Source organism: Heterodontus francisci, chromosome 9 (genome assembly GCF_036365525.1).
Source record: "Heterodontus francisci isolate sHetFra1 chromosome 9, sHetFra1.hap1, whole genome shotgun sequence".
Classification (NCBI taxonomy): domain Eukaryota; kingdom Metazoa; phylum Chordata; class Chondrichthyes; order Heterodontiformes; family Heterodontidae; genus Heterodontus; species Heterodontus francisci.
The window spans coordinates 3,979,914-5,069,425 of record NC_090379.1 but is presented as its reverse complement, the minus strand read 5'-3'; the positions used below and the strand labels follow the sequence as shown (position 1 = coordinate 5,069,425).

The 1,089,512-nt window shown below is 45.6% G+C and overlaps 10 protein-coding genes, 1 long non-coding RNA gene and 2 other non-coding genes across 37 annotated transcripts in view; 7 read left to right on the top strand and 6 right to left on the bottom strand.

Moving 5' to 3' along the window:
• Positions 1 to 6,802, top strand: part of gstz1 (glutathione S-transferase zeta 1) — a 36,147-nt gene extending 29,345 nt beyond the window's left edge. For both annotated transcript variants that reach the window (XM_068038236.1, XM_068038237.1), the window contains 3 exons: positions 2,435 to 2,487; positions 4,893 to 4,942; positions 6,461 to 6,802. In XM_068038236.1, the coding sequence (XP_067894337.1) occupies positions 2,435 to 2,487; positions 4,893 to 4,942; positions 6,461 to 6,581 (224 nt within the window). In that variant the 3' untranslated portion in view covers positions 6,582 to 6,802. The remainder of the gene's footprint in view (positions 1 to 2,434; positions 2,488 to 4,892; positions 4,943 to 6,460) is intronic.
• A 62,502-nt stretch (positions 6,803 to 69,304) lies between these two features.
• tmed8 (transmembrane p24 trafficking protein 8) lies at positions 69,305 to 106,984 on the bottom strand. Its single transcript, XM_068038478.1, has 6 exons — positions 106,732 to 106,984; positions 100,499 to 100,595; positions 91,934 to 92,042; positions 84,062 to 84,212; positions 82,885 to 83,172; positions 69,305 to 70,202 (listed from the first exon to the last, which is right to left on the bottom strand). Exons 1-6 carry the CDS (start codon positions 106,952 to 106,954, stop codon positions 69,988 to 69,990), a joined length of 1,083 nt encoding a protein of 360 aa, XP_067894579.1. The 5' UTR covers positions 106,955 to 106,984; the 3' UTR covers positions 69,305 to 69,987.
• An 89-nt stretch (positions 106,985 to 107,073) lies between these two features.
• LOC137373550 (sterile alpha motif domain-containing protein 15-like) lies at positions 107,074 to 121,129 on the top strand. The gene is made up of 4 exons (XM_068038479.1): positions 107,074 to 107,123; positions 107,255 to 107,482; positions 111,873 to 111,971; positions 120,113 to 121,129. Exons 2-4 carry the CDS (start codon positions 107,354 to 107,356, stop codon positions 120,284 to 120,286), a joined length of 402 nt encoding a protein of 133 aa, XP_067894580.1. The 5' UTR covers positions 107,074 to 107,123; positions 107,255 to 107,353; the 3' UTR covers positions 120,287 to 121,129.
• Positions 121,130 to 147,383: 26,254 nt separating this feature from the next.
• noxred1 (NADP-dependent oxidoreductase domain containing 1) lies at positions 147,384 to 211,231 on the bottom strand. The gene is made up of 6 exons (XM_068038235.1): positions 211,028 to 211,231; positions 183,868 to 184,067; positions 175,059 to 175,239; positions 170,401 to 170,555; positions 157,879 to 158,095; positions 147,384 to 148,311 (listed from the first exon to the last, which is right to left on the bottom strand). The coding sequence occupies exons 1-6, from the start codon at positions 211,201 to 211,203 to the stop codon at positions 148,116 to 148,118; spliced, it is 1,125 nt and encodes a 374-aa protein (XP_067894336.1). The 5' UTR covers positions 211,204 to 211,231; the 3' UTR covers positions 147,384 to 148,115.
• An 18,486-nt stretch (positions 211,232 to 229,717) lies between these two features.
• Positions 229,718 to 367,964, bottom strand: LOC137373547 (autophagy-related protein 2 homolog B-like). Of its 6 annotated transcripts, none has more exons than XM_068038470.1 (42): positions 366,817 to 367,964; positions 359,882 to 360,044; positions 356,874 to 357,026; positions 355,512 to 355,614; positions 355,124 to 355,283; positions 353,021 to 353,200; positions 345,409 to 345,505; positions 341,822 to 342,004; positions 335,996 to 336,150; positions 334,851 to 334,968; positions 327,514 to 327,775; positions 326,137 to 326,287; positions 325,091 to 325,183; positions 322,358 to 322,546; positions 320,290 to 320,563; positions 313,857 to 313,965; positions 312,105 to 312,297; positions 306,966 to 307,108; positions 305,405 to 305,565; positions 304,799 to 304,971; positions 302,850 to 303,000; positions 297,967 to 298,172; positions 289,839 to 289,919; positions 286,700 to 286,806; positions 283,674 to 283,766; positions 283,511 to 283,581; positions 281,826 to 281,902; positions 281,570 to 281,740; positions 276,353 to 276,503; positions 272,007 to 272,212; positions 270,178 to 270,404; positions 264,626 to 264,749; positions 261,252 to 261,446; positions 259,215 to 259,316; positions 255,488 to 255,572; positions 252,310 to 252,508; positions 250,611 to 250,680; positions 246,963 to 247,045; positions 246,340 to 246,461; positions 242,478 to 242,632; positions 237,996 to 238,145; positions 229,718 to 232,424 (listed from the first exon to the last, which is right to left on the bottom strand). In XM_068038470.1, exons 1-42 carry the CDS (start codon positions 366,976 to 366,978, stop codon positions 232,194 to 232,196), a joined length of 6,279 nt encoding a protein of 2,092 aa, XP_067894571.1. In that variant the 5' UTR covers positions 366,979 to 367,964; the 3' UTR covers positions 229,718 to 232,193. The 6 variants fall into 6 exon arrangements, with proteins under 6 accessions (XP_067894571.1, XP_067894574.1, XP_067894573.1 ...); XM_068038473.1 differs by having other exon boundaries at positions 281,570 to 281,734; XM_068038472.1 differs by having other exon boundaries at positions 320,290 to 320,560.
• Positions 367,965 to 367,998: 34 nt separating this feature from the next.
• On the top strand, positions 367,999 to 380,014 carry gskip (gsk3b interacting protein). Its single transcript, XM_068038477.1, has 3 exons — positions 367,999 to 368,148; positions 370,974 to 371,258; positions 379,194 to 380,014. Exons 2-3 carry the CDS (start codon positions 370,995 to 370,997, stop codon positions 379,350 to 379,352), a joined length of 423 nt encoding a protein of 140 aa, XP_067894578.1. The 5' UTR covers positions 367,999 to 368,148; positions 370,974 to 370,994; the 3' UTR covers positions 379,353 to 380,014.
• Positions 380,015 to 385,254: 5,240 nt separating this feature from the next.
• Positions 385,255 to 385,327, top strand: trnat-ugu (transfer RNA threonine (anticodon UGU)). Its single transcript has one exon. It is a non-coding gene; the product is annotated as a tRNA-Thr (tRNA).
• An 8,947-nt stretch (positions 385,328 to 394,274) lies between these two features.
• On the top strand, positions 394,275 to 394,347 carry trnat-ugu (transfer RNA threonine (anticodon UGU)). The gene has a single exon. It is a non-coding gene; the product is annotated as a tRNA-Thr (tRNA).
• Positions 394,348 to 407,994: 13,647 nt separating this feature from the next.
• On the bottom strand, positions 407,995 to 508,074 carry LOC137373543 (cholesterol 24-hydroxylase-like). Its single transcript, XM_068038458.1, has 15 exons — positions 507,841 to 508,074; positions 506,245 to 506,322; positions 505,016 to 505,097; positions 496,352 to 496,425; positions 482,574 to 482,660; positions 480,906 to 481,044; positions 467,695 to 467,808; positions 449,724 to 449,880; positions 444,584 to 444,646; positions 441,927 to 441,999; positions 440,518 to 440,602; positions 426,116 to 426,226; positions 420,939 to 421,027; positions 420,641 to 420,707; positions 407,995 to 417,420 (listed from the first exon to the last, which is right to left on the bottom strand). Exons 1-15 carry the CDS (start codon positions 507,987 to 507,989, stop codon positions 417,253 to 417,255), a joined length of 1,536 nt encoding a protein of 511 aa, XP_067894559.1. The 5' UTR covers positions 507,990 to 508,074; the 3' UTR covers positions 407,995 to 417,252.
• LOC137373545 (craniofacial development protein 2-like) lies at positions 480,815 to 580,633 on the top strand. Of its 9 annotated transcripts, XM_068038461.1 has the most exons (5): positions 481,121 to 481,431; positions 519,771 to 519,865; positions 525,683 to 525,865; positions 568,197 to 568,353; positions 576,658 to 580,633. In XM_068038461.1, exon 5 carries the CDS (start codon positions 577,033 to 577,035, stop codon positions 577,525 to 577,527), a length of 495 nt encoding a protein of 164 aa, XP_067894562.1. In that variant the 5' UTR covers positions 481,121 to 481,431; positions 519,771 to 519,865; positions 525,683 to 525,865; positions 568,197 to 568,353; positions 576,658 to 577,032; the 3' UTR covers positions 577,528 to 580,633. The 9 variants fall into 9 exon arrangements, with proteins under 9 accessions (XP_067894569.1, XP_067894562.1, XP_067894563.1 ...); XM_068038462.1 differs by lacking the exon at positions 519,771 to 519,865 and having other exon boundaries at positions 568,197 to 568,337; XM_068038460.1 differs by lacking the exon at positions 519,771 to 519,865.
• Positions 512,839 to 582,668, bottom strand: vash1 (vasohibin 1). Its single transcript, XM_068038459.1, has 7 exons — positions 581,858 to 582,668; positions 567,799 to 567,887; positions 566,075 to 566,131; positions 545,616 to 545,690; positions 535,937 to 536,318; positions 535,248 to 535,363; positions 512,839 to 527,702 (listed from the first exon to the last, which is right to left on the bottom strand). The coding sequence occupies exons 1-7, from the start codon at positions 582,128 to 582,130 to the stop codon at positions 527,633 to 527,635; spliced, it is 1,062 nt and encodes a 353-aa protein (XP_067894560.1). The 5' UTR covers positions 582,131 to 582,668; the 3' UTR covers positions 512,839 to 527,632.
• A 609-nt stretch (positions 582,669 to 583,277) lies between these two features.
• ttll5 (tubulin tyrosine ligase-like family, member 5) lies at positions 583,278 to 1,015,567 on the top strand. Of its 11 annotated transcripts, none has more exons than XR_010975642.1 (33): positions 583,278 to 583,402; positions 603,981 to 604,186; positions 618,231 to 618,337; positions 619,305 to 619,387; positions 625,007 to 625,113; positions 626,568 to 626,698; positions 631,339 to 631,421; positions 640,959 to 641,028; positions 645,165 to 645,249; positions 666,329 to 666,430; positions 667,878 to 667,969; positions 668,867 to 668,974; positions 736,087 to 736,168; positions 758,570 to 758,631; positions 762,813 to 762,904; positions 770,571 to 770,687; positions 772,850 to 772,941; positions 775,875 to 775,937; positions 780,445 to 780,477; positions 782,913 to 783,076; positions 784,266 to 784,584; positions 784,717 to 784,837; positions 785,747 to 785,893; positions 790,164 to 790,258; positions 794,561 to 794,694; positions 800,611 to 801,015; positions 805,915 to 806,105; positions 838,619 to 838,782; positions 942,594 to 942,777; positions 977,853 to 978,079; positions 993,384 to 993,460; positions 1,008,892 to 1,009,098; positions 1,013,363 to 1,013,452. XR_010975642.1 is itself a non-coding variant. In XM_068038451.1 (33 exons), the coding sequence occupies exons 3-33, from the start codon at positions 604,125 to 604,127 to the stop codon at positions 1,013,443 to 1,013,445; spliced, it is 3,882 nt and encodes a 1,293-aa protein (XP_067894552.1). In that variant the 5' UTR covers positions 583,278 to 583,402; positions 590,416 to 590,592; positions 603,986 to 604,124; the 3' UTR covers positions 1,013,446 to 1,015,567. The 11 variants fall into 11 exon arrangements, 10 of the variants coding, with proteins under 10 accessions (XP_067894552.1, XP_067894550.1, XP_067894549.1 ...); XM_068038451.1 differs by lacking the exon at positions 1,008,892 to 1,009,098 and adding an exon at positions 590,416 to 590,592 and having other exon boundaries at positions 603,986 to 604,186; positions 1,013,363 to 1,015,567; XM_068038449.1 differs by lacking the exon at positions 1,008,892 to 1,009,098 and adding an exon at positions 590,416 to 590,592 and having other exon boundaries at positions 1,013,363 to 1,015,567.
• Positions 640,326 to 660,472, bottom strand: LOC137373546 (uncharacterized). The gene is made up of 3 exons (XR_010975643.1): positions 660,400 to 660,472; positions 652,838 to 652,957; positions 640,326 to 641,095 (listed from the first exon to the last, which is right to left on the bottom strand). It is a non-coding gene; the product is annotated as an uncharacterized lncRNA (long non-coding RNA).
• Positions 1,015,568 to 1,089,512: the final 73,945 nt, after the last annotated feature.

The window sequence follows — 1,089,512 nt, the reverse complement described above, 5'->3', positions numbered from 1 at the left end:
TGTCTGTCTGCTCGTGCCTCTCTCTGTCTCTCTCTCTCTGTCTGCTGCTCGTGTGTCTCTCTCTCTCTGTCTGTCTGCTCGTGCCTTTCTCTCTCTCTCTCTCTCTCTCTGTCTGCCCGTGCCTCTCTCTCTCTCTGTCTGTCTGTCTGCCCGCTTTCTGTGCCCCTCTCTCTCTCTCTGACAGTTGTTGGAGCAGGAACGCTCAGCACAGCTTTGTGGTTAGTAAGTGTGTTTAAAAACATTATGCTGTCTGTTTCCAAGCTGGCAGTTGCTGAAACGGGAACGTGCTTCCGAACGTTGGACAGATTTGGGGCTCCCGGCGGGCTTTTAAAGAATGGTCGGGAAACCCCGAAACGGTCTGAAGTTGGGAAGTGCATTCCTGCTTCAGCTCTGTGAAACTGGCAGGGCATTCCTGCTTCAGCTCTGTGAAACTGGCAGGGCATTCCTGCTTCAGCTCTGTGAACTGGCAGGGCATTCCTGCTTCAGCTCTGTGAACTGGCAGCGCATTCCTGCTTCAGCTCTGTGAAACTGGCAGCGCATTCCTGCTTCAGCTCTGTGAAACTGGCAGGCATTCCTGCTTCAGCACTGTGAAACTGGCAGGCATTCCTGCTTCAGCTCTGTGAAACTGGCAGGGCATTCCTGCTTCAGCTCTGTGAAACTGGCAGGGCATTCCTGCTTCAGCTCTGTGAAACTGGCAGGGCATTCCTGCTTCAGCTCTGTGAAACTGGCAGGGCATTCCTGCTTCAGCTCTGTGAAACTGGCAGGGCATTCCTGCTTCAGCTCTGTGAAACTGGCAGGGCATTCCTGCTTCAGCTCTGAAACTGGCAGGGCATTCCTGCTTCAGCTCTGTGAAACTGGCAGGGCATTCCTGCTTCAGCTCTGTGAAACTGGCAGGGCATTCCTGCTTCAGCTCTGTGAAACTGGCAGGGCATTCCTGCTTCAGCTCTGTGAAACTGGTATTCTGATCTGAGGGGGGGGGGGGGGGGGGGGGGGGGGGGGGGGGGGGGGGGGGGGGGGCGGGTGGTCACGTGGTGGATATCTGCTAGTGTGAAACTGGCAGGGCATTCCTGCTTCAGCTCTGTGAAACTGGCAGGGCATTCCTGCTTCAGCTCTGTGAAACTGCAGGCATTCCTGCTTCAGCTCTGTGAAACTGGCAGGGCATTCCTGCTTCAGCTCTGTGAAACTGGCAGGGCATTCCTGCTTCAGCTCTGTGAAACTGGCAGGGCATTCCTGCTTCAGCTCTGTGAAACTGGCAGGGCATTCCTGCTTCAGCTCTGTGAAACTGGCAGGGCATTCCTGCTTCAGCTCTGTGAAACTGGCAGGGCATTCCTGCTTCAGCTCTGTGAAACTGGCAGGGCATTCCTGCTTCAGCTCTGTGAAAACTGGCAGGGCATTCCTGCTTCAGCACTGTGAAACTGGCAGGGCATTCCTGCTTCAGCACTGTGAAACTGGCAGGGCATTCCTGCTTCAGCACTGTGAAACTGGCAGGGCATTCCTGCTTCAGCACTGTGAAACTGGCAGGGCATTCCTGCTTCAGCACTGTGAAACTGGCAGGGCATTCCTGCTTCAGCACTGTGAAACTGGCAGGGCATTCCTGCTTCAGCTCTGAAACTGGCAGGGCAATATTTTTAAAAAAGCCAGTCTATCAGAAGAAGGCAATGGGAAATTTCCCATCTCCAGTCACGGATCCCTGGCGAGGATGAGGAACGACCGAGTAGTTTACATCCGCGGGCCAAATCCTGGCCCGTGGTCCATATGTTGGACAACCCTGCGCTAGATAAATGAAGTCTTTTTATCACCTCCGGACTTGACAATTTCAGTTATCTTCTGCTGGCCTCTCATCTTCCACCCACTGTAAACTTGAAGTCATCTAAAACTCTACTGTACTAACTCGCAACAAGTAATGTTCACCTTTCACCCCTGTGCTCGCTGACCTGCACTGCCTCCCAATCCAGCGATTTTTAAAATTCCCATTCTTATTTTCCAATCCCTCTTTGGGCTCATGCCTCTTTATTCTCTGTAACCTCCTTCAGCTCTACACCCCCCTCAGATCTCTCTGCTCCTCCAATTCTTGCCTGTTGTGCATCCCGGCTTGCATTAGTCTGTTATTGGTGGCTGTGCCTTCAGCTGCCTGAACCCTAAGCTCTGAATTTCCCTCGCCAAACCTCTCCAACCCTCGCCAAACCTCTCCAACCCTCCCCCTGCTCTTGGTCTTTAAGATGCTCCTTTAAAACCTACCTGTTTGGCCAAGCTTTTAGGCATCTGTCCTGATATCTCCTTCTGTGGCTTGGTATCAAATTATCTGATGATCGCTCCTGTAAAGCATCTTGGGACATCTTACTATGTTAAGAGTGCTATATAAATGAAAGTTGTTGTTGTTTTACTGATCTTGTGCTACTCTATCCTCCTCTGTTAATGTCTGCCTGTTTTCCAGCTCTGGAGAATGTCCTGCAACAGACAGCTGGGCGATACTGTGTTGGTGATGAGGTGCGTATGAGCAAGCTTCCAACGGGTTGACAGTTTAGGATAGAGTAAGATTATTTAGGATCGGTGACTCAGTCGACTCCATTTGCAAAGGTCTGGGGGAAGCACTGACTGCATTCCCATCACGGGCCGATCCTGCACCTGGATCAAGGATATCCAACAAACCTTCTATTTAAGGTCATGTCGCCTTGGCCCTGGGGCAGTTGTTTCCCCCCCCCACCCCCACCCCCGCCCCGCCCCGCCCAGCCCAGCCCAAACTCTGACATTAGCATTGGCTTGCTGAGTTTGATGAAGCTGCTTGATTGCCTAGTCGTGTTGCCACTTTCCCAGGAGCTCACCGAGCTCATTTTAGACTGCGTTGAGTTTAACTGCTTACTCTTGTGATAGCTCAGCCACACCCTTCTCCCTCCCCCAGAAGGTGCCGCCACCTATGGTGGCTTAGGTTCCATGGGTGCCAATTGACTCAATTGAGACTATCCAATCAGTTGCCTCTGCTACTTCCCTCCCTTCCCCCTAGCCCACTGGGCTTAACTTCCTCTAAAGTTCCCCCTTGCCCTAATTCTGAATTTGCATCTTTCTCCAGTTTCTCTCCTACCTCCCCTTCTGCCTCCTCCAAGCTCATCTTATCCATGAAGCTCACCTCTTGCTCTCTCAACCCTATTTCTACTAAACTACTGACCACTCAATTTCCATTCCTAGCTCCTACGTTAGCTGACATTATTAACTGTTCTCTTTCCTCAGGGACTGTCCCCATCTCTTTCAAATCTGTTGCCATTGCTCCTCTCCTGTTTGCAGTTTTGACATAGCTGACCACAAAAGTCTACAGCAATGCCTCTCCACCATTGTGGGTGGGACTGCACTTCCCTGCTTTCATTCTTATCTATCTAATCATTGCCAGTGAATCACCTGCAATGACTTCACTTCTTGCTCCTGCACCGGCACCTCTGGTGTCTCCTAAGGATCTATCCTTGGGTCTATCCTTTTTCTCACCTAGATGCTGTCCTTTAGCGACATATCCAAAATCATAGCATCAGTTTCAATATATATGCTGATGGTACCCATCTCTACCTCTCCTCCACCTTTCTTGCCCCTTCTCTATCTCTAAATTGTCAGACTGCTTATCAGACATCCAGCACTGGATGAGTAGAAATTACCTCCAATTAGATATTGTAAAGACTGAAGCCTTTGTCTTTGGTCCCTTTCTCAAACGTTGTTTCTTCCCCGGCAACTGTCTGAGGCTGGACCAGACTATTTGCAACCTTGGTCTCCTATTTACCCCGAGATGAACATCCTTCAACACATCCAAACCCGCCACTAGGACCGCCTATTTCCACCTCCCAAATTCCACTTTTGCTTCAGCTTATCTGCTGCTGAATCCCTCATCCATGCCCTTGTTACCTCTAGACTTGATTATTCCAATGCAATCTTGACCAGTCTCCCACATTCTATGCTCTGCAATTTTTGAGTTCATTCAAATTCTGCTGCTTGTGTCCTAACTTGCACCAATTCCTGCGCATCCATCCCTCCTGTGCTCACTGACCTACACTGGCTCTCAGTCAAGCAATGTCTCTTTTCTTCTTTAAATTCTTATCCTTGCCTCACCTCTCCCTACCTCTGTAATGCTCTTCAGCTCCACAACCCCCTAGATCCAGCCTTCCACAAATTCTGGCCTCTTGAGTATTCTCAATTTTAATCACTCCACAGTGCCTTCAGTTGCCTAGGCCCTAACCTTTCGAATTCCCTTCCTTCATCTCTCCGCCTTCCTACCTCCGCTTTCCTCCTTTAAGACACTCCTTAAAATCTACCTTTTTGACCAAGCTTTCGGTCATCTATTACCTCCTTACATGGCTTTATGTCGAATTACGTTCCATAACACTCCTGTAATGTCCCTTGGCATGTTTTATAATGTTAAAGCTACTATATAAATGCAAATTGTTGTTGTATTGTAGTAAATGCAGCAACCAATTTGTGCACGGTAAGCTCCCACGAAAGTAATGTGATATTGACCAGGTAATCTGTCTTACTGATGTTGGTTGTAGGATAGATATTGGTCCAGATACCGGGGAGAACTTTTGTTTGAAATAGTAGCGTGGGATCTTTTACATCCACCTGAGAGGGCAGAAGGGGCCTCAGTTTAACGTCTCATCTGAAAGTTGGCACCTGCAACAGTGCAGTATTCCATCAGTACTGCATTGGGAGTGTTGTCCTGGATTTTGTGCTCCAGTCTCTGGAGTGGGACTTCAACCCATGACCTTCTGACGTGAGGCAAGAGCACTACCCACTGAGCCGTGGCTGGCACTGATGAAAGATGCGATGGGATTCTAGATGATCGTAAATTTGTTTCGCGTGGAGTGTTTACTGAGCCTCCTGTCTGGTTTAATCTTGTGACGCAGCCTCTTTTGTTATAGGTGACGATGGCAGACCTGTGCCTGGTTCCACAGGTGTACAACGCTGAGAGGTAAGGCTTTGTTCAGCTTCCAGTCAATTCCCTGCAGAAATTAAAACTATGCCCAGTACAAAACCGAAGTAGTTGAACTAACTGAGCCACTTGAGTACTTGGCCAGTGTATAGTCTCTGCTACTTAAACCACCCATGTTTAAATGGAACAAAAAGCATTAACCATTGACCATTTGCATTAAAGTCCATTTCAGAGTTGCACTCTCAGTGGGTGAAGCAATCAGAGTATTTCGGGTGATGATGGGCATTCCTGTTGTTTGTATTCTGTTTCTCTCCTCTCAGGTCTCTCCTTTTACACCAACCAACCCTGAATCCTTATCAACTGGTTCACTCATCCTAACTCTCCCACAACAGCAGCAGCTTCCTTCCCTCTGAGGGCCATCCTTATCTTTCCCACACACCCATCTATCTCAATACTCAGGTCAATACAGGGCGGCACAGTGGCGCAGTGGTTAGCACTGCAGCTTCACAGCTCCAGCGGCCCGGGTTCAATTCTGGGTACTGCCTGTGTGGAGTTTGCAAGTTCTCCCTGTGACCGCGTGGGTTTCCTCCGGGTGCTCCGGTTTCCTCCCACAGCCAAAGACTTGCAGGTTGATAGGTAAATTGGCCATTGTAAATTGCCCCTAGTATAGGTAGGATGTGGTAGAGAATATGGGGTTAATATAGGATTAGTATAAATGGGTGGTTATTGGTCGGCACAGACTTGGTGGGCCGAAGGGCCTATTTCAGTGCTGTATCTCTAAATAAATAAATGACCACCAATGCATCCACTATTTCTAGGGCCACTTCCTTAATTACTCTGGGATGAAAGTTTAAAATATTAAGGGCAACTGATAGGGTAAAACTCTTTCCGCTGGTTGGGGAGACTAGGACAAGGGGGCATAGTCTAAAAATTACAGCCAGACCTTCCGACCTGTTGGGAGGTGTCTGCTATCTGCTTATCACATAGAAAATAGGAGCAGGAGTCGGCCATTCAGCCCTTTGGGCCTGATCTGCCATTCAGAAAAGATCATGGCTGATTGTCGAATTCAGTACCCTGTTCCTGCTTTCTCCCCATATCCCTTGACCACTTTGGCATTCAGAAATAATATCTGTCTCCTTGAATATATTTGATGACACTGCCTTCTGCGGTAGAGAATTCTACAGGTTCACCACCCTCTGAGGGAAGAAATTTCTCCTCATCTCGGTTCTAAATGGCATACCCTGTATCCTGAGACTGTGACCCCTGGTTCTGGACTCCCCAGCCATCGGGAACAACCTCCACGTGTCTAGCCTGTCTAGTCCTGTTAGAATTTTATAGGTTTCAATGAGATCCCCTCTCCTTCTAAACTGTAGGCCTAGTCGACCCACCCTGTCCTTATCCTGCCCTGCTCAAAATCACAGCAGGGATTAGAAATTCACTGGGCAGCGACTCTTTCCACTGAGATCCTGCCCTATTTGAAATGAAACTTTCTAAACAGTGCCAAGGCTATGTGGTTCAGTGTTAGTTCAAGAAGATGCCTTATCCTCTCACCAACAGGTTCAAGGTGGATTTGACACCATTTCCCACTATTGTGAAGATCAACAGGAACCTGCTCGAACTAGAGGCCTTCAAATTGAGTCACCCATCTTGCCAGCCCGATGCACCTCCTGAACCCTGACCCCGGCAGCCAGGTGCAGAGGTTGAAGGGCAACATCAGGCCAAACCATCACCTGATGAAGGTTCTTTTCACCAATTGCAGACAGCCAATAACCTAGAACCAGGTTTGGACTTTCGAAATGATTAAGAATTATTTGTCCGCGGGGATTTACTGTGTTCTCCTTTCTGGTTCTAAATGTATACAAATAGTTCTATATTAAAGAAAATCTGTCCGTTACCCCATCCCGACTTCCTGTTAGTTTTATTTGGCCACGCTTTTGTCAATTTTACTGCTGCATGTACATGTCAACTGGCACAATGTATTTGTAAATCATGTCACTAGATGGCTTTGTGAGTAGGTTTCTCTCCCACGTCTGTCACCATCTTGTAAGAAAATGCTTCTGCTTTATCAATTGATGGCATCAATAAAGGAAAGCAAATCTTGTAATGTTTAATTTTGTCCAGCAAATGAAACCTTGAAAAACAACATAGGAAATACTGAAACATGAAAACCTGAAAAAGAAAAAAAGGTAAGCAAACGCCAGGGATGTGACCATTCCACGAGGCAGTGTTCAACCAGCTCTCTGCCTCCCCCAGCCCCTGCAGTGCTGCTACACTGGTTCTAAGCCAGCACCTACTGTCAGAGACTGGTGAAGTTCTGAGATGGTGAAAGTCAATGCCCAAAGAGAAAGCCCAAGAGAAAAAGATGAGGTACTGTTCTGCAAGCTTGTCAGCATTGACTTAGAGGGTAGAACTGTGGCAGAAGCCAGTATTTTATTTTTTTCAGGAGATATGGGCCAGCAGTTGTTGCCTATCCTTAATTACCCTGGAGAAGGTTGTGGTGAGCCTCATTTTTGAATGACTGCTGTACATGGAGAATAAGTACACCCACAGTGCTGTTGGGGAGTTCCAGGATTTTGACCCAGTGACAGTGAAATGATGATATAATTCCAAGTCAGAATGGTGTGTGACTAGGAGGAGAACTTGCAGGTGGTGGTGTTCCCATGAATCTGCTGCCCTTGTCCTTCCAAATGGCAGAGGTTGCAAGTTTGGAAAGTGCTGTTGACAGAGGCTTGGTGAGTTGCTGCAGTGCATCTTGTCACTGGTACAAACTGCTGTCATTGGTAGAGGGAGTGAATGTTGAAGGTGGTGGATGGGGTACCAATCAAGCTTTGACCAGGATAGCATTGATGTTCTTGTGTTGTTGGAGCTGCACTCATGCAGGCAATTGGAGAGTATTCTATCACAGTCCTGCCTTAGGTCTTGTAGATGGTGAACAGGCTTTGGGCAGTCGAGAGGTGAATTACACGCTGCAGAGTTTCCTGCCTCTGACCTGCTCTTGTAGCCACAGTATTTACAGGGCTAGTCCAGTTACATTTATGGTCAATGGTAACCCTCAGGATGTTGGTGGGGCATTCAGTAATGGCAAGAACACTGAATGGCACAGGGGGATGGTTAGGTTCTCTCTCGTTGGAGATGTTACTTTCCACTTATCATTCCAAGCCTGAATGTTATCAAAATCCTGTAACTCCCTTTCTATCAGCGCTCTGGGTGTTCCTACCCCACATGGAGTGCAGCGGTTCAAGAAGGCAGCTCACCACTGCCTTCCCATGGGCAATAAATGCTGGCCTAGCCAGCAGCACCCACATCCCATGAACAAATAAAAAAAAAACATGGATACAGACTGCTTCAGAACCTGAGGAGTTATGAATGGCAAAGAGCACTGCAACCAGCAATGAACATCCCCACTTCTGGCCACCAACAACCACACCATCTTCCTTTGTGCTAGATTTCCTTCACTAAAGGATAATAGTAAAGAGGAGTTCAAATGACAATCCAGTAGTTTCATGGTCACCGTTGGTCACCAAGCTGGCCGCATCCTAAAGGACATAGCTGCTAGAGTGGGTATGCAGTAGGTGATGAGAGAACCTACAAGAGGGGAAAACATACTTGACCTCGTTCTCACCAATCTGCCTGCTGCAGATGCATCTGTCCATGACAGTATTGGTAGAGTGACCACTGCACAGTCCTTCTGGAGACGAAGTCCTGCCTTCACATTGAGGATACGCTCCATCGTGTTGTGTGGCACTATCACCGTGCTAAATGGGATAGATTTCGAACAAATCCAGCAATGCAAAACTGGGCATCCATGAGGTGCTGTGGGCCATCAGCAGCAGCAGAATTGTACTCAACCACAATCTGTAACCTCATGGCACAGCATATCCCCCACTCTACTATCAAGCCAGGAGACCAACCATGGTTCAATAAAGAGTGCAGGAGGGCATGCCAGGAGAAGCACCAGGCATACCTCAAAATGAGGTGTCAACCTGGTGAAGCTACAACACAGGATTATCTGCGTGCCAAACTGTGTAAGCAACATGCGATAGTGCTAAGCGATTCCATAACCAGTGGATCAGATCTAAGCTCTGCAGTCCTGCCACATCCAGCCGTGAATGGTGGTGGACAATTAAACAACTAACTGGAGGAGGTGGCTCCAAAAATATCCCCATCCTCAATGATGGGGGAGCGCAGCAAATCAGTGCGAAAGAGAAGGTTAAAACATTTGCAACAATCTTCAGCCAGAAGTGCCGAGTTGAGATCCATCTCGGCCTCCTCCTGAAGTCCCCAGCATCACAGATGCCAGACTTCAGCCAATTCGATTCACTCCACGAGATAAAGAAACGACTGAAGGCACTGGATACTGCAAAAGCTATGGGCCCTGACAATATTCCGGCAATAGTACTGAAGACCTGTGCTCCAAAACTTGCTGCGCCCCTCGCCAAGCTGTTCCAGTACAGCTACAACACTGGCATCTACCCTGCAATGTGGAAAATTGCCCAGGTATGTCCTGTACACAAAAAGCAGGACATGTCCAACCCGGCCAATTACCGCCCCATCAGTCTACTCTCAATCAGTAAAGTGATGGAAGGTGTCAACAGTGCCATCAAGCGGCACTTGCTTAGCAATAACCTGCTCAATGACGCTCAGTTTGGGTTCCGCCAGGGTCACTTAGCTGCTGATCTCATTACAGCCTTGGTTCAAACATGGACAAAAGAGCTGAACTCCAGAGGTGAGGTGAGAGTGACTGCCCTTGACATCAAAGCAGCATTTCACCGAGTATGGCATCAAGGAGCCCGAGCAAAACTGAGGTCAATGGGAATCAGGGGGGAACCCCTCCGCTGGCTGGAGTCATACCTAGCGCAAAGGAAGATGGTTGTGGTTGTTGGAGGTCAATCATCTGAGCTCCAGGACATCACTGCAGGAGTTCCTCAGGGTAGTGTCCTCGGCCCAACCATCTTCAGCTGCTTCATCAATGACCTTCCTCCAATCAGAGGGTCAGAAGTGGGGATGTTCGGTGATGATTGCACAATGTTCAGCACCATTCCTGACTCCTCAGATACTGTCTGTGTAAAAATGCAACAAGACCTGGACAATATCCAGGCTTGGGCTGATAGGTGGCAAGTAACATTCACGCCACACAAGTGCCAGGCAATGACCATTTCTGACGAGAGAATCTAACCATCTCCCCTTGACATTCAATGGCATTACCATCGCTGAATCCCCCACTATCAACATCCTAGAGGCTACCATTGACCAGAAACTGAACTGGAGTAGCCATATGAATACCGTGGCTACAAGAGCAGGTCAGAGGCCAGGAATCCTGCAGCAAGTAACTCACCTCCTGACTCCCCAAAGCCTGTCCACCATCTACAAGGCACAAGTCAGGACTGTGATGGAATAGTCTCCACTTGCCTGGATGGGTGCAGCTCCAACACCACTCATGAAGCTCAACACCATCCAGGACAAAGCAGCCCGCTTGATTGGCACCCCATCTTCAAACATACACTCCCTCCACCACTGACGCACAGTGGCAGCAGTGTGTACCATCTACAAGATGCACTGCAGCAATGCACCAAGGCTCCTTAGACAACACCTTCCAAACCCACGACCTCTACCAACTAGAAGGACAAGGGCAGCAAATGCATGGGAATACCACCATCTGCAAGTTCCCCTCCAAGTCACACACCATCCTGACTTGGAACTATATCGCCATTCCTTCACTGTCGCTGGGTCAAAATCCTAGAACTCCCTTCCTAACAGCACTGTGGATATACCTACCCCAAATGGACTGCAGCGGTTCAAGAAGGCAGCTCACCACCACCTTCTCAAGGGCAATTAGGGATGGGCAATAAATGCTGGCCTGGCAAGCAACACCCAGATCCCACGAATGAATAAAACAAAATTACTGACACTCGCTTTTTATTCCAGATTTATTCATTAATTGAATTCAAATTCTACAGCTGACATGGTGGAATTTGAATTCGTGTCTCCTGCTCAAGCCTCACTCTGGAGGACTTGAGTACAAAATCCAGGCTGACACTAAGGGAGTGCTATAGTGTCAAAGGTGGTGTTTTTCAGATGAGTTGTTAAACTGAGGCCCTGTCTTCCTTCAAGCTGTGGTGTCTCCTTGCTTAAGCTGTGTCACAGGATTACTACTAGGCTAGATGACGTCAATCCAATAAGTCAGCACTCCTGATCCTGTCGCACTCCCTCAATACGGCACTGTAGTGACACCCTGACTAAATGTTCAAATCTGAGTTGGGTTCAAACCTGCACCATGCTAATGAAGAGGCAAGAATGAGCCAAGCTGTTCATGTGAAGAAAGATGTGAAAAATGCCTTCAACACACCCTGTAACTATCAGGGGGTAGAACCTTGTGCACTTCCCTCCCTTCCACAAGCCTAAACATCAACTGCCTTCACTGTGGCTGCAGTAATGTACTATCTACAGGATGCAGTGTAGCAACTCACCAAAGTTTCTTGAATATCCTGACTTGGATGTATATCAGCATTCCTTCATCATTGCTCAATCAGAATCCTGGAACCTCCTACCTAACAGCACTATGGGAGCACTTTCGCAACATGAACTGCAGCGCATCAAGCAACATAGGAACAGGAAGCAGCCATATAGCACCGCGACCCTTTTGGCCATTCAGTGAGACCATGGCTGATCTGCGTTCTAACTCCACGTACCCACCATTGCCCCATATCCCTTTATACCATTGGTTAATAAAAATCTATCAATCTCAGATTTAAAATTAATTATTGGAGCATCAATTGCCGTTTGCAAAGGAGTTCCAAACTTCTACTACCCTTTGTGTCTAGATGTGTTTCCTAATTTCACTCCTGAGAAGGTCTGGCTGTAAACTTTAGACTGTATCCCTTAGTCCCAAACACTCCAACCAGCAGAAATAGTTTATATCTACCCTAGCTATTCCCCTTAATATCTTAAAAACTTTGATCAAATCACTCCTTTACCTTATCTTTAAATTGTGTAATCTCTCCTTGTAATTTAACCCTTGGGGTCCAGGTATCATTCTGGTAAATCTACACTGCACTCCCTCCAAGGCTATTATACCCTTTCTAAGGTTTGGTGCCCAGAACTGCTCACAGTAACTCCGGGTGTGATCTAACCAGAGCTTTGTATAGCTGAAGCATAACTTCTACCCCCTTGTATTCTAGTCTTTGAGATGTAAAGGCCAGCATTCCATTAGCCTTTTTGAATATTTTCTGTACCTGTTCATGAGGTGGCTCACCACCAGCTTCTCAAGGACAACTAGGGATACATGATAAATGCTGGCCTTACCAGAATTGCATATGTGGTCAATTTCAAGAACTCTGGAAAATTCCCTCTCCCTCTCCAAAGATACTTCATACCATGTTGTAAATACTATGCAAAACCAACTGCCTTACACCTACCCACCATGAACCAGTCCAAGAACCACAAACTATAGGCCCTCTGTATGGGAGACCCCAGCTTCCAGAGGGTGAGTGTGTCTGGCCACTCCCCCGGCCAGTACTGATTGGTTATTCAGGCTTGTTACTTTGATCATTAACACAAGGAGACGAGGCCCCAGCTGTAAATTTTAATATTAAGTGCAAGATTGTTCCACAATTTGATGATCAGGAAGGTATGGACCGCATAGCCTTCTCAGATGTTTAATCCCCACAATTCTCTCTCGTGCGGATGATTCCTTCTATTGATGTTGGATCAACATTCAGTCCTCACTCAGCTCCACATTGACTCGAATTGTGGCATTGTAGAATTTCCCAGCGTTGTCTGAGCCCCCGAAGACCAACAGAATGTGGCAGGTCCCTGTGCTGCAGTGGCTCGAGTTCAGATGCACCAGGCTGTGACCTGCTCGTGGCACCGAGCAGAGTGTGTGGTGGGACAGACTGCTCCAACTATAGGTGTCTGGGGAAGGTGAGGGGGAAGAGCAGGTATAAGATAGATTTAGGATTAGGGTCACTGTATCAGGCTTAGAAGTTAGCATTGGGTCACTAGCTGGGTCCCTTTTTGTTTTCAGATCTCGAAATCTGACAGCGCACTCACCTCAGTCCCCACTAGGGTCACCAACTTTGATTGGACTACGAATCTCTCGCTCCACCCCCATTGGTTACCTGATAAGTAAATCATTAATGGTGGCTACAATACCCACAATCCTCCATACCCCAGAAACTGTTCTAGCTACAGGATGTTAGTGGAGCATAAGCACGAAGCTCCCATGGTATGCTGGGCACTGGTCACACAAAGCATTGTTGAGAGTCCGGCCAGAATGAAATGTTCCAAAGATTTTTTTTCCTGGGTTTGTTTGGAGGAGAGTCCAGGAGATTAATCTTTTCAGGAGATTCCAGGTTCAATTCCCCCTCCAGGGCTCGAGCACAAAAGTCAAGGCTGACAGAGGTGGAGGGAGGGGGGTGCTGCATTGTCGGAGGTGCCGTCTATTGGATGAGAAGTTAAACTGAGGCCCCGTCTGCCTGTTCAGGTGGATATAAACAATCCTATAGCATTGTTTCAAAAGAAGAGCAAGGGAGTTCTCCCCAGTGTTCTATTATTTATCCCTCAACCAACATCACAAAAAAAATTATCTGGTCATTATCACATTGCTGTTTGTGGGAGCTTGCTGTGCGAAAATTAGCTGCCATGTTCCCTACATTACAACAGTGACTGCACTTCAAAAGTACTTGATTGGCTGTAAAGCCCTTTGAGATGTCCTCTGGAAAAAAAAAATCGCTATATAAATGCAAGTCTGACTGTCTTTGATCCTGGGAGACGCTAGGACAATGAAACAGGGTTGGCGACCCTCAACCAGTCTCAATGACGGAATCCCTCTCCTTTCCTGCAGCCCTCAGGTATCATTGGTACAATAACAGTGAGTATCTAAAGCAGTCTCACCAGAGGATCTCAATACAGATCAACCATGCTCTAATTGAACAGCGGAACACACTTGAGGGCCTGAATGACCTGCTGTTCCTTTGAGGGCTGAGCAATTACAAACGGTTTCAAAAGCTGCACTGCCAGCAATGCTCTGGGTCTGTGATTCCCCCCACAGTCGGCTCCTGATAGGTCAGTGCGAGTAGTAACTAAGTGGAAACCACACACTCCCCCACAGGAAGGTGATGGGGTTTGGGGGGGGGTGGGGGTGGAAGGGTTTAAGGAGAGAACGAACAGGACCATTAGTTTCAGAGCTTTAACAGGGTCCTTTCACTAGCCCTGTGCATTCTGGGAAAGCCCCACCTCCATGGCTTGCCAGCAAGAAGAGTTGTAAAAAAGGGTTGCATCACAGCTCCAGAAATCCAACAGTGGTGAATGGAAGCTTCAAACCCATTGGAGCAGTAGATTCCCCAGAGTGCAGTGACAGAGAGAGTGGCCCCCATCCCCCATCCGTGTAAGCTTCTGGTATAACCAATCCACAGCTTCACAACCAGAAGCTGCAATGCTCTCAGTGCCTTACCTATATTGAAGATGAACAAATCCTGCAGGGCACCAGTCAGATTATATCCACCGCTGATCAGAACCTTGTTACCACACAGAGGCACAGCAGCATGGCGACTAGAAAAGGAAAGACTTGCATTTTTATAGCGCCTTTCACAACCCCCAGATATCCCAAAGGACTTTACAGCCAGTTAAATACTTTCTGAAGTGTTGTAATGTTGGAAACACAGCAGCCAATTTGGGAGGTTGGTCATGCCTTCCTTTCATGGAAAGCTAAACTCATTCATCACAGTGTCCACACTGTCCCATCAAACAGTCCCAGGGCAGGTACGAAAGAAACAGGTTAGATACAGGGTCAAACTCTCTCTGCACTGTCCCCATCAAACACTCCCAGGACAGATACAGCATGGGATTGGCTGTTGCTTAATTGGAGGTGCTGAGTACTGATTGCAGCAATGAGCCTCAGCTGACAGTGCTGGTAGCAGTTGGAGGTTGCAGAGGCGGAGAGAGGAATTACACTGAGCAGAGGGAGAGCAGTTACAACCAAGCAGAGGAAAGCTTGAACAACTTTTACCTTTACAGTGAAGAAAGAGACTTTTTTTTTGAAACAATGCTTTGTTTGCAGATGAGTGCTGGACACCAGAAATATTCTTTGCATGGACTGGGAGAGGAACAAGTGGCCAAAGCAACAAGGGGTGTGACTACAAATTCTGTAGGGATCTGTGTTGCTGCAATAAGCACACAGGGAAGCTTCCTCCCCACCCCAATTGCCCAGCCTGGGTCAGCTGAAGCTGCCCGGCTAAAGAGACGGAAGGGGATAGATAGTGCCTGGGCAGCTTCAGCTGATCCAGGTGAAGACAACTCCCCCAACATGAAGATCAAGAGTGCTGGCAAAGACTGTTTTAAGTATGCTGTGTGCACCACCTCCTGAGAGCAAGTCATCCCTTACAGCCTGTCTTTCCTTCTCCTTTATACCCTCAGCCTCTCCCCTAACCTGGTGTTTGTTTTTTTTTTCCCACTATTTCTTGTGAACCTTTCATTTTGGTTGATCAGCAAGCCTACAATTCGGGGTGGGTTTAGTTCTTGGACCCATGGCAACCGCTTTATCACCGGTGGTGGGGCCCTCCACTACCTGTGCAGCTACAGCCTCTGTGGCTGCCCATGTGGTCCCGGATTCTTTTAAATTAATAACATCCATGTGGGGTGAAGAGCTACCCCCACCCCAACATGTCCATTGAGGCCTGCGTAAAGGCAATGGCTGAGGTTGTCGGCCCCTCAGCCATTGTTGCAGCCTCAAAGATGTACGGGAAGGCTGTGTTATTCCTGAAGACCGAGCGGGCAGTGTCCCTGGCCCTGAGTAAAGGGATCACTGTGGGTGGGACTTTCCTGATGTGGACCCTCTGGGGGTCACTGCACAGTGGTTCAAGCTATCCAACATCCTGCCCTTTATTCCCGCCTGTACCATCTGGGGGAGGTGAGGTTGGGGATCACCCCAGTCCCACTCGGTCTTCGGGAGAACAGCCTCTAGCATGTGTACTCCTTCCGCCGCCATCTCTTTATCCAAGACTCTACTTTTCGCAGGTGTACATCTCCCACGTCTCAGCAGCCTCCATGCGGCTGGTGCCGTGCTTGGACCAGCACCTGGAGTGGGCGGAGTTCACTCCGTTCAGCACGCGGGTGGGACCCGTGTACTGGCTCTTTAACAACCGGCTGCTGGAGGACAAGCGATTCCAGGACTCGTTTCCATTGATTCTGGGCCGACTGGAGAAGGAAGCAGGGGGGCTTCCCCTCCTTGAGGCTATGGTGGGATGTGGGAAAGACTCACATCCGTGTCTTCTGTCAGGAGTATGCAAAGGGGTCGACCAAGAGGCGGGAAGCCGACATCGGGCGCCTGGAGAGGGAGGTGCTCGACTTGGAATCCCGCCTCGGTCATGCCGTCGCAGACCCGGCCCTGTGGCAGGCTTATAAAGAAAAGGGCACGCTGAGGGACCTGCAGCTCATAGGGTCTCGAGGCGCGTACGTGAGGTCGCGGATCCAGATCCTGGAAGATTTGGACCGCGCCTCACCCTTCTTCTACTCACTGGGAAAATGGCGGGGTGTCCGTAAGCAGCTCGTCGAGCTGCTGGCCGACGACGGATCCTCCATCACGGATCCGGAGGGAATGGGCCTCCTGGTCCGTACTTATTACAGTGCATTGTTCTCTCCAGATCCGTCCAGCGAGGACTTGCCAAAGGTCAGCCTGGAGAACACCGATGGATTGGAGGCTCCGTTTACGTTGGCGGAGCTGACTGGTACCCGCCACCAGCTCTCAAGGGGCAAATCCCCAGGGCTGGACGTGCTGACCTTGGAGTTCCTCAGGGTCTAATGGGACGTTCTGGGGGGCAATTACGCGCAGGTCCTGGGGGAAAGCCTGGCAACCGGGGAGATGCCCCTCTCTCATGTCACAGCACGGTCATCGTCCTGCAGCCAAAGAGGGGCGATCTCCGCCTGCTTAAGAACTGGCGTCCGGTCTCCCTCCTCAGCACGGATTATAAGATCTTTGCCCTGGCTTTGTCTAGCCACTTGGGCTCCATGCTGGCCCACATGATCCACCCCAACACGGTCCCGGGCCGGACCATCCAGAACACCATCCACCTGGTCCGGAACCCGATCCAACTTTCCCAGAGGACTGGTCTGTCGGTCGCCTCTCTCTCCCTCAATCAGGAGGGGGCATTGGACAGGGATGTTTCACGAATACCTTTTCGGGACTCTGCACGCGTTCAGACTCGGGCCGCATTTTGTGGCCCAGGTCCAATTTTTATACACCGCCGCAGAGTGTCTGGTTAAAGTTAACGGGTCCTTGACGGCGCCCCTTCGCTTTGGGAGAGGAGTGCGTCAGGGATGCCCCATGTCCAGCCAATTGTATACCATCTGTATGGAGCCCTTCTTGTGCCTGCTTCACAGGAGGTTGACGGGATGGCTCTGCGCGAGCCAGCCATGCAGGTCGTTCTCGGCTTACACCAATGACATACTCCTCACAGTCACAGATCCCGTTGACTTGCGGAGGATGCGCGACTGCCAGCAGACCTTTTCTGCCGCGTCCTCCATGAGGATCAATTGGGAGAAATGTTCCGGACTCCTGGTTGGTCAGTGGCGGGCGGACTCCCTGACAGAGGAGTTAACACCTTTTGCGTGGAGCACCATGCACCTCCTCTATCTGGGAGTTCACCTTAGCCCTGCTGAGGAAGCCTGGCCGGCAAACTGGCAGGAGTTGGAGGCAAAAGTCACCACTCGGCTGGGGCGCTGGACAGGACTGCTCCGAGTGCTTTCCTACAGGGGCCGAGCGCTGGTCACTTTGGCCCCACCCCCTGCATTTGCCACCAAGATCCAGAAGAAACTTGTCTATTTCCTCTGGGGCAGGAGGAAACACTGGGTCTCTGCTGCGGTCCTGAGTCTCCCGATCGAGGAGGGCGGCCAGTCGCTGGTGTGCACCCAGGCTGCAACTCTCCGCCTTCGGACCCTTCAGAGATACCTGTACGTCGAGCGTCCTCCCAGATGATGTGCGCTGGTGAAGTATTTTTTCCACCAGGGGCACTGCCTTCAAGATGATACGCAGCTCCCGGTGGAGTCCGTTAGCCACGCCTCTGAGGGAGTTGCCCGTCTTTTACCAGCATCTATTCAGAGTCTGGAACATGGTCGCCTCCAGTCAGGGCGCTCCCCCACCGGCGGAGGTGAGCGCCTCGGCTGTCCGGGCAGCCAACTCCGGGGATGGACCGGCGGGCGGAGTAGCCAAAGCCCCCCACTGCAGATGACGAGGGGGCTCGGGAGTTGGAGTGCTCTCAGCCGAGCTGATCCCCACTCGGCTGGAACTGCTCATCAGACCCAGGCCCCGAAACCATCCTCGGGAGCCGGTCCCGCACAACCCGAGCCACCTCTCGGAAATGCCCTCCGTGCCATTCCAATCGGCGTGGAGGGTTTCCTGTATGGGCTGCTCCTGCACACTCTCCACCTCCTCACCCTCGTCTGCTGCCCGGACACGCTGTGGCAGTCAGTGTTACCATCTGGCGGCGAGGGAAACCCTGAAGGTATCTCTTCGCGGGAGTCCTCCCCCTTTACATCGGGGTCCTGGGGTGGAGGGTGTTGCACAGGGCAGTTCCATGCAATAGATTTTTAAGTAGGTTCACGGACTCACAGGCCGCCTGTACTTTCTGCGGCCTGGACAAGTCCGTGTTGCAGCCCCCCTGAGTATTTGAAGGGGCTGTTCCTCAAGTTCTGTTCCTGATCTTTGGGCACCCGGTGTGGAGGGGCGTGGGCCGGGAGGAGGATCTCCTCGTCGGTCTGCTTCTGGATCTGCCCAGGGTGGCAATTCACAGGTCCAGGCTGCGGGCTGTCGGGGGAGTGGGGGGGGGGGTGGGTTCCGTCCTCCCCAATTGCCTGTCCCTCTTCCGAAGTTACATTCCTGGAGAAGGAGCGTGAGGTGTCCACCAGTACGCTTGAGGCCTTCAGTGACTGGTAGGCACCGCAGGGGCTGTAGTGCATCATTGATGCAGAGAATGGCATTTTAATTTGAGTTTTGTTTTATTTATCTGTTTTTAATAAAGTTATTTATTTAAAATGTATATAAAGGGGGCCTGGGGTATAAAGGCCACCTTATAAAAAAAAAAAACAGGTTAGACAAAGTAAAGCTCCCTCTACACTGTCCCCATCAAACACTCCCAGGACAGGCACCACACGGGGTTAGATACAGAGCAAGACCACATATTTTACCCCAATATTATGTCCAGTTCCAAATTCAGAAGAGTGTACCCTAATGCATGATTTGATAAGGTGCCATGTCAAAGGTTATTGCAGAAAATAAAAGCTCATGGTGTAGGGGATAACATATTGGCATGGATAGAAGATTGGCTAGCTAACAGGAAACAGAGAGTAGGCATAAATGGGTCATTTTCTGGTTGGCAAGATGTAACAAGTGGTATGCTGGGGCCTCAACTGTTTACAATTTATATAAATGACTTGCATGAAGGGCTCAAAGGTCTAGTTGCTAAATTTGCTGAAGACACAAAGATAGGCAGGAAAGTAAATTGTGAAGAGGACATAAGGAGGCTACAAAGGGATATAGATAGGTTAAGTGAGTGGTCAAAGCTCTGGCAAATGGAGTATAATGTGGGAAAGTGGGAAATTCTCCATTTTGGCAGGAAGAATAAAAAAGAAGCATATTATCTAAATGGTGAGAGATTGCAGAGCTCGGAGATGCAGAGGGATCTGGGTGTCCTAGTGCATGAATCGCAAAAGGTTAGTTTGCAGATACAGCACGTAATTAGGAAAGCTAATAGAATGTTATCATTTATTGTGAGGGGTATTGAATACAAAAGTAGGGAGGTTATGCTTCAGCTATACAGGGCATTGGTGAGACCACATCTGGAGTACTGTGTACAGTACTGGTCTCCTTATATAAGGAAGGATGTAAATGCATTGGAAGCAGTTCAAAGAAGGTTTACTAGACAAATACCTGGAATGGGAGGAAGGATTGGACAGGCTAGGCTTGTATCCACTGGATAGAAGAGTAAGAGGTGAATTGATTGAAACATACAAGATCCTGAAGGGTCTTGACAGGGTGGATGTGGAAAGGATGTTTCCCCTTGTGGGAGAATCTCGAACTAGGGGTCACTGTTTAAAAATAAGGGGTCACCCATTTAAGACAGATGAGGAGAAATTTTTTCTCTCAGAGGGTCGTGAGTCTTTGGAATTCTCTTCCTCAAAAGGCAGTGGAAGCAGAGTCTTTGAATATTTTTAAGGCAGAGGTAGATAGATTCTTGATAAGCAATGGGGTGAAGGTGGGAATGTGGAGTCGAGGTTACAATCAGCTCAGCCATGGTCTTGTTGAATGGCCGAGTAGGCCACTCGGCCCCTCGAGCCTGCTTCTAATTCATATGTTTGTAATGCTCTCACTGTCTGCCCCATTAATCCACACTGGTGATCCTGTAGGTTCTGTCAATGAGATTGTCAAATTTAAGGACCAAATGAAGGGATCATGCTCCTGAGGAACTAACCAGTTTGTCTCAGTTGACAAAGATCTCTCAGACACGTAAAACTGTGGATGACTTGTCACTCCCAAAATTCCCCAATGCCCGATCAGTCCAAGTCAATGTTGTGGAGTGGTACCTACCATCGTGGCGCAGGAGAACCCCCAATCTGTAATTTCACGTACTCCATGAAACCTGGGAGAAATAGACAGGGTTTCGGTTGAGAAACAATCCATCTGGAGAGGATTCTTCACCACAAAATTAAACCACCCACTCCCCCACCGCTCGAACATAACCCTGCACAGACATAACCAGTAGAACAAGTGACTGAATGACTTCCTTCTAATTCAGGGCAGAGTGCGGTCTCTCAGCACTCCAGCTATGCTCAGAGGTTTGGCATGTGCACGGGAACTTTCTAGAATATGAGTGGGCCACGAAGCCCAAGTAAGCCTGTACTTTTTAAACTCATGTGTCGAGTACATTCGTCACCAGCCACAGGGCGTTGTGGAGATTCTCCAGGATGATACTGGGGCAAAAAGGGTTAAATTACAAGGATAGTTTGCACAGTCTAGGCTGGTATTCCTTTGAGTTTTAGAAGGGCTGATCTGTTAAGGGTTTATGATGATAAAAGAATTCGATAGGTAGGTGGGGGGAGTCCAAAACAAGGTGGAACAACATTAAAATTAGAGCCGGGCTGTTCAGGGGTGATTTCAGGGAGCGCTTCACACAAAGGCTAGTGGAAATCTAGAACTCTCTCCCTCCCCAAAAAAAGCTGTTCAGACTGAGGGGGTCAACTGAAAATTTCAAAAGTGAGACTGATAAATTTTTTTGTTAGGTAAATGTATTAAAGGTGATGGAACCACAGATAGAGTTAAGACACAGATCAGCCACAATCTAACTGAATGGCCGAACAGGCTCAAAGGCTGAATCGCCTCCTCCTGTTCCTATATTCTGAATTCGGAATCCAGATGTGGATAACTGCATTTCTTGTTAGTGAACTTAAATAAAAATGAAACACACACTGATGATGTGATCTCAATGAACCAGATGGGTTTTTTGTGACAATCTGTCAGTTTCATGGTCACTTTTACTGAGACCAGCTTTTTATTTCCAGATTTTTAAAATTCTCAAATGGCCCATGGTGGGGTTATGCCCTCTGGATCATTAACCCAGGAAATAATCAGTTTGTACTGTACTCCTCAGTGTAAATGTTTGTTAAGTATGTACAGAGGTGTGAAGTGCATTTATCTCTCGTGTGTGTGAAGCATTTTCTCTTAAAATTAGTGCAAGTGGCTCAAACACCTGTGGTTAGTCCACGATTTCGATCGGATTCAGGTAGATCAGCCCGATTAACGCCGCTCATTTTTACGTCCGATCCTGGTAAAAATCTCCCATAATTTAATGTCCTTTCATGTGAGAAGAGTTCTTTAACTCCCCTTCTTAACCCCCAAGTTCCTCGTTTTTAACCTCATTCCCCCTCCTTGGGATTTGAACCCATCAGGGATCAATTTACCAGGAATCAGTTTCCGTTAAATACCCCGACCAATACCCCTCCTGTTCCTAATCCCAAATCCGGGAGTCTGCTCACCAAGATCCAACACATGAAGGTCGTTCAGAAACACTCGGTTCCGACTCCCACCGAACAGGATCAGTTTATCTCCCAGAAGAGTGCCTGAGTGACTGGTGATAAATAAAAGGGAATACAAAAGCATCTGTTAAACAGGTCTGAGCTGCACTCGTCAGAGCTGGCAGTTTCTGGGCAAGGGACGGGAAATCCTGGACAGTCGGATTTCCTTTGCCTTGTCCCACCATCCCCTGTTGGGCAAGGACAAGATCAGGTTCCAGTCTGACTAACCCACCCCCCCCCTGCCCCCAACGCACCAGGTACAGGTGTCAGTAACTCAGTGGGTTGCACTTTTGTCTGATTCCGAGCGTTGTGGGTTCAAGTCCCACTCCAGAGACTTGAACCCATTAACCCCAGGTCAACATTGCCAGTGTAGCACTGAGGTGCCATCTTTCAGATGAGATATCACACCGAGGCCCTGTCTGCCCTCTCAGGAAAATTATAAGATCCCACAGTCTATTCAAAGAGGCAGGGATTTCTCCCTGGCATCCTGGGTCCAGTATCTAATCCCTCAACCAATATCATGAAGAGATTATCAAGTCATCATCTCATTGCTATTTGTAGGAGCTTGCGGCCCACAAATTGATTCAGGAGGCGAGAGAGCTCCTATCTGAGCCAAGCTAACCACAACAAGAGGAGCAATCCCCTGGAAATTAACAGGGATGAGTGAAAGCGACCATGAAGTTGTTGGATTGTCATAAAAACCCAACTGGTTCATTAATGTCCTTTAGGGAAGGAAACTTCACATTGTTGCCCAGTCTGGGCCAACATTTCATTCCACTCCCCACACCAATGTGGTTATCTTATCTGTCATCTGAAGTGGTAACTTAGTTTGTACCAAACCTACTACCAGTGGTTCAAGAATCCCCACCACCACCTTATCAGGAAAATTAAGGATGAGCAATAAATAATGGCCTTGAATCCCACATCCTGAGAATTAATTTAAAAAAAAACAAAACCTGACTGACCTCCAACTCTATAAATCCTGGTACCTTGCTGTGTCAGATCACGCAGGTGACTCACCCGTACCGAGGGAGTGGTCTCTCTCCCACCACAATGGGCTGGTACCAGATCTCATGCTCAGGGTTGAAGATGTAGAGCGTGTTGCTGCATGTTTCCGCGGTCAGTGGCGGCCGGGAAAGAAGCCCACCAAATATAAACAGCTCCCGCTGGAAGACGGTCGCACTGTGATAGGCCAGTGTCGGCACCTTGCCCTTCCCCTAGGATCGAGAAGGCAGAGGGTCTCCATTAACGGTGCTGTGCCACAGACAGCCAAGAACAACTTGCATTTATATAGCATCTTTAACATAGTAAAACATCCCAAGGCACTTCAGACGAAATTTGACAGCCATATAAGGAAATATTAGGGCAGATGACCAAAAGCATGGTCAAAGTGGTTGGTCTAAAGGAGCGTCCGAAAGTAGAAAAGTGAGGTGTAGAGCGGTGAAGTTTAGGAAGGAATTAGAGTGCAGATATCTTGGAGGGTTGTGGGGCTGGTGGAGATTAGAGAGATTGGGAGGGTTGTGGGGCTAGTGGAGATTAGAGAGATTGGGAGGGTTGTGGGGCTAGTGGAGATTAGAGAGATTGGGAGGGTTGTGGGGCTAGTGGAGATTAGAGAGATTGGGAGGGTTGTGGGGCTAGTGGAGATTAGAGAGATTGGGAGGGTTGTGGGGCTAGTGGAGATTAGAGAGATTGGGAGGGTTGTGGGGCTAGTGGAGATTAGAGAGATTGGGAGGGTTGTGGGGCTAGTGGAGATTAGAGAGATTGGGAGGGTTGTGGGGCTAGTGGAGATTAGAGAGATTGGGAGGGTTGTGGGGCTAGTGGAGATTAGAGAGATTGGGAGGGGCGGGGCTAGTGGAGATTAGAGAGATTGGGAGGGGCGAGGCTATGGATGGATTTGAAAACAAGGATGAGAGTTTTAAATATCAAGACATCAGTATATGTCAGGTTAGAAACTCACAACTGTGTGCTCGGACATCGATTCGCCAAATTGTGGGATCATTTACCTGAGAGGTTGTAGGAACTTCAGAGCAGATCCTGACGCTGAGGAATGAGGTAGCTTGCCCCAGTATCTTGATGGGCAAGTGTCACCTGTGGCTTGCTGGGTGGTACCACTTCTCCCAAAAGAGCAGGTTGCAGGTTTGAGTTCTGTTCAAGGCATCAGCCCAAAACCCAGGTTGACACTCCAGTGCAATCCAGAGGGAGCATATGAACATACAGATTAGGAGCAGGAGTAGGCCACTCGGCCCTTTGAACCTGCTTCACCATTCAATAGGTTCATGGCTGAACTGATTATTCCACATTTTCACCCAGCCCCGATAACCTTTCACCCCCTTGCTTAGCTACCTCTGCCTTAAAAATATTCAAAGACTCTGCTTCCACCGCCTTTTGAGGAAGAGAATTCCAAAGACTCACGACCCTCAGAGAAACATTTCTCCTCATCCCTGTCTTAAATGGGTGACCCCTTATTTTTAAACAGTGACCCCGAGTTCTAGATTCTCCCAGAAGGGGAAACATCCTTTCCACATCCACCCTGTCAAGACCCCTCAGGATCTTATATGTTTCAATCAATTCACCTCTTGCTCTTCTAAATTCCAGCGGATACAAGTCTAGCCTGTCCAATCTTTCCTCATAAGACCACCTGCCCATTCCAGGTATTAGTCTAGTAAACCTTCTCTGTACTGCCTCCAACGCATTTACATCCTTCCTTAAATAAGGAGACCAGTACTGTACACAGTACTCCAGATGTGGTCTCACCAATGGCCTGTATAGCAGAAGTATATCTTTTGTATTCAATTCCCCTCACAATAAACGTTAACATTCTATTAGCTTTCCTAATTACTTGCTGTACCTGCATACTAACCTTTTGCAATTCATACACTAGGACACCCAGATCCCTCTGCATCTCAGAGCTCTGCAATCTCTCACCATTTAGGTAATATGATTTTTTTATTCTTCCTGCCAAAGTGGAAAATTTCACACTTTCCCACATTATACTCCATTTGCCAGGTCTTTGCCCACTCACTTAATCTATCTATATCCCTTTGTGTCCTCTTAACAAGTTACTTTCCTATCTATCTTTGTGTCATCAGCAAATTTAGTAACCATACCTTCAGTCCCTTCATCCGTCATTTATATAAATTGTAAAAAGTTGACGCTCCAGCACAGATCCCTGTGGCGCACCACTTGTTACATCTTGCCAACCAGAAAATGACCCTTTTATGCCAGTTTCCTGTTAGCTAGCCAATCTTCTATCCATGCCAATATGTTACCCCCTACACCATGAGCTTTTATTTTCTGTAATAACCTTTGATGTGGCACTTATCGAATGCCTGTTGGAAATCTAAGTACAATACATCCACCGGGTCCCCCTTTATCCATAGCACGTGTAACCCCCTCAAAAGAACTCCAATAAGTTGGTTAAACTTGATTTCCCTTTCACAAAGCCATGTTGACTCTGCCTGATTACCTTGATTTTTTCTAAATGCCCTGCTATAACATCTTTAATAATAGCTTCTAACATTTTACCTATGACAGATGTTAAGCTAACTGGCCTGTAGTTTCCTGCTTTCTGTCTCCTTCCCTTTTTGAATAAAGGAGTTACATTCACTATTTTCCAATCTAACGAAACCTTTCCCGAATCTAGGGAATTTTGGAAAATTAAAACTAACGCATCAACTATCTCACTAGCCACTTGTTTTAACAGCCTAGGATGAAGTCCATCAGGACCCAGGGACTTGTCAGCCCACAGCTCCAACAATTTGTTCAGTATCACTTCCCTGATGATTGTAATTTCCTTGAGTTCCTCCCTCCCTTCCATTTCCTGACTTACAGCTAATACTGGGATGTTACTTGTATCCTCAATAGTGAAGACCAATGCAAAATATCTGTTCAATTCATCTGCCATCTCCTTATTATCCATTATTAATTCCCCAGACTCACTTTCTATAGGACAAACGGTCACTTTGTTAACTTTTCTTTTTTAAATATCTTTAGAAACTCTTACTATCTGTCTTTATATTTCTAGCTAGCTTTCTCTCGTACTCTAATTTTACCTTCCTTATCAATCTTTTGGTCATTCTTTGCTGTTTTTTTTATATTCTGTTCAATCTTCTGACCTGCCTCCCATCTTTGCGCAATTATAGCCTTTTTCTTTAAGTTTGATACTATCTTTAACTGTTTTATTTAACCACGGATGGCAGGTCCCACCCTTGGAATTTTTCTTACTCATTGAAATATATCTATTGTGTATTCTGAAATATCCCCTTAAATGTCTGCCACTGCATCTCTGTTGACCTATCCCTTAACCTGATTTGCCAGTTCACTTTAGCTAGCTCTGCTTTCACGCCCTCATAATTGCCATCATTTAAGTTGAAAATACTGGTCTTGGACCCACTCTTCTCTCCTCAAACTGAATGTAAAATTCAACCATATTATGATCACTGCTACCTAAGGGCGCCTCAACTATGGGGTCATTAATCCTATCTCGTTGCACAATACCAGGTATAGTATAGTCTGCTCCCTGGTTGGCTTCAGAACATATTGTTCCAAGAAATTATCCCAAAAACATTCTATGTACTCCTCATCTAGGCTACCTCTGCCCATCTGATTTTTCCAGTCTATATGTAGGTTAAAATCCCCCATAATTATCACTGTACCTTTCTGACAAGCTACCATTATTTCTTCCTTTATACCCTGTCCGACTGTGGTTAATGTTAGGTAGCCTGTACACTTCCACAAGTTACTTCTTGCCTTTATGATTTCTCATCTCCACCCAAACTGTTTCTACATCCTGGTTTCCTGAACTTAGGTCATCCCTCTCTATTGTGCTAATACCATCATTAGTTAACCTTTTCCGAGCTTCCTGTCCCTCTTAAATGCCATGTACCCTTCAATATTCAGGAACCCAATCTGTCATCCTGTAGCCATGTCTCTGTAATGGCTATCAGATTGTACTTAATTATTTCTATTTGCACTCTCAGTTCATCTGTTTTGTTTGGAATGCTACGTGCATTCAGATACAGAGCCTTTAGTTTTGTCCTTTTATTATTTTTGTAACCTTTAGCCTCATCTGTTGATTTACTCTTAGATTCTGTCCTTTCCTGTCACATTCTGTTTATCTTTTCCCAGATTAATTAATATTAATGAGCGCTGCACAGTCGGAGGGTGGCCCGAGGAAGTGTTGCACTGCCAGACGTGTCATCTTTCAAATAAGACATTAAACCAAGGTCCCGTTTCCCCTCTCATTTGGGCAAATAATTTGGTGAATCGACTTGGAACGCATGAGTGGTGTGTTTATTTGTAATGAAACATCCTGTGTTACTTGGGGAAGGCTTTAGATCCAAAGCAATTCAAATAAAACAGCTATATGAAAAGGAAGAATGTGCAGGGTTATGAGAAGACAGGGGAATGGGACTAAGGGAATTGCTCGTTCAGAGAGCCAGTGTGGACACGATGGGCCGAATGGCCTCCTTCTGTGCTCTAACAATTCTGTGATTCCGTGAAAGCCAACAATCTGCACCACTCCAGGACAGAACAGGAGTCAAACTGAATTAACTGGTGAGCTCTAATGAAAGATCATAGACCTGAAATGTTAACTCTGTTTCACTCTCCACAGATAGTGCCAGATTTGCTGAGTATTTCCAGCATTTTCTGTTTTTTGTTTCAGAGTTCCAGCATCTGCAATATTCTGCTTTAGTTTAGCTGGCGGAAACTGTGTAATTTAATCCTGCCCGGAGTGCGGCTAATGCAGTGAAGTTGATAAAGAGGATCATCCAACCCAGGCTTCACTGCAAAATGCCTCCCATCAGTCCAGGCACCAACTATGGCTCTTCAGACAACTTAGAGGCCTGGGAAATGGGTGTCCCTTGGACTCCGCCAAACCTACCCTCACTGTTTCAGGGGGGTGGGAGACCATACAATCCCTCAGCCTGTCAGCTGTAGCTAAAAGATTGAAATCAAGAAGTTTGTCGTTCCCCCTCACCCCACCCACCTACCCGTGTTGGAACTCACACACATGAAGAGGAGTTGCTCTGCTCAAAGTGGCGCAGTCTCAACTGACTCGGGTTATAAATAATGCTGCTGGGAGCAGAAAGTTAGAAAGGGACCATTGAAAGAATCAGTGAGTAGGAGAAGCTCTCAGATGGAAGTCAGTGTGGGGGAAAGGTGCGAGACCATCCAGTTTGGACCTTGGAAAGATAGATCAGAGTATTTTCTAAATGATGAGACGCTAGGAACTGTGGAGGAGCAGAGAGTTTGAGGGGTGCAAGTACAGAAATCACTAAAGGTACAAAAAAAAAGGCTAATGGAATGTTGGCCTCTATCTCGAGAGAGCTGGAAGCCAAAGGGCTGAAAGATGTTTCACTAAACAGAGCCCTGGTCAAACCCCATCCAGAGTAACTGTGTTCGGTTCCGGTCAAACCCCATCCGGAGTAACTGTGTTCGGTTCCGGTCAGACCCCATCCGGAGTAACTGTGTTCGGTTCCGGTCAGACCCCATCCGGAGTAACTGTGTTCGGTTCCGGTCAGACCCCATCCGGAGTAACTGTGTTCGGTTCCGGCCAGACCCCATCCGGAGTAACTGTGTTCAGTTCCGGTCAGACCCCATCCGGAGTAACTGTGTTCAGTTCTGGTCAGACTCCATCCGGAGTAACTGTGTTCAGTTCCGGTCAGACCCCATCTGGAGTAACTGTGTTCAGTTCTGGTCAGACTCCATCCGGAGTAACTGTGTTCAGTTCCGGTCAGACCCCATCTGGAGTAACTGTGTTCAGTTCCGGTCAGACCCCATCGGGAGTAACTGTGTTCAGTTCTGGTCAGACTCCATCTGGAGTAACTGTGTTCAGTTCTGGTCAGACCCCATCTGGAGTAACTGTGTTCAGTTCCGGTCAGACCCCATCTGGAGTAACTGTGTTCAGTTCTGGTCAAACCCCATCTGGAGTGACTGTGTTCAGTTCTGGTCAGACTCCATCTGGAGTGACTGTGTTCAGTTCTGGTCAGACCCCATCCGGAGTAACTGTGTTCAGTTCTGGGCACCGTACCTTAGGAAGGATGTATTATCCATGGAGGGGGTGCAGCACAGTTTGACCAGAATGATACCTGGGCTAAAAGGGTTAAATTATGAAAAGTTGATAGACTCGGCTTGAGTTTGGAAGATTAAGGGGTGATCTAATTGAGGTGTTTAAGATTATTAAATGAGTTGTTAGTTTTTCTCTATTTATCCTCTGGTGCGGGGAGTCCAGAACAAGGGGGCATCACCTTGAAATTCGAGCCAGGCCATTCAGGGGTGTTGTCAGGAAGCACGCCATCACACAAAGGGGAATGGAAATCTGGAACTCTCTCTCTCTCCCCCAAAAGCTGTTGAGGCTGGGGGTCAATTGAAAATGTCAGAACAAAGATTGATAGATTTTTGTTAGGTATGGCTATTAAGGGTTAAGGTTACGGGGACAGTAGCAGAGTGACAATGTTACTGAACTATTAATCCAGAGGCTTGGATACCAGTTCAAATCCCACCATAGCAGCTGGGGAATTTAAATTCAATTAATTAATAAATCTGGAATGAAATGCTAGTCTCATTAATAATGATCATGAAGCTACTGGATTGTTATAAAAACCCATCTGGTTCCCTCACGTGCTTCAGGGAAAGAAATCTGCTGTCCTTACCTGGTCTGGCCTACATGTGACTCCAGACCCACAGCAATGTGGTTGACTCTTAACTGCCCTCTGAAATGGCCCAGCAAGCCACTCAGTTGTCAAGGGCAACTGAGGCAACAAATGCTGGACTTGCCAGTGATGCCCACATCTTTTGAATAAATAAAAAACACCGAATCCTTGCTCAATCAGGCATTTCCCCAGGTGCCTCTGACCGATATTAGCCCAGCAGTGAGCGGGGAGGTGGTGGCATAGTGGTAATATCACTGGACTAGTAATCCAGAGCCCAGGCTAATACCCTGAGGACATGGGTTCGAATCCCACCATGGCAGATGGTGAAATCTGAATTCAATTAATAAATCTGGAATTAAAAAGCTAGTCTAATGGTGACCATGAAACCATTGTCGATTGTTGTAAAACCATCGTCGATTGTTGTAAAAACCCATCTGGTTCACTAATGTCCTTTAGGGAAGGAAATCTGCTGTCCTTACCTGGTCTGGCCTACATGTGACTCCAGACCCACAGCAATGTGGTTGACTCTTAACTGCCCTCTGAAATGTCCGAGCAAGCCACTCAGTTGGAGGCGACTGACCATCACCTGCTCAAGGGCAATTAGGGAAGGGCAATAAATGCTGGCCCTGCCAGCGATGCCCACGTCTCAAGAATAACAACCACCAAGGTTGGTAGATCAGCTATGATCTGATTAAATGGTGGAACAGGATGGAAGGGCTGAATGGCCTGCTCCTTTTGCTATGATCACAGGAAGAACAAAACAGTGACCTGAAAACATTGACGGAAGTTTCTACTTACAATCAGAAAGGACCACTTCCAGGTCAAGGTGTCCAGGATGTAGACATTATTGAAACATTCTTCATCTTTCTTCCCCCCAAAAATGTAAATGCGTTTGGTGTCAGGGTCATACGTGGCTGAGTGGCCGCAGACACTCCGAGGAATTGGGATGGTCATCGTTGAGGTCGTTTCCAAGGGAAACCAGAAATTATCACCATTGTCTGCTCAAAAAGGACAAATATTAGAGGTCATTGAGATCAAAGTTCAAATGGATAACACATCTTTACAGGAGATAAATTTAAATAAACTGTGCAATGGAAAGATTGACCACTCTGAATGACAGACTTTACTGGGAGGGCGATTTGAGTCACAGTTCTGAGGTTTGCTTTGGTGTTGACTGAAATTCATTGAAGAACTCAACAGTAATGAGGGAGGGGGAGATGGGGAGATGTTTGGGGAGGTGGAGGGAAGCTCCGGGGTGAAGGAAGTGGCAGGGGGAGGGGCCAGGTGGCCAGGGATGGGCAGCTGGTGCCAGACGACAGAGTGAGGGGGGGGGGGGGGGGGGGGGGGGGAGACAGAGGAGGATTGGGGGAGGGGAAGGGAGTGGGTCGGGGAGTGGGGCCGGTGGAGGAACACTGACCAACTCTCCATATCTCAAATCGAAAATTCTCATCCCTGTTTTCAAATCCCTCCATGGCCTCGCTTGTCTCTGTCCCTGTAACCGCCTTCAGCCCTCTGAGATCTGTCTGCTCCTCCATGCCTGATCTGTTGCCCATCCTGACACCCATCACTGCACCATTAGAACCTGCCTGGGTCCTAAGCTCTGAAATTCCTTCCCTAAACCTCTCCACCTTTCTCTGTTCCCTTACGGCCTGCCTTAAAAGCCACTGAGCCTTAGTTGATTTCAGTTTCCTTTGCATCTGTGAAGTGATTTTATTCCATTTTAAAGGCACCGTATATAAAAGCTTCATTGAGGAGGGGGGCTGAGAATGCACCCCCCCCCCCCCCCCCCCCCCCCCCCCCCCCCCCCGCCAGGACAGAGTGGTTCTGATTCTCAGTCTGTTTCCTGCTGTTCCCAAGATAAATGCTACTGAGACATTGAAAAGAGATTGGGACGGGCTGGGAGAGATGGGATGGGGATGGGGATGGCATAGAAAGAAGGGGTGGGATGGAGGATTTAAAAGTACTGTTGCAATAAAGATACTAGTTTTGCAGGTCTCTGCTAGATTTCTTTTTAAATATATACAAACTGAATCCAAATTCTTAAACTGCCACGGTGAGATTGGAATCACTTTCTCTGAATTATTAATCCACGATTATTGTTACTCTGCTTGTTCTCCCTCGTGCAGCCTCCAACATCTTTCCCCAAATGATCGCGTCCCAGTCACAACAACATTTGCATTTATATAGCACCTTTAATGTAGTAAAAAAAATCCTAAGGCGCTCGACGGGAGTATTATCAGGCTAAATCTGATTTGTCACATAAGGAGGTTTAGAGATTAGAGATACAGCACTGAAACAGGCCCTTCGGCCCACCGAGTCTGTGCCGAACATCAACCACCCATTTATATTAATCCTACACTAATCCCATATTCCTACCAAACATCCCCACCTGTCCCTATATTTCCCGACCACCTACCTATACTAGTGACAATTTATAATGGCCAATTTACCTATCAACCTGCAAGTCTTTTGGCTTGTGGGAGGAAACCGGAGCACCCGGAGAAAACCCACGCAGACACAGGGAGAACTTGCAAACTCCACACAGGCAGTACCCAGAATCGAACCCGGGTCCCTGGAGCTGTGAGGCTGCAGTGCTAACCACTGCGCCACTCTCCACCGGCCCCACTCCCCGACCCACTCCCTTACCCTCCCCCAATCCTCCTCTGTCTTCCCCCCCCCCCCCCACCCCCACTCTGTCGTCTGGCACCGGCTGCCCACCCCTGGCCACTTGCCTGGATGGGTGCAGCTCCAACAACAGTCAGGAAGCTCGACATCATCCAGGACAAAGCAGCCCGCTTGATTGGTACCCCATCCATCACTCTCATTGACTCCACCATTGTGCACAGTGGCAGCAGTGTGTACCATCTACAAGATGCACTGCAGCAACTCACCAAGGCTCCTTCGACAGCACCTTCCAAACCTGCGACCTCTACCAACTAGAAGGACAAGGGCAGCAGACGCATAGGAACATCACCACCTGCAAGTTCCCCTTCAAGCCACACACCATCCTTACGTGGAACTATATCACCGTTCCTTCACTGTCGCTGGGTCAAAATGCTGGAACTCCCTTCCTAACAGCACTGTGGGTGTACCTACCCCACATGGACTGCAGCGGTTCAAGAAGGCAGCTCACCACCACCTTGACAAGGGCAATTAGGGATGGCCAATAAATGCTGGCCTGGCCAGTGACACCCACATCCCACAAACAAATATTTTTAAAAATTGCAATCATTCGTGGTACAGGTCACAAACCAAGGGCTCTTTGGTGTTTCTGCCCTAGTGAGGGTAGGTTTGGGGTGTCAGCGGGACATTTGTTTCCCAGGAATCTTGCTGCTGGATCTGTCCCTCAACTCCATTTTTTAAAAATGTTTGTTCATGGGATGTGAGCATCATTGGCAAGGCCCATCCCCAATTACTCGAGAAGGTGATGGTGAACTGCCTTCTTAAACTGCCACAGTCCATTGTTCCATATCCCTCGATACCCTTCCCCAACAAAAATCTATTGAACTCAGCTTTGAAATTTTCAATTGACTCCCAGTCTCAACAGCTATTTGGGGGGGGGCGTGGACGGGGGTAGTTCCAGATTTCCAATCGTCTGTGTGATGAAGTGCTTCATTCCTGAACAGTCTGGCTCTAATTTTAAGGTTCTGCCCCCTTTTTCTGGACTCCCCCCGCCAGAGAAAACAGTTTCTCTCTATCCACCCTATCAAATCCTTTAATCATCTCAAATTCCTCAATTCAATCACCCTTTAATCTTCTATAGGGAATACAAGCCTAGTCCATGCAACCTGTCCTCATGATTTAACCCTTTTAGCCCTGGTATCATTCTGGTGAATCTGTGCTGCACTCCCAAGGACAGTACATCCTTCCCAAGGTGTAGTGCCCAGAACTGAACACAATTACTTCAGCTGTTAATCACCACCCTGATTCACTCACCGATTTCAAGCCTCCACAGACCATCTTTACAGTAGCTCTTCCGCCTCCCCTGTCCTCCAATCAGAATCGCTGTGTCTGGGTCACTAAGACACAGCGTGTGATCCCAGCGTGGACTTGGACAAGCTGCAATGCACCAAGATCAAAATAAAAGCAATCAGTTACTGAGAGGGAGAATGAGCCAGAGAATCCAGGGATCTGCGGGTCCTTCCCAGAGAATCCAGGGATCTGCGGGCCCTTCCCAGAGAATCCAGGGATCTCTGACAAAATCTTCAATTTAATACACAGATGTATGGGAACACCACCACCTGCACGTTCTCCTCCAAATCACACACCATCCTGACTTGGAACTATATCCACGTTCCTTCACTGTCGCTGGGTCAAAATCCTGGAACTCCCTTCCTAACAGCACTGTGGGTGTACCTACACCACATGGACTGCAGCGGTTCAAGAAGGCAGCTCACCACCACCTTCTCAAGGGCAATTAGGGATGGGCAATAAATGCGGGCCTGGCCAGCAACACCCACATCCCATGAACGAATAATAAAAAGCATGACCTGGGATCAATACTGCAACAGTATTCCCAGTTTCTACCTGCTCAGGGGCGAGCTGAGAGACACTGGTGAGACCATATTTATTGCCCACCCCTTAGTTAAGGAGGACTGTATAACTGAGTGGATGACTCAAACATAGAAATAACATCTTGAATTTATAAAGCACCTTTAATGTAGTAAAATGTCCCAAGGCATTTCACAGGAGAGTTATCAAACAAAATTTGACACCGAGCCACACTTGGACAAGTGACCAAAAGTTTCAGTTAAAGAAATTGTAAAAATTTGAAGGTGTTAAAGAACATTATAAAAGGAGGACAGGGGTTGGGGAGGGGTGGAGTGGGGGGGGCGTTGAGGGAGGGAAGTTCAGAGCTTAGGGTCCTCGCAGCTGAAGACACAGCCTTCCATGGTGGAGCAATCAACATCGGAGATGTGAGAGTTGCCAAAACTGCAGGAGCGCGGAGTGTTGTGGGGCTGAAGGGAATAAGGAAGGGTTGGAAAACAAGGATGAGACTTTTAAAATCGAGGCGTTGCCAGACGGGGAGCCAGTGTAGGTCAGTGAGCACAAGGGGTGAATGGGACGGTGCGAGATAGGACATGGGCAGCAGAGTTTTGGATGAGCTCAGGTTTAGAGGGTGGAAAGTAGGAGGCTGGCTAGGATACGGGAAGATGATGGCATAGTGGTAACGTCACTGAACTAGTAAATCAGGGGTCCAGGCTAATGCCCTGGGGACACGGGTTCAAATCCCACCACGGCAGCTGGTGGAATTTAAATTCAATTCATTAATTAAAACTCTCTTCGATTGTTGTAAAAACCCATCTTGTTCACTAATGTCCTTACCTGGTCTGGCCTACATGTGACTCCAGACCCACAGCAATGTGGTTGACTCTTAACTGCCCTCTGAAATGGCCGAGCAAACCAATCAGTTGTCCAGGGCAATTTGGGATGGGCAACAAATGCTGGCCTTGCCAGCAACACCCACATCCCAAGAAAGAATATAAAAAACAAAAACAAGAAATGCTGGATTCACTCAGCAGGTCTGGCAGCATCTGTGGAAAGAGAAGCAGAGTTAACGTTTCGGGTCAGTGACCCTTCTTCCGAAGAAGGGTCACTGACCCGAAATGTTAACTCTGCTTCTCTTTCCACAGATGCTGCCAGACCTGCTGAGTGAATCCAGCATTTCTTGTTTTTGTTTCAGATTTCCAGCATCCGCAGTATTTTGCTTTTATTTAAGAATAAAAAAAACACTGGAATAGAGGAGAAATTTCTTCTCTTAGAAGGTGGTGAATCTTTGGAATTTTCTGCCCCAGAGGGCTGTGGAGGCTCAGTCGTTGAGTATGTTCAAGACTGAGATCGATAGATTTCGACATATTAAAAACATCAAGGGATATGGGGATAGTGCAGGAAAATGGTGTTGAAGTAGAAGATCAGCCATGAACTCATTGAATGGCAGAGCAGGCTCGAAGGGCTGAATGGCCTACTCCTGCTCCTAATTCTTGTGTTCTTGAAGTCAAGTCTAGAGGTGATCAATGCATTCAGAAAACCATAGACAGTGGAACTGGAGTCATGTGTAGACCCAGACTATACGGAGGCGACAGGTTCCCTTCCCTGAAGGGCATGAGTGAATCTGCCGGCCACAAATCATCAGATTTATTGAATTCAGTTCCACAGTTTGCCCTGTTGGGATTTGAACCCCGACCTTGGGGTTGCTGGTCCAGCACGAGATGAACTGCATTGCTGTAAGTAAGAGTGCCGTGAGAGGCGGAACAGGGTAGGGGAACGAGAGGTGAAGGAAAACCAGAGACACAAAACCAGACACCTTCAAGAGTATTGGCAAAGGAAAGGTCATCGGCCTAGCCCCAGGGAACTGCATTGGACACCAGGGAAAGAGAAGATGAAACAGAGTTGATGAGACACAGTCCTTTCACCCTTCCATTGGGGTAACAATCCAGCACAGACTCATGGAGTGAAAGTCTCCTCTAGCTTCCTCCTGTATAGGACGAGTTTGGTCTGTCACAGCTCAGGTCGGAGTTGGAACAGCACAAGACTGTCCCCAATTCAGTCCTGGGCACCAACTGGGAGGAACCTTCAGAAAATTGTTGCAAGTCACGGAGAAATGTCAGTGGTACAGTAGAGGGAGTTTTACTCTGTATTTAACTATGTGGCTGTACCTGTCCTGGGAGTGTTTGATCGGGACAATGTAGAGGGAAAGGGAGCTTTAGTCTGTCTCTAACCCGTGCTATACCTGTCCTGGGAGTGTTTGATGCAACTGTGAGTTGAAAATATTTAATTCCCTGACATTTACATCCTTTATATTGGTCAACACCTGCTCGGTGTGTTCAAAATCATGAGGGGTCTGGACAGAGTTTTATTTTTCTTTTGGCCTCCTTATCTCGAGAGACAATGGGTAAGTGCCTGGAGATGGTCAGTGGTGTGTGGAGCAGCGCCTGGAGTGGCTATAAAGGCCAATTCTAGAGTGACAGACTCTTCCACAGGTGCTGCAGATAAAATTGGTTGTCAGGGCTGTTACACAGTTGGCTCTCCCCTTGCGCCTCTGTCTTTTTTCCTGCCAACTGCTAAGTCTCTTCGACTTGCCACACTTTAGCCCCGCCTTTATGGCTGCCCGCCAGCTCTGGCGAACGCTGGCAACTGACTCCCACGACTTGTGATCAATGTCACAGGACTTCATGTCGCGTTTGCAGACATCTTTAAAGCGGAGACATGGATGGCTGGTGGGTCTGATACCAGTGGCGAGCTCGCTGTACAATGTGTCTTTGGGGATCCTGCCATCTTCCATGCGGCTCACATGGCCAAGCCATCTCAAGCGCCGCTGACTCACTAGTGTGTATAAGCTGGGGATGTTGGCCGCCTCGAGGACTTCTGTGTTGGAGATATGGTCCTGCCACCTGATGCCAAGTATTCTCCGGAGGCAGCGAATATGGAATGAATTGAGACGTCGCTCTTGGCTGACATACGTTGTCCAGGCCTCGCTGCCGCAGAGTAAGGTACTGAGGACACAAGCTTGATACACTCGGACTTTTGTGTTCCGTGTCAGTGCGCCATTTTCCCACACTCTCTTGGCCAGTCTGGACAGAGCAGTGGAAGCCTTTCCCATTCACTTGTTGATTTCTGCATCTAGAGACAGGTTACTGGTGATAGTTGAGCCTAGGTAGGTGAACTCTTGAACCACTTCCAGAGCGTGGTCACCAATATTGATGGATGGAGCATTTCTGACGTCCTGTCCCATGATGTTCGTTTTCTTGAGGCTGATGGTTAGGCCAAATTCATTGCAGGCAGCCGCAAACCTGTCGATGAGACTCTGCAGGCACTCTTCAGTGTGAGATGTTAATGCAGCATTGTCAGCAAAGAGGAGTTCCCTGATGAGGACTTTCCGTACTTTGCTCTTCGCTCTTAGACGGGCAAGGTTGAACAACCTACCCCCTGATCTTGTGTGGAGGAAAATTCCTTCTTCAGAAGACCTGAACGCATGTGAAAGCAGCAGGGAGAAGAAAATCCCAAAGAGTGTGGGTGCGAGAACACAGCCCTGTTTCACACCACTCAGGATAGGAAAGGGGTCTGATGTGGTGCCGCTATGTTGAATTGTGCCTTTCATATCGTCATGGAATGAGGTGATGATACTTAGTCGCTTTGGTGGACATCCGATCTTATCTAGTAGTCTGAAGAGACCACGTCTGCTGACGAGGTCAAAGGCTTTGGTGAGATCAATGAAAGCAATGTAGAGGGGCATCTGTTGTTCACGGCATTTCTCCTGTATCTGACGAAGGGAGAACAGCATGTCAACGGTCGATCTCTCTGCACGAAAGCCACGCTGTGCCTCAGGGTAGATGCGCTCGGCCAGCTTCTGGAGCCCGTTTAGAGCGACTCGAGCAAAGACTTTCCCCACTATGCTGAGCAGGGAGATTCCACGGTAGTTGTTGCAGTCACCGCGGTCACCTTTGTTTTTATAGAGGGTGATGATATTGGCATCGCGCATGTCCTGGGGTACTGCTCCCTCGTCCCAGCACAGGCATAGCAGTTCATGTAGTGCTGAGACTATAGCAGGCTTGGCACTCTTGATTATTTCAGGGGTAATGCTGTCCTTCCCAGGGGCTTTTCTGCTGTCTAGAGAATCAATGGCATCACTGAGTTCCGATTTTGTTGGCTGTTGTTCCAGCTCATTCATGACTGGTAGAGGCTGGGCTGCGTTGAGGGCAGTTTCAGTGACAACATTCTCCCTGGAGTACAGTTCTAGGTAGTGTTCCACCCAGCGGTCCATTTGTTTGCGTTGGTCAGTGATTATGTCCCCTGATTTAGATTTGAGGCGGGCGATCTTCTTGATGGTTGGCCCAAAAGCTCTCTTAATGCCATTATACATTCCTTTGATGTTTCCGGTCTCTGAGGCCAGCTGAATATGACTGCATAGGTGTTGCCAGTAGTCATTTGCGCAGCGCCTGGCTGTTCTTTGTGCAGTGCTTCTGGCTGCTTTAAGTGCTACAGATGTTAAATCGCTGGGGGATTTCTTGTAGTTCAACAGTGCAATGCACTTAGCGGCTGTGACAGGTTCCAGCTCTTCAAAGTGAGATTGAAACCAGTCTGCATTTCTCTTCGCACGTTTGCCGGAGGTGGTCAAAGCTGACTCATAGATGGCGTATCTGATGTGGGCCCACTTGGTCTCAGCATCCCCTGTGGGAGTGTTTTGAAGGGCTGTTACAAGTGAATTTAGAAATTTTTGTAACAGCTGTGGATGAGAAATTCTGCTCGTGTTGATGCGCGGGTGGCCCTTCTGCTTGGAATGATGCAACTTCTTTGGTTTGAGTCTAACCTTGCTGCACACCAGGGAGTGGTCGGTGTCGCAGTCCGCACTGTGGAAGCTGCGTGTGATTTGAACACTGTTTAAGGCGGCTCGCCTTGTGACAATGAGGTCTAGCTGGTCCCAACGACGCGATCTTGGGTGCCTCCATGAAACCTGGTGACAGGGTTTAGTGTGAAAGAACGAGTTGGTGATGCAGAGGTGATGATAGGTACACAACTCAAGCAGTCTCTGCCCATTCGCATTCATCCTTCCAACGCCATAGCGCCCAAGGCAGGAGGGCCATGAGTCATGGTCGGCCCCAACCCTGGCATTAAAGTCCCCCAGCAGGAACAGGTGTTCGGTGTTGGGGATTCTACTAATGATATTATGGAGTTCCTCGTAGAACTGGTCTTTAGCTTCAGGTGGGGAGCAGAGTGTTGGAGCATAGATGCTGAGTAGGTGTACTGGACCAGAGGTGGTGAGCAGTCGGATGGACAGTATGCGTTCCAAGCCATTTGAAGGTGGCTCTATCATGCTGAGCAAGGAGTTTCTGATGGCGAAGCCCACTCCATGCTGTCTTGGTTCTTCAGGATCCCTGCCCTGCCAGAAGAAGGTGTAGTCTTGCTCTGCTAGAGATCCACTCGCGGGGAGGCGAGTCTCCTGAAGTGCTGCAATGTCTACATTGAGTAGATAGGGAGAAACTGTTCCCGTTGGTGGAAGGGTCAAGAAACAGAGGCCACTGACTGAAGGTGATTGGCAAAAGAACCAAAGGTGACATGAGGAAAACATTTTTTTTTTACACAGCAAGTGGTTCGAAGCTGGAATGCGCTGCCTGACAGATTAAAGTCATAGAGTCAAACAGCACAGAAAGAGACTCTTCGGCCCATCGTGTCTGTGCCGGCCATCAAGCACCTAACTATTCTAATCCCATTTCCCAGCACTTCCCGTAGCCTTGTATACTTGCATTTCAAGCGCTCATCTAAATACTTTTTAAATGCTGAGGGTTCCTGCCTCTACCATAATCGTGGCTTTCAAAAGACTATTGCATAATTATTCGAAGAGACTAGATCTACGATTTCATGAGCAAAAGAAGCGAATAATTATTAGAGAAATATTTTTCCAATCCCTCCTCAGTTTTCTGTGTCCTCTCCCGAGGAGAGGGAATCTCTGTTACACTAAAGTTACTGCTCACTGTCCATTTATACTGTACAAGGCTGGAATATGTTAAAAGGTTATTGAACTGTGATCATCATATTCCAGTCTAGTCCAGCTCTCAACACAATAACTCACATTTATATTGTGCAATACACAGTCCAAGGTGCTTTCCACTTGCACACTTTCCAGCAGTGAGTTATTGGATAGCCAGGTAGCAGAAACCCTGGCTGGTTCCTTCTCCTCTAGCCCAGGAAGGTGCATTAGTTTAGTCACAAGCGAACTCACCCCTCAGCCTCTTCACATCCGAATCACACCCTAGAATAGAAAAATGAATAGTCAACAGAAAGGCTCATCCCTACATCCCAGAATATACTGGCATTGCTACTCAACAGAGCACCTTGCCAAACCATCAGCCACCCGACGATGGTAGGGATCTTGGTTTGGGGTGTTTGAAGGGTTGAACCCCCCACCCTGGCGCTCCTCGACAGAGGACCCCCCCCCCCCCTCCAATGAACATCACTGAATATTCAAAAGGCAATTCCTCCCTGCAATGTCAGGGAAGCTTCCTTTCCTTCCACCCACCATCCTGCCCCCTCACCCTCTCCTGGTTGCATAACCCTCGATACTCTTAACCCAACAAAAAGTCTATCAATCTCAGTCTTGAAAGCTCCAATTAACCCCTAGCGTCCACAGCTTGTTTTGGGAGAGTTCCAGATTTCCACTATCCTTTGTGCTTCCTGACATCATCCCTGAATAGCCTGGCTCTAATTTTAAGATTCTGCCTTCCTGTTCTAGACTCCCCCAACAGAGGAAATAGTTTCTCTCTACCCACCCCATCAAATCCTTTAATCATCTTAAACACCTTGATTAGATCTTCTCTTAAACTTCCATATACAAGATCACTTTGAAAGCTCCTCACTGGAACAAGTGGCCTTTGACAGACGCATCATCCATCCAACACGATCAACCTGAGCTTCACCTGTCTCGTCGTCTTCATCCAGGTGGTCAGTACAGCTGTTGGAAGAGTCCATGCTTTTTGACGAAGTGAAGAAAGGCACCGGGGGATGGGAAGGATCTGCGTTAATCTTCGGGACATCTAAACCCGGGCTCCTCTCCTGCTGCAACTGGACACTGCTCAAGGGCAGCTGCAAAAGGAACAAAATCGTTAGCGCAGAACCAAGCGTCACCCCTTCCGTCTCCCCTCCCCACCCATCACTTCAAGATTTCACTGCCTTCTGCACAGACCAGTTAATAGTTTTACAGAGGTAACTCAAGTAAGAGAGCAAGAGTTCAGTGTTAGGGGGCAACTGACGGGAGACTCAGATTGAAGGAGACGGTGCCACCAACAATTCTCAATCTTACAGCAGGGAAAATATGAGGAAGAACTTTTTTATGCAGTGAGTGGTAATGACCTGGAACTCGCTGCCTACGAGGATGGTGGAAGTGGAGACAATCGATGATTTCAAAAGGAAACTGAATGGGCGCTTGAAGAAAATAGACTTGCAGGGCTACAGGGATTGAGAGGTTGAATAGGATTGACTGGATGGCTCTGTGGAGAGCCGGCATGGACTCGATGGGCTGAATGGCCTCCTTCTGTGTCGTAGATGATTCTATATCTCCATTCCCTTGCCTTTAGAAGATTAACGAGTGATCTAATAGAGATGTGCAAGATGATAAAAGGTGTGGATAGTTTCTCTCTGTCTACTCTATTTCCTCTGGGAAGAGTCCAGAACAAAGGGGGAATCACCTAAAAATTAGAGCTGGGCTGTTCAGGGCTGATGTCCAGAAGCACTTCTTCACACAAAGGGGAAGTGGAAACCTGGAACTCTCCCCAGAGAAACTGGGGGTCAATTGGCGCTTTCAACACGGAGGTCAACAGATTTTTCTCAGGAAAGCACATCAAGGGATATGGAGCACAGCAGGGTAAATACAGTGGAGTGGCAGATCCACCATCATATTGAATGGCGGACCTGGCTCGAGGGGCTGAATGGCCTGCTCCTGTTCTCATTTGATCCTGCTGCCGTGAAAGTATTATTTTGGGTAGGCCTTATCCATACTATTTAATAACCTCCTCCTTAGTTTTTTCTCTCTAAGAAAGTTTCAAGCTCTATAAATGAGGGGATAAATTCCCCCCCAAATTCAGATAAAGGAGACCAGGAATCAGTCGGATACAAGGAAGCATGAGACACGCAAGCTGAATTGATTCTAACTGCACATTCTTGTAGGGAAAACCCATTACTAATCCCAGTCCCTCCACGGGAAAGGTTTTACTTACAGCTGCAGGGAGACAGGGGAAAACTGGAGAGATGTCATCCATCATATCTGCCAGGGCAATGTCCAGGGCGTGGCGAGACTTGGCAGAGATCACAGGCGTGCTGCTCGAGAAATCCATCCTCTTCATCTAGCAGGAACAAGACACTTTTTTATTCATTCATGGGATGTGGGCGTTGCTGGCCAGGCCAGCATTTATTGCCCATCCCTAATTGCCCTCGAGAAGGTGGTGGTGAGCTGCCTTCTTGAACCGCTGCAGTCCATGTGGGGTAGGTACACCCACAGTGCTGTTAGGAAGGGAGTTCCAGGATTTTGACCCAGCGACAGTGAAGGAACGGCGATATAGTTCCAAGTCAGGATGGTGTGTGACTTGGAGGGGAAACTGCAGGTGGTGATATTCCCATGCATCTGCTGCCCTTGTCCTTCGAGGTGGTAGAGGTCAGGAGTTTGGAAGGTGCTGTCGAAGGAGCTTTGGTGAGTTTCTGCAGTGCATCTTGGAGATGGTACACACTGCTGCCACTGTGCGTCGGTGGTGGAGGGAGTGAATGTTTGTGCCAGTCAAGCCGCTGCTTTGGTCTGGATGGTGTTAAGCTTCTTGTGTTGTTGGAGCTGCACCCATCCAGACAAGTGGAGAGTATTCCATCACACTCCTGACTTGTGCCTTGTAGATGGTGGACAGGCTTTATGGAGTCAGGAGGTGAGTTACTCGCCTCAGGATTCCTAGCCTCTGACCTGTTCTTGTAGCCACGGTATTTATATGACTACTCCAGTTCAGTTTCTGGTCAATGGTAGCCCCTAGGATGTTGATAGTGGGGGATTCAGCGATGGTAATGCTGTTGAATGTCAAGGAGAGATGGTTAGATTCTCTCTTGTTGGCGATGGTCATTGCCTAGCACTTTTGTGGTGCGAATGTTACTTGCCATTTATCAGCCCAAGCCTGGATATTGTCCAGGTCTTGCTACATCTGGACTAGATCATGGCTACCCGACCCCAACGACATGTGTTGCGTTCGGGTCGGGTCGGACACAGTGACAGCCAGGACGACAAGGCGGGAAACACTCCGCACTAGTTTGCAGTGATCGATTCCATCCAAGGTAGAGCACAACCTCTTCAATAAAGTTGATTATATTCCGGTCTGGTCGGGTGCGGGAAAAAGTCAAAGGAGTCGGGCCGGGTTGGATGCATTTCTGTCGGGCTCGGGTCAGGTTTCATTTGCAGACCCGAGCAGGCCTTTATTCTGGACAGAGACTTCTTCAGTATGTGAGGAGTTGCGAACACTGTGCAAACATCACCGAACATCCCCACTTCTGTCCTTATGTTGAAGGGAGGTTATTGATGAAGCAGCTGAAGATGGTTGGGCCTAGGACACTACCCTGAGGAACTCCTGCAGTGATGTCCTGGAGTTCAGATGATTGACCTCCAACAACCACAACCATCTTCCTTTGCGCTAGGTATGACTCCAACCAGTGGAGAGTTTTCCCCGATTCCCATTGACTGCAGTTTTGCTAGGGCTCCTTGATGCCATACTCGGTCAAATGCTGCCTTGATGTCAAGGGCAGTCACTCTCACCTCACCTCTGGAGTTCAGCTCTTTTGTCCATGTTTGGACCAAGGCTGTAATGAGGTCAGGAGCTGAGTGGCCCTGGCAGAACCCAAACTGAGCGTCACTGAGCAGGTTATTGCTAAGCAAGTGCCGCTTGATGGCACTGTTGACACCTTCCATCACTTTACTGATGATTGACTGTAGGCTAATGGGGCGGTAACTGGCTGGGTTGGATTTGTCCTGCTTTTTGTGGACAGGACATACCTGGGCAATTTTCCACATTAGCGGAAAGATGCCAGTGTTGTAGCTGTACTGGAACAGCTTGGCTAGGGGCAGGGCTAGTTCTGGAGCACAGGTCTTCAGTACTATTGCCAGAATGTTGTCAAGGCCTATAGCTTTTGCAATATCCAGTGCCCTCAGCTGTTTCTTGACATCACGTGGAGTGAATCAGATTGGATGAAGTCTGGCATCTGTGATGCTGGGGACCTCAGGAGGAGGCCGAGATGGATCATCAACTCGGCACTTCTGGCTGAAGATGGATGTAAATGCTTCAGCCTTGGCTTTTGCATTCTTGTGCTGGGCTCCCCCATCATTGTTGATGGAGATATTTGTGGAGCCTCCTCCTCCAGTTAGTTGTTTAATTGTCCACCACCATTTATGACTGGATATGGCAGGACTGCAGAGCTTAGGTCTGATCAGCTCTGTCTAGATCACCCTGTTTAGGATGCATGTAGTCCTATGTGTTGGTACTTTTATGTATGCCTGGTGCTGCTCCTGGCATTCTCTCCTGTGCTCCTCATTGAGCCTGACTTGATGGTAATGGGAGTGGGGGATATGCCGGGCCATGAGCTTACAGATTGCGATTGACTAGAATTCTGCTGCTGCTGATGGCCCAGAGTTTCATGGATGCCCAGTTTTAAGTTGCTATCTTCTGTTTGTATGTTGATTCTATCCCATTTAGTGGTAGTGCCACACATCAAGATGAAGAGTGTCCTCGGTGTGAAGACGGGACTTTGTCTTCACAAGGATTGTGTGGTGGTCACTCCAATCAATACTGTCATGGACAGATGCACATGGAACAGGTAGATTGGGGAGGATGAGGTTTTTCCCCTCATGTTGGTTCCCTCACTACTTGCCACTGGCCCAGTCTGGCATCATTCCAATCATTCCATTGCCAACTCACTCCTTTTCCTTTAAGAGGTAGACAGCAAGGAAAGGCTGCATCATGTTAAGCTCTGAAGGTTACCAGCCCAGGAAACTTTGCTGGCTTGTGCCACAAAACAAGTTATTGTCCAGATTAAGTGGATAAAAAGGGAAAAAAATAGAATGAGAGTAAACTAGCCAGCAATATAAAAACAGATTGTAAGAGCTTTTATAAGTACATAAAAAGGAAGAGAGTAGCTAAAGTAAACATTGGTCCCTCAGAGACAGAGACAGGAGAAATAATAATGGGGAATGAGGAAATGGCAGAGGCATTGAACAAATATTTTGTGTCTGTCTTCACAGTAAAAGACACAATTTCCATACCAGAAACAGGCAGTAACCTAGGGGCTAGAAAGAGTGAGGAAATTAAAGATATTGATATCAGCCAAGAAAAAGTACTGGAGAAACTTGAAGGACTAAAATCTGACAAGTCCCCGGGACCAGATGGCCTACAGCCTAGGGTTCTAAAAGAGATAGCTGCAGAGATAGTGGATGTGCTAGCTATGATTTTCCAGAATTCCTTAGATTCAGGAATGGTCCCGTCAGATTGGAAATTGGCAAACGTTATACCGCTTTTCAAGAAAGGAGGTAGAGAGAAAACCGGGAACTACGGGCCAGTTAGCCTAACATCAGTTGTTGGGAAGATGCTGGAAACTATTATTAAAGAAGTCTTAACATTGCACTTGGTAAAGCATAATATGATTAGAACAAGTCAGCATGGTTTTACTAAAGGGAAATTGTGTTTGACAAATTTATTAGAATTTTTTAAGGATATAACTAGTAGGGTAGATAAAGGGGAACCTTTAGATGTAGTATACTTGGATTTTCAAAAAGCATTTGATAAGGTGCCACATAAAAGATTAATAGGAAAGATAAGGTCTCATGGAGTTGGGGGTAATATATGAGCATGGATAGAGGATTGATTGACAGACATGAAGCAGAGAGTGGGCATAAATGGGGCATTTTCAAGTTGGCAGGCAGTGAATAGTGGTGTGCCACAAGGATCAGTGCTGGCCCTCAGCTATTTACACTCTATATTAATGACTTAGATGAAGAGACAGAGTAATTTATCTAAGTTTGCTGATGATACAAAGCTCGGTGGAAAGGTAAGCTGCAGGGAGGATGTAGAGAGGCTGCAGAGATATAGACAGGTTAACTGAGTGGGAAAAAAGATGGCAAATGGAATATAATGTTATGGAAGTGTGAAGTTGTTCACTTTGGTCGCAAAAATAGAGAAGCAGAATATTTTTTCAAAGGAGTGAAACTGTTAAGCGTTGGGGGTACTTGTACAAGGAACACAAAGTTAACATGTAGGTGCAGCAGGTTATTAGGAAGGCAAATGGCATGTTGACCTTTAGTGCAAGGGGATTGGAGTACAGGAATAAAGAAGTTTTACTACAATTGTACAGGGTTTTGGTGAGACCGCACCTGGAATACTGTGTGCAGTTTTGGTCTCCACATTTAAGAAAGGTTATACTTGCACTGGAGGCAGTGCAGTGAAGACTTACTAAATTGGACCTTGGGATGAGGGGATTGTCCTATGATGAGAGGCTGAGTAAATTGGGCTGATATTCTCTGGAGTTTAGAGAAATGAGAGGTGATTTCATTGAGACATACAAGATTTTGAAAGGGCTTGATATGGTAGAAGCTGAGAGATTGTTTCTCCCAGTCGGGGAATCTAGAACACGGGGGCACAGTCTCAGGATAGGGCGTCGATCATTTAGGACTGAGATGAGGAGAAATTACTTCACTCAAAGGGTTGTGAATCTTTGGAATTCTCTACCCCAGAGGGTTGTGGATGCTCCATCATTGAATACATTTAAGGCTGGGACAGATAGATTTTTGGTCTCGCAGGGAATCAAGGGATATGGGGAGCAGGCAGGAAAGTGGAGTTGAAACCCAAGATCAGCCATGATGGTATTGAATAGCAGAGCAGGCTTGGTGGGCCATACGGTCTACACCAGCTCCTATTTCTGGTGTTAAACACCACACTGGTTATATGCAATGGCGGATGGGAAACTGGAGAAGGAGCTGGGAGATGGAGCGGCGCTAAGCAGAACCCAGCACAGACCTGGGCCTGTGATCCATCACTCAGAGATCCATGTACAGGACAATGAGCATCAGCAACAAAATTGTGCAAGCAGCCATTTAATTCTCAATTTAGGAGGGACTCAATGAGAAGTTGTAAAGGGAAAAAAAATTGCAGGGCTACAGGGAAAGAGCAGGGTCAGTAGAACCAATTGGATAGCTCTACCAAAAAGCCAGCACAGGCACGGTGGGTCAAATGGGCTCGTCTGTGCTGTATTATTCACAAATCACAGAATAATACAGTGCAGAAGAGGCCCTTCGGCCCATCGAGTCTGCACCGATACATTAAAACACCTGACCTATCTACCTAATCCCATTTGCCAGCACTTGGCCCATAGCCCTGAATGTTATGACGTGCCAAGTGCTCATCCAGGTACTTTTTTTAAGGATATGAGGCAACCCGCCTCTAACACCCTCCCGGGCAGGGCATTCCAGACCGTCACCACCCTCTGGGTAAAAAAGTTCTTTCTCAAATCCCCCTTAAACCTGTGACCCCTCGTAATTGACCCTTCAACTAAGGGGAAAAGCTGCTCCCTATCCACCCTGTCCATGCCCCTCAATCTTGTACACCTCGATCAGGTCACCCCTCAGTCTTCTCTGCTCCAGTGAAAACAACCCAAGTCTATCCAACCTCTCTTCATAGCTTAAATGTTCCATCCCAGGCAACATCCTGGTGAATCGCCTCTGCACCCCCTCCAGTGCAATCACATTCTTCCTATAATGTGGCGACCAGAATTGCATACAGTACTCCAGCTGTGGCCTTACCAAAGTTCTGTACAACTCCAACATGACCTCCCTGCTTTTGTAATCTATGCCTCGATTGATAAAGGCAAGATCCCATATGCCTTTTTCACCACCCTATTAACCTGCCCTTCTGCCTTCAGAGATCTATGGACAAACACGCCAAGGTCCCTTTGTTCCTCGGAACTTCCCAGTGTCAGGCCATTCATTGAATACTTCCGTGTCACATTACTCCTTCCAAAGTGTATCACCTCACACTTTTCAGGGTTAAATTCCATCTACCACTTTTTTGCCCATTTGACCATCCCGTCTATATCTTCCTGTAAACCAAGACACTCAACCTCACTGTTAACCACTCGGCCAATCTTTGTGTCATCCGCGAACTTACTGATTCTATAAACTTGCATTTCTATAGCACCTTTCACAGCCAATGAATGCTTTTTGAAATGTAGTCAATTATAATGCAGGGAAACGCAGTAGGGAATTTGTGCACAGCAAGCTCCCAGAAACAGCAATGTTATAATGACCAGATAATTTTTCTATTTTTCTTTTAGTGAAGTTGATTGATTCAGAAAATTGTGGGTTCAAGACCCACTCCAGAGACCCGAGCACAAAATCCAGGCCGATACCATCAGAGGGGTGACACTGAGGGAGCGCCGCACCGAAGGGGGGGGGGTGGCACCAAGGGAGGGGCCGCACTGTCAGAGGGGGGGAACCGAAGGGGAGGGGGGCCGCACTGTCGGAGGGGGGGAACCGAAGGGGAGGGGGGGAACCAAAGGACTACTCTGAAGAGATGTAAACTCAAAAAGGAAAAATTTACAGGGCTATGGGACTACTCCTTCAAAGAGCTGGCACAGACACGATGGGCCGAATGGTCTCCTTCTGTGCTGTAAGAAACAATGATGCAAAGTGGCCAAACGATCCAATGATCTGTCCTTTCAGATGTATCCCTGCGAGGGTTCAGCATTTTCTGTTTTTATTTCAGGTCTTCAGTCCTTTTGTTTATTCACGGTTATTGTGTAAATCTCGCTGGTTCCTACCTGTCCATTGAGGATCAGATACAGGGTCCCCTTGCCCCCTCTCTCTGCCAGGTCACTGGCAGCTGCCAACAGGTCACTCCTCCAGTCTCCCTGCCACACCAGACACCTGGGCAGGAGGAACCAAGACTGCAATTAATCAGGGAACAAGGCAGCAGCCTAGAATCCACACAGTAACACTGACTGCTACCCTACACCTGCCCTTGTTACTTCAACACTCAACTATTCCAACACTCTCCTGACTAACCTCCTGACTTCTACCCTCCCTAAAATTGAGCTTCTCCAAAACTCTGCTGCCTATGTCCTAACTTTTACAAAGTTCCATTCCCCCATCACCCACCGTGCTCACTGATCTACATTGGCTCTCAGTTAAGCAATGCCTTGATTTTAAAATTCCTATCCTTGTTTTTAAATTCCTCCTTGACCTCACTCCCCCTCACACCGCACCCCACCGCCCCCCCATCTCTCTAATCAGCCCCACAACCCTCTGAGATCTCTGCGCTCCTCTAATTCCTCCCTCTTGAGCATCCCCGATTTTAATCACTCCACCATTGGTGGCCATGCATTAAACTCTGGAATTCCCTCCCTCCACCTCCCTCTCCTCCTTTAAGACTCTCCTTAAAAACGTACCTCCTTGACTAAGCTTTTGGTCACCTGCCCTAATATCTCCATGTGTGACTGGTTGTCAGATAATGCGCTGCTGAAGCACTTTGAGACATTACACCGAGTTAAAGGCACTATATAAATGCAGATAGTTGCTGTCTAAATCAACCAGTGCATCTTAGCTCATCCATTCAATGCAAAGAAAGCCATGACCTCCCACTGACATGAAAATTGGTGGTGTCGTAAATAGTGTGCAGGAAAGCCTCAGATTACAGGACGATACAGATGGGCTGGTAAAATGGGCAGAGCAGTGGCAAATGGAATTTAATCCTGAGAAGTGTGAGGTGATGCATTTTGGGAGGACTAACAAGGCAAGGGAATATACAATGGATGGTAGGACCCTAGGAAGTACAGAGGGACCTTAGTGTACTTGTCCATAGATCACTGAAGGCAGCAGCACAGGTAGATAAGGTGGTTAGGAAGGCATATGGGATACTTGCCTTTATTAGCCGAGGCATAGAATATAAGAGCAGGGAGGTTATGATGGAGCTGTATAAAACACTAGTTAGGCTACAGCTGGAGTACTGTGTACAGTTCTGGGCACTACACTATAGGAAGGATGTGATTACACTGGAGAGGGTTCAGAGGAGATTCACCAGGATGTTGCCTGGGCTGGAGCATTTCAGCTATGAAGACTGGATAAGCTGGGGTTGTTTTCCTTAGAGCAGAGAAGGCTGAGAGGGGACATGATTGAGGTATACAAAATTATGAGGGGCATAGATAGGAAGAAACTTTTTCCCTTAGCGGAGAGGTCAATAACCAGGAGACAGAGATTTAAGGCAAGGGGCAGGAGGTTTAAAGGGGATTTGAGGAAAACAATTTTCACCCAGAAAGTAGTTGGAATCTGGAACACACTGTCTGAAGAGGTGGTGGGGGCAGGAACCCTCACAACATTTAAGAAGTATTTAGATGAGCACTTGAAATGCCATAGCATACAAGGCTACGGGTCAAGTGCTGGAAAATGGGATTAGAATAGTTGGGTGCTTGATGGCCGGCACAGACACGATGGGCCGAAGGGCCTGTTTCTGTGCTGTATAACTCTATGACTGCATCACTGAGCAGAATTCGGAATGGGCCCGAGGTTTTTGCCTCCTTATTAACCCTACCCAGGTCATCCCACTGTTGATCTGGTTGCTCCTCATGTCTCCCCTTATCTAACCATGTTTCAGTATATAGTATTGCTCCAGATTTACCTGATCAATTATATTAAATACCTTCTAGAAAGTTCCCCACTCAGTCACATGCTGTTCAAGCCCCAGTTTCTCCAGCATTGTCTCTTTGATCATTCAATTCACATGGGGTCAGACAGGAGCTATTCCATCCTGGATCCAACATCTAAAAAGGTTCTTTTCACCTCTCGGTGACCGGGCAAGGGCCTCAGTCCGACCGGAACCAGGCGCTGTTTTATCAAGACAGTGCAGCACACTATTGGTCCTCAGCATCTGACTGGCTCTGCAAGCGGGCTCTTCAATGAGTTGACATGTTAATTGCAGAATCTATCACCCCACCTCTCAACTTTGCCTTTAGCCATTTCTATATCATTCCCCCTCTCCTCGCAGTACAACATTCATTTTCAACAAACTTGAAAATCAGGCGATGGGCCTGTCAGCTGGAAAACACGAGCTGCGTTAATATGACAGATTGAACCCGAGGCTGCTATTGGCAATCTCGAAAGCAGTCAAAGCAAGCTATTGATTGGAACTCATCAGGAAGCAGTAATGAACAGTCAGACTGCACTGGACCATCAAACTGAGCCCAACAACTGATTTAATAAACACGATGGGGAAAATGGCATTTTACTGTGCTGTTAATCATCAAACTATCTTACTGCCTCCTAGGAAATTCCAGAAATTTTGACACCACTGCATTAGCCTACATCGAAGGCCCTACACGATCACTCCATTCGACAAATTAGATTACAGCAGTGCTAAATTTAGTTTACCATCCAAACCTTAGACGTAGAGATGTTTCCACTTGTGGGCGAGACCAGAACTGGGCAATATAAATATAAGATCGGCACTAATAGGGAATTCAGGAGAAACTTCTTTCTCCAGAGAGTGAGGAGAATATGGAACTCGCTCCCACAGGGAATGGTTGAGGCAAATAGCAGAAATAAGTACATAAAGGAGAAAGCAATAGTATGATCTGCTGATAGGGTGAGATGAAGCAAAGCCTGGCTACCTGACCCGAACCCGACTACATGTGTTGGGTTCGGGCGGGGTTGGGTCTATATTCTGTGTCCAATCTGTCATGCATTATTACATTTAGCAAGTTTTTTTTCCACTTCTCAGTGTGCAAATGGCTCCTCGTATTACTTCCGATTACCGTGGATTCCATTCATTGCGGTATTGGGGTCAGGTCAGGCATGAGAAACAAATTGAAGGGCTCGGGCTCCAGTCGGGTCGAGGTCAGGTTTTAATTTTATGCCTGAGCAGGCCTTTAAGATGAAGTGGGGTGGGAGCAGGCTCACGTGGAGCATAAACGCTGGCATGGAGCAGTTGGACCGAATGGCCTGTTTCAGTGCTGTAAATACTTTGTAATTCATATGTAACATCTAGTGAAAGTGAGTCCAATGTATCAAATGCAGGGACAGTCAAATATTCACCCATCACTCAAGCACAAACGCTCAACGTCTGATATCTATAGCAACACGTGCCAAACACAATGGGTCTCACCTCACCACTGAGGACAGCATTCCAATCCTCTGGGGTTTTATTTCAGGGCTGACTGACACCTCAGCTGAGAAAAAGGTCTCGTCCGTCGACATGTTCCAGTTCCCAAAACCGAAAATAACCAGGTGCTTTGGCAAAGGCAATGCCATCTGACCATGGAAGTAGCAGCCCTTGTGCTCACTGCAAGGCAAGAGAGGCAGAAAGGAAAACAAGTCAAAACTCAGAGCTGGTCTAAAACTGGCTCCAACAGAAGGCAAACCATCCTGCTTTATTAGGAAACCTTCCTGGTAGAAAACAAAACAAATATCACCATTGTTGTTTGAGAATTTGAATTGTTTGCAAATCTGTAATAAAATCTGGTCCCAGTAAAAATGACAATGTCAAATCGCCATTTAAAAAATCCATGAAAAACCCTTTAGGGACAGAAAGCTATCGTCCTGGCCTATATGTGACGCCAGTCCAACACTGTGATCGAATCTTAGCTTCCCTCTGAAGTGGCCGAGAAAGCTACTTATTGCATCAAAAAATAGAACAGGACAGACACTGTGTGCAGCACTTCAAGATATAGATGCACCACCACCTTCGCAGGGCAACCAGAGGATAGGCAATAAATGCCAGCAAAACACTTCCTGAGAATTAATCCCAAAGAGGAGACAGGACGAAGATGATCAGGAAATAGCTGTTAGGCGGTACCAGTTATAATGAGATATAAAGGGTGAAAAGGGAGATGAGAAGAGTTATGGAAAGCTCTTGCAACTATCTGAGAACACAGGAATATCCTGGTCAGACTCAGTGGCTAAAGGTGTATTTTGTTGAGATTATAAGAAGTGGTGCAGAGAATCCCCCTCCCACCCAGTAAAACACTAAAATATAAAGTTCATCCACTATCCTTACTACCAAACCACACACTGCAGCTCCATCCAATATAATAATTCACCCCCCCACCCAACTACAGTGCAACTTTATTCATAATTTAGTTCAAGAGACAACTACTACAGAGCCATATGCTGTACAATGAATGTGTAGGATTATCTGGATTTAAAAAAAATGAATTTTCCATCTCCAAACAGGGTGAGAAAAGTTGAATGAAAGTTTTAGTGGTAGGGTGTAAGCTTTGTTGCCCCCATTAATCGCCCTCCTTTTTACCTGAGTAACTTGTTGGGAGGCTCAGCGAGTGAAGAGAGAGAGTAGAACTCCATCCTTCCCTCTCCTGCTCATTCACACGTGTCTCACTCACTTCCAACCCCAATTCAAACCTCCCGCTCCCACGCTGCACCACGGGAGTCCCACCCACCCGCACCTGACGCACGGCCCTGCCTGCGTGACGGCGTCATCGCCAAGCCCCGCCCCTCTTCACCTGGCCGAATCAACAGGAGAGCCCAGCAACAGGAGGCTTATCCCACTCGTTACCCCAGTAATTCCCACTCATTATCCCTGTGATTCCCACTCAGCATCCCAGTGATCTCCACTCATTAAACCAAATTCCCACTGATTATCCCAGTGCTTCCCACTCATTAAACTGGATTCCCACTCATTATCCCAATGATTTCCACTCAACATCCCAGTGACACCCACTCATTAAACCAGTGATTCCCACCCAACATCTCAGTGAAAAGACAGTAAGGGGAATAAGAAAAGTGATAGGCAGAGAAATCAATGGCCAGAATCAAACGGGGCCACAGTGAAAAATAATGGGAAAGGAACAAGTAATGTTAAAAAGACAAGCCTAAAGGCTTTGTGCCTTAACGTGCAGAGCATTCGCAATAAAGTGGATGAATTAATCACGCATATAGATGTAAATAGGTATGATATAGAGGGAATTATGGAGACATGGCTGCAGGGTGACCAGGGATGGGAAATGAACATCCAGGGGTGCTCAGTTTTAAGGAAGGACAGACAAAAAGCAAAAGGCAGTGGAGTTGCATTGCTGGTTAAAGAGGAAATTAACGCAATAGTGAGGAAGAATATTAGCTCTGACAATGTGGAATCTGTATGGGTAGAGCTCAGAAACACTAAGGGGCAAAAAACGTTAGTTGGGGTTGTATATAGACTCCCAAACTGTAGTGGTGATGTTGGGAATGGCATTAAACAGGAAATTAGAGCCGCATGCGATAAATGAACATCTGTAATTATGGGTAACTTTAATATGCATATAGATTGGGCAAATCAAATTAGTCACAATACCGTAGAGGAGGAATTCTTGGAGTGTATGGTTTTCTGGACCAATACGTTGAGGAACCAACTAGAGAACAGGCGAAAATAAAAGCAAAATACTGCAGATGCTGGAAACCTGAAATAAAAACAAGAAATGCTGGAACCACTCAGCAGGTCTGGCAGCATCTGTGAAAAGAGAAGCAGAGTTAACGTTTCGGGTCAGTGACCCTTCTTCGGAACTGACAAATATTAGAAAAGTCACAGGTTATAAGCAAGTGAGGTGGGGTGGGGCAAGAGATAACCTCACTTGCTTATAACCTGTGACTTTTCTAATATTTGTCAGTTCCGAAGAAGGGTCACTGACCCGAAACGTTAACTCTGCTTCTCTTTTCACAGATGCTGCCAGACCTGCTGAGTGGTTCCAGTATTTCCTGTTTTTATTTTATATTAGAGAGCAGGCCATCCTAGACTGGGTATTTTGTAATGAGAGAGGAATAATTGACAATCTAGTGGTGCGAGACCCCTTGGGAATGAGCAACCATAATATGATAGAATTCATCAGCAAGATGGAGAGTGACGTAGTTGATTCTGAGACTGGGGTCCTGAATCTTAGTAAAGGAAACTGCGAAGGTATGAGATGCAAGTTGGCTATGATGGATTGGGAAACGTTACTTAAAGGGATGATGGTGGATAGACAATGGCAAACATTCAAAGAGCGCGTGGATGAACTGCAACAATTGTTTATTCCTGTCTGGCACAAAAGTAAAACGGGAAAGGTAGCCAAACCATGGCTTACAAGGGAAATTAGAGATAGCATTAGGTCCAAGGAAGAGGCATATAAATTCGCCAGAAAAAACAACAGACCTGAGGATTGGGAGCAGTTTAGAATTCAGCAAAGGAGGACCAACGGATTGATTAAGAAGGGGAAAATGGAGTACGAGAGTAAGCTTGCGGGGAGCATAAAAACTGACTGTAAAAGTTTCTATAGGTATGTGAAGAGAAAAAGATTGGTGAAGACAAATGTAGGTCCCTTACAGTCAGAAACAGGGGAATTTATTATGGGGAAGAAAGAAATGGCTGACCAACTAAATGCATACTTTGGTTCTGTCTTCACAAAGGAGTTAGATATAGCTCTTGGGGCAAAAGGGATCAAAGGATATGGGGAGAAAGCAGGAACAAGTTACTGAGTTGGATGATCAGCCATGATCATAATGAATGGCGGAGCAGGCTCGAAGGGCCAAATGGCCTACTCCTGCTTCTATTTTCTATGTTTATATGATTCCCACTCAACATCCCTGTTACAGCCAGCTGAAAAAGAGGTCTAGGGTTTCCTTTCAGCCTTTACCTGGTCTTACTGTAACAGGGTTTAATTTTAAACACACCGTGTTTTGAGCTCCCCCTTGGTGAATCCTTGTTCACTGCTTTCCCATTATAAGGCAAAGAAATGAGCACAAACAGGCTTTCTTAGGTTTAAAGAAGAATGGTGAAATTTTATTAAACTTAAAAACTCTAATTTGGTTGATGTCTACGGATACATGAAGCACCCATGCCAGCTCATATATGCGATACACACGTGCAAATACAGACAGAAAAGAGCACAAGAAAAATAAAGAGGAAAGGTTGAGGCAATATCTGAAGAGTTTTTTGTTACGGGTCTTCGAGAGCTCACTGTGTAGTCCTTGATTGTAGGTCATTCCTGGTTTTCGTTGGGGCCCAGTATTCCTCTTAAACCTTGTTCACTGTAGGAGACTTTTCGGTCTTGGGGTTCATGTGTCTTCAGTGGGTTTCAGTTCCGTGAGAAAGAGATGGGAGCAGACAGGCAGACAAGAGGACTTTTTCAGTCCCAGAGCAAAGAGCTATCTGCCAGTTCAAACACTGTCTGTACAATTTAAAACTCCCCATTTTGGCCAGCAGGGTAGTCACATGACAGGTATACTCACTTCTGACTTTGTGTATTGGGTGGATAAGGGAATAGTCCTTTGTCTACAAATACTGTCTGTTAATATGCAAAGATGGCCTTCCAGCCAGGGGCTAGGCAACCCCTTGTATCAGGCCTTCTCTTCTTCCGAGCAAGAATTTGAAATTTATTGTCCATGTGGCAAAATTAATATGCCTCATTCTCATTATCCCAGTGATAACAGAGGGTGTGCAGTGAAGGTTTACCAGACTGATTCCTGGGATGGCGGGATTGACGTATGAGGAGAGATTGAGTCGGTTAGGATTATATTTGCTGGAGTTCAGAAGAGTGAGGGGGGATCTCATAGAAACCTATAAAATTCTAACAGGACTTGACAGGGTAGATGCAGGAAGGATATTTCTGATGGTGGAGGAGTCCAGAACCAGGGGTCATAGTCTAAGGATACGGGGTAAACCTTTCAGGACTGAGATGAGGAGAAATTACTTCACCCAGAGAGTGGTGAACCTGTGGAATTCGCTACCACAGAAAGCAGTTGAGGCCAAAACATTGTATGTTTTCAAGAAGGAGTTAGATATAGTTCTTGGGGCAAAAGGGATCAAAGGATATGGGGCGAAAGCAGGAACAGGTTACTGAGTTGGATGATCAGCCATGATCATAATGAATGGCGGAGCAGGCTCGAAGGGCCAAATGGCCTACTCCTGCTCCTATTTTCTATGTTTCTATGTGATTCCCACGCAGTACACCAGTGATTCCCACTGATTATCCCAGTGCTTCCCACTATTAAACCAGTGATTGCCACTCATTATCCCAGTGAATCCCACTCATTAAACTAATGATTCCCACTCAACATTCCAGTGTTCACAGCTCATTAAACCAAATTCCTACTCATCAAACCAGCGATTTCCACTCATTAAACCAGATTCTGACTCATTATCCCAGTGATTCCTCCCACTCAACATCCCAGTGATTCTCACTCATTATTCCAGTGATTCCCACTCATTGTTTATGGGCCGCACAGTGGCGCAGTGGTTAGCACCGCAGCCTCACAGCTCCAGCGACCCGGATTCAGTTCTGGGTACTGCCTGTGCGGAGTTTGCAAGTTCTCCCTGTGACCGCGTGGGTTTCCTCCGGGTGCTCTGGTTTCCTCCCACAGCCAAAGACCTGCAGGTTGATAGGTAAATTGGCCATTGTAAATTGCCCCTAGTGTAGGTCGGTGGTAGGAGAATGGTGGGAATGTCGTAGAGAATATGGGGTTAATGTAAGATTAGTATAAATGGGTAGTTGATGGTCGGCACAGACTCGGTGGGCTGAAGGGCCTGTTTCAGTGCTGTATCTCTAAATAAAAATAAATAATCCCAGTGAATCCCACTCAACATCTCAGTGTTTCCCAATCATCAAACCAGTGATTCCCACTCATTATTCAGACTCCATTTGTTGCTTTATCTGCAACTTTATTTTAAATTCCCCACCACAAACTTGCACCCCTCCTCACATGATGACTTAGGATGAGGAAGGCCATTCCTCCCTGTTGACCACTTCCATCCAGAATTTCTTTCACCTATTCTTCACCTGTAGGCAAGGCCGATATTTATCACCCATCCCTAGTTGGCTCCTGAGAAGGTGGTGGTGGTGGGACTTCACCTTAAACCTTGGGTGTGCACTAGGTCTCAGATAATACCAGCCCATCTCCTTGGTCCTAAGGCTACTTTCCTTTAGGCCTGAGGAGCTGCAGCCCATGTGGTGATAGTGCCCCTCTCAGAACGAAGACCCAACAACCCCAACATTGTACAATCCAATTGTTTCACAAATAATCCAACCCTGGGTTTTTGCCTCCAAAACCATTCCATCGATCTCTTTTTGTGCAAAGCAGAACTACCCACATTTACCTTTTCCTAGATTTGAACCCATTTAATGTCATGTTAGACGAAGTGTTGTAACCATTCAACAGCTGAGTGAAGCATGGTGTGCAAGTCCATTAGGGAATCAGTCAGCCCTCGCCGATGGGTGCAGCCTGCAATTAAGTGTTCTGCATCTTTCAACAGGCCATGTCAGCTACGGAGGAGTCACATTGACTCCATTTAGTCATTTGCAAGTGCATTTGAAGTGATTGATCTTTACCCTCAGGCGGTATTGGTCAAAATCAGGGGCTGAACTATCAATAAGCGCTAGGCTTGAAACTTGTCCTTGCAATCTAGTATACCATCTAGTGATGATATCAAGCTTCCTACATCAGTGTTCGGCACCAGAAGGCACCTGTGCCAGTGCAGCACTCCCACAGTGCAAGGCAATAATACTAGATACCAGAGAGGCAAGGCTGACATGTAAACATATACATCAAGATAGGGACTTAAAACAACTCCATTTTTCTTCAAGAATGTTTACTCCCCTTACAAATTTGTAGGTGTGAAATGTCAGGCAAGAACTCCCAGGTGGCTTACCAGGTAACCATACCACCTAGAGTACATACAAACATATGAATTAGGAGCAGGAGTAGGCCACTCGGCCCCTCGAGCTTGCTCGGCCATTCAGTAAGATCATGGCTGATCTGATTACAACCTCAACTCCACATTCTCGCCTACCCCCGATAACCTTTCACCCCCTTGCTAATCAAGAATCTATCTACCTCTGCCTTAAAAAATATTCAAAGACTCTGCTTCCACTGCCTTTTGAGGAAGAGAATTCCGAAGACTCACAACCCTCTGAGAGAAATAAATTCTCCTCATCTCTGTCTTAAAAGGGCGACCCCTTATTTTTGAACATTGACCCCTAGTTCGAGATTCTCCCACAAGGGGAAACATAGAGTGGTCCTGGATAATCCCAGTAGTGTTGCTGTTAACCTCAGAGCTTCAGTAATTGAGGGTGGAAAATTCAGCCAGGACTTCCCCAGGGCCTGTTATTCATTCATGGAGGATCAACCTCTCCCCCGCCCCCCCACCCAACCCCCAAAAATGTTGACCCACCTTTTCACTCGTGCAGTTTCTGTTCTCGTCCAGCACGTCTCCTGGGAAAGTGCAAGTTTTTTTTTAGGTGTTCAAGACACTGAGTAATGCTCTGATGCCCATCCCAGTTAAATAGCTTTAACAACACTCCATGCCTGTACTCTAATATGGAAAATAGTTACTCGGTTTGATACTGAAGAGCAACCCATGTTTGTGGAATCATACCCAACCTCCAAAAAAATAAAATCGTCGTACAACTTAACCGGACCAGCCATATAAATAAAAGCAAAATACTGCGGATGCTGGAAATCTGAAATAAAAACAAGAAATGCTGGAATCACTCAGCAGGTCTGGCAGCATCTGTGGAAAGAGAAGCAGAGTTAACGTTTGAAGAAGGGTCACTGACTCGAAACGTTAACTCTGCTTCTCTTTCCACAGATGCTGCCAAACCTGCTGAGTGATTCCAGCATTTCTTGTTTTTATTTCAGCCATATAAATACTCTGGCTACAAGAGCAGGTCAGAGGCTGGGAATTCTGTGGCGAGCAATTCACCTCCAGTCCCCCCAGTGCCTGTCCTGGCATAAGTCAGGAGTGTGATGGAATACTCTCCACTTGCCTGGATAAGTGCAGCTCCAACAACACTCAGGAAGCTCGACACCATCCGGGACAAAGCAGCCCGCTTGATCGTCACCCCATTCACTCCGTTCATCACTGATACAGTGGCAGCAGTGTGTACCATCTACAAGATGCACTGCAGCAACTCACCAAACCTTTTTCAAAAGCACCTTTCAAACCTGTGACCTCTACCTCTAGAAGGACAAGGGCAGAAAATGCATGGGAACACCAGCACCTGCAAGTTCCCCTCCAAGTCACACACCATCCTGACTTGGAACTATATCGCCGTTCCTTCACTGTTGCTGGGTCAAAATCCTGGAACTCCCTTCCTAACAGCACTGTGGGTGTACCTACCCCACATGGACTGCAGCAGTTCAATTGCCCTTCTCAATTGCCACTGGGTGGCACAGTGGTGCAGTGGTTAGCACTGCAGCCTCACAGCTCCAGGGACCCGGGTTTGATTCTGGGTACTGCCTGTGCGGAGTTTGCAAGTTCTCCCTGTGACCGCGTGGGTTTTCGCCGGGTGCTCCGGTTTCCTCCCACAGCCAAAGTGATTACTGACAATGCAGCTGGCAGCTTACGTCATCTGACTGCACCAATCTGCGCACGCTGGTTCCTACCCTCTGCGCATGCGCTGCATTCCGCAGTGCCAGGACTGGTTGGCGCAGATGACGTCAACGCGTAATGTGGGCAGATGGTGGGGGGATCTGGGCCGGAGAGAGCAGGGGTGGGGGGAGAGGGGAGTCTGGGGTGTGGGTAGAGAGTGGGTGCGGGGAGAACATGACCGAAGACCTTGCTGGTGGCAAGTGCGCTCTCCTCCTTCCGCCTGCCTGCTCGCTCACCCGCTCGCTCACAGCCCCCGGCCCGCTTGCTCACAGCGTCCCCCCCCCCCACCACTTCTCGCTCATCGCCACCGCCCCCCCAAGACCGCTGGGTAACCCGCTCGCTCCCTCCCCTCTGGCCATTGTGTGCTGCCATATGTTTAGGTTGCCATTGTGTGATTATTTGAGCAGTGCCAGCTTTAATCCTGGCAGCTGCCTGACATCGCAGACTGTCACGTTTGAGTGGCACAGGCTGCATTTGCACATGTGCCATTGCAGTGCAACCTAGTGGTGACATTGTCAGCAAACACAGCCGATGAAGAATCTATCTACCTCTGCCTTAAAAATATTCAAGGATTCTGCTTCCACTACCTTTTGAGGAAGAGAATTCCAAAGGCTCAAGACCCTTTGAGAAATAATTTCTCCTCATCCCTGTCTTAAATGGGCGACCCCTTATTTTTAAACGAGTTCGAGATTCTCCCACAAGGGGAAACATCCTTTCCACATCCACCCTGTCAAGACCCCTCAGGATCTTATATGCTTCAATCTTACTCTTCTAAATTCCAGCAGATACAAGCCTAGCCTGTCGGATCTTACCTCGTAAGCTAGCCCACCCATTCCAGGTATTAGTCTAGTAAACCTTCTCTGTACTGCCTCAAACACATTTACATCCTTCCTTAAATAAGGAGACCAGTACTGTACACAGTACTCCAGATGTGGTCTCACCAATGCCCTGTATAGCTGAAGCATAACCTCCCTACTTTTGTATTCAATTCCCCTTGCAATAAACAATAACATTCTATTAGCTTTCCCAATTATGTGCTTGTACCTTCAAACTAACCTTTTGCAATTCATGCACTAGGACACCCAGATCCCTCTGCAGCTCAGAGCTCTGCAATCTCTCACCATTTAGATAATATGCTTCTTTTTTATTCTTCCTGCCAAAGTGGACAATTTCACATGTTTCCACATTATACTCCATTTGCCAGGTCTTTGCCCACTCACGTAACCTATCTCTATCCCTTTGTAGCCCCCATATGTCCTCTTCACAAGTTACTTTCCTACCTATCTTTGCATCATCAGCAAATTTAGCAACCATACCTTCCGTCCCTTCATCTAAGTCATTTATATAAATTGTAAAAAGTTGAGGCCCCAGCACTGATCCCTGTGGGACACCACTCGTTACATCTTGCCAACCAGAAAATGACCCATTTATGCCTACTCTCTGTTTCCTGTTAGCTAGCCAATCTTCTAATCATGCCAATATGTTACTCCCTACACCATGAGCTTTTATTTTCTGTAATAACCTTTGATGTGGCACCTTATCAAATTCCTGTTGAAAATCTAAGTACAGTACATCCACTGGTCCCCCTTTATCCACAGCATGTGTAACCCCCTCAAAGAACTCCAATAAATTGGTTAAACATGATTTCCCTTTGACAAAATCACGTTGACTCTGCCTGATTACCTTGATTTTTTCTAAATGCCCTGCTATAACGTCTTTAATAATAACATCTAACATTTTCCCTATGACAGATGTTAAGCTAACTGGCCTGTAGTTTCCTGCTTTCTGTCTCCTTCCCTTTTTGAATAAGGAGTTACATTCACAATTTTCCAATCTAACGAAACCTTTCCCGAATCTAGGGAATTTTGGAAAATTAAAACTAACGCATCAACTATCTCACTAGCCACTTGTTTTAACAGCCTAGGATGAAGTCCATCAGGACCCAGGGACTTGTCAGCCCACAGTTCCAACAATTTGTTCAGTATCACTTCCCTGGTGATTGGAATTTTCTTGAGTTCCTCCCTTCCATTTCCTGACTTACAGCTAATACTGGGATGTTACTTGTATCCTCAATAGTGAAGACCGATGCAAAATATCTGTTCAATTCATCTGCCATCTCCTTATTATCCATTATTAATTCCCCAGATTCACTTTCTATAGGACCAATGCTCATTTTGTTAACTTTTCTTCTTTAAAAGATCGATAGAAACTCTTGATGTGTTTGTATTTCTAGCTAGCTTTCACTTGTAATCTAATTTTGCCTTCCTTATCAATCTTTTAGTCATTCTTTGCTGTTTTTTATATTCTGTTCAATCTTCCGATCTGCCTCGCATCTTTGCGCAATTAAAGGCTTTTTCTTTAAGTCTGATACTATCTTTAACTGACGGGATTTTCGTTTGTCTCTTTTACCTTGTTCACCCTCATTGTTTTCTATTTCCCTCCTGGTGTTTGATAAAGAGTCTACCAAAACTCGTTTTCACAGCCACATCTCCTTCCGTAGTGACTGTCTCCGGCTGCGACTTATTCCCCGTGAATTCCAACTGCTGTTTCACCCATCATGTTTTGAATCCACCCAGGATTACAGGTATCTCCGAGAAATACAACATTCCTAGGACTACTATTCTCACCGCATCCTGAGATCCACACTGCCATGCACCGCCACATGTACACACTGAACCTCTCTCTCCAGCAGCACCGCCTCACCTTATCTCAAAGCTGTTCTACTCCGCAGTTTCATTTCATCCTTCGTCTCATCCGACGCATTAACAAAAAACTTTTTTTCTTCCTTTCAGGTGTCAAGGAATGCAAGCTCCAGCAGCTGATGAGGACTAATGCCCCTCCAGGTCCTTCTTCCCCTTCACTTCCCTCTGACCCCACCCCTTCTGATCTGACCCCTTGCCGTGTATTCATTATACCCTTTGACCTCCCCCTCTCTGATGCTGAACGTTCTGTACTCAGCAAAGGTCTCAGTTTTATCCCCTTACGCCCCCACCTCAATGAATTTCGCGCTTGGCATGACGTTGAGCTCTTCTTCCGTCGCCTCCGCCTCCGGGCTCACTTCTTTGACCAGGAGTCCTCCCCCCCGACCAGCAAACCCATTCATCCGCCTCCAGCATTCTCCATCTACCTGGACCCCTCCCCCTGGCCTCTTACCCACTCTTGATCTCTTCATTGAAAACTGTCGGCGAGACATTGGTCATCTCAATTTCTCTGCCCCCCTCACTCACTCTAACCTGTCCCCCTCTGAACTTGAGGCACTCTGTTCTCTCAGGTCTAATCCTGACATTGTCATCAAACCTGCAGACAAGGGTGGTGCTGTTGTTGTCTGGCGTACCAACCTCTACCTTGCAGAGGCTCAGTGCCAACTCTCAGACACTTCTTCCTACTTCCCCCTGGACCATGACCCGACCACCGAACAACAAGCTACTGCCCACAGGACTGCCACTAACCTCATCTCCTCTGGAGATCTTCCCTCTACAGATTCATAGTTCCAAAACCCCGCTTCTCCCTCCTTCCCAAAATCCACAAACAGGACTGTCCCGGCAGATTCATTGTTTCAGCCTGCTCCTGCCCCACTGAACTTATTTCTTCCTATCTTTTCTCTGCTGGTCCAGTCGCTTCCCACCTACATCCGTGACTCTTCTGACGCCCTACGTCATTTTAACAATTTCCAGTTTCCTGGCCCCAACCGCCTCCTCTTCACTATAGACGTCCAATCTCTCTACACCTCCATCCCCCACCAGGACAGTTTGAGGGCTCTCCGCTTCTTCCTTGAACAGAGGCCCAACCAGTCCCCATCCACCGCCACTCTCCTCCGCCTGGCTGAACTTGATCTCACATTGAACAACTTGTCCTTCAACACCACTCACTTCCTCCAAGTAAAAGGTGTTGCTATGGGTACCTGCATAGGTCCTGGTTATGCCTGTCTTTTTGTGGGATATGTCAAACATTCCTTGTTCCAGTCCTAATCAGGCCCCCTCCCCCAACTCTTTTTCCAGTACATTGATGACTGTATCAGTGCAGTTTCCTGCTCCCGCCCCGAACCGGAAAACTTTATCAACTTTGCTTCTAATTTCCACCCTTCTCTCACCTTCCCTTCCTTGACTTTTCTATCCCCATTTCTGGGGATAGGCTGTCTACTAATATTCATTATAAGTCCACTGACTCCCACAGCTACCTCGACTACACTTCTTCACACCCTTCCTCCTGTAAGGACTCCAGTCCATTCTCACAGTTTCTCCGTCGCATCTGCTCTGATGATGCTACCTTCCATGACAGCGCTTCGGATATGTCTTCCTTTTTCCTCAACTGAGGATTCCCCACCCCACCCCCACTGTTGTTGACAGGGCCGTCAACCGTGTCTGGCCCATTTCCCACACCTCTACCCTCACCCCTTCCCCTCCCTCCCTGAACCGCAACAGGGTTCCCCTTATCCTCACTTTCCATCCCATCAGCCTCCATATCCAAAGGATCATCCTCCGCCATTTCCGCCACCTCCAGCGTGATGCCAGAGCCAAACGCATCTTCCCCTCCCTTCCCATCAGCATTCCGAAGGGATCATTCCCTCCGTGACACCCTGGTCCACTCCTCCATTACCCCACCACCTCATCCCCTTCCCATGGCATCGCAGGAGGTGTAATATCTGCCCATTTACTTCCTCTCTCCTCACTATCCCAGGCCCCAAACACTCCTTTCAGGTGAAGCAGCGATTTACTTGTACATCTTTCAATGTAGTATACTGTATTAGGACCCCGGGCTTCCAGTTGCTTGCCATTTCAACACTCCCCCCTGCTCTCATGCTCACATCTCTGTCCTGGGATTGCTGCAGTGTTCCAGTGAACATCAACACAAGCTCGAAGAACAGCATCTCATTTACCGATTGGGCACACTACAGGCTGCCGGACTGAACATTGAGTTCAATAATTTCAGAGCATGACAGCCCCCCATTTTACTTTTATTTTTAGTTATTTTTTTCTTTTTCCTTTTTAAAATTTTTTTTGTGTTTATTTTATTTCATCTTAGTTTGTTCAGTTTGCCTACCCACTGTTTTTTTTTCTCCATGTTTGTACTTGCGGCTGTTCAATATTCAGTCCATTAACACCCTCTCTGCACTAATGCTTTGTCTTTCAACACACCATTAACATATTGTTTGCCTTTGCTCCATGACCTTCTGGTCAGCTATTCTGTGACCTTGTCCTATTTATACCTTCTCCTTTGTTATCTCTTGCCCCACCCCCACTTTACTTGCTTATAACCTTTTACAGTTCTAATATTTGCTAGTTCTGAAGAAAGGTCACTGACCTGAAACGTTAACTCTGCTTTTCTCTCTCTCCACAGATGCTGCCAGACCTGCTGAGTATTTCCAGCATTTCTTGTTTTTATTTACTATCTTTAACTGTTTTAGTTAACCATGGATGGCAGGTTCCACCCTTGGAATTGTTCTTTCTCTTTGAAATGTATTTATTCTGTGTATTCTGAAATATCCCCTGAAATGTCTGCCATTGCATCTCTATTGACCTACCCCTTAACCTGATTTGCCAGATCACTTTAGCTAGCTCTGCTTTCATGCCCTTATTTAAGTTTAAAATACTAGTCTTGGACCCACTCTTCTCTCCCTCAATATGGTTGAATTTTACATTCAGTTTATGATTGCTGCTACCTTAAGGCGCCTTAACTATGAGATCATTAATTAATCCTATCTCGTTGCACAATACCAGGTCTAGTATAGCCTCCTCTCTGGTTGGCTCCAGAACGTATTGCTCCAAGAAATTATCCCAAAAACATTCTATGTACTCATCATCTAGGCTACCTCTGCCCATCTGATTTTTCCAGTTGTAAGTTAAAATCCCCCATAATTCCTGCTGTACCTTTCTGACAAGCTGCCATTATTTCTTCCTTTATCTCCCATCCTACAGTGTGGTCAATGTTAATTGGCCTGTACACCACTCCCACAAGTGACTTTTTGCCTTTATGATTTCTCATCCCTAACCAAACTACTTCTACAACCTGGTCTCCTGAACTTAGGTCTTCCCTCTCTATTCCACTTATACCATAATTAATTAACAGAGCTACCCCATCACTTTTCCTAGCTTGCTGTCCTTCCCAAATGCCATGTACCCTTCAATATTCAGGTCCCAATCTATGTCGCCCTGCAGCCAGGTCAGATCATACTTATTTATTTCTATTTACGCTCTCAGTTTATCTGTTTTGTTTCGAATGCTACGTTCATTCAGATACAGAGCCTTTAGTTTTGTCCTTTGATTACTTTTTGTAACCTCTAGCCTTATATCTGTTGATTTACTCTTAGATTTGTACGCTCTCTGTCCCTTTCTGTCACAGTCTATCATTTCCCATATTCATACCTTTCACTCTTGCCTGTTCTCTACTCCTCGATTTACCATATCTTCCCAAATTTGATCCCTTGCCCCCATTATTCAGTTTACAACCCTCCACTTCCCTAGTTATGTGGCTCGCTAGAACACCGGCCCTAGCACGGTTCAGGTGTAGACCGCCCCAATGGTACAGCCGTCACTTTCTCCAGTAATGGTGCCAGTGCCCCACGAACCGGAACCCACTTCTACCACACCAGTCTTTGAGCCACGCATTAATTTCTCTAATATAAATACAAACAAGAAATGCTGGAAATACTCAGCAGGTCTGGCAGCATCTGTGCAGAGAGAAGCAGTTAACGTTTCAGGTCAGAGACCCTTCTTCAGAACTGAAATATTAGGAATGTAAAGGGTTTTAAGCAAGTAAAGTGGGGGTGGGGCAAGAGATAACAAAGGTGAAGGTGTTGATAGGACAGGATCAGAGAATAACTGACCAGAAGGTCATGGAACAAAGGTGAACGGTATGTTAATGGTGTGGTGAAAGACAAAGCGTTAGTACAGAGAGGGTGTGAATGACTGTAAAGCACACAGCACTCCAAGCACAAACACAAAAAAAAACATTTAAAAAAACAAAACAGTGGGTAAGCACAGTGGAAACAAACTAAACAAACTGAAAAACCTAAAATAAAATAACCAAATATAAAAGGAAAAAGAAAAACATAACGAAGCATAAAAAGGGGGACCCGTCATGCTCTGAAATTATTGAACTCAATGTTCAGTCCGGCAGGCTGTAGTGTGCCTAATCGAATTTCTCTAATCTTACTTGCCCTATGCCAACTTGCACATGGCTCAGGTAATAATCCAGAAATTATTACCTTTGAGGTTCTGCTTCTTAATTTGGCACCTAGTTCCTCATACTGACTATGCAGAACCTCCTTCCTTGTCCTGCCTATGTCGTTGGTACCTACATGGACGACAACTGAATCCTCCCCCTCCCCAGCCCTGAGCAGATGTCCCGAACCATGGCAACAGCTGTCTGGACTCTCGCTCTTTGCTGCAGAGAACAGTGTCAATCCCCCTAACTATATTGTTCCCCACTACCACTACATTCCTTTTTTCTCCCTCCACATGAATGGCTTCCTGTACCATGGTGCCATGATCAGGTTGCTCATCCACCCTGCAGCCCCCACTCTCATCCAAACAAGCTGAAAGAACCTCAAACCTGTTGGACAATCGCAAAGGCTGAGGCTCCTGCAATCCTGCCCTCTGGGTCACCTTACCTGCCTCAGCTGCAGCCACACTCTCCTGTCCCTGACCACTGACCAAATCAGAAGACCCGATGCTAACAGGTGTGACCACTTCCTGATACAAAATGTCCAGGTAACTTTCCCTCTCCCTGATATGTCGTAGTGTCTGCAGCTCGGACTCCAGGTCAATGACTCTGAGCCGAAGCTCTTTGAGCCACACTTACAACAAACGTGTTTGCCCTGGATCACACTGGCATCCAGGAGCTTCCACATGCTGCAGCCCTGACACATCACCTATCCTGCCATCCTTAATGTGTTTTAAATAAGTACTTAATTATTTTATTCAGTTATTTTATTTTCCTTTTTTTATATATTTTATTAAGCTTACTTCTAGTTTCTTTATTTTAAACATTAGGATTAGAATGGACCTTAATCACTTCCCAGATACTCACCAAACAGGTAGCTTCTTCCCAAACCAATCACCTACCTGTTTGATGCTATTTGATTTAAGTTAAATTAAAAGCTTACCTGTATACTCACCCCAGTGGCTCTCTGTTTCCCTGCTCTCTGCTGATTGTGACATCACTTTGCGATTTTTCCCTGCTCCGCTCCTTCTGCTCCCGCCGTGCTCCCCCCTCTCTCTGCTCCACTTCAAAGGTATTTCACTGGCAGTCAAGCACTTTGAGATGTTCTGAGGAAAGAACTATTATTTCGCTCTTGTCTCACAGCCAGAAGGCGGTGGGTTCAAGTCTCACTCCAGAGACAGAAGCACATAATCCAGGCTGACAGTCCAGTGCAGGACTGAGGGAGTGCTATACTGTTGGAAGTGCCGCCTTTTGGACAAGACGTTAAACCAAGGCCCCTTGTGCCTTCTCGGGTGGATGTTAAAGATCCCATAGCACTATTTCGAAGAAGAGCAGGGGAGTTCTCCTCATTATCCTGAGCCATTACTTATCCCTCAATAAATTTCATTAAAACAGATTATCTGGTCATTATTACAATGTTTGTGGGAGTTTGCTGTACATAAATTAGCTGGCTCACTTCCAACATTACAACAGTGGCTACACTTCACAAGTACTTAATTGGGTGTGAAGCATCATCACTCTGGAGACGCTGATGGATCAGCTATGTATCTGCGACCTTTGTTTTAATTTGAAATTTCTTTATTTGAGAATTTTTCCACCCCTCTCAATCAGCGGCCAACACCGGGCACCTTTCACTTCACACATTGCAAGGTTAGAATTTATCTTTATTTATCTTTTTACAGACAGTACACAGAATATAAAATATATCGCTTCTTTTGAAAGCTGCAAATGACATTCATTTCTTCCATGTCCCTGCTCTGCTTTCAAAGGTTCCAGTGCTCAGAATATGATGCAGATTTTAATCATTAAAAGGAAGAGAAACAAATCTTTGGAGACGTACCTTGGGGTGAGGGAGTGTAATAGGGAACATGTAAACACTTGAAATGCAGCTGCAACCTCTCATACAGCACAAAACAAGCTCAAATCAAATATTGCACCAGTAAAGGCATCGTAGCTTAGGTCCTTGAACATAACAGTTTTATAAAATATGCATATAGTGGCATAAACAGTGAAAATAAATCTTTAAGCATAAAAAGATATATATAATATAAATTCAGTGGCACCAAGAACACAACAAATAACACAATGACAACACCGTGAAAACAAAAAAACAAACAGAAAATAGCCATCACATGAGGAACAGGAACAGCGTGCAGGGTTGGATGCTGGGTACATTCGCTCCAGTCAGAATCTTGCAAAGAAAAACAACTGTCACAGAAAGAAAACAAGAGGCTGGCTCGGAGAGAGAATATCCCTGGAGAAATGGCCCGGGGATTCCTTCCCCCTCCCATGGGGAGTGTTGCTGCTGCCATTGCTGTGCGCCTCTTCACGAGCTATAGTTGATCTGGTAATACAGGGTTTTGTGTCTCCAGATGGAGTAGGAGTTGTCGAATTTGAGCAGGTAGACTCCCTGTCCTGGGTACTTGTGACTGCCGGACTGAACCTCCAAGTGACTGTCCTTTCGATACACGGGCAGGATCTCCTCCAGGTCAGACCGGCTGAAGTCTTTTCCCCTCTCGATGTCTCCATGGATTGGGGGTGCTGGGGAACAAGGCACAAGGATATTAATAGCATGAGAGGGAGGGACACACAAGAAACAGCAGGGCCTGAGGGAGATGATTTAGCAAAGGTGGATACGGAGGCGGAGGGTGGTACACAAGGGCATAAGCTATTCCTGGCTGGTCTTCCTGCAAGCTGGCACCTGATGCCATTGGAACAAAGCCGAAGCAGACCAGCTAAGTGAGGCTGGGAACTCCTGCTGGCAGACACCAAACAAACAGGGAGCCTCAGAATCAGAACGCTGTACGTTCAAGCCCCACTCCGAAGTCTTGTGCACAAAATCCAAGCGGACACTCCAGTGCAGTGCGGAGGGAGTGGCTCCCTATCGGAAGCACTGTGTTTCGGGTGAGAGATTAAACCGAGACCCCGTCTTCTCTCTGGAATTGGATGCTATGTTCCCTATAGAACAGTGACTACACTTCATTGGCTGTAAAGTGCTTTGGCAGATCCTGAAGTGGTGAAAAGTGCTATGGAAATGAGAGTCTTTGTTTTCACTACTTCTCTGTACGCTCAGAGGACACTGGCTACTCAAGGCCCCAGTGGTGCTGCAGCTAGGAGTGAACCAGTTGAACGGTATCAGGCACCTTCACCCCACCACTCCCGCAAGACCACCAGCCACCCCACACCCTTTGTCTGAAGAAGTGCTCGCTGGCATCACCCTTGAATGGCCTGGTTCTAATTTTAAGCTTGTGCTCCCTTGTTCTGGGCTCCACCCACCACAGGAAAATTGTTTCTCTCTATCCCATTAAATCCTTTAACCATGTTTAACACCTCAATTAGAGCAACCCTTAATCTTTTACATTCAAGCCTAGTCTATGAAACCGTCCACATAATTTAACCCTTTTAGCCCATATACCATTCTGGTGATCTGCACTGCACTCCCTCCTAAGCTAATATATCCTTCCTTGAGTGTGGTATCCGAGACTGAATGTAGTCTCCGGATGAGATCTAAGCAAAGCTCTGTACCATTGTAACATAACCTCCACCCCTTTGCATTAGCAACATAGGAATGGGAGGAGGCCATTTAGCCCCTCAAACCTGGTCCACGAGATTATGGCTGATCTTAGGATTCAACTCCACTTTCCCACCAGTTCGCCATACCACCTGATACTCCGAGAGACAAAAATGTGCCTCTCACAGCCTTAAGCATACTCAACGATGGAGCATCCACAACTCTGTGGTAGAGAATTTCAAAGATTCACAATCCCTCTGTTGATATGAATCTCCTTAATTTCTTCACTCTTTTTAGCCCCTAGGTTACTGTCTATTGGAACTTGTGTCTTCTACTGTGAAGACTGACAAAATAATTGTTCAATGCCTCTGCCATTTCCTCATTCCCCATGATAATTTCTCCTGTTTCTTTAACTACGCTTTAGCTACTCTTCCTTTTTATATACCTATAAAAGCTCTTACAATCTGTTTTTATATTACTGGCTAGTTTACTCTCATGCTATTTTTTTTCCTTTTTTAATCAACATTTTGGTGGCCCTTTGCTAGTTTCTAAAACACTCCCAATCCTCAGACTTGATACTCTTTTTTGCAACATTATAAGCCTTTTCTTTTAATACTACCCTTAAATTCCTGACTGAGCCTCGAATGGGTTTTTCTGGCTGAGTTTTTGTTTTTCAAAAGGAATGTATTTTTGCTGAACATTTTGAATCGTTTCTTTAAAGGTGTCCCACTTTATTTACGTCCATAACTTTTCGTCTATTTACCCAATTTATCTTAACCAGTTCTCCCCTCATGCCTATGTAATTGGTGTTTTTTATATTTAAGATTCCTGTTTGTGATTGCAGCATGTCACTTTCAAACTCAACATGGAATTCAATGGTACTATGATTACTTTTCCCAGTGGATCTTTTACTATGACATTGCTAATTAACGCTGCTTCATTACTAGATCTAAAATAGCTTTATTCCTAGTTGGCTCCACAACGTATTGCTCCAAGAAACTGTCCCTAAAACATTCTACAATCTTCTAGACCACTCCTGCCAATTTCATTGTCCCAGTCTATATGAAGATTAAAGTCCCCCACAATTATTACATTGCCTTTGTTACAAGCTCCAATAATTTCTTGCTTAATGCTGTATCCAACAGATCTGGGTGTCCTAGTGCATGAATCACAAAAGGTTAGTATGCAGGTACAGCACGTAATTAGGAAAGCTAATAGAATGTTTTCGTTTATCGCAAGGGGAATTGAATACAAAAGTAGGGAGCTTATGCTTCAGCTATACTGGCCATTGATGAGACCACATCTGGTGTACTGTGTACAGTACTGGTCTCCCTATTTACACAACGATGTAAATGCATTGGAGGCAGTACAGAGAAGGTTTACTAGACTAATACCTGGAATGGGCGGGCTGTCTTACGAGGAAAGATTGGACAGGCTACGCTTGTATTTTAGAAGAGTAAGAGGCGACTTGATTGAAACATACAAGATCCTGAGGGGTCTTGACAGGGTGGATGTGAAAAGGATGTTTCCCCTTGTGGGAGAATCTCAAACTAGGAGGTCACTGTTTAAAAATAAGGGTCACCCATTTAAGACAGAGATGAGGAGAAATTTTCTCTCTCAGAGGGTCGTGAGTCTTTGGAATTCTCTTCCTCAACAGGCGGTGGAAGCACAGTCTTTGAATATTTTTAAGGCAGAGGTAGATAGATTCCTGATAAGCAAGGGGGCGGAAAGTTAATTGGGTGTAGGTGGAAATGTGGAGTGATCAGTTCAGCCATTAACTTATTGAATGGCGGAGCAGGCGCGAAGGGCCGATGGCCTACTGCTCTGAATTCGTCTGTTCGCATTCCCACCAGTGCTTTCTGATTCTTGCTATTCCTTTTTCCACCTGTACTGACTCTACTTCATGATTTTCTGAGGCCAGATCCTTTCTCACTAATACCATTATGTCATCCATTACCATCAGTGCTACCCCTCCTCCTTTGCTATCCTGTCTGTCTTTCCGAAATATTCCAGTGTACACAATATTTATTTCCCAACCTTGATTACCGTGTAACCATGACTCTGTAATGGCGATTAGATCTAAATCATGCATCTCCATTTGTGCAACTGGTTCATCTATCTTATTGCAGATGCTTCGTGTATAGGAACATTGGAGTAGGAGTAGGCCATTCAGCCCATCGAGCCTGCTCCACCATTCAATATGATCATGGTTGATCATCCACTTCAATGCCTTTTTCACACACCATCCTCATATCCCTTTATGACATTCAGATGTATAACCTTTAATTTAATTTTTGTGCTTCTATTCCCTTCAATGACCTTATTTGCTGATGTACAATTTCTGTTAAACTCTCTGTCCCTTCCTGTCCCATTCTGCTTGTCTTCACCCACAATGCTATACTGTTCCGATGTCTTGGCCTTTCTCTTTGGATTTCTAAATCTCCCCTCTCCCAAACTCTCCCCCCACTCTGTTAGTTCACAACCTCTAGTTTTATCTGCTGGCTCACTCTCGAGTTTGTACACACTGTCCGGTCATGCCGCACCCTGATTATCATTATCCTTATTGCTATCTTGCTCTCCTGCTTTCTCGTCTCTCTTTAAATTATCACATCTTCCCTCACCAATTAGTTTAAAGCCCTCTCTACGACCCTAGTTATACAATTCACCAGAACACTGGTCCCAGCATGGTTCAGGTGCAGACCGTCCCAATGGTACAGCTCCCATTTTCCCCAGTACTGGTGCCAATGCCCTATGAATTGAAACCTATTTCTCTCATACCAATCTTTGAGCCACACATTTAACTGTCTAATCTTATTTACCTTTGAGGTTCTGCTTTTTAATTTAGCCCCTAGCTGTTCATACTCCCTATGCAGAACCTCTTTCCTTGTCCTATCTAGGTCATTAGTACCCACGTGGACTACAACAACTGAATCCTTCCCCTCCCACAGTGAGTTCCTCTCCAGCCCGAGCAGATATCCTGAAACCTGGCAACACAGCCTTCTGGACTCTCACTCTTGACTACAGAGAACAGTTTCTATCCCCCTGACTATACTGTCCTCTATTACCACTACATTCCTATTTACTCCCCTCATTTGAATGGCTTCCTGTACCATGGTGCTGTGGTCAGTTTGCTCAACCACCCTGCAGCCCTCACTCTCATCCATACAAGCTGAAACAACCTCAAAGCTGCTCGACAATTGCAAGGTCTGAGCCTCCTCCACTTCTGCTTTCTCAATCCCCTTACCTGTCTCACTCGCAGTCACACCCTCCTGTCCCTGACCACTGACTAAATCAGAAGACCCTATCCTATGGGGTGTGACTGCCTTCTGGAACGAAGTGTCCAGGTAACATCCCCCCCTCCCTGAGGCATCACAATGTTTGTCGCTTGGCCTCCAGCTCACTGACACTGAGCCGAAGCTCCTCGAGCCGCAGACTCTTACTGCAGACGTGTTTGCCTTGGATCACACTGGTGTCCACAAGCTCCCACATACTCAGCTGCAACACATCACCTGCCCTGCCATCCTGATTGTGTTTTAAATAATTCATTACTTAATTAATACAAAATATTCACCAGCCAATCTATTAAGCTTTACTATTAGTAAATAAAACCTTACAATTAGTAAGGTTTTTAATATCTTGAAAACTTTGAAAAAACACTTAACCTTCTAAATTCTAGTGAATACCACCCTAGTTTGTTGAATCTCTCCTTGTAATTTAACCCTTGGGGTCCAGGTATCATTCTGGTAAATCTACACTGCACTCCCTCCAAGGCCAATATATCCTTTCTAAGGAATGGTGCCCAGAACTGCTCCCAGTAACTCCAAGTGGGGTCTAACCAGGGCTTTGTATAGCTGAAACATGACTTCTACCCCCTTGTATTCTATTCCTCTAGATATAAAGGCCAGTGTTCCATTAATCTTTTGGATTATTTTCTGCCCCTGGACAACCCCCACCCCAATCAAAAATCTTTTTGGACCTCCACTGGTTCTAGCTTTTCACCATTTAGAAAGAGTGCTGTTCCATCCTTTTTAGGTTCAAAGTGGATGGCCTCACATTTGCCTACATTAAAATCCATTTGCCAGTTTCATCCTTTCACTTAATCTATCAATATCTGTTTGTAATATTAGCTTCCGTCTACACTGCTAGCAATACTGCCTATCTTTGTGTTATCAGTAAATTGGATTTGTGGCTTCTACCACAACATCTAAGTCATTAATGAATGCAAGGAATAATTGAGGTCCACCTCAGATCCTTGCAGGACACCACTAGTCACGATCTGTCAATTAGCGTACCAGCCCATTATCCCTACTCTGTGTCCTGCCGCTCAGCTAATTTCCTAACTCCCATTAACCTAGAGAGAGTCAGGAGAGACAGCGGACCTGCGTGGAGACAACCACCTCTACATGTCAGAGTTTTTTTAAAAAACTGTGGCATCACAGGAAAGTGGTGAGTTGATTGGCTGGCGAGTATTTGCTGCTTTGGGATTTTGGTGAGTGAGGGAATCTTAAGGGTCAATCTCTTTCTAACAATCTAGTCTTGTCTGCATTTAGCATTTAACTGAAATTTACTGTTTAAGTTAAGTTTAAGTTCCTTCCAGCCTTCAGCAGAGATAAACAAGCTCTTTACTGGACAAACCTGTAATTAGTTAATTAGGTAGCTAATTTAATCTGGTTTCTGTAGCTGCAGGTATAGGGGAAGAAGACGATTGGTGAGTAACTGGTAAGTTATTCTACTTATAATAAATAGTCTGTCAAGTTAAGGTATGGCAGGGCAACTCGACCAAGTGGAATTTGCATCCTGTGGCATGTGGGAAGTCATGGATGCACCATGTGTCCTAGACAAACATCTGTAGGAAGTGTCACCAGCTGCAGAAGCTTGAGCTTGCGTTTCGGAACTCCAGCGGCACCTAAAGTCACTGTGGTGCATCCACGAGGCAGAAGACTACGTGGACAGCACGTTTATGGAGGTGGTCACACCGCAGTTAACAGCTTGCGGGCAGATAGGGAATCTATCAGGCAGTCTAAGATAACCAGGCAGGTAGTGCAGGAGTCACAGAATCACAGAATAATAGCGCAGAAGAGGACCTTAGGCCCATCGGGTCTGCACCGATGCATTAAAGACACCTGACCTGTCCACCTAATCCCATTTGCCAGCACTTGGCACATCATAACATTCAGGGCTATGGGCCAAGTGCTCGTCCAGGTACTTTTAAAGGATGTGAGGCAACCCGCCTCTACCACCCTTCCGGGCAGGGCATTCCAGACCGTCACCACCCTCTGGGTAAAAAAGTTCTTTCTCAAATCCCCCTTAAACCTCCCGCCCCTCACCTTAAATTTGTGACCCCTCGTAACTGACCCTTCAACTAAGGGGAACAGCCGCTCCCTATCCACCCTGTCCATGCCCCTCATAATCTTGTACACCTCGATCAGGTCATCCCTCAGTCTTCTCTGCTCCAGCGAAAACAACCCAATCCTATCCAACCTCTCTTCATAGCTTAAATGTTCCATCCCAGGCAACATCCTGGTGAAGTCCCCTTGCTTGCTAACCGATTTTCCATTTTGGATACTGGTGAGGGTGATAGTTCCTCAGAGGAGTGCAGCCAGAGCCAGGTCCATAGCACCAATGGGTGGCTCAGCTGCACAGGAGGGGAGGAAGAGTAGAAGAGCAATAGCGATAGGGAATTCATTAGTTAGAGGAACAGATACGCGTTTCTGTGGCAGTAGATGCGACTCCAGGATGGCGTGCTGCCTCCCTGGTGCCAGGGTCAAGGAGCAGCTGCAAGACATTCTTCTGGGGGAGGGTGAACAGCCAGAGGTCGTGGTCCACATTGGTACCAACGATATAGGTAGAAAGAGGGATGAGGTCCTGAAAGCAGATTTTAGGGAAGTAGGAAAGAGAAAAAGCAGGACCTCAAGAGCAGTAATCCCAGGATTACTCCCAATGTAAGCATAGGAATAGGAAGATTGAGCGATTGAACACGTGGCTGGAGAATTAGTGTAGGAGGGAGGACATCAGATTTCTGAGGCATTGGGACAGTACTGGGGCAGGTGGGACCTGTACAAGATGGACGGGCTACATCTCAACAGGACCGGAACTAATCTCTCCTAGCAGGGAGATTTGCCAGTGCTGTTGGGAGAGTTTAAACTCGATTGGCAGGGGAATGGGAACCTGAGAGGGAGCTCAGATTGGAGGGAAGCAAAACTGGTAACAGAAATTAGAAAAGTAGTAAGCGAAATAAGACAGACAAAGCAAACGCAAGCATCAAATAGGATCAGAATGCTGATAATGTTAAAAAGACAAGGTTAAGAGCGCTCCAACTGAATGCACGCAGCATTCGCAACAAGATCGATGATTTGAAGGTGCAAATAGAGATAAATGGGTATGATTTAATTGCCATTACACAGATGTGGTTACAGGGTGACCAAGACTGGGAATTGAAGATTCAAGGATATTTGTCATTTAGGAAGGATAGACAAAAAGGAAACAGAGGTGGTGTAGCGCTCTTAATAAGAGACAAGATCAGTACATTAGTGATGGAAGATCAAAATGCAGAATCAGTTTGGGTGGAGCTAAGAAACAGCAAGGGGCAGCAAACATTGGAGAGTATTTTTTAAATAGGCCACCAAACTGTAGAGGTAATGTTGGGCACGGTATAAATCAGGAAGTTAGAGGTGTATGTAACATACAGTAATAATGAGTGTCTTCAATGTACATATAGACTGGGTAAACCTAAGCAGCAATAATGTTGTGGAGGATGAATTTCTGGAGTGTATATGAGATGTGTTTCTGGAGCAGTATGTTGAAGAAGCAACTAGGGATCGGGCTATTTTAGATTTAGTATTATATAATGAGAAAGGGCTAATTAATAACATTGCTATAAAGGAGCCTTTGGGAAATAGTGACCATGTGATAACAGAATTTCACATTAAGTTTGAAAGAGATATAGTTCATTCTGAAGCTCGGGTCTAAAATCTGAACAAAGAAAACAATGGAGGCATGACTTTGGTGGATTGGGAAATACACTAAAAGATTTAAAAGTAGACAGGCAATGGCTAGTATTTAAAGAAGTATTGCATGGTCTACAACAAATACATTCTCTATACATCCTCTAAGACATAAAAACCCAACAGGAAAGATGAATCAACCGTGGCTAACAAAAATTAAAAACTGAATTAGATCAAAGGAAGTGGCTTATACCGTTGCCAGAAAAAGTGGTAAACCCGAGGATTGGGAGCAATTTAGAATCCAGCAAAGGATGACCAAGAAACTGATAAAGAAAGGGAAAAGAGAATATGATTGCAACTAATGAGAAACATAAAAGCAGACTGTAAAAACTGTGAAAAAGGAAAAGATTAGCATGGCAAATGTGGGTCCATTGCAGGCAGAGACAAGAGAATTTATAAATGAAAATAGGGAAATGGCGGAGAAGCTGAACAATTACTTTGTGCCTGTCTTCACAGAGGAAGATATAGAAAATCTCCCAGAAATATTCAGGAACCAAGAGACTTGTGAAAATGAGGAACTGAAAGAAATTAGCATTAATAAAGAGGTAGTACTTGAAAAATTAACTGGATTGAAAGTTGATAAATCCCTGGACCAGATGAGCTATATCCCAGAGTATTGAAGGAGGTGGCTATAGAGATAGTGGATGCATTGGTGGTTATCTTTCAAAATTCTATAGATTCTGGAAAGGTTCCTGCAGACTGGAAAGTGGCAATTGTAACCCCACTATTTAATAAAGGAGGGAGAGAGAAAACGGGGAACTACAGACCTATTAGTTTGATGTCAGTAGTAGGGAAAATGTTAGAATCTATTATAAAGGATGTGATAACTAGATACTTAGAAAATATGATTGGACAGAGTCAACATGGATTTATGAAAGGGAAATCATGTTTGATAAACCTGTTGGCAATTTTTTTTTAGGATGTGACTTGGAGCATAAAGGAGAACCAGTGGATATAGTATATTTGGATTTTCGGAAGGTTTTTGATAAGGTCCCATACTAAGATTAGTAAACAAAATTGGAGCACATACTGGTTTGGATTGAGAATTGGTTAACAGACAGAAAGCACAGAATAGAAATAAACAGGTCATTCTTAGGATGCCAGGCTGTTACTGGTGGGGTACTGCAAGGATCAGTGCTTGGGCCACAGCTGTTCAGTCTATATAAATGATTTGGATGTGGGGACCAAATGTAATATTTGCAAATTTGCTGATGACAAAAAACTAGGTGGGAATGCAAGTTGTGAGGAGGATACAGGAGGCTTCAAGGGGATTTGGACAGGCTAAGTGAATGGGCAAGAACACAACAGATGGAATATAATGTGAATAAGTGTGAAGTGATCCATTTTGGTAGAAAAAAAACAGAAAGACAGTATTTCTTAAATGGTGACAGGTTGAGAAGTGTTAATGTCCAAAGGGACCTGGGTGTCCTTGTTCACTAATAACTAAAAGCTAGCATGCAGGTGCAACAAGTAATTAGGAAGGCAAATGGTATATGTACATATGTTGGCCTTCATTGCAAGGGGATTTGTGCACAGGAGTAAAGATGTCTTGCTTCAATTGTATAGAGCCTTGTTGAGACTGCACCTGGAGTATTGTGTACAGTTTTGGTCTCCTCATCTAAGGAAGGATAAACTTGCCATACAGGGAGTGCAACGGAGGTTCATCAGACTAATCCCGAGGATGGCGGGATTGTCTTATGAGGAGAGATTGTGGAATTTGGTCGTGTATTCTCTAGCGTTTCGAAGAATGAGAGGTGATCTCACTGAAACTTACAAAATTCTTACAGGGTATGACAGGATAGAGGTAGATAGGATGAATCCCCTGGCTGGCGAGTCTAGAACCAGGGGACACAGTCTCAGAATAAGGGGTAGGCCATTTAAGACCGAGATGAGGAGGAATTTCTTTACTCAGAGGGTGGTAGATCTTTGGAATTCTCGACCCAAGAGCTGTGGGAGCTCAATCATTGAGCATGTTCCAGACAGAAATCAACAGATATCTGGATACCACTGGCATCAAGGGATGAGGTAGATGACCAGCCATGATCTAACTGTATAGTGGAGCAGGCTTGATGGGCTGAATGGCCTATTCCTGCTCCTATTTTCCTTCTGGAGGTCTATATAAGTCACGTCCAGAGACATTCCCCTGTCCATTACTTTAGTCACCTCTTCAAAAAAATTTAAGTCAGGCTCATTAGGTATGACCTCCCCTTTACAAATCCATGCTGACCCTCTCTGATCAGCTGAAAGTTTTCAAAGTGTTCAGTCACCCTATCCTTAATTATACACTCTCGTAGTTTTCTGACAACAGATGTTAGGCTAACTGGTCTATAATCCCCTGGTTTCCCTCACTCACATTTGTTAAATTGAGGAGTGACAATGTAAATTTCTAAACTAAAGGAACTGTTCCTACGTCAAGGGAACCTTGGAAGATTATAGTTAGGGCATCTACAATGTTCCCACTGTCATGAAGACTCCCACCTGCCAAGAATGAGGCATATTAATTTTGTCACATGAACATTAATTTTAAACCGTTGCTGGATTGAAGAGATGACTTGTTTAAACAGACCAACAGTGGCTGGAAAAACATTTGCATACTAAGAGACAGCTTGGACAGACAATGGACACTGGTCACTGATTCAATTAACAGAGATTGGTCTGGGCAATGGTGATCCACATTAGAGATACAGCACTGAAACAGGCCCTTCGGCCCACCGAGTCTGTGCCGAGCATCAACCACCCATTTATACTAATCCTACACTAATCCCATATTCCTACCAAACATCCCCACCTGTCCCTATATTTCCCTACCACCTACCTATACTAGTGACAATTTATAATGGCCAATTTACCTATCAACCTGCAAGTCTTTTGGCTTGAGGGAGGAAACCGGAGCACCCAGAGAAAACCCACGCAGACACAGGGAGAATTTGCAAACTCCACACAGGCAGTACCCGGAATCGAACCCGGGTCCCTGGAGCTGTGAGGCTGCGGTGCTAACCACTGCGCCGCCCTCGGTATAAGAGACAGCACTACCCCCCCTCACCCCGAGCCCCAACCAAGAGCTTTGGAATCCACAAACACAGGAGTTTGTTAAAAAAGCAAGTCACATGACTAACCTGCTGGCCCAGGTCTGGTTTTGAACTGCTCACAGGACAGCTTGGGTCAGACTGCAGATTGCAACTGAACTTGGAACAAGAGCCTCTCTCCTATCTGGCTCTCTCTCACTCACTAATCTCTGGATCCAATGAAGTCACTTAAACCTCAAGACAGACAAGACTCCTACATTGAAACAAGTTTTAAAGCATGCACTGGGCCCCAACGAAATGGCAAGACTTACCGGCAACTAAAAGATTCTACATCACACTCGAATGACCATAAATAGAAACCCAGCTACTGCCTCAAACTTTTCCCCATTATTCCTTCCACTTTTTCTGTCTCTATCTGCATGCGTTTATCGTGAATGCATGCTAGCATGGTCACGTCACGTATTCGTAGTCATTAACCGAATTAGAGTTTAAGATTAATAAACTCCCATCTTTCTTGTTTAAATCTAAGAAAACCTGTCTGATTGATTTCTTTGCCTTGCAATTGGAAAGCAATGAACAAGGATTCACTGAGGGGAAGCTAAAAACAGTGTTTTTAAAAATTAAACCCTGTTACCGTTAAACCAGGCAAAGGCAGAGACGGAATGCCCCAGACCCCTTTCTCACCTGGTCGTAACACCACCTGTTTCCTTTAAAACTCTGGGATGGAAACCATCTGGTCCTGGGGACTGTCACTCTTAAGTGCCACTATTTTCTTCATTGCTGTTATCTTGCTTACGTTAATTTTATTGAGTTTCTGTCCCTGAATCAATATTAGTTTCCTTGGAATGTCCGGCATGCTGACCTCTTCCTCTACTGTAATTGTTCAGCATATCCACTCTTCCTTATTTTCACTGACATCACATCATCATTTTTCAAAGGGCTCACATTGCTCCTGACAACTCTCTTTCTTGAAGTATTAGAGATAAAGGTCAACGTTCCATTAATCTGTTAAATTATTTTTTTGTACCTGTGCACTAGCTTTTATGGTATTTGTACCTGGACCCCTATATCTCTCTGTTCCTCCACAGTTCCTAGCTTCTCGCCATTTAGAAAATACTCTGATTTATCCTTCTTAGGCCTCACACTTCCCACATTGAACTCTATTTGCCAGAGTTTTTCCCACTCAATCGATCATTGTCCTTTGAGATAAAGATTAAAATCTGAAACCCAAAGTGGCCTCAAAACTGTTACTTTAGACCCCGAACACCTTGATTTAATTTTTCTTTTCAATATTGTGTCTTTCTACTCTAAATGATGTGGCTCTTTTTAAAAACTTAATGGGGAGATTTGTTATTTGACAAGACGATAACAATGTATCAAACTCATTGGAAACTTACAACACATACATAAAGTTATTGAATATTCATGGGGCTATGCAGGGTAACCCTGAGAGTCTCTGATTTACAATGTTTATCGGTTGAGAGAGGAGAAATAAAAATAAGCAGCAAATTCTGAAAATCTGAAATAAAAACAGAAAATGCTGGAAACACAGGGCAAGTCTGTCAGCATTTATCCTAGTCAAATTAAACACAGCTGAAAGAGTCCTTTAGGCAGAGCCTGCGGCAGGGAGTCCTGGTGAGACATCAACTAGATCTCAGTTAAACATTTACAAAGCCCGTTACCTTCTGTGTCTTCCTCCTCCTCTTCATCGCTCGACTCACTGACCAGCATTGTAATCTCTGTGTTGTTCACGGGCCCCCACTCAAAGTACACCCCAAAGCCAATGTCGTAGGTGTCCGTGGCAAAGTCCCAGCAGACGCAGGTGCCCTTGGGGTGGGTGGGAACCCGCACGGTCACCACGTTTCCCCGGTTCACCTTCAGCACTCCCGCCTTTTCTCTACGCATCTTCTCTTTGAACTCAGTCATCTCCACGGACATCCAGGTGGAAGCAGCATCGATTACGGGAACAACTGCAAGGCAAACAGGAATGATAGAGCTAATCGCACTTCAAGAGGAGATAGTCTGCCAGCTAGTCCACAAACCTGCACTGACAATTCTCAAACTCCTTTAGATCCCAGTCTAATGCTTTACAACAGCCAGACAGAGACAGCTGCATGTCCTTGTACAGAACTGGCCAGAATTTTTTTTATATTTGTTCTTGGGATAGGAGTGTCAATGGTGGCATTTATTGCCCATCCCGAATCGTCCTCGAGAAGATGGTGGTGACCTGTCCTCTTGAATACAACCGAGTGGTTTCCTAGGCTATTTCAGAGGGCAGTTAAGATTAAACCACATTGCTTTGGGTCTGGAGTCATCACGTAGGCCAGACCGAGTAAGGACGGTAGATTTTATTCCCTGAAGGACATTAGTGAACAAGATGGCTTTTTAGAACAATCCAATTTACCAGTAATGGGGTCATTACTGAGAGGATCTTTTATTCCAGATTTATTTAATTAATTCAATTTAAATTCCCCAGCCACTGTGGTGGGATTTGTACTCCTGTCTCTGGATCATTAGCTCTGCATTACTAGTCCAGTAATATAAACACTGTGCTATCAGAGCCCAATCACAGCAACAAGCAATGCCCAATACACAGGGAGTTCAATCAGGATAGACTTAGGAAAGGAACAACGGGTGAATTGAGTCAACAGCAACATAATGGGTCAGTCCCTGAGGAATGGGAAGCTTTCCTATTTTAAGGATCTGTCAGCATAAAACACTCTCAGATCAGACACAGTATAGGTTAGACACAGAGTAAAGCTCTCTATACACTGTGCCATCAAACACTCCCAAGGCAGATACAGCACAGTTTAGATACAGAAAGCTCCCTCTTCCCTGTCCGATTATTACTACACTCACCTCTCCCAGGACCTTCTGATGGATCAGGTGGTAGCTTTTCTGGGCCTCCATGGTCAGACTGAATTATCACAGAATCACTGCTGACTTTGCGAACCCGGTACGCAGCAACTGTCACTGCAGCCGCCTTGCGTGGTTTGCGGTTCTTAACATCCTGAAGGACAAAGAGAAAAGATCCATTGAAGATGCATGTAACCACGAGTGCAGCACCTTTACAAGCCAACTCAGCAACACCTAGGAATCAGCCCACTTCACAAAATCTTCTCCAGGGGCTGGAAAGTTATAGAAGTCACAATAATCCACCTTCTGGTGCAGGACCTAAAAATAAGTCATGAGGAGAATTTAAGATAAGTAAAAATGGAGAAAATAATGGGACCCAAGAGAGACAAATCCCCAAAACCTAATGGCTTTCGCCCCCATTAAATCACACGATGAAATTGCTGATGTGTTGGTCAGAATTTTCCTAATGCTCCCTTGATTCAGGAATTCTGCCTTTAAATTGTAAATATCACTTCATTATTTAAGAAGAGAGAGGGAGAAATCAGGTAACCAGACATCGCAGATTAACATTATCGGTAGGGAAGTCACTGGAATCAATCAGAAACTGAGTGACTGAGCACTTGGAAGTATGAGATGATCAAAGAGAGCCTGGATTTATGAAGGGTTGGTCATGTCGAACTAATCGAATTTGGAGGAGGTTAATAGCATTATGCATCATCTATGGATGAGCTTGTAGAAGTCATCTGATAAGATTACTAAGAGATTATTAGCAAATATTGAGCATGCACAGAATTGGAGGCAGCTTTGTGACAAGTTGGAAAATGATTGGGCTGTTGGAGAGGAGTAGGGATAAAGGAAGCCTTCTTTGATTGGGCTCAGCTTTCCACTATCATTATAAATGACTTGGATGAAGGAGTAGACAGTTATGTATCCATGGTTGCAGATGACAGTAACTTGGGGAGCACGTTACTTGTGTAGATGGGAACAGGAAATATACAGTGATGTTCCCCAAGGTTCAGTAATAGGACCACTGCAGTTTTTGATATACGTTAATGACTTGGACTTAGGTAAACAGTCAGGAAGATAGTAATAGACTTCAAAAGCAACAGACAGGCTAGTGGATGACAGATGAAATTCAGATCAGAAAAGAGTGAAGTGCTAGATTTTGGTAGGAAGAATGAGGAGACACAATACATACTAACTGACACAATCAGCTCCTGACCTCATTACAGCTTTGGTCCAAACATGGACAAAAGAGCTGAACTCAACAGGAGAGGTGAGAGTGACTGCCCTTGATATCAAGGCAGCATTTGACCAAGTATGGCATCAAGGAGCCCTAGCAAAACTGGAGTGAATGGGAATCGGGGAAAAACTCTCCATTGCTTGGAGTCTTACCCAGCACAAAGGAAGGTGGTTGTTGGAGGTCAATCATCTCAGCTCCAGGAAAACATTGCAGGAGCTCCTCAGGGTCAGTTAGTATGTCCTAGGCCCAAACATCTTCACAGAATCACAGAATTGTTACAGCACAGAAGGAGGCCATTCAGCCCATCATGTCCACACTGGCTCTCTGAAAGAGAAATTCCCTCAGTTCCATTCCCCTGCCTTCTTCCCACAACGCTGCACATTTTTCCTTTTCATATAACTGTCTAGTTCCCTTTTGAATGCTTCAATTGAACCTGCCTCCACCACACTCTCAAACAGCGCATTTCAGACCTTAACCACTCACTGCGTGAAGAAGTTTTTCCTCATGTCACTTTTACTTTTCTTACCAAGTACTTTAAATCTGTGCCCTCTCGTTCTCAATCCTTTCATGAGTGGGAACAGTTTCTCTCTCTCTACTCTGTCCAGACCCCGCATGATTTTGAATACCTCGATCACCTCTCAATCTTCTCTTCTACAAGGAAAACAGCCCTAACGTCTCCAATCTACCTTCATAACTGAAATTCCTCATCCCTGGAACCATTCTCGTGAATCTTTTCTGTACTCTCTCCAATGCTCTCACGTCTTTCCTCAAGTGCGGCTCCCAGAATTGGACACAATACTCCAACTGAGACCAAACTAATGTCTTATACAAGTTCAGCATAACTTCCTTGCTCTTGTACTCTATGCCCCTATTAATAAAGCCTAGGATACTATATGCTTTATCAACCTATCCTGCCACCTTTAATACTTTTGCACATCTTCACCCAGGTCCCTCTGCTCCTGCACCTCCTTTAGAATTGTGCCCTTCTTTCTATATTGTCTCTCCATGTTCTTCGTACCAAAATGAATCGCCTCACATTTCTCTGCATTGAGCTTCATCTGCCACCTGTCTGCCCATTACACCAACTTGTCTATGTCCTTTTGAAGTTCTACACTATCCTCCTCACAGTTCACAATGCTTCCAAGTTTCCTATCATCTGCAAACTTTGAAATTGTGCCCTGTGCACCAAGGTCTGGGTCATTAATATAGATCAGGAAACGTGACGGTCCCAACACTAATCCCTGGGGAACTCCACTACAAACCTTCCTCCAGCCCAAAAAACATCCATTAACCACTACTCTTTGTTTCCTGTCATTCAGCCAATTTCATATCCATGTTGCTACTGTCCCTTTTATTCCATGAGCTACAAGTTTGCTCACATGTCTGTTGTGTGGCACTGTATCAAATGCCTTTTGAAAGTCCATGTACACGACATCAACAGCATTGTCCTCAAAAGCCCTCTGTTCTCCTCAAAAAACTCCAACAAGTTAGTTAAACATGATTTTCCCTTAAGAAATCCATGTTGGTTTTCCTTGATTAACCTGCATTTGTCCATGTGACTATTGATTTTATCCCAAATTATTTTTTCTAGAAGTTTTCCCACCACTGAAGTTAAACTGACTGGCCTGTAGTAGCTGGGCTTATCTTTACACCCTTTTTTGAACAAGGGTGTAACGTTTGCAATTCTCCAGTCCTCTGGCACCACCCGAGTCCAAGGAAGACAGAAAATTTATGGCCAGTGCCTCTGCGATTTCCACCCTCACTTCCCTCAGTATCCTTGGATGCATCTTATCCGGCCCTGGTGCTTTATCCACTTTAAGTACAGACAGCCTGTCTAGCACTTCATTTCAATTTTAAATCCCTCTGGTGTCTGACTTACCTCCTCTTTCAACATTGCCTGGGTTGCATCTTCTTCCTTGGTAAAGACAGATGCAAGGTATTCATTTAATATCTCAGCTACGCCCTCTATCTCCATGTGTAAATCCCCCTTCTGGTCTCTAATCGGCCCCACTCCTCCCTCCTTTTACCACCCTTTTACTATTTATATGCCTATAGAAAACTTTGGGATTTCCTTTAATGTTAGATGCCAGTCTCTTCTCATGCTCTCTCTTATTTGCTTTTTCACTTCCCCCCCTCCCCCGGACCTTCTATATTCAGCCTGGTTCTCGATAGTATCTTCTACCCCGCATCTGTCATAAGGACACTTTTTGTTCTTCAGCTGCTTCATCAATGACCTCCCCAGCATCATGTCAGAAGTGGGGATGTTCACTGATGATTGCACAATGTTCAGTACCATTTGCGACTACTCAGATATTGAAAGCAGCCCATGTTCAGATGCAACAAGACCTGGACAACATCCAGGCTTGGGCTGATAAGTGGCAAGTAACATTCGCGCCAGGCAATGACTATCTCAAACAAGAGAGAATCTAACCATGTCCCCTTGAATCTACCATCGTTGAATCCCCCACTATCAACATCCTGGGGGGTCACCATTGACCAGAAACTGAACTGGCCCAGCCACATAAATGCTGTGGCTACAAGAGCAGGTCAGAGGTTGGGAATTCTGCACCTCCCGACTCCCCAAAGCCTGTCCACCATCTACAAGGCACAAGTCAGGAGTGTGATGGAATACTCTCCACTTGCCTGGATGGATGCAGCTCCAACAACCCTCAAGAAGCTCAACACCAACCAGGACAAAGCAGCCCGCTTGACTGGCACCCATCCACCACCTTAAACATTCACTCCCTCCACCACCGACGCATAGTGGCAGGAGTGTTTACTATATACAAGATACATTGCAACAACTCACCAAGACTCCTCCAACAGAACTTTCCAAACCCCCGACCTCTACCACCTAGAAAGACAAGAGCACCAGATGCATGGGAACCATCCCCTCCAAGCCACACACCATCCGGACTTGGAACTATATCGCCGTTCCTTCACTGTCACTAGGTCAAAATCCTGGAACTCCCTTCCTAACAACACTGTGGGTGTACCTACACCCCAAGGACTGCAGCAGTTCAAGAAAGCAGCTCACCACCACCTTCTCAAGGGCAATTAGAGATGGGCAATAAATGCTGGCCTGGCCAGCGACGCCCACATCCCACAAATGAAAATTTTTTTTTTTTAAAGGCAATGCAAGAACAGGTGAACAAAGCAGTTAATAAAACATCTGGGATCCTGGGCTTTATAAATAGAGGCATAGAGTAAAAAATTTTTATACTAAACCTTTATAAAACTCTAGTTTGACCCCAGCTGGAGTATAGTCGCCAATTCTGGACACCATACTTTCAGAAGGACATGAAGGCTTTGTAGACAGCACAGAAGAGATTTACTGGAATGGTTCCAGGATGAAGGATTACAGGGATACCCTGTATCCCGTTACGTGGATAGACCAGAGAAGCTGGAGTTGTTCTCCTTAGAGCATAGAGGGCTAAGAGGAGATTTGAGAGAGGTGTTTAAAATGATGAAGGGTTTAGATAGAGTAAATAAAGAGAAACTATTTTCAGTGGCTAAAGGGCTGATAACTAGAAGTCACAGATGGAGAGATAAGGGTCACGAATGCAGCAACAGGTTCAATAGTGACTTCCAAAAGGGAACTGAATAAATACTTGAAGGAGAAAAAAATTGAAGGGATATGGTGAAAGAGTGGGACTAACTGGATTGCTCCTCGAAACAGCTGGTGCAGACTTGATGGGCTGAATAGCCTCCTGTGCTGTATTATTCTATGCTTCTAAGATACAAAGGGACATACACAGATTTAACGATTGAATTCCATCTGTCAGTTTTGCCCATTGTGGGGAAATGTGAGGTCATCCACTTTGGCAGGAAGAACAGAATATTATTTACATGGAGAGAGACTGCAGAATGTTGTGATACAGAGGGATCAAGGTGTCCTTGTACATGAATCACAAAAAGTTAGCATGCAGGTACAGGAATTAAGAAAGCAAATGTAATGTTGACATTTATTGCAAAGGAGATGGAATATAGAAGTAGGGAAGTCTTGCTGCAACTGTACAGGACATTAGTCAGACTGCACCCAGAGTAGTACATACAGTTTAGGTCTCTTTACTTAAGGAGGGATATACTTACACTGGAAGCAGTTCAGAGAAGGTTCACTAGGCTGATTTCTGGGATGAGGGGTTTGCCTTATGAGGAAAGGTTGAACCTATACTCATTGGAATTTAGAAGAATGAGAGGTGATCTTATTGAAACATAAAGGATTCTGAGGGGGCTGGAAACAGAAGATGCTGACAATGTTTCCCCTTGTGGGAGAATCTAGAACTAGTTTCAAATTAAGGTTCTCCCTTTTAAGATGGAGATGAGGAGAAATTTCTTCTCTCAGAGGGTCATTAATCTTTGGAATTCTCTTCCCCAGGAAACAGTGTAGGTTGAGTCATTGAATACATTCAAGACCGAGTTGAACAGATTTTTGATCTACAAGGAAGTCAAGGGTTATGGGGGGGGGGCAGGCAGGAAAGCGGAGTTAAGGCCACAATCAGATCAACCATGATCTTATTAAATGTTGGAGCAAGCTCGAGGGACCAAATGGCCCACTCCTGCTCCTAGTTCTTATAATCTTATGTTAACTCCATCTGTCACAGATTTGCCCAATGTGGGGAGATATGAGGTCATCCACTTTGAATTCAAGAAAGACAAATCACAATGTTATCTTCGGGAAGAGACAAGGAGCTGTGGAAGAGAAAAGGGATTTGGGTGACCAGATTCACAAATCACTAAAAACTAGTGGACACCTGACACAAAACGTGATCAAAAAGTCTAATGGCATACTGGCCTTTATCTCAAGGGGGTTGGAACACAAATGTGAGGAAATGATGCTTTAGTTGCACACAGCTCTGTTTACACCCCATCTGGAGTAACCATGTTCAGATCTGGCACTGCCTTCAGGCAGGATAAGCATTGGAGGGACTACAGTATAGATTCACTAGAACGATACTGGACCTTAAAGCTAATTTGTGAGGACAGGCTGCATAAGCTTGGCTTGTATTCACTTGAGGATAGAGAATATGGGGTGATCTAACTGAGTGCTTAAAATGGCAATTTGATAGCATAGAGAGAGAAGTTATATTGTTTGCTCCAAAAAAAAGGGCATTATAAAATTAAAGGATGTTGTAGGGTACAGAGGGACATAGATAGGCTGCAGAGCTGGGCTGAGAGATGGCAAATGGAGTTTAATGCGGAAAAGTGTGAGGTGATTCACTTTGGAAGGAGTAACAGGAATGCAGAGTACTGGGCGAATGGGAAGATTCTTGGTAGTGTAGATGAACAGAGAGATCTTGGTGTCCAGGTACATAAATCCCTGAAGGTTGCTACCCAGGTTAATAGGGCTGTTAAGAAGGCATATGGTGTGTTAGCTTTTATTAGTAGGGGGATCGAGTTTCGGAGCCACGAGGTCATGCTGCAGCTGTACAAAACTCTGGTGAGACCGCACCTGGAGCATTGCGTGCAATTCTGGTCACCGCATTATAGGAAGGATGTGGAAGCTTTGGAAAGGGTGCAGAGGAGATTTACTAGGATGTTGCCTGGTATGGAGGGAAGGTCTTACGAGGAAAGGCTGAGGGACTTGAGGTTGTTTTCGTTGGAGAGAAGGAGGAGGAGAGGTGACTTAATAGAGACATATAAGATAATCAGAGGGTTAGATAGGGTGGATAGTGAGAGTCTTTTTCCTCGGATGGTGATGGCAAACACGAGGGGACATAGCTTTAAGTTGAGGGGTGATAGATATAGGACAGATGTCAGAGGTAGTTTCTTTACTCAGAGAGTAGTAGGGGCGTGGAACGCCCTGCCTGCAACAGTAGTAGATTCGCCAACTTTAAGGGCATTTATGTGGTCATTGGATAGACATATGGATGAAAATGGAATAGTGTAGGTCAGATGGTTTCACAGGTCGGCGCAACATCGAGGGCCGAAGGGCCTGTACTGTGCTGTAATGTTCTAATTCTAATTCTAGCTAAGCTGTTTAGCAATGAAATCAGGAAGTACTTCTTCAGAGGTTAGTGGAATCTGGAATTCTCCCCAAAAATGCTGGGGATCAATTGAAGCTTTCAAGACTTAAGAGCAAAGCCAGGTTCCTCAGGTGGGAAGTGTGGTTTCATTGGCTGTAGAGTATTTTGGGACATCCCAAAGTCATGAAAGGTGCTATAGAAATGTAAAGCTTTCTTTCTTTGAAGTTTAATCACTGCTGTAATGCAGAAAATGCAGTAGTAAGATTCTGCAATGAGATATATGGCCAGACAATCTGTTTCTAAGGATGTTGGCTGAGGGATAAATATTGGTTCAGGCCACTGGGGAGAACCAATTTGAAAAGTGCCCGTAGAATCTTTTACATTCAACTGAGATAACCGGGGAAGGTGGGGGCGGTGGCGGTCTCAGTCCAACATCTCATCCAAAACACAGCACCTCCGACAGGGCAGCACTCCCTCAATACTGCACTGGGAGCGTCAGACTGGATTCTGGGCTCAAGTCTCTGGAGTGGGACTTAACTCACTTGTGCCAGTGTCTTAGGAGAGAAGGGAGAAAAATCTGGCTGCTTTATCTACCACTGAATTAATAATTCTACAGAGAGTATGCAGGCACAGCAGAAACTAGTTACATGAAATTCAACTGCACACCTGTTGTGGATGTTCATTGCTTGGTTCAGCTGTCTGGTCCACTGGAATTCCGGAACTTTCCCCAGGATTGCTTTCTGCTTCGTCAGTCACCAGTCTTGCACTCTGTGATCTCTCAAGAGAAAAACACATTCTTAGTCAAAAATTAAATGCAGTGCAACAGTTGCTGCACCCCTCCAAGTTCTGTTCCACCTGCATCCCACCAGAGGCTGCCTAGCCTCTCACCATGTAGTATCAGCCAGAAATAATTTACAGCTCTGACAATGGGTCAGGGAATAAATGCAGACAAGCAGATTCAGAAAAGTCCAAGGAACAAACCCACGCTGTGCTCTGCCAGATGATCTCAACAGTATGGCCCATTGGGAAGTACGTCCTGAGCTAGAGACCCAGATGGTACAGTCGGCATCAGTTTGGGATGAAGGAAACGGCCTTTTATCCTGCTGGCAAGAATGTCTGCATATGCCTTGCATTTATAGAACGCTGTTAACATAGTAACACATCCTAAGGCGCTTCACAGAAGCACAATGAGACAAAGATGAACACTGCTTTCAGGACAACATTAGGACAAGTGACCAAAAGCTTGGTCAAAGAGGCAGGTTTTAAATGGAGTTTTGGATGAGTTTAACATGTGTGGATACTAGGTGGCCGGCCCAGTGAAGGTTGGAATAGTCAAGTCTGGAGTTAATAAAAGCATGGATGAGGGATTCAGCAGCAGATGAGCTAAGACAGAGGCTAAGACGGGTGATATTACAGAATAGAAGGAGGTGGTCTTGGTGATGGACAGGATATGAACAAAGAACAGTACAGCACAGGAACAGGCCATTCAGCCCTCCAAGTCTGCGCCGATATTGATGCCTGCCTAAACTAACACCTTCTGCACTTCCGGGGCCCATATCCCTCTATTCCCATCCTATTCATGTATTTGTCAAGATGCCTCTCAAACGTCGCTAACATACCTGCTTCCACCACCTCCCCCGGCAGCAAGTTCCAGGCACTCACCACCCTCTGTGTAAAGAACTTGCCTCGCACATCCCCTCTAAACTTTGCCCCTCTCACCTTAAACCTATGTCCCCTAGTAACTGACTCTTCCACCCTGGAAAAAAGCTTCTGACTATCCACTCTGTCCATGCCACTCATAACTTAGTAAATCTCTATCATGTCGCCACTCCACCTCCGTCGTTCCAGTGAAAACAATCCAAGTTTATCCAACCTCTCCTCATAGATAATGCCCTCCAGACCAGGCAACATCCTGGTAAACCTCTTCTGTACCTTCTCCAAAGCCTCCACGTCCTTCTGGTAGTGTGGCGACCAGAACTGCACGCAATATTCCAAGTGTGGCCTAACTAAAGTTCTGTACAGCTGCAGCATGACTTGCCAATTTTTATACTCTATGCCCCGACCGATGAAGGCAAGCATGCCGTATGCCTTCTTGACTACATCATCCACCTGCGTTGCCACTTACAGTGACCTGTGGACTGTACGCCCAGATCTCTCTACCTGTCAATACTCCTAAGGGTTCTGCCATTTACTGTATACTTCCCACCTGCATTAGACCTTCCTAAATGCATGACCTCACATTTGTCCGGATTAAACTCCATCTGCCATTTCTCCGCCCAAGTCTCCAACCGATCTATATCCTGCTGTATCCTCTGACAATCCTCATCATTATCCGCAATTCCACCAACCATTATGTCGTCCGCAAACTTACTAATCACACCAGTTACATTTTCCTCCAAATCATTTATATATACTACAAACAGCAAAGGACCCAGCACTGATCCCTGCGGAACACCACTGGTCACATCTCTCCATTCAGAAAAGCACCCTTCCACTGCTACACTCTGTCTTCTATGACTGAGCCAGTTCTGTATCCATCTTGCCAGCTCACCTCTGATCCCGTGTGACTTCACCTTTTGTACCAGTCTGCCATGAGGGACCTTGTCAAAGGCTTTACTAAAGTCTATATAGATAACATCCACTGCCCTTCCTTCATCAATCATCTTTGTCACTTCCTCAAAAAACTCAATCAAATTAGTGAGACATGACCTCCCCTTCACAAAACCATGATGCCTCTCGCTAATAAGTTTGTTTGTTTCCAAATGGGAGTAAATCCTGTCCCGAAGAATCCTCTCTAATAATTTCCCTACCACTGACGTAAGGCTCACTGGCCTATAACTTCCTGGATTATCCTTGCTACCCTTCTTAAACAAAAGGAACAACATTGGCTATTCTCCAGTCCTCTGGGACCTCACCTGCAGCCAATGAGGATGCAAAGATTTCTGTCAAGACCCCAGCAATTTCTTCCCTTGCCTCCCTCAGTATTCTGGGGTAGATCCCATCAGGCCCTGGGGACTTATCTACCTTAATGCTTTGCAAGACACCCAACACCTCCTCCTTTTTGATAATGAGATGACTGAGACTATCTACACTCCCTTCTCTAGGCTCATCATCCACCAAGTCCTTCTCTTTGGTGAATACTGATGCAAAGTACTCATTTAGTATCTCGCCCATTTCCTCTGGCTCCACACGTAGATTCCCTTCTCTGTCCTTGAGTGGGCCAACCCTTTCCCTAGTTACCCTCTTACTCTTTATATATGTATAAAAAGCCTTGGGATTTTCCTTAATCCTGTTTGCCAATGACTTTTCATGATCCCTTTTAGCCCTCCTGACTCATTGCTTAAGTTCCTTCCTACTGTCTTTATATTCCTCAAGGGATTCGTCTGTTCCTAGCCTTCCAGCCCTTATGAATGCTTCCTTTTTCTTTTTATTTATTTTTTATTTATTTAGAGATACTGCACTGAAACAGGCCCTTCGGCCCACCGAGTCTGTGCTGACCAACAACCACCCATTTATACTAACCCTACAGTAATCCCATATTCCCCACCACCTACCTACACTAGGGGCAATTTACAATGGCCAATTTACCTATCACCTGCAAGTCTTTGGAGCCGGAGCACCCGGCGAAAACCCACGCAGTCACAGGGAGAACTTGCAAACTCCGCACAGGCAGTACCCAGAATTGAACCCAGGACCCTGGAGCTGTGAGGCTGCGGTGCTAACCACTGCGCCACTGTGCTTTGACTTGGCTCACAATATCTCGCGTTATCCAAGGTTCCCGAAACTTGCCAAACTTATCCTTTTTCCTCACAGGAACATGCTGGTCCTGGATTCTAATCAACTGAGGTTTGAAAGACTCCCACATGTCAGATGTTGATTTACCCTCAAACAGCCGCCCCCAATCTAAATTCTTCAGTTCCTGCCTAATATTGTTGTAATTAGCCTTCCCCCAATTTAGCACCTTCACCCGAGGACTACTCTTATCCTTACCCACAAGTACCATAAAACCTACGGAATTATAGTCACTGTCCCCAAAATGCTCCCCTACTGAAACTTCGACCACCTGGCCGGGCTCATTCCCCAATACCAGGTCCAGTATGGCCCCATCCCTAGTTGGACTATCTACATATTGTTTCAAGAAGCCCTCCTGGATGATCCTTACAAATTCTGCCCCATCCAAGCCCCGAGCACTAAGTGAGTCCCAGTCAATCTAGGGCAAGTTAAAATCACCCACCACTACAACCCTGTTACCTCTACATCTTTCCAAAATCTGTCTACATATCTGCTCCTCTACCTCCCGCTAACTGTTGGGAGGCCTGTAGTAAACCCCCAACATCGTGACTGCACCCTTCCTATTCCTAAGCTCCACCCATATTGCCTCGCTGCACGATCCCTCCGAGGTGTCCTCCTGCAGTACAGCTGTGATATTCTCCTTAACAAGTACTGCAAAACCCCCACCCCTTTTACATCCCCCTCTAGCCCGCCTGAAGCTTCTAAATCCTGGATGAGATTGGAAGCTCATCTTGGCATCAAATAGGACACCAAGGGTTTAGTTTAGTTTAGTTTAGAGATACAGCACTGAAACAGGCCCTTCGGCCCACCGAGTCTGTGCCGACCATCAACCACCCATTTATGCTAATCCTACACTAATTCCATATTCCTACCACATGCCCACCTGTCCCTATATTTCCCTACCACCCACCTATACTAGGGACAATTGCTAATGGCCAATTTACCTATCAACCTGCAAGTCTTTGGCATGTGGGAGGAAACCGGAGCACCACGCAGACACAGGGAGAACTTGCAAACTCCACACAGGCAGTACCCAGAATTGAACCTGGGTCGCTGGAGCTGTGAGGCGGCGGTGCTAACCACTGCGCCGCCCTTGCTAATAGTCTGGTTCAACCTGAGAGGTTTTTTTTCAATTCATTCATGGGACGTGGGCGTCACTGGCCAGGCCAGCATTTATTGCCCATCCCTAATTTCCCTTGAGAAGGTGGTGGTGAGCTGCCTTCTTTAACCGCTGCAGTCCATGTGAGGTAGGTACACCCACAGTGCTGTTAGGAAGGGTGTTCCAGAATTGATCCAGTGACAGTAAAGGAATGGCGATATAGTTCCAAGTCAGGATGGTGTGTGACTTGGAGGGGAACTTGCAGGTGGTGGTGTTCCCATGCATCTGTTGCCCTTGTCCTTCTAGGTGGTAGAAGTCACGGGTTTGGAAGATGCAGTCTAAGGAATCATGGTGCGTTGCTGCAGTGCACCTTGTAGATGGTACACACTGCTGCCACTGTGCGACAGTGGTGGAGGGAGTGAATGTTTGTAGATGGGGTGCCAATCAAGCGGGCTGCTTTGTCCTGGATGGTGTCGAGCTTCTTGAGCGTTGTTGGAGCTGCACCCATCAGGCAAGTGGAGAGTATTCCATCACACTCCTGACTTGTGCCTTGTAGATGGTGGACAGGCTTTGGGGAGTTAGGAGGTGAGTTACTCGCCGCAGGATTCCTAGCCTCTGACCTGCTCTTGTAGCCACGGTATTTATATGGCTACTCCAGTTCAGTTTCTGGTCACTGGTAGCCCCTAGGATGTTGATAGTGGGGGATTCAGCCATGGTAATGCCATTGAATAACAAGGGGAGATGGTTAGATTCTCTCTTGTTGGAGATGGTCATTGCCTGGCACTTGTGTGGCGCAAATGTTACTTGCCACTTATCAGCCCAAGCCTGGATATTGTCCAGGTCTTGCTGCATTTCTACACTGACTGCTTCAGTATCTGAGGAGTCGTGAATGGTGCTGAACATTGCGCAATCATCAGCGAACATCCCCACTTCTGACCTTATGATTGAAGGAAGGTCATTAATGAAGCAGCTGAAGATGGTTGGGCCGAGGACACTACCCTGAGGAACTCCTGCAGTGATGCCCTGGAGCTCAGATGATTGACCTCCAACAACCACAACCATCTTCCTTTGCGCTAGGTATGACTCTAACCAGCAGAGAGTTTTCCCCCCCCGATTCCCATTGACTCCAGTTTTGCTAGGGCTCCTTGATGCCATACTCGGTCAAATGCTGCCTTGATGTCTCACCAGTTCAGCTCTTCTGTCCATGTTTGAACCAAGGCTGTAATGAGGTCAGGTGATGAGTGGCCCTGTCGGAACCCAAACTCAGTATCACTAAGCAGGTTATTGATAACACCTTCCAACACTTTACTGATGATTGAGAGTAGACTGATGGGGCGGTAATTGGCTGGGTTGGACTTGTCCTGCTTTTTGTGTACAGGACATACCTGGGCAATTTTCCACATTGCCGGGTAGATGCCAGTGGCGTAGCGATACTAGAACAGCTTGGCTAGGGGTGCGGCAAGTTCTGGAGCACAGGTCTTCAGTACAATTGCCAGAACCCATAACCTTTGCAGTATCCAGTGCCTTCAGTCGTTTCTTGAAATCATGGGGAGTGAATCAAATTGGCTGAAGTTTGGCATCTGTAATGCTGGGGACTTCAGGAGGGTGCCGAGATGGATAATCAACTCGGCACTTCTGGCTGAAGATTGTTGCAAATGCTTCTGCCTTATCTTTCGCACTGATGTACTGGGCTCCCCCATCATTGAAGATGGGGATATTTGTGGAGCCACCTCCTCCAGTTAGTTGTTTAATTGTCCACCACCATTCACAGCTGGATGTGGCAGGACTGTAGAGCTTAGATCTGATCCGTTGGTTATGGGATCACTTAGCTCGGTCTATTGCATGCTGCTTATGCAGTTTGGCATGCAAGTAGTCCTGGGTTGTAGCTTCACCAGGTTGACACCTCATTTTGAGGTAAGCCTGGTGCTACTCCTGGCATGCCCTCCTGTACTCTTCATTGAACCAGGGTTGGTCTCCTGGCTTTTTGTTAATGGTGGAGTGGGGGATATGCTGGGCCATGAGGTTACAGATTGTGGTCGAGTACAATTCTGCTGCTGCTGATGGCCCACAGCGCCTCATGGATGCCCAGTTTTGCATTGCTAGATCTGTTCGAAATCAATCCCATCTAGCACGGTAATAGTGCCACACAACACGATGGACGGTATCCTCAATGTGAAGGTGGGACTTCGTCTCCAAAAGGACTGTGTGGTGGTCACTCCTACCAATACTGTCATGGACAGAAGCATCGGCAGCCAGGGAGAGGGATGGAGTTGGTGGCTATGGAATGGAGCTTGTGCTGGAAATCAAAGACCATGGCTTTGGTGTTCCCAGTACTCAATTTGAGGAGAATACTGATGTAGGAGGAGAACAGGATCAGGCTAGGCTGCGATGCCTTCCACAGTCAAGTGGCTCAGGCATGAAGAACGGCCACTTGTGCAAGGAACTGAAAATGCTCGAGAACCATTGAACCGGAATCCAACAACAGATGTGGAGTGGAAACTGGGCGCAGGAATGGAAGGCACTTGCACCGAGTAAACACACCTGTCGCTGGTAAATAGAAATTTAAAAAAAAACACAAGAGACCTGCCGGCTGCTGGGACTTGCACAATTCTAGTAATTGTAAAATCACAATCCTCAGTGAATGCTCCCAAAGGTACCAATCCTTCATCCAATCATGAGAAAATTGTAATAATTACAGTAAAATGCAGTAAATTAGCATCCACTCAAACAGCTCAGTCGCACCAACTAAGAGATGTCACTTTCAGAAAAATGTCTAATACCACGTAACCCCTTCTGGTCACACCGTGTCTCCCGCCCACAATTAATCCCAGGATGGCAAAATTCCTCAATCGCAGCTGGGGTTGTTCTAGTGAGAAAGAAAGCATTGTTCCATAAAATCCTGCACGGGTGCAGATGACCAGTTCAAACACCTCCCACCCCAGGTTAACTCTTCATGCCTGACTGGAAGCAACAGACCTCTTGGGTGTTGGGACAAGAATGCAGCTGTCATTAAGTCTAATGACTCCCTGCAGGCCCAGCTCATTAAGGTGGAGAGCAGCTCAGGCACTAGGAGGTGTAGATCCCTGGTGTGTACAGTGTCACCTGATCACAGCCTAGGATAACGCTTATGATTCTACAGATGACCTCAGTGCCCTCTGACAAGGGGAGATATGGGTGGTGGGAAGACAGACAGGGTTACTGTCCTAACCAGCAGATAGCAAATCCCGCTTGGAACTATACACTGACAGGCACGATGCAGAGCCTCCCCTCTGCCGCTCCCCCACCCCCACAACCTCCTTATTTGGGCAACATATTTGAAGGTATTCATCACCCAGACAACACCAGCACAAGTCAGCATCTTCAGGAGATGAAGCTGGGGGCTGGTGGGAAGAAAAGGGTAAAATAAAGTCAACCTTTATTCAATTATAACATCTTTTAATCATTGATGCTGTGGGAACGCCATCACATCCAAGTTCCCCTCCCAACTCACACACCATGCTGACTGAAAAGAAAGAACTTGAATTCTCTGGCTCCTTTCATGACCTACAGGCACCTCAAAGCACTTTACAGGCAATGAAGTACTTCTTGAACTGTAGCCATTGTTGTGAAGTAGGAGAACATAGATGACTTGGACACATATTGCAGTTTCGTCATTGTCGCTGGGTCAAAATCCTCAAACTCTGCCTAACACCACTGTAAAGTAATTTCACTACTAGTACTGGAACTGTTAAAGGACGCAGCTCACCACCACCTTCTCAACGGCAACCAGGAATGGGCAATAAATGCTGCCTTGCCAGTTCTACAGGAACTGATGTCGTTCTGGTCATTGAACAGAAAAGTCAGCTAGTGAGACAGAGACAGTTTCCTCCAAGATGACAACATAGGTTCAACTGAAAATATCACATGACTAGTAAAGTGATGACTGAGGGGTGACCTGATCAAGGTCTTTAAGATTATGAAGGGGTTTGATAAGGGTAGGCACAGAGAATATGCTTCCACTTGGGAGACCAAAACTAGGGATCATAAATATAAAATAGTCACTAATAAATCTAATAGGGAATTCAGGAGAAACTTCTTCACCCTGAGAATGTGGAACTCACTACCACAGGGAGTGATCGAGGTGAATAGTACAGATGCATTTAAGGGGAAGCTGAATAAACACATGAGGGAGAAAGTAATAGAAGGATATGGTGACAGGGCAAGATGAAGTAGTGTGAGAGAAGGCTCACCTGGAGCAAAAACACCAGGATAGACTGGTTGGGCTGGATGGCCTGTTTCTACGCTGTAACTCTCCTATCACTGCTTATCTTTCCAATCCCAATGCCAGTCTGATTGATTACCTGTGTCCTGGCTCCACCTGGCACTTCTCACTTCCTTCTGACACATGCAGGCCAGACAGTCGTGAGGTCACATCAGCCTTCGAATACGGATCAGGTTCTGCATTTAAAATAAATTATATATTATCTTCAGTATGACTGCACAAACACACCATTAAAATAAGCAGGATAAGGAAAAAAATAAGGCCACTCAATTTAGGGCCTGTACTGATCATTTTCATCACCCTCTACTTATGAAAAAGGCAAAGTATAACCAAGCTTAAAAGTACATAACTGGAGGAGGGCTAACTTCAGCGAGTTGAAAAGGGATCTGGTCTAGGCGGATTAGAGTCAAAAACTGGGAGATAAAACAATAACAATACGAGGCCTTCAAAGACGAAAGGGTTCAGGTACAGAGTGGACACATTCCCACAAAGGGGAAAGGACTTCCAAAGGACTAGAGCTCCCTGGATGTCTAAAATATAAAAATTTAAATAAAACAAAAAAGACTTCTGATAAATGACAGATTAGTAATATGGTAGAGAATTAAGCTAAACAGAAAGTACACAGAACTGAAAAGGGAAATGAGGAACAAAGAGAATAGATTAGTAGATAACAAAAAGGGAACCCAAAAGACTTTCATAAGCCTATTGCTAGTAAAAGGATCTCAGAAGGATTGGGCTGATTGGGGACCAAACAGGAGATCTTCTTGTGGAGGCAGAGGGCCTGGTGGAGGTACTAAATGAGTACTTTGCATCTGTCTTCACTGGAGAAGAGGATGCTGTCAACTTAGCAGTAAAGGAGGGGACAGTAATGATATCGGTTAGGATAAAAATAATGAGGAGGTACTTAGAAGGTTGTCAGTCCTCAAAGTAGAGAATTTACCCAGTCCAGATGGGATACATCCTGGGCTACTGAGGGAAGGAAGGGTGGAAATTGTGGCAGCTCTGACCACAATCTTCCAATCCTCCTTGGATATGGGGGTGGTGTCAAAAGACTGGAGGCTGCAAATATTATACCCTGTTTAAAATGGGGAGGGGGATAAAGCTGGCAAATACAGACCACCCTAATATCAGTGATTAGAAAACAATAAACCAGGACCAAATTAACTGGTGCTTGTATGGGCTCATAAACAAAAGTCAGCACAGATTTGCTAAAGTCACAGAGTATATAAGGAGGAACTGTAGGAAAGGGTCAGTAACCAGAGGACAGTTTTACGGTGATTGGCAAAAACCAGAGGAGACATTTTTGTATGCAGTGAGTAGCTGTGGTCTGGAATGCAATGTTTGACTGACTGGTGGAAGGAGATTCAATTGTAACAGTCAAAACAGAATTGGATGAATACTTGAAGGAAAATAATTACAGGGGAGTGGGACTAATTGGTTAGCTCTTTCAAAGAGCTGGCACAGGCACGATGGGCCAAACAGCCTCTTTGTGCTGTATCATTCTATTTAATCAGAAATTTATTTAGTAACTTTATGCAGCACTGGACAGCATCTCTGGGTTCACAATGAGAAACGACTGCTTTGTGGCTTTTACAAGTTCATTAATAATGACAGCAGTCTTTGCTATCAGCAGAACAGGATCCAAAAGCTCACTGCTCAGCATTAACCCACACTTGGCTCTCGGGCTCCCGACTCGTCAAGATTCTCCAACTTCCAACCTTCCTGGTCCACATTTCCCATTCACACAGCAGTTCAACAGAACAAAGTCATTTAATGGAGGCCACAGCTGGTTACCACAATGTTGTCATTTAACATGGTATAAAACATACCTTTTAATGATACTGTAAATCCATTCCTTCATATTGCTCTCCCTCTGACCCAGTGACAGTAACATACGCACCAGTACTTTACCCCAGTGTCGGCCCTCTCCAGTTTGGAAGGACATGACTCTGATAGATGTAAAAGATCCCAGGCCACTATACAAAGGAGAGTAGGGGAGTTCTCCCCTTGTGTCTTAGCAAATACAGACTATCTGGTCATTATCACATTGCTGTTTGTGGGATCTTGCTGTGTGCAAATGGGTTGCCACGTTTCCTACCTTACAACAGTGACTACATTTCAAAAGTACTTCATTGGCTGTAAAGTGCTTTGGGACATTTGAGGTGTTGAAAGGCACTATAGAAATGTACGTCTTTCTCCCGCCTTTTCATCCCCAATGCACTCTTCTAATGTCCTGAAACCCATAAAATCCATTGGCCCAAAGTCCCAAAACCAAAGGCATCACAAACCACAAAGGTGCAGAGGCCCACACTCCTGCAATAGTATTCTCCCATTTATACTGATTTCTTCAAATGCAGAGTTAGAGGGGACACAAAGAAGTGAGTTCAGTGGAAATACAGGAGGAGGCCATTCAGCCCCTCGACCCTGTTCTGCCATTCAATGAAATCAAGGCTGATCTGGACCCTAACTCCATCAAGCTGTCTTGGTTCCACATCCCTTAATATGTTTATCTGGCAAAAACTGTATCCATCTCAGATTTAAAATGATGAATTGAGCTGGTATCTACTGCTTTTTGTGGGAGAGATTTCCATACTCTACCACCCTTTGTGTGAAGAAGTGTTTCCTAACTTCTCTCCTGAAAGGCCTGGCTCTGAGTTCAAGGTTTGTCGTCTTATCTGTACTCCCCCTACCAGCAGAACAAGTTTATCTTTATCTAACCTACCAACTCCTTTCAAAATCCTAATAGTCTCAATCAAAGCATCCCTTAACCTCCTAGATTGCAGGGTATACAAGCGTAGCTCACCACCAGTCACCAGGACTGCATGAATCTGCAGTGGCAGGCCTGTGAAATATTCTTACCACATCAACGTCAATTATAAACCAAACCTGAGCAGTTTCCCTAATGTGAACATTTTCACTTACATATTCCCAGGTGAAATGCTGGTAATAACAAGGTCAATTTGAAGGATGAAGTAAGGATCACACAAGCAGCGTATTAACCCATTGTTAAAGAGTATCAGCTGAGAAGCAGTTTTCTTCCTACAGTATAGTTATCTGGCAAGAGTAAACTGAGAGAGTGTGGATTATATGGAGAGAAGCAGGGATTGTTATGCTTAGAGAAGAGAAGGTTAAGAAGAGGTTTACCAAATGATAAATTGTGAAAGGTTCAATTATGAAGTACAGATGAAGAGAATCTGTTTCTAGTGGCGAGAGAATCAGTAACTAGATGACACAGATTTAAGACAATTGACAAAACAGCCAGAGGGGAGATGAGGAGAATTCTTTTTAAGACGCACTTTGTTGGGATCTGGAATGTGCTGAAAGGATGGTGGAAGCAGATTTAATAATAACTTTCAAAAGGCAATTGCACAAAGAAGGGGTAAGATCAGGGGCATTGAAACTAACTGGACAGATCTTTCAAAGAGCTGGTATCTGCACAATAGGCTGAATCGTTCTATGATTCTATATAGTGATACCAAAATGCTAAGTTAAGCCCGTTAAAGGTTTGCAATCATCAGTAAAAGGGAAACAAATGGTATCCCATACTTACACATCCCTGGGGATCAAATCAATCCGGGTCTGAAATAAAACAATTGTGTAAATTATCACGAGACCCCGATTTGGGGAGATCAAAGTTATGTCACTGAAATGGGTCAGTGAGGTACTGTACCATATGAACCAGGATGTGTGACCCCATCGGGACAGTGTGCAGTTCACTGATCACAGTCAGGATAGCAGTTGCAGAGTTACAATTGGCCTCAATACCATTGCTTGGCAGTGATGTACTATGCAGTTGAATAGCCAAGCACTCATGCTGTAGGGTCACATGAGGAATGTTCACTTTGGGTGCAAAGGTATCAGAGGTCTCAGCACGTGTGGAATCATACCCTAACTGCAAGGCAGCAGCTCAAGGGGTGTTCAGGGGTGAACGACTGGAATTAATACCCAGGAACAATGCAGAGTCAGGGGTGACTGCCAATTAAATCAGTGGAACATTCAGACATCAGAGACAAGAAGCAACCTTCAGTTTATAACCCTTACAAAAAACAGTGAAGACATAGCCTTGCAATCATTCCAACCTATCTATTCTGAAGAAAACATTTATTCTGTACACCAGCAGCATCGAAACCACATTTCTTGGAGACCGGACGACAAACTCCAACTACATTTACATTTGAACATGTGCCCCTCTCCTTCTATCCTTCAACTGACCTCTTTTGACCAAGCTTTTGATCACCTGTGTGGTTTGTTTCTTTATGTGATTTGGTGTTGAATTCAGTTTGAGTGCATTCCTGTGAAGCATCTTGGGACTTTTTAAACTACGCTATATAAATGCAAGCTGTTGTATTATATGTGGGTCAAGGTTCCACGACACACACGTACACGCAAGCAATTCTCAAGTTCGAAAAGCTCGGGGATCCCAGTACATAAAGCCAGATTTGTATTTTTGACAGTCGGACAGCTAAGTCAGAATCTCCCTTCTAGCTGTCACCCACAATGAAACAAACAAATGCAATGCAAATCATTCCCACATAATTAATCGTAGCCAATTCCATGAAATGCTTTTCAGATGAGGATCAGTAAAATCTGCTTGATTGCCAGTTCAAAATACCCAGGGTTTTCCATATTTAATGTGTAAAAGAAAAATGGGTTAGATAATCACGAGTAAGTTCAGAGAAATCAATAAAATTGCAGTTTTCATTTCTGAACATCTTAGAATGACAGCGCAGAAAGGAGCCATCTTGGCCCACCATGCCTCTGCAGAATTATCCAAATAGTCCCACTCTTTCCCTTCCCTTTCCCCACATGCCTGTAATTATTTTCCTTTCAAGTATTTATCATTTTCCCTTTTGAAAGTTATTACTGAATCTGTTTCCACTGCCCTTTCAGACAGAGCATAAAAAATTGTTCTTCATCTTGCCTCTGGTTCTTTTGCCAAGCACCTTAAATCTTTGGTTAGCGACTCTTCCACCACTGGAAACAGTTTCCCTTTATTTACTGTATCAAAATTATTCATAATTTTGAATGCCTCTACCAAATCTCATCTTAACCTTCTTTGCTCCAAGAACAATCCCAGCTTCTCCACTCTCTCCATCCCTGGTACCATTCTAGAATCTATATTTAACGTGGTTTCAGTCACTTTCCTGGCACTACGATGGTGCAATAAAAAAAAAGGTTGGAGATAATGCACAGAATGACTGCACAACTGTCTTTAGCAAACAAAACGTTACACTATTAGTCCCCTGAAGACCGAGGCGATCTGTCAGCATGGTAACTGTCAGTGCCTTGCTGCCTTTGCTTCATACCCACCCAACTAGCTGTGAAACACTGATATTTAATACAGCAGTACCGAACCATTTACAACATCCATTTTTAAAAAAATACAAATTCCACTCCCTGCACTGCCTTTTCTTGTTTAAAAAAAAATCAAGTCTGGAGATGGCTGTTTGAGTGTAATTGCCCTGTGCATAATCTCCAACTATTTTTATTACCGTGCTAAGTGGTTGAAACCACAACATCATAGAATGAAAGCAAAATACAGCAGATGCCACAGAATGGTTACAGCACAGGAGCACATTCAGTCTGTCATATCTCTGCCAGCTCTCTGCAAAAGCTAGTCCCACTCCTTTTCCCCATAGTCCTGCAAATTTTGTCGAGATGCCTATCCAATTCTCTTTTGAAAGCCCCCATTGACTGCCTCCACCACACTCAAGTAGTGCATTCCAGATCCTGAAGACAGATTCCATTAATTTACTGTTACCATCAAACTATCTAGAGGTTAATCAAAACTATGAAGGTACTGTAAAATAAGTGATAACATTGAACCTGACTACCTTTTTGGGTAAAAAAAAAACTTTATTTTCTGATTTCATGAGTCCAAGAGATGATCAAAATAAAAACTGTCATGAATGTACTCGGGTGCTTCACCCCTCTCACATTTAATAAAATAAAAACTGACCACCCCCCCCCCCCCTCCTCCCCTTTAAATTGCCAAGTTAAAAACAGATGTTGATCACTAAAACCGAGAACAGAAATCCAGCCATTTCACCAGCGGGGAAATGGTTTAATTCAAGATGAAGATTGATGATGCTTGTGTTGTAATGTGCATTGCCCAGTGCAAATCTCAACAGTCCCTTTGACAGCGCGGACACACATCCTGGCTGGGTTTTGTTTGCTTTTGCAATTTCTCTCTAATGCTGCAAATACTGGGATGTGCTGCCTGCAAGAGGTCGGGCTGCCCCGGGCACCGCGGTGTAACCCAGGGTTTTGTGCAGGGCGACTTCCCGGGGATGCGGCCTGAAGCCTCTTTACCTCGGCGCTGTTGCGGCGGCTCCTCCACCACCTCCTCCTCCTCCATCTGCTGCGGCGGCTGTTTGTCGACCCCCGGCACACCCAGGCTCATCCCCATCTTCATCCCGCTCGATGTCCTCCACACCTCCGACTGCCACTCGGCCGGATCCCCGCCCCGCGGCGACGCCGCCTCCTCAGGCAGAGAGCGCTGCCGTCCGGCGGCCGCTCCGCTCGCCATCGTCATGGGGGGGGGAGGGAGGAAGGGGGCGGGGCATTCTTCCGGAAATAGCCGAGGGGCGGGCGGAGGGAGCCGAGCTCGGCACGGAAATTGTCGATGCCCGGAGCCGGAAGTATTCCGGACCGGACTCGCCAAGAGCCGGAAATCCCCGATTCTGAGACGGAACTACCCGAAGGTACGGGGGGGGTGGGGAAATTAGCTTAAAAGCACGATTAAAAATTACATTAAAGCTATCGTACCAGAAACCCACGCACCACAGAATTTTAACGGTCTGTCAGTTAATTCCCGCACTTTTAAATGCCGCAGGACGTTAATGCAGCTCTCCTGGCAACCGTTGCTGCGGTGACGAGCCAGGTGGTGTCCAGGTAACGGTTGCTCGGGTGACCGCGCACAGATCGATCCCGGATGGCCGAGTACCCGTGTGGCGTGGACTGTCGCTGTGGCTGTCACCCCCTGGAGGTGCCCCGCTGCCTCCACTGGAAGGAGAAGGAAGTGGCTTACTGGATACAGAAACTGGGCTTCCCCCAGTACAAGGTGAGGGGATAGAGAAAGGCAAATATCCACCAGGCACATATCCACCCAGGGCAGATTATATACCTGGGCAGATACAGGAGGGAAAATATCCATCCTGCAGATATATACCTGGGCAGATACAGGGGGGCAAACATCCATCATGCAGATATATACCTGGGTAGATAAAGGAGGGCAAATATTCATCATGCAGATATATACCTGGGCAGATACAGAAGGGCAAATATCCATCATGCAGATTTATACCTGGGCAGATACAGGAGGGAAAATATCCATCATGCAGATATATACCTGGGCAGATTATATACCTGGGGAGATACAGGGGGGAAAATAGCCATCATGCAGATATATACATGGGCAGATATCAGAGGGCAAATATCCATCATGTAGAGATATACCTGGGCAGATACAGGGGGGCACATATCCATCATGCAGATATATACCTGGGCAGATTGCCACCTGGGCAGATTATATACCTGGGTAGATACAGGAGGGCAAATATCCATCCTGCAGATATATACCTGGGCAGATACAGGGGGGCAAACATCCATCATGCAGATATATACCTGGGCAGATTATATACCTGGGTAGATACAGGGGGGCAAATATCCATCATGCAGATATATACCTGGGCAGATACAGGGGGCAAATATCCATCATGTAGATATATACCTGGGTAGATAAAGGAGGGCAAATATCCATCATGCAGATATATACCTGGGCAGATTGCCACCTGGGCAGATATATATCTGGGTAGATACAGGAGGGCAAATATCCATAATGTAGATATATTCCTGGGAAGATACAGGAGGGCAAATACCATCATGCAGATTTATACCTGGGCAGATACAGGGGGCAAATATCCATCATGCGTATATATACCTGGGCAGATACAGGGGGGCAAATATCCATCATGCAGATATATACCTGGGCAGATTGCCACCTGGGCAGATTATATACCCGGGTAGATACAGAAAGCCAAATATCCATCATGCAGTTATATATTTGGGCAGACACAGGGGGTAAATATCCATCACATAGATATATACCTGGGTAGATTACCACCTGGGCAGATATATACCTGGGTAGATACAGGAGGGCAAATATCCACCATGCAGGTATATACCTGGACAGATTGCCACCTGGGCAGATATATACCTGGGTAGATACAGGATGGCAAATATCCACCATGCAGGTATATACCTGAGCAGATTGCCACCTGGGCAGATATATACCTGGGTAGATACAGGAGGGCATATATCCATCATGTAGATATATACCTGGGTAGATACAGGTGAGCAAATATCCATCATGTAGATATATACCTGGGTAGATACAGGAGGGCAAACATCCATCATGCAATTATCTACTTGGCTAGATACAGGAGGGCAAATATCCATCATGCAGATATATACTTGGGCAGATTATATACCTGGGTAGATACAGGAGGGCAAATATCCACCATGTAGGTATATACCTGGGCATATTGCCACATGGGCAGATATATACCTGGGTAGATACAGGAGGGCAAATATCCATGATGTAGATATATTCCTGGGAAGATACGGGAGGGCAAATACCATCATGCAGATTTATACCTGGGCAGATACAGGGGGCAAATATCCATCATGTAGATATATACCTGGGCAGATACAGGGGGGCAAATATCCATCATGCAGATATATAGCTCGGCAGATACAGGGGGGCAAATATCCATCATGCAGATATATACCTGGGCAGATTATATACCCGGGTAGATACAGAAAGCCAAATATCCATCATGCAGCTATATACCTGGGTAGATACAGGGGGGCAAATATCCATCATGCAGATATATACCTGGACAGATACAGGAGGGCAAATATCCATCATGCAGATATATACTTGGGCAGATTATATACCTGGGCAGATATAGGAGGGAAAATATCCATCGGGCAGATATCCACCCAGGCAAATATCTACCTGGGGCAAATATCCACCCAGGCAGTTATCCACCTGGGCAGCTTTCCACTTGGTAACATATACATCCAATCAAATATACAACAGCACAGATATCCGCCTGGGCAGATATCTAGCAGGGCAGATATCTAGCCGAACTGATATTCACTTGGGCATATATTCACCTGGGCAGATATCCACCTAGGCAGATAGCCACTGGGCAGATATCCACCCAAGCAGATAAACATCCCGGCAAATATACAACTGTATAGATATCCATCAGGGAAGTTATATACCTGGACAGATATATACCCAGGCAAATATACGGATGGATAAATATACACCTGGGAAGATATACACCCAGGCAAATACACACATGATACACCAGGCACATATCCACCAGGGCAGATATATACTTGGACACATATACGACTAGACAAATATGTACTCAGAAAAATTTACATCCAGGCAAAGGTATCCTGTGTGAAATATACACCCGGCCAAATATGTGGGCAGATGTGCACCTGAGTAAACATATACCTGGGCAAATGTACATCAGGACAAATATACACCTGGACACAAATGCACCTGGGAAAATATACACCTAAGCAGATATATACCCGGGCAAATATATACCCTTGCAAATTATACACCTGGGCAAATATACACTCCAGCAAACACATAGCTAGGCAAACATATCCAGGGAACATATATCTGTGCAAATATATACCCACAGGAAATATACACCCTGGGAAATATACACCTGGGCAAATGCATACCCTGGCAATGATATAATGTATGTGAAATATACACCGCGGTAAATATACCCAGGACAAATATATGTCAGAGCAAATATGCATCTGGGGGCTATATACTCCACAGGAACTATAAACCGTGTTAAATATACACCAGGGTAACTGTTGCCAGGGCAAATACATATCAGAGAATATATGCACCTGGGGGAAATATACACCCAGTCAAAAATATACCCAGGCAAATATGCACAGGAAATATATAATACAAGCAAATATGCACACACCAACCTGATTTGGAACTATCGCTGTCGCTGGGTCAAAATCCTGGAACTCCCTTCCTAACAGCAAGTTGGATGTGCCTACACCACATGGACTGCAGCTGTTCAAGAAAACACCTCAGCACCACCTCCTCAAGGACAATTGGAGATGGACAACAAAGGCTAGTCTTGCCAGCGACACCCGCATCCCATGCAAGAATAAAAAAAAACACTGCTGGAAAATATACCCTGGGCAAAAAAAGCCAAATATACCCTGGGCAAATATACATCAGATATATATCATTTAAATTCCTCTAGTCAAATATTCCCCCAACAAGTATATCCCAGGACAATTGTACTCTTGGATAAATATACCCATGGAAAAATCAAAGTGATTCCTGACAACACAGCGGCCTGCTGACGTCATCAGAGTTCTCCAACCTGCGCACATGAGCAAACAGTCTCCTGTGCTTTGAGATGTTGTGCATGCGCAGCCTATGTCACCTACCCCCCCTGGCTTTCCGGCCCCTCGCTCCCCACTCCACCCACCCCCCCCCCCCCACCCCGCTCTCCAGCCGCACGCTCCCCACCACCACCACCCCCCCACCCCGCTCTCCAGCCGCACGCTCCCCACCACCACCACCCCCGCCAAACTCTCCAGTTGCTCGCTTTCGGCCACAGGCCGCTTTCCTCCTCTCGCCATTTGATCCGCCCGAAGAAGCAAAGCGGGCCGCGAGGGGTGACGGGGCGATGTAGGAGTGAGTGGCCAGAGAGTGGGATGGGGGGAAGCAGGGAGTGAGCAGCCGGAGAGTGGGATGGAGATGGGGGGAGGTGAGTGGCCGAAGAGCGGGATGGCACTGAAATCTCACAAAATTATGGAGGGTGCGCAGCACTGTCAGAGGTGCCGTCCTTCTGATGAGACTTTAAACAGTGCAATGTTCTCCGAGTATCAAACATATCCATTGTGTGCTGCCATGGATTGAAGTTGTTTTTCTGTGATAAATTGAGCTGCGCCATCTTTAATCCTGGCAGCAGCCTGAACGTCGCAGACAGTGACATTTCAGTGGATGAGGCTGCATTTGCGCATCTGCCAGTACAGCACCACCTCGTAGTTGCGTTGTCAGCAAACGCAGCCGGGGAAAATATACCCCTGGGAAAATATTCTAACTAAATACCCGCAGGTAAATATGTACCTGGTAAATATACCCCTGGGCAAATGCAGTCTTGGATGAATAAAGCCCTGGACAAATATGCGCCAGGAAAATACACTGACTAAATACCCTCTCGGAGAAACCCAGCCCATTTGATCTCACCCAATCCTGATTACTCACTATACCTTTTTCCCAGCTCTAAATGAAATGGGCCCAGTCTCAACCCTCCTCCTCACCACCACCTCCATTCCAAATTGACCCTTGTGTAATGTTTTTTGGTTCTTTATTCCAGGATACTTTTATATCAAACAGAATCTCTGGCAGGAAACTCATTTTTGTCAACTGCTCCACCCTGCCCAGAATGGGAATCACAGACTTCGAGCACATGAAGGTCAGTCTGCTGTTTGAAAGAAATACTTGTCCATCTCCCGCTGGTGTACCATTTTAAAGTCATACGCTCTGTCCTTATGTTCTTGGTAGTGTGGAGGAACAGAGGGATCTTGGGGTCCATGTCCATAGATCGCTCAAAGTTGCCACCCAAGTTGATAGGGTTGTTAAGAAGGCGTATGGTGTGTTGGCTTTCATTAACAGGGGGATTGAGTTTAAGAGCCGCGAGGTTATGCTGCAGCTCTATAAGGCCCTGGTTCGACCACACTTGGAATATTGTGTTCCGTTCTGGTCGCCTCATTATAGGAAGGATGTGGAAGCTTTAGAGAGGGTGCAGAGGAGATTTACCAGGATGCTGCCTGGACTGGAGGGCATGTCCTATGAAGAAAGGTTGAGGGAGCTAGGGCTTTTCTCATTGGAGCGAAGAAGGATGAGACTTGACTTGATAGAGGGGTACAAGATGATGAGAGGCATAGATAGAGTGGATAGCCAGAGACTTTTTCCCAGGGCGGAAAGGGCTATCACCAGGGGGCATAATTTTAAGGTGATTGGAGGAAGGTTTCAGGGAGATGTCAGAGGTAGGTTCTTTACACAGAGAGTGGTGGGTGCGCGGAATGCACTGCCAGTGGTGGTGGTAGAAGCAGATACATTAGGGACATTTAAGCGACTCTTGGATAGGTACATGGATGATAGTAGAATGAAGGGTAGGTAGTTAGTTTGATCTTAGAGTAGATTAAAGGTTCGGCACAACATGGTGGGCCGAAGGGCCTGTACTGTGCTGTACTGTTCTATGTTCTATGTTTACAGTCCCATTAGAAGTTCCCACATCCACATTTATGTCTGAAACTCCACCCCTAGTTCCCATCAACGGTAAATAAATCTGGGATGAGAGAACCAAGTGAAGTCTTGCGAGAAAACGTGTCAACTTGGGGTAATGGGGCCAGGTAGGTTATATTGGAAACTGCCAATGTAAACTGGTCATTCTGTCATTACATTCTGCAGCCAATGGTGGTGTTGTAGCACCTCCACTGGGAAATGATATAATTACAGTGTGACAAGTTTACATAGACAATTAATATTAATGTTCATAAAGGAAATTATAACTGAAAATTTGACAAAGAGCAATTAATATGTCAATGCATTAAACAGATGTAAGCTTTGGGGGCAGGGTAACAGGAACATGGAGGGTTGCACTAGAGAGCAGTAAGATTTCCTCACACCAGCTGTTCAGCACATGGAGAGTACTGCCTGTGTGGAGTTTGCAAGTTCTCCCTGTGTCTGCGTGGGTTTTCTCCGGGTGCTCCGGTTTCCTCCCACAAGCCAAAAGACTTGCAGGTTGATAGGTAAATTGGCCATTATAAATTGTCACTAGTATAGGTAGGTGGTAGGGAAATATAGGGACAGGTGGGGATGTTTGGTAGAAATATGGGATTAGTGTAGGATTAGTATAAATGGGTGGTTGATGTTCGGCACAGACTCGGTGGGCCGAAGGGCCTGTTTCAGTGCTGTATCTCTAATCTAATCTAATCTAATCATAATCTATGAATCAGTGTTCATATATGAACCTTGCGAGCTGAGTCTGGCTGTTTCTCTGGCAGGCAGGGATTGTTTAAGAGCCTGTTACTGGTCTCACAGCTGTACTGATGGAGTTTGAGGAGCAGGACATCTGCTGGGGGTGATGTGTGTTTCAACACTGGCATCTACCTGGCAATATGGAAAATTGCCCAGGTATGTCCTGTACACAAAAAGCAGGACAAATCCAACCTGGCCAATCACCGCCCTATCAGTCCACTCTTGATCAATAGCAAAGTGATGGAAGGCGTCGTCAACAGTGCTATCAAGCGGCACTTGCTCAGCAATAATCTGCTCAGTAACGCTCAGTTTGGGTTGCGCCAGGGCCACTCAGCTCCTGACCTCATTAAAGCCTTGGTCCAAATGTGGACAAAAGAGCTGAACTCCAGAGGTGACATCAAGGCAGCATTTGACCAAATGTGGCATCAATGAGCCCTAACAAAATTGAAGTCAATGATAATTGGCAGAATACTCTCCACTGGTTGGAGTCATACCTAGCACAAAGGAAGATGGTTGTGGTTGTTGGAGGTCAATCATTTCAGTCCCAGGACATCACTGCAGGAATCAATGGAAATCAGGGGGAAAATTCTCCGCTGGTTGGAGTCATACCGAGTGCAAAGGAAGATGGTCATGGCTGCTGGAGGTCAATCATCTCAGTTCCAGGATATCACTGCAGGAGTTCCTCAGGGTAGTGTCTTAGGCCCAACCATCTTCAGCTGCTTCATCAATGACCTTCCCTTCATCATAAGGTCAGAAGTGGGGATGTTCGCTGATGATTACACAATGTTCAGCACCATTCATGACTCCTCAGATACTGAAGAGGTCCATGTAGAAATGCAGCAAGAACTGAACAACATCCAGGCTTGGGCTGATAAGTGGCAAGTAACATTCACGCCACACAAGGGCCAAGCAATGACCATCTCCAACAAGCGAGAATCTAACCATCCTTCCTTGACATTCAAGGGCATCACCATCGCTGAAACACCACTGTCAACATCCTGGGGTTACCATTGACCAGAAACTGAACTGGACCAGCACTGTGGGGCGGCACAGTGGCGCAGTGGTTAGCACCGCAGCCTCACAGCTCCAGCGACCCGGGTTCAATTCTGGGTACTGCCTGTGTGGAGTTTGCAAGTTCTCCCTGTGTCTGTGTGGGTTTCCTCCGGGTGCTCCGGTTTCCTCCCACATGCCAAAGACTTGCAGGTTGATAGGTTAATTGGCCATTATAAATTGCCCCTAGTATAGGTAGGTGGTAGGGGAATATAGGGACAGGTGGGGATATGGTAGGAATATGGGATTAGTGTAGGATTAGTATAAATGGGTGGTTGATGGTTGGCACAGACTCGTTGGTCCGAAGGGCCTGTTTCAGTGCTGTATCTCTAAACTAATCTAAAACATAAATCCTGTGGCTACAAGAGCAGGTCAGAGGCTGGGAATTCTGCGGTGAGTAATTCACCTCCTGACTCTCCAAAGCCTGTCCACCATCTCCAAGGCACAAGTCAGGAGTGTGATGGAATACTCTCCACCTGCCTGGATGGGTGCAGCTCCAACAACACTCAAGAAGCTCGACACCATCCAGGATATAGCAGCCCACTTGTTTGGCACCCCATCCATCACCTTCAACATTCACTCCCTTCAACACTGATGCACAGTGGCAGCAGTGTGTACCATCTACAAGATGCACTGCAGCAACGCACCAAGGCTCCTTAGACAGCACCTTCCACACCTGCGACTAGAAGGACAAAGGCAGCAGATGCATGGGAACACCACCACCTGCAAGTTCATCTCCAAGCCACACACCATCCTGACTTAGAACTATATCATCGTTCCTTCACTGTCACTGGGTCAAAATCCTGGAACTCCCTTCCTAACAACACTGTGGGTGTACTTACACTACATGGACTGCAGCGGTTCAAGAAGGCGGCTCACTACCACCTTCTTAAGGGCAATTTGGGATGAGCAACAAATGCTGGCCTTGCCAGCGATGCTCACATCCCATGAAAGAAGTTTTTAAAAAACCCTCCGCGCTCCTCCAATTCTGGTCTCCTGCATGTCTCTGATTTTATTCATTCTATCGTTGGTGGCTGTGCATTCAGCTACCTGGATCCTAAGCTCTTGAATTCCCTCCCTAAACCTCTCTTTACTTTTAAGACGCAGCCATAAAACCTACTTGTTCGACCAAACTTTTGGTCCCCTGACCTAAAATCTCATTATGTGGCTCAGTGTCAAATTTTGTCTGACTTTTAAAAATTTATTTGTGGGGTGTGGGCATTGCTGGCAAGGCTAGCATTTGTTGCTTACCGCTAAATGCCCTTGATAAGGTGGGTGGTGCGGGAGAAACACAGAGTGGGGAGCAGTTAAATAAAGCACGAGGATTGTGGCCTACAGCATTTACCTTCCAGGAGAGCAGCAGGCAGGAGTGGACTTACGGGAGGAACACGGAGCTGGGAGCAGTTAAATAAAGGCCAAGGATTGCAGCCTACAGCACTTCCCTTCCGGGAGAACAGCGGACCTGCAGGAGAAACACAGAGTGGGGAGCAGTTAAATAAAGGCCGAGGATCACAGCCGACTGCATTTGTGTTCTGGGATAGAAGTGGGCAGGAGTGGACCTGCGGGAGGAACAGGGAGCAGGGAGCAGTTAAATGAAGGCTGAGGATCACAGCCTACAGCACTTACCTTCCAGGAGAGCAGCGGACAGAAGCGGACCTGCAGGAGAAACACAGAGCGGGGAGCAGTTAAATAAAGGCAGAGGGTTGCGGCCTACAGCACTTACCTTCCAGGAGAGCAGCGTACAGGAGTGGACCTGCAGGAGAAACACAGAGTGGGGAGCAGTTAAATAAAGGTCGCGGATTGCGGCCTACAGCACTTATCTTCCAGGAGAGCAGCGCACAGGAGCGGACCTGTGGGAGAAACATGGAGCGGGGAGCAGTTAAATAGAGGCCGAGGATCGCAGCCAACAGCGCTTACCTTCCAGAAGAGGAGCGGACCTCCGGGGCGAACACGGAGCAAAGAGCAGTTAAAGGCCGAGGATCGGGGCCTACCACACTTACCTTCCGGGAGAGCAGCGGACAAGAGTGAACCTGCGAGAGGAACATGGAACAAGGAGCAGTTAAATAAAGGCTGAGGATCACAGCCTCCAGCACTTATCTTCCGGGAGAGCAGCGGACCTGCGGTAGGAACATGGAGTGGGGAGCAGTTAAATAAAGGCCGAGGATTACGGCCTACAGCATTTACCTACCAGGAGAGCAGTGGACAAGAGTGGACCTGCGAGAGGAACACAGAGCGGGGAGCAGTTAAATTAAGGCTGAGGATCGTGGTCTACAGCACTTGCCTTCCGGGAAAGCAGTGTACAGGAGCGGACCTGCGGGAGGAACACGGAGCGGGGAGCAGTTAAATAAAGGCCGAGGATCGTGGCCTACAGCATTTACCTTCTGAGAGAGCAGTGGACCTGCGGAAGGAACACGGAGCGGGGAGCAATTGAATAAAGGCCGAGGATTGCAGCCTACAGCATTTACCCTCCGGGAGAGCAGCGTACAGGAGTCTAGGCAGTCTGAGTTTAAAAACAAAAGTGAACAGTGACATCACAGGAAAGCTGTAAGGTGATTGCTTGGTGAGTAACTATTGTTAGGGAATATCTGTAAATACTGTTATGGTGTGTGTGTGAATAGCTACAAATTAGGAAAAAAATGTAATTAATTTTAAGGTAGTTACATAAATATTAATTTTAAGGCACACAGGCAGGAAGGAAAAGCTAGTGAGTCTACTGTTCTGTTTTATGTTTTAAGGTTTATTACAGTGGTTATTACTACTAGTGTTAGCATTTTAGTATTGATAGGGTATATTAATAGTGGAAAGGTAGATTAGTTTTGGTAGGTGGACTTCACAGTGAAGCAGATAGGTGATTGGCTGGGTGAGACCTCGGAGCTACAAATAGCACAAGAAGGGAGAGAGCAGCGAGGCACAGGGAGCTAGTCGGTAAGTATCTGCTGGATATTTTCTTTTCTTATTTTCTGCTGATTTTTATTTTTTCTCTAACATTTATGTCTATCTACTAAGTAGAAGCTAAAATACCAGTAGTCGGTAGATGGTTACCCGTTTGCTCGTTCTTTTTATAACCATTTATTGTGTTTATTTAACTTCCAATTTTTAGTTCAGTAAATAAATAATTCGAGGCATGGCAGGGCTGCTCGCACCTGTTGAATGCACATCCTGTGCCATGTGGGGTAAAGGCCTGCTCGGGTCTGCAAATGAAACCCGACCTGAGCCCAATCGAACCACATCCGACCCGAGCTCAACCCGGCCTGAGTCCTTTCATTTTTTTCCCGCCATGGGGTATGGATAAAGTGCCACAAAATGCAAAAAGTATTGGTGAAAAGAGACATGTTGTTGAAACTTTTTGTCTTGCACTCATCAGGACAATCCGCAAGAATACCAATGTAAGAGAAAACAACAACTTTATACTGTATGGGAAGAGAGTGTTGATTGGTTCGCAAGTGAACTGTGATTGGTAGAGGCATTGCCATGGAAAATGCACCAGTTTACAGTGACTGCAGTTAACTGACAAGCATTATTTGCCTTCTCCATGGCATATGAGTACATTAAGAGTAAGAGGATAACTAAGGAAAGGGTAGGGCCTATCCAATACGTACAGGGGAACCTGTGCGTGGATGCAGAAGCTATAGACAGGGTTCTTAATGAGTTTTTGTCTCTTGTCTTCACAAAGGAGAGGGATGATGTAGACATTGTAGTAAAAGAGGAGGAGTGTGAAATATTAGATATAAGCATAATGAGAGAGGAAGTACTAGAGGGTCTGACATCCTTGAAAGTGGATAAATCACCAGGGCCGGATGGATTATATCCCAGGCTGTTAACGGAAGCCAGGGAGGAAATGACGGATGCTCTGAGGATCATCTTCAAATCCTCACTAGATGCAGGCGAGGTACCAGAGGATTGGAGGTCTGCGAATGTTGTATTCTTTAAAAAGGGTGCGAGGGATAAGTCGAGTAGTTATCCGCCAGTCAGTCTGACCTCGGAAGTGGGCAAACTATTAGAATCAATTCTAAGAGTTAGGATAAACTGCCACTTAGAAAAAAAACAGATTAATCAGGGATAGCCAGCATGGATTTGTTAAGGGAAGGCCATGTCTTACTAACTTAATTGAATTTTTTGAAGAAGTAACAAGGAGGATTGATGAGGATAGTGCAGTGGATGTGGTTTACATGGATTTTAGTAAGGCATTTGACAAGGTCCCACATGGCAGACTGGTCAGAAAAATAAAAGCCCATGGGATACAGGGATTTATGGCAAGTTGCATCCAAAATTGGCTCAGTGACAGGAGACAAAGGGTAGTGGTCGACAAACGTTTTTGTGAATGGAAAGCTGTTTCCAGTGGCATTTCACAGGGCTCACTGTTGGGTCCCTTGCTGTTTGTGGTATATATTAATGATTGGACTTAAATGTGGGAGGCATGATTGGGAAATCTGCAGATGACACAAAAATTGGCCGTGTAGTTGATAGTGAAGAGGACAGCTGTAGACTCCAGAATGATATTAATGGTTTGGTTGAGTGGGCTGAAAAGTGGCAAATGGAATTCAATCGGAGAAGTGTGAGGTAATGCATTTGGGGAGGGCAAATAAAGCAAGGGAATACACAATAAACAGGAGGATATTGAGAGGTGTAGAAGAAGTGAGAGACCTTGGAGTGCATGTCCACAGGTCCCTGAAGGTGTCAGGACAGGTAGATAAAGTGGTGAAGATGCCATATGGAATGCTTTCCTTTATTGGATGAGGTATAGAATACAAAAGCAGGGATGTAATTCTGGAACTGTATAAAAGTGCTGGTTAGGCCACAGCTGGAGTATTTACAGTTCTGGTCAACACAATATAGGAAGGACATAATTGCTCTGGAGAGAGTACAGAGGAGATTTACAAGAATGTTGCTAGGGCTTGAAAGTTGCAGCTATGAGGAAAGAATGGATCAGCTATGGTTGTTTTCTTTAGAACAGCGGAGGCTGAGGGGTGACTTAATAGAGGTGTACAAAATTATAAGGGGCCTAGACAGAGTAGACAGGAAGGGCCTGTTTCGCATAGCGGAGAGGTAAATTACCAGGGGGCACAGATTTAAAGTGATTGGTAGAAGGATTAGAGGAAAAGCTTTTTCACCCAGAGGGTGGTGGGTGTCTGGAATTCACTGCCCGGATCGATGGTGGAGGCAGAAACCCTCAACTCATTTAAAAAGTACCTGGACATGCATCCTAAATGCTGTAACCTGCAAAGCTACAGACCAGGTGCTGGAAGGTGGGATTAGATTGGGCAGCTAGTTTTTTCAGCCAGCACAGACACGATGGGCTGAATGGCCTCCTTCTGTGCCGTAATTTTTTTATGGTTCTAAGGTGGTGGTGAGCTGCCTTCTTGAACCGCTGCAGTTCATGTGGTGTAGGTACTCCCACAGTGCTCTAAGGGAGGGAGTTCCAGGATTCAGACCCAACGACAATGATATTGCTCCTGTGAAGCAACTCGGAAATTTTTACTACGTTAAATAAGCTATAGAAATGCAATTTGCTGTTGTTTTTAGGTGATTTCCCATGCGATTCAGAAGCTGCTGGATACTGAGGAGCCACTCTGGCGTCGGAGCATTGCCCAACCCCGCAGGGATCGCATGGGCCTGTTTCTTGAGCGTAAGGCTCCGACAGGACCGAGAGCTGATGCACTAACTTTGGAAGAGTTCCTGAAGGAGCTGGAGGACTGAATTGCCTCCACACTCTGAGTACCAACTGAGAAGAATCCTACCTATTAGGATCATAAAGAAACATGGGCTTAAAAGTTGTTTGAAGGTTTTCATGGTGAGAGCAGTAACGTTGCGTAAGATAATTTTACGGTTTTACACCATGTGAATATGCTTTGAAAAGAGCAGTGAACTTTGCCCAAAATGTCGAGACCTGCCAGTTCTTCTAAGAACTTTTTTTTCAAGGAAATAACTGCTGTTTTCAGAGCAAATTCGCATGATGTTAAACTGTAAAATCGTGTTACTCAACATTAAACATGGGCTTTTCAGGGTGGGGTCTCAGACCCGAAGGAGACCAAAAAAAAAAGGGATTCTAGGATGTCCTGGTTATGGGATTTCTGTATTTTACAAGATGTAGTATTGTGTTTTTGTTAGTATGTAATCGTGTGTGTGTGTGCCTTTGATCACTGTGATCTGCTCAACACACTGTTACCAGTTCTGTAAGTTAGTCACCACTGTTAGGATCAGTTGAGGAGGGGTTGAAGGGTTCCCCTCTTTTCCCTTTCCTTGTTTGACCACAACAGATTTTTTTTTAAGTGGATATACTTGCCAATTCAGTGAGTGTTTACTTGTTTACGCGCCATGATCATAAAAAGAGCCAATCAGACTGTTTTTCTCGAACTAACAAAGAAAGAGGTTAACTTTATTGTATTTAAATCAATCTCAGTAAAAATAATAAAATACGCTCCAACTTTCACACACACACACACACACACAAATAGGTTACAGAGTGAGGAAGGATAGATTGGTCGAATTAGAGTCCAGAGAAATAAAAGGAGTATATAGTCTATGGAGGTTGGTGACTCAGCTGGCTTCAGGCTCAATTCGGTGGTCCTGAGGCTTCCAGGTTGAAGATGTGGATGCTGATTCAGTGGTTCTCCGGGAGACAGCAAAGTGGCTGCTTTCCTTCGAGAGGGAGATCGCTGTTCTTTTCCAGAAGGTTCTCTAAACTGTGTAACTGAAGGAGGTTTCTGTCTGTTCTCTTCCGGAAAGTTCTTTAAACTGTCTCAATAGCTCCCCGGCAGGCTTAAGTCACCAAGCACAGCGAGCATCGGTCGGTGAACAGACTAATACAATCAAACACAGATCAATTAAGTCACTGAACACTACAGTCTGCAGCAGGCAATATGTCTTGGTGTTCACAGTCAGCAGACAGAGTTCAAAGCTTGCAATGTTTGAATGGTTTGTCTCTCAGTTTAATATTCAGGTTTCCAGCTGGTGGAGTAACAAATCATCATTCAATCTAGCACGCTTTCATGAAGCCATATTTATGAATTTCTACTTTTGCTGTTAAGCATCCTGTGATGGGGCCTTACGAAATGCTGATTATATAATATCCATCAGCTCCAATTTGGGATGTGTCCAGATGTTTTCTCTGAATGTAAAGGGTTTGATACTAGCAATCATTAGCAAACGTGGGTCTCGTGTGAACTAAAATGTTATGTGTTGTGTGAACATTGCCCTGTTCTGATGGTTAACCCCAGCCGCAGGAAGTTGCCTATTAGAGGCTATGCAGAATACCCATTATATCTCCACCCACCCATCGCACTGCGACACCACACGCTAAAAGCTAAACTACCATCTGGAGCTATTTACAAATGATTTGGGCCAAGGTTGCAAGTTCTTGATGATGGATGAATCCAGGGCACATGAGATTTGCAGTTTGCCAAATTTTACGAGGATCAATTTTGCTCACCCCAAATTCAGTGAGGTGCAGACGAATAGAGGTCTCATTTAAAAATGTCACATTATCACATGCATGTTGACGACACCCAGTTCTACCTCACCACCGCCCCTCCCTACCCTTCCACTGTCTCTGATTTGTCACACTGCTCATGCGATATTCAGTACTGGATGAGCAGAAATTTACTTCTAATAAATATTGGGAAGACTGAAGCCATTGTCTTCTGGTCCCTGCCACAAACTGCATTCTCTAACCACTGACTGCATCCCTCTCCCTGGGCACTGTCTAAAGCTGAACCAGACTATTCACAAGCCATTCTGGACCTGGTATTGGGGAATGAGCCCGGCCAGGTGGTCGAAGTTTCAGTGGGGGAGCATTTCGGGAGCAGTAACCATAATTCCATAAGTTTTAAGGTACTTAACAAAGAAAGAACAAAGAACAAAGAAAATTACAGCACAGGAACCCTCCATGCCTGCGCCGATCCAGATCCTCTATCTAAACCTGTCGCCTATTTTCTAAGAGTCTGTATCTCTTTGCTTCCTGCCCATTCATGTATCTGTCTAGATACATCTTAAAAGACGCTATCGTGCCCGCGTCTACCACCTCCGCTGACAACGCGTTCCAGGCACCCACCACCCTCTGCGTAAAGAACTTTCCACACATATCCCCCCTAAACTTTTCCCCTCTCACTTTGAGCTCGTGACCCCTAGTAATTGAATCCCCCACTCTGGGAAAAAGCTTCTTGCTATCCACCCTGTCTATACCTCTCATGATTTTGTACACCTCAATCAGGTCCCCCCTCAACCTCCGTCTTATGGATAAGGATAAGAGTAGTCCTCGGCTGAAGGTGCTAAATTGGGGGAAGGCAAATTATAACAATATTAGGCAGGAACTGAAGAATTTAGATTGGGGGCGGCTGTTTGAGGGTAAATCAACATCTGACATGTGGGAGTCTTTCAAACGTCAGCTGATTAGAATCCAGGACCAGCATGTTCCTGTGAGGAAGAAAGACAAGTTTGGCAAGTTTCGGGAAGCTTGGATAACACGGGATATTGTGAGCCGAGTCAAAAAGAAAACGGAAGCATTTGTAAGGGCTGGAAGGCTAGGAACAGATGAAGCACTTGAGGAATATAAAGACAGTAGGAAGGAACTTAGGCAAGGAGTTAGGAGGGCTAAAAGGGGTCATGAAAAGTCATTGGCAAACAGGATTAAGGAAAATCCCAAGGCTTTTTATACATATATAAAGAGCAAGAGGGTAACCAGGGAAAGGGTTGGCCCACTCAAGGACAGAGATGGGAATCTATGCGGGGAGCCAGAGGAAATGGGTGAGGTGCTAAATGAGTACTTTGCATCAGTATTCACCAAGGCGAAGGACTTTTTTTTTAGAATTAGAATTAGAATTAGAATATTACAGCGCAGTACAGGCCCTTCGGCCCTCGATGTTGTGCCGATCATCTGACCTACACTATTCCATTTACATCCATATGTCTATCCAATGACCACTTAAATGCCCTTAAAGTTGGCGAGTCTACTACTGTTGCAGGCAGGGCGTTCCACGCCCCTACTACTCTCTGCGTAAAGAAACTACCTCTGACATCTGTCCTATATCTTTCACCCCTCAACTTAAAGCTATGTCCCCTCGTGTTTGCCATCCTCAGCCGAGGAAAAAGACTCTCACTATCCACCCTATCTAACCCTCTGATTATCTTGTATGTCTCTATTAAGTCACCTCTCCTCCTCCTTCTCTCTAACGAAAACAACCCCAAGTCCCTCAGCCTTTCCTCGTAAGACCTTCCTTCCATACCAGGCAACATCCTAGTAAATCTCCTCTGCACCCTTTCCAAAGCTTCGACATCCTTCCTATAATGCGGTGACCAGAACTGCACGCAATACTCCAGGTGCGGCCTCACCAGAGTTTTGTACAGCTGCATCATGACCCCGTGGCTCTGAAACTCGATCCCCCTACTAATAAAGGCTAACACACCATATGCCTTCTTAACAGCCCTATTAACCTGGGTAGCAACTTTCAGGGATTTATGTACCTGGATACCAAGATCTCTCTGCTCATCTACACTACCAAGAATCTTCCCATTAGCCCAGTACTCTGCATTGCTGTTACTCCTTCCAAAGTGAATCACCTCACACTTCTCCGCATTAAACTCCATTTGCCATCTCTCAGCCCAGCTCTGCAGCCTATCTATGTCCCTCTGTACCCTACAACACCCTTCGACACTATCCACAACTCCACCGACCTTCGTGTCATCCGCAAATTTACTAACCCACCCTTCTACACCCTCATCCAGGTCGTTTATAAAAATGACAAACAGCAGTGGCCCCAAAACAGAACCTTGCGGTACACCACTAGTAACTAAACTCCAGGATGAACATTTGCCATCAACCACCACCCTCTGTCTTCTTTCAGCTAGCCAATTTCTGATCCAAAGCTCTAAATCACCTTCAACCCCATACTTGCGTATTTTCTGCAATAGCCTACCGTGGGGAACCTTATCAAACGCCTTACTGAAATCCATATACACCACATCCACGGCTTTACCCTCATCCACCTGTTTGGTCACCTTCTCGAAAAACTCAATAAGGTTTGTGAGGCACGACCTACCTTTCACAAAACCATGCTGACTATCGCAAATGAACTTATTCTTTTCAAGATGATTATAAATCCTGTCTCTTATAACCTTTTCCAACATTTTACCCACAACCGAAGTAAGGCTCACAGGTCTATAATTACCAGGGCTGTCTCTACTCCCCTTCTTGAACAAGGGGACAACATTTGCTATCCTCCAGTCCTCCGGCACTACTCCTGTCGACAATGACGACTTAAAGATCAACAACAACGGCTCTGCAATCTCCTCCCTGGCTTCCCAGAGAATCCTAGGATAAATCCCATCTGGCCCAGGGGACTTATCTATTTTCACTCTTTCCAAAATTGCTAACACCTCCTCCTTGTGAATCTCAATCCCATCTAGCCTAGTAGGCTGTATCTCAGTAATCTCCTCGGCAACATTTTCTTTCTCTACTGTAAATACTGACGAAAAATATTCATTTAACGCTTCCCCTATCTCCTCTGATTCTGCACACAACTTCCCACTACTATCCTTGATTGGCCCTGTTCTAACTCTTATCATTCGTTTATTCCTGATATACCTATAGAAAGCCTTAGGGTTTTCTTTGATCCTATCCGCCAATGACTTCTCGTGTCCTCTCCTTGCTCTTCTTAGCCCTCCCTTTAGATCCTTCCTGGCTAGCTTGTAACTCTCAAGCGCCCTAACTGAGCCTTCACGTCTCATCCTAACATAAGCCGCCCTCTTCCTCTTGACAAGCGCTTCAACTTCTTGAGTAAACCACGGCTCCCTTGCTCGACAACTTCCTCCCTGCCTGACAGGTACACACTTATCAAGGACACGCATTAGCTGCTCCTTGAATAAGCTCCACATTTCGTTTGTGCCCATCCCCTGCAGTTTCCTTCCCCATCCTACACATCCTAAATCTTGCCTAATCGCGTCATAATTTCCTTTCCCCCAGCTATAATTCTTGCCCTGCGGTATATACCTGTCCCTGCCCATCGCTAAGGTAAACCTAACCGAATTGTGATCACTATCGCCAAAGTGCTCACCTACATCTAAATCAAACACCTGGCCGGGTTCATTACCCAGTACCAAATCCAATGTGGCATCGCCCCTGGTTGGCCTGTCCACATACTGTGTCAGAAAACCCTCCTGCACACACTGGACAAAAACAGACCCATCTAAAGTACTCGAACTATAGTATTTCCAGTCAATATTTGGAAAGTTAAAGTCCCCCATAACCACTACCCTGTTACTCTCGCTCCTGTCGAGAATCATCTTCGCTATCCTTTCCTCTACATCTCTGGAACTATTCGGAGGTCTATAGAAAACTCCCAACAGGGTGACCTCTCCTCTCCTGTTTCTAACCTCGGCCCAGACTACCTCAGTAGACGAGTCCTCAAACGTCCTTTCTGCCGCTGTAATACTTTCCTTGATTAACAATGCCACACCCCCCCCCCCCCCCTCTTTTACCCTCTTCTCTGTTCTTTCTGAAACATCTAAATCCCGGAACCTGCAACATCCATTCCTGCCCCTGCTCTACCCATGTCTCCGAAATGGCCACAACATCAGGATCCCAGGTACCAACCCATGCTGCAAGCTCACCCACCTTATTCCGGATGCTCCTGGCGTTGAAGTAGACACACTTTAAACCAAGTTCTTGCTTGCCAGTGCCCTCTTGCGTCCCTGTAACCTTATCCCCTACCTCACTACTCTCAACAGCCTGTACACTGGCACTGCAATTTAGGTTCCCATTCCCCTGCTGATTTAGTTTAAACCCCCCCGAAGAGCACTAACAAATCTCCCCCCCAGGATATTGGTACCCCTCTGGTTCAGGTGAAGACCATCCTGTTTGTAGAGGTCCCACCTACCCCAGAAAGAGCCCCAATTATCCAGGAAACCAAAACCCTCCCTCCTACACCATCCCTGCAGCCACGTGTTCAACTCCTCTCTCTCCCTATTCCTCTCTTCGCTAGCACATGGCACAGGCAACAACCCAGAGATAACAACTCTGGTTGTTCTCGCTCTAAGCTTCCACCCTAGCTCCCTGAATTTCTGCCTTAAATCCCCATCTCTCTTCCTACCTATGTCGTTGGTGCCTATGTGGACCACGACTTGGGGGTGCTCCCCCTCCCCCTTAAGGATCCCCAAAACACGATCGGAGACATCACGTACCCTGGCACCTGGGAGGTAACACACCAACCGTGAGTCTCTCTCGTTCCCACAGAACCTCCTATCTGTTCCCCTAACTATGGAGTCCCCAATGACTAATGCTCTGCTCCTCTTCCCTTTTCCCTTCTGAGCAACAGGGACAGACTTGGTGGATGATGAGCCTCGGGAAGGGAGTGCAGATAGTTTCAGTCATCTCATTGTCAAAAAGGAGGAGGTGTTGGGTGTCTTACAAAGCATTCAGGTAGATAAGTCCCCAGGGCCTGATGGGATCAACCCTAGAATACTGAGGGAGGCAAGGGAAGAAATTGCTGGGGCCTTGACAGAAATCTTTGCATCCTCATTGGCTGCAGGTGAGGTCCCAGAGGACTGGAGAATAGCCAATGTTGTTCCTTTGTTTAAGAACAAAGAGAACAAAGAAAATTACAGCACAGGAACAGGCCCTTCGGCCCTCCAAGCCTGCGATGATCCAGATCCTCTATCTAAACCTGTCGCCTATTTTCTAAGGGTCTGTATCTCTTTGCTTCCTCCCCATTCATGTATTTGTCTAGATACATCTTAAAAGACGCTATCGTGCCCGTGTCTACCACCTCTGCTGGCAACGCGTTCCAGGCACCCACCACCATCTGCGTAAAGAACTTTCCACGCATATCCCCCCTAATCTTTTCCCCTCTCACTTTGAACTCGTGACCCCTAGTAATTGAATCCCCCACTCTGGGAAAAAGCTTCTTGCTATCCACCCTGTCTGTACCTCTCATGATTTTGTACACCTCAATCAGGTCCCCCCTCAACCTCCGTCTTTCCAATGAAAATAATCCTAATCTACTCAACCTCTCTTCATAGCTAGCGCCCTCCATACCAGGCAACATCCTGGTGAACCTCCTCTGCACCCTCTCCAAAGCATCCACATTCTTTTGGTAATGTGGCGACCAGAACTGCACGCAGTATTCCAAATGTGGCCGAACCAAAGTCTTATACAACTGTAACATGACCTGCCAACTCTTGTTCTCAGTACCCCGTCCGATGAAGGAAAGCATGCCGTATGCCTTCTTGACCACTCTATTGACCTGCGTTGCCACCTTCAGGGAACAATGGACCTGAACACCCAAGTCTCTCTGTACATCAATTTTCCCCAGGACTTTTCCATTTACTGTATAGTTCACTCTTGAATTGGATCTTCCAAAATGCATCACCTCGCATTTGCCGTGATTGAACTCCATCTGCCATTTCTCTGCCCAACTCTCCAATCTATCTATATTCTGCTGTATTCTCTGACAGTCCCCTTCACTATCTGCTACTCCACCAATCTTAGTGTCGTCTGCAAACTTGCTAATCAGACCACCTATACTTTCCTCCAAATCATTTATGTATATCACAAACAACAGTGGTCCCAGCACGGATCCCTGTGGAACACCACTGGTCACACGTCTCCATTTTGAGAAACTCCCTTCCACTGCTACTCTCTGTCTCCTGTTGCCCAGCCAGTTCTTTATCCATCTAGCTAGTACACCCTGGACCCCATGCGCCTTCACTTTCTCCATCAGCCTACCATGGGGAACCTTATCAAACGCCTTACTGAAGTCCATGTATATGACATCTACAGCCCTTCTCTCATCAATCAACTTTGTCACTTCCTCAAAGAATTCTATTAAGTTGGTAAGACATGACTTTCCCTGCACAAAACCATGTTGCCTATCACTGATAAGCCCATTTTCTTCCAAATGGGAATAGATCCTATCCCTCAGTATCTTCTCCAGCAGCTTCCCTACCACTGACGTCAGGCTCACTGGTCTATAATTACCTGGATTATCCCTGCTACCCTTCTTAAACAAGGGGACAACATTAGCAATTCTCCAGTCCTCCGGGACCTCACCCGTGTTTAAGGATGCTGCAAAGATATCTGTTAAGGCCCCAGCTATTTCCTCCCTCGCTTCCCTCAGTAACCTGGGATAGATCCCATCCGGACCTGGGGACTTGTCCACCTTAATGCCTTTTAGAATACCCAACACTTCCTCCCTCCTTATGCCGACTTGACCTAGAATAATCAAACATCTGCCCCTAACCTCAACATCCGTCATGTCCCTCTCCTCGGTGAATACCGATGCAAAGTACTCGTTTAGAATCTCACCCATTTTCTCTGACTCCATGCATAACTTTCCTCCTTTGACCTTGAGTGGGCCGATCCTTTCTCTAGTTACCCTCTTGCTCCTTATATATGAATAAAAGGCTTTGGGATTTTCCTTAACCCTGTTTGCTAAAGATATTTCATGACCCCTTTTAGCCCTCTTGATTCCTCGTTTTAGATTGGTCCTACATTCCCGATATTCTTTCAAAGCTTCGTCTTTCTTCAGCCTCCTAGACCTTATGTATGCTTCCTTTTTCCTCTTAGCTAGTCTCACAATTTCACCTGTCATCCGTGGTTCCCTAATCTTGCCATTTCTATCCCTCATTTTCACAGGAACATGTCTCTCCTGCACGCTAATCAACCTCTCTTTAAAAGCCTCCCACATATCAAATGTGGATTTATCTTCAAACAGCTGCTCCCAATCTACATTCCCCAGCTCCTGCCGAATTTTGGTATAGTTGGCCTTCCCCCAATTTAGCACTCTTCCTTGTCTATGAGTATTCTAAAACTTACGGAATTGTGATCACTATTCCCAAAGTAGTCCCCTACTGAAACCTCAACCACCTGGCCGGGCTCATTCCCCAACACCAGGTCCAGTATGGCCCCTTCCCAAGTTGGACTATTTACATACTGCTCTAGAAAACCCTCCTGGATGCTCCTTACAAATTCTGCCCCATTTGGACCTCTAACACTAAGTGAATCCCAGTCAATGTTGGGAAAATTAAAATCTCCTATCACAACCACCCTGTTGCTCCTACATCTTTCCATAATCTGTTTACGTATTTGTACCTCTATCTCACGCTCACTGTTGGGAGGCCTGTAGTACAGCCCCAACATTGTTACCGCACCCTTCCTATTTCTGAGCTCTGCCCATATTGCCTCTGCTCGGATCCTCCATAGTGCCCTCCTTCAGCACAGCTGTGATATCCTCTTTGACCAGTAATGCAACTCCTCCACCCCTTTTACCTCCCGCTCTATCCCGCCTGAAGCATCGATATCCTGGGATATTTAGTTGCCAATCATGCCCTTCCCTCAACCAAGTCTCAGTAATAGCAATAACGTCATACTCCCAGGTACTAATCCAAGCCCCAAATTCATCTGCCTTACCTACTACACTCCTTGCATTAAAACAAATGCACCTCAGACCACCAGTCCCTTTGCGTACATCATCTGCTCCCTGCCTACTCTTTCCCTTAGTCACGCTGAAGGGTGGTAAGGATAATCCAGGAAATTATAGGCCGGTGAGCCTTATGTCAGTGGTAGGGAAACTATTAGAGAGGATTCTTCGGGACAGGATTTACTCCCATTTGGAAACAAACAAACTTATTAGCGAGAGGCAGCATGGTTTTGTGAAGGGGAGGTCGTGTCTTACTAATTTGATTGAGTTCTTTGAGGAAGTGATGAAGACGATTGATGAGGGAAGGGCAGTGGATGTTGTCTATATGTACTTTAGTAAAGCCTTTGACAAGGTCCCGCATGGCAGACTGGTGCAAAAGGTGAAGTCACACGGGATCAGAGGTGAGCTGGCAAGATGGATACAGAACTGGCTCAGTCATAGAAGACAGAGGGTAACAGTGGATGGGTGTTTTTCTGAATGGAGGGATGTGACTAGTGGTGTCCCGCAGGGATCAGTGCTGGAACCTTTGCTCTTTGTAGTATAGATAAATGATTTGGAGGAAAATGTAGCTGGTCTGATTAGTAAGTTTGTGGAAGACACAACGGTTGGTGGAGTTGCGGATAATGATGAGGATTGTCAGAGGATACAGCAGGATATAGATCGGTTGGAGACTTGGGCGGAGAAATGGCAGATGGAGTTTAATCCGGACAAATGTGAGGTAATGCATTTTGGAATTTCTAATGCAGGTGGGAGGTATACAGTAAATGGCAGAACCCTTAGGAGTATTGACAGGCAGAGAGATCTGGGCGTACAGGTCCACAGGTCACTGAAAGTGGCAACGCAGGTGGATAAGGTAGTCAAGAAGGCATACGGCATGCTTGCCTTCATCGGTCGGGGCATAGAGTATAAAAATTGGCAAGTCATGTTGCAGCTGTACAGAACCTTAGTTAGGCCACACTTAGAATATTGCGTGCAATTCTGGTCGCCACACTACCAGAAGGACGTGGAGGCTTTGGAGAGGGTACAGAGGAGGTTTACCAGGATGTTGCCTGGTCTGGAGGGCATTAGCTATGAGGAGAGGTTGGAAAAACTCAGATTGTTTTCACTGGAATGACGGAGGTGGAGGGGCGACATGATAGAGGTTTACAAAGTTATGAGCGGCATGGACAGAGTGGATAGTCAGAAGCTTTTTCCCAGGGTGGAAGAGTCAGTTACTAGGGGACATAGGTTTAAGGTGCGAGGGGCAAAGTTTAGAGGGGATGTGCGAGGCAAGTTTTTTTCCACAGAGGTTGGTGAGTGCCTGGAACTTGCTGCCAGGGGAGGTGGTGGAAGCAGATACGATAGCGACGTTTAAGAGACATCTTGACAAATATATGAATAGGAAGGGAATAGAGGGATATGGGCCCCGGAAGTGCAGAAAGTGTTAGTTTAGGCAGGCATCAAGATCGGCGCAGGCTTGGAGGGCCGAATGGCCTTTTCTTGTGCTGTACTGTTCTTTGTTCTTTGATGTCATATTTGATGCTGACATAAGCTTCTGAGTACATATCCACTCCATCACTTAAGACTGTCTACTTCCACGTCTGTGACATCGGCTTTTTCCACCCTGCCTCATCCGATCTGCTGCTGAAACCCTCATCCATGCCTTTGTTACCTCTGGACATGATTATTCCAATGCTCTCCCATCTTCCACCCTCCATAAACTTGAGCCAATCCAAAGCTCTGCTGCCCGTATCCTAGCTCACACCAAGTCCCCATTCACTCATCACCCCTGTGCTCTCTGACTGTAAGGCATTTGGATATCACTTGTATTTTTGTTATGCTGTGAGGCATTTGTTAATATCTCCTGCATTTCTGTTCATAAGTAAAATGCAACCAGTTGTGTGGACCAGCATGTGGATCTCACCGGGTGGTAAAAATGTGGAGGTGAAGCACATCGGGATGAAGGGAGGAGAATTCTGACCGAAGACATCATCGCTGGTGTTCATATTGGACTTTTTAAAAATAAAAGACTGTGCAACTGAACAAGGACTCCCACTTACACACACAGGCGGATAAGTCAGGATATGCCACTGATGTGGTAGGCTGGGCTGTTAAAACATCAAACAGCCTGTCTGCAACCACTCTCATGGACAATGGCCTTTTGAAATATGTGTGAATGTTTTCCATCTTGCCTTATCAAGATGCAAATATCATATGCACCTGAGAGCTCCCCCTGCTGAGAGCAGGATATGACCACATGCAGGTCTTGCATAGCCAGGGTGGGATTGATAAGGCACTGAAACCCAATCAGATTACCCAATTCAAAACATTACCTTATCTGTTGAGGGACCAGGGTCAGTAAGGGGTATAAAGCCACACCTCACAAGGACATTGTTGCTGCAGCTGGGAAATGTGACTTGGTCAGTCACAGGAAGTCATGCAAGAGAAGTCGTTCAGCAGATCTGACCACCCAGGAATGAGCTCCTGTATGCAGGTTTACTAAGCAACTGCTTTTGCCAGTATATACTATATAAATGCTTGGTGAATTAATAAAGGTGTTCCACATAAAGTGGAAATAGTATCCAAAGTCTGTTTCGTGCGATTGATACTCAGTACGGGGTCAGGACCTTAGAGGGAAGTGAGAACTTTTTAAGAGCCTTACACTGACCTACTTTGGCTCCCGGTTCAGCAATGCCTTGATTTTAAAATTCTTATTGATATTCAAATCCCTCCATGACCTCACCCATTCCTGTATTTTTTTAAATTTGCATATGGGATGTGGGCGTCGCTGGCTAGGCCAGCATTTAGTGCCCATCCCTAAATGCCCTTGAGAAGGTGGTGGTGAACCATCTTCTTGAACCGCTGCAATTCATGAGGGGTAGGTAAACCCACAGTGCTGTTAAGAAGGGAGTTCCAGGATTTTGACCCAGTGACAGTGAAGGAACGGTGATATAGTTCCAAGTCAGGATGGTTTGTGGCTTGGAGAGGAAGGTGGTGGTGTTCCAATTGTTATGACTGAGGTGGGAGGAGTGCACTGTTAATTCAGTCTCATTTCTCCATGGGTCACAGCATATCAATAAATCTTTTCACTTACCGAAAACAGCCAATTAGATACTCTATTTGTCCCCCAGAATAAAGCACACCAACCACGTTTTTTAAATCAACAACAAAATTGACGATTATAAAACCAAGGTTTAACCAATAATGATCTATATGCGAATTGAGATATTCAAGCTCCTTATTTTCCCTAACCGTCATGCACATGCACATCCATCCAAAAACCGGTTAATCGGGAAAAAAAGAGTTTTTGTTTACAGCTGTTTCATAGGAATGAAAGGAATAAAAATAAAATCTTTTACTGAAAAGTAATGGAAAGAAGTTCTCTGGTTTGGCAAGGAGTCCCAGAGTCAAACAGTTGGAAGACACTTAAAGGCTTTCCAGGCGAGGTTGATGAACAGTCTGTGATGGGTAGGCATTCAAATAAATTCAGCTGCAGCAGGCTTCACATAGGTCCTCCATCAGGGGTATAGCAACAGGTATCAGTTCTCTGTTACATATTCGATGCTAAAGTCCTTTTTAAAGAGACAAGATTTCTACAACAATTCAGGGTTTCCTAAATATGCAGGAAGCAACAGTACCACTCGATGCAGGGATTCTTTGCAGAGAGGTAATATTTTATCTGGGCCTCCTTCTGATTTCCATGCAGGTCAGAATCAAATTTCAGAATGCCTGCTTTTTGTCCAAACTCACTAGCTTTTTAAAGTTCAAAGCTTAAACTGAAACTTCTCCCTCTTGTCACTCGTAGCTCTGAGGTCAAACCCCTTACTGGTTTCCTTGAAAATTACCTGCTTTCCTGGCCTTGTTTACAAATTCAGCTCCGGTTGAACTTCCTTTCAAAACATCCATAAAGTTCAGGAGTCTCAATGTCCACTGAAATCCTTTTTCAGTTTTTTAAAACACACAGTATCCTAAGTTTTTAATACATAAGAACATAAGAAATAGGGGCAGGAGTAGGCCATTCAGCCCCTCAAGCCTGCCCCACCATTCAATAAGATCATGGCTGATCTGTCCCAGGCCTCAACTCCTCTTTCGGGCCTACTCTGCCTAACCCTCGACTCCCCGAGATTTCAAAAATCTATCTACCTCCTCCTTAAATACATTTAGTGACCTAGCCTCCACAACTCTCTGAGGTAGAGAATTCCAGAGATTCACCACCCTCTGAGAGAAGAAATTCCTTCACATTTCAGTTTTAAATGTGTGCTGCCTTATTCTGTAACTATGTCCTCTAGTTTGAGATTCCCCCACTAGTGGAAACATCTTCTCAACATCTACCCTGTCGAGCCCCCTTACAGTCTTATATATTTCAATAAGATTACCACTTTTTCTTCTAAACTCTAATGAATAAAGGCCTAACCTATTTAGCCATTCTTGATAAGACAGCCCCTTCATCCCAGGAATCAGCCTAGTGAACCTTTTCTGAACTGCCTCCAATGCTAGTATTCTTTTCTTTCTTTTCTTTCTTCTTTTGGGCCTCCTTATCTCGAGAGACAATGGATACGCGCCTGGAGGTGGTCAGTGGTTTGTGAAGCAGCGCCTGGAGTGGCTATAAAGGCCAATTCTGGAGTGACAGGCTCTTCCACAGGTGCTGCAGAGAAATTTGTTTGTTGGGGCTGTTGCACAGTTGGCTCTCCACTTGCGCCTCTGTCTTTTTTCCTGCCAACTACTAAGTCTCTTCGACTCGCCACAATTTAGCCCTGTCTTTATGGCTGCCCGCCAGCTCTGGCGAATGCTGGCAACTGACTCCCACGACTTGTGATCAATGTCACACGATTTCATGTCGCGTTTGCAGACGTCTTTATAACGGAGACATGGACGGCCGGTGGGTCTGATACCAGTGGCGAGCTCGCTGTACAATGTGTCTTTGGGGATCCTGCCATCTTCCATGCGGCTCACATGGCCAAGCCATCTCAAGCGCCGCTGACTCAGTAGTGTGTATAAGCTGGGGATGTTGGCCGCTTCAAGGACTTCTGTGTTGGAGATATAGTCCTGCCACCTGATGCCAAGTATTCTCCGAAGGCAGCGAAGATGGAATGAATTGAGACGTCGCTCTTGGCTGGCATACGTTGTCCAGGCCTCGCTGCCGTAGAGCAAGGTACTGAGGACACAGGCCTGATACACTCGGACTTTTGTGTTCCGTGTCAGTGCGCCATTTTCCCACACTCTCTTGGCCAGTCTGAACATAGCAGTGGAAGCCTTACCCATGCGCTTGTTGATTTCTGCATCTAGAGACAGGTTACTGGTGATAGTTGAGCCTAGGTAGGTGAACTCTTGAACCACTTCCAGAGCGTGGTCGCCAATATTGATGGATGGAGCATTTCTGACATCCTGCCCCATGATGTTCGTTTTCTTGAGGCTGATGGTTAGGCCAAATTCATTTCAGTATATCCTTCCTTAAATACGGGGACCAAAACTGAATGCAGTACTCCAGGTGTGGCCTCACCAACACCTGTACAGTTGTAACAGGACTTCCCTATTTTTAAACTCTAAGCCCCTAGCAATAAAAGCCAAAATTCCACTTGCCTTCCTAATTACTTGCTGCACCTGCATGCTAACCTTTTGTGTTTCATTTACAAGAACACCCAGATCCCTCTGTACTGCAGTATTTTGTAGTCTTTCTCCATCTAAATAATAATCTGCCTTTTTATTCTTCCTACCAAAGTGGATGACTTCACACTTTACCACATTGAACACCATCTGCCAAGTTTTTGCCCACTCACAACCTATCTATGTCCCTTTGCAGATTCTTTGTGTCCTCATCACAACATGCCTTCCCACTTACTTTTGTATCGTCAGCAAATTTGGATACATTACACTCTGTCCCTTCCTCTAAGTCATTAATATAGACAGTAAATAGTTGAGGCCCTAGGACCGATCCTTGTGACACCCCACTAGTTACGGCTTTCCAACCTGAAAAAGACCCATTGATCCCGACTCTCTGCCTTCTGTGTGTTAGCCAATCCTCAATCCAGGCCAACACATTACCCCCAATACCCTGAGCTCCTACTTTATGCAATAACCTTTTATGTGGCACCTTATCAAATGCCTTCTAAAAATCCAAATACACAACATCTACCGGTTCCCCTTTATACATTCTGCTTGTTATATCCTCAAAGAATGATTTTCCTTTCATAAAACCATGTTGACTCTGTTTGATTGCATTATGTTTTTCTAAATGTCCTGCTATTTCTTCCTTAATAATGGACTCTAACATTTTCCCAATGACTGATGTGAAGCTAACTGGTCTATAGTTTCCTGCTTTCTGTCTCCCTCCTTTCTTGAATAGGGGTGTCATATCAGCGGTCTTCCAATCCACTGGTACCCTACCGGAATCCAGTGAGTTTTGGTATATTATGAACAATGTCTCCACTATCTCTGCAGCCACTTCTTTTAAACCCCTTGGATGCAGGCCATCAGGTCCTGGCGACTTGTCTGCCTTTAGTCCCATCAGTTTGTCCAGCACCTTTTCCCTCGTGATGGAGATTGTTACAAGTTCCTCCCTCCCATTTACACCTTGTTCATCTATTATTGTTGGGATGTTTATAGTGTCCTCCACCGTGAAGACCAATGCAAAATATTGGTTTAAATTATCTGCCATTTCCCTGTTCCCTGTTATTAATTCCCCATCCTCATCCTCAAAGGGTCCCACACTTACTTTAGCTACTCTCTTCCTTTTAATATACCCATAGAAGCTCTTACTGTTTGTTTTTATATTTCCAGCCAATTTACTCTCATAATCAATTTTCTCCCTCTTTATTAGTTTTTTAGTCATCCGCTGCTAGTTTCTAAAAACTTCCCAATCCTCTGGGCTACCACTCGTTTTCACCACTTTGTACGCCTTTGTTTTTGATTTGATACTCTCCTTAACTTCCTTTGTTATCCATGGGTGGTTCATCGTTCTCTTCGAGTCCTTCCTTCTGACTGGAATAAATATTTTCTGAGTGTTATGAAATATCTGCTTGAAAGTCTGCCACTGCTCATCTACTGACTTCCCCTGTAATCTATTTTCCCAGCCCGCTTTAGACAACTTTTCCTTCATACCTCTGTAATTGCCCTTGTTTAAGTTGAAGACACTGGTTTGGATCCCGAGTTGTTCACCTTCAAACTGAATTTGAAATTCTACCATGTTATGATCGCTTCCCCCTAAAGGATCCTTAACTACGAGATCTCTTATTAATCCAACCTCATTACACAATACCAAATCTAAAATAGCCTGTTCCCAGGTAGGTTCTGCAACATATTGCTCTAAGTAACAATCCCTGAGGCACTCTACAAATTCGTCTTCCGTGCTACCCTTGCCAATTTGATTTGTCCAGTCTGTATGCTGATTAAAATCACCCATGATAATTGCAGTGCCCTTCTTACACGCCTCCATTATTTCCTGATTAATATCTGTCCTACAGAGAGGCAACTCTTCAGGGGCCTATAGACCACTCCCACCCGTGATTTCTATCCCTTGCTATTCCTTATTTCCACCCAAACTGATTCTGCTCACGATCTATCACAACTATATTATTACTCACAACAGCACTGATCCCTTCCTTTAATAACAAAGCTACACCACCTCCTTTTCCTTTCTGCCTATTCTTCCGAAACGTTGAATATCCTTGAACATTGAGATTCCAGTCCTGGTCATCCTGCAACCATGTCTCAGCGATAGCTGTCAAATCATATTCATTTATTTCTATCTGTGCCGCCAGCTCATCTATCTTGTTACAAATGCTACATGCATTTAGATAAAGAGCCTTAAGCTTTGACTTTTTACCATTTTTACATACTCTGGTTCTAATTTCTGCTGTACTCTCTGTCTCTGTACTCTATGCTTGTATTCTCTGTCCCTTCCTGTCACTCTCTGATTAATGTATGCTGCTTCACTCCCCTGCACCTCTGCTCTCTCATTACTATTTGACTTTTTAAACTTCCCTTCAATTGAACCCTCTCCCTTCACTATTTAGTTTAAAACCTTATCTACAACCTTAGTTATACGATTCACCAGGAAACTGGTCCCAGCACGGTTCAAGTGAAGCCCATCCCAACGGAACAGCTCTCTCTTTCCCCAGCACTGGTGCCAGTGTCCCATGAATCAGAATCCATTTCTCTCACACCAATCTTTGAGCCACACATTTACCTCTCTAATCTTTTTACCCTATGCCAATTAGCGCATGGCTCAGGTAGTAATCCGGAGATTATTACTTTTGTGGTTCTGCTTTTTAATTTGGCCCCGAGCTGCTCAGAGTCCCTCAGCAGAACCTCTTTCCTAGTCCTATCTATGTTGATGGTACCTACATGGACCATGACAACTGGATCTTTTCCCTCCCACTCCAAGTTCCTCTCCAGCCCAGAAGAGATGTCCTTAACCTTGGCACCAGGTAGGCAACACAGCCTTCGGGACTTTCTATCTTTGCTGCAGAGAATAGTATCTGTTCCCCTAACTATGCTATCCCCTACTACAACTACATTTCTATTTTCTCCCCCCACTTGAATGGCGCTCTGAACCATGGTGCTGTGATCAGGTCGCTCATTCTCCCTGCAGTCTGCGCCCTCGTCCACACTGGGAGCAAGAACCTCGTACCTATTGGATAAGGGCACTGGCTGAGGCTCCTCCAAAGCTAAATTCTGGATCCCTATACCTGCCTCACTCGCAGTCACACCCTCCTGTCCCTGACCATGGTCCAGATTGGATGTAATTAATCTAAGGGGTGTGACTGTCTCCTGAAACACAGCGTCCAGGTAACTCTCCCTCTCCCTGATGTGTCGCAGTGTCCACAGCTCGGACTCCAGCTCATCAACTCTAAGTCAAAGTTCCTCGAGGAGCCAACACTTGCTGCAGATGTTGTCACTGTGGATCACACCGGCGTCCACCAGCTCCCACATACTACAGCTGCAACACATCGCCTGCCCAGCCATCTCTATTCTAATTAATTAATTAATTTGGATCACAATATTTAAGGGAAAAAAAACTATTTATGTGTACTCTCAACCTGTAATGATGTCGCCTGACTTCAATTACTTGGCCAAAACCAGAAATAAAACAAGAAAAAACAACACGAGACACAGAACTTACCAGCCCTCCTGCGGTCACATTTTTATTTTTGCTGGTCAAGCAGGTCCACAGAATAGAACAGATCGTCTCTCACCACCACCGCTTCAGTAAAATCAAAATCTTTGTAACACTATGCATCTGCTGCTCTTCTCTTTCTAGGTGGTAGAGGTTTTGGGTTTGGGCGGTGCTGTCTAAGGAGACTTGGCGCGTTTGCTGCAGTGCATCTTGTAGATGGTACACACTGCTGCCACTGTGCGTCGGTGGTGGAGGGAGTGAATGTTTGTGGATGGTGTGCCAATCAAGTGGGCTGCTTTGTCCTGGATGGTGTCGAGCTTCTTGAGTGTTGTTGGAGCTGCACCCATCCAGGCAAGTGGAGAGTATTCCATCACACTCCTGACTTGTGCCTTGTAGATGATGGACAGGCTTTGGGGAGTCTGGAGGTGAGTTACTCGCCACAGGATTCCCAGCCTCTGATCTGCTCTTGTAGCCACGGTATTTATATGGCTACTCCAGTTCAGTTTCTGGTCAATGGTAATCCCTAGGATGTTGATAGTGGGGGATTCAGCAATCGTAACGCCATTGTATGTCAAGGAGAGATGGTTAGATTTTCTCTCGTTTGAGAAAGTCATTGCCTGGCACTTGTGTGGTGCACATGTTACTTGCCACTTATCAGCCCAAGCCTAGATATTGTCCAGGTCTTGCTGCATCTGGTCATGGGCTGCTTCAGTATCTGAGGAGTCACGAATGGTGCTGAACATTGTCAATCATCAGCGAACATCCCCACTTCTGACCTTATGATGGAGGGGAAGGTCATTGATGAAGCAGCTGAAGATGGTTGGGCCTTGGACACTACCCTGAGGAACTCCTGCAGTGATGTCCTGGAGCTGAGATAATTGACCTCCAACAACCACAATCATCTTCCTTTGCACTCAGTATGATTCCAATCAGCAGAGAATTTTCCCCGATTCCCACTGACTCCAGTTTTGCTAGAGCTCCTTGATGCCATACTCAGTCAAATGCTGAAATAAAAGCAAAATACTGCAGGTGCTGGAAATCTGAAATAAAAACAGCAAGTGCTGGAAATACTCATCAGATCAGGCAGCATCTGTGGAGAGAGAAGCAGGGTCAATGTTTCAGGCCTGTGACCTTTTATCAGAACCTGTTTTTATTTTGGTCAAATGCTCCCCTGATGTCAAGGGCAGTCACTCTCACCTCACCTCTTGAGTTCAGCTCTTTTGTCCATGTTTGAACCAAGGCTGTCGTGAGATCAGGAGCTGAGTGGCCCTGTCGGAAATCAAACTGAGCATCACTGAGCAGGTTATTGCTAAGCAAATGCCGCTTGATAGCACTGTCAAAGACACCTTCCATCACTTTACTGATGATCGAGAGTAGACTGATGGGGCAGTATTTGGTTGGATTGGATTTGTCCTGCTCTTTGTGGACAGGACATACCTGGACAATTTTCCACATTGCAGGGTAGATGCCAGTGTTGTAGCTGTACTGGAACAGCTTGGCTAGGGGCATGGCTAGGGTCTCTATAATCTCCTCCAACACTACAACATCTGAGATCTCTGCACCCCTCCAATTCTGGCCTCTTAGGCATCCCCAATTTCCTCTGGTTGTGGCTGTGTCTTCAGCTGCCTGGGCCCTAAGCTCTGGAATGCCTTCCCTAAACCTCTCTGTCTCTCCAGCTCTCTCTCTCCTTTAAGACCCTTCTTTGTGAAATTGTGAGACTAGCTAAGAGGAAAAAGGAAGCACACATAAGGTCTAGGAGGCTGAAGAAAGACGAAGCTTTGAAAGAATATCAGGAATGTAGGACCAATCTGAAACGAGGAATTAAGAGGGCTAAAAGGGGTCATGAAATATCTTTAGCAAACAGGGTTAAGGAAAATCCCAAAGCCTTTTATTCATATATAAGGAGCAAGAGGGTAACTAGAGAAAGGATTGGCCCACTCAAGGACAAAGGAGGAAAGTTATGCGTGGAGTCAGAGAAAATGGGTGAGATTCTAAACGAGTACTTTGCATCGGTATTCACCGAGGAGAGGGACATGACGGATGTTGAGGTTAGGGACAGATGTTTGATTACTCTAGGTCAAGTCGGCATAAGGAGGGAGGAAGTGTTGGGTATTCTAAAAGGCATTAAGGTGGACAAGTCCCCAGGTCCGGATGGGATCTATCCCAGGTTACTGAGGGAAGCGAGAGAGGAAATAGCTGGGGCCTTAACAGATATCTTTGCAGCATCCTTAAACACGGGTGAGGTCCCGGAGGACTGGAGAATTGCTAATGTTGTCCCCTTGTTTAAGAAGGGTAGCAGGGATAATCCAGGTAATTATAGACCAGTGAGCCTGACGTCAGTGGTAGGGAAGCTGCTGGAGAAGATACTGAGGGATAGGATCTATTCCCATTTGGAAGAAAATGGGCTTATCAGTGATAGGCAACATGGTTTTGTGCAGGGAAAGTCATGTCTTACCAACTTAATAGAATTCTTTGAGGAAGTGACAAAGTTGATTGATGAGAGAAGGGCTGTAGATGTCATATACATGGACTTCAGTAAGGCGTTTGATAAGGTTCCCCATGGTAGGCTGATGGAGAAAGTGAAGGCGCATGGGATCCAGGGTGTACTAGCTAGATGGATAAAGAACTGGCTGGGCAACAGGAGACAGAGAGTAGCAGTGGAAGGGAGTTTCTCAAAATGGAGACGTGTGACCAGTGGTGTTCCACAGGGATCCGTGCTGGGACCACTGTTGTTTGTGATATACATAAATGATTTGGAGGAAAGTATAGGTGGTCTGATTAGCAAGTTTGCAGACGACACTAAGATTGGTGGAGTAGCAGATAGTGAAGGGGACTGTCAGAGAATACAGCAGAATATAGATAGACTGGAGAGTTGGGCAGAGAAATGGCAGATGGAGTTCAATCAGGGCAAATGCGAGGTGATGCATTTTGGAAGATCCAATTCAAGAGTGAACTATACAGTAAATGGAAAAGTCCTGGGGAAAATTGATGCACAGAGAGACTTGGGTGTTCAGGTCCATTGTTCCCTGAAGGTGGCAACGTAGGTCAATAGAGTGGTCAAGAAGGCACACGGCATGCTTTCCTTCATCGGACAGGGTATTGAGTACAAGGGTTGGCAGGTCATGTTACAATTGTATAAGACTTTGGTTCGGCCACATTTGGAATACTGCGTGCAGTTCTGGTCGCCACATTACCAAAAGGATGTAGATGCTTTGGAGAGGGTGCAGAGGAGGTTCACCAGGATGTTGCCTGGTTATGGAGGGCGCTAGCTATGAAGAGAGGTTGAGTAGATTAGGATTATTTTCATTAGAAAGACGGAGGTTGAGGGGGGACCTGATTGAGGTGTACAAAATCATGAGAGGTACAGACAGGGTGGATAGCAAGAAGCTTTTTCCCAGAGTGGGGGATTCAATTACTAGGGGTCACGAGTTCAAAGTGAGAGGGGAAAAGTTTAGGGGGGATATGCGTGGAAAGTTCTTTACGCAGAGGGTGGTGGGTGCCTGGAAAGCGTTGCCAGCGGAGGTGATAGACGCGGGCACGATAGTGTCTTTTAAGATGTATCTAGACAGATACATGAATGGGCAGGAAGCAAAGAGATACAGACCCTTAGAAAATAGGCGACATGTTTAGATAGAGGATCTGGATCGGCGCAGGCTTGGAGGGCCGAAGGGCCTGTTCCTGTGCTGTAATTTTCTTTGTTCTTTGTTCTTTGTTCTTTGTTCTTTAAACATACCTCTTTGACCAAGCTTTTGGTCACCTGTCCTAATAACCCTATGTGTCTCAGTGCTATGAAATACTTGGGACTTATTACTATGTTAAAGATGCTATAAAAATGCAAGTTGTTGTTAAATTGAATAATTATTTAAATAAATGAGTGAATAAGGCAGTGAAGAGATAATGAAAAGCAAAGTATACTGGCCCTGAAATAAAAACAGAAAGTGCTGGAAATACTCAGCAGGTCTGGCAGCATCTGTGGAGAGAGAAGCAGAGTTAACGTTTCAGGTCAATGACTCTTCATCAGAACTGACAGATATAAGAAATGTAAAAGATTTTAAGCAAATAAAGCTGGGGTGGGGCAAGAGATAACAAAAGAGAAGGTGTTGATATGACAAGGTCACAGAGAATAGCTGACCAGAAGGTCATGGAGCAAAGGCAAACAGTATGTTAATGGTGTGTTGAAAGACAATGCACTATTACAGAAAGGCTGTTAATGGACAGAAAACTGAACAGCCACAAGCACAAACATGAAACAAAACAATGGGTAGGCACAGTAGAAACAAACTGAACAAACTAAAATAAAATAAACACAAAAAAGAAAAGAAAAAAGAAAAAATAACTAAAGATAAAAGTAAAATGGGGGGCCTGTCATGATCTGAAATTATTGAACTCAATGTTCAGTCCGGCAGGCTGTAGTGTGCCTAATCGGTAGATGAGATGCTGTTCCTCGAGCTTGCGTTAATGTTCACTGGAACACTGCAGCAATCCCAGGACAGAGATGTGAGCATGAGAGCAGGGGGGTGTGTTGAAATGGCAAGCAACCGGAAGCTCAGGGTCCTGCTTTTGGACTGAGCGGAGGTGTTCCGCAAAGCGGTCACCCTTTGTCTCTTTTACCTTGTTCACCTTCATTTCCCTTCTGGTGTTTGATAAAGTGTCTACCAAAACTCGTTTTCACAGCAACATCCCCTTCCTCAGTGAATGTCTCCAGCTCCGACTTATTCCACGTGGATTCCAACTGCAGTTTCATCCTTCATGTTTTGAAACCACCCAGGATTACAGGTATCTCCGAGAAATACAACGTTCCTTGGACTGCTATTCTCGCCGCATCCTGAGATCCACGCTCAGTGCCATACGCCACCACATGTACACACTGAACCTCTCTCTCCAGAAACACCACCTCACCTTATCTCAAAGCAGTTCTACTCCAAAGTTTCATTTCATCCTTCGTCTTATCCGATGCATTAAAAAAAACTTTTTTTCTTCCTTTCAGGTGTCAAGGAACACAAGCTCCAGCAGCTGATGGAGATTAATGCCCCTCCAGATCCTTCTTCCCCTTCACTTCCCTCTGACCCCACCCCTTCTGATCTGACCCCTTGCCGTGTATTCATTATACCCTCTGACCTCCCCCTCTCTGATGCTGAACGTTCTGTACTCAACAAAGGTCTCAGTTTTCTCCCCTTATGCCCCCAACTCAATGAATTTCGCTCTCGGCATGACATTGAGATCTTCTTCTGTTGCCTCCGCCTCCGGGCTCACTTCTTTGACCAGGAGTCCTCCCCCCCGACCAGCAGACCCATTCATCCGCCTCCAGCATTCTCCCTCTACCTGGACCCCTCCCCCTGGCCTCTTACCCGCTCTTGATCTTTTCATTGAAAACTGTCGGCGAGACATTGGTCATCTCAATTTCTCTGCCCCCCTCACTCACTCTAACCTGTCCCCCTCTGAACTTGAGGCACTCTGTTCTCTCAGGTCTAATCCTGACATCATCATCAAACCGGCAGACAAGGGTGGTGCTGCTGTTGTATGGAGTACCGACCTCTACCTTGTCGAGGCTCAGCGCCAATTCTCAGACACTTCTTCCTACTTCCCCCCGGACCATGACCCCACCACCGAACAACAAGCTACTGCCCACAGGACTGTCACTGACCTCATCTCCTCTAGAGATCTTCCCTCCACAGCTTCCAACCTCATAGACCCGCAACCCCAGACAGCCCGCTTCCACCTCCTTCCCAAAATTCACAAACAGGACTGTCCCGGCAGACCCATTGTGTCAGCCTCCTCCTGCCCCACTGAACTTATTTCTTCCTATCTAGACTCTATCTTTTCTCCGCTGGTCCAGTCTCTTCTCATCTACATCTGTGACTCTTCTGACGCCCTACATCATTTTGACAATTTACAGTTTCCTGGCCCCAACCGCCTCCCCCTCACTATGGACGTCCAATCTCTCTACACCTCCATCCTCCACCAGGATGGTTTGAGGGCTCTCTGCTTCTTCCTTGAACAGAGGCCCAACCAGTCCCCATCCACCGCCACCCTCCTCCGCCTGGCTGAACTTGTTCTCACATTGAACAACTTCTCCTTCAACTCCACTCACTTCCTTCAAGTAAAAGGTGTTGCTATGGTTACCTGCATGGTCCTAGTTATGCCTGTCTTTTTGTGGGATATGTCGAACATCCCTTGTTTCATTCTTACTCAGGCCCCCTCCCCCAACTCTTTTTCTGGTACATTGATGACTGTATCGGTGACGTTTCCTGCTCCCGCCCCGAACTGGAAAACTTTATCAACTTTGCTTCTAATTTCCACCCTTCTCTCACATTTACATGGTCCATCCCCGACACTTCCCTTCCCTTCCGCGACTTCTCTGTCTCCATAGGCGGTCTACTAATATTCATTATAAGCCCACCGACTCCCACAGCTACCTTGACTACACTTCTACACACCCTGTCTCCTGTAAGGACTCCATTCCATTCTCCCAGTTTCTCCGACGCATCTGCTCTGACGATGCTACCTTCCATGACAGTGCTTCTGAAATGTCTTCTTTTTTCCTCAACCGAGTATTCACCGCCACTGTGGTTGACAGAGCCCTCAACTGTGTCCAGCCCATTTCCCACACCTCTACCCTCACCCTCCCTCCCAGAACCGTGACAGGGTTCCCCTTGTCCTCACTTTCCACCCCATCAGCCTCCATATCCAAAGGATCATCCTCCGCCATTTACGCCACCTCCGGCGTGATCCCACTACCAAAGGCATCTTCCCCTCCCTTCCCCTGTCAACATTCCGAAGGGATCGTTCGCTCCACGACACCCTGGTCCACTACTCCATTACCCCCACCACCTCGTCCCCTTCCCACGGCACCTTCCCCTGTAATCGCAGGAGGTGTAATAACTGCCCATTTACCTCCTCCCTCCTCACTATCCAAGGCCCCAAACACTCCTTTCAGGTGAAGCAGCGATTTACTTGTACTTCTTTCAATGTAGTATATTGTATTTGCTGCTCTCAATGTGGTCTCTTCTACATTGGGGAGACCAAACGGAGACTGGGTAGCCGTTTGCGGAACACCTCCGCTCAGTCAGCAAGCAGGACCCTGAGCTTCTGTTGCTGGCCATTTTAACACCACCATGCCCCCCCTCCCCCCCCCCCCCCCCCCCCCACCACTCTCATCTCTGTCCTGGGATTGCTGCAGTGTTCCAGTGAACATCAACACAAGCTCGAGGAACAGCATCTCATTTACTGATCAGGCACGCTCTAGCCTGCCGGACTGAACCTTGAGTTCAATCATTTCAGAGCATGACGGGCTCCCCATTTTATTTTTATCTTTAGTTATTTTTTATTTTGTTTTTTGTGTTTATTTTATTTTAGTTTGTTTCTACTGTGTCTACCCACTGTTTTTTTCATGTTTGTGCTTTTGGCTGTTCAGTTTCAGTCCATTAACACCCTATCTGTACTAATGCCTTGTCTTTCAGCACACCATTAATATATTGTTTGCCTTTGCTCCATGACCTTCTGGTCAGCTATTCTGTGACCTTGTCCTATCAACACCTCTTTTGTTATCTCTTTCCCCACCCCCGCTTTACTTGCTTAAAATCTTTTACATTTCTTATATCTGCCAGTTCTGAAGAAGGATCACTGACCTGAAACGTTAACTCTGCTTCTCTCTCCTCAGATGCTGCCAGACCTGCTGAGTTTTTCCAGCACTTTGTTTTTATTTCATATTTCCAGCATCTGCAGTACTTTATTTTAGTATACTGGCCCTGAGCTTAGTGGAGGTCTCAGACTTTACCCTTCCGAACTCCCTGTACTCCACATCCATATTCCATTGCCTCCATGTGACTCAGTGGGTGTCACTCCTCTCTGCCAGAAGTTTGAGGGTGCAAACCACATTATATAGGTTAACCTTCTCAGATGGACCCAAAAGATCCCATGATACTATTTAAAAAAAGAGCAAGGGGGTTCTCCTGGTATTCTTGCCAAAATTTCTCATGTAACATATACTCTGGTTATTATCGCATTGATTTTTGTGGGATCTTACTGTGCACAAGCTGTCACATTTCCTACAACAGTGGCTACACTTCCAAACTGCTTCATTGGTTGTAAAAGACTTTGGGGCACCCTGATGTGATAAAAAGAGCAACTTCATTCTTCCTAATAATGCAGTGATTGATGTGTATGGTCCAGAAGTAGATAAAATTAACAAGAACCTGAAGAGACCCAGACATCAGAAAATATGTTTTCTTTAATTGTAATTTTAAGTGTGGAACAACAGAAAGAAATGCATAGAAATGTTGTCCTTGTTGAATGAATTACAATAAAGCAATTGTAGCTTCTGACATGCACCCATCTAATTCAGTGACACCCTGCAAAAGGATCCACATGACAGAATGGACAGGAGGACGCCCCTCCCTCCATGGAAGACCCCCACCCCACTGATCCCCAGGTCTTTACTGTTGCTTCCCTGTGCTACAGGTGGGGACAGACGGGAGAGGAGTCTCCAAGGAGCCAGGCCTTGGGACCATTGGAAAGTGGAGGGTGGATAAGGAATGGACAGTGTTCACTCGAGTAAAGACTCTGAAACTAATCATCTCCACTTTTGCCTTGCATTCAATAGCCAATCATCAACTGACCCAGGCAAATTCACTTTTGCCAACAGTGTAAAGTGTACTGCCTGCAACGTCCAATATCAAAAAAGAATATTCTAACCCGAATCCAAAGACTAATCCCCATTCATTTTATGGAGAAGAGTCCCCAACTTTTATAAATAACCACATACTCTGCAGCCAGAGGGTAGGAACTCAATCTGAAAAGGCGAACAGACTGCCCAGAGAAGCAGGAAGGGAGATAATGGCAGCTGATTCAAGAGAGAGCTGGACAGATTACTGGTGAGCAAAATGAGTGAGGGGGTACAGATGTATAGAATGGGATTTTTGTACTTTGGGACTGGTCTTTCGGGTTCATAAATTTGTATGTCCTCTCGATGTTGTGAATATTTAGTAGTAATAGTGGCATCAGACACCTATGGAGCAATTGCTCAGCTGTTCTCATCTCTCTTCTGACTAGTTAAGCTTCTGCAGCAGTCTTCAATGTTAGGCTGGTCTTTCTTCTTTAACATGGAAATGCGGTATATGAAGCTGAAATGCTGCAGCAGGCTTGGATATAACGAGAGAAACAGTGTGAGGGGTGTGTCTCTCATGGATACGGATGATAGATCGAACCAAGGGAATGGGCTGGGAAGAGATAATTTTTAAAAACAAGTTACTTTAACAGCAGTTAGAAATCTTTGAAAACACCAACAGAAAATGAGCAAGCTGCTCAATACAACTTCTTTGCTTTTCCCCTCTTGTTCTAGAGGAGCTGACCCCTGTTTGCGGTACAGTTCTCTGAAGTACTCTTCATGGGTGAGCTCAGTGGGGTGACTATCTGACCACATCATAGGCAAGCCAGATGTCAAAAGTTAGGCAATGCCTAAAAAAAGGAGAGAGCGGCACCAGCGAGCAGTTTAAAAGAACCGTGGCGGGAAGCAGAGAGAGAGAGAGAGAGGGAGTGTAGGACCAGCGAGCAGTTTAAAAGAGCTATCCTATCCTATCCAGTGCAGTCCAGTGTAGTGCAGTCCAGTCCAGTGCCGTCCAGTGCAGTGCAGTCCAGTGCAGTCCAATCCAGTGCAGTCCAGTCCAGTGCAGTGCAGTCCAGTGCCATCCAGTCCAGTGCCGTCCAGTGCAGTGCAGTGCAGTCCAGTACAATCCAGTCCAGTCCAGTGCCGTCCAGTGCAGTCCAGTCCAATGCAGTGCAGTCCAGTGCAGTGCAGTGCAGTCCAGTCCACTCCAGTCAGTGCAGTCCAGGCCACCAAAACGAACTGACCACATTTGAGAAAAATGTGTGACATCACAAGAAAACAGGTAGTGATTGGTTGGTGAGTTTTTTCTCATTTATGTTTCAAAACTAGAATAATTTTTAGTAACTGTAAGGTTTTATTTACTAATAGTAGTAAAGCTTAATAGATTGGCAGGTGAATATTTCCATATTTCCTATTAATTAAGTCTAGGGAGTATGAGCAGCTGGGGCTAAATTAAAACAAAGAACCTCAAAGGTAATAATCTCTGGGTTATTTCCTGAGCCACGAGCAGATTGGCATAGGGTAAATAAGATTAGAGAGTTAAATGCAAGGCTCAAAGATTGGTGTGGGAGAAATGGGTTTTGATTCATGGGGCACCGGCATCAGTACTGGGGAATGCAGGAGTTGTATCATTGGGACAGTCTACACCTGAACCATGCTGGGACCAGTGTTCTGGTGAATTGTATATCTAGGACAGTAGAGAGGGCTTTAAACTAAATTGTGGGGGTGAGGGATCAAGTGAGGGAAGATGTGATAACTTAGAGAGGAGAAGGCGGGAGAGCAAGATAGCAATAAGGATAATGATAATCAGGGTGCAGCAGGCAGGGACAGTGTGTACAAACTCAAGAGTGAGCCAGCAGATAAAACTAGAGGTTGTGAACTAACAGAGTGGGGGGAGAATTTGGGAGAGGTGAGATTTAGAAATCCAAAGAGAAAGGCCAAGGTATCGGAGCAGTATAGCATTGTGGGTAAAGACAAGCAGAATGGGACAGAGTTTAACAAATCAGATCACTGAAGGGAATAGAAGCAAAAAAAAGAAATTAAAGGCTCGATATCTGAATGCGTGAAGCATCTGCAATAAGAAAGATGAACTAGTGGCACAAATAGAGGTACATGATTTAGATCTAATTGCCATTACTGGGATAATTAAAAGCAAAATACTGCGTATGCTGGAAATCTGAAATAAAAACAAGAAACGCTGGAAATACTCAGCAGGTCTGGCAGCATCTGTGGAGAGAGAAACAGAGTTAACGTCTCAGGTCAGTGACCCTTCTTCATTACTGAGATATGGTTACATGGTGATCAAGGTTGGAAAATAAATATTCCAGGGTGCACAATAGTTCAGAAAGACAGACAGAATAGCAAAGGAGAAGGGGTAGCACTGATGGTGAAGGATGAATAAGGGCATTAGTGAGAAAGGATCTGACCTCAGAAGATCATGAAGTAGAATCAGTATGGGTGGAAATAAGGAATAGCAAGATTCAGAAAACACTGGTGGGAGTAGTTTATAAGACCCCTAACAGTAGTTAATCTGCTGGCAGAGCATTAAGCAAGAAATTATTGGAGCTTGTAACAAAGGCAATGTAATAATTGTGGGGTACATTAATCTTCATATAGACTGGGACAATGAAATTGGCAGGAGAGGTATAGAAGATGAGTTTGTAGAATGTTTTCAGGACAGTTTCTTGGAGCAATACATTGTGGTGCCAATTAGGGATAAAGCTATCTTAGATCTAGTATTGTGTAATGAAGCAGGGTTAATTAGCAATCTCACAGTAAAAGATCCACTGGGAAATAGTGATCATAATACCATTGAATTCCATATTAAGATTGAAAGTGACATACTCCAATCACAAACAAGAATCATAAACTTAAACAAAGCCAATTATATAGGTATGAGGGGAGAACTGGCGAAGGTAAATTGGGTAAATAGACTATAAGGTATGGTCATGAAAGAACCGTGGGAAACCTTGAAAGAAACAATTCAAAATGTTCCACAAAATACATTCTTTTGAAAAACAAAAACTCAGCCAGAAAGACCCATCCGCAGCTCACTCAGGAAGTTGAGAATGTTATTAGATTAAAAGAAGAGGCTTACAATGTTGCAAAAAAGTGCAGCAAATCGGAGGATTGGGAGTGTTTTAGAAAGCAGCAAAGGGCCACCAAAAAGTTGATAAAAAGGAAAAAATAGAATATGAGAGTACATTGGCCAGTAATATAAAAACAGATTGTAAGAGCTTTAGTAGGTATATAAAAAGGAAGGGAACAGCTCAAGTAAACTAAAATTGGTCCCTCAGAAGCAGAGACAGGAGATATTATCATGGAGAATGAGCAAATGGCAGAGGCACTGAACAAACATTTTGTGTCTGTCTTCACATTAGAAGACACAAGTTCCATATCAGAAATAGAAAGTAACCTAAGGGTGAAAAAGAGTGAGGAAATTAAGGAATTTCATATCAGCAGAGAAAAAGTATTGGAGAAACTTAAGGGACTGAAATCCTTGGTCTACACCCTAGGGTTCTAAAAGAGATGGCTGCAGAGATAGTGGATGTGCTAGCTATGATTGTTCAAAATTCCTTAGATTCAGCAACAGTCCCATCAGATTGGAAGTTGGCAAATGTTACACTGCTTTTCAAAAAAGGAGGGAGAGAAAACAGGAAACTACAGGCCAGTTAGCCTAACATCAGTCATTGAGAAAATGCTGGAATCTATTGTTAAGGAAGTCTTAGCAATGCACTTAAAAAATCACAGTATGATTAGAACAAGTCAACATGGTGTTACTAAAGGGAAATTCTGTCTGACAAATTTATTAGAGTTTTTTGAGGATGTAACTAGTAGGGTAGATAAAGGGAAACTAATAGATGTAGTATACCTGGATTTTCAAAAGGCATTTGATAAGGTGCCACACAAGAGATTAATATACAAGAAAGGGCTCATGGAGTTGGGGGTAATATATTAGCATGGATAGATGATTGGTTAACAGACAGGAAGCAATGAGTGGGCATAAACAGGGCATTTTCAAGTTGGCAGATCGTAAATAGCAGGGTGCCGCAAGGATCAGTGTTGGGGCCTCAGCTATTTACAATTTATATTAATGACTTAGATGAAGACAGAGAGTAAAATATCTCATTTTCCTGATGATACAGGAAAAGGTAGGTGGAAAGATAAGCTGTGGGGAAGACACAAAGAGGCTGCAAAGAAATATAAGGTTAAGTGAGTGGGAAACAAGATGGCAGATGGAGTATAATGTAGGGAAGTGTGAAATTGTTCACTTTGGTCATAGGAATAAAAAAGAATAGTTTTCAAAATGTATGAAGCTTGTGTTGATGTTCAAAGAGGCTTGGGTAGGTTTATACAAGGAACGCAGAAAGTTAACACGAGGTACAGCAAGAAATTAGGAAGGTAAATGGCATGCTGGTCTTTACTGCAAGGGGATTGGAGTACAGGAATAAGGAAGTATTACTACAATTGTACAGTTGTTTTGGTGAGACCACATCTAGAGTACTGTGTGCAGTTTTGGACTCCACATTTAAGAAAGGATATTCTTGCATTGGAAGCGGTAGAGTGAAGGTTCACTAGAGTGGTACCTGGGATGAGGGGGTTGTCCTAAGATGAAAGGCTAAGTAAATTGGGCCCATATTCTCTGACGTTTGAAAGAATGAGAGGTGATCTCACTGAAATATACAGGGCTGGATAGGGTAGGCAATGAGAGATTATTTCCACTGGTCAGGGAATCTAAAACACAGGGGCACAGTCTCAGGACAAGAGACCGATCGTTTAGGACTGAGATGAGGAGAAATTACTTCACTCAAAGGATTGTGAATCTTTGGAATTCTCTACCACAGAGGGTTGTGGATTCTTTATCGTTGAATACATTTAAGGCTGGGCTAGACAGATCTTTGGTCTCTCAGGCAATCAAGGGATATGGTGAGCGGGCGGGAAAGTGGAGTTGAAGCCTAAGATCAGCCATGATCATATTGAATAGTGGAGCAGGCTCGATGGACCATATGGTCTACTCCTGTTCCTATTTCTTGTGTTCTTGTGTATGCCAGCAGCAGCCAGTGCACGATGGGCTGGATTCTATAAAGCCCTCGATGTCGGGATCTGTGGTGGTGGGGGTATGAAGGTGGCCCTGGATCAGGCCGTCCACGGACCTCAATGCCAGCAGGGTCAGGCCCGATATTGCCGGCGGAGGCAAGGCCTTGCGACGGTCCCCATGCTGCTTAGCGATGGGACAATTTAAATAAATTACAATACCTGAATTAATTACTCGCCTTTCACCTCCTAATGTCCCGCTGCGATCTTCACCCCTGCGGCTGGCACTGCCGCGCCTTCGGATCCCCATCCGGGGAAACGAGGCGCAACACTGGCGGGGAGGGGCGAGGAGGTAAGTTTCTCAGTGCAGTGGCGCTGGGGGGAGGGGGTAAATGGGGTCAAATTAGCATCATGGGTGTAGGGGATGGTGGGAAGGGTTATAGTGTAAAGTTTGTGCAATTGCCGGGGAAGGTCAGATGGTAGAGGTAAGTGCTTTGGGCGCAAAAGGGCAAATAGTTTTGTTGTTATTGGGGGTGGTGGGAGAGGGGCAAAAGAAATATATTTATTTTATTTCATTTAATCTATATTTAAATATTTAAATTTGCCAGTAGGGCTAATAGCCCTTTAAAAATGGAGTCAGCACCCTTGCACAGGCAGCTGACGCCATTGCTGGGGACGGATAGCGTGCCCCCTCCACGTGATCGGGCAGGGATGGGTGGGCGGGGGGGGTCCCAACCCAGCTACTTAAATGATCTGCCACGCTTGGAACTGCGGCGGTCTTTGGCATGCAGCCTGCGCAGATGGACATTTTTTTTCCATCGGGAGCAGACTTATAGAATCCAGCCCGATGATTGTGAACAGAAGCCCAGGCTGTAATTTCTCGCTGCTCCCTCATCTCCTGGAAGCACAGGGTACCTGTGGCCTAACTCCCTGACTGAGCACAGCCAAGTGGCACTGCTCAGGGAATGAAGATGGCAGCTGGGCAATAAGCTCCTCACAGCCTGAACCAGCTGAGTCAAATGGGAACTGATGCTTCAATCATTTAGACACTCTTGTTTTCTTTATGCTGTCTTTAACCTTCTCCAACTAGTGGGCCCTGGAGCAACTCGAGTGCATGATCGACATCAGGAACAACATTTGATAAACTTCCTTTTGTTTTACTTATAATTTTGAAGATTATTGTTTGTGGAGCAATTCCATCTCTCAACACGAGACTGTCACGCAACAAATCAGCCACGGTGTAGGGGGGTGAAGGAACCAGCTTTGAGGGTGTCAATCATCTGAGGTGTTTTCCTGGACCCACTTCTGCCGCATGGTGGCATGTTCGGTGTGAGGAGGGAGGGAGGTTAGGGATGGGAGAAGAATTTAAAATCGGTAAAAGCTACAAGATGACAAAATCTTACTTTAGTGTTAGTAATTATGCAATTAAAGATCTTTTTTAAAATGCGCTTTAATTGGGGAGCGAAGCCATTTGACGTTAGGTTTGAATGTTGGCGCAAGAATTGAGAATTGTTGCTCAGCATCAGCAAAGGTTCAATAAGTAAATCAAAAATAATAAATATATATGATTAATTGTACAACTAATTTTTACACTGAACAATTACTTGTGTTTCAGGGGATTCGGGAATTTTTATGACACAGGAGGGGGTCTCAGAAGCAAAAAGATTGAGAACCTGAAACCTATCAGAGGTCTTTCAAATAAATGATAAAAGGTTGGGTAGGGTTATGTACAGAAGATGGATCCAATTTTAACTCTGCAAGTGGATGGGTTTGAGTGTGTTAAAATCTCGCCTGATATTTCCATGTATGGGAGAGTTCAAAACTAGTGGCCATCAATATAAGATAGTCACTAATAAATCTAATAGGAATTCAGGAGAAACTTCTTTATCCAGGGAGTGGTGAGAATGAGAAACTTACGACCACACAAAGTAGTTGAGGGGAGGAACAAAGATGTATTTAAGAGCAAGCTAGATACAGTTTTGGTGCTGTAAACAATTTTTTTTTAGAAATTTATTAATTCATGGGATGTGGGCATTGCTGGCAAGGCCAACATTTATCATCCATCCCTAATTGCCCTAGAGAAGGTGATGACGTCCTGTTTGGTGGGGAATTCCAGGATTTTGACCCAGCAATGATGAAGGAGCAGCTGATATATTTCCAAGTCAGTATGGTGTGTGACTAGGAGCAGAACTTGGAGGTGATGATATTCCCATGCGCCTTCTGGTGGAAAGGCTTTGGGGAGTCAGAAGGTGAGTTACATTCTACTCTTGTAGCCACAGTATTTATGTGGTTGGTCCAGTTAAGTTTCTGGTCAATGGTGATGCCCAGGATGTTGATGGTGGGGGATTTGACGATGGTAACACGATTAAATGTCAAGGAGAGATGGTTAGATTCTCTCTTGTTGGAGATGGTTGTTGCCTGGCACTTCTGTGGCGCAAATGTTACTCGCCAATGTTACTTAGCAACCCAAGCCTGAATGTTGTCCAGGTCTTGTTGCATGCGAGCATGGACTGCTACATTATCTGAGGAATTGCAAATGGATGTGAAAACTGCAATCATCAGTGACATCCTTAGTTCTGATCTTATGATGGAAGGAAGCTAATTGATGAAACAGCTGAAGATGGTTAGGACTTTGCTCAGAGGAATTCCTGCAGTGATGTCCTGGGGCTGAGATGATTGGCCTCCAACAACTACAACCATCTTCCATTGCATTAGGTAGGACTCTACCCAGTGGAGTGTTTTACCCAATTCCCAATGACATCAATTTTGCTACGACTCCTTGAAATCACATTCGGTCAAATGTTGCCTTGATGATAAGGGCAGTCACTCTCACCTCACCTCTGGTATTCAGCTCTTTTATCCATGTTTAGACCAAGGCTATAATGAGATCGGGAGCTGAGTGGCTCTGGCAGAACCCAAACTGAGCCTTAGTGAGCAGGTTATTGCTGAGTAAATTCTGTTTGATAGCAATATGGACAACACCTTCCATCACTTTGCTGATGATTGAGAGTAGACTGATGGGGTAGAATTGGCCGGATTGGATTTTTCCTGCTTTTTTGTGTACAGGATGCACCTGGACAATTTTCCACATTGTCAGGTAGATACCAGTGGTGTAGCTATAGTGGAACAGCCTGGCTAGGGGCGCAGCTTGTTCTGGATCACAAGTCTTCAGTATTACAGTTGGGATGTTGTCAGGATCCATAGCCTTTGCAGTATCTAATGCCTTTAGCCATTTCATTATATCACGTGGAGTGAATCGAATTGGCTGAAGACAGGCATCTGTAATGCTGGGAACCTCAGTAGGAGACTGAGATGGATCATCCACTCAGCACCTTTGGCTGAAGATGGTTGCAAATGCTTCAGTCTTGTCTTTTGCACTGATGTGCTGGGCTCCACCATCATTGAGGATGGGGATGCTTGTGGAGCCTCCTCCTCCTGTTAGTTTTTTAATTCCTCCACTGTTCACGACGACTTAGTTCTGTCTATAACATGCTGCTTATGTTGTTCAGCACGCATGTAGTCCTGTGTTGTAGCTTCAACATTTTCAGGTATGCCTGGTGCTGTTCCTGGCATGCTCTTCTACACTCCTTGTTGAACCAGAGTTGGTCCCCTGGTTGATCATAATGGTAGAGAGGGGGATATGCTGAGCCATGAGATTACAGATTGTGGTTGAATACAATCATGAGATTACAGATTGTGGTTGAATACAATTTTGCTGCTGATGATGGCGCACAGCCTCTTGAATGCCTAGTTTTGAGCAGCTAGATCTGTTCTGAGTCAACCTCATTCAGCACTGTTGTAGTACCACACACCATGATGGAAGGTATCCTCAGTGTAAAGATGGGACTTCGCCTCCACAGGGATTGTGCGATGGTCACTCCTACCAATACCGTCATGGACAGATGCATCTGTGACAGGTAGATTGGTGAGGATGAGGTCAAGTAGGTTTTCCCACTTGTTGGTTCTCTCACCATCTGCTGCAGGCCCAAACTGGCATGTATGTCCTTCAGTTTGAGGCCAGCTTAGTCAGTAGTGGTGCTATCGAGCAACTCTTGGTGATGAGACATTGAAGTCCCTCACCCAGAGTACATTCTGTGCCCTTGCCACCCTCAGTGCTTCTTCCAAGTGGTGTTCAACTTGCAGGAGTACCGATTCATCAGCTGAGGGAGGGCAGTCGGTGGTAAGCAGCAAGAAGTTTTCTTGCCCATGTTTGACCTGATGCCATGAGACTTCATAGGGTCGGGGGTCAATGTTGAGGACTCCTGGGGCCACTCCCTCCCAACTGTATACCACTGTGCAGCCACCTCTGGTGACAGGACATATCCAGGGATGATGATGGAGGAGTCTGGGACATTGGCTGTAAGGTATGATTCTGTGAGTGTGACTATATCAGGCTGTTGCTTCACTAGTCTATGCGGCAGCTCTCCCAATTTCGGCACAAGTCCCCAAATGGAGAACTGTGCCGTGTTGACTGAGCTGGGTGTGCCTTTGTTATGTCCGCATCCAATGCCTAGGTCGATGCAGGGTGGTCCATCTGTTTTTTTGCAGCAGCAGTTTGAAACAACTGGGTGGTTTGCTAGGCCATTTCAGAGGCCAGTTAAGAGTTAAACCTCATTGCTGTGGGTCTGGAGTCACATATAAACCAGATTGTTTCTTCTGTAAAGGACATTAGTGAACTAGTTCAGTTTTTATGACAGTTTGATACCTTCATGGTCACTTTTACTGACACCAGCTTATTATTCAATTAACTACCCCACATGGACTGCAGCGGTTCAAGAAGGCAGCTCACCACCACCTTCTCAAGGGCAATTAGGGATGGGCAGCGACGCCCACATCCCATGAATGAATAAAAAAAACTTGAGCTGATGGTTCAGAAATTCTTGGTAGTTGTTAGTTTCACAAAATATATGCGTTGTGACAGCACTCTGGGAAATGAGCACAGACCTGCATGATCTTTTATCTGTGGCTGTAAACTGAATTCAAATTCATGACTGCCATGGTGGGGTCCAAACTCACGTCTCCGATTATTAATCCAGGCCTCTGGATTACTAGTCCAGTAACATAATCATTATGCTACATACCCCTAATCACATGCAATTACAGACATTCTATTTTGCCAATTATCAACTCATGACATACAACCTACCTGTTATGTGACAGTGATTGTAAACAGGATTGATTGACAAAGCTTTCGTCCATTAACAAAACTGGGTTGTCCATTGCTTCCACATATTGAGAAGGGCTGAATAATAGATCATTTAGTATGTCCACTGAGAGGATATGGGGCACTTTCAGTAAGTAGCCGACATTCAGGACAGAATACATAATTTCTTCAAACCACTTGAGGTTCAGACACGGAGTATCTGTGAGGATCAGACGTAAATTCAAAACAAACCCAACAACTGAGATTGCAACAAATTAAACAAGGTAAGGTTACAGACTGCGTTTACTCATACATTCCTAAGGCTCCACACGTGAGGCTTTATCTCCCTGTGAATCCTCCCTCTTTTCTCCTCTCCTGCAGTCAATAACTCAAGGTGTATCTCAAGTATCTACTCTATGCACCAGCCTAGACAGTGTCAACAATCTATTTTACTAAGGATGGCGTCACAGCCAAATACAATGGGGTCCACACCAGATGTCCACACATGTGGGATCACTGGATAACAATAAAAAGCAGTAACCCTGGCTAATTTGAACCCTCCTTAACCCAGGGCTGTTGGGGTCAATTTTAATGTTTGGCCACTGCCTTGGCTAAGATCAGCACAAACCAGTAATCGAACCTGGTACTTTTTTGTTTGTATGGCTGAGCACTATACTGAATATTCAATCATTAACTGGTGAACTCCTAAAGGAGTACTTTGCATCTGTCTTTACCAAGGAAGAAGATGCTGCTCAAGATATGATGAAAGGGGAGGTAGTTGAGACACTGGATGGGCTAAAATTTGATAAAGAGGAGGTATTAGATAGGCTGGCAGTACTTAAAGTGGATAAGTCACCAGGACCAGATGACATGCATCCAAGTATACTTAGGGAAGTAAGGGTGGAAATTGTGGAGGCACTTTCCATAATCTTCCAATCCGCCTTCGATACAGGAGTGGTGCAGAGGACTGGAGAATTGCAAATGTTGTTCAAAAAAGGGTGTAAGAGCAAGCCCAGCAACTACAGGCCAGTCAGATTAACCTCGGTGGTGGGAAAGCTTTTAGAAACAATATTGTTTTATTTAGAGATACAGCACTGAAACAGGCCCTTCGGCCCACTGAGTCTGTGCCGACCAACAACCACCCATTTATACTAATCCTACAGTAATCCCATATTCCCTTACCTACACTAGGGGCAATTTACAACAGCCAATTTACCTATCACCTGCAAGTCTTTGGATGTGGGAGGAAACCGGAGCACCCGGCGAAAACCCACGTAGACACAGGGAGAATTTGCAAACTCCGCACAGGCAGTACCCAAAATCGAACCCAGGTCGCTGGAGCTGTGAGGCTGCGGTGCTAACCACTGCGCCACTGTGCCGCCCATAATTTGGGATAAAATTAATGGTCACTTGGACAAATGTGGATTAATTAAAAAAATTCTGCAGATTTGTTAAGGGCCAATTGTGTTTAACTAACTGCTTGAGATTTTTGATGAGGTAACAGAGAAGGTTGATGAGGGTAATGCAGTTGGTATGGTGTACACGGACTTCCAAAAGACATTTGATAAAGTTTCATGTAACAGGCTTGTCAGCAAAATTAGAGCCCATGGAATGAAAGGGACAGTAGCAGCGTGGAAACGAAATTGGCTGAATACATAATTAAGAGGAAACAGACAGCAGTTGTGAACGGTTGTTTTCTGGACTGCAGGAAGGTATATGGTGGGGTTCCCCAAGGGTTGGTGTTGGGACCCCTGCTTTTCTTGGCATATATTAATGACCTATACTTGAGTGTACAGGGTACAATTTCAAAATTTGTGGATGACACAAAACTTGGAAGTATTGTGAACTGTGAGGAGGATAGTGGTAAACTTCAATAGGACATAGACAGGTTGGTTGAATGGGCAGACAAGTGGCAGATAAAATTTCATGCAGAAAAGTGTGAAGTGATTCATTTTGGTAGGAAGAATGAGAGGCAATATGAATTAAAGGGTGCAATTCTAAAGGGGGTGTAGGAGCAGAGGGACCTAAGGGTATACGCGCACAAATCATTGAAGGTTGCAGGATGGGTTGAGAAAGTGGTTAATAAAGCATTTGGGATGCTGGGCTTTATAAATAGGGGCATAGAGTACAAAAGTAAGGAAGTTATGATAAACCTGTATAAAACACTAGTTCAGCCTCAACTGGAGTATTGTGTCCAGTTCTGGGTATCACACTTTTGGAAGGAAGTGAAGGCAGTAGAGAGGGTACAGAAAAGATTTACGAGAATAGTTCCAGGGTTGAGGAACTTCAGTTATGTGGATAGGTTGGAGAAACTGGGTTTGTTGTCGTTGGAGAAGAGAAAGGATGTTTCCCCTTGTGGGAGAATCTCGAACTAGGGGTCACTGTTTAAAAATAAGGGGTTGCCCACTTAAGACAGAGCTGAGGAGAAGTTTTTTCTCTGAGGGTCATGAGTCTTTGGAAATCTCTTCCTCAAAAGGCGGTGGAAGCAGAGTCTTTGAATATTTTTAAGGCAGAGGAAGATAGATTCTTGATAAACAAGGGGGTGAAAAGTTATCGGGGGTAGGTGGAAATGTGGAGTAATCAGTTCAGCCATGAACTTATTGAATGGTGGAGCAGGCTCGAAGGGCCGAGTGGCCTACTCCTGCTCCTAATTCGTACGTTCGTATGTATGAATAGATTGGGAAAAAATATTCCCATTGGCCAAAGGATCCAGAACCTGAGGACACCAATTTAAGGAGACTGGCAAAAGAAGCAACAGCGACATGTGGAAAAACATTTTTTAAGCGGCGAACGGTTAGGATCTGGAACGTATTGCCTGAGAGTGTGGTGGAGGCAGATTTAATCGAAGCATTCAAAAGAGAACTGGATAATTAGCTGAAGAGAAAAAGTTTCCAGGGCTCCGGGGAGAAAGCAGGGGAATGGGATTAGGTGAGTTGTTCTTGCAAAGAGCTGGCACAGACACAATGAGCTGAATGGCCTCCTTCTGTGCTGTAACCATTCTATGATTGTATAAGATAAAATTGTATGTAGTTAAAGACAGTCCTGGGATTGGGCAGCAAAGTGTCAGTCTAGATTTGATAACAAAAGGTCAGTCTGGGATTTAGTAGCAAGGGTTGAGTGGTTCTTTTAAAACAGGGAGAATGTAGGGATAACATAGGGAACATAGGAGCAGGAGTAGGCCATTCAGCCCATCAAGCCTGCTCCGCCATTCAATACAATCATGAATGATCATCGACTTCAATGCCTTTTTCCCACACTATCCCCATATCCCTTGATGTCATTGGTAGTTAGAAATCTGTCAATCTCTACGTTAAACATACTCAATGACTGAGCTTTCACAGCCCTCTTGGGTAGAGAATTCCAAAGATTCACAACCCTCTGAGTAAAGAAATTTCTCCTCATCTCTGTCCTAAATGGCTTCCCCCTTATTTTGAAATTGTGTCCCCTGGTTCTAGACTCCCCAACCAGGGGAAACATCTTAGCTGCATCTACCCTGTCTACCCCTTTAAGTATTTTGTAGGTTTCAATGAGGTTTCACATACCTCCCCAGTCAACTCAAATGAAGGGTGGCGCAGTGGTTAGCACCGCAGCCTCACAGCTCCAGCGACCTGGGTTCGATTCTGGGTACTGCCTGTGTGGAGTTTGCAAGTTGTCCCTGTGACCATGTGGGCTTCTGCTGGGTGCTCTGGTTTCCTCCCACAGCCAAAGACTTGCAGGTTGATAGCTAAATTGGCCATTGTAAATTGCCCCTAGTGTAGGTAGGTGGTAGGGGAATGGTGGGGACGTGGTAGGGAATATGGGATTAATGTAGGATTAGTATAAATGGGTGATTGTTGGCCGGCACAGACTCAGTGGGCCGAAGGGCCTGTTTCAGTACTGTATCTCTGTGAATGGGTAACTGTGATAAGAACAGGAGTAGGCCATTTCGCCCCTTGAGCCTGTTCTGCCATTCAATAAGATCATGGCATCAACTACACTTTCCTGCCTGCCCCACCTCCATAACACTTGACTCCCTTGCTGATCAAAAATCTATCTAACTCAGCCTTGAATATATTCAAGGACCCAGCTTCCACTGCTCTCTGAGGTAGAAAATTCAACCTCATCTCTGTCTTAAATGGGAGACCCCTAATTCTGAAGGTATGCCCGCTAGTTCTAGATTCCTCCACAAAGGGAAGCATCAAGCCCCCTCAAAATCTTATATGTTTCAATAAGGTAACCTCTCATTCTTCGAAACTCCAAAGAGTATAGGCCCAAACTGCTCAACCTTTCCTCATGAGACAAACCTCTTCATCCCAGGAAACAACCTAGTGAACTGCCTCCAATGCAGTTAAATAAGGAGACAAAAAAATTATGCAGTACTCGAGGTGTGGTCTCACCAATGCCCTGTACAGGTGTAGCACGACCTCCCTACTTTTATATTCAAACCCCCTTGCAATAAAAGGTAACATTCCATTTACCTTGTTAATTACTTGCTTTACCTGCACACTAACTTTTTGTGATTCATATTCAAGGACAAGATCCCTCTGTACCGCAGCATTTTGCAATCACTCTCCATTTAAACATTTTGCTTTTCTATTTTTCCTACCAAAGTGAATAACCTCACCTTTTCCCACATTATACTCCATGTGCCAATTTTTTGTCCACTCACTTACCATATCTATATCCCTTTGTAGACCCTCTGTGGCCTCCTCACAACTTGTTTTCTCAGCTATCTTTGTATCGTCTGCAAATTTGGCTACAATTATTTCTATTCGTTCGTGGGATGTGGTTGTCACTGGCTAGGCCAGCATTTATTGCCCATCCCTAAATGCCCTTGAACTGATTGATTTGCTAGGCCATTTCAGACAAAAGTTAAGAGTCAACCACATTGCTGGTGTGGCACAGAATCAAATGCAGGCCAGACCAGGTAAGGACGGCAGATTTCCTTCCCTAAAGGACATTTGTGAACCAGATGGATTTTTACAACAATCGACAATGGTTTCTTGGTCACCATTAGACTGGAGTTTAATTCCAGATTTATTAATTGAATTCATATTTCATCATCTGCCATGGTGGAATTCGAACCCATGACCCTGGAACATTAGCCTGGGGCTCTGGGTTACTAGTCTACTGGCACTACCACTACACCACTGCCTCCCCTCCATCTGCATCTAAGTCATTAATATCGGTCAGGGTTGTCCAACATACAGTCCACGGGCCAGGATCTGGACCGCCAAAGGTTTCCATCCAACCCGCGGATGTAAACTGTACTGGGGCTATTCTTCATCCTCACCAGGTCTGTGGTGAGAGATGAGAAACCTTCCTTTGTCTTATTCTTGCAGACCGGCTTTTAAAAAATGTAGAAGTCAGTTTCAAAGCTGACAGCGGGAACAGTCATTTCCCAACTGTGGAGAGAGTTGGGTTTTTTAAAAGCTCGCCTGTAAATCCCAACTCAGTCCGAAGTTGGGAAATGGCTGTTCCCACTGTCAGCTTTGAAACTGACTTCCAACTTTAAAACAAAAATTGATCAACAATCTGCTGAGCGTTCCTGGTCTCTGCAACTGTCAGAGAGAGTCGGCTGGGACAGAGTGAGGGGTGGGGGGTGGGGGGGGGGCAGAGAGAGAGGGACAGAGAGAGAGGGAACAGAAAGAGAAGAAACAGAGAGAGAAAGAGAGGGGATCAGAGAGAGGGGGCAGAAAGAGAGATAGAAGTGGGGATGGAGAGAGAGGGGCGGCAGAGAGAGAGGGAACAGAAAGAGAAGAAACAGAGAGAGAAAGAGAGGGGATCAGAGAGAGGGGGCAGAAAGAGAGATAGAAGTGGGGATGGAGAGAGAGGGGCGGCAGAGAGAGAGAGAGGGGGGACAGAGAGAGACAAGGGACAGGGAGAGGGGGAACAGAAAGAGAAGAAACAGAGAGAGAGAGGGGATCAGAGAGAGGGGGCAGAAAGAGAGATAGAAGGGGGATGAAGAGAAAGGGGCGGCAGAGAGAGAGAGAAAGAGAGGGGGGACAGAGAGAGAGGGAACAGAAAGAGAAGAAACAGAGAAAGAGAGGGGATCAGAGAGCGGGGGAAGAAAGGGAGATAGAAGGGGGATGGAGAGAGGGGGCGGCAGAGAGAGAGAGAGATGGGGGACAGAGAGAGACAAGGGACAGAGAGAGGGGGAACAGAAAGAGAAGAAACAGAGAGAGCGAGGGGATCAGAGAGAGGGGGCAGAAAGAGAGATAGAAGGGGGATGGAGAGAAAGGGGCGGCAGAGAGAGAGAGAAAGAGAGGGGGGACAGAGAGAGGGGGAACAGAAAGAGAAGAAACAGAGAGAGAAAGAGAGGGGATCAGAGAGCGGGGGCAGAAAGGGAGAAAGAAGGGGGATGGAGAGAGAGGGGGGACAGAGAGAGAGATGGAGAGTGATCAAGATCACTCCTAACAGAATGACATCTATCCAGAATACTCTGCAGGCAAACATTGACTACTTTGTGCAAGCAAAAAATGACAGGTATCTCACTAAATCAGTGTCCAACATAGTGAAGAGAAAGTAAATCAATAAATTAGTCTTCTCATTAAAAGCTTCTTCACAAAAACATACATTTGTTGCTGTTTTGATGAATAGTAAGATAATTTTTAATGCCTTTGACTTTCCGAAATTGTCTCACCGGCCTCCTATGTAAGACAAAAATTGTAATGTGCCCCCCCCACCCCATGCAAAAAGGTTGGATAACCCTGATATATTATAAATAGTTGAGGCCCCAGCACTGATACCTGTGGCATTCCGCTAGTTAGGTGCCAACCTGAAACTGACCCATTTATCCTGATTCTCTGTTTCCTGTTAGCCAATCTCCATCCATGCTAAAATATCACCCCTTGCATCATGAGCTCTTATCTTGTGTAGTAACCTTTTAGGTGGAACCTTATCAAATGCTTTTTGAAATCCAAATTCACTACATCTACTGGTTCCCTTTTATTCACCCTGCTTGTTACAGATCTCTTTTATAGATCAAAGATCTCTAATAAATCTGTCAAACACGATTTCCCTTTCATAAAACTATGTTGGCTCTGCCTGATTGTATTATGATTTTCTAAATGTCCTAAAATGTCCTCATGGATTCCTGCATTTTCCCAATGACAAATGTTAGGGGAACTGGCCTATAGTTTCCTGTTTTCTGTCTCCCTTCTCTCTTAAATAGAGGCATTACACTTGCAGTTTTCCAATCTGCTAGGATCTTTCCAGAACCTAGGGAATTTTGGAAGATTACAGACAATGCATCCATTATGCCTGCAGCTATTTCTTTTAAGAGTCTAGGATGCAGGCCATCAGGTCCAGGGGACTTTCGTCCCATTAGATTTCTACTACTTTTTCTCTAGTGATAGTGATTGTTTTAAGTTCCTCCCTCCCTTCTGCCCCTTGATTTTAGTTTAGTTTAGTTTAGTTTAGAGATACAGCACTGAAACAGGCCCTTCGGCCCACCGAGTCTGTGCCGACCATCAACCACCCATTTATACTAATCCTACACTAATCCCATATTCCTACCACATCCCCACCTGTCCCTATATTTCCCTACCACCTACCTATACTAGGGGCAATTTATAATGGCCAATTAACCTATCAACCTGCAAGTCTTTGGCATGTGGGAGGAAACCGGAGCACCCGGAGGAAACCCACGCAGACACAGGGAGAACTTGCAAACTCCACACAGGCAGTACCCAGAATTGAACCCGGGTCCCTGGAGCTGTGAGGCTGCAGTGCTAACCACTGCGCCACTGTGCCGCCCATTCTACTATTCTTGGAATGCTTTTAGGGTCTTCTACCATGAAGCCAGATACAAAATATTTGTTAAAGTCTCTGCCATTTCCTTGTTTCCAATTATTAATTCCCCAGTCTCATCGTCGACCAGACCAATGTTTACTTTAGCTACACTCTTCCTTTTTATATATTTGCAAAAGGTCTTACTGTCAGTTTAAAAAAAATTTCTTTCTAGTTTACTCTCATAGTCTGAATTCTCACTTTTGCTTTTTAGTCATCATTTGTTGGTTTCTAATATTTTCCCAATAATCTTTGTAGCATTGTATGCCTTTTCTTTCAATTTGATATCATCCTTAACCACCTTAGATAGCTGTAGTTGGTGCACCGTTCTCCTACAGTCTTTCTTTCTCAATAAAATATATCTTTGTTGAGATTTATGAAATATCTCCTTAAATGTCTGTTAATGCTTATTTACTGTCTTACCTGTTAACTTACTTTCCCAGTCCAATTTAGTCAACTCTGTCTTCATACCTTTGTAATTGCTTTTATTTAAGTTTAAGATACTCGTTTCAGACCCAAGTTTCTTCAAACTTAATGTGAAATTCTCTCACGTCAGGATCACTTTTCCTGAGGATCTCTTACTATGAGATCATTAATTAATCCTATCTCATTACACATTACCAGGTCTAAAATATCTGTGCCTTGGTTGATTCCAGAATATGTTGTTTGGAGAAACTGATACTAATACACTCTATTAACTCACCCTCAAAGCCAATTTGATTTGTCCAATCTATATGAAGGTTAGGATCACAAACGATTATTGCAGTACCTTTTTTACAAGGCCCATTATTTCTTGATTTCTACTCTGTCCTACATTGTAGCTACTATTAGGGGGCCTATAAACTACTCTCACCAGTGAATTTGCTATTTCTTATCTCCACCCAAACTGATTCTATGGCCGGGATTTTACGATAGGCGGACGGGAGTCGGCCTGCTTCCGCCTCACCTGGGGATCCGTTCCGTATTTTACAGGTCCCCAGGCTGGACTTCCATCCACTTGAGGGAGGAAGTCCGGCCTCATTGAGCTGCCGGCCAATCAGTGGGCCGGCAGCTCTTAGTCCCAGCAGCGCCACTGGGAGCCACTGCTGGGACTGCAGCCCTGCTGAAGACAGAAGATGAAATGGAGCCAGCAGGCAAGGCAAGCTTCGCCTCACCGGGGGTAACCAGTTGGGCTCCGACAAGGTAGGGGTGGTCGGTTGGGGGGGAAGTGGGGACGTGTTGGGCGCTGCGGGTAGTTGGGCTGGCGGAGACGGCACTCCATCGGGCACCCTGTGCGTGGAGGAGAGCAAAGGTCCTTAAGTGTCCGTTAAGTGGCCACTTAAGGACCTTAATTGACCTGGGACGGGCGGGCCCTTTCTAGCCCCCTACGTAAAGTGGTGACAGAGGCGGGATTGGTTCGGGAAGGCCTCCCGGAGCCTATCACTCTATTTTACGCCACCCAACCGCCACTGTCCCGCTTGCTGGGGTGGCATAAAATTCCCGCCTATATCTTGATCTTCCGAGCCAACATAATTTATCGTTACTGTACTAATCTCATCCTTTATTAACAGAGTTACCCCACCTTCTATTCCTTTAGAACCATAGAAAAATTATGGCACAGAAAGAGGCCATTCAGCCCGTCGTGTCTGTGCCAGCCAAACAAACTAGTCGCCCAATCTAATCCTACCTTCCAGCACCTGGTCCATAGCCTTGCAGGTTACAGCACTGCAGGCGCATGTCCAGGTACCTTTTAAATGAATTGAGGGTTTCTGCCTCCACCACCATTCCTGGCAGTGAATTCCAGACACCCACCACCCTCTGGGTGTAAAAGTTTTTCCTCATGTCCCCCCTAATCCTTCTACCAATCACCTTAAATCTATGCTCCCTGGTGATTGACCTCTCCGCTAGGGAAACAGGTCCTTCATGTCTACTCTATCTAGGCCCCTCATAATTTTGTACACCTCAATTAAGTCACCCCTCAGCCTCCTCTGTTCTAGGGAAAACAACCCTCGCCTATCCAATCTTTCCTCAAAGCTGCAACTTTCAAGCCAACTTTCTTCCTATCCTTTTGAAATGTCAGATATCCTTGACTATTCAGCTCCCAGTCTTGGTCACCTTGCAATCAAGTTTCTGTAATGGCTATCATATCATACCCATTTATTTTTATTTGTGCCATCAATTAACCTATCTTGTTATAAATGTTGCATGCATTCAGATAAAGAGCCTTTAATTCTATCTTTTTATCATTTATCCCTGCTCTGAGCCCATTTGCCTTATGTTTGCTTGCTCTGTCTATTCCCGTCCCGCTATAGTTATCATTACTTATATCGCTACCCTGCAGTATTACCTTGTCCTTTCTCTTAAACTTTCCAAATTTCCCCTCACCTGAACCCTCCCCCTAACTATTTAGTCTAAAGCCCTCTTTACAAGCCTAGTTATTTGATTCACCAGGACACTGGTTCCAGCTCGGTTCATGTGAAGCTGTCCCAACGGAACAAGGGAGACAAAATCCCATTTTCACACTGAAGACACCTTCCATTGCACTAAATGGGATAGATTCAGAACAGGCCTGGCAGCTCAAAACTGCTTCAGGTGCTAAAGGAATCAGGATCAGCAGAATTACTTGCTTCCTCCAGGGGCAATGTTGTTATCTCTTAAGAAACCATATCACAACAATGGCTGTTAATTTCACTTACTCCACACGTGGCACTGTAACCTCCTTCAGCCAGTTACAACAAATAGTCACAAAACATATCATTTCATCAAACTTCAGCAACACCGAGTGAGAATATCTAGCAATTGTTAAAACTGTTCCCTCTCTGCAATATAGAGTGCCTCTGGGTAAACAACCCTACATAAAATTAACCACATCCAAAGCACTGCTGCCCTGATCCTAACTTGCACCAAATTCTGTTCACCTATCACACCTGTGTTCACTGTTCTACATTTGGCTCCCAATCTCGCAATGCTTCAATTTTAAAATTCTCATATTTGTGTTCAAATCTCTCCATTGTCTTACCCCTCCCTAAATCTGTAACCTCCCCCCCAGTCCTACAAACCACTCAGATCCCTGCACTCCTCCGGTGCTGACCTCCTGAGCATCCCCAATTTTAATTGCTGCACCATTGGTGGCCATGCCTTCAGTTGCTTAGGTCCTAGTAAATAGAACACAAACAGTTAGCATGTAGGTACAGCAAACAATCCAGAAAGCAAATGTAATGTTGGCCTTTATTGCAAGGGGATTGGAGTACAAGGATAAAGAAGTCTTGCTACAATTGTACAGGGCTTTGGTAAGACCACACCCGGAATACTGGGCTGAATTTTATAAGGCCACCGCCGAAATAATGTGGGCCGCACGCCAATGAACCGCTGCAAGCCAAGCGCAGTGGCTCATTTAAATAACTGGGCCACCACCCACTCTTCCCCCCCCCCCCCCACCACTGATCATGTGAAGGGGGCAGGCTGTCTGTCCCTGGCAACGGCATCAGCTGCCTGTGCGCAGGGAGTGACAACATTTTTAAAGGGCTGTCAGCCCTACTGGGAAATTTAAATACTTAAAGAAAAATGGAATTGAAATAAATAAAAACATCTCTTTTGCCCCTCTCCCAACCCCCCAAAAACAATTAAATTAATTATTTACCCTTCCCCCACCCACAAAACACTTAACACTACCATCCAACCTTCCCCCGCCCTAACTGCACAAGCTTTCAACTTCAACCTTTCTCACTGTTCCCTACACCCATGACTCTAATTTTACCCTGTCCCCCCACCCTCCTCATTGATAAACTTACTTCCCCCACCTCCCCACAAGTGTTCTGCCTCGTTTCCCTGGACAGGGATCCGAAGGCACGGCAGTGCCGGCCACCAGGCTGACGATCACAGCGGGAGATCAAGAGGAGACGTAAAATTCATTAATCCAATTATTTAAATTTATTTAAATATTTAAATTGCGGTCCTGTCACTGAGTGGTGGCGGGGGGGCGGTGGCGAGGGGGGGCGCCACGAGGCCTCACCACCACTGGTAATAACTGGCCGGGCCCAGCCAGCGTCGAGGTCCGTGGCGGGCCTCATCCGGGACCATCTTCAGGCACCCCCCCACCCCCCCACCCACCTGACCCCCACCCCAGATCCCGACTCCGAGGGCTCCTTAAAATCCAGCCCACTGTGTGCAATTTGGTTTCTATATTTAACTCCATGCTTAACAAAGGATATATTGCATTGGAGGCAACATAGCGAAGGTTCACTAGATTGGACCCTGGGTTGAGAGGATGGTCCTATGATAAGAGCCTGAGTAAATGGGTCTATATTTTCTGGAATTTAGAAGAATGAGAGGTGAGCTCATTGACACATTTAAGATTCTGAAGGGCTTGACAAGGTAGACACTGGGAGGCAATTTCCTCTGACTGGGCACAGTTTCAGGATAAGGGGGTGATCATTTAGGACTGAGACGAGGAGAAATTTCTTACCTCAAAGGGTTGTGAATCATTGGAATTCTCTACCCCAGAGGGTTGTGGATGCTGCATCATTGAATATATTTAAAGCTGGGATAGATAGATGTTTGGTCTTTCAGGAAATCAAGGGATGTAGGGAGTGGGTGGGAAAGTGAAGCCCAAGATCAGCCATGATCATATTGAATGGCAGAACAGCCTCGACGGGCTGCTCCTATTTCTTATGTTCTTATGTAATTCTTACCATTGTGTGGCATACCACTTTGGAGTCGGGACCTTTCACCAGTGTGCACACTGAGGAAAACCAGCATGGCTTCCACATTACTTACAAGTCTCTTTAAATGGTGATGTCACTTCAATAACTTCTTGAATCTGCAGGGCTTCAACAGGGCTTTTGCCTGTGTCCCACAGTTTAGCCCAGGGACTACTGTGGAAGAAATAAATCGGCCTCACTATAGTGCTGTGTGCCAGGAGATGCTTGAGTCTGAGGGAAAAAAGAGAGCAATGACAATCATCATATTTAAGTAAGCACCAAATCCTACATAAATTAGAGATTTAATACACAAGTTCAGAATCAAGGGTTTTGATAGAGTAAATAAGGAGAAACTGTTTCCAGTGGCAGGACGATCAGTGGCAAGAGGACACAGATTTAAAATAATTTACAAATGAACCAGGGAAGCTCAACACTATCCAGCACAACTCAAGAAACTCGACACCATCCAGGACAAAGAAGCCCACTTGATTGGCACCCCATCTACAAACATTCACTCCCTCCACCACCGACGCACAGTGGCAGCAGTGTGTACCATCTACAAGATGCACTGCAGCAACGCACCAAGGCTCCTTCGACAGCACCTTCCAAACCCGTGACCTCTACCAACTAGAAGGACAAGGGCAGCACAGCTCCAGCGACCCGGGTTCAATTCTGGGTACTGCCTGTGTGGAGTTTGCAAGTTCTCCCTGTGTCTGCGTGGGTTTCCTCCGGGTACTCTGGTTTCCTCCCACATGCCAAAGACTTGCAGGTTGATAGGTAAATTGGCCATTATAAATTGTCCCTAGTATAGGTAGGTGATAGGGAAGTATAGGGATAGGTGGGGATGTGGTAGGAATATAGGATTACTGTAGGATTAGTATAAATGGGTGGTTGATGTTCGGCACAGATCTGGTGGGCCGAAGGGCCTGTTTCAGTGCTGTATCTCTAAATCAAATGCATGGGAACATCACCACCTGCAAGTTCCCCTCCAACACACCACCCTGACTTGGAACTATAGCGCCGTTCCTTCACTGTCGCTGGGTCAAAATCCCGGAACTCCCTTCCTAACAGCACTGTGGGTGTATCTACCCCACATGGACTACAGCGGTTCAAGAAGGCAACTCACCACCACCTTCTCAAGGGCAATTAGGGATGGGCAATAAATGCTGGCCTGGCCAGCGACGCCCACATCCCATGAATGAATGAAAAAAGGGGAGTGATAAAGAACATTTTTTTTACGCAGCGAGTTGCTATTATCTGGAATGCACTGCCTGAAAGGGTGGAAATGTCATTCAATAGTAACTTTCAAAAGAGATTTGGATAAATATTTTAAAAAATATAAAATTGCAGGGGTATGGGGAATGAGTAAGGGAGTAGAACTAACTGGATAGCTCTTTCAGAGAGCCAGCATACACACAATAGGTCGAATGACCTCCCACTATGCTGTAAGATTCCCCAATGCTTTGAATAGCTGAGCCAGACAGATTAGGAAGACCACACATCAGATTCCAGACCTGTGCTGAGTTATCTAATCTAGGTGGAACACTCATTTATACAGTGTTGCCTTCAGGCTTGATTTTTCCAACTCCCCCCTCACTGGCCTCCTAACCTCCATGGTCCATGACCTCCAACTCATCCAAAGCTCTGCTCTTGCAACCTATCCCACAGAGTTTCCCTCACCAATCCGACCTCCAATGGTTCCACATCCCTCAGAGCACTGACTTCAAAATTTTCCTCCAAATCCCTCCATGGCCTTGCTGCATCAAACCGCTCTAACCGCCTCCAATGCTAAACCCTCTGCTCTCCCAACCATGCCCTCTGATAGGTCCACCTCCCTCCACTCCACCATAGGTGGCACAACGAGCTCACTCTGCACTCTGGAACTCTTTCCTAAAAGTCCTCAACAGTCTAACTACCTCTTCGGCCACCTCATCCAGTTCCAGTCCCATTGCTGCAGAGGTCAAGTATTGAACCATGAAGTGCCTTGGCCACCGGCACATGCTATGTTAAAGGTGTTATATAAATGTATATTTAATGATAGTGATTGTGGGCTGATGCCCACAAGCTTTGCTCTCGCTGAAATCCCAATCTCAGTCTGTGAGATGACGCTGGGCAAAGGCCAGAACTTTACCAAAGGGAGATAAAAGATATCGTATGGAATTACTCCAGGTTGCTTTGGGGCATCTTCAAAGCGCTCAGCCTCAGGAGGGAATAGCCTGCATCCAGTCATTTTGAAGATAACCATCAGCTCCAAGTCCCCCTCCAAGCCACACACCATACTGACTTGGAAATATATTGACTATTCCTTCATTGTTGCTGGGTCAAAATATTGGAACTGCCTCCTGTCACATGTACAAGATGTGCAACGATGAAAAATTATGGCGGCACAGTGGCGCAGTGGTTAGCACTGCAGCCTCACAGCTCCAGGGACCCGGGTTCGATTCCGGGTACTGCCTGTGTGGAGTTTGCAAGTTCTCCCTGTGTCTGCGTGGGTTTTCTCCGGGTGCTCCGGTTTCCTCCCACAAGCCAAAAGACTTGCAGGTTGGTAGGTAAATTGACCATTATAAATTGTCACTAGTATAGGTAGGTGGTAGGGAAATATAGGGACAGGTGGGGATGTTTGGTAGGAATATGGGATTAGTGTAGGATTAGTATAAATGGGTGGTTGATGGTCGGCACAGACTCGGTGGGCCGAAGGGCCTGTTTCTGTGCTGTATCTCTAATCTAATCTAATCTCGTTATGAAAATTGACTTTGTCTTTTAAAAAAGAGGACCTTTCTTTTAAAAATGGCCACTGAAGGTTAAAAAACTTGGCCCTTGTATATTCAAACTGTCTGACAGGGACAAAGGAAAATCTTCAAAGCTATTGCACCCATCCTACACCCATCCTGAAATATTCCCGAATTGAATGGGTTCTTCTAAAACAAAGAAGGTGTGCAGTGGAAACATCATAACGGGATTATTTTCATCTTGGGCCATTGTGTGACCACCATGGGGGAGAGACCAAAGTGTCTTCTACTAGAAGAGGATGTGACAAACCTTTTCCTTAAAAGGGCAGCCCTCAAAGAGAAAGAGACACCCAGAAAGAAGCATCACCATACAGCTTTTCAGCTAAGGGGCCGAGAAAATCCAACCAGCCAGAAGGGATGCACCCTGCTGTAGAATTCTATATCTATACTGTTACAATCGACCTCTCCAGTCAAAGCCCCCAATCAAAATATACGATTCTGATTGTGGTGGGAGAAACGCACTGTTAATTCAATCCCATTGCTCCACAGATTGCCTAACATATCATTTAAAACTTTCCGAGCTAAAGAAAGACCTAGCCAAATTGTACCATCTATTAACCTCCGAATGAGGCTAACCAAACCAGCTATCTTTAAATCAACAAATTAACTCTTTAATTAGAAGAACTAAATTCTTAATCACTATGAAGATATAAACAACATTTAAAATAGAAAAAATTAGAGTCCTTGCAAATTTACAGTCCAATGTTGCTTGAAGTCCTCACAGAACGTTGCTTGAAGTCTTCACAGCCATCCGATGCGAAAAAAAGGTTCTTCCACAGTAGAACAGTCCATAGTCTAACTCCAGCAGTAGGTGATGCTTTCCTTCTCCAGCGAATTTCAACAATTAACAACTTGCAAACACTTTCAATAGAATCAATCTGACTTTAGAGTTTTTGAGGTATAAAAGATTGTCACAGTCTAACTTCCCTTCCTTCAGTTTAAATTACCACAGATCTCAGTTTTGGTTTGACTTTTTTAGAATTTTGAGAGATAATAATTAAACAGACTAAAATCCCGTTCCTTCAATTTAAATGTATGAGAGCTCTTTTTGCAGGTGCTAACACCACAGCTGTCTGTCTGTGTGTCCTCTGTGTCTGTGTTCTGTTAGAACAAACTGTCTTCAACTAAAAAGCCAGTTCAAAATTGAATTGTAACAAATCTATCACTTAATACTCATTCCCAGTGGCTGTATCTATGGTAATAAGAATGCACCCTTTGAATTGCAGTCTCCAAATGGCTGTTTCTAAGGCAACAAAAATGCACCTTTCTATAACTCCTGAGGCTTGCTGGTTCTTAAAGCAATACTGATACCTTGCAAACCTTAAAGGCAAACCGTATATTCCCGGAAAAAAAACTACAGGACCATGACAATACTTACACAGCAGTGAATTAGAAGTGATCCATTGTCTTCAACTGAACCTTCAACCAAGAGAGAAATCTACAAACACCTCAGGCCTGCAACTGAGAACTTGACTTCCGAGAGAATTCAACAGGGTTTCTGTGACCCCCTGAAACCTACCCTCACTTAACGTTGCTTACCCCTTTTCCGCTCAATCTGTCTCTTCGTGTGTGTGCGTGCGTGTGAACGAATGCGGTTTTGACAATTTCAGTTTAAGGCATATTGATCAATAAATAATTGATTTTCTGTTTTAAACCTAAAAGAAAGCATGCCGCTGGTCTGTTTATTTGACAAATAAAACACAAAGGGGTTAAATTCCAATTACAAAACACTTGCCGCAGTCAGGTGGGAGCTGAAGAGTGGGAATCACCCAAACCCCTCACCATGTGGCCATAACATTCGCTAGCAGCACTGTGGATGTACCACATGGACTGTAGCAGTTTGAGAAGGTGGCTCACTACCATCTTCTCAAGGGCAATTAGGGATGGGCAACAAATGGCTAGCCTGTATTATAAGACTCCCATAACCTGTGAACGCGGGACTGACCTCGGCGCAGGCACTGCGGTTATGAAGCTATACACGATGCAGGACTTGGAGATGTAGCCCCGGATCTGGGAGGAAACAGCGATTAAGTGCGACGGCAAACAGCAGAGAAACATCACATCCACTGAGGTGGCCAGTCGTTTGTTGTCATAGAAGCACTTGACTCCCAAGTCTGTCAGGTCACCTGAAATAGAAAGGAGTTGGCATGGCATTCACAAGATGGGCTTTGTATGAAGAAGGCTGTTCAGCGCATTGGATCTCATCGATCCAGAATCCTAACCCTACCTACTCCCCATCTAACTGTTTCTTGAATTAATTCAGTATCCTGGTCTCACTCACCCTTCCTCACCACACTTCCAGTAGCTGATTTCTCTCTCTAGGTAAAGAAGTAGTCCCTGATGTTTGTCTTCATCTTTCCCCACAAACCCCTGAATGCAGGCTCTTTAGCTCTGATCCCCTGGCCTATCTGAAAGTCTTACTTTTGATTCTCTTTATCCCCTTGGGTATTTTATGAAACTGTAAACCATCACCATGAGGTAATTTCAGCAAGAGTGGGAAGCTGTACAGTCTTCCTATCAAGAGAATGCAGTCTGACCTCTTTTTGCCCCAACTCCATTTTCAATACAGCAAGGGGGTTTATGAAACTTGTGTGCCCCCATTCTAACATTCTAAGACAGAAGACCCGATTTTAACTGAGGATGCGAATTGCATAGGCAGAAATCCTTTTCCTACATCTTTCTCAGCAGCAAGCGGCTCTTGCAGAACAAGGCACCTCAGAGGAAGACTTGCAAGAATAGAGAGATTATTTCCTCTGATGGAGGAATCCTGACCAAGGGGACACAATCTTAAATCTAAAATTAAAGTTAGGCCATTTAGGAGCTTTTGGTCAACTGATCTAATGTCTCCTTTTGTAGCTCGGTGTCATATTTTGTTTTATAATGTTTCTGTGAAGCACCTTGGGATGTTTTATTATGTTAAAAGTGCGATACACTTGTTGTTGTTAATCCAGCTCCCTCACACTGTCACTCAGTAAACCCCAGCCCCTACCCACCCAGCACCTTGAGTTACTGACTGTTTTTCTCCTGATGTTAATCTAGCTGCCTCTCACTGTCACTCAGTAACCCCTCTCTCCCAGCATCCTGTGTTACTGACTGTATTTCTACTGATGTTAATCCAGCTCTCAAACACTGTCATTCAGTAAATCCCCCCACACCCAGCGCCCTGTGTTATAGAGTCATAGAGACATTTATGGCACAGAAGGAGGGCATTCAGCCAATCGAGTCCATGCCGGCGCTCCATGAGCTCAGTCCCACTCCCTACTCGATTCCTGTAGCCCTGCAAATTTATTTCCTTCAAGTGTCATCCAATTTCCTTTTGAAGTCATTGATTGCCTCCACTTCCACCACCATCCAGCTCCCTCACATGGTCACTCAGTAACTCCTCATATTCACGAAATCCGTTCCACCTTGTTGATGATTCTCTCCATCGGTTGAATACGTTGATTCGTGAAGCTCCTCGCTCATTTTCATCTTCATTCTAAGTTATTCCAACACCACTCTTGCAGAACCTGTTTTACCCAGTTTATTCCTTCCCATCTCCAGCACTTGACACTTAGAACTTAATTTCATCCACCACTCCCTCAGTTCAGCTCTCCCTCAGTACTGTCCTCCAACAATGTAACACTCCCTCAGTACTGCCCCTTCGACAATGCAGCACTCCCTCAGTAATGCCAGTTCCAAATTATGTTCCAAGTTTAGAAATATCACTGATACTTTGTAGTTATAATAAGTAGTTTAACTAGTTAAGCTATAACCTTAATAAAATATTTATATCTCCCCAGTACCAGTTTAAACTACTGCCCCAGCTTTGAAAGGAAAAAAACCTTAAAACTTACCAACGAAACATCTACCTATCCACCTAATTAATGCATCTGGGCTTCAGCTCTCAGGGCTCACTGTCTCTGGCTCCCTCTCATAGAGTTATTGAGTTATTTACATCACAGAAGGAAGCCATTCGGCCCATTGAGTCCATGCCAGCTCTCCATGGAGCTATGCAATCAGTCCCACTACCTTGCTCGATCCCCGTAGCCCTGCAAGTTTATTTCCTTCAAGTGCCCATCCAATTCCTTCTAAAGTCATTGATTGTCTCTGCTTCTACCACCCTTGTGGACAGCGAGTTCCAGGTGATTACCATCTGCTGCGTTAAAACGTTCTTCCTCATATTCCCCCTGCAGCTCTTGTGTCCCCTAGTCCTTGTACCGTTACTTTTTCCTTGTCCAACTTATCTAAGCTTGTCATAATCTTGTACATCTCTATTAAATCTCCCTTCAATCTCCTTTGCTCTAAGAAGAACAATCCCACCTTTTCCAACCTAACCTTGTAAAATCCCCCATCTCTGGAACCATTCTGGTAAATCTCGTCTGCAACCTGTCAAAGACCCTCACATCCTTCCTAAAATGTAGTGACCAGAACTGGATGCAATACTCTAGTTGGGGCCTAACCAGAGTTTTATAAAGGTTCAGCATAACTTCCCTGCTTCTACAGTCAATGTCTCCATTTATGAAGCCCAAGATCCCATATGCTTTACTAACCACTCTCTTGACATGTCTTGCCAGCTTCAAAGATTGATGCATATGCCCTCCCAGGTGCCTCTATTCCTGCACACTCTTTCAAACTGTGTCATTAAGTATATATTACCTCTCCCTATTCCTTCTGCCAAAATGCAGCACCTCATAAATTCCATCTGCCACCTCTCTGTCTATTCTGCTGACCTATCTATGTCCTGTTGCAGGCGGTTCATATCATCTTCATTGTTTGCCACACCTCCAAGTTTAGTCTCAGCAGCAAATTTTGAGATTCTACTCTGTATTCCAAGATCGAAGTCATTTATATATAGCAAAAAAGCACTCATCTATTATCCTGAACTCCTACTGTCTGTGGCGTGACCACCTCCTGAAACGTATGATCCAGGAAACTCTCCTGCTCCCCGACACTCCACAGTGATTCCATCTGCCCCTCAAACTTGGAAATCTTGAGCTCAAGCTGAAGCAGCCTGAGACACTTCCTACATACGTGGTCGCCCAAGACACATTAAGTGTCCTGAAGTCCCCTCATGGCGCAGGAGATTCCCTCAGGGTGCAGGGGTTCCCTCATGCTGCAGGAGTTCCTACATGACTTAGGAGATTCCCACATGGCAGAGGAAGTTCCTACATGGCGTAGGAGATTCCCTCATGGTGCAGGAGTTCCCTCCTGGCGCAGGAAGTTCCCTCATGGTGCAGGAGTTCCCTCCTGGCGCAGGAAGTTCCCTCATGGCGCAGGAGTTCCCTCAGGGAGCAGGAGTTCCCTCATGGCGCAGGAAGTTCCCTCTTGGCGCAGGAAGTTCCCACATGGTGCAGGAGTTCCCTCAGGGAGCAGGAGTTCCCTCATGGCGCAGGAGTTCCCTCATGGTGCAGGAAGTTCCCTCATGGCGCAGGAAGTTCCCTCAGGGAGCAGGAGTTCCCTCATGGCGCAGGAGTTCCCTCATGGCGCAGGGAGTTCCCTCATGGCGCAGGAGTTCCCTCATGGCGCAGGAAGTTCCCTCATGGCGCAGGAAGTTCCCTCATGGCGCAGGAAGTTCCCTCATGGCGCAGGAGTTCCCTCGTGGTGCAGGAGTTCCCTCATCGTGCAGGAGGTTCCCTCATGGCGCAGGAGGTTCCTACATGGTGCAGGAAGTTCCCTCATGGCGCAGGAAGTTCCCTCGTGGTGTAGGAGTTCCCTCGTGGTGCAGGAAGCTCCCTCGTGGTGTAGGAGTTCCCTCGTGGTGTAGGAGTTCCCTCGTGGTGTAGGAGTTCCGGCGTGGTGCAGGAGGTTCCCTCATGGCGCAGGAGGTTCCTACATGGCGGAGGATCACTGCTTATTCTGTAAAAGTCCAGAACAGCATCTCACTGCACTGAATTCCCACACTTAATAATTTCCCCGAATGAAGCACTCTGTTTCGCAGCATTCAGTCAAACAGAACTTCAGTGGTAACTGGTCTCTCAGTCAGAAGGCTATGGGTTCAACTCCCAGTCCAGGGACTTGAGCACAGAATCCAATCTGACACTCCCAATGCAGTACTGAGAGAATGCTGGACTGTTGGAGGTGCCATCTTTCGAACGAAATGTTAAACCAGTCGAGCAGAACTTTCTGCTAAATACTTCTTTTTTTTCTTCTTCTTCTTCTTTGGCCTCCTTGTCTCGACAGACACTGGTTAAGCGCCTGGAGGTGGTCAGTGGTTTGTGACGCAGCGCCGGGAGTGGCGATGAAGGCCAATTCTAGAGCGACAGACTCTTCCACAGATGCTGCAGATAAAATTGGTTGTCGGGGCTGTTACACAGTTGGTTCTCTCCTTGCAATTCTGTCTTTTTCCTGCCAACAGCTAAGTCTCTTCGACTCGCCACACTTTAGCCCCGCCTTTATGGCTGTCTGCCAGCTCGGGTGATCACCGGCAACTGACTCCCACGACTTGTACTAAATGTCACAGGACGTCATGGCGCGTTTGCAGACGTCTTTAAAGCGGAGACATGGACGGCCAGTGGGTCTGATACCAGTGACAAGCTCGCTGTACAATGTGTCCTTGGGGATCCTACCATCTTCCATGTGGCTCACATAGTCAACCCATCTCAAGTGCCGCCGGCTCAGTAGGGTGTATATGCTGGGGATGTTGGCCACCTCGAGGACTTTTGTGTTGGAGATACGGTCCTGCACCTGATGCCAAGGATTCTCCGGAGGCAGCGAAGATGGAATGAATTGAGACGACACTCTTGACTGACATATATTGTCCAGGCCGCGCTGCCGTAGAGCAAGGTACTGAGGACACAGGCTTGATACACTCGGGCTTTTGTGTTCCGTGTCAGTGCGCCATTTCACACACTGTCTTGGCCAGTCTGGACATAGCAGCGGACGCCTTTCCCATGCACTTGTTGATTTCTGCATCGAGAGACAAGTTACTGGTGATAGTTGAGCCGAGGTAGGTGAACTCTTGAACCACTTCCAGAGCGTGGTCATCGATATTGGTGGATGGAGCATTTCTGATGTCCAGTCCCATGATGTTCCTTTTCTTGAGGCTAATAGTTAAGCCAAATTCGTTGCAGGCAGCCGTAATCCTGTCGATGAGACTTTGCAGACACTCTTCTGTGTGGGATGTTAATGCAGCATCATCAGCAAAGAGGAGTTCCCTGATGAGGACCTTCCATACTTTGATCTTCGCTCTTAGACGGGCAAGGTTGAACAACCTGCCATCTGATCTTGTGTGGAGAAAAATTCCTTCTTCTGAAGACTTGAACGCATGTGAGAGCAGCAGTGAGAAGAAGATCCCAAACAGTGTAGGTGTGAGAACACAGCCCTGTTTCACGCCACTCAGGATAGGAAAGGGGTCTGATGAGGCGCCGCTATGCTGAATTGTGCCTTTCATATTGTCATGGAATGAGGTGATGATACTTTGTAGCTTTGGTGGACATCCGATCTTTTCTCGTAGTCTGAAGAGACCACATCTGCTGACAAGGTCAAAGGCTTTGGTGAGATCTATGAAAGCAACGTAGAGGGGCATCTGTTGTTTGTGGCATTTCTCCTGTAGCTGGCGAAGGGAGAACAGCATGTCAATGGTGGATCTCTCTGCTTGAAAGCCACACTCTGCCTCAGGGTAGACAAGCTCAGCCAGCTTCTGGAGCCTGTTTAAAACGACTCGAGTGAAGACTTTCCCCACTATGCTGAGCAGGGAGATTCCACGGTAGTTGTTGCAGTCACCGCGGTCACCCTTGTTCTTATAGAGGGTGATGATATTGGCATCGCGCATGGCCTGTGGTACTGCCCCCTCATCCCAGCACAGGCAAAGCAGTTCGTGCAGAGCTGAAAGTATAGCAGGCTTGGCACTCTTGATTATTTCAGGGGTAATACCATCCTTCCCAGGGGCTTTTCCACTGGCTAGAGAATCAATGGCATCACTGAGTTCCGATTTTGTTGGCTGTTTGTCCAGCTCATCCATGACTGGCAGAGACTGGGCTGCATTGAGGGCGGTCTCAGTGACAACATTTTCCATGGAGTACAGTTCTAGGTAGTGCTCCACCCAGCGGTCCATTTGCTTGCGTTGGTCAGTGATCGTTTCCCCTGATTTAGACTTGAGGGGGGGCGATCTACTTGATGGTTGACCCAAAAGCTCTCTTAATGCCATCATACATTCCTCTGATGTTTCCAGTGTCAGAGACCAGCTGAATACGACTGCATAGGTGTTGCCAGTAGTCGTTTGTGCAGCGTCTGGCTGTTCTTTGTGCAGCACTTCTGGCTACTTTAAATAGTACGGATGTTAACTCGCTGGGGGCTTTCTTGTAGTTCAACAGTGCAATGCGCTTAGCAGTTATGACAGGTTCCAGGTCTTCAAAGTAAGATTGAAACCAGTCTGCATTCTGTTTCTCACGTTTGCCATTGGTGGTCATTGCTAAGTCATAGTTGGTGTCTCTGATGTGGGCCCACTTGGCCTCTGCATCTCCTGTAGGAGTGATTTGAAGGGCTTTTTCAAGTGAATTTAGAAACTTATGTAACAGCCGTGGATAAGAAATTCTGTTAGTGTTGATGCGCAGGTGGCCATTCTGCTTGGAGTGATGCAGCTTCTTTGGTTTGAGTCTAACCTTGCTGCACACCAGGGAGTGGTCAGTGTCGCAGTCCGCACTGTGGAAGCTGCGTGTGATTTGAATGCTGTTTAAGGAGGCTCGCCTTGTGACGGTGAGGTCCAGCTGGAGCCAACGACGTGATCTTGGGTGCCTCCAAGAAACCTGGTGACAGGGTTTAGTATGAAAGAACGAGTTGGTGATGCAGAGGTTGTGATAGGTACACAACTCCAGCAGTCTCTGTCCATTCTCATTCATCCTTCCAATGCCATTGTGCCCAAGGCAGGAGGGCCATGAGTCATGGCCGGCCCCGACCCTGGCGTTAAAGCCCCCCAGCAGGAACAAATGATCGGTATTGCGAATGCGACTAATGATATTACGGAGTTCCTCGTAGAACTGGTCTTTAACTTCAGGTGAGGAGCACAGTGTTGGAGCATTGATGCTGAGTCGGATGGACAGTATGCGTTCCAAGCCATTTGAAGGTGGCTCTATCATGCTGAGCAAGGAGTTTCTGATGGCGAAGCCCATGCCATGCTGTCTTGGTTCTTCAGGATCCCTACCCTGCCAGAAGAAGGTGGATTCTTGCCCTCTTAGAGATCCGCTCGCAGGGAGGCGTGTCTCCTGAAGTGCTGCAATGTCCACATTGAGTCTACTGAGCTTGTTGTTAATGATGGCGGTCTTCCGAGAATCGTTGATTTGTGTAAGGTCTTCCGACATAGTTCTGACGTTCCAGCTGGCAAAACGAAGGGCTGGTACCTTCCTTCCTTTTTGTCGTGCTGTTTGGTGCGGTGTTACAGTCCACTTGTCGGGCAATAACCCTGAGCCCCGAGCACCCACTGAAGCAGGTGGACTGTGGCGGGACAGAACCTTACTGACCGGGGGCTGCCTGGTTTGAGGCAGGCGGTAGCTGTCCAGTGAGATGCAATGACCTCTCCCACTGACAAAGGCAACCTGTGGCGCCCAATCTCTACGCCAATTGAGCTGACTTATAACCCGTAACTGCTGCCTTCCATGTTGTTTTGGTCGCTGTGAGGCGACTATGGGGTGACCTCTCCATGGCGCATGCCTGGGCGGATGTGTGGAGGTTATGAGTTGCCCAAGCATCAAAACCCCCCTCTCGGCCTTACTTGTGGGGTCCAAAGGAGTGCAGAGCACAATGTTTGGCACCGGTATGGCTGCAGGAACTGCCGGAAACATGCCAAAGGTGACACATGACCGCCTTCAGGGTTCCGCTTCGGATTTTCTGTTAGGGTTTACTCCTTTAGCCTTGGACTCTCCCGAGACGCCCACAAGGCAGTGGGGTTGTTAGCTCCTATCCCTGAGCAGGGGCCCTAACAAGTAAGCTGTGTGATTTCATGGAGGGACAGGGAAGGGGGGAGGGGGTGCAGGGGGAAGGGGGTGCGGTGGATACCGGGGGGAGGAGTTGCGGGTAAGGGGGGGAAGGGGGTGCAAGGGGGGAGGGCGTGTTGGCGGGAGGGGGTGCGAGGGGGAGCTAGGAAGTGGGGTACAGGGGGGTAGGGGAGGGGTTGCAGGGGAAGGGGGTGCGAGGTGGAGATGGTGTGAGGGGGAGGGGGTGCAGGCGAAGGGGTGGGGGAAGGGGGTGGGGGGAACGGGGTGCGAGGGTGTGAGTTGGGAGAGGGGTGCGGGGGGGAGGGGTTGGGGGGAAGTGGGTGCGGGGGGAAGGGGGTGCGGGAGTGAGTTGGGAAGGGGGTGCGGGGGGGAAGGGGGTGTGGGGGGATGTGGTGGGGGAAGGGGGTGCTAGGGGACTGGCCAGGGACGTGAAAGGCGGCCCGAGTGCCCATGAGGCGGTCGTCGAGGCTCAGGGCCTCAATCCGGCCTCGGTCGTCTTTCCGCCTTCACTGCTGGGAGCCGGGATAGAAGCTCATGAGCTGGATGGCGACCAAGAGCGCAGCATCAGCCTGGAGGATGGTGATATCGAGGAGGCCGTGCAGGATGTGGGCTGGCACGCTCGCCAGGGTCGTGACCCCCGCCGGACGCCTCCCCCCTTCCCCCTCTGCACCACCCTTCCCCCTAGCTAAATACTTAATGACTGTTTACTTATTCAGAAATCCTGCTCTACTCTCCTAAAGTAGTCAGGAAACCTGGAGAGCTGCTATGCAGGCTTCTACTTTCTTTTAGCTCTTGCTTCAATCTAAAATACAATTAGAATTTTACTCGTTAAAAAAAACATACTGTGTTTTTCTGGTCTCCGAGTGGAGATGGTGATGTTTACTGGAGTCACATCTTCCAGCGCAAGCAAGGACAACACCAACTGCTTCCCGAGATGGCCACAGCCCAGCACCCCGATTCTCAGGCAGCCTTTATTGAATTTCATTATCCGGTATTTAGCCAGCCAGGAGTTGGGAAAGTTGGCTCCATCCAGTATCTTGCATCTGTAGGATTTAGAATTCTCAGTTAGCTAGCTTTGAGCATTGCATTACGTAGAAGTACATAGATTTTATAACACAGAAACAGGCCATTCAACCCAAACGATCTATGCTGGTGTTTATGCTGCACACGAACCTACCCCTATTTCTCTCTAGCAGCATATCCTCGATTCCTTTATCCCTCATGGACTTACTTAGCTTCCCCTTAAATGCATTTATGCTACACAGTGTCTCCAGACAATGCAGCCAAGCACCGAACTGCGTACATGCAGGGAACGTATTCATCCTTACGCACACGCAAAATGCACCTGTGCTTTGATAGCTTGCCAGTGCTAATGCACGCATGTGCGTCATCATGCAAAGGGACGTCAGCGTCCAGTGCGGGTTTTGGAAAGCGGCCTCAATCACTGCTTCGCCACTCACTCCCTCAATCCGAGCCTCAATCACCGCTCCTCTTCGCCGCTACCTCCTCCAATCAGAGCCTCAATCACTGCTTCTCTTCCCCGCTCCCTCCTCCAATCAGAGCCTCAATCAGCGCTCCTCTTCGCCGCTACCTCCTCCAATCAGAGCCTCAATCACTGCTTCTCTTCCCCGCTCCCTCCTCCAATCAGAGCCTCAATCACTGCTTCTCTTCCCCGCTCCCTCCTCCAATCAGAGCCTCAATCACTGCTTCTCTTCCCCGCTCCATCCTGCATTCAGAGTCTCAATCACCACTTCTCTTCCCAGCTCCCTCCTCCAATCAGAGCCTCAATCACCACTTCTCTTCCCAGCTCCCTCCAATCAGAGCCTCAATTGCCACTTCTCTTCCCAGCTCCCTCCAATCAGAGCCTCAATTGCCACTTCTCTTCCCAGCTCCCTCCAATCAGAGCCTCAATTGCCACTTCTCTTCCCAGCTCCCTCCTCCAATCAGAGCCTCAATCACCGCTTCTCTTCCCCGCTCCCTCCTCCAATCAGAGCCTCAATCGCCACCTCTTCCCAGCTCCCTCCAATCAGAGCCTCAATCACCACTTCTCTTCCCAGCTCCCTCCTCCAATCAGAGCCTCAATCAATGCTTCTCTTCCCCGCTCCCTCCTCCAATCACCCCCTCAATCACCGCTTCTCTTCCCTGCTCCCTCCTCCAATCAGAGCCTCAATCAATGCTTCTCTTCCCCGCTCCCTCCCACAATCATCCCCTCAATCACCGCTTCTCTTCCCCGCTCCCTCCTCCAATCAGAGCCTCAATCACCACTTCTCTTCCCCGCTCCCTCCCACTATCACCCTCTCAATCACCACTTCTCTTCCCCGCTCCCTCCCACAATCATCCCCTCAATCACCGCTTCTCTTCCCCGCTCCCTCCTCCAATCAGAGCCTCAATCACCACTTCTCTTCCCCGCTCCCTCCCACTATCACCCTCTCAATCACCACTTCTCTTCCCCGCTCCCTCCCACAATCATCCCCTCAATCACCACTTCTCTTCCCCGCTCCCTCCTCCAATCAGAGCCTCAATTACCGCTTCTCTTCCCCGCTCCCTCCTCCAATCAGAGCCTCAATCAGGGTAGGCGGTGGCGTAGTGGTATTATCACTGGACTAGTAACCCAGAGACCCAGGGTATTCCTCTGGGGACATGGGTTCGAATCCCACCACAGCAGAACGTGGAATTTGAACTTAATAAAAATCTGGAATTAAAAACTAGCCTAATGATGGCCATGAAACCATTGTCGATTGTTGTAAAAACTCATCTGGTTCACTAATGTCCTCAGGGAAGGAAATCTGCTGTCCGTACCTGGTCTGGCCTACATGTGACTCCAGACCCACAGCAATGTGGTTAACTCTTACATGCCCTCTGAAATGGCCTAGCAAGCCACTCAGTTGTATCTAACCGCTACGAAGTCGATAAAAAGGAATGAAACCGGACGGACCACCCGGCATCGACCTAGGCACCGGAAACGACAATGGCAAACACAGCCCTGTCGACCCTGCAAAGTCCTTCTTACTAACATCTGGGGGCTTGTGCCAAAGTTGTGAGAGCTGTCCCACAGACTAGTCAAGCAACAACCTGACATAGTCATACTCACGGAATCAAACCTAACAGACGATGTCCCAGACACTGCCATCACCATCCCCGGGTACGTCCTGTCCCACCGGCAAGACAGACCCAGCAGAGGTGGTGGCACAGTGGTATACAGTAGGGAGGGAGTTGCCCTGGGAGTCCTCAACATCGACTCCGGACCTCATGAAGTCTCATGGCATCAGGTTAAATATGAGCAAGGTAACCTCCTACTGATTACCACCTACCGCCCTCCCTCAGCTGATGACTCAGTACTCCTCCATGTTGAACACTACTTGGAGGAAGCACTGAGGGTGGCAAGGGCACAAAATGTACTCTGGGTGGGGGACTTCAATGTCCATCACCATGAGTGGCTCGGTAGCACCACTACTGACCGAGCTGGCCGAGTCCTAAAGGACATAGCTGCTAGACTGGGCTGCGGCAGGTGGTGGGGGAACCAACACGAGGGAAGAACATACTCGACCTCGTCCTCACCAATCTGCCTGCCGCAGATGCATCTGTCCATGACAGTATTGGTAGGAGTGACCACCGCAAAGTCCTTGTGGAGACGAAGTCCCGCCTTCACAATGAGGATACCGTCCATCGTGTTGTGTGGCACTATCACCGTGCTGAATGGGATAGATTTCGAACGGATCTAGCAATGCAAAACTGGGCATCCATGAGGCGCTGTGGGCCATCAGCAGCAGCAGAATTGTACTCAACCACAATCTGTAACCTCATGGCCCGGCATATCCTCTACTCTACCATTACCATCAAGCCAGGAGACCAACCCTAGTTCAATGAAGAGTGCAGGAGGGCATGCCAGGAGCAGCACCAGGCATACCTCAAAATGAGGTGTCAACCTGGTGAAGCTACAACCCAGGACTACTTGCATGCCAAACTGCGTAAGCAGCATGCGATAGACAGAGCTAAGCGATCCCATAACCAACGGATCAGATCTAAGCTCTGCAGTCCTGCCACATCCAGCCATGAATGGTGGTGGACAATTAAACAACTAACTGGAGGAGGTGGCTCCACAAATATCCCCATCCTCAATGATGGGGGAGCCCAGCACATCAGTGCGAAAGATAAGGCTGAAGCATTTGCAACAATCTTCAGCCAGAAGTGCCGAGTTGATGATCATAATAAGATCATAAGAAGTAGGAGCAGGAGTAGGCCGTCCAGCCCCTCGAGCCTGCTCCGCCATTCAATAAGATCATGGCTGATCTTTTCGTGGACTCAGATCCACTTACCCGCGTTCTCACCGTATCCCTCAATTCCTTTATTATTCAAAAAGATATCTACCTTAGCTTTAAAAACGTTTACTGAAGAAGCGTCAACTACTTCACTGGGCAAGGAATTCCATAGATTAACAACCCTCTGGGTGAAGAAGTTCCTTCTTAATTCAGTCCTAAATCTGCTCCCTCTAATCTTGAGGCTATGCCCTCTTGTCCTAGCTTCACCTGCACACAAAAAGCAGGACAAATCCAACCCGGCCAACTAACGCCCCATTAGCCTACTCTCAATCATCAGTGAAGTGATGGAAAGTGGCATCAACAGTGCCATCAAGCGGCACTTGCTTAGCAACAACCTGCTCAGTGATGCTCAGTTTGGGTTCCGCCAGGGCCACTCAGCTCCTGACCTCATTACATCCTTGGTCCAAACATGGATAAAAGAGCTGAACTCCAGAGGTGAGGTGAGAGTGACTGCCCTTGACATCAAGGCAGCATTTGACCGAGTATGGCATCAAGGAGCCCTAGCAAAACTGAGGTCAATAGGAATCAGGGGGAAAACCCTCCGCTGGCTGGAGTCATACCTAGCGCAAAGGAAGATGGTTGTGGTTTTTTTTAGATTAGATTAGAGATACAGCACTGAAACAGGCCCTTCGGCCCACCGAGTCTGTGCCGAACATCAACCACCCATTTATACTAATCCTACACTAATCCCATATTCCTACCAAACGTCCCCACCTGTCCCTATATTTCCCTACCACCTACCTATACTAGTGACAATTTATAATGGCCAATTTACCTATCAACCTGCAAGTCTTTTGGCTTGTGGGAGGAAACCGGAGCACCCGGAGAAAACCCACGCAGACACAGGGAGAACTTGCAAACTCCACACAGGCAGTACCCGGAATCAAACCCGGGTCCCTGGAGCTGTGAGGCTGCGGTGCTAACCACTGCGCCACTGTGCCGCCCTTGTTGGAGGTCAATCATCTGAGCTCCAGGACATCACTGCAGGAGTACCTCAGGGTAGTGTCCTAGGCCCAACCATCTTCAGCTGCTTCATCAATGACCTTCCTTCAATCATAAGGTCAGAAGTGGGGATGTTTGCTGATGATTGCACAATGTTCAGCACCATTCGTGACTCCTCAGATACTGAAGCAGTCTGTGTAGAAATGCAGCAAGACCGCGACAATATCCAGGCTTGGGCTGAGAAGTGGCAAGTAACATTCGCGCCACACAAGTGCCAGGCAATGACCATCTCCAACAAGAGAGAATCTAACCATCTCCCCTTGACATTCAACAGCATTACCATCGCTGAATCCCCCACTATCAACATCCTAGGGGCTACCATTGACCGAAAATTGAACTGGAGTAGCCATATAAATACCGTGGCTACAAGAGCAGGTCAGAGGCTAGGAATCCTGAGGCGAGTAACTCACCTCCTAACTCCCCAAAGCCTGTCCACCATCTACAAGGCACAAGTCAGGAGTGTGATGGAATACTCTCCACTTGCCTGGATGGGTGCAGCTCCAACAACACTCAAGAAGCTCGACACCATCCAGGACAAAGCGGCCCGCTTGATTGGCACCCCATCTACAAACATTCATTCCCTCCACCACCGACGCACAGTGGCAGCAGTGTGTACCATCTACAAGATGCACTGCAGCAATGCACCAAGGCTCCTTCGACAGCACCTTCCAAACCCGTGACCTCTACCAACTAGAAGGACAAGGGCAGCAAATACGTGGGAACACCACCACCTGCAAGTTCCCCTCCAAGTCACACACCACCCTGACTTGGAACTATATCGCCGTTCCTTCACTGTCGCTGGGTCAAAATCCTGGAACTCCCTTCCTAACAGCTCTGTGGGTGTACCTACCACACATGGACTGCAGTGGTTCAAGAAGGCAGCTCACCACCACCTTCTCAAGGGCAATTAGGGATGGGCAATAAATGCTGGCCTGGCCAGCGACGCCCACATCCCATGAATGAATTTTTAAAAAATCCTACAATCAGAGCCTCAATCACCACTTCTCTTCCCCGCTCCATCCTCCAATCACAGCCTCAATCACCACTTCTCTTCCCTGCTCCCTCCTCCAATCAGAGCCTCAATCACCGTTTCTCTTCCCCGCCCCCTCCCACAATCACCCCCTCAATCATCACTTCTCTTCCTCGCTCTCTCCTCCAATCAGAGCCTCAGTCGCCACTTCTCTTCCCTGTTCCCTCCTCCAATCAGAGCCTCAATCACCGTTTCTCCATCGCTCCCTCCTCCAATCAGAGCCTCAATCACCACTTCTCTTCCCCGCCCCCTCCCACAATCACCCCCTCAATCACCACTTCTCTTCCTCGCTCTCTCCTCCAATCAGAGCCTCAGTCGCCACTTCTCTACCCCGCTCCCTCCTCCAATCAGAGCCTCAATAACCACTTCTCTTCCCCGCTCCCTCCTCCAATCAGAGCCTCAATAACCACTTCTCTTCCCCGCTCCCTCCTCCAATCAGAGCCTCAATCACCACTTCTCTTCCCCGCCCCCTCCCACAATCACCCCCTCAATCACCACTTCTCTTCCTCGCTCTCTCCTCCAATCAGAGCCTCAGTCGCCACTTCTCTACCCCGCTCCCTCCTCCAATCAGAGCCTCAATAACCACTTCTCTTCCCCGCTCCCTCCTCCAATCAGAGCCTCAATAACCACTTCTCTTCCCCGCTCCCTCCTCCAATCAGAGCCTCAATAACCACTTCTCTTCCCCGCTCCCTCCTCCAATCAGAGCCTCAATCACCGCTTCTCTTCCCCGCTCCCTCCTCCAATCACCCTCTCAATCACCATTCTCTTCCCCGCTCCCTCCTCCAATCAGAGCCTCAATCACCGCTTCTCTTCCCCGCTCCCTCCTCCAATCAGAGCCTCAATCACCACTTTTCTTCCCCGCTACCTCCTCCAATCAGAGCCTCAATTACCACTTCTCTTCCCCGCTCCCTCCTCCAATTACAGCCTCAATTACCGTTTTTCTTCCCCGCTACCTCCTCCAATCAGAGCCTCAATTACCACTTCTCTTCCCCGCTCCCTCCTCCAATTACAGCCTCAATTACCGTTTTTCTTCCCCGCTCCCTATTCCAATCAGAGCCTCAATTACCGTTTTTCTTCCCAGCTCCCTATTCCAATCAGAGCCTCAATTACCGTTTCTCTTCCCCGCTCCCTCCCACAATCACCCCCTCAATCACCACTTCTCTTCCCCGCTCCCTCCTCCAATCAGAGCCTCAATCACCACTTCTCTTCCCCGCTCCCTCCTGCTATTCTCTCCCGCATCCGCCTGCTTCCTGCTCCAATTTGCCTCTCCCAACTGGTGGTTGCTCCATCCCGCCACTTGCTTCCCGCCACTCACTGTTAGCACCTCTCTCACTCCCACTCACCCCCCAACCCGCCGCTTCTCTGGGTGGCGAGGCAGGGAGCAAGCGGCGGGTATAAATGGTGACCAGTGGGCGCGGGAGAGTAAAGCAGCAGTCAGAAGCAGCAGGCTGCAGCAGTGGGAGAAAACGTGAAACTGAATGCGGCGATTGAGGCAGCGATCACAGGAGGGAGTGGGAAACAGAAGCGACGATTATGAGAGGGTACTGTTGGGGGGGGAGGGGTGGGGGGAAATGGAGGCAGTGATCGCAGCCATTGACATGTGAGGGGGTTTGGGTTGAATTTGATTTTTGTGTCAAATTGAGCAGTGCCATCTTTATTACTGGCAGCTACTAGAGACATTGCAGACAGTGACATTTCAGTCGGCGCCATCTTTGTTACTGGCAGCTGCCTGCAACATCGCAGACAGTGACTTTTCAGTCGGCGCCATCTTTGTTACTGGCAGCTGCCTGCAACATCGCAGACAGTGACTTTTCAGTCGGCGCCATCTTTGTTACTGGCAGCTGCCTGAGATCTCGCAGTGACATTTCAGTTGGCACCATCTTTATTAATGGCAGCTGCCTGCGATGTCGCAGACAGTGACGTTTCAGTCGGCGCCATTTTTATTACTGGTAGCTACCTGAGATGTCGCAGACAGTGACGTTTCAGTCGGCGCCATTTTTATTACTGGTAGCTGCCTGCAATGTCGCAGACAGTGACGTTTCAGTTGATGAGGCTGCATTTGTGCATGTGCCAGTACTGTGCCACCTAGTGGTTGCACTGTCAGCAAATGCAGCCTTTCTGCTGTTCACCTCAAACATTCCCTGTGGTAGTGAGTTCCACATTCTCACCACTCTCTGGGTAAAGATGTAACTCCTGAATTCCCTATTGGATTCCCGCCCTGTTACCTCTGGCGTCCCCTAAGCATCTATCCTTGGTCCCTCATATTTCACATCAACATGCTGCCCTCGGCGACATCATCTGAAAGTACAATGCCAAGTTTCCACATGTACGCTGATGACACCAAGTTCTACCTCACCACGACCTCTCCGAACCCCTCCACTGTCTCTAAATTACCACACTGTTTGTCTGACTTCCAGTACTGAATGAATAGAAATTTCTTCCAATTAAATATTGGGAAGGCTGAAGCCATGGTCTTCAGTCCCTGCTATGAACTCCACTCCCTAGCCACAGACTCCATCCCTCTTCCTGGCAATTGTCTGAGGCTGAACCAGACTGTTCAAAACCCTGGTGTCATATTTGACTCCAGAATGCGCTATTTCTCATCTGCATGCTACCCCTTGGTGACGTCATCCAAAAACACAATGTCAGCTTTGACCCCAAGATGAGCTTCCGACTGCATCCGCACCATCACCAAGACTGCCTATTTCCACCTCCATAACACTGCCTGATACAGTCCTTGGCGCAGCTCATCTGCTGCTGAAACCTTCATTCATGACTTTGTTACCTCTAGATCTCCCACATTCTACCGTTGGACATCATCCAAAACGCTGCTGCCCATGTCCTAACATGCACCAAGTCCAGTTCACCTATTACCCTGTGTATTTGATGATCTATACTGGCTCCTGGTCTGGCAGTACCTTGAATTTTAAGTTTGCATTCTTGTTTTCAAATCACTCCATGGCCTCGACCCTCTCTATCGATTAATAGTTAACAATTAAATAATAAATATTAGCTAACAATTAAAAATCCAATGTCTAATAAGTAACTGAATAACAATAACCCACAAATAATCAACAATAGTGAATCATTAACTAGCAATAATGAATGAATAAATTATTTATTGTTGATAATTTATTACTTGGGTGCTGTTATCAATTGATTGCTTGAATCAGTGTTTATTTTTGATTATTTATTGATTAATGGCTGGTGTTTATTTCTTGCTTGATTATCATTGTTAATTGGGTGTTATTTATTAATTGTGGGCAGGAGGGAGGGGAGCAGGAGGCAAACTGCAGCTGTGATACTCAGAGGCATTCAATTTGGACTCATACAGTGAGCAAGTGCTATTATCATACTACCTGGTCTGGTTATATTTATATTCATCTCTTGATGGTTTGATTCTTGTAATTGTAAAAAAGCTGCTAGTTTGACTGACTTAAATCTTCCACCATGCCATAAATAATGTAAATTCCTTGCATGATTAAATAACACTTGGAGTACTGTGTCCAATTCTGGGTACCACACTTTAGGAAGTGTCATGCTCATGAAAAGTACAGTGATGAAAATAAAAAAATAAACTGAAGAGTTATAAAAAATTAAGACAATTTAAAAAAGACTGGTAGGTTTTTTGCCTTCAACAAGATGGAGGAGACAGTCACATGACAGATACCATTTTTCACTAAAATACATATCTATGTCTGCTAAGAACTAAAACTCATTAAACCCGTCTGCATTGAAATGAAACAGCTCATCACGCATACGAATTAGGAGCAGGAGTAGGCCATTCGGCCCTGCGAGCCTGCTCCGCCATTCAATAAGTTCATGGCTGAACTAATGACTCCACATTTCCACCTACCCCCAATAACCTTTCACCCCCTTGCTTATCAAGAATCTATCTGCCTCTGCCTTAAAAATATTCAAAGACTCTACTTTCACTGCCTTTTGAGGAAGAGAATTCCAAAGACTCACGACCCTCTGAGAGAAAAAATTTCTCCTCATCCCTGTCTTAAATGGGCGACCCCTAGTTCTAGATTCTCCCACAATGGGAAACATCCTTTCCACATCCACCCTGTCAAGACCCCTCAGGATCTTATATTTTTCAATCAAGTCATCTCTTACTCTTCTAAATTCCAGCGGATACAAGCCTAGCCTGTCCAATCTTTCCTTGTAAGACAGCCCACCCATTCTAGGTATTAGTCTAGTAAACCTTCTCTGAACTGACTCCAACGCATTTACATCCTTCCTTAAATAAGGAGACCAGTACTGTACACCGTACACCAGATGTGGTCTCACCAATGCCCTGTATAGCTGAAGCATAACCTCCCTACTTTTGTATTTAATTCCCCTTGGTATAAACAATAACATTCTATTAGCTTTCCTAATTACGTGCTGTACTTGCATACTAACCTTTTGCAATTCATGCACTAGAACACCCAGATCCCCTCTGCATCTCAGAGCTCCGCAATCTCTCACCATTTAGATAATATGCTTCTTTTTTATTCTTCCTGCCAAAATGGACAACTTCACACTTTCCCACATTATACTCCATGTGCGAGCTATTCACAAAACGAACTGAAACAAAGACACTCGCAGACTCTGTATCTGCAGCTACACTTACCACAATAGAGGGTGAACATCCCTTATCTTGTCAAAATGGGCTACCATCAGAAGCTATTGTGCAGCCCATCAAGAACTGAAGCCTAAAGTCACATGGGTGAAACTAATACTTTATGCATTTAACTTTGAAAATAACCTTTTTTGGAGAACAAAGGGAGTCATCAGTCATTCAAGTTCAGAACATCAGAACAACAAGATCATCAGTCTGGAATCTCCAGCCACAGAGAGAACATCAAAAGCCATCTTTAATTCCAGCACAAGGTTGTGTGTGTGTGTGTGTGTGTGTGTGAGAGAGAGAGAGAGAGATCTTTAATTCCAGCCCAAGGCTGCGAGAGAGAGAGAGAGAGAGAGATCAATTCCATCTAAGAAATTTGAATCCAGCTGAGACGAGTTGGCAACCAACTGCAGCACAGAAGACAGTGACTTTCAAACAACTCGTTCACCTGTGAAAACTGAACTAAGAGATACCAGCACCACCTTCAAACTAAACTGTTATCTGCCAGGAGACCTCAGCAACCCAGCAAGGGCAAGACGACCAGCAAACAGGCCTGCAACTTTAAAACTTCCCTTCTGAGAGGGTCCCACAGGTTTTTCCTGAAAACAGCAGACTTTTACGCCTTGAACTCTTAAGGCCTTACCTTTTACCTTCTATCCGTTTTTTCTTGAGTATGTTTGAGAGAGTGAATGCGTGAGTGGTGTTGGGAACATTTTGGGTGATTATTGCTTAATACGTATTTAATCTTCTGTTTTAAACTCACAAGAAAACCTGTCACTGTCTGTTTATTTAACCAACAAAACACAGGAGCTGCAACAATTAATTTAAACAAAGCACTACCCGTGATCAGTTGCGAGGTGACCAGTGGAAACCAGCCACACCATTTCCCACCTGCCCATAACAAATTGGGGGCACAAAGCCAAGATTTTTGAACAATCAGATTAAATGAATGATTCGGAAATGGGAAGAAAATTGACCTCCAAAACTGTGGAAAATTGAACAAAGGCTTTCTCGATTATTTTTTTCTTCGTTACAGTGCTAGAAACAAAAAGCATGTCCACAATTAATGCTGAAGAGTTTGTAGAGCAAGGAGGCATATCCCATGGTAGGTTAAGTCAATTATGTATTGAAGATTTAAAAGCTGTAGCTGCCCAGGTGGGAGTCAATTTCGAAAAAAAAAGTGAAGAATTTAGCTAGCCATTTTAATCCTACCCCAAACCAGAAGAAACAGGCATACAGCCTGAAACATAAAATTACACCAGCTAAGATTCAAGTGGAAAGGGACCTTGCTATGCAAAAGTTGGAATTGCGGTTCAAAAGGAAAAAGAGAGACAGTTGCAGCTTCAAAAGGAAAGAGAGTTTCAGTTGAGAAGAGAGGAAATCCAGAGAAATACAGAGAGAAAGACAGGAAGCGGTGAAAAAGGTTGAGTTGGAAAGACTACAAGCACAAGGTGAGAATGCCGCCAGCAATTCAAACGGTATTCCCAATTCAGAGCAAAACTTTGACATTATGGGATGCTCAAGACTAGTGCCACAATTTAATGAGGAGAGGTCGAGTCTTATTTTATCTCCTTTGACAAAATAGATAATAGTCTAAAATGGCCAAAAGAACATTGGATTATTATTTTGCAAGGCGAATTAGTAGGTAGGGCACGGGAAGCTTTTTCTCTGTTGTCAGAAGAGAGTTCTTCTGACTACGAACAAACTAAAATGGCAATTCTGAATGTGTATGAATTGGCACCCGAAACCTATTAACAGAAATTTAGAAATACTAGGAAAAGAGCTGCCCAGATTTTTTATGGAATTTGAAAGAATTAAACATGCAGCTTTTGATTGCTGGATACAATCTCTAAAGTTAAACCCCTCATATGAAACTTTGAGAGAGGTAATTCTATTAGAAGAATTTAAAAATAGCATCCCAATTAATATAAATACCCATTTCGAGCAGCAAATAATTACAAGGGTAAAAGAAGCCGCTGCCATGGCAGACGACTATGAACTTATTCACAAACCCTTCTCGCAAGGAAAATACTCCCATGATAATAATTACCAGAGGTTCAGAAAGGACAGAAAATGGAAAAGTGTGAAGAGATGAAGTATTAATGACAGGGAAACAAAAGATGAGCATGCAAGAAGCCCTCCACCAGTAAGGAAAGAAAATGCAGAGGGCAGGAATGTTTTCCACAGACCTGAGAGTTCCCATTGCAGTAAATTAGGGGATGTAAAAGCTGATTGCTGGAGGTTCAAGGGAAAGACAGTTAATTTTGGTGGAGTGCACAAGGCAGCCAAGAAAAGGCAGCCCTAGCAGGTAGCAAGGCAGATCTGCCTACGGCCCTAACTGTGGTATGGAACCCCACAAAGAATACAGCTGTACGTTCGGCAGAAGTAGAGTATTTTAAAGGAAAAGGTGTCCCCAGACCCCTCTAGCGAGGCAGGCAAACCCACTGTCCTACTTCGAGACACAGAGGCCATTCATTCCCTCATGCTGGGCAAAGAAATGACCTTCCCACCAGAGACCTCACTAAAAATGATGGTTCTGATAAAAGTGATTGAGGGAGGATACATTTCTGTATCCCTGTATCATGTTCATTTGCAGTGTGACCTTGTTTCTGGACCGGTTATTGTAGGAATTGTCCCTAGTCTACTTGTGGCCGGAATAGACTTGCTACTCGCAATGATTTGGCTGGAGGTAAGGTTGTAGCAGCCCTGTGGTCTTAGACCAGCGAAATGAGGCCAGGGAGACAGAACAAATATAGGAGGAAGTCCCTGGAATCTTTCCTGCCTGTGTAGTAGCCAGGGCCATGGCCAAGCAAGCTTCCCCAGAGAGAGCTGAGCTAGTAATTCAGTCAGGTAAACCAGAGGTCTGGCTAGCTGAGACATTCTTTGGAAATTTAGGGGAAGAAAAGGAGGTATACAGTAGATGCTCCTTAATTGAAGCCCAGCAAGCAGACACTGATTTAAAAAGGATAGCACAGACAGCCTATTCTGGAGCAGATGGTTCTGATAAAAGTGATTGAGGGAGGATACATTTCTGTATCCCTGTATCATGTTCATTTGCAGTTGAATGTCAAGGGGAGATGGTTAGATTCTCTCTTGTTGGAGATGGTCATTGCCTGGCACTTGTGTGGCGCGAATGTTACTTGCCACTTATCAGCCCAAGCCTGGATATTGTCCAGGTCTTGCTGCATTTCTACACAGACTGCTTCAGTATCTGAGGAGTCGCGAATGGTGCTGAACATTGTGTAATCATCAGCGAACATCCCCACTTCTGACCTTATGATTGAAGGAAGGTCATTGATGAAGCAGCTGAAGATGGTTGGGCCCAGGACACTACCCTGAGGTACTCCTGCAGTGATATCCTGGAGCTCAGATGATTGACCTCCAACAACCACAACCATCTTCCTTTGCGCTAGGTATGACTCCAGCCAGCGGAGGGTTTTCCCCCTGATTCCCATTGACCTCAGTTTTGCTAGGGCTCCTTGATGCCATACTCGGTCAAATGCTGCCTTGATGTCAAGGGCAGTCACTCTCACCTCACCTACTGCAGGAGTTCCTCAGGGCAGTGTTCTAGGCCCAACCATCTTTAGCTGGTTCATCATTGAGCTTCCCTGCATCGAAAGGTCAGAAGTGGGGATGGTCGCTGATGATTGCACAATGTTCAGCACCATTTGCAACTTCTCTGAAGCAGCACATGCCCAAATGCAGCAAGACCGCGACAATATCCAGGCTTGGGCTGATAAGTGGCAAGTAACATTCGCGCCACACAAGTGCCAGGCAATGACCATCTCAAACAAGGGGGAATCTAACCATCTTCACTTGATGTTCAATGGCATTACCATCGCTGAATCCTCCACTATCAACATCCTAAGGGTTAGTATTGACCAGAAACTGAACTGGAGTAGCCATATAAATACTATGGTTCCAAGAGCAGGTCAGAGGCTGGGAATCCTGAGGCGAGTAAATCACCTCCTGACTCCCCAATGCTTCCACCATCTACAAGGCACAAGTCAGGAGTGTGATGGAATACTCTCCACTTGCCTGGATGGGTGTAGCTCCAAGAAGCTTGACACCATCCAGGATAAAGCAGTCTGCTTGGCTTGCACCCCATTCACCACCTTCAACATCCACTCTCTCCACCACCGATGCACAGTGGCAGCAGTGTGTACCATATACAAGATGCACTGCAGCAGCTCACCAAGGCTCCTTAGATAGCACCTTTCAAACCCATGACCTCTACCAACTAGAAGGACAAGGGTAGCAGATGCATGGAACACCACCACCTTCAAGTTGCCCTCCAAGTCACACACCATCCTGACTTGGAACTATATCGCTGTTCCTTCACTGTCACTGGGTCAAAATCCTGGAACTCCCTTCCTAACAGCATTGTTGATGTACCTACACACTAAGAACTGCACCGGTTCAAGAAAGCAGCTCACCACCACAATTACGGATTGGCAATAAATGCTGGCCTAGCCAGCGATGCCCGCATCCCATGAATGATTAAAAAAAACACTAAAAAACTGGGCTGGGTTTGCAAGGCATGTAAAATGTTCCCCAGAATGTCACGTTCAAGTGTGCACTCTGTAGTAGAATTGGAGGCAAGGAAACTTTTATGTTTATGGGAATTTATTTTTCTTAAATTTTAATAGTAACCTACATTGAACAAATTAAAGAACTAAATATGGTGAAACTGCTGTTAATACTGATTTGGCCAATAGCTGTTTATATTGGATGTGACTTGTGAACTGACTCGGTATGTATGCTATTAACAGACAATCTTCACCACGATAAACAGTTCCGTTGACATGCACTAGAATGTTAGTGAAGTTATACTTATCCTTTATCCCTGGTTTGTCTGATTTGTCTCATCACTGCCCACAGCTGGGAAACAGTCCTCAGATTGTGACTGAAAGTAATTTGCTGTTTCCCAAAAGCCATATTAAAATATGCTTTACATGCAGCACTTTCACACTGTGGATATTATATAGTATTATAATTTAGATTGGGGCTCCGTGATCACTAATCCATTTGAGAAGTGCTCCTTCAACCAAAAATATGTGAAAACCACAGATTTATTAGATGGATATTATTGATTTTTGTAATTTATTTAGTAATTTATTATCAGTTGCTGTGACTTGTTCAATGATACTGATTGTTGATTACATTGATATTGATAGCTGTGATTTGCACAGTGATATCTCTACCTTGCTTTCGTAGATCTCACGAAAGCATTCAACACCGCCAGCAGAGCAGGACTCTGCAAGATTCTGGAGAAAATTGGCTGTCTACCAAAGCTCCTTAATCTCAGCCTTAATCTTTAGTTCCTTTCATGATAACATGCACAGTACTGTACAGTTTGATGGATCTACTTCCAACAGTTTCAGGGTGAAGAATAGAGTGAAACATGGCTATGTCCTAGCTCCCATTTTGTTTGGTATTTTCTTCGCCATACTGCATACTAGGTCAGGCAATAAGCTCCACTATCTGTCCAGATGGGAAGTGAAGACAAAATTACAGAATGTGTTGATCAGAGAACTGCTCTTCACTGATGATTCCTCGCTCGGCGCCCACATAGAAACTCAGCTACAAACACTCCCTTACTATAAGTGTCAAGAAAACTGTTGTTATGGGACAGGGTGTCACATCTCCGCCTTCAATCACACGAAACAATACTCCACTGGTAGTAGTTAGCAAATTCTGCTATCTTGGGTCCACATTGACAGACAATCTGACTCTTGATGCAAAACTCAACACACGCATAGGGAAAACATGCACCACCTTTGGCCAGTTCATGAAACGTGCATGGAAAAACAAGCTGACCCTTAGGACCAGAATGCTGGTTTCTAAGGCCTTTTCTCTCAGCACCTTGTTGTAAGGCTGTGAAGCATGGATGACTTACAGCTATCAGGAGAGGAAGGCTCAATAATTTTCATCTTCAATGTCTGTGGTGCATTCTTGGCATCTCATGCAAGGGCAAGATCGCGATTGTGACAGTCCTCTCAAAGGCAAATCTCCCAAGTATGCTAGCATTCATCAAGCAGAGGTGACTTCACTGGCTTGGCATGTTCATGGATGCGTTCCCAAGGGCATTCTGTACGGGGAGCTGGCTGGAGCTAGAAGACCAGTAGGAGGCTCAAAGCTCCGCTTCAAGGATGCTTGCAAGCGTGACATGAAAGCCCTAAACATCGATATTCATGTGGGAGACACTAGCCAACAACAGAGGGAAATGGCAACATTACCTGTAGGTTGATGTGCACCACCCTGACGATCAGTGCCTAGAGCAGCTTGAGAGCAGGTACCAATGCCAAAAAGAGCACCCCCACAATGACACCCGATAATCACTCATGTGCAGCACTTATGGCAGAACCTGCCTGTCATGAATAATGATCTCTTCAGCCATCAGCAAAAATGCACCATGTGAAACACACCCATTACCAATGGATTAGCTGCATGTCCATCATTTCACATAGATGGGAGGATGACAACATAGGATATGGATTATTGATTGTAGGGAAACTGATTATTGATTACTGTGATATTATTGATTGCAGTGATATTGATTATTGATTTCAGTCATATTCATTGCTGAATATTGATTGCTGTCATATTTATTATTGATTGCTGTCATATTGATTATTGATTGCAGTATATTGATTATTGATTGCTGTAATATTGATTATTGATTGCTATCATATGGATTATTGATTGCAGTATATTGATTGCTGTCATATTGATTATTGATTGCTGTATATTGATTATTGATTGCTGTATATTGAATGCTGTGATATTGATTATTGATTGCTGTCATATTGATTGCTGTATATTGATTATTGATTGCAGTATATTGATTGCTGTCATATTGATTATTGATTGCAGTATATTGATTATTGATTGCTGTCATATTGATTATTGATTGCTGTCATATTAATTATTGATTGCAGTATATTGATTATTGATTGCTGTCATATTGATTATTGATTGCTGTGATATTGATTATTGATTGCTGTCATATTAATTATTGATTGCAGTATATTGATTATTGATTGCTGTATATTGATTATTGATTGCTGTCATATTGATTATTGATTGCAGTATATTGATTATTGATTGCTGTATATTGATTATTGATTGCTGTCATATTGATTATTGATTGCTGTATATTGATTGCTGTGATACTGATTATTGATTGCTGTCATATTAATTATTGATTGCAGTATATTGATTATTGATTGCTGTATATTGATTATTGATTGCAGTATATTGATTGCTGTCATTTTGATTATTGATTGCAGTATATTGATTATTGATTGCTGTATATTGATTATTGATTGCAGTATATTGATTGCTGTCATTTTGATTATTGATTGCAGTATATTGATTATTGATTGCTGTCATATTGATTATTGATTGCTGTATATTGATTGCTGTGATATTGATTATTGATTGCTGTCATATTAATTATTGATTGCAGTATATTGATTATTGATTGCTGTATATTGATTATTGATTGCTGTCATATTGATTATTGATTGCAGTATATTGATTATTGATTGCTGTATATTGATTATTGATTGCTGTCATATTGATTATTGATTGCTGTATATTGATTGCTGTGATACTGATTATTGATTGCTGTCATATTAATTATTGATTGCAGTATATTGATTATTGATTGCTGTATGTTGATTATTGATTGCAGTATATTGATTGCTGTCATTTTGATTATTGATTGCAGTATATTGATTATTGATTGCTGTCATATTGATTATTGATTGCTGTATATTGATTGCTGTGATATTGATTATTGATTGCTGTCATATTAATTATTGATTGCAGTATATTGATTATTGATTGCTGTATATTGATTATTGATTGCAGTATATTGATTATTGATTGCTGTATATTGATTGCTGTCATTTTGATTATTGATTGCAGTATATTGATTATTGATTGCTGTATATTGATTATTGATTGCTGTATATTGATTGCTGTCATTTTGATTATTGATTGCAGTATATTGATTGCTGTCATTTTGATTATTGATTGCTGTATATTGATTATTGATTGCAGTATATTGATTGCTGTCATTTTGATTATTGATTGCAGTATATTGATTGCTGTCATTTTGATTATTGATTGCTGTATATTGATTGCTGTGATATTGATTATTGATTGCTGTCAAAGTGATTATTGATTGCTGTATATTGATTATTGATTGTAGTATATTGATTGCTGTCATATTGATTATTGATTGCTGTCATATTGATTATTGATTGCAGTATATTGATTGCTGTCATATTGATTATTGATTGCTGTGATATTGATTACAGTATATTGATTATTGATTGCTGTCATATTGATTATTGATTGCTGTGATACTGATTACAGTATATTGATTATTGATTACTGTCATATTGATTATTTATTGCTGTGATATTGATTACAGTATATTGATTATTGATTACAATATATTGATTATTGATTACTGTCATATTGATTATTTATTGTTGTCATATTGATTATTGATTGCTGTCATATTGATTATTGATTGCTGTGATATTGATTACAGTATATTGATTATTGATTGCTGTCATATTGATTATTGATTGCAGTATATTGATAGTTGTCATATTGATTATTGATTGCTGTCATATTGAGTATTGATTGCTGTGATATTGATTACAGTATATTGATTATTGATTACAGTATATTGATTACTGTCATATTGATTATTGATTGCAGTATATTGATTGCTGTCATATTGATTATTGATTGCTGTGATATTGATTATTGATTGCTGTGATATTGATTACAGTATATTGTTTATTGATTACTGTCATATTGATTATTGATTGCAGTATATTGATTGCTGTCATATTGATTATTGATTGCTGTCATATTGATTACAGTACATTGATTATTGATTGCAGTATATTGATTGTTGTCATATTGATTATTGATTGCTGTCATATTGATTATTGATTGCTGTGATATTGATTACAGTACATTGATTATTGATTGCAGTATATTGATTGTTGTCATATTGATTATTGATTACTGTCATATTGATTATTGATTGCTGTCATATTGATTATTGATTGCAGTATATTGATTGCTGTCATATTGAGTATTGATTGCTGTGATATTGATTACAGTATATTGTTTATTGATTGCTGTCATATTGATTATTGATTGCTGTCATATTGATTATTGATTGCTGTGATATTGATTACAGTAAATTGATTATTGATTACTGTCATATTGATTATTGATTGCTGTCATATTGATTACAGTAAATTGATTATTGATTACTGTCATATTGATTATTGATTGCTGTCATATTGATTACAGTAAATTGATTATTGATTACTGTCATGTTGATTATTGATTGCTGTGATATTGATTACAATATATTGATTATTGATTGCTGTCATATTGATTATTGATTGCTGTGATATTGATTACAATATATTGATTATTGATTGCTGTCATATTGATTATTGATTGCTGTCATACTGATTATTGATTGCTGTGATATTGATTACAGTATATTGATTATTGATTGCTGTCATATTGTTCATTGATTGCTGTTATATTGATTACAGTATAGATTATTGATTGCTGTCATGTTGATTATTGATTAGTCATATTGATTATTGATTGCTGTGATATTGATTACAGTATATTGATTATTTATTACTGTCATATTGATTATTGATTAGTCATATTGATTATTGATTGCTGTGATATTGATTACAGTATATTGATTATTTATTACTGTCATATTGATTATTGATTAGTCATATTGATTATTGATTGCTGTGATATTGATTACAGTATATTGATTATTGATTGCTGTCATATTGATCATTGATTGCTGTCATATTGATTACAGTATAGATTATTGATTGCTGTCATATTGATTATTGATTAGTCATATTGATTATTGATTGCTGTGATATTGATTACAGTATATTGATTATTTATTACTGTCATATTGATTATTGATTACTGTCATATTGATTATTGATAGCAGTATATTGATTGTTGTCATATTGATTATTGATTGCTGTCATTGATTGCAGTATATTGATTATTGATTGCTGTGATATTGATCACAGTATATTGATTATTGATTGCTGTCATATTGATTACTGTCATGTTGATTATTGATTGCTGTTATACTGATTATTGATTGCAGTATATTGATTGCTGTCATATTGATTATTGATTGCTCTGATATTGATTACAGTATATTGATTATTGATTGCTGTCATATTGATGATTGATTGTTGTCATATTGATTATTGATTGCTGTGATATTGATTACAGTATATTGATTATTGATTGCTGTCATATTTATTATTGATTGCTGTCATATTGATTACAGTATATTGATTATTGATTGCTGTCATATTGATTATTGATTGCAGTATATTGATTATTGATTACAGTATACTGATTATTGATTGCTGTCATATTGATTATTGATAGCAGTATATTGATTGTTGTCATATTGATTATTGATTGCTGTCATTGATTGCAGTATATTGATTATTGATTGCTGTGATATTGATCACAGTATATTGATTATAGATTGCTGTCATATTGATTACTGTCATATTGATTACTGTCATGTTGATTATTGATTGCTGTCATACTGATTATTGATTGCAGTATATTGATTGCTGTCATATTGATTATTGATTGCTCTGATATTGATTACAGTATATTGATTATTGATTGCTGTCATATTGATGATTGATTGTTGTCATATTGATTATTGATTGCTGTGATATTGATTACAGTATATTGATTATTGATTGCTGTCATATTTATTATTGATTGCTGTCATATTGATTACAGTATATTGATTATTGATTGCTGTCATATTGATTATTGATTGCAGTATATTGATTATTGATTACAGTATACTGATTATTGATTGCTGTCATATTGATTATTGATTACTGTCATATTAATTATTGATTGCTGTCATATTGATTATTGATTGCTGTGATACTGATTACTGTCATATAGATTATTGATTGCTGTCATATTGATTATTGATTGCAGTATATTGATTGCTGTCATATTGATTATTGATTGCTGTGATATTGATTATTGATTACAGTATACTGATTATTGATTGCTGTCATATTGATTATTGATTACTGTCATATTAATTATTGATTGCTGTGATATTGATTACAGTATATTGATTATTGATTGCTGTCATATTGATTATTGATTGCTGCATATTGATTGCTGTGATATTGATTATTGATTGCTGTCAAAGTGATTATTGATTGCTGTGATATAGATTACAGTAAATTGATCATTGATTGCTGTGATATTGATTACAGTCATATTGATTATTGATTACTGTCATATTGATTATTGATTGCTGTGATATTGATTACAGTAAATTGATTGATTGCAGTATATTGATTGTTGTCATATTGATTATTGATTGCTGTGATATTGATTACAGTATATTGATTATTGATTGCTGTCATATTGAGTATTGATTGCTGTGATATTGATTACAGTATATTGATTATTGATTGCAGTATATTGATTGCTGTCATATTGATTATTGATTGCTGTCATATTGATTGCAGTATATTGATTATTGATTGCTGTCATATTGAGTATTGATTGCTGTGATATTGATTACAGTATATTGATTATTGATTGCAGTATATTGATTGTCATATTGATTATTGATTGCTGTCATATTGATTGCAGTATATTGATTATTGATTGCTGTCATATTGAGTATTGATTGCTGTGATATTGATTACAGTATATTGATTATTGATTGCAGTATATTGATTGTTGTCATATTGATTATTGATTGCTGTCATATTGATTGCAGTATATTGATTATTGATTGCAGTATATTGATTGTTGTCATATTGATTATTGATTGCTGTCATATTGATTGCAGTATATTGATTATTGATTGCTGTCATATTGAGTATTGATTGCTGTGATATTGATTACAGTATATTGATTATTGATTACTGTCATATTGATTATTGATTGCTGTCATATTGATTACAGTATATTGATTATTGATTGCAGTATATTGATTGTTGTCATATTGATTATTGATTGCTGTCATATTGAGTATTGATTGCTGTGATATTGATTACAGTATATTGATTATTGATTACTGTCATATTGATTATTGATTACTGTCATGTTGATTATTGATTGCTGTCATATTGATTATTGATTGCAGTATATTGATTGCTGTCATATTGATTATTGATTGCTGTGATATTGATTACAGTATATTGATTATTGATTGCTGTCATATTGATTACTGTCATATTGATTACAGTATTGTTGATTACTGTCATATTGATTATTGATTACTGTCATGTTGATTATTGATTGCTGTCATATTGATTATTGATTGCTGTCATATTGATTACAGTATATTGATTATTGATTGCTGTCATATTGATTACTGTCAAATTGATTACAGTATTGTTGATTACTGTCATATTGATTATTGATTACTGTCATGTTGATTATTGATTACTGTCATATTGATTATTGATTGCTGTCATATTGATTACAGTATATTGATTATTGATTACTGTCATGTTGATTATTGATTGCTGTCATATTGATTATTGATTGCAGTATATTGATTGCTGTCATATTGATTATTGATTGCTGTCATATTGATTACAGTATATTGATTATTGATTACTGTCATGTTGATTATTGATTGCTGTCATATTGATTATTGATTGCAGTATATTGATTATTGATTGCAGTATATTGATTGTTGTCATATTGATTATTGATTGCTGTCATATTGATTGCAGTATATTGATTATTGATTGCTGTCATATTGAGTATTGATTGCTGTGATATTGATTACAGTATATTGATTATTGATTACTGTCATATTGATTATTGATTGCTGTCATATTGATTACAGTATATTGATTATTGATTACTGTCATGTTGATTATTGATTGCTGTCATATTGATTACTGTCATATTGATTACAGTATTGTTGATTACTGTCATATTGATTATTGATTACTGTCATGTTGATTATTGATTGCTGTCATGTTGATTATTGATTGCTGTGATATTGATTACAGTATATTGATTATTGATTGCTGTCATATTGATTACTGTCAAATTGATTACAGTATTGTTGATTACTGTCATATTGATTATTGATTACTGTCATGTTGATTATTGATTACTGTCATATTGTTTATTGATTGCTGTCATATTGATTACAGTATATTGATTATTGATTACTGTCATGTTGATTATTGATTGCTGTCATATTGATTATTGATTGCAGTATATTGATTGCTGTCATATTGATTATTGATTGCTGTCATATTGATTACAGTATATTGATTATTGATTACTGTCATGTTGATTATTGATTGCTGTCATATTGATTATTGATTACTGTCAAATTGATTACAGTATTGTTGATTACTGTCATATTGATTATTGATTGCTGTCATATTGATTATAGTATATTGATTATTGATTACTGTCATGTTGATTATTGATTGCTGTCATTTTGATTATTGATTGCTGTCATATTGATTACAGTATATTGATTATTGATTACTGTCATATTGATTATTGATTGCTGTCATATTGATTACAGTATATTGATTATTGATCACTGTCATGTTGATTACAGTATTATTGATTACTGTCATATTGATTATTGATTGCTGTCATATTGATTATTGATTGCAGTATATTGATTGCTGTCATATTGATTATTGATTGCTGTCATATTGATTACAGTATATTATTGATTACTGTCATATTGATTATTGATTGCTGTCATATTGATTACAGTATATTGATTATTGATTACTGTCATGTTGATTATTGATTACTGTCAAATTGATTACAGTATTGTTGATTACTGTCATATTGATTATTGATTGCTGTCATATTGATTACAGTATATTGATTATTGATTACTGTCATGTTGATTATTGATTACTGTCATATTGATTATTGATTGCTGTCATATTGATTATTGATTGCAGTATATTGATTGCTGTCATATTGATTATTGATTGCTGTCATATTGATTACAGTATATTGATTATTGATTGCTGTCATATTGATTATTGATTGCTGTCATATTGATTACAGTATATTGATTATTGATTACTGTCATGTTGATTATTGATTGCTGTCATATTGATTATTGATTGCTGTCATATTGATTACAGTATATTGATTATTGATTACTGTCATGTTGATTATTGATTGCTGTCATATTGATTACAGTATATTGATTATTGATTACTGTCATGTTGATTATTGATTACTGTCATATTGATTATTGATTGCTGTCATATTGATTACAGTATATTGATTATTGATTACTGTCATATTGATTATTGATTGCACTATATTGATTGCTGTCATATTGATTATTGATTGCTGTCATATTGATTACAGTATATTGATTATTGATTACTGTCATATTGATTATTGATTGCTGTCATATTGATTACAGTATATTGATTATTGATTACTGTCATGTTGATTATTGATTGCTGTCATATTGATTATTGATTGCTGTCATATTGATTGCTGTCATATTGATTATTGATTGCTGTCATATTGATTACAGTATATTGATTATTGATTACTGTCATATTGATTATTGATTGCTGTCATATTGATTACAGTATATTGATTATTGATTACTGTCATGTTGATTATTGATTACTGTCATTTTGATTATTGATTGCTGTCATATTGATTACAGTATATTGATTATTGATTACTGTCATATTGATTATTGATTGCTGTCATATTGATTACAGTATATTGATTATTGATTACTGTCATGTTGATTACAGTATTATTGATTACTGTCATATTGATTATTGATTGCTGTCATATTGATTATTGATTGCAGTATATTGATTGCTGTCATATTGATTATTGATTGCTGTCATATTGATTACAGTATATTGATTGATTACTGTCATATTGATTATTGATTGCTGTCATATTGATTACAGTATATTGATTATTGATTACTGTCATGTTGATTATTGATTACTGTCATGTTGATTATTGATTGCTGTCATATTGATTACAGTATTATTGATAACTGTCATATTGATTATTGATTGCTGTCATATTGATTATTGATTGCAGTATATTGATTGCTGTCATATTGATTATTGATTGCTGTCATATTGATTACAGTATATTGATTATTGATTACTGTCATGTTGATTATTGATTGCTGTCATATTGATTATTGATTGCAGTATATTGATTGCTGTCATATTGATTATTGATTGCTGTCATATTGATTACAGTATATTGATTATTGATTACTGTCATGTTGATTATTGATTGCTGTCATATTGATTATTGATTGCTGTCATATTGATTACAGTATATTGATTATTGATTACTGTCATGTTGATTATTGATTGCTGTCATATTGATTACAGTATATTGATTATTGATTACTGTCATGTTGATTATTGATTACTGTCATATTGATTATTGATTGCTGTCATATTGATTACAGTATATTGATTATTGATTACTGTCATATTGATTATTGATTGCACTATATTGATTGCTGTCATATTGATTATTGATTGCTGTCATATTGATTACAGTATATTGATTATTGATTACTGTCATATTGATTATTGATTGCTGTCATATTGATTACAGTATATTGATTATTGATTACTGTCATGTTGATTATTGATTGCTGTCATATTGATTATTGATTGCTGTCATATTGATTGCTGTCATATTGATTATTGATTGCTGTCATATTGATTACAGTATATTGATTATTGATTACTGTCATATTGATTATTGATTGCTGTCATATTGATTACAGTATATTGATTATTGATTACTGTCATGTTGATTATTGATTGCTGTCATATTGATTACAGTATATTGATTATTGATTACTGTCATATTGATTATTGATTGCTGTCATATTGATTACAGTATATTGATTATTGATTACTGTCATATTGATTATTGATTGCTGTCATATTGATTACAGTATATTGATTACTGTCATGTTGATTATTGATTACTGTCATATTGATTATTGATTGCTGTCATATTGATTACAGTATATTGATTATTGATTACTGTCATGTTGATTATTGATTACTGTCATATTGATTATTGATTGCTGTCATATTGATTACTGTCATATTGATTATTGATTGCTGTCATATTGATTACAGTATATTGATTATTGATTACTGTCATGTTGATTATTGATTACTGTCATATTGATTATTGATTGCTGTCATATTGATTACAGTATATTGATTATTGATTACTGTCATATTGATTATTGATTACTGTCATATTGATTACAGTATATTGATTATTGATTACTGTCATGTTGATTATTGATTGCTGTCATATTGATTACAGTATATTGATTATTGATTACTGTCATGTTGATTATTGATTACTGTCATATTGATTATTGATTGCTGTCATATTGATTACAGTATATTGATTATTGATTACTGTCATATTGATTATTGATTGCTGTCATATTGATTACAGTATATTGATTATTGATTACTGTCATGTTGATTATTGATTGCTGTCATATTGATTACAGTATATTGATTATTGATTACTGTCATATTGATTATTGATTGCTGTCATATTGATTACAGTATATTGATTATTGATTACTGTCATGTTGATTATTGATTACTGTCATATTGATTATTGATTGCTGTCATATTGATTACAGTATATTGATTATTGATTGCTGTCATATTGATTACAGTATATTGATTATTGATTACTGTCATATTGATTATTGATTGCTGTCATATTGATTACAGTATATTGATTATTGATTACTGTCATATTGATTATTGATTGCTGTCATATTGATTATTGATTACTGTCATATTGATTATTATTTGCAGTATATTGATTGCTGTCATATTGATTATTGATTGCTGTCATATTGATCGCTGTGATTACCTGAATGCTGTCAGGAACCGTAGGAAGAAGACGGCATGTGCACAGGCGCAGACAGTCAGGGCCCAGACCCGGAGTCGGAGGTTTTTGCTGAAAGCTTTCTCCTCCTCGGTGAGCGGCGCCTCGAAGCCGAGAGACGGGAGGCGGCTGGTCAGACTCGAGTAATCGCCGCTCGCCATTCCCGGCCCCGGCCCCGGCCCCGGCCCACTGACACCACAGCAACGGCCCGGCCTCCTCCGTCACCACAGCAACGGCCCCGCCTCCTCCGTCACCACAGCAACGGCCCCGCCTCCTCCGTCACCACAGCAACGGCCCCGCCTCCTCCGTCACCACAGCAACGGCCCCGCCTCCTCCGTCACCACAGCAACGGCCCCGCCTCCTCCGTCACCACAGCAACGGCCCCGCCTCCTCCGTCACCACAGCAACGGCCCCGCCTCCTCCGTCACCACAGCAACAGTTAAATCGCAGCCAGCATCCGGGTGAAAGGTCAAAAGGGGGTTGGTTTCCCAGTTTGAGGATCAAGGTTCACCTATTGACTGAAATCATTCTTAAAGTGTAATGCTGTTGATGTGGTGTACATGGACACAGTGCCACACAACAGAGTTGTGAGCAAGGTTATAGCTCATGGAATAAAAGGGACGGTAGCAACATGGATACGGAATTGTCTGAGTGACAGGAAACGGAGAGTAGTGGGTAATGGATGTTTCTCGGGCTGGAAGACGGTTTTTTTTTAGAATTAGAATTAGAATATTACAGCGCAGTACAGGCCCTTCGGCCCTCGATGTTGCGCCGATCATCTGACCTACACTATTCCATTTTCATCCATATGTCTATCCAATGACCACTTAAATGCCCTTAAATCTGGCGAGTCTACTACTGTTGCAGGCAGGGCGTTCCACGCCCCTACTACTCTCTGAGTAAAGAAACTACCTCTGACATTTGTCCTATATCTTTCACCCCTCAACTTAAAGCTATGTCCCCTCGTGTTTGCCATCACCATCCGAGGAAAAAGACTCTCACTATCCACCCTATCTAACCCTCTGATTATCTTGTATGTCTCTATTAAGTCACCTCTCCTCCTCCTCCTCTCCAACGAAAACAACCTCAAGTCCCTCAGCCTTTCCTCGTAAGACCTTCCCTCCATACCAGGCAACATCCTAGTAAATCTCCTCTGCACCCTTTCCAAAGCGGTTTGTCGTGGAGTTCCCCAGGGGTCAATGCTGGGATCCTTGCTTTTCCTGATATATATTAATGACCTAGACCTTGGTGTACAGGGTACAATTTCAAAGTTTGCAGATGCTATGAAACTTGGAAACATTGTGAACTGTGAGGAGAATAGTGTAGAACTTCAAAAGGATATTCAAAATCATGAAGGGTCTGAACAGAGTGGATAGGGAAAAACTGTTCCCATTCATGAAAGGATAGAGAACGAGAGGGCACAGACTTAACGTGCTTGGCAAAAGAAGCAAAAGCAGCATGAAGAAAAACTACTTCCCGCAGCGAGTGGTTAAGGTCTGAAATGTACTGCCTGAGGCAGGTTCAATTGAAGCATTCAAAAGGGAATTAAACTATTCCGTGAGAAGATGTGCAGCGTTATGGGGAGAGGGCGGGGGAATGACATTAGGTGAATTGCTCATTCAAGAGTCAGTGCAGACACGATGAGCCGCTGTAACAATTTTGTCACCTCTGAGACCCTCCAATGGCCTGGATTGTTCACCAGTAAAGACAAGACTGTCCAAATAAACACAAGTTGGGATAATGGTACCAGTTTTGGGAAAAGATGGGACCTGTACGGGCTGGGACCAGTGTCCTTGCAGGGCAATTTGCTAGTGTTATTGGGAACAGTTTAAACTAACTTGGCAGGGTTGTGGGAACCAGGAGGTAATATTAGAGAGGAAAACCAAGGTGCACAGAGACAGATAGCATTAGAGTAAGAAAATAGTAAGGTATTAGGTGGGGTCAGAGTAAGTGGGAATGTTATAAAGTCTAAATTAGGTTTACAGCAGATGTATTTAAATACACGGAGTGTGGTAATTAAGGTTGGTGAGCTGCAGGCACAGGTCCTAAATATTCATGAATACAAAGTGTTCAGGAAGGAAAGGAAGAGGGGTTGCAGCATTGATTAAGGATAATATTACAGTGCTGGCGAGAGAGGATGTTCTAGAGGAGTCAAGGACAGAATCTATTTGGTTAGAGTTAGGAAACAATAGAGGCACCATTACATTGCTGGGGGTATTCTATAGGCCACCAACTATTGGGAAAGATATAGAGGGAAAAGATTGTTATAATGGGGGACTTTAATTATCCTAATATAGACTGATCATAATAGCAGAAGAGGGGCAAGAGTTTCTATGGTGTGTTAAAGAGAATTTTCTATATCAGTACCTTTTGTTATGACTGAGGTGGGAGGAGTGCACTGTTTTTCTAGTACCACTTCTCCACAGGTCACAACATATATTTAAATATTTTCCCAGTTGCTGATATGGTCAATCATAGACTCTATTTTTATCCCAGAATAAAATATACCAATCAGGTTTCTTTAATAAACAACAAAATTATCAGTTTATTATAAAACAAGTCTTAAGCAGTAATGATGCAAAGCACTAACACACAGATTGAAATATAAAAGTTCCCTTTTACCTTAGCTGCTCACACACAAACATACACCAGCTAACTGAAAAAATAGAAACTTACTCTTTAGAGCTCTATCACTTAAAAAAAAAACAGACAAAAAGAATACTTTGGCCAAATACTTGCTCATTCTTGAAGAAAAAAGAGAAGATATGGAAAGATGTCAGATGTCCTTTGTTTTGGTTTGGCCTCCCAAGTACGTGTAGACGGCTGTCACTGGGATCTTCCTGGAACAGATCTTCTCAGAGCTTCTCAAAGAGCTGGAACAAGCTGAGGTGATGTTTTGCTCCCTTGGCAAGTTTTCTCCAACTGTGTTTTTTAACACTGTCCATGTCACCAACTCACTGTCCAAAGCAAAACCAAAACAAGGTCACAGTGATCCTAGTATCTGTGCCGTAAATGACTCTATGACTCTGTAAGAGATGCAGGGAGGCTTGTGAGGAAGACTTTTTTTACACTGAGTGGTAATGATCTGGAATCGCTGCCTACGAGGCTGGTGGAAGGGAAGACAATTGTTGATTTCAAAAGGAAATTGGATGGTCACTTGAGGGAGATAAACTTGCAGAGCTATGGGGATAGAGCAGGGATATGGAACTGACTGGATTGCTCTGCAGAGAGTCAACATAGACTCGATGGGCCAAATGGCCTCCTTATGTGCCATAATGACTCTATGACTATATTAGAAAAGCTGGCTGTACTTAATGTTGATAAGTCACCAGGACCAGATCAGATGCGAGGAGGATACTTAGGGAAGTATGGGTGGAATAATCATTCAATCCTCCTTAGATACAGAGGGGGTGCCAGACGACTGGTGAATTGCAAATATTACACCCTTGTTGAAAAAAAGTGGAAGGATAAACCCAGCAACTACAGGTCAGTCAGTTTAACCTTGATGGTGGGAAAGCCTTTTGAAACAATAATCTGGGATAAGTACAGATTAGTTAAGGAAAGCCAGCACAGATTTGTTAAGGGAAAATCATGCTTAATGAATTTAATTGAGTTTTCCGATGAAGTTATAGAAAAGGTTGGTAAGGGAAATGCGGTTGATGTGGTGTACATGGGCTTGCAAAAGGCGTTTGACCTTGCAGCCCATGGAATAAAAAGGACAGTGTCAACATGGATACAAAATTGGCTGAGTGATAGGAAAGAGAGTAGTGGTGAACAGTTGTTTTTCAGACTGGAGGAAGGTGTATAGTGGGGTTCCCCAGGTGTCAGTATTAGGACCACGGCTTTTCTTGAACTGTATTAATGACCAAGACTTGGGTGTACAGGGCACAATTTCAAAATTTGCATACGACACAAAACTTGGAAGTATTGTAAACTGTGAGGAGAATAGTGATAAACTTCATGAGGACATAGACAGGCTGGTGGAGTGGGCACCTGGCAGATAAAATTTAATGCAGAGAAGTGTGAAATGGTACATTTTGATAGGAGGAATGAATAGAGGCAATCTAAATTAAAGGCTACAATTCTAAAGGGGGTACAGCAGCAGAGGGACCTGGGGCTGTACCTGCACAAATCATTGGAGGTGACAGGCCAGGTTGAGAAAGCAGTTAATAAGACATAGGGGTTCCTGGGCTTTATAAATAGAGCATAGGGTACAAAAACAAGGAAGTTGTGGTGAACCTTTATAAAACACCAATTTGGCCTCAACTGGAGTATTGTGTCCAATTCTGGGCACCACACTTTAGAGAGGGTGCAGAAAAGATTCAGAATTGAGAGACTTCAGTTACATTGATAGATTGGTGAAGCTGGGGCTGTTCTACTTAGAGAAGGTTGAAAGGAGATTTAACAGAATTTTTCAAAATCATGAGGTGTCTGGACAGAGTAGATAGGGGGAAACTTTCCATTGGTGAAGGGTCCAGAACCAGAGGACACCAATTTAAGGTGATTGACAAAAGAGCCCAAGGCGACAAGAGGAATAGCTTTTTTTTTTTTTACAGGTGGTTGGGATCAGGAATGCACTACCTGAGACTATGATCGTGTCTTTCAAAATTGGATAAGCACCTGGAGAGAAAAAAATTTCAGGTTATGGGGGAAAGGCAGGTAAGTGGGACTAGCTGAGTAGCTCTTACAGAGGCCAGCATGGACATGACAGGCTGAACAGCCTCCTTCTGTGCTGTAACCATTCTATGATAAGTTACTCTATAGAAAGAAAGAATGAATTTGCATTTCTATACTGCCTTTCACGTCCTCAGGATGTCCCAAAGCTCTCTACAGCCACTGAAGGATTTTTCAGATGTAGTCAGTGTTGTAATGTAGAAAACATGTGATGGCCATTTAGATACATTCTAGTCAACATGAAACGAGTCCATTCAGCCCATCAAAAGTCCCTGTTAGTGTTTACCTTCCACACGAGCAGATTGTCCCAATCGCATTTACCTGCCCTGTTCCCACACTCGAATCGAATCTTGAATGTTGAAAGTTTCTGCCTCAAACACTGTCCTTAGAAGTGAATCCCACAACCTCACAACTCTGGGTGCAGCCCTCTTCTAAATCTTTGATACCTAATCCTGTACCTACGCTCTCTCCGACTGGACCCCTCAACTACTGGGAAAAATCTGCTTCTCTCTACCCTGTCCCATCTTTTTTAATCATTTGAAATATTATCATACCACCTTTCCAGGTGCTGACCCTGCACCATTGAGGGAGTGCAACACAGGTTCACCAGACTAATCCCTGGGATGGCAGGATTATTTTATGAGGAGAGATTGCAGAAACAGGGCCTGTATTCTCTAAAGTTTCAAAGAATGAGAGGTGATCTCATTGAAACCGACAAAATTCTTACAGGGTGTGAGAGGGTAGATGTGGATAGGATGTTTCCTCTGGCTGGTGAGTCTAGAACAAGTGGACACAATCTCAGAATAAGGGGCAGGCCATTTAGGACTGAGTTGAGGAGGAATTTCTTTACTGAGAGGGTGGTGAATCTATGGAATTCTCTACCCCAGAGGGCTGTGGAAGCTCAACCATTGAGTTTGTTCAAGATAGAAAACAATAGATTTCTGGATACTAAAGATATCAAGGGCTATGGGGTTAGTAGATAAAAATGGCGTAGAGGTAGATGATCAGCCATGATCTGTTTGAATGGCAGAGCAGGCTTGATGGGCCGAATGGCCTACTCCTATTATCTATGATCTATGACCTCATAATCCATGTTGTTTCAGTAAAAATTTTCAATTTCTTCATATTTATATTTCCTCATACTAGGTACCATTCCAATGAATCCATGCATCTTCCAAGAGTGCACGAGGTCCCAGGCATCCCTTAGAATCAGATCTAAAGTAACATCTTTGAGAGAATTGGGGGGAATAAAAGATTGGGAAGTAAACAAGTGCCTTGGGACATTTTGCCATGTTAGTGGTGCTATATAGATACAAGTTGTTGCTATTGTTGTAATATACAATGAAATAACTATAATCACAGTTAAGTAAACTTGGGACAAACAGAACTTTTATTCCTTCCTCCTTATCTGAAGGTGCTGACTCTAGCTGGATGTGATTCCATCGTTGTTGGCCTCACCCAAGGTAGCGATCTTCATGTGCGAGACTGGAGAGTGAGTATCGGGAGGCTATTTGATCACTGGTCATTGCTGCCCACCCCAATCTGGTTCTAAATTGACACTTACAAGATTCTGATGGGGCTTGACAGGGTAGACACAGAGGGGTTGTTTCCATTGGCTGGGGAAGCAGGGACACAGTCTTAGGGTAAGGGGACGATCATTTAGGACTGAAATGAGGAGAAATTTCTTCACTCAAAGGGTTGTGAATCTTTGGAATTCTCTACCCCAGAGGGTTGTGGATTCTTCATCATTGAATATATTTAAGGCTAAGATAGACAGATTTTTGGTCTCTCAGGGAATTAAGGGATATGGGGAGTGGGTGGGAAAGTGAAGTTGAAGCCTAAGATCAGCCATGATTGTATTGAATGGCGGAGCAGACTCGACGGGCCATATCGTCTACTCCTGCTCCTAGTCTAATGAAACCATTGTCAATTGTTGTAAAAACCCATCTGGTTCACTAAAATAAAAGCAAAATACTGTGGATGCTGCCAGACCTGCTGAGTGGTTCCAGCATTTCTTGTTTTTATTCCATCTGATTCACGAATGTCCTTTAGGGAAAGAAATCTGCCATCCTTACCTGGTCTGGCCTACATGAGACTCCAGTCCCACAGCAATGTGTTGATTCTTAACTGCCCTCTGAAATGGCCTAGCAAACCATTCAGTTCAAGGGCAAATAGGGATGGGCAATAAATGCTGGCCTTGCCAGTGACACCCACATCCCATGAAAGAATAAAAAAGTTCTTCCGTTTCTTCCGTTCTAATACTCAAAAATGGTAAAAGGGGATTATATTGCAACAAATTACAAGAGCTCTCAGTATTCCCACAGTCAGAGAAGAGGTAAAAGAGAACTCTGTAGACAGTTTCATGACTCAAACTGTTTTCCCTCACTTCCAGCAGTAACAATTAGATTACAATAACAAGGATGCTTGATCATCATAGAGACAACAGCTGTCAGTTTGAAAATCTAAAGGCAGTTTAATTTGCAGACTAGCAGTTCCATCCAAAGCTTGGGAATTTAATTCTTTCAATGTCTGATCGCTCTAAAAACCATTAAAGGCTGATATTCGTACACTGTGCCAGCTCTTTGAAAGAGCTATACAGTTAGTCCAACTTCCCTGCTCATTCCCCACATCCCTGCACATTTTATACTTCAATTATTTATCCAATTCCCTTTTAAAAGTTACTATTGAATCTGCTTCCACTCGCTCAAAGTTGCCACCCAAGTTGATCGGGTTGTTAATAAGGGGTATGGTGTGTTGGCTTTCATTAACAGGGGGATTGTGTTTAAGAGCCGCGAGGTTATGCTGCAGCTCTATAAGGCCCTGGTTCGACCACACTTGGAATATTGTGTTCAGTTCTGGTCGCCTCATTATAGGAAGGATGTGGAAGCTTTAGAGAGGGTGCAGAGGAGATTTACCAGGATGCTGCCCGGACTGGAGGGCATGTCCTACGAAGAAAGACTGAGGGAGCTAGGGCTTTTCTCATTGGAGTGAAGAAGGATGAGAGGTGACTTGATAGAGGGGTACAAGATGATGAGAGGCATAGATAGAGTGGATAGTCAGAGACTTTTTCCCAGGGTGGAAAGGGCTATCACCAGGGGGCATAATTTTAAGGTGATTGGAGGAAGGTTTCGAGATGTCAGAGGTAGGTTCTTTACACAGAGAGTGGTGGGTGTGTGGAATGCACTGCCAACGGTGGTAGTAGAAGCAGATACATTAGGGGCATTTAAGCGACTCTTGGTACATGGATGATAGTAGAATGAAGGGTAGGTAGTTAGTTTGATCTTAGAGTAGGTTAAAGGGTCGGCACAACATGGTGGGCCGAAGGGCCTGTACTGTGCTGTACTGTTCTATGTTCCAGCCGAAGGGCCTGTACTGTGCTGTACTGTTCTATGTTCCAGCCGAAGGGCCTGTACTGTGCTGTACTGTTCTATGCTCTGTGTTCCAGCCGAAGGGCCTGTACTGTGCTGTACTGTTCTATGTTCCAGCCGAAGGGCCTGTACTGTGCTGTACTGTTCTGTGTTCCAGCCGAAGGGCCTGTACTGTGCTGTACTGTTCTATGTTCCAGCCGAAGGGCCTGTACTGTGCTGTACTGTTCTATGTTCCAGCCGAAGGGCCTGTACTGTGCTGTACTGTTCTATGCTCTGTGTTCCAGCTGAAGGGCCTGTACTGTGCTGTACTGTTCTATGTTCCAGCCGAAGGGCCTGTACTGTGCTGTACTGTTCTGTGTTCCAGCCGAAGGGCCTGTACTGTGCTGTACTGTTCTATGTTCCAGCCGAAGGGCCTGTACTGTGCTGTACTGTTCTGTGTTCCAGCCGAAGGGCCTGTACTGTGCTGTACTGTTCTATGTTCCAGCCGAAGGGCCTGTACTGTGCTGGACTGTTCTATGTTCCAGCCGAAGGGCCTGTACTGTGCTGTACTGTTCTATGTTCTATAACAACTCACTATATTTTTCTTTGAACCTCTTCAGGCAATCACTTTAAATCTGTGTCCTCTCGTTACTGACCCTCCTGCCACTGGAAACTGTTTCTCTCTCTACTTTATCAAAAGCCTTCATGATTAGAACATCAATCATCATCTCCACTTGACCTTCTCTGCTGTAAAAAGAAGTTTCTCTAGTCTCCAAGTGAGTGAAATCCCTTATCCCGAGCACTATTCTAGTAAGTGTCCTCTGCACCCTCTCGAAGGCTTTGACATCCTTCCAAAAATGTGGTGTCCAGAATAGGCCACAATACTGCATCTGGAGAGTGTTTTATAAAGTTATAGAATGCCTTCCTTGCTTTTGTACTCTGTGCCTCTATTTATAAAGCCAAGGATTCCATATGTCTTTTTAACAGCCTTCTCAATTTGTTCTGCCACTTTCAATGACTTGTGTACACGCACCCCCAGGTCTCACTGTCCCTGCACCCCTTTAAAATTGTTTATATTGCCTCTCCTCATTCTTCCTGCCAAGATGTATCACTGCACACTGTTCTACATTGAAATTTCATCTGCCATGTATCTGCCCATTTCACCAACTTGTCTATGTCTTCCTGAAGTCTGTTATTGTCCCCCCTCATTGTTTACTACATTTCCGATTTTCGTGTCATCCACATACTTCAATATAATGTCCTCTGTATCTAAGCACAGGCCATTAATATATCTCAAAAATATATTTGGTTTGGTTTCTTCTGCTTAGCTTCAATGTAGAATGACTCTTACGTCTTGCGGGAGACCAATTATTTGTAAACAAGAGAAGGGAAGCTTCTTTCTCCATTGTCAGTGGCAGCTGAACTGATAGATCAGCGACTGGGGAGGGTGCAGGAACAGAATGGATGGTTCGCCACTGATTTTTCACTTCAGAGACATGGGTTCTGGGTATATAGAGGGATCAGACATTGAAAGAATTAAACTCCCCAAGCTTTGGCTGGAACTGCTAGTCTGCAAATTAAACTGCCTTTAGATTTTCAAACTGACAGCTGTTGTCGCTATGATGATCAAGCATCCTTGTTATTGTAATCTAATTGTTACTGCTAGAAGCGAGGGAAAACAGTTTGAGTCATGAAGCTGTCTACAGAGTTCTCTTTTACCTCTTCTCTGACAGTAGGAATACTGAGACCTCTTGTAATTTGTTCACTTACCTTCAGGAGTGGAGAGCAGTCGGACCTGTGTGGAAACAACCAGTACCGGGAGCGGATAAATCCAGCGCAAGGCTTGGGGCCTTCACTTACCTTCATGAGCAGAGAGCAGTCAGACCTGTGTGGAAACAGCCAGAACCGGGAGCAGATAAATCTAGCGTGAGGCTCGGGACCTTCACTTACCTTCAGGAGCGGAAAGCAGTCGGACCTGTGTGAGAGCACTCGGACCTCATCCAGAGTGCCGGAGTTTTGAAAAAAAAAGCAACAGTGACGTCACAGGAGAGCTGCAAGGTGATTGGTTGGTGAGTCACTGCAGTTAGGGAATAGCTCTAAATAGTTGGGTAAGTATCTAAGGTAAGGAAGGTTTACAGTTTTTTTTCATATATAGTAAGTAGTGCTTTTTAGAGAGTTCTGTAGTAATGAGGACCAGGGGAGAAGGGCCCTAGAGTAATTGATATTATTTACATTAAGATCTTCCAAAAGGTTAATTTAAAGGGTTAAGTCATGGCAGGAGAGCTCAAAGCCGTGGTGTGCTCCTCGTGCTCTATGTGGGAAGCCGGGCACATTTCCAGTGCCCAGGACCAGCATGTGTGCAGGAAGTGTCTCCAGCTGCAGCTCCTGGAAGCCCGGGTTTCAGAGCTGGAGCGGCAGCTGGGGACACTGTGGAGCATCCACGAGGCAGAGAGTATCATGGCTAGCATGTATAGAGAGGTGGGCTCAGAGCCCACAGGCAGGAGGGGAATGGGTGACCACCAGGCAGAGCAAGAGGACTAGGCAGGCAGTTCAGGAATCTCCTGTGGCTATTCCCCTGCAAAACAGCTATACAACTTTGGATACTGTTGGGGGGAAATGGCTTCTCAGGGGAAAGCAGCAACAGCCCAATTCGTTGCACCACAGTTGGCTCTGTTGCACAGGGGAGGAGTAAAAAGTGTGGGAATGCAATAGTTATAGGGGATTTAATTGTAAGGGGAATAGCTAGGCGTTTCTGTGGCCACAAAAGAGACTCCATGATGGTATGTTGCCTCCCTGATGCTAGGGTTAGGGATGTCTGAGAGCGGTTACAGGACATTCTGAAGGGGGAGGGTGAACAGCCAGTGGTCGTGGTACACATTGGTATAAACGACGTAGGTTAAAAAAAAGGACAAGGCCCTAAAAGCAGAATATAGGGAGCTAGGAAGTAATTTGAAAAGTAGGATCTCAAAGGTAGTGATTTCAGGATTACTACCAGTGCCACGTGCTAGTCAGAGTAGAAATAGCAGGATATATCGGATGAATATGTGGCTGAAGAGATGGTGTGAGGGGGAGAGACATTGGGATCGGTTCTGGGGGAGGTGGGACCAGTACAAACTGGATGGGTTATACCTGGGCAGGACCGGGACTGATGTCCCAGGGGAGTATTTGCTAGAGTGGTTGGGGAGGGTTTAAACTAAAATGGCAAGGGGATAGGAACCTTTGCAAGGAGTCAGAGGAGGGGGATCAAAGACAAGAACAAAAGATGGTAAGGGGATTAAGAAAAGTGATAGGCAGAGAAATCAAGGGCCAGAATCAAACAGGGCCATAGTGAAACATAGTGGGAAGGGGACAAGTAATGTTAAAAAGACAAGCCTTAAGGCTTTGTGTCTTAATGCGTGGAGCATTTGCAATAAAGTGGATGAATTAATAGCGCAAATAGATGTAAATGGGTATGATATAGTCGGGATTACGGAGACATGGCTGCAAGGTGACCAGGGATGGGAAATGATCAACCAGGGATATTCAGTATTTAGGAAGGACAGACAAAAAGCAAAAGGCGGTGGAGTTGCATTGCTGCTTAAAGAGGAAATTAACGTAATAGTGAGGAAAGATATTAGCTCTGACGATGTGGAATCTGTATGGGTAGAACTGAGAAACACAACGGGGCAAAAAACATTAGTGGGGGTTGTATATAGGCCCCCAAACTGTAGTGGTGATGTTGGGAATGGCATGAAACAGGAAATTAGAGACGCATGCGATAAAAGAACATCTTTTATGGGTCAATTTAATCTGCATATAGATTGGGCAAATCAAATTAGTCACAATACCGTAGAGGAGGAGTTCTTGGAGTGTATACGGGATGGTTTTCTGGACCAATACGTTGAGGAACCGACTAGAGAACAGGCCATCCTAGACTGGGTATTGCGTAATGAGAAAGGAATAGTTGACAATCTAGTTGTGCGAGACCCCTTGGGGATGAGCGACCATAATATGTTAGAATTCGTCATCAAGATGGAGAGTGACGTAGTTGATTCTGAGGCTAGGGTCCTGAATCTTAGTAAAGGAAAGGCATGAGGATCAAGTTGGCCATGACGGATTGGGAAACGTTACTTAAATGGATGATGGTGGATAGGCAATGGCAAACATTTAAAGGGCGCATGGATGAACTGCAACAATTGTTTATCCCCGTCTGGTGCAAAAGTAAAACGGGAAAGGTGGCCAAACCATGGCTTACAAGGGAAATTAGAGATAGCATTAGATCCAAGGAAGAGGCATATAAATTCGCCAGAAAAAACAACAGACCTGAGGATTGGGAGCAGTTTAGAATTCAGCAAAGGAGGACCAAGTGATTGATTAAGAAGGGGAAAATAGAGTACGAGAGCAAGCTTGTGGGGAACATAAAAACTGACTATAAAGGTTTCTATAGGTATGTGAAGAGAAAAAGATTGGTGAAGACAAATGACAGACACAGGGGAATTTATTTTATGGGGAACAAAGAAATGGCTGACCAACTAAAATGCATACTTTGGTTCTGTCTTCACAAAGGAGGACACAAATATACCAGAAATGTTGGGGAACACAGGGTTTATTGAGAGAGAAAAACTGAAGGAAATCAGTATTAGTAGAGAAATGGTGTTGGGGAAATTGATGGGATTGAAAGCCGATAAATCCCCAGGGCCTGATGGTATGCATCCCAGAGCACTTAAAGAAGTGGCCCTAGAAATAATGGATGCATTGGTGGTCATCTTTCAAGATTCTATAGACTCTGGAACAGTTCCTACAGATTAGAGGGTAGCTAACGTAACCCCACTATTTAAAAAGCGAGGTAGAGAGAAAGCAGGGAATTATAGACCAGTCAGCCTGACGTCAGTAGTGGGGACAATTCTGGAGTCCATTATCAAAGATTTTATAGCAGAGCACTTAGAGAACAGTGGTAGAATCGGGCAGAGTCAGCATGGATTTACGAAAGGGAAATCATGCTTGACAAATCTACTAGAATTCTTCGAGGATGTAACTATTAGAGCTGATGAGGGGGAGTCAGTGGATGTGGTTTATTTGGACTTTCAGAAGGCTTTTGACTAAGTCCCACATAAGAGATTAGCATGTAAAATTAAAGCAGATGGGATTGGGGGTAGTGTATTGCACTGGATAGAAAATTGGTTGGCGGACTGGAAACAAAGCGTAGGGATAAATGGGCCTTTTTCTGAATGGCAGGCAATGACTAGTGGGGTACTGCAGGGATCGGTGCTAGGACCCCAGCTATTCACAATATATGTTCATGATTTAGATGAGGGAACTAAATGTAATATCTTCAAATTTGCAGATGACACAAAACTGGATGGGTGGGTGAGTTGTGAGGAGGATGCAGAGAGGCTTCAGGGTGATTTGGACAAGTTGAGTGAGTGGGCTAATGCATGGCAGATGCAGTACAATGTGGATAAATGTGAGGTTATACACTTTGGTAGAATAAACAGGAAGGCAGATTTTTATTTGAATGGCTATAAACAGAGAGGGGAATTTGCAGCGAGACCTGGGTGTTCTCGTACACCAGTCGCTGAAGGTAAGCATGTAGGTCCAACAAGTGGTAAAAAAGGCAAATGATATGTTGGCCTTCATAGTGAGAGGATTCGAGTACAGTAACAGGGATGTCTTGCTGCAATTATACAGGGCCTTGGTGAGGCTACACCTGGAATATTGTGTGCAGTTTTGGTCTCTTTATCTGAGGAAGGATGTCCTTGCTATAGAGGGAGTGCAGCAAAGGTTTACCAGACTGATTCCTGGGATGGCGGGACTGACTTATGAGGAGACATTGAATCGGTTAGGAGTTCAGAAGAGTGAGGAGGGATCTCATAGAAACCTATAAATTCTAACAGGACTTGACAGGGTAGATGCAGGATGTTCCCGATGGTGGTGGAATCCAGAACCAGGTTATAGTCTAAGGATACGGGGTAAACCTTTCAGGACTGAGATGAGGAGAAATTTCTTCACCCAGAGAGTGGTGAACCTGTGGAATTCGCTACCACAGAAAGCAGTTGAGGCCAAACATTGTATGTTTTCAAGAAGGAGTTAGATATAGCTCTTGGGTCTAAAGGGATCAAAGGTATGGGGCGAAATCGGGAACAGGTTATTGAGTTGGATGATCAGCCGTGAATGGCGGAGCAGGCTCGAAGGGCCGAATGGCCTACTCCTGCTCCTATTTTCTATGTTTCTATGTTGCAATGATATCACACCTCATTCTTCTAAACTCCAGAGGATATAAGCCCAATTTACTCAGCCTCATCATCGGACAACCCTCTCATCCCAGGGACCAATCTAGTGAACCTTCACTGTACTGTCTCCAAGGCAAGTATATCCTTTCTTAAATATGGAGACCAAAACTTCACACAGTATTCTAGATATGGTCTCACCAAAGCCCTGTACAATTGTAGAAAAACTTCCTTATTCTTGTGCTCCAATCCCCTTGCATTAAAGGTCAACATGCCATTTACCTTAAAGCAAAATACTGCAGATGCTGGAAATCTGAAATAAAAACAAGAAATGCTGGAAATACTTAGCAAGTCTGGTAGCACCTGTGAATAAAGAAGCAGAGTTAACGTTTCAGGTCAGTGACCTTTCATCATGTTAATTCTACTTCTCTCTCCCCATATGCTGCCAGACCTGCTGAGCATTTACAGCATTTCTTGTTTTTATGCCATTTGCCTTCCTAATTGCTTGCTGTACCTGCATGTTAACTTTGTGTACCTTGTATGAGCACACCCAAGTCTCTCTGAACATCAACATTTACAAGTTTCACACCTTTAAAAAAAAAAATCTATTCTTAAGATCAAAGTGAATAACTTTGCACTTCCCCACGTTATAATCCATCTGCCACCTTGTTGTCCACTCACTTTAACCTGGTCTCTATCTCTTTACAGCTTCTTTGTGTCCTCCTCACAGCTTGCATTTCCACCTACCTTTGTATCATCAGCAAACTTAGATACATTACTCCCGCTCTCATTGTGTAAGACATTAATATAGATTGTAAATAGCTGAGTCCCAGCACTGATCCTTGCAACACTTCACTAGTCACAGCTTGCCAACTTGAACAAGCTCCATTTTTGTCTACTCTTCGCTTCCAGTCTATTAACCAATCCTCTATCCTTGCTAATATATTACCACCAATTCTATGAGCCCTTACCTTGCCTATTAACCTTTTGTGTAGCACCTTATCGAATGCTTTTTAGAAATCCAGGTATACTACATCTACTGGCTCCCTTTTATCTACCCTACTAGTTACAGCCTCAAAAAACTTGAATAAATTTGTCAAACACGATTTTCCTTTCATAAAATCATGTTGACTTTGCCTGATCATAATATGATTTTCTAAACGAATTGTTCCGACTTTCTTAATAATAGATTCCAGCACTTTCCCGATGACTGATGTCAGGCTAACTGGCCTGTAGTTCCTGGTTTTCTTTCTCCTTCCTTTCTTGAATCGCGGTGTTACATTTGCTCACTTTCAATCTGCTCGGATTGTTCTAGAATCTATGGAATTTTGGAAAATCATCACCAGCACATGCAATTTCTCTGCAGCTATCTCTTTTAGAACTTTGGATGTAGGCCAGGTCCCCAGGTCCTGGGGATTCGTCAGATTTTAATCCCTTAAGTTTCAATACTTTTTCTCTACTGATATTAACTACCTCGTCTTTTTAGCCCCTAGGTTACCCTCTATTTCTGGTATGCAACTTGTGTCTTCTATTGTAAAGACAGACTCAAAATATTTGTTCAATGTCATTACATTTTCTCATTCCCCATAATTTCTCCTGTCTCTAAGAGACCAATGGAATGTATTTATGACCCTTTTGATTTGTTTCTTTAAATATTTCCCACTGTTTATTTACTGCCATACCTTTCAGTCTACATTAAAGGTCCACAAAGGAAACCCGACTGAGCCCGAAGGCCAGACCTGGAAGTGCAACCTGACCTGACCCGTCTTCGTGTTCCGTCGGAGTGGGGTTGAGTCGGGTAGCAGGCCTTTACATCAGTACATGGGTAAAGGCCTGCTACCCGACCTGACCCCGACGTGTCGGGTTCGGGTCGCACTTCTGGGTCTGGCATTTAGGCTCGGTCGGGTTTCGTTTGCAGACCTTTAACTCACATATAAGGCTATCCAACAGGGCATTGCAGTGCTTTAGTCTACATACCTAATCAACCTCAGCCAGCTCTCTCCTCATACCCATGTAATAGGCTTTGTTTGAGTTTAAGATTCCTTTTTGGTATTTGAGTATATCGCTTTCAAACTTAACATGGAATTCAATGGTATTATGATCACTATTTCCCAGCGGATCTTTTACTGTGAGATTACGACTGAACCCTGCCTGATTACACAATACCAGATATAATAGCTTTATCCCTAGTTGGTTCCACAACATTTGGCTCTAGGAAACTGTCACAAAAACATTCCACAAACTTATTTTCCAAATTATCTTTGTCAATTTGATTTGTCCAGTCTATCTGAAGATCAAAGTCCCCCACAATTAGTAATTGCCTTTGTTGCAAGCTCCAATAATTAGTTGTTTAATGCTCTGTCCAACTGTACATCTACTGTTAGGGGGCCTATAAACTACTCCCACGAGTGTTTTCTGACTCTTGCTATTCCTAATCTCCACCCATATTGATTCTACTTCATCAACTTCTGAGCCAAGGTTCTTTCTCACGAATTCCCTGATGGCATCCTTTACTATCAGGTCTACCCCTCCTACTTTCCCATTCTGTCTTTTCGAAATATTGTTTAACCGTGGAATACTTATTTCCCAACCTTGGTCACCTTGTAACCATGGGCTGGATTTTACCAGCCCCCTGATGTCGGGGGTCGTGGAGGGGAGGCCTGGAAAATACCTTCGGGAGAGGCACGCCGCGGGCCTCGATGCCGGGAAGGCCCCGCCCCATATTATTACTGGCAGCATTGACAGAAACTTTATTTACATTTTTAAATAAATGCTAATAAATGAATCCTTAGCTTGTCGTGACAGCCGTCCCGCTCCAATATTCCAGCCGGTTGCCGGAATTCCCGCGCCTTCGGAGATCCGAGGTGGAAACACTGGTGGGGAGGGGGAAGAGTGAAGTTTTCAGGGCCTGTTTGGGGGGTGGGGGGGGGGGGGGGTTGCGGTGGTGGGGAACGGGGAAAACACTTGGTGTTGATTGAGGGGATGATGGGAAAGCGGTTGAGGGTCAAAGTTAATAAAGTTTGGGGGACAGTTTGGGAGAAGAAAATTTTTTTTAGGGGGAAGAGAGCAATTAATTAAGTGATTAGTCATGGGGGAGCGGGAGAGGGGATTGAAACTGCGAATACATTTTTATGTTTAATTTTCTCTCCCCTTTCAGTTTAAGTATTGAAATGATGCAGAAGGGCCTGAAGCCCTTTAAAAATGGCGCCGACGGCTGCATGGTGGTGCCAGACCCCGTTGTCGAGTGCTCTCCCCCTCTACATGATCGGGGCTGGGTGTTCTGCCCGTGCGGCGTGCCGTTTTTGAAGCTCACCGCCAAGATCGATGACGAGCTGGAAAAATTCAGCCCACGTCTCTGTGATGACAATTAGATCTAAACCATTTATTTCTATTCATGCCGCAAGTTCATCTACCTTATTGCATTCAGATAAAGAATCTATCATTTCATTTCTTTAAACTGTTATTCCCTATATGAACCTGACACGCTAATGCGTGTCGCCACAATTACTGTTAAACTCTCTGTCCCTTCCTATCTCTGCTTGTCTTCACCCATATCGCGAGACTATTCTTTTGCCTCGATGGGATTTCTAAATCTCCCTTCACCCAAACCCTCCTCCATGCACCCCCACCCCCATTAGTTTAAAGCCCAAGAATTAAGTTTTGCTAGATCCTAGTTTAATATTAAGTTTGCTGGTCTACAGTTTTATTTCTCCAGTTAGGTTTAGGAAAAGGAGCATATTGGACCAAGGTTTAATTTAGAACTCTGGTTATCTTCAAGGCCCATAGGGCGTATCATCAACTGTAGGAACAAAAAAAGCTTGTAGAAAGTCTAAAGACAAGGATAAGGGATGATGCAGAATTGTCCGTGCCTGGAGACAGATGTACATACTGGGGCTGTGAATGGGTACAATGGGGGTGGGGTTGCTATGGAAGATACATGATTGGATGTATTTTTCAGCAGTTCCAGTTTTTGGGGTTTATCTGAGGGGGTCTGGGTCATTGTCAGTGTAGAAGGGTCAAGGGGGGCACCAGACAGGTGTACAAGCATATGTAAGTAGAATGTATGAGGAATGAGTCACACCTTCTACAGAATGATCAACTAAGCAATGCCATTCTCAATCAGCTGCTCAAATATTAATTCTCACTTATCCTTAAATCAAAATGATAACTGTTAACAATACAGAGTCAGCTTCAAACTATTGAACAGACATTCCAAAGAGATCTTCTTTCACAACAGGCACAGTGGGCCGAATGGCCTCCTCTGTTCTGTATCATTCTGTGAAAGCCTGTGAAGCTGCCATTATCTTGGATATACTGGTGGTGAAAGTCTTCCTGATGGCCAGCCTTCGGGTTACTGAGACCTCCAGGAGCTGAAGCCTTGATGTGTCTTTCTATGCAGTATAACTCCAGTCCATCACCATGGGAAGCCAACAAACAGCAAAGCAGGATAATGTACACATACACACAAGACTGTGTATTATTTATTTTTTTTCCCTTTCAGTACATTGTCTATGGTAAATTCCTTCATAACCATCGCTATGATTCACCCACAGCAACAATATTATTCAGAAGTATGTACAGTTGTTATGGCAACAGAAAATTCTAAATAAACCCACAAAAAAACTAGGTTTTATAATCTGCTGTACAAAAGAAATTAAAATTTTATACAAAGCAACAAAAAAAAACTTAACAATCCGACTCAGTATTGCAGCAGTATCCACAGACCACAGTGATGGTTGAAGGAACTTAATTTTTAACAGCAAATTTTGAAAAGCAAGCGTGATACGCAAGTTTGGGGCAGTTGGTCGGGTTTCTAATTCTTGCTCTCAATTTTTAAAAAAATATTCTCTGTACTGGGGATGACAGGAATGAACTGCAAAATCTCAGGTTTTTAACCCTGTCTGTTTATATTCTGCTTTTGCCCAACAATTTTTAAAAACAAAATTTCTGATCACAGTAGCAAGAGTGAGCAGCAAAGTCACAGCACCTTAACTTAAGGACACCCTTCCGAGCAACAGCCTCTATTCATGGCAGCAGGCAGAGAGAGAGAGCAGGACTGAGCTCACAGAGGAGAACAATAATCCAGTCAGGCCACCCCCCCCCCCACCCCTCTCCCGAGAGGGTGGACAGGACAGAGAATTAACTGGACAGCTGCTCTTAGTGTGTGGCCGCTCTCTGCGCCCCAAGCTGTACCAATCACCTCTCACTTTAAGTACTCTTCCTTTGCAACTCAATGCTGGCTGCAGGAAATCAATAGCACCAAAAAAAAAACAAAATCGCTCTCCCTCTCCCCCCCCCCCCCCCCCCGGATAAATGCTAAGATTGCGGAGCAGGAAGTGACCTCTCTCAGCACTGTATTATGGAAGGATGTCCATCTGAAGGATGTGACCTGACTATCCTTGTGGGAGCCCATTGGTAACCAGGCTGCTGTATCAGCCACAATCAGTGGGTTACATCTAAGTGCAGACAGGTAAGGGCAGGAGCAACACCTTGCTGACATCAGTGGGTTACTAAGACAATGTGCTTTTATACTGAAACTAAAAGAAATCGAAATCAGGTGGTTCTAGGATGTCGAGGACCTGAAACACTGTCACCATTTCAACCCTCCATCTGCCAAGTTCACTTTCTGCAATGGATGGGGATTTTCTTTAACTTGTTTCAAGGAAGGAAAGGGTATAAAAACTTGAAATACTGGGAGAAAATTTCCAGAAATACTGGATGCTGAACGAGAGAGAGCTTGGTTGCACAGGGCAGATACGAATGAAAACTCGGGATCAGTGTAGTAAACCGAAGTGGTACAGTGCCCATTTTCTGCCATTAGATGGGGGAGGCCGACATTTACACAGCTTATTGAGGGCAACTCATGGCAGAAGCTCGGTAATGCGGCGTTTCACCGAGAGGACCGGAATGTTCTGCATCGGCAGGTTCCCCCCTCATTTGCTCTCCCCACAACCCCCAAACGTAAACGTATGACTTTTCATTATTTTTTAAAGCTCATCAAACCATTCCTCTCGAGAGGCTGTTTAGGGAACTTAGTCCCAAGTTTCTATCAATACCGCAACTGCTCAAGCTGTGTGACTTGTGTTATATAGCTTTTCAACATGCTGGAGATGCCTTTACACTGGGGCACATGATGCCAGGAACATGCAACTGCTGACCCTGAAGTGTCTGATTCAGTAGAGAAGAAATAAGAACTGGGAATTTACTACATACCTTTCATTTAATCTAAATCCTTTGCAGCAAAGGTCTAAGCAACAAATTCACCAAGTTGCCTGACAGCTGGTTAAACAGTGCATAGCAACAGAAAGCCTGTTCTGTTTAAACCATTAAGAGCCTTAATAATGAATGGGCTTGGGTACCGGGGGAAGTTGCAGGTTGTTGAAGCAGGTTCGGGGGGACACAGCAGTCGCAAGCGTCTGGGCTAGGCTGAGACTGAATAATAATTAGGACCCCTTGCTTCTGAGTCAATGCAAGAAAAAAGCCACAAGATGTCCCTTTGTAGCTTGTGGGTTTACAACCCTCAGCTTATCCAACCGATAATGGTTTTGATCCCACAACTTTCCACACACGGAAAGGAGCAGCAAAATCCTGACTGACCTCATTTGGGCCGTTTGTAGTCAATCCACTCACTGTTTTGTTTTTAAAAAATATAATATCTCCATGTCATCTCTAAAATATATCAGGCAATATTCTACACAGCCACCAGATCAGTCAAATTATTTAAAGCTACAGGTCACCTTATTGACATTGCTTGTTTTGTTTTTAACTTCACAAAACTAAGTGAGACCAAAATATACAGACAGGAAAGTGTAATCTGCAGTGACTGCCAGCTGGTTTCCATCCCGGGATATCAAGGCTTCACTTTTTGTGTTTCTGTGTTTTTCTTTTTCCCCTCCTTCCAAGGACTTTGAAAATCCAGCGCAGTTACTGGTCACTGAGACGCCATTTCTGGGTCTCTTCCTGCCGGGCGTCTGGTTGGATCTGGTTTCGCATCCCACCGAGGACGTTGGAGGTGGCCTCCGTTGCCATGATTAGTGGCTTTACCACTGCTGGTGGGATTTGCCGCAAGACGCCTCCCACCGCCCCCGTCATACCCCTCTGCTCATGCTCCCGTGTCGCAGTCTCGTAGATCATGTGCGCAGTGTCTGTGAATCCCTGCAAGAAAAACACAGAACAAATCATTGAAAGATCACTCCAGGGGAACAGACGGATCTTGTTTGCCTTAAAATCTTCCATGGCCTCGGCTTTACCTAACCGGGGTTGACGTTTAGGTGGAGTTGAGGGAGTGGGGAGAAGGTGGATTGATCCATGACAGGAGGAGAGGGTTATTCAGCAAATGGCCTTTTGCAACTCCTAAACATGCTAACATTTCAAATTACTCAGCTGTCTATTACCTGTAGAAGTCTGGTGTGAACACTCCCTGGGCATGGGACCTAGGATTACGAGGAAATGTTAGCAATAGTAAGGAAGGCAGAATAGTAGTGGTGGTGATTATAGAGTTAATGGAGTTTTCATGGCGGGTGGGGGCGAAACAGTGCTTTAAGTGCTGGGATATATTTGTGAAAACGTAAAAACATAAGAAATAGGAGCCGGAGTAGGCCATTCGGCCCTTCGAGCTTGCTCTGCCATTCAATAAGATCAAGGCTGATCGGATTGTGGTCTTAACTCTACTTTCCTACCTGCCCCCCAATGACCCTTGACTCCCTTGTAGATCAAAAACCTGTCTAACTCAGCCTTGAATATATTCAATGACCCAGCCTCCACTCCCAGCTCGTTGAGGAAGAGAATTCCAAAGATTAACGACCCTCTGACAGAAGAAATTCCTCATCTTCGTCTTAAAATGGGAGACCCCCTATTTTGAAACTGTGCCCCCTAGTTCTAGGTTCCCCCACAATGGGAAACATCCTCTCAGCATCTACCCTGTCAAGCCCCCTCAGAATCTTATATGTTTCAACAAGATCACCTCTCATTCTTCAACACTCCAATGAGTATAGGCCCAAACTGCTCAATCCTTCCTCATAAGTTAACCCCTTCATCCCAGGAATCAGCCTCATGAACCTTCTCTGAACTGTATATCCCTCCTTAAGTAAGGAGACCAAAATTGTACACAGTACTCTAGATGCGGTCTCACCATGGCCGTGTACAGTTGCAGCAAGATGTCCCTACTTTTATACTCCATCCCTCTTGCAATAAATGCCAACGTTTCATTTACCTTAATAATTACTTGCTGTACCTACATGCTAACTTTTTATGGTTCATGTAGAAGGACATCCAGATCCCTCTGTACTGCAGCATTCTGCAGCCTCTCTCCAAGTAAATAATAATCTGCTTTTCTATTCTTCCTGTCAAAGTGGATAACCTCACATTTTCCCACATTATACTCCATATGCCAAATTTTTGCCCACTCACTTAACCTATCTATATCTCTTCGCAGACACTTTGTGTCCTCCTCACAACTTTCTTTCCCACCTATATTTGTATTGTTTGCAAATTTGGTTACAATACACTCGGTCCCTTCCTCCAAGCCATTAATATATATCATGAATAGTTGAGGCCCCAGAACTGATCCCTGTGGCACCCCAGTAGATACAGTTTGCCAACCTGAAAATGACTCATTTATCCCGACTCTCTGTTTCCTGTTAGTTAGCCTATCCTCTATCTTTGGAGATAAATAAAAGCAAAGTACAGCGGAAGCTGGAAATCTGAAATAAAAACAGAGTGTGCTGGAAATACTCAGCAGCCAGACCATCTGAGTATTTTCAGCACTTTCTGTCTATGTATGGGGACTTGTCTGCCTTGAATCCCATCAGTTTTCCTAGTACTTTTTCTACAGTTATAGTGATTGATTTAAGTTCCTCTCTGCCTTTTGCCTCTTGATTTTCTGCAATTCTGAAGATGCATATTGTGTCTTCTACTGCGAACTACAGCATGGCTACCCGACCCGAACCCGACGGCACCCTATGACGTGTCGGGTCGCTATTCTGGGTTCGGCATTCAGGCTCGGGTCAGGTAGGGCCAGGTCAGACACAGTGACAGCCAGGACATCAAGGTGAGAAACACTCCGCACTAGTCTGCAGTGAGCGATTCCATCCAAGGTAGAGCACAACCTCTTTAATGTAATCAAATTTATTCCGGTGGTCGGATCGGGTCGGGGATGGGAAAAAATGAAAGGACTCGGGCCGGCTCGGATCTGGTTCTTTCGGGCTCAGGTCGGGTTGGGTTTCATTTGCAGACCCAAGCAGGGCTTTACTATGAACACTTGTTTCCCATTATTAAATCCCCAGTCTCATCCTCTAAGAGACCAATTTAGCTACTCTCTTGTTATATATATGTAGAAGCTTTTGCTGTCTGTTTTTATATTTCTTGCTAGTTTACTCTCATACTCTACTTTCTCCCTCTTTTTTGAAGTCATCCTCTGCTGGTTTCTAAAATTCTCCCAATCTTCTGGCCTACCACTAATCTTTGCAGCATTGTACACCTTTTCTTTCAATTTGATACTATCCTTAACTTCCTTAGTTATCTATGGATGGTGCATCCTTCTCAGTGTCTTTCTTTCTCAATGGAATATATTGGTGAGATACTGAGAGGTCTAGGAGGAAGCTTGTCTACAAAAAGATGGCAAGAAAGAATCTAGAACTACAGGTCAGGTCTCAGGATAAGAGGTAGGCCATTAGAGATGAGAAAAGAAAAAAAATTTGCATTTCTATCGCACCTTTCATGACCATTGGACATAGAATCATAGACAGTTTATGACACAAAAGGAGGCCACATGGCCCATCGTGTCTGCGCACTCAAAGTGCTTTACAGCTAATGAATAGTCACTAGTGTAATGTGCGAAACAAAGCAGACAATTTGCACACAGCAAACTCCCACAAATAGCAATGTTATAATGGCCAGATAATCTGTTTTCAGTGATGTTTGTTAAATGCTGAAACATGGGAGATACGCACTCCTGGCATGACTGCACAATCTCATATCCCTCATCTGGGATGAGGAGTGCTTGCCAGGGGACTTCAGAAACGCTGTGATTGTGACTGTATTCAAGAAGGAAGACAAGTCCAATTGCGACAACTACAGAGGAATCTCCCTGCTGTCTGCCACAGGAAGATCATTGCAAGGATCCTCCTCAATCACCTCCTCCCAATGGCTGAACAGCTCCTTCTGGAGTCGCAGTATGGTTTTTCACCAATTGAGAGGCACTGCAGATATGATCTTTACTCTGCAGCAAATCCAAGAAAAATGCAGGGAACAACGTTGTACACGGTCTTTATCGACCTCACAAAAGTCTTTGACTCTGTCAACCACAAGGCTTATGAAACATCCTGCTCAAATTTGGCTGCACTCAGAAGTTTCTCACCATCCTCTGTCTACTCCATGACGACATGCAGGTCATGATCCTCACCAATGGAACCACCTTATCTCAGTGAAGACTGGTGTCAAGCAAGGCTGTGTCATTGCACCAACCCTCTTCTCCATTTTCCTCGCTGCAATGCCACACCTCACCTCCAGCAAATTACCCGCAGGCATAGAGATAATCTATAGACCAGATGGGAAGCTGTTCAACCTGCATCACTTTCAAACCAAAACCAAAATCACTCCAACATCAGACATCGAGCTTCAGCATGCAGATGACACTTGTGTGAGCGTTCACTCTGAAACGGAGCTCCAGATCATTGTCGACTCCTTCTCCAAAGCATATGAGAAAATGGGTCTTTCACTAAACATTCAGAAAACAAAGGCCCTCTTCCAGCCAGCTCTCACAGGACAACAGTACAACACCTCCACTGCCAATCAAGATCAATGGCATGATTCTGAAAAATATGGACCATTTTCCATATCTTGGGAGCCTTCTCTCATCGAAGGCAGATATAAATGACGAGGTTCATCATTACCTCCAATTAACTCAATCTTCGGCTGACTGAGGAAGAGTGTATTTGAGGATCAGGATCTCAAAACCTGAGACTAAGATCATGGTTTATCGAGCAGAAGTGATCCCTGTGCTTCTAGATGCATCAGAGCCTTGGACAATCTATAGCAGACTCCTCAAAGCACTGGGGAAGTACCATCAGAGGTGCCTCTGCAAGATCCTCCAAACCCGGTGGCAAGGAAGGCAGTCCAGCATTCTCTCCCAACCAACTTGTCCAGAATCAGGGCGCTAATCACCCAAAACCAGTTCCAAGTGGCTGAACATTTTGTTCACATGCCTGACACCAGACCTCCGAAGCAACTGTTCTATTCAGAACTTGGTAATGGCAGGAAACTCCCAGGAGGACAGCAGAAATACTTTAGAGATGTCCTCGAAGCATTCCTGAAGAGATCAAACATCCCAGTCGACTCATGAGAGTCCCTGGCTCATGACCGTCCTAGATGGAGAAAGCTCATTCAAGAAGGCATTGTACACCTCGAGGGACTGTGTCGGGAACACGTGGAGGTGAAGTCGACGTGTTGGAGGGAGCGCACATACCTCCAAACTACTCATTTACCTGACCCTTCAAGCACCACCTGCCCCTCGTGTGACAGAGTCTGCAGATCACACACTGGACTTATCAGCCATCTCAGAACCCAAACCAGAGTGGAAGCAAGTCATTCTCAATCCCGAGGGACTGCCTAAGAAGCTGCTGGCCAGGACACTGGACAGAACTCCCCTGCTCTTCTTCAAAATAGTGCCATGTGATCTTTTATATCCACTTGAGAGGGCAGATCGGGCCTCTGTTTAATGTCTCTTCCAAAATTCAGCACCTCCCTCAGTACTGCACTGGAGTGTTAGCCTAGACTTTTGTATTCAAGTTCTGGAGTGGGACTTGAACCAGGAAGCTTCGGACTCAGAAGTGAGAGTGCGACTAACTGAGCCACTAAGGCGAGGGGAAATTTCCTCACTCAGAGGGTTGTGAATCTTTGGAATTCTCTACCCCAGACGGATGCATATACCCAGTCAAGACAGAGGTCTATAGATTTCTGGGTACTAAGGAAATTATGGATATGGGAATAATGCAGGAAGATGGAATTAATGGGGATCATTAGCCGTAATCTTACTGAATGGCGAAGCAGGCTCGAAGGGCCAAATGGTCTCCTCCTGCCCCTATTTCTTATGAGAATTAAGGGCTGAGCAGATGCTGAAGTGTGAGAAGTGTCCTTAGAACTATGAACTGTTTGAGCCACAATGCACGTGAGCAAGAAGGGGACGGTGACTGAGGGCAGAATTACTTACTAACCTTACCTATTGTGGGCTGGTCTGCATTCTAACCTTATCCACTGTAGACGTGCCTGCATTCTGACCTTGTATATTGCGGACGTACTCACGTACTGTGAGTGTGCTTGCATTCTAACCTTATTTACTCTGGATCTGCCTCTGTACTGCCTTACGTACTAAATTGTATAAAGACACAGCAACACCAACAAACTATAGGATCTCTAACCTGTCTTGGAGATACAGTAAGTGGTTAGAGGGCCTAGATCACTAATCCCCCATGTGAGGATTAAGACGATTACCTCACATGTATTGCTTATGCTACGTTTATATTCTCATGATTAAAAAAATCATTGATCTGTCTCTTAAGTCCACGTGTCTTCATTGAAGTGAAAGGATAGGGATTTCTGACCATAACATTTCCTATGTTATTGCAACACACTTAGTTCCCCAACAAATCAATTCTGGGTGATGCTGTCAGATGTTTCAGAGGTGCATTACAATTTACTGCCATCATCTGGCAAACCCTGTGACCTCACCTCTTTCACTACGTCATACGCCTTAGCCACTCCTTCGCGTAGATCGACCGGCTGATGGGCCAATCGGTGCTGAGAGATGCGCTTGGTCCTCATCAAACTATGTGTAGGTGGACCAGGGGAAACCATGTCATAGGCTGTCTCAGCTGCTGCCTGCAAAAGACAAAAAAAACCACATTTAAACATCTCTAGTGTGTGTGTAATCATAGTTGCTGATTGTCTGCATTTTGTGCGGACAGCTCGTGTTTACAGGTCTTTCTGCTCATTTGGTACTCAAAGGACTTGCAAATTATTTGCACATTTTAAGCGTTCTCACCAATCCATTGAATATTGCCACTTCTGCACATGTGGCTTTTTGGTGCCTGCATGAATTACATACAATACACAGCATAGAAAACACGCAACTTGGCCCAACTCGTCTGTGCTGACATTGATCCTCCACATGGCCTTCTTGCATTCCATCTATATACTCTCAGCTTTTCAGAATAACTTTCTTTTCCTTTTTCTCTCATGTAGATGTCTCATTTCTCTTTGAAAGTATCTAAGCTATTTGCCTCAACTACTTCCTATGGTAGCGAGTTCCACATTCTAATCACTCGCTGGGTAAAGAAATATCTCTACTGGATTTATTAGGAAGTCTCTTGTATCTATGGCTCCTGGCTTGGGATTATTCTACAAGTGGAAATATTCTCTCCACATCTGTTCAATTTTAAAGACCTCTATCAGGTTACTCCTACATCTCTTTCCAGAGAAAAAAGCCCTAGCCTAATCAATCTTTCCTGACAGCTGCAATCTCTCAGTTCTGGTACCAGCCCTGTAAACATTTCAATGCATTACTGGCGAGTTCATCAGTCTTTGGTGTATAACAATAGCAACTTGTATTTATATAGCGCCTTTAACATAGGAAAACATTCCAAGGCACTTCACAGGACCGTTATAAAGCAAATTTGATACTGAGCCACATAAGGATGACCAAAAGCTTGGTCAAAGGAGGTGGTTTTAAAGAGCATTGCAAAAGGAGGAAAAAATGAGGCAATTAAGTTTAGGAGGAAATTCCAGAAATTAGGGCATGGCCACCAATGATGGAGCGATTAAAATTGGGAATGCTCAAGAAGCCAGAATTCTTTTTTGGCTTCCTTGTCTCGAGAGACAATGGGCAAGCGCCTGGAGGTGGTCAGTGGTTTGTGGAGCAATGCCTGGAGTGGCTATAAAGGCCAATTCTAGAGTGACAGACTCTTCCACAGGTGCTGCAGATAAAACTGGTTGTCGGAGCTGTTACACAGTCGGCTCTCTCCTTGCACTTCTGTCTTTTTTCCTGCCAACTGCTAAGTCTCTTCGACTCACCACTCTTTAGCCCCGCCTTTATGGCTGTCCGCCAGCTCTGGCGATCACTGGCAACTGACTCCCACGACTTGTGGTCAATGTCACAGGACTTCATGTCGCGTTTGCAGACGTCTTTAAAGCAGAGACATGGACGGCCGGTGGGTCTGATACCAGTGACGAGCTCGCTGTACAATGCGTCCTTGGGGATCCTGTCATCTTCCATGCGGCTCACATGGCCAAGCCACCTTAAGCGCCGCTGACTCAGTAGTGTGTATAAGCTGGGGATGTTGGCCGCCTCGAGGACTTCTGCGTTGGAGATACGGTCCTGCCACCTGATGCCAAGGATTCTCCGGAGGCTGCGAAGATGGAATGGATTGAGACATCGCTCTTGGCTGACGTACGTTGTCCAGGCCTCGCTGCCATAGAGCAAGGTACTGAGGACACAGGCCTGATACACTTGGACTTTTGTGTTCTGTGTCAGTGCGCCATTTTCCCACACCCTCTTGGCCAGTCTGGACATAGCAGCAGACGCCTTTCCCATGCGCTTGTTTACTTCTGCATCGAGAGACAGGTTGCTGGTGATATTTGAGCCTAGGTAGGTGAACTCTTGAACCACTTCCAGAGTGTGGTCGTCGATATTGATGGATGGAGCATTTCTGAAATCCTGTCCCATGATGTTCGTTTACTTGAGGCTGATGGTTAAGCTGAATTCATTGCAGGCAGCCGCAATCCTGTCAATGAGTCTCTGCAGACACTCTTCTGTGTGGGATGTTAATGCAGCATTGTCAGCAAAGAGGAGTTTCCCTGATGAGGACCTTCCGTACTTTGCTCTTCGCTCTTAGACGGGCAAGGTTGAACAACCTGCCATCTTATCTTCTGTGGAGGAAAATTCCTTCTTCTGAAGACTTGAACGCATGTGAGAGTAGCAGGGACAAGAAGATCCCAAACAGTGTAGGTGCAAGAACACAGCCCTGTTTCACATCACCCAGGATAGGATAGGGGTCTGATGAGGCACTGCTATGCTGAATTGTGCCTTTCATATTGTCATGGAATGAGGTGATGATACTTAGTAGCTTTGGTGGACATCCGATCTTTTCTACTAGTCTGAAGAGACCACATCTGCTGACAAGGTCAAAGGCTTTGGTGAGATCTATGAAAGCAACGTAGAGGGGCATCTGTTGTTCGCAGCATTTCTTTTGTAGCTGGCGAAGGGAGAACAGCATGTCAATGGTGGATCTCTCTGCTCGAAAGCCGCACTCTGCCTCAGGGCGGACAAGCTCAGCCAGCTTCTGCAGTCTGTTTAAAATGACTTGAGTGAAGACTTTCCCCACTATGCTGAGCAGGGAGATTCCACGGTAGTTGCTGCAGTCATGGCGGTCACCCTTGTTCTTATAGAGGGTGATGATATTGGCATCGTGCATATTCTGTGGTACTACTCCCTCATCCCAGCACAGGCAAAGCAGTTCATGGAGTGCTGAAAATATAGCAGGCTTGGCACTCTTGATTATTTCAGGGGTAATGCCGTCCTTCCCAGGGGCTTTTCCACTGGTGTATGATGAGTCAGCAGATCTCTGCAGTCAGTGTGCTACAATTAGCTTCAGTGCCCTAGGGAGGGTTAAGTGAGAACAGAAGCCCTAGATAAAATCAGTGTCCAGTGTCTGCTGCTGGAGTGGACATTTGTGGACATTGGTCTGAGGACAGTTTTAGCCCAGCTGTGATACCTCTCCCACATGGTTAAAAAGTTCTTGTGATGCTCATTGTCTAGGCTCAAACATGAAAAATGAAGGCCACCTGCAGCTATCAAACCATCTTCCCAGCAAGAGTACAGGAGCAGAAACATTCCTGCTCAGTAGTGTGGTTGTCGGAGCACTGCCTGGCTAGCAGTGACTGGGATGTGGACTCATGTGCAATGGTTATTGGTTACAGTGCAAGCCAGGCATTGAAGCTGGGACCTTTCTGTTATTTAAAAAAAGCCTGGGTATTGTAGTGGTTATGGTACTTTATAGCAAATGAACACACATGGCAGTACCTGGTGTGAAGACAATGCTATGTGGGGTTGTGAAGGATGTCTGGTGTGAAATGGCAGGGGTCATGTCGGGGGAGAAGCGTGCGGAAGAGAAAGGGGAACTTGGGCTGGGGGGTGGTAGTGGGTCAGGGAGAGGGTGCACAGGTCCAGGAAAGAAAGGTAAAGAGGCAGGAGGCAATGTAGGGAAGAGAGAGAAGCTCGATTTCGAGATGGAGAAGGAGCATTCAGGTGAACAATATAGGGTAAACCAGAGTAAAAGTAAAAATGCAGAGCAAAAGAGGGAGAGAGAGCAAAGCATCTACTGTAACCTAGAGAGCGAGATAGCAAGGTTAACAACTGAAAACCTATTTCTTGTCACAGGCTTGAGTATTGTTACATAGTCTGTAATCCTGCATCCTATAATAACTAAATCATGTTTAATTAACTATCTAAAATTGTGCAGGATAATTGTTGAACTAAAATAAATAAAAATGGATTGGAGAACAATTGACAAGTAATCTCTAGTATTTAACAAACCAGAATTACTCCTCCCAGCGGAAACTACCCACTTCCCTTTAAGGGAGAGAGAATCTCTTGCTCTGTTGGACCCACTTAACAGCAGGAGGGTATAAAATACTTCATACATGAAAATACAATTTTAATTATTTACATAACGTCACTAATAATCCAGAGTACCCGAATTTAAATCTGACCGCGGGCTGTTTAAAAATTTCAATTCAGTGTAAAAGATCTGGAAATGAAAAGCCATAATCAGTAAAAGAAACCATTAAACTGTCAGATTGTCGGAAAAATCCACCCGGTTCTCTAATTTTCTTTCGGGAAGGAAAGCAACCTGGCTTAACCAGTCTGACCGTTACGTGGCTCCGGTCTCACGTCAATGTGGTTGACTCTTAATTGCCCTCTGAAGTGGGTCCAGCAAGTCATTCATTTTAGGCCAACTAGGCATGGGGCAATAATTGTCAACAATGCCCACATTCTGAGAATGAATGAAAAAAAAAAATGCAATTCACTGCTTCAAGCAACTAAATGAGCTATGGGAGACCCTGACCAGTAGAATCAGACAGACCAATAACAAATGACAGCCAGCAATGTTACAGTTCCAAGGGCCTTCTCTTGTCTGAGGCAATCTGTGTTACCTGTATAGTCTGTACGAGTCGATTAGTCAGCTCCAGGGCAGCCATGGCAGTGGAGGTCCCGAACGAGGCTGCTCCTCTCTGGAGGCCTCTCACAATGCGTCCATCACGGCGATACTGCTCTATGGGCAGCCAGACCAAGTCCTTCAGCCCTTGAACTAATCAAAGAAAGGAAAAGTCATTGAGAGACATGGGTCCAATATTCTTGAACCATTTCCCATTAATGCAGAGCTTAAATTTCCCTCATGTCCCCATAGATATGGAATATTTAGCAAACTCCCCCCATTGTACAATAGAATTGGACAGCTTCATACAGTTCAAAACAGGAAAGGCAGATTATACAATTCCCTTGCAATTTCATACTGTTTGATGTTCCCTTTGATTGATGATCATTTCCCTGCCTCCTTGTCCCAAACAATACAACTGTGTGTGTCAATGTAGAACAGAACATAACTGGTTCCTATTTTGAGGTCCAGGGAACTTACTGGCCCCTGTGTTAGCCAATGTTGTTTGTTTTCAGTTCGCATCCCTGTGACACTGAAACAATCTCTAATGTTACAGTAATAAATGGACTCAAACTTCAGGAACAGATTTACCACCAGAATATTAACTCTAAACTAAGAAACATAAACACTTAAAAGAGGGCGGCACAGTGGCGCAGTGGTCAGCACCGCAACCTCACAGCTCCAGCGACCCGGGTTCAATTCTGGGTACTGCCTGTGTGGAGTTTGCAAGTTCTCCCTGCATCTGCGTGGGTTTCCTCCGGTTTTCACTCACAGCCAAAGACTTGCAGGTTGATAGGTAAATTGACCATTATAAATTGCCACTAGTATAGGTAGGTGGTAGGGAAATATAGGGACAGGTGGGGATGTGGTAGGAATATGGGATTAGTGTAGGATTAGTATAAATGGGTGGTTGATGGTCGGCACAGACTCGGAGGGCCGAAGGGCCTGTTTCAGTGCTGTATCTCTAAATTAAAAAAAATAAATAAATAAAAATAAATAAATGATTTTAATTACAAATTAAAGAATTTAAGTACTTCAGTTTGACTTGCTCTGAAAGCGGTAAGTAACATTTGTGCCACACATGTATAAAACAATGACCATATCCAACAAGAGAGAATCTAACCATCTCCTCTTGACATTCAATGGCATTATCGTCGCTGAATCTCCCATTATCAACATCCTGGGGGTTACCATTAACCAGAAACTGAACTGCACCAGCAACATAAATACGGTGGCTACAAGAGGTGGTCAGAAGTTGGGAATTCTTCAGCGTGGAATACTCTCCACTTAGCTGCACGAGCACAAATCATCCAAGGTAAAGCAGCCCGCTTCAGCGGCACCCTATCCACCACATTAAACACTCACTCCCTCCCTCCCTCTATCATTGATGCACAGTGGCAGCAGTGTGCACCATCTACAAGATGCACTGCAACAACTCACCAAACATCCTTCAACAGCACCTTCCAAACCCACAACCTTTACCACCAAGAAGGATAAGGGTAGCAGGTGCATGGATATACCACCACATGCAAGTTTCCCTCCAAGTTAGACACCATCATGACTTGGAAATATATCGCATTTCTTCACTGTCACTGGGTTAAAATCCTGGAACTCCCTCCCTAACAGCCATGTGGATATACCTATACAACATGGACTGCATCAGCTCAAGAAGACTTTTTGATGAGGTAACAGAGAAGGTTGAAGGGAATGTGGTGGATGTTGTCTATATGGATTTTAAGAAAACCTTTGGTAAAGTATCACGTAAAAGGCTGGTTAACAAAATTGAGGCTCATGGAATAGGAGGGTCAGTGTCTACTAGATAAAAAAAATTGGCTTAAGGACAGAAAACAGCAAGTTGTGGTAAATAGCTGTTTTTCAGACTGGAGGATGGTAGGCAGTGGTGTTCCCCAAGGGTCAGTGCTAGGACCACTGCTTTTTTAATATATATAAATGACTTGGATATTGGGATACAGTGTAAAATTTCAAAATTTGCTGATGTTATCAAACTTGGAGGTCTGGTAAACAGTGAGGATGATACCGATCAACTGCAACAGGACATCGATAGGTTAGCAGAATGGGCAGAATACAGAGAAGTGAGAGGTGGTGCGTTTTGGCAGAAGTGATAGGGTGAGGCAAAATAGACTTAATGGTATGATTCTAAGGAGTGTGCAGGGACAGAGGGACCTGAGGGGTTCATATGCGTAGATCTTTGAAGGTGGCAGAACATGTTGAGAGAGTAGTTAGCAAAGCTTCTGAATAGAAGTGTTGAGTACAAAAGCAGAAAAGAATCGAACCCGGGTCCCTGGAGCTATGAGGCTGTGGTGCTAACCACTGCGCCGCCACTGTGTTACTTGAGAGATTTACTAGAATAGTTCCAGGGATGAGGGATTTTTAGTTACAAGGATAGATTGGAGAAGCTGTGGTTCTTCCTGGAGCAAAGAAGATTAAGGGGAAATTTGACAGAGGTGTACAAGGTTATGACAGGTTTAGATAAGATTGCGGCGAGTCGAAGAGACTTAGCAGTTGGCAGGAAAAAAGACAGAGGCGCAAGGGGAGAGCCAACTGTGTAACAGCCCCGACAAACAAATTTTTCTGCAGCACCTGTGGAAGAGCTGGTCACTCTAGAATTGGCGCTGCTCCACACACCACTGACCACCTCCAGGCGCTTACCCATTGTCTCTCGAGATAAGGAGGCCAAAGAAGATAAGATTGACAAAAGAAAAACTTTTCCCATTACCTGATGGTACAATGACGAGGGGGACACAGCTTTAAGGTTTCGGTCAAGAGATATAGCAGGGGGGGAATGTGAGGAAGAATGTTTTTACATAGCGAGTGGTAATGACCTGGAACATGCTGCCTACGAGGGTGGTGGAAGTGGAGATGACCAGAGGTTTTAAAAGGAAATTGGATGGGCACTTAAGGGAAACAAACTTTCAGGGCTATGAAAATAGAGCAGCGGAATGGGACTGACTGGATTGCTCGACACGGAGCCGTCATGGACCCAATGGGCTGAATGGCCTACTTCTGTGCCATTATGACTATGATTCTCTATGACTATGAAAAGGTCCATCACCACCTTCTCGAGGGCATCTCGGGATGGGCAATAAATTTTGGCCTAGCCAGTAACGCTCACGTCCCAAATATGAATAAATACATTACAGGTCAGAGAAACCTCTTGGCACGAGTGAAATCCCTCACAGAGCACTAACTATATACAAAAAGCTTTTCATCCACTGTATGTCTATCACTCTTCGTTACAAACGTAAGACAAATATTAAAATAGGAGCAAGAAAGCCAGGCTTTGACCCACAGCCTTAAATTTACAAATGGTTACCATTGTCCTCTGATGGCTTCAGTTACTTGGATTGGCCTACTAGGGCTATAGCCTTAAAGTAGGAAGCCAAGTTATTAACTAAACATCACAACCAAGCTTCAAGAACAAGCTTGTTAAAATTAATTTTCGGGAATATGAGCATCATGAAGGACCAGCATTTATTGCCAATTCTTAATTGCTGTGTGGTTTGACACCACTGAGTGGTTTGCTAAGCCATTTCAGAGTTGACCATTGTAGTCATATATGGACCCAGACTGGGAAAAGGCAGCAGATTTCCATCCTTAAAGGACATTAATGAACCAGTTGGGTTTTTACAACAATCAGAAGCAACAAGGTCATTTTTATGAATACCAGATTTAAGAAAAATTTAATTCAAATTCTCAAACTGCCCATGGTGGGATTTGAACTTCCATTCTCTGGATTACTGGCCCAGTAACATAACCACTACACAACCGCACCATCTACAATGCCATGGGAGATGAGTGAGGGTTAGAAGAGAGATTTATGAGCTGTTTAATCTTCTCACCTAACTGCACCAAGGAGTGCATGGGTCCAACGCCTCCGAGAATACCAGGCAGCTGATTTTTCCTGATGTCAGTCAGCCATTCGTTCAGTGCGTAGGAGATGAGCTTGTCCACTCCCAGCAATCTGCAGAACAAATCGTGTAGGTTCAATGGTGGAGCTGGGTTTGGCTTGGTTGGTGTGAAACTTGAACCTTGACAGGAAGGGGACCGAGCTGGGGACCAGGAATGCTGAGATACCCAGTTGGAAGGCTGAACAGACTCCCGGGTGGAACCTGAAGATGGTTGATGGAGGCTTCTGGGCCTTCCACCCTCAAAATGAGGGAGTGACCTTTTGACTTTACACTGGCTCTGCCACGCATAGATTGATGATTAGTATCACAGTGAGAACAGCCAAAGTATCTGCTCCTCGAAGGGACAACTCACAGAGATCTCGAAAGGCACCCATAGGGAGTCACTGCCCTCAACTCCACCCAGACACATCCCCTAATCCCTCCAAGAGGGAGCCAGAAGGGATGTTGTTCTGATCCCACCCAAGGGGACTGCAGATTCCAGGCACTGCCAGACTAATTCTGGCAAGGACAGTATTAGAACCAAGGGGCGTTATTCAGACTGACTGTACTCTTACCCGTGTCTGTAACATAATCTCTTCAACTTCAACTCGGAGCAGTTCAGCTGGGCCAATCCGATTAGTATCCCTGCTAAGGTGCCCTGAAATACAGAAATAGGATGGCAAGAGTTTTCCAGACTTTGTGATCAGGCTCCATCTAACCCAGAACTGTCTCACAAGAAACAAGCTCTCTCCAGTGACTGCGGGTGCTGTTCACACCCGTCTACCTCGATTATCAGGGCATAGTCTGCAAGAGGTCTGCTCCTAGCCAGACTGATCAGCAGTTATACAAAACAACTGGAGGATTCACAGATAGAACTCAGCTGGGTTCATCAACATTCTCATGTTCTTACTCAAACTCAATCTTTTCTAGGGCATCAAAGAGGTGCAACCCTTCACCTCTTAGCTCAGTAAGAGGATAACCAGGGAAAGAGTAGGGCCCATTCGGGACCAAAGTGGCAATCTGCGTGTGGAGCCGGTGGACATAGGGTGAGGTTTTAAATTATTACTTTTTATCTGTTTTCACTGTAGAGAATGACGATGTAGGTGTAAGGGAGGGGGATTGCAATATACTTGAACATTTTAACATTGAAAGGGAAGAAGTATTAGATGTTTTAGCGGGCTTAGAAGTGGATAAATCCCCAGGCCCAGATGAGATGTATCCCAGGCTGTTGTGTGAGGCAAGGGAAGTGATAGCAGGGGCTCTGACACAAATCTTCAAATCCTCTCTGGCCACAGAAGAGGTACCAGAGGACTGGAGGACAGCGAATGTGGTACCATTATTCAAGAAGGGTAGCAGGGATAAACCAGGTAATTACTGCCCGGTGAGTCTAACGTCAGTGGTTGGGAAACTATTGGAAAAAATTCTGAGGGACAGGATTAATCTCCACTTGGAGAGGCAGGGAATAATCATGGATAGTCAGCACGGCATTGTCGGGGGAGATCGTGTCTAACTAACTTGATTGAATTTTTTGAGGAGGTGACTAGATGCGTAGATGAGGGTAAAGCAGTTGATGTAGTCTACATGGATTTCAGTAAGGCTTGGGAAATTGGTCAAGAAGGTAAGAGCCCATGGGATCCAGGGCAATTTGGCAAATTGGATCCAAAATTGGGTTGGTGGCAGGAAACAGAGGGTAATGATCGAGGGTTGTTTTTGCGAGTGGAAGCCTGTGACCAGTGGTGTACCGCAGGGATCGGTGCTGGGACCCTTGCTGTTTGTAGTGTACATTAATGATTGAGACGTGAATATAGGAGGTATGATAAGCAAGTTCGCAGATGACACGAAAATTGGTGGTGTCGTAAACAGTGAGGAGGAAAGCCTTAGATTACAGGATGGGCTGGTAAGATGGGCGGAGCTGTGGCAAATGGAATTTAATCCTGAGAAGTGTGAGGTGATGCATTTTGGGAGGACTAACAAGGCAAGGGAATATACAATGGATGGTAGGACCCTAGGAAGTACAGAAGGTCAGAGGGACCTTGGTGTACTTGTCCATAGATCACTGAAAGCAGCAGCACAGGTAGATAAGGTGGTTAGGAAGGCATGTGGGATACTTGCCTTTATTAGCCGAGGCATAGAATATAAGAGCAGGGAGGTTATGATGGAGCTGTATAAAACACTAGTCAGGCCACAGCTGGAGTACTGTGTACAGTTCTGGGCACCACACTATAGGAAGGATGTGATTGCACTGGAGAGGGTGCAGAGGAGTTTCACCAGGATGTTGCCTGGGCTGCAGCATATCAGCTATGAAGAGAGACTGAAAAGGCTAGGGTTGTTTTCCTTAGAGCAGAGAAGGATGAGGGAGGACATGATTGAGGTATACAAAATTATGAGGGGCATTGATAGGTTAGATAGGAAGAAACTTTTTCCCTTAGCAGAGGGGTCAATAACCAGGGGACAGAGACTTAAGTTAAGGGACAGGAGGTTTAGAAGGGATTTGAGGAAAAAAATTTTCACCCAGAGGGAGGTTGGAATCTGGAATATACTGCCTGAAGTGGTGGTAGAAGCAGGAACCCTCACAACATTTAAGAAGTATTTAGATGAGCACTTGAAACGCCATAGCATACAAGGCTACGGGTCAGGTGCTGGAAAATGGGACTAGAATAGTTCGGTGCTTGATGGCTGGCACAGACATGATGGGCCGAAGGACCTGTTTCTGTGCTGTATAACTCTTTGACTCTCTGAGTAGGTAGCACTCTCTGAATCAGAAGGTCATGGGTTCAAGCTCCACTCCAAAGACCTTAGCACATAATCTCTGTTGACATTTCAGTGCAGTTCTGAGGTAGTGCTATGCTATCGGAGGTGCCATCTTTTGGCTGAGACAAGGCCCGTTCTGCCCTCTCAGGTGGGCATAAACTGCACTATTTTGATGAAGAACAGGGGAGTTCTCCCCAATGCCCTGGAACTCCCTCGAGCCTGTTCTGCCATTCAATGAGATGAAAGCTCATTGTATATAAATACAAGTTTGTTCTTTCTAATGGGCAAAATCAGAGCCTTTCTTTTGCCCGACCCAAGGCCAGCACCCAAAGGGATGGACGACAGTACAGGAAGGCACAAAGCCTCTGCTTGCTGTTTCTTCAACATGAAGCAGTGGAGACTGGAAATTCAGTAACTGGGGAAGGGGATGGGGTAGGAGGTTGAGGTGTGACTTAATTGAGGTGTACAAAATTATACAGGGCCTAGGAGAGGAGACAGGAAGGACCTGTTTCCCCTAGTGAAGAGGTCAATTAGCAGGGGACACAGATTTAAGGTGATTGGTGGAAGGATTATTTATTTATTTTATTTAGAGATACAGCACTGAAACAGGCCCTTTGGCCCACCGAGTCTGTGCCGACCAACAACCACCCATTTATTTATACTTCTTTTTTGGGCCTCCTTATCTCGAGAGACAATGGATACGCGCCTGGAGGTGGTCAGTGGTTTGTGAAGCAGCGCCTGGAGTGGCTATAAAGGCCAATTCTGGAGTGACAGGCTCTTCCACAGGTGCTGCAGAGAAATTTGTTTGTCCCTGCTGTAACCCTGCTGTAATCCCATATTTCCTATCACCTACCTACACTAGGGGCAATTTACAATGGCCAATTTACCTGTCAACCTGCAAGTCTTTGGCTGTGGGAGGAAACTGGAGCACCCGGCGAAAACCCATGCGGTCACAGGGAGAACTTGCAAACTCCGCACAGGCAGTATCCAGAATCGAACCCGGGTCCCTGGAGCTGTGAGGCTGCAGTGCTAACCACTGCGAAAAAACTTTTTCACCCAAAGGGTTGTGGGTGTCTGGAATTCACTGTTGGGAATGGTGGTGGAGGAAGAAACCCTTAACTCATTTAAAAGGTACCTGGACATGCAGCTCTAGTGCTGTAACCTGCAAGGCTATGGACCAGGTGCTGGAAGGTGGGATTAGATTGGGCAGCTAGTTTTTTTTTAAGCTGGCACAGACATGACGGACTCAATGGGCTCCTTCTGTGCCATAATGTTTCTACGGAATTGCCACCTGCATCTACCGGGCTGTGGCATTAGATCTCTGATTGTGTATACAGGTCCCTATTGAAATAAAACAAATTAGAAACACGTTATAATCTCAAGTGCAATGGACGAGACTAAACTGCTCTTGTTCTACAGCTGTTCAATGACAGCGCTGACCAGACATTAGCCCCTAACCTCTCGAAACTTACTTGATCCATGGACATATGTTTTCCATGGTAGTCCAGCCGGATTGGCACCTCGGATGTGAAGCGAAATTCCCTGGAATGAAGAATGGAATTCTCTATCAGTCAATAGGATTGAGGCCTCTGAAAGTTGTCCGCTTTAGATTTGCAGTCAAGCCACGTGTTTAGTGAGTGTTAACAATTCTGGATTCTCTCTCAAACATGCAAAACAAATCTGAAGAATGGCCCTCTACTGGACTGCTTAATCTAAAGGCAGAGCACACAATGAAAATGGCAATGTATAGTATCTGTGTTCCTCAGCATAGAGAAAACCTCCGTGCAATCCTCTCCAAGATATCCTCTCTCTAGACCTGGGGTCACAGCTACGAAGCTCATCCACCCTCAGGCTCCATGACTCTGGTTAGAATGAAGTTTGGAGGAAGAGGGTTTAATATCCTGAACAGATAGAGTGTTAGGAATGTAAATGTTGGAACAATGCAGGCTGCAATCTGTTACCTACAGGCCACATGCAGTCAAACATGAAGATTTACTAAAGGTGAATTGAACCTGAACACAGCCAACACCTTAGCATACAGAGGATACTTTGCTGCAGGAAATTCGCATGCTACAGTTGGGTTAGCTTAACCCTCCAGTGCCTCCCTTTATCTCTCAAGTCATGGTTGTGATTTCACTGTATTTGTACTGCACTAATTCATAGACATCTGGATTCCATGACCCTTTACCGCTCTCAATCTCCATTCCGTGCCAGACTGTGCCACCAAATCAACAATATCAAGTCTCCAGTTTCAGGTGATGAAGTAAATCTAAATGTAAACATATACCAGCCTGGCCTTTGAGATGTCTCTTGTACTGTTAGTTGCTTTTGCAGTCTTTAATTCTAACATTTAACTACAGAATATGAAATGGAACCCAGTTTCCCTCACTGTTTCTCAATCTTAAACTCTAACTGTAGGCAAGACAAATAGCTGATCTGCACCTTAATCTCATTTTCTTGTCTTAGCTCTGTTCCTCTCGCCACCCATACTCTGTTCAGAGTCAGTCCTCCAAACGTCTGGCTGGGTGCAATAGCCATGAATCACTGAAGTTTACATAGAATGACACAGAATTTGCAGCACAGAAACAGGCTATTCAACCCAACTGGTCTCTGCTTATTTAGCTCACCCCTTAAATGCATCTAAACTATTCGCCTCAACTACTCCCTGTGGTAGCGAGTTCCACATTCTCACCACTCTCTGGGTAAAGAAGTTTTTCCTGAATGTCCTATTGGATTTATTAGTGACTGTCTATTATGCCCCTAGTTCTGGTCTCCCCCACAAGCAGATAGATCTCTATGTTTCCTCTATCATAATTTTAAAAGACCTCTATCAGGTCTTTCTAGAGTAAAGAGCCCGAAGACTGTTCAATCCTTCCTGAACGGTGTAACCTCTCAGTTCCAGTATCATCTTTGTGAATCTTTTTTTAATCACCTTCCCCAGTGCCTCTATCATTTTTATAATATGCTGACCAGAGCTGTTCGCAATATTTCAAGTGTGGACTTAGCAAAGCTCTGTTCAAGTTTAACAATAGCCTCTGCATTTTTATACTATCCCCCTAGAAATGAGCCCCAGTGTTTGGTTTGCTTTTTCTCATGGCCCTGTAGACAGATAATACAGAGCAACAGGAAGGACATGTTGCTCCCATGGCAATCAACTGTTATCATGCTTACCGGAAGAAGATTGGCTGGTCTCGGAATGATGCTGGCAAGGTACCCCCTGGCTCACTGATTGGCACCCTGCTAGCAGCGGTCAAAGGATCTGGCCGGAGTTTGCTCTGACCCGGGAGTGTTATGATGGGGCCGTGATCTGCAGGGCTGCTTCCATTTTTGGAAAGGCTTTTGGTGACGTCTGATCTGGGAGATTTTCTCACTGGGGACAGACACACAGGGAACGCAATTAATACATGAATGGTAACTCACTGCTTTCCTTTATTTTGTTTTAAGTAACAAGCAAATAGTCATTTGGTAGGACAGAACTTGAGTATTGCTGAAAATAGAGACATCTTGTCGAAGCTTTTCGTCCTGCACTCATCAGGAGATTTTGCAAGAATATCAATGTAAGGAGAGGCCACAATTTTATACTAAATGAGAAGAGTGCGCTGAGTGGTTGGTAAGTGAACTCTGATTGGTAGAGGCGTTACCATGGAGAATGCACCAGTTGATGGTGACTGACAGTTAACTGCCTGATGAAGGGTCACTGAGCTGAAACGTTAACTCTGCTTCTCTCTCCACAGATACTGCCAGACTGGCTGAGTATTTCCAGCATTTCTCGTTTTTATTTCAGATTTCCAGCATCTGCAGTATTTTGCTTTTATTTAAGTTAACTGCCAAGCTTTGTTTGAAATTTAAACTAAGCAGCTTGACTCTGATTGGTCAAGGCATTGCCCTGAGGAATGAACCAGCGAATGGCTGTCACTTATTTTGTTCAGCTGAAACAGGCGCAAAGCGTGTACATGTTTTTTCTGTCTGCAAAGAACAGGCCCGTGTATTATATATGTAGCTTCCTGTATGCGCAAATGTGCCACACTGTGAGCCCGACTGACAATCTTAAATTGGTTGTCAGCGTAATTCTTAGCAGACTGTGGATTATTTAGCAAATGTTATCCAATTGTAGAATTGCATCTAATGTTGGACACTGTTTTGAGTTTTGCAAGCACAGGCTGGTTGGGTACGGCCTGTATCTTTCCCGTTGCAAACAGCGGAAGGGACATGTTGTTTGATACGATCGTCCAATCTTTGGGATGTACGGCCTATATACCTAGCATCACACTGGCATTGAAATTCGTATATCACATTACTCATTTGTGCGATAGGCAGAACGTCTTCTTTGGCTTGACGGCAGCATCCTGTTAGTGGCGAACACCACACGTGTTGCTACTGTGTAGTAGCAGCGTGAAACAGCTAGCTTCACCTGTTGCTCAAAGTTTTGGGATACATTACCCTTAATCTGAGGTAGACTGGGCACTTTTCAGGGCCGAAAATGATGGCCTTAGGCCCATTCATAAGTTTGCGTGATGTATAGCGAGAAATGATCTGATCAGCGTAGCCATTGTCATGCAGGATATCTTTGATTCGCCCCATTTCAGCATCAAACTTGCATGGTGAGCAAATGTCTCAGGCCCAATTCACGAAGTTGCCGATGAGGCTAGTCTTACAATTAGAATCCCAATGCGTGTATTGACCAATGAAGGTAGGCTTGTGCTGGACCACGGTAGAGAATCCCTTAGTAGATTTCTCAACTAGTACGTCAAGGAAAGAGAGCTCATTTGACTGCCCCATTTCAAAGGTGAGGATGAGTGCAGGATGGAGCCCATTAAGATGTGTAAGGAAATTATTACATGCAGCTGTGGATTTAAACATAGTAAATGTATTGCATAAAATTGTTGCTTGCAAAATGTCCTAATGAGTGCAAGGTGAAAAGCTTCGACAAAATGACTCTATTTTCAGCAATACTCAATTTTTTATTACTAAACAACTGTTTGGATATCTGAGACAGAGGTACATCAAAGACCAAATTCGGGATATCAACAATAGTTCGACTTACAGGTAAATTAAGAACAGGTAAGCTGTCTATCAAATTTCTCCGAGAGTGTATTAAATCCAAGGTTGTGCCAGTTTTCATTTCCAAACATATCAATAATGCTAAAGTGAGACACAGTCCCACGATTGAGCAAGTATTTATGCAAATAAGATTGAACAGATTAGTAATAGGGTTACTAATTTATGCCGTGCCCTACGCTGCGCTTGGCCTGATGCATGCAAATTTCTTTCATTTTTCGATTGTTTGTTTATGCCACTATATTGCTTCAATAGATAACCACACCATAAACAGTACCCATTTGAAATACACCCGCATCATAAACTCACTTAAGTGGAAGTGGTTTGGCAATGCAATTAACGACGCCACTAAACACGTAACAAATCTCTCTGACCATGTACTCTCAGAAAGCGAGGAGTTTGTTCTTGCTCATGGTTTCAATTTTGGTGTGCCTTCATCCCAAATCAAACGGGAAGAGGTATTTGCTGAGTTCAAACTCCTCCACTCTCCACGCCCACTGTGGGCAGTACAGTGGCGCAGTGGTTAGCACCGCAGCCTCACAGCTCCAGCGACCCGGGTTCGGTTCTGGGTACTGCTTGTGCGGAGTTTGCAAGTTCTCCCTGTGACCACGTAGGTTTTCGCTGGGTGCTCCGGTTTCCTCCCACAGCTAAAGACTTGCAGGTTGATAGGTAAATTGGCCGTTGTAAATTGCCCCTAGTGTAGGTAGGTGGTAGGGAATATAGGATTACCGTAGGGTTAGTATAAATGGGTGGTTCTTGGTCGGCACAGACTCGGTGGGCCAAAGGGCCTGTTTCAGTGCTGTATCACTCTATGACAAACTAGCGTCCACTTAATACGCTGAATCCTTGAAAGTGCGCCTAGCTGATCTAGCGCACGCATATTGTGGGATTCCGAACGACATGTCTGAGTTGCACATGCAATGTGAATGTCTGACAGTGTTGCGAGGCCTTAAGGCCAACCCGGACATACACATCAGTAAACCTGTCAGAGGGATGGGAATAGGCATTCTGAACAAGCGTGACTATTTCAACAAAATGCATGCCATTCTTAATGACAGGTCCAAACTCGTATCCATTCGACCCTCCGCTCAACGTGACTGGATAGCCTTAAGTGAATACACTTAAAAAAAACACTTCAGTGGGTGTAAAGGAGCTTTGGGACACCCTGAGGTTGCAAATGATGCTATATAAATGCAAGTTCATTTTTTTCTTGTCCACCCCACTATCATTCCTGACAGCTGTGTTTGGGAACTCTGCCTCTGTGGTCGTGCCATTAGATGTTGATACTCACCCTCCTGCACAGGATCTGGAGGAATTAACAGCTCTACCTCTGCAGACAGGCTGGTGAAAAAGTCCTTCAAGAAAAACAGTGCATCCTGAATGCGGCAAAAGGGAAAATAAAACCAATCAGGGATTTTACAGGGAGAGCTTACAAACAAATTAGAAGAATGAAACACAGACAAACTTACTCAGTGAGTATTTGAGAGATAAAACTCAAGGTTTAAGTTCACAACTTAAAAAGAAAATTCCTCCCCTCTCCTACAGCCACATACATCACCCAGTCACCCTTCTACAGAAGTAATTGTGTTATATCCTACACACACTGGCCCTTACTGGGGTTTTTGTCCTACACACACTGGCCCTTACTGGGGTTTTTGTCCTACAGACACTGGCCCTTACTGGGGCTTTTGTCCTACAGACACTGGCCCTTACTGGGGCTTTTGTCCTACAGACACTGGCCCTTACTGGGGCTTTTGTCCTACAGACACTGGCCCTTACTGGGGCTTTTGTCCTACAGACACTGGCCCTTACTGGGGCTTTTGTCCTACAGACACTGGCCCTTACTGGGGCTTTTGTCCTACAGACACTGACTCTTACTGGGGTTTTTGTCCTACAGACACTGACCCTTACTGGGGTTTTGGTCCTACAGACACTGACCCTTACTGGGGCTTTTGTCCTACAGACACTGACCCTCACTGGGGTTTTGGTCCTACAGACACTGGCCCTTACTGGGGTTTTTGTCCCACAGACACTGGCCCTTACTGGGGTTTTTGTCCTACAGACACTGACCCTCACTGGGGTTTTGGTCCTACAGACACTGACCCTTACTGGGGTTTTTGTCCTACAGACACTGACCCTCACTGGGGTTTTGGTCCTACAGACACTGACCCTCACTGGGGTTTTTGTCCCACAGACACTGACCCTTACTGGGGTTTTTGTCCTACAGACACTGACCCTCACTGGGGTTTTGGTCCTACAGACACTGACCCTTACTGGGGTTTTTGTCCTACAGACACTGACCCTCACTGGGGTTTGGGTCCTACAGACACTGACCCTTACTGGGGTTTTTGTCCTACAGACACTGACCCTCACTGGGGTTTTGGTCCTACAGACACTGACCCTCACTGGGGTTTTGGTCCTACAGACACTGGCCCTTACTGGGGTTTTGGTCCCACAGACACTGGCCCTTACTGGGGTTTTTGTCCCACAGACACTGGCCCTTACTGGGGTTTTGGTCCTACAGACACTGGCCCTTACTGGGGTTTTTGTCCTACAGACACTGATCCTTACTGGGGTTTTTGTCCCACAGACACTGGCCCTTACTGGGGTTTTGGTCCTACAGACACTGGCCCTTACTGGGGTTTTTGTCCTACAGACACTGACCCTTACTGGGGTTTGGGTCCTACAGACACTGACCCTCACTGGGGTTTTGGTCCTACAGACACTGGCCCTTACTGGGGTTTTGGTCCTTCAGACACAGGCCCTTACTGGGGTTTTTGTCCTACAGACACTGACCCTTACTGGGGTTTTTGTCCTACAGACACTGACCCTTACTGGGGATTTTGTCCTACAGACACTGGCCCTTACTGGGGTTTTTGTCCTACAGACACTGGCCCTTACTGGGGTTTTGGTCCTTCAGACACAGGCCCTTACTGGGGTTTTGGTCCTTCAGACACTGACCCTTACTGGGGTTTTTGTCCTACAGACACTGACCCTTACTGGGGTTTTTGTCCTACAGACACTGGCCCTTACTGGGGTTTTTGTCCTACAGACACTGGCCCTTACTGGGGTTTTTGTCCCACAGACACTGGCCCTTACTGGGGTTTTGGTCCTACAGACACTGGCCCTTACTGGGGTTTTTGTCCTACAGACACTGGCCCTTACTGGGGTTTTTGTCCCACAGACACTGGCCCTTACTGGGGTTTTTGTCCCACAGACACTGGCCCTTACTGGGGTTTTTGTCCTACAGACACTGGCCCTTACTGGGGTTTTTGTCCCACAGACACTGGCCCTTACTGGGGCTTTTGTCCTACAGACACTGGCCCTTACTGGGGTTTTTGTCCTGCAGACACTGATCCTTACTGGGGTTTTGTTCCTACAGACACTGACCCTTACTGGGGTTTTGTTCCTACAGACACTGACTCTTACTGGGGTTTTTGTCCTACAGACACTGACCCTTACTGGGGTTTTTGTCCTACAGACACTGACCCTCACAGGGGTTTGGGTCCTACAGACACTGACCCTCACTGGGGTTTTGTTCCTACAGACACTGACCCTTACTGGGGTTTTTGGTCCTACAGACACTGACCCTCACAGGGGTTTGGGTCCTACAGACACTGACCCTCACTGGGGTTTTGTTCCTACAGACACTGACCCTTACTGGGGTTTTTGTCCTACAGACACTGACCCTCACTGGGGTTTTTGTCCTACAGACACTGATCCTTACTGGGGTTTTTGTCCTACAGACACTGGCCCTTGCTTGGGTTTTTGTCCTACAGACACTGACCCTTACTGGGGTTTTTGTCCTACAGACACTGGCCCTTGCTTGGGTTTTTGTCCTACAGACACTGACCCTCACTGGGGTTTTTGTCCTACAGACACTGATCCTTACTGGGGTTTTTGTCCTACAGACACTGACCCTTACTGGGGTTTTTGGTCCTACAGACACTGACCCTTACTGGGGTTTGGGTCCTACAGACACTGACCCTTACTGGGGTTTTTGGTCCTACAGACACTGACCCTTACTGGGGTTTTTGTCCTACAGACACTGACCCTTACTGGGGTTTTTGGTCCTACAGACACTGACCCTTACTGGGGTTTTTGTCCTACAGACACTGACCCTTACTGGGGTTTTTGGTCCTACAGACACTGACCCTTACTGGGGTTTTTGGTCCTACAGACACTGACCCTTACTGGGGTTTTTGTCCTACAGACACTGACCCTTACTGGGGTTTTTGGTCCTACAGACACTGACCCTTACTGGGGTTTTTGTCCTACAGACACTGACCCTTACTGGGGTCTTTGGTCCTACAGACACTGACCCTTACTGGGGTTTTTGGTCCTACAGACACTGACCCTTACTGGGGTTTTTGGTCCTACAGACACTGACCCTTACTGGGGTTTTTGTCCTACAGACACTGACCCTTACTGGGGTTTTTGGTCCTACAGACACTGACCCTTACTGGGGTTTTTGGTCCTACAGACACTGACCCTTACTGGGGTTTTTGGTCCTACAGACACTGATCCTTACTGGGGTTTTTGTCCTACAGACACTGATCCTTACTGGGGTTTTTGTCCCACAGACACTGATCCTTACTGGAGTACTGTCCTACAGGGAATGAACCTTCTCGGGGCTTCGGTTCTACAGGCACCGATTGCCTGGGGTCTGATTTTTCCTTGTGCTCTTTTCAATATTTATCCACTAAGCCGTTGGCGAGATACTCAATCACAGTTTTGGTTAAGGAGCCTGTTAGAACCACAACGCCCAGGTACTTGAGCAAGAGCTGCTATACATCCCTACCCATCATCAGAAGCACAACTGCAGTGTAGAGTTGACCATTCAGGGTGAAGTTAGTGTATCCACTCCCTTATATTGGTTAAGGAAAACCTCCCTCCCAGTTTATTTCAGAGCAAACCGTACAAAGTCTGTTGGAAAGAATATGGTTAGGTTTTGGGTTATGACAGACATTTCCCCCTCCGTCACTAAGTTGCATTCTCCCAGTCTCAGTTTCACAAACCTGATCAATGTTTAGTCGAAGGGGCATAAGTGTGATGCGTAGACAGCACTCGCGAGGCATCTGAGTGGAATCAGGACTCACGTGTAATGCTTTAATAGTTAGCTGGAGAAGAGATGGTTATAAGTTAATGCGATTATTTAAATTACAAATATGATACTCTCTGCATAAACTTGGCTTATATTCCCTTGAGTGCATAACACTGAAGGGTATTCTGATCGAGATATTTAAAATGATAAAAGGGATTCAATTGGGTAGATAGAGAGAAACTATTTTCTCTCGTGGGGGTGTGCAGAACCATCAGGGGAGGGGGGGGCAGCATAACCTTACAATTAGAACTAGGCCCTTCAGGAGTGAAATCAAGAAGAATTTTTATCACACAAAGCGTACTGCAAACCAGGAACACACTCCCTTAAAACACTGTGGGCACTGGGAATTAATTGGAGCTTTCAAGACTGAGATCGATAGATTTTCCTCTAAAGAGTATGAAAGGATATGGAGAAAAGGTGGTTAAATGAAGTTGAGATTCATGATCGAATAGTATCGCAGAACAGGCTTGAGGGTCTCCTTATCCAACGTGTCAAGTTGTGCGCACTGGAGGGCCACAAATTACTTATATAATTTTGCTCTTTCCAAAATCTAGTCGGGGTATAGGTTCTACAGGCACTGAATTTCCTCCCCTCAAAGCATTGACTCAAGCTGGGATACATTCCACAGTGTCAGATGTCTCTGGTACCTCGCACTCCGTGCCATTGTTCAGCCATGAAGTGTAGCCAGTGAGTAAATGACATCAGAGTCGACTCTGATCCTGTCTTCACCCGATGACTGTTCGCATGCACTTTTCAGCAGGGATTCAATGAATAGGGATCAAGAGCAGGCAACAGTGGACAGGCCTGGTATCAAATCTAGGATCATAAAGTAAACAGAACTAGCAGGTCATGCAACCAGTGGAATATAGGAACAGGAAGAGGCCACTCAGCCCCTTGATCCTGTTCTGCCATTCAGTTAGATTATGGCTGATCTGTATCTGAACTCCATCTACCTGCCTTGGTTCTGTAACCCTTAATACCCTTACCTAATAAAAAATCTAGCAATCTCAGTTTTGAAATTTTCATTCGACCCCCAGCATTTTAACGGAGCTCCAGATTCCACTACCCTTTGTGTGAAGAAGTGCTTCCTAACATCACTCCTGAACGACCCAGCTTTAAATTTAAGGTTTGTCCTCTTATTCCAGACTCTCTCGCCAAAGGAAATAGATTCTCTCTACCAACCTTGTGAAATCCTTTTAACACCTCAATTAGATCACCCTTAAATCTTTTAAACTCAAGGAAGTACAAGCCTAGTTTATGCAAACTGTCCTCATAATTTAACCTGGTATCATTCTGATGAATCTGAGATGCAACACCTCCAAGGCCTTCCTGAGGTATATCGCCCAGAACTGAACGCAGTACCCCAGAGGTACACAAAATTATGAGGGGCCTGGATAGAGTAGACAGGAAGGACCCATTTCCCCTAGCGGAGAGGTCAATTACCAGGGGACACAGATTTAAGATGATTGGTAGAAGGATTAGAGGGGACATGAGAAAAAACTTTTTCACCCAGAGGGTGGTGGAATTCACTGCCAGGAACTGTGGTGGGGGCAGAAACCCTCAACTCATTTAAAAGGTACCTGGACATGCACCCGAAGTGCTGTAACCTGCAGGGCTATGGACCAGGTGCTGGAAGGTGGGATTAGATTAGGCAGCTAGTTTTCTTGGCTGGCATGGACATGATGGGCTGAATGGCCTCCAGTGCCGTAATTTTTCTATAGTTCTAATGGTTCCAAATGAGGTTCAACCAGCATTTTATATAACTGCTTTAGACAACATTGACAGAAACAATATTCAGGGCACCCATTCCTTGGGCCCCATGTATTACACTACATTCCTCACCCCTGACCAAGAGGTCAGGTAGACAACCTTGCTGCTGAAGTGAACTTGAAGGACCAATTGTCTCCCTGGCTCTCCAAACAAGTTCTCTGCTTCCAAACCCATGCCTCACCATGTTGGAATGAGCCTTTCTTGGTAACTCTTTGCTTGAGTACAAGTAGAGAAATTTGTTCATTTGGGATGTTGCGAGACGGTCTCGGATCTCAAGATCTTGGACGATGAAGACCTGCCGTGAGATGGGATGCTCTGTCGAGCCTGGATCTATAACGTAATCTGCCTGAGGGTAAACTTCATGCTGAAATTTTACCTTTAAAAAAAAAAGTCATACATTGGTCATTGAAACTGAACCTAGATTCAAAATAAATTTTTCAATGCCATTCTTTCTGAAGGATTGTTACTGACTTACATTCTCGCGAAGGAGCTATTGTTCAAATTGTAGACAGGGGTTGGTGTGATAAATTAAATACTGGCATTTTTGTAGAGGGAAATGGGAAAGACATCATAAAAGATGTTGATTGGCTTAGGATGAGGTTGAAAGCAACCCTGGAGTCCTTATTGGACTTGATGTTCAACATGTCCAATGGATGCAGAGCAGTAATCAACAAAGCCAACAGTAGATTAATTATAGTCAAAACAGTATGATACAAGTCAGGAAACCATGATCAAACTCTACAGTGGTCTCGTCAGACCGACCTTGATCACTGTGTTCAGTTCCAGTCAAACTCTCGTTGAACACTGTGTCCAGTTCTGGTCAGATTACACCTTGAACACTGTGTCCAGTTCCGGTCAGATTACACCTTGAACACAGTGTCCAGTTCCGGTCAGATTACACCTTGAACACCGTGTCCAGTTCTGGTCAGATTACACCTTGAACACCGTGTCCAGTTCCGGTCAGATTACACCTTGAACACTATGTCCAGTTCCGGTCAGATTACACCTTGAACACAGTGTCCAGTTCCGGTCAGATTACACCTTGAACACAGTGTCCAGTTCTGGTCAGATTACACCTTGAACACAGTGTCCAGTTCTGGTCAGATTACCCCTTGAACACTGTGTCCAGTTCTGGTCAGATTACACCTTGAACACTGTGTCCAGTTCTGGTCAGATTACACCTTGAACACTGTGTCCAGTTCTGGTCAGATTACACCTTGAACACTGAGTCCAGTTCCGGTCATTGAGACACAAGGGTGACATTCAAGTGCTGAAAGCAGGGCAGAGAAGAGCCAGGGTGATGGCCAGGGTCAAGGTCAGAGTTATGATGAAAGACTGGTGAAACTGGGGCTTTCCAGCCTGGGAATAAGGTGTCTGAGATTCTTAAAAGAAAGGGTAAAGTAAATCTGGAATATTACTTTAAATTAAATGGCAAGGAAATACTTACAATCTAGTAAAATATAAACATAGGACTGATATCAGGAAGTTGTCTTCAGATAAAGAGCAACCAATATATGAAATGAACGCTCTGCTAGTGGAAGCTGTCAGCCTTGGCTCAGTGGTAGCCAGTCTCTCAGTCAGAAGGTCATGGGTTCAAGCCCTACTCCAGAGACTCGAACACAAAATCCAGGTCGATACTTCCAGCGCAGTACTGAGTGAGTGCTGGACTGTTGGAAATGCCATCTTTTAGATGAGATGTTAAACCGAGGTCCCATCTGCTCTCTCAGGTGGGTGTAAAAGGTCCCACAACCACTATTCGAAGACCGGGGGGGGTGTCCCGGTGTCCGGGTCAATATTTATCCCTCTATCAACATCACCCCGCTGTTTGTGGGAGTTTTCTATGTGTAAATTGGCTGCCGTGTTTCCTACATTACAAGAGTTACTGCACTTCAAAAATACTTCACTGATTTGTTATGAGTGCTTCTATATTTTTAATTTTCTTTTGAGGACTCGTATTTTAGAGCTGGATATTGGTTTATTTTTGGAAAACTGAAAAGGCTCCATGGATGGATTTTTACCAGGGTCACTGCGAGGTTTCGCTTTGAAAACAAAGAGTTACTGGAAGGCACCTGTTTTCAAATAATTATCCAGCAGGGGTTGTTTTTGACTTGGGGAAGATGTTTACAGAGAAGTGACAGGTCAAGATTTATAGAGGTCAGGAGGCTTGTCTCTTGTGACACTGTTATGGCTTCGCTTTGGACATTGAGTTGGGATAAGGACAATGGTTTTGAAAAGACAGTTGGAGAAAACTTGTCAAGAAGAACATAACATCCCAACTCAGTCTGTTCCAGCAGTTTGGAAAACGCCTGCCAGTTTTCCATCGCTCGAGGAGTTGAAAAGCAAGTGTAAGAAGCAGACTGAAACTGTGGCCACATTCCTCCTGTAAGGCCTCTGTCTGAAACCTCTATTGCTGCATTTCCTGGAAGCCTACCCAACCATATCTTCAACGTTGCCTGGAAAGAACTGTTCTAGGAAGATCCCAGTGACAGCCGTCTATATGCATTTGGGATGCCAAACCAAAACAAAAATCATATTTCCATATCTTCCCTTTCATCTTCAAGAATTAGCAAGTATTTAACCCATTTTTTGTTTTTTTTTGTGTAATGGAGCTCAAAAACGTAAATCCCTTTATTTTTCCGGTTAACTGGTGTATGTGTGTTGTGAGTGTGAGGGGCTAAGGTAAAAAGGGAGCTTTAATATTTCAATCTGTGCGTTTATGTTTTGCTTCATTAGTGGTTCAGAGTTGTTTTATAATAAACTGATAATTTTGTTGTTCATTAAAGAAACCTGGTTGGTGGGTTTTATTCTGGGATAAAAATATAGTCTATGATTGACTGCATCGGTAAGTGGGAATAAATTTAAATATACGTTGTGATCCGTGGAGAGGTGGAACTCAAATAAACAGTGCACCCCTCCCGCCTCAGTCGTAACAGACTATAAAGCGTTTTGCGATATCCTGAGGTTGTGAAAGGCGCTATAGAAATGAAAGTCTTTACTTTGTGTGGAGTGTAAACACTGACCCAGACCAGTTAGGGCAAATGGGTGGTAAATTCTAGGTAATAATTACCTTGTGATCTCACCGTTGGGATCAAGATGCAAATCCAGCTCAAATTAATATAATGAGGGTCTCCTCTCTTTATGGTTTGCTCTCCTCCTACCCACCCTGGCTGAACTGGGAGTCTGATGTGCACGGAAACCCACCACCATCCCCAAATATCTTCAACCAGCTGCTGAGAAACCCACATAAAATCCTGGACTGCGCCAACTCTCTAAAAAATACACCCCACCTACATAAACCAAGACTGGGGGTGGGGGGTAGCAATGAGTCAATGCCTTAAAGACAGGACAACACTGGCAGAGAGAGAAGGAAAGAAAACAAAGGAACTGTGGAGAGAGTAATGGAAAACTTTTGCTGTCACATGAACACTATATAATGTATAAGTGTTTGAATTATGGAAAAGGGAATTGAAAACTCTCAGTGTAAGAGCAGTGGCAGCAAGGGGAATTAGGATAGTACTCACAGGACAGCAGCTAAAGAACGCTTTGATCTCTCACCTTACTGAACTGAATCTCCATCAGGATGTCATGGTTCCTCCCGGGTCCACCCTGAATACGCCTGGCAAAACGACTGTGGCGGGCTGAAGACTGAGATGGGGAGCTTTGGGAGACAGATTTAGGGCTACAAAAAGCAGATGAATACTTCAGTAAGCATCAAAGAATATTTGTTTTGTATTAATAATAGTTTTAACTGAAGCAACACATCACAGTCCAATTTGAAAGGCTTTATGGTTTTCCCTCACAAAATTAAGACTAACTCTCCATCTCCAACTCCAACCCATTCTTTCCCAAAACCCCAAAAACTGAAATTCATCTCTTCGTACTCCAATACTGTTCAGACTTTTAAAACCCAACCTTGGTGTCACAGAATCACCATTTCCCAACTTTCAATCCTCGTGATATATTTTACCTGAGTTTCTCTATAATATACGAACATATGAACAGACAAATTAGGAGTAGGACTAGGCCACTCGGCCCTTCGAGCCTGCTCCGCCATTCAATAAGTTCATGGCTGAACTGATTACTCCACATTTCCACCTACCGCCCGATAACCTTCCACCTTCTTATCAAGAATCTAACTATCTCTGCCTTAAGAATATTCAAAGACTCTGCTTCCACTGCCTTTTGACTCACGACCCTCTGAGAGAAAAAGATTTCTCCTCATCCCTGTCTTAAATGGGTGACCCCTTATTTTTAAACAGTGACCCCTAGTTTGAGATTCTCCCACAAGGGGAAAAACATCCTTTCCACATTCACCCTGTCAAGACCCCTTGAGATCTTATATGTTTCAATCAAGTCACCTATTACTCTTCTAAATTCCAGCGGATACAAGCCTAACCTGTCCAATCTTTCCTCTTAAGACAGCCCGCCCATTCCAGATATTAGTCTAGTAAAACTTCCCTGAACTGCCTCCACTTTAAATAAGGAGACCAGTACTGTACACAGTACTCCAGATGTGGTCTCACCAATGCCCTGTATAGCTGAAGCATAAACTCCCTATTTTTGTATTCAATTCCCCTCGCGATAAACGTAACATTCTATTAGCTTTCCTAATTACGTGCTCTACCTGCATACTAACCTTTTGTGATTCATGCACGAGGACACCCAGATCCCTCTCTGCAATCTCTCACCATTTAGATAATATGTTTCTTTTTTATTCTTCCTGCCAAAGTAGACAATTTCACACTTTCCCACATTATACTCCATTTGCCAGGTCTTTGCCCACTCACTTAACCTAACTATATCCCTTTGTAACCCCCTTATGTCCTCTTCACAAGTTACTTTCCTGTCTATCTTTGTGTCATCAGCAAATTTAGTAACCATACCTTCGGTCCCTTCATCCAAGTCATTTATATAAATTGTAAAAAGTTGAGGCCCCAGCACAGATCCCTGTGGCACACCACTCGTTACATCTTGTCAACCAGAAAATGACCCATTTATGCCTATTCTCGGTTTCCTGTTAGCTAGCCAATCTTCTATCCGTGCCACTATGTTACCCCCTACACCATGAGCTTTTATTTTCTGCAATAACCTTTAATGTGATACCTCATCAAATGCCTTCTAGAAATCTAAGTACAATACATCCATCGGTTCCCCTTTATCCACATCACGTGTAACTCCCTCAAAGAACTCCAATAAGTTGGTTAAACATGATTTCCCTTTCACAAATCTATGTTTTCTCTGCCTGATTACCTCGAATTTTTCTAAATGGCCTGCTCGAACGTCTTTAATAATAGCTTCTAACATTTTCCCTAAGACAGATGTTAAGCTAACTAGCCTGTATTTCCTGCTTTCCGTCTCCCTTCCTTTTTGAATATTTTCCAATCTAATGGAACCTTCTCCGAATCTGGAGAATTTTGGAAAATTAAAACTAACACATCTCACTAGCCACTTCTTTTAACACCAGAGGATGAAGTCCATCAGGACCCGGGGACTTGTCAGCCCACAGCTCCAACAATTTGTTCAGTATCACTTCCCTGGTGACTGTAATTTCCTTGAGTTCCTCCCTCCCTTCCATTTCCTGACTTACAGCTAATACTGGAATGTTAGTTGTATCCTCAATAGTGAAGACCAATGCAAAATATCTGTTCAATTCATCTGCCATCTCCTTATTATCCATTATTAATTCCCCAGACTCACTTTCTATAGGACCAAAGTTCACTTTGTTAACTCTTTTCCTTTTTAAATATCTATAGAAACTCTTACAATCTGTCTTTATATTTCTAGCTAGCTTTGTCTCGTACTCTAATTCTACCTTCCTTATCAATCTTTTAGTCATTCTCTGCTGTTTTTTATATTCTGTCCAATCTTCTGACCTGCCTCCCATCTTTGCGCAATTATGGGCTGTTTCTTTAAGTTTGATACTATCTTTAACTGTTTTAGTTAGTTAACCACGGAGGGCGGGTCCCACCCTTGGAATTTTTCTTTCTCGTTGAAATGTCTATTCTGTGTATTCTGAAATATCCCCTTAAATGTCTGCCACTGCATCTCTATTGATCTATCCCTTAACCTGATTTGCCAGTTCACTTTAGCTAGCTCTGCTTTCATGCCCTCATAATTGTCCTTATTTAAGTTTAAAATACTAGTCTTGGATCCACTCTTCTCTCCCTCAAACCAAATAGTACTTTAAGCATTGTATTCATGAATCACCCATCTGTTCCCCTAAAGAGCAGAGACACATCCCTTCACCATTGCACTATTGTGTGTTCCATGCATGTTGCCTCAAACATAGCTCCCTAATGATTATTTTCCTGTTGTGTCCTGAAAATTGCAATGCAGCCTGTTGTGTGGATCGTGGTGGGGGAGAGGACTGACTGATGTCAAGCTCCTAGTTGCTTTTTCAATTGGCTTCTACAGTTGATGATTTGGATTGGACTGGACTGGGCAAGCGGTTCAGAAACTCAATACTGCAGGACTCAGTGAACGTCAATCATTTGGGAAATTCCTGGTGTGTGTTATATCTGCACATACAGCTACACACACATGTATGACAAATAGCATATTTGGAATAGCAATACTGTTGATATTTCAATGGTCTACTGCCACTGATATTGTTTGTTCCCACCCATATTTCCACTAACGACATCCTGTGTTCCCCACTCATTGCTCTTTTGGGAGGCTGATGGTTGTGCGACACCCAGCAGTCATAGAATCATAGAAAAATTACGGCACAGAAGGAGGCCATTCAGCCCATCGTGTCTGCAGCGGCCAAAAAAACTAGCCGCCCAATCTAATCCCACCTTCCAGCACCTGGTCTGTAGCCTTGCAGATTCCAGCACTTCAGGTGCAAGTCCAGGTACCTTTTAAATGAGTTGAGGGTTTCTGCCTCCACCACTGATCCGGGCAGTGAATTCCAGACACCCACCACCCTCTGGGTGAAAAGGTTTTTCCTCATGTCCCCTCTAATCCTACTACCAATCACCTTATATCTGTGTCCCCTGGTAACTGACCTCTCCGCTAGGGGAAATGGGTCCTTCCTGTCTACTCTATCTAGGCCCCTCATAATTTTGTACACCTCAATTAAGTAACCCCTCAGCCTCCTCTCTTCTGAGGAAAACAACCCTAGCCTATCCAATCTTTCCTCATAGCTGCAACTTTCAAGCCCTGGCAACATTCTTCTACATCTCCTCTGTACTCTCTCCAGATCAATTATGTCCTTCCTGTAATGTGGTGACCAGAACTGTACGCAATACTGCAGCTGTGGCCTAACCAGTGTTTTCATACAGCTCCTGCACTACATCCCTGCTTTTGTATTCTACACCTCGGCCAATAAAGGAAAGTATTCCATATGCCTTCTTACCACTCTATCGACCTGTCCTGCCACCTTCAAGGATCTGTGGACATGCACTTCAAGGTCTCTCACTTCCTCTACTCCTCTCAACATCCTCCCGTTTGTTGTGTATTCCCTTGCTTTGTTTGCCCTCCCCAAATGCATTACCTCACACTTCTCCAGACTGAAATCTATTTGCCACTTTTCGACCATTGATAACATTCTGGAGTCTACAGCTGTCCTCTTCACGGCCAAATTTTGTGTCATCTGCAAATTTCCCAATCATTTTTCCCACATTTAAGTCCAAATCATTAATAGATTCAACAAACAGCAAGGGACCCAACACTGAGCCCTGTGGAAAGCCACTGGAAACAGCTTTCCATTCGCAAAAACATCCGTTGACCACTACCCTTTGTTTCTTGTCACAGCCAATTTTGGCAGGTGGAACCTGCCACATTCCCCTTTATCCCATGGGCTTTAATTTTTCTGACCAGTCTGCCATGTGGGACCTTGTCAAATGCCTTACTAAAATCCATGTAGACCACATCCACTGCACTATCCTCATCAATCCTCCTTGTTACTTCCTCAAAAAATGCAATTAAGTTAGTAAGACACGACCTTCCCTTAACAAATCAATGCTGCCTATCTGTGATTAATCCGTGCCTTTCTAAGCAGCAGTTTATCCTGTCCCTCAGAATTGATTCTAATAATTTACCACCACCAAGGTCAGACTGATTGGCTTGTATTTATTCAGCCTATCCCTCGCACCCTTCTTAAATAATGGTATAACATTCGCAGACCTCTAATCCTCTGGTACCTCGCCTGTATCTAGTAAGGATTTGAAGATGATCCTCAGAGCATCCGCTATTTCCTCCCTGGCTTCCTTTAACAACCTGGGATACAATCCATCTGGCCCGGGCGATTTATCCACTTTCAAAGATGTCAGACCCTCTAGTATTTCCTCTCTCATTATGCTTATCGTATCTAATGTTTCACACTCCTCCTTTTTTACTACAATGTCTACATCATCCCTCTCCTTTGTAAAGACAAGAGACAAAAAACTCATTAAGAACCCTGCCCACATCTTCTACATCCGCGCATAAGTTCCCTTGTACATCTCTGATAGGGCTTACCCTTTCCTTAGTTATCCTCTTGCTCTTAGTGCACTGGTAAAACATCTTTGGGTTTTCCTTGATTTTACCTGCCAATAATTTTTCATGTCATCGCTTTGCTTTCCCAATTTCCTTTTTTACTTCACCCTTGCACTTTCTAAATACTTTAGAAAGCCTAGAGGAGTTAAGTGTTTTGTGACCATCATAAGCTTTCTTTTTCTACTTTATCTTACCCTGTATGCATCGAGATAACCAGGGGACTCTAGATTTGACCGATCCACCCTTTATCTTTGTATTTTACAAATTTTAACACGCACGCTCCCGCATGGATTTCACCCCAGTAATAAGGCTACAGTTCTGCACTTTTATTATCTGTTCAATTATCTACTGTTGTTACTAAAATTTTAGGATTAGGGTAATCCTAGTAAGTATGCGAAAGTTTCATCTTTTGAACTTTGGAAAGAATCCCCACCATTACAATAAAAGGCTCTGAATTTCAAAATTTGGATATCACTTTGAGCTGAATGGATACAGACCTATCACTGCTAGTGGGAGTTTGAGGCTGTGGATTATCAAATAACCTTAAAATACACTGGCCCAGAGTGATTTCTTACTACAGCTACCAATATGTCAAACAAGTTCAGAGACATCAATGACAGGGAACTCACATTATGCTTTTAACAGGAGAACGTGTAGAGAGGGCTGTTCCAAAGTCCCTTCCTCCATATAAGTGCCATATGACTGAAATCTCCTTCACTACATATCGGATCTCCGGGATCGGAAGGTGCAGCGGCGCTTTGCTTGTGTCCATCTTCTTGACTGGCTGTGTGAAGTGTTCATCTTTGATCAGGATCGGTCCGGAGATCAGCATCCTCACTACAGGCTCGGTCTCTCTCTACCGGGTGAGACAGATAACTCCTTTATGAACCTCAAACATTACCACCTAGAACAAGGCAGCAAATACATGGGAACACCACCACCTGCAATTTCCCCTCCAAGCCACACACCATCCTGACTTGGAACTAGATCGCCGTTCCTTCACTGTCACTGGGTCATAATCCTGGATCTCCCTTCCTAACGGCACTGTGGGTGTACCAACACACCAAGCCCTACAGTGGTTCAAGAAGGCAGCTCAACACCACCTTCTCAAGAGCAATTAGGGACGGGCAACAAATGCTGGCCGAGCCAGCCATGCCCACATCCCCAAATTAAAAAGAAAAATTGAAAATTACATTTCACGAGGCTAACCTACCACAAATAAAACACTGATCACTCAAGAAAATCTTTTTCCTAAGTGGAGTAAATTGAGGACTCCACTGTCCATTCCTCAGACAATCCCTCAAGATCGCAAACTCATTTTACCACTTTTTCCTTGTTTGCCATCCTTGCTGGGATATGAAATATTGAGCAGGAGGAGGCCAGTCCGCCCCTTAAACCTGAGCTACCATTCAATGAGATCATTGCTGATGAGTGCTACCCACCCTTCTGTACCTTGTCCAAATGGTCACTGTTCAACTGTGGAAGGCATCAGAGCAGAGCCTATTTTTTCCCTGCCCAACATGTAGCTCACCTGCAATTTCCAGCAGGGGTACTCGACAGTCATCAGGAGCAGGAACGTAGGCTGTTTATCACCCCTCCCTCACTCTGAGGGCCAGCTGGAGCATCCCTACTGCTGTTCATGCTGAGGTCAGTTAAGAAAGAAAGACTTACATTTCTGAGCTCAGGACATCCCAAAGCACTTTACAGCCAATGAAGTACTCTTGAAGTGTAGTCACTCTTGTAAGGAATTGTGGCAGCCATTTGGCACACAGCAAGATCCCACAGGCAATAATGAGATAAATAACCAAATGTTTTAGTAATGTTGTTTGGGGGATAAACATTGGCTAGCACACTTGGGAGAACTCTGTCCTCTTCTTCAAAATAGTGCCGTGGGATCTTTCACGTCCGCCTAAGAGGGCAGTTAGGGACTCGGTTTAATGACCCATCCGAAAGACAACACCTCCGACGGTGCAGCACTCCCTGAGTATTGCACGAGGTGCGTCCGGCTGGATTTTGTGCTCAGGTCTCTGGAGTGGGACTTGAATCCAGAATCTTCTGACTCAGAGGTGAGAGTGCGACTCACTGAGCCACACAGGGTTGGAATTTGGGAGTCTCTCAGTTACCCACTGGACCACGCATCGGAACACAGGAAAATAGGAGCAGGAGTAGGCCATTTGGCCCCATGAGCCTGTGCTGCCAGACAACTAGGTCAAAGCTGATCTTTACCTTAACACCATTTTCCCACACTAGCCCCATATCACTTGATATCTTTCATATCTAGAAATCCATTAATCTCCGTCTTGAATAGAAGTACCGCACAGGAGTGTCAGCCTTGATTTTTGTGCACAAGTCCTGGAGTAGCATTTTGCCACTTTGCTCTGATGTCTGATCTAAATCTTTCATTTCGTTCAGGCACCAGCAGCTCCTCACATCTTTGATTTTTCCTTTTAGCACTTACCGTGACTGCCATCTTCGGCGCCTCCAGGATACAGAAGTCTTCGCTCTCGGGCTGCTCGCTAGGGGAGGGGAAGGCAGCATGATGCTCAGGGAGGACCATGGTGGAACTTGGGCTCTGCTCCTGCGACGACCCTCCGCTCTCATCGGGGAAGAGGAAAAGGTCAGATCGGGCTGGCTCTCGTTCCTGAATGAGGTCATCATAGATCTCTAAAGATGGGTAAAAGGAGACCAATGAAACCTGCCTTTGCTGCACTGGGACCACTGACCCTGAAAGGTCACAGATAAGGTCAATGGGAGATGATTAGTATTTCCCTTGCTTCAGATGATCCTGACCTGGTATTTATGTGGTGTGAATGCTAAGCTTCATTTGTCAGACAAGCCTGCGTGCTATCCAAGTACTTCAACAGGCTGGCATGACGGCTCCCTTACTGGAGGATTTGTATATGGAGCTGAAATCAGGAGCCACTTTTTCCACACGGAAGGTGGAACTGTCAGTGAACAGCCACACTCCTGATGATATGACAGATGGGAGGTCATTGATGAAGCAGCTGAAGATGGTTGGGAAGAGGACTCTTCCCTGAGGAACTCCGACAGCGATGTCCTGGAAGTATGGTGATTGGCCTCCAACAACCACAACCACCTCTTTCTTCTGCATCAGGTAGGACTCCAGTCACTCAAGGTGTTCCTTATCATCCCGACTGACCTGAGTTTTGCAAGAGCACCTTGAAACATCAGAACAGGAGGAGGTTATTCAGTCTCTCAAGTCTGTTACGCCATTCTATTAGACCAGGGCTGATATGTACCTCAATGATATCCTCATCTAAGAGAAAGCTTCCAAAATTAGACTTGAAAATTTCAATTGACTCCCAGAATCTTTGGGGAGAGACTGTTCCAGATTTCCACTGCCCTCGGAGTCAAAAAGTGCTCCTGATTTCACTTGTAAATGGCCTGCCTCTAACTTTATTGTGCCCCCTTGTTCTGGATTTCCCCACCAGGTTCTAGCAGGCTGAGCCTGGATTAGGAGGGGCTGTGAATTTTCTCAGATCCTTACTGAGTCTATCATAATTTACTCATTATTAAATGCGGTGGTGCAGCAGGAATGGCTTTACATTCCTAGGACACTGAGACCGGTTCTAGGGGAGGTAGGACCAAGTTGCACTTAAACAGAGTTGGATCCAATGTCCTCATGGGGCAGTCTGCTCGTGCTTTTGGGGAGGGTTTAAACGAACTTGGCATGGGGATGGGAATCAGTAGGGAACATTAGGAAGGACAAACAAGGTGTACAAAGGACTGGGAAAAGCAGATAGCACGAGAGTAAGAAATAGTAAGGTATTAGGTGGGGTCTGATGATGAGGGAATACAGTAAAGTCAAAATTAAAGACTCCATTTGGCCCATCGAGTTCATGTCGGCTCTCTGTAGAGCAATCCAGTCAGTCCCATCCCCCCATTCTATCCCCGTAGCCCTGCAATTTTATTTTCAAGTGCCCATCTAATTTCCTTTAGAAGTCATCGATCATCTTAGCTCCCACCACCCTCATCGGCAGCGAGTTCCAGGTTATCATCACTCACTTCGTAAAAAAAGCTCTCCCTCATCTCATCCCTGGAATCATTCTGGTAAATCTCCTCTGCACCCTCTCAAGGACTTCTATATTTCCTAAAGTGTGGTCAGTAGAGTGGTCAAGAAGGCATACGGCATGCTTTCCTTCATCGGACGGGGTATTGAGTACAAGGGTTGGCAGGTCATGTTACAGTTGTATAAGACTTTGGTTCAGCCACATTTGGAATACTGCGTGCAGTTCTGGTCGCCACATTACCAAAAGGATGTAGATGCTTTGGAGAGGGTGCAGAGGAGGTTCACCAGGATGTTGCCTGGTATGGAGGGCGCTAGCTATGAAGAGAGGTTGAGTAGATTAGGATTATTTTCATTAGAAAGACGGAGGTTGAGGGGGGACCTGATTGAGGTGTACAAAATCATGAGAGGTATAGACAGGGTGGATAGCAAGAAGCTTTTTCCCAGAGTGGGGGATTCAATTACTAGGGGTCACGAGTTCAAAGTGAGAGGGGAAAAGTTTAGGGGGGATATGCTTGGAAAGTTCTTTACGCAGAGGGTGGTGGGTGCCTGGAACGCGTTGCCAGCGGAGGTGGTAGACGCGGGCACGATAGCGTCTTTTAAGATGTATCTAGACAGATACATGAATGGGCTGGAAGCAAAGAGATACAGACCCTTAGAAAATAGGCGACAGGTTTAGATAGCGGATCTGGATCGGCGCAGGCTTGGAGGGCCGAAGGGCCTGTTCCTGTGCTATAATTTTCTTTGTTCTTTGGACAATACACAGATATTAACTTTGACAATATTCTGGCAAAAGTACTGAAGACCTGTGCTCCAGAACTTGCCGCACCCCTAGCCAAGCTGTTCCAGTACAGCTACAACACTGGCATCTACCCAGCAATGTGGAAAATTGCCCAGGTATGTCCTGTACACAAAAAGCAGGACAAGTCCAACCCGGCCAATTACCGCTCCATCAGTCTACTCTCAATCATCAGTAAAGTGATGGAAGGTGTCATCAACAGTGCTATCAAGCAGCACTTGCTTGGCAATAACCTGCTCAGCGACGCTCAGTTTGGGTTCTGCCAAGGCCAGTCCGCTCCTGACCTCATTGCAGCCATGGTTCAAACATGGAAAAAAAGCTGAACTCAAGAGATGAGGTGAGATTGACTGCCCTTGACAGCAAGGCAGCATTTGACTGAGTATGGTATCAAGGAGCCCCAGAAAAATTGAAGTCAACAGGAATCAGGGGGAAAACTCTCCGCCCTTTGGAGTCATAGCTAGCACAAAAGAGGATGTTTGTGGGAGTTGGAGGTCAATCATCTCAGCTCCAGGACATCACTGCAGGAGTTCCTCAGGGTCGTGTCCTAGGTCCAACCATCTTCAGCTGCTTCATCAATGACCTTCCTTCAATCATAAGGTCAGAAGTGGGGATTTTCGCTGATTATTGCACAATGTTCAGCACCGTTCGTGGACTGTTTCAGTATCTGAGGAGCCGTGTAGAAATGCAGCAAGATCTGGATAATATCCAGGCTTGGGCTGATAAGTGGCAAGTAACATTCACCCCACACAAGTGCCAGGCAATGACCATCTCCAACAAGAGAGAATCTAACCATCTCCAACAAGAGAGAATCTAACCATCTCCCCTTGACATTCAATGTCATTACGATCACTGAATCCCCCACTATCAACATCCGAGGGGTTACCATTGACCAGAAACTGAACTGGAGTAGCCAAATAAATACCGTGGTTACAAGAGCAGGTCAGAGGCTAGGAATCCTGCAGCGAGTAACTCACCTCCTGACTCCCCAAAGCCTGTCCATCATCTACAAGGCACAAGTCAGGAGTGTGATGGAATACTCTCCTCTTGCCTGGATGGGTGCAGCTCCAACAACACTCAAGAAGCTCGACACCATCCAGGACAAAGCAGCCCGCTTGACTGGCATCCCATCCACAACAACATTCACTCCCTCCACCACCGACACACAGTGGCAGCAGTGTGTACCATCTACAAGATGCACTGCAGCAACGCACCAAGGCTCCTTAGACAGCATCTTCCAAACCTGCGACCTCTACCAACTAGAAGGACAGGGGCAGCAGATACATGGGAACACCACCACCTGCAAGTTCCCCTCCAAGACACACACCACCCTGACTTGGAACTATATCGCTGTTCCTTTACTGTCGCTGGGTCAAAATCCTGGAACTCCCTTCCTAACAGCACTGTGGGTGTACCTACACCACATGGACTGCAGCAGTTCAAGAAGGCAGCTCACCACCACCTTTTCAAGGGCAATTAGGGATGGGCAATAAATGCTGGCATAGCCAGCGACGCCCACATCCCATGAACGAAGAAAAAGAACCTTAAGGAAATATTATGGTAGGTGACCAAAAGTTTGTTCAAAGAGTGAGTTAAAGGAGGGGGGAGAGTTAGAGAGACTTAGGGAGGGAACTTTGGAGTTTAGGGTTTTGGGGACTCACAGTAGGCAAGAATTGGAGGAGTGAAGAGATCTCAGGGGCTTTTAAGACTGGAGGAGATTAAAGAGACAGAGAGAGCTAAAGACGTTTTAAGCAGCATCTTTAAGGACATCCATTTACTGTCACTTAGTGAAAAGAGTTAACATCCACATCCTCCACCTCTGTGCTGTCCTTTCATTGCTATTTTGTGTCTCCCCCTCCTCCATGATGAAGGGTTTTCACATTCCTTCTCATGCTGTATACTTCCACCAATCTTTTTTCAATATTTCAGATTTAACAGTGCTCACAGCTTTTCATTTGACCTCTCGACTTTCCTCACTCACCGTTTGACTGCTGCGAGGCTGGAGGGGCAGGAGGTGAAGATGGCAGGATGTCCATCTCCTCCATGGCATCGATCATCAGGTCCCGCAGGAGCTTCTGCTCGGCTTCAGCAAGGCCCGTGGTTCGGCATGGAGCGCTGTCGCCTGACCCGGCCTGAAAAGGAGACACAGTTACAGTCAACCCATCAGGACAACAGACCGGCAACGGTCAATTAAGTTGACATGACATGTGGCAAGTGTGCGTGCTTGGAGATGGGAAGAGGCAGGGTTGGGTGTGGGTGTGGTGGTGATGGTGCAAGGGAACAGGTGAGTTTGAACCTATGGTTTCCAAAGCTCTCCACCACTGGGGGGTTTTCCTCACCTTATGTCTGGGTCTGTTATAGAATCATTTATAGATATTGATCATTGTGATTAGTCAATAACTCCATTATCATTGTAGCATGTAATACCAGGATGGCAGAAGGCAAACTAGATGGGCCTTGGGTGTTTGTCTGTCTAGCGATTACTATGTTCCTAAGTTCTGGGAGCAGAGAGCGAGAGATAGCAGGACACAGTGTTTACTGTCCAGATCATATATCCAGAAACCATCTACTTTGATCTTCTATTTCTCCTCTCTTCTTGGAAACAGCTATGCTGTGACATATTTCCTAGACACAGAACAGATGGACAAGCACTTTCTCCAGTCACAACATTTCTATGCTGGGGTACGAGTTCATCAGCACAAGCCCTACATCGCTTGCCCCATCCTCCGCCCAGTAGCTTATCCTAAGGGCAATGTATTGCTTGTCAGCCTAAATTTGTGATCGCCTCACCCCATCCATCCTCAGCTAGCTCCACCCAACTCTCTAGAACATGTGCAGCAGAAATGAACTATTTTTGCCTATGATCTGTTGTTTATTGGATGCTTTCTTGTTGGTCACAGTACACAGAGGGTTAAAATTTCACTGCTTCTTCAAGCTGATGAGCATGCTGGCCCTTTCATAGACATTGAAATGAGTCTGTAGGTTGTACCTGTGGAACTGATGCTGAGGAGTGACCTGATAGAGGTCCTCAAAATTATGAAGGGCGTTTGATAGGGTAGACAGAAAATGGTTCCACTTGTGGGGGGGGATTCCAAAATAGAACCACTGTTTTTTTTTCATGTTTGTACTTGCTGCTGTTCAATCTTCAGTCCGTTAACACCCTATCTGTACTAATGCTTTGTCTTTCAACACACCATTAACATACTGTTTGCTTTTGCTCCATGACCTTTTGGTCAGCTATGTGGCCTGGTCCAATCTACACCTTCTCCTTTGTTATCTCTTGCTCCACCCCCACCTCACTTGCTTACAACCTTTGACATTTCTAATATTTGCCAGTTCCGAAGAAGGGTCACTGACCCGAAACGTTAACTCTGCTTCTCTTTCCACAGATGCTGCCAGACCTGCTGAATGGTTCCAGCATTTCTTGTTTTTATTTCAGATTTCCAGCATCCGCAGTATTTTGCTTTTATTCCAAAATAGAAGATGGTCATGAATAAATCCAATCAGGAATTCAGGAATAATTTCTTTACTCAGAGAGTGGTTAGAATGTACCACACTGCGCTACTACAGGAGCAGCTGAGGTGAATAGTGTAGATGTATTGAAGTGAAAGCACCCCAGAAAACTGTCTGGATAATCGTGAATCCCCTCCAGTTGCTCAGTTACTGAGCTTCAGCAGGAGAGTAAGAAAAAATAAAGGGAGATCGAGAACACGAGAGAAAGAAGCTAACAGTACGAACAAAATTAGAAATACTAGCTGAAATTGTCAAAGGTAGTCAACACCAATTTGAGTTTCTCTAATCAAGCGGGGTTAAGGGTCAGGGTATAAAGGAAGAAAGTGAGAAGTAGGGAGGGATAAGTAGAGATGGAAAAGCAATGGCGAGGGGATGGAAAGGAAGATGGAAGATGGAGAGCAGGATTTAATATTGGAAAGACCGAAACCACTGTCTTTGGCTCCCCATGACAAACTCCACTCCCTAGCCACTAACTCCATCCCTCTCCCAGGCAACTGCCTGAGCTGAACCAGATTGTTTGCAACCTTGGTGGTCATATTTGACTCCGAGATGTGCTTCCAACCACTTATCCGTGTCATTACTAAGATCGCCTATTCCCACTCACATATCATCATCTGACTCCGCCTGTGCCTCAGCTCATCTGCTGCTGAAACCTTCATCCATGCCTTCAGACTTGACAATTCCAAAACACTCCTGGACGGCCACCCACATTCTACCCTCTGTAAACTTCAGGTCATCCAAAACTTTGCTGTCCGTGTCCTAACTTACATCATCTCTTGTTCACCCTTCACCCCTGTACTGACCTACAATGGTTCTTGGTTAAGCAACACCTTGATTTTCAAATTCTCATCCATGTGTTCAAATCCCTCCATGGCCGCTCCCCCTTCCTATCTTTGTAATCTCCTCCAACCCTGTAACTCTCCAAGATATCTGTGCTCCTCCGACTCTGGCCTCTTCAGCATCCACGATATTAATTGCTCCACCATTAGTGGCCGTGCCTTCAAATGCTGAAGCACTAAATTCTGGAATTCGCCTCCCAAAATTTCTCGTCTCTATATTGCTCTTCCTCCTTTAAGACACTTCTCTCCGACCAATCCTTTAGTCATCTTTCCTAATATGGCTTGGTACCGAGGAGGGAGGAAGGGGGGGGAAGGAGAAAGGGGGGGGGGGAAGGAGAAAGGGGGGGGGGGAAGGAGAAAGAGGGGGGGGAAGGAGAAAGAGGGGGGGGAAGGAGAAAGAGGGGGGGGAAGGAGAAAGAGGGGGGGGAAGGAGAAAGAGGGGGGGGAAGGAGAAAGAGGGGGGGGGGAAGGAGAAAGAGGGGGGGGGGAAGGAGAAAGAGGGGGGGGGGAAGGAGAAAGAGGGGGGGGGGAAGGAGAAAGAGGGGGGGGGGGAAGGAGAAAGAGGGGGGGGGGGAAGGAGAAAGAGGGGGGGGGGGAAGGAGAAAGAGGGGGGGGGGGAAGGAGAAAGAGGGGGGGGGGAAGGAGAAAGAGGGGGGGGAAGGAGAAAGAGGGGGGGGAAGGAGAAAGAGGGGGGGGAAGGAGAAAGAGGGGGGGGAAGGAGAAAGAGGGGGGGGAAGGAGAAAGAGGGGGGGGAAGGAGAAAGAGGGGGGGGAAGGAGAAAGAGGGGGGGGGAAGGAGAAAGAGGGGGGGGAAGGAGAAAGAGGGGGGGGGAAGGAGAAAGAGGGGGGGGAAGGAGAAAGAGGGGGGGGAAGGAGAAAGAGGGGGGGGAAGGAGAAAGAGGGGGGGGAAGGAGAAAGAGGGGGGGGGAAGGAGAAAGAGGGGGGGGGAAGGAGAAAGAGGGGGGGGGAAGGAGAAAGAGGGGGGGGGAAGGAGAAAGAGGGGGGGGAAGGAGAAAGAGGGGGGGGAAGGAGAAACAGGGGGGGGAAGGAGAAACAGGGGGGGGAAGGAGAAACAGGGGGGGGAAGGAGAAACAGGGGGGGGAAGGAGAAACAGGGGGGGGAAGGAGAAACAGGGGGGGGAAGGAGAAACAGGGGGGGGGAAGGAGAAAGAGGGGGGGGGAAGGAGAAAGAGGGGGGGGGGAAGGAGAAAGAGGGGGGGGGGAAGGAGAAAGAGGGGGGGGAAGGAGAAAGAGGGGGGGGGAAGGAGAAAGAGGGGGGGGGAAGGAGAAAGAGGGGGGGGGAAGGAGAAAGAGGGGGGGGGAAGGAGAAAGAGGGGGGGGGAAGGAGAAAGAGGGGGGGGGAAGGAGAAAGAGGGGGGGGGAAGGAGAAAGAGGGGGGGGGAAGGAGAAAGAGGGGGGGGGAAGGAGAAAGAGGGGGGGGGAAGGAGAAAGAGGGGGGGGGAAGGAGAAAGGGGGGGGAAGGAGAAAGGGGGGGGGGGAAGGAGAAGGAGAAGGGAGGGAGAGATGGAAGGAAATTGGAAAAATCAGCCAGCAACGTAGCAAGGAATAGAAGGGATTGAAAAATTGCTCATCAGGTTTGGACGGGTGGCCGGGGGGGGGGGGGGGGGGGGGAATTATTTTCTCAGTAGTGGAAGGAGGTCAAAGTTTGTTCCTTATATTCACTTGGGATTGTCACCTAACGTTAGATCTGATTCTGTTGTACTCAACACTAAGACTGCCTATATAGCACCACCTACTGGTACAGCACCATAGAAGCTTGAGATCAGTTATTACTTTGATATATTATAACGTATGTCAGCCAAGAGTGACATCTCAATTCATTCCATCTTCGCTGCCTCCGAAGAATCCTTGGCATCAAGTGGCAGGACCAAATCTCCAACGCAGAAGTCCCCGAGGCGGCTAACATCCCCAGCATATACACCCTACTGAGCCAGTGGCGCTTGAGATGGCTTGGCCATGTGAGCCACATGGAAGATGGCAGGATCCCCAAGGACACATTGTACAGTGAGCTCATCACTGGTATCAGACCCACCGGCCGTCCACGTCTCTGCTTTAAAGTCGTCTGCAAACGTGACATTGACCATAAGTCAAAGTCAGTTGCCAGTGATCGCCAGAGCTGGCGGGCAGCCATAAAGGCAGGGCTAAAGAGTGGTGAGTCGAAGAGACTTAGCAGTTGGCAGGAAAAAAGACAGAACTGCAAGGAGAGAGCCAACTGTGTAACAGCCCCGACAACCAATGTTATCTGCAGCACCTGTGGAAGATCTGTCACTCTAGAATTGGCCTTTATAGCCACTCCAGGCGCTGCTTCACAAACCACTGACCACCTCTAGGCGCTTACCCATTGTCTCTCGAGACAAGGAGGCCAAAGAAAAATAAAAAATATTATAAATAAGTTTTGCGAAATTATTTTTTTCAATGGTCTGTTGAACAAGAACAAGCTGCTGCTAAGCTTATAAAGTGTGTTTAATATCGAAAACCAAGCTGCTTCGCAGAAACATGAAGACACACAGCAGAGGTGATCAACAGGTTAGCTGAGTTTTAAGGAGCATCTGAATGGAGGGGTGGGAGGTACATTGAATTCCAAAAGATAGGGCGGAGACGACTGCAGGCACAGACGCCAACGGTGGGGTTTGGGGTGAGGGAAAATGCTCAGGATTATCTTCCATGATGAAATGTTAGTGAGTACCACAGGCCAAGGTAGGGGGTTTTATTGGACTATTTGACCACATGGGAACCTACAGCAGAGTGTAACCAATGCCAGCCTTGCTAGTGGTGCCCACGAATTAATTAAAAACAACACAAGCCTTGCAAATGTATTTCGCATTACCCGGCTCCTCTGTGCTGCTGCTCCAGGAGTAGCCTGGAACTTGGAGGGTGGCTGTAGGTCTCCGTAACTTGCCACGTACTGGATGAGGTTCATGAGGGCGGCACAAGAGTCAGAACACGTTCGGATATGGATGATGTCACTTGAGCAACGAAGCTCAAACCGAGGCTGTAACTGGACAGAGAAGCAAAGCTCAATGGAAAGGCCCAGTGTGAACAATCTGACAAAGAGAGATTCACATGGATAAAGACTCACTCACCCACTCTCCCTCTGCAGTCGGTTTCGACGCAGTTATTCGAAATTCCAGCAACCCCATGTCCAGGACTCGCACGTAATCTGGAATAAATAATTTACATGTGTGAAACTGGTGAATGGATTTCACCTCAAAGTTGATCAATGACACTGTTTTCTCACCCAACAAAAACAAAAAAAAAAAGCTGAAAACAATATTTCCTTAAGTACGGTCCCCCTTCTCTCCTGAAGGTGCTGACTCTCATTGGGGTACGGGTCCCCTCCTCTCCTGAAGGTGCTGACTCTCACTGGGGTACGGTCCCCCTCCTCTCCTGAAGGTGCTGACTCTCACTGGGGTACGGTCCCCCTCCTCTCCTGAAGGTGCTGACTCTCACTGGGGTACGGGTCCCCTCCTCTCCTGAAGGTGCTGACTCTCACTGGGGTACGGGTCCCCTCCTCTCCTGAAGGTGCTGACTCTCACTGGGGTACGGGTCCCCTCCTCTCCTGAAGGTGCTGACTCTCACTGGGGTATGGGTCCCCTCCTCTCCTGAAGGTGCTCTCATTGGGATACAGGTGCACAGGAAACCACCAGTCTCCAGGCCCTCAGCGAACCGGTCGTTTATTTATTTTTACTTATTTAGAGATACAGCACTGAAACAGGCCCTTCGGCCCACCGAGTCTGTGCCGACCATCAACCACTCATTTATACTAATCCTACACTAATTCCATATTCCTACCACATCCCCACCTGTACCTATATTTCCCTACCACCTAGGGGCAATTTATAATGGCCAATTTACCTATCAACCTGCAAGTCTTTGGCATGTGGGAGGAAACCGGAGCACCCGGAGGAAACCCACGCAGACACAGGGAGAACTTGCAAACTCCACACAGGCAGTACCCAGAATTGAACCCGGGTCGCTGGAGCTGTGAGGCTACGGTGCTAACCACTGCGCCGCCCCTTTATTGGTGAGCTGAGAGTGTGTGAGTGTTGCCAGACTATTTGACTGTGGGAGGTAGGACAGATAAGCCTGATCCTGTCCTCATCCAATATTCACACTTCTTCCAGCAGTGATCACTGACCAGTAATCAGGAGCAGGAAACCTGACTGACATTTTCCACTCAATAAGTGAGGGGCTGGTAAGATTGTCTGCAGCCTCCATTACTGCTATGTCTGAGGTCACAACACAGAGCGTTATTCTATTAAAAAAATAGTTAAAAATTCGAGAAAGGGAAAGTGTAATTACTTTCAATAACCACTTCTTGATAAAAAGTAACTGATGGGAACACTTTAATTTAAAACGAGGATATGACCTCCTGTATTTTCTTCCTCATATCTGCACAACACACACAAAAGCAGGTGCATGAGTGGCTTGTAGCTGCCAATCACGGACAGACAAGAGCTGCACGGGGTCAACTCTTGTCTCCAAGATTCTTTCCCCTGCCCCTGGCTTCCATTTGGCAGGAAACCAGAGATTGGGAATGTGGGATTGAGCCAGCAGTTTACTGATGCCATTGGCTGAAGGTACCCAACCCAATGACACCTCCCCCCTACTCTGAGTACTTCAGCCCCTGGGTACAATCTCCTTTCGTACCCCAATCCCTGGAGACACCCTGCTTTTTAGCTCCCCAATCCCTGTGGATGCCCACCCTTTAATATCCCAACCCATGAGGACATTCCCCTTTTATTGCTAGATATAAAACAAATCTCACCTTTCTTTAAATTCACTGCAGCTGGATTGCATTTTTCAGACAAATACAATGCAGCATCATCGATAATAATTCTGGAAGATGAAAGGTAGTGTTTATTATAAGTAGTTAATTGGCGGGAATAGATCGTGATTATACAATCTGAGTGAAAGGGGTCAGTCAGTACCTGAGTGTGGAGCAGTATTTATCCAGAACAATGTTACTGGATATTGTGAACGTTTCAACAGTCACTAGTGCTTGAACTGGTAAATACAGTGGCCTGAAACACAGACACAATTGCACACATTATTACACACTGCAAAACTGTCAAACTTGTCAGCCTTCAATCTGCCTACTTTCAAAACCCGTTTGACATCAACTATCTTCTCTTCTATCCTTTCAACCTTGGTGGTGTTCAATATTTGACACTTCCACTGGTCAATTCCAAAAGATCAACCTGAAAGTAGTCCTCGGGTGAAGGTGCTAAATTGGGGGAAGGCAAATTATAATAAGATTAGGCAGGAACTGAAGAATTTAGATTGGGGGCGGCTGTTTGAGGGTAAATCAACATCTGACATGTGGGAGTCTTTCAAATGTCAGCTGATTAGAATCCAGGACCAGCATGTTCCTGTGAGGAAGAAGGATAAGTTTGACAAGTTTCGGGAACCTTGGATAATGCGGGATATTGTGAGCCTAGTCAAAAAGAAAAAGGAAGCAATCGTAAGGGCTAGAAGGCTGGGAACAGACGAAGCCCTTGAGGAATATAAAGAGAGTAGGAAGGAACTTAAGCAAGGAGTCAGGAGGGCTAAAAGGGGTCATGAAAAGTCATTGGCAAACAGGATTAAGGAGAATACCAAGGCTTTTTATACGTATATAATGAGCAAGAGAGTAACCAAGGAAAGGGTTGGCCCACTCAAGGACAGAGGAAGGAATCTATGTGTGGAGCCAGAGGAAATGGGTGAGGTACTAAATGAGTACTTTGCATCAGTATTCACCAAAGAGAAGGACCTGGTGGATGATGAGTCTAGGGAAGGGAGTGTAGATAGTCTGGGTCATGTTGTTATCAAAAAGGAGGTGGTGTTGGGCGTCTTGCAAAGCATTAAGGTAGATAAGTCCCCAGGGCCTGATGGGATCTACCCCAGAATACTGAGGGAGGCAAGGGAATAAATTGCTGGGGCCCTGACAGAAATCTTTGTATCCCCATTGGCTACAGGTGAGATCCCAAAGGACTGGAGAATAGCCAATGTTGTTCCTTTGTTTAAGAAGGGTGGCAAGGATAATCCAGGAAATTATAGGCCAGTGAGCCTTACATCAGTGGTAGGGAAATTATTAGAGAGGATTCTTCGGGACAGGATTTACTCCCATTTGGAAACAAATGAATTTATTAGCGAGAGGCAGCATGGTTTTGTGAAGGGGAAGTCGTGTCTCACTAACTTGATTGAGTTTTTTGAGGAAGTGACAAAGATGATTGATGAAGGGAGGGCAGTGGATGTTGTCTATATGGACTTCAGTAAAGCCTTTGACAAGGTCCCTCATGGCAGACTGGTACAAAAGGTGAAGTCACACGGGATCAGAGATGAGCTGGCAAGACGGATACAGAACTGTCATAGAAGACAGAGGGTAGCAGCGGAAGGGTGCTTTTCTGAAATGGAGGGCTGTGACTAGTAGTGTTCCGCAGGGATCAGTGCTGGGACCTTTGTTGTTTGTATTATATATAAATGATTTGGAGGAAAATGTAGCTGGTCTGATTAGTAAGTTTGCGGACGACACAAAGGTTGGTGCAGTTGCGGATAGTGATGAGGATTGTCAGAGGATACAGCAGGATATAGATCGGTTGGAGACTTGGGCAGAGAAATGGCAGATGGAGTTTAATCCGGACAAATGTGAGGTAATGCATTTTGGAAGATCTAATACAGGTGGGAAGTATAGAGTAAATGGCAGAACCCTTAGGAGTATCGACAGGCAGAGAGATCTGGGCGTACACGTCCACAGGTCACTGAAAGTGGCAACACAGGTGGATAAGGTAGTCAAGAAGGTATACGGCATGCTTGCCTTCATCGGTCGGGGCATAGAGTATAAAAATTGGCAAGTCATGCTGCAGCTGTACAGAACCTTAGTTAGGCCACACTTCAAATATTGCGTGCAATTCTGGTCACCACACTACCAGAAGGACGTGGAGGCTTTGGAGAGGGTACAGAAGAGGTTTACCAGGATGTTGCCTGGTCTGGAGGGCATTAGCTATGAGGAGAGGTTGGAAAAACTTGGATTGTTTTCACTGGAACGACGGAGGTGGAGGGGTGACATGACAGAGGTTTACAAAGTTATGAGTGGCATGGACAGAGTGGGTAGTCAGAAGCTTTTTCCCAGGGTGGAAGAGTCAGTTACTCGGGGACATAGGTTTAAGGTGCGAGGGGCAAAGTTTAGAGGGGATGTGCGAGGCAAGTTCTTTAAACAGAGGGTGGTGAGTGCCTGGAACTTGCTGCCGGGGGAGGTAGTGGAAGCAGGTACGATAGCGACATTTAGCAGGCATCTGGACAAATATATGAATAGGATGCGAATAGTGGGATATGGTCCCCGGAAGTGCAGAAGGTTTTAGTTTAGACAGGCATCAAGATCGGCGCAGGCTTGGAGGGCCGAATGGTCTGTTCCTGTGCTGTACTGTTCTTTGAAAGGCTGAGCCAGATATTCTCTCAGTTCCACATACCATTCCTGGGATAAGGAGCCTGGCAGAGTCCCTGCTGAGGCCGCTCCTTCAGAGGCCTCACTGGTTAACTTCATCCTTGCTCTTTCTTACAAATTTCCAACTCAATATAGACGGCTGCCAGGTTCTGCCAACAGGTGCAGTGAATATTGAGGAAACTGAATTATTCAGACAGAAATTAAAAAGCTACTAAATTTATTGGGGACAGTGTAGCAGCACAGAGGGAGCCTTACTCTGCATCCAACCCATGCTGTTTCTAACCAATGCTTGCCAAGACAATACATAGGCAGCTTAAACTGTATCTAATCCATGCTGTAGCTGCCCTGGGAGTGTATGATGGGACAGTGTAAAGGGAGCTTAACTCTGTATCTCACCCATGCTATGCCTACCTTGGGAGCATTTGATGGGACATGTAGAGGTTTTACTCTGCGTTAAACCATGCCGTACATCACCTTCATGAGTACATTCAACAAAACACATGGTGAGAAAGCTTGTACTGAGGAGTTATTCACCTGTAGTCCAGGGCACAGCTCCAGAGATGCAGGTGGAAGGTGGTTGCATTTGCTGGGTGAGCGTAACCTAACACAGGCTCATCAGCAATATTCAGGAAATCTAGGATCTGCAGGGAGAGAGCAATTAATCCACCAGGGGTCCATGACTCTGATCCAGACGCAAATCTAGCACAATCATAACACTAATTTAATAGCACATCATTAAATTTATATTCTTATATATGTTGGCCATGCAGTCTCTCCTCAAATACAAGATAAAAAGCATTAAAGAGATCTGAACCAATTAGGTACATGAGCTAAGGAAGCACCCTGATGGTTGAAGTGTTCAGAACTACAGCATCAGTGAGAGGCCAGTTCAGTCCTGGTCTCCCCCATTCCTTGTTCTGGGGAAGTGTTGAGTGGAGACCAGGTGCAGGTTACCAGACAGCAAGTTGATCTTAAGCTGCTCCTTCTATTCTCTTGCCATCTCAGAGCAGCATCAGCAGAGACCTGTGAGCAGGCAAACTAATGCTCGCTTGTGTGCTTTGAGAAAGGGGTGAGAAAGTGCAGGGACTTCACATCCTTTTTCAAAAATAAAGAGAGTCCCTACTCGTTGCTTTGTATAAATAAGTGAAATTAGTGAAAATAAATACCAGAAATATTTACAATGCTCTAGACTTGGATCATGTGAAATATGATCACATCATGTTTGGGATGGGGGAAAAGGAGAACAAGGCGCCATGGTCTTATTACCTTACCAAGACTTTGGGGAAGGAAAGCAACAAACATTTGAATGAAAACAGAAGACTGAACGTAAAAGTACCACTCTGTACCAGGACACACGCACTCATCCCGATTGGATAGCAAGCCTCAGCTACATGCACAGCACTGAACCTATCTAATAGATAGGGTGCATTCAGCTACACAGAGCAAATTGGGGGAGGCCAGAACCTGAATAAAAGGGGAAGTGCAGAACGGAAAATTAGTTCTTCATGACTGGGCTCACACTAGGGAAGAGAGGGCTACATCTGGAGGAGGAAAATAGATTATATCATAGAATCTTACAGCAGAGGAGACGACGTTCGGCCCATTGTGCTAGTGTTGGCTCATTGAAAGTGTTATCAAATTAGTCTCACTCCCCTTCTATTTCCACATAGCCCTCCAAATTTTCCCTTCAAGCATTTATTCAATTCCCTTTTGAAAAGTACTATTGAATCTGCTTCCACCACCCTTTCAGACAGCGCATTCCAGATCACAATAACTCACTGGGTGGAATGAGATCGTAAGAAATAGGAGCAGGGGCAGGCTATTCGACCCTGCTTCACCATTCAATAAGATCATGGCTGATCTGACTGTGGCTTTAACTTCACTTTCCTGCCTGCACCCCCATAACCCTGGACTCCCTTATCGATCAAAAATCTTAACTCAACCTTGAATATATTCAATGACCCAGCCTCCACTGCTCTCTGGGGAAGAGAATTCCAAAGATTAACGACCCTCAATGCAGAGAAATATGAAGTGATTCGTTTTGATAGGAAGAACATGGAGAGACAATATAAAATAAAGGCTCACAATTCTAAAGGGGGTGCAGGAGCAGAGGGACCTGGGTGTAGATGTGCATAAGTCATTGAAGGTGGCAGGACAGGTTGAGAGAGTGGTTAATAAAGCATACAGTATCCTGGGCTTTATTAATAGAGACATAGAGTACAAGAGCAAGGAAGTTATGTTGAACTTCTATAAGACACGAGTTCAGCCTCAGCTGGAGTATTGTGTCCAGTTCTGGGCGCCGCACTTGATGAAAGATGTGAGGGAATTGGAGAGAGTGCAGAAAAGAATCATAAAAATGGTTCCAGGGATAAGGAACTTCAGTTATGAAGGTGGATTGGAGAAGTTGGGACTATTTTCCTCGTAGAGAACATTAAGAGGTGATTTAATAGAGGTATTCAAAATTATGAAGGGTCTAGACAGAGTCGAGAGAGAGAAACTGTTCCCACTTGTGAAACGATCAAGAACAAGAGGGCACAGATTTGAAGTAATGGGTAATAGAAACAAAAGCAACATGAGGAAAAACTTTTTCATGCAGCGAGTGGTTAAGATCTGGAATGTGCTGCCTGAGAATGTGCTGGAGGCAGGTTCAATTTCTGCGTGTATTATGGGGAATAGGGGTCACTGTTTAAAAATAATGGGTCTCCCATTTAAGACAGAGATGAGGAGAAATTCTTTCTCTCAGGGGGTTGAGAGTCTTTGGAATTCTCTTCCTCAAAAGGCAGTGGAAGCAAAGTCTTTGAATATTTTTAAGGCAGAAGTAGATAGATTCTTGATAAGCAAGAGGGTGGAAGGTTATCGGGGGTAGGTGGAAATGTGGAGTAATCAGTTCAGCCATGAACTTATTGAATGGTGGAGCAGTCTCGAAGGGCCGAGTGGCCTACTCCTACTCCTAATTCGTTATGTTCAGATGTACTTGCAGGTGGTGGTGTTCCCATAAATCTTCTGCCCTGTCCTTCTAGGTGGTAGATGGAACTTAACACAGTGAAGTGTGAGGTGATGCTATAGGGTGAGGCAATACAGACATAATGGTGCAGTTCTAAAGAGTGTGCAGGAACATAGGGACTAGGGCTGCATGTACATTGATCTTTGAACAGGGAAGGACATATTGAGAGAGTGGTTAGCAAAGCATATGGGATCTTGGGCTTCATAAACAAAGGCATGGAGTACAAAAGCAGGGAAGTTATGCTGGATAGATTTTTGACAGTTAGATAGACTTTTGATAGACAAGGGAGTCAAGGGTTATGGGGGACAGACTGGAAAGTGGAGTTGAGACCACCACCAGATCAGCCATGATCTTCTCGAATGACTGAGCAGGCTCAAAGGGCCCCCATATATTGTAGGGAATAGCAGCCCATTTATATATTATGGGGATCAGCAGCCCCTTGTGTATATTATGAGGAACAGCAGCCCCTGTGTGCATTATGGAGAATAACAGCCACTGTATGTATTTTGGGGAATAGCAGCTCGTATATACTATAGGGAGCAACAGCCCTTGTGTATATTAAAGTCACCTGGTGCTTTCACTCTGAAAAGTGTTTCCAGAATCCAAGACTGATATTCAGTGTCACCAGGCAGCTGCACCCCGCCCAGCAATGACTGATAAGAAGCTAACCTGTTCATGCCAGCTCCTCCCTGGGGGCACATTGCGATGCTGAAGGGTGGCCCCACGTAGCCCAAGAGCCACGAGGATCTCCTAAAACAAGAGGGAGAGGAAGATGAATCAACGTTAACAGAAAACTGCCCACTTTCAAGTTTACCTTATTCTTTTTCAACAACAACTTGCATTTATTTAGCATCTTCTAAAGTAGCAAGGCGTTTCACATGAAGGGAATTCCAGGAATAGGCAGCTGAAGGCACAGTCGCCACCAATCGTGAAGCAAACAGAATTGGGACTGCACTAGAGGGCAGAGTTGGACGAGCAGAGAGTTCTTTTTTATTCATTCGGGGCATGTAGGCATTGCTGGCTAGGCCAACATTTATTGCCCATCCCTAATTGCCCTTGAGGTGATGAGCCGTCTTCTTGAACCGCTGCAGTCCTTGGGGTGTAAGTACACCCACAGTGCTGTTAGGAAGGGAGTTCCAGAATTCTGACCCAGCGACAGTGAAGGAACGGCGATATAGTTCCAAGTCAGGATGATGTGTGGCTTGGAGGGAAACTTGCAGGTGGTGGTGTTCCCGTGCATCTGCTGCCCTTGTCCTTCTAGATGGTACAGGTTGCAGGTTTGAAAGGTGCTGCCAAAGGAGCCTAGGTGAGTTGCTGCAGTGCATCTTGCATATGTGTTACAATGAGAAAGAGGTGTAGGGTTCTCTTTCAGCCTTCACCTGGACTTACTGTAACTGGGTTTTATTTTTAAACACACTGTTTTTAGCTCCCCCTTGGTGAATCCTCGTTCAACGCTTTCCCATTATAAGGCAACGAAACAAGCACAAACAGCCTTTCCTAGGTTTTCAGACGAAAGGTGAAATTTTATTAAAACTTAACTCTAATTTGGTTGACGCCTACAGAAGCACGACATGCCCACGCTAGCATGCATACGTAATACACACATGCAATTAGAGACAGAAAAGAGAAGAAATAAAGTAGAAAAGTTTGAGGCGATATCTGAAGAGCTTTTTGTTACGGGTCTTCGAGCTCACTGTATAGCCCTTGATTGTAGGTAGTTCTTGCTTTTCATTGGGCCCAATATTCTTCTTAAACCTTGTTCACTGTAGGAGACTTTTCTCTCTTGGGGTTCATGGTGTCTTCAGTCGTTTTTTGGAGCTCCGTGAGAAAGAGATGGGAGCAGGCAGACAGGAGAGGAGGTCTTTTTAATCCAGGATCAAAGAGCTTTCTGCCAGTTCAAACACTGTCTCTCCAATTTAAAACTCTCAGTTCAAACTCTGCCACAGCCAGTTAGCCACGTGACTAACGTTCCGAAGAAGGGTCACTGACCTGAAACGTTAACTCTGCTTCTCTTTCCACAGATGCTGCCAGACCTGCTGAGTGATTCCAGCATTTCTTGTTTTTGAGCCACGTGACTAACTGGTCTGACCACATCTGTTTGTGGATTGAGTTGCAGCAGGGAGTGGCTCCTTTGTCAATAAGCCTGTCTGTTAATATGCAAAAATGTCTTTCCAGCCAGGAGCCTGGCAACCCCTTGTATCAGGTCTTCTCTTCTTCCCAAAAACAATTTGAAATTTAATATCCATGTGGCGAAATTAATTGGTGGACAGGCACTGGGGAGACAGCTGGTGAGTTACTCGCCGCAGAGTTCCAACAAGAGAGGGCGCAGTTTTAGTTTTAGGAAATGAAGATGGGCAGGTGGAAGGAGTGGCAGTGGGAGAGCATTTTGATGGTAGTGATCATAATTCAGTCAGTTTTAACATAATTATGGAAAAGGACAGAGATAGAACAGGAGTTAGAGTTCTCAATTGGGGCAAGGCCAATTTTACTAAACTGAGGAGTGATTTAGCAAAAGTGGACTGGAAACAGCTACTTGAAGGTTAATCAGTATCAGAGCAGTGGGAGGCATTCAAAGGGGAGATTCAAGGGGTTCAGAGTAAACACGTGTACACAAAGAAAAAGGGTGGGACAGCCAAATCTACAGCCCCATGGATGTCAAGGATCTTACGGGGTAAGATAAGGCAGAAAAGGAAAGCTTATGCCCGACACCGAGAACTCAATACTACAGAAAGCAGAGATGAGTATAGAAAGTTGAGGGGTGAAATCAAAAAGGAAATTAGGAAAGCAAAGAGAAGGCATGAAAGAATATTGGCAAGCAAAATCAAGGTGAACCCAAAGATGTTTTATCAATACATTAAGAGTAAGAGGATAACTAAGGAGAGAGTAGGGCCCATAAAAGTAAACTATGTGTAGGAGCGGAAGATGTTGGTATGGTTCTTAATGAATACTTTGTGTCTCTCTTTATAAAAGAGGGGGACAATGCAGATATTGTAGTTAAGGAGGAGGAGTGTGACATATTGGATATGATCAATATAGGGATAGAGGAAGTATTAATGGGATTTGCATCCTTGAAAGTTGATAAATCACCAGGGCCAGATGAAATATACCCCAGGCTGTTAAAAGAAGCAAGAGAGGAAATAGTGGAAGGTCTGACTATCATTTTCCAATCCTCACTAGATACAGGTGTGGTGTCGGAGGATTGGAGGACTGCTAATATTGTACCTCTGTTTAATAAGGGAGTGAGGGATAGACCGAATAATTACAGGCCAGTCAGTCTAACCTCAGTAGTGGGCAGATTATTGGAATCTATTCTGAGAGACAGGATAAACTGTCACATAGAAAGGCAGAGGTTAATCAAGAATAGTCAGCATGGATTTGTTAAGGGAAGATTTTGTTTGACCAACTTGATCGAATTTTTTGAAGTAACACGGAAGATAGATGAGGGTAGTACAGTTGATGTGGCCTACATGGATTTTAGCAAGGCTTTTTTGATAAGGTCCCACATGTCATACTGGTTAAAAAAATAAAATCCCATGGGATCCAGGGAAATCCAGCAAGGTGGATACAAAATTGGCTCAGTGGCAGGAAACAAAGGCGAATTGTTGATGGCTGTTTTAGCGACTGGAGGGCTGTTTCCAGTGGCGTTCTGCAGGGCTCAGTACTGGGTCCCCTGATTTTTGTGGTATAAACGATTTAGATGACAATGTAGGGGGCATGATCAAGAAGTCTGCAGATGACACAAAGATTGACCGTGTGGTAGATAACGAGGAGGATAGCTGTAGGCTGCAGGAAGATATTGATGGTCTGGTCAGATGGGCAGAAAAGTGGTAAATGGATTCAACCCGGAGAAGTGTGAGGTGATGCATTTGGGGAGGTCAAACAAGGCAAAGGAATACACAATTAATGGGAAATTACTGAGAGGTGTAGAGGAAGTGCATGAACTTGGAGTAAATGTCCACAGATCTCTGAAGTTAGCAGGAAAGGTTGATAATGTTGTTAAGAAGGCATATGGAATTCTTTAATAAAAGCAAAATACTGCAGATGCTGGAAATCTGAAATAAAATCAGTACGTGCTGGAAATACTCAGCAGGTCTGGCAGCATCTGTGGAGGGAGAAGCAATGTTTACATTTCAGGTCTGTGAACTTTCATCAGAACTGATGAAAGGTCACAGACCTGAAAGGTTAACTTTGTTTCTCTCTCCACAGATGCAGTCAGACCTGCTGAGTATTTCCGGCACTTTTTGTTTTTATTCTATGGAACCTTTCCTTTATTAGCTGAGGTATAGAATATAAGAGCAGAGAGGTTATGCTGGAGCTGAAAAATCATTGGTTAGGCCATGACTTGAGTACTGTGTGCAGTTCTGGTCACCTCATTACAGAAAGGATGTAATTGCACTGGAGGGTACAGAGGAAATTTACATGGATGTTGCCAGAACTGAAAAAATGCAGCTATGAGGAAAGATTAGATAGACTGGGGTTGTTCTTCTTGGAATAGAGAAGGCTGAGGGGAGATCTGATTGAAATGTACAAAATTTGAGGGGCCTGGGTAGAGTGGAGGTGAAGGGCCGATTTGCCTTAGCAGAGAGGTCAGTGACTAGGGGGCATAGATTTAAAGTGATTGGTAGAAAGATTAGAGGGGAGATGAGGAAAAGTTTTTTCACCCAGAGGGTAGTGGGGGGCTGCCTGAAAGGGTAGTTAAGGCAGAAACCCTCAACTCATTCAAAAGAAGTCTGGACATGCACCTCATGTGCCATAATCTGCAGGGCTACAGACCAAATGCTGGAAGGTGGGATTAGAATGGATGGGATGTTTTTTGGATGGCACGATTTTCGGTTGGCACAGACACGATGGACCAAGTGGCCTCTTTCTGTCCTGTAAACCTTCTATGATTCTATGAATTCCCAGCCTCTGACCTGCTCTTGTAGCCACAGCACTCGCTGGTCCAGTTCAGTGTCTGGTCAATGGCGACCCCCAGGATGTTGATACGGGGGGATTCAGTGATGGTAATGCTATTGAACGTCAAGGAGAGATAGTTAGATTTTCTCTTGTTTGAGATGGTCATTGCTTGGCACATGTGTGACGCGAATGTTACTTGCCACTTATCAGCCCACGCCTGGATGTTGTCCAGGTCTTGCTGCATTTCTACACAGACTGCTTCAGTATCTGAGGAGTCACAAATGGTGTTGAACATCGTGCAATCATCAACGAACATCCCCACTTCTGACCTTATGATGGAGGGAAGGTCATTGATGAAGCAGCTGAATATGGGTGGGCCTAAGACAGTACCCTGAGGAACTCCTGCAGTGATGTCCTGGGATTGAGATGACTGACCTCCAACAATCACAACTATCTTCCTTGGCGTTAGGTATGACTCAAACCAGTGGAGAGTTTTTCCCACGATTCCCATTGACTCCAGTTTTGCTAGGGATCCGTGATGCCATACTCGGTCAAATGCTGCCTTGATGTCAAGGGCAGTCACTCTCACCTCTTGAGTTCGACTCTTTTGTTCACGTTTGGACCAAGGCTGGAATGAGGTCAGGAGCTGAGTGGCCCTGGTGCAACCCAAATTGAGCGTCAGTGATCAGGTCATTACTGAGCATGTGTCACTTGATAGCACTGTCAATGACCTCTTCCATCACTTTGCTGATCAGGAGTAGACTGATAGGGCGGTAACTGGCGGGGTTGGATTTGTCCTGCTTTTTGTGTACAGGGCATACCTGGGCAACTTTCCACATTGCCGGGTAGATGCCAGTGTTGTAGCTGTCCTCAGTACCTTGCTCTATGGCAGCGAGGCCTGGACAACGTACGTCAGCCAAGAGCGACGTTTCAATTCATTCCATCTTCACTGCCTCCGGAGAATCCTTGGCATCAGATGGCAGGACTGCATCTCCAACACAGAAGTCCTCAAGGCGGCCAACATCCCCAGCATATACACCCTACTAAGCCAGCGGCGCCCGAGATGGCTTGGCCATGTGAGCCGCATGGAAGATGGCAGGATCCCCAAGGACACATTGTACAGTGAGCTCGTCACTGGTATCAGACCCACCGGCCGTCCATGTCTCCGCTTTAAAGACGTCTGCAAACGCGACATGAGGTCCTGTGACATTGATCACAAGTCGTGGGAGTCAGTTGCCAGCGATCGCCAGAGCTGGCGGGCAGCCATAAAGGCGGGGCTAAAGCGTGGCGAATTGAAGAGACTTAGTAGTTGGCAGGAAAAAAGACAGAAGTGCAAGGAGAGAGCCAACTGTGTAACAGCCCCGACAACCAATTTTATCTGCAGCACCTGTGGAAGAGTCTGTCACTCTAGAATTGGCCTTTATAGCCACTCCAGGCGCTGCTTCACAAACCACTGACCACCTCCAGGCGCTTACCCATTGTCTCTCGAGACAAGGAGGCCAAAGAGGGGAACAGCTTGGCTAGGGGCACAGCTAGTTCTGGAGCACAGGTCTTCAGTACTATTGCCAGAATGTTGTCAGGGCCCATAGCCTTTGCAGTATCCAGTGCCTTCAGCAGTTTCTTGATATCATGCGGAATGAATCGAATTGGCTGAAGACTAGCATCTGTGATGTTGGCGGCCTCAGAAGGAGGATGAGATGGATCATCCACTCGGCACTTCTGGCTGAAGATGGTTACAAATGCTTCAGCCTTGTCTTTTGCATGGATGTGCTGGGCTCCCCCATTGTTGAGGATGGGGATATTTGTGGAGCCTCCTCCTTCTGTTAGTTGTTTAATTGTCCACCACCATTCACGACTGGACGTGGCAGAACTGCAGAGCTTAGATCTGATCCATTGGTTGTGGGATCGCTTGGCCCTGTCTATTGCATGCTGCTTCTGCTGTTTGGCATGCAATTAGTCCTGTGTTGTAGCTTCAATAGACAGACACCTAATTTTTAAGTATGCCTGGTGCTGCTCCTGGCATGTCCTCCTGCACTCCTCACTGAACCAGGGTTGGTCGCCTGTCTTGATGGTAATGGTAAAGTAGGGGATTTGCCGGGCCATGAGGTTACAGATTGTGGTTGAGTACAATTCTGCTGCTGCTGATGGCCCACAGTGCCTCATGGATGACCAGTTTTGAGTTACCAGATCTGTTCGAAATCTATCCCATTTAGCGGTGGTCACTTCTAGCAATATTGTCATGGACAGATACATCTGTGGCAGGTAGATTGGTGAGGACAAGGTCAAGCAGGTTTTTCCCTCTTGTTGGTTCCCTCACCACCTGCCCAGGCCCAGTCGAGCAGCTATGTCCTTTAGGACTTGGCCAACTCGGTCAGTAGTGGTGCGACCAAGCCACTCTTGAAGTCCCCCAACCAAAGTACATTGTGTGCCATTGCTACCCTCAGTGCTTCTTCCATAATGGTGTTTAACATGGAGAAGTACTGAGTCATCAGCCGAGGGGGAGGGGGTGCTAGTGGTAATCAGCAGGAGGTTTCCTTGCCATGTTTGACCTGATACCATGAGACTTCATGGGGTCTGGAGTCAATGTTGAGGACACCCAGGGAAACTCCCTCCCAACTGTCTATCATTGTGCCACCACCTCTGGTATCACCTGATGTCACCTGTCTTCAGATAAATACCCAGCAGGGAGCCTTTCTGACCTGGGTAAGATGTTTACGGAGAAGTGACAGGTCAAGATTTACAGGGGTCAGGAAGCTTGACTCGAGATGTTGTTTTTGGTTTCGTTTTGGACAGCGAGTGGGGTGTGGAGTGTTTTGAAAGGAGACTTTAAAAACCAGTCAAGAGAGCAGTCACCCTAGCCCAACCTTTTCCATCTCTTTGAGAAGCTCTTTGAAGCGAGTGTAAGAAATAGAGAAACTGATGCTGCACTCCTCCTGAAAGACCTGCCAGAAACCCTTGATGCCACATTTTGCCCAGAAAACCTGCCAAACTGATCTTCAAAATCAGCTGAAAAGAACTGTTCTTGAAAGATCCCAATGACAGCCTTCTCCACATTTTTGGGACACCAAACCGAAAAGGGATAACTGACATCTTTCCATATCTTCTCTTTTTTTTTCCCTTCAAGAATTAGCAAGTTTTTGACCAAAGTATTCTTTTTTGTCTTTTTCTTTGCAACAGAACTCTAAAGAGAAAATATCTATTTTTTCAGTTAACCAGTGTGTGTGTGTGAAGGACTAAGGTAAAAGGTAACTTTCATATTTCACTGTGTGTGTTAATGCTTTGCTTCGTTACTGGATAAGTCTGGTTTTATAATAAACTGATAATTTTGTTGTTTATTAAAGAAACCCAGTTGGTAGATTTTACTCTGGGATAAAGAGTAGAGTCTAAGATTGACTGCAGCGATAAATGGGTAAACATTTAAATATATGTTGTGAGCCGTGGAGAAGTGGAACTAGAAAAGACAGTGTATGCCTCCCACCTTGGTCATAACACACTCTTATAAAACAATTTTTTTCAATTTTATACAAAAACAAAAATATACCCAGAAAAAGGATAAGGCAATTCAGCCAGGTATCTGACAAATACAGAATCACCATCTCCATAACACAGGGAGAGTTCCTGCTTGTCCAATACAGATCGGACACCGACACCCAACCTACTCAACTCCAGACACAAGATGGCAACATACAAAGCTTGGTTATATCCCCACCCCATCCAAGTATATTTTGTAGAGCACACCAGCACAGAGCACTGCTGAGTTTCTTGTGGCTTGTTCACCTCTGACTAACTACAAAGGTTCCGGAACATCAAAGAAACAAGAAGGTGGCATGGCCCCAAAATGGAAAGGAATGTATGTGAGCAACACCTAGTTTTGTGTCAAAGAAGATTTGGTGAAAGCTACCTTCATGTTGCTCTCACTCTTGTTGTGGTGCACTTTCACTGCGATGGACAACATGTTTGGACTCTCTGTACCAACTCCCACCGAAGCAGCAGCCTGCTTGGTCAAAGCACCCTCCTCAGACTGGTAGATGGTAGGCTCAAGCCATGGAGGAGAAGACTTGCTGGGGAGTTTCAGTTCACCGGGGGCACACACATCCTCAACCACTCCTGCAACACACCAGAGGACAGGCTGTGAAAACCAGAACTAGACTTTACTGACTAACATTACCATAATAATCAGCATGCACTGGTAATTTTTCCATGTGGTTACAAGTCCCTTCACTAACATATAGGCTTATCAGATTGGAATATCTCAAAGCATTTCTGCAGTCAACTTATTTTTATACTGACTAACACTAGCAGTCATTCCATGCTTGCAAAGTCCAGTGCAAAGCAACAGGATGAGCAGTTGGCCTATTTTAAAGGTGGTGTGGATTGAGAGAGGAATGTTACAAGAACCCAAGAAATAGAAGCAGGAGTAGACGATATGGCCCATCGAGCCTGCTCCGCCATTCAATACTATCATGGCTGATCTTAGGCTTTAAGTCCACTGTCCTGCCCGCTTGCCATACCTCTTGATTCCGAGTGACTAAAATCTGTCTATCCCAGCCTTAAAACGATGGAGTATCCACAACCCTCTTGGGTAGAGAATTCCAAACATGCACAACCCTTTGAGTGAAGTAATTTTTCCTCAGCTCAGTCCTAAATGATGGGGCCCTTATCGTGAGACTGTGCCCGTTTTAGATTTTCCGACCAAAGGAAACAAAATCTCTCAGCGTCTACCCTATTCAACGCCTTCAGAATCTTGTATGTTTCAATGTTTCACTTCTCATTCTTCCAAGCTCCAGAGAATATCGGCCCAATTTACTCAGCCTCTCATCACAGGACAACCCCCTCATCCCAGGGACCAATTTAGTGAACCTTCACTACTGCCTCCCATGCAAGTATACGCTTTCTTAAATGTGAAGAACAAAACTGCACACAGTACTCCAGATGTGGTCCGCCCAAAACCCTGTACAACTGGAGGAAGACTTCCTTATTCCTGTACTCCAATCCCTTGCAATAAAGACCAACATGCCATTTGCCTTCCTAATTGCTTGCTGCATCTGCATGTTAACTTTGTGTTCCTTGAACAAGCACACCCAAGTCTTTGAACATCAACACGTAAAAGTTTCACACCTTTTAAAAAAAATTCTGTTTTCTCTTCTTACGACCAGTGAATAACTTCACACTTCCCTACATTATATTCCATCTGCCATCTTGATGCCCACTCATTTAACCTGTCTATATCTCTTTGCAGCCTCTCTGTGTCCTCCCCACAGCTTACCTTTCCACCTACCTTTGTATCATCAGCAAACGTAGATACATTACTTGCTGTCTCTTCATCTAAGTCATTAATATAGAGTGTAAATAGCTGAGGCCCCAGCACTGATCTTTGCAGCACTCCACTATTCACTACCTGCTAACTTGAAAATGCACCTTTCATGCCCACTCTTTGCTTCCTTTCCATTAACCAATCCTCTATCTATGCTTATATTACCCCGAACTCCATGAGCCCTTATATAAAAGCAAAATACTGCAGATGCTGGAAATCTGAAATAAAAACAAGAAATGCTGGAAATACTCAGCAGTTTGGCAGTATCTGTGGAGAGAGAAGCAAGAAGCATGAGCCCTTATCTTGCCTATTAACCTTTTGTGTGGCACCTTATCAAATGCCTTTTGGAAATCCAGATGTACAACATCTACTGGCTCCCCTTGATCTACCCTACTAGTTACATCCTCAAAAAACTTGAATAAATTTGCCAAACAGGATTTCCCTTTAGTAAAACCACATTGACTTGTTCTAATCAGACTGTGCTTTTCTAAGTGCATTGTTAAGACTTCCTCAATAATAGATTCCAGCATTTTCCCAATGACTGATGTTAGGCTAACTGGCCTGGAGTTCCCTCTCCCTCCTTTCTTGAAAAGCAGTGTAATATTTTCCAACTTCCAATCTGATGGGACTGTTTCCGAATCTAAGGAATTTTGGAAAATCATAGCTAGTGCATCCACTATCTCTGCAGCAACTCTTTTAGAACCCCAGGGTGTCGGCGATCAGGTCTTGAGGACTTGTCAGATTTTAGTCCCTTGGAGTTTCTCCAATACTTTTTCTCTGCTATGAATTTCCTTAATTTCCTCACTCTTTTAACCCCTAGATTACTGTCTATTTCTGGTATGAAACTTGTGACTTCTAATGTGAAGACAGACTCAAAATATTTGTTTAATGCCTCTGCCATTTCCTCATTCCCCATGATAATATCTCCTGTCTCTGCTTCTAAGGGACCAACGTTTACTTTCGCTACTCTCTTCCTTTTTATATACCTATAAAGATTCTTACAATCTGTTTTTATATTATTGGCTAGTTTACTCTCATATTTAGTTTTTTCCTTTTTTTAAAATGAACTTTTTGTTTCTAAAACACTCCAAATCCTCAGATATGCTACTTTTTTACAACATCGTTAAGCCTCTTTTAATCTAATGCTATCCTTAATTTCCTGAGTGAGCAACGGATGGGTCTTTCTGGCTGAGTTTTTGTTTTCAAAGCAATGTATTTTTGTTGACCATTTTGAATTGTTTCTTAAAAGGTTTCCCACTTCATTTACGGCCCCATCTTTTTGTCTATTTACCTTAGCCAGTTTTCCCCTCATACCCACATAATTGGCTTTGTCTTGTTTGTGATTGGAATATGTCCCTTTCAAACTTAACATAGAATTCAATTGTATTGTGCTCACTATTTCCCAGTAGATCGTTTACTCCAACATTACTAATGTTACCCTAGATACTAGGCAAGCTCCCTGCTATTCCTTGGATAACTCCAAAGGATTAGTTCAGTTGCTACATGTACCACCCAGGGTGGTACTGAATCCCCCAAACCAGGGGTTCCCAGGATTGATCCCTGGCCTGTGCTACATTACCCAGGATCCAGCGGTGGAGATTGTCCAAGCTCACCTATTCAGAACAGAGCAAAGCAAGAGAGGGCTGTGGGTGCCTACTCCAGTGAAAGCACCTTCAAGAGAGGAGGGGACCCGTAACCCAGTGAGAGTCAGCACCTTCAAGAGAGGAGGGGACCCGTACCCCAGTGAGAGTCAGCACCTTCAAGAGAGGAGGGGACCCGTACCCCAGTGAGAGTCAGCACCTTCAGGAAAGGAGGGGACCCGTACCCCAGTGAGAGTCAGCACCTTCAGGAAAGGAGGGGACCCGTACCCCAGTGAGAGTCAGCATCTTCAGGAAAGGAGGGGACCCGTACCCCAGTGAGAGTCAGCACCTTCAGGAAAGGAGGGGACCCGTACCCCAGTGAGAGTCAGCATCTTCAGCAGAGGAGGGAGCCTGTAACCCAGTGCGAGTCAGCACCTTCAGGAGAGCAAGATGTAAATTGGATGCCGTTTAAGACCATTTAAGACGTAAATAAGGGGAAATTTCTTCTCTCAGAAGGTCATTGATATTTGGAATTCTCTACCCCAGAGAGCAGTGGAGACTGGGTCATTGAATATATTCAAGGCTGAGTTAGACAGATTATTGATCAACAGGAGAGTCATGGGTTATGGGGTGTAGGCAATAAAGTGGAGCTAAGGTTACAATCATATCAGCCATGATCATATTGAATGGCAGAGCAGGCTCAAGGGGCCGAATGGCCTACTCCTGCTCCTATTTCTTATGAAGGGATGAATGGCCCTACTCAGAGGTACTAGGACAAAACAGTCTGGAGCAGCAACATAGAGTCAATAAAGCACAGAAGGAGGTCATTCGGATCGTCATGTCCATGCTGACTTTGCAACAGCAACTGAACTACTCCATGCCCTTTCCTCGTAGTCCTGCAAATTTTCTCTCTTCCGATAATTATCCAATTCCCTTTTGAAAGCCATGATTGAATCTGCCTCCAACACACTCTCGGGCAGTGCATTCCAGATCTTAACCACTCTGTGTTAAAACGTTTTTCCTCATGACACCTTTGGTTCTTTTTTCCATTCACCTTAAATTGGTGCCCTCTGGTTCTCGACCCTTCTGCCAACAGGAACAGTTTCTCCCTATCTACTCTGTCCCGACCCCTCATGATTTTGAACACCTCTATCATATCTCCTTTCAACCTTCTCTTCTCTAAGAAGAAAGCCCCAGCTTCTCCAATCTATCCTTGTAACTGAAGTCCCTCCTCCCTGGAACCATTCTCATGAATCTTTTCTACATCCTCTCCAAAGCCTTTACATCCTTCCTCAAATGTGGTGCCGATAATGGGATACAATACTCCAGATGTGGCCTCACCAGTGTTTTATAAACGCAAGCCCAGGATCCCAAATGCCTTTTTAACCACTTTCTCAACCTGCCCTTCAATGATTTGTGCATATATACCCCCAGGTTCCTCTGCTCCTGCACCCCCTTTAGAATTGTAACTTTTTTTTATACTGTCTCTTCTCATTCTTCTGACCAAAATGCATCACTTCAAACTTCTCTGCATTAAATTTCATCTGTCTCATGTCCACCCATTCTGCCAGCCTATGTCCTCTTGAGGTCTATCCTATCCGCCTCGCAGTTCAGAATACTTCCAAGTTTTGTGTCGCCTGGAAATTTTTGAATTGTACCCTACACACCCAGTATAGGTCATTAATATAGATCAAGAAAATCAGTGATCCTAATACCAGAACCTTCCTACATATTATCCCACACATTAGTAGGGCATGAGTTTAAGTCTCCAGCACACAGCACATTCTTGAAACCAGAGAATATGTTCAAACTAAGTTAATCTCAGCAGAGGTTTGTAGAAAACACAAATCGCTGAAGCGGAGTATATTTACAGCTCGACTGCCTCTGTACCTTGGTGACAAAGGAAGACTTTGTTGGTCTGGAGACAGAAATAATGCTGATCTTTGCAGCCCTGATACTTTCCCACAGTGAACAAGTTTCCATTTTCGATCTCCAGCCAGAATTCACCATGCTTCCCAGCTAACAGCGTGCCATCTTCACTCTACAAGAGAACACAGTACTCAGATTCAATCGTATCGCCATACCCCTCATTGCCCTGTGTCTTTTTCTTGAACTGTTGGTGGTGACTTTATAATTCAACTGAGTGGATTGTTAGACCATTTCAGAGCCAGTTAAGAGTCAACCACATTGATGTAGGACTGGAGTCACCTCTAGGCCCAGGCTGGGTAAGGACATTAGTGAACCAGCTGTGTTTTTATAACAATCCAACAGCTTAGAAATCATAGAAAGCTTAAGGCACAGAAAGAGGCCACTTGGCCCATTGTGTCTGTGCCGGCTGAAAAACGATAGACCTATTCTAATCCCACCTTCCGGCATTTGGTCCATAGCCCTGTACCTTACAGAAGCTGAGGTAAACCCAAAGATGTTTTAAATATTGGCAAGCAAGATCAAGGTGAACCCAAAGATGTTTTATCAATACATTAAGCATAAGAGGATAACTAAGGAGAGAGTAGGGCCCATAAAAGACCAAAAAGGTAACCTATGTATAGGAGCGGAAGATACACTTTGCATCTGTCTTCACAAAAGAGGGGGACGATGCAGTTATTATAGTTAAGGAGGAAGAGTGTGAAGTATTGGATATGATAAACATAGGGAAAGAGGAAGTATTAATGAGATTAGCATCCTTGAAAGCTGATAAATCACCAGGGACAGATGAAATGTATCCTAGGCTGTTAAAAGAAGCAAGAGAGGAAATAGCAGAGGGTCTGACTATCATTTTCCAGTTCTCACTGGATAAAGGTATGGTGCCGGAGGATTGAAGAATTGCTAACGTTGAACATCTGTTTAAAAAGAGAGTGAAGGATAGACCGAATAATTACAGGCCGGTCAGTCTAACCTCAGTAGTGGGCAAATTATTGGAATCTATTCTGAGAGACAGGATAAACTGTCACTTAGAAAGGCACAGGTTAATCAAGGATAGTCAGCATGGATTTGTTAAGGGAAGATCTTGTCTGACCAACTTGATCAAATTTTTTGAAGTAACAAGGAAGATAGATGAGGGTAGTGCAGTTGATGTCGTCTACATGGATTTTAGCAAGGCTTTTGATAAGGTCCCACATGGCAGACTGGTTAAAAAAATAAAATCCCATGGGAGCCAGGGAAATGCAGCAAGGTGGATACAAAATTGGCTCCGTAGCAGGAAACAAAGGGTAATTGTTGATGGCTATTTTAGCAACTGGGGAGCTGTTCCCAGTGGTGTTCCGCAGGGCTCAGTACTGGGTCCCTGCTTTTTGTTGTGTATATTGATGATTTGGACGTAAATGTAGGGGGCATGATAAAGAAGTTTGCTGACAACACAAAGATTGGCTGTTTGGTAGATAGCGAGGAGGATATCTGTAGGCTGCAGGAAGATATTGATGGTCTGGTCAGATGGGCAGAAAAGTGGCAAATGGAGTTCAACCCGGAGAAGTGTGAGGTGATGCATTTGGGCAGGTCAAACAAGGCAAAGGAATATACAATTAATGGGAAAATACAGAGACGTGTATAGGAAGTAAAGGACTTTGGCGCGAATATCCACAGATCCCTGAAGGTAGCAGGAGAGGTCGATAAGGTGGGTAAGAAGGCATATGGAATCCTTTTACTGAGACCAACTTCATATTTCAATTGTATCGGAATTCAAATTCTCAAATCCTCCATGGTGGGATTTGAACGCACAATTGCTGAATTACTAGTCCAGTAATGCATACACTAGGCTAACATACCACCCATAGGGGACTCTCACAGGAAGCAACTTCACACAGATCACAAGTGCACACTCATTTGCTCCTACAGACTCTTACCTTGACATCTGTGTGTACGGTCATGAGCCCATGAGATACATTGAGAAGGATTGACATGAAGCTCTGGCAATTCTTGTTCTGCTGTTCAACCTTCTTCTTACGCCGTGACCGGTGGGCCGGGTCGGTGCTGGAGCAGAACTGCAGCGTCTCCTCATCAGAACCACTCTCATCATCTAAAGGAACACAAAGAGGCAAGTGCTGCACAAAACCATTTCTCCTTATCCGCCCCTGGATTTATTGCCAATTATCTTAAATCTCAGTCCTCTGGTTACCAACACTTCTACCACTGGAAAAAGTTTATTGTATCTATCAAAATCCCTCATAATTGCCAATGCCTCTATTAAATCACCATTAATGACCTTTACACGGAGAACAATCCCAGCTTCTTCCTGTGACAGTATTATAGCACATTTTCCAATGACATTCAACGTGTGCGCTGTGGAGACATGAACTAACACTCTACCCCTCTTCACTGCACTGGGAGGAGTAGGGAATGCTCTTAAATGTATAGCAAGCTCTTAGCCCTCCAGTCCCATAGGCTAAATTTAATGATGCGAGTTACATGCTCTAATTCACAATAGTATGAAGGGCAGTGTAATACTGTACCATCCTGGAGGAGTGTCGACTTGAGTTGAGTAAGACTCTCTTTGCTGAACGCGTTGATTAACTGGCTGGCCACAGACAGTCCAACCCCATAAGTAATGTTTTCAACTGTCTCAACAGGAGAGGGGGCAGCAGGTTCCCATAGCAACAAATCATTATTTATTCTGTAATAACAGTAATAAATAGCATATTATTTAAAAGAAAGACAGAATTTGCATTAATACACTGCCTTACCACATCCTCAGGATGTTGCAAAGCACTTCATAACCAATGACTTTTGAAATGTGGTCACTGCTGTCTGTAGGCAGACACAACAGCTAATTTGTGCATAGTATGATCCCACATAAAAGCATGCGAGAATATTTTTGGTTTTGTTGGCTGAGGGTGAAATTTTGCCTTGGAATCAAGGAAAGCTTCTTGCTCCTCGCAAGAGTGTCACTGGATCTTTAACAGCTTTCTGAGCAGGGAGATGGCACATCAGTTTAATGTCTCATTCTGAAGACGATTCACAGGGTTTACAGAGCTTGTTCCCCTGGCTGGAGAGTCTAGAACATGGGGGCACATTCTCAGGTTAAAGGATTGATCATTTAGGACTGAGGAGAAATTTCTTCATTCAGAGGGTTGTGAATCTTTGGACTTGTCCACCCCGAGGGTTGTGGATGCTCCATTGTTGATTATACTCAAGGCTGAGACAGTCAGACTTTTGGTCTCTCAGGGAATCAAGGGATAGGGAGCAGGAAAGTGGAGTTGAGGCAGAAGATCATATTGAATGGTGCAGCAGGCTCAAGAGGCCAAATGGTCCACTCCTATTTATGTTCAAAGCATGGCATCTTTGACAGTGCAGCACTCCTTCAGTACTGCACCGGAATACAGGTTCAAGTCCCTGGAGTGAGGCTTGAAACTATGGCCCACTGACTCAGAACCACTGAAAGAAAAATAGAAAATGCAACAAAACAAAGTTCATGCAGACAGCAACAGCTGTTCATAAAAACATGGCAATATAAAATAATGAAACCTGCTTCATAATAAAACAGAACAAAAAAAAAAGTGGAACTTGTTGGTTTTTAAGACCTCACCTCCATCATTAGCAAGAATGTGGGGGCACAGTAGTGCCTGGTTTGTTACTGGACCAGTAATCCAGAGTCTGGATTAATAATTTAGTAGGATGTGAGAATGGTACCTTGAGAATTTGAATTGAGTTTTAAAAATCTGGTAATTAAAAGTTGGTACCAATAAAAGTGACCGTGAAGTTGGCAGAGTGTCGTTAAAACCCAACTGGTTCACTAATGGCCCTCAGTGGAAGGAAACATTACATGATCTGGGTTGCATATGGCTCCAACATGGTTGACTCTTAACTGGCGTAGCATTCTGGCTGGTTGTACTAGGGATGGGCAATCAAAGCTGGCCTTGCCAGGGATGTCACATCTATTTATGTTGAATTGATATAAAATCAACAAGGATGCTATATCCCATCAGGAGAGGTGGAGAGCCAAGGAGCAAAGATAAAAGCAAAAATCACAACCTAGTTTTGCTGCATTTAGAGTGGAAGAAACTTTAGACTCACCTGTTATACACCTTCTCATAGAAGGCCTTGTTTGGCAGTATAAGGTTGATATTGGGTAGCATCAGTTCCAGTACGTAGTGGGATGTGCTTATGGTTTTATCCTGGAATTGACCCATCTCGAACTGATCCCCAGGCATCACCATCTGCAGACAGCACAGATATCTAGTGAGACAAACAGCATCACGGCCCTGTGGATCTACACCAGCTTTTACGATGCTGGCAATATGTAACACCCAGTTGTTGAGAGTTTCATCGATTTCCTCATGTTACAAGTTGACTTGTTTTTAGGTATCACGCTGTGATGAAGTCAGCATTTCTATGTATAGCACAAGTGAATGAACCACGCTATGATTAAAAATTCTAGGGCCTGCTGTGTTCTCTCAAGTAACCTTAGCTATGCTGTAACCCTTCAGAGAAGGTGCTATTTCAAATTACCAAGCTCACTTAGAAAGGCTACAGGGCAGCCGGTGTGTGAAATGGAAGGTGTTAAACTGATACAACAGGGAACACGTTTCTGAGGTACATTTAGGGACTTTATTCACTATCTAACCAGTGCGGTACCTGCCCTAAGAGTGTTTGATGAGACAGTGTTAAAAGAGCTTTACTCTGTAATGAACCCATGTTGTATCTGTCTTGGCAGTGTTTGATGGGACAGTGTTGAGGGAGTTTTATTCTGTATCTAACCAGTGCTGTATCTGCCCTGCAAATTTATTTTTTTATTCATTCGTGGGATGTGGTCATCGCCGGCTAGGTCAGCTTTACTGCCCACCCCTAATTGTCCTCAAGAAGGTGGTGGCGAGATGCCTTCTTGAACTGCTGCAGTCCTTGAGGTGTAGGTACACCCACAGTGCTGTTAGGGAGTTCCAAGATTTTGACCCCGTGACAGTGAAGGAACGGTGATATAGTTCCAAGTCAGGATGGTGTGTGACTTGGAGGGAAGCTTGCAGGTGGTGGTGTTCCCATGCATCTGCTGCCCTTGTCCTTCTAGGTGGTAGAGGTTACAGGTTTGGAAGGTGCTGTCAAAGAAACCTTGATGAGTTGCTACAGTGCATCTTGTATATGGCACACACTACTGCCACTGTGCGTCAGTGGTAAAGGGAGTGAATGAAGGTGTAGATGGATGGGATGCCAATCAAGTGGGCTGTTTTGTCCTGGATGGTGTCAAGCGGCTTGAAGGTTGTTGGAGCTACACCCATCCAGCCAAGTGGAGAGTATTCCAACACACTCCTGACTTGTGCCTTGTACAAAGAACAAAGAACAGTACAGCACAGGAACAGGCCATTTGGCCCTCCAAGCCTGCGCCGATCTTGATGCCTGCCTAAACTAACACCTTCTGCACTTCCGGGGCCCATATCCCTCTATTCCCTTCCTATTCATATATTTGTCAAGATGTCTCTTAAACGTCGCTATCGTATCTGCTTCCACCACCTCCCCTGGCAGCAAGTTCCAGGCACTCACCACCTTCTGTGTAAAAAACTTGCCTCGCACATCCCCTCTAAACTTTGCCCCTCGCACCTTAAACCTATGTCCCCTAGTAACTGACTCTTCCACCCTGGGAAAAAGCTTCTGACTATCCACTCTGTCCATGCCACTAATAACTTTGTAAACCTCTATCATGTCGCCCCTCCACCTCCGTCGTTCCAGTGAAAACAATCCGAGTTTTTCCAACCTCTCCTCATAGCTAATGCCCTCCAGACCAGGCAACATCCTGGTATACCTCCACTGTACCCTCTCCAAAACCTCCACGTCCTTCTGGTAGTGTGGCGACCAGAATTGCATGCAATATTCTAAGTGCGGCCTAACTAAGGCTCTGTACAGCTGCAACATGACTTGCCAATTTTTATACTCTATGCCCCGACCAATGAAGGCAAGCATGCCGTATGCCTTCTTGACTACCTTATCCACCTGCGTTGCCACTTTCAGTGACCTGTGGATTTGTACGCCCAGGTCTCTCTGCCTGTCAATACTCCTAAGGGTTCTACCATTTACTGTATACCTCCCACCTGCATTAGACATTCCAAAATGCATGACCTCACATTTGTCCGGATTAAACTCCATCTGCCATTTCTCCGCCCAAGTCTCCAACCGATCTATATCCTGCTGTATCCTCTGACAATCCTCATCATTATCCGCAACTCCACCAACCTTTGTGTCTTCCGCAAACTTACTAATCAGACCAGCTACATTTTCCTCCAAATCATTTATCTATACTACAAAGAGCAAAGGTCCCAGCACTGATCCCTGCGGAACACCACTAGTCACATCCCTCCATTCAGAAAAACACCCATCCACTGTTACCCTCTGTCTTCTGTGACTGAGCCAGTTCTGTATCCATCTTGCCAGCTCACCTCTGATCCCGTTGTGACTTCACCTTTTGCACCAGTCTGCCATGCGGGACCTTGTCAAAGGCTTTACTAAAGTCCATATAGACAACATCCACCGCCCAGATGGAGGATGTAGATGGAGGACAGGCATCGGAAGAACAGGAGGTGAGTTAGTCACTGCAGAATTCCCAGCCTCTGGCCTGCTCTTGTAGCCACAGCATTTATGTGGCTAGTCCAGTTCAGTTTTGGTCAATGGTAACCCCGAGGATGTTGATCGCAGGGGATTCAGCGATGGCAATGCCATTGAGGTGAAGAAGGAGCTGCGGGACCCGAGAGAAGTCCTGTGAAAAGGTGCCCCGAACACCCAAAACATCCACGAACGGCCCCCCCGGCCGCAACTTCAAAGCGCCCGCGGGAGATGGCTCGGAGAGCATCTGCAGCGCACTGTCGGCAATGCTGCATGCCTTTATTTAAACCACTGCAAAAAAAACCCTTAGCAAATGTAATCACCTCTAAGTCTGCCAAATGATGCTTCACCTCCCGAAGGACGTGGATGAGCTTTCCGGACGTCGATGGTGGGCACTGAGGAAATGGCTTATTACCTGCACCAGATTCCACCCCCCCTCCCCCCCCCCCCCTTCCACCCCCCCCCACCCCCGTCCCCTTCCCTGCTCCACCCTCTCAGCTCACCCCCTCACAACCCCGTCCCAGCCCGCCCCCCCCCCGCACCATCTTCACCCCGCACCCCCTTCCCCTGCACCCCCCCCACCCCCTCCCTCTACCCCTCCCCCTTGCATCCCCTCCTCCCACCGGCACCATCCTACACCTGTGTAGGGGCCCCAACAACCCCACTGCCTTGTGGGCGTCTCGGGAGAGACCAAGGCTAAGGGAGTAAACCCTAACAGAAAATCCGGAGCGGAACCCCGTAGGCGGTCATGTGTCACCTTTGGCATGTTTCCGGCAGTTCCTGCAGCCATACTGGTGCCAAACGTCGTGTCCTGCACTCCTTTGGACCCCACCAGAAAGGCCGAGAGGGGGGTTTTGACGACTGGGCAACTCTCAACCTCCATAAATTTGCCCAGGCATGCGCCATGGAGAGGTCACTCCATAGCTTCACAAACCACTGACCACCTCCAGGCGCGTATCCATTGTCTCTCGAGATAAGGAGGCCCAAAAGAAAAGAAAGAAAGAATGCCATTGAACATCAAGGGGACATGGTTAGATTCTCTCTTCTTTGAGATGGCCATTGCCTGGCTCGAATGTTACTTGCCACTTATCAGCCCAAGCCTGGATGTTGTCCAGGTCTTGCTGCATCTAGACATGGGCTGCTTCAGTGTCTGAGTCGTCGCAAATGGTGGTGCAATCATCAGAAAACATCCCCACTTCTAACCTTATGTTAGAGGCCATTGATGAAGCAGTTGAAGGTGTTTGGGCCTCTGACACTACCCTGAGGAACTCCTGCAGTGATGTCCTAAGACTGAGATGATTTACCTCCAACAACCACGACCATCTTCCTTTGCGCTAGGTATGACTCCAACCAAGTTTTCCCCACAAATTCCATTGACTCCAGGTTTGCTAGGGCTCCTTGATGCCATACTCAGTCAAATGCTGCCTTGATGCCAAGGGCTCTCTTACCTTACCTCTGGAATTCAGCTATTTTTTCCATGTTTGGACCAAGGCTGTAACAAGGTGAGGAGCTGAGCGGCCTTGGCAGAAACCAAACTGAGCATCAGAGAGCAGGTTATTGCTGAGCAAGTGCCGCTTGATAGCACTGTCGACAACCCCTGCCCGCGATAGCGTGTAAACGGATAGGGCGGTAAATGGCCAGGTTGGATTTATGTTGCTTTTTGTGGACAGGACATTCCTGGGCAACTGTTCACATTGCAGGGTAGATGCCAGTGTTGTAGCTGTACTGGAACATCTTGGCTAGGGGCGCTGCAAGTTCTGAAGAACAAGTCTTCAGTATTATTGCCGGAATGTTGCAGCATCCAGTGCTTTCAGCAATTTCCTGATATCACGCAACTTGACTCGGATTCGCTGAAGACGGACATCAGAGAGGAGGCAGAGATGGATCATTCACTCAGCACTTCTGGTTGAAGATGGACTCAAATGCTTCAGCCTTGTCTTTTGCACTGATGTGCTGGGCTCCCCCATCATTGAGGATGGGGATATTTGTGGATTCTTCTTCTCCTGTTGTTAGTTGTTTAATTGTCCACCACCATTCACAACTGCAGAGCTTAGATCTGATCCGTTGGTTGTGGGATTGCTTAGCCCAGCTGCTTCCACTGCTTGGCATGCAAGCAGTCATGTATTGAAGCTTCACTAGGCTGACACCTCATTTTTAGGTGTGCCTGGTGCAGCTCCTGGCATGCCCTCCTGAACTCTTCATTGAACAGTACATTGACCATTAGGACAGTGTAGAGGGAGCTTTACTCTGTATCTAACCCACCCTGACGTTCTCAATACTGATCTGGGTGCCTGAAATGCAAAGTAGACTACTTCCTAGCATCATTTTCTTCAACTTGATGAACAAAGATTCGAGTGCTAACAGTGACTCCCACTGGGATCTTTGCCATAATAAACATATGATATGATAAACATGTCAGTGAAGGCGCACTGTTGGTGTAGGTGTACCTGCACCAGTTCAAGAAGGTAGCTCATCACCACCTTCTCAAGGGCAGTTAGGGATGGGCAACAAAAGCTGGCCTTGCCAGTGACACACACATCCCATGAAAGAATAAAAAAAAGTGACACAGAGTTTGATACCAAGATTAAGGTCTTTCCCACTAATGTGTATGAGGAGCAATGCTCCCACCTCCTCATTTTCATACATGACTCTTCGAGAGGAGAAAGGCGACGGTTCCTGCTTTCCCAAATCACAGACATCCTTCAGGGAATGGCTTCCACCCTCTTCATCCTCCAGTAAGTGGCTCCCAGGCTCCTCCTCCTCTATTGTAATTCGCTCCAAGATAGAATGCACCGCTGTTGGATTCACCTTCAACACAACCCTAATGACAAAAACCCTCCATAGCATCAATATAGACAGAAAATACATTTGATATCAATTGAGCATTGTGGAACAAAATGCATACATAAAAATGCTTTAGTTTAGTTTAGTTTTAGTTTAGAGATACAGCACTGAAACAGGCCCTTCAGCCCACCGAGTCTGTGCCGACCATCAACCACCCATTTATACTAATCCTACACTAATCCCATATTCCTATCACATCCCCACCTGTCCCTATATATTTCCCTACCACCTACCTATACTAGGGGCAATTTATAATGGCCAATTAACCTATCAACCTGCAAGTCTTTGGCATGTGGGAGGAAACCGGAGCACCCGGAGGAAACCCACGCAGACACAGGGAGAACTTGCAAACTCCGCACAGGCAGTACCCAGAATCGAACCCGGGTCCCTGGAGCTGTGAGGCTGCGGTGCTAACCACTGCGCCACTGTGCCGCCCTAATACGCTTTGATACGCAGTGCTACTGGAACAGTGGAGAGAATCAGATGGGATCAGAGCGGCAAATCTTCAATGACTTAGAAGCAAATGGAGATGGAAGGGTGCCCCAACACTCCGGAGCAAGCTCTCTGCCATCTCCCCTGCAAGCTCCTGATCTCAGCTATCACAGAGAGCCTTGAGCTGCCAAGGTTCTAAGCTCAGGAATTCCATTCCGAAGCTCTCCAACCCTCTCTCTCCTCTTTTAAAAGACACTCCATAAAACCTACCACTTTGACTTAATGTCAAACTTTTGTCTGGTAACCCTCGTGCTGAGTGCCTTGGGATGATTTCGCTTTGTTAAAGGTGCTATATAAATGCATGTTGCTGTTATTAAAGCATCCAGCCACTTCAGTGCAGTAAATAAAAATCAAGAATAACATTTTTAGAAGGAATTTAGTAGGATATGCTAATAGGGTGAGATGAAGAAGGATGGGAAGAGGCTTGAACACAGAATAAACACCAGCATGGAGCAGTTGGGCCAAATGGGCCGTTTCTGTGCTGTAAACTCTGTAAAATTCGATATAAAATTGACACACAGGATTTCCAGCCCCGGCTCCACTACATCACTTTTCTTGAATGAACCCTCCCTCAGTGGTGCTGTGCATGGGTCTGAACATCCACTTCTCTGAGGTCTAAGCAAGGCAGCTCATGTCTGTCCTCTTTCCCCCAACAACCTAATAATGTTCAAAACTGAAGCCTGGTGACATGTGCTGTCCTGCTTTTTATTTCCCAATCTTAGTGGTGCCCTGCATGCTGAGCCTTAGCACAAACTGCCTTTTTCAGTTAATAATGGAAGGAAAGAAAGGGGAACTAATTGGGAAGAGGAATAGTGAAAAGATCTGTGCCACGTACTACGAGACTGCCCCGTATGATCCAGGCTGTAAACTCTAACCTTAATGTCTAATTTTTCAATTTTGACCATATTTTGAAGATGAAAACCTCATGTTATTAGGAAGAAACAATATTTCACATCCTCAGAACGTCCCAAAGCATTTTGCAGCCAATAAAGTGCTTTCAAAGGGTGCTTACTGTCATGATGAGGGAAACATAGTGTTACCTACCTTGGCCAGTCAAACTTCCCGCTGTCAGAAGTCGACATGTCTCCATCAGCACCGTGTGACACTTTAAAAAAGGTGAATGCTGGCGTCTCCAGGTCTTCCTGGAATTTACCTGAGACAAAAAGAAGGCTGTTAAGCAAAGTGTCCAGGGTTCAGTGCGACCCATAGCACCGCTGTGTCATCACAACCTTCAATAGGATGAGGGGGGATCTAGCCAGGGTAAAATGGAACCAAAGATTGACAGATAAAAAAGGAACGGAACAATGGGTGATCTTTAAAGAGGAGATATTTCAGGTACAGGCTAGGTAGATTCCAAAAAGAGGGAAAGGCAGGAGAACCAAAGCCTTGGATGACAAAGGAGACAGAGAATATGATGAAACAAAAAAAAAAAGAGGGTGCACGATGCATGTTAGGTGAATTCTTCAAGTGAGAGCCAGGCCAAATACAATAAGTTGAGACGGGAACTGAAGAGGAAAATAAGACTGGCAATGAGAGAATATGAGAATAGAACAGCAGTCAACATAAAAGGAAACCCAAAACTTTTCTACTGGCATGTAAATAATAAGCAGCTAGTAAGAGGCGGGGTGAGGCCTATTAAGGACAAAGAGGGTGATTATATGCTTAGAGGCACAGGGCAAGGCTAGAATACTTAATGAGTACTTTGTATTGGTATTTACTAAGGAAGAGGAAGCTGACAAAATAATTAGTAGATAGAGGTAACAGATGGTGAAAATTGATAGGCAGGACATGCTGGAAAGGCTGGCAATGCTTAGAGTGGATAAGTCTGGATGGCTTGCATCTCAGCTTGCTGAAGGAAGTGAGAGTGGAGCTAGCAGAAGGGCTTGCCATAACCTTCCAATTTTCCTTAGATAAGGGGGTGGTGCCAGACGATTGGAGAGTGGAAAATGTTACACTCTTATTCAAAAAAGGGCATAAAAACAGTCCGAGCAACTACAGGCCAGTCAGTTTAACATCATTGGTGAGTAAGCTTTTAGAAACAATAATCAGGGAAAAAAAATCAACAGGGCTGAAAAAATCCCGTGTCCAGATGGACTTCATCCTAGGGTGTTAAAAGAAGTAGCTAGTGAGATAATTGATGCTTTGGTTTTAATTTTCCAAAATTTCCTAGATTCGGGGAAGGCTCCTTTACATTGGAAAATAGCGAATGTAACTCCTTTATTCAAAAAGGGAGGGAGACAGAAAGCAGGAAACTACAGGCCAGTTAGCTTAACATCTGTCTTAGGGAAAATGTTAGAAGCTATTATTAAAGATTTTATAGCAGGACATTTAGAAAAATTCAAGGTAATCAGGCACAGTCAACATGGTTTTGTCAAAGGGAAATCATATTTAACCAATTTATTGGAGTTCTTTGAGGGAGTTACATGTGCTATGGATAAAGAGGTGGATGTATTGTACTTAGATTTCCAGAAGGCATTTGATAAGGTGACACATCAAAGGTTATTGCATAAAATAAAAGCTCATGGTGTAGGGGGTAACATATTGGCACGGATAGAAGATTGGTTAGCTGACAGGAAACAGAGAGTAGGCATAAATGGGTCATTTTCTGGTTGACAAGATGTAACGAGTGGTGTGCCACAGGGATCTGTACTGGCGCCTCAACCTTTTACAATTTATATAAATGACTTAGATGAAAGGACCGAAGGTATGGTTGCTAAATTTGCTGATGACACAAAGATAGGTAGGAAAGTAACTTGTGAAGAGGACATAAGGAGAAAGCAGGAACAGGGTACTGAATTAGATAATCAGCCATAATCTTTTTTGAATGGCGCAGCAGGCCCGAAGGGCTGAATGGTCCACTCCTACTCCTATTTTCTATGGTTCTATGGAGGCTACAAAGGGATATGGATAGGTTAAGTGAGTGGGCAAAGACCAGTCAAATGGAGTATAATGTGGGAAAGTGTCCACTTTGGCAGGAAGAATAAAAAAGAAGCATATTATCTAAATGGTGAGAGATTGCAGAGCTCCGAGATGCAGAAGGATCTGGATGTCCTAGTGCATGAATCACAAAAGGTCACTATGCAGGTACAGCATGTAATTAGGAAAGCTAATAGAATGTTATTGTTTATAGTGAGGGGAATTGAATACAAAAGTAGGGAGGTTATGCTTCAGCTATACAGGGCATTGGTGAGACCACATCTGGAGTAAAGTACTGGTCTTCTTATTTAAGGAAGGATGTAAATGCGTTGGAGGCAGTACAGAGAAGGTTTACTAGACTAATACCTGGAATGGGCGGGCTGTCTTATGAGGAAAGACTGGACAGTTTAGGCTTGTATCCGCTGGAATTTAGAAGAGTAAGAGGCGACTTGATTGAAACATATAAGATCCTGAGGGATCTTGACAGGGTGGCTGTGGAAAGGATGTTTCCTCTTGTGGGAGAATCTCGAACTAGGGGTCACTGATTAAAAATAAGGGGTCGCCCATTTAAGACAGAGATGAGGAGAAATTTTTTTCTCGGAGGGTCGTGAGTCTTTGGAATTCTCTTCCTCAAAAGGCAGTGGAAGCAGAGTCTTTGAATATTTTTAAGGCAGAGGTGGATAGATTCTTCATAAGCAAGGGGGTGGAAGGTTATCGGGGGGTAGGTGGAAATATGGAGTAATCAGTTCAGCCATTAACTTATTGAATGGCGGAGCAGGCTTGAGGGGCCGAGTGGCCTAGTCCTGCTCCTAACGCGTATGTTCATATGACTTGCAAATTGTGCTTGGCTAATCTAATTGAATTTTTTGATGAAGTAACAGAGAACATTAATGATGGGAATGTAGTGGATGTTGTCTATCTGGATTTTAAGAAAGCGTTTGACAAAGTACCAGATAAAAGGCTGTTAACTAAATTGCAGCTCATGAAATAGGAGGGTCAGTCTCAGCTTGGATAAAAAGGACAGAAAATGAGTCATGGTAATTTTTTAAAAATTCATTTATGGGATGTGGGCGACGCTGGCCAGGCCAGCATTTATTGCCCATCCCTAATTGCCCTTGAGAAGGTGGTGGTGAGCTGCCTTCTTGAACCGCTGCAGTCCATGTGGGGTAGGTACACCCACAGTGCTGTTAGGAAGGGAGGATGGTAGATAGTAGCATTCCCCAAGGGTCAGAGCTAGGACCACTGTTTCTTTTTGGAAATGACATGGATATTGGAAAATTTCAAAATTTCCCAATGATACCAAACTTGGAGGTGTGGCAAACAGTGAGGATGATATGAATCACCTGCAACAGGACATAGCTAGGCTAGCAGAATTGGCAGCCAAGTAGCAGATGGAGTTTAATACAGAGAAGTATGAGGTGATGCATTTTGGCAGAAGGGATAAGGAGACGCAATATAGACTTAATGGCACAGTTTCCAAAGGGTGTTCCGGGACAGATGGCCCTGGGGGTTGTGCATGATCCTTGAAGGTGACAGGGCATACTGAGAGAGGAGTTAGCAAAGCATATGGACTTTTGAGCTTAATAAATAGAAGTATTGAGTACAAAAGCAGGGAAGTTATGCTGAACCTTTATAAAGCACTGGTTAGGCCACAACTAGAGTATGATGTCCAGTTCTGGTCACCACACTTTAGGAAGGGATGTGAGGGTGCAGAGGTGATTTACCAGAACGGCTCCAGCTGCAAGTTAGGTTGGAGAAGCTGGGGTTGTTCTCCTTGGAGCAAAGGAGATTGAGGGGTGAGTTAAAAGAGGTGTCCAAGATTATGATAGGGTAAGATAGAAAAAGAAAAGCTGTTCCTATTAGCTGATGGTACAAAGACAAGGGGACACAGATTTAGGGTTTCGGGCAAGCTGCAGGGGGATGTGAGGAAGAATTTTTTTTTTTTTTTTTACACAGCAAGTGATAACGACCTGGAAGTCGCTACCTACCAGTATTTTTCTATTCGTTCCCGAGATGTGGGTGTCACTGGCGAGGACAGCATTTATTGCCTATCCCTAATTGCCCTCGAGAAGGTGGTGGGTGAGCTGCCTTCTTGAACCGCTGCAGTCCATGTGGGGTAGGTACACCCACAGTGTTGTTAGGAAGGGAGTTCCAGGATTTTGACCCAGTGACAGTGAAGGAACGGTGATATAGTTCCAAGTCAGGATGATTTGTGGCTTGGAGGAGAACCTGCAGGTGGTGGTGTTCCCATGCATCTGCTGCACTAGTCCTTCTAGGTGGTAGAGGTCGCAGGTTTAGAAGGTGCTGTCCAAGGAATCTTGTAGATGGTACTGTGTGTCAGTGGTGGAGGGAGTGAATGTTTGTGGATGGGGTGGACTCCAACTAGCGGAGGGTTTTCCCCAATTCCCATTGACTCTATTTTGCTAGGGCTCCTTGATGCCATACGCGGACAAATGCTGCCTTGAGGTCAAGGAGTCACTCTCACCTCACCTCTGGAGTTCATCTCTTTTGTCCATGTTTGAACCAAGGCTGGAATGAGGTCAGGAGCTGAGTGGCCCTGGCGGAACCCAAACTGAGCAACATTGAGCAGGTTATTGCTAAGCAAGTGCTGCTTGATAGCACTGTCGATGACACCTTGAGAGTAGGCTGATGGGGTTGGATTTGTCCTGCTTTTTGTGTACAGGACATACCTGGGCAATTTTCCACATTGCTGGGTAGATGCCGGTGTTGTCGCTGTACTGGAACAGCTCGGCTAGGGGCACGGCAAGTTCTGGAGCACAGGTCTTCAGTATTATTGCTGGAATATTGTCAGGGCCCATAGCCTTTGCAGTATCCAGTGCCTTCAGTCATTTCTTGACATCACACGGAGTGAATCTAATTGGCTGAAGTCTGGCATCTGTGATGCTGGGGACTTCAGGACGAGACCGAGATGGATCATCAACTCGGCACTCTGGCTGAAGATTGTTGCAAATGCTTCAGCCTTATTTTTTGCACTGATGTGCTGGGCTCCCCCATCATGGAGGATGGGGATATTTGTGGAGCCACCTCCTCCAGTTAGTTGTTTAATTGTCCACCACCATTCACGACTGCAGAGCTTAGATCTGATCCGTTGGTTATGGGATTGCTTAGCTCTGTCTGTAGCACACTGCTTATGCTGATTGGCAAGCGAGTAGTCCTGGGCTGTAGCTTCACTAGGTAGATACCTCATTTTGAGATATGCCTGGTGCTGCTCCTGGCATGTCGTCCTGCACTCATCATTGAATCAGGGTTGGTCCCCCACCTTGATGGTAATGGTAGAGTGGGGGATATGCTGGGCCATGAGGTTACAGATTGTGGTTGAGTACAATTCTGCTGCAGCTGATGGCCCACAGCTCCTCATGGATGCCCACTTTTTTATTGCTAGATCTGTTTGAAATCTATCCCATTTAGCATGCTGGTAGTGCCACACAACACGATGGAGGGTATTCTTAATGTGCAGTGGTCACTCCTACCTATACTGTCATGGACAGATGCATCTGCAGCAGGCAGGTTGGTGAGGACAAGGTCAAGTAGGTTTTTCCCTTTTGTTGGTTCCCTCACTTTTAAGAGTCAACCACATTGCTGTGGGCCTGGAGTCACATGTGGGCCAGACCAGGTAAGGATGGCAGATTCCCTTCATTAAAGGACATTAATGAACCAGATGAGTTTTTTTACAACAATTGACAACGGTTTCAAGGCCATTATTAGTCTAGCTTTTAATGGCAGATTTATTAATTGAATTAAAATTCCACCTTCTGCTGTGGTGGGATTCAAACCCATGTTCCCAGAGCAATTCACTGGGTTACTGGTCCAGTGACAATACCACTATGCCACCACCTCCCCATCACCACCCCCCCTCAAAAAGTGTGGTGGAAGCAAAAACCATCAATGATTTGAAAAGGAAAATGATGGGGACTTGAAGGAAATAAACTTGCAAGGCTACAGGGATAAAGCAGGGGAATGGACCTGACTGAATTACTGTACAAACAGCTGACAACGACTCAATGGGCTGAATGGCCTCCTCTGTGCCATAATGACTTGATCACTCTAATGCCATCCACTCGCCAATGTTCTCCTTCCTTCTCCTGAAGGTGCCGACTTCTGCTGTGGTACGGTTCCAGATTCCAGAGGCCCTCTTGTTTCTTGCCTGGGCAGCGAGTGACAGACTATTCAGATGTGGAGGTATCACAGCCATGCCCAATCTGGCCTTACAGTAGGTAGTTCCCATTAGGGGACATTGATTGGTGACCAGGTGTTGGGGGGTGGGGGGAAATCACAGGAAGGGGGAGGCAAACACTGGAGATTAGGGATAAAGAATCTTCAACCACAAAAAAAAAACACAGGACAGAGGTCCACCATGCAAATTAAGTTGTCTGTCATGATGGGGTGGGAACTCCTGTTGTCATAACTATTAGTCCAACCTTCTATATTATCAGTCCAGTATCACCACCCGATCATACCACATGATGTATGACAATGACAATATAAATGTGGGCATTCATTTAAAGTAATGATAAATAACAATAAAAGCTACTCAGCTCACCTAGAAGTTCCTTAAAAGTTAGTTCCAGTTTGAGCTGCTCATGGGATAAACTTCCGAAGAACTCGGTCTTAAATTCAGCCTCGCTGAATTCCAAGTGCAGAACCTCTTTTTGTAGTGATTTTTTGAACCAGGGCCCTCTTTCCTGGTCTGACCGGAGATCTGGGATCGGGAAGCGGATGGCCATTTTGAACATGGGTGTGGTGAATTGCACAGACGTTCGGTAGTTGGCAGGTGAAGCAGAATCGTCACGGAAAACCTCAGTGAAGGCTCTCTGCTGCAACGGGAAATACGAGCAATGTAATCAAAAGGGGATGAAACAGTCTCATGCAGAAGCTTCCCCTCAAAGAGTTAACGTGATCTATCGAGTGGCTGAACCACACAGACTGAGCGTCCAGGTTCAATCCTTGAATTATCTGATCTCAGTATTGAAAGACTTTTATTTCTATAAGCATCCAAAACACTCTACAGCTAATGACACGTAGCCACTGTTGTAAAGTAGGAAGCTGGACAGCCAATTTGATCACAGCAAGCTCCCACAGGCAGCAATGTGACAATGACCAGATAAACTGTTTTGAGGCCCTGGTGAGCGATAAATATTAGCCAGAACACTGGAGAGAATCCCACTACTTTTATACAAATAATGGCGTGGGATCTTTTATGCCCACCCGAGAGGGCAGGCGTGGCCTCAGTTTAATGTCTCATCTGAAAGACAGCACCTCTGAAAGTGCAGCACTCCTACAGTGCTGCACTGAGACTGTCGGTCTGGATTATGAGCTCAAGTCTTTGGAGTGGGACATAAACCCACGACCTTCTGACTCAGAAGTGAGGGCGCTCCCATTGAGCCAAGGCTGACATCTAAAGGATACAATTGGACAATGCAGGGTAGGAGAAAGACTGCGCTTTTCAGTTTATGGATTCCACGCCCCCCCCCCCCCCCCCCATTTTATACATCATACTTCTGGTCTTCCCAGCATCAGCTGCAAGGAATGTGAGTGCAGCACGGGGAAGCCACAACAGTACAGGCTGTACCAAAGGAAGGGACAGAGGCAAAAGAACAGGTTTCCCAGATTTTAAAATCTGAGAGGGAGTCGCACAGCCATGTACCTCCAGCCGCCAGCTCATCAGATGCTACAGTGCAGCCTGGCTGTTGTGCTTTCTGTTGGAGAATAGTGTAGATTAATTACAAGGGAGAAAGTAGGTTTCCAATTCAGGACATGCTGCAGTTTGCAATGGATAGTGAGTTCTGCAGAAACTTCTTAGAGCTGGGAGTGTCATCCCAGCCTTGTGATTTCTGGTCCACAGAAGTAAAAAAAACTCTACCCATCCATTTAATCTCTTACCACAGCCCACATACACTCTACCTATCACGGAATCTAAAACCCATTTAATCTCCTACCACAGCCCTCGTACACTTCACTGTAGCATGGTCTCTACGCAACCATTTAATCTGAATGACGGAACAGACCCGAGGGGCAAAAAATAACCTACTCCTGTTCCTATCCCCTGATGAAAATTTCCATATGAACAAAAAAGCAAAATAATGCAGATGCGCGGAATCTGAAATAAAAACAGAAAATGCTGGAAATACACAGCAAATCTGGCAGCGTCTGTGTAGAGAGAAACAGAGTTAACGTTTCAGTTCAAATGGCCTTTCATCAGAACAGCCGTATAAATAAAACCCAATCTCCAAACGTAATCAAGCAATTCTGCAGAATATTCATCCATCATCATATTTCCATTATTTAACTTGGGACAACTGCTCTCTAAGTATCTGTACTCCCTCACTGTAGGGCATAAGAAACCATCCTAACCCTTAGGAGTTACTATAAAGTCCGCCATTCCACTGCGACAAGTAAGTTAAGTTCTGTTTTATTGGCACGGGATTCTTGGACTTTAGGAAACCCCATTGTAAAATCCCACCCATTTTTGCCTGATTATTTTAATCTCCTCTGTTTCTGGGAGATCTGCGACAAAATTCCAACTGTACCAGATCACTAGAATCAGTACGGTATAGCAGGCAGGGTTCTTATGATTCTTTGCAAAAATGTAATTGTCTCACATCACTCACCAGACTGATGTGTTTGTTAAAGGAGGTGTACATGTGTGATGCCATCATTTCTGTTGTCGCAAGTTTCTGAGGTTGCAGTAATGAGTTGAGTCTGTCCACAATGCTGATGTCCAATTCTGACTGAATCAGGCCAAGCTCGATCTGCAGCTCCGCCTTTTGTGGTACTGATGTCAGTCTCCCCTGACTGCCCTGAGAAACAGAAAGCATGTGAATTCTTACCCTACAATTAAAACAAAAGTAGTATTTTTTTAAGTGACAGTCTACGTTCAGATTTACTACCATTGTATCAAAAATTGGTTTCGAAGTTTACAAAGGGTCAGTTTGTATTTGAGCACCTCTGGCATACAAGTGGTTTAGCCATCTATCAACCACATCCAGCTGGAGCACGTCAAGCTCTGGTGAGCCTCACTCTCCTCTGACAAAGCCACCCACTATACCAGGATCATCCTGAAGAGCAGAAATAACAGACAAGCTTCTTTGCTCTTCATAACCTCTATGTCCTATGTGACGAGTGCAGCACGGGAAAAGCCACAACAGTAGAGGATGTGCCAAAGGAAGTGACAGAGGCAAAAAAACATGTTTCCCAGATTTTAAAATCTGAGAGGGAGTCACACAGCCATGTACCTCCAGCCACCAGCTCATCAGAAGTTACAGAGCAGCCTGGCTGTTGTGCTTTCTGTGGAGAGTAGTGTAGATTAATTACAAGGGAGAAAGTAGATTTCCAATTCAGGACATGTTGCAGTTTGCAACAGATAGTATGAGTTCTGCAGTAACTTCTTAGAACTGGGCGTGTCATTCCAGCCCAAAGTGACCTCCTGACCATATCGTCTTCATCACTAAGACAACCTACTTGCACTCCTGTAACAGTGCCTGCTTCAGCCTTTCTGCTGTCAAAACTCTTAACTATCCTTTTGCCACCTTCACACTTGACAATTCCAATGCTCTCCTGGTCAGCATCCCATCCTCTATTCTCTGTAAACTGCAACTCAGCTAAAACCCCATTGCCCGAATTCTATCCCACACCAAGTCACACTCAAGCATCATACCAGCCTTGGTTAATCATAGAATAGAATCATAGAAAGTTGAAAGCACAGAAAGAGCCAGTTGGCCCATCGTGCTTGTGCCAGCCAAAAAACAATCCACCTATTCTAATCCCACCTTCCAGCATTTGGTCCACAGCCCTGCAGATTACAGCACTTGAGGTGCATATCCAGACTCCTTTTGAACAAGTTGAGGGCCTCTGCTTCAACTACCTTTCAGGCAGAGAGTTCTAGACCCCCCACCTAATGGCTATTTGCCATTAGCTCCTGATTTCCCAACATCATTCTGTTTAAATCCCTTCTTGGCTTCGCATTTCCCTATTTGTGTAGCCTCTCCCAGAACTACCAACCCCCAGCCAAACTCTCCATTCCTCTGACTACTGCCTCTGATGCATTCCTGCCACTGATACTGCCCATTGGCACCATGCCTTCTGCTGCCTGGGACCCACGCTCTGGAGTTCCCTCCCTAATCCTCTCCTCAAGACCTACTTCTTTTACCATTTTTTCTGTCATCCCTCATAATACCTCCTACTGTAGCTCAGCATCTATTTTCTTCCTCCCTTACATCTCTCTGAAGTGTCTTGGGATATTTTTCCACTTTCAGGGCACTATATAAATGTAAGTTGTTGCAGTTGCATGGGATTCCCCTGCAAATACTAACACATTGCTGCAGATATTGACACATTTCTGGGGACTGTTCTAACTTTTTAATGATGATATTAGCTAACCTCGAGTAAACAGGATTATTATTCCAGGAAAACATTTACTTGCAAATATACAGCAACAAAAATATCATGCCAATAAATCAACAAACGCAGAATTAGGGATGACCTGCTGGCAAAGGCTTCTTTTCCCAGAGGATAGTGGACCTGTTAAACAAACTGCCAGCTCATGCAGTGAACGCTGATTCACTGAATTCCTTCAAGCGAGAGCTGGTCCTCTTTCTGGCTGGGGTGGAGATCACTTCTTACAAAAGGTAGGCACTGTATAACATCAATCAGGGTCAGAGTGATCTCCTGGGCTCATTCTGATCACCTGAGGCAATCGGAGAAGATTTTTTCAGAGCTCATGAAAGGCGCCATATAAATGCAAGTTCTTTCTTTTCTGTTACGCTGTGTGAAAGTTGACTCAGGAAGAATGAACACTTACATGAGCTGCCAGACAGTGGTCATGGCCTGAACAGTGTGAGACAGTGGGGTAGATTTTCAACTTGTACCCTATGTGTAAAAATAGTGATGTGAATTGGCTGCCTATTATTGAAACCTGCCTGATTTTCCTTTCCACTGACTTAAAGATGCCAATTTTACATCTGAGAAGTAAGCTGAAAATCTATCCCGATGTCTTCGGAAGATGGGAGAAAATTTGGACAAGCGGTGAAAGAGCATCGAGTTCCAACACTAAATAAAACAATTTAAGCGGAGTATTTGACTGCTTGTACATGAGCAAGTACACGGACATTACAGAATTCTCCTCTTAACTCAAAGCTGCTTTGTTCAAATTATCGGATAATTCAAATCTTTTTTGGTAGAAAACAGAACAATGTTAAATTCTCAATAGAACCAACAGTCCATCGTGTCTGCGGCAGCTAAAAACAACTAGCCGCCCAATCCAATCCCACCTTCCAGCACCTATAGAACCATAGGAAAGTTAGACTGCCCTCTTGACCTGCTAGCTAAAGTTGCGACTTACATACCTGGACTCCTCTTCGGTCGACATGCTTATAATGAAGCTGTACAGAAGGTGTGGGGTGAGCTCCGGTTTCACTCACTGATTGAAATGTGATCAGCTGTCAAAACAAACAAGAAAAGTGAAGGAGAGTTTCAGGGAGCACACCCTAAGGAGGGCTTTTAATCTCTGTTAGCACTGTAGCCATAAAACGATCTTTCACCTCTGGAAAATGGGTTCATATTCAGACCAGACTGACCCATTGGAAATCTCCTGTAACTGCGAGTATTGGTGAGATAAGTTTAAGCATTCTCAGTGAGGTTCCTTGTGGTCATGGGCACACAGCACAAAACTACCCTCAATGTAATTGTAACTGGCACTCTCAATCACAAAGGGACCAGAGAAATAGTTGGCACAGGAAATGGAATAAACAGTCGTCCAGCAGTAAGTGGCTCTTGTGTGATTTTGGGGCTGAAGCACATTAATGGGGAAAGAGCAGAGGCAACGTCTGCCTCTCTTACCCTGACCTAGAAATAACTGGTGCTGATACCAAGTGTCGAAAACAGATCACTCCATTCCACAGCACCAACTACCCAGCTCTCCCTCTCCGCATTGCTCACTCAGTACAGCCAGACTGCTTGGCCAACATAGCGTTGGGTAAGCTACAAGATCCTTCAGCTAAATACCACGGAGACTGAGAAACCACCACCACCTTCCCCAACCTTCGCATAGGTTCATAGCAGGAAGTTTTAAAGAAAACACATTTCTACCTAATGAATTAACTAAAGGGACAAATATGAAGTCACAGAGAGGGAAGAAGTCAGTCATAGTTTGCGTATGAGGAGTGTCTGAGTCAGTGCACAAGTTAGTGCCTGCCTACACCAGCACTAGTGCTCCCTCTAAGCTGCATGGATGCACGGCTGTCCAGCAATGGGGAATATGCTGTGCAGGGAACAAATCGGCTGCACACAAGCAACTTTTCCTTTAAGATGCGCACATGTGTGACCACACAGTGCAACAAGCAGAAGTTAGAGGGAACATTGGCTAGTGCTCACAGTTCTTTATGGCTCTGACCTCAGTATACTGGGGCATTACAGTCCATGAATCCATAGGGAAGAGACATTCCAGCAGTTCCATCCAGTTAATGTAGATGTCTGTGTTTAGGCTTCGAGAGATGGCACCCCGTCGCTGCTCGTAGTTCAGCTTTATGTCAGTTGCAAAGAGCCTGTGGAATCAGTAATGAAGAAGTTAAACTTTGAAACATCCACAAGTCAAACTCCAATTACGGATGACAACTTTCACTTAGCTAATGCCTTTAATGTAGTAAAATGTCCTAAGATGCTTCATAGAAGCGATTATCAGACAAAAATTGATACCGAGCCACATATTAGTGCAGATGACTTAAAGCCTGGTCTAACAGGTAGGTTTTAAGGAGCATCTTAAAGGAGAAAAAAAAGAGGTAGAGAACCAGAGAGGTTTAACAATGGAATTCGAGAGCTTAGGGCCTAGATGGCTGAAGGCACAGTCACCAATGGCGGAGTGAAGAAAGTTGGGGATGCGCAAGAGACCAGTATTAGAGGAGCGCAGCTATCTCAGATGGTTGTGGGGTTGGAGGAGGTTACAGAGATAGAAAGGGGCGAGGCCATAAAAAGATTTGAGAAGAAAGATGCGAATTTTAAAATTGAGACATTGCCAGAGTGGGAGCCAGTGATGTGTGACTGGGACTTGGCGCAAGTTAGGATACTTACAGCAGAGTTTTGGATGAGCTGAAGTTCATTCAGGGTGGAAGATGAGAGGCTAGCCAGGAGACCATTGGGATAGTCAAGTCTGGAGGTAACAAACGCATGGATGAGGGTTTCAGCAACTCACTAAGTTGAAGTAGTTGATCTGCACCTCCACTTCGCCGAAGGAGACAATGACCCCGAAATTAACCTGGGCACCTCTGTATCATGCTATGTTCAGCAGCGACTCTAGCCAGTGACTGGAACCCTCCCCCCCCCCTCCCCCCACAACCCTTGACCCCATCCAAATCCTGGGCACAGAATACGTTACATATCTGGGGCAGGTTGCCAATGCTAGGATGTGGCTCCCACTCAACTGATCCCGATCCTCCCTACTAAGATGAAGCATTACATTGCCACTCTGCTTGAATCCCGATCTAGAATAGAGTTTTGAATCCCTCATATGGTGGGATATATCAATGCTCTGGAGAAGGTCCAGAGGATGGTCACTAGAATTATAGTCTTTGAGCAATGAGTTATCAGGAAAGGCTTGGGGAACTGCAGCATATTTCTCACTGGAAAAATGTAGACTTGAGGGGTTGGGGGTCTTAAAAAATGAAGGAAATAGATTCTGTTCAGGTGGATTGGATTATTGCGTCATCAGAATTGAAGCAATTTTCTAGGGAGATTGCAGGATAGAGCGCAGTAAACCATGCAATGCTACACTTACCTGAGGTGGTCATGGGGACAAGCCACAGCAAGCTTGGGTCGGAGTGCGTGGAAGTCAGACATGGAGAACTGAGACAGGTCGATAGTCTTCAACTGCTCAAAGAAATGGGATGCCATCCTTGTCAGGGGGTCAAGGTGCAATGGGCTTTCAGGGGGTGGCAGTGGATCGATGTGCAGCACTGACACAGAAAGACTGCCAATTGTCAGCCGGATAACAACCTCAGGTCTGGGTTCATCAGTGGGGTGTGATTTGGAATGCAGACCTGAAAGATAATCAGAGGCAACTTTACATGTAATTGCTGCAAATTAATATGTTAAAAACAAACAAGAAAACAGCTCATCGCTGGCTAGGCAATCTTCCTCTCTCAATTTGCTCCAAGCCTCCACCGTTTCTTGCCTATTTTATCCAGACTACAATCACTGCCCAATGATCTTTCCTCTTCTATTGCTCCCAAACTCCATCCCGACCACTCCCTATCCTAGAAAAGTTACGGCACAGAAAGAGGCTCCTCAGCCCATCGTGTCTGTGCCGGCTGAAAAAAAAACTAGCTGCCTAATCTAACCCCACCTTCCAGCACCTAGTCTGCAGCCTGGCAGGTTACAGCCCTTCAGGTACAGGTCCCTTTTAAATGAGTTCAGGGTTTCTGCCTCCACCACTGATCTGGGCAGCAATTCCAAACACCCACCACCCACTGGGTGAAAACATTTTTCCTCATGTCCCCTCTAATCCTTTTAGCAGTCACCTTAAATCTGTGCCCCCTGGTAATTGACCTCTCCGCTAGGGAAAACAGGTCGTTCCTGTCTACTCCATCTAGGCCCCTCATAATTTTGGGGAGGCTTTGGGGAGTCAGGAGGTGAGTTACTCGCCTCAGGATTCTTAACCTCTGACCTGCTCTTGTAGCCATGGTATTTATATGGCTACTCCAGTTCAGTTTCTGGTCAATGGTAACCTCTAGGATGTTGATAGTGGGGGATTCAGCGATGGTAATGCCATTGAATTTCAAGGGGAGATGGTTAGATTCTCTCTTGTTGGAGATGGTCATTGCCTGGCACTTGTGTGGCGCAAATGTTACTTGCCACTTATCAGCCCAAGCCTGGATATTGTCCAGGTCTTGCTGCATTTCTACATGGACTGCTACAGTATCTGAGGAGTCACAAATGGTGCTGAACATTGTGCAATCATCAGCAAACATCCCCACTTCTGACCTTATGATTGAAGGAAGGTCACTGATGAAGCAGCTGAAGATGGTTGGACCTCAGACAATACCATGAGGAACTCCCAAGTGATGTCCTGGAGCTAAGACGATCGACCTCCAACAACCACAACCATCTTCCTTTGCGCAAGGTATGACTCCACCAGTGGAGTTTTCCACTTGATTCCCATTCACTCCAGTTTTGCTGGGGCTCTGTGATGCCATACTCAGTCAAATGTTGCCTTGATGTCAAGGGCAGTCACTCTCACCTCACCTCGAGTTCAGCTCTTTTGTCCATGTTTGAACCAAGGCTTTAATGAAGTCAGGAGCTCATTGGCCCTGGCGGAACCCAAACTGAGCGTCACCGAGTAGGTTACTGCTAAGCAAGGGCTGCTCGACAGCACGGTTGATGCCATCTTCCATCACTTTACTGATGATTGAGAGTAGACTGACGGGGCGGCAATTGGCCGGGTTAGACTCGTCCTGCTTTTTTGTGTACAGGACATACCTGGGCAATTTTCCACATTGCCCGCTAGATGCCAGTGTTGTAGCTGTACTGCAACACTGGAGCATGTGTCTTCAGTACTATTGCTGGAATGTTGTCAGGGTCCATAGCTTTTGCAGTATCCAGTGTCTTCAGTCGTTTCTTGATATCACGCAGAGTGAATTGAATTGGCTGAAGACTGGCGCCTGTGATGCTGGGGACTTCAGGAGGAGGCTGTGTTGAATCAAAAGATTGTTGCAAGTGCTTCAGCCTTATCTTTTGCACTAATGCGCTGGGCTCCCCCATCATTGAGGATGGGGATATTTGTGGAGCCACCTCCTCCAGTTAGTTGTTTAATTGTCCACCACCATTCACAACTGAATATGGCAGGACTGCAGAGCTTAGATCTGATCCGTTAGTTGTGGGATCGCTTAGCTGTCTATCACTTGCTGCTTACGCTGTTTGGCATGCATGTAGTATTGGGTTGTAGCTTCAAGTTGATACCTCATTTTGAGGTATGCCTGGTGCTGCTCCTGGCATCCCTCCTGCAATCTTCATTGAACCAGGGTCGGTCCCCCGCCTTGATGGTAATGGTAGAGTGGGGGATAAGCTGGGCCATTTGGCTGATGGCCCACAGCACCTCATGGATGCCCAGTTTTGCATTGCTAGATCAGTGCGAAATCTATCTCATTTAGCATGGTGGTAGTGCCACACAACGTGATGGAGGGTATACCCAATGTGAAGACGGGACTGTGTCTCCACAACGACTATGCATTGGTCACTCCTACCAATACTGTCATGGACAAATGCATCTGTGGCAGGCAAATTGGTGATGACGAGGTCATGTATATTTTTCCCTCTTGTTGGTTCCCTCACCACCTGCCGCAGATCTAGTCTAGCAGCTAAGGACTCGGCCAACTCGGTCAATAGTGGTGCTACCTAGCCACTCTTGGTGATGGACATTGAAGTCCCCCACCCGGAGTACATTCTGCACCCTTGCCACCCTCAGTGCTTCCTCCAAGTGCTGTTCAACATGGAGGAGTACTGATTCATCAGCTGAGGGGGGGGGCGCAGTAGGTGGCAATCAGCAGTTTCCTTGCCCATGTTTGACCTGATGCCATGAGACTTCACAGGGTCTGGGGTCGATATTGACTCCTCCCAGGGCAACTCCCTCCCGACAGTATATCACTGTGCCGCCACCAATGCTGGGTCTGCCACTGGGCAGGACATACCCAGGAATGGTGACGGCAGTGTCTGGGACATCGCCTGTAAGGTATGCTTCCGTGTGTACGACTATGTCAGGCTGTTGCTTGACTAGTCTGTGGGACAGCTCTCCCAACTTTGGCACAAGCCCCCAGATGTTAATAAGAAGGACTTTGCAGGGTCGACACTGCTGGGTTTGCCGTTGTCATTGCCGGTGCCTAGGTTGATGCTGGGTGATCTCCTACTGTAGCTCAGCATCTATTTTCTTCCTCCCTTACATCTCTCTGAAGTGTCTTGGGATATTTTTCCACTTTCAGGGCACTATATAAATGTAAGTTGTTGCAGTTGTGTGGGATTCCCCTGCAAATACTAACACTGCTGCAGATACTGACACATTTCTGGGGGCTGTTCTAACTTTTTAATGCTAGGCCATTTCAGAGGGCAGTTAAGAGTCAACCACATTGCTGTGGATCTGGAGTCACATGTAGGCCAGACCAGTCAAGGACGGCAGATTTCCTTCCCTAAGGACATTAGTGAACGAGATGGGTTTTTACAACAATTGACAACTGTATCATGTCCATCATTAGACGAGCTTTTAATTCCAGATTTATTAACTGAATTCAAATTCCACCTCAATTAAGTCACCCCTCAGCCTCCTCTGTTCTAAGAAAAACAACCCTAGCCTATCCAATCTTTCCTCATAGCTGTAACTTTCAAATTCTGGCAACATTGTTTTAAATCTCCTCTGTACTCTCTGTAAAGCAATTATGTCCTTCCTGTAATGTGGCGACCAAAACTGTGCACAATACTCCAGCTGTGGCCTAACCAGTGTTTCACACAGTTCCAGCATCACATCCCTGCTTTTGTATTCTATACCTCGGCCAATAAAGGAAAGCATCCCATATGCCTTCTTCACCACTTTATCTACCTGTCCTGCCACCTTCAGGGATCTGTGGACATGTATTCCAAGGTCTCTCACTTCTTCTACCCCTCTCAATATCCTCTCGTTTATTATGTATTCCCTTGCTTTGTTTGCCCTCCCCAAATGCATTACCTCATACTTCTCCGATTGAATTCCATTTGCCACTTTTCCACCCACTCAATCAAACCATTGATATCATTCTGGAGTCTAAGGCTATCCTCTTCACTATCACATGGCCAATTTTTGTGCAAATTTCCCAATCATGCCTCCCACATTTAAGTCCAAATCTTTAATATATATTACAAACAGCAAGGAACCCAACACTAAGCCCTGTAGAATGCCAGTGGAAACGCCTTCCCTTCGCAAAAACATCATGAACCATTACCCTTTGTTTACTGTCACTGAGCCAATTTTGGATCCAACTTGCCACTTTCCCCTGTATAGAAACATAGAAAAATAGGAGTAGGCTATTCAGCCCCTCGAGCCTGCTCTGCCGTTCAATACGATCATGGCTGATCATCCAAACTCGGCACCCTATTCCCACTTTCTCCCCGTATCCCTTGATCCCTTTAGCCCCAAGAACTATATCTAACTCTTTTTCAAATATAGTTCATGATTTGGCCTCAACTGCTTTCCATGGTAGAGAATTCCACAGGTTCACCACTCTCTGGGTGAAGGAATCTCTCATTTCAGTCCTAAATGGCTTACCCCTTATCCTTAGACTGTGACCCCTGGTCCAGGACTCCCCTGCCATCCGGAACATCCTTCCTGCATCCAGTCTGTCCTGTCCTGTTAGGATTTTGTAGGTTTCTATGAGATCATCTCTCATTCTTCCAAACTCTAGCGAATACAAGCCTAATCAACCCAATCTCTCTTCATATGTCAGTCCTGCCATCCCAGGAATCAGTCTGGTAAACCTTCGCTGCATTCCCTCCATAGCAAGAACATCCCTCCTCAGATAAGGAGACCAAAACTGCACACAATACTCTAGATGTGGTCAAACCAAGGCTTTGTATCCCATGGGCTTTTACTTTTCTGACCAGTCTGCCATGTACAACCTTGTCAAATGCCTTTCTAAAATCCATGTAGACAACATCCACCATACTAACCTCGTCAATACTCCTCGTTACTTGCTCAAAAAATGCAATTAAGTGAGTAAGACACAACCTTCCCTTAACAAATCCATGCTGATTATCCCCGATTAATCCGTGCCTTTTTAAGTGACAGTTTATCTTATCTCAGAATTGATTCTAATAATTTGCCCACCACCGAGGTCAGACTGACTGGCCTATAATTGTTTGGTCTATTCCTCGCACCCTTTTTAAACAATGGCACAACATTTGCAGACCTCCAATCCTCTGGTACCTTGCCTGTATCTAGTGAGGATTTGAAAATGATCCCCAGAGCATCCGCTATTTCCTCCCTGGCTTCTTTCAACAGCCTGGGATACGATCCATCCAGCCCTGGTGATTTATCCACTCTGAAGGATGTTAGTACTTCCTCTCTCATTATGCTTATCGTATCTAACATTTCACACTCCTCCTCTTTAACTACAATGTCTGCATCATCGCTCTCCTCTGTAAAGACAAGGACTAAGTATTCATTAAGAACCCTGCCCACATCTTCTGCATCCATGCATAAGTTACCTTGTACATCTCTGACAGGCCCCACCCTTTCCTTAGTTATCCGCTTGCTCTTAATGTACTGATAAAACATCTTACGGTTTTCCTTGATTTTGCCTGCCAATAATTTTTCATGTCCTCTCTTTGCTTTAATAATTTCCTTTTTTACTTCACCCCTGCACTTTCTATACTCCTCTAGGCTTTCTAAAGTATTAAGTTTTTTTGTGACTGTCATGGGCTTTCTTTTTCTGCTTCATCTTTCCCTGTATGCTCTAAATTTGGCAGTACCACCCTTTTCTTTGTGGGGACAAGTCTACACTGTGCCCACAGAATCTCACTTTTGAATGCCTCCCACTGGTTTGCCACTGATTTTCCTTCCAGTAGCTGTATCCAGTACACTTTTGCCAGATCACCTCTCAGCTTCGTAAAATTTTCCTTCCCCAAATTTAAGACTTTTACTCCTGTTCTATTCTTGTCCTCTTAGATAATAATGCGAAATCGAGCTGTATTATGGTCACTCTGTCCAAATCGGTGACCCACTGCTACTTCATCCACTAGCCCAGCTTCATTTCCTAAGACTAAATCTAGAATTGTGCCCCCTCTCGTTGGGCTTGTTATGTACTGGCTAAAAAGGTTCTCTTGAATGCAGTTCAAGACTTTTGTGCCCTTCACAGTTTGTATCCCAGTTGATATTGGGGTAGTTGAAATCCCCAACTATTATTGCCCTATTGTTTTTGAAATCAGAAATTGCCTACATATTTGTTTTTCTATCTCCCTCTCACTATTTGGGGGTCTATAGTACACTCCTAGTAGTGTGGCTGTCCCTTTTTTTATTTCTGATCTCAACTTATAAGGACTCATTTGATGAGTCTTCACAGCTGTAAATGATTCTTTAACCAATAATGCTACACCCTCTCCTTTTTATCCCCCTCTTTATCCTGCCTGCAAGCTCTATATCCAGGGATGCTGAACTGCCATTTTAGCCCCTCTTTCAGCCAAGTTTCCGTTATAGCAATGATATCATGCTGCCATTTTTCTGTCTGTGCCCTCAGCTCATCGGCTTTATTTGCTATACTCCTTGTATTTACATAAATACCTTTTGACGCTGCCAAATTCCTGTGCTGCACACTTTTTAACCTGCTCCCAGCGCACTCCTTCTGTTAAAATTAAAACCCATTATATTCACTCTTTCTCAGGACCTCCAAACTGTGGAGCTCCTCACTTCCCTAAGTTCAACCAACCATCCATCCAGTCTCCCCAGCCTGACAGGGTTTGGGGGTGTTGGGTGCTGATAAGTTGCTCCAAGGCCTGTACAGTTTCCAGACTGAAATTCACTCTTACTATTCTTCATTTTCACCACCACGTACAACCTATTCTTCCTTCTACATCTCCGGCCAATGCTGGCTGCTGGAAGGTGCAAACTCCCTCTTCTCCATCCATTCCTGTGGGGAAAGACTTGGCAGTGATTCAACACGTGAAGGGCCGTGGCTGCAAACCCAGGACCATCCTCCACAGTGCTGTAACCATGAACCTGTGTGTGCTATCCACTTCAGTGTCCTTTGCTGGTAATTTATTCCACAACACAATTATCTTTTGGCAGAAAAACATCAGCTTGAGCTCTGACTGTGCAAACTCTTGAACCCTCTCAACAGATAGTACCTTGCTCAGATTTACAGACAGGACAAATTAAGCCACGAACCTTGAGTGGAGGGGGAGGTGCTGAATAATCACAGTTAGCTGTTATTCTCCACAAGAACTGTCAAGACTTGCTCATCAACAGTGACACCTACTTTGATGTGCAACATTTTTTAAGTTCTCAAACGATTCTCAATGTTGACAAGCCTGTCTCAGTACCTTGCTTCTACTGAATTGAACAGCACAGAGCTGCGTGCAACAGTACATTCTACAACTTACTGCTTGGTCGGAGAGGTCTCTGTATTATTGGCAATTCTTTGGAGTTGAACACCGACTCCCTTACCACTCGGCCCCCTTGTCCAGAATGATCCAGGTAATCATCCCACGATGTGGAAAACTAAAACAAGTGGAAAAATTCATTTTGTGCGTTAGTTTAGTATCATGCTAAGAGTAATAAAAAATTGATCTCAAGCTGTGGATGATGTTGACAAGTCTACATTTAATTACATTTAAAAAGCAAACCAACCACTGGGGTTTAGTTCTAGAGAGATAGAAATGAAAAGCAGAGATGTTATGCTAAACTTGAACAGGACCTTGTTCAGAGCACACTTGGAGTGCTGTGAACAGTTCTGGTCTCCATAATTATGAAAAGGATTTAAAGGCACTGGAGAAAGTGTAAAGGAGATTTACAAGGATGATACCAGGACTGAGAGTTTATGACTATCTGAAAAGATTAACAGGCTGGGGCTCTTTTCTCTAGAAATTAGAAACCTAAGTTTTGACCGGACAGAGGTCTCCAAGATTGTGAAAGGGTTTGCTCGAGTAGATGTAGAGAAAACGTTTCCAATTGTGGGCAAGACCAAAACTCGGGGCCATAATTATAAGATAGTCAGTAAAAAAAATTCAATGATGAATCTTGCCAACATTTCTCAAATGATGATGTTCTGCAGCGATTCTTCAAAGCCGAGTGGTTTGCTAGGCCACTACAAAGGACATCAAGAGTTAATCACACAGTATGGAACTGGAGTCATATATCACCCAGGATGACAGACACCCTTCCCAGAAGCACATTAGTGAAATAGTTGGGGTTTTTATGATAATCCATTTATACCATCCCACAAATAACACAAATTATTGTACTCAGTTTGCAAATTCCATAAAGAAATTTGAATTCATAACCTTGGAGGTGTTAAACTATAACCACTACATTACTGTACATACCACTACACTACCACATGCATACAATTATATAGTAAGTGCAATAGATTATATACTTTGTGATGATCAAGTTCAGCGTTGTTAGGATAAGGATACTGGAACACACTCTGCTACATGATATTTTTCATGCGTCTTTGGATAGAATAATAAATATCAGAGAAGCATTAACATTACATATATACTGGCATTCATTCTCCCTCGCTTACCCCTGTAGCACTGTGTGGAGAGCTGCTGGCTGAATTGGCATGTGTGCTGCTCAATGATAGTTCCATGTCAATAGTTGGTTCTCCAAGGGGTGGAAGAGATGCCACGCTGTTTGACATCTCCATGTCTGCCATCGAGAAGAAAACCTCATCATCTGCTGTGAGAAAAGAAAAGGTAAATAAACAGGTAGACTCAGAAATAAACACCCCACTTATTTTGCCAAGAGACATATTTTGCTGAGGACTGGTGTGTTATGATCATCTAGTTTCATGATTTATATTATTTTTACAGTCACTTTTACTTTTGGGGAAATTAAGTTTGTAAATGTAAGGTAACTGAAACTCTAGAATTCAAAAGTTGCCAGACCACCCAAGGTAATTATAAATCAAAGGCTGGCCCGGGTTTATTTAGAGGTCAGCATTAAATAACAACACTAAATAATGGGTGCCCTTCTCGTAGTTTCTTATTGGAGCCAGAAAGTCAGCAGAGACTACAGATGTTCCCATCAGAGGTATAAATAATTCATGTGGGTACCCAGAAATAAAAGGATATTTTGGAGTTGGAGTTAATTAGCTTAAATTTCTACCTCGGACATCCCAGAGGTACCATGTTGCTATGATACAGATAACGCAGGGAGATGCCTTTTGATCTGGTGTTTTATCTCTCATGGTTCACAATTTAGCTGCGGTTTTGGGAAGCAGCTGGGTGAAGAGAGAGAGCCGCCAACAGTTGGTGCTCGGAAGCAGCTGGAGCCAGTAGCAAAGGGAGAGCAGGAGCCAAGGGTACTTTCAAATTCGAAATCGCTAGGCAAGAGTGCTAGTGAGGCTCATACTTGATCTGGGAAGTCCACAATCGTGAGGTGTTGAAGGGGAGTTGAGGCGTCGCCTTGTCGGATGCTAGCGGAGGAACCCCAAGAGATCTCGTACCTCAGAGGATAGCTGTAACACTGAGGAGAGTCAAAGTGAAATCCTGAGAGCTTGGATTGATCGGAGGAGAAATGAAGGAAACCTCAAGATCCTGTAAAGTATAAGGATCTCTTGGGTGGAAGTAAAAGTCAGTGTCCTGATGAGATTTTTGGGTTTAAAGAATAAGTGACTTCAAAATATAATGTTAAGTTAATAGTGCTTTCTTTGTTTAACTCTTCTACAGTAAAGTTTTTGTTTAAAATGTGAAATCTTGTGATGTAATTCTGTTAATAACCGGGAGTTTGAATTTCTTTTTAAAAAAGTACTGGTCTCTATCGAATTAACAGGTATAAGCAATAAAATGTTCACCCTCTCCACTCTTTATTCAGTTAGCTTGTCTGAGCAGCGAGTGTGACTGGGGGCTACGGTTGGTTTGAATGCCCCTGATTTACAGTGGAGGTTACTAGCCACAGTTCTTGCTCCTGAACGATATCCAAGGATTCCTGCTGCAAAACATGCGCGGATGTCAAGTGAGTTCAGTTCAGGTTCGGCTTTGATGCCGCGATTGAGAGATAGCCTGCTGGTACTCACTGTTTGAAGAACTATAAGAGCAAGTCATTGAAGGGCACCAGCATCCATTAACCCTCACCAATAGGAGAGGGGGCATGGAATGGGAAAAACAAGCATTACCAAGGTACTAAATGTTTATCTTATGGCTCATAACTCAGTGTAATAAATAACAGAAACATGCACTGAAACGATTGCACTTTAAAAATTATATAGCATCGCCCCAAGTTTAATGGGCTCGATCCATTAGAGTTTACTCCTTTGAGCAGATGGGTAACGACTAGTATTGAGCTAACAGCATCCTCAAGCCCCATTACCACAAGGACTGCACAGTTCAAGCAGAAGGCCTATCATCATCACCTTAGGGCAGCGAGGAATGGTAATAAATGAAGCCTGGTCACCATTGCTCACTATCCAGTCTCATTCCCCACCCTTTCCACCACACCACTTAAAAAAATTCATCTTTCCAATATTTATCCATTTTCCTTTTAAAAGCTATTCATGGATTCTGTTCCTACCACTGTTTCAGCTAAGGCAAATCAAGTTCTAAAAATCCTCATATAAAACATTGATAAAAATTCCCCTAAACTCTCTGTTTTTTCCTCAGACACACTGAAATGGGTGAGTAGTCAGAACACAGAAACTTATGATTCAGCTGGATCCCCCGGCCTACCCACAACATCTTCAATTCCAAAACATCGGAACAACTACTGAACTAGCTCAAAGGTGCAGAATGTATTTTTCTGCCTGGACGAGGAGCTATCACCACCCCTCCCCCCAATCACATCCTGTGGGACATGGCTGCAATGAGAATCAGGTGACAGAAGTTCAGCCTTTTCCATCCATTCGAGAGTGCTGCTCATCAACCAAAAGGACACAATGGCACCTGGCTGGATTTTTCACAAAACAAAAAAAGGTCAAATCTGATAACTCATCCATTAGCCCAGACCATCAACAGGTCCAAGTGATTGAACAGTTGAGGGCTTTGGTTTTGAAATCATTTCTGTTTGTGAGTGCACCAGATCTCAGTGAGATGTTGCATTTGAGAGTGCGTCACAGATGTCAGCCCTTTTTATAGGGCTTTAAAATGAAAAGTGGGGGAGGGGGAGGATTCAGGTGAGGGGAAATCTAAAGAGAAAAGTCAAGGCCACGGAGCAGTGTAATAATTTGGGTGAAGATAAGCAGTGTGACAGGAAGGGACAAAGGGTTTATGGTAATAGTGCATCAGTGAGAAATTGTAAAAAGTTAAAGGCACTTTATCTGAATGCACAATGCATTCCTAACAAGATAGACAAATTAATGTCACAGAAATAACTGGGTTTGATCTAATAGCCAATTCAGACATGTGGTTGCATGGTGACCAAGGTTGGGATTGAAATATTCCAGAAGACTTGCCATTTCGAAAAGACAGATACAATATAAAGTTGGGGATGGGGGTGGGGGTTGAGGGGCAGAATCCCTAACAATAAAGGATGACATATGGGCAGTAGTGAGGAAGGATCTTGGCTTGGAAGAGCAATAAGTACAATCAGTATAGTTGGAGATAAGAAATAACAAAAGACAGAAATTACAGGTGGGAATATTTTATAGGCTCCCTAATAGCATAATGTTGGACAGAGTATGAAGCAAGAAATAAAATCAGCTGTTTACCAAGATAATGCAATAATTGTGAGGGACTTTTAAACTTCTCAGACTGGGCAAATCAAATTGGCAAAAGCAGTTTGGAGGACAAGTTCATGGAATGCATTTGAGACAGTTTTCCAGAACAATACATTGTGGAACCAAGTAGGGAACAGGCTATTTTAGATCTTATTTTGTGGAATGTGACAGGGTTAATTAGTGAAGTAATGTGAAGGGATCCTCTGGGGAACAGCAATCAGAATGAGTTTCACATGTATATCACTTGAACTCAATAAGTCCAAAAGTAGAGTATTAATACAATATAGAGTATCAAACTTAAATAAAGCCAACAAAGGGCAAGTTGGCTCTGGTGAATTGGGAAATCAAAAGGTATGACAGTAGATAAGCAATGGTGAATACTTGAAATACTTCACAATTCTCAACGTAAATACATTCCATTGAGAAATAAAATCATGGAAAAACGATTAATCTGTGGTAACTAAACAGGTTAAGGGAAGTATTAGATTAAAAGAGGGGGCTTATAATGCTGCCAAGAAGTGTAGTAAGCCTGAGGATTGAGACAGTTTTTAGAAACTAGAAAATGTGACCAAAAATGTAAGAGAGGGAGAAAATAGAATATATGAGTAAATTAGCAGGAATTATAAAAACAGGTAAGACCTTTTACATGTACAAGTATGTAAAAAGGAAGAGCGTAGCAAAAGTAGATGTTGGTCCCTCAGAGGCTGAGACGGGAAATTATAATGGGAAATAAGGAAATAAACAAATATTTTGTGGCTGTCTTCACAGTAGAAGTTACAAAAAACATAACAGTAATAGTGGGAACCAAAGGTCTAATGAGAGTGAAGAACTTGAAGTAATCAATATGAAAGAAAATTACTGGAGAAATTAATGAGACTAAAAGCTGACAATTCCCCCAGACCTGATGGCCTACTTCTTAAAAGTGGATACACTGGTTTAGATTAGAGATACAGCACTGAAACAGGCCCTTCGGCCCACCGAGTCTGTGCCGAACATCAACCACCCATTTATACTAATCCTACACTAATCCCATATTCCTACCAAACATCCCCATCTGTCCCTATATTTCCCTACCACCTACCTACACTAGTGACAATTTATAATGGTCAATTTACCTATCAACCTGCAAGTCTTTTGGTTTGTGGGAGGAAACCGGAGCACCCGGAGAAAACCCACGCAGACACAGGGAGAACTTGCAAACTCCACACAGGCAGTACCCGGAATCGAACCCGGGTCCCTGGAGCTGTGAGGCTGCGGTGCTAACCACTGCGCCACTGTGATTGTCCAAAATACCCTGAATTCTGGAATGGTCCCAGTGGATTGTAAGATAGCAAATATAATGCCCCTGTTCAAGAAAAGAGGGAGAGAGAAAACAGGGGTTTTGGTCTCATCTAAGGAAGGATTTACTTGCCATAGAGGGAGGTTCACCAGACTAATCCCTGGGATGGCAGGATTATCTGATGAGGAGAGACTGAGGAAACTGGGCCTATATTCTCTAGAGTTTTGAAGAATGAGAGGTGATCTTTTTGAAACTTAGAAAATTCTTACATGGCATGACAGGGTGGATGTAGATAGGACGTTTCCCCTGGTTGGTGAGTCTAGAACCAGGGGACAGAGTCTCAGAATAAGGGGTAGGCCATTTAAGACGGAGATGAGGAGGAATTCCTTCACTCAGAGGGTGGCGAATTTTTGGAATTCTCTACTCGGAGGTCTGTGGAAACTCAATCATTGAGCACGTTCAAGACAGAAATCGATAGATATCTTGGTACTAATAATATCAACAGATATGGGGATAGCACGGCAAAGTGGAGTTGAGGTAGATGATCAGCCATGATCAAACTAAATGGCGGAGCAGGCTCGTCAGGCTGAATGGCCTACTCCTGCTCCTATGTTCCTGCAGGACAGTTACCTTGACATCACTCATCAGGAAAATGCTGGATTCTTTTATTAAGGAAGTGGTAACAGGGCACTTAGAAAATCATAATATGATTAGGCAGAGTCAACATGGTTGCTGCAATTGTACAGGATTTTGGCGATAAGTCACCTGTTTTGGTATCCAGACCGAAGGGTAGATTGACTTGCCTTAGAGAGGATGCAACAAAGGTTCACTAGGTTGATTCCTGGGATGGGAGGGTTGTCCTATGGAGAGAGATTGCTTAGAAGTGACCAATATTCTGGAGTTTAGAAGAATGAGGGATCATTGAAACATACAAGATTCTGAGAAGGTTTGACAAGGGTAGATGGGCTGTTTACCCTGGTTTGGAGTCTAGAACATCCACAGGCCTCAGGATAGAGGTTAGCTGTTTAGGGACTGAGATGAGGAGAAATTTCTTTACTCAGGAGGGTTGTGAATGCTTGGAATTCTCTAACCCAAAGGGCTATGGTTGCTCAGTCATTGAGTATATTCAAGGCTGAGATCAATAGAGTTTTGGACTTGAAGGGAACCAACAGATTAGAGGATCGGGCAGGAAAGCAGAGTTGAAATTGACTATCAGCCATTATCTTCCTAGATGGCAGAGTAGGTTCGAAGGGCTCTACGGCCAGCTCTTGCTCCTATTTCTTATGTTATGATGTTGTGTCGGAGAGTGTGTTTTGAGATGTCAGCGTGATGTGTTTGCATGTACCAGATCCCAGTGTGAAGCTGTGCTTGTTAATCATGCTTTGGCTTGAGATTGTGTTTTTGAGTGTGTACCCTACCACGGCTTGAAGTTGTTCGAACTGTTTCGGTCTCGTAATAGCTCTGTTCTGCCGAGATGCCAGGTGAAAGCTTTTCTTTCTGCAGGTATCGGTTGAGTTCCATTTGAATCAGATATTGATCCTCCTGCTGCATCGGCCGATTCCTCCGGCTCTTCGATTGAACAGTTGTTGCCTCTGCACACCCTGAACAAGCCAAAGACAATGAAATAATTCTTCTATTTTCAGCAGACCATTCATATCAACTAACCAAAAATAAAAGGGCTTGCATTTAGAGAGCAGCTGATTGTGAATGGCCAGTCAGTCTGCTTTTGGTACTGTTACATAGCCCTACAACCCTACAAGAACTCCGTGATCCTCCAATTCTGGTCACTTGTGCATCCTTCATTTTAATCAGTCCTTCATTGACGGCCATGCCATCAGCTCTGGAATTTCCTCCCTAAATTTCTCCAATTCTAAACTTCTCTCTCTTCCTTTAAGTTGTTCTTTAACACCTACCGCTTTGATCAATTATTTGCCCTAATATCCTCTTATATGGCTTGAGGTCAAATTTTCTCTGATAACGTTCCTGGGAAGTGCATTGGGAGGTTCTACTATGTTAAAGGCAGTACAGAAATACAAGTTGTTTTCGTTTGGTTGAGGAAGGAATATTGGCGAGGACATGAGGAGAACTCCATGCTCTTTTTTGAAGATTGACATGGGACTTTTAATACCCAGCTGAACAGCAGATACGACCTTGGTTTATTTGAAGGATGGCTTCTCCACTGGAGTGTCAATTTCAAACTTAAGTTTTGGACAAGAGGAGAGAGTTTTATTTTCATTCATTCATGGGATGTAAGCATCACTGGCCAGGCCAGCATTTATTGCCCATCCCGATTTGCCCTTGAGAAGGTGGTGGTGAGCTGCAGTCCATTTGGGGTAGGTACACCCACAGTGCTGTTAGGAGGGGAGTTCCAGGATTTTGACCCAGCGACAGTAAAGGACGACGAGTTGAACCAACCTGACTACAGAACTATAGATGTTTACAGTGCAGAAGGAGGTCATTTCAGCCATCCTGTCTGTACTAGCTCTTGGAGGCAAAAGGAATCCTGTTGTCCTGTCATCTGTGTAGTCCTGTATCCTCTGTTTGAAATATTGATCCATTTTTCCTTAAAGTCCTGTGTGGCTGTAACAAAGGTAAACTATTCCTCCTCATCATTCCCGACCTGTCTGTAGCCTTTGACACGGTTGACCACACCGTCCTCTCCAGCTGCGTGGGACTGATCTCTATTATCTATCTAATCGCAGCCAGAAAATCACCTGCAATGGTTTCGCTTCCCGCTCCCACATCACTACTCCCAAGGTTTAATCCCTGACCCTCTCCTATTTCTCATCTATGTGCTGCCCTCGGCAACATCATCTGAAAACACAGCATCAGCTTCCACATGTCACCGACAACACTCAGCTCTACCTCACCACCACCTTTCGCAACCCCTGCACTGTCTATAAATTGTCAGACCATTTATCTGGCATTCGGTACTGGATAGGCAGAAATTTCCTGTAATTAAATATTTGCATGACGGAACCCTTTGTCTTCGAATACTGCTACAAACTCCATTCGCTTGCCACCAACTCCATCCCACTCCCTGGCAACTGTTCACAACCTTGATGAGCTTCTGACCACACATCTGCACCATCACTAAGATCATCTATTTCCACCTCTGTAACATCACCCGACTCCAATTCTGTTTCAGCTCATTTCATGCCGTGACCCTCATCTATGCCTTTTTACCTCTAAACTTGACAACTCCAACATACACCTGGTCATCCACCCACGTTCTACCCTCCGAAAACTTGAGGTCATCCAAAACTCTTCTGCCAGCGTCCTAACTCACAACAAGTCCCGTTTACCTGTCACCCCTGTGCTCACTGACCTACATGGGCCCCTGGATAAGCAATGCCTTGATTTTAAAATCGTCTTGTTTTCAAATCCCTCCATGGCATCTCCCCTCCCTCCCTTCCTGTGTAAGTTCCTCCAGCCCTCCAAGATACCTGCATTCCTCTGATTCTGACCTCTTGAGCATTCCTGATTGTAATTACTCCACCATTGGTGGCCATGGCTTCAGCTGCCTGGGTTCTAAGCTCTGGAATTCCCTCCCTAAACCTTTCCACCTCTCTATCGCTCTTTCCTCCTTTAACGCTCCTTAAAACCTACTTCTTTGACTAAGCTTTTGGTCATCTGTCGTAATATTTCCTTATGTGACTTGGTGTCAAATAATGTTTTGTAACACTCCAGTGAAGTGTTTTGGTATTTTTAAAATCACATTAAAGGCATTACATAAATACAAGCTTTTGTTGACGTTGTTGTAAAAGATACAATGTTCTCTGCCAAAACTATTTTCCATTACTCCAACAACATTTGCTGTAAAGGACTATGTTCCTAAACATGTGAATCACAGCCGCTAGATTGCCTTGAAGATAATAAGAACATAAGAAATATCAGCAGCAGGCCATACAGCCCCTTGAGCCTGCTCCACCATTCAATAACACCAACTAACTTTCTTGGCCTATTCCAATAGGTCTTGATTCCCTTAGTATCCAAAAATTTATCGATCTCAATCTTCGCGGGTAGAGAATTCCAAAGATTTCAATAATGAGGACTGATACATCAGCTGACTGTTTTGCTGCACTTTCTCAAATTGTAATTCCAACTCTGTGAACCTTTCACCCACATCAGAAACTAACTAATGACAGAATTGAGAAAGCAGCAATATCCAATTTCAGATACAGTAACATCTCAAACTATGACTGTTGCAATTATCAGGCAGCTTCAGGCCAGCTGAGGCAAAGCATGCCTTTGCTTAATCTACTCTAGGCTGTCCAGCCTGACTTGAAATATGGCAGAAAACCCCAACTGGAAAGATAGCTTCTCCAAACTGAATCAGAATGAAGGGTTTTCAATATAATGTAAAAATAATCCACAAGGGTGCAAGAGAGAAGTGTTTATGTAACTGAACTAGTAATTCAGAGACCAGGAACTCAAATCCCATCATGGCCTGTTTGAGAATTGGAATTAACTTTGAAACGAACAGCAAAATAAAAAGCTAGACTCAGTAAAGGTGACCACGACGCTGTCGGATTGTCATAAAAACCCAACTGGTTGCTGTCCTTACTTGGTCTGGGCCTGTATGTGACTCCAGTCCCCACACCAATATCGTTGACTCTTAACAAGACACTCACGTCAGGGAAACTAGGGATGGGCAATAAATGAAGGCTTTGCTAGGTTTCAGCTCGAGATTGCTAAGGGACAGTGAGAAAATCCATATCAGGCCAACAGAAACTCTACTTCTGAGGACTGATCACCTGTTGGTTTGGGAACAGGGGCCAGTTCTGCACGTGTCCATAAGGTATTTGACCAAGCAGAGGAATTGCTCTGGGAAGATAGAGAAGAGGCTAGAGAGGGAAAGGGAGTGTCACTGTTATGGTGACTCCAGACCAAGCAGCTGACAGTTGGTCACAGAGCAGACAAAGAAAGTTGTTGTATTTTAATGCATCAAGAAAGAGTAAAAGCACATTTGAAATACAGTTAAAAAAGAACTCCAAGGACTGACCTGGCAGTAAAATGGTGCTAAGCATGTCCAGGAGGAAGTGGACCTGTCTCGGAGATAGGAAGAAGTTGATAGATTCGATCTGTCCCTCCACATCCAGCTGTGCAAGAGAAAAACAGAGTTAAATCACTTCATTCCTGCATGCAACAATCAGATTGTGCCTCATCCCCTCTGATTGTAAATCATACTCTGTTTCCCAGTTTTGCTTCTCCTGGAAGGTGGTGTGTCTTGCTGAGGTGCAGATATAAATGGTGTCAAGAAGCCCTCAGATACATTGCTGTAATGGCTATTTTTCACTGTGATTTTTTATTTATTCATTCATGGGATCTGGGCGTCCCTGGCTAGGCCAGCATTTATTGCCCATCCCTAATTGCCCTTGAGAAGGTGGTGGTGAGCTGTCTTCCTGAACCGCAGGTACACCCACAGTGCTGTTAGGAAGGGAGTTCTAGGATTTTGACCCAGCGACAGTGGAGGAACGGCGATATAGTTCCAAGTCAGGATGGTGTGTGACTTGGATGGGAACTTGCAGTTGGTGGTGTTTCCATGCATTTGCTGCCCTTGTCCTTCTAATTGGTAGAGGTCACAGATTTGGAAGGTACTGTTGGAGGAGCCTTGGTGCACTGCTGCAGTGCATCTTGTAGATGGTACACACTGCTGCCAATGTGCATCGGTGGTGGAGGGAGTGAATGTCTGTAGATGGGGTGCCAATCAAGCGAGCTGCTTTGTCCTAGATGGCTTCGAGCTTCTGGAGTGTTGTTGGAGCTGCACCCATCCAGGCAAGTGGAGAGTATTCCATCATACTCCTGACTTTTGCCTTGTAGATGGTGGACAGGCTTTGGGGAGTCAGGTGGTGAGTTACTCGTCACAGGATTCCTAGTCTCTGACCTGCTCTTGTAGCCACGGTATTTATATGGCTACTCCATTTCAGTTTCTGGTCAATGGTAGCCCCTAGGATGCTGATATTGGGGGATTCAGCAATGGTAATGCCACTGAATGTCAAGAGGAGATGGTGTGATTCTCTCTTGTTGGAGATGGTCATTGCCTGGCACTTGTGTGGCACTAATGTTACTTGCCACTTATCAGCCCAAGCCTGGATATTGTTAAAGTCTTGCTGCATTTCTACACGGACTGCTTCAGTATCTGAGGAGTCACGAATGGTGCTAAACATTGTGCAATCATCAGCGAACATCCCCACTTCTGACCTTATGATTGAAGGTCATTGATGAAGCAGCTGAAGATGGTTGGGCCTAGGACACTACCCTGAGGAACTCCTGCAGTGATGTCCTGGAGCTCCAACAACCACAACGTCTCCCTTTGCGCAAGGTATGACTCCACCCAGCGGAGGATTTTCCACCTGATTCCCATTGACCTCAGTTTTGCTGGGGCTCCTTGATGCCATACTCGGTCAAATGCTGCCTTGATGTCAAGGGCAGTCACTCTCACCTCATCTGTTGAGTTCAGCTCTTTTGTCTATGCTTGAACCACGGCTGTAATGAGGTCAGGAGCTGAGTGGCCCTGGCGGAACCCAAACTGAGCATCGATGAGCAGGTTATTACTAAGCAAGTGCCACTTGATGGCATTGTTGTTGACACCTTCCATCTCTTTACTGATGATTGAGAGTAGGCTGATGGGGCGGTAATTGGCAGGGTTGGACGTCCTGCTTTTTGTGTCCAGGACATCTTCTTCTTCTTCTTTGGCCTTCTTGTCTTGAGAAACAATGGGTAAGCGCCTGGAAGTGGTCAGTGGTTTGTGAAGCAGTGCCTGGAGTGGCTATACACTGGACATACCTGGGCAATTTTACACATTGCAGGGTAGATTCCAGTGTTGTAGCTGTACAGGAACAGCTTGGCTAGGGGCGCGGCAAGTTCTGGAGCACAGATCTCCAGTATTATTGCTGGAATATTGTCAGGGCCCCATGGCCTTTGCAGTATCCAGTGCCTTCAGTCGTTTCGTGATATCACGCGGAATGAATCGAATTGGCTGAAGTCTGGCATCTGTGATGTTGGGAATTTCAGGAGGAGGCCGAGATGGATCATCAACTCGGCACTTCTGGCTGAAGATTGTTGTAAATGCTTCAGCCTTATCTTTCGCACTGATGTGCTGGGGCTCCCCCATCATTGAAGATGGGGCTATTTGTGGAGCCACCTCCTCCAGTTAGTTGTTTAACTGTCCACCACCATTCACGGCTGGATGTGGCAGGACTGCAGAGCTTAGATCTGATCCGTTGGTTATGGGATCGCTTAGCTCTGTCTATTGCATGCTGCTTACGCAGTTTGGCACGCAGATAGTCAGTCCTATGTTGTAGCTTCACTAGGCTGACACCTCATTTTGAGGTATGCCTGGTGCTGCTCCTGGCATGCCCTCCTGCACTCTTCATTGAACCAGGGTTGGTCTCCTGGCTTGAGGGTAATGGTAGAGTGGGCGATATGCTGGGCCATGAGGTTACAGATTGTGGTTGAGTACAATTCTACTGCTGCTGATGGCCCACAGCGCCTCATGGATGCCCAGTTTTGCATTGCTAGATCTGTTCGAAATCTATCCCATTAAGCACAGTGCTAGTGCCACACAACACGATGGAGGGTATCCTCAATGTGAAGGCGGAACTTTGTCTCCACAACGACTGCGCGGTGGTCACTGCTACCAATACTGTCATGGACAGATGCATCTGCGGCAGGCAGATTGGTGAGGACGAGGTCAAGAATGTTTTCCCCTCACCACCTGCCGCAGACCCAGTCTAGCAGATATGTCCTTTAGGACTCCGTCAGTAGTGGTGCTACCGAGCCACTCTTGGTGATGGACATTGAAGTCCCCCACCCAGAGTACATTCTCTGCCCTTGCCACCCTCAGTGATTCCTCGGTGCTGTTCAACATGGAGGAGTACTGACTCATCAGCTGAGGGAGGGCGGTAGGTGGTAATCAGTAGGAGGTTTCCTTGTCCATGGTTGACCTGATGCCATGAGACTTCATGGGGTCCAATGTCGATGTTGAGGACTCCCAGGGCAACTCCCTCCCTACTGTGGACCACTGTCCCGCCACCTCTGCTGGGTCTGTCCTGCCGGTGGGACAGGACATACCGGGGATGGTGATGGCAGAGTCTGGGACATTGTCAGGTATGATTCCGTGAGTATGACTATGTCAGGCTGCTGCTTGACTAGTCTGTGGGACAGCTCTCCCAACTTGACACAAGCTCCCAGGTGTTAGTAAGGAGGACTTTGCAGGGTCGACAGGGCTGGGTTTGCCATTGTCGTTTCCGGTGCCTAGGTTGATGCCGGGTGGTCCGTCTGGTTTCATTCCTTTTTATCGACTTCGTAGCAGTTAGATACAACTGAGTGGTTTGCTAGGCCATTTCAGAGGGCATGTAAGGATGCAAGGGTCTGGAGTCACATGTAGGGAAGACCAGGTAAGGACAGCAGATTTCCTTCCCTAAAGGATATTCGTGAACCAGATGGGTTTTTACAACAATCGACAATGGTTTTATGGCCAGCTTCAAATTCCAGATTTATTAATTGAATTCAAATTCCACTTTCTGCTGTGGTGGGTTTCGAACCCATGTCCCCAGAGCAATACCCTGGGTCTCTGGGTTACTAATCCAGTGACAATACCACTGCGCCACTGCCTCCCCAGACACTAAGTGCTGGCAGGAGATGCGATCATCAGTACCATGTCAGATGCTGCCCTAATGGAATATCTAATGTCCTAAAAGGGCATTAGTGAACCACATGGATTTTTACAACAATCCGGTACTTTCACAGTCACCATTACTGAGAGCAACTTTTAATTCCAGATTTATTCATTTATTTAAATTCAATGAATTAATAAATCCAGAATTAATAGCTAGTCTCAGTAATGGTGACCATGAAACTACCGGATTGTCATAAAAACCCATCTGGTTCACCAATGTCCTTTCGGGAAGGAAATCTGCTGTCCTTTCCTGGTCTGGCCTATCCCTGACTCCAGACCTACAGCAATGTGGTTGACTCTTAACTGCCCTCTGAAATGGCCTAGCAAGCCATTCAGTTGAATCAAACTGCTACAGAAAAGTCAAATAAGAATAAAACCGGATGGACCACCCAGCAACAGACATTGGAAACGACAACGGTACATCCTGCCCTGTCAACCCTGCAAAGACCTCCTTACTAACATCTTGGGACTGGTGTCAAAATTGGGAGATGTCACAGACTAGTCAAGCAACAGCCCAATATAGTCATGCTCACTGAATCATACCTTACAGCAATGTCCCCGACTCCTCCATCACCATCCCTGGATATGTCCTGTCCCACTGGCAGGACAGACCCACGAGAGCTGGCGGCACAGTGGTATACAGTCAAGAGAGCTGCCCTGGGAGTCCTCAACATTGACTCTGGATCCCATGAAATCTTATGGCATCAGGTCAAACACGGGCAAGAAAACCTCCTGCTGATTACCACCTACTGTGCTCCCTCAGCTGTTCAATTAGTATCCTTCCATGTTGAACAACACTTAGAAGTAGTACTGAGCATAGCAAGGGAACAGAATGTACTCTGGGTGGGGGACTTCAACGTCCTGCACCAAGTGTGGCAGCACCACTACTGACCGAGCTGGCCGAGTCCTTTAGGGTTGTGGCAGACAGAGAACCAACAAGAGGGAAAACCTGCATGACCTTGTCCTCGCCAACCTACCTGTCACAGATGCATCTGTCCAAGACAGTATTGGTAGGGGTGACCACAGTCCCTGTGGAGAAGAAGACCTGTCTTTACATTGAAGATACTCACCATCGTGTTGTGTGGCACTACCACCGTGCTAAATGGGATAGATTCAGAACAGATTTAGCAGCTCAAACATGGCCATCCATGAAGAGCTGTGGGCATTAGGAGCAGCAGAATTGTATTCAACCACAATCTGGCCTATCCCTCACTCGACCACTACCATCAAGCCAGGGGATCAACACTGGTCCAATGAGGAGTGTAGGAGAGCATGCCAGGAGCAGCACCAGGCATACCTAAAAATGAGGTGCCAACCTAGTGAAGCTACAACACAGGACTATATGCATGCTAAACAGTGGAAATAGCATGTGATAGACAGAGTTAAGTGAGAGCGACGACCCTTGACATCAAGGCAACATTTGACCGAGTATGGTATCAAGGAGCCCTAGCAAAACTGGGTCAATGGGAAACAGGGGAAAATCTCTCTGCTGGTTGGAATCAACCTAGCACAAAAGAAAACGGTTGTGGTTGTTGGAGGTCAATCATCTCAGTCCCAGGACAGCACTGCAGGAGTTCCTCAGGGCAGCATCCTAGGCCAAACTAAGGGGGAAGCCACTTAGAACAGAGATAAGGAGAAAACTCTTTCCTCAGAGGGTTGTGAATCTTTGGAATTCTCTACTCCAGAGGGCTGTGGAAGCTCAGTCATTGAGTATGTTTAAAGTAGAGATTGACAGATTTCTAAATACCAATGACAAAGAGTTATGGAGATAGCGTGGGAAAAAGGCATTGAAGTGGACGATCAGCCATGATCGTATTGAATGCCTGAGCAGGCTTGATGGGCTGAATGGCCTGCTCCTGCTCCTATGTTCCTAACTATCTTCAGCTGCTTCATCGATGACCTTCCCTCATCAGAAGGTCAGAAGTGGGGATGTTCACTGATGATTGCACAACGTTCAGCACCATTCACGACTCCTCAGGAGTGTGATGGAATACTCTCCACTTGCCTGAATGGCTGCAGCTCCAACAACACTCAGGAACCTCGACACCATCCAGGACAAAGCAGCCCGCTTGACTGGCCTTCAACGTTCACTCCCTTCACCACCGACGCACAGTGGCAGCAATGTGTATCATCTATAAGATGCACTGCAGCAACTTGCCAAGGCTCCTTAAACAGCACCTTCCAAACCCACAGTTTCTACCACTTAGAAGGACAAGGACAGCATATGCATGGGACCACCACCACCTGCAGGTTCCCCTCCAAGTCACACACCATCCTGACTTGGAACGATATTACTGGTCCTTCACTGATTCCAACCAGCAGAGAGTTTTCCCCCGTTTCCCATTGACCCAGTTTTGCTAGGGCTCCTTGATGCCATACTCAGTCAAATGCTGCCTTGATGTCAAGGGTCGTCGCTCTCGCTTAACTCTGTCTATCACATGCTATTTCCACTGTTTAGCATGCATATAGTCCTGTGTTGTAGCTTCAAAATCCTGGAACTCCCTTCCTAACAGCACTATGGGTGTACCTACCCCACATGGACTGCAGCTGTTCAAGGTGGCTCACCACCACCTTCTCAAGGGCAATTAGGGATGGGCAATAAATGCTGGCCTAACCAGCGATGCCCACATCCCATGAATGAATCAAAAAAACTACAGAAACTATGATCATTGAATAAAGATTGTGAGCAGGAGTTTTGGATCAATTCCATCTCCCTAGCTCAGGGATACTGAAGGCAACAGAGGTGCCCCAACTAAGGCCAGCTAACGAGGCACAGATTGGGGATCAAACCTCTAGGTTCAGTACTACATGCACTGTGCCTTGACCCACTGGGTCATGCGGGAAGCTAATTATATTTCAGGGTTAACACTGAAAGAGCTGCCCACTCAGTCCCATTCTATTGCCCTTTCGCCAGGTCCTTTAAAATTTCTCTTCTCAAATACTTATCCACTTCTGTTTTAAAAGCTAACAAAATTTTGGTTCCACCCGTTTTGGGTCAGGCATTCCACATTCTTATAACCCCCTGGATAAAACTATACTCCTAAGCTCTTTCTCTGACTCATTAGATGATTATCTGAAACTTATGCCCTCTAATAACTGACTTACCAACCAGTGGAAAGTCCTCATAATTTTGAATATCAGACCTCCACTGAACTTCCTATAACTGAAGCCTCTCATTCCTGGTATTCTGCACCCTCTCCATTTCATGGCCTTTCTGTATATTATGCTATGACTATGCAGTAGAGTAAGAAAGGGGTTGAAAAGTTAAACTTACAGTGATACATGATCAAAAACAAGTCACTGTACTTACTGGATTATCCTGAAGTTCTGCAGCAGGTGATTTAGGGAATCAGGCAAGCACTTCAAGCCTTGTATTCCTGGTCATTTGACTCAAGGTTATCCACCTCATTGGGAAATAATTGACTAGAATCCATGATAGAATGGATTGTACGTGGCCTGAGTAAGTAATGGGATTGACAAGTAAAGCAAGTGGATTTTATATGGCCTAGATGGGCGATGGGATTGATGAGTGGAGCAACTGATTTGGCAACAGCCTAATACCCTTAGAATTTCTACACCTCCGGGTAGCTTGATTTGCTGTCCCAGTACTACAGTTTTGCATCAAGGCCCCGTGGGTGGTGAGAATGCTGGTTTCTGAGAGGGTCTGACTGTTAACAGATCACTTGCCCAGTGATGAGTCATTCTGCCTCAGGACTTCCCCTTATGGTCTTACATTAGTATTGGGACTGAAAGGTTACGCTGTCTGATGGCATACGTACTGTGTTATATACTAGGTTACGGTATCTTGTGCTAGTTCTGGTACTTGGGAAACCTTTCTGCTCTCAGTGGGAGGCACTTTTCAACAAAGCACTCAATTCATTTGCAGCAAATTTATCTGAAAGAAAGCAAAGAAATCTTGGTGTCAGCTCCTGACCTTGGCCACTGGAAGTGCTTCATTCTGTTTTAGGGTGAGTTCCAGTTCCATTTTCCCTTCACAGTTCCCAACCTGGACCGGATCAAAGTGAACAGCATCGGAAGCTTTCCTCGTGAATTGGGGGTGAGGTTCGGAAACGATTTTTGGGTTCCAGCTTGGAGAGAGCTTTGGTTCCATTTCCTGTGAAATAAAACGAGACAACAGAGCAGAATAAGTTATTTTTAAAAAAAAGCTTATTCAGTCTTAGCTTGACACGGTTAGTAATGCTCGTCCCTTTGAGTATGAAAATTGGGTGGGGCTCATCACCACCCTCTCATGGCAATTCGGGACACAAAATAACTGCTGGCCTTGCCAGTGACATTTACACTTAAAAAGGCCATCAGCATCTCCAAAAATATATTGCACAACAGAGGCTGTTTGAATGGAAAATCTTACAACGGAAAACATTTAACAGAAACTAAAATCAGGCTCTTATAATAAAGGTGACTGCGCACTGGTTCTCTTAGGCAGTCCCTCGGGATCGAGGATGACGTGCTTCCAGATGGGTACTGAGATTGCTGGTACGTTCAACACATGATCTGCAGACTCTACCACGAGGGGCAAGTGGTGCTTGAAGGGTCAGGTAGATGAGTAGTTTGGAGGTTTTGTGCGGTCCCTCCAAAGCCTCGACTTTACTTCTGCATGTTTCCTTGAGGTGTACAATGCCTTCACGAATGAGCTTTCTCCATCTAGGGCAGTCACAAGCCAGGGACTCCCATGAGTCTCTAAAGCTTTTCCGCCGTCCTCCTGGGAGTCTCCTGCTGTGACCAAGTCCTGAGCAGAACAGCTGCTTCGGGACTCTGGTGTCAGGCATGCAGATGACGCGTCCCGCCCAGCGGAGCTGGTTCTGGGTGATTATTGCCCTGATTCTGGGCAGGTTGGCCTGGCAGAGGGCGCTGCTGTTAGACCGCATTTCTTGCCAGCGGATTTGGAGGATCTTGCGGAGGCATCTCTGGTGGTACTTCCCCAGTGCTTTGAGGTGCCTGTTGTTCTCGGGCTAGCGATTGCTCAAGATCGGCGCAGAATACTTCCTTGGTCTCGTCTGTGGCTGAAGAGTAGGAACATGTGCACTGATGACAGCGGCACTCTGGCTTCTTGATAGGGTGAGCCGGGCAGTCATGAGGCGCTCGCTTATCCCACAGGGGGAGTTGCTGAGTCGGCAGACAAGCTCATTATTGATGGCAAAGCCCATCCCATGGCGGCGTTGTTCCTCTTCCCAAAGACCCTTCCAGAAAAAGGTGAATCCACCACCTTGCTCCTTCAGTTGCCCCTCTCCTGCAAATCACGTCCCACTTAGGGTGGTAATGTCAATGTCGGGGCACCTGAGTTCCTGAGCAACGACAGCGGTGTGGTTTTCAGGCCTGTCCCTGATGGGAAGAAATAGAAAGCAATGAAGGTGAACAAGGTAAAAGAGATAAAAGGAAATCCTGTCAGAGAGATGAGCAGAACTCCTTCAAAGTAGGCATTCCTGGAAGAGAAGTGGAAGTGAATTAAACACTAAAATAAAAGCAAAATACTGCGGATGCTAGAAATCGGAATTAAAAACAGAAAGTGCTGGAAATACTCAGCGGATCTGGCAGCATCTGTGGAGAGAGAAACAAAGTTAATGTTGTTGATGAAAGGTCATTAAGCATACTCTTGTAAAAATCAAGATTAGGAGGGGGTGATTAAAAGTTTGGTCAAAGAAGTAGGTTTTAAGAAGGGTCTTAAAGGAGGAGGTGAAGTTGGAGAAGTTTAAGCAGGGAATTCTAGAGGTGGGGTGAAGTGAGTGAGGGATTCATAAGGAGCCTCATTCGGAGGAACATACGTACATTCAGCTTCCTAGGAGTCACAAACTGGAAGTCCCACAGCCCCTCTCTCTTATAATGCCATTCCTAAGACCCATTACTCTGACCGAACTTCTATTCATCTTTCTTAATATTTTCTTCTTTGTGTTGGAATTCCTATTTTCAATTACTCTCCTGTGAAACACTGTGCGATGTATTGCTACATTAAAGGCACTATAGAAATGCAAGTTGTTGTTGTTAATCTGTTAGTTTGAAGATCACTCTGTTATACTCTCACCTGCATTGGTGAAGCCCCGGGTGATGTTTTCGCACTTTCAGGAAACTCGTGCCAGAATAATGAGATCCCGTTCAGCTGCAGGTTCTTGCGAGCCAAAGCTGTGGGATGATGAATGTTAATGTCTGGACTCTCGTTTGCAGATTCATCACGGTATTCAATTCTGTAAGACAAAGAAAGGCAATGAGAAGTTACGTTGGCATTCAGAAATAATATTCAGACCTGTTGACACAGAGGCAAAAGTGTTACCCCTTGAGCATCAGCTGACAGTCTGAAGTGACTTACCTGTTTGCAACAACAACTACTAGGAAGCACAGTAAGAAAAATACAGGGTAACTGGAGATGGGTAATACGTGCACCCTTGCAAAAGGAGGAAAGTTACTTAATTTACCGTTCTATTCGAATCTCCAGTGCGACCCCAGTTTTTGAATTCTCTGGGACATGCTCGATCCTGAGAATGGTATCTATAAATGTAAGCTTGACTCTTCTTAGAACTTGAAAAGAGATGAAGGAATACACATTAGCTTCAGGAGGCAAAGTCATGGAAACAAATCACTGACATGCCCTTCCCACTGCAACATAAAGTATGTCTGGAAGCTGCCCTGAAGGTTCAGTGGTTTAAAGGTCAGAGTCTGTATGACCTCCGCTCTGGTCACAATACGAACACTGCCTTCAATGCACGTGGGTTGGGGGGAGTGGGGGCAGATGCAAGATTAGACAGGGCTGCAACTCCTGATCACAATATACTGATCTGTCCTGGGAGGTTTGTTTATGAGAGTGTCAGAGCTCAAGGAGGCTAGGTATTGGCTGTGATGCCCCTCCCAAGGTTCAAGGGGTGAAGAATGCCTGCTGGGCTTTGTCAGTGTATCACTGCAGGAGTCAGTGTCTTTAAGAGGGAGGAAATTGGGAGTGGATAACAGAGACATGACAGTTACTGCACACCAAGGGGGAGAAGGGTTACTATAACTTAATTACTGATACTATTATCCCCCTGCTCTACACTTAAATACTTTGACACAGAGTACAGGCTCACAGACACTGTCCACTACTTTGCTCAGGTGGCTATTCGTCATAAGTGCGGTGCAGCAGGCTTTTTGACCACAGGATGTGGCACAATAAAGCTGGATCCTATCCATACATGTGCACTTTGCAGCTGGTGTCACTGGATACCGATCAGCAATGTGAACCCTGGTTAGTTTTACTCCCCTCTCTCCTGGGGGGGAGCTGAGGATAATGTTTAGTTTTAGTTTTTAGTTTTAGAGATACAGCACTGAAACAGGCCCTTCGGCCCACCGAGTCTGTGCCGAACATCAACCACTCATTTATACTAATCCGACACTAATTCCATATTCCTACCACATCCCCACCTGTCCCTATATTTCCCTACCACCTACCTATACTAGGAGCAATTTATAATGGCCAATTAACCTATCAACCTGCAAGTCTTTGGCATGTGGGAGGAAACCAGAGCACCCGGAGGAAACCCACACAGACACAGGGAGAACGTGCAAACTCCACAGGCAGTACCCAGAATTGAACCCGGGTCGCTGGAGCGGTGAGGCTGGGGTGCTAACCACTGTGCCACTACCACAATACCAGCTGAGCATCAGGAATTCAATACAGACTGGGGATCAAACTATGACCTTCCTGGCCTGTAGTGTTCAGGACTACACCAGGCTACATCAGGCTACACATAAACAAGTTCTCTCTTTAGGCAGCAGCCTCCAAGTTAAACTTTAATACAGTTACTGACCTGTTTCGATGGTCTCTGCGAACTTCTCAAGCCCCTCGAACGGCTGTGGTCCCTCAGTTTGATCATCTGTCAGTCTCTGACTCAGGCACTCTTTGGCCAGCTGCATACTGTCTGTCATAAAGCTGGACCAGTACATTGGCTCTGAGTCGGACACTGCCACAAAACAACCGCATGTCAGGGTCACCAAAACAACACAACAGCACTGCAACAAGTCACTGTAGCACTTGAGCGCTGGAAACAAACAGCAACCCAAACTAGCTTGCGAATGCACTTTAGGGAAGGATACCTGCCTCCCTTACCAAGTTTGGACCTATATGTGACTCCAGCCCCCAAATCAACTTGATTGGCTCTTAGCTGCACTCTGACGTGGCCCAGCAAGACATTCAGTTTGTATCAACCCACTACCAGCGGCTCAAGAAGGCAGCCAATCACCACCACCTTTATGGCAATTAGGGACAGCCAATAAGTGCTGGCCTTGCCAGTGACATCCACATTTAAAAAGGCCATCAGCAGCTACTCTGATGCAGGGTTTCAACCCAAAACATTAACCTGGCTGAAGAAGGGTCACTGACCTGAAACGTTAACTCTGCTTCTCTCTCCACAGATCTGCCAGACCTGCTGAGTATTTCCAGCATTTCTTGTTTTTATTTCAGATTTCCAGCATCTGCAGTATTTTGCTTTTATTTTATTAACCTGTCTTCTCTCTTCCCTGGTGCTGGTGAGCTATCGGACAGTTCCAGCATTATCTGATTTTATAGCAAGCTAAAATCATATCTTATTCCCTTATTCAGGGTTGATAGTCCTGATAAATACAATTACATCTGGAGTATAAATTCCACTAGCTGTTCAGTTATCAGTTCTTCTGCTTTATCTGGAGATTGAAGATGGACTGTGTCCGCAGGGACACAATGTATAAATCTATCAGGAAAGACTTGAAATGTTAACTCTGCTTCGCTCTCCATAGATGCTGCCACACCTGCTGAGTATTTCCAGCAATTTTTATTTTTATTTATTGCCCTCATCCTGATGGGACACCTTTGCATGCAGCTGCATCAAGCTGTGCGTAGACCCTCAGTATGCAAACGCCAAGTGTCACTACGTGCTGAGGTTCTGTCACTGGTGTTGAGCAGGATGGGTCTGGCCACATTGCCACAAAATGCCCCATTCAGTTGAAGTGTGGTGCACCATCTGCCTCTCCAGGAATAGTTCCACAAGTCCATCAGGTAGTGGTCCACACGTAACGTCGAGGCCCAGTGGGATAAGGAGATGGTGGATCCTGTCAGATGGTTACCTGAGCAGACTGTTGAGGTCACTTGGCAGAATGCCTCATTGCCAGAAATTTCAAACAAGCACCAAGACCTAGCTTTGCTAGTGGTCAGAAGGGTCCTCCCCATCAGATCCTTCAGGCACACCTGGGGTCTCACCGCTATTGCACGTCTGGTTGGTCTGGAAAGAGATGTAGTGATTTTTGTCGAGGTTCATCCTGTGCAGCTCCGTAACACAAGACTCTGTGCTCCATGGGCTGTTTCAGGGACGCACACCAAGACAAACATCAACCGCTGCTGGAAGACCATCAATTCGGTGAAAGACACTCTTTGGTCTGCCTGAAATTTGTCAGTTTTCCAGTGCAAAGAGCTGCCCACGACCAAGTATCACAGACTGGCACACTCCAACGTCCAGGACTGCGTGCTGAGGGACACACTAAAGCTTGTGGAGAAAGGCCACTGTCTAAGGTCCTCCAACGGAATACACCGAGGGTTGGAACCTCTGTAAAATTCCTCAGGTTGTATGTTTGACATGAAATGTACATTGTAAATATAACCTGTAATTGAGGTGCCTAACTACACTTCAAGTGCCACATACAGTAATGAAAGAAATTGAACTGGACTGCACATTGTCATTCAAATTTGAACTGTTGTGTAATGTATTTTTACAAATTTTATGAGTAACGTATTTTTTTGGAAACAAAAACCTTATGGTATTTTTGTAGAGAAGTTGGGGAGCTCTCCTTGGTGTCCTGGCCAATATTTATCACCCACCAACATCAGTAAAACTGATTACCTGCTCATTATCTCACTTCTTGTTTGTGAGATCTTGCTGTGCACAAATTGACTGCTATGTTTCGTACATTATTGCATTTTGTTGACTGTGAAACCCTCAGTATGTATGAAGATGCATTCTTTCTTTGTCTTTAGCTGATCTTGGCCTGGACAATAGTCAGGGGTCTAATAATTGGGCCCAGCACTCCGGGCCAAAAGAAAGGAAGAAGTCAGCAATGGGTGACTTCAGTCAGAAAGGGGCCATACACAGACACTGGATAAGATCACGATCACCTGTGATGGCCCATCAGTATTCCCATTTCTAAAGTCCAAGCTTACACAACTGGAAGGCGACTGTCTGTCAGCCCACGTGGAACCAGACCAAAAAGCCAAGAGAAATGGGGACAAAATTAATCCCTATAGTTTCAGGGTGTCATCTCATTGTCACTGGAGCTGTGAATCCTGAGGAGCACCATGTATTAAACCTTCAGCTATACCATAAAACTATTTATTGTTCAAAGCAGAATTTAATGAGGGCTGTTGAAGCTAGGTCCTTTAGCTGCCTATGTCCCTAAGCTTTGGAATTCCATCCCTAAGTCTCTTCTGTCCTCTCTCTCCTGCTTAAAACTTACCTCTACAACCAACCTTTTGGCCACCTGTCCTGATGTGGCTTGGTATCAAATTTGTGTGATTACACTCCCATGATGCGCATCGAGAGATTTTACAACATTAAAGATGCAAAACAAATGCAAGCTGTGGTTGTAGGTCAACTGAAAATTTAAAAACTGTGGTTGATAATTTTTGTCAGGCGAGGGTATTAAGGGTTAAGGAATCAAGGCAGGTAGATGGAGTTAAGATACAGATAAGTATGATCTAACGAAGTGCCAAAACAGGCTCGAGGGGCTGAATGGCCTCCTCCTGTTTGTATGATGATGTTTCTGCACTGTTGTGAAAAGTCTGAGTACTCACCTATTCGAGGCCTGGGTCGAAAGACCATCTCCAGTCCTTGCAACTCCACTGCACAGTTTTCTTGGAGGAGTGATGACCAGGGGATTGAAACAGAAATGTTTTGAATAAATCCTTCAATTATTTCCAAAGGTGCATCAAGTGAATCCAGAATTTCATTCAGGGACTGGAAGCACAAATATGATATCACTTTTAACATCATTCTCTAGAGTACAAATAGTTCTACTGAAATGTTTGGCAAACCTTTCATTTTTTTTTAAAAACACTCTGAAAATGGCATCGTAAATCATTACTTTCATGGCAACATTGCGATGGAATCAGAGTTTCTTCTCATTCAACTGTGAACTTTCTGTATTGTATCTATATTAAAAACAATGAATAGTCTTAGAAACTCCAAAGATTTTTTTTTTAATTATTCTTTAATGGAATGTGGGCATCATTGGCAAGGCCAACATCAGTTGTCCATCCTTAACTGCCCTTGACAACTGATTGGTTTGCTAGGCCATTTCAGAGAACAGTTAAGAGTCAACCACTTTGCTGTGGGTCTGGAGTTACATGTAGGCCAGACCAGGTAAGGACAGCAGATTTCCTTCCTTAAAGGACTTTAGTGAACAGATGGGTTTTTACGGCAATAGATGGAAGGTTTATGGCACCATTACTGAGATTAGTTCTGGATAACAGATTTTTAAAAATTCATTAATTGAATATATTTGTTGAATTTAAATTCCACCAACTGCCATGGTGGGATTTGAACCCATATCCCCTGGGCCTCTGGATTACTAGTCCAGTGACATTACCACCTCATTTTTTTTTATTCAGAGATACAGCACTGAAACAGGCCCTTTGGCCCACCGAGTCTGTGCCAACCAACAACCACCCATTTATACTAACCCTGCAGTAATCCCATATTCTCCTACCACCTACCTATACTAGGGGCAATTTACAATGGCCAATTTACCTATCAACCTGCAAGTCTTTGGCTGTGGGAGGAAACCGGAGCACCCGGAGGAAACCCACATGGTCACAGGGAGAACTTGCAAACTCTGCACAGGCAGTACACAGAACTGAACCCGGGTTGCTGGAGCTGTGAGGCTGCAGTGCTAACCACTGCGCCACTGTGCCGTTATTATGTGACAGTTTAACTACAGTGGGACTCATATCACACCATGGGACAGCAGGTCTGTCTAATTTTAAAAAAAACTCGATGGCAAGGTCATAGAAATGGACAAATATACTCCCCAGTTTAAAAAATAGGTAATAGGGCAGAATGCTATACTCCTTAATTACAAGCCACATGATGTGTGGACTCGAAATCCCTCAAAGGAGTGAACTGTATTGGAGGGCTCGGTAGGAGAACACAATGCAGTCAACTCGCAACAGAGCCATGAGATGATCGAAAATATAACTGTGTGGAACTGGAGCTCACTTTATGCCATGGGCAGGTAATGGGGTGGGAGGTAAGACAGAGAGAGTAGGAGAAAGGAAGTGTTTGATGAGACTGCAAATTGCCTAAGAATCTGAAAAGGAATTGCAGGTTTGGACAAAGTACAAGAATATGCATTTCATGTGGATTAAATTGAAATGCAAGAGAACAAGGTCTCCAGAGGTAGCTATATAGGTTGAATGATCTTTTGTCATTCCTACATTCTTACAAGGCAGGTGAGGTCATTATAACACCCCTGGGTCATAACAGAATTACATGGATTTTACAGCAGAGAAACAGGCCAACAGGTCTGTCAGTGTTTATGTTTTGCAGAATCCTCCTCCCACCCCTCTTCATTGGACTCTATTCAATCCTTCTATTTCCTTCTCCCTCATGTACCCGTCTAGCTTCCCCTTAAATACATCTATGCCTCAACTACTCCTTGTGGTAGCAAGTTCCATTCTCTGGGTAAAGAGGTTTCTCCTGAGTTCCCTATTGGAATACTGGTGACTCTTTTTATATTTACGGTCCCTGTCCCTGCTCACTATCCAGTGAATCAGGTCAGGTATGATGATAGTGTAGGAGGACAGGTTTTGGTTTGGTTCGGATTTGGCTCCCATTGCCGAAAAGCTGGCTGAAAACCCATATTCTACGTTCCAATGCAGAATGGCATGCTGTGTCATTTATCTAATACTCTTATAGAATGTATCAGTCAGCTTACAGTCTCTGAGCAGGAACGAAGGAAAGAAAGGTGGGTCGAGCTGGGGGGAGAAGACAAAGGTCAAAGGTTTTATCGGAGCATTTCAACAAGGGGGAAAAAATGTAGAGAAGCAAAAGTTTTTTTGGAAGAATGTGCCGACAGGAGATGGGATGCAAACAATGATCTGAGGATAGCAGGCAGGCTGGTGTGTTTGATTGGCCAAGGTATGGGGAGGCAGTCACACCTTAGGTAAAAGAAGTAGGTAGATGGGTTACCGTCAGGGGAAGGAGAGGGAACCAGCAGGCAGTGCAGGGATCCCCTGTGGCCGTTTCCCTCAACAACAGGTATACCGTTTTGGATACTGTTGCGGGGGACGACTTACCAGGGGTAAGCAATGGGGTACAGGTCTCTGGCACAGAGTCTGTCCCTGTTGCTCAGAAGGGAAGGGGGAAGAGGAGCAGAGCATTAGTCATTGGGGACTCCATAGTTAGGGGAACAGATAGGAGGTTCTGTGGGAACAAGAGAGACTCACGGTTGGTGTGTTGCCTCCCAGGTGCCAGGGTTCGTGATGTCTCGGATCGTGTTTTTGGGATCCTTAGGGGGGAGGGGGAGCAGCCCCAAGTCGTGGTCCGCATAGGCACCAACGACATAGGTAGGAAGAGAGATGGGGATTTAAGACAGAAATTCAGGGAGCTAGGGTGGAAGCTTAGAGCGAGAACAAACAGAGTTGTTATCTCTGGGTTGTTGCCCGTGCCACGTGATAGCGAAGCGAGGAATAGGGAGAGAGAGGAGTTGAACACGTGGCTGCAGGGATGGTGCAGGAGGGAGGGTTTTGGTTTCCTGGATAATTGGGGCTCTTTCTGGGGTAGGTGGGACCTCTACAAACAGGATGGTCTTCACCTGAACCAGAGGGGTACCAATATCCTGGGGGGGAGATTTGCTAGTGCTCTTCGGGGGGGTTTAAACTAATTCAGCAGGGGAATGGGAACCTAAATTGTAGTGCCAGGGTACAGGATGTTGAGAGTAGTGAGGTCAGGGATAAGGTTACAAGGACACAAGAGGGCACTGGCAAGCAAGAACCTGGTTTAAAGTGTGTCTACTTCAACACCAGGAGCATCCGGAATAAGGTGGGTGAGCTTGCAGCATGGGTTGGTACCTGGGATCTCGATGTAGTGGCCATTTCGGAGACATGGGTAGAGCAGGGACAGGAATGGATGTTGCAGGTTCCAGGATTTAGATGTTTCAGTAAGAACAGAGAAGATGGTAAAAGAGGGGGGGGGTGTGGCATTGTTAATCAAGGAGAGTATTACAGCGACAGAAAGGACAATTGAGGACTCGTCTACTGAGGTAGTATGGGCCGAGGTTAGAAACAGGAGAGGTGTCTGGCACAGACCCTGTTGGGAGTCTTTTATAGACCTCCGAATAGTTCCAGAGATGTAGAGGAAAGGATAGCGAAGATGATTCTCGACAGGGGCGAGAGTAACAGGGTAGTGGTTATGGGGGACTTTAACTTTCCAAATATTGACTGGAAATACTATAGTTCGAGTACTTTAGATGGGTCAGTTTTTGTCCAGTGTGTGCAGGAGGGTTTTCTGACACAGTATGTAGACATGCCAACCAGGGGCGATGGATTGGTACTGGACATGGTAATGGATTGGTACATTGGATTTGGTACTGGGTAATTAACCCGGCCAGGTATTAGATTTAGATGTAGGTGAGCACTTTGGTGATAATGATCACAATTCGGTTAGGTTTACCTTAGCGATGGGCAGGGACAGGTACATACCGCAGGGCAAGAATTATAGCTGGGGGAAAGGAAATTATGATGCGATTAGGCAAGATTTAGGATGCATAGGATGGGGAAGGAAACTGCAGGGGATGGGCACAATCGAAATGTGGAGCTTATTCAAGGAGCAGCTACTGCGTGCCCTTGATAAGTATGTACCTGTCAGGCAGGGAGGATGTTGTCGAGCGAGGGAGCCGTGGTTTACTAAAGAAGTTGAAGCGCTTGTCAAGAGGAAGAAGGCGGCTTATGCTAGGATGAGACGTGAAGGCTCAGTTAGGGCGCTTGAGAGTTACAAGCTAGCCAGGAAGGATCTAAAGGGAGAGCTAAGAAAGGACACGAGAAGTCATTGGCGGATAGGATCAGGGAAAACCCTAAGGCTTTCTATAGGTATATCAGGAATAAAAGAATGACTAGAGTTAGATTAGGGCCAATCAAGGATAGTAGTGGGAAGTTGTGTGTGGAATCAGAGGAGATAGGGGAAGTGTTAAATGAATATTTTGCATCAGTATTTACAGTAGAGAAAGAAAATGTTGTCGAGGAGAATACTGAGATTCGGGCTACTAGGCTAGATGGGATTGAGGTTCACAAGGAGGAGGTGTTAGCAATTTTGGAAAGTGTGAAAATAGATAAGTCCCCTGGGCCAGATGGGATTTATCCTAGGATTCTCTGGGAAGCTAGGGAGGAGATTGCAGAGCCTTTGTCCTTGATCTTTATGTCGTCATTGTCGACAGGAATAGTGCCGGAAGACTGGAGGATAGCAAATGTTGTCCCCTTGTTCAAGAAGGGGAGTAGAGACAGCCCTGGTAATTATAGACCTGTGAGCCTTACTTCGGTTGTGGGTAAAATGTTGGAAAAGGTTATAAGAGATAGGATTTATAATCATCTTGAAAAGAATAAGTTCATTAGCGATAGTCAGCACGGTTTTGTGACGGGTAGGTCGTGCCTCACAAACCTTATTGAGTTTTTCGAGAAGGTGACCAAACAGGTGGATGAGGGTAAAGCAGTGGATGTGGTGTATATGGATTTCAGTAAGGCGTTTGATAAGGTTCCCCACAGTAGGCTATTGCAGAAAATACGGAAGTATGGGGTTGAAGGTGATTTAGAGCTTTGGATCAGAAATTGGCTAGCTGAAAGAAGACAGAGGGTGGTGGTTGATGGCAAATGTTCATCCTGGAGTTTAGTTACTAGTGGTGTACCACAAGGATCTGTTTTGGGGCCACTGCTGTTTGTCATTTTTATAAATGACCTGAAAGAGGGTGTAGAAGGGTGGGTTAGTAAATTTGCGGATGACACGAAGGTCGGGGGAGTTGTGGATAGTGCCGAAGGATGTTGTAGGGTACAGAGGGACATAGATAGGCTGCAGAGCTGGGCTGAGAGATGGCAAATGGAGTTTAATGCGGAAAAGTGTGAGGTGATTCACTTTGGAAGGAGTAACAGGAATGCAGAGTACTGGGCTAATGGGAAGATTCTTGGTAGTGTACATGAACAGAGAGATCTTGGTGTCCAGGTGCATAAATCCCTCAAGGTTGCTACCCAGGTTAATAGGGCTGTTAAGAAGGCATATGGTGTGTTAGCTTTTATTAGTAGGGGGATCGTGTTTCGGAGCCACGAGGTCATGCTGCAGCTGTACAAAACTCTGGTGAGACCGCACCTGGAGCATTGCGTGCAATTCTGGTCACCGCATTATAGGAAGGATGTGGAAGCTTTGGAAAGGGTGCAGAGGAGATTTACTAGGATGTTGCCTGGTATGGAGGGAAGGTCTTACGAGGAAAGGCTGAGGGACTTGAGATTGTTTTCGTTGGAGAGAATGAGGAGGAGGTGACTTAATAGAGACATATAAGATAATCAGAGGGTTAGATAGGGTGGATAGTGAGAGTCTTTTTCCTCGGATGGTGATGGCAAACACGAGGGGACATAGCTTTAAGTTGAGGGGTGATAGATATAGGACAGATGTCAGAGGTAGTTTCTTTACACAGAGAGTAGTAGGGGCGTGGAACGCCCTGCCTGCAGCAGTAGTAGACTCGCCAACTTTAAGGGCATTTAAGTGGTCATTGGATAGACATATGGATGAAAATGGAATAGTGTAGGTCAGATGGTTTCACAGGTCGGCGCAACATCGAGGGCCGAAGGGCCTGTACTGCGCTGTAATGTTCTAATTCTAAAAAAAAAAGGTGGTGAAAGGATACAGAAATCAGATTGAGGGACCTGAAATCAATTCACTGGGTGACAAGGAACCACAGGAAGCGCATGCAGGACTGATCTGTACCAGTCGATAAGTAGAAATGCAACAATGGTGAATGCTGATGAGAAAAGGACTGATTACTGCAAAGACCTCTAATCTGATCAGAATACTTTATCCGATTAGACACCCTGTGTTATTATGCAATTGCTCCTTTTCAATGGAATTTTCACCCTTTGTTTGAAATTGTCATTGATTCTACTATTCTAATGAAGCAATTGTTCGCCTCAGTAGGTTGTTGGTCCAGAGAGCTGCACACATAATCCAGGTGCTGCACTGTCAGACGTGCTGTCTCTCCGATAAAATGGTAATCCAAAACCCCGGCTCCCCTCTCGGGTGGATGTAAAAGATACTGCAGCCACTATTTGCAGGAGAGTTTTCTTTCCTGTGTTCTGGCTAAAGTTTATCAACCAACATCACTAAAACAGATTATCCAGTGATTTATTTAATTGCTATTGGTGGGAGCTTGCTGTGCGCTAATTGACTGCCACAGTTCCCACATTAATTATTAGTGACTACACTTCAAAATGTACTTCATTACATGCAAAGCACTTTAGGATATTCTGAGTTCATGAAAGGAGCTATATAAATGCATTAATCACTGCTACATCTCATTAATATTTGCACCATTTTGCTGTACAATGCTTACTCATCCATGCAAGGGAGGCGAGCCAACATTCTGTGGCTTGTTCCAGGCCTCCATCTGGTTAACCCATACTAAGAGCAAGCTTTGCTGCCATTCTGTTCCTTTTATTTCTGTCTCTGTATATTGGGTGACTTGAGTCCTTACCGATTTGTCCAGTGGAACCTGTGCGAGGGAGCCTGTTCCCTGGTAGAGATCCACACTTAGCTGCTCCAGACTCAACTTCTCCTCCAGGAAGTGGTCCAGGTATCGGTGCAGCAGGTACCTGCATGCTCGCTTCTTAATCGACTCAGAGAAGGGCCAAGGCATCTCGACTTCAACCCATCAACAACTATTAATACCCTGTCAGAAATATTCTGGTCCCAGTAAATAATACCTGACAGCTACCCCTAGCCCTGATGGAAGACTAACTCTCCCTTCCCTCAGACCTCCACTGCTTTGCCTTGCCTTTTTAATCTATTTGATGGATTTATATGTCTGCATTCCTTTATTTTACAACATTCACACTGCCTTCGCCCCACCGTCCCTTTCCCCGAACGCCACCTTTGCTTTCCCACACTCCTTGCTTCCAGATATATAGTCTCCTGCTTTATCCTCAATATTTACACGCCCATTCCCAATGGCTTACCCTTGCCATTTATCCTCTCACCCAAGTTCTCACTCAGTATTTATCATCTTTTCCCTAGTTTTCTTTATTACCCAGTTTCTATGATTTTCCCAGTAATTTACCCACTCTTTCTCCCTCAGTATTTATCCCATTCCCTCAGTATTTACTCCCTCTTCCTGAGTCATTACCCCTTTGCCTCAATATTTACCTCAGTATGTTAGTTGTATTTTACCCTGCCCAGAGGACTTGTCCTCAGAATTTACCCTCTCCGCGTTACCCCCTCCATCAATACTCTTATCTCTTCCCCCTCAATTAACCCCTCGCCAATACCTATCTTCTCTCCTTTTATATTTACCCCCCCCTTTATATTTACCTCGTTCAGTACTTACCCCTCTCCCTTTATATTTACCCCTCAATCTCAATATTTACCCCAGCCCTCAGCATTTCCCCTGATTACAGTTTCAGCTATCGATCTGCCACAGACAGAGAAAGCCCCTAAACCGCAAGGCGGCCAGAGGAATGGCTCACAGGCCTCACTGACAGCTAGGCCTCTGACAGGGCACTCTCGTTACCCCACGCCGTCACCGCCCGGACCTCAGTCAGCGGCTCACGTCGCTCCGCACACCATCACTCCGACAACGCGTCGCCATCTTTGAGACTGGCGCATGCTTTCTGCCCGTCACAAAGATGGCGGGCGCATCAAGCTCTCCGCGCGCCAATGACGCCATGACGTCACAGCGGGTGGAAGGCGCCAGGAGGCGGTGAGCTCGCGCACAACCGGATTTTAACGTTCATTTTATTTAAATTTTCTGTGTGCGGATCTGCTTGTTTCTCCCAGAAAGATGTGTTAATGATTGTCAAGGTTCTCTGAGGTAATTTTCAGAAAGCAGTGTCTGAATATCGATGTGTTTCTGACCCTGGCTAAGTTGGATCCACAGTTCGTTAACTCGTCCCCCCCCGTCTCTCTCCCCTCGCCCCCCCCCCCGTCTCTCTCCCCTCGCCCCCCCCCCCCCCGTCTCTCTCCCCTCGCCCCCCCCCCCCGTCTCTCTCCCCTCGCCCCCCCCCGTCTCTCTCCCCTCGCCCCCCTCCGTCTCTCTCCCCTCGCCCCCCCCGTCTCTCTCCCCTCGCCCCCCCCCCCGTCTCTCCCCCCTCGCCCCCCCCCGTCTCTCTCCCCTCGCCCCCCCCCGTCTCTCCCCCCTCGCCCCCCCCGTCTCTCTCCCCTCGCCCCCCCCCGTCTCTCTCCCCTCGCCCCCCCCGTCTCTCTCCCCTCGCCCCCCTCCGTCTCTCTCCCCTCGCCCCCCCCGTCTCTCCCCCCTCGCCCCCCCCGCGTCTCTCCCCCCTCGCCCCCCCCCCGTCTCTCTCCCCTCGCCCCCCCCCGTCTCTCTCCCCTCGCCCCCCCCCCGTCTCTCTCCCCTCGCCCCCCCCCCCGTCTCTCTCCCCTCGCCCCCCCCCCCCCGTCTCTCTCCCCTCGCCCCCCCCCCGTCTCTCTCCCCTCGCCCCCCCCCCGTCTCTCTCCCCTCGCCCCCCTCCGTCTCTCTCCCCTCGCCCCCCCCCGTCTCTCTCCCCTCGCCCCCCCCCGTCTCTCCCCCCTCGCCCCCCCCCGTCTCTCTCCCCTCGCCCCCCCCCGTCTCTCCCCCCTCGCCCCCACCCGTCTCTCTCCCCTCGCCCCCCCCCCGTCTCTCTCCCCTCGCCCCCCCCCCGTCTCTCCCCCCTCGCCCCCCCCCGTCTCTCCCCCCTCGCCCCCCCCGTCTCTCCCCCCTCGCCCCCCCCGTCTCTCTCCCCTCGCCCCCCCCCCGTCTCTCTCCCCTCGCCCCCCCCCGTCTCTCTCCCCTCGCCCCCCCCCGTCTCTCTCCCCTCGCCCCCCCCCGTCTCTCCCCCCTCGCCCCCCCCGTCTCTCTCCCCTCGCCCCCCCCGTCTCTCTCCCCTCGCCCCCCCCGTCTCTCCCCCCTCGCCCCCCCCCGTCTCTCTCCCCTCGCCCCCCCCCCCCGTCTCTCTCCCCTCGCCCCCCCCGTCTCTCTCCCCTCGCCCCCCCCGTCTCTCTCCCCTCGCCCCCCCCGTCTCTCTCCCCTCGCCCCCCCCGTCTCTCTCCCCCTCGCCCCCCCCGTCTCTCTCCCCTCGCCCCCCCCGTCTCTCTCCCCTCGCCCCCCCCGTCTCTCTCCCCTCGCCCCCCCCGTCTCTCTCCCCTCGCCCCCCCCGTCTCTCTCCCCTCGCCCCCCCCGTCTCTCTCCCCTCGCCCCCCCCGTCTCTCTCCTCTCGCCCCCCCCCCCGTCTCTCTCCCCTCGCCCCCCCCCCCGTCTCTCTCCCCTCGCCCCCCCCCCCGTCTCTCTCCCCTCGCCCCCCCCCCGTCTCTCTCCCCTCGCCCCCCCCCCCGTCTCTCTCCCCTCGCCCCCCCCGTCTCTCTCCCCTCGCCCCCCCCGTCTCTCTCCCCTCGCCCCCCCCGTCTCTCTCCCCTCGCCCCCCCCGTCTCTCTCCCTCGCCCCCCCCGTCTCTCTCCCCTCGCCCCCCCCGTCTCTCTCCCCTCGCCCCCCCCGTCTCTCTCCCCTCGCCCCCCCCGTCTCTCTCCCCTCGCCCCCCCCGTCTCTCTCCCCTCGCCCCCCCCCGTCTCTCTCCCCTCGCCCCCCCCGTCTCTCTCCCCTCGCCCCCCCCGTCTCTCTCCCCTCGCCCCCCCCGTCTCTCTCCCCTCGCCCCCCCCGTCTCTCTCCCCTCGCCCCCCCCGTCTCTCTCCCCTCGCCCCCCCCGTCTCTCTCCCCTCGCCCCCCCCGTCTCTCTCCCCTCGCCCCCCCCGTCTCTCTCCCCTCGCCCCCCCCGTCTCTCTCCCCTCGCCCCCCCCCGTCTCTCTCCCCTCGCCCCCCCCGTCTCTCTCCCCTCGCCCCCCCCGTCTCTCTCCCCTCGCCCCCCCCGTCTCTCTCCCCTCGCCCCCCCCGTCTCTCTCCCCTCGCCCCCCCCGTCTCTCTCCCCTCGCCCCCCCCGTCTCTCTCCCCTCGCCCCCCCCGTCTCTCTCCCCTCGCCCCCCCCGTCTCTCTCCCCTCGCCCCCCCCGTCTCTCTCCCCTCGCCCCCCCCCGTCTCTCCCCCCTCGCCCCCCCCGTCTCTCCCCCCTCGCCCCCCCCGTCTCTCCCCCCTCGCCCCCCCCGTCTCTCTCCCCTCGCCCCCCCCCGTCTCTCTCCCCTCGCCCCCCCCCGTCTCTCTCCCCTCGCCCCCCCCCGTCTCTCTCCCCTCGCCCCCCCCCGTCTCTCTCCCCTCGCCCCCCCCCCGTCTCTCTCCCCTCGCCCCCCCCCGTCTCTCTCCCCTCGCCCCCCCCCCGTCTCTCTCCCCTCGCCCCCCCCCCCGTCTCTCTCCCCTCGCCCCCCCCCGTCTCTCTCCCCTCGCCCCCCCCGTCTCTCTCCCCTCGCCCCCCCCCGTCTCGCCCCCCCCGTCTCGCCCCCCCCGTCTCGCCCCCCCCGTCTCGCCCCCCCCGTCTCGCCCCCCCGTCTCGCTCCCCCCTCGCCCCCCCCGTCTCTCCCCCCTCGCCCCCCCGTCTCTCCCCCCTCGCCCCCCCCGTCTCTCCCCCCTCGCCCCCCCCCGTCTCGCCCCCCCCGTCTCGCCCCTCCTCGCCCCCCCCGTCTCGCCCCTCCTCGCCCCCTCCGTCTCGCCCCCCCCCCCCTCGCCTGTTTGAAATAATTATCTGATTCATTTCTTTTTAATTTGCTTTCTTTTAAGGACGACTATTACATTCAGGAAATGGACTGTGATCCCCAAGATCTGAAGGAGTCCATGTTTAAGAATTTCAGTGAGTTTGCAGATTGGGAAGAGAGAGACTTTGAGGGAGCCGACGTGAAGGATATGAGAGTGGAGGCTGAGGCAGTGGTCAATGATGTTAACTTCACTGTTCGTTACATGGCTGTCTCGAAAAGCCTCCCAATTGGAGAAGATGTTGCCTATATTAATGTGGAAACAAAGGAGGGAAACAGATACTGCCTCGAGCTGACTGAAGCAGGACTCCGGGTGAGAGCAGCAACTGACTGATACCAGCTTGCGCAAAAATGCTCTTTATCTGGGCAAAGATCCTCTGTCTTATTTAGATTTTACTACTTTATTCCCCTCTTAATGATGACTCTTTCTTTATTTTGCCTTGTTGGAAGAGCACAGAGATGTTTCTTAAACAAGGAGTCTTGCAGTTACTGTTGGGAATGGTGTCTGTATTTTTGTGAAATAACCCAGATCCTTTCGCTCCACAAGACATGTTGTGTGGATTAGTCCATGTATGTGCTGTTTGACTCATTTACTCTGTGATTTTCCTGAAAGAGCTCATCCAAAACTCTGCCACCTATAGCTTAACTTGCACCAAACCCCGATCACCCATTACCCCGTCCTCGCTCACCTACATTGGCTTCTGGTATGGCAATGCCTTGATTTTAAAATTCCCATCCATATTTTCAAATCCCTCCCTGGCCTTGCCCCTCCCCATCTTCTCCAACCTTGCAATCCTCTAAGATACCTGCTCTTCCAATTCTCTCCTCTTATACATCTAGATTTTAATCACTCCGTTGGCAGCTGTGCCTTTAGCTGCCTAGGCCCTATCATCTGGAATTCCCTCCCAAAATTTCTCCGATTCTCTCTGCTCCTCAAAACCTCTTTGGCCAAGCTTTCGTTCACCTATTCTGATATCTCCAGCATGGCTCAGTGCCAAATTTTGTGAAGCGCCTTGGTATGTTTAAGGCACTAAATGCAAGTTGTTATTTTGTACTCAAATACCCCCCCTCATCCCAGGAAAATATAGCCAGTATGCTCAATCGTTCTTTCCCACTCACTAACCTATTAGGGAAACAAGTGGGAAATGGGTTCTCCAAATTGCAGAAAATATCAACTGCTTTCTGGGAAGAGGTCTTGAGTCAAACATAGGTATATTGCTGAGGGATTTATACTGTATGCTGTTCAATTTACAGCTGTACAGCATGGGAGTTAGAAGGATAAAGGCAGGAGGGCGGAAGTCAGTTCAGGGCAATAGGATGGGAGTGAGAAGGGTGAGTGGGACTCTTTCAAAATACTGGTTAAGCCTCAGCTGGAGTATTGCAGCCAATTCTGGCCACTGCACTTTAGGAGGCATGTCAAGGCCTAAGAGAAGGTGCAAAGAAAATTGGTGTCAGGAATGAGGGACTTCATAGAGTCGTACAGCATAGAAACAGGCCCTTTGGCCCACTGCGTCCATGCCGACCATAATGCCTATCTATACTAATCTCACCTGCTTGCATTAATTCCATATCCCTCGATGCCTTGCTCATTCAAGTACCTGTCCAGATGCCTCTTAAATGCCGCTACTGTTCCTGCCTCCACCACCTCCTACCCCTTTGATCCCCTTTAAACCTCCTCCCTCTCACCTTAAATCTATACCCTCTAGTTTTAGTCACCCCTACCATGGGAAACAGACTCTGGCTATCTACCCTATCTATGCCTCTCATAATTTTATATACCTCTATCATGTCCCCTCTCAGCCTCCTTTGCTCCAGGGAAAACAGACCCAGCCTATCCAATCCCTCTATATAACTCAATCCCTCCAAACCAGGCAACATCCTTGTGAATCTTTTCTGCACCCTCTCTAGCTTAATCACAGCTTTCCTGTAGTGTGGCGACCAGAACTGCACACAGTACTCCAAATGCGGCCGAATCAACGTTATGCACAACTGTAACATGACGTCCCAACTCTTGTACTCAGTGCCTCGGCCGATGAAGGCAAGCATGCCATACGCCTTCTTCACCACCCTGTGTACCTGTGTTGCCACTTTCAGGGAACTATGTACTTGCACCCCAAGGTCTCCCTGCTCAAGAACACTCCCCAGGGCCCTGCCATTCACTGGATATGTCCTGCCCTGGCTTAACTTCCCAAAATGCATCACTTCACACTTGTCTGCGTTAAATTCCATTTGCCACTCCCTTGCCCACTTTCCCAGTTGATCTGTATCCTGTTGTAACCTTAGACAACCTTCTTCACTGTCCACTATACCACCAATTTTGGTGTCATCTGCAAACTTACTGATCATGCCCCCTACATTCACATCCAAGTCATTAATATATATGACAAACAACAGAGGGCCCAGCACTGATCCCTGCGGCACACCACTGGTCACCGGCCTCCAATCTGGAAAAACAACCCTCCACTACCACCCTCTGCCTCCTATCACCAAGCCAATTTTATATCCAATTTGCTAACTCATCCTGGATCCCATGTGTTCGAACCTTCTGGACCAGCCTGCCATGCGGGACCTTGTCAAAGGCCTTGCTAAAGTCCATATAGACAACGTCCATCGCCCTACCCTCGTCAATCCTCCTGGTCACCTCGAAAAACTCAATCAAATTCGTGAGACATGATTTCCCACGCACAAAGCTATGCTGACTATCCCTTATCAGACCATGCCTTTCCAGCTGCTTATAAATCCTGTCTCTCAGAATCTCTTCCAATAACTTTCCCACCACTGATGCAAGGCTCACCGGCCTGTAGTTCCCTGGCTTATCCCTGCTGCCTTTCTTAAATAAAGGCACAACATTAGCTATCCTCCAGTCTTCCAGTACCTCACCCATGGCTAACGATGATACAAAAATCTCTGCCAGGGCCCCAGCAATCTCCTCCCTTGCTTCCCATAGCATCCTAGGATACACCTGGTCAGACCCTGGGGATTTATCCACCTTAATGCACTTCAAAACCTCCAACACCACCTCCTTTGTAATGTTGATATGCTCCAGGATATCGGTGTTCCCTCCCTTGAACTCACTAGCTTCCATGACCTTCTCCACGGTAAATACAGACGAGAAATATTCATTTAAGACCTTGCCCATTTCCTGTGGCTCCACACATAGATTGCCACACTGATCCTTAAAGGGACCTACTCTCTCCCTAGCTACCCTTTTACTCTTAATATACTTCTAGAATCTTTTAGGATTCTCCTTTATCTTATCTGCCAGGGAAATCTAATGGCCCCTTTTCACCCTCCTAATTTCCTCCTTAAGTGTACTCGTACATCCCCTATACTCCTTGAGGGACTCACTCGATCCCAGCTGCCTATACCTGACATATCCCTCCGTCTTCGTCCTGACCAGACCCTTAATATCCCTCATCAACCAAGGTTCCCTAAACTTGCCAGCCTTGCCCTTCCATCTAACAGGAACATGCTGGCCCTGAACTCTTCCTATCTCACTTTTAAAAGCCTCCCACTTGCCAGACGTCCCTTTGCCTGTAAACAGCCTCTCCCATTCAACTTTTGAGATTTCCTGTCTGATGCCATTGAAATTGGCCTTCCCCCAATTTAGGACTTCAACCTGAGAACCAGTCCTATTCTTTTCCATAACTATCTTGAAGCTAATAGAGTTATGGTCACTGGTCCCAAAGTGCTCCCCCACCTGCTCATCCTTATATCCTAAGAGGAGGTCGAGTGTAGTCCCTTCTCTAGTAGAGCCATCCACATACTGCTTCAGAAAACTATCCTGGACACACTTAACAAATTCTTCCCCATCTGATCCCTTAGCACTAAGGCAGTCCCAGTCAATATTAGGGAAGATCTATTACAACCCTATAATTCCTCCACATGTCTGTGATTTCCCTACATATATGCTCCTCCACTTCCCTCTGACTATTGGGGGGCCTATAGTATAATTCCATAAAAGTGATCACCCCTTTCTTATTTCTAAGTTCTACCCATATGGCCTCGCTGGACGTTCCCCCTGGGATATCCTTTGTAAGTACTGATGTGATGTTCTCCCTAATCAATAGTGCAACTCCCCCTCCTCTCTTACCTCCACCTCTGTCGCACCAGAAGGATCGGTACCCCGAAACATTGAGCTGCCAGTCCTGCCCATCCCTCAACCACGTTTCCGTAATAGCTATAATATCACAATCCCATGTACCAATCTATGCTCTGAGTTCATCTGCCTTACCTGTAAGGCTTCTTGCATTAAAGTAAATGCAGTTTAGCCTACCAGACCTTCCACGCACCCTGTCATGCCCCTGCCTGGCCTGCCTACCTACTGGACTTGCTTGCTTTAACCTCTACATTTGCCTCAACTATCTCATCTGAGAGACTACTACTTTGGGTCCCACCCTCCTGCAAAACTAGTTTAAACCCTCCCGAGTAGTACTAGAAAACCTCCCTGCAAGGATATTGGTCCCCTTCCAGTTTAGATGCAACCTGTCCCTCTTGTACAGGTCACCTCTGCACCAGAAGAGATCCCAATGATCCAAATAGCTGAAGTCCTCCCCCCTACACCAGCTCTTCAGCCACGCATTAATTTGCCTAATCCTACCAATTCCTACCCTCACTAGCACGTGGCACAGGAAGTAATCCTGAGATTACAACCCTAGAGGTCCTGCTTTTTAACCTTCTGCCTAACTCCCAATATTCACTTTGCAGGACCTCATCTCTCTTCCTGCCTATGTCGTTAGTACCAATTAGTTCTGTGGAAAGACTGGAGAAACTGAGGTTCTTTGAGCGCACTCCTGGTTGGTCTGCCACATTCTACTATCTGTAAACTTGAGGTCATCCAAGTCTTGTTCCCTGTCACCCTGTTTGGACCTTGTTACTTTATTCTGGGAGGTTTAGTGTTGGTTTGGGCCCTGTTGCTTTATTCTGGGTGGTTTAGTGTTAGTTTGGGCCGTGTTACTTTATTCTGGGTGGTTTCGTGTTAGTTTGGACCCTGTTACTTTATTCTGGGAGGTTCAGTGTTAGTTTGGGCCTTGCTTTATTCTGGGTGGTTTAGTGTTAGTTTGGACCCTGTTACTTTATTCTGGGAGGTTTAGTGTTAGTTTGGACCCTGTTACTTTATTCTGGGAGGTTTAGTGTTAGTTTGGACCCTGGTACTTTATTCTGGGTGGATTAGTGTTAGTTTGGGCCTTGTTGCTTTATTCTGGGTGGTTTAGTGTTAGTTTGGGCCTTGTTGCTTTATTCTGGGTGGTTTAGTGTTAGTTTGGGCCTTGTTGCTTTATTCTGGGTGGTTTAGTGTTAGCTTGGGCCTTGTTGCTTTATTCTGGGTGGTTTAGTGTTAGCTTGGCCCTTGTTGCTTTATTCTGGGTGGTTTAGTGTTAGTTTGGGCCTTGTTGCTTTATTCTGGGTGGTTTAGTGTTAGTTTGGGCCTTGTTGCTTTATTCTGGGTGGTTTAGTGTTAGTTTGGGCCTTGTTGCTTTATTCTGGGTGGTTTAGTGTTAGTTTGGGCCTTGTTGCTTTATTCTGGGTGGATTAGTGTTAGTTTGGGCCTTGTTGCTTTATTCTGGGCGGTTTTGTGTTAGTTTGGGCCTTGTTGCTTTATTCTGGGCGGTTTAGTGTTAGTTTGGGCCTTGTTGCTTTATTCTGGGTGGTTTAGTGTTAGTTTGGGCCTTGTTGCTTTATTCTGGGTGGTTTAGTGTTAGTTTGGGCCTTGTTGCTTTATTCTGGGTGGTTTAGTGTTAGTTTGGGCCTTGTTGCTTTATTCTGGGTGGTTTAGTGTTAGTTTGGGCCTTGTTGCTTTATTCTGGGTGGATTAGTGTTAGTTTGGGCCTTGCTTTATTCTGGGTGGTTTAGTGTTAGTTTGGGCCTAGCTTTATTCTGGGAGGTTTAGTTTTGGTTTGGGCCTTGTTGCTTTATTCTGGGTGGATTAGTGTTAGTTTGGGCCTTGTTGCTTTATTCTGGGTGGATTAGTGATAGTTTGGGCCTTGCTTTATTCTGGGTGGTTTAGTGTTAGTTTGGGCCTAGCTTTATTCTGGGAGGTTTAGTTTTGGTTTGGGCCTTGTTGCTTTATTCTGGGTGGATTAGTGTTAGTTTGGGCCTTGTTGCTTTATTCTGGGTGGTTTAGTGTTAGTTTGGGCCTTGTTGCTTTATTCTGGGTGGATTAGTGTTAGTGTGGGCCTTGTTGCTTTATTCTGGGTGGTTTAGTGTTAGTTTGGGACTTGTTGCTTTATTCTGGGTAGTTCAGTGTTTGGGCTTTGCTTTATTCTGGGTGGTTTAGTTTTGGTTTGGGCCTTGTTGCTTTATTCTGAGTGGTTTAGTGTTAGTTTGGGCCTTGTTGCTTTATTCTGGGTGGTTTAGTGTTAGTTTGGGCCTTGTTGCTTTATTCTGGGTGGTTTAGTGTTAGTTTGGGCCTTGTTGCTTTATTCTGGGTGGTTTAGTGTTAGTTTGGGCCTTGTTGCTTTATTCTGGGAGGTTTAGTTTTGGTTTGGGCCTTGTTGCTTTATTCTGGGTGGTTTAGTGTTAGTTTGGGCCTTGTTGCTTTATTCTGGGTGGATTAGTGTTAGTTTGGGCCTTGTTGCTTTATTCTGGGTGGTTTAGTGTTAGTTTGGGCCTTGTTGCTTTATTCTGGGTGGATTAGTGTTAGTTTGGGCCTTGCTTTATTCTGGGAGGTTTAGTTTTGGTTTGGGCCTTGTTGCTTTATTCTGGGTGGTTTAGTGTTAGTTTGGGCCTTGTTGCTTTATTCTGGGTGGATTAGTGTTAGTTTGGGCCTTGTTGCTTTATTCTGGGAGGTTTAGTTTTGGTTTGGGCCTTGTTGCTTTATTCTGGGTGGTTTAGTTTTGGTTTGGGCCTTGTTGCTTTATTCTGGGTGGATTAGTGTTAGTTTGGGCCTTGTTGCTTTATTCTGGGCGGTTTTGTGTTAGTTTGGGCCTTGCTTTATTCTGGGTGGTTTAGTGTTAGTTTGGGCCTTGCTTTATTCTGGGAGGTTTAGTTTTGGTTTGGGCCTTGCTTTATTCTGGGAGGTTCAGTTTTGGTTTGGGCCTTGCTTTATTCTGGGTGGATTAGTGTTAGTTTGGGCCTTGCTTTATTCTGGGAGGTTTAGTTTTGGTTTGGGCCTTGTTGCTTTATTCTGGGTGGATTAGTGTTAGTTTGGGCCTTGTTGCTTTATTCTGGGTGGATTAGTGTTAGTTTGGGCCTTGTTGCTTTATTCTGGGTGGATTAGTGTTAGTTTGGGCCTTGTTGCTTTATTCTGGGAGGTTTAGTGTTAGTTTGGGCCTTGTTGCTTTATTCTGGGAGGTTTAGTGTTAGTTTGGGCCTTGTTGCTTTATTCTGGGAGGTTTAGTGTTAGTTTGGGCCTTGTTGCTTTATTCTGGGTGGATTAGTGTTAGTTTGGGCCTTGTTGCTTTATTCTGGGTGGATTAGTGTTAGTTTGGGCCTTGTTGCTTTATTCTGGGTGGATTAGTGTTAGTTTGGGCCTTGTTGCTTTATTCTGGGAGGTTTAGTGTTAGTTTGGGCCTTGTTGCTTTATTCTGGGTGGATTAGTGTTAGTTTGGGCCTTGTTGCTTTATTCTGGGTGGATTAGTGTTAGTTTGGGCCTTGTTGCTTTATTCTGGGTGGATTAGTGTTAGTTTGGGCCTTGTTGCTTTATTCTGGGTGGATTAGTGTTAGTTTGGGCCTTGTTGCTTTATTCTGGGAGGTTTAGTGTTAGTTTGGGCCTTGTTGCTTTATTCTGGGTGGATTAGTGTTAGTTTGGGCCTTGTTGCTTTATTCTGGGTGGATTAGGGTTAGTTTGGGCCTTGTTGCTTTATTCTGGGAGGTTTAGTGTTAGTTTGGGCCTTGTTGCTTTATTCTGGGAGGTTTAGTGTTAGTTTGGGCCTTGTTGCTTTATTCTGGGTGGATTAGTGTTAGTTTGGGCCTTGTTGCTTTATTCTGGGAGGTTTAGTGTTAGTTTGGGCCTTGTTGCTTTATTCCGGGTGGATTAGTGTTAGTTTGGGCCTTGCTTTATTCCGGGAGGTTTAGTTTTGGTTTGGGCCTTGTTGCTTTATTCTGGCTGGATTAGTGTTAGTTTGCGCCTTGTTGCTTTATTCTGGCTGGATTAGTGTTAGTTTGGGCCTTGCTGCTTTATTCTGGGTTGATTAGTGTTAGTTTGGGCCCTGTTGCTTTATTCTGAGAGGTTTAGTGTTGGTTTAGTCTGGGCCTTGTTACTTTATTCTGGGAGGTTTGTTGTTGGTTTGACCTGTTTTTCTTTTTCCAGGTGGTAGCTTATGGTTTTGATAAGGTGGACGAGTCGCTGTCAATGCAGTACCATGAGACAATTTACTCTCTCCTGGATTCACTCAGCCCTGCGTACCGTGAAGCATTTGGAAACGCGCTTCTCCAGAGACTAGAAGCGTTAAAAAAAGTACAGGAGTGAAGGTCCCTGACTCCGGCTCCTTGTGATGGCCTGTTTCTCAACGTGGTTTCTTTGGCTGCAAAAACTTCATGACCAAATATACAGGACGAGAGGCTACACACATCCTACAGTGAATTTTGTTTTCTTTCCATGTTCATGCAGCAGTACAGTTGGAATCCACTTTCTTGCAGAATTTCGTCTCTGGTTCTTATGTCTACAGAGAGAGGCAGGGTGTTTGTAAGTCCCCTTGCTGTTAGAGAGCTGTAAACGGCACAGCCCCTTTCAAAAGAGTTTAGTCTGTGTATTTGCAGCAGTGATGCACAAGCACAGCAAGCAGGAGGGTACGTGTGACCCATAACTTGTGTAGAGGGGCAAAGGAGCAATGGATATTGTCCAGACCAAGTTTCTGGATGAGAAGCAAGTGACCAGTATCCAGCTCATACCATCGTGTGTCTGGTAACTTTTAGCTACCCACAGCTTTCTCATTAACAAAATGTTGCTTTATTTTACACATTGTACTTTAACTTGTTAATTTGTTAATTTAAACAAATCTTCCTGTGAAGCACAGAAAGTCAAACCTCTGGTATAACTTGCAGATTCCAAGCTGAGAAAAAATTAATCTTTAAAAAAAAATTGTTAGTGTATGTTTTAAAAAAGGAATAATAAAATATTTTGGACATCAAGTTGTACTCTGCTGTTTCTGTACTAACTTAAAATGTATTTATTTTCTCCCCTTCTTTCCATTCACGCACCATCCTGACTTGGTCAAAATCCTGGAATTCCCTCCCTCACAGCACAGTGGGTGTACCTACACCACATGGACTGCAGTGGTTCAAGAAGATGGCTCACCACCACCTTCAAGAATAATTATGGATGAGCATCTCTCAAATGATAAAAAATGTTTCCACCCTTGGGTCTCATGCACTCCAAGAACCACTCCCGAGAGGGCATCTGATCCCAGGTCTCGGAACAGCCATCACTTCAAAGTGCTTGAGCATGAATTGGGGAGACTCTCCAGGTACCCCTTACTCAGTGACAGTGCCTCTGTAGATGCCTTCCCTGAGCTGAGATCAGGAACACACCATACGGAATTGCGGGTTCAGACTTCTGCATTAACACTGTGTGACTGGCAGCCTTTTCCTCTCCACCCAGCAGGAATACAGGTTCCCAGCAATAACCTGTTGGAGTACAAGCTCATAGTAATAACCAATTGAAGTTCAGTCTCTGGTGTCTGCTGCCCTCCAGTACATCCAAATGGCTGTTTTTCACTAAACCACCCAGAATAAACCATGAAGGAGTAATCTCAGCCAAGCCTGATCCTTTCCTCACCTGACATCCATACATACAAACGTACCCCAGGGATCACTGAATAACATAATAAAAGGAAAATACTGTGGATGCTGGAAATCTGAAATAAAATCTGGCAGCATCTGTTGAGACCTGCTGAGTATTTCCAGCACCTTCTGTTTTTAATCACTGACTAACCATTAGGAGTAGGAACCTGAGATGCTTTTTCTCTTCTCACAGCACGGGGCCAAATATGGTGCCTGCCTTGCCATTAAACCCAGTAATTTCATGGAATTTACTGTAATATGAACTCTACCCAACCCAATTAGTCTTCAAAGTGAGATTCTGCAAAGGTTTGTTCCAATAGCCCCCATCAGGTAAGCCAACAAGAACAGCAGATTCAATCTTGGTTATAGAAACATAGAAAATAGGAGCAGGAGTAGGCCATTCGGCCCTGCGAGCCTGTTCCACCATTCATTATGATCATGGCTGATCATCCAACTTAGTAACCTGTTCCTGCTTTTGCCCCATATCCTTTGATCCCTTTAGACCCAAGAGGTATATCTAACTCTTTCTTGAAAACATACAATGTTTTGGCCTCAACTGCTTTCTGTGGTAGCGAATTCCACAGACTCACCACTCTCTGGGTGAAGAAATTTCTCCTCATCTCAGTCCTGAAAGGTTTACCCTGTATCCTTGGACTATGACCCCTAGTTCTGGACTCCTCCACCATCAGAAACATCCTCCCTGCATCTACCCTGTCAAGTCCTGTTAGAATTTTATGCCACGTTCTTGGCTGGTTGCCTTCCTCCCTAGCCTGATTTTTACAAAGTATAGTTGTTCAGGAACCAGCATATTTCACACAGTGAGGTGTCAGGCCCAGCTCAGTGGATAGCACTCTTGCCTCTGGGTCAGAAGATTGGAGATTAAAGTCTCACTCCAGAGAATTGAGCACATAATCCAGGCTGACCATCCCAGTTCAGTACTGGAGATGCCATCTTTTGGATGAGACATTAAACTGACGTAAAATCCCGCGACACTAGTGGAAGAAGAGCAAGGGAGTTCTCCCTGTTGCCCTGACCAATATTTATCCCTCAAACAACGTCACTGAAAGCAGATGATTTTCTCGCTGCTGTGCACAGGTTGGCTGCTGCATTTCTTTACATTACAACAGTGACTATTTCTGTTCCTGTGTTCAAATCAGCAAAGTATCTGGAAAGAGAAGAGACAGGATTATGTGTTTTGGGTGTAACACGTCATCAGAATTTAATAAAAAGCAAAATAGTTTTCTGTTAGCTTAGATTTATGAAATTAATCATTATTGCACTTGAAATTTAAAAAAGCTGGAAACTGTGTTCTGGTCATAAACTGCATTCTGAAATATTGGCCTGTAGTTTCTTCCAGATACCAATAGGTTCCGAAGAAGGGTCACTGACCCGAAACGTTAACTCTGCTTCTCTTTCCACAGATGCTGCCAGACCTGCTGAGTGAATCCAGCATTTCTTGTTTTTGTTTCAGATTTCCAGCATCCGCAGTATTTTGCTTTTATTATACCAATAGAGTCTGTGTAGTTCCAATATTCTAAATAAAAACAGTTCCAACTAAAGGTTGTTGACTCTGTTTCTCTCTCTATAATTGCTTCCTGACCTGCTGAATATTTTCAACGTTTTATGCTTTTAACAGCTTGTATTTATCTCGGGCCTTTAACACAATTGAATGTTTTACAGGAGCATTACAAAAAACATTAGACACTGAGCCACATAAGGAGATTTCAAGGCAAAAGGTAGGTTTTAAGGAAGATAGCGAGGCAGAGGTTTTGAGAGGGAATTCCAGACTTTAGGGGAAGGACAGCATTACCCCTGAAATAATCAAGAGTGCCAAGCCTGCTATACTCTCAGCACTACATGAACTGCTATGCCTGTGCTGGGACGAGGGAGCAGTACCCCAGGACATGCGCGATGCCAACATCATCACCCTCTATAAAAACAAAGGTGACCGCGGTGACTGCAACAACTACCGTGGAATCTCCCTGCTCAGCATAGTGGGGAAAGTCTTTGCTCGAGTCGCTCTGAACAGGCTCCAGAAGCTGGCCGAGCGCGTCTACCCTGAGGCACAGTATGGCTTTCGTGCAGAGAGATCGACTATTGACATGCTGTTCTCCCTTCGTCAGATACAGGAGAAATGCCGTGAACAACAGATGCCCCTCTACATTGCTTTCATTGATCTCACCAAAGCCTTTGACCTCGTCAGCAGACGTGGTCTCTTCAGACTACTAGAAAAGATCGGATGTCCACCAAAGCTACTAAGTATCATCACCTCATTCCATGACAATATGAAAGGCACAATTCAACATGGTGGCTCCTCATCAGAGCCCTTTCCTATCCTGAGTGGTGTGAAACAGGGCTGTGTTCTCGCACCCACACTTTTTGGGATTTTCTTCTCCCTGCTGCTTTCACATGCGTTCAAATCCTCTGAAGAAGGAATTTTCCTCCACACAAGATCAGGGGGCAGGTTGTTCAACCTTGCCCGTCTAAGAGCGAAGTCCAAAGTATGGAAAGTCCTCATCAGAGAACTCCTCTTTGCTGACGATGCTGCTTTAACATCTCACACTGAAGAATGCCTGCAGAGTCTCATCAACAGGTTTGCGTCTGCCTGCAATGAATTTGGCCTAACCATCAGCCTCAAGAAAACGAACATCATGGGGCAGGATGTCAGAAATGCTCCATCCATCAATATTGGCGACCACGCTCTGGAAGTGGTTCAAGAGTTCACCTACCTAGGCTCAACTATCACCAGTAACTTGTCTCTAGATGCAGAAATCAACAAGCGCATGGGTAAGGCTTCCACTGCTATGTCCAGACTGGCCAAGAGAGTGTAGGAAAATGGCGCACTGACACGGAACACAAAAGTCCGAGTGTATCAGGCCTGTGTCCTCAGTACCTTGCTCTACGGCAGCGAGGCCTGGACAACGTATGCCAGCCAAGAGCGACGTCTCAATTCATTCCATCTTCGCTGCCTTCGGAGAATACTTGGCATCAGGTGGCAGGACTATATCTCCAACACAGAAGTCCTTGAAGCAGCCAACACCCCCAGCTTATACACACTACTGAGTCAGCGGCGCTTGAGATGGCTTGGCCATGTGAGCCGCATGGAAGATGGCAGGATCCCCAAAGACACATTGTACAGCGAGCTCGCCACTGGTATCAGACCCACCGGCCGTCCATGTCTCCGTTATAAAGACGTCTGCAAACGCGACATGAAATCGTGTGACATTGATCACAAGTCGTGGGAGTCAGTTGCCAGCATTCGCCAGAGCTGGCGGGCAGCCATAAAGACAGGGCTAAATTGTGGCGAGTCGAAGAGACTTAGTAGTTGGCAGGAAAAAAGACAGAGGCGCAAGGGGAGAGCCAACTGTGCAACAGCCCCAACAAACAAATTTCTCTGCAGCACCTGTGGAAGAGCCTGTCACTCCAGAATTGGCCTTTATAGCCACTCCAGGCGCTGCTTCACAAACCACTGACCACCTCCAGGCGCTTATCCATTGTCTCTCGAGATAAGGAGGCCCAAAAGAAAGAGTGTCGAGGCTGCTGAAAGCATAGCAATTAAATTAGGTGGAGCAATTAAAATTAGGATTGCTCAAGAATTGGAGGAGTGCGGAGATGTCAGAGGGTTACAAAGAGATTACAAAGGTAGGGAGGGGTGAGGCCATGGAAGGATTTAATTTTAAATTTATTTTTGATGTTATTTTAATGTTTAAATTTTTAATTTTAATAATGTTAAAAGCGAGGTGTTGGTTGACCAGGATCCAGTGAAGGTCAGCGAGCTTAGATGTGAATAGGGACACAGGCAGATTTCCAGCATCTGCAGTATTTTGCTTTTGAATCTCTGTTTTTATGTTGCCTAAAATGCCAAGTTGCATTCGATGAGCTGGCACAATAATTGGCATTGCTTCGCTGTCTGATTCATCCACCAGCTCCCAAATTCCTGTTCATTGGGGTAGGAAGGGGTGGTGCGCCCCCTGATGGCGGACAGCGAGTAGTGTAATCTCCGAATGCAGCGCCGCCTGATGGCGGATAGCAAGTGGTGCAATCCCCGAGTGTAGCGCCTCCTGAGGGCGGAAAGTGAATAGAGCAACACCCGAGTGCAGCGTCCCCTGATGGCGGCAAGGAAACAGTGCAACGCCAAAGTGCAGCGCCCCCTGATGGCGGACAGCGAGTAGTACAACATCCGAATGCAGCGCCTCCTGATGGCGGACAGCAAATAGTGCAATACCGAGTGTAGCGCCCCCTGATAGCGTAAAGCGAGTAGTGCAACATCCGAGTGCAGCGCCCCCTGATGGCGGACAGAGAATAGTGCGATACACGAATGCAGCGCCCCCTTATGACGAACAGTGATACGGCGGGAGAGACGCGCCCTCTGGTGGCCGAGTCAGGCTCCATTGTCAATAATTTGAACACAGACAGTGAGGGTTTGGGGGGAGCGGGGATACGGGGGGAGGATCGCTTAGCAGAGTGGGGGTGGGAGTGGGGGGAGACCTGGGGGCCCTCGCGTTTGGAGACAAGGCCAGGAAAGGGAATTCCCATTCATCTCCAGTCGAGGAATGAGTGAGTGAGGCGCTGGATTTGTGCAGGACTGGGGCTCCATAGCTCAGTGGTTAGAGCACTGGTCTTGTAAACCAGGGGTCGCGAGTTCGATCCTCGCTGGGGCCTGTCTGGATTTTTACACCCACTTGAAAAATATAATAAATAAAAGCAAAAGGAACATTTTAAATCTCTGGTAATATTATCCAGCACAGTGGCGCAGTGGTTAGCACCGCAGCCTCGCAGCTCCAGGGACCCGGGTTCGATTCCGGGTACTGCCTGTGTGGAGTTTGCAAGTTCTCCCTGTGTCTGCGTGGGTTTTCTCCGGGTGCTCCGGTTTCCTCCCACAAACCAAAAGACTTGCAGGTTGATAGGTAAATTGGCCATTGTAAATTGTCACTAGTATAGGTAGGTGGTAGGGAAATATAGGGACAGGTGGGGATGTTTGGTAGGAATATGGGATTAGTGCAGGATTAGTATAAATGGGTGGTTGATGTTCGGCACAGACTCGGTGGGCCCAAGGGCCTGTTTCAGTGCTGTATCTCTAATCTAAAAAAAGAATCACAGAATAATCCAGCGCAGAATCACAGAATAATCCAGTGCAGAATCACAGAATAATCCAGCACAGAATCACAGAATAATCCAGCGCAGAATCACAGAATAATCCAGCTCAGAATCACAGAATAATCCAGCACAGAAGAGGCCATTCACACCGAGAATCAGCCTCCTTCAAACACTAAACGTGTTCACATCCCACTGCGGCATCTTCCAAGGCCAAACCTCCCTCACCTCCTACCTCACTCAAACCTCCCTCACCTCCCACCTCACTCAAACCTACCTCACCTCCCACCTCACTCAAATCCCCTCAACCACCTCACTCAAATACCCTCACCTCCTACCTGACTCAAATCCCCCTCACCTCCCACCTCACTCAAATCTCCCTCACCTTCGACCTCACTCAAATCTCCCTCAACTACCTCACTCAAATCGCCCTCACCCAAATCCCCCTCACCTCACTCAAATCTCCCTCACCTTCCACCTCACTCAAATCTCCCTCACCTCACTCAAGTCTCCCTCACCTCCCACCTCACTCAAATCTCCCTCACCAATCTCCCTCACCTCCTACCTCAGTCAAACCTCCCTCACCTCCGACCTCACTCAAACCTCCCTCACCTCCCACCTCACTCAAACCTCCCTCACCTCCTACCTGACTCAAACCACCTTCACATACCTCACTCAAACCTCCCTCACCTCCCACCTCACTCAAATCTCCCTCACCTCCTACCTCACTCAAACCTCCCTCACCTCCTACCTGACTCAAACCACCTTCACCTACCACACTCAAACCTCTCACTTCCCACCTCACTCAAAACCCCCTCAACTCCCACCTCACTCAAATACCCTCACCTCCTACCTCACTCAAATCCCCCTCACCGACCTCACTCAAATCTCCCTCAACTCCTACCTCACTCAAATCGCCCTCACCTCACTCAAATCCCTCCCACCTCACTCAAATCTCCCTCACCTTCCACCTCACTCAAATCTCCACCTCACTCAAATCTCCCTCATCTCCCACCTCACTCAAACCTCCCTCACCTCCCACCTCACTCAAACCTCCCTCACCTCCCACCTCACTCAAACCTCCCTCACCTCCTACCGCACTCAAACCTCCCTCACCTCCCACCTCACTCAAATCTCCCTCAGCTCCTACCTCACCTCCCACCTCACTCAAACCTCTCTCACTTCCCACCTCACTCAAATCCCCCTCAACTCCCACCTCACTCAAATACCCTCACCTCCTACCTCACTCAAATCCCCCTCACCTCCCACCTCACTCAAATCTCCCTCACCTTCGACATCACTCAAATCTCCCTCAACTCCTACCTCACTCAAATCGCCCTCACCTCACTCAAATCCCCCTCACCTCACTCAAATCTCCCTCACCTTCCACCTCACTCAAATCTCCCTCACCTCACTCAAATCTCCCTCACCTCCCACCTCACTCAAATCTCCCTAACCTCCAATCTCCCTCACCTCCTACCTCAGTCAAACCTCCCTCACCTCCCACCTCACCCAAATCTCCCTCACCTCCCACCTCACTCAAACCTCCCTCACCTACCGCACTCAAACCTCCCTCACCTACCTCACTCAAACCTCCCTCACTTCCCACCTCACTCAAATCTCCCTCACCTCCAATCTCCCACACCTCCTACCTCACTCAAACCTCCCTCACCTCCCACCTCACTCAAACCTCCCTCACCTCCCACCTCACTCAAACCTCCCTCACCTCCTACCGCACTCAAACCTCCCTCACCTCCTACCTCACTCAAACCTCCCTCACCTCCCACCTCACTCAAATCTCCCTCACCTCCTACCTCACCTCCCACCACACACAAACCTCCCTCACTTCCCACCTCACACAAATCTCCCTCACCTCCTACCTCACCTCCCACCACACACAAACCTCCCACACTTCCCACCTCACTTAAATCTCCCTCACCTCCCACCTTACTCAAACCTCCCTCACCTCCTACCTCACTCAAATGTCCCTCACCACTCACCTCACTCAAATCCCCCTCACCTCCCACCTCACTAAAACCTCCCTCACCCCACCTCACTCAAATCTCCCTCACCTCCCACCTCACTCAAACCTCCCTCACCTCCTACCTCACTCAAATCTCCCTCAGCTCCTACCTCACTCAAACCTCCCTCACCTCCTACCTCACTCAAACCTCCCTCACCCACCTCACCCAAACCTCCCTCACCTCCTACCGCACTCAAACCTCCCTCACCTACCTCACTCAAACCTCCCTCACCTCCCACCTCACTCAAATCTCCCTCACCTCCTACCTCACCTCCCACCACAAACAAACTTCCCTCACTTCCCACCTCACACAAATCTCCCTCACCTCCTACCTCACCGCCCACCACACACAAACCTCCCACACTTCCCACCTCACTTAAATCTCCCTCACCTCCCACCTCACTCAAACCTCCCTCACCTCCTACCTCACTCAAATCTCCCTCACCACTCACCTCACTCAAATCCCCCTCATGCCCCACCTCACTCAAACCTCCCTCACATCCCATCTCACTCAAATCTCCCTCACCTCCCACCTCACTCAAACCTCCCTCACCTCCTACCTCACTCAAATCTCCCTTAGCTCCTACCTCACTCAAACCTCCCTCACCACTCACCTCACTCAAATCCCCCTCACCTCCCACCTCACTCAAACCTCCCTCACCGCACCTCACTCAAATGTCCCCCATCTCACTCAAATCTCCTTCACCTCCCACCTCACCTCCTACCTCACTCAAACTTCCCTCACCTGCTACCTCACTCAAATCTCCCTCACCTCCCACCTCACTCAAACCTCCCTCACCTCCTACCTCACTCAAACCACCCTCACCTCCCACCTCACTCAAACCTCCCTCACTTCCCCCTCACTCAAAGCTCCCTCACCTCCCACCTCACCTCCTACCTCACTCAAACTTCCCTCACCTCCTACCTCACTCAAATCTCCCTCACCTCCCACCTCACTCAAATATCCCTGACCTCCCATCTCACTCAAATCTTTCTCACTTGTCCCCTCCCTCAACCCCCTCCCAAACTCCCTCACTCCCTCCTCACCCCTCCGAATCACCTCACTCAAATCTCCCTTGCCCCCATCTCACACAAATCGCCCTCACTCACCCCATTCTGACCTCCCTCACCCTCACTCCCTCGCTCACGCCCTCCCAATCTCCCTCACCCTCTCCCCAAACTCTCCCTTTCACCTGACTCTGGCCTCTTGGGATCTCCCCTAACCCATCATCAAACCCTCAACCCCCATGCTCTGCAAATTCCCTAACCCAAACCCCCTTCGTCTCTCTTAAAACCTACGTGTTTGAGCAAATTTTAGGTTCTGGTAAAAGGTTACACAGACCTGAAACATTAAGTCTGTTTTTCTCTCCACACATGATGCCTGAGTGTTTCCAGCATTTTCTGTTTTTGTTTAGCGTCACTCCTTCCATGATATCCTCACGTCATAGAGTCCGAACACAAAAGTCCAAGTGTATCAAGCCTGTGTCCTCAGTACCTTGCTCTATGGCAGTGAGGCCTGGACAACGTATGTCAGCCAAGAGCGACGTCTCAATTCATTCCATCTTCGCTGCCTCCGGAGAATACTTGGCATCAAGTGGCAGGACCGTATCTCCAACACAGAAGTCCTCGAGGCGGCCAACATCCCCAGCTTATACACACTACTGAGTCAGCGGCGCTTAAGATGGCTTGGCCATGTGAGCCGCATGGGAGATGGCAGGATCCCCAAGGACACATTGTACAGCGCGTTCGTCACTGGTACCAGACCCACCGGCCGTCCATGTCTCCGCTTTAAAGACGTCTGCAAACGCGACATGAAATCCTGTGACATTGATCACAAGTCGTGGGAGTCAGTTGCCAGCGTTCGCCAGAGCTGGCGGGCAGCCATAAAGGCGGGGCTAAAGTGTGGCAAGTCGAAGAGATTTAGCAATTGGCAGGAAAAAAGACAGAGGCGCAAGGGGAGAGCCAACTGTGTAACAGCCCCGACAACCAATTTTATCTGCAGCACCTGTGGAAGAGTCTGTCACTCTAGAATTGACCTTTATAGCCACTCCAGGCGCTGCTTCACAAACCACTGACCACCTCCAGGCGCTTACCCATTGTCTCTCGAGACAAGGAGGCCAAAGAAGAAGAAGATAGAGGCCTAGAATGGTCATAGCAGAGAAAGGAGGTCATTCAGCCCATCATGACCATGACAGCGCTCTGCAAGAGCAGGTGATGACAGCTGATCTCACTCCCCTTCCCTTCCCCATAGCCCCGCAAATTTTATTCTCTTCTGGTGCTTATCCAATTTCCTTTTGAAAGTCACAATTGTATCTGCCTCACACAACCTTTCAGGCCTGGGCATTGAGAAGAGCCAAAGGGTTGACGTCTGGGCCCAGACTGTTATCGTCTTTACTTATTCATAGGATGTGGGCGTCACGAGCAAGGCCAGCATTTATTGCCCATCCATAATTGCCCTTGAGAAGGTGGTGGTGAGCTGCCTTCTTGAACCGCTGCAGTCCATTTGGTGTAGGTACACTCACAGTGCTGTTAGGAAGGGAGTTCCAGGATTTTGACCCAGCGACAGTGAAGGAACAGTGATATAGTTCCAAGTCAGGATTATTGATGGTTTAGTGTAAGATTTTCTCCCTGAAGGAAGGGTTTTGGGCCAGGAATTTGTTGTGGAGCTTGGTTAAGGAGGGATTCTGACACATGTTGGCTGGTTTACAATGGTTTTATTTTCGTACTAAAAAGAATCTGAAAAAGGATTTTTCAGTGGACATTGTCACCTGCAAATAGCTGAAATTTTTGGATATTGACCTTGTAAACAAGAACAGGAAAGCAGGTAATTTCAAGGAAACCAGCAAGGGGTTTTGACCTTCACAGAGTAGCACTCTGAATGACAGGGGAGAATCTATGTCATGTGATCATCTCAAAAAGGTTTTGCTTTCACTTCGGACCTCTAAAAAAACAGTGAGTTGGACAAAGATCTGGCATTTTGAAATTTGGCTTTGACCTGCCTGGAGCAGAGAGGAAGACCCACAAAAAAGTGTTATCTCTCTCTGTGAAGGAACCTGTATCTCTTGAAAAGAAACCCTTGTATGTCAAAGAGAACAGATTTCTATTGCCTCCTGCATCAAGAGTGGTTCCTGTTGCCTCCTGTGTTTTAAGAAATCCCGAAATCTGAAAAAGACTTCTACTGCTAGGCTGCTGTTTTAAGACCCAAGCAGACTTGTTGATACACCCTGCTGAAAGACCTCTGTGAAGCCTACTGCAGTTGAATTGCTTTGAACACCTACCCATCACAGACTGTTCATCAATCTCGCCTGGAGAGACTTTGAGTGGCATTCGACTATTCGACTCTGGGATTAGTGCGGAATCTAGGATTAATTAATGACCTCAAAGTTAAGGGGAAGGTTCCTTTCGATTGAAAAATAACGAATGTTAGTTGAAACGGGAGGGAGACAGAAAGCAGGAAACTACAGGCCAGTTAGCTTAACATCTGTCTTAGGGAAAATGTTAGAAGCTATTGATAAAGATGTTATAGCAGGGAATTTAGAAAATTTCAAGTTAATCAGGCAGAGTCAACATGGCTTTGTGAAAGGGAAATCATGTTTATCCAATTTATTGGAGAACTTTGAGGGAGTTACATGTGCTGTGGATAAAAGGGAACCGGTGGATGTATTGTACTTAGATTTCCAGAAGGCATTTGATAAGGTGCCACATCAAAGGCTATTTCAGAAAATAAAAGCTCATGGTGTAGGGGGTAACATCTTGGCATGGATAGAATATTGGTTAGCTGACAGGAAACAGAGAGTAGGCATAATGGGTAATTTCCGGTTTGCAAGATGTAATGAGTGGTGTGCCACAGGGATCAGTGCTGGGGACTCAACGTCTCACCATTTTAATAAATGACTTGGATGAAGGGACCAAAGGTATGGTTGCTAAATTTGCTGATGATACAAAGATAAGTAACTTGTGAAGTGGACATAAGGCGGGGTGGGGGGGAGGAGGTGCTACAAAGGGATATAGATAGGTTAAGTGAGTGGGCAAAGATCTGGCAAATGGAGTATAATGTGGGAAAATGTGAAATTGTCCACTTTGGCAGGAAGAATAAAAAAGCAGCATATTATCTAAATGGTGAGAGATTGCAGAGCTCGGAGATGAAGAGGGATCTGGGTGTCCTAGTGCATGAATCGCAAAAGGTTAGTCTGCAGATACAGCAAATAATTAGGAAAGCTAAAAGAATGTTATTGTTTATCGCGAGGGGAATTGAGTACAAAAGTAGGGAGGTTATGCTTCAGCTACACAGGGCATTGGTGAGACCACATCTGGAGTACTGTGTACAGTACTGGTCTCCTTATTTAAGGAAGGATGTAAATGCGTTCATTCATTCAGAGATACAGCACTGCAAGAGGCCCTTCGGCCCACTGAGTCTGTGTGAACCAACAACCATTTATACTAATCCTACATTAACCCCATATTCTCTAACACAACCCCACCATTCTCCTACCACCTACCTACACTAGGGGCAATGTACAATGGCCAATTTAGCTATCAACCTGCAAGTCTTTGGCTGTGGGAGAAAACCAGAGCACCCGGCGGAAATCGACACGGTCACAGGGAGAACTTGCAAACTCCACACAGGTAGTACCCGGGTCACTGGAGCTGTGAGGCTGTGGTGCTAACCACTGCGCCACTGTGCCGCCCCAAGGAGGTGTTGGAGGCAGTAAAGAGAAGGTTTACTAGACTAATACCTGGAATGGGCAGTTAGTCTTATGAGGAAAGATTGGACAGGCTAGGCTTGTATCTGCTGGAATTTAGAAGAGTAAGAGGCGACTTGATTGAAACATATAAGATCCTGAGGGATCTTGACAGGGTGGATGTGGAAAGGATGTTTCCCCTTGTGGGAGAATCTCAAACTATTTAAAAATACGGGGTCACCCATTTAAGACAAATGAGAAATTTTCTCTCTCAGAGGTTCGTGAGTCTTTGGAATTCTCTTCCTCAAAAGGCGGTGAAAGCAGAGTCTTTGAATATTTTTAAGGCAGAGGTAGATAGATTCTTGATAAGCAATGGGGTGGAAGGTTATTGGGGGTAGGTGAAAATGTGGAGTAATCAGTTCAGCCATGAACTTATTGAATGGTGGAGTAGGCTCGAGGGGCTGAATGGCCTACTCCTGCTCTTAATTCGTATGTACCTCACCAAATTGAAGAATTTTTGACCAGAACGTGACAAACTGAATTATTTTATTATTCCTTCTATTCCTATGAAACAACTGTAAACCCAAAAATCCTTTTCCCCCAAGTTAACCGTTGTTTTTTTAATGTATGTGTGTATGTATGAGGGCTAGGGAAATAAGGAGTGTTTCGTATATAGATTTATCTCACTTTTGCTTAAAACTTAGTTTATTAATAAATAGTTAATTTTTGTTGTTGGTTAAAGAAACCTGGTTGATGTGTTTCATTCAGGGAGTGTGGAATTGTCAGTTCTTCAGTAGGTGGAACGATTTATTCAAATGCTGTGACCTGTGGAGAAGTGGGATTAAATAAACAGCGCACTCCTCCTGCCTCGGTTGTAACAGTGACCCTTCAAATTATGAAAGGGGCTGTGGATGGCTCTTACACCTCACCCCCTCACATTACGGGGAAAACGTCCAAAGAGTTCCTGGACTCTCCTGCCACTGTCTGGATTCTAAAGGGATGGGATAATGTCAACCATGTTTCACCTTGTCCAGAACAGCAGGAAAATTATTCTGCATTATTTCAGACAGTAAATGGTCTATCAATGGAACAGGCTCCCTTGGAAGATGGTGGAACCTGACAGTACAGATTCATTCACATGTCTTTCAGAAAATAACGTTTTAGGATCCAGTATGTGAGTAATTTGAGACATGATTGGGCTGGATTTTATGCCGGGTGCACGGGAGGTGGCCGCCGATGTAAAATTCAGTGGCGAACATGCTTCCACTCAGCCCAGGGATCCGACCTGCATTCTACACATCCCCGGGCTTTAATTGGTCCGAGGCGGGATTTCCACCCGCTTGAGGGAGGAAGTCCCGCCTTATTGAGCTGCCAGTCAATCTTAGCCCCAGCAGCGCCACCGGGAGCAGTAGCCACTGCTGGGACTGCAGCCCAGCTGATGACATGGATCCAGGAGTGCAGGTATGTTTGGTTTGGCTCGCCGGGGAAATTTTGCGTGCCCTGGCGAGGTAAGGGTGGTCGTTTGGGGGGAAGGGGGCATCTCGGGTCATGGGGGTGATTGGGGAAGTGGAGGCGGCCCTCAATTGGGCACCCTGTGCCCGTTTGTCAGGGCCCAACACCCGGGGCGCTGAGTGAGGGTGTGGGGCCGGGTTTGGGGGGCGTTGGGATACAGGGGTAGCTTTGCAGAGGCGGTGGGGAGGGGGCGAGGCCTGGGGGCCCTCGTGTTGGAGACAAGGCCGGGAAGGTGAATTCCCATTCATCTCCAGTCGAGGAATGAGTGAGTGAGGCGGAAAATTTTCGGCAGCACTGGGGCTCCATAGCTCAGTGGTTAGAGCACTGGTCTTGTAAACCAGGGGTCGCGAGTTCGATCCTCGCTGGGGCCTGTCTGGATTTTTACACCCACTTGAAAAATATAATAAATAAAAGCAAAAGGAACATTTTAAATCTCTGGTAATATTATCCAGCACAGAATCACAGAATAATCCAGCGCAGAATCACAGAATAATCCAGTGCAGAATCACAGAATAATCCAGTGCAGAATCACAGAATAATCTAGTGCAGAATCACAGAATAATCCAGTGCAGAATCACAGAATAATCCAGTGCAGAATCACAGAATAATCCAGTGCAGAATCACAGAATAATCCAGCGCAGAATCACAGAATAATCTAGTGCAGAATCACAGAATAATCCAGTGCAGAATCACAGAATAATCCAGCGCAGAATCACAGAATAATCCAGTGCAGAATCACAGAATAATCCAGCACAGAATCACAGAATAATCCAGCGCAGAATCACAGAATAATCCAGTGCAGAATCACAGAATAATCCAGTGCAGAATCACAGAATAATCCAGTGCAGAAGAGGCCATTCACACCGAGAATCAGCCTCCTTCAAACACTAAACGTGTTCACATCCCACTGCGGCATCTTCCAAGGCCAAACCTCCCTCACCTCCAACCTCCCTCACCTCCTACCTCACTTAAAGCTCCCTCACCTCCAACCTCCCTCACCTCCAACCTCACTCAAACCTCTCCCAACACTCAAATCTACCTCACTCAAACCTCCCACCTCTCCCATCTCACTCAAATCTACCTCACCTCCAACCTCACTCAAATCTCCCCCACCTCGCAAATTTCACTCGCCTTCTACCTCACTCAAACCAACCTCACCTACCACCTCACTCATATCTCCCTCACCTCACTCTCACCTACCTCACTCAAACCTCTCCCACCTCACTCAAATCTACCTCCCTCACCTCCTACCTCTCCCATCTACCTCACCTCCCACCTCACTCAAATCTCACTCACCTCCTACCTCACTCAAACCAACCTCACCTACCACCTCACTCATATCGCTCTCACCTCCCACCTCACTCAAACCTCCCTCACCTCACTCAAATCTCCCTCACCTCCCCCTCACTCAAATCTCCCTCACCTCCCCCTCACTCAAATCTCCCTCACCTCCCACCTCACCTCCTACCTTACTCAAACTTCCCTCACCTCCTACCTCACTCAAATCTCCCTCACCTCCCACCTCACTCAAATCTCCCTCACCTCCCACCTCACTCAAATCTCCCTCACCTCCCCCTCACTCAAATCTCCCTCACCTCCCACCTCACCTCCTACCTTACTCAAACTTCCCTCACCTCCTACCTCACTCAAATCTCCCTCACCTCCCACCTCACTCAAATCTCCCTCACCTCCCACCTCACTCAAATCTTTCTCACTTGTCCCCTCCCTCACCCCCCTCCCAAACTCCCTCACTCCCTCCTCACCCCTCCGAATCACCTCACTCAAATCTCCCTTGCCCCCATCTCACACAAATCGCCCTCGCTCACCCCATTCCGATCTCCCTCACCCTCACTCCCTCGCTCATGCCCTCCCAATCTCCCTCACCCTCTCCCCAAACTCTCCCTTTCACCTGACTCTGGCCTCTTGGGATCTCCCCTAACCCATCATCAAACCCTCAACCCCCATGCTCTGCAATTCCCTAACCCAAACCCCCTTCGTCTCTCTTAAAACCTACGTGTTTGAGCAAATTTTAGGTTCTGGTAAAAGGTTACGCAGACCTGAAACATTAAATTTGTTTTTCTCTCCACACATGATGCCTGAGTGTTTCCAGCATTTTCTGTTTTTGTTTAGGGTCACTCCTTCCATGATATCCTCACGTCATAGAGTCCGAACACAAATGTCCAAGTGTATCAAGCCTGTGTCCTCAGTACCTTGCTCTATGGCAGCGAGGCCTGGACAACGTATGTCAGCCAAGAGCGACGTCTCAATTCATTCCATCTTCGCTGCTTCCGGTGAATACTTGGCATCAGGTGGCAGGACCGAATTTCCAACACAGAAGTCCTCGAGGGGGCCAACATCCCCAGCATATACACCCGACTGAGTCAGCGGCGCCTGAGATGGCTTGGCCATGTGAGCCGCATGGAAGATGGCAGAATCCCCAAGGACACATTGTACAGTGAGCTTGTCACTGGTACCAAACTCAATGGCCGTCCATGTCTCCGCTTTAAAGACGTCTGCAAACGCGACATGAAATCCTGTGACATTGATCACAAGTCGTGGGAGTCAGTTGCCTGCAATCGCCAGAGCTGGCGGGCAGCCATAAAGGTGGGGCTAAAGCGTGGCGAGTCGAAGAGATTTAGCAGTTGGCAGGAAAAAAGACAGAGGCGCAAGGGGAGAGCCAACTGTGTAACAGCCCCGACAACCAATTTTATCTGCAGCACCTGTGGAAGAGTCTGTCACTCTAGAATTGGCCTTTATAGCCACTCCAGGCGCTGCGTCACAAACCACTGACCACCTCCAGGCGCTTACCCATTGTCTCTCGAGTCAAGGAGGCCAAAGAAGAAGAAGAAGATAGAGGCCTAGAATGGTCACAGCAGGGAAAGGAGGTCATTCAGCCCATCATGACCATGACAGCGCTCTGCAAGAGCAGGTGATGACAGCTGATCTCACTCCCCTTCCCTTCCCCATAGCATCGCTAATTTTTTTCTCTTCTGGTGCTTATCCAATTTCCTTTTGAAAGTCACAATTGTATCTGCCTCACACAACCTTTCAGGCCTGGGCATTGAGACAAGCCAAAGGGTTGACGTCTGTGACCAGACTGTTGTCGTTTTTGCTTATTCATGGGATGTGGGCGTCACTGGTCAGGCCAGCATTTTTTGCCCATCCCTAATTGCCCTTGAGAAGGTGGTGGTGAGCTGCCTTCTTTGAACCGCTGCAGTCCATTTGGTGTCGGTACACCCACAGTGCGGTTAGGAAGGGAGTTCCAGGATTTTGACCCAGCGACAGTGAAGGAACAGCGATATAGTTCCAAGTCAGGATTATTGATGGTTTAGTGTAAGAGTTTCTCCCTGAAGGAAGCGTTTTGGGCCAGGAATTTGTTGTGGAGCTTGGTTAAGGAGGGATTCTGACACATGTCGGCTGGTTTACAATGGTTTTATTTTCGTACTAAAAAGAATCTGAAAAAGGATTTTTCAGTGGACATTGTCACCTGCAAATAGCTGAAATTTTTGGATATTGACCTTGTAAACAAGAACAGGAAAGCAGGTAATTTCAAGGAAACCAGCAAGGGGTTTTGACCTTCACAGAGTAGCACTCTGAATGACAGGGGAGAATCTATGTCATGTGATCATCTCAAAAAGGTTTTGCTTTCACTTCGGACCTCTAAAAAAACAGTGAGTTGGACAAAGATCTGGCATTTTGAAATTTGGCTTTGACCTGCCTGGAGCAGAGAGGAAGACCCACAAAAAAGTGTTATCTCTCTCTGTGAAGGAACCTGCATCTCTTGAAAAGAAACCCTTGTATGTCAAAGAGAACAGATTTCTATTGCCTCCTGCATCAAGAGTGGTTCCTGTTGCCTCCTGTGTTTTAAGAAATCCCGAAATCTGAAAAAGACTTCTACTGCTAGGCTGCTGTTTTAAGACCCAAGCAGACTTGTTGATACACCCTGCTGAAAGACCTCTGTGAAGCCTACTGCAGTTGAATTGCTTTGAACACCTACCCATCACAGACTGTTCATCAATCTCGCCTGGAGAGACTTTGAGTGGCATTCGACTATTCGACTCTGGGATTAGTTCGGAATCTAGGATTAATTAATGACCTCAAAGTTAAGGGGAAGGTTCCTTTCGATTGAAAAATAACGAATGTTAGTTGAAAAGGGAGGGAGACAGAAAGCAGGAAACTACAGGCCAGTTAGCTTAACATCTGTCTTAGGGAAAATGTTAGAAGCTATTGTTAAAGATGTTATAGCAGGGAATTTAGAAAAATTCAAGTTAATCAGGCACAGTCAACATGGCTTTGTGAAAGGGAAATCATGTTTAACCAATTTATTGGAGAACTTTGAGGGAGTTACATGTGCTGTGGATAAAAGGGAACCGGTGGATGTATTGTACTTAGATTTCCAGAAGGCATTTGATAAGGTGCCACATCAAAGGCTATTTCAGAAAATAAAAGCTCATGGTGTAGGGGGTAACATCTTGGCATGGATAGAATATTGGTTAGCTGACAGGAAACAGAGAGTAGGCATAATGGGTAATTTCCGGTTGGCAAGATGTAACGAGTGGTGTGCCACAGGGATCAGTGCTGGGGACTCAACGTCTCACCATTTTAATAAATGACTTGGATGACGGGACTAAAGGTATGGTTGCTAAATTTGCTGATGACACAAAGATAAGTAACTTGTGAAGTGGACATAAGGCGGGGTGGGGGGGAGGATGTGCTACAAAGGGATATAGATAGGTTAAGTGAGTGGGCAAAGATCTGGCAAATGGAGTATAATGTGGGAAAATGTGAAATTGTCCATTTTGGCAGGAGGAATAAAAAAGCAGCATATTATCTAAATGGTGAGAGATTGCAGAGCTCGGAGATGAAGAGGGATCTGGGTGTCCTAGTGCATGAATCGCAAAAGGTTAGTATGCAGATACAGCAAGTAATTAGGAAAGCTAATAGAATGTTATTGTTTATCGCGAGGGGAATTGAGTACAAAAGTAGGGAGGTTATGCTTCAGCTATACAGGGCATTGGTGAGACCACATCTGGAGTACTGTGTACAATACTGGTCTCCTTATATAAGGAAGGATGTAAGTGCGTTCATTCATTCAGAGATACAGCACTGCAAGAGGCCCTTCGGCCCGCTGAGTCTGTGTGAACCAACAACCATTTATACTAATCCTACATTAACCCCATATTCTCTAACACAACCCCACCATTCTCCTACCACCTACCTACACTAGGGGCAATGTACAATGGCCAATTTAGCTATCAACCTGCAAGTCTTTGGCTGTGGGAGAAAACCAGAGCACCCGGCGGAAATCGACACGGTCACAGGGAGAACTTGCAAACTCCACACAGGTAGTACCCGGGTCACTGGAGCTGTGAGGCTGTGGTGCTAACCACTGCGCTACTGTGCCGCCCCAAGGAGGTGTTGGAGGCAGTAAAGAGAAGGTTTACTAGACTAATACCTGGAATGGGCAGTTAGTCTTATGAGGAAAGATTGGACAGGCTCGGCTTGTATCTGCTGGAATTTAGAAGAGTAAGAGACGACTTGATTGAAACATATAAGATCCTGAGGGATCTTGACAGGGTGGATGTGGAAAGGATGTTTCCCCTTGTGGGAGAATCTCAAACTATTTAAAAATACGGGGTCACCCATTTAAGACAAATGAGAAATTTTCTCTCTCAGAGGTTCGTGAGTCTTTGGAATTCTCTTCCTCAAAAGGCGGTGAAAGCAGAGTCTTTGAATATTTTTAAGGCAGAGGTAGATAGATTCTTGATAAGCAATGGGGTGGAAGGTTATTGGGGGTAGGTGAAAATGTGGAGTAATCAGTTCAGCCATGAAGTTATTGAATGGTGGAGTAGGCTCGAGGGGCTGAATGGCCTACTCCTGCTCTTAATTCGTATGTACCTCACCAAATTGAAGAATTTTTGACCAGAACATGACAAACTGAATTATTTTATTATTCCTTCTATTCCTATGAAACAACTGTAAACCCAAAAATCCTTTTCCCCCAGTTAACCGTTGTTTTTTTAATGTATGTGTGTATGTATGAGGGCTACGGAAATAAGGAGTGTTTCGTATATAGAGTTATCTCACTTTTGCTTAAAACTTAGTTTATTAATAAATAGTTAATTTTTGTTGTTGGTTAAAGAAACCTGGTTGATGTGTTTCATTCAGGGAGTGTGGAATTGTCAGTTCTTCAGTAGGTGGAACGATTTATTTAAATGCTGTGACCTGTGGAGAAGTGGGACTGAATAAACAGCGCACTCCTCCTGCCTCGGTTGTAACACTGACCCTTCAAATTATGAAAGGGGCTGTGGATGGCTCTTACACCTCACCCCCTCACATTACGGGGAAAACGTCCAAGGAGTTCCTGGACTCTCCTGCCACTGTCTGGATTCTAAAGGGATGGGATAATGTCAACCATGTTTCACCTTGTCCAGAACAGCAGGAAAATTATTCTGCATTATTTCAGACAGTAAATGGTCTATCAATGGAACAGGCTCCCTTGGAAGATGGTGGAACCTGACAGTACAGATTCATTCACATGTCTTTCAGAAAATAACGTTTTAGGATCCAGTATGTGAGTAATTTGAGACATGATTGGGCTGGATTTTATGCCGGGTGCACGGGAGGTGGCCGCCGATGTAAAATTCAGTGGCGAACATGCTTCCACTCAGCCCGGGGATCCGACCTGCATTCTACACATCCCCGGGCTTTAATTGTCATATTTGACCTCAAGGTGACCTACAGGCCGCATATTCACACCATCATTAAGACTGTGTATTACCAGCTCCATAACATCACCTGACTCCACCCCTGCCTCAGCTCATCTGTTGCTGAAAGCTTCATCTATGCCTTGGTTCCCTCAGTCTTGACTATTTCAACGTGCTCCTGGCCGACCTCCCATATTCTACTCTCCATAAACTTGAGATCATCCAAAATTCTGCTGCTTATGTCCTAACTCGCACCAAGTCCTGTTCCTCAATCACCCCTGTGCTCGCTGACCTACATTGGCTCCCAGTCAAACAACATCTTGATTTTAAAATTCTCATCCTTGTTTTCAAATCCCCCCCCCCCCCCCATGGCCTCGTCCCTCCCTCATCCCTGCAACCCTCCGAGGTATCTGCACTCCTTTAATTCTGGCCTCTTGTCCATCTCCAATTTTATTTACTCCACCATTGGTGGCCGTGCCTTCAGCTGCCTGGAGCCTCCCTAAACCTCTCCACCTCTCTTTCTGCCTTTGAGACACTCCTTAAAACCCACCTGTTTGAATAGACTTTTAAAATCGAGGTATTCCTGGGCTGGGAGCTAATGTGGGTCAGCGAGCACAGGGATGATGGGTAGATGGTTCCAGTTAGAATGCTGGCAGAGATTTGGATGAATCAAGTTTATGGAGGTTGCACAGAGGGAGGCTGGTTAGTAGACCATTGAAGGCAAAGTGACCTTATGGAGTTAAATAAGGGGAAGAGCTGCAATAGGACTTTAAACTAAACTAGAGTAGTAGGCAAGGAGTCAGATTCCGACTAGTGAAGAGTAACTTCAGGACTAATGTCAGAAAGTTCTTCACACAGAGAGTGATCAAGTTTTGGACTGAAGTCTAAGTAGGAGAGTGAAAGGGAGAGCCCTCAAATCATTAAAGATCTAATTGGATGGTGTGATGGATGATCAGGAATTTCTAACTATCTTGAGATTATTTCTTTCTGCATATCCTCATTACGCAGGTAACCCAGGCCCTGTCTGCCTGCTCAGGTGAGTAGAAAAAATTCCACGGCATGACTGGAAGAAGAGCAGGGACTTCACTGAGTGTCCTGGACAACGTTACTTCCTCAAACTAGTTATTCATCTTATTGTTGTTTTTGGGCTCATGCTGTGACAAAATGGTCAACACATTAACCTTTGCAACAGTCAGGACACTTACCAATATCTGGGAATTACTTTGGGGTATTTCTGAGGTGGGATGAGGGGTATATTAAATAGATATCTTCCTTTACATGGTTTAAACATTTCTTTTAAACACCAATGTTACTTTATCAAAGAAAAGAACAAACCGTTTTTAAAACTCATGGTTATTTATGTGTACTCAAAGATCAAAATAGTTTGAAGTGTTAAATATTAACCAGTTTTGAAAGGAAATAAACACAGAAAATCTTCAGGAATTTTTTTCCAGTCAAAGGGCTCAGACTCTCTGTGATGCTGGGAAAGTTGCAGGGGTAGTGAATACCCAGATATGATTCCACTTGGGATGGTAGAGACCATGAACAATTTTGATTCAACTCTCTCACGCTGTGCAGTTCGAGACAGAGTGTGAGCTTGGGAATTTGGTGCAGTGAGGGAGGGGTGCTGCTTTGACAGAGCTGGAGCCCGGAAGCATCAATAAGCCAGGCAGGTGAGAGCATGTAGAGGGTAACCTAGAGACAGTGGCGAGGGTTTGAAGAGCTGGGAGGTGAGTCTGTGGGTTCAAATCATTCTAAAGAAAATTGAAGTGTAACGTAACGGCAAAGAAGGTAAGTTGGTAAGCTTTTTCTCTTACGTAAACTAGGGAAATTTAATCGGGGTAAGTATAATAATAATTGAAATAATAAGAATATAGGGCGGCACAGTGGCGCAGTGGTTAGCACCGCAGCCTCACAGCTCCAGGGACCCGGGTTCAATTCTGGGCACTGCCTGTGTGGAGTTTGCAAGTTCTCCCTGTGTCTGCGTGGGTTTCCTCCGGGTGCTCCGGTTTCCTCCCACAAGCCAAAAGACTTGCAGGTTGGTAGGTTAATTGCCCCTAGTATAGGTAGGTGGTAGGGAAATATAGGAACAGGTGGGGATGTGGTAGGAATGTGGGATTAGTGTAGGATTAGTATAAATGGGTGGTTGATGGTCAGCACAGACTCGGTGGGCTGAAGGGCCTGTTTCAGTGCTGTATCTCTAAACTAAAAATATAGGCACAAGCAGGACTAGAGGCATCAATTAAAATCTAGTTAAGAAATTAATTAGTTAATTAAAACACAGTCAGGATGGCAGTGCAGGTGATGTGTTGTGGCTGTAGTGGAGCTCGTGGATGTCAGTGTGATCCACAGCAAATGCGCCTGCAATAAGTGTCTGTGGCTCGAGGAGTTTCGGCCTAGAGTCAGTGAGCTGGAGACTGAGCTACAGACACTGTGATGCATCAGGGAGGGGGGAAAGATACCTGGACACTTTGTTCCAGAAGGCAGTCACACCCATAAGATAGGGTCTGCTGATTTAGTCAGTGGTCAGGGACAGAGGGTGTGACTGCGAGTGAGGCAGGTAAGGGGATTGAGAAGGCAGAAATGGAGGAGCCTCAGCCCTTGCAATTGTCCAATAGGTTCGGGGTTTTTGCAGCTTGTATGGATGAGTGAGGGCTGCAGGGTGGATGAGCAAACTGACTTTGGTACAGGAAGCCATTCAAGCAGGGGGAGTAAATAGGAATGCAGTGGTAATAGAGGACAGTATAGTCAGGGGGATAGAAACTGTTCTCTGTAGTCAAGAGTGAGAGTCCAGAAGGCTGTATTTCGTGCCAGGGTTTGGACATCTGCTTGGGGCTTCAGAGGAACTTGCAGTAGGAGGGGGAGGATCCAGTTGTCATGATCCACGTGGGTACCCATGACATCGATAGGACAAGAGGTTCTGCAAAGGGAATATGAACAGCTGGAGGCTAAATTAAAAAGCAGAAGCTCAAAGGTAATAATCTCTGGATTATTACCTGAGCCATAATCAAATCGGGATTGCTGCAATGTTCTCGTGAACAGCATCTCATTTACCCATTAGGCACACTACAGCCTGTTGGACTGAACATTAATAATTTCAGAGCATGACGGGTCCCCCTTTTTATTTTCAGTTATTTTTTCCTTTGTCTTTTTTATTTTATTTTAGTTTGTTTCATCATTCATTTTTCTTATCATGTGCCTACCCACTGCTTTTTTCATGTTTGTGCTTTGGGCCAGGGCTGTTCATTTTTCTGTCCATTAACACCCTCTTTGCACTAACGCTTTGTCTTTCAGCACACCATTAACATATTGTTTGCCTTTGCTCCATGACTTTCTGGTCACTTATTCTCTCTGAACTTGTCCTATCAACACCTGCACATTTGTTATCTCTTGCCCCACCCCCGCTTTATTTGCTTAAAACCTATTACATTTCTAACCTTTGCCAGTTCTGATGAAGGGTCACTGACCTGAAACATTAACTCTGCTTCTCTCTCCACAGATGCTGCCAGACCTGCTGAGTATTTCCAGCAATTTTTGTTTTTATTTCAGATTTTCAGCATCTGAAGCATTTTGCTTTTATTTTAATGTTTAATTCACTGTCACTTCTCTTCCAGGAATGCCTACCTTGAAGAAGTTCTGCTCTTCTCTCCGACGGGATTTTCGTTTGTCTCTTTTACCTTGTTCACCCTCATCGCTATTTCCCTCCTGGTGTTTGACAAAGTGTCCACCAGAACTCGTTTTTACAGCCACATCTCCTTCCTCAGTGACTGTCTCCGGCTCCGACTTATTCCACGTGGATTCCAACTTAAGTTTCATCTTTTGTGCTTTGAATCCACCCAGGATTACAGGTATCTCCGAGAAATACAACGTTCCTCGGACTGCTATTCTCGCCGCATCCTGAGATCCACACTCAGTGCTATGCGCCACCACATGCACACACTGAACCTCTCTCCAGAAACACCACCTCACCTTATCTCAAAGCTGTTCTACTCCACAGTTTCATTTCATCCTTCGTCTCATCCGACGCATTAACAAAAAACTTTTTTTCTTCCTTTCAGGTGTCAAGGAACGCAAGCTCCAGCAGCTGATGGGGATTAATGCCCCTCCAGATCATTCTTCCGCTTCACTTCCCTCTGACCCCACCCCTTCTGATCTGACCCCTTGTCTTGTATTCACGATACCCTCTGACCTCCCCCTCTCTGATGCTGAACGTTCTGTACTCAGCAAAGGTCTCAGTTTTATCCCCTTACACCCCCACCTCAATGAATTTTGCTTTCGGCATGACGTTGAGCTCTTCTTCTGTCGCCTTCGCCTCCGGGCTCACTTCTTTGACCAGGAGTCCTCCCCCAGATCAGCAGACCCATTCATCCGCCTCCAGCATTCTCCCTCTACCTGGACCCCTCACCCTGGCCTCTTACCCGCTCTTGATCTTTTCATTGAAAACTGTCGGCGAGACATTGGTCATCTCAATTTCTCTGCCCCGCTCTGAACTTGCTGCACTCTGCTCTCAGGTCTAACCCTGACATTATCAAACTTGCAGACATGAGTGGTGCTGTTGTTGTCTGGGTTACCGACCTCTACCTTGCAGAGGTTCAGTGCCAACTCTCAGACACTTCTTCCTACCTCCCCCTGGACCATGACCCCATCACTGAACATCAATCGACTCTCCACAGTCACTGACCTCATCTCCTCTGGAGATCTTCCCTCTACAGCTTCCAACCTCATAGTCCCGCAACCCCGAACAGCCCGCTTCTACCTCCTTCCCAAAATCCACAAACAGGACTGTCCCAGCAGACCCATTGTGTCAGCCTGCTCCTGCCCCACTGAACTTATTTCTTCCTATCTTGACTCTATATTTTCTCTGCTGGTCCAGTCTCTTCCCACCTACATCCATGACTTTTCTGATGCCCGATGTCTGACAATTTCCAGTTTCCTGGCCCCAACCACCTCCTCTTCACTATGGACGTCCAATCGCTCTACACCTCCATCCCCCACCAGGACAGTTTGAGGGCTCTCTTCTTCTTCCTTGAACAGAGGCCCAACCAGACCCCATCCACCACCACCCTCCTCCGCCTGGCTGAACTTGTTCTCACATTGAACAACTTCTCCTTCAACTCCACTCATTTCCTTCAAGTAAAAGGTGTTGCTATGGGTACCCACATGGGTCCTGGTTATGCCTGTCTTTTTGTGGGATATGTCGAACATTCCTTATTTCAGTCCAATTCAGGCCCCCTCCCCCAACTCTTTCGGGTACGTTGATGACTGTATCGGTGCCGTTTCCTGCTCCCGCCCCGAACTGGAAAACTTTATCAACTTTGCTTCTAATTTCCACCCTTCTCTCACCTTTACATGATCCATCTCCGACACTTCCCTTCCCTTCCTCGACTTCTCTGTCTCTATCTCTGGGGATAGGCTGTCTACTAATACTCATTATAAGCCCACCGACTCCCACAGCTACCTCGACTACACGTCTTCACACACTGCCTCCTGTAAGGACTCCATTCCATTCTCCCAGTTTCTCTGTCGCCGATGCATCTGCTCTGATGATGCTACCTTCCATGACAGCGCTTCTGATATGTCTTCCTTTTTCCTCAACTGAGGATTCCCCCCCATTGTGGGACAGGAAGGGACAAGGAGGCTAACAGTAAGTAGCCAAGACTAGTTTATTCATCTTGACAGGCTGTTACACCAGGTCCTGGATTCTAAAATACAGGAACAACAGTATCTCTCATGGACAAAATATCATTTACTCACCAAAGCTAGTGACAAAATTAGATAAACACAATTACAAATAAAGAACGCTCTTCATTTCCTCCAATAAAGCAATTCTCTTAAATTCACTTTTGTCCATATCTCAGTCTATCATTGTTGATTCCGATTCAGCTCGGACAAGATAATTATTAACAAAAAGCTTTTCTGCAAAAGGTTGAGTGGTTGTTACCGCCTGTATTATTCAATTACAAAATGTTTAGTCGCTATCTGTAAGATTGTAGTCCAGACTAACCAATTTATGTTCAAGTCAAATCTCTTATCTGTTAGCAAAGGTGCACATTTAACATAATGTAATTATATGATACAGACACTTCCAAATGACATTGGCCATTTATGTTATCTGCCTTCAAACTGGATAGTAAATGATGCACACTGCAGTTACTGATTTTGTAAAACTTGTCCTTTAATCCAATTCATAGCAAAATAAGAAAATCAATTAATGACTGTTTCTAACATGGTCACTGAAACATGATAAATTTTTACTATACCTTCCCCAACAGTTTTTAAAACTGCAAATGCAGCATGTATTTTATTAAGGAATTGTAAACAGTTCATCAAAGATTAAGGTTTATTAAAGCTATCCGTTACATTGTATTTACTAACTATTGTATATCGGTCAGCAACACCCTGTTTTTACCCAATATCACTCAGCCTAATTACACCATACTCTTGTATTCATGCAGAACTCACAGTAATGACCTCCTGGCTGTTTTCCCCTCAATACATGTTCTGGAACAATGCAATTCCAAACGAATAGCAGCGGAACTGCGACATTTATAAGTAAAAGTCCACCAACTTTCAACATGTCACTGAGCTTGTGTCCCAAGTGAAAGTAATGAGTGCCAGAGCGTAGAAATCGAGACATTCCCTAAGTGACTTTTGCCATTTAAAAATAAGTTTACATAACACAAGCTGCTAAGTTATTTTAAAACACAAGGTTAAAGACTTGGAGCAGAGGTGTTCAAACTTTTTGCATGGGGGAGGGGAGGGGTGGTGGGCACATTACAATTTTTGTCTGACACAGGGGGCCTGTAAGACAATTTTGGAAAGATAAAGGCATTAAAAATGTCTCTTACTATTAACCAAAGCAACAACAAAAGTGCATTTTTGTGAAGAAAATTTAAATGAGAAGACTAATTTATTGACTTACTTTCTCGTTGCTATGTTAGACTATGATTTAGTGAGATGCCTGGCTTTTTCTTTTACCTGCACAAATAGTCAATGTTTGCCCGCACACTTGTTGCAGCGATGCAAGGTATTCTGGATAGATATCGCTCCTGACAGATGGACTTTGATTGCTCTCTCTCCCTCCTCTCTTGTGTCTGTCTCTCTGTATGTCCCCACACTTTGTGTTTCCCCCTTTGTGTTGTCTCTCGATGTCATTCCCTCCCCCTCTGTGCCATTTTCCCCTCTCTCTCTCTCTCTGCCCCGCCTGTCTCTCTGACCCCCTCCCTCTCTGATCCCCCTTCTCCATTGACTCTCCCCTCTCTGTCGACCCACCCCATCTCTTTGCACCCTCCACCCCCCCCCACCCCACAACATTGCTGAGAGTGGGTATAGCGGATTCCAAATTTTGGACAGCTTTGCGGTTTTCCAGTAGGCTTTGAAAAAAAATCAGAACCATGAAGCTGTCCGAAGTTTGGAAAGTGCTGTTCCTGCACCCCCACCCCCCCCCCCCCCCCCCACTCCCTTCCTGCTCTCAGCACCTGTCAGCTCTCCAGCAGGTTCCTTTTTTTTTAAACAAACTGGTCTGGTCAGAACGAAGAAGACAATGGGAAATTTCTCATCCCTGAAATTACCAGCCACTGACCTCAGAATGTTTTACCACGGACACTGGTGTCTGTGTGCGGAGACGTTGCTGATCCCTGGTCTAAGACCTGGCCTTAAACTTGAATAAAGGTAATTACAAGGGTATGAGGACAGAACTGTCTAAAGTGAATGGGGAAAATAGATTAAAAAGTAGGATAGTAGAGAAGCAGAGGCAGACATTTAAGGTGGTATTTCATAACTCTCCACAAAGATATGTTCCATTGAGAAAGAAAGATTCGATGAGAAGGATGCACCATCCGTGGCTAACTAAGGAAGTTAAGGATAGTATTAAAGTGAAAGAAAAAGTGGACAATACTGCCAAGATTAATATCAGGTCATAAGATTCATAGAGCTATTTACGGCACAGAGGAGGCCATTCGGCCCAAATTAGGATCAGAAGTAGGCCTCTCGGCCCTTCGAGCCTGCTCCATCATTCAATAGGTTCGTGGCTGAACTGATCACTCCATATTTTCACCTACCCCCAATAACCTTTCACCCCCTTGCTTATCAAGAATCGATCTACCTCCGCCTTAAAAATATTCAAAGACTGCTTCCACTGCCTTTTGAGGAAGAGAATTTCAAAGACTCACGACCCTCTGAGAAAAAATTTCTCTTCATCTCTGTCTTAAACGGGCGACCCCTTATTTTTAAATAGTTACCCCTAGTTTGAGATTCTCCCACAAGGGGAAACATCCTTTCCACATTCACTCTGTCAAGACCCCTCAGGATCTTATATGTTTCAATCAAGTCACCTCTTACTCTTCTAAATTCCAGCAGATACAAGCCTAGCCTGTCCTAGCTTTCCTCGTAAAACAGCCCGCCCATTCCAGGTATTAGTCTAGTAAACAGTCAGTCCCACTCCCCCACTCGATCCCCGTAGCCCTGCAAGTCCTGGGGTGGCACAGTGGCGCAGTGGTTAGCACCGCAGCCTCACAGCTCCAGCAACCTGGGTTCAGTTCTGGGTACTGCCTGTGTGGAGTTTGCAAGTTCTCCCTGTGACGGTGTGGGTTTCTGCCGGGTGCTCCGGTTTCCTCCTGCAGCCAAAGACTTGTAGGTTGACGGGTAAATTGGCCATTGTAAATTGCCCCTAGTATAGGTGGATGGTAGGAGAATGGTGGGGATGTGGTAGAGAATATGGGATTAATGTAGGATTAGTATAAATGGGTGGTTGTTGGTCGGCACAGACTCGGTGGGCCGAAGGGCCTGTTTCAGTACTGTATTGCTAAAGAAATTTGAAAAAAAGTCTATTTCCTTCAAGTGGCCATCTAATTTCCTCTTGAAGTCGCTTATTGTCTCCGCTTCCACCACCCTTGTAGGCAATGAGTTCCAGGTCATCACCACCCACTACGTCAAAAAGTTCTTCCTCATATTCCACCTGCATCTCTTGCCCAAAACCTTCAATCTGTGTCCCCTAGTCCTTGTGCCATTAGTTAATGGGAACAGTTTTTCCTAGTCTAACTTCTCTAAGCCTATCATAATCTCGTACACTTCTATTAAATATCCCCTCAATCTCCTTTGTTCTAAGGAGAACAACCCCAGGTGTTCCAACCTAATCTTGTAACTAAAATCCCCCATCCTTGGAACCATTCTGGTAAATTTCCTCTGCACCCTCTCAAGGACCCTCACATCCTTCCTAAAGTGTGGTGACCAGAACTGGATGCAATATTCTAGTTGTGGCCTAATCAGAGATTTATAAAGGTTCAGCATAACTTCCCTGTTTTTCTACTCATTGCCTGTTTAGAAAGCCCAAGTTCCCATATGTTTCACTAATCACTCTCTCAATATATCCTGCGACTTTCAAAGAATTATGCATATGCACCCCTAGGTCCCTCTGTTCCTGCACACTCTTTAGAATTGTGCTATTAAGTATATATTGCCCCTCACTATCCCTTCTGTCAAATGTATCACTTCACACTGTCAGTATTAAATTCCATCTGCCATCTCTCTGCCCAGTCTGCTAGTCTATCTATGTCCTGTTGATTCATATCATCCTCACTGTTTGCCACACCAAGTTTGGTGTCAACTGCAAATTTTGAGATTCTACACTGTATTCCAAGATCCAAGTCATTTATATAAAGCAATAAAAAGCAGTGGTCCCAGCACAGACCCTTGGGGAACACCACTGTCTAACATCCTCCAGTCTGTAAAACAACTATTTACTACGACTCACTGTTTTCTGTCCTTAAGCCAATTTTTTTTACCCAATTGGACACTGATCCTCCTATTCCATGAGCCTCAGTTTTGCTAACCAGTCCTTTCCGTGGTACCTTATCAAACACTTTCATAAAATCCATATAAACATCCACTGCATTCCCTTCATCAACCTTCTCAGTCACTTCATCAAAAAACTCAATTAGATTAGTCAAGCATGATCGGTCTTTTACAAGACTTGCTGGCACTCCTTAATTAACTTGAAATTTCCAAGTGTGTGCTGATTTTTTATCTTGATTATTGTTTCTAAAACCTTACCCACCATCGATGTTAAACTAACTGGCTTGTAGTTGCTAGGAATGTCCTTACACCCTTTCTTGAATGAAGGTGTCACATTTGCTACTCTACAATTCTCGGGCACCTCCCCCGTATCCAGGGAAGTTTGGAAGATTATGACAAGCCCTTCCACTATCTCCATCCCCACTTCCTTTAGCAACTTGGGATGCAAGCCATCTGGACCTGGTGACTTATCTACCCCTAAGCATAGACAGCATTTTTAGTATCTCCTCTTCTCAATTTTTACCCTATCCATTAGTGCTACTCTCTCCACTTCTACCAATATTTTGTCAGATTCCAATTCCTGAGATACAAAGTACTCATTAAGTATAATAGCTTTGCCCTGTGCTTCTAAGCATATATCACCCTCTCTGTCCCGAATAGGGCCCACTCCACCTCTTACTACCCGCTTACTATTTACATGCCGCTGGAAGATTTTTGGGTTCCCTTTCTCGTTGCCTAAATTCTATTCTCATATTCTCTCTTTTCCAGTCTAATTTTCCTCTTCACCTCCCCTCTCAACTTATTGTATTTGGCCTGGTTCTCACTTGAAGAATTCACCTGTTATGTATCACACACCCGCTTGTTTTATTGATTGAACAGATTTTAGAAACCAGCAAAAAAATGACTAAAAACAAGAGGGAGAAAGAGTATGAGAGAAAGCTAGCCAGAAATATAAAAACAGATGGTAAGAGTTTCCACAAGTATTTAAAAAGGAAAAGAGTAACTAAACTGAGCATTGGTCCCTTAGAGGATGAAACTGGAGATTTAATAATGGGAAGCAAGGAAATGGCAGAAGCAGTAAACAGGTATTTTGTGTCTGTCTTCACTGTAGAAGACAAAACAAATCCCAAAAATACTTGAAAATAAAGAGGATAAAGGGAGGGAGGAACTTAAAACAATCCCAATCACTAGGGAAAACGTACTGGGAAAACTATGAGAACTATAGACTGTCATGTGCCCTGGACCTGATGGTCTGTATCCTATGATGCAGAGATAGTGGATGCACTGGTTATAATCTTTCAAAATTCTCTATATTCTGGAAAGGTCCCAGCAGATTGGAAAATTGCAAATGTAACACCTCTATTCAAGAAAGGAGGGAGACGGAAAGCAGGAAACTATATGCCAGTTAGCCTAATGTCTGTCATAGGGAAAATGCTAGAATCCATTATTAAGGAGGTAACAACAGAACATTTAGGAAATCATAATTCCAAAAGGCAGAGCCAACATGGTTTTGTGAAAGGGAAATAGTGTTTGACTAATCTATTAGAGTTCTTTGAGGAAGTAACAAGTAAGGTAGATAAATAGATGTGGGTACTTAGATTTTCAAAAGGCATTTGATAAGGTGCTACATCAAAGGTTACTCCACAAAATGAGAGCTCATGGTGTAGGGAGTAACATATTAGCATGGATAGAGGATTGGTTAGCTAACAGTAAGCAGAGAGTCGGAATTAATATTTTATTTTCGTGTTGGAAAGCTGTTATTAGTGGATTGTTACAGGGATCAGTGCTGGGGCCTCAAATATTTACAATCCATATCAATGACTTGGATGAATGAATGGTAGCTAAGTTTGCTGATGACACAAAGATAGGTAGGAGAGTAAACTGTCAAGGGTCTCAAGTTTGAGGAGAACACCAAGAGTCTATAAAGTGACATAGTAGGTTAAGTGAGTGGGCAAAAATATGGAAGATGGAGTATAATGTGGGAAAATGTGAACCTGTCCACTTTGGCAGGAAGAATAAAAGCAGAGTATTATTTACATGGAGAGAGACTATAGAACAGTGCAGTCCAAAGGGTTTTGGGTGCCCTGGTACATGAATCACAAAAAGTTAATACGCAGATACAGCGAGTGATTATGAAGGCAAATGGGATGTTGATATTTATTGCAAGGGGAATAGAGTATAAAAGTATGGAAGTGTTGCTACAGCTGTACAGGGCCTTAGTAAGACTGCATCTGGAGTACTGTGTACAGTTTTGGTTTCCTTATTTAAGAAATGATATAATTGCATTAGAAGCAATTCAGAGAAGTTTCACTCCACTGATTCCTGGGATGAAGGGGTTATCTTATGAGTTGAACAGGTTGGGCCTGTATCCATTGGATTTTAGAAGAATGAGAGGTTATCTTATTGAAACTTATAAGACCCTGAGGGGACTTGACAGGGTGCATGCTGAGAGGATGTTTCCCCTTGTGGGGGAATCTAGAACTAGTTTAAAAATTAGGGGTCTCCCATTTCAGATAAGGAGAAATGTTTTTCTCTCAGCGGCTTGTTAGTATTTGGAATTCTGTTCCCGAGAGATTAGAGGAGGCTGGGTTATTGAATAGAGTTAGACATATTTTTGATCAACAAGGGAGTCAAGGGTTAAGGGAGACAGACAGGAAAGTGGAGTTGAGGCCACAATCAGATCAGCCATGATCTTATCGAATGACAGAGCAAGCTCGCAGGGCCGAATGGCCTATTCCTGCTCTTAGTTCTTGGGTTCTTATGGGTGCATTCTGTCTGAGAAAGGCCAATAATTTTTGCGGAATGCTTTTCATGCTATCAGGAACTAGACTGACGGTTAAGAAATTTAGTGCAGACAGAAAGCAACTCTTAATTGAAGCAGTACCGATCCCTGAGGTGTAAGGGCAGTGTGTGAACCCAATGCATCTTCCATTCTGCCAAGGGACCTTGTTACAGGCGACATTCCCTCTAAGGGACCTTGTTACAGGCGACATTCCCTCTAAGGGACCTTGTTACAGGCGACATTCCCTCTAAGGGACCTTGTTACAGGCGACATTCCCTCTAAGGGACCTTGTTACAGGCGACATTCCCTCTAAGGGACCTTGTTACAGGCGACATTCCCTCTAAGGGACCTTGTTACAGGCGACATTCCCTCTAAGGGACCTTGTTACAGGCGGCATTCCCTCTACGGGACCTTGTTACAGGCGACATTCCCTCTACGAGACCTTGTTACAGGCGACATTCCCTCTACGGGACCTTGTTACAGGCGACATTTCCTCTAAGGGACCTTGTTACAGGCGACATTCCCTCTAAGGGACCTTGTTACAGGCGACATTCCCTCTAAGCTGTGCAGTTATGTAGTAACTCGAAAGTCCCCGTGCAGGCTGCTCATAAGTTAGTCCCTTTAAGTTAACGCGCGTGTGTGACTGCACACTTATAGAAATCCCTTGTGCACTCCATAAAGAAACTGGGGGTACGTTGGTCACAGCCACAAGAGGAGATTTGATAGATGTGTTCAAAATCATGAATTGTTTGTTAGAGTAACTAAGGACAAGTTTTTTTTAATGGCAGGAGGGTCAGTAACCAGAGAACACAGTTTTATGGTCATTGGTCAAAGAAACAGAGGGGAGGTTAGGAATCATTTTTTACGCTGCGAGTTATGATGATCTGGAACGCGCTGCCTGAAAGGGTGGTGGAAGCAGATTCAATAATAACTTACAAAAGGGAACTGGATACATACTGAAGGGAAAAATTAACAGGGCTATGGAGAAGAGCAGCGGAAGTGGGACTAAATGCAAAGCTCGTTCAAAGAGCCAGCACAGGAACGATGGGCCGAAGATTGTAGAATTCTATGATTTACCTTGGTTGGAAGATTTGAAAATGAGCTGCATAAATTTCTGTGGTCTGTGACATCAATCCTGAGTCTGTATTGATCTCTCCAGGACTTTGACTTTGTAACACAGTGAGTGTAATAGACACAGGACTCATTCCCCCAAACCAGTCACAAGTCCAACTGGGACTTCCTGCTGGGTCTACTGGAACTGCTTTGCACAGAAGGTAATTAACAACCTGGATATAGTCTCCAGGAAGGTTCCTCCCTCACCGCACTCAATATGATCGGACAAAATCAACATGGTTTTACAAAAGAAAAACGGTGTTTGACAAGCTTATTAGAGTTTTTTGAGGATGTAACTAATAGGATAGATAAAGGGGAATTATCAGATAGAGTATAATAAAAACAAAATACTGCAGATGCTGGAAATCTGAAATAAAAACAAAAAGTGCTGGAAATACTCAGAAGATCAGGCAGCATCTGTGGAGAGAGAAACAGTTAATGTTTCAGGTCTGGAACCTTTCATCAGAACTGACAAAGTTTATAAAAGAATTAGGTTTTAAGCAAGTGAAGAGGAGGGGTGTGGGGGAAGAGAACAAAGGGGAAGATGTTTGAATTGGCAGGAGAGATTAAGTAACAAAGCTGTCCTGGGACAAAGGCAAAGCGTGTGTTAATGCTTGTGGTGAAAGACAAAGCATTAGTCCAGAGAGAGTTAATGGCAGAATAATGAGCAGCACTGACTACATGAAAAACTTGCACATGGATAAAAAATAAAATACTTAAAAAAAGGCCAGTCATGCTCTGAAGTTATTGAACTTAATGTTCAGTCCACAAGGCTGTAGAGTGCCTAATCGAAAGATCAGGTGCTGCTCCTCGAGCTTGCGTTGATGTTCACTGGAACACTGGAGCAGGCCAAAGACAGATGTTGGCATGAGAGCAGGGGGGGGAAGTGTTGAAATGGCAAGCAACCAGAAGCTCGGAGTCATGCTTTAGGACTGAGCGGAGGTGTTCCACAAAGTGGTCACCCAGTCTGCGTTTAGTCTCCCCAATGTAGAGCAGACCACATTGTGAGCAGTGAATACAGTATGTGGCATTGAAAGAAGTACAAGTAAATCGCTGCTTCACCTGAAAGGAGTGTTTGGGGCCTTGGATAGTGAGGAGAGAACAGGTAAAAGGGACGGTATTACACCTCCTGCGATTGCATGGGAAGGTGCCGTGGGAAGGGGATGAAGTGTCAGGGGCAATGGACGAGTGGACCAGGGTGTTGCGGAGGGAACGATCCCTTCAGAATGCTGACATGGGAGGGGAGGGGAAGATGTGTTTGGTGGTGGCATCACGTTGGAGGTGGCAGAAATGGCGGAGGATGATCTGTTGGATGTGGAGGCTGGTGGGGTAGAAAGTGAGGACAAGGGGAACCCTGTTGCGGTTCTGGGAGGGAGGGGAAGGGGTGAGGGCAGAAGTGCAGGCAATGGGCGGACACGGTTGAGGGCCCTGTCAACCATATTGGGGGGAATCCTCGGTTGAGGAAAAAACCTTTTTCTCTCCCCCACCCCATCCCCTTCACTTGCTTAAAACCTAATTCTTTTCTAACCTTTGCCAGTTCTGATGAAAGGTCGCAGACCTGAAATGTTAACTCTGTTTCTCCCTCCACAGATGCTGCCAGACCTGCTGAGTATTTCCAGCACTTTTTGTAATTAGATGTATTATACTTGGATTTCCACAAGGCATTCGATAAGGTGCCACAGAAAAAGCTAATACACAATATAAGGCCTCTTGCAGTTGGGACTAATATATTAACATGGATACAGGATTGGTTATCAGACAAGAAGCAAAGAGTAGGGATAAACAGAACATTTTCAAGTTGGCAGGATGTAACTAGTGAAGTGCTGCAAGGATTGCTTCTGGGGCCTCAGCTATTTACAATCTATATTAATGACTTAGATGAATAGATGGAGAGTAATGTATCAAAGTTTGCTGACATTACAAAGCTAGGTGGAAAGGTAAGCTCTGAGAAGTAAACAAAGAGGCTGCAAAGAGATAGAGACAGATTTATTGAGTGGGCAACAAGATGGCAGATGGAGTATAATGTGGGGAAGTGTGAAGTTATTCACTTTGGTCGTAAGATTAGAAAAGCAGAATATTTTTTAAAAGGAGTGAAACTTGTAAATGTCGCTGTTCCGAGGGACTTGGGTGTACTCGTACATGGAACACGGAAAGTTAGCATGCAGATACAGCAAGCAATTAGGAAGGCAAATAGCATGCTGGCCTTTACTGCAAGGAGATTGGAGTACAGGAATAAAGAGGTCTGGCTATAATTGTATAAGGTTTTGGTGAGACCACACCTGGAGTAATGTGCGCAGTTTTGGTCTCCATTTCTAATGAAGGATATACTTGCCTTGGAAGCGGAACACTTCGAGGCGGTACACTTCGAGGCGGTACACTTCGAGGCGGTACAGGGAAGGTTCACTCGATTAGTCCTTGGGATGAGAGGGTTGTCCTATGATGAGAGGCTGAGTAAATTGGGTCTATACTCTCTGGAGTTTAGAAGAAAGGTCATCTCATTGAAACATACAAGATTCTGAAGGGGTTAACAGGGTAGACACAGAGAGGTTGTTTCCCCCAGTCGGGGAATCTAGAACATGGGGGTACAGTCTCAGGATAAGGGGTCGATCATTTAGGAACTGAGATAAGGAGAAATTTCTTCACTCAAAAGGGTTGTGAATCTTTGGAATTCTCTACCCCAGAGGTTGTGGAAGCTCCATCATTGAATATATTTAAGGTTGAGATAGATAGGTTTTTGATTTCTCAGAGAATCGAGGGATATGGGGAGCGTGCAGGAAAGTGGAGTTGAGGCCAAGGATCAGCCATGATCATATTGAACAGCGAAACAGGCTCGATGGGCTATATAATCTATTCATGCTCCTATTTCTTATGTTCTTCACCAGTCAAGGCCTGTGTTGTCCTTTGGATGATTCAGATCTTGGTGTCAAGGTGCACACAACACCATCCTGAGGTCGGAGAGTTCCTGTGTCCATAATTTCATAAGTCTGGCCTGGCACTAGTTGGAATTCAAACCTCTGCAGGAATTTGCACAAAATCACCTTCGCCTCCATCTGAATAAAGAAGATCAAACTAATAATAGACCAATCAATAATCACACACTGTGCGTTACTGGGTATAAAACTCCTGTAAATAGTATACAACAACACAGCACGCATTACTGGGTATAAAACTCCTGTAAATAGTATACAACAACACAGCACGCATTACTGGGTATAACACTCCTGTAAATAGTATACAACAACACAGCACGCATTACTGGGTATAACACTCTTGTAGATATAATATATTTATTTATTTAGAGATAAAGCACTGAAACAGGCCCTTCAGCCCACTGAGTCTGTGCCAACCATCAACCACCCATTTATACTAATCCCATATTCCTACCTTTCCTATATTCCCCTACCACCTACCTATACTAGGGGCAATTTTATAATAGCCAATTTACCTATCAACCTGCAAGTCTTTGGCTGAGGGAGGAAACCGGAGCACCTGGCAAAAACCCACACAGTCACAGGGAGAACTTACAAACTCCGCACAGGCAGTACCCAGAATTGAACCCGGGTCGGTGGTGCTAACCACTGCGCCACTGTGCCGCCCCTATGAACACACTATGAAGTGGAGTTTATTCAAGGAGCAGCTACTGCGTGTCCTTGATAAGTATGTACCTGTCAGGCAGGGAGGAAGTTGTCGAGCGAGGGAGCCGTGGTTTACTAAAGAAGTTGAAGCGCTTGTCAAGAGGAAGAAGAAGGCTTATGTTAGGATGAGACGTGAAGGCTCAGTTAGGGCGCTTGAGAGTTACAAGCTAGCCAGGAAGGATTTAAAGGGAGAGCTAAGAAGAGCAAGGAGAGGACACGAGAAGTCAGTGGCGGATAGGATCAAGGAAAACCCTAACCCTATAGGTATATCAGGAATAAAAGAATGACTAGAGTTAGATTAGGGCCAATCAAGGATAGTAGTGGGAAGTTGTGTGTGGAATCAGAGGAGGTAGGGGAAGTGTTAAATGAATATTTTGCGTCAGTATTTACAGTAGAGAAAGAAAATGTTGTCGAGGAGAATACTGAGATTCAGGCTACTAGGCTAGATGGGATTGAGGTTCACAAGGAGGAGGTGTTAGCAATTTTGGAAAGTGTGAAAATAGATAAGTCCCCTGGGCCAGATGGGATTTATCCTAGGATTCTCTGGGAAGCTAGGGAGGAGATTGCAGAGCCTTTGGCCTTGATCTTTATGTCGTCATTGTCGATAGGAATAGTGCCGGAAGACTGGAGGATAGCAAATGTTGTCCCCTTGTTCAAGAAGGGGAGTAGAGACAGCCCTGGTAATTATAGACCTGTGAGCCTTACTTCGGTTGTGGGTAAAATGTTGGAAAAGGTTATAAGAGACAGGATTTATAATCATCTTGAAAAGAATAAGTTCATTAGCGATAGTCAGCACGGTTTTGTGAAGGGTAGGTCGTGCCTCACAAACCTTATTGAGTTTTTCGAGAAGGTGACCAAACAGGTGGATGAGGGTAAAGCAGTGGATGTGGTGTATATGGATTTCAGTAAGGCGTTTGATAAGGTTCCCCACGGTAGGCTATTGCAGAAAATACGGAAGTATGGGGTTGAAGGTGATTTAGAGCTTTTGATCAGAAATTGGCTAGCTGAAAGAAGACAGAGGGTGGTGGTTGATGGCAAATGTTCATCCTGGAGTTTAGTTACTAGTGGTGTACTGCAAGGATCTGTTTTGGGGCCACTGCTGTTTGTCATTTTTATAAATGACCTGGAAGAGGGTGTAGAAGGGTGGGTTAGTAAATTTGCGGATGACACGAAGGTCGGTGGAGTTGTGGATAGTGCCGAAGGATGTTGTAGGGTACAGAGGGACATAGATAGGCTGCAGAGCTGGGCTGAGAGATGGCAAATGGAGTTTAATGCGGAAAAGTGCAAGGTGATTCACTTTGGAAGGAGTGACAGGAATGCAGAGTACTGGGCTAATGGGAAGATTCTTGGAAGTGTAGATGAACAGAGAGATCTTGGTGTCCAGGTGCATAAATCCCTGAAGGTTGCTACCCAGGTTAATAGGGCTGTTAAGAAGGCATATGGTGTGTTAGCTTTTATTAGTAGGGGGATCGAGTTTCGGAGCCACGAGGTCATGCTGCAGCTGTACAAAACTCTGGTGAGACCGCACCTGGAGTATTGCGTGCAGTTCTGGTCACCGCATTATAGGAAGGATGTGGAAGCTATGGAAAGGGTGCAGAGGAGATTTACTAGGATGTTGCCTGGTATGGAGGGAAGGTCTTACGAGGAAAGGCTGAGGGACTTGAGGTTGTTTTCGTTGGAGAGAAGGAGGAGGAGAGTTGACTTAATAGAGACATATAAGATAATCAGAGGGTTAGATAGGGTGGATAGTGAGAGTCTTTTTCCTCGGATGGTGATGGCAAACACGAGGGGACATAGCTTTAAGTTGAGGGGTGATAGATATAGGACAGATGTCAGAGGTAGTTTCTTTACTCAGAGAGTAGTAGGGGCGTGGAACGCCCTGTCTGCAACGGTAGTAGACTCGCCAACTTTAAGGGCATTTAAGTGGTCATTGGACGGACATATGGATGAAAATGGACTAGTGTAGGTCAGATGGTTTCACAGGTCGGCGCAACATCAAGGGCCGGAGGGCCTGTACTGCGCTTTAATGTTCTAATTCTAATTCTAACACCATGTGTTACTGGGCCAAGTTGAAGCCTCAGCTGTGAAGGACAGCCATACTGCTCTCAGCCTCCATCATGCACAGATATCTCTGGCTTCTTTCAGCAAATCAGAAGCCTCAGAAGTATCTGGTAAAGTGTTTAAAGTTGCAGTGTGAGTAGATCAGCTGGGAACCACCTTACCTCATTGGGGCAGAAATGGTCCAATGGTATCAGGTCAATTGGTGAAAGGGAACTGCAAAGGGTTAACACTGAGAAATAAAGTGGAACTGGGTCTAAGACTGAACTTGGATAAAGTTACAATGCCTGAGGGGAGAGAGGTTGTATCACCTACAGTTTACAGTGTAAAGACACAGAGTCCTGTGAACCCTTTCTGTCTCTTACCTGTCATAATCCAGAAAGCCAGTTGGTGAAGGATACAACTGAAGCCAATCTTTACACAATTCTATAAACATTTATTTACACAGTTACAGATTACAAGCAAGCACCTTCTCATCCAAAAACCACAGTTTCAGTCAAGGTCTATTTATAGGGGCACAAGTTAATGCCCAACACCTGTCAACAATTAAGCACAATTAATACACAATTAATATTACCTGTGCAAACACCTGGCCAAGGCAGGAACGTGGTCCTAAAGCGAAAGGGAAATAGCAATAGTAGGGTCTGGAAACAATCAGAATCAGTGTGTTAGTTGTATAATAAATACTGGGCATTGAGTCTCACAAATGTAATTTACTGAATTCAATTTCACAACTTGCTATGGTGCAAAAAAGAAAGATTTGTAGTTCTAAAACACACTTCACACCCTCCGGACATCCCAAAGCACTTCACAACCAATGAAAGACTTATGAAGTGCAGTCACTGCTGAAATGCAGGAAATACCGCAGCACTTACTTTGGAGCATTTGGGTTGAATCGTTCGGGGTCAAAGGTCAGAGGATCATCAAAAAACTTGGCCATTCGACCCATAATGTAGGTGTTGAACTGAAAATAGATGATTTTTGTTACTAAATGAATGAATAAACACTTTTTCCAACCAGTTTAGCTCAATTTCGCGGCTGACACAAAACTAAGTGGGAATGTGTGTTGTGAGGAATATGCAAAGCAGCTTCAAGGGGATTTGGACAGACTTAGTCAGTGGGCAAGAACGTGGCAGATGGAATATAATGTGGAAAAATGTGTGGTTATCCACTTTGGTAGGAGGAATAGATGAGCAGAGTATTTCTTAAATGGTAAGAGATTAGGAAGTGTAGATGTACAAAGGGATCTGGGTGTCCTTGTTAATAAGTCACTGAAAGCTAATATGCAGGTGCAGCAAGCAATTAGGAAGGCTAATGGTATGTTCGCCTTCATCGCAAGAGGATTTGAGTACAGGAGTAGTGAAGTCTTGCTTCAATTGTATAGAACCTTGGTTAGACTGCACCTGGAGTACTGTGTGCAGTTTTGCTCCCCTTACCTTAGGAAGGATATTATTGCCATGAGGGAGTGCAACGAAGGTTCACCAGACTTGTTCCCGGGATGGTGGGACTGTTATATGAAGAGAGATTGGGGAAACTGGGCCTGTATTCTCTAGAGTTTAGAAGAATGAGAGGTGATCTCATTGAAACCTACAAAATACTTAAAGGGTTAGACAGGGTAGATGCAGCTAAAATGGGGAGTGTAGAACCAGGGAACACAATTTCAAAATAAAGGGGAAGCCACTTAGGACTGAGATGAGGAGAAACTTCTTTACTCAGAGGGTTGTGAATCTTTGGAATTCTCTACCCCAGAGGGCTGTGGAAGCTCTCAGAATTGACAGATTTCTACATACCAATGACATAAGGGGATATGGGGATAGTGTGGGGAAAAGGCATTGAAGTGAATGATCAGCCATGATCATATTGAATGGCGGGGCAGCCTCAATGGGCTGAATGGCCTACTCCTGCTCCTGTTCCTATGTTCCTATGATCCTATGTTCCTAATTTAAAGCACAACACCAGGAGCTAGGATAATATGAGGCCGTGGTTCTCATCACTAATCGGTGGGACATTCTGGAGCTGGGGAACCGTTCCTCTAAGCAGCTCCTCTCCACACATACCAGAGATAAACACCAGGTACGCTCCAGGGTAAAGCCTGGCTACCCGACCCGAACTCGACTGGACCCGACTACATGTGTCAGGTTCGGGCCGGGTCGGGTCGGACTGGACGGTGCTGTTTCTGGGAAATCACGGGATCAGGCCTACCCATGATTACCCACAAATCCAGCTGCAGGAATAGCCTGCTGCCGGAACGGATGAAGGAGATTCGTATCATGTCATGTCGGGTCGGGCGCGAAAAGAATGAAAGGAATCGGGCCCGGATTGGCGTCGGGTTGGCTGTGCTTGGGTCAGGCCTGGGTCGGCTTTATAATTTTATGCCCGAGCCAGGCTTTACTCCAGGGCACCAAGTCCCGTTATCGTGTGAAGAAACAGGAAAAAACAAAGACTTACAGGGGAGCCAACAGAACACGAGGTTAATCTGAGTTATTCAGTGCACTCACACTTTGTTGCTCCTGGAGTTCTAGCTGACAGCAATGCTAAGTGATATGGTTGAGCAGAGAAAACTTAAGCTGAACTATTAAATCGAGGAATCTCTGCAAATATTCAAAGAGGTTTCCACAACATTGTGTTACAGTCTCTCAGGATAAAATGACTAAAAAAGCTTTGACGGAAGCAGAAGCCACAGCTCTCAATTTAAATAACACAGAGACTTGGCCTCACAAAAATTTAATTGAATGGATATAATAAAAAAACAGGACAAATCTCCATTTATGTTACACTGCCCTCAGCAGAGTCCAATGCGTGTGCACTTGACTCGCTGTAAACCACATTGATAGATCAATTCTGAATTCCTATCTGGTTGTGTTAGAGCTTGGCTGTACAGGCAGAGTGGAGACTATACTGTTCCTTTGTCCAGCTAGTGAGAAAAAGTCCATCATACTATGAAACCTGATTCCAGGAAGGAGACAATGTCCATTCTAACAAACAATCCTGTGTCTTTCAAATGTTTTTTTATTCATTCATGGGATGTGGGCGTCGCTGGCCAGGCCAGCATTTATTACCCATCCCTAATTTCCCTTGAGAAGGTGGTGGTGAGCTGCCTTCTTGAACCGCTGCAGTCCATGTGGGGTAGGTATACCCACGGTGCTGTTAGGAAGGGAGTTCCAGGATTTTGACCCAGCGACAGTGAAGGAACGGCGATATAGTTCCAAGTCAGGATGGTGTGTGACTTGGAGGGGAACTTGCAGGTGGTGGTGTTCCCATGTATTTGTTGCCCTGGGCCTTCTAGGTGGTAGAGGTCGCGGGTTTGGAAGGTGCTGCAGTGCATCTTGTAGATGGTACACACTGCTGCCACTGTGCGTCAGTGGTGGAGGAAGTGAATGTTTGTGGATGGGATGCCAATCTAGCGGGCTGCTTTGTCCTGGATGGTATCGAGCTTCTTGTGTGTTGTTGGAGCTGCACCCATCCAGGCAAGTGGAGAGTATTCCATCACACTCCTGACTTGTGCCTTGTAGATGGTGGACAAGTTTAGGGGAGTCAGGAGGTGAGTTACTCGCCACAGGATTCCTAGCCTCTGACTTGTTCTTATATAGCTACTCCAGTTCAGTTTCTGGCCAATGGTAAATTCTAAAGGCGATTAACAGTCTTACTAATAGTACTGAAGACCTGTGCTCCAGAACTAGCCGCACCCCTAGCCAGGCTGTTCCAGTACAGCTACAACGCTGGCATCTACCCAGCAATGTAGAGAATTGCCCAGGTATGTCCTGTACACAAAAAACAAGGCCAATCCAACCCAGCCAATAACCGCCCCCCAGTCTACTCTCAATCATCAGTAAAGCGATGGAAGGTGTTGTCGACAGTGCCATCAAGCGGCACTTGCTGAGAAATTCTCAGCTCACTGATGCTCAGTTTGGGTTCCGTCAGGGCCACTCAGCTCCTGACCTCATTACAGCCTTGGTTCAAACATGGATAAAACAGCTGAACTCAAGAGGTGAGGTGAAAGTGACTGCCCTTGACATCAAAGCAGCATTTGACCAAGTATGGCATCAAGGAGCCCTAGCAAAACTGGAGTCAATGGGAATCAAGGGGAAACTCTCCGCTGGTTGGAGTCATACCTAGCACAAAGAAAGATAATTGTGGTTGTTGGAGGTCAATCATCTCAGTCCCAGGACATCACTGCAGGAGTTCCTCAGGGTAGTGTCCTGGGCCCAACCATCTTTAGCTGCTTCATCAATGACCTTCCTTCAATCAAAAGGTCAGAAATGGGGATGTTCGCTGATGATTGCACAATGTTCAGCACCATTCGTGACTCCTCAGATACTGAAGCAGTCTGTGTAGAAATGCAGCAAGACCTGGACAATATCCAGGCTTGGGCTGATAAGTGGCAAGTAAGATTCGCGCCACACAAGTGTCAGGCAATGACTAACCCCAGCAAAAGAGAATCTAACCACCTCCCCTTGATGTTCAACGGCATTACCATCGCTGAATCCCCCACTATCAACAGCCTAGAGGCTACCATTGACCAGAAACTGAACTGGAGTAGCTGTATAAATACCGTGGTTACAAGAGCAGGTCAGAGGTTAGGAATCCTGCAGCGAGTAACTCACCTCCTGACTCCCCAAAGCCTGCCCATCATCTACAAGGCACAAGTCAGGAGTGTGATGGAATACTCTCCACTTGCCTGGATGGGTGCAGCTCCAACAACACTCAAGAAGCTCAACACCATCCAGGACAAAGCAGCCCGCTTGATTGGCACCCCATTCATTAACATTCACTCCCTCCACCACTGACGCACAGTGGCAGCAGTGTGTACCATATACAAGATGCACTGCAGCAACTCACCAAAACTCCTGCGACAGCACCTTCCAAACCTGCAACCTCTAACACCTAGAAGGACAAGGGCAGCAGATGCATGGGAACATCACCACCTGCAAGTTCCCCTCCAAGCCACACACCATCCTGACTTGGAACTATATCGCCGTTCCTTCACTGTCGCTGGGTCAAAATCCTGGAACTCCCTAACAGCACTGTGGGTGTACTTACACTACATGGACTGCAGCGGTTCAAGAAGGCAGCTCACCACCACCTTCTCAAAGGCAATTAGGGATGGGCAATAAATGCTGTCGTAGCCAGCGATGCCCATATCCCATGAATGAATATAAAAAAAACTGAATTGTGATAATGCTTTCTTAATTTTCTTTGCGTCATTTTGAACTTCAAAACTGATGGGACTTAAAATGGCCTCCCCGAAAAAACACCTCCCACAGCCCATGCACTCACTCTGGTCGCCACATTATCAAAAGGATGTGGATGCTTTGGAGAGGGTGCAGAGGAGGTTCACCAGGATGTTGCCTGGTTATGGAGGGCACTAGCTATGAAGAGAGGTTGAGCAGATTAGGATTATTTTCATTAGAAAGACGGAGGTTGAGGGGGGACCTGATTGAGGTGTACAAAATCATGAGAGGTATAGACAGGGTGGATAGCAAGAGGCTTTTTCCCAGAGTGGGGGATTCAATTACTAGGGGACACGAGTTCAAAGTGAAAGGGGAAAAGTTTAGGGGGGATATGCGTGGAAAGTTCTTTACGCAGAGGGTGGTGGGCACCTGGAACGCGTTGCCAGCGGAGGTGGTAGATGCGGGCACGATGGATTCTTTTAAGATGTATCTAGACAGATACATGAATGGGCAGGAAGAAAAGAGATACAGACCCTTAGAAAATAGGCGACATGTTTAGAGAGAGGATCTGGATCGGCGCAGGCTTGGAGGGCCGAAGGGCCTGTTCCTGTGCTGTAATTATCTTTGTTCTTTGTTCTTTGTATCCCATTATATACCTGACCACCCAATCACTTCCTTTCATAGATTTATCAACTTACCCCAACTATTTAATTTCTACAACTTAATTACAATCCTATCATAGACTTTACCCATCCATTTACTCTTCTCCCACAGTCCATATACACTCTCCCCAATCATAGACTCTACCCATAGGAGAAAGTCCCTGATCCACAAAACATAATCAGGAATAAGTACTGTTCCATTCAGACTCAACGACTTACAATAACAGAAACACCCCCAGGGATCTTTATTCCTTCGATGACCATGTCCTCTGACAACCAACGACTCGTTCCTGGTCCTGGGGGGTACAGTCGAAGAGTCTCCTTCAATACCTGTGAAAAATGTTGTTATTTGATTATCATAATCACCTCCAATGTTGTAAGAATAGTCAGGAGTGAAGTTCTGGGTGATGTAGTAGGTGGGACATTGTCCCCACACTTCTTGGGCATTCGTCCAATCCAAATGGTGTTTGAACACTCCTCCTGATGGCCATTGGATGGAGTGGAAATGAGTTTTGCAGTTCCAATCTGATTCTCGTGGGGACACTGCTTATGTCACAATGACCATATGGTTAATAGTGTGCATCAGGAGACATCTTGAAAATGTTTGATGGGATGGTGTAAATGAAGCATTACCCTGTATCTAACCTCATTTTTTTTTTCTTTTTTTTTCATGTGACAGTGTAGAGGGAGCTTTACTCTGTATCTAACCCCCGTGCTGTACCTGTCCTGGGAGTGTTTGATGGAGACAGTGTAGAGGGAGCTTTACTCTGTATCTAACCCCGTGCTGTCCCTGTCCTGGGAGTGTTTGATGGGGACAGTGTAGATGGAGCTTTACTCTGTATCTAACCCCCGTACTGTACCTGTCCTGGGAGTGTTTGAGGGGGACAGTGTAGATGGAGCTTTACTCTGTATCTAACCCCCGTACTGTACCTGTCCTGGGAGTGTTTGAGGGGGACAGTGTAGAGGGAGCTTTCCTCTGTATCTAACCCCGTTTTTTTTTTTTTTTTCTTTTTTTTTTGATGGAGACAGTGTAGAGGGAGCTTTACTCTGTATCTAACCCTGTGCTGTACCTGTCCTGGGAGTGTTTGATGGGGGACAGTGCAGAGGGAGCTTTACTCTGTATCAAACCTATTTTTTTTCTTTATACCTGTATCTAACCCATTTTTTTTTTCTAGGTGACCTTTATACCCCAGGCCCCTTTTATATATTTTTTATGTCGAGGGGGCCTTTATTCCTCAGGCCCCCTTTATATACACACTTATATTTTTTAAATAACTTTATTAAAACCAGATAAATAAACAAAAAACTCAAATTAAAATGCCATTCTCGGCGTCGACGATGCACTCCAGTCCCTGCGGTGCCCACCGGTCGCGGAAGGCCTCAAGTGTACCGGCGGACACCGCATGCTCCTTTTCCAGGGACACCCGGGCGCGAACGTAACCGCGGAAGAGGGGCAGGCAATCGGGGAGGACGGACCCCCGACGGCCCGCAACCTGGACCTGTGAATTGCCACCTTGGCCAGGCCCAGGAGCAGACCGACGAGGAGATCCTCCTCCCGGCCCAAGCCCCTCCGCACCGGGTGCCCAAAGATCAGGAGCGTGGGGCTGAAGTGCAGCCAGAATTTGAGGAGCAGCCCCTTCAGATACTCAAAGAGGGGCTGCAACCTCGCACACTCCGTGTAAACGTGGAACACGGACTCGTCCAGGCCGCAGAAAGTACAGGTGGCCTGGGAGTCCGTGAACCTACTTAAAAGCCTATTGCACGGGACTGCTCTGTGCAGCACCCTCCACCCCAGGTCCCCGATGTAAAGGGGGAAGACTCCCGCGGAGAGAGACCTCCATCGGGGTTTCCCCTCGCCACCAGATGGCAACGCGGACCGCCAGGGTGTGTCCGGCCGGCTGACGAGGGCGAGGAAGTGGAGAGTGTGCAGGAGCAGCCCGTACAGGAAACCCCTCCGCGCCGATTGGAATGGCACGGAGGGCATTTCCGAGAGGCGGCTCGGGTTGTGTGGGACCGGCTCCCGAGGAGGGTTTCGGGGCCTGGGTCCGATGAGCAGTTCCGGCCGAGCGGGGGTCAGCTTGGCCGGGATCGCTCCGCACTCCCGAGCCCCCTCGCCACCCGCAGTGAGGGGCGTCCCGGGGGTTTCGGCTACTCCTCAATGAGCTGGTTACGGATCCCCGGCCATTTTTCCAGCGAGTAGAAGAAGGGTGAGGCGCGGTCCAAATCTTCCAGGATCTGGATCCGCGACCTCACGTACGCGCCTCGGGACCCTATGAGCTGCAGGTCCCTCAGCGCGCCCTTCTTCTCTTTGTACGCCTGCCACAGGGCCGGGTCCACGACGGCATGACTGAGGCGGGACTCCAAGTCGAGCACCTCCCTCTCAAGGCGCCCGATCTCGGCTTCCCGCCTCTTGGTCGACCCCTTCGCGTACTCCTGACAGAAGACGCGGATGTGAGTCTTGCCCACATCCCACCATAGCCTCAAGGAGGGGAAGCCCCCCTGCTTCCTTCTCCAGTCAGCCCAGAGTCGACAGAACGAGTCCCGAAATCGCACGTCCTCCAGCAGCCGGTTGTTAAAGTGCCAGTACGCGGACCCCGCCCGCGTGCGGAGCGGAGTAAACTCCGCCCACACCAGGCGGTGGTCCGAGCACGGCACCAACCGCATGGAGGCCGTCGAGACGCGGGAGACGTACGCCTGCGAAATGTAGAGGCGGTCGATTCGCGACCCCCCTCCTCCAGACCTCCACGTGAAGGCGCTGGAGTCGGGATGGAGATTCCGCCAGACGTCCACCAAGTTAAGGGAGCTGATCAGTCCCCTCAAATTCTCCATTGATGCTGGGCCACGCTGGGGACCGGAGTGATCCCCCACCTCGAGGTTCCAGTTAAAATCCCTCCTGAGGATGATGCACTCGCCGCTATCGATGGAGCTCAAGAGAGCGGACACTTCTTCAAAGAAGCGCGCTTGCAACGCGCCGGGCCTGGGCGCGTACACGTTCACAAAGTGGAGCGGCACGCTACCCAGGCGAACGGCGAGGTGGAGCAAGCGGCCCGGCACAAGCTCCTTGACCCCCAAGATCTCCGGCTGAAACGTCGGGGCCAACAAGATAGCCACCCCACTAGAAATAGGGGTGAGGTGACTCATGTAGACCCCACCCTGCCACTCCAGGAGCCAGGTGGCTTCGTCTCCCGGAACGGTGTGGGTTTCCTGCAGAAAGCTCACCGCGTATCTCCCTTCCCTAAGGACTGAGAGATTGTGAAATCTGCGGTGAGCCCCTCTGCTGCCGTTGATGTTGAGGCTGGCTATGGTTATCTTCATGTCAAAGGTACTTAAAACCCGTCACCAACAGCTCACTGTGAGGAGGGAGTGGAAGTGCACCTGGCCCTCCACTCCCCCAGCAACCCATTGAGGAACACATTAAAACGGCGCCTTGCAACCAGTATCATGCCCGTGCCCTTTCCTGCCTTCTTGAGGGCGGTACGGACAGACTGGATGATTGGTGCCAGATTCGACCATCGCCGAGGGCCAGCAGAACTTTATTGCGGCAACCCCTGCAAGCCGCGAGGAAGTCCCGGAGTTCCGCGTGGGGATGAGAGGAAACTCGGTGGGAGGCACGAGGGACTCCACCACCTCAATGGCGATGGAATCAAGATCATTCTCCGTGGCCCACATCGAGTCCCCATCCTCCGCTGGGTCGTCACCGCCAGCGGCTGACTCACCCACCACACACTTTGGGGCAGCATCCCGGCCGCGCCAGCTGCTCCTGCCTCCTGCACCCCCAGGATCGATGGCGGAGGAGGCCTTTCTGGGTTCTTGAATGGAACCGGAGCCCATGGGCACCAGCGGTTTGGGAGCCCCCTCCACCTCCGTCCCCAGGCCAATGGGTGGTCCAGGGGAGACGGTAGTTGCCGACTCCAGAAATCCAGATGGAGCTGGGACCGGAGGTGGAGAGAAGAGGCCATCTGCCCCGCCAGCGTCCACAGGCCCAGCAGACGTGGAAGCATGCAAATTGGCCTCAAGGTCATACATCCTGGGTGGCAGCGTCAGGCTGCTGGGATGGTTGTCCCTCACAGGACACCCGACACAGTGGTAGATGGAATATTTTCTCCTAGTGGGTCCACAGACACCCCCACCATGAATGGGCCATCCAACTTGGGAATTGCCGAGATTATAGGAGCATCAGCTCCCCCTCCATTCCGAGGGTTGGAGGGTTCCTGCCCAGGGCTCAAGGCCCTCATGGTGCTGGTGGCGGGGTAAGCCCGCGGGCCTGCGCTAGGAGATGGACCCTGTAGTTCAGGGCTTTCTTCAGAGGAGGCACACCTCCTCCTCTTATTCCGGGAGTGGCACATAGACTCAGAGACCTCCATCTCAGTCGAGGCCTCTGCTTCTACCTCCGCACACCGCTGCCCAGATCCCTTGGGCCCGAGCTGAGCCACAGGTCAGTTGGGCTCCCCGGGATTGAGCCTAGGGCTAAGCTCAGGCTCTGGTTCTCCTGTTGTGTGCAGGGGGTGCACCTTTGGGTGTTTCGACCTGCGCCGTGCCTTTCTTCCACTTGGACAGGTCTCCCCCTCTCCACCGGAGGCTGTGAAAACCACGGCCTCCGGAACTGCCTGAGCGGTGGTTGTTGCAGTTGTCGGGGGGGTAGGTGGAGGTGCTGCGGCGCCACCCTGGGCCACCGAGGTTGAGCTGGCGGCCCGGAGGTTGGGCAGCTCTTCCGAACATGCCCCACCCCGTTGCAGGCATGGCACCGTGCCCTGTCCGAGGGTAGGCCGCCCCCTGGAACTCCACATTAAACTGGCCAGCTGCATAAAGAGCTGATGACGGAAGGAGTACACATGCCGGAGGCTGTTCTCCCAAAGACCGAGCGGGACCGGGGTAAGCCCCGTCTTTACCTCCTCCAGCTGGTGCAGGTGGGGAAGCAGGAGCTCACCAGGAATGAAGGGCAGGACATTAGATAAAATGAGCCTTTGCGCAGTGGCCTCTATGGGGTCCACTGGCAGAAAGGTCCCACCCATGGTGAGCCCCTTGCTCAGAGCCAGGGAAACCGCCCACTTGGTCTTCAGGAAAAACACCGCCTTCCCGTACATTTTAGAGGAAGCAACAATGGCCGAGGGGCCGACAACCTCAGCCATTGCTTTTACACAAGCCTTTATTGACATATTGGGGTGGACGTCACTGTTGACCCCTATGCTTTGATGTTAACAGTATAAATGGTGACGGGGCAACAGGTGCAGCTGCAACAAACAAAGAAAATAACAGTTTTGTTTTTAAAACTTTAACCGATATGATGGGGGGGGGGGGGGGTGGAGGTGGTGGGAGTAGGGAAGAATAGGGTGGATAGGAAAAAGAAGAGGAGAGGATAGGTAGCTGAGTGGTGGAAGGGAGAGAAAGGCTGCGAGGATGTTTCTGTTAAATTGGTGGTTGGAACAACTTACTGCAGGGAATGTCTTCTGGTCAGTGGGGGTGGGGTGGGGGGAGGTTCTTCGCCCGGGTTGGCTGGAGCCACCCAGTTCTTTCCACCTTCTGCTGTTGTTACAAAGAGTTTCTTCACCCGGGCGGCTCCAGCTGTCCTGAGCCATGCAGATGGGGTGGGGAGGGAGCTTCCTTTGTGCAAGATGGAGGAAAACACAAAAGCAAATACGCAAAAGAATCTTTGAGCCCCACCCTTGGATCTTCCGGTGTCTCCTTCCTCTCCCAACAATCCAAGCAAAACAGTTCACCATTGCTCCAACACCCACCTCTCCAAAATAACTTGCAGGTCTTTTACTCCAATAGATAGAATCAGTTCCACACTTTGTTGTAGTTCTTAGTTCTCAGAAGTCAGTTCTCAGCTCTCTGCTTTCTTTTCTCTGCTCTCTGCTCTCAGCTCTCTGCTCTCTCCTCTCCAGCTGCTGCGCCCACAGGTGCAGCTGCTTCAGCTGATTGAGCACAGGAAGTGCTCCAAATACTCCAGCCAATCCTGTGCTGTATCTATCCTGGGAGCGTTTGATAGGACAGTGTAGCGGAAGATTTACTCCATATCTAACCCATGCGAAACCTGCTCTGATAGCACAATGTAACTAATGCATCGCGGCTCTCGACCGCTCCAGTGCAGAATTTTTTCACCTCCTATTCTTCCCTGAATTAGATTCTCACTTACTGCTGTGATAAAGTTCTGCACAAGAGATTATTAGTAAGAGATGAAAGTGCACAGAATTTGAGATAACTTTGTGATGTGGTTGTTAATTCGTTGGGAAAGTGGGAGATAGAGACTAGAAATTTTGTGATTGGTTGAATATATCACCTCATTACAGCCTTGGTTCAAACATGGATAAAAGAGCTGAATTCCAGAGGTGAGGTGAGAGTGACTGCCCTTGACATCAAGGCAGCATTTGACTGAGTATGGCATCAAGGAGCCCTAGCAAAACTTGAGTCAATGGGAATCAGGGGGAAAACTCTCTGCTGATTAGAGTCATACCGAGCACAAAGGAAGATGGTTGTGGTTGTTGGAGGTCAATCATCTGAGCTCCAGGACATCACTGCAGGAGTTCCTCAGGGTAGTGTCCTCGGCCCAACCATCTTCAGCTGCTTCATCAATGACCTTCCTTCAATCATGCGGTCAGAAGTGGGGATGTTCGCTGGTGATTGCACAATGTTCAGCACCATTCACAACTCCTCAGATACTGAAGCAGTCTGTGTAGAAATGCAGCAAGACCAGGACAATATCCAGGCTTGGGCTGATAAGTGGCAAGTAACATTCGCGCCACACAAGTGCCAGGCAATGACCATCTCCAACAAGAGAGAATCTAACCATCTCCCCTTGACATTCAATGGCATTACCATCACTGAATCCCCCACTATCTAGATCCTGGGGGGTTACCACTGACCAAAAACTGAAATGGAGTAGCTATATAAATACCGTGGCTACAAGAGCAGGTCAGAGACTATGAATCCTGTGGTGAGTAACTAACCTCCTTACTCCCCAAAGCCTGTCCACCATCTACAAGGCACAAGTCAGGAGTGTGATGGAATACTCTCCACTTGACTGGATGGGTGTAGCTCCAACAACACTCAAGAAGCTCGACACCATCCAGGACAAAGCAGCCCGCTTGATTGGCACCCCATCTACAAACATTCACTCCCCCCACCACCGACGCACAGTGGCAGCAGTGTGTACCATCTACAAGATGCAGTGCAGTAATGCACCAAGGCTCCTGAGTCAGCACCTTCTAAACCTCTACCACCTAGAAGGACAAGAGCAGCAAATACATGGGAACACCACCACCTGCAAGATCCCCTCCAAGTCACACACCATCCTGACTTGGAACTATATCGCCGTTCCTTCACTGTCGCTGGGTCAAAATCCTGGAACTCCCTTCCTAACAGCACTGTGGGTGTACCTACCCCACATGGACTGCAGCGGTTCGAGAAGGCAGCTCACCACCACCTTCTCAAGGGCAATTAGGGATGGGCAATAAATGCTGGCCTGGCCAGCGACGCCCACATCCCATGAATGAATAAAAAAAACTGGCTCATGGTCCTCGGCTATCTGTACTGAGGCCTCAGGTTTTCATCACATAGATTAATGACTTAAATAAAGGAATACAAGTGTCATCTTCGCTCCCTTAAATCCAAGGATTTGAATGGATACATCGGACAACTGGTTTATCCATTCATCACCAGATCTGGCTGGACCACATAAAGCTCTATATTGTCCTGTTCTCCTCTGCTAAAACTTCTCACTGTTCCAGATTCATCCTGGAATGCAAGGGATTACACAACACAAGAACACAAGGAATAGGAGCAGGAGTAGACCAAATGGCCCATTGAGCCTGCTCTGCCATTCAATATGATCATGGTTGATCGGAGGCTACAACCCCACTTTCCCGCCTGCTCTCCATATCCCTCGACTCCCTGAGAGACCAAAAATCTATCTATCCCAGCCTTAAATGTATTCAATGATGGAGCATCCACAACCCTCTGTTCAGTTGTCTCTGGTGCTTGCCTCCATTCCACTAGAATTCCAAAGATTCACAATGCTTTGAGTGAAGTAATTTCTCGGTATCTCAGTCCTAAATGATCAGGTTAGATAAAGAGTAAAGCTCCCTCTACACTGTCCCCATCAAACAATCCCAGGACAGGTACAGAAAAAAAAACGGGGTTAGATACAGTGTAAAGCTCCCTCTACACTGTCCCCATCAATCACTCCCAGGACAGGTACAGCACGGGGTTAGATACAGAGTAAAGCTCCCTCTACACTGTCCCCATCAATCACTCCCAGGACAGGTACAGCACGGGGTTAGATACAGAGTAAAGCTCCCTCTACACTGTCCCCATCAAACAATCCCAGGACAGGTACAGCACTGGGATTGGCTGCTCTCTGATTTGGGAGCCTGAGTGCATCAACGAGGTGCAGCTGACTGTGGCTGTGTGCAGAGGTTGGAGGCTGCAGGCTGTGTGACTGCTGCAAGAGGGAGACTCAAACTGAAACAGAAGTTTTTTCCAAATTTCAACAAAGGAAGGAAGGCAGAGAACTGGAAGAACTGGAAGCTCTTTTTGTGAGTTTGCTTGGTACTGAAAGTCTTTTTCATTGATTGTTGGGGGTGGGGAAAGAAGAGACCTGAAGACCTTGGGTGGGGCTGTATTGTTCAATAGGGAGCTCCTGTGTTTAACATCTTTGGATAGGGAGCTCCTTCCCCACCCCAACTATTAAGCCTGGGACAGCTGGAGCTGCCCAGGTGAAGAGACTTATTATCTGAACATCGAAGGAGGCGTGTGCCTGGGCAGCTTACAGCTGACCCAGGTGAAGACATCACCCCACCCTCCCAACTGGAAGACCAGCTACAAGACTTGTGCAATACCAACAAAGACTGATTCCTCTTGGCCTTCCTCTCCCTCAGCCTCTTCCCCTGTGCTACATCCTTTAAGTGTTACATTTTTGATTTATTGTATTTGCTCTTTTCTTTTTTTTCTCTCAGCAAAGTGCCTGTAACTCTTCCACCCCATGACTTCTCAGTCCTCTCCGGTGGCGGGGCCCTCCTATGCTGCAGCAGCTGCGACAGCTGCTCCTGTGGCCCCGTCACCATTTAAAATCTTAACATCAAAGCATGGGGTGAAGAGTTACACCCATCCTAATATGACTATTGAGGCTTGTGTTAAGGCAATGGCCGTGGTTGTCGGCCCCTCGGCCATTGTTGCAGCCTCAAAGATGTATGGGAAGGCTGTGTTCTTCCTGAAGACCGAGCGGGCTGTGTCCCTCGCCCTAAGTACGGGGCTCACAGTGGGTGGGATTTTCCTGCCAGTGGACCCTCTGGGGGCCACTGCACATCGGGTAACCTTGTCGAACGTCCCACCCTTCATTCCTGATGAGCTCCTCCTCCCCCATCTACACCATCTGGGGGAGGTGAGGTCAGGGATCACCCCAGTCCCGCTTGGTCTTCGGGAGCACAGCCTCCGACATGTCTACTCCTTCCGCCGCCAGCTATTCATGCAGCTGGCGCGGGAGGAGGTCTTGGAGGGCCACTTCAGTATAGAGTTTCAGGGGACGGCCTACCGCGTCTTCTGGACCTCGGACGGGGCGCGGTGCCACGTCTGCAAGGGGGTGGGGCATGTTCGTAAGAACTGCCCCAACCTCCCGGCCGCCAGCTCCACCTCGGCGGCCCAGAGTGGTTCCACAGCACTTCCTCCCACTCCCCCCGCAGATCCAACAGACACCGCTCAGTCGGTTCCGGAGGCTGTGGTTTTCACAGCCTCTGGTGGGGAGGGGAGCGTCCGTCCGAGCAGAAGGAAGACGCGGGGAAAAAAGAAACATCATGAGGCGCGTCCCCTGGACACTTTGACACAACCCGAGCCTGAGCTCAGCCCAAAGCCCATTCCCATGGAATCCACCTGTCCCAGGGCTGGGCTCAGGCCCAGGGTGACTAAAAAGAGAAAAAAGGGTGCGGAGGCGGAGGCCTCTGATGACATGGAGGTCTCTGAGTCTCCGCGCCCAAGTGCGAAAAAGAGGAGAAGGCACCCCTCCACAGAAATAACACAGGGCCCTGAGGTGCAGGGCCCATCTGTTGGAGGGGAGCTGCCTCCTGTTTCTGGTCCTCAGGTTCCCCCTACCGCCACCACCAAGGCTGCAAAGTCCGGGCAGGAGCACTCTATTCCTCAGGATAGAGGGGAGGGGATGGCCCCGGTACATGAGGCCCCTCCTGAAGGAGTAAGTGGGGCCCTGCTTGTGGTGGGGGAACCTGGGGAAACCGCCCATTCCGCCACTGCTACTGGGTCGGGTGCCCTGAATGAAGGGGAGGGCGAGGCCCCAGAGGGTCGGGCCTCCCAGCCGGAGTCCACCACCAACCAGGAGACACCCGACCCAGTTATAACTGAGAATGCTGCCCCATCTGCTGGGCCTGTGGGTGCTGGCGGAGCGGGAGATGGCCTCCTCTCGCCGCCTCCAGTCTCGGCTCCGGCTGGTTTCCCGGAGTCCGGAACTTCTGTCTCCCCTGGACCAGTCATTGGCCTGGGGATGGAGGTGGAGGGGGGTCCTGAACCGCTGGTGCCTACAGGCTCCAGTTTCACAATAGAACCCAGAGAGGACTCCTCCGCCATCGATCCTGGGGGTGGGATCGTGACGGAGGCGGGACCAGCTGGCACGGCCGGGACGTCCACCCCACAGTGTGTGGTGGATGTGTCGGCCGCTGGCGGTGACGACCCGGAGGAGGATGGGGATTCGGTGCGGGGCACGGAGGATGATCTTGATTCCATCGCCAGTGAGGTGGTGGAGTCCCTCGTGCCTCCCACCGAATCTCCTCTCATCCCCACGGCGGAACTCCGGGATTTCCTCGCGGCTTGCAGAGGTTGCCGCAATAAAGTTCAGCTGGCCCTCGACCGTTGGTCGAATCTGGCGCTGATCATCCAGTCCGTCCGTGCCGCCCTTAAGATAGCGGGCAAGCGCGCGGACGTGAAACTGGTTGAGAGGCGCCGTTTTAATGTGTTCCTCAATGGGTTGCTGGGGGAGTGGAGGGCCAGGTGCACTTCCACTCCCTCCTCACAGTGAGCTGTTGGTGACGGGTTTAAGTACCTTTGACATGAAGATAACCATAGCCAGCCTCAACATCAACGGCAGCAGAGGGGCTCACCGCAGATTTCACAATCTCTCAGTCCTTAGGGAAGGGAGATACGCGGTGAGCTTTCTGCAGGAAACCCACACCGTTCCGGGAGACGAAGCCACCTGGCTCCTGGAGTGGCAGGGTGGGGTCTACATGAGTCACCTCACCCCTATTTCTAGTGGGGTGGCTATCTTGTTGGCCCCGACTTTTCAGCCGGAGATCTTGGGGGTCAAGGAGCTAGTGCCGGGCCGCTTGCTCCACCTCGCCGTTCGCCTGGGTAGTGTGCCGCTCCACTTTGTGAACGTGTACGCGCCCAGGCCCGGCGCGTTGCAAGCGCGCTTCTTTGAAGAAGTGTCCGCTCTCTTGAGCTCCATCGATAGCGGCGAGTGCATCATCCTCGGGGGGGATTTTAACTGCACCCTCGAGGTGGGGGATCGCTCCGGTCCCCAGCGCGGCCAAGCGTCGGTGGAGAAGTTGAGGGGACTGATCAGCTCCCTTAACTTGGTAGACGTCTGGCGGAATCTCCATCCCGACTCCAGCGCCTTCACGTGGAGGTCTGGAGGAGGAGGGTCCCGAGCTGACCGCTTCTACATTTCGCAGACGTACATCTCACGCGTCTCGGCGGCCTCCATGCGGCTGGTGTCGTGCTCGGACCACCGCCTGGTGTGGGCAGAGTTCACTCCGCTCCGCATGCAGGCGGGGTCCGCGTACTGGCACTTTAACAACCGACTGCTGGAGTACGAGCGACTCTGGGACTCGTTCCGTCGATTCTGGACCGACTGGAGAAGGAAGCAAGGGGGCTTCCCCTCCTTGAGGTCGCAGATCCAGATCCTGGGTGGATCTGGAAGGATCACGAATACCTTTTCGGGACTCTGCGCGCTTTTGGACTTCGGCTGCATTTCGTGGCCCGGGTCCGACTTTTCTACGTCGCCGAAGAGTGTCTAGTCAAGGTTAACCGGTCCTTGACGGCGCCCCTTCGTTTTGGGAGAGGAGTGCATCAGGGGTGCCCCATGTCCAGCCAATTGTACACCATCTGCGTGGAGCCGTTCCTGTGCCTGCTTCGCAGGAGGTTGACGGGATTGGCTCTGCGCGCGACAGCCATGTGGGTCATCCTCTCGGCTTATGCTGATGACGTGCTCCTCGCAGTCACAGATCCCGTTGACTCGCGGTCACAGATCCCGTTGACTTGCGGAGGATGCGCGACTGCCAGCAGACTTTTTCTGCCGCGTCCTCCGCGTGGATCAATTGGGAGAAATGTTCCGGTCTCCTGGTGGGTCAGTAGCGGGTGGACTCCCTGCCGGAGGAGTTGACACCTTTTGAGCGGAGCACCATGCACCTCCTCTATCTGGGACTCTACCTTAGCCCTGCTGAGAAAGCCTGGCCGGCAAACTGGCAGGAGTTGGAGGCGAAAGTCACCGCTCGGCTGGGGCGCTGGACAGGACTGCTCCGAGTGCTTTCCTACAGGGGCCGAGCGCTGGTCCTAAGCCAACTGGTGGCCTCCATGTTGTGGTACCGGTTGGTCACTTTGGCCCCGCCCCCTGTATTTGCCACCAAGATCCAGAAAAAACTCGTCGATTTCTTCTGGGGCAAGAGGAAACACTGGGTCTCTGCCGCGGTCCTGAGTCTCCCGATTGAGGAGGGCGGTCAGTCGCTGGTGTGCGTCCACACCCAGGCTGCGACTCTCCGCCTTCGGACCCTGCAGAGATACCTGTACGTCCAGCGTCCTCCCAGATGGTGTGCGCTGGCGACGTATTTTTTCCGCCAGTGTCACTGCCTTCAAGATGACACACAGCTCCCGGCGGAGTCCGTTCGCTGCGCCTCTCTGCGGGAGTTGCCTGTCTTTTACCGGGATATATTCCGAGTCTGGAACATGGTCGCCTCCAGTCAGGGCGCTCCCCCGCCGGCGGAGGAAAGCGCCTTGGCTGTCCGGGCGGCCGACTCTGGCGACGGACCGGCAGGCGGAGGAGTAGCCGAAACCCCCGGGATGCCCCTCACTGCGGGTGGCGAGGGGGCTCGGGAGCGCAGAGCGCTCCTGGCCGAGCTGACTCCCACTCAGCCAGAACTGCTCATTGGACCCAGGCCCCGAAACCCTCCTCGGGAGCCGGTCCCGCACAACCCAAGCCGTCTCTCTCGGGCTGCTCCTGCACACTCTCCACTTCCTCACCCTCATCAGCCGGCCGGACACGCCCTGGCGGTCCGCGTTGCCATCTGGCGGCGAGGGGAAACCCCGATGGAGGTCTCTCTATGCGGGAGTCCTCCCCCTTTACATCAGGGACCTGGGGTGCAGGGTGCTGCACAGAGCAGTCCCGTGCAATAGACGTTTAAGTAGGCTCACGGACTCCCAGGCCGCCTGTACTTTCTGCGGCCTGGACGAGTCCGTGTTCCACGTATTTATGGAGTGTGCGAGGTTGCAGCCCCTCTTTGAGTATCTGAAGGGGCTGCTCCTCAAGTTCTGACTGCACTTCAGTCCCACGCTCCTGATCTTTGGGCACCCGGTGCAGAGGGGGCGTGGGCCGGGTGGAGGATCGCCTCGTCGGTCTGCTCCTGGGCCTAGCCAAGGTGGCAATTCACAGGTCCAGGTTGCGGGCCGTTGGGGGGGTCCGTCCTCCCCGATTGCCTGCCCCTCTTCCGCGGTTACGTTCGCGCCCGGGTGTCCCTGGATAAGGAGCATGCGGTGTCCGCCGGTACACTTGAGGCCTTCCGCGACCGGTGGGCACCGCAGGGACTGGAGTGCATCGTCGATGCCGAGAATGGCATTTTAATTTGAGTTTTTTTGGTTTATTTATCTGTTTTTAATAAAGTTATTTTTAAAAATATAAATATGTATATAAAGGGGGCCTGAGGAATAAAGGCCCCCTCGATATAAAAGTGGCCTGGGGTAGTAAAGCTCCCTCAAATAAAAAGGGTTAGATACAGAGTAAATCTCCCTCTACACTGTCCCCATCAAACACTCCCAGGCTTCTTTTGTTGACTGCATTCCGTTTTGGGAACCGTTCTCATGCAGGATATACTGGGCTTGGAGGGGGTGCAGCACAGATTCACCTGAATGATACCAGGGCTTAGAGGGTTAAATTATGGAGACAGGTTTCATAAACCTGATTTGTATTCCCTTGAATTTAAAAGATTGAGGGTGATCAAACTGAGGTCCTGAAAATGATAAAGGGATTTGATTGGGTAAACCATTTCCTCTGTTGGGAGAATCCAGAACAAGAAGACGTAACCTTAAAATTAGAGCCAGGCTGTTCAGGGGTGAAATCAGCAAGCACATATTGACACAAAGGTCGTGGAAATCTGGAACATTATCCTTCAAAATGTGCTGGATGCTGGGAATCAATTGGAGCTTTTGAAACTGAGATCTATAGATTTTTGTTGGCCAAGGGTATGAAAGGATCTGGAGCAAAGGTGGGTAAATGGAGTTGAGGTACAGATCAGCCATGATCTAACTGAATGTGCAGCAGGCTCAAGGGGCTGAATGGCCTGCTTATGTGTGAATGTTCAATCAGAATGTGTTTGAGGCTATACAAATGCATTTAATCCAATCAGAAACTATACCTGATGTAGGTACTGCAATCTGCCAATATCTTCAGCAGTGACATCTCGTTTCATACCAACAACCTCATCCACTTCTGCTTGTAACCTGAAGGAGTGGAAAGAGAAACCACATAGTCTCGGAACACAGGAGTGTGATATTCTGTTATATTCCCTGGAGATCAGGAGAGATATGGACAAGGTGTTTAACATAATGAGGGTGACTTTTCCTTCTTTTAGAGGAATCCACACGAGGAGACTGAATCGGACAATTCCAGCTAAAGCAAACCCAGGAAACATTTCTTCACACAACAGGTTGTCAGAATGTGGCACATACTGCTGCAGGAGATTAGAGAAGAAGAGACAAATAAGGAGTTTAAAAGAGAGAGGTAAGATTGTTTGGGACGTCATGGATATGGGGAAAAGGCAAGGATTTGGATTGAGAGATACAATGAACTTGTATTCTTAAAGCTCCTTTCATGAATCCAGAGCTACCCAATGAAGTACTTTTTGAGATGTAGTCAGTGTTGTTGTAATGCAGGAAATGCAGCAACCAATTTTCACACAGCAAGCTCCCACAAACAGCAATATGATAATAACCAGATAATCTGTTTTGGTGATTTTGGTGAAGGGATAAAGATTGGCTGGGACACTGGGGAGAATTCCCTTGCTCTTCTTCGAAATAACATGGTGGGATATTTTACAAGGGCAGACAGAGCCTCAGTTTAACATCTCATCTGAAAGACTGCACTTCTGACAGTGCAGCACTCCCTCTGTACTACATTGGATTGTCAGCCTGCATTAAGGACTAAGGTTTCTGGAGTGGGACTAGAACCCACGATTTTGTAGCTCAGAGGAGACTGTGCTACCCATTGAGCCAAGGCTGATCTGGAGCTGTCATAGTGGAGCAAGCTCAACAAACTGAGTGGTTACTCTGACCCTTTGCTCCTATCACTCCTCGATTTCTAAATCCACAAGAATCAGGATCCCATTGCTAATCCTTCATAGATAGGTCACAGATCATGCAGGATGCACAACATTGAAACTCTATCGACTGGAAGCAGATGGATCTACCCTCCTATGTTCAGTGGGAGTTACAATAACCCACCCCTGCTTTGGGATTGTGATCTTATTCTTTTGGTTTCTTCTGCTCTGCACTACCTCAGTCCCACTTCCTCTCGGAATGCCATGATGCCTGATCTTTGGCCCTGTTCCCTCTCTGATCCATGGATTCCCTCTGCTCACAGTCCTTGGCCCTGCTCCTGTTCCAGTTCTTGGGTCTGGTCCATAACACTGCTCTCTCCCCAATTCCTCTCCCTCCATGTTCCCTAGATCTGTTCCCGTCCTGATTTTCAGATCTTTCTTCCTCCCCAGTCCCAGGCAATCCTGATCCCTGGCCCCACTCTGTCCAATAACACCCCCACTCTCCTTACTTTGCCATTATTTCAGGTTGCCGTGTCAGCTCCATGATGGTGAAAGAAATCAGATTGGCCGTTGTCTCTTGACCTGTGAGGAACAAACAAATCATCTTGATAAAACATTCAGCTGGGGTATTGTGTGCAGTTCTGGGCACTTTCTGGCCTTGGAGAGAGTGCTGAGGAGATTTACTAGAATGGTACCAGGGATAAGGGAATTCAATTATGTGGAGAAGCTGGGACTATTCTCCTTAGTGCAGAGAAGGTTAAAGGGAGATTTAAGGCTGAAGCATTTGCAACAATCTTCAGCCAGAAGTGCCGAGTTGATGATCCATCTCGGTCTCCTCCTGAAGTCCCCAGCATCACAGATGCCAGACTTCAGCCAATTCGATTCACTCCACGTAATATCAAGAAATGACTGAAGGCACGGGACACTGCAAAAGCTATGGGCCCTGACAATATTCCGGCAATAGTCCTGAAGACCTGTGCTCCAGAACTTGCCCCGCCCCTAGCCAAGCTGTTCCAGTACAGCTACAACACTGGCATCTACCCTGCAATGTGGAAAATTGCCCAGGTATGTCCTGTACACAAAAAGCAGAACAAATCCAACCCGGCCAATTACCGCCCCATCAGCCTACTCTCAATCATCAATAAAGTGATGGAAGGTGTCAACAACAGTGCCATCAAGCGGCACTTGCTTAGCAATAATCTGCTCAATGACGCTCAGTTTGGGTTCTGCCAGGGCCACACAGCTCCTGACCTCATTACAGCCTTGGTTCAAACATGGACAAAGGAGCTGAACTCAAGAGGTGAGGTGAGAGTGACTGCCCTTGACATCAAGGCAGCATTTGACCGAGTATGGCATCAAGGAGCCCTCGCAAAACTGAGGTCAATGGGAATCAGGGGGGAAACCCTCCGCTGGCTGGAGTCATACCTAGCGCAAAGGAAGATGGTTGTGGTTGTTGGAGGTCAATCATCTCAGCTCCAGGACATCACTGCAGGAGTTCCTCAGGGTAGTGTCCTAGGCCCAACCATCTTCAGCTGCTTCATCAATGACCTTCCTTCAATCATAAGGTCAGAAGTGGGGATGTTTGCTGATGATTGCACAATGTTCAGCACCATTCGTGACTCCTCAGATACTGAAGCAGTCTGTGTAGAAATGCATCAAGACCTGGACAATATCCAGGCTTGGGCTGATAAGTGGCAAGTAACATTCGCGTCACACAAGTGGGAGGCAATGACCATCTCCAACAAGAGAGAATCTAACCATCTCCCCTTGACATTCAATGGCTTTACCATCGCTGAATCCCCCACTATCAACATTCTAGGGGCTACCATTAACCAGAAACTGAACTGGAGTAGCCATATAAATACCGTGGCTACAAGAGCAGGTCAGAGGCTAGGAATCCTGAGGCGAGTAACTCACCTCCTGACTCCCCAAAGCCTGTCCACCATCTACAAGGCACAAGTCAGGAGTGTGATGGAATACTCGCCACTTGCCTGGATGGGTGTAGCTCCAACAACACTCAAGAAGCTCGACACCATCCAGGACAAAGCAGCCCACTTGATTGGCACCCCATCTACAAACATTCACTCCCTCCACCACCGATGCACAGTGGCAGCAGTGTGTACCATCTACAAGATGCACTGCAGCAATGCACCAAGGCTCCTTAGACAGCACCTTCCAAACGCGCGAACTCTATCAACTAGAAGGACAAGGGCAGCACATACATGGGAACACCACCACCTGCAAATTCCCCTCCAAGTCACACACCATCCTGACTTGGAACTATATCGCCGTTCCTTCACTGTTGCTGAGTCAAAATCCTGGAACTGTCTTCCTAACAGCACTGTGGGTGTACCTACCCCACATGGACTGCAGCGGTTCAAGAAGGCAGCTCACCACCACCTTCTCAAGGGCAATTAGGGGATGGGCAATAAATGCTGGCCTAGCCATAGACACCCACATCCCATGAATGAATATTAAAAAAATAACACAAGTGTTCAAAATTATGAAATCATTTAATTGGGTATTCAGGGAAAAACTGTTCCCACTGGCGGGAGGGTCGGTAACCAGTGAACACAGATGTAAGATAATTGGCAGTCAGAGTGGAGATGAGAAGAATTTTTTTAATGCAGTGAGTTGTTGTGATCGGGAATGTGCTGTCTGAAAGGGTGGTGGAAGCAGATTCAATAGTAACTTTCAAAAGGCAAATTGTAAATATACTTGAAAATGAGAAATTTGTCGGGCAATGGGGAAAGAGGGGGGTGTATGTGGGACTAAATTGGTTAGCTCTTTCAAAGAGCCAGGATAGTACAATGGGCTGAATGTCCTCCTTCTGTGCTGTAAGATATTTTGCTACATCGAAGGTGCAATGCAATTGTTTGTTATTGGGAATTAACCCAAAGTGTTCACTTATCTATTCTCGTAACCAAGGTGAACAGACCAGCTTAATACTTGCAGTGTTTGCTACCTTTGAGCCCCCTCATGATGCCAGCTCTGTGCAGTGAGAGAGTTTTCAGTCAGTGAACAGGATGATCAGTACGTCAGAAGACAAGGAGAGGTAGAGAGTAATCTAAAAGCAAAATACTGCGGATGCTGGAAATCTGAAATAAAAACAAGAAATGCTGGAATCACTCAGCAGGTCTGGCAGCATCTGTGGAATCTAACTGACCTGCGATGAAGAAGGTGATGAAATTATCCAGCACCAGGCCATCGTCATATTCCCCTTCTTGTTCTGCAAGAGAAGATAGCAACATGCGAGTAAGAAATTAAAATGCTTGCAGTTTTGCTGCCCTCGTATCTGTGGACCAGCCGAGCACAGGGCTAGGCTTTTGTTTTCAGCTTCTAAGCCTCCTCTGCTGAGAGCTGTGACTACTCCTGGGGTACAGGAATCAGCAACTCTCCAGCACTACTGGCACCCAGAAAGCTGTGGAGGCCAGGAGGGGCGGAGGGGCGGGGGGTGGGAGGTGGGGGGGGGGGTCAATCGAAAATTTCAAACCTGACATTGATCGATTTATTTTGTTCGGTAAGGGTATTAAGGATTATGGAACAAAGGCAGGCAAATGGAGTTAAGATATAAACCAGTCATGATCTCAGGCTCATTGGCCTCCTCCTGTTCTTATGTAGAAGGTGCGCAGGGCTGAATGGCCTCCTCCTGTTCTTGTGTAACAGGCTCGAGGGGTTGAATGGCCTCCTGCTGTTCCTATAGTCCAAGTTGGCATGGTATATGTGTGTACCTTGGTAGCAGTCTGTTGGCTATTCAATGGTGGGAATCACAGTCAAATCTGATTCTGTTCTCCTCTGACACTCTTATGTCTCCCATTGTGCACATCCCTGAAGTGGTCACGACACAACGGTCAGAAAAAGACCCTGGGTGGAAGAGGTCACGGGTTTGGAAGGTGCTGTTGAAGGAGGCTTGGCATGTTGCTGCAGTGCATCTTGTAGACGGTACACACTGCTTCCTCTGTGCGTCGGTGGCAGAGGGAGTGAATGTTTGTGAATGGGGTGCCAATCAAGCAGGCTGCTTTGTCCTGGATGGTGTCGAGCTTCTTGAGTGTTGTTGGAGCTGCATCCATCCAGGCAAGTGGAGAGTATTCCATCACACTCCTGACTTGTGCCTTGTAGATGGTGGACAGGCTTTGGGGAGTCAGGAGGTGAGTTACTTGCTGTAGAATTCCCAGTCTCTGACCTGCTCTTGGAGCCACGGGATTTATGTGGCAAGTCCAGTTAAGTTTCTGGTCAATGGTAACCCCCAGGATGTAGATGGTGGGGGATTCAGTGATGGTAAGGCCATTGAACATCAAGGGGAGGTGGTTAGATTCTCTCTTCTTGAGGATGTTCATTGCCTGGTACTTGTGTGGCATGAATGTTACTTGCCACTTATCAGCCCAATCCTGGATGTTGTCCAGGTCTTGCTACATACAGGCACAGACTGCTTCAGTCTGTTATCCTCCTCATAATTCATTCCATTTCTGACTTTTGTGCTATCCTGTTCCAATGCCATTTTTTTCTCCTGGATTAATGTCTCTAAAAGTTCCCCTGCCACTGACATTAAACTGACTGGCCTGTAATTGCTGGGTTTATCTCTCCCCTTTTTTTTAAGCAGGGGTGTAACATTTGCAACCTCCGGTCCTCTAGCACCACCCACACCTCGAAGGAGGATTGGAAGATTGTGATCAGATCCATCACGATTTCCATTCTTCCTTCCCTCAGTAGCCCAGGATGTATCCCATCTGGACCGGGTAACTTCTCTACTTTGAGAACTGACGTCGTTTTAAGTACCTCATCTTTATCTATTTTTATTCTATCCAATATTGTTACTGCTTCCTCCTTTATTGTGACATTGGCAGCATCCTCTCCTCCAGTGAAGACAGATGCAAAGTATCTCAGCCAGGCCCTCTGCCTCCACAAGATCATCACCTTTTTGGTCCCTAGTTTTTTTACTACTTTGTGTTTCTAAAAGACATTTGGGTATTTGGGTTTTCTTTTGTTATTCACTAATCTATTCTAATACTCTCTCTTTGCTCCTCCTGTTCCCTTCTTTAGATTTCCTTTGTACTTTTTCTTTTAAACTTGGTTCAGCAGGATATTATCAACTTTATAATTGCCATTAGCCTCCTTTCTCTGTCTTATTTTAAGCTAAATCTCTTTAGTCATGCAGGAAGGGCTAGCTTTGTGTCGAGTCTGTTACTATTTTGCCAATCAATTTTTGATTCCATTCCTCCTGGGTCAGATCCTTTTTTGTCTCACTAATGTTAGTCTTCCTCCAGTTATGTATTTTAATATTTGTTTCTTCTGCATCCTTCTAATTCTGGTGATATTATGATCACTCTTTCCCAAATGCTCGCCAACTGAAACATGCTCCACTTGTCCCACTTCATTCCCCAGAACTAGATTCAGCATAGCTTCCTTCCTTGTGGGGCTAGAAACTCTCTGATTAAGAAGGTTTTCCTGTACACATTTCAGGAATTCTTCCTCCTATCCCATTCTATATGAGGATAATTGAAGTCCCACATTATTACAACTCATGTAGTTCTTGCATCTTTCTGTAATTTTCCTGCAAATTTGCTCCTCTATCTCAAACCCAGGATTGGCTGGTCTGTAACATACACCCAGTAATTTAATAACATCTCCATTGTTTCTTAATTCTAACCAAATAAATACAGTCTTTAAATCCTCAATCACATCATCTCTCTCCAGTATTATAGTAGTTTCTTTGATCAACCCTGCCACACAAATACCTCCTTCTTTTAGGGATGGGTGCTTTCATTTTCCTCCAACCTCAGAAACAAATTGGATGCCAACTCATCAGCAGTTTACTCTGTATCTTTTTATTTGTAGCTTTTCATTTTTAGCACATGGGCATTGTCTGAATGGAGTACAGAGAGGAAAGTCTGGCACAGCAGATCACAGTGTCTAGAAAATCCTCCAAAACTTGCTTTCAATGTGACCTCGGAAGAACATTCCTGCCAGATGATTATTAGAATCAATTCTGAGATCGGATAAACTGCCACTTAAAAAGGCATGGGTTAATCAGGGATAGTCAGCATGGATTTGTTAAGGGAAGGTCATGTCTTACCAACTGAATTTTTTGAGGAAGTAACAAGGAGGATTGATGAGGATAGTGCAGTGGATGTTGTCATGATCCTGTTGTTTTTTTTCGGGAAATATGTGGTGTGTTTTTAAGACAGTAAATGATCAGTACTCCTTTAAGACAGCAAGATCAGAAGTTACCAAGGAAAGTGCATCTTGATTGCCCTGGATTCAACCATTCAGAGACCGAGAACAGGATATACAATGTTGCCGTTTAACTTTGAAACTAGCTGAAAAAAACTGGCTTTTGCAGAGACAGTTGAGAGACAGACACAGACCAGCATGAACTGAAGAAGAGATCTCTGTCAATTTAAACTGAAGGAAGTGAATTTAAACTGATTGTTTTTACCCCTCAAAATTCGAAAAGTTAAGCCAGATTTATTCTTTGAAAGTGGTTGCGAATTGTTGATCTGCTGTGGTCATCACTGGAAAGAAGAGTTTGAAGCTTCAAATATTGAACTGATTGACCTATCGATAAAGAACTGTTTTCCTTTCCTCATCGGACCCTGGAAGATTGCGAGTGGACTTTGAATCAGAGGGCTATTTCGTCAGGAAGTGTAAATCTGAAAGGACTTTATTGTTGTTCCTATTTTTTAAATGTTGTTTTATCTTAGTGTTTAAGATTTTTAGTTTTTTTCTAATAAACAGTTAATTTGTGGATATCGAAAGATATCTGGTTTGGTTAGCCTCATTTGGGAGTTTAATAGATTGTTCAATTCGGCTGGGCTTTCTTTGATTTGGGAAAGCTGAAAGATATGTTATGAGATCTGTGGAGTGATGGGAATGAATTGACAGTTGAGCGGTCGTGTCATAACAATGTGGTCTACATGGATTTTAGTAAGGCATTTGACAAGATCTCACATGGCAGACTGGTCAGAAAATTAAAAGCCCATAGGATACAGGGGAATGTGGCATGTTGGCTCAGTGACAGGAAACAAAGCGTAATGGTTCATGATGTTTTTGCAAATGGAAGGCGGTTTCCAGTGGTTTCCGTTCCACAGGGCTCAGTGTTGAGGGTCCCTTGCTGTTTGTGGTATATATTAATGATTTGGACTTAAATGTGGGAGGCATGATTGGGGAATTTTCTGATTGCACAAAAATTGACCATGTGGTTGATAGTGAAGAGGAAAGCTGTAGACTCCAGAATGATATCAATGGTTTGGTTGAGCGGGTAAAAGTGGCAAATGGAATTCAATCCAGATAAGTGAGAGGTAATGCATTTGGGGAAGGCAAATAAAGCGAGGGAATACACAATAAACGGGAGGATATTGAGAGAGGGAGAGGAAGTGAGAGACCTTGGAGTGCATGTCCACAGGTCCCTGAAGGTGGCAGGACAGATGGATAAAGTGGTGAAGAAGGCGTATGGAATACTTTCCTTTATTGGCCGAGGTATAGAATACAAAAGCAGGGATGTAATGCTGGAACTGTATAAAACACTGGTTAAACCACAGCTGGAGTAATGCATACAGTTCTGGTCACCACATCACAGGAAGGACATAATTGCTCTGGAGAGAGTACAGAGGAGATTTACAAGAATGTTGCCAGGGCTTGAAAGTTACAGCTATGAGGAAAGACTGGATAGGCTGGGGTTGTTTTCCTTACAACAGAGGAGGCTGAGGGGTGACTTAATTGAAGTGTACAAAATTATGATAGAGTAGACAGGAAGGACCTGATTCCCCTAGCGGAGAGGTCAATTACCAGAGGGAACAGATTTAAGGTGATTCGTCGAAGGATTAGACGGGATATGAGGAAAGACCTTTTCACCCAGAGGGTGGTGGGGGTCTGGAATTCACTGCCCGGATTGCTGGTCGAGGCAGAAACCCTCAACTCATTTAAAAGGTACCTGGACCTGAAATGCTGTAACCTGCAATGCTACGGACATGTGCTTGAAGGTGGGATTACATTGGGCGGCTATTTTTTTCAGCCAGCGCAGACACAATGGGCTGATTGGCCTCCTTCTGTGCCATAACTTTTCTATGGTTCTATGTTTGTCTTTCTGCTTTACCCAGGTGATGCTTAACACACACCTGGTAAAGACATAAATCTACCCCCTGTATCTATACCTGTTGTATCTGGGCTGGTACTGCCTGATGCCAACGCTGGAGACAAACATTGATTTGATCTTCAGGAAGACACAAAAATACTTTTTTAAAAAGTGCAAGAGCCGCAATGATGGAGGGCAATCTTGCTCACTCAGAATCTATGGAGAACCACATCACCTGCACTTTTGAGAATGTGTGTCAGGATGTCTTTTGGCACATTCTCTCCATTCGCTACAGCTCTCTTCCTCTCCTCTATGCACCGCTTCCCTGTGCTACGCAGCAGCTCTACGGAGTCCCACACATCCTTCACAAATTTCCAGTGCTGAGGCATGTACTGGGAACAAAGAACATAAGAACATAAGAAATAGGAGCAGGAGTAGTCCATTCAGCCCCTCAAGCCTGCCCCACCATTCAATATGATCATGGCTGATATGTCCCAGGCCTCAACTCCTCTTTCGGGTCTGCTCTGCCTAACCCTCAACTCCCCGAGATTTCAAAAATCTATCTACCTCCTCCTTAAATACATTTAGTGACCTAGCCTCCACAACTCTCTGAGGCAGACAATTCCAGAGATTCACCACCCTCTGAGAGAAGAAATTCCTTCACATCTCAGTTTTTAATGTGTGCCCCCTTATTCTGTAACTATGTCCCCTAGTTCGAGATTCCCCCACCAGTGGAAACATCTTCTCAACATCTACGCTGTCAAGTCCCCTTAAAATCTTATATGTTGCAATAAGATCACCTCTCATTCTTCTAAATTCCAATGAATAAAGGTCTAACCTGTTTAGCCGTTCTTGATAAGACAGCCCCTTCATCCCAGGAATCAGCCTAGTGAACCTTTTCTGAACTGCCTCCAATGCTAGTATATCCTTCCTTAAATACGGGGACCAAAACTGTACACAGTACTCCAGGTGTGGCCTCACCAACACCCTGTACAGTTGTAACAAGTCTTCCTATTTTTAAACTCTAACTCCCTGGGCAATAAAGGCCAAAATTCCATTTGCCTTCCTCATTACTTGCTGCACCTGCATGCTAACTTTTTGTGTTTAATGCACAAGAACACCCAGATCCCTCTGTACTGCAGTATTTTGTAGTCTTTCTCCATCTAAATAATAATCTGCCTTTTTATTCTTCCTACCAAAGTGGATGACTTCACACTTTCTCACATTGAACACCATCTGCCAGGTTTTTGCCCACTCACTTAACCTATCCATATCCCTTTGCAGATTATTTGTGTCCTCATCACAACATGTCTTCTCAACTATTTTTGTATCATCAGCAAATTTGGTCCCTTCCTCTAAGTCATTAATATAGACAGTTAATAGTTGAGGCCCTAGGACCGATCCTTGTGGCACTCCACTTGTTACGGCTTTCCAACCTGAAAAAGACCCATTGATCCCGACTCTCTGCCTTCTGTGTGTTAGCCAATCCTCAATACCCTGAGCTCTTATTTTGTGCAATAACCTTTTATATGACACCTTATCAAAGTCCTTCTGAAAATCCAAATGCACAACATCTACTGGTTCCCTTTTATCCACTCTGCTTGTTATATTCTCAAAGAACTCTAACAAATTTGTTAAACATGATTTTCCTTTCGTAAAATCATGTTGACTCTGTTTGATTGCATTATGTTTTTCTAAATGTCCTGCTATTTCTTCCTTAATAATGGACTCTAGCATTTTCCCAATGACTAATGTTAAACTAACTGGTCTATTGTTTCCTGTTTTCTGTGAATAGGGGTGTCACATTAGCGGTTTTCCAATCCGCTGGTACCCGACCGGAATCCAGTGAGTTTTGGTATATTATGAACAATGTCTCCACTATCTCTGCAGCCACTTCTTTTAAAACCCTTGGATGCAAGCCATCGGGTCCTGGCGACTTGTCTGCCTTTAGTCCCATCAGTTTGTCCAGCACCTTTTCCCTCTTGATAGAGATTGTTACAAGTTCCTCCCTCCCATTTACACCTTGTTCATCTATTATTGTTGGGATGTTTATAGTGTCCTCCACCGTGAAGACTGATGCCAAATATTGGCTATGCCAGCATTTATTGCCCATCCCTAATTGCCCTTGAGAAGGTGGTGGTGAGCTGCCTTCTGGAACCGCTGCAGTTCATGTGGGGTAGGTACACCCACAGTGCTGTTAGGAAGGGACTATCAGGATTTTGACCCAGCGACAGTGAAGGAACGGCGATATAGTTCCAAGTCAGGATGGCGTGTGACTTGGAAGGGAACTTGCAGGTGGTGGTGTTCCCATGTATTTGCTGCCCTTGTCCTTCTAGTTGGTAGAGGCCGCGGGTTTGGAAGGTGCTGTCTAAGAAGCCTTATGCATTGTTGCAGTGCATCTTGTAGATGGGACACACTGCTGCTACTGTGCGTCGGTGGTGGAGGGAGTGAATGTTTGTAGATGGGGTACCAATCAAGCGGGCTGCTTTGTCCTGGATGGTGTCGAGCTTCTTGAGTGTTGTTGGAGCTGTACCCATCCAGGCAAGTGGAGAGTATTCCATCATACTCCTGACTTGTGCCTTGTAGATGGTGGACAAGCTTTGGGGAGACAGGAGGTGAGTTACTCGCCTCAGGATTCCTAGCCTCTGACCTGCTCTTGTAGCCACGGTATTTATACGGCTACTCCAGTTCAGTTTCTGGTCAATGGTAGCCCCGCGGATGTTGATAGTGGGAGATTCAGCGATGGTAATGCCGTTGAATGTCAAGGGGAGATGGTTAGATTCTCTCTTGTTGGAGATGGTCATTGCCTGGCACTTGTGTGGCACTAATGTTACTTGCCACTTATCAGCCCAAGCCTGGATATTGTTAAAGTCTTGCTGCATTTCTACACGGACTGCTTCAGTATCTGAGGAGTCACGAATGGTGCTGAACATTGTGCAATCATCAACGAACATCCCCAGTTCTGACCATATGATTGAAGGAAGGTCATTGAGGAACTCCTGCAGTGATGCCCTGGAGCTCAGATGATTGACCTCCAACAACCACAACCATCTTCCTAGGTATGACTCCAGCCAGCGGAGGGTTTTCCCCCTGATTCCAATTGACCTCAGTTTTGTTCGGGCTCCTTGATGCCATACTCGGTCAAATGCTGCCTTGATGTCAAGGGCAGTCACTCTCACCTCACTTCTTGAGTTCAGCTCTTTTGTCCATGTTTGAACCAAGGCTGTAATGAGGTCAGGAGCTGAGTGGCCCTGGCGGAACCCAAACTGAGCGTCACTGAGCAGGTTATTGCTAAGCAAGTGCCGCTTGATGACACTGTTGATGACACCTTCCATCACTTTACTGATGATTGAGAGTAGGCTGATGGGGCGGTAATTGGCCGGGTTGGACTTTTCCTGCTTTTTGTGTACAGGACATACCTGGGCAATTTTCCACATTGCAGGGTAGATGCCTGTGTTGTAGTTGTACTGGAACAGCTTGGCTAGGGGCGCGGCAAGTTCTGGAGCACAGGTCCAGTACTATTGCCGGAATATTGTCAGGGCCCATAGCCTTTGCAGTATCCAGTGCCTTCAGTCATTTCTTGATATCACGCGGAGTGAATCGAATTGGCTGAAGTCTGGCATCTGTGATGCTGGAGACTTCAGGAGGAGGCCGAGATGGATCATCAACTCGGCACTTCTGGCTGAAGATTGTTGCAAATGCTTCTGCCTTATCTTTCGCACTGATGTGCTGGGCTCCCCCATCATTGAGGATGGGGATATTTGTGGAGCCACCTTCTCCAGTTAGTTGTTTAATTGTCCACCACCATTCACGACTGGATGTGGCAGGACTGCAGAGCTTAGATCTGATCCGTTGGTTATGGGATCGCTTAGCTCTGACTGTCGCATGATGCTTACGCAGTTTGGCATGCAAGTAGTCCTGGGTTGTAGCTTCACCAGGTTGACACCTCATTTTGAGGTATGCCTGGTGCTGCTCCTGGCATGCCCTCCTGCACTCTTCATTGAACCAGGGTTGGTCTCCTGGCTTGATGGTAATGGTAGAGTGGGGGATATGCCGGGCCATGAGGTTACAGATTGTGGATGAGTACAATTCTGCTGCTGCTGATGGCCCACAGCGCCTCATGGATGCCCAGTTTTGCATTGCTAGATCTGTTCGAAATCTATCCCATTTAGCACGGTGATAGTGTCACAAAACACGATGGACGGTATCCTCAATGTGAAGGCGGGACTTCGTCTCCACAAGAAGTGTGGTGGTCACTCCTACCAATACTGTCATGGACAGAAGCATCTGCGGCAGGCAGATTGGTGAGGACCAATGTTTTTCCCACGTGTTGGTTCCCCCATCACCTGCCGCAGACCCAGTCTAGCAGCTATGTCCTTTAGGACTCGGCCAGCTCGGTCAGTAGTGGTGCTACCGAGTCACTCTTGGTGATGGACATTGAAGTCCCCCACCCAGAGTACATTTTGTGCCCTTGCCTCCTTCAGTGCTTCCTTCAAGTGCTGTTCAACATGGAGGAGTACTGAGTCATCAGCTGAGGGAGGGCGGTAGGTGGTAATTAGTAGGAGGTTTCCTTGCCTATGTTTGACCTGATGCCATGAGATTTCATGAGGTCCGGAGTCGATGTTGAGGACTCCCAGGGCAACTCCCTCCCTACTGTATGCCACTGTGTCGCCACCTCTGGTGGGTCTGTCCTGCCGGTGGGACAGGACATACCCAGGGATGGTGATGGCAGAGTCTGGGACATTGTCTGTAAGGTATGATTCCGTGAGTATGACTATGTCAGGCTGTTGCTTGACTAGTCTGTGGGACAGCTCTCCCAACTTTGGCACAAGCCCCCAGATGTTAGTAAGGAGGAATTTGCAGGGTCGACGGGGCTGGGTTTGCCGTTGTCGTTTCCGGTGCCTAGGTTGATGCCGGGTGGTCCGTCCGGTTTCATTCCTTTTTATAGACTTTGTCGTGGTTAGATACAACTGAGTGGCTTGCTAGGCCATTTCAGAGGGCATGTAAGAGTTAACCACATTGCTGTGGGTCTGGAGTCACATGTAGGCCAGACCAGGTAAGGACAGCAGATTTCCTTCCCTAAAGGACATTAGTGAACCAGATGGGTTTTTACAACAATCGACAATGGTTTCATGGCCATCATTAGACCAGCTTTTTAATTCCAGATTTATTAATTAAATTCAAATTCCACCTTCTGCTGTGGTGGGATTCGAACCCATGTCCACAGAGAAATACCCTGGGTCTCTGGGTTATTAATCCAGTGATAATACCACTACGCCACCGCCTACCCATGGTGAAGGGGTTCCCCTCATCTCCGCCTTAAATGGGAGACCCCTTATTTTTAAACTGTGTTCCCTAGTTCTAGATTCCCCCCCAAGAGGAAACATTCTCTCAGCATCTACCCTGTCAAGCCCCCTCAGAATCTTATATGTCTCAATACATTCACCTCTCATTCTTTTAAACTCCAATGGATACAGGCCCAACCTGCTCAAACTTTCCTCATAAGATAACCCCTTCATCCCAGGAATCAGCCTAGTGAAACTTCTCTGAACTGTTTCCAATGCAATTATATACTTTCTTAAGTAAGGAGACCAAAACTCTACACAGTACTCCAGATGTGGTGTCACCAAAGTCCTGTACAACTCTAGCAAAACTTCCTTACTTTTATATTCCATTACCCTTGCCTTCCTAATCACGTGCTGTACCTGCATAGGAACATTTTGTGATTCATGTACCAGGGCACCCAGATCCCTCTGTATCAGAGAGTTATGCAGTCTCTTTCCATTCAAATAATATACAGCTTTTCTATTCTTCCTGCCAAAGTGAACAAGTTCACATTTTCCTACATTATACTCCATCTGCCAAATTTGTGCCCACTCACTTAACCTATCTATATCCCTTTGCAGACTCCTTCTGTCCTCTTCACAACTTACTCTCCTCCCTATCTCTGTATCATCAGCAAATATAGCAACCGTACATTCCATCCCTTCATCCAAGTCATTGATTTAAATTGTAAATAGTTGAAGCCAACACTTCCCTACTTTTATACTCTATTCCTTTAGCAATAAATGCCAAAATTCCATTTGCCTTCCTTATCACCTGCTGTACCTGCAAACTGGTTTTCTGTGATTCATGCACGAGGACACCCAGATCCCTCTGCACTGAAGCACTCTGAAGTTTCTCTCCATTTAGATAATAATTTGCCTTTCTATTCTTTCAACCAAAATGGATAACCTCACACTTATCCACGTTAAACTCCATCTGCCAAATGTTGGCCCATTCACCTAACCTATCCATATCCATTTGTAAATTTCTCATTTCTTTATTACAACTTACTGTCCCCACCTATTTTAGTGTCATCTGCAAATTTGGCTATAGTACCTTCTATCCCTGCATCCAAGTCATTAATATAGATTGTAAATAGTTGGGGCCCAAGGACCGAGCCCTGTGGCACCCCACTAGTTACATCTTGCCAACCAGTAAAGGACCCATTTATCCCGACTCTGTTTTCTGTTGGTTAGCCAATCCTCTATCCAAGCTAATAAATTGCCCCTAACCCCATGTGATCTTACCTTGTGTATTAACCTTTTGTGCGGCACCTTATCAAATGCCTTCTGGAAGTCCAGATATCCTACATCTACAGAATCCTCATTATCCACTTTACTTGTTACATCTTTGAAGAACTCTAGCAAATTAGTCAAACATGATTTACCCTTCATAAAACCATGCTGACTCTGATGGTTTGCGTTTTAACTTTCTAAATGTCCTGTTATTACTTCCTTAATAATGGATTCTAACAATTTCCCAACGACAGATGTTAAACTAACTGATCTATTGTTTCCTACTTTCTGCCTCCCTCCTTTCTTGAATAAGGGTGTTATATTCACATTTTTTCAATCCACTGGAACATTTCCCGCATACAGGGAATTTTGAAAGATTATAACCAATGGATCCACTATCTCTGCTACCACTCCCTTTAAGACCCTAGGATGTTTTGTATCATCAGCAAACTTAGATATATTACCCTCTGTCTCTTCATCCAAGTCATTAATATTGAGTGTAAATAGTTGAGGCCCCAGCACTGATCCAAGGGCACCCCACTATTCATTGCCTGCCAACTTGAAAATGCCCCGTTTATGCCCACTCTCTGCCCAACTTCCAATTTGACAGGACCATTCCTGAATCTAAGGAATTCTGGAAAATCATAGCCAGCGCATCCACTATCTCTGCAGCTATTTCTTTTAGAACCCTAGAGTGTAGGCTATCTGGTCCTGGGGACTTGTCAGATTTTAGTCCTTCAAGTTTCTCCAGTACTTTTTCTTGGCTGATATCAATATCTTTAATTTCCTCACTCTTTCTAGCCCCTAGGTTACTGCCTATTTCTGGTATGGAACTTGTGTCTTCTACTGTGAAGACAGACACAAAATATTTGTTCAATGCCTCTGCCATTTCCTCATTCCCCATTATGATTTCTCCTGTCTCTGCCTCTGAGGGACCAATGTCTACTTTAGCTACTCTCTTCCTTTTTATGTACTTATAAAAGTTCTTATAATATTTTTTATATTGCTGGCTAGTTTACTCTCTTTTTCCATTTTTTCCCTTTTTATCAACTTTTTGGTGGCCCTTTGCTGGTTTCTAAAACACTCCCAATCCTCAGACTTGCTACTACTATTTTTTGCAACATTTTAAGCCTACCTTGCCTGTTACTGGCAACACGGGGACAGGAATGGGAGGGCTGCTGATTAAAGAAGGAAAAGACTATGCAAGGAGGGAAATACAGAGCAACAACTGGGAGACTGTTGAGAAAGTGTAGTCACTGCAATAATGTAGGTAATGCGGCAGCCAAATTTTGCGCACATCAAGCTCCCACAAACAACAATGTGATAATGACCAGATAATCTGTTTTCAGTAATGTTGTTCGAAGCATAAATATTGGCCAGGACACCAGGAGAACTATCCTCATGCAAAACAAGCTCGAGGGGCTGAATGGCCCACTTCTGTTCCTATGTCCATCTGAGAGGGCAGACAGAGCCTCGGTTTAACATCTCATCTGAAAGATGACACCTCCGACAGTGTAGCACTCCCTCAGTTCAGCACTGAGAGTGCCGGTTTAGATTTTGTGTTTAAGCCAATGATCTTTTAACTCAGAAGTGAGAGTGCTGCCCACGGAGCCATGGCTGACACACCCAGCTTCCGAGCAGAAGTAGGAAGGATATGAGGGTCCTTGGGAGGGTGTGGGGAGCTTTGCTAGAATAGTTCCAGTGATGAGGGGTTTTGGTTGCAGGGTTCAGTAGCAGAAGCTGGAGTTGTTCTCCTTATAGCATCATAGAGTCAGTATGACACAGAACTAGGCCATTCAGTCCATCAAGTCTGTGCCGGCTCTCTGTAGAACAATCCAGCCGGTCCCATTCCCCCACTCTATCCCAGTGGCCCTGCAAGGTTATTTCTCTCAAGTGCCCATCCAATTTTCTTTTGAAATCATTCATTATTTCTGCTTCCACCACCCTCATGGGCAGTGAGTGCCAGGTCATTAACCTGTCTCTGTGTAAAAAAGTTCTTTCTCACATTCCCCCTGCATCTCTTGTCTAAAACCTTAATCTGTGTCCCCCAGTCCTTGTACCATCAGCTAATGGGAACAGTTTTTCATTGTCTACCTTGTCTAAACCTGTGTTGGAGGCAGTACAGAGAAGCTTTACTAGACTAATACCTGGAATGGGCGGGCTGTCTTACAAGGAAAGACTGGACAGGATAGGCTTGTATCCACTGGAACTTAGAAGAGTAAGAGGCGACTTGATTGAAACATATAAGATCCTGAGAGGTCTTGACAGGGTGGATGTGGAAAGGATGTTTCCCCTTGTGGGAGAATCTAGAACTAGGGGTCACTGTTTAAAAATAAGGGGTCGCCCATTTAAGAAAGAGATGAGGAGAAATCGTTTCTCTCAGAGGGTCGTGAGTCTTTGGAATTCTCTTCCTCAAAAGGCGGTGGAAGCAGAGCCTTTGAATATTTTTAAGGCAGAGGTAGATAGATTCTTGATAAGCAAGGGGGTGGAAGATTATCGGGCGTGGGTGGAAATGTGGATTAGTCAGTTCAGCCATGAACTTACTGAATGGCGGAGCAGGCTCGAAGGGCCGAGTGGCCTACTCCTGCTCCTAATTCGTATGCTTGTATGTTCGTATGTATGTCATAGTCTTGTACACTTCTATCAAATCTCCCCTCAATCTCCTATGCTCCAAGGGAAGTGGGAGTGGAGATAATGGCAGGGCTTGCCATAATCTTCAGATCTTCCCTAAATATGGGGAAGGGACTGGAGGATTGGAAAGTGGCAAATGTGACATCCTTGTTCAAGAAAGGATTTAAGAACAGTCCTAGTAACTACAGGCCGGTCAGTTTAACATCATGGGTAAGATGTTAGAAACTATAACTAAGGAAAAATAATGAACAGGCAGCTGGAGAGTTTTGAGTTAATTCAGGATAGCCAGCACAGATTTATAAAAGGCAGATCAAGCTTGACGAATGTAATTGAATTTTTTGATGCAGTAACAGAGAAAGTTGATGAAGGGATGTTGTCTATATGGGTTTTTAAGAAAGCATTTGGCAAAGTACCACATAAAAAGCTGGTTACAGAGAGCAGGCATGGATGCAATGGGCCAAATGGCCTCCTTCTGTGCCATAATGACTCTGGGGGAGGCGATGACATGGTGGGAGTACCACGGGATCAGTAACCAGAGGCCCAAGCTAATGTTCTGGGGTCATGGGTCCTAATCCCACCACGGCAGATGGTGAAATTTGAATTCAATTAATAAATCTGGAATCAAAAAGCTAGTCAAATGGTGACCATGAAACCAATGTCGATTGTCGTAAAAACCCATCTGGTTCATTAATGTCCTTTACGGAAGGAAATCTGCTGTCCTTACCCGGTCTGGCCTACATGTGACTCCAGGCCCAGCGCAATGTGGTTCACTCCTAAATATCCTCTGAAATGGCCACTTAGTTCAAAGGCAATTAGGGGTGGGTAATAAATGCTGGCCTAGCCAGTGACACCCACATCCCATGAATGAATACATTTTAAAAAAGGGGGAAAGAACTAAGCAGACTCAGAAAGAAGACTAATGAGGCACCCAGACAAGAAATGGTACGTTATTAATATAAAGCAGGAATGCTTGATGTTGGTGCATCTTTGATAGTCATTTCCTAAAGATGTTGTCCACTCCCCTGCTCTCCACACATACTCGTAGTCTCCTACTTCCCCATGTGAGAGAAGGAAAGAAAGAACTTGCATTTATATAGCACCTTTCTTAATCATGGAACATCCTGAAGTGCTTTACAGCCAATGAAGTACCTTTGAAGTGTAGTCACTGTTGTAATGTAGGAAATATAGCAGCCAATTTGCACACAGCAAGATCCCACAAACAGCACTGAGAAAATGACCAGATCACCTGTTTTTTAGATGTTCGCTGAGGGATAAAGGTTGCCAGGACACCAAGGAGAATTCATCACTCAGCTCAGTTTAACATCTCATCCCAAAGTTAGCACGTCTGACAGTGCAGCACTCCTTCAGTACTGTACTGCAGTGTCAGAATATGTGTTCAAATTTCTGGAGTGGAGCTTAAACCCACTAACTTCTGACTCAGAGAAGCAAGAGTGCCACCCATTGAGCCACAGTTGAATGCTGAGGAACCAATGCCAAGAGCCTCAAGTTGTGAAGAGGACACAAAGAGTCTGCAACGGGTAAGTGAGTGGGCAAAAATTTGGATGGAGTATAATGTGGGAAAATGTGAGGTTGTTCACTTTGGCAGGAAGAACAGAAAAGCAGAATATTATTTACATGAAGAGAGACTGCAGAATGCCGTGGTACAGAGGTATCTGTGTGCTTTGTCAAAGAGACATAGAGTTACACAGCACAGAAACAGGCCCTTCGGCCCATTGTGTCCGCTACGGCTATTAGGCACCTATCTATTCTAATCCCATTTTCCAGCACTTGGCCCATAGCCTTGTATGCTATGGCGTTTTAAGTGCTCATCTAAATACTTCTTAAATGTTGTGAGGGTTCCTGCCTCTACCACCTCTTCAGGCAGTGTGTTCCAGATTCCAACTGCCCTCTGGGTGAAAAGTTTTTCCTCAAATCCCCTCTAAACCTCCTGCTCCTTACCTTAAATCTATGCCCCTCTAAATGTAAAACATTTCTAAATGTTTTCGTGATGTCAGTCTCAACAGGGTTTGCTGAATGCTAGGGCTCAGCGGTGATATTCACTTCTTTAATATTTTACTTGCAGCCTTGGTAGTTTTCACAGAAGATTCCTTCTTAAAAGGTTACTGACCCCTCTGCTAAGGGAAAAAGTTTCTTCTTATCTACCCTATCAATGCCCCTCATAATTTTGTATACCTTAATCAGGTCCCCCCTTCAGCCTTCTCTGCTCTAAGGAAAACAACCCTAGCCTATCCAGTCTCGCTTCATAGCTGAAATGCTCCAGCCCAGGCAACATCCTGGTGAATCTCCTCTGCACCCTCTCCCATGCAATAACATCCTTCCTATAGTGTGGTGCCCTGAACTGTACACAGTACTCCAGCTGTGGCCTAACTAGCGTTTCATACAGCTCTATCATAACCTCCTTGCTCCTATATTCTATGCCTCGGCTAATAAAGGCAAGTATCCCATATGCCATCCTAACCATCTTATCTACTTGTGCTGCTGTCCTCAGTGATCTATGGGCAAGTACACCAAGGTCCCTCTGACCCTCTGTACTTCCTAGGATCCTACCATCCATTGTATATTCCCTTGCCTTGTTAGTCCTCCAAAAATGCATCACCTCACACTTTTCAGGATTAAATTCCATTTGCCACTGTTCTGCCCATCTTACCAGCCGATCTATATCGTCCTGCATTCTAAGGCTTTCCTCCTCACTATTTACGACACCACCAATTTTTGTGTCTTCTGCAAACTTCCTGATCGTACCTCCTATATTCACGCCGAAATCATTAATATACACTACAAACAGCAAGGGTCCCAGCGCCAATCTCTGTAGTACATCACTGGTGACAGGCTTCCAATCGCAAAAACAACCCTCGACCATCACCCTCCGCCTCCTGCCACTAAGCCAATTTTTGATCCAATTTGACAAATTGCCCTGGATCTTACTTTCTTGACCAATCTCCCATGCGGGACCTTATCAAAAGCCTTACTGAAGTCCATGTAGACTACATCAACTGCTTTACCCTCATCTACACACCTAGTCACCTCCTCGAAAAATTCAATCAAGTTTGTTAGATATGATCTCCCCTGACAAAGCTGACTATCCTTGATTAATCCCTGCCTCTCTAATCCTGTCCCTCAGAATCTTTTTTAATAGTTTCCCTACCACTGATGTTAGATTCACTGACCTGTAATTACCTGGTTTATTCCTCCTACCCTTCTTGAATAATGGTACCACATTCGCTGTCCTCCAGTCCTCTGGTACCTCTATTGCAGCCAAAGAGGATCTGAAAATTTGTGTCAGAGCCCCTGCAATCTCCTCCCTTGCCTCACATAGCAGCCTGGGATACATCTCATCTGGGCCTGGGGATTTATCAACTTTTAAGCCCATTAAAACCACTAATACCTCCTCCCTTTCGGTGCAAATTTATTCAAGTATATCACAATCCCCCTCCCTGATCTCTACATTGTCCTTCTCCATAGTGAACACAGATAAAAAGTAATCATTTAAAACCTCACCTATGTCCTCTGGCTCCACACACAGATTGCCACTTTGGACCCTAATGCGCCCTACTCTTTCCCTGATTAACCTCTTGCCCTTACATACTTATAAAATGCCTTGGGATTTTCCTTTATCTTACCCACCAGTGTTTTTTCACGCCCCATCTTCGCTCTCCTAATTACTTTTTTAAGTACCCCCCTACACTTTCTATACTCCTCTACGGCCTCCGCTGTTTTCAGCCCTCTGAATCTGCCATAAGCCTCCTTTTTTTCCCTTATCCAATCCTCTATATTCATTGACATCCAGGGTTCCCTGGACTTGTTGGTCCTACCCTTCACCTTTTCGGGGACATGTTGGCTCTGAACTCTCACTATTTCCTCTTTGAATGACTCCCACTGGACTTTCCTACAAGTAGCTGCTCCCAGTCCACTTTGGCCAGATCCTGTTTTATCATATTGAAATCGGCCTTCCCCCAATTCAGTAACTTTATTTCCAGTCCATCTTTGTCCTTTTCCATAACTACCTTAAACCTTACAGAGTTATGGTCACTATCTCCAAAACGCTCTCCCACTGACACTTCTACCCCTTGTCCGGCTTCATTCCCTAGGATTAGGTCCAGTACTGCCCCTTCTCTTGTAGGACTTTCTACGTGCTGGCTGAAAAAGCTCTCCTGTATGCACTTTAAGAATTCCGTCCCCTTTAAGTCTTTTGCACTAAGACTATCCCAGTTGATATTAGGGAAGTTGAAATCCCCTACTATTATTACCCAATTACTTTTACAACTCTCTGAGATTTGCCTATATAAATGCTCCTCTATCTCTTCCTTACTGTTTGGACTCCTAGCAAAGTGATTGCCCCCTTTTTGTTTTTAAGTTCTACCCATATGGCCTCAATTGAGGAACCTTCTAAGATATCATCCCTCCTTACTGCAGTAATTGACTCCTTGATCAATAGTGCAATGCCACCTCCTCTTTACACTGCCCCCCCCCCCCCCACCAACCCCGTCACGCCTGAAGATTCTATACCCTGGAATATTGAGCTGCCAGTCCTACCCCTCCCTCAACCATGTCTCTGTGATAGCAATAATATCATATTCCCATGTGTTAATCAATGCCCTCAATTCATCTGCCTTACTAATAAGACTCCTTTCATTAAAATAGATGCAATCCAGCCTTGCATTATTCGCTTGTACCTTAACAGGTTTATATTTTCTCTGCCTTCCAGACTGACATAGTTTCTCTTCTATATTTGACTGTGCATCACCCCCTACTGTACCTCCACTCTGTATCCCATCCCCCTGCCAAATTAGTTTAAAACCCCCAACAGCACTAGCAAACCTCTCTGCAAGGATGTTGGTCCCATTCCGGTTCAGGTGCAACCCATTGACTTGTACAGGTCCCACCTTCAGCAGAAACAGACTCAGTGATCCAGGAAACTAAAGCCCTCCCTCCTGCACCATCTCTTCAGCCACTCATTCATCTGCTCTATCCTCCTATTCCTATACTCACTAGCACATGACACCGGGAGTAATCCAGAGATTACAACGTTTGTGGTTCACTCTCCCCCTTCAGAATGTCCTGCAGCCGCTCTGTGACATCCTTGACCCTAGCACCAGGGAGGCAACATACCATCCTGGAGTCACGTTTCCGGCCGGCCACAGAAACGCCTATCTGTAACCCCTTACGATACATCAATCACAAAAAGTTAGCAAAAACAAAAGATGCTGGAAATACTCAGCAGGTCTGGCAGCATCTGTGGAGAGAGAAGCAGAGTTAACATTTCAGGTCTGTGACCTTTCATCAGACCTGCTGAGTATTTCCAGCACTTTTTGTTTTTGTTTCCGATTTCCAGCATCTGCAGTATTTTGCTTTCACAAAACGTTAGCATGCAGGTACAGCAAGTTAGGAAGACAAATGGAATGTTGGCATTTATTGCAAGGGGAATGGAGTATGAAAGTAGAGCAGTCTTGGTACAACTGTACAGAACATTGGTGTGACCACACATAGAGTACTGTGCACAATTTTAGTCTCCTTTCTTAAGGAGGGATATACTGGCATTGGAAGCAATTCAGAGAAGGTTCACTCAGCTGTTTCCTGGGATGAGGCCATATGAGTTTAGCTCAGAAACAAAAAAAGGGGCAGCCACACTACTGGGAGTGTACTGTTGACTCCCAAATAGTGAGAGGGAGATAGAAGAACAAATATGTGGGCAAATTTCTGAGTGCAAAAACAATAGGGCAATAATAGTTGGGGATTTCAACTACCCTAATATCAAGTGGGATACAAACCATGTGAAGGGCACAGAGGGCACAAAATTCTTGAACTGCATTCAAGAGAACTTTTTTAGCCAGCACATAACAAGCCCAATGAGAGGGGGCAAAATTCTAGATTTAGTCTTAGGAAATGAAGCTGGGCAAGTGGATGAAGTAGCAGTGGGTGACCATTTTGGAGATGGTGACCACAACACAGTTAGTTAAGGTATAATCATGGAAAAGGACAAAGATAAAATAGGAGTAAAAGTTCTAAATTGGGGGAAGGCAAATTTTACAAAGCTGAGAGGTGATTTGGTGAAAGTGGACGGAATACAGGGGCTTGAAGGAAATCGGTGGCAAACCAGTGAGAGGCATTCAAAAGTGAGATTCTACAGGTACAGTGTAGACATGTCCCCACAAAGATAAAGGATGGTTCGGACAAATCTAGAGCCCCCTGGCTATCTAGAAGTATACAGGGTAAGATAAAGCAGAAAAAGAAAGCTTATGATGGTCACAGAAAACTTAGTACTTTAGAAAGCCGAGAGGAGTATAGAAAGTGCAGGGGTGAAGTAAAAGAGGAAATTAGGAAACATGAAAAATTATTGGCAGGTAAAATCAAGGAAAATCCAAAGATATTTCATCTGTACATTAAGAGCAAGAGGATAATTAAAGAAAGGGTAAGCCCTATCAGAGATGTACAAGGGAACTTATGTGTGGATGCAGATGATGTGGGCAGGGCTCTTAATGAGTTTTTTGTCTCTGTCTTCACAAAGGAGAGGGATGATGTAGACATTGTAGTAAAAGAGGAGGAGTGTGAAATATTAGATATAAGCATAATGAGAGAGGAAGTTCTAGAGGGTCTGACATCCTTGAAAGTGGATAAATCACCAGGGCAGGATGGATTATATCCCAGGTTGTTAAAGGAAGCCAGGGAAGAAATAGCGGATGCTCTGAGAATCATCTTCAAATCCTCAGTAGATACAGGCGAGATACCAGAGGATTGGAGGTCTGTGAACGTTGCACCATTGTTTTAAAAGGATGCGAAGCGTAGGCCAAATAATTATAGGCCAGTCAGTCTGACCTCGGTGGTGGTCAAATTATTAGAATCAATTCTGAGAGATAGGATAAACTGCCGCTTAGAAAAGCACGGATTAATCAGGGATAGTCAGCATGGATTTGTTAAGGGAAGGTCATGTCTTACTAACTTAACTGAATTAACAAGTAACAAGGAGGATTGTTGCGGGTAGTGCAGTGGATGTCTACATGGATTTTGGCAAGGTATCTGACAAGGTCCCACATGGCAGACTGGTCAGAAAATTAAAAGCCCATGGGATACAGGGGGATGTGGCCAGTTGGACTCAAAATTGGCTCAGTGACAGGAAACAAAGGGTAGTGGTTGATGGATGTTTTTGCAAATGGAAAGTGGTTTACAGTGGTGTTCCACAGGGCTCAGTGTTGGCTCCCTTGCTGTTTGTGGTATATATTCATGATTTGGACTTAAATGTGGGAGGCATGATTGGGAAATGTGCAGATGACACAGTGGGCAGCACAGTGGGGCCTCACAGCTCCAGCGACCTGGGTTCGATTCTGGGTACTGCCTGTGTGAAGTTTGCAAGTTCTCCCTGTGACCACGTGGGTTTCCGCCAGGTGCTCTGGTTTCCTCCCACAGCCCATCCCTTGCAGGTTGATAGGTAAATTGGCCATTATAAATTGCCCCTAGTGTAGGTAGGTGGTAGGAGAATTGAAAAAGGTAGGGAATATAGGATTAATGTAGGATTAGTATAAATGGGTGGTTGATGGTCAGCACAGACTCAGTGGGCTGAAGGGACTGTTACAGTGCTGTATCTCTCGATGACTCTAAAAATTGGCTGTGTAGTTGACAATGAAGAGGACAGCTGTAGACTCCAGAATGTTATTAATGGTTTGGTTGAGTGGGCAGAAAAGTGGCAAATGGAAATCCATCCAGAGAAGTGTGACATCATGCATTTGGAGAGGGCAAACAAAGCAAGGGAATACACAATAAACAGGAGGATATTGAGAGGGGTAGAAAAAGTGCATGTCCACAGGTCCCTGAAGGTGGCAGGACAGGTAGATAAAGTGAAGAAGGCATATGGAATGCTTTCCTTTATTGGCCAAGGTATAGAATTCAAAAGCAGGGATGTGATGCTGGAACTGTATAAAATGCTGGTTAGTCCACAGCTGGAGTATTGCGTACAGTTCTGGTCACCACATTACAGGAAGGACATAATTGCTCTGGAGACAGTTCAGAGGAGATGTAGAAGAATGTTACCATGGCTTGAAAGTTGCTGTTGTGAGGAAAGATTGGATCGGCTAGGGTTGTTTGCCTGAGGAGGCTGAGGGGTAACTAATTGAGGTGTACAAAATTATGAGGGGCCTAGATAGAGTGGACAGGAAGGACCCATTTCCCCTAGCGGAGAGGTCAGTTACCAGGGGCACAGATTTAAGTTGATTGGTAGAAGGATTAGAGGGGACATGAGGAAAAACTTTTTCATCCAGAGGGTGATGGGTGTCTGGAATTCACTGCCCGGATTGATGGTGGAGGCAGAAACCCTCAACTCATTTAAAAGGTACCTGGACTTGCACCTGAAGTGCTGGAACCTGCAAGGCTAAGGACCAGGTGTTGGAAGGTGGGATTAGATTGGGTGACTAGTTTTTTCGGCCGCCGCAGACCCGATGGGCTGAATGGCCTCCTTCTATGCCATAACTTTTCTATGGTTCTATGAGGAGTTTGTCTTATGAGGAAAGGTTGAGTAGGTTGGGTCTATACTCATTGGGGTTTAGAAGAACGATAGGTGATCTTATTGAAACATATAAGATTCTGAGGGGGCTTGACAGGGTAGATGCTAAGAGTATGTTTCACCTCATGGGGGAATCTAGAACTATGGGCACAGTTTCAGAATAAGGGGTCTCCCATGTAAGATGCAGATGAGGTGTAATTGAATATGTTTAAAGTAGAGATTGACAGATTTCTAAATACTAATGACATAAAGGGATATGAGGATAGTGGGAAAAAGACATTGAAGTGGATGATCAGCCATGATCTTGCTGAATGGTGGAGAAGGCTCAAGGGGCTGAATGACTTACTTCTGCTCCTATTTCTTATATCTTATGTCTAACATTGTGTCAGTCAGACCGCTATGTCACTCAGACACAATGAACCTTGGTCAAAAACAGTAGGTTTCATTTTAAACACAAGCATAAACTACCAATACAAGGTGACTTAGATTGGATCAGCACTTACCTGCATGTACGGATTCTGAGCATATTGTGAAATCCCTTTCAGAATGATGGATATTGCCTGTGGAAATGGAGACTCAGTACCATCCAATAAATTCAGCTGCATCCCAAAGGCCACCTTTAAGGAGAAGAGAGATTAGAGATTATAGGAATACCTGGGAATGAGGCTCCAAACAGAGATATCTGGGTGTGAATTAATGCAATGAATGTCACAGGAACAGGACATTTGGCCCATCCTGTCCTTCCGGTTATCATGCTGAACCCTGTTTCCTCCCACCCTACTTCATCTCATCCTATCAGCATAATCTTCAATTCATTTCTCCCTCCTGTACTTACCTAACTTCCCCTTAAATGCATGTATGAAAGTAATGGTATGTCAGTTAGAGGGTAAAGTACACTGGCAGTGAGTTATTGAAAGTGACAGATACCTTCAGGGTAATTTATAGAGAGTAATGGATAGCTGATAGTGGTGAATACTGCATGTGAGTGAATACAAAGAGTGATGGATAACCATGAGTTACAAAGAATTGAAAAATGTGGGGAGTGCTAATGTCACTGGAGTAGTAACTCAAATGCCCAGGACAATGCCCTGGGGATATGGGTTCAAATCCCACCATGTAGCTGGTGGAATTTAAATTACATTTATATCTGGGATTGAAAACTAGTCTCAGTAATGCTGTCAAGCAACTATCAGCAATTGTTGTAAAAACTAATCTCGTTCACTAATGCCCTTTAGGGAAGGAAATCTGTTGTCCTCACCTGGTCTAGCCGACATGAGAGACCAGACTGACAGCAATGTGGTTGATTCTTAACTGCGCTCTGAAATGGCCTAGTAAGCCACTCAGTTGTATTCAAGGTGACAGTTCATTATCAACTTCACAAGGGCAATTAGGGATGGGCAACACATGCTGGCCTGCTGGTGATGCCCACATCCCATGAAAGAATAAAAAAGAGAGAGAAAGCAATGGTTAACTGCAGAGAGTTACAAAGTGTGCTAGATTGCTGGCAAAGATTGATAAGATAGCTGGGAGGTTTTTGGACTGTTTTCTTGTAATTTGTCTCGTATTTTAAGTACTGGAGTACACACGCATCTGTTGTAACATTGCAGAATCAGGTCTTTATTGAGACATCAAACCTCATGATTCCAATATGAGTACAAAGTGTCATGCAGACCCCCCCACCTGTCAAGAATGAGGCATATTAATTTTGTCATATGAACATTGAATTTAAACTGTTGCTGGAGTGAGGAAATGACTTGTTAAGCAGATCAGCCGTGGCTGGAAAATACATTTGCATACTAACAGACGGTGCTTGGAGGGACAAAGGAAGTATTCCCTGCTCCAATTCAACCCACAATGCACTTTGAGCACTAGGTATTGTGAGTCAGAAGAGACATTACAGGGTCGGCTAAGACAAGAGAATCCACAAACAGATGTAGTCAGACCAGCTAGTCACATGATTGGCAACCTGGGTTTTTCTGAATTGTATAAAGAGTTTGAACAAGGGAGAAAGATATTTTGCTCCTGGAGTGAGAAGACCTCTCCTGTCTGCTTCCATCTCTTTCTCACAAGCCTCTGGACCCACTGAGGACAAATGAACTTCAAGAGAGAAAAGTCTCCTACATCGAACAAGGTTTAAGAAGAATCCTGGGCCCCAACAAAAAGTAAGACCTACCTACAATCAAGGATTTTAAAGCGAGCTCGAAGAACAGTAAAAAAAAATCTTCAGATATTGCCTCAAACTTTTCCACTTTATTTCTTCTGCTCTTTTCTGTCTCTATCTGCATGTGTGTATCGTGTATGCATGCTAGCATGGGCACGTCGCATATCCATAGGCATTAACCGGATTAGAGTTTAAGTTTAATAAAGTTCAACCTTTTTTCTTTAAACCTAAGAAAACCTGTTTGGCTAGTTTCTTTGCCTTATAATTGGAAGTTAGTGAACAAGGATTCACTAAGGGGGAGCTAAAAACACAGTGTTTTAAAATAAAACCCTGTTACGGTAAGACCAGGTGAAGGCTGAGAGGGAACCCTAGACCCCTTTCTCACCTGGTCGTAACAAAAGTATTTTTTGAGTTCATAATACACAATCCAATATGACTAGTCAGGTCATGACTCTAGTATGAGTACCAGGTACATCATGCTCCACAATCTAGTATGTTAGAACATACTGGTGTTTGCTCACATCTATTGCACCAATTCTACCTTTGATCTCTACACTCCATACATTCTACAGGTTGGATGTCCAAAATCTAGCACCCTTGCGACTGAGACCATGTCAGATTTCAGATTTTCCCGGATTTTGGACACGAAAGCAAAAGAACTGAAGAAAAGGGCTTTCAGCTTCAGTTGTCAGTGTGTATACTGTATGCCTGTATCTTATAAATTCTGGCAGAGTGTATGCATAAATGATTTACAGATGTTAAAATTGACTTTACAATGTTCTTACTGCATCTCTACTTAGGTGATGCTGAGTTAAATAAATGTGAGTGAACAGTGTGACATTCCAATGGTGGAACTGAGAATGGATGCAGTCCAACAGCTTAAAAGTCACGTTCTTCCATTTCTCTCCCAGGGCCGCATGACCCACTCTGGCCTTCTCCTCCTAGCCAAGCCACCCTCACACGGAGGCTGCAGCACTCTGGTTCCCGGCACTAGGCCACTGACAGGCCGAGCATATGGAGCCAGTGACCACCCTCCGAGCTAGCAAGAGCCCAAGGATAACCATGGGCCTCGGCTGATTACCCACCCCTGACCGACTGGAGCCTGGACCTGGGACAGGGAGCGGGGTGTGTTAAGGGGGAGGATCCGCCAGTCGCCGCTGACATTTCTGGGCCTTTCTAGAACTTACTCACAGCCTTTGCTCCACTTTAAAGGCTGAAACTTGCAACACGATCCCCTCCCGCCAGCCCACTTACACCTAAGGAAAACCAGAGCACTTTTAAAACATGTTGGGTAGAAATTGACTGAAAAAGAATATTAAACGTAAGGGAAGCATTGATATAACATTACTCTTTAAGAAGGACACAACGAAAGGCTGTGTCTTCAGTCTTTTCAAGTTTATTTCAAATAATTGACACGAAACAGTTTTGCATCTGAATGTTTTCAAAACTGTCCAGTTTTCGGACAGCCAGATTTTGGATGTCCAATCTTTACTACTAAATCATAGTAGTCGAGTTCACCGGGAAACAGCGAGAGCAGAGCAGGGCGTAAAGAGCCGGGGAGAGAGAGAGGCAGTTCATCGGGAAACAGCGAGAGCAGAGCGGGGCATAAAGAGCCTGGGAGAGAGAGAGGCAGTTCATCGGGAAACAGCGAGAGCAGAGCGGGGCATAAAGAGCCGGGGAGAGAGAGAGGCAGTTCATCGGGAAACAGCGAGAGCAGAGCGGGGCATAAAGAGCCGGGGAGAGAGAGAGGCAGTTCATCGGGAAACAGCGAGAGCAGAGCGGGGCATAAAGAGCCGGGGAGAGAGAGAGGCAGTTCATCGGGAAACAGCGAGAGCAGAGCGGGGCATAAAGAGCCTGGGAGAGAGGGAGAAAGAGTTCGATGGGAAACTGTAAGTCTGGAAATGGAATGGAGGAAGGAACTCAAGAAAATTACAATCACCAGGGAAGCAAATTGAGCAAATTGTTGGAGCTGCAGGTTGAAAAGTCCCCAGGTCCTAATGGATTTCATCCTAGGGTCTTAAAAGAAGTGGTGAGTGAGATACTTGATGCGTTGGTTTTAATTTTCCAAAATTCCCTAGATTCATGGAAGGTGTCATTAGATTGGAAAATAGCAAATGTAATTCCTTTATTCAAAAAGGGAGGGAGACAGAAAGCAGGAAACTGCAGGCCAGTTAGCTTAACATCTGTCATAGGGAAGATGTTCGAAGCGATTATGGTAGCGTTACGTCTGAGGCGGGAGGAGTGCATCGTTAATTCAGTCCTACTTTTCTACAGGTCTCAACACATCCCCAAAAACCTATTGATATGACACAGTCAACTCTTTTTCCGCCGATCTGTGGTGTCAATCAAATAATTTACTTTACCAATTCTTTTGACCACTGTATATGGATCACTGAACCATGCTTTTAATGGGTCCCGCTGTAAAGGTAATAATACTAACACGTCATCCCATGATTGAAATGTTCTGGTCTTAGCATACTTGTCTGTCCATTTTTTTCATAGTGGTTTGGGATGCTTCAAGGTCACTTTGCAAGATTTCGTGAGTCGTCGCTGGAATGTGGATTCATAATCAAACATCTTCAGCTGCTTCATCAATGACCTTCCTTCAATCATAAGGTCAGAAGTGGGGATGTTCGCTGATGATTACACAATGTTCAGCACCATTCGTGACTCCTCAGATACTGAAGCAGTCCGTGTAGAAATGCAGCAAGACCTGGACAATATCCAGGCTCGGGCCGATAAGTGGCAAGTAACATTCGGGCCACACAAGTGCCAGGCAATGACCATCTCCAACAAGAGAGAATCCCTGGACACGATGGACCAAAGGGCCTGTTTCTGTGCTGCATAACTCTATGACTCTATATCCCTTTGACATTCAATGGCATCACCATCGCTGAATCCCCCACCAACAGTCGAGGGGCTACTATTGACCAGAAACTGAACTGGAGTAGCCATACAAATACCATGGCTACAAGAGCAGGTTAGAAGCTAGGAATCCTGCGGCGAGTCACTCACCTCCTGACTCCCCAAAGCCTGTCCACCATCTACAAGGCACAAGTCAGGAGTGTGATGGAATATTCTCCACTTGCCTGGATGGTGCCACTCCAACAACACTCAAGAAGCTCGACACCATCCAGGACAAAGCAGCCCGCTTGATTGGCACCCCATCCACAAACATTCACTTCCTTCACCACCGACGCACAGTGGCAGCAGTGTGTACCATCTACAAGATGCACTGCAGCAACACGCCAAGGCTCCTTAGACAGCACCTTCCAAACCAATGACCTCTGCCAATAGAAGGACAAGGGCAGCACGGGAACACCTGCAAGTACCCCTCCAAGTCACACACCATCCTGACTTGGAACTATATCGCTGTTCCTGCACTGTTGCTGGGTCAAAATCCTGGAACTCCCTTCCTAACAGTACTGTGGGTGTACCTACCCCACATGGACTGCAGTGGTTCAAGAAGGCAGCTCACCATCACCTTCTCAAGGGCAATTAGGGATGGGCAGTAAATGCTGGCCTGGCCAGTGACGCCCACATCCCATGAATGAATAAAAAAAATCTAGCACAGAAAATTCACCCCTCTGTTCAAAAAACCTTTCTTTAATTAGTTTTGGAGGACCTCTTATCTCAAATCCATAAATTAATTCAGAAGGATTAAAACCAGTAGTAGATGAATCTCTAGTGGCAAATAAAAGAAAGTCTAGACCTTTATCCCAATCGTGGGGATATTCATGATAGTATCACAACCTCTGCACCACCAACTCGTTCTTTCACACTAAACCCTGTCACCAGGTTTCATGGAGACACCCAAGATCACGTCGTTGGCTCCAGCTGGACCTCATCGTCACAAGGCGAGCCTCTTTAAACAGTGTCCAAATCACATGCAGCTTCCACAGTGCGGACTGCAACACCGACCACTCCCTGGTGTGCAGCAAGGTTAGACTCAGACCAAAGAAGCTGCATCACTCCAAGCAGAATGGCCGCCTGCGCATCAACATTAACAGAATTTCTTATCCACGGCTGTTGCATAAGTTTCTAAATTCACTTGAAAAAGTCCTTCAAAACACTCCTACAGGAGATGCAGAGGCCAAGTGGGCCCACATCAGAGACGCCATCTATGACTCAGCTATGACCACCTTTGACAAATGTGAGAAGCAGAATGCAGACTGGTTTCAATCTCACTTTGAAGACCTGGAACCTGTCATAACTGCTAAGCACATTGCACCGTTAAACTACAAGAAAGCCCCCAGCGAGTTAACATCCGTAGCACTTAAAGTAGCCAGAAGCGCTGCACAAAGAACAGCCAGGCGCTGCACAAATGACTACTGGCAACACCTATGCAGTCGTATTCAGCTGGCGTCCGACACCGGAAACATCAGAGGAATGTATGATGGCATTAAGAGAGCTTTTGGGTCAACCATCAAGAAGATTGCCCCCCTCAAGTCTAAATCAGGGGAAACGATCACTGACCAACGCAAGCAAATGGACCGCTGGGTGGAGCACTACCTAGAACTGTACTCCAGGGAGAATGTTGTCACTGAGACTGCCCTCAATGCAGCCCAGTCTCTGCCAGTCATGGATGAGCTGGACGAACAGCCAACAAAATCGGAGCTCATTGATGTCACTGATTCTCTAGCCAGTGGAAAAGCCCCTGGGAAGGATGGCATTACCCCTGAAATAATCAAGAGTGCCAAGCCTGCTATACTCTCAGCACTACATGAACTGCTTTGCCTGTGCTGGGATGAGAGAGCAGTACCACAGGACATGCGCGATGCCAATATCATCACCCTCTATAAAAACAAAGGTGACCGCGGTGACTGCAACAACTACCGTGGAATCTCCCTGCTCAGCATAGTGGGGAAAGTCTTCACTCAAGTCGCTTTAAACAGGCTCCAGAAGCTGGCTGAGCGTGTCTACCCTGATGCAGAGTGTGGCTTTCGAGCAGAGAGATCCACCATTGACATGCTGTTCTCCCTGCGCCAGCTACAGGAGAAATGCCGCGAACAACAGATGCCCCTCTACATTGCTTTCATAGATCTCACCAAAGCCTTTGATCTCATCAGCAGACGTGGTCTCTTCAGACTACTAGAAAAGATCGGATGTCCACCAAAGCTACTAAGTATCATCACCTCATTCCATGACAATATGAAAGGCACAATTCAGCATAGCGGTGCCTCATCAGACCCCTTTCCTATCCTGAGTGGTGTGAAACAGGGCTGTGTTCCCGCACCTACACTGTTTGGGATCTTCTTCTCCCTGCTGCTCTCACATGCGTTCAAGTCTTCAGAAGAAGGAATTTTCCTCCACACAAGATCAGGGGGCAGGTTGTTCAACCTTGCCCGTTTAAGAGCGAAGACCAAAGTACGGAAAGTCCTCATCATGGAACTCCTCTTTGCTGACGATGCTGCTTTAACATCTCACACTGAAGAGTGTCTGCAGAGACTCATCGACAGGATTGCGTCTGCCTGCAACGAATTTGGCTGAACCATCAGCCTCAAGAAAACGAACATCATGGGACAGGACATCAGAAATGCTCCATCCATCAATATCGGTGACCACGCTCTGGAAGTGGTTCAAGAGTTCACCTACCTAGGCTCAACTATCACCAGTAACCTGTATCTAGATGCAGAAATCAACAAGCGCATGGGAAAGGCGTCTGCTGCTATGTCCAGACTGGCCAAGAGAGTGTGGGAAAATGGCGCACTGACACGGAACACAAAAGCCCGAGTGTATCAAGCCTGTGTCCTCAGTACCTTGCTCTACGGCAGCGAGGCCTGGACAACACAGGTCAGCCAAGAGTGACGTCTCAATTCATTCCATCTTCGCTGCCTGCGGAGAATTCTTGGCATCAGGTGGCAGGACCGTATCTCCAAGGGAGAAGTCCTCGAGGCGGCCCAGCTTATACACCCTACTGAGTCAGCGGCGCTTGAGATGGCTTGGCCATGTGAGCCGCATGGAAGATGGCAGGATCCCCAAGGACACATTGTACAGCGAGCTCGTCACTGGTATCAGACCCACCGGCCGTCTATGTCTCCGCTTTAAAGACATCTGCAAACGCAACGTGAAGTCCTGTGACATTGATCACAAGTCGTGGGAGTCAGTTGCCAGTGATTGCCAGAGCTGGCAGACAGCCATAAAGGCGGAGCTAAAGAATGGCGAGTCGAAGAGACTTAGCTGTTGGCAGGAAAAAAGACAGAAGTGCAAGGAGAGAGCCAACTGTGTAACATCCCCGACAACCAATTTTATCTGCAGCACCTGTGGAAGAGTCTGTTACTCTAGAATTGGCCTTTATAGCCACTCCAGGCATTGGGTGGTATGCTGAAGACTTTAACTGTGTTATACCCAAATTACCCATAACTTCGTGAAATATTTTAGACATAAAATTGGAAACTTGATCTGACTGAATTTCAATCGGTAATCCATATCTAGTGAAGAATTGGGTTAACTTCTTTACCACTACCTTAGCAGTAACTGTCATCAAGGGAATGGCCTCTGGGAATCGAGTAGCCATATCCATGATAGTGAGTATATATTAGTGTCCCGCTTTTGTTTTCAGTAAGGGTCTTACGCAGTCTACCAACACCCTACTAAATGGTTCTCCAATAACTGGTATGTGAATTAGAAGTGCTGGTTTTTTGGCAGGTTGCGGTTTTCCGTATGGCACGTATGGCATGTTTTACAAAACTGCATTATGTCCTTGGAAAGCTCTGGCCAGTAATAATGCTGACTTATACGTGATTTGGTTCTCTGGATCCCCATATCGCCTGCTATAGGAATTTCATGCGCTAACCTTAATAATTCCTGGAGATAATTAGGCAGTAAATCACCTTGTTGGTCTCTAATAGGCCCAACTCCTCCTTTTACCACCCTATTGCTATTTATATGTCTACAGAAAACTTTTGGATTCTCTTTTACATTAGTTGCCAGTCTCTGTGCATACTCTCTCTTTGCTTCTCTTATTTGATTTTTCACTTGGCCTCTGAACCTTCTATATTTTCCACCTGGTTCCCAACAGTATTTTCTACTTAGCATCTGTCATAAGCACACTTTTTCTTCTTTATCTTAATCTCTTTTGTCAATCAGGGAACTCTGGATTTTTTTACCTTTCCCTTTTGAAAGAACATACCTTGACTATGCCTGAATTAAGGCCTGCTACCCGACCCGACCCCGACGGGACCTGCGACATGTGTCGGGTTCGGGTCGGGTCAGGCCCCTCTTCCGGGGCTGGCTTTCGGGTTCGGGTCGGGTCAGGCCGCGTCCGGGTCGGGCCGGGTCAGGCTGGACACACACGGTAAGTGCTCTGCTGATAAGTATTGAAATTAAAAAACTTACCTGAGCTGGGAGTCCGGGATGAAACAGAGTCTGCGCAGTGAGCAAGTGACATCACTATGACGTCATCATGCATGCGCTACAGCTTCCTGCAGGTTCGGTGTCAGGAAGGTAAGTAAAGGGATGGTCGGGCTCGGGTCAGGTTGAGTCGGGCTCAGGGCAAAACCGGAGGGACTCGGGCCGGGTCAGGCTTGGGTCCGCTGTGGTTTGGTCGGGTTCTTTTCCCGACCTGAGCAGGCCTTTAGCCTGAGCTATCTTTGAAATATCCCATTGTTCAGCTACTGTTTTTCCTGCCAACTTTTGACTCCAATTTATTCACCATTCACCCCAGCTCCATTCTTACCCCATTGAAGTTGGCTTTCCCTCAATTAATTATTCTTACTCAGGATTGTTCTTTGTCCTTTTCCATAGTCAGCCTAAACCTTATGATACAATGATTACTATTCCCTAAATGCTCTCCTACTGATACTTGATATGCTTGGCCCACCTCATTCCCAAGAACCAGGTCTAGCAGTGCCTCTTTTTGCTTTGAACTAGCAACATACTGTTGTAGAAAAATTTCCTGAACTCACTCTAGGAACTCTTGCCCCTCACTGCCCTTTACACCACTATTATCCCAGTCCATGTTTGGATAATTTAAGTCCCCCATTATAACTACCCTATAATTTTTGCACCTCTCTGTAATTTCCTTGTAAATTTGTTCCTCCATGTCCTTCCCACTAGTTGGTGGTCTATAGACAACACCGAGCAATGTAACTGCACCTTTTTTGTTCCTTAGCTCTAGCCAAATAGATTCGAACCTCAACCGCTCTGGGATATCCTTATTCTCCCACACTGCAATGCTCTCCTTAATCAATACCGCAACTCCTTCACCTTTATTCCCTTTCCTATCTTTCCTGAACACCTCGTCTCCAGGAATATTTAACACCCAGTCCTGCCCTTCTTTGACCAGGTCTCTGTTATAACCACATCATATTTCCACATGGCAATCTGTGCCTGTACCTCACCAGTCTTATTAACTACACTCTATGCATTCACATACATGCACATTAACCCTGATTCAGACTTTATTACTTTCTCCCTTACTCTAACCCCACCTAATAACTTACTATTCTCTACTCTAATGCAATTTTAAAATAAATTTCTGTATAGCAAAATACAGAACACCAATTATTGCAACATATAATGTGGCAGCCCAATGAAAACTGCCTTATTGCCAAGTACATACATAGAAGGCAAGCAGACATGGCCCATGTTAATGAAGCTTTGTTGCACATAAATACAATGTAAACATTACACTCTATCTCACTCAGTCTTCATACTTGCTCTTGGTTCACACACCCTCGCAAATTACCAGTTTTGCTTCCCTCCAATCTAAGCTCCCTCTCGGGTTCCCATTTCCCTGCCAATCTAGTTTAAACCCTCCCCAACAACACTAGCAAATCTCCCTGAGAGGATATTAGTCCCAGTCCTGCTGAGATGCAATCCGTCCATCTTGTACAGGTCCCACCTGCCCCAGAACTGGTCTCAATACCTCAGAAATCTGATGCCCTCCCTCCCACACCCATTCTCCAGCCATGTGTTCAATCACTCACTTCTATTCCAATGCTGATTCGCACGTGGGATTGGGAGTAATCCTGAGATTACTGCTTTTGAGGTCCTGCTTTTAATCTCTTTCCTACCTCCCTAAAATCTGCTTTCAGGAGCCCATCCCCCTTCTTACCTATGTCATTGGTGCCAATCTGGACCACGACCTCTGGCTGCTCACCCTCCCCCAGAAGAATGTCCTGTAGCCACTCCGTGATATCCTTGTCCCTGGCACCAGGGAGGCAACACACCGTCCTGGAGTCACATCTGCAGCCGCAGAAACACACATCTGTTCTCCTAACAAATCCCCTATCATACTGCTCTTCCACTCCTCTTCCTCCCCTCCTCTGCAGCTGAGCCACCTGTAGTGCCACAAACTTGGCTCTGACTGCACTCCTCTGAGAAACCATCAGCCTCACTAGTATCCAAAATGGAAAACCGATTAGCGAGTGAGATCATCTCGGATTCCTGCACTGCCTGCCTGGTTCTCTTAGACTGCCTGGTAGTCACCCATTCCCTATCTGTCTGTATGCTCCTAACCTGCAGTGTGACCACCTCCCTAAATGTGCTATCCATGCAGTTGCCTGCCTCGCGGATACACAACAGTGATTCCAGCCGTCGCCTGAGTTCCGAAACCCAGAGCTCAAGCTTGTGCAGTCAGTGACACTTCCTGCAGATGTGTTTGTCTAGGACACATGGTGTGTCCATGACTTCCCACATGCCACAGGCTGTACATTCCACTCGGCTGAGCTGCCCTGCCATACCTTAACTTTACAGACTATTTATTGTAAGTAGAAGAGCTTACCAGTTACTCACCAAACAGCTCCTTCCACTGCACCAAAGTAAGAACTAAATGCTGGAGGGTTAAAAAAAGTAGGAAAAAAAGGAACACCTCCTCCCCCCTTCACCGAGCTCCTCACTCATCAAACTCGTATCTCCACCCTCTGCTTGAAATCTGCTCGCTGTTTGTAGGCTGCACCCAGACCTCTGTATTTATACTTTTTGAAGCTGAAACTGCAGCAACCAGATTGGACTGGTTAGCTACTTAACTAATCCGCTACTCTGCGGTAGAGCCTGTTAATCCCTCCCTAAGACTGGAAGAAACTTATTTTACTTTCTTAATTTACTTTCCTTTATTTAGAGGGTCCATCCCAGTTAAATGCTAACTGAAGACCAGATTTTAAGAAAGATACTCACACTTAAAATCCCCACTCACCAAACTCCTATCTCCACACTCTGCTTGCTATCTGCACACTGTTTGAGAAAGAAAAAGATTAATGAGAATGGTTCCAGGGATGAGGAATTTCAGTTATGAAGATAGATTGGAGAAGTTAGGACTGTTTTCCTTGGAGAAGAGAAGTCTGAGAGGTGATTTGATAGAGGTATTTAAAATCATGAGGGGTGTGGACAGAACAGATAGAAAGAAACTATTCGCACTCATGAAAAGATCGAGAACGAGAGGGCACAGATTTAAAGTACTTGGTAAGAGAAGCAAAAGTGACATGAGGAAAAACTTTTTCCGGCAGCGAGTGGTTAAGGTCTGGAATGCGCTGCCTGAGAATGTGGTGGAGGCAGGTTCAATTGAAGCATTCAAAAGGGAATTAGACAGTTATATGAAAAGGAAGAATGTGCAGGGTTACGGGGAGAAGGCGGGGGAGTGGCGCTAGGTGAAATGCTCATTCGGAGAGTCGGAGCAGACACGATGGGCCGAATGGCCTCCTTCTGCACTGAAACAAGACTGTGATTCTGTGATAGTACATCAAAACTAAATAAAAGTGAACTCAGAGTTCAACAACATGGAGCCAGAAAAATGCACTTAACTCTTCTCAATCTCTTCTAAACATTCTGTTACCATGGTTATAAGGTCAGCAACAAGTGACCTGATCAACATCTTCCAGACCATCAAAGACGTGGATGAGTGAATTTCATACATTCCATCAGTCCATTAATCTTAAGAAGATACATTTGCCTCAGGCCCACTCACACAAAGCAGTCCATGCTCAGCAGAAAGATGTTTTAACTCATCGTGTGCTGATCTCACAAACAGCCCAGGGCATAGAGGTACACAGATAGTGTGAACTCTCGTTCCCGCAGCAGTGAGTTACACAGAGTAATGGATACACACAGAGAGCAATGGGCAAGTGTCAGTGAGTTACACAGAGGATAATGGATAGTTAGAAGTGGGTTAGAGAGTGTAATCAATATCGAGGAATGAATATCTGGGAGTGAATGAATGAGTGATGGATAACTAAGAGTGATTTACAGAATGATTAATGAATACCCGAGAGAGAGTAATGGATATCTCAAAATAGGTTAGAGAGAGAGTGTTGGAATGCTGACAGTGAGCTATAAAGACAGCAGTATCACACCAAGGAATGTCTTAATAAAAAAATGCAATACACAGTGAGGACAAATGCCTTGAAACAGGAAGGGTTCTCGCTCATAATCAGCGAGATGGGTGTTGGGTAGATCTATTCCCCAGCAAGAACTACAACAACTTGCATTTATGTATCCTTTTTAACATAGTAAAACTTCCCAAGGCACTTCACAGGAATGCACGAGCCAGAGCACCAGGGGAGAAAATTGGAGGAAAAAGAAATTACTGCTGAAGGGAGGTAAACCAAATCTCACCGTTGTGATAACCTCAAGCGTCACGCAGTTCAGTTTGCTATGCATTCCCACTGGAGTTTCACCATCGGACCACTCTTCTAGTTTCTCCATCAGATGCTCAGCCTTCTCGTTAAACACATCCATTAACCCCACCAGGTACCTGAAAGACAAATAGTGAGACAGAGACAAGGAAGGTGCGGCACTTTGTGCCTTTTACTCCCAAAGTGCTTCAAAGTCAATGATTACTTTAACAGTGAAGTCACTGACATGCACACAAATGCAGCAGCTGTTTATACACAGTAAAGTTCAAAAAGCAACAATGATCAGTGAACCTGTTTTGGTGGTATTGGCTGAGGGACGAATGATCTCACTGGAATAGAGAAGGTTGGGAGGTGATATAATTGCTGCTGTTATTCACATTCTAAAGGGACTGGATAATGTCGCCCATGACTGGTTGTTTCACCTTGTCTGGAACAGCAGAGCCAGAGAACACAGGCTCCGCTTTAAGGGGGGAAATTCAAAACTAAACTGTGGAAACAATATCTCGGTGAGTGATTGGTCAATCTATGGAACAGGCTGCCATGGAGATGGTAAAAGCAGATAGTAAAGATTCATTCACACGTCAATTGGATTGATGTCTTTTAGAGAGTAACATTTTGGGACACAGTATATGACTAATTTGAGACATGACGGTAGGGATTTTGCCTTGGCGACGGGGGTCTTGATCACCAGTAAAAGTGTCAGTGAGAGCCCTGTGGTCGCCTCCTCTGGGGAAGGTCCACCAAATGCAGTGCCAATTAGTCACTTAAACGGACAGTGGTGGGCCTTCCCCAAAATCAAAGACCCTGGCAATGGGAGCCCCGCCTCCTCAGAGCTGTTGGCCAATCAGAGCTCTTTAACTGAGCAGCGCCACCACAGAGGCAGTGGCTGCTGCTGGCAATGAACTCACTCGAGGCCCTAGAACAAGGCCACAGGTAAATCACAGCAGGGGGGGCTTTTGCAGGGTTGGGGGGGGGGATCATGTGGGAGAGAGTTGCAGGGGGGTCAGCAGCAAGGGCAGGGGGCTGGCTCTCAGCACCCCCCACTTCCTGATGCAGGGTCCCTCATTCAGGCACTAAATGCCTTTTAACGAAGGGCTACCCACCCCTCCCAGAGCCAGCAAGTAACCTGCACAGGTTTTCATTGTGCTCCCCGTGGACAACAGAACCCCCAACAGGTGAGTTTGGGCCTATGGTTCCCAAAGCTCCTCACCACTGGGGGTTTTCCTCACCTAATGTCTGCGTCTGGGTCTGTCAGGACTCATTGATAGAGATTGATCGCTATGATTAGTCAACAACTCCATTATCATTGTATCATGTGATCCCAAGATGCTGGAAAGTGAATCAGATGGACCTTGCTCTCTTTTGTCTAACAATTCCTATTATTAGGAACCAGGACTAGAAGAACTTCATTCCCTTTTTTTGAATTGTGCCATGAGATCCTTCAAATCTGCCTGTAAAGGAAGTTTAACATCTCATCTAAATGTTGCCCCTTGGTACTGCAGGGGAGGGTCACTCTAGATTATAGGCATATGTCCTGAAGTAGGGATGCCCCTGGTGCAGTAAGAATTGGGATCGTTAGATTTTGACACTGACCAGCACTTAAGCAGAGAGAATAACATTGAGTTTAGAGTCAGGAATACATAGTTACGAGTGGCTGAAGAAGGGGTCCATCACCCTGCGCTGCATGTACCAGTGTTGGTGGTCTGTGTCAGTCAGCAGACCATGCCCCAAAAACCTGTGAAAAACAACTTAAGGTTAGCCAATGCTGGTCTAGGCAATGCTTGGAAAGGTTTGCAGAAATTTGAGTTCAAACACTTGCAAATTCAGAAAACTTAGGGTATACGACAGTGCCATCAAGCAGCACTTGTTTAGCAATAACCTGCTCAGTGATGCTCAGTTCGGGTTCTGCCAGGGCCACTCAGCTCCTGATCTCATTATAGCCTTGGTTCAAACATGGACAAAAGAGCTGAACTCAAGAGGTGAGGTGAGAGTTACTGCCCTTGACATCAAGGCAGCATTTGACCGAGTATGGCATCAAGGAGCCCTAGCAAAACTGAGGTCAATGGGAATCAGAGGGAAAACTCTCCGCTGGCTGGAGTCACACCTAGCACAAAGGAAGATGGTTGTGGTTGTTGGAGGTCAATCATCTGAGCTCCAGGACATCACTGCAGGAGTTCCTCAGGGTAGTGTCCTGGGCCCAACCATCTTCAGCTGCTTCATCAATGACCTTCCTTCAATCATAAGGTCAGAAGTGGGGATGTTCGCTGATGATTGCATCATTTGCAATGCCTCAGATACTGAAGCAGTCCGTGTAGAAATGCAGCAAGACCTGTACAATATCCAGGCTTGGGCTGATAAGTGGCAAGTAACATTCGCGCCACACAAGTGTCAGGCAATGACCATTGCAAACAAGAGAGAATCTAACCATCTCCCCTTGACATTCAATGGCATTACCATCACTGAATCCCCCACTATCTAGATCCTGGGGGTTAACATTGACCAGAAACTGAACTGGAGTAGCCATATAAATACCGCGGCTACAAGAGCAGGTCAGAGGCTAGGAATCCTGCAGTGAGTAACTCACCTCCTGACTTCCCAAAGCCTGTCCACCAGCTACAAGGAACATGTCAGGAGTATTATGGAATACTCTCCACTTGCCTGGATGGGTGCAGCTCCAACAACACTCAAGAAGCTCGACACCATCCAGGACAAAGCAGCCCGCTTGATTGGCACCCCATCTACAAACATTCACTCCCTCCACCACCGACACACAGTGGCAGCAGTGTGTACCATCTACAAGATGCACTGCAGCAACTCACCAAGGTTCCTTCAACAGGGTATATATGAGTGTTACAGTGAGGGGTGTGGGACATATCAGAGTGTTACAGTGAGGGGTGTGGGGTATATCACAGTGTTACAGTGAAGCGTATGGGTATATCAGAGTGTTACAGTGAGGGTGTGAGGTATATCAAAGTGTTACAGTGAAGCATGTGGGATATATCAAAGTGTTACAGTGAGGGGTGTGGGGTATATCAGAGTGTTACAGTGAGGGGTGTGGGGTATATCAGAGTGTTACAATGAGGGGTGTGGGGTATATCAGAGTGTTACAGTGAAGCGTGTGGGATATATCGCAATGTTACAGTGAGGGGTGTGGGGTATATCAGTAATACAGTGAGGGGTGTGGGGTATATCAGAGTGTTACAATGAGGGGTGTGGGGTATATCAGAGTGTTGCAGTGAGGTGGGCGGGGAGTATCAGTGTTACAGTGAGGGGTATGGGTATATCAGTAATACAATGAGGGGTGTCGGGTATATATGAGTGTTACAGTGAGGGGTGTGGGTATATCGGAGTGTTACAGTGAGGGGGTGTGGGTATATCAGGGTGTTACAGTGAGGGGGTGTGGGTATATCAGGGTGTTACAGTGAGGGGTGTGGGTATATCGGAGTGTTACAGTGAGGGGGTGTGGGTATATCAGGGTGTTACAGTGAGGGGTGTGGAGTACATCAGGGTGTTACAGTGAGGGGTGTGGGTATATCAGGGTGTTACAGTGAGGGGTGTGGAGTAAATCAGGGTGTTACAATGAGGGGTGTGGGATGTATCAGTGTTACAGTGAGGAATGTGGGTATATCTGAGTGTTACAGTGAGGAGTGTAGGATATATAAGAGTGTTACAGTGAGGGGTGTGGGGTATATCGGAGTGTTACAGTGAGGGATGTGGGGTATATCTGAGTGTTACAGTGAGGGGTGTGGGGTATATCAGAGTGTTACAGTGAGGGATGTGGGGTATATCTGAGTGTTACAGTGAGGGGTGTGCGGTATATCAGAGTGTTACAGTGAGGGATGTGGGGTATATCTGAGTGTTACAGTGAGGGGTGTGGGGTATATCAGAGTGTTACAGTGAGGGATGTGGGGTATATCTGAGTGTTACAGTGAGGGGTGTGGGGTATATCAGTGTTACAGTGAGGGATGTGGGGTATATCAGAGTGTTACAGTGAGGGATGTGAGGTATATCTGAGTGTTACAGTGAGGGGTGTGGTATATATCAGAATGTTTCAGTGAGTGGTGTAGGATATATAAGTGTTACAGTGAGGGGTGTGGGGTATATCAGTAATACAATGATGGATGTGGGATATATAAGAGTGTTACAGTGAGGGGTGTGGGGTATATCAGAGTGTTACAGTGAAGCCTGTGGTGTGTATCAATGTTACAGTGAGGGATGTGGGGCAATCAGTGTGTTACAGTGAGGGGTGTGGGGTATATCAGGTTGTTACAGTGAGAGGTGTGGGATACGTGGGGTATATCAGAGTGTTACATGAGGGGTGTGGGGTATATTTGTGTGTTACAGTGAAGTGGGGTATATCAGAGCGTTACATGAGGGGTGTGGGGTATATTTGTGTGTTACAGTGAAGTTGGGTATATCAGAGTGTTACATGAGGGGTGTGGGGTATATTTGTGTGTTACAGTGACGTGGGGTATATCAGAGCGTTACATGAGGGGTGTGGGGTATATTTGTGTGTTACAGTGAAGTTGGGTATATCAGAGTGTTACATGAGGGGTGTGGGGTATATTTGTGTGTTACAGTGAAGTTGGGTATATCAGAGTGTTACATGAGGGGTGTGGGGTATATTTGTGTGTTACAGTGAAGTTGGGTATATCAGAGTGTTACATGAGGGGTGTGGGGTATATTTGTGTGTTACAGTGAAGTTGGGTATATCAGAGTGTTACATGAGGGGTGTGGGGTATATTTGTGTGTTACAGTGAAGTTGGGTATATCAGAGTGTTACATGAGGGGTGTGGGGTATATTTGTGTGTTACAGTGAAGTTGGGTATATCAGAGTGTTACATGAGGGGTGTGGGGTATATTTGTGTGTTACAGTGACGTGGGGTATATCAGAGCGTTACATGAGGGGTGTGGGGTATATTTGTGTGTTACAGTGAAGTTGGGTATATCAGAGTGTTACATGAGGGGTGTGGGGTATATTTGTGTGTTACAGTGACGTGGGGTATATCAGAGTGTTACATGAGGGGTGTGGGGTATATTTGTGTGTTACAGTGAAGTTGGGTATATCAGAGTGTTACATGAGGGGTGTGGGGTATATTTGTGTGTTACAGTGAAGTTGGGTATATCAGAGTGTTACATGAGGGGTGTGGGGTATATTTGTGTGTTACAGTGAAGTTGGGTATATCAGAGTGTTACATGAGGGGTGTGGGGTATATTTGTGTGTTACAGTGAAGTTGGGTATATCAGAGTGTTACATGAGGGGTGTGGGGTATATTTGTGTGTTACAGTGACGTGGGGTATATCAGAGTGTTACATGAGGGGTGTGGGGTATATTTGTGTGTTACAGTGATGGGGGTATATCAGAGTGTTACATGAGGGGTGTGGGGTATATTTGTGTGTTACAGTGACGTGGGGTATATCAGAGTGTTACATGAGGGGTGTGGGGTATATTTGTGTGTTACAGTGAAGTTGGGTATATCAGAGTGTTACATGAGGGGTGTGGGGTATATTTGTGTGTTACAGTGACGTGGGGTATATCAGAGTGTTACATGAGGGGTGTGGGGTATATTTGTGTGTTACAGTGATGGGGGTATATCAGAGTGTTACATGAGGGGTGTGGGGTATATTTGTGTGTTACAGTGACGTGGGGTATATCAGAGCGTTACATGAGGGGTGTGGGGTATATTTGTGTGTTACAGTGATGGGGGTATATCAGAGAGTTACATGAGGGGTGTGGGGTATATTTGTGTGTTACAGTGACGTGGGGTATATCAGAGTGTTACATGAGGGGTGTGGGGTATATTTGTGTGTTACAGTGAAGTTGGGTATATCAGAGTGTTACATGAGGGGTGTGGGGTATATTTGTGTGTTACAGTGAAGTTGGGTATATCAGAGTGTTACATGAGGGGTGTGGGGTATATTTGTGTGTTACAGTGAAGTTGGGTATATCAGAGTGTTACATGAGGGGTGTGGGGTATATTTGTGTGTTACAGTGAAGTTGGGTATATCAGAGTGTTACATGAGGGGTGTGGGGTATATTTGTGTGTTACAGTGACGTGGGGTATATCAGAGTGTTACATGAGGGGTGTGGGGTATATTTGTGTGTTACAGTGAAGTTGGGTATATCAGAGTGTTACATGAGGGGTGTGGGGTATATTTGTGTGTTACAGTGAAGTTGGGTATATCAGAGTGTTACATGAGGGGTGTGGGGTATATTTGTGTGTTACAGTGACGTGGGGTATATCAGAGTGTTACATGAGGGGTGTGGGGTATATTTGTGTGTTACAGTGAAGTTGGGTATATCAGAGTGTTACATGAGGGGTGTGGGGTATATTTGTGTGTTACAGTGAAGTTGGGTATATCAGAGTGTTACATGAGGGGTGTGGGGTATATTTGTGTGTTACAGTGACGTGGGGTATATCAGAGTGTTACATGAGGGGTGTGGGGTATATTTGTGTGTTACAGTGAAGTTGGGTATATCAGAGTGTTACATGAGGGGTGTGGGGTATATTTGTGTGTTACAGTGAAGTTGGGTATATCAGAGTGTTACATGAGGGGTGTGGGGTATATTTGTGTGTTACAGTGACGTGGGGTATATCAGAGTGTTACATGAGGGGTGTGGGGTATATTTGTGTGTTACAGTGAAGTTGGGTATATCAGAGTGTTACATGAGGGGTGTGGGGTATATTTGTGTGTTACAGTGAAGTTGGGTATATCAGAGTGTTACATGAGGGGTGTGGGGTATATTTGTGTGTTACAGTGACGTGGGGTATATCAGAGTGTTACATGAGGGGTGTGGGGTATATTTGTGTGTTACAGTGAAGTTGGGTATATCAGAGTGTTACATGAGGGGTGTGGGGTATATTTGTGTGTTACAGTGAAGTTGGGTATATCAGAGTGTTACATGAGGGGTGTGGGGTATATTTGTGTGTTACAGTGACGTGGGGTATATCAGAGTGTTACATGAGGGGTGTGGGGTATATTTGTGTGTTACAGTGAAGTTGGGTATATCAGAGTGTTACATGAGGGGTGTGGGGTATATTTGTGTGTTACAGTGAAGTTGGGTATATCAGAGTGTTACATGAGGGGTGTGGGGTATATTTGTGTGTTACAGTGACGTGGGGTATATCAGAGTGTTACATGAGGGGTGTGGGGTATATTTGTGTGTTACAGTGAAGTTGGGTATATCAGAGTGTTACATGAGGGGTGTGGGGTATATTTGTGTGTTACAGTGAAGTTGGGTATATCAGAGTGTTACATGAGGGGTGTGGGGTATATTTGTGTGTTACAGTGAAGTTGGGTATATCAGAGTGTTACATGAGGGGTGTGGGGTATATTTGTGTGTTACAGTGACGTGGGGTATATCAGAGTGTTACATGAGGGGTGTGGGGTATATTTGTGTGTTACAGTGACGTGGGGTATATCAGAGTGTTACATGAGGGGTGTGGGGTATATTTGTGTGTTACAGTGAAGTTGGGTATATCAGAGTGTTACATGAGGGGTGTGGGGTATATTTGTGTGTTACAGTGAAGTTGGGTATATCAGAGTGTTACATGAGGGGTGTGGGGTATATTTGTGTGTTACAGTGAAGTTGGGTATATCAGAGTGTTACATGAGGGGTGTGGGGTATATTTGTGTGTTACAGTGACGTGGGGTATATCAGAGTGTTACATGAGGGGTGTGGGGTATATTTGTGTGTTACAGTGAAGTTGGGTATATCAGAGTGTTACATGAGGGGTGTGGGGTATATTTGTGTGTTACAGTGAAGTTGGGTATATCAGAGTGTTACATGAGGGGTGTGGGGTATATTTGTGTGTTACAGTGACGTGGGGTATATCAGAGTGTTACATGAGGGGTGTGGGGTATATTTGTGTGTTACAGTGAAGTTGGGTATATCAGAGTGTTACATGAGGGGTGTGGGGTATATTTGTGTGTTACAGTGAAGTTGGGTATATCAGAGCGTTACATGAGGGGTGTGGGGTATATTTGTGTGTTACAGTGAAGTTGGGTATATCAGAGCGTTACATGAGGGGTGTGGGGTATATTTGTGTGTTACAGTGATGGGGGTATATCAGAGTGTTACATGAGGGGTGTGGGGTATATTTGTGTGTTACAGTGATGGGGGTATATCAGAGTGTTACATGAGGGGTGTGGGGTATATTTGTGTGTTACAGTGATGGGGGTATATCAGAGTGTTACATGAGGGGTGTGGGGTATATTTGTGTGTTACAGTGATGGGGGTATATCAGAGTGTTACATGAGGGGTGTGGGGTATATTTGTGTGTTACAGTGATGGGGGTATATCAGAGTGTTACATGAGGGGTGTGGGGTATATTTGTGTGTTACAGTGACGTGGGGTATATCAGAGCGTTACATGAGGGGTGTGGGGTATATTTGTGTGTTACAGTGACGTGGGGTATATCAGAGTGTTACATGAGGGGTGTGGGGTATATTTGTGTGTTACAGTGACGTGGGGTATATCAGAGTGTTACATGAGGGGTGTGGGGTATATTTGTGTGTTACAGTGATGGGGGTATATCAGAGTGTTACATGAGGGGTGTGGGGTATATTTGTGTGTTACAGTGATGGGGGTATATCAGAGTGTTACATGAGGGGTGTGGGGTATATTTGTGTGTTACAGTGATGGGGGTATATCAGAGCGTTACATGAGGGGTGTGGGGTATATTTGTGTGTTACAGTGATGGGGGTATATCAGAGTGTTACAATGAGGGGTGTGGGGTATATCAGAGTGTTACAGTGAAGCGTGTGGGATATATCGCAATGTTACAGTGAGGGGTGTGGGGTATATCAGTAATACAGTGAGGGGTGTGGGGTATATCAGAGTGTTACAATGAGGGGTGTGGGGTATATCAGAGTGTTGCAGTGAGGTGAGCGGGGAGTATCAGTGTTACAGTGAGGGGTATGGGTATATCAGTAATACAATGAGGGGTGTCGGGTATATATGAGTGTTACAGTGAGGGGTGTGGGTATATCGGAGTGTTACAGTGAGGGGGTGTGGGTATATCAGGGTGTTACAGTGAGGGGGTGTGGGTATATCAGGGTGTTACAGTGAGGGGTGTGGGTATATCGGAGTGTTACAATGAGGGGGTGTGGGTATATCAGGGTGTTACAGTGAGGGGTGTGGAGTACATCAGGGTGTTACAGTGAGGGGTGTGGGTATATCAGGGTGTTACAGTGAGGGGTGTGGAGTAAATCAGGGTGTTACAGTGAGGGGTGTGGGATGTATCAGTGTTACAGTGAGGAATGTGGGTATATCTGAATGTTACAGTGAGGAGTGTTGGATATATCAAAGTTTTGCATTGAGGGGTATGGGGTATATCTGAGTGTTACAGTGAGGAGTGTAGGAGAGATAAGAGTGTTACAGTGAGGGGTGTGGGGTATATCGGAGTGTTACAGTGAGGGATGTGGGGTATATCTGAGTGTTACAGTGAGGGGTGTGGGGTATATCAGAGTGTTACAGTGAGGGATGTGGGGTATATCTGAGTGTTACAGTGAGGGGTGTGCGGTATATCAGAGTGTTACAGTGAGGGATGTGGGGTATATCTGAGTGTTACAGTGAGGGGTGTGGGGTATATCAGAGTGTTACAGTGAGGGATGTGGGGTATATCTGAGTGTTACAGTGAGGGGTGTGGGGTATATCAGTGTTACAGTGAGGGATGTGGGGTATATCAGAGTGTTACAGTGAGGGATGTGAGGTATATCTGAGTGTTACAGTGAGGGGTGTGGTATATATCAGAATGTTTCAGTGAGTGGTGTAGGATATATAAGTGTTACAGTGAGGGGTGTGGGGTATATCAGTAATACAATGATGGATGTGGGATATATAAGAGTGTTACAGTGAGGGGTGTGGGGTATATCAGAGTGTTACAGTGAAGCCTGTGGTGTGTATCAGTGTTACAGTGAGGGATGTGGGGTATCTCAGGGGGTTACAGCAAAGGGTGTGCGGTATATCAATGTTACAGTGAGGGATGTGGGGCAATCAGTGTGTTACAGTGAGGGGTGTGGGGTATATCAGGTTGTTACAGTGAGAGGTGTGGGATACGTGGGGTATATCAGAGTGTTACATGAGGGGTGTGGGGTATATTTGTGTGTTACAGTGAAGTGGGGTATATCAGAGCGTTACATGAGGGGTGTGGGGTATATTTGTGTGTTACAGTGAAGTTGGGTATATCAGAGTGTTACATGAGGGGTGTGGGGTATATTTGTGTGTTACAGTGACGTGGGGTATATCAGAGCGTTACATGAGGGGTGTGGGGTATATTTGTGTGTTACAGTGAAGTTGGGTATATCAGAGTGTTACATGAGGGGTGTGGGGTATATTTGTGTGTTACAGTGAAGTTGGGTATATCAGAGTGTTACATGAGGGGTGTGGGGTATATTTGTGTGTTACAGTGAAGTTGGGTATATCAGAGTGTTACATGAGGGGTGTGGGGTATATTTGTGTGTTACAGTGAAGTTGGGTATATCAGAGTGTTACATGAGGGGTGTGGGGTATATTTGTGTGTTACAGTGAAGTTGGGTATATCAGAGTGTTACATGAGGGGTGTGGGGTATATTTGTGTGTTACAGTGACGTGGGGTATATCAGAGCGTTACATGAGGGGTGTGGGGTATATTTGTGTGTTACAGTGACGTGGGGTATATCAGAGCGTTACATGAGGGGTGTGGGGTATATTTGTGTGTTACAGTGAAGTTGGGTATATCAGAGTGTTACATGAGGGGTGTGGGGTATATTTGTGTGTTACAGTGACGTGGGGTATATCAGAGTGTTACATGAGGGGTGTGGGGTATATTTGTGTGTTACAGTGATGGGGGTATATCAGAGTGTTACATGAGGGGTGTGGGGTATATTTGTGTGTTACAGTGAAGTTGGGTATATCAGAGTGTTACATGAGGGGTGTGGGGTATATTTGTGTGTTACAGTGACGTGGGGTATATCAGAGTGTTACATGAGGGGTGTGGGGTATATTTGTGTGTTACAGTGAAGTTGGGTATAACAGAGTGTTACATGAGGGGTGTGGGGTATATTTGTGTGTTACAGTGAAGTTGGGTATATCAGAGTGTTACATGAGGGGTGTGGGGTATATTTGTGTGTTACAGTGAAGTTGGGTATATCAGAGTGTTACATGAGGGGTGTGGGGTATATTTGTGTGTTACAGTGACGTGGGGTATATCAGAGTGTTACATGAGGGGTGTGGGGTATATTTGTGTGTTACAGTGACGTGGGGTATATCAGAGTGTTACATGAGGGGTGTGGGGTATATTTGTGTGTTACAGTGAAGTTGGGTATATCAGAGTGTTACATGAGGGGTGTGGGGTATATTTGTGTGTTACAGTGAAGTTGGGTATATCAGAGTGTTACATGAGGGGTGTGGGGTATATTTGTGTGTTACAGTGAAGTTGGGTATATCAGAGTGTTACATGAGGGGTGTGGGGTATATTTGTGTGTTACAGTGACGTGGGGTATATCAGAGTGTTACATGAGGGGTGTGGGGTATATTTGTGTGTTACAGTGAAGTTGGGTATATCAGAGTGTTACATGAGGGGTGTGGGGTATATTTGTGTGTTACAGTGAAGTTGGGTATATCAGAGTGTTACATGAGGGGTGTGGGGTATATTTGTGTGTTACAGTGACGTGGGGTATATCAGAGTGTTACATGAGGGGTGTGGGGTATATTTGTGTGTTACAGTGAAGTTGGGTATATCAGAGTGTTACATGAGGGGTGTGGGGTATATTTGTGTGTTACAGTGAAGTTGGGTATATCAGAGCGTTACATGAGGGGTGTGGGGTATATTTGTGTGTTACAGTGAAGTTGGGTATATCAGAGCGTTACATGAGGGGTGTGGGGTATATTTGTGTGTTACAGTGAAGTTGGGTATATCAGAGTGTTACATGAGGGGTGTGGGGTATATTTGTGTGTTACAGTGATGGGGGTATATCAGAGTGTTACATGAGGGGTGTGGGGTATATTTGTGTGTTACAGTGATGGGGGTATATCAGAGTGTTACATGAGGGGTGTGGGGTATATTTGTGTGTTACAGTGAAGTTGGGTATATCAGAGTGTTACATGAGGGGTGTGGGGTATATTTGTGTGTTACAGTGACGTGGGGTATATCAGAGTGTTACATGAGGGGTGTGGGGTATATTTGTGTGTTACAGTGACGTGGGGTATATCAGAGTGTTACATGAGGGGTGTGGGGTATATTTGTGTGTTACAGTGAAGTTGGGTATATCAGAGTGTTACATGAGGGGTGTGGGGTATATTTGTGTGTTACAGTGAAGTTGGGTATATCAGAGTGTTACATGAGGGGTGTGGGGTATATTTGTGTGTTACAGTGAAGTTGGGTATATCAGAGTGTTACATGAGGGGTGTGGGGTATATTTGTGTGTTACAGTGACGTGGGGTATATCAGAGTGTTACATGAGGGGTGTGGGGTATATTTGTGTGTTACAGTGAAGTTGGGTATATCAGAGTGTTACATGAGGGGTGTGGGGTATATTTGTGTGTTACAGTGAAGTTGGGTATATCAGAGTGTTACATGAGGGGTGTGGGGTATATTTGTGTGTTACAGTGACGTGGGGTATATCAGAGTGTTACATGAGGGGTGTGGGGTATATTTGTGTGTTACAGTGAAGTTGGGTATATCAGAGTGTTACATGAGGGGTGTGGGGTATATTTGTGTGTTACAGTGAAGTTGGGTATATCAGAGCGTTACATGAGGGGTGTGGGGTATATTTGTGTGTTACAGTGAAGTTGGGTATATCAGAGCGTTACATGAGGGGTGTGGGGTATATTTGTGTGTTACAGTGAAGTTGGGTATATCAGAGTGTTACATGAGGGGTGTGGGGTATATTTGTGTGTTACAGTGATGGGGGTATATCAGAGTGTTACATGAGGGGTGTGGGGTATATTTGTGTGTTACAGTGATGGGGGTATATCAGAGTGTTACATGAGGGGTGTGGGGTATATTTGTGTGTTACAGTGATGGGGGTATATCAGAGTGTTACATGAGGGGTGTGGGGTATATTTGTGTGTTACAGTGATGGGGGTATATCAGAGTGTTACATGAGGGGTGTGGGGTATATTTGTGTGTTACAGTGATGGGGGTATATCAGAGTGTTACATGAGGGGTGTGGGGTATATTTGTGTGTTACAGTGACGTGGGGTATATCAGAGCGTTACATGAGGGGTGTGGGGTATATTTGTGTGTTACAGTGACGTGGGGTATATCAGAGTGTTACATGAGGGGTGTGGGGTATATTTGTGTGTTACAGTGACGTGGGGTATATCAGAGTGTTACATGAGGGGTGTGGGGTATATTTGTGTGTTACAGTGATGGGGGTATATCAGAGTGTTACATGAGGGGTGTGGGGTATATTTGTGTGTTACAGTGATGGGGGTATATCAGAGTGTTACATGAGGGGTGTGGGGTATATTTGTGTGTTACAGTGATGGGGGTATATCAGAGTGTTACATGAGGGGTGTGGGGTATATTTGTGTGTTACAGTGATGGGGGTATATCAGAGTGTTACATGAGGGGTGTGGGGTATATTTGTGTGTTACAGTGATGGGGGTATATCAGAGTGTTACATGAGGGGTATGGGGTATATTTGTGTGTTACAGTGATGGGGGTATATCAGAGTGTTACATGAGGGGTGTGGGGTATATTTGTGTGTTACAGTGACGTGGGGTATATCAGAGTGTTACATGAGGGGTGTGGGGTATATTTGTGTGTTACAGTGACGTGGGGTATATCAGAGTGTTACATGAGGGGTGTGGTGTATATTTGTGTGTTACAGTGACGTGGGGTATATCAGAGTGTTACATGAGGGGTGTGGGGTATATTTGTGTGTTACAGTGACGTGGGGTATATCAGAGTGTTACATGAGGGGTGTGGGGTATATTTGTGTGTTACAGTGATGGGGGTATATCAGAGTGTTACATGAGGGGTGTGGGGTATATTTGTGTGTTACAGTGATGGGGGTATATCAGAGTGTTACATGAGGGGTGTGGGGTATATTTGTGTGTTACAGTGATGGGGGTATATCAGAGTGTTACATGAGGGGTGTGGGGTGTATTTGTGTGTTACAGTGATGGGGGTATATCAGAGTGTTACATGAGGGGTGTGGGGTATATTTGTGTGTTACAGTGATGGGGGTATATCAGAGTGTTACATGAGGGGTGTGGGGTATATTTGTGTGTTACAGTGACGTGGGGTATATCAGAGTGTTACATGAGGGGTGTGGGGTATATTTGTGTGTTACAGTGATGGGGGTATATCAGAGTGTTACATGAGGGGTGTGGGGTATATTTGTGTGTTACAGTGATGGGGGTATATCAGAGTGTTACATGAGGGGTGTGGGGTATATTTGTGTGTTACAGTGACGTGGGGTATATCAGAGTGTTACATGAGGGGTGTGGGGTATATTTGTGTGTTACAGTGATGGGGGTATATCAGAGTGTTACATGAGGGGTGTGGGGTATATTTGTGTGTTACAGTGACGTGGGGTATATCAGAGTGTTACATGAGGGGTGTGGGGTATATTTGTGTGTTACAGTGATGGGGGTATATCAGAGTGTGACATGAGGGGTGTGAGTTAATGCAAAATGCATTACAGTGAGGGTTGTGGGGTACAGAGAGTATTACTGCAAGGGACAGCATCCACTCTTGGGCTGATAGGTTGCAAGTAATCTTTGAGCCACACAGCTGCTAGGCAATGACCATCTCCAACAAGACAGAATGTAATCACCTCCCTTTGACATTTAATGGCATTACCATTGAAGAATCCCCCACTTTCAACATCCTGGGGCCACCAATGACCGGAAGCTTAACTGGGCAAACATGTACCGTGGCTATCGGAGCCGGTCAAAGGCTGGGAATTTTGCGCCGAGTTTTCCCAAAGTCTTTTCATCACCTTCAACTCACAAATTAAGGAGTCTTTACTTGTCACTTCAACAACACTCAAGAAGCTCGACACCATCCAAGACAAAGCAGCCTGCTTGATCAGCACCCCATCCACCACCTTTAACATTCACTCCCTCCACCACCGACGCACAGTGGCAGCAGTGTGCACCATATACAAGATGCACTGCAGCAACTCACCATGGTTCCTTCAACAGCACCTTCCAACCCACAACTCTACCACTTAGAAGGACAAGGGCAGCAGATGCATGGGAACACCACCACCTGCAAGTTCCCCTCCAAGTCACAAACCATCCTGACTTGGAACTATACCGCCAATCCTTCAAACTCTCGCTGCAGCACTGTGGATTCAACATAAGGACTGCACCAGTTAGAGAATGCAGTCCACCACTACCTTCTCAAGGGGCAGCTTGGGATGGGCAACAAATACTGGTCTTGAATTAAATTTTTTAAAACGACTGTTGAGTGCAGATCCACACACCTTTTACCAAAGAGGTTGAACATGCGATCGTATGTGTAAGTGTCTTTAGGATATTTTGATGACATCAAGAATTCCTGCAACAAAAAATGTATTATTGAACAGTGATATGTTGGTAGTACATTCATTTTCCAGGTATACATTATCTTAAACCTCTTCACTGCTGGAGCCGAAAAGGTGAGAGCTTTCTGCCAGCTGAAACCCCCTTTGCTACAGACTGGCAGGTTTGAGGCACCAGGTGTTTTCAACTCATATTGCTTCCACATCTGGCCTAGCGACATCTGCAGCATCTGGCTCAGAGTTGGAACTTCAGGGTGGAGAGAACAATGGGCCTCAACAGTATTGAGAAAAGTACCGGGGCCCCCCTGATGGGCTGTCTGTGTGTGGAGGTTCGGCATGGACCCCGCTGTGATCATTGTAAAGCCTGTCGGCAATCAGCACCTGGACTCACACATGGGGAATGGACACTTGGGTGAAATACTGGTACCACTTCACAATGCAGTTTTTCACCCCTTCTCTCAAAGAAACATAGAAACATAGAAAATAGAAGCAGGAGTAGGCCATTCGGCCCTTCGAGCCTGTTCCACCATTCATTATTATCATGGCTGATCATCCAACTCAGTAACCTGTTCCCGCTTTCCCCCGATATCCTTCGATCTCTTTAGACCCAAGAGCTATATCTAACTCCTTCTTGAAAACATACAATGTTTTGGCCTCAACTGCTTTCTGAGGTAGCAAATTCCACAGGTTCACCACTCTCTGGGTGAAGAAATTTCTCTTCATCTCAGTCCTGAAAGGTTTACCCCTGTATCCTTAGACTATGACCCCTGGTTCTGGACTCCTCCACCATTGGGAACATCCTTCCTGCATCTACCCTGTCAAGTCCTGTTAGAATTTTATAGGTTTCTATGAGATCTCCCCCCCACTCTTCTGAACTCCAGCGAATATAATCCTAACCGACTCAATCTCTCCTCATACGTCAGTCCCACCATCCCAGGAATCAGTCTGGTAAAAGCCTTCGCAGAAGTCCCTCTATAGCAAGAACATCCTTCCTCAGAGAAGGAGACCAGATAAGGTGACCATAATTCCATAAGTTTTAAGATACTTGTGGATAAGGATAAGAGTAGTCCTCGGGTGAAGGTGCTAAATTGGGGGAAGGCTAATTATAACAATATTAGGCAGGAACTGAAGAATTTAGATTGGGGGCGGCTGTTTGAGGGTAAATCAACATCTGACATGTGGGAGTCTTTCAAACCTCAGTTGATTAGAATCCAGGACCAGCATGTTCCTGTGAGGAAGAAGGATAAGTTTGGCAAGTTTCGGGAACCTTGGATAACGCGGGATATTGTGAGCCTCGTCAAAAAGAAAAAGGAAGCATTCGAAAGGGCTGGAAGGCTAGGAACAGACGAATCCCTTGAGGAATATAAAGACAGTAGAAAGGAACTTAAGCAAGGAGTCAGGAGGGCTAAAAGGGGTCATGAAAAGTCATTGGCAAACAGGATTAAGGAAAATCCCAAGGCTTTTTATACATATATAAAGAGCAAGAGGGTAACTAGGGAAAGGGTTGGCCCGCTCAAGGACAGAGAAGGGAATCTATGTGTGGAGCCAGAGGAAATGGGCGAGGTACTAAATGAGTACTTTGCATCAGTATTCACCAAAGAGAAGGACTTGGTGGATGATGAGCCGAGGGAAGGGAGTGTAGATAGTCTCAGTCATCTCATTATCAAAAAGGAGGAGGTGTTGGGTGTCTTGCAAAGCATTAAGGTAGATAAGTCCCCAGGGTCTGATGGGATCTACCCTAGAATACTGAGGGAGGCAAGGGAGGAAATTGCTGGGGCCTTGACAGAAATCTTTGCATTCTCATTGGCTACAGGTGAGGTCCCAGAGGACTGGAGAATAGCCAATGTTGTTCCTTTGTTTAAGAAGGGTAGCAAGGATAATCTTGGAAATAAGAGGCCGGTGAGCTTTACGTCAGTGGTAGGGAAATTATTAGAGAGGATTCTTCGGGACAGGATTTACTCCCATTTGGAAACAAACAAACTTATTAGCGAGAGGCAGCATGGTTTTGTGAAGGGGAGGTCCTGCTCACTAATTTGATTGAGTTTTTTGAGTAAGTGACAAAGATGATTGATGAGGGAAGGGCGGTGGATGTTATCTATATGGATTCAGTAAAGCCTTTGACAAGGTCCCTCATGGCAGACTGGTACAAAAGGTGAAGTCACACGGGATCAGAGCTGGTAAGATGGATACAGAACTGGCTCAGTCATAGAAGACAGAGGGTAGCAGTGGAAGGGTGCTTTTCTGAATGGAGGGATGTGACTAGTGGTGTTCCGCAGGGATCAGTGCTGGGACCTTTGCTCGTTGTAGTATATATAAATGATTTGGAGGAAAATGCAGCTGGTCTGATTGGTAAGTTTGCGGACGACACAAAGGTTGGTGGAGTTGCAGATAATGATGAGGATTGTCAGAGGATACAGCAGGATATAGATCGGTTGGAGTCTTGGGCGGAGAAATGGCAGATGGAGTTTAATCCGGACAAATGTGAGGTAATGCATTTTGGAAGATCTAATGCAGGTGGGAAGTATACAGTAAATGGCAGAACCCTGAGGAGTATTGACAGGCAGAGAGATCTGGGCGTACAGGTCCACAGGTCACTGAAACTGACAATGCAGGTGGATAAGGTAGTTAAGAAGGCATACGGCATGCTTGCCTTCATCGGTCGGGGCACAGAGTATAAAAATTGGCAAGTCATGCTGCAGCTGTACAGAACTTTAGTCAGGCCACACTTAGAATATTGCGTGCAATTCTGGTCGCCACACTACCAGAAGGACGTGGAGGCTTTGGAGAGGGTACAGAAGAGGTTTACCAGGATGTTGCCTGGTCTGGAGGGCATTAGCTATGAGGAGAGGTTGGATAAACTCGGATTGTTTTCACTGGAACGACGGAGGTGGAGGGGTGACATGATAGAGGTTTACAAAGTTATGAGCGGCATGGACAGAGTGGATAGTTAGAATCTTTTTCCCAGGGTGGAAGAGTCAGTTACTAGGGGACATAGGTTTAAGGTGCGAGGGGCAAAGTTTAGAGGGGATGTGCGAGGCAAGTTCTTTACACAGAGGGTGGTGAGTGCCTGGAACTTGCTGCCGGGGGAGATGGTGGAAGCAGGTACGATAATGATGTTTAAGAGGCAGCTTGACAAATACATGAATAGGATGGGAATAGAGGGATATGGTCCCTGGAAGTGCAGAAGGTTTTAGTTTAGGCAGGCATCAAGATCAGCGCAGGCTTGGAGGGCCGAATGGCCTGTTCCTGTGCTGTACTGTTCTTTGTTCTTTGTTCAAAACTGCACACAATATTCCAGGTGTGGCCTCACCAAGGCAGTGTATAATTGCAGCAAGACATCCCTGCTCCTGTACTCGAATCCTCTCGCTATGAAGACCAACATACCATTTGCCTTTTTTACCGCCTGTTGCACCTGCATGTTTACCTTCAGCGACTGGTGTACGAGAACACCCAGGTCTCGTTGCATATTCTCCTCTCTCAGTTTATAGCCGTTCAGATAATAATCTGCCTTCCTGTTTTTGCTACCAAAGTGGATAACCTCACATTTATCCACATTTACTGCATCTGCCATGCATTAGCCCACTCACTCAACTTGTCCAAATCACCCTGAATCCTCTCTGCATCCTCCTCACAACTCACCCTCCCACCCAGTTTTGCGCCACCTGCAAATTTGGAGATATTACATTTAGTTCCCTCATCTAACTCATTAATGTATATTGTGAATAACTGGGGCCCGAGCACCGATCCCTGCGGTACCCCACTAGTCACTGCCTGCCATTCGGAAAAAGACACATTTATCCCTACTCTTTGTTTCCTGTCCGCAAACCAATTTTTTATCCATCGCAATACACTACCCCCAATCCCATGTGCTTTAATTTTACACGCTAACCTCTTATGTGGGATTTTGTTGAAAGCCTTCTGAAAGTCTAAATAAACTACATCAACTGGCTCCCCCTCATCAACTCTACTAGTTACATCCTCGGAGAATTCTAGCAGATTTGTCAAGCATAATTTCCCTTTCATAAATCCATTCTGACTCTGTCCGATTCTACCACTGTTCTCTAAGTGCTCTGCTATAAAATCTTTGATAATGGGCTCCAGAATTTTCCCCACGACTGACGTGAGGCTGACTGGTCCAGAATTCCCTGCTTTCTCTCTACCTCCCTTTTTAAATAGTGGGGTTACATTAGCTACCCTCCAATCTGTAGGGACTGTTCCAGAGTCTATAGAATCTTGGAAGATGACCACCAATGCATCCACTATTTCTAGGGCCACTTCCTTAAGTATTCTGGGATGCATACCATCAGGCCCTGGGGATTTATCGGCCTTCAATCCCATCAATTTCCCCAACGCCATTTCTCTACGAATGCTGATTTCTTTCAGTTCCTCTCTCTCACTAAACCCTGTGTTCCCCAACATTTCTGGTATGATATTTGTGTCCTCCTTTGTGAAGACAGAATCAAAGTATGCATTTAATTGGTCAGCCATTTCTTTACTCCCCATAATAAATTCCCCTGTTTCTGACTGTAAGGGACCTACATTTGTCTTCACCAATCTTTTTCTCTTCACATACCTAGAGAAACGTTTACAGTCAGTTTTTATGTTCCCCACAAGCTTGCTCTCGTACTCTATTTTCCCCTTCTTAATCAATCACTTGGCCCTCCTTTGCTGAATTCTAAACTGCTCCCAATCCTCAGGTCTGTTGTTTTTCCTGGCAAATTTATATGCCTGTTCCTTGGATCTAATGCTATCTCTAATTTCCCTTGTAAGCCATGGTTTGGCTACCTTTCCCGTTTTAATTTTGCGCCAGACAGGGATAAACAATTGTTGCAGTTCATCCATGCGCTCTTTAAATGTTTGCCATCGCCTATCCACCGTCATCCCTTTAAGTAACGTTTCCCAATCTGTCATGGCCAACTCGCGCCTCATATCTTCGTAGTTTCCTTTACTAAGATTCAGGACACTTGTCTCAGAATCAACTACGTCACTCTCCATCGTGATGAAGAATTCTATCATATTATGGTCGCTCATCCCCAAGGGGTCTCGCACAACTAGATTGTCAATTATTCCTCTCTCATTACACAATACCCAGTCGAGGATGACCTGTTCTCTGGTTGGTTCCTCAACGTATTGGTCCAGAAAACCATCCCGTATACACTCCATGAATTCCTCCTCTACGGTATTGTAACTAATTTGATTTGCCCAATCTGTATGCAGATTAAAATCACCCATAATTACAGATGTTCCTTTATCGCATGCATCTCTAATTTCCTGTTTAATGCCATTCCCAACATCACCACTACAGTTTGGGTGTCTATGTACACCCCCAACTAACGTTTTTTGCCCCTTAGTGTTTCTGAGCTCTACCCATACAGATTCCACAACGTCAGAGCTAATATCTTTCCTCACTATTGCGTTAATTTCCTCTTTAACCAGCAATGCAACTCCACCGCCTTTTGCTTTTTGTCTGTCCTTCCTAAATACTGAATATCCCTGGATGTTCATTTCCCATCCCTGGTCACCTTGCAGCCATGTCTCCGTAATCCTGACTATTTCATACCTGTTAACATCTAATTGCACGATTAATTCATCCACTTTATTGCGAATGCTCCGCGCGTTAAGGCACAAAGCCTTAAGGCTTGTCTTTTTAACATTACTTGTCCCCTTCCCACTATTTTTCACTGTGGCCCTGTTTGATTCTGGCCCTTGATTTCTCTGTCTATCACTTTTCTTCTTCCCCTTACTGTCTTTTGATCTTGTCTTTGATCCCCCCTCCTCTGACTCCTTGCAAAGGTTCCCACCCCCCTGCCATTTTAGTTTAAACCCTCCCCAAACACTCTAGCAAATACTCCCCCTAGGACATCAGTCCCAGTCCTGCCCAGGTGTAACCCGTCCAGTTTGTATTGCTCCCACCTCCCCAGGAACCAGTCCCAATGTCCCAGGAATCTAAAACCCTCCCCCTCACACCATCTCTTCAGCTACGTATTCATCTGATATATCCTGCTATTTCTGCTCTGACTAGCACGTGGCACTGGTAGTAATCCTGAAATCACTACCTTTGAAGTCCTACTTTTCAACTTACTTCCTAGCTCCCTGTATTCTGCTTTTAGGACCTCATCCTTTTTTTTACCTATGTCGTTTGTACCAATGTGTACCACGACCACTGGCTGTTCACCCTTCCCCTTCAGAATGTCCTGTAACCGCTCTGAGACATCCTTGACCTGAACACCAGGGAGGCAACATACCATCCTGGAGTCTCGTTTGCGGCTGCAGAAATGCTTAGCTGTTCCCCTTTATCCACTCTGCTTGTTATATCCACAAAGAACTCTAACAAATTTGTCAAACATGATTTCCCTTTCATAAAACCATGTTGACTCTGTTTGATTGCATTATGTTTTGCTAAATGTCCTGCTATTTCTTCCTTAATAATGGACTCTAGCAATTTCCCAATGACTGATGTTAAGCTAACTAGTCTATAGTTCCCTGCTTTCTGTCTCCCTCCTTTCTTGAATAGGGGTGTCATATCAGCGGTTTTCCAATCCACTGGTACCCTACCGGAATCCAGTGAGTTTTGGTATATTATGACCAATGCCTCCACTATCTCTGAAGCCACTTCTTTTAAAACCCTTGGATGCAGGCCATCGGGTCCTGACGACTTGTCTGCCTTTAGTCCCATCAGTTTTTCCAGCACCTATTCCCTCTTGATAGAGATTGTTACAAGTTCCTCCCTCCCATTTACAGCTTGTTCATCTATTATTATTGGGATGTTTATAGTGTCCTCCACCGTGAAGACTGTTGCAAAATATTGGTTTAAATTATCTGCCATTTCCCTGTTCACTGTTATTAATTCCCCATCCTCATCCTCTAAGGGTCCCACACTTACTTTAGCTACTCTCTTCCTTTTAATATACCCGCAGAAGCTCTTACTGTTTGTTTTAGTATTTCCAGCCAATTTACTCTCATAATCAATTTTCTCCCTAGTTATTCATTTGTTAGTCATCCGCTGCTAGTTTCTAAAAACTTCCCAATCCTCTGGCCTACCACTCATTTTCACTGCATTGTATGCCTTTGTTTTTGATTTGATACTCTCCTTAACTTCCTTTGTTATCCAAGGGGAGAGCCAACTGCGAAACAGCCCTGACAACCAATTTTATCTGCAGCACCTGTGGAAGAGTCTGTCACTCTAGAATTAGCCTTTATAACCACTCCAGGCGCTGCTCCACAAACCACTGACCACCTCCAGGCGCTTACCGATTGTCTCTCGAGACAAGAAGGCCAAAGAAGAAGTATCCACGGGTGATTCATCATTCTCTTAGTGTCCTTCCTTCTGACTGGAATAAATGTTTGCTGAGTGTTATAAAATATCTGCTTAAAAGTCTGCCACTGCTCATCCACTGACTTCCCCTTTAGTCTATTTTCCCAGCCCACTTTAGATAACTCTTTCTTCATACCTCTGTAATCGCCCTTGTTTAAGTTGAAGACATTGGTTTGAGACCCGAGTTGCTCACCCTCAAACTGAATTTGAAATTCTACCATGTTATGATCGCTTCCCCCTAAAGGATCCTTAACTACGAGATCTCTTATTAATCCTACCTCATTACACAATACCAAATCTAAAATAGCCTGTTCCCGGGTAGGTTCTGCAACGTATTGCTCTAAGTAACAATCCCTGAGGCACTCTACAAATTCGTTTTCCATGCTACCCTTGCCAATTTGATTTGTCCAGTCTATATGCTGATTAAAATCATTTTTGCACTTGCTGCTGTTCAATATTCAGTCCGTTAACACCTATTCTGTACTAATGCTTTGTCTTTCAACACACCATTAACATATTGTTTGCCTTTGCTCCATGACCTTTTGGTCAGCTATGTGGCCTTGTCCAATTTGCACCTTCTCTTTTGTTATCTCTTGCCCCACCCTCACCTCACTTGCTTATAATCTGTGACATTTTTAATATTTGTCAGTTCTGAAGAAGGGTCACTGACCCGAAATGTTAACTCTGCTTCTCTTTCCACAGATGCTGCCAGACCTGCTGAGTGGTTCCAGCATTTCTCGTTTTTATTTCAGATTTCCAGCATCCGCAGTATTTTGCTTTTATTAAAATCACCCATGATAATTGCAGTGCCCTTCTTACACGCCTCCATTATTTCCTGACTAATATCTTGTCCTACAGAGAGGCAACTCTTCGGGGGCCTATAGACCACTCCCACCCTTGATTTCTTTCCTTTGTTATTCCTTATTTCCACACAAACTGATTCTACATCACAATCTATATCATTACTCACAACTATAGGACAGTTACTGAGCTCCTTAAAATACCACCCCTCCCACTGTCTAAATCTGTGCTGTTTTTCCTGGTGAAAGTACACAAATCTTGATATTAACACAGTGAAAATACAGTGAGTGGGATGGGTATGTAGGATAGAATATTAGCAGGGACAGGAAGGTTCAGAGGAGCAATGACCGTTGCAGGATCAATTAAGAGAGACAGTCAGGGTGATGGAGTGGCTGGAGGCTTGAGGTAAAATAAGAATCACATATTAGTCTACAATCTCATCAAATCAACCAAACCAATCACTCTGGGAATCGAAAATGACAGCTCCCTACCTTTATTGCCTCTGGGTGAGTGATAATAACTGAAACACGGTGCAAAACATTTATTCGAATGACAGGTCCGTACATCTCACTCCTAAAAGAACAAAGAAATTAATTATAGAAAACTTTAGTCTATAAAACAACCTAAAACTCTATATGTAAACCCTTTGATTAGATTCCAGCCTATAACTCAATCCCAGGTATCTGTTATTCTATATATAAAACCCCCAAACCCCTCGGTTAGATTCCAGTTTGTAACTCACTCCCGGGTATCAGTTTTTCTCTATATAAACCCCTCAATTCGATTCCAGTCTGTAACTCACTCCCGGGTATCTGTTATTCTCTGTATAAACCCCCAAACTCCTCGATTCGATTCCAGTCTGTAACTCACTCCTGGTTATCTGTTATTCTATATAGAAACCCCTCAAACCCCTCGATTAGATTCCAGTCAGTAACTCACTCCCAGGTATCTGTTATTCTATATATAAACCCCCCCGAACCCCTCGATTAGATTCCAGTCTGTAACTCACTCCCAGGTATTTGTTATTCTATATATAAAACCCCCAAACCCCTCGATTAGATTCCAGTCTGTAACTCACTCCCAGGTATTTGTTATTCTATATATAAAACCCCCAAACCCCTCGATTAGATTCCAGTCTGTAACTCACTCCCAGGTATTTGTTATTCTATAGAGGGGTACAGTTCCACGAGTGCTCGAGATGTGAGCACAAAGTGATATCTGATTGGTACCAGCAGAACCAGTTATCTTGAGAGGTTGGAAGCTGAATGAACTTGTGCACAGTGATTGACATTTTCACAATCTTACTGCGAAATTTGATGTCAGTAAGCCACTCAGTGAGAACCATATCTGTAGATCTTGAAGCATGGCTGTTTTAAAATGACCCAAGGTGGGCGAAAAGTGACAGTGGCTTGATAACATCTGAAATAAATATTTTCCCCCAGATGCACTTACCTATAAGAGTATACAACCCTTTAATCAGCTGGTCAGATTTTCCGCTTCTCTCTGTTAAAACCTGCACGGGTAGCTGCTAATAACTATTCAAATAAGGCAAAGAGGACAATTGTGGGGAAGCGTGTTCCTGGCACTGTCTAGTCCTGTCCCAACAGTGGGTTTTACAGCCTTGAACTGCATTAGTAAATGGAACATTCTCCTGCACCCTTTAGCGTGAGATAGTGGATAAGTACCCCCCACCAAGAAGCAAGCAGCACTCCATACTCACCATTCCAGGAACTTGTTGTGGATCAGTTCGTATCCTGCCATTGATGTTTGAAGTGTGGGGCCATGTCCAAGCAGAAAGCTGGAATAAGTTAGATGTCAGTGAGGAGTTAGGCACAGAAAGCATTTCAAACATCTTTTGTCTAATCCAAATCAGACAGGTCGGTAAGGATGGCAGGGTTTGGGGTGGGGGTGAAGGTGGTGGTCATGGGCTTATGGTTTGAGTACAGTTAGAAAGAACTTGCATTTCTATCGCATATTCTATGATCTCAGGACATCTTAACGTGCTTTTGAGCCAACGATGCACTTTTGAAGTGTGGTCGCTGCTGTAAGAGACACAGTAGCCAATTTGCACACAGCAAGCTCCCATAACAGCAATGTGGTAATGACTGGATAATCTGTTTTAGGTATTGGTTGAGGGATAAGTATTGACTAGGATACTGGGGAGAAATCCCCTGCTTTCTTTTGAAATAAAGGTGGATCTTTTATGTCCATCCAAGAGGACAGATGGGGCCTCGGTTTAACCTCATCCAAAAGATGGCACCTCTGACAGTGCAGCACTCCCTCAGTAATGCACTGGGATTGCCCGCCTCAGTTATGGATTCAGATCTCTGAAGTGGGACTTGAATCTTCTAACTCCAAAGGAAGAAAAGCACAGACATAAATTTGGAGCCCAGCAACTGGAGGTGGTATTGCATGGAGTAGCTGCGGTGGGTGGTTCCACTTGAAATTCCCACAGCATCATCTCCATAGGTCAATAAATATAGAGAGGAAAATTCAGAATGAAGAAACTCCCAAACAAGTGCCCTGTCTTGTTTGTTATTCCCAGTTTTATACCAACAGATTTCACAAGTTAAATTAGGATTGGAAACTTTGGTTTGACATATTCCTGGAGATTTGATCATGTCACATTTGATCAAATGGATTTTTTTATTCATTCATGGGATGTGGGTGTCGCTGGCTAGACCAGCATTTGTTGCCCATCCCTAATTGCCCTTCAGAAGGTGGTGGTGGGAGGGAGGTGGAGGCAGGTTTCAGCTGCGCTGACCGTTACAGTCAGCAGCAGTGCCAGGCCTGAAGTGCATGTTTGCAGCCTGGCAGCAGATGGCAATGCTCTGTTGCTGTGTGTCCCAGATTGCAGTGACTACATTTCATTGGCTGTAAAGCACTTGGAGTCATGAACGGATGAACAGCGCAGTATAATCGCAACCTTCTACCTTTCAGTCTCCTAAATATAAAGTGTCTTGCCAAACACCTATTTTTAATGACAGTGCCCATTTAATAATCAACTGTCACAAAGTGTGGGAACGTCAGTGCTGCCATTATGCTTACCCGGTAACTTGGCTCTCAGCCAAACCAAAATCATAAAGTTCTGTTTAGAGTTTATTTAAAATGAAGCTGTGTACTTTTAGGTAGTTGCTCCAACAGAAAATCCCAACAGCTTCTCTAAGCCCTTGCTGGAAAGTGTCACCTCTCCCTAATGCCCTATGTGTCATTGCATGTCCTCTGTTCAAGGGGATATACCCCTGCTCCCTTAATCTTGTTTCCCCTGTCTATTTTCTGGAGTATCACATTTACCAAATCAATAAAGTGACCGTACCTGTCTCTGGGAGGACCCGGTATGTGATCAAACTTCAGATGGACATAGTGAACGTAGCAGAGATAACCCAAGAAAAAGCTTAACAACACAATGAGCAAACACACTGCAGCCCAGAGCAAACAGGTCTGGAGAATCTGACAGAGATCCATGATCTGGTAGAGACACCAGGGAGCGAGAAACTGGCAGCCGTACTGTCTATGGGGAGAATAGCTGCAGGAGACTCTGATGCTGGGACTGAACTTCAACAGTAAACAAGAAATATAGTGGAAAGTTCAGAATGAAGAAACTCCCAAACAAGTGCCCTCTCTTGGTTAAATTATTCCCAGTTTTATACCAGCAGATTTCACAAATTAGGATTGGAAACTCTACTTTGACATATTTCTGGAGATTTGATCATGTCACATTTGATCAAATGGATTTTTTTTATTCATTCATGGCATGTGGGTGTCGCTGGCTAGGACAGCATTTGTTACCCATCCCTATTTGCCCTTGAGAAGGTGGTGGTGAGCTGCCTTCTTGAACCGCTGAAGTCCATGTGGGGTAGTTATACACACAGTGCTGTTAGGAAGGGAGTTCCAGGATTTTGACCCAGTGACAGTGAAGGAACGGCGATATAGTTCCAAGTCAGGATGGTGTGTGGATTGTAGGGGAACTTGCAGGTGGTGGTGTTCCCATGTGCCTGCTGCCCGTTGTCTTTCTAGGTGATGGAGGTTGTAGGTTTGGAAGGTGCTGTTGAAGAAGCCTTGGTCAGTTGCTGCAGTGCATCTTGTATGCGGTAATTCAATCACATGATGCAGCTCGTGTGATACTTTATCACATGACATTCGATCACGTGATGTTCACCCACTGTTTGTAAATGTTAGTAGATTGTGTCAATCTTACCAAACCTCAAATCAAATATTTCGATTTTGTTTTAATGGTGAGATAATGTAATTTATAAATCAAAAAATATAAAAGAATAAAAAATTTTAATGATAAGAAATGTTTAAATAAAAACCACTTCTGTGACTTTTCTACAGTACTGACTACAACAAGAAACACCAATAACACTGATGCAACAAAATCATCATTGATATAAGTAACTCTTAATTAAAGTTTTATACAATTCTATGACTTTTATAATACACAGCAAGTTATAAAAATAATAAATAAAACCAAAGCCAATTGCAATTCACTGATTCCCATAACCCACTGCTGAAACCCAGCGTCAGGAAGGTGAGGGTGAATTCTCAGGGAGGAGCAACAAAGCTGCCTGAGTGCTGGAACAAAACAGTTCATACAACAGTGCCACATCACAGGCTGACAGGAACCTTCCTTCCCCCAGTTTATGTTTCTCTCTTTCCCCCAGCTTGTGTTTCTCTCTCCCTCAGTTTGTTTCTCTCTCCCTCCCTCCATCCTTCCCCAGTTTCGTCTCATTCCCCAGCTTGTGTTTCTCTCTCCCTCAATTTGTTAATCTCTCTCCCTCCGTTCCTCAGTTTGTGTTTCTCTCTCTCGATCCACAAGTTTGTGTTGCTCTCTCATTTTCTCTCTCCCCTTCCCCCAGTTTCTCTCTTAGGACTCAACAGAGTTGCATTGGCCCCGACAGCTGGGGTACTTTTTTATATTCATTCATGGGATGTAGGCGTCACTGGCCAGGCCAGCATTTATTGCCCATCCCTAATTGCCCTTGAGAAGGTGGTGGTGAGCTCACTTCTTGAACCGCTGCAGTCCATGTGGGGTAGGTACACCCACAGTGCTGTTAGGAAGGGAGTTCCAGGATTTTGACCCAGCGACAGTGAAGGAATGGCGATATAGTTCCAAGTCAGGATGGTGTGTGACTTGGAGGGGAACTTGCAGGAGGTGGTGTTCCCATGTATTTGCTGCCCTTGTTCTTCTAGTTGGTCGAGGTCGTGGGTTTGGAAGGTGCTGTCTGAGGAGCCTTTCACTGTGTGAATTACGCAGGCAAGGGCCATTTCAACCACTTTGGTAGGGTCCCACCCAAAGCGGGAGGATTGGGAACCCTCACTTAATCCAATCCCACATATGTGTGGTTGACTCTTAACTGACTTCTGAAGTGGCCACTCAGTAATATCAAACCGCTACAGAGGTCCAAGAAGGCAACATACCTCTCGAGATGATGAGAGGATTTGTTACGACCGCTCAGGACAAAGCCCCCAATCAATATATATGATTCTGATCGCGTTGGGCACAACGCACTGTCAATTCAGTCCCATCGCTCCACAGGTCGCATCATATTTATTTAAGCTTTCCAAATTGAAGAAAACAAACTGCCAAATTGAACAATCTAGTAATCCCCGAATGAAGAGAACCAAACGAGGTATCTTTAGATATCAACAAATTAACTATTTATTAAAAAAAACTAAAATCTTAAACTCTACTAAGATAAATCAATATCTAAAGACCTTTATAACTTCTTATTTAAAAAAAAACCGAACTCCCGTATTTGCATACATATAATCAAGCTAAACAGGAGTTTGGTTTTTCATTAGCTGCTCGAAAAATAAAAATAAAGTCTTTGCAAGTTATGTTCCTGACGAAATGGAGTCTTCCAATACAACACAGTCAAAGTTCACTTGCAGTTTTCCGAGGTCCAACGAAACAGAAGGTCCTTCCGAAGATGGGGTTCAACGGTTGGCTGTTGTAATATTAGCCTCTTCTTTTTTTTCCCAGCAACGAACACAACAGATATCAATAATTTGTTGTGAAAGAAAAAGCTTTTTTCTTATTTTCTTAGGGAATTAACTCAGATTGAAACTTTGTAGAATCCTCTTGAGAGAGAAATAACACAGCTTTCTTTCCTTCAGTTTAAATTGTCTCAGTGACCTCTCAACTGACTGCTGCTCAGCTAATTTAAAAGACAAAACTGCTACATTGAATCTTGTGTCCTCTCTCTCACTGTGTCTGTTGTTTGGCAAACAGGATGCACTCTGGCTCACTGAGCCTCTGGAACTTTCTGCTTAAAGATGTACTGATCTTTTACAGTTTTAAAAGCGCACTGTAATATTTCTGAGGAGAGCAAAAAAAACACAGGACCGTGACATAGAGTAGATAAGAGCAAAGCTCTTCCCTCTGGAGAGTAGGTAAATACCCAGAGGTCAGAGATTCAAAATAATTGGCAAAAGATCTATAGGGGAGATAAGGAGAAATATTTTCACTCAGCCAGTTGTTAGGATCTGGAAAGCTCTATCTGAAAATGTGGTGGAAACTGATTTCATAAATAATTTTAAAAGGGAATTGGACGCGCACTTGAGGATGAGGAATTTACAGGATTACGGACAAAAAACAAAGATGTGGGACTAAGCATGACTGCTCTTTCAAAGAGCCAGCACAGGCACAACTGGCTGAATGGCCTTCTTCTGTGCTGTAAGTTTCCAAGATTCTCAGGGCAACCATCTTTGTGCTCCTTCATCATGGCAGATCAAAATCCTGGAACTCCCTACCCAACAGCTCTATGGGAGCACCTTCAACACTACAGTGGTTCAAGAATAAGGTGTACTACCACCTTCTCAGGGTAGCTGGGGAGGGGAAATTAATGCCGTGTTTGCCCCGAGGGTGTTTTTGATACCCAGTCTGTACCAGGAGCTGTGGCTGGAGGCTGGCACTGCACTTAGCAAGTGATCCTTATGTAGTAGTTTATAGTCGGAAACAGACAGGGAATATGAGAGAGGACTGATGCAGTATTTATTTTCACAATTTCCATCCATTTATCCTGAGAGTGCAGGCTACTTCGGGATCTGGTTTTATGGGTGCCAATGGTCTACAGTCAATTTACCATTTTTCCTATGGGAGCTGTGACAACAAACAGCTGTATTTATATTACATCTTTAATGTAATGAGACATTTCACTGTGGCAAAAACAGGCACCAAGCACTGATGGGAGAAGACTCAGGCCGGGAGACAAGGTAGACTTTGAGGATACTTTTGGAGGTTGCCATTGAGGTAGATGGGAGAGGTGCCAGAATGTGGGAACAAGGTAGGGGCATTTTGGGAGATTGTGTGACTGAGAGGGCTGAATGTTGGGCAGAAGATGATGGGTATAAGGGCAGAATTAGAAGGGTGGCGAATGCAGCTTGGCATAAACGGTTGGAATAGGTGTCAGAGGTAGGGAGGGGGGAAGAGTGTGGAGGGATTTAGGAATGAGAACAATGATTTTGTATTTAATCCATTATAGGTTGGGGCAGAGGTGTGAGTGCGGAGTACCGGAGAGGGAGAAATAAAAGATGCCACAACTGGGTAATAGGGGGAGGAGGAGATGAGAGGAATGAGAAAGTGTCAAGAGAAACAACGTCAGATAAAAGTAATGGGATTGGGTGTAGCTGTAGCTAATATGTGCATGTAAAGGGAATTTCAGTTACATAGGCATAGCAAAGATTACATGGCCTGGTCAAAAACACAGAACAGGAAAGAGACCTCATGAGAGAATTCAAAGTTAAAGCCTGAGGTCCTGTGGTGGGATGAAGTTGGCTTGTAGATGGAATGGAGTCAGCTTGGAGCATTGATGAACCAATGTCCAGGTTTGGATATAGATGTGGAGAGGGAATGAATCCAGGAGCTGTTTGAGCAGCAGACTATTAGTGGGTACACTGGTGGAGGTTGCCCAGTGGAAAGTGGAGAGCAGAGGAGGAATCCACCTGAGAGGGGAGACGAGGCCTTGGTTTAATGTCTCATCCAACAGACGTCAGCTCCAAAAGTGCAGCGTTCCTCAGTACTGCACTGAAGTGTTAGCTTAGATTATAGGCTCAAGGAGTGGGGCTTGAAACCATGCCCTTCTGATTCTGAGTGTGCTGGCCCAAGATAGCAACCTCCTTCTCATGCTGATGGCACCTATTTACCAGAGATGTCATGGGTTTATGATGCATTCACCTACATAGTCACGACTGAAAAGGAAAAGGCAGACTGCATACAAGTCACTCCCTTACAAGATTTAACACCATATGCAGTATTTCAGTTAAAGGCTGGTAGCTTAATGAATTGTCCAGAAATCAGGTTCTGTGTTCATCTACATATTTATTGGGTAAACTTAAATCATACAAAATAGAAATACAAACCGTTCTTCAAAAAACAGTGTATGCTGGTTTTTTAAAAAGTCAGAGTTTTCACAGACACAAGAGTTGAAGCTCACAGCAGATGAGCTGCAATAAGTCAGCACAAGCCGGAGTAATTCACTTCATACCCTTTTCTCAAGCCTGATCCAGATAGAAGTATGGGGCCACAGGAGTGACAGATAAAAGCATTCACAAACCAGGGCTCTACATGTGAAACATTAAGCAGTTTTTCTTTTTCAGATGTTGACAGGCCTGTTGTGAATTTCCAGCATTTGCCCTTTTATATATGTATTATATATATATGATTTAGCTACACATTTTAATTTTCCACATTAAACCCTCTTGGGATATGATTCATTTTGAGTTATGGCTGTGGATCTGCACTCACTTGGACTGGGTTGATTCTGTTCTGAACTAATTTTATACAACATTGTCACAGCCAGCAGTTCAATGAGACTTTCAGTCTATTGGGTTGCAATGCATCTGAACCTAGGACCCTTTGGTCAAAGTGCAGGCACCAGTGAAATAGTCTCACCAATTTTGAGTGGGTGACAGAATCAGGTGTGGGAGTTTCACTGAAGGAACATTTTCATTTATTTATACAGCACCTTCTTTCTGTCAGAAACATCACAAAGTATTTAGTGTACAATGAATTAGGAACAGCACTAGGTCATTCAGCCCCTTGAGCATGTTTCACCATTCAATGAGATCATGGCTGATCTTTATCCAACTCCATCCACCCGCCTTGATTCCATATACTTTAGTACCCTTGACTAGCAAATATACATCATTCACAGATTTAAAATTATTAATTGAGCTAGAATCTACTGTTTTTTGTGAGAGAGTTCTATACTTATACTACCCTTTGTGTGAAAAAGTGTTTCGTTAATCTAAGCCTCACTGACTGTTACATAGGAAAATATGGCATCACAGTATCCACAAATGTGATGAATGACCCCTTAATGGTACATTGGGTAGTTTTAACTGAGGGAGGAAGTGATCTGGACATTGGAAGAGTTCCCTGTTCTTTGAATAGTGCAATGGGATCTTTTTCTAATGGGGCTTTGGTTTTGTTCCCTCCAAAAGACAGCATTTCCCAGAGTGCACTTGTTCATTTTGTTAAAATGGGGGTTGTTGGGATCTTGTGTATAATTTCCCCTGAAAAGGTCTCACTCAATGTTCAGTATTACATTGACTGCACCAGCAAAGGCTTGGAAGCCTATATGAACCTTTTAATTTCATTACTAAACATTCAAAATATGGTCCTTGGAAATGCATATCCATAATAGAACAGAAAATGAATATGAACTTAGTTCCCTTGCTGACTGTGGAGGAGAACAGGGAGTAATGGGACAGCTTGGGGACATTGTCACAGAATGAGTCCTCTTGCATGACGAGCATGAATGGGGAAAGAGCTGGGAAGGTGCATAGGCCATGATCTCCCTACATACAGTGCTAATACTCCACTGATAGGATGGGAGCAGGCACACATTGTAGTTGCCTAGTTTATCTACTCTTTCTTCCTACTCCCTTCAGGCTAATTAGGTGTCCTGCAGTCTGGAACCTCAGCCAGCAACTTTGCTCATCAACTTTCCCTCACTGAACACATCACTTCTGTGAGAAAACAGAATGGGTTAGCTCAAACATCAGGTAATCAGAGTTTCAAACAAGTACATCCACAGCACGGAGCAGATAGGCACATTTGGAATGGTTGAATTATTAAAATGGAATTTACATAACAGAGAAAAACCCATATTTCGCCTGAGAAAGCAAAGACCAGTTAGTAGAGAAACGTGATGTTCTTCCGTGTAGCTTGTTGGTCTGTGGCCCACCACAGCCTACAGGAGTTCGGGCAAGGGATAGATTGGAGCAACAATTCTTGGACACTCTATATTCAGGCCCTGCAGCTTAGTCACATAAAATTAGAAAATCACAGCACCTTGAATTTTGTGACTATTTTGCTCACTACAGCGTAAATCAAAAATAACAGTGATTTGATCTCTGACCCTTCCTCCAACCCCTGCAAAGTTAATATTCCAAAATTGGCTCTGATTTATAAAAGTGGATCTCGCACAAGAAATTAGAAATGAACCAGGCCTGGCAGTAATATTAGACACAGTCACACAATGAAATCCATTAGCGTATGCAGACAGACAGACAGGGCAGAGAATGGTTAAATCTATCACCTGAGGCACTATATATAAGAGTGTGCCTGGGTGAATGCCCTGTCAGTATTCAGTGAGCATGCTACAGATGAAGGGGAAGTATCCTTTGATGACTCACCAGTCTTCTCACGGTCCAATGAATGGATTTTAAAATGGTGTGCAGAGCACTGACAATCAGCAGCCTCTGACCCCAGCCACCTTTGCACAGTCCCCAAACTCAGCCACACCAAGGTTGCAATCCTTGCCAGAATTAGAGATTATTTTTGGGGGTGGGCGGCGCAAACTAAATCAGCGGTCTTGCCACCTAGGGGGATTTTCTGAGAACACAGAATTGGTAGGTTGAGGGCTTGAGAATTATTCCAAATTGTCTGCTCTGTTTGATAAATCTGTGCATCCTGTGATACAATGACATAGCCAAATTAGAGGCTATTTTTATGTGGTGGGGGGGAAGAGGGGTGGGGTGTGGAAGGAGTGGGGAAAAGGAAATTTATCTAACTCCATGGGCTCAATATCACATTAGAAGGATGTTATGCAATGCTGGAGGGTGCAGACAGAATCAGCTCTTTCAGAGTGGGGACTAAACCACCTGCGTACACACAAGGGGTTCACAAGTGTCATCATACAACACCTGACTTCTTAAAGTGGCCATAAAGTATGTATATATTTTCTTTTAATTACGTTTCCTTGCAGCTAGGATCTAGTTGTTATGTGTAAGTGTTCCAGTGGGGCCACATTCACAGCTGCACTGGACAGTCATGTGATATATAGACTCAGTGGTCCCTACCAGGCAGAATGGTGAGCTGTAATAAATACAAGGCTGTGTTTGCTGACAACTAGGCCATTCACTCCCACATTCGATTGTCCCACACCGTGCCACCCGAAGAAGCAAGGCGGGCTGTGAGGGGTGACGGGGCGACATAGGAACCAGGGGCCGAGAGGAGGGAAGTGGTGCAGCCTAGAGTTAGTGTTTGGAGGGGGGGGGAAGCGGGGAGCGAGCGGTCAGAGAGTGGGGTTGTGGGGGGGGGGGAGTGGAGAGTGAGTGGCTGGAGAGCTAGGGGGTGGGGAGCGAGCAGCCGGAGAGTGGGGTGGTGGGGGTGGAAGGGGGAGAAGCGAGGAGCGCCGAGGCCGGGAGCGAGTGGCTGAGGGGGGAGAGCGGCCAGTAGGGCGGGAGAGAGTAACTGATGATGTTTTCCTGCGTATGTGCCAGTTGGTCCTGGCAAGACAAGCTGCGCATCCGCAGCATCTCACTGAGCACAGAAGACCATTTGCATGTGTGCAGCTTGGAGCGCTCTGATGACATCAATGGGCCGCTGCATTGTCAGGAGTCACTTTGTAAACACAAAGAGCTCCAGTCATTCCAAGTCTAAAGTGTGGTTGTTTCTAACATCTGGGAACCAGAAAACAACAAGAAGATATAATATGGTGGCAGCGAGTGTCTGTGAGTAAACTTAGAACATTTTAAAAGAATTAGAGTGGGAAAACTGACCCAAATTAGCACCAGAGAGAGAGAAAGAAAAACTGAGTGACTCGTGCAAAAACGAAAAACGAAATGTCAGCCGGACAGGAATGAATGCACAGCTACATCCCATAATGAATTGGGAAGCTGATGATGTTGTAGAGGCATTTGAGAAGTTTAAACAAAAGTGGAGAATGACATTCAGTAGTTTCCTAAAAGGCACTAGTGAAGAGGAGAGGGTCAGCCATATCCTTCTGTGGGCAGAAGATAAAGGATTAAATTTGTTTTAACAGCTGGGTGCTGAGTGAAGAGGACAGGAGAAACTCATACAACATTTTTGAAAGATTCAGCACCCATTTCCAGCCAAATCAAATCATCAGATATACTGATATGAATTTCAAGGCCTCAGACAGGAACTAGGTGAGCCTATTGACAAATTTGTAAAAAAATTGAAAAATGCAGCCAGAAAATGTAAATTTAAGGACACGGATGAAAGGCTGATAGATCATCTCACTTGGGGTTCTGCACATCCTGAAGAATAGAAACAAAAACAAGAAATGCTGGAATCACTCAGCAGGTCTGGCAGCATCTGTGGAAAGAGAAGCAGAGTTAACGTTTCGGGTCAGCGACCCTTCTTCGGAACTGAAGAATAGAAAGTTCTAATCGGAAAGGACAAGTTCACAATATCGCAGGCTGTAGACACTGCCAGAGCACATGAAGCCATGAGCAGACAGATGAAGAAACTGACTACCCAAATGGCTAGACTTCAGTCAAGCCAAGAGAAAGGCAGCAGGGTTGATGCAGTGAAACAACAACAAAAGAATGTACACCACAGGACGTGCAGGAACTGTGGACAACCACATGAATTGACAGACAGAAGGAAATGTCCCGCATATGATCAATCTACAGCGCTTGCGGAAAGACCAATCAGTGGGAAAAGATGTGCAGAACAAGGCAAGAAGATGGTAGACAAGTCACCAGATCCAGAGTAACAGGGCGAATGAGTAATGAAAGAAACCAAAACATCCATATCCTGGAAGATGACGATGGGTTTGAGAACATGATAGAAATAGGAACCATACAATTACACAAAATGTCTGGATGTGACAGTTCCCAGAGAAAAGAAATTCACACGACCATTCAGATCAGGACGAGGCTGAGAAATAAGCCCACAACGATAAATCTGAAGGTGAAGATTGATACTGGAGTGCAGAGTAACATCATCCCACTCAGACTATTCCAGAAGATCTTTCCTGAAAATTTGAAGGAAAATGGTTATCCAAGGAAAGGTGCTCTGAAACCAAACTATGTCATGCTAACAGCATACGGGGGAATTGAGATTCGACAGCTAGGAACAACCCAAATCAGAGGGACACACAAAGGAAAAGATGTTAACTGTATGTTCTATGTCACTGAAACAGATGGTCCTGCTGTCCTGGGGCTGAGCAGTTGTGAAGAGCTGCAGATTATCTCAGTAAACCATGAGGTGAAGGAGGCGACACTGAGGGTTGAAGACAGTACACCCATTGAAAAGTGCCCTCTGATCAGAAGCAAAGAAGATCTGGTACAAATGTACCCAGAGTGTTTTGATGGGACAGTTGGATGCTTTGAAGATTTTGAGTATCACATCACTATTGACCCAGTGATGAAACCAGTGATTCATCCCCCACGTAAAGTACCAGTAGAACTAAAAGGAAAGTTTGAAAGAGAGCTCCAAGAAATGGCAGAAAAGAAGGTGATCGCCAGAGACACAGAACCTACAGATTGGGTAAATTCTATCGTGGTGAGAGAGAAGCCAAATGGCTAAGAATTTGCCTGGATCCCAAAGATGTGTAGATTAATTAAGGAAAGCCAGCACAGATTTGTTAAAGGCCATGTTTAACAAGCTTGATTTGAAATTTTGATGTGGTAGCATAGAGGGTTGATGAGGGTAATGTGGTTGATGTGTGTATATGGACTTCTAAAATGATGTTTGATAAAGTGCCATATTAACAGGCTTATCAGAAAAGGTGAAGTCCATGGAATAAAAGGAACATGGCAATATGGATAGAGAGAAACTATTCTCACTGGCGGAATGGTCAAGAACTAAAGGACACAGATTTAAGGTGATTGACAAAAGAATCAAAGGCGACATAAGGAAAACTTTTTTCAAGCAGCGATTGGTTAGGATCTGGAATGCATTGCTTGCAAGGATGGTGGAGTCAGATTTAATTGTAGTTTTCAAAAGGGAATTGGGTAACCACCTGAAGAGAAAAAATTTGCAGGGTTACCAGAAGAGGGCGAGAAGCGGAACTAGCCAAATTGCTCTTGCAGAGGGCTGACATGGGCTCGACTGGCCGAATGGCCTCCTTCTGCATTGTAACCATTCTATGAATGGAATGGGCGTGCGTGATCATGACCCACATCTGACTGTTCAAGCCTTTGTATTAAAAGTGTCAGAAAGGATCCAGTCTACAATTGTCAGGATAGCGACACCAACCCTACTGCTGGAATCTCAACATGGAAAGACTTCCACCCACCCCACTCACTCGGTTCAATGGAGATCCTGCTGTGGGCTGTAAGGGTATGGAGAGAAATATATTGCTCCCAGCAAATGGAAGAAGAGGTCAGTCTCTGAAACCAAGCAAGTGCGGCTGGAAATGGCTGAGGAGGTGCGCAGTAGCAGTGTGGTACGTTGCTCATGGATACAGTACCACGAGACGTTCAACAACCTCAGCAGAGCAGGAAAGGTGAGTGTCCTGCTGCATTCAAATGCCAACTCCCTCTCTCTGACTTTCCCAGAACACTTTGCTGCTCCACCGATTCCTCGCTGAGGCATTGCCTCACATCCCCATCTCAACAGCCCACACTGACACTCACTCTCATCTTATTGCCATCCGACCTCCATCTCACACTGTCACCCTCCAAAAATGTTGTCATTCCATCGTCTCAACACAATCCATTTCACACAATCATAGCTCTCTTCTTACTCTCTATGCAGAAGAGAGTGCAGGATACCAGGTAGAGGCAGAGGACAGGAGGTAGCCCTCTAATCATCACCACACTGGCCACTGTGGATGATGCAGTAGAGATCAGCAGAGAGTCACAATGCAAGACAATTAGAGATGGAGAGATGGGGGTCTCCCTGTTACCTGGTGACAGAATTAGATATTACAGAGCTATATGGCAAATAACACTCGCTCATGTTGAGTTGATGTTAGCAGCCACTGAAATATGATCATCTGCAGCTGGTCAGTTCTAATTCACATCTTTTATCTCCCACAGGCCCTTCAATTGTCTCGCAGGAGCTGATTCAGGAGGACAACTCATGCCCACCAGTTTAGTGGGGCCTATAAGACAGATATTTGGATTGTCACATGGTGAGCCACACATCATAAATGAGCAGGGGCAGGTGTCAGAGACAGATATGCAGTGGAAGGTCTCTACTGGAGGACACAGGACACTCCGAGCTCTGCTCAGTTGGATACAGATGCTAAGCCTCAGGGATCACTGATGAAGAGGACTATTCTGAAGTAGTGGCAGAAAATGTGGGAGTTTGTGTCTGCATTTCCAGCTGTACTGTGCACCACTGGATAGAGATCGGAACAGGCCATCTCCAGCACAAGTGCCATGATATTTCAGTCCTTTGCACTGAAGTCCATCTCTGTGGAAAGAATGACCGAGGGTCTGCTGGCCCTCACCAATGGCCTGCACACTCAGTCTGGCAGTTTAAATAGGATGGAGGAAAGCCTTACCTTGGCCATTCAGTGCCTCACTGATGTGCAGTAAATGCTCTCCAGCTCTTGGCGAGCAGGGAAGTACATTTGGCCATGAGGAAAGATGGAGAAAGGGCACATGGAAATGGGGACTCTGCTCAAGATGCTCCCACTTCTTCCCCCCCTTTGCCCTCACCCCCTCAGTCAGAGTCCCATGTGTTGCCTCCTGTCCATTTCTGAGTTTGTCCCTGCACAGGTGCAGGTGGGGCAATGTTTAGCAGGGCTCTCACAGGTTCCAAAACCCAGAGGGCTTTGGCCATGAGCATCTGAACAGGGAACAAGCAGCCTGCCTCTAACACTGCTGAAGCTACAGAAAAAATGATAGTAGTTCCACAAGGGAAATTATTTGGGTGTTTAAAACTGTGTTAGATTGTTACGTTTAGAGTGTAGCCCTTGTCTCTAAGAAGCCATCCCCTGACTTTGCTTGGAGGTGTGACTATCTGTGGATGCCCTGACTGTCACAGAATGAAGGCATAATGGCAGCTTCCTGGGTATCTCGCACAGACATGCATGATAATCTTCCGGTGGTTACATAACTGCTGAACATTAATGGAGTGGAATCCCTTTCAATTGATGAATACTGCTGGTTGAGTGGATGTAAATGACAGCCCTGGCAAACATGGTATCAGGCACCTGGGAGAATCATCTGTGCACAGCAGAGGAGCTGGAGTCAAAGAAATTCAGGACTGTGGTGACCTTGACATCTACTGGCAGTGCATGCCCACCTGGCACACTTGGCAGGAGATCTTGTTCCAGGAGACTGTAGACAGGTCATGGGAGTCTGAGCCTCCTGAGGTCCTGGTGCTCAGTTATGTCCAGAAAGCTGATCCACTGCTTGTAAACCCTGTGTTGGGGGTATCACCTCCTCTGAGCTGGAGCTCTACATTAATCCCTTCTGTCCTATAGAGTGGCAGGTGGGTGAGGAGGAGGCAGCTACTGCTCCTGTTGGTATTGCTCCAGCTGCTCCAGCTATTGCTGCCCCGATTGTTCCTCATCAGAGGTCCAATGTAGAGCTGCATAAACTGCTCCCATTAAAGGCCTGCTACCCGACCCGAACCCGACAGGACCCGACGACATGTCCAATGTAGAGCTGCATAAACTGCTCCCATTAAAGGCCTGCTACCCGACCCGAACCCGACAGGACCCGACGACATGTCCAATGGAGAGCTGCATAAACTGCTCCCATTAAAGGCCTGCTACCCGACCCGAACCCGACAGGACCCGACGACATGTCCAATGTAGAGCTGCATAAGCTGCTCCCATGTTGCTGTGAATGCTGAAAGCTGGGAAGCACAGATCAAGATTAAAAATCTCCAAGGTAGCAGAAATGACCTTCAAAGTCTTGGAAATCACCTCCAAAGTAGTGAAAGCACATTCTCAGAACATGTCCTGTTAGCAAAAAGCCTTTCATTTAAGAAAAGCAGCAGCTGTCATAGCTCTGCACTTAAAGGGTTTCCAGCCTGCCAAATACCCAGTCTTGTCAATCCCTACTGTGCTCCCATCTTGTTGAACCTGGCGAGTTTCAGACAGCCCGGAAAATCAGTGCACTTACAGTTAAAGCCAGAATCTAGGGTTAAAGCTGCAGTTAATTGGCTTTTAGCATTTTGAAATCACAGACCTGCCTGTCCCCATGGGGGCTTTCCTGTGTTTTTTTTAATTCATTCATGGGATGTGGGCGTCACTGGCCAGGCCAGCATTTATTGTCCATCACGAATTGCCCTTGAGAAGGTGGCGGTGAGCTGCATTCTTGAACCGCTGCAGACCATGTGGGGTAGGTACACCCACAGTGCTGTTAGGAAGGGAGTTCCAGGACTTTGACCCAGCGACAGTGAAGGAACGGCGATATAGTTCCAAGTCAGGATTGTGTGTGGACTTGGACGGGTGTTCCCATGTGTTTGCTGCTCTTGTCCTTCTGTGTGGTAGAGGTCGCGGGTTTGGAAGGTGCTGTCGAAGGAGCCTTGGTGAGTTGCTGCAGTGCATCTTGCAGATGTTACACACTGCTGCCACTGTGCGTCGGTGGTGGAGGGAGTGAATGTTTGTGGATGGGGTGCCAATCAAGCGGGCTGCTTTATTCTGGATGGTGTCGAGCTTCTTGAGTGTTGTTGGAGCTGCACCCATCCAGGCAAGTGGAGAGTATTCCATCACACTCCTGACTTGTGCCTTGTAGATGGTGAACAGGCTTTGGGGAGTCAGGAGGTGAGTTACTCGCTGCAGGATTCCTGGCCTCTGACCTGCTCTTGTAGCCACGGTATTTATATGACTACTCCAGTTCAGTTTCTGTGTACTTAGAAATGCACAGTTAAATGCGAAGCTGGCTGGTTCCCGACACATTGGCATTTTTTGCTTCTTTAACTCCTGCACGCACTCCCTCTCCCCCCACTTTGTGGTTAAAATTCCCCCGCTCCAACAAATGTCTAAGTAGGGTAAACAGAGGAATCGGAGTACAGATACACAAATCACTAAAAGTAGCCATGCAGGTTAATAAGGCCAATGGAAAAAGCAACGCAAGTGCTGGGATTCATTTCCAGAGGGATAGAATTAAAAAACAGAGAAGTTATGTTAAACTAGTACGGACCACATTTGGACCACTGTGAACAGTTCTGGTCTCCAATGTACAAAAAAAGATTTACTAGTGATAGCCAGACAATCAGGAAACATTGAACAGGCTGGGGTTTTCTTCTCTAGAAAAGACTGAGGGGTGACCTGATTTAGATCTTTAACAGGGAGGTGGTGGCATAGTGGTAACATCACTGGACTAGCAATGCAGAGGCCCAGACTAATGCTCTGGGGACATGGGTTCAAATCCCACCACAGCAGATGGTGAAATTTAAATTCAATTAATAAATCTAAATCTAGTCTAATCGTGACCATGAAACCATTGTCGATTGTTGTTAAAACCCACCTGGTTCACTAATGTCCTTTAGGGAAGGAAATCTGTTCCCTGGTCTGGCCTACAGCAATGTGACTAGCAAGCACTCAGTTAAAGAGCAACTAGGGATGGGCAATAAATGCCCACATCCCATGAATTTAAAAAAACATGAAAGGGTTTGATAGGGTGGCATAGAAACGTTGTTTCAACTTGCAGGCAAGACCAAAAGACCATAGATATAAAACTGTAATTAATAAATCTAATAGGGAATTAAGGAGAAACCTTTAATCAGATAGTGGTGAGAATGTGGAACTCGCAACCACAAGTAGTTGAGGGGAATAACATAAAAGCATTTAAGGGGAAGGTAGATAAGCAAGAGTGAGAAATGAATAGAAAGTTATGTTGATGGGGTTAGATGAAGAGGGGTGGGAGGCTTGTGTGGGGTATAAACACTGGCATTGACCTGTTGGGCTGAATACGGCACAAAAGCAGGCCAAATACTTTGTAAAACCTTATCAAAGACTCTATCAACCCATTTAATCTCCTTCCACAGCCCATGTAAACTCTACCCCATTTATTACCCATTTAATCTTCTCCTACAGCCTATGTACACTCTACCCTATACTGGACTCCAACAGAGTTGTTACATTGCTCCTGTTTCTCCCAAAGATTAAATCACAATAAACTCTATACACATATGATACCCCTGACTATTTACCCCTATTTACCCCTGACTGGCTGCCTACCTTGGCATGGCTCTCATGGCTCCAGCAGTTCAGGAAACATTATGCCCTAGATAGCATTTAATCCCTTCTATCTATACTTACCCTTACAACCCTTAATCCTGTGCTTAACCAGATTTTCATCCAGGTCCTGTTGTTAATAGTCTGCTTTTCCTGGGAAAGGAAAAAAAAATCCTTCAAATCTGAAGGCTTAATTGTCTATTTATACTTCCACATTCACCATGTGCTTCACGTGATGGAAGCTATCAATAAAACATCTCAGCAGGCAAGTGCTGTAGACACACATTCAATGGCTAGAGTGATATCACAGTCCAAACTACATCATATTTTAGAGTGCAACAATTGGCTTTGGTGGGCAGGGAAGAAATAAAAATTGCCATGGCCCTGTAGAATACTGTCAGTTAGATACAGAGTAAAGCTCCCTCTACACTGTCCCATCAAACAGTCCCAGGACAGGTACAGCACAGGGTTAGATACAGAGTAAAGTTCCCTCTACACTGTCCCATCAAATACTCCCAGGACAGATACAGCACGGGGCTAGATACAGAGTAAAGCTCCCTCTACACTGTCCCATCAAACACTCCTGGGGCAGGTACAGCACGTGTAGATCTTTGGAATTCTCTACCCCAGAGGGCTGTGGAAGTATGTTTAAAGCAGAGATTGACAGATTTCTAAATACCAATGACATAAAAGGATATGGGGATACAGTGTGGGAAAAGGCATTGAAGTGGATGATCAGCCATGATCGTATGGGCTGAATGGCCTACTCCTGCTCCTATGTTCTTATGGTCCTAAAGCTCCCTCTACACTGTCCTACCCAGCAAACACACTTCCACTGTCTGCTTTAACACTAAATGCTCTACCACATCACTGTCACACTCATTTCCCACACCAGTCATTGCACCCTGGTGAGTTATCTCAGTAAATTTAATGACCTAGGGCCAGTAGGGCGCTGCTTCACAAACCACTGACCACCTCCAGGCGCGAATCCATTGTCTCTCGAGATAAGGAGGCCCAAAAGAAAGAAGAAAGAAGGGCCAGTTATAAGTGAATTTGTGTTGGAACCTCAAATTTCATAGTAAGATTACTCACATTGGACCCTTCTACACATCAGAAGATGGGGAGAAATTAATCGATTAAGTACAGGTTGGATTCAACCCCAAGTACTAGAAGTTTTAATCAGCAACTCAACCTCATCCCTCTGTTCCTTATTTTAAATACCCTATGCAATCTTATTTCCCATCGAACCACTTCTGCTCCTTTTGTACTATAACAATCTAATGTCACTGGTCTAAGATTATTCATTGCTCAGCTCCCACCCTCTAATGGGGCCTGTGTTTGTGTAAATTTAAAGTGTTGTCAGTCTACTCACTATGCTTTTTAGGGTGGAAACAGCATCCACTCAAAGCTCTCTCTCTCCACATCCTATGACTTTATTTTCTGTATCCTTGGAAATTTTCATGGATCCTTCCTCCAGCTCTACTTTTCAATGTAAAAATATGGCCTTTAAAAAAAAACTCAGTCAGTCCTATAGTTTTCAGTGTATTAAAATCTAATAAACCTAAAACCAAACTTCAAAACTCCTCTAACTTTAAATGTGCTATTCTAATGAATATCCAATTAGTAATGTCACAAGCAAACCAGACAACCTATACAGCAAATGGTAATACTGATGGGACAATCCATTAGGATCCAAAGGAGATAAAAGGTGGTAAGATATCAGAATGCTTGTATTTTAATGCACAGACAGAGAACAGTGATGTATTGTAAATCTCTCCCTTCACACCCTGCATCATCCATGCTCCCCAGCTATTCACACTCGATACTCATTCTGGAGACAAGAGTCAAACCTCGTGGAAGGAAATCAAACTGGATTGGTTTTGAGGGTAAAGCAATCTCTGCCCTGTCCTGTTGAGCAATCCCAGATGGAAGGAATAGATTCAGGAGACAATTAGATGTGTTTCTGGAGAGAGAAGTGATTGCGAGAACATGGTAAGTGGAGTTTATCTATCAAAAAGGATGGGTTGCTGAGCCTAAAAATATTTCCTGATTCCGAAAATAACAGTTTTTAATTTCAGCATATGATTGACAGTTTGAGTAAGGAGAACAAAAGGCAGAGAAGAGAAGGGAAGGGGCATTATCAATATCTATGAAAAAAATTACCGGTGAAATAAAAGTAAATTCGAGTGGTCAAGAGTTTCAAACAAGACGGTTTCCAAGTTACTTTTAAAACAAATCAATTGTCTTTAAACGAGAAAAGTTATGAATAAAATTGAATTATTTTGAGTTGAATCAAAAGGAAAAAATAAAATCAGGGCTCCTTAGAAAATGTAAATTTTGGGGGGACTGATAGAAATACAGAAACTAGGCACCAGCAAATCATCAGGAGAGAACACTGTGTTTATCTGCTCAATATTATTGATACATGTAGACCTGACTGAGTGACAAACCTCAACTTGAAATGTTGCCAGTGAGCCTGCAGTGTGACACCAGACCGACAGCCATATTACTTATCTACCAGGGTGGGGGTTGGAGGTGGGGGGAGTACTGAATAATTTCTTCTCTTGGTGTATAAAAGCAATTTTCTTTCAGTTTGTTTTCAAATCAAAGTTTAGAGTGCTCTCTTCCCTAGAGGCAAGAACAGCATGTGCAACTGTCAAGTGAAATGGAATAAAATAGAGATGTTTTGGGAAATATGCAATATGATTGCCCATCCCCGTTACCTAGAGGGTGACAACTAGGGAGTCAAGCTGCAATTTCTCGTTAAGAGGAATGCACTATTACCTCTCTGGTAGAAGTTGGGCAGGTTAATAAGATGTCTTCTTCTTATGAAATGAGGTCAATGTAATGTGGATTATTGTGGACCATGAGAAATAAGATCATCAACTGCTTCTCAGCTCGTGATAGTTTCTGCTGCAAACTGTTGGACACTTGGAATTTCCAATTTCAGGGAGGAAAGGGCAGTGCAGGCGCATCTAGGTTTAAATATCAATTTCAACACTTTGAGAATAGTAATGTGTTGCATGTGGAGTGATGTGTCCTAGGTTTGTTGAGGTATGGTTTCCATAGGGACTGGTCACTCTCTGGTACCTCACTGCAGTGGCCAATTTTACGTGCAATTCCTCCGCAGTGAATATTGGCAGGCTTTATGATTGTAAGGGGCAGAGCCCAACACTATCCTCACCCAATACCCACATGCTAGGGTCACTGGACAGTGATCAAGAACAAATGACATGGCTGATTCTTCCCTCCCTGGGCTGGGGGCAATTGTAGCATACTAACTGCATCCCTGGCTGAGATCAGCACAGACTAGGCATAGAGTTTGGGATTTTCCTGGTTTATATGGCTCAGTATCACATAATATGACTTATTTACTTACTGAATCTTTTGAGGACCTTACAACATTAATTGAGAAACTCTACAGGACTGGTCCAAATGGGGCTCTCAACCACTCCCAAAGAAATGGGAGAACTTCTTATTGGAACTGGCAGCCTAATTGAAACTTTTCTAATGAGCTGATCGTCTTTCAACTGGAATGAGTTTTCTTCAAATATAGTAGAGAAAATTATAGAAATAAAAATGTAAAAAGTCACAATTGAGTTAATACTGCTGACCGCTATTTTGAAATACTACACGGCATCCTTCATTCTTATTCTGTGAGTTCAGTTCAGTGCATGGACGGTCCCTTTCACGGCATGGGTAAAGGTCTCTGTAAAGAGTACGGTGCAGTGGTCACACATGGATCCTATGGTGGAATGTTCACACGCGGATCTGGTAGCCCACGTCATTGAGGTTCTTTTGCTCTGTAGTTTTCTTCTCTCCTGAAGATCTGGGAAGAAAATAAGGAAAAATTCACAGAATTCAGGAAGAATGTCAATGGCACAAGACAGACTATTGTTATGATCAAGGTGGGAGGAGTGCACTGTCTTTTCTACTTCCACTTCTCCACAGGTCACAACATATATTTAAATGTTTACCCAGTTATTGATATGGCCAATCATAGACTCTACTCTTTATCCCAGAATAAAATACACCAACCAGGTTTCTTTAATGAACAACAAAATTATCAATTTATCATAAAGCAAGACATAACCAGTAACGAAGCAAAGCATTAACACACAGAGCGAAATATGAAAATTCCTTTTACCTTCATCCCTTGTGCACACACAGACACACATACACACACAAACACAGACAGACAGACACACACACACACACCAGCTAACCGAAAAATAGAGCTGTGACAAAAAAAATTAAAAAGAATACTGTGGCTAAATACTTGCTAATTCTTGAAGGAAAAAAAAGAAATGGAAAGCTGTCAGCTGTCCCTTTTTTGGTTTGGTGTCCCAAATACGCTGTCACTGGGATCTTTCTAGAACAGTTCTTTTCAGGCGACGTTGAAGATCAGTTTGGCAGGCTTTCCAGGAGAAATGCAGCAACAGGGGTTTCTAGCAGGCCTTTCAGGAGGAATGCAGCATCAATTTCTCTATTTATTACATTTGCTTCTCAGAGCTTTTCAAAGAGATGGAAAAGGCAGAATTGGGGTTTTGTTCATGGAAAGTTGATTTAAACTCATTTCAAAACACTCCACACCCAACTCACTGTCCAAAGCGAAACCAAAACAATATCTCAAGAGTCAAGCCTCCTGACCCCTATAAATTTTGATCTGTCACTTCTCCGTAAACATCTCCCCCAAGTCAAAAAACCTCTGTTGGGTATTTATCCGAAGACAGGTGACTTCCGGTAAACGATTTTTACAAACCAAGTCCAAAGGACCTTGCGATGACCTCTTTTCAATGACCTCAGTGAAAAAAAATCCATGAAATCCTTTTTAGTTTTCTGAAATAAAACAATGCCCATAATTTCTAAAATACATGAGTCCTCAAAAAAAACTTAACAAAAATATAGAAGCACCATCAAACTTTATATCCAGTTACTGAAAAACAAGCATTTTTTCATACAGAACTTGTTAACAACAGAAATATTCCCCAGTTAGGAACATAGGAACAGGATTAGGCATTTAGTTCTTCGAGCCTGTTCTACCATTCAATGAGATCATGGCTGATCTGCAAACTAACTCTACATAACCCACCTTTGCCCCATACTCCTTAGTTCCTTTGGCTAACTATCAATTTCAGATTTTATTTTTTTTAAATTTTATTTAGAGATACAGCACTGAAACAGGCCCTTCGGCCCACCGAGTCTGTGCCGACCAACAACCACCCATTTATACTAACCCTACAGTAATCCCATATTCCCTATCACCTCCCTACACTAGGTGCAATTTACAACGGCCAATTTACCTATCACCTGCAAGTCTTTGGATGTGGGAGGAAACCGGAGCACCCGGCGAAAACCCACGCAGACACAGGGAGAACTTGCAAACTCCGCACGGGCAGTACCCAGAATCGAACCCGGATCCCCTGGAGCTGTGAGGCTGCGGTGCTAACCACTGCACCACTGTGATCCAGCATCAAATGCTGTTTTCGGAAAAGAGTTCCAAACTTCTACCACCATTTGTGTGTCGAAGGGCTTCCTAATGTCACTCCTGAAAGGTCTAGCTTTAATTTTAGACTGTGCCCCCTAGTTCTAGACCCTCTAGCCAGCAGAAATAGTTTCTCTCAATCTACCCTGTCAGTTTGCTTTTATAGCTTTAAAATTTTGATCAAATCACCACATAATCTCTAAATTCCAGAGATATAATCCTAGTTGGTTTAATCCCTCTGCTCGTAATTTAGCACTTGGGAGTCCAGATATCATCTGGTAAATAATGCTGCACTCCTTCCATGGCCAGTATGTCCTTCCTAAGGTGTGGTGCCCAGAACTGCTCACAGTAAACTCCATGTGTGATCTAAGTAGACCTTTGTATAGCTGGAGCATAACTTCCACCCCCTTGTATTCTAGTCCTTTATATATAAAGGCCAAAATTCCATTAGCCTTTTTGATTATTTTATATGCCTGTTCATGAAGTGAGAGTGAATGCCTTTGACATCAAGGCAGCATTTGACTGAGTATAGCATCAAGGAGCCCCATCAAAACTGGAGTCAACGGAACTCTCCGCTGGTTGGAGCCATATCTAGCGCAAAGGTAAATGGTTGTGCTTGGTGGAGGTCAATTATCTCAGTCCCAGGACATCACTGCAGGAGTTCCTCAGGGTAGTGTCCTAGGCCCAACCATCTTCTGCTCCTTTATCAATGACCTTCCCGCCATCATAAGGTCAGAAGTGGGGATGTTCACTGATGATTGCACAATGTTCAGCATCATTCGCAACTCCTCAGCTACTGAAGCAGCCCTTGTCCAGATGTAGCAAGACCTGGACAACATCCAGGCTTAGGCTGATAAGTGGCAAGTAACATATGCACCACACAAGTGCCAAGCAATGACCATCTCTAACTAGAGAGAATCTAACCAACTCCCCTTGACATTCAATGGCATTACCATCACTGAATCCCCCAGTATCAACATCCTGGGGTTTTACCACTGACCAGAAACTCAACTGGACCAGCCACATAAATACTCTGGCTACAAGAGCAGGTCACAGACTAGGAATTCTGTGGCGAATAACTCACCTCCTGACTCACCAAAGCCTATCCACCATCTACAAGTCAGCAGTGTGATGGAATACTCTCCACTTGCCTGGATGGGTGCAGCTCCAACAACACTCAAGACGCTCAACACCATCCAGGACTATGCAGCCCGCTTAATTGGCTCCCCATCCACAAACATTCACTCCCTCCACCACCAATGCACAGTGGCAGCAGTGTGTACCATCTATAAGATGCATGCAGCAACTCACCAAGGTTCCTTAGACAACACCTTCCAAACCCACAACCTCTACTACCTAGAAGGACAAGGGCAGCAGATGCATGGGAACACCAACATCTGCAAGTTCCCCTCCAAGCCACACACAATCCTGACTTGGAACTATATCACCGTTCCTTCACTGTCGCTGGGTCAAAATCCTGGAACTCCCTTCCTAACAGCACTGTGGGTGTACCTACCCCACATGGACTGCAGCAGTTCAAGAAGGCAGCTCACCACCACCTTTTCAAGGGCAATTAGGGATGGTCAATAAATGCTGACCTGGCCAGAAATGCCCACATCCCATGAACGAATAATAAAAAACATTCAATAATCTACGTTCCTGCATCCCCAAGTCTCTTTGGACCTCCATTGTTTCTAGCATTTCACTAATTAGATCCAAAGTGGATAACTTCACATTTGCCTACGTTGAAATCCATTTTTAAATGCTCATCCGGTAAAGGCAAAGGAAACTACATCAACAAACAAGCTCGAGAGACAGAAATTGTTGCAGCAAGGGAGATATTAGGGCACTCTATCAGATCACAAAGAAATCTGCAAGTCTTTAAACTCCACAGCGAAGGCCCCAACAAAAACAAAGGTGGTTTGCTCATCACCAAAGTGGAAAATATAAAGAGTTGGACAAAGTTTATCCACAAAATCCTCAGAACCACCTATGGACAGTGGATTAGTTTTAACTTTATTGAGTAGATGGCTGAACTAGATGGCAATTGTTACAGAATTACAATGCATGAGCTGAGAACTTAAAGGACATCTCACTTGGAGAGGATCATGTTTGTTCAGGATTACTCAAAGAAAATGGAGGTGAAAACGTGACTGCCATTTACATTTATTTAATTTACTGTGAAGATAAGGAAGTGATACCAAAAGTTTGAACCAAAGAAATCATTGTCAAGCTTCCCAACACGGGGAACAGAAGTGATTTCAACACCCGCCGGTGGTGTTACATGACACTTGGTCCCTGGAAATCTTTTCTGCACCATTATCAACAACTGAATCAAAGTGTTCATTGATGGAAGACTGAGAGAACAGCAAGCTAGTTTTCACCGAACAAGTGTTGCATTGAGCAGAACCATATTTTCGTAATGTCAATGAGAAAAGCAAAGAATGGCAGTGAGTTACTAACTGGTTCAATACGATAACTATTGGCTGTATCTTGTCCCCTGTACTTTTTGGCATTGATTAATCTTTGTGATGAGACTCACTTGACTTCACTTGATTTCCAGCATCTGCAGTATTTTGCTTTTATTATAAAAGTTTAATGTTGACTCTGACGAAGAAGTACACCTGGAAGGTAAATGACTGCAGGCTGTGAATTCACCTATGTAGGCAATGCGATGTATGGTGATTGAGTTTGCATGCCAGATGTCCAAGCTCGCATCTGATGAGCTAGTGGAGCTTTTCAAATGTCTCACACAATCTGGAAAGCAAGTGTGATCGAGAAGTTTTGAACAGCAATGTGCTGGCTGTGCCCTTATAGGGTCAGAAATATGCCAGCCCAAAAAAGCCATGCAAAAGAAGCCAAGTGTTCAATTATTTACTCAAATTGCAATATTTAGCAATGTTATATTAAGGGGCTACTCAGGAAACAAAGAGGAATTAATAAATAAGAAGCAATGGCAAAGACCTAATTGTCAGCTATGAATAAGTAGATGAATTAATAGAGATAACTAACAGAAACTAAATTAGATCAATTTGTTAATCATCATTTAGTAATAAAGGTGAATCAGTTAGTATTAGAAATAGGTAATAAAGAAGCTGCTGTACGATAAATCAATCTTTAAAATAGATAATGGCTTTTCTTAATTATTCACTTGACGTGGGTGTTGCTGTCAAGGCCAGCATTTATTGCCCATCCCTATTTGCCCTTACAACAGTTTTGATACAACTGAGTGGTTTCCTAGGCCATTTCAGAGCACAGTTAAGAGTCACCCACGTTGCTGTGGGTCTGGAGTTCTTGGAGTTAAGTATAGGCAAGACCGGCTAACGACAGCAGAGTTCCTTCCCTAAAGGACTTTAGTGAATCAAATGGGTTTTTACGACAATCCATTAGTTTCATAATCACCACTACTGATACTACCTTTTTATTCCAGATTTATTTAATTCATTGAATTTAAATTCCCCAGCTGCCGTGGTGGGTTTTGAGCTTATGTCTCCGGATTTAGCCCAGCTCTCTGGATTACTAGTCCAGTAGCATGCTAGTGCACCCTGTTTCTATTCTTCTTCTTTGGCCTCCTTGTCTCGAGAGACAATGGGTAAGCGCCTGGAGGTGGTCAGTGGTTTGTGAAGCAGAGCCTGGAGTGGCTATAAAGGCCAATTCTAGAGTGGCAGACTCTTCCACAGGTGCTGCAGATAAAATTGGTTGTCGGGGCTGTTACACAGTTGGTTTTCTCCTTGTGCTTCTGTCTTTTTTCCTGCCAACTGCTAAGTCTCTTCGACTCGCCACACTTTAGCCCCGCCTTTATGGTTGCCCGCCAGCTCTGGTGATCACTGGCAACTGACTCCCACGACTTGTGATCAATGTCACAGGACTTCATGTCGCGTTTGCAGACATCTTTAAAGCGGAGGCAAGGACGGCCGGTGGGTCTGATACCAGTGACGAGCTCGCTGTACAATGTGTGGGGTGGGGATCCTGCCATCTTCCATGAGGCTCACATGGCCAAGCCATCTCAGGCGCCGCTGGCTTAGTAGGGTATATATGCTGGGGATGTTGGCCGCCTTGAGGACTCCAGTGTGGGAGATATGGTCCTGCCACCTGATGCCAAGGATTTTCCAGAGGCAGTGAAGATAGAATGAATTGAGATGTTGCTCTTGGCTGACGTACGTTGTCCAGGCCTCGCTGCCGAAGAGCAAGGTACTGAGGACACAGGCCTGATACACTTGGACTTTTGTGTTCTGTGTCAGTGCACCATTTTCCCACACTCTCTTGGCCAGTCTGGACATAGCAGTGGAAGCCTATCCCATGCGCTTGTTGATTTCTGCATCAAGAGACAGGTTACTGGTGATAGTTGAGCCTAGGTAGGTGAACTCTTGAACCACTTCCAGAGTGTGGTCGCCGATATTTATGGATGGGGCATTTGTGATGTCCTGTCCCATGATGTTCGTTTTCTTGAGGCTAATGGTTAGGCCAAATTCTCAAATTAACTCAGCACATAATGAGAATGGAAGAGGAATCACAGAGATGAGAAGAGAAAGAAGCGAAAGGGAAAGGCGAGGTAGAGACAGAAAGGGAGAAATAAGGAATTTCAATGACTGGTAATAAGTTAAACAACTAGTGTATGTTTTGAGCATACAGCAGAGGACTGTGAAAGATTCATTTAAAGCGATGATAGATATTTTATGATTGTACTCAAGAGTTAGTTATCTCTGCGTAAAGAGGCCTGTACTGATTTCTCCTGTACTCTGGCACTCAAGTGCATGCATCTGGGAGCACAGTCATCACATTTTTACAAACCAAGAGAAGAATTATCAAGGAGTTGCAGCATCAAGCCAACTTTCAAAAATGGTGTAACTGGCTCCTTATGCCAGTGTTGATGGTTGTTACACTGGATGCTTACCTGTGCTCTTGAAAGAATCATTGACGGTAACTGGCATTGAATCAGGCTTGCAATGTTGAACTGCGCAACGAAGAGCTTTGAAAATATAATCATTACCTGCAGACTTAAACACCTATTGACCTTTTCCTTGTCACCTGTGGTGTTTATGACGAGCAAACTTAAATCCACTGTTTTCATCCAATGAGATTTCTTCTAATAGTATTGACCATTGGGTGGCACAGTGGCGCAGTGGTTAGCACCGCAGCCTCACAGCTCCAGTAACCCGGGTTCGATTCTGGGTACTGCCTGTGTGGAGTTTGCAAGTTCCCCCATGTGTCTGCGTGGGTTTTCGCCGGGTGTTCCGGTTTCCTCCCACAACCAAAGACTTGCAGGTTGATAGGTAAATTGGCCATTATAAATTGCCCCTAGTATAGGTAGGTGGTAGGGGAATATAGGGACAGGTGGGGATGTGGTAGGAATATGGGATTAGTGTAGGATTAATATAAATGGGTGGTAGATGGTCGGCATAGACTCAGTGGGCCGAAGGGCCTGTTTCAGTGCTGTATCTCTAAATAAAAATAAATAAATAAATCTCTCTACCTTGTTCATAAGCAACACAAGTTTGATTAACTGGCATTGGGCTAGAATTGTAACATCTGTGCCAAGTTGAAAGTTGTATAGAATATTCTGTGCTGTTAACTATTGTATTTCTTCTACACCTGTATGATGATGGACTAACAGGTGACTGATGTAGACTTGTGAACAACAAGTAAATACATGGACAATTTGTGAAAAAAAGAATTGTCATGGAAACAAAATGTTCTTCACTCTGTTAGAGTGACCCAAAAGGCCAACGCACAGAATGTGTTTGATCAGGAGTACAGAGACATGTCTTAAAATGCCTGAGGACATAGGTTGTAATAATGCGGATTGTGAGGTTCTTGGAGATTGCATTTAATTCAGGAATTAATTGGACCGGCCTGTTCCGCTGCAGCTAGTCTATTGAGGGCTCCTACCGTCTCTCACTGCGGCCATTCCTGCGATGTGGGCTTGACTGACTGCGGTGGGGTGATGATGAGTCCTTCTTCCTCTCGCGGGTAGGAGATGATGGCACAGCTGCTCCTTTCACAACCTGCAGCAGTTGGGAGGAAAAAAAACCAATTGTTTGCACAAAGGAACTGGCTCATTGATTTTCCAGTCTGATCTGAAGGAGGAACTTCACACCATTGTAAAATCCAGCAGTAATCACGTGACATTTATTTTTTTCAACCCCGCCCCCCCCCCCCACAACATCCCTCACCGCACTACATGCACACCAATAACTTCTTGTTTTGGCTGCCTCCTCTCAGCTTCATCTTCTTCCCAATCCACTAAACATGCCCTATAGGGACAAATGTCTTCAACTGTGAAACCAAACCAATAAACAGCTAAAAAGCACTGTATAGTTTTTCAGAACTTATTCTTTCTCTGTTAGCATTAATCAGCTTCTCCAGAGCTGTGCGTTATTCCCTGACCACTTGCAGGTTGGGAATCCACTCCTTCTTTCCTACAATGATGCACTCTAATACCTTAAGGAGATTACTTTACTCTGCTTCTAAACCATGATGTAACCAGAATTCCAGGGCAGGTTAGAGAAAGCATCACACCCAGTAACCTCAGCCACCACAAAATCAGAGTGGCCAGGGAGTCTCAGCCATTCCATTACCTTTAGCCGCATGTCCCGGGTGTGCCTCTCCAGCTCCTTCCGCAGTTCCTCACGGCTCAGCTTCTCTATGTCAAGGACTGAATGCTTCCACTCAATCTGCTCTACACTGTGGGGGTCATGGGACACATACTGTCCAATTTTGACTTTCTTCAGTGTGTGCCAGCATTTTTTGTAGGAGCTCTCAAATTCTAAGATGAGGTCAATTAAAGTCCTGCACACTGGGGGTTTGAACATCAGGTCCTCGCGCCGACTCATGCCCAGCGTTCCGAACCGTCCAGCGTAATGGATTCCGAGCACTATGTGGCGGAAGTAATTCCCTGAGAATTGAGTTTTGAAGCTGATGGGGAATCTCTCTACTCCAGGCATACTGTTAGTGAGGTAACTGACCACAAACATGAAGGAAAAATACATGATCGTGTCCTGAAACTCCAGTGTAGGCCCAGAGAGTTACAGGACAATAAGAACATATGAAATAGGAGCAGGAATAGGCCATATGGCACTCTGAGCTTGCTTTGCTATTTAACAAGATCATGGTTGAACTTCTACATCGACTCCACTTTCACACCCTATCCCCATATCCTTGAATCCCTTAGTGCCCAAAAATCTATCGATCTCAGTTTTGAATATACTCAATGACTAGTTACTAAGAGATTTTAGCAGAGGCCTGAAGCCAGATCTCCCATCAGTTGTGGGGGGTAAAGGTGGTTTAAAACAAAACTTTTTTGGGAAGGTGGCTATTTTAAAGCTGGAGTCCTTCTCAATCCTCAGCTCCACCACTGACTGAAGTGGCTAGTGAAAATCATGCTTGAATCAATCACCTGGAGATGTGCGTGACATCTGGGTGATGCACCCTCAGATTTTGTTATTTTTTGCACCAGAGAGCACCAGGTTTCTGATGGTGCGGCCATGAATGAGACATTGCTGGAGGTTGGGGGGGAGCTGTCTGCCAGTGGAGTCAAAATGATTGAAACATCTTAAAATACTTTGCGCGTCAGGATCCCATAGTCAACAGTGAGCCCTTAATTTTAAATTTTTGGTGGCAGTAAGAATGTTTCCCAGGGTACTGGAGAACTCCTAGCACTTCTTTAAACAGTGCCATGGGATCTAATGTTAATATGAACAACGTACGTCAGCCAAGAGCGACGTCTCAATTCATTCCATCTTCACTGCCTCCGGAAAATCCTTGGCATCAGGTGGCAGGACCATATCTCCCACACTGGAGTCCTCAAGGCAGCCAACATCCCCAGCATATATACCCTACTAAGCCAGCGGCGCCTGAGATGGCTTGGCCATGTCAGCCTCATGGAAGATGGCAGGATCCCCAAAGACACATTGTACAGCGAGCTCGTCACTGGTATCAAACCCACCGGCCGTCCTTGCCTCCGCTTTAAAGATGTCTGCAAACGCGACATGAAGTCCTGTGACATTGATTACAAGTCGTGGGAGTAAGTTGCCAGCGATCGCCAGAGCTGGCGGGCAACCATAAAGGCGGGGCTAAAACGTGGCGAGTCGAAAGACTTAGCAGTTGGCAGGAAAAAAGACAGAAGCGCAAGGAGAGAGCCGACTGTGTAACATCCACGACAACCAATTTTATCTGCAGCACCTGTGGAAGACTCTGTCACTCTAGAATTGGCCTTTATAGCCACTCCAGGCGCTGCTTCACAAACCACTGACCACCTCCAGGTGCTTACCCATTGTCTCTCGAGACAAGGAGGCCAAAGAAGAAGATTAACATTAGTAAGGTTTATTAATAGTAGTAAGGCTTATTAGTATTGGTAAAGCTTTATTAGCAGTAATTAATAGCCTTACGAACAGATAAAGGAATGGCAGGGCTGTTCAAACCTCTAGAGTGCACATCTGTGCTATGTGGGAGCTCCAGGATCCTTTGCGTATCCTGGATAACCATATGTGCAGGAATTGTTGTCAGCTGCAGCAGCTTGAGCTTCAGGTTTCAGAACCTGAGCAGCAGCTGGCGACACTGTGGTGCATTAGAGAGGATGAGAGCTTTGTGGATAGCATGTTTATTGATGTGGTCATCCTGCAGCTTTAAGAGTGTGCAGGAAGAGAAGGAATGGGTGACCACCAAGTCAAGAAGAAACAGGTAGGTAGTGCAGGAGACCCCTGAATGCATCTCACTCTGCAACCGGTATTCAATTCTGAATAATGAGGAAAGTGATGGTTCATCTGGGGCCAGAGCCAAAGCCATGGCACCACAGATGGCTCAGCTGCACAGGAGGGCACAAAGAATACTGGAAGAGTGATAGTGATAGGAGATTTGATAATCGGGGGAACAGATAGGGGTTTCTGTGGCTGCAGACGTGAATCCAGGACGGTGTGTTGCCTCCCTGGTGCTTGGGTCAAGGATGTCAATGAACGGCTGCAGAGCACCCTGAGGGGGGAGGGTGAACAGCCAGCAGTTGTGGTTCACATTGGTACCAATGACATAAGTAGGAAGAGGGATGTGGTCCTGCAGCAAGGGTTTAGTGAGTTAGGTAAGAAATTAGCAAGCAGGACCTCAAAAGTAGTCATCGCTGGATTACTCTCAATACCACGTGCAAGTGAGTATAAAAATAGAAAGATAGTGCAGAAAAGATGGTGCAGGAGTGAGGGCTTTAGATTCCTGTGACACTGGGACCAGTTCTGGAGAAGGTGGGACCTGTACCGGCCAGCCAGGATGCACCTGAACAGAGCTGGGTCGAATTTCCTTGTGGGGTGATTTGCTAGTGCGATTCGGGAGGGTTTAAACCAACTTAGCAGTGGTGTGGGAACCAGGAGGAAATGTCAGAGAGGAACACCAAGGTGCACAGAATACTGGCACAGATAGATAGCCCTAGAGTAGAGAATCGTAAGTTATTAGGTGGGGCGGGGGGGGGGGGGGGGGGGGTGTTGTGGTAAGGGAGAAAGTAATAAAGTTTAAATCAGGGTTAGTGTGCATGTATGTGAATGCACGGAGTATTGTTAATAAGACTGGTGAGATACAGGTGCAGATTGACATGTGGAAATATGATGTTGTGGCTATAACAGAGACCTGGCTCAAAGAAGGGCAAGACTGGGTGTTAAATATTCCTGGATACTAGGTGTTCATGAAAGATAGGAAAGGGGAAAAAAGGGGGAGGGATGGCGGTATTGCTTAAGGAGAACATTGCAGTGCTGGAGAGAGAGGATATCCCAGAGGGGTTGAGGACAGAATCTATTTGGCTAGAGTTAAGGAACAAAAAAGGTGCAACTACATTGCTCGTTGTTGTCTATAGGCCACCAGTTAATGGGAAGGACGTGGAGGAACAAATCTGCAAGGAAATTACAGAGCAGGGCAAAAATTATAGGGTAGTTATAATGGGGGATTTTAATTATCCAAACATAGACTGGGATAATAGGGCAGTGAGAGGCAAGAGTTCCTAGAGTATGTTCAGGAAAGTTTTCTACAGCAGTATGTTTCTAGTCCAATGAGAAAGGAGGCACTGCTAGACCTGGTTCTTGGGAATGAGGTGGACCAAGTATCAGTAGAACATTTAGGGGACAGTGATCATTGTATCATATGGTTTAGGCTGACTATGGAAAAGAACAATCCAGAGTAAGAATAACTAACTGGTGGAAAGCTAACTTCAATGGGTTAAGAACAGATTTGGGACGAATAAATTGGAGTCAAAGGTGGGCAGGAAAAACAGTAGCTGATCAATGGGCCACCTTCAAAGAAGCTTGGGCACAAGGTATGTTCCCTTGAAGGGGAAAGGTAGGGTAAACAAATCCAGAACTCCCTGGATGACAAAAGAGATAGAGATTAAGATAAAGAAGAAAATGTGTGCTTATGACAGATGCCAGGTAGAGAATACTACTGAGAACCAGGCTAAATATAGAAGGTTCAGAGGGGAAGTGAAAAAACAAATAAGAGAAGCAAAGAGAGAATGAACAGAGACTACCAGCTAACATAAAAGGGACTCCCAAAGCTTTCTATCAACATATAAATAGTAAAAGGGTGGTAAAAGGAAGAGTGGAGCAGATTAGAGACCAACAGAGGATTTGCACCTGGAGGCAGAGAGCATAACTGAGGTATTAAATGAATACTTTGCATCGATCTTTACGAAGGAAGATGTAACCCAGGGAATGGTAAAAGAGGCGGTAATTCAGACTCTAGAGTTAGGATGGTGCTTCTATATTTTTCGTTAAGTATTATTTTTGAGGACTCATGTATTTTTGGATTATTGACATTGTTTTATTTGGGAAAACTGAAAAAGGATTCCATGGATGATTTTTTTTCACTGGGGTCATTGAAAGGACACTGTGAGGTCTTGTTTGAAGACAACATTTACTGGAAGTCACCTGTCTTCAGATAGATACCCAGCAGGGGCTTTTTGACTTGGGTAGATGTTTACACAGAAGTGACAGGTCAAGATTTATAGGGGTCAGGAGGCTTAACTCTTGAGATGTTGTTTTTGATTTTGCTTTGGACAGTGTGTTGGGGTGTGAACTGTTTTGAAGGTAGTTGGAGAAAACCAGACAAGAGAGCAGTTACAATCAGCACCCTCTTCGAGCTCTTTGAGAACTTCCTGAGAATCAAGAGTAAGAAATAGAGAAACTGATGCTGCATTTCTCCTGAAAAGACTGCCAAACTGATCCTGAACATCGCTTGAAAAGAACTGCTGTAGAAAGATCCCAGTGACTGCCATCTACGCGTATTTGGGACAAAGCAAAAAGGGACAACTGACATTTTTCCATATCTTCTCTTTTTTCAAAAATTAGCAAGTATTTGGCCAAAGTATTCTTTTTTGCCTTTTTTTTTGTAACAGAGCTCGAAAGAGGAAATCTCTATTTTTCGGTTAACACGTGTGCATGTGTGTGAGGTGCTAAGGTGAAAGGGAACTTTCATATTTCAATCTGTGTGTTAATGTTTTTCTTCATGACTGCTTAAGTCGTGTTTTATAATAAACTGATAATTTTATTGTTTATTAAAGAAACCTGGTTGATGTATGTTATTCTGGGATAAAGAGTAGATTGACCACAGCGGTAACTGGGTAAACATTTAAAAATATGTTGTGACATGTGGAGAAGTGGAACTAGAAAGACAGTGCACTCCTCCCACCTCAATTGTAACACTAGATGGGCTTAAAATTGATAATGATGAGGTGTTGGATCGGCTGTCTGTACTTAAAGTGGATAAGGCACCAGGACTGGATGAGATGCATCCAAGGATACTGAGGGAAGTGAGAGTGGAAATTGCAGAGGCACTGGCCATAAATTTTCTGTCTTCTTTAGACTCGGGGGAGGTGCCAAAGGACTGGAAAATTGCAAACGTTACACCCTTGTTCAAAAAAGGTGTAAAGATAACCCCAGCAACTACAGGCCAGTCAGTTTAACTTTGGCGCTGGGGAAATTTCTAGAAAGATTAATTCGGGACAAAATTGATTGTCACATGGACAAATGTAGGTTAATTACAACCATAGAGCCATAGAAAAAGTACAGCACAGAAGGAGGCCATTCAGCCCATCGTGTCCGCGCCGGCCTAATAAACTAGCCACCCAATCTAATTCCACCTTCCAGCACCTGGTCTATAGCCCTGCAGGTTACAGCACCTCGTGTGCATGTCCAGGTACCTTTTAAAAGAATTGAGGGTCTCTGCCTCCACCACCATTCTTGGCAGCGAATTCCAAACACTCACCACCCTCTGGGTGAAAAAGTTTCCCCTCAGGTCCCCTCTAATCCTTCTACCAATCATCTTAAATCTCTGTCCCCTGGTCCCTCTGTCCCCCACCAGGGGAAACAGGTCCTTCCTGTCCACTCTATCTATGCCCATCATAATTTTGTACACCTCAATCAAGTCACCCCTCAGCCAGGGAAAACAACCCTAGCCTATCCAATCTTTCGTCATAGCTGCAACCTTCAAGCCCTAGCAACATTCTTGTAAATCTCCTCTGTACTCTCTCCAGAGCAATTATGTCCTTCCTGTAATGTGGTGAACAGAACTGCATGCAATACTCCAGTCGTGGCCGAACCAGCATTTATTTTATACAGTTCCAGCATTACATCCCTGCTTTTGTATCTTATACTTTGGCTAATAAAGGAAAGCATTCCATATGCCTTCTTCTCCACTCTATCCACCTGTCCTGCCATCTTCAGGGACCTGCAGATATGCACTCCAAGGTCTCTCACTTCCTCTACCCCTCTCAATATCTTCCCGTTTATTGTGTATTCCCTTGCTTTATTTGCCCTCCTCAAATGCAATACCTCACACTTCTCTGGATTGAATTCTATTTGCCACTTTTCCGCCCACTCAACCAAACCATTGATATCATCTGGAGTCCAGATGATATCCTCCTCACTATCAACTACACGGCGAATTTTTGTGTCATCAGCAAATTTCCCAATCATGCCTCCCACATGTAAGTCCAAATCATTAATATATACCACAAACAGCAAGGGACCCAACACTGAGCCCTGTGGAAAGCCACTGGAAACAGCTTTCCATTCGCAAAAATATCTGTCGACTACCCTTTGTTTCCTGTTCCTGAGCCAATTCTGGATCCAATCTGCCACCTTCCCCTGTATCCCATGGGCTTTCATTTTACTGACCAGTCTGCCATGTGGGACCTTGTCAAATGCCTTACTAAAATCCATGTAAACCACATCCACTGCACTATCCTCATCAATCCTCCTTGTTACTTCCTCAAAAAACTCAACTAAGTTAGTAAGACATGACCTTCCCTTAACAAATCCATGCTGACTATCCCTGATCAATCCGTGCCTTTCTAAGTGACAGTTTATCCTATCCCTCAGAATAGATTCTAACAATTTACCCACCACTGAGGTCAGACTGATCGGCCTATAATTATTTGGCCTATCCCTCGCACCTTTTTAAACAATGGTACAACATTTGCAGATCTCCAATCATCTGGTACCTCACCTATATCTACTGAGGATTTGAAGATGATCCTCAGAGCATCCGCTATTTCCTCTCTGGCTTCCTTTAACAGCCTGGGGTCATTTGGCCCTGGTGATTTATCCACTTTCAAGGATGTCAGATCCTCTAGTACTTCCTCTCTCATTATGCTTATCGTATCCAATATTTCACACTCCACTTTAACTACAATGTCTGCATCAACCGTCTCCTTTGTGAAGACAGAGACAAAAAACTCATTAAGAACCTTGCCCACATCTTCTGCTTCTACGCATAAGTCCCACCCTTTCCTTAGTTATCCTCTTGCTCTTAATGTACTGACAAAAATTTAAAAAGGTGGGACCTGTACAAGCCGGACGGTCTACACCTGAACAGGACTGGGACGAATATCCTTGCAGGAAGCTTTGCTCGTACTGTTGGGGATGGTTTAAACTACACAGGTAGGGGGATGAGAACCTGAGGGCAGTTTCAGATAGGACAAATTCAGGGCCAGGAACAGGAGGCAAAAATTAGCACGTGACTCTGACAGACAGAAGAAGCAAAGATTAAAAGGTGGGCAGCACAGGAACTTGGCAGTGTTAAAAGGTATTTATTTAAATGCAAGGAATATAGCAAATAAAGCTGATGAGCTGAGGGCACAGATAGACACATGGCAGCATGATATTGGAAACTTGGCTTAAAGAGGGACAAAAATGGCAGCTCAACATCCCTGGATATAGAGTTTTCAGACAGGATGGAGAGGGAGATAAAAAAGGAGGGAGTGTAGCATTATTGGTTAAAGAACCAATTACAGCTGTGAGGAGATGATATGCTAAATGAATCATCAAATGAGTTGATAGTGAAGAGGATAGCTGTAGACCATGATATCAATGGTTTGGTTGAGTGGGCGGAAAAGTGGCAAATGGAATTCAATCCGAAGAAGTGTGAGGTAATGCATTTAAGGAGGGCAAATAAAGTAAGGGAATACACAATAAATGGGAGGATACTGAGATGAGTAGAGGAAGTGAGGGACCATGGAGTGCATGTCCACAGGTCCCTGAAGGTGGCAGAACAGGTAGATAGAGTGGTGAAGAAGACATATGAAATGCTTCCTTTATTGGCCGAGGTATAGAATACAAAAGCAGAGATGTGATGCTGGCACTGTATAAAACACTGGTTAGGCAAAAGCTGGAGTACATTACAGGAAGGGCATAATTCCTCTGGAAAGAGTACAGAGGAGATCCTATCAACACCATGTGGCCATAATCCTTCACTTTTGCAGTGATGGGTGCCAAGATGTAGCATTAGAAAGGAGAAACGAGGTGCACAAAGGATTAGAAGAGACAGATATTACGAGAGTAAGAAATGCTAAGGTATGACATTGGAAATACAGGTTTTCAGTGCATGTATGTGAACGTATAATTTGTGATAAATAAGGTTGGTGAGCTGCAAGTGCAGATAGCCACTAGGGGAAACAGGTCCTTCCTGTCTATCTAGGCCCCTCATAATTTTGTACACCTCAATTAAGTCATCCCTCAGCCTCCTCTGTTCCAAGGAAAACAACCCTAGCCGATCCAATCTTTCCAATTTCCAAGCCCTGGCAACGTTCTTTTTAAAACCCTCTCCCACAACACAAGCATACCGCCTCAAGAGGACATTGGTCCTGGTCCTATTGAGGTGCAACCCATCTGGTTTGTACAGGTCCCACCTTCCCAAGAACCGGTCCCAGTATCCCTGGAATCTAAAGCCCTCTGTCCTGCAAAAGTGAAGGATTATAGCCACTTGGTGTTAATGGGATTTAAGATGTACTGTCTCAAGCAATTACTCCATTCAGATGAGAAAAGCTGAAGTTTGATTCCCACTTTCTGTGGAATTAGATAATCTCAACTGGTGCAGGAGGATGGGTGCTACAGTGACCCCTGGGACATGGATGGGAAATTGAGCCTGGGTTTCTGACAGATAGCTAGTGAGTTCTACTAAATACACAAGTGTGGACATTGGGTGAGGACAGGACTGGGTTTGGCTGTGATAGCCTCCACTTTATATTTCGGATCACATGAGGCAATGGCTTGGCAACTGGGTGCCTGTACCTACTGAAATCTATCGCAAACAAAAGTCTGTAACATCAGAAGAGCAATGGAGATAACTGAAGAGGAAATAAAGCGCTATTTAAAAACACACACACACATACACGCGCACACACACACACCATTAGAGAGTCGAGAGTCAAGGGCAGGCCAACAGCCAAATGAGCCCCAGGTAGGGGGCAGAACATTTCACATACAAGAAGGGTTGCCACCCCTCTCAAATTGATCTCCAGGACATTGCTGTGAGCTGCCCAGGGGAAAATTCAAAGCGCATTTTCATTTTCTTTGACCATTTTTACTTGTTAGTTAGGAACAAAATCTGTTTGATTGATAGTCAACAATGAGCCTATGAAAAGTGGAGGACCATGGCAATGAATCTGTTGGATGTCCAATAGGGCAGTGCAGTTTAAGGCAAGGGGTCGTGCAATGAAATCTCCAGGAAATCATCCAGAGTTAGTAACCTTATACTCAAGACAAAACTAAAATAACTACCACATACCACAGCTTACTTCTGAGGGCCCAGAAAACCATCACTGTTTGTATATTCAGCAGCTAGGACTGGGTGGCTGGAACTCCCTTTCTAATTTCCTCCTGCAGTATTTGCCTTCACTAGAATTGTGTCTAGAGTTGCACTAGGTCACTCAATGTCCTGCCTGCCCACGTGCAGGCAGCAAATTCTAATTTTCTGCAGCTTATTTTTCCGGTTTGTCTATAAAAAGGATACATCCCGAGGATCACAGCTTCCAAGCATTTTATTGGTAGAGATTCGCGAATCATTTCTCGTGCGAGATCCATCAGGCTGTAAAACAAGACGCAAAAAAAGGAAAAGAAAGATTGCAAAATCAGTTTAATACTTTAAAGTGACCCTATTTGGGGGCTGACTTCAGTTTATCTGTAAATTCAATTTATCTCAATTTTCTGCCACTAAAGTCTCTGGCCTTGCATTCTTGAGACGCAGAAGGCAATGAAATTCAGTGCTATTCCCTCTTCTTCTAGCAAAAGAAGGCAAGGAAATTGATTTAGAGAGACAGGACTACTCTTGCCAGAAGTGAATTAAGCCACATTAGAATCATAGGCCTCATCAAGCTGTGTTGCAGCTTTGCCAATTCTGACTGTAGCTGGGAAGTTGGATCTTAATATAAAAAAAAGGCAGGCAAGCATGTTCATGTGCAAAAGCATCAGTAATTCTGGAGTCACTCACACTAAGATTTGAATTGGTACTGCTTTCTTTCATTCTGCTTGGTACATAAAGGGTTAAAACAAACAACTTACAGTAATGCCTAACGTGATACAATTATGCAACACTTAGAGGGTTTGCCCTGACCGGGATGGCTAGATGTTGAGTAAGAGGGTGAGAAGGAGAAGAGCAGTGACTGACTGAGATTGCTTTAATTAGCAGGACATTCAAAGCCATCCTGGATCATGAACACTGAAAGGGCAAATGTAAACATTGGCATCCTGAGGCCTGAGAGATTGAAATTCCTAAACTTGAATCTCGTTAGAAGGTACCAGAGAATACACTGAGGCAGTCATGTGACTATCTGTCCATTTTTTGTGAAAGCTGGGAGTTTTCCTTTGACAAGGCAGACAAGCCACTGACTCAGATGGTGCAGAAACAGAAGGGCCGGCGCTCTCTCTCTCTCTAGAAGGCCTGCTGGGGTGTGCAAAGCCTAGCTGCCAGTTGCTAGATCCAAGACAAAGTCACCAGGGGAAGAAAGCCACCTACAGGTCTGCCTCCAAAAAAACCCTGAGCCAGGTGGGCCAGCCACAAGTGCACTTCTGCCAGACAAAGACATCAAGAACACAACTGGAGCCGGAAGACAATGGACCCACCCCCCAATTCCACAGATGTGTATTAATTTTTATTTGTTCTGGACTCTAATCCAACCACAAATCTACTCCTCACTCTGTAACCTATTTGTGTGTGTGTGATTCTTGTGTGAGTGTGTGCGTGAATGTGTGGCATATTTTATTATTTTATTTAGATAGGGTTTAGATTGTTAAGTATAAGAAGCTCACCTCTTTCTTGCTTAAACTCAAGGAAACCTGTCCAATTGGTTCTTTTATGATCGTAAACAAAGGTAAAACACTCACTGAAGTGATAAGCACAATCCCTGCTTTAGAAAGGAATAAACCCTATTCCAGTCAAATAAGAGGAAGGACACAGGGGAGCCTGTGACACTCCCCACCCCTCCCCCTTCACCTGGCCGTAACAACCTGAACAGCGCAACTGAGTCTTGAACAATAATTAAGTCCAAAAGTTCAAAGAGGTGGATTTTAAGGGGCTTAAAGGATGAGATGGAGGTATAACAGTGAAGATGTTGGGAGGGAATTCCAGAGCATGGGGTTTGGGGCTGAAGGCACAGCCACCAATGGTGGAGTGATGAAAGCTTAGTCTTGAGCAGAGAGAGACCAGGGGAGTAGAAAAAGGCTACAGTGTGAAGCTTAGTCTCAATAGTTCAGCCTGGAGATGCACCTGGCCTAGAATTATATTTATAGCATTAAAATTATGGAGTTGCTGTGTTTGTCTTTATTAAAATTTTGAGAAAATTGTTTTAGTTTAATATTGCTGAACTCAGCAATGTGCAATAAAGGTGTTCCTGGGTGCCTATGCGCAGGAAGAAGTGTCTGCAGCTGAAGATTTCTGAGCTTGATGCCCTTGTCATATACAGCAGGACAACCTTGCATTTCAGTGCTCTTCATCCAATTTCTAATTTCTTTGCCTTGCCTCCAGTCTAATTCATTCTTTTTCAGGACCTCAAAATTTATGCAACTTCCCTCGGTCTTCCCTTCCTCTCAAGACATATATATAAGCTTTGAAAGCCAAAGCTTATTATCACACAACCACTTACTACTTGATTGATCCTGTCTTCTTATTTGGCAACCTGTACAGTGGGCTTTTTTTTTTAGAGATACAGCACTGAAACAGGCCCTTCGGCCCACCGAGTCTGTGCCGACCATCAACCACCCATTTATACTAATCCTACACTAATCCCATATTCCTACCACATCCCCACCTGTCCCTATATTCCCCTACCACCTACCTATACTAGGGGCAATTTATAATGGCCAATTTACCTACCAACCTGCAAGTCTTTTGGCTTGTGGGAGGAAACCGGAGCACCCGGAGGAAACCCACGCAGACACAGGGAGAACTTGCAAACTCCACACAGGCAGTACCCAGAATTGAACCCGGGTTGCTGGAGCTGTGAGGCTGCGGTGCTAACCACTGCGCCACTGTGCCGCCCTATTTCTCTATTAACAGGCTAATAGTTGGGATAGACTGCCCTAAATAAGGTAGGATTCCTAGCCTCTGAGCTGCTCTTGTAGCCACGGTATTTATATGGCTACTCCAGTTCAGTTTCTGGTTAATGATAACCCCCAGGATGTTTATAGTGGGGGATTCAGCAATCTTAATGTCATTAAATATCAAAAAGAGATGGTCATTGACTGGCACTTGTGTGGTGCAAATGTTATTTGTCACTTACAAGCTCAAGCAAGCCTGGATATTGCTGCATTTCTACACGGACTGCTTCAGCATCTGAGGAGTCGCGAATGGTGCTGAACATTGTGCAATGTTCTGACCTTATGATTGAAGGAAGGTCATTAGCGAAGCAGCTGAAGATGGTTGGGCTTAGGACATTACCCTGAGGAACCCCTGCAGTGATGACCTGGGAGTAAGATGATTGACCTCCAACAACCACAACCATCTTCTTTTGTGCTAGGTACGACTCCAACCAGTTTCCCCCTGATTCCCATTGACTCCAGTTTTGCTCCTTGATGCCACACTCAGTCAAATGCTGCCTTGATGTCAAGGGCAGTCACTCTCACCTCACCTCTTGAGTCCACGTTTAAACCAAGGCTGTAATGAGTTCAGGAGTTGAGTGGCCCTGGCGAAACCCAAACTGAGCGTCACTGAGCAGCTTATTGCTCAGCAAGTGCCGCTTGATGGCACTGTCAACGACACCTTCCCGCACTTTACTGATGTTTGAGAGTAGACTGATAGGGCGGTAATTGGCCGGATTTGTCCTGCTTTTTGTGTACAGCACATACCTAGGCAGTTTTCCACATTTCCAGGTAGATGCCAGTGTTGTACCTATACTTGAGCAGCTTGGCTAGGGGCGCGGCAAGTTCTGGAGCACAGTTCTTCAGTTACTATTGCCAGAATGTTGTCAGGGCCCATAGCCTTTGCAGTATCCAGTGCCTTCAGTCGTTTCTTGATATCATCGGGAGTGCTGAAGACTGGCATCTGCGATGCTGGGGACTTCAGGAGGAGGCCGAGATGGATCATCCACTCGACACTTCTGGCTGAAGATTGTTGCAAATACTTCAGCCTTATCTTTTGCACTGATGTGCTGGGCTCCCCCATCATGGAGGATGGGGATATTTGTGGAGCAACCTCCTCCAATTAGTTGTTTAATTGTCCACCACCATTTAAGACTGGATGTGGCAGGATTGCAGAGCTTAGATCTGGTTATGGGATTGCTTAGCTCTGTCTATCACATGCTGCTTACGCAGTTTGGCATGCAAGTAGTCCTGGGTTGTAGCTTCACCAAGTTGACACCTCATTTTGAGGTATGCCTGGTGCTGCTCCTGGCATCCCCTCCTGCACTCTTCATTGAACCAGGATTGATCCCCCGGCTTGATGGTAATGGTAGAGTGAGGTATATGCCGGGAAATCAGTGTTGAGTCAGTGTGGAACTGAAAAACTTTGTAGGTTATACCATTCCCTTCTCTTCCCTGACGTTAGTAAACCACTTGGGATTTAACAACTATCCAGAGTTCATGGTCATTTTTCTGATACCAACTTGCAAATTACCAGACTTATTAAATTTCACAATTTCCCATGACGAAGTTTAGAACTCTGACCTCTAGGTTGCTAGTCCTGTATAACAACCATTACTGTATCCTTTCCTTTCCTCTTAACAGGAATAGTGACCACACGGGACCAAAGGGAGCAGGAGACGAGATTATAAGATCATATTTTGGGTCATTTGTGGCACATTTCTAAGTTTAATGTTTTACGACGTTAAAGGCATGAGATAAATGCATTGATGTTGTCTGAGTCTGAAAGGTTTTCAGTTGTAACAGTGTTCCAAACACCATCCCATTATAATGTTCAGTTATAATACTTTCACTTGCATCCCGTCCCCATAAGGCTCGGTTAGAATTGAGATGGTCTGTGGTAATTTTTCATCTTACAATTCCTGTAGCACACTCTGTTGCACACCCCACCCCATTAAATGGTTCTCATTTATATCCCACCATAGGAATAAGGCAGTTCTAATGAAAGGTCTGCGTGGGTTTTCTCCGGGTGCTCCGGTTTCCTCCCACAAGCCAAAAGACTTGCAAGTTGGTAGGTAAATTGGCCATTATAAATTGCCCCTAGTATAGGTAGGTGGTAGGGAAATATAGGGATAGGTGGGGATGTGGTAGGAATATGGGATTAGTGTAGGATTAGTATAAATGGGTGGTTGATGGTCGGCACAGACTCGGTGGGCCGAAGGGCCTGTTTCAGTGCTGTATCTCTAAACTAAACTAAACTAATCCTGAAACGTTAACTCTGTTTCTCTCTCCACAGATGCTACCAGACATGCTGAGCATTTCCAGCACTTTCTGTTCTTATTTTATATTTCCAGTATCCGCAATATTTTGCTTTTATTATATAAGAATAAGGTTATTAGTTACAACAACTTGTACTTATACGGCACCTTTAACATAAGCTTAGTCAAAAGAAGTAGATTTTAAGGAGTGTTTTAAAGGAGGAGAGAGAGAGATAGAAAGGCAGAGATATTTTGGGAAGGAATTCCAGAGCTTAGGGCCTAGGTTAACTCAAGGCACAGCCACTGGTGCAGCAATTAAAATTGGGGATGCACAAAAGGCCGGAATTAGAGGAGCAAAGATATCTCGGAGGCTTGTAGGGTTGGAGGAAATTACAGAGAGAGGGAAAGACAAGGCCTTGGAGGAATTTGAAAACAAGGATAATATGGCTGAGGGACGAAATGAGGACTTTGCATCTGTCTTTACGAAGGAAGAAGATGCTTCTCAAGTCATGATGAAAGAGGAGTTAGTTGAGACACTGGATGAGCTGAAAATTGATAAAGAGGAGGTATTAAATAGGCTGGCTGTACTTAAAGTTGATAAGTCACTAGGATTGGATGAGATGCATCCAAGAATACTTCGAGAAGCAAGGGTGGGAACTGCAGAAGCACTAGCCATAATCTTCCAATCTTCCTTAGATACAGGGGTGGTGCCAGTGGACTGGAGAATTGCAAATAGAATCATAGAAAGTTTACGGCACAGAAAGAGGCCACTTGGCCCATTCTGTCTCCGCCGGCCAAAAAACAAGTCACCCAGCCTAATCCCACCTTCCAGTTTACAGCACTTGAGGTGCATATCCAGACACCTTTTAAATGAGTTGAGTGTTTCTGCCTTTATGACCCTTTCAGGCAGTGAGTTCCAGAACCTCCCCCCCCCACGACGCTCTAGGTGAAAAAATGTTTCCTCATCTCCCCTCTAATCGTTCTACCAATCACTTTAAATCTATGCCCCCTAGTCACTGCCCTCTCTGCTAAGATAAATAGGCCCTTCACATCGACTCTATCCAGGCCCCTCACAATTTTGTACATTTCAATCAGATCTCTCCTCAGCCTTCTCTGTTCCAGGGAGAACAACCCCAGCCAATCTAATCTTTCCTCATAGCTGCATTTTTCCAGTCCCAGCAACATCCTCGTAAATTCCTCTGTACCCTCTCCAATGCAATTACATCCTTTCTGTTGATTAGAATCCAGGACTGGCATGTTCCTGTGAGGAAGAAGGATAAGTTTGGCAAGTTTCGGGAACCTTGGGTAACGAGGGATATTGTGAGCCTAGTCAAAAAGAAAAAGGAAGCATTCATAAGGGCTGGAAGGCTGGGAACAGACAAAGCCCTTGAGGAATATAGGCAGGAACTTAAGCAAGAAGTCAGGAGGGCTAAAAGGGTCATGAAAAGTCTTTGGCAAACAGAATTAAGGAGAATCCTAAGGCTTTGTATACGTATATAAAGAGCAAGAGGGTAACCAGGGAAAGGGTTGGGCCACTCAAGGACAGAGGAGGGAATCTATGTGTGGAGCCAGAGGAAATGGGTGAGGTACTAAATGAGTACTTTGCGTCAGTATTCACCAAAGAGAAAGACTTGGTGGATGATGAGTCTAGGGAAGGGAGTGTAGATAGTCTGGGTCATGTCGTTATCAAAAAGGAGGTGCTGGGCGTCTTACAAAGCATTAAGGTAGATAAGTCCCCAGGGCCTGATGGGATCTACCCCAGAATACTGAGAGAGGAAAGAGAAGAAATTGCTGGGGCCTTGACAGAAATCTTTGTATCCTCATTGGCTACAGGTGAGGTCCCAGAGGACTGGAGAATAGCCAATGTTGTTCCTTTGTTTAAGAAGGGTAGCAAGGATAATCCAGGAAATTATAGGCCGATGAGCCTTACGTCAGTGGTAGGGAAATTATTAGAGAGGATTCTTCGGGACAGGATTTACTCCCATTTGGAAACAAATGAACTTATTAGCGAGAGGCAGCATGGTTTTGTGAAGGGGAAGTCGTGTCTCACTAATTTGATTGAGTTTTTTGAGGAAGTGATGAAGATGATTGCTGAAGGAAGGGCAGTGCATGTTGTCAATATGGACTTCAGTAAAGCCTTTCACAAGGTCCCTCATGGCAGATGGGTACAAAAGGTGAAGTCACACAGGATCAAAGGTGAGATGAATACAGAACTGGCTCGGTCATAGAAGACAGAGGGTAGCAGTGGAAGGGTGCTTTTCGGAATGGAGGGCTGTGACTAGTGGTGTTCCGCAGGGATCAGTGCTGGGACCTTTGCTGTTTGTAGTATATATAAATGATTTGGAGAAAAATGTAGCTGGTCCGATTATTAAGTTTGTGGACAACACAAAGGTTGGTGGAGTTGCGGATAGTGTTGAGGATTGCCAGAGGATACAGCAGGATATAGATCGGTTGGAGATTTGGGCGGAGAAATGTCAGATGGAGTTTAATCTGGACAAATGTGAGGTAATGCATTTTGGAAGATCTAATACAGGTGGGAAGTATACAGTAAATGTCAGAACCCTTAGGAGTATTGACAGGCAGAGAGATCTGGGCGTACAGGTCCACAGGTCACTGAAAGTAGCAACGCAGGTGGATAAGGTAGTCAAGAAGGCATACGGCATGCTTGCCTTCATCGGTCGGGGCATAGAGTATAAAAATTGGCAAGTCATGCTGCAGCTGTACAGAACTTTAGTCAGGCCACACTTAGAATATTGCGTGCAATTCTGGTTGCCACACTACCAGAAGGATGTGGAGGCTTTGGAGAGGGTACAGAAGAGGTTTACCAGGATGTTGCCTGGTCTGGAGGGCATTAGCTATGAGGAGAGGTTGGATAAACTCGGATTGTTTTCACCGGAACGATGGAGGTGGAGGGGCGACTTGATAGAGGTTTACAAAGTAATGAGCGGCATGGACAGAGTGGATAGTCAGAAGCTTTTTCCCAGGGTGGAAGAGTCAGTTACTAGGGGACATAGGTTTAAGATGCGAGGGGCAAAGTTTAGAGGGGATGTGCGAGGCAAGTTCTTTACACAGAGGGTGGTGTGTGCCTGGAGGTTGCTGCCGGGGGAGGTGGTGGAAGCAGGTACGATAGCGACGTTTAAGAGGCATCTTGACAAATACATGAATAGGATGGGAATAGAGGGATACGGTCCTTTTGCATATTAACAGATAGTAATTGAAAGGACAAAGGGGCTATTCCCTGCTCCAATTTAACCCACAATTTGATCACCAGGTATTGTGCGTAGAAGAGACATTCCAAGGTATATTAGGACAAGACAATCCACAAGGGCCAGGACTAGTTAGGTGAGCTGGTCACATGACTAACTGGCTATTGCAGGTTTTTTTGAACTTGACACAGAGAATTTGAACTCAGAAAACTCTTGGCTCCTGAACTGAAGCAGACCTCCTCTCCTCCTGTCTGCTCCCATCTCTTTCTCACCAGCTTTGGATCCATTAAAGACCCATGAACCGCAAGAGAGAAATTTCTCCCACAGTGAACAAGGTTTAAGAAGAATACTGGGCCCCAAAGAAAAGCAAGAATTACCTACAAGCAAGAACTACCTACAAAAGGACTTTACAGTGATTCGAAGCACAGTAACAAGAAACTCTTCAGATATTGCCTCAAACCTCTCCACTTTATTTTTCTTCTGCTCTTTTCTGTCCCTATCTGCATATGTGTATCACGTATGCATGCTAGTGTGGGTGCATCATGTATCCGTAGGTGTTAACCAAATTAGAGTTTTAATAAATTTCACTTTTCTTCTTTAAACCTAAGAAAGACTGTTTTTGCTCATTTCTTTGCCTTATAATTGGAAAGTGATGAACAAGGATTCACCAAGGGGCAGCTCAAAACACGGTATGTTTAAAATTAAATCCTGTTACAGTAAGACCATATGAAGGCTGAAAGGGACCCCTAGACACCTTTCTCATCTGGTCGTAACACAGGCTTGTCAGCAAAGTTAGAGCCCATGGAATACAAGGGACAGTAGCAGTATGGATACAAAATTGGGTGAGGAACAGGAAACAGCGAGTAGTGGTAAACAGTTGTTTTTCAGACTGGAGGAAGGTATATAGTGGGGTTCCCCAGGTATTGGTGCTTGACCCCTGCTGTTCTTGATATATATTAATGACCTTGACTTGGGAATACAGGGCACAAATTCAAAAATGACACAAAACATGGAAGCATTGCGAACTGTGAGGAGGATAGTGATAAACTTCAAGAGGACATAGACAGGCTGGTGGAATGGGCAGACAAGAGGCGGATAAAATTTAAAGAAGAAAAGTGTGAACTAATTCATTTTGGTAGGAAAAACGAGGAGCAGCAATAAACATTAAAGGGTACAGTTCTAAAGTGGGTGTAGGAGCAGAAGGACCTGGGGTATATGTGCACAAATCATTGAAGGTTGCAGGGCAGGTTGAGAAAGTGGTTAATAAAGCATATGGGATACTGGGTTTTATAAATAGGGGCATAGAGTACCAAAGTAAGGAAGTTGTGATAAACCTCTATAAAACACTGGTTTGGTCTCAACTGGAGTACTGTGTCCAGTTCTGCGCACCACACTTTAGGAAGGATATTAAGGCATTAGAGAAGGTGCAGTAAAGATTCACAAGAATGGTTCCAGGGATGAGGAACTTCAGTTACAAGGATAGACTGAAACAAAAAGAGGGTGTATGATGCATGTCAGGTGAATTCTTCTGTGAGAACCAGACCTTATACAATAAGTTGGGAGGAGAGGTGAAGATGAAAGTAAGACTGGCAAAGAGAGAATATGAGAATAGAATGGCAGTCAACATAAAAGGGAACCCAAAAATCTTCTACCGGCATTTAAATAGGAAGCAGGTAGTAAGAGGTGGCTTGGGGCCTATTAGGGAAAGAGAGGGTAATATGTGCCTAGAGGCGCAGGGCTAGGATAATATACTTAATGAGTACTCTGAATGAGTAATCATTCAACAAGTGGAATCTGACAAAATAACAGTAGAAGCGGAGACAGTAGAGGCAATGGATAGAGTTAAAATTGAAAGAGGTGAGGTACTAAAAAGGCTGGCTATGCTTGGGGTAGATAAGTCGCCTGGTTCAGATCGCATGCACCTCAGGTTGCTAAAGGAAGCGGGAGTGGAGATAACGGAAGGGCTTGCCATAAACTTTCAATCTTCTCTGGTTATGCGAGAAGATTGGACAGTGGTAAATGTGATTCAAGAAAGGGTGTAAGGACAGTCCTAGCAACTACAAGCCAGTTAGTTTAACATCAGTGGTGGATCAAGGTTTTAGAAAAAATCTGGGGAAAAAAAATCTGGGGGCGGCACAGTGGCGCAGTGGTTAGCACCGCAGCCTCACAGCTCCAGCGACCTGGGTTCAATTCTGGGTACTGCCTGTGTGGAGTTTGCAAGTTCTCCCTGTGTCTGCGTGGGTTTTCTCCGGGTGCTCCGGTTTCCTCCCACAGCCAAAAGACTTGCAGGTTGATAGGTAAATTGGCCATTATAAATTGCCCCTAGTATAGGTAGCTGGTAGGGAAATATAGGGACAGGTGGGGATGTGGTAGGAATATGGGATTAGTGTAGGATTAGTATAAATGGGTGGTTGATGGTCGGCACAGACTCAGTGGGCCGAAGGGCCTGTTTCAGTGCTGTATCTCTAAACTAAAAAAAAAGACACTTGGAGAGATTCGAGTCAATTAAGGAGATCAGTACAGATTTGTTAAAGGCAAATCAAGCTTGATTAATCTCATTGAATTCTTTGATGAAGCAATAGAGAAGGGGCGGCACAGTGGTTAGCACCGTAGCCTCACAGCTCCAGCGACCCGGGTTCAATTCTGGGTACTGCCTGTGTGGAGTTTGCAAGTTCTCCCTGTGTCTGCGTGGGTTTCCTCCGGGTGCTCCGGTTTCCTCCCACATGCCAAATACCTGCAGGTTGATAGGTAAATTGGCCATTATAAATTGCCCCTAGTATAGGTAGGTGGTAGGGAAATATAGGGACAGGTGGGGATGTGGTAGGGATATAGGATTAGTATAAATGGATGGTTGATGGTCGGCACAGACTCGGTGGGCCGAAGGGCCTCTTTCAGTGCTGTATCTCTAAATTAAATTTAAAAATTAAGAATGTTGATGAAGGGAATGTGGTGGATGTTGTTTATATGGATTTTAAGAAAGTGTTTGATAAGGTACCACATAAAAGCCTGGTTAACAAAACTGAGGCTCATGGAATTGAAGGGTCAGTGTCCAATTAGATTTTAAAAAATGGCTTAAGGACACAAAACAGTGAGTTGTAGTAAATGGTTGTTTTTCAGATTGGAGAATTGTAGATTGTGGTGTTCCCCACGGTTCAGTGTTGGGACCACTGCTTTTTTTGCTATATATAAATGACTTGGATCTTGGAATGCAGAGTAAAATCTCAAAATTTGCCAATGTTACCAAACTTGGAGGTGTGGGAAACAGTGAGCATGATATGAACTGCAAAATTAGAGCCCATGGGATAAAAGGGTCAGTAGCACTATGGATACAAAATTGGGTGAGGGACAGGAAACAGCCAGTAGTGGTAAACAGTTGCTTTTCAGACTGCAGGAAGATATATAGTGGGGTTCCCCAGGTATTGGTTAGCAGAATGGACAGAGAGGTAGCAGATGGAATTTAATACAGTCAAGCGTGAGGCGATGCTTCTTGACGGAAGGAATAGGGAGAAGCAATACATACTTATTGACACACTTCTATAGAGCGTGCAGGAACAGAAGGACCTGGGGGTTCATGTGCATCAATCTTTGAAGGTGGCAGGACATATTGAGAGAATCCTGATGAAAGATCACGGACCTGAAACGTTAACTCTGCTTCTCTCTCCACAGATGCTGCCAGACCTGCTGAGTATTTCCAGCACTTTTTGTTTTTATTTCAGATTTCCAGCATCTGCAGTACCTTGCTTTTATTATATTGACAGAGTGGTTAGTAAAGCATATGGGATCTTGGGCTTTATAAATAGAGGCATTGAGTACAAAAACAGTGCAGTTATGCTGAACCTTTATAAAGCTCTGATTAAGCCCCAACTGGACTATTATATCTAGTTCTCATCATCACACTTAAGGAAGGATGTGAAGGTCCTTGAGAGGGTGCAGAAGAGATTTATCAGAATGGTTCCAGGGATGAGGGAATTTAGTTACAAGGTTAGGTTGGAAAAGCTGGGGTTGTTTTCCTTAGAAGAAAGGAGATTGAAGTGCACAAGATTTTGACAGGCTCAGATACATAAGACAAAGAAAAACGGTTCCCATTAACTAATGGTACAAGGACAATGGGGATACACATTGAAAGGGGAATAGAATATAAAAGTAAGGAAGTTTTGCTACAGTTGTACAGGGCATTGGTGAAACTATATCTGGAGTACTGTGTACAGTTTTGGTCTCCTTACTCAAGAAAATATATGATTGTACTATTGCTGAAAATAGAGACATGTTATCGAAGCTTTTGGTCTTGCACTCATCAGGATAATCGCAAGAATACCTAATGTAAGGGAAAATAATAATTTATACTGCATGAGAAGAGAGTGCTGACTGGTTGGCAAGTGAACTCTGATTGGTTGAGGTGTTGCCATGGCAAATGCACCAGTTTACGGTGACTGACAGTTAACTGCCAAGCTTTGTTTAAAATTTAAACCAGGCAGTTTGACTCTGATTGGACAAGGCATTGCCCTGAGGAATGAACCAGCGAATGGGAGTGGATGCTGGATTATTGAATATTTTTAAGGCTAAGTTAGATAGATTCTTGATTGACAAAGAAGTCAAAGGTTATAGCAGGTAGAAGGGAAAGTAGAGTTGAGGCCACAATCAGATCAGCCAAGATCTTATCAAATGGAGGAGCAGGCTCGAGGGACCTACTCCTGCTCCCAATTTGTATGTTGGTATGAAAGTTTTGGGCAAGAGATGCAGGGGGAATATGACAGAGAACTTTTTATGCAATGGGAGGTAATGACCTGGAACCTGTTGCCCACAAGGGTGGTGGAAGCGAAGAAAAATCAATGACCTCCAAAAGAAACTGGATGGCCACTTGAGGAAATAAACTTGCAGGGCTATGGGGATTGAGTGGGGGCGTGGAACTGACTGGACAGCTCTGTGGAGGGCCGGCATGGACTCAATGGGCTGAATAGCTTCCTTCTCTGCCGTAAATGACTCTGAGATTGGAGTAGCTGGGCCTGTTCTACTTGCAGAAAGGAAGATTAAAAGGAGATTTGACAGAGGTGTTCAAAACCATTAGGGGTTGGACACAGTAGATAGAGAGAAACTGTTCTTGTTGGCAGAAGGATCAAGAACCAGAGGACATCAGTTTAAGGTGATTGGCAAAAGAACCAGAGGCGACATGGGGAAAAACCTTTTTTTGTTTACGCAGCGAGTAGTTAGGATCTGAATGCTCTGCCTGAAAGAATCAGTCAGAGGAATATAGGAACAGCAGTAGGCCATTCAGCCCATCGAGCCTGCTCTGCTGTTCAATACGATCATGGCTGATCATCCACTTCAATGCCTTTTTCCCCACACTATCCTCATATCCCCTTAGGTCATTTGTATTTAGAAATCTGTCAATCTCTGCTTTAAACATACTCAATGACTGAGCTTCCACAGCCCTCTGGGGTAGAGAATTCCAAAGATTCACAACCCTCTGAGTAAAGAAATTTCTCCTCATCTCGGTCCTAAGTGGCTTCCCCCTTATTTTGAAATTGTGTCCCCTGGTTCTCGACTCCCCAACCAGGGGAAACATCTTAGCTGCATCTACCCTGTCTATCTCTTTAAGTATTTTGTAGGTTTCAATGAGATCACCTCTCATTCTTTGAAACTCTAGAGAATACAGGCCCAGTTTCCCCAATCTCTCTTCATGTAACAGTCCCACTATCCCGGGAACAAGTCTGGTGAACCTTCGTTGCACTTCCTCTATGGCAATAATATCCTTCCTAAGGTAACAGGACCAAAACTGCACACAGTAAGTACTCCAGGTGCAGTCTAAGGTTCTTAACAACTGAAGCAAGACTTCACTAGTCCTGTACTCAAATCCTCTTGCGATAAAGGCTAACATACCATTAGCCTTCTTAACTGCTTGTGACTTATTGACAAGAGCACAAGAACCCTTTGTACATCAACACTTTCTAATCTCTTACCATTTAAGAAATACTTTGCACATCTGTTCCTCCGACCAAAGTGGATAACCTCACATTTTTCCACATTATATTCCATCTGCCAATTTCTTGCCCACTCACTAAGTCTGTCCAAATCCCCTTGAAGCTACTTTGCATCTTCCTCACGCGAGAATGGCCCGTTTATTCCTACTGTCTGTTTTCTGCCTGTTAACCAATCCTTAATCCATGCCAGTATATTACCTCCTATCCAATGTGCTTTAATTTTGCTAACCAACCTCCTGTGGTATCAAAGGCCTTTTGAAAATCCAAGTATACCACTCCCCTTTATCAATTCTGTTAGTAACAAATTCAAAAAACTCCAACAGATTTGTCAAACATGATTTCCCATTCATAAATCCATGTTGACTATGCCCAATCAGATCATTATTATCCAAGTGTCCATTTATCACATCCTTTAGAATAGATTATAGCATGTTCCCAATGACTGATGTAAGGCTAACATGTCTATAGCCAAGGTCTTCAAAAGAGAATTGGACATTTAGCTGAAGAGAAAAAATTTGCAGAGCTATGGGAAAGGGCCAGGGAGTGGGACTAGGTGAATTGTTCTTGCAGAGACCTGACATAAACTTGAGGGCTGAATGATCTCCTTCTGTGCTGTAAACATTCTATGATTCTTTTGTCATGCCAGGCCCCCACCTGCCAAGAAGGAAGCACATTAATTTTGTCATGAACCTTGATTTTAAACTGTTACTGGAGTGAAGAAAGGACTTGTTAAACAGAACAGCCTTGCCTGGAAAAGACATTTGCATATTAACAAATAGTGCTTAGAAGGGGAGGCGGTGGCGTAGTGGTATTATCACTAGACTAGTGACCCAAGGTATTGCTCTGGGGACATGGGTTTGAATCCCACCACAGCAGAAGGTGGAATTTAAATTCAATTAAATAAATCTGGAATTAAAAGCTAGTCTAATGATGGCCATGAAACCATTGTTAATTGTTGTGAAAACCCATCTGGTTCACTAATGTCCTTTAGGGAAGGAAATCTGCTGTCCTTACCTGGTCTGGCCTACATGTGACTCCAGACCAACAGCAATGTGGTTGACTCTTACATGCCCTCTGAAATGGCCTAGCAAGCCAATCAGTTGTATCTAACTGCTACAAAGTCAATAAAAAGAATGAAACTGGACAGACCATCCAGCATCGACCTAGGCACCAGAAACGACAATGGAAAACCCAGCCCTGTTGACCTTGCAAGGTCCTCCTTACTAACATCTGGGGGCTTGTGCCAAAGCTGGGAGAGCTGTCCCACAGACTAGTCAAGCAACGGCCTGACATAGTCACACTCATGGAATCAGACCGAACAGACAATGTTCCAAACACTGCCATCACCATCCCTGGGTATGTCTAGACATCCCAGCAGAGGTGGCAGCACAGTGGTATACAGTCATGAGGGAGTTGCCCCGGGAGTCTCCAACATCAACTCTGGACCCCATGAGGTCTCATGGCATCAGTTCAAACATGGACAAAAACATTTCCTGCTGATTACCACCTACCGCCCTCCCTCAGCTGATAAGTCAGTATTCTCCATGTTGAACAGCACTTAGAGGAAGCACTGAGGGTGGCAAGGGCGCAGAATGTACTCTGGGTGGGGGACTTCAATGTCCATCGCCAAGAGAGGCTCATAGCACCACTACTGACCAAGCTGGCCGAGTCCTAAAGGACATAGCTGCTAGACTGGGTATGTGGCAGGTGGTGAGGGAACCAACAAGAAGGAAAAACAATACTTGACCTTGTCCTCACCAATCTGCCTACCGCAGATGCATCTGTCCATGAGAGTATTGGTAGGAGTGACCACCACACAGTCCTTGTGGAGACGAAGACCCGCCTTCACATTGAGGATACCCTAGATCAAGTTGTGTGACACTATCACCGTGGTAAACGGGATAGATTTCGAACAGATCCAGCAATGCAAAACTGGGCATCCATGAGGTGATGTGGGGCAGCAGCAGAATTGTACTCAACACAATCTGTAACCTCATGGTTCGGCATATCCCCCACTCTACCATTACCATCAATCCAGGAGACCAACCCTGTTCAATGAAGAATGCAGAAGGGCTTGCCAGGAGCAGCACCAGGCATACCTCAAAATGAGATGTCAACCTGGTGAAGCTACAACACAGGACTACTTGTGTGCCAAACTGCGTAAGCAGCACGCGAAAGACAAAGCTAAGCGATCCCATAACAAACGGATCAGATCTAAGCTCTGCAGTCCTGCCACATCCAGCCATGAATGGTGGTGGACAATTAAACAACTAACTGGAGGAGGTGGCTCCACAAATATCTCCATCCTCAATGATGGGGGAGCCTAGCACATCAGTGCGAAAGATAAGGCATTTGCAACAATCTTCAGCCAGAAGTGCCAAGTTGATGATCCATCACGGCCTCCTCCTGAAGTCCCCAACATCACAGATGCCAGACTTCAGCCAATTCGATTCACTCCGCGTGGTATCAAGAAACGACTGAAGGCACTGGATACTGCAAAGCCTGACAATATTCCGGCAATAGTACTGAAGACCTGTGCTCCAGAACTTGCCGCGCCTCTAGCCAAGTTGTTCCAGTACAGCTACAACACTGGCATCTACCCGGCAATGTGGAAAATTGCCCAGGTGTGTCCTGTACACAAAAAGCAGGTCAAGTCCAACCCGGCCAATTACCGCCCCATCAGCCTACTCTCAATCAGTAAAGTGATGGAAGGCGTCATCAACAGTGCCATCAAGCGGCACTTGCTTAGCAATAACCTGCTCACTGACACTCAGTTTGGGTTCCGCCAGGGCCATTCAGCTTCTGACCTCATTACAGCTTTGGTTCAAACATGGACAAAAGAGCTGAACTCAAGAGGTGAGGTGAGAGTGACTGCCCTTGACATCAAGGCAGCATTTGACCAAGTATGGCATCAAGGAGCCCTAGCAAAACTGAAGTCATGGGAATCGGGGGAAAACTCTCCGCTGGTTGGAGTCATACCTAGCGCAAAGGAAGATGGTTGTGGTTGTTGGAGGTCAATCATCTCAGCTTCAGGACATCACTGCAGGAGATCCTCAGGGTAGTGTACTAGACCCAACCAACTTCAGCTGCTTCATCAATGACCTTCCTTCAATCAGAAGTGGGGATGTTTGCTGATGATTACACAATGTTCAGCACCATTCGTGACTCCTCAGATACTGAAACAGTCCGTGCAGAAATGCAGCAAGACTTGGACAACATCCAAGCGTGGGCTGATAAGTGGCAAGTAACATTCGCGTCACACAAGTGCCAGGCAATGACCATCTCCCCTTGACATTCAATGGCATTACGATTGCTGAATCCCCCACTATCAACATCCTAGGGGCTACCATTGCCCAGAAACTGAACTGGAGTAGCCATATAAATACCGTGGCTACAAGAGCAGATCAGAGGCTAATAATCCTGCAGCGAGTAATCACCTCCTGACTCCCCAAAGCGTGTCCACCATCTACAAGGCACAAGTCAGAAGTGTGATGGAATACTTTCCACTAGCCTGGATAGGTGCAGTTCCAACAACACTCAAGAAGCTCAACACCATCCAGGACAAAGCAGCCCGCTTGATTGGCACACCATCCACAAACATTCACTCCCTCCACCACTGACGCACAGTGGCAGCAGTGTGTACCATCCACAAGATGCACTGCAGCAACGCACCAAGGCTCCTTGGACAGCACTTTCCAAACCTGCGACCTCTACCAACAAGAAGGACAAGGGCAACAAGTACATGGGAACACCACCACTTGCAAGTTCCCGTCCAAGTCACACACCATTCTGACTTGGAACTATATTGCCGTTCCTTCACTGCCGCTGGGTCAAAATCCTGGAACTCCCTTCCTAACAGCACTGTGGGTGTACCTACCCCACATGGACTGTAGCGGTTCAAGAAGGCAGCTCACCACCACCTTCTCAAGGGCAATTAGGGATGGGCAATAAATGCTGGCCTAGCCAGTGACGCCCACATCCCATAAATGAATTTTAAAAAAGGACAAAGGACCATTCCCTGACACATTCAACCCACAATGGACCTTGATCACCAGGTATTGTGTGTAAGAGAAGCATTCTAGAGACTGCTAAGGTGATACAATCCAAGACGTGGTCAGACCTGTTAGTCACATGACTAACCTGCTTGGCAACCTGGGTTTTTCTGAATTGTACAAACAGTTTGAACTGAGAGTGTCTGTTTGCTCCTGGACTGAGACAATCTCTCTCCTGTCTGCTCCCATCTCTTTCTCACAAGCTTCTGAATCCACTGAAGACACATGAACCCCCAAGAGAGAAAAATCTCCTACAGCGAACAAGGTTTAAGAAGAATACTGGGCATAACGAAAAGCAAGATCTACCTACAATCAAGGACTCGACAGTGAGCTCGAAGAACCATAACAAAAACTCTTCAGATATTGCTTCAAATCTTTCCACTTTATTTTTCTTCTGCTCTTTTCTGTCTCTATTTGCATGTGTGTATCGCGTATGCATGCTAGCCTGTGCGAGTCATGTATCCATAGGCATCAACCGAGTTAGAGTTTAAGTTTTAATAAATTTCAACTTTTCTTCTTTAAACCTAAGAAAACCTGTTTGTGCCAGTTTCTTTGCCTTATAATTGGAAAGCGGTGAACAGGGATTCACCAAAGGGGAACTAAAACATGGTGTGTTTAAAATTAAACCCTGTACAGTAAGACCAGGTGAAGGCTGAAAAGGAACCCCAAACACCTTTCTCACCGGGTCATAACAATATATTAAAAATCGAAGTGATGTTTAACTGGGAGCCAGTGTAGCTCAGCAAGAACAGGACTTGGTGTGAGTAAGGACACTGCCAGAAGAGTTTTGGATGACCTCAAGTTACAGAGATGAGAGGTAGAACGAGGTGGCTAGAAATGCATGGAATAGTCAAGTCTAGAGTGAACAAAGATAGCGATGAGGGTTTCAGCAGCAGATGAACTGAGGCAGGAGCAAAGTCGGCAATATTGCAGAGGTGGAAATAGGTGGTCTTAGTAAATATATGGTTGGAAGCTCATTTCGAGGTAAATATGACTCAAAGGTTGCAAACAGTCTGTTTCAGCATCAGACAGTTACCAGGAGACAGATGGAGTTGGTGGCTAGGGAGCGGAATTTGTGGCTGGAGCCAAAGACAATAAGTTCAGTCTTCCCAATATTTAGAGAACATTTCTGGTCATCCAGTGTTGGATATCAGATAAGCAGTCTGACAATTTACAGACAGTGGAGGGATCGGGACAGAGATGGTGGTGAGGTAGAGCCGGGTGTCATCAGCGAATATGTGGAAACTGACACTGTGGGGGAATTTTATGCTAGCGGCGGGGGTCTCGACGTTGGCGGAAAAGTCTTCTGGCAGTATCCTTGCCCACACCAAGTCTTGTGCTTGTTGACCTACACTATTTCCCAGTTAAACAACACCTCAATTTTAATATAGAATCATAGAATGTTACAGCAAAGAAGGAGGCCATTCAGCCAGTCATGACTGTGCCAGCTCTCTGCAAGAGCAATTCACCTCGTTGGGGGAAACCAACACCAACATCCCCGCGTCCCCACTTCTATGGGAGGCCCGCTGAATTTAGTGCCAATCAGGCACTTAACTGGACAATGGCAGGCCTTCCATAGGATTTAAGACCCCGCCGCTGGCAGTCCTGGCCTTGCAGAGCTGCCAGATAATCACAGGCAGAGGCAGCGGCTGCTGCTTAGCTGCAGCAACCAGACATTGAAGAGTGGCACTGGAAGCAGGTTGAGGTAGGTCAAGACGGGAGGGGTCTCACGTGATTGTTGGGGGGGGTGGGATGTCAGCAGCAAAGGGCACGGGTGTGGACCTCAGCAGGCCCCTCCTCTTCCCGATGCCGGCTCCCTCGTTCAGGCACTAAATGGAGGGGCGGGAGGGAAGGAGAGATAGCAGAGAAACTACAGCAACATACAAGTTCAGGGCTAGGTTAGTTGTGAGTCTTCGAGGAAGTTTGGCCTTTGTGTGGGAGGAGGGAAGAAGTGGCAGAGGCAGCTGATCAGATGGTTTCAGTCTTAGTGACAAAGAAGTTCATGAGCTCCTTGTACTTGTTAGGGGTATAACACTCCCTCTGTTACACACTCCAACCTCAGTTATAACATTCTCACTGTTACCTACTCCCTATCCCTCCCATACTCAGTATAAGGCTCTCATTTATAACACACTTGCCCCTCAGTTTAAGGCTTTGCTTTATAACACTATTTACAAGACTATTGACTATTGTCTTCTGAATTTTTAATAATACATTTTATACTGCTTCAAATGAATTCAAGTGTAGAAGAAAATTATGGCTAGTTCCTACTGGTTAATTATAAAGCAGAATGTGCTGCTTTTGATACTTTGAATAGGCTTGCGACAACATGCAAACAGCACACCCACAGTAATGACCAAAGGGCTGTACCTCAATGACACACTAACAGATCAATGTTACTTACCCAGTTAAAGGTCGATTCTTCTTAATCTCAAAAAACTGTGTCCCAGTGTGATTGTACCTGGATTGGATGGTTAAGTAATTTAATTGAACATGCATGGGAAAGAATCACTCAAGTGTAGCAGACACAAGAGACCCTGTAGAGTCTGGGGTTCTGCAACTGTTTACTGTAGACTTCTGGGAGAAATGTGATTATGAAGGTTGGAAAAAATGAATGCAGTCTGACAAAGTCTTCAAACCTCACCTATCCTGCCCCCTGCCTCCAGATTGTAGTGATGGGGAGTAACTGCTGTGTCCTGAGTGACAGCACTGTGTGCAAAGCAGCTGATGTCATCCTTAAAACAGAAGTTTTTAATTGCGATTATATTTCTGTAGAATGTCGAATCAAGCATGTTAGTCTAAGTGTTGTAACCATTCAACAGCTGAGTGAAGCACGGTGTGCAAGTCCATTAGGGAATCAGTCAGCCCTCGCCGATGGGTGCAGCCTGCAATTAAGTGTTCTGCATCTTTTAACAGGCCACATCAGCAAAACAAGATTTATATTGACTCCACTTAGTCATGTACAGCACATCTGAAGTGATTGATCTTTACCCACAGGCGGCATAGAAGGTAAAAAAGAGAAATTACTTGGCTGCAACCTGGATACATCTCAACACAAACATCATTTGGGGGAAGGAGGGAGAGTTGAGGAGGGATGGGGAAAACTGTACTTGGGTTTCCTTCCTTTGCCCATTGGCGTTGAGAAACCTTTTTGATCGCTGTGGGTTAGGGAGTGTGGCTTTTCCATTAAATTAACAGCTCATTGAATTCTATTTTTATGAATAGAAGTTACATTGATTGTACCAGGTGTCTCTCATGATACTCAGCACTCAGTATATTTTGTCTAGTGCAAAATTGATTACAAATCAAACTAATGTTGCCTTGCCTAGTGTTTAACTCAGTCCAGCGAGAGATTTTTTTTATACTTGTTTGTGGAATGCAGGTGGCGTTGGCTCAGCCAACATTTATTGCCCGTCCCTAATTGCTCTTAATTAAAGCAATAGACTTTTAAGACACAGTTTATAAGTGAGTTTCCTTGTTACCATTCTGGGTCCAACTACCAGTGATAGGACAGTGAGATTCAACTGTCAAAGAGCAGGGAAGCAGACGACTCAAGGGAGAGACGGACAGCATTGTGCCTCAGCAGATACCTGCAATATATCTGAATTTGTAACACTTTTTAATTCATCTCGCTGCTGTTTATGGGATGGTGCTGTATGCTGAATGGCTGCCATGTTTGCCTACATCACAACAGTCACATTGACTGTGATAAAGCATTCAAACTTTCTGATGCAATAAATTGAAGAAAATATTGTCACTGCTGCAAAGCAAGAAAAGCAAAAAGGGAACAGGACATCAATTGTCCCATCATATTGAGATGGGCTGCTCACAATTTTGCTTTACTACGTACTAAAGCGAACAAAGAACATATGACAGCTTACTCTTTTTATATAATCCTTCTGGTGGGGCTGCGAGTGATATTTCTTTATGAATAACATGACAACCCCCAATTTGAGGCATGCTGTTCCAGGGACATGCGAAGCAGAGTCTAGGCAACGCTTTACAAAGAAAAATGAATTGCATTTGGTTTACTCCTGGCATCTTGCATTATCCCATTGCGGCGAGACATTGCCTGCAGACCGAGAACCCATTAGTGCACTCTAGTCTTCCTGATGAACTGAAGGATACTGCAATTCCCTGGTGTATCTCTGTATGGCTTCCAGACGGTCAGGGACGAGTGTGGACAGCTGAAATGTAGGCACACATGGCATTGGAACCTGAAAGCACAGGAAATATGAAGAATTAATAAATTTAACTATAAACAAACATTCAGAGCTTCCCCAATGGTGCAGTGGATAATGGCACTGTCTGTGCAGCATTGTCATATAGAACATCCCAACGTTAAGCCGCGGTATTTGTTGAGTTACAATTGCATCAGTGTCCCTAGGGAAGGGAAAATAAAAGTAGGGTTCTTACTCCTACTTGGTATCCAATAACTCCTGGTGGAAAGTGCACATGAATATATATTGAATGAAGGTAGGGTCAGTTTAATTGTAACTCTAACATTCTAACTCTTATTCCCTAAGCTGACACACAAAAAATGGAAACTTGGAGGTATTGGAGAGGGAGCGTATGGAATTGTACCTGAGCAAGAGTTGGCATGTTCACAGTGGAGAGGGGAGGCAAGGACAACGCAAACAGATATCTATCAAAACCCACCTTGCTCTGTGTGTACTTAGTGTTGTGAGTGTCTCACTATCTGCAAAAGAACCATGAAATCTTTGATAACACTCTGCCACTATCCAAATATAACCTTTGTTGTCACACAATAAACAGCAGATTTTCTGCATAAACAGTAGAACTGTTCTTCATTCACACATCTTTAAATTTGAAAAATGTACAACAGAAATGTTAGTACAGAAATGCTCCACTGGTTAGCATGACCCTGCCATAGAATTATAGAAGGTTTATGGCACAGAAAGAGGCCACTTGGCCCATTGGGCTGGATTTTACGTTGGGCGGACGGGAGCTGGCCACCGACATAAAAGTTGGTGGCGAACCTGCTTCCACCTTGCCTGGGGATCCGTCCTGCATTTTATGGGTCCCAGGCTTTAAGAGTTCTGAGGCGGGACTTCCACCCGCTTGAAGGAGGAAGTCCCGCCTCATTGAGCTGCCGGCCAATCAGCAGACCGGCAGCTCTTAGTCCCATCAGCGCCACCGGGAGCGGTGGCCACTGCTGGGACTGCAGCCCAGCCGGCCACAGAGAAGACATGGAGCCGGGATCTGAGATGAGTTTTGGTTGCCTCGCTGGTGGTAATCGGTCGGGCCGCGGCGAGGCAAGGGTGGTCGTTTGGGGGTGGGGGGTGGGAGAGCGTCTTGGGTCCTGGGGGTGGTTGGGGAAGCGGGGGCAGCCCTCCATCGGGCACCCCATGCCCAATTATCAGGACCCACCCCTGGGGTGCTGAGAAGCCGCCTGCTTTTCCCAGGTGGCTTTTCCCGGCTCCAAGATACCCACTTGCCATGCGTAAAATCTGCGTGGAGGCGGGTGAAGGCCCTTAAGTGGCTATTAAGTGGCAATTTAAGGGCCTTGATTGGTCTACGCAAAGGGGGGGAGGTGTGGGAGGCAGAGGCGGGAGTGGGTCGGGACAGCCTTCCGGAGCCTCTTGCTCCATTTTATGCCACCCACCCCTGCCCGCCACCATAACGGCTCGTTGGGATGGCATAAAATTCCGGCCATTGGGTCTGTGTGGCTAGAAAAAACCCCAGCTTAATCTCACTTTCCAGAATTTGGTCCGTAGCCGTGCAGCTTACGTAACGTCAGGTGCACATTCAGACACCTTTTAAATGAGATGAGGTTTTCTGCCTCTGCTACCCTTTCAGGCAGTAAGTTCCAGACCACCACCAATCCCCACCCCCCCCCCCCCCCCCTCCAACCCTCTGGGCGAAAAAGTCTTTCCTCATCTCCCCTCTAATCCTTCTACCAATCACTTTAAATTTATGCCCTCTGGTCACTGACCTCTCTGCTAAGGTAAACAGTCCCTGCCCACTCTATCTAGGCCCCTCACAATTTTGTAGATTTCTATCAAATTGTTCCTCAGTCTCCTCTGTTCCAAGGAGAACAGCCCCAGCCTATCCAATCTTTCCTCAGAGCTGCAATTTTCCAGTCCTGGCAACATCCTTGTAAATCTCCTCTGTACCCTCTCTAGTGCAATTACATCCCCCGGTACAGTTCTCATATTTGTTTCCTCAGGCAGAGGGCTGCAAACTTCAACATACCTAGTGCAGATCATGGTCCAGTCATTCACTCCCAAATCTGGAAGTCAAGTATTACCATGTCTCGGTCTTATTAACATAGTAGGTAATTTTGGCTAACATCACTTTGGAATGCACGGACAACCCAATGCTCCCTGACTAACTCCCTCCTCGAACCCTCCAATAGAAGCACCTTCAAGATGTCCTAAATGCTTCCCAGCCAATGAAGAATATTTGAAATGTAGTCGCTGTTGTCAGGTAGACAATGTGGCAGCAAACTCCCATTAACCGCAATGTAAGATTTTTGTTTTTAGTGATGTTGGTTGAGGACTAAATATTGGCCAAGACAGTGGAGAGAACTCAAATAAAAACAAGAAATGCTGGAAATACTCAGCAGGTCTGGCAGCATCTGTGGAGACAGAAGCAGAGTTAACGTTTCAGTTCAGTGACCCTTCATCAGACCTGATGAAAGGTCACTGACCTGAAATGTTAACTCGATCTCCACAGATGCTGCCAGACCTGCTGTGCATTTCCAGCACTTTGTTTTTATTCCTATGCAATTAATCCCCCACCTCTAAAACTCCTTTCCCTCTTTAAAAATCCTTATAGGTGTTACTGCCTTTCAGCTCCATTCTGTTCTAGCAGGTGGTGATATTCTTCTGCCCCTGTTCTTCTAGGTGGCTCCTTTGCCCTGATTTGTGGCAAACTTTGAGTGTTATTGGAGCTGCACCCATCCAGGCAAATGGAGAGTATTCCATCACACGCGTGACTTGTGCCTTGTAGATGGTGGACAGGCTTGGAGGATTCAGGAGGCAAGTTACTTGCTGCAGAATTCCCAGACTCTGACCTGCTCTTGTAGCCACAATATTTATATGGCTGGTCCAGTTAAGTTTCTGGTCAATGGTAACCCCAGGTGGGGGAATTCAGTGATGGTAATGATGTTGAACATCAAGCAGAAATGGTTAGATTCTCTCTTGTTGGAGATTGTCATTCCCTGGCACTTGTGTGGCACAAATGTTACTTACCAGTTATCAGCCCAAGACTGAATGTTGTCCAGGTCTTGCTGCATGTGGGCATGATTGCTTCAGTATCTGAGGATTTGCAAATGGTGCTGAACACTGTGCAATCAGCGAACATCTCCACTTCTGACCTTATGGTGGTGGGAAGGTCATTGATAAAGCAGCTGAACATGGTTGGGTCTAGGGCACCATCTTGAGGAATTCCTGCAGCAATGTCCTGGGGCTGAGATGATTGGCCTCCAACAAACACAACCTTTGCGCGAGGTATGACTCAAACCAGTGTAGAGTTCCCCCCACCCCACCTCTGCCAATTCCCATTGACTTCAATTTTACTAGGGATCCTTGATGACACTTAGTCAAATGGGTACCTTACCTCACCTAAGGAATTCCACCATTCTGTCCACGTTTGGACTAAGGCTGTAATGAGGTCTGGAGCTGAGTGGTCCTAGCAGAACCTAAACTGAGTATCAGTGATTAAGTCATTGTCGAGCAAGTGCTACTTGATAGCACTGTCAACAGAACCTTCCGTCACTTTGCTGATGATTGACAGTAGACTGATGGGGCAGTAATTGGCTGGATCAGATTTATCCTGCTTTTTGTGTACAGGACATACCTGGGCAATTTTCCACATTGTTGGGTAGATGCCAGTGTTGTCGCTGTACTGGAACAGCTTGGCTAAGGACCCAGCTAGTTCTGGAGGACAAGTCTTCAGTACTAGAATCTGGATGCTGTCAGGTCCCATAGCGTTTGCTACATCCAATGCCTTCAGCTGCCTGGCATCTGTTGGGGACCTCAGAAAGGAGGTTGAGTTGGATCATCCACTTGGCACTTCTGGCTGAAGATGGTTGCAAATGCTTCAGCCTAGTCTTTTGCATGGACGTGCTGGCCTCCCCCATCATGGAGGATGGCGATGTTTGTGGGGCCTCCTCCTCTGGTGAGTTGTTTAACTGTCCATCATAATTCAGGACTGGATGTGGCAGGACCACAGAGCTTTGATCTGATCCGTTCATTGTGGGATTGCTTAGCTCTTAGCATGCTGCTTCTGCTCTTCTGCATGCATGCAGTCCTGTTGTAGCTTCACAAGATTGTCACCTCTTTTTTAGGTATGCCTGGTGCTGTGCCTGGCATGCCCTCCTGCACTCTTCATTGAGCTAGGGTTGGTCCCCTGGCTTCAGGTAATGGTAAAGTGAGGGATATGTCAGGCAGTGAGGTTACAGATTGTGGTTGAATATAATTCTGCTGCTGCTGCTGATGACAGATACCCAGTTTTGAGCTGCTAGATTTCTTCTGAATCTATCCCATTCAGCACACCAGCAGCACCACACAAGATGGGGAGTGTTACGACCAAGGTGGCAGGAGTGCACTGTTAATGCAGTACCACGTCTCCACAGGTCATAACCCATCAATAAATTTTCCCACTTACTGAAACAGACCCTCTATTTGATATCAGAATAAAGCACACCAACCAGATTTCTTCAATAAACAACAAAATTATCCATTTATTATAAAACCAAGTCTTAACCAATAATGAAGTAAATATACATACGCAAATTGAAATATTAAAGCCCCCTATTATTTATTCTGGCTCTCACATCCAAAAACCGGTTAACCGGGAAAAAATGGATTTTTGTTTACAGCTGTTTCAAGTGAATAAAAAGGAATTTTTAAAAAATGACAGTCTGCAAAGTTCTGGAAGGAAGTTCTTTGTTTTGGCAAGGTGCTCCAAAGTCGAATAGTTGGATGCCACTTGGAGTCTTTCCAGGTGAGATTGATAAACAGTCTGTTTGACGTTCAGAGAAAATCAACTACAGAAGTCTTCACCTAGGTCTTCCATCAGGTATCAGCAACAAGGATCTTCTTAGGCCGTAAACATTTGATGCAAGGTCCTTTAATTTTTTTTAAAAGATGCAAGATTTCTGCAACCATTGAGGCTTCTTAAAACACTGGAGGCAACAGTACAGCTTGATGCAGGGATTCTTCAGAGAAAGAGATTTTAGCTGTCTTCTCCTGGCAGGTCTAGCAGCAACTGACTTTTTCACAATCCAAAAGTGAAACTAAATTTCAAGAGCCAAGTCACAGGACAATCATAAATCTTGGCCTGACATTCTCCTGTTGAGTTTGTTGGAAATAGGTGCCTTGCAGTCTGTGTACATTTCACGCAGTCCAAAACCACAAAGTTCAGCAATCTCTCCAAAATCCCAGATGAATCAGTCCATAATTCAAATATCAGCTCTCTAAGCATATTTTGCAAAGAAAAATAGAAGCGCTCACGTAACAGTGTCCTCAGTGCAAAGATGGGACTTTGTCTTTACACGAACTGCGCAGTTGCTATCCTACCAATACTGTCATGGACAGGTGCATCTGTGACAGGCAGATTGGTGAGGACGAGGTCAAGTAGGTTGTTGCCTCATGTTGGTTCTCTCACCATCTGCCGCAGGCCCAATCTGGCAGATATGCCCTTCAGGACTTGGCCAGCTTGGTCAGTAGTGATGCTGCCGAGCAACTCCTGGTGATGGACATTGAAGTGCCCCACCCAGAGTACATTCTGTGCCCCGCTACCCTCAGTGCTTCTTCCAAGTGGTGTTAAACATGGAGCAATACTGTTTCATCAGCTGAGGGAGGTGGTAATCAGCAGGAGGTTTCCTTGCCCATTTTTGACCTGATGCCATGAGATTTGAATTCAAATGTTGCGGACTCCCAGGGTCTCTCCCTGCTGAGTGTATACCACTTCAGGGATGGAACATTGGGTGAGTTTGACTATGTCAGGCTGTTGCTTGATGAGTCTATAGGACAGCTCTCTCAATTTTGGCACATGTTAATGAGGAGGACTGGGCAGGATATGCCTTTGTCATTATAAGGTACCTAGGTCAATGTCAGGTGGTCTGCCCAGTTTTATTCTTATTAAACTTTTTTGTAACAGTTTTGATACAACTGAGTGGCTTGCGAGGCCATTGCAGAGGGCAGTTAAGAGTCAACCACATTGCTGTGGGACTCGAGTCACATGTAGGCCAGACTGGGTAAGGATGATAGATTTCTTTCTCGAAAGGACATTAGTGAACCAGATGTGTTTTTAGACAATCCAGTAGTTTCACGATCACCATTACCAGGAATAGCTTTTTCATTCCAGATTTATTACTTAATTGAATTTAAATTCCTCCAGCTGCTGGGATGGATTTGAACTTGTGTCTCTGAAGCATTAGTTTGGATTGATAGTCCAGTAACATTACCACTATGCTACCATTCATTTTTCCCTCCTCATTTAATAACTTTGCTCAAAACGCATTGAATCTCTCCTTTCACAGTTCCGCCTTCATTTTGCTATCTATTTCCAATTATGAAATGCCTTGAGATGTTTGTTATGGTAATGGAACGGCATAAATGCAAGTTGTAGCAGAAAAAAAAAGATCTACATTGACCGGGTAAACACATAGTGGAGTTAAAGCCTTTAGGGGAGTGCAACTGGATGCTAGGCTGGGTGTGAAACTACAGGGTAGAAGGAGGCCATTTCATCTTTGGAGCCACGGTAGCTGTGCCAGTCAGTGCTTTAGAGGATTGAGAGCCTTTCTTCCCAAACTTTATAGCTAATGCCCTCTAGAGACAGCCACGGTGAATGATCCCAAATCATGTGATTCAATTTTGATTGTATCCTTAATCAAGGATGTGTATTCACTGGATTTTCAGCACACTAGAGGTCAAATGCTGGTTAGAGAAAAGAGAAAATCAACTAAGATTCCTGCTGCTGATCACTCTCCTGCAACCACCACGTGGAAAGTACACTTGTGTGGATGTCCAGCAGGCACAGGATTGATTTGGCCATGATGTTTCACAGCCAAATGGCCTGTCGACTCAAAATAAAGGATAGCCATTATAGGGCCTGAGGACTATACCGTGGCAGAGATTAATTTCCTTCAGGAGAGGATGGGCAGGAAAAGAATCCAGCAACATTTAAAAAGCATTGGAGATTTTCTCAGATTTCTGAACACTGCCATGATCTTAAACTGCATCATATTAAAAAAAAGTTAAAAATGAGTGAACAAGCAGACAGCAATCTGTGGATGAAAGTCCAAGATCAGCTTTATCTACAGTTGATGCCAGCAGCAGTATTGTATGTGAAAGAGTGCGACAGTGTTGTGCTGGTATAGCACAATAGAGGAGTTCGAGCACCTATTCCCAGACACGAGGTACTCTACTGACTGTCCACACAGACCACATGCAGCACGTCCACTCTAAATCCAGTTCTGATGAACTCACGCCCTTTCAGGTGCTGCTGTTCATCTGCAACACTTACAAGGGTGTACTTGGGTGGGCTCATTTACTGATCCTACCAAACTCTCCCCTCTCATCATATATATCTACGACTGGTCACTTTGGCTCCCGAGGGGAGATTGTGCTGCCATTGTCATTTTTCTGTGCAATTCTATCGATCTTATTAAACCAACAATAAAAATAAACTCGTACTAACAGCTGCAAATGGTGGCAGAATGCTAAGTTATTGCAAACACAATTTGTACTAACTCTTCACTGCAGTGACATTATTTGAAGCTTTACATCAGAAGGTAATGAAATTGAGAAAGGCCATTTGGCTCATCTTAAATTTATCCATCCATTTCTCCCATTACAGCATTCAATTGTTTCTTACACAAGTCCAGGGTTTTCACCTCTTTCCCTCTATCGGAGAATCCACTCCATGTGTCGATCACTTTTTGTACAAACAACTTTCTGATATCAGTTCTAAATTTACTTTTTACTTGTTTGAACCAATGTCTCCTTGCCTTACTCTAGAAATTCAATTTAAAGGGAAGACCAAAGCTATTGTCTTCAGTCTCTGCCTCAAACTCTGTACCCTCGCCACTGATTGAATCCTGTTGCAGGTTGAACCAGATTGCTCACAACCTCAGCATCCTGTCTGACTCTGACAACACAGGACTACTTGCGTGCCAAACTGCGTAAGCAGCATGCAATAGACAGAGCTAAGCAATCCCATATCCTCTCCAACACAAAGACCAACACTTCTACTCCTCAAAGGCACCGCGCCCCCATCCTCAGCCCATGTGGTGCTGAAATCCACATCTAAGTATCTCTCGTCACCACATTGGACCATTCCAAATTTTCACCAATGCTCATAAATTTCAGCTCATCTAAAACTCTGATGTCCTATCCAGAACAAGGTCCCACTCACCCGTCACTCCTGCGACTGCTGATCTATATTGGCTCCCAATCCCCAATTTAAAATTTTCATCCTTGTGTTTAAATCCTTTCGTGGCCTTGCCCCTCCCTACTCCTGTAACCTACCCCAGCTCTGCAATCCCCACCAACCGCCACCCCCCCGCAACGAACTCTCGAATTCTGGCCTCTTAAGCATTTCTCTCACCCTTCACCCCATTACTGAAAGCCATACTTTCAGCCATCTAGGCTTCATGCTCTGGGGTTCCCTCCCTTCACCTCCACTGAGACTCTCCTTAAAAGCCATCTTTGATCAAGCTTTCATGAACATATTCAATTACCACACTCATTTTCTAACCTTTGCCAGTTCTGATGAAAGTCACTGACCTGAAATGTTAACTCTGTCTTTCTCTCCACAGTTGCTGCCTGACCTGCAGAGTATTTCCAGCACTTTCTGCTTTTATTTCAATTATCACTCATTGGCTTGCCGTCTATTTTTGGCTGATCATGCTTCTGCCTTAAAGACACTACGTAAATGCAAGTTGTTGTTACTGTGAAGTAATATTTCAATTTACATTTTACATTCCTTTAATTATCTTATATATATCTACAGGGGTACAATTAAGTCCTGTAGCGATGGGAAAGGGGTGAAAACAGCAACCGCAGTTCCAATCCTGCATGCAGGCGGCTCAGGATATTGTTAGTTTTGATGATGACCTAGAGATGACATCATTACCCGGTAGCACCCTGAGCGATCAAGCAGCCTTTGTGAAGGACAGCACTGCTTGCTCCGATATTGGAGAGAGGCTTAGAAAAGGTGGCCTAAACGAACGCTCGTCTCTCTACCATCCAATTGGCTTGCCGTGGTCAACGGGCATCTCTGAATGCAGTCAAACTACGATAGAGAAGGAAATGTGAATTCCTAACCTCACTTCAAAAAGGTGGGGAAAGAAAAATTCTGAAACTCGCCTGCTGGAACGTGAGAATAATGCGCGACTTTGGTGACAACAGCTGCCCCCAACGACGCTCAGCCCTGGTGGCACTTGATATAGCAGCACTGAGTGAGGTCCGTGTCTCAGAGCAAGGCAGCCTAACAGAACACAATGCTGGCTACACCCTCTATTGGTCAGGTAGACCTCAAGGTGAACAATGCCTCTTTGGTGTCAGCTTCATGGTGAAGAAGACTTTCAAGCCTGCCAATCCGAACGCATCATGTCCCTGCGCCTGCCCCTCCAAGACCAGCAGCATACAACCTTCATCAATGTTTATGCTCCAACCCTTGAAGGCTAACCCAGCTGACAAAGATAAGTTCTACACAGATCTCCATGAACTCATCCAGAATGCCCCTCCCAAGGACAAAATTGTCATCCTTGGTGATTTCAAGGCCACAGTAGGCAGTGACAGCCTGGCATGGAAGGGAGTGCTCGGAAAGCATGGAGTTGGAAACTGTAATGAAAACAGATGTTTACTGTTGGAACTCTGAGCAGAAAAGCAGCTGTCCAAAACCAACACATTCTTTCAACAAAAAGATCGCTTCACGACCACATGGATGCATTCCCGCTCTAAACACTGGCACCTGATGGATTATATCTTGGTGCGTCAGTGTGACCTAAAGGACATCCTGCACATTAGAGTCATGTCCAGTGCTGACTGTCATACAGACCACTGGCTCGTTCGTTCAAAGCTGAACTTCCACTTCAAGCTTAAGCCCAAGAACAGGCCGAGAGACAACCCAAAGAAATTGAGTCAGGAACCTGCAAACCTCATCTTGCAGAGATAGATACCAAGTAACCTGACTGACGAGACTGGAACATCCTGATCTCACTGCTGATTCCACTGCAGAAGAACTCTGCAAACACAAAGTTGCAGTACTGGATACTTCCAATGAGGTCATTGGACCCAGCACCAAAAAGAATAGGGACCGGTTTGACAAAAATGACAAGAAAATTCAAGTTCTGCTAAAAATAAAAGGTCAGCTCATCAGGCTCACCTGGTTCAGCCAGCCAGCCAAGAGAAAAAGACAGCCTACCGTCAAGCACGCAGCACCCTTCAATGTAAACTGAGGAACATCCAAAATGACTGGTGGATTGCACTTGCAGAATAAACTCAACTGTACATTGATACTGGCAACATAAGAAGTTTCTATGAAGCACTAATATCTGTATTTGGACCAGCATATCAAACCCAAAACCCCGAGGAGCACCGATGGCAAGACCCTACACACCAACAAGGAGTCAGTCCTGGATTGCTGGTCAGAGCACTTTGAAACTCTCTTCAGCACCAAGTGCACAGTGCATGATACTGACATCAATTGCATCCAACAACAGCCTGTCAAAGAAGAACTGGATGAGAGCCCAACTCTGAAGGAAACTGTGACCGCCAACCAGATGAAGAACAACAAAGCTCGGAGCCGATGGAATTCCACCCGAAGCCTTGAAGCATAGTGGCCCTGCCCTATACACCAAGCTCCATGAGTTTTTCACGGCCTGCTGGGAACAGGGCAGGATTCCACGGGATATTCGTGATGCCGTTATCATCATCTTGTACACAAGCAAAGGTGAAAAATCAGACTGCTCCAACTACTGTGGGATCACCCTCCTTTCTATTGCTGGGAAGATCCTGACCAGAATACTCCTGAACAGGCTTGTGTCTACCATTGCGGAAGAAAGCCTCCCAGAGAGCCAGTGTGGTTTCAGATCAAACAAAAGCATCACAGACATGGTATTTGCAGTAGGCAATTACAAGAAAAGTGTTGTGAGAAAAACAAAGGCCTGTACATCACTACAGACCTCACCAAGACATCTGACACTGTGAACAGAGATGGACTTCGGAAAATCCTTGAAAAACTTGGATGCCAGCCCAGGTTCCTGGCCATGGTGAAGCAGTTTCATGAAAATCAGTACGGACAAGTCAAGCAAAACAGCAACGTCTCAAGTCCCTTCCGTATCTCCAATGGCGTGAGGCAGGGATGTGTGCTGGCCCCGACACTATTCACCATCTTTTTCAGCATGATGCTGCAGCAGGCAACGGAAAACCTTAAGGAGGGAGTTTAAGTACGCTTCCGGACTGAGGGAGGCCTTTTCAACCTCAGGATTCTTCAGGCCCACACAAAGACACAAGAAAAACTCTTCCATGAACTTCTTTTCGCCGATGACTGTGCTCTCCTGGCCCACAGTCAGTCAGACCTGCAACGTATAACAACACATTTTTCCGAGGCAGCACAACTTTTTGGACTAAAAATCAGTTTAAAGAAAGCTGAAGTCCTGCATCAGCCTGCACCCCAAGAATAATATAGACCACCAAGCATTGTCATTGAGGGAACCGAGCTGAATGCCGTCAAGCAATTTACTTATTTGAGGAGTGTCATCTCATTTGATGCCACCATAGACAAGGAAGTGGACAATAGGCTCTCAAAAGCAAACAGTACATTCGGCAGACTCTACAAACGTGTGTGCCTCAGAGCACAGACCAAACTCAAAGTGTACAAAGCCATAGTCCTCACCACCCTTCTATATGGTGCTGAGTCATGGGTCCTATACTGCTGTCATGTACGCCTTCTAGAGCGCTTCCACCAGCGCTGGCTCCGCAGCATCCTCAAGATCCGCTGGCAGGACCGCATTACAAACATTGACGTCCTGGAAACAGCCAACATCACCAGCATCGAGGCCATCCTCCGGCAAAGCCAACTGCATTGGGCGGGTGGAAGGTTATCGGGGGTAAGTGGAAATGTGGAGTAATCAGTTCAGCCATGAACTTATTGAATGGCGGAGCAGGCCCGAGGGGTCGAGTGGCCTAGTCCTGCTCCTAATTTGTATGTTCGTATGTCACATTGCCTGGATGGACGACAGTCGCCTGCCCAAGATCGTGTTGTATGGAGAGCTGACCACAGGTAAAAGGAACAGAGGGGCCCCATGCAAACGTTTCAAGGACTCCCTGAAGAAGTCCCTCTCTGTGTGCCACATCGACCATCACCAGTAGGAAACACAGGCCATAGATCATGATGCCTGGACATGCTACATCAGGAGGACTACAGACACCTTTGAGACTGAGTGAAGAACCAGCATGAAAGAGAAAAGGAGAAGGAAAGATCCAATTGCCCCAGCAACGACTACACCTTCACTTGTACCCGCTGTGGGTGAATCTGCCAGTCACGGATAGGCCTGACTATCAACCAGCGGGCCTGCAACCGATGACTACAACCTTCCCAAAATCTTTGTCTGCGAAGAAATGCCAAGAAGATATAACTACAAGATTACCTCTCAAGCATTTCCTTTCCAGGCTGAAAAACTTAAAATATCTCCAGTCTTTTGTCATAACAGACCTTTGAGACTGGGGAATCAGCTTTGTGGCTCGTCACTGCACTGCCTCCAGTGCTTGAATGTCTCCCTTTTGTCTTAACGACCAGAACAAGACACAATGCTCAAGGGTGTGGTCTGACAGCTTGTCCATGACTTTCTCTGACTTGGACAAGACTTTTAGCTCTGCAGTCTAACAGATTATTGCTCTGGACCAGTTGGACAGACTAAATGTCAGGTCTAAAAGACTCTGAACTTTATCCTAAGCTATTATGGCACTATTTATGGAGTATGTGTACACTATTTGTTTTCCTTATGTACTTTACATTTGTCTGCATTAAATAGCATTGACCATTGTTCCGCCCACTTAAATATTTTATCCATCTGATTCTGAGCTGCCTTCTCCCCATTCTACTACCCTTCCTAGTTTAGTGTCTGGAAACATGAGCACTTTGCATTGTATTCAAGTCATTGATTTAAAATTAGAAACAGTAGCTGTCCCAGCTCTGAACCCAGGACACCCCAGTTCGTACTAGGCCTAATACCGATAAGAAGCTTCTGGGAGAAACCCAAGAGAGAAATGCTGCTACGAAATATCAGCGAGCAATATTTCCAATAACAACAACAATTCTAAGAATTTCAAAGGTGTTTTCAGGAGACTTACTGCAAATGAAAAACTGAAATTTTTCATACAGAATACCTTGTTTTTTTTCAACCCTTGTTGACACTTCACTGAATGCCCAGTTAAAGGGACAGCTGCAATGTTAAGTGCCACTGAAGTCAATATTAGTGAGTAGCAGAATGCAAGTGGATTTCTTTTGTTACACATCTAGGTTAGTTTGCATTGGGTGTTCTTGTATCTGAGGTTCAGTCTTTTCTGTTTATGCTGTTTATCATCCACAAAAACACACATTACACAATTTTTCTTCTCTTCTTGCTAAAGATCTACAATTTAAGAGAAAAAAAATTGTTGTTTTCTGGATTGAATTATAGTCTTAATCCATAAATTAACAGCAAACACTACTATGCTGTACTGGATAAGCATGGCATAGATTTACATCAACAATTCTGCATGCACAAAGTTCCTTTATGCAGTTCAGCTATCGTGGGAGGGGGCAATGGGCACCACTTTACAAAGGGTGGTGGAAAACAGACAAAAACAAACAAAAAAGAGCAAGGCAAACCAGAATACATCATTTGAAAGCTTCACAACAGCTCAAGAAATCCAACACCAAAGCTGGAAAGCCACCTAATTTGAACAACATAAAAAAAAATCAACCAGAAAGCGTGAAGCTTTGTTTCAGCCTAAAGCAGCTTAAACCTGGCGACAGGGAACACAGAACTCCCTGGCTTAACATTCAAAACATCTATCCTAATAATTTAGTTTGGATTCTTCATCGAGTATGCAAATCCAAATCATTCCATTGGCCAAACTGATTCACAAACCCTCTGGCGGGTTTAAGCTGTTGAAGGCTATAGTAACAGTGCACAATTTCCAAGTTGGGATGAAGAAGTCACCTTGGGGAGATACGGCATTCCCCGAATTCTTTGTACCATCTTCTCTCCTTCAGGGTGGATCTTAGCAACATGCTTCCACATCCTATCCCAGGTGGCCTCATCGACAGGCAGTCCCCCTCGGTTTATGTAGAAAGGAACCCCTTCATCCCGGAATTCCTCATCACCATCCTCATCCTGGTCCTCTTCTCTCTGGAGATGCTTCTCGACACTAACAGGATCCACACTGGCTGACCTCCTCCTAACAAAGGAAGCATCTCCTCTCCCCCCTGGCATTGCTAATTTTAAAATTTGAAACAAAAATCCCTCCTCTTCCCTCACTCACTTGGGCAATATGCTCACAGCACAGATCAACATGATTCAGTGCAATAAACAAGCAGTTAATAAATTAATTAAAAAACTGCAAACAGGAGCATGTGCTGACAAGTCCTGTGCCCCTTACAATACCCCTCCATGCCTGACCAGTGCCAGGCTGCCAGTCCTCACCCTTCGCTCCTCTCGCTTTGTATCCACTCGGCAACCCGGCCGGCGTCATGGCCACGCCCACTCGCGGCAATCCCGCACTCCCATTGGCCAAAATAACAGGGGGGGGAGAGGGGAATACAGCGCCTGCGCACAATCCTTGAAATCCCTAAACATTACGTCACCATGTGCTTTCCCCACTCCCTGCTTGATCCCGATTAATAGAATCGAACGGGAGGCCTGGGATTTAGGATGTTTGAAGGGCTCCCAGTCCCAATGACTGAGCGGCCTGTGAGGGGCGGGATGGGAGAAAATGATTTTAAATTTCAGCTGCTCGGTCAATTCAGTGAATTATCAATCAGACCTCAATCACTGGTTTGTTTACACGACGGCTCGATTTAACTGTCCTCATCAACTCTGTTATTTTCCTTCGCAGAAAATCCTTTCAGACCGTCGTTGGAACGGCACTAGCCCAACGGATTGTGGGAAATATAATTCACCGGTCGAGGGTTTTTTCTACATCATTCGTTTCAGTTCTTTTTTTGTTTCAATGCAGTTATAATAATAGTTATATTATCATAATTTTTTGATAACCCTTGACAAAAATTTCGACCGCAGTGCCTGTGCTCTGCGCAGGCGCACTGTAGGTATTCAGCGCCAGAGGCTGCGCTATGCGCAAGCGCACTGCTACTCCGTACACGAACCGGAATTCTCCGCAGGCGCACTGTCGCTACTCCGCACACGAAGCCGGGCTCTGCACAGGCGCAGTGTTGCTGCTCCGTTAACAAAACCGGGCTATGCGCAGGCGCACTGCAGCTACGAAATACACGTGCCCGGGCTATGCTCAGGCGTAGTATAGCCACCCGGCGATCTGTGACTTTTGTTGCCGTCGTGCTTCTGACGCAGGCGCAGTATGGTCTGCCGGCCTCCCTCGCGCAGGCGCGGTAGTCTTGGCGGGCTGGCGAGGGCACGGCGTTCAGGCTGTTGCAGTTACCAAGGGAGACGGGGTGAAGCTGCGGAGGGGAAGTGAGTGTCCTGGTGGCAACATCAGCTTGATACCGCCGGGAAGGAGGGGTAGCAGCACAGGTAAGGGAGGAAAAGATCATTCTCAACCAGTCGGTGAGGGGACGCTCTTCACTTTCCATTTAAAACGGTGACAGGTGAAAGGCTGGGTTGTTTATTTAGGCCCTGGGGAGCGGGGCAGACCGGGGTGGGGGTGGTGGGACTTTCTGCAGCTGCCAGTGCTTCAATTGATTCTAACCCTGCTTGCTTTACCCCAGTTCTGGCATCGCAAGACTTGTCCTTTATCACTGGTTTATTTGGTGTTATTGAATATCCATCCCTTAAGGTGTGTTTAATTACAGGATTGAATATATATGAGCATGTGTGTGTATGGTGTCCTTGGAGCAGGCTTTCAGCTACCCCTTCAAGACACCCTGTCGCAGATCCACATGGCCTGCATCTGGGCTCGCCAGCTGGACATGCTGGCCATCTGTGTGTATTAGTCCCCATCCGTGTAGCGGAGCCTGGTCTCCAATTGCCTCAGCCATCCCTGCTATTGGACGAATTCCTTGCTTTGCTCGGACCCAGTGGTGGTCAGTGTGCAACGGCCACCCCACGTTAAAAGAACCCACATATCTTGCACCCTCTCAAAATGAACTTCGGGACCTTGAATATCAGGATTGGACGATTCATTCACCTAAGGATCCACAACCCTGTAGTGGATGAAAGTCATCCTCGTTCCCGAGGGACAGCCTAAGAAGAAGATATGGTGTAAGTTAAATTCAAGAAGGCGCCCAGACCCAATTAATCTCTTCCTAGCAGAAGGGGATTTTACAGGGATATGTAAGATGTTATAAGAACTGGGAATGGTTAACCTGTCTTGGGGAACTGCTAAAACCACTCACTGTTCCAGAATCATCCTGGAATGCAATCCTGGAATCTGTATTACAGATCATCATCTTAAACCCCTCTCCCCTGACACACCCCACCCTCACCTCCAGCAATAAATGTGAGGAGCTCATGGACTTGTTTGTCACTAAGATCGAGACCATCTGATTAGCTGCCTCTGTTGTATTCCTCCCTTCCACTAGCCCACCTGGCCAAACATCCTGGGAAGCTGTCCGTTGCTGTAGCCCTGAACTCTCACTTTTCTCTAATTTTTCTTCTGTCTCCCCTCATACTCTCTCTCAGTTCTTGTCCATGATACTCATCCTCCTTCTCCCTCGATCCTATTCCCACTAAACTCCTGACCACCCGACTTTCCCTCCTGGTCCCCATGTTAGCCGATATTGTTGATCTCATCAGGGACTGTCCCCCTTCTTTAAATTTGCCATCATCACTCTTCTTAAAAATACCATCCCTTGCCCCACAATCCTTGCAAACTACTATCCCATCTCCAACCTTCCTTTTTTCTCAAATCCTTGAATGTATTTTCACCTCCCAATCTGTGCTCATTTTTCCCGGAACTCCATGTTTGAGTTTCTCCAATGTGGTTTCCGCCCCTGCCACAGTGCAGAATCAGCTCTTATCCAAGTCAAAAATGACAACCTATTTGACTGCAACAGAGATAAATTATCCTTCTCGACCTGTCTGCAGCCTTTGACACGGTTAACCACACCATCCTCCTCCAGTGCCTCTCTGTTATCGACCAGCTGGGTGGGACTGTGCTCATCTAATTCCATTCTCATCTATCTAATTGTAGCCAGAGTATCACCTGAAATAGCTTATCTTCTTGCTCTGTCACCGTTAGCTCTGGTGTTCTCCAAAGATATATCCTTGGCCCCTGCTATTTGTCATTTACACGCTTCCCCTCAGCGACCTCTTCCGAAAGCATAGTGTTTCCACGTGTACGCTGGCGACAATCAGCTCTTAACTCACTACCACCCTCTCTCGACTCCACTGTTGCCAAATTTATCAGACTGAGTATTGCTGAAAATGTTGTCCAATCACGGAATCACATCTAATGTTGGACACTGTTTTGAGTAAGCATGGGCTGGTTGGGTATGGCCTGTACCTTGCCGTTGCGAAGAGTGGAAGGGACATGTTGTTTGATATGATCCGCCCTTCTTTGGGACATACATACCTCGCATCACACTGGCATTGAAACATTTGCTAAATAATCCTCAGTGTGCTAAGAATTACACTGACGACTTATTTAAGATTTTTCAGTAGGGCTCACAGTGTGGCGCAATTGTGCGAAATGGAAACTACATATATTAATACTGAGGGCCCCGTTCTTTGCAGACAGAAAGAACATGTACAAACATTGCACCTGTTCCAGCTAAACAAAATAAGTGGCAGCCTATTATGACCAGGTGAGAAAGGTGTCTAGGGGTCCCTTTTCAGCCTTCACCTGGTCTTATTGTAACAGGGTTTAGTTTTAAACAGTGTTTTGAGCTCCCTCTTGGTGAATCCTTGTTCACCGCTTTCCAATTATAAGGCAAAGAAATGAGCATAAGCAGGCTTTCTTGGGTTTAAAGAAGAAAAGTGAAATTTATTAAACCTTAAACTTAAACTCTAATTTGGTTAACGCCTACAGATACACACCACGTCCGAAGCTATCATGCATACGCGATACGCACATGCAAAATAGAGACAGAAAAGAGCAGAAGGAAAATAGAGAGGTTTGAGGCAATCTCTGAAGAGGGTTTTTACTGTGCTTCGAGCTCACTGTAGTCCTTGATTATAGGTAGTCTTGCATTTCATTGGGGCCCAGTATTCTTCTTAAATCTTGTTCACTATAGGAGACTTTTCTTTCTTGGCGTTCATGTGTCTTCAATGGTTCTTCAGTTCTGTGAGAAAGAGATTGGAGAAAACAGGAGAGAGATCTTTTCAGTCCAGGAGCAAAGAGCTTTCTGACTTTCAAACGCTCTGTGGCAAGTTCAAATTCAAACAGCCAGTTAGTCATGTGACTAAACTAGTCTGACCAGGTCTTCTGTGTATTGGAGAAACAGGGGCTGGGTCCTTTGTTCCAACATTGTCTGCTAGTATGCAAAAAAGATGTCTCCGGTGAGGGGCCTGGCAATTCCTTGTGATAAGGTCCTCTTTTCTTCCCAGCAAAATTTTTAAGTTTTTAACGTTCATATGGTGAAATAATGTGTGCCCCATTCTTGGCAGGTGGGGGCCTGCGTGACAGAGCCATTTGCTGATTCATTCCTCAGGGCAGTTGACCAACCAGAGTCAAGCTGCCTGGTTTAAGTTTCAAACAAAGCTTGGCAGTTAACTGCTAGTCACCATAAACTGGTGCATTCTCCATGGCAATGCCTCTACCAATCAAAGTTCACTTGCCAACCAATCAGCACTATCTTCTCATACGGTATAAAGTCATTGGTATTCTTGCGGATTGTCCTGATGAGTGCAAGAAGAAAATCTTTGACAAAATGTCTCTATTTTCAGTAATACTCAAGTTCTGTACTACAAATGACTATTTTCATCAGACTGCTTATCTGGCTTTCAGTACTGGATGAACAGAAATTTCCTTCAAATAACATTGGGAAAACTCAAAAAACTAAAGCCACTGTTCTCAGTCCCTGCTCCAAACTCCGTACCCTAGCTACTGACTCCATCCCTATCCCTGGCAACAGTCTGAGATTAAACCAGTCTGTTCGCAAACTCGATGTCGTATTTAATGAGCTTCTGACCACATATTCGTGCCATCTCTAAGACTGCCTTTTACCACCTCTGTAGCATCGCCCGACTTCGTCCTTGTCTCAGCTCATCTGCTGCTGGAACCCTCATTTGTTACCTCTAGACTTGACTGTTCAAACGCACTCCTCGCTGGTCTCCCACATTCTATCCTCCGTAACCTTTAGGTTATCCAAAACACTGGTGCCCGTGCCTTAACTCACCAAGTCCCATTCACCATCACCCTGTGCTCACTGAATCCTGGTCAAGTAATGTCTTGATTTTAAAATTCTCAGCATGTTTTCAAATCCCTTCATGGCTTGTCCCTCCCTGCCTCTGTAATCTTCTCCAGTTCCACAACCCTTTGATATCTCTGCACTCCTCTAATTCTGGCCTCTTGAGCATCTTCGATTTTAATCAATCCACTATTGGTGGCTTCAGCCTTAGGGCTGAGGCCCTAAGGAACATAGGAGCAGGAGTAGGCCATCCAGCCCATCGGGCCTGCTCCGCCATTCAGTACGATCATGTCTGATCATTCACTTCACTGCCTTTTTCCCACACTATCCTCATATCCATTATGTCATTTGTATTTAGAAATCTGTCATTCTCTGCTTTAAACATACTCAATGACTGAGCTTCCACAGCCATCTAGGGTAGAGAATTCCAAAGATTCACAACCCTCTGAGTAAAGAAATTTCTCCTCATCTCTGTCCTAAGTGGCTTCCCCCTTATTTTGAAATTGTTTCCCCTGGTTCTGGACTCCCCAACTAGGGGAATCATCTTAGCTGCATCTACCCTGTCTATCTCTTTAAGTATTTTGTAGGTTTCAATGAGATCACCTCTCATTCTTCTAAACTGTAGAGAATACAGGCCCAGTTTCCACAGTCTCTCTTCATAGATCAGTCCCACCATCCCGGGAGCAAATCTGGTGAATCTTTGTTGCACTCCCTCTATGGCAATATCGTTCCTAAGATAAGGGGACCAAAACTGCACAGAATATCGGTGCAGTCTAACCAAGGTTCTATACAATTAAAGCAAGACTTCACTACACCTCTAATCAAGTCCTCTTGCGATAAAGGGTAGCATACCATTCGCCTTCTTAATTGCTCGCTGCACCTGCATGTTAGCTTTCAGTGTGTCATACAGGCCCCACCTTCCAAGAATGAGGCACATTAATTTTGCCTCTTGGACATTAAATTTCAAATTGTTGCTGGGAAGAAGAGACGACCTGTTACACGGGGTTGTCGGGACCCTGGCTGGAAAGACATTTTAACAGACAGTGTTGGAACAAAGGAGCTATCCCCGCTCCAATACAATCACAAAACAGACCTGGTCAAACCAGTTGGTTACATGACTACCCTGCTGGCCAACTTTGGGAGTTACAAATTGTAGAGACTGTTTGAACTGGCAGAAGGCAGTTTTGCTCCTGTACTGAGAATATCTCTCTCCTGTCTGCTCCCATCTCTTACAAGCCTCTAAATCCACTGATGGCACATGAACCCCAAGAGAGAAAAGTCTCCTCCAGTGAACAAGGTTTAAGAAGAATACTGGGCCCCAACAAAAAGCAAGATATACCTACAATCAAGAACTCTACAGTGAGCTCAAAGAACCGTAACAACAACTCTTTAGATATTGCCTCAAACTTTTCCACTTTATTCTTCTCTATTCTGTCTCTTGCATGCTCGTATGGGCGCATCGTGTATCCGTAGGCGTTAACTGAATTTAAGTTTAATAAATTTCAACTTTTCTTCTTTAAACCTAAGATAGCCTGTTTGTGCTGGTTTCTTTGCCTTATAATTGGAAAGAGGTGAACAAGGATTCACCAAGGGGGAGCTAAAAACACAGTGTGTTTAAAAATAAAACCCTGTTATAGTAAAACTAGGTGAAGGCTGAAAGGGAACCCGAGACCTCTTTCTCACCTTGCCGTAACAAGTACTTATTGACAAGGATACCCAGGTCCCTTTGTACATCTACACTTTCTAATCTCTTATCATTTAAGAAATGCTCTGTTCCACCTACCAAAGTGGATAACCTCACATTTTTCCACATTATATTCCATCTGTCACTTTCTTGCCCACTCACTAAGTCTGTCCAAATCCCCTTGAAGTCACTTTGCATCTTCCTCACAACACACATTCTCTCACCTAGTTTTCCATCATCCGCAAGCTTGGAAATACTACATTTGGTCCCCACATCCGAATCCTTGATCTATATTGTGAACAGCTGGGGCCCAAGCACTGATCCCTGTGGTACCCCACTAATCACAGCCTGCCAACACAAGAATGATCCGTTTATTCCTACTCTCTATTTTCTGCCTGTTAACCAATCCTTAATCTATGCCAGTATATTACCTCCTATCCCATGTGCATTAATTTTGCTAACTAACCTCCTGTGGGGGATTTTATCAAAGGCCTTTTGAAAATCCAAGTATACCATGTCCACCGACTCCCCTTTGTCAATTCTGTTAGTAACATATTCAAAAACTCCAACAGATTTGTCAAACATGATTTCCCATTCATAAATCCATGTTGACTATGCCCAATCAGATCATTATTATCCAAGTGTCCATTTATCGCATCCTTTAGAATAGATTCTAGCATTTTCCCAATGACTGATGTAAGGCTAACAGGTCTGTAATTCCCTGTTTTCTCTCTCCCTCCCTTCTTAAATAATGGGGTGACATTTGCGACCTTCCAATTTGCAGGAACTGCTCCAGAATCTATAGAATTTTGGAAGATGATCACAAATGCATCCACTATCTCCTTAGCTACCTCTTTCAACACTCTGGGATGTAGAATATCAGGTCCTGGGGACTTATCAACCTTCAGCCCCATTAATTTCTCCATACAACCTTCTTACTAATTTCCTTCAATTCCTCATTCGACCTAATCCCTTGGATCTCTAATTCTGGGAGATTCCTTGTATTTTCATCAGTGAAGACAGACACAAAGTAATTATTTAGCTTCGCTGGCATTTCTCTATTCCCCATTATAAATTCTCCTGACTCTTCCTGTAATGGACCCACATTCGTCTTAGTCAAACATTTCCTTTTTACCTACCTATAGAAGCTTTTACAGTCTGATTATATATTTTTTGCTAGCTTACATTCATATTCTATTCTTTTTCTCCATTTCTTCGTCCTCCTTTGCTGTATTCTAAAATCCTCCCAATGTTCGGGTTTGCTACTGTTTCTGGCAACTTTATAGGCCTTTTCCTATAATCTTATACAATCCTTAACTTCCTTTGCTCTGTAATACCCTCCCTACACCTCTCTGACTCCCTACCTCACTTTTCTTCTAAAAGACGCTCATTAAAATGTTAGTCCAACATTTTAGTCATCTGATCGAATATCTCCTTATATGGCTCGGTATCATATTTCATTTTATAATGCTCCTGTGAAGTGCCTTGGGGCATTTTATTACATTAATTTGGCTTCTTTCTGTGCTGTAACTTTTCTATGGTTCTATTAAAAGGTACCTGGACCTGCACCTGAAGTGTTGTAACCTGCAAGGCTACGGACCAGGTGCTGGAAGGTGGGATTAGAATGGGCGGCTAGATTTCTTTTTCAGCTGGCGCATACACGATGGGCTGAATTACCTTTCTATGCTGTAGCTTTTCTATGGTTCTATGGTTAAAGGCACTATATAAATGTAAGTTATTGTTGAACTGTAGATGGTTATGTAAGAATGATCTAGATTGATATCCCTCATCTTTGTGCATAGCAATGTTCTCATCTTTTTATTGTAGCTTAAAAATGTCCACTGGAATTGGCAAATAGTTCAGTAAAGTGCAGCATTTCTTCAATTCTTCAATTGGAGTTTCATTGTAGATTATGTACTCAAGTCCTGTGAAAGGTTTGAATCAGCAGTATTTTAGTTAGCAACTGAGAGTTTTATAAATGGGGCCAAGCGGGAACCCATGAAAAGCCTGGTTGATTTATTTTTTGTCTGGGTGTATTTTTCACTTTTTATCCTAAAAGTACAATGCCTAAAACTGCAGATTTTTGTAAATATTTTAGAGTTACAACTCAAATAATCTGGAGGTTGCAGGCTGTCACAAGGGTCTTTGTTCTTTTTTAGTAAAAAGGCTGTTCTACTTTCCTAACTTTTGTTTTATTTGTTCGTGGGATATGGGCATGGCTGGCTAGGGCAGCAGTTATTGCCCATCCCTAATTGTCCTTGAAAAGGTGATGGTGAGCTGCCTTCTTGAACCGCTGCAGTCCATGTGGAGTAGGTACACCCACAGTGCTGTTACTAACTACAGATATACAGTTAACAGAAACCTGGCTGCAACCAGAAGATAAACATATTGGGATAAAATGTATTTAGGAAGGACAAGAAAGGAGACAGAATGGCAATATTGGTAAAAAGGGAAATAGATGTTGTAGAAAGAGTTAATGTAGACAAGGAAGGGAGACTGACAGTCAGTATGTTTGGAAGTGCAAGATAAAAATGGGCTTGTTACATTCGTAGATGTCGATGACAGATTTCCAAATTGTGAGAAGGAAATCTGCAGTCAGAGTAGAAGGATGAATTGGAATAACAAAATTACTGTTCAAGGAGATTTTAATGATCAACTTATCGATTTGAGAGAGAGAAGGGAACTAAATGGAGAAAAGGAAATGGAATGGTTGAAATATGTACAGACCTACAATGGAAAGAGGTATTGCTAAATCTGGTTAAGAAATGTAATGGATCAGGTTGATGAACATAGTGGGAGTAATGACCACAATATGAAGTGTAAGAAGAAGACTGTACAAAAACTGGAACACCAGATTGGATCTGAGCAGATTCTAGAAAGATGACTGAGCTAGCCGAGATGAGGTTGAAGGAGAAATTGGAAACCGCTGCTTTTTACTTTTCAAACAAATCCGCCCATAATTATTGAATTCGAGCCAAAAATACCAATGCCAATCCCATAAAATTGCACAATTTAAAAGTTCAACTTAACATATCAACTCACTGTAAATCAGAGGCACTGATATTGTACATTCTGTTGGAATCAAGCATTGTACCCCTCAACTCTTATTGATTTCTCACACACTGAGTGGCAGGGTAGAGGGAGTAGCCTTTACTCAGGCTTTTGTCAGTGTTGCTATGCACAGCCTATCAAATGGGACCCATGAAGCCTGTACCAGCAGTTGATCAGTGTTTCCTGAAAATTGGAATTTGGTATTTACTGGTAGCATTTCTATAAAAAGTGCAGCAGGGAGCTGGCTGTTCTTGCAGATGCAATAGGAAATTCTTGTTGAAGCAGTCCCACTATTGCATTGATGTGCTGCAATACAGAACAATAGTGACTCAGGTTGCCTACAGAAATCTGTGCTTTTCCAATCTCAGCCCCTGGGACTCCTCATGTCGAGGAGCCATAATGCTTGGCCACTGACTAACCTTATGGAGTTTCTGACTGTTGTATTTTCTTGCATTCTATGTAATTTTTTTTCATGAAGGTATCCAGTATGATTCCAATTATAAGAGTTTGTGTTTTATGTATGACGAGAGTGGTAGGAAACTTGACAACTGCATTCACATTGAAGGTGCTGTGTAACAGAACACATAATTCTAGATGGATAAAGAACTGGCTGGGCAACAGGAGACAGAGAGTAGCAGTGGAAGGGAGTTTCTCAAAATGGAGACGTGTGACCACTGGTGTTCCACAGGGATCCGTGCTGGGACCACTGTTGTTTGTGATATACATAAATGATTTGGAGGAAAGTATAGGTGGTCTGATTAGCAAGTTTGCAGACGACACTAAGATTGGTGGAGTAGCAGATAGTGAAGGGGACTGTCAGAGAATACAGCAGAATATAGATAGACTGGAGAGTTGGACAGAGAAATGGCAGATGGAGTTCAATCAGGGCAAATGCGAGGTGATGCATTTTGGAAGATCCAACTCAAGAGTGAATTATACAGTAAATGGAAAGGTCCTGGGGAAAATTGATGTACAGAGAGATTTGGGTGTTCAGGTCCATTGTTCCCTGAAGGTGGCAACGCAGGTCAATAGAGTGGTCAAGAAGGCATACGGCATGCTTTCCTTCATCGGACGAGGTATTGAGTACAAGAGTTGGCAGGTCATGTTACAGTTGTATAAGACTTTGGTTCGGCCACATTTGGAATACTGCGTGCAGTTCTGGTCGCCACATTACCAAAAGGATGTAGATGCTTTGGAGAGGGTGCAGAGGAGGTTCACCAGGATGTTGCCTGGTTATGGAGGGCGCTAGCTATGAAGAGAGGTTGAGCAGATTAGGATTATTTTCATTAGAAAGACGGAGGTTGAGGGGGGACCTGATTGAGGTGTACAAAATCATGAGAGGTATAGACAGGGTGGATAGCAAGAAGCTTTTTCCCAGAGTGGGGGATTCAATTACTAGGGGTCACGAGTTCAAAGTGAGAGGGGTAAAGTTTAGGGGGGATATGCTTGGAAAGTTCTTTACGCAGAGGGTGGTGGGTGCCTGGAACGCGTTGCCAGCGGAGGTGGTAGACGCGGGCACGATAGCGTCTTTTAAGATGTATCTAGACAGATACGTGAATGGGCAGGAAGCAAAGAGATACAGACCCTTAGAAAATAGGCGACATGTTTAGATAGAGGATCTGGATCGGCGCAGGCTTGGAGGGCCGAAGGGCCTGTTCCTGTGCTGTAATTTTCTTTGTTCTTTGTTCTTTATAATTCAGGCACAGGTAAAAAGAAAGCAGCAACTGTTGGAAGTAAATCCAAGCAATGCTGACAGAATCACAGAATGAGTAATACTCATCCCTACTTGCCCTGAGAAGTTGGCAGATTTCTGGAACTGCTCCAGTTCTTAAAGTCAACATGCTCCCATGATGGTTAGGCAATTCCAGGATTTTGACACATCAAACGCTTGCAGGTCAGGTACGGACAGGTTACATACAGAGTAAAGTTCCATCTGCGCAATCCCACCAGACACTCCCGGGGCAAGTGCAGCATGGGGTTAGATACATAGTAAAGCTCCCTGTACACTGAACCCATCAAATATCCCAGGGCAGGTACAGCACGGGATTGGCTGGAGAGTTTGGAGCACTTCCTGCTTGCAATCAGGCGAAGCAGCTGCACCTCTGCAGTCTGGTGGGAGCTGCAACTGGAGAGGAGAGTTGAGAGCTGCAACTTACAACTTAGAAGTGTGGAGCTGATTCCATCTATTGGAGAGAAAACAGGACCTACAATTTATTTTGGAGAGATGGGTGTTAGAGCACCGAAGAACTCTTTTTTTTTGTTTGGACTTTTGCGGAGGGAGGAGAGGATGGAAGATCCAGGGGTGGGACAGCCAGATTCTATGCTTTTCCTCCATCCTGCACAAAGGGAGTTCCCTTGTTACCCCAACTGCCTGGCTCAGGACGGCTGGGGCTGCCCAGGTGAAGAAAGTCTTTGTACAACAGCAAGAAGAGGAAAGAACCGGGTCGTCCAGTCGGCCCTAGCAAAGAGCCTCCCCTGACTAGAAGACTGGACTTTGGACTCTGCTGTAAGGTGTTTCAACCACCTATTTACCACACGAATTAGAATTCCACACTCCCATCTACTCCCGATTATCTTAGGTTCTTGTTAGGCAAGAGAATCAATCTACCTCCGCCTTAAAAATATTCAATGACCCCGCCTCCACCACCTTCTGAGGCAGAGAGTTCCAAAGTGGCACAATCCACAGAGAGAAAAAAAATTCTCCTCGCCTGTGTCCATAAAGGGTGACCCCTAATTTTAAAACAGTGCCCCCTAGTTCTGTACTCACCCACAAGAGGAAACATCCTTTCCACATCCACCTTGTCAAGACCGTTCAGGATTTTATGCACTTCAATCACGTCTCTCCTCACTCTTCCAAACTCCTGTGAAAACAAGTTCAGACTGCCCAACCTTTCCCCATAAGATAATCTGCTCATCCCATGTATCAATCTAGTAAACCTCCTCTGAACCGCCTCGAGCACATTCACATCCTTCCTTAAATAAGGAGATCAAAACTGCACACAGTATTCGAGATGTGGTCTCACCAATGCCCTGTATAACTGAAGCAGAACATCCTTACTTTTATTTTCAATTCCTCTCATAATAAAAGATTGCATTCCATTAGCCTTCTTCATTACTTGCTGTGATAAAAACAAGAAATGCTGGAAATACTCAGGTCTGGCGGCATCTGTGGAGAGAGAAGCAGAGTTAACGTTTCAGGTCAGTGACCTTTCTTTAGTACTTGCTGTACCTGCTTACTAACCTTGTGTGACTCATGTACTAGAATACCTGGATCCCTCTGCACTCGGAATTCTGCAGTCATTCCCCGATTAAGAAATACTCTGCTTCTTTATTCTTCCTGCCAAAGTGAACAACTTCACATTTTCCGACATTATACTCCATCTGCCAGATTTTTGCCCACTCGCTGAACCTATCTATATCAGTCTGCAACCTCCTTATGTCCTCTTCACAACATACTTTCCTACCTATATTTGTGTCATCTGCAAATTTAGCTACCATGCCATCACTCCCCTCATCTAAGTCATTGATATAAATTGTAAAAAGTTGAGGCCGCAGCACAGACCCCTGCGGGACTCCACTTGTCACATCCTGCTACTCAGTAAAGGACCCATTTATGCATACTCTCTGTTTTCTGTCAGCCAGTCAATCTTCTATCCATGCTAATATGTTACCCCCTACACCATGAGATCCTACTTTGCACAATAACCTTTTGTGTGGCACCTTGTCAAATGCCTTCTGGAAATCCAAGTACTGTACGTCAACGGGCTCCCCTTTATCCACAGCACATGTTACTCCTTCAAAGAACTCCAGTAAATTGGTTAAACATGATTTCCCTTTCACAAAACCATGCTGACTATTCCCGATTACCTTGAGTTTTTCTAAATGCCCAGCTATAGCCTCCTTAATGATTGATTCTAACAACCTTCCCATGACAGACATCGAGCTAACTGGTTTATAGTTACCCCCCTTCTTGAATAGAGGGGTTATATTTTCTACTTTCCAATCTGATGGAACCTTTCCAGAATCTAGCAAATTTTGAAAAATTAGCACCAATGCATCTACTACCCCATTAGCCATTTCTTTTAAGACCCTAGGATGAAGCCCATCAGGACCTGGGGACCTGTCAGCCCACAGCTCCATCAGTTTGCTCATTACCGCTTCTCTGGTGATTGTAATTTCACCAAGTTCCTCTCTTCCTTCTACCTCCTGATTTACAGCTATTACTGGAATGTTTTTTGTATCCTCTATAGTGAAGACTATAGAAGCAAAATATTTGTTCATTTCATCCACCATTTCCTTATTATCTACTATTAACTCCCCATTCTCTCTCTAGAGGACCAACACTCACTTTACTTACTCTTTTCATTTTTCAATGTCTGTAGAAACTTTTGCTATCTGTTTTTACGTTTCTAGTTAGCTTCCTCTCATACTCTAATTTCTTTCTCCTGATTAACCTTTTAGTCATTCTCTGCCGTTCTTGATATTCTGACCAATCATCTGACCTGCCACTCATCTTTGCATAATTATATGCTTTTTCCTTATGTTTGATGCTTTCCTTAACTTCTTTAGTTAACTCTTTAAGAGCAACATCCTCGCAGCCTTTCTCTCCCTTCCACAACTCAGCCATCAATCCACTCCTTTTCCTCTTCCTTTCCACCCATCCTCCTCTACACCTATTTCCCCCCCCCCCCCCCCCCCCCCCCGCCAATCATATTGTTTAAATTTTTTTTTAAAACCTGTCATTTGCTTTGTTTCTTAGGGGTGGGCGTGGCTGTTCGATCTCATGGCAAGCCTTTCTTCATTGGTGGCGGGGCCTTCTCGCTCATTTGCTGCGGCTGCTGCAGCTGCACCTGTTGTCCGGTTGTCATTCGAGCTGATAACGTCAAGGCATGGGGTCAAGAGCTGTGCCCACCCCAACATGTCAATAGAGGCTTGTGTAAAAGCAATGGCCGAGGTTGTTGGCCCCTTGGCCATTGTTGCTGCCTCGAAAATGTATGGGAAGGCTGTGTTTTCCTGAAGACCGAGCGGATGGTGTCCCTGGCTCTGAACAAGAGGCTTGTTGTACCCACATGTTAACTTTCTGTGTTCCTTTTATAAGCACACCCAAGTCTCTTTGAACATTGACACAAGTTGCACAACTTTTAAAAAGATTCTGTTTTCTATTCTTACAAAGAAAGTGAATAACTTCACACTTCCCTACATTATACTCCATCTGCCATCTTGTTGCTCACTCACTTAACCTGTCTATATCTCTTTTCAGCCTCTCTACATCCTCCCCGCAGCTTACCTTTCCATCTACCTTTGTATCATCAGCAAACTTATTGTTTTGATTCTTGGTGGTGTCCTGCACAGCAAGGCTTGGGTTTTCACCAAAGTTTCTCATAAGGACCGTTGGATGAAATCTGAAATGTACACAGCCCAGCAGAGTTTGGAATCTGTTTCCAGCTGGCATTACACTTGGCACACCTGGTATTTGACTCTGCCAGATTGCCACATTTGATGGTTTTCAATGTGATAGACTGGTGCTACTGCAGGCTCAGAACACAAGGTTCTAAATGGATTTCACAGGTATGAATCAGTCAATATATTCACACTGCACTTTCTACATCTCATTGTTCAATGCACTGACCTATCTTTTGGTTACTGGTTGAGGCTTATCCAGCCTTGCCTTCCGATGCTCTGTAACCAACACTATATGAAAAAATGTGACCTCTCCACTGATTTGTGGGAATCTCTTGCCCGAGACTGCCCAAAATGGAGAAGAAGCATCCACGAAGGTGCCAGCCAGTTCTAACAACGTCAACATACCCATGCAGTGACCAAGTGCAAACAGCAGCAGGAGTGTTCAGAATTTTGAGTATCCCATTCACTCGCCTCACCAAACACCACCTGCCCCACCTGTGGCAGAGTGTGCAGATCCAGAATTGGACTATTCAATCACCTAAGGACCCACAACACTGGAGTGGAAGAAAGTCATCCTCATTCCCGAGAGTTTGTCTAAGAGAGAGTGATGGAACATTCTGTTTTAAGTGGATCAAATTGCAGTTTCTGAAGTTCGGTCTGCCCTAATTCCCATGGCTGCTGCACTTAGACTTACATTAATCTATTAACACTGGATAATAAATGTCACTGGCTTCACTGAGCACACAACACTTGTGCTTTTAAACGTGCCCTCTATTCAATGGATTACTTGGGAAATACAATGATTGTCAGCTGCTGTGTTTCTACTCATTAATTTGTAATGAGGAATAACAATGGGTGTGTAAGTTCCTATTTATAGCACTTAAATAGTATATGGAGATAACTATAGTTGTCAGTCATTTATTTGTTCTGTTAAAGTTTCTGTTGTAACACAATGCCTTGACTCACAGATTAGCTCCATCACAAGGCTCACCCATTTCACTATATTGCTAGTTCCGAAGAAGGGTCACTGACCCGAAACGTTAACTCTGCTTCTCTTTCCACAGATGCTGCCAACCTGCTGAGTGGTTCCAGCATTTCTTGTTTTTATATCACTATATTGCTAGCATATCTGCATGACTTTTCCTTGAGTCCTGTCGTGTTTTTCAGTTGCTAGGCTTTCCCTTTTACAGATCTGCTTTGCTTCAGCCAGCCTCAGCTCCCTTCTGTCTAGCTCGTTCTGCTCTTTGTATCTGCGCTGCAACTTTATTTCATTTGGTTTTTCAGCACACAGTAGAAGCGTCTTATTGTTGTGAATGCTCTATTTGTCCTCTCCCATGCCCCTATATGTTTCTGGTGCACGGTTTTATTTTTAATATTAGCTGTGATTATGCCATGACTTCAGCTTGTCTGACACTTCTTCTAGTGACATTAAAGTACCACTTGTTCATTTCTTTTATAGTATTCATGGATTTGGAGAGCATAGAAGGAAACCATTCACATCATGCCTGTGCCGGCTCAGTTAGTCCTACTCTCCCTACTTTTTCCCCTTAGCCCTAGTCCTTAGAGGAGTGGAATTCAAGTGGTCAAAGTCATACATCAGCTATACAAAGCCCTGGTTAGACCACACCTGGAGTTACTGTGAGCAGTTCTATGCACCACACCTTAGGAAGGATGTATTGGCCTTGGAGCGAGTGCAGCATAGATTTACCAGAATAATACCTGGACTTTTTGATTTTTCAAGGGTTAAATTATGAGGAAAGATTACACAAAAATTTAGAAGGTTAAGTGATGATTTGATCAAAGTTTAAGATATTAAGGGCAACAGATAGGGTTTTTTTATTCGTTTCAAGGATTGTTGGCATAGCTGACAAGGCCAGCATTTGTTTCACGTCCTAATTGCCCTTGAGAAGGTGGTTGTGAGTTAGGGTAGATAGAGAGAAACTATGTCTGCTGGTTGGGAACTCTGGGACTGGGGGCATAGTCTAAAAATTAGAGCCAGACATTTCAAGAGTGAAATTAGGAAACACTTCTACACACAAAGGGTGGTCGAATTTTGGAGCTCTGTACCGCAAATAATTATGCTTTTTAAGATGCTATACTATCAAACACTTAAGGTGAATGCAGAACTGGAAACTAATATTTGTGACTGAATTACGAAGAGCCCAATTATACAATTGCTGATCCAATGTACTACAAAATGACCGTAAGCACCCAAAATGAGGGAGTAACCTACTTGTTTTCGGCCGGCGCAGGCACAATGGGCCAAGTGACCTCTTTCTGTGCCGTAAACTTTCTATGATTCTGATTAACCTTACCCTCGCCAATCTACCTGTCTCAGGTGCATCTATCCAGATGGTATTAGTAGGGCGATCATCACACAGTCTTGGTGGAGAACAAGTCCCATCTTCGCACTGAGGGCACCCTCTATTGTGTTGTGTGGGTCTGCCAATGTGTTAAGTGGGATAGTTTAAGAACAAAGCCAGCATCGAAACACAATTCCATTAGAGGCTCCCTGCTCCCTATTACTGTATTGCTGGGGCAATACTGCCAATATCAGGATGGTAAGTTGCCTTTCTGGTACCAGGGTCAAGGGTGTCACTGAACGACTGTAGGAATATATTCTGAGTGGGGAGAATAAACAGCCTGAGGTCGTGGTCCATATTGGTACCAATGGTATAGGTAGAAAGAGGGATGAGGTCCTGCAGGCAGATTTCAGGGAGCTAGGAAAGAAATTTCAGGACCTCAAAGGTAGTAATCATCTCGTTACTCCCAGTGCCACGCACTAGTGAGGATAGTGCAGCTGGATATGTGGCTGGAGAGATGGTGCAGGAGGGAGCGCTTTAGATTCCTGAGGCATTGGGATTGGTTCTGGGAAGGTGGGACCTATACAAGTTGGACCTCAATAGAGCTAGGACCAATATCATGGCAGGGAGGTTTGCTTGTGCAGTTAGGTAGGGTTTAAACCAGCTTGAATGGGCTATGGCTACCTGAGCGTAGATTTAGAAGGGAAAGAAGCAAAGTTGGAAATAGAACGCAGACAGTTAGTAACTGAGTGTGGAAGGTCGCGGAAACAAAGGCTAGAAATTGAGACAACCAAGGAGCTGTTCACTGATTAGAGGTATATACTTCAGTGCACAGAGTCTAGTGAATAAGGCAGTTGAGCTGAGGGCACAGATGGACACTTGCAAATATGATATCGCAGCTATTGCTGAAGCGTGACTTAAAGAAGGGCAGGAATGGCAGCTCAACATTTCTGGTTACAGGGTTTTCAGAAGGGATAGATTGGTTAAGGAAACAGTCACAGCTATGAGGAGGAATGATTTGCTAGAAGAATCATCAAACTGAAGAACACACACTGCTGGGAGTCTACGATTGACCCCTAAAAGTCAGAGGGAGATGGAAGATGCAGATGTATAGGAAAATTACTGAGAAGTGCACAAACAATAGGGCACTAATAGTTGGGGATTTCAACCCCCTAATATTAACTGGGATAAAATCAGTGTAAAATCGATAGAGGGTGCAGAATTCTTAAAATGCATTCAGGAGAACTTTTTCAGCCAGTGCATAGCAAGCCCAACAAGAGAAGGGGCAGTTCTGGACTTAGTTTTAAGGAATGAAGCTGGGCAGGAGGAAGGGATATCAGTGGGAGAGCATTTTGGTGTTTGTGCTCATAACTCAGTTTAGTTATAGAAAAGGACAAAGACCAAGAGTAAAAGTTTTAAATTGGGAAAAGACCAATTTTACTGAGCTGAGATGTGATTTATCAAAAGTGAACTGGAAACAGCTACTTGAAGGTAAATCAGTGTCCGAGGAGTGGGAGAAGATATTGAGAGTCCAGAACAAAAACATTCCCATTAAGAAAGGTGGGACCCCCAAATCTAGACTGCCCTGGATGTCAGAGAGCATACAGAGTAGCATAAGACAAAAAAGGGCAGCATGTGTCTGATGCCAAGAACTCAGTACTGCAGAAAGTCTAGAGGAGTGTAGAAAGTGCAAGGTTGAAATTATAAAGGAAATTAGGAAAGCAAAGAGAGGACATGAAAAATTATTGGTAAGTAAAATCAAGGAAAGCCAAAGATGTTTTATGAATACATGAAGAGCAAAAGGAGAACTATGGAAAGAGGAAGACTGATTAGTGACCAAAAAAGTGACTTATGTGTGGAGGCGAAAGATGTGGGCATGGTTCTTAATGAATACTTTGTGTCTGTCTTCACAAAAGAGGGGGCAGTGGAGACATTATAGTTAAGGCAGAGGAGTGTGAAATATTGGGAAGATAAGCATAGTGAAAGAAGAAATATTAAGGTGGTTAGCATTCTTTAAAGTGAATAAATCACCAGGCCCAGATGAAATGTATCCCAGGCTGCTAAGAGAAGCAAGGAAAGAAATAGTGGAGGGTCTGATCATCATTTTCCAAACCTCTCTGTTTACAGGCATGGAGCCAGAGGATTGCTAACATTGTGCCTTTTTTTTTTAAAAAGGAAGAAAGGGATAGCCCGAGTAATTACAGGCCAGTCAGCCTAACCCTGGTGGTGGGCAAATTATTGGAAAAAATTTTGAGAGGCAGTAAAAAGTGTCATTTAGAATGGCACAGATTAATCAAAGAAAGTCGGCATGGATTTGTTAAGATTGTGTCTGACTAGATTGAATTTTTTGAGGAGGTAACAAGGAATGTTGATGAGAGTGGTGTGTTTGTTATTGTCTACATGGACTTTAGCAAGGGTTTTGACATGGTCCCACATGGCAGACGGATCAGAAAATCAAAAGCTAATAGGATCCAAGGGAAAGTGGCAAATTGGATCCAAAATTGTCTCAGTGGCTAGAAGCAAAAGGTAATAGTTGATGGGTGTTTTTGTGACCAGAAGGCTGTTTCCAGTGGGGTTCCACAGGGCTCAGTACTAGGTCCCTTACTGTTCGTGGTATGTATATCATTGACTTAATCAAATGTGAAGTCCACATTCTCAAAGGTGTACATGTCATCAACGAACCAGTGCTGTTGTAGCATGTCCCCTTATACTGAGCATTCCTCGGTGCCCAGTGCCACCCTCTGCCTCATGGATGGAAGAAAGAGCTCTCGCTGCCGGTATCATTTAAATCTAAGAAGTTTGCAGATGAGCTAAAAATTGGCCATGTGCTTAATGGTGAGGAAGAAAGCTGTAGACTGCAGGAAGATATCAATGGGCTGGTCATGTGGGCAGAAAAGTGGCAAATGGAATTCAATCTGGTGAAATGTGAGCTAATGCATTGGGGGAGGGCAAACAAGGCAGGGGAGTACACAATAATTTGTTGGATTCTGAGAAGTATAGAGGAACAGAGGGACCTTGGAGTGCATGTCCACATATCCCTGAAGGTAGCAGGACAGGTTGATAAAGTGATTAAGGCATGCGGAATATTTTCTTTTATTAGCTGAGGCGTAGAAAACAAGAGCAAGGAGGCTATACTGGAACTATATAAAACACCAGTTAGACCGCAGCTAGATTACTGTGTGCCGTCATGCTCACATCATTACAGGAAGGATGTGATTGTCCAGAGAGGGTACAGAGGAGCTTTACGAAGATGTTGCCAGTAATGGAGAATTTTAGCTATGAGGAAAGATTGGATCGACTGGAGTTGTTTTCTTTGGAACAGAGGAGACTGAAGGAAGTTTAAATTGAGAGGGCCTAGGTAGTGGATAGGAAGGACCTCTTTCTGTTAACACAGGGGCCTTAATAACCAGGGGGCATAGATTTAAAGTAATTGGTGGAAGGATTAGAGGGGAGTTGAGAGATGTTTTCACTCAGAGGGCGACGGGGCTCTGGAACTCACTGCCTGACAGGGTGGGCGAGGCAGAAACCCTCATTGTATGTAAAAAGTACTTGGATGTGCACTTGAAGTGCCCTACAGGCCAATGGACCAAAGGCTGGAAGGTGGGATTAGACTTCATTGCTCTTTTCTGGACAGCACTGACATGATGTGTTTCTATGTTTCATTCTTGCACCTCCTGAAAATCTTCTGTCAGCCTCTGTGTGGCGAATCTGAGCCTCATTTTAGCTCTAAATGTCAAAGTGGGGGTGTCTGTACCATGAATGACCTCTCTCAGGCAGGAGGAGAGAAAATCAGAAATGCATTAGAGAGGGGCAGTACAATCTAGACCCCATCTCAAGTACTGTATTCAGTTCTGGACACTGCACCTCAGGAAGGGTATATTGGCCTTGGAGGGATGCAGAACAGATTGGCAATAATGATACCGGAACTTAGAGGGTTGAATTATGAGGACAGGTTGTATGCTCTTGAGTTTAGAAGGTTGAGTGGTGATCTGATCAGTGTGTTTAAAATGTTGAAAGGATTAGACAGGGTAGATACAAATAAACTATTTTCTCTGATAGGGATTCAAGAATGAGGAAAAATAATCTTAAAATTTGAGCTAAGCCATTTTCTCTTCAGATAATTATCCAGAAAGATAGGTTTCAAAGCATTTTAATGTATCTAAAAAAAAATCCACAAATGTTGGAACTCTGCAAGTCAACATCGGTTAGCAAAATGCAAGTTAATGTTTGTAGTGGAACCCATCAACAGAACTAGCAGGGTCAGGCAGGAGGAATAATTATTATAGAAGACAAGTCAGACATGCCTCAAAAACGCCCGCTATTTCCTGATATTCTGATGTGTATCTTTTTTGTTTTCCCAGTGAAGATGGTTGAATGGATTGCCTGGTGAGGAGTGGTCTTAAGTTGAGCAGGATGGATAAGCTGGGCCTGCCAAGAAGGTGACACCGTCACTAGTCCAAGTGCATTACCTGAAGTTGTTTGGTCTTGAGCCGAAGTGGGTGGGAATGCCTGCAGTAAGTCACATGCCAGAGGATTCCACCACCTCATCCGATGAGGAGGAGCATGAGTAAGTGGGTTTCACATCGTAAGTGTTTTAATTCCTCCATGACCTTTCCCTTCTCTGTCTATGTAACCTCCTTCTGCCTTACAATTTTTTTCCCTCCACTATATTCTCTCTTCCTCTGACTCTAGGCTCATGCACCCCTCACATTACTGGCGGTGCCGCCATAAGTCCCAGCTCTCTGCAGTTGCACAGAGTACGGCTCTCTCTAGTTTCGTGTAGCCTTAACCCCAATTTAAAAAAAACAAAGTGCTGGAAATACTCAGTGGGTCTGGCAGCAATCTGTGGAGTGAGGAACAGAGGTGACGCTTCAGGTTGATGACCTTTCTGATTGACCTGAAACTTTAACTCTGTTTTTATCTCTCCACAGAGGAGATTTACAAGAATGTTGCCAGGGCTTGAAAGTTGCAGCTATGAGGAAAGATTGGATCGGCTTGGGTTGTTTTCCTTAGAACAGAGGAAGCTGAGGAGTGACTTAATTGAGGTGTACAAAATTATGAGGGGCCTTGATAGAGTAGACAGGAAGGACCTGTTACCCCTAGCGGAGAGGTCAATTACCTGGGGGCACAGATTTAAGGTGATTGGTAGAAGAATTAGAGGGGACATGAGGTAAATATTTTCACCCAGAGGGTGGTGGCTGTCTGGAATTCACTGCTTGGATCGATGGTGGAGGCAGAAACCCTCAACTCTTTTAAAAGGTACCTGGACATACACCTGAAGTGCTGTAACCTGCAGGGCTAAGGACCAGGCGCTGGAAGGTGGGATTAGATTGGGCGGCTAGTTTTTTCAGCTGGCGCAGACATGATAGGCTGAATGGCCTCTTTCTGTGCTGTAACTTTTCTATGGTTCCAAATTCTGAGAAGCAAAGGGAGAGTATGAGAAGAGACAGCTAAAATAAAAGGGAATCCAAAAGTTTTCTATAGGCATATAAACAGTAAAAAGGAAGTAAGAGGAAGGGTGGGACAGTTTAGGGACCAAAAAAGGGATCTATTCATGGAGGCAGTGGGCGTGGCTGAGGCACTAAATGAGTACTTTAGTTACGATCCTGTTAGGGACTATTAACGTTCAAAAAAAGAAAGTCGAATTTCCAGTTATTACTGAAAGAATTACACCATAAGATTTCACCTTTTAAACAAAAAACTTCACTGCACAAGAGTAAAGCAAAGCAAAACACTACTAACACTACAATTTGAAAATACTCATACTTTAACCTAATCTCAACAGTACACTGCTATTTGACTGTTACTTCCACCCAAAGAGTTCCCCTATATGTTACAGAATCTTGGTTTGCTCACTTCTCCTGGAACCAATCTGAAGTGTACCACAGCTCTTCGGAATTCACTTCGCTTTTCCTTAATTCCTCAGCTGTCTTCTGAGGTGTGAGAGCTCCTGGGGATTCTCCCTGGAAATTTGGCTAGGCAACTCTCCAGTTCTCTTTTACCACCTCATGAATCTGGATTTCCCACCTTGAACCTGGACCTTACTCAAGACAGAAACACCCTGGATCTGATGGCCACTCTGCTCCTGAGTCTAGCAGCTCCCAAAGCCAACTGCCTTCTCTGTGACCAACTGCCTGACTGTCAGCAAACGCCCAGAAAAAAAAATCTGATCAAAATGAATCTTCCTGCATCATCTCCCTCCATAGCAACGTAGTACATGTGGGATAGAAACATAGAAAATAGGAGCAAGAGTAGGCCATTCGACCCTTCGAGCCTGCTCCTCCATTCATTATGATCATGGCTGATCATTCAATTCAGTAGCCTGTTCCCGCTTCCCACCCCATACCCTTTGATTCCTTTAGACCCAAGAACTATATATAACTCCTTCTTGAAAACATACAATGTTTTGGCCTCAACTGCTTTCTGTGGTAGCGACTTCCACAGGCGCACCACTCTCTGGGTGAAGAAATTTCTCCTCATCTCAGTCCTGAAAGGTTTACCCATATCCTTAGACTATGACCCCTGGTTCTGGACTCCCCCACCATCGGGAACATCCTTCCTGCATCTACCCTGTCAAGTCCAGTTAGAATTTTATAGGTTTCTATGAGATTCCCCCCTCACTCTTCTGAACTCCAGCGAATATGATCCTAACCGACTCAAATCTCTCCTCATACGTCAGTCCCACCATCCCAGGAATCAGTCTGGTAAACCTTCGCTGCACTCCCTCTATAGCAAGAACATCCTTCCTCAGATAAAGAGACCAAACTGCACACAATATTTAAGGTGTGGCCTCGCCAAGGCCCTGTATAATTGCAGCAAGACATCCCTGCTCCTGTACTCGAATCCTCTCGCTATGAAGGCCAACATACCATTTGCCTTTTTTACCGCCTGTTGCACCTGCATGCTTACCTTCAGCGACTGGTGTACGAGAACACCCAGGTCTCTGCATATTCCCCTCTCAGCTTATAGCCGTTCAGATAATAATGTGCCTTCCTGTTTTTGCTACCAAAGTGGATAACCTCACATTTATCCACATTATACTGCATATGCCATGCATTTTCCCACTCACTCAACCTGTCCAAATCACCCTGAAGCCTCTCTGCATCCTCCTCACAACTCACCCTCCCATCCCAGTTTTGTGTCATCTGCAAATTTGGCAATATTGCATTTAGTACCCTTGGGCAGCACAGTGGCGCAGTGGTTAGCACCGCAGCCTCACAGCTCCAGCGACCCGGGTTCAATTCTGGGTACTGCCTGTGTGGAGTTTGCAAGTTCTCCCTGTGTCTGCGTGGGTTTCCTCCGGGTGCTCCGGTTTCCTCCCACATGCCAAAGACTTGCAGGTTGATAGGTAAATTGACCATTATAAATTGCCATAGTATAGGTAGGTGGTAGGGAAATATAGGGACAGGTGGGGATGTGGTAGGAATATGGGATTAGTGTAGGATTAGTATAAATGGGTGGTTGATGGTCGGCACTGACTCGGTGGGCCGAAGGGCCTGTTTCAGTGCTGTATCTCTAAAACTAAAAACTTATCTAAATCATTAATGTATATTGTGAATAGCTGGGGTCCTAGCACCGATCCCTGCGGTAGCCCACTAGTCACTGCCTGCCATTCGGAAAAAGACACATTTATCCCTACTCTTTGTTTCCTGTCTGCCAACCAATTTTCTATCCAGCGCAACACACTACCCCCATCCCATGTGCTTTAATTTTACATGCTAATCTCTTATGTGGGACTTTGTCGAAAACCTTCTGAAAGTCCAAATAAACCACATCCACTGGCTCCCCCTCATCAACTCGACTAGTTACATCATCAAAGAATTCTAGTAGATTTGTCAAGCATGATTTCCCTTTTGTAAATCCATGCTGACTCTGCCCGATTCTACCACTGTTCTCTAAGTGCTCTGCTATAAAATCTTTGATATTGAACTCTAGAAATTTCCCAACTACTGACGTCAGGCTGACTGGTCTATAATTCCCTGTTTTCTTTCTAGCTCCCTTTTTAAATAGTGGGGTTACATTAGCTACCCTCCAATCTGTAGGAACTGTTCCAGAGTCTATAGAGTCTTGGAAGATGACCACCAATGCATCCACTATTTCTAAGACCACTTCGTTTAGTACTCTGGGATGCATACCATCAGGCCCTGGGGATTTATCGGCCTTCAATCCCATCAATTTCCCCAACAACATTTCTCTACTAATACTGATTTCTTTCAGTTCCTTTCTCTCACTAAGCCCTGTGTTCCCCAACATTTCTGGTATGATATTTGTGTCCCCCTTTGTGAAGACAGAACCAAAGTATGCATTTAGTTGGTCAGCCATTTCTTTATTCCCCATAATAAATTCCCCTGTTTCTGATTGTAAGGGACCTTTTGGTCAGCTATGTGGCCTGGTCCAATCTGCACCTTCTCCTTTGTTATCTCTTGCCCCACCCCCACCTTACTTGTTTATAATCTGTGACTTTTCTAATATTTGTCAGTTCCGAAGAAGGGTCACTGACCCGAAACGTTAACTCTGCTTCTCTTTCCACAGATGCTGCCAGACCTGCTGAGGGATTCCAGCATTTCTTGTTTTTGTTTCAGATTTCCAGCATCAGCAGTATTTTGCTTTTATAACAATTTAAACTGATTGCCTCTAACTCTCAAAACACCTCTTTGATTTCTGATACCCACGTGAATATTTGCTATCGCTAACAATGACAGAACAATATCTTCTAGATGTTCTGGTTCCAACTCCCAACTAAACAAGGCAACCTACTGTTTTATGGCTCTCACCTCTCTAACTCTGTCTCTGTAAGCACTCGTGGAGAGATCTTTGATCTTGGGTGATCTGCAACCTTCTGAAATTCTTAGAGCTACAAATTTAATTCCTCAAAACTAAAAATGACTCCAAAATATCAATGTAAACCATGAACCAAGTAATCCTAACACTTTGCATCTGTCTTTACCAAAGAAGATGATGCTGTCAAAGTCATAGTGAAAGAGGAGGTAATTGAAATACTGGCTGCGCTAAAAATTAATGCTCAGGTATCAGAAAGGCTGACATAACTTAAAGTTGATAAGTCACCAGGACCGAATGGGATGCATCCGAAGAGACTGAAGGAAGTAAGGGTGGAAATTGTGGAGCCACTTGCCATAATATTCCACTCCTTCTGAGATATGGAGATGGTTCCAGAGGATTAGAGAATTGCAGATGTTGCATCCTTGTTCAAAAAAGGGTTTAAGGATAAATCCAGCAACTACAGGCCAGTCAGTGTAACCTTGGTGTTGGGAAAGTTTATAGAAACAATAATCCAGAACAAATCACAGTCACTTGGGCATGTGTGGATTAATTAGGAAAAGTCAGCTCTGAAGCAAATTGTGTTTAACTAAAAACAAGAAATGCTGGAAATACTCAGCAGGTCTGGCAGCACCTGTGGAGAGCGAAGCAGAGTTAACGTTTCAGGTCAGTGACCCTTCTTCAGAACTCTGTGTTTAATTAACTTGCTTGAGTTTTTTGATTAGGTAATGTAGGTGGTTAATGAGGGTTATATGGTTGTGGTGGGCATAGACTTCCAAAGCCATTTGATAAAGTGCTACGTAACAGTCTCACCAGCAGAGTTGAAGCCCATGGAATAAAAGAACATAGAACATAAGAAATAGAAACAGGAGCAAGAGTAGACCATTCGGCCCCTCAAGCCTGCCTGCCATTCAATAAGATCATGGCTGATCTGCCCCAGAGCTCAACTCCTCTTTCGTGCCAGCTTCTCATAACCCTCAACTCCCCAATATTTCAAAAATCTATCTACCTCCTCTTTAAATACTTTCAGTGATCTAGTCTCCACAACTCTCTGGGGTAGAGAATTCCAGACATTCAATACCCTCTGAGGGAAGAAATTCCTTCGTTTCTCAGTTTTAAATGAGTGTCCCCTTATTCTGTAACTATGTCCCCTAGTTCGAGATTCCCCCATTGGTGGGAACATCATCTCAACATCTACCCTGTCAAGCCCTTTCAGAATTTTGTACGTTTCAATAAGATCACCCCTCATTCTTCTAAACTCTAATGAATAAAGACCTAACCTGTTTAGCCGTTCTTAATAAGTCAACCCCTTCATCCCAGGAATCAGCCTAGTGAATCTCTTTTGAACTGCCTCCAATGCCAATATATCCTTTCTTAAATACAGGGACCAAAGCTGTACCCAGTACTCCAGGTATGGCCTCACCAACACCCTGTACAGTTGTAACAAGACTTCCCTATTTTTAAACTCCAACCCCCTAGTAATAAAGGCCAACATTCTATTTCCCTTCTTAATTACTTGCTGCACCTGCATGCTAACTTTTTGTGTTTCATGCACAAGAACACCCAGATCCCTCTGTGCTGCACTTTTTTGGAGTGTCTCTCCATCTAAATAATAGTCTGCCTTTTGATTCTTCCTACCAAAGTGCATGACCTCCCACTTTCTTACATTAAATTCCATCTGCCAAGTTTTTGCCCACTCACTCAACCTATCTATATCCTCTTGCAGATTCCTTATGTCCTCATCACAACATACCCTCCCACCTATTTTTGTATCATCAAATTTGGATATATTACAGTGTGCCCCCACCTCCAAGTCATTAATATAGATTGTAAATAATTGAGGCCCTAGGATTGATCCCTGTGGCACTCCACTAGTTACGTCTTTCCAACCTGAAAAAGACCCATTAATCCTGACTCTCTTCTGTGAGTTAACCAATCCTCAATCCATGCTAATACATTACCCCCAATACCGTGAGCTCCTATCTTGTGCAATAATCTTTTATGTGGCACTTTATCAAATGCCTTCTGGAAATCCAAGTACACTACATCTACCGGTTCCTTTTTATCAACTCTGCTTGTTATATCCTCAAAGAACTCTAGCAAATTTGTCAAACCCTTTCACAAAACCATGTTGATTCTGTTTGATTGCGTTAAGCTTTTCTAAATGTCCTGCTATTTCTTCCTTAATGATGTACTCTACCATTTTCCCAACGACCAATGTTAGGCTGACTGGCCTATAGTTTCCTGCTTTTTGTCTCCCTCCCTTCTTGAACAGGGTCGTCATATTAGCGGTTTTCCAATCAGCTGGTGCCCTCCCGGAATCCAGTCAGTTCTGGATTATTTTGACCAATGCCTCCACTATCTCTGCAGCCACTTCCTTTAAAATATTTGGATGCAGACCATCAGTTCCTGGCGACTTGTCTGCCTTTAGTCCCATTAGTTTGTCAAATATTTTGTCCCTCGTGATAGAGACTGTTACAAGATCTTTCCTTCCATTAACTCCTTGCTTATCTGATATCTGTGGATGTTTATAGTGTCCTGCACCATGAAGACAGTGGCAGCATGGATACGAAGTTAGTTGTGTGACAGGAAACAGAGGGTAGTGGGGAGTTTGTGTTTTGGACTGAAGCAAGGTATAGTGGAGTTTCTTGGGTTGGTACTAGGTTCACTGCTTTTCTTCCAGGAATGCTGTGAGCATTAACGCAAGCTCGAGGAACAGCACCTCATTTACCGATTAGGTACACTACAGCCTGCCGGACTGAACATTGAGTTCAATAATTTCAGAGTGTGACGGGCCCTCCTTTTTCTTTTTCTTTTTTGTTTTTTCTTTTTTATTCTTTCTGTGTTTATTTTATTTTAGTTTATTTGTTCTGTGCCTACCCGCTTTTTTTCCATGTTTGTGCTTGGGGCCAGGCTGCTCGGTTTTCTGTCAATTAAAACCCTCTCAGTACTAACGCTTTGTCTTTCACCACACCATTAACATAACGTTTGCCCTTGCTTCATGACCTTCTGGTCAGTTGTTCTCTATGACCTTGCCCTATCAACACCTCTTTTGTTATCTTTTGCCCCACCGCCACTTTACATGATTAAAACCTGTTACATTTCTAGCCTCTGCCAGTTCTGAAGAAGGGTCACTGACCTGAAACGTTAACTCTGCTTCTCTCTCCACAGATGCTGCCAGACCTGAGTATTTCCAGCATTTCTTGTTTCTATTTCAGATTTCCAGCATCTGCAGTATTTTGCTTTTATTATATCACGGCTTTTCTTGTTATATGTTAATGACCTCGACTTCGGTGTGCAGGGCACAATTTCAAAATTTGCAGATGGCACAAAACTTGGAAGTATTTTGAACTATGAGGAGGATGGTAGACTTAAAGAGGACACAGACAGGCTGGGAAAGGGTGGACATGTGGCAGATGAAGTTTAATGCAGAGAAGTGTGAAGTCGTACATTTTGGTAGGAAGAAGGAGGAGAGACAATATAAAATAAAGGGCACAACTCTAAAGAGTGTGCAGGAATCGAGAGACATAGGGTTATATGTGCCCAAATTGTTAAAGGTGGCAGGATAGATTGAGAAAGTGGTTAAAAAGACATATGGGGGATCCTGGATTTTATAAATAGAGACATAGACTGCAGAAGCAAGGAAGTTATGATGAACCTCTTTAAAACTCTGGTTCGGCCTCAACTGGAATATTGTCCAACTCTGGGCTCCACACTTGAAGAAGTCTTTAGAGAGGGTGCAGAAAAGATTTATGAGAATGTTTCGGGGATGAGGGACTTCAGTTACGTGGATAGATTGGAGAAGCTGGGGCTGTTCTTCTTAGAGAAAAGAAGATTGAGAGGAGAATTGATAGAAGTGTTCAAAATCACATGGGATCTATACAGAGTTAACGGAGAGAAATTGTTCCCATTGGCGGAAGGGTTGAGCACCAGAGTAAACCAATTTAAGGTGATTGGCAAAAGAACCAATGGCTACATGAAGAAAAACCTTTTTACACAGCAAGTGTTTAGGATCTGGAATGCACTACCTGAGAGTGTGGTGGAGTCAGATTCAATTGTAGGTTTCAGAAAGGAATTGGGGAATTATCTAAAGAGAAAAACTTTGCAGGGCTATGGGGAAAGGGTGAGGGAGTGGGACTAACCAAGTTGCTCTTGCAGAGACCCAGCACAGACACGACGGGACGATTGGCCTCTCTCTCTGCTGTAACCATTCTCTGATTCTCTGATAACACTGGTGAGGGATGATGTTTTTGAAGATTCAAAGACTGAATCTATTGGTTAGAATTAAGGAACAATGGAGAGCTATCATATTACTGATCAGCACATCCTGGGAAGGAGATAGAGGAGAACATTTGCAGCTGAATTACAGAAAGATGCAAGAATTATAGAGTAGTGATAATGGGGAACTTCAATTATCCTGACTATAGACTGGGATAGTAACAATGTAAAGGGCAAAGAGAGGTTGAATTCCTGAAATGTGTATTGGAGAACCTTCTTGATCAGTGAATTTCCAGCTATCCCCACAGGGATGGAAGTAGTACTGGATCTAGTACTGGGGACTGAAGGGAGTGAATTGGGGCAATTTTTAAAAATTCATTCATAGGAGGTGGGCATCGCTGGCAAGGCCAGAATTTTTTGCCCATCCCTAATTGCCCTTGACAACTGAGAGGCTTGCTAGGCCATTTCAGAGGGCAGCTAATTGCTGTGGGTCTGGAGTCACATGTCGGTCCAACCAGGTAAGGATGGCAGATTTCCTTCCCTAAAGCACATTAGTGAATCAGATGGGTTTTTTTTATTACAACAATCGATAATAGTTTCATGGCACCATTACTGAGACTGGCTTTAAATTCCAATTTTTATTAATTAATTGAATTTATTAATTGAATTTAAATTTCACCAACTGCCATGGTGGGGTTTGAACCCAGTGACTTTACCACTATGCCACCATCTTCCCATGTGTAGCATGTTTCAGTGGGAGAGCATTTGGGGCATAATGATCATAATATCATCAGGCTTAGAATAGTTATGGAAAAGGGCAAGGAACAATCAAGAGTAAAAATATTTAACTGGAGGAGGCTTAATATCAGTGAATTGCAAGGTATCTGGCCCAGGTAGATTGGAAGATTGGAATTACAAATTGGTATGCAAAGCAGAAATTGAACAATGAGAGGCTTTACGAGAGGAGATGGTACCTTGTAGCTAAAATCATTCATCCCTGGAACCGTTCTGGTAAATCTCCTGTGCACCCCCTCAAGGGCCCTCACTTTCTTCATAAAGAGTGGTGACCAGAACTGAATGTATTACTCTAGTTATGGCCTAACCTGAGCTTTCTAAAGGTTTTGCTTTTGTACTGTCTGCCTCTATTTATGAAGCCCAGGATTCCATGTGCTTTTCTAACTAGTCTCAATATGTTCTGCCGCCTTCAAGGATCTTTGCACGTGAACCTCCAGGTCCCTCTGTTCCTGCACGCTCTTTAGAACTGCGCTATTAAGTCCATATTGCCTTTCCTTAACCCTTCTGCCAAAATGCATCAGCACACACTTCTCTGTATTAAATTCCATCTGTCACTTGTCTGCCCATTCTGCTAGCTTATCTATGTCCTGTTGGGTTTGATTGGTATCATACTCACTGCCACACCTCCAAGTTTGGTATCATTGGCAAATTTTGACATTTTATTCTGTATTCTAATATCCAAGTCATTTATATATATATATATATATCAAAAAAGCAGTGGTTCTAGCACTGACCCTTGGGGAACACGACTGTCTGCCATCTCCAGTCTGAAAAATAACCATTTACCCCGACTCGCTGTTCTCTGTCTTTAGACCAATTTTTTTTATCCAAGTTGACACTGACCCTCCTATTCCATGAACCTCAATTTTGTTAACCAGCCTTTTATGTGGTACTTTGTCAAATGCTTTCTTAAAGTGGATAGAGACAATATCCACTGCATTCCCTTCTTCAACTTCCACTGTTACTTCATCAAAAAATTCAGTTGGATTAGTCAAGCACGATTTGCCTTTTGCAAATTTGTGGGCGGCACAGGAGCAGTGGTTTGCACCGCAGCCTCACAGCACCAGCGACCCGGGTTCAGTTCTGGGTACTGCCTGTGCGGAGTTTGCAAGTTCTCTCTGTGACCGCGTGGGTTTCCGCCGGGTGCTTCGGTTTCCTCCCACAGCCAAAGACTTGCAGGTTGTTAGGTAAATTGCCCATTATAAATTGCCACTAGTGTAGGTAGGTGATAGGAGAATGGTGGGGATGTGGTAGGGAATATGGGATTGATGTAGGATTAGAATAAGTGGGTGGTTGTTGGTCGGCACAGACTCGGTTGGCCGAAGTGCCTGTTTCAGTGCTGTATCTCTAAATAAATAAATAAAATCCGTGCTGGCTCTGCTTAATTAACTCAAACCTCTCTAAGTGCCTGTTGTTTCTTTGCTTGATTATTGTTTCTAAAACCTTATCCACCACGATGTTAAACTGCGGTCAGGTCGGTACCTGTAGTTACTCGGAATGTCCTTTAGATCCTTTCTTGAACAATGGTGTCACATTTGCCACTCTCCAATCTCTGGCATTTCCCTCCCCTCCCCTGTATCTAGGAAAGATTATGGCAAGCCATTCCACTATCTCCACCCCCACTTCTGTTAGCAACCTGGGATGCAAGTCATCCGGACCAGGCGACCTATCCACTCTAAATATAGGCAGGATGCACTAGAAAGGTTGTCTATCAATTTTCACCCCAACCATTACCTCTACCATCTCTGCTTCTAGAAATATTTTGTCAGCATCCTCTTCCTTAGTATACACCAATGCAAAGTTGTCATTAAGTATTCGAGCTTGCCCTGCGCTTCTAAGCATATATCTCACTGTCTTCTTCCATATTAGGCCCACCCCACCTCTTACTACCCGCTTCCTAATTACATGCCAGTAGAAGATTTTAGGGTTCCCTTTTATATTATCTGCCATTCTATTTTCATATTCTCTTTGCCAGTCTTATTTTCCTCTTCACTTTTCCTCTCAACTTATTGTATGTGGCCAGGTTCTTGCTTGAAGAATGCACCTGACATGCATCATATGCTCTCTTTTTTTTGGTTTCCTCATAATCTCTATCTCCCTTGCCATCTAAGGAACCTTGGCTTTGGTACCAGTACCTTCACCCTTGTTTGAATGTACCTAGCCTGTACCTGAAAGATCTCCTCCTTAAATATCACCCACTGTTACCGTTACTCCTGTCAGTCTTTGGTTAAGGAGAAACTGTTTCTAGTGGCACGAAGGTCAGTAACCCGAGGATGTAGATTTAAGGTGATTGGCAAAAGAACCAGAGGAGACACTAAGAAATGTCTTTTTAATGAAGCGAGTTGATATGATCTGGAATGTGCTGCCTGAAAGAGTGGTGGAAGCAGATTCAATGGTAACTTTAAATGAGAATTGGCTAAATATTGAAGAGAAAACATTTGCAGGGCTATGGAGAAAGAACAGGGGAGTGGGATTAATTGGATAGCTCTGCGAAAGAGCCAACACTGACACAGTGGGTTGAATGGCCACATTCTATGTTGTATCATTCTATGATTATTGGATGGCCTTTTTTGATTCTTGTGTTCAAAGTCTCTGAAATGTGCTGTTGTAATGGGGAGAGTTTTGTGGCTGTTTTGTGTGATGTCAGCCTTTCCTGCGTTTTCTAGACTCTGATACAGGCAGCACAGTATTAAGGTTTAATCTAAAGCACAACAGTGCAGAGTCAGCAATAAGAGCTGGAGGTACAGCAGCTGGCAGGACTGTAAGTGCCTTTAATAGATTTGTGTTTGTGCCACTTTGCTCTCATCCCTTTGCAGCTTTGTGGATCGAATGTCCTTTTGGGATATAAGAAAGAACAAGTTGTATTGTACAATCTCCTACGGTGAAGAATGGATCCCTTCTGCTATGATCATTTTATATTCTGAAGGATAAATGATTGCTTTATTTCACATGTCTTTGCCCTCCCTTGGTATTTACTGGTAAAGCACCAAGCTACGCACTCCAGAAAGTACAGATTTTGATTTCCAGTCAGTGCTGATATCGCTGATTTCAGCTGGGGCAGCAATATGGATGCTACAAGTGGTCTTAGAGCTCTTGGGCGAGTGAGGGAAACAAATCAGTTGGGGCTGCTGCTCTTGATCGCCACATAATGATACATATGATACGTGCATCTATGCTGGTTGAGAACAGAATTGGGCTCATCTCAATTATTGCACCCCCCCCCCCCACCCAATAATTGAATAGCTTGCCAGTACTGACTACTCAGGGGTACTCAAGGACACTTGAAGAATGATCCCTTGAAGGCTCTTCTCTCTATTGGACAGTGACTCAGTCTGGAGGGTCAGGAGAATTGGGCAGAGAATTAGGGAGAAGAAAACACTCAAAGGTTTTTGACAAATGGTATTTTGTGATAGTTTCTGTGTTTTGATTCATTTATAATTATGGAAGAGAAATGTAATTCGCCCATTTTATTTTGTCTGCCCTCTCCCTAGTGCAGCATCCCATTGCTCCTTAAATGTTTCTAGGGTTTTGACCTCCAGTACTCTATCTGGGAGTCCTTGATGCCTTTGTCCAACAAACAATTATTGATCATCACCTCAAAAGCTTCAATTGTCCCATGATCTACATAGCTTTTTAGGGGAGAATTTCAGATTTCTGCTATCCTTCATGTGGAAAAATTGGTTCTGATTTTGCTCCTGAATGGTCTGGCTCTAATTTGAAGATAATGCCCCTCTGTTTGGATTCTCCAAACAGAAGAAATAGCTTTTCTGTATCTAATCTATCAAAACCTTTTATCATTTAAAACTCCCAGATCAAATCGCCATTCAATCTCCTCAACTCAGTGGAACACATGGCATGTTTATGCAACATAATCTTCATAATATCACCCTTTAAGCCTTGGTATCATTCTGGTGAATCTGAATTACATCCCGTCCTAGGCTGATCTGTTTTTTTTTATTCATTCATGGGATGTGCGCGTTGCTGGCTAGTCCAGCATTTATTGCCCATCCCTAATTGCCCTTGAGTAGGTGGTGGTGAGCTGCCTTCTTGAGCCTCTGCAGTCTTTGGGGTGTAGGTACATCCACAGTGTTGTTAGGATGGGAGGTTCAGTGCCCAAAATTGAGCTCAGTACTCTAGATGGAGTCTGGCCAAGGCTCGGTATAACTAAGGCATTACTTCCTCATGTATATTCCAGTTCCTTTAAGATCAAGACTGATATTCCATTCACCTTTTGATTGCTTTTTAGACATGTATACATGCTTTAAAGCAATTTGTGTATGTGGACCCTAAAACTCTTTGCTCTTCCACAGATCCGAGTCTCGCACCATCAAGAAAATATTTCAATTTGTCTTGGATTAAAAGTAGATGAATTCACACTTCCCCACATTGAGCTCCTTCTCCAACAGTTTGTTGCCTAAGTGTATGAAAGAAGGAAATTTTATTCAGAGAAATGTTCGAGCATGGAATACTTTTTCACGGGGAGTAATTGAAACGGAGACCATGGTATCTTTTAAGGGGAGATTAGATAAACACAAAGCAATATGGCTGTGCAATTAGTTTTTGATGGCTCTAGCTATGAGTCAGCATGGATTCAAAAAGCCAAATGGCCTCTCTCTCTGGTCTAAACTCTCTGGATCTGTGGAAAAGTAAAAAGGATACAGAGAAAGGACAGGGGAATGAGATTGGAATGGACAGTTCCAGTTGAAGAGGTAGTGTGATGGGTTGAATGGCCTCCTTCTGTGTTGATTCTGAGAATGGGGGATTTTCTTTTGGAGAGAGTTGCTGCAATGCACACTTCTGAAATGAGCTTTATGTTGCAGGGACCACCCATGCATTCGGTGGGCAGGCAGCACTCGGATGGTACCCACCTTGGTTTTCTATGCAGATGGCATTGTAACAAAGGATAGCACCTTGCGCTCAATTGGCGGTATGTATAATTTCCATGAGGACTGATTAACCATTCGTCTGTCTGACCAAGGTAGAATTAAAACAGTTTAGCAAAGTGAACTCAGTTGTCTTTGCCTATCGCTGGTACAAGGATCCTCCAGAGTCAGGAGAGCGAGCTGGAGAGTAAAGATTCAGCCTTTTCCTACTGTGTTCATCGACAGTGTGTGTCTGTGGAGTCCTCTTCATCGCCTGTTTCACCAGTGAACTGAACCAATATAACTGCACTTGATATTGTGCATATTACCACTTTATCAAGACTTTTGTGAAGATTAAACAATGAAGATGTCTTTAAAATCATTAACATTTCTGAATTTAGCTCTGTTGTTTTATCAAAAGCTGATGTTTTAACCGCAACACCTTTGGTCTCTGGGACTCTTAAAAACATTTCACCTTGATACTTCTCTCCTTACCTTTCAAAACCTCGTTAACAGGCAATCTCTTTGACCATGGCTTCGGTCTTGTCCCCTTCCTTTTAACCTTTCCTGTCTCTTGCTCTTTGTTTCCTACTTCCTGTTGGAAATGATTCTGAGACTTGAATACAAGAAACCACATGGGAAAGGCCATTCGACCCATCGAGCCCATTCCCTCTAACTTATACGTAACTACTGTATCCTGATCTCTAAGCAGCCCAGTCTAAAATTCATGAAAAAGATGATTTGAGATGGGAAAACTTCCAAAACAGGAAATTGATAATCCATTTTAAACTGGCTAACAATGCTGTTGAAATAACATATTTCAGGAATTGCCTTGAACAGTAAGTATTCACATGGCCTAACTTCAAGTCCTCCCTCACTATGCTAGATTGGGTGTTGCAGACCCAAACCGCACACCTTGCCACAGCTTCCTGCAGTACAATAGAACACTAAGGCTGGGTTAGCATTGCTTATTTTGGATCATATAATTAAACCGGTATGATCTATTGTGATGTGTTTCTTTTCCTGTTGTAGAGCGCTATCACTTGGCGTATAAGATCGTGCGCACCGAGAGCAGGCTGGTGCGCAGCATTTTGACGGTGCATGGCTTCCACGAGGTACGTTCTCATTGTATAGTCATAAGACAATGTTTGTTAAATTGAAGGTTCCCTTCCCTGTTAATTGGGGTTGTTTTGCTCGTTGCCCCTTTTTTCATGGGCTCCTCATGCCACACCATCATCTGAGGTCAGCAGGATGGAAGCTTGACCTGTTTCCAGGTCCCAGCTTGAGCTCAGGTTCTCCAGGCTTATGTAAAATGGGTATAACCCTGCGACATGGTGGCCACGCTTTTTGTCTTTGTGTGTCCTTAGGAGAGTCGAAGATACCTACACAGTTTCAGTTCCCGTTCCTGTAAAATTGAAGATATCTCCAACTGCTGATGCTGACAGATCTGGGTGTTCTGATTTAGGATTTATACATAATGAGGCAGTAACGCTAAGAACAACCCTTTCTAAACCTCCAGACCTATAACAATTCAAACAGGACCAATGGGTGAATATAAAATATAAAGACCAAAAGGGCTGAAATTCCTGGGCTTCATAGGCTGGATTGGCAGGCTTCGGAATCTGTACATAGCCCATTGGCTGGAGTTTCAACAGCTCTGGTCAACTGATTGTGTGTAAACTCTACATAAGGGAAACTAAATTCTTTATTTAATCCATGCTGAACCTTCGTAGGGAGTGTTTGATAGGACAGTGTAGAAGCAGCATTACTCTATCTAACCTCATGCTACACCTGCTTTGGGAATGTCTGTTGGATCAATGTAGAGGAACATATTCTTTGCAGTTCACCACACTGAGGAAGCATTACCATTGTGGTTATGCTATGTGATTAGTAATCCAGAGATCCCTAGAAGTCTCAAAGCATCAGGTCAAATATGCAGGAGGAAACCTCCTGCTGATTATCACCTACTGCCTTCAGCTGCTTAATTAGTACTCTACCATGTTGAACACCACTTGGAAGAAGCACTGAGGGTAGCATGGGAACAGAATGTACTCTGGGTGGGAAATTTCAATTCCCCATTACCTAGAGTGGCTCGGGAGCACTACTGACTGAGCTAGCTGAGATCTGAAGAAGATAACTGCTAGACTGGGCCTGTGGCAGGTGATGAGAGAACTAACATGAGGGATAAAGCTACTTGACCTCATCCTCACCAATCTACCTGTTGCAGATGCATCTATCCATAACAGCATTGGTAGGAGTGACCACTGCAAAGTCCTTGTGGAGATGAAGTCCCATCTTTAGACTGAAGACACCCTCCATCATGTTGTGTGGCACTACCAGAATGCTAAATGGCAGCAACATAGTGAAGCTAAAATACAGGACAACATGGATCAGATCAAAGCTGTACAGTCCTACTACGTCCATTCGTGTGGTGGTGGACAATTAAGGCTGCGTTTGCTGACAATACAACCACTAGGTGGCGCAGTGATTGCACATGCGCAAATGCAGGCTCTTCCACTGCAGTGTCTGCAACGTTCAAGCAGCTGCCAGGATTAAAGATGGCGCTGCTCAATTTAATCACAAGAAATGCTTATGGCTAGATCGTTCTAGCAAACTAACCTTACATTAAGTTGGACGGAAGCCCAGTAATATGCTACCGTGTAGTTATAGGATACTAACTGTAATCCTCAGATCCATTTAATATTGCAGTAATCCTATTAAATATAAAAGGAATTTTATGATTATCTTCCAATGGAAATTCAGTGAATTGGCACCCAGATCGATGGAAAAGGAAATCGGGCAGAGTATAAAATGTGCTGCCAATTCGTTATTGTGATTTGTTTATATGACTGGCATAGATTACAAAAGCAGGGCGGTCATGTTGGAGTTGTATAGAACTTTGGTAAGGCCACAACTGGAGTATTGTGTGCCGTTCTGGTCGTCCGATTATAGGAAGGATGTGATTGCACTGGAGGGGGTGCAGAGGCGATTCACCAGGATGTTGCCTGGGATGGAACATTTAAGCTATGAAGAGAGGTTGGATCGGCTTGGGTTGTTTTCCCTGGGTGACCTGATCGAGGTGTACAAGATTATGAGGGGCATGGACAGGGTGGATAGGGAGCAGCTGTTCCCCTTAGTTGAAGGGTCAGTTACGAGGGGACACAAGTTGAAGGTGAGGGGCAGGAAGTTTAAGAGGGATTTGAGGAAGAACTTTTTTACCCAGAGGGTGGTGACAGTCTGGAATGCCCTGCCTGGGAGGGTGGTAGAGGCGGGTTGCCTCACATCCTTTAAAAAGTACCTGGATGAGCACTTGGCAAGTCAAGGCTATGGGTCTAGTGCTGGCAAATGTGATTAGGTAGACAGGTCAGGTGTCTTTAATGCATCGGTGCAGACTCGATGGGCTGAAGGGCCTCTTCTGCACTGTATTATTTTCTGTGATTCTGTGACTGACCAGGACCGATTTCACCCGAACGCAGCTACTAGCTCCCACCCCACTGGCCGCTGTCCCCCCTTGGCAACTCGCTTTCTCCCCCTCCTCCCTACTGGCCGCTTACCTTCCTCAGCCGCTAGCTCCAGACCTCACTGCTCCACTGCTCCCTCCACCGCCCCCCCCCCCCCCCCCCCCCCCCACACAGCCGCTAGTTATAGGCCGCGCCTCTTCCCTCCTCTCGGCCACTCGCTCCCACGTTTGATCATTCACCACGCACCGCCCGAAGAAGCAATGGGTGACGTAGGAGCGAGTGGCCGAGAGAAGGGAAGCGGCGCGGCCTAGAGCTGGCGGGTGGGGGGGCAGGGGAGAGGAGCGGGAGCGAGCAGCCGGAGAGTGGAGTGACGCAAAGCGAGGAACAATTGGCCGGGGAGTGGAGGGGAGCAGTGAGGTCTGGAGCGAGCGGCTGAGAGGAGGAAGCGTCGAGGCCTGGAGTGAGTTGCCGAGGGGGGAGCGCGGCTAGTGGGGCGGGAGCGAGTGATGGGATCGAGCTCTAGCCTCAAAGTCTCCCATTCAGCTGCTTCCTGCAGTCGGCTGGACACCCGATGACGCTTTATCGCGCATGCGCGAACATGAACCAGGCACGGATACACGATGACGTAATCCCATTTATGCGCCACTTAGTCCTGGCAAAATGTAGCTGCGCATGTGCTCAGCTTGGCACACTCTGATGATGTCAGCGAGTCACTGCGTAGTCAGGAAGAAGAAAAGGCTCCCTGAAAATCCACATTCTCAATGTTAGCAGAGCCCAGCACAATACAAAAGAATAAGTTAAATCATTTGCAATCATTTTCAGCAAGAAGTGCTGAGTGGTCGATCCATTTCGGCCTCCTGCTGAGACCTATCCTCACAGATGCCAGTCTTCAGCCAATTCGATTCACTACATGGGATATTAAGAAACGGCTGAGCACACTGGATACAGCAAAGGCTTTGGGCCCTGACTAAATCCTGGCTAGAGTGTTGAGAACTTGTTCTCCAGAACTATTTACACCTCTAGCCAAGCTGTTCCAGTACAGCTGCAACATGGCATCGACCTGACAATGTGGAAAATTGACCAGATGTTTCCTGTCCACAAAAGCAGACAAGTGAAATTTGGCTAATTAGCCGAATCAGCCTACATTCGATCATCAGCACACGGACATAAGAACTAGGAGCAGGAGTAGGCCACTCGCTGATCTGATTGTAACTTCAACTCCACATTCCCACCTACCCCCAATAACCTTTCACTCCCTTGCATATCAAGAACCTATCTACCTCTCCCTTAAAAATATTCGAAGACTCTGCTTCCACTGCCTTCTGAGGAAGAGCGTTCCAAAGTCTCACGACCCGCGGAGAGAAAAAGTTTCTCCTCATCTCTGTCTTTAAATGGGTGACCTCTTATTTTAAACAGTGACCCCTAGTTCTAGATTCTCCTACAAGAGGGAACATCCGTTCCACATCCACCCTGTCAGGACCTCTCAGGATCATATATGTTTCAATCAAGTTGCCTCCTACTCTTCTAAACTCCAGCGGATACAAGCCGAGCCTGTCCAACCATTCCTCATAAGACTGGGCGGCACAGTGGCGCAGTGGTTAGCACCGCAGCCTCACAGCTCCAGCGACCCGGGTTCAATTCTGGGTACTGCCTGTGTGGAGTTTGCAAGTTCTCCCTGTGTCTGCGTGGGTTTCCTCCGGGTGCTCTGGTTTCCTCCAAACATGCCAAAGACTTGCAGGTTGATAGGTAAATTGGCCATTATAAATTGCCCCTAGTATAGGTAGGGGAATGTGGGGACAGGTGGGGATGTGGTGGGAATATGGAATTAGTGTAGGATTAGTATAAATGGGTGTTTGATGGTCGGCACAGATTCGGTGGGCCGAAGGGCCTGTTTCAGTGCTGTATCTCTAAAACAAACAACCCGCCCATTCCAGGTATTAGTCTAGTAAACCTTCTCTGAACTGCAAAGTGATGGAAGGAGTCATCAACAGTGCTATCAAGCGGCACTTACTCACCAGTAACCTGATCACTGACGCCCACTTTGTGTTCTGCCAGGACCAGTTGTCTCCAGACCTTGTTACAGCCTTGGTCCAAACATGGACAAAGAGCTGAATTCCAGAGGTGAGGTGAGAGTCACTGCCCTTGAAATCAAGGCAGCATTTGACTCAGTGTGGCATCAAGGACCCCTCACAAAACTGTAGTCAATGGGAATCGGGCGGAAAACTGTCCACTGGCTGGAGTCATATGCAACACAAAGGAAGATGGTTGTGGTTATTGGAGGCGAATCATCACAGCCCCAGGACATTGCTGCAGGAGTTCCTCAGGGTAGTGTCCTCGGCCTAACCATCTACACCTACTTCATCAGTGACCTTCCCTGCATCGTAAGATCAGAAGTGGGGATGTTTGCTGATGATTGCAGTGTTCAGTGCTATTTGCAACTCCTTGGATAATGAAACAGATGGTGCCCGCCTACAGCAAGATCTGGACAACATTCAGACTTGGGCTGATAAGTGGCAAATAACATTTGTGCCACACAAGTGCCAAGCAATGACCATCTCCAACCATCTCCCTGGACATTCAATGGCATTACCATTGCTAAATGCCTCACCAACATCTTGGGGGTCACCATTTACCAGAAACATAACTGGACCAGCTGCATAAATACTATGGCTACAAGGGCAGGACAGATGCTGGGAATTCTGGGGCTAAGTCCACTTGATTGGCACCCCATCCACCACCTTAAACATTCACTCCCTCCATCTCTGATGCATAGTGGCAGCAGTGCGTACCATCTACAAGATGTACTGCAGCACCTCGCCAAGGCTCCTTCAGCAGCACCTTTCAAACCCGCAACCTGTACCACCTAGAAGGGCAAGGTCAGCAGACGCAAGGGATCGCCACCACCTGCAAGTTCCCTTCCAAGTTACACATCATCCTGAACTAGAAATTTATTGTCTTTCTTTCACAGTCGCTGGATCAAAATCTTGGAACTCCCTCCCCAACATTGTACCTAACACCACATGGACTGCAACTGTTTGAAAAGGCCACTTTCCCGAGGGCAATTATGGAGGGCAATAAATACTGGTCTTGCCAGTGATGCCCATAATCCCATGAATGAATTTTTTTTTTAAGTACCTGGTCTGGGAGTGTTTGGCACTGATAATGTCTGTTAATATGGGAAAGTGGCCCATTCACCAGCCTTAATAAACATGAAGTTCACAAATCAGGTTGTTGTTACTAATGCTGTCATGTTTCCCATTTCTTTATATACAGGTCCATCCCAACAGTAATGATTTCAACCTGATGTGGACAGGTTCCCATCTCAAACCTTATGTATTACGCACTCTACTGGAGTTTCAGAAAGTCAATCACTTCCCCAGGTACATAACCAGCCTCTATTTCTTTCTCACTTGTACCAAAGGTTGAATTGTTCATTTGCTTATGGTTTCATTGATGTGGATAATCCTTGTTTCTGTTGTAGCGTTTCCTCTGGACCTGCTGCGTCCTTTGCATTTTCTGAAGGGAACAAAGCTCTGTGGGTGTTTTAGAATGTACTGACCCCTGGATATGCTTCATGTAGTTATTTCCAAGCCTGTGATCTGGTTGGTATGCAGAGAGTGGGAAGTGGTGTCTCTCAGGGATGCTGCTGGAAGCACTGTTGTTGACCATGTACATAAATGATTTGGGTCAGCATTTGGAGCTATGGTGTTGAATGTACAGATGATACTAAATGGTGATGGGGAGCGGGTGGGTGGTTAGCTAATAACTTGGATGACTGCACCAAAATACAAGAAGATATAAACAGGCTTTCAGAATGGCTGGATATATGGCAGACAAACTCAATATAGAGAAGTGTGAGATGATTCATTTCGGCAGGAGGAATAAGGAGGCCGCTTATTCTTTGAAAGTTAAGAAACTAAATGGGGTAGAGTAGAAAACAGATCTGCAAAAACAGTTATAAGTGGTTATAGGTAGCAATCAAAAGTTGATGGCGATAAAGAATGCAAACAAAGTACTGAGGTTCATCACCTTGACAGAAAGAGTCATCAGGAACACCAAGGTTGTGTCTTCCTAGTTTGAAAACCTCTCTAGACTGTAGAGCCTAACTTACTACCCTGATTTATCATTGAAGAATGATAATGCTGCGCATTCTCCCTTTGGAAATTGTTCTAAATGATGGTTGGTGTAGCACAGGATGATATTTTGTTCGCATTAAGCCAATTGAGTAGGACGCAAGACTAAATTTAAACGTCTCTGAAGTGAAATGGGTAGATCAGAAAAATAATCTGTCCTATACCCTCGGGGATGTGTGTGTATTTGCAGGGTCCATGAAAACTGAAATCCAACATGGTTAATTTTCTGTGGTCCTATTTAATAAGTGAGGCGTTTTGGGATTTGGAGCAAGTTGCACACTGTTTCGCAAACCAACAGATAAATGAAATTAAAGAAGGTTTAAATATCAATGCATTGTCTACAATATTATCTGTTCTCTGTATGTATAAAGATTTTGCATCTAGTAAAAATGTTAAAAAGCAACAATTTTAATAGACGATACTCAAAAACTAACATTAATTTTACCGTCTCTGATTACATTTCTCACAAAATTCAGTCCAACATTTCATTCACACTTTTGATCACCATTTCCAATGTATTATGTGTCATATGCTGCTGCTGTTGTAAAATAGAGTAGCTTCCTTGCACTATGAACACCATAAAATCAGAGTGCAGTCCTCATTAATGGTGGTCACACCCAAGATTATATGCTCAGAAAAACCTACCCGAAGGCATGATTGCATTTTTCTTCATTGATTCGATTTAATTTTCTTTGTTCCAGATCCTATGAATTGACCAGGAAGGATCGGCTATACAAAAACATCCAACGCATGCAGCAAACTCATGGTTTCAAACACTTCAACATTGTACCTCAGGCATACATCCTCCCCTCTGAGTATCAGGAATTGTGGAGTAAGACCCTTGCAAAGAATTGCAGTTTAGTCTAATCCAAATGGTGCTATCTCTAGTGCAGTGTCAGGCCAATGGTAGTTTGTGACTATGTTACTGAACCAGCAATCCAGAGAAAGTGAGTTCACATCCCACTTCGGCAGCCTGAGAGTTTGAATTCAGTTTACAAAATCAGTAAACAGTAAAAACCCAACAGGTTCACTAATGTCATTTCGGGAAGGAAACCTGCCGTTGTTAGCTGGTCTGGGTCTATCTGTGTGTCCTGTCCCGCACCAATGTGGTTGACTCTTAACAAGCCTGTGAAATGGCCTAGCAAGGCACTTGGTTGCACAAAACCACAGCCACTCGTTCAAGGTGAAGACCCACCACCATCTTCTCAGGGCAACTAGGAAAGTACAATAAGGCCAGATGTCCACATCTAGAGAATGGAGAAAATAAAAGCACTTTGACAGGAAGGGTGTGGCCCAGACTTGATTTGCTGTCACTTCATGTCCGAGGTGCTGTTGAGGTGATGGGCAGGCAGGCACTGCTGTGATCTGGCGCTGCTGATGGGATAGGTGAGCTCTACCTGACCATCTTTTTCTGCTGCCAGATTAGTCCAGGATGACTGTCTTATCATTTTTTGGGAAGGAAAGGTTTCATTTTCTCCTCCTGCCCACTGCCCCCCTACCCACAGACCAAGGGAAATTTAAGCCTCCGCTTAGCAATTCTGTCTGCCCCATCTGAGAGCCTGGGTTGCTTTAGGAGCTCAATGTTTAGAAAGCTGTTGCTGAGCCCCCTTCCCAGCACTGTGGTCCTACCAAGCTCTCTGTGCGTGTGTGGTGATGATAATGGTGTGCGGATGGCAATGATGGTGTGATTCATCATAACCCATTCTTCGAAAGAGGAAGCCCAACAAACCTCTTTGATTCAGCTTAACCTGACCTCCTTGTTATTCCCATCGATCCAATTTCTCTCCAGAGACTAATCTAATTGTTCTTCGATCCCATTTATGTTGTGTGCTTCAATGTCCTTTCCTGCTAACTTATTCTACATTTCTATTTTCATTCTTCGTTATTAACTTTGAACTATTGAACACTGGGATCAAGTTACAACTGCTCAATTGTGAAAGCTTCAATTAGATCAACTCTAATAGGGGAGGCGGTGGCGTAGTGGTATTATCACTGGACTAGTAACCCAGAGACCCAGGGTATTGATCTGGGGACATAGGTTCGAATCCCACCACAGCAGAAGGTGGAATTTGAATTTAATTAATAAATCTGGAATTAAAAGCTAGCCTAATGATGGCCATGAAACCATTGTCGATTGTTGTAAAAACCCATCTGGTTCACTAATGTCCTTTAGGGAAGGAAATCTGCTGTCCTTACCTGGTCTGGCCTACATGTGACTCCAGACCCACAGCAATGTGGTTAACTCTTACATGCCCTCTGACATGGCCTAGCAAGCCACTCAGTTGTATCTAACCACTACAAAGTCTAGAAAAAGGAATGAAACCGGACGGACCACCCGGCATCGACCTAGGCACCGGAAACGACAACAGCAAACACAGCCCTGTCGACCCTGCAAAGTCCTCCTTACTAACATCTGGGGGCTTGTGTCAAAGTTGGGAGAGCTGTCCCACAGACTAGTCAAGCAACAGCCTGAATCATACCTTGCAGACAATGTCCCAGACACAGCCATCACAATCCCCGGGTATGTCCTGTCCCACCGGCAGGACAGACCCAGCAGAGGTGGTGGCACAGTGGTATACAGTAGAGAGGGAGTTTCCCTGGGAGTCCTCAACATCGACTCCGGACCCCATGAAGTCTCATAGCATAAGGTCAAACATGAGCAAGGTAACCTCCAACTGATTACCACCTACCGCCCTCCCTCAGCTGATGACTCAGCATTCCACCATGCTGAACACCACTTGGAGGAAGCACTGAGGGTGGCAAGGGCACAAAATGTACTCTTGGTGGGGGACTTCAATGTCCATCACCAAGAGTGGCTCGGTAGCACCACTACTGACCGAGCTGGCCGAGTCCTAGAGGAGATAGCTGCTAGACTGGGTCTGCGGCAGGTGGTGGGGGAACCAACACGAGGGAAGAACATACTTGACCTCGTCCTCACCAGTCTGCCTGCTGCAGATGCATCTGTCCATGACAGTATTGGTAGGAGTGACCACCGCACAGTCCTTGTAGAGACGAAGTCTCACCTTCACATTGAGGATACCGTCCATCGTGTTGTGTGGCACTATCACCGTGCTAAATGGGATAGATTTTGAACAGATCTAGCAATGCAAAACTGGACATCCATGAGGCACTGTGGGCCATCAGCAGCAGCAGAATTGTACTCAACCACAATCTGTAACCTCATGGCCCGGCATATCCTCCACTCTACCATTACCATCAAGCCAGGAGACCAACCCTGGTTCAATGAAGAGTGCAGGAGGGCATGCCAGGAGCAGCACCAGGCATACCTCAAAATGAGGTGTCAACCTGGTGAAGCTACAACACAGGACTACTTGCATGCCAAACAGCGTAAGCAGCATGCGATAGACAGAGCTAAGCGATCCCATAACCAACGGATCAGATCTAAGCTCCGCAGTCCTGCCACATCCAGCCGTGAATGGTGGTGGACAATTAACCAACTAACTGGAGGGGGTGGCTCCACAAATATCCCCATCCTCAATGATGGGGGAGCCCAGCACATCAGTGTGAAAGATAAGGCTGAAGCATTTGCAGCAACCTTCAGCCAGAAGTGCCGAGTTGATGATCCATCTCGACCTCCTCCTGAAGTTCCCAGCATCATAGATGCCAGACTTTAGCCAATTCGATTCACTGCGCGTGATATCAAGAAACGACTGAAGGCACTGGATACTGCAAAAGCTATGGGCCCTGACAATATTCCGGCAATAGTACTGAAGACCTGTGCTCCAGAACTTGCCGCGCCCCTAGCCAAGCTGTTCCAGTACAGCGACAACACTGGCATCTACCCTTCAATGTGGAAAAGTGCCCAGGTATGTCCTGTACACAAAAAGAAGGACAAGTCCAACCCGGCCAACTACCGCCCCATCAGCCGACTCTCAATCATCAGTAAAGTGATGGAAGGTGTCATCAACAGTGCCATCAAGCAGCACTTGCTTAGCAATAACCTGCTCAGTGACGCTCAGTTTGGGTTCCGCCAGGACTACTCAGCTCCTGACCTCATTACAGCCTTGGTTCAAACATGGACAAAAGAGCAGAACTCAAGAGGTGAGGTGAGAGGGACTGCCCTTGACATTAAAGCAGCATTTGACCGAGTATGGCATCAAGGAGCCCTAGCAAAACTGAGGTCAATGGGAATCGGGGAAAACTCTCCGCTGGCTGGAGTCATACCTAGCACAAAGGAAGATGGTTGTGGTTGTTGGAGGTCAATCATCTGAGCTCCGGGACATCACTGCATGAGTTCCTCAGGGGAGTGTTCTCGGCCCAACCATCTTCAGCTGCTTCATCAATGACCTTCCTTCAATCATGAGGTCAGAAGTGGGGATGTTCGCTGATGATTCAGCACAATGTTCAGCACCATTCGTGAGTCCTCAGATACTGAAGCAGTCCTTGTAGAAATGCAGCAAGACCTGGACAATATCCAGGCTTGGGCTGAGAAGTGGCAAGTAACATTCGCGCCACACAAGTGCCAGGCAATGACCATCTCCAACAAGAGAGAATCTAACCATCTCCCCTTGACATTCAACAGCATTACCATCACTGAATCCCCCACTATCAACATCCTAGGGGCTACCATTGACCAGAAACTGAACTGGAGTAGCCATATAAATACCGTCGCTTCAAGAGCAGGTCAGAGGCGAGGAATCCTGAGGCGAGTAACTCACCTTCTGACTCCCCAAAGCCTGTCCACCATCTACAAGGCACAAGTCAGGAGTGTGATGGAATATTCTCCACTTGCCTGGATGGGTGCAGCTCCAACAACACTCAAGAAGCTCGACACCATCCAGGACAAAGCAGCCCGCTTGATTGGTACCCCATCTACAAACATTCACTCCCTCCAACACCGACGCACAGTGGCAGCAGTGTGTACCATCTACAGGATGCACTGCAGCAATGCACCAAGGCTCCTTAGACCGCACCTTCCAAACCCGCGACCTCTACCAACTAGAAGTGCAAGGGCAGCACATACATGGGAACATCACCACCTGCAAGTTCCCCTCCAAGTCACACACCATCCTGACTTGGAACTATATCGCCATTCCTTCACTGTTGGGTCAAAATCCTGGAACTCCCTTCCTAACAGCACTGTGGGTGTACCTACCTCACATGGACTGCAGCGGTTCAAGAAGGCAGCTCACCACCACCTTCTCGAGAGCAATTAGGGATGGGCAATAAATGCTGGCCTGGCCAGCAACGCCCACATCCCATGAATGAATAAAAAAAAAACTCGGAGCAAACAGCTGGAATGATTCCTAATAATGTTCCATCAAATAAAACACATCCCAGTTCCTAATTGGGTTCCGCCCCGGGACCCACTCCCGGTCAGGTTTGATCCTTGTACTGGTTTGACTAGGTTGCCTTTATAAAAGATCGAATTCTATTGATACTGTTTGATCTGGTTGGAACTAACTCCTTCATCAGTAGTTGTTGATAATTGTCAGTGTATTTCATTTCAAGCTGCACATACTAAGGATAAGGGACCATGGATTGTCAAACCAGTGGCATCATCTAGAGGCCGTGGAGTCTACCTGGTCACAAACGTAAGTGTTTGCAAACAAAATGAGGGGAGTTGAGAGAAGCTGATGTTGTGTTAACTGTTAAGTTTGACTCACACAGGTCAGTAAAATCATAGGTTAGATTTTTCCTATCTCAGCTGGGAAAGAAGTGCAGGTGCTATAATTTCATAGAATCGTAGAAAGTTTAAGGCACAGAAAGAGGCCACTTGGCCCATCGTGTCTGTGCCGGCCGACAAACGACCCACCCATTCTAATTCCACCTTGCAGTACTTGGTCCGGAGCCCTGCAGATTATGACACTTGAGGTGCATATCCAGATTCCTTTTGAATTAGTTGAGAGTCTCTGCCTCAACTACCCCTTCAGGCAGTGAGTTCCAGACCCCACCACCCTCTGGGTGAAAAAGCTTTTCGTCATCTCGCTTGTAATTTTTCTACCAATCACTTTAAGTCTATGCCCCCTCATCACTGACCTCTCTGCTAAGGTGCCCTTCACCTCCATTCTATCCAGGCCCCTCAAAATTTTGTACATTTCAACCAGATCTTGGAGCTACGCTGTTGTGGCCATTACGGAGATGTGGATATCACAGGGGCAGGAATGGATGTTGGATGTTCCAGGGTTTGGATGTTTCAAAAGGAATAGGGAGGGAGGTAGAAGAGGTGGGGGAGTGGCATTGTTAATCAGGGATAGTATCACAGCTGCAGAAAGGGAGGTCGTCGAGGAGGGTTTGTCTACTGAGTCAGTATGGGTGGAAGTCAGAAACAGGAAAGGAGCAGTCACTTTGTTGGGAGTTTTCTATAGACTCCCCAATAGCAGCAGAGACATGGAGGAACAGATTGGGAGGCAGATTTTGGAAAGGTGCAGAAGTAACAGGGTTGTTGTCATGGGTGACTTCAACTTCCCTACTATTGATTGGAACCTGCTTAGTGCAAATAGTTTGGATGGAGCAGTTTTTGTCAGGTGTGTCCAGGAAGGTTTCCTGACTCAATATGTCGGTAGGCCGACTAGAGGGGAGACTATGTTGGACTTGGTGCTTGGCAACGAACCAGGCCAGGTGGCAGATCTGTCGGTGGGAGAGCATTTCGGTGATAGTGATCACAACTCCCTGACCTTTACTCTAGTCATTTAGAAGGACAGGAGCAGACAGGATGGGAAAATATTTAATTGGGGGAGGGGGAATTACAATGCTATTAGGCAGGAACTGGGGAGCATAAATTGGGAACAGATGTTCTCAGGGAAATGCACGACAGAAATGTGGAGGTTGTTTAGGGAGCACTTGCTGCGACTGCTGGATAGGTTTGTCCCGATGAGGCAGGGAAGAGATGGTAGGGTGAAGGAACCTTGGATGACAAGAGATGTGGAACAGCTAGTCAAGAGGAAGAAGGAAGCTTACTTAAGGTTGAGGAAGCAAGAATCAGACAGGGCTCTAGAGGGTTACATGGTAGCCAGGAAGGAACTGAAGAATGGACTTAGGAGAGCTAGAAGGGGACATGAAAAAGTCTTGGCGGGTAGGATTAAGGAAAATCCCAAGGCGTTCTACACTTATGTGAGGAACAAGAGGATGGCCAGAGTGAGGGTAGGGCCGATCAGGGATAGTGGAGGGAACTTGTGCCTGGAGTCGGAGGAGGTAGGGGAGGTCCTAAATGAATACTTTGCTTCAGTATTCACTAGTGAGAGGAACCTGGTCGTTTGTGAGGACAGCGTGGAACAGGCTGATATGCTTGAACAGGTTGAGGTTAAGAGGGAGGATGTGCTGGAACTTTTGAATGATATGAGGACAGATAAGTCCCCGGGGCCAGACGGGATATACCCAAGGATATTACGGGAAGCGAGGGAGGAGATTGCTGCGCCTTTGGCGATGATCTTTGCGTCTTCACTGTCCACTGGAGTAGTACCGGATGATTGGAGGGTGGCAAATGTTGTTCCCTTGTTCAAGAAAGGGAATAGGGATAACCCTGGGAATTATAGAGCAGTCAGTCTTACGTCAGTAGTGGGCAAATTATTGGAGAGGATTCTGAGAGACAGGATTTATGATTATTTGGAAAAGCATGGTTTGATTAGAGACAGTCAGCATGGCTTTGTAAGGGGCAGGCCATGCCTCACAAGCCTTATTGAATTCTTTGAAGATGTGACAAAACACATTGATGAAGGAAGAGCAGTGGATGTGGTGTATCTGGATTTTAGCAAGGCGTTTGATAAGGTTCCCCATGGTAGGCTCATTCAGAAAGTAAGGAGGCATGGGATACAGGGAAAGTTGGCTGTCTGGATACAAACTTGGCTGGCCCATAGAAGTCAGAGGGTGGTAGTTGATGGAAAGTATTCAGCATGGAGCTCAGTGACCAGTGGTGTTCCACAAGGATCTGTTCTGGGACCTCTGCTCTTTGTGATTTTTATAAATGACTTGGATGAGGAAGTGGAAGGCTGGGTTAGCAAGTTTGCCGATGATACGAAGGTTGCTGGAGTTGTGGATAGTGAGGAAGGCTGTTGTAGGTTGCAACGGGACATTGACAGGATGCAGAGCTGGGCTGAGAAGTGGCAGATGGAGTTCAACCTGGAAAAGTGTGAAGTAATTCATTTTGGAAGGTCGAATTTGAATGCAGAATACAGGCTTAAAGACAGGATTCTTGGTAGTGTGGGGGAACAGAGGGATCTTGGGGTCCATGTCCATAGATCGCTCAAAGTTGCCACCCAAGTTGATAGGGTTGTTAAGAAAGCGTATGTTGTGTTGGCTTTCATTAACAGGTGGATTGAGTTTAAGAGCCGCGAGGTTATGCTGCAGCTCTATAAGGCCCTGGTTCGACCACACTTGGAATATTGTGTTCAGTTCTGGTCGCCTCATTATAGGAAGGATGTGGAAGCTTTAGAGAGGGTGCAGAGGAGATTTACCAGGATGCTGCCTGGACTGGAGGGCATGTCTTACGAAGAAAGATTGAGGGAGCTAGGGCTTTTCTCATTGGAGCGAAGAAGGATGAGAGGTGACTTGATAGAGGGGTACAAGATGATGAGAGGCATAGATAGAGTGGATAGTGAGAGACTTTTTCCCAGGGTGGAAAGGGCTATCACCAGGGGGCATAATTTTAAGGTGATTGGAGGAAGGTTTCGGGGAGATGTCAGAGCTAGGTTCTTTACACAGAGAGTGGTGGGTGCGTGGAATGCGCTGCCAGCCGTGGTAGTAGAAGCAGATACATTAGGGGCATTTAAGCGACTCTTGGATAGGTACATGGATGATAGTAGAATGAAGGGTATGTAGGTAGTTTGACCTTAGGCTAGGTTAAAGGTTCGGCACAACATCGTGGGCCGAAGGGCCTGTACTGTGCTGTACCGTTCTATGTTCTATCTCCCCTCAACCTTCTCTGTTACAAGGAGAACCAACGCCAGTCTATTCAATCTTTCCTCACTGCTGCATTTTTCCAGTCCTGGCAACATCCTTGTAAATCTCCTCTGTATTCTCTATATGCAATTATATTCTTTCTGTAATGAGGTGACCAGAACTGCACACAGTTCTCAAGTTGTGGCCTAACCAATGAGTTATACAGTTCCAGCATAACCTCCCTGCTCTTGTATTCTGTACCTCGGCTAATAAAGGAAAGGATTCCATATGCCTTCTTAACCACCTTATTGACCTGTCCTGCTACCTTCAGGGATCTGTGGACATTCACTCCAAGGTCCCTCACTTCTCAGTATTTTCCCATTAATCATGTATTCCTTTGCCTTGTTTGACCTCCCCAGATGCATCACCTCACACTTCTCCGGGTTGAATTCCATTTGCCACTTTCCTGCCTATCTGACCAGACCATAAATATCCTCCTGCAGCCTACAGCTATCCTCCTCGCAATCGACCACATGTGCAATCTTTGTGTCGTCTGCAAACTTCTTGATCATGCCTCCTACATTTACATCCAAATCGTTAATATACACCACAAAAAGCAGGGGACCCAGTACTGAGCCCTGCAGAACGCCACTGGAAACAGCCCTCCAGTCGCAAAAACGCCAGTCAGTAATTACCCTTTATTTCCTGCCACTAAACCAATTTTGTATCCACCTTGCTGCATTTCCCTGGATCCCATGGGATTTTATTTTTTTAACCAGTCTGCCATGTGGGACCTTGTCAAAAGCCTTGCTAAAATCCATGTAGACCGCATCAACTGCACTACCCTCATCTGTCTTCCTTGTTACCACTTCAAAGGTTTCGATCAAGTTGGTCAAGCAAGATCTTCCCTCAGCAAATGGGTGGCACAGTGGTGCAGTGGTTAGCACTGCAGCCTCACAGCTCCTGCGACCCGGGTTCGATTCTGGGTACTGCCTGTGCAGAGTTTGCAAGTTCTCCCTGTGACCGCGTCGGTTTCCGCCGGGTGCTCCGGTTTCCTCCCACAGCCAAAGACTTGCAGGTTGACAGGTAAATTGGCCATTGTAAATTGCCCCTAGTGTTGATCGGTGGTAGGAGAATTGTGGAGATGTGTAGAGAATATGGGATTAATGTAGGATTAGTATAAATGGTGGTTGTTGGTCGGCACAGACTCAGTGGGCCGAAGGGCTTGTTTCAATACTGTATCTCTCTATGACTCTATAAATCCATGCTGACTATCCATGATTAATCCGTGCCTTTCTAAGTGACAGCTTATCGTGTCTCTCAGAATAGATTCCAATAATTTGCCCGCTAATGAGGTTAGACTGACTGGCCTGTAATTAATCTATCCCTCGCTCCTTTATTTCCTGCCACTAAACCAATTTTGTATCCGCCTTGCTGCATTTTCCTGGATCCCATGAGATTTTATTTTTTTAACCAGTCTGCCATATGGGGCCTTGTCAAAAGCCTTGCTAAAATCCATGTAGACCGCATCAACTGCACTACCCTCATCACGTTAGCAGTTCTCCAATCCTCCGGCATCACACCTGTATCCATTGCGACTGGAAAATGATGGTCAGAACTTCCACCATTTCCACTCGCTTCTTTAACAGCCTGGGGTACATATTTTCTGGCCCTGGTGAGCCAGTAACGTACTTTTGAATTCACATCTCTACTCTAATATAGGAAACACGGCAGCCAATTATGTGCACAGCAAGCTCCCACAAACTGCAATGTGATAATCAGATAATCTGTTTAGGCGTTGTCAGTTGAGGGATAAATGTTGGGCAGGATAGGAGAGAGTGCTTGGCCTGAGCCATGGCTGACGGCTGTGTTCTGACTCTCTTTTCTATACTTCAGTAAGCTCAACTCTGTCACGTTCTTTCAAAGTTGAATAACCAAGTTATTGGTGACCGCCAGGCAGAGTAGAAGAACTAGGCAGGTAGTACAGGAGTCCCCTGGGTCCATCTCCCAATCTAACAGATTTTCCACTTTGAATACTGTTGGGGGCGATGGCTTCTCAGGGGAATGCAGCAAGAGCCAAGTCTGTGGCACCACGGGTGGCTCAACTGCACAGGAGGGAGTGAAAAGAAGTGGAAAAGCTATAGTGATAGGGGATTCTATCGTAAGGGGAACAGATGGGCGTTTCTGTGGCCACAAACTCCAGGTTGGTATGTTGCCTCCCTGGTGCGAGGGTCAAGGATGTCATGGAGCGTCTGCAGGGCATTCTGAAGGGGGAGGGGGAACAGTCAGAGGTCGTGGTACACATTGGTACCAATGGCATGGGTAGAAAGAGGGATGAGGTCCTGCAACAAGAATTTAGGGAGCTAGGTAGCAGATTAAAAAACAGGACCTCAAAGATTGTAATTTCTGTATTACTCCCGGTGCCATGTGCTAGTGAGTATAGGAATAGGAGGATAGAGGAGATGAATGTGTGGCTGAGGAGATGGTGCAGGAGGGAGGGCTTTAGTTTCCTGGATCACTAGGTCTGTTTCTGGCAAAGGTGGGACCTGTACAAGTTGGACGGGTTGCACCTGAACCGGAACAGGACCAACATCCTTGCTGGGAGGTTTGCTAGTGCTGTTGTGCTGGCAGTGGGGAGGGGGGGATTGTGGGTTTAAACTAATTTGGCAGGGGGATGGGATGCAGTGGAGGTACAGTAGGGAGGGGGTGATGCACAGCCAAATATAGAAGAGAAACTGAGTCAGTCTGGAAGGCAGAGCAAATATAGACCTGTTAAGGCATAAGTGAAAAATGCAAGGCTGGATTGCACCTATTTTAATACAAGGAGTCTTACTAGTAAGACAGATGAATTGAGGGTGTTGATTAGCACATGGCATTATGTTCTTATTGCTATTACAGAGACATGATCGAGGGAGGGGCAGGACTGGCAGCTCAATATTCCAGGGTATAGAATCTTCAGGCATGACAGGGGAGGGGATAAAAGAGGAGGTGGCATTGTACTGTTGATCAAGGAGTCAATTACTGCAGTAAGGAGGGATGATACCTTAGAAGGTTCCTCAAATGAGGCCATACGGGTAGAAATTAAAAACAAAATTGGGGCAGTCACTTGGCTGGGAGTGTACTACAGGCCTCCAAACAGTCAGGAAGAGATAGAGGAGCAGATATGTAGGCAAATCTCAGAGAGGTGTAAAAATAATAGGGTAATAATAATAGGGGATTTCAACTTCCCCAATATCAACTGGGATAGTCTTAGTGCAAAACGCTTAAAGGGGGCAGAATTCTTAAAATGCATACAGAGGAGAGCTTTTTGAGCCAATACGTAGAAAGTCCTGCAAGAGAAGGGGCAGTTAGAGTCATAGAGAGATACAACACTGAAACAGGCCCTTCGGCCACCGAGTCTGTGCCGACCATCAACTACCCATTTATACTAATCCTACATTAATCCCATATTCCCTACCACATCCCCTCCTACATTAATCCCATATTCCCTACCACTCTCCTTCCACCTACCTACACTAGGGACAATTTACAATGGCCAACTTACCCATCAACCTGCAAGTCTTTGGCGGTGGGAGGAAACCGGAGCACCTGGAGGAAACCCACGCGGTCACAGGGAGAACTTACAAACTCCGCACAGGCAGTACCCAGAACCGAACCAGGGTCGCTGGAGCTGTAAGGCTGCGGAGTTCTGGACCTAATCCTAGGGAATGAAGCTGGACAAGTGGTAAAAGTGTCAGTGGGGGAGCATTTCGGGGATAGTGACCATAACTCTGTAAGATTTAAGGTAGTTAAGGAAAAGGACAAAGAAGGGCTGGAAATAAAGGTACTGAACTGGGGGAAGGCCAATTTTCAATATGATAAAACAGAATCTGGCCAAAGTGAACTGGGAGCAGCTACTTGTAGGAAAGTCTACATCAGACCAGTGGGAGTCATTCAAAGAGGAAATAGTGAGAGTTCTGAGCCAACATGTACCCACTATGGTGAAGGGTAGGACCAACAAGTCCAGGGAACCCTGGATGTCAAGGGATATAGAGGATTGGATAAGGAAAAAAAAGGAGGCTTATGGCAGATTTGGAGCACTGAAAACAGCAGAGGCATTAGAGGAGTATAGAAAGTGTAGGGGGTACTTAAAAAATTAGGAGAGCGAAGAGGGGACTGAAAAAACACTGGCGGGAAAGATAAAGGAAAATCCTAAGGCATTTTATAAGTATATTAAGGGCAAGAGGTTAACCAGGGAAAGAGTAGGGCCCGTTAGGGACCAAAGTGGCAATCTGTGTGTGGAGCTGGAGGATATAGGTGAGGTTTAAAATGATTACTTTTCATCTCTGTTCACTATGGAGAAGGACGATGTAAGTGTAGAGCTTAGGGACGGGGATTGTGATATACTTGAACATATTAACATTGAAGGAGGAAGTATTAGCTGTTTTAGCGGGCTTAAAAGTGGATAAATCCCCAGGCCCAGATGAGATGTATTCCAGGCTGTTGTGTGAGGCAAGGGAGGAGATAGGAGGGACTCTGACACAAATTTTCAAATCCTCTCTGGCCACAGAAGTGGTACCAGAGGACTGGAGCACAGCAAATGTGGTACCATTATTCAAGAAGGGTAGGAGGAATAAACCAGGTAATTACAGGCCGGTGAGTCTAACATCAGTGGTTGGGAAACTATTGGAAACAATTCTGAGGGATAGGATTAATCTCCACTTGGAGAGGCAGGGATTAATCAGGGATAGTCAGCATGGCTTTGTCAGGGGAGATTGTGTCAAACTAACTTGATTGAGTTTTTCGAGGCGGTGACTAGATGTGTAGATGAGGGTAAAGCAGTCGTCTACATGGACTTCAGTAAGGCTTTTAATAAGGTCCTGCATGGGCGATTGGTTAAGAAGGTAAGAGCCCCTGGGATCCAAGTCAATTTGGCAAATTGGATCCAAAATTGGCTTAGTGGCAGGAGGCAGAGGGCTGTTTTTGCGAGTGGAAGCCTGTGACCAGTGGTGTACCACAGGGATCGGTGCTGGGACCCTTGCTGTTTGTAGTGTACATTAAATGATTTAGATGTGAATATAGGAGGTATGATCAGTAAGTTTGCAGATGACACGAAAATTGGTGTCGTCGTAAATAGTGAGGAGGAAAGCCTTCGATTACAGGACGATATAGATGGGCTGGTAAAATGGGCGGAGCTGTGGCAAATGGAATTTAATCCTGAGAAGTGTGAGGTGATGCATTTTTGGAGGATTAACAATGCAAGGGAATATACAATGGATGGTAGGACCCTAGGAAGTACGAAGGGTCAGAGGGACCTTGGTGTAGTTGTCTATCGATCACTGAAGGCAACAGCACAGGTAGATAAGGTGGTTAGGAAGCCATATGGGACACTTGCCTTTATTAGCCGAGGCATAGAATATAAGAGCAGGCAGGTTATGATGGAGCTGTACAAAACTCTAGTTAGGCCACAGCTGGAGTACTGTGTACAGTTCTGGGCACCACACTATAGGAAGGGTGTGATTGCACTGGAGAGGGTGCAGAAGAGATTCACCAGGATGTTGCCTGGGCTGGACCATTTCAGCTATGAAGAAAGACTGAAAAGGCTAGGGTTGTTTTCCTTAGAGCAGAGAAGGTTGAGGGGGGACATGATTGAGGCATACAAAATTATGAGGGGCATTGATAGGTTAGATAGGAAGAAACTTTTTCCCTTAGCGTGGGGGTCAATAATCAGGGGGCGTAGATTTAGGGTAAGGGGCAGGAGGTTTAGAGGGGATTTGAGGAATAATGTTTTCACCCAGAGGGTGGTTGGAATCTGGAACGCACTGCCTGAAGAGGTGGTAGGGGCAGGAACCCTCACAACATTTAAGAAGTATTTAGATGAACACTTGAAACGCCATAACATAGAAGGCCACGGGCCAAGTGCACGAAGATGGGATTGGAATAGTTAGGTGCTTGATGGCCGGCACAAACACGATGACTCTAAGTTTCTCCAGTCTTTCCTCATAACCCAGTTCCTCTGATACTGGGCATCAGCCTGGTATCTTTTATGTGATCAGCCTCCGGGGCTTCTGTTTCAGTGACCAGAACTGGACACAGTACTCTGCATGTGTCTAACCAGAGCGCTGTAGTTTGTGACTTAAATGCTCCTCCCGGGGTTGAGACGGCCAACAGATGTGAAATGAAAGTTTACTGATGTGCATCTCCCTGGCCACTTGGCACCAGTTTATTTTATTGCAGTCGAATCTTGTTCCTTATTTTTCTTTCCAATGTTTCAGCCCAACCAGATTGCAACAGATGAGAGTATCCTAGTTTCACGTTACATCCGCTCTCCGCTGCTCATAGATGGTAAGATATCCTTTTCGTTGGTACGTACTTCACTTTCTTGGCGTTAATTGGTCATCTTCCTTTGCTCCTGTTAAATTGCAAATATACAATCAAATGTAATCTTCCTCCTCACTACTTCTTCACATGGGTAAGGACTGGCATGGCCCACTGAGGGAGCAGGACTCTGGCACTGTTCGACTCATTGCCACTGATGGCTGCATGATCAGTACCCAGCAATTTTCCCCAAAAGTTAACAGCAGATTTTCATTTGGTTTCCTCCTGTGATCAGGAGCACTGCATTCAGGGAACAGTACATGGTGTAGCAGCATGAATGGGGAGCTTAGTGTCTGATTTTGTTAAATAGCCCCCTCCAGCCCAGGCCAATCATAACAAGCTACTGTTTTGGAAAGGGTTAATGCTGTTCACTAAATTCTCCTTTCACGCTGCAACACCATGCATTGCTCCCTTTTTTCTTTATTCATTCCAGGATGTCGGTGTTGCTGGCAAGGCCGCCATTTATTGCCTATCCCTAGTTGTCCACAGTTTGATTCATCCTTGACCCCCTCCTCTTCCACATATGCAGGCTGCTCCTTGACATCATCAAACATGGGGTCAGCTTTCACATGCGTGCTGATGATGCCTAACTCTACTTGTCTGCTTCCCTTCTTGACCCCTGCATGGCCTCACCTTTCTTCTCTGTAGTCTTTTCCAGCCCTACAACCTCCCTCCCAAAGTATTCCTTCCTTTGACTCTGCCCTCATGCATTTTACCCTCTTCTCCTTTCAGACCACGTTCAGCTGCTCAGACCTCCTGCTCTGGAATTCCCTCCCTAAACCCTCCCCCCTTCTGTATATCTCTTTCACTTTAAGACCCTACCTTGAAACCACCTTAAATAAAAACAGAAAGTGCTGGAAATACTCAAGTCTGGCAGCATCTGTGGAGAGAGAAACAGAGTTAACGTTTCCAGTCTGTGACCTTTCATCAGAACACCAGAAACCACCTTCTTGAGCAGGCTTTTTGTCACCTCTCCCTGTATCTGCTTTCTTGGTTTGACCTCCATTCTTTTGCATGTGTTTCTCTGGCGAACTGGTAATGTCACTGGACTAGTAATCCAGAGGCCCAGGTTAATGCCATTGGGGACACGGGTTCAAATCCCACCACAGAAGCTGGTGGAAATTACATTCAATTAATTAATAACAAAAAATCTGGAATTGAAAGCTAGTCTCAGTAATGGTGACCATGAAACCATTGTCAATTGTCGTAAAAGCCCATCTGGTTCACCAATGTCCTTTCGGGAAAGGGAATCTGCCGTCCTTATATGGTCTGGCCTACATGTGACTCCAGACCCACAGCAATGAGGTTGTCTCTTAACTGCCCTCTGAAATGGCCTATCAAGCCATTCAGTTCAAGGGCAATTAAGGATGGGCAACAAATGCTGGCTTTGCCAGCGACACCTACATCACATGAAAGAATAAAAAAATGGCAAGTTTTTTTGCTTGTATCATAACCACAGAAGGTGGTCATTTGGCCCATCTGTCGATCAGTTCTTTGCTAGACCAATGCAAAAGTAATCCCACTGCTTGCGTGCTCCCCATCACCTTTTACATCAGATATTCAATTTTGCATTGATGATGCCATGGTCTCTGCCTCAACCAGCCCCTGTAGTAAAGCATTCTTTGCACCCAACCCTCTGCAAAGAAATTTCTCTCAACCTCTCTCCTCACAGTCTTTTAATGCTAATTTTAAATGATTGATCCTTTGTTATTGAAATAGTCTTTCCTTATTCACCATCAAAGCCCTTCATGATTATGAAAGCCTTTATTAAATTACCTCAACTTGCCAGACCCCTTAGTGAGATGCCAGGTTAGATTCACAGGACCTGTGGAAGGAGAAGTGATGGGTGGGATGGCTATTTATTGTTTCTTGCTCTTGTTTTCCATATTGAACATGATGAGCAGAATCCCTTATTCCTGAGAGATATCCCTTGTTAAATCCTAACTTTCCAAATAACATTTTCCAAATCTGCTCCTGAAGAATATTGAATGGTGATGGGCATATACTGTATTCAAACTGTAAATGTGTTTATGATTTTGCTTCCTGTGCATGCACAGAACATAAGAACTAGGAGCAGGAGTAGGCAATTCAGCCCCTCGAGCCTGCTCCACCATTTGATACGATCATGGCTGATCTCATCTTGGCCTCAACTCCACTTTCTTGCCCGTTCTCCATAACCCTTCAACCCTGTTCTAATTAAAAATCTGTCTAACTCCTTAAATTTACCCAATGACCCGGCATTCACCGCACTCTGGGGTAGTGAATTCCACAGATTCACGACCCTTTCTCCTCATCTCTGTTTTAAATCTGCTACTCCTTATCCTAAAACTATGACCTTAATTGCCCCACAAGAGGAAACATCCTCTCTATGTCTACTTTGTCAATCCCCTTAAACATCTTATATACCTCAACTAGATCTCCTCTCATTCTTATAAACTCTAGAGAGTAAAGGCCTAAGCTGCTCAATCTCTCTTCATAAGACAAGCCCCCCATCTCTGGAATCAATCTAGTGAACCTTCTCTGAACTGCCTCCAATACAACTACATCCTTTCTCAAGTAAGGGGACCAAAACTGTACGCAATACTCCAGGTACAGTCTCACCAATGCCTTGTACAGTTGCAGCAACACTTCCCTACTTTTATACTCTATTCCTTTAGCAGTAAATGCCAAAATTCCATTTGCCTTCCTTATCACCTGCTGTACCTGCAAACTGGTTTTCTGTGATTCATGCACGAGGACACCCAGATCCCTCTGCACTGAAGCACTCTGAAGTTTCTCTCCATTTAGATAATTTGCCTTTCTATTCTTCCGACCAAAATGGATAACCTCACACTTATTCACGTTAAAATCCATCTGCCAAATGTTGGCCCATTTATCTAACCTATCCATATTCATTTGTAAATTTCTTATTTCTTTATTGCAATTTACTATCCTACCTATTTTAGTGTCATCTGCAAATTTGGCTATAGTACCTTCTATCCCTGCATCCAAGTCAGTTATATAGATTGTAAATAGTTGGGGCCTGAGGACCGAGCCCTATGGCACCCCACTAGTTACATCTTGCCAACCAGTAAAGGACCCATTTATCCTGACACTCTATTCTCTTGGTTAGCCAATCCTCTATCCAAGCTAATAAATTGCCCCTAACCCCATGTGAACTTACCTTGTCTATTAACCTTTTCTCCACCACCTTATCAAATCCGTTCTAGAAGTCCAGATATCCTACATCTACAGGATCCCCATTATCCACTTTACTTGTTACATCTTCAAAGAACTCTAGCAAATTAGTCAAACACGATTTACCCTTCATAAAACCATGTTGACTCTGATGGATTGCGTTTTAACTTTCTAAATGTCCTGTTATTACTTCCTTAATAATGAATTCTTAATAACAATTTCCCAATGACAGATTTCAAACTAACTGGTCTATAGTTTCCTACTTTCTGCCTCCCTCCCTTTTTGAATAAGGCCGTTACATTAGCTTTTTTCCAATCCACGGGAACCTTTCCCGTATCCAGAGAATTTCGGAATATTATAACCAATGGATCCACTATCTCCACTGCCACTTCCTTTAAGACCCTAGGATGTAGGCTGTCAGGCCCTGGGGACTTGTCTGACTTCAACCCCAATAGTTTGCTCAGTACTTTTTCCCTAGTGATGATTGTTCTAAGTTCCTCCCTTTCTATAACCTCTGCATTACCTGGTACACAGGGGAAATCTTCATAGGCAATGAATTACTTTTGAAGTGCATGGACTGATATTATGACAGCAAACACAGCAATGCGATGGAGGCCCAGTTTAATCTGTCCTTTTAGGTGATTGCTGAGGGAAGAATGTTGGCCAGGGCAGCAAGCGAATCTTTCTTCCAATAGTGCCACGGGATCTTTAATGTCCAACTGAGCAGTTTTCAGGGTAGTGAAGTGGACTTTCATCCTAGGTCCTATGGGCTTGAACCCCACAACCTTCTGACTCGGAGGCAAGCGTGTTACCAATTGAGCCGATCTGCCACTTTGTAGTAAGAGAAAGCTGAGTCAGCTGCATTCTAAGTTGAAGGATAGCGTGTTCACGCGTGGAGTTGTTTACTTTATTTTTGCCACTTACAGACTTCAAGTTTGATGTGCGATTGTATGTCTTGGTGACGTCCTTTGATCCTCTGGTGGTTTATCTCTATGAAGAAGGACTGACGAGGTAGGAAACTCCCCCCCCATTTTTGCACTGATTATACACCACTGGCGTGCACATCTGTATTGTCTCTCAGTGGTTTATCAACAGGTAGCAACAATTTGCATTACACAATACCTTTAATGCAGGCGCTTCCTGGAGGTAAACAGATGGTGAGCCAAAGGAGAGAAAATTAGGAGGAGTGGGCCGAAGGCTTAGCCAAAGTGCTGGATTTTGAAGAAGGATTAAAAAAAGAGGAGAGGGGAGAGAATTCCAGACTGGTGGGACCTCAGCCTCTTTTAGGCATGGCCCCCACTGGTGGAGGGAGGGAGAGGCAGGAGAGGCTGAAGTCAGAGGAATGGGGAGTTTGGGGATGTAGTGCGGTTGTAGCAATAGAGAAGGTTACAGAGCTAGGAGCGATGCTCGAGAGGGATTTAAAATCAAGAATGATTTCTTTGAAATTTGAGGCGTTGCTGGACAGAGGACCAATGGAGGTCAGCAAGCACTGAGGATGATGGGTGAAGGGGATTTGGTGCAAGTTAGGATATGGACAGCAGAATTTTGGATGAGCTTAAATTAATGGAAGCTGGGATACTGGCTGGGAGAGTAATGAAATAGTGAAATTTGGAGGTAATGGATGGACTGAGGTGATCTAATGTTGGTGGACGTAGGCGGTCTGTGTTGGTGAGGATATAGGATGAGAAACTCGGCTCAGGTCAATTAAGACGAAGAGGTTGTGAACAGTTTGTTTTTGGCCTGAGTCAGTGATCAGGGCGAGGGATGGAGTCAGTGGCAAGGGAGAGAGTTTGAGGCAGTGGTTGAACGCAATGGCTTTGGTCTGCCTAATGTTTAACTAGATGAAATTGTAATTTGTGTACAACTGGATGTCAGATAAGCTGTCCTGACAACACGGGCAGTAGAAGGGATGGCGAGAGGTGGTTCCAAGGTAGAGCTGGGTGTTATCAGTGTACGTGTGGAAGTTTCCCCTTGTTTGTCAATGACGTTGTCGAGGGGCAGCATATAGATGAGGAAGGGGACTCCAGAGATAATGTGTAAATGACTGTGGATACCAGAAGTTTACCTCATTCTCTTATGTCCTCCCTCCACCCTTACAGCACCAACTCCCTTGTTTCCTCCAGCCCAAGCAGCCCTGCTCTGGAACAGGAGGAGGCCATTCAGCCCCTCGAGCTTGTTACAAAGAACAGTGGTTCTCAAACCTTGTTTTGGTTAAATGACCTATTTTCAATTGGATTAGTAATCACAGACCACCCCCCCCCCACCATCTAAATATACTATGTTCCCCATAAATATGAGAGTGTTGCATATAAAGGGTGTTTAAATAGTGCTTTAAAGGAAACAAGTATTTACTTATAGATATCACGGGAGTCTATCTGCCCTTAGTACAGTGACACTTGTAAATCATTCTCCACTTCCATATGGGATCTGTACTTCGTCTTTGTTGCTTCCATAGCAGAAACTGATGTTCCACAATGTTTGTTGTGGGGAAAACAGCAACACTTGCATTGTTTCTTTCACCAATTCTGGATACTCCACAGCAACAGATGGTCAAAACTGGGAAGGCATTTGTTCCTGAAACTCAATTCTCAGTGAGCACTCTCAGGATATTTCCACCAGCTCGGCTTCTGTTTTTCCACTTAGGCAACAAGGTGTCTAGCAACAGTTGAAAATGGATCCAAAACTCAGTCGTACTTATCTGTGTTTATATTTTCAAAATAAACCCTGAAGTACTCTGCCAAAGTTGCGAGATATCTTTCACATACTCTGCTCTCATTGTTTTTGCATGTAAAAATTCAGTCTGTAGTGGGAAAATATCTGAAACTCCATTCTCAGTCTAATTTTCCAAATCTCAATTTTCTTCCTAAGTGTGCAATCTTGTTTCTCGCTTCGAGCAAGGTTGTATTGATAGATCCAGCATATTTAATAGATGAAAACTGTCAAGGTGTACAAATTTCATTATCCAGAATTGATCAGAGATGTTTTCAGCTAATGCAGGATTGTGCGCAGAAAGAAAAGCCAGCAGCCCTTGACGAAACTCAAACTCTTTCTAGGACTCTGCAGGGACATAACCAACGTACTTCAGTGTGAAACAATAATTTTCATGGCCTGCACTGATTTCTGCACACAGCTTTGCAAACAGATGTGAATTTCCAGGTCTGAACTTCACAAAACTCAAAGCTGTCACAGCTGCATTTAACACAGTATGTAATTCGGGTTTCATTCTTTTTGGAGCAAGGGCTTGGTGATGCAACATACCATGTGTCACCATTACTTATGGGTTTATAGCTCTTATTCTTGCAACTATAGTACTCCTACTGCCTGTTGCATTGGCAGCAGCAACTGTGCAAACAGAAACACAGTTTTCCCACTTGAGCAATTCAGATTCTGTGAAATTATCCAGTAATTTGAATATGTCCTCACTTGTTGCTCGTTCTGTTAATACCTGCCAAACATCAAGAATGTAAGCTAATAATTACACTGCACTACCAGCATCAGTGGTATCATCGAGCTGAATTGCAAACTATTCACAAAGCCTTTGTGTCAATTGGCAGTTCATATCTCTTGACAGTTCCTTGCTTCTTCTTCTAGCTGTGTCATAAGAAAGTGGTATAGTCTTCAACCTTTGTGTTGTGTATTCGCTCACCATCAATTTGTGCATTTCCACAGCAGAATCAGCTCCTCTCTGACAGTATGGACTTTCTTGCTTTTCTCATCGGAAACACTGTTAAGAAAGAGGCTTGCGGGGCCTTTTCCTGAACTAATGTTAGAATTGTTATTTGAGTTTTCTGACGATTGTATTGTTCCTCTTTTCATTCAAAAAAAGTCTTTTGATTTATCTTTCAAAGTGACTCCTGACAATGCAGCGGCTCGCTGATGTCATCAGAGTGTTCCAAACTGCACATATGCGCAAATGGTCTCCTGCGCAGCCTACGTCTTGCCTTGCCGGGGCTAACTGGCGCATGCACAGGAAAACGCTCTCCCCCTCCACAACCCCCCCACCCCACCCTCGGCCACTCACTCCAGGCCGTTCGCTGCCTCACCTCGCTTCCCCCCACCACTCCAGCTGCTCGCTGCCCCAGCTCTCCAGTCGCTCACTCCCCGCTTTTCTCCAATCCCTCCAGGCGCTAGCTCTAGGCCGCGGACCGCTACCCCCGAAGAAGCAAAGCGGGCTGCGAGGGGTGACAGGGCGATGTAGGAGTGAGTGGCCAAGAGGAGGGAAGTGGCGCCACCCGTGGCGACTGCAGGGATGGGAGGGGGTGGGGTGGGGTGGGGGAGCGAGCAGCCAGAGAGCGGAATGGGAATGGTTGGTGGGGGGGGGGGGGGGCGGGGGTGGAGAGAGCGGGATGGCACTGAACCTTACAGAATTACGGAGGGTTTGCAGCACTGTCAGAGGTGCTGTCCTTCTGATGAGACTTTAAACAGCACAATGTTCTCCGAGTATCAAACATATCCATTGTGTGCTGCCATGGATTGAAGTTATTTTTCTGTGATAAATTGATCAGCGCCATCTTTAATCCTGGCAGCAGACTGCACGCCGTATGCTGCATTTGTGCATGTGCTAATACAGTGCCACCTAGTGGTTGCGTTGTCAGCAAACGCAGCCTTTCTCTTTACATTCCAATGTCTGGTGAGGTGTTGCTCAAATTTGCAAGTTTCCTTCTTTCATTCGATACAATTTCTAACCACACAACACATTGCGACTGTCCATCACTGAGCTCCATGAATCTGAACTTTTATATAACTCTCCTCATACTTTCTGCTCTTCGTTTCTTGCTACTGAACTGAGGACTGTTGATTGCTTCAGCTGAAATACTTGCAAAGGCGATATGAGGTACAAAGAACAGTACAGCACAGGAACAGGCCATTCGGCCCTCCAAGCCTACGCTGATCTTGATGCCTGCCTAAACTAAAACCTTCTGCACTTCCGGGGTCCGTATCCCTCTGTTCCCATCCTATTCATGTATTTGTCAAGATGCCTCTTAAACGTCTCTATGGTACCTGCTTCCACCACCTCCCCCGGCAACAGGTTCCAGGCACTCACCACCCTCTGTGTTAAGAACTTACCTCGCACATCCCCTCTAAACTTTGCCCCTCGCACCTTAAACCTATGTCCCCTAGTAACTGACTCTTTCACCCTGGGAAAGAGCTTCTGACTATCCACTCTGTCCATGCCGCTCATAACTTTGTAAACCTCTATCATGTCACTCCTCCACCTCCGTCGTTCCAGTGAAAACAATCCGAGTTTATCCAACCTCTCCTCATAGCTAATGCCCTCCAGACCAGGCAACATCCTGGTAAACCTCCTCTGTACCCTCTCCAGAGCCTCCACGTTCTTCTGGTAGTGTGGCGACCAGAATTGCACGCAATATTTTAAGTGTGGCCTAACTACAGTTCTGTACAGCTGCAGCATGACTTGCCAATTTTTATACTCTATGCCCCGACCGATGAAGGCAAGCATGCCATATGCCTTCTTGACTACCTTATCCACCTGCGTTGCCACTTTCAGTGACCTGTGGACCTGTACGCCCAGATCTCTCTGCCTGTCAATACTCCCAAGGGTTCTGCCATTTACTGTATACTTCCCACCTGCATTAGACCTTCCAAAATGCATTACCTCACATTTGTCAGGATTAAACTCCATCTGCCATTTCTCTGCCCAAGTCTCCAACCGATCTATATCCTGCTGTATCCTCTGACAATCCTCATCACTATCCGCAACTCCACCAACCTTTGTGTCGTCCGCAAACTTACTAATCAGACCAGCTACATTTTCCTCCAAATCATTTATATATACTACAAACAGCAAAGGTCCCAGCAAACGTAGTTTCAAATATTCCGTTTTAAAGTAATTTACTCACACACTATTAGAATTCACGAAGCTACCAAGTACTGTGCAGTCCTGGCTGAGAGCCTCCCATGGAAGGTTAACTACTCTTCTCTTTTTGCAGAGGACCAACGGCAGCTGGCTTTATTTCACAGTAAAGTCCCCAGATACAAGACATCAATTTAAACACTCAGTATGCTGTATAACTCCAGAATAATCCAAAGACTCTGGCTGGCTAAAGTTTAGATGCTCTATAATTGAAGCAGATATTTTCCTGGTAGCTGCCATAGTCAAATCATTTTGTTGATTTTCTTTTGTTGCTGCTCATACTCATAGCTAAGGGTGTGGGACTGTGTTCACACTGGCTGCACGTGACCAGAAAGTACTCCTTGGGTGGTTCATTGATGGGACGTCATGTGGTGATTGGATGAGGATTACTTCAGTCTTTGAAATACTCCCGCGTGAGCATGGGGATGGTTGCAAGTGTGGAAGTGCTCAGATGGGCAATCACTGCAATAATTGTTGGACCTACGGTTCGCAAATGTGGTGTTAATGACTGTACTTGCTTTGTGGGCCCCCAGAAAAGTGGCTGTGGACCTCAACCCACTGACATTGGAAAAGGGGGAGGCCTGTTAAACAGGAATAGAAGGAGGCCAGTTAGCCCTTTTCACCTGATACTAGGAAAAGGAAGCAGCCATTCAGCCTCTTGAGCTTCAGAATCACAGAATTGTTACAGTGCAGAAGAAGGCCATTTGGCCCATCGTGTCCGCACTGCCTGTCTGAAAGAGCAACTCGCTCAGTTCCATTCGCCTGCCTTCTCCCCACAACCCTGCACATTCTTTCTTTTCATATACGTGTCTAATTCCCTTTTAAATGCTTCAATTGAACCTTCCTCCACCACACTCTCAGGCAGTGCATTCCAGACTTTACTCGCTGCATGAAAAAGTTTTTCCTCATGTCACTTTTGCTTTTCTTATCACATTCTTTAAACCTGTGTCCTCTCGTTCTTAATCCTTCCACAAGTGAGAACAGTTTCTCTCTATCTACTCTGTCCTGATCCCTCATAATTTTGAATACCTCTATCAAATCATCTCTCAGTCTCCTCTTCTCCAAGAAAAACAGTCCAAACTTCTCCAATCTAACTTCTTAACTGAAGTTCCTCATCCCTGGAACTATTCTCGTGAATCTTTTCTGTACTCTCTCCAATGCCCTCACATCTTTCCTAAAGTGCGGTGCCCAGAACTGGACACAATACTCCAGCTGAGGCCGAACTAGTGTCTTATACAAGTTCAACATAACTTTCTTGCTCTTGTACTCTATTCCCCTATTAATAAAGCCCAGGATACTGTATGCTTTATTAACTGCACTCTCAACCTGTCCTGCCACCTTCAATGACTTATGCACATATGCACCCAGGTCCCTCTGCTCCTGCACCCCCTTTAGAATTGTACCCTTTATTTTATGTTGTCTCTCCACATTCTTCCTACCAAAATGAATCACTTCACATTTCTCTGCATTGAACTTCATCTGCCACCTGTCTGCCCATTCCACCAACTTGTCTATGTCCTTTTGAAGTTCTACACTATCCTCCTCACAGTTCACAATGTTTCCAAGTTTCTTCCCTCCAATTTTGAAATTATGCCCTGTACACCAAGGTCTCGGTCATTAATATGTAGCGGGAAAAGCAAGGGTCCCAACACTGGCCCCTGGGGAACCCCACTACAAACCTTCCTCCAGCCCGAAAAACATCCATTAACCACTACTCATTGTTTCCTGTCACTCAGCCAATTTCGTATCTATGTTGCTACTGTCCCTTTTATTCCATGAGCTACAAGTTTGCTCACAAGTCTGTTGTGTGGCACTGTATCAAATGCCATTTGAAAGTCCATGTACACCATATCAACAGCATTGCCCTCATCGGCCCTCTGTTACCTCCTTAAAAAACTCCAGCAAGTTAGTTAAACCTCAGAAAACTCCAGCAAGTTAGTTAAACCTCAGAAAACTCCAGCAAGTTAGTTTAACCACCATTCAGAAGATCATGGCTAATCTGTCTTAACTCAATTTATCTGTCTTTGCTTCATATCCCTTGATATCCTTACCCAACAAAAATCTGTCAATCTCAATTTAGAAATTGGCCCCCAGCCTCAATAAGAACAACTTATATTGATATGGCACCTTTAATATCCCAAGGTGCTTCACAGGAGCATTATAAAGCAAACTTTGACACCAAACCACAGGGCAGATGACCAAAGCTTGGTCAATGAGGTAGGTTTTATGGAGTTTCCTAAAGGAGGAAACAGAGGCAGAAAGATTTGGGGGGAATTCTAGCACTTGGGACCCAGGCAGCTGAAGGCAGGACCACCAATGTGGAGTGATTTTAAAATCATGGATGCTCAAGAGACCAGAATTGGAGGAGCATAGATGTCTCAGAGGGTTGTGGGGCTGGACGAGATTACAGAGATGGGGGTGGTGGTGGTTGGTGGAGTGGGGGTTGCTGTTTTGGGGGTGAGGCCATGGAGGGGTTTGAAAACAAGGATGAGAATTTTAAAATCGAGGTGTTACTTGACCAGGAACCAATATAGGTCAGCGAGCACAGGGGTGATGGGTGACCGGGACTTGGTGCGAGTTAGGACACGGGTAGCATTTTGGATGACCTCAAGTTTGCAAAGAGAGGAATCTGTGTGGCCAGCCAGGAGTTCTTTGGAATGGTCAACTCAAGACTAGAGGTAACAAAGGCATGAATAAGGGTTTCAGCAGCAGATGAGCACTTACCTTCTGGGAGAGGAGCGGACCTGCTGGAAGAACAGAGCGAGGAGCCAGTAAATACAGCCCGAGGATCACGGCCTACAGCACTTGCCTTCCGGGAGAGCAGCAGAGAGGAGTCCAGGCATGCTGGAGTTTAAAAACAAAGTGAACAGTGACATCACAGGAAACATAGAAAATAGGAGCAGGAGTAGGCCATTCAGCCCTTCGAGTCTGATCCGCCGCCATTCATTATGATCATGGCTGATCATCAACTCAGTAGCCTGTTCCTGCTTTCTCCTCATACCCTTTGATCCCTTTAGACCCAAGAGCTATATCTAACTCCTTCTTGAAAACATACAATGTTTTGGCCTCAAATGCTTTCTGTGGTAGCGAATTCCACAGGCTCACCACTCTCTGGGTGAAGAAATTTCTCCTCATCTCAGTGCTGAAAGGTTTACCCCGTATCCTTAGACTATGATCCCTGGTTCTGGACACCCCCACCATCGGGAACATCCTTCCTGCATCTACCCTGGCAAGTCCTGTTAGAATTTTATAGGTTTCTATGAGATCCCCCCCTCACTCTTCTGAACTCCAGCGAATATAATCCTAACAGACTCAATCTCTCCTTATACGCCAGTCCCGCCATCCCAGGAATCAGTCTGGTAAACCTTTGCTGCACTCCCTCTATAGCAAGAACATCCTTCCTCAGATAAGGAGACCAAAACTGCACACAATATTTCAGGTGTGGCCTCACCAAAGCTCTGTATAATGGCAGCAAGACATCCCTGCTCCTGTACTCGAATCCTCTCGCTATGAAGGCCAACATACCATTTGCCTTTTTTACCGCCTGTTGCACCTGCATGCTTACCTTCAGCGGCTGGTGTACGAGAACACCCAAGTCTCGCTGCATATTCCCCTCTCTCAGTTTATCGCCGTTCAGATAATAATCTGCCTTCCTGTTTTTGCTACCAAAGTGGAAAGCTGCAAGGTGATTGGTTGGTGAGTAACTGCTGTTAGGAAGTATCAGTAAATAGCTGAGTTAGTATTTTACTGTTACGGGGTGTGTGTTAATAGCTTAATAATAAGGAACAAGTCAGTAGCTGTTTTTTTTTGAGTAAGGTTTATTTTAACTAGTGAATTGTATTGATTTTTAATAGGATTTATCAGTACTAATAAGGTTCTACTAATAATTCTAAGGTGTTGTAGTATTGGTAAGGTTTTTTTTAGCAGTAGCAAAGGGTTAACTAATAAATAAAGGCATGGCAGGGTTACTTCAAGCTCGAGAGTGCACCACCTGTGCTATGTGGGAGCTCCAGGATGCTTCCTATATCCTGGAAAAGCATTTCATCAATTGAAGCAGCTTTGGAACTTGAGCGGCAGCTGACGCCACTGCGGTGCATTCATGAGAGCTACGTGGATAGCTTGTTTATAGATGCGGTCACCCCACAGCTTAAGAGTATTCAGGGGGAGAGGGAATGGGTGACCATTAGACAGTCAAAAGGAATCAGGCAGATAGTGCAGGAGACCCCTGAGTGCATCTTACTCTCCAACGGGTATTCAGTTCTGAATGCTGAGGAAAGTGATGCTTCACCTGGGGAGTGCAGCCAGAGCCAAGTCCAGGGCACCACGGGTGGCGCAGCTGCACAGGGGGATACGGGGAAGACTGAAAGAGCCATAGTGATAGGTGATCCAATAGTCAGGGGAACAGACAGGCGTTTCTGTGGTCGCTGATGTGAATCCAGGAGGGTGTGTTGCCTCCCTGGTGCCAGGGTCAAGGATGTCGAGGAGCAGCTTCAGAGCATCCTGAAGGGGGAGGGTGAACAGCCAGCAGTTGTGGTCACGTCGGAACCAACGACATAGGTAGAAAGAGGGATGTGGTCTTGCAGTCGAAATTTTGGGAGCTAGGGAAGAAATTAGCAAGCAGGACCTCAAAAGTAATAATCTCTGGATTACTCCTAGTGCCACACGCAAGTGAGTACAGAAATAGAAGGATAAGACAGATGAATGTGTGGCTGGAAAGATGGTGCAGGATGGAGGGGTTTAGATTTCTGGGACATTAGGACCGGCTCTGGGGGAGATGGGACCTGTACAGGCCGGACAGGTTGCGCCTGAACAGATCCGGGACTGCCTTGCGGGGTGTTTTGCTAGTGCTGTTGGGGAGGGTTTAAACTAGTTTGACTGGGGGATGGGGACCTGAAGGTAGACTCAGTTGGGACAAAATCAGAAATGAAAATGGAAGGCAGAAAATTAATGGATGAATCTGGAAGACACGGGGGTTAGAAAATAAGAGTTTGACAGTGCTCAAGGGTATCTATTTCAATGCAAAGGGTATAGCAAATACAGCAGATGAGCTGATAGACACGTGGCAGTATGATGTCATCGCTATTACAGAAACATGGCTTAAGGAGGGACAGAAATGGCAGCTCAACGTTTCTGGTTACAGGGCTTTCAGACACAATAGGGAGGGGGATAAGAAAGGATGAGGAGTGGCAATTTTGGTCAAGGAAACTATTACAGCTGTGAGGAGGGATGATGTGTTGGAAGATTCATCAAATGAGGCCATATGGATTGAGCTAAGGAACAAAAAAGGGGCAGTCACACTGCTGGGAGTGTACTATAGACCCTCAAACAGTCTGAGGGAGATAGAAGAGCAGATATGTAGGCATATATCTGAGAAGTACAAGAACAATAGGGCAGTAATAGTAGGGGATTTTAACTACCCCAATATCAACTGGGATAGTTTTAGTGTGAAAGGAATTGAGGGAACAGAATTCTTGAGGTACATTAAGGAGAACTTTTTTGCCTAGTATGTAGCAAGTCCACCAAGAGAGGGCGCAGTTTTAGACTTGGTTTTAGGAAATGAAGATGGGCAGGTGGAAGGAGTGGCAATGGGAGAGCATTTTGGTGATAGTGATCATAATTCAGTAGTTTTAACGGAATTATGGAAAAGGACAGAGATAGAACAGGAGTTAGAGTTCTCAATTGGGGCAAGGCCAATTTTACTAAACTGAGGAGTGATTCGCGAAAATGGACTGGAAACAGCTACTTGAAGGTAAATCAGTGTCAGAACAGTGGGAGGCATTCAAAGGGGGGAATTCAAGGGGTTCAGAGTAAACATATTCCTACAAAGAAAAAGGATGAGACTGCCAAAGCTCTAGCCCCAAGGATGCCAAGGAGCCTACAGGGTAAGATAAGGCAAAAAAGGAAAGCCTATGCCCGACATGGAGAACTCAATACTACAGAAAGCCGAGAGGAGTATAGAAAGTGGAGGGGTGAAATCAAAGAGGAAATTAGGATAGCAAAGAGAGGGCATGAAAGAATACTGGCAAGCAAAATCAAAGTGAACCCCAAGATGTTTTATCAATACAATAAGAGTAAGAGGATAACTAAGGAGAGAGTAGGGCCCATAAAAGACCAAAAGGTGTAGGGGTGGAAGATATTGATGTGGTCCTTAATGAATACTTTGCGTCTGACTTCTCAAAAGAGGGGGATGCAGATATTGTTAAGGGGAAGAGTGTGAAGTATTGGATGTGATAAACATAGGGAGAGAGGAAGTATTCATGGGATTATCACCCTTGAAAGTTGATAAATCACCAGGGCCAGATGAAATGTATCCTAGGCTGTTAAAAGAAGCAAGAGAGGAAATAGCAGAGGGTCTGATCATCATTTTCCAGTCCTCACTGGATACAGGTGTGGTGCCAGAGATTTGGAGAATTGCTAACGTTGTACCTCTGTTTAAAAAGGGAGTGAAGGATAGACCGAATAATTACAAGCCAGTCAGTCTAACCTCAGTAGTGGGCAAATTATTGGAATCTATTCTGAGAGACAGGATAAACTGTCACTTAGAAAGGCACAGGTTAATCAAGGATAGTCAGCATGGATTTGTTAAGGGAAGATCTTGTTTGACCAACTTGATTGAATTTTTTGAAGAGGTAACAAGGAAGATACATGAGGGTAGTGCAGTTGATGTGATCTGTATGGGTTTTAGCAAGGCTTTTGATAAGGTCCCACTTAACAAACTGGTTAAAAAAATAAAATCCCATCGGATCCAGGGAAATGCAGCAAGCCTCACAGCTCCAGCGACCGGGGTTCGATTCTGGGTATTGCCTGTGCGGAGTTTGCAAGTTCTCCCTGTGACCGCGTGGGTTTTCGCCGGGTGCTCCGGTTTCCTCCCACAGCCAAAGACTTGCAGGTTGATAGGTAAATTGGCCATTATAAATTGCCCCTAGTATATGTAGGTGGTAGGGGAATTGAGGGAAGGTGGGGATGTGAGAGGGTAATGGGACTAATGTAGGATTAGTATAAATGGGTGGTTGATGGTCGGCACAGACTCGGTGGGCCGAAGGGCCTGTTTCAGTGCTGTATCTCTAAATAAAAAATAAAAATTGGCTCCGTGGCAGGAAACAAAGGGTAATTGTTGACTGGTGTTTTTGCAGCTTGAGGGCTGTTTCCAGTGGCGTTCCGCAGGGCTCAGTACTGGGTCCCCTGCTTTTTGTGGTATATATTATGATTTGGACGTAAATGTATGGGGCATGATCAAGAAGTTTGCAGATGACACAAAAATTGGCCGTGTGGTAGATAGTGAGGAGGATAGTTGTAGGCTGCAGGAAGATATTGATGGTCTAGTTGGATGGGCAGGAAAGTGGCAAATGGAATTCAACTTGGTGAAGTGTGAGGTGATGCATTTGGGGAGGTCAAACAAGGCAAAGGAATACACGATTAATGGGAAAATCCTGAGAAGTGTAGAGGAAGTGAGGGACCTAGGAGTGAATGTCCACAGATCCCTGAAGGAAGCAGGACAGGTCGATAAGGTGGTTAAGAAGGCATATGGAATCCTTTCCTTTATTAGTCGAGGTGTAGAATACAAGAGCAGGGAGATTATGCTGGAACTGTATAACTCATTGGTGAGGCTACAACTTGAGTACTGTGTGCAGTTCATGTCACCTCATTACAGAAAGGATGTAATTGCACTAGAGAGGGTACAGCGGAGATTTACAAGGATATTGCCAGGACTGGAAAAATGCAGCTATGAGGAAAGATTGGATAGGATGGGATTGTTCTCCTTGGAACAGAGAAGGCTGAGGGGAGATCTGATTGAAAAGTACAACATTTTGAGGGGCCTGGATAGAGTGGAGGTGACTGGTCTATTCACCTTAACAGAGAGGTCAGTGACTAGGGTGGATAAGGTAGTCAAGAAGGCATACGGCATGCTTGCTTTATCGGTCGGGGCATACAGTATAAAAATTGGCAAGTCATGCTGCTTCTGTACAGAACCTTAGTTAGGCCACACTTAGAATATTGCGTGCAATTCTGGTCGCCACACTACCAGAAGGATGTGGAGGCTTTGGAGAGGGTACAGAAGAGGTTTACCAGGATGTTGCCTGGTCTGGAGGGCATTAGCTATGAGGAGAGGTTGGATAAACTCGGATTGTTTTCACTGGAACGACAGAGGTGGAGGGGCGACATGATAGAGGTTTACAAAGTTATGAGCGGCATGGACAGAGTGGATAGTCAGAAGCTTTTTCCCAGGGTGGAAGAGTCAGTTACTAGGGGACATAGGTTTAAGGTGAGAGGGGCAAAGTTTAGAGGGGATGTGCGAGGCAAGTTCTTTACACAGAGGGTGGTGAGTGCCTGGAACTTGTTGCCGGGGGAGGTGGTGGAAGCAGGTACGATAGCGACGTTTAAGAGGCATCTTGACAAATACATGAATAGGATGGGAATAGAGGGATATGGTCCCCGGAAGTGCAGAAGGTTTTAGTTTAGGCAGGCATCAAGATCAGCGCAGGCTTGAAGGGCCGAATGGCCTGTTCCTGTGCTGTACTGTTCTTTGTTCTTTGAGGGGGCATAGATTTAAAGTGATTGGTAGAAAAATTTGAGAGGAGATGAGGAAAAGCTTTTTCACCCAGAGGGTGGTGATGGTCTGGAACTCACTGCCTGACAGAGTAGTTGAGGCAGAGATCCTCAACTCATTCAGAAGGAGTCTGGATATGCACCTCAAATGCCGTAATCTGCAGGGCTACGGACCAAATGCTGGAAGGTGGGATTCGAATAGGTGGATAGCTGGCACAAACACGATGGACCAAGTGGCCTCTTTCTGTGCTTAAGCTTTCTATGATTCTATGTGCTGAGTGAGTGGAGTTGGATAAAGTTAGAGGTTTTAGGGAGGGTGTAGATATGTATTTGGAAGCTCATCTTGGAGTCAAGTATGACACCAAGGTTGTGAACAGTTTGATTCAACTTCAGAGACTTGCCAGGAAGTTGCTGGCTAGGGTAAAGCCTGGGTCGGGTATAAAATTAAAACCCGACCGGGCCCAACCCGACCATAGCCAACCTGAACCTGAGCCAAGCTCGAGCCCTAGCCCTGTAAGTTTTATTGTGCCCAACCTGAACCGACACTGATCACCTTCATTTATTCCTGCAGTGGAGTTGTGGGGAATCATGGGTGATCCCAGTGTCCAGCCCAACCCGAGCCTGAATGCTGGGCTCGGAATTTCGACCCGAACCCGACACATATAGTCGGTCTAATCTGGTTCGGGTCAGGTAGCCAGGCTTTAGGCTAGGGATTGGAGTTTGTAGTGGGTAACAGCTTCTTGGGAAGAGAGTTCCAGATTTCCACTACCCACTGTGTGAAGAATTGCTTTCTGATTTTGCCTCTGAACCGCCTGACTCTTAATGGTTACGCCCGGATACTGGTTAGCTCCCTGTCCTTTGCTCCATCTTTGCCCGTTCTTTAAGCCACCGTGCCCCGGCCTCTGCAACCCCTTACCTTTTTAAAAAGAAAAGCACTTCTGTTTAACTTCTTCTGTTCTCCTTTGCGCTTTCAGTTCTCCTTTCCCTGCCACTCAGAGGTCTCCTAATTTATCCTTGGTTAATATGCTGTTATGTGCTGTTCATGATTGGGCCACATGATGGCGACTACACTCCGCTTTTGTTCTCCATTTTGCTGAGTGGGCTTTTTTTGCCACTCCTTTTTTTTGTCTTTAACTTTAGTTTTCAAGCAGTTTTTGAGCACGTGATCTCCCAAGTAGAATGTTTTTTTTCCCTGCATGGTGAATGGTGGAACAGTCTGGAAAAACATTTTGCCAAGGTTTTTGAACCTTTTCTCCTGAGAGCAGTTTGCACAAGTTGCTGATGTTTAAAGAGGTGTGTGTGGGTTTCCATTATGTCGGCACGCACTCCTGTTTACTGTTAACCTCAGCCGCCATCCGCATCTTGTCTGCTGAGGACCCTGATTGACTAGAATTGATGTAACTGTTTCTGTGGATATTTGTTAGTGAATCCATTGGAAATCCCCTCTTTGCTTCATTCACGCAGACCTTATTTTCTTGAAGACAATAGTGCTGACCTTTATTGTTTATGTTAAAAGCAATTAATAAATTTTAAGTGATTTCACAATGCTTTCACAGAGTTCTGGTGTCCTGGCCATTCTCCCTCATTCTCCCTCAACTAACAGCACCAGAAAACAGACGAGCTGTTCATCTTGTACCTTTTTGTGTGTGGGATCTTGCTGTTCCCAAAATGGCCGCAGCACTTCACCTCACGACAGTCACCACACTTCAAAAGTACTTGACAAAAAGAAAGGGACTTACATTTCTGTAGTGCCTTGCATGGCCTCAGGATGCTCCACAGTCTTCTGCAGCCTGCACAACCTTACAGTGTTTGTTACAGTTGTGTTGTACTGCACTGGAGTGTTGAGTTCAAGTCCTGGAGCGGAGCTGAAACCCGTGACTTTCTGGCTAAAGGGCAGGTGTGTGAGTCAAGCTGATGCTCATATATGAGATGTTTGATAGAAATGATATGGTGCTGTATATGTAAGTACATAAGAAATAGGAGTAGAAATAGGCCATATAACGCCATGAGCCTGCTGTGCCATTCAGTCAGGTCATGGCTGATCTACCTCAACCTCGACCTTCCCATCCTATCCCAATATCCCTTAATTCTCTTATAAATGAAAGTCTGATATTCTCACTGTCTATGAATAACATCAGACTGTTTAGTGTGTCTGATCATTATTTCTTCCCTGTCTGTATTTAATGGCTTCTGGTTGACTTCTGTTCAAGTTTAAGTCACACCTTTTAGGGAGTGAGATTTTTAATTAGGGAGGCTTTGTAAAAACGGAAGCATTTTTGCACCACTGTAGGGGGGTACCGTGATGGTGCTAAGTTTGGACAGGGCTGCGGGAACTACACTAGTGCTGTCTGCCAGTTCAGGAACAAAAAACAAAGGCTCACAAATAGTAAAGATATTTCATTGCTCATTCACCACTGGGTGGCAACTCAGTTGAGGCTCATGGGTGCTGTCTGAATTAGAACATTACAGCGCAGTACAGGCCCTTCGGCCCTCGATGTTGCGCCGACCTGTGAAACCATCTGACCTACACTATTCCATTTTCATCCATATGTCTATCCAATGACCACTTAAATGCCCTTAAAGTTGGCGAGTCTACTACTGTTGCAGGCAGGGCGTTCCACGCCCCTACTACTCTTTGAGTAAAGAAACTACCTCTGACATCTGTCCTATATCTATCACCCCTCAACTTAAAGCTATGTCCCCTCGTGTTTGCCATCACCATCCGAGGAAAAAGACTCTCACTATCCACCCTATCTAACCCTCTGATTATCTTATATGTCTCTATTAAGTCACCTCTTCTCCTCCTTCTCTCCAACGAAAACAATCTCAAGTCCCTCAGCCTTTCCTCGTAAGACCTTCCCTCCATACCAGGCAACATCCTAGTAAATCTCCTCTGCACCCTTTCCATAGCTTCCACATCCTTCCTATAATGCGGTGACCAGAACTGCACGCAATACTCCAGGTGCGCCTCACCAGAGTTTTGTACAGCTGCAGCATGACCTCGTGGCTCCGAAACACGATCCCCCTACTAATAAAAGCTAACACACCATATGCCTTCTTAACAGCCCTATTAACCTGGGTAGCAACCTTGAGGGATTTATGCACCTGGACACCAAGATCTCCCTGTTCATCTACACTACCAAGAATCTTCCCATTAGCCCAGTACTCTGCATTCCTGTTACTCCTTCCAAAGTGAATCACCTCACACTTTTCCGCATTAAACTCCATTTGCCATCTCTCAGCCCAGCTCTGCAGCCTATCTATGTCCCTCTGTACCCTACAACATCCTTCGGCACTATCCACAACTCCACCGACCTTCGTGTCATCCGCAAATTTACTAACCCACCCTTCTACACCCTCTTCCAGGTCATTTATAAAAATGACAAACAGCAGTGGCCCCAAAACAGATCCTTGCAGTACACCACTAGTAACTAAACTCCAGGATGAACATTTGCCATCAACCACCACCCTCTGTCTTCTTTCAGCTAGCCAATTTCTGATCAAAAGCTCTAAATCACCTTCAACTCCATACTTCTGTATTTTCTGCAATAGCCTACCGTGGGGAACCTTATCAAACGCCTTACTGAAATCCATATACACCACATCCACTGCTTTACCCTCATCCACCTGTTTGGTCACCTTCTCGAAAAACTCAATAAGGTTTGTGAGGCACGACCTACCCGTCACAAAACCGTGCTGACTATCGCTAATGAACTTATTCTTTTCAAGATGATTATAAATCCTGTCTCTTATAACCTTTTCCAACATTTTACCCACAACCGAAGTAAGGCTCACAGGTCTATAATTACCAGGGCTGTCTCTACTCCCCTTCTTGAACAAGGGGACAACATTTGCTATCCTCCAGTCTTCCGGCACTATTCCTGTCGACAATGACGACATAAAGATCAAGGACAAAGGCTCTGCAATCTCCTCCCTGGCTTCCGAGAGAATCCTAGGATAAATCCCATCTGGCCCAGGGGACTTATCTATTTTCACACTTTCCAAAATTGCTAACACCTCCTCCTTGTGAACCTCAATCCCATCTAGCCTAGTATTTCCAGTCGATATTTGGAAAGTTAAAGTCCCCCATAACAACTACCCTGTTACTCTCGCCCCTGTTGAGAATCATCTTCGCTATCCTTTCCTCTACATCTCTGGAACTATTTGGAGGTCTATAAAAGACTCCCAACAGGGTGACCTCACCTCTCCTGTTTCTAACCTCGTCCCATACTACCTCAGTAAACGAGTCCTCAAACGTCCTTTCTGTCGCTGTAATACTCTCCTTGATCAACAATGCCACACCCCCCCCTCTTTTACCATCTTCTGTGTTCTTACTGAAACATCTAAATCCTGGAACCTGCAACATCCATTCCTGCCCCTGCTCTACCCATGTCTCTGAAATGGCCACTACATCGAGATCCCAGGTACCAACCCATGCTGCAAGCTCACCCACCTTATTCCAGATGCTCCTGGCATTGAAGTAGACACACTTTAAACCAGGTTCTTGCTTGCCAGTGCCCTCTTGTGTCCTTGTAACCTTATCCCTGACCTCACTACTCTCAACATCCTGTACACTGGCTCTACATTTTAGGTTCCCATTCCCCTGCTGAATTAGTTTAAACCCCCACGAAGAGCACTAGCAAATCTCCCCCCCAGGATATTGGTACCCCTCTGGTTCAGGTGAAGACCATCCTGTTTGTAGAGGTCCCACCTACCCCAGAAAGAGCCCCAATTATCCAGGAAACCAAAACCCTCCCTCCTGCACCGTCCCTGCAGCCACGTGTTCAACTCCTCTCTCTCCCTATTCCTCGCTTCGCTATCACGTGGCACGGGCAACAACCCAGAGATAACAACTCTGTTTGTTCTCACTCTAAGCTTCCATCCAACAGAAATATCTGTTCTATTCACCCGAAGTAAAGCAGTGTGCTGGGCACTGGGCAGATTCAGATGCAGTGTCCTGGAATGCCAGGGCAGTGTGCTGGGCACTGAGGCAGATTCAGATGCATTGTCCTGGAATGCCAGGGCAGTGTGCTGGGCACTGGGCAGATTCAGATGCAGTCCTGGAATGCCAGGGCAGTGTGCTGGGCACTGAGGCAGATTCAGATGCATTGTCCTGGAATGCCAGGGCAGTGTGCTGGGGCACTGAGGCAGATTCAGATGCATTGTCCTGGAATGCCAGGGCAGGGTGCTGGGCACTGAGGCAGATTCAGATGCAGTGTCCTGGAATGCCAGGGCAGTGTGCTGGGGCACTGGGCAGATTCAGATGCAGTGGCCTGGAATGCCAGGGCAGTGTGCTGGGGCACTGGGCAGATTCAGATGCAGTGTCCTGGAATGCCAGGGCAGTGTGCTGGGCACTGAGGCAGATTCAGATGCAGTGTCCTGGAATGCCAGGGCAGTGTGCTGGGTACTGAGGCAGATTCAGATGCAGTGTCCTGGAATGCCAGGGCAGTGTGCTGGGCACTGAGGCAGATTCAGATGCAGTGTCCTGGAATGTCAGGGCAGTGTGCTGGGCACTGAGGCAGATTCAGATGCAGTGTCCTGGAATGCCAGGGCAGTGTGCTGGGCACTGAGGCAGATTCAGATGCAGTGTCCTGGAATGTCAGGGCAGTGTGCTGGGCACTGAGGCAGATTCAGATGCAGTGTCCTGGAATGTCAGGGCAGTGTGCTGGGCACTGAGGCAGATTCAGATGCAGTGTCCTGGAATGCCAGGGCAGTGTGCTGGGGCACTGGGCAGATTCAGATGCAGTGTCCTGGAATGCCAGGGCAGTGTGCTGGGCACTGGGCAGATTCAGATACAGTGCGCAGGCACTCACTACTTTAACATATAAGGTAAGCTCCTGATCTCATCTTGGCTAGTCAGTGGCTTTGCTGATTTCTCCTGTTAGTTGGCAAAGATTTTGTATCGTCATTCAGTTCTCTTCTCCATCCATTCTGTGTACACCCTGAATTTCCGTTCTGTTATTCTGTATCCGCTTTGTGTATACCCTGAATTTCCGTTCTGTTATTCTGTATCCGCTTTGTGTATACCCTGAATTTCCGTTCTGTTATTCTGTATCCACTTTGTGTATACCCTGGGTTTCTGTGGGGAATAATTTGGTTGTATAACTCTGCTTCAGACCATGGCAGTACCCTGGGGGCAGACTGTGCTGTGGGCTGCCAGGGAGCTGTCTGTCTTTGAGAAGTCAACAAGTCTGTGTAGTGTCGCTTGAAGTTTTCTCCCCTGCTCTCCATTTCCCCTGTCTGTTCTGTGTGCACCTTGGGTTTTCTATGCTTTAATAACATAAGAAATAGGAAGTGGAGTAGGCCATTTGGCCCCTTGATCCTGCTCTGTTATTCATAAGATCCTGGCTTATCATCTACCTCAATTCCACATTGATGAACTATCTGCATATCCCTTGATTACCTTAGTGCCCAAAATTCTATGGCTGGCAGCCTCGCATATACTCAAAGACTGAGCATCCACAGCTCTCTGGGGTAGAGAATTACAGAGATTCATAACCCTCTGAGTCAAGACATTTTTTCTCATCTCAGTCTTAAATGGCTGACTCTTATCCTGAGACTTATCCTGAGAGTCTCCATTCTACAAATGGTCTCAGACTAAGGGACACAGATTGAAAGTTTTGGGCGAAAGATGCAGGGGGAATATGAGGAAGCATTTTTTACCCAGCTGGTGGTAATGACCTGGAACGTGCTGCCCACAAGGGTGGTGGAAGCGGAGACAATCAATGACTTCAAGAGGAGGTTGCATGGTCACCTGAGAGAAATAGACTTGCAGGGCTACGGGGATCGAGCTGGGGAGTGGGACTGATTGCATTGCTTCCTGGACCCGATGGACTGAATGGCCTCCTTCTGTGCTGTAACTGACACTATGACTCCAGCCAGGGGAAAATTTTTGTCAGCATCTACCCTGTCAAGCCCCTTAAGAATTTTATACATTTCAATGAGATCACTCCTCAATTTTCTAAACTCCAGAGCATATGGGCCCATTCTACTCAATCCATGATTAGTTTCTGATTTGGGTTAAATAGGATGACTTCAATCTTGCCATTATTGACCTCCAAGAAGTTTTGGCATATCCACACCTTGATGTTGGACAGGTAGCACAGCAGGTTTTTGAATAAAGGGTTGCTGGTAGAGAGGTAAAGTTTGATATCATCAGTGTGCATATGGAAGCTGATCCCATGCTTACAGATAATACCATTAGGGTTTAAGATCTAGTGTCTTTCTCTTTGATAACTTATACTGTTCCTGTTCTGAAGAACTGGAAAATAATAATCCTAGTAAGCAGATAGCTGGGTGCGGTGCCCAGTTTGGTACTGAGCCGCATAGGCCAGAAAGCTACCCTGTGCCGAGTTAGCTGGTTGCAGTCAGTGTAGCAGATCAAGTCTGACAATTGGCCTTGTATGAAGCCACCATTAGGTTTCATTCTGTAATCGACTGCTAGGTATTCTGGGAAGGAGGATTGAAACTGGAAACATTTATGACTGGGCTGTAGTCTTATCCTGAATTTCCCACAGCGGCTGGATGGAGTCGTTGAGAATGCTTCCCCTTTCCCGCTTCACGCTCTTGTCCTCTCTGAGCCAGGAACCAAGTAGAGTGGAGTTGTATACGTTTCCTACTGATCCTAGCCTGGGAATATGACGTCAAACGCTGCTTTCGTTTTAAAAGGTTTGCTACCGTGAAGTACGATCGTGGAACCAGGAACATCAAGAACCAGTTCATGCATCTGACCAACTACAGCATCAACAAGAAAAGCTGCGACTACGTCAGGTAATATCTGACTCTGTACCTGAAAATATTTGATGGGGACAGTGTAGAGGGAGCTTTACTCTGTATCTATCCTGTGCTGTACCTGATCTGGGAGTGTTTGATGGGGACAGTGTAGAGGGAGATTTACTCTGTATCTATCCCGTGCTGTACCTGATCTGGGAGTGTTTGATGGGGACAGTGTAGAGGGAGCTTTACTCTGAATCTAACCCTGTGCTGTACCTGTCCTGGGAGTGTTTGATGGGGACAGTGTAGAGGGAGCTTTACTCTGAATCTAACCCTGTGCTGTACCTGTCCTGGGAGTGTTTGATGGTTCAGTTATTAAGTACTCATCTAGCTTTCTAAACCTCCTATTTGAGAGCAGAACATCCTAAACCAAAGATTTGCCAAAACTCTGCCCTTACTAAAAAGACTTGCATTTATATTGTGCTCTGGCATTAGGGTCAATAGCCAGAGGACACAGGTTTAAGATAATTGGCAAAAGACCCACAGGTGAACTGAGAATTTGTTTCGTACAGTGACTTGTGGTTTGGAATGCGCTACCTGACAGGAAGATGCAAGTAGATTCAGAAGTAACTTTCAGAAAGGAATTGGATAAACTTGTAAAGGAAAAAATTACAGGGGTATGGGGAAAGAGCAGGGGAGTGGGAGCAATTGGATAGATATTTGGAAAAGCTGGCACAATGGGCTAACGGACCACTCCTGCACTGTATTATTCTATGATTCTGTAAAAGGAACACGATCCGCATACAGAAGAAAAAATTAAAAGAGACGTCCCAAAGAGAGCAAGATTTTGTTTTTAGAGAAATTGTGATGCAGAAACAGCAAAGCTGTGCCCTTAGTGAACCCAACATCACCCAATCTCTGTTAATGTGGAGACATCACAGTTGGAACACAGTGCAATTATCTATCCTGGCTCAATGGATAGCATCTCACCTTGGAGTCAGGAGATCTTGAGTTCGAGCCCCACGCCAGAAACGCACATAATCCAGGCTGACGCTCCCAGTGCAGTGCTGAGGGAGCGCTGCACTGTTGGAAGTGTCATCTCTTGGATGAGACATTAAACCAAGGCCATGCCTGCCCTCTTAAGTGAAGTGTAAAAGATTTGATTGCACTAGCTGAAGAAGAGTAGGGTAGTGTTCCCAGATTCTGGCCAATATCTATCTCTCAAACAACACCTCAAAATAGATGGTCTAGTTATCACATTGCTGTTAGTGGGACCTTGCTGTGTGCAAATTGCTGAACAGCATTTAATACTGTTCAAAAAGTATTTAATTGCCTGCACAGGAGTTTTGTTTTGAGGTTGTGAAAGGCACTACAGAAATGCAAGTTTTTTTCCCCCACAGTGTCTGACTTTCAGTGTGGAGAAATCATAGTTTGAACAGGGCACGCAGTCCCTGAGTCTGAGTACTACATTCACTGTCCCATGTTGTTGTTCTCTCTTTCCCAGCTGCGATGACCCAGAAGTGGAGGATTACGGAAACAAGTGGAGTATGAGCGCTATGCTACGGTATCTGAAGCAGGAGGGAACAGACACAGCCGGTGAGTGGCGCCTCTTGCAGAGCGTGTAGCCCAGCTACATTGTTTATTGCTATTGGAGCGCTTCTAAAATTCTGTCCTTTTGGTTGTCTCTTCTCCCTGTACATTCCTGCTGGACTGACAATGGATGGGATCTGACCCTTTACCAGATCCATCCATCAGAGATGGGACAGAGTTTGAATTAAGACAGGTCAAACCCCTTTGTAATGACTGCCAGAGAGGCTTGAGGTTAGCAGCTGATTAAAGGATCTGATCATTGCCTTGTCCTTTACATTGGAGGTGAGCGGCTGTGTGTGCACAAAGCTTGATTGACTGATGCTACACAGCGTGCTCTGAGTTCTGCGCACAACTAAAAAGGCTCGGAGAGTAAAACTTTCCAGACAACACCCCGGTGGTGCTGTTGGGCAATCCATTTGGGAGATTTGTTGGGGGTTTACAGCCCCACGTTGTACCACAGAAAGGATCAGCAATGGAGGGTGAAGATCTGGAATAAGAGGATAGTCTCGGTAATGGTGACCATGAAACTGCTAGATTTTTGTAAAAACCCATCTGGTTCACTAATATCCATCAGGGAAGGAAATCTGCCATCCTTACCCGGTGTGGCCTATCTGTGGCTCCAAACCCATGGCAAGGTGGTTGACTCTTGGCCTAGCAAGCTACTCAGTTGTATAGGGATGCACGATAAATGCTGGCCCTGTCAGTGGCCCTGCCCACATCCCATGAATGAATAAAAGAAAAAAAAAGTGCTGCGCATTGTTGCCCTTAGAAACGGGCAAAATGTGCATTCACAGAATGTTTTATCTGGTGCTACAGTAACCGTGATTGGTGGAACTGGCTGGTGCATGTTGTAGACTTTGGGAAGAAGCTGTTTCCATTGTGTCTCCTCTTCCCTCTGTGCAGCTTTGATGGCTCAGATTGAGGACCTCATCATTAAGGCGCTCATTGCTGCAGAGCTTCAAATAGCCTCCGCCTCCAAAATGTTTGTGCCCCATAGAGGCAACTGCTTTGGTAAGTTTCAGTTGCTGCATGAAATTACTTTTTACTGAGTCTTGACTAAATTTGCACAGTTATTGTGTTTTTGTGGTTTTCACCAGAAGTTCTCTAACTTAAGAGTTAGAAAAACCATGAGCCTTCTCCAGTTGTTAATTCATACAGTCATAGATCACAGAAGGAGGCCATTCGCGCCCATTGTGTCTGTCCTGGCTCCTTGAAAGAGCTATTTCAATTAGTCCCAGTTCCTTGCTCCTTCCATGCAATTTTTTTTTCGTTTCAAGTTTCTATCTAATTCCCTGCAGAAAGCTACCCTTGAATCTGCTTCCACCGCCCTATCAGGCACTGCATTACAGATCACAATGACTCGCTTTGTAAAAAAAAATACTCCTCATTTCCCCTCTGGTTCTTTTGCCAATTATCTTAAATTTGTGTCGTCTGGTTATTCATTCTCCTGCCAGTGGAACTAGAGTAATTAAGGAGAAACTATCAATTTTGAACTACTCTATTAAATCCCCCTTTTAACCTCCTGTGTTTGAAGGATAAATCCCCAGCTTGTCCAGTCTCTCCATATAACTGAAGTCCCTCATCCTTGGTAGTATTCTGATAAGTCTCCTCTGCAAGGCCTTGACATCCTTCCTGAAGTGTGGTATCTGCAATTAAACACACTAATTCAGCTGGGGCTTAACCATGATTTACAAAGGTTTAGCATAACTTCCTTGCTTTGTATTTCGGATCCACACCAGAGATTCACACTGTGCTTCAGTGTAGTACTGAAGGATGTGAGAATGAAGGTGTTAAACCAGGTTTGTTCAACATACGGCCTGCGGGCCAGGATCCGGCCTGCCAAAGGTTTCCATCCGGCCTGCGGATGTAAACTATACTCGGCCGTTCCTCCTCCTTGCCGCACTTTTTTTTCCCTCGGCTATTTCTTTCAGCTTCAGGGATGAGAAACTTCTTCCGGCCTGCTAAAGCTTTCCGTGACTGACAATTGGCCACCCCTGCTGTTTTCGGTGAGTGAGCGCGTGCTGGCGTATGTAGTCCCACTACTCCCCAGTCCTTTTGGATGGAACTGTAATCTGGGATGACAACTCCCAGAGAGCACCACATGCCTGCTTGGTGATTGGCTGTGGCCTGGCGATGTGACCCCGAAGGTTAATGAGCAGAGCGGGTCGCGACTGAGACCCGTGGTCAGCATGCTGATTAAAGTGAAGGAGAGCCTGAGGCTTCCGGCCTAGGGCGAGGGGGAGACAGGCGGGGACGCACGGAGAGCGGGTGGAGAGAGAGAGAGGGAGACACAGAGCGGGTGGAGAGAGAGAGAGGGAGACACAGAGCGGGTGGAGAGAGAGAGAGGGAGACACAGAGCGGGTGGAGAGAGAGAGAGGGAGACACAGAGCGGGTGGAGAGAGAGAGAGGGAGACACAGAGCGGGTGGAGAGAGAGAGAGGGAGACACACGCGGTGGGGAGAGAGAGAGACACACAGACATGGGGGTGGGGAAGATAGAGGGAGAGAGACACGGCAGGGGGAGAGAGACAGACAGACACAGAATAGGGAGAGAGAGATGTAGAGGGAGGGGGGTGCGAGGGAGGGAAACGTGACAGAGCGAGGGCGGGAGGGAGGGGACCACTCATGACAGATGGACATCTATCTGGAATACTCTGCATTACGACATCAAGTGTGCGGGCACTTATTGCCCACTTGTGCAAGGAAAAACAATGCCAGGTATCTCACTAAATCAGCGTTCAACATAGTAAATTAATAAATTTGTCCTCCATGGGTAGGCGTTGGCGTAGAGGTATTATCACTGGACTAGTAACCCAGAGACACAGGGTATTCCTCTGGGGACATGGGTTCGAATACCACCACAGCAGAAGATGGAATTTGAATTTAATTAATAAAAATCTGGAACTAAAAGCTAGTCTAATGATGGCCATGAAACCATTGTCGATTGTTGTAAAAACCCATCTGGTTCACTAATGTCCTTCAGGGAAGGAAATCTGCTGTCCTTACCTGGTCTGGCCTACATGTGACTCCAGACCCACAGCAATGTGGTTAACTCTTACATGCCCTCTGAAATGGCCTAGCAAGCCAATCAGTTGTACCTAACCGCTACAAAGTCAATAAAAAGGAATGAAACCGGACGGACCACCCGGCATTGACCTAGGCACTGGAAACGACAATGGCAAACCCAGCCCTGTTGACCCTGCAAAGTCCTCCTTACTAACATCTGGGGGCTTGTGCCAAAGTTGGGAGAGCTGTCCCACAGGCTAGTCAAGCAATAGCCTGACATAGTCATACTCACGGAATCATACCTTACAGACAATGTCCCAGACACTGCGTTCACCATCCCCGGGTATGTCCTGTCCCACCAGCAGGACAGACCCAGCAGAGGTGGTGGCACAGTGGTATACAGTAGGGAGGGAGTTGCCCTGACTCTGGACCCCATGAAGTCTCATGGCATCAGGTCAAACATGGGCAAGGTAACCTCCTACTGATTACCACCTACCGCCCTCCCTCAGCTGATGAGTCAGTACTCCTCCATGTTGAACACCACTTGGAGGAAGCACTGAGGGTGGCAAGGGCACAAAATGTATTCTGGGTGGGGGACTTCAATGTCCATCACCAAGAGTGGCTCGGTAGCACCACTACTGACCGAGCTGGCCGAGTTCTAAAGGACATAGCTGCTAGACTGGGTCTGCGGCAGGTGGTGGGGGAACCAACACGTGGGAAAAACATACTTGACCTCGTCCTCACCAATCTGCCTGCGGCAGGTGCTTCTGTCCATGACAGTATTGGTAGAGTGACCACTGCACAGTCCTTGTGGAGACGAAGTCCCGCCTTCACATTGAGGATACCGTCCATCGTGTTGTGTGGCACTATCACGGTGCTAAATGGGATAGATTTTGAACAGATCTAGCAATGCAAAACTGGGCATCCATGAGGCACTGTGGGCCATCAGTAGCAGCAGAATTGTACTCAACCACAATCTGTAACCTCATGGCCCGGCATATCCCCCACTCTACCATTGCCATCAAGCGAGGAGACCAACCCTGGTTCAATGAAAAGTGCAGGAGGGCATGCCAGGAGCAGCACCAGGCATACCTCAAAATGAGGTGTCAAACTGGTGAAGCGACAATACAGGACTATCTGCGTGCCAAACAGCGTAAGCAGCATGCGATAGACAGAGCCAAGCGATCCCATAACCAACGGATCAGATCGAAGCTCTGCAGTCCTGCCACATCCAGCTGTGAATGGTGGTGGACAATTAACCAACTAACTGGAGGAGGTGGCTCCACAAATATCCCCATCCTCAATGATGGGGGAGCCCAGCACATCAGTGCGAAAGATAAGGCTGAAGCATTTGCAACAATCTTCAGCCACAAGTGCCGAGTTGATGATCCATCTCGGCCTTCTCCTGAAGTCCCCAGCATCACAGATGCCAGACTTCAGCCAATTCGATTCACTGCGCGTGATATCAAGAAACGACTGAAGGCACTGGATACTGCAAAAGCTATGGGCCCGACAATATTCCGGCAATAGTACTGAAGACCTGTGCTCCAGAATTTGCCGCGCCCCTAGCCAAGCTGTTCCAGTACAGCTACAACACTGGCATCTACCCTGCAATGTGGAAAATTGCCCAGGTATGTCCCGTACACAAAAAGCAGGACAACCCGGCCAACTACCGCCCCATCAGCCTACTCTCAATCATCAGTAAAGTGATGGAAGGTGTCATCAACAGTGCCATCAAGCGGCACTTGCTTAGCAATAACCTGCTCAGTGATGCTCAGTTTGGGTTCCGCCAGGACCGCTCAGCTCCTGATCTCATTATAGCCTTGGTTCAATCATGGACAAAAGAGCTGAACTCAAGAGGTGAGGTGAGAGTGTCTGCCCTTGACATCAAGGCAGCATTTGACCGAGTATAGCATCAAGGAGCCCCAGCAAAACTGAGGTCAATGGGAATCAGGGGGAAAACCCTCCGCTGGCTGGAGTCATACACAAAGGAAGATGGTTGTGGTTGTTGGAGGTCAGTCATCTGAGTTCCAGGACATCACTGCAGGAGTTCCTCAGGGTAGTGTCCTCGGCCCAACCATCTTCAGCTGCTTCATCAATGACCTTCCTTCAATCATAAGGTCAGAAGTGGGGATGTTCGCTGATGATTGCACAATGTTCAGCACCATTCGCAACTCCTCAGTTACTGAAGCAGTCTGTGTAGAAATGCAGCAAGACCTGGACAATATCCAGGCTTTGGCTCATAAGTGGCAAGTAAAATTCGCGCCACACAAGTGCCAGGCAATGACCATCTCCAACAAGAGAGAATCTAACCATCTCCCCTTGACATTCAACGGCATTACCATTGCTGAATCCCCCACTAACAACATCCTAGGGGATACCATTGACCAGAAACTGAACTGGAGTAGCCATATAAATACCGTGGCTACAAGAGCAGGTCAGAGGCTAGGAATCCTGCAGCGAGTAACTCACCTCCTGACTCCCCAAAGCCTGTCCACCATCTACAAGGCACAAGTCAGGAGTGTGATGGAATACTCTCCACTTGCCTGGATGGGTGCAGCTCCAACAACACTCAAGAAGCTCGACACCATCCAGAACAAAGCAGCCCGCTTGATTGGCACCCCATCTACAAACATTCACTCCCTCCACCACTGACGCACAGTGGCAGCAGTGTGTACCATCTACAAGATGCACTGCAGCAATGCACCAAGGCCCTTTAGACAGCACCTTCCAAACACGTGACCTCTACCAACTAGAAGGACAAGGGCAGCAAATACATGGGAACACCACCACCTGCAAGTTCCCCTCCAAGTCACACACCATCCTGACTTGGAACTATATCGCCGTTCCTTCACTGTCGCTGGGTCAAAATCCTGGAACTCCCTTCCTAACAGCACTGTGGGTGTACCTAGCCCACATGGACTGCAGCGGTTCAAGAAGGCAGCTCACCACCACCTTCTCAAGGGCAATTAGGGATGGGCAATAAATGCTGGCCTGGCCAGCGACACCCACATCTTATGAATGAATTAAAAAAAAAATTTAAAGCTTGTTCAAATAAATGCACATTTTTTGTTGTTTTGATTAATAGTAAAATACATTTCTAATGCCTTTATCCTTCTGAAATTTGCTCACCAGCCCCCTATGTAGGACAAAACTTGTTATGTGGCCCCTCACGTGAAAAGGTTGGACACCCCTGTGTTAAATCAGGAAACCCCATCTCCCTGGTCAGGTGAATGTTGAAGATCCTACAGCACAATTTGAACAATGGCCTGTGGAGTTCTCCAGGGTCATGGCCAATATTTCTTCCTCAGCTAACATCACCAAAGCAAAGCAACTAGTCATTCCTCATATTGCTGTTTGCAAAATGGCTGTGTTTTTCACATAACGCTAATAGAGTAGACAGGGTGGTTCCCCTAGCGGAGAGGTCAATTACCAAGGAGCACAGATTTAAGGCGATTGGTAGAAGGATTAGAGGGGACGTGAGGAAAAACTTTTTCACCCAGAGGGTGGTGGGTGTCTGTAATTCACTGTCCGATCGGTGGTGGAGGCAGAAACCCTCAACTCATTTAAAACGTACCTGGACCTGCACCTGAAGTGCTGGAACCTACAAGGCCTCTCCCCCTTGCCCTCGCTCTCCCCCTTGCCCTCGCTCTCCCCAATGCCCTCGCTCTCCCCCTCGCCCGCGCTCTCCCCCTCGCCTTCGCACTCGCCCTCGTTCTCACTCTTGCTCTCGTTCTAGCTCTCTCCCCCGCTCAGTGGCGCCCCTGCCCTGTGGCATCCCCCTCCCTCTTTCCTCCTGCCCTTGCTCTGTCGTGCTCCCCTCCCTCCCTCCCTCCCTCTCTCCCACTAGCCCTCATTCTACTGTGCTCCCCTCCCGTCCCCTCCCCCTTGCCTTCCTGCCCTCGCTGTCTATCTCCCTCGCTCTGTCGTGCCCCACGCCCTCCCTCTCTTGCTTGCTATCTCCCTTGCTCTGTCACACCGCCCCCTCCTTCATTCGGTTGCACTGCCTCTCCCCCTGTCACGCGCCACCCCTTCCTCTATATTGATAGAGCAGTTTTTGTCTGTAACTTGGAACGCTTCCATTAGTCTGAAGAATGACAGGTAGATTAAACCCTCATATACAATAAGGAACAAGATAATGACAATTATTGTCAAGAAGTTAGCTTCCATCTCGATTCAGGCTGAGCCATTATCATTGTTCGGTCACAGCCTGTGCTGTCACAGCCTACTTCTGCACATTTTCAGCTATTGAAAAAAAAGTGTAAAAACCACTGCTGGAGATCAGAGAGTAGTGGAGAGTTTGCCAACATGCATTTACTCATTAATCCATTAAAAAACCTCAAGGAATTTGAGAGGTGAGTTTTCAGACAAATGTTGACACTGAGTCACATAAGGAGATATTAGGACAGGTGACCAAAAGCTTGGTCAGAGAGATAGGTTTTAAGGAATGTCTTAAAGGCAGAGAGGTAGCGAGGAGGAGTGATTTAGGGAGAGAATTCCAGAGCTTATGGCCCAGGCAGTTGAAGGCACGGCTGCCAATGTTGAAGGGGTTAAAATCAGGGATGTGCAAGAGGCAGAGTTCTCAGAGGGTTGTAGGGGTGGGGGAGATTACAGAGATCAGAAGGGGCAAGGACAACAGCACTTGCAATTAGGGATGGGCAATAAATGTTGGTCTAGCCAGTGATGACAACATCCCATGAGTGAAAAAAATATATAATTACTTTGTCGACAAGAGCAGGTCAGAGGCTGGGAGTTCTGCGGCAAGTAACCCATCTCCTGACTCCCCAAAGCCTGTCCATCATCTGCAAGGCACAAAAGTCAGGAGTGTGATGGAATACTGCTCACTTGCCTTGATGAGTGCAGTTCCAACAACACTCAGGAAGCTCAATACCATCCAGGACAAGGCAGCCCACTTGATTGGCACCCCATCCACAGCCTTAAACATTCACCCCCTCCACCACTGGTGAACAGTGGCAGCAGTGTATACCATATGCAAGGTGCACTGCAGCAGCTTCCAGACTCACAACCTCTACCACTTTGAAGAACAAGGGCATTAGACACATGGGAACGCCACCCCCTGCAAGTTCCCCTTCAAGTCACACACCATCCTGATTTGAAACTATAGTGCCGTTCCTTCATTGTTGCTGGGTCAAAAACTTGGAACTCCCTTTCTGATAGCACTGTTGGTGTACCTACACCAGATGGATTACAGCAGTTCAAGAAGGTGGTTCACCACCATATTCTCAAGGGCAATTAGAGATGAGCAATAAATGCTGGCCTAGCCAACGACGCTCCCATCCTGTGAAAAGAATAAAAAAGAAATCTGGCAGTTTCACTGCTTGGAGTGTATTTGTTGGGAAGAGAATTGCCCCCACTGTCAGCATAAGAGATTGTAGGAAGTTGAGATGTGCTGTGCGTGCCCTATGGATCTTGGAGCAAGAGAATGAGTGCTCAGTTGGGCAGGGTCAATGGGCTCTATCTGAGGCTGAGATCAACAGTTCCTTTGTTCCCCCAGCCAGAGGTTCACACTCCACAGAGAGTGTTTAAACTGAGGCAGTTCAGTGGCCTTGATTGCAAGGCAATTGGTGTACAGAAGTAAGGAAGTCTTGCTGCAATTGTTCAGGCATTTGGTGAGGCTATAGTAAGAGTTAGCGATTTAGGCAGTACTGTGTACAATTTTGGTCTCTGTACCGAATGAAGGATATGCTTGCCTGAGGGGTGCAACAAAGGTTCAGTAGATTGATTCCTGAGATGAGAGGGTTTCCTATGAGGAGAGATTGACTCGAATGAGCCTATATTCTTTGGTGTTTAGAAAAACGGAGGTGATCTCATTGAAACTTAAGATTGTGAGAGAGCTTGACGTGGTAGATGCTGAAAGGATGTTTCACTAGCTAGGGAGTCTAGAACTAGGGGCATGGTTTCAGGATAAGGGTATATGCAGAATAACACATTTGGGACTGAGATGAAGAGAAATTTCTTCACTTAGAGGATTGTGAATCTTTGGCATTCTGTATCCCAGAGGGTTTTGGATGCTTGGTCATTGAGTATAGTCTTGGAATCAAGGGATATGGGGATTAGGTGGGAAAGTGGACTTGAGGTTGGTGATCAGCCGTAATCTTATTGAATGACGGAGCAGGCTCAAGGGGTCATATGGCTGTATTCCTACTTCTATTTATTGTGTAGGTAGGTCAAGCCACTCCCTGCAGTGTGCACATGTGCCTGGGCTTGCGCAAGAGTGTGAGCGAACTTGTGCGAGCATGAGTGCGTGAGTGTGCGTGTCTGCGCATGTGTGTACTTGCACAAGTGCGTGTGTGTGTGCCATTCCCAAATCAGAGGGCAGAGAGCTTGTGAGGGCACTGGTCAGCTGAAACCAAGCACAGTAGTATGGGACAAAATTCTCTGCCCTGAAAGCGCACACAACTCCATCCTTCGGAAAAGAAAAATCTAATAAAAGAAAAAGAAAATAAACACGAAGAAAGAAAACCCCTGTCAAGTTCTGGTTGGGAGCCAAGCTGCAGATGGTTTGCTTCGAGTGTGAGGCTTTGGATTAACTACCCTCACATGGAGACAAGCTGACCCACTTAGTAAAGACTTAAATAACAACTTCTGGCAGAAGGTATTTCTCCACTAACTGCGAAGCCTGCTTGCCCTGCTGTTTCAAGACTCTCCAAGGCCAGTATCACCCCTTCGCTCTCCAAAAAAAAAGACTAAACCTGGGCCAGGCATTTCTCCCCGCCTTTTTCCCCAAACCGCTTGTTTATTTTATAAACTGCTGGCAATTCCTTTTTTTCAAGGTTTTATTACTTTGTTTTTTAGATCAGTGGTTATTGAACCCAAAGTGCAGCCTGTACCCTTTGACCTCCCTCTGCTGCTACTATTAATTATAGGAGAAAGTCCTTTGCCCTTTCCCTTACTAGCTTAAAGTAGCAGCTTTGCCTCTCTCTCTCTCTCTCTCTCCCTCTCTCTCTCATACACACATTATAATTGTGATCTGAGAGTTTGTTTTCCCCATTCCCTCCCTGTTTTGGATCACTAAGAGTTTGTGGCTCTTATCATGAGTATTGTTAACTAGTAGCCAAGCACTGAGAGCAGAAAGGGAGCGTTGGGCTATGTCAGAGAAAGCTGGTATCAGTGTGTCTGGTTGTAATTAGACGTGACTGAAGAATTCCTTCAGGTGAAAGCAGCCTGCTGCAAGGGAGGCAAAGCTTTGAGTTGAGTGAGTGTAGTATCTGAGCCTTAGACACTGTGCCTTTGTATCATATCTGAGAGTCACAAGTAAACCAGTGGATTACTTTAGGGCTGTACTATCGACGAAAGAAAGACTTGCATTTCTATAACGCTTTTCACGACCTAAGTACATCCCAAAGTGCTTTACAGCCAGTGAAGTATTTTTGAAGTGTAATCACTGTAGGAAACATGACAGCCATTTTGCACACAGCAAGATCCCACAAACAGCAGAGAGATAATGACAGCTAACTTTTTTTGTTGGTTAAGGGATAAATATTGGCCAGGACACTGGGGAAAACTCCCCTGTTCTTCCAATAGTGCCATGGTATCTTTTATGTCTGCCTGAGTGGGCACACAGGCCTTGGTTTATAAAGTATTTGCACCAAGCAAACTGGCTATTTGGCCGAACAGGTCCGTGCTGGTGTTTATACTCCACACAGTTTAACATCTCATTGGAATGGCGGCAACTCTGATAGTCCAGTGCTCCCTCACTGCTGAACTGGGGTATCATCTTGGATTATGAGACTCAGGTTTTTGGAGTGGGACTTGAACCTTCTGGCTCAAAGGCAAGAATGTCAGGAGGATGTCAGGGGTCTGTAGTGGCTATTTCTCTCACACACTGAGATCTTGTAGCCATTTGCTCGGTGAAGGCTGGGATAACCTTGTGTGATAATAACATTCCCTTTGCTGCCTGTACTGAAGAGCAAGAGAAGAAGAAGGAACGCCATTGAAGTACGGCTATGTGAATGTCACACAGTTGGGCAGTTTGTGAATGGAGGCCCGGGTAAAAGCTAAACTACAGCTTTATAGGATACAGGCAACGTACCCTTTAACTTTTTTGTTTGGAGTGCGTATGGGATTTGTTTAATGCGTGGCTACTTTAAATGTTTTTGTGTTGCTGCGCAGTGACTTTTGGGTTGCTATATGGTTGCGTGGCTCAAAGGGATCATTAGATACATTAGAACATTACAGCACAGTACAGGCCCTTCGGCCCTCGATGTTGCGCCGACCTGTGAAACCATCTGACCTACACTATTCCATTTTCATCCATATGTCTATCCAATGACCACTTAAATGCCCTTAAAGTTGGCGAGTCTACTACTGTTGCAGGCAGGGCGTTCCACGCCCCTACTACTCTCTGAGTAAAGAAACTACCTCTGACATCTGTCCTATATCTATCACCCCTCAACTTAAAGCTATGTCCCCTCGTGTTTGCCATCACCATCCGAGGAAAAAGACTCTCACTATCCACCCTATCTAACCCTCTGATTATCTTATATGTCTCTATTAAGTCACCTCTCCTCCTCCTTCTCTCCAACGAAAACAACCTCAAGTCCCTCAGCCTTTCCTCGTAAGACCTTCCCTCCATACCAGGCAACATCCTAGTAAATCTCCTCTGCACCCTTTCCATAGCTTCCACATCCTTCCTATAATGCGGTGACCAGAACTGCACGCAATACTCCAGGTGCGGTCTCACCAGAGTTTTGTACAGCTGCAGCATGACCTCGTGGCTCCGAAACACGATCCCCCTACTAATAAAAGCTAACACACCATATGCCTTCTTAACAGCCCTATTAACCTGGGTAGCAACCTTGAGGGATTTATGTACCTGGACACCAAGATCTCTCTGCTCATCTACACTACCAAGAATCTTCCCATTAGCCCAGTACTCTGCATTCCTGTTACTCCTTCCAAAGTAAATCACCTCACACTTTTCCGCATTAAACTCCATTTGCCATCTCTCAGCCCAGCTCTGCAGCCTATCTATGTCCCTCTGTACCCGACAACATCCTTCGGTACTATCCACAACTCCACCGACCTTCGTGTCATCCGCAAATTTACTAACCCACCCTTCTACACCCTCATCCAGGTCATTTATAAAAATGACAAACAGCAGTGGCCCCAAAACAGATCCTTGCGGTACACCACTAGTAACTAAACTCCAGGATGAACATTTGCCATCAACCACCACCCTCTGTCTTCTTTCAGCTAGCCAATTTCTGATCAAAAGCTCTAAATCACCTTCAACCCCATACTTCCGTATTTTCTGCAATAGCCTACCGTGGGGAACCTTATCAAACGCCTTACTGAAATCCATATACACCACATCCACAGCTTTACCCTCATCCACCTGTTTGGTCACCTTCTCAAAAAACTCAATAAGGTTTGTGAGGCACGACCTACCCTTCACAAAACCGTGCTGACTATCGCTAATGAACTTATTCTTTTCAAGATGATTATAAATCCTATCTCTCATAACCTTTTCCAACATTTTACCCACAACCGAAGTAAGGCTTACAGGTCTATAATTACCAGGGCTGTCTCTACTCCCCTTCTTGAACAAGGGGACAACATTTGCTATCCTCCAGTCTTCCGGCACTATTCCTGTCGACAATGACGACATAAAGATCAAGGACAAAGGTTCTGCAATCTCCTCCCTGGCTTCCAAGAGAATCCTAGGATAAATCCCATCTGGCCCAGGGGATTTATCTATTTTCACACTTTCCAAAATTGCTAACACCTCCTCCTTGTGAACCTCAATCCCATCTAGCCTAGTAGTCTGAGTCTCAGTATTCTCCTCGACAGCATTTTCTTTCTCTACTGTAAATACTGACGAAAAATATTCGTTTAACGCTTCTCCTATCTCCTCTGATTCCACACACAACTTCCCACTACTATCCTTGATTGGCCCTAATCTAACTCTAGTCATTCTTTTATTCCTGATATACCTATAGAAAGCCTTAGGGTTTTCCCTGATCCTATCCGCCAATGACTTCTCGTGTCCTCTCCTTGCTCTTCTTAGCTCTCCCTTTAGATCCTTCCTGGCTAGCTTGTAACTCTCAAGCGCCCTAACTGAGCCTTCATGTCTCATCCTAACATAAGCCTTCTTCTTCCTCTTGACAAGCGCTTCAACTTCTTTAGTAAACCACGGCTCCCTCGCTCGACAACTTCCTCCCTGCCTGACAGGTACATACAGGTGGAAGAGAGGTGATGTTTAAAGAAAGGGAGACTTGTATTTATATAAAATTTCCTTAATATATCACAAACATCTTAAACTGCTTTACATGTATTTTTGTTGTAAATATTTTAAAGTGGTAACATTATTGACTGAGGAAACAGTTTTGAGAACTTTGAGCCCTTAAGAAGGTAACTAGCTTAAACACAGCTCTAGTTTAACAGCATAATGATACATTGTACGTTACATGCTATCGTGTTCCTGTCATTGTAAAACACTATTATCTGATGTAATGTGAACAATGCCATTGGAGATCTGCTAACTATATAAAAATAGTACCTCTATTTTGCACCTGTCTATTGGGAAAATTTCAACATCATGCTTCAGAAAATAGAGTCATTTGTGTAAGCTGCCGTAGCAACAGGAAATACCTTAATGACACAGGAGTCAATATTTTTGTCCCATCCAATTGGCATCAAGCTAAATTTAGCTAACAGCCATTAGAGTTCATGTCCTTAAAGTGAGACAGCTTCACCCGAGCAGCAGAACACAATAGCACAGGATATCTGCTCCTGTTGGTATAGCATGCACCAGTTAACAGATGCAAAACTAGATATTAAAAACCAGAGAGAGCAGTCATTGATCTGGAGTCTGAAATTTACGCCTGTCCTGTGCTTCTTACAGTTACTTAGATTTGTTTTTTTAAGACTCGTGACCTTAGAAGGACAGTCTAGTCAGCAGCTGAATGTCACATGTGTTTCAAACCCAGACAACCTATGAGCAGCCCCACAGGAGAGCAAGCAGTTTTCAAATACCTCCAAGGCCTCGCCCATCCCAATTCCTAACACCTCCCCACCCCATACTCTTCCGAGATCTCTCTCCTCCTACAGTTTTGGCCTCTTGCGCATCCCCGATTTCCATTGCTCCACCATTGGTGGCTGTGTCTTCAGCTGCCTAGGCCCTAACTTCTGGAATTCCCTCCTAAACCCCTCAGCCTCTCTAACGCTCCCTCTTCAGTTAAGATGCTCCTTAAACCTACTTCTTTTTGACCAGGCTTTTGGTCATTAGTCCTAATATCTCCTTATGTAGCTTGTTGATTTTTGTCTGGTTACGCTCCTTGGCAGTGACTTGGCAGTTACTACGTTAAAACTGCTATATAAATGCAAATTGTTTGTTGTTGCAGTAATTCAAAAAGGTTTGTTAAAATACAGGAGCTAAAAAGTCACTCATTATTTGTAAAGAATTTGCTAGTTTACACAGGAATGTAGTCCAACCTGATGAGCAATCAATATACAGACATTCAGGGGTGGATAATTCAGATATCCACTGGATCAATTTGAACCTAACTATTCACAGACTATGCTGAAAGTAGTTGACTGGTAGAGGTGATGCAGCTCTGGAGTAATTTTTTTTATTAATTCATGGGAAGTTTGCTTCATTTGCAAAGCCAGCATTTCATAGAGTGGTTACAGTACAGAAGGAGAACATTCGGCCCGTCATGTCCATGCCAGCTCTCTGCAAGAGCAACTCGGCTAGTTCCACTCCCCTGCCCTTTCCTCGTAGCCCTGCAATTTTTTTTTCTCTTCAGGTGCTTATCCAACTCCCTTTTGAAAGCCATGTTTGAATCTGCCTCCAGCACACATTCAGGCAGTGCATTCCATATCCTAAATGTGTTTAAAAAAAAAATGTTCCTCATGTCACCACTGGTTCTATTGCCCACCTTAACTCAGTGTCCTCTTGGTTCTCGACCATTCCACCAATGGGAACAGTTTCTCCCTATCTACTCTGTCCAGACCTTTCATGATTTTGAACAATTTTTTTAAATTCTTTCATGGGATGTGGGTGTCACTGGCTAGACCGGCATTTATTGCCCAGCCCTAATTGCCCTTGAGAAGGTGGTGGTGAGTCGCTTTCTTGAACCGCTGCAGTCTATGTGGTATAGGTACTCCCACAGTGCTGTTAGGAAGAGAGTTTCAGGATTTTGATGCAGCCACAGCGAAGCAGTGGCGATATGGTTCCAAGTCAGGATGGTGTGTGGCTTGGAGGAGAACTTGCAGGTGGTGTTCCCAAGCATCTGCTGTGCTTGTTGTTCTGGGTGGCAGAGGTCGCGGGTTTGGAAGGTGTTGTTGAAGGAGCCTTGGTGAATTGCTGCAGTGCATCTTGTAGATGGTACACACTGCTACCTCTGTGCATCAGTGGTGGAGGGAGTGAATGTTTGAGGTGGTGGATGGGATGTCAGTCAAGTGGGCTGCTTTCTCCTGGATGGTGTCGAGTTTCTTGAGTGTTTTTGGAGCTGCACCCATCCAGGCAAGTGGACAATATTCCATCACACTCCTGACCTGTGCCTTGTAGATGGTGGACAGGCTTTGGGGAGACAGGAAGTGATCTGCTCTTGTAGCCACAGTATTTATGTGGCTAGTCCAGTTTAGTTTCTGGTTACCCCCAGGATGTTGATAGTGGGGATTCAGCGATTGTAATGCCATTGAACATCAAGGGGAGATGGTTAGATTCTCTCTTGTTTGCAATGGTCATTGTCTGGCACTTGTGTGGCGCGAATGTTACTTGCCACTTATCAGCCCAAGCCTGGATATTGTCCAGGCCTTGCTGCATATGGACATGGGCTGCTTCAGTATCTGAGGAGTCGTGAATGGTGCTGAACATTGTGCAATCATCAGCGAACATCTCCACTTCTGACCTTATGATAGAGGGAAGGTCATTGATGAAGCAGCTGAAGATGGTTGGGCCTAGGGCAGTACCCTGAGGAACTCCTGCAGTGATGTCCAGGGTCTGAGATAATTGACCTTCAACAAGCACAACCATCTTCCTTTATACTAGGTATGATTCCAACCAGTGGAGAGTTTTTCCCCTGATTCCCATTGACTCCAGTTTTGCTCAGGCTCCTTAATGCCATACTCGGTTAAATGTTGCCTTGATGTCAAGGGCAGTTATTTTCACCTCACCTCTTGAGTTCAGCTCTGTTGTCTATGTTTGAACAAAGGCTGTAATGAGGTCAGGAGCTGAGTGGCCCTGGCAGAACTCAAACTGAGTGTCATTGAGCAGGTTATTGCTGTGTAAGTGCCAATTGATAGCACTGCCGACGACAGCTTCCATTACTTTACTGATGATTGAGAATAGACTGATGGGCAGTAATTGGATTTGTCCTGCTTTTTGTGTACAGGACATACCCGGGTAGATGCCAGTGTTGTAGCTGTACTGGAAAAGCTTGACTAGGGGCATAGCTAGTTCTGGAGCAGAAGTCTTCAGTACTATTGCTGAACTGTTGTCAGGGCTGGTAGCCTTTGCAGTATCCAGTACCTTCAGCCATTTCTTGATGTCATGTGGAGTGAATCAAATTGGCTGAAGATTGGCATCTGTGATGCTGAGGACCTCAGGAGGAGGCCGAACTAGATCATCCTCTAGGCACTTCAAGCTGAAGAATGTTGCACATGCTTTAGCCTTATCTTTCACACTGATGTGCTGTGATCCCCTTCATTGAGGATGGGGATATTTGTGGAGCCAGCTCCTCCAGTTAGTTGTTTAATTGTCCACTACCATTCACGACTGGATGTGGCAGGACTGCAGAGCTTCGATCTGATCCGTTGGTTGTGGATTGCTTGATCTGTCTATTGCATGCTGCTTCTGCTGTTTGGCATGCATGTAGTCCTGTGGTGTAGCTTCATCAGGTTAACACCTCATTTTAGGTATGCCTGGTGCTGCTCCTGGTATGCTCTCCGGCATTTCATTAAACCAAGGTTGATCCCTTGGTTTGATGGTCCAGGTAGAGTGGGGGATATACCAGGCCATGAGGTTACAGATTATGGTTGAATACAATTCTGCTGCTGATGGCCCACAGCGCTTCATGGATGCCTAGTTTTAAGTTGCTGGATCTGTTTGAAATCTATCCCATTTAGCACGATGGTAGGGCCACACAACGCAATGGATAGTATCCTCAACATGAAGATGAAACTTCATCTCTGCAAGGACTGTGCGGTGGTCACTCCTACCGATCCTGTCGGTGGGACAGGACATATCCAGGAATAAACCGAGACATTGTTTGTAAGATATGATTCTGCGAGTATGACTATGTTAGGCTGTTGCTTGACTATTCTGTGGGACAGCTCTTCCAATTTTGGCACAAGCTCCCAGATGTTAGTAAGGAGATGTCCTCTCAACCTTCTCTTCTCCAAGGTGAACAACCCCAATCTATCCATGTAGCTGAAGTCCCTCATGCTTGGAACCATTCTTGTAAATCTCCTCTGCACCCTCTCTGAAGCCTTCATATCCTTCCTAAAGTGCAGTGCCTGGAATTGGACACAATACTCCAGTTGAGGCTGAATCAGTGTTTTGTAAAGGTTCATCATAACTTCCTTGCTTTTGTACTCTCTGGCTCTATGTACAAAGCTCAGGCTCCCGTATGCATTATTAATCACTTTCTCAGCCTGCCCTGCCAACTTTAACGATTTGTGTACATGTACCCCATGTCTCTCCTGCACCCTCTTTAGAATTGTACCCTTTATTTTATATTGTCTCCTCTTGTTCTTCCTATCAAAATGTATCAATTCAAACTTCTATGCATTAAATTTCATCTGCTACATGTCTGCCCATCCCACCAGCCTGTCTATGTCCTCTTGAAGTCTATCACCATCCTCATCACAGTTTACAATAGGTCCAAGTTTTGTGTCATCTACAAATTTATTAAGCAACCCACATTTCCTTCAGGGATGTGGTGGTGAGTTGCCTTCTTGAATACATCTCAGTGGCTTGCTGAGCCATTTCAGAGGACAGTTGAGAGTCAACCACATTGCTATGGGTCTGGAGTCACATGTAGGCCAGACCGAGTAAGGATGACAGATTTCCTTCCCTGAAAACTATTAGTGAACCAGATGGGTTTTTACGACAATCTGGTAGTTTCATGGTCAATATTACTGTCACCAGCTTGTTATGCCAGATTTATTTAATTAATTGAATGTAAATTCCTCCCAGCTGCTGTGGTGGGATTTGAGCTCATGTCTCCAGATCATTAGTCCGGGTCCCTGGATTAATTGTCCCCTAGCAAAACCACTGTGCTACTGTTCCCGAGTACCCCCACCTATTGAATTGATCGAATGAAGTAAATGAATTACAAACTGCAGGTGGTAATAGTGAGCCCAGAATCATAGTCTCTGTGTTGATATGGTTGGCCTTGGATTCACTGAAGTGGCCAAACTACTGCACACAGCCCAAAACAGGAACGGGTGAAAGCTGAGGGGGAGAGACCAACAGCGGAGCATTGTCAGAACAGAGCACGATTTAGTGCCTTTGTCCTGCTGTGCCCAATCCGCTGATGTCTCCCATTGCTCAAATGCAAGTCGTGATAGCTTCATTGCCAGAGTGAAAAGCAAGAGAACTAATGGACCCTGGCAGGTGGTGCGAAATAACTTGAAACTGTTGTAATAGTCAGAATTCTTTCCTGTCTTTTACTCTGAGGCTAATTATATCGGTCTCTGTCAGCTCCTCTGCACATAAATATGCACTGAATAAAAGAAGATATTTCACTCCTGTTTAGACCTGTACAACTTGCGTGTTTTTCAGTGTCCGCTCTTGCATAGGAAAAAGGGAACGATTCATCCCAACCGATACGACACTATTTAAATAAGAATACAGAATTCTTGTGTCCTGGCCAGTATTTATCCTGCAACCAGCACCACTAAAACAGATTATTTGGTTAAGTGTAAACCTTGATTCAGTGGGTAGTACTCTTGCCTGATTCAGAAGATGGTGGGTTTAAGCACCCTCTCCAGAGACTTGAACACATAATCTAGGCCAGGGGGTCTACAAACTGCAGCTGCAGAGCTGCATGTGGCTGTTTAACATCTAATTTGCAGCTCCCAACTATTTCTAGTTGGATTGCATTAACATGAAAAAGCCTAAAAAAAATTAAGTCAAGAAAAGTAAGAGCTGTGTTTTGATGGTTTCAAATGATAATTTTAATGAAAAATATCATCATGCCTAAATAAATCTGTTTGAGGGCTATAGCTACACAATGGTTATAGATAATGTCTTTGATTCGAGGAACAGGTTTGATGGTTGCGACCATTATTGTTTCTAACATAGCTGAGAAGATAAATTATTCTGACTGTGCTGTTAGAAACTTTTTTTTAATATTGAGTACCAGTTGCAAAAAAATTGTCTTAATTCTACACGTCTGAAGTTAAAGTTTGTTTTAAAAATGACTTCACTGACAAAATTATAGTAATAAAACAAAAAGCGTCAAAAATGTGATAATTAAGTTAGGTTTATTTTAATTTTGATTTTTTTTTTCTCTGATTCATAAATTCAATACATGTGTTTTATTAATTATAAATGTAAATGCTGCATTCTACCAGAGACACTTGGCAATTTGCCAAGCATTTGATTTAGAAATGCTGAATTTTCATCTTGTGGCTCCCAATAGTTGTTATTTTAGGCAATTTTTCAAAAAAAGTCTCCAAGTAAAAAAAGGTTGCCAACTCCTGATCTGGGCTGACCACACTTCAAAAGTACTCCATTGACTATAAAGCATTTTGGGACGTGCTGAGGACATGAAAGACACTATAGAAATGAAAATTCCTTCTCTGTTTCACCTATTGTGTCTCGACGTCAGCTCCTGTATGTGATTAGTGCACACCGGGTGAAAGAAAACAATTCACCCCTATCTGGTACTGTATAGCTAGTGTGTCAGTGTCAACTCTTGAATGTATATTTCACAGCTGGTTAAAGGGAATAATTCTTCTAATCATACTGTATGGTTTGTGTGTGTGACAATGTCAGGTTCTGTATGTGTATAGGATTCCTTATTATAAAGGCAAGGAGAAAACACCAAGTCTTGATGTTCATTGTTATACTTTATATAATAGTGGTAATGGAGGATATATAATTGTTGAATGACTTTGCAGTTGGTCTTTTTTAATTAATTATTAAAGTGAGTCATGTTTTTAAACAAGCAAATTGTTTGATTATTTGTTCCAATAGCAGATAAGATAAAATGATCTATGTGATGTCCTTCTGCTTTATAACTGGACAGGAAGCACCATGGCTCAGTGCGTGAGTGCACTATCAGGTATGGGACCGAGCCACAGAGCAAGAAGGTGCTGGGTGTGTGCATATCAGATGAGGACAAGATCTAATCTGTGCTGAGTTGGCTGATCTCGGCAGACTTGTAGGGAGGTAGCAGTTAACCTCAGTACCCTTGCTAGGGAGAAGGTAGGCCCTGCTCCCCATTTCTCATCCAGTGACTCCTGCTGTGCAGTGCACCTACATAGACACTGAGTGAGGACGGGCGTGGGCTTTGGCTCGGCTGCCACAGGTCCTCCCTCCACCCTTGCCTTGGATCAGACATGAAGAATATTCACTCGGGGTGAGACACCAGAGGCAGCCAATGCTTAAAAGATCTTAACCCAGTAAGGAGTCTGTACATTAAGGAGAGGGGCGGGGAAAATGGATATGATAATGTAGTGCTTATACTAGCAGGCCTGCTCAAGTCACAAATAAAACACGACTTGAACCTGATGGGACCACATGGGACCCGAACCTGATCCGACCCGACCACCACAATGTTCCCTTTACGTACCTTCCGACTCCAAGTCTGCCGGAAGCTGCAGCGTGAGCGTGATGATGTCATAGAGACACTCACACGCTCACTGCGCAGACTCAATTTCCCTGCTTGACATCCTGGACTCGCAGCTCATAAGTTTTTAACTTTTAACACTTACCTGCAATTCTTGCTGTGTGTGTCTGATCCGGGCCCGGACTGACCCGACCCGACACGTTCGGGTCGGGCAGCAGGCCTTTAGCTGGCAATGTGGAGGTAATGAGTTCAAATCCCAAAGTGGCCAGTTGTGAAACTGAATTCAATAAATCTGGTGATTTGTGGCTGGCACCAGAAAAATAGCCATGAAAGCTGCTGGAATGTGGTTAAAAATCCACCTGGAAGGGAGTTTGCTGCCCTTAGCCAGTCTGGACTTACACCTGACTCCAGTCCCACACTATGTGGTTGATTCTTGATGACCTTCATTACGAAAGTAATTGAAAATAAAAGTAAGGATGTTATGCTTCAGTTATACAAGGCATTGGTGAGACCATATCTCGAATGCTGTGTGTAGTTTTGGTCTTATTTAAGGAAGGATGTGAATATGTTGGAGGTGGTTCAGAGGAGGTCTACTAGATTGATATCTGGAATGCCCAGTCTTATGCGGAAAGGTTGGACAGACTGGGCATGTTTTCACTGGAGTTTAGAAGAGTGAGGGGAGACTTGATTGAAGTTTATAAGATCCTGAACGGTCTTGACAGGGTGGATGTGGAAAGGATGTTTATTCTTGTGGGTGAGTCCAGAACTAGGGGACACTGTTTTAAAATTAGACGTTGCCCTTTTAGGGCAAAGAGGAGGAGAAATGTTTTCTGTGAGGGTTGTGCGACTTTGGAGTTCTCTGCCTCAGAAGGTGGTTGAAGCGGGGTCATTAAATATTTTTAAGGTGGAGGTAGATAGATTCTTGTTAGGCAAGGGAATCAAAGATTATTGGGGGTAGATGGGAGTGTGGAATTCAAGACGGAAACAGATCAGCCATGATCTTATTATAGGCTGCACAGGCTCGAGGGGCCGAATGGCCTTCTGCCCCTAATTCGTGAGGTCGTATTGTATGGAACTCTGAAAGAGGAAGGCCTTTGTGTTGCGGCCTTGCCATTGTTGCCCACGTCCTGAGAGCAAACTTAAAAAATACATTGGGAGAAGTGAAAAGGAAAGAATGGGTCTGAACTAAGACTTGAGCTGCGTGCTGTTTAATCGGTGTTAAACTGGTCCTTAGCAGGCATCTTCCCAAAGTCTATAAACCCAATGCTCATACACAATGATAGTGTCACACTCAGAGAATTTTGGGTGGAGAGGGAGGAGAAGGGGTGGGACTCTCATGATATCATTTTGTAAAGGGGCTGCCCTCCGCTGTGAGATGTGGTTCTGATTCACAGTCTGAGGTGGAGGGAAACCGAGGCAGTTCAGAACTCCCTGAAGTGAGTACCGCCTGAGTGATGGATTGTGTGTGTGTTTGTCAGCAATGCAAACCATATTTTGAGTAAAAGGATTCCTCTGCGGGAGCAAATTCAATATGATTTATACTCCTCTGGAGAGTGCGACCAGCGCAAGCTTATTTATGCCTGGGATCTCTGAGTTATGAGATCATTCTCACTTGCACAATATAAATCCTGTCAGGGCTATTCCCATGGAGTATCCTTTCTTATACAATGCAGCAGAGAAGCTGACGACAGGGAAGTTCTGGTCCTTCCACCTCTGAACAGGCACAACAGTGCACTGATTCCATCCCTTTTGACTCACGTCGGTCATTTTATAAACCTCATGGGTATCAATATCAGCTATTACACTGTGTACAGTGCCCACTTCCCCTTAATTGAATGCTATCTGCTGAGTTAGTAACATAGGAAAAAGAGGAGGTCATTCTGCTCATTGCGCTTGCTCGTATTTCAGTTAGGTTGTGGTCGATCCATATCTCAACTCTATCTACCCAACCGTGCTCCATATTCCTCGATAACCTTACCTAACAAAATCTATCCATATCAGATTTGAAAGGTTCAACTGATTTTCAACATCGAGAGTTTTGAAGGAGAGCGTTCCAGATTTCCACGACTCTTTGTGTAAAAACAGTGCTTCCTGATTTCAGCGCTGAATGGCCTGGCTCTAATTACAAGGTCATCGCCCCTTGTACTAGATTTCTCTACCAGAGGAAATAATTTCACTGCATCCACCCCATCAAATCCTTTTAACATTTTAAACACCTCATTCTGATCACTCCTTATTCTTATAAACTCGAATGAATAAGAAGAGGCAGACTTCCTGCTCTTCATCACTGGCCAGCAACCCATGATGGAATTTTCATGTGTGTGTGCACACGGGAGAGTATTGGGGCTGTTTCTCCAAGCACTACTGTGTTCAGTATTGGGGTCTGTTTGTCTCGGATCTGTACTCCGTTCAGTATTATGTCTGATTCTCTCAGATCTGAACAGAGTTCAGTATTGGGGTCTGATTCTCTCAGATCTCTATTTAGTGCATTGAATGTTTTGTTCTCAGCAGCAGGGAGTTTGGGTTTATTTTTTCCTGTTGTAATGTTTGCTGATCTCTACTTACTGCCAGATTCTACTGTTAATCTCTGAGGAATAGTGACTAGTGACGCCTACATTTTAATGTTACTGTGTCAAGTTCAACTCCCTCAGCGTTTTTGGCTAGGAACACAAGAATTGCGGCAGCTGCACCCAAATCGATCCAAGCAAACCGTGAATCTTGTCAGCACTGAAGCCTCACACCGCTTCCCCCTGTGTGGCACTTCACTTCAACACAATGTCATTATTTCCGAGCATACTCATGGCATCTAGAAGTTCTTTATTTCAAATGTTGAGCTAAAGCTGAGCAGTATTGACAGCAGCATGAAATACTTTGTTTGAGGCATGAATTCAAGATGTGGAGTAAAGCTTCCTCTACACAGTCCCATCAAACACTCCCAGGGAAGGTACAGGGTTGGCTGCTGCCTAATTGGAGTTGCTGAGTGGACAATAAGGTTCAGCTGACCATTGGCTGTGTGCTGAGGCTGGAGGCTGTGTGACTGCTGCGGGGAGAAAGACTGAGACTGAAAGGAAGTTTTTTTCCCATCCATTCTGACTAAAGAGGAAAAAAACAGTAGGCCATAAGAACAGAAAGCTCTCTTGTGAGTTTGGCTTTTGAATCTCTTTCATTGATCATTGGAGGGGGTGGGGGGGTGTAGGAGGCTGAAGAAGAGACTTGAAGACAAAGGGTGGGGCTGCTTTGTTCGATAGGGAGCTCCTGTGTTTAACACTATTGAATAGGGAGCTCCCTCCCCACACCAACTACCTAGCCTGGGATAGCTGGAGCTGCCTGGGTGAAGAGACTGTGTTTTCCCTCAGTATCGGAAGAGGCGTGTGCCTGGGCAGTTTACAGCATCCCGCTCCCACCAACTGGAAGATTAGTGGAAAGACTGCCTTTAGCTAACATCTGCAAAGAGACTGATTCCTCCTGGCCTTCCTCTCCTTCAGCGTCTCTCCCTTTGCCATAACCTCCAGCAAAATATTTGTGACACAATTCATTTTGTTTCTCAACTCTATTTTGTTCAATGGTGGGTGTGGATCTTCTGCCCCATGGCTTCACAGTCCTGTCTGGTGGCAGGGCCTTCCAATGCTGCAGCTGAGGGACCTGCAGCTCATAGGGTCCTGAGGCATGTACGTGAGGTCACGGATCCAGATCCTGGAAGATTTGGACCGTGCCTCACCCTTATTTCACTCACTGGAAGAATGGGGGGGGGGCATAAGCAGCTCGTTGAGTTGCAGCCGACGACAGATCCTCAGTCACGGATCCAGCGGGAATGGGCCTCTTGGCCCGTACCCATTACAGTATGTTGTTCTCTCCGGATCTGTCCAGCGGGACGCGTGCAGAGGTTTGTGGGAGAATCTGCCGAAGGTCAGCCCGGAGAGCACCAAAGGACTGGAGGTTCCTCTCGCGTTAGCGGAGCTGACCAGAGCCCTCAACCAGCTCTCGAAGGGCAAATCCTCTGGGCTGAACGGACTGACCGTGGTGTTCCTCAAAGCGTTCTGTGATGTCCTGGGGAGCGATTACACACTGGTCCAGGGGGAAAGCCTGGCAACAGGGGTGATGCCCCTCTCGTGGTGTAGGATGATCATCGTCCTGCTGCTGAAGAGGGGCAATCTCCGCTTGCTTAAGAACTGGCATCCTCAGCATGAATTATGAGATCTTTGTTCGGCCTATGTCTACCCGCCTGTGTTCTGGCCAACATGATCCACCCTGACCAGTCCTACACTGTCCCGTGCCAGCCTGTCCAGGACAACATCCACCTGGTCCAGGACCTCATTTCGGTCCTAAGTGGCTTCCCCCTTATTTTGAAATTGTGTTCCCTGGTTCTAGACTTTCCAACCAGAGGAAACGTCTTGGCTGTTTCTGCCCTGTCTATCCCTTTAGGTATTTTGTAGGTTTCAATGAGATCACCTTTCATTCTTCGAAACTCTAGAGAATACAGGTCCAGTTCCCCCAATCTCTCTTCATAGGACAGTCCCACCATCCTAGGAACAACAAAAGCAAAATACTGCGGATGCTGGTAATCTGAAACAAAAACAAGAAATGCTGGAATCACTCAGCAGGTCTGGCAGCATCTGTGGAAAGAGAAGCAGAGTTAACGTTTCGGGTCAGTGACCCTTCTTCGGAACTGACAAATATTAGAAAAGTCACAGATTATAAACAAGTGAGGTGGGGGTGGGGCAAGAGATAACAAAGGAGAAGGTGCAGATTGGACCAGGCCACATAGCTGACCAAAAGGTCACGGAGCAAAGGCAAACAATATGTTAATGGTGTGTTGAAAGACAAAGCATTAGTACAGATTAGGTGTGAACAAGTCTGGTGAACCTTTGTGCACTCTCTCTATGGCAATCATATCATTCCTAAGGTAAGGGGACCAAAACTGCACGCAGCACTCCATTTGTGGTCTAACCAAGATTCTAAACAATTGACTTCACTATTGCTGTGCTCAAATCTTCTTGTGATAAAGGCTAACATACGATTAGCCTTCTTAATTGCTTGCTGCACCTGAATGTTAGCTTTCAGTGACTTATTGATAAGGACACCCAGGTCCCTTTGTACATCTACACTTTCTAATCTCTTACCATTTAAGAAATACTCTGCACATCTATTCCTCAGAGAATGGTGGGGATATGGTAGGGAATATGGGATTAATGTAGGATTAGTATAAATGGGTGATTGGTCGACACAGACTCGGTGGGCCGAAGGGCCTGTTTCAGTGCTGTATCTCTCTGACTCTATGACTCATACCAAAGTGGATAACCTCACATTTTTCCACATTATATTCCATCTGCCACGTTCTTGCCCACTAAGTCTGTCTAAATCCCCTTGAAGCCGCTTTGCGTCTTTCTCACAACACATATTCCCACCTAGTTTTGTGTCATCCGCGAACTTGGAAATATTACATTTGGTCCCCACATCCAAATCATTGATATATATTGAGAACAGTTGGGGCCCAAGTATTGATCCTTGTGGTGCCCCACTAGTCGCAGCCTGCCAACACGAGAATGATCCTTTTATTCCTACTCTCTGTTTTTTGTGGCTGCATTTTGTGGCCCGGGTCCGATTTTTATATGCTGCCGCAGAGTGTCTGGTCAAAGTTAGTGGGTCCGTGACGGTGCCCCTTCGCTTCGGGAGAATAGTACACCGGGCATGCCCCATGTCCGGCCAACTATGTACCATCTGCATGGAGACATTCCTGTGCCTGCTTTGCAGGAGGTTGGCAGGTTGGATTCTGCGCGGGCTGGCATGCGGGTCGCCCTCTCGGCTTACCCCGATGATGTGCTCCTCACGGTCACAGATCCCGTTGACTTGCGGAGGATGCACGGGTGCCAGCAGATCTTTTCTGCTATGTCCTCCGCAAGGATCAATTGGGTGAAATATTTCGGACTCCTGCTGCGTCAATGGCAGGTGGACTCCCTGCCGGAGGAGTTAACGCCTATTGCGTGGAGCACCATGCACCTCCTCTATCTGGGAGTCCACCCGAGCCCCGCTGAGGAAGTCTGGCTGGCAAACTGGCAGGAATTGGTGGCGAGAGTCACCACTCAGCTGGGGCACTGGACAGGACTGCTCCGAGTGCTTTCCTACAGGTGCCGAGCACTGGTCATAAAACAACTGGTGGCATCGATGCTGTGGTACCGGTGGTCACTTTCGTCCCGCCCCCTGCATTCGCCACCAAGATCCAAAAGAAGCTTGTCGATTTCTTCTGGGGCAAGAGGAAACGCTGGGTCTCTGCTGCAGTCCTGAGTCTCCCGATTGAGTAGGACGGTCACTCGCTGGTGTGCGTCTGCACCCAGGCTGCGACTCTCCATCTTCAGACCCTGCAGAGATCCCTGTATGTCGAGCGTCGTTCCAGATGGTGTGCACTGGTGATGTATTTTTTCCGCCGGGGCACTGCCTTCAAGCCGACACGCAGCTCCTGGCAGCGAAGGTTGGCCACGCCTCTCTGAGGGAGTGGCCTGTCTTTTACCGGGATGTATTCAGAGCCTGGAACATGGTCGCCTCCAATCGGAGTGCTCCCCCACTGGCGGAGGAGAGGGCCCTGGCTGTCCAGGTGGCTGGATCTAGGGAGGGACTGACAGGAGTAGGAGTAGCCGAAACCTCTGGGACATCCCTCGCTGCGGGAGTGTGGAGCGTTCCCAGCCGAGCTGACCCATGCTCGAGTGGAACTGCTCATCGGACCCAGGCCCCGAAACCCTCCTCTGGAGCCGGTCCTGCGCAATCTGAGCTTCCCTCTATGCCATTCCACACCGCAAGGAGGGGCTGCTCCTGCACACACTCTGCTTCCTCGCCCTTGTCTTTTTTTTATTCAATCATGGGATGTGGGTGTCGCTGGCTAGGGCAGCATTTATTGCCTATCCCCAATTGCCCTTGAGAAATTGGTGGCCAGACTCATATAGATAGGTTGAGTGAGTGGGCAAAAATCTGGCAGATGTAGTATAATGTGGAAAAATGTGAAGTTGTTTACTTTGGCAGGAAGAATAAAAAAAACAGAGTATTACTTAAACGGAGAACAACTGCAAAATTCCGAGGTGCAGCAGGATCTAGGTGTTCTAGTGCAGGAGTCACAAATTTGTTAGTTTGCAGGTACAGCAAGTAATAAAGAAGGCTAATGGAATGCTATCCTTTACGAGAGGAATTGAAAATAAAAGTAAGGATGTTCTGCTTCAGTTATACGGGGCATTGGTGAGACCACATCTCAAATATGGTGTGCAGTTTTGGTCTCTTTATTTAAGGAAGGATATAAATGCGTTGGAGATGGTTCAGAGGATGTTAACTAGATTGATACCTGCAATGAGCGGGTTGTCTTATGAGGGAAGATTGGACAGACTGAGCTTGTCCTCACTGGAGTTTAGAAGAGTGAGGGGAGACTTGATTGAAGTTTATAAGATCCTGAACGGTCTTGACAAGGTGGATGTGGAAAGGATGTTTCCTCTTGTTGGTGAGTCCAGAACTAGGGGGCACTGTTTTAAAATTAGGGGTCACCCTTTTAGGACAGAGACGAGGAAAATTTCTTTCTGTGAGGGTTGTGCGACTTTGGAACTCTCTGCCTCAGAAGGTGGTGGAGGCAGGAACAAGGCGGAGGTAGATAGATTCTTGTTAGGCAAGGGAATCAAAGGTTATCGGGGTCGATGGGAGTGTGGAATTCGAGACACAAACAGATCAGCCATGATCTTATTGAATGGTAGAGCAGGCTTGAGGGGCTGAATGGCCTACTTCTGCTCTTAATTCATATGTTCTTGAACCGCTGCAGTCCATGTGGGGTAGGTGCACCCATAGTGCTGTTAGGGAGATCCAGGTTTTTGACCCAGCGACAGTGAAGGAACGGCGATATAGCTCCAAGTCCAGGATGGTGTGTGGTTTGGAGGGGAATTTGCAGGCGGTTGTTTTCCCATGCATAGAAACATAGAAAATAGGAGCAGTAGTAGGCTATTCGGCCCTTCGAGCCTGCTCCGCCATTCATTATGATCATGGCTGATGATCAAACTCAGTAACCTGTTCCTGCTTTCGCCCCATATCCTTTGATCCCTTTCGCCCCAAGAGCTATATCTAACTTGTTCTTGAAAGCATGCAATGTTTTGGCCTCAACTGATTTCTGTGGTAGCGAATTCCACAGGCTCACCACTCTCTGGGTGAAGTAATTTCTCCTCATCTCAGTCCTGAAAGGTTTACCCCGTATCCTTCGACTATGACCCCTGGTTCTGGACTCCCCCACCATTGGGGAGATCCTTTCTGCATCTACCCTGTCAAGTCCTGTTAGAATTTTATAGGTTTCTATGAGATTCCGCCCCCCCCCCCCCCCCCCCCCCCCGCCACTCTTCTGAACTCCAGCGAATATAATCCTAACCGACTCAATCGCTTCTCATACGTCAGTCCCGCCATCCCAGGAATCAGTCTGGTAAACCTTCGCTGCATCAGCAAGACATCCCTGCGCCTATACTCGAATCCTCTCGCTATGAAGGCCAACATACCATTTGCCTTTTTTGCCGCCTGTTGCACCTGCATGCTTACCTTCAGCGACTTGTGTATGAGAACACCCAGGTCTCTTTGCATATTCCCCTCTCCCAGTTTATAGCCGTTCAGATAATCTGCCTTCCTGTTTTTGCTACCAAAGTGGATAACCTCACATTTATCCACATTATATTGCATCTGCCATGCATTTTCCCACTCACTCAACTTGTCCAAATCACCCTGAAGTCTCTCTGCCTCCTCCTCACAACTCACCCGCCCACCCGCCCATTTGTGTCATCTGCAAATTTGGAGATATTACATTTAGTTCCCTCATTTAAATCATTGATGGATATTGTGAACAGCTGGGATTCTAGCACCGATCCCTGCGGTACCCCACTAATCACTAACATCTGCTGCCCTTGTACTTCTAGGTGGTAGAGGTCGTGGGTTTGGAAGATGCTGTCGAAAGAGCCGCAGGATTCCTAGCCAATGATCAGTTCTTATAGCCGCAGTATTTATATGGCTGCTCCAGTTCAGTTTCTGGCCAATGGTAATTCCCAGGATGTTGATAGTGGTGGATTCAGCGATCGTAATGCCATTGAATGTCAAGGGGAGATGGTTAGGTCCTCTCATGTTTGAGATAGCGATTGCCTGGCACTTGTGTGGCACGAATGTTACTTGCCACTTATCAGCCCAAGCCTGGATATTGTCCAGGTCTTGCTGCATTTCTACATGGACTGCTTCAGTATCTGAGGAGTCACAAATGGTACTGAACATAGTGCAATCATCAGCGAACATCCCCACTTCTGACCTTACGATGGAGGGAATGTCATTGATGAAGCAGCTGAAGATGGTTGGGCCTAGGGCACTACCTTGAGTGACTCCTGCAGTGATGTCCTGGAGCTGAGATAATTGACCTCCAACAACCACAGCCATCTTCCCTTATGCTAGGTATGACTGCAACCAATGGAGAGTTTCCCTGATTCCCATTGACTCCAGTTTTGCCAGGGCTCCTTGATTCCATACTTGGTCAAATGCTGCCTTGATGTCAAGGGCAGTCACTCTCACCTCACCTCTGGAGTTCAGCTCTTTGTCCATGTTTGAATTGAGGCTGTAATGAGGTCAGGAGCTGAGTGGCCCTGGCGGTACTCAACTGAGCGTCACTGAGCAGGATATTGCTAAGCAAGTGCTGCTTGTTCGCACCGTTGACGCCACCTGCCATCACTTTACTGATGCTTGAGAGTAGACTGACGGGGCGATAATTGACTGGGTTGGATTTGTCCTGCTTTCTGTGGACAGGGCATACCTGGGCAATTTTCCACATTGCCGGGTAGATGTCAGTGTTGTAGCTGTACTAGAACAGCTTGGCTAGGGGTGCAGCAAGTTCTGGAGCACAGTCTTCAGTACTACTGCTGGAATATTGTCAGGGCTGGTAGCCTTTGCAGTATCCAGTGCCTTCAGCCTTTTTTGGATGTCACGTTATTACGACCAAGAGACAAAGGTGTCTAGGGGTCCCTATCAGCCTTCACCTGGTCTTGTAACAGGGTTTAATTTTAAACACTGTTTTTTAGCTCCCCTTGGTGAATCCTTGTTCACCGCTTTCCAATTATAAGCAAAGAAACTAACACAAGCAGGTTTTCTTAGGTTTAAAGATGAAAAGTTGAAATTTATTAAACTTGTTTGCACTGGAGTGCTGACTTGGGTTGCAATAGAGTGCAACAGTGAAAGTTTGGTAACTGAGGAAGTTCGGTAAGGAGGGAGCGAGAAGTTCCTTTCATTTCCTACCTGTCCTCATAGTGTGGGGAGCCGAGAGCTTCCAAGGAGCACAGCTGACGTGAAGAAGACTCGGAGGACGGAGTTCCGGACCGGTAAGTATAAAAACCTTGCCTCTGGTAAAAAAAAAACTGAAAGTGACGTCACAGGAAAGCTGTGACCTGATTGGCTGGTAGGGAATTTTTTTTACTGAATTTGAAAATAGAACATTGATAAAAATTGATTAAAATCGTAATTAACTAATTAATAAGTAGAGTAACTAAACAGAGGGAGGAGATTACTGTATTTAGTTAGCATTTAATATTTATAGTAGGAATCTAGCACTAGGGAATATTTATAGTAGGAATCTAGCACTAGGGACCATATAGTTGTTATAACAATTTAGTAAGGATTTAATAAATATTTATTTATCTTAAATTAATTTATTAATTAGTGCTAGAAATGTCAGTTAGAGGGGTGAAGTGCTTCACCTGTGATATGTGGGAGGTCCGTGATGCTTCCAGCGTTCCGGACGATTACATCTGCAGGAAGTGTACCCAGTTGCAGCTCCCATCAGACCGCATAGATCGGTTGGAGCGGCAACTGGATGCACTTAGGAGCATGCAGGTGGCAGAAAGTGTCATAGACAGGAGTTTTAGAGAAGTGGTTACACCCAAGGTGCAGGCAGATAGATGGGTGACCACTAGAAGGGGCAGGCAGTCAGTGCAGGAATCCCCTGTGGCTATCTCCCTCTCTAACAAGTATACCGTTTTGGATACTGTTGGGGGGGATGGCCTATCAGGGGAAAACAGCAGCAGTCAGAGCAGTGGCACCACTGTTGTTCAGCAGGGAGGGACAAAGCACAGAAGATCAATAGTTATAGGGGACTCTATAGTCAGGGGCACAGATAGGCGCTTCTGTGAAAGAGACTCCAGGATGGTATGTTGCCTCCCTGGTGCCAGGGTCAAGGATGTCTCTGAACTGACAGGGGGCATTCTGAAGGGGGAGGGTGAACAGCCAGAGGTTGTGGTACACATTGGTACCAATGACATAGGCAGGAAGTGTGTCGAGGTCCTGCAGGGGGAGTTTAGGGAGTTCGGTAGAAAGTTAAAAAACAGGACCTCTTGGTTTGTAATCTCGGGATTACTCCCTGTGCCACGTGCCAATGAGGCTAGAAATAGGAAGATAGTGCAGCTAAACACATGGCTGAACAGCGGGTGTAAAAGGGAAGGTTTCAGATATCTGGACCATTGGGATCTCTTCAGGGACAGATGGGACCTGTACAAGAAGGACGGGTTGCATCTAAACTGGAGGGGCACAAATATCCCGGCTGCGAGGTTTGCTAGCGTCACTCGGGAGGGTTTAAACTCGTGTGGCAGGGGGGTGGGAACCAGAGCAGTAGGACAGCAAGTGAAATAAATGAGGGGGAACTAGTAAATAAGGCCAGTAAGACTAAGAGGAAGAGCAGGCAGGGAGATGTTGCGGAGCACAGCAGGACTGGTGGTCTGAAGTGCATTTGTTTTAATGCGAAAAATATAACAGGTAAGGCAGATGAACATAGAGCTTGGATTAGTATTTGGAACTATGATGTTGCTATTACAGATACCTGGTTGAGGGAAGGACAGGATTGGCAGCTAAATGTTCCAGGATTTAGAAGTTTCAGGCGGGATGGAGGGGGATGTAAAAGGGGTGGGGGAGTTGCACTACTTGTTGAGGAGAATATCACAGCTGTACTACGGGAGGACACCTTGGAGGGGTCGTGCAGCGAGGCAATATAAGTGGAGCTCAAGAATAGGAAGGGTGCAGTCACGATGTTGGGGGTTTTCTACAGGCCTCCCAACAGCCAGCGGGCGGTAGAGGAGCAGATATGTAGATTTTGGAAAGATGTAAAGGTAACAGGGTTGTAGTGGTGGGTGATTTTAACATCCCCTAGATTGACTGGGACTCAGTTAGTGCTAGGGGCTTGGATGGGGCAGAATTTGTAAGGAGCATCCAGGAGGGCTTCTTGAAACAATATGTAGATGGTCCAACTAGGGATGGGGCCGTACTGGACCTGGTATTGGGGAATGAGCCCGGCCAGGTGGTCGAAGTTTCAGTAGGGGAGCATTTCAGGAGCAGTGACCATAATTCCATACGTTTTAAGGTACTTGTGGATAAGGATCAGAGTAGTCCTCAGGTGAAGGTGCTAAATTGGGGGAAGGCTAATTATAACAAAATTAGACAGGAACTGAAGAATTTAGATTGGGGGCGGCTTTTTGAGGGTAAATCAACATCTGACATGTGGGAGTCTTTCAAATGTCAGTTGATTAGAATCTGGAACCAGCATGTTCCTGTGAGGAAGCAGGATAAGTTTGGCAAATTTCGGGAACCTTGGATAACGCGGAATATTGTGAGCCTAGTCAAGAGGGTAACTAGGGAAAGAGTTGGCCCATTCAAGGACAGAGAAGGGAATCTATGTGTGGAGCCAGAGGAAATGGGCGAGGTACTAAATGAGTACTTTGCATCAGTATTCACCAAAGAGAAGGACTTGGTGGATGATGAGCCGAGGGAAGGGAGTGTAGATAGTCTCAGTCATCTCATTATCAAAAAGGAGGAGGTGTTGGGTGTCTTGCAAAGCATTAAGATAGATAAGTCCCCAGGGTCTGATGGGATCTACCCCAGAATACTAAGGGAGGCAAGGGAAGAAATTGCTGGGGCCTTGACAGAAATCTTTGCATCCTCATTGACTACAGGTGAGGTCCCAGAGGACTGGAGAATAGCCAATGTTGTTCCTTTGTTTAAGAAGGGTAGCAAGGATAATCCAGGAAATTATAGGCCGGTGAGCCTTACGTCAGAGGTAGAGAAATTATTAGAGAGGATTCTTCGGGACAGGATTTTTACTCCCATTTGGAAACAAACAAACTTATTAGCGAGAGGCAGCATGGTTTTGTGAAGGGGAGGTCGTGTCTCGCTAATTTGATTGAGTTTTTTGAGGAAGTGACAGAGATGATTGATGAAGGAAGGGCAGTGGATGTTATCTATATATCTATACACAGTAAAGCCTTTGACAAGGTCCCTCATGGCAGACTGGTACAAAAGGTGAAGTCACACGGTATCAGAGGTGAGCTGGCAAGATGGATACAGAACTGGCTCAGTCATAGAAGACAGGGTAGCAGTGGAAGGGTGCTTTTCTGAATGGAGGGATGTGACTAGTGGAGTTCCGCAGGGATCAGTGCTGGGACCTTTGCTGTTTGTAGTATATATAAATGATTTGGAGGAAAATGTAGCTGGTCTGATTAGTAAGTTTGCGGACACACAAAAGTTGGTGGAGTTGCGGATAGTGTTGAGGATTGTCAGAGGATACAGCAGGATATAGATCGGTTGGAGACTTGGGCGGAGAAATGGCAGATGGCGTTTAATCTGGACAAATGTGAGGTAATGCATTTTTGAAGGTCTAATGCAAGTGGGAAGTACACAGTAAATGGCAGAACCCTTAGGAGTATTGACAGGCAGAGAGATCTGGGCGTACAGGTCCACAGGTCACAGAAAGTGGCAACGCAGGTGGATAAGGTAGTCAAGAAGGCATACGGCATGCTTGCGTTCATCGGTCGGGGCATAGAGTATAAAAATTGGCAAGTCATGTTGCATCTGTAGAAAACTATAGTTAGTCCACACTTGAAATATTGCGTGCAATTCTGGTCGCCAGAAGGATGTGGAGGCTTTGGAGAGGATACAGAAGAGGTTTACCAGGATGTTGTCTGGTCTGGAGGGCATTAGCTATGAGGAGAGGTTGGATAAACTCGGATTGTTTTCACTGGAACTACGGAGGTGGAGGGGCGACATGATAGAGGTTTACAAAGTTATGAGCGGCATGGACAGAGTGGCTAGTCAGAAGCTTTTTCCCAGGGTGAAAGAGTCAGTTACTAAGGGACATAGGTTTAAGGTGAAAGGGGCAAAGTTTAGAGGGGATGTGCGAGGCAAGTTCTTTACACAGAGGGTGGTGAGTGCCTGGAACCTGCCGCCGGGGGAGGTGGTGGAAGCAGGTATGATGGTGACTTTTAAGAGGCATCTTGACAAATACATGAATAGGATGGGAATAGAGGGATACGGTCCCCGGAAGTGCAGACGGTTTTAGTTTAGGCAGGCATCAAGATCGGCACAGGCTTGGAGGGCCGAATGGCCTGTTCTTGTGCTGTACTGTTCTTTGTTCTTAAACTCTAATTAGGTTGATGCCTACGGATACACAAAACGCTCACGCTAGCGTGCATACACGATATACACATGCAAATAGAGACAGACAAGAGCAGAAGAAAAATAAAGTGGAAAAGTTTGAGGCAATATCTGAAGAGTTTTTGTTACGGTTCTTCGAGCTCACTGTCGAGTCCTTGATTGTAGGTAGACCTTGCTTTGCGTTGGGGCTACAAGCAAGGACTACTTGTGTGCCAAACAGTGTAAGCAGCATGCGATAGACAGAGTTTCTTCAACCTTGTTCGCTGTAGGAGACTTTACTCTCTTGGGGTTCATGTGTCTTCAGTGGATTCAGAGGCTTGTGAGAAAGAGAAGGGAGCAGGCAAGAGAGATCTTCTCAGCCCAGGAACAAACCGACACTCTGCCCAAACTGTTTGTACAAATTCAAAAAGCTCAGGTTGCCCAGCAGGTTAGTCATGTGACTAGCTGGTTTGACCATGTCCGTTTGTGTATTTGGCCATCTTAGCAGTCAACCTGGAATGCGAGCTCGCCAACCTTCAACATCTGGTGATCAAAAGTCCATTGTGTCATGGAATGGCTGCTTTGTCCTTCCAAACACTGTCTGTTAATATGCAAATGTCTTTTCCAGCCACGGCTGATCTGTTTAATGAGTCCTTTCTTCACTCCAGTAACAATTTAAAATCTATGTTAATGACAAAATTAATGTGCCTCATTCTTGGCAGGTGGGGGCCTAGCATGACAACGTGGAGTGAATCGAATTGGCTGAAGACAGGCATGCTGGGGACTTCAGGAGGAGGCTGAGATGGAGCATCCTCTCGGCACTTCTGGCTGAAGATTGTTTCAAATGCTTAAGCCTTATCTTTTGTACTGATGTGCTGTGCTCCCCCATCATTGAGGATGGGGATATTTGTGATCTACCTCCTCCAGTTAGTTGTGGCAGGACTGCAGAGCTTAGATCTGATCCGTTGGGTGTAGGATCGCCTAGTTCTGTCTATCGCATGCTGCCTACGCTGTTTGGCACACAAGTAGTCCTCGCTTGTAGCTTCACCAGGTTGACAACCCATTTTGAGGTATGTCTGGTGCTGCTCCTGGTATGCCCTCCTGCACTCTTCATTGAACTAAGGTTGATCCCCGGCTTGATGGTAATGATAGAGTGGGGAATATTGTGGGCCATGAGGTTACAGATTGTGGTTGAGTTCAATTCTGCTGATGCTGATGGCCCACAGCGCCTCATGGATGCCCAGTTTTACGTTGTTAGATCTTATCGAAATCTATCCCATTTAGTATGGCGGTAGTATATGTAGCAAGACTACACCTTCTTCTGGCAGGGCAGGGATCCTGAAGAACCAAGACAGCATGGAGTGGGCTTCGCCATCAGATACTCCTTGCTCAGCATGATAGAGGCTCCCTCAAATGGCTCGGAACGCATACTGTCCATCCGACTGCTCACCACCTCTGGTCCAGTACACCTACTCAGCATCTATGCTCCAACATTCTGCTCCCCACCTGAAGCTAAAGACCAGTTCTACGAGCAACTCCATAATATCATTAGCAGCATCCACAACACCGAACACCTATTCCTGCTGGGGGACTTTAATGCCAGGGTCGGGGCCGGCCATGACTCATGGCCCTCCTGCCTTGGGCGCTATGGCGTTGGAAGGATGAATGAGAACGGGCAAAGACTGCTTGAGTTGTGTACCTATCATAACCTCTGCATCACCAACTCGTTCTTTCACACTAAACCCTGTCACCAGGTTTCATGGAGGCACCCAAGATCGCGTCGTTGGCACCAACTAGACCTCATTGTCACAAGGCGAGCCGCCTTAAACAGTTTTTCAAATCACACGCAGCTTCCACAGTGCGGACTGCGACACCGACCACTCCCTGGTGTGCAGCAAGGTTAGACTCAGACCAAAGAAGTTGCATCATTCCAAGCAGAAGGGCCACCCGCGCATCAAGACGAGCAGAATTTCTCACCCACAGCTGTTACAAAAATTTCTAAATTCACTTGTAACAGCCCTTCAAAACACTCCCACAGGGGATGCTGAGACCAAGTGGGCCCACATCAGAGACGCCGTCTATGAGTCAGCTTTGACCACCTCCGGCAAACGTGCGAAGAGAAATGGAGACTGGTTTCAATCTCATAATGAAGAGCTGGAACCTGTCATAGCCACTAAGCGTATTGCACTGTTGAACTACAAGAAAGCCCCCAGCGATTTAACATCCGCAGCACTTAAAGCAGCCAGAAGCACTGCACAAAGAACAGCCAGGCGCTGCGCAAACGACGACTGGCAACACCTATGCAGTCATATTCAGCTGGCCTCAGAGACCGGAAACATCAGAGGAATGTATGATGGCATGAAGAGAGCTCTTGGGCCAACCATCAAGAAGATCGCCCCCCCCTCAAATCTAAATCAGGGGACATAATCACTGACCAACACAAACAAATGGACCGCTGGGTTGAGCACTACCTAGAACTGTACTCCAGGGAGAATGCTGTCACTGAGACTGCCCTCAATGCAGCCCAGCCTCTACCAGTCATGGATGAGCTGGACATACAGCCAACAAAATCGGAACTCAGTGATGCCATTGATTCTCTAGCCAGCGGAAAAGCCCCTGGGAAGGACAGCATTACCCCTGAAATAATCAAGAGTGCCAAGCCTGCTATACTCTCAGCACTACATGAACTGTTATGCCTGTGCTGGGACGAGGAAGCAGTACCCCAGGACATGCGCGATGCCAATATCATCACCCTCTATAAAAACAAAGGTGACCGCGGTGACTGCAACAACTACCGTGGAATCTCCCTGCTCAGCATAGTGGGGAAAGTCTTTGCTCGAGTCGCTCTGAACAGGCTCCAGAAGCTGGCCGAGCGCGTCTACCCTGAGGCACAGTGTGGCTTTCGTGCGGAGAGATCGACCGTTGACATGCTGTTCTCCCTTCGTCAGATACAGGAGAAATGCCGTGAACAACAGATGCCCCTCTACATTGCTTTCATTGATCTCACCAAAGCCTTTGACCTCGTCAGCAGACGTGGTCTCTTCAGACTACTAGAAAAGATCGGATGCCCACCAAAGCTACTAAGTATCATCACCTCATTCCATGACAATATGAAAGGCACAATTCAACATGGTGGCTCCTCATCAGAGCCCTTTCCTATCCTGAGTGGCGTGAAACGGCTGTGTTCTCGCACCCACACTTTTTGGGATTTTCTTCTCTCTGCTGCTTTCACATGCGTTCAAGTCCTCTGAAGAAGGAATTTTCCTCCACACAAGATCAGGGGGCAGGTTGTTCAACCTTGCCCGTCTAAGAGCGAAGTCCAAAGTACGGAAAGTCCTCATCAGGGAACTCCTCTTTGCTGACGATGCTGCTTTAACATCTCACACTGAAGAGTGCCTGCAGAGTCTCATCGACAGGTTTGCGGCTGCCTGCCATGAATTTGGCCTAACCATCAGCCTCCAGAAAACGAACATCATGGGGCAGGACGTCAGAAATGCTCCATCCATCAATATTGGCGACCACACTCTGGAAGTGGTTCAAGAGTTCACCTACCTAGGCTCAACTATCACCAGTAACCTGTCTCTAGATGCAGAAATCAACAAGCGCATGGGAAAGGCTTCCACTGCTATGTCCAGACTGCCTCCGGAGAATACTTGGCATCAGGTGGCAGGACCGTATCTCCAACACAGAAGTCCTCGAGGCGGCCAACATCCCCAGCTTGTACACACTACTGAGTCAGCGGCGCTTGAGATGGCTTGGCCATGTGAGCCGCATGGAAGATGGCAGGATCCCCAAAGACACATTGTACAGCGAGCTCGCCACTGGTATCAGACCCACCGGCCGTCCATGTCTCCGTTTTAAAGACGTCTGCAAACGCGACATGAAATCCTGTGACATTGATCACAAGTCGTGGGAGTCAGTTGCCAGCGTTCGCCAGAGCTGGCGGGCAGCCATAAAGACAGGGCTAAAATGTCGCGAGTCGAAGAGACTTAGTAGTTGGCAGGAAAAAAGACAGAGGCGCAAGGGGAGAGCCAACTGTGCAACAGCTCCGACAAACAAATTTCTCTGCAGCACCTGTGGAAGAGCCTGTCACTCTAGAATTGGCCTTTATAGCCACTCCAGGCCTGCTTCACAAACCACTGACCACCTCCAGGCGCGTATCCATTGTCTCTCGAGATAAGGAGGCCCAAAAGAAAGAAGTGCCGCACAACACGATGGACGGTATCCTCAATGTGAAGACAGGACTTTGTCTCCACAAGGACTGTGCGGTGGTCACTCCTACCAATAATGTCATGGACAGATGCATCTGCGGCAGGCAGATTGGTGAGGACGATGTCAAGTGGGTTTTTCTGTCTTTTTGGTTCCCTCACCACCTGCCGCAGACCCAGTCTGGAAGCTATGTCCTTTAGGACTTGGCCAGCTCGGTTAGTATTGGTGCTACCGAGCCACTGTTGATGATGGACATTGAAGTTCCCCACCCAGAGTACATTCTGTACCCTTGCCACCTTCAGTGTTTCCTCCAAGTGGTGTTCAACATGGACGATTCATCAGCTGGGAGTGGGGGGCGGTAGGTGGTAATCAGCAGGAGGTTTCCTTGCCTATGTTTGACCTGATGCCATAAGACTTCATGGGGTCCGGAGTCGATGTTGAGTATTCCCAGTGCAATTCCTTCCCGATTGTATACCACTGTGAGTCATAGAGTTATGTGGCACAGAAACAGGCCCTTCGGCCCATCGTGTCCGAGCCGGCCATCAAGCACCTAACTATTCTAATCCCATTTTCCAGCACTTGGCCTGTAGCCTTGTATGCTATGGCATTTCAAGTGCTCGTCTAAATACTTCTTAAATGTTGTGAGGGTTCCTGCCTCTACCACTTCTTCAGGCAGTGCGTTCCAGATTCCAACCACCCTCTGGGTGAATTTTTTTCCCCTCAAATCCCTCTAAACCTCCTGCCCCTTACCTTAAATCTTTGCCCCCACCTCTGCTGGGTATGGCCTGTCGGTGGGACATGCCCCGACATCCTGTGGCAATCTGTGATGCCATCTCACGGTGAGGGGAAACCCTGGTGGAGGTCTACCTACATAGGAATCCTCCCCCGTTACAGCGGGGACCCGGGGTGGAGGGTGCTGCACAGGGCTGTCCCGTGCAATTGGCTCTTAAGTAGGTTCACGGACTCCCAGGCCGCCTGTAATTTCTGCAGCCTGGACAAGTCCGTGTTCCATTTTTATATATTGCGTGTGAGGTTGCAGCCCCTCTTTGAGTATTTAAGGGGGCTGCTCCTCGAGTTTTGGCTGCACTTCAGCCCCACGCTCCTGATCTTTGGGCATCTGGTGTGGAGGGTGGTGGGCCAGGAGGAGGATTTCTTCGTCAGTCTACTCCTGGGTCTGGCCAAGGCGGCAGTTCACAGGTCCAGGCAGTGGCCCGTCACGGGGTGTCTGTCCGCCCAGATTGCACGTCCGTGCCCAGATGTCCCTGACAAAGGATCATGCGATGTCCGCCAGTTTGCTTGAGGCCTTCTGCGACTGGTGGGGACCGTAGGTGCTGGAGTGCATCATAGATGCAGAGAATTGCATTTTAATTTGAATTCTGTTTTATTGATCTGTTTTTACCAGTTATTTAAAATGCTTATAAAGGGGGCCTGAGGAATGAAGACCCTCTCAACAAAAATAAAAGGGGCCTGGGGTATAAAGGCTTCCTGAAAAAAAAGGGGTTAGAAAAAAAAAGTTAGATACAGAGTAAAGCTCCCTCCACACTGCTGCATCCAACACTCCCAGGGCAGGTACAGCATGGGTTCGGAACATAGGAGAAGGAGTAGGCCATTCAGCCCATTGAGCCTGCCACCATTCAATATGATCATGGCCGATCATCCACTTCACTGTCTTTTTCCTACACATATCCCCTTATTTGCATTTAGAAATCTGTCAATCTCTGCTTTAAACATACTCAATGACTGAGCTTCCACAGCCCTCTGGGGTAGAGAATTCCAAAGATTCACAACCCTCTGAGTAAAGAAATTTCTCCTCATCTCGGTCCTAAGTGGCTTCCCTCTCATTTTGAAATTGTGTCCCTTGGTTCTCGACTCCCCAACCAGGGGAAACAGCTTAGCTGCATCTATCCCGTCTATCCCTTTAAGTATTTTGTAGGTTTCAATGAGATCACCTCTCATTCTTCTAAACTCTCGAGAATACAGGCCCAGTTACACCAACCTCACTTCATATAACAGTCCCGCCATCCCTGGAACAAGTCTGGTGAATCTTCATTGCACTCCCTCTATGGCAATAATGTTCTTCCTAAGGTAAAGGGACCAAAACTGCAGTTCTCCAGGTGCAGTCTAACCAAGGTTCCATACAATTGAAGCAAGACTTCACTACTCCTGTACTCAAATCCTCTTGCGATAAAGGCTAACATACCATTAGCCTTCCTAATTGCTTGCTACACCGCCATGCTAGGTTTCACGGACTTATTGACAAGGACACCCAGGTCCCTTTGTACATCTACACTTTCTGATCTCTTACCATTTAAGAAATACTCTGCACATCTATTCCTCCTACCAAAGTGGATAACCTCACATTTTTCCATGTTATATTCCATCTGCCATGTTCTTGTCCACTCACTAAGTCTGTCCAAATCCCCTTGCAGCCACTTTGCATTTTCCTCACAACACACATTCCCAGTTTTGTGTCATTCGCGAACTTGGAAATAATACATTTGGTCCCCACATCCAAATCCTTGATGTATATTGTGAACAGTTGGGGCCCAAGTACTGATCCCTGCGGTACCCCACTCGTCACAGCCTGCCAATCCGAGAATGACCCGTTTATTCCTACTCTTTGCTTTCTGCCTGTTAACCAATCCTTAATCCACGCCAGTATCTTACCTGCTATCCTATGTGCTTTAATTTTGCTAACCAACCTCCTGTGGGGAACTTTATCAAAAGCCTTCTGAAAATCCAAGGATACCACGTCCACCAACTCCCCTTTATCAATTCTGTTAGTAACATCCTCAAAAATCTCCAACAGGTTCGTCAAACATGATTTCCCATTCATAAATCCATGTTGACTATGTCAAATCAGATCATGATTATCCAAGAGTCCATTTATCGCATCCTTTAGAATAGATTCTAGCATTTTCCCAACGACTAATTTAAGGCTAACAGGTTTGTAATTCCCTGTTTTTCTCTCCCTCCTGTTAGATACAGAGTAAAGCTCCCTCTACACTGCAGCATCAAACACTCTCAGCTCCAACTTATGATGATTGTCCCCAGCACACCGTGGTTGACGTCAGTGGTCCTGTGGTTCTTTTGAGTGAGGTTCTTTGTTATCCTGTGGGCTCATGACAACATTATTACTGAGCCTGGCCTGCTCATGCTTCATTTAGAAGTACACTCTCCTAATCACATTGTAGAAGCTGCAGTTGGAAAACTTACATTTCTGTAGTACTTATCCTGACCTCAGGATGTCCCAATGAAGTACTTTTGAAGTGTATATCATGTAGGAAACGTTAACAACTAACATATGCAAAGAAAGATCCCACAAACAGCCACACGATAATGACCAGATAGTCTGACAAGATGTTATTGGTTGAGGGATAAATATTGACCAGGTCTCTGGGGCGAACTCCCCCGTTCTTTAGAATATTGCCGCGGGATCTTTTATGTCCACCTGATAGGGCAAGTGGGCTCTTGATTTAATACCTCAACTGAAAGGTGGCACCTCTGATGATGCAGCACTCCGTTAGCATAGCATTGGAGTGTCAGCCCTGATTTGTGCTCAAGTTTCTGAATAGGACTTCAACTGATGATCTTCAGACGCAAGCGTGTAACTCAGAGAGATAAAAATCTTCATTTGTGCAATATCATAACAAAATGATGCATTTGACTGGAAGGCTGAGGTAATGACTTGTGAAAGAGATTTGTATTACAGATTGGCCTTTTTTTGTATTTCTTAGAAATGTAGTGGAGGGAGTTGGCCACAGTAACCAAGAGTGAAAAGAGTAATAATGATGAGGTAAATCAGGATGTCGATAATGGTAAATTAATGCTTTACAAAGCTATAGATTCTAGGAGGGAGAGAGATGAGTGGTTGCATCATTTTAATGAGCTGGGAGAAGGGATGGTTGTTGCACTCTAAAGTAATTGTATGTGGAGTGCTTTGGGTTGTTGCTGAAAAATGATACTATATAAGAACATAAAAGAATAGGAGCTGGAGGAGGCCATTCAACCCTTCCAGCCTGATACACCATTCAACAAGATCATAGCTGATCTCCTACCTCAACTTCACCTTTCCACACTATCCCCATATCCCTTAATTCCCTTCATAGCCAAAGATTTATTGACCTTAATCTTGAATGTACTCAACGACTGAGCATCCACAGTTCTCTGGGATAGAGAATTCCAAAGAGTCACAACCCTCCACGTAAATATACCTCTCTCTTTTCTCACTATATTTGTTATAGAACGGGATTTGCCGCAAGGTTACCCAGCTGCAGGATGCACTGAGGCTTTGCGTACTCTAGTTATATTGTTGGATTTGGAAACACTGTGTGGTAGTTACTGTCTATAAAGCTTTAATTGGACCCTTGTGCTGCTATAATGTTCTGCCGGTTGGCATCCTGACATGTGGTTGTGAAACTATTTTGAACACGGTCTGTTAAAATAGCTCTGGGTGATTATTATCAGTAGCGACACAGTCTGGCGTCCAGCCCCGAAAGCTTTGGAATTCCTGTTTTCTTGAGGTGAGTTATTAATGCCCTGGTTTTTTTTCGTTGCTAGTTTTGAATGCGCTCTTGATGCCAATCTCTAGCACCATGCAGAAAACTGAGACCTCAAAACATTTTTGTCATCAGTAGTTGGCAGTTTTGAGTTTCCAATTGTTCATCTGGGTCTTTCTGCTGTGGTGTGTGTTGTTGGGGTGTTTTGGCTTTATTTGTGGCCTGAGTTCTGGTTATTGTCGACATGTAGTTCAACTTATTTTTGTGAACATAAGCACCAGCATGAAACTACTGGACCAAATGGCCTGTGTTTGCTGAAATATTGTGTAATACTCTGAAATTCTGTGATTAATGGGTGACATAGGCAGCATGCCTGAGACTTGAGCACATAATCCAAGCTGGCACTCAGTGTAGTGCAGAGTGAGTGTTGCACTGTCTGAGGTGCTGTCCTTCAAATAAGGCATCAACTGTGGCCCGGTCTAGAGGAGATTAAAAATTCCAAGGCACTATTTAAAGAAGTACAAACAGAAATAGCTGGAAATACTCAGCAGGTCTGCCAGCAGCTGTGGAGAGAAAAAAAGAGTTATCGTTTCAGGTCTGTTTCAGTTCTGATGAAAGGTCATCGACTTGAAACCTTAACTCTGTCAAATCTAGAGCCCCCTGGTTAGCTAGAAGCATACCGTGTAAGTTAAAGCAGAAAAAGAAAGCTTATGACGATCACAAAAAACTTAATACTTTAGAAAGCCTAGAGGTGTATAGAACGTGCAGGGGTGAAGTAAAAAAGGAAGTTAAAAAAGCAAAGAGAGGACATGAAAAGTTATTGGCAGGTAAAATCAAGGAAAACCCGAAGACGTTTTATCAGTACATTAAGAGCAAGAGGATAACTAAGGAAAGGGTTGGGCTTATCAGAGATGTACAAGGGAACTTATGCGTGGATGCAGATGATGTGGGCAGGGTTCTTAATGAGTTTTTTGTCTCTGTCTTCACAAAGGAGAGGGATGATGCAGACATTGTAGTAAAAGAGGAGGAGTGTGAAACATTAGATACGATAAGCATAATGAGAGAGGAAGTACTGGAGGGTTTGACATCCTTGAAAGTGGATAAATCACCAGGGCAGGATGGATTGCATCCCAGGTTGTTAAAGGAAGCCAGGGAGGAAATAGCGGATGCTCTGAGGATCTTCTTCAAATCCTCACTGGATATGGGCAAGGTACCAGAGGATTGGAGGTCTGCAAATGTTGTACCATTGTTTAAAAAGTGGTTTGGCCAAATAATTATAGGTCGGTCAGTCTGACTTCGATGGGTAAATTATTAGAATCAATTCTGAGAGATAGGATAAACTGCCACTTAGAAAGGCATGGATTAATTATGCATAGTCAGCATGGATTTGTTAAGGGAAGGTCATGTCTTACTAACTTGATTGAGTTTTTTGAGGAAGTAACAAGGAGGATTGATGAGGGTAGTGCAGTGGATGTGGTCTAGATGGAATTTAGTAAGGCATTTGACAAGGTCCTGCATGGCAGACTGGTCAGTAAAATGAAAGCCCATGGAATATAGGGGAATGTAGCAGGTTGGATCCAAAATTGGCTCAGGGCCAGGAAACAAAGGGTAGTAGTCGATGGATGTTTTTGCGAATAGGAAGCGGTTTCCAATGGCGTTCCACAAGGCTCAGTGTTGGGTCCCTTGCTGTTTGTGGTATATATTAATGATTTGGACTTAAATGTGGGAGGCGTGATTGGGAAATTTGCTGATGACACAAAAATTGTCCCTGTAGTTGATGATGAAGAGGATAGCTGTAGACTCCAGAATGATATCAATGGTTTGATTGAGTGGGTGGAAAAGTGGTAAATGAAATTCAATCCAGAGAAGTGTGAGATTTTGCATTTGGGGAGGGCAAACAAAGCAAGGGACTACACAATAAATGGGAGGATATTGAGAGGGGTGGAAGAAGTGAGAAAGCTTGGAGTGCATGCCCACAGGTCCCTGAAGGTAGCAGGACAGGTAGATAGAGTGGTGAAGAAGGCATATGGATTGCTTTTCTTTATACCAAGGTATAGAATACAAAAGCGGGGATGTAATGCTGGAACTGTATAAAACACTGGTTAGGCCACAGCTGGAGTATTGCATGCATTTCTGTTCACCACATTACAGGGAGGACATCATTACTCTGGAGAGAGTACAGAGGAGATTTACAGTAATGTTACCAGGGCTTGAAAGTTGCAAGAATGAGAAAAGATTGGGTAGTCTAGTGTTGTTTTTCTTAAGGAAGGAGGCTGAGGGATGACTTAATTGAGGTGTACAAAAATGTGAAGGGCCTAGATAGAATAGACAGGAAGGACCTGTTTCCCCTAGCGGAGTGGTCAGTTACTGGGGGCACTGATTTAAGGTGATTGGTAGAAAGATTAGCATGGATTTGTTAAGGGAAGATCTTGTTTGACCAATTTGATTGAATTTTTTGAAGCAGTAACAAGGAAGATAGTTGAGGGTAGCGCAGTTGATGTGGTCTACATGGATTTTGGCAAGGCTTTTGACAAGGTCCCACATGGCAGACTGGTTAAAAAAATAAAATCCCATGGGATCCAGGAAAATACAGCAAGGTGGATACAAAATTGGCTCAGTGGCAGGAAGCAAAAAGTAATTGTTGACGACTGTTTTAGCGACTGGAGGGCTGTTTCCAGTGGCGTTCCGCAGGGCTCAGTACTGGGTCCCCTGATTTTTGTTCTACATATTAATGATTTGGATGTAAATGCAGGGGGCATGATCAAGAAGTTTGCAGACAACACAAAGATTGACCGTGTGGTAGATTGCGAGGAGGATAGCTATAGGCTGCAGGAAGATATTGATGGTCTAATCAGATGGGCAGAAAAGTGGCAAATGGAATTCAACCTGGAGAAGTGTGAAGTGATGCATTTGGGGAGGTCAAGCAAGGCAAAGAAATACACGATTAATGGGAAAATACTGAGAAGTGCAGAGGAAGTGAGGGACCTTGGAGTGAATGTCCACAAATCCCTGAAGGAAGCAGGACAGGTCGATAAGGTGGTTAAGAAGGCATATGGAATCCTTTCCCTTATTGGCCGAGGTATAGAATATAAGAGTAGGGAGGTTATGCTGGAACTGTACAACTCATTGGTTAGGCCACAACTTGAGTACTGTGTGCAGTTGTGGTCACCTCATTATAGAAAGGATGTAATTGCATTAGAGGGGGTACAGAGGAGATTTACGAGGATGTTGCCAGGACTGGAAAAATGCAGCTATGAGGAAAGATTGGATAGGCTGGGGTTGTTCTCCTTGGGACAGAGAAGGTGGAGGGGAGATCTGATTGAAAAGTACAAAATTTTGAGGGGCCTGGATAGAGTGGAGGTGAAGGGTCTAGTCACCTTCGCTGAGGGGGGCATAGATGATTGGTAAAGTGATTGGTGGAATAATTAGAGGGGAGATGAGGGAAAACTTTTTCACCCAGAGGGTGGTGGGGGTCCAGAACTCACTGCCTGAAAGTGTAGTTGAGGCTACGCTCATTCAAAAACTACCTGGATATGCACCTCAAGTGGTGTAATCTACAGGGCTCCGGACCAAATGCTGGAGGGTGGGATTAGAATAGGTGGATCATTTTTCGGCCAGCATTGACACGATGGGCCAAGTGAACTCATTCTGTGTTGTAATCATTCTATGATTAGAGGGGACATGAGTCATAGAGTTATACAGCACAGAAACAGGCCCTTCAGCCCATCGTGTCCGTGCCGGCCATCAAGCACTTATCTATTCTAATCCCATTTTCCAGTACATGGCCCGTAGTCTTGTATGCTATGGCGTTTCAAGTGCTCATCTAAATACTTCTTAAATGCTGTGAGGGTTCCTGCCTCTACCACCCCTTCAGGCAGTGTGTTCCACATTCCAACCACCATCTGAGTGAAATATTTTTTCCTCAAATCCCCTCTAAACCTCTTGCCCCTTACCTTAAATTGATGCCCCTTGGTTATTGACACCTCCACTAAGGGAAAAAGTTTCTTCCTATCTATGCCCCTCAATAATTTGGTATACCTCAATCAGGTTCCCCTCAGCCATCTCTGCTTTCAGGAAAGCAACCCTAGCCTGTCCAGCCTCTCTTCATAGCTGAAATGCTCCAGCCCAGTCAACATCCTGGTGAATCTCCTCTGCACCCTCTCCCGTGCAATCACATCCTTCCTGTAGTGTGGCAACCAGAACTGTACACAGTACTCCAGCTGTGGCCTAACTAGCATTTTATGTAGCTCCATCATAACCTCCCTGTTCTTATATTTTATACCTCGGCTAATAAAGGCAAGTATCCCATATGCCTTCCTAACCACCTTATCTACCTGTGCTGCTGCCTTCAGTGATCTATGGACAAGGACACCAAGGTCCCTCTGACCCTCTGTACTTCCTAGGGTCCTACCATCCACTGTCGATTCCCTTGCCTTGTTAGTCCTCCCAAGATGCATCACCTCACACTTCTTAGGATTAAATTCCATACATAAGGTCCAGGAGGCTGAAGAAAGACGAAGCTTTGAAAGAATATCGGGAATGTAGGACCAATCTGAAACGAGGAATTAAGAGGGCTAAAAGGGGTCATGAAATATCTTTAGCAAACAGGGTTAAGGAAAATCCCAAAGCCTTTTATTCATATATAAGGAGCAAGAGGGTAACTAGAGAAAGGATTGGCCCACTCAAGGACAAAGGAGGAAAGTTATGCGTGGAGTCAGAGAAAATGGGTGAGATTCTAAACGAGTACTTTGCATCGGTATTCACCGAGGAGAGGGACATGACGGATGTTGAGGTTAGGGACAGATGTTTGATTACTCTAGGTCAAGTCGGCATAAGGAGGGAGGAAGTGTTGGGTATTCTAAAAGGCATTAAGGTGGACAAGTCCCCAGGTCTGGATGGGATCTATCCCAGGTTACTGAGGGAAGCGAGGGAGGAAATAGCTGGGGCCTTAACAGATATCTTTGCAGCATCCTTAAACACGGGTGAGGTCCCGGAGGACTGGAGAATTGCTAATGTTGTCCCCTTGTTTAAGAAGGGTAGCAGGGATAATCCAGGTAATTATAGACCGGTGAGCCTGACGTCAGTGGTAGGGAAGCTGCTGGAGAAGATACTGAGGGATAGGATCTATTCCCATTTGGAAGAAAATGGGCTTATCAGTGATAGGCAACATGGTTTTGTGCAGGGAAAGTCATGTCTTACCAACTTAATAGAATTCTTTGAGGAAGTGACAAAGTTGATTGATGAGGGAAAGGCTGTAGATGTCATATACATGGACTTCAGTAAGGCGTTTGATAAGGTTCCCCATGGTAGGCTGATGGAGAAAGTGAAGTCGCATGGGGTCCAAGGTGTACTCGCTAGATGGATAAAGAACTGGCTGGGCAACAGGAGACAGAGTAGCAGTGGAAGGGAGTTTCTCAAAATGGGGACGTGTGACCAGTGGTGTTCCACAGGGATCCGTGCTGGGACCACTGTTGTTTGTGATATAAATAAATGATTTGGAGGAAAGTATAGGTGGTCTGATTAGCAAGTTTGCAGACGACACTAAGATTGGTGGAGTAGCAGATAGTGAAGGGGACTGTCAGAGAATACAGCAGAATATAGATAGATTGGAGAGTTGGGCAGAGAAATGGCAGATGGAGTTCAATCAGGGCAAATGCGAGGTGATGCATTTTGGAAGATCCAATTCAAGAGTGAACTATACAGTAAATGGAAAAGTCCTGGGGAAAATTGATGTACAGAGAGATTTGGGTGTTCAGGTCCATTGTTCCCTGAAGGTGGCAACGCAGGTCAATAGAGTGGTCAAGAAGGCATACGGCATGCTTTCCTTCATCGGACGGAGTATTGAGTACAAGAGTTGGCAGGTCATGTTACAGTTGTATAAGACTTTGGTTCGGCCACATTTGGAATACTGCGTGCAGTTCTGGTCGCCACATTACCAAAAGGATGTAGACGCTTTGGAGAGGGTGCAGAGGAGGTTCACCAGGATGTTGCCTGGTATGGAGGGCGCTAGCTATGAAGAGAGGTTGAGTAGATTATGATTATTTTCATTAGAAAGACGGAGGTTGAGGGGGGACCTGATTGAGGTGTACAAAATCATGAGAGGTATAGACAGGGTGGAGAGCAAGAATATTTTTCCCATAGTGGGGGATTCAATTACTAGGGGTCACGAGTTCAAAGTGAGAGGGGAAAAGTTTAGGGGGGATATGCGTGGAAAGTTCTTTACGCAGAGGGTGGTGGGTGCCTGGAACGCGTTGCCAGCGGAGGTGGTAGACGCGGGCACGATAGCGTCTTTTAAGAAGTATGTAGACAGATACATGAATGGGCAGGAAGCAAAGAGATACAGACCCTTAGAAAATAGGCGGCATGTTTAGATAGAGGATCTGGATCGGCGCAGGCTTGGAGGGCCGAAGGGCCTGTTCCTGTGCTGTAATTTTCTTTGTTCTTTGCCACTGCTCTGCCCATCTTACCAGCCCATCTATATCGTCCTGTAATCTAAGGCTTCCCTCCTCACTATTTACAACACCACCAATCTTTGTGTCATCTGCGAACTTACTGATCATACCTCCTATATTCACATCTAAATCATTAATGTACACTACAAACAGCAAAGGTCCCAGCACTGAACCCTGCGGTACACCACTGGTCACAGGCTTCCAATCGCAAAAACAACCTTCGACCATCACCCTCTGCATCCTGCCGCTAAGCCAATTTTGGACCCAATTTACCAAATTGCCATGGATTCCATGGGCTCTTACCTTCTTAACCAGTCTCCTATGCGGGACCTTATTAAGGGCCTTACTGAAGTCCATGTAGACTACATCAACTGCTTTACCCTCATCTACACACCTAACCACCTGCTTGAAAAATTTTGTTAAATTTGTTAGACATGATCTCCCCCTGACAAAGCCATGCTCACTATCCTTGATTAATCCCTGCCTCTCCAAGTGGAGATTAATTCTGTCCATCAGAATTTTTTCCAATATTTTCCCAACCACTGATGTTAGACTCACTGGCCTGTAATTACCTGGGTTATCCTCACTACCCTTCTTGAATAATGGTACCACATTCACTGTCCTCCAGTCCTCTGGCACCTCTCCTGTGGCCATAGAGGATTTGAAAATTTGTGTCAGAGCCTCTACTATCTCCTCCCTTGCCTCACATAGCAGCGTGGGATATATCTCATCTGGCCCTGGGGATTTATCACTTTTAAGCCCGTTAAAACTACTAATACTTCCTCCCTTTCAATGCAAATTTGTTCAAGTATCTCACAGTTGCCTTCCCTGATCTCTACACTTACATCGTCCTTCTCCATAGTGAATACAGATGAAAAGCTATCATTTAAAACCTCACCTACATCCTCCAGCTCCACACACAGATTGACACTTTGGTCCCTAATGGGCCTGATTCTTTCCCTGGTTATCCTCTTGCCCTTCATAAACTTATAAAACGCCTTGAGATTTTCCTTTACCTTGCCTGCCAGTGTTTTTTCATGCCCCCTCTTCACTCTCCTAATTACTTTTTTAAGTAGGCCCCCCCCCCCACTCTTTCTATACTCCTCTCGGGCCTGCGCTGTTTTCAGCCCTCTGAATCTGCCAATGCCTCCTTTTTTTCCCCTTATCCAATCCTCTCTATCCCTTGACATCCAGGGTTCCCTGGACTTGTTGGTCCTACCCTTCACCTTTATGGGAACATGTTGGCCCTGAACTCTCACTATTTCCTTTTTGGATGACTCCCACTGGTCTGATGTGGACTTTCCTACAGTAGCTGCTCCCAATCCACTTTGGCCAGATCCTGTTTTATCATTTTGAAATCAGCCTTCCCCAATTCAGTACCTTTATTTCCGGTCCATCATTGTCCTGTTCCATAACGACCTTAAATCCTACAGAGTTATGGTCACTATCCCTGAAATGCTCCTCCACTGACACTTCTACCACTTTTTCGGCTTCATTCCCTAAGATTAGGTCCAGTATCCCTTCTCTTGTAGGACTTTCTACGTGCTGGCTCAAAAAGCTCTCTTGGATGCACTTTAAGATTTCCGCCCCCTTTAAGCCTTTTGCACTAAGACTATCCCAGTTAATATTGGGGAAGTTGAAATCCCCTACCATTATTACCCTATTATTTTTACACCTCTCTGAGATTTGCCTACATATCTGCTCCTCTATCTCTCCCTGACTGTTTGGATGTCTGCAGTCCCTGCAAAGTGATTGCCCCCTTTTTGTTTTTAAGTTCTACCCATATGGCCTCATTTGAGGTTCCTTCTAAGATGTCATCCCTCCTTACTGCAGTAATTGACTCCTTAATCAATAGTGCAATGCCACCTCCTCTTTTACGCCCTCCCCTATCATGCCTGAAGATTCTATACCCTGGAATATTGAACTGCCAATCCTTGCCTTCCTTCAGCCATGTCTCTGTGATAGCAATAATATCATATCCCCTTGTGTTGATCAACACCCTCAATTCATCTGCCTTACTAGTAAGACTCCTTGCCTTAAAATAGATGCATCCAGCCTTGTATTATTCGCTTGTGCCTTAACAGGTCTATATTTGCTCTGCCTTCCAGACTGACTCAGTTTCTCTTCTATATTTGACTGTGCATCACCCCCTACTGTACCTCCACTCTATATCCCATCCCCCTGCCAAATTAATTTAACCCCCCCCACCTTCAACAGCATTGGCAAACCTCCATGCAGTGATAGAGTCATAGAGAGATACAGCACTGAAACAGGCCCTTCGGCCCACCGAGTCTGTGCCGACCATCAACCACCCATTTTTTATACTAATCCTACATTAATCCCATACTCCCCACCTTCCCTCGATTCTCCTACCACCTACCTGCACTTGCGGCAATTTACAATGGCCAATTTACCTATCAACTTGCAAGTCTTTGGCTGTGGGAGGAAACCAGAGCACCCGGTGGAAACCCACACGGTCACAGGGAGAACTTGCAAACTCCGCACAGGCAGTACCCAGAACCGAACCCGGGTCGCTGGAGCTGTGAGGCTGCAGTGCTAACCTCTGTGCCGCCCCGTTGGTCCCGTTCTGGTTCAGGTGCAACCTGTCCGACTTGTACAGGTCCCACCTTTGCTGAAACAGACCTCGTGATCCAGGAAACTAAAGCCCTCTCTCCTGCTCCATCTCTTCAGCCACGCATTCATCTGCTCTATCCTCCTTTTCCTATACTCACCAGCATGTGGCACCGGGAGTAATCCAGAGGTTACAACCTTTGAGGTCCTGCTTTTTAATCTGTTACCTAGCTCCCTAAATTCTTGTTTGCAGGAACTCATCCCTTTTTCTCCCTTTGTCGTTGGTATCAATGTGAGCCACAACCTCTGACTGTTCACCGTCCCCCTTCAGAATGTCCTGCAGCCAATCCGTGACATCCTTAACCCTAGCACCCGGGAGGCAACATACCATCCTGGAGTCACGTTTGTGGCCACAGAAACGCCTATCTGTTCCCCTTATGATAGAATCACTATAGCTATCCCACTCTTTTTCTTCCCTTCCTGTGCAGCTGAGCCACCTGTGGTGTCACAGACTTGGCTTTTGCTACATTCCCCTGAGAAGCTATCTCCCCCAACAGTATCCAAAGTGGAAAATCTGTTAGAAAGAGAGATGGACCCAGGGGACTCCTGCACTACCTGCCTAATTCTTCTACTCTGCCTGGCGGTCACCCATTCCCTTTCTGCCTGAGCAGTCTTTACCTGCGGTGTGACCACGTCCCTGCACGTGCTATCCACGATGATCTCAGCCTCGCAGATGCTCCACAGTGTCTCCAGCCGCTACTTTAGATCCGAAATGCAGATTTCGATTTGCTGCAGCTGGAGATACATCCTGCACACACATCCGCCCTGGATACCAGAAGTGTCCCTGACTTCCCACATTGCACAGGAGGAGCACTTCACGCTGCCAAGCTACCCTGCCATGACTTACCCTTAATTTACTTCCTTAAATTACTCAAAAATTAGCGATTATTTACACTAGCGACCTTGATTCCCTAAAAAACACTACTTACTAAATAAAAAACCTGTCGACTTTACCTTTCTCTTTACTTCAGTTACTAACCCAGCTATTTACTGATGCTCCCGCACAGCACTTACTCACCAACCAATCACCTTGCAACTTTCCTGTGATGTCACTGTTCACTTTGTTTTCAATCTCTGGCTCCTCTTCCAGACGGTAAGTGCTCTAGGCCGTGATCCTCGGGCTGTATTTATCCGCTCCCCGCTCCATGTTCTTCCTGCAGGTCCGCTTCTGTCACGGAAGATAAGTGCTCTAGGCCGTGATCCTCGGGCTGTATTTATCCGCTCCCTGCTCCATGTTCTTCCTGCTGGTCCGCTTCTGTCTCGGAAGATAAGTGCTCTAGGCCGCGATCCTCGGGCTGTATTTTTCCGCTCCCCGCTCCGTGTTCTTCCCACAGGTCCGTTCCTCTCCTGGAAGATAAGTGCTCTAGGCCGCGATCCTTGGGCTGTATTTATCCGCTCCCCGCTCCATGTTCTTCCCACAGGTCCGCTTCTCTCTCGGAAGATAAGTGCTCTAGGCCACGATCCTCTGGCTGTATTTATCCGCCCCCCCCACCCCCGTGTTCTTCCCACAGGTCCACTTCTCTCTCGGAAGATAAGTGCTCTAGGCCGCGATCCTTGGGCTGTATTTATCCGCTCCCCGCTCCGTGTTCTTTCCGCTGGTCCGATCCTCTCTGCTGCTATCCCAGATGGCAGGTGAAGAAAAACCTTTTCACCCAGAGAGTGGTGGATGTCTGGAATTCACTGCCAGGAACGGTGGTGGAGTCAGAAACCCTCAACTCTCTTAAAAAGTACCTGGATATGCACCTGAAGTGCTGTAACCTGCGAGGCTATGAACCAGGTGCTGGACAGTAGGATTATATTGGGTGGCTAGTTTTTTCGGCTGACACAGAGACGATGGGCTGAATGGCTTCCTTCTGTGCCAAAATTTTCTATAGTTCTATGACGTCTTTACTGTTTTAGCTGCACAGGCAGACAGGACCTGTTTCTGACATCTCTAGCACAGGGGAACCTCCTCAGCACTGCATTGTGGTGTCAACCTGAGGTATGTATGTGCTCAAGTCATGAAGCAAGGCTTGACCCATGTTCCTTTGACATAGAGGTGAGAGGCATGTAGTTAATGGGCATAGTGGCCTAGTGGTTATACTACTGGAGCAATAATCCAGGGAATGTTAGTTCAAAACTCACTGTGGCAGTTTGAAAAGTTGCTTTCAGATTTTCTTTTTAAGAAGTCTGGAATAAAAAGCTGATTCGTCATTAAAAAGCCACTGGGTCATTCATGTCCTTTAGGGAACAAATCAGCTCAGCCCCAGGACATTGCTGCAGGAATTCTTCAGGGTCGTGTCCCAGGCCTATCATCAATGACCTCTTCTTCATAAGATCAGAAGTGGGGATATTCACTGATGATTGCACAATGCTCAGCACCATTCGCAACTCCTCAGATACTGAAGTAGCTCGTGTCCAGATGCAGCAAGACCTGGATAACATTCAGGCTTGGCCTGATGTGGCAAGCAACAGTTGTGCCACACAAATGCCAGGCAGTGACCATCTCCCACAAGAGAGAATCCAACCATCTCTCCTTGACATTCATTGGCATTACGATCACTGAATCCCCACCATCAACATCCTGGGGTTATCATTGACCAAAAATTTAACTGGACAAGCCATATAAATACTGTGGCTCCAAGAGCAGAACAGAGGCTGGGATTTCTGCGGCAAGTAACTCACCTCCTGACTCCCCAAAGCCTGTCCACCATCTACAAGGCACAAGTCAGGAGTGTGATGGAATACGGTCCACTTGCCTGAATGAGTGAAGCTCAGCACCATCCAGGACAAAACAGCCTGCATGATTAGCACCCCATCCACAACATTCACTCCCTCCACCACTGGCGCACAGCAACTCACGAAACCTCCTTCAACAGCACCTTCCAGACCTTCGACCTTTACCACCTAGAACGACATGAGCAGCAGATGCATGAGAACACCACCATCTACAAGTTCCCTTCAAGCTGCACTCCATCCTGACTTGGAAATAGTTTGATATTCTTTCACGGTCACTGGGTCAAAATCCTGGAGCTGTATTCTGAACAGCACTGTGGGTGTACCTACACCAAATGGACTGTAACGGTTCAAGAAGGCAGCTCAGAACCAAGACCTAGAACATGAGGTTGGTGGAAGTGGAGTATCAATTACTTCAAAAGGAAATTGGATGGGCATTTGAGAGAAAAAAAACTTGCAGGACTGCAGGGATAGAGTGGGGCCATGAGACTGATTGGATTGCTCTACATGGACTCGATGGGTCGAATGATGACCTTGTGTACTGTGATGACTCTGAATCTCCGACCTTCTCAAAGGCAATTAGGGATGGGCAACAAACACCAGCCTTGCCAGCAACACGTGCATCCCACGAACAAATGAAAAAACCTACTGTCCTTACCAGATTTGGTCCTATATGTGACTTCACTCCCACGCCAATGAGATTGACTGTTCAGTGAGCTCTGAAGTGAGCCTGGCAAACCCCTTAGTTATATCAAAACCACACAGTGCAACCAGGGATGCCCATGTCCTGAGAATGAATTTAAAAAAGCCTCTCAGTAAATCTGCTGTGAAGGGGTTAAAATGCTTCTTTCCAGATTTGCATGTGGTGGCATTCGTGCACTCGCAGCCAGCAGTTACTAGAGCCCTTAAGTGGCAGTGCGAGGGTGTGCTGTTTAATGGTGAGGAAAGAGTGTTTGTTTAAAGGAATATGGACCAGGATAAGAGGGTTATTGTTCCGCCTCTTCCCAAGCTGGGATCCAGCTCAGTGTGGTCTGGGTCTCTCCGGCGCCAAACTCAAGTTGAATAAGGGAGCTTTCCAAAAAAAAAAGGCTTTCAGCTGGCTGAGTTGGCAGTGTGTAGGGGGCTGCTTGCTGCAGAAGGCGGCTTTAGGGAGCCTGGTTAAAGACACTCTGAAAGGACACGCTGAGAAGCAATGTAGGGGAGAACAAACCACTGCTCTCTGCTCCCTCAGGACCTGGGGCAGGCAGCCACTGCGCGCTGACATGATGGCAGATAAACAGTGTGCCTTGTTATATTACTCATGTGTCTACTCCTTTGGGCCCAGGGACTGACGCATTTTCTTCATTAAAGGATCTATAAAGAAAAGTCGCATTGTAATTATTTGCACCCCATGAATGAGCTAAATTAGCTGCAGTTTCAAAATAAGAAATTTGAATACTTGTACACTCTCCTCCCCAGTTCACTTATTTCTTGCAAGTAACTTATAAAAGGATCACTGCTGTTCTACCACAGGCCTTTAATAAGATCTTTATTCAACAGCTGCTCGAAGGCCAATTTACATGCGGATTCACAGTGCTGTTTGGGTCTGGAAGAACAACAACATAGCCGGGGGAGGTACTGCTGGTGGCAGAACCAGGGTGGGGTGGGCGACTTTTTTTTTTAAAGATACAGCACTGAAACAGGCCCTTTGGCCCACCGAGTCTGTGCTGACCATCAACCACCCATTTATACTAACCCAGCAGTAATCCCATAATCCCTACCACCTACCGACAGTCGGGGCAATTTACAATGACCAATTTACCTAACAACCTGCAAGTCTTTGGCTGTGGGAGGAAACCCACGCGGTCACAGGGAGAACTTGCAAACTCTGCACAGGCAGTACCCAGAATCGAACCCAGGTCCCTGGAGCTGTGAGGCTGCGGTGCTAACCACTGCGCCACTGTGCCACTTACATTGGAGAGTGCAGCAGACTGCGTGAGATATGCGCATAGAAAGTCAACGGCGCTGCAGTAGTGTAGGGGTTTTAGGGCCATGGCCATGTTCTGCCTGCACCGTGAGCCGTGCCCTGACAGGCAGGCCAGGCAATTCCCAGAGAGAATGGAGATGGGATGGAGAGTCAACTCAGGATGGCTACCACATTCTCTCTGGCAGCTAGTAAAACTGCACACCAGAGCCAGGTAATACCTGTGCAGTACCCATTGCTAGCCATGAATGACCTACAGTACGGGGAGATGAGGGGAGAAAGTAGTATCTTGCATTGATGATGTCTGATGAACAGACTTTCTATGAATCCTACAACACAGAAGGAAGCCATTTGGCCCATCATGTCTGGATCTGTTCTTTGTAAGTACGATCCAATTAATCTCACTTCCTGCTCTTTGCCCATACCCTTGCAAGTTTTTCCTTTTCACGTTTGTATCCAATTTGCTTTTAACAGGCAGTGCATCCCAGATCATCAAAACTCGCATAAATAAAAATCCTTTTACCCTCCCCTGGTTCTTTTGGCAATGACTTGAACTCTGTGTGCTCTGGTTATTGACCCTTATAATTTATAAAGGCCCTTTCAATGTTTCTGAAACTGAAGTGTGGTTCCAGTCAGCAGTGATGTGGGTTAATAAATATGCATTGTCACACACTCTGATTAACCAACTTAAGCTGCAGTTCAGTGCTTTATGTCTGATGTTACTGCACAAGAATTTAGTACCTTGTTAATAAAACTGTTAGGAAGCAAGGAAGGAGTGAATGTTTGAGGTGATAGAAAGTAGACATTGGACTTTCACTTCTGACATCTGGGTTTAAATTGAATTTAGGTCTCCTCTGTTGGCAGTAAGGGCACTAGGTGAAATGAATCTGGCCCAGTTCACGTGGACATGGACGTTCAGCACTAAACTCTCCTTGTCATAGACTCATAGCGCATAGAAGGAGACCATTTGACCTATCGTGCCTGCCACTCGACACAGTTTCCCCTGATTTACTGTATCAAAATCCTTCATAAGTTTCGACACCTCTGTCAAATCTCCCCTTTAGTTTCCCTGCTCGAAGGAGAGCTAGTTCTTCCAATAGTTGGAGTGACATTGTTATTCTTGCTGAGAGATTAGATGGCTACTGTGCTGGAGCAGCAGAACAGCACTTCCAGAGTTAAGTTGAGTAGAGTATTGTGCTCTGCCTGATGTAAGAGAGTCTGAAATCTAAAGGGTGATAGACCCCAACACCAACACGCTACACCTTAAGGAGCACAAAAAATTCACATACGCACAAAGAAAATTACAAAAATGGACAAACAAGTCAACTTGATAATTTACCTCGATTAAGAAAGCATATGAAATTTATTGAAGAGAATGTGATGAAAGGAAGGGAAAGTTAAGACCACCATTGAACATTTATCAAAATGCTACAGTCATTTGCTCCGTGGAGAGCTATCATGGATTCACTGGGCTGAATGACCTCCTCCTCTGCCATAAATAACACTTTGACTCTATTTAAAATGAAATGGCAGGTGCCTGTCAGCTCCTTTAAACCAAGAATCCTGATGCCCAGATTATTAATAAAATCCATTACAATAAGACCTTATCTCCTTGGACTATCTTAAAGTGCATTACGCATTAGTTTACTTCTTTTGAAATTCAGTAACTGTTACCTAGGTAAAACTAACCTGAATATGTGAGGGAACTGGATTAACATCAATAGAGATACAGTCAGTAACGTAGGGTGCTGGGGAGGGGTTACTGAGTGACAGTGTGAGGGAGTTGGATTATCATCAGTAGAGATACAGTCAGTAACATGGAGTGTTTGTGCTAATTTACCTGTGTTGGGCTCAGTAATTTCACCCTAGCAATTCCTTTACTGAGATTATTTTCAATCCATTGCATGCTGCTTATGCAGTTTGGCATGCAAGTAGTCCTGGGTTGTAGCTTCACCAGGTTGACACCTCATTTTGAGGTATGCCTGGTGCTGCTCCTGGCATGCCCTCCAGCACCCTTCATTGAACCAGGGTTGATCTCCTTGCTTGATGGTAATGGTAGAGTGGGGGATATGCTGGGCCATGAGGTTACAGATTGTGGTTGAGTACAATTCTGCTGCTACTGATGGCCCACAGTGCCTCATGGATGCCCAGTTTTGCATTGCTAGATCTGTTCGAAATCTATCCCATTTAGCACGGTGATAGTGCCACACAACACGATGGACGGTATCCTCAATGTGAAGGCGGGACTTCGTCTCCACAAGGACTGTGCAGTGGTCACTCTACCAATACAGTCATGGACAGAAGCATCTGCAGCAGGCAGATTGGTGAGGACGAGGTCAAGTATGTTTTTCCCTCGTGTTGGTTCCCCCACCACCTGCCGCAGACCCAGTCTAGCAGCTATGTCCTTTAGAACTCGGCCAGCTCGGTCAGTAGTGGTGCTACCGAGCCAATCTTGGTGATGGACATTGAAGTCCCCCACCCAGAATACATTTTGTGCCCTTGCCACCCTCAGTGCTTCCTCCAAGTGGTGTTCAACATGGAGGAGTACTGAGTCATCAGCTGAGGGAGGGCGGTAGGTGGTAATCAGTAGGAGGTTACCTTGCCCATGTTTGACCTGATGCCATGAGACTTCATGGGGTCCGGAGTCGATGTTGAGGACTCCCAGGGCAACTCCCTCCCTACTGTAGACCACTGTAGCCACCTCTGCTGGGTCTGTCCTGCCGGTGGGACAGGATATACCCAGGGATAGTGATTGCAGTGACTGGGACATTGTCTGTAAGATATGATTCAGTGAGTATGACTATGTCAGGCTGTTGCTTGACTAGTCTGTGGGACAGCTCTACCAACTTTGGCACAAACCCCCAGATGTTAATAAGGAGGACTTTGCACGGTCGACAGGGCTGGGTTTGCCATTGTTGTTTCCGGTGCCTAGGTTGATGCCGGGTGGTCCGTCCGGTTTCATTCCTTTTTATTGACTTCGTAGCAGTTACGTATAACTGAGTGGCTTGCTAGGCCATTTCAGAGGACATGTAAGAGTTAACCACATTGCTGTGGGTCTGGAGTCACATGTAGGCCAGACCAGGTAAGAACAGCAGATTTCCTTCCCTAAAGGACATTAGTGAACCAGATGGGTTTTTATAACAATCGACAATGGTTTCATAGCCATCATTAGACTAGCTTTTAAATCCAGATTTATTAATTAAATTCAAATTCCACCTTCTGCTGTGGTGGTATTCGAACCCATGTCTCCAGATCAATACCCTGGGTCTCTGGGTTACTAGTCCAGTGATAATACCACCACACTTACGCCTACCCGCACAGTCCTTGTGGAGACGAAGTCCCGCCTTCATATTGTGGATACCGTCCATCGTGTTGTGTGGCACTATCACCGTGCTAAATGGGATAGATTTCGAACAGATCTAGCAATGCAAAACTGGGCATCCATGAGGCGCTGTGGGCCATCAGCAGCAGCAGAATTGTACTCAACCACAAATTGTCACCTCATGGCCCGGCATATCCCCCACTCTACCATTACCATCAAGCCAGGAGACCAACCCTGGTTCAATGAAGAGTGCAGGAGGGTATGCCAGGAGCAGCACCAGGCATACCTCAAAATGAGGTGTCAACCTGGTGAAGCTACAACCCAGGACTACTTGCATGACAAACTGCGTAAGCAGCATGCAATAGACAGAGCTAAGTGATCCCATAACCAATGGATCAGATCTAAGCTCTGCAGTCCTGCCACATCCAGTCGTGAATGGTGGTGGACAATTAAACAACTAACTGGAGGAGGTGGCTCCACAACTATCCCCATCCTCAATGATGGGGGAGCCCAGCACATCAGTGCGAAAGATAAGGCTGAAGCATTTGCAAAAATCTTTAGCCAGATGTGCCGAGTTGATGATCCATCTCGGCCTCCTCCTGAAGTCCCCAGCATTACAGATGCCAGATTTCAGCCAATTCGATTCACTGCACGTGATATCGAGAAACGACTGAAGGCACTGGATACTGCAAAGGCTATGGGTCCTGGCAATATTCCGGCAATAGTACTGAAGACCTGTGCTCCAGAACTTGCCGCATCCCTAGCCAAGCTGTTCCAGTATAGCTACAACACTGGCATCCACCCGGCAATGTGGAAAATTGCCCCGGTATGTCCTGTACACAAAAAGCAGGACAAGTCCAACCTGGCCAATTACCGCCCCATCAGTCTACTCTCAATCATCAGTAAAGTGATGAAAGGTGTCATCAACAGTGCCATCAAGCAGCACTTGCTTAGCAATAACCTGCTCAGTGATGCTCAGTTTGGGTTCTGCCAGGCCCACTCAGCTTCTGACCTCATTACAGACTTGGTTCAAACGTGGACAAAAGAACTGAACTCAAGAGGTGAGGTGAGAGTGACTGCCCTTGACATCAAGGCAGCATTTGACCGAGTATGGCATCAAGGAGCCCGAGCAAAACTGGAGTCAATGGGAATCAGGGGGAAAACTCTCTGCTGGTTAGAGTCATACCTTGCGCAAAGGAAGATGGCTGTAGTTGTTGGAGGTCAATCAACTGAGGTCCAGGACATCACTGCAGGAATTCCTCAGGGTAGTGTCCTAGGCCTAACCATCTTCAGCAACTTCATCAATGACCTTCCTTTAATCATAAGGTCAGAAGGGGGGATGTTCGCTGATGATTGCACAATGTTCAGTACCATTCGTGACTCCTCAAATGCTGAAGCAGTCTGTGTAGAAATGCAGCAAGACCTGGACAATGTCCAGGCTTGGGCTGATAAGTGGCAATTAACATTTGCGCCACACAAGTGCCAGGAATGACCATCTCCAACAAGAGAGAATCTAACAATCTCCCTTTGACATTCAATGGCATTACCATCGCTGAATCCCCCACTATCAACATTCTAGGGGCTACCATTGACCAGAAACTGAACAGGAGTAGCCATATAAATACTGTGGCTGCAAGAGCAGGTCAGAGGCTAGGAATCCTGACTCCCCAAAGCCTGTCCACCATCTACAAGGCACAGGTCAGGAGTGTGATGGAATACTTGCCACTTGCCTGGATGGGTGCAGCTCCAACAACACTCAAGAAGCTCGGCACCATCCAGAACAAAGCAGCCCACTTGATTGGCACCCCATCTACAAATATTCACTCCCTCCACCACCGACGCACAGTGGCAGCAGTGTGTACCATCTACAAGATGCACTGCAGCAACGCACCAAGGCTCCTTAGACAGTATCTTCCAAACCTGTGACTTCTACCACCTCGAAGGACAAGAGCAGCCGATGCATGGGAACATCACCACCAGCAAGTTCCCCTCCAAGTCACACACCATGCTGACTTGGAACTATATCGCCGTTCCTTCACACTCGCTGGCTCAAAATCCTGGAACTCCCTTCCTAACAGCACTGTGGGTGTACTTACCTCACATGGACTGCAGCGGTTCAAGAAGGCAGCTCACCACCACCTTGTCAAGGGCATTTAGGGATGGGCAGTAAATGCTGGCATAGCCAGTGACGCCCACATCCCATGAATGAATTTTTAAAAATTATCTATCAGCATTTGAACAAAAATATTCTAAAAGCAAGTAAAAATATACAAATGGAAGTAGGAAGATAATCGTGGTTATTTTTAAGTGGCTGAATTTTGAACAGGGCAGATGGGAAGGCTCTTACATTAATTTTTTTTTCTTTTTTTTTAAGGTGGCCTTTATACCCCTTTGGCCCCTTTTATGTCGAGGGGGCCTTTATTCCTCAGGCCCCCTTTATATACATTTTTATATTTTTAAAATAACTTTATTAAAAACAGATAAATAAACAAAAAACTCAAATTAAAATGCCATTCTTGGCGTCGACAATGCACTCCAGTCCCTGCAGTGCCCACTGGTTGCGGAAGGCCTCAAGCGTACCGGCGGACACTGCATGCTCCTTCTCCAGGGACACCTGGGCGCAAACGTAACGGCGGAAGAGGGGCAGGCAATCAGGGAGGACGGACCCCCTGACGGCCCGCAGCCTGGACCTGTGAATTGCCACCTTGGCCAGGCCCAGGAGCAGACTGACGAGGAGATCCTCCTCCTTGCCCACGCCCTTCATTAATGAGCTTACATGCTTAAACCGGACATGCAACCAATGAACAGTTTGGACTGGCATCCTGAGCAGTGGGAAAACTAAGGCACCGACCTCATTCCCAACATCACTCTGTCTGCAATGTTAATCCTTGAAGGCCTGGTTCCTTTTATTTTATTTGACGCACTAATGCCCTGGGCTAAATAAACCTTAGCTCAAAGGCTGCTGTGCTGGTCAAACCGTAAGAGCCAAGGATGTCACAATCACATCACAGCGACCCTTTTTAAAAATGGAAGGTGCTCATTGGTAAAGGCAAATGATCAGTGTGGTGCTGAGGTCCACAGAGCAGGGAAGTCAGACATGTGATTCCCATTCTGTATTGAACAGACCAGCATTCGAAAATGTCAGACAGAAAAAGACCAAGTGGTCCATCCAGCCTGTCCCAAGCGGTATTGATGCCTTATGCATCATGGTAGAGACAGACACTACTTATCCAGAGCTATCCAGAGCCATTGTAATGTCCTGGGAGAGGCAAAACACCAGATAAAAACCCAGGCCAATTCAGGGAAAATAATTTGGAAAATTCCTCTCGGAAGGAAATCCAATGTTCCAAAGCACTTCTGGTTCGCTTCCCATGTTCTAACTTCCATAAACTTGAGCTCATTCAAAATTCTGCTGCCCGGGTCCTAACTCACACAAGTCCCATTTACCCATCACCCTGTGCTCACTGACCTACATTGGCTCCTGGTTAAGCAAAGCCTTGATTTTACAATTCTCATCTTTGTTTTCAAATCCCTCCATGGCCTCCCTATCTCCTCTGGCCGCACAACCCTCTGAGATAGCTGTGCTCATCTAATTCTGACCTCTTGCACAGTTTCAGTTTTAATCGCTCCACCATTGGTGCTTGTGCCTTCAGCTGCCTGGGGCCCAAGCTCTGGAATTCCCTCCCTAAAACTCTGCTCTCTACCTCACTTTTCTCTGGTAAGAAACTCCGGAAAACCTACCTCTTTAATCAACTTTTGGTCATCTGTTCGAATATCTTATGTGGCTTTGTGCGACATTTTGATTGCTAGTACCCCTGTGAAGTGCCTTGGGCCATTTTACATATTAAAGGTATTATATAAATAAATACAAATTGTTGTTGTAGTCCAGGAGACTACATTGACCAGACTTATATTACAGGGTCCCTACTTGACAGAAGGATTACACTTCAAAAGCAATTCATTGGCTAAAAGCACTTTGGGTTATGAAAGGCACTATAGACGTGCAAGTTCTTTCTTCGACCACTTATCGATGTGGTTTCCTCTCCAGCCAGAAATGAATCCAGCTCTCTCTCGAAGGTATATAGCAAATCAGCATTCATTGCATGAGCTGGCAACCTCGGGTCTGAGTTGAATAATTGCAGTCTGGAGACGGTGGTTAGGTCGGTTTCCTGCTCCTGCCTCTGTACTTTTCGCCTTGCTGAAAAGTGCATGCGCTTGCAAATTGTTCGAGGATACAGTTGACCTCGGCTGGCAGTTGCTGAGCCTGACTGGATTAAGTCATCATCTGCTGACCCTTTGGTTCATGGTTGAAGAACAGGCACTTGGGGAGAAACCAAGAAACTGCAAAGAGCCATCAAACTATAGCCCAGCAAGAGTCAGCAGCTACAGGAGAAGACAGCAAGTACTGAAACCATCACTTGAGTTAGCAGCAGTAGGAAAGTTACTGAGCCATATTCAGACATGCTTGGTAGCAGAAGTGTGAGAGTGACCCCAGGGACGACTACTTTTCCTGCTGACACACAGCTGGTTTCTGTTTGTTGGCTGAGATTGACCAACCACGTATGAGATGCTGAGCGTAAAGCTCTCCACTGATGCTATGCACTGTGGCTGTAATATGCTGCACTACTTCTCCTTCCCAGGTTAGGTTTCTAATTTCCTGCCCTTCACTCATCAGGCTTCTATAAACCCTAACCAATAGATACAGACAGTAGATTGTAGAGGCTTGCAAACATACCAACTAGGAGCACTCAGCCCCTCGAGCCTGCTCTGCTATTCAGTAAGATCATGGCTGATCTGATTGTAATCTCAACTCCACATTCCCGCCTACCCCCAATAACCTTTCACCCCCTTGCTTATCAAGAATCTATCCATCTTTGCATGCTGTCCACAGTGACAATCTGTCCCTTGGTGCAGAATTCTATACACGCATAGAGAAAGCAGCTACCACCTTTGGCCGACTCGTGAAACGCACATGGGATAACACCAAGCTGATCCCTAGAGCCAAGCTGATGGTTTATGAGACCTGTGTTCTCAGCACCTTGCTATATGGCTGTGAAACATGGGGGACTTACAGCTACCAGGAAAAGAAGCTCAATAATTTCCATCTTTGCTGTCTGCAGCGCATTATGGGTATATCCTGGCAGAAAATCCTTTCAAAGGCAGAACTCCCAAATGTGTTGGCACTAATCAAACAGAGGTGGCTTCATCTGCAAGATGGAAGACTGTCACATACACAAGAACCTTCTGTATGGTGAGGTAACCGGGGCCAAACAACCAGTGGGTGCCCAAAGCGCTGCTTCAAGGATGCTTGCAGGTGTGACGTGAAGGCCCTAAATGTCGACTAACGCATCTGGGAGTCACTAGCTGGCGAAAGAGGGAAATGGCGACACATCCTTTGGACTGGTGTGCACTGCCATGACGACCAGTTGCTACAGCAGCTTGGCAACTGGCTTCAACGCCAAAAATAACAACTCAACAGCATCACTTGGCAACTTCACGTGTGACACTTGTGGCAGAACCTGCCTCTCAAGGACTGGCCTTCAGCAAAGGTGCTAAGAGAAGACATCCCACCTAAATGAATTGTTTGTTCCGTGTCCATCATCTTTCATAGATGGAAAATGACATCCATTCAACTGTGTGATTTCCACATTCTGCTCTGGGGCTACTCCTGACATTTTGTCTGCCCCCACCATTCTGCCATGTGGCGGCTGGATGTTAAAGCTTTGATATTTTGTTACACTCTGCAGCTTCTCCCTATTAGACATAATCTTTTTATATTCCCCCTTTTTCTGCCCGATTCTTCCATCCTATCCGGTCCTGAAGGTGTTGGCTCTGAGCTAGACATGGCTTCATGGATAGCTGGCTTATTTACCTTGTTCCTGATTCCATGGAGTCCTACAGCCAGTCCTAATCAGATCTACACATACCAATTTTGGTTGCTGGGCAATAATAAGGATAATGATTTCCCTTCTCTAACTCATGGACATTGAGGTGAATTGTACCATGTATACCACTGAACCTGTGGTCTGGCTCAACTGCTCTTCCTTATCTAGCTGAATCATTGGGAGCGAATTCTATTAGTGACATTTTGTTTATATAATAATGTTATAGAATGATATCAGGGTTTAAAGAGTTAAGAGAACATATTATGGAATCATAGAATAGAATATGAAGGAGGCCATTCGGTTCATTGAATCTGTGCTAACTTTTTTGAAGAGCAGGCAGTTAGTCCCACTCCGCTGCTCTTGCCCCATATTCCTGCAATTGTTTTTTCTTCATTTTTTTATTTGTTTGTGGGATGTTGACATCGCTGGCAAGGCCAACATTTATTGCTTGTCCTTTATTGCCCTGGATTTTTATCAAGGTTGTATAAACTTGGCTTGTATTCCCTTGAGCTTAGAAGTTTGGGGTGATCTGATTGAGATATTTAAAATAGCAAAGGGATTTGATGGAGCAGAACTATTTCCTTCGGCAGGGGATCCCAAACAAGGGATGCAAACAATCTTTAAATTAGAGCCATGCCATTCAGGAGTGAAATTAGGAAGCTCTTTTTCACACAGAGGGTAGCAGAAATCTGACACTCTCTTCCCCCAAAAGGCTATGGATGTTGGGGCCAATTGAAATGTTAAAGATTGAGATATTGGGTTTTGTTATGGATCAAAGGTGGGTAAATCGAGTTGAGGTACAATTCGGCTATGATCTAATTGGCGGAAGAAGCTCAAGGGACTGAATGACTTGCTGCTGTTCCTATGTTCACGGAACAAATTGTCCCCATGGAGCTGGATTCCATTTAGCGGCATAGTTAATTAGTGGAGGTTGGTTCATTTAAAGGAAAAACAACTAACATGGGCAATTTGTTTGCATTTTAAAGGGTAAACTGGGTTAACAGTCTAGCATCTGAAACCTGATTATACAGGATCCTGTTCAGTGTTAATAATGGAAGTTGGTAGTTTCAGTCCATTAAAGTTTCTCCACACAAAGTACTGGATTGTGTTTCTCTTGCAGCTGTGCAGAGTGGGTGTGGGCTGTAGCAAGAGATTGCATAATGGCAGTGTGTAGCTGTGAGCTCTGACCTGTTGAGATCATCAACACAAGTGTGAGCTTTTACACAGGTTTGCTTTGTGTTTTAACAGAGCTGTATGGTTTTGATGTCCTAATTGACTCCAATCTCAAGCCCTGGCTGCTGGAAGTCAATCTTTCACCGTCACTGGCATGGTAAGTAAGCAATGAGCGTTGCTTTATTTCATTAAAGTTTGAATTTGGGAAGACTGGGTGATCCAGACTCTGGCCTTCCTCTTCTGGGATTTGGGTTCAAATCCAGCCCAGATTGAGGATGAATATCTCCTGTCAGGTGGTTTTAATGGTCCCGCTTGAAATGGGATTGGCTTGTCTCTCTCCATTGGCCAACAGTGAAAAACTACACTGAGGAAAGGTCACAGACCTGAAACGTTAACTATGCTTCTCTCTCCACAGATGCTGCCTGACTTGCTGAGTACTTCCAGCACTTTTTTGTTTATATTAGTGAAAAATTACTCTTAATTCAGCACTAAGTTGTCAATCTTGGTCAGAGAGACCACAGCATGGCTGGTGTAGGAAATGGAAAAGTATAGCACTGATACAGGAGGGGTTACCCTTCTGTGGTTGAAGCTGAGGCACCCTGGTTGTGGGAGTGTAGATCTCAGCTTTACTCTATATCAAGCCTATACCTTCCCTTTTCGAGCTAGATCCTGACACTGGAAAGTTTCCCACTCCTCGGCACCACCAGCCATCACCTTGATGAGTACAAAATTGCAAACAAAAAGCAGTTGGTTTTGCTGTGATTGGTTGCAGAGGTTGATACTCATGATTCTGATGAAAGGTCATTGATGTGAAAAATTAACTCTTTTACTCTCCACAGATGCTGCCTGACCTGCTGAGTATTTCCAGCATTTTCTGTTTTTGTTTCCGATTTTCAGCATCTGCAATATTTTGCTTTTGACACCCATGGTGTTCGGTTAATGCTGATGGTGTGGGACTGGTTGACACCCATGGTGTTAGGTTAATGCTGATGGTGTGGGACTGGTTGACACCCATGGTGTTAGGTTAATGCTGATGGTGTGGGACTGGTTGACACCCATGGTGTTCGGTTAATGCTGATGGTGTGGGACTGGTTGACACCCATGGTGTTCGGTTAATGCTGATGGTGTGGGACTGGTTGACACCCATGGTGTTCGGTTAATGCTGATGGTGTGGGACTGGTTGACACCCATGGTGTTAGGTTAATGCTGATGGTGTGGGACTGGTTGACACCCATGGTGTTAGGTTAATGCTGATGGTGTGGGACTGGTTGACACCCATGGTGTTAGGTTAATGCTGATGGTGTGGTACTGGTTGACACCCATGGTGTTAGGTTAATGCTGATGGTGTGGGACTGGTTGACACCCATGGTGTTCGGTTAATGCTGATGGTGTGGTACTGGTTGACACCCATGGTGTTAGGTTAATGCTAATGATGTGGGACTGGTTGACACCCATGGTGTTAGGTTAATGCTGATGGTGTGGTACTGGTTGACACCCATGGTGTTAGGTTAATGCTGATGATGTGGGACTGGTTGACACCCATGGTGTTCGGTTAATGCTGATGGTGTGGTACTGGTTGACACCCATGGTGTTAGGTTAATGCTGATGGTGTGGGACTGGTTGACACCCATGGTGTTAGGTTAATGCTGATGGTGTGGGACTGGTTGACACCCATGGTGTTAGGTTAATGCTGATGGTGTGGTACTGGTTGACACCCATGGTGTTCGGTTAATGCTGATGATGTGGGACTGGTTGACACCCATGGTGTTCGGTTAATGCTGATGGTGTGGGACTGGTTGACACCCATGGTGTTCGGTTAATGCTGATGGTGTGGTACTGGTTGACACCCATGGTGTTCGGTTAATGCTGATGGTGTGGTACTGGTTGACACCCATGGTGTTAGGTTAATGCTGATGGTGTGGGACTGGTTGACACCCATGGTGTTAGGTTAATGCTGATGGTGTGGTACTGGTTGACACCCATGGTGTTAGGTTAATGCTGATGATGTGGGACTGGTTGACACCCATGGTGTTCGGTTAATGCTGATGGTGTGGGACTGGTTGACACCCATGGTGTTAGGTTAATGCTGATGGTGTGGGACTGGTTGACACCCATGGTGTTAGGTTAATGCTGATGGTGTGGGACTGGTTGACACCCATGGTGTTCGGTTAATGCTGATGGTGTGGGACTGGTTGACACCCATGGTGTTAGGTTAATGCTGATGGTGTGGGACTGGTTGACACCCATGGTGTTAGGTTAATGCTGATGGTGTGGGACTGGTTGACACCCATGGTGTTAGGTTAATGCTGATGGTGTGGGACTGGTTGACACCCATGGTGTTAGGTTAATGCTGATGGTGTGGGACTGGTTGACACCCATGGTGTTCGGTTAATGCTGATGGTGTGGGACTGGTTGACACCCATGGTGTTCGGTTAATGCTGATGGTGTGGGACTGGTTGACACCCATGGTGTTCGGTTAATGCTGATGGTGTGGGACTGGTTGACACCCATGGTGTTCGGTTAATGCTGATGGTGTGGGACTGGTTGACACCCATGGTGTTAGGTTAATGCTGATGGTGTGGTACTGGTTGACACCCATGGTGTTCGGTTAATGCTGATGGTGTGGGACTGGTTGACACCCATGGTGTTCGGTTAATGCTGATGGTGTGGGACTGGTTGACACCCATGGTATTGGATGAGTAGGCATGACTGTTATAGAGAGGGTTATGTTGATGGTGTTGGACAAGTTGATGCTGATGTGCTGGATGAGTTGGCACCAATGATGTCTGTTCTTGCAATATGAACTTTCTGTTTAGTTTGACCTTTGCTGCTTCATCCTCAGTTTTCCATGATTGTCAAAATGCTGGCTGTGGTGAAGACTTTGCTCAGTGAATGCAGGTAGCATTGAGTAACCTGTATTTGTTCTTAAATTGACACTGTGTGGTTCATACATTTAATGTTTCTTATGTTTAATCTTGGAGTGATAGTGGAGAACAGAAAAAAAAGACATAATTATATGTCTTATTACATCTCTAAAAGCTTTTTACATACATAAGTCTAAATGAGATGACTGATTAGTTAATTTGTTTGGTTACATTGGTTGAGGGAGGAATGTTTGCCAAGACACCAGGAGAGCTTCCTACTACTCTTTGAATAATGCTGTGGAATCTTTTACATCCACCTGAACCACCAGAACCCTGACATTACAGATCTGTGAGTTTTGCCTAGATTGGGGAAAAGTGTTTGAAACTGATGAGAGATTCTGGCAAAGATAATCTATCAGAAAAGGTCACAGACCTGAAATGTTATTTCTGCGTCTCTCTCCTCAGATGCTACCTGACCTGCTGAGTATTTATTTCTGTTAGGAAAGGGTTTGATTTGGAGAGTGGCAGCATGGGGCAAATTGTGTCTGATGAATCTTCTGGATTGAGGAAATTACAGATCTGGTGGATAAGGTGAGGCAATACAGGTTCGAGCACTGCCTGATGCAGTGTCAAGTTAAGGGCATCAGAATTAAAAAAAATGAGTGAATTTAGACTCTTTTTTTTCAACAACTGGATAATCGAATTGTGAAACAGATTTAAAAAAGGGTTTAAAAAAGGCTGGATGAATTCCATTTTAGGAAAGGGGTTAGTTCCAGAAAGGTGGTAAGGAAGCTAATATGGTGAGAGTTGTGGGGGTAGACTAGATGGGCCAATGGTTTCCTAGTCAAATCTTGCATACTGGACAGTGATCAGGAATGTATGTTAGAGCAGAATAAAACTCTGGGCCGGGAATTTCCTTGGGGCTGCTCCCACTCCGCTACTATCACCTCAGTGGAAGTGTGGCACAAACTGTGTATATATGGCAATGGTGGCAGAGCAGGAGCAACTCAGAAATTCCTAGCTATTATGTCAAATATCAGAATACATAACACAGGCATGGATTTTTATACTTTGTTTTAAAATGTTTGACACAGGAGTTGGTTCATATTCATTAATCACCTGCTCCTGGCCTACACTTTGTTCGTTTCATACATTTATGTGGAAACTTTTTCTTGTAGTTTTGTGAGTTTCATTTCTTTTGTACCTGGTGATTTGTTGATTTCAGGCCACTTAATACGACAGGAAATTCTTTGACGTTATAAACTAAAAATGTGAATGCTTTTGGCATAGTAACCAACCCAGAGATTTTGAGTTCAATTCCCACAAGTTGTGAAATTGAATTCGATAAATCTGCTAATTTGTGGAAAAATGACTGTGAAATCTGCCGAATTGTTGTAAAAATCCAACTGGTTAGCAAACATCCCTTTATTGAAGCTGCTACCCCTACTTGATCTATCCAGTCCCACACTGTGTGGTTGACTCTTAACGCCCCCCGATGCGTCCTGACTAGTAGCTTCTTCGCTATTAGCAATTGCAGCAAAGTTCAGTGACCAAAAAAAATACAAGAGCTGCAGCAGTTCCAAGGAGAATGTCAATCGTTAGAGAGTATTATTGTGCTCTAACATGCATACCGGACCGTGATCAGGAATGTAAGATTTGAGTAGGAAACCATTGGCCCATCTAGTCTACTTTTCAACCTACCCCCACAACTCTCACCATATCAGCTTCCTTACCACCTTTCTGGAACTAACCCCGTCCCTAAAATGGAATTCATACAGCTTTTTTAAAAACCCTACAATGGTTTTCTGTTTCACAATTCTATTACCCACTTGCTGAAAAAAAGTTGCCTAAATTCACTGATTTTTTCAGGGTACCTAGGGACGGGCAATAAATGCTGGCTTTGCCAGCGACCCCCACTTCCCCGGAATAAAATGTTAAAACGTTGCCATGCTCGAGAGGGTACAGAGTTGAACAGTGAGGATGATTCCAGAATTTTAAGAAATAAGGACAAGTTAAGGAACTTGGGCTATTAAATTTGAAAATTAGCCAGGAAGGAACTTGTTAAAGTAGACATGCGTATAAAAGGTGATTAATAGAAGTTTGAAGTTATAAAGTAGTTGATAAATTTGGTCCATGCTCACTGTCGGGAAGGGTTCAAATCCTAGGGGACACCAGTTAAAAATGAGGATGTTAGGAGTATTATAAAGAAAGTCAGGAGTTATCCAAAGGGGAACAGAGTTGCTGAGTAGGACAGAAGACAGCAATTTTCATTTACATAGCACCTTTAACATGGAGAAACATGCAAGGACCTTCGCAGACATGTAAGGAAAGTTGAAGCTGAGCAAAAGAAGGCAAAAATTATTTTCTTTCACTTTCATGTTGAACTGCATCTGACCCTCCTGCCAGCCCATCCATATCCTCCTGTAATCTTTCATAATCCTCATCACAGTTTTGCCATGCCATCTCAGTTTGGTCAACGGCAGATTTCAGTAACTCCCTCAACTACTAAGTCCAAATCGTTTGTGTAAGCAGCTTCAGCACAGTCCCCTGTGGAACACCACTCTCTCCACCTTTCCAGACTAAGAACCTTCCCTTTACTCTGACCCTTTGCTTTCTGCCCTCCAACCATTTCATAACACGTGGTCATATTCCCTTTTATTTCATGTCCCATTATTTTTTGATGAAAATTTAGTTTAGTTTAGAGAAACAGCACTGAAACAGGCCCTTCGGCCCACCGATTCTGTGCCGACCATCAACCACCCATTTATACTAATCCTACACTAATTCCATATTCCTACCACATCCCCACCTGTCCCTATATTTCCCTACCACCTACCTATACTAGGGGCAATTTATAATGACCAATTTACCTATCAACCTGCAAGTCTTTGGCATGTGGGAGGAAACCGGAGCACCCGGAGGAAACCCACGCAGACACAGGGAGAACTTGCAAACTCCACACAGGCAGTACCCAGAATTGAACCCGGGTCGCTGGAGCTGTGAGGCTAACCACTGCGCCACTGTGGTTTGAAGAGAGGCATCACGTTGGGCATGTTTGTCACCACAGCCACCCTGCACCAACCCACTTTTCATTTCTGCACAATTTTGGAAGTAATGCAGGCATGAAGGTAGCAGCTCGTGACTGAGTACAGTTCGAGACAGAGTTTGAGCTTAGGAATTTTGTGCAGTGAGGGAGGAGGTGCTGCTTTGACAGAGCTGAAGCCCGGAAGCATTAATTAGGTAGCCAGGCAGGTGAGAGCATACCAGAAATAGAGGGTAACCTAGAGACAGTGGCAAGGGTTTGAAGAGCTAGCAGGGTGAGTCTGTGGGTTCAAATCATTCTAAAGAAAATCGGAAAGAAGGTAAATGATTAGTTGGTGAGTGTTTTGTCTTTTTCTCTTATCTAAACTAGGGAATTTTAATTAGGGTAAGAGTAACATTAATTGGAATATTAATAATATAAGCACAAGCAGGACTAGAGGCATTAATTAAAATTTAATTAAGAAAATCATTAGTTAATTAAAAAACAATCAGAATGGTAGGGCAGGTGATGTGTTGTGGCTGCAGTATGAGGGAGCTGGTGGACGCCAGTGTGATCCATGGCAACCACATCTGCATAAGTGTCTGCGGCTCGAGGAACTTCGGCTCAGAGTTAATGAGCTTGAAGCCCAGCTTTGGACGCTGCGGTACATCAGGGAGGGGGACACTTTGTTCAGAAGGCAGTCACGCCTCTTAGGCTAGGCTCTTCTGATTTGGTCTGTGGCCAGGGACAGGAGGCTGTGACTGCGAGTGAGGCAGGTATGAGGATTGAGAAAGTAGAAATGGAGGAGCCTCAGCCCTTGCAATTGTTCAACAGATTTGAGGTTCTTGCAGCTTGTATGGATGAGTGTGAGGGCTGCAGGGTGGATGAGCGAACTGACTATGGCACCGTGGTACATTAATTGGGGGGAGTAAATAGAAATGTAGTGGTAGTAGGGGACAGTATAGTTTTGGGGATAGATACAGTTTGCTGCAGCCAAGAGCATGAGTCCAGAAGGCTGTGTTGCCTACTCGGTGCCAGGGTTTAGGACATCTGCTCGGGACTGGAGAGGAACTTGCAATGGGAGGGGGAGGATCCAGTTGTAGTGGTCCATGTGGGTACCAATGAAATAGATAGGACTCGAAAAGAGGTTCTGCTTAGGGATTATGAGCAGCTAGGGGCTAAATTAAAAAAGCAGAACCTTAAAGGTAATAATCTCTGGATTACTACCTGAGCGACAAGCGAATTGGCGTTGGGAAAATAAGATTAAAGCTTTGAATGCGTGGCTCAAAGATTGGTGTGGGAGAAATGGGTTTTAATTCATGGGGCATTGACACCAGTACTGGGGAAAGTGGGAGCTGTACTGTTGGGATGGTCTTCACCTGAACCATGCTGGAACCAGTGTTCTGACAAGTTGTATAACTAGGGTGGTAGATAGGGCTTTAAACTAAATATTTGGAGGCAGGGGAAGAAATCACTTGAGGAGAGATGTGATGCATTAAAGGGAAAGGTCAAGGCAATGGACCAGGGTAGTAATATGGGTAATGATAACCAGAGTGTGACAGGAAGAGACAGAGCTTATAAACTGAAGAGTGCACCAGCAGATAAGGCCAGAGTTTGCAAGAATGGTAAAAAGACAGAATTAAAGGCTCTGTATCTGAATGTGCGTAGCATTCGCAACAAAATTGATAACGCTAATAGCCATTTCAGAGACTTGGTTGCAAGGTGACCAAGGCTCGGACCTAAATATTCAAGAGTATTTAACATTTTGGACAATCAGGAAGCTAGGAAAAGCTGGTGGGGTAGCTCTGTTAATTAAGGATGATGTTAGTACAATAGTGAGAGATGATCTTGGTTCAGAAGATCAAGATGTAGAATCAGTTTGGGTGGAGTTAAGAAATAGAAAAGGAAATAGAAGTCACTTGTGGGGCAGTTTATAACAGTAGCTACACTGTCGAACAGAGTATGCAGGAAGAAATAAAGGGGGCTTCTAAGAAAGGTACTGTAATAATCATGGGTGATTTAAATCTTCATATAGATTGAACAAATCAGATTGGCAAAGATGACCTCATAATAAAGGAGGCTCTAGGGAACAGTGATCATAATGTGTTAGAATTTCACATTCAGTTTGAAGGTGAGAAGTGTAGGTCCAAGACTAGTGTCTTAAACTTAAATAAAGGTAATTACAAGGGTATGAGGACAGAGTTGTGTTACAATCAGGTGAAAAAGGTGTCTTAGGGTCGCTTTCAGCCTTCACCTGGTCTTATCGTAACAGGGTTCAATTTTAAACACACCGTGTTTTTAGCTCCCCCTTGGTGAAACCTTGTTCACCGCTTTCCAAATATAAGGCAAAGAAACCAGCACAAACAGGCTTTCTTAGGTTTAAAGAAGAAATGTTGAAATTTATTAAACTTAAACTCTAATTCAGTTGACACCTATGGATACACTGGATGTCAAGGGATATAGAGGATTGGATAAGGGAAAAAAAGGAGGCTTATGGCAGATTCAAGGGCCTGAAAACAGTGGAGGCCCTAGAGGAGTATAGAAAGTGCAGGGGGGTACTTAAAAAAAGTAATTAGTAGAGTGAAGAGGGGGCATAACAAAACGCTGCGTGTTATAAGTATATTAAGGGCAAGAGGATAACCAGGGAAAGAGTAGGGCCCATTAGGGACCAGAGTGGCAATCTGTGTGTGGAGCCGGAGGACGTAGGTGAGGTTTTAAATGATTGTTTTCATCTGTGTTCACTGTGGAGAAGGATGATGTAGGTGTAGAGATCAGGGAGGGGGATTGTGATATGCTGGAACAAATTAGCATTGAAAGGGAGGAGGTATTAGTGGTTTTAGCGGGCTTAAAAGTGGATAAATCCCGAGGCCTGGATGAGATGTTATGTGAGGCAAGGGAGGAGATAGCAGGGGCTCTGGCACAAATTTTCAAATCCTCTCTGGCCAGAAGAAGTGCCAGAGGATTGGAGGACAGTGAATGTGGTACCATTATTCAAGAAGGGTAGGAGGGATAAATCAGATAATTACAGGCCATTGAGTCTAACATCAGTGGTAGAGAAACTATTGGAAAAAATTCTGAGGGACAGGATTAATCTCCACTTGGAGAGGCAGGGATTAATCAAGGATAGTCAGCATGTCTTTGTCAGGGGAGATCATGTCGAACAAACTTGATTGAATTTTTTGAGATGGTGACTAGATGTGTAGATGAGAGTAAGGCGGTTAATGCAGTCGATATGGACTTTAGTAAGGCTTTTGATAAAGTCCCGCATGGGGGATTGGTTAAGAAGATAAGAGCCCATGGGATCCAAGGCAATTTGACAAATTGGATCCAAAACTGGCTTAGTGGCAGGAGGCAGAGGGTAATGGTCGAGGGTTGTTTTTGTGATTGGAAGCCTGTGACTAGTGGTGTACTGCAGGGACCCTTGCTGTTGTAGTGTACATTAATGAATTAGACATGAATATAGGAGGTATGATCAGTAAGTTCGCAGATGACACGAAAAGTGGTGGTGTCGTAAATAGTGAGGAGGGAAGCCTTAGATTACAGGACCATATAGATGGGCTGGTAAGATGGGTAGAGCAGTGGCAAATGGAATTTAATCCTGAGATGTGTGAGGTGATGCATTTTGGAAGGACTAACACGGCAATGGAATAGACAGTGGGTCGTCGGACCCTAGGAAGTACAGAGAGTCGGAGGAACCTTGGTGTACTTGTCCATAGATCACTGAACAAAGAACAAAGAACAAAGAAAATTACAGCACAGGAACAGGCCCTTTGGCCCTCCAAGCCTACGCCGATCCAAATCCTCTATCTAAACCTGTCACCTATTTTCTAAGGGTCTGTATCTCTTTACTTCCTGCCCATTCATGTATCTGTCCAGATACATCTTAAAAGACGCTATCGTGCCCGCGTCTACCACCTCCGCTGGCAACGCGTTCCAGGCACCCACCACCCTCTGCGTAAAGAACTTTCCACGCATATCCCCCCTTAAACTTTTCCCCTTTCACTTTGAACTCGTGTCCCCTAGTAATTGAATCCCCCACTCTGGGAAAAAGCTTCTTGCTATCCAACCTGTCTATACCTCTCATGATTTTGTACACCTCAATCAGGTCCCCCCTCAACCTCCGTCTTTCTAATGTAAATAATCCTAATCTACTCAACCTCTCTTCATAGCTAGCGCCCTCCATACCAGGCAACATCCTGGTGAACCTCCTCTGCACCCTCTCCAAAGCATCCACATCCTTTTGGTAATGTGGCGACCAGAACTGCACGCAGTATTCCAAATGTGGCCGAACCAAAGTCCTATACAACTGTAACATGACCTGCCAACTCTTGTACTCAATACCCCGTCCGATGAAGGAAAGCATGCCGTATGCCTTCTTGACCACTCTATTGACCTGTGTTGCCACCTTCAGGGAACAATGGACCTGAACACCCAAATCTCTCTGTACATCAATTTTCCCCAGGACTTTTCCATTTACTGTATAGTTCACTCTTGAATTGGATCTTCCAAAATACATCACCTCGCATTTGCCCTGATTGAACTCCATCTGCCATTTCTCTGCCCAACTCTCCAATCTATCTATATTCTGCTGTATTCTCTGACAGTCCCCTTCACTATCTGCTACTCCACCAATCTTAGTGTCGTCTGCAAACTTGCTAATCAGACCACCTATACTTTCCTCCAAATCATTTATGTATATCACAAACAACAGTGGTCCCAGCACGGATCCCTGTGGGACACCACTGGTCACACGTCTCCATTTTGAGAAACTCCCTTCTACTGCTACTCTCTGTCTCCTGTTGCCCAGCCAGTTCTTTATCCATCTAGCTAGTACACCTTGGACCCCATGCGCCTTCACTTTCTCCATCAGCTTACCATGGGGAACCTTATCAAACGCCTTACTGAAGTCCATGTATACGACATCTACAGTCCTTCCCTCATCAATCAACTTTGTCACTTCCTCAAAGAATTCTATTAAGTTGGTAAGACATGACCTTCCCTGCACAAAACCATGTTGCCTATCACTGATAAGCCCATTTTCTTCCAAATGGGAATAGATCCTATCCCTCAGTATCTTCTCCAGCAGCTTCCCTACCACTGACGTCAGGCTCACCGGTCTATAATTACCTGGATTATCCCTGCTACCCTTCTTAAACAAGGGGACAACATTAGCAATTCTCCAGCCCTCCGGGACCTCACCCGATGTTGCAAAGATATCTGTTAAGGCCCCAACTATTTCCTCTCTCGCTTCCCACAGAAACCTGGGATAGATCCCATCCGGACCTGGGGACTTGTCCACCTTAATGCCTTTTAGAATACCCAACACTTCCTCCCTCCTTATGCCGACTTGACCTAGTGTAATCAAACATCTGTCCCTAACCTCAACATCCGTCATGTCCCTCTCCTCGGTGAATACCGATGCAAAGTACTCATTTAGAATCTCACCCATTTTCTCTGACACCACGCATAACTTTCCTCCTTTGTCCTTGAGTGGGCCAATCCTTTCTCTAGTTACCCTCTTGCTCCTTATATATGAATAAAAGGCTTTGGGATTTTCCTTAACCCTGTTTGCTAAAGATATTTCATGACCCCTTTTAGCCCTCTTAATTCCTCGTTTCAGATTGCGCCTACAATCCCGATATTCTTTCAAAGCTTCGTCTTTCTTCAGCCTCCTAGACCTTATGTATGCTTCCTTTTTCCTCTTAGCTAGTCTCACAATTTCACCTGTCATCCATGGTTCCCTAATCTTGCCATTTCTACCCCTCATTTTCACAGGAACATGTCTCTCCTGCACGCTAATCAACCTCTCTTTAAAAGCCTCCCACATATCAAATGTGGATTTACCTTCAAACAGCTGCTCCCAATCTACATTCCCCAGCTCCTGCCGAATTTTGGTGTAGTTGGCCTTCCCCCAATTTAGTTTAGTTAGTTTAGTTTAGAGATACAGCACTGAAACAGGCCCTTCGGCCCACCAAGTCTGTGCCGACCATCAACCACCCGCTTATACTAATCCTACCCTAATTCCATATTCCTACCACATCCCCACCTGTCCCTATATTTCCCTACCACCTACCTATACTAGGGGCAATTTATAATGGCCAATTAACCTATCACCCTGCAAGTCTTTGGCATGTGGGAGGAAACCGGAGCACCCGGAGGAAACCCACGCAGACACAGGGAGAACTTGCAAACTCCACACAGGCAGTACGCAGATTTGAACCCGGGTCGCTGGAGCTGTGAGGCTGCGGTGCTAACCACTGCGCCACTGTGCCGCCCTAAATTTAGCACTCTTCCTTTAGGACCACTCTCGTCTTTGTCCATGAGTATTCTAAAACTTACAGAATTGTGATCACTATTCCCAAAGTAGTCCCCTACTGAAACGTCAACCACCTGGCCTGGCTCATTCCCCAACACCAGGTCCAGTATGGCCCCTTCCCGAGTTGGACTATTTACATACTGCTCTGGAAAACCCTCCTGGATGCTCCTTACAAATTCTGCTCCATCTCGACCTCTAACACTAAGTGAAACCCAGTCAATGTTGGGAAAATTAAAATCTCCTATCACCACCACCCTGTTGCTCCTACAGCTTTCCATAATCTGTTTACATATTTGCACCTCTATCTCACGCTCGCTGTTGGGAGGCCTGCAGTACAGCCCCAACATTGTTACCGCACCCTTCCTATTTCTGAGTTCTGCCCATATTGCCTCACAGCTTGAGTCCTCCATAGTGCCTTCCTTCAGCACAGCTGTGATATCCTCTTTGACCAGTAATGCAACTCCTCCACCCCTTTTACCTCCCTCTCTATCCCGCCTGAAGCATCGGTATCCTGGGATATTTAGTTGCCAATCATTCCCTTCCCTTAACCAAGTCTCAGTAATAGCAATAATCATACTCCCAGGTACTAATCCAAGCCCTAAGTTCATCTGCCTTACCTATTACACTTCTTGCATTAAAACAAATACACCTCAGACCACCAGTCCCTTTGCTTTCATCATCTGCTCCCTGCCTACTCTTTCCCTTAGTCACGCTGACTTCATTATCTAGTTCCTTACAGGCTTTAGTTACTACATCCTTACTCTCCACTGACCTCATTTGGTTCCCATCCCCCTGCCACATTAGTTTAAACCCTCCCCAACAGCATTAGCAAAAGCACCCCCAAGGACATTGGTTCCAGTCCGGCCCAGGTGTAGACCGTCCAACTTGTAATAGTCCCACCTCCCCCAGAACCGGTCCCAATGTCCCAAAAATCTGAACCCCTCCTTCCTGCACCATCTCTCAAGCCACGCATTCATCCTGACTATTCTTTCATTTCTACTCTGACTATCACGTGGCACTGGTAGCAATCCTGAGATTACTCCCTCTGAGGTCCTACTTTTTAACTTGGCTCCTAACTCCCTAAATTCTGCTTGTAGGACCTCATCCCGTTTTTTACCTATATCATTGGTGCCTATGTGCACAACGACAACTGGCTGTTCACCCTCCGCCTTCAGAATGTTCTGCAGCCGATCTGAGACATCCCTGACCCGTGCACCTGGGAGGCAACATACCATTCGGGAGTCTCGTTTTCGACTACAGAACCGCCTATCTACTCCCCTTACAATCGAATCCCCTATGACTATAGCCCTTCCACTCTTTTTCCCGCCCTTCTGAACAACAGAGCCAGCCACGGTGCCATGAACCTGGCTACTGCTGCCTTCCCCTGGTGAGCCATCTCCCTCAACAGTATCCAAAACGGTATACCTGTTGTGGCGGGAGATGACCGCAGGGGACACCTGCGCTGCCTTCCTGCTCTTTCTCTGCCTTTTGGTCACCCATTCCCTTTCTCCCTCAGCAATCCTAATCTGCGGTGTGACCAATTCGCTAAACGTGCTATCCACGACCTCCTCAGCATCGCGGATGCTCCAAAGTGAGTCCATCCGCAGCTCCAGAGCTGTCATGTGGTCTAACAAGAGCTGCAGCTGGACATACTTCCTGCACGTGAAGGAGTCAGGGACATCAGCCATGTCCCTGAGCTCCCACATTGAGCAAGAGGAGCATGTCACGGGTCTGAGATCTCCTGCCAATTTTAATCTTAAGCTTAAACTTAGTTAAATGAAAAAGGAACGAAAAGTTTTTAACCAATCACACGATAAAACAAAAAAGAGAAATAGAAAAAGCCTTACCTCATCTACACACCACCGAGTCCTTTTTTTTGGTTAGAGGAGGAGGGCGGGTGGGAGACACTACAGGTGTAGTGTCTCGGGTTCAGAAACGGCCCAAATATATAGGGTTTTACTTACCCAGCAGCCCCCTGGTCTCCGCCGAAAACAAAAGGAAATTAAGTTGACTTTAAACTGACCTTCCCAGCTGCTCACTCGCTCGCACTCTCTGCTCCCGAAAAAGCTGCTGCAATGAAAGGCAAGTTATTTTAAACGGCCCAAATATATAGGGTTTTACTTACCCAGCAGCCCCCTGGTCTCCGCCGAAAATAAAAGGAAATTAAGTTTACTTTAAACTGACCTTCCCAGCTGCTCACTCGCTCGCACTCTCTGCTCCCGAAAAAGCTGCTGCAATGAAGGCAGCAGCACAGGTAGATAAGATGGTTAGGAAGGCATATGGGATACTTGCCTTTATTAGCCGAGGTATAGAATATAAGAGCAGGGAGATTATGATGGAGCTGTATAAAACGCTAGTTAGGTCACAGCTGGAGTTCTCTTTGGCCTCCTTATCTCAAGAGACAATGGGTAAGTGCCTGGAGGTGGTCAGTGGTGTGTGGAGCAGCGCCTGGAGTGGCTATAAAGGCCAATTCTAGAGTGACAGGCTCTTCCACAGGTGCTGCAGAAAAATTTGTTTGTCGGGGCTGTTACACATTTGGCTCTCCTCTTGCGCTTCTGTCTTTTTTCCTGCCAACTGCTAAGTCTCTTTGACTCGCCACACTTTAGCCCCGCCTTTATGGCTGCCCGCCAACTCTGGTGAATGCTGGCAACTGACTCCCACGACTTGTGATTAATGTCACAGGACTTCATGTCGCGTTTGCAGACGTCTTTAATGCGGTGACATGGACGGCCGGTGGGTCTGATACCAATGGTGAGCTCGCTGTACAATGTGCCTTTGGGGATCCTGCCATCTTCCATGCGGCTCACATGGCCAAGCCATCTCAAGCGCCGCTGACTCAGTAGTGTGTATAAGCTGGGGATGTTGGCTGCCTCGAGGACTTCTTTGTTGGAGATACGGTCCTGCCACCTGATGCCAAGTATTCTCCCGAGGCAGTGAAGATGGAATGAATTGAGACGTCACTCTTGGCTGACATACGTTGTCCAGGCCTCGCTGCCATAGAGCAAGGTACTGAGGACACAGGCTTGATACACTCGGACTTTTGTGTTCCGCGTCAGTGCGCCATTTTCCCACACTCTCTTGGCCAGTCTGGACATAGCAGTGGAAGCCTTTCCCATGCGCTTGTTGATTTCTGCATCTAGAGACAGGTTACTGGTGATAGTTGAGCCTAGGTAGGTGAACTCTTGAACCACTTCCAGAGCGTGGTCGCCAATATTGATGGATGGAGCATTTCTGACGTCCTGTCCCATGATGTTCGTTTTCTTGAGGCTGATGGTTAGGCCAAATTCGTTGCAGGCAGCCGCAAACCTGTCGATGAGACTCTGCAGACACTCTTCAGTGTGAGATGTTAAAGCCGCATCATCAGCAAAGAGGAGTTCCCTGATGAGGACTTTCCGTACTTTGGACTTCGCTCTTAGACGGGCAAGGTTGAACAACCTGCCCCCTGATCTTGTGAGTACTGTGTACAATATAGTTCGCCACACTACAGGAAGGATGTGATTGCACTGGAGAGGGTGCAGAGGAGATTCATCAGGATGTTGCCTGAGCTGGAGCATTTCAGCTATGAAGAGAGACTGGATAGGCTAGGGTTGTTTTCCTTAGAGCAGAGAAGGCTGAGGGGAAACTTGATTGAGGTATACAAAATTATGAGGGGCATAGATAGGATTGATAGGAAGAAACTTTTTCCCTTAGTGGAGATATCAATAACCAGGGGGCATAGATTTAAGGAAAGGGGCAGGAGGATTAGAGGAAAAATGTTTTCACCCAGAGTGTGGTTGGAATCTGGAACACACTGCCTGAAGGGATGCTAGAGGCAGGGATCCTCACAACATTTAAGAAGTGTTTAGATGCAAACAAGGGTACGGGCCAAATGCTGGAAAATGGGATTAGAATAGATAGGCTTGATGGCTGGCACAGACGCGGTGGGCCGAAGGGCCCGTTTCTGTGTTGTATAACTCTATGACATGATGCATCCACGCTAGCATGCATATGCGACACATACATGCAAATAGAGACAGAAAAGAGCAGAAGAAAAATAAAATGGAAAACTTTGGGGCAATATCTGAAGAGTTTTTGTTACGGTTCTTTGAGCTCACTGTAGAGTCCTTGATTGTCGGTAGATCTTGCTTTTTGTTGGGACCCAGTATTTTTCTTAAACCTTGTTTGCTGTAGGAGACTTTTCTCTCTTGGGGTTCCTGTGTCTTCAGTGGATTCAGAGGCTTGTGAGAAAGAGATGGGAGTAGGCAGGAGAGATCTTCTCAGTCCAGGAGCAAACAGACACTCTCAGTTCAAACTGTTTGTACAGTTCAGAAAAACTCAGGTTGCCAAGCAGGTTAGTCATGTGACCACGTGGTCTGACCACGTCTTGGATTGTATCACCTTAGCAGTCTCTGGAATGCCCCCCTTACACACAATACCTGGTGACCAAGATCCATTGTGGTTTGAATGTGTCAGGGAATGGTCCTTTGTCCTTTCAATCACTGTCTGTTAATATGCAAATGTCTTTTCCAGCCATGGCTGATCTGTTTAACAAGTCCTTTCTTCACTCCAGTAACAGTTTAAAATCAGTGTTCATTGCCAAATTAATGTGCCTCATTCTTGGCAGGTGGTGGCCTGGCATGACAGTTGGCTAAAGTGAACTGGAAAATAGGTTAAATGATAGGACAGTAGAGAAGCAGTGGTAGACACTTAAGGAGATAGTTCATAACTCTCAGCATCAGTTGATAAAAAAATACTCTATGAGAAACATGCACCATCTGGGCTAACTAATGAAGTTAAGGATAGTATCAAATTGAAATAAAAAGTGTACAGTACTGTGGAGATGAGTGGTAGGTCAGCAGATTGGACAGGTTTTAGAAACCAGCAAAGAATAACTTTAAAAACAGGAAAGAGAAATTCGAGGAGAGGGGGGGACCCGTACCCCAGTGAGAGTCAGCACCTTCAGGAGAGGAGGCACAGTGGTTAGCACCGCAGCCTCACAGCTCCAGCAACCCGGGTTTAATTCTGGGTACTGCCTGTGTGGAGTTTGCAAGTTCTCCCTGTGTCTGCATGGGTTTCCTCCGGGTGCTCCGGTTTCCTCCCACAGCCAAAAGACTTGCAGGTTGATAGGTAAATTGGCCATTATAAATTGCCCCTAGTATAGGTAGGTGGCAGGGGAATATAGGGACAGGTGAGGATGTGGTAGGAATATGGGATTAGTGTAGGATTAGTATAAATGGGTGGTTGATGGTCGACACAGACTCGGTGGGCCGAAGGGCCTGTTTCAGTGCTGTATCTCTAAATCTAAAAATCTATTCGAGAAAGCTAGCTAGGAATATAAAATCAGATAATAAGAGTTTCTGCAAGTATTTGAAAAGAAAAAGAGTAACTAAAGTGAGTGTTGGTCCCTTGGAGGGTGAGACTCGGAAATTAATAATGAGAAGCAAGGAAATGGCAGAAGTGTTGAACAGGTATTTTGTCTCGTCTTCACTGTAGAAGACACAAAAAATATCCCAAAGGTACTTGACAATCAAAAGGTAAAAGAGAGGGAGGAACTTAACAATCACAATCACTAGCGAAAAGGTACTGGGAAAACTGTTAGAACTAAAGGCTGACACGTTCCCCTAGACCCCATGGATTGATCCTAGGGTCTTAAAAGAAATGGCTGCAGAGATAGTAGATGCATTGGTTGTGATCTTCCAAAATTCTCTAGATTCTGGAAAAGTCCCAGCAGATTTGAAAATAGCTAATGTAACACCTCTATTCAAGAAAGGAGGGAGACAGAAAGCAGGAAACTGTAGGCCAATTAGCCTAACATCTGTCATAGGGAAAATGCTAGAATAGATTATTTAGGAGGTAATATTTTAAACATTTAAAAAATCATAATACAATCAGGCAGAGCCAACGTGGTTTGTGAAAGGACAATCGTGTTTGACTAATTTATTAGAGTATTTTGAGGAAGTAACGAGCAAGGTGCATAAAGGGAAACCTGTAGATATGGTGCAGAGGGATCTGGGTGTCCTGGTTCATGAAGCACAAAAAGTTAGTATGCAAGTACAGCAAGTGATTAGGAATGTCAATGGAATGTTGACATTTATTGCAAGGGGAATTGAGTATAAAAGTAGGGAGGTTTTGCTACAGCTGTATAAGGCCTTAGTTAGACCGCATCTGGAGTACTGTGTACATTTTTGGTCTCCTTATAATTGCATTAGAATCAATGACTGATTCCTGAGATGAATGGGTTATCTTATGAGGAAAGGTTGAGCAGGTTAGGCTTATACCCATTGGAGTTTAGAAGAATGAGAGATGATCTTATTGATTCATATAAGATCCAGAGGGGACATGACAGGATGGATCCTGAGAGGATGGTTCACCATTTGAGGCAATCTAGAACTAGGGGACACAGGTTAAAAATTAGGGGACGGTCGTTAGTCTGTGGAATTCTCTTCCCCAGAGAGCAGTGGAGTCTTGGTCATTGAATATGTTCAGGGCTGAGTTAGATAGTTTTTTGATCGACAAAGGAGTCAAGGGCTATGGGGGGCAGACGGAAAAGTGGAGTTGAGCTCACAATTAGATCAGCTGTGATCTTAACGAATGGTGGAGCAGGCTCGAGAGACCAAATGGCCTTTTCCTGCTCCTAATTCTTGTGTTCTTGTGGGAGATTTGGATGGAAGATGATGAGCAACATAAACTTAATGGTAAAATTTTAAAGGGGATGTAGGAACAGAGAGACAAGGGGGTTAAAATCTTTGAAGATGATAGGATGTTGGTAAAGCTGTTAAAGCATACAGGATCACATTAACTTTATGAATAGAGGCATAAAGTACAGAAGTAAGGAAGTTCTGCTAAATCTTTATCAATTACCCTGTTTGGTCGCAGCAGAGTTTTGTGTACCACACTTTCGAGAGGGTGATAAGACATTGCGGAGGAGATTTACTGGAATAATAGCTTCATGATGAGGGACTTCAGTTTTGTGGAGAGACTGCAGAAGCTGGGGTTGTTCTTCTTAGAGCAGAGAAGGTTAAAGGGAGATTTAACAAAGGCGTTGAAAATAATGAATGATTTTAATAGAGTAAATAAGGAGAAACTGTTTCAAGTGGCAGGAGGGTTGGTAACCAGAGGACACAGTTGTGTGAAAATTGGCGAAAGCACCAGGAAGGAGATGAGAATTTTTATTACATAGCGAGTTGTTATGATACGGAATTGAAAACGTAATGGAGGGTTTCAATATTAGCTTTCAAGAGGAAATTTTATATATATTTGAAAATGAAACATATGCAAGGCTACAAGGAAAGAGCAGGTGATTGGGATGAATTGGATAACCCTTTTAAAAAGTTGTCACAAGCACAATGAGCTGAATGGCCTCCCTCTGTGCTGTCTGATCCTGTGATGCTAATCAGAGCCTCCAGTATTCCTGCACCAGCTTCCCTCAGGATCCTAATAAATGGCCAGGTCCTACCATTTACCTGTCATAAATCTGAGTAACTTTTGAATAATCTGCACTAACCTGGATATAATCACCTCTGGTAATTCAAACTTCCAACTAATATGCACCTACCCTGTGAAATCTGAGGCAAAGTCCTAATTTAGTATCACTGCTGTTCCCTCACTCTGCGCTGCAGGCTTGGCTGCTCTGTCTCTTGGCACAAGGATCCCTAACTACCTCTTGCTGCTAATGTGCTTATAGAAAGCCCTTTTATCGCCCTTTAATGTTCTTGCTTTTTTTTTTCCCTCAAGCATTTTTTAAATTTGTAGTTTTCTGTGTTTTCTTTATATTTGCCTTGGCTTTCATTTTTGTTATCAAATTTGAACTAATATCTGGATCTGATCATCCATGGAATCCCAGCCTTCGACACATTCCCTTTTTTTCTTTCTTGGAATGTACTTAATTTGTTTCCTTTCCATCTCATTGCTGATCTATGCCTTGATTTGGAAACTTTTCTTTTTAATTAATTTGGACAAGATCCCTTCTTGCAATGATTTGCATTTTTCCATGCATATCTTTAATCTATTCTTACTATGAAGCTAATAATATTGTGATACCTGGTGAAATTTCATTCTAAAAGGTGATGATAGGAAGTACATCAGAGCTGTAGACCCGGCCTAGTGAAGATGATTTCAGGGGTGAAAGGTTATACTTGTGAAGAAAAGCTTGAAGCGTTGAGATGGAGAAGGTGAATGGAGAATCCGGCAGGTTATCAAAATTCTGAGATTTTGAGAGGCTACGTAGTTTAACATTGTTTTCAGTGGCTGATAAATCAGTCACTGTGGAGGGGCACAGCCTGGAAGAATTGATGCAAATATACAGAGAATCTTTTTTCACACAGGATTATTAGAACATGGACTACTTTAACACAAGTAGCTAATCATAGTGATATGGCACATGAGGAGGCCATTCAGTTCATTGTGCCTGTACTGGATCTTTGGTAAAGCTATCCAATTAGCCTCACTCCTCACTACTCTTTTCCCATAGCACAGTATTTTTTTTCTTTCAAATATTTATCCAATTCCCTTTTGAAAGTTACTACTGAATCTGTTTCCACTGCCCTTTCAGACAGTGCATTCCTAATCACAACTTGTTGCGTAAAACAAATGTTCCTCATGTCACCTCTTTTTTTTGCCAGTCACCTCCTGTCACTCAAAACAGTTTCTTGTTTATTCTATCAAAATTGTTCATGATTTTGAAGGCTTCTATCAAATCTCCTTTTAATCTTCTCTGCTCTAAGGGGAACAACCCCAGCTTCTCCAGCCACTCCACACAACTGAAGTCCCTCATCCCTGGTACCATTCTAGTAAAATCTTCTCTCTACGTTCTCTAAGACCTTGACATCCTTCCGAAAGTGTGATGCCCAGCATTGAATACAGTACTCCAGCTGGGCCTAATCAGTTTTATAAAGGTTTAGCATAATTTCCCTGCTTTATTTTCTGTTACGGCCAGGTGAGGAGGGGGTCTCAGGCTCCCCTTTTGATCCTTCTCTAGTTTGACCGTAACAAGGTTTATCCTTTTTTAACACAGTGGTTGAGCTTACCACCTCTGAGTGTTTGCTCCTGTTCTTCTAATGTGATTGCAAAAGAATCAATCAGACAGGTTTTCTTGAGTTTAAACAAGAAAGAGGTAACACTCTAACCCGGTTTAAAATGCTAAAAATACGCTACACATTCATGCACGGTGGTGGGCTCGCTTTGCTCAAGGCTCCTGAAGGCAGAAGAGGGGGTTGATTCTCATTCCCTGGTTGCTGGCTGTGGCGGTCTGTAGGCTTGAGGGGGTTCCCAGTCACAGCCGGATCTTCTTTTGATAGTTTCTGGAGAGTGGGGGCGGAGACAGAGAGAGAGAGCCTGCTTCGTTGATGGCTTTTCAGTTACTACTGTCTGCTGTCTATGTGACAATGCTTACAGTTCCTTCATGGCTGCGCAGTCACATGACACTATCAGGACCCTTTGTTTTTAATGAGGTCTTCACTGGAATCTTCTCTGAGATTCAAGATGCTACATGCCTCAAGATGTCCAGTCACACTTGGAGAAGGGTTGGCTCTTTCAAAGTCAAAGTCTTGACGTGTTGATAAGGCCATTCTAGTTAATTCAATCACTGAACCCGAGCTATTGTTCTAGCTAGGCTTGGTGAGACTTTTCGGCTCCAGTTTAATCTTCTGGTGTTTCAAATGTAAATTGGAGTGGCCATCTTGCTTTACCCTCTCCATAGCTTCACCAAAAACTCAGTCAAGTTAGTTAAACACCATCTGCCTTTAACAAATCCACACTGACTTTCATTTATTAGCCCATACTTTTCCAAGTTCCAATTAATTTTGTCTCGGATTTATAGACTCTAAAAGTTACCCCACCTCTGACTTTAAGTTGGCTGGCCTGTGTTTTCTGGGTTTATCTCTCTCCCCTTTTTTAAACAGCGGGTTAACATTAGGATAGAGACTATAACATCACTTAAATGGATAAGTATTTGGAAAAAGAATGATAAAGGATACTGGGATGTGAATTCTGGGTTAAATGAAAATTTCAACATTAAGATTGATTGGTTTTTGTTGTCTAAGGATATTCATGGATAAATGAAACAAAGGCAGGTAAATGGAGTTGAGGTACAGATCATCCACAATCTAATTGAGTGGCGAACAGACTCAAAGGGCTGAATGTCTTCCCCTGTTCCTAGGTTCCTATGGAAGAGACTGGAGTGGGATTCATTATTTCCACTTGGAGAGCTGGCACTGCTGCTGACACAGACATGATGGGCCAAAGGGGCGCCTTCTGTGCTGGAATATCTATGGCTCGACTGTTCATTATAGCTGAGTTTCATTGTACTAATACCTGTACAGTAAGAAATCTGTGCAAGTCTGGACCAGCTCCTGATTGAATTTTCTTTTATTTCTCTAGTGATGCGCCTTTGGATCTGAAGATCAAAGCAAGCTTGCTGTCGGACATGTTCACGTTAGTGGGTGAGTAATCAGTTACATTTTTCACCTTCAATAATGACTTTGATACTTGAGAGCAAACTGCAGCTAAACGTTAATTTGGAATTTATACAGCATAACAAACCTTTGTTGCGTATTATCTGGTTATTTACCTCATTGTGGGAGATTACTGTGTGCAAATTTTGTCCCGAATTATTGTTTCTAGAAGTTTCCCCACCACCGACGTTAAACTGACTAGCCTGTAGCAGCTGGGCTTATCTTAACACCCTTTTTTGAACAAGGGTGTAACATTTGGAGAGCTGGCACTGCTGCTGACACAGATATGATGGGCCTAAGGGGCGCCTTCTGTGCTGGAATATCTATGGTTCGACTGTTCATTATAGCATTAGGGGTGGCACAGTGGCGCAGTGGTTCGCACTGCAGCCTCACCGCTCCAGCGAGCCGGGTTCAGTTCTGGGTACTGCCTGTGTGGAGTTTGCAAGTTCTCCCTGTGACCGCGTGGGTTTCCGCCAGGTGCTCCGGTTTCCTCCCACCGCCAAAGACTTGCAGGTTGATAGGTAAATTGGCCGTTGTAAAATTGCCCCTAGTGTAGGTAGGGAATATGGGATTAATGTAGGAGGAGTGTGGTAGGGAATATGGGATTAATGTAGGATTAGTATAATTGGGTGGTTGATGGTCAGCACAGACTCGGTGGGCCGAAGGGCCTGTTTCAGTGCTGTATCTCTCTCTCTCTCTCTCTCTATTTGCAATTCTCCAGTCCTTGGCACCATTCCTAAGTCTAAGGAAGACTGGAAAATTATGGCCAGCACCTCTGCAATTTTCACTTTCACCTCCCTCTGTATCCTTGGATGCATCTCATCCGGTCCTGGTGCTTTATCAACTTTAAGTATAGATAGCCTATCTAATACCTGCTCCTTATTAATTTTCAGTCCTTTTCGTGTATTTCTAATTATCTCCTCTTTCAACATTGCCTGGGTTGCATCTTTTTCCTTGGTAAAGACAGATCCAAAGTATTCATTTAATACCTCAGCTAGTCCCTCTGCTTCCATGTGTAAATCTCCTTTTTGGTCCCTAATTGGCCCCACTCCTCCTTTTACCACCTTTTTGCTATATATATATATGCCTATAGAAGACGTTGGGATTCCCTTTTATGTTAGCTGTCAGTCTCTTTTCATACTCCCTTTTTGATTCTCTTATTTGCTTTTTCACTTCCTCTCTGGACCTTCTATATCAGCCAGGTTCTCCATTGTATTATCCACCTGACATCTGTCATAAGCACGCTTTTTCTTCTTCATCTTAATCTCTATCTCTTTTGTCATCCAGTGAGCTTTGGATTTGTTTGCCCTACCTTTCCCCTTCTGTGAAATACACCTTGACTGTGCCTGAACTATCTCTTCTTTTGAAGGTAGCCCATTGTTCAGCTACCATTTCTGCTGCCAACTTTTGATTCCAATTTATTTGGCCCAGATCCATTCTTATCCAGTTGAAGTTGGCTTTCCCCAAGTTAATTATTCTTACTCTGAATTGTTCTTTGTCCTTTTCCATAGCTAACCTCAACCTTATGATACAATGATCACTGTCCCCTAACTGTTCCCCTACTGACACTTGATCCACTTGGCCCACCTCATTCCCAAGAGCCAGGTCTAGCAGTGCTTCCTTTCTCGTTGGACTGGAAACTGCTGTAGAAAATTCTGCTGGACACACTCTTGGAACTCTTGCCCCTCTCTGCCCTTTACACTACTACTATCCCAGTCTATATTCAGATAATTAAAGTCCTCCATTATAACTTTTATAATTTTTGCACTACTCTGTAATTTCCTTGCAACTTTGTTCCTCTACATCCTTTCCACTAGTTGGGGGCCTATAGACACTGAGCAATATAATTGTACCTTTTTTGTTCCTAAGCTCTAGCCAAATAGATTCTGTCCCTGATTTCTCTGAGATATCCTCATTCTCCAGCACGGCAATGCTTTTGTTAATCAATACCGCCACTCCTCCCCCATTCCTTCCTTTCCTAAATTTCCTGAACACTTTGTATCCAGGAATATTTAACACCCAATCCAGCCCTCCTTTGAGCCAGGCCTCTGTGATAGCCACATGATCATACTTCCGCATGTCAATCTGCACCTGTAACTCACCAATCTTATTAACCACAATCCATGCATTCATATATTTTTTTTAATTCATTCATGGGATGTGGGCGTCACTGGCTAGGCCAGCATTTATTGCCCATCCCTAATTGCCCTTAAACTGAGTGGCCATTTCAGAGGGCATTTTAAGAGTCAACCACATTGCTGTGGATGTGGAGTCACATGTAGGCCAGACCAGGTAAGGATGGCAGATTTCCTTCCCTAGAGGACATTAGTGAACCAGATGGGTTTTTATAACAATCGACAATGGCTTCATGGTCACACTAGACTAGCTTTTTAATTCCAGATTTATTAATAGAATTCAAATTTCACCATCTGCTGTGGTGGGATTCAAACCCACGTCCCCAGAGCATTAGCCTGGGCCTCTGGGCTACCAGTCCAGTGACATTACCACTACGCCACTGCCTCCCCCATATATCTGCAGATTAAGCCTGATTTAGACTTTATTACTTCCTCCCTTACTCTGACCCCACCTAATAACTTACTATTCCCTACTCTAGTGCTATCTATCTCTCCCAATATTCTGTGCACCTTGCTTTCCTCTCTGATATTTCCTCCTGGTTCCCACACTCCTGCCAAGTTAGTTTAAACCCTACCCAATTGCACTAGCAAATCTCCATGCAAAGAACTCAGTTCTGGCTCTATTTAGGTGCAATGCATTCGGTCTGTACAGGTCCCATCTCCACCAGACCGTGTACCAAGAATCTAAAGCCCACCCTCTCTTGGGACGTCCACTTTGGGACGTCCTGTGGTCGTGAAAGGCACTATATAAATGTAAGTTTTTTTTGAGATAAGAGTGACTGTGGGAATGAATTAAGAATGTCGGTGGGCAATGTTGTTTAGATGAATGTTAATGGTCTTGGTGATGGATAAGATATGTGGTTTTAAAAGGACACCCTAAAGTAAGACACCTTCTGGCTCAATCTGAATGAGCAGCTGGACAGAGGTTTGGAGTTGGGGGAAAAAACCATAGAGTTTTTGTTGGGAGCCGAACACAATGAGCTCCTATCTTCCCGATGTCCAGTTGGAGAACATGCTGTCTCATTGTCTCTGGCACTTTAGAAGGGATGGAGGGAGAGAGATAATGAGGCAAAGTAGTTTGAGGACAGAGCTCTAACGAGCAGGAGCATAGTGGGTGAAGGCGGTATAGCACCTGTAACATGGAAAACATCTCAAGGCACTTCACAAAGAAGATCAGGTCAGATGACCAAAAACTTTTAAGGAGTGTCTTTAAAAAAAAAAGAGAGAGGGAGAAGACGAAGAAGTCTTGAGTGAATTCCAGAGCTTAGGGCTGAGGCAACTGGAGGCAGGGCCACCAATGAAATAAACGATGCGCAAGAGGCCAGAAGTGCAGAGATCTTAGAGGGTTGTAGTTCTGGAGGAGGTTACAGATATAGGGTGGAGTAAAGCCATGGAAAGATTTGAAAATAAGGATGAGAATTTTAAAATTGGAAGTATTATTGGACCGGGAGCCAGTGTAGGTCAGCAAGCACAGAGGTGATGAATGAACAGGACCTGGTGCCAGTTAGGATATGGGCAGTTTTGAATGAGCTCAAGTTTATGAAGATGGGAGGTCATGCAACCAAGAGGGAAGACGGGGCCTCTGTTTAAAGTTTCATCCAAAAGACGGCACCTCCAAAAGTGCAGCATTTCCTCAGTAGTGCACTGGAGGGTCAGTGGCTAGGAGAGAGAGTTTGTGGTGGGATCAAAGGGAAGACTGAAGCCATTGTCTGTGTTTAGTTTGGGGAAATTTCTGCCCACCCACTACAGGATGTTGCAGCAGTCTGATAAATTAGAGACAGTGGGGGAGTTGAGAGAGATAGAGGTGAGGGAGAGCTCAGTGTGCTCAGCATACATGTGGAACCTGATGATGTGTTTTCGGATAATGCTGATTATAGTCTCTCCAAGTATCTTCCTCCTACTCATGCAAGGTATGTAGTGCAAATGATAAAGTGGTGAATGTTTGAAGGGGGAGGAAAGGAATTCCTTCCTAATCTGAAGATTGACGAATTTAATTTATTTGAAAGTAATCTCCAATTTCTTTTGCATCAATAGGATTTGTCTGTCAGAATCCAATAATACGACAAGGCAGACCAGGGAAGAGCGGTTTCGATGTCAGCACTCGGCCAAAGTCCCACAAAGCTCTGGTAAAACATTGTCTGTTAAAGCATAAAGCATGTGCTATCCTGCATCTTAGAGCAAAGGGTCAGTGACTAATTTAAGTATAAACCTTGGCTGAATTGGTAGTGCTCTTACCTCTGAGACAACAGGTTGTGGGCTGAAGTCCCATTCGAGGATTTGAGCAGTCCTGAAGAGATGCTGCACAGTTGGCGGTGAATCAAGAGTTGAAAGGAAGGGAGGAACCTAAAACAATTATCATCACCAGGGAAAGAGTACTGAGAAAATCATCAGAACTAAAAGCTGACAAGTACCCAGGTCCTGATGGACTCCATTCTAGGGTCTTAAAGGAAGTGGCTGCTGAGATAGTGGATGTATTGGTTTTAATTTTCCAAAATTCCCTAGATTCTGGAAAGGTCCTATCAGATTGGAATATAGCAAATGTAACTCTGCTATTCAACAAAGGAGGAAGACAGAAAGCAAGAAACTCCAGGCTAGTTAGCTTAACATCTCTCATAGGGAAAATGCTGGAATCTATTATTAAGGAGGTTATAGCAGGTCATTTAGAAAATCTTAATATAATCAGACAGAGTCAACATGGTTTTGTGAAAGGGAAATCATGTTTAACTAATTTATTAGAGTTCTTTGAGGAAGTAACAAGCAATGTGAATAAAGGGAAACCTGTGGATGTGGTGTACTTGGATTTCCAGAAGGCATTTGACAAGGTGCCACATCAAAGGTTACTAAACAAAATAAAAGCCCATGGTATAGGGGGTAACAGATTTGCATGGATAGAGGATTGGTTAGCTAACAGGAAACAGAGTGTAGGCATAAAGTAGTTGTTTTCAGGTTGGCAAGCTCTAACTAGTGGAGTGCCACAGGGATCAGTGCTGGGACTGCAATTATTTACAATCTGTATCAATGACTTGGATGAAGGGACAGAATGTATGGTTGCTAAATTTATGACACAAAGATAGGTAGGAGATTAAGTTGTGAAGAGGACATAAGGAGTCTGCAAAGGGATATTGTTCTGATTGCTTCCTTTTTTTTGTTAAATTTTGAAGATTTATGTTTTAAAACTGAAAAGGAGTCCATGGATTTTTTTTTACAAGTTTTACTTGATTCAAATAATTACCCAGTGGGGGTTGTTTTTGACTTGGGAAAAGTTGTTTACAAAGAAGTGACAGGTCAAGGTTTATAGGGATCAGGAGGCTTGATTCTTGTGACATTAGTTTTGGTTTCGCTTTGGACAGAGAGTTGGGATATAGACAGTGATTTGAAAAGATAGTTGGAGAAACTTGCCAAGGGTGCACATCCCCAGCTCAGTCTGTTCCAGCTCTTTGGAAAAAGCCTGCCAGTTTTCCATCTCTTGAGAAGCTGAGAAGCAAGTATAAGAAACTGCCTGAAACCGCTGTTACTGCATTTTTCCTGGAAAGCCTGCCCAAACTGATCTTCAACGTCGCCTGTCAAGAACTGTTCCAGGAAGATCCCAGTGACAGCCGTCTATACGTATTTGGGACACCAAACCAGCAAAGGACTTCAGACATCTTTTCATATCTTCTCTTTTTCTTCAAGAACTTGCAAGTATTTTGGTCAACGTATTCTTTTTCTGTTTTTTTTGTAATTAGTGCTCTAAAGAGTAAATCTCTTCATTTTTTACGGTTAATCGGTATATGTATGTGTGAGAGGGGCTAAGGTAAAAAGGGAACTTTTATATTTCGATCTGTATTTTTGCTTCATTGCTGGTTAAGACTTGTTTTATAATAAACTGATAATTCTGTTTTTTAAAGAAACCTGGTTGGTGTGTTTTACTCTGGGATAAAAATAGAGTCTATGATTGACCATATCGGTAATTGGGGAAAAAATTTATGTTGTGACCTGTGGAGAAGTGGAACTAGAATAAACAGTGCACTCCTCCTGCCTTGGCCGTAACAATATAGATAGGTTAAGTGAATGGACAAAGATTTGGCAGATGGAGTATAATGTGGGAAAGTGTGAACTTTCCCACATTAGAAAAGCAACATATTATTTAAATGGTGAGAGATTGTAGAACTCTGAGATGCAGAGGGATCTGGATGTCCTAGTACACTAAACATAAAAAGTTAGTATGCAGGTACAGCAAATGATTAAGAAGGCAAATACAATTATGTCATTTATTGCAAGGGGAATAGAATATAAAAGTAGAGATGTTTTGCTACAGTTGTATTGGGCATTGTTGAGACCACATCTAGAGTATTGTGTACAGTTTTGGTCTCCTTACTTAAGAAAGGATATTGCAATGCAAACAGTTCAGAGAAGATTCCTGGGATGAGAGGGTTATCTTCGGAGGAAAGGTTTCACAGGTTGGGTCTGTATTCATTGGCGTTTAGAAGGGTGAGAGGTGATAGAAACATAGAAAATAGGAGCAGGAGTAGGCCATTTGACCTTTCGAGCCTGCTCAGCCATTTGTTATGATCATGGCTGATCATCCAACTCAGTAGCCTGTTCCGGCTTTCATCCCATACCCTGTGATTCCTTTACACCCAAGAGCTATATCTAACTTCTTTTTGAAAACATTCAATGTTTTGGCCTCAACTGCTTTCTATGGTAGCGAATTCCACAGGCTCACCACTCTCTGGGTGAAGAAATTTCTCCACATCTCAGTCCTGAAAGGTTTAGCCAGTATCCTCAGACTATGACCCCTGGTTCTGGACTCCTCCACCATCGGGAACATCCTTCCTACATCTACCATATTGAGAGGGCTGTGGAAGCTCAATCATTGAGCATGTTCAAGACAGAAATCGATTTTTGAGTGGGCAAAAATCTGGTAGATGGAGTATAATGTGGGAAAATGTGAAGTTGTTCACTTTGGCAGGAAGAATAAAAAAGCAGAGTATTACTTAAATGGAGAACAACTGCAGAATTCCGAGATGCAGAAGGATTTAGGTGTTCTAGTACATGAGTTACACAAAGTTAGTAGGCAGGTACAGCAAGTAATAAAGAAGGCTAATGGAATGTTATCCTTTATTACGAGAGGAATTGAAAATAAAAATAAGGATGTTATGCTTCAGTTTTACAGGGCATTGGTGAGACCAACTGTGTGCAGTTTTGGTCTCCTTATTTAAGGAAGGATGTAAATGCATTGGAGGTGGTTCAAAGGAGATTTACTAGATTGATACCTGGAATGAGCGGGTTGTCTTTTGAGGGAAGATTGGACAGACTGGGCATGTTTTCACTGGAGTTTAGAAGAGTGAGGGGAGATTTGATTGAAGAATATAAGATCCTGAATGGTCTTGACAAGGTGGATGTGGAAAGGATGTTTCCTCTTGTGGGTGAGTCCAGAACTAGGGGGCACTGTTTTAAAATTAGGGGTCGCCTTTTTAGGACAGAGATGAGGAGAAATTTTTTCTCTGAGGGTTGTGTGACTTTGGAACTCTCTGCCTCAGAAGACGGTGGAGGCGGGGTCATTGAATATTTTTAAGCTGGAGGTAGATAGATTCTTGTTAGCAAGGGAATCAAAGGTTATCAGGGGTGGATGGGAGTGTGGAATTCAAACAGACACAGACGGATCAGCTATGATCTTATTGAATGGCGGAGCAGGCTCGAGGGGCCGAATAGCCTACTCCTGCTCCTAGTTTGTATGTATGAGACATTAATCCGAGGTAGACTTAACAGATTCTGTGGTAGTATTTGAGGAAGAACAGGGAAGTTCATCATATCGCTGTTTGTGGGTACAGACAGCTATCAGTAAAAGTACATTGGATATACAGCACGGAAATAGGCCATTTGGCCTGACCAGTCCATGCTGGCGTTTGCACTCCACTCGAGCTTCCCCTTGACTTTGCTCATCTAACTCTACCAGTATAACCCTCTATACCCTTCTCCCTGATATGCTTATCTAGCCTCCCCATAAATGCATCTGTAAGTGATCATCAAGCTGTTCAATTGTTATAAAAATGCAACTGGTTCACTAATGTCCCTCATCCATGCCTTTGTTACCTCTACACCTAACAATTCCAATGCTCTCCAGGTTGGCCTTGCACCTTCCGTCATCCATAAACATGAACTGATTCAAAACTCTGCTGCCAGTATCCTAATTCACACCAAGTCCCGTTCACCCATCACCCTTGTACTCGTTGACCTACATTTGCTCCTGGTCCAGCAATACCTGAGTTTCTAAATTTTCATTTTAAATGGCCTTACCCCTCCTTAACTCTGTAATCTGCTCCAATCCTACAACTCTTTGAGATCTTTGTGCTCCTCTAATTCTGGCCTCTTGGGCTTCCCTAATTTTAATCGCTCCATCATTGCCAGCAGTACCTTCAGCTGCCTAGGCCTCAAGCTATAGAATCCCTCTCTAAGTCTCTCTACCTCTCTTTCTTCCTTTAAGATGCTCCTTAAAACTTACTTCTTTGATCAAGTTTTTAGTCATCTTCCCAATATCTCCTTATGTGGCTCATTGTTTGTAACACTCTTGTGTATTTTACTGCGTAAAAGGTGCTATATAAATGCAAGTTGTTATTGATTTTAGCACATACTAGCCTATATGTGATTTAATTCCCACACCAACGTGGTTAACTCTTAACTGCCCTCTGCAGTTGTATCAGCCCACTACAAAGAGGAAGCCCCACCACCAGCACCTTGGGGCAACTTTCCAGTGACGCTAACACCCCAAGAATAAATTTAAAAACTCTCCCATATAAGGGAGAGGTGGACTGAAGCAAACAAAGGGAATGAAAGATTTCACTTTGCAATGGCCACTGTACTCACAAATCTCCTGCGCTGACTCCATCTCATCATTTATTAGATCAGGTTATTGCTCAATTCTTTAAAACACTGTCCATCTAAACCTGATTCCACTTCAAAAAGCCAGACTGTCACCGTTTCACGCTGATCTGTGAAATTGAAACATGTTTCAAGGTTTGAATGCTTTGCAAAACGACACCGATAATCACTTGAGATCACAAGCTACTGCTGCTTAGAAAATGTGTGAAGTCAGCCCAATTAATGGTGATGAAATATACAGTCTGAGGGCTCAGTCAGCAGAAATTCATAGTCTTTGTATGTGGCAGGATTGAATATCCCTGGCTCACTGCCGATTTGTGAGTCTGCCATTTGCCTCTCCCCTTTGTGAGCTGGACTCCCATTAAAACAGAAAACAACGAGCAAGAACAGGTGCGGTTTCATTTACAGTTGGGAGCCTTTCTCTTTGGTGAAAAGCACATTTGCTGCCTGCTCTTTAACTTCACCAAGGCATTCTAAGCATAAGACTGTGACGTATGGCTACAATGCCAACAAAGGCACCTTTGTTGCTGGCCATACTGGAGAACAGAACACCATTTTCCTCCTTTGTAAAATAAAAAGTCTCCTGATCTCTGATTTTTTTTTTCTTGTTGCTGCCATATTCCTTTCCTGAAGTAGGTGACTCTGCAGTTTCCGGGGCCTGCTCTTCTTGTAAGGTGCGGAGGAGCTGTTTGACTGCGAACCAAGCTTGACCCCTGTCTCGCTTGGAAATCAAACTTGGAGTATTCCTGATGTGATGGGCTCGGTGGAGCAGAATGCGGTGCTGTAATCACAGGCAGAATACGTGACAAAACTTACACAGAAATCCCAAGACTTTGTTTTTAATCAAGGGGGATATCAGTATTCTCTTAAGTAAATGAGTACATGAGAGAAAACGTAATACAAAGTGTCATGCTAGGCCCCCACCTGCCAAGAATGAGGCACATTAATTTTGTCATGAACATTGATGTTAAACTATTACTGGAGTGAAGAGAGAACTTGCTTTAAAAAAAAGTTGCCAGATCCTGGCTGGAAAGACATTTGCATATTTGTTTAGAAAGGACAAAGGACCATTCCCTGACACATTCAACCCACAATGGACTTTTGATCAACAGATGTTGAAGGTGGGGGAGCTCGCATTCCAGGTTGACTGCTAAGATGGCCAAATACACAAAAGGACATGGTCAAAGCAGCTAGTCACATGATTAACCTGCTGGGCAACCTGAGTTTTTTGAATTACTAGCTTTGGTCCAAATATGGACACAAGAGCTGAATTCTGAGGTAAGGTGAGAGTGACTGCCCTTGACAAGGAGCTGGAACAAAATTGAAGTCAATGGGCATTGGGGGAAAACTCTTCATTAGTTGGAGTCATACCTCGCACAAAGGAAGATGTTAGAGGTCAGTCATCTCAGTTCCAGGACATCACTGCAGGAGTTCCTCAGGGTCGTGTCCTAGGCCTAAGCATTTTCAGCTGCTGCTTCAATGACATCATAAGGTCAGAAGTGGGGATGTTCACTGACGATTGCACAATGTTCACCATTCGCAACTCCTCAGAATCTGAAGCAGTTCGTGCCTCCATGCAGCAAGACCTGGGCAACATTCAGGCTTGTGTGATAAGTGGCTAGTTACATTTGCGCCACACAAATGCCAGGCAATGATCATCTCAACCATCTCCCCATGACGTTCAACCCCATTACCATCGCTGAATCTCCCACTATCAACATACTGGGGGGTTACAATTAACTAGAAACTGAACTGGACCAGCGATATAAGTACTGTGGCTACAAGAGGGCACAGTGGTGCAGTGGTTAGCACTGCAGCCTCACAGCTCCAGGGACCCGGGTTCGATTCCGGGTACTGCCTGTGTGGAGTTTGCAAGTTCTCCCTGTGTCTGCGTGGGTTTTCTCCGGGTGCTCCGGTTTCCTCCCACAAGCCAAAAGACTTGCAGGTTGATAGGTAAATTGGCCATTATAAATTGTCACTAGTATAGGTAGGTGGTAGGGAAATATAGGGACAGGTGGGGATGTTTGGTAGGAATATGGGATTAGTGTAGGATTAGTATAAATGGGTGGTTGATGTTCGGCACAGACTTGGTGGGCTGAAGGGCCTGTTTCAGTGCTGTATCTCTAATCTAATCTAATCTAAAAAGAGCTGGTCAGAGGCTGGGAATTCTGCGGCTCCTGCCTCCCCAATGCCTGTCCACCATCTACAAGGCACAAGTCAGGAGTATGATGGAATACTCTCCACTTGTCTGGATGGGTGCCGCTCCAACAACACAGCATTATCCAGGAAGCAGCCTGTTTGATCAGCACCCCATCCACCACCTTAAACATTCAGTCCCTCACCAGTGGCAGCATGTGAAACATATACAAGGTGCACGGCAGCAGCTCACCAAGCCTCCTTAGACAGCACCTTCCAAAATCAAAACATCTACCACCCAGAGGAACAAGGGCGGCAGACACATGAGACTGCCACCACCTGCACATTCCTTCTAAGCCACTCACCATCCTGACTTGGAACTATCTCGTAATTCCTTCACTATCGCTGGGTCAAAAAACTGGAACTCCCTTCCTAACAGCGCTGTGGGTTATACCACATGGACTGCAGCGGTTCAAGAAGGCAGCTCACCACCACCTTCATAAGTTAATTAGAGATGGTTTGCCAGCGACACCCACATCCCATGAAAGAATTTTTTTTTAAAACATTCAGAATTGCATAGTCATCAATCAGACATTATTAATTTTCATAAGCCATGTTGGGTTTTGCACCAACGTTACAGTTTTTATGATGTATTTTCTCAGTGTCACCAAGGCAACTTTATACAAACTGAGTCTCAATAGTTATAAATGGGGTGGGGGGGAGTTGTACTAATTTGTAACCTTTGAACCCTCATCGTGTTACATTAAACATCTCATGTCTTTGAAAATCATACAGTGCCAGCTACGACCGACGTCAGCGAATGACACTGAGGTAAAAGGCAAGACTTCCACCGGCAAGGAGAAGCTGCTAGGAGCACCGGGATCAAGCACTCTGCGACTATCTGTGGAGGAGGTGAGAGGTTGAAGTAAAGGCTAGGAGTTGGATGCAGTCTCTATGGATTTGTGCTGGTAGCAGCCAAACAACTAGTACGTGAAGAGAAGCAAATTTTAAGTGTCTCTGCTTATCCCAGTTGCCCCTAAATCAGAAGATTGTAGGTTCGTGCCCCAATCCAGGACATAATCAAGGTTGACATTCCAGTACAGTACTGAGGGAGTGCTGCACTGTCAGAGGTGCCATCTTTTGGAGGAGGCATTAAACCAAGTCTGCATCTAAATGTTCAGGTGGTCATCAAGATCCCACGGCACTATTCAAAGAAGAGCAGGGGAGTTATCCAGGTATCCTGGCCAGTATTCCCCAATCAACGTCAGTAATAATTAATTGGTCGTTTATTTCATTGGGAGTGGCGGAATTTTGCTGTGTGCTAATTGGGTGCTACATTTGCAACAGGAACAGTCAAAAATATTATGCATAACAAACCATTTCCATTTCAAATAATTGGTATTGAGACAACTGTGTGTTGCAAATAGGCCAAGGGATTGAGGGATGTGGGAAGACGAGTTGGTGAGATTGAAGGATTCACAAGACTCCACCTTTTGCTGTAATTGTTTAAGTCCAAGAACAGACCTTATTGCTTAAGCCCGTCTCACCATTCCCTCCACCCCACCCTCTTACCGTATCCCTCAACTCCACTTACCCACCCTCTCATCATATCCTTCAACTCCCCCTTCTTTGCATATCCCTCAATCCCGTTCTCCACAAACAGATTGAATTGTCTCCTGATCCTATTTGCACTGTCTTCTTCACTGACTTTCCCTGGTAACTTATTCCAGAGTTTGATTCCTTTATGCTTACTTCTAGGGACATAGGACAAGAGGAAGCCCTTGAGCCTGTTCCACCATTCAATGAGATCATGGTCTCAGTTGATCTGTATTTTAACTCCAATTACTCGCCTTACTTCAGTAATCCTTAATGCTCTTGCCTATCGAAAATCCATCAATCTTACTCCCTCATTTTTTCCTCATGACCCCTGGGATTTGAGCTCTTTCCCACTTTGAATAATTTACCTGGGTCAGCTTTGTTAATTCCTGTTGTTACGAACAGGTGGTAAGGGGTGTGGGTGGTTCCCACTGTTCACTTCCCAACTGACTGCAGTCGTGTTTTGTTGAAAATGATGAGTTAGTTCCTGAGTGTTTCACTTGCCAAATAAACAGTGATATTTTTTGCAGGTTTAAAATTGAAGATTAACTATTTATTGAGCAATATTCATTCCCACTCATGCATGCATTCACTCTCTCATGCACTCTCAAAAGAAGATAGATAGAAGGTTAAGGGTAAGAGTTCAAAGTGTGGTATGTGTTCATGGTTTACGGTAAACTTGTTGAATCTTCTAAGTAAGACAGTCTATTTTAAATATGCAGGCCTGGGTTGTTTGTTGTCTTGAAATTGTGAGGTGCTGTAGATTTCTGGTGGTTAAGATTTCAGACTGGAGGTGGCAGTCACTTTCAATTCTCTGCTACAGCAAGTTGAAGCAGAAGGGCTTCTTCTTGTTCAGGCTGGATCCTTCCACAGCCCCTGGCTGAACTGTCTTCTGATCTCTCCCTCTCTCTCCAAAGGGCTACCTTTTAAGGCCACAATTCATCATATTAGCATTTCTGTTAGTTGACACATGACGTTCTTCCTTGGTGTGACCACACAATGGACTAGGATGTAGAATCCATGGCTATCTATCATTGTCTGGATGAGTATCATTCTGTTAAAATGTGGCTACTTCACACCTTCTTTGTCTCAGAAGAACAATTTGAGAATGTTGGTTGATGATTCCAGGATTGGTGTAGTCGACACCTCTTAGCCTGGAATGTATCCTTTTGTCCTTTCAAGACAGTGAGACAGTTTGAATACCAGGTCATCTGACCTTCGGTGGCCAGCTTGCAGCACATTGTCCACTTTTTAAAGGAGACGTCAATTTTAAAGATTCCACATTGAATAAAGTTTGTATGTTAAGAGTGGGAACATGATATGTCTTTACTGGGCATGACACCGTCAACACCTTGAAAACATGGATCAGGCTAACTTGGAATCTCCTTCCAAAGAGCTTTGTGGTGAATGAAGGGGTTGTGAGGGCTGACTGTTTATCTGCAGCTTTTGTCACTCCTGATGCTTTGTTTTACCTTCAGATCAAAGTTGTGCGCCGTACAATGGAAGAGAATGAGAGAAAAGGGGGATTTATACGGATATTTCCGACTGCTGATACTTGGGAGCTTTATGGGTGAGTCAAGAAAAGCAATTCAAATATATTGTGGGAGGAAAATATGGGAAAATGAAAAGATATATTTTAATTTCTATCCATGAGCAATGCAAGGGGAGATCCGCCAGTGTGTTAAAGGTGAAAAGGTACATGTTCTCCGAGGATGCACAAGTATGAGTTCAAAGGGAGCTTTGTCCATTCATGTATTGGTTCAATCATCAAAATGGCTGAAACTGATGGCATGGGTTTTGTTCTAAGAGCAAAATACTGAAATGAGAACAGAAAGTGCTGGAAATACTTAGCTGGTCTGGCAGCATCTGGCAGTAAAGAGAAACAGAGTTAATGTTTCAGGTCTGTGATCCTTTATCAGAACTGGCAAAAGTTAGAAATGTAACAATATTTGAGCAACCGAAAGGGAGGACGGGGGAAGAAGAACAAGAAAGAAGGACTGTGATAGGACGGAGGGGAGTGAGAGAGGGAGGGACAGTTGTCATGGAACAGAATGCAAATGGAGTGCTAAATAATTCTAGCGAAAGACAAAGCATTAGCCAATAGAGAGTGCTAATGGCAGAATAATGAACAGCTCTGTATGAAAGCAAACCCATGAAAAACAAGTTTAAGACTAGCAGGTGATAAAAAAAAATAATAGGGCTTATAATCTGAAATTATTGAACTCAGTATTGAGTCCAGAAGCCTATAGAATGCCTAATCGGAAGATGAGATGCTGCTCCTTGAGCTTGCATTGATGTTTACTGGAACACTGCAGCAGGCCGAGGACATAAATGTTGGCATGAGAGAAGGGGGGGTGGTGAATTAAAATGACAAGCACCCGGAAGCTCGGGATCATGCTTACGGACCAAGCGGAGGTGTTCTGCAAAGCGGTCACCCAATCTGCATTTGGTCTCCCCAGTGTAGAGGAGCCCGCACTGTGAGCAGTGAATACAGTATACTAAATTGAAAGAAATAGAAGTAAATCGCTGCTTCACCTGGAAGGAGTGTTTGGAGCCTTAGATAGTGAGGAGAGAGGAGGTAAACGGGCAGGTATTACACCTCCTGCGATTGCATGGGAAGGTGCCATGGGAAAGGGGTGTCGGGGGTGATGGAGGAATGGATCAAGATGTTGCAGAGCAAACAGTCCCTTTGCAATGCTGACAGCGGAGGGGAAGGGAAGATGTGTTTGGTGGTGGCATCACGCTGGAGGTGGCAGAAGTGGCAGAGGAAGATCCTTTGGATGTGGAGGCTAATGGGGTGGAAATTGAGGACAAGGGGAACCCTGTCGCAGTTCTGGGCGGGAAGGGATGGGGTGAGGGCAAAAGTACAGGAAATGGGTCAGACACAACCACAGTGCAGGGGAATCCTCGGTTAGGAAAAAGGAAGACATGTCAGAAGCGCTGTTGTGGAAGGTTGCATCATCAGAACAGATGTTTGGAGACGGAGAAACTGGGAGAATGCAATAGAATCCTTACAGGAGGTAGGGCATGAGGAAGTGTAGTCGAGGTAGCTGTGGGAATCGGTGGGCTTGTAATGAATATTAGTAGACAGCCTATCCCCAGAGATGGAGACAGAGAAGTCGAGGAAGGGAAGGGAAATGTCGGGGATGAAACATGTGAAGGTAAGAGAAGGGTGGAAATTGGAAGCAAAATTGTTGCAGTTTCCCAGTTTGGGGCGAGAGCAGGAAGTGGCACCGATACAGTCATCAATGTAGCGCAAAAACAGTTGGGGAAGGGGGTCTGAGTAGGACTGGAACAGGGAATGTTTGACATACAGGCATAACTAGGACCCATACGGGTACATATAGCAACACCTTTTGTTTGGAGGAAGGAGAAGTTGTTCAATGTGAGAACAAGTTCAGCTCGGCGGAGGAGGGTGGTGGTGGGTGGGGACTGGTTGGGCCTCTGTTCCAGTAAGAAGTGGAGAGCCCTCAGACCATCTTGTGGGGGACGGAGGTGTAGAGAGATTGGACGTCCGTAGAAAAGAGGAGGCGGTTAGGGTCAGGAAACTGGAAACTGTCAAAATGACAATGGGCGTCAGAAGAGCCACGGATGTAGGTGAGAAGAGACTGGACAAGGGGGAGAAAAAATAGGATCAAGATAGGAGGAAATAAGTTCAGTGGGGCAGGAACAGGCTGAAACAATGGGTCTACCGGGACAGTCGTGTTTGTGAATTTTAGGAAGAAGATAGAAGCAGGCTGTTCGGGGTTACGGGACTATGAGGTCGGAAGCTGTAGAGGGACGATCTCCAGAGGAGATGAGGAAACAGTGGCTTGATGTTCGGTGGTGGAGTCATGGTCATGGGTTTCGTTCTTCCTGATTACAAGGCTGCGGTAACGATGCATCTCATGCGCTGCTCCTGGGTGAAGCTTGGCGGTAGAATTGATGTTGTAAGTTTACAGCTATGAGTTCTTGTTTGGATAACCTGCCTAGTTTACTAATGCCCTCCAGGGAAGGCAGCCTGTCACCCCTACCCTGCCTGCCTGTGACTCCAGTCCACTGCATATGGTTGGCTTCTTAATGCCTTCCGAAGTAGCTGTGTCAGCCATTCACTAATCTAAATGATACAGTCAAAGAGTAATTTACGGCATTCAGCCCATCGAGTCCATGCCTGCTCTCTGCGGTGCAATCCAGTCGGTCCCACTGCCCCGGTCAATTCCTGTAGCCCTGCAAGTATATTTCCCTCAAGTGCCCTCGTGGACGAGCTGCATAAAAAAAAGTTGCTACAGGAAAAACCTCACATCCCCAAAGATGGGCAATAAATGCTGGCCTTGCCAGCATCACCCACATCCAGAGAATGAAATTAGCGAGGGACCCATCAGGTGTTAAAAATGAAGGTGCAATATTAAACCCCATTAGTCCTGTGATTGATTTGATATTAGAGGTGTAGTTTTAGTTTTTGTAAAGGATAATTCAGATTCCAGCTTGCTACCTCCCTAACACTGTATGTGTTTGATTCTGTAGGCAATTTCTGGAGCATAAAACCACCCTGAACTATGTGCTGGCGGCAGGTCTTTTCACAGGCAGGTAAGGGTATAGCTGGGAGGAGGAGTGTATTTATAGATGATTGATGTACTGCTTCATTTGTTTACTGACTCTCTCACGTACGGGTCCACCCCTCTTCTGACTCTCACTGGAGTACAGGTCCCCTCCTCTCTTGAAGGTGCTGACTCTCACCGGGATATGGGTCCCCTCCTCTCCTGAAGGTGCTGACTCTCACTGGAGTATAGGTCTCCTCCTCTCCTGAAGACGCTGACTCTCACTGGGGTACAGGTCCCCTCCTCTCCTGAAGATGCTGACTCTCACTGGGGTACAGGTCACCTCCTCTCCTGAAGACGCTGACTCTCACTGGGGTACAGGTCCCCTCCTCTCCTGAAGATGCTGACTCTCACTGGGGTACGGGTTCCCTCCTCTCCTGAAGGTGCTGACTCTCACTGGGGTACGGGTTCCCTCCTCTCCTGAAGGTGCTGACTCTCACTGGGGTACAGGTCACCAATTTTACAGGGTGATTTGGATTTTATCAGTGGTGCTCGGGGATCACAGGGCTTCGGAGCCCCGCCTGGTGAAACAAAGCAGCAGTGCCACAGGGCAGGGCAAGGTAGCGGATAAGTCCTGGTTCTCTAACGAAGCCATCAGGAGAGCCAGCATGCGGTGTCAAGAGGGTGCTACACAAAGGTCACCGGCCATAGGTCAGCAGTAGTGGGGGGGGGGGGGAAGGTGCCAGGAGATTGGGGCCATGTGGCCAGGGTCCCATAGGGGCAGTGGCACTTGCCCCATGGAGAGGATTCGTGGACAGGTTTGGGGGGAAAGGGAGTGTTCTGTCTGGTAGAAGGCCTATGATTCTGAGAGAGGCCACCTGCCATCGGCTTCATTTACCCAGGCCCCATGTCTGCGTTGAGAAGGAGGGGCAGCTCAGAGAGAGGGTGGTTCAGGCACCAGCAGGGGCACATCACCAACCTCATGACCAGGAAGAGAGCCAGCCTCGGGGTGGGCACAGCACAGAAGGGTGTAGTGGGGGCATGCCAAAAGCCACGTGTGTGCAGAAGAGCCTGTGCCCAGGAGAGAGTTGACTGCCCGAGACTGAACTTTTTCCAAATGTCCAAGCGGCAGTATCAGCGAAGAGTGCGGCAGTGTCAGCGAAGAGTGTGGCTGTTCTGGGAGGCTGTCACTGATCTCTGCACCATGCTGGAGGACAAACCAAGACCCAAAACCAGTGGTCTTGAGGATCACCGTGACTCTCAATGTCTACGCTTCCAGGACACCTGTCAACTAGAGTGACCATCGAGCAGGCCATTGCTGTCTTAAAGATGCAAGTCAGGTGCCTTGATTGATCTGGTGGAGCCCTTCCATATATGCCCCAGCAAGGGTCTCGCTGATCGTGCACTACACAACCTAACCCTGCAGAAGAGGGAGGCATTGAATAATGAGGACATCATTGATCGAGATACCTCCTCTGAAGATGAGGATATGGAGGAGCCAGTTGACCAAACAATAAGGACCATAAGCAACCTCTATGAAATTTAGGCAAAGGAGGCTCGGGACACCCTAACACATAGCTGTTTCCTGTGATCCTTTTGCCCTTTCAGAAACATTTCAATTAAACCTTACCTGTAATTAGCCCTGCTGCCGCCTCTTTTATCTGGCACTCCATCACCCAGGGCCAATGTGCACAGCAAACAGTGGCAAGTCTGAGGATCTGAATGGACATGCCTTAGTCCACCACTCCAGGGAAGAAAGGTATAGATGTGATCTCACAGGGCACCAAGAATTAGAATGAGAAGCAGCAAGATTGAGTGAAAGATTTACTAAGATGCACATCAAAAAGGAAGCTCAACATCTAGATATTTAAATCACCTGTGAACCCCCCCCCCCCCCCCCACCTAAGTGCAGCTAGGTGCTCTTAACTTAGGGGGAGGCAGTGCAATATTGATAATATCACTGGACTAGTAATTTAGAGCCCAGGCTAATGCTTTGGGGACATGCATTCGAATCCCACCACGTAAGATGGTGAAATTTGAATTCAATTAATAAAATCTGAAATTAAAAAAAAAGCTAGTCTAATGGTGGCCATTTTCGATTGTTGTAAAAACCCATCTGTTTCACTAATATCCATTAGGGAAGAAAATCTGCTGTCCTTACCTAGTCTGGCCTACATGTGACTCCAGACCCACAGCAATGTGGTTGACCCTTAATGCCCTCTGAAATGGCCTAGCAAGCCACTCAGTTCAAGGGCAGTTAGGGATGGGCAATAAATGGAAGGCCTCGGCATGCTGAGGGGCTGTTGCACAGGTGCAGGACCCTCCCCAGTTGTCATGGCTTTTTGGGGCCGAGTGGCTGAAGAGCTGCTGTCCACTCCAGGAGCACCCTGAGAGGAGTCTCCAGAAGCGGAAGGCAGCTGCACCTCCTCGCTTGTGAGGCACACTCGTACTTCCCTGCTTACCTGAGAAGGACGAGGACCCAGTGGAGAAACCTGGCGCCTTGTCCCCCTCTCATCTTGTCACTGCTGCATTGAGCTCATGGTCAAGGTGATGGCATGCAAGTCTGTGCGCATGTCTGGCATCCACTGAGTGGTCTGCTGTATCTGGCTCTCTGAGTGGAGGAAGCCAAGTGCGCAGAGACACGGCAGCCCTCATTGCCTGGTGAATTCCTCCATTGTCTGCTCGTGGATGCACATTGCCTCTGGAAGCTCCGCCAGATGTTCCATTACCTCCTGCTGCAGCTTTAGCAGTTGCCATTTCACGGCCGACTCCAGAGGTATGTCATCAGCCTGGGGCTCAGCATGGCCTGGCTTCCCACAGTCCTCCGACTGTCAGTGGCCTCGGCTGTCACTGCCTCCGTCAGCTGCTCGAGTGCATCGTGATGTGCTCGCCAGCTTGTGATCCTGAATATAACTGTGAGCGCATACCCACTGACGCGATATTATCTGTGCTGGTGGAGGTTGCAGGGGAGTGATATGACACTGCACCATCTAAGGATCCCTCCTTCTCCTCAGAGGTAGCTGGCTGGCTGGCGCCTAGTCTCTCGATGTGTTCTGGCCTCAGCCTGACCCTGACCTGCACGAGAGAATATAAGCATGTAATGGTTCGGGGCTTCCCATTTCATCATCCCAGCCATGCTTGTTGTGGAGCTCCAAGTGTCCAAAGTTGCTCACATGGGTACTATGCCTTCTGTGTGCCAGATGCACCCTTACTCGTTAACTCACCCTCTTGAGTTGGCAACCCCCCCCATCTCGTGATCAGCGTTTGTGCGGCTACCCTGATGGCCTGCCACCTCCCAAGGCAGCCACTTCCATGGGGGTGAGGACGTGGAGGTATGGGACTCCTTTGCTGGTCTTCGTCCTCTCTTTAATGTTGTGTGCCATCTTTTCCTGGAAGCACAAAAGGGAGACTTGTTTTGCACACACAGGCAAGCACAATGCGCATACTGGTGGGGGCCCAGGGATACCACCTGTGTATGGCCGCCATTGAAGGACCTTGTGGGGGTCAACACAGACAGATGAGCACCTCTCACTGAGACGCAGCCGTACCTCTGACAGGATATGCTGCAGCCTGACCCTCTTGACACCAATGGGGTGGTCGCTCCCTAGGCACCAAGCCAGTCGTCTTGCGCTATCACGTACAATCCCCAAAGAGTAAAGTGGTATGGAGTACTCACCTTGGAGGACCAAATGAGCTAATTGACGCACTTGTGACACTGGATCCAGGTTCTGCTGGTGTCCCCATGGCTGCTGACATCCTCTGCAAACTCCATCCCGGCTTGCTTGGTCATTCGTATGTTCGTATGAATAGGAAAACCCAAGGCAACAGGAACAGGAAGGAGACTTTTGTACAGGCAGCAACGAATGCAGGGCTGGCAGACTTTTAAAAATAGGGGAGATAGTGGTGTAGTGGTAATGTCACTGAACTGGTAATCCAGTGGCCCAGCCTAAAGCCCTGGGGACACAGGTTCAAATTCCACCAAAGCAGCTGGTGGAATTCAAAGTCAATAATTAAAAATCTGGAACTGAAAGCTGGTCTCAGTCATGGCACCATGACTGTCATCGATTTTCGTGAAAACCCATCTGGTTCGCTAATGTCCTTTATTGAAGGAAATCTGTCCTTCCCTGGTCTGACCAACATGTGACTCCGACCCAATGTGGTTGACTCTTAACTGTCCTCTGAAACAGCAAGTCACTCAGTTGTCAAGGGCAATGCGGGATGGGCAACAAATGCTGGCCTTACCAGTGACGCCCACATCCCATGAAAGAATAAAAAAAAGCCCTTTAAATATGGTGCCAGCACCTGCTGCGTCATCAGCTGACAGCGACCTCACAGCCTACGTTGCTGCTTTGGGCCTTGGATTGGACAGCCCCCGCGCCGCGCGCTACTTAATTGGCCAGCCGCCTAACTCAAAAACAGAAAGAACACCTACCTCCAGTGTCGCCACTGTGATCCGTGATAAAATTCAACCCATTGTATCAGTTTGTTTTGGCTTCGGATTTTGGCTGTTACCTCCGTAGTTCTCTGAGTTGATTTGATGCCACTTCTGTTTTCAGGATGAGGAAACCTGTTACTTCAGCAAGATCTCGGTGAGTGTTCACTTGTGCCTGTATGAGTTAGATAGTAATTGGGTTAGTATCGTAAAATGTGGCAAGGCACTTCGGTTAAATTGCTAAACTTGCAGAGGGCAGCCACCCACTCTCATGTATCTATTTTTTGATTTTGAATGATAATTTTCTCTCTCATTAGCTTCCCTGCACCATTCACTGAACGTCAAGGCAGGTATCAAACACTCCCAGGTCAGATAAAAGATGAGTCAGATATGGGATAGAACTTACTCTTACACCATCAATCAGACATGTCCATGTAAGATGCAAAAAATGTCAAATAAAAACAAAGCGCTGGAAATACTCAGCAGATCTGGCAGCATCTGTGGAGAGAGAAACAGAGTTAACGTTTCATCAGAACACGATGAAAGGTCACAGACCTGAAACATTAACTCTGTTTCTCTCTCCACAGATGCTCCCAGATCTGCTGAGTATTTCCAGCACTTTCTGTTTTTATTTCAGATTTCCAGCATCTGCAGTATTTTGCTTTTATGCAAAGAATGTCAATAGTGTCGTAATAGTTTTAAGTAATGGTACTTGAATAATATAGGGTTGCAACCCAGTAATGTCAGATGAATAGTCCTGTAATACTTTCAGATTAGTACTGTAATAGTGTGATAGTCGTGGGAGTCAGTTGCCAGCGTTCGCCAGAGCTGGCGGGCAGCCATAAATGCGGGGCTAAAGTGTGGCGAGTCGAAGAGACTTAGCAGTTGGCAGGAAAAAAGACAGAAGCGCAAGGGGAGAGCCAACTGTGTAACAGCCCCGACAAACAAATTTTTCTGCAGCACCTGTGGAAGAGCCTGTCACTCTAGAATTGGCCTTTATAGCCACTCCAGGCGCTGCTCCACACACCACTGACCACCTCCAGGCGCTTACCCATTGTCTCTCGAGATAAGGAGGCCAAAGAAAAAGTGTGATTGCTGTATTTATACTGGGTTCATCGTTCTGCAATTATGTGGGGTTAGTACTGTTATAATTTACAGATAAAGAATGTAAGGTCAATAGGACTGCAGTAATGTGGAGTTAACAGTACTGTAATTTCAGGTTAATTGTACGACAGTAATGAGGAACTAATATTGTAGCAATATGATCGTGCTGTAATAGTGTGTTGCTATTGTAAAGCAAGATTAATATTGTAATAATGGCAGGTTACTGATAATATAAGATCATATTGGTGCTACAATAATGTCTGGTTTATAGCACTGTTGCACTCTGGTTCATGCTGTAATAATATTTGGTTAATAGCTCTGTATTACTTTGGTGTTAGTGCTGTACTAATGATGATTCTGCCCTTTGAATAGCTTTGTTATTGTAGCATTAACCTCACTGTATGAGCTGAGAACTATGAAAAGTTGTTTGGCACAAGAGCTGGATGTTCCCTATTACTGCAGACAGTCTGAGGGTCAGTGTGGAAGTGAGCAGAAAGGCATGGCACTATGCTTAATGGGAAATATAGCCAAGTTAGAAATAGTAGCTTTGCTGAGCTTTGATTTTAAGTGGCAGAAACCACAATGAGATAGTTAAAAGTAAAAGCTGGAAGTGTGAGATTGTGAAGATTAGCTGACACCGGTAATTGCAAAGACATCTGTTCTTTATGGCCTGATTGTATGACTCCCTGTGGGTTGGAACAAATGGACTCATGTGAATCAAATGATGTCCATCCCTGTGTGAGTGATAAGGAGTGTGAGGCCCCTCTTATCTTCGTGAACTGCCACTACTTGATGTAGCTGCAGACTGCACGAAACACTCAGGAATGTACACCTAATAGAGATAGCAGAATGCGCCGCAATTACTTGTCACAAGGTAGAGACAGACTCATGATCCATGTAGGGAGTGAGACCAGCATGGTTATTGATGATTCCTATGCTCTTGCTAATTAGCTTGCTTGTCCGCTTTCTTTTATCTTGCTGGTACAAAACAATATTTTATTAGTAACAAGTATGTATTGAGAATGGAGTGTATTGTAACCTCAGTAACAGATGTACTGCATGTCACCACGTGGGTGAAGTCGAATTGTACCACACTGATTGGTTAAACAAGGAGGTGTAGCATGAATCTTAATGTATAAACAGTAGTACCTGTATCACAAACTTTACTTACTCTGGGGGGGACCAGACAGACTCTGGTGGAGTCAGTGCCGCTGTTCTCAGAGTAAGTCCGCTGGCGACTGCGCAAATAAAGTAATTGATTTTACCTACACATCCGACTCGGTATATTTACTGAACCAGACTGAAGGCAAAAAGAACTCAGATTAACATCAGCGCAGATGTTTATTGTCACCGAGTAGTTTAATTTGTTATATTAAAATAGTGCAGAATTTTCGTCCTCAAAGTAAAATGGTTCCTTTTATCATTACTTTGTGTTTTTTTAGAATGAATGTTGCTGCATTATTCTTTTCCCACTTCATTCTCTCTCAGCAATGGTGTGACGCAGAACAGTCACTCACTCTTCAGATTGGAGATTCTCCATGTCGAAGTTCAGAAACACGTTCAACAGTATGAGAGGAAACTTCTGTCACTGGAAGCAAGGAGAAGGAAACAGAATCAAGCCGCCTCGCAAACAGCGAGGGGAAAAAGCACAGGTCAGTTAACTTTGACGAATTTATATCAAACCTCATTAAGCCTTCCAGAAATATTCCAACAACTTTTTATGTGCAACTGTATCCCAGTGAGAGTCAGCACCTTCAGGAGAGGAGGGGACCTGTAGCCCAGTAAGAGCCAGCATCTTCAGGAGAGGAGGGGACCTGTAGCCCAGTAAGAGCCAGCATCTTCAGGAGAGGAGGGGACCCGTACCCCAGTGAGAGTCAGCACCTTCAGGAGAGGAGGGAACCCATACCCCAGTGAGAGTCAGCACCTTCAGGAGAGGAGGGGACCCGTACCCCAGTGAGAGTCAGCACCTTCAGGAGAGGAAGGGACCTGTACCCCAGTGAGAGTCAGCACCTTCAGGAGAGGAGGGGACCCGTACCCCAGTGAGAGTCAGCACCTTCAGGAGAGGAGGGAACCCATACCCCAGTGAGAGTCAGCACCTTCAGGAGAGGAGGGGACCCGTACCCCAGTGAGAGTCAGCACCTTCAGGAGAGGAAGGGACCTGTACCCCAGTGAGAGTCAGCACCTTCAGGAGAGGAGGGGACCTGTACCCCATTGAGAGTCAGCACCTTCAGGAGAGGAGGGGACCTGTACCCCAGTGAGAGTCAGCACCTTCAGGAGAGGAGGGGACCTGTACCCCATTGAGAGTCAGCACCTTCAGGAGAGGAGGGGACCTGTACCCCAGTGAGAGTCAGCACCTTCAGGAGAGGAGGGGACCTGTACCCCGTTGAGAGTCAGCACCTTCAGGAGAGGAGGGGACCTGTACCCCAGTGAGAGTCAGCACCTTCAGGAGAGGAGGGGACCCGTACCCCAGTGAGAGTCAGCACCTTCAGGAGAGGAGGGGACCTGTACCCCATTGAGAGTCAGCACCTTCAGGAGAGGAGGGGACCTGTACCCCAGTGAGAGTCAGCACCTTCAGGAGAGGAGGGGACCCGTACCCCAGTGAGAGTCAGCACCTTCAGGAGAGGAGGGGACCCGTACCCCAGTGAGAGTCAGCACCTTCAGGAGAGGAGGGGACCTGTACCCCAGTGAGAGTCAGCACCTTCAGGAGAGATGGGGACAAATGGGAAAGAAAAAATTTGAAATGCAAAGAAAATAAAAAGCACACACACATCAGAATAATTTATTTCTGTTGAGTCTTGCCTTCAATTTCACAACTGTAACTTCGACTCTTTACCATTTCAGGATTCTCACAGAAAGTCCCAGTTGCTTCATTGGGTGGTGCAGAGTGTGAGGAAGGGGAGGAGGAACCAGAGGATGTGGAGGAAATGTCAGAAGATGAAGCAGAAACTGCTCTACCCACTTGCATTGGCCAAGCCCTGGCTAAGGCACCAATGACAGAACGATTGACAGCGAACAGAGAGGGGCTGCAGAAAGCCCTAGAACTCACCAAGCGAGAGGTTGTTGGCAAACGGGCACTCAGTCAGGGGCAAGCATGGATCCAAAGCAAAGAGCAACCAAAGGTTAACCTTCTGGAGATGTTACAGCAAGGAGGCAATCTGAGGTTGGTACTAAATACTCGTGCATTTCCAATAGTCAGTTAACCCTGCACACAGTTCACAGGGTGTTAAATATTAATGTCATTGCTGGTGTTCCTAAAGTTAGTAATGTGTTCCTCTTCGATCTGTTTCCACAGTAAAGTGCAGGCGCGCTTGGCCTTCTCTGCTTATCTGCACCGTGTGCAGCTCCGCCTGCTGATGGAGTGTCCTGGCCAGAGTGAAACCACCATGGCTACTGGCGAGGAGGATGAGCAAATGGTAAACACGTTGTGACTGGTTAGAGATTTGAGTTAAGAGTTAGCACAGAAACTGGCTATGTGCATTGCTGAGCAGAAAAAGAAACTTAAATATTAGTTGCCACATAACTTTTGAGATTTGGATTTACATGAATGATCATACAGAGAACTTCGGTGTGCTCCCTGCATTTATTTGTGACCTAGAGGTTATCTAGAGAATGAGATGTTTGGGAGTGATTACGTACTCAGCTTGGGCTGCTTGAAGTGTGCATAAGGCAGCATCATATAGAGAGATTCGGGGGAGTAAAGTATCAAGTGGTTTATGAACACCTTCTGAACCTGTTGATTTTCTTACTGTTCCGATAATCTCAGTCTGTGCAGCTTTAGTAATTGCTGATTTTAAAAATAAAATTGCCACCCTTCAGTTTCCCCCTTCTCTTCTGACTCCTGCTGGGGTACAACTCCTCACCTCATAACTTGTCCAACTGTCCACTTTTCCTGTCTGCATATAGGAGGGAAGCGAGATGTGTTTCCAATGAACAACAGCTCCAATGTCTCCAAAGCAACCCAAAGGTATTAGAGAGAAGATTATAGATGAAATTAGATCTTCAAGCTAATGATCACACTGTTATGTTGTACTGCTGCGGTTGCTGTGATTGTTTTTCATTCAAGAACAGCAACAGTTTTGTTGGTTCCAATTTTTTTCTGATGGTGTACTGGGAAATCACTAAATATTTTGGGGAAGAGTGTGCAGGGAACATCCAATCCTGATCCCAGGATGCTTAGTGATTTAGGGGTAGGAATCGAAGAGTGGTGATATTGGCATTGAGGCTTCTTTCATTGGAGGTTAAAGATAGCCAGTAATGTGTTTCCCAGAAGGTGATTGGGCCCTGAATACAAGTGGAAAATCCATTGTGTCTTTCTCCAATAGGAGCTGGTGATCAGGTTCTTGAAGCGAGCAGCTAGTAATCTCCAGCAGTCGGTGACGATGACGCTGCCCAGCCGTCGGCTTCCTGTCTCCGAGCGTCGACACATCCTGGCACAGCAGCTGGGGGTCTTCATCCGCTGCTACAGTAAGGTAAAGGAAGTGCGGGCACAAACTTATAGTTTGAGTCAGTCTTGAGATCAGGAAGCATTTCTTCACACAAAGGGCAGTGCAACGCAGCCTCCTCCATCCCGATGTCCCTCTGCACTCTGCCGTTTTGGCCTCTGAGCATCCCCAATTTTAATCGCTGCACCATTGGCGGCCGTGCCTTCAGCTGTCTCGGCACTAAGGTCTGGGACTCCCTTCCTAAACTAGTTGACATTTCTACCCCTCTTTCCTCCTTTCACGATGTTCCTTAAACTCTACCTCTTTGACCAAACCTTTGGTCATCTATCCTAATATCTCCTCATGTGACTTGGTGTCAGATTTTGTTTGACAATTCAGTGAAATGCTCTGGGATGTTTTACTGAATCAAAGGTACTATATAAATGCAAGTTATTGTTGTAGTGGAAATCTAGATCTCTCTTCCCCAAAAGGCTTTGGATGCTGGGGGTCAATTAGAGCTACCAAGACTGAGATTGATGGATTCTTCTTGGGTGAGGGTATCAAGGGATATGGAGCAAAGTCAGGTAAATTGAGATGAAGTACAGATCAACCATATTCTAACTGAATGGCAGAACAGGCTCAAGGGGCTGAATGGCCTTATTAAATTGGCAAGTGACACTCTATAAGGATTTATATAAAATTGGAAATTACTTGCCAACTAAGCAACATATACAGTACACTGCAGAATTCTCCTGGCATTGTTCTTGTAGAAGGTATTATGCCCAGCACTAAATGAATGCATAATGACCCCAAGAACCTGCTGGAATCCATTCAGGACCTCATGGGTCCCAGGGTCTATTGACACCTTCTGATCAAAGGTGTGCACAGCATTCTGGTGAGGTCTGACCAGTGTATTCCAATCTCTGGACAGTTGTCAGTGGGCCATGATGAATTGCATAGAAAATACTCCTTATTCAGCTCAAATTGGGAATCCCAGGCAGAGAGCCACACAAGTGCTAGTGCAGGAAATGGAAAAATGTCACACTTGTGCAGTTTGGGGCACTCTTCTAAGGCACATTCCTAGAAAATAATAAAGCTTGCTTTGCTGAGAGTCTGACCCGTGAGACTGACAGAACAAAGTGAAAATTGTTCCATGTCCCGGTGCTCATATCTCTTCCCTGGATGAGTACAAAATTTACAAAATAAAGGTGTCACTAATATTTCAAAAAAACTTCCAAGTAGCATGATTCACTCTTGTATGCACTCTTTCTCTCTCTCTTACTATTTTTCTTTCTGTTTCTATCTCTTTGTCTCTCTTTTTCTCTTTCTATTTATCATTTATTCGTTCTTTCGTTCTTTCCTTTTCTCTGAGACAAGCTGTAGTAGAGCTGAGGGAGTAACTTCTTGCTCCAAAATAAAAACCGCAAGTGCTGGAAATACTCAGGTCTGGCAGCATCTGTGGAGAGAGAAGCAGAGTTAACGTTTCAGGTCAGTGGTCTTTCATCAGAACTGGCAAAGGTTTGAAACGTAATAGGTTTTAAGCAAGTAAAGTGGGGGTGGAGGGGAAGAGACAAAAGGAAAGTGTGTGATTGGACAGAGGGCTGGAAAGGTTAACTGACAAGGAGGTCATGGGGCAAAGGCAAGGGTTGTTTTCCTTAGAGCAGAGAAGGCTGGGGGGAGAACCTGATTGAGGTATACAAAGTTATGAGGGGCATAGATAGGGTAGATAGGAAGAAACTTTTTCCCTTAGCGGAGGTGTCAATAACCAGGGGCATAGATTTAAGGTAAGGGACAGGAGGTTTAGAGGGGATTTGAGGAAAAAAATTTTCACCCAGAGGATGGTTGGAATGTGGAACACACTGCCTGGAGGGGTGGTAGAGGCAGGAACTCTCACAACATTTTAGAAGTATTTAGATGAGCACTTGAAACGCCATAGCCTGCAAGGCTACGGGCCAAGTGCTGGAAAATGGGATTAGAATAGATAGGTGCTAGATGGCCGGCACAGACATGATGGGCCAAAGTGCCTGTTTCTGTGCTGTATAACTCTGTGACTCTATGAGAATGTGCTAATGGTGTGATGAAAGACAAAGCATTAAGGCAGAGTGTTAATGACAGAATAATGAACAGCCCTAGTCTAAAGCACAAACATGAAAAAACCAGCAGGTAGGCACATGGTAAAAAAAATGAAACAAAATAAAATAAAATAAAAATAAAAAAGGGCCAGTCATGCTGTGAAATTATTGAACTCAATGTTCAGTTTAGTAGGCTGTAGTGTGCCTAATCGGTAAATGAGATGCTGTTCCTCGAGCTTGCGTTGATGTTCCCTGGAACACTGCAGCAGGCCCAGGACAAAGATGTGGGCATGAGAGCAGGGGGGGGGGGTGTTGAAATGACAAGCAACCGGAAGCTTGGGGTTCTGCTTGCGAACTGAGCGGAGGTGTTCCGCAAAGCGGCCACCCAATCTGCATTTGGTCTCCCCAATCTTGAGGAGACCGCATTTTGAGCAGCGAATACAGTATACTAAACTGAAAGAAGTACAGGTAAATCGCTGCTTCACCTGAAAGGAGTGTTTGGGGCCTTGGATAGTGAGGAGAGAGGAGGTAAAAGGGCAGGTATTACACCTCCTGTGATTGCTTGGAAAGGTGCCATGGGAAGGGGACGAGGTGTCGGGGGTAATGGAAGAGTGGACCAGGGTGTTGGGGAGGGACCGATCTCTTCGGAATGCTGACAGGGGAGGTGAAGGGAAGATGCATTTGGTGGTGGCACCACGCTGGAGGTGGCGGAAATGGGGAAGGATGATCCTTTGGATGTGGAGGCTGGTGGTGGAAAGTGAGGACAAGGGGAACCCTGTTGCGATTCTGGGAGGGAGGGGAAGGGGGTGATGGCAGAAGTGATTGAGGGCTCTGTCAACCACAGTGGTGGGGGGGGGGAATCCTCGGTTGAGGAAAACGGAAGACTGTTGTGGAAGTTTGCATCATCAGTGCAGATGGAAAATTGGAGACGGAAAAATTGGGAGAATGGAATGGAATCCTTACAGGAAGCAGGAAGTGAGGAAGTGAATTCGAGGTAGCTGTGGGAGTCGGTGGGCATATAATGAATACAACTTCTTTCTCTGCCGGTTCTAGTTAATGAAGGATAGTCAGACTTACCTGCCTTATCATGTCTTTCAGACACATCTCAATTGCAATAATGGCCTTAAAAGACAGTGGCAATTGTTATATCATAGAGTCATAAACAGGGCAGAAGGAGACCATTCGGCCCATCGAGTCCATACCTGCTTTCTACGGAGCTATGCAGTCAGTGCCACTCCCCTGCTCGATCCCCGTAGCCCTGAAAGTCTATTTCTCTCAGGTGGCCATCCAACTTCCTCTTGAAGTCATTGATCATCTCTGCTTCCACCACCTTTGTGGGCAGTGAGTTCCTGGTCATTACCACGCGCTGCATAAAAAAGTGCTTCCTCATATTCGCCCTGCATCTTTTGCCCAAAACTTTCAATCTGTGTCCCCTAGTCTTTGTACTATTAGTTAATGGGAACAGTTTTCTAACTTCTTTAAGCCTGTCATAATCGTGTACACTGCTATTAAATCTCCCCTCAATCTCCTTTGTTCTAAGGGGAACAAAGACAGCTTTTTCAACCTAACCTTGAATCTAAAATTCTCCATCCCTGAAACCATTCTGGTAAATCTCCTCTGTAACCACCCAAGGACCCTCACATCCTTCCTAAAGTGTGGTGACCAGACGTGGACGCAATACTCCAGTTGGGGCCTAACCAGAGCTTCATAAAAGTTCAGCGTAGCTTCCCTGCTTTTGTACTAAATGCCTCTATTTATGAAGCCCAAGATCCCATATGCATTACAAACCACTCTCTCAATATGTCCTGCAACTTCATTTATGTGGGTGAATGTAGCAACCATTGTGCAACAGCAAATTCTCAAACAGCAGTGAGGTGAATGCCAGTTAATCTGTTTTTGGAGACGTTGCTGGAGAGAGGAGCATTGGTCAGGACACCAGGAGAACCCAGTTCATCAATAACAGGATGTTTGACAAGCAGACAGGGTTAATGTCCCACCTATCAGCCAGTACCTCTGAATGCAGCATTCTTGGTCAGCACTACACTGGAAGTGTCAACCCAGATTAAATGCTTAAATTCTGGAGTGGGTCTTGAACACACAACACTCTGTGGATGAAATGGTGTGAATAGGGGAAAACAATATGCTGAAAGAAGAGGGATTTTAGATTGTTCTCAAAAGTAAGTTGCAAAGTGGATCAGTGATGCTGCTGAGAACCTGTCATACCAATTTTTGAATTTTAAACACAGGAAACAGATCGAATGATTAAGAGAAGTCAGATGGATCTGAAGCCAGAGACCTGCATCCAACAGGAAGAATTCCAAGTATTTGTCAGAAAAGCCAGGTGAGCGGAATGGAAAATGCATTACACTGATGCGGATAATGGGGATTTGGAAACGATTGCAGTCTACTGATTCACAGGCTGCTCAGCATGTTGTGAGGGTGATGTCATTCACCACTATCGTGCCGAGCCCAACGTGAGGTAATTCCTGAAATTCAGTTCTGAGAAGTTTCTTTTACTTTTTGGAGGGATTATTTTGGAACAGGTTGTGGAATGAAATGTATTATTAGCGTTCTGAGACAAAGACTGATGGATGAATGTCTCTGCCTATAATCTGTTTGCCTACTTTTTGAGCTGAGCTTGAGCCAACCTCAACAAAGGTCGAGGGCAAAAAGGGCTTTTTGACTTATCAACTTTGTCTTCAAGCACTTCCACTCACCCAGCCCTCCCGTTTGCCCGGCCCTACCTCCCAGAGGTTGAAGAGCACAGAAAACACATTGTCGTCATTGTCACTCAAAACAGAAAAGCTAATAAACATCTGCCCACACCAGTTCCTTCAGGAGACTATCCTCTCCTCCTTTGAACTCCTTGTTTTTGTGTTGTGGGTTGGATAATAGCTAGTCTGAAGGAATTTGAGTGCAGATTGGTGGGAGAGGTGTTTCAGGGGTGGAAGGCAACACCTGCAGATCCTTTGTGAGGAAGAGGATGTCAGAGAGGTTGGTGGCTATAGAGGGGTTGGAGTCAGTGTGGGCCTTTTAAGGAGCTGAGTAATCATAGTCATTTACAGCATAGAAGGAGGCCATTTGGCCCATCGAGTCCATGCCAGCTCTCCACAGAGCAATTCAGTCAGTTCCACTCCCCCACTCGATATCCGTAGCCTGCAAGTTTATTTCCTTTTGAAATGATTGATTGGCTCTGCTTCTACCACTTTCATAGGCAGTGAGCTCCAGGTCATTACCACCTACTGTGTAAAAAAAGTTCTTCCTCACATTCCCCCTGCATCTCTTGCCGAAAACCTTCTATCTGTGTCCCCTAGTCCTTGTACAATTAGTTAATGAGAACAGTTTTTCCTTGTCTAACTTCTCTAAGCCTGTCATAATCTAGTACACTTCTGTCAAATCTCCCCTTAATCTTCTTCACTCAGGAAGAAAAACCCCAGCTTTTCCAACCTAACCTTGTAACTAAAATCCCCCATCCCTGGAACCATTCTGGTATATCTCCTCTGCACCCTCTCAAAGACCCTCACATCCTTCCTGAAGTGTGGTGACCAGAACTGGATGCTATACTCTAGTTGGGGCCTAACCAGAGCTTTATAAAGGCTCAGCATAATATCCCTGCTTTTGTACTCAATGCCTCCATTTATGAATCACAGAATTGTTACAATGCAGAAGGAGGCCATTCGGCCCATCGTGTCCGCACCGGCTCTCTGAAAGAGTAATTCACTCAGTTCCATTCCCCCGCCTTCTCCCTGTAACGCTACACATTCTTCCTTTTCATGTAAGTGTCTAATTCCCTTTTGAATTCTCAGGCAATGCATTCCTGACCTTAACCACTCACTGTGTGAAAAAGATTTTCCTCATGTCACTTTTGCTTTTCTTACCAAATACTTTAAATCTGTTCCCTCTCTTTCTCGATCCTTTCACGAGTGGGAACAGTTTCTCTCTACTCTGTCCGGACCCCTCATGATTTTGAATATGTCTATCAAATCACCTCTCTGCCTCCTCTTCAAGGAAAACAGTGATAACTTCTCCAATCTGTCTTCATAACGGAAATTCCTCATCCCTGGAACCATTCTTGTGAATCTTTTCTGTACTCCCTCCAATGCCTTCATGTCTTTCCTAAAGTGCGGCGCCCAGAACTGGATGCAATTCTCCAGCTGAGGCCAAACTAGTGTCTTATACAAGTTCAACATAACCTCCTTGCTCTTGTACTCTATGCCCCTATTAATAAAGCCCAGGATACTGTATGCTTTATTAACCACTCTCTCAACCTGTCCTGCCACCTTCAATGACTTATGTACATATACACCCAGGTCCCTCTGCTCCTGCACCCCCTTTTAGAATTGTACCCTTTACTTTATATTGTCTCTCAATGTTCTTCCTACCAAAATGAATCACTTCACATTTTTCTGCCTTGAACTTCATCTGCCACCTGTCTGCCCATTCCACCAACTTGTCTATGTCCTTTTGGAGTTCTACACTATCCTCCTCACAGTTCACAATGCTTCCAAGTTTCTTATCTTTGAAATTGTGCCCTGTACACTAAGGTCTAGGTGATTAATACAGAGCAGAAAAAGTAAGGGTCCCAACACTGACCCCTGGGGAACTCCACTACAAACCTTCCTTCAACCCAAAAAACATCCATTAACCACTACTCTTTGTTTACTGTCACTCAGCCAATTCCGTATCCATGTTGCTGTCGTCCCTTTTATTCCATGAGCTGCAAATCTATTGTGTATCACTGTATCAACCGCCTTTTAAAATTCCATGTACACCACATAAGCAGCATTGCCCTCATCAACCCTCTCAGTTACCTCCTCAAAAAACTCCAGAAAGTTAGTTAAACATGATTTTCCCTTAAGAAATCCATGTTGGCCTTCCTTAATTAACTTTCATTTGTCCATGAAGCCCAAGATCCCATATGCTTTACTAACCACTCTCTCAATATGTCCTGCCACCTTCAAAGATCGATGCACATGATCCCTTAGATCCCTCTTCCTGCACACACTTCAGAACTGCACCATTAAGTCTGTGTTGCCTCACCCTATCCCTTCTGCCAAAATGCATCATCCCATGTTTGTCCATTTTAAATTCCATCTGCCACTTTTCTGCCCATTCTGCTAGCCTATCTATGTCCTCTTGCAGGCAGTTTGTATTATCCTCATTGTTTGTCACACCTCCACGTTTGGTATTGTTGGCAAATTTTGAAATACTACTCTGTATTCCAAGATCCATAGAACCATAAAAAATTATGGCACAGAAAGAGGCCATTCAGCCCACTGTGCCTGTTTTTACGACCAGGTGAGAAAGGAGTCTAGGGGTTCTGTCTCAGCCTTTTCCTGGTTTGGCCGTAACAGGGTTTAATTTTTAAAGCACTGTGTTTTTAGCTTCCCCCTCAGTGAATCCTTGTTCACTGCTCTCCAATTGTAATGGCAATGAAATCAACCAGATAGTTTTCTTAGATTTAAACAAGAAATGTGTAAGTTTATTAACCTTAAAACTCTAATTCGGTTAAAACTACTAAAAATCCGTGATGCGACCACACTAGCATGCATACGCGATAAACACACATGCAGATAGAGACAGAAAAGGAGAAAGAATCAAGGGGAAAAGTTTGAAGCAATAAGAACATAAGAAATAGGAGCAGGAATAGGCTATTCAGCCCCTCAAGCCTGCCCTGCACCGAACAGAACAGAGTGCTCTCACCGCCGCTGCCACCGCTTCTGGTGTCGGGCCTCGCTCTCAACTCCTTTTATACTCCGGTTCCTCTCACCGCCGCCATTTCTGGTGTCGGGCCTTGCTCTCCGCTCCTTTTATACCTCAGCTCCTTTCACTGCCGCCTCTTCTGGTTCATTTACTGTCTTTTTAGTTCAATGTAAAGTCTTTGATTGTAGTTAAATCTTGCCATCTCATTGGGGCCCCATGCGCACTTTCAAACTTGTTTCGATGGTTTTCTGTCTTGCATGAGAGGGAGAGGTGCTCTCTCTTCAAGTTCAGTTGCAGTCTCTTTTCAAACTGTGCTGTGAACACAATTCAAACCAAACCTTGGCCAGCAGGCCAGTCATGTGATTAGCTCCTTTTTTTTGGAACAACCTGCCTGCTGAGGTTTTGTGGATTCTTTCAAGGTTAATAGGCATCCTCAGTAGGGGGCTGGAATGCCGACTTTCACACATTCAATGTCTTTCGATCAAAATCCATTTGGTTAATTGAATCAGGGAGCAGTTCCATTGTCTTCTCCTGGCAACTGTCTCCCAGAATGCAAATAAGCAGTATGTTTTCAGCCACTGCTGTGGTCTCTTTAAACAAGTCATCTTTTCAGTCCAGCAGCAGTTTAAAATTAATGTTCCTTATGACGAAATTAATATGCCTCATTCTTGGCAGGTGTGGTTTTCCTCACACTGTTTTGAGAGAGGATGTAGGTGTATAATCAGGAGCTGAGTTGAAAGAGGGTCAAGGAAGCAGAGGTGGGAGTTGGCGTGGCGATAAGGGGAGACATGTCTTCTTTCCAGATTCCGATTGACTTTCTGGATTTTTGCAGCATTTTCTATTTTTATTTCGGATTTCCAGCATAGCTGAGTTTTCACTTTTTGCCTGTGTCACGTGTTTAATAAACACATCGCATGTAATTGTTAAATATGATTTTCAGTGAAAACGATCTGGAGGAACTGCTCACAATCTACACACACAAGAACAAATCAGCCAGTGTCTTCCTGGGGACCCAAACCAGGAATGGGAACCAGAGCATCAGTACACAGCAAGTCATTGCTAAATCCACACAAGGTGGGTATTTACAGCTGAAAAGTAAGAAAAATGTAACGTTCTTTAGCAGGCTCTTCACTCACCTCTTGTCTACAAAACCTTACTTCCTGTTGTCATGTTTTTGCTGCACTGTCAACTTTTTCCTTTATAAATTTCTTGAAACCCATTTATAATGAGAATTGCTTATGTAAACTGGTCATGTTGTAATTATAGCCTGCCCTGCAGAGCAACTCCGATGCTTCAACCATCTCTTTGATTCCCACGTTGCCATAAGTTTTGCTATTTAGCACAAGAAAAAAGAAATAGTTGCATTTATGTAGCACTTTTCACAACCTCATGTGGTCCCAAAGTGCTTTACAGCCAAATAAGTACTTCTGAAGTGTAATCACTGTTTAAATGTAGGAAATACAGCCAACTTGTGCACAATAGAATCCCACAAACAACAAGTAGATAATCTGTTTTTAGGTGTTGATTGAGGGATAAATATTGGCCTAAAATACTGGGTGAGCTCTACTGCTGTTCAAAATAGCATATTGAGATCCTTATTGTCCACCTGAGAGGGCAGACGGGGCTTTGTTTGAATGTCTCAAACGACGGGTACCTCCTGCAGCGCGCTCTCAGTACTGCACTGGGCGTATAAGCCTGGATTAACGGCTCAAATTTCTGGAGCAGGACTTTAAACCCACAACCTTTGAGAATTACTCACTGAGCCATGGCTGACACAATCTATATCTTATTCAAAAAACTTAGAGCTGTGCACATTTCATGTCTGCAAAACCTTACTTTTCATTTCATGACGCTTTTGAGTTTTTAAAAGTTTGTTCATGAGGTGGGGGTGGCGTGACAAGACCAGCATTTGTTGCTTATCCCTAATTGCTCATAGGGTAGTGGTGAGCCGCATTCTTGAACCACTAGAGTCCGTGTGGTGTAGGTACACCACAGTGCTGTTAGGGAGGGAGTTCCAGAATTTAGACCCAGCAATTTGAAAGAATGGTGATATATTTGCAAGTCAGGATGGTGTGTGACTTGGAGGGGAACTTGGAGATGGTGATGTCCCCATCCATCTGCTGCCCTTGTTCTTTTAAGTGGTAGAGGTTGCGGGTTTGAAAACTGCTGTCGAAGGAGCTTTGACGAGTTTCTGCCGTGCATCTTGTGGGTGGTACACACTGCAGCAGTAGTGAAGGGTGTGAATGTTTAAGGTGATGGATGGGGTGCTAATCAAGCGGGCTGCTTTGTCTCGGATGGTACCGAGCTTCTGGAGTGTTGTATTTAGTGTTGTGTCCACTTTCTTTCACTTGGAAGGATTTCTGATGTCTGCATTTATTATCTGGTAATTACCAATGCAAATTCATCCTGTAACTGCACAATTTAACCACCGGGAGCCTTCTGCCCACAAATTGCTCAAAATGGTTTCTGAAAATTTTTCATCTGAAAATTTTTGATTTATCATTTTGTTTTTTCAGTAACTGAAATTTCTGATGCCCCAAATAAATTAACCAAAGCAAAAATTCACAAAAATATTTAGTTCACCATAAACATCATTATATTTGTAAATTGAATTGCCCTTTGTGTCTGCATTAAGTTTTGACTTGACAACCTCAACCTCTCCTAAAGACTGAGTTTCTTTCATTGTTTGTCATCCTGGTATCAACCAACAGTGATAAACAATTGTTTTAGTGTTAAATATTGTCATAAAAGTAACCAAAAATCACAAAAACAAAGAAAAATAATGTTTGTGGACAGCAAGTGCACATAACGTGAGATCTTTTAGTTAAATATAAATATATACAGAGTGATATACACATTGTATACAACACATTCTGTGCAAGAAAACTCTTATCTAGTAACATGATGTGTATTGGAGTGTTGCACCTCAATAATAATTGGTGTATTCGGCAATATGATTGTGTTGAGTCCTGCGAAATTATTACCGTACCTTATTTCCGTAGAACTTAACTCTTTCTGTTGCATTGTACTCCTGATCTAGTTTTATAGGAACTTGGAACATGTGAAGGCTATTCAACCCCTCAAGCCTGTTCTGTCATTCAGTTAGATCATAGCTGATCTGCATCTTAACTCCATCTACCCATTTTGGTTCTGTATCCCTTAATACCCGTACCAAGCAAAAACCTATCAATCTCAGTTATGAAATTTTCAAATAACCCCCAGAATCCACAGTTTTTCAGGGAGAAAGTTCCAGTTTTTCACTACCATTGGTGTGAAGACATCTTCCTGACAACACCACTAAATGGCCTAGCTCTAATTTTACAGTTATGCCCCCTTGTTCTGAACTGCAACCTAAAGCCCCCCCTCCCAACCAGAGGAAATAATTTTTCTCTGTCTACCCTATTGAATCCTTTATCTTAAATGCCTCAATTAGATCACCACTTAATGTTATATACTCATGATATGCAAGCCTTGTCTGTGCAGCATGTCCTCATAGTTTAACACTTTTAGCCCTTGTATCATTCTTCACGAGTGTCACAAATCAGTCACCATCTCCGAAACATGAAGCATAACTACAGGTATGGAGGTCATGACATAGGAACATAGGAAATAGGAGCAGGAGTAGGCCATCTGGCCCCTAGAGCCTGCTCTGGCATTCACTAGATCATGGCTGATCTTCTACCACAATGCCATTTTCCTGCACTATCCCTTGATATATTTAATATCTAGCAATCTAGCAATCTCTAACTTGAATATTCTCAATGACTGAGCCTCCACAGCCCTCTGGGGTAAAGAATTCCAAATTTCACCACCATCTGACTGAAGAAATTCCTCCTCATCTCAGTCCTAAATGGCCTATCTCTTATTCTGAGATTGTGACCCTGGTTCTAGACCCTCACTAGCCTGGTGTTAGGACCGAAGTGGGAGGTGTACACTGTCTTTTCTAGTTCCACTTCTCCACAGGTCACAACATATATTTAATATATAGTTACCGATACGGTCAATCATAGACTCGACTCTTTATCCCAGAATAAAATGCACCAACCAGGTTTCTTTAATAAACAACAAAATTATCAGTTTATTATAAAACAAGACATAACCAGTAACAAAGAAAGCATTAACAAACAAAGTGAAATATGAAAGTTCCATTTTTAAATAACCCCCCTACACACACACACACACACACACACACACACACACACACACACACACACACACACACACACACACACACACACACACACACACACACACACACACAACGGTTAGCCGAAAAAAGAGATTTTCTCTTTAGAGCCCTGTTATAAAAAAAGACAAAAAAGAATACTTTTGCCAAATACTTGATAATTCTTGAAGAAAAAAGTGAAGATATGGGAAAATGTCAGTTGTCCCTTTTTGGTTTGGTGTCCCAAATACACATCGACAGCTGTAACTGGGATCTTTCTAGAACAGTTCTTTTCAGATGACGTTAAAGATCAGTTTGACAGGCTTTCCAGGAGGTTTCTGGCAGGCTTTTCAGGAGAAATGCAGCATCAGTTTCTCTATTCCCTACACTTGATTCTCAGGAAGTTCTCAAAGAGATGGAAGAGGGTGAGCTGATGGTGGCTGCTCTCTTGGCTGGTTTTCTCCAACTGCCTTCAAAACAGTTTACACCCCAATACACTGTCCAAAGGGAAACCAAAAACAACATCTCAAGAGTCAAGCCTCCTGACCCCTATAAATCCTGACCTGTCACTTCTCTGTAAACATCTCCCCCAAGCCAAAAAAACCCCTGCTGGGTATTAATCTGAAGATTAATTACTTCCAGTAATTGTTGTTTTCAAACAGGACCTCCGTGTCGTTTCGATGACCCCATTGAAAAAAAATCCATGGAATCTTTTTCAGTTTTCCCAAATAAAGCAATGTCCATAATTCTAAAATACATGAATCCTCAAAAAAAAATTAACACGGGAAAAATCCTTCCTGCATTTACCCTGTCAAGCCCTGTAAGAATTTTGTAAGTTTCAATAAGATCATCTCTCATTCTTCTAAACTCCAGAGAATACAGTCCCAACCTCTTCAATCTCTCCTCATAGGACAATCCTGCCATCCCAGGGATCAGTCTGGTAAACCTTATTACACTCCCTCTTTGACAAGTATGTCCTTCCTTGGGTAAGGAGACCAAAACTGTACGCAGTACTCCAGTTGCTGTCTCACCAAGGCTGGTGCTGACAGGTGCCGAAAATGATAGTAGAGCTCGAATGGGAAGGACAAGCAGTTTACCGGGTGACTGCGCTACCGAACATACTGGGTGAGAGTGGTACCGATCTTACTGGATAAGAGCGATACCAAACGTACTGGGTGAGTGCGCTACTGAGCTTACCGGGTGAGAGCGGTACCGAACATGCCAGGTGAGAGCGGTACCGAACATACCGGGTGAGAGCGGTACCGAACATACCGGGTAAGAGCGGTACCGAACATACCAGGTGAGAGCGGTACCAAACGTACTGGGTGAGTGCGCTACCGAGCTTACCGGGTGAGAGCGGTACCGAGGTTACCAGGTGAAAGCGGTACGGAACATACCGGGTAAGAGCGGTACGGAACATACCGGGTAAGAGCGGTACCGAACATACCGGGTAAGAGCGGTACCAAACGTACTGGGTGAGTGCGCTACCGAGCTTACCGGGTGAAAGCGGTATCGAGCTTATCGGGTGTGCATATAAAGGGCCCGTATTGTAGGATGCAGTCCAGCTTGAATAAAGTACGAGGGAAAGTGAGATAAATCAAGAAGTATTAATTAGGTGACTAGTTTTAAAAGCCTATTATTGTAGGAAAAGGAAGTCTGAGGGACGTGTCAATGAGTCTTGATTTGACTATTGTTACAAAGGTTTTAGTTTTGAACTAAAATCTTGGACTTCTTTGTATTTAAAAGACATAGAAAAATGGATTTTCAGTGGACTTGGACACCTCCAAATAATTGGAGTTTCTGCCATGTTTTGAAAGGAAGTTTATAAAAAAGATGAACTTTATGGGTGCTTTGAAAGGAAGTTGAACTTGTACAAGGATAGGAAAGCAAGCAATTTCAGGGAAACCACAGGGGTTTGGCCTTCCTCAGAGCAGTTTTTTTGAATGACAAGAGACACTGTGTCTGGACATGTGACCATGCTCAGGAAGGTTTTTTTTCACTTTGGACCCTTTAAAAAGCCAGTGAGTTGGACAAGGAGCAGGTTTTTGACATCTTTGCTTTGACCTGCATGGACCAAGAGAGGAAGACCCAGAAAAATGTTGCCTCTCTCTCTATAAATGAAACTTGCATCTATTGAAAAGGAATCCTGCATTTAAAAGGTGGCAGATTCCTGTTGCCTCCTGTCTCTGAAGAATTCCTGCATCCAGTGAAATTCCTGCTGTCTCCTGTGTGCTAAGAACTCCTGAAATCTGAAGAATTCTTCTACTGCTAGACTGCTGCTGACCTAAGCAGACCTGTTGCTATGTCCCAATGGAAGACCTACGTGACACCTGCTGCAGTTAAATTGCCGTGAATGCTTACGCATCACAGACTGTTCATCAACCTCGCCTGGAGAGACTTCAAGTGGCATTCGACTCTGAGGCACCTCATCGTACCGAAAGCACCCTACCAGAACGTGATAAACTCAATCATTTTTATTATTCCTTCTATTCCTAAGAAACAGCTGTAAACCAAAACCCTTTTTCCCTGGTTAACCTGATTTTTTGAATGTATGTGTGTGTGCATGAGGGGTAAGGAAATAGAGTTTTACATATATATAGATTTATCTCATTAGTAGTTGACCTATTATTTCTTTTCTAATAAATAGTGTTATGACCAAGGTGGGAGTTATGCACTGTTAATTCAGTCCCACTACTCAACAGGTCACAGTATATTAGTAAAGTTTCCACCAACGGAAATTAGCCAAATTAATCCCAGAATAAAGCACACCAAACCAGGTTCCATAGGTAACTATGAATGATCTGTCATTCTCCCCTTTTCTGCAGGACCAGCTTTAACCAAGGAGGGAGATATAAGTGCCTCAGATGGATCAGGTGATGGCAGGCTCCGTTTTACGGCAAGCCCCTCGATGCAGAGCTCCTCCAGTCATCATGTTCATCCTCCACAAACAGCTTTAAAACAGGCAGGAAACCAGCCCCTACCTCCTTCCTTGCCCTCCTGCACGACTCCGGCTCAGGAACTGGCTGCCTCGCTGGCTGAAACATTGGGCAGGACTGGCTCAGTAGCCTACAGGCCAGGCTCAGCTACCCTGGCATCTCGTCATCCACAGCACCCGGGCAGGCTCCAACGACCCACTTCCAGCACTCTTTCCATTGCTCCAACATCTTCCTTCCAGGCAGCTGCTCAGATCTACAGCCAGAAACTATCCCGGCCAGTCTCAGCAACAGCTGGTGAGTACATGTGGGTCTGTCCCTTTTCAGCTTTGTTTCCCTGATATAGACATATAAATGAATGTATACATAGAAATGCAAGGCTTGCTTTCTTTCTGCACTACAGCGACTGGTGGTGCCTGCACATTGATAGGTATACCCAGTACTGCCAGGCCTTCTTCCATGCAGTGTCATGTAAAGCATGAACTGTCGCGATTGAAGTGCTCCTGAAGAACTAGCCAGCATAAACATTAGTTAGGCCTTCATGCATTTCTGTCCATCATGCCTGCTATCATAACCCAATTTTAGATAAGACTCTGCAGACACTAATAATTTGCCAAGGTGAAGCATGGTCACCTCTTTGCACTGGTGCATGTTTGCGCGGACTGTTGTCTGGACAAGGGGCATCGCTCGGGCATCCTAACTTGTTCGCCGTCCCTTCAGTTGCCCCACCACCTCAATTTTACTAAGCATTTTGGATAGGGAAATCCCATTGGGAAGCCACCAAAATTGGCACAAGGGTATAAGTTGCATGAGGCATAACTCCCAGCTCAAAAACCAGTTAAGAGAAATGGTCCAGGAAATGGCCTGAATGCTGCTGAGTTTTTTTTTTAATCCCTTAACCTGTTTGTGTGTCCTTCTCAGCCCCTGGAAGAGATACAGACCTGGAAAATAAGCTGAAGAAAGACACGGGAGGCATTGTAACAGAATTTCTATGTCATTAGCATGTGGTCATGAAGGTCTTACCTGTAACAGCCACCTCTCCTGCCTGCGGGAGATGCCCATCATGGGAAAAAGTGGCAGAGACTTAGCATCATAATGCTCCGCCTCGTTTCATCCATAACTTTCACCCCTCCTGCCCAAGCACCTAATCCCATGGAGAAGCCCACCCCTGCACTACTGTCAGTGCCTGTTTGACTGACTGGTAGGAGTTGTCTAGCTGAGAGCTGCAGCCCACTGCCCTCTCATTTCTTCCCCTTCTTCCTGTGGGTAAAAGACAGGATGACCGTTCTAGACCTGGTAATGTGAATGAGACAGGATTAATTAATGGCCTCATAGTAAAGGAGTCTCTAGGCAACAGTGATCATAACTTGATAGAATTTGACATTCAGTTTGAGGGTGCGAAGTGTGAATCTAAGACTAGTGTTTTAAACTTAAATAAAGGCAGTTACAAGGAATTGAAGACAGAGTTGGCCAAAGTGAACTGCGGAATTAATTTAAAAGATAGAACAGCAGAGAAGCAGTGGTAGACGTCTCAGGAGTTATTTCACATCTCTCAGCAAAGATATATTAAAGTGAGAAAGAAAGACTCCAGAGGATGCACCATCTGTGGCTAACTAACAAAGTTAAAGATAGTATCAAATTGAAAGAAAAATGTACAATTCTGTGAAGATTAGTGGTAAATCAGAAGATTGGGCAGCTTTTAAAACCAGCAAATAATGACTTTAAAAAGGAAGAAATTAGAATATGAGAGAAAGCTAGGTAGAAATAGAAAAACAGATAGTCGGAGTTTCTCTTCTTTTGGGCCTCCTTATCTCGAGAGACAATGGATACGCGCCTGGAGGTGGTCAGTGGTTTGTGAAGCAGCGCCTGGAGTGGCTATAAAGGCCAATTCTGGAGTGACAGGCTCTTCCACAGGTGCTGCAGAGAAATTTGTTTGTTGGGGCTGTTGCACAGTTGGCTCTCCCCTTGCGCCTCTGTCTTTTTTCCTGCCAACTACTAAGTCTCTTCGACTCGCCACAATTTAGCCCTGTCTTTATGGCTGCCCGCCAGCTCTGGCGAATGCTGGCAACTGACTCCCACGACTTGTGATCAATGTCACACGATTTCATGTCGCGTTTGCAGACGTCTTTATAACGGAGACATGGACGGCCGGTGGGTCTGATACCAGTGGCGAGCTCGCTGTACAATGTGTCTTTGGGGATCCTGCCATCTTCCATGCGGCTCACATGGCCAAGCCATCTCAAGCGCCGCTGACTCAGTAGTGTGTATAAGCTGGGGATGTTGGCCGCTTCAAGGACTTCTGTGTTGGAGATATAGTCCTGCCACCTGATGCCAAGTATTCTCCGAAGGCAGCGAAGATGGAATGAATTGAGACGTCGCTCTTGGCTGGCATACGTTGTCCAGGCCTCGCTGCCGTAGAGCAAGGTACTGAGGACACAGGCCTGATACACTCGGACTTTTGTGTTCCGTGTCAGTGCGCCATTTTCCCACACTCTCTTGGCCAGTCTGAACATAGCAGTGGAAGCCTTACCCATGCGCTTGTTGATTTCTGCATCTAGAGACAGGTTACTGGTGATAGTTGAGCCTAGGTAGGTGAACTCTTGAACCACTTCCAGAGCGTGGTCGCCAATATTGATGGATGGAGCATTTCTGACATCCTGCCCCATGATGTTCGTTTTCTTGAGGCTGATGGTTAGGCCAAATTCATTGCAGGCAGACGCAAACCTGTCGATGAGACTCTGCAGGCATTCTTCAGTGTGAGATGTTAAAGCAGCATCGTCAGCAAAGAGGAGTTCTCTGATGAGGACTTTCCGTACTTTGGACTTCGCTCTTAGACGGGCAAGGTTGAACAACCTGCCCCCTGATCTTGTGTGGAGGAAAATTCCTTCTTCAGAGGATTTGAACGCATGTGAAAGCAGCAGGGAGAAGAAAATCCCAAAAAGTGTGGGTGCGAGAACACAGCCCTGTTTCACACCACTCAGGATAGGAAAGGGCTCTGATGAGGAGCCACCATGTTGAATTGTGCCTTTCATATTGTCATGGAATGAGGTGATGATACTTAGTAGCTTTGGTGGACATCCGATCTTTTCTAGTAGTCTGAAGAGACCACGGAGTTCTACAAGTATTTAAAAAGGAAAGGAGTAACTCAAGTGAGCATTGATCCTCTAGAGAGAGAGTCTAAGAAATTAAATAATGGGTAACAAAGAAATGGAAGCGTTGAACAGGTATTTTGTACTGGTCTAGCATTTGAAAGCACGATAGCGCTGTGGACACTCCTCTTCAAGCAGCATGATCAGGATGTCCAAGTATACAAAGCACATCATGGAATCAAGTAATTTACCAGCAGACAATCTGTGTACATTTATTGAAATAATTAACTGATGGATTCACACAAAAAACATCCCAAAGATACCTGGAAAGCAAGAGGTAAAAGGGAGAGAAGAACTTAAAACAATCACAATCATGAGGGAAAAGATACTGGGAAAACTATTAGAGCTAAAGGCTGACAAGTCCCCAGGACTTGATGGCCTGCATCCTGAGTGCTTAAAAGAAATTGCTGCAGACATAGTAGATGCATTAGTAAAGGATTCCCTGGATTCTGGAAAATAGCTAATGTGACACCTCTATTCAAGGAAGGAGGGAGACAGTAAGCAAGAAACTATAGGTCAGTTAACCTAACATCTGTCAGAGGGAAAATGCTAGAATCCTCTATTATTAAGGAAGTAATAGCAGGACATTTAGAAAATCATAATGTGATCAGGCAGAGTCAATATGATTTTGTGAAAGGGAAATCATGTTTGACTAATTTATTCTCGTTCTTTGAGGAAGTAGCAAACAATTTGGATAAAGGGGAACCTGTAGATGTGGTGTACTTGGTTTCCAAAAGACATTCGATAAGATGTCACATCAAACGTTACTGCACAAAATACGAGCTCGTGGTGTTGGGGGTAATATATTCGTATGGATAGAGGATTGGTTAGCTAACAGGAAGCAGAGAGTGAGGATAATTGGGGCATTTTCAGGTTGGCAGGATGTGACTAGTGGAGTACCACAGGGTTCAGTGCTGGGGCCTCAACTATTTACAATCCACATCAATGACTTGGATGAAGGGATCAAACGTATGGTAGCTAAATTTGCAGATGGCACAAAGATAGGTAGGAAAGTAAGTTGTGAAGAGGACATAAAGAGTCTACAAAGGAATAGATAGGTTAAGTGAGTGGGCACAAATTTGGCAGATGGAGTGTAATGTAGGAAAATGTGAACTTGTCCGCTTTGGCAGAAGAATGGAAAAGCAGAATATTATTGAAAAGGAGAGAGACTGCAGAACTCTACAGTGCAGAGAGATCTGGGTGTCCTGGTATATGAACCACAAGAAGTTAGTATACAGGTACAGCAAGTGATTAGGAAGGCAAATGGAATGTTATCATTTATTGCAAGAGGAGTGAAATATAAAAGTAGGGAATAAAAGCAAAATACTTCAGATGCTGGAAATCTGAAATAAGTTTAAAAATAAGGGGTCTCCAATTTAAGACGGTGATGACTAATTTAGAAGAAATTTTTTCTCTGAGGATTGTTAGTCTGTGGAATTCCATTCCTCAGAGAGCAGTGGAGGCTGGGTCATTGAATATGTTCAACGTTGAGTTAGATAGATTTTTGATAGACAAGGGAGTTAAGTGTTATGGGGGATAGACAGGAAAGTGGAGTTGAGGCCACATTCAGATCAGCCATATAATAAAAGCAAAATACTGCGGATGCTGGAAATCTGAAATAAAAACAAGAAATGCTGGAAATACTCAGCAGGTCCGGCAGCATCTGTGGAGAGAGAAGCAGAGTTAACGTTTTAGGTCAGTGACCCTTCTTCATTTCAGCCATGATCTTATTGAATGGCGGAGCAGGCTCGAGGGGCCAGATAGCCTGCTCCTGCTCTTAATTCTTATGTTCATAGGATGTGAACGTGAAGATCTTCAGAGTATCTGACTGATGCATTAACAGGTCAAGAGGGGCCGAGTGCCTCCTTTTGCCAATCTGCTGACAATCCAGTGAGTCACTTTTTTAACTGAAAGGGCATTGACTGGAGAAAGTGCACGGTTGGTAGTTGTACCACTAGGCAAATGTGTGGGAAGCGTCCTTGTTTGGGTACTAGCCTTGCTGCACATTGCTGAAGGATTCATGTTGTGGCTCTGTCCCTCTCCCCAGGATCGGGTGCACAATGCCTCCACCGGCAGCGTCCTGGAACAGTTGGCGTACTTGGGGAAGGCGATCACTGGCCAGCTCCATGTGAAGACTTGAACCATGAAGCCATCTCCATCGTGCTGCAACGACTAGCAGCGAAGCAGAATGCTCAGCAATACTCGGCCTCCGGTCACCTCAACTTCCTAACACAGCAGGTGAGTAATGCCCAGCACCATGCTGCAAAAAGAGCACAGTTTGAGCTCTTGGCTCTCTGTGCAAGGCAAAGAGATTCTCAGCTAAAAGTTAAGCAAGTCACTCAAGCTGACAAACCCCAAGCAGTGGAATTCTGGATTCTTACCATCCAGATTTTAGTTGTGTGCAGAGAGAGCATTCTGAACTGTATAACACTGGCTACAGTACTGGTGGGAACAGGTCAGTCGCTGTATAACACAGTACTGTATTTTTTCATGGGATGTAGGTGTCACTGGCGTTTGTTGCCTGTCCCTAATTGCCTTGAGGAGGTGATGGTGAGCTGCCTTCTTGAACTGCTGCAGTCCATCGGCTGCGGGTACGCCCAAAGTGCTATTAGGGTGGGAGTTCCAGGATCTGATCCAGCAACAGGTGGGGACAGGCCTGTCACTATATAACACTGGGGAATAGTACTGGAGGGTATAAGTCCGTCATTGTACAACACATTGTACAGTACTGGTAGGTGCGGGTCAATCATTGGAAAACACTGGGGTACAATACGAGTATGTATTGGTCTGTTGCTGTATAACATGGGTACAGTACTGGTGGGTACAGGTCTGTCACTTTATAAAGTGGGCACAGTACTGGTGGTATAGATCTGTCAATGTATAACACTAGGGTACAGTGTTGGTGGGTACAGGCCTGTCACTCTATAACATTGCAGTACAGTACAGGTGACTACAGATCTGTCGCTGTGTAACAATGGGGTACCATACTGGTGGGTTAAGGTCTGTCACTGTATAGTACCGGGCTACAATACTGATGGGCACAAGTCTGTCACTGTATACATATAAACATAGGAGTAGGCCATTCAGCCCCTCGAGCATGCTCCACCATTTGATAGGATTATGGCTGATCTGATTGTGGCCTCAACTCTACATTCCTGTCCACCTGATATAACCTTTGACTGCCTTGTCAATCAAGAATCTATCTAACTCAGCCTTAAAAAATTCAATGACCATACACCCCCAAATGCTCTCTGAGGAAGAGAATTCCACAGACAAATGACCCTCTCAAAGAAAAAATTTTCCTCATCCCCATCTTAAATGGGAGACTCCTAATTTTTAAAGTGGTTCCCTCGTTCTAGCCTCATCCATAAAGGAAAACATCCTTCCAGCATGCGCCCTGTCAAGTCCCCTCGGGATCTTGTATGTTTCAATAAGATCGCCTCTCGTTCTTCTAAACTCCAATGGATGTAGTCCCAACCTGTCCAACCTTTTCTCATAGGATAATCCCTTCATCACGGGAATCAGTGGAGTGAACCTTCTCTGAACTGCTTCGAATGCAATTTTATCCTTTCTTAAGTAAGGAGACCAAAACTATACAGTACTCCAGATGTGGTCTCTCACCAGTGCCCTGACAACTGTAGCAAAACTTCCCTACCTTTATATTTCAATTCCCTTGCAATAAACGACAACATTCCATTTGCCTTCCTGATCACTTGCAGTACCTGCTTACTAACTTTTTGTGAATCATGTACCAGGACACCTAAACCACTCAGTATAACACTGGGGTACAGTACTGGTAGGTACAGGTTTGTGTGATTTTGGCCAGTATGTGGAGTGATAAATGAAGAGAGTCACAAGAAGCAAAGTCAAATCAGAAGTATTCTTTTTCATTTATGGTATTGATACCAACAAGTGGATCTAGTGTCAGAGCTGGATCTTTGTGGATGATATTGGCCCCATTCCATTTTTTTTCAGTGCTTTAATAAAAGGTGTGCAATTTTTATTGTGAGATATTTGCTGAAGTTTTAACAAGTTAAAAGCAAACGTTGTAGAGGATTTGAATAATGACTGGGCAGATCTGTTTCACAGAGTGTGTGGGCTTGAGATCCTTTTGGCACCGTGCAGGAAAATGATCCATTTCTACTGGCCCTAAGCTCATAGAGTCATTGAATCATAACCAGCTGGCCACTTTTACCAGAGAAATTTATATTGCCTGAGCCTATTGATACAAATCCCTGTGATGGTTCTGCCTGGGAGGGTTCAACACCCAAATGGAGGAGCACTGTTTCTGAAAAGGACCCATGTTTAGGACTAGACTTCCGCTTAGCATGCCTTCTACCTGTGTCAGAGTGGATCATGTAAACTACCTTTTATGAGTTTAATGACTGTCGCTATGGAGGTGAATGCAGCAGCTATTTTGTGCACAGCAAGATCCCACAAACCACGGTGGTATTTGTTGATGGAGGAATGTTGGCTGGGACACGATGACACGTTTCTGTTCATCCTTGACTGGTGCCATGGGGATGTGTACAGGCAGACAGGAGCTTGGTTTATCATATTGTCCAAAGTCTGGCCCCTTTGACACTGCAGCATTCCCTCAGTAGTATCAGCCTAGGTTACAAACTCATGTCCTAAGGTGAGTCTCACAGCCCACTGAGCCAAGCGAGAATGCTACCAGCACTCTAAATCTCAGCAGGGTGGAGTAGGCAGAATGTTTTTGACTTGAGATCTGTGGCGTTCTGGGACGAGGACAATGTCTGAGGGGGTCCCTTTAACTCTATTGGCCCCACAGACCTTAACCCATGCCTCCTTTAACTAGTCCTGTTGAGAAGAGGCAGAGAAATGTGTTTAATGACCAGAAACCAAACAAAAGATTCATGTTTATAGTGGAGATAAAATGGAAAACCAACAAATGTTGGAAATTCGAAATACACAGAAAATACTGGAAATAAACACAGCTAAAAGAGAAACAACAGGCTGATGTTTCAAGAGGGGCTGTTCATCAGATCAGATGGTTCCCGCTGATTCATTCCCGGAATTTCTCTGCCCAGAGACTTACTGCAGAATCATTCCCGGAGTTTCTTTGCTCAGAGAATTCCTGCTGATTCATTCCCGGAGTTTCTCTGCCCAGAGACTTACTGCAGAATCATTCCCGGAGTTTCTCTGCTCAGAGAATTCCTGCTGATTCATTCCCGGGGTTTCTCTGCCCAGAGACTTCCTACTGATTCATTTCTGGAGTTTCTCTGCTCAGAGAATTCCTGTTGATTCATTCCCGGAGTTTCTCTGCTCAGAGAGCTCCTCCTGAATCATTCCCGGAGTTCCTGCTGATTCATTTCTGGAGTTTCTCTGCTCAGAGAATTCCTGCCGATTCATTCCCGGAGTTTCTCTGCTCAGAGAGTTCCTGCTGATTCATTCCCGGAGTTTCTCTGCTCAGAGAACTCCTGCTGATTCATTCCCAGAGTTTCTCTGCTCAGAGAATTCCTGTTGATTCATTCCCGGAGTTTCTCTGCTCAGAGAATTCCTGTTGATTCATTCCCGGAGTTTCTCTGCTCAGAGAATTCCTGTTGATTCATTCCCGGAGTTTCTCTGCTCAGAGAGCTCCTCCTGAATCATTCCCGGAGTTCCTGCTGATTCATTTCTGGAGTTTCTCTGCTCAGAGAATTCCTGCCAATTCATTCCCAGAGTTTTTCTGCTCAGAGAGTTCCTGCTGATTCATTCCCAGAGTTTCTCTGCTCAGAGAATTCCTGCCGATTCATTCCCGGAGTTTCTCTGCTCAGAGAGTTCCTGCTGAATCATTCCCGGAGTTTCTCTGCTCAGAGAATTCCTGCCGATTAATTCCCGGAGTTTCTCTGCTCAGAGAGTTCCTCCTGATTCATTCCCGGAGTTTCTCTGCTCAGAGAGTTCCTCCTGATTCATTCCCGGAGTTTCTCTGCTCAGAGAGTTCCTGCTGATTCATTCCCAGAGTTTCTCTGCTCAGAGAGTTCCTGCTGAATCATTCCCGGAGTTTCTCTGCTCAGAGAGTTCCTCCTGATTCATTCCCAGAGTTTCTCTGCTCAGAGAATTCCTGCTGATTCATTCCCAGAGTTTCTCTGCTCAGAGAGTTCCTCCTGATTCATTCCCGGAGTTTCTCTGCTCAGAGAATTCCTGCTGATTCATTCCCAGAGTTTCTCTGCTCAGAGAGTTCCTCCTGATTCATTCCCAGAGTTTCTCTGCTCAGAGAATTCCTGCTGATTCATTCCCAGAGTTTCTCTGCTCAGAGAGTTCCTCCTGATTCATTCCCGGAGTTTCTCTGCTCAGAGAATTCCTGCTGATTCATTCCCAGAGTTTCTCTGCTCAGAGAGTTCCTCCTGATTCATTCCCGGAGTTTCTCTGCTCAGAGAGTTCCTGTTGATTCATTCCCAGAGTTTCTCTGCTCAGAGAGTTCCTCCTGATTCATTCCCAGAGTTTCTCTGCTCAGAGAGTTCCTGTTGATTCATTCCCAGAGTTTCTCTGCTCAGAGAGTTCCTCCTGATTCATTCCCAGAGTTTCTCTGCTCAGAGAGTTCCTCCTGATTCATTCCCAGAGTTTCTCTGCTCAGAGAGTTCCTCCTGATTCATTCCCGGAGTTTCTCTGCTCAGAGAATTCCTGTTGATTCATTCCCAGAGTTTCTCTGCTCAGAGAGTTCCTCCTGATTCATTCCCAGAGTTTCTCTGCTCAGAGAGTTCCTCCTGATTCATTCCCGGAGTTTCTCTGCTCAGAGAATTCCTGTTGATTCATTCCAGAGTTTCTCTGCTCAGAGAATTCCTGTTGATTCATTCCAGAGTTTCTCTGCTCAGAGAGTTCCTGTTGATTCATTCCCAGAGTTTCTCTGCTCAGAGAGTTCCTGTTGATTCATTCCCGGAGTTTCTCTGCTCAGAGAGTTCCTGTTGATTCATTCCCAGAGTTTCTCTGCTCAGAGAGTTCCTGTTGATTCATTCCCAGAGTTTCTCTGCTCAGAGAGTTCCTCCTGATTCATTCCCAGAGTTTCTCTGCTCAGAGAGTTCCTCCTGATTCATTCCCAGAGTTTCTCTGCTCAGAGAGTTCCTCCTGATTCATTCCCTGAGTTTCTCTGCTCAGAGAATTCCTGTTGATTCATTCCAGAGTTTCTCTGCTCAGAGAGTTCCTGCTGATTCATTCCCAGAGTTTCTCTGCTCAGAGAATTCCTGCTGATTCATTCCCAGAGTTTCTCTGCTCAGAGAGTTCCTCCTGATTCATTCCCAGAGTTTCTCTGCTCAGAGAGTTCCTCCTGATTCATTCCCAGAGTTTCTCTGCTCAGAGAGTTCCTCCTGATTCATTCCCGGAGTTTCTCTGCTCAGAGAATTCCTGTTGATTCATTCCAGAGTTTCTCTGCTCAGAGAGTTCCTGCTGATTCATTCCCAGAGTTTCTCTGCTCAGAGAGTTCCTGTTGATTCATTCCAGAGTTTCTCTGCTCAGAGAGTTCCTCCTGATTCATTCCCAGAGTTTCTCTGCTCAGAGAGTTCCTCCTGATTCATTCCCAGAGTTTCTCTGCTCAGAGAGTTCCTCCTGATTCATTCCCGGAGTTTCTCTGCTCAGAGAATTCCTGTTGATTCATTCCAGAGTTTCTCTGCTCAGAGAGTTCCTCCTGATTCATTCCCAGAATTTCTCTGCTCAGAGAGTTCCTCCTGATTCATTCCCAGAGTTTCTCTGCTCAGAGAGTTCCTCCTGATTCATTCCCAGAGTTTCTCTGCTCAGAGAATTCCTGCTGATTCATTCCCAGAGTTTCTCTGCTCAGAGAATTCCTGCTGATTCATTCCCAGAGTTTCTCTGCTCAGAGAGTTCCTCCTGATTCATTCCCGGAGTTTATCTGCTCAGACAGCTCCTGCTGATTCATTCCCGGAGTTTCTCTGCTCAGAGAGTTCCTCCTGATTCATTCCCGGAGTTTCTCTGCTCAGAGAATTCCTGCTGAATCATTCCCGGAGTTTCTCTGCTCAGAGAGTTCCTCCTGATTCATTCCCGGAGTTTCTCTGCTCAGAGAATTCCTGCTGAATCATTCCCGGAGTTTCTCTGCTCAGAGAGTTCCTCCTGATTCATTCCAGAGTTTCTCTGCTCAGAGAGTTCCTGCCGATTCATTCCCAGAGTTTCTCTGCTCAGAGAGTTCCTGCTGATTCATTCCCAGAGTTTTTCTGCTCAGAGAGTTCCTGCTGATTCATTCCCGGAGTTTTTCTGCTCAGAGAATTCCTGCTGATTCATTCCCAGAGTTTTTCTGCTCAGAGAGTTCCTGCTGATTCATTCCCAGAGTTTTTCTGCTCAGAGAGTTCCTGCTGATTCATTCCCAGAGTTTTTCTGCTCAGAGAATTCCTGCTGATTCATTCCCAGAGTTTTTCTGCTCAGAGAGTTCCTGCCGATTCATTCCCAGAGTCTCTCTGCTCAGATGCTGGTGGACATGCTGCGTATTTCAAACATTTCCTAATTTTATCTTTGTGCTCGTACTTGCTCAAAGGAGAGAGATGCTTAAGTTTTTCTTATTTAGAAATTCAGCATAGACTTGCAATTATTTTTAAAAGAAAATCATTCTGCTCAATGAGTTTATAGTTAGTTTTTGCAATAATTAAAAAAAATATGTTGTGGCCTAATTCTCCATGGGGAGTGTTGAATTGAAACTAGAGACCAGCTGAAGCCCGCCAACACTGCAGATCATGTCCCAGAATGTAATCACCACCCTTCCCATCTCTCAGCCCATGTAAGCTGGAGCTCTTCATAACAGCAAGACATGGTTCAGAACCTTTAGCGTGGGACAGTGCCTGAAGCAAGGCTGCTTCGTTTTAATTTAGCAGTTCAAGCCAATTTGGTGATCTTGGCTGATGTGTTCACTGGAAGTGGAGTTATTGCAATGAGTTGATTCATGAGCTGCCATTCTCAAAACCTTCTTGACAATATGGCAAGTGCAATTAACACCCAGGATTACCCCCACCAACCTTGACCCTGCTACCCCGATGCAGCTTCCTCTCCTAAAGGCACAGACTCGTTCTAGGATGCAGTTCCATAGTGACTGCCTGCCCTTTGATAGTTGGCCCAAGGGACCAGTAGTGGTGACTCTGGCTGTGTTTCTTTCCCACTGCCTAGGCTACGGATGCAGAGGCCAGCCTGAATGCTCCTGTTGCCTTGGACTATTAAATGGCTTTCAAAACTGCTTGCGTCCATCACCACAAAAAGTGAAACTGCAGGCTTGAAAATCTGAGCTTAAAGTTTGCTACTTTTGTAGGGCCCTAATCCCCTTTTAAATGTCAGTGCCCTAATGTTCTAATGGCACTGCCTGCTGTGATACTAGCCACACACACACATACACACCAGGAAAGTCCCAGGTTCCATGCCTGGAATGTGTTGGGGTTGCTGATCTCACCATGCGCAGCTTTAGAGTGGCATTTGCTGCAACTAATCTCAGTAGGCCCCTGTGACTGGGGGAGGAGAAACCTGACATTGCCCCCCCCCACCCCCACACCCTATTCCCCCACTCCAGATCCCAAATGAGTAACTCCTGCTACAAAGTGTCTGGCGAGGATGAGAATGGGCTAAGCCATGATGCCTTCCACAGTCGATTAGCCTGTCAATGCCTGTGTGTACATGAAGAATGGGCCACAGGGGTTAGGTGTTGGCCATGGAATCGCACCCCAGCAAAGGTCAGGGTGGGAGATTGTTTAAAAAGAAAAGATGTGCGGAAAATACTGCCAGGCTGGCTTGGCTTATTGCTGGATAAATAATTGACTAATGAGTGGCTTCTGTGAAAAAAGAAGCTATTGTGAAATGATAAATCATGAATTAACCTTTCGAGTGGTCTGTGGCACGCACACAACAATCAGCTAACAAATTCAGAGCATGTGTGGTCCTTTCCTGATGTGTTTAATCTGGGGTGTGCTGTGGCACTCTGAGATTTACAGTACTTGCCTGAAAATATGCAGTGAATGAGCCGAGGTATGAGGAGTGTGCCCTCCCAGCACTGACTCACCTTGTTATTCTCGGCAATGCTGGCAAACCCAGCTCAAGATTCCTTGCCAGGGGATTGAATGAGAGGTGGAATAAGACCACACAGAAATTTGATGAATACCTTCACTGTAAAAAAAAATATTTATATCAGGTTACTGAGTCCAGTTCACTCAGTACTAGAGATTCAAATTGCTTTCGTGCAACAGTGTAGCAGTATATTTTTTAAATTTATATTTTACCTCTCTTGCCTTTAAGGATGTAAGTACAGTTTAATCTCTAAATTAGCAAGTTGTCAGCTTGGCTCAGTGGGTAAAACTCTCACCTCTGAGTCAGAAGATCATGTGTTCAAGTCCCATTCCAGAAGGTTAAGCAGATTATTCAGGCTGACACTCCCAGTGCAGTACTGAGGGAGCGCCACACTGTAGCAATTGCCATCTTTCAGATGAGATGATAAACCAAGGCCCTGTCTGCTTTCTTAGGTGGATTACATAAGAACCCATGGCACTATTTTAAAGCAGAGCAGGAGAGTTCTCCTTGATGAAGGGAATGCGGTGGATATTGTCTATATGGATTTTAAGAAAGCATTTGATAAAGTATCACATGAAAGTCTGGCTAACAAAATTGAGGCTCATGGAATAGGATGGTTAGTATTCAATTGAATAAAAAAATGGCTTAAGGACAGAAAACAGTGAATCACAGTAAATAGTTGTTTTTCAGACTGGAGGATAGAAGACAGTGGTGTTCCCCAAGGCTCTTTACTAGGACCACTGCTTTTTTCTGCTATGTATAATGACTTGGATCTTGCAATACAGAGTAGAATCTCAAAATTTGCTGCTGATACCAAACTTGGAGGTGTGGCAAACAATGAGGATGATCTGAATCCCTGCAACAGGACATAAATAGGCTGGCAGAATGGGCAGAGAGGTGACAGATGAAATTTAATACAAACAAGTGTGACTTGATACATTTTGGCAGAAGGGATAGGGTGAAGCAACATAGACTTAATGGCACAGTTCTAAAGTGTGTGCAGGAGCAGAGGGATCTTGGGGTGCATGTGCATTGATCTTTGAAGGTGGCAGGATATATTGAGAGAGTGATCTTGAGCTTCATAAATATAGGCATTGAGTAGAAAAGCAGGGAAGTTATGCTCAACCTTTATAGCTCTGGTTAGGCCCCAACTGGAGTATTGCATCCAGTTATAGTCACCACACTTTAGGAAGGATGTGAGGATCCTTGAGAGGGTACAGAAGATATTTACCAGAATGGTTCCAGGGATGGAAGATTTTAGTTACAAGGTTAGTTTGGAAAAGCGGGGTTGTTCTCCCTGGAGCACAGGCGATTAAGGGACGATTTGATAGAGGTGCACAAGATTATGACAGGCTTAGATACGTTAGACAAAGAAAAACAAATTCCATTGTTAGAGGCAGGTGGTAACATAGGGAATAGGAGCAGGAGTAGGCCATTTGGCTCGTCGAGCCAGCTTCGCCATTCAGTTAGATCATGGCTGATCTTCTACCTCAATGCCATTTTCTCGCACTTTCTCCAAATCCCTCAATATCATTAATACAAGAAATCTGTCGATCTCTGTCTTGAATATCCTCAATGACTGAGCCACCACAGCCCTCTGGCGTAGAGAATTCCAAAGATTCACCATCCTCTGAGTGAAGACATTCTTCCTTATCTCAGTCCTAAATTTTTTTTACTCATTCATGGGATGTGAGCATCGCTGGCTTAGCCAGCGTTTATTGCCCATTCCTAATTGCCCTTGAGAAGGTGGTGGTGAGCTGCCTTCTTGAACCGCTGCAGTCCTTGAGGTGTAGGTACACCCACAGTGCTGTTAGGAAGTGGGTTCCAGGATTTTGACCCAGCGACAGTGAAGGATCGGCAATATAGTTCCAAGTCAGGATGGTGTGTGGCTTGGAGGGGAACTTGCAGGTTGTGGTGTTTCCATGCATCTGCTGCCCTTGTCCTTCTAGGTGGTAGAGATTGCGGGTTTGGAAGGTGCTGTCTAAGGAGCCTTGGTGCATTGCTGCAGTGCATCTTGTAGATGGTATTCACTGCTGCCACTGTGCGTCAGTGGTGGAGGGAGTGAATGTTTTTGGATGGGGTGCCAATCAAGCAGGCTGTTTTGTCCTGGATGGTATCGAGCTTCTTGAGTGTTGTTGGAGCTGCACCCATCAGGCAAGTGGAGAGTATTCCATCACACTCCTGACTTGAGCCTTGTAGATGGTGGACAGGCATTGGGGAGTTACTCGCCGCAGGATTCCTAGCGTCTGATCTGCTCTTAGAGCCACATAAATACTGTGGTCCAGTTCGGTTTCTGGTCGATGGTAACCCCCAGGATGTTGATAGTGGGGGATTCAGCGATTGTAATGCCAGTGAATGTCAAAGGGAGATAGTTATTGCCTGCCACTTGTGTGGCGCGAATGTTACTTGCCACTATCAGCACAAGCCTGAATGTTGTCCAGGTCTTGCTGCATTTCTACACGGACTGCTTCGGTATCTGAGGAGTCGCGAATGGTGCTGAACATTGTGCAATCAGCGAACATCCCCACTTCTGACCTTATCACTGAAGGAAGGTTGTTGATGAAGCAGCTGAAGATGGTTGGGCCTAGGACATTACCCTGAGGAACTCCTGCACTGATGTCCTGGGCTGACATGATTGACCTCCAACAACCACAACCATCTTCCTTTGCACTACGTATGACTCCAACCAGTGGAGAGTTTTCCCCCTGATTCCCATTAACTCCAGTTTTGCTAGGGCTCCTTGATGCCGTACTCGGTCAAATGCTGTCTTGATGTCAAGGGCAGTCACTCTCACCTCACCTCTGGAGGTCAACTCTTTTATCTATGTTTGGACCAAGGCTGGAATGAGGTCAGGAACTGAGTGGCCCTGGCGGAACCCAATCTGCGCATCAGTGAGCAGCTTATTACTGAGTAAGTGCCACTTGATAGCACTGTCGACGACACCTTCCATCACTTTACTGATGATCGAGAGTAGACTAATGGGGCAATAATTGGCCGGGTTGGATTTGTCCTGCTTTTTATGTACAGGACATATATGGGCAATTTTCCACATTGCCGGGTAGTTGCCAGAGTTGTAGCTTTACTGGAACAGCTTGGTTAGGGGTGCGGCAGGTTCTGGAGTACAGGTCTTCAGTACTATTGCCGGAATGTTGTCAGGGCCCATAGTCTTTGCACTATCCTGTGTCTTCAGTCGTTTCTTGATATCACGCAGAGTGAATTGAATTGGCTGAAGACTGGCATCTGTTATGCTGGGGACCTCAGGAGGAGGCCGAGATGGATCATCCACTTGGCACTTCTAGCTGAAGATTGTTTCAAATGCTTCAGCCTTATCTTTTGCACTGATGTGCTGGGCTCATCCATCATTGAGGATGGGGATATTTGTGGAGCCACCTCTTCCAGTTAGATGTTTAATTGTCCACCACCATTCACGACTGGATGTGGCATGACTGCAGAGCTTAGATCTGATCCATTGGTTTTGGGATCGCTTAGCTCTGTCTATCACATGCTGTTTATGCTGTTTGGCACGCAAGTAGTCCTGTGTTGTAGCTTCACCAGGTTGACACCTCATTTTGAGGTATGCCTGGTGCTGGTCCTGGCATGCCCTCCTGCACTCTTCATTGAACCAGGGTTGATCCCCTGGCTTGATGTTAATGGTGGAGTGGGGGATATGCCGGGGCCACGAGGTTACAGATTGTGGTTGAATACAGGTCTGCCGCTGCTGATGGCCCACAGCACCACATGGATGCCCAGTTTTGAGTTGCTAGATCTGTTCAAAATCTATCCCATTTAGCACGGTGGCAGTGCCACACAGCACGATGGAGGATATCCTCAATGTGAAGGCGGGACTTTGTCTCCACAAGGACTGTGCAGTGGTCACTACTGCCAATACCATCATGGACAGATGCATCTGCGACAAACAGGTTGGTGAGAACAAGGTCAAGTATGTTTTCCCTCTTGTTGGTTCCCTCACCACCTACCACAGACTCAGTCTAGCAGCTATGTCCTTTAGGACTGGACCAGCCCTGTCAGTAATGGTGCTACCGAGCCACTCTTGGTGCTGGACGTTGAAGTCCCCTACCCAGAGCACATTCTGTGCCCTTGCCACCCTCAGTGCTTCCTCCAAGTGGCGTGCAACATGGAAGAGTAGTGATGCATCAGCTGAGGGGGGGCAGTAGGTGGTAATCAGCAGGAGGTTTCCTTGCCCATGTTTGACCAGATGCCATGAGACTTCATGGGGTCTGGAGTCGATGTTGAGGACTCCCAGGGCAGTTCCCTCTCGACTGTATACCACTGTGCTGCCACCTCTGCTGGGACTGTCCTGCCGATGGGGCAGGACATACCCGGGGATGGTGATAGCGGTATCTGGGGCATTGTCTGTAAGGTATGATTCCGTGAGTATGACTGCGTCAGGCTGTTACTTGACTAGTCTTTAGGACAGCTCTCCCAATTGTGGCACAAGCCCCCAGATGTTAGTAAGGAGGACTATGCAGGCTCGACAGTGCTGGGTTTGCCACTGTTGTTTCCGGTGCCTAGGTCGATGCTGGGTGGTCCATCGGGTTTCATTCCTTATTGATTTTGTAGCGGTTTGATACAACTGACTGGCTTGCTAGCCCATTTCAGAGGGCATCCGCAAAGGATATTGGTGAACTAGATGGGTTTTTACCACAGTCGACAACCTAGGGTTTTATGGCCATCATTAGACTAGCTTTTAATTCCACATTTATTAATTGAATTCAAATTCCATCTTCTGCCATGGTGGACGTCGAGCCCATGTCCCCAGAGCAATACCCTGGGTCTCTGGGTTACTCGTCCAGTGACAATACCACTATGCCAACGCCTCCCCGATACTTTGTGATGTTGCTGTCATTCTCTCTCTCTCTCTCCTTTCTTTCCCCCCTCTTTCTCTCTCCCCCCCACTCCCCTCTCTCCCCCCCTTCTCTCTCCTGCCCTCCCTCTCTCCCTGTACAGTTACCTTTTAAGGTCACAATCCATCATATCTGGTAGCTGACAAATGGTCTTCTGCCCTGGTGTGACCACACAATAGACAAGGATGTGGAATCCATGGCCATTCATTAATGTCTGGATGAGTATCATTCTTTTATGATTTGTCGACTTCACAGCTTTTTTAGGTCAGATGAAATCCATTCAATCCAGGAATGCCTCCTGATGGTTTCAGGATGGGTGTAGTCGACACCTTTTGTCTGGAATGTATCCTTTTGTCCTTTCGAGACAATGAGGCAATTTTCGAATACACAGCTCAAGTCATCTGACCTTTATTTTGGAGCACATTGTCCACCTTTTTTTAAAGGAAAGTCAATTTCAAAGATTCCACATTGAACAAAGTTTGTATCTTAAAAGTAGGGATATATGTCTTTGCTGGGCATGACACTATTAACTGATGGTACAAGGACTAGAAGACACAGATTGGAGGTTTTGGGCAAGGGATGCAGGGCGAATGTGAGGATGAACGTTTTTACGCAGCGAGTAGTCATGACCTGGACCTTTGAGGGTGGGGGCAGAGACTATCGATGATTTCAGAAGGAAATTGGATGGGCACTTGAAGGAAATAAACTTTTAGGGCTTCGGGGATCGAGCGGGGTGGGGGATGGGGGTGGGGGTGAGACTGACTGGATTGCTGTGCAGAGAGCTGGCATGGCCTCCTTCTACACCGTAAATGACTCTAACTCTAGTGTCCAGGTCAGTATTCATCCCTCAGCTATATGCTTATTGCTAGTTGTAGGATCTTGCTGTATACAAATCGGCTGCTGTGTTTTTTTTATTTGTTCGTGGTGTCATGCCCAGTAAAGACATCATATTCCTAATTTTACGAGACGAACTCCATTCAATATGAACTCTTTGCCCACTTTTTTAAAGGTGAAGTTAATTTCAATGTACTGTAAAGATGGCTGCCGAAGGTCAGATGACCTCTCCTGTGTATTCAAAAACTGCCTCACTGTCTTGAAAGGACAAAAGGTTACAACCCAGACTGAGGTATTATCTGAAGGAGAAATTCCTGAATTGAATGGATTCCTTCTGATCTAAAAAAGGTGTGAAGTAACCACATCATAACAGAATGGTACCCATCCAGAAATTAATAGATAGTCATGGATTCCACATCCTGATCCATTGTATACTCACACCAGGGGCAAAGGCCATGTGCCATCTAAAAGAAACTCAAATTTGATGGATTTTGACCTTAAAAGTTAACCCTCTGGAGAGAGATCATAACAACATCACAGAAAGCAGTTCAGCAAGTGGCTGTGGAAAGAGATCCAGCCGAAACAAGGAAGAAACCCTGCTGCTTATTCTACACTTCGACTTGCTGCAGCAGAGAACTTAAAGTGACCACCACCTCTAGTCTGAAGTCTTAACCACCAGAAATCTACAACACCTCAACCAGTTCAAGACTACAAATAACACAGGCCTGCATCTTCAAAAGAGATTGTTTTTCCGAGAAGATTCAACAGGTTTGCTGTAAACCACAAACACCTATCTCACTTTAACCCACTTACCCCTTTCCCTCTCTATCTATCTATTCTTGTGTATGCATGTGTGAATGAATGTATGGATGAGTGAGATTGCAACCATTTTGGGAATTGTGTAAAAATAGCTTTTTTTTAAACCTACAAGAACACCTTTCATTTGTCTGTTTATTTGGCCTTCAAAACATTCAGTGGCTAGCTCATCATTTTTTGCAAAACACGGTTGCAGTCAGTTGGGAGGTGAATAGTGGGAACCACCCACACCCCTTATCACCTGTCCATAACAATGGGATGTGGGCTTCGTGGACAAGGCCAGCATTTATTGCCCATCCCTAATTGCCTTTGAGAAGCTGGTGGTGAGCCGCCTTCTTGAACCATTGCAGTCCATGTGCTGTAGGTAGTCCCAGAGTGCTGTTAGGGAGGCAGTTCCAGGATTTTGACCCAGCGACATTGAAAGCTGGGTGCACTTTTGTCGTTACTCAATGGTCGGTGCCAGATTGTCGGTCCAATTTTACTCTTCCTCTTTTTTTGTAACTGAGTGGCTTGCTAGGCCATTTTAGAGGGCAGTTAAGAATCAACCACATTGCTGTGGGTCTGGAGCTACATATAGACCAGGCTGGGTAAGGATGGCAAATTTTCTCCCCTGAAGGACATTAGTGAACCAGATGCTTTTTACAACAATCCAGTAGTTTCATGGTCACCATAACTGAGACTAGGTTTTATTCCAGATTTATTTAATTAATTGAATTTAAATTCCCCAACTGTGGTGGTGAGATTTGAACTCCTGTCTCTGGACCATTAGTCCAAGGCTCTGGATTACTAGACCAGCAACATAAGCATTATGTTACCCTTACAGATATTTCTTACATTACAGCAGTGACTACCACTTCAAAAGGAACTTTGTTGACAGCAAGGCGGTTTGGTTATCCTGAGGTTGTGAGCTATTCAGTCTCTATGGCTTGCCACATAGCATGCTGCTTAATCTCTACAGGTCCCCAGGACATAATCAGTTGCTGGGTCTTTGTGGGTCTCTGCCACATACTTCTATTCCATTTAATCTTATCTCCATGTCCCTTCATTCTGCGCAACAAATTGCATTTATTATGCTTTTAATATAGAGCAATATCCTAAGATGCTTTATAAAGAAATACTTTTTTAAAAAGACCCCATTACTATGGGAACTAACTGTTTACCTTGTTCCATCCCTTCATTGTTTTAAAACGGCTATCCAGTCGCCCCTTAATCTTCTCTGTTCTAAAGGGAGCAGCTGCTTTCTATCCCATGATCAAGGAGGAGGAGCAAAAGAGGATGGTGGACAGGAGAGTGAGACAGCATTTAGCCATTAGTTGCTTTCATTTTTGTCACATTCTTGTTGTTGCAATTAAGGGGACATGAAAGTGAACTGGCAAATTAGTTTAAGGGATAGGTCAATAGAGATGCAGTGGCAGACATTAAAGAGGATATTTCAGAATACACAGAATTGATACATTCCAACGAGAAAGAAAAATTCCAAGGGGAGGACCCACCATCCATGGTTAACTAAAAAAGTTAAAGATAGTATCAAAGTTAAAGAACAAGCATATAAATGCGCAAAGATGGGCGGCAGGTCAGAAGATTGGACAGAATATGAAAAACAGCAAAGAATGACTAAGAGATTAATAAGGAGGGAAAATTAGAGTACGAGAGAAAGCTAGCTAGAAATATAAAAACAGATAGTATGAGTTTCTATAGCTATTTAAAAAAGAAAAGAGTTAACAAAGTGAGCGTTGGTCCTATAGAAAGTGAGACTGGGGAATTAAGAAGGGAAAATAAGGAGATGGCAGATGAATTGAACAGGTATTTTGCATTGGTTTTCACTATTGAGGATACAAGCAACAACCCAGAAATAGCTGTAAATCAGGAAATGGAAGGGAGGGAGGAACTCAAGAAAATTACAATCACCAGGGAAGTGGTACTGAACAAATTGTTGGAGCTGCGGGCTGACAAGTCCCCGGGTCCTGATAGACTTCATCCTAGAGTCCTAAAAAAAGTGGCTAGTGAAATAGTTGATATGTTGGTTTTAATTTTTCAAAATTCCCTAGATTTGGGGAAGGTTCCATTAGATTAGAAAATAGCTAATGTAACTATTTTATTCAAAAAGAGGGAGACAGAAAGCAGGAAACTACAGGCCAGTTAGTTTAACATCTGTCCGAGGGAAAATGTTAGAAGCTATTATCAAAGACTTTATAGCAGGGCACTTAGAAAAATTCAAGGTAATTAGGCAGAGTCAACATGGTTTTGTGAAAGGGAACTCCGGTTTAACAAATTTATTGAAGTTTTTTGTACTGTACTATACTTAGATTCCCAGAAGGTATAGAAGGATAGAAGATTGGCTAGCAAACAGGAAACAGAGAGTAAAGATAAATGGGTCATTTTCTGATTGGCAAGATGTAATAAGTGGTGTGCCACAGGGATTAGTGCTAGAGCCTCAACTTTTTACAATTTAAATAAATGACTTGTGTTATGAAAGTGCTTCCATTTTTTGTTAAATATTTTTTGAGGACTCATATTTAAAGTTTGTAAATGGATTCATTTGGAAGACTGAAGATTTCATAGATGCTGGACTTAGTTTTTTTGTTGAAAGTTCACTGAAAGGACACTGAAGTCTTGTTGGAAAACAAACTTAACTGGATATTACATGTCTTAAGCTCAATAAACAGAAAGCTTGGTGATTTGAGGGAAATGTTTACAGAGAAGTGACATGTCAAGATTTATGAGGATCAGGAGGTGGTTTCACTTCTGAGATATTGTTTTGGTTCAGTTGGGTGTGGACAGTGTTGAAAGGCAGTTGGTTTTGTAGCCTGCTGAAAAGAAACTCCTAGCTCATCTTTCCTGCACCTCTCTAAGAGATCCTGAGAAATCCAGTGTGTCAGCTCCTCTTCCTCTACCTCTTTGAAAAAACTCTCAGTGTGATAACTGAAACCCCTGATGCCACATTTCTCTTGGAAAGCCTACCAGACTATTTCTCGACATCTCCAGAACGAACTGCTTCTGAAAAGATGCCAGTGACCCATCTCTGTATACCTGAATGCCAGACCAAAAGGGACAACTGACATCCTTCCATATCTTTTTTTTCTTCAAAAATTAGCAAGTATTTGGCCAAACAATTATTCCTTTTTTTGTCTTTTTTTTGTAAAAGACCTCTGCAGAGAGAATTTCTTTATTTTTTTTCCAGTGTGTGAGCATGTGTGTGGGGTATTTAAAAAGGGAACTTTCATATTTCAATCTGTGTATTAATGCTTTGCTTCATTACTGGATAAGCCTTGTTTTATAATAAACTGATAATTTTGTTGTTTATTAAAGAAACCAGGTTGTGTATTTTATTCAGGGATAAAGAGTAGAGTATATGATTGACCATAACAGTAACTGGGTAAACATTTAAAATATATGTTGTGATCTGTGGAGAAGTGGAACTAGAAAAGACAGTGCACTCCTCCCACCTCGGTCGTAACACTTGGATGAAGGGCTGAAGGTATGGTTGCTAAATTTGCTGATGATGCAAAGATAATTAGGAAGGTAAGTTGTGAAGATGACATAAGGAGGCTCCAAAGAAATATAGATAGCTTAAGTGAGTGGGCAAAGATCTGGCAAATGGAGTATAATGTGGGAAAATGTGAAATTGTCCATTTTGGCAGGAAAAATAAAAAAAGAAGCATATTATCTAAATGGTTAGAGATTGCAGAGCTCTGAGATGCAGAGGGATCTGGGTGTCCTAGTGCATGACTCGCAAAAGGTCAGTATGCAGGTACAGCAAGTAATTAGGAAAGCTAATAGAATGTTATAGTTTATCATGAGGGGAATTGAATACAAAAGTAGGGAGGTTATGCTTCAGTTATACAGGGCGTTGGTGAGACCACATCTGGAGAACTGTACAGTATTGGTCTCCTTATTTAAGGAAGGATGTAAATGCGTTGGAAGCATTTCAAGAAGGTTTACTGGACTAATACCTGGAATGGGCGGGTTGTCTTATGAGGAAAGGTTGGACAGGCTAGGCTTGTATCCCCTGGGGTTTAGAAGAGTAAGAGGCAACTTGATTGAAACATATAAGATCCTGAGAGGTCTTGACAGGGTGGATGTGGAAAGGATGTTTCTCCTTGTGGGAGAATCTAGAACTAGGGGTCACTGTTTAAAAATAAGGGGTTGCCCATTTAAGACAGAGATGAGAATTTTTTCTCTGAGGGTCGTCAGTCTTAGGAACTCTGCTTCCACCACCTTTTGTGGCAGAGAGTCTTTGAATATTTTTAAGGCAGAGGTAGGTAGATTCTTGATAAGCAAGGGAGTGAAAGGTCATTGGGGATAGGTGGGAATGTGAAATTGCGGTTTCAAACAGATCAGCCTTGATCTTGTTGAATGGCAGAGCAGGCTCGAGGGGCTGAGTGGCCTACTGATGCTCCTAATTCGCATGTTCGTATGTGGATTTTCTTTTCCCCCTGATCATTGCTTCTAAAACTTACCCGCTGCTAATATTAAACTGACCAGCCTATAGTTGCTTGGAATGTCCTTGCACCCTTTCTTGAATAAGGGTGTCACATTTGCCACACTCCAATTCTCTGGCATCTCCTCTGCATCTAGGGAAGATTGGAAGATTATGGCAAGCCCTTCTGTTACCTCCACCACCATGTCCTTTCACAACCTAAGATGCAAGCCATCCGGACCAGGTGACTTTATTCATTCGTGGGTTGTGGGGGTCACTGGCAAGCCCAGCATTTATTGTCCATCCCTAATTGTCCTTTGAACTGAGTGGCTTGCTAGGCCATTTTCAGAGGGCATTTGAGAGTCAAATATGTTGCTGTGGGTCTGGAGTCACATGTAGGCCAGACCAGGTAAGGATGGCAGATTTCCTTCCCTAAAGGACATTAGTGAATCAGGTGGGTTTTTACAACAACTGACAATGGTTTCATGGTCACCATTAGACTAGCTTTTGAATTCCAGGTTTACTAATTAAATTAAAATGTCACCATTTGCCATGGCGGGATTCGAATCCCTGTTCCCAGAGCTTTAACCTGGGCTCTAGATTACTAGGCCACTCTAAGCATAGCCAGCCTTTCCAGTACATCCTGCATATCAATTTTCACCCCATTTATCACCTCTACCATCTTTGCTTCTACAGATAATTTGTCAGTATCCTCTTCCTTAGTAAACAGTGATACAATGTACTCACTAAGTATAAGCAAAATACTGCGAATGCTGGAAATCTGGAGTAAGTGCCTGAAAAACTCAGCAGGTCTGGCAGTATCTGTGGAGCAGAAGCAGAGTTAACGTTTCAGGTCAGTGACCTTTCATCATAACTCATTAGTCATTAAGTATTTTAGCCTTGCCCTGCACCTCCAAGCATATATCGCCCTCTTTGTTGCTAATAGGCCCCACCCCACCTATTAATACCCATTTACAATTTACATTGAAGCCAGTGGTGGATTCTGTCATCCATGCCTGCCTTCCTTAAGAGGAGACTCCCAAGATATGGAAAATGGTCCACGTTTTCCAGGGTTTCGCTGTGGATCCTGATTGGAGAATGATGTTGTGCTGTGGGAGTGGATGGGAAAAGGACCTCAGTTATTTTGGATGTTTGAAGTAAGGCCCATCCTCTCGTGTGCTTCAGTGAAGGAGTCAACGACGACTTAGAGCTCAGTCTCTGAGTGAGCACATACACAAGTGTTGGCAGAGTACAGAACCTCAGTGACTGAAGTTGGAGTGACCTTTGTTTTGGAGTGGAGGCGACAGAGGTTGAATAATTTCCTGTCTGTCCTGTAGGTTATCTCCACTCCTTTGGGGAGCTTGCTGGAGGTGAGGTGCAAAATTTCAGCGGAGAAGATGTTTGATGCCAGTATTCATTGAGATAGGGTTTGTGGTGGTCACGTTGGTAAGGATTATGGCTTGCATGTCATCATGTAGTAGGTGGAGGATGGTGACAAATTTCTGAGGGCAGCCAAACTTGTGGAGGACTCTCCATAAACCCTCACACTTGGTGGAGTCAAAGGGTTTTGTGAGGTTAAAAAAGGCTATGTTCAGTGGTTGATGCTGCTCCCTACGTTTTTCTTGGATCTTCTGCACAGTGTAGATCATATGTGTAGTGCCTCTCTGTGGGCGAAATCCACATTGTGAGTCAGGGAAAAGTTATCAGCCACTGGAAAGAGTGATCTTACCTGTGGCAGACAGCTGGGAGACTCCCCTATATTACCGCAATCGTTTTTGTCTCCTTTCTTGAAAATGGTCGCAGTCACAGTGTCACTGACATCCCCTGGCATGAGCTCCTCTTCCCAGATAAGGGATATGAGGTAGTGCAATCGCACTAGGTGTTATCACTGCCATGTTTCAGGATTATGGCAGGAATTCCATCTACTTGTGAGGCCTTGTTATTTTTCAGCTGATGGATGGCTTTTCCAACTTTATACCTGCTTGGGTAGTGTACTGAGGGATGGAATCAAGGATGCTTGCGTCAAAGACAGAAGCTTAATTGAGGATCTCTTCGAAATGCTCCCTTTAGTGGATGCTGACTACCTCTGTGTTCTTATTGAGCTTGCCTCCATTCTTGACTCTCAGTGGTGGGCCCTTGAGTGTTTGGGCCATAGACTGAGTTGACAGCGCTTAAGAATCCATGCATGTGCCAGCTCTGCCTTCGGCAAACTGAAGAAGAGTATATTCGAGGACCGGGACATCAGACCCAAGCCTAGGGTCATGGTGTGCTGGGCAGCATATTCTTTGGAGATTTGGACAATCTACAGCAGGCACCTCAAGGCACTGGGGAAATACCATCAGCGCTGTCTCCACATAATCCTTCACATTCGTTGGCTGGATAGGCAGTCTAATGTCAGCATCCTCTCCCAAGGTCAAGGTGCGAATCACCAAAACCAGCTTCGCTGGGTGGGCCACGTCACTCGCATGCCTGACACCAGGCTCCCAAAGCAACTGCTATCCCCAGTCTTCCATGGCAAAAGACTCCTGGGGGATAGAGGACATGCTTTAGGAATGTTTTCAAGGCATCCCTGAACGAAATCCAACATACCCACATTTTGAGTCCCTGTTTCTCAACCGCTCAAAATGGAGATGGTCCATTCGGGAAAGTACTGAGCACCTCTTGAGATTTCAACGGGAGCACGCGGAAGCCAAGTCCAGGCAGCAGTAGGAGCGCATAGCACCGCCCCCCCCCGCCCCCCCAAGTAAATTTCCTATCCAACACTTCAAACACCACTTGTCCCACATGTAGTAGAGTCTGCGGTTTGCGCATCAGACTCGTTCGCCATATTAGAACTCACTGAACCGGTCCTGAGGGACCGCGGAAGAAAAAGTCGTCTTATTTTGCTGTTCACTCCCCCTCTCAACTTATTGTATTTGGACTGGTTCTCGCTTGAATAATTCACTTCACAGGCATCATGCACCCTCTTTTTTGTTTCATCATATTTTCGATCTCCCTCATCAGCCAAGGAGCCTGGCTTTTGGTCCCCTACGTATGCCCTGGTTGGAGATCATCCATTGCTTTGTTACCATTTTTCTTGTCAGTCTTTGGTTCCATTTTACCTGGCTAGATCCCCTCTCATCTCATTGAAGTTAATCTTCTTCCAATTTAGAAGTTCAACTTTAGGTCATTCCTTGGTCTTCTCCATTACTAATCTAAACCTCATGATACAATGATCACTTTTACCCAAGTGCTCCCTGATAGACACCAAGTCCACTTTCCCCAGCACCAGGTCCAGGGATGTCTCCTTCCTAGTTGGACCGAGACATACTGGTCAAGTTCTCCTGAACGCATTTCAGAAATTCCTCCCCTTCCTTTCCCTCCTTTAAGGGATATGGGAATAGTGCACGAAAATCGAGTTGAGGTAGAAGATCAGCCATGATCTTATTGAATAGCGGAGCATGCTCAAAGGGCCAAATGGCCTCCTCCAGCTCCTATTCCTTTTGTTCTTGTTGTTACATTGTTACAGACAGTGGGTAATCATGTTTTGTTAAAATAATGCATTAGTCCCAGAGTGTCTTTAGGGTCAAATAAACAAATGATAGGTTTTCTCATAGGTTAAAAAAAAGCTATTTTTAAACAAATTCCAAAATGATCGCTACCTCAATCGCACACACATACATACACGAGAATAGATAGAAAAAAAAGGGTAAGAGGTAGTTTGAAGTCCCAAGTGAGGCAAGTGTTCTTGGTTTACAGAAGATTATTGAGTCTTCTTGGGAGGAAATTTTTTTTTTTAAAGTTGCAAGCCTGATTATTCACAGTCTTGAACTTGCAGAGATATTGTAGAATTCTAGTGGTTATAATACAGCCTAAAGCTGGTGTTGTGTAGTTTGTTGCCTTCACAGATGGTTAGTCTTAAAGTCACTTTGTGATGTCTCTGCTGTGGTGGCTGTTCTTGGTCAGCAGGATTCTTCTCTTGCCTGCTGGATCCTTCTCACAGGCTTTCTCTCTTCATATAGCTACCTTTTTAAGGTCAAAATTTATCACATTGGAGTTTCTGTTAGGAGATGCATGGCCCCCTCCCCCATTGTGACCACACAATGGACCAGGATGATAACCATGGCCATCATTTGATGTTTGAATGGGAATCATTCTATTATGATGTTGCTGCTTTGCACCTTATCCATCGTGATTTGGCTATGAGTCAGACTGTCTCCAGCATCTGTTTGTTCATTCATTGATCAGAGTCATTAATATGCAATAGCTCCTTTCAATTTCAAAGGGATTTTTCCCAGAGCTATTTCAGACGAGGTTAACGAGCCTCATCTTTGCAGACGAGTTTGTGGATTTCCAGTACAGTAGGGGTCACATGGCCACTACGTCATTTTGGCTGGTTCAAGTACCCAAGTTCTTGTGATTTCGTTTTAACAATTGACTTTTTAACTTTATAATTCCTCCATTTATTGTTTATTTCATCACGGCTCCTTCCGTGCATGACATTACATTCACTCTAGCACTAGAGCACAGAATGTAGGCTGACACCTTAGTGTAATACTGAGAAAGTGCTGCACTTTTGGAGGTGCTATCTTTCAGATGAGATGTTAAACCAAGGCCCCATCTGTCCCCTCAGGTGGACAGAAATGATCCTATGGCCAGTATTTCGAGGAAGAACAGGGGAGTTCTTCTGAGCAATACACCTTCCTCATTACTGTTAGCAAAAGCAGACTAACTGGTCCTTCCCTTTCATTGCTGCAACTTAGATCTTGCTGTGCACAAAATTGTTACTGTAGTTGCCTACATAATGAAAGTCAATGCACTTCAGTGATAGTGTATTTGAAGCATTTTAAGGCTTACTGTGAGAAATAATATACATCTTTCTGTTTTAATGTGGGCTAGATACTAATATCCTGATGGTGATAATGTTGATTATGTTTTCTCCTCTAAGCAGTCTCCCCTTTCCCTGGTTTAGAGGACTCTCTGTAACCTATTATTGGGAGGTGCTAGGAATGGGCTTGTTGATTCCTCTCAGTTTTCCTTCCTCCCTGTGAGGTATTGCCTAACCTTCACTTGGCACCTTCCCATAGCCACATTTTTAATATTGGGAGTTCACCGTCCAGATAGCTGTGGGAAAAAACCCACATCCTAACACTCCAATCTGGAATTGGCTGCCAGAAAGAGTGGTTAACTCGCGATCAAGTGATACCTTACAAAAAGAATGCTTGTTGAGAAAGGGGAATTCAGAAGCTCACAGTGATATTAATGAATTTGCTTGATTCACAGTAGTTTGAAGGCAATTGTACAGATCTTGGGTGGGCCAGGTCTATTTATGAATTGTGCAAAGAGCAGCTTTGATGAGACAGGTGACTTTTCTTTGTACCAAGCTGTTTTATGCAGACCCTGATGTTCTCTATCTTTTAACATACAGCAGTTAAGTGTGATTGAAATGAAAGATCCCAAAGGTGCTGGAGTCTAGACATGCTGAAAGGAAAAAGCCTCTTCAAATCAAAAATATATATTTTAGGAACTAGAAAAGGAAAAGACCATTTGATTCAATTAGATAAGCCCTTTTTTGCAAATCAACCCTACCTACCCACCTTCTCATATCCCTCAGTCTCACCTACCCAACTTCTCCCCATATTCCTCAACCCCACCTACCCACCTTCTCATATCCCTCAGTCTCACCTACCCACCTTCTCCCCATATCCCTCAATTCCACCTTCTCCCCATATCCCTCAACCCCACCTACCCATATTTTCCCTCAACCCCACCTACCCATATTTTCCCTCAACCCCACCTACCCATATTTTCCTTCAACCCCACCTATCCCCTTATCGCCAAGTCCTGCAACCGCACCTACCCACCTTTTTTTTAAAACTTCATTCATAGCATGTGAGCATTGCTGGCAAGGCCAGCATTTATTGCCCATCCTAATTGCACTTGAGAAGGTGTTGGTGAGCTGCCTTCTTGAACTGTTGCAGTCCATGTGGTATAGGTACACCCACAGTGCTGTTGAGAGAGAGTTCCAGGATTTTGACCCAGCAACAGTGAAGTAACATGATATATTTCCAAGTGAGAATGGTGTGTCACTTAGAGGGGGACTTGCAGCTGGTTGTGTTCCCATCGCCTTCTGCCGCCTTTCTTGTAGGTGGTAAAGGTCGCGTATATGGAAGGTGCTGTTGAAGGAGACTTGGTGAGTTGCTGCAGTGCATCTTGTAGTTTGTATACATTGCTGCCACTGTGTGCTAGTAGTGGAGGGAATGTATGTTTTAAGCTGGTGATGGGTTGCCAATCAAGTGGGCTGCTTTGTCCTGGATGATGTCAAGCTTCTTGAGTGTTGTTGGAGCAGCACCCATCCAGGCAAGTGGAGATTATTCCATCGCACTCCTAACTTGTGCCTTGTAGATTGTGGACAGGCATTGGGGAGACAGGAGGTGAGTTACTTGCCACAGAATTCCCAGCCTCTGACTTTCTCTTGAAACCACAGTATTTATGTAGCTAGTCCAGTTCATTTTCTGGTCAATGGTAACCCCCAAGATGTTGATGGTGGTGGATTCAGTGATGTAATACCATTAAATGTCATGGGGAGATGCTAACATTCATTCTTGTTGGAGATGGTCATTGCCTGGCACTCGAGTGGCATGAATGTTACTTACTACTTAACAGCCCAAGCCTGAATGTTGTCCAGGTCTTTCTGCATGTGGGCACGGCCTGCTTCAGTATGTAAGGAGTTGCGAATGGTGCTGAACGCTGTACATTCCCACTTTTGACCTAATGATGGAGGGAAGGTCATTGACGAAGCAGCTGAAGATGATTGGGCCTTGGACACTACCCTGAGGAACTCCTGCAACAATGTCCTGGGACTGAGACGATTGGCCTCCAACAACTGCAACCATCTTCTTTTGTGTTAGTATGACACCAACCAATGGAAAGTTTTCTCTTTGATTTCCATTGACTTCAATTTTACTGGGGCTGTTGATGTAACACTGAGTCAAATGCTGCCTTGATGTCAAGGGCAGTCACTTTTGCCTTGCCTCTGGAGTTCAGCTCTTTTGTCCATGTTTGGACCAAGTCTATAATGAGGTCTGGAGCAGACTGGCCCTGGCAGAACCCAAACTGAGCATCGGTGAGCAGGCGATTATTAATTGCTGCTTGATCGCATTGTCAGCAACACCTTCCATCACTTTGCTGATGATTAAGAGTAGACTGATGGGTCGGTAATTGCCGGGTTGGTTTTGTCCTGTCAGGTGGACACCAGTGTTGTAGTTGTACTGGAACAACTTGACTAGGGGCACTACTAGTTCTGGAGCGCAAATCTTCAGCTGTATAGTTGCGTATTGTCAGGGCCCATAGCATTTGCAGAATTCAGTACACTCAGCCGTTTCTTGATGCCATGTAGATTGAATTGAATTAGCTGAAGACTGGCATCTGTGATGCAGGGGACCTCAGGAGGAGGCGAGGTAGGTCATCCACTCGGCAATTCTGGTTTCAAATGATTGCAAACGCTTCAGCCTTTTTTTTTGCATTGATGTGCTAGACTGCACTGTCACTGAGGATGGGGATGTTTGTGGAGCCTCTTCCTGCCGTTAGTTATTTAATTGCTGACCACCATTCACAACTGGATGTGGCAAGACTGCAGAGCTTTGATTTGATCCATTGGTTGTGGGATCGCTTAACTCTGTCTATTACATGCTGCTTCTGCTGTTTAGCATGCATGTAGTCCTTTGTTGCAGCTTCACCAGGTTGGCACCTCATTTTTAGGTGTGCCTGGTGTGTTCCTGGTATGCTGTCCTGCATTTCCTTATTGAACCTGGCTTGATAATGGTAAAGTAAGAGATAGGCTGTGCCATGAGGTTACAGATGCTCCTGAAGTGATGTCCTGGGGCTGAGATGATTGGCCTCCAACAACCACAATCATCTTCCTTAATGTCAGGTATGACTCCAGCAAGTTTTGAGTTTTCCCTGATCCCCATTTAATTCAGTTTTTCTTGGGTTCCTTGCTGCCACACTCGGTCAAATGCTTCCTTGATGTCAAGGGCAGTCACCTCTCAACATATTCCTTAACCCCACCTATCCTGCTCATGATATCCCTTGACCCTACCTATGCACCTTCTCACCATATCCCTCAACTCCATCGACCCACCTTCTCCCCATATTATTCTTACTATATCTCTCTGCCCCGCCTACTACACTGAGGGCAGTAATATTGAAGTGTGTGACACACCCTGTTGACTTTTCATTAATGGCTTCTGTTCAATCAAGTAATTGTTTCTAAACATTTGTGCAGTACTTGTATTCTTTCGTTAGATGTCTCAGGTGTACATCTTTGTACATCAGGTGACGTAACACACACAAACTTATAGGCCTGCCTGGCAGACCTCTGCATGTAAGTGCCTGACTCATATTGGATGAGGGATAAGATCCTTTTCTTTCACTTGGCTGAACAAGCTGGGACTCTCTTCTCCTGAAAAGAGAAGGCCGAGGGGTGACCTAGTGGTCTTTAAAATTATGAACATATTAGATAGTGCTAACGTAGAGAAGCTGTTTCCACTTATTGGGGAGACCAGAACTCAGTGTTATAAATATAAAATAGTCATGGGGCATGGTAACATAATAGTTATGTTATTGGACTAGTAATCCAGAGGCCTGGACTAATTATCTGGAGATGTTAGTTCAAATCCCACAGCAGATGGGGAATTTAAATTCAGTTAATCAAATAAATCTGGAATAAAAAATGCTAGTATTAGTATGGTGACCATAAAACTACCAGATTGTTGTAAAAACCCATCATGTTCACTGATGTCCTTACCGGTCTGGCCTCTATGTGACCCCAGACCCACAGCAATGTGCTTGACTTTTAATTGCCCCCTGAAATGGCCTAGCAAACCACTCAGTTGTATCTTAAGGGCAATTAGGAGTGCGGAATAGATGCTGACCTTTCCAGTGATGCCTACATCCCATGAATAAATAAAAAAGCTGATAAATCCAATAGGGAGTTCAGGAGAAACCTCTTTACCCAGAGAGTGGCGAGAATATGAAATTTGCTACCACAGGGAGTACTTGAGGCAAATGGTATAGAGGAATTTTAGAGGAAGCTAGATAAACACATGTGGGAGAAAGAAATAGAAAGATATGTTGATAGGATGGGATGAGGCTTGTGTGGAACATAAACACCAGTATAGAACATTATAGAACGGGCCAAATGGCCCGTTTATTTGCTGAATGTCTCTAACTTCACCCTGACAGCTCACTGTGGTTACCTATGCACGTACAGTGACTGGAGGTTGGTGTGAGTCTTGACAACGTCTCGAGCAAATAATTTTCACAATTCTCAGTTCCTCCCTACACCAAGCACCTGGATTGCCACAGCAAACAGTTTGGTGTATTCTGTGCTGGCAGGGCGAGTAACTCCTGGGACTACTTATTCACGAGAATGGGTCCAGGGATGAGGAACTTCAGTTATGAAGATAGATTGGAGAAGTTAGGAGTGCTTTCCTTGGAGAAGAGAAGGCTTAGAGGAGATTTGATCGAGTTATTTAAAATCACGAAGGGTCTGGACAGAGTAGATAGTGAGAAACTGTCCCACTCGTGAAAGGATCGAGAACGAGAGGGCACAGATTTAAAGTATTTGGTAGGAGAAGCAAAAGTGACATGAGGGAAAACTTTTTCACACAGTGAGGTCTGGAATGCGCTGTTTGAGAAAGCGGTGGAGGCAGGTTCAATTGAAGCATTCAAAATGGAATTAGACAGTTATATAAAAAGGAAGAATGTGCAGGATTATGGGGAGAAAGCGAGGGAGCCGAACTGAGGGAATTGTTCTTTCAGAGAGCCAGTGCGGACACGATGGGCCTAATGGCCTCCTTCTCTACCGTAACGATTCTGTGATAACATTCAAGCGGAGCACTTTCCAGGTATTTCTCACAAATATTTCTGTGGGACCAGGAAGCTTGCTTGACAGCTCCTTGGAGTGGTTCCCACATATTCGCACCTCACCATATCCCAGACCTGTCCACCTTGAATGATCTAACTATGCCAGCAGATCTTCTTCGCTCCAAGGCACTGTTTTTCAGAGTGACTCAGACAGTGGGGAAGAATGTAGCCTTGAAAGGAAGTGGGAGCTAATCTCTGACCTCTGAACAAGGACCATTCTCATATACCCACCATAGTTCAATTCTAATGGTGTGGTTGAAGATCACATGTGAAAGTTTGTGTGTGTGAGAATGAAATTTTCCCTTCCTTCCTCTCTCCTTCCTTCAGCCAATGAACATTGAATGTACTAGTGGCTATGGTGAGATGTGCACCCTTGTGGTTGAGGTGAGAGCTGATGATCCTCAGTACACACGAGAGTATGAAATGAAAAGGAGGAAATGAGTGCACTGAGCACCTACAGGTCACCATAAGAGGTCTTCACCCCGAATGTTACTATCTACCTGACCCAGATGTCAGGAATTTGTTTCTTTAGGAATAGGAGGATGTCACAGCCTCTTGAGTCTGTTCTGCCATTCAAGAAGATCATGGCTGATCTATGATCTAACTTCATATCCTTTAATGCCTTTGGTAACAAAAATCTGTCCTAAAATCATAGAAAATTTATGGCACAGAAAGAGGCCACTTGGCGCATTGTATTTGCGCTGGCCGAAAAAAAAGAGCCACCCAGCCTAATCCCACTTTCCAGCATTTGGTTTGTAGCTCCGCAGGTTAATCTCAATCTCAGATTTGAAATTAACAATTGATCCATCATTTACTGCTGTTTGCGGAAGAGACTTCCAAACTTCTACCACCTTTTTGCGTGTAGAAGTGTTTCCTAATTTCACTCCTGAAAGCCCTGGCTCTTCTCGGCTATATTCCCTAGTCCTAGACTCCCCAACCAGCGAAAATAGTTTTCTTTATCTACTCTATCAATTCCCCTTAATATCTTGAAAACGTTGACCAAATCACCCCTTAACCTTCTGAATTCCAGGGAATACAGCCCTAATTTGTGTAATTTCTCCTTGTAATTTAAACCTTGGGGTCCAGGTATCATTCCAGTAAACGTAAACGGCACACCCTCCAATACCAACAGATCCTTCTGAAGATGTGGTACCCAGAACTGCTCACAGTATTCCAGGTGTGCTTTATATAGCAGTAGCATAACTTCTACCTGCTTGTATTCTAGTCCTCTTGATATAAAGGCCAGCATTTCATTAGCCTTTATGATTACTTTCTCTACCTGTATAAACAGAGCTTACAGAGCTAAGTGATCCCACAAGTGATCAAATCTAAGCTCTGCAGTCCTGCTGCATCCACTCGTGAATGGTGGACAATTAAACAACTAACTGGAGGAGGAGGTTCCACAAACATCCCTATCCTCAATGATGGGGGAGTCCATCATGTCAGGGCAAAGGACAAGGCCAAAGCATTTACAACTATCTTCAGCGAGAAGTGCCATCTCGGCCTTCTCCTGAGGTCCCCACCATCATAGATGCCAGTCTTCAGCCAATTCCATTCACTCCACATGATGTCAAGAAGCAATTAAAAGCACTGGATACAGCAAAGGCTATGGACCCTGAAGATGTGTGCTCCAGAATTAGCCACTCCCTTAGCCAAGCTGTTCCAAAACCGCTACAACACATGCATCTACCCGAAAATTACCCAGGTATGTTTTGTTCACAAAAAATCAGGATAAATCCAATCTAGCCAATTCCCGCCTGATCAGTTTATTCCCAATCATCAACAAAGTGATGGAAAGTGTCGTTGACAGTGAAATCAAATGGCACTTAACAGGACCACTCGGCTCCAGACCTCATCAGAGCCTTGATCCAAATATGGACAAAAGAGCTGAATTCCAGAGGTGAGATGAGAGTGACTGCCCTTGACATCAAGGCAGCATTTGGCCGAGTGTGGCATCAAGGAACCCTACCAAAATTAAAGTCAATCGGAATTAGGGGGAAAACTCTCCGTTGGTTGGAGTCATATCTCACACAAAGAAAGATGGTTGTGCTTTTTGGAGGCCAATCACCTCAGCCCCAGGACATCACTGCAGGAGTTCCTCAAGCCCAACCATCTTCAGCTGCTTCATCAATGACCTTCCCTCAAACTTAAGGTTCAAAGTGGGGATGTTCACTGCTGATTGCACAGAATTCAGTACCATTTACCTCCCATAAATACTGAAACAGTCTGTGCCTGCACGCAGCTAGCCCTGGACAACATTCAGGCTTGGGCTGTTAAGTAGCAAGTAACATTTGTGCCACGCAAGTGTCAGGCAATGACCATTTCCAACAAGAGAGACTCAAAGCATCTCCCCTTGGCATTCAATGGCATTACGATCACTGAATCCCCCACTATCAGCATCCTGGGGGTTACCATTGACCAGAAACTGAACTGGACCAGTTATACTTTTATTTTTTCATGGGACATGGGCATCACTGGCAATTTGTCGCCCATCTCTAATTGCCCTTGACAACTGACAAATGCTAGACCATTTCAGAGGACAGTTAAGAGTCAACCACATTGGTCTGGGTCTGGAGTCACATGTAGGCCAGACCAGGTAAGGATGGCAGATTTCTTTCCCTAAAGGACATTAGTGAACCAGATGAGTTTTTATGACAATCGATGGTAGTTTCATGGCACCATTACTGAGTCTAGCTTTCAATTCCAGATTTTTAAAAATTAATTAATTGAATTTAAATTCCAGCAGCTGCTATGGTGGGATTTGAATGTCCCCAGAGCATTGGCCTGGGCCTCTGGATTACTAGTTCAGTGACATTACCACTATGCCACCATCCCCCCTTGTATAAGTACTGTGGCTACAAGAGCAGGTCAGAGATTGAGAATTCTGCAGCAAATTACTCGCCTTCTGACTCCCCAAAGTCTGTCCACCATCTGCAAGGCACAAGTCAGATGGAATACCCTCCGCTTGCCTGGATGAATGCAGCTCCAACAACACTGAAGAAGCTCGACACTATCCAAGACAAAGCAGCCCACTTGATTGGCACCCCAGCTACCACCTTAAACACTCACTCCCTCTTCTACTGGCGCACAGTTGTAGCAATGTGTACCATCTAAAAGGCGCACAGCAGCAACTCGATACTCTTTCGACAGCACTTTCCAAACTTGTGGACTCTACCGCCTAGAAGGACAAGGGCAGCTGACGCATGGGAACACCACCACCTGCAAGTTCCCCTCCAAGCTACATACCATCCTGACCTGGAACTATATCGCCATTCCTTCACTGTCGCTGGGTCAAAATCCTGGAACTCCCTTCCTAACAGCACTGTCGGTGTACCTACACCAATGGACAGCAGTGGTTCAAGAGTGGCTCGCCACCACCTTGTCAAGGGCAATTAAGGATGGGCAATAAATGCTGTCCATTCCAGCGACACTCACATCCCATGAACAAATTTTTTTTTAAAGTTGTCCATTTAATGATCTGTGTACCTGGAACCTAAGTTAATGAGCTTGATCTGTGAACAAGAGAAATTTCAAGGCTGTGGCATAAATTGACTACCTTGATCCAGTAATGTACACCTCAAAGGCCTTAAAACCTGGGGGATTTAACTCACCAATCTTAAAAACAACTGTTGACATGGTCTCTGCTTCAGTTCCTAGCTCCGGTAGTGAATTTCACAGCCTCAAAACCCACTGTGGAAAAAAAAAACCTCTTGCTCTATATCCTAAATCTCTCCTGTTTATCCTTGCATCCATTTTCCCTCATGGATATATCCATTTTGTCTTTTTTTTTATTGTGTTCAATGTTTTAATGTATCAAAATATAGTATGTGTGTGCAACATTTGGGCGTTTGTGTCAGGTGAGCAAAGAAACAAGACTGACGATGTTGCTCTCCATGATTGCTAATTTCTTTCTTTCTCAGTTATCCAACATGAACCTGGCAAGTGGAGCACTGAGCAGAGAAAACACGTTTATGACTCCAGGCCTTCACTCATCAGTCAAAAACTTGGGCCCGACACGCACTACCCACCCCAACCTTCAAGCACCTACTTCAAGTGTCGACAGAATCACTTCTGCAGCCTCCCGGTAAGGTCTGAAGAAAGAACCCATTTTTTACCAGATGGAGTTATTGTTCAACATTAGCAAGGACTGCAGTGTTTTGTGTTAGCTTGGCAACGCTCAGTGATGCCAGTCCAGCTTAATCAGGTCAAACATTAGCAAGTAAAAATTCCTCGGAGTGTTCTGCCTGGGTTGGATGGTAGATTGTGAATAAATCAAATTGGCAAAGATAGCCTTGAGGACGACTTTATAGAGTGCGTTCACGGTAGTTTCTTAGAAAAATATGTTGTGGAACTAACCAGGGAACAGGCTATTTTAGACCTGGTAATGTTTAATGAGACAGGAGTCATTAATGATGTCATAGCAAGGATCCTCGAGGGAAGAGTGATTGAGGGAGAGAAACTTGGGTCTGAAACTAGTGCCTTAAACTGAAGACAACAAAAAGGTATGAAGTCAGAGTTGTCTAAAGTAGACTAGAAAATTAAGTTAAAAGGTAAGGCGGTAGATAAGCAGTAGCAGACATTTAAGGAGATTTATTCATAACTTTCAACAAAAATATATTCCATTGAGAAAGAAAGGCTTTACGAGAAGGATGAACCATCAAGGAAATTAAGAATGGTATCAAATTGAAAGAAAAGGCATACAATGCTGTGAAGAATAGCAGTAGGCCAGAAGATTAGGAAAACTTTAGAAACCAGCAGAAGATGACTTAAAAAAGAGGGAGAAGTTAGAATATGAGAGTAAACTAGCAAGAAATATAAAAACAGACAGTAAAAGCTTTTACAAATATATAAAAAGGAAGAGAGTAGCTAAAGTAAATGTTGATTCCTTAGAGGATGAGACTGGGGAATTGATAATGGGAAACAAGGAAATGGCAGAGACTTTGAACAAGTATTTTGTATCTGTCTTCATGGTAGAAGACACTAAAAGCATCTCAATAATAGTAGAAAATCAGGGGAGAAAGAGAGGGAGGAACTTAAAACAATTACTATCAGTAGAGAAAAGCACTAGGAAAACTAACGGGACTAAAGGTTGACAAGACCCCTGGACCTGATGGCCTGCATCCTAGGGTCTTAAAAGAAGTGGCTGCAGAGATAGTGGATGCATTGGTTGTAATCTTCCAAAATTCCCTAGATTCTGGAAAGGTCCCAGCGGATTGGAAAACTGCAAATATAATACCTCTATTCAGGAAGGGAGGGAGACAGGAAGCAGGAAATTACAGGCCAGTTAGCCTCACATCTGTAATTGGGAAAATGCTGGAATTCATTATGAAGGAAGTGGCAGCAAGACATTTAGAAAATCATAATACAATCAAGCAGAGAAAACATAGTTTTATGAAAGGAAAATCATGTTTAACAAATTTGTTAGAGTTCTTTGAGGATCTAAGGAGCAGCATGGATAAAGGGGAACCTATAGGTGTATTGTATTTGTATTTCCATAAGGCATTCAATAAGGTGTCACATAAAATAAGAGCTCGTGGTGTTGGGGATAATATATTTGCATGGATAGAGGATTGGCTAATTAATAGAAAAGAGAGTGTCAAGGTAAATGGGTCATTTTCAGTTGACAAACTGTAACTAGTGGGGTGCTACAGGGATCAGTTCTGAGGCCTCATCTATTTACAATGTATATTAATGACTTAGATGAAGGACAGAGTGTATTGTAGCTAAATTTGCTGATAATATAAATATAGGTGGGAAACCAAGTTGTGAGGAGGACACAAAGAGTCTGCAAAGAGATATAGATAGGTTAAGTGAGTGGGCAAAAATTTGGCTGATGGAGTATAATGTAGGCAAATGTGAGGTTATCCACTTTGGCAGGAAGAATAGAAAAGCAGAATATTATTTAAATGGAGAGATTGCGGAATACTTCGAAGCAGAGGGATCTGGGGTCCTTGTACGTGAATCTCAAAAAGTTAGCATGCAAGTACAGCAAGTAATTAGGAAGCAAATGGAATGTTGACATTTATTGCAAGGGGGTTTGAATATAAAAGTAGGGAAGTCTTGCTACAACTGTACAGGGTGTTGGTGAGGCCACATCTAGAGTACTATGTACAGCTTTGGTCTCCTTATTTAACGAGGGATATACTTGCATTGTAAACAGTTCAGAGAAGATTCACTAGGCTGATTCCTGGGATGAAGAGATTGTCTTATGAGGAAAGGTTGAGCAGGGTTGGGCCTCTGCTCATTGGAGTTTAGAAGAATAAGAGGTGATCTTATTGAAACATATAGGATTCTGAGGGGGCTTGACAGGGTAGATGCCGAGAAGATGTTTCCCCTCATGTGGAAATCTAGAACTAAGAGGCACAGTTTCGGAATAAGGGGTCTCCCTTTTAAGATGGAGATGAGGAGGACTTTCTTCTCTAAGTGTTGTTAATCTTTGGAATTCTCTACATCTAAGAGCAGTGGAGGCTGGGTCATTGAATATAGTCAAGGCTGAGTTAGACAAATTTTTGATCTACAAGGGAGTCAAGGATTACAGGGGGGGAGGGTGGGGTGGGGCAGGCAGGCAGGAAAGTGGAGTTGAGGCCATGATCAGAATGGCCATGATCTTATTGAGTGGCAGAGCAGGCCCGATGGGTTAAACGGCCTACCTCCTGCTCTTATTTCTTATGTTTCTTATGTTCTAAGCTATTTCAATGTATCAAACAGCTTCTGTAAGGATGGTAAATACACTTGCAGCTACTTTGCTGTATGTGGCAGTTCTTGGGAGCCCTGTGGAAGGTGTGTTGTTGGAAGAGTTTTAGTATGGTGTTCTTATTAGTGAGGGAGACATGAAGAATTCCTCCTGTAGAAGAGAGCTCAGGATGTATTGGAACATATCAATTAACTGGGCTGCAAAGGGCCATTACAGTCCCAGAGTTAACGATCTCATTTATGCTCTGTGTCTTACATGCTTCCTTCACTTGTCTCATGTCAATAATTTGGACTTGAATGTAGGTGGTATGATTAAGAAGTTTGCAGACGATACAAAAATTAGTTTCTGGTTGATAATGAAGAAGAAAGCTGTAGATTGCAGGAAGATATCAGTGGACCTGTCAGGTGGGCGGAGCAGTGACAAATGAAGTTCAATCCGGAGAAGTGTGAGGTAATGCATTTGGGGAAGGCTAACAAGGCAAGAGAATACACAATAAATGGTAGGATACTGAAAAGTGTAGAGGAACAGTGGGACATTGGAGTGCATGTCCACAGATCCCTGAATGTGGCTGGACAAATAGATAAGGTGGTCGAGAAGGCATACGGGATACTTGCCTTTATTAGCCAAAGTCTTGAATATAAGAGCTGGGAGCTTATGCTGGAACTGTATAAAACACTAGTTATGCCGCAGTTGGAGTACTGCATGCAGTTCTGGTCACCTCACTATAGGAAAGCTGTGATTGCACTTGAGAGGGTACAGAGGAGATTTACGAGGATGTTGCCTGGACTGGAGAATTTTAGTTATGAGGAAAGTTTGGATAGGCTAAGGCTGTTGTCTTTGGACCAGAGGCAGCTGAGGAGAGACCTAATTGAAGTATATAAAATTATGAGGGGTCTAGACAGAGTGGATAGAAAGGCCGTATTCCACTTGGTTGAGGGGTCCATAACCAGAGAACATAGATTTAGGCTAAGAGGTAGGAGGTTTAGAAGGGATTCAAGGGGAAATTTTATCACCCAGAGGATGTTGAGGATGTGGAGTGCACTGCCTGTGAGTGGTAGAGGCAGAAACCCTTATAACATTTATAAAGTACTTGGATAACAACCGCGAAAGGTAGGAGAAACAAAGCCAGGATTCTTTGGATGACTAGGGAGATAGAGAATATGATGAAACTAAAAAAGAGGGTGATGCGTGTCAGGTGAATTCTTCAAGCAAGAATCAGGCCAAATACAGGGGGAGTGAAGAAGAAAATAAAACTCGTAAAGAGAGGATATGAGACTAGAATGGCAGTCAACATAAAAGGGAGCCCAAAAATCTTCTACCAGCATGTAAATAAGTGGGCAGTAAGGGCAAGGTGTGTCCTATTAGGGACAAAGAAGGTGATACATGCTTAGAGACGCAGGGAAAGGCGAGAATACTTAATGAGTACTTTTTATCGGTGTTTACGAAGGAAAATATCGGTAGATTTGGAGATGGTAGAGGTAGTGGATAGGTCAGGAAGTACTGGAAAGGCTGGCTATGCCTAGAGTGGATAAGTCGCCTGGTCCGGATAACTTGCATCCCATGTTTCTAAAGAAAGTGGGGATGGAGATAGCAGAAGGGCTTGTCATAATCTTCCAATCTTCCCTAGATACGGGGGAGATGCCAGAGGATTGGAGAGTGGCAAATGTGACACACTTATTAAAGAAAGGGTGTAAGGATAGCCCGAATAACTATAGGCCGGTCAGTGGTGGGTAATGTTTCAAAAACAATAATCAAGAAAAAAAAATCCACAGGCATTTGGAGAGGTTTGACTTAATTAAGGAGAGCCAGCACAGATTTGTAAAAGGCAGATCATGCTTGACTAATCTAAATTTTTGATGAAATAACAGAAGATTGATGAAGGGAATGCAATGGATGTTGCCTATACAGATTTTAAGAAAGCATTTGACAAAGTACCACATAAAAGACTGGTTACCAAAACTGAGGCTCATGGATAAGGAGGGTTAATGTCCAAGTGGATAAAAATTGGCTTAGAACGGAAGTCATGGTAAATGGTTGTTTTTTACACTGGAGAATGGTAGACAGTGGTGGTCCCACAGGTCAGTGCGAGGGCCCCTGCTTTTTTTTTGTTTATATATAAATGTATTGGATATTGGGATACAGAGTAAAATTTCAAAATTTTCCAACAATACCACATTTGGAGGAATGGCAAACAGGATGATACCCATTGGCTGCAGCAAGACATTGATAAGTGAGCATAACGTGCAGACAAGTGATAGATTCAATTTAATACAGATAAGTGTGAGATGATGCATTCTCGCAGAACATACGAACATACGAATTAAGAGCAGGAGTAGGCCACTTGACCCCTCGAGCCTGCTCCGCTATTCAATAAGTTCATGGCTGAACTGATTACTCCACATTTCCACCTACTCCCGATAACCTTTTACCCCCTTGCTTATCAAGAATCTATCTACCTCTGCCTTAAAAGTATTCAAAGACTCTGCTTCCACCACCTTTTGAGGAAGAGAATTCCAAAGACTCGTGACCCTCTGAGAGAAAAAACTTCTCCTCATCTCTGTCTGAAATGGGTGACCCCTTATTTTTAAACAGTGACCCCTAGTTCGGGATTCTCCCACAAGGGAAAACATCCTTTCCACATCCACCCTGTCTAGACCCTTCAGGATCTTATATGTTTCAATCAAGTCACCTCTTACTCTTCTAAATTCCAGCGGATACAAGCCTAGCCTGTCCAATCTTTCCTCGTAAGACAGCCCACCCATTCCAGGTATTAGTCTAGTAAACCTTCTCTGTACTGCCTCCAACGCATTTACATCCTTCCTTAAATAAGGAGACCAGTACTGTACACAGTACTCCAGATGTGGTCTCACCAATGCCCTGTATAGCTGAAGCATAACCTCCCTACTTTTGTATTCAATTCCCCTCGCGATAAACGATAACATTCTATTAGCTTTCCTAATTATGTGCTGTACCTGCATACTAACCTTTTGTGATTTATGCACTAGGACACCCAGATCCCTCTGCACCTCAGAGCTCTGCAATCTCTCACCATTTAGATAATATGCTTCTTTTTTACTCTTCCTGCCAAAGTGTACAATTTCCCACTTTCCCACATTATACTCCATTTGCCAGTTCTTTGTCCACTCACTTAACCTATCTATATCCCTTTGTAGCCTCCTTATGTCCTCTTCACAAGTTACTTTCCTGCCTATCTTTGTGTCTTCAGCAAATTTAGCAACCATATCTTCGGTCCCTTCATCTAAGTCTATGGGATAGGGAGAGGCAATATAGACTTAATAGCACAATTCTAAAGAGTGTGCAGGGACAGAGGGACCTGAGGATTCATATGCATCAAGGTGGCAGGACATATTGAGAGAGTAGTTAACAATGCATTTGGGATCCTGGGATTCATAAATAGAGGTGTTGAGTACAGAAGCAGGGAGATTATGCCAAACCTTTATAAAGTTCTTGTTAGGCCACAACTAGAGTATTGCGCCCAGTTCTGGTCACTATGCTTTAGAAAGGCTGTGAGGGTCCTTGAGAGGGTGCAGAGTAGATTTACCAGAATGTTTCCAGGGATTTTAGCTACAAGGTTAGGTTGGAGAAGCTGGGATTGTTCTCCTCGAAACAAAGGAGATTGAGGGGAGATTTGATAGAGGTGGACAAGTTTATGACAGGTAAGGTAGACAAGGAAAAACTGTTCCTATTAACTGATGGCACAAGGACTAGGGGACACAGATTGAAGGTTTTGGGCAAGGTTTTTTACACAGCGAGTGTTAATGACCTGGAACTCGATGCCTTTGAGGGTGGTGGAAGCAGAGACGATCGATGATTTCAAAAGAAAATTGGTTGCGTGCTTGAAGGAAATAAACTTGCACAGCTATGGAGGTAGAGCGGGGGAAATGGAAATAACTAGATTGCACCACAGCCAGCCAGCATGAATTCGATAGGCCGAATGGCCTTCCTCTGTGCCTTAATGACTGTTCGATTCTATACGCACATGAAGTGCCTTAACCTAAAAGGATATGGACCAAGAGCTGGAAAGTGAAACTCTGCTGGATGGCTACTTGTCTGCTGGTGTGTACACAATGGGCCAAATAGCCTCCTTCCATGCTGTAAATTTCTGATTTTCTGATTCATCAATAACATTTTGGGACACAGTACGTGAGTAATTTGACACCTGCTGTGAGGTGAGTATAAAGTGTTTGGGAGGAACAGGTAACTCTTGACCTATGGTTCCCAAAGCTCTCTGCCACAGGGGGGTTTTCCTCACCTTGGGTGGAATTTTATGCTCTCCCCCTTGGCAAATTTGGAATTGGGGAGAGCATAAAATCGGGTGGGATTGAGGCGGGAGGGAGGAGCAGGGGGTGGTTCCCTGCCTCCACCAAAATTTAGTCCTGTGGGAAGGTCTGTGAACGGCCTTCTCTCCCTGACACCTTCTCGCCCTGACACCAATTGTGGCCCTTAACTGGGCAATTAACCCCCAATTAAGGGGCTCTTCCGCTACAGCTGGAATTACCTGTGTGGACAATTACCATATGGAGGGCAGCCCTGGCCCTGTTGCTGCATGGGAAGCACAGTAGGAAAAACCGTGCAGGCTGCTTCCTGGCTCCGGTGGGGGGCTCCTCATCAAAAGGCACTTAGTGCGTGAATGAGGGACCCAGCATCAGGAAAAGGCAGGCCGGCTGAGGGCCACACTGCGACCCACATCCTGAGAGACCCCTCCTACTCTGACCTACCTGAGGCCTGGTTCCAGCAATGTTTCTGGACCTCCAGGATGGTCACCTCCAGTAGAAGCCACCACCTCTGTGGTGGCGCTGCAGCTGCCAGCCTCTGAGTGGCCAGCAGCTCTCCAAGGGTGGGACTTCTGGTGACAGGAAGGCCTGCTGCTGTCCACTTAAGTGCCCGATTGGCACTAAATTTGGCGGAACCTCCGGAAGAGACAATGCATCTCGGTGTCGGTTTCTCCCATCATTGAGACCCCCGCTGCCGGGATAACATTCCCACCTTCATCTGATTTATCGAGATTGTTTCCTTTAATTAGTCAACACCTCCATTATTGCTGTATCGTGTCATTTATGGAAGGAGCCATGATGAAATAATGAAATTGAAGAATTATGAATTTTAAAAACAAACTGGTAAACAAAAGCACAAGAACATGGCCACTTGGAGCACAGTCAAAATGGAGTAGCAGTCATGTGACCCCTCTTGTGCTGGAAATCAACAAATCTGTCTACAAGAATGGAACTTGTTAACCTCGTCTGAAATAACTCAGGGAGAAATTGAAACGAGCACTATTGCATTAATGACTCTTGTCAACGTGAATGAACTTGCAAAGGATTCTGGAGACCGACAGACTCACAGCTCAAACCAAAATTGAATGGTGTGAAATAGCACCGCGTTAACAGAAGGGTCCCTATTCAGACATCAATCAATAGCCTTCTCGAGGGCAATTGGGGATGGGCAATAAATGCTGTCCTAGCCAGTGACACCCACATCCCATGAACGAATTTTTAAAAAAAGCCATGGTCTCCACATCCTGGTCCACTGTGTGGTCACACCAGGGGAGTGAGCCATGTGTCTCCCAGTGGAAACTCTAATGTGATGAATTTTTACTGTACAAAAGTAACCCTCTGGAGAGAGAGGGGGCAATCAAGCCAACACCTTCAGAAAACAGTCCAACCAGGGGCTGTGAAAGAGATCCAGCCAAACAAGGAAGAAGCCCTGCTGCTAATTCTGCACTTCAACTTGCTGCAGCAGAGAAATTAAAGTGACCACCATCTCCGGTCTGAAGTTTTAACCACCAGAAATCTACAACACCTCAACAAATTTAAGACTAAAAACACCCAGGTCTGCACCTCTAAAAGAGACTATCCACCTGAGAAAACTCAACAGGTTTACTGTAAACCACGCACACCTACCTTACTTTGAACTTTAAACTACGTACTTTTTGTTTCTCTCTATCTGTTTTTGTGTATGTGTGTGTGTATATGAGTGAATATGTACATGAGTGAATTGTGTAAAAATAGTTATCTTTTTTAACCTACGAGAAAACTTGTCATTTGTCTGTTTATTGGACCCAAATGGCACTCGGGCTAACGCAGCATTTTAACAAAACGCAATTGTGGTCAGTTGGGAGGTGAACAGTGGGAATCACCCACACCCTTTTCCATCTGTCCGTAACACGTGATTACCAGGATGGTAGAAAGCTAACTGGATGGACGCCAATCTTTTTTTTGTCCCACAATTCCTATATTCCTGTGTCAAAAATTCTGTCTAGATCTCTTTGAAGTTGCAAATACTACCTGGACAGACTGCTCCACATATTCCCCACCCTCTCTGTTGAATAGTTCAATCTGAACTTACGAGGATGGTAAGTCTGTCTGATCGTGTCCCCACTTACGCTTTGTGTTTTTGTCAAACAGTTTATTAGGCTTACATTTATTGACCCCCCTTAGACTTTTGGCAGTCTCAGTGTGGTATTTCCTTTCACTTCTGTGTTTTTGGGTTTTTAAGCAAGGTATGATCTTTGCATTTACCATTTCCAGCCTCTCTCATTAGTAAGAGGTAGCATTCCCCGTGAAACTTTCATCAACCTAATATGTCTGTTAATGTAGTGTGACCTAGTGATTGAATAGAGAGCTCTTGTCACTGTACTCGGGCTCAGGGAATATATCATGAATGACCATCTGATCCCCTTGTCTTCAGACAACAACTCAAGCTATAAAGCAACAAGCACATTTCTTGAACAATGCTGTTGTGGATGAACAGTGCTTTGGTATCAGCCATGGCTCCATGGCTAGCACTCTCACCTCTGAAGGTTGTGGGTTCAAGTCTAACTCCAGAGACTTGAACACATAATCCAGCCTGACACTCCAGTGCGGTACTGAGGGAGTGCCGCACTGTCAGAGGTGCCGCCTTTCAAATGTGGTGTTAAACCAAGGCCCCATGTGTCCCCTCAGATGGATGTAAAAGATGCCACAGACACTATTGGAAGAAGAGCAGGGGAGTTCTCCCTGATGTCCTGGCCAATATTGATCCCTTAACCAATAAAAACCGATATTCTGGCCATTATTACATTGCTGTTTGTGGGAACTTGTGTGCTAAATGGCTGCCATATTTACCAGGTTACAACAGTGACTGCACTTCAAAGTGCTTGATTGGCTGTAAAACGCGTTGGAATGTTCTAAGATCATGAAAGGTGCTGTAGAAATGCAAGTCTTCCCTTTTGCAAAGAATGATGACAGCTTTTAGTGTTCTCTTCGATATGTGCAGCAGCAAAGACCCTTCTGCAATGCTACTTCACAACATTAAATTGAAACACAGTCACTGTTCCTCATGTGAATGGATGCTAAAGTGGAACCTCTGAATCACTCCGACCCTTGCCAGCCTAGTAACCATTCGATAGCTGAGCAACTGAGTATGGAAAAGATTTTTGAAAAAAAAACATGGTCCTGCCCTCCTCACAATCCTTACATAATTTTCCCTTTGATAGAGCCATCAGTCAACCTTCCTGCTTCAAGCTGCCAGTTAACATGGAATATTTGGATTTAATAGCTCTTTCTGAGAAACCCATTCAACCAATTCCAAACTCTTTGAACAACCTGTTATGGTGAGAGATAATTACCTATCTAGGCAGCTATCGAAGACAAAACTAGTGGCTCTGCCCCCAGCCTGGCCATTATGCTCCACAAGCACAATTTTCAAATGCATTTCGATGCCTGTGGCATACAACACTGAGCTGTGTATTCTGCATGGCCTGCAAAGTAATGGACAAGTCCCAAATGTAACCCTGCGTGTGCTGTGATTAGTGATAGAGGATGCAATACATAATTGATGTTGATATTTTTATCACTAAGGTTGTTTTACATTATAGATAAAACTTTCAATTTATAATGCAATCAAGGAGGGTGTAGTGTAACTGTTGGTATCTGGTGGGCGGGCTGATCCAATAATCAGCCATTTTTCCACTCCCATCAGATATCACCTGTTACACTCCCACCGCTCCCCCCCCCCCCGTCCAACCCTTGCCTCCACTAGAATTGAGAGTTGTGGTGTATTTCACTGAGAAATAGCAAGGCAGCAGATGGAGTAATGCAGTAGATTTAATATATTGTTGATTTTTTGCTTACATCGCCTCCTTCTATCAGTATATGCAATGAGAAAATGATTTACCAGCAGATTTCAGCTCAGCGGTACTCATAGTACGTCATGGTGTCCGAAACCGCTCTGAAAAACCACTCTCATGCTTTCTTCTGGTGCTCTTTTTCTTGCTTTGTGTTGTGTTCTTTCAATATGCTGTGACTTTATCTCATTCTGCTCTTGTACTCTCTCGGTACATGCTCTTTCTCATGCTCTCTCGCTGTCTCTGTCTCTGCATCTCTCTCTAATGCTGTCTCTCGCATTCTGTCTGTCTCATGCTACCCTTTGCGTTTTCTCCCTCTTCTTCTTGCTCTGTCTGACTCTCTCTCTCCCCCATGTACTATCTGCCCCTCCCTCCGAGCTTTCTCTTTTGGATTGTCATTATATGGGCGGCACAGTAGCGCAGTGGTTAGCACCGCAGCCTCACAGCTCCAGGGACCCGGGTTCAATTCTGGGTACTGCCTGTGCGGAGTTTGCAAATTCTCCCTGTGACCGCGTGGGTTTTTGCCGGGTGCTCCGGTTTCCTCCCACCGCCAAAGACTTGCAGGTGATAGGTAAATTGGCCATTGTAAATTGCCCCTAGTGTAGGTAGGTACGGAATATGGGATTACTGTAGGGTTAGTATAAATGGGTGGTTGTTGGTCGGCACAGACTCGGTGGGCCAAAGGGCCTGTTTCAGTGCTGTATCTCTAAATACAAAAAAAATATTTGTGGCAGTGCAAGACTCAAACTCATAATGATACCATTTCTATTCTAATTTGCAAAGTTCACCTCCAGTTTAACAGTAATGTGAACTGACAGGAATAATCTACAAACTATCTGAAACACTGAATCGCACCCGCCTTTCACCTCTCCGCCCCACTGCTGGACTGTGCCAGCTGCCAGTGATGTGCTAACACTGGCTAGTCCAGTAATCAGGGCATAAAGAGCAGCAGGCTGCCTTCATCTCATGCTCACAAACAGCTGCAGCGCGATGCTGCAAACTACATATCAGCAGTCCAGGGGGACACGCTGTGAGCCCAGGGCACACATTCATTTTAAACCGTTCCCACACTAATGTATCAGACAGTTAGGGAGCAGAGGTTTAGCAAAATTTATGTGGAGGTGAGGCAGGAGAGAATATCAACACAGAGTACATTTAACTCACCCTCCCTCCCACCTCCCACAGTAAACCAGGCAAAATGTATAATTGACTTACAACAGTGAATGTAGTTAATTTTTATTCTCATAGATTGTGACAATGGTAAATTATCCCTCCTCATCCTTCTTGATTTGTCTGCAGTGTTTGACACGTTTGACCACACCGTCCTGTTCAATGCCGCTCCATTGTCATCCAGCTGGGTGGGACTGCACTCGTCTGGCTGCAATCTTATCTATCTAATCATAGTGAGAGAGTCACCTGCAATGTCTTCTCTTCCTGCTGTCGCACTATTACCTCTGCTGTCCCCCAAAGATCTATCCTTGGTGTCCTCCTATTTCTCCTGTACATGCTACGCTTCAGCGACATCATCCGAAAACACAGCATCAGTTTCCACATGTATGCTGATGACATCCAGCTCTACCTCACCACCACCTCCCTCTCGATCTGTCCACTGTCGCTAAATTGATTTGCTGCTTGTCTGACATCCGCTACAGGATGAGCAGAAATTTCTTCCAACCAAATATCGGGAAGTTTGAAGCCATTGTCTTTGTCCCCACCGCGCCCCACCACAAACTCTGTTCCCTAGCCACAAACTCCATCACACTCCCTGACAACTGTCTGAGGCTGAAGCAGACTGTTTGCAACCTTGCTGCCATATTTGATCCCAAGATGAGCTTCCAACCACATATCCACCTATTACTATTTCCATAGCAACGCAGTGGCGCAGTGGTTAGCACCGCAGCCTCACAGCTCCAGGGACCCGGGTTCGATTCCGGGTACTGCCTGTGTGGAGTTTGCAAGTTCTCCCTGTGTCTGCGTGGGTTTTCTCCGGGTGCTCCGGTTTCCTCCCACAAGCCAAAAGACTTGCAGGTTGATAGGTAAATTGGCCATTATAAATTGTCACTAGTATAGGTAGGTGGTAGAGAAATATAGGGACAGGTGGGGATGTTTGGTAGGAATATGGGATTAGTATAAATGGGTGGTTGATGTTCGGCACAGGCTCGGTGGGCCGAAGGGCCTGTTTCAGTGCTGTATCTCTAATCTAATCTCAAATGCCTGACTCTACCCCTGCAGCAGCTCATCTGCTGAAACCCTCAGCCATGCCTTTGTTACCTCTAGACTTGACTATTCCAATGTACTTCTAGCCAGCCTGCCACCTTTCTCCCTCCGTAAACTTGAGATGATCCAAAACTCTGCTACCATGTCCTTATTTGCATCAAATCCAGTTCACCCATCACCCCTGTGTTCACTGACCTATATTGGTTCCCGGTTAAGCAACACCTTGATTCTAAAATGCTCATCCTTGTTTTCAAATCCCTCCATGGCTTCACCCTTTCCCATCTCTGTAATCTCCTCCAGCCCCACAACCCTCAGGTATCTGTGCTCCTCTAATTCTGGCCTCTTGCTCAATCACTCCACCATTGGCCGTGTCTTCAGCATTGAGCTCTGGAATTCTCTCCCTACACCTCTCTGCCTCTCCACCCCACTTTCCTCCTTTAAAACACTCCTTAAAACCTACCTCTTTGATCAAGCTTTTGATTGTCTGTCGTAATATCTTTTAATGTGGTTCAGTGTCAAATTTTGTTTTATAATGTTCCTGTGAAGCACCTTGGAATGTTTTATTGAGTTGATATTGTAGAGGCAGGAGCAGAGAGAGACTTCTCCACTGCAGTATTGAGCCAGTACTCTGCCCAATTCAGGATTTCCACCAGATTACTAGCAGGTGATTGAATGTGAGAATGCGGCTTAGGTACCACTGATCTCTGCTTGTGTCACGTTCTCAGTGCCCCAGTGTCAGTATGGAGGGTTTGTAATGGCTGATTTACCAACAGCTGGATGTTGTCAGCTTGGCATTGGTAGAAGCTTGACAGAAACTTCAACACCTTTATTTGGATTGGCGGTCTGCTCTGTGTGCGGGGGAGCTTCTACTCCCTCTGTGCTTTGGATTTGAAGCGAGCTTCTTGAGGTGAAGGGATGGTATCAGCCGTACCACAGAACACTCCCCTCCCCTCCGCTTGCTAGGTGATAGCTCTGAGCCCTGCTCCCATCTCCAACTTCCACCAAGTTATTGGCAGGAGAATGAACGATGGGAATTCCTGAGCACTCCTCACAGCCGGAGACTACCATTCCTGGAATTCAGATTGTATAATGAATAAACGATGATAGATGATGGTCTTGGAAAGAATATAACAGAGCACGAGAATGATCTTCAGCTGATCAGGCCATGCACATGAACTCTTATGAGCAACAGACAACATCACAGCATCTTTAATGTAGAAAGAGTATCTCATTGGGCTTCACAAGAGTGTGTTAGCAACTAAAATTTGACACTGAACCACATAAAAAAATATTGGGCCAGATGACCAAGACTTGATCAAAAATGTAGGTTTTAAGAAAAAAAGAATTAGTATTTCTATCGCACCTTTCACTAACTCAGGATGTTCCAAAGCACTTCACAGCCAAGGAAGTACTTTTTGAATTGTAGTCACTGTTGTAATGCAGGAAATGCGGCATTTGCGCACAGCAAGATCCCACAAGCCGCAATGCGATAATGATCAGATAATCTGTTTTAGTGGACGTTGGTTGAGGTATAAATATTGGCCAGGTCACCGTGGAGAACTCCCCTCCGACAGTGCAGCACTCCCTCTGTAGTGCAATGGGAGTGTCAGCCCGGATTATGTGCTCAAGTCTCTGAAGTGGGACTTGAACCCATGACCTTTTGACTCAGAGAATCTTAAAGGAGGTGCTGAGGTGAAAATGCTTGGGGTACAAGATACCAGAGGCTGGCGGAGGTTACAGAGATGGGAAGAGGTGAGGCCATGGGTCAGCACATGTTTCTTCCAGAATTTACTAAGCCAGGCCATACTGCTGCTTGTTGTAGCTGAATATCATTCCAAGGAGTTGGCTAATTTCTTTAATGGTACTGAAATATGCCTCAAGGGTTAATTTTTTTTTGCTGGCCTCCCACTCAAAACAAGGGTTGACGAGTGTAACTTGACGATTCTGCCATCTGACTCTCCTCATAACAACAGGATTAAATCATTACTTGACCACACAAGTGGCTAATAATGAAAATATGTGCCTCTTAGGGAGTGTGATCTCCCTCTCACTGTCCATTAATGTAAGTGCTTGTTTCTTTTTTTTATCACTGTGGTTCTCGGTCAGTGAGGCTGGTTAATATTGCAGGGAGTATCAAGTTTAACTGGCTACCAAACACATGAAAATGTTGGCGCCACAGACTCCTACACTCCCCTCATCACTGTCCCCAGTGTCACGAGTGGACCAGCTACATCTCAGCTAGGTAGAATCCGATTTGTTTAATAAAGATCCATAGTTTTGCTAGACCCTGCGTGTTGCAAGTCTGAGGTGTAGAGTGACTTGGGCAGGTCAGAATGTACATAAAGCATGGATTCATTCCAAAACCAAATCATTGATTTCATGGGGCCTGAAGTATCCAGCTCTGATTTGAAGCAATAAGTTGCATGCTAATGTCTCCCAAGGCCTTGAAATGATGGGGTGGAATGCCAACATTCAAACACTTGGTGTGTCAGTATGAGATTCCTGCCCAGCCTGTTTAAAGAGGTGTTGTCCTGTTCATTTTAAATGCTGGTCGCTGATGGCCTAAGTTCTTCTCCAGGTCTTTACCTTAACTGATATGTTGACTGCAATGTGGCTGTACAAGTTTTTTTTAAAAACCTGCTTTATGTAATGTTCATTTAAATAATATTACAGCAGATGTTCCTGCATTGGACAGAAAATTGGATAGGTTCGCTTCCAGGCATGTGCTCCTCCTCATCCAATTTACTGCTCCCAACTCATGGAATACACACTGGAAAAGCTGGATCTTCTCTGGTGACACCCCCTTTTAATGCTCATAAACTAGCCGGTGGGATGGGGGAGAGAAGTTTTGTGTTTCCTCCTCCTCTTCACTCAGTTTTCTTTGTTGCTGATGCTCCTTGGCCTGATATCCTGGGACGCATGATCTGTTCCCAGGCCTCCATAGAAAGAAATTGGATTTCTAAAGTGCCTTTCAGGAAGTTCCAAAGCACTTTACACCCAGTGAAGTAGTTTGAAAGTGTAGTCACTGTCGTGATGGCACTTTCAATAGTGCAGCACTTCTTCAATGCTAGCAATGTCAGCTTAGAATTTGTGCTCAAGTCTCTGGTGTGGGGCTTGAATTCATATATCTGAGCTTCTGACTCAGGCAAGCACGTAATCACTGAATGATGGCTAACACCTCTTAGTGAAGATTTCTAGTTTGATTCGGTGCCCCCCCCCCCCCCCCCCCCCAACTCTTTGTGTCAGAATCAGTGATTCAGTACACCGGACAAGGAATGAATCTGGTTAAGTTCTTGTGATTTAAAAAAGTTGTTCTTTTTTTTGGCATGAATTTATTGTCTGAAGCAATTGTGTCTGGTTTGTTTAAAAGTTTCACATTCAGAAAGAAATAAGATACCCCAGCTGAGTGCACAGCTCTAGATTGTGTGGCTGTTCGCCTACTTACAGTGACCTCATACATCTGCATGTGTGAGAGCGTGGGCTTGGTTATGTCTTGTTTCTGAGTGTGTGTGTCTGTTTTTGAGTTTGTATGGGTGCCCATTTGTGAGTGTTTTTGAAGTGGTTTGGGTGCTTTATTACATTAAAGGTGTTACATAAATGCAAGTTGTGTGTAGGTTTGTGAATATGTGTCTGAGTGTGTGCATGGGTTTGTTAGTGTTTTTGTGTGTGTCTATATTTTGTGTGTGTGCAGGTTGGTGAGTGACTTTGTGTTACTGTTTTTATATGTGGTTCTGTGCATGTTTTTGTGTGTTTGTACATGTGTTTTTGTAAATGTACAGAGTTTTAAGGCAGCCCTAAGTGGGGGTGGTGATAGGGGGGCGCATGAGATCAGAGTCTGGGGGGCGGAGCGTGTGAGATCAGAGTCGGAGAGTTGAAAGAGGTTATTTTGATTATTAAGGTACTGTTACTGTGGGATCCTGTTACCTCCATCGCACTCTCTGCAGCACATTACTGGTAGGTCTCCTCACTGGGTGGCACCAGACTTAAGTCCCACCTATTTCTGGCTTTACTCATTAGCTTTAAGTCACTAGTTAAAGCCTGTCTTATCACAGGCTCAGCCCATGCCCTCTCCGTCCCCACATGGCACGGTCCCTGTGGAAAGGGAGAGAAGGCACCGTGCACTGGATAGGCATGGCTTACAGTGATAGCTAGTCACCTATGTCTCCCGCACTTGCTAGCAGCTTGGCGCAGTGAGTAACACTCATCAGTCAGAAAGTTGTGTGTTCAAGTCCTGCTCAGGGATTTGAGATTGTAAATTAAAGTGGTGGCCTTCAGTTGTGACATTAAACCGAGGCCCAGTCTGCCTATTAAACCCGTAACATGAAAATTATACTAGTGGTTCTCAAACCTTTTTGGTAGAAGGACCCCTTTTCAAATGGATTAGTAATTCTCAACCGCATCCACTATCTCTGCAGCTATCTCTCTTCGAACCCTAGGGTGTAGGCCATCAGGTTATGGACATTTGTCAGATTTCAGTCCCTTAAGTTTTTCCAGTACTTTTTCTCTGCTGATATGAATTTCCTTAATTTTCCCACTCTTTTCCGCCCCTAGGTTACTGTCTATTTCTGGTATAAAACTTGTGTCTCTACTGTGAAGACAGACACAAAATATTTGTTCAATATCTCTGCCATTTTCTCATTCCCCATGATCATTTCTTCTGTCTCTGCTTCTAAAAGACCAACGTTTACTTTAGCTACTCTTTTCCTTTTTATATACCTATAAAAGCTCTTACAATCTGTTTTTATATTACTGGCTAGTTTACTCACATTTTATTTTATTCCTTTTTTATCAACATTTTGGTGGCCTTGGGAGTCCTCAACATCGACTCTAGACCCCATGAAGTCTGATGGCATCAGGATGGTGTGTGACTCAGTGGGGAACTTGCAGTTGGTGGTGTTCCTATGCATCTGCTGCCCTTGTCTTTCTAGGTGATAGAGGTTGCAGATGTGGAAGGTGCTTTCGAAGAAGCCTTGGGGAGTTGCCCAGTGCATCATGTATATGGTACATACTGCAGACACTGTGGGGCAGGGGCTAGATGTTGAATCAGATGAATTGTTCTGTGCTGGATTTTGTCAAGCATCTTGAGTGTTGTTGCAACTGCACTCATCCAAGTGAGAAAGACGGTGAGTCTCTCATCGCAGAGTACCCAACTTCTATCCTGCTATTATAGCAATGGCAGCTCCAGTTAAGCTTCTGGGCAGTGGTGACCTTCAAAAGCTCATGGTGATTCTCCATTATCTAAATACGTGAAAGTCTACTGACTATCAATATTTTTGTTTTTATTTAAAACCTTGACATGATTGTTGAGTGGGGGAGGGACATGAACTGGGCGATGGGGTTCCGCGGCTGGACTTAGGGGTCTGGGGTGGGAGGGTGGGTGATGCCAGTGAGCAGGGATATGTGGTACTGACCCAATTCTGCTCCAAAAGATGAAGCTTAACCTGTGCTGCTTGCTGACCAAGAATGCAGCAGCCTCAATAACAAATATTGAGCCAACTCAGTGGGTTAATGAGCGTCGCTTTATTGCTACAAAAACAAGTGAGCAAAGAATTGGCTCCTCACAGCATTTAGTTTGCTCATTTTATTCTATCGTGTATGTTTAGTTTAGTTTAGAGATACAGCACTGAAACAGGCCCTTCGGCCCACTGAGTCTGTGCCGACCATCAACCACCCATTTATACTAATCCTACACTAATTCCATATTCCTACCACATCCCCACCTGTCCCTATATTTCCCTACCACCTACCTATACTAGGGGCAATTTATAATGGCCAATTAACCTATCAACCTGCAAGTCTTTTGGCATGTGGGAGGAAACCGGAGCACCCGGAGGAAACCCACGCAGACACAGGGAGAACTTGCAAACTCCACACAGGCAGTACCCAGAATTGAACCCGGGTCGCTGGAGCTGTGAGGCTGCGGTGCTAACTACTGCGCCACTGCCTCCCTCCCATTGCGCTCTCCCTCCCTCCTGTAGCACTCTCCCTCCTTTCATACCTCCTGTACATTCTCCATTCCTCTGCCCCTAAGCATCTCCAGCCCATTCATGGTGACATCATTATGCTACAATTCTAAAGGGGGTGCAGGAGCAGAGGAACCTGGAAGTATAAATGCACAATTCATTAAAGGTAGCAGGGCAGGTTGAGAAAGCAGTCAATAAAGCATACAGGATCTTGGGCTTTATAAATGGGGGCATAGAGGCAAGGAAGTTATGATAAACCTGGCTTCAACTGGAGTATTGTGTTGAGTTCTGTGCACTACACTTCAGGAAGGATATTGGGGCGGCACAGTGGTTAGCACTGCAGCCTCACAGCTCCAGCGACCCGGGTTCAATTCTGGGTACTGCCTGTGTGGAGTTTGCAAGTTCTCCCTGTGTCTGCGTGGGTTTCCGCCGGGTGCTCCGGTTTCCTCCCACAGCCAAAAGACTTGCAGGTTGATAGGTGAATTGGCCATTATAAATTGCCATTAGTGTAGGTAGTAGGGATAGGTGAGGATGTGTTAGAAATATGGGATTAGTGTAGGATTAGTATAAATGGGTGGTTAATGGTCGGCACAGACTCGGTGGGCCGAAGGGCCTGTTTCAGTGCTGTATCTCTAAAAATAAAAAAAAAAGGATATATTATATAATATATATATTTGTATGGCTGGGAAGGTTATAGTTCGATGTCAAGGTTAACAATCCATTCAACGGCTTTAGCTGATGAAGTGTGAATGGTTGAGTTACCATCAGGAATGGATCTCTCAGGGCATGAGTTCAGTATGTGGGTCATGGTCTGACTTGGATGGCCACAGTCACAGTTTGAGCTGGTCCTCATGTTCCACTTGTGAAGCAAGTGGCCACATCTTCCCGGGCCCATCCTCAAGCGGTTGAGGGTTGTCCAGATTTTTCATGGGAGGTTGAAGTCTGGGATCGGAAGGATGTGAAGGCATTTGAGAGGGTGCGGAAACGATTCACGAGAATGGTTCCAGGGATGAGGAACTTCAGTTACGTGGAGAGATTGGAGAAACTGGGGCTCTTCTCCTTAGAGATGAGATGATTAAGAGGAGATTTGATCGAGGTGTTCAAAATCCTGAGGAGTCTAGACAAAGTAGATAGGGAGAAACTGTTCCCATTGACTGAAGGATCAAGAACCAGAGGACACCGATGTAAGATGATTGACAAAAGAACCAAAGGGGACATGAAGTAAAACTTTTTCACGCAGTGAGTGATTAGGATCTGGAATGAGAGTGTGCAAGAAGTAGGTTTAATTGTGGCTTTCAAAAGAGAGTTAGATAATTATCTGAAGAGAAAAAATTTTCAGGGCTACGGTTGAAAGACAAAGGAGTGGGGGTAGGTGAGTTCCTCTTGCAAAGAGCTGGTATGGATGTAACGGGCCAAATGGCCTCCTCCTGTGCTGTAACCATTCTGCGATTCTATCAATTTTTCACTCTTTTCCAGCAGATCTGTGACTGGACAAAGCTCACATTCAATGCCCTGAGAAGTGAATGTTGATGGGGAGAAGGTGGGAGGAGGGTAGGGCAGATGGTAAGAAGATTGACCCCAATTCTGCAAACCTTTGGCCTCAGTGCTAGAAAGTTAACTGCAAGCAGGCAGACATCACTTCCCTCCCTCCCAGCTACAGTAAGAAGCATCCTTGGTGAAGCGTTAGTGAGTATAAAGGGAAGTGTCTTCAGACTGCATTATAGCTGCTGCTGCTGCTGTGTGTGTTTGATTCCAGCACTGGGTGCCAAAGCAAACAGTGATCTTTCTTTGACGGGGCTTGATGGAATGTGAACAATGTGGAGCAGTTATTAGATAATAGGTCTGGAGCAGGCCGCTATCATTGACGCCAGTGGAATGCATTCTGTGTGCCAGGAGGAAGGCACACCTTTCAAATTAATCATGACCTGGGGCATTCCTGATCTGTGGAATGTGCCATGAGCTGCAGGTTTTCTACAGATGGTGTTGGTATCCCCGAACCCTCCGGTTTTGCAACAGCCCTGCCCCAGCACAGAACCGGTGACTTGGAGGAATCGATGCCTCTCCCATTTATTGCAGTCCTGGTCTCCGAAACCTGATAGCCAGCTGATCTCATACAGAAACCTGACCTGTAAATCAAGCATATACACAGTGGGAGCATTACAGCAGCACACGATTGCTGGAGCCCAGCCAGTGTGACCAGGCTGGGACTCGAGGAGAAAAGAAAGAAAGAATCCTTTGGACACACTCACAGTAAATACAGAAGATACACAGCAGATCTGACAGTAAGATGTATCTAGACAGATACATGAATGGGCAGGAAGCAAGGAGATACAGACCCTCAGAAAATAGGCGACATGTTTAGATAGAGGATCTGGATCGGCGCAGGCTTGGAGGGCCGAAGGGCCTGTTCCTGTGCTGTAATTTTCTTTGTTCTTTGTTCTTTGTTCTTTTGTTCTTTGTACCTGAGAGAGAAAAAGCAGCTTAACCCTTGGAAGGGATGAATCATGCTGAACTGACAGGATCTACCTGCCCGTTCTCACTTCACACACCTTTAGGCCTGCTGGGTATTTCCAGTGGGTTTTCCTTTGAATGGAATGTGGGAACAGGACAGGCACATGGGATTAAGACTGCATATGACTGGTGACAGCCCTGGCGCCATGGGCAGCACACTCGCCTGTAAGTCAAAAGGTCATGAGTTCAAGTCTCATTCCAGAGCATGGAGCACACAATCCAGGCTGACACTCCAATGCGGTACAGATGGAGTGCTGCACTGTCGGAGGTGCTGTCTTTCGGATGAGATGTTAAACCAAAGCCCTATCTCCCTGTCAGGTGAATGTAAAAGATCACATGGCATTATTTTGAAGAAGAGCAGGGGAGTTCTCCCCAGTATCCTAGCCAATATTTATCCCTCAATGAACATTACAAAAACAGATTATCTGGTCATTAGCACATTGCTATTTGTGGGAGTTTGCTGTAATTGGCTGCCACATTTGTTACATTGCAATGGTGATTGCACTTCAAAAAGTACTTCATTGGCTGTAACGGACTCTTGAGATAGTGAAAGGCACTATATAAATGCAAGTTTTCTTTCTTCCTTGCTGCATAAACACCAGTAGGAATGGTTGGATGAACGGCCTGCTTCCATATAGAAATTTCGGGGAATGACAATACTGATCACTGCCAAGTTTCTAAAGAGGGGTTTTGTGATTTTCGTCCTCTAATATTTTGTAAGTAAACAGATCAGAAGCATCTATGTGTAATTTTGAAAGCCTGGTGTTTGTAACTGATTAGATTGGTGGGGAAACTGAAAGCTGTACATGACTTTAATAAATTAAAAACAAAATACTGCGAATGCTGGACATCTGAACTAAAAGCAGAAAGAGGTGGCACAGGAGGTAATACTGAGATTACTACCTTTGAGGTCCTGCTTTTTAATTTATCTCCTAACTCCTTAAATTCAACTTGCAGGACATCATCTCTTTTTCTACCTATGTCGTCTGTACCGACATGTACCACAACCACTGGCTGTACACCGACCCCCACCCCACCCCTTCAGAATGTCTTGCAGCTGCTCCGAGACATCCTTGACCCTAGCACCAGGGAGGCGACATACCATCCTGGAGTCTCATTTGCAGCCACAGAAACGCCTGTCTGTTCCCCTTATAGTTGAATCTCCTGTTACTATGGCTCTCCCAGTCTTTCCCTCCCCCCCCCCCCCCACCCCACCTCCTGTGCAGCAGAGCCATCCATGGTGCCACGAATTTGGCTCTTGCTGCTTTCCCCTGGGAGGCCATCCGCCCACCCCCCCCCCCGCCCCCCCTACAGTATTCAAAGTGATATATCTGTTTGAGAGGGGGATGGCCACAGGGGACTCCTGCACTACCTGCCTGCACCTCAGCATCATGGATGCTCCACAGTGAATCCACCCGCTGCTCCAGCTGCGCAATGTGGTCAGCCAGTAGCTGCACACATGGTCGCCAGAGCCACTGGAAATCTCCCTGATTTCCCACATAGCGCAGGGGGAGCATGCCACGGGGCAGAGCTATCCTACCATGACTTACCCTTAGATTAAGCTCCTTAGTTACTCCCTTTAATTTAGAGTACTAATTACGCTAGGGACCTTATTCCACTCCAAAAACTACCTACTACAATCTAAGTCCCTACCTTTACTTTTACTTCAGCTACAGAAAGTAGTTAAAAAAGGATAGAAAGACCCACCTGTTCCTACTTACCAATCAGCTGCCTCCCCTTGTGTCACTTTCTGAACTGTGACGTCAGTCGTGGAACTCTCTCACTGTCCCTGTGAGAGTGTGTGACAGTATGCCTCATTTAAGCCGCTGGAACTCTGGCTCACCGGTGCTTGTCCCCTCGCAGGTCTGCCTTGGTCTCGCACGGATTAGCTTCCCTCATCTCTCCTGGCACAGATTGGCAACCCCCACCTCTCCCATCACAGATTGTCTTTCCCCCAGCACGGATTGGCTTTCCCCACCTCTCCCACCACAGATTGCCTTCCCCCCCCACTCCCCAGCACAGATTGCCTCCCCACCCACAGCACTGATTGTCTTTTTCCCCACCTCTCCCAGCACGGATTGGCTTTCCCCACCTCTCCCACCACAGATTGCCTCCCCCCATCACAGATTGCCTTCCCCCCCCCACTCCCCAGCACAGATTGCCTCCCCACCCACAGCACCGATTGTCTTTTTCCCCACCTCTCCCAGCACAGATTGGTCTTTTTCTCACCTCTCCCAGCACAGATTGTCTTTCCCCCAGCACGGATTGGTTTTCCCCAGTTCTTCCAGCACAGATTGGTTTCCCCCACCTCTCCCAGCACAGATTGGCTTCTCCCCGCCCCACAGTTCCCAGCACAGAGTGCCTTCCCACCCCCCATCCCCACCTCTCCCAGCACATTTGCCTTCCCCACCACCTCTCCCAGCACAATTGCCGTCCTCCCCCTTCTCTCCCAGCACTGATTGCCTCCCCCTCTCTCCCAGCACAGATTGCCTCCCCCCCAGCACAGATTGCCTTCCACCCCCCACTCCCCAGCACAGATTGTCTCCTCCACAGCTCAGATTGCCTTCTCCCCCACCACCCAGCACAGATTGGTCTTTCCCCCATCTCTCCCAGCACAGATTTTTCTTTCCCCCACCTCTCCCAGCACAGATTGTCCTTTCCCCCACCTCTCCCAGCACAGATTGGTCTTTTCCCCACCTCTCCCAGCACAGATTGGTCTTTTTCCCACCTCTCCCAGCACAGATTGTCTTTCCCCCACCTCTCCCAGCACAGATTGGTCTATTTCCCACCTCTCCCAGCACAGATTGTCTTTCTCCCACCTCTCCCAGCACAGATTGTCCTTTCCCCCACCTCTCCCAGCACAGATTGTCTTTCCCCCACCTCTCCCAGCACAGATTGTCCTTTCCCCCACCTCTCCCAGCACAGATTTTCCTTTCCCCCACCTCTCCCAGCACAGATTGTCCTTTCCCCCACCTCTCCCAGCACAGATTGTTCTTTTTCCCACCTCTCCCAGCACAGATTGTCCTTTCCCCCACCTCTCACAGCACAGATTGGTCTTTTTCCCACCTCTCCCAGCACAGATTGGTCTTTTTCCCACCTCTCCCAGCACATATTGTCCTTTCTCCCACCTCAGATTGGTCTTTTTCCCACCTCTCCCAGCACAGATTGTCCTTTCCCCCACCTCTCCCAGCACTGATTGGTCTTTTTCCCACCTCTCCCAGCACAGATTGTTCTTTTTTCCACCCCTCCCAGCACAGATTGTTCTTTTTCCCACCTCTCCCAGCACAGATTGTCTTTTCCTCCCCCCATCCCCCAGCACAGATTGCCTTCCCCCTTCCACTCCCCAGCACAGATTGCCTTCCCCTCCTCTCCCAGCACAGATTCCACCCCCCCCCCACCCCCAATCACCGATTGTCTTTCCCCCACCTCTCCCAGCACAGATTGTCCTTTCCCCCACCTCTACCAGCACAGATTGTCTTTCCCTTTTATAAAAGCAGAAAGTGCTGGAAATACTCAGCAGGTCTGGCAGCATCTGTGGAGAGAGAAACAGAGTTAACGTTTCAGGTCAATGACATTTCATCAGAACTGGGCTGTGTTTTTCTGTCTCCTCAGATACTGCCTGACCTGCTGCATATTTCAAACATTTTCTGTTTTTCTTTGAGATTTCCAGCATCTGCAGTATTTGGCCTATTCCTAGCACAGTTTGCCATCCACTCCTCTCCCACTGCTCTCCCAACCCCCACAGCCTAGAATTTGGTGCAGGGTTCACTCCACCTGAATATTTAAGCCAGAAATCTGCTATTGGTTTTACTCTATGGTAGCGACTGTTTCTCTATCCTCCTCACATTGGCTGCTCGCAGCTTCTTTAGAAACATAGAAACTAGGAGCAGGAGTAGGCCATTCGGCCCTTCGAGCCTGCTCCGCCATTCATTATGACCATGGCTGATCATGCAACTCAGTAACCTGTTCCCGATTTCGCCCCATACCCTTTGATCCCTTTAGACCCAAGAGCTATATCTAACTCCTTCTTGAAAACATACAATGTTTGGCCTCAACTGCTTTCTGTGGTAGTGAATTCCACAGACTCACCACTCTCTTGGTGAAGAAATTTCTCCTCATCTCAGTCCTGAAAGGTTTACCTTGTATCCTTAGACTATGACCCCTGGTTCTGGACACCCCCACCATCAGGAACATCCTTCCTGCATCTACCCGTCAAGTCCTGTTAGAATTTTATAGGTTTCCCAATGAAGAGTGAGCTGAAAGGCAATGGCTTGAGACCTCTGTGACCAGATCATGCTACAAGAAGCTAGGTATCTCCTCTGGCAGAAACCCATGACAATTCTGCCCTCTGTTTGCCCAGGAAGCTCACGTCCACCTGCTCTGGGCCAATATCAACAATACACTGTTAGGTTGGTGGGTTTCCCAATCCATCCAGATTATTCAGTTTTTCCTGGTCAGTTGCACCTCCTAAACTTGCAACCTGAACCACCTAGAAAAACAAGGGCATCAGGCACATCGGAAAACCACCATCTACAAGTTCCCCTCCTGACTTGGAACCATATCGCTGTTCCTTCATCATAGCTAGGTCAATATCCTGGAACTCCATCCCTACCAGCAGTGTGGGCGTACCTGCACCACACGGACCACAGCGGTTCAAGAGACCCCACTACCATATTCTCCAAGGTGTACAGGGATGGGCAGTAAATGCTGGCCTTGCCAGTGGCGTCCACATCCCATGTCCCTTTTTAAAGTGGACTGTGTGTAGAATCATACAAAAGTATCATATGCATCTACAGCATAGCCTCAGTGTCAATTAGGATCTTTGTATGGTTACACTGGATTTGGAATGTGCGCAGTTCCACATTGTGTCTGCCCTACATCGCAGCTTGTGTGGAAATAGTGAGACACTATGTTTGGCTGCCGGCTTGTCTCAGCTTGGCCAAGAGGTATTATACAGCATACAAGAACCCCCTGTGGAACAAGAAGGATATTTTGTAGGAAACGTCTATCAGGTTTCCCCGAGATTTCATGGACCTGCTATGTATGGTATTTTTGCAGAAACATAAGGACGTGTTATTTTAAATTAAAAAGCAGAGCAATCGCAGATACTCATAATGGAGCAAAGCCCTGTTGTCACACAGGGAAAGGCATTATTGGGAGATTGAAATAGAGCAGAGTGTGTTAGATCATCACACACACATTTTTGGTAAATTTTGAGCTCTTCCAAGTAAGGCAAAAGAGTGTCCCTTTTAGTCCAAAACACTCTCAGGACAGGTACAGCATGGGGTTAGATACAGAGTAAAGCTCCCTTAACACTGTCCCATCAAACACTCCCAGGACAGATACAGCACGGGGTTAGATACAGAGTAAAGCTCACTCTACACTGCCCCAGACACTACCAGGTCATGTGTGGTGACATGAAGGGGTGGGAGAGGCAGGAACCCTCACAACATTTAAGAAGTATTTAGATGAGGACTTGAAACGCCATAGCATACAAGGCTAAGAGCTAAGTGCTGGAAAATGGGATTAGAATAGGGAGGTGCTTGATGGCTGGCACAGACGATGGGCTGAAGCGCCTGTTTCTGTGAAGTATAACTCTATAACTCTATGGTTATGCCTGCTACTTCACAAGATAGAACGTGACCCTGGATGATGATCCTCAACAAGACTCCCATATGGCACCTCTTCCGGCACTTATTTAAAATCCAAATACACAGCATTCCCTGCTGCTCTTTTACCCTATCACTTTTCCTGCAATAGTGAAATTGGTAATGAGCTCCCTAGATTATTCCACTGATGTTGCCGTTAATAATTTACTCCTTATTTTGCTTGCTCTCAAACTAGATAATGGTGCTGCAAGCATAGCGTCAAATTAGAGGGAGCAAAACTCATTGCCAATGGAAGGGTCCATTATGATGCATTTTTAAAAATTCATTCTTGGGATGTTAGTGTTACTGGCAAGGCCAGCAGTTATTGCCCATCCCTAATTGCCTTTGAGAAGGTGGGTGGTGGAATGGCATGCGACACTGCCTGAGTCTCCCCCTGTTCATCTCTCAGCTGTCACTATAAGTTCATTGAAATATGTTAAAAACATGTGCTGTTGACTTTACAGGAAGCAAGTAAAATATGGTAGATTTATTCCCCTCTTGCAAAAAACAGTTTTCATTCTCATGAGTAATGCCGCTAGTGTGGTCATTCCAGTCTAGTGAGAACTGTTAGTTTTCAACACAAGATGTCTGATGGGGAAAGATAATCGGGTTACTGAAAAAGCTAGCTGACATAGCAGAGTTATTCTCTGTGTAACTAAAGATTGCTAGCAAGTCAACAGAAATCTATTGTATAATTTACCCCGACAGCTATCTCAGCTCCAGTGTGAGAACCAGCCAATATCGTCTCCAACGTCTGCACTTATTTTATCCGAGACTTGTTTCTCCCTTTCATCTTTCACCCGTAATCTTCCCATTCTTTCCATGACAATGGCTGCTCTTTTTCATCCTAAATGGATTAAAGCTCGCTCTTTGATCTTCATCAAACTCTAAATCTGTTCTCAGAAAGGGAAATGCTGCTGCTTCTTGCTCAGTTAGCATTCACAGCTAAGTGTACTCTTGAACTTACTTTATTCACTCTTGAAATGTGGGTGTCACTGGCAAGGCAGGCATTTATTGCCCATTCTTATTTCCCCTTGAGAAGGTGGTGGGCCTTCTTGAACCTTAGCTGTGCACTAAGTTTCAGGCTCCCATGTCTGGTAACACAGACCATCCCTTTTCCGTGATCCATTACTAAAATCCCTTTTTTCCATTCTGAGAAGGGGATGGTGGGGCCTTCTCCTTGAGCTGCTGCAATTTTGTGTGGCGATATTAGCAAATATATTAATCAGTTTCTCCAGGTTGAGAGAAAGAAAACTGATCTACGAGCAATATTCACTGCAATGCTAGGCCACTACCCAATTAATGTTAAGTCTATGACTCAGCGGTGTGAAAATTGATGTTAATCCAACAAAATCCCAATTCCTTTTGATTTTATTGGAGTGGGGTCGGGGGGCAGTGTGGTGGGGGAGAAGCTCTGATTAACGTCTCCCCATTTACAGCGAGGGTAACAGCAGAGAGAGGTGCAAAAATCCCAGGAAACTGTTGAGTGCCATGGTATAAGTCACTTACCCCATAATTCGCTCTTTTTCACCGTTCAAGGCTACCTCTGCCATAATGTGCCATTGCTAGTCCCCAGGAAAATCAGGGCCATTTTTTTCTCAAGATCTCTATTAAATTGATCAAGCAGAGCTGGTCATTTACAAATCTACACTGGCTGTGCTGAATTAACCCACAGTGTGGAAATGTATCTTCCAAGCACCTTCTTTGTTCCTGGGGATGATCGTTGGTTTAAGCCCCTTTGTTTCCAATTCACCAACCAGTGTGGGAAAAATACAGTTTTTTCACACCTTTTTTCAATTACTATAAGCCCTTACCCCTGAAATGATTGCAGTGCATTTTCACTGTCTCCTTTGCATGGCTAAATATTTTTCCTGTAATGGGATGTGGTGCTAAAAACTGCATGCAGCATTCCAACTGTGGTCCAACCAATCTCTTGTATAATGGTTATATAATAAGCAACTGCATAAACTAGGTTTGCATTCCTGGAATATGGAAGGTTATGGGGTAATTTGATTGAGGTTTTTAGGGTTTTGAAAGGAGTTAATAAGGTAGCTGGAGAGAAACCTTTTCCGCTGGTGGGCGAGTACTGTACAAGGAGATAACCTTAAAGTCAGAAAAGTTAAGTAACACTTCTTCGCGCAAAGGGTGATAGAAGTGTGGAATTCTCTCCCACTAAAAGCAGTAGATGCTAGCTCAATTAATCATTTTAAATTTAAATCTTATTTTCTTATGATAGAATTAGTTAGATAAGTATATAAAGGGATTATGGAGTCAAGGTGGGTGATGGATTTAAGATACAGATCAGCTGTGATCTCATTTAATGGCAGAACAGGCTTGAGGGGCTGAATGGCCTCTTCCTGTTCCTATGTTCCAATAAACTCAACACCACTTTCTTGCTTTTATATTGAACATGTATGTGTTTAAAACCCAGAATCACATTTTACTCTTTAATGGAATTTTTACCCCATCTCCCATCTAAGATCCATGTATCTACACAACAGATCTCTGTTGTTCCACTCTGCTGAGAGCCCTATTATTTTGGGTATGCTCCCTTTCACATTTCCCGACCTGCATTTGCCTCCTATCCGCCCACTCCGTAAATCTGTCAGTGCCTGTTTGAATTCTGCTTCACAGTTCAGTATAGACCCTCATTTGGGATATCATTATCAAATACTTGTGCCTATGTCCAAATTATTTATATAAATGGAAAACACATAGGAGGTTGCAGCAAAGTTCCCTGGGACAGAACACTACACACATCCAGCCAGTACATTTTCTCTACTCTGACCGAAGAGGAACCAGACAGCAGGTATCCATTGGAGCTAGAGATTGGGCCTGAAACAGAAGCAAGTCAAGAAATGGGCTTGGAGGAGGAATTAGGTAGCTGGTCTGAAGTAGAGGTAGGAAGTAGATATGAAGCAGAGTAAGGGAGTCGGCTTTGAATGACAAGCCAAAAGCAGGGCTGGAGCGAAGGGAGCAGGTATTCATGATGATTCACTGTCGATGAACACTTTTAAATAAAAAGAATAAAAAGCAATAGTCTGTCTTCAAGTCACACCTGCCAGGAATGTGTAAGGTCAGAAGAATGGCTGAATTTAGATACAGAATAACAGCAAATAAAATATGCAAGTTAGAACGATTTTCATGGTGATTAAACTCATGATTTGGACTCAGTTGGGAGAGTTTGACTCGAGAGTGGGTGAATGCAACTGAAAAGGCAACAAAATTTAACAGCAATTTAAAGGAAATTTATCGTAATTAAAGTCCTTGGAGGTTTCGAGTGGGATAAAGTGATTACAAAGAGATCATTGCTCAGTCATGACCTCTGACCTTCTGGCACACTCGGGATGCTGACAAACTCGTGATTGGATGAAAATCACGTGGTCAGTTGTGATAAATGAAAAGCTATCCTGTGGTCATTTCGTTTTCACAAGCCAATTAGCTCACTACAAGGTACATGAAAATACAGACTTCATAGAATCACAGACTCTTACAGCACAGAAGGAGGCCATTTGGCCCATCGTGTCATAGTCTCAGGATAAGGGATTGGCCATTTTGGACTGAGATGAGATATTTCTTCAGTCAGAGGGTTGTGAACGGAATTCTCTACCCCAGAGAGCTATGGATGCTCAGTCGATAGTATATTCAAGACTGAGATCGATAGATTCTTGGGCACTAAAGGATGAAAGAGATATGAGGATAGGGCAGGAAAGTGGAGTTGAAGCCTAAGATCAGCCATGATCATACTGTATGGCGGAGCAGGCTCAATGGGTCATATGGACTACTCCTGTTCCTATTTCTTGTGTTCACTTAGAGGACACAAATTTTAACTGTCATCACATCACGTCATTAACTGCAAAAGAAACAGAGGGGAGATGAGGAGAGTTTTTTATGCAGTGAGTTGTTGTGATCTGGAATGCACTGCCTGAAATGGGCGGTGGAAACAGATTCAGTAGTAACTTTCAAAAGAGAATTGAATAAATACTTGAAAGGGAAAACTTTTCAGCACTATGGGGAAAGAATGCAGGAGTGGGACTACATAAGAACATAAGAATTGGGAGCAGGAGTAGGCCGTTCAGCCCTTCGAGCCCGCTCTACCATTCAATGAGTACATGGCTGATCTTCTACTTCAACACCATTTTCCTGCACTATCCCTGTATCCCTTGATGCTTTTAATATGTAGAAATCTATCTATCTCAGTCTTGAACATACTCAATGACTGAGCCTCCACAGACCTCTTGGGGCAGAGAATTCCAAAAGATCACCACCGTCTGACAAGAAATTCCTCTTCATCTCAGTTCTAACTGGCCTGTCCCTTATTCTGAGACTGTTTCCCCTGGTTCTAGACTCCACAGCCAAGGGAAACATCCTTCCTGCATCTACCCAGTCAAGCTCTGTAATAGTTTTATGTATTTGAATAAGACCACCTCTCATTCTTCTAAACTCCAGAGAATAAAGGCCCAGTCTATTTAATCTTTCCTCATTGGACACTCCCTCCAACTGAGGAATTAGTTTGGTGAACCTTTGTTACACTCCCTCTATAACAAGTATATCTTTCCTTAGGTAAGGAGATCAAAACTGCACACAATACTCCAGGTGCAGTCTCACCAAGGCTCTATTATAATTACAGTAAGACATCTTTACTCCAATACTCAAATCCTCTTATAATAAAGGCCAACATACTATTTGCCTCCTTAATTGCTTGCTGTACTTGCATGTTAGCTTTCAGTGACTCATGTACAAGGATACCCAAGTCCCTTTGAAGTTCAACACTTCCCATCCTCTCACCATTTAAGAAATACTCTCTATTTCTGTTTTTCCTACCAAAGTGGAAAGCCTCACATTTCTCCACATTGTATTCCATCTGCCAAATTTTTGCCCACTCACTTAGCCTCTCCAAATCCCCTTGAAGTGTCTTTGCATCCTCCTCACAACTCTCACTTCCACCTAGTTTTTTGTCTTCTGCAAACTTGGAAATATTACATTTAATCCTAAATGGGAACCTAAATTGCAGTGCCAGTGTACAGGCTGTTGAGAGTAGTGAGGTAGGGGATAAGGTTACAGGGACACAAGAGGGCACTGGCAAGCAAGAACTTGGTTTAAAGTGTGTCTACTTCAACGCCAGGAGCATCCGGAATAAGGTGGGTGAGCTTGCAGCATGGGTTGGTACCTGGGATCCTGATGTTGTGGCCATTTCGGAGACATGGGTAGAGCAGGGGCAGGAATGGATGTTGCAGGTTCCGGGATTTAGATGTTTCAGAAAGAACAGAGAAGAGGGTAAAAGAGGGGGGGGTGTGGCATTGTTAATCAAGGAAAGTATTACAGCGGCAGAAAGGACGTTTGAGGACTCGTCTACTGAGGTAGTATGGGCCGAGGTTAGAAACAGGAGAGGAGAGGTCACCCTGTTGGGAGTTTTCTATAGACCTCCGAATAGTTCCAGAGATGTAGAGGAAAGGATAGCGAAGATGATTCTCGACAGGAGCGAGAGTAACAGGGTAGTGGTTATGGGGGACTTTAACTTTCCAAATATTGACTGGAAATACTATAGTTCGAGTACTTTAGATGGGTCTGTTTTTGTCCAGTGTGTGCAGGAGGGTTTTCTGACACAGTATGTGGACAGGCCAACCAGGGGCGATGCCACATTGGATTTGGTACTGGGTAATGAACCCGGCCAGGTGTTTGATTTAGATGTAGGTGAGCACTTTGGCGATAGTGATCACAATTTGGTTAGGTTTACCTTAGCGATGGGCAGGGACAGGTATATACCGCAGGGCAAGAATTATAGCTGGGGGAAAGGAAATTATGACGCGATTAGGCAAGATTTAGGATGTGTAGGATGGGGAAGGAAACTGCAGGGGATGGGCACAAACGAAATGTGGAGCTTATTCAAGGAGCAGCTAATGCGTGTCCTTGATAAGTATGTACCTGTCAGGCAGGGAGGAAGTTGTCGAGCAAGGGAGCCGTGGTTTACTCAAGAAGTTGAAGCGCTTGTCAAGAGGAAGAGGGCGGCTTATGTTAGGATGAGACGTGAAGGCTCAGTTAGGGCGCTTGAGAGTTACAAGCTAGCCAGGAAGGATCTAAAGGGAGGGCTAAGAAGAGCAAGGAGAGGACACGAGAAGTCATTGGCGGATAGGATCAAAGAAAACCCTAAGGCTTTCTATAGGTATATCAGGAATAAACGAATGATAAGAGTTAGAACAGGGCCAATCAAGGATAGTAGTGGGAAGTTGTGTGCGGAATCAGAGGAGATAGGGGAAGCGTTAAATGAATATTTTTCGTCAGTATTTACAGTAGAGAAAGAAAATGTTGCCGAGGAGATTACTGAGATACAGCCTACTAGGCTAGATGGGATTGAGATTCACAAGGAGGAGGTGTTAGCAATTTTGGAAAGAGTGAAAATAGATAAGTCCCCTGGGCCAGATGGGATTTATCCTAGGATTCTCTGGGAAGCCAGGGAGGAGATTGCAGAGCCGTTGTTGTTGATCTTTAAGTCGTCATTGTCGACAGGAGTAGTGCCGGAGGACTGGAGGATAGCAAATGTTGTCCCCTTGTTCAAGAAGGGGAGTAGAGACAGCCCTGGTAATTATAGACCTGTGAGCCTTACTTCGGTTGTGGGTAAAATGTTGGAAAAGGTTATAAGAGACAGGATTTATAATCATCTTGAAAAGAATAAGTTCATTTGCGATAGTCAGCACGGTTTTGTGAAAGGTAGGTCGTGCCTCACAAACCTTATTGAGTTTTTCGAGAAGGTGACCAAACAGGTGGATGAGGGTAAAGCCGTGGATGTGGTGTATATGGATTTCAGTAAGGCGTTTGATAAGGTTCCCCACGGTAGGCTATTGCAGAAAATACGCAAGTATGGGGTTGAAGGTGATTTAGAGCTTTGGATCAGAAATTGGCTAGCTGAAAGAAGACAGAGGGTGGTGGTTGATGGCAAATGTTCATCCTGGAGTTTAGTTACTAGTGGTGTACCGCAAGGTTCTGTTTTGGGGCCACTGCTGTTTGTCATTTTTATAAACGACCTGGATGAGGGTGTAGAAGGGTGGGTTAGTAAATTTGCGGATGACACGAAGGTCGGTGGAGTTGTGGATAGTGTCGAAGGGTGTTGTAGGGTACAGAGGGACATAGATAGGCTGCAGAGCTGGGCTGAGAGATGGCAAATGGAGTTTAATGCGGAGAAGTGTGAGGTGATTCACTTTGGAAGGAGTAACAGCAATGCAGAGTACTGGGCTAATGGGAAGATTCTTGGTAGTGTAGATGAGCAGAGAGATCTTGGTATCCAGGTACATAAATCCCTGAAAGTTGCTACCCAGGTTAATAGGGCTGTTAAGAAGGCATATGGTGTGTTAGCCTTTATTAGTAGGGGGATCGAGTTTCAGAGCCACGGGGTCATGATGCAGCTGTACAAAACTCTGGTGAGGCCGCACCTGGAGTATTGCGTGCAGTTCTGGTCACCGCATTATAGGAAGGATGTCGAAGCTTTGGAAAGGGTGCAGAGGAGATTTACTAGGATGTTGCCTGGTATGGAAGGAAGGTCTTACGAGGAAAGGCTGAGGGACTTGGGGTTGTTTTCGTTAGAGAGAAGGAGGAGGAGAGGTGACTTAATAGAGACATACAAGATAATCAGAGGGTTAGATAGGGTGGATAGTGAGAGTCTTTTTCCTCGGATGAGGATGGCAAACACGAGGGGACATAGCTTTAAGTTGAGGGGTGAAAGATATAGGACAGATGTCAGAGGTAGTTTCTTTACGCAGAGAGTAGTAGGGGCGTGGAACGCCCTGCCTGCAACAGTAGTAGACTCGCCAACTTTAAGGGCATTTAAGTGGTCATTGGATAGACATATGGATGTAAATGGAATAGTGTAGGTCAGATGATCGGCGCAACATCGAGGGCCGAAGGGCCTGTACTGCGCTGTAATATTCTAATTCTAATTCTAATAATCCCCATACCTAAATCATTGATCTAGATTACGAATGGCTGGGGCCCAAGGACTGATCCTGCGGTACCTCACGGGTCACAACCTGCCAACCTGAAAATGACTCATTTATTCCAACTCTCTGTTTTCTGTCCGTTAACCAGTTCCCAATCCATGCCAGTGTATTACCCCCCTAGTTGGACATCTCCCCCCAAGCAACGACATAGGCCTGATGGGCTGCCTTCTGTACCATACAAAATTATAACTCACCATGTCCACTTCACTGGTCTGGCAGCATCTGTGGAGAGAGAAGCAGAGTTAACGTTTCAGGTCAGTGACCCTTCATCAGAACTGACAAATATTAGAAATGTAAAAGGTTTGAAGCAAGTAAAGCCGGGGGTGGGGCAAGAGATGACAAAAGAGAAGGTGTTGATAGGACAAGGTCACAGAGAATAACTGACCAGAAAGTCATGGAACAATGGCAAACGGTATGTTAATGATGTGGTGAAAAACAAAGCATTAGTACAGAGAGGATGTCAGTTGACTGAAAAATGAACAGCCCTGGCTCCAAGCACAAACATGGCGTACCGAACTCTACCTTGCAGAGGCTCAGCGCCAACTCTCAGACACTTCTTCCTACTTCCCCCTGGACCATGACTCCCCCACTGAACATCAAGCTACTGTCCATAGGACTGTCACTGACCTCATCTCCTCTAGAGACCTTCCCTCTACAGCTTCCAACCTCGTAGACCCACAAACCCCGCTTCTACCTCCTTCCCAAAATGCACAAACAGGACTGTCCTGGCAGATCCATTGTTTCAGCCTGTTCCTGCCCCACTGAACTTATTTCTTCCTATCTTGACTCTCTCTTTTCTCCCCTGGTCCAATCTCTTCCCACTTACATCCGTGACTCTTCTGATGTGCTACGTCATTTTGACAATTTCCAGTTTCCTGGCCCTAACCGCCTCCTCTTCACTATGGACGTCCAATCTCTCTACACCTCCTTTCCCCCACCAGGATGGTTTGAAGGCTCTCCGCTTCTTCCTAGAACAGAGGCCCAACCAGTCTCCATCCATCACTACCCTCCTCCGCCTGGCTGAACTTGTTCTCACATTGAACAACTTCTCCTTCGACTCCACTCACTTCCTTCAAGTAAAAGGTGTTGCTATGGGTACCCACATGGGTCCTAGTTATGCCTGTCTTTTTGTGGGATATGTCGAACATTCCTTGTTCCAGTCCTATTCAGGCCCCCTCCCCCAACTCTTTTTCCAGTATAATGATGACTGTATCGGTGCCGTTTCCTGCTCCCGCCCGGAACTAGAAAACCTTATCAACTTTGCTTCTAATTTCCACCCTTCTCTTACCTTCACATGGTCCATCTCCGACACTGCCCTTCCCTTCCTCGACTTCTCTGTCTCCATTTCTGGGGATAGGCTGTCTACTAATATCCATTATAAGCCCACCAACTCCCACAGCTACCTCAACTACACTTCTTCACACCCTGCCTCCTGTAGGGACTCCATTCCATTCTCCCAGTTTCTCCGTCTCCGACACATCTGGTCTGGTGATGCTGCCTTCTACGATAGTGCTTCTGATATGTCTTCCTTTTTCCTCAACCGAGGAGTTCCCCCCACTGTGGTTGACAATGCCCTCAATTGTATCCGGCCCATTTCCCACACCTCTACCCTCACCCCTTCCCCTCCCTCCCAAAACCGCAATAGGGTTCCCTTGTCCTCGCTTTCCACCCCACTAGCCTCCACATCCAAAGGATCTTCCTCCGCCATTTCCGCCACATCCAGTGTGATGCCACTACCAAATGCATCTTCCCCTCCCTTCCCCTGTCAGAATTACGAAGGGATCATTCCCTCCGCGACACCCTCGTCCGCTCCTCCACTACCCCCACTACCTCGTCCCCTTCCCACGGCACCTCCGCATGCAATTGCAGGAGGTGTAATACCAGCCCATTTACCTCCTCTCTCCTCACTATCCAAGGCCCCAAACACTCCTTTCAGGTGAAGCAGTGATTTACTTGTACTTCTTTCAATTTAGTATACTGTATTCGCTGCTCACAATGTAGTCTCCTCTACACTGGGGAGACCAAATGCAGATGGGGTGACCGCTTTGCGGAACACCTCCACTCAGTCCGTAAGCATGACCCCGAGCTTCCGGTTGCTTGCCATTTCAAAACCATTCCCTGCTCTCATGCTCACATCTCTGTCCTGGGATTGCAGTAGTGTTCCAGCGAACATCAACGCAAGCTCGAGGAACAGCATCTCATTTACCGATTAGACACACGACAGCCTGCCAGACTGAATATTGAGTTCAATAATTTCAGAGCATGACGGGCCTCCTTTTTTATTTTGAGTTATTTTTTATTTGTTTATTTTATTTTAGTTTGTTTAGTTTGTTTCTACTGTGCCTACCCACTTTTTTTTAATGTTTGTGTTTGGAGCCAGGGCTGCTCATTTCTCAGTCAATTAGCACCCTCTCTGTACTAACGCTTTGTCTTTCACCACACCATTAACATACCGTTTGCCTTTGTTCCATGACTCTCTGGTCAGTTATTCTCTGTGACCTTGTCCTATCAACACCTCTTTTGTCATCTCTTGCCCCACCCCTGCTTTACTTGCATAAAACCTTTTACATTTCTAATATTTGCCAGTTCTGATGTAGGGTCACGACCTGAAACATTAACTCTGCTTCTCGCTCCACAGGTGCTGCCAGACCTGCTGAGTATTTCCAGCGTTTCTTGTTTTTATTTCAGATTTCCAGCTTCTACAGTATTTTGCTTTTATTATTACGTCTACTTCACTCCTTCCAACTTGCCCTATTTTAGTTCCAAGGACTGTACTGGATCAGGGCATTCCCATCTCCCACTTGCCGCTCCCCGGTTTCCAGGGTTTCCCTTCAGGGTTGTGCGACCATCACCATATTAGGTGGCAGCATCACCCCGAATTTCTCTTCTCTCTTGTCAAATTCTAAATGCTTACTTTATTTGTGCTAATGAAAGTTTCTCCATCTCCAAATCAGCTGTGAATTCCCATGTAAAAGCAGTGTTAAAGTTCAAATTTGCAGGAAGGAAAGGGTTACCAGTGTCCAATACCATTCAGGAAATCTGCACTGATCCTTTATGCGAGAGCTGGGAGGTATCCATGGTAACAAAGGGACTGTAATTCCTATCTCACATTTTGTTTTTTTTTAAATATATAGATATATATGTATAAATGGTTCCTGAAATAGAGTTTTTGTGTGCTAGAGGATAGATTCTTGGCAGGGCTGGCTGATCAATTGTGCCACTACTTGCCAACTCTTTCCCAGTTTCGTGCCAAACAGCAGCAGGGGTTCTGTTACACTGCAGAAAAACGCCCAGATCAAAAGCAGCCTTTAAACTCAGTGACTCCTGTCCTGTCTTTGTGAAACCAGTCAAGAAATTAATGAGGGACGGATGGGGTGCTCACATGGGCTGTATAAAAAAAAACGTTCAAATAGCTCTGAAGCTTCTCTGGCATATTAATAGGTATTAAAGAAGGCGGCAGCACTGGGTGGAAGCCTTGAGTCCTTGGATATTGGCAACATTCTTCCAGAAAGTTTGAGGAAAAGCTTCAGGTCCCTCAATCCTCAACCCCATTCATTAGCTTTAAAACTCTCCTACTCCCCTGCCGCCCTGCCCTCACTGACCCACCAATAGATCTCCTTCCCCACCCCCCAAGCTGCTGAATGGGATGGACCTGGCTGTGATGTTCTCCACAGGTTGACTATCCCACTGCTTACACTCTCTGGACTGACTCATAAAGGATGGCAGTTGCAGCTAGATACTGTGGATGTAAACTCCAGGAAGAGTTGGTGCCTTCAGAAGGTGGGAAGGTAGAGACTGGGAGAAATAAGGAAGGAGACCCAGCCCCAATTGATGTCAATGTTCTGTGGGATGATTTTTACCCATCCAGTGTCTAGTGGAAACAGCTGGAAACAAATGGTTCAACATGTTAAACAGAAGGGGTAGGCCATGATGTTTGGAGTGTGCCCCTTCATATCTGGTCCACCTGCAAAACCCCACAGCTTACTGTTCATATACAGGCTGACTGTCCTGCTCTACGCTCTTGATTCTTTACTTGGATTTCCAATATTTGCAGTTTTCCATCTTCATATTGTCGATAAATCTCCAGCTGCAACATTAGTATCTCATCACCTTTTCCAGAATTTCTTAATTGCCTTCTCATTGAGTGATATCTTCAGGCTCCTGTAGATACTCACGTGAAGGAGGTGAGCTGATGTCAGCCAAGACAACCTCCATAGAGTTTGTCCATTCCACCATAAAGAAATACCGTGTGTCAGCAGGCTATTTGACTGCAGAGGGCATCATTATTAAGGCCTATACTGCCCTCGCTGTTCAAGCATGCATTCCCCAAGCAGACAGGTGCAGGACCTATGGGGAATTGTCCCCTCCCCAGCTTGACATTGGGTGGTGGGGAGGCCAATCTTACTGCTCCAACTAAGGCACAGACTTGAATCCTGCCTCATCAGTCTAGCTCTGTACACCATGAGACTCCTTCACCCACCAAACCATCTGATGAGCTTGCCAGTCTGCTGATCTGAGATATTTATGTGGAACACGGATTCAAACTGATGATCTGGAGTCACCCGTCTCGACCCTGAGATGGTGACCCCGTTTTACGGACGCCGGCTGCTCAGAGCAGTCACATACTCTGTTCCACAGAATTGTTGAGCCAATCCGTGTTATGATACTTCTGTGCAATTCTTCACGTTCCGACACCATATACTTTTGCCTTGAAGTGTGATATCCCTTTAAGATCTTTAAGTATGCGAATGAGCTAAGTATCAGGTCGTAGTCATGTGACTCAAAGCCAGAGTCACTCTGCAACTGTTACGCCTCGAGGAAGGTCCTGTAAATAGTTTGCTCCGTCCTGTATATAATAGTTTAGCTAATAAATCTGTTTGAGATCTTCAATGAACTGAACTCCACGCATCTCATTTATGTTGCATCAGACAACATAAAGAATGCATTACTTGGTGGTAGCTGTAGTGGTAAGACAAAATCTAAGTTGAAGACCACGGGTAAAACAGCTTTGAAAACAACCTTTCCTACATCCAAAAGAGACAAAGTTCCACCGAAATACTGGCCCTAACAGTAGAAAGAAAAACGGAACTTACCTGCTGGTGTAGAAGACAGAGCACAGAATGACAGGCTGCAAGTAAATCGGGTGAGTCAGTGTGCTGACGGTCGAGGGATGCTGGTTTGAAAAAACACAAGCTTTAAAGTGTTTAAAGGATTGATTTTTTTCTAAAGACTCTGTGAAAAAAAGGGAAGACTTGACTCCTCCCTCAGGCTGATTGAGGTCAGCACCATCACAGGAGGCATCCAATTGCAAAAGCGCAGGAAAACCCCGATCACTGCAATGTCCCCATTCATGCAGCCAGAGTTCTTTTTAAATTAATTAAACCACTCAGGTGTGAAGAAGAGCTCCCATTCACGCAGCCACAGCTATAAAAATACCATTAAACCACTCGAGCGTGAACAACATAAACAAACTCTAGAAAAAAAAACAATTGCACCACGTCGTGAACAGCTGTGTAAAAAGACAACCTTAAGTGTTAAAAAAAACTCTAGTTTAAAAAGAAAGCAATTGAACTGCCTAGTGAACAACCGTGTAAACAGACCAGCTTAAGTGCTGCAAGCAAGATAAACACAAAACACTATAAAACACCTGCTCCTCTCAATCCAAGCAGCTAGTCTAAATAAGAGAGTTTCTTAAAGGGGAAATGGTGCAGAGTCATAGAACAAGTCTTAAGGCAAGTTTTAAGTAAATGAATAGCAGAAATATGGATACCAAATTTCCCAGCATGAACTCAAAAGCCATGGATATTCTATCTGAGTTCCAACATTTTAAAATAAGAATGCAGTTATGCTTCATAGACCAAGTGATTGCAGAACTAGAAAAACAGGCGATCAAAATACTGATAGCAGTTGTAAATGAGGGATTACACAGAATCAGTACCTCAGGCTTATCTGACGAGGACCAGAAAGATCCCGCAAAGGTATGTAAAGTGCTGGAACATTAGCTCCGATTAAGAATGAATTTTAGAATTCACCACCTGGAATTAATGTCCTACGGCAACAACCGCAGGAATCAATAGATCAATTCATCAGTAGATGCCATAGAAAGAGCACATGAAACAGGAGCAGAAGAAGACCAAATGGTCCATCGAGCCTGCTCCACCATTCAATATGATCATGGCTGATATTGGGCTTCAATTCCACTTTCCAGCCCGCACTCCATATCCCTCGATTCCCTGCGCGACCAAAAATCTATCTATCCCAGCCTTAAATGTAAGGGCAACGAATGAAATTTTTCAGAAACTGAGCTGTCGGACCGAATAATGGAGCTGGTGATTGCATCAACACCCATTAAAGCGTTTCAAAAAGACCTCTTGGGGAAAAAAAGAAAGGTCACAGCATTGATGCACTGCTAGAAGAGGGCAGGAAATACGAAGCCATTGTCGCTGGACAACAGCATCTGCAAGCACGAGGTGAAGCCAACAGTATTGGCATGATAACCAGGTCGAAAACAGAAAGCAAGCTGTGTGGTTGCTCTCACTCACCACAAAGTTGTCCTGTCTTTCAAGACCTGTACATGATGTGTGGTGCAAAAGGACACTGGACCTACCTATGCAAGAAATCTGGCTCCAAGAGGCAGCCAAATGTCACAGTCAGGCACAAGCAAGCAGACGACTGGCGCAGCAACAGGGCATCGGCAGCAGGGAGAGCACCAGAGATCTGCTTAAATGCAAGCCGATACACGAAGTCCACAGCAAAACAGACCTGAGACAAAAGTCAGAAGTAATTCTCAGTCAAAAGACAAGCAGGCTTTCCACATTGTGAACCAACACATCATGTTGATGAGGTCAAACAACTGAAAGCTTTCACTACTATTAACATCATGTGCCCAAAGAAAACTGGAAAACAGGACTATCTGCGTGCCAAACTGCATACGCAGCATGCGATAGGCAGAGCTAAATGATCCCATAACCAATGGATCATATCTAAGCTCTGCAGTTCTGCCACATCCAGCCGTGAATGATGGTGGACAATTAAACAACTAACTGGAGGAGGTGGCTGCACAAATATCCCCATCCTCAATGATGGGGGAGCCCAGCACATCAGTGCGAAAGATAAGGCTGAAGCATTTGCAACAATCTTCAGCCAGAAGTGCCGAGTTGATGATCCATCTTGGCCTCCTCCTGAAGTCTCCAGCATCACAGATGCCAGACTTCAGCCAATTCGATTCACTCCGCGTGATGTCAAGAAACTACTGAAGGCACTGGATACTGCAAAAGCTATGGGCCCTGACAATATTCCGGCAATAGTACTGAAGACCTGTACTCCAGAACTTGCCGCGCCCCTAGCCAAGCTGTTCCAGTACAGCTACAACACTGGCATCTACCCTGCAATGTGGAAAATTGCCCAGGTATGTCCTGTACACAAAAAGCAGGACAAGTCCAACCCGGCCAATTACCGCCCCATCAACCTACTCTCAATCATCAGTAAAGTGATGGACGGTGTCTTCAACAGTGCCATCAAGGGGCACTTGCTTAGCAATAACCTGCTCAGTGACGCTCAGTTTGGGTTCCGCCAGGGCCACTCAGCTCCTGACCTCATTACAGCCTTGGTTCAAACATGGACAAAAGAGCTGAACTCAAGAGGTGAGGTGAGAGTGACTGTCCTTGACATCAAGGCAGCATTTGACCGAGTATGGCATCAAGGAGCCCTAGCAAAACTGAGGTCAATGGGAATCAGGGGAAAAACCCTCCGCTGGCTGGAGTCATACCTAGCACAAACGAAGATGATTATGGTTGTTGGAGGTCAATCATCTGAGCTCCAGGACATCACTGCAGGAGTTCCTCAGGGTAGTGTCCTCGGCCCAACCATCTTCAGCTGCTTCATCAATGACCTTCCTTCAATCATAAGGTCAGAAGTGGGGATGTTCGCTGATGATTGCACAATGTTCAGCACCATTCGTGACTCCTCAGATACTGAAGCAGTCTGTGTAGAAATGCAGCAAGACCTGGACAATATCCAGGCTTGGGCTGATAAGTGGCAAGTAACATTCGCGCCACACAAGTGCCAGGCAATGACCATCTCCAACAAGAGAGAATCTAACCATCTCCCCTTGATATTCAACGGCATTACCATCGCTGAATCCCCCACTATCAACATCCTAGGGGCTACCATTGACCAGAAACTGAACTGGAGTAGCCATATAAATACCGTGGCTACAAGAGCAGGTCAGAGGCTAGGAATCCTGCAGCGAGTAACTCACCTCCTGACTCCCCAAAGCCTGCTCACCATCTACAAGGCACAAGTCAGGAGTATGATGGAATACTCTCCACTTGCCTGGATGGGTGCAGCTCCAACAACACTCAAGAAGCTCGACACCATCCAGGACAAAGCAGCCTGCTTGATTGGCACCCCATCTACAAACATTCACTCCATCTACCACCGACGCACAGTGGCAGCAGTGTGCACCATCTACAAGATGCACTGCAGCAATGCACCAAGGCTCCTTAGACAGCACCTTCCAAACCCGTGACCTCTACCAACTAGAAGAACAAGGGCAGAAAATACATGGGAACACCACCACCTGCAAGTTCCCATCCAAGTCACACACCATCCTGACTTGGAACGATATCGCCGTTCCTTCACTGTCGCGGGGTCAAAATCCTGGAACTCCTTTCCTAACAGCACTGTGGGTGTACCTACCCCAAATGGACTGCAGCTCACCACCACCTTTTCAAGGGCAATTAGGGATGGGCAATAAATGCTGGCCTGGCCAGTGACACCCACATCCAATGAATTAATTAAAAAAAAACAGACACTCAGGGTTAAGATTAACACTGGCCGAATCCTGAAGGATATGTACCGGAGTTGTTGGAAATCAGTGATACAACCGACAACTGCCAAGTTATCTGCATACAATGCGTCACCCATCCCTTGCAGTGGCACACTATCAATGCAATGCAGCTATGGCAGGTTGGCACGGAAACCACAAATATTTTAGCTGGTATACACGAGTGGACCAGCAGTGGCAGGACTACCAGCATGTAAGGACCTCAACATCATAACTATCGACGAGGTCACCAAGGTACCAATTACAACAGAAGAGTTCAAGGGTACACGCATCGAGTCACAGTTCCTCCAGGATCTCAGTGGTTCTGGTTTGGAAAGTATTAGCCCCTTCTCAGAGACACAACACTAAGAGAATGAAGATCAAAACACCGATGGTGAAAGTTCTTTGTCAACAGGCAGTGTTTCCTCCAGCGACTCAGAAGAAGAGATTGACGTTGTCACCACTGAGAAGCAAAGGCTGGCAGTGGGGAGCCATGCCAAAAGGGAAATCTTCAAGAACCGGAACCCGCTTGCAGACTCAGGCCAGCATCAAATGGTGCAGTCTGGAAATCCAGGAACAGCACAACTCTGCTGCGTCTCCACCTCTGCTATCCAGAGAACTGCCAGCACCACAATGAGCCAGAACAGACAGGTACTGCCATGAGGGCAAGTACTGTTACCCCCCCAAGCAAGTCCTTGAGCTTGAGCCCCAGGCCTTCAGATGTGGAGGATGAGGGGAGGCATAAGACACGCATTGTCCTGAAGAGGCAGAGGAGGAATGAGTTGAAGCATTGTCTGTTGGCTGTTTGAGATGAGATGCTGGAACTTTCCAAGAATGAAAAGGCCTCAAATGTTGTCATCTTGAGAAAAGCAACAGAGTATATTAGCGGGCTGAAGGTAGAGCAACAGAAACTGAATGCAGAAAAGAAGAAACCTCAGAAAAAACAGCAACAGCTGATATGCAAATTCTCCAAGCACGAGCTGTCAAACCACTGAAACGATACATGGACTCCTAAGCTTCTGCACGTGTAAATTTCATAATCTCTATCCATGTGTAAATAATTTCTATGTTATTCAATGTAATATGTTTTTACTTGTAGCATACGAGACTTATCTTTGGAAAGAAAGGGGATATTGTATGATTTCCTTTAAGAGTGATGTCCCTTTATGATCCTAGTATGCTAATGAGCTAAGTACTAGGATGTAGTCATGTGACTCAAAGCCACCATCACTCTGCAACTGTAACACCTAAAGAAAGGTTCTGTAAGTAGTTTGCTCTGTACTGTATATAATAGTTTAGCTGTAATAAATCTGTTTGAGATCTTCAATGTACTGGACTCTACGCATCTTATTTATGTTGCATCAGACATTGCAACGCATTACAACTGACAGTGACATTTCTTTAAGCAATTTTCCCTCCAGACTCAGCTCTTTAAAAACCATAACTCTGCAAGTTGTTGGTTTGTCAGAACAAAAAATAAAGATTTTGCTCTTTAACTGTGAATGGTCCTGTACATAAACAGAGTTTATTCATTTTTCAAGGAGAGAAATTTATTCTGGATGATTAACCTGACTGCAAGTGGAGTAATTTAGAACCTGGACAAATGGGTGAGTGCTGGAGGCAGCCAGTTGGCTGCATTGGGATCTAACTGCGCTGAATATTGCGGGCCAGGGAGCAAATGATTGAAGCAGCTATTCGCCCTTGCACAGCTCCCTGTGGCTTCAGCGTAATCTTCAGACTATGGATTCATGGTAGCCTTATTTTCCAGTTATTTTAACCCCTCAATTAAATTCCAGCCTGTAACCCATTCCCAATTATCTATTGTTCTATATATAAACCCTTCAATTATATTTTAGCCTGTAGCTGGGCAATTAGGCATGGGCAATAAATGTTGGCCTTACCAGTTGCACTTACATCTTAACAAATTCAAAAAAAACTCACTCCCAGGTAGCTATTATTCTATATAGAAACAAGTCCCAACTCCTCGATTCGATTCCAGCCTTTAATTCACTCCCAGGTATCTGTTATTCTATATATAATCCCCTCCCCCCCCCCAAACTACTCGATTCGATTCCAGCCTGTAACTCACTCTCAGGTATCTGTTATTCTTTGTGTTACAACCAGGTGAGAAAGGTGTCTAGGGGTCCCTCTCAGCCTTCATCTGGTTTTACTTACAGAGTTTAATTTTAAACACACCGTGTTTTTTGCTCCCTCTTGGTGAATCCTTGTTTACTGCTTTCCAATTATCAGGAAAGAAACCAGCAGAAACAGGCTTTCTTAGGTTTAAAGAAGAAAAGTTGAAATTTATTAAACTTAAACTCTAATTTGGTTGACGCCTACTGATACACGATGCGCCCACGCTCGCATGCATGTGCGATACACACATGCAAATAGAGACAGAAAAGAGCAGAAGAAAAAAAAAGTGGAAATGTTTGAGGCATAATCTAGAAGGTTTTTGTTACGATTCTTCGAGCTCACTGTAGAGTCGTTGATTTGAGGTAGATCTTGCTTTTCGTTGGGGCCCAGTATTCTTCTTAAACATTGTTCGCTGATGGGCGCAGACAGGAGAGATCTTCTCAGTCCAGGAGCAAACAGTCTTTCTGAGTTCAAACACTTTGTGGCTAGTTCAAAAGACCCTGGAACAGCCAGTTAGTCATGTAACCAGCTGGTCTAACCAGCCCTGGATTGTATCACCTTAGCAGTCTCTGGAATGCGCCTCTTACACACAATACCTGGTGATCAAGGCCCATTGTGGGTTGAATGTGTCAGGGAATGGTCCTTTGTCCTTCCATTCATCGTCTGTTAATATGCAAATATCTTTTCCAGCCACAGCTGATCCCGCAATAAAATTAAATGTTCATGACAAAATTAAAGAGCCTTATTCTTGACAGTTGGGGGCCTCGCATGACATATATATAAAGCCCCCAAGCTCCTAGATTAGATTCCAGCCTGTAATTCACTCCTGGGTATCTGTTATTCTATATATAAACCACTCGAACCCCTCAATAGATTCCAACTCGCTCCCAGGAATCTGTTATTCTATATATAAACCCTACCAAATCCCTCTCTACCGTGCCTTCTCATTTGCCTTCTCTGAAGGTGGGAATCCTACATTATTTATTCCTCTGGGCTTGAATATGCCTTTATGATCAGAACTGAACACAGGGTGGATTGAGTGGAGCACTCAGGTGATTCAGCAATGGAGCTCAACTTTCATTCTCTTTGTTGATTGCTGCTTCACGATTTGAGCAGGTTTGGTCTCAGCCGTGATGTCCCCCATGCCAATGACAAAATATCCTGGCATCACTTATTGTTCAGTTGTATGCATGGGAAGATGCACCTGCCTAACATGCTATGCATGTAGGTACAGCAAACAGTTAGGAAGGCAAATGGCATGTTGGCCTTTATTGAAAGGGGATTGGAGTACAGGAATAAGGACATCTTGCTACAATTGTACAGGGTTTTGGTGAGACCACATCTGTGTGCAGTTTTGGTCTCCACATTGAAGAAAGGATAGACTTGCATCGGAGACAGTACAGCGAAGGTTCACTAAATTGGTCCATGGGATGATGGGGTTGGCCTATGATGAGATGCTGAGTAAATCGGGCCTATGCTGTCAGGAGCTTAGAAGCATGAGAGGCGATCTCATTGTAACATACAATATCTTGAAGGGGCTGGATAGGGTGGACACTGAGATATTGTTTTTGCTGGTTGTGGAATCTAGAACGCGGGGGCACAGTCTCAGGATAAGGGGCCGATCATTTAGAGCTGAGATGAGGAGAAATTACTTCTTTTTTATTTTATTTAGAGATACAGCACTGAAACAGGCCCTTCGGCCCACCGAGTCTGTGCCGACCAACAACCACCCATTTATACTAACCCTACAGTAATCCCATATTCCCTATCACCTACCTACACTAGGGGCAATTTACAATGGCCAATTTACCTATCACCTGCAAGTCTTTGGCTGTGGGAGGAAACCGGAGCACCCGGCGAAAACCCATGCAGACACAGGGAGAACTTGCAAACTCCGCACAGGCAGTACCCAGAATCGAACCCGGGTCCCTGGAGCTGTGCGGCTGCGGTGCTAACCACTGCGCCACTGTGCCGTGTCACAAAGGTTTGTGAATCTTTGGAATTCTCTACCCTTGAGGGTTGTGGATGCTCCATTGTTGAAATACATTTAAGGCTGGGATAGATAGATGTTTGGTCTCTCAGGGAGTCAAGGGATGTGGAGAGTGGGTAGGAAAGTGGAGTTGAAGCCTAAGATCAGCCATAAATGTATTGAATGGAGGAGCAGGCTCAATGGGCCATATGGCCTACTCCTGCTCCTACCTCTTGTGTTCTTGTGTGCTATCCCTCAGCACTATGATTCAGTATATTATTGGTAAAAGAATGAATAATTCGGTTGATTGATCAGCTGCTGCTGATTGGGTAGATGATGTTGTTGCAAATAGTGCTTTGTATTCAAGCCTGTTGGCGATTTGGTTTCTCAGAATAAGCTCAGAGCTGTGTTTTTTTATTCATTCACAGGATGTGGGCGCCACTGGCTAGGCCAGCATTTATTGCCCATTCCTTATTGCTGTTAAGAAGGTGGTGGTAAGCTGCTTTCTTGAACCGCAACATTCCATGTGGATTGTAGTTTTAATACAAATGAGTGACTTGCTAGGCCATTTCAACCCCATTGCTGTGAGTCTGGTGTCACATATCAGCAAACTCAGGTAAGGACGGCAGGTTTCCTTCCTGAAAGGGCATTAGTGAATCAACTGGGTTTTTATTTTCATGGCCACCATCACTGATGCTAACTTTTTAGTTCCAGATTTATTTAATTGGATTTAAATTCCCTGGCTACTGTGGTGAGATTTAAACTCCTGTCTCCAGATCATTCGTCCAGGCTTTTGGATTACTAGTCCAGTACCATAACCACTATGCTACCGAACTAGCTATAACAGTCTATAACCAAAGGCTCTTTTCATTTCAGTAAAAACCAAGTTACTTGCATCAAACTATTTAGTTGCAGGTTTTAACTTCCCTATAAGGCAGATTAACTTTTTTTATGGTTTTCAATTAGTCTTAGTGCAGAGCACCTTTGAGCAGGAATTGATGAACGTGCACTAGATTTCATAGTGTAATCTCCTTAATTTGAGTGGAAGGTTTTGTCAGATGGAATGTTTATTAGACTGACTTCAGGGCTGTTTCTCCCTGAAGGGTCACCCAATGCTCCACTGAGCATTAGATTTTTATAGATGATTGCTTTTTATTTCACTTGCAATTCAAAGTACAAGTTAAAAGCTAAATCTTTCAAATATTTTTCACCCCTCCTTAACTTTTTCTGCTAATCTGCACATCAGGTAAGTAAACTCTCAGAGTAATTAACGAAAAGGAAGTGTAGCAGATAAAGAGAATGAAATTGGAGAACACACCAAGAGGGACAAATGTTAGAGTGGGATAGAGTAAGAAAATCCATCTCCTCTTCACTTCTTGCCCCAAAGCCTTCTCTGGCATTGCTAGTTTAGGAGTACATTAAAGATCCCACAGTACTATTGGAAGAGGAACAGGGAGTTCTCTCACCAGTGTCCTAGCCAACATTCCTCTTTCAACCAACACCACCAAAAACCGATTTCTGCACATTCACTTATTGCTGTTTGTCAGGTCTTACTCTGCACAAATTGTCGACATAACAGTGGCTTCAAAGTAATTCATTATATGAATCTCTTCACTTCCGAGAGAAATGATATGGCACCATACAAATTTAACTGAATGAATATTTTCAGTGTATAAGGAACTGAAATCCAGTTCCGTTACATGTTATTCTCCAGTGTTGCTGTTTTCCTGCTCTAATTCTTTTTCGGGGTCATTCAGTAAGACGGCACCCTTTAACAAAGGAACTTGGAAATCCCACACCTTCAGCCCTCCCATAAGGTTGGAATCTGATGTTGCTGAAGGTTGTCTACCATAGTTTGGAAGTGAGAGCAAAGTTGACCGAGATAAGATGATGTCAATAGAAACAGAAAGTGCTGGAAATACTCAGCAGGTCTGGCGGCATCTGTGGAGAGAGAAACAGTTAATGTTTCAGGTCGATGACCTTTCATCAGAACTGGCAAAGATTAGAAATGTAATAGGTTTTGAGCAAGTGAAGGGAGTGGGGAGGGGGGAGGGGGAGAAGAACAAAAGGGAAGGTCTGTAATAGGGTAGAGGACAAGAGAGATTAAATGACAAAGATGTCATGGAACAAAAGCAAATGGAGTGGTAATAGTTGTAGTAAAAGCCAAAGCAGAGAGAGTATTAATGGCAGAGTAATGAACAGCTCTGTCCAAAAGCAAAAACATGAAAAACCAGTTTAAGACCAGCACATGGTAAAAAAAAACAAGCAAAATGGGGTTTATGAGCTGAAATTGTTGAATTCAATGTCAAGTGCGTATACTAAATTGAAAGAAGTACAAGTAAATTGCTGCTTAACCTGAAAGGAGTGTTTGGAGCCTTGGATGGTGAGGAGAGAGGAGGTAAAAAGGCAGGTGTTACTCCTCCTGTGATTGCATGGGAAGCAGACCGTGTTGGAGTAATGGAAGACTGGACCAGAATGTCTCAGAGGGAATGGTCCCTTCGGAATGCTGACAAGGGAGGCGAAGATATGTTTGCTGGTGACATCATGCTGGAGGTGGCAGAAATAACGGAGGGTGATCCTTTGAATGTGGAGGCTGGTGGAATGAAAAGCGAGGACAAGGGGGAACCCTATTGCGGTTCTGTGAGGGTGGGGAAGGGGTGAGGGCAGAAGTGCAGGAGATGAGTTGGTCATGGTAGAGGGCCCTGTCAACCACAGTGGGGGAAATCCTCAGTTGAGGAAAAAGGAAGACATATCAGAAGCGCTGTGGTGGAAGGTTGCATCATCAGAGCAGATGTGACAGAGACTGAGAAACTGGGAGAATGGAATGGAGTCCTTACAGGAGGCAGCGTATGAAGAAGTGTGGTCGAGGTACCTGTGGGAGTCGGTGGGCTTGTAATGAATATTGGTGGACAGACTATCCCCAGAAATGGAGACATAGAAGTCGAGGAAGGGAAGGGGAGTGTCGGAGATGGACCATGTGAAGGTGAGAGAAGGGTGGAAATTGGAAACAAAGTTGATGAAGTTTTCCAGTTCGGGGCGAAAGCAGGAAACGGCACCGATACAATCATCAATGTACCAGAAATATAGTTGGGGGAGGGGCCCTGAGTAGGACAAAAACAGGGAATATTCGACATACCCCACAAAAAGACAAGCATAACTAGGACCGGGTACCCATAGCAATACCTTTTATTTGGAGGAAGTGAGTGAAGTTGAAGGAGAAGTTGTTCAATGTGAGAACAGCTTCAGCCAGGCGGAGGAGGGTGGTGGTGGATGGAGACTGGTTTGGCCTCTGTTCCAGGAAGAAACTGAGAGCCCTCAGACCGTCCTGGTGTGGGATGGAGGTATAGAGAGATTGGACATCCATAGTGAAGAGGAGGCAGTCAGGGCCAGGAAACTGGAAATTGTTGAAATGACATCAGAAGAGTCACAGATATAGGTGGAAAGAGACTGGACAAGGGGAGAAAAAATAGAGTCAAGATCAGAAGAAATAAGTTCAGTTGGGCAGGGGCAGGCTGAAACGGTGGGTCTACCAGTCTTGTTTGTGGATTTTAGGAAGGAGATAGAAGGCTCTCTGTTCTGGGAGAAGCTGTTCGAGGTTGAGGGACTATGGGGTGGGTAGCTGTGGAGGGAAGATCTCTGGAGGAGTTGATGTCGGTAACAGCTCTGGAGACAGTGGCTTGATGTTCGGTGGTGGAACCATGGTCCACGGGGGAGGTAGGAAGAAGTGTCTGAGAGTTGGCACAGCCTCTGAAAGATAGAGGTTGGTACGCCAGCTAACAACAGCATCACCCTTGTCAGCAGGTTTGATCACAATGTCAAGGTTAGATTGAGAGAACGGAGTGCAACAAGTTCAGAAGAAGACAGGTTAAAGTAAGGAAAGCAGAGAAATTAGGATGGCCGATGTCACAGCGACAGTTCTCAATGAAAAGATTAAGAGTGGGTTCTCAATGAAAAGATCAAGTGCGAAATTCATTGAGGTGGGGCGCAGGGAGATAAAGCTGAGTCCTTTACTAAGTACAGATTGTTCAGCGTCATAGAGGGGGGATGGTCAGAGGGTATTGTGAATACATGCCAAGGGGTGAGATTAGAAGGGAAGGGGTCAGAAGGAAGTGAAGAGGAAGAAAGATCTGGAGAGGTGTTGGTACCCGGGTTACCAGTTTACTTGCTGTAATTTGTAGCAGGATGACAGAGCTAACTTAAGATCATGTCTCAAATGGTGCAAAACACTGTTACAGAACACTGCTCTCCTTTAGAGCATCCAATCAGACTTCTAAACAGGGGCAAACGTTCTACGTTCTGTACGGGTATCAGGAGTGTTTTGCCTCACTAATTGGACCACACGGAAGATACCAGAAAGTCTGCGCAGTCATTTGTCTCTCCTGGCATTCGTGTTTGGGAAACCCCATCACCAGCAAAGGCTGGCATAGTGTTGGTGGTATGTTTATGTTCTTTGTGCTATGATTCACAGAAGCTGCAGGTTAATATCAGGAGACCTTGGCTATGTTTCTCCAAGTGATAACTGTAATACAGCTTTCTAGACTCAGAAATTTATTAACAGTTACAGTCTGTGCTTACATTGTGCAGTCTGTCATTGATGTAAGCGTGGGGTGCAGACTGGAGAGGCCTCCCTCTCCCATCCTCCAGGGATGTGTCTGGGTGGGAGTGCTTTGATACATAAAGACCACAACAAAAGGAAGAGAAAGGCTTAATTATACAGCACCTTATCAAGTTTCCCAAAAACGTGCTGGAGTGTTTCACTTACGATCAGCTACTTTAAAATAATCACTTCCAGACTGACTGTTTTCAACCTCACCCTCACTGTTTTCCTGAAGCCCACGTGACATAGACTCCAACTGTCCCCAGAGTAACTCTCAGCCACCTATCATTCCAGCCTTTGCTGGCCTCTGACTTCCAATCTATTAAATTTGCAATGCTCTTCAGCCCTGCAGTCTCCACTGTTCCAGCACTGCTTCAGGCACCCAGTGTCAGCAGCAAGTACTTCTAGATCTGATAGAGCAGAATGAGACGCACCAAAACACTTTATCTTCCTGCTAACCATCTCGTGAAGCAACAGTTTTATGAATGTGTTTATTACCCTTTCTTGAGCAATGCTTGGTATTCCCAAGAGCCCAATCTGGAGGATTGAAGTTAGAGCAGACTGTTCTTCATATCCTTGGCGAGAGGTCAATATACCACAGTGAGAAAGTTGGTGACTATGACCAATGTTACAGGGTCAGTGTGAAGAGAGTTCTAACCTGCAGGAATTGCCGTGTGGAGAGGCAAGATTGTTAGGAGGCATTGTGCACTGATCTGCCATTGCTTTAACTGCAGCATAGAAGCCTGCTGTGCAGTAGTGACACGTAAGTGCATAATATTTGGGTATAAAGTGCCTCTGTCAATTTTCCACACAGATGTAGCTGCATGTTACATTAATTATGTCGGCACTAATAATAATGTCATTTCATGCTTAGACAATTTTATTTACAACATAGAATTCATTTAAATATCTTTTAATTTAAAAATATGTCTGCAGTCAGATTCTTCACTCTCAAGTCCAAAAGACAATTAACTCGGTGAAGAGGGCATTATCCCAGAATGTGTCCATCATCCAGCACTGAGATTGTAGACATGTCCCCACCTCCCCTTACACCACAATGCCTACAGGTGGATTTTAGTAAAGTGAGGAGATGTGTGCTGCCTGAAGATGTAATTAATTTGTATGGAAAGGACATAGTCCTGCACTAAATATATTTGTCTAGGAAGAGAACAGTGTGTACAAAGTCAGTCGGAGGGTGATTCCTCACAGAGAAAATGAACTGCAGTTCCATCGACCCACCAGGGTCACAACTTCATCAGCACCCCCCCCCCATTGTAGGGCTCACACACAAGCTGCATGAATGAGAGAGGGATTTTGCAGTATAGAATAAAAGTGAGGGTTTCTTCAGCAGATTATCTTTGAGGAATCATAAGAAAAAGATCAGTGTATTCTTTGGTCCCATTCTTTGATCCTGAGCAAATCAGCTTTTGAGCCATGAAACAATAATTTAAAACATATCAGGTCAATCAGTCAGCTTCGATCTACAAAGGGCGATGGTGCTAAATCTGGTGAAGAGTTCAGGTCTTTGATGTCTTAGTTCTAAGAGGCTTCATAGTACAGTACACTTGATGCTTCACTCTTTCTAGTGAGGCCCCAACCCTGAGTAGACAGAAGGGATCACCATTCTAAGTTGCACTTTGTGAGAAATTCACAACACTGTTCTTCCCCTCCCCCGCCCAGGAGCTGAGTTCACATTGCACTGCGGTGACAAGACTGGAAGGCTCTCTGTTCTGGAAGTAGCTGACGTAATATGGCTGAATATTCTTCCAACTGGGTTTGTGTTGCACTGAAAAGGATAAATAGAACATCGAACATAGAACAGTACAGCACAGTACAGGCCCTTCGGCCCAAGATGTTGTGCCGAACCTTTAACCTACTCTAAGATCAAACTAACTACCTACCCTTCATTCTACTACCATCCATGTACCTATCCAAGAGTCGCTTAAATGTCCCTAACGTATCTGCTTCTACTACCACCGCTGGCAGCGCATTCCATGCACCCACCACTCTCTGTGTAAAGAACCTACCTCTGACATCTCCCCGAAACCTTCCTCCAATCACCTTAAAATTATGCCCCCTGGTGATAGCCCTTTCCACCCTGGGAAAAAGTCTCTGGCTATCCACTCTATCTATGCCTCTCATCATCTTGTACCCCTCTATCAAGTCACCTCTCATCCTTCTTCGCTCCAATGAGAAAAGCCCTAGCTCCCTCAGTCTTTCTTCGTAAGACATGCCCTCCAGTCCAGGCAGCATCCTGGTAAATCTCCTCTGCACCCTCTCTAAAGCTTCCACATCCTTCCTATAATGAGGCGACCAGAACTGAACACAATATTCCAAGTGTGGTCGAACCAGGGCCTTATAGAGCTACAGCATAACCTCGCGGCTCTTAAACTCAATCCCCCTGTTAATGAAAGCCAACACACCATACGCCTTCTTAACAACCCTATCAACTTGGGTGGCAACTTTGAGCGATCTATGGACATGGACCCCAAGATCCCTCTGTTCCTCCACACTACCAAGAATCCTGTCTTTAAGCCTGTATTCTGCATTCAAATTCAACCTTCCAAAATGAATCACAGATTGAACTCCATCTGCCACTTCTCAGCCCAGCTCTGCATCCTGTCAATGTCCCGTTGCAACCGACAACAGCCTTCCTCACTATCCACAACTCCAGCAACCTTCGTGTCATCGGCAAACTTGCTAACCCAGCCTTCCACTTCCTCATCCAAGTCATTTATAAAAATCACAAAGAGCAGAGGTCCCAGAACAGATCCCTGCGGAACACCACTGGTCACCGAGCTCCTTGCTAAATACTTTCCATCTACTACCACCCTCTGTCTTCTATGGGCCAGCCAATTTTGCATCCAGACAGCCAACTTCCCCTGTATCCCATGCCTCCTTACTTTCTGAATGAGCCTACCATGGGGAACCTTATCAAACGCCTTGCTAAAATCCAGATACACCACATCCACTGCTCTTCCTTCATCAGTGTGTTTTGTCACATCTTCAAAGAATTCAATAAGGCTTGTGAGGCATGACCTGCCCCTCACAAAGCCATGCTGACTGTCTCTAATCAAACTATGCTTTTCCAAATAATCATAAATCCTGTCTCTCAGAATCCTCTCCAATAATTTGCCCACTACCGACGTAAGACTGACTGGTCTATAATTCCCAGGGTTATCCCTATTCCTTTTCTTGAACAAGGGAACAACATTTGCCACCCTCCAATCATCCGGTACTACTCCAGTGAGGATGCAAAGATCATCGCCAAAGGCGCAGCAATCGCTTCCCGTAATATCCTTGGGTATATCCCGTCTGCCCGGACTGATCCCCGGACTTATCTGTCCTCATATCATTCAAAATTTCCAGCACATCCTCCCTCTTAACCTCAACCTTTTCGAGCATATCAGCCTGTTCCACGCTGTCCTCACAAACGACCAGTTCCCTCTCACTAGTGAATACTGAAGCAAAGTATTCATTTAGGACCTCCCCTACCTCCTCCGACTCCAGGCACAAGTTCCCTCCACTATGCCTGATCGGCCCTACCCTCACTCTGGCCATCCTCTTGTTCCTCACATAAGTGTAGAACGCCTTGGGATTTTCCTTAATCCTACCCGCCAAGACTTTTTCATGTCCCCTTCTAGCTCTCCTAAGTCCATTCTTCAGTTCCTTCCTGGCTACCTTGTAACCCTCTAGAGCCCTGTCTGATCCTTGCTTCCTCAACCTTAAGTAAGGTTCCTTCTTCCTCTTGACTAGCTGTTCCACATCTCTTGTCATCCAAGGTTCCTTCACCCTACCATCCCTTCCTTGCCTCATCGGGACAAACCTATCCAGCAGTCGCAGCAAGTGCTCCCTAAACAACCTCCACATTTCTGTCGTGCATTTCCCTGAGAACATCTGTTCCCAGTTTATGCTCCCCCGTTCCTGCCGAATAGCATTGTAATTCCCCCTCCCCTAATTAAATATTTTCCCGTCCCGTCTGCTCCTGTCCCTCTCCATGACTGTAGTAACGGTCAGGGAGTTGTGATCACTATCACCGAAATACTCTCCCACCGAGAGATCTGCCACCTGGCCTGGTTCGTTGCCAAGCACCAAGTCCAACATAGCCTCCCTTCTAGTCGGCCTATCTACATACTGAGTCAGGAAACCTTCCTGGACACAGGTGTCTTTTCTCTGATGGTGGCGCATCTGGGTAAGATTGTGCGTTGAAAACTTCCTTTTCCCTATTGAACTTCGTTCAAATACCAATAGAAACTAAAGGATGCTGCCTGATAGAACACTCATTTCCCATTCCGAGCTCAAACAATATTCTCCTTATCTCCGTGCACCCCCGCCATTCTTTTTGCCAATCACCTTAAATCTGTGATCAGTGGTTTGCCACCCTCCTGTCAGTGGAAACAGCTTCTCGCTATTTATTAAGAACATAGGAGCAGGAATAGGCCATTCAGCCCATCAAGCCTGCCCCGCCATTCAATATGATCATGGCTGATCATCCACTTCGATGCCTTTTTTCTGTACTGTCCTCATATCCCCTTATGTAATTTGTATTTAGAAATCTGTCAATCTCTGCTTTAAACATATTCATGTTAATGGGCTTTCACAGCCCTCTGGGGTAGAGAATTCCAAAGATTCACAACCCTCTGAGTAAAGACATTTCTCCTCATCTCTGTCCTAAGCGGCTTCCCCCTTATTTTGAAATTGTGTCCCCTGTTTGCTGACTCCCCAACCAGGGGAAACATCTTAGCTGCATCTACCCTGTCCATCCCTTTAAGTATTTTGTAGATTTCAATGAGATCACCTCATTCTTCAAAACTCTGGAGAATACAGGTCCAGTTTCCCCAATCTCTCTTCATATAACAGTCCCACCATCCCAGGAACAAGTCTGGTGAACCTTCGTTGCACTCCCTCTATGGCAATAATATCCTTCCGAAGGTAAAGGGACCAAAACTGCACACAGTACTTCAAGCGCAGTCTAACCAAGGTTCTATACAATTGAAGCAAGACTTTACTACTCCTGTACTCAAATCCTCTTGCGATAAAGGCTGATATACCATTAGCCTTCCTAATTGCTTGCTGCACCTGCATGTTAGCTTTCATTGACTTATTGACAAGGACACCCAGGTCCCTTTGTACATCTACACTTTCTAATGTCTTACCATTTAAGAAATACTCTGCACATCTGTTCCTCCTACCAAACTGGATAACCTCACATTTTTCCACATTATATTCCATCTGCCACATTCTTGCCCACTCACTAATTCTGTCCAAATCCCCTTGGGCCGCTTTGCATGTTCCTCACAACACACATTCCCACCTAGTTTTATGTCATCCGTGAACTTGGAAATATTACATTTGGTCCCCACATCCAAATCATTGATATATATTGTCTACAGCTGAGACCAAAGCACTGATCCCTGCGGCACCCCACTTATCACAGCCTGCCAATGCGAGAATGACCTGTTTATTCCTACTCTCTGCTTTCTGTCTGTTAACCAATCCTTAATCCATGCCAGTATATTACCTCCTATTCCCACATGCTTCAATTTTGCTAACCAACCTCCTATGGGGGACTTTATCAAAAGTCTTCTGAAAATCCAAGTACACCACGTCCACCAACTCCCCTTTATCAATTCTGCTAGTAACACCCTCAAAAAACTCCAACAGATTTGTCAAACATGATTTCCTATTCATAAATCCATGTTGACTATGTCCAATCAGATCATTATTATCCAAGTGTCCACTTATCACATCTTTTAGAATAGATTCTAGCATTTTCCCAATGACTGATGTGGGGCTAACAGGTCTGTAATTCCCTGTTTTCTCTCTCCCTCCCTTCTTAAATAGTGGGGTGACATTTGTGACATTCCAATCTGCAGGAACTGCTCCAGAATCTGTAGAATTTTGGAAGATGCTCACCAATGCATCCACTATCTCCATAGCTACCTCTTTCAATACTCTGGGATGTAGAATATCAGGTCCTGGGGACTTATCAACCCTCAGCCCCATTAATTTCTCCAATACAACCTTCTTACTAATAATAATTTCCTTCAATTCCTCATTCCTCCTAATCCCTTGGATCTCTAATTCTGGGAGATTTCTTGTATCTTCCTCAGTGAAGACTGACACAAAGTAATCATTTAGCTTCTCTGCCATTTCTCTATTCCCCATTATAAATTCTCCTAACTGCCTATAATGGACCCACATTTGTTTTAGCCAAATGTTTCCTTTTTAACGTACCTGTAGAAGCTTTTACAGTCCGTTTTTATATTTTTTGCTAGCTTACATTCATATTCTATTCACTTTTTCTTTATCAGTTTCTTGGTCCTCCTTTGCTGTATTCTAAAATCCTCCTAATTCTCAGGTTTACTACTATTTCTGGCAACTTTATAGGCCTTTTCCTTTACTCTTATACAATCCTGAACTTCCTTTATTATCCATGGTTGACTGCCTTTACTTTTGGGGTTTTTGTGCCTTGAAGGAATGTATAGTTGCTGTAAACTATATCATATTTCTTTAAAGACTATCCATTTTCTATGCACGTCATACCTTTTAATGTATTTTCCCAATCCACCTCAGCCAATTTGCTCCTCATAGTTTCATAATTTCCTTTGCTCAAATTTAACACCCTGGGTTCAGATTAAACTACTTCACTTTCAAACATAATGTAAAATGGTCATTCATCCCTAAAGGTTCTTTTACAACAAGATTATTAATTAGCCCTTTTTCTTTGCCTAACACTAGATCTAAAATAGCCTGTTCTCTGGTCAGTTCCTCAAGATACTGCTCTAGAAATCCATCCCTAACACCCTCCAGAAACTCATCCTCCACAGCATTAGTGCTCATTAGGTTTACCCAATCCATATGCAATTTGAATTCACCCATAATTACTGTATTGCCCATGCCACATGCTTCTGTAATCTCCTGAATAATACCAAGCCTCACACTACAACTGCTGTTTGGTGGCCTATAAACAGCTCCTACCAATGTTTGTTGCCCCTTGCTGTTTCTTAGCTCCACCCAAATAGATTCCATATTTTATTCTTCCGATCTGAGATCCTCCCTTACTAATGTACTGATTCCATCCCTTATTATCAGTGCAACGCCACCTCATTTTCCTTTTTGCCTGTCTTTCCTAAATGCCGAATATCCTTGAATATTCAGTTCCCAGTCTTGGTCACCCTGTAGCCACGTTTCCATTATGGCAATTAGATAATACCCATTTACCGCTATTTGGGCCTTTAAATCATCTACCTTGTTGCAAATGCTGCGTGCATTCAGGTAGAGTGCCCTTAACCTTGTCTTCTTGACATTCTGCATTCTAAGCCTAGTTGATGCTCACCTTTGTTTCCCCTGCCTTCTAATGTCACTTGCTACTTTTCTACCTCCTGTTACTAGCTTTACTTTCTTCCAATTTGAGCTACCCCTCAGGTTCCCACCCCCCTGACAAACTAGTTTAAACCTTCCCCAACAGCACTAACAAATCTCCCTGCGAGGATGTTAGTTCCGGTCCTGTTAAGGTGTAGCCTGTCCATCTTGTACAGGTCCCACCTGCCCCAGAACTGGTCCCAATACCTCAGAAATCTGATGCCCTCCCTCCTACACCAATTCTCCAGCCACGTGTTCAATCGATCAGTCCTCCTATTCCAATGCTCACTAGCACGTGGCACTGGGAGTAATCCTGAGATTACTGCTTTGGAGGTCCTGCTTTTTAATTTCCTTCCTAACTCCCTAAAATCTGCTTTCAGGACCTCATCCCTCTTCCTACCTATGTCATTGGTACAAATGTGGACCACGACCTCTGGCTGTTCACCCTCCCCCAGAAGGATGTCCTGCAGCCGCTCCGTGACATCGTTGACCCTAGCACCAGGAAGGCAACATACCATCCTGGAGTCACGTTTACTGCTGCAGAAACGCCTGTCTGATCCCCTGACTAACGAATTCCCTATCACTATTGCTCTTCCAATGTTCTTCCTCCCCTCCTGTGCAGCTGAGCCACCTGCGGTGCCACGGACATTGCTGTGGCTGCACACCCTGAGGAACCATCACTCTCACAAGTATCCAAAATGGAAAACTGATTAGCAAGCAAGATAGACTCAGGGGACTCCTGCACTGCCTGCGTGCTTCTCATAGACTACCATTCTCTCTCTGCCTGCACGCTCCTAATCTGCGGTGTGATCACCTCCCTAAACATGTTATCCACGTAGTTTTCCGCCTTGCGGATGCACAACAGTGACTCCAGTTGCTGCTTGAGTTCCGAAACCCAGAGCTCAAGCCTCTACAGTCTAACAAAACCCCAAATAGTATGACGCTTGACTCCTCAGGTCTGTTGACGTGCTGACAGTTGTACATTTGGTCATGTCTAGAAACACTGAAGTGGAACTTGGACTAGTCTGTCGCATCCCTGTGGCTTTATTGCTGAACAGACTGAATCAACATTATACTGCTCTAATATAACAAAGAAGTTGTTACAAAAAATGATACTTTTTCTACTCTTAAACAAAGAAGGCTATTTGTTTTTGTTTTGTTGTAGGATTGTGTAAGGCCGATTATGGGGTACATGTCCCATTCTCTTGCATTGTGTAAACCCTATCCCATTTTGTCGGATTGAGGTAGATGAGGTGAGACCTTGGAAGGATACGATAACGCAAGATTTTTAAATTGGATGTGTTGGATACAGGGAGCCATTGTAGATCAGCAACGATGGAGTGTGAGGCAGCATAGAGGCAGCTAATTTTTGAACTGATTTGAACTTAAAGATGGGAGGCCAGCAAATAAGATATTGGTCTACAGATGAGAAAAATGTGGATAAGGCTTTCAGCAATAGTGGAACTGAGATGGGGTTGGAGGCAGTTACATAGATGGAGGTAAGCAGTCTCAGTGATCAATGGGATGTGGGATTTGAAACTCAACCCAAGGCTGAATTGGATGCAACCTGTCTGGTGCAACCTGAGCAAGGGGCTGGGGATGGAAGTGGAGTCATTGGTAAGGGAGGGCAGTTCATGGCAGGAGCTGAAAATGATGCCTTTGCTTTTCCTAATATTATGGCTCATCCAAGTGTAGATTCCAACCTTGCAGTCTGCCACCAAAGAGATGGTGGTAGGGCTGAGGAAAGTGCTGGCTTAGCAAGTGCCTGTGGACTACTTAAGGACAAATGTACGTGAGGAAGAGGAATGGGAAAAGGATAGATCCTGGAGGAACTCTAGAGTTGATGGAGCAGGGAGGGATTTCAATGCTGGAGTTATGCTGGTTGGATTTAAATGGGTAGGGAGCAATGCTTCCTTTAAAATGTAGTTGCTGAATGCGCATCCGTTTTTCTTTTCAGCGTCGGTCCCTTTAAATGTTTTTTTTGTGTGGCTGTGCACAGTCGTTATTTGTCACAGAACAGGGCATGTGCTGTACATTTCAGGCTGCAGCACAGCTCACACCCATGCAGTTTAACGCAAACATTGATAGGGAGTGGAGCCAAAATAACAACAACAACTTGTATTCATATAGCACCTTTAACATAATGAGATGCCCAGGAGCGTTATCAAGCAAGATTTGACACTGAGCCACATAAGGAGATATTAGAACAGGTGACGAAAAGCTTGGTCAAAGAGGCAGATTTTAAGGAGTGTCTTAAAGGAGGAGAAGGGCAAAGAGGCGTAGGGAGAGTGTTCCAGAGCTTAGGGCCTTGGCAGTGCTGAAGTGATTAAAATCAGGGATGCTCAGGAGGCCAGAGTTAGAGGAGCGCAGATATCTCGGAGGATTGTGGGGCTGGAGGAGATTGCAGAGATAGGGAGGAGAATTTTAAAATGGAGACGTTGCTTAACTGGGAGCCAATGTCAGCCAGCGAGCATAGGGGTAAACAGGACATGCTGTGAGTAAGGACAAATGTAGAAGAGTTTTGGATGGCCTCAAGTTTACGGAGGGTAGACGTGGGAGGCCAGCCAGGCATGCATTGGTATAATCAAGTCTAGAGGGACCAAATGCAAAAATTAGGTTTTCAACAGCAGATGAGCTGAGGCATGGGTGAGTTGTAGGTAGAAATTGGTTGTCTTCGTGATGGCGCAGATATAGGGGCGGAATCTCATCTCGGGGTCAAAGATAAGGGTCTAGGTTGTGAACAGTCTGGTTTAGTTTCAGACAGTTGCCAGGGAAAGGGATGGGAGCAGTAGCAAGGGAATGGAGTTTGTAGTGGGATCGAAGACAATGACTTCAATCTTACCAGTTTTTCAGCCCATACAGAATCAGATGTCGTACAAGCAGTCTGATAATTTAGATACAGTGGAGAGGTTGATAGAGGCAATGGTGAAGTAGACCCGGGTGTCGTCAGTGTACATGTGACAACTGACGTGCTTTCAGATGATGTCACCGAGGGGCAGCAATAATTTTTTTTTATTCATTCATGGGATGTGGGCGTTGCTGGCTAGGCCAGCATTTATTGCCCGTCCCTAATTGCTCTTGAGGAGGTGGTGTTGAGCTGCCTTCTTGAACCGCTGCAGTCTATGTGGTGTAGGTACACCCACAGTGCTGTTCGGAAGGGAGTTCCAGGATTTTGACCGAGGGACAGTGAAGGAAAGGCGATATGGTTCCAAGTCAGGATGATATGAGACTTGGAGGGGAACTTGCAGATGGTGATATTCCCATGCATCTGCTGCTCTTGTCTTTGAGGTGGTAGAGGTTGCGGGTTTAGAAGGCGCAGTCTAAGGAGCCTTGGTGCATTGCTGCAGTGCATCTTGTAGATGGTACACACTGCTGCCACTTTGCGTCGGTGGTGGAGGGAGTGAATGTTTGTGGATGGTGCGCCAATCAAGCGGGCTGCTTTGTCCTGGATGGTGTCGAGCTTCTTGAGTGTTGTTGGAGCTGCACCCATCCAGGCAAGTGGAAAGTATTCCATCACACTCCTGACTTGTGCCTTGTAGATGGTGGATAGGCTTTGGGGAGTCAGGAGGTGAGTTACTCGCCGCAGGATTCCTAGCCTCTGACCTGCTTTTGTAGCCACGGTATTTATATGGCTGCTCCAGTTCAGTTTCTGGTCAATGGTAGCCCCTAGGATGTTGATAGTGGGGGATTCAGCGATGGTAATGCCATTGAATGTCAAGGGGACATGGTTAGATTCTCTCTTGTTGGATATGGTCATTGCCTGGCACTTGTGTGGCGCAAATATTACTTGCCATTTATCAGCCCAAGTCTGGATATTGTCCAGATCTTGCTGCATTTCTACAGGGACTGCTTCAGTATTTCAGGAGTCGCAAATGGTGCTGAACATTGTGCAATCATCAGCGAACATCCCCACTTCTGACCTTATGATTGAAGGAAGGTCATTGATGAAGCAGCTGAAGATGGTTGGGCCAAGGACACTACCCTGAGGAACTCCTGCAGTGATGTCCTGGAGCTCAGATGATTGACCTCCAACAACCACAGCCATCTTCCTCTGCGCTAGGTACAATTCCAACCAGCAGAGAGTTTTCCCCCTGTTTCCCATTGACTCCAGTTTTGCTAGGGCTCCTTGATGCCATACTCGGTCAAATGCTGCCTTGGTGTCAAGGGCAGTCACTCTCACCTCACCTCTTGAGTTCAGCTCGTTTGTCTATGTTTGAACCAAGGCTGTATTGAGGTCAAGTGCTGAGTGGCCCTGGCGGAACCCAAACTGAGCGTCACTGAGCAGGTTATTGCTAAGCAGGTGCTGCTTGATGGCACTGTTGATGACACCTTCCATCACTTTTCTGATGATTGAGAGTAGACTGATGGGGCGGTAATTGGCTGGGTTGGACTTGTCCTGCTTTTTGTGTACAGGACATACCTGGGCAATTTTCCACATTGCAGGGTAGATGCCAGTGTTGTAGCTGTACTGGAACAGCTTGGCTAGGGGTGTGGCAAGTTCTGGAGCACAGGTCTTCAGTACTATTGCCGGAATATTGTCAGGACCCATAGCCTTTGCAGTATCCAGTGCCTTCAGTCGTTTCATGATATCACGCGGTGTGAATCGAATTGGCTGAAGTCTGTCATCTGTAATGCTGGGGACTGCAGGAGGAAGCTGAGATGGATCATCAACTCAGCACTTCTGGCTGAAGATTGTTGCAAATGCTTCTGCCTTATCTTTGATAATGAGCATTAGGAAGGGTCCAGGGATTGTTGCAAGCTGGACAAGGGGCAAAAAGTGAGTTTCTGTTTCAAGTCTCAGTATAGAGAGTGAGTAAATGGTATCCTTATTCTTTTACCTACCAAGGACTATGACTCTTAGCTTTATTCTCTACACTACTCATTTAACGGTTTTGTTTGAATAAACTGCTGGTCTGCTTTCAGAGAGGGGGAAACAAGTGGCTGCACGGGAGCCCATCTCATATACTCCTGCTGCCCTCCTCATGTTTGCTAACAGTCTCTCTGCTCAGTTATTGGCTTTTACACTTTTTCTTTCAAAACTGCTATGATCACTTTCGACCCCTCCAAATACCACCCTAGATCTGTTCCCAATTCTCCCTCAACTCCCTGTTTGAATCATTTCAGCCAGCATTAAGATGTCCTGGCCAAAGTCCAAATCACAAACGCGGCAGTCCTCTCAAAGGCAGAGATCCTAATTGTGTTGATATTAATCAAACAGAGGTGGCTTCAATGGATCGGACATGTCTGCAGGATGGAAGACAGTCGTATACCTAAGGACCTTCTGTACGGTGAGGTCCTAAAGGTCGACTATTGCACCTGGGAGTCACTGGCTGGTGAAAGAGGGAAATGGCGACACATCCTGTGGACTGGTGTGCACTACCACGGTGACCAGTTGCTAAAGCATCTTGGCAACAGGTGCCGACATCAAAAATAACAACTCACAGCGTCACTTCGCAGCTTCACATGCAGCACTTGTGGCAGAACCTGCCTCTCAATGATTGGCCTGCACAGCCATCAGCAAAGGTGCACCAAGAGAAGACAGCCCACCTAAATGGATAGTTTGCTGCGTCTCCACCATCTTTTGTAGATGGAAGAATGCCAACCAACCATTGGAATTTTAGTCCTTCACATACTAATTACAGACATAGAGACACCAAATCAAAAATTGACTACAGATAAAAGCTAGATGTTTGTCATAATCAGGCTCCATAAATAAACTGAACTCAAGGTTCCAGGTTGTATCCCTGCTACTGATTTAGTTGATCTCAAGCTGGGTGCAGGACATGCAATTGGCTTCACTACACCTTGGACTAAGAAACAACAGCTTGCATTTATACAAAAGTAAGCTATGGCAGATGCTGGAAATCTAAAATAAAAACAGAAAATGCTGGAAATACTCAGCATATCAGGCAGTATATGTTGAGAGAGAAACAGCGTTTCAGGTCAATGACCCTTCATCAGAATGGGGAAAAATTAGGAATGTAGGTTTTAAGCAAGTATAGAAGGAGAGAAAGGGGGGAGGGGAAGAGAGAACAAAAGGGAAGTTCTGTGATAAGGTGGAAGACAGGAGACATTAAATGGCAAAAGGGATAATGGTGTGAGGCAAAAGCAAATGGGACAGGTAAAGAAACAAAAGATGGGTTGAGAGGAGGTGGAAATAGGAAAAAGCAAATTCATCACCAACAGCTGCTGTCCAAAAAAATGGGGGCTGAGGTTAAGATCTGAAATTGTTGAACTGAATGTTAAGTCTGGATGGCTATAAAGTGCCTAATCCAAAGATGAGGTGCTCTTCCTCGAGCTTCCGACTAGAACTTGCATTTATATTTTGCCTACAACACAGGAAATTGTTCTAAGATGATTTGCAGGAGTGTAAGTAAAGGAGGAATTATTTTTTAAAAAGTACCACTGAGCCAATGAGGTTATTGGACTACATAGAATTGACCATTCAGCCCAACTAGTCCATGGCGATCCAATGATGGAGCAAGAGTTGAGGGTACACAAGAGGCCAGAATTGGAGATCTTGGAACATTGTGGTGCTGGAGGCGATTACAGAGATAGGGAGGAGGGAGGCTATGAAGGGTTTTGAAAAGAAAGTTGAGAATTTTAAAATTAAGATGTCGTCTGACTGGGAGCCAATGCAGATCCGCAAGCATAGGGGTGATGGGTAAATGGGACTTGGTGTGAGTTAAGACAGGGGCAGCAGAGTTTTGGATGACCTCAAATTTACGGAGGACAGAATGTGGGAGACCAGCCCGGAGTGCGTTGGAATGGTTGACTCTAGAGGTAACAAAGGCATGGATGAGGGTTTCAGCAGCAGATGAGCAGATGCAGGGACAGAGACAGATAATGTTATGAAGGCTGAAGTAGGTGGTCTTGATGATGGAGAGGATATGGGGTTGGAACTCCGCACCTTTGGGACCGCGATGGAAATAATGAGTAAAATTGCTGACAACTCACTTGCATCTGATGCTGTAAATTATGTCCAATTCCTTTTTCCGGGGAACTATAAACTGGGTGAGTTAGCAGAGAAATGTTGTGGAGAAGGACTGTGTGTCTTGGCAACAGCAAAAGCTGGTATTAATTATTTTTGTGAGTATCGTGGGCAGCTGTATAAGTGGGGCCTTGCTCTCAAACAATCCACAACTAATTTTTGTTGCAGTGTGTCGAGGATTTTCCTTATTGAGGGAGCTGGGAATGATTACTTCTTGGAAATTCAAAGTACCCATCAAAAGAAAAGAGTGAAATGGTATCTGCTGTGTGCATTTTTCCTCAGTCCCTCTGCCAGCCAACGCAGTGTGTAGGTGTGAACAGGGTGACTGCTGCTGTCTCTTCTCAGTGAGGCGCAGGGAACAGAGCTGCACTGTCTTGAGGAAAGCGAGGCTGCACAATAGCTCCTCAGTGCTGTGAGCAACACACCCCAGCCTGACCCCCACACTGCACTAACAATCCAGCACAGGAAAAGAGAGAGGGGAAAACAGTTTTTATCTGCAGAGCCAGGTCAAGGCGAAGCAGCCAGTGGTGGGCGTTCTCACAGTCACTGTGCCTGCACTCCCCAGCCCTGTACTGTTTCTGTCACCGAGAAGTGCTTAAGAGAGTTGCGGAGCTGGTTTGCGCTCTGGGACCTTGGTGATTGCACACAGGACAGTGCTTTAAGGGCACTGGTGTTCTCCAATTGTTGAACCGATCTGAAAGCAGCATGAATATATCATGCAAGGTAGAGGTTGGCTCACCACCAACACTCTTAATACTGTTGTAGTGAAGGGAGAAATGTGTGGCATGGAGGTGAGTGTCTCACAGATAAAGACAGCCCTGTCCTGCAACTCCAGGAATTTCCGTTTCTCCTCCATGCTTTATTTTTCTTCCTTTGTCAGTTTTCTCTCCTGAATAGGCCGAATTTGTTTTAGTGGGAGGGGAATATCAGCCAGGGTTCCTGCTCCTGATCACTGCCCAGTAACCCCTGGACTAGACACAGGGGAAATAGAGTCCTAATGGCACAGAGGGAGGCCATTCGGCCCATTGTGTCCAGGCCAGCTCTCTAGAGAAATCCAGTCAGTCTTCTTCCCCTGCTCTATCCCCATAGCCTGCAGGTTTCTTTCCCTCAAGTGCATATTCAATTTGCTTTTGAAATCATTCATCGTCTCTGCTGCCACCGGCCTCATGGGCAGCGAGTTCTAGGTCATTACCACTTGCTGCGGAAAAAAGTTCTTCCTCACACCCCACTGCATCTCATGCCCAAAACCTTAAATCTCTGTCCCCTAGTTCTTGTCCCATCAGCTAATAGGAACAGCTTTTCTTTGTCAGTTAAACCTGTCATAATCTGGTACACCTCCATCAGATCTCCCCTCAATCTCCTTTGCTTCAGGGAAAACAACTGCAGCTTCTCCAACCTAACTTTGTAGCTAAATTCCCTTATCGCTGGAACCATTCTGGTAAATCTCTTCTGCACTCTCTCAAGGACACGCGCATCCTTCCAAAGTGTGGTGAACTGGATGCAATAATCTAGTTTTAGCCTAATCAGAGCTTTCTAAAGGTTCAGCGTAACTTCCCTGCTTTAATACTCAATACCTCTATTTATGAAGCCCAAGATCACATATGCTTTGCTAATCATTCTCAATATATCCTGCCACCTGCAAAGATCTATGAATCCCCAGGTCCCTCTGTCCCTGCACACTCTTTAGAACTGTGCCATTAAGTCTATATTGCCTCTCCCTATCTCTTCTGCCAAAATGTATCATCTCACACTTTTCTGCATTAAATTCCATCTGCCACTTGCCTGCCCATTCTGTTAGCCTGTGTCCTGTTGCTGTCGATTGGTATCATCCTCACTGTTTGCCGCACCTCCAAGTTTGGTATCATCGACAATTTTCATCTGTATTCCAATATCCAAGACATTTATATGTAGTAAAAAAAGCCTTGCCCTATGCCTTTAAGCATATAATACCTCATTTCCCCTAATAGGCTACAACCCACCTCTTACTACTTACATGCTGGTGGAAGATTTTTGGGTTCCCTTTTATGTTAACTGCCATTCTGTTCTCATATTCTCTCTGTGCCAGTCATAGAGAGATACAGCACTGAAACAGGCCCTTCGGCCCACTGAGTCTGTGCCAACCAACAACCACCCATTTATGCTAATCCTACATTAATCCCATATTCCCTACCACATCCCCACCATTCTCCTACCTACACTAGGGGCAATTTACAATGGCCAATTTACCTATCAACCTACGAGTCTTTGGCTGTGGGAGGAAACCGGAGCACCTGGTGGAAACCCACGTGGTCACAGGGAGAACTTGCAAACTCCGCACAGGCAGTACCCAGAACCGAACCTGGGTCTATGGAGCTGTGAGGCTGCGGTGCTAACCACTGCACCACCCCAGTCTTAGTTTCCTCTTCACTTCCCGTCTCAACTTATTGTATTTGGCCTGGTTCTTGCTTGAAGAATTCACCTGACATGCGTCATGCATCTTGCATCCTCTTTTTTTTGTTTCATATTCACTTTCTCCTTTGTCATCCAAGGAGCCCTGGCTTTGGTTCCCTTACCCTGGAATGTACCTAGCCCGTACCTGAAACATCTCCTCCTTAAAAATCACCCATTTTCCGTTATAGTTTTTCCTGTCAAGTGATTGGTCCCATTTTACCCTGGCTAGATGCCCTCTCATCCCATTAAAGTTAGCCCTCTTCCAGTTTAGAAATTCTACTTTAGATTGTTCTTTGCTCTTCTCCATTCCTAATCTAAACCTTATGATACAATGATCACTCTTCCTCAAGAATTCCCCCAAAACACTGAATCCACTTGGCCTACCTCATACCCCAGCACCAGATCCAGCAATGCCTCCTTCCTAGTTGGACCAAGATCATACTGATCAAGGAAGTTCTCCTGAAGACATTTCATAATTTCCTCCCCCTCCTTTCCCTTTACTCTAAACATTTTCCTGGCTATATTTGGGTCATTAAAGTCCTCCAATGTCACCACTCTATAGTTCTTGTACATCTCTGTGATTTCCTTGCAGATTTGCTCCTCTCTCTCTCACTATTTGGAGGCCTATAGAATACCCCCAGTAGCATGATCATGCCTTTTTTGCTTCTCAACTCTAACCAAATGGATGCTGTCTTTGACCCCTCAAGGACATCTCTTTGCAACACTACAATGTCTTCCCTAATCAGTACTGCCACCCCACCGCCCTTTTTTCCTTCCATATCTTTTCTGAACATATCCTTGAATATTAAGAGCCTAGTCCTCACCATTTTTAAGGCAAGTTTCTGTTATTGCCACGCCATCATTTTCCGATATTGCTATTTGTGTTTGTAGCTCACCAACCATATTCATCATACTTTGTGCATTTACATACATGCATTCTAAACCTGTCTTTGTATTCCTTCTTAGTCTGCTGCTATCTAATATGGTACCATTTCCTTCTCTAGTACTGTCCAACATGCTCACTTTATGCACCTTATTCCTCTTTTCTACTTCTATATACTGCTGCCCATCCCCCTACCAGTTTAGTTTTAACCCTCCCCAACCGCACTAGTGAACCTCCCTGTGACGACATTGGTTCCAGTCCTATTGTCAGTGCAACCCTTCATTTTGAACAGGTGCCTCCTGCCCCAGAACTGGTCCCAATGCCCAAGAATCTGAAGCCCTCCCTCCTGCATCATGTTTCAAGCCAGGCATTGATCCTCCCTATCTTCCATGTTTCTACTCTCGCTAGCGCATGACACTGGGAGTAATCCAGAGACTACTACCTTTGAAGTCCTACTTTTTAACTTCCTCCCTAGCTCCTGAAAATCTGACTGTAGGACCTCAATATGTGCCCTCTCTATGTTGTTGGTACCGACTTGTATCACAGCTTCTGGCTCACTACCTGCAGAGTATTCTTCACCCTCTCTGTGATTTTGTTTACCCTGGCAGCAGGAAGGCAACATACCATGGGGCTCTTACTGTCTGCTCCCCTAACCTTGGAGTCTCCTATAATGACTGCATTTCTACTCATTGCTGTTCCCTCCTCTGAAATCCTTTCCTCTTTGCTGCCATGGTCTGGACTGCACTCCTTCAAGCTTTCCTCACTCCCAGCAGCCTGCAGTGCTGAGTACCAGTTTGAGGGTGGCTCAAAGACTCCTGCCTCTTCCTAGTCTTCCGGATGGCCATCCATCTACTATCCTGAACTCTCACTGCCTGTGTGGTGACCACTTCCTGGAATGTCTGATCTAGGAAACTCTCATCCTCCCTGATGCTCTGCAGTCACTCCAGCTGCTGCTCAAGCTTGGAAATCTTGAGCTCGTGCTCAAGCAGCTGAGAAACTTTCTACACACCACGGTCCCCCAGGACACATGAAATGTGCTGAAGTTCCCACATGGTGCAGAAATTGCAAGCAACAGGTCTCGGCTCCCAACCATGATCTAAAAATCTCTGTTCCCTCCTTTAGAATCTAGTTAGTATCTTGTTTAAACTATTTTAGTTAATTTCTCTACAGCTGCTCTGTTTTAATACTCTTATTTTTAATTCACTTATGGTGATACTTCGCCCAATTGAAATTTTTAATTTCCCGGCTCCTAATTTTAACAAATGCCCAAGTTTACAGAGAGGAAAAAAGAAATGTCCACCAACCAATCACTTACCTGCTTTCCTGTGATGCCATACTTGGATTTTTTTGGAAAGCGGTCACTCCACTCTGGACCCTCCCTAGCTCTTTATACCCCGCCACTGGTCTCGCTCTTACCCCTGGTCTCGCTCTTACCCCTGGTCTCACTCTTGCCACTGGTCTCGCTCTTGCCCCTGGTCTCGCTCTTGCCACTGGTCTCGCTCTTACCCCTGGTCTCGCTCTTGCCACTGGTCTCGCTCTTGCCACTGCTCTCGCTCTTGCCACTGGTCTTGCTCAGCTGTCGCTCTCACTGTTGGTCTCAGGCCTGCTCTGCTGCTGTTCTTTATCCCCAATCGGTCTTGCTCTCGCTGATGGTCAGAAGCAGGAACCTTGGCTCATTTCCTCTCTCTCTCTAACCCTGTCCAGTGACACCTGGGTTAGAGAGAGAGGAAATCAGTCAGGGTTCCTGCTTCTAATCACTTTCCAGTGACGCATGCTGTTTGTATGTATGGACATCAGAATGTGAACGAGGATAAGACTTCACTGTGACAGCTTGCGACAGTTCATTCTCTGGATTTACACTTGAAGAATGATGCAGCAGAGGGTGGCTGCCATCTGTGGGACTCTGGACTGGTGTGAGCCAGCATCACGAGGCGAAGGGAAGAAAGACAGTATTTCTCCCTTTCCTGGCTGTTCACCCTTCTCCCCTCAGAGTATTCTGCAGCTGCTCAGTGACATCCTTGACCCTGAAACTAAGGTGGGGGGTGGGGAGCAACATAACATACAGGATTCATGTCTGCGGCCAAAGATATGCCTGTGTTCCCCTAACTAAAGAAGCCCCTATCACTATTGCTTTCCCAATCGTCCTCCCAATCCCCTGTGCAGCTGAGCCAGCTGTGGTGCTGTGGACCTGACTCTGGCTGCACTCACCTTACTTAGAAACCACTGCACTTAGAGACCATTCACAAGCATTCTGGTTTAATAATTTGCATAATGTACAAGCAGAATGTCCACGGATGTATAATTTGTGAGCACTGCTATCTCATTGGAACAAATGAAGGCCATTCGACCTGTGGGACTTGCTCCCCCATTCAGTTAGATCATAAAAGATCTGTACCTCAACTCTATTTGCCCACCTTTGCTCCATATCCCTTGATATCCTTACCTAACAAAAATCTATCAATCTCAGTCTTGAAAGCTCCAATTGACCGCCAGCATCTACAGTCTTCTGGGGGCGAGAGTTCCAGATTTCCACTACCCTTTGTGTGAAAAAGTGCTTCCTGATTTCATCTCTGAATGGCCTGGCTCTAATTTGAAGGTTATGTCTCCCTTGTTCTGGATTCTGTCCCAGCAGAGGAAATAGTTTCTATCTGTTCTATCAAATCCTGAGACATTTTAAATACCTTAATCAAGTCACCCCATATTCTTCCAAACTCAAAAGAATATAAGCCAAGTTTATGCAAGCTGTTCTCTCAATTGAACCCTTTAAGCTCCGTTATCAGTCTGGTGAATCAGTGATGAAACCCCTCTCTGTCTCCTACCACTCAACCAATTACCAACCCAAGTCAAAACACGACCTTCCATTCTGTGCACTTTCATGTTTGCTCATAATCTCTTGAGTGGAACCTTATGCTTTCTGGAAGTCCAGGTAGACAACATCGGTAGACACTCCTTTATCTACCATATTAGCAGAGTATCAAATCAAAGAGGAGAGAGGAGCCTTTATAAATAGCGCGGGAGCCACCAGCAGCAGCAGAGCAGCAAACCACAGTGGGGGAGAGCAGCATTCAAAAATAGTGCGGGAAACACCAGCAGCAGCAGAGCAGCGAAGTACAGCAGGAGAGGGGAGCATTTAAAAACAGCGCAGGAAACACCAGCAGAGCAGCAAAGCAACAGGAAAAAGCAGCCTTTAAAAAAAAAAGTGCAAGGAACACCAGCAGCAGCAAAGCATATGAGGGAGATAGGAACCTTTAAAAATAGCGCAGGAAACACCGGCAGCAGGAGCAGAGCAACAAAGCACAGTGGGAGAGAGGAACCTTTAAAAACAGTGCAGAAAACACTGGTGGCAGCAGCAAAGCACAGCAGGAGACAGGAGCCTTTAAAAACAGCAGAGGAAACACCGGCAGCAGCAGCAGAGCCAAATAGCACAGCAGGAGAGAGGAGCCTTTAAAAACAGCGCAGAAAACACAGGCAGCAGCAGCATAGCATTTTGCTCTCCAACCAGTAGTTGGTTCTAAATACTGGTGAGAGTAATGGCTCCTCTGGTGAGTGCAACCAGAGCCAGTCCACCTCCCCACAGCTGGCTGAGCTGTACAGGGGATCGGGAGGAAGATTGGGAAAGCAATAGTGATAGGGGCTTCTTTAGTTAGGGGAGCGCAGGCATATCTTTGGCCACAGATGTGAATCCTGAATGATATGTTGCTCCCCACCCCCCACCTTGGTGTCAGGGTCAAGGATGTCCTGGATGGTATCTAGTTTCCTGAGTGTTGTTGGAGACGGACTCATCCAGGCAAGTGGAGAGTATTCCATCACACTCCTGACTTGTGCCTTGTAGATGGTGAACAGGTTTTGGGGAGGCAGGACGTGGGTTATTTGCCACGGAATTCCCAGCCTCTGATCTGCTCTTGCAGCCACAGTATATATGTGGCTGCTCCAGTTCAGTTTCTGGTCAATGATAAGTGGCAAGCAACATTTATCCACACAGTGCCAGGCAATGACCATCTCCAGTAAGACAGAATCTAACCGTCTCCCTTTCACATTCAATGGCATTACCATCGATGAATCCACCGCTATCAACACCCTGGGGGATTCATCGATGGTAATGCCATTGAATGTCAAGGGGAGATGGTTAGGTTCTCTCTTGTTGGAGATGGTCATTGCCTGGCACTTGTGTGGCGTGGCTGTTACTTGCCACATACCAGCCCAAGCCTGAATGTTGTCCAGGTCTTGTTGCAAATGGGCACTGCTTCAGTATCTGAGGAGTCGCGAATGGTACTGAACATCGGAAAATCATCAGCGAACATCCCATTCCCATTGGTGGAAGGGTTGAGAACCAGAGTACACGGATTTAAGGGGAGAAGAAGCAGAGGTAACATGAGGCAAAAACCTTTAGATGCAGCGAGTGGTTAGGTTCTGGAATGCACTGCCTGAGAGTGTGGTGGAGGCAGGTTCAATTGTGGCTTTCAAAAAGGAATTTGATCATTATCTGAAGAGAAAAGATTTGCAGGGCTACAGGAAAAGGACGGGAGAGTAGGACTAGCTGAGCAGCTGTTGCAGAGAGCCAGCGCAGACAAGGCCGAATGGCCTCGTTCTGTGCTGTAACCATTCTATGATTCTCTTCTTTGATCAGCGACCTTCTCAAAAAATTCAACTAGACTAGTCAGAGATGACTTACCCTTGACAAATCCATGCTGGCTCTCTCTGATCAGCTCAGTTCAAATGCTCAGTCACTCTCGCTAATGACAGATTCCACAACTGACATTAAACTGACAAGCCTGCAGTTCCTCTTTCCCACTATTGTTAAATAACGGAGTGACCTTACCAAATTTCCAGTCTCAGCTTCAGTCAAATGGAGCACTTGCTGCTGGTGTCGAGCCTTAGCTAAGCTTCACACGGACTGGCTGCAGGTCTCAACCCTTCTCTTAGCTTCAGTCACACTGGCTACTGGTCTCACCCTTTCTCTCAGTTTCACTCACACTTGCTGCTGGTCTCATACGAACATACAAATTGGGAACAGGAGCAGGCGACTCAGTTCCTCGCGCCTGCTCCACCATTCAATAAGATCATGACTGATCTGATTGTAACCTCAACTCCACATTCCCACCTACCCCGATAATCTTTCACCCCCTTACTTATCAGGAATCTCTCTACCTCTGCCTTAAAAATATTCAAAGACACTGCTTCCACCGCCTTTTGAGTGAGAGAGTTCCAAAGACTCACGACCCTCTGGAGGAAAACAAATTCTCCTCATCTCTGTCTTAAATGGCCGACCCCTTATTTTTAAACAGTGACCCCCTAGTTCTAGATTTTCCCACAAGAGGAAACATTCTTTCCACATTCACCCTGTCAAGACCCCTTGAGATCTTATATGTTTCAATCAAGTCGCCTCTTACTCTTCTAAATTCCAGCGGATACAAGCCTAGCCTGTCCAATCTTTCCTCATAAGACAACCTGCCCATTCCAGATATTAGTCGAGTAAACCTTCTCTGAACTGCTTCCAACACTTTACATCCTTCCTTAATTAAGGAGACCAGTACTGTACACAGTACTCCAGATGTGGTCTCACCAATGCCCTGTATAGCTGAAGCATAACCTCCCTACTTTTGTATTCAGTTCCCCTCGCATGTACCTGCATACTAACCTTTTGCGATTTGTGCACTGGAGCACCCAGCTCCCTCTGCATCTCAGAGCTCTACAATCTCTCACCATTTAGATAATATACTTGTTTGCCGACTCACTTAACCTATCTATATCACTTTGTAGCCTCCATGTGTCCTCTTCACAACTTACTTTCCGAGCTATCTTTGTGTCATCAGCAAATGTAGCACCATACCTTCAATCCATTCATCCAAGTCATTTATATAAATTGTAAAAGGTTGAGGCCCCAGCACAGATCCCTGTGGCTCACCACTCATTACATCCTGCCAACCAGACAATGAACCTTTTATGCCGACTCTCTGTTTCCTGTTATCTAGCCAATCTTCTATCCAGGCCAATATGTTACCCCCTACATCATGAGCCTTTATTTTCTGCCTTTTCTGTCATCTTCACTCACCCTGGCTGCTGGTCTTGCCCTTTCTCTCAGCTTCACTCACCCTGGCTGCTGGTCTTGCCCTTTCTCTCAGCTTCACTCACCCTGGCTGCTGGTCTTGCCCTTTCTCTCAGCTTCACTCACCCTGGCTGCTGGTCTTGCCCTTTCTCTCAGCTTCACTCACCCTGGCTGCTGGTCTTGCCCTTTCTCTCAGCTTCACTCACCCTGGCTGCTGGTCTTGCCCTTTCTCTCAGCTTCAGTCACACTGGCTGCTGGTCTTGCCCTTTCACTCAGCTTCAGTCACACTGGCTGCTGGTCTTGCCCTTTCTCTCAGCTTCACTCACCCTGGCTGCTGGTCTTGCCCTTTCTGTCAGCTTCACTCACACTGGCTGCTGGTCTTGCCCTTTCTCTCAGCTTCACTCACCCTGGCTGCTGGTCTTGCCCTTTCTCTCAGCTTCACTCACCCTGGCTGCTGGTCTTGCCCTTTCTGTCAGCTTCACTCACACTGGCTGCTGGTCTTGCCCTTTCTCTCAGCTTCAGTCACACTGGCTGCTGGTCTTGCCCTTTCTCTCAGCTTCACTCACCCTGGCTGCTGGTCTTGCCCTTTCTGTCAGCTTCAGTCACACTGGCTGCTGGTCTTGCCCTTTCTCTCAGCTTCACTCACCCTGGCTGCTGGTCTTGCCCTTTCTCTCAGCTTCACTCACCCTGGCTGCTGGTCTTGCCCTTTCTCTCAGCTTCACTCACCCTGGCTGCTGGTCTTGCCCTTTCTCTCAGCTTCAGTCACACTGGCTGCTGGTCTTGCCCTTTCTCTCAGCTTCACTCACCCTGGCTGCTGGTCTTGCCCTTTCTCTCAGCTTCACTCACCCTGGCTGCTGGTCTTGCCCTTTCTGTCAGCTTCACTCACGCTGGCTGCTGGTCTTGCCCTTTCTGTCAGCTTCACTCACACTGGCTGCTGGTCTTGCCCTTTCCCTCAGCTTCACTCACCCTGGCTGCTGGTCTTGCCCTTTCTCTCAGCTTCACTCACCCTGGCTGCTGGTCTTGCATTTTCTGTCAGCTTCACTCACCCTGGCTGCTGGTCTTGCCCTTTCTCTCAGCTTCACTCACCCTGGCTGCTGGTCTTGCCCTTTCTCTCAGCTTCACTCACCCTGGCTGCTGGTCTTGCCCTTTCTCTCAGCTTCACTCACCCTGGCTGCTGGTCTTGCCCTTTCTGTCAGCTTCACTCACCCTGGCTGCTGGTCTTGCCCTTTCTCTCAGCTTCACTCACCCTGGCTGCTGGTCTTGCCCTTTCTGTCAGCTTCACTCACCCTGGCTGCTGGTCTTGCCCTTTCTGTCAGCTTCACTCACCCTGGCTGCTGGTCTTGCCCTTTCTCTCAGCTTCACTCACCCTGGCTGCTGGTCTTGCCCTTTCTGTCAGCTTCACTCACCCTGGCTGCTGGTCTTGCCCTTTCTGTCAGCTTCACTCACCCTGGCTGCTGGTCTTGCCCTTTCTGTCAGCTTCACTCACCCTGGCTGCTGGTCTTGCCCTTTCTGTCAGCTTCAGTCACCCTGGCTGCTGGTCTCTGACCATCCATTATATCGAGTACTAACCAGGCATTCTGTGTTGCAGATGTAGTTCAATTGAAATTTTGTGGTGAGCTTTCAATCTGTAACGGAAGCATAGAGCTCAGGAAGGCACATTCCTGCAGTGTGGGTCACAGGTTTATATCGATGTGATACGCTGCAGCATTTATTTTTCTTTGAAGGCAGTTTATTATCATATAATGATGTAGGAAAAACCACTGGCGTAAGCGGCAGTTTGGTTTTTAACTTTGGAAAGTTATTGCTGACATAATCTGAGGGCTAGCAAATATCATGCTGCCTCATATTCGGTGTCTCACAGCATCATTCTCTGCGCCCATACACAAACCTTAAAATTATTTATTACAACCTCATACCGAGACACATACACAGACTATACACTGCATAACATCCCACACACAGACTGTACACTGTGTGATCTCCCACACACAGACTGTACACTGTGTGACCTCCCACACACAGACTGTACACTGTGTGATCTCCCACACACAGACTGTACACTGTGTGACCTCCCACACACAGACTGTACACTGTGTGATCTCCCACACACAGACTGTACACTGTGTGACCTCGCACAAACAGACTGTACACTGTGTGATCTCCCACACACAGACTGTACACTGTGTGACCTCCCACAAACAGACTGTACACTGTGTGACCTCCCCCGCACCCCCCCCAAGCACACACACACACAAACAGACTGCACACTGTGTGACCTCCCACACACAGACTGTACACTGTGTGACCTCCCACACACAGACTGTACACTATGTGATCTCCCACACACAGACATTACACTGTGTGATCTCCCACACACAGACTGTACACTGTGTGAACTCCCACACACAGACTGTACACTGTGTGAACTCCCACAAACAGACTGTACACTGTGTGAACTCCCACACACAGACTGTACACTGTGTGAACTCCCACAAACAGACTGTACACTGTGTGAACTCCCACAAACAGACTGTACACTGTGTGAACTCCCACACACAGACTGTACACTGTGTGACCTCGCACAAACAGACTGTACACTGTGTGATCTCCCACACACAGACTGTACACTGTGTGACCTCCCACAAACAGACTGTACACTGTGTGACCTCCCCCGCACCCCCCCAAGCACACACACACACAAACAGACTACACACTGTGTGACCTCCCACACACAGACTGTACACTGTGTGACCTCCCACACACAGACTGTACACTATGTGATCTCCCACACACAGACATTACACTGTGTGATCTCCCACACACAGACTGTACACTGTGTGAACTCCCACACACAGACTGTACACTGTGTGAACTCCCACAAACAGACTGTACACTGTGTGACCTCCCCCGCACCCCCCCAAGCACACACACACACACAAACAGACTGTACACTGTGTGATCTCCCACACACAGACTGTACACTGTGTGACCTCCCCCGCACCCCCCCCCCACGCACACATACACACACACACACAGACTGTACACTGTGTGACCTCCCACACACAGACTGTACACTTTGTGACCTCCCACAAACAGACTGTACACTGTGTGATCTCCCACACACAGACTGTACACTGTGTGCCCTCCCCGCCCCCTCCCCACACACACATACACACACACAAACAGACTGTACACTGTGTGACCTCCCACACACAGACTGTACACTGTGTGACCTCCCACAAACAGACTGTACACTGTGTGATCTCCCACACACAGACTGTACACTATGTGCCCTCCCAGCCCCCTCCCCACACACACATGCACACACACAGACTGTACACTGTGTGACCTCCCCCGCCCCCCCTCCACACACACACACACACACACACACAAACAGACTGTACACTGTGTGACCTCCCACACACAGACTGTACACTGTGTGACCTCCCACAAACAGACTGTACACTGTGTGACCTCACACACAGACTGTACACTGTGTGACCTTCCCCGCCCCCCCCCACACACACCCACATACACAGACTGTATACTGTGTAACCTCACACACAGACTGTACACTGTGTCACCTCACACATGCACACACCTACTGTACACTGTGTAACCACCCACACACAGACTGTACACTGTGCAACCTTCCACATACACAAACTGTACATTGTGTAACCACCCACACACAGACTGTACGCTGTGTGACCTCCCCCCCCCCCCACATACACACACACACACAGACTGTACAGTGTGTAACCACCCACACACAGACTGTATGCTGTTAACCTCCCCACCCCCCACACACAGACTGTACACTGTGTAACCTCACACTTACACAGACTGTACACTGTGTAACACTTCACTCACACAGAATATACACTGTGTAGCATCTCACACACACAGACTGTACACTGTGTAACACTTCACACATACAGAATATACACTGTATAACCTCCCACACACACAGACTGCACACTGTGTAACACCTCATACACAGACTGTACACTGTGTAACACCTCACACATGCAGACTGTACACTGTAATCTCCCACACCGGCACACACACAGACTGTACACTGTGTAGCCTCCCACACATGCGCACAGACTGTACACTGTGTAACCGCACACACAGACTGTACACTGTGTAACCTCTCACACACACACACGAACAGACACTACCCTGTGTAACACCGCACGCACACACATACACACACTGACTGTACACTGTGTGAACTCCCACACAAACACACACACATAGACTGTACACTGTGAACCTCCCAGACATACACTCTGACTGTACACTGTGTAACAACCTCGACACACACTGTGTAACCTCCCACACACAGACTGTGCACTGTTAACATCCTCCCCACCACGCGGGCGCACATGCATGCGCACACAGACAATACACAGGGAACTTATTGGATCAGACTGTACACAGAGAGCTGTATGGAGCAGGCCACGCAGAAGCATTTGATAAAGTGCCACATAATAGGCTTGCCAGCAAAGTTGAAGCCCTTGGAATAAAAGAGACAGTGGAGGCATGGATACAAAGTTGGCTGAGTGACAGAAAACAGAGATTGTTTTTTGGACTAGACGAAAGAGTACAGTGTTCGCTACTAGGACCACTGCTTTTCTTGATATATATTAATGACCTAGACTTGGGTAAAACTGGGAAGTATTGTGAATTGTGAAAAGCATAGTCAAGAGGACATAGACAGGCTGATGGAATGGGCAGACAGGTGGCAGATGAAATTTAATGCAGAGAAGTGTGAAGTGATTCATTTTTGTAGGAAGAACGAGAAGAGGCGATATAAAATAAAGCTTACAATTCTAAAGAGGGTGCAGCAACAGAGAGACCTGGGGTATATGTGCACAATTTGTTGCACGTGGAAGGACAGGTTGAGAAAGTGGCATAGGGGTCCTGGGCTTTATAAATCGAGACATAGTGTACAAAAAATACAAAGTTATGATGAACCTTTATAATACACTGGTTTGGCCTCAACTGGAGCATTGTGTCCAATTCTGGACACCGCACTTTAGGAAGGATGTGAAGGCATTAGAGAGAGTGCAGAAAAGATTTACATGAATGGTTCCAGGGATGAGAGACTTCAATTGGTGGATAGATTGGAGAAGATGCTGGTGTTCTCATCAAAGAAGAGAAGGTTGCCTTTGATCAAGGTGTACAAAATCATGAGGGGGCTGGGCAGAGTAGATAGGGAGAAACTGTTCCCATTGGTGGAAGTGTTGAGAACTGATTTAAGGTTGAATGACTAAAGAGTCAGAGGCGACATGAAAAAAAACTTATGCAGCAAGTGGTTAGGATCTGGAATGCACTGCCTGAGAGTGTGGTGGAGGCAGATTCAATCGTGGCTTTCAAAAGGGAATTGGATCATTATCTGAAGAGTAAAAATTTGCAGGGCTACGGGTAATAAGCGGGGGATTGGGGTAGCTGAGTTGCTCTTGCAGGGAGTCAGCATGGACACGATGGGCCGAATGGCCTATTTCTGTGCTGCAACTATTCCATGAATACACAGACAGCTGCATGGATTAGATTGTACACAGAGAGCTGTACAGCACTCAGCCATGCTTCAGTTAGTAACACTCTCCGCCTCTGAGTCAGAAGGTTCTAGGTTCACTTCCACTCCAGACTTGAGCACAAAAATCAAGACGAACACTCCAGTCCAGTACTGAGGGAGGGCTGCACTGTCAGAGGTGCCCGTCTTTCAGATGAGACATTCAGCCGAGATCCTGTCTGCCCTCTCAGATGGATGTAAAAGATCCCATGGCACTATTTTGAAGGGGGAGAAATACCTGGACACTTTGTTCCAGAAGATGGTTGGAATGTGAAGAGGACATAAGGAGGTTGCAGACTGATATAGACAGGTTGAGTGAGTGGGCAAAAATTTGGCAGATGGAGTATAATGTGGAAAATATGAAGTTGTTCACTTTGGCAGGAAGAATAAAAAAGCAGAGTATTACTTAAATGGAGAACGACAGCAGAATTCCGAGGTGCAGAGGGATCTAGGTGTTCATGGTACATGAGTCACAAAAAGTTAGTATGTAGGTACAGCAAGTGAAAAAGAAGGCGAATGGCATGCTATCCTTTATTACGAGAGGAATTCAAAATAAAAGTAAGGATGTTATGCTTCAATTATACAGGGCATTGGTAGACCACATGTCAAATACTGTGAGCAGTTTTGGTCTCCTTATTTAAGGAAGGATGTAAATGCGTTGGTGGCGGTTCAGAGGAGGCTTACAAGATTGATATTTGGAATGAGTGGGTTGTCTTATGAGGAAAGATCGGACACACTGGACATGTTTTCATTGGAATTAAGAAAAGTGAGGGGAGACTTGATTGAAGAATATAAGATCCTGAACGGTCTTGACAAGGTGGATGTGGGCAGGATGTTTCCTCTTGTGGGTGAGTCCAGAACTAGGGGGTACTGTTTTAAAATTAGGGCTCGCCCTTTTAGGACAGAGGTGAGGAGAATTTTTTTCCCTCTGAGGGTTGTGCGACTTTGGAACTCTCTGCCTCAGAAGATGGTGGAGACGGGGTCATTGAATATTTTGAAGGTGGAGATAGATAGCTTCTTGTGAGGCAAGGGAATCAAAGGTTATCGGGGGTAGATGGGAGTGTGGAATTTGAAACACAAACAGATCATCCATGATCTTACTGAATGGAGGGGCCGAATGGTCTACCTCTGCTCCTAATTTGTATGTTCGTATGTAAGAGCAGGGGAGTTCTCCCTGGTGTCCTGGCCTAAATGTACCCCTCAATCAACATTACAAAAACAGATTATGTGGTCATTATCACATTGTTGTTTGTGGGAGCTTGCTGTGCACAAATTGGCTGCCATGTTTCCGACATTAGAACAGTGACACACTTCATCAGTACTTCATTGGCTGTAAAGCGCTTTGAGACATCTGGTGGTCGTGTAAGGTGCCATATGAATGCAACTCTTTATCTTTTTTCTGTATGGAGCGGACTGTAGACAGGGAGCTGTATGGATCAGGCTGTATACGGGGAGCTGTATGGATCAGACTGCATACGGGGAGCTGTAAGGAGCGGACTGCAGACAGGGAGCTGTATGGAGCAGACTGTATACGGGGAGCTGTATGGAGCGGAGTGTAGACATCGAGCTGTATGGAGCAGACTGTATACCTGGAGCTGCATGGAGTGGACTGCAGACAGGGAGCTGTATGGAGCAGACTGTATACGGGGAGCTGTATGGAGCGGACTGTAGACATCGAGCTGTATGGAGCAGACTGTATACCTGGAGCTGTATGGAGCGGACTGCAGACAGGGAGCTGTATGGAGCAGACTGTATACGGGGAGCTGTATGGAGCGAACTGTAGACATCGAGCTGTATGGAGCAGACTGTATACCTGGAGCTGTATGGAGCGGACTGTATACGGGGAGCTGTATGGATCAGACTGTATACGGGGAGCTGTAAGGAGCAGACTGTAGACAGGCAGCTGTATGGAGCAGACTGTATACGGAGAGCTGTATGGAGCGGACTGTAGACATCGAGCTGTATGGAGCAGACTGTATACAGGGAGCTGTATGGAGCAGACTGTATACGGGGATCTGTAAGGAGCGGACTGTAGACATCGAGCTGTATGGAGCAGACTGTATACAGTGAGCTGTATGGAGCAGACTGTATACGGGGAGCTGTAAGGAGCGGACTGTAGACATCGAGCTGTATGGAGCAGACTGTATACAGGGAGCTGTATGGAGCAGACTGTATACGGGGATCTGTAAGGAGCGGACTGTAGACAGGGAGCTCTCTGGATCAGACTGTAGACAGGGAGCTGTATGGAGCAGACTGTATACGTGGAGCTGTAAGGAGCGGACTGTAGACAGGGAGCTGTCTGGATCAGACTGTAGACAGGGAGCTGTGGATCAGACTGTAGACAGGGAGCTGTATGGAGTGGACTGTAGACATCGAGCTGTATGGAGCAGACTGTATACCTGGAGCTGTATGGAGCAGACTGTATACGGGGAGCTGTATGGAGCGGACTGTAGACATCGAGCTATATGGATCAGACTGTAGACGGGGAGCTGTATGGAGCGGACTGTAGACATCGAGCTGTCTGGATCAGACTGTATACGGGGAGCTGTATGGAGCGGACTGTAGACATCGAGCTGTATGGATCAGACTGTATACGGGGAGCTGTAAGGAGCAGACTGTAGACAGGCAGCTGTATGGAGCAGACTGTATACGGAGAGCTGTAAGGAGCGGACTGTAGACATCGAGCTGTATGGAGCAGACTGTATACAGGGAGCTGTATGGAGCAGACTGTATACGGGGATCTGTAAGGAGCGGACTGTAGACAGGGAGCTGTCTGGATCAGACTGTAGACAGGGAGCTGTCTGGATCAGACTGTAGACAGGGAGCTGTATGGAGCAGACTGTATACATGGAGTAAGGAGCAGACTGTAGACAGGGAGCTGTATGGATCAGACTGTATATGGGGAGCTGTATGGAGTGGACTGTAGACAGGGAGCTGTATGGAGCAGACTGTATACGGGGAGCTGTATGGAGCGGACTGTAGACAGGAAGCTGTATGGAGCAGACTGTATACGGGGAGCTGTATGGAGTGGACTTTAGACAGGGAGCTGTATGGAGCAGACTGTATACGGGTAGCTGTATGGATCAGACTGTATACGGGGAGCCGTATGGAGCGGACTGTAGGCAGGGAGCTGTATGGAGCAGACTGTAAACGGGGAGCTGTATGGAGCGGACTGTATACGGGGAGCTGTATGGAGCGGACTGTAGACAGGGAGCTGTATGGAGTGAACTGTAGACATCGAGCTATATGGATCAGACTGTATACCTGGAGCTGTAAGGAGCGGACTGTAGACAGGGAGCTTTATGGAGCAGACTGTATACGGGGAGCTGTATGGAGCGGAATGGAGACATCGAGCTGTATGGAGCAGACTGTATACCTGGAGCTGTATGGAGCGGACTGTAGACAGGGAGCTGTATGGAGCAGACTGTAGACAGGGAGCTGTATGGAGCAGACTGTATACGGGGAACTGTATGGAGCGAACTGTAGACATCGAGCTGTATGGATCAGACTGTATACCTGGAGCTGTAAGGAGCGGACTGTAGACAGGGAGCTGTATGGAGTGGACTGTAGACATCGAGCTGTATGGATCAGACTGTATACCTGGAGCTGTAAGGAGCGGGCTGTAGACAGGGAGCTGTATGGAGTGGACTGTAGACATCGAGCTGTATGGAGCAGACTGTATACGGGGAGCTGTATGGAGCGGACTGTAGACATCGAGCTATATGGATCAGACTGTAGACGGGGAGCTGTATGGAGCGGACTGTAGACATCGAGCTGTCTGGATCAGACTGTATACGGGGAGCTGTATGGAGCGGACTGTAGACATCGAGCTGTATGGATCAGACTGTATACGGGGAGCTGTATGGAGCAGACTGTAGACATCGAGCTGTATGGAGCAGACTGTATACGGGGAGCTGTATGGAGCGGACTGTAGACATCGAGCTGTATGGATCAGACTGTATACGGGGAGCTGTATGGAGCGGACTGTAGACATCGAGCTGTCTGGATCAGACTGTATACCTGGAGCTGTAAGGAGCGGACTGTAGACAGGGGGCTGTATGGAGCAGACTGTATACGGGGAGCTGTATGGAGCAGACTGTAGACAGGGAGCTGCATGGAGCAGACTGTAGACATCGTGCTGTATGGATCAGACTGTATTCAGAGCTGTATGGAGCAGACTGTAGACATCGAGCAGTATGGATCAGACTGTATACCTGGAGCTGTAAGGAGCGGACTGTAGACAGGGAGCTGTATGGAGCAGACTGTATACGGGGAGCTGTATGGAGCGGACTGTAGACATCGAGCTGTATGGATCAGACTGTATACGGGGAGCTGTACGGAGCGGACTGTAGACAGGGAGCTGTATGGAGCAGACTGTATACAGGGAGCTGTATGGAGCGGAGTGTAGACAGGGAGCTGTCTGGATCAGACTGTCGACGTGGAGCTGTCTGGATCAGACTGTTGACTGGGTGCTGTCTGGATCAGAGTGTAAACGGGGAGTTGTCTGGATCAGACCGTTGACTAGGAGCTGTCTGGATCAGACCGTTGACTGGGAGCTGTCTGGATCAGACTGTTGACTAGGAGCTGTCTGTATCAGACTGTTGACGTGGAGCTGTCTGGATCAGACTGTTGACTGGGAGCTGTCTGGATCAGACTGTTGACGTGGAGCTGTCTGGATCAGACTGTTGACTGGGAGCTGTATGGATCAGAGTGTAAACGGGGAGTTGTCTGGATCAGATTGTTGACTGGGAGCTGTCTGGATCAGAGTGTAAACGGGGAGCTGTCTGGATCAGACTGATGACTGGGATCTGTCTGGATCAGAGTGCAAACGCAGAGCTGTCTGGATCAGACTGTTGACAGGGAGCTGTCTGGATCAGACTGTAGATGAAGAGTTGTCTGGATCAGACTATAGATATCGAGCTGTATAGAGCAGACTGTTGACAGGGTGCTGTCTGGATCAGGGTGTAGACAGGGAGCTGTCTGGATCAGACTGTGGACAGAGAGATGTCTGGATCAGACTGTTGACTGGGAGCTGTCTGGATCAGAGTGTAGACAGGGTGCTGAATGGATCAGACTGTAGACGGAGAGATGTCTGGATCAGACTGTAGAAGGGGAGCTGTAGGGATCAGACTGTAGACGGGAACTATCTGAATCAGACTGTAGACGGTGAACTGTCTGGATCAGGGTTTAGACAGGGAGCTTTCTGGATCAGACTGTTGACTGGGAGCTGTCTGGATCAGAGTGTAAACGGGGAGTTGTCTGAAGCAGACTGTTGACTGGGAGCTGTCTGGATCAGACTGTTGACTGGGAGCTGTCTGGATCAGACTGTTGACTGGGAGCTGTATGGATCAGACTGTAGACTGGGAGATGTCTGGATCAGACTGTACACAGGCAGCTGTCTGGATCAGTGTGTAGACAGGGAGCTGTCTGGATCAGACTGTAGACAGGGAGCTGTATGGATCAGACTGTAGACAGGGAGATGTCTGGATCAGACTGTTGACTGGGAGCTCTCTGGATCAGACTGTTGGCTGGGAGCTGTCTGGATCAGACTGTTGACTGGGAGATGTCTGGATCAGAGTGCAAACGGGGAGCTGTCTGGATCAGACTGTTGACTGGAAGCTGTCTGGTTGAGACTGTTGACTGGGAGCTGTCTGGATCAGACTGTTGAGTGGGGGCTGTCTGGATCAGACTGTCGATGAAGAGTTGTCTGGATCAGACTTTAGACATTGAGCTTTATAGAGCAGATTGTAGACAGGGAGCTGTCTGGATCAGGGTGTAGACAGGGAGCTGTATGGATCAGACTGTTGACTGGGAGCTGTCTGGATCAGAGTGTAGACAGGGATCTGTATGGATCAGACTGTAGACGGGGAGATGTCTGGATCAGACTGTAGAAGGGGAGCTGTATGGATCAGACAGTAGACGGGGAACTATCTGGATCAGACTGTAGACTGGGAGCTGTCTGGATCAGAGTGTAAACGGGGAGTTGTCTGAATCAGACTGTTGACTGGGAGCTGTCTGGATCAGACTGTTGACTGGGAGCTGTCTGGATCAGAGTGTAAACGGGGAGTTGTCTGAATCAGACTGTTGACTAGGAGATGTCTGGATCAGACTGTTGACTGGGAGCTGTCTGGATCAGAGTGTAAACGGGGAGTTGTCTGAATCAGACTGTTGACTGGGAGCTGTCTGGATCAGACTGTTGACTGGGAGCTGTCTGGATCAGAGTGTAAACGGGGAGTTGTCTGAATCAGACTGTTGACTAGGAGATGTCTGGATCAGACTGTTGACTGGGAGCTGTCTGGATCAGACTGTAGACTGGGAGCTGTCTCGATCAGAGTGTAAAGGGGGAGTAGTCTGGATCAGACTGTTGACTGGGAGCTGTCTGGATCAGACTGGTGACTGGGAGCTGTCTGGATCAGAGTGTAAACGGGGAGTTGTCTGGATCAGACTGTTGACTGGGAGCTGTCTCGATCAGAGTGTAAAGGGGGAGTAGTCTGGATCAGACTGTTGACTGGGAGCTGTCTGGATCAGAGTGTAAACGGGGAGTTGTCTGAATCAGACTGTTGACTGGGAGCTGTCTGGATCAGACTGTTGACTGGGAGCTGTCTGGATCAGAGTGTAAACGGGGAGTTGTCTGAATCAGACTGTTGACTAGGAGATGTCTGGATCAGACTGTTGACTGGGAGCTGTCTGGATCAGACTGTAGACTGGGAGCTGTCTCGATCAGAGTGTAAAGGGGGAGTAGTCTGGATCAGACTGTTGACTGGGAGCTGTCTGGATCAGACTGGTGACTGGGAGCTGTCTGGATCAGAGTGTAAACGGGGAGTTGTCTGGATCAGACTGTTGACTGGGAGCTGTCTCGATCAGAGTGTAAAGGGGGAGTAGTCTGGATCAGACTGTTGACTGGGAGCTGTCTGGAACAGACTGGTGACTGGGAGCTGTCTGGATCAGACTGTTTTCTGGGAGCTGTCTGGATCAGACTGTTGACTGGGAGCTGTCTGGATCAGAGTGTAAACGGGGATTTGCCTGTTTCAGACTGTTGACTGGGAGCTGTCTGGATCAGAGCATAGACGGAAAGATGTCTGGATCAGACTGTTGACGGGGTGCTGTCTGAATCAGACTGTAGCCAGGGAGCGGCCTTGATCAGACTGTAGACAGGGAACTGTCTGGATCAGACTACAGATGGGGAGCTATAATAGGTATCGGACTGTAGAGTACGCAGAGAGCTATATGCATTGTGCAATCAGTACTGAAGCTGATTGGGCTACCAGTGTATGCAGAGTCTGTGTCTGTGTGTGTGTAACTAAGAGCACTCTGTTTTTTCCCTTTGTATGGGACACTGATAGACAGCCATCAGACAGCTTGGCACAGTCCACTGAAACTGTGTTTTGACAGCCCAGCCCTTCCCATGTATGGAACTTATGGAACTTGCAGGGAATCTGTGGCATGTCTGTGCTTCCTCCCTAAATCTCCAAAGGTAGAAATCGCTGAGGTTATGTAGGTGTGAACCCTTGTGTTTTGTACTAAGCATTATATATTGAAAAGATGGTCCATTGTGTGAAATGATTTATAGTACTTTGCAGCAACTGTCATGCTACAGACTAGTTCCCCAGTTAACCGCCACCCCCGCCACATCAGTAAATTCTTTTGGTTTAACCTGGAAGCATTGAGGGATCCAGCTTATTGAGCTGCCCTGACTTTCTGCGCTAAAACTTACAGCTACCAGAATTACTGGCTTTTTCTGAACTAGTTAACCACTGCTTTACTCAGTTTAGCAGTTACTTTATCCAAGTGTATTAGTTGCTGGATAGTTCCATGTGCTTAAATTTGGAGTTTGTTTTTAATGTGACAGATCGAGGCTGCACTGCACTGTCCTCATTTTATTGTCACAGTGTTGGAGTGGAGTCTCAATGCAGTCTCCTACTCTTACTCTCACTCTCCCAGGACCTCATAATGTGGCACTCTTCACCTCCCTTTCCCCAACAACCTGTAAACCTCAAACTTGGTGTCATCTAATTACTACCTCTTGATTTCTTTAATCTTCTCTCCTCTATCCAACCTGGATCATGTCCTGCTCTATTTTCTGAGCTAACCAAGTATCTGGCACATGCCTGTTGGTATATTTAATAATCTCCAAGCTGAGCTATGTGACATGTATACAGGTAGAGTTTCTGTTTGCCTGATGCACATGTGCACCTGTGGGGATGGCCCTCCTACCGCCATGTTTATCTAAGTCCAGGGGAGCTTAGGCTAGGTTGGCAGAACCAATAACTCGTGACCCTGAATGTGTACAGGGGTCTGACTGGAGTTTCAGCTCCCCAGCTTCCTGTTGCTTGTACAACTAGGACTACCCTCCCCACTGGGCACCAGCATTCAGACCTTATCTGGAACCGAGTGGAGAGACTCCAAAAGCACCAGTGATCAGTCGAGCTTTCTAGGTTCATTAGTGAGCCAGGCTGACAGCTCCATCAGCTGCCAGGGCTGAGGCTGAAACGTAGAAACATAGAAAATAGAAGCAGGAGTAGGTCATTCGGCCCTTCAAGCCTGCACTGTCATTCACTACGATCATGGCTGATCGTCCAAACTCAGTACCCTGTTCCCGCTTTCTCCCGTTTCCCTTGATTCCTTTATCCCAAAGAAATATATCTCACTCTTTCTTGAATATATTTAATGATTTGGCCTCAACTGCTTTCTGTGGTAGAGAATTCCACAGGTTCACCACTCTCTGGGTGAAGAAATCCATCCTCATCTCAGTCCTAAATAGCTTACCCCTTATCTTTAGACTGTGACCCCTGGTCCTGGACTCCCCCGCCATCGGGAACATCCTTCCTGCATCCGGTCTGTCCAGTCCTGTTAGAATTTTGTGGGTTTCTATGAGATCCCCTCTCATTCTTCTAAACTCTAATGAATACAAGCCTAATCGACCCAATCTCTCTTCATACGTCAGTCCTGTCATCCCAGGAATCAGTCTGGTAAACCTTCGCTGCATTCCCTCCATAGCAAGAACATCCTTCCTCAGATAAGGAGACCAAAACTGCACACAATATTCCAGATGTGGTCTCACCAAGGTCTTGTATAATTGCAGCAAGACATCCTCGCTCCTGTACTCGAATCCTCTCGCTATGAAGGCCAACATACCATTTGCCGCCTTAACTGCCTGCTGCACCTGCACGCTCACTTTCAGCAACTGGTGCACAAGGACACCCAGGTCTCGCTGCACCTCCCCCTTTCCCAATCTGTCACCGTTCAGAAATTAATCTGCCTTTCTGTTTTTACCACCAAAGTGGATAACCTCATATTTATCCACATTATACTGCATCTGCCATGTATTTGCCCACTCACTCAACCTGTCCAAATCACACTGGAGCTTCTCTGCATCCTCCTCACAGCTCACACTCCCACCCAGCTTTGTGTCATCTGCAGACATGAATATATTACATTTAATTCCCTCATCTATATCATTAATATATATTGTGAGTAGCTGGGGTCCTAGCACCGAACCCTGCGGTACCCCACTAGTCACTGCCTGCCACTCGGAAAAAGACCCATTTATTCCTACTCTACGTTTCCTGTCTGCCAACCAGTTCTCTATCCATTTCAGTACTTTATCCCCAATCCCATGTGCTTTAATTTTGCATGCTAATCTCTTATGTGGGACCTTATCGAAAGCCTTCTGAAAGTCCAAATACACCACATCCACTGGTTCTCCCTTATCTATTCTACTAGTTACATCCTCAAAAAATTCCAGTAGATTTGTCAAGCATGATTTCCCTTTCATAAATCTATGTTGACTTTGTCCAATCATATTGTTTTCCAAGTGCGCTGCTTTTACATATTTGATTATGGACTCTAGCATTTTCCCCACTACTGATGTCAGGCTAACCGGTCAATAATTCCCTGTTTTCTCTCTGCCTCCTTTTTAAATAGTGGGGTTACATTAGCTAGCCTCCAATCCATTGGAACTGTTCCAGAGTCTATAGAATTTTGAAAAATGATTAGCAATGCATCTACTATTTCAAGGGCCACTTCCTGGGATGTAGATTATCAGGCACTGGGAATTTATCTGCTTTCAATCCCATCAATTTCCCTAACACCATTTTCCTCCTGAAGCTTGTATTCCTCCTGGTCCAAGAAAAGAGAGATTGGATGGCCAGAGCAGGAAAATAAATATTTTGGACGATTTTTATGGTCCACCATTTGATGTACTGGTTTCTGAAATAAAGGAGTTATATGAATAAATGTGTGATCACATAGTAACATACTATCTGTAGTGAGCTGGAGCTGTGAGTCACTATCTGTAGTGAGCTGAAGTTGTGAGTCACTATCTGTAGTGAGCTGGAGTTGTGAGTCACTATCTGTAGTGAGCTGGAGTTGTGAGTCACTATTTGCAGTGAGCTGGAGTGAGTCACTATCTGCAGTGAGATGGAGTTGTGAGTCACTATCTGCAGTGAGCTGAAGTTATGACTCACTATCTGTAGTGAGCTGGAATTATGAGTCACTATCTGGAGTGAACTGGAGTTGTGAGTCACATTCTGTAGTGAACTGGAGTTGAGTCACTATCTGTAGCGAGCTGCAGTTGTGAGTCAATATCTGTAGTGAGCTGGAGTTGTGAAGCACTATCTGGAGTGAACTGGAGTTATGAGTCACATTCTGTAGTGAACTGGAGTTGAGTCACTATCTGTAGCGAGCTGCAGTTGTGAGTCAATATCTGTAGTGAGCTGGAGTTGTGAAGCACTATCTGTAGTGAGCTGGAGTTGTGTGTCACTATCTGCAGTGAGCTGGAGTTATGAGTCACTATCTGCAGTGAACTGGAGTTATGAGTCACATTCTGTAGTGAACTGGAGTTGTGAGTCACTATCTGCAGTGAGCTGGAGTTGAGTCACTATCTGTAGCGAGCTGCAGTTGTGAGTCAATATCTGTAGTGAGCTGGAGTTGTGAAGCACTATCTGTAGTGAGCTGGAGTTGTGAAGCACTATCTGCAGGGAGCTGGAGTTGTGTGTCACTATCTCTGGTGAGCTGCAGCTGTGAGTCACTATTTGCAGTGAGCTAGAGTTGTGAGTCAATATCTGTAGTGAGCTGGTGTTGTGAGTCACTATCTGTAGTGAGCTGGTTTTGGGAGTCACTATCTGTAGTGAGCTGCAGTTGTGATTCATTGGTGAGTTTTCCATTTGTCCTATGGTGTAAAACAGGTGTTAACTAGTCAACAGCCGTTTTAATTCTACGGGGAGAAGGTGGGGGTGTGGCTTCAGGTAAATTGCTCTTTTGGAGAGCCAAGGCAGATACAACAGGCTGTGTGCCCTCCTTCTGTGTTATGATAATTCTGTGATTATTCCCGCTGACTGGCTGCCCATTTGCCATCACCCATTTTGCACTAGTCACAATTGCGCCCACTCTCCGCACCACCATCAGCTCCACCTGCCGCTATCCTCACTGCAAGCTACTGATGATTGCATTCGCTGAGGACGCACACCACAGACAGAAAAAAGCTGGTGAGGTTTGGACCTCAGAAGCTGTTCTGATCATTCCCCTTTGACATCTTTGTGTAGTGCTACTGGCCAGGTGTGGAGTATGTGTTGTAGGGAAAACTGAGGATGGGATAGTGAATGTAATATCAGTAACTTCTTCCCCCATGATCAGTTCCTAGTCTGCACTTAATTAGATGAGGTTAGCAATGACAGTGTTCCAACTGGCCTCAGTATCCTGGGTTTACGGAGAGTCCCTGCTCCTCAACACTATCACTGAATAGTAATGGAAGCTCTGTGTCGAGCGATGGCAGGTAACAACAGGAATAGGTTCGATTGTGATAGCCTTTGCAACAACAACAACTTGCCTTTATATAGCACCTTTAACATAGTAAAGCGTACCAAGGTGCTTCGCAGGAGCACGAAACAAAGTTTGATATCAAGCCACATTTTAGGATAATAGGAAAAGTGACCAAAAATTTAGACAAAGAGGTAGATTTTGAGGTGGAGAGAGGCGGAAAGGTTTAAGAAGGGAATTCCAGAGTTTAGGGCCCAGGCAGTCGAAGGCACAGCTACCCATGGAAGAGCGATTAAAATTGGGATGCACAAGCGGCCAGAATTGGGGGAGCATAAATATCTCGGCGGGTTGAAGTAGATTACAGACATAAAGAGGCCATGGAAAGATTTGAACACAAGGATGAGAATTTTAAATTTTAGGCAATGCTGGACTTGGAGCCAGTGTACATCAGCGAGCACAGGGGCAATGGGGGAATGGGTTTGGTGCAAGTTAGGATATGGGTAGTAGAGTTTTGATGAGCTCAAGTTCACAGAAGTAAAATATGCAGTCAAATAGCCTGTTGCCTCTCTGTCCTTGTCTAGACTCACACACAAGACGGGACGAGGTGGAGGGGAAACAATATCTGTGGGCCCTTACCCAGTAAAGTCGGCTCTGTAAAGAAAAGAGAGGAGGGGAATCACGAGTAAATATCTGGAGCCTGTCACAATCTGTTACGTCAGACACCCTGGAGGGCAGGGTAAGAACAGAGGGTGCAAATTACAGTCTGTGTGTGCTGAAGGCAGAAGGAAAAAGGAGTTCAGGGAAACTGCTTAAACTGCAGAGTTTCCAGAAAGCAAATGGAGAACATTTTTTGGAAAGGCTGACAGGAAATTCCAGAAAACAAAAGGATTATGTTTCCACGGAGTGAATTTTTGGGAACATGGCTGAAGAATGGGAAAAAAAAAATTCTGGCTCACAGAAGCAACACGAGGTTGAAAGTTCAGCTGGTCCAAGCTCTGGGCCTCCTGTGTTTTGGTCCAAGGCTGCACACATTCTGCTGCTGTGACTCTGAATATGGTGCTGGACTCCCTGCAGGTGTTGGCACAGATATGACAGCAGAATTCAGATAGAACCTATCCCCACTTCCAACCCGCAACCTTTGGGGCTCTTAGTGAGACTGTCCCACCCCTGGCACCTGTTCCCCCGACACAGGGCTCTGACTATGAGGGGGGCTTAGAGTGATACCCACCTCCCCCAGCCCCATTCCCCCCCTTCCCCCACAGAGGGCTCTGTTTCAGGGACTCCCAGTGAAACTACCACCCCGCCCCCTACACCACCACCCCAACCCCTCCACACTCATAAGCAGGGCTCTGACTCTGGGGCTCTCAGTGAGGCCCGGGTTTTGCTATAATAAAAACAGAAAGTGCAGGAAATACTCAGCAGGTCTGGCAGCATCTGTGGAGAGAGAGGCAGAGTTAACGTTTCAGGTCTGTGATCTTTTATCAGAACTGGCAAAGATTAGAAAAGAATTAGGTTTTATGCAAGTGAAGAGGGGGGTGTGGTTGGTGGGGAAGAGAACAAAAGGGCAGGTGTGTGATAGGGCAGAGGGCAGGAGAGATTACATAACAAAGCTGTCCTGGGACAAAGGCAAAGAGTGTGTTAATACTTGTGAAAAACAAAGCATTAGTCCAGAGAGAGAGTTAATGGCAGAATAATGAGCAGCTCTGTCCACATGAGAAACAGGCACATGATTAAAAAAAAACTAAAATAAAATAATAAAAAATATATAAAAAAAAGGCCAGCCATGCTCTGAAATTGTTGAACTCAAGGTTGAATCTGCGAGGCTGAAGAGTGCCTAATCGAAAGCTCCTTGAGCTTGCATTGATGTTCAGTGGAACACTGCCGCAGGCCAAGGACACAAATGTGGGCATGAGAGCAGGTGAGGGGTGGGGGGGAGGTGAAATGGCAAGCAACTGGAAGCTCAGGATCATGCTTTCAGACTGAGCAGAGGTGTTCTGCAAAACGCTCACCCAATCTGCGTTTGGTCTCCCCAGTGTAGAGGCAACTGCATTGTGAGCAGTGAATACAATACATTAAATTGAAGGAAGTACAAGTAAATCACTGCTTCAGCTGGAAGGAGTGTTTGGGGCCTTGGATGGTGAGGAGAGAGGAGGTAAAAGGGCAGGTATTATATATACCTCCTGCGATTGCATGGGAAGGTGCCGTGGGAAGGGGACGAGGTGTCACGAGTGATGGAGGAGTGGACCAGGATGTCGCGGAGGGAACAATCCCTTTGGAATGACAGGGAAGAGGAAGGGAAGATATGTTTAGTGATGGCATCACAGTGGAGGTGGTGGAATGACAGAGGATGATCCTTTGGATGTGAAGGCTGGTGGGGTGGAAAGTGAGGACTGTCGCAGTTCTGGGAGGGAAGGGAAGGGGTGAGGGCAGAAGTGCAGGAAATAGGTTGGACAAGGGCAACAAATACATGGGAACACCACCACCTGCAAGTTTACCTCCAAGCCACACACCATCCTGACTTAGAACTATATCGCCGTTTCTTCACTGTCGCTGAATTAAAATCTGGAACTCCCTTCCTAACAGGTGTACCTACACCCCAAGCACTGCAGCGGTTCAAGGAGGCAGCTCACCACCACCTTCTTAATGGTAATTAGGGATAGGCAATAATGCTGGCCTAGCCAGCGACACCCACATCCCATTAACAAATAAAAAAAAGAGTACAGGCCCAACTGACTCAACCTTTCCTCATAAGACAACCCCTTCAAACCACAAATCAGCCCAGTGAACCTTCTCTGAACTGCTTTCATTGCAAGTACATCCCCCGTTAAGTAAGGAAACCAAAACTGTACACTAGGTGCGGTCTCACGAATGTCCTGTACAGCTGTAGCAAGTCTTCCCTACTTTTATAGTCCATTCCCCTTACAATAAATGCCAACATTCCATTTGCCTTCCTAATTATTTACTGTACCTGCATGCTAACTTTTTGTGATGTCATGTGCCAGGAGATCCAGTACCACAGCATTCTGTAGTCTCTCACCATGTAGCTGTAAGGTCTCAACCTTCCCTCTCTCTTTAATTTCCACCCACCCTACAATCCCTCCAGAACTCAGTCCTCTGACTAGCCTCTTGAGCAACCTATTGCCCCACCATTAACTGCTGTGCCTCCAGCCACCTAGTCCCCATGCTCTGGAATATTCTCCCTAAGCCCCTCCACCTCTTCCTCTCCCTCTTCTCCTTTAAGATTCTCCTTAAAACTCAGCTCTTTGACCAAGCATTGGTTCACCCCTCCTAATATCTCCTTCTTTGGTTCGCTGTCTGTTTTTATCTGATTACACCTCTTTGAACCATCTGGGGTTATTTTCTGCTCTAAAGGTGCTATATAAATTCAAGTTGTTATGCTATTATTTCATTTAACACTTTCGCATTTAAAGGCTAATTCTCTGAATTAAAAACAGAAAGTGCTGGAAATACTCAGTAGGCCAGGCAGCATCTGTGGAGAGAGAAGCAGAGTTGATGTTTTAGGTTTGTGACCTTTCATCAGAACTGGCTTCTAATTCTCTGAATGTCTGTTTCTACTGGAGCAACTTGCCTGCTGGGAGCACACATCAGGAAATAAAGGACGTGCACTCCATGCTTTTCCAGCCATTGAAAGTAATGGAGCCTGCTTGCTGTTTTCTGATTAGGCTTCTAGCAGGCAAGGTGTATTCACAGAACCAGCCCCTTTCTGCATATCTAGCCAATGTGTAGAACAGAGTTTGATATTTCTTCAGTTTCAGCTGGTACCATTTAAGTATGCAGAGAGGTGCATGTGTGTGTACATGGACAGGCACACAAACACACAGAAGTGTACTCACACATGTAAAAGTACATGCATAGAGACAGACACATACACAGATGGCTGGATATTTCCATGTGTATATACAGACACAAATGTATAGACATGCACATACAAGCAGACATTGACACATTATAACACACACATACAGGCTCACAAGCACAGACCGACAGAGGCACACACACAGGCAGACACAGTCACACACATACAAACGTGCATAGGCAGACAAAGACGCGCATATATAAACACACGTACAGGCAGACACAGACATGCTCGCCGCACAGACAAACCCCCACATGCTCACTTCTTTGTATTTGTATAAGTGCCTTTGTAAATTTTTTACGCTATACCTTCACTCTCCTAAAGAAAGACTTGTATTTATCTTTTCACGACCACTGGATGTCTCAAATCACTTCACAACCAATGAAGTACTTTTGAAGTGTCGTCACTATTGTAATGTAGGAAATGCGGCAGCCAATTTGTGCACAACAGACCTCCACAAACAGCAATGTGATAATGAGCAGATGATCAGTTTTTAGTGATGTTGGTTAAGGGATAAATATTTGCCAGAACACCGGGGAGAATTCCCCTGCTCTTCTTCAAAATAGTGCCATGTGATCTTTTACATCCACCTGAGCAGGGAGATAGGGCCTCAGTTTAATGTCTCATCCAAAAGGTGGCACCTGCAACAGTGTGGCACTGGAGTGTCAGCCTTGTTTTTTGTGCTCAGTCCCGAGAGAATGACTTAAACCCAGAACCTTTTAACTCAGAGGCAAGAGTGCTACCAACTGAGCCACGGCTGGTGGTCCTAGAAGTGGTGGAAGAGGTATAATCACAGTGTGACAAGTTTACATAAACCATTTCTGTTATAAATGTGGATGTAAGAATTTAGAATGTAAAACGTTGACAGGAAATGTTCACAGGTGTGAGATTTTTAACAATACTAGTTATCAGCTGTGGCATGGCAGAGTGAAGACTGTGGAGCCTTCAGGTGAAGTGGACTTAGAGGCCAGATACAATTCACTCCCGATTTTAACGTCATACATTCTGTTCTTGTTTTTATATTTCTATTGTAAATCCTTAAGTATCCACTAATAATGGCAAGTGCCTATGTAAACTTGTGTCAGTGTAATTACAGCCTCCTGCCAGTGCAGGCACTGCAGCATGTTAGTTTACACTGGGAATTTCCATTCTCAATGTCAAGGCAGAAATTTATTATGGAAAAGTTGACGGGAATTCTGCGCAGATGTAAGATTTCTAACGTATTATGGATATGCAGCCCCCACACGGCAAGTACTGCTGAACATTTCCACACAGGACTAGGATTTTTTTTATGACCGTTTAATTTACCAGAAAGCAGTCATTATCGACAGGGGAGGTAATTGGAAACAGGAGAGCTTATATCAGAGACAATTTAACAATACATTACTGACAACTTCCCATTATCTACTGCAACTTTTCTCTTTTTCTTTTTAAACAAACAAAGTTACTGACCCAAGGATCTCACATCAGGTTTTCATTTGTTTTTTTTTAAAAAGAAAGACATCAAACATTTAATTTAAAAACCCCATCTGTCCTTTTGTGCAGACCTCTCATCCAGCCCAGCCAACCCTGGATCTCTACACCCAAAATAAACAATCATAATTTTAGGGTGGTGGGGAGGGGACAGGCTGAACAGAAAAGCACAAGTTTAGCTGCTCAGGAGACAGCTAATGGAAAACAAAGTAACACTGTCCCTGTCTTTACAATTTGTTCTCCACTGAAGAGTTTATGCACAGAATTAGCAGCTTTTTTTGTAATTGAGTAAGGAAAGGGGGAAGGGGTGGTCTGTTAAAGTCATAAAGAATGAATCACCTCATAATTAGTTTCTTCTAGGCCCTGGATGCACTAACTCTTCACTGTGTTAAGTTTGGCCTCAAACGCCCATTTGTTATAATAACAGAAAGTATAAAAAAAATCCATACTGCATTCCATCCACTTCACTAACTGACAGCAGCCCTGGCCCTCTGCCAATCCCCTGCATACACTGAATTTATATTCCACACAACCTGAGCACCAGCCAACTATTTCAATCCTCCTCCCTGCCGCGCCCCCCCCCCCTTCTCTGACACCCACTCCCTCCCCTCTTCTCTCCCTCCCCTCCCCTCCTCTCACGCCCCTTCCATCTCCCTCTCCCTCCCTCCCCTGTTCCCCTCTGTCACACCCTCCCCTCTTCCTCTAACTCCCCTCCTGTCTTCTCTTCCTCCCCTTTTTCTCTCCCGCCCCTCCCTCTCCATCTCACTCTCCCTTCTTCCTTTTTCTCAAACACTCCCCCTTTGCACCCCTCTTCCCCTCCCCTCTTTTCCCTCCTCTCTTTCTCCTCCCCTCTTCTCCCCTTCCCTCTTTCCTTCCCCTTCCCTCTTTACCCTCCACTCCCCTCTTTTCCCATTACTGCCCTCATTCTTCTCCTCTCCCCTCCCTTCTTCTGGCTCCCCCCTCCCCCTCCCCTCCTCTGTCTCCTTGTCCATCCCCTCTCCACTCCCCTTTCCACCCTTTACACTCACCTATAGCGCCTGATCAAAAAACATGAAACAAGAGAATTTTGATTCCAGATTGCTGACACAGCATACCTGCCGGAGAATCCAGGGACTTCAAAAGCCGCTTATCCTCTTTGAACCATTTTAAGTAATGTCCCATGGCTTCTTCGCAGATTGGTCTGTAAACCAGTTCAATATGTTTGGCAGTGGCAACACACTTCTGTCCCCTCCCCCTGTTCCATCCTAAAAACTAGCTCTGTTAAAATCTCTGGTGCTCATTGTTTCCCTTATCTTTGTTCTTTTATTCTGAGAATAGGTTCCAGAAAGACCCCTTCCTACCTGTCCACATTTGTGTGTGTGTGGGCACGTAAGCAAGGTACACAGCAGCCATGGGGATCTCACAATTGCTGAAGTTTTAGCAATTTGCTTGAGCACAATAAAAGAAAGCCAAGCCTTGAGCTTCAACAGAAGAAGGGGGAGAAAATATCATCAGAGATTCCAGTCAAGTTTTCCCCATTAAAATAAAAGCAAAATACTGCAGATGCTGGAAATCTGAAATAAAAACAAGAAATGCTGGAAATACTCAGCAGGTCTGGCAGCAGCTGTGGAGGGAGAAGCAGAGTTAACGTTTCAGGTCAGTGACCCTTCATCTTCTCGCTCCACAGATGCTGCCAGACCTGCTGAGAATCTCCAGCGTTTCTTATTTTTATTTCAAGTTTTCCCCATTCCTGCCTCCCCACTTCTCCTCATGATTCACTGAGCTATACTGAACAGAAAGGTCCTGAGTACATTTGCCAGGTTGACTCAGTTGCTAACACTTTGCCTATAATTCAGGCTGACACTCCTAGTACAGTACTGAGGGAGCACCGCACTTTCAGAGGGGCAGTACTGAGAGAGCGCTACACTGTTGGAGGGTCAGTACTTAGGGAGTGCCGCACTGTCGGAGGGGCAGTACTGAGGGAGTGCTGCACTGTCGGAGAGGGAGTGCTGCACAGTCTGAGGGGTAGCCCTGAGGGAGCGCCGCACTGTCTGGGGTCAGTACTGAGGGAGCGCTCAATGGCCGGGGGGTGGGGGGGCTGGTGGGGAGCGGTACTGAGGGAGAGCTACACTGTCAGAGGGGCAGTACTGAGAGATGCACTATTGGAAGTGCAGTCTTTCAGATGAACCATTAAACCGAGGCCTCATCTGCCCTCTCTTAGTATCACAGGTGGGATCATGAATTTGAGTGGCTTTGAAAATGGAACATCCTTCCCTCCCCGTCCCTTCATTGTGAATGTCAAGCAGGAAATTCTTGCCACAAATCAAGGCAAGTGAAATTTGGTCATTTAATTCGGGAAGCTAACCAAACCATGGTGACCGTACACTTGATATGCAGAGAATGATCCCTTATATGGGTAATTTTCCAAAGGGGCCCTATTTTCAAGGTTTTTTTATTGTTACAAAAGTGAAGCCATGGTGGCGCAATAGCAAAGGTCAGAAGTAGTGGGCCCAGATATTTCTTCTAAGTTCAGCATTGTAAAACTTTGTGCATGCGCAAATTCCTGAACTAGCAAAAGAGAGTTGTGGCATTGTGTGGGAAAACATTTGGAATGGAGCCATTGTCATATCTCTGCTGAACGGTGCCGAGGCCTTGCTGTGCACTGCTCTAAATGCTGCATTACTGCATCCTGAGAGTATACAAGAAAGGATTTGTACTTATATAGCACCTTTCATGACCCCAGGATGTCCCAAAATGTATTGCAGCCAATGAAGTACTTGTAAAGTGTAGTCACTGTGGTATGTAGAAAATTCAGCAGCCAAATTACGCATAGCAAAATCCTACAAGGAACGATGTGATAATAACCAGATGATCTGTTTCTAGTGACCTTGGTTGAGGGATAAATATTGGCCCAGGACACTGGGGTTAACTGCCCTGCTCTTCTTTGAAATAGTGGCATTGGATCTTTTACATCCACCTGAAAGGGCAGAAAGGACCTTGGGTTTATTTTATTCTTTCGTGGGATGTGAGCATCATTGGCAAGCCCAGCATTTATTGCCCACACCAATTGCCCTTGGGAAGGTGGTGGCAAACTGTCTTCTTGAACCGCTGCAGTCCATGTGGTGTAGTTACCCCACAGTGCTGTTAGGAAGGAATTCCAGGTTTTTGACCCAGCAACAGTAAAGGAATGGCGATATAGTTACAAGTCAGGATGGTGTGTGACTTGGAGGGGATCTTGCAGGTGGTGATGTTCCCATGCATCTGCTGCCCTTGTTCTTCTAAGTGGTAGAGGTCACAGGTTTGGAAGATGCTGTTGAAGCAGGCTTGCTGAGTTGTTGCGGTGCCTCTTGTAGACGGTACACACTGCTGCCACTGTGCACCATGATGAAGGGAGAAAATATTTATGGTGGTGGATGGTGTGCCAATAAAACAGGCTGCTTTGTCCTGGATGGTGTCGAGCTTCTTAAGTGTTGTTGGAGCTGCACCCATCCAGGCAAGTGGAGAGTATTCCATCACACTCCTGACTTGTGCCTTGTGGGCAGGCTTTGGGGAGTCAGGAGGTGAGTTACTCGCCGCAAAATTCCCAGTCTCTGACCTGCTCTTGCAGCCACAGTATTTATATGGCTTGTCCAGTTAAGTTTCTGGTCAATGGTAATCCCCAGGCTGTTGAGTGTGGGGGATTCAGTGATGATAATGCCGTTGAATGTCAAGGAGAGATGGTTAGATTTTCCCTCATTGAAGAAGGTCATTGCCTGGCACTTATGTGGCACGAATGTTACTTGCCATTTATGGTGGTGTTGTCCACGTCTTGCTGCATGTAGACATGGACTGCTTCAGTATCTGAGGAGTTGTGAATGGTGCTGAACATTGTGCGATCATCAGCGAATATCCCCACTTCTGACCTTATGATGATAGGAAGGTCATTGATGAAATAACTGAAGGTGGTTGGCCTAGGACACTGCCCTGAGGATCTCCTGCAGTGATGTCCTGGGGCTGAGATGTTTGGCCTCCAACAACCACAACCATCTTCCTTTGTGCAAGGTATGACTCCAACCAGTGGAGAGTTTTCCCCTGATTCCCATTGACTTTAATTTTGCTAAGGCTCCTTGATGCTGCATTCAGTCAGATGCTGACTTGATGTCAAGGGCAGTCACTCTCACCTCACCCCTGAAAGATGACAGCTCTGACAGTGCACTGCTGCACTGGAGTGTTGGCCTGGATTTTGTGCTCAAATCTCTGTTCAAGTCTCTGGAGAGGAACTTGAACCCCCGATTCTTTGGCTCAGGAGAATATAGGATGGGCAATAAATGTCGGCACTGCCAGTAACGCCCACATCCTGAAAATGAAATTTTCTGTGACATTCCTTTTCTGCAACCTGCGCCAATTTCAGCAAAGACCCAGCCTCCAGTGGGTGCTGTAGAGAGGTGTGTGCTCACCCACTTTCTGACTGGTCCATCCAACCCTGCCCAGGCTGGTGCTCATTTGCGGAGTGGGAAGAGAGTTGGGAAGTCTTTGGGACGCTATATCTTACTGCTGCATTGATGCAGCACCAGGCAGTGTGGCAGGATGCCATTCTTTAATCTGCACCCCACCCCCACCCCCGCCAACCCTATCTCGCACAGCAATATCTCACAGGGTCTGGGATATTATTGGTTCTCACATCATGCTGCCATACAATGACACAGCCTCAAGTAGCATTTTCAGGAGAGGAACCAAGGAATTGATTAAATATGCTTTAGGAAATAGATTTAATATTTTTTGCCTCTCCTCCAAGTGTGCCCAGCTGCTAACCACAAGACTGTCTCTCTCTCTTTCTTACATATACACACACACAGAGTGGATGGCCTGGGCTGGGAGCACAAGGCCGAGTGTGCATATAACGCGATGACAGGAGTGACTCCACAGCAGAGATACCAGCCCACATCTGGGAGCCAGCAACTCCAAAACACATTGCAACAGCTGCAGCAGCAACAGCAGCACTCCCGCCAGCTACTGGATACCAGCCGAGCACGGCAGCAGGTAAAGGGAGAGGGGCCCAGAACGGCAGCAGGTAAAGGGAGAGGAGCCCAGAACGGCAGCAGGTAAAGGGAGAGGAGCCCAGAACGGCAGCAGGTAAAGGGAGAGGAGCCCAGAACGGCAGCAGATAAAGGGAGAGGAGCCCAGAACGGCAGCAGGTAAAGGGAGAGGAGCCCAGAACGGCAGCAGGTAAAGGGAGAGGAGCCCAGAACGGCAGCAGGTAAAGGGAGAGGAGCCCAGAACGGCAGCAGATAAAGGGAGAGGAGCCCAGAACGGCAGCAGGTAAAGGGACAGGGGCCCAGAACAGCAGCAGGTAAAGGGAGAGGGGCCCAGAACGGCAGCAGGTAAAGGGACAGGGGCCCAGAACAGCAGCAGGTAAAGGGAGAGGAGCCCAGAACGGCAGCAGATAAAGGGAGAGGAGCCCAGAACGGCAGCAGGTAAAGGGAGAGGAGCCCAGAACGGCAGCAGGTAAAGGGAGAGGGGCCCAGAACAGCAGCAGGTAAAGGGAGAGGAGCCCAGAACGGCAGCAGATAAAGGGAGAGGAGCCCAGAACGGCAGCAGGTAAAGGGAGAGGGGCCCAGAACGGCAGCAGGAAAAGGGAGAGGGGCCCAGAACGGCAGCAGGTAAAGGGAGAGGAGCCCAGAACGGCAGCAGGTAAAGGGAGAGGAGCCCAGAACGGCAGCAGGAAAAGGGAGAGGGGCCCAGAACGGCAGCAGGTAAAGGGAGAGGAGCCCAGAACGGCAGCAGGTAAAGGGAGAGGAGCCCAGAATGGCAGCAGGAAAAGGGAGAGGGGCCCAGAACGGCAGCAGGTAAAGGGAGAGGGGCCCAGAACGGCAGCAGGTAAAGGGAGAGGGGCCCAGAACGGCAGCAGGTAAAGGGAAGAACGGCAGCAGGTAAAGGGAGAGGAGCCCAGAACGGCAGCAGGTAAAGGGAGAGGAGCCCAGAATGGCAGCAGGAAAAGGGAGAGGGGCCCAGAACGGCAGCAGGTAAAGGGAGAGGGGCCCAGAACGGCAGCAGGTAAAGGGAGAGGGGCTCAGAACGGCAGCAGATAAAGGGAGAGGAGCCCAGAACGGCAGCAGGTAAAGGGAGAGGGGCCCAGCACGGCAGCAGGTAAAGGGAGAGGGGCCCAGAACGGCAGCAGGTAAAGGGAGAGGAGCCCAGAACGTGATTGGGTCTTCTAGATCCCCACATGTCCTGCCATAGGAATTTTATGGGCTATCCTTCATATTACCCGGCGATACGTGGATGGTATCACTATCTGGTGAACAACAGTCCATTCTTTGTCCACTGGTCTGTGAGGAGGTCTCCACTTTCTCATCAGAATCCCATTTTTAATATAGTAGCCTTCCAGAACTCCCTTTGCTTCAGCTTCTGTTCAAGCCGATTGTGCCACTTTATTTAACTTTAGATCGGCTTGCTGAGCCTTGATCAGAGAAGATTTATTGAACATTTCCTTTGGATTATCCAAATCCCCAAAGAAATTTTCAGATATTCAGCTATCTGTCTGTGGTGCCAATTTTACCTCCGACAATGGAACTTGTTTAGTCATTGCTCGGCTCACTTCCCATGAAGGAAGAATACCTGGAGAATTTTGCTGCAACTGTTGTGTCTCTTGGACTTCACTTGGTTTTTCCGTGACTACTGGAGAAGCTACTACCTTTGTTCACTCTGGCCAACTGATTCCCCAGGAGTAAGTCAAGTCCAACAGTCACCGTTCCAGATATTAAGTTACACTCCAGGTGCACCCGATACAAAAGTACGGGTATATACTCCCCGCCAATATCATTCACTAAAACCTTGGCATTCAGTGCGCTCTCTGGTGGTGCCTTTCCCCAGCAAAAGAGTTTGTGTGGCTCCTGTATCCCTAAGTATAACTCTAGATTTACTTGCCTCACATCCTTGCTGGCGGGTTTGCTAGTGCTGTTGGGAGGAGTTTAAACAAGTTTGGCAGGGGGAGGGGATGCAGACTCCTAGCAGAATAGGGACACAGCTAAACACAGGAAAGCAAACAAGTCAGAGGGAATACAGCGGAAGTAAGTTTCAAGGGAGTAAGACCAGATGGAAGGCCTCTACTTTAATGCCAGGAGTATTGCGGGTAAAACAGATGAGTTAAGGGCAATGATTGACACGTGGAATTGTGATATTGTAGCCATCACGGAGACATGGTCGAGGGAGGGGCAGGATTAGCAGCTCAATATCCCGGGATATAGAATCTTCAGGCGAGACAGAGGAGGGGGTAAAAGAGGAGGGGGCATTGCAATATTAGATAAGGAATCAGTTACTGCAGTAAGGAGAGATGATATCTTGGAGGGGGCATCAAATGAAGCTTTATGGGTAGTGTTTAGGAATAAAAAAGGGACAGCCACATTGCTAGGTGTTTATTATAGACCCCCAGATAGTCAGCAGGAAATTGAGGTGCAAATATGTGCACAATTTGCAGAGGTGTGTAAAAATAATAGGGTAATTATATTAGGTGATTTCAACTTTCCCAACATTAATTGGGATAGTCATTTTGTTAAGGGCTTAGATGGAGTGGAGTTGTTAAAATGTATACAGGAGAACTTTTTAGCTCAATATGTAGAGGATCCAACAAGGGAAGGTGCAGTGCTTTACCTAATTCTGGGGAATGAAGCCGGACAGGTGGTTGATGTGTTGGTGGGGGGCATTTTGGTGATAGCGACCACAACATGGTACAATTTAAGCTTGTTATGGAGAAAGAAATAGACAAGTTGCAAAAAAAGGTTTTGGATTGGGGGAGAGCGAATTTTAGTAAAATAAGGCAGGATCTGGCCAAGGTAGACTGGAAAGAGTTACTTGTCGGGAAATCTACAGAAGAGCAGTGGGGGGCATTCAAAAAGGAAATGGGGAGGGTACAGGCCCAACATGTTCCCTCTAGGGTAATAGGTAGGAGCAACAAGCCCAGAGAACCATGGATGACCTGAAACATTCAGGATACGATGAGATGGAAAAGAGAGGCTTTTAGCAAATACAAGGAGAACAAATCAATGGAAGCATTAGTGGAGTACAGAAAGTGTAGGATGGAGCTTGAGAAAGCATTTAGGAGAGCAAAGAGGGGATATGAGAAAGCTCTGGCTGGTAAAAGTAGGGAAAATCCCAAGATATTCTATAAGTATATCAATGGGAAGGGGATAACCAAGGAAAGAGTAGGACCCGTTAGGGACCAAGGGGGAAATTTGTGGGTGGAGCCAGAGGACATTGGTAGGGTGTTGAACGAATACTTCACATCTGTCTTCACCCAAGAAAAAGAGGATGTAGATATGGAACTTAGAGAGAGAGACTGTGAGGTTCTTGAGCAAATTGTCATAGGGAGTAATAAGGTATTGGAGGTTTTTGAAGGCTTAAGAGTGGACAAATCTCCAGGTCTGGACGATTTGTGTCCCAGGATGCTGTGGGAGGCGAGGGTGGAGATTGCAGGGGCTCTGACCCTAATTTTTAATTCCTCTCTGGCCACGGGGGAGTTGCCAGAGGACTGGAGGACAGCTAATGTGGTCCCACTATTTAAGAAAGGTTGTAGAGATAAGCCAGGGAACTACAGACCAGTGAGTCTCATGTCAGTGGTAGGGAAACTATTGGAGAAAATTCTGAAGGAGAGAATCTATCTCCACTTGGAGAGGCAAAATTTGATTAGGAATAGTCAGCATGGCTTTGTCAGAGGGAGGTCATGCCTAACAAATTTGATTGAATTTTTTGAGCATGTGACCAGGTGTGTAGATGAGGGTAGTGCAGTTGATGTAGTTTACATGGATTTCAGCAAAGCCTTTGACAAAGTCCCACATGGGAGACTTATCAAGAAAGCAAATGCACATGGGATACAAGGTAACTTGATAAGGTGGATTCAAAATTGGCTTAGCTGTAGGAGACAGAGAGTGATGACAGACGGCTGTTTTAGTGACTGGAAGCCAGTGTCCAATGGCGTACCACAGAGATCGGTGCTGGGATCCCTATTGTTTGTCATTTACATAAACGACATAGATGACTATGTGGGGGGTAGGATCAGTAAGTTCGCGGATGACACAAAGATTGGCCGAGTGGTTAACAGTTAGGTGGAGTGTCTTAAGTTACAGGAAGATATAGATGGGATGGTCAAATGGGCAGAAAAGTGGCAGATGGAATTTAACGCTGAAAAGTGTGACGTGATACACTTTGGAAGGAGTAATGTGACACGGAAGTATTCAATGAATGGCCTGACACTGGGAAGTTCCGAGGAACAAATGGACCTTGGCGTGTTTGTCCATAGATCTCTGAAGGCAGAAGGGCAGGTTAATGGGGTGGTGAAAAAGGCATATGGGACATTTGCCTTTATCAATCGAGGCATAGATTACAAAAGCAGGGAGGTCATGTTGGAATTGTACAGAACTTTGGTAAGGCCACAGCTGGAGTACTGTATGCAATTCTGGTCGCCACATTATAGGAAGGATGTGATTGCACTGGAGGGGGTGCAGAGGCGATTCACCAGGATGTTGCCTGGGATGGAACATTTAAGCTATGAAGAGAGGTTGGATAGACTTGGGTTGTTTTCACTGGAGCAGAGAAGACTGAGGGGTGACCTGATCGAAGTGTACAAGATTATGAGGGGCATGGACAGGGTGGATAGGGAGCAGCTGTTCCCCTTAGTTGAAGGGTCAGTTACAAGGGGTCACAAGTTTAAGGTGAGGGGCGGGAGGTTTAAGGAGGATTTGAGGAAGAACTTTTTTACCCAGAGGATGGTGATGGTCTGGAATGCCCTGCCCGGGAGGGTGGTAGAGGTGGGTTGCCTCACATCCTTTAAAAAGTACCTGGATGAGCACTTGGCACGTCATAACATTCAAGGCTATGGGCCAAGTGCTGGCAAAAGGGATTAGGTAGACAGGTCAGGTGTTTTATTGCATCGGTGCAGACTCGATGGGCCGAAGGGCCTCTTCTGCACTGTATTATTCTGTGATTCTGTGATTCTGAGGGATAAGGAGTTACTTTTCCTTTTGACAACAATTCCCTATAACTCTCAGGTATATCATTTACGTCCCCCGCACTCACAGCGGTATTTGTACTTGGCCTTACACCTGCAGTCAGAGCTACAGCGTGATCTGTCGTGCTCCCGGTCTGGGCCCCTTTCTCTTCATTGACATTATGTAACCCAGTAAGTCCCATGGGTTTACCCCGCTACTTCCAGCATTCTGCACAAAGGTGTCCCATCTTGTGCCAATGGTAAGTAACACTTTGGCTTGCAGACCTCACTTCCACCCTGAGCAACTTCCTTTCTGGCCTGAGGAAGGGATCCTGGGGCAATGCCAGCTGTCCCTTCTTGTCCCCGGCTACCTGCCTTCCTTTCACCCTCCCACCTTCTATCCTTCTCGGATTTGTCGGGGTGACAGCCAAAGGGTTTGGGCTTGTAAAAAAGCTCATTATCATCAGCGATCTCAGCTGCTTGTCTGGCTGTTGAAACCTTTTGTTTCTCCTCATGGGTTCATACTAACGAGGGAGTGAATTTTTAAATTCTCCCAGGAGAATTAATTCCCTAAGGGCCTCATATGTGGCCTCTACCTTTAGGGCCCGCATCCAACGATCAAAATTAATTTGCTTTCTTCTTCTTCTTCTTCTTCTTCTTCTTCGGCCTCCTTGTCTCGAGAGACAATGGGTAAGCGCCTGGAGGTGGTCAGTGGTTTGTGAAACAGCGCCTGGAGTGGCTATAAAGGCCAATTCTAGAGTAACAAACTCTTCCACAGGCACTGCAAATAAAATTAGTTGTCGGGGCTGTTACACAGTTGGCTGTCTCCTTGCACTTCTGTCTTTTTTGCTTTACCCTCTCAAATTCTATATAAGTCTGCCTAGGCTGTCTCCGGAGGTTCCAAACTTTTTGCCTATACACTTCAGGGACCAACTCATAAGCAGCGAGAATAGCCTTTTTTGCCATCTCATAATCTGCAGAAGCCTCCTTAGAAAGCATGGCATAAACTTCATGAGCTTTTCCCACCAACCTGCTTTGCACAAGCAGTGTCCAGCTTTCCTTTGGCCACTTCATCAGTCTGGCTATCTTTTCAAAAGAAACGAAACATGCCTCTACGTCCCTTTCCTCAAACTTCAGGAGAGCTTGCACAAATTTGAACAGCTCTCCAATGGGTCCTGGGCTGGAGTCTAGACCACCACTTTGTCTTAGTTCCATCTTTTTTAATTCAAACTCCTTTCCTTCTCTTTCGCTTTCCTTTCCTCAAGTTCGAGTGGCGTTAGAGTTAAAACCAGGAGCTTCATTGTCAATTCTCCTACAAGCTCAAGTTTTTCATTTCCAATTGCAACTGAATCCTAGCTAATTCAACTGAACGACCATGAATCGCCTTTTTCTTCTTCCAATTTCAAATGCTGTGCCATTACTTCAATTATGTCTGCTTTCTTAGCTCCTGGTTTTAACTCTAACTCCACTTTGCTGCCAATGCTATTAGCTTAACCTTGGTTAAGTTTTTCAAATCACTCAGGGATAAATCCTCATTCTCCAGAAAGGTCGTAGCAACTGACAAAGACATTCCGTAGTGTAAACTTTAATCTAATGCACAAGAAACCTGTTTCTTTTCTTTTCCTCTTTTTAATTATTATTACCCCACTCACAATGGCATGTCGTCGGCTTTTGGGTTATCCCACACAGAGCCCCCAGTTGTATGTTACGACCGAGGTGGGAGGAGTGCACTATCTTTTCTAGTCCCACTTCTCCACAGGTCACAACATATATTTTTAAAAATGTTTACCTACTTACCAATTTGATCAATCATATGCTATACTCTTTATCCCTGAATAAAATACACTAACCAGGTTTCTTTAATAAACAACGAACATACGAATTAGGAGCAGGAGTAGGCCACTCAGCCCTTCGAGCCTGCTCCGCCATTCAATAAGTTCATAGCTGAACTGATTACTCCACATTTCCACGTACCTCCCGATAACCTTCCACCCCCTTGCTTGTCAAGAATCTATCTACCTCTGCCTTAAAATGACCAACAAAATTATCAGTTTATTATAAAACAAGACTTATTCAATAATAAAGCAAAGCATTAACACACAGATTGAAATATGAAAGTTCCCTTTTAAAATCCCCCACCACAAACTCAAATACACACTGAAAAAAATACAGAAATTTGCTTTTCAGATGTCTGTTCCAAGAAAAAGACAAGAAACTTTGGCCAAATACTTGCTAATTCTTGAAGAAAAAAGGAGAAGAAATGGAAAGATGTCAGTTGTCCCTTTTGGTCTGGTGCCCGGGTATACGACGATGGGTCACTGGGATCTTTTCTGGGGCAGTTCTTTTCAGGCGGCATCGAGGATTAATCTGGCAGGTTTTTCCCAGGAGAAGTGTAGCATCAGGGGTTTCAGCCAGCACACACTTGCATCGCAGGGTTTTTCCCAAAGGAGGAAAGAGGAGCTGACACACTAGACTTCTCGGGGTCTCTTAGAGAGGTGCAGGCAAAATGAGCTCGGGGTGTCTTTCTTTTTGGCAGGCAAAACACCAACTGTCTTCAAAACAGTTTCCACCCCAACTGAACTGAAAGCAATCCAAACCACAAAACAGAAAGTCAACCTCCTGACCTCCATAAACCTTGATATATGGCTTCTCTGTAAACATCTCCCCTTAGACCAAGGTTCCTGTTGTTTATTTATCTTAAGGCAGGTAATCTCCAGTAGAGGCTTCCAAATGAATTCATTTCCACAATTTAAATATGAGTCCTTAAAAACATATTTTTAAAAAACAAAGAAGCACTCTCATAACAACACGCAGTGGTTCAGTGGGTAGCACTCTTGCCTCTGAATCAGAAGGCCATAGGTTTGAATCCCATTTGAGGCTTGAGCATATAATCCAGGATGACACTCCAGTGCTGCACTATTGGAGTTGCCATCCTTCAGATAAGACATTAAACCGAGACCCCATCTGCCCTCTTGGATGTAAATGTCGGCTGCTATTCGAGGAAGAGCAGAGGAGTTACCCGATCTCCGAGCAAATATTTATCCCTCAATAAACATCACAAAAACTGTTTATCTGGTCATTATCACATTGATGTTTGTGGGGCCTTGCTGTGCAGAATTTGGTTGCTGCTTTTTCTACGGTACAACAGTGACTACACTTCAAAAAGTAACTAATTGGCTGTGAAGTTTTATTTTTAGATGGCAAGCAGTGAAACTGAATTCAGGGGCCGAGAAAGCTGGTTGCAATGCTGGGCCCAATAGAGAATACAATCTTCGAACTGTTAAAGCACAGAAGGAGGCTATTCAGCCCTTCGAGTCCATGCCAGCTCTCTGAAAGAGCAATGTAGCAAGCGCGCCCCACTTCCCTGCCATTTCTCTGTAGCCCTGCAATTTCATTCCCTGCAGGTGCTTATCCAATTATTTTTTGAAAGCCACAATTGAATCTGCCTCCGCCACATGCTAAGGCAGTGCATTCCAGATCCTAACCACTCGCTGCGTAAAGAAGGTTTATATCGCGTGGTATGAGCAGCTCAGCCCATGCTGGTCATGCACCAGATGCCAAAGTGGTCAGGGAGCACTGTTTTCATCTCAGATGCCTATTTGAGACTGGTATTAGGCTTGAACATTAGTTTCAAGCTCTTTTGTAATATTGCCTTTGGTCCCCGCTACAGACTCTACTCTGTAGCCACAGACTCCAACCCTCTCCCTGGCCACTCTCTGAGGCTGAACCAGACTGTTCGCAACATTGATATTGTATTTGACCTCCAGCTGAGCTTCCAATCACATATCCATGCCATCACTAAGCCCACCCATGTAACATTGCCTAACTCCGCCCCTGCTGAAGGTGACATAACTCATCATCTGCTGAAACCATTAACCCTGTCTTTGTTACTTCTAGACTTGACTCTTCCAGTGCTCTCCTGATCGGCCTCCCATCTTTCATCTTCCATAAACTTAAGCTCATCCAAAACTCCACTGCCTGTATACGAACTCGCACCAAATCCATTTCACTCATCACCCCTGTACTTGCTGACCTACATTGACTCCTCGTCAGAAATTCCCTGATTTTTAAATTCTCTTCCTTATTTTCTATTCCCTCCCTGGCCTCGCCCCTTCCTATCTGTCCCTCCTCCAGCTGCACAACCCTCTGTGCTCCTCCAATTCTGTCCTGTTGAGCATCCCCTATTTTTGAATATTACTGAGCAAAGAGACATGCTGTTGTAGCTTTTCATCTTGCACTCATCAGGATAGACACAAGAATGCCAAATTCAAAAGGAAGCAACAATTTATTGTTACAACCAGGTGAGAAAGGTGTCTAGGCGTCTTTTACTGTCTTCACCTGGTCTTACTGTAACAGGATAAAAGCAAAATACTGCAGATGCTGGAAATCTGAAATAAAAACAAGAAATGCTGGAAATACTCAGGTGTGGAGAGAAAAGCCGAGTTAACGTTTCAGGTCAGTGACGCTTCTTCAGAACTGGCAAATACTGTAACAGGGTTTGATTTTTTAACACACTGTGTTTTGAGCTCCTCCCTTGGTGAATCCTTGTTCACCACTTTCCAATTATAAGGCAAAGAAATGAGCAAACCAGGTTTTCTGAGGTTTAAAGAAGAAAAGTGAAATTTATTAAAACTTAAACTAATTCGGTTAACGCCCATGGATATGCGACACGCCCACGCTAGCATGCACACACGATGCACACATGCAAATAGGGACAGGAAAGAACAAAAGAAAAATAGAGAGGATTGAGGCAGTCTCTGAAGGGGGTTCCTTGTTACTGTTTCTGTGTTTCCAGCTCACCGTAGAGTCTTTGATTGTAAAAAGCTCTTACTTTTCGTTGGGGCCCGGTATTCTTCTTAAACCTTGTTCACGTAGGAAACTTTTCTCTCTTCGAGTTTACGTGTCTTCAGTGGGTCGTCCGTTCCGTGAGAAAGAGATTAGAGCAGACAGGAGAGAGGTGTTCTCATTCCCGGAACAAACAGCTTTCTGCCTTTCAAACACTCTGTGGCAAGTTTAAAAAAAAAAGCCAGTTAGTCATGTGACTAAACTGGCCTGACCAGGTCTTCTATGTACTGGAGAAGCAGGCACTGGGTCCTTTGTTCCCAGGGGCTGAACAATTCCTTGTGATAGGTCCTCTTTTCTTCCCAGCCACAGTTTTAAGTTTTAATGTTCATGTGGTGAAATAATGTGTGCCTCAGTCTTGGCAGGTGGAGGTCTGCATGACACCTCCACACCAGTTGAATGAAATGCGATTTGCAAAACAAAGGCATATTTCATTACAAGGTTTGAGAGAAATATAAGATACAGAAAGAAAAACCATGCATTTCTCTCATTCATTTCCATTCATTCATCAATCTTAAAGCTTATTAAAATGGTCTTTTCTGAGTGCCAGTGCTGTTTTAATTTCCCCTTTTTCTTTTCAGGAGAGCTAATAGTGGGTGGGTCTATCCTGAACTTTCTGAGTCATGCAAAGACTTTTGACTTCAGGGGATGGGTGGTTCCCTTTTCCTCTGACTGTAGTGGAGAATTCTTTGTTCATCTCACCTTTGTTCTCTAGGACACTCCTACGTGCAGACTTGACTGCACTCTCCTGTGACACTTCGATTAGGTGAGGCATCACCCTCACGGTTTCTGTGCCCCCCTAGAGGTCTCTCTTTGGCTCTGCATGTTCCTGTAAATGCTGTTTGCAACTCTCGTGGGGTGCTTCTAGAGTCTGCATTTACATAGGAGGAGGTGGGGTCAAACTTTTCACATTTTCGGGGTTGGCTGACTGGACAGTAGGGGTTTCCATCCAGGATTCCTCCCGGACTTCCTTTAACCTGCCCTCTTGGTCACTTTTTTTCCCGTCTCTTTCTAAACTTTTGCCAGCTGTGTGCCCCTTTTGTTCTCGGCGGGCATCCCTTATAGTTCACCAGCCCTCTGCTGGAGGTACAGGACGTCGGGATGCAGGTTTCACTGTAGGTTAGGATTGCCCCTCAACCTGGCAAATGTGGCAACTCCTGCAATACTCCACCACATCTTTGTGGAGGTCTGGCCAGTCAAACTGCTGTCTTATGCGGGCTTTGGTCTTTCATATACCGGCATGTGCAGCCACTGTAGTCTCGAGAGCCCTTCTTAATATTTCTCCCCAGTACCTCTGCAGCACCACTAACTGGTCCACTCCTTTCCCTCAGGTCTGTGAAGAGAAGTCCATTTCCTCATCAGTACCTCATTCTTTAAATAGTAGCAATCAGGGACTCCCTCTGCTTCACATTCAGACTGGGCAGCCTGTGCTAACTCTCACAATACTGGGTCAGCTCACTGAGCCTCAGCTAGGGAAAATCAATTTAATTCATTCCCTGGGTCATCTAACTTTCCAAAGAAAGTCTCGGACAGGCAGACCTCATGGTCATTTGCCTGCAGTGCCAATGCAGTCTCCTCTGGGGGAGCTGGTTTGATCATGGCTTGATGCACTACACACTCAGGGAAACTGCAGGGAACTGTCTCCTGCCACTGCCTGTCTTTCTTTCACTACTGGGGGGGGCTACCACCTTCACCCCCGCCAGATCATTACCTAGGAGCAGGTCAACCCCGTCCACAGGCAACTAGGGACAATCCCTATGATCACTGGTCCTGAAACTAGGTCGCACTCCAGGTGCACCCGGTGTACAGGTACAGGCATTCACTGCCCTCCAATACCATTTGCCACCATTCTGTTGTTCACTGCACTCTCTGGGGGAAAGGTCAGGCCTTTTCCCAGTAAAAGGGATCGCTTCAGCTCTCTTTCTTCGGATTCTGTCTGGAATATTCTTTCTCTCTCACTCTCCTCTCTCTCTCGTTCCTTCTCCTGTCTTTCATTTTCTTCCCGTTCCTTTTGGGAGGCTCTCTCTTTCTCTCCCTCTCCTGCCTCTCTCTCTCTCTCTTCCTTCTAATTCAACTTTCCTCTGTTCCAATTGTATCTTTGCTAACAATACCCTGGCAGATTCTGCTTCTAACCCTGTTTCTGCTTCTTCAGATTCAAGGGAAAAATGGTTGGCCACTAGCCTTAGGAGTTCAGATTTCCTAGCCTTGCCATGTAGTGATCTTACACTGCTCAGCCATTTTTCTCAACTCCTCCATCGACAGTGCTTATAACTTATCTCAAGTTACTTCACCCTGGCTTGGAGAGCTACCAGCTTCAGTTGCGGACATGTTAGTATTCAATCACACACAACCACAAGAAAACCTGTACTGATCTTGCTCTTTTTTTGATTGGGAACAATATGGCTTCCCTCTTCCAATTTCTCTTGTTTGTCTGTGGGTGAAATTCCAGACGCTAGCACCCAAATTTCTGTTATGACCAGGTGAGAAAGGTGTCTTAGGGTCTTTTACTGTCTTAATGTAACAGGCTTTGATTTTTTTTTTTAACACACTGTGTTTTGAGCTCCTCCCTTGGTGAATGCTTGTTCACCACTTTCTAATTATAAGGCAAAGAAATGAGCAAATCAGGTTTTCTGAGGTTTAAAGAAGAAAAGTGAAATTTATTAAAATTTAAACTCTAATTCGGTTAACGCCTACGGATATGTGACACACCCATGCTAGCATGCGCACGTGATACACACATGCAAATAGGGACAGAAAAGAGCAGAAGAAAAATAAAGTAGAGAACTTTGAGACAGTCTCTGAAGGGGGTTTCGTGTTACTGTTTCTGTGTATCTAGCTCACCGTAGATTTTAGACAGCTCTTACTTTTCATTGGGGCCCAGTATTCTTCTTAAACCTTGCTCATGTAGGAGACTTTTCTCTCTTTGAGTTCACGTGTCTTCAGTGTAAGCTGTGGTTATTGTTTGTAAAATGGGATTGTGACTTATGATGGCAAGTGCCCTAATTAAATGAAAGAGATTTAGGACAGAGCAGGAGAAACCCCTTTATACATAGGTTTGTGAGGCTGTGAATGAAGCAGAAACCATGTCAACAGTTAAGACTAAATTAATAAGGTGGAGGATAGAAAGGTTAACAGGAACAGATTGGGTACATGTGATTAGAGAATCACAGAATTGTTACAGTGCAGAAGGAGGGCCCATTGTGTGTGCACTGGCTTTCCGAAAGAGCAATTCACCTAATGCCATTCCTCCACTTTCTCCCCATAACCCTGCACATTCTTCCTTTTCAGATAACTTTCTAATTCCCTTTTGAATGCCTTGATTGAACCTGCCTCCACCACACTCTCAAGCAGTGTATTAAAAACATACTGCTGTATAAAATTTTCCTGAACACACTCTAGGAACTCCTGCCTCTCTTTACAAAACTACTATCCCAGTCTATTTTCAGATAATTAAAGAATATACTGCTTGTAAGGAATAAACACCAGCACAGATTGGTGGGACCAAATGGTCTGATTCTGTGCAATTTCAGTGAGCTACAAGTTTGGTGTTAGATGTTGCATTGAGAAAGGGACAGGAAGTCTCCTAAGGAACATAGGAACAGGAGTAGGCCATTTGGCCCTTTCAGCCTGCTCCACCACTCGATAAGATCATGGCTGATCTGACTGTGGTTTCAACTCCACTTTCTTGTCTGCCCCCCATAACCCTTGACTCCTTTGTCGATCAAAAATCTATCTAACTCAGCCTTCAATATATTGAATGACCTAGCATCCACTGTTTTCTGGGAAAGAGAATTCCACAGACTAAAGACCCTCAGAGAAAAATCTCTCGTCATCCCCATCTAAAAAAGGAGACCTCTTATTTTTAAACTGTGTCCTCTAGATCTAAACTCCCCCACAAGAGGAAACATCTTCCTGGTATCTACCCTATCAATTCCCCTCAGGATTTTATATGTTTCAATTAGATCACCTCTCATTCTTCTAAACTCCAAAGGGTAAAGGCTTTGATCACCTTGTGAACACATGTGCCACGTGGTGTGGACCTCGGCCAAGAGGGACCCTGGTCTTATTCCTGATCTGTCCCAAGTGGGCCTGGGAAGCAGCAGGCTAACTGCAGTTGGCCTCAGCATCTCTGGGCACTGGAAAGGGAAAACCTCAGGTAGGGTTCCGACTCCTGCCACACCCTCACTGCACAAGTCCCCACCATTGTTTTGTGGTGCTATGTTATTCCCAACGCCAGATAACGCATGCTGCCAATTTGGTGTAGGTTAGTGATCGCAGGTGTGTCGCAGGTCTGATCTGGAATTCATTAAGTGCATTTATACAGCAGATTTCCCCTTTGGCCCATGCAGTTTTATTATTAAATAACCTTGGAATTGCATTTCCTTAACAGAGCTAGATTATTACACCAGTATTACGCTGGATACAGGCCAGAATAGTGTGTGGAGGCGTTCCTGGAAATTGCTTTCCCTTGAAAAACAATAGGGAGCCGAAGGAAAATATGTTTCCGATTGACTGTTTCTTGCTGAGGGTCGGGATCCCTCCTGCTTCAAGTGACCTCCACAGATTTCAGAACAGTACAGAGTGAATGTTGAGGAGGTTGTGTGTGTTTAAAAAAAATAATCTTCTGGGGATATGGGCGTCGCTGCCAAGGCCAGCATTTATTGCCCATCCTTAATTGCCCTTGAGAATGTGGTGCTGAGGTACCTTCTTGAATCGCTGAAGTCCATCTGATGTAGGTACACCACAGTGCTGTGAGGGAGGGAGTTCTAACATTTTGACCCAGTGACAATGATGGAACGGCGATATAATTCCAAGTCAGGATGGTGTGTGACTTGGAGGGGAACTTGCAGATGATGGTGTTCCCACGACATTGCTGCCCTTGTCCTTCTAGTTGTGGAGGAGTTGCTGCACTGCATCCTCTGGATAGTACAGACTGCAGCCACATTGCACTAATGTGGGACCTCATTACTGAGTCCCCATTCATGTACATAGTGACAGTCTTTTGTGTAACTTTGCTCAAATTGTGATATAGTTAGTTATCTGTTAAATGATGTTCAGCTTGATTGTTCATTTCTAATCTTGCTTCCTTTCTGGTGTTTCCCAGCTTGGAACGAGCAGCCTGTTGTTATCACTTAATGATCCTTGCCACTTATTTCAAACAACTGGGACGTGTGGTGGTGAGTGCACTGAGTAGCAGCTGTTGGAGCATGTCACTCAATGCACGCTTTTGTTTTAATTTAAGGATTACAGAAACCATGTGTGGTTGCTGCTGAGCCAAGCCGTGGTGTTCATGTTCACAGTTAATGGACAGCAACAGCATAACCTCATGCGCCCTGGACTCCAGCCAGCAACCTATACAAATATTCCAGCTATTAATTCAAGGGACAGTTAGCTTTCTGCTCAGAAATAGATGAGCAATGTGCTGCAATGACCTCAACCTTGCAGGTACTTTGATAATAAACAAATGGGTGGTGGAATATATCGAATCATAGAATGTTTAAGGCACAGAAAGAGGCCACTTGGCCCATCGTGTCTGTGCTGACCGAAAAAAACGATCCACCCATTCTACTCCCACCTTTCAGCGTTTGGTCCGTAGCCCTGCAGATTACGGCACTTGAGGTGCATATCCAGACTCCTTTCAGACAGAGTTCCAGACCCCCAGCACCCTCTGGTTGAAAAAACTTTCCCTCATCTCCCCACTAGTTTTTCTGCCAATCACTATAGAATCACAGAAAGTATGGAGGGAACAGTACACATTGGAGTGTTCAGGTAGGGCTAAATATTTTGTGAGTAGCAGAATAAAGAAAGAAAAAAAGATGATTGTTTTCATATGTTCATTTGACATATTCATTTGCAGTGCCAGGTGTGGTAGTGAACTTTACAGGGCAGCATGGACTCAATTTGGATCCATCCTATTTGGTCAAATATCAAAAATAAGCATCTTCAGCAGTGGAGGGGACACGTACCCCAGTGAGAGTCAGCACCTTCAGCTGAGGAGGGGACCCATACCCCAGTGAGAGTCAGCACCTTCAGCTGAGGAGGGGACCCATACCCCAGTGAGAGTCAGCACCTTCAGCTGAGGAAGGGACCCATACCCCAGTGAGAGTTAGCACCTTCAGGAGAGGAGGGGACCTGTACCCCAGTGAGAGTCAGCACCTTCAGGAAAGAAGGGGACCCATACCCCAGTGAGAGTCAGCACCTTCAGGAGAGGAGGGGACCCGTACCCCAGTGAGAGTCAGCACCTTCAGGAAAGGAGGGGACCCATACCCCAGTGAGAGTCAGCACCTTCAGGAGAGGAGGGTGACCCGTACCCCAGTGAGAGTCAGCACTTTCAGGAGAGGAGGGGACCCGTACCCCAGTGAGAGTCAGCACCTTCAGGAAAGGAGGGGACCCATACCCCAGTGAGAGTCAGCACCTTCAGGAGAGGAGGGGGACCCTTACCCCAGTAAGAGTCAGCACCTTCAGGAGAGGAGGGGACCCGTACCCCAGTGAGAATCAGCACCTTCAGGACGGGAGGGGACCCTTACCCCAGTGAGAGTCAGCACCTTCAGGAGAGGAGGGAACCCGTACCCCAGTGAGAGTCAGAACCTTCAGGAGAGGAGGGGACTCGTACCCCAGTGAGAGTCAGCACCTTCAGGAGAGGAGGGGAACCCATACCCCATTGAGTCAGCACCTTCAGGAGAGGAGGGGACCCGTACCCCAGTGAGAGTCAGAACCTTCAGGAGAGGAGGGGACTCGTACCCCAGTGAGAGTCAGCACCTTCAGGAGAGGAGGGGACCCGTACCCCAGTGAGAGTCAGCACCTTCAGGAGAGGAGGGGAACCCATACCCCATTGAGTCAGCACCTTCAGGAGAGGAGGGGACCCGTACCCCAGTAAGTGTCAGCATCTTCAGGAGAGATGGGGACCCGTACCCCAGTAAGAGTCAGCACCTTCAGGAGAGGAGGGGGTCCCTTACCCCAGTGAGAGTCAGCACCTTCAGGAGAGGAGGGGACCCGTACCCCAGTGAGAGTCAGCACCTTCAGGAGAGGAGGGGACCCGTACCCCAGTGAGAGTCAGCACCTTCAGGAGAGGAGGGGACCCGTACCCCAGTGAGAATCAGCACCTTCAGGACGGGAGGGGACCCTTACCCCAGTGAGCATCAGCACCTTCAGGAGAGGAGGGGACTCGTACCCCAGTGAGAGTCAGCACCTTCAGGAGAGGAGGGAACTCGTACACCAGTGAGAGTCAGCACCTTCAGGAGAGGAGGGGCCCCATACCCCAGTGAGAATCAGCACCTTCAGGAGAGGAGTGGACCCGTACCCCAGTGAGAGTCAGCACCTTCAGGAGAGGAGGGGACCCTTACCCCAGTAAGAGTCAGCACCTTCAGGACAGGAGGGGACCCGTACCCCAGTGAGAGTCAGTACCTTCAGGAGAGGAGGGGACTTGTACCCCAGTGAGAGTCAGCACCTTCAGGAGAGGAGGGAACCCGTACCCCAGTGAGAGTCAGCATCTTCAGGAGAGGAGGGGACCTGTACCCCAGTGAGAGTCAGCACCTTCAGGAGAGGAGGGGACCTGTACCCCAGTGAGAGTCAGCACCTTCAGGAGAGGAGGGAACCTGGACTATTTTAAAATTTGTTCTTGGGATGTGGGTGACCACATTTATTGACCAAGAAGCTGTTGGTGAGTTCATGTTGTCACCATAGCCTGGAAATGAGGGCCAAGGTTAGAAAGCTGGAGTAGGACTTAATGGGCTGAATAGCCTCTTTCTGTCCTCCGTATTCTATGATACTAAGAAGGGTGGTTTCTGATTGGTTTAGTTGGAGTTATTCTATATTGAGTCATTCTAAAGTTGAGGTCGAGATGAAAGGAATAGGGAAATCTGAAAATAGAAGTGAAATGTTGGAAATACACAGCAAGTCAGTCTGCACTGGACTAGAAATGTTAACCAGTCTTCTCTCTGACAGGTGCTCCATGCATTCCCATCATGATCTATTTTAACACTGAGAAATTCCAGTGTTCAGCGAGTGATTGCCGACCCATGGGTTCCTACCCTTTGCTGCTCCTCTTCCCAGTCCTGGAGTCTGTGCAGGAACTCGGTGGATGGGTGAAACTGCCCCCTGAGTGACAGCCTGATAAACAGGGGACCGAAAGTAAAACAGATTGTCCCCTATCTCACCTTAGGCCCAAGCACAACGTTTCCAGACAGCATTGAATAAAGGGACAGCAAAGAGGAACAAATGGAGGCATTTTTTTGTTAACTTGGAATAGTGCTTGGATTTCTAAGTAGCAGTAGTCTATGATTGACTTGCCATGCTTTATTTAATTAAATGATTCAATAAAAATACATTCTTTCATGGTTCCCCTGGGATCAGTCTTTACATGACTGTAGAGGCATTCCTGTTCTGAATAGTAAGCACTTTGATGTTCTTCTTGGCCAGTGGCACTCACTCACTTTCTATTTGAAGGCTGTCATCTCAAATATGCCTTGCTTGTGAGACATGCTTCTCCTTAGAGTAGACGTGGGTCTCCGGTTTTAATAGGGGCCTTTCTCTCACTTGGAGCATGAAAGGTCATCCCTGCCTCCTTGCAATTCCTTACTGTCTGTCGACAAGAGAATAAAACACAAAAGGGAGCAACACTCAGTCGCAGCTCAATGGTCTCAAGATGACCAGGCCAGGAATAGAGAGACAGAGCAGCAAGCCTGCCATAGGTCACTGGTGGTGTGATTGAATAATCACCAGTCTTGCCATGACAGCTGCTCTTCGCTAACCTCAGCCCAGCTAATCCACTCTGTCTGTCGCAATGAGGAGCCTTCTGGGTGAGTTGTAGCTTCCATGGACAGAACCATGCTAGCAGAGTTACCCGTGCCTTGTTAAAATAAAATCCCTCTGCTCCAGGCTGGGACACAGGATCCCCATTCGTACATCAGAGAGATGCAGCTTTTGTAGTCGATCCTGCTTTCCCTATTCTAGTGTAGAGCAGGAATGTACCCTCCACAATGAATGAAGTCGCACATATTGGATAGCATTGTTGCGGGGGAAAGCAAGGAAAATATTGCAATGGAAAATGTGAAGTTTCGTGCAGACTGGAGCTTACAATGTCTTAATGGAGTGCCAGACCACCCATTGTTCTTTCATCTTGGAGTGTTCATTGATTGTCTTTCAACATATGGCACTCATCCATCTGGCACACACACGGCACAGAAAGATTACAGTTTATTGGAGAGAATTTTCTGTAATGGATTGTAAGTATAAAAATGTTTCACTTGGAGCTGAAAAATAAACAGTTTGTCGATCTGCCTCTGGCATATGGTGCAGATCCAGGTACTGACGCTTTGCTATGTAGATGATCAGTGACTATTTGAAGTCACCTCTGATAGACTCAGTGTCCACTAGGGAGAGGGAGGGAGAGAAGAACAGGACAAGGTGCATCAAGCAGGAGATACGTGGAACAGGTTAGTTCATTCTGAGCTATAATATCTCTGAATATTGTGCCCTAGTCTGACCAGGGCTGCCATTGAAAGGGGATTGTTTCTTTTTCAATGCTGTTGATGGAATTTCCCCTTTCGAATTATAAATTCCATTTGTGAATAATGTTAGCAAGAAAGTCAGCATGAGCAGAAAAGAGGAAATCCACTGTATATCACTAAATGAAAAACCACATTCTGCCCAGTTCAATTCCACTCTTCCCCTTACTCCCCACCTCCTTTGAATATATTGCACCCAGTCTAATCTCACTGTCCTGCTCACTCCACACACTAATATCCCACTCAGTCTAACCCCATTCTCCTGATCACTTCCCTTACCCTGTAAGATGTCTCTTTTTGAAGCAACTATCTAATTCCTTTTTAAAAAGATTTTGCTCTCTACCTATGAGCGGCACTCTTTTGTAACAATTCGCCATATCTCCCAACATGGTGTCATCAGGAAATGTCAGTATTTTTCCCTCAAGGGTTAATAAATGACAGCCAACACAGATCTATTAAAGGCAAATCATGTCTGACAAATTTGATTTGACTTGTTCAATTAATTAAAGGAGAGGGATGATAAAGGTAGTGCAGTTGTCGTTGTGTATATGGACATTCAGAAGGTATTTGATAAAGTGCCACATTATAGACTTGTTCGTAAAATTGAAGCCCATGGATTTTACATACAAAATTGGCTAAGAGACAGAAAGCAGAGAGTAATGGTGAATGGCTGTTTTTTCAGACTGGAGGAGGATATACAGTGGTGTCCCCCAAGAGTCAATATTAGGGCCACTGCTCTTTTGATATGTATTGATGACCAGGATTTGGAAATTCAGGGCATAATTTTAAAATATACAGCTGGCATTTAGCGTGGGAATGTAATAAACCAGAAGGAGGATAGTAACAGACTTCGAGGTCTTAGCCAGACTGGTGAAATGGGTAGATACAAAGCAGTTGAAATTTAATGTAGAGAAATGTGAGGTGGAGCACTTTGGAAAGAAAAATGAGGTGAAGCAATAAATGGTAACATTTTAAAAGGGGTACAGGAACAAAGGTGGCGGACAAGTTGAGAAGGCTGTTAACAAAGAATACTGAATCCTTGGCTTTATAAACAGATGTGTAGTCCAGGAATTCCTTTCCTAACCCTCTCCACTTCTCTTTCCTCCTTTACATAAGGACATAAGAAATAGGAGCAGGAGTAGGTCATTCAGCCCCTCGAGCCTGCTCTGCCATTCAATAAGATCATGCCTGATCTGATTGTGGCCTCAACTCCACTTTCCTGCCTGCCCCCAATAACCCTTGACTCCCTTGTCAATCAAAAATCTGTCTAACTCGGCCTTGAATATATTAAATTCGCTAGCCTCCACTGCTCGCTGGGGAAGAGAATTTCAAACACGACCCTCTGAGAGAAGAAATTCCTCCTCATCTCCGTTTTAGATGGGAGACCCCTTATTTTGAAACTGTGCCTCTTAGTTCTAGATTCACCTTCAAGAGGAAACATCTTCTCAGCACCTACCCTGTCAAGCCCCCTCAGAATCTTATATGTTTCAATAAGATCACCTCTCAATCTTCTAAACTCTGATGAGTATAGGCCCAACCTGCTCAACCTTTCCTCATAAGACAAACTCCTCATCCCAGGAATCAGCCCAGTGAACTGCTTCCAAACCAAATATGTCCCTCCTTAAATAATGTGACCAAAACTGTATGCAGTATTCTAGGTATGGTCTCACCAATGCCCTGTACAGTTGTAACAAGATTCCTTCCCCCTTTGCAATAAAGGCCAACATTCCATTTGCCTTTCTAATTACTTGCTGTACCTGCATGCTAACTTTTTGTGATTCGCATACAAGGACACCCAGATGCCTCTGTACCGCAGCATTCTGCAGTCTCTGCAAATAAATAATATTTGCTTTTCTATTCTTCCTGCCAAAATGGACAACCTCAAATTTTCCCACGTTATACTCCATCTGTCAAATTTTTGGCCACTCACGTAACCTATTGATATCACTCAGCAGACTCTTTGTATCCTCCTCACAACTTTCTTTCCTACCTACATTTGTATCGTCAGCAAATTTGGCTACAATACAGTCGGTCCCTTCATCCAAGTTATTAATATAGATCATATATAGTTGAGGCCCCAGAACTGATCCCTGTGGCACTCCACTAGTTACAGTTTGCCATCCAGAACATGCCACATTTATCCTGACTCTGTGTTTCCTGTTCGTTAGCCAATCCACTATCCTTGCTAATATATTATTTCCAACAACATAAGCTCTTATCTTCTGTAGTAACCTTTTATGCGGCACCCTATCAAATGCCTTTTGGAAATCCAAATACATGACATCACCAGTTCCCGTTTATCCACCCTGCTTGTTAGATCCTCAAAGAACTTTAATAAATTTGTCAAACACAGTTTCCCTTTCACAAAACCACGTTACAGTCATAGCGTCATCGAGTTTTACAGCACAGAAACAGGCCCTTCGGCCCATCGTGTCTGTGCCTTCCATCAAGCACCTATCTATTCTAATCCCATTTTCCAGCACTTGGCCCATAGCCTTGTATGCTATTGCATTTCAAATGCTCATCTAAATACTTCTTAAATGTTGTGAGGGTTCCTGCCTCTAACACCTCTTCAGGCAGTGCGTTCCAGATTCCAATCACCCTCTGGGTGACATTTCTTTTCCTCAAATCCCCTCTAAACCTCCTGCCCCTTACCTTAAATCTATGCCCCCTGGTTATTGACCCCTCTGCTAAGGGAAAAAGTTTCTATCTATCCTATCAATGCCCTTCATAATGTTGTATACCTCAATCAGGTCCCCCCCTCAGCCTAAAACAACACTAGCCTTTTCAGTCTCTCTTCGTAGCTGAAATGCTCCAGCCCAGGCAACATCCTGGTGAATCTGCTCTGCACCCTCTCCAGTGCAGTCACATCCTTCCTACAGTGCGTTGCCCAGAACTGTACACAGTACTCCAGCTGTGGCCTAACTAGTGTTTTATACAGCTCCATCATAACCTCCCTGCTCTTATATTCTATACCTTGGCTAATAAAGGCAAGTATCCCATATGCCTTCCTAGCCACCTTATCTACCTGTGCTGCTGCCTTCAGTGATTTACGGACAAGTACATCAAGTCCCTCTGACCCTCTGTGCTTCCTAGGGTCCTACCATCCATTGTCTATTCCCTTGCTTTGTTAGTCCTCCCAAAATGCATCACCAAACACTTCTCAGGATTAAATTCCATTTGCCACAGCTCCACCCATCTTACCAGCCCATCTACATCATCCTGTAATCTAAGGCTTTCCTCCTCACTATTTACGACACCACCAATTTTTGTGTCATCTGCGAACTTACTGATCATACCTCCTGTATTCACATCTGAATCGTTAATGTACGCTACAAACAGCAAGGGACCCAGCACCGATCCCTGTGGTTCACCACTGGTCACAGGCTTCCACTCGCAAAAACAACCCTCAACCATTACCCTCTGCCTCCAAGCCAATTTTGGATCCAATTTGACAAATTTATTTACTTAGAGATACAGCACTGAAACAGGCCCTTCGGCCCACGGAGTCTGTGCCGACCAACAACCACCCATTTATACTAACGCTACAGTAATCCCATATTCCCTATCACCTACCTACACTAGGGGCAATTTACAATGGCCAATTTACCTATCACCTGCAAGTCTTTGGCTTTGGGAGGAAACCGGAGCACCCGGCGAAAGCCCACGCGGTCACAGGGAGAACTTGCAAACTCCGCACAGACAGTACCCAGAATTGAACCCGGGTCCCTGGAACTATGAGGCTGCGGTGCTAACCACTGCGCCACTGTGCCACCCAAATTGCCCTGGATCCCATGGACTCTTACCTTCTTAACCAATCTCCCATGCAGGACCTTATCAAAAGCCTTACTGAGGTCCATGTAGATTACATCAACTGCTTTACCCTCATCTACACATTGAGTCACCGCCTCGAAAAATTCAATCAAGTTAGTTAGACACGGTCTCCCCCTGACAAAGCCATGCTGACTATCCCTGATTAATCCCTGCCTCTCCAAGTGGAGATTAATTCCACCCCTCAGAATTTTTTCCAATAGTTTCCCAACCACTGATGTTAGACTCACTGGCCTGTAATTACCTGATTTATCCCAGCTACCCTTCTTGAATAGCGGTACCACATTCGCTGTCCTCCAATCCTCTGGTACCTCTCTTGTGGCCAGAGAGGATTTGAAAATTTGTGTCAGAGCTCCTGCTATCTCCTCCCTTGCCTCACACAACAGCCTGGGATACATCTCATCTGGGCCTGGGGATATATCCACTTTTAAACCTGCTAAAACAGCTAATACTTCCTCCCTTTCAATGCCAATATGTTCAAGTATATCACAATCTCCCTCCCTGATCTCTGCACCTACATTGTCCTTCTCCATAGTGAACACAGATGAAAAATAATCATTTAAAACCTCACATGTCCTCCGGCACCACACACAGTTTGCCACTTTGGACCCTAATGGGCTTTACCCTTTCCCTGATTATCCTCCTGCCCTTAATATACTTATAAAACGCCTTAGGATTTTCCTTTATTTTGCCCACCAGTGTTTCTTCATGTCCCCTCTTCGCTTTCCTAATGACTTTTTTAAGTGCCCCCTACACTTTCTATATTCCTCTAGTGCCTCCGCTGTTTTCAGTGCTCTGAATCTGCCGTAAGCCTCCTTTTTTTTCCTGATCCAATCCCCATTGACATCCAGGGTTCTCTGTACTTGTTGGTCCGACCCTTCACCTCAACGGGTACATGTTGGCTCTGAACTCTCACTATTTCCGCTTTGAATGACTCTCATTGGTCTGATGTGGACTTTCCTACAAGTAGCTGCTCCCAGTCCACTTTCGCCTTTTATCATCTTAAAATCAGCCTTCCCCCCATTCAGTACCTTTATTTCCGGTCCATCTTTGTCCTTTTCCATAACAACCTTAAATCTTACAGAGTTATGGTCACTATCCCCGAAATGCTTCCCATCTGACACTTTTGCCACTTGTCTGGCTTCATTCCCTAGGATTAGGTCCAGTACTGCCCCTACTCAGGACTTTCTGCGTACTGACTCAAAAAGCTCTCCTGTATGCATTTTAAGAATTCCGCCCCCTTTAAGCCTTTTGCCCTAAGACTATCCCAGTTGATATTGGGGAAGTTGAAATCCCCTACTATTATTACCCTATTATCTTTACACCTCTCTGAGATTTGCCTACATATCTGCCTCTCTATCTCACCCTGACTGTTTGGAGACTCTGCCTGTTATATTGTGGTTTTCTAGATGTCCTGCTACTACCACTTTAATAATGGATTAATTATAGCATTTTCCCAATGACAGACGTTAGGCTAACTGGCACCTCTTAAAACCCACCACTTTGACCAAGCTTTTGGTGATCTGACCCAATATCTCCTTTTGTGGTTCAATATCATACTTTATATTATAATGCTCCCGAGAAGCACCTTGGGACATTTTATTATGTTAAAGGTACTATATAAAGAGAAGTAGTTGTTTTGGGTTTGGGTCACCTATTTGCTTCACCTTGACCATTCCTTCTCTTCTCTACCCTGGCCACTACATGAGCAGTCGTGTCTATATCTCCCCTTTCCCCTACACACCCTGTCTGTGCAAATCAACTCCCATTCACAGAATTGTTCATCATTCGTCAAAGCAACTTCCACATCTTACCAAAAAGCAGACATAGCCAGTGACTGTTGTGCTGCTCTCAGTATATCCATCATCCATGCTGTGTGTTTACACCTACTTCTCATCACTGGGAAATCTCTTGATGTCAATGTGCAATACTTTTATTCTTTTTTTTGTTTATTTGCGGGATGTGGGTGACATTGTTAAGGTTGTGTTGATTACCCAACTCTGGTTGCCCTGAGAAGGTTGAGTGTTTGGTATACAACTGAGATGTTTTCTCGGCCACTTCAGAGGATATTGAGTCAATCACATATTGTGGGAGTAGAGTTATGTGCAGGTCAGACTGGGTAAGGATGCAGGCTTCCTTCCCTGAAGGATAATAGTGAACCAGTTGAGATTTTGTGACAATCTGAGAGATTCATGGTAACATTTTGTGGTGAAAGCCTACAACTGATCCAGTTTATTGAATTCAGTATCACAAGGTTGTGAATCACAACCTCTGGGTTGCTAGTTCCGTACCAGAACCAATACACCACCATCTACTACTTCTCCCAGGTGCTGTATGAGCAGCAGGATTATGGGTGATGGCTGGGTGCAGTGCGTCAGGAGGAGCCCTCACATCAACCTAAATCTTGATATGGGCCCACACTATTTGGACTACTGCACGAACAGCCTGGATCCAGAGTTGCATGGCAACCTGGACCTGTGTTCTCTCTGCCACAGCTGCATGCATCCGAGGGGAAGCATGCAAGCTCTCCATTCCTGAGAGACAGTGGCATCATTTATGTGCCTACTTGCTGTGCCGTAGATCCACTGGCCCCAGTGAAATGGATGTGAATCATGTCTGCAACTGCTTGCCAAGCCCGAGCTGACAGCCCACTCCAAATTGGCACCTGTAGACTTTACTAAGGCTGCCAGAGTTTCTGTGTAGGAATGATGCTAGTGAGGCCCGTTTCTCACAGTGCACCAAGCTGCCAAAGGCACTATGAAGCGGCCAGTAAACAGACTGCGGCAGTTAGCTATCTAGTTTGAGCCTGGATGTTCACCTGCAGCTGCGGTTATGGACTGCCTTGTCCTAAAAAAAAAACCACAAAAAGACCAAATACCCTTCAGTGACCATACCACAGAATAACACCCACTTGTCAGCAGGCAGACCATAATAGTTTTGAGGACACTGCTGGTAAGCACCAGAAACATTTTAACATAATGAGTGGCAGCTGATTCTAATAGCCAAACATGCCAAGTATGGTGCATTGTTAAAAGTTCTTTGGCCACTGGCCCATCTCTAGTTGCCCTGAGAAGGTGGTGGTGGGTCTTCTTCTTGAACTGATACAACCAACAGGCATACTTGTCCACCTCAGAGGGCAGTTAAGCGTCAACCGTGTTGGGAAGGGACTGGAGTCATAGATAGGCCCGGACAGATTTCCTTCTGTAAAGGACATTAGTGAACCAGTTGTCTTTTACAACAATCCAGTAGTCTCCTGGTTATTTTTACTGCTACCAGCTTTTTATTTCCAGATTCATGACTGAATAGAAATTCTCAAACTACCCATGGTGAGATTTGAACTCAGGTTCTCTGGGTTATTAATCCAATAACAGAAGCAACACAGCTGATACGTGTAGGTGTGGCTCACTACTTCTACTTTGCTTGACCAGCTGATGCCATTAGACATCTTCCTGCACTAAGTGGTCTAGCAAAGGATCATAGGAAATAGGAGCAGGAGTAGGCTATTCGGCCCATCAAACCTGCTCTGCCATTCAAACAGATCATGGCTGATCATCTACCTCTACGCCATTTTTCCCCACTATTCCCATATCCCTTAATGTTGTTAGTATTCAGAAATCATCTTGAACATGCTCAATGATTGAGCTTCTACAGCCCTCGGGGGTAGAGAATTCTGCAGATTCACCACCCTCTGAAAAAGAAATTCCTCCTCATCTCGGTCTTAAATGGCCTGCCCCTTATTCTGAGACTGTGTCCCCTTGTTCTAGACTCACCAGCCAGAGGAAACATCTTATCCACCTCTACCCTCTTGCACCCTGTAAGAATTTTGTAAGTTTCAATGAGATCACCTCACATTCTTCGAAACTCTAGAGAATACAGGCCCAGTTTCTGCACTCTCTCCTCATAAGACAATCCCACCATCCCAGAGATTAGTCTTGTGAACCTCTGTTGCACTCCCTCTATGGAAAGTATATTCTTCATGAGATAAGGAGACCAAAACTGTACACAATACTCCAGGTACAGTCTCACCAAGGCTTTATACAATTGAAGCAGGACATCTTTACTCCTGTACTCAAATCCCCTTGCGATGAAAGCCAACATACCATTTGCTTTCTTAATTGCTTGCTGCACCTGCATGCTAGCTTTTTGTGACTCATGAACAAGGACTCCCAGGTCTCTTTGTACATCAACACTTCCCAACCTCTTACCATTTAAGAAATACTCTGTCTTTCTGTTTTTTTTCTACCAAAGTAGATTACCTCACACTTATTCACATTATATTCCATCTGCCATGTTCTTGCCCATTCACTTAACCTGTCCAAATCCCCTTGAAGCCTCCTCACATTCCCATCAAGTTTTATGCCATCAGCAAATTTGGAAATATTACATTTGGTCCCCACATCCAAATCATTTATATAGATTGTAAACAGCTGGGGTCCCAGCACTGATCCTTGCAGTACCCCACTAGTAACAGCCTGCCATCCTGAGAATAACACATTTATTCCTACTCTCTGCTTTCTGTCTGTTAACCAATTCTCAATCCATTGCAGTATATTACCCCCAATCCCATGTGCTCTAATTTTGTTTACTAACCTCCTGTGTGGGACCTTATCAAAAGTCATCTGTAAATCCAAATACTCCACATCCACTGTTTCTCCTTTATCTATGCTACAAGTAACATCCTCAAAAAACTCCAACAGGTTTGTCAAACATGATTTCCCTTTCACAAATTCATGTTGACTCTGCCTAATTATATCATTATTTTCCAAGTGTCCAGTTATCTCATCCTTTATAATGTATTGTAAAATTTTCCCTACTACTGACATCAAGCTAATAGGTCTGTAGTTCTCTGTTTTCTCTCTCGCTCCCTTCTTAAATAGTGGGCTTACATTTGCTACTTTCCAGTCTGTAGGAACCCTTCCAGAATCTATAGAATTTTGAAGGATAACCATCAATGCATCCACTATCTCTGTAGCCACCTCCTTCAATACTCTGGGATGTAGCTCATCTGGTCAAGGGCATTTATCAACTTTCAATTTTTTGAGTACTACCTCTTTATTGATACTAATTACTTTCAGTTCTTCATTTTTACAATGCCCTTGGTTCCCTTATATTTCTGGGAGATTTTTTGTGTCTTCCTCCGTGAAGACAGACACAAAGTAATTTTTTAGTCTCTCCACCATTCTCCACCACAAACTCTCCTGTCTCTGCCTGCAATGGACCCCATTTGTCCTTGCTAATCATTTCCTTTTCACATGCCTAAAGAAGCTTTTACAGTCTGCCTTTATGTTTCTAGCTATCTCTCTTTTCCCTTTCTTTATCAGTTTCTTGGTCCTCCTTTCTGGATTCTAAATTGCTCCCAATCCTTGGGCTTATCACTTTTTCTGGCGACCTTATAAGCCACTTCCTTTGACCTAACTTCTTCTGTTATCCACGGTTGATTCACCTTTCCAGTTGGATTTGTGTCTTAGAACTTGCCCCTCATACCTTCATAGTTTCCTTTGTTCAGATTTAAGAACCTTGTTTCAGAATGAACTTTATCTCTTTCAAACTTAATGTAGAATTCTATCATATTGTGGTCACTATTTCCTAATAGCTCCTTTTTAGCAAGGTTATTAACTGGCCCTTTCTAATAGCCCAATCCCTAGTAGGTTCTTGAACATACTGCTCCAGAAAGCCATCTCATACACACTCCAGCAATTCATCCTCCACAGCATTAATGCTAATTAGGATTACCCAATCTATATGTAAATTGAAGATGCCTATTATTACTGTATTGCCCATGCTACATGCAGCTGTAATTTGCTGATTTATACCGTGCCCAACATTACCACTACAGTTTGGTGGCCTTTAAACAACTCCCACCAATATTTGCTGACATTTGTTGCTTCTTAGCTCCACCCAAAATGATTCTACATCTTGCTCCTTCGATCTAAGATCCTCTCACTAAAGCACTGATCTCGTCCCTTATTAACAGCACTACCCACCTACTTTTTCCCTTCGCCTATCCCTCCTGTCGAATATCCCTAAATATTCAGTTCCCAGTCCTGTCACCCTGTAACCACGTCTCCGTAATGGCAATTAAATCATACCCATTTACCTCTATTTCTACCTTCCAATCATCTACCTTGTTGTGAATGCCATGTGCATTCTGATAGAGTGCTTTTAACTTTGACTGAACATTATTCCTCATTCTGTGCCCTCACCTTCAGCTGGCCTCATTGGTGCTCACCCTGCCCTGCTCCAAGGAGAGTTCCTTTCTACCCCCATCCTCTTGCAGAGCCTCTTCCACATCTGCAGCAGCAAATTGGTTTGCACATTGTGTGCTGCAGCAGACCTTTCAGCATTGAAACAGAGACAAAGAACTTGCATTTCTACAGCATTTTTCACAACCTCAGAATGTCCCAAAGGCCTTCACAGCCAATGAAGTACTTTCTTTGAAGTGTAGTTACTTGTATTGTAGGAAATGAAGCACCCAATTTACACACAGCAAGCTCCTACAAACAGCAATGAAATAAATGATCATCTGTAGAAGTGATGTTGATTGAGTGACGATTATTGACCGGGGCAGGGGTAGGGTGCCGCGGTTGGGGGGAAACTCCTCTGCTCTTCTTTAAATATTGCTGTGGGATCATTTGAATCCATCTGTGTGGGCAGACGAAGCCTCAGTTTAACATTTCTTCCAAAAGACGGCACCTCTGACAGTGCTGCACACCCTCTGTACTGCTCCTCTGACCGTGCAGAGCTCCCTCAGTACTACACTTCCAACAATCTTTCTGTACTGTCCTTCTGAGGGTGCAGCGCTCCCTCAGTAGTGACCTTCCCGCAGCGCTCCCTCAGTACTGCTCCTCTGACAGTGCAGCATTCCCTTAGTACTGCCCTTCCGACAGTGCGGTTCTCCCTCAGTACTGCCCCTCCAACAGTGCAACACTCCCTCAGTACTGACCCTCCGAGAATGCAACACTCCCTCAGTACTGACCCTCCAACAGTGCAGCGCTCCCTCAGTATTGCCCCTCCGACAGTGCAGTACTCCCTCAGTACTGACCCTCTGACAGTGCAGTGCTCCTTCAGTAATGACCCTCTGACAGTGCAGTGCTCCTTCAGTATTGACCCTCCGACAGTGCAGTGCTCCCTCAGTACTGACCCTCCGACAGTGCAGCGCTCCTTCAATACTGACCCTCCAACAGTGCAACGCTCCCTCAGTACTGACCCTTCAACAGTGCAGTGCTCCGTCAGTACTGACCCTCCGACAGTGCAGTGCTCCGTCAGTAATGACCCTCTGACAGTGCAGTGCTGCCACAGTACTGACCCTCCGACAGTGCAGTGCTCCGTCAGTAATGACCCTCTGACAGTGCAGTGCTCCTTCAGTACTGACCCTCCGACAGTGCAACGCTCCCTCAGGACAGATAGCAGGAGCTACCTGCAATCAGATTTGTGTGGAACCCAAACTGCAGTTCCCGTTACAAATTGGGGGTTGAAAATCAAAATGAAATGTTCAGGAGTTCTGCCCTGTTGGATTAATGCACATGTGTTGATTTGACTCTCCGACATCTTGAAACAAAAGCAGTAAGAATGCCTGTGGGGCTTTGGCTTCAGCTCAACCTCATCATGTTGTTTTTACAGTAGCATGTTCTGTTTTTACTTCAGCGCTTACCAGCGTGTCTCAACAGAATGTGCTTTGTATCAGGCAACAGATGCTGTGGTCAGTGCCTGTCCCGAACATCTGCCCTACTGAAAACAAAACCTTCCTTACCACATTAAACAAAGTGGAACACCCTGCACCAAGAAAATAATATTTATAAATGAATGCCTGCCACTATATTGAGATATTAGTAGAATTGTCTTAGCATACACACGCTCATCATTGAGCTTTGTTGCTTGGCTTGGGCGACTTCCTCTGTTGTCGCTGTAACATTGGGTAGCAGTGCTTCAAACTTGCTGCGTGGAGCTTGGAGGTTTCCACAGAATCTGTTGTGGCAGCTTCACATTACAAGAATGTGCTCAGTTTACCTCATAGCAGTTTAGAATTTTAGAACATTCCAGCAGAGAAACAGGCCACTTGGCCCATTGGTGTTTTTCTGTACATGAGCCTCTCAGTCTAATCCCAACCTTCTGCTCACTCCCCATACCCTTCATTATCCCACCCAGTGCAATCCCACTCACCTGCTCACTCCCCATACCCTTCATTTTCCCACCCAGTGCAATCCCACTCTCCTGCTCACTCCCCATACCCTTCATTTTCCCACCCAGTGCAATCCCACTCTCCTGCTCACTCCCCATACCCTTCATTATCCCACCCAGTCCAATCCCACTCACCTGCTCACTCCCCATACCCTTCATTATCCCACCCAGTGCAATCCCACTCTCCTGCTCACTCCCCATACCCTTCATTTTCCCACCCAGTGCAATCCCACTCTCCTGCTCACTCCCCATACCCTTCATTATCCCACCCAGTCCAATCCCACTCACCTGCTCACTCCCCATACCCTTCATTATCCCACCCAGTGCAATCTCACTCTCCTGCTCACTCCCCATACCCTTTATTATCCCACCCAGTACAATCCCATTCTCCTGCTCACTCCCCATACCCTTTATTATCCCACCCAGTGCAATCTCACTCTCTTGTTCGCTGCCCATACCCTTTATTATCCCACCCAGTCCAATCCCGCTCTCCTGCTCACTCCCCATACCCTTTATTATCCCACCCAGTGCAATCTCACTCTCTTGTTCGCTGCCCATACCCTTTATTATCTCACCCAGTCCAATCCCACTCTCCTCACTCCCCATACTCTTTATTATCCCACCCAGTCCAATCCCACTTTCCTGCTCACTCCCCATACCCTTTATTATCTCACCCAGTCCAATCCCACTCTCCTGCTCACTCCCCATACCCTTTATTATCCCACCCAGTCCAATCCCGCTCTCCTGCTCACTCCCCATACCCTTTATTATCCCACCCAGTCCAATCCCGCTCTCGTGCTCACTCCCCATACCCTTTATTATCTCACCCAGTCCAATCCCACTCTCCTCACTCCCCATACTCTTTATTATCCCACCCAGTCCAATCCCACTTTCCTGCTCACTCCCCATACCCTTTATTATCTCACCCAGTCCAATCCCACTCTCCTGCTCACTCCCCATACCCTTTGTTATCTCACCCAGTCCAATCCCACTCTCCTGCTCACTCCCCATACCCTTTATTATCCCACGCAGTGCAATCCCGCTCTCCTGCTCACTCCCCATGCCCTTTGTTATCCCACCCAGTCCAATCCCGCTCTCATGCTCACTCCCCATACCCTTTATTATCTCACCCAGTGCAATCCCGCTCTCCTGCTCATCCCCATACCCTTTATCATCCCACCCAGTGCAATCTCACTCTCCTGCTCACTCCCCATACCCTTTATTATCCCACCCAGACTAAGCCCACCCTCCTGCTTAGTCTCCGTACCCTTTAATAATGCACCTGATCTAATCACATTCTCCCTATATCCCTCAATTCCCGCTTTATCAATCATCTGTGTAATTTCCTTTTAAAAGAGTTGGAGAATCCTATAGTTAATCTAGTCACCAAGCTTCACTGCTGTTCTTCTGAGTGTATAGCCCCAATTCTGTGGTCCTGTGCCAGCAATGACTTGCTGCCAGTGTTAAGTGGCTGCATCTGGGAAGGGAAGGATTCTTTCAACCTCTATATCAGTTCACCAAGAATTTTAAATACTTGTTAACCTTTGCCAAGGATGTCGAAGAGATGGGGAGGAGGGTGGGGGGAGGATGTCAAAGTCCCAGGTTAAAGTGGAGTGACAGGATTGATACAGGGTCATGGGGATACAGATTAGATGTGCTAGATACAGAGCAAATCTCCCTTTATACTATCGCATCAAACAGTCCTAGGGTAGGAGTTTCTAATAACTTTTACATGCTCCTGCCTCAACTCATCTGCTGTTGTAACCTGACTTAACTATTCCAATGTCTCACATCGTCCACCCTCCATAAACATCAGCTCATCCAAATGTCTGCCACCTGTATTCTATCATATATAAGATTCAATCATAGGAACAGGAGTCGACCATTCAGCCGTCGAGCCAGCTTCGCCATTCAGTTAGATCATGGCTGATCATTTACCTCAACACCACTTCCCTGCGCTATCACCATATCCCATATCACTCTGACCTTGCTGACCTACATTAGCTCCTGGTTCTCCTAAGCCTCCAGTTTAAAATTTGAAGCCTCATGTTTAAACCCCTTCGTGTTCTCACCCATCCCTATCTCTGTAACTTTCTCTAGACCTACAACCCTCCTCCAGAAACTCTCCATTCCTTGAACTCTGGCCTCTTCTACATCCATCACTTCCTTTGGCTGTGCCTTCAGCTGCCTAGACTCCAAGCTTTTAGTTACTGCTCCTAATATCTCCATCTTTGGCCCTTGTATCCTTTTTTTTTTTATCTAATTACACTTCTGTGAAGCACCTTGGAACAGTTTTCTACTTTAAAGGTGATGCACAAATGCAAGCTTTGTTCTTGTATGTTTCTACATGTGTATATACTGTAAATATATACATATTTACAATATATGTAGGCATGAGGTAAAGGTATTGAAGATAAGAATCAAAGGCAGGTAAATGGAGCTAAGATACCAATCAACCATGATCTAAATGAATGATGGAAGAGGCTCACAGGTCTGAATGGCCTCCACCTATTCATATCTTCTTACATTTGCGTGTATTACATGTATATATAATAGTACAAGCATATATATCAGTATGTATCTGTGTATTTGTATTTTAATGTATATGTTGTTACAACCAGGTGAGGAAGGGGTCTCAGGCTTCCCTTTCTCCCATTCTCTGGTTTGACCGCAACAGGATTTGTCTTTTAAACACAGTAATTTAACTTACCACCTCAGTGAACACTTGCTCCTGTTCCTCTAATATAATTGAAAATGAACCAATCAGACAGGTTTTCTTGAGTTTAAACAAGAAAGATGTAAATTTATTAACCTTAACACTCTAAACTGGTTAAAATTACTAAAATACGCGATGCAGCCACGCTCACATTCACCCGAGAGGCATACACACACACACACACAAATAGATTCCAGAGGGGAAAAACCGAGTTAGGAGGTTGGAGTAGAGTCCTTAATAAAAATGGAATTTAAATACTGAAGTTTAGTCCCAATGTCCTAGTTGAAATTGTAGTCTTGAAGTCCTCGTTGGGCCACATGCACGGTTCAGGCTTGGTTCTCAGGTTCCGGAAGGCAGAAGAAGGGGCTTTATCCATGTCCCCTAATTGCTGGCTGTACTGGGCTGTAGGCTTGCAGCTGAGGCCACCCTGGGTCATTGCTGGAGAGAGGAGATTATCCTTCCCTGGATTTCAGTTCCTGTCTGCTTTCTGAGACACAATTCACAAACTCCTAGAGTTGCACAAGCGATTATGTGATGTGACCACCTCTTTGTGTTTGAGTCAAAGTCTTCTGGAATTTTCTTTGAGATTCAAGGCTTTCCTCAAGCTGTTCAAACATACTTGGTAGGGGAGGTGGGGGTTTGGCTCTTTCAAAGTCAATGGGTGTTGATGGCTTTTGACGATAAACATTGACAAAGCCATTCTCGGTAATTTAATCAAAGAGAACCCCCATTGTTCTGGCTAGACTGGGTAATCACCTCTGTCTCCCAGCTAGACTTTGGCTTCTCATATGCAAGTTGTGCGTGGCCATCTTAGCTTCTCTGTTCTGTTTTAAAGTTATTTGTAATAATGTCCAATAAAATTCTCAGGCAAAGTTCCATACAGTGAAATTAATATTTCCATTTGGAATGTGGGGTTTTGTCACAATGTTTTTATGTAACTATAAATATCTGTATATATTGATGCATATATATCTATACATGTGTATGTATTGGTGTATATCTATACATGTATATCTGTTTGTATATATTTTTAATGTGTCGATGTTTCTTGCTGTTACAGGCGATCCTTGCAGAGAACCAGTTTCTGGTCATGGACCCTAGCACCCAATGGTCAGGACCACTTGCAGCTGGGAATCAAACCTCAGTGAGCAGCAACCCCTGCAGCCAGTGGCCAGCAAGCCAGCAGAAACTGGAGGCTTCTGAAAGCAGCCCCCCACTCCTCCCAAGACCACCACAAAGTAACAAGCAGGGGATGGCCAGAAAGACAGCCACCCAGAGGGTACCCAGGTAGGAGCTTCAGCACTGACTCTGACCTTTCGCCCATTCCTAATAGTTCTGCCAGGTTAATTGCTTACTGCGCCTTGTAGTGGCTCAGTTAGCTTTTGGTTGGCACTTGAAGTGGCATTGGGCAGCTATGTTGCTCCGCTCAATTCTTCGGCTGCCTCTACCAATTCAATATCTGCTTTCAAACTGCCACAAAATCTCACGAGTCACCCATTATAGCTACCAGACAGTCAACTCACTGTGCCAAGCACTGTCCCATTTACCCTCTGTTGCAACCTGATTTCAGCACACCACCTTTCTATGTTGCACCTTGATTGCGCTGAATCTGCACTGTTTGTTTCAGTGTGATGAGCCTGCAGTTTAGAATGCTGGGCAGCACTGGACAGCATTGCTGACACAGGGCCTGGTGCATGGATACAACACTAGCATTAGTGGCCCTACGGAATTGAGGGGCCCCATGAATGTTAGAGAGAATAGTCAGCATAGCATGTGATATCCTATACACACAGTAGGTGTCAGCCTTGGCTCAGTGGTCGCACTCTCACCTTTGCATATAAAGATGTGTGTGTTAATCAGAGAATAGTACACACAGTATATTTTTGGGAATAGTGCATTCCAAGTATATTGTAGAGAATGGTATACATTAGCTGTATAATATAGAAAATAATGCATACAGTATATATTATAGAGAGTAGACTCACAAATCTATTCAAAGCCTGCCAGCCAGCCCACATTGACACCTCACAATAACGGTCACTGGGAAGAATGGGAATCAAGAATGGGAACCCTGACCGGTTCTCTGGTATGAGAGTGCTCAGGCCAATTGTTCCACTGTTCTGCTGCTGTCCTGAATGTGATCAACTAACTCATGGAACCGAGGGCATTCCTATTCAGTCACACCCTGGGCAGTGCACCCACCCACTGAGCTGTCTCAGGAGCAGAAAAACAAAACTAAAAACCTTTGCAGGAGCAGGTCCCAACAGTCCTTCACTTGTCTTGGCAGCTTGTGCCTCTTGCTTTTCCTGTGGCTCACGAAGCAGCCCTTCCCCCTCAACAGTGAGTCGTATGAAATGCCTGACGCCAGATGCTATGTTTACATTGGGCTCAAGTTAAGAACTGACTGGTTGGGTAGGGGCGGTGCTGTTAGGAACTCTGACAGAGGCTACAGGTTTATCTAGACACAATTGGGCTGCAGATTTACGAGGCAGGTAGAGGTGAGATGCTCCTCTCCAGTCCCAAGAAAGAGGGAGGCTGAGCAGAGCCTTGCTCTGATCAGGATTAACTTGACCCTTGTGCAACCAAACTGGCCAACCTGTACAAGGTGGCTGATGACTCAAATCAACACTGAATGTAGACGTCTGAGGAGTCGAGGCTGATAATTAGGGTGAGAGGTTTAGGCAGGAAGTTCCAGAGCTTAGGGCCCAGGCAACTGAAGGTACAGCCACCACTAGTGGAGTGATTAAAATTGGGGATGAGCAAGAGGCCAGAATTGGAGGAGCACAAATATTTCAGAGGAAATTACAGAGATAGGGAGGCGTGAGGCCATGGAGGGATTAGAAAACAAAGATAAGAATTTTAACTTTGAGACATTGCTGGAGCGGGAACCAATGAAGGTCAATGAGCACAAGGGTAGTGGGTGAACGGGACCTGATGTGCGTTAGGATATGGGCAGCAGAGTTTTTGATGAGCTGAAGTTTACACCATTCTTGCTTATTGCAAACAGCCACCACTACCAGGTAAATGGCACTTTCCATTCCCCATTACCACAAGCATCAATTCCAAAAGTGCTGCTTAAACCATGTTATGGCAGCTAGTTCAAGCAGCTCTTTAAAGTGTGATTTCTTTACAATCCCAGTTATTCCCTATCTGTCGTCACAAATTCCAGGCTTGAATTCAGTTCTACCAACGTCACAGATTTTTCTGCTGCCTGAGTCAGTTTTGATGGCAAATCGTGAGTAAATGCCTGAATGTGGTCACTAGTTGTGAAAGTGTCAACTTCTGTGAGCATGGACACTGCTATGGTGTAATTCCCCTCAGTGTATCACTGACAGGGTCATGTTTTTATTGTTAGAAACTGGACTGTATAATTGTGTGAAAGTAATTGATTATTTTATGCTGGGCAATAAGAGGGGGAACTGTAGAAATAATGCTTAAAATAGAATCCAGCAAGACGGGGCTTCTTTTTGGTATCGAAAACCTAGCTATAGTGAAATAAAATTTTACAGTACACATTCACCACCAATCCTAATGTCTATTCTATACACTCCCCAAACATGGGATGTTTAACTACTGTTACGGATTCCTTGTCCTGCTACCTCTTGGCCGTCAGGTTACACTGCACACTGCGTATAGTGGGCAAATGACCATGACACCAACATGCCTGCTATAGGCGGTGGGGTCTGTACCAGTAAAAGTTACCATGAAGCTGTTTCAGATTACCTTAAAAGCTCAACTGTGGAACAATGTCATAGAGTCATTTGCCTAGAGACCAAGTTTTGGAGAGTGGGGGAGGTTTGGCAGCAGTGGGGAGGGGGTGCGTGGTGAGTGGCCTGAGAGGTAAACAGTGACAGAGCATTAATGGAAATATATCACCTGGTAGGAGGTGCACACTGTACATGAGACTTTTATACGCTAATAATCGATTATTATTTACCTGACAGAGGACAGATGACTTTACGATGTTGCTACACATAGCAGGGATCCTTACTTAAACAAAGGCCGCAAAATTGCTTGCGTTGTGATTCCAGTGTAATTCTGAATCACCAAGGTAGATTGGCAGAATCTCCAAGGAATCTCGTGGTCAAAGATAAACTGCTAAGTATATTAGCTGGAAAGAGAATAAGGAGGCGGGGTGAATAGGAGAATGCGTATGGAGAACAGGGACTGTTTAAAACTCTCTGTATCAGGGATGTTTATTGGAACAGTCCCATGGTTCTTGAGCCTGTTTATTACTCTAATATTGGTGTTTGTTTCAGTGTCCCCTTGTGTATACTAGAACCAGACTGAAACCATTCAGTCCAGGGGCACTGGGGTATGTCTCAACCTGCTTGCAGTTTGGGGTTCATGCTTTCTAATTTACTCAGAGGGCTATTACACTGTTGCTTTAACACTGCTTGTTAGAGGCACCAAGCAGGGAATTGGCAACAAGTCTTAGAGAGGAAAAACAGTACTTCTGAATGTAATTTAGGAAATTCCTCTCCCCCCAACCCAGGCATCTCACCCACTCCTCCTTCCTGCTCAGTCTGTCGTAGGCCCTACTTTCAGGACCCATTATCTGCTGCCACAGTGTGTCTTTCATTCCCGAGGATTCCCTACCTCCTCCTTCACTTTATTTTGCTCAGTTTTTATGCTGACATTTCCCTTTTTCCCACACTCAGGCCCTGCCACACTGCACAAACCACAAAAATGTGGAGAAGTTCAGGCACTCAATATAAATTAGATTCCAGTCCTACTGGATAAACACTAACCTTGCCAGGGGTGAATAGTAAGCAGCCTTGCTATACCTTAATCCTCCTGTGCACTGACCCTCCCGTACATTTTTCCTCCTGTACATCCCCTCCTCCCGTACATACCCTCCACCCACACTCCGACCCTTCCACACTCCACTCTCCCGTACTTCCCTCCTCTCACACTCCGATCCTCCCACACTCCACTCTCACATATATCCCCTCCTTCGTTCCACACTCTGACCCTCCCACACTCCACTCTCCCATACATCCCCTCCTCGCACACTCCACTCTCCCGTACTTCCCTCCTCTCACACTCCGATCCTCCCACACTCCACTCTCCCATATATCCCCCTCCTTCCTCCCACACTCTGACCCTCCCATACGCCACTTTCCTGTACATCCCCTCCTTGCACATTCCACTCTCCCATACATCCCCTCCTCCCACACTCTGACCCTCCCATACTACACTCTCCCGTATATCCCCGCCTCCCTACACTCCACTCTCCCCTACATCCCAACCCTCCTGCACACCAGTACTCCCATGCACTAGCTGCATAGCCCTGATGCAGTTGGATTTTCCCTGCAACATCTCTGAGAAACTGTTACAATATTGAGTAAAAACATTGGAGTGAATTTTAACCCCCCCCCCCCCCCCCCACCCTCAAAAACAGATGGTTGGGTCAGGTGAGATTAAAATTTAAAAAATCTCAAACCAGACCCTATCCTGCCCACTTCCAGTTTGAACAGAGGTGGGAAAGGGGGTGGGTTGGCTATTTAAATATTTTAATGAGACTGGCAGCCTCAGATTGAACATGTTTTCTTATTTTAACCCTGGCTGACCAGATTTCCTGGGCCTCAGAATAACCATCAGCTGAAGGGAGGCAGGAACAGTCTCAGGTAGCACTGCTTGTGGCCAAGAGAACCATGTGCTTTCCCTCACCACACCACTCGCCCCCCCCACTCCCCAAACCCCCAACCTACCTGCTTGCCTTGGATCAGCCACCCCATCTTCATCAGATCCCCCAGGAAAAGCTCCCCCATCAGGGATTGGACCTCCACCCCCCAACGCTGATTGAATCCTAGGGGTCGTGAATCAGACCCCCTTCCTGGGATCAGAGATCAGAACCCCTTTTCCCAGCAGCAGCTACAGACTCCATTCCTGGAGTGCTCTTTGCCCTACTGGAAGCCAAACCTATTGATCAAGCTAACTTCCAGGGAGGAATCCTGATCAAAAAAAAAGTTGCACGTTGTCTCCCATTGGAAACTGTCCCTGTCAATGTCAGGTTCGTTCTGTTCTGAGACAATTGCTTGGTATGTTGCTGCCTGTGTTAAAACAGCGCAGGGAGGAATATCATATGGTATTTTTAAATGTTGATACGAGAACTGCCTCAGCTACAGTTTCTGTTCTGCTCCCAGACAGTCCCAGGGTTTTAGTTCTGTTCGCTTAATCAGCCCAGTGATAACATGGGGTAATTTGGTGCATATCATTGCTCAACGTTGGTTTTAATGAGATAACATCCCACTTTTGTTTGTTGTTAACCACATAATAGTTTAGTAGATATACTTAGTGGACTGTGGTACTTCACATTTACCATTCAACTAAAAACAAGGAAGGATTAAACATCCATGAGCTGCAAAGTAAATTGAGGGATTCAGGCTGATAGGCAGTTCCAATCCTTACCTCAACAATGGCATTTACTGCCACTCAAACTGGAAGGGCTCTGGTCAGATCCACCTTGAGCACTGTGTCAAGTTCTATCAGGCCCACCTTGAACACTGTATCAGGAACAGAGGCATAATGGTTATGCTAATAGACTAGTAATCCAGAGGCTCGGATTAATGATCCAGAGACATAAATTCAAATCCCACCACGACAGTTGGGAAATTGTTACAAGGCTAAGGGGGGAGAGAGCAGGGCAGTGGGATTAGTTTGGAATTAATACAGGGTCATGGGGATATGGGTTAGATGTGTTAGGTACAAAGCAAATCTCTCTTTATACAACTGCAACAAACACTCCTCGGGTAGGAGTTTCGAATAATCCTTACATGCTTATCCCTGCCCCTATTCAACTTATCTGCTGATTCAATTATTCCAATACCTCACATCTCCCATCCTCTATCAACATCAGCTCTATTAAATGTGGTTGACTCTTAAATGCCTTCCGAAATGGCCTAGTAAGACACTCAGTTGTATCAAACCACAACAAAGTTTAAGAAAAAGAATGAAACCTGATGGACCACCCTGCATCGACCTAGGCAGCGGAAACGACAAAGGCAAACCCATCCTTGTTGACCCTGTAAAGTCCTCCTTGCCAACATCTGGGGCCTTGTGCCAAAATTGGGAGAGCTGTCCCACAGACTAGACAAGCAACAGCCTGACATAGTCATATTCACAGAATCATACCTTGTAGACATCCAGGATATAGCAGCCCGCTTGATTGGCACGCCATGCACCACCTTCAACATTCACTCCCTTCACCACTGACGCACAGTGGCAGCAGTGTGTACCATCTACAAGATGAACTGCAGCAACTCACCAAGGCTTCTTAGACAGCACCTTCCAAACCCGCGACCTCTACCAACTAGAAGGACAAGGGCAGCAGATGCATGGGAACACCACCACCTGCAAGTTCCCCTCCAAGCCGCACACTATCCTTACTTGGAACTATATCGCCGTTCCTTCACTGTCGCTAGGTCAAAATTCTGGAGCTTCCTTCTTAACAGCACAGTGGGTGTACCTACCCCACATGGACTGCAGCGGTTCAAGAAGGCAGCTCACCACCACCTTCTCAAGGGCAATTCGGGATGGGCAGTAAATACTGGCATAGCCAGCGACTCCCACATCCCCGGAGCAAATAAAAAAAACTCTGCTACCCATATTCTATCATGCACCAAGACCCAATCACTCTGCCCTTGCTGATCTACATTGGTTCCTGGTCCTCCTAAGCCTCCAATTTAAAATTTTCACCCTTGTGTTTAACCCTCTTCATGGCCTAACCCATCCCTATCTTTTTAGTTTAAGTTTTAGTTTTAGTTTAAGAGATACAGCACTGAAACAGGCCCTTCGGCCCACCGAGTCTGTGCCGACCATCAACCACCCATTTATACTAATCCTACACTAATCCCATATTCCTACCACATCCCCACCTGTCCCTATATTTCCCTACCACCTACCTTTACTAGGGGCAATTTATAATGGCCAATTTACCTACCAGCCTGCAAGTCATTTGGCTTGTGGGAGGAAACCGGAGCACCCGGAGAAAACCCACGCAGACACAGGGAGAACTTGCAAACTCCACACAGGCAGTACCCAGAATTGAACCCGCGCCGGTGGAGCTGTGAGGCTGCAGTGCTAACCACTGCGCCACTGTGCCGCAGAAACATTCTGCAGGCCTACAACCCTCCCCGCTAGACCTCTCCATTCCTTGGGCCCTGTATTATTGTACAGCCACCACTTCCTTCGCCCTCCTTTTAAAAAATTATTTCATGGAATGTGGGCGTCGCTTTTGAGGCCAGCATTTTTCGTCCATCCCTAATTGCCTTTAACAACTGAGTGGTTTGCTAGGCCATTTCAGAGGGCAGTGAAGAGTCAACCACATTGCTGTGCGTCTGGAGTCACATGAGGACCAGACCAGGTAAGGACAACAGATTTACATACGAACATACAAATTAGGAGCAGGACTAGGCCACTCGGCCCCTCAAGCCTGCTCGGCCATTCAATAAGATCTGGCTGATCTGATTGTAATCTCAACTGTACATTCCCGCCTACCCCCCGATATCCTTCAACCCCCTAGCTTATCAAGAATCTATCTACATCTGCCTTAAAAATATTCAAAGACTCTGCTTCCACCACCTTTTGAGGAAGAGAGTTCCAAAGACTCACGACCCTCTTAAAGAAAAAAATTCCCCTTATTTTGAAACAATGCCTCCTAGTTCTGGACTCAACCAGAAAAGGAAACATCCTCTCCACGTCCACCCTGTCAAGAGCCCTCAGGATCTTATATGTTTCAATCAAGTCCCCTCTTACTCTTCCAAACTCCAGCAGATACAAGCCTGGCCTGTCCAGCTTGTCCTCATAAGACAACCCACCCAGTCCAGGTGTTAGTCAATAAACCTTCTCTGAACTGCTTCCAACGCATTTTCATCCTTCCTTAAATAACGAGACCAATACTGGACACAGTACTCCAGATGTGGTCTCACCAATGCCCTGTATAACTGAAACATAACCTCCCTACTTTTGTATTCAATTTCCCTCGCAATAAACGATAACATTCTATTAGCTTTCCTAATTACTTGCTGTACCTGCATACTAACCTTTTGCAATTCATACATTAGGACACCCAGATCCCTCTGCATCTCAGAGCTCTGCAATCTCTCACCATTTAGATAATATGCTTCTTTTTTATTCTTCCTGCCAAAATGGACAATTTCACATTTTCCCACATTATAATTGATTTGCCAGATCTTTGCCCACTCACTTAACCTATCTATATCCCTTTGTAGCCTCCTTATGTCCTCTTCACAACTTACTTTCCTGCCTATCTTTGTGTCATCAGCAAATTTAGCAACCATACCTTCGATCCATTTATCCAAGTCATTATTCTAAATTGTAAAAAGTTGAGGGCCCAGCACTGATCCCTGTGGCACACCAGTCATTACATCATGCAAACCAGAAAATTACCCATTTATGCCGACTCTTCGTTTCCGGTTAGCTAGATAATCTTCTATCCATGCCAATATGTTAATCCCTACACCATGAGTTTTTATTTTCTGCAACAACCTTTGATATGGCACCTTATCAAATGCCTTCTGGAAATCTAAGTACAGTACATCTACCAGATTCCATTTATCCTCAGCACACGTTACTTCTTCAAAGAACTCCAATAAATTGGTTAAACATGATTTCCCTTTCACAAAACTATGTTGGCTCTGCCTGATTACCTTAAAATTTTCTAAATGCCCTGCTATAACATCTTTAATAATAGCTTCTAACATTTTCCCTATGACAGGTGTTAAGCTCACTGGCCTGTAGTTTCCTGCTTTCTGTCTCCCTCCATTTTTGAATATTTTCCAATCTAATGGAACCTTCCCCAAATCTAGGGAATTTTGGAAAATTAAAACCAACGCAGTAACGATCTCAGTAGCCACTTCTTTTAAGAGCCTAGAATGAAGTCCAACAGGACCCGGGAACTTGTCAGCCTCCAACTCCCACAGTTTGTTCAGCACCACTTTCCCGGTGATTCTAATTTTCTTGAGTTCCTCCCAGTTCCTGATTTACAGCTATTTCTGGGATGTTACTTGTATCCTCTGCAGTGAAGACCGATCCAAAATATCTGTTCAATTCATCTGCCATCTCCTTATTTTCCAATATTAATTCCCCAGACTCACTCTCTATAGGACTAATGCTCACTTTGTTAACTCTTTCCTTTTTTAAATATCTATAGGAACATTTGCTTTTTGTTTTTATATTTCTAGCTATTTCTCTCGTACTCTAATTTCTCCCTCCTTACTAACATTCATTCTTTGCTGTTTTTTATATTCTGTCCAGTCTTCTGACCTGCCACTCATCTTTGCACAATTATACGCTTTTTCTTTAAGTTTGATGTTATCTTTACATTTTTTAGTTAACCACGGATGGTGGGTCCTCCCCTTGGAATTTTTCTTTCTCATTGAAATATTTCTATTCTGTGTATTCTGAAATATCCCCTTAAAAATGTCTGCCACTGCATCTCTATCGACCTATCCCGTAACCTAATTTGCCAGTTCAGTTTAGCTAGCTCTGCTTTCATGCCCTCATAATTGCCCTTCGCTCCCTCAACTGAATGTAAAATTCCATCATATTATGATCACTGCTACCTAGGGGTGTCTTCACTATGAGGTCATTAATGAATCCTATCTTGTTGCACAATACCAGGTCTAGTATAGCCTGCTCTCTGGTTGGCTCCAGAATGTGCTGTCCTGAAAACATTTTATGAATTCCTCATCTAGGCTACCTTTGCCCATCTGATTTTTCCAGTCTATATGTAGATTAGATTCCCCCACAATTATCGCCGTACCTTTCTGACAAGCTCCCATTATTTTTTCCTTTATACTCCATCCTACCGTGTGGTTACTGTTAGGGGGCTTGTACACCACTCCCACAAGTGACTTCTTGCCTTTTCCATTTCTCATCTCTACCTAAACTGCTTCTACGTCCTGGTTTCCTGAACTTAGGTCATCCCTCTCTATTGTGCTAATACCATCATTAATTAACAGAGCCACCCCTCCACCTTTTCCTAGCTTCTTGTCCTTCCTAAATGTCATGTACCCTTCAATATTCAGGTCCCAAATATGTCATCCTGCAGTCATGTCTCTGTAATGGCTATTAGATCGTACTTATTTATTTCTATTTACATATCAGTTCATCTGTTTTGTTTCAAATGCTACATAGATTCAGATCGACAGCCTTTCATTTTGTCCTTTTATTATTTTTGCAACCTCTAGCCTTATCTGCTGATTTACTTTAGGCTTGTACTCTCTGTCCCTTCCTGTCATGGTCTGTTTATCATTTCCCATATTAATACCTCTCTTTCTTGCCTTGTCTCTCTCTACACTTTGATTTAACACATCTTCCCTTGCCCCCACTATTTAGTTTAAAACCCTCTCTACTTCCCGAGTTATGCATCTCGCGAGAACACTGGTCCCAGCATGGTTCAGGTATAGACCATCTCAACAGTACAGTCCCCACTTTCCCCAGTACTGGTGCCAGTGTCCCATGAACCAGAACCCACCAGTCTTTGGGTCACACATTCAAATCTTATTTGGCCTGTGCACATGGCTCAGGTAATAAGATTTCCTTCCCTTAAGGACATTTGTAAACCAGATGGGTTGTTGCAACAATCAATGATAGTTTCATGTCACCATTACTGAGACTAGCTTTCAATTCCAGATTTTTATTAAATAAGTGAATTTAAATTCCATCATCTGCCATGGTGGGATTTGAACCCGTGTCCCCATGCCATTAGCCTGGGCATCTTGATTACTAGTCCAGTGAAATTACCACTACGTCACTGTCTCCCCTCCAAATCCCTCTACCATACACGCATGTGCCTTCAGCTGCCTCAACTCCAAGCTTTTAGTTACTATTCCTAATATCTCCATTTTTGTTTCTGTGTCCCTTTTTGTCTAGTTATGCTTCTGTGAAGCACCTTGCGACATTTTTCGACTTTAAAGGTGAAACACGAACAACAACTAGTAATTATATTGCACTTTTAATGTAATAAAACATCCCAAGGCACTTCACAGGAGCATTGTAAAACTAAGTATGACACCGAGCCACAAAAAGAGATATAGGAGATAATAGGTGACCAAATGTTGGGTCAAAGAGAAAGGTTTTAATGAGCATCTTAAAGGAGGAAAGCGAGGCGGAGAGGTTTAGGGAGGGAATCCCAGAACTTAGGACCCAGGCAGCTAAAAGCACGGCCACAAACGGTGGACCAATTAAAAGCAGGGATGCACAAGAGGCCAGAATTAGAATAGCACAGATACCTCACAGGGTTGTGGGGCTGGAAGAGATTACAGAAATAGGGAGGGGAAAGGCCATGGAGATATTTGAAAACAAGGATGACAATTTTAAAATCAAGACGTTGCTTAAGCGGGATGCAAGATTTGGTGTTGTGTGTGTCTACATTTGTATATCCTGTAAATGTATAATATCTCCTTCCTGTAATCCCAGTCAAAGAGTCAGTATAATTGGATCATTACCACAGGAAGAGTATCTTCAACTACACGTTCATACACTCAGTGTCCCAATAGCAAGAAAGTAGAGGCAGCGTTTATTGTTCCTTATTATTTGGAAACCCAGTTCAGGGCGTCAGGCCTACAGTGCAGAAAGTGAGCTGAAGGTAGAAGAAGGAGGAGGGACGGTGCAGTGCATCAGGAAGCTGTGCTTAGGTGACATCAAGTTCATCAGGAACTCTGAGGGTACTGAATTCCTTCGCAGTGCAGTGACTAGACAAACATGGCAGACCTTGCACACAGCATGATTCCACAAACAATACTAAAGATATATGACTAGTTAATCTGTTACCAGTGGTGTTGGTTGAGGGAGAAATATTATACATGGCACTGACAGAATTCCCCTGTCTCTTCAGATATGCTGCACTCTAAGAGCGTCAGTCCTGAGGGTGTTTTAGTACTGAGCAAGCGCTGCACTGTAGGAGGTCTCATCTTTCAACTGAACCTTAAAGCTGAGGCACAGTCTGCTTGTTTTGTTGGATGTTAAATATTCCATGGACGAAAATAAACCCCTAGATTGAAACATTGCTGTTATTGGTGGGATCTCACTGTGCAAAATGGCTTGCACCTCTGCTAAATACCAAAAGTTATTGCACTTCAAATTAATTCACTTGGGATTTTTCTGAGAAGTGTGAGAAGGGACGAAATTGAATACTTGTCCTTTTTTCATGCGTTTGGTGCAGAATTTGTTTTATGCTTCTAAAGGAGATACTGATCCTGAACGAAAAATCACTGAACAAAGGAAAGTAGATTTCTGTGCTTCCCGACCAAGAATAGAAAGGCCTCCTTTGTTTGATTGTCGACTCTGCATGAAGGTGAGAGTGGGGAGAGAGAACTTCAGCAAGCCTGTCTGAACAGAGTCATTGCACTGATTGGGCACAGGGCAGTGGAAAGCGCTGAGTAAATAAATCTTTGTGATGAACAGGGTCACATTACAAGGTCTGAAAATATCAGAGTGAAGCCCTCGGGGGAACCGTAACCTGCTCCACACTGCATTCTGCTCTGGTATTATGGCATCCGCCCTATCAAACACATTTAACATCCAGTTGCCTTCTCCTGCCCTGTCACACAGGCAAAGTGCTTTCTGTAAGATCTCTCCCTTCTCAGTAACTGAAGTGACTGTCTTTTGAGCCTTTCCCTTACCCCACAGCACTGCCAGAGGTCAGGGGTCGAGGGAACGGGTCGTTTTGGTGCTGTCTAGCCAGTAAGAACACGTGCGCATCCTCGCTGCTTGACTGCTAAACTGCAGGCGCCTCAATAACTTGATTTTGTCCGACTCGAGTGTCAGCCTTGGCTCAGTGAGTAGCAGTCTCTCACATCTCAATAAGAAGGTTGTGGCTTCATGTCCCACTCCAAAGACTTGAGCACAAAAATCTGGGCTGACACACCCGGTGCACTACTGGGGGAGTGCTGCACTTTCAGAGGTGCCGTCTTTCAGATGAGATGTTAAACCAAGCCACCACCTGTTTTCTCAATTGAATGCAAAAGATCCCACAACATGATTTTGATGAAGAACAAAGGATTTCTCCCCCGTTTCCTAGCTAATATTTATCCATCGACCAACATCACTCAGTCACTTTTTAAAAAATTCATTCAAATTGTATACCTTTAACAAAAGTTAACTACTCTGAATATTTTTGCATAATCCATTCTGTTGCTATAATCAACAGAAACATGGAGCTTCAACTATTGAAGGTGGGGTTCATTGTGGAATATGTTCACATTTCCGATTAAAAATGTGTTTCTATAAGCTTGTGACTTTAGAAGTTGTAGTCCAAGATGTGGGCGTCACTGGCCAGGCCAGCATTTATTGCCCATCCCTAATTGTCCTTGAGAAGGTGGTGGTGAGCTGCCTTCTTGAACCGCTGTGGTGTAGGTACACCCACAGTGCAATTAGGGATGGAGTTCCAGGATTTTGACCCAGTGACAGTGAAGAAACGGCGATATAGTTCCAAATCTGAATGGTGTGTGGCTTGGAGGGGAACTTGCAGGTGGTGGTGTTCCCATGCATCTGCTCCCCTTGCCCTTCTAGGTGGTAGAGGTCGTGGGTTTGGAAGCTGCTGTTGAAAGAGACTTGGTGAGTTGCTGTATAGTCATAGAGTCATAGAATTATACAGCACAGAAACAGGCACTTCGGACCATCGTTTCTGTGCTGGCCATTAAGCACCTATCTATTCTAATCCCATTTTCCAGCACTTGGCCCGTGGCCTTGTATGCTATGGCTTTTTAAATGCTCATCTAAATACTTCTTAAATGTTGTGAGGGATCCTGCCTCTACCACCCCTTCAGGCAGTGTGTTCCAGATTCCAACCACCCTCTGGATGAAAAAGATTTTCCTCAAATCCCCTCTAAACCTCCTGCCCCTTACCTTAAATCTATGCCCCTTGCTTATTGACCCCTCTGTGAAGGGAAAAAGTTTCTTCCTGTCTATCCTATCAATGCCCCTCATAATGTTGTATACCTCAACCAGGTCCCCCCCTCATCCTTCTCTGCTCTAAGGAAAATAACCCTAGCCTTTTCAGTCACTCTTCATAGCTGAAATGCTCAAGCCCAGGCAATATCCTGGTGAATCTCCTCTGCACCCTCTCCAGTGCAATCACATCCTTCCTATAGTGTGGTGACCAGAACTGTACACAGTACTCCAGCTGTGGCCTAACTAGTGTTTTATACAACTCCATCATAATCTCCCTGCTCTTAGATTAGATTAGATTAGATTAGAGATACAGCACTGAAACAGGCCCTTCGGCCCACCGAGTCTGTGCCGACCATCAACCACCCATTTATACTAATCCTACATTCCTACCAAACATCCCCATCTGTCCATATATTTCCCTACCACCTACCTACACTTATATTCTATGCCTTGGCTATTAAAGGCAAGTATTCCATATGCCTTCCTAACCACCTTATCTACCTGTGCTGCTGCCTTCAGTGATCTATGGACAAGTACACCAAGGTCCCTCTGACCCTCTGTACTTCCTAGGGTCCTACCACCCATTGTTTATTCCCTTGCCTTGTTAGTATTCTCAAAATGCTGCAGTGCATCTTGTAGATGGTAGGCACTATTGCCCCTGTGTGCTGGTGGTCATTATCGCATAGCTGTGGGAACTTGCTCTGTGCAAATTGGCTGCTGCATTTCCTATGTTAGAATAATAACTACACTTCAAAAGTATTCATTGGCTGTAAAGCACTTTGGGACATTGTGAGATCATGAAAGGTGCCATTCAGTTGTCAGCTTTGGCTCAGTGGGTAGCACTCTCATACTGAGGGGGCGCTGCACTGTTGGAGGGTCAATACTGAGGGGGCGCTGCACTGTCGGAGGGGCAGCACTGAGGGAGTGCTTCACTGTCGGAGGGGCAGCACAGGGAATGCTGCATTGTCAGAGGGACAGCACTGAGGGAGTGCTGCACTATTGCAGGGGCAGCGCTGAGGGAGTGCTGCACTGTCAGAGGGGCAGCACTAAGGGAGTGCTGCACTGTCGGAGGGGCAGCGCTGAGGGAGTGCTGCACTGGAGGAGGGTCAATACTGAGGGGGCGCTGCAGTGTCGGAGTGTCAGCACTGAGGGAGCGCTGCAGTGTCGGAGGGTCAATACTGAGGCAGTGCTGCACTGTCGAAGAGACAGCACTGAGGGGGCGCTGCACTGTCAGAGGGGCAGCACTGTCCGAGGGGCAACATTGAGGAGCTCTGCACTGTCGGAGGGTTAGTACTGAGGGGGTGCTGCACTGTCTGAGGGTCTGTACTAAGGGGGCGCTGCAGTGTCGGAGGTCAATACTGAGGGTGCACTGCACTGTCGGAGGGTCAATACTGAGGGGGTGCTGCAGAGTCGGAGGGTCAGCACTGAAAGAGGGCTGCACTGTCAAAGAGACAGTACTGAGGGAGTGCTGCCCTGTCGACGGGTCAGTACTGGTGATACAGCTCAGACCAGAGGATGAGCCTGAGATCCTCTGGCCTGTACGTCTATGTGGATGGTACATCTGCTTATCGTGCCATATATTTTGTTATTATCGCTGCCAGCGTACTCTGTAATTGCTTTTTATGCAAGAATGGAAATTAAATGAAGCCAGTGTTTTTATCACTTTCAGAGTGATTGCCTTTGGCAGCCAGCATTCAGGAACTCTGAAGACAAAATCGGCTGAATCAATCCCATCGAGCAGCACAGGTGAGATATCCAAAATATTAGGCCAGTGTCATCCATTAGGAATCACTGACAAGGTGTAACATTGGCGACACTGTTTTAGCCACAGGTACTGATTTTAGTAGAAACCATCTTTTACATGCTGCAGGTGTAAATGTTCTTCACCTGTGCAGATTTACTGAACAAACATCTCCCACCAGTCAGTAACCAAGGAAGTAAAGCAACCACAATGATCAAACCACGTTGCACATTCTGCTTTTCTTCTTACCATTTACCAACAAAAGTTCAGGAAGGTTAAAGTTGACATGTACACATTATATGAGTATTGAGATCACATGACCAATGATGGTGTCCATTGCACATTTTTTTATTTACTAATCAGAAATGCAATTAGCCATATTTTGCTTTACGGAAAGCCAGCATTAACAAAATGGCCCGAATTGACCTCGTTCTATGCCGTAAATGACTCAATAACATCTGGATTCTCAATTGACCACGTGTTTATAGTATCGGATGGTACTGTGTTTGAACCAGCCACTTCTGCAGTCTGAGACCTGAGGGTGGGGAGGGAGGAGAGAGGAAGCATGTGAGTGGGTGAGAGAGAGAGAAAGAGAGAGACAGGTCTGCGTTCACCCCACACACACACACACTAAAAGGAGAGCGCTCTCGAGGTGGGGGAGAGGGAGAGTATGCTCACGAGGGGGGTGAAAGAAGGGCTTGCGTGCATGAGGTGGAGGGGAAGGGAGAGGTGCAGACTGTGTAAGCACGAGGTGGGGGAAAGGGAGACGGTACGCGCGAGGTGGGGGAAAGGGAGACTGTGTACGTGCGAGGTGGGGGAAAGGGAGACTGTACGCGCGAGGTGGGGAGAAAGGGAGACTGTAGGCACGAGGTGGGGGAAAGGGAGACTGTGTACGGGCGAGGTAGGGGAAAGGGAGACTGTACGCGCGAGGTGGGGGAAAGGGAGACTGTGTACGGGCGAGGTAGTGGAAAGGGAGACTGTGTACGGGCGAGGTGGGGGAAAGGGAGACTGTGTACGGGCGAGGTGGGGGTAAGGGAGACTGTGTACGGGTGAGGTAGGGGAAAGGGAGACTGTACGCGCGAGGTGGGGGAAAGGGAGACTGTGTACAGGCGAGGTAGGGGAAAGAGAGACTGTACGCGCGAGGTGGGGGAAAGGGAGACTGTGTACGGGCGAGATGGGGGAAAGGGAGACTGTACGCGCGAGGTGGGGGAAAGGGAGACTGTACGGGCGAGGTAGGGGAAAGGGAGACTGTACGGGCGAGGTGGGGGAAAGGGAGACTGTGTACGGGCGAGGTAGGGGAAAGGGAGACTGTGTACGGGCGAGGTGGGGGAAAGGGAGACTGTACGCGCGAGGTGGGGGAAAGGGAGACAGTGTACGCGCGAGGTGGGGGAAAGGGAGAGAGTGTACGCGCGAGGTGGGGGAAAGGGAGACAGTGCACGCGCGAGGTGGGGGAAAGGGAGACTGTGTACGGGCGAGGTGGGGGAAAGGGAGACTGTACGCGCGAGGTGGGGGAAAGGGAGACAGTGTACGCGCGAGGTGGGGGAAAGGGAGACAGTGTACGCGCGAGGTGGGGGAAAGGGAGACAGTGTACGCGCGAGGTGGGGGAAAGGGAGACTGTGTACGGGAGTGGTAGGGGAAAGGGAGACTGTATGCGCGAGGCGGGGGGAAAGGGAGACTGTACACGCGAGGTGGGGGGAAAGGGAGACTGTGTATGCACGAGGTAGGGGAAAGGGAGACTGTACACGCGAGGTGGGGAGAAAGGGAGACTGTGTACGCGCGAGGTAGGGGAAAGGGAGACTGTGTATGTGCGAGGTAGGGGAAAGGGAGACTGTACACGTGAGGTAGGGGAAAGGGAGACTGTGTATGCGCGAAGTGGGGGAAAGGGAGACTGTGTACGCACGAGGTGGGGGAAAGGGAGACAGTGTACGCGCGAGGTGGGGGAAAGGGAGACTGTGTATGCGCGAGGTAGGGGAAAGGGAGACTGTACACGCGAGGTGGGGAGAAAGGGAGACTGTATACACGCGAGGTGGGGAGAAAGGGAGACTGTACGCGCGAGGTAGGGGAAAGGGAGACTGTGTATGCACGAAGTGGGGGAAAGGGAGACTGTACGCGCGAGGTAGGGGAAAGGGAGACTGTACACGTGAGGTAGGGGAAAGGGAGACTGTGTATGCACGAAGTGGGGGAAAGGGAGACTGTGTACGGGTGAGATAGGGGAAAGGGAGACTGTACACGCGAGGTGGGGAGAAAGGGAGACTGTGTACGGGCGTGGTAGGGGAAAGGGAGACTACGCGCGAGTGGGGGAAAGGGGGACTGTGTACGCGCGAGGCGGGGAGAAAACGGAGACTGTGTACGCGTGAAGCGGAGGGAAATGGAGACTGTGTACGCGCAAGGTGGGGGAAAGGGAGACTGTGTACACACGAGGTGGTGGAAAGGGAGACTGTGTACGCGCGAGGTGGGGGGGAAGGGAGACTGTGTCCGCACGAGATAGGGGAAAGGGAGAATGTGTACACACGAGGTGGTGGAAAGGGAGACTGTGTACGCGCGAGGTGGGGGGGAAGGGTGACTGTGAACACGCGAGGTAGTGGAAAGGGAGACTTTGTACGCGCGAAGTGGAAAGGGAGACTGTGTATGCACGAGGTGGGGGGATGGGAGACTGTGTAGGCGTGAGGTGGGGGGAAAGGAGACTGTACGCGCAAGGTAGGGGAAAGGGAGGCTGTGTGGGAGGGAGAGTGTGCATGAGGTGGGAGGGGGAAGGGAGAGTGCGTGCGTGTTGTGGGAGGCGGAAGAGAGAGACAGTGCGAGGTGAGGGGGAAGGGAGTGTGTGTGTGAGGTGGAAGGGGGAGGGAAAGTGGGCGTACGAGGTGGGAGGGGGCAGTGAGAATGCAGGTGAGGTTGGCGGATGAGGGGGAGAAGGGAGGTAACGCATGTGAGGTTGGAGGCATGAAGAGAGCACGAGAGAGAGGGATGATGGAGGGAATGTGAGATAAACGTGAGAAAACAAGCACAGGCTGGTAGTGTTTGAGCTGCTTTCAGCTTTCTCTTGTCTCCTGTTTATCCATTTTCATGCTGTCTGGGCAGCAGTTCCTTTTTATTTTGTACATTCTCGGCATGCGAGCATCATTGGCAAGGCCAGCATTTATTGCCTATCTCTAGTTACCCCTGAGAAGGTTCTGAAGAGTCGTCTCATTGAATCGCTGCACTCTATGTGGTGAAGGTTCCTACAGTGCCATTGGATGGGACCCCCAAAGTATTAACTCAACGGTGATGAAACTGCACAGTGGTGCAATGGTTAGCACCGCAGCCTCACAGCTCCAGCGACCCGGGTTCGATTCTGGGTACTGCCTGTGCAGAGTTTGCAAGTTCTCCCTGTGACCGCGTGAGTTTTCGCCGGGTGCTCCGGTTTCCTCCCACAGCCAAAGACTTGCAGGTTGATAGGTAAATTGGCCATTGTAAATTGCCCCTACTGTAGGTAGGTGGTAGGGGAATTGTGGTAGGAATATGGGATTCATGTAGGATTTGTATAAATGGGTGGCTGATGGTCGGCACAGACTCGGTGGGCCGAAGGGCCTGTTTCAGTGCTGGATCTCTAAATAAATAAATAAATATATGCATATGAGAATGCCATGTGACTTGTTGCCATGACATTGCTACTGTTGCCTGTCTTGGTGGTGGATATCTGACAAGGAAAGAACAGCAGGGATGTCTGGTGGTTGGAGGGGTATTTATACCCCCTCCCCCATTTACCTAATTACAGGACAGTTCCAGAGGCACACGCCCAGCTTCAGTGTCACTATCCAGTCTGAAGGGAGGGAAGGAGAAGGGATACATGCAACATTTTGACGTCACACGCTGCGGAGAAACAAGAGCAATATCCAGGAATGAAGAGGCCATCTACCAAGCCTCACACTGCACTCTGTCCCTCCCCTAGGTCACCAGTAATCCATCCAACTCCCTCTTGAATTTACCAACACTAACCCCTTCCGATGTCTGCCTTGGCAGTCAGTTCCACACCTTTCCCACCCTCTGTACGAACATACGAATTAGGAGCAGGACTCGGCCCCTCGAGCCTGTTCTGCCATTCAATAAAATTATGGCTGATCTGATTGTAAACTCAACTCCACATTTCCGCCTACCCCGCCAATAACCTTTCACCCCCTTGCTCTGTGTATAATAGTTAAAATCTGAATTCTCCTTACCTCTTCTGAGCTGTGACTCTACATGCACATGACGTCCCACATCCCTGCTACTCTTTTGTGTTATATGTATATTATTCCTTCCTAAAGCGTGCTTAGAATTGGACAGAATACTCCAGCTAGACCCTGACCAGTGATTTTTTTAAAGCTTTCTTCTAACTTTGTTGCTTTTGTACTCTGCTTTTGTTTATAAAGTTAAGAATCCCTTTTATTTAACAGCCTTCTCAACTTGCCCTGCTAGCTTCTTCTCCCTCCCTGTAGGGCATGAGTGAACAGATGGGTTTTTAGCACAATCTGGCAGTATCATTGTCACCATCACTGATGGTAGCTTTTTAATTCCAGATCTATTTATTGAATTGAATTTAAATCCTCCAGCTAGTGTGTTGTGTCTCTGGATCATTAGTCCAGGCCTCTGGATTACTAGTCCAGTAACATAAGCCCCACAAGCAGTCCCTTGAAAATTGTACCATTTAGTTTGTTTTGCCTTTCTTCATTCTTCCTGCCAATTCTTTTACTACTACTAGCATCACTTCACACTTCAGTGTTAAATTTATTCTGCACGTATCTGCTGATTTCACGAGTCTCTCTCTATCCTCCTGAAATCTGTTACTATCCTCCTCACTTTTTGATACATTTCCAAGTTTTGTGTCATCTGCAGACTTTGAAATGATGCCCTGTATAACCACATCCAGGCCACTAATATATAACAAAAACAGCAGTGGTCCTAATGCCACCCCTGGAGATCTCCTCTGTATACTGCCCTCCAGTCTGAAAGAAAAATTCACCATTACTCTCTGCTTTTTGCCTCTTAGCCAATTTCAGATCCAGTCTGCCATTGTCCCTTTAATTCCATGGGCTTCAATTATGCTAACCTGTCTATTAAGCTGTACACCTTTGAAAGTCCAAATACACAACTACACCCTCATCAATCCTCTCTGCTACTTCATCAAAGAACCTAATTAAGTTAGTCAAACACAACTTGCCTTTAACAAATCTGTGGAAGTTGTCCTTTATTAACCCATATGTTTCCAAATGCCAATTAATTTTGTCTTGGATTATTGTCTCAAAGTTTTCCCACCAACTTGTAGGCTAACTGGCTTATTGTTATCTCTCTACCCTTATTTGAACCAGAATGTAACATTTACAATCTTCCAGTCCTCTGGTACTGATTCCATATCTAAGGGAAATTGCAAGGTTGTGACTGGAGCCTCTGCAATTTAAACCCTTCCTTCCCTCAGCAACGAGGATGCACCCCAAAAAAACAATTGTATTTTAATAGCCCTATGATTTTCTTTTTCTGAGGTTGCTCCTAGCAGCATTCTGGAGGTTGATCTTCAACTCCTGGAGACTCAAGGATAATCCTGGAGGGTTGGCAACCCTAATGTTTGCCCTGAGAGTAGCAGACATATGTAACAGATTGCCAGTAAGAAGTAGGACATGTGTTGTTAATTCCTTCTTGAAAACATGCTTAGATGAATATGCTAGGGTTGAGGACAATGCAGAAGGTTATATATCCAGACTTCAGCTGTCAAAAACACTGAAATATGATAGGATCCTGTGAATGACACAAAGGAATGTAACTGGTCAGGATTATACAGCATAAACTTTCGTGTTCATTTGAGGACCTGGAGTTCTTGCTGAATTACTTTCAAGAGCTGGGAGGGAGTTTCTTGGGTGTTCCCGTTCTCTGGAACTCTTTACTCTGGTCATCTAACTCTCTGCAAAGCCAAAATGGATTGCGGAGAATCCAAAACTTGCCATCGACAGCCTGTCTGAATTAGAGCGCCCAGAGAGCCTGTTCCTTTCTGTATATGAAGTATTGAGTGACAGTGTTGCTGGTGACACAGAAAATCACCAACTCATGATCTTGCATTAGTCAGGGTCCAATAACAGAGTGAGGGTCCTGTGATACAGAGTGAAGGCAGTGAGAGTCCTGTAACACAGAGTGAGGACAGTGAGGATCCTGTGACACAGAGTGAGGGTCCTGTAACACAGAGTGAGGGCAGTGAGGGTCCTGTGATACAGAGTGAAGGCAGTGACTGTCGTGCAAAAGAGTGAAGGCAGTGAGAGTCCTGTAACACAGAGTGAAGGCAGTGAGAGTCCTGTAACACAGAGTGAGGGCAGTGAGAGTCCTGTAACACAGAGTGAGGGCAGTGAGGGTCCTGTGATACAGAGTGAAGGCAGTGAGAGTCCTGTAACAGAGTGAGGGTCCTGTAACACAGAGTGAAGGCACTGAGAGTCCTGTAACACAGAGTGTGGGCAGTGAGAGTCCTGTAACAGAGTGAGGGTCCTGTAACACAGAGTGAGGGCAGTGAGAGTCCTGTAACACAGAGTGAAGGCAGTGAGAGTCCTGTAACACAGAGTGAGGGCAGTGAGAGTCCTGTAACACAGAGTGAGGGCAGTGAGGGTCCTGTGATACAGAGTGAAGGCAGTGAGAGTCCTGTAACAGAGTGAGGGTCCTGTAACACAGAGTGAAGGCACTGAGAGTCCTGTAACACAGAGTGTGGGCAGTGAGAGTCCTGTAACAGAGTGAGGGTCCTGTAACACAGAGTGAAGGCAGTGAGGGTCCTGTAACAGAGTGAGGGTCCTGTAACACAGAGTGAGGGCAGTGAGAGTCCTGTAACACAGAGTGAGGGCAGTGAGGGTCCTGTGATACAGAGTGAAGGCAGTGAGAGTCCTGTAACAGAGTGAGGGTCCTGTAACACAGAGTGAAGGCACTGAGAGTCCTGTAACACAGAGTGTGGGCAGTGAGAGTCCTGTAACACAGAGTGAGGGCGGTGAAGGTCCTGTGATACAGAGTGAAGGCAGTGAGGATCCTGCAACACTGTGAAGGCAGTGAGAGTCCTGTAACACAGAGTGAGGGCAGTGAGGGTCCTGTAACACAGAGTGAGGGCAGTGAAGGTCCTGTGATACAGAGTGAAGGCAGTGAGGATCCTGCAACACTGTGAAGGCAGTGAGAGTCCTGTAACACAGAGTGAGGGCAGTGAGGGTCCTGTAACACAGAGTGAAGGTATTGAGAGTCCTGTAACACAGAGTGAGAACAGTGAGAGTCTTGTAACACAGAATGAGGGCAGTGAGCGTTCTGTAACACAGAATGAGGGTCCTGTAACACAGAGTGAGGGCAGTGAGAGTCCTGTAACCCAGAATGAGGGTCGTGTAACACAGAGTGAGGATCCTGCAACACAGGGTAAGAAAAATGAGGGTCCTGCAATGCAGGATAAGGGCAGTCAGGATCCTGTCATGCAGGGTAAGGGCAATGAGAATCCTGTAACAGTAGGTACCATCGACAAGATGCTTCTTTGACATAACCTCCCACACCTAGAAGGACAAGGACAGTACAGCCTGGGAACACCAACATCCCTAAGTTCCCCTCCAAGTCACACACCAGCCTGACTTGGAAATACATTGCCATTCCTTCACTGTCACTGGGCCAAAATCCTGGAACTCTTTCCTTAACAGCACTGTGGGAGAACCTTCATCACACGGACTGCAGTGGGTCAAGAAGGGTCTTTCTTCCAGGGCCACTTAGCTCCAGACCTAATTACAGCCTTGGTCTGAACATGTACAAAAGAGTTGAATTCCAGAGGTAAGATGAGAGTAACTGCTCTTGATACCAAGGCAGCATTTCGCCAAGTGTGGAATCAAGGCCCATTAACTGATGGTACAAGAACTAGGGGACACAATTTAAGGTTTTGGTCAAGAGATGCAGGGGGAATGTGAGGAAGAATCTGTTTTTGTGCAGCAAGTGGTAATGACCTGGAACTCACTGTCACAAGAGTAGTGGAAGCGGAAACATCAATTATTTCAAAAGGAAATTGGATGGGCATTTGAAGGAAGTAAACTTGCAGGACTATGGGGATCAAGTGGATATAGGAATAGGAGGATAGAGCAGATGAATGCGTGGCTGAAGAGATGGTGCAGGAGCGAGGGCTTTAGTTTCCTGGATCACTGGGTCTGTTTCTGGCGAAGGTGGGAGCTGGACAAGTTGGACGTGTTGCACCTGAACTGGAACAGGACCAACATCCTTGCGAGGTGTTGTTGGGGGGAGTTTAAACTAATTTGGCAGGGGGATGGGATACAGAGTGGAGGTACGGTAGGGGGTGATGCACAGTCAAATATAGAAGGGAAACTAAGTCAGTCTGGAAGGCAGAGCAAATATAGACCAGAGCGAATAATGCAAGGCTGGATTGCATCTATTTTAAGGCAAGGAGTCTCACTAGTAAGGCAGATGAATTGAGGGCATTGATTAACACATGGGAATATGATATTATTGCTATCACAGAGACATGGTTGAGGGAAGGGCAGGACTGGCAGCTCAATATTCCAGGGTATAGAATCTTCAGGCGTGACAGGGGAGGGTGTAAAAGAGGAGGTGGCATTGCAGTACTGATCAAGGAGTCAATTACTGCAGTAAGGAGGCATGATACCTTAGAAGGTTGCTGAAATGAGGCCATATGGGTAGAACTTAAAAACAAAAAGGGGGCAATCATTTGGCTGGGTGTGTAGTACAGGCCTCCAAACAGCCAGGGAGAGATAGAGCAGCAGATATGCAGGCAAATCTCAGAGAGGTGTAAAATTAATAGGTGTAAAAAAAAAACGCTTAAAGGAGGCAGAATTCTTAAAGTGCACACAGGAGAGCTTTTTGAGCCAGCACGTAGAAAGTCCGACAAGAGAAGGGGCGGTATTGGACCTAATCCTGGGGAATGACACTGGACAAGTGGTAGAAGTGTCAGTGGGGGAGCATTTTGGGGATAGTGACCATAACGCTGTAAGATTGAAGGTAGTTTTCAAATCCTCTATGGCCACAGGAGAGGCACCAGAGGACTGGAGGACAGCAAATGTGGTACCATTATTCAAGAAGGATAGCAAGGACAAACCAGGTAATTACAGGCCTGTGAGTCTAACATCAGTGGTAGGGAAACTATTGGAAAAAATTTGAGGGACAGGATTAAACTCCACTTGGGGATAGTCAGTATGGCTGTGTCAGGGGGTGATCGTGTCTAACAAATTTGACTGAATTTTTCGAGGAGGTGACGAGGTGTGTAGATGAGGGTAAAGCAGTTGATGTAGTCTACATGGACTTCAGTAAAGCTTTTGATAAAGTCCCGCATGGGAGATTGGTTAAGAAGGTAAGAGCCCATGGGATCCAGGGCAATTTGTCAAATTGGATCCAAAATTGACCTGGCAGGAGGCAGAAGGTGATGGTCGAGGGTTGTTTTTGCGAGTGGAGGCCTGTGACCAGTGGTGTACCACGGGAATCGGTGCTGGGACCCTTGCTGTTTGTAGTGTACATTAATGATTTTGACGTGAATATAGGAGATATGATCAGTAAGTTCAGAGATGACATGAATATTGGTGGTGTCGTAAATAGTGAGGAGGAAAGCCTTAGATTACAGGACGATATAGATGGGCTGGTAAGATGGGCAGAGCAGCGGCAAATGGAATTTAATCCTGAGAAGTGTGAGGTGATGCGTTTTGGAAGAACTAACAAGGCAAGGGAATGAACAATGGATGGTAGGATCCTAGGAAGTACAGAGGGTCAGAGGAACCTTGGTGTACTTGTCCGTAGATTACTGAAGGCAGCAGCACAGGTAGATAAGGTGGTTAGGAAGGCATATGGGATACTTGTGTTTTTTGGCCACGGAATGGAATATAAGAGCAGGGAGGTTATGATGGAGCTGTATAAAACACTAGTTAGGCCACAGCTGGAGGACTGTGTACAGTTCTGGGCACCACACTATAGGAAAGATGTGACTGCACTGGAGAGGGTTCAGAGGAGATTCACCAGGATGTTGCCTGGGCTGGAGCATTTCAGCTATGAAGAGAGACTGAAAAGGCTAGGGTTATTTTCCTTAGAGCAGAGAAGGCTGAGGGGGGACCTGATTGAGGTATACAACATTATGAGGGGCATTGATAGGATAGATAGAAACTTTTTCCCTTCGCGGAGGGGTCAATAACCACGGGGAATAGATTTAAAGTAAGGCGCACGAGGTTTATAGGGGATTTGAGGAAAAAAAATTTCACCCAGAGGGTGGTTGGAATCTGGAACACACTGCCTGAAGGGGCAGGAACCCTCACAACATTTAAGAAGTATTTAGATGAGCACTTGAAATGCCATAACATACAAGACTACGGCCAAGTGCTGGAAAATGGGATTAGAATAGATAGATGCTTGATGGCCGGCACAGACACGATGGGCCGAAGGGCCTGTTTCTGTGCTGTATAACTCTGTGACTAAATGGGGGAGTGGGATTGACTGGATTGCTCCGTGGAGAATTGGCATGGACTCAATGGGCTAAATGGCCTCTTTCTGTGCCCAAATGACTCAGTCTCGAAGGTGCCCTCGTAAAATTGAAGTCAGTGTCAATTGGGGGAGAACTCCCCACTGGTTGGAATTAGAACATTACAGCGCAGTACAGGCCCTTCGGCCCTCGATGTTGCGCCAACCTGTGAAACCATCTGACCTACACTATTCTATTTTCATCCATATGTCTATCCAATGACCACTTAAATGCCCTTAAAGTTGGCGAGTCTACTACTGTTGCAGGCAGGGCGTTCCACGCCCCTACTACTCTCTGAGTAAAGAAACTACCTCTGACATCTGTCCTATATCTATCACCCCTCAACTTAAAGCTATGTCCCCTCGTGTTTGCCATCACCATCCGAGGAAAAAGGCTCTCACTATCCACCCTATCTAACCCTCTGATTATCTTATATGTTTCTATTAAGTCACCTCTCCTCCTCCTTCTCTCCAACGAAAACAACCTCAAGTCCCTCAGCCTTTCCTCGTAAGACCTTCCCTCCATACCAGGCAACATCCTAGTAAATCTCCTCTGCACCCTTTCCAAAGCTTCCACATCCTTCCTATAATGCGGTGACCAGAACTGCACGCAATACTCCAGGTGCGGTCTCACCAGAGTTTTGTACAGCTGCAGCATGACCTCGTGGCTCCGAAACTCGATCCCCCTACTAATAAAAGCTAACACACCATATGCCTTCTTAACAGCCCTATTAACCTGGGTAGCAACCTTCAGGGATTTATGCACCTGGACACCAAGATCTCTCTGTTCATCTACACTACCAAGAATCTTCCCATTAGCCCAGTACTCTGCATTCCTGTTACTCCTTCCAAAGTGAATCACCTCACACTTTTCCGCATTAAACTCCATTTGCCATCTCTCAGCCCAGCTCTGCAGCCTATCTATGTCCCTCTGTACCCTACAACATCCTTTGGCACCATCCACAACTCCACCGACCTTCGTGTCATCCGCAAATTTACTAACCCACCCTTTTACACCCTCTTCCAGGTCATTTATAAAAATGACAAACAGCAGTGGCCCCAAAACAGATCCTTGCGGTACACCACTAGTAACTAAACTCCAGGATGAACATTTGCCATCAACCACCACCCTCTGTCTTCTTTCAGCTAGCCAATTTCTGATCCAAAGCTCTAAATCACCTTCAACCCCATACTTCCGTATTTTCTGCAATAGCCTACCGTGGGGAACCTTATCAAACGCCTTACTAAAATCCATATACACCACATCCACTGCTTTACCCTCATCCACCTGTTTGGTCACCTTCTCGAAAAACTCAATAAGGTTTGTGAGGCACGACCTACCCTTCACAAAACCGTGCTGACTATCGCTAATGAACTTATTCTTTTCAAGATGATTATAAATCCTGTCTCTTATAACCTTTTCCAACATTTTACCCACAACCGAAGTAAGGCTCACAGGTCTATAATTACCAGGGCTGTCTCTACTCCCCTTCTTGAACAAGGGGACAACATTTGCTATCCTCCAGTCTTCCGGCACTATTCCTGTCGACAATGACGACATAAAGATCAAGAACAAAGGCTCTGCAATCTCCTCCCTGGCTTCCCAGAGAATCCTAGGATAAATCCCATCTGGCCCAGGGGACTTATCTATTTTCACACTTTCCAAAATTGCTAACACCTCCTCCTTGTGAACCTCAATCCCATCTAGCCTAGTAGCCTGAATCTCAGTATTCTCCTCGACAACATTTTCTTTCTCTACTATAAGTACTGACGAAAAATATTCATTTAACGCTTCCCCTATCTCCTCTGATTCCACACACAACTTCCCACTACTATCCTTGATTGGCCCTAATCTAACTCTAGTCATTCTTTTATTCCTGATATACCTATAGGGTTAGGGTTTTCCTTGATCCTATCCGCCACTGACTTCTCGTGTCCTCTCCTTGCTCTTCTTAGCTCTCCCTTTAGATCCTTCCTGGCTAGCTTGTAACTCTCAAGCGCCCTAACTGAGCCTTCACGTCTCATCCTAACATAAGCCTTCGTCTTCCTTTTGACAAGCGCTTCAACTTCTTTAGTAAACCACGGCTCCCTCGCTCAACAACTTCCTCCCTGCCTGACAGGTACATACTTATCAAGGACACGCAGTAGCTGCTCCTTGAATAAGCTCCACATTTCGATTGTGCCCATCCCCTGCAGTTTCCTTCCCCATCCTACGCATCCTAAATCTTGCCTAATCGCATCATAATTTCCTTTCCCCCGGCTATAATTCTTGCCCTGCGGTATATACCTGTCCCTGCCCATCGCTAAGGTAAACCTAACCGAATTGTGATCACTATCACCAAAGTGCTCACCTACATCTAAATCTAACACCTGGCCGGGTTCTTTACCCAGTACCAAATCCAATGTGGCATCGCCCCTGGTTGGCCTGTCTACATACTGTGTCAGAAAAGCCTCCTGCACACACTGGACAAAAACTGACCCATCTAAAGTACTCGAACTATAGTATTTCCAGTCAATATTTGGAAAGTTAAAGTCCCCCATAACAACTACCCTGTTACTCTCGCCCCTGTCGAGAATCATCTTCGCTATCCTTTCCTCTACATCTCTGGAACTATTCAGAGGTCTATAGAAGACTCCCAACAGGGTGACCTCACCTCTCCTGTTTCTAACCTCGGCCCATACTACCTCAGTAGACGAGTCCTCAAACGTCCTTTCTGCCGCTGTAATACTTTCCTTGATTAACAATGCCACACCCCCTCCTCTTTTACCATCTTCTCTGTTCTTACTGAAACATCTAAATCCCGGAACCTGCAACATCCATTCCTGCCCCTGCTCTACCCATGTCTCCGAAATGGCCACTACATCGAGATCCCAGGTACCAACCCATGCTGCAAGCTCACCCACCTTATTCCGGATGCTCCTGGTGTTGAAGTAGACACACTTTAAACCAAGTTCTTGCTTGCCAGTGCCCTCTTGCGTCCTTGTAACCTTATCCCTGACCTCACTACTCTCAACATCCTGTACACTGGAACTACAATTTAGGTTCCCATTTCCCTGCTGAATTAGTTTAAACCCCCCCGAAGAGCACTAGCAAATCTCCCCCCCAGGATATTGGTACCCCTCTGGTTCAGGTGAAGACCATCCTGTTTGTAGAGGTCCCACCTACCCCAGAAAGAGCCCCAATTATCCAGGAAACCGAAACCCTCCCTCCTACACCATCCCTGCAGCCACGTGTTCAACTCCTCTCTCTCCCTATTCCTCGCTTCGCTATCACGTGGCACGGGCAACAACCCAGAGATAACAACTCTGTTTGTTCTCGCTCTAAGCTTCCACCCTAGCTCCCTGAATTTCTGCCTTAAATCCCCATCTCTTTTTCTACCTATGTCGTTGGTGCCTATGTGGACCATGACTTGGGGCTGCTCCCCCTCCCCCTTAAGGATCCCAAAAACACGATCCGAGACATCACGTACCCTGGCACCTGGAAGGCAACACACCAACTGTGAGTCTTTCTCGTTCCCACAGAACCTCCTATCTGTTCCCCTAACTATGGAGTCCCCAATGACTAATGCTCTGCTCCTCTTCCCCCTTCCCTTCTGAGCAACAGGGACAGACTCTGTGCCAGAGACCTGTACCCCATTGCTTACCCCTGTCATACCTAGCACAAAGGAAGATGGTTGTGGTTGTTGGAGGTCAATCGTCTGAGCTCCAGGACATCACTGCAGGAGTTCCTCAGGGGAGTGTCCGAGGTCCAACCATCTTCAGCTGCTTCATCAATGACCTTCCGTCCATCAGAAGTGCAGAAGTGGGAATACTCGCTAATGATTGCACAATGTTCAGTACCATTCGCGACGACTCAGATTGAAGCAGTTTGTGCCCGTATGCAGCAAGAACTGGACAGTAGACAAGCTTGGGCTGATAAGTGGCAAGTAATATTCACAAGTGCCAGGCAATGACCATCTCCAACTAGAGAGAATCTAACCATCTCCCCTTGACATTCAATGATATTACCATCGCTGAATCCCCCACTATCAATATCCTGGGGATCACCATTGACCAGAAACTTAACTGGTCCAACCACGTAAATACAGTGGCTACACGAACAAGTCAGAGGCTGGGAATTCTGCGGAATTCTGATGGAATACTCTCCACTTGCCTGGATGGGTGCAGTGCCAACAACACTCAAGAGGTTTGACACCATCCAGGACAAAGCAGCCTACTTGATCATCACCCCATCCACCACCTTAAACATTCATTCCCTCCACAACCAGTGCACCATGGCAGCAGTGTGTACCATCTACAAGATGCATTGCACCAACTCACCAAGCCTCCTTCAACAGCACTTTCCAAACCCGTGACCTCTACCACCTAGAAGGACAGAGGTAGCAGATACACAGGAACGCTACCGCCTGCAAGTTCCCCTCCAAGTCACACACCATCCTGACTTGGAACTATCTCGTCGTTCCTTCTCTGTCGCTGGATCAAAATCCTGGAACTCCCTTTCTAACAGCACTGCGGGTGTATATATCTACCCCAGATGTACTGCAGTGGTTCAAGAAGGTAGCTCACTACCAACTTCTCAAGGTCAATTAGGGATTTGCAATAAATGCTGGCCTGGCCAGTACGTGCACATCCGGGAATGAATTAAAAAAAACTAGGGATGGGCAACAAATGCAGCAATGCCCACAGCCACAGGGCAGTGAGACTCCAGCCCTAACACAAACCAGGTGAGGATGGGATGTCGTTGGAATCTCCAGTTCAGGGTGAAGTGGATATCTGTGACCCTCTATATTGCAGAGACTGGTGACTACTTTTTGTGGCCCAGCATCACTCCCTTAGACAGTTTTTAAAAACCGTGATCTTTGCTAAATAAAAGCTCTTGCTGCTGTGCTTTTCAACCCATATTTGTATGGGCTGTGTACAGGGTTAAAAAGAGAACTCTCTCTCTCTCTCTCTCTCTCTCCAGCTATCTCTCGCTCACTGTTGCATGTCTCCCTGTGCCGGTGTCGGGAATTCCTTGGATATTGAATGAGTTGCTGGCTCCGTGCCTGGATGCGGGAGTCTGGGTATCAGATGACTATGGAGCAGCTGTTAAAGGGTCTGCTGAGATCAGGTGTCCGATTGTAAATGCCGCTCGGAGCAAGACAGCTACACTCACTGCCACGAGGCTTTAGTAAGTGTATTTTTCTGTGCTCATTAAGCTGAGAGGTGGAAGTGCTGGAGGATGACATGCAGTTTCCATTCAGCAGCTGGTAATATGGCAGTGAGCAGTGAGTGTTTAATGAACTCTGCAAAGACAAGAAATTCCCTGAATAAATCACAAATATAAGCAAAACTATATTTATAAAATCCAGAAATACAGTCAGCACTGGAGAGAAAAGATAGCTCAGTTTATCTGATGGAGTGGCTTCATCAAATACCAATACTGGGCAATTTCCTTGTATTTGTCAAGCGTCGCTGGCTAGGCCAGCATTTATTGCCCATCCCTAATTGCCCTTGAGGAGGTGGTGGTGAGCTGCCTTCTTGAACTGTTGCAGTCCATGTGGTGTAGGTACTCCCACAGTTCTGTTAGGGAGGGAGTTCCAGGTTCTTAACTTAGTAACGATATAGTTCCAACTCAGGATTGTGTGTGATTTGGAGGACAACTTGCAGGTGGTAGTGTTCCCATGCACCGGATGCCCTTTTCCTTCGAGGTGGTAGAGGTCGCGGGTTTGGCACGTGCAGTCAAAGGAGCCGTGGTGAGTTGCTGCAGTGCATGTAGATGGTACACACTGCTACCACTGTGTGCCAGTGGAGGGTGTGAATATTTAAGCCAAAGGCAATGTTTAGTTTTGATTTATTGACAGGCCCCAGAACTGACACCAGTGGAGGCAATATGAGCAAGAGAGACTAGATAGGTGTGGAAGCAGCGATTAGACCATGTTTAGTTTCAAATGCTTATAGATTGTGTGAAGTGCAACAGGAGTACAGGTTGGAAGTTGCAGTTAGGGACAACGTGGCACTTTATTAGAGCTGGTAATGGAATACAGTTCTGTCAGCAAGAGATTTAGGGGTCCAAGGAACCGTTTAACCCTTATTTTGCATCTGTCTTCACTGTAGAAGACACAAAAAGCATCCTAAGAATAGTAGAAAATCAAGAGGCAAAAGGGAGGGAGGAACTTAAAATAATTACTATTACTAGAGAAGAAGTACTAGGGAAACTAATGGGACTAAAGACTGACAAGTCCCCTGGACCTGTTGGTCTGCATCCTAGGGTCTTAAAAGAAGTGGCTGCAGGATGCATTGGTTGTAATCTTCCAAAATTCCCTAAATTCTGGAACGGTGTCAGTGGACTGAAAAAGTGCAAATGTAACACCTCTATTCACGAAAGGAGGGAGACAGAAAGCAGGAAACTGTAGGCCAGTTAGCCTAACATCTGTCATTGGCAAAATGCTGGAATCTATTGTAAACCGTGGCACGGAGTCAACTCCCCCTTGTCCCCTTTATTCCCTATACCCAGTTGATCCTTGCCGTCACGTGGGACTGAAGTCCTCTTAATTCAGGCTCAGACTGAGTGCTTGGGATATCAGGTTTCAAGAGAGTCACCCTCCAGCTTAATCCACAGCTACAGTTACTGGCTTAGTACAAAGAGGAGGAACTCAGTCCTTTCTTTAACTATCAATTTACTTTATTCACGTTGTTGTACAATGTAAGAATAAGGCTTATACACTTAGTTAGACAAAAGCATGCAATTCAAACTGAGTTATACAGTTAATAACAAAACTAGCTAGAATTCATAAGCACACCCACTAGGTTCCTCTGACCTTTCCCTGACCTAGTCACAGAATACAAAGGATATTATCAGAAAAAGGGAGCGTTAACGCTGGCCAGGCGTTCCGTTCTCTCTTCTACGTCGTCGCCGCGTCGCCCACGCAGGATCTTCCGCTTCCACGATGGTTGATCTCCGGAGTCTTCGCTGGCTGTATGCCCAAAAAGCTCTATTCTTATCCTGTTGCTTATCTCTGCAAATCTGAGCTATGTCTTTCCGGTTGGTTTAAGCTTGCTCACCTCGTTCACAGCTTCTCTTAATTGGCCCAGGCCCAAAGACCCCGGTATCACACCGTGTCCGAATAAGGCCCTTTTCCTGTGTCATGTTCTTTGGCTCGTCCCATAAAGTAATAAGTTCAAACTGGTTTCTACCAGCACAGGCCAGTGTCCGAGCTCCAGGTTACTACAGGTCAAACAATTCCAGCAGTTTGTAACTGATTCTGTGTTTCTTACAGCCCCTGGCCAACACTATTATTAAGGAAGTATTAGCAGGACATTTAGAAAATCATAATACAATCAATCAGAGTCAACATGGTTTTATGAAAGAGAAATCGTGTTTGACAAAGTTATTAGAGTTCTTTGAGGATGTAACAAGCAGGATAGATAAAGAGGAACCAGTAGATGTAGTGTATTTAGATTTCCAAAAGGCATTTGATAAGTGTCACATAAAAGGTTACTACACAAGATAAGAGCTCATGGTGTTGGGAATAATGTATTTGCATGGATAACTAACAGAAAAGAGAGAGTCGGGATAAATGGGTCATTTTCAGGTTGGCATACTTTATCTAGTGGGGTGCCACAGGGATCAGTTCTGGGGCCTCAACAAAGTGTCTATAAAGAGAAGGAGATAAGTTAAGTGAGTGGGCAAAAAACTGGCAGGTGGAGTATCATGTGAGAAAATGTGAGGTTATCCACTTTGGCAGGAAGAATAGAAAAGCAGAATATTATTTAAATGCAGGCTGCAGAATGCTGCGGTACAGAGGGACCTGGATGTCCTTGTACATGAATCACAAAAAGTTAGCATGTAGTAATTAGGAAAGCAAATGGAATGTTGGCATTTATTGCAAGGTGGATGGAGTATAAAAGTAGGGAAGCTTGTTACAAATGTACAGGACATTGGGTGAGACCACATCTAGAATACTGTGTACAGTTTAGGTCTCCTTACTTAAGGAGGGATATACTCGCATTGAAAACAGTTCAGAGAAGGTTCACAAGGCTAATTCCTGGGATGAAGAGGTTATCTTATGAGGAAAGGTTGAGCAGTTTGGGCCTATACTCAAAGGAGTTTAGAAGAATGTGAGGTGATCTTATTGAAACATAAGATTCTGAGGGGGCTTGACAGAGTAAATGCTGAGAGGATGTTTCCCCTCGTGGGGGAATCTAAAACTAGGGGACACAGTTTCAAAATAAGGGGTCTCCCATTTTAAGATGGAAATGAGGAGGAATTTCTTCTCTCAGAGCTTCATTAACCTTTGGAATTGTCTTCCCAACATGCAGTGGAAGCTGGATCATTGAATATGTTCAAAACTGAGTTAGATAGATTTTTGATCTACAAGGGAGTCAAGGGTTATGGGGGGCAGACAGGAAAGTGGAGTTAAGGCCACAATCAGATCAGCCATGATCTTATCGAATGGCAGAGCAGGCTTGAGGGGCTCCTATTTCTTATGATCTTATCGGACATAAATCAATAAGCATTACTGCACAGCTGCTTAAATAATTTAAAAGGTCAGTGGAATGTTGGCCTTTATCTCAAAAGCACTGGAATTCAAGGGGGAGAAAGTTAAGTTACAGTTGTACAGAGCCTTGATCAGATCCCATCTGGAGTAACTATTCAGTTCCGGCCACCGCAGCTTAAGAAGGATGTATTGGCCTTGGAGGGGGTGCAGCACAGATTCATCAGAATGATACCAGGGCTAAAAGGGTTAAATTATGAGACAGGTTGTGTAAACTTGGCTTTTATTTCCTCGAGTTTAGAAGAGTGAATGTGATCTAATCAAGATGCTTAAGATGATAAAAGGATTTGATAGATTCTCTCTATCTACCCTATCTAGCACTCACTGCCTGAAAGGGTGGCAAAGGCAGAAACTCTCACCACATTTAAAAAGTACTTGGATGCCTACTTGAAGAGCTGTGACCTCCAGAGCTACGGATCTAGTGCAAGAAGGTGGGATTAGGTCGGGAGCTCTTCATCGCCCAGCAATGGGCTGAATGCCCTCCTTCTGTAGCGTAAATTTTCTAAGATTTACTGCGCTGGAGTGTCAGCCTAGATTTAATGGATTCAAGTGTCTGGCGTAAGGTTGGAACTCACAATCTCATGACTCAGGCAAGTGCGCTGCCCACTGAGTCATGGCTGACATTACCTCCTGCTCTGCACTGGTTCAGCACTGGCTGTCAATCTGTTCCAGACCTCTACAGATGTGCTTTTGGCTCAGAGGCTGGCAGCTCTGGGTGAGGGACCTGAAGACGTTTCTCCTCTTTGTTGGGCTGCTCCTTGCCACCCCGCTCCCTTCCATCAGGATGGTCTGGACCTCCTGCCTTTTGCCAATGTGAATTGCATAATTAATGAGGAAACCTGGCAGTCTGTGAGTTTGTATTTTGTTAACCATTATTTTCTGTTTGTGCATTTGCAGCTCAGCTCAGCGGTAGCAGCAGGCTAACCCTCAGCCTCACACCAAGAAACCCAGCAGGCAATAGGAGTGAATGGACCAGCTGATCCTCGCAAGCTGACCTCATTGAAACCCCACAGGCCGGACTCCCTGAATCCACTGGCACAGAGTGATCGAGGAACCCACTGGCACAAAGGGTTTGAGGAATCTACTGATACAGAGAGATTGAGGAATGCACATCAGAGATCTGTCTACAATGCTGTTCCTCCATGAATCATTTAAACCCACCACACCCACCAGACTGGAAATGAGTTAAGAATTTAACGACTGGAAGCTTCTGAGGGCATTGGGTGGTTGGGGGTGGGGGTGGGGAGCAGCAATAATTCACAGACTATGGACCAATAAACAATCGATGACTTTCAACATAAGTGTTCATGAGGGAAGGTCCCACAGCCCTGTTCACCACAAGATCAACAGCAAAGAGAAAGTCTTTGTTTCCCCATCAGCGGAAGGGCTGCACTGCCAATGACCCATTCTGCTCCAGATAGTTCAGTGATCACTGACCCACCCCATGGCAACTAAGGAGAACTGTCCACACCTAGAAGATGTTGTGATCTTGCTGCTTGCCACACAGAGTTTCTTACTGAGTGCTCCATGTACTGCACCTTTCAAAAGGCGATTAGTCCACATGCATAGTCCTCGGTGCCAGCGTTTCAGTCCATGCAGTTGCAACATGGGGTTGTAATCACCTGAAGGCATGTGTGGGAATTGCTCAGTGTTAGAGGATCCCTTGTATTACAGCAGGTCTCCTCACAAAGCAGTGTCCAATTTGTGCAGGGTGGGAGGCATGGGTGAGCTCCCGCGAGCTCCCAGACACTGAGCACCTTGTTACAACCAATACATCAGCCACCCAGTGGCACCTAAGCTGTTTACTAGGGGCCAACACTTCTACTTTATGGGGCCTCTCACTCACTGTGTGGAGTCTGAGACGGACCTTATTCACATTCCTAGTCCTTGCTTTCTTTTGTTGATAACAAGGTAAGAAAATAGGACAGCACTGAAACCCAGCAGCTGACAAGCCCACACATTTATGGTTCAATCCCCGGATGTGGGCATCACTGGCAAACTTACATTTATTGTCCTTGAGAAGGTGGTGATGAGCTGTCTTCTTGAACCGCTGCAGTGCATGTGCTGTTAGGGAGGGAATTCCAGGATTTTGATCCAGTGGCGATTACGGAATGGCAATATAGTTACATGTCAGGATGATTATGACTGGGAGGGGAACTTGCAGGTGGTGGTGTTCCCACACGTCTGCTGCCCTTGTGCTGAGGGCTGGAGATCTGTGTAAGGAGATACAGAGCAACATGTCTGCTGAGGGCCGTAAGTGGAGAGGAGATGGAAGTGAGTGGTTGAGTCCGCATGTGATCCCTGATGCAAATGATGAGTTCTCAACCTTCCTTCCATATTGGCTGCCATGTACAATTCTTTCTGAACATTTTGGCTTATTGCCCTGACTGTTCCACAGCTCTGCTGAGTTTAGCAAGACCTCTGCCCATTCAGTAGACTTCCACTCCCCAACGGCACCACCATGTAATGGGGTGGCTGAGATCACCCCTCTACCCCCACACCCCCTACTCCCCCCTCCACACAACCTCCTTCAAAAGGAAAACAAAACTAGAGATCACCTCCAGAAGTGGAAGGGGGTGTTACCCCATTCGGGGGTGGTGAGGTTACTCTTGTGGGAACCCCACACTTGAACTGCCCACACTTTCACACTCTGAGTTGGAGGTGAAGTGATGGTGTGCAGTGCAGAAACTCATGGGTTATTTTACATGGGTTATACACAGCTAAGGGAGACACAATGAGCAATTCCCCTTCCCTGTGGGTCGAATTACTTTGTAACATTTCACAGTGATGAATATCATTCCACAAGCTAGTGAAACCCAGTTACTCCTGCATAATAAACCTGGCAGCGGAGAGTGACTTTAATGTGGGTATTTATGGTTCTTTGTTTTTTTTTGGAGTGTGTTACTCTCTGACCAATTTGTATATAATAATGGGATTGGGCGACATCTCGCCTTTTATTTTTATGACACTGAGAGATCTGAAACAGGGGTCTGCTGTCGGCCCTCCTGTAAACACCACTGGGTGTAGTATTCTGTACGCTCAAGATAAACCTGGTTTCAGAAAGAAACTTACAGCTGATGTATTAAAATAATATTAATGTTTTCACATGTTGCCCTTTGTATCTACCAGTTTTCTGAGTTATTCGAGTGCACAGGATAGCAACAAGAGTCATGAGCGTGTGATGTTGGTGGACAGCAAGCTTGCAGAACTAATCTGCCCTGTGAATGGCAACATGGGATCTTTAGAGGTTTAAAATGTTTCAGGGATTCGAAACTGCAGATGCTAAGAAACTATTTCGTCTGGTGGGAGAATCCAGAACAAGGGAGCATAATCTTAAAATTAGAGCCAGGTCGTTGAGGGGTGATGTTAGGAAGCACTTCTTCGCACAAAGGGTTGTGGAAATCTGGAACTCTCTCCCCTAAAAGGCTCTGATTACTGAAGTGTCGACTGGACCTTTCAAAACTGAGATGGATCGGTTTTTGTTACATAGAAAAAAAATAGGAGCAGGAGTAGGCCATTCGGCCCTTCGAGCCTGCTCCACCATTCATTATGATCATGGCTGATCATCCAACTCAGTAACCTGTTCCCGCTTTCGCCTTTGATTTCTTGAAACCCAAGAGCTATATCTAACTCCTTCTTGAAAACATACAATGTTTTGGCCTCAACTGCTTTCTGTGGTAGCGAATTCCACAGACTCACCACTCTCTGGGTGAAGAAATTTCTCCTTATCTCAGTCTTGAAAGGTTTACCTTGTATCCTTAGACTATGACCCCTGGTTCTGGACTCCTCCACCATCGGGAACATCCTTCCTGCATCTACCCTCTCAAGTCCTGTTAGAATTTTATAGGTTTCAATGAGATCCACCCCCCCCCCTCACTCTTCTGAACTCCAACGAATATAATCCGAACTGACTCAACCTCTCCTCATACGTCAGTCCCACCATCCCAGGAATCAGTCTGGTAAACCGTCGCTGCACTCCCTCTATAGCAAGAACATCCTTCCTCAGATAAGGAGACCAAAACTGCACACAATATTCCAGGTGTGGCCGCACCAAGGCCCTGTATAATTGTAGCAAAACATCCCTGCTCCTGTGCTCGAATCCTCTCGCTATGAAGGCCAACATACCATTTGCCTATTTTACCGCCTGTTGCACCTGCATGCTTACCTTCAGCGACTGGTGTACGAGAACACCCAGGTCTCTGCATATTCCCCTCTCTCAGTTTATAGCCGTTCAGATAATAATCTGACACAGTTCTGTGTCATCTGCAAATTTGAAGATATTACATTTGGTTCCCTCATCTAAATCATTAATGTGTATTATGAATAGCTGGGGTCCTAGCACTGATCGCTGCGGTAACCCACTAGTCACTGCCTGCCATTCGGAAAAAGACCCACTTATCCCAACTCTTTGTTTCCTGTCCGCCAACCAATTTTCTATCCATCGCAATACACTACCCCCAGTCCCATGCGTTTTAATTTTACATGCTAATCTCTTCTGTGGGACTTTGTCAAAACCTTTCGGAAAGTCCAAATAAACCACATCCACTGGCTCCCCCTCATCAACTCTACTAGTTACATCCTCGAAGAATTCTAGTGGATTTGTCAAGCATGATTTCCCTTTCGTAAATCCATGCTGACTCTGCCCGATTCTACCACTGTTCTCTAAGTGCTCTGCTATAAAATCTTTGATAATGGACTCTAGAATTTTCCCCACTACCGACGTCAGTCTGACTAGTCTATAATTCCCTGCTTTCTCTCCATCTCCCTTTTTAAATAGTGGGGTTACATTAGCTACCCTCCAATCTGTAGGAACTGTTCCAGAGTCAATAGAATCTTGGAAGATGACCACCAATGCATCCGCTATTTCTAGGACCACTTTGTTTAGTACTCTGGGATGCAGACCATCAGGCCCTGGGGTTTAATCGGCCTTCAATCCCATCAATTTCCCCAACACCATTTCTCTACTAATACTGATTTCCTTCAGTTCCTCTCTCTCACTAAGCCCTGTGTTCCCCAACATTTCTGGTACGATATTAGTGTCCTCTTCTGTGAAGACAGAATCAAAGCATTCATTTAGTTGGTCAGCCATTTCTTTATTCCCCATAATAAATTCCCCATAATAAGTTTCTGACTGTAAGGGACCTACATTTGTCTTCACCAATCTTTTTCTCTTCACATACCTATAGAAACTGTTACAGTTAAGTTTTTATGTTCCCCGCAAGCTTGCTCTCGTACTCTATTTTCCCCTTCTTAATCAATCCATTGGTCCTCCTTTGCTGAATTCTAAACTGCTCCCAATCCTCAGGTCTGTTGTTTTTCCTGGCAAATTTATATGCCTCTTCCTTGGATCTAATGCTATCTCTAATTTCCCTTGTAAGCCATGGTTTGGCTACCTTTCCCGTTTTACTTCTGCACCAGACAGGGATAAACAATTGTTGCAGTTCATGCATGCACTCCTACCTCTTGGTTACTGTTAGGGTGGGGGGGTGCCGATAAACTATTCCCACAAGTGACTTCTTACCTTTGCTATTTCTTACCTCTACCCAAACTGATTGCACATCTTGATCTTTAGAATTAAGGCCATCTCTCTCTATTATACTGATGTCGTCATTAATTAACAGAGCAACTCCACCATCTTTTCCTCGTTTTCTGTCCTTCCGAAATGGCAAGTACCCTTAAATAGTCAGGTCCCAGTCTTGGTCACCTTGCAACCATATCGTTGAAATGGCTATCAGGTCAGACCTATTTATTTCTATTTATGCTGACAATTCATCTGTTTCGTTATGAAAGCTGTGATCATTCAGATACAGAGTCTTTAATTCTGTCTTTTTACTATATTTTCAAACAGGTCTCTCTGCATATTCCCCTCTCTCAGTTTATAGCTGTTCAGATAATAATCTGCCTTCCTGTTTTTGCTACCAAAGTGGATAACCTCACATTTATCCACATTATACTGCATCTGCCATGCAATAACCCACTCACTCAACTTGTCCAAATCACCCTGATGCCTCTTTGCATCCTCCTCACAACTCACCCTCCCACCCAGTTTTGGGTGCAAAGTTGGAGTTATTACATTTAATTCCCTCATCTAAACCATTAATATACATTGTGAATAGCTGGGCTAAGAGTATTGAGGGATATGGAGCTAAGGTGGGAGTTGAGGTAGAGGTCAATCATGTGAATATAAATTGAAGTCGCAAGCCCAAAGTCAGTGTCTGTTACTCATTTTATTTACTGATCAGAAATATATTTAGCCACATCTAGATTCCCAATTAGGCACATGTGATGAGTAGTTAAAATATTGAACCACACTGACCCCCATCCAATGCATTCACTGGATTTCCCCTGTCTGAGGCACTGTGTAATGACTGTACAGTGTTTGTGTGTTAAAGCACTTGGTTTGTTCAAAGAGAGAGAAGAAAAATTAGCAAATGTTGGAACTTTAAACCAAGGATTGAAAGTGCTGGAAACACACAGCAGATCAAAGAGCTGCTGTAAAGCAAAAGGGCAACTTCACGTTTCAGGTCCAACGCTCCATCGGACGTGGAATCAAACAAATAAGCAAGTGTTTTAGTAATGTAGGAGAAATAGAAAAAAGGATGGGAGAAACAAGAGTTACTGCCATTACAGGGAATGAGTGGGAGGGAGGGAGGAGGAGGCACAGAGTGAGAGAGCGAGGAAAAACTAAGAGTGGGAGGGAAGAAGGGGATTGGGAGAGGGAGTGAGTGGTGGGAAGGGGTTGAGTAGGAGTAGGGTGAATGAGTTGCAAACTGTCGAATGATATAAAAGACTGTCTTGTTTTTCAGCTATTTTGCAAACTTGTTTGAAATGATAAAATTATTAATTAACTTGACAGAATCAGTAAGCCCATCTTCCACCTCACCCTCGGTAATCTCTACTAACCTGCCTACCAAACCGCTCATTGACTCTGCTTCAGCTGCACTGCCCTGTCAGTAATCAGTACACGCAGCCGAAGATGAGTTGCTGCAGCATGTCTGAGATGACAAATTCCACAGATTTCCGGTTTCTACAGCAAGTCTGTTTGAGTCCCATCCAACAAATGCTACAGTGAGGCACACACAGTCCACTGTGCAGTATGGTTCAAATTTGGGCTTGATCAGTTGGGGCTCAGGAGTAACACGTTTCCCTCTGAGTCAGGAGGTCATGGGTCCAAGTCCTACTCCAGAGACATCAGAAAGCAGGCACACCCCTTAGGTTAGGAAGTTGTACAGGTTCAGTTAGTGATCACAGACAGAAGAGTGCGACTGATCAGGATGGTAAGTGAACCCCAGGTGCCGTACTGAGGGAGCACCGTACTGTCGGAGGGTCAGTACTGAGGGAGCGCTGCACTGTTGGAGGGTCAGTGCTGAGGGAGCGCTGCACTGTTGGAGGAGCAGTACTGAGGGAGTGCTGCACTGTCAGAGGGTCAGTACTGCGGGAGTGCTACACTGTCGGAGGTCAGTACTGAGGGACTGCTGCACTGTCAGAGGGTCAGTACTGCGGGAGTGCTACACTGTCGGAGGAGCAGTACTGAGGGACTGCTGCACTGTCAGAGGGTCAGTGCTGAGGGAGCGCTGCACTGTTGGAGGAGTAGTACTGAGGGAGTGCTGCACTGTCAGAGGGTCAGTGCTGAGGGAGCGCTGCACTGTTGGAGGAGCAGTACTGAGGGAGTGCTGCACTGTCAGAGGGTCAGTACTGCAGGAGTGCTACACTGTCGGTCAGTACTGAGGGACTGCTGCACTGTCAGAGGGGTAGTACTGAGAGAGTGCTGCACTGTCAGAGGGTCAGTACTGCAGGAGTGCTACACTGTCGGAGGTCAGTACTGAGGGACTGCTGCACTGTCAGAGGGGTAGTACTGAGAGAGTGCTGCACTGTCAGAGGGTCAGTACTGCGGGAGTGCTACACTGTCGGAGGAGCAGTACTGAGGGACTGCTGCACTGTCAGAGGGTCAGTGCTGAGGGAGCGCTGCACTGTTGGAGGAGCAGTACTGAGGGAGTGCTGCACTGTCAGAGGGTCAGTACTGAGGGAGTGCTACACTGTCGGAGGTCAGTACTGAGGGACTGCTACACTGTCAGAGGGTCAGTACTGCGGGAGTGCTACACTGTCGGAGGTCAGTACTGAGGGACTGCTGCACTGTCAGAGGGGTAGTACTGAGAGAGTGCTGCACTGTCAGAGGGTCAGTACTGCAGGAGTGCTACACTGTCGGAGGTCAGTACTGAGGGACTGCTGCACTGTCAGAGGGTCAGTGCTGAGGGACTGCTGCACTGTCAGAGGGGTAGTACTGAGAGAGTGCTGCACTGTCAGAGGGTCAGTAGTGAGGGAGCGCTGCATTGTTGGAGGAGCAGTACTGAGAGCGCCGCACTGTCGGAGGTCAGTGCTGAGGAGCGCTACACTATTGGAGGTCAGTACTGAGGGAGTGCCGCACTGTCTGTGAAGTTTGCTGTGTGTAAAGTGGCCACATTTCCTGAATTATAATAGTGACTACACTTTGAGAAATACTTCATCGGCTTTGAAGCACTTTGGAATGTCCTGAGGATTGAGCAGTGCTATATAAATACAAGTCTTATTTTATTTTATATCGGCTTGTGAAGTCTTGCATCTAATTATCCTTTGACCCTGTGTCCTTCTGTGGATAGCTTGACTCCCATTCGGGTACAAAATTCCCCTCACCCTTTCTGACTTGCCTCCATTCTGACTTTGGCGCAGTGTCTTAGTGTAAACCGCATTGTCCCTTTTAAATGAAGTGAGCCAAACAAATAGAGGTTTAAAATTAATCCAAGTTACACTTTATTCACAGCTAGTTCGTATACAACAAACCTATTTTTAAAAAAAAGTTTATTCGTTAATGGAAAAATGTACTAAAAATAAATTATCAGGTTAGTATGTGCAACCTTCCATAGAAATGCACACACCTGAGAGTGACAGGCTGCCACCCAATCAGGAGCCCTGTCCTACATTGTCACATAGTCAGGTTAAAATGAGGTGTGGTTTCTCAATTCACTGTGAAGCAGTCATCAATCTTGATTAACTGTACAAATTTGTGTTCTTTTTATTTCCATTTTTACACATACATTTACTGAATACAGTTAATCATCCACAGAAATGCACCATTGTTAAATCCCGTGCCCCATCCCCACACCCACACCCAAAGCCAAACCATCACCATTACCTCTCACCCTACTGCTCATTTTGCTGTCGTCCAGTGACGTTAAGCTAAAGGTTGTGAGAAGTTGCTTAGCTCTAACCAGCTTTCAGGACATTGCGACCACCAACCTGAACATTCACCACCAGCACATTGCAGCTGCAGTGTGTGCTATCTACAGGATTGACTGGAGCAACCTGCCAAGGATGGTTGGAAAGCAGCTCCAAAATGCATGAGTCTACCGCCTAGAATACAAAGGCAGGAGGTACACAGGAACACCATCACCTGTAAATACCCCTCAGAGTCATACAAACCACCCCGACTTGGAAATATAAATCCGTTCCATCATTGTCCCCGGGTTAAAATCCTGGAAGGCTCTACCCAACAGCACTGTGGATGTACCTACACCACAGGGACTGCAGCAGTTTAAGAAGAAAGCCACCACCACCTTGAAGGGGCAACTAGGGATGGGCAACAAATGCTGCCTTGCCAGCAACGCCCACACCCAGAGAATAAATTACATAAAAGCTCTGAGACAGGTTTACCCAAGTACAGTTAATTGATTGACTTGCCATTATCTGTAACTGGAAATTAAGATGCTATTAATTGCTAATATACCTCACCCAAAACCATATTTTAAAGTCTAGAATTAATGCATTTCCTATTTTTAATGCCATGCTAGGCCCCCACCTGCCAAGAATGAGGCACATTAATTTTGTCATGAACATTGATTTTAAACTGTTGTGGGAGTGAGGAAATGACTTGTTAAACAGATCAGCCGTGGCTGGAAAAGACATTTGCATATTAACAGACAGTGATTGAAAGGACAACGCAGCCATTCCCTGACACATTCAACCCACAATGGATCTTGATCAACACGTATTGTGTGTAAGAGGAGCATTCTAGAGACTACTAAAGGTGATACAATCCAAGACGTGGGCAGACCAGTTAGTCACATGACTAAGCTGCTTGACTACCTCGGTTTTTCTGAATTATACAAACAGTTTGAAGGCAGAGTGTCTGTTTGCTCCTGGACTGAGAAGATATCTCTCCTGTCTGCTCCCCTCTCCTTTTCACAAGCCTCTGAATCCACTGAAGACACAGGAATCCCAAGAGAGAAAAGTCTCCTACAGCGAACAAGGTTTAATAATAATACTGGGCTCCAACGAAAAGCAAGAACTACCCACAATCAAGGACTCTACAGTGAGCTCGAAGAACTGGAACAAAAACTCTTCAGATATTGCCTCACACTTTTTAACTTTTTTTCTTCTGCTCTTTTCTGTCTCTATTTGCATGTGCGTATCACGTGTGCATGCTAGCGTGGCCGCGTCGTGTATCCGTAGGCGTTAACCGAATTAGAGTTTAAGTTTAATAAATTTCACCCTAAGAAAAACCTGTTTGTGCTGGATTCTTTGCCTTATAATTGGAAAGTGGTGAACAAGGATTCACCAAGGGGGAGCTAAAAACAGTGTTTTAAAAATTAAACCCTGTTACGGTAAGACCAGGTGAGAGGGAACGCAAGACACCTTTCACACCAGGTTGTAACATTAAAAAAACATGCTTTCCTGGCTCAGTTGGTAACTCTCTCCTTTCTGAATCAGGTGGCTGTGGATTCAAACACCACTCCACGGCTTGAGCACATAGTCCATGCTGACCCCAAGAGAGTGTGACATTGTTACAGGTGATATCATTCAGGTCAGCATTAAAATGAGGCCCTGCCTCTAACTCAGAGTCTCCCAGTATCCTGGCCAACATTCCTCCTTCAAACAAAACAAATCAAGTGGTCAATAACCTTGTTGCTTGTTTGTAGAATCCTGCTGTGCATGATTAGTCTGCCATGTTTGTCTACAGAATAACAGTTACTACACTTCCAAAGTAATTCATTGATGGGAAACACAGTGAGGCTATGAGGTTGTGATGAGGCACGAATAAATCCACCTTTTTCTGCATGAAATGACACATACCAGTAATTGGGGTTTACAGACTGCCAGTTTCATTACACTGCACTGCACCCGAAACTTGGCTCTTTAGTCCTTCCCACGGATGCTCTACCATCTGATCCAGAAAATATAATAACAGAAGGACCATTTCAATTCTGATCTACCAGCCTTTGATATAAAAAAGGACGTTTGATGAATATCTCATTCAGTGAGGCCACTGACCTTCAGCATTTTTCCTCATTGGGTTCCTTTCACGTTTGCAAAACATTAGCCAATCATTTGTCTTTGTGAAGTGTGCTGCACTGTCAGAGCTACTGTCTTTCATATGAAATGTTAAAACGAGGCCCCATCTGCCCTCTCAGATAAAGTAAAATATCTTACAGCCTTATTTCAAATAAAAGCAGGGGAGTTCTTGATTATCTGACCATTTATTTCATTACTGTTTGTGGGACCTTGCTGTGCACAAATTGGTTCTCGTGTTTCCCACATTACTATAGTGACAACACTTCCAAAGTATTTCATTGGCTGTAAAGTGCTTTGGGGTCATAAAAAGCACTATATAAATGCAAGTTCTTTTGAACTATCTGATGTCACTCTGCGAGAGTATAAGCTGGCTCAGTAATGGAGTTAGTATTTACCCTCCCAAAATCATAGGGAATTCTGAGTAATATCAGGGACCATGTTACCGCCAGCACAGATTATTCATCTAGTTTGTGCAATAGGTCAGTGCAGTATGGGACATTTAAACTGATTACTGTTTGGGACTGGGTTCAGCATGCAACACGCAGAAACCCAGGCACACAACCTGTACTGGAAAGAAGTCAGGTGATGATTTCTGGGCGGTGTACAAGCCCTGATACAAGCCATGTACTGCATACTGCCACAATTACATTAATAAGAACAAATGTTGGAAATTTCCTCGAGGCCCTCTCAATCAGACAGTTTTTCTTTGGTGGAAAAATGGAGGAAACCTGGTTACATATCTATCCAAGAACCAACACGAAAGTTCCCAGCAAACCTTACTTGCCCTGTTCTAAAATGTCAACTGACTCAGACCCAGGTACAATATTGGACACTGATAGGTGCTGGACAGTACCAGATGTAAGTGAATCATTCCCTTTTACCCACAGTGTGCTGTATGTATGAGACACAATCAGGCTGTACAGTACCAGACAGGAATGAATTGTTCCCTTTTACCTGATGCATACTGAACATGTACAAGAGTTGACACTGAGAAACACACAGCCTATACAGTACCAGTACAGACTGATGGAAGCCAAAACCTGGGTGGAGAGGGAGTGGAGAAGAAACCTGGGGGAAAGAGCAGAAAGGTAAGCAAAGAAAAGTGAACAGAGAAAAAAGCAGGGAGCAGGTATCTCTGGACTTCGGATAGCTGGGAAGCAGAGAAGAGAGCAGATATCACAGGGGAGCGGAGGCAGCATTGAACAGGTATCTCAGGTGATTAGGGATCTGGGCACCAGGTATCTTGGTGTGGAAAGGAGAGCCTGATTGTTTGGACATATACTGAGGGTCAAAAAGAAGAGTCATTAAATTTAAAAAATGGGAATTATAACTTTAATATTCCTGGAATAGCCCATAAATGAAGATTTATCAAAATGCAAACATCAACACAAGACTGAGTAGCATAATCCCTTTCCAACTGTGCATTTTTACAACAGGTCATAATAGACAGTGACTCAATATCAGACATGTTCCAACCTAGCGCTGACAACAGGAGCCTCTTCTGCTAAGGCTGGGAATGGAAGTTCAGGCCAGTCCTGCACAGACAATATTTTAAATACTCAGAAAACCAAACTTATGTGAGGTGATTTTCTGACGTGCACTTACAGTGCGCTAGGCTCCCTATTGGTAAAATAAATAGAACAATACGATAGACAACAACCCATAGACACTGTCACTGAGAGATACTGACCCATAGACACCGCCACTGAGAGATACTGACCCATAGACACCGCCACTGAGAGATACTGACCCATAGACACCGTCACTGAGAGATACTGACCCAAAGACACCGTCACTGAGAGATACTGACCCATAGACACCGCCACTGAGAGATACTGACCCATAGACACCGTCACTGAGAGATACTGACCCATAGACACCACCACTGAGAGGTACTGACCCATAGACACCGTCACTGAGAGATACTGACCCATAGACACCGCCACTGAGAGGTACTGACCCATAGACACCGCCACTGAGAGATACTGACCCATAGACACCGCCACTGAGAGATACTGACCCATAGACACCGCCACTGAGAGGTACTGACCCATAGACACCGTCACTGAGAGATACTGACCCATAGACACCGTCAATGAGAGTTACTGACTCATAGACACCGTCACTGGGAGATACTGACCCATAGACACCGCCACTGAGAACTACTGACCCATAGACACCGTCACTGAGAGATACTGACCCATAGACACCGTCAATGAGAGTTACTGACTCATAGACACCGTCACTGGGAGATACTGACCCATAGACACCGCCACTGAGAACTACTGACCCATAGAAACCATCACTGAGAGATACTGACCCATAGACACCGTCACAGAGATACTGACCCATAGACACTGTCACTGAGAGATACTGACCCATACACACCGTCAATGAGAGATACTGACTCATAGACACCGTCACTGAGAGATACTGACTCATAGACACCGTCACTGAGAGATACTGACCCATAGAAACATCACTGAGAGATACTGACCCATAGACACTGTCACTGAGAGTTACTGACCCATACACACCGTCAATGAGAGTTACTGACTCATAGACACCGTCACTGAGAGATACTGACCCATAGAAACATCACTGAGAGATACTGACCCATAGACACTGTCACTGAGAGTTACTGACCCATACACACCGTCAATGAGAGATACTGACCCATAGACACCGTCACTGAGATACTGACTCATAGACACCGTCACTGAGAGATACTGACCCATAGAAACATCACTGAGAGATACTGACCCATAGACACTGTCACTGAGAGTTACTGACCCATACACACCGTCAATGAGAGATACTGACTCATAGACACCGTCACTGAGAGATACTGACCCATAGAAACATCACTGAGAGATACAGACCCATAGACACTGTCACTGAGAGTTACTGAACCATACACACCGTCAATGAGAGTTACTGACTCATAGACACCGTCACTGAGAGATACTGACCCACAGAAACATCACTGAGAGATACTGACCCATACACACTGTCACTGAGAGTTACTGACCCATACACACCGTCAATGAGAGATACTGACCCATAGACACCGTCACTGAGATACTGACCCATAGACACTGTCACTGAGAGATACTGACCCATAGACACCGTCACTGAGATACTGACCCATAGACACTGTCACTGAGAGATACTGACCCATAGACACCGTCACTGAGATACTGACCCATAGACACTGTCACTGAGAGATACTGACCCATACACACCGTCAATGAGAGATACTGACCCATAGACACCGTCACTGAGATACTGACCCATAGACACTGTCACTGAGAGATACTGACCCATAGACACCGTCACTGAGATACTGACCCATAGACACTGTCACTGAGAGATACTGACCCATACACACCGTCAATGAGAGATACTGACCCATAGACACCGTCACTGAGATACTGACCCAAAGACACCGTCAATGAGAGTTACTGACTCATAGACACCGTCACTGAGAGATACTGACCCATAGACACCGTCACTGAGAGATACTGACCCATACACACTGTCACTGAGAGATACTGACCCATAGACTCCGTCACTGAGAGATACTGAACCATAGACAACGTCACTGAGAGATACTGACCCATAGACTCCGTCACTGAGAGATACTGACCCATACACACTGTCACTGAGAGATACTGACCCATAGACTCCATCACTGAGAGATACTGACCCATAGACACCGTCACTGAGAGATACTGACCCATAGGCACCGTCACTGAGATACTGACCCATAGACACCATCACTGAGAGTTACTGACCCACAGACACCGTCACTGAGAGATACTGACCAATAGACACCATCACTGAGAGTTACTGACCCACAGACACCGTCACTGAGAGATAATGTCACATAGACACCGTCATTGAGAGTTATTGACCCGTAGACACTGTCACTGAGAGATATTGACCCATAGACACCCTCACTGAGAGATACTGACCCAGAGACACAGTCACTGAGAGATAATGTCACATAGACACCCTCACTAACATACGGACCCACAGACACCGTCACTGAGAGATAATGTCACACAGACACCGTCATTGAGATACTGACCCATAGACACCGTCACTGAGAGATAATGTCACATAGACACCGTCACTGAGAGATATTGTCACATAGACACCGTCATTGAGATACTGACCCATAGACACCGTCACTGAGAGATAATGTCACATAGACACCGTCACTGAGAGATATTGTCACATAGACACCGTCATTGAGATACTGACCCATAGACACCATCACTGAGAGATACTGACCCATAGACACCGTCACTGAGAGATATTGTCACATCGACACCGTCACTGAGATACTGACCCATAGACACCGTCACTGAGAGATACTGACCCATAGACACCGTCACTGAGAGATAATGTCACATAGACACCGTCACTGAGAGATATTGTCACATCGACACCGTCACTGAGATACTGACCCATAGACACCGTCACTGAGAGATACTGACCCATAGACACCGTCACTGAGAGATAATGTCACATAGACACCGTCACTGAGAGATATTGTCACATCGACACCGTCACTGAGATACTGACCCATAGACACCGTCACTGAGAGATATTGTCACATCGACACCGTCACTGAGATACTGACCCATAGACACCGTCACTGAGAGATACTGACCCAAAGACACTGTCACTGAGAGATACTGACCCATAGACACCGTCACTGAGAGATAATGTCACATAGACACGGTCACTGAGAGATATTGTCACATAGACACCGTCACTGAGATACTGACCCATAGACACCGCAACTGAGAGATACTGACCAATAAAAGCCATCACTGAGAGACACTGACCCACAGACACCGTCACTGAGAGATACAGACCCATAGACACCGTCACTGAGATACTGACCCACAGACACCGTCACTGAGAGATACAGACCCATAGACACCGTCACTGAGATACTGACCCACAGACACAGTCACTAAGATACTGAGCCACAGACACCGTCACTGAGAGATATTGTCACATGGACACCGTCACTGAGAGATACTGACCCATAGACACCGTCACTGAGATACTGACCCATGGACACCGTCACTGAGAGATACTGACCCATAGACACCGTCACTGAGAGATACTGACCGATAGAAACCGTCACTGAGAGTTACTGACCCATAGACACCGTCACTGAGATACTGACCCATGGACACCGTCACTGAGAGTTACTGACCCATAGACACCGTCACTGAGAGATACTGACCGATAGAAACCGTCACTGAGAGTTACTGACCCATAGACACCGTCACTGAGATACTGACCCATGGACACCGTCACTGAGAGATACTGACCCATAGACACCATCACTGAGAGATACTGACCCATGGACACTGTCACTGAGAGATACTGACCCATAGACACCGTCACTGAGATACTGACCCATGGACACTGTCACTGAGAGATACTGACCCATAGACACCGTCACTGAGAGATACAAACCCATAGACACCGTCACTGAGATACTGACCCATAGACACCGTCACTGAGATACTGACCCATTGACACCGTCACTGAGATACTGACCCATAGACACCGTCACTGAGAGATACAAACCCATAGACACTGTCACTGAGAGTTACTGACCCATAGACACTGTCACTGCGAGATACTGACCCATAGACACCGTCACTGAGAGATACAAACCCATAGACACCGTCACTGAGATACTGACCCATAGACACCGTCACTGAGAGATACTGACCCATAGACACCGTCACTGAGATACTGACCCATAGACACCGTCACTGAGAGATACTGACCCATAGACACCGTCACTGAGAGATACTGACCCATAGAAACCGTCACTGAGAGATACTGACCCATAGAGGTGAGGAATAGGGAGAGAGAGGAGTTGAACAAGTGGCTGCAGGGATGGTGTAGGAGGGAGGGTTTTGGTTTCCTGGATAATTGGGGCTCTTTCTGGGGTAGGTGGGACCTCTACAAACAGGATGGTCTTCACCTGAACCAGAGGGGTACCAATATCATGGGGGGGAGATTTGCTAGTGCTCTTCGGGGGGGTTTAAACTAATTCAGCAGGGGGATGGGAACCTAAATTGTAGTTCCAGTGTGCAGGATGTTGAGAGTAGTGAGGGCAGAGATAAGGTTATAAGGACACAAGAGGGCACTGGCAAGCAAGAGCTAGGTTTAAAGTGTGTCTACTTCAACGCCAGGAGCATCCGGAATAAGGTAGGTGAGCTTGCAGCATGGGTTGGTACCTGGGATCTCGATGTTGTGGCCATTTCAGAGACATGGGTAGAGCAGGGACAGGAATGGATGTTGCAGGTTCCGGGATTTAGATGTTTCACTAAGAACAGAGAAGAGGGTAAAAGAGGGGGGGGTGTGGCATTGTTAATCAAGGAAAGTATTACAGCGGCAGAAAGGACGTTTGAGGACTCGTCTACTGAGGTAGACTGGGCCGAGGTTAGAAACAGGAGAGGAGAGGTCACCCTGTTGGGAGTTTTCTATAGACCTCCAAATAGTTCCAGAGATGTAGAGGAAAGGATAGCAAAGATGATTCTTGACAGGAACGAGAGTAACAGGGTAGTGGTTATGGGGGACTTTAACTTTCCAAATATTGACTGGAAATACTATAGTTCGAGTACTTTAGATGGGTCAGTTTTTGTCCAGTGTGTGCAGGAGGGTTTTCTGACACAGTATGTAGACAGGCCAACCAGGGGCGATGCCACATTGGATTTGGTACTGGGTAATGAACCCGGCCAGGTGTTAGATTTAGAAGTTGGTGAGCACTTTGGTGATAGTGATCACAATTCGGTTAGGTTTACCTTAGCGATGGGCAGGGACAGGCATATACAGCAGGGCAAGAATTATAGCTGGGGGAAAGGAAATTATGATGCGATTAGGCAAGATTTAGGATGCGTAGGATGGGGAAGGAAACTGCAGGGGATGGGCACAATCGAAATGTGGAGCTTATTCAAGGAGCAGCTACTGCGTGTCCTTGATAAGTATGTATCTGTCAGGCAGGGAGGAAGTTGTCGAGCGAGGGAGCCGTGGTTTACTAAAGAAGTTGAAGAGCTTGTCAAGAGGAAGAAGAAGGCTTATGTTAGGATGAGACGTGAAGGCTCAGTTAGGGCGTTTGAGAGTTACAAGCTAGCCAGGAAGGATCTAAAGGGAGAGATAAGAAGAGCAAGGAGAGGACACGAGAAGTCATTGGCGGATAGGATCAAGGAAAACCCTAAGGCTTTCTATAGGTATATCAGGAACAAAAGAATGACTAGAGATAGGTTAGGGCCAATCAAGGATAGTAGTGGGAAGTTGTGTGTGGAATCGGAGGAGATAGGGGAAGTGTTAAATGAATATTTTTCGTCAGTATTTACAGTAGAGAAAGAAAATGTTGTCGAGGAGAATACTGAGATACAGACTACTAGGCTAGATGGGATTGAGGTTCACAAGGAGGAGGTGTTAGCAATTTTGGAAAGTGTGAAAATAGATAAGTCCCCTGGGCCAGATGGGATTTATCCTAGGATTCTCTGGGAAGCCAGGGAGGAGATTGCAGAGCCTTTGTCCTTGATCTTTATGTCGTCATTGTCGACAGGAATAGTGCCGGAAGACTGGAGGATAGCAAATGTTGTCCCCTTGTTCAAGAAGGGGAGCAGAGACAGCCCTGGTAATTATAGACCTGTGAGCCTTACTTCGGTTGTGGGTAAAATGTTGGAAAAGGTTATAAGAGATAGGATTTATAATCATCTTGAAAAGAATAAGTTCATTAGAGATAGTCAGCACGGTTTTGTGAAGGGTAGGTCGTGCCTCACAAACCTTATTGAGTTTTTTGACAAGGTGACCAAACAGGTGGATGAGGGTAAAGCCGTGGATGTGGTGTATATGGATTTCAGTAAGGCGTTTGATAAAGTTCCCCACGGTAGGCTATTGCAGAAAATACGGAAGTATGGGATTGAAGGTGATTTAGAGCTTTGGATCAGAAATTGGCTAGCTGAAAGAAGACAGAGGGTGGTGGTTGATGGTAAATGTTCATCCTGGAGTTTAGTTACTAGTGGTGTACCGCAAGGATCTGTTTTGGGGCCACTGCTGTTTGTCATTTTTATAAATGACCTGGATGAGGGTGTAGAAGGGTGGGTTAGTCAATTTGCGGATGACACGAAGGTCGGTGGAGTTGTGGATAGTGCCGAAGGATGTTGTAGGTTACAGAGGGACATAGATAGGCTGCAGAGCTGGGCTGAGAGATGGCAAATGGAGTTTAATGCGGAAAAGTGCGAGGTGATTCACTTTGGAAGGAGTAACAGGAATGCAGAGTACTGGGCTAATGGGAAGATTCTTGGTAGTGTAGATGAGCAGAGAGATCTTGGTGTCCAGGTACATAAATCCCTGAAAGTTGCCACCCAGGTTAATAGAGCTGTTAAGAAGGCATATGGTGTGTTAGCTTTTATTAGTAGGGGGATCGAGTTTAGGAGCCACGAGGTAATGCTGCAGCTGTACAGAACTCTGGTGCGGCCGCACCTGGAGTATTGCGTGCAGTTCTGGTCACCGCATTACAGGAAGGATGTGGAAGCTATGGAAAAGGTGCAGAGGAGATTTACTAGGATGTTGCCTGGTATGGAGGGAAGGTCTTACGAGGAAAGGCTGAGGGACTTGAGGTTGTTTTCGTTAGAGAGAAGGAGGAGAAGAGGTGACTTAATAGAGACATATAAGATAATCAGAGGGCTGGACAGGGTGGATAGTGAGAGCCTTTTTCCTCGGATGGTGATGGCAAACACGAGGGGACATAGCTTTAAGTTGAGGGGTGATAGATATAGGACAGATGTCAGAGGTAGTTTCTTTACACAGAGAGTAGTAGGGGCGTGGAACGCCCTGCCTGCAACAGTAGTAGACTCGTCAACTTTAAGGGCATTTAAGTGGTCATTGGATAGACATATGGATGAAAATGGAATAGTGTAGGTCAGATGGTTTCACAGGTTGGCGCAACATCGAGGGCTGAAGGGCCTGTACTGCGTTGTAATGTTCTATGTACTATGTTCTAGACACCGTCATGAGAGATATTGACCCATAGAAACCGTCAATGAGAGATACTGACCCATAGACACGTCACTGAGAGATACTGACCCATAGACACGTCACTGAGAGATACTGACCCATAGACACGTCACTGAGAGATATTGACCCATAGACACTGTCACTGAGAGTTACTGACCCACAGACACCATCACTGAGAGTATTGACCCATAGAAACCGTCACTGAGAGATACTGACCCATAGAACATAGGACAGTACAGCACAGTACAGGCCCTTCGGCCCACGATGTTGTGCCGAACCTTTAACCTACTCTAAGATCAAACTAACTACCTACCCTTCATTCTACTACCATCCCTGTACCTATCCAAGAGTCGCTTAAATGCCCCTAATGTATCTGCTTCTACTACCACCGCTGGCAGCGCATTCCACGCACCCACCACTCTCTGTGTAAAGAACCTACCTCTGACATCGCCCCGAAACCTTCCTCCAATCACCCTAAAATTATGCCCCCTGGTGATAGCCCTTTCCACCCTGGGAAAAAGTCTCTGGCTATCCACTCTATCTATGCCTCTCATCATCTTGTCCCCCTCTATCAAGTCACCTCTCATCCTTCTTCGCTTCAATGAGAAAAGCCCTAGCTCCCTCAATCTTTCTTCGTAAGACATGCCCTCCAGTCCAGGCAGCATCCTGGTAAATCTCCTCTGCACCCTCTCTAAAGCTTCCACATCCTTCCTATAATGAGGCGACCAGAACTGAACACAATGTTCCAAGTGTGGTCTAACCAGGGCTTTATAGAGCTGCAGCAAAACCTCGCGGCTCTTAAACTCAATCCCCCTGTTAATGAAAGCCAACACACCATACGCCTTCTTAACAACCCTATCAACTTGGGTGGCAACTTTGAGCGATCTATGGACATGGACCCCAAGATCCCTCTGTTCCTCCACACTACCAAGAATCCTGTCTTTCAGCCTGTATTCCGCATTCAAATTCGACCTTCCAAAATGAATCACTTCACACTTTTCCAGGTTGAACTCCATCTGCCACTTCTCAGCCCAGCTCTGCATCCTGTCAATGTCCCATTGCAACCTACAACAGCCTTCCACACCATCCACAACTCCAGCAACCTTCGTGTCATTGGCAAACTTGCTAACCCAGCCTTCCACTTCCTCATCCAAGTCATTTATAAAAATCACAAAGAGCAGAGGTCCCAGAACAGATCCTTGTGGAACACCACTGGTCACCGAGCTCCAGGCTGAATACTTTCCATCTACTACCACCCTCTGTCTTCTATGGGCCAGCCAATTCTGTATCCAGACAGCCAACTTTCCCTGTATCCCATGCCTCCTTACTTTCTGAATGAGCCTACCATGGGGAACCTTATCAAACGCCTTGCTAAAATCCAGATACACCACATTCACTGCTCTTCCTTCATCAATGTGTTTTGTCACATCTTCAAAGAATTCAATAAGGCTTGTGAGGCATGACCTGCCCCTCACAAAGCCATGCTGACTGTTTCTAATCAAACCATGCTTTTCCAAATAATCATAAATCCTGTCTCTCAGAATCCTCTCCAATAATTTGCCCACTACCGACGTGACTGACTGCTCTATAATTCCCAGGGTTATCCCTATTCCTTTTCTTGAACAAGGGAACAACATTTGTCACCCTCCAATCATCCGGTACTACTCCAGTGGACAGTGAAGACGCAAAGATCGTCGCCAAAGGCGCAGCAATCTCCTCCCTCGCTTCCCATAATATCCTTGGGTATATCCCGTCTGGCCCCGGGGACTTATCTGTCCTAATATCATTCAAAATTTCCAGCACATCCTCCCTCTTAACCTCAACCTGTTCCAGCATATCAGCATATAGACACTGTCAATGAGAGATACTGACCCATAGAAACCGTCACTGAGAGATACTGACCCATAGAAACCGTCACTGAGAGTTATTGACCCTTAGACACCGTCACTGAGAGATACTGACCCATAGAAACATCACTGAGAGTTATTGACCCAGAGAAACCGTCACTGAGAGATACTGACCCATAGAAACCGTCACTGAGAGTTACTGACCCATAGAAACATCACTGAGAGTTATTGACCCAGAGAAACCGTCACTGAGAGATACTGACCCATAGAAACCGTCACTGAGAGTTACTGACCCATAGAAACATCACTGAGAGTTATTGACCCATAGACACCGTCACTGAGAGATACTGACCCATAGAAACCGTCACTGAGAGTTATTGACCCTTAGACACCGTCACTGAGAGATACTGACCCATAGAAACATCACTGAGAGATACTGACCCATAGAAACCGTCACTGAGAGTTATTGACCCTTAGACACCGTCACTGAGAGATACTGACCCATAGAAACCGTCACTGAGAGTTATTGACCCTTAGACACCGTCACTGAGAGATACTGACCCATAGAAACCGTCACTGAGAGTTATTGACCCTTAGACACCGTCACTGAGAGATACTGACCCATAGAAACCGTCACTGAGAGTTATTGACCCTTAGACACCGTCACTGAGAGATACTGACCCATAGAAACCGTCACTGAGAGTTATTGACCCATAGACACCGTCACTGAGAGATACTGACCCATAGAAACCGTCACTGAGAGTTATTGACCCAGAGAAACCGTCACTGAGAGTTACTGACCCATAGACACCGTCACTGAGAGATACTGACCCATAGAAACCGTCACTGAGAGTTACTGACCCATGGACACCGTCACTGAGAGATACTGACCCATAGAAACCGTCACTGATAGATACAAACACATAGAAACCGTCACTGAGATACTGACCCATAGAAACCGTCACTGAGAGATACTGACCCATAGACACTGTCACTGAGAGTTACTGACCCATAGAAACCGTCACTGAGAGTTACTGACCCATAGAAACCGTCACTGAGAGTTACTGACCCATGGACACCGTCACTGAGAGATACTGACCCATAGAAACCGTCACTGAGAGTTACTGACCCATAGACACCGTCACTGATAGATACAAACACATAGAAACCGTCACTGAGATACTGACCCATAGAAACCGTCACTGAGAGTTATTGACCCTTAGACACCGTCACTGAGAGATACTGACCCATAGAAACCGTCACTGAGAGATACTGACCCATAGAAACCGTCACTGAGAGATACTGACCCATGGACACCGTCACTGAGAGATACTGACCCATAGAAACCGTCACTGAGAGTTACTGACCCATAGACACCGTCACTGAGAGATACTGACCCATAGAAACCGTCACTGAGAGATACTGTCCCATAGAAACCGTCACTGAGAGTTACTGACCCATAGAAACCGTCACTGAGAGTTACTGACCCATAGACACCGTCACTGAGAGTTACTGACCCATAGACACCGTCACTGAGAGTTACTGACCCATAGACACCGTCACTGAGAGATACTGACCCATAGAAACCGTCACTGAGAGATACTGACCCATAGACACCGTCACTGATAGATACAAACACATAGAAACCGTCACTGAGATACTGACCCATAGAAACCGTCACTGAGAGTTATTGACCCTTAGACACCGTCACTGAGAGATACTGACCCATAGAAACCGTCACTGAGAGATACTGACCCATAGAAACCGTCACTGAGAGATACTGACCCATGGACACCGTCACTGAGAGATACTGACCCATAGAAACCGTCACTGAGAGTTACTGACCCATAGACACCGTCACTGAGAGATACTGACCCATAGAAACCGTCACTGAGAGATACTGTCCCATAGAAACCGTCACTGAGAGTTACTGACCCATAGAAACCGTCACTGAGAGTTACTGACCCATAGACACCGTCACTGAGAGTTACTGACCCATAGACACCGTCACTGAGAGTTACTGACCCATAGACACCGTCACTGAGAGATACTGACCCATAGACACCGTCACTGAGAGATACTGACCCATAGAAACCGTCACTGAGAGTTACTGACCCATAGAAACCGTCACTGAGAGTTAATGACCCATAGAAACCGTCACTGAGAGTTACTGACCCATGGACACCGTCACTGAGAGTTACTGACCCATAGACACCGTCACTGAGAGATACTGACCCATAGAAACCGTCACTGAGAGTTACTGACCCATAGAAACCGTCACTGAGAGATACTGACCCATAGAAACCGTCACTGAGAGTTACTGACCCATAGACACCGTCACTGAGAGATACTGACCCATAGAAACCGTCACTGAGAGTTACTGACCCATAGAAACCGTCACTGAGAGTTACTGACCCATAGAAACCGTCACTGAGAGTTACTGACCCATAGACACCGTCACTGAGAGATACTGACCCATAGAAACCGTCACTGAGAGTTACTGACCCATAGAAACCGTCACTGAGAGATACTGACCCATAGAAACCGTCACTGAGAGTTACTGACCCATAGAAACCGTCACTGAGAGTTACTGACCCATGGACACCGTCACTGAGAGATACTGACTGACAGACACTGTCACTGAGAGATACTGACCCATAGAAACCGTCACTGAGAGATACTGACCCATAGAAACCGTCACTGAGAGTTACTGACCCATGGACACCGTCACTGAGAGATACTGACCCATAGACACCGTCACTGAGAGATACTGACCCATAGACACTGTCACTGAGAGATACTGACTGACAGACACTGTCACTGAGAGATGCTGACCCATAGACACCGTCACTGAGAGATACTGACCCATAGACACTGTCACTGAGAGATACTGACCCATAGACACCGTCACTGAGAGATACTGACCCATAGACACCGTCACTGAGAGATACTGACCTATAGACACTGTCACTGAGAGATACTGACCCATAGAAACCGTCACTGAGAGTTACTGACCCATAGACACCGTCAATGAGAGTTATTGACCCATAGACACCGTCACTGAGAGATACTGACCCATAGAAACGTCACTGAGAGTTATTGACCAATAGAAACCGTCACTGAGAGATACTGACCCATAGACACGTCACTGAGAGATACTGACCCATAGACACGTCACTGAGAGATACTGACCCATAGAAACCGTCACTGAGAGATACTGTCACATAGACCGCATCACTGAGAGTTATTGACCAATAGACACTGTCACTGGGGGTTATTGACCCATGGACACCAGCATGAGAGATACTGACCCATAGAAACCGTCACTGAGAGATACTGACCCATAGACACCGTCACTGAGATACTGACCGATAGACACCATCACTGAGAGTTACTGACCCACAGACACCATCACTGAGAGATACTGACCGATAGACACCGTCACTGATGGATACTGACCCTTAGACACGGTCACGGAGATACTGTCACACAGACACCGTCACTGAGAGATACTGACCCATAGACACCGTCATTGAGAGATACTGACCCATTGACACTGACACTGAGAAACTGACCCATAGACACCGTCACTGAGAGATACTCACCCATTGACACCGTCACTGAGAGATACTGACCCATTGACACTGTGAAACTGACCCATAGACACTGTCACTGAGAAATATTGACCCATCGACACCGTCACTGAGCGATACTGACCCAGAGACACTGTCACTGAGATAATGACCCAAAGACACCGGAGAAGCATTCATACATTCCGGCAGTGCTCAACACTGATGGCTATTACCAATACAGGACGTCACAGATAAATAAACACCTATCACTGTTGCATAGACTCTATAGGTAAGTGTCTTTCAGTGTTGGAAAGACTCTATGGATAAGTGTCTATCGGTGTTGGACAGTCTCAATGCCAAGTGTAAATCAGTGTTGACAGACTCTATGGGTAAGTGTCTCGCGGTGTTGGTCAGACTCTATAGGTAAGTGTCTATTGGTGTTGCACAGACTCTGCGGGTAGGTGTCAATCAGTGTTGGTCAGACTCCATGGGTAAGTGTCAATCAGTGTTGGTCAGACTCCATCGGTAAGTGTCTATCAGTGTTGGAGAGACTCTACGGTTAAGTGTCTATCAGTGTTGGAGAGACTCTACGGTTAAGTGTCTATCAGTGTTGGAGAGACTCTACGGGTAAGTGTCTATCAGTGTTGGAGAGACTCTACGGTTAAGTGTCTATCAGTGTTGGACAGACTCTGTGGGTAAGTGTCCATCAGTGTTGGAGAGACTCTATGGGTAAGTGTCTATCAGTGTTGGAGAGACTCTACGGGTAAGTGTCTATCAGTGTTGGAGAGACTCTACGGGTAAGTGTCTATCAGTGTTGGAGAGACTCTACGGGTAAGTGTCTATCAGTGTTGGACAGACTCTACGGGTAAGTGTCTATCAGTGTTGGAGAGACTCTACGGGTAAGTGTCTATCAGTGTTGGAGAGACTCTACGGGTAAGTGTCTATCAGTGTTGGAGAGACTCTACGGGTAAGCGTCTATCAGTGTTGGAGAGACTCTACGGGTAAGTGTCTATCAGTGTTGGAGAGACTCTCCGGGTAAGTGTCTATCGGTGTTGAACAGACTCTACTGGTAAGTGTCTATCGGTGTTGGTCAGACTCTACGGGTAAGTGTCTATCAGTGTTGGAGAGACTCTCCGGGTAAGTGTCTATCGGTGTTGAACAGACTCTACTGGTAAGTGTCTATCGGTGTTGGTCAGACTCTACGGGTAAGTGTCTATCAGTGTTGGAGAGACTCTACGGGTAAGTGTCTATCAGTGTTGGAGAGACTCTACGGGTAAGTGTCTATCGGTGTTGGACAGACTCTATGGGTAAGTGTCTATCAGTGTTGGAGAGACTCTATGGGTAAGTGTCTATCGGTGTTGGACAGACTCTACGGGTAAGTGTCTATCAGTGTTGGAGAGACTCTACGGGTAAGTGTCTATCGGTGTTGGACAGACTCTATGGGTAAGTGTCTATCGGTGTTGGACAGACTCTACGGGTAAGTGTCTATCGGTGTTGGAGAGACTCTACGGGTAAGTGTCTATCAGTGTTGGACAGACTCTACGGGTAAGTGTCTATCGGTGTTGGAGAGACTCTACGGGTAAGTGTCTATCGGTGTTGGACAGACTCTATGGGTAAGTGTCTATCGGTGTTGGACAGACTCTACGGGTAAGTGTCTATCGGTGTTGGAGAGACTCTACGGGTAAGTGTCTATCGGTGTTGGACAGACTCTACGGGTAAGTGTCTATCGGTGTTGAACAGACTCTCCGGGTAAGTGTCTATCGGTGTTGGACAGACTCTACTGGTAAGTGTCTATCGGTGTTGGACAGACTCTACGGGTAAGTGTCTATCGGTGTTGGACAGACTCTATGGGTAAGTGTCTATCGGTGTTGGACAGACTCTACGGGTAAGTGTCTATCGGTGTTGGAGAGACTCTACGGGTAAGTGTCTATCGGTGTTGGACAGACTCTATGGGTAAGTGTCTATCGGTGTTGGAGAGACTCTACGGGTAAGTGTCTATCGGTGTTGGACAGACTCTATGGGTAAGTGTCTATCGGTGTTGGACAGACTCTACGGGTAAGTGTCTATCAGTGTTGGACAGACTCTACTGGTAAGTGTCTATCGGTGTTGGACAGACTCTATGGGTAAGTGTCTATCGGTGTTGGACAGACTCTACGGGTAAGTGTCTATCAGTGTTGGACAGACTCTACTGGTAAGTGTCTATCGGTGTTGGACAGACTCTACGGGTAAGTGTCTATCGGTGTTGGAGAGACTCTACGGGTAAGTGTCTATCGGTGTTGGACAGACTCTACGGGTAAGTGTCTATCGGTGTTGGAGAGACTCTACGGGTAAGTGTCTATCGGTGTTGGAGAGACTCTACGGGTAAGTGTCTATCGGTGTTGGACAGACTCTACGGGTAAGTGTCTATCGGTGTTGGACAGACTCTACGGGTAAGTGTCTATCGGTGTTGGACAGACTCTACGGGTAAGTGTCTATCGGTGTTGGACAGACTCTACGGGTAAGTGTCTATCGGTGTTGGACAGACTCTACGGGTAAGTGTCTATCGGTGTTGGAGAGACTCTACGGGTAAGTGTCTATCGGTGTTGGACAGACTCTCCGGGTAAGTGTCTATCGGTGTTGGACAGACTCTACGGGTAAGTGTCTATCGGTGTTGGAGAGACTCTACGGGTAAGTGTCTATCGGTGTTGCAGAGACTCTACGGGTAAGTGTCTATCAGTGTTGGACAGACTCTACTGGTAAGTGTCTATCGGTGTTGGACAGACTCTATGGGTAAGTGTCTATCGGTGTTGAACAGACTCTACTGGTAAGTGTCTATCGGTGTTGGACAGACTCTACTGGTAAGTGTCTATCAGTGTTGGACAGACTCTACGGGTAAGTGTCTATCAGTGTTGGACAGACTCTACTGGTAAGTGTCTATCGGTGTTGGACAGACTCTACGGGTAAGTGTCTATCGGTGTTGGACAGACTCTACGGGTAAGTGTCTATCAGTGTTGGACAGACTCTACTGGTAAGTGTCTATCGGTGTTGGACAGACTCTACGGGTAAGTGTCTATCGGTGTTGAACAGACTCTACGGGTAAGTGTCTATCGGTGTTGGACAGACTCTACGGGTAAGTGTCTATCAGTGTTGGACAGACTCTACGGGTAAGTGTCTATCGGTGTTGAACAGACTCTACGGGTAAGTGTCTATCGGTGTTGGACAGACTCTACGGGTAAGTGTCTATCGGTGTTGGACAGACTCTACGGGTAAGTGTCTATCGGTGTTGAACAGACTCTACGGGTAAGTGTCTATCCGTGTTGAACAGACTCTACGGGTAAGTGTCTATCGGTGTTGGACAGACTCTACGGGTAAGTGTCTATCGGTGTTGGACAGACTCTACGGGTAAGTGTCTATCGGTGTTGGACAGACTCTACGGGTAAGTGTCTATCGGTGTTGGACAGACTCTACGGGTAAGTGTCTATCGGTGTTGGACAGACTCTACGGGTAAGTGTCTATCGGTGTTGGACAGACTCTACGGGTAAGTGTCTATCAGTGTTGGACAGACTCTACGGGTAAGTGTCTATCAGTGTTGGACAGACTCTACGGGTAAGTGTCTATCGGTGTTGAACAGACTCTACGGGTAAGTGTCTATCGGTGTTGAACAGACTCTACGGGTAAGTGTCTATCGGTGTTGAACAGACTCTACGGGTAAGTGTCTATCGGTGTTGAACAGACTCTCCGGGTAAGTGTCTATCGGTGTTGAACAGACTCTACGGGTAAGTGTCTATCGGTGTTGAACAGACTCTACGGGTAAGTGTCTATCGGTGTTGAACAGACTCTCCGGGTAAGTGTCTATCGGTGTTGGACAGACTCTACGGGTAAGTGTCTATCGGTGTTGGACAGACTCTACGGGTAAGTGTCTATCGGTGTTGGACAGACTCTACGGGTAAGTGTCTATCGGTGTTGAACAGACTCTACGGGTAAGTGTCTATCGGTGTTGGACAGACTCTACGGGTAAGTGTCTATCGGTGTTGGACAGACTCTACGGGTAAGTGTCTATCGGTGTTGGACAGACTCTACGGGTAAGTGTCTATCGGTGTTGGACAGACTCTACGGGTAAGTGTCTATCGGTGTTGGACAGACTCTACGGGTAAGTGTCTATCAGTGTTGGACAGACTCTACGGGTAAGTGTCTATCGGTGTTGAACAGACTCTACGGGTAAGTGTCTATCGGTGTTGAACAGACTCTCCGGGTAAGTGTCTATCGGTGTTGGACAGACTCTATGGGTAAGTGTCTATCGGTGTTGGACAGACTCTACGGGTAAGTGTCTATCGGTGTTGAACAGACTCTCCGGGTAAGTGTCTATCGGTGTTGGACAGACTCTATGGGTAAGTGTCTATCGGTGTTGGACAGACTCTACGGGTAAGTGTCTATCGGTGTTGAACAGACTCTACGGGTAAGTGTCTATCGGTGTTGGACAGACTCTACTGGTAAGTGTCTATCGGTGTTGAACAGACTCTATGGGTAAGTGTCTATCAGTGTTGGACAGACTCTACTGGTAAGTGTCTATCGGTGTTGGACAGACTCTACTGGTAAGTGTCTATCGGTGTTGGACAGACTCTACTGGTAAGTGTCTATCGGTGTTGGACAGACTCTACGGGTAAGTGTCTATCGGTGTTGGACAGACTCTATGGTAAGTGTCTATCGGTGTTGGACAGACTCTACTGGTAAGTGTCTATCGGTGTTGAACAGACTCTATGGGTAAGTGTCTATCAGTGTTGGACAGACTCTACTGGTAAGTGTCTATCGGTGTTGAACAGACTCTACGGGTAAGTGTCTATCGGTGTTGGACAGACTCTACGGGTAAGTGTCTATCAGTGTTGGACAGACTCTACTGGTAAGTGTCTATCGGTGTTGGACAGACTCTACTGGTAAGTGTCTATCGGTGTTGGACAGACTCTACTGGTAAGTGTCTATCGGTGTTGGACAGACTCTACTGGTAAGTGTCTATCGGTGTTGGACAGACTCTACTGGTAAGTGTCTATCGGTGTTGGACAGACTCTACGGGTAAGTGTCTATCGGTGTTGGACAGACTCTACGGGTAAGTGTCTATCAGTGTTGGACAGACTCTACGGGTAAGTGTCTATCGGTGTTGGACAGACTCTACGGGTAAGTGTCTATCGGTGTTGAACAGACTCTACGGGTAAGTGTCTATCGGTGTTGAACAGACTCTACGGGTAAGTGTCTATCGGTGTTGAACAGACTCTCCGGGTAAGTGTCTATCGGTGTTGAACAGACTCTACGGGTAAGTTTCTATCGGTGTTGAACAGACTCTCCGGGTAAGTGTCTATCGGTGTTGAACAGACTCTACGGGTAAGTGTCTATCGGTGTTGAACAGACTCTCCGGGTAAGTGTCTATCGGTGTTGAACAGACTCTACGGGTAAGTGTCTATCGGTGTTGAACAGACTCTACGGGTAAGTGTCTATCAGTGTTGGACAGACTCTACGGGTAAGTGTCTATCGGTGTTGGACAGACTCTACGGGTAAGTGTCTATCGGTGTTGGACAGACTCTACTGGTAAGTGTCTATCGGTGTTGGACAGACTCTACTGGTAAGTGTCTATCGGTGTTGGACAGACTCAACGGGTAAGTGTCTATCGGTGTTGGACAGACTCTACGGGTAAGTGTCTATCAGTGTTGGACAGACTCTACGGGTAAGTGTCTATCGGTGTTGGACAGACTCTACGGGTAAGTGTCTATCGGTGTTGAACAGACTCTACGGGTAAGTGTCTATCGGTGTTGGACAGACTCTATGGGTAAGTGTCTATCGGTGTTGGACAGACTCTACGGGTAAGTGTCTATCGGTGTTGAACAGACTCTCCGGGTAAGTGTCTATCGGTGTTGAACAGACTCTATGGGTAAGTGTCTATCGGTGTTGAACAGACTCTCCGGGTAAGTGTCTATCGGTGTTGGACAGACTCTATGGGTAAGTGTCTATCGGTGTTGGACAGACTCTACGGGTAAGTGTCTATCGGTGTTGGACAGACTCTATGGGTAAGTGTCTATCGGTGTTGGACAGACTCTACGGGTAAGTGTCTATCGGTGTTGAACAGACTCTCCGGGTAAGTGTCTATCGGTGTTGAACAGACTCTATGGGTAAGTGTCTATCGGTGTTGAACAGACTCTCCGGGTAAGTGTCTATCGGTGTTGGACAGACTCTATGGGTAAGTGTCTATCGGTGTTGAACAGACTCTACGGGTAAGTGTCTATCGGTGTTGAACAGACTCTACGGGTAAGTGTCTATCGGTGTTGGACAGACTCTATGGGTAAGTGTCTATCGGTGTTGGACAGACTCTACGGGTAAGTGTCTATCGGTGTTGAACAGACTCTATGGGTAAGTGTCTATCAGTGTTGGACAGACTCTACTGGTAAGTGTCTATCAGTGTTGGACAGACTCTACTGGTAAGTGTCTATCGGTGTTGGACAGACTCTATGGGTAAGTGTCTATCGGTGTTGGACAGACTCTACGGGTAAGTGTCTATCAGTGTTGGACAGACTCTACTGGTAAGTGTCTATCGGTGTTGGACAGACTCTATGGGTAAGTGTCTATCGGTGTTGAACAGACTCTCCGGGTAAGTGTCTATCGGTGTTGAACAGACTCTATGGGTAAGTGTCTATCGGTGTTGAACAGACTCTCCGGGTAAGTGTCTATCGGTGTTGGACAGACTCTATGGGTAAGTGTCTATCGGTGTTGAACAGACTCTCCGGGTAAGTGTCTATCGGTGTTGGACAGACTCTACTGGTAAGTGTCTATCGGTGTTGAACAGACTCTCCGGGTAAGTGTCTATCGGTGTTGAACAGACTCTATGGGTAAGTGTCTATCGGTGTTGAACAGACTCTCCGGGTAAGTGTCTATCGGTGTTGGACAGACTCTACTGGTAAGTGTCTATCGGTGTTGGACAGACTCTATGGGTAAGTGTCTATCGGTGTTGAACAGACTCTATGGGTAAGTGTCTATCGGTGTTGAACAGACTCTCCGGGTAAGTGTCTATCGGTGTTGAACAGACTCTCCGGGTAAGTGTCTATCGGTGTTGAACAGACTCTATGGGTAAGTGTCTATCGGTGTTGAACAGACTCTCCGGGTAAGTGTCTATCGGTGTTGGACAGACTCTATGGGTAAGTGTCTATCGGTGTTGAACAGACTCTCCGGGTAAGTGTCTATCGGTGTTGGACAGACTCTACGGGTAAGTGTCTATCGGTGTTGGACAGACTCTATGGGTAAGTGTCTATCGGTGTTGAACAGACTCTCCGGGTAAGTGTCTATCGGTGTTGAACAGACTCTATGGGTAAGTGTCTATCGGTGTTGAACAGACTCTCCGGGTAAGTGTCTATCGGTGTTGGACAGACTCTACTGGTAAGTGTCTATCGGTGTTGGACAGACTCTATGGGTAAGTGTCTATCGGTGTTGAACAGACTCTCCGGGTAAGTGTCTATCGGTGTTGAACAGACTCTATGGGTAAGTGTCTATCGGTGTTGAACAGACTCTCCGGGTAAGTGTCTATCGGTGTTGGACAGACTCTATGGGTAAGTGTCTATCGGTGTTGAACAGACTCTACGGGTAAGTGTCTATCGGTGTTGGACAGACTCTACGGGTAAGTGTCTATCGGTGTTGAACAGACTCTATGGGTAAGTGTCTATCAGTGTTGGACAGACTCTACTGGTAAGTGTCTATCGGTGTTGGACAGACTCTACGGGTAAGTGTCTATCGGTGTTGGACAGACTCTACGGGTAAGTGTCTATCAGTGTTGGACAGACTCTACTGGTAAGTGTCTATCGGTGTTGGACAGACTCTACTGGTAAGTGTCTATCGGTGTTGGACAGACTCTACTGGTAAGTGTCTATCGGTGTTGGACAGACTCTACTGGTAAGTGTCTATCGGTGTTGGACAGACTCTACTGGTAAGTGTCTATCGGTGTTGGACAGACTCTACGGGTAAGTGTCTATCGGTGTTGGACAGACTCTACGGGTAAGTGTCTATCAGTGTTGGACAGACTCTACTGGTAAGTGTCTATCGGTGTTGGACAGACTCTACGGGTAAGTGTCTATCGGTGTTGGACAGACTCTACGGGTAAGTGTCTATCAGTGTTGGACAGACTCTACGGGTAAGTGTCTATCGGTGTTGCACAGACTCTACTGGTAAGTGTCTATCGGTGTTGGACAGACTCTACGGGTAAGTGTCTATCGGTGTTGGACAGACTCTATGGGTAAGTGTCTATCGGTGTTGGACAGACTCTACGGGTAAGTGTCTATCGGTGTTGAACAGACTCTACGGGTAAGTGTCTATCAGTGTTGAACAGACTCTACTGGTAAGTGTCTATCGGTGTTGGACAGACTCTACTGGTAAGTGTCTATCGGTGTTGAACAGACTCTATGGGTAAGTGTCTATCAGTGTTGGACAGACTCTACTGGTAAGTGTCTATCGGTGTTGGACAGACTCTACGGGTAAGTGTCTATCGGTGTTGGACAGACTCTACGGGTAAGTGTCTATCAGTGTTGGACAGACTCTACTGGTAAGTGTCTATCGGTGTTGGACAGACTCTACGGGTAAGTGTCTATCAGTGTTGGACAGACTCTACTGGTAAGTGTCTATCGGTGTTGGACAGACTCTACTGGTAAGTGTCTATCGGTGTTGGACAGACTCTACTGGTAAGTGTCTATCGGTGTTGGACAGACTCTACGGGTAAGTGTCTATCGGTGTTGGACAGACTCTACGGGTAAGTGTCTATCGGTGTTGAACAGACTCTCCGGGTAAGTGTCTATCGGTGTTGGACAGACTCTACTGGTAAGTGTCTATCGGTGTTGGACAGACTCTACGGGTAAGTGTCTATCGGTGTTGGACAGACTCTATGGGTAAGTGTCTATCAGTGTTGGACAGACTCTACTGGTAAGTGTCTATCGGTGTTGGACAGACTCTACGGGTAAGTGTCTATCGGTGTTGGACAGACTCTATGGGTAAGTGTCTATCGGTGTTGGACAGACTCTATGGGTAAGTGTCTATCAGTGTTGGACAGACTCTACTGGTAAGTGTCTATCGGTGTTGGACAGACTCTATGGGTAAGTGTCTATCAGTGTTGGACAGACTCTACTGGTAAGTGTCTATCGGTGTTGGACAGACTCTACTGGTAAGTGTCTATCGGTGTTGGACAGACTCTATGGGTAAGTGTCTATCAGTGTTGGACAGACTCTACTGGTAAGTGTCTATCGGTGTTGGACAGACTCTACGGGTAAGTGTCTATCGGTGTTGGACAGACTCTACGGGTAAGTGTCTATCAGTGTTGGACAGACTCTACGGGTAAGTGTCTATCGGTGTTGCACAGACTCTACTGGTAAGTGTCTATCGGTGTTGGACAGACTCTACGGGTAAGTGTCTATCAGTGTTGGACAGACTCTACTGGTAAGTGTCTATCGGTGTTGGACAGACTCTACTGGTAAGTGTCTATCGGTGTTGGACAGACTCTACGGGTAAGTGTCTATCAGTGTTGGACAGACTCTACTGGTAAGTGTCTATCGGTGTTGGACAGACTCTACGGGTAAGTGTCTATCAGTGTTGGACAGACTCTACTGGTAAGTGTCTATCGGTGTTGGACAGACTCTACGGGTAAGTGTCTATCAGTGTTGGACAGACTCTACTGGTAAGTGTCTATCGGTGTTGGACAGACTCTACTGGTAAGTGTCTATCGGTGTTGGACAGACTCTACGGGTAAGTGTCTATCAGTGTTGGACAGACTCTACTGGTAAGTGTCTATCAGTGTTGGACAGACTCTACTGGTAAGTGTCTATCGGTGTTGGACAGACTCTACGGGTAAGTGTCTATCAGTGTTGGACAGACTCTACTGGTAAGTGTCTATCGGTGTTGGACAGACTCTACGGGTAAGTGTCTATCAGTGTTGGACAGACTCTACTGGTAAGTGTCTATCGGTGTTGGACAGACTCTACGGGTAAGTGTCTATCAGTGTTGGACAGACTCTACTGGTAAGTGTCTATCGGTGTTGGACAGACTCTACTGGTAAGTGTCTATCGGTGTTGGACAGACTCTACGGGTAAGTGTCTATCAGTGTTGGACAGACTCTACTGGTAAGTGTCTATCGGTGTTGGACAGACTCTACTGGTAAGTGTCTATCGGTGTTGGACAGACTCTACGGGTAAGTGTCTATCGGTGTTGGACAGACTCTACGGGTAAGTGTCTATCAGTGTTGGACAGACTCTACGGGTAAGTGTCTATCGGTGTTGGACAGACTCTACGGGTAAGTGTCTATCGGTGTTGGACAGACTCTACTGGTAAGTGTCTATCGGTGTTGGACAGACTCTACGGGTAAGTGTCTATCGGTGTTGGACAGACTCTACGGGTAAGTGTCTATCAGTGTTGGACAGACTCTACTGGTAAGTGTCTATCGGTGTTGGACAGACTCTACGGGTAAGTGTCTATCGGTGTTGGACAGACTCTACGGGTAAGTGTCTATCGGTGTTGGACAGACTCTACTGGTAAGTGTCTATCGGTGTTGGACAGACTCTACGGGTAAGTGTCTATCGGTGTTGAACAGACTCTCCGGGTAAGTGTCTATCGGTGTTGAACAGACTCTACGGGTAAGTGTCTATCGGTGTTGAACAGACTCTCCGGGTAAGTGTCTATCGGTGTTGAACAGACTCTCCGGGTAAGTGTCTATCGGTGTTGAACAGACTCTACGGGTAAGTGTCTATCGGTGTTGAACAGACTCTCCGGGTAAGTGTCTATCGGTGTTGAACAGACTCTACGGGTAAGTGTCTATCGGTGTTGGACAGACTCTACGGGTAAGCGTCTATCCGTGTTGAACAGACTCTCCGGGTAAGTGTCTAGCAGTGTTGGACAGACTCTATGAGTAAGTGTCTATCGGTGTTGGACAGACTCTATGAGTAAGTGTCTATCGGTGTTGAACAGACTCTACTGGTAAGTGTCTATCGGTGTTGAACAGACTCTACGGGTAAGTGTCTATCGGTGTTGGAGAGACTCGACGGGTAAGTGTCTATCGGTGTTGGACAGACTCTACGGGTAAGTGTCTATCGGTGTTGGAGAGACTCGACGGGTAAGTGTCTATCGGTGTTGAACAGACTCTACGGGTAAGTGTCTATCGGTGTTGGTCAGACTCTACGGGTAAGTGTCTATCGGTGTTGAACAGACTCTACGGGTAAGTGTCTATCGGTGTTGGACAGACTCTACGGGTAAGTGTCTATCGGTGTTGAACAGACTCTACGGGTAAGTGTCTATCGGTGTTGGTCAGACTCTACGGGTAAGTGTCTATCGGTGTTGGACAGACTGTACTGGTAAGTGTCTATCGGTGTTGAACAGACTCTACTGGTAAGTGTCTATCCGTGTTGAACAGACTCTACGGGTAAGTGTCTATCGGTGTTGGACAGACTCTACTGGTAAGTGTCTATCGGTGTTGAACAGACTCTACTGGTAAGTGTCTATCCGTGTTGAACAGACTCTACGGGTAAGTGTCTATCCGTGTTGAACAGACTCTACGGGTAAGTGTCTATCGGTGTTGGACAGACTCTACTGGTAAGTGTCTATCGGTGTTGAACAGACTCTACTGGTAAGTGTCTATCGGTGTTGAACAGACTCTACTGGTAAGTGTCTATCCGTGTTGAACAGACTCTACGGGTAAGTGTCTATCCGTGTTGAACAGACTCTACGGGTAAGTGTCTATCGGTGTTGGACAGACTCTACTGGTAAGTGTCTATCGGTGTTGAACAGACTCTACTGGTAAGTGTCTATCCGTGTTGAACAGACTCTACGGGTAAGTGTCTATCCGTGTTGAACAGACTCTACGGGTAAGTGTCTATCAGTGTTGAACAGTCTCTACGGGTAAGTGTCTATCCGTGTTGAACAGACTCTACGGGTAAGTGTCTATCGGTGTTGGACAGACTCTACTGGTAAGTGTCTATCGGTGTTGAACAGACTCTACTGGTAAGTGTCTATCGGTGTTGAACAGACTCTACGGGTAAGTGTCTATCGGTGTTGAACAGACTCTACTGGTAAGTGTCTATCGGTGTTGGAGAGACTCTACGGGTAAGTGTCTATCGGTACTGGACAGACTCTACGGGTAAGTGTCTATCGGTGTTGGAGAGACTCTACGGGTAAGTGTCTATCGGTGTTGGACAGCCTCTACTGGTAAGTGTCTATCGGTGTTGGAGAGACTCTACGGGTAAGTGTCTATCGGTGTTGGACAGACTCTACGGGTAAGTGTCTATCGGTGTTGGAGAGACTCTACGGGTAAGTGTCTATCGGTGTTGGACAGACTCTATGGGTAAGTGTCTATCACTGTTGGAGAGACTCTACGGGTAAGTGTCAATCAGTGTTGGAGAGACTCGACGGGTAAGTGTCTATCGGTGTTGGAGAGACTCTCCGGGTAAGTGTCTATCGGTGTTGGAGAGACTCTATGGGTAAGTGTCTATCGGTGTTGGACAGACTCTACGGGTAAGTGTCTATCGGTGTTGGAGAGACTCTCCGGGTAAGTGTCTATCGGTGTTGGAGAGACTCGATGGGTAAGTGTCTATCAGTGTTGCACAGTCTCTACGGGTAAGTGTCTATCGGTGTTGGACAGACTCTACTGGTAAGTGTCTATCGGTGTTGGAGAGACTCTACGGGTAAGTGTCTATCGGTGTTGGAGAGACTCTACGGGTAAGTGTCTATCGGTGTTGGAGAGACTCTACGGGTAAGTGTCTATCGGTGTTGGAGAGACTCTCCGGGTAAGTGTCTATCGGTGTTGGAGAGACTCGATGGGTAAGTGCCTATCAGTGTTGCACAGTCTCTACGGGTAAGTGTCTATCGGTGTTGGACAGACTCTACGGGTAAGTGTCTATCGGTGTTGGAGAGACTCTACGGGTAAGTGTCTATCGGTGTTGGAGAGACTCTACGGGTAAGTGTCTATCGGTGTTGGAGAGACTCTACGGGTAAGTGTCTATCGGTGTTGGACAGACTCTACTGGTAAGTGTCTATCGGTGTTGGAGAGACTCTACGGGTAAGTGTCTATCGGTGTTGGAGAGACTCTACGGGTAAGTGTCTATCGGTGTTGGAGAGACTCTACGGGTAAGTGTCTATCGGTGTTGGAGAGACTCTACGGGTAAGTGTCTATCGGTGTTGGACAGACTCTACTGGTAAGTGTCTATCGGTGTTGGAGAGACTCTACGGGTAAGTGTCTATCGGTGTTGGAGAGACTCTACGGGTAAGTGTCTATCGGTGTTGGAGAGACTCTACGGGTAAGTGTCTATCGGTGTTGGAGAGACTCTTCGGGTAAGTGTCTATCGGTGTTGGAGAGACTCGACGGGTAAGTGTCTATCGGTGTTGGACAGCCTCTACTGGTAAGTGTCTATCGGTGTTGGAGAGACTCTACGGGTAAGTGTCTATCAGTGTTGGACAGTATCTATGCTAAGTGTCTATCGGTGTTGAACAGACTCTACGGGTAAGTGTCTATCGGTGTTGAACAGACTCTACGGGTAAGTGTCTATCGGTGTTGAACAGACTCTACGGGTAAGTGTCTATCGGTGTTGAACAGACTCTCCGGGTAAGTGTCTATCGGTGTTGGACAGACTCTACTGGTAAGTGTCTATCGGTGTTGAACAGACTCTCCGGGTAAGTGTCTATCGGTGTTGAACAGACTCTACGGGTAAGTGTCTATCGGTGTTGAACAGACTCTACGGGTAAGTGTCTATCGGTGTTGGACAGACTCTACGGGTAAGTGTCTATCGGTGTTGGACAGACTCTACGGGTAAGTGTCTATCGGTGTTGGACAGACTCTACGGGTAAGTGTCTATCGGTGTTGGACAGACTCTACGGGTAAGTGTCTATCAGTGTTGGACAGACTCTACGGGTAAGTGTCTATCGGTGTTGAACAGACTCTACGGGTAAGTGTCTATCGGTGTTGAACAGACTCTACGGGTAAGTGTCTATCGGTGTTGAACAGACTCTCCGGGTAAGTGTCTATCGGTGTTGAACAGACTCTACGGGTAAGTGTCTATCGGTGTTGAACAGACTCTCCGGGTAAGTGTCTATCGGTGTTGGACAGACTCTACGGGTAAGTGTCTATCGGTGTTGGACAGACTCTACGGGTAAGTGTCTATCGGTGTTGAACAGACTCTCCGGGTAAGTGTCTATCGGTGTTGGACAGACTCTACGGGTAAGTGTCTATCGGTGTTGAACAGACTCTCCGGGTAAGTGTCTATCGGTGTTGAACAGACTCTACGGGTAAGTGTCTATCGGTGTTGGACAGACTCTATGGGTAAGTGTCTATCGGTGTTGGACAGACTCTACGGGTAAGTGTCTATCGGTGTTGAACAGACTCTACGGGTAAGTGTCTATCAGTGTTGAACAGACTCTACTGGTAAGTGTCTATCGGTGTTGGACAGACTCTACTGGTAAGTGTCTATCGGTGTTGAACAGACTCTATGGGTAAGTGTCTATCAGTGTTGGACAGACTCTACTGGTAAGTGTCTATCGGTGTTGGACAGACTCTACGGGTAAGTGTCTATCGGTGTTGGACAGACTCTACGGGTAAGTGTCTATCAGTGTTGGACAGACTCTACTGGTAAGTGTCTATCGGTGTTGGACAGACTCTACGGGTAAGTGTCTATCAGTGTTGGACAGACTCTACTGGTAAGTGTCTATCGGTGTTGGACAGACTCTACTGGTAAGTGTCTATCGGTGTTGGACAGACTCTACTGGTAAGTGTCTATCGGTGTTGGACAGACTCTACTGGTAAGTGTCTATCGGTGTTGGACAGACTCTACTGGTAAGTGTCTATCGGTGTTGGACAGACTCTACGGGTAAGTGTCTATCAGTGTTGGACAGACTCTACTGGTAAGTGTCTATCGGTGTTGGACAGACTCTACGGGTAAGTGTCTATCGGTGTTGGACAGACTCTACGGGTAAGTGTCTATCAGTGTTGGACAGACTCTACGGGTAAGTGTCTATCGGTGTTGCACAGACTCTACTGGTAAGTGTCTATCGGTGTTGGACAGACTCTACGGGTAAGTGTCTATCGGTGTTGGACAGACTCTATGGGTAAGTGTCTATCGGTGTTGGACAGACTCTACGGGTAAGTGTCTATCGGTGTTGAACAGACTCTACGGGTAAGTGTCTATCAGTGTTGAACAGACTCTACTGGTAAGTGTCTATCGGTGTTGGACAGACTCTACTGGTAAGTGTCTATCGGTGTTGAACAGACTCTATGGGTAAGTGTCTATCAGTGTTGGACAGACTCTACTGGTAAGTGTCTATCGGTGTTGGACAGACTCTACGGGTAAGTGTCTATCGGTGTTGGACAGACTCTACGGGTAAGTGTCTATCAGTGTTGGACAGACTCTACTGGTAAGTGTCTATCGGTGTTGGACAGATTCTACGGGTAAGTGTCTATCAGTGTTGGACAGACTCTACTGGTAAGTGTCTATCGGTGTTGGACAGACTCTACTGGTAAGTGTCTATCGGTGTTGGACAGACTCTACTGGTAAGTGTCTATCGGTGTTGGACAGACTCTACGGGTAAGTGTCTATCGGTGTTGGACAGACTCTACGGGTAAGTGTCTATCAGTGTTGGACAGACTCTACTGGTAAGTGTCTATCGGTGTTGGACAGACTCTACGGGTAAGTGTCTATCGGTGTTGGACAGACTCTACGGGTAAGTGTCTATCGGTGTTGGACAGACTCTATGGGTAAGTGTCTATCGGTGTTGGACAGACTCTACGGGTAAGTGTCTATCGGTGTTGGACAGACTCTACGGGTAAGTGTCTATCGGTGTTGCACAGACTCTACTGGTAAGTGTCTATCGGTGTTGGACAGACTCTACGGGTAAGTGTCTATCAGTGTTGGACAGACTCTACTGGTAAGTGTCTATCGGTGTTGGACAGACTCTACGGGTAAGTGTCTATCGGTGTTGGACAGACTCTACGGGTAAGTGTCTATCGGTGTTGGACAGACTCTACGGGTAAGTGTCTATCGGTGTTGCACAGACTCTACTGGTAAGTGTCTATCGGTGTTGGACAGACTCTACGGGTAAGTGTCTATCGGTGTTGGACAGACTCTACGGGTAAGTGTCTATCGGTGTTGCACAGACTCTACTGGTAAGTGTCTATCGGTGTTGGACAGACTCTACGGGTAAGTGTCTATCAGTGTTGGACAGACTCTACTGGTAAGTGTCTATCGGTGTTGGACAGACTCTACTGGTAAGTGTCTATCGGTGTTGGACAGACTCTACGGGTAAGTGTCTATCAGTGTTGGACAGACTCTACTGGTAAGTGTCTATCGGTGTTGGACAGACTCTACGGGTAAGTGTCTATCAGTGTTGGACAGACTCTACTGGTAAGTGTCTATCGGTGTTGGACAGACTCTACGGGTAAGTGTCTATCAGTGTTGGACAGACTCTACTGGTAAGTGTCTATCGGTGTTGGACAGACTCTACTGGTAAGTGTCTATCGGTGTTGGACAGACTCTACGGGTAAGTGTCTATCAGTGTTGGACAGACTCTACTGGTAAGTGTCTATCAGTGTTGGACAGACTCTACTGGTAAGTGTCTATCGGTGTTGGACAGACTCTACGGGTAAGTGTCTATCAGTGTTGGACAGACTCTACTGGTAAGTGTCTATCGGTGTTGGACAGACTCTACGGGTAAGTGTCTATCAGTGTTGGACAGACTCTACTGGTAAGTGTCTATCGGTGTTGGACAGACTCTACTGGTAAGTGTCTATCGGTGTTGGACAGACTCTACGGGTAAGTGTCTATCAGTGTTGGACAGACTCTACTGGTAAGTGTCTTTCGGTGTTGGACAGACTCTACGGGTAAGTGTCTATCAGTGTTGGACAGACTCTACGGGTAAGTGTCTATCGGTGTTGGACAGACTCTACGGGTAAGTGTCTATCGGTGTTGGACAGACTCTACTGGTAAGTGTCTATCGGTGTTGGACAGACTCTACGGGTAAGTGTCTATCGGTGTTGGACAGACTCTACGGGTAAGTGTCTATCAGTGTTGGACAGACTCTACTGGTAAGTGTCTATCGGTGTTGGACAGACTCTACGGGTAAGTGTCTATCGGTGTTGAACAGACTCTCCGGGTAAGTGTCTATCGGTGTTGAACAGACTCTACGGGTAAGTGTCTATCGGTGTTGAACAGACTCTCCGGGTAAGTGTCTATCGGTGTTGAACAGACTCTCCGGGTAAGTGTCTATCGGTGTTGAACAGACTCTACGGGTAAGTGTCTATCGGTGTTGAACAGACTCTCCGGGTAAGTGTCTATCGGTGTTGAACAGACTCTACGGGTAAGTGTCTATCGGTGTTGGACAGACTCTACGGGTAAGCGTCTATCCGTGTTGAACAGACTCTCCGGGTAAGTGTCTAGCAGTGTTGGACAGACTCTATGAGTAAGTGTCTATCGGTGTTGGACAGACTCTATGAGTAAGTGTCTATCGGTGTTGAACAGACTCTACTGGTAAGTGTCTATCGGTGTTGAACAGACTCTACGGGTAAGTGTCTATCGGTGTTGGAGAGACTCGACGGGTAAGTGTCTATCGGTGTTGGAGAGACTCGACGGGTAAGTGTCTATCGGTGTTGAACAGACTCTACGGGTAAGTGTCTATCGGTGTTGGTCAGACTCTACGGGTAAGTGTCTATCGGTGTTGAACAGACTCTACGGGTAAGTGTCTATCGGTGTTGGACAGACTCTACGGGTAAGTGTCTATCGGTGTTGAACAGACTCTACGGGTAAGTGTCTATCGGTGTTGGTCAGACTCTACGGGTAAGTGTCTATCGGTGTTGGACAGACTGTACTGGTAAGTGTCTATCGGTGTTGAACAGACTCTACTGGTAAGTGTCTATCCGTGTTGAACAGACTCTACGGGTAAGTGTCTATCAGTGTTGGACAGACTCTACTGGTAAGTGTCTATCGGTGTTGAACAGACTCTACTGGTAAGTGTCTATCCGTGTTGAACAGACTCTACGGGTAAGTGTCTATCCGTGTTGAACAGACTCTACGGGTAAGTGTCTATCGGTGTTGGACAGACTCTACTGGTAAGTGTCTATCGGTGTTGAACAGACTCTACTGGTAAGTGTCTATCGGTGTTGAACAGACTCTACTGGTAAGTGTCTATCCGTGTTGAACAGACTCTACGGGTAAGTGTCTATCCGTGTTGAACAGACTCTACGGGTAAGTGTCTATCGGTGTTGGACAGACTCTACTGGTAAGTGTCTATCGGTGTTGAACAGACTCTACTGGTAAGTGTCTATCCGTGTTGAACAGACTCTACGGGTAAGTGTCTATCCGTGTTGAACAGACTCTACGGGTAAGTGTCTATCAGTGTTGAACAGTCTCTACGGGTAAGTGTCTATCCGTGTTGAACAGACTCTACGGGTAAGTGTCTATCGGTGTTGGACAGACTCTACTGGTAAGTGTCTATCGGTGTTGAACAGACTCTACTGGTAAGTGTCTATCGGTGTTGAACAGACTCTACGGGTAAGTGTCTATCGGTGTTGAACAGACTCTACTGGTAAGTGTCTATCGGTGTTGGAGAGACTCTACGGGTAAGTGTCTATCGGTGTTGGACAGACTCTACGGGTAAGTGTCTATCGGTGTTGGAGAGACTCTACGGGTAAGTGTCTATCGGTGTTGGACAGACTCTACGGGTAAGTGTCTATCGGTGTTGGAGAGACTCTACGGGTAAGTGTCTATCGGTGTTGGACAGACTCTATGGGTAAGTGTCTATCACTGTTGGAGAGACTCTACGGGTAAGTGTCAATCAGTGTTGGAGAGACTCGACGGGTAAGTGTCTATCGGTGTTGGAGAGACTCTCCGGGTAAGTGTCTATCGGTGTTGGAGAGACTCTATGGGTAAGTGTCTATCGGTGTTGGACAGACTCTACGGGTAAGTGTCTATCGGTGTTGGAGAGACTCTCCGGGTAAGTGTCTATCGGTGTTGGAGAGACTCGATGGGTAAGTGTCTATCAGTGTTGCACAGTCTCTACGGGTAAGTGTCTATCGGTGTTGGACAGACTCTACTGGTAAGTGTCTATCGGTGTTGGAGAGACTCTACGGGTAAGTGTCTATCGGTGTTGGAGAGACTCTACGGGTAAGTGTCTATCGGTGTTGGAGAGACTCTACGGGTAAGTGTCTATCGGTGTTGGAGAGACTCTCCGGGTAAGTGTCTATCGGTGTTGGAGAGACTCGATGGGTAAGTGCCTATCAGTGTTGCACAGTCTCTACGGGTAAGTGTCTATCGGTGTTGGACAGACTCTACGGGTAAGTGTCTATCGGTGTTGGAGAGACTCTACGGGTAAGTGTCTATCGGTGTTGGAGAGACTCTACGGGTAAGTGTCTATCGGTGTTGGAGAGACTCTACGGGTAAGTGTCTATCGGTGTTGGACAGACTCTACTGGTAAGTGTCTATCGGTGTTGGAGAGACTCTACGGGTAAGTGTCTATCGGTGTTGGAGAGACTCTACGGGTAAGTGTCTATCGGTGTTGGAGAGACTCTACGGGTAAGTGTCTATCGGTGTTGGAGAGACTCTACGGGTAAGTGTCTATCGGTGTTGGACAGACTCTACTGGTAAGTGTCTATCGGTGTTGGAGAGACTCTACGGGTAAGTGTCTATCGGTGTTGGAGAGACTCTACGGGTAAGTGTCTATCGGTGTTGGAGAGACTCTACGGGTAAGTGTCTATCGGTGTTGGAGAGACTCTACGGGTAAGTGTCTATCGGCGTTGGTCAGACTCTATGGGTAAGTGTCTATCGGTGTTGGACAGCCTCTACTGGTAAGTGTCTATCGGTGTTGGAGAGACTCTACGGGTAAGTGTCTATCAGTGTTGGACAGTATCTATGCTAAGTGTCTATCGGTGTTGGACAGCCTCTACTGGTAAGTGTCTATCGGTGTTGGAGAGACTCTACGGGTAAGTGTCTATCGGTGTTGGACAGACTCTATGGGTAAGTGTCTATCGGTGTTGGAGAGACTCTACGGGTAAGTGTCTATCGGTGTTGGAGAGACTCTACGGGTAAGTGTCTATCGGTGTTGGAGAGACTCTACGGGTAAGTGTCTATCGGCGTTGGTCAGACTCTATGGGTAAGTGTCTATCGGTGTTGGAGAGACTCTACGGGTAAGTGTCTATCGGTGTTGGAGAGACTCTACTGGTAAGTGTCTATCGGTGTTGGACAGCCTCTACTGGTAAGTGTCTATCGGTGTTGGACAGCCTCTACTGGTAAGTGTCTATCGGTGTTGGAGAGACTCTACGGGTAAGTGTCTATCGGTGTTGGACAGCCTCTACTGGTAAGTGTCTATCGGTGTTGGAGAGACTCTACGGGTAAGTGTCTATCGGTGTTGGACAGACTCTATGGGTAAGTGTCTATCGGTGTTGGAGAGACTCTACTGGTAAGTGTCTATCGGTGTTGGACAGACTCTACTGGTAAGTGTCTATCGGTGTTGGACAGCCTCTACTGGTAAGTGTCTATCGGTGTTGGAGAGACTCTACGGGTAAGTGTCTATCGGTGTTGGAGAGACTCGATGGGTAAGTGCCTATCAGTGTTGCACAGTCTCTACGGGTAAGTGTCTATCGGTGTTGGAGAGACTCTACGGGTAAGTGTCTATCGGTGTTGGACAGACTCTACTGGTAAGTGTCTATCGGTGTTGGAGAGACTCTATGGGTAAGTGTCTATCACTGTTGGAGAGACTCTACGGGTAAGTGTCTATCGGTGTTGGACAGACTCTATGGGTAAGTGTCTATCACTGTTGGAGAGACTCTACGGGTAAGTGTCAATCAGTGTTGGAGAGACTCGACGGGTAAGTGTCTATCGGTGTTGGACAGACTCTACGGGTAAGTGTCTATCGGTGTTGGAGAGACTCTCCGGGTAAGTGTCTATCGGTGTTGGAGAGACTCGATGGGTAAGTGCCTATCAGTGTTGCACAGTCTCTACGGGTAAGTGTCTATCGGTGTTGGAGAGACTCTACGGGTAAGTGTCTATCGGTGTTGGACAGACTCTACTGGTAAGTGTCTATCGGTGTTGGAGAGACTCTACGGGTAAGTGTCTATCCGTGTTGGAGAGACTCTACGGGTAAGTGTCTATCGGTGTTGGACAGACTCTATTGGTAAGTGTCTATCGGTGTTGGACAGACTCTACGGGTAAGTGTCTATCGGTGTTGGACAGACTCTATGGGTAAGTGTCTATCGGTGTTGGACAGACTCTATGGGTAAGTGTCTATCAGTGTTGGACAGACTCTACGGGTAAGTGTCTATCGGTGTTGGACAGACTCTATGGGTAAGTGTCTATCAGTGTTGGACAGACTCTATGGGTAAGTGTCTATCAGTGTTGGACAGACTCTACGGGTAAGTGTCTATCGGTGTTGGACAGACTCTACGGGTAAGTGTCTATCGGTGTTGGACAGACTCTACGGGTAAGTGTCTATCGGTGTTGGACAGACTCTATGGGTAAGTGTCTATCAGTGTTGGACAGACTCTACGGGTAAGTGTCTATCGGTGTTGGACAGACTCTACTGGTAAGTGTCTATCAGTGTTGGACAGACTCTATGGGTAAGTGTCTATCAGTGTTGGACAGACTCTACGGGTAAGTGTCTATCGGTGTTGGACAGACTCTATGGGTAAGTGTCTATCGGTGTTGGACAGACTCTACGGGTAAGTGTCTATCAGTGTTGGACAGACTCTACGGGTAAGTGTCTATCAGTGTTGGACAGACTCTACTGGTAAGTGTCTATCGGTGTTGGACAGACTCTACGGGTAAGTGTCTATCAGTGTTGGACAGACTCTACTGGTAAGTGTCTATCGGTGTTGGACAGACTCTACGGGTAAGTGTCTATCGGTGTTGGACAGACTCTACGGGTAAGTGTCTATCAGTGTTGGACAGACTCTACTGGTAAGTGTCTATCGGTGTTGGACAGACTCTACGGGTAAGTGTCTATCGGTGTTGAACAGACTCTCCGGGTAAGTGTCTATCGGTGTTGAACAGACTCTACGGGTAAGTGTCTATCGGTGTTGAACAGACTCTCCGGGTAAGTGTCTATCGGTGTTGAACAGACTCTACGGGTAAGTGTCTATCGGTGTTGGACAGACTCTATGGGTAAGTGTCTATCGGTGTTGGACAGACTCTACGGGTAAGTGTCTATCGGTGTTGGACAGACTCTACGGGTAAGTGTCTATCAGTGTTGGACAGACTCTACGGGTAAGTGTCTATCAGTGTTGGACAGACTCTACGGGTAAGTGTCTATCGGTGTTGAACAGACTCTACGGGTAAGTGTCTATCGGTGTTGAACAGACTCTACGGGTAAGTGTCTATCGGTGTTGAACAGACTCTACGGGTAAGTGTCTATCGGTGTTGGAGAGACTCTACTGGTAAGTGTCTATCAGTGTTGGACAGACTCTACGGGTAAGTGTCTATCGGTGTTGAACAGACTCTACGGGTAAGTGTCTATCGGTGTTGAACAGACTCTACGGGTAAGTGTCTATCGGTGTTGAACAGACTCTACGGGTAAGTGTCTATCGGTGTTGAACAGACTCTACGGGTAAGTGTCTATCGGTGTTGAACAGACTCTACGGGTAAGTGTCTATCGGTGTTGGAGAGACTCTACTGGTAAGTGTCTATCGGTGTTGAACAGACTCTACGGGTAAGTGTCTATCGGTGTTGAACAGACTCTACGGGTAAGTGTCTATCGGTGTTGAACAGACTCTACGGGTAAGTGTCTATCGGTGTTGAACAGACTCTACGGGTAAGTGTCTATCGGTGTTGAACAGACTCTACGGGTAAGTGTCTATCGGTGTTGGAGAGACTCTACTGGTAAGTGTCTATCGGTGTTGAACAGACTCTACGGGTAAGTGTCTATCGGTGTTGAACAGACTCTACGGGTAAGTGTCTATCGGTGTTGAACAGACTCTCCGGGTAAGTGTCTATCGGTGTTGAACAGACTCTACGGGTAAGTGTCTATCAGTGTTGGACAGACTCTACGGGTAAGTGTCTATCGGTGTTGAACAGACTCTCCGGGTAAGTGTCTATCGGTGTTGAACAGACTCTCCGGGTAAGTGTCTATCGGTGTTGGACAGACTCTACGGGTAAGTGTCTATCGGTGTTGGACAGACTCTATGGGTAAGTGTCTATCGGTGTTGGACAGACTCTACGGGTAAGTGTCTATCGGTGTTGAACAGACTCTACGGGTAAGTGTCTATCGGTGTTGGACAGACTCTATGGGTAAGTGTCTATCGGTGTTGGACAGACTCTATGGGTAAGTGTCTATCGGTGTTGGACAGACTCTACGGGTAAGTGTCTATCGGTGTTGGACAGACTCTATGGGTAAGTGTCTATCGGTGTTGGACAGACTCTACGGGTAAGTGTCTATCGGTGTTGAACAGACTCTACGGGTAAGTGTCTATCGGTGTTGGACAGACTCTATGGGTAAGTGTCTATCGGTGTTGGACAGACTCTACGGGTAAGTGTCTATCGGTGTTGGACAGACTCTACGGGTAAGTGTCTATCAGTGTTGGACAGACTCTACGGGTAAGTGTCTATCAGTGTTGGACAGACTCTACGGGTAAGTGTCTATCGGTGTTGAACAGACTCTACGGGTAAGTGTCTATCGGTGTTGAACAGACTCTACGGGTAAGTGTCTATCGGTGTTGAACAGACTCTACGGGTAAGTGTCTATCGGTGTTGGAGAGACTCTACTGGTAAGTGTCTATCGGTGTTGAACAGACTCTACGGGTAAGTGTCTATCGGTGTTGAACAGACTCTACGGGTAAGTGTCTATCGGTGTTGAACAGACTCTCCGGGTAAGTGTCTATCGGTGTTGAACAGACTCTACGGGTAAGTGTCTATCGGTGTTGAACAGACTCTACGGGTAAGTGTCTATCGGTGTTGAACAGACTCTCCGGGTAAGTGTCTATCGGTGTTGGACAGACTCTATGGGTAAGTGTCTATCGGTGTTGGACAGACTCTACGGGTAAGTGTCTATCGGTGTTGAACAGACTCTCCGGGTAAGTGTCTATCGGTGTTGAACAGACTCTACGGGTAAGTGTCTATCGGTGTTGGACAGACTCTATGGGTAAGTGTCTATCGGTGTTGGACAGACTCTACGGGTAAGTGTCTATCAGTGTTGGACAGACTCTACGGGTAAGTGTCTATCAGTGTTGGACAGACTCTACTGGTAAGTGTCTATCGGTGTTGGACAGACTCTACGGGTAAGTGTCTATCAGTGTTGGACAGACTCTACTGGTAAGTGTCTATCGGTGTTGGACAGACTCTACGGGTAAGTGTCTATCAGTGTTGGACAGACTCTACTGGTAAGTGTCTATCGGTGTTGGACAGACTCTACGGGTAAGTGTCTATCAGTGTTGGACAGACTCTACTGGTAAGTGTCTATCGGTGTTGGACAGACTCTACTGGTAAGTGTCTATCGGTGTTGGACAGACTCTACGGGTAAGTGTCTATCAGTGTTGGACAGACTCTACTGGTAAGTGTCTATCGGTGTTGGACAGACTCTACGGGTAAGTGTCTATCAGTGTTGGACAGACTCTACTGGTAAGTGTCTATCGGTGTTGGACAGACTCTACGGGTAAGTGTCTATCAGTGTTGGACAGACTCTACTGGTAAGTGTCTATCGGTGTTGGACAGACTCTACTGGTAAGTGTCTATCGGTGTTGGACAGACTCTACGGGTAAGTGTCTATCAGTGTTGGACAGACTCTACTGGTAAGTGTCTATCGGTGTTGGACAGACTCTACTGGTAAGTGTCTATCAGTGTTGGACAGACTCTACTGGTAAGTGTCTATCAGTGTTGGACAGACTCTCCGGGTAAGTGTCTATCGGTGTTGAACAGACTCTACGGGTAAGTGTCTATCGGTGTTGAACAGACTCTACGGGTAAGTGTCTATCGGTGTTGAACAGACTCTACGGGTAAGTGTCTATCGGTGTTGGAGAGACTCTACTGGTAAGTGTCTATCGGTGTTGAACAGACTCTACGGGTAAGTGTCTATCGGTGTTGAACAGACTCTACGGGTAAGTGTCTATCGGTGTTGAACAGACTCTCCGGGTAAGTGTCTATCGGTGTTGAACAGACTCTACGGGTAAGTGTCTATCGGTGTTGAACAGACTCTACGGGTAAGTGTCTATCGGTGTTGAACAGACTCTCCGGGTAAGTGTCTATCGGTGTTGGACAGACTCTATGGGTAAGTGTCTATCGGTGTTGGACAGACTCTACGGGTAAGTGTCTATCGGTGTTGAACAGACTCTCCGGGTAAGTGTCTATCGGTGTTGAACAGACTCTACGGGTAAGTGTCTATCGGTGTTGGACAGACTCTATGGGTAAGTGTCTATCGGTGTTGGACAGACTCTACGGGTAAGTGTCTATCAGTGTTGGACAGACTCTACGGGTAAGTGTCTATCAGTGTTGGACAGACTCTACTGGTAAGTGTCTATCGGTGTTGGACAGACTCTACGGGTAAGTGTCTATCAGTGTTGGACAGACTCTACTGGTAAGTGTCTATCGGTGTTGGACAGACTCTACGGGTAAGTGTCTATCGGTGTTGGACAGACTCTACGGGTAAGTGTCTATCAGTGTTGGACAGACTCTACTGGTAAGTGTCTATCAGTGTTGGACAGACTCTACTGGTAAGTGTCTATCGGTGTTGGACAGACTCTACGGGTAAGTGTCTATCAGTGTTGGACAGACTCTACTGGTAAGTGTCTATCAGTGTTGGACAGACTCTACTGGTAAGTGTCTATCGGTGTTGGACAGACTCTACGGGTAAGTGTCTATCAGTGTTGGACAGACTCTACTGGTAAGTGTCTATCGGTGTTGGACAGACTCTACGGGTAAGTGTCTATCAGTGTTGGACAGACTCTACTGGTAAGTGTCTATCGGTGTTGGACAGACTCTACTGGTAAGTGTCTATCGGTGTTGGACAGACTCTACGGGTAAGTGTCTATCAGTGTTGGACAGACTCTACTGGTAAGTGTCTATCGGTGTTGGACAGACTCTACGGGTAAGTGTCTATCAGTGTTGGACAGACTCTACTGGTAAGTGTCTATCGGTGTTGGACAGACTCTACGGGTAAGTGTCTATCAGTGTTGGACAGACTCTACTGGTAAGTGTCTATCGGTGTTGGACAGACTCTACTGGTAAGTGTCTATCGGTGTTGGACAGACTCTACGGGTAAGTGTCTATCAGTGTTGGACAGACTCTACTGGTAAGTGTCTATCGGTGTTGGACAGACTCTACGGGTAAGTGTCTATCAGTGTTGGACAGACTCTACGGGTAAGTGTCTATCGGTGTTGAACAGACTCTCCGGGTAAGTGTCTATCGGTGTTGAACAGACTCTACGGGTAAGTGTCTATCGGTGTTGAACAGACTCTCCGGGTAAGTGTCTATCGGTGTTGGAGAGACTCTACGGGTAAGTGTCTATCGGTGTTCGACAGTCTCTACGGGGAAGTGTCTATCGGTGTTGAACAGACTCTACGGGTAAGTGTCTATCGGTGTTGGACAGACTCTACTGGTAAGTGTCTATCGGTGTTGGACAGACTCTACGGGTAAGTGTCTATCGGTGTTGGACAGACTCTACGGGTAAGTGTCTATCGGTGTTGGACAGACTCTACGGGTAAGTGTCTATCGGTGTTGGACAGACTCTACGGGTAAGTGTCTATCGGTGTTGGACAGACTCTACTGGTAAGTGTCTATCGGTGTTGGACAGACTCTACGGGTAAGTGTCTATCGGTGTTGGACAGACTATACGGGTAAGTGTCTATCGGTGTTGGACAGACTCTACTGGTAAGTGTCTATCGGTGTTGGACAGACTCTACGGGTAAGTGTCTATCGGTGTTGGACAGACTCTACGGGTAAGTGTCTATCAGTGTTGGACAGACTCTACGGGTAAGTGTCTATCGGTGTTGAACAGACTCTCCGGGTAAGTGTCTATCGGTGTTGAACAGACTCTACGGGTAAGTGTCTATCGGTGTTGAACAGACTCTCCGGGTAAGTGTCTATCGGTGTTGGAGAGACTCTACGGGTAAGTGTCTATCGGTGTTCGACAGTCTCTACGGGGAAGTGTCTATCGGTGTTGAACAGACTCTATGGGTAAGTGTCTATCGGTGTTGAACAGACTCTGCTGGTAAGTGTCTATCGGTGTTGAACAGACTCTGCTGGTAAGTGTCTATCAGTGTTGGACAGACTCTATGGGTAAGTGTCTATCAGTGTTGGACAGACTCTATGGGTAAGTGTCTATCAGTGTTGGACAGACTCTATGGGTAAGTGTCTATCGGTGTTGAACAGACTCTGCTGGTAAGTGTCTATCGGTGTTGAACAGACTCTATGGGTAAGTGTCTATCGGTGTTGAACAGACTCTGCTGGTAAGTGTCTATCGGTGTTGAACAGACTCTGCTGGTAAGTGTCTATCAGTGTTGGACAGACTCTATGGGTAAGTGTCTATCAGTGTTGGACAGACTCTATGGGTAAGTGTCTATCAGTGTTGGACAGACTCTATGGGTAAGTGTCTATCAGTGTTGGACAGACTCTATGGGTAAGTGTCTATCGGTGTTGAACAGACTCTGCTGGTAAGTGTCTATCGGTGTTGAACAGACTCTGCTGGTAAGTGTCTATCAGTGTTGGACAGACTCTATGGGTAAGTGTCTATCAGTGTTGGACAGACTCTATGGGTAAGTGTCTATCAGTGTTGGACAGACTCTATGGGTAAGTGTCTATCGGTGTTGAACAGACTCTGCTGGTAAGTGTCTATCAGTGTTGGACAGACTCTATGGGTAAGTGTCTATCAGTGTTGGACAGACTCTATGGGTAAGTGTCTATCGGTGTTGAACAGACTCTATGGGTAAGTGTCTATCGGTGTTGAACAGACTCTATGGGTAAGTGTCTATCGGTGTTGAACAGACTCTATGGGTAAGTGTCTATCAGTGTTGGACAGACTCTATGGGTAAGTGTCTATCGGTGTTGGACAGACTCTATGGGTAAGTGTCTATCGGTGTTGAACAGACTCTATGGGTAAGTGTCTATCGGTGTTGAACAGACTCTGCTGGTAAGTGTCTATCGGTGTTGGACAGACTCGACGGGTAAGTGTCTATCGGTGTTGGAGAGACTCTGTGGGTAAGTGTCTATCAGTGTTGGAAAGAATCTACGGGTAAGTGTCTATCAGTGTTGGAGAGAATCTACGGGTAAGTGTCTATCGGTGTTGGACAGACTCTATGGGTAAGTGTCTATCGGTGTTGGACAGACTCTACGGGTAAGTGTCTTATCGGTGTTGCACAGACTCTACGGGTAAGTGTCTATCGGTGTTGGACAGACTCTACGGGTAAGTGTCTATCGGTGTTGAATAGACTCTACGGGTAAGTGTCTATCGGTGTTGCACAGACTCTACGGGTAAGTGTCTATCGGTGTTGAATAGACTCTACGGGTAAGTGTCTATCGGTGTTGAATAGACTCTACGGGTAAGTGTCTTATCGGTGTTGCACAGACTCTACGGGTAAGTGTCTATCGGTGTTGAATAGACTCTACGGGTAAGTGTCTATCGGTGTTGCATAGACTCGACGGGTAAGTGTCTATCGGGGTTGGAGAGACTCTACTGGTAAGTGTCTATCAGTGTTGGAGAGACTCTATGGGTAAGTGTCTATCAGTGTTTGGAGAGACTCTACGGGTAAGTGTCTATCGGTGTTGGAGAGACTCTACGGGTAAGTGTCTATCGGTGTTGGAGAGAATCTACGGGTAAGTGTCTATCGGTGTTGGAGAGACTCTACGGGTAAGTGTCTATCGGTGTTGGAGAGACTCTATGGGTAAGTGTCTATCGGTGTTGGAGAGACTCTACGGGTAAGTGTCTATCGGTGTTGGAGAGACTCTACTGGTAAGTGTCTATCAGTGTTGGAGAGACTCTACGGGTAAGTGTCTATCGGTGTTGGAGAGACTCTACGGGTAAGTGTCTATCGGTGTTGGAGAGAATCTACGGGTAAGTGTCTATCAGTGTTGGAGAGACTCTATGGGTAAGTGTCTATCGGTGTTGGAGAGACTCTACGGGTAAGTGTCTATCGGTGTTGGAGAGACTCTACTGGTAAGTGTCTATCAGTGTTGGAGAGACTCTATGGGTAAGTGTCTATCAGTGTTTGGAGAGACTCTACGGGTAAGTGACTATCGGTGTTGGAGAGACTCTACGGGTAAGTGTCTATCAGTGTTGGAGAGAATCTACGGGTAAGTGTCTATCGGTGTTGGAGAGACTCTACGGGTAAGTGTCTATCGGTGTTGGAGAGACTCTACGGGTAAGTGTCTATCCGTGTTGTAGAGACTCTTCGGGTAAGTGTCTATCGGTGTTGAACAGACTCTATGGGTAAGTGTCTATCGGTGTTGGACAGACTCTACTGGTAAGTGTCTATCGGTGTTGGAGAGACTCTACGGGTAAGTGTCTATCGGTGTTGAACAGACTCTACGGGTAAGTGTCTATCGGTGTTGGAGAGACTCTACTGGTAAGTGTCTATCGGTGTTGGAGAGACTCTATGGGTAAGTGTCTATCAGTGTTTGGAGAGACTCTACGGGTAAGTGACTATCGGTGTTGGAGAGACTCTATGGGTAAGTGTCTATCAGTGTTTGGAGAGACTCTACGGGTAAGTGACTATCGGTGTTGGAGAGACTCTACGGGTAAGTGTCTATCAGTGTTGGTGAGAATCTACGGGTAAGTGTCTATCGGTGTTGGAGAGACTCTACGGGTAAGTGTCTATCGGTGTTGGACAGACTCTACGGGTAAGTGTCTTATCGGTGTTGCACAGACTCTACGGGTAAGTGTCTATCGGTGTTGGAGAGACACTACGGGTAAGTGTCTATCGGTGTTGGAGAGACTCTACGGGTAAGTGTCTATCGGTGTTGGACAGACTCTACGGGTAAGTGTCTATCGGTGTTGAACAGACTCTACGGGTAAGTGTCTATCGGTGTTCGACAGTCTCTACGGGTAAGTGTCTATCGGTGTTGGACAGACTCTACGGGTAAGTGTCTATCCGTGTTGAACAGACTCTACGGGTAAGTGTCTATCGGTGTTGAACAGACTCTACGGGTAAGTGTCTATCCGTGTTGAACAGACTCTACGGGTAAGTGTCTATCGGTGTTGAACCGACTCGATGGGTAAGTGTCTATCGGTGTTGAACAGACTCTACGGGTAAGTGTCTATCCGTGTTGAACAGACTCTACGGGTAAGTGTCTATCCGTGTTGAACAGACTCTATGGGTAAGTGTCTATCGGTGTTGAACAGACTCTGCTGGTAAGTGTCTATCAGTGTTGGAGAGACTCTACGGGTAAGTGTCTATCAGTGTTGGACAGACTCGACGGGTAAGTGTCTATCGGTGTTGGAGAGACTCTGTGGGTAAGTGTCTATCAGTGTTGGAAAGAATCTACGGGTAAGTGTCTATCAGTGTTGGAGAGAATCTACGGGTAAGTGTCTATCGGTGTTGGACAGACTCTACGGGTAAGTGTCTTATCGGTGTTGCACAGACTCTACGGGTAAGTGTCTATCGGTGTTGCATAGACTCGACGGGTAAGTGACTATCGGTGTTGGAGAGACTCTACGGGTAAGTGTCTATCAGTGTTGGAGAGACTCTACGGGTAAGTGTCTATCGGTGTTGGAGAGACTCTACGGGTAAGTGTCTATCAGTGTTGGAGAGACTCTACGGGTAAGTGTCTATCCGTGTTGGAGAGACTCTACGGGTAAGTGTCTATCCGTGTTGAACAGACTCTACGGGTAAGTGTCTATCGGTGTTGGAGAGACTCTACGGGTAAGTGTCTATCCGTGTTGAACAGACTCTACGGGTAAGTGTCTATCGGTGTTGGACAGACTCTACGGGTAAGTGTCTATCGGTGTTGAACAGACTCTCCGGGTAAGTGTCTATCGGTGTTGAACCGACTTGATGGGTAAGTGTCTATCGGTGTTGGACAGACTCGACGGGTAAGTGTCTTATCGGTGTTGGAGAGACTCTATGGGTAAGTGCCTATCGGTGTTGGAGAGACTCTACGGGTAAGTGTCTATCGGTGTTGGAGAGACTCTACGGGTAAGTGTCTATCCGTGTTGGAGAGACTCTACGGGTAAGTGTCTATCGGTGTTGGACAGACTCTACGGGTAAGTGTCTATCAGTGTTGGACAGACTCTACTGGTAAGTGTCTATCAGTGTTGGACAGACTCTACTGGTAAGTGTCTATCGGTGTTGGACAGACTCTACGGGTAAGTGTCTATCAGTGTTGGACAGACTCTACTGGTAAGTGTCTATCGGTGTTGGACAGACTCTACGGGTAAGTGTCTATCAGTGTTGGACAGACTCTACTGGTAAGTGTCTATCGGTGTTGGACAGACTCTACTGGTAAGTGTCTATCGGTGTTGGACAGACTCTACGGGTAAGTGTCTATCAGTGTTGGACAGACTCTACTGGTAAGTGTCTATCGGTGTTGGACAGACTCTACGGGTAAGTGTCTATCAGTGTTGGACAGACTCTACTGGTAAGTGTCTATCGGTGTTGGACAGACTCTACGGGTAAGTGTCTATCAGTGTTGGACAGACTCTACTGGTAAGTGTCTATCGGTGTTGGACAGACTCTACTGGTAAGTGTCTATCGGTGTTGGACAGACTCTACGGGTAAGTGTCTATCAGTGTTGGACAGACTCTACTGGTAAGTGTCTATCGGTGTTGGACAGACTCTACGGGTAAGTGTCTATCGGTGTTGGACAGACTCTACGGGTAAGTGTCTATCGGTGTTGGACAGACTCTACGGGTAAGTGTCTATCGGTGTTGGACAGACTCTACTGGTAAGTGTCTATCGGTGTTGGACAGACTCTACGGGTAAGTGTCTATCGGTGTTGGACAGACTCTACGGGTAAGTGTCTATCAGTGTTGGACAGACTCTACTGGTAAGTGTCTATCGGTGTTGGACAGACTCTACGGGTAAGTGTCTATCGGTGTTGAACAGACTCTCCGGGTAAGTGTCTATCGGTGTTGAACAGACTCTACGGGTAAGTGTCTATCGGTGTTGAACAGACTCTCCGGGTAAGTGTCTATCGGTGTTGGAGAGACTCTACGGGTAAGTGTCTATCGGTGTTCGACAGTCTCTACGGGGAAGTGTCTATCGGTGTTGAACAGACTCTATGGGTAAGTGTCTATCGGTGTTGAACAGACTCTGCTGGTAAGTGTCTATCGGTGTTGAACAGACTCTGCTGGTAAGTGTCTATCAGTGTTGGACAGACTCTATGGGTAAGTGTCTATCAGTGTTGGACAGACTCTATGGGTAAGTGTCTATCAGTGTTGGACAGACTCTATGGGTAAGTGTCTATCGGTGTTGAACAGACTCTGCTGGTAAGTGTCTATCGGTGTTGAACAGACTCTATGGGTAAGTGTCTATCGGTGTTGAACAGACTCTGCTGGTAAGTGTCTATCGGTGTTGAACAGACTCTGCTGGTAAGTGTCTATCAGTGTTGGACAGACTCTATGGGTAAGTGTCTATCAGTGTTGGACAGACTCTATGGGTAAGTGTCTATCAGTGTTGGACAGACTCTATGGGTAAGTGTCTATCAGTGTTGGACAGACTCTATGGGTAAGTGTCTATCGGTGTTGAACAGACTCTGCTGGTAAGTGTCTATCGGTGTTGAACAGACTCTGCTGGTAAGTGTCTATCAGTGTTGGACAGACTCTATGGGTAAGTGTCTATCAGTGTTGGACAGACTCTATGGGTAAGTGTCTATCAGTGTTGGACAGACTCTATGGGTAAGTGTCTATCGGTGTTGAACAGACTCTGCTGGTAAGTGTCTATCAGTGTTGGACAGACTCTATGGGTAAGTGTCTATCAGTGTTGGACAGACTCTATGGGTAAGTGTCTATCGGTGTTGAACAGACTCTATGGGTAAGTGTCTATCGGTGTTGAACAGACTCTATGGGTAAGTGTCTATCGGTGTTGAACAGACTCTATGGGTAAGTGTCTATCGGTGTTGGACAGACTCTATGGGTAAGTGTCTATCGGTGTTGAACAGACTCTATGGGTAAGTGTCTATCGGTGTTGAACAGACTCTGCTGGTAAGTGTCTATCGGTGTTGGACAGACTCGACGGGTAAGTGTCTATCGGTGTTGGAGAGACTCTGTGGGTAAGTGTCTATCAGTGTTGGAAAGAATCTACGGGTAAGTGTCTATCAGTGTTGGAGAGAATCTACGGGTAAGTGTCTATCGGTGTTGGACAGACTCTATGGGTAAGTGTCTATCGGTGTTGGACAGACTCTACGGGTAAGTGTCTTATCGGTGTTGCACAGACTCTACGGGTAAGTGTCTATCGGTGTTGGACAGACTCTACGGGTAAGTGGCTATCGGTGTTGAATAGACTCTACGGGTAAGTGTCTATCGGTGTTGCACAGACTCTACGGGTAAGTGTCTATCGGTGTTGAATAGACTCTACGGGTAAGTGTCTATCGGTGTTGAATAGACTCTACGGGTAAGTGTCTTATCGGTGTTGCACAGACTCTACGGGTAAGTGTCTATCGGTGTTGAATAGACTCTACGGGTAAGTGTCTATCGGTGTTGCATAGACTCGACGGGTAAGTGTCTATCGGGGTTGGAGAGACTCTACTGGTAAGTGTCTATCAGTGTTGGAGAGACTCTATGGGTAAGTGTCTATCAGTGTTTGGAGAGACTCTACGGGTAAGTGTCTATCGGTGTTGGAGAGACTCTACGGGTAAGTGTCTATCGGTGTTGGAGAGAATCTACGGGTAAGTGTCTATCGGTGTTGGAGAGACTCTACGGGTAAGTGTCTATCGGTGTTGGAGAGACTCTATGGGTAAGTGTCTATCGGTGTTGGAGAGACTCTACGGGTAAGTGTCTATCGGTGTTGGAGAGACTCTACTGGTAAGTGTCTATCAGTGTTGGAGAGACTCTACGGGTAAGTGTCTATCGGTGTTGGAGAGACTCTACGGGTAAGTGTCTATCGGTGTTGGAGAGAATCTACGGGTAAGTGTCTATCAGTGTTGGAGAGACTCTATGGGTAAGTGTCTATCGGTGTTGGAGAGACTCTACGGGTAAGTGTCTATCGGTGTTGGAGAGACTCTACTGGTAAGTGTCTATCAGTGTTGGAGAGACTCTATGGGTAAGTGTCTATCAGTGTTTGGAGAGACTCTACGGGTAAGTGACTATCGGTGTTGGAGAGACTCTACGGGTAAGTGTCTATCAGTGTTGGAGAGAATCTACGGGTAAGTGTCTATCGGTGTTGGAGAGACTCTACGGGTAAGTGTCTATCGGTGTTGGAGAGACTCTACGGGTAAGTGTCTATCCGTGTTGTAGAGACTCTTCGGGTAAGTGTCTATCGGTGTTGAACAGACTCTATGGGTAAGTGTCTATCGGTGTTGGACAGACTCTACTGGTAAGTGTCTATCGGTGTTGGAGAGACTCTACGGGTAAGTGTCTATCGGTGTTGGAGAGACTCTATGGGTAAGTGTCTATCAGTGTTTGGAGAGACTCTACGGGTAAGTGACTATCGGTGTTGGAGAGACTCTATGGGTAAGTGTCTATCAGTGTTTGGAGAGACTCTACGGGTAAGTGACTATCGGTGTTGGAGAGACTCTACGGGTAAGTGTCTATCAGTGTTGGAGAGACTCTACTGGTAAGTGTCTATCGGTGTTGGAGAGACTCTATGGGTAAGTGTCTATCGGTGTTGGAGAGACTCTACTGGTAAGTGTCTATCGGTGTTGGAGAGACTCTACTGGTAAGTGTCTATCGGTGTTGGAGAGACTCTACGGGTAAGTGTCTATCGGTGTTGGAGAGACTCTACTGGTAAGTGTCTATCGGTGTTGGAGAGACTCTATGGGTAAGTGTCTATCAGTGTTTGGAGAGACTCTACGGGTAAGTGTCTATCGGTGTTGGAGAGACTCTATGGGTAAGTGTCTATCAGTGTTTGGAGAGACTCTACGGGTAAGTGCCTATCGGTGTTGGAGAGACTCTACGGGTAAGTGTCTATCAGTGTTGGTGAGAATCTACGGGTAAGTGTCTATCGGTGTTGGAGAGACTCTACGGGTAAGTGTCTATCGGTGTTGGACAGACTCTACGGGTAAGTGTCTTATCGGTGTTGCACAGACTCTACGGGTAAGTGTCTATCGGTGTTGGAGAGACACTACGGGTAAGTGTCTATCGGTGTTGGAGAGACTCTACGGGTAAGTGTCTATCGGTGTTGGACAGACTCTACGGGTAAGTGTCTATCGGTGTTGAACAGACTCTACGGGTAAGTGTCTATCGGTGTTCGACAGTCTCTACGGGTAAGTGTCTATCGGTGTTGGACAGACTCTACGGGTAAGTGTCTATCCGTGTTGAACAGACTCTACGGGTAAGTGTCTATCGGTGTTGAACCGACTCGATGGGTAAGTGTCTATCGGTGTTGAACAGACTCTACGGGTAAGTGTCTATCCGTGTTGAACAGACTCTACGGGTAAGTGTCTATCCGTGTTGAACAGACTCTATGGGTAAGTGTCTATCGGTGTTGAACAGACTCTGCTGGTAAGTGTCTATCAGTGTTGGAGAGACTCTACGGGTAAGTGTCTATCGGTGTTGGAGAGACTCTGTGGGTAAGTGTCTATCAGTGTTGGAAAGAATCTACGGGTAAGTGTCTATCAGTGTTGGAGAGAATCTACGGGTAAGTGTCTATCGGTGTTGGACAGACTCTACGGGTAAGTGTCTTATCGGTGTTGCACAGACTCTACGGGTAAGTGTCTATCGGTGTTGCATAGACTCGACGGGTAAGTGACTATCGGTGTTGGAGAGACTCTACGGGTAAGTGTCTATCAGTGTTGGAGAGACTCTACGGGTAAGTGTCTATCGGTGTTGGAGAGACTCTACGGGTAAGTGTCTATCCGTGTTGAACAGACTCTACGGGTAAGTGTCTATCGGTGTTGGAGAGACTCTACGGGTAAGTGTCTATCAGTGTTGGAGAGACTCTACGGGTAAGTGTCTATCAGTGTTGGAGAGACTCTACGGGTAAGTGTCTATCCGTGTTGGAGAGACTCTACGGGTAAGTGTCTATCCGTGTTGAACAGACTCTACGGGTAAGTGTCTATCGGTGTTGGACAGACTCTACGGGTAAGTGTCTATCGGTGTTGAACAGACTCTCCGGGTAAGTGTCTATCGGTGTTGAACCGACTTGATGGGTAAGTGTCTATCGGTGTTGGACAGACTCGACGGGTAAGTGTCTTATCGGTGTTGGAGAGACTCTATGGGTAAGTGCCTATCGGTGTTGGAGAGACTCTACGGGTAAGTGTCTATCGGTGTTGGAGAGACTCTACGGGTAAGTGTCTATCCGTGTTGGAGAGACTCTACGGGTAAGTGTCTATCCGTGTTGGAGAGACTCTACGGGTAAGTGTCTATCGGTGTTGGAGAGACTCTACTGGTAAGTGCCTATCGGTGTTGGAGAGACTCTACGGGTAAGTGTCTATCGGTGTTGGAGAGACTCTACGGGTAAGTGTCTATCCGTGTTGGAGAGACTCTACGGGTAAGTGTCTATCGGTGTTGGAGAGACTCTACGGGTAAGTGTCTATCCGTGTTGGAGAGACTCTACGGGTAAGTGTCTATCGGTGTTGGAGAGACTCTACGGGTAAGTGTCTATCCGTGTTGCACAGACTCTACGGGTAAGTGTCTATCGGTGTTGAACCGACTTGATGGGTAAGTGTCTATCGGTGTTGGACAGACTCGACGGGTAAGTGTCTTATCGGTGTTGGAGAGACTCTATGGGTAAGTGCCTATCGGTGTTGGAGAGACTCTACGGGTAAGTGTCTATCGGTGTTGGAGAGACTCTACGGGTAAGTGTCTATCCGTGTTGGAGAGACTCTACGGGTAAGTGTCTATCCGTGTTGGAGAGACTCTACGGGTAAGTGTCTATCGGTGTTGGAGAGACTCTACTGGTAAGTGCCTATCGGTGTTGGAGAGACTCTACGGGTAAGTGTCTATCCGTGTTGGAGAGACTCTACGGGTAAGTGTCTATCGGTGTTGGAGAGACTCTACGGGTAAGTGTCTATCCGTGTTGGAGAGACTCTACGGGTAAGTGTCTATCGGTGTTGGAGAGACTCTACGGGTAAGTGCCTATCGGTGTTGGAGAGACTCTACGGGTAAGTGTCTATCGGTGTTGGAGAGACTCTACGGGTAAGTGTCTATCCGTGTTGCACAGACTCTACGGGTAAGTGTCTATCCGTGTTGGAGAGACTCTACGGGTAAGTGTCTATCGGTGTTGGAGAGACTCTACGGGTAAGTGTCTATCGGTGTTGAACAGACTCTACGGGTAAGTGTCTATCGGTGTTGGACAGACTCTACGGGTAAGTGTCTATCCGTGTTGGAGAGACTCTACGGGTAAGTGTCTATCGGTGTTGAACCGACTCTACGGGTAAGTGTCTATCGGTGTTGAACCGACTCGATGGGTAAGTGTCTATCGGTGTTGAACAGACTCTGCTGGTAAGTGTCTATCGGTGTTGGAGAGACTCTACGGGTAAGTGTCTATCGGTGTTCGACAGTCTCTACGGGGAAGTGTCTATCGGTGTTGGACAGACTCTATGGGTAAGTGTCTATCCGTGTTGGAGAGACTCTATGGGTAAGTGTCTATCCGTGTTGGAGAGACTCTACGGGTAAGTGTCTATCGGTGTTCGACAGTCTCTACGGGGAAGTGTCTATCGGTGTTGGAGAGACTCTATGGGTAAGTGTCTATCCGTGTTGGAGAGACTCTACGGGTAAGTGTCTATCGGTGTTGAACAGACTCGATGGGTAAGTGTCTATCGGTGTTGAACAGACTCTGCTGGTAAGTGTCTATCGGTGTTGGAGAGACTCTACGGGTAAGTGTCTATCGGTGTTCGACAGTCTCTACGGGGAAGTGTCTATCGGTGTTGGACAGACTCTACGGGTAAGTGTCTATCGGTGTTGAACCGACTCGATGGGTAAGTGTCTATCGGTGTTGAACAGACTCTGCTGGTAAGTGTCTATCGGTGTTGGAGAGACTCTACGGGTAAGTGTCTATCGGTGTTCGACAGTCTCTACGGGGAAGTGTCTATCGGTGTTGAACAGACTCTATGGGTAAGTGTCTATCGGTGTTGAACAGACTCTGCTGGTAAGTGTCTATCGGTGTTGAACAGACTCTGCTGGTAAGTGTCTATCAGTGTTGGACAGACTCTATGGGTAAGTGTCTATCAGTGTTGGACAGACTCTATGGGTAAGTGTCTATCAGTGTTGGACAGACTCTATGGGTAAGTGTCTATCGGTGTTGAACAGACTCTGCTGGTAAGTGTCTATCGGTGTTGAACAGACTCTATGGGTAAGTGTCTATCGGTGTTGAACAGACTCTGCTGGTAAGTGTCTATCGGTGTTGAACAGACTCTGCTGGTAAGTGTCTATCAGTGTTGGACAGACTCTATGGGTAAGTGTCTATCAGTGTTGGACAGACTCTATGGGTAAGTGTCTATCAGTGTTGGACAGACTCTATGGGTAAGTGTCTATCAGTGTTGGACAGACTCTATGGGTAAGTGTCTATCGGTGTTGAACAGACTCTGCTGGTAAGTGTCTATCGGTGTTGAACAGACTCTGCTGGTAAGTGTCTATCAGTGTTGGACAGACTCTATGGGTAAGTGTCTATCAGTGTTGGACAGACTCTATGGGTAAGTGTCTATCAGTGTTGGACAGACTCTATGGGTAAGTGTCTATCGGTGTTGAACAGACTCTGCTGGTAAGTGTCTATCAGTGTTGGACAGACTCTATGGGTAAGTGTCTATCAGTGTTGGACAGACTCTATGGGTAAGTGTCTATCGGTGTTGAACAGACTCTATGGGTAAGTGTCTATCCGTGTTGAACAGACTCTATGGGTAAGTGTCTATCGGTGTTGAACAGACTCTATGGGTAAGTGTCTATCGGTGTTGAACAGACTCTGCTGGTAAGTGTCTATCGGTGTTGGACAGACTCTATGGGTAAGTGTCTATCGGTGTTGAACAGACTCTATGGGTAAGTGTCTATCGGTGTTGAACAGACTCTGCTGGTAAGTGTCTATCGGTGTTGGACAGACTCGACGGGTAAGTGTCTATCGGTGTTGGAGAGACTCTGTGGGTAAGTGTCTATCAGTGTTGGAAAGAATCTACGGGTAAGTGTCTATCAGTGTTGGAGAGAATCTACGGGTAAGTGTCTATCGGTGTTGGACAGACTCTATGGGTAAGTGTCTATCGGTGTTGGACAGACTCTACGGGTAAGTGTCTTATCGGTGTTGCACAGACTCTACGGGTAAGTGTCTATCGGTGTTGGACAGACTCTACGGGTAAGTGTCTATCGGTGTTGAATAGACTCTACGGGTAAGTGTCTATCGGTGTTGCATAGACTCGACGGGTAAGTGTCTATCGGGGTTGGAGAGACTCTACTGGTAAGTGTCTATCAGTGTTGGAGAGACTCTATGGGTAAGTGTCTATCAGTGTTTGGAGAGACTCTACGGGTAAGTGTCTATCGGTGTTGGAGAGACTCTACGGGTAAGTGTCTATCGGTGTTGGAGAGAATCTACGGGTAAGTGTCTATCAGTGTTGGAGAGACTCTATGGGTAAGTGTCTATCGGTGTTGGAGAGACTCTACGGGTAAGTGTCTATCGGTGTTGGAGAGACTCTACTGGTAAGTGTCTATCAGTGTTGGAGAGACTCTATGGGTAAGTGTCTATCAGTGTTTGGAGAGACTCTACGGGTAAGTGACTATCGGTGTTGGAGAGACTCTACGGGTAAGTGTCTATCAGTGTTGGAGAGAATCTACGGGTAAGTGTCTATCGGTGTTGGAGAGACTCTACGGGTAAGTGTCTATCGGTGTTGGAGAGACTCTACGGGTAAGTGTCTATCCGTGTTGTAGAGACTCTTCGGGTAAGTGTCTATCGGTGTTGAACAGACTCTATGGGTAAGTGTCTATCGGTGTTGGACAGACTCTACTGGTAAGTGTCTATCGGTGTTGGAGAGACTCTACGGGTAAGTGTCTATCGGTGTTGAACAGACTCTACGGGTAAGTGTCTATCGGTGTTCGACAGTCTCTACGGGTAAGTGTCTATCGGTGTTGGAGAGACTCTACTGGTAAGTGTCTATCAGTGTTGGAGAGACTCTATGGGTAAGTGTCTATCAGTGTTTGGAGAGACTCTACGGGTAAGTGACTATCGGTGTTGGAGAGACTCTACGGGTAAGTGTCTATCAGTGTTGGAGAGAATCTACGGGTAAGTGTCTATCGGTGTTGGAGAGACTCTACGGGTAAGTGTCTATCGGTGTTGGACAGACTCTACGGGTAAGTGTCTTATCGGTGTTGCACAGACTCTACGGGTAAGTGTCTATCGGTGTTGGAGAGACTCTACGGGTAAGTGTCTATCGGTGTTGGAGAGACTCTACGGGTAAGTGTCTATCGGTGTTGAACAGACTCTATGGGTAAGTGTCTATCGGTGTTGGAGAGACTCTACGGGTAAGTGTCTATCGGTGTTGGACAGACTCTACGGGTAAGTGTCTATCGGTGTTGAACAGACTCTACGGGTAAGTGTCTATCGGTGTTCGACAGTCTCTACGGGTAAGTGTCTATCGGTGTTGGACAGACTCTACGGGTAAGTGTCTATCCGTGTTGAACAGACTCTACGGGTAAGTGTCTATCGGTGTTGAACAGACTCTACGGGTAAGTGTCTATCCGTGTTGAACAGACTCTACGGGTAAGTGTCTATCGGTGTTGAACCGACTCGATGGGTAAGTGTCTATCGGTGTTGAACAGACTCTACGGGTAAGTGTCTATCCGTGTTGAACAGACTCTACGGGTAAGTGTCTATCCGTGTTGAACAGACTCTATGGGTAAGTGTCTATCGGTGTTGAACAGACTCTGCTGGTAAGTGTCTATCAGTGTTGGAGAGACTCTACGGGTAAGTGTCTATCAGTGTTGGACAGACTCGACGGGTAAGTGTCTATCGGTGTTGGAGAGACTCTGTGGGTAAGTGTCTATCAGTGTTGGAAAGAATCTACGGGTAAGTGTCTATCAGTGTTGGAGAGAATCTACGGGTAAGTGTCTATCGGTGTTGGACAGACTCTACGGGTAAGTGTCTTATCGGTGTTGCACAGACTCTACGGGTAAGTGTCTATCGGTGTTGCATAGACTCGACGGGTAAGTGACTATCGGTGTTGGAGAGACTCTACGGGTAAGTGTCTATCAGTGTTGGAGAGAATCTACGGGTAAGTGTCTATCGGTGTTGGACAGACTCTACGGGTAAGTGTCTATCGGTGTTGGACAGACTCTCCGGGTAAGTGTCTTATCGGTGTTGCACAGACTCTACGGGTAAGTGTCTATCGGTGTTGCATAGACTCTGCGGGTAAGTGTCTATCGGTGTTGGAGAGACTCTATGGGTAAGTGTCTATCGGTGTTGCACAGACTCTACGGGTAAGTGTCTATCGGTGTTGCACAGACTCTACGGGTAAGTTTCTATCGGTGTTGGAGAGACTCTACGGGTAAGTGTCTTATCGGTGTTGGACAGACTCTACGGGTAAGTGTCTTATCGGTGTTGCACAGACTCTACGGGTAAGTGTCTATCGGTGTTGCACAGACTCTACGGGTAAGTTTCTATCGGTGTTGGAGAGACTCTACGGGTAAGTGTCTTATCGGTGTAGGACAGACTCTACGGGTAAGTGTCTTATCGGTGTTGCACAGACTCTACGGGTAAGTGTCTATCGGTGTTGCATAGACTCTACGGGTAAGTGTCTATCGGTGTTGGAGAGACTCTACGGGTAAGTGTCTATCGGTGTTGGAGAGACTCTACGGGTAAGTGTCTATCGGTGTTGTAGAGACTCTTCGGGTAAGTGTCTATCGGTGTTGAACAGACTCTATGGGTAAGTGTCTATCGGTGTTGGACAGACTCTACGGGTAAGTGTCTATCGGTGTTGGAGAGACTCTACGGGTAAGTGTCTATCGGTGTTGGAGAGACTCTACGGGTAAGTGTCTATCGGTGTTGTAGAGACTCTTCGGGTAAGTGTCTATCGGTGTTGGAGAGACTCTACGGGTAAGTGTCTATCGGTGTTGTAGAGACTCTTCGGGTAAGTGTCTATCGGTGTTGGAGAGACTCTACGGGTAAGTGTCTTATCGGTGTTGGACAGACTCTACGGGTAAGTGTCTTATCGGTGTTGCACAGACTCTACGGGTAAGTGTCTATCGGTGTTGCATAGACTCTACGGGTAAGTGTCTATCGGTGTTGGAGAGACTCTACGGGTAAGTGTCTATCGGTGTTGTAGAGACTCTACGGGTAAGTGTCTATCGGTGTTGGAGAGACTCTACGGGTAAGTGTCTATCGGTGTTGTAGAGACTCTTCGGGTAAGTGTCTATCGGTGTTGAACAGACTCTATGGGTAAGTGTCTATCGGTGTTGGACAGACTCTACGGGTAAGTGTCTATCGGTGTTGGAGAGACTCTACGGGTAAGTGTCTATCGGTGTTGGAGAGACTCTACGGGTAAGTGTCTATCGGTGTTGAACAGACTCTATGGGTAAGTGTCTATCGGTGTTGAACAGACTCTACGGGTAAGTGTCTATCGGTGTTGGAGAGACTCTACTGGTAAGTGTCTATCAGTGTTGGAGAGACTCTATGGGTAAGTGTCTATCGGTGTTGGACAGACTCTACGGGTGAGTGTCTATCGGTGTTGTAGAGACTCTATGGGTAAGTGTCTATCGGTGTTGGACAGACTCTACTGGTAAGTGTCTATCAGTGTTGGAGAGACTCTACGGGTAAGTGTCTATCAGTGTTTGGAGAGACTCTACGGGTAAGTGTCTATCGGTGTTGTAGAGACTCTTCGGGTAAGTGTCTATCGGTGTTGGAGAGACTCTACGGGTAAGTGTCTATCGGTGTTGGAGAGACTCTACGGGTAAGTGTCTATCGGTGTTGTAGAGACTCTTCGGGTAAGTGTCTATCGGTGTTGGAGAGACTCTACGGGTAAGTGTCTATCGGTGTTGGAGAGACTCTACGGGTAAGTGTCTATCGGTGTTGGAGAGACTCTACGGGTAAGTGTCTATCGGTGTTGGAGAGACTCTACGGGTAAGTGTCTATCGGTGTTGGAGAGACTCTACGGGTAAGTGTCTATCGGTGTTGGAGAGACTCTACGGGTAAGTGTCTATCGGTGTTGAACAGACTCTATGGGTAAGTGTCTATCGGTGTTGAACAGACTCTACGGGTAAGTGTCTATCGGTGTTCGACAGTCTCTACGGGTAAGTGTCTATCGGTGTTGGAGAGACTCTACTGGTAAGTGTCTATCAGTGTTGGAGAGACTCTATGGGTAAGTGTCTATCAGTGTTTGGAGAGACTCTACGGGTAAGTGACTATCGGTGTTGGAGAGACTCTACGGGTAAGTGTCTATCAGTGTTGGAGAGAATCTACGGGTAAGTGTCTATCGGTGTTGGAGAGACTCTACGGGTAAGTGTCTATCGGTGTTCGACAGTCTCTACGGGTAAGTGTCTATCGGTGTTGGAGAGACTCTACTGGTAAGTGTCTATCAGTGTTGGAGAGACTCTATGGGTAAGTGTCTATCAGTGTTTGGAGAGACTCTACGGGTAAGTGACTATCGGTGTTGGAGAGACTCTACGGGTAAGTGTCTATCAGTGTTGGAGAGAATCTACGGGTAAGTGTCTATCGGTGTTGGAGAGACTCTACGGGTAAGTGTCTATCGGTGTTGGACAGACTCTACGGGTAAGTGTCTATCGGTGTTGGACAGACTCTACGGGTAAGTGTCTTATCGGTGTTGGACAGACTCTACGGGTAAGTGTCTATCGGTGTTGGACAGACTCTACGGGTAAGTGTCTATCGGTGTTGGACAGACTCTACGGGTAAGTGTCTATCGGTGTTGGACAGACTCTACGGGTAAGTGTCTTATCGGTGTTGCACAGACTCTACGGGTAAGTGTCTATCAGTGTTGGAGAGAATCTACGGGTAAGTGTCTATCGGTGTTGGAGAGACTCTACGGGTAAGTGTCTATCGGTGTTGGACAGACTCTACGGGTAAGTGTCTTATCGGTGTTGCACAGACTCTACGGGTAAGTGTCTATCGGTGTTGCACAGACTCTACGGGTAAGTGTCTATCGGTGTTGGACAGACTCTACGGGTAAGTGTCTTATCGGTGTTGCACAGACTCTACGGGTAAGTGTCTATCGGTGTTGCACAGACTCTACGGGTAAGTGTCTATCGGTGTTGCACAGACTCTACGGGTAAGTGTCTATCGGTGTTGGAGAGACTCTACGGGTAAGTGTCTATCGGTGTTGAACAGACTCTACGGGTAAGTGTCTATCGGTGTTGGAGAGACTCTACGGGTAAGTGTCTATCGGTGTTGGAGAGACTCTACGGGTAAGTGTCTATCGGTGTTGGAGAGACTCTACGGGTAAGTGCCTATCGGTGTTGGAGAGACTCTACGGGTAAGTGTCTATCGGTGTTGAACAGACTCTACGGGTAAGTGCCTATCGGTGTTGGAGAGACTCTACGGGTAAGTGTCTATCGGTGTTGAACAGACTCTATGGGTAAGTGTCTATCAGTGTTGGACAGACTCTACGGGTAAGTGTCTATCGGTGTTGAACAGACTCTATGGGTAAGTGTCTATCAGTGTTGGACAGACTCTACGGGTAAGTGTCTATCGGTGTTGGAGAGACTCTACGGGTAAGTGTCTATCGGTGTTGAACAGACTCTATGGGTAAGTGTCTATCGGTGTTGGACAGACTCTTCGGGTAAGTGTCTATCGGTGTTGAACAGACTCTATGGGTAAGTGTCTATCAGTGTTGGACAGACTCTACTGGTAAGTGTCTATCGGTGTTGAACCGACTCGATGGGTAAGTGTCTATCGGTGTTGAACAGACTCTACGGGTAAGTGTCTATCGGTGTTCGACAGTCTCTACGGGTAAGTGTCTATCCGTGTTGAACAGACTCTACGGGTAAGTGTCTATCGGTGTTGAACCGACTCGATGGGTAAGTGTCTATCGGTGTTGAACAGACTCTACGGGTAAGTGTCTATCCGTGTTGAACAGACTCTACGGGTAAGTGTCTATCGGTGTTGAACAGACTCTACGGGTAAGTGTCTATCCGTGTTGAACAGACTCTGCTGGTAAGTGTCTATCAGTGTTGGAGAGACTCTACGGGTAAGTGTCTATCGGTGTTGGAGAGACTCTACGGGTAAGTGTCTATCCGTGTTGAACAGACTCTGCTGGTAAGTGTCTATCAGTGTTGGAGAGACTCTACGGGTAAGTGTCTATCAGTGTTGGACAGACTCGACGGGTAAGTGTCTATCGGTGTTGGAGAGACTCTACGGGTAAGTGTCTATCAGTGTTGGACAGACTCGACGGGTAAGTGTCTATCGGTGTTGGAGAGACTCTACGGGTAAGTGTCTATCAGTGTTGGACAGACTCGACGGGTAAGTGTCGATCAGTGTTGGAGAGAATCTACGGGTAAGTGTCCATCGGTGTTGGACAGACTCTACGGGTAAGTGTCTTATCGGTGTTGCACAGACTCTACGGGTAAGTGTCTATCGGTGTTGGAGAGACTCTACGGGTAAGTGTCTATCAGTGTTGGAGAGAATCTACGGGTAAGTGTCTATCGGTGTTGGACAGACTCTACGGGTAAGTGTCTATCGGTGTTGGAGAGACTCTACGGGTAAGTGTCTATCAGTGTTGGAGAGAATCTACGGGTAAGTGTCTATCGGTGTTGGAGAGACTCTACGGGTAAGTGTCTATCAGTGTTGGAGAGAATCTACGGGTAAGTGTCTATCGGTGTTGGACAGACTCTACGGGTAAGTGTCTTATCGGTGTTGCACAGACTCAACGGGTAAGTGTCTATCGGTGTTGGAGAGACTCTACGGGTAAGTGTCTATCGGTGTTGCACAGACTCTACGGGTAAGTGTCTATCGGTGTTGGACAGACTCTACGGGTAAGTGTCTATCGGTGTTGCACAGACTCTACGGGTAAGTGTCTATCGGTGTTGGAGAGACTCTACGGGTAAGTGTCTATCGGTGTTGGAGAGACTCTACGGGTAAGTGTCTATCCGTGTTGGAGAGAATCTACGGGTAAGTGTCTATCGGTGTTGCACAGACTCTACGGGTAAGTGTCTATCGGTGTTGGACAGACTCTCCGGGTAAGTGTCTTATCGGTGTTGCACAGACTCTACGGGTAAGTGTCTATCGGTGTTGGAGAGACTCTACGGGTAAGTGTCTATCGGTGTTGGAGAGACTCTACGGGTAAGTGTCTATCGGTGTTGGAGAGACTCTACGGGTAAGTGTCTATCCGTGTTGGAGAGACTCTACGGGTAAGTGTCTATCGGTGTTGGACAGACTCTACTGGTAAGTGTCTATCGGTGTTGGAGAGACTCTATGGGTAAGTGTCTATCGGTGTTGGAGAGACTCTACGGGTAAGTGTCTATCGGTGTTGGAGAGACTCTACGGGTAAGTGTCTATCGGTGTTGAACAGACTCTACGGGTAAGTGTCTATCCGTGTTGGAGAGACTCTACGGGTAAGTGTCTATCGGTGTTGGAGAGACTCTATGGGTAAGTGTCTATCGGTGTTGGACAGACTCTACTGGTAAGTGTCTATCGGTGTTGGAGAGACTCTACGGGTAAGTGTCTATCCGTGTTGAACAGACTCTACGGGTAAGTGTCTATCGGTGTTGCACAGACTCTACGGGTAAGTGTCTATCGGTGTTGGACAGACTCTACTGGTAAGTGTCTATCGGTGTTGAACAGACTCTACGGGTAAGTGTCTATCGGTGTTGGAGAGACTCTATGGGTAAGTGTCTATCGGTGTTGGACAGACTCTACTGGTAAGTGTCTATCGGTGTTGGAGAGACTCTACGGGTAAGTGTCTATCCGTGTTGAACAGACTCTACGGGTAAGTGTCTATCGGTGTTGAACAGACTCTATGGGTAAGTGTCTATCCGTGTTGAACAGACTCTACGGGTAAGTGTCTATCAGTGTTGCACAGACTCTACGGGTAAGTGTCTATCCGTGTTGAACAGACTCTCCGGGTAAGTGTCTATCGGTGTTGCACAGACTCTACGGGTAAGTGTCTATCGGTGTTGAACAGACTCTACGGGTAAGTGTCTATCGGTGTTGCACAGACTCTACGGGTAAGTGTCTATCGGTGTTGAACAGACTCTATGGGTAAGTGTCTATCCGTGTTGAACAGACTCTACGGGTAAGTGTCTATCGGTGTTGCACAGACTCTACGGGTAAGTGTCTATCGGTGTTGAACAGACTCTACGGGTAAGTGTCTATCGGTGTTGGACAGACTCTACTGGTAAGTGTCTATCGGTGTTGAACAGACTCTACGGGTAAGTGTCTATCGGTGTTGGAGAGACTCTATGGGCAAGTGTCTATCGGTGTTGGACAGACTCTACTGGTAAGTGTCTATCGGTGTTGGAGAGACTCTACGGGTAAGTGTCTATCCGTGTTGAACAGACTCTACGGGTAAGTGTCTATCGGTGTTGAACAGACTCTAGGGGTAAGTGTCTATCCGTGTTGAACAGACTCTACGGGTAAGTGTCTATCGGTGTTGCACAGACTCTACGGGTAAGTGTCTATCGGTGTTGAACAGACTCTATGGGTAAGTGTCTATCCGTGTTGAACAGACTCTACGGGTAAGTGTCTATCGGTGTTGCACAGACTCTACGGGTAAGTGTCTATCCGTGTTGAACAGACTCTACGGGTAAGTGTCTATCCGTGTTGAACAGACTCTACGGGTAAGTGTCTTATCGGTGTTGAACAGACTCTACGGGTAAGTGTCTATCGGTGTTGCACAGACTCTACGGGTAAGTGTCTATCGGTGTTGGACAGACTCTACTGGTAAGTGTTTATCGGTGTTGCACAGACTCTACGGGTAAGTGTCTATCGGTGTTGGACAGACTCTACGGGTAAGTGTTTATCGGTGTTGCACAGACTCTACGGGTAAGTGTCTATCGGTGTTGGACAGACTCTACGGGTCAGTGTCTATCGGTGTTGCACAGACTCTACTGGTAAGTGTTTATCGGTGTTGCACAGACTCTACGGGTAAGTGTTTATCGGTGTTGCACAGACTCTACGGGTAAGTGTCTATCGGTGTTGGACAGACTCTACTGGTAAGTGTTTATCGGTGTTGCACAGACTCTACGGGTAAGTGTCTATCGGTGTTGGAGAGACTCTATGGGTAAGTGTCTATCGGTGTTGGACAGACTCTACGGGTCAGTGTCTATCGGTGTTGCACAGACTCTACTGGTAAGTGTTTATCGGTGTTGCACAGACTCTACGGGTAAGTGTCTATCGGTGTTGGACAGACTCTACGGGTAAGTGTCTATCGGTGTTGGACAGTCTCTACCGGAAAGTGTCTATCGGTGTTGGACAGTCTCTACGGGTAAGTGTCTATCGGTGTTGGACAGACTCTATGGGTAAGTGTCTATCGGTGTTGGACAGTCTCTACCGGTAAGTGTCTATCGGTGTTGGACAGTCTCTACCGGAAAGTGTCTATCGGTGTTGGACAGTCTCTACGGGTAAGTGTCTATCGGTGTTGCACAGACTCTACCGGTAAGTGTCTATCGGTGTTGGACAGTCTCTACCGGAAAGTGTCTATCGGTGTTGGACAGTCTCTACGGGTAAGTGTCTATCGGTGTTGGACAGACTCTACGGGTAAGTGTCTATCGGTGTTGCACAGACTCTACGGGTAAGTGTCTATCGGTGTTGCACAGACTCTATGGGTAAGTGTCTATCCGTGTTGGACAGTCTCTACCGGTAAGTGTCTATCGGTGTTGGACAGTCTCTACCGGAAAGTGTCTATCGGTGTTGGACAGTCTCTACGGGTAAGTGTCTATCGGTGTTGGACAGACTCTACGGGTAAGTGTCTATCGGTGTTGGACAGTCTCTACCGGTAAGTGTCTATCGGTGTTGGACAGTCTCTACCGGAAAGTGTCTATCGGTGTTGAACAGACTCTACGGGTAAGTGTCTATCGGTGTTGGACAGACTCTACGGGTAAGTGTCTATCGGTGTTGGACAGTCTCTACCGGAAAGTGTCTATCGGTGTTGAACAGACTCTACGGGTAAGTGTCTATCGGTGTTGGACAGACTCTACGGGTAAGTGTCTATCGGTGTTGGACAGACTCTACGGGTAAGTGTCTATCGGTGTTGAACAGACTCTATGGGTAAGTGTCTATCGGTGTTGAACAGACTCTATGGGTAAGTGTCTATCGGTGTTGGACAGACTCTACGGGTAAGTGTCTATCGGTGTTGGACAGTCTCTACGGGTAAGTGTCTATCGGTGTTGGACAGACTCTACGGGTAAGTGTCTATCGGTGTTGAACAGACTCTATGGGTAAGTGTCTATCGGTGTTGAACAGACTCTATGGGTAAGTGTCTATCGGTGTTGGACAGTCTCTACCGGTAAGTGTCTATCGGTGTTGGACAGTCTCTACCGGAAAGTGTCTATCGGTGTTGGACAGTCTCTACCGGAAAGTGTCTATCGGTGTTGAACAGACTCTATGGGTAAGTGTCTATCGGTGTTGAACAGACTCTATGGGTAAGTGTCTATCGGTGTTGGACAGTCTCTACCGGTAAGTGTCTATCGGTGTTGGACAGTCTCTACCGGAAAGTGTCTATCGGTGTTGGACAGTCTCTACGGGTAAGTGTCTATCGGTGTTGGACAGACTCTACGGGTAAGTGTCTATCGGTGTTGAACAGACTCTACGGGTAAGTGTCTATCGGTGTTGAACAGACTCTACGGGTAAGTTTCTATCGGTGTTGAACAGACTCTACGGGTAAGTGTCTATCGGTGTTGAACAGACTCTACGGGTAAGTGTCTATCAGTGTTGAACAGACTCTACGGGTAAGTGTCTATCGGTGTTGAACAGACTCTACGGGTAAGTGTCTATCGGTGTTGCACAGACTCTATGGGTAAGTGTCTATCAGTGTTGGACAGACTCTACGGGTAAGTTTCTATCGGTGTTGAACAGACTCTACGGGTAAGTGTCTATCGGTGTTGCACAGACTCTACGGGTAAGTTTCTATCGGTGTTGCACAGACTCTACGGGTAAGTTTCTATCGGTGTTGGACAGACTCTACGGGTAAGTGTCTATCGGTGTTGAACAGACTCTACGGGTAAGTGTCTATCGGTGTTGCACAGACTCTACGGGTAAGTTTCTATCAGTGTTGGACAGACTCTACGGGTAAGTGTCTATCGGTGTTGGACAGACTCTACGGGTAAGTTTCTATCGGTGTTGGACAGACTCTACGGGTAAGTGTCTATCGGTGTTGAACAGACTCTACGGGTAAGTGTCTATCGGTGTTGCACAGACTCTACGGGTAAGTTTCTATCAGTGTTGGACAGACTCTACGGGTAAGTGTCTATCGGTGTTGGACAGACTCTACGGGTAAGTGTCTATCGGTGTTGGACAGACTCTCCGGGTAAGTGTCTATCGGTGTTGGACAGACTCTCCGGGTAAGTGTCTATCGGTGTTGGACAGACTCTACGGGTAAGTTTCTATCGGTGTTGGACAGACTCTACGGGTAAGTGTCTATCGGTGTTGAACAGACTCTACGGGTAAGTGTCTATCGGTGTTGCACAGACTCTACGGGTAAGTTTCTATCAGTGTTGGACAGACTCTACGGGTAAGTGTCTATCGGTGTTGGACAGACTCTACGGGTAAGTGTCTATCGGTGTTGGACAGACTCTCCGGGTAAGTGTCTATCGGTGTTGGACAGACTCTCCGGGTAAGTGTCTATCGGTGTTGGACAGACTCTCCGGGTAAGTGTCTATCGGTGTTGGACAGACTCTCCGGGTAAGTGTCTATCGGTGTTGGACAGACTCTCCGGGTAAGTGTCTATCGGTGTTGCACAGACTCTATGGGTAAGTGTCTATCGGTGTTGCACAGACTCTACGGGTAAGTGTCTATCAGTGTTGAACAGACTCTCCGGGTAAGTGTCTATCGGTGTTGGACAGACTCTCCGGGTAAGTGTCTATCGGTGTTGCACAGACTCTATGGGTAAGTGTCTATCGGTGTTGCACAGACTCTACGGGTAAGTGTCTATCGGTGTTGCACAGACTCTACGGGTAAGTGTCTATCGGTGTTGGACAGACTCTACGGGTAAGTGTCTATCGGTGTTGCACAGACTCTACGGGTAAGTTTCTATCGGTGTTGGACAGACTCTACGGGTAAGTGTCTATCGGTGTTGCACAGACTCTACGGGTAATTGTCTATCGGTGTTGCACAGACTCTCCGGGTAA

Coding starts and splice junctions, on each gene's coding strand:
- LOC137373547 (XM_068038470.1), bottom strand. CDS start 366,978: ATGCCTTGGCCCTTCTCTGAGTCGATTAAGAAGCGAGCATGCAGGTAC. Junction 327,776..334,850: donor GAGACCTCTCCGACCAAGCA/GTAAGTTGTAGA, acceptor ATTATCTTTCAG/GTCTGCATTCCAAATCACAC. Junction 304,972..305,404: donor GTCGACACTCCTCCAGGATG/GTACAGTATTAC, acceptor GTGTTCCTTTAG/ATGATGAGAGTGGTTCTGAT.
- LOC137373550 (XM_068038479.1), top strand. CDS start 107,354: ATGGCCGAGTACCCGTGTGGCGTGGACTGTCGCTGTGGCTGTCACCCC. Junction 107,483..111,872: donor TGGGCTTCCCCCAGTACAAG/GTGAGGGGATAG, acceptor TCTTTATTCCAG/GATACTTTTATATCAAACAG. Junction 111,972..120,112: donor CAGACTTCGAGCACATGAAG/GTCAGTCTGCTG, acceptor TGTTGTTTTTAG/GTGATTTCCCATGCGATTCA.
- vash1 (XM_068038459.1), bottom strand. CDS start 582,130: ATGCCAGGGGGGAGAGGAGATGCTTCCTTTGTTAGGAGGAGGTCAGCC. Junction 567,888..581,857: donor GAATGCCGTATCTCCCCAAG/GTGACTTCTTCA, acceptor CTGTGCTTTCAG/GTTCCAATGCCATGTGTGCC. Junction 536,319..545,615: donor GAAGCTGTGATCCTCGGGAT/GTATCCTTTTTA, acceptor GTTTGTGGTCAG/TTACCTCACTAACAGTATGC.
- ttll5 (XM_068038450.1), top strand. CDS start 604,125: ATGCCTGCAGTAAGTCACATGCCAGAGGATTCCACCACCTCATCCGAT. Junction 668,975..736,086: donor CCATAGAGGCAACTGCTTTG/GTAAGTTTCAGT, acceptor GTGTTTTAACAG/AGCTGTATGGTTTTGATGTC. Junction 783,077..784,265: donor AGCGAGGGGAAAAAGCACAG/GTCAGTTAACTT, acceptor TTACCATTTCAG/GATTCTCACAGAAAGTCCCA.
- gskip (XM_068038477.1), top strand. CDS start 370,995: ATGGACTGTGATCCCCAAGATCTGAAGGAGTCCATGTTTAAGAATTTC. Junction 371,259..379,193: donor TGACTGAAGCAGGACTCCGG/GTGAGAGCAGCA, acceptor TTCTTTTTCCAG/GTGGTAGCTTATGGTTTTGA.
- LOC137373545 (XM_068038468.1), top strand. CDS start 577,033: ATGCGCGACTTTGGTGACAACAGCTGCCCCCAACGACGCTCAGCCCTG.
- LOC137373543 (XM_068038458.1), bottom strand. CDS start 507,989: ATGGATCTCTGTCAGATTCTCCAGACCTGTTTGCTCTGGGCTGCAGTG. Junction 467,809..480,905: donor CGCTTGAGGTTATCACAACG/GTGAGATTTGGT, acceptor TTCTCCTTAAAG/GTGGCCTTTGGGATGCAGCT. Junction 440,603..441,926: donor CAACCTGAAATAATGGCAAA/GTAAGGAGAGTG, acceptor CCACTCCTTCAG/GTTACAAGCAGAAGTGGATG.
- noxred1 (XM_068038235.1), bottom strand. CDS start 211,203: ATGGCGAGCGGCGATTACTCGAGTCTGACCAGCCGCCTCCCGTCTCTC. Junction 184,068..211,027: donor CGGTTCCTGACAGCATTCAG/GTAATCACAGCG, acceptor TAAATCCTACAG/ATGCAAGATACTGGATGGAG. Junction 158,096..170,400: donor ATCACCATTTAAAGAGACTT/GTAAGTAATGTG, acceptor TGATCCTCACAG/ATACTCCGTGTCTGAACCTC.
- tmed8 (XM_068038478.1), bottom strand. CDS start 106,954: ATGACGATGGCGAGCGGAGCGGCCGCCGGACGGCAGCGCTCTCTGCCT. Junction 100,596..106,731: donor GCCGCCGCAACAGCGCCGAG/GTAAAGAGGCTT, acceptor TTTTAAATGCAG/AACCTGATCCGTATTCGAAG. Junction 83,173..84,061: donor ATCAGAAGGTCCTGGGAGAG/GTGAGTGTAGTA, acceptor TTTGCCTTGCAG/TTGTTCCCGTAATCGATGCT.